Consider the following 1,153,433-nt stretch of genomic DNA (forward strand, 5'->3'; position numbering starts at 1 on the left):
TGGTCACTGCTAGTGAGGTTATTTTGGGCCATGGGGGCAGGGTTAGGCTGGGGAGGTAGCTGAAATCAGTTTCATGTCTGAAGGTAATCTTTGTTTTTAAGTGTCATATGCATTGCAATCTAATTCTCATTAGGAATAGAATTAATGTGTGTACCCAACATATGATCTAACTGTTAATTATTTGAAACAACTCTGAAAGAACACATCACTGATTTAGGAGGGATAGCATTTCTTTTTACTCTTAGTTCCACATTTTAAAAATTACATTGTCTGCATTTTGAATTAAGTGAAAAGGTCAAAGGTCACCTTTTCTCCTTTGTATCTCAAAAACAAACCAATTTTTAGGCTGTAAATTTCAGATACAATTATAATCCTGAAATCACCATGATATAACTGAAACAATTCTGCTAGATTAAGGATAGAGAAGAGAGAAAAAACCATGACTATCAAAAAGAAGAAATATTTATCTGAAATAACATAACCTTGGGAAGTTATTAGCTATGAGTTTTAAAATCACAGAACTTAGGATATAAGGAAGGAGTGTGTGCATGGCTAATGGACAAGGTTAATGAAAGCTATTATCAATCCAGAGTAGCAAACTGACCACTCAAATTGAGCAAACTAAGAGGTCTACCAGAGTCATTTAATTTAATGAAGTTATTTGATTCCCTCTTTCATAAAGTATCCAGGAATCAGATGGGGGAAGATGGGCAAACATCTTTATCAAATCTTTGCAAAGGGTATGCTGATAGCCAGGAAAGCTTTGCATGGTGAATGGAAGAGAGATCACAGAAGTGAATAACTGATTTTCATAATATTTAGACCTTGAATTAGGTTAGGTCTTGATCTGCTTCCAGCCAGTGGACTGTGCAATACGTTTTTGGTTCTTATACAGTTTTCTTCTTGCATTCCTCTAGATTTCACATATTATTATTTGTTTTATAGGTCACTGCTTTTCTTTTGAAATAAGCCAATGTAGCTAAGTAAGACCAAAAAGGAATTAATAAGTGTTAAAATAGTTTGGTATCAAGGTTTTGGTGTGTAACTTCAAGGCATTTTGATAGAACACAGTGTTCTCGAGATAGGATTAAAATGAAACTTTCCATTAGGATAATATAGAGGATGAAATTTTTTCAGGAAAAAGTAAAAATCCTAAGCTTGCCTCTACCAGGCATTTTCCCTCAGGCACTGAGATTGCAGCCATCCAACAAATGGGGACAGGCAGAAAGAGGAATCTTCAAAAGTCACAAATATACAATAGCTAATTTTTAGCAAGTCTGACAATGAGATCTTTCCATTCTCCCCTCTTCTTTGTGATGTATGTAGGAGTTAGTAGCTGCAACAGTGATTCTGGCTGTTGTCTAAAAAAGTTCTGACACAAGGCCTCAGTGTTACATATCACGTACATCCCACAGTCATAGCTGTTTTGTTGAGCAGGGGCTTTCTCTTCCACAAAGGCCAGTTTGTCTCCTTTTCTGCCTAAGAAAGCCTCCAATTTCTCTGCTACCTGCTTTGCATGAATTGAATTGCTTCTGCTATGGGAATCATAATGAAAAAAGCTATTTTTATCTTGGAGATAAACCAGCAAACTCCAATGGGTTCCCCCAGCTGCCTGGTTGGAATTATCATTGATGGCTAAAAATACAACTCTCTTGTGGGGGAGGTCCAGGGGTTCAAGGAACATGGAGATCTCTGCTGGGTTGCTAGTGCACTTGATGAACTGGGTGACTTCAGGACTGATGAAGCAGACTTCGTCTGAGCAGTCATGAAACTGACTGTTGGCAAAGTACTCAAAGGCAAATCCAATAATACGATCATTGAGCCAACTTGGAGGATCCAATAGTGAGACATCTGATTGCCGCAGTAGACTGTCCATGTAACTCAAGACTACAGGGTCCATCTTGTACTGATCAGGGCTGCTCAGAAATTCCAGAAGCTGAGGGAGAGGCAGAAGACAAAATTTACTGTTCAATATGATACCTGGCTGTCAAACGCGGATCATAAATAATAGTTACTCTCACAGGGTTTTGGTAAAGATTAAATACAATTGTAAACTGTCTAACAACAATGCCTGGCTAAGAGTAAACATTCAGGAAACTGCAGGATAAGTGCTTTATGTTAATAATTGGGTAGAATGAAAACTCTGGAAATTTTCTATGCTGAAACAGTAAGCATGGATTTTTTTTTTAATTCTCACAGGAGGATATTTTTTTCCATTGCTTTTCAGAGAGAGTGGAAAGGGGGGGGAGAGAGAGGAAGAGGGAGGGGAAGGGAGAGAAACATCGATGTGAGAGAGACACATCCATTGGTTGCCTCCCACATGAGCCCCGATGAGGGCTAGGGATCAAGCCTGCAACTGAGGGACGTGCCCTGGGCCAGAATCGAACCCAGGACCCTTTAGTCCGCGGGCCAATGCTCTAACCACTGAGCCAAACTGGCTAGGGCAGCACTGATTTTTAATTTCCTTTTTAAATGTAGAGATTGGGCCTGGCTGGGCGTGGCTCAGCGGTTGAGCGTTGACCTAGGATCCGGGCGATCAGGGTTTGATTCCCGGTCAGGGCACATGCCCGGGTTGTGGGCTGTAGCCGATCAATGACTCTCTCATCATTGATGTTTCTATCTCTCTCTCTCCCTCTCCTTTCCTCTCTCTGAAATCAATGAAGATATATAAAAAAATAAAAATAAATGTAGAGATTGGTTAAAATTATAACTCATGTTTTACCAAGCTCCATGGCATTAATCATATATTTGGCTCTTTAATGAATATGCATGATAACAACGGCAAATTATTTTTATATTAAAGGTGAATTTTCAAAGAATCTAAAAAATGTTACTAATTACCAAGGGAAATAGTTTCCATTTCTACATTCACTTTCAAGAGGTAAAATATTGCTTCCTCATTCCATACTGGAAAGTGACAGTGATTAGAGTTGTAGTTAAAAGGAACTATAATTTCAAGAACAGAAAGTCATGAGAGTAATAGAAATGAAATTCATTTCTGATTCTGCCCAGGCAAGAGCATGAGTGACATAACTAACATATCTTTGCCCATTCCCCATCTTTAACCTCAAGGGGTAAGATAAGGACTATGTAATATGTATAATGTAAGCTATGACTTCTTTTGGTGTTGACAGGTAGTGTGTCCCAGGAATTAGGAAACCTGGGTCTAGCTCTAACTCTACCAATGATTTGCTGGTATCAACCAATTTGTCCTTGGTTTTGTTACCCATAAAATGGGCATATATTTGCTTTATATGCTTCAGAGAGTATGCAGAAAAGACCAAATAATTTTACTTGAAGGTATTAAAAGAGCATAAAATGTTGTACAAATAATATTTATGTCATTAATTGGATTTTATCAGTAAGATGATACTCTAGGTAGAGCTCCAAACCAATAAAAGCAAATGAACTTTAGAAACAAATATCCATTCATACGGGAGTAGGCAAAAGCACATTTACAGTTGTTTATAGATTTATTAATTATTGTATTATTTATTTGTATTATTCCCATCTGAGCAATTGTAAACCTACTTTTGCTTAGCCCGTATTATCTTGTCTAAACAAAAGCATGACTTAGAGTAGGTGCATGGCAAGTGGTATGATAAGATAATGTGCTCAGGATCACCTGAGGTAAAGGACTAATAAAGACAATAAATCTGATAAGTGGGGTAAGGTAACATAATATTTGAGCCTAACAGAGTTCATTGCTATGCACTGACTTGGCAGCATAACAATATTGCTAAAAATCACAAAGCAATAAACTGTCACATGCAGACTGAGTCTACAGAGCAAAACATATTTTAAGAAAATAATACTGCTATGAAAGACTGGGCTAGAATTATGACATCAACTTAATCAATTCTGGCCACTAGTCCAGTTTTTTTACTACTTGGCTACACTATTTTTTTTTTTTTTTTTTTAGAGAGAGGGGAAGGCTAGGAGGGGGAGAGAGAGAAACATCAATTTGTTGATCCACTCACACATTAATTGGTTCTTTTTTTTTTTTAAATCCTCACCCCAGGATATATTTACTGATTTTGCAGAGAGAGAAAGGGGGAGAGGGAGGGAGGGAGGGAGGGAGGAGGAAGAGAGGAGAGAGGGAAGGGGGGGAGAGGGAGAGAGAGAAAGAGAGGGGGAGAGAGAGAAAATACATCAATTGGTTGCCTTCTGTATGTGCCCTGACCAGAGGCTGAACCTGCAACCTAGGCATGTGTCAGGAATCAAACCTGCAACCTTTTTAAATCTTGGTGCACTCAACGAAGCGCCAAATGAGCCACCTGGTTCGGGCCATTGGTTGACTCTTTCATGTGCCCTGATTGGGGTGGGTGTGGGTGGGGATCAAACCGGCAATCTTGGCATATTGGGACAACTCTCTAACCAACTGAGCTACCTGGTCAGGGCTATTAAAACACTATTAAAACAATAAAATTTTGTGGCACAACCATTTTCATGTAATCAAAACTCTGCAAAAACCTATATAAAAAAATAAACATTCAGTAAATAAAGGAAATGAGGTAACTAAGAGGGACCAAAGAGGGTTTTATGTGCATAAAGTAAGTTATAATACGAAGTACTTCAGAAACAATACAAGGCTTTTTAAGTGTATGTGTGTGTGTCTCTATCTATCTATCTATCTATCTATCTATCTATCTATCTATCTATCTATCTATCTATCTATCTATCATCTATCTATCTATCTATCATCTATCTATCATCTATCCATCCATCATCTATCTATAAAATGAGATGGCATGAACTAAGATTTTCTTAACAAGAAAGAATAACTTGAGCAGAGACATAAACTGGAGCTAGGAACAAAGTTAATGAGGCATAGAGTCCATTTGTTATGAGTGGGCCACAAATTTGGCTCTAAGAAGTTTGGCAGTTAACCAGGGAGCATTAAGTTAAATATTGACAATCTCCATAAGGTAAAAACAAAGCAACTGCTCAGGAGAGGTAAAAGCTTTCTTTGTATTAAGGTCAGAGAGTTTTCTCTTAAGAAAATTTGTCCCCCAATATCCTTATAATAGATGAAATTGTTTTAGAGGATTGTTTGTTCTAATGATCCTTAATATTCAGCCTGATGGCAAAATGAGCAAACAGCAATTTACATGGACACTTGGTGCTCAGCTTGCTGCTGATCTGACTTAAGAGTATATGAATATGAAAAGGGAATGACTGCATGTGCACCAAACAAGGGTCCCTCAATTGATTCCCTTTGCCAGCAAAGAACACTATGTAGTGGTGAATGCCAGACTGTACTGCCCAGCAAATATCTGGAGACCTGCTCTCTATGCTGCCAGCTGAAATCAGACTCACATCTTAACAGCCAACCCAACTAGGGGTAGGAGCCTATAAAGAGTAGGGAGCCTGAACAGTCATCTCACTTTGGAGGGAGTATCCACAGGTAGAGCCAAGATTTTCTTCAGAATGTAGTTTTTGTGTTTTGCCTGTTTGATTTTGAAAATATCCAACACACAGACAATGGGTCAATCAAGGACCTATTCTATTCCATACTGCATGAATGCAACAATTTAACCCCAACAATTCTAAAGAAAATGGAACCAAACTAGCCTTTGAAAAACCAACCTTGGCCAAGAAAAAAACTCTAAACTTCACATGTGAAGACTTGAATTTGAGACTCAGTTTTGTTACTCGTATAGTTCTGTGTGATCATAAACTACATAATTTCTTTAAACCTCAGTTTCCTCTTCTGAAAAGTGAGACTATTAATACAAATATATAGGCTATTTGTCAATGTAAAATGAAGAAACATAGGTAACTAAAATTTAAAAAAATAAAACATATAGTATTTCCAGGTATCTATTGTGTCATCACGAAATTTATATCCCAATAACTTATTAATGTATTTAATTTTACACATGTTTATTGAGTGTTTCCTGGTGTTAAGGGCTGGAAAATCAGAATGAGAATGAAATAGTCCTGGTCCCACCCTGGCTGGTGTGGGTCAGTTGGTTGGAGCGTCGTCCCATGCACCGAAGAATCACAAGTTAGGTTCCTGGTCAGGGCACATATCCAGACCAGACTTCAGGTTCAATTCCCAGTGGAGTGTGTACAGGAGGCAACCGATCGATGATTCTCCCTCCCACCCCCACTTCTCCTTCCCTTTCTAAAATCAATAAAAATGTATCCTCAGGTGTGGATTTAAAAAAGTTACTTTAAAAAAGTAGTCATAGTTCCTACTTTTACTAAGCTTAAGCCTATTATTATGTTATAATGAACACATAATGAATATATATACTTTTTTTAGTCAATAAACACGTACCAAGTACCTAGTATTAGGTATTGTGGGAGATACAAAGATGTATAAAGTGGCTTACAAATCAATGAGAGAAGAAAACTACAAGGCACAAAAAGTGTACGGGAATTTAGAACAAGGTACAATTATTCCTGGCAAAGAAATAAAAGGGAATAAGAGCTCAGATTAGGAAAGACTTCAAGGAGAAAGTGGCATAAATATGGGCTCTTGAAAGGCTGGTAGAGTTAGATGCAAAGAGAAGGTAGAGAGGCAAGGAAAGTGTCTTCAATGGTGTAGTCCAGTCTGGCTGGAATGAAGTGAGAGTAGGTGTGAAGGCGAGAATTAAAGGAAGATTACTAGAAGCTAAGTGGTGACAGACTGAACTCCAGGTGAGAGTTTGGAATTTATACTGGAGGAAAAGGTGAGCCATTAATGACTAACTAGGTCAGTGCTTTAGGAAGATTAACGATTCAGCCATAGCATATAGGATGTTTGGGAGAGAAATTGGAGGTAGAGATCAATTAGATTTTTATTAAAATGGTATGAGGACATGACCTAAACCAGGGAAATGGTAGCATGAATGGAGAAGCAAGGAAGAAAATATATTATAGACAGATAATTAATAAGTGATCAGAGGAAGGTGGATTGAATAGGAAAGAAAGAATTAAGAAATTATTTGAGGCTTTTAGTTGGGGTGACTGGGAAGACGATCTCATTATTAATGTTGTACAAAAAAGGAGATGGAAGAGGACCTAGCAAAAGAACCAAGAACCATCTAGAACCATCCTAGGGATATTCCTCTTCTATATAGTGAGCACCTGTGCTTGGCATATCTGAGATACAATATGTTCGCCAGAGGAATGAAATGTTTTAAAAAGGGAGTCAGAAAAAACAGATTAGTGGAAAAAAAGAGAAATAAAGCCTCTTAAGATTTTTGTATTGTGTGTATTTTTGTTTTGTTTTTGTCTGTTTCCCTCTGTTGATTAATAGTAAACTCCTTCATAATTAAAGGACCTATGGTAAGGAATATTGGGGAGTGAACTGGGGGGACAATGACCTCAGAGTTCTATCTGTAAAATCCTACAAAATATATTATAGTTCTTTGTTTTGGGACAGGAAGTCTTTGGGTCCAGGTTCTGACTTTGCCACTTGCTACCTATGTGACCCTGGGCAAGTTACTCATCCTTTTTCTGAGCCTCATTCTCCTCATCTGTAAAATGAGGTAATATAAATCCACCTCCCAGGGTTATGAGAATTAAAAACAGTGAGAACACTCTGCACAATGCCTGGTATATAGCAGGCTCTCAAAAAAAGTTAATTTCACCCTAGCTGGCTTGGCTCAGTGGTTAGAGCGTCAGCCTGCAGACTGCAGGGTCCCAGGTTTGATTCTGGCCTAAGGGCACGTACCCCAGTTGCAGGATCGATCCCTGGCGCTGGTTGGGAGGTAACCAATTGATGTGTCTCTTTCACATCGATGTCTCTCTCTCTCTCTCTCTCCCTTCCACTCTCTCTGAAAAAGCAATGGAAAAAATATCCTTTGGTGAGGATTAAAAAAAACCCAGTTAATTTCCTTCCCTGTTCCTTATATTTGGGGTGATAATAATAGACCTTAAAGATTTCTTGAAAATAAAGCATTTGTTTGTTTACATAAAGCAACAAAGTCATCAAGGATAGATCTGGCCAGGGCACAACTTCATGCTCTTGTGCTTTACCTTTGGCAAAAGATGAGTGAATGCTAAACTCCAGAGAAAATGGTTCTCTCAACCTCAGAGTGAAGCAATGTGTTGCATGTTAATGTACTGTCAGTATACATAAGCCCTGTGATTACAGGGTTTAGTTTATATCTTCTAACTTCTGTAGTGAAATGAAACTAATATTGAATTCCTAGTATAGAACACTTCCTAAACAAAAGTTTAATTTTAACCAAAGGAAAAGGCTACTTTTTCATATGGAAAAGACTATTTTTTTATATTAATCTTAAAATCCTTAAAATGCATACTACTATTTGAATATTTCTGTTTGTTATAAAAAGGGGATAATTAAATCAAAAGCAGTAAGAACTAACTTAAAGGGAAAATATATAACTCAATAGGAGCTGTTGTGATTTTTCTGCTGATGTTAAGAGAAGAAGCTGCTGGTTCAGTAGAAAAAACACGAGGTTGGGAGTCAGAAGACTTGGAATTTGGCTCAGATTTTCAATTAACCAGTTGTTTGACTCTGAAGAATTCATTAAACTTTTGGGTCTCAGCTTTATCACCTGAATACTGTGGTTTGGCTCAGATAGTGATTGTAGCTGGGAGTACATGTCACCTATGGGAATTTTAAAAAATAATAAAATTGATTTTAGAAAGGGGAGAGAGAGAGAGAGAAAGAGACAGAGAGAGAGAGAGAGAAACATCAATGTGAGAGAAATATATTGACAGGTTACAGGACTGGGGATTGAACCCACAACCTAGGTATGTGCCCTGACCAGGAATCAAACCCGTGACCTTCTGAAGCACAGGAAGATGCTCCAACCAACTGAGCCACACAAGCCAGGGCTGGGAATTTTAAAGAGCATATATGATCTATTTCTGGGGGTAGAGTCTTGGTACCTATATATTTAAGATAGTTCCAAATGATTCTATGATTTCTATAATTCTAAGTCTAAGCTCTCATCTTTGCCAATTTTAAAATTTGTCATCCTCTTTAAAAAATCCTGAAAAAGTCCTGCTGGCATGGCTCAGTGGTTGAACATCAACCCATGAACCAGGCAATCCTGGTTGAGTTCCCAGTGAGGGCACATGCCCAGGTTTTGAGTTTGATCCCCAGTAAAGGGCATCCAGGAGGCAACCGATAAATGACTCTCATCATTGATGTTTCTACCTCTCTCTCTGTCTCCCTTCCTCTCTCTGAAATCAAGAAAAACATGTTAAAAAAAAAAATCCTAAAATAATTCTAGTTTTCTTGTCCTAGGGTCAATAAACTACAGATTAAATTTTGCCCACTGCCTGTTTTTGTAAATAAAGTTTTACTGGAACAAAGTTATGTTTATTTGTTTACATGTTATCTATGGTTACTTTAGAGCTACAAAAACTGTGTACTCTGCAAAATCTAAAATATTTACTGTTTGGCTTCTTAGAGAAAAACTGTGCTAATCCCTGTTATAGGCTACTCTTATGTAACCTATTGTAAATTTCTAGGTTGAATTAATTTTAAGATCTTTTAAAGGTTTAATAAAGCATTGGGGCTATTTATTGAAATATCTTAAAGGCATTTTCCAGGTACAATAACTAACCTTTAACTAGAGGTGTTACTGCTGGCTGTTTTAATCTGGATTTTTGATGACCAAACCGGTAGAGAATTTTTATGAGCTTATTTGAGTCAATTTGACAACAATTGCCAGGAAGCAAAATCTCAATGGACTGAGAAAATGCTCTGGAGAATGGCAGTTTTACACCTTATTTTTTACTTGCGAATTAAAGAAGATGTAAGAGAGTTACATGAAATACATTGGTGATAGATTAGAGAGGTGGGACAAAGCAAAGAGGGGGTCGGATCTCTGGAACTGGATAAAAAGGAAAATGGATAGACACATACTTCTAGTAAACAGTTAACAATAAACACGATAACAATAACAGTGAGGTGTTTTGTAGTCTCTGCTCTATTGCAGTGATTGTGTACTGAGGGGTCTGAAAAAAGGAAATTACCCTGACATTCCAAAGGTATGTTATCATAGATGCAAAAAGACAACAGAAAGGCTTAGTTATGGTAAAGGTTTGTCAAGGAAGATACCAGCCTAGGACAGACTCCCCACCATAACTTGCTTTTAGTTAGTAAGTTTTAATTTCAAACCATCCTATGTGGTTACTTTAGGGGTTTGTAAGACCGACCATGCAGGCCTTCCCTGAGCTTGTCAGGTTTAGTATGTGGCCCCATTTTCAACCATAAAGTATGCGGCAATTCTCATAGCTTCTGGGAAAATATGCCTGTGGCTGTTGAATAAAGTAGTGATCCAGAAAAGTTTGTTTGACCTTAGAGCCCAACAGGAAAACATACCATCCTAGAGTTGTGACTTTTACTCCTTTTCCTCTAATTATTTAGTAAGGGTTTCGTAAAACAAAACAAAACCCCAAGACAAAAAGCCTCATTTGATTATGTTTTTAAAAACATTGCAAAATGCAAAGTGCAGCTGTTCTACTCATTTTAAACAAAGATTATAAAAGTTAGTTTCTAAATGCAGTTCCCCTCCTTGCTCCCTTTTGCTTTTGTTTCAAATTGTATCAGAATGCAAATGCTCACTGATGTAGTCTGTGCTTCTCTAACTGGATACACGGCTATGTCTATCAGATATCAATAAACAAACATACCAAAAAATAAACACAGGCTAATCACAGTGTGTCTCTTAGAGCTTCACTTTCACTAGCTTTGGGGGAAAAGAACTAAGCAATTTAATTGTTGACATAAAATATTTTAATTGGTAACATCTTTTTTCCCTTCTTTTTCTATCAACATTTTATTATGAACATTTAACAAAAAATTTTTTTAAAATTTTTAACTTTTATTTATTTTTTTAAACTATATATTGACTTCAGAGAGAGTAAAGGAGAGAGAGAGAGACAAGGACAGAGACATCAATGATGAGAGAGTCACTGGGGATAGAGCCCGCAGCCCCGGGCATGTGCCCTGACCGGGAATCGAACCTCGATCTCCTGGATCCTAGGTTGATGCTCAACCGCTGAGCCACGCCCAGACAGGCTATTTTAAAAATTTTTAAATTGGTAACATCTTAATTACTGACATAAACATGGACATATTGTAGCCTAAAATGCAAATCATCATGGATTTTTAAAATAATATATGAAATTCCCAGAGAACTTTTGTGCCAGTGGCTGGCAATTTTCTCTGCTTCACTCACTCTACTCTACTGGCGGATACTTCAGTGGAACAGTCTAATTATTATCCATAGTTGATATGCCTGTAACATAAGCCCCTAATTCTTACGAAGTAGATTCCCTAATAATTAATAAAGGCATGAGCACAAGCTTATACTTTACTAGTTTAAATAGAAGTAAACTTACTTATCTGGTAAAAATATATTAGTATTTTCTATGTGCCATTTTTTCCTGTAATAATTAGACCAGAAGTTGAACCTAGTACTTTATAATGAAACACAGCACTCCAGAGTTTTCTATTTTCTTCACACCTCACATTCAATCAATAATAAGCCCTGTTGATTCTACAGCTAAAATATTCTGAATCTGTTCAATGCTTTCCATCTTCACTACCATCCTTAGTCAAATCTATCATTATTTTTCTTATTTTTTTTTCAAATACATCTTTATTGATTTCAGAGAGATGAAGGGAGAGGGAGAGAGATAGAAACATCAATGATGAGAGGGTCATTGATCAGCTGCCTCCTGCACGCCCCCCTTGCTGGGGATCCAGCCGCAACCCGGGCATATGCCCTGACCAGGAATCGAACCCCGATCCCCTGGATCCGAGGTTGACGCTCAACCGCTGAGCCACGCCCTGCCGGGCCATCATTATTTCTTTTCCAGACCTAGCCTAACAGGTCTCCTTACTTCCATTATTTACCTCTCTGGTAAATTCTCAACACAATTGTGAGTAACTGTTAAAATTTGAGGAAGGTCATGTCTGTCCCGTTTAATACCCTCTAGTAGTGCGTGCGCACGCACACGCACACGCACACACACAGCAAATTCCCTACCCTAGCTTACAAAATCATGCATGATCACATGGCCCCAGCTACCTCTCCAATCTCATCTTCTAGTACTCCCCCTCCTTGCCCACTAAGCTCCAGCCACACCAACATTCTTTTTATTCCTCAAACCCGCCATGCTTTTTCCCTTTGTTAGCATAGGTAGTTAGCTAGTTATTTAAAAAGGGAGGAAATGAAATCAGACATTAAGTCTAATAAACTAGGGAGCTGAATCAGACATTAAGCCTGATTCACTAGGAAGCTGCAGCCTGGGGCCCAGAGAGATGGGATCTGCTGCCAGCCAGAGCACCTACCTGGGGCCCACAGCCTGCTACCATGCTCCTGGCTCCTGCTGCAACCTCAGCGGCTTATCTGCGCCCTGGGAGCCTCGGGGCCGCAGGGCACTGAGTTCCCCTAACTATGCAGTATATATGAGAAATCGTGTCTCCAAGGTATACGATGAGTATTCACAGAAATGGGAAGGTTTATATTAAACCAATTGGGAAGATAATGATTTAAAAGAACCTTCACAAGAGGAAACTAATCTTGAGACTGACTGAATGTTTGTTAATCTCATACAATTTCTGTGCCCTCTCATACCCAGTCGTACACAGCAATTTATGGTCTTCCTAGAGAAGGTCAACAGAATTTGCCACCAGGGCCAGGGGTGCCGTCTCAATTTGGCTGGCATAGCTAATAGATGCAGGTCACTGGGTTTCTTCTCTGATCCCTCATGAGTCCCCTGTCTTTAAAAACACCTTTTCCATGGGAGCCTCAGGGATGGCTTAACAGGCATTCTCCGTTCCCTCTTAGGGAAGAATGCCCTAACCCTACCTTGAAGGATCAGGGCTGCTGGGAATTTGAAAGGCACTAGCCCAACTACTAAAGGCCAGAGTTATAGGACGAGTTTTTCCACCCAAAATAGCAGAGGTACTAGACACCCATCCCACAGACAGACATGAGGGTGGGGACCTCCAGTAAGGCTAGCAAATAGCTAAGGCCAGAGGCCATTAAGATGGTCCATGTGGAATTAAGGCTACCTGACTGAGTGAAGTGAATCCAAGCAGTAGCACCTGATCACCACTGTAACTGTTGGTAAGGTTTCCCTAAGAAGACGAAAAACACCTGGATATAAACTGTACTGCAATCTTTGGGAAGGCCTTTGTCTCAGTCAGGGGAAGGGGCAGGGCAGTGGCCTTGGGAAATCAAGGCAGGCAAAAGAGTTGGGCAAAGGGGCTGTGTACCATCCTAGGTTCTGGCCATGCAACGTGGGGCTAGGGAACACTGATGATGCTCATGTCTCCCTTAGCTACCCAATTTCTTCCTCTCTTACAAGGAACTCTCTCTCTAAAGACAATGAGCACTACTACCTCCATCCACACTGCCTGGAGAGACCTCTTTTGGGATGCACGTTTGCCAACTGGGAGAAATTTAACCCTGGGTCCCTCAAGGAAAAGGTTTACAGATAATTGCCTTTATGAAACCAAAGTCCTTCTAGGAGTAGCATGCATTTCTTCCCCTGTATTTTTGAGATGCAAATATCTGGTCTTCAAGAACTCTTACCTGGGCATCTTTATAAATGCAAATTTCTGGGAGGTAAATCTTTAAAAAAAAAGTTTTATTAATTTTTAGAGAGAGAGAGAGAGAAACATTGATCAGCTGCCTCCTGCATGGCCCCTACTAGGAATCCAGCCTGCAACCTTGGCATGTGCCCTGACCAGGAATCAAACCAGTGACCTCTTTAGTGCATGGGACAACGCTCAACCAACTGAGCCACACCAGCCAGGGCTGAGAGGTAAATCTTATCAATAGAAAAAACTTAGCCATCTGAGCAAATCAATTTAACTTATTTCAGCTGTTAAACATTAACTGCTAGACAAGTTTTAAGTTAGCTTACTTTTAACTTATATTACAGAGAAGTTACAAAAAAAATTGAGGCTGTTAATGTCTTATACCTTGTTTGAAGTATGTCTCTCTTTTTATGTCTCTTTTTATTATGTTTTGTTAAATTGATTTTAGAGACAGAGGAAGGCGGGGCGGGGGGGGGAGAGAAAGGGAAACATTCATGTGAAAGTAAAACATCGATTGGCTCCCTCCTGCCAGGCTCAATGCCCCCCATGGGGGATTGAGCCTGGAAACCTGGGCATATGTCCTGACTAGGAATCAAACCGACGACCTATTTGGTGCAACCAACTGAGCCACTCTGGCCAGGACAGAAGTATGTCTCTTAAAAGTGTAAGCAAGTTTGTCAACCAACAGAGAAGCCTATGTTTCTGTAAGTTCTCAAATGTGTTTGCTAATCTAAAGAATGCTAATTGCTTACTTTTTAGTTGCCTAATACAGAGTTGAAGTTTGGTTCTATTCCATTCTGTTAAAAGGAAAAAGGATTTTCCTTTTGCTTTATATTTTTCTCCTTACCTGATCCCTCTAGAATTTGGCAATTCTTAATGTAATAATACATAGCAATATGTTTGTTTGCATTAATCCAATAAGAATTTGTTCTGTTTATAAACCAGTTTCCAATTGTGGTTTTATTAACCAAGACTTTCATTGGAATGTCATGTCTGAAAGATATGCGTGGACTCTGAATGTCACCAGAAAGCTTTAAGGAATTAAGAATAACTTTTTTGTTTGTTTTTTGTAAATCCTCACTGAAGGATATTTTTTCCATTGATTTTGAGAGAGTGGAAGGGAGGAGGAGAGAGAAGGATAAACATCGATGTGAGAGAGACACATCTATTGGTTGCCTCTCGCGTGTACCCTGACCCAGGCCAGTGATTGAACCTGCAACCCAGGTACATGACCTTGACCGGGAATCAAATCTGAGACCCTTTGGTACACGGGCTGATGCTCTAACCACTGAGCCATGCAGGCCAGAGGAAGATTGATTTTGAAAGCTGATAAAAAGCCCATTGAGGAAATAGCCTGATACCTTGCTTATTCAAGTGGTTCATGGCAGTCTTTCCAGGTAAGGAATGAAGGTTGGTTGCCTGGGAGATGGGAAGCAAAGAACCTCAAGACATTTTTGGGGACCTCAAAAACTTGAGGAATTTACCCAAACCAATAAGTATTGCAGGCAAAGCCTAATGGCAACTGTGTGGCTTAGCTTTTTTGCCCTGAGGGTCTAATTAAAGCTCAATCTGAAGATTCCTTATGAGATTACAGCAAGGTAGATATTTAAGAGCCCATATAATCTTCCCTGCAACAGGGAATTTTGATTTACAATAATATCAGACTTCTGCAGGAGCTTTTTCAGCATACCTTATCCAGCTTTAAGGGGAGACACATCTTATTCAGCTTTTAGGGAAGACATTAAGCAAAGATCACTTTGCTTTTTTCTCAAAGGAGCTGATGTTGAAATTAAACATTTCAACCCTTAAAGCTCAAAAAGCACAAGAAATTTTCACTTCTTAAAAATTTATTTTATTTTAAAAATATTTCTATTGATTTTTAGAGAGAGGAAGGAAGATAGGGAGAGAAACATCAACGTGAGAGTACAACACTGATTGGCTACCGCCTGAACAACCTCCACTGGGGATCAAGCACAAACCCTGGGCATGTATTTGATCAGGATCTGAACCAGCAACCAACCCCTCGCAGCATGGGCCAATGCCCAACCAACTGAGCAACGTTGGCCAGGGCAAGTAATTTTCACTTTTGAAATTAAAAATTTTTGTAATGTAATTGCATGATAAAAGGCTACGTAACAGGAGAATTCCAAGATGGTGGTAGATTGAGCAGAAGCTACACTGACACTGTCCCAGGACCAAACTGGAATTAAAACTAAAATATAGAAAAACCATCATGAACAATCAACTGCAACTGAAGATTAGATGGAGAGCACCCTCATAACCAAGGACGAAAAGTGGAGACTGAACAGAGAACTGGCAGGACCTGCAGAGGTGTGAGAGGCCTGGCTGGGCTCTCACAGGCAGCAGCTGAAGTTCCAGAGGGATATCTCAGCTGTGGGAGGTTCCTACTGAGAACTCTTGAGGTCTAAACACCAAGCTGGGTCCTCAGCCCAGAGCGCCAGAACTGAGAAAGGTGCCCACATAACATCTGGCTGTGAAAAGCAGCAGGGTTTCTGTTTGCCAGGGAGAGATGGCTGGAAATGCAGGGACACTCTTAAAGGGCCAATGCACAAACTTTACTGTGCAGCCACTCACCTTGAGCTCCGGCAGAGGGAGAGCAGAGCAGAACAGAGCTGTGTGAGGAGAAGCCAGGGTTTCAGGCTCTGGAGATAGAGCTCAGAGAGCAACCATCTGGATTCCTGTGCTGAGTAATTCCCCCATACTGCAGAGGACACCTTTCTCAGGCAGACATTTACCAGTCCAAGCAGCTTTTGCCTGGGGGTTAAGCAACTGCCCCACCCACTTGAAAACTCCCCCCACCCCAACCTGTGGAGTTTCTACAGCCTGAGGCTGTATAAGAGTCTGAATAACAATCAGCCTCTGGGTGCTTTTAGTCTGCCTGATTTGATTCTGGACCTAGGGCTTAGAAAAGCAGACCTTGGTGTGCAACTTGGTCCTCTCCAAATGCACCCACCCTCAGCAGAAGGAATCACAAGCTGTGAAGTGTGGAAAACTTCAAACAGGGTACTCAAGGCCAGTTACAAACAGTGTATGATACTGGCCTGCATCAGAGACCATCCAAAAGACTGGGAGTCCTAGCAGATCTACCTAATAAATAGAAACAAATCCAAACAGGCAGCCAAAATGGGGAGCCAAAAAACAAGCCCCAGCCCAGCCAACGTGGCTCAGTGGTTGAGCATCAACCTACGATCCAGGAGATCCCGGTTTGATTCCCAGTCAGGGCACATGCTCAGGTTTTGGGCTTGATCCTCATAGGGGGCATGCAGGAGGCAGCTGATCAATGACTTTCATCATTGATGTTTCTATCTCTCTTTCTCCCTATCCCTTCCTCTCTCTGAAGTCAATAAAGACATATTTAAAAAAAGCACACAAAAAACAAGCCCCAAATGAAAGAACAAAAGAATTCTCCAGAAGAAGAGCTAAATGAAATGGAGATAAGCAATCTATCAGATAGAGTTCAGAATACTGATTGTAAGGATGCTGAGAAAAGATATGGAAACTATGAAGGAAATTAAGAATGACATAGTAGAAATAAAAAAATCCATTGGAAGGAATAAAAAGCAGATTAGGGGAAGCTGAGGATCAAATCAGCAAATCAGAAGACAGGGTAGAAAAAAATCACTCAATTAGAGAACCTAAAAGAAAAAACAATTAAAAACCAGGAGGACAATTTAAGGGAGCTGTGGGACAACAGAAATGTAACAATATTCACATCATAGGACAGAAAATCTAAATAGTAAGCAAAGGTTAGAGAACCTGTTTGAAGAAATAATGGCAGAAAATGTCTCTAACCTGGTCAAGGAAAAAGTCATACAAGTTCAGGAGGCACAGAGAATCCCAAGGAAGAAGAACCTAAAGAAGCCCATGCCCAGAGACATCATACTTAAAATGCCAAAAATTCAAGACAAAGAGAGAATCTTAAAGGCAGCAAGAGACAAGCAATCTGTTACCTACAAAGGGGATCCCATAAGGCTGTCAGCTGACTTCTCATCAGAAACTCTGCAGGCCAGAAGGGAATGGCATGATGTATTCAAGGTAATGCAAAACAAGGATCTGAAACCAAGACTAATCTATCCAGCAAGGCTATCATTCAAACTAGATGGTAGAATAAAGAGCTCCCCAAACCAAAAAAAAAAAAAAAAAAATCACCACCAAATCAGCATTGCAAGAAATGTTAAAGGTGTTGCTGTAATAAGAAATTGAAATAGAGAGAATGAGAAACATAGGTATAAAGAAATAAAATGGCAATATAGTAAGTACATATCAACAATAACCTTAAATATAAATAGATTAAATGCTCCAATCAAAAGACACAGAATAGCTAAATGGATAAGAAAACAAGACCCAAATATATGCTGTCTACAAAAGACCTACCACAGAACAAAAGACACACAGGCTGGAAAAAAACAAAAATAAAAAAACTTTTGGAGGACTTTAGAGGAGAGATCAACAGCAATATAGTCACAGTAGGGGACTTTAACACCCCACTGACTTTAATGGATAGATCTTCCAGACAAAAAAATCAACAAGGAAACAGTGACTCTAAATGACACACTAGATCAGATGGATTTTATTGACATTTACAGAATATTTCACCCCAAAGCTGTAGAATATGCATTCTCCTCAAGTGCACATGGGATAGTCTCAAAGAGAGAATACATGGTAGGACACAAAACAAGTCTCTACAAATTCGAGAAGATTGAAATCATATCAAGCATCTTCTCGGACTTTTACACAATGGAATACTATGCAGCTATAAAAACAAAGGATCCCTTACGCTTTGAGACAGCATGGTGGGACCTGGAGAATACTAAGCTAAGCAAAATAAGCCAGTCAAAGAAAGACAAGTGTCACATGATCATATATGGAATCTAATGAACAAAATAAACCAATGAACAAAACAGATCCAGAGACATAGAAGCATGGAACAGACTGACGAATCTCAGAAGGAAGGTGGGGATGGGCGGGGAGAGATTAACATAAGAATTTATATGCATATATGCATGACTCTTGGATACCGACTATAGTGTGGTGAAGGCCTAGGTGGAGGGGTGCAGGGTGAAGGGTATCAATGGGAAAAAAGGGGGGATATTTGTAATAATTTCAACAATAAAGATAATAATTTTAAAAAGGCTATGTAGCAAACAATCTTTCATTTTAAGAGAAATATTCCTTTATTTCTGTTAAACCGAATATACAATTATTACCTAGGCAACCAATTCTTGCTTATAACTACAACTTATCTATCTATCATCTATCTATCTATCATCTATCATCTATCTATCTATCTATCTATCTATCTATCTATCTATCTATCTATCATCTATCTATCTATCTATCTATCATCTATCTACCTACCTATCATCTATCTATCTATCTATCTATCTATCTATCTATCTATCTATCTATCTATCTATCTATCATCTATCTATCTATCTATCTATCTATCTATCTATCATCTACCTATCTATCATCTATCTATCTATCTATCTATCTATCTATCTATCTATCTATCTATCTATCATCTATCATCTATCTATCATCTATATCTATCATCTATCACCTATCTTCTATCTATCATCTATCTATCTATCTATCTATCTATCTATCTATCTATCTATCTATCTATCATCTATCTATCTATCTATCTATCTATCTATCTATCATCTATCTATCTATCTATCTATCTATCTATCTATCTATCTATCTATCTATCTATCTATCTATCTACCTATCTATCTATCTATCTATCTATCTATCTATCTATCTATCATCTAATCTATCATCATCATCTATCTACCTACCTACCTACTGATCTATGTATCTATCTACTTATTTAATTTTATTGATTTATAGAGAAGGAAGAAGAAACATCAATGTGAGAGAAACATTGATCGACTGCCTCCAGCATGCACCCTGACCGGGGATTGAGTCTGCAACCTGGGCATGTGCCCTGACTGGGAATCAAATCAGTGACCCTTCAGTGCATGGGATGATGCTCAACCAACTGAGCCACAACAGCCAGGGTGCCTACAATTTAACAAAACACAGATGGTGTAAGACAATCTGATTGTGAATATCTAATTACAGTAACAACTTATACAAAAAAATAAAAAGGAAGCCTATATAATCAATTGTTATTCTCGTGTTTATGCAAATAATCAGGCCAAATTGATACTAATCTTAATGTAGTAAATGAGTTAGTCTTAATTTGGCTGTTTAATAAAAAATGAGGGTGATTTTTAGGGAGAGAAATAGTCTTTCAATAGAAATCACAATGCCCAGTTGTGGATATTAGAGTCTAGTTAATTGTCTTCAAAGTTTTGGTTTTCACCTATCAACTGAACTGAATCTTGAATTCTCCAAGTTTTCTTTAAACCTCCAAACTAATGTTGTATTTTTCTCCCATCCTTTGACTGGGAATCATTAAGAATGAAAACTTTATTTTCCTTAGGTTGTGTACTCCATACAGAATTTATGTTAGCATCTGATGACATCACCAGAGATGTTCAAACTGAACACCAGGAAGATCTATCAGACTGTCACTGCTTGTTTTCATTCCAGCAAAAGCCTTACATCTGGAAGTCTTCTCGACTGACAGCCTTGCAGACTTAGAAACAGGTTTATGATTTGCTGTGTTAAACTTTTTTTTCCTTCTGTTTTCATAGGGATAGCCCTTATTATTAAATACCTGATTGCTTGTTTATACAGTGTAGGCTTCACTTTGGAAGCCCATCTGCATCACCACCTCCTGAAATGAGGCTCAGTGGTTTGGTTAAACTGACTTGTCAGGACTAGATGGTTAAGTCAGTAAAGTATGGTGTATTCCACTGGCTTCACTTCCGGAATGTAAAGCTTTATTTAAAAGGCAGGACTAAAGAGACTAAAGTTGTGCTGCCCTGAAACTACTTTGGAGGATACTGATTTTACTTTTGGGAAATGAAGGGCTCAGAGGGAACTTTGATCGTCCCTCTTACCTGCCCAAGAGATTCAGGCAGAAGGAAGCTGCTTCAGAAAGATCTCAGAATGTTTCCCTTAGCCTAATTTAAATTAAGTATGGTCAACAAAAGGGTTTCAGACAGGTGTAACACACCTTCGTACAGGGAAGCCCCCCTTTCAACTTAATCTGGGACACTGTAAAGCTGGTCTCTCCCTCTATCACCTGATTCTTACCTCTCATCAGACCTTTAGTTGCTATAATTCTTACTTTTGGACCATGCCTTTTTAACCTTTTTGTCATATTTGTCACTTCTAGGATACAATAAGGATGCCAACTTGTCCAACAGCACCATACTTAGAGATCACGCATGCCACCTTCCAAGGATGACAGCAGACCGACCTGGACTTGACAAAACCCCTCTCTCTCAAATGAAGGTTTCCCTTCCCTTTTTCTCCCTTCTTCCTTTGGCAGATAGCAAGAATCTTTGGGCCTAGGGATAGGCAGGACTATACCCCTTGACAGCAGGAAGAAGCTATAGAAAATGAGATCTCCGCCAGGCCGGGTGCGGCTCAGCAGTTGAGCATTGACCTAGTATCCAGGAGACTGCGGTTTGATTCCTGTGGGGACACATGCCGGGGTTGCAGGCTCAATTCCTTGATCCCTGCTCGGGGGTATGCGGGAGGCAACCAATCAATGACTCTCTTATCATTGATGTTTCTATCTCTCTGTCCCTCTCCCTTCCTCTCTCTGAAATCAATAAAGATATATTTAAAAAAAAGAAAAGGAGATCTCCATCCATTTACCCTTGTAAGATTTATAAGGGCCCAGGATTCTTGGGGGGGGGGGTAGGGGGGAGATGTTAGCATAGGGGTAGCCAACTAGTTATTAATAAAGCAAATGAAATTAGAAATTAAGCCTAATAAACTAGGGAGCTGAATCAAACATTAAGCCTGATTCACTAGGAAGTTACAGCAATCACAGGCTCCCTTGGGGACTGCTACATTCTCTGCTGAAGGGACTTAATCTCAGAGCAATCCCTGAGCGGGCAGGAAGAATGGGCTTTCCAATCTCCCCAGGGACAACTAGCCTGGAAGTGGGATTATGGGTAGGGGGACGAGGAACAAACAATAAAGGGGAAATTCCTCTGCTGGGTACATGTGCAGTAGAATTCAAGATGGCACAGGAGGAGGTAAGAGCATGCACAGTAGAAACCAGATGACAAGGCAAAACTTTGAGGCATGTGAAGTAGGAGCCAAAATGGCAACATAAAGGGGTGACACCTAACTTGGAAAACCTGGGTAAAGCACCAGATTGGATAGGGGGAGGACCCAGTACAAACCCATGAAGGATTGGGAAAGAGATGGGTTAGTTTGAAAGAAAGCTGGCCCCTTCCCAAACCCAAGGGAATAAAATGAAAGCTTAACAAAGGCCTGTTTTGGTAGCACACATTTATTTGTTCGTTCGCTCGTTCATTTGCACATTTGCATGCTCTCTCCTTAGCAGCCATGTGGGCCCAAGCACAGGCCGGAGAGTGGCAGCATAGCACTGGCTGGGAGCACAGCTGGGATCAGAGACTATGCTGGACTACTGGAGCCCAGGGTGACAGTATTACAGTTCTGGATCCTGACGCTTTTGGTGAGCACTTATGCTCACCAGGCCCAGGATTTCTTTTTCTTTCTTTCTTTTTTTTTAAATATATCTTTATTGATTTCAGAGAGAGGAAGGGAGAGAGAGATAGAAACACCAATGATGAGTCATTGGCTGCAGCCCGCAACCTGGCCATGTGCCCTGAGCGGGAATCGAACCCCGATCTCCTGGATCCTAGGTCGATGCTCAACCGCTGAGCCACGCCTGGCTGGGCGAGGCCCAGGATTTCTTGTGCAGTGAGACAAAGCTAAACGCCCCCGGTCATTGATGAGATTGGGCACCTGGGGGCAGTCCTTTGTTTTTGCTCCAATAAATCTTGCCACCACACCTCATCCTCCTATGCATGAGTCTCTGAAATGTTTTTCTCCTGACTCCCTGAAAGAACACTATTTCCACCAGCAACCCCTCCTAAGAGCTGGTATACTAGCTGGGCTGGGACCTTAGAGTGGTTAGCTCCTTCTGTTGGGTAGATTTCAGTTTAAATGCCACCTATTCAGAGATCTCATGTGACCAGCCAAGACAAGAGGCCACCACTCATTCTCTCATTTTTTGTTTTGTTAATCCTCACCCATGAGTATTTTTTTCCATTGATTTTTAGAGAGTGAAAGGGAGACAGCGAAGGGAAACAGAAAGGGAGGGAGAGAAACATCAATTCGTTGCCTCCTGCACAAGGCCAGGGATCAAACTTGCAACCCAGGTACATACCCTTCAACCGGAATCAAACTCGTGGCACTATAACCACTGAGCCACACCAGCCAGGGCACCACTCACTTATTACTCTAATTCCAGTTCTTTGAATAGCACTCATGGCTATTGGGTAGTTTAAAAAATGTATTTGCTTCTTCATTAATTTTGTTTCTTTTTCTTTTCAAAACAAGAAGGTAAGCTCCATGAAAGTAAGAAAACCAAGGAACCCTGTCTGCCTAAACTTGTTTACTATTCTAGACTCTGCACCTAAAAGAGCTGGTCAGGCAGATAATAAATAACTGTAGAATGGCCTGGCTGGCATGGCTCCGCAGTTGAGTGTCAACCTATAATCCAGATCACAGTTCAATTCCCAGTCAGGGCATGTGCCTGGGTTGTAGGCTTGATCCCCAGTGGGTGGCATGTGGGAGGCAGTGGATCGATGACTCTCTCATCATTGATATTTCTCTCTCTCTTTCTCCATCTCCCTTCCTCTCTGAAATCAATAAAGATATATTTAAAAAATAATTGTAGAATGAATTAATGAGTAATGAAGTATGGATATCGACATGATATAAATCAAGTTCAGCAAAGAAATGTTTATATTTACAGAGTCTCAGAAGTGTAAGGCCCTTTACTATCTCTTCTAGTCTAACTTCCTATTTCATGCAAGAATTCTTCATTTCTGCTCTCAGAGAAAAAGATGCTGAAGCTTGACTCACAACTAGCTGTGTGGTATTGGGGCAGAAAAACAAAGCCATGCATTTTTAGAAATTTTAAATATGATAATGGAGACATTGCAGATCAATGGGAGAAATTAAGTATTATTCCATGTTTTCAATGAATACTATGTTCTACAGAAGCACTGTCCAATAGGACTTTCTGCAATGATGGAAATGTTTGTTTTTTTAAAATTTATTTACTGATTTTTGAGGGAGAGAGAAACATCGATTTGTTGTTCCATTTATTTATGCTTTCATTGGTTGATTCTTATACTTGCCCTGACCAGGGGTTGAACCCACAACCTTAGTGTTTTGGACGATGCTCTAACAAACTGAGCTACCTTGCCAGGGCCATGATGGAAGTGTTTTTCATCTACAATGTCCAATACAGTAGCCACTAGCCATATGTGGCTACTGAGCACTTGAAATGTGGTTAGCGTGACCGAAGAACTAAATAATTTAACTTAAATAGCCGTATGTGGCTAGTACCTACTATTTTGGACAGCACAGTTCCACAGGATTTTATAGGTATTACTTGAAAGAAAAAAACCCAAGATTACATGGTTAAGTAAGTTAGAAAATGCTACATCTTAAAACTCTTTATTGGAGATTCTTAATGTACACAAGCATATTAAAGGCTAGAAGAAGTTCTGCAATAAAGAAATTTTACTTTTCTTGGTCTGATTTATTTCCCGAACTCATTGAAACACTTTTTGTGTGTGTGTGTGTAGAATAGCCAATAGCACTGTATTGCCTGTGAAATTTAAGATATGTTTGCTGAGTTATTTGATGGCACTGAGATAATTTGTTAATAATATGATTAAAAAAAAGTTAGGCCCCTATCTCATACCTTATATCAAATTACTATATCTTATTTTATTTATTTTTTAACTTATCTTTATTGTTGAAAGTATTACAGGTGTCCCATTTCCCCCCCTCCCCCAATTGAACCCCTCCACCTCACTCCCACCTCATCTCCAGGCCTTCACCCCGTTACTGACTGTGTCCATGGGTTATGCATATATGCATATAACTTCTTTGGTTAATCTTTTCCCACCCTCCACCCCCTCTTCTCTCTTTCCTCTGAAATATGATCGTCTGTTACATGGGTGAATGTCTCTGGATCTATTTAGTTCGTCAGATTCTTTTGTTCATTAGCTTCTTCTTAAAGAAGACCCTTTAAGTTTTCCTGTAGTGCTGGTCTGGTGGTGATGAACTCCTTTAGCTTTTTCTTATCTGTGAAGCTCTTTATCTGACATTCAATTCTAAATGATAGCTTTGCTGGGTAGAGCAATCTTGGTTGTAGTTCCATGTTTTTCATCACTTTGAATTTCTTGCCACTCCCTTCTGGCCTGCAAGGTTTTTGTTGAGAAATCAGCAGACAGTTGTATGGGTGCTCCCTTGTAGGTAACTAACTGCTTTTCTCTTGCTGCTTTTAAGATTCTCTCTTTGTCTTTAACCTTTGGCATTTTAATTATGATGTGTCTTGCTGTGGGCCTCTTTGGGTTCCTCTTGTTTGGGACCCTCTGTGCTTCCTGGACTTGTAAGTCTACTTCTTTCCCTAGGTAGGGGAAGTTTTCTGTAATTATTTTTTCAAATAGGTTTTCAATTTCTTGCTCTTTTTCTTCTCCTTTTAGCACCCCAATAATACGAATGTTGGGCCGCTTGATGTTGTCCCAGAGGCTCCTTATACTATCTTCATAGTTTTAGATTCTGTTTTCCTTTTGCTCTTCTGGTTGGGTGTTTTTTGTTTCCTCATATTCCAAATTACTGATTTGATTCTCAGCATCTTCTACTCTACTGCTGAGTCCCTGTATTCATTTCAGTTCGTGTAGCCTTCATTTCAAATTGGTACTTTATTATGTCATCGATTTTCTCAGTTGTTTTCATAATACTCTAACTAATATGGTTGAGCATCCTATAAACAAAATTCTGAACTCTATCTGTTAGCTTGCTTGGTTCTATTTCATTTAGTTCCTCCTCTAGAAATTTCTTCTGTTCTTTCCTTTGTGACATGCTTCTTTGCCTCCACATTTTGGCTGCTTCCAGGTGTTTGTTTCTATATATTAGGTAAAGCTGTTATGTCTCCCGGAATTTGTAGAGTGGGTTTGTGTAGTAGGTGTCTGTAGGGTCCAGTGGCTCAGCCTCCCCAGTCACCTGATCTGGGCCTTCTAGGTGCTCCCCTGTGTGGGCTGTGTGCTCCGACCTGTTGTAGTTGAGCCTTGATTGCTGTTGGCGTCACTGGGAGGAATTGACCCCCAGGCCAATCAGCTGTGAGGTCCAGCTGCAACTATAGCCAAAGAGCTGCTGTGCTGCAGATGCCCCTCTGGAGCAGGATTTACTTCAGCAGAGATTTGGAGTTCACCAAGTGCACCCCTTGAGTGTGTCACTCGTGGATGTGGAAGGGTTGTAATCCAGCGTGGCTGAGTCTGACCACCAGGTGCACTGTCTCTGGGGCCTCCCAGAAGGTGCAAAGTGAGCCTGTGCCAGTGCCTTGCCCAGGGCCACCCAGCATGAGCTACACAGCAAACAGCAGTTGGCTGCTACTTTTGCTGGGCTTGGAGGTGTCCAGGAGAGGCCAAGCTACGAACCAATGCAGTCTGCCACTAGTGCCAGGCCTGGGGCCACTTATCAAGATGTATGAGGCATGCTGTTGCTTGTTTGAGAGATTTTAGTAAAGTCCTAAGCATGAGGCTTGAGAGGCCACTTGCATAGAAAAGCCACTGGAAATGGCTTGGATGAGCCTGCAGGTAGGGAGGGGTGGAGTCTCTGGGAATCACCAGGGTGGGGCCAAAGGTGTGTCAGGTGCTGGAAATTCAAATATGGTGCCTGCCTGCTGGCTTTGTGGGGGAAGGGCTCGCCAAAGGAGCAATGGCTTCTGCCAGCTCTTCTGTCTGGGAGAAAGCTGCCCCTCTACCTCTCGCCCCAATTTCAGGTATGTTAGTTCCTCCCCAAATATCCCAGGTTTCTTTCAAGCTGCAGTGGGCACTGGAGCTCAGAGGGAGCACGTCTGAGTCCGTGTGCAGGCCCTTTAAGAGGAGCTGCCTGGGGCTCCAGCACCCTCTGAGACCCTCAGACACAGTCCCTGCTGGTTTTCACAGCTCGAAGTTGTGGGAATTTCTCTTCCGGGCCCTGGAGCCCTGGCCTGGTGGGGCCTGCTGTGGGGATGGGACCCCTCACTCCTCCGGGAAACCTCCACCACCGAGATAGCCCTCCTGGGTTTAAACCGAGGCACCAGGTGTGGGCCAGCGGCTGCGTCTCCGCCCGTATCTCAGCCCTTTCCTACCAGTCTCTGTGCTTTTTCAGTTTTCTGGTTGTAGGGTTTCTGTCCAGCCAGATTTCAAGAGGTTCTGAGTGATGGTGGTTCTGTATTTTAGTTGTAATCTTGATGTGGTTGTGGGAGGTGGCGGGTACAGCTGTTACCTACGCCACCATTTTGTTTCCTCCCTCAAATTCCTATATTTTAGATGAAATAAAATTTAAATGTTAAAAAATGAAACAGTCCCCAGCCAGGTAGCTCCATTGGTTAGAGCATTGCCCAGATATGCCAAAGTTGCAGGTTTGATCCCTAGTCAGGGCACATATAAGAATCAACCAATGAATATTTAAACAAGTGGAACAACAAATTGATGTTTCCCTCTCTCTCTCTCTCCCTCTCTCCCTTCCTCTTTCTCTCTAAAATCAATCAATAAAGAAAGGTTTTAAAAAAAAGGAAACAAAAATATTAGAAGAAAATAGAGCTTAATACACTTGTACAACTGACCAATGAACAGATGAAAAGATACTCCACTGGGAATCAAAATAGTCACTAGGAATCAAAGAAATGCAAATTAAAGTAAGATTTCATGTTTCACCTATCAAATTAGCAAAGATGGGAAAAACTGAGAATAACAAGCATTGCTGACAGACTGTGGGAAAATAGCCATTCTGTTGACAGGAGTGTAAACAAATGGGAGCTTTTGGAAGAGTAACTGGCCATTATATTTTAATTTTTAAGATATGTGTATATGTAGGCATGACACTTTCAGACAGTTATCTTAAGAGAAACATTAAGGATGTGTGCAAAAATTTAACAAGGATATTCACTGCAGCACTATTTCTAACAGAAAAACTGAAAACAATCTGAAAGTTCAAAAGAGGACTAGTAAATTTTAAAAATAAGGTTTCCATACAATGGAATATTTTTTAGCCATTAAAAATAAGATTGTAGATATAATTTTATTGACATCGAAAGATGTTCATAGTATGCTATGAAAAGAAAGGTTGCATAAAAATTTGTACAAGGAAAGATACATGAAAATAATAAAAAATGATAGCCATCAAAAGTTTAGTTTTCTTTAAAAATAGGATTATTTAAACTTAACTTTTTCCTCCTATGTTTTGATACTGTCTGCTTTATTCCCTCCCCCTTTCTCTTGATAATGAGCACACATCCAGTAAACAGTTATTTCTATTAGAAAAAAAAAGTACCACCTCCCACTTTCATTTTTACAGTTTACATTCAATATTACTTTGTATTAGTTTCAGGTGTACAGCATAGTGGTTAGACAATCATATAGCTTACAAAGTGTTCCTTCCAATATTTCCAGGATGCATCTGACATCATACAGTTATTGCAATATTATTGACTATATTTCCTGTGCTGTACTTTACATCTCCGTGACTATCCTATAACTATGAATTTGTACTTCTTAATCCTTTTACCACTTTTACCCAGTCCCCCAACACCCCTTCCCACCGATAATCACCAGTCCACTCTCTGTTTTTATGAGTCTGCTTCAATTTTGTTTGTTTCATTTATTTTGTTCTTTAGATTCCATATATAAGTGAAATATGGTATTTGTCTTTCTCTGACTGACTTATTTCATATAGCATAATACCCCCTAGGTCCATCCATGCTGTGACAAATGGTAAGATTTCATTCTTGTACTCGGAAAATTATAAGATACTGAAGAAGGAAATTAAAGAAGATATAAAGAAAGCATATACCGTGTTCATGGATAGGAAGAACTGACATTATTAAAATGTCCAAATTACCAAAAGCAATCTATAGATTCAATTCAATTCCTATCAAAATACCAATGATGTATTTTACTGAACTAGAATAATCCAAAAATTTATATGGAACTACAAAAGACCCTGAACAGCCTCAGCAATCTTAACAGGCATACAGATCAATGGAACAGAATAGAGACCCCAGAAATAGACCCACGCCACTACGGTCAGTTAATATTTGACAAAGGAGGCAAGAGTATCCAATGGAGTAAGACAGTCTCTTCAATAAGTGGTGCTGGGAAAATTGGACAGGTACATGCAAAAGAATGAAACTAGACTACCAACTTTCTCCATACACAAAAATAAACTCAAAATGGATAAAAGACTTAAATGTAAGGCACGAAACCATAAAAATCCTGGAAGAAAACATAAGCAGTAAAGTCACAGACATCCCACATAGTGGACTTTTCACTGATACAACTCCTAGGGCAAGAGAAACAAAGGAAAAAATAAACATATGGGACTACATCAAACTAAAAAGCTTCTGCACAGCAAAAGAAAACAGCCTCAAAATACAAAGGAACCCCACGGTCTGGGAAAACATATTTGCCAAGGATGAATCTGATAAAGGGTTAATTTCCAAAGTGTACAAAGAACTCATAGCACTCAGCAAGAGAAAGACAAACAACCCAATTAAGAAATGGGCAAAGGACTTAAATAGACACTTCTCCAAAGAGGACATACAGATGGCCAAGAGACACATGAGAAAATGCTCAACGTCGCTAATCATCGGAGAGATGCAAATTAAAACCACAATGAGGTATCACTTCACACCTGTCAGAATGGCTGCCATCAACAAATCAACAAACGACATGTGCTGGCGAGGGTGTGGAGAAAGGGGAACCCTGGTACACTGTTGGTGGGAATGCAGACTGGTGCAGCCACTATGGAAAACAGTATGGAGGTTCCTCAAAAAATTAAAAATGGAGCTGCTGTTTGACCCAGTGATTCCGCTCCTAGGAATGTATCCTTAGAATCCTGAAACATTCATCAGAAAGGATTTATGCACCCCTATGTTCATAGCAGCACAGTTTACAATAGCTAAGATCTGGAAACAGCCCAAGTGCCCATCAGTAGATGAGTGGATTAAAAAGCTGTGGGACATTTACACCGTGGAATACTACGCAACTGTAAAGAAGAAGAAGGTCGTACCCTTTGGGACAGTATGGATGGTCCTGGAGAATATTATGCTAAGTGAAATAAGCCAGGCAGCAAAAGAAAAATATCACATGATCTCGCTTATACGTGGAATCTAAAGAACTTAATAAATTGACAAGCAGAATAGATTCAATGACATGGAAGCATAGTTGAGACTGACCAAATGTCAGAGGGATGGAGGGGGGCGGGGGGATGGAGGGGGAGAGAGTAACCAAAGAATTTATGTGCATATATACACAACCTAAGGACACGGACAATGGTGGGGAGAGTGACTGGGGAGGGGGAAGGAACGGGGGGGAATGGGTCATTGGGGAGAAAAAGGATTATTTGTAATACTTTAAACAAAAATAAAAATTATAAAAAGTTAAAAAAAAAAAAAAAAAAGAAAGAACAAAGTTGGAAGTATCATGCTCCCTGATATTAAACTATACTACAAGGCTATAGTAATCAAAACAGCATGGTACTGGATAAAAACAGACATATAAATCAATGGAACAGAATAGTGAGCCAAGAAATAAACCCATGCCTATATGGTCAATTAATATTTGACAAAGGAGGCAAGAACATACAAGGGGTAAAGACAGACTATTCAAAAAATGGTGTTGGGAAAATTAGACAGATACATCCACCTCCCACTCTTTTTTTTAACCTCACCCGAAGATATGTTTACTGATTTTAGAAAGAGAAGGTGGGGAGAGAGAAAGGGAGGGAAGAAGAGAGAGAGGGAGAAAGAGGAAAAGAGAGAAAGAGAGAGAGGGAGAAAAAGAGAGAAAGAGAGACAGAGAGAAACACTAATCTGTTACCTCCCATGTGTACATGCCCTGACTGTGGACCGAACCCGCAACCTAGGTATGTGCCCTGACCAGGAATCAAACCCACAACCCTTTTGGTGTTCAGGACAATGCTCCAACCAACTGAGCCATCCAGCCAGGGCTCTACCTCCCACTCTTACACTGACCTAAAATATGTCTGTTTCTTCAACTCACTGGTCTCACGTCTGTCCTCTAAAAAAAACAGAGTAAGTCTAATTTCTCTTCTTTAAACCTTCAAATACAAAGATCTAAAAAGAATCTGGCGTTTACTAAAATTAGATTATGTCCAACTTCTAAGTATGATTTCATTTGCAATTTCACAAAAAGAATCACATGCAAGACCAAATGTGCCTTTCACGGCAGCAAAAGTAGAAAAATTTTTAGGATGGAATTTCAAGCCTTGTTTGTTTCAATTTCCCCCGTTTTAACATTTCCTTTTAATGTAGCCTAAACCATTCAGGGATTTGTATGAAGACGCATGTAAAAATTACCAAGATTTACATATCCCTCTTGGAGGCAGAGATTAGATTTTACTCATCCCTGTTATCTTCAGTGCTTGAAAAACTGGAGAAGTTTTAATAAATGAATTTTTTTTCTTGAACAAAATATAGAAATGAAATTCATTTTCAAAAACTCCTAAAAACACGAAATTGTTATAAACATACATTTCTCAATTTTGTAAGTTATTTATAAATTTGAACAGCATTCCTTCCTTTATCATCAATATTTTACAAGTAGAGGAATTCAGCTCTCAAAGTAGAAAAATCACTTGGTATGATTATGATGAGGCCTGGTAACTCTACTGCCATAGATTCCATTTGGTCCTGCCTTGGGCCAGGGAGGCAGACGAGGTGAACCTTTAGGATTTCTTCTAAAGGCTCCAAAGCTATTCGTTTAATGCTTTGTTATTAGGCATAGATATCAATGGCTAAGGTGTCATTAACCATAAAAACAATTTTATTCTCCATCTACCATTACTATCTCAAGGGCTCCATCTATAATTGTGCCACAAATTTTTTTTGCTTACTATAAACTTGTTGTAAACACCCGGCTTTTCTTAAACTGAGTTTGTTTTGCTTAAAATTTTCTGAGAAATTATTTTACACAATTGTAAAATTGAAGTAACTGGGGTTATAAAGACAGTATATGTGGATGCCATTAGATTTAATGAGAGGTCTGAGTAAGAATATTTAATAAAGAAGTGGACAGAATTATACTTTAGTATATATAGTAACAAATAAAAAGCTGATAAGTTCTGATTGAGCTAAAGTTATAATCTGCCAGATTTCATAAATAATCACAGCACTCAACATTATTAGCTATGTGTAAACACGCTGTTTGAAAACAATATGAAAAAGCCATCATCTTTTAATTTTTTTGTCCTGTAGATTACAAAGCCTGGTATATTATTTTTTTTCACAGATAGTTAAGAGGCAAATGATTACAAACTTCTAATTAAAGGGTTTCAAAAATGTGCTTGGAACATAGTGGGGGCTCAATAAGTATTTAATGAATGAATTAAAGAAATAATGAATTTATGTTTTACTGTAGCGTGGTGATAGGAAAATAGGGTCTGATGGCACTCAATTATGATATATAGAATTTTCTGTCTTGCAATTTGTCTTTAAATGTTAATTAACATGAATACTTGTGAGTCATCTAAGTTTGAATTATATTATACATTATTAAGTAGGGCTAAACATTTTCAGCAACTATTTATTTTAGCTGCTAAAGTTGCTGCAGTAAACAGTAGTGAGAAAATTAGAGCCAAATAAAGCCAAAAATTCCCAAGCTATTGTTTTGAAGGAATTTAACCTATCACACTACTATGAGTATTTATTCGTTGGTCATCGGGGAAGCCAGGCCTACGGTTTTTAAACTTATAGATGTTCAAAAATAGTAACTGTAATCAGGACAATTTTTAATAACAGGACTGTGTTCTAGTGCTTTCATAACAGATGAATGTGCAAAGGGGTAGCCATTTAATTGGAAGCCAGAGAAAGAAACTTTTAGAGATTTTCTGTAAACAATAAAAATTCTTATAACCCTCATAAGTTTCAAGTATTCTCTCTGCTTTAAGATAGACCCATCCCCCACTTCCCCCCAAAAGGGGACAGATGAACCTCAACCTCTGCATAAACCTTAATATAGACTGAAGTCTATATTAAACCATATCACCACCCACATGATCTCTAACAGTTAGATGGACAGAAAGTTAATATAGGCCAGTCACGCTGAAGAAGAGTCTCTCAGAAAATCTGGTTCAGAAAGTTAAAAAACTTTATATCACTCATTTGGTTTAGTAATACTTGGACCCCAAATTCAATTTGTTGAATAATGTTTTAAAAAGGGCACAATTTGGGGACTAGCTGGTATTTGGGCCGTAAGATTTATTTATATATTCTGATAATGATCAATTTCCAAACAGATGGGTTATCTAGGCTTTGACCAATGCCTTTTTGTTTCCTAACACATTGTATTCATCCAAGAGGTTTAAGGGATTGGCAAGGAAGGGAGTCTCGACCTTAAAAAGTCAGAAATGCAGGATCTACAGGTATAGATGACATTTAATCAAGGAGGCCTCAGCAACATCTGGGAATTGATATACGAAGTAAAGCCATTGCTTATTAGAACTGGTAACATTATCATTTTATTATACAAAAGAATGGAATAGCCTCTTGATCATATAAAATGCTAACTGACCTCTACAATGGTGTACAAATCCCTGTTGAAAGGTATGCTATTTATTCCAAGTTACGTTTCTTTATTTTTTTTTTTAGGGAGAGGAAGGGGAAGAAGGGGAGGGAGAGAGACAGACAGGCAGGCAGACATCAATGTGAGAGAGAAACACTGGTAGGTTGTCTCCCGTATGTACCCCAATAGGGGATCAAACCTGCAACCTGGGTATGTGCCCTGACTGGGAATCGAACCTACCACCTTTTGGTGCACAGAGGACACTCCAACCAACTGAGTCACACAGGCCAGGGCCAATCTATGTTTCTTTAGACTAGCCAGCCACCCTGGGAAAATAAAGCAATTCAGCAGACTCTTTAGAGATTACTTTATGATAAAATTTAGTCTAAAAAATAATTCAAATTATTTACTTATAGGTATAGTCTCTTCATTCCTATCTTCTTTTGATAATCTAACCTACACATTACTGCTAGATTAATTTTTCAAACAGAAGTATAATTACATTATCCTACTCCAAAAATTTTCACATATCTTCATTATCTGCCAAAGCAAGTATAGATTACAGCCTGACATTCAATGATTTCCACAAAAATGGCCTCAACCTATCTTTCCCAATTTATTTCTGAGTACTTCCTACATAGATAGCTACAAGCTCAGTCCTCCAGCAGGCCTAAATTATTAGGCAGCAGTGGATTGCTGCACCTAAGGTACTGGAGGAGCAGGCAAAAATAGTTCCTTACTTCAGCTCCAACAGAGATGTTGGGAGGTGACAACTGCTCTAGAACCTCTCTGAAACACAGATTTGATCTATCATGCTCTTGCTTAAAACCATTAGAGTGAGTTTTCATAAATCTAGGATTAACTAGATGTGGGCCAGGATGTGGCTAGAATTTAAGGGTTCCATGGACTTAGATTGGGGAATAAAATTGCATTTTTATTTTCAAAAATCTCTAACTGAAATTTGGCATTTTCTTCAATAAATGTAGGCAATAATCCAGAGTAATATGGGCAGTCCCTATGTCTTTTGTCACCAATAGATAATAGGATATTTTCGCTTCATATTAAAGTTGTTGCAGGTATCTTAAAATATGATTTATACTCATCATTAAGTTGGAATTACAAAATTAGACCTGCTGCCAGATGATATTTACACAAAGAAGCACATATATAACTACATCACACACTTGTTTTAATATTTTTAAAACTTTGAATAAAATTGTTTTCATTCATTTCCATGTATTTTATTTTATACTTTTAAAAACATTCTGAGATAGGTGTAAAAGAGGTTATTTTCTTTTTACCTTTGTTATTTATACCAATTAATTGTTTATAGTATAAAAATGAAATGTTTTAGCATGGGATTCAAGATTACACTTTATCATATTTATCTCTGCCCCGCCCCTGTTCTCCATACTATGCTCTAATCATACCATACAACAGTGACTCTCTCTTATCTGGAGGCAGAAAGACAGGTTTTTGGATTAACTCTAGTTAATAGATAGGAGCCCTGCACTGGCATGGGCTTTGCCTTTATAGCCCTTCTCTGACAGCCAAGAGAATTTTTCTTCTTTTAAAGGTTTTTCCTAATACTATGACATCCTAGAAGGCTGTATCTTAAATATGTTTATATCTTATTCCTAACTTAAATGATTGATGAAATGAATAATTGGCAAGGCACTGTGTGTAGTAATCTCTAGGAGAGTGGTTAGTCTCTGAGTTTCATGAATTGGCTCAACTCTGATCTTTTTGGGGATAAAAATGAGGATATTCTCGAGCTGTAAGGCTGGATCCCCAGCTGATAAATCCTGAATAGAAGAGAAAGGGAGAGGAAAGAGAGCTGTAACTGAGAGGACCTGATTAAAATTAAGGGATGGAACTGTGCTGAAGGGAAAGGCAGGAATGGCTTTTTCTTCCTCCACTTCCCAGAGGAGTTACTCAAAACTTTCATTAGTCTGCTCAAGCTTCTTATTCCATCCCCAACTCTCATCAAATGACTCCCATCCTAATGTCACAGAGTCAACTCCACACCTCCCTGTCCTTCCCTACTTCCCATCCTTTACCTTTCTCTAGCTTAGTGGTTCTCAACCCTCAGCATTAGTCACCTCAGGAAAAAACATTGATGACTGGACCAGAGTTTGTTTAATTGGTTTTGGGTGGAGCAACAACTGATTTTTTTAAAAAAGATTCCCAGATTATTCTAATGTGCGTACAAGGTTGAGTTCCATTAGAGCTCTTGATCCTATAGATTAGACATCCTCACCCATGAACTCTCCATTTCTTGGTTCCATGGTACACTAAGTAGACTTCCATCTTTACAGAAAATATACTTGCGGCCTACATTCTCGGTCCTTATCCTTCACAACGATGCTTCCTTAAAAGTGTAGGCTACACCAGTATGGTTTCCACCAGCTATATCTTCTCTAACTTTTTACTCTTCCGGACCAATATTGTCATATGCTTTTGTACCTGTCACTCTTTCTGCTTCTCTCTCCTCTTTCTCTGACCAGCTACTGCTCATTAGCCTTCTAACACAAGTGCGCCAAAGGACGCCTTGGAAAGGGTTTCCGCATGTCCTTCTACACAATCGGGGGCCCCTCTTCTATGCTCAGAGAGTATCTGTGCTTTTTTTGTTATAATTTTACTTTACTACCACTGGGGATTCTCTCATAGTCTCCCACATAGCACAACACTTCAGAAAGCTGAGACTATTTCATTTGTTTCTGATTCTCTTGCGTCCAGTGAAAAGTAAAAAGAATGAAAGGGAAGGACGACTAAACACGGAGATCCGGCCGGGGAAAGGAGGGGAGAGGGGGCGTGTGTGTGAAAAAGGACCGGGGCTAAACGGGGCCGCTCTGAGAACTCTGCGCCAGAATTGGGGAGGGGGTGTGGATACGCTAGATCTGCGTGGGCAGCAAAACGGTCCCCTGCCAGGACACCGACCGGCAAGCCGAAGTGGGGAGGTGCTTCTTACCTGCCTCGGGCCTCACCACCTCAACCAGCCTTTAGGTACCTCTGTCTGTATTGGCCGGAAAGCGAGAGCTATGGTCGTAAACCCAGAGCTTTCTACCCCAACCTTGCGACATTACTCTCCAGCACTGGGAGAATCTGAGGCTCTGCCGCGGAGTGAGGAAAAAAACTTGGGCGGGCCGCTTGGCGCTGACGGAATGGGGTGTGCCCGCGCAGGCGCAGACTGTACTTTCTGGCGGGGTCACGTGCGGCCGGGCTGACCAGGGTAGGCGGTAGGGGGCGTGGGAGTAAGTGCGCGCGCGCCAGCTCGTCTGCAGCTGAGGAGTCGCGCGGGGCGGGGCCGCGTGCGCGGGGTCGGAGCCGCGCGGGCGGGAGCAGACCGGAGACGGGGCGGCGGTTGATAGTGGCTGCGTAGCGTCCAACCAGGACCCTGAGAGTCGGCCGCCGAGGTATCCGCGGCACCCACAGAGGCGGCAGTTGGACGCGTGCTTTCAGGGCGGGGTGCGGCAGGGGATGTGCTGGCCCAGGCCGGGCGGAGTCTCTCTGACAGGGCGGGGGATGCGCGGCGGCCGCTCGCCCAGACCCTGAAGCCGCTGGGCCCACCCTCCCGGAACCGTCCGACTGTTGCTGGCCTCGGCCTCTGCTGTTTCCCCCGGCCTCACCCTGGGGCCGAGGGTGGGAGGCAGCTTCCGCCACAGAGGAGGGGGCTGTGTTGGCCACCGCGGCGAAAACCGAGGTAAGACCAGCCCCAGCCACCCAGAGGCCCCGCCGCCCTGCCCGGCCCTGCCCTCGTCTCAGTCTCGTTCTTGGGCTCCTGCGGGGCCGCCCGGCCCCGTCCCAGTGGAGACGCCCCACTAGCGGGTCTGCCCTGGAGCCTCCCTGACTCAGGATCACTGCCCCGGGTCCCCAGTAGACCCCATCCATCGTATCTCCTTTGGCCAGACAGCATTCCCGCCCCTAGCCGCCCCTGCGGTTCTGTCACGAGTCCCCCAACCGACAGTACGCCCCGTTAGAATCCTCCTCGGACTCTTAGGACTCTTAATGGAGCCTCCAGACTCCGTTGCAGCCTGCCGTGAGCTTACGGGATCACAGTTCCTCTGAGACCCAGTCACGGCCGCTCCCTAATCCACTGCAACCCCCAACTCTTAGGCAGATTCATCGCTGCCCACCCCCCTTCCGAGCGGACCTCCCCCTCTCAGGTCGCTCACAGCTAAGCCGACTAGCTCGTTCCCTACCCTACTGGGCTTTTAGATAGTCTGTTTCGTGATGCTCTTCCCTCCCAGTAGATCTGGTGTCAGCCACTCTTTATTTAGGCAACCCCTCTTTCCCCACCCCTCTCCCACAGACTTCTCCTTAGGCAGACCTTATCTTTTTTCCTGGTCGTGATCCTTTCTTTGGTTGAAAGGACTTAGCCATGAAATGCTAAAGGTATATTTGCTTAGTCTAGTATATTCTCCCCAGTTGGGCTTAAGGGGACTGACACCCATGTTTGAAGGGGTTAGTCTGGTGGCTATGGAAGGGAGGGAGAGGGAAGAGTATGAAAGCTCAGGGCAGGGGGTGTGTGCTGTTAGAAGGTCACACAACTTGCTTCTCATCTTGTGTCTTCTGTAGAACATGTGAACAGTCCACAGGCCTGATATTTTTGGGACCTCCGTGAAGATTAAGTCACATTCCACTAATTGGATATAACTGTGTTTCCATGTAGTATCATTTGCTTCATCTTGCAGATTTTACAGACCTTTTGCACTGGTTTTGAAGAATACTGGAAACTTTTCTTTTGATGTGCTCTTTTTGAATTTGCAGGAGAAGTAAGATTTGTAGCTTTCTTTAATCCCTAAAGATTTGATTCAATTTAATAAATTTCTGCTATCTAGTGCTGCTTGCTGTCTTGCTTTTGCAAGGCGCAAGTACAATTACCGTGCAATGTTACTGGTGTCATTACTAACAGCTTCTCAGCAATAGTAAAATATTGAATAAAAATATTGTTTGTTGAAGTTGAACTCCTGAGCTGTCAAGAAAGAAATGTAATATTACACTAAATGATCAGTGCATAATTTTAACGTTTTAGGGATGAAGTGTAGAGAGGATTTTGTAGTCAGTATATTTAAATTTTTATTTTGTGTAGAACTGAGGAGAGGGATAATCATATTTAAAATTATAGGTAATAATTAGACATAATATAAAAGTCAAAGGGGTTAAAAGAATATGTAGTAAAAAGTTTCTCTTTATCCTCCAACCACCCATTTTCACTCTTTAGAGGCAACCACTAATTCCATATTGGTGTGCGCCCTTCCTGTGATATTTCTAGCATATACATTTATATTCTTAAAACACTAAAGCGTACTGCAGACTTTGTTTATAGCTTTTTATCTCCACTTAATAATAGATTCTAGAGATCCTTCAACAACAGTATATATGGTAGTGCCTCATTTACTAGCTGGATTAGTGTTCCATTTTGGTGGTCTTGAGGTATTTTCAGCCTTTGTTTTTACAAACAGTGCTGCATGCTTTTCTTTTAAATATATCAGCTGTTATATGTATGTATTAAGGATATTTCAGGATTGGAAAAAATTTCCTAATGATTCTTTTGTGCTGAACCTACCAAAAAAGATAACTAAAAGTAAATTTCATTGATCTGCTGAACTTCCATGGAGTGACTAGCTTTAATGGTGATTATATTTATCAAATAAGTTATTGAAGGATTTAAAGTAGGGGTCTGAAATAATCAGATTTGCATTTTTAAAAGTTCACTCTGTCCTGGCCAGTGTGTCTCAGCATGGTTTGGTGGTTGAGCATCTACCTATGAACCAGGAGATAATGGTTTAATCTGGTCAGGGCACATGCCCAAGTTTTGGGCTCGATCGGTGACTCTCATCATTGATGTTTCTCTCTCTCCCTCTCCCTCTGTCTTCCTTTCTCTGAAATCAGTAAAACATTTTTTTAAAAAAAGTTCACTCTGGCTTCAGTGAGGAGGATAGATTAAATTGTTTGCGGGTAGTTTTTATCGCACGCTCTACTACCACTCAACGTAAAATGTATAAATACGTTTCCCGCATACAATGTGTGAAAGGGCAGACCAAGACTAAAGGCAGGAATATTAGGAGGGTAATCCAGGCAAATGATAGTGGGTCTAGGTTTGGGTATTGGGAGTAGACAGGACTTGGTGATTTCAATGGATTTGGGATTAGGGTTCATAGAAGATAAGATCTAGGTTTTAGTTTGTACCTTTCACTGAGATGTGGGGACTCATATGAGGAAAGAGTAGAATTTTTATTTTTGTCAAGAAAGATGAATTTAATTGTGACAGGTTGAGTTTGGTGATTATACTTCTGTCAGATGTAGATGACTAGTAGGCAGCTGGATTTGTGGCTTAAGCTCATTATCAAGCTCTGAGTTCATAGTAATAGATCTTGAGGGAAAAGGGTATAGATGAGAAGAAAAGATTGTAAGACAGAAACCCAACATTTACAGTACAGGTAAAAAAGTTGAATGTCTGAACTAGTAAATTATGTGATTAAGTCTTTAAGAAATCTTGTTATAGTTTAAGACTCAATAGTGAGGTTCCCTGTCTAACGTGAGTTTTAGTGTTTCCCACCCCCCTTATTTATCATTAGTGGTATACAGTTCATGAGGGAAATTGAGTAAACTTAGATTTTTTGGGGTCTTAATTTAAAAATTTATCTTTTAAGTAGATTTTTTTTAACATTGCATTTGTTTTTAAAATTTTATTTTTCAATTATAGTTGGCATTCAATATTATTTTAGTTTCAGGTGTTCAGCATAGTGGTTAGACAGTCATATAATTTACAATGTGACCCCCCCTCACCCCCTGCCCTATGAGTCTAGTACCCACCTGGCACTGTAAATAGTTATTACCATATTATTGACTCTATTTCCTATGGTGTATTTCATATCTATCTCCTTGACTATTTTGTAACTACCTATTTGTACTTCTTAATTCCTTCACCCTTTTCACCCATCTTCCCAACCTCCCTCTGGCAACCATCAGTTTATTTTCTGTATTTATGAGTCTGTTTTCATTCTGTTTGTTCATTTACTTTGTTCTTTAGATTCCACATATAAGTGAAATCATATGGTGTTTGTCTTTCTCTGTCTGACTTATTTCACTTAGTATAATATCCTATAGATCTATCCATGCTGTCACAAATGGTAAGATTTCAGTCTTTTTTGTGGCCGAATAATATTCCATGTGTAAATGTACCACCACTTATTTATTCACTCATCTGTTGATGGACACTTGGGTTGCTTCCATATCTTGGCTGTTGTTGGTAATGCTTCAGTGAACATAAGGGTGCATATATCTTTTCGAATTTGTGTTTTGGATTTCTTTGCATATATATACCTAGAAGTGGACCTGCTGGGTCATAAGGCAGTTCCATTTTACATTTTTTGAGGAACCTCTATACTGTTTTCGATATTGGCTGCACCAATCTGCATTCCCACTAACAGTGCACAAGGGTTCCCTTTTCTCCACATCCTCACCAACACTTGTTGGTTGTTGATTTATTGATGATAGACATTCTGACAGGTGTGAGATTATATCTCATTGTGGTTTTAATTTGCATTTTTCTGATGATCAGTTACTTTAAGCATCTTTTCATTAAATTTAGATTTTTTTAAGAAAAAGTAAAACCTCAGAAATTAGTAATATAAACTCCATCTTTCTTAACCATTTGGATTATACTATTAATAGAAGTTTGTTCTGTCCTCACAGAGAATTGCAGGAGGTTTGAAATGTGGTTTGCCAAGAATATGAAGTTTTTAGTTTGCATGATTTTTAGTTATGTTAACTTAAAATAAATATTGGTCAGAGGATTTTCTCTCATGTTTCAAAACCATAACACCAACTTAATGTATTTATTTCCAAGTCTAGAGTTGCTGTGTAGAGCTCTTGCCTCTACTCTAGACCCCTGTAAATCACTGCTAATGGACATTTCCACTTGGATTCACATTTCACAAGCACTTCAAACATACATGTACAATATAAAACTCTTCTCTGCCTCTTTCCCCCCAAAAACGGTAAGAAGGAGGCAAACTGCAACAAAATTTTTCCTTTTGATTTCCTATTTTGATGAATAGCACCACTCTTTCCTCATGAAGCCTTTAGGAACCTGGGAATCATCTTCCACTACACTCTGTACCAACATCACTAAGTCCTGCACATTCTCCCTCATGACATTTCATATCATTCCTAATTGATATTTTTGCTGTCTCTACTTCATTTTAACCCAAAGTATCTGTTGGGTTTTTTTTTTTTTAAACGTTTGTTTTTTTTTACTTGAGTTTAGAGGGAGAGGAAGGGAGAGGGATAGAGAGAAACATCCATCAATCGGCTGCCTTCTGCACGCCCCCCCACTAGGGATCAATCCTGAAACCCAGGCATATGCCCTGACTGGGAATTGAACCAGTGACCTCTTGGTTCATGGGTCTATGCTCAACCACTGAGTCGTAGTGGCTGGGCTGTGTTGGGCTTTTGTAAAGCTTTCTAAGTGGTTGTCTTGCCTTCTCTCTTCTGTCTGTTATACCATACCCTCCAGTTCATTCTCTGCATTGCTGCCAGAGTAAGTGTTCTAAAATGCTTTTAGTTGGGCTCTTTCAGGCAAAGAAGAGACTCAAGTTACCTTACGTAGCGGAGTGCTTATTGAAAGGAAACCCAGGAAACAAGGGAACCCAGGAAAAGTTAAACTACTTAGTTTCAAGAAGAGCAGGAGCTTAATAAATAAAACTAAAAGCAGGGAAAGACAGATTTCACTCTAGTGCTCTACTGTTAACTTGTCTTAGCTACTCTTTCTATTTCTTCCTGGTTTAGTTTTTCTGTCTACTTAGTGTCGTTGCCCTCCTCCTCCCCCAGTTTATAGCATTCATTTATTTCTAATTTCTGCCTCCTTATAACTACTGTGTCACTTCCATGCTAGCATCTTGCCTCCTGGCTGCTATCTTTTTAGCTTGAGCTCCTGTTAACTTCTTCCTTCTCCCTAGGATTTTCTGGTTTGAATTCCCAAGAAATGATCTCTTTGGCTCAGCTTTTTTTTTTTTTTCCTCATGGGCTGCTACCAAGCCTGTGTACTTTGGTCATGTGACTACTGGCCATTTAATGTTGGCTGTGTGTTTATTTGCGCATGTGGGAGTGGAGCAGGATTGTAATGGTGAAAAGCATGGGGCAGTGTGTAGGCTAATTTCTCACAAAATGGGGTTGCAAGTATGGTAGGCACCATAATTGACATTTATAGTAGAAATACAAATCTAATCATGCCCTTTCCTGTTGAAAGATCTTTCAATGCTTTTTCATTGCTTTCAGGATAAAGTTTAAACTGTAGCATGGCATGTATATGAGATCCTTAATGATCTGACTCTTAATTCTCTGTACTTTCCTTCCTTGCTGTCTTCCTTAAATTCTTAGGTTCACTCTTACTGAATGTAGGCGTCCTCTAGCCTGTCTTTGCATTCTTTGTTCTGTCTGGTCTTTCCAACTTCCCCCTTTCTTTGCTTGGTTAACTCCTATGTGAACTTCAAGACTCAGTTCAGTTGTATCTTCAGGAAGCTTTCCTTTACCTCTCCATGTTGTTAGGTGCCACTCTTGTGTGCTCCTGTACATGATGCTTACTACTTCTGTCATAGCTCTCTAATGAAATTCCTAAGTACTTGATTTTCTTCCCTGACTTTAACTTCTTTAGTATGAGCTCAATATAATTAGGCAGGTTTTTAGACTGAGGATTTAAAAAAATGTATGAACTTTTTATAAATTATACATAAAAGGACCCAGATCATAAATGTACAGCTCAGTGAATTATCACTAAATGAACACACCATTGTAACCAACACCCACATCAAGATACCCTGTTCCAGTCACTAATCAGTTCTAAGAGGATTACTCTTTAATATAAAAATTTTTCTTTATACTTTGTGTGTATCTTTAGACATACAAGAGACATAGGTATTGTAATTTTGATCCAATAGAAAGAACCTACATAATTTACATTATGTTATAGAAAGGTAATTTTGGCAATAGACAAATTCAAAAGTATGTAATACTAATATTCTAATAATTAGTTGTGGGATGTTCATTAAGTAGATTTTCTTGCTTATTAGTTTAATATTTTATTTATTTTTTTAATTTAATATTTTAGAGTGTCAGGGAATAATATAGATCAAAGAATATTTGCTGAAAATAGCTTATTTTGATTGGTGAATAAGCTTGAGATGAGTATAGTAAACATGTAAAGCACTTTCCATTTTCCAAATGTTGGTTGGTCTCTGGGTGTTAATGTGAATTATGTTGCTGGCATATTTTGGCAGTAGGGTCATCCAACGGGCAACTGGAGTATAATTTTACTTGTACAGTGAGGAATGGACTAGCTGTCCTATGTCATAGACAGACAGCTGCTTGCTAAGAATTGTTCTTTTTGCAACTAGCAATAATTTTAGAGTTTACTTTTTCGTTTTCTGTTTTGATATTTTTTAAATTTAAAAATTTTAATTACAGTTTACTTTCAGTATTATTTTGTATTGGTTTCAGGTGTACAGCATAGTGGGTAGACAGTTACACTTTACAAAGTATTCCCACCCAGTATTTCCAGTACCCAACTGGCACCATGTATAGTTATTGCATTATTATTGACTCTATTCCCTATGTTGTACTTTACAGTTTTGGTTTTTCTTAAACTTTAAGGTTACATAGCTCTTTGAACAAGAGGGTATTCTTTTAAGTATATTTTTTCCTCAGATGTGCTTTTCTGTCTGTAAATATTAAAACCATTAAGGCCAATTACTTGGAAAGCATATGGACTTTCAAACCTGGATTTTCAGTAGATCTCATTCAATTTTCAGCCTCATTACTTATGAGCTGTCATTTGTGGGCAAGCCACTTAACATTTCTGATGGTCAAGAATGTTCATTTCTCAAATGAGAATATTTACCTCACAAAATAACCATTAAAGTTAAACACTGTATGTAAAGCACCAAGCACACAGTTGATACTCAATAAGTCTTTCTTTTCCCCCTTGAATATGTCTATTTCTTATGTTTAAATATGAGATTAAGAATTTAAAGAATTTCATTGTGTGACATTAGAATAGATGGCTAATCAAAGTTTGTTGCTAATAGAAGTAAATCTTGCAAGTTTCGTCTGCTAGCTAGCTGTCTTTCAACTGTAATCACGTTTTTCAATTCAAAAAAATTCAAAGAAATGTTTTTCTTAATGTCTTAGTATATAAGATTAATGAATGTTAGAATGTATTTTGATTCAGTGTGAGATATCAACAAAATGAATGTCTTTTGATTCAGTGTGAGACATCAACAAAATGTTCTGTTTGCCAGAGACAAACATTCCTTAAATCATTGATAGATTATAGTGCTATTGCTGTTTGTAGTGTATAATTATTTGTTCGAAATCTGTTTACTTATATTGATCAGATGATAGTGGGTTGAGTAATCTCTGTTTTTTGTGTTTTTTTTAATCCTCACCCAAGGATATTTTTTCCATTACTGTTCAGAGAGAGTGGAAGGGGCATAGGGGAGAGAGACAGAGAGAGAGAAAAAGAAACGTCTATGTGAGAGAGACACAATTATTTGGTTGCCTCCTGCATAGGCCTGGGGATTGAGCCTGCAACCAAGATATGTGCCCCTGACTGGAATCGAACCTCAGACCCTTCAGTCCGCAGGCCAACGCTCTAACCACTGAGCCAAATGGCTAGGGCTGGATTATTATTTAAATGGTGAAAGGTCTTCAGGTGACTATGTATGTGTTTATAAATGATTTTTAGGTCATATTTTTTTCTTACATGCTTTTGTAACTCTACTTTCTTTTAATTCTCTTTCTGCGCCTCTGTGCTGTTTTATAATAAAAAAGAGAAAATAATGAAAAGTTGAAAGAATAGAACAAAGAATATTGCTATATTTGCCACCTAGATTCAGAAGTTAATACCCCATCCATATCTTTATGGGTTTTTGTGTATATGTATGAGTGATATACTTTCACTGGACCATTTTTTAATCCCTTTTTTCACCTAGCCCCCCATGAACCTTTTTGAAAGTTTTGAATATTGTGACATTTACCTTCAAATACTTAAGCATATATTGCCTATGAAAATAGGTATTCTCCATATCACCACGGTGCCATTACCAATACCTAAAAAAAATGATGCCCGGCCGGGCCTGGCTCAGCAGTTGAGCGTCGACCTAGGATCCAGGTGATCAGGGTTTGATTCCCAGTCAGGGCACATGCCCAGGTTGTGGGCTCGATCAGTGACTCATCATTGATGTTTCTCTCTCTCCCCCTCTCCTTTCCTCTCTCTGAAATCAATAAAGATATATTAAAAAAAAAAGATATAAAAAATAACAAAATTTCCTAATAACATTTAATTTACTTTATATTTAAATGTTCCCAATTGTTCATAAAATGATTTAAAACCAGAATTGAATCAAGATTTTGCATTGCATTTGATTATTTTTTTAGTCTCTTATAGTCTAGCAAAAGTTTCTTTCTCCACTCCCCTTTCCTATGATACTGAAATTTCTCTCCAAAGGCCGGATCTTGTACAATGGCCTATGTTTTAAGAGTTATCTGATTGTTTGTGTTTTCATTTAACTTGTTCCCCTGTTCCCTGTATGTCCTGTAAACTGTAAGTTACATTTTAAAGGCTTCATTAGATCCATGTTAAAAAATGTTGGCAAGAATACTCTAGAGGCAATGTTATATTTCATGTTACATACTATGGGAGGTATATAATGTCACTGTTAGTGATCTCAGTTTTTTTTTTTTAATGTATCTTTATTGATTTCAGAAAGGAGGGGAGAGAGAGAGAGAGAGAGAGGAACGTCAGTGATGTGAGAGAGTCATTGATCGGCTGCCTCCTGCACCCCCCTACTGGGGATCATGCCTGCAACTGCGGCATGTGCCCTGACTGAAAATCAAACTGTGACCTCCTGGATCATAGGCTGATGCTCAACCATTGAGCCACACTAGCTGGGCAGTGATCTCAATTTTAAAGGTTTAAGGTTGTTTTATTAAATCTCTGCATTGCAAAAGCATATTTTTTCCTCATCAAGTACAGTAACCTGTGGGGGTGATACTTTGTTACCATTTCATTCTTCAGTATTTTTTACTTAATAATTTTAACATTCTTCAAATCAGTTAACTAAAAGTTGAAAAATGTTGATTTTCCTAATTCTGTAACTTATTTACATCTATTAGCTGTCATTTTTCAATTAGCAAGAGCTTTATAACCTTCATCAACTGGGATTGAACTATATAGTTTCTCCAAAAAGGGCAGAATAAATAAATGCTTAATTCTTTCCCATCTCATTTTCAGAATAAGGAGTTGGTATAATAGTCATCTACAGTGGTGACAAATGAGGTTTTTATGGTCTCAGATTTTTATTTGTTGTATTACAATTAATTACATTGTTCTTTTTGATGCTCATATTGTCTTAAATAAGGACATTGAGAGCCCCTTCAAGCTGACTCCTGAGTTCTTTTTGCATAAACCCTTTATTAGTATTTGAGTGATTTCCTTACTTTTGGGTACAAGGTATCTTGGCTCATTATGACTCTTGCTGCTTTAGACTGGAATCAGCAATTTCTCCAAGGAGCTCAGTCTCAGTATGGGATGATATTTAGAAACCAGTATCTGGATGCTAAGTGTGCTCCTTGTTGTGGGGCTGTCATTGTTTTTAGGCCTTGTTAAGAGGGGGAGGAAGCATGAGGTCACATTGATAATTCTCAATCAAATTTAACATTGCAGGTTTCTTTATCTTTTTTTTAAAATTTTTATTTTTGTTTAAAGTATTACAGATGTCCCTTTTTCTCCCCAATGACCCATTTCCCCCATTCCTTCCCCCTCCCCAGTCACTCTCCCCACCATTGTCCATGTCCTTGGGTTGTGCATATATGCCTATAAGTTACTATAGTTTTAATATCCTTTACATTGAAACTCTTAGGTTTTATTAACATTGATATATATATTTTCTAAGTTTACCTAAAGTATTTTCAAAATAAATAAAACTACTCAGTGAAGTTTAAGATATTTTTTGCATTTTATTTATCCTTAGAATGTATGCCATTAAGGATATACTTATTGTTAGTTCTGTATCCAAAAGTTACTTACTCATTTTTTCAGTATGACTTAAGCAATTTGATATGTAGTTTGATCCATTTGTTTTTCATTTTAGGGTTTACTTCCCCTGTTTTTTTTATTTAATATTACCCTTTGAATATGTAAAACTCTTATATAGTTCAAAAGGAGAAACCAAATGAAAAGGTGTTAAGTAGAAATTTCATTTTCATCCCCATCCCTTCTACTCCATTTCCTTTGTACTTCCCTGTATGTAACCATTTTTGTAATTTTCTGATCAATCATTCCAGTATTTTTCTTTCTTTTTAAAATAAGATGTATGTATGTATTCTTCTTTCATACACCAAAAGTAACGTACTATATATGCTATTCTGTACCTCTTCTCTCTTTTTTTTTCCTTTTCACTTAATACCTTGCTGGTTGGCTACTTTTCATACTTGAATATTAAAATGAAAGCATCTGAATAAACTTAGATGTACTTTATTTTGTCATGTTTTTATATTACCATATGTCAAAACTAAAGATATTGCATATATTTTAATATTTTAAAATATTTTTTATATTTTATTTTTAAATATTTTTTTGAGTGTGATATATTGTATAACATGTATCTACATGCAATGGTACTAAACAAGTTTTACATACATATCCTCTTTCACTACGCTTTCCCTTAGAAGAACATACTTTACACACCCTTGTGGGATTTTTTTACCACTCATTATTTTTTGTAAAACATGATCTTTTAAAACTTTTGCCATAAAAAAGGTGGATGGAAAGAATTAGATGTATTGCTTGTCACATCTCTGGAAATACTGACTGACAAGTTGAGAAAACCCATAATGAAGAGGAAAACTAGGGATGGCTGAAATAAGTGCCCAGCAGTAAAGTGCAGACATGAGTTATCTTGCGACTGGTCAGCGACATTTGAGAATGGAAACACGGGTTAAGTCGTGACTGGTCATCAATGTTCGGACACGGAAACACGTGTATACTTGTGACCAGTCAGCAAGGTTTAACAGTGTATTCTGGATAGCACTCTATATTGGTAGCTATAGATCTTTCATTCTTTTTTATGGAGGCATCATATTCTGTTGTGTTGATATACCATAATTTTACTTAGCCTGGATCTGATGTATATTTGTGTTTAATCTTTTGAACTATGAGTAAGTAATACATGTTGAATAAATTAATTAAAAAATGAAGTTTTTTTCCACAATTGAGAATGAGTTGATTTGTTCCAGAGAGACTTATATTATAGTCTGAGGGGGCTTTGTTGTGTTTTCTGATGTTGTTATTGATAAGAGAATTTCAGGAGAAGTAGATACATTTTGGGACATAGGTACACTTTTTTGCCTCAAGTATTAGGCGGTTGATATCAATGAATGTTAATCTACTTTAATTTTTTTATATACCAGGGTTACAGGGTCAATAGGTGATTTCTCCCTATGCTTCCTGGCTCCCTGAAGTATTGGAACTAAACACCTAATGTCCTGGTTGTTTTCATGTAATGATAACTCAAGTTCTGTCCTCACTGTTTTTCCCCCACACCTTCCCCTCTCCTTAACTTTACCCTTTTTCATCTTTTCTGCCTTAAATCTCTTAGATTATATAGGATTTCAGATGTTCAATGGACAGCTACTTACACTGTAGTAAGGCGGATATAAGATGTATAGTGTGAATGTTAGGAGTAAGTGATCAGGAATGCTAAAGGGAGAGGGAAGGGTACCGGTTAGAATACAAAGAATTCAAGCTCTGGGCTTGTGAAATAGAAATTGGAAGTTAGGGAACTCACCCATTGAGATCTAAATTGTCTTTTACTCCACCGATTGAAGAGAATTTGTTGAATAAAATTTTTTATTGAACAAAGTATTTGGGCATCTACCACGAGCAACTTGTGGAACATACGGGAAATTTATTTAATTATAGTAACTTTAAAAAAAAAAAAGCACACTAGGTTACCAGGCTTACATAGGTTGCTTTATTGCATTAAATTACCATAGCGATCACACACAGTTGTTACTTTTCCTTTTTATTCATATATACAGGAGAGTGAATAAAATGTGCAATTTAAAGAAAATTATGAATATTTGTGTTGTCCAGGCTAACAAACCAGACTTGCCTTCCCCTTACCTTACCCTCCCCTTGCCCTTGTCAATATTTCCCCTTCTGTGGAGGTAGCTATTGTCCTCACCTTTGTGACTATCATTTTCATTGCTTCATAATTTAAAATTCTAGGTTATATGTTTTGAAATAATATAATTTTCTTTTCCTTGTTTTTGAACTTCATGAATATTTTATGTGATTTCACAAATTCAGTTTGGGCCCTGGCTGGTTTGGCTCCATGGTTAGTGTTGGCCTTCGGACTGAAGGGTCCCAGGTTTGATTCTGGCCAAAGGCACTTATGTTGGTTGCAGGCTCATTCCCGGTCCCAGTTGGGGTGCGTGCGGGAGGCATCCAGTCGATGTGTCTCTTCCACACTGATATTTCTCTCTCCCCCACTCTCTCTAAAAAGCAATGGAAAAATATCCTTGGGTGAGGATTAAAAAAAAAATAAATTCAGTTCATAATTCATGAAATTAATTCCAGGTTGTAGTTAGCCATAATAGTTCATTAGATTTCATCGTGGTAAAGTATTTCATTGTGTGATTATATTATAGTTTACTCATTCTATTTTTGATGGACATTTGAATTGATTTCAATTTCTTGTTGTTACACAAAAAATTCAGTGGTGAGTGCTCTTGTACCTGTTTCATGTTTGCAAGTATGCAGATGTTTCTCTAGGATTCCTAGGAATGGAATTGCTGGGTTGCAAGGTATGTACGTATTAAATTTGATAATGGCAAAGTGTTTTTCAAAATTATTTCAGTTTATATTTCCACCAACACAATGTATGACAGTTCCCATTGCTGTACTTTCTCAGTACTTGACATTGTCAGACTCTGTAATTGTTGCCAATCGGAAGGTATGTATCTCTTGATTTAAATTTGCATTTCTTTGATTACTAGTGAAGTTGAGCTTTTTTTCACAATCATTGGATTTTTTTCTTATGCTCTGCCTGTTCAATTTGGTTGTCCAGTTTGTTTTTCTTTGAGGTGGTTTGTGCCTTTCTTACTGATTTTTAGAAATTCTGTATGTGTTTTGGATACTAGTCATTCAATTATACCGGTTATAACTATCTTCTGTTTGGGGATTTCACTCTTTATGGTGCCTGTTGACCAATAGAATTTCTCAGTTTTAATGGTTGGGTAGTGTTTTTTAATCTTTTTAAAGAAAGCCTTTCCTAGGCTAAGGTAAAGAGATGTTCTCTAACATTATCTTCTAAGAGCTTTTAAGTTTTAACTTTTCACAAATTTGGTCTTTAGTCCTGGCAGGGTAGTTCAGTTGGTTAGAGCACTGTCCCGATAATGCCAAGATTATAGGTTTGAACTCCTGTAAGGGTACATACAAGAATCAACCAATGAATGCATAAATAGATAAAACAACAAATCGACGTTTCTCTCTCCCTTCCTCTCTTTCTAAAATCAATAATAATTAAAAAAAAAAAACTAACCCCCTCCCTACAAATTTGATCTTTACCTGGAATAGATCTTGTGGATAGTGTGAAGTCCAGTTTCATTCTTTCCCACTTAAGGATGCTTGATTGTCCCAGCATCGATTTTGTAAAAGTTCATCTTTTCTTCACTTACCTGCAGTGCCACATATATCAAGTATTCATATTTATGGACTTGTTCCTCTGTTCTATTGGTCTGTTTGTTTATTCCTGTACTAGTTACACCATCTACTTCAAGTTTTATAAGTTATGATATCTGATAAGGCAAGTCTGTCCACTTTCTGTTGTTGTTCAGGAGAGTCTTGGCTGTTTTTGCCCCATTGCACTTTCATTTGTATATTTTAGAATCACTTTGTCAGATCCCACAGAAATAAAATAATCCCACATAAAAAAAGGAAGTTTGGGGATTTTTTTTGAAATTGAGTTGACCGGATTAATTTGGGGAGAGCTGACATTTTCCCAACATTGATTCTTTCAGTCTATGAACATGGATATCTTTCCATTTCTGTAATGATTCCTAATGTGTGATTTTTTCAGTAGAGGTTTTGTACATTATTTATTAGATTTATTCTTGAGTTCTATGATACAATTGTAAGTAGTGGTATCTTTAAAAGATTATTTTCTAATTGTTGTTGCTGGTGTATAAAGATATAAAGCTAATATCAACTTATATCTGTTAAATTATAGAATTAATAAGAGATTATCTGTAGATTCTTCCTTTTTTTGTGTACATAATTATGTCATGTATAGATAACAGTTTTGTCTCTTGTTTCTAATCCTTATACCTTTTATTTTTTCTTGCTTTTCTATGCTGCCTGGTGTCTTCAGTATAATGTTGATAAAAGTATATAGGGGCCATCCTTGTCTTGTTTTTGATCTCAAAGGAAAATGTTCAGCCCTTCTCCATTAAGTAATCTGTAGGCTTTGGTAGATACCTTTTATCAATGAAAGAAGTTTCCTTCTATTCCTAGTTTGCTAAGATTCCTTTAGAGACATTAACAAACATTGAATGTTTATGGCTTTCTTAAATATGTTTGATTATATTAATTGGCTTTCTGATTATTATCAGATTTATCTTTGCTTTCCTGAGATATTCCTAACTTGGTTAGAGTATATTATACTTATCCTATATTGCTGGATTTTATTTGCTAATATTTGTTTGGAATTTTTGCATTCAACTTTAGGAATCAGACTAGTTTATGATTTTTCTTTCTTGTCTGGCCCCTGCCAGAGTTTTTTTTTGGGTTCAGAATTAATGCCAGCCTCATAAAAAGAATTGAGATGAATTTACTTAAGATGGGATTATTTACTTCTTGAGTATTTGGCAGAGCTTGGTGGTGGTAAAGCAGTGTGGCTCTGGTTTTCTCTGTGGGGAAGATTTTTTTATTTATTAGAGTCATTAAGTTTGTTTGTTTTCTTAAACGGGACCATTCAGGCCCTGGCCTGATTGCCCAGTTGATTGGATTGTCATCCCCTACATCAAAAGATTCCCGGTCAGGGCATATAACTAGGTTATTCGTTTAATCCCCCAGTTGGGGTAGTACCGAAGGGAACCGATTGATGTATTTCTCTCACATTGCTGTTTCTCTTTCTCTTTCTCTCTCCCCTTTCCTCTTAACCATTGTAATATTTGCACCATTGGTAGTTTTTGCCCCCTTTTTCATTCCTAATAACTTTCTTTTTTTCATTTATCTTTTTTTTTTTGAATTCTCACCCAAGGATATTTTTTCCATTGCTTTTCAGAGAGAGTGGAAGGGGGGGCGGGCGGCGAGAGAATGAGAGAGAGAGAGAGAGAGAGGGAGAGAAACATCGATGTGAGAGAGACACATTGATTGGTTGTCTCCCTCACATACCCTGACCAGGGCCCGGGATCGAGCCTGCAACCAAGGTCTGTGCCCTTGGATGGAATCCAACCGGGGACTCTTCAGTCCCCGGGCCGACGCTCTAACCACTGAGCCAATCTTGCCTGGGGTCACTCATCATCTTGACAGATGTTTGCCAGTTTATAGTTTTTAAAGCCAAAGACCTAACTTCTGGTTTTTTTGGCCCTTTCTAGTGTAAATTTTCTTTTCATTTGTCATTTCTGTTTATTTCTTTTATTTGTGCAAGGTTTATTTTGCTACTCTATTTCCATCTTATTGGATAGACAGTTTCCTAATTTTATTTTCTGTTATACCTACTTAGAGTTATAAATTTTCCTGTAAAGTACTGCTTTAGCTGTGTTTCACAAGTTTTGAAATGTAGTATTTTTGTTATAGTTGAAAATATTTTCTATTTACTTATTTTCACACGGATTATTTGGAACTATATTTTTAAATTTATAACTGTGTGAGCATTTTCTAGTATGTTAGTTATCGTGGCATAATAAGTTAAGCCCAAAATTTAGTGGCTCATTACTGACAGTTTTTGTGGGTCAGGAATTCAGGAGTGGCTCAGCTTGGCAGTTGTGCTTCAGTTCCTTTCTATGTGGATTTTTCCATGGGGCTTTTTAAGTGCTGTTACGGTATGACCACTGGAATTCCTGAGGGAGAAAGTGTCAGGTAGAAGCCATACCGCAGTTTGCTATATATGACCTAGCCTTGTTATCTGTGGGGTGCTCTCCATGTCCCCACCAATTACTGGTGGGAGTGGAGCTCTTAGGGTGCTGTGGGAATAAGAATTTCTTGAGGCCCCCATGGGAGAATGAGGTGTTGTGGAAAGCTTTATTTCTGTGGAATTTAAACCCCTGTGTTTCCAAGGTCCCATCTCCTTCCGTCCTGCCTTGGAAAAAGTCCCATTTTGTCTTCAGCAAGGCTAAGATCAAAGCCAGTACCCAGGGTTTCTGCTCCATATTCACACAACCCAGTCTAGCATCTGACTAGGTTAGCTTGTGTTCCCAGTTGCAGTCCATTGCGTGTGAGAGCCACATGGCTTTGGAAGCACACAGCAAGTACAAGGAAGCAGGAGAGAAGCAAAGGGAACAGAGTGAGAATTCTTTTTTCTGGGGATTATGTATTCCCAAATTTTTGTAGGCTTGCATTGGGGTCTACCCTCCTAGCCAATGATCTTTGTCTCCAGGTTACACTGATAGGCAAGCACCTTTTCTACATCATGCTGACTTCGCTGTATATGTGTCCATTTCCCCTTTGTTGGACCCCTTCCCCCATTGAGTTGCAGGGAATGGACTAGTGGTTTCCTGGGGAATATAAAGTTGCAGCTTCCTGGTGAAGCTGCCCAGATAACCATGCTTAAAATGTCAGGCCTTCCCTTTGCTTTCTTCCTATTATTAATATTAATAACTAGGTAGTTACGATGGTAGCAGCCTCAAAAATCAAGCAGCCTCACTTTGCTGCTTTCTTTTGGTCTAGACCAGGGGTGGGGAACCTTTTTCTGCTAAGGGCCATTTAGATATTTATAACATCATTTGAGGGCCATACAAAATTATCAACTTAAAAATTAGCTATGAAAAAAGCTCCTAGATTTGTTGAATTTTGAATCCCGCCTGCGGTTGCCTTGGCCGGGCCAGACCAAATGATTTCACGGACCTTAGACAGCCAGCTGGCCAGATGTTCCTCAGCCCTGGTCTAGACCATCCATTTTCACCAGGTCTGCTGTGGCACCCTGGTGTGCCGCGAGAGTTTTTAAAACATGAAATGCCTGACTATTTCATCAGTGGCACTGACCTCTTTCCCTGAGACTGTCAAATAAAAAAATGACAACAGCCAACACAACAATAGCCTTTTGGTGTGAATGAATCAAATTTATAGTTATTTTTTTGTCAGATGGGCAAAAAATATTTTTTTTATGTGCCGCAGAATTCTAGTAGTTAGTTTGTATGTGCTGTGAGATGAAAAAGGTTGAAAAATCACAGGTCTAGACAGTTACAAATGTGCATCCAAGTTCAAGGAGTAGAGAACTTAGGGAAAAATATCAATAACATTGTAGAAGTGTATAGGATGGGATATATATTGGTGTGAAAGATACCATTTGTTATTCCTATTATCTTTTTGTTACTGATACCTGTTTGTTTTCCAAGTAAATGATGTTATGACTTCAGTGCTCTTTTCTTTTTCTGGATCTCTGATTTGTATACATATTAGATTTTTTCCTTTACATGTTTCTTAACCTTTCTTCTTCTTCTTTTCACTGTGGGTAATTTTGTCAGCTCTGTCTTTGTGTTTTTTGTTTGTTTGTTTTTACACTCTTCACCCGAGGAAATGTTTTTATTGATTTTAGAGAGAGGAATGGGGGGGGGAGAAACATTGATGTGAGAAACATTGATTGGTTGCCTTCCATACACATACACACCCCAACCGGTGATTGAACCAGCAACCTACCTATCTGCCTTGACCAGGAATTTAACCAGTAACCTTTTGGTGTACAGGATGATACTCCAACCAACTGAGCCACCCAGCCAGGGCCAGATATGTCTTTTAACTCACTAATTTCTCTTCAGTTATTCACTTTATTTTAAATTTCAATTCTTGTGTTTTGCAATTTTATAAATTCTTTTTAGTTTTGTTTCAAATCTTCTAAGTAATTTTTTGTGGTTCTTGTCCCTTTCAGATATTTTAAGGCTTGTTTATTCCTTTACACATTAGTATGATCATTTTATATTTTGTGTGTGATCATTTCTTATATCTGAAATTCTTACATTTTTATTTCTATCCTTTCATGGTGCTTTGTTTCCTTGCTTGTTCTAAATAATGCCTTTTCTTGGGAGATTATTTGTGACACTTGCACACACATTTTCTAGATGTCTGGTACCCTGGGTTTTTTGGTTATTCAAGTGATGTGAATTAAAGTCACAAATCTGTGTGTGCGTGTGTCTGTGTAGAGTCATGGTAGTTGAGGTGGCAGTGTGTGTCTTGTGGCCTTACTGACTGTTTTGTAAGGTCACAAGTTAGGAATGGTTTTAACATTTTTAAATAATTGGGAGGAAAAAGGATAATATCTTGTGACATGAAACTCACATTTTAGTGCCCATGAATAGTTATTTCTGCATTGTCTTGTGGCTCTTTTCATGCTACAATGACATAGTTGAGTGGTTGCAACAGAGATCATATGGTCTCCAAAGCCTAAAGTGTTTATATAAAGTTATAAAAGGAGAGTCCAGGTACTCTCCTTTTTCCTTTAAACCTCAGAGACAAAGGAACTTTCCTTGCAGTTCTTAAGGAATAGGTTAAAATGGATCACATTTGCTTTGGTTCATTTTATGGGTTCCAGTCCTATGGGATAGGGTTTCCTATGAGACTTACTACCTAGGGTGGGCCCTTGGTGTGGCTTTTATCTTTATGAGACTGTGAAAACCACAGTCCAAGTTGGGCTTCTGTCAGGGGCTAACTTGGCTTCAGCACTCTGATTACCTCTTGGAATTCCTTCCTGGTCTTATAAATTTTGATCTTACAATTCCTTACTGTCATGTCAGCCCTTTGATACTTTTAAGAATATGTATTTTCTATTTTATTTTGTTTAAAAAATTTCAGTGGTTATTTTATTCTAATTAATTGGCCATGATATTGGAGAATATTCTTTTTTGAATATGAAGAAATTAAGGCTCAGAGAGAGAGAGGGAGAGAGAGTAGCTTGCTCCAAAGTTTTGTTACTAGTAAGTAGTTGACTTTAGTGAGCTTGTATATCATCTAGGAACTGAGCAATTAGTATTGCACATTCATTTCTATGTTCCCAGTACAATCAGTCTTAAGGATTTCTGCTGCTTGGGCCATAAGGAGAAGATCTCAGTTACAGAGGACAAGGAAGGCATAAAATACTCAAAAGCTATTTGGCTGGTAAAACTAACATCATATATAGATACTTGAGAACTAAAAAATGTTGAAAAGAAATGGAGAATTTTGTTGACTGTATAAAAGACAGTAAAATTCAGTAAATTTGCCATGTTAATTATATGAATCAAAGATGAAAGTAGGCCTTTATTGTGCACCTATTTTGTAGCAATCATTGTTTTTTAAATATACAGTACCATATTTAGTTTCATAGCAACAGTAATTTAGGATTTATGGTGATTTCTTATAATAAATAGGCAAACATTTAGGGAAGACAGTTTATTATTTACCCAAGATTACACAGCTAGTAAGTGCTAAAAGTAGGATCTGAACCCCTTTGTGACTATAAAGCCCATGCTTTCCCCATAAAATTGTATTGCAAAAAAGAAAAAAAAGGTCTTTACATGATTAATGGAGATTATATAAAAGTTTATGGTTAACATTTCTATACTTATATGAGAATCCCTCAGGCTTTTCATTTGGAGGTTAGTCTTATTTTCAACAATTTAAGTATTTATTTGGTTTTTAAGGTCATATGGATTAGATGCAGCAATGAAATGGGTGTTTGTAGGTTGTTATGCTGATAATATGAAAAGCTTTTCTGTAAACTAAAAATTTGCCAATCTGATGATATTGAGGATAGGGGCAAACAGCTTTGCTCATCTATATCAGTAGTTTCTATGAATGTCACTATCATATAAAAATTGACATTTATTGCAATTTTTCAAATTCTTAAGAAAAGCATAAATTATATTTAGTGTACCCTGCTTAAAAAGATACAAAGTTTTTGAGATATGTTGTAGAAATAATTTCATACAGAGTATTTGAAAATAACTTCTAATACTTAAAGAGCTGAAATTCTAGCTCATTGGAAAACTTGGATTTCTAGAATGACTTCTAAAAGTTTAGCTGAAATTTTACTAATAAGTAATTGTGTGCTAATAAGTAATTTGTGACTGGCTGTCTGATTCTATGTAGTAAAATAATGATTACCATGCTGTAAAATAATGAATAATTTGTACTTATATTTTACATAAAACTAGTAACTTTTCATGAATACTCAGTCTTTATAAGTTACTAATTTAGCATTGTTATCTCACAGCTTAACAAAACAGAGGTAAGATTTTTTATAATCCCACTTGAAGCCATTGGCATATTATAGTTTTTGGCACATAGTGAATAATGACGCCTTTTTAAAAGGACCAAAACCCAAGAAAACTTTTTTTTTTAAATTGTCACCTGAGAAGTGAGGATATTTTTTCCATTGATTTTTTTTTTTTTTTTTTTTTAAGAAAGAGTGGGAGGGGAAAGGGGGGAGGAGAAAGAGAGAGAAACATCCATGTGACAGAGACAGGTTGGTTGCCTCCAGGACGCGGCCGGGGATTGGACCTATAATGTGCCCTTGATCTGGAAACCTGTGACCGTCTGGTGCGCAGGCCGACGCTCTAACCACTGAGAACGCTGGCCAGGGCAACCCAAGAAAACTTTTAAGATTGAACTTTTCTGTAAGTGGTTGAAGGAATAAAAATGATTCATTTGCTGTGTTTTGACTCTTTAGGCAATAAGGCAATATTTGATGAACATTTTGAAGCGTAACAGCTGTTTTCATTCTAATGAGAACAGAATTTTAGGCTTTATTCTTGTGTAAGTTGGTAAGGGATACTCTATTCTCTGATCATACCTTCAGAAGGCAATTGCTTTGCAAAAATGCACAGGAGACTGGATGACTGGAAAAATGAGCACAGATTTATCAGTGTAAGTAGAGAAATCAACTCTTAGCACATGTTTTACTGGTGGTAAACAAAGCTGGACTCTCGTGATAGTATTTGAAGAGCAGTGTTTTTCACTTTAATAATCTATGTAGAGTTAACATTTGAATTTTCTGAACTGAAGGAACAGCTGCAACAGTCAGAAAAAAAAATACAGCCTTCTGGTGTGATCAACAAGCTAAATAATTGACAGAAACCAGCATGTTAATAGTTTGTTCACTAACCAGAAGCACTCTCATTGGTTGGTGATGCTTCTAAATGCCTAAATGTCAACACTGCCAAGGCTGTGAAGTATACATGAGGCAGCTGGTAAGGGAGTGAGTGAGGGGGGAAAAAAGATGTCAAAGTGGCAAGTGGTAAACATGCCAGATTATAAATTTGATAGTGTGTTGGAAAATAGATCTCTGATAATGGTGGTAAGTACTAAGAGTAGAGGACAGAGATGATGCCAGTTGAGGGGATGGAAGAGAAAGGAACTTGAGTATAATATTTGAAGCTCTGTTGGAAAAAGAAACCCATTTATATATGACACTAGGCACAGAGGAGGTTTTATTTCTTAGACAATGTATTTATTTCTTAGAGTTTGTGTCCTGTGGAGTTCATTATAATACAGTGTCAATTAAGGTGTATTAATAATTGTATATGGAAGATTGCTGTATACCTGTATTAGTTTGTTAGGGCTGTCATAACAAAATACCACAGAATGAGTGACTTAAATGACAGAAATTTATTTTTTCACAGTTGTGGAGGCTGAAAGTTCAAGATCAAGGTATTGGCAGGTTTGAATTCTCCTAGGGCTTCTCCTTGGCTTGTGTTCTCATATGGCTTTTCTCTGTGCACTTGCATCCCTGGTATCACTTCCTCTTTTTACAAGGACACCAGACCTATTGGATTAGGATCCCACCCTTGTGACCTTATTTAAGCATAATTACTTCTTTAATGGTCCTGTCTTCAACTACGTTGGGGGTTAGGGCTTCAACATGTGAGTTTGGGGGAACACAGTTTAGTCCATAACGGCATTAGTGTAAGCCCAAACAGATGAACAGAATTGAAGCTAAATTTTGTCTCGAGAAAGGCATAGTGGAAAAGAATATAAGAAAGAAAAGAAAACCATGGGATAGTTTTGGTAGTTTATCCATGTCATAATAGTAATCTCAGATAAATTCTTTGCATATTCTGAAATAATGGATGCTGTTGAATCAGGGTGTTAGAATCTACACTAGGTTTCTTGTGGGTTTTTTGTGGGGGAAGGAAGGGAGTCTGGGAGTCACCTAAGTAATGAAAGAAGAGGGTGCAATGGTAATACCATAGTCATTATAGGATGAGTTATTGATAAACTAGGAATCAGCAAATAGTACTTGTTTCTTGTCTGGTTATTCACAACTGAGTGATTTAAAATTCCTTATAGGTGTGGAAATATTTACAGATAAAGATATATGTCCAATGTTAATTTATGCGAAGGATGTTTATTCTTAAAGGTTTAGAAAACATTTTGAGATACTAGTGTAGATTCTTCCAACAAAGATGAGGACATCCAGATTAGGTTTATACAACCCCTGCCCCTCCTTCTTGTTCCCTTCACAGAGGTGCTGTGTTTCTACACTATTAAACTTTCCTAGTGCTGCTCTTTTCAGTTTGGTACATATCTTTAAATAGTTATCTATGCATTTACTCATATATACATACATATGTAGTTGTAGAACATACATTATCCTGTTTTAAAAACACATAAACATATCTTTTGTTCTGTATTCATTTTCAAATAAAAATCTATATAGTTAAATGCCTAAGTCTTGGAGTGTACAATGACTTTATAAAAATGTTAAAATTTATTTTTAATTAATAGACTTTATTTTTAAGTAGTGTTAGATTTATAGAAAAATTAAACAGAAAATAGAGTTCCCATATACCTCTTAACCTCATCCCTGCAGTTTTCTCTATTATTGACATCTTGCATTAGTGTGGTATATTTGTTACAAATGATGAACCAATATTGATACATTATTATTAATTAGGGTTCACTCTTTGTGTTCCCACATCTTGTGGGACTTGACAAATATGTGAAGAAGACACGTCTTCACCATTATAGTGTCATACTGAATAGTTTCACTTTCTTAAGATCTCCTGTGCTTCACTTATTCATCCTTCCCTTCCTCCTCTGAACCCCTGGCAAAACTGATCTTTTTACTGGCTTCATATTTTTGCCTTTTCCAAAATGTCATATAGTTGGGATTCTTTCATTTAGTAATGTACATTTAAGGTACCTCCATGTATTTTTGTGGCTTGATAGCTCATTTTACTTTTCTACTGACTAATGGAGTACATTGTATGGATACTGTAGTTTGTTTACCCATTCACCTTTTTTTAAAAAAAAGATTTGTTTATTGATTTTTAGAAAGGGAGGATGGAAGAGGGGGAGAGAGAAACATCGATATGAGAGAGACACGTAGATTGGTTGCCTCCTGCACGTGCCCTGACCGGGGCCAGGGTTCGAGCCTGCAACTGAGGTATGTGCCCTTGGCCATAATCGAACCTGGGACCCTTCAGTCTGCAGTCCGACACTCTAACCACTGAACCAAACTGGCTAGGGCCCCATTCACCTTTTGAAGAATATCTTGGTGCCCTGGCTGGGTGGCTCAGTTGGTTGTAGCATTGTCCTGTACACTAAAAGGTTGTGGGTTCGATTCTAGGTCAGGGTATATACCCAGATTTTGGGTTTGATCTTCCCATTGGGGCCCGTTCAGGAGGCAACTGATTGATGTTTGTCACAACCATGTTTCTCCCCGCCATGCCCCTTCTCTCTCTAAAAATCAATAAAAACATATCCTCCAGTGAGGATTAAAAAGAAATAATTATAATAAAGAAGTGGTTAAATTTTTAAAATATAAAATAAGCCCAGCCGGTGTGGCTAAGTGGTTGAGCAATCAACTTATGATCCAGGAGATCAAGTTCGATTCCTGGTCAGGGCACATGTCCTGGGTTGTGGGCTTGATCCCCAGCCGGGGGAATGCAGGAGGCAGCCAATCAGTGACTCTCTCATCATTGATGTTTCCATCTCTCTCTCCCTCTCCCTTTGTCTCTCTCTCTCAGATCAATAAAAATATATTAAAAAAATATATATATATATTTAAAATAAAAAAGAACATCTTGGTTGCTTCCAGTTATTGGCAATTAGGAATAAGGCTGCTTTGAACATTGAGGTACAGATTTTTGTGTCGACCTAAGCTTCAACTCATTTGGGTAAATATCAAGCAGTGAGATTGCTGGACTATGTTTAGTTTTATAAGAAATTGCCAAATTGTCTTCCATAGTGGTTGAACTATTTTGGATTCCCACCAGATTTCCTGTTGCTCTAGATCCTCACTAGCACTTGATGTTGACATTGTTTTGGATTTTTGTCATTCTAATAGGTGTATAGTACCATCTCACTGTTGTTTTAATTTTCAGTTCTCTAATGGTGTGGTATTGAGCACCTTTTTTTAAAAATTTTTTTTAATTTTTAATTTTTTAATTTTTTTTTTCAACTTCCAGCATAATTTATTTTTCCTGGAATCTGGATACAATTAGCTGTAGGCAAGACAGTACTCAATACTATTTAAGCCTCACTTTAGGTTCTTAAGCTACCTCAAGTATTTGTAAATGTGAATTCACATCCCAGTAACACCGGAAAACTAAAATTTGACATACCAACAAATTTACTCAATATTGATGTAACTACAAAATTTTATATGGTAACATGTGGACTTTAATATAACAGAATTTGGCCTCTATAAACTAGTTTACACATAACAAAGTTACTGATTATCTGTCTTAACCTATTTAGTGTTACACCAACAGATCCCCTCCCATAGCTTTTACTATGTAAACAGGATTCCTTCCCTTAAATGAAAAACAAAAAACCCCCCAACCCCCAAAGTTCCCACCCAGAAAAAAGTTAACAGAATAATCCAATGCTAAAGTATCAGCAGATATAACATCAGAGATAGATCATGGGCAACTCTGAGGTCTTCTAAGTAGTATAACAGAAAGTTACAGTGTTGACCAAAAGAACACACAGGTTTCTCATTAAACTTTGTTTTAATGGGTCTCAAAATTCTGTGACAGATTTTTGGTCAAGTTGTTTCCATTAAAAAGTACTGATTTTAAAAACTAATAACTTAAAAACTGCCACACACACAAAAAAACCAAATGGCCCACAAAACATTCTCCTTTCCTTCTGAAGGTTTTACGATGCATTGTAATCATTAACCAGTCTTTTACTATTAAACTTAAATGGCCAATTGAGACAAAGAGTTCTGAGACCGTTCTTCCACCACTGATTAAGACTGGGGTGGCAGGTATTGGGGATAATATTCATTTAGCCTTCTGAGCTTTCTGGGCAGACTTGGTGACTTTGCCAGCTCTAGCTGCCTTCTTGTCCACTGCTTTGATGACACCAACAGCAACTGTCTCATGTCACGAACAGCAAAACGGCCCAGAGGAGGGTAGTCAGAGAAGCTCTCAACACACATGGGCTTGCCAGGCACCATATCAACGATGGCAGCATCACCAGATTTCAAAAACTTAGGGCCATCTTCCAGCTTTTTCCCAGAACGATGATCAATCTTCTCCTTCAGCTCAGCAAATTTGCAAGCAATGTGAGCTGTGTGACAATCCAGCACAGGTGCATATCCAGCACTGATTTGGCCTGGATGGTTCAGGATAATCACCTGAGCTGTGAAGCCAGCTGCTTCCATTGGTGGGTCATTTTTGCTGTCACCAGCCACATTGCCACGACGAACATCTTTGACAGACACATTCTTGACATTGAAGCCCACATTGTCCCCAGGAAGAGCTTCACTCAAAGCTTCATGGTGCATTTCAACAGACTTTACTTCAGTTGTAACATTGACTGGAGCAAAGGTGACCACCATGCCGGGCTTGAGAACACCAGTCTCCACTCGGCCCACAGGGACAGTACCAATACCACCAATTTTGTAGACCTAGAGGGGTGCACGCAGGGGCTTGTCAGTTGGACGAGTTGGTGCTAAGATGCAATCCAGAGCTTCAAGCAGTGTGGTTCCACTGGCATTGCCATCTTTACGGGTGACTTTCCATCCCTTGAACCAAGGCATATTAGCACTTGGCTCAAGCATGTTGTCACCATTCCAACCAGAAATTGGCACAAATGCTACTGTGTTAGGGTTGTAGCCAATTTTCTTAATGTAGGTGCTGACTTCTTTAACAATTTCCTCGTGTCTCTTCTGGCTGTAGGGTGGCTCAGTGGAATCCATTTTGTTAACACCAACAATCAGTTGTTTCACACCCAGTGTGTAAGCCAGAAGGGCATGTTCACGGGTCTGCCCATTCTCAGAGATACCTGCTTCAAATTTACCAACACCAGCAGCAACAATCAGGACAGCACAGTCAGCCTGAGATGTGCCTGTAATCATGTTTTTGATGAAGTCTCTGTGTCCCGGGGCATCAATGATGGTCACATAATACTTGCTGGTCTCAAATTTCCACAGGGAGATATCAATGGTGATACCACGCTCACGTTCAGCTTTCAGTTTATCCAAGACCCAGGCATACTTGAAGGAGCCCTTCCCCATCTCAGCTGCCTCCTTCTCAAATTTTTCGATGGTTCTTTTGTCGATCCCACCACATTTGTAGATTGGATGGCCAGTAGTGGTAGACTTGCCGGAATCTACGTGTCCAATGATGACAATGTTGGTATGAGTCTTTTCTTTTCCCATTTTGGGTTTGTTAGTGGTGGTTTTCAAGACACCTGTGTTCTGGCGGCAAACCCATTGCGAAAAAAACTTGAGCACCTTTTCATATGCTTATTTGTCATCTGTATATCTTCTTTGGTGAGGTGTCCAGTTCTTTTTCCCCCCATTTTGCCTATTTTAATTGGGTTGTTTCTTACTGTTAAGTTTTAAGATTTCTTGTTATATTTTTAATAGCAATCCTTTATCAAATATATGTTTTGTAAAGATTTTTCTCTCAGTCTATGGCTTATCTTTTCATTTTATTATCAGTGTATTTTGCAGAGCAGTATTTGATTTTAATGAAGCTCAATTTTTTTTATGGCTTTTACTTTTGGTGTTATATTTAAAAATTCTTTACCAAACCCAAGGTTATTGAGATTTCCCTCTATGCTATCTTCTAGGGATTTTATAGTTTTTGTTTTACATTTAGGTCTGTGATCCATTTTGAGTTAATTTCTGTGAAAGGTGTAAGGTGTGTGTGTGTGTGTGTGTGTGTGTGTGTATTATTTTTCTTATGTAGATGTTCATTTGTCCCAGTACCATTTGTTGAAAAGATGAGCCTTTCTCCATTGAAATTGACTTTGCTCCTTTGTCACAGATCTGTTGACTATATTTGTGTGCATCTAGCTCTGGGCTTTTTTTCCTGTTCCATTGATCTGTTTGTCTATTCTTTTGGCAATACCAACTGTCCTGATTACTGTAGCTTTTTAAGTCCTGTAGTTTGGCTCTCCAACCTTGTTTTCCGTCTTCAATTTATGTTGTGTATTCTGGGTCTTTTGCCTTTCTAAGTAAACTTTATAATCAGCATGTTAGTATCTGCAAAATAAGCTGCTGGGTGGGATTTAAATTGGGCCTGGCTGGGCATAGCTCAGTGGTCAAGCATCGACCTAGGATCCAGGAGCTCTTGGTTTGATTCCCTATCAGGGCACATGCCTGGGTTGTGGGCTCCATCCCCAGTCGAGGGTATGCAGGAGGCAGCTGATCAATGACGACTCTCTCATCATTAATGTTTTTATCTCTCTCTCTTCCTCTCCCTTCCTCTCTCTGAAATCAGTAAAGATACATTTAAAATAAATGAATAAATAAATTGGGAGTGTGTTGAATCTATAGATCAACTTGGGGAAAGTTTGCATCTTAAAAATACTGAGTCTTCCTATTCTTGAACATGGTTTAATCTCTATATTTAATGTTTTTCGGCAGAGTTTTGTAGTTTTCATTTTAGAGGCCTTTCACGTCTTTTGCTAACTTTATTGCTAAGTGTTTGTTGTTATTTGATCCTATTGTAAATGGTATTATTTTATAATTTTAATTTTTTCAATTATGTCATGTTAGTAGTTAGAATTTACTTGATTTGTGTATATTGACCTTGTATTATTTGAACTTGGTAACTTAAATGTTATGTTTTAGTAGTTTGCCTTTTCCTTTGGATCCTCTTTGTGTAAGGTCATATTTCTGAGAATAAGATAGTATTCTTCCTCCCAATTTTTATGCCTTCAGTTCCTTTTCTTGCTTCATGGCACTGGCTGTTACCTCCTGTACAGTATTGAGTAGAAGTGGTGAGTGGATGTACCCTTCTTGTTTCCAATATTTTCTGGTACTCTACATTTCCCCCCCTGCAGATCCAGACTTCCATTTGACATTATCTTTCAATGTAAAGAAATTTCTTTAGTGTTTGTTGTTTATTATGTCTGCTAGTGATGAGTTCTCTTAGTGTGTGTTTGCCTGAAAATATTTTTATTGATTTTTTTTTAGAGAGAGAAGGGAGAGGGATAAAGAAATAGAAACATTGATGAGAGAGAAACATCATCCATCAACTGCCTCTTGCATACTCTCTACTGGGGATTGAGCCTGCAACCCAGGCATGTGCCCTGACCTGGAATTAAACCAGTGACTTCTTGGTTCATGGGTTGACACTCTATCACTGAGCTACACCAGCCAGGCTGAAAGTATTTTTATTTTAACTTTCATGTTAAAGAATATTTTTTGTAAGGTTTATAATTCTAGGTTGGCAGTGTTTTTTCTTTCAGCAATTAAAATACATTATTGACTGTATTTTTTCTCGCTTCTGTTGTTTTTGATGAAAGTCAGCTATCATTCTTGTTACCATGAATGTAATATGTCCATTTTCTTTGGATCCTTTTAAGATTTTTCTATTTAGTTTTAATTTTAAACATTTTTACTATGGTTGTACGTAGGTGCAGTTTTTTTATTTGTACTTATTTTGTTAATAATTTCCTGTGTTGTTTTTTTTTCGATCTGTGAGTTTATATTTACATCAAATTTGGAAAAATTCTGCTATTATCTCTTCAAATATTCTGTTCCATTCTCTTTTTCATCTCTTTCTAGACTGTTGGATATTGCCTCACACAGGTCCCTGACTCTTATGCTGAACTTTTTTGTTTGTTTAATTCTTTTTTTCTCTATGCTTTAGTTTGGATAATTTCTATTGATCCCTTGAATTCATTGATCTTTTCTGTATCTTGTGTGTTAAGTTTATTCAGTGAACTTTTTCAATTCAGAGACTATAATTTTTAGTTTGAGAATTTCCATTACACTTTTTTTGAGAGTTTCTATTCCTTGGACAAAATGTATTAATTTTCTCAAAATTTTATTTTTAAGATTTATTATAAGTTCTTCACTAATTTCCACATCTGGGTCATGTGTTGGGTTTGTTTTGACTTTTCTCTTGCCTGTGGGTCACATTTTCACGATTCTTTGAATAGCTTATACTTTTTATTGTATGTGAATATTACATACAAAAAGAACAGTGAGAATTAAATTTATAACTACTTTCTCCTAGAAAAAGGAATGCTAACTCCTTAGACATACCAAAAGGGTTAGGGGCTAATGTCTTCATTATGATATGGAATTGAATCATAACCGGGCTGGGTTACAGCTATATTTAATTTTGGTTTCCTATGTTTTGAGGATGGCTTCAGTCTCCATCCTACAATAGAGTTTGGGATTTACGTACAGCTAGATCATACAGATTTCTTTATAGCTGTGCACTTGGCTTTCTACTATGCAGAAGACCCTACTCTGCTTCTCTAGTCTATCCCTAGATTTATGCTCACTGCTGCATAATCTATGAGGGCTGCATATGGAAGAATTTTAGGTTGTATTGATCAGTTCTACTTCTGAGGGTCCTCTGGATTTTAGTACAACATATTGGTTGATAGGATTGTTTGCCCCTTTGTTCACTATGGCCTTAGAGTTGAAGTGGTCACTCTACCTAGAGAGAGTTTGTCCTTCTGTAGATTTAAGTTTATTTAGACTTGTGTTCTCAGCCCTCTAAAGGAGCTGAAAATTGATTGTGTAGTTTGTCCAGCTTTTTTTTGTTTTGATGTGGGAGTGACTCTCTTGTGATCTTCTATATTCTAACTGGAAGGTGAACCCTCAGTGTGACATTATTTTACTAGTTGAGTTAAAAATCAGTTAAAAATTGTATTAGTTTCTTTATTTGTATAGATTCACAAGGTGGTGTTTTATGAATTCCTTGATAGCATTAACAAATTTGCTGGCCTGCCCAAGTGACTTAAGCTTTGCTTTCCTTCTCATTTCTAGTGAAGGTGATATAAATTATATGGAGCATGATAAATTTTTTTATTATAGCACAGGAATACCTAGTCAAATCTGATTTTCCATTAGTTTATTTTTTTTCTGGATTTCAACTTTTATGAGTAAAAGGCAGGTGTTGTAAGGGTAAGCTTTTGTTAATGTCTGTTTTTCTGTTTCAAGGGCTGAGTTGAGCAGTTGGGAAAGAGACCATGTGACCTGCAAAGCCTACTGTATTTACTGTCTGGCCCTTTACTGAAAAAGGTGTCAGACCCCTGCACTAGATGATGATTAAATGCCAGCACTGAAAGTTAGATAACTTGTCCTAGATCATATAGCCACTTTTGCTTTAACTATCTTTTTTTCATAACTTTGTGGTGAGTCTTTTAATTTTATCAGACTGTGGTACCAAGCTTATATATTACTTGTCATAGTTGTCACTTCCTTTTTGTTGCTTTCTGTTAGTAGACACCTTAATCCCATCTGTAAAAGTTATCCAAATACTTGCCCTAGCCAGTTTTGCTCAGTGGTTAGAGCGTTGGCCCATGGACCAAAGGGTCTTGGGTTCGATTCTGGCCAAGGGTACATACCTTGGTTGTAGGCTCGATCCCCAGCTCTGGTCTGGGTGTGTGTGGGAGGCAATCAGTTGACATCTTTCTCTCTCACTCTCTCACTCTCACTCCTCTCTCTCTCTCTCCCCCTCTTCCACCCTCTCTGAAAAGCAGTGGAAAAAATATCCTTGGGTGAGGATTTAAAAAAAGGTTATCCAAATACTTGATTATTGTATATCAGTGCTAGTTGTTTTTTTTAACACTCCAGGGGGCTTTTGCTATAAAATCATTGCCAAGGTAAACCATTGCTAAACAGCTAATCCCAGCTATAGTTTATGTATTTGTTTCAAAGTGTGGTGCTTCCTAATCTAAATTTCTTCTCTTAGATCATATGAGACTTCATTGATATTTTATTTTATTTTATTTTTAATTTATTTATTTTTTTAATCCTCACCTGAGGATGATTTTAGAGAGAGAGAAAGGGAGGGGGGAAAGAGAGAGAAACACCAGTGTGAGGGAGAAACATCGATTGGTTGCCTCTTGTATGCACCCTGACCTAGGGATTGAACCTGAAATTGGAGTATGTGCCCTGACCGGGAATCCAGCTTTTGACCTTCTGGTGTACAGGATGACTTTCCAACCAACTGAGCCACACCAGCCAGGGATGTCATTGATATTTTAATTTAGATTCCCTTGAGATGTGAACAAAAGTGATAAGTTGGCTCTGTGAATAATTTTACTAGGGCAGGGAGTATGCCTGGATCTAATGGCTGTTGCCAGATGCATTTCTTGGTTATGATTTTTTGATGTTTCATTGGCCCTGATAATTGCATTGGTAGTTGCTTGAGATAGGTACATTTTGATTCATCCTAGTTACAGGAAATGCTTAAATGATCTTTAAGTATCTGAAGCAATTGTTGCAAGTCGTTGATTTTCGTATAGGTCTTATGATCTTTAGAGGTAAATACTTGGATTATTATATATTCCATAAGTAATAGAACATCACACTTGATGGGTAGTAGTAGTGCCTTAGTTTAACTTCTGGGAACAAATGGTTTGCTATATCTGTACAATATATCTGTCCTAAATATTCATATTACAGGATGATATTATAAAAATAGATTACTAACCATGAATGATTTTTAGTAGGAAAGATGTCTGCTTATAGGTAGGTAATGGAAACTCAGTAATAATAATTATTATTATACTGATAAAACTTGCCAACATCTAATGGGCTGCTTACTGTGTACCAGCTACTGTTTTAAATTCTTTTCATATGTTAACTTATTTATCTCACACTAATCCCATGATGAAAATTGAGGTACTTGCCTAGAGTCAGCCAGCTACAATCATAAATCAAGCACAGATGATTTCCATGGTTAAAAATCTATAGGTCATTTCTCTATCCTTATCTGCCTTTATTTGCTGCTACTTGAAATACTTATCTTTTGTGACCCTTCATTTGTCTGGTGGTTTTCCTTTGCTTAGATATGTCATCTAAGCAGGCTGTTTATCCTCTTCTTCAGTCTTTTCATTTGAAAGTGGTGATAGTAGTGCTTACCTACCAAAGTTGTTCTAAGATTTAATGAGTTAAATGAGTAGTTTTGCACATAAGTATTCCAAGGGTTAACCATTATTTCTATTACTGCTACTACTGCTACCACTACTGTTATTACTAAATGCTTTTGAGTCATTAGCTGCTCTATTTTTGACTCCCATTTCTTTCTCTCCTAGACCATTAAACATTGGCAACCCACAGGGCTTGGTTATAATTCTTTTTCTCTATCTGCAGTCTCTTTGTATGTGAGTTCATCTAGTCTAGTTGCTTAAAATGCCAACCATAGGTAGATGATTACCAGATGTGGATTATCTTTAGCCCTTTCCTCATTTGTTTTTCAGCTTGTATATATTAATTGTTTACGTGATATTTCCATTTGCATATTCTATAGGAATTTTAGACTTAATATGACTAAAGGCATAAGAAGTCATATTTCCTCCTCAATAAACAACACCTACAAATTAACATAGACAAACCTGTTCGTAATCCTCTTTTTCATGTTAGTAAATAGAACCACTGTTTACCCAGTTGCTTTTAGTCAAATAAACCTACCTGTTATGTTTGTTCCCACATCTAATTCAAGTTGGCTCTGTGGAATAAAATTACTAGAGTGTTTCAGTGAGTTCAGAATACACACCCAGCCTGTCCACTTTCAGTCTCCACTGCTACTGCTCTGTCAAGCAACCATTGTCTTTGCCTGGATTATTACAGCAACCTCCTAATTGGCCTTCCTGCTTCTACTCCTCCCTCTCTCCCTCTAATCCATTCTCTTTCAAGCAGGTGGAGTATCTTTAAAAATATAAATTAGGTTATACTATTTCCTGAATATCAAAACAAAATACCCAGAGGCTTTCTGTTACATTTAGAATAAAATCCCAGATTACAAGGCACTATACAGTACAACCCTTTCCTACCTCTAACCTCATCTTTTACCATATTTCTCTTTGAATACTTTGCTTCAGATGCACCACCCTCCTTTCTCTTCTCAACCATGCTGTTTGTTTCTGATTTTAACATTTTGCACTACGTATTCTTCTTAGCTTGAAGTATTTCATCCATGTATTAGCAGTTTGCTCCTTTGTGTCCTATAGTCTTCTCACCACCTCCCAGAGGCCTCACTGAGTGTTACAATAACTAAAATAAGCATACCTCAGCCCTCTATTATAATGATAGACAAGCTACTGCCCACAGGCCAAATCCAGCAGGTGACCTGTTTTTGTACTGTCTGAGAGCTAAAAATGGTTTTTATTTTTTTTAAACATATAATAGAGTGAAACAAAACAAAAAGACCTGAATATATGACTGAGGTTTTATGTGACCCACAAAGCCTAAAATATTTACTGTCTGGCCCCTTTACAGAAAGAGAATTTATGTATATCCAAAATTACTTTGTTCATTTGTTTCCTTGGTATTTTTTTGTTCTCAGAATGCTTAATTATTGAAGAGTTTTGGAATGTTGGTTAAGATCTCTGCAGCGAAGGGACTGAGCAACAACAGCTAATGAAAGGAACATTAGAATCATTGTTCAAAGAGAGGAAAAGCAGGACAGATAAAAATATAGTAGGGACAAAGACTAGAGAGTCTGTGGGACTTTTCCTAAAGTAGACAAGAAGAGATGGTCTGTTAAAAGGATCAGCTGCTCATATGACTCTGAACGCCCCTCAGAATCATTCATGTGGAGGATTCAAATCTGAGTTACCTGTGAAACTATTCAGGTGATCAAGAGTATGCACATCTGAAAAGCCACTAAGTTCTGAAACATTGTGTTATGGAAGCATGTGTTTCCTAGGCAGAGTAGTAGAGTGAAAGATATTCCTAGGCCATGTTTCTAAATAAGTGCTGAATTCTTGTTTTACAAGCTTAAGAATATGGAAAGTGATGCTGAGTCTCACAGCATTTTGATATGCACTTTATAGCCATTGAGTATCTTGTCTACAAGACATTCAAAATATGAAGACATTTATGGAGCTTATAAATAGATCGACCCATAGATGAACTCCCCTAGTCTCTTATTCTTATTGAAAATCGAAGAGGTGCTCAAATGAAGGGTATCTTGAATAAAACTGAAAGAATAAAAATTTATGAATATGTAAATTAAGAAAAAAGTTTCTTTCTTGTTTGTTTTGCTTTGCTTCCATATTTACTGCTGGGTATAATATATGTCTCTACTGTCTACTTCATTAGCCTGATAAATAGTTCACCATGTTATATAAATTGCTTATGACTCTCTTTTATATTATTGATTCTGTTGATAGTGGGGATTGTGAGGTACAACCCTTTGTAATAAGAGTTTCAAATATTTGCTCAGCAAACATTTTTTTGAGTTTCTGCTAGGTATAAAGATTGTGTAGCAGATATAAAGTCAAAGAAATTGCCCTCAACAAGCCTGTACACTAGTAGGGGAGACCACCAAATGTGCCCCAAGTAATTAGATATGCAATTTTGGAGTTCAGGGGCAAGGCAAAGCTCAAACATTACTATTGCAAAGAAGCCTTTCTTAGGGCCCCAATGTATACCTTCTAGTCTCCTCTTATTACTTACCAGTTCCTATGCTAGAGAAAACCTAATGCTGAGGTGTAGCGGGGTCAGACTTGATCTTTGTTCTCTCAAAGTTTGTAATTTCATAAATATGACATTTACCTTATCAAATCTAATATAAGGCAGTTTATGAAGGCTAAGTAGATGATAGCTAAGAACCCCAGTTCTAGGGCTAGACCACTGAGGTCCTGTGCCATTTACTGGCCTGTAACAGACAAATGGCAACCTCCAAGTGTTTCGATTTCTTGATTTTTAAAATGGGCATGGCCCAGCTGGGCATGGCTCAGCGGTTGAGCATCGACCTGGGATCCAGGCGATCAGGGTTCGATTCCCGGTCAGGGCACATGCCCGGTTGTGGGCTTGATCGACGACTCTCTCATCATTGATGTTTCTGTTTCTCTCTGTCCCTCTCCTTTCCTCTCTCTAAATTCAATAAAGATATATTTAAAAAAATAAAAATAAAATAAAATGGGGATCATAGTAGTCCACATTTAATTAGATTGTTATGAGGATCAAATTATCTAAGCACATAGTAAATGCTATATGAGTGTTTGTTGCTATTATTTTTAATTATTATCACCTTTCTCATTTGTGCTAAGTGTACTATATTGGTTAAGAAATTGGGACCTGGTTCCTAACCCCAGATCGTCCACATACTTAGTTACATATCTTGGGATCATCACATAACTTCTCTGGAATTGGTTTCTTCATCTGTAAATGAGGATAATAGCACACATTTCTTATTAAATGAGGTAATATAAAGCACACAGCACAGTGTCTAACTATATATGCTCAATAAAGAAGAGCTATTTTTCTTAAAGCTATTAATGAAAGAAAATATTACAGAATTTTAGAAAGTGAAGTACAGCTGAGATTCCTGAACTCATAGGAGTCACTAAATGCATGTTCACTTACTACATTCATTTAGAGTATGGGAACTGAGGGAGAGAGCTCTTTGAAGTAGTTTCCCTTCCATGAGTACCTTGGAAGGGCGATTTGATAGTCTCGTAGGCAAATATAATTGAGATAGCAAAAGGAACCTCAGAATAAATGACCTAGAAAAAATAGAATTTTTGTATTTTCATTAAGAATTCTAAAGAATTGTAGAAGTCTTAGCTTTTCTGTCAAACAATATTGTGTTGTAATTATGAGTAAATTTTAGGGGGATTCTAGAGTAGAAAATTTGCTGAGTAAAACAATGTAAATTTTTTAAATAGTCTATTAGAATGAATAAACATTTTGAAGCTTCTGAATTGTATTAATTAAATGGATAAAAGTGCAGAAGTTTCATAAGCATTCCATCCATATTATGTTGTTATAGTAAGAAAAAATTCTCATTTTAAAAACAATGGGAATATGCCTTGCCGGTGTGGCTCAGTTGGTTGGAGTGTTATCCCGTACACCAAAAGGTGGTGGGTTCGATTCCCAGTCAGGGCACATGCCCAGGTTGCGGATTTGATCCCTGGTAGGGGTGTGTGCAGGAGTCAACCGATCAATGTTTCTCATATAGATATTTCTCTCTATTTCTCTCTCCCCTTCCTCTCTCTAAAATTAAAAAGTCCTATTAACATAGGACATTCTAAATCAATGAATAAATAAAAGCAATGGAAATATATCTTGGAATAATATTTAAACTTAGATATTCAATTTTGTACTTACTCCAGGTATTTAGTGGTTATAGTAAAGTGTAATTTTGAGACATCCTGTTTTTAAAATTAAAAAATAATTTTTCTGATTACAGCTTACATTCAGTATTATTCTGTATTAGTTTCAGATGTATAGCATAGTGGTTAGAAAATCATGTACTTTACATAGTGGTCCCCCGGATATTTCAAGTACCCACCTGGCCTCATACTTATTACTATGATACTATTGACTATATTCCCCATGCTATAATCTACATCTCTGTGTCTATTCTGTAACTACCAATTTGTACCTTTTAATTCTTTCACCCCTTTTACCCAGTCTCCCACGATCCTCCCCTCTGAGACATACTTAACTTACATAGTAATAATTGCAGTATTAGATTGATAATCAACATTTATTACATGAGTACCATTTTAACTTCAAATAACAGATCTCATTAGTTATGCTAAAGTTTTTCCTTTTTGTATTGAGGTGTACAGTAAATGCACAAGTCTTCATTGTTCACAGTTAAAAAATTATACGTATATACCTGCTTATCCACCTTCCAGGTCAAGATATAAAATGTTTATGAAACTCAGGAAGACTCCCTTTTGTGCCCTGTCTCTATACCCCACCTCCCCTAAAGGGAACCATGCTTCTGAAGTTTATAATCATAGATTTATTTTATCTGTTTGTGAACTTCATATAAATGGAATAATATAGTATCTATCTTTTTGTATCTGCTTTTTTCACTCATCATTATGTTTGTGAGATTCATATTGTTGTATCAGCAGTTTGTTCTTTTTTAATGCTATATTATTGTATTCCATATATTAATTTTATTGATGTACATTTTGATTGTTTTCGTTTTTTTGGCTGTTTTATGAGTGACGTGGTAATGAACATTCTTGCACATATCTTTTAGTGGACATAAGCCATTTTGGTGGAGTTTTGGTAGTATCTCATTATGATTTTGATTTGCATTTCTCTGATGACTAATGATGTTGTATTAATCAACTATTAATGCTTAATAACCGACCTGAAAATTGCCAGTGATGTACAATAGTATTTGTTGGTCATGATTTTGTGGGTCAGCTGGGACAACTCTGCTCTGTATATATCATCTTCCTACTGGGACTAGTAAGCTAGATCAGGCATGTTCTCATGGTGGCGACATAAGTACAAGAAGGCATACCTAGCTGGCCAAGCATATTTCAAGACCTTGTTTATATCATATCTGCTAATCTCCCACCCTCCAAACTAAGTCATGTGGCTTAGCCCAAATTCAAGGCATAGTAAGGTATACTTCTCCAACAGACATGAAGATAGGTAGTGAACATATTTGAATAATCTACAACAGATGAGTTCTTTTTCATGTTCTTATTGGTCATTTAGATAACCTCCTTTCTTAAGAGCTGCTCTTTCATATATATTGCTTGGCATGCTTATTGTATCAGTAACATTAACAACTCCATAGAAAGGACTTCGATTACTTGCTCATTTAAAAAAATATATATATCTTTATTGATTTCAGAGGGAGGATGGGAGAGAGAGAGAGAGAGAGAGAGAGATATCAATGATGAGTCATTGATTGGCTGCCTCCTGCATGCCCCCTACTGGGGATCGAGCCCGAAACCCAGGCATGTACCCTGATTGGGAATCGAACTGTGATCTCCTGGATCATAGGTCAATGCTCAACTGCTGAGCCCTGCTGCCGGACTGATTACTTGCTCATTTTTAAAGCCAAACATTATCAAATTATTGTTGAAAATAGCTCTTACAGGAAGTCAAATAATGAAAATAGGTGAGAAAATTATAGAAAAAGGAAACCAGCTGTGGATACCTCTGATGAAAAAGACAAGCCTTTTACCCTTTAGTAGGAAATTCAGACAATAAACAAAAGACAAATATAATTCTAGGTATTGCATCACGTTCTTTGATAAAAATAAATTGGGATCTAAGGAGAATAAAGTGGTGAAAGAGTTATTTTAGATATGGTAGTAAAGAAAATCCTCTCTGTCCAGTTGACATTTGAGCGGAAGCCTCAGTGATGTGAAAGAAGGTCCAGACAGGCAAGAGAGAGCAGGAAGTGCAAAGGTCCTGAAGCAGGAAAAAACTTAAACACAGATAAAAGACCACTGAGGGTGGAGTGGAGTGAGGGAAGGATGAAGTTAGGCCACAGTAAGAGGTTTCCATTTTATTTGTGTTATGGAGAGCCACTGAGGGTTTGTGAATCTGAGAGTGAGTGACATGATCTGATTTACCATTAAAAGGCTGACTGCATGTTTTATATAAATAACATAGACTATAGTGGAGCAATGATAGAAGCAAGGATATCACACTCTTTCACTAATTCAGATGAGAGACTGGTTGTAGAGATGGGAATGTTAAAAAAAAAGAAAAAAAAAGATTCAGGATATAGTTTAAAGATAGACCAGTATTGTTTACTGATGGATTGAATATAAGAGAAATTACAAGGGAAGGGATGGGAAAATTTTTATAGCAATGCATTAGTTAGGGTAGGCTAACTGTTGTAACTAAACAACTCCTAAATATCAGTGGCTCTGCACAGTAAAATTTTATTTATTTACACCACAGTTCAATGTAAATGAATGGAGGTGGGGTGATGGTGAGCATTTTTCTTCATGTAGTCATTTTGGGCCCAGGGTCCTAGTGGCTCTGTATCTTTTAGGACCTTAGAGCTTTTCCCTGGATCATCTCCATTGTTCCAGCAGACAAAGAAAGGCACACCCTTTCTTAGGGGCTTTTATTGACTCAGCCTGAAGGGGATGTTCATTTCCCCTGCCCACATATTACTGGTTTAGGACTTGGACACATGGCCATAGGTAACTAACTGCAAGGAAGGTTGGGAAATATTATAGTCTAGCTATGTGTAAGAGGCTTTGGAGAGTACTGAAAAAAATCATTATAAAACGCATAGTTTGTAGAGTTAAAAAATATAAATATTTACATATGTAAATAAGTTGCGTATGTGATCACACATTATTATGGTAATAGCCATATTTATTTGTGGAACATTTGAGTTGTAAGTTCTAACATAATGAAGAAACGTGAATAATTAGTTCTTGAATACCACTTTCTCAGAGTTTTTCTAAAATAAGTTCAAAATTTTTAATAGATCTCGCTCCATAAAATTTACAGCTGTACTCAAATTACTGTTGTTTTCTACCATTGGACCCTACCTTGATAATAGAGTGGTTTCTTTTTAATATGTACTGAAATAAGTTCAAAATGTTTAATAGATCTCTCCTTATAAAATTTATAGGTGTACGCAAATCACTGTTGTTTTCTACTGTTGGCCCCTGCCTTGATAATAGAATGGTCTCCATTTAATATGAACTGGTGAGGCCTTTGCTGTGATTTTTTTTTTTTTTTTTCTCAGTCCTCATCTGGGGATATTTTTCCATTGCTTTTACATAGAGTAGAAGGGAGGGGGGGTGGAGAGAGAGAGAGAGGGAGAGAGAGAGAGAGAGAGAGAGAGAGAGAGAAAGAGAGAGAAAGAAGGAGAGAGGGAGAGAGGGAGAGGAGAGGGAAACATCAATGTGAGAGACATATCGATTGGTTGACTCCTACACGCTCCTGGACCAGGTCTGGGGAACAAACCTGCAACCCAGGTATGTGCCCTTGACTGGGAATTGAACCCGCCACTTTCTGGTGTGTGGGCTGACGTTCTAACCACTCAGTCACATTGGCCAGGACTTGAGTGATTTTTTTTCTATAGTGAAGCTAGATTTTTATTTTTCAGAAATACATTTGCCTGATTCTATCCTTCCACTTCTTTTGTTACTGAACGATAATGTATGATTCTATTTACTAATATTCATCAATAGATTCCTGTGATAAAGCAAATATAAAGAAAAAGGATTCTTTGTTTTTGGAAAATAACCTTAAGAACTTGATAAAGAAGTAAAATCAACAGTATGTATTTTTGAAAATTAAATTTTATTAGCACACAGATGCAAAACACACTGCATTAAAAATTGTTAGTTGTTTTATCTTTTTAACCGAACTTCTAATTCAAAGGAAACTCTGTAATTTCTAACTTTGTTTTCTTTCTTCACCATAGTTTTCCTCTATAATTAGTCTCTTCTAACTCAGTCCAGTGAATAACATCAGACGCTGGCCTATTCTGAACCACACCCTACTGACCACAGCAACTGTCTACCACATTGTTTCCCTCTGTTAGTATATACTTTTAAAATAACTACTTTAGGATAGAGAATAAAAAGTATTAATTTTCTTTATAAAAGATACAGCGATGTCTGGTTGCTATGTAAGTACCAGTAATGTGCTGATTCTTTGTATGTATAGTTTTATTTCCGCATTTATCCCCACATTGTTATTGCATAATCTCCTTTTCTCCGCTGATTTGAAATGCCATCTTTATCATAAATTTCATATATTTCTTTGCTCTCTTTAAACCTTAATTTTCTGACTTGAAAGGTTTGTTCCCTGTCTTAGAGAATTGCTAGTCAACTCAAGTGAGGTAATGTACTTCAAGCTTACTTTTGGTGAAAACTATAAAAGGAAATTTTGAAGAGTTCCCAAAAGCCTAACATTTTTGTCTGTTTTTACATATGTATACCTTTACATACAATTTTATATTTTGTGGTTTTTCATTTGGCATTATATTGTATATCCCTTGCCATATTTTTTCATGACTGACATTACAAGTATCCTTCACTATCCAATTGTTTAATTCTACACTTTGAATTGTGAATTTGGATGTCAGGTGGGTACTGCCCTTTTTCATGTTTGGTTTCTCAAGTTTGGATAGCAAATAGCACGATAGTAAAGGAAGTATCCAAAAGTTTATTTAAATATATTTGTTTCCTGAATTTAGAGCTAGATTTTTAGATATCAGGAATTTGGATAACAAAGGATTCCTATATTCTCAAAGGGTATTGCACTGAGATGCTGTGTATTGTAGTGGGTTCTTTTGATTTCGGAGTACAGAAACCCAACTCACAGTGGCTTAGGGCATAAAAGGGAATTGATTAGCACGGTTAACAAGGAAGTTCAGTGGTTGAGTTTATTTGAGTCACAGCTGGATTCAGTGGCCCAGAGTGTGTGTGTGTGTGTGTGTGTGTGTGTGTGTGTGTGTGTGTGTGTGTGTGTGTGTGTTCATTCTCTCTTACTACAGAGAGGCTCTTTTTATGCATTCAGGGAAGATGACTGCCAGTAGCTCTAGGTTTACAGTAGTCCCCCTTATCCATGGGGCATATGTTCCAAGACCTCCAGTGGATGCCAGAAATCATGAGTAGTATGGAACCCTATATATACTGTTTCCCCATACATACAGACCTATGATAAAGTTTAATTTATAAGTAAGGCACAGTAAGAGATTTAACAATAGCAACTAATAATAAAATAGAAAAATTATAAAAAATATTGTAATAGAAGTTATTTGAATGTGGTCTCTCTTGAAATCATTGTACTATATAGTCAGTCTTCTTATGATGTGAGGTGATACAGTGTCTACATGATGAGATGAAGTTTGGTGAATGACATAGTTATTGTGATATAATGTTAGGCTACTATTGACCTTATGGCAGAAAAGGATTGTCTGCTTTAGGTGATCCTGAGCAATCAAGCCATGATGAGCTACTAAGTGACTAATGGTTGAGTAGCTTATATAGTGGACAAAAGAATGATTCACCATCCTGGGGCAGACAGAGCTGGATGGTATAAACTTTCATCACACTACTTAGAGTGGCACACAATTTAAAACTTATGAATTATTTACTTCTGGAATTTTGCATTTAACAGTTTTGGACAGTGGTTAACTTTAGTAACTAAAACTATAGAAAGTGAAACTGTGGATAAGTGGGGTACTAATGTACATCTTTCTAGATTAGCAGCCCTAGTTGAAAAAAAAATACTTCCTTTTTATTAGTTGCAGCAAAGTTTTGGCATAGTGAGCCACCACCGTCTCACTAGGGTGAATGGAATAAACTGACTGGGCCTGGCACACAATTAATACCACCCTTCTACCCTAACTGGGGGTGAGTTTGATTCATTTAAACTGTGTCAAAAGACCACCAGAAGAAAGTATAGATTACCTACCGTGCAGATTAAATTGATAGCTATCCAGGTACCTATGTTATAGTGTGCCATATGGTAACTTATATCTTCCATCACCTTTTCTTAAAAAAATTTATCTTTATTATTGTAAGTTCTACAGATGTCCCCCTTTCCCCCATTGATCCTTTCCTCTCTGGACCCCTCCCCCTAGGCCTTTGCTACACTATTGTCTGTGTCCATGGATTATGCAAATGTGCATATAAGTTCTTAGGTTAATCTCTTCTTACCCACTTACTCACCTCTGCTTTCCCTCTGAGAATTGTCAGTCTATTCCATGCTTCTATGTCTCTAGATATATTTTGTTCATTAGTTTATTTTGCTCATTAGATTCCACGTATGAGTAAGATCATGTGATATTTATCTTTTTCTGACTGGCTTATTTCGCTTAGCACAATTCTCTCCAGGTCCCACCATGCTGTATCATAGGGTAAGGGATCCTTCTTTTTTTTTTTTTTTTAATATATACAGCTGCATAGTATTCCATGGTGTAAATGTCCGAGAAGATGTTTGATATTATTTCAATCTACTTGAACTTGTAGAGACTTGTTTTGTGTCCTAACATGTGGTCTATCTTTGAGAATATTCCACATGCACTCGAGGAGAATGCATATTCTGCAGTTTGGGGGTGAAATATTCTGTAAATGTCATTTAAATTTATCTGATCTAGTGTGTCATTTAGAGTCACTGTTTCCTTGTTGATTTTTTTGTCTGGAAGATTTATCTAGTAGAGTCAGTAGGGTGTTAAAGTCTTGTACTATGACTGTATTGCTGTCTATCTCTCCTTTAAAGTACTTCAGAAGTGTTTTTTTTCATCCTGTGTGAGTCTTTTTTTCTGAAGTGGGTCTCTTGTAGACAGTATATATTTGGGTCTTGTTTTCTTACCCATTCAGCTATCCTTTGTTTTTGATTGGAGCATTTAATCTATTTATATTTAAGGTTATTGCTGATATGTACTTACTATATTGCCATTTTATTTCTTTATGCCTATGTTTCTCATTCTCTCTATTTCAACTTCTTATTACAGCAACACCTTTAACATTTCTTGCAATGTTGGTTTGGTGGTGATTTTTTTGGTCTGAGGAGCTCCTTAATTCCACCATCTATTTTGAATGATAGCTTTGCTGGATAGATTAGTCTTGGTTTCAGGTCCTTGTTTTGCATTACCTTGAATACTTCATGCCATTCCCTTCTGTCAGAAGTCAGCTGACAGCCTTATGGGATCTCCTTTGTAGGTAACAGATTGCTTGTCTCTTGTTGCCTTAAGATTCTCTGTCTTGAATTTTTAGCATTTTAATTATGATGTGTCTGGGTGTGGACCTCTTTGGGTTCTTCTTGCTTGGGATTCTCTGTGCCTCCTGAACTTGTGTAACTTTTTCCTTGACCAGGTTAGAGACATTTTCTGCCATTATTTCTTCAAACAGGTTCTCTAACCCTTGCTTACTTTTTGACCTCTTCTGGCACTCCTGTGATGAAACTGTTGTTATGTTTCATGTTGTACCACAGCTCCCTTAAACTATCCTCCTGTTTTTTAATTATTTTTTCTTTTTGGTTCCTCTGATTGAGTGATTGGTTTCTACCCAGCCTTCTAATTCATTGATCTTCAGCTTCCCCTAATCTGCTGTTTATTCCTTCCAATGTATTTTTTATTTCTACTATGTCATTCTTAATTTCTTTCATTGTTTCCATTTCTTTTTTCATGCTGTTGAGCATCCTTATGACCAGTATTCTGAACTCTATATCTGATAGATTGCTTATCTCCACTTCATTTAGCTCTTCTGGAGAATTCTTTTGTTCTTTCACTCGGGGCTTTTTTTTTGTCTTCCCATTTTGGCTGCCTGTTTGGATTTGTTTCTATATAGTAGGTAGATCTACTAGGACTCCCAGTCTTTTGGATTGTCTCTGATGCAGGCCAATATCATACACTGTTTGTGACTGGCCTTGAGTACCCTATTTGAAGCCTTCCATACTCCACAGCTTGTGATTTCCTCTGCTTGGGCTTGGGGGCTGGGTGTGTTTGGACAAGACCAACATGTGCACCAAGGTCAGCTTTTCCAAGCCCTGAGTCCAGAGGCAAATCAGGCAAAGACTCAAAGCATCCAGAGGCTGACCGCCACCCAGTCTCTTAATGAGCCTCAGACTGTAGAAACTGCACAGGGTAGGGTGAGAGGTTTTTCCAGCAGGGTGGAAAAACTCTTAAAAGCTGTACGGAAGGTAAACATCTGCCTAAGAAAGATGTCATCTGCTTATGGGGGACTCAGCACAGGAATCCAGATTGCCGCCCTCTGAGCTCTATTCCCCTAGCCAGCATCCCTAGATTTGCCTCACAGAGCTCCAGTTTACTCTGCCCTCCCTTTGCCAAAGCCCAAGGTGAGAGGCTGCACATGAAAGTTTATGCACTGGACCTTTAAGAGGGTGCCTGCATTTCCAGCTGTCTCTCCCTGAAGGTAGAAACCCTTCTGCTTTTCACAGCTAGATGTTGTGTGTGCACCTTTCTCAGTTCTGGTGCTCTGAGCTGGGATGCTAAGCTTGGGTTTTAGACCCCAGAGTTTTCAGTGGGAACCCCCCAAAGCTGAGATATCCCTGTGGAACTTCAGCTGCAGCCTGTGGGAGCCCAGTCAGCCCTCTTGCACCTCCACACTTCCTTCCAGTCTCTATTCGGTCTCCACTTTTTGTCCTTGGTTATGAAGGTGCTCTCCAGCCAGTTTTCAGTTATAGTTGACTATTCAGGATGGTTTTTCTATATTTTAGTTGTAATTCCAGTTTGGTCCTGGGAGAGTGCCAGTATAGCTTCCATACAATCATCTTGGATTTTCCATTACCTCTTCTTTAGTTGAAATACTAGGAAATGGTTTTCTTTCTGCACCCAATTTGGCTTTGACAATACTATATGTAAAAGGGGGTGGTACCTACATCTTATCTAGTGATGGAGATCAACTGACATGTACTTTTGTCGAATCTTATCTGAAAAGCTGTTTCTCAACCCATTTTTTTTTTTTCCAGAAGAAATAGTGAAAAGCACCTTTCTACTTAAAAAAATTTTTTTAAAATTGATTTCAGAGAGAAGGGAGACGGAGAGAGAGAGAAACATTAATGATGAGAGTGAGTCATTGATTGGCTGCCTCCTACACGCTCCCTACTGGGGATCCAGCCTGCAACCTGGGCATATGCCCTGACTGGGAATTGAACTGAGATCTCCTGGTTCATGGATCGACGCTTAACTACTGAGCCCTGCCTGCCGGTTGACCTTTCTACTTTTGAGCTAAGTCTCATTTAGTCTTCCTTACCAAAGAGCCTTGCCTTATCAGTTAAATCCTTTTTTATTAATAGAGCCTGCAACCTGGACATGTTCCCTGATCAGGCATCCAACTGGCAACCTTTAGGTGCACTAGACGACACTCAACCAACTGAGCAACACTGTCCAGGGCAGACCTTTTTTTTCTTATGTTTTCAGTTTCTGCTTCTCTGCTTGATTCTATTTATAGCCATAAAGATGTGTTCCCAAGCCCCTAACAAACATTTTACTCATACTTCTCTTTAATTTGTAGAATATTTGATCAATACCCGTTAGTCTACTTACTTGCCAATCTGTTACTTCCTCCTTAACTTATAGCCTTTTTCTGTTTCTTACTTTTCAGGGTTACCAGTGATATCCAGAGACTTTTGTCTCAGGCCTAAACCTATAATTATACTATATAAGGACTAAAAGGGACCTAAGAGATATTTAAGTCAGTTTTCTTTTTTTATTTTGCTTGATGTTATTTTAGATTATACCAACTTTCTTTTGGCTAGAATTTACATGGTATATCTTCTCTCTTTTTTCTCTCGTATTCTGTTTTCTCATATTACAGATGTGTCTCTATTGAAAAAAGTATATAGTTGGATTTTAAAAATCCAGTCTGACAATTGTCTTTTAATTGGAGCATTTACTCTTTTTTTTTTTTTTTTTAAATATATCTTTATTGATTTCAGAGAGAGGAAGGGAGAGGGAGAGAGAGAGCTAGAAACATCAGTGATAAGAGAGTCATTGATCTGCTGCAGCCCACAACCCGGGCATGTGCCCTGACCGGGAATCGAACCCCTATCTCCTGGATCCTAGGTCGATGCTCAACCGCTGAGCCACGCCTGGCTGGGCTGGAGCATTTACTCTTAATACAGTAACTGGTATATTTAACTTGCTTTCCATTTGTTCCATCTGTTTTAACCTTCCGCTTTGTTGCTTTTTTTTTTGAATTGATTATCATTCCATTTTTTCACTCTGCTAGTTGGGAAGTTATACTTTTTTTCTAATTTTTAGTGGTTACACTAAAATAGGGTTCTGCAAACTTTCTCTTTTAAAACTACATACTAGCCTGGCCGGGCGTGGCTCAGCGGTTGAGTGTCGACCTAGGATCCTAGGCAGTCAGGGTTCGATTCCCGGTCAGGGCACATGCCCAGGTTGTGGGCTTGATCAATGACTCTCTCATCATTGATGTTTCCATCTCTCTCTCCCTCTCCTTTCCTCTCTCTGAAATCAATAAAGATATTTAAAAAAAACAAACAAAAAACTACATACTAAACATATTTGGCTCTGTGTACATACAGTCTCTATCACAACTACTCAGTTCTGCCATTGTAGTACAAAAATCCATAGATAATAGGTAATTATAAATTATATATAAAGAACTGGGTAAAATCATCCATGTAGAAGAGCACTGGGTTGAGATCAGAAACAGAGAATTTAAAAATTTTTTTAAATCCTCACCTGAGGATATTTTTTCGATTGCTTTTCAGAGACAGTGGAAAGGACAGAGAGAGAGAGGGAAACATCAGTGTGAGATATAGACACATCGATTGGTTGCCTCCTGCATGTTGCCGGACCCAGAGCCGGAGGTCAAGCCTGCATCCAAAGTATGTGCTTTTGACCAGAATTGAATCCCAGACCCTTCAGTCCACAGGCCTATGCTCTAACCACTGAGTCAAACCAGCTAGAACTGAGAGAATATTCGTTTTTCTTTCTTTCTTTTTTATTTATTTATTTTTTAACATCTTTATTGATTTCAGAGAGAGGAAAGGAGGGGGGGGAGAGAGAGAGAGAAACATCAATGATGAGAGAGTCATTGATGGGCTGCCTAGCCCGCAACCTGGGCATGTGTCCTGATGGGGAATCAAACCCCGATCTCCTGGACCCTAGGTCGATGCTCAACCGCTGAGCCACTCCTGGCCAGGCAGAATATTCTTTTTTAAAAAAGATGTCTATTGATTTCAGAGAGAGGAAGAGGAGGGAGAGAGAGAGAATCATCAATGATGAGAGAAAGTCATTGATCGGCTGCCTACTGCACACCCAGTGCTGGGGATCGAGCCCAAAACCCTGGCATATGCCCTGACCGGGAATTGAATCTCAACCTCCTGGATCATAGGTTGATGCCCAACTGCTGAGCCATGCCGACTGGGCTGAGAGAATATTTTTATTTTTAAAGCGAGGTACCATAGTGGAATAGGAGTTGTAAATAGTCCATCAGAAAGAGTGAGCCTATTTGTAATATTGCAAGAAAAATAATTGTCATGTGAGGGCAGTTTCAAGAATGAGAAGGTGGCCACTTCAGTTAAATGCCATAGTGTGGTGTGTTAGGATGAGGATTGAGAAGAGGCTCTTGGATTTGGCAGCTTTTTGGTAATTGGTGACATTTTCAAAGAACATTGGCAGTAGCTTGCTAGGTGGGAACAGTGGTAAGGGAGTGGAGAGCAGAAATATACACCTGTTGATTCCCACATAGTATATTCTAGACCAGCAATAACAGAAGTGCCTAGATTTCCCAACCTTAGAAATATTATTGGGCCTATAAATGTAAATTTTAAAAATGTTTCCCAGATGATTCTGATAAATACTCATGGGTTGCTGTCAAGATGTATTTGTGATATTTTGAGGCAACCCCTTTTTTCAGACACAAAGCAATTACTGATAAAGTAACAAAAAGACAAAACCAAATGGACATAAATGGGGCTCAAAAAAAGATAAACATTCTTATGTTTCAGAAACGGAATAGAACGCAAAGCAGTGAGTGAGGCCGTGGCTGTTAGCCTAGCCTGCAGGTAAAGCAGCAGAGGTTTGGCTGCTTTGTTGTAAATGGGGAAGAGTTATTGCAGTTGGAAACCATGGGCTCCTCTGATGAAAAATATACTTCTGAGTTTATTTCTAGGGCTGCCATATTGTGCACCTTTAGAGATCAGACTGTAGTTTTGCAGTGCATCTCCTGGTAGTGCAGGGCACAGCTTGCTTGACTGGAAGGAGTGGCTTTGCTGCTGACTGGTGCCAGAATCCACAGTTTATATGACACCATATTCCTAGAGATTCAGGAGAATGTAAGCATAGCTTTACAACTAGGAACCTGCCAGCTGAGAGCATATCCTTACTGTTACTTCAGGACAGCTCTCTTGATTTGAAAAGACTAACTGTAAGAGAAATACTTATGAGATAACTGGGGAAATTGAACACTGACTAGTGATATTAAAAATTGTTAATTTTTAGCCCTGCCAGTGTGGCTCAGGTTAAGAGGTCATGGGTTCGATTCCCATTCAGGGCACATGCCTGGGTTTTGGGGCTTGTTACCCCAGTAGGGGGCGTGGAGGAAGCAGCCAATTGATGTTTCTCTCTCACTGGTATTTCTTTCTCTCTCTTCTCCCTTCCCCCTTCTTTAAAAAAATCAGTAAAAATATTTTTTAAAAATTAAAAAAAATAGTTAATTTTAAAGGTACAATTAATGGTCTTGAGGTTATGTTTTAAAAAGTGGTAAATAGTGGTAAGTGTATGAAACACAAAAAAATCTCTCAAGCCTGGCCAAGTGTGGCTTAGTGGTTGAGCATCAACCTGGGATCCAGGAGATTGTGGTTCGATTCCTTGTCAGGGCACATGCCCGGGTTGCGGGCTTGATCCCCAGTTGTGGGTGTGCAGGAGGCAGCCGATCGGTGAGAACTCTGTCATCATTGATGTTTCTGTTTCTCTCTCTCTCTCTTCCTCTCTCTGAAATCAATAAAAATATATTAAAAAAAAAAATTTATCAAAAAGTGCAACTGTAAAGCTGAATTCTCAAACAAATTAAGCCATCTAATGCTGAACAAGAGAAGAAATAAAATCAATCAGAAGAGCAGTTTACTCTGGATGACATTAAAATATTAGTTTGTTTGGAAAATATCAAATTATATGTTTAGGACTTTCAAGGAGATAAGTGAACAACTAATATCCCTTAAATTAAAACAATTATGAAATTTAAATAGGGAGAGAAAAGGTCAGGTGGATATGAAAATGACAAACCTTAGAAGTGAAAACTAGTATAAATAAAAATAATAACAACATGGTGTTCATGAATGGGAAGTCAATAGGGTGTCAGTTTTTTACAATATTAATTTATAAAATCAATGCAGTATCAAACTGCCAAAATAATGTTTTATGATGGCTGATACGTGGCTCCTTAAAATTCTTACAGCAGAGTAAAGAGTGAAAGTAGCATTAAAGAAGTCCCAGCTGATTTGGCTCAGTGCTTAGAGTGTTTTCCCATGGACTGAAGGGTCTTGGGTTTGATTCTGGTTAAGGGCACGTACCTCGGTTGCAGGCTCGATCCCTGGCCCTGGTTGGGGTACGTGTGGGAGGCAACCCATCTATGTGTCTCTCTCACATGGATGTTTCTCTCTGTCCCTTCCACTGTCTCTGAAAAGCAATGGAAAAATATCCTCAGGTGAGGATTAAATAAATAAAAAAACATAAAAAACAAACTGAAGCAATTATAGCAATTTTTAAACTTGTTGAATTTGGGTGGTAGGTAGATAGCTGTTTTTTATATGTTCTATAATATTTTCTGCATTTGAAAGATCATCTAGGAAAAAGGTTAAAAACAAAGTTTATTAGAGGACTTTGACAAATTTGTAGCAGTATGAGAGAGTAGTAATTGAAGGTACTTTAAAAAAACACACAGCATCTTTATATGTTAAAGGATGAAATATGTCAAAAGGGAAAGATTAATAACACACAAGAGTGGTTTTTGATGGGGCAAGTTACTGATGGAGATGTTAAGAAATGGATTTTATGAGCCCTGGAAAGGATGAGGCACATATTTTCTCTGTAGGTAGGAATGGAAGAACAGAGATGAAATGAAAAGAGGAATGCATTTTGAATTGGAGAAATCATTTAAAGGAAATCACTATTTTCTCAGTGAGATATAAAAGTTGTATTCATTTTTCTAGAGGTGTGATATATGAGAAGATTGGAAGGATATGCAGAATACTGGTAAGTAATGAAGTGTAAGGTTAGATTAAAAAGGTAACTGAAGGAAAAGGGAAAATTGAATTAGATTTGTAATGGTAACTAGTTGTATAATTTTGTCAGTTTTGTTCAGCAAGCCAAGGGCAGATCTTTTTTGTTTTGTTAATACTCACCTGAGGATATTTTTTCCATTGCTTTTTAGAGCGAGTGGGAGGGAGGGAGGGAAGGAGAGAGAGAAACATGGATGTGAGAGAGACATATCAATTGGTTGCTCCCCCCAACATGCTCCCCCCCCCCACATGCTCCCCCGTGCCCACACACATGCTCCCTCGCTGGGGCCAGGGATTGAACCGGTAACCCAGGTATGCAAGCCGACACTCTTAACCACTGAGGCACACTGGCAGGGCAAGGGCAGGATCTTTTTGTTGCATCCTTCACCTCTCCACCTTAAGGAAGTTAGAGAGTCAAGAGTATAGAAGTCTTGTCCAGCCGGGCGTGGCTCAGTAGTTTGAGCATCGACCTAGGATCCGGGAAATCGAGGTTAGATTCCTGGTCAGGGCATATGGCGGGGTTGCATGCTCGATCCCCAGTTGGGGGTGTGCAGGAGGCGGCTGATGAATGACAACTTTCTCATCATTGATGTTGCTATCTTTCTGGCTCCCTCTCCCTTTCTCTCTCTGAAATCAATAAAAGATATATTTTTTAAAAAAGTATAGAAGTCTTTGAAAATATGTTTTTTAGCAGGTGTTTCTTAGCTCATTATTAAATTAAAATAGCTTAATTTCTTTCTGATCTCATCATCTTACTGTTTTTAATTTCACAAAAGTTGCTCCATCAATGGCATTTTTTCTTGTTTTTGCTGTGCAGGGTGATTAGATTTGTGTGATTATTCTGTCCATCTTAATCAGTCTTCAGAGAGGCTCTTCTGTCCATCTTAATCAGTCTTCAGAGAGGCTCTTCTGTCCATCTTAATCAGTCTTCAGAGAGGCTCTTCAGATATAAAGAAAGAACCTGATTCTAATCTCAGGTACTTTAGAAACATTTGAGATAGTAGAAGACAAAATAATTTTTATTTGTACTCCTTGGATTTTGATTTGTTAACATAATAAAATTGAAACAATTTTGGCAAGTTGCTTTTCTAGAAAGTGTCTACATTTAGACAATAAAATGTAATATTGTGTGGTTTCAATGAGATCATTTTTAAGACTGTTCCTCCTGAGCACCCTTCTAGTTCCTAGATGGGATGTTGCCCAATTCATGAATCACTCAATACAGCTAATTAGATCTTTTTTAAAAAAAAAAAGACTTTCTATACTAAGAGTTAGGATTTTATGTTTTAAAATGTAATCAACATGATTGTTAAGTCTTTCTTTTTTGAGCATCAAAAAGCAGTGATTGTATAATATGACTTCTAAGTTTTTTACAATTTTTATGTTACAGTTCTTTTGCCACGAAAATGGTTTGCACAACCTTGAACACGTACTATTCATGCTGATGGGACAGGATTCAATATGAATATAAATGATGGAGGAAGACGACGCTTTGAGGATAATGAACATACATTACACATATATCCTGGGACAATTTCAGAAGGGACAATCTATTGTCCAGTTCCTGCCAGAAAAAACTCCACAGCTGCTGAGGTGATTGACTCTCTTATAAACAGACTTCATCTTGACAAAACAAAATGTTATGTTCTAGCAGAGGTAAAGGAATTTGGTGGAGAAGAATGGATACTCAATCCAACAGACTGTCCAGTTCAACGAATGATGTTGTGGCCCAGAATGGCTCTGGAAAATCGCCTATGTGGAGAGGACTACCGCTTTCTTCTAAGAGAAAAAAATCTTGATGGATCAATCCATTATGGTAGTCTTCAGTCATGGCTACGGGTAACAGAAGAACGTCGCAGGATGATGGAACGGGGTTTTCTTCCACAGCCTCAGCAGAAAGACTTTGATGATTTATGTAGCTTACCTGATTTGAATGAGAAAACTCTCTTAGAAAATCTACGAAATCGCTTTAAGCATGAAAAAATTTATACCTATGTTGGCAGTATTCTAATAGTTATTAACCCATTCAAGTTTCTTCCTATTTATAACCCCAAATATGTCAAAATGTATGATAATCACCAATTGGGAAAACTTGAGCCCCACATTTATGCCGTAGCTGATGTAGCTTATCATACCATGCTTCAGCGCAAAAAGAATCAGTGCATTGTGATTTCTGGAGAGAGTGGTTCTGGGAAGACTCAAAGCACAAACTTTCTTATTCACCACCTTACTGCTCTCAGTCAGAAGGGATTTGCCAGTGGAGTAGAACAAATTATTCTTGGAGCTGGACCAGTACTTGAGGTGTGTAGAAATACTTTTCTTACTCCTAAACATGTCTTTAAAAAATAAAAAATAAAAGTCTGGTAGATGTGAGAAAATGAAACTAAATTGAAGTATAGATGTCATAAATTACCAAGGAAAAGTGGAAGATGGGGCAGCAAAAATGGCAGTGTGGAAGATAGTGGCAACATTTTTTTCTAAGGGTGTTTTTAGGTCATAGTGATGCAAAATAGAGAAGTGATTGGAGTCATGTGTATATATAGATATCCCCCGTAAAGGGCGATAGCAGGGGCAAAACTGTAATAGGGTTTTGGAAGTAGGTGGTTGGGGGAAATAGTCTTGTCAGTATATCTGTATCTTGGCAACCTTAACATCTGTGCCTACCATTGAAATTCTGAGAGTTCACTTTTGAAAATGTAGAGAATGTGATGTAATTCCTTTTAGCTCTGTAATGTTTTGGAAATAATATTATCAAGGGTAGAAAGGAAAGAAAATATACTGTTTTTGTTTTAGAGCTGAAAGGGAAAGGTAATATTTCTTAGTTGATTTTTTAAAGAGAGATATTGTGAGGTATAATTGAGATACAGTGAACTGCACATATTTAAATTGTACAGTTTGATAAATTTTGACATATGTACATATCCATTAAATCACCACCATAGTCACGATACTGAGCATATCCATTATCCTTAAAATTTTGTCATATCTCTTTGTAATAGCTCTCTCACACCGCTTCTAGTCCACTCATCTACAAGAAACCACTTAACGTGGTTTGTGTTACTATAGATTAGTTTGTATTTTCTGCAATTTCATATAAATGGAATTTTACTATGTAATTATACTATGTGTACTCTTTTATGTTTGACTTCTCTTACTCAATATAATTATTTTAAGATTCATCTGTGTTGTGTGTGTCAAAAATTTATTTCTTTTGATAAGGTAGTATTTCATTGTATGGATATACCACATTTTGTGTATCCATTCACCTGTTGATGGACAGACATATAGGTTGTTTCCAGTTTTTGGCTTTTACACATAAAACTGTATACAAGATCTTGTGTGGACATATACTTTCCTTTCTCTTGGAAATACCTAAGAGTGGAGTGACTGGGTCATATGATAGGTGTACGTTTAACTTTTTAAGAAACTTCCAGACTTTTCTAAAGCGACTGTACATACCATTTTATATTCCCACCAAGCAATGTGTAACAGGTCAGTACTCCATATCCTTGCTAATGCTTGATATGGTCACATTCTATATATGCTGCATTTTCTTTATCCATTCATCTGTCAATGGACACTTAGATTGTTTCTATTTCTTGGCTACTGAATAATGCTACAATGAACATAGGAGTGAGGATATCTCTTCTAAGATAGTGATTTCATTTCTTTCAGATATATTCCCAGAAGTAGAATTTCTGGATCATATGGTAGTTCTATTTTTAATTTTTTGAGGAACATCCATACTGTTTTCCATAATGGCTGCATAAATTTACATTACCCTCAATAGTGCACAAGGGTTTTCCTTTTTTCCACATCCTCACTGAGAATTGTTGTCTCTTGTCTTTTGGATGCTAGTCATTCTAACAGGTTTGAGGTGATATCTCATTGTAGTTCTGATTTGTATTTCCTAATGATGAGTGATGTTGAGCATCTTTTCATATAGTTATTGGCCATTTGTAGTTCCATGAAACAAATATCTATTCAGTTTTCTGCCCATTTTAAAAATTGGGTTATTTTTTGCTATTCAGTTGTATGTGTTCTTAATATGTTTTGTGTATTAAGCTCTTATCAGATATATTATTTATAAATATTTCCTCCCATTAGATAGGTTGTGTTTTTATTTTGTTGATAGTTTCCTTTGCTGTGCAGAAGCATTTGGTTTGGTGTAGTCCCACTTGTTTATTTCCGCTTTTGGTGTCAAATCTAAAAAACCACTGCCAAGATCCATGTCCTAACCCAGTATTTTCTTATAGGAGATTTATGGTTTTAAGTTTTATTACATTCAAGTCTTTAATCCATTTTAAGTTGATTTTGTGTATGTTGTTACGTAGTGGTTTATTTTCAGTCTTTTGCAAGTAGTTGTTCAGTTTTCCTAGCACCATTTTCCTTCCCCCATTGTATATTCTTAGCTCTTTTGTCATAAATTAATTGATTATATATGCAGGGGTTTATTTTTGGGCTCCCTGTTCTGTTCCATTGATCTATATGTCTATTTATATACCAGTATCATACTATTTTTGATTATTATAGCTTTATAATTTGAATCAGGAAGAGTGTGATAGTGGCAATATTTTTTTCTAAGATGTGATGTCTTCAGCTTTGTTCTTCTTTCTCAAGACTACTTTGGCTATTCAGGATCTTTTGTAACTCCATACAAATTTTAGGATTTTTTTTCTATTTCCATGAAATATGCCATTGGAATTTTGATGGAAATTGCAATGAACCTGTAAACTGCTTTGGGTACTATAGACATTTAACAGTATTAGTTCTTCTAACCCATGAGCATGGGATATCTTTCCATTTATTAACGTCTTACAGTTTTTATTGTACCGATATTTCACTTCTTTGGTAATTGCTCCCAGATTTAATCCTCTCTTAATAGTACCTTTTGAAGAGCAGAATTTTAAATTTTGATGAAGTTTAGTTTAGCCATTTTTTCCGTTATGGATTGTTCTTTTGGTATTGCATTTAAGAAAACGACTAACCACTAGGTTGCAAAGATTTTCTCGTATTTTCCCCCCATTTACATTTAGGCCTGTGGTCCATTTTGAGTTCATCTTTGTATATGGTACCAGGTATAAATCCAGTGTTTACCTATAAATATTTGTTTTAAGACTGTTCTTCACCTTATTACTTTTGTGTCTTTCGTCAAAAAAATCATTTGTCCATGTATACGTGGGTGTATTTCTGGATCCTTTCTTCTGTCCCATTGATCTTTTGTCTGCCTTTAAGCCAGTGTCACATTATTTTTATTTTATAGCTTTACAGTAATTCTTGAAATTGGGTAGTATTAGTCCTCCAGTTTTGTTTTGTTTTTCTTTTGCAGAGTTGTTTGCATATTCTAAATTCTTTGTATTTCCATATGAATTTTATAACTAAATTGCCAATTTGCCCATAAAAGCCTTTTGGGACTTTGATTGGGATAGAATTGAATCTGTAGTTCAATGTGAGGGAGATTTGACATGGTAACAATATTAAGCCATCTGACCCATGAACAAATTTATTTCTCCACTAAGATCTTTTACAATTTCTGCCAGCAGTATTTTGTTGTTTCTAATATACAGGTCTTTACATCTTTGGTAAGCTGTATCCCAGTTTTTCATAAATGGTATTTTAAAATTTCAATTGTTAGTTCCTAGTATATAGAAATACAGTTGATATTGGTATATTGATACTGTATTCTACAACCTGGCAGTTGCAAATATTAGTTCTGTTTTATTTTTTAGTTTCCATTGGATTTTGCACATAGGAGATCATGTTTGTGAGTAAAAGGGCAGTTTTATTTCTTCCTTCCAATCTGAATGTCTGTTTTCCGTGCAGATTTCACTGGCTACTCCAATATAATGTGGATGAAGTGGTGAAAGCAACATTCTTGTCTTAGAGGGAAAGCATTCAGTCCTTAAATAAATTAGTACAATGATAGCTGTTGGTTTTGTGTAGATACTCATTATTAGATTGAGGTCATTCCCTTTTATTCCTGCTTTGTTTAGAGTTTTTATTAGGGATGGATGTTAGATTTTTTAAATTGATTTTAGAGAGAGAGGGGAAAGGGAGGGGAGAGAGAGAAAGAGAGAGAGAAACATTAATTTGTTGTTTCATTATTTATGCATTCATTGGTTGATTCTTATGTGTGCCCTGACCGAGGATTGAACCCACAACCTTAGGGTATTGGGATGACACTAACTTGCTGAGCTACCCGGCCAGGGCGGATATTGGATTTTTTGTCAAATGCTTTTTCTGCTGTCTGTTGACATGGTCATATGGTTTTAAAAATATAGTTTGTTACATTGATGAATTACATTGATGGAATTTTGAATGGTAAACCAGCTCAGCATTCCTGGGATAAATGCCACTTGGTCATGATGTGTTATCCTTTAATCTATTGCTGATTTTGTTTGCTAAAAATTTTGTTCAGAATTTTTGCATCTGTGGTCATGAGAAATACTGTTTTCCCTAATGTCTTTTTGTGTTTGTTTGTTTTTGGTATGAGGGTAATGCAGGCCCCATGGGAAGGAGTTGTGAAGTCTTCTCTTATATTTTTGGAGGAGTTTGGAAGAGTTTGTGTAAAACTGGTGTATTTCCTTACTATCAGTGTTAGAAATTATCAATGAAGTAAGACTGTAGTGTTTTTTATTTTTATTTTTTTGTAGGAAGCCTTTATAATCAAAGTTTCAGTTTTTCAAGTAGATACAGAGCTATTTGTGCTTTTTATTTTTTTTTTGAGTGAGCTTTGGTACTATTGTGTTTTTCAAAGAAATTGCTTAATCTACGTTAAATTTATTGACATGTTTTATATAATATATATTTTTTATACAAAGCATGAGCTTTTTGTTTTGTTTTTTTGTTGTTGTTTTGCTGTTTTATAATTCATTAACTTCAGCTTTGACCGTTATTTTTTGGTTTACATTACATTTAATGTAATTTAATTACATTACGTTTATTCTTTTAGTTTCCTAGTGTGGTATGTGAAGTCATTGATTTGAGCCCTTACCTTTCTTTTCTGATAAAGTCATTTAGTGGTGTAAAATCTTCCCTAAGTACTGCTTTAGTGACATTCCACAAATTCTATGTTGTATTTTTATTTTTATTTAGTTTGGAATATTAGCTAATTTATCTTTTGATTTTTGTGAATTATGGGTTACTTAGATTTGTCTTATTTAGTTTATAAATATTTAGATCCTGTTATTTGTAATTTATTTATCTTGTGGTTAGATAACATTGTTTGACTGGAATCCTTTAAAATTTATTGAATAGAGTATTTCTTGGTAAATATTCTGTGCACTTAAGAAGATAGTGTATTCTACTCTTCCGAGGAGGAGTTTTCAATGTGTGAGTCTTGTTAATTTGATAGTGTTGTTGAAGTCTGACACATGCTTGCTGATTTTCTTTCTATTTATTCTATAAATTATTGAGAGAGGTCTTGTTACCTCCAGCTATACTTGTAGATTTGTCCATTATTCCTCTAAGTTGTCAGGTTTTTCATCTTATACGTGAAACTCTCTTGTTGGTGCATAAACATTTATGATTATATAGATGCTTATTTTTGATTAATTTTATCATTATGAAATAACTTTTTCTCGGTAATATTTTTTACTCTGAAATCTACATTGTCTGATATTAATGTAGCCCTTTTTTCTTTTGACTTGTATTAGCAAGATATCTTCTTTTATCCTTTTATTTTTAGATTCATATTTAAAGAACTATATGTAGAGTTTATAGTTGGGATCTTGCTTTTTTGTGTAATGTGACCATCTCTGGATTTTACGTAATGTGACATTTAATGAGATTTCTGATATGGTTAAGTTTGAGTGTATCTTCTTGAATTGTTTCCTATTAATCCCTTATGTTCCTTGTGCGCTTTATCTTTTCCTGCCTTCTTTTTCTCTCATTTTTCTTTTTACTATTTTGAGGTGAAATTCATATAACATAAAATTAACTATTTAAAGTGTATACTTCAGTGACATTTAGTACATTCACATTGTTATGCAACCTCTACCTCTGTCTAGTTTCAAACATTTTCATTCCAAAAGAAAACCCTAATCAGGCACTTCCCATTCTGCCCTCCCCCCCAGCCCTTGGAAACCACCAATCTGATTTCTGTCTCTATGGAATTACCTATTCCATATAAATGGAATCATACAATATGTATTCTTTGTGTCTGACTTCTTTTGTTTAGTATAGTGTTGTAAAGGTCCATTCATGTTGTGGCATATCTTTTTATGGCAGAATTATATTTCATTGTATAGACATACCAGTCTTGTTTATCCAGTCATACACTGATGGACATTGGCGTTGTTTCCATTTTTTTGGCTATATAAATAATGTCATGACCATTCATGTACAAGATTTTGTGATGACATGTTTTCAGTTCTCTTGGGTATATACCTAGGAGTGGAATTGTGTCATGTCATAGCTGTGTTTAACTGGTTGAGGAACTTCCAAATTGTTTTCTGAAATGATTACACTATTTTACATTCCTACCAGTAATGTATGAGGGTTCCATATTCTCTACATTCTCACCAGCACTTGTTATTGATTATAATCGTCCTACTGTGTGTGAAGTGGTATCTTATTTGGTTTTGATTTGCATTTCTCTAATGACTAATGATGTTGAGCATATTTCCCACGTGCATGTTGGCCTTTTGTGTATCGTCAGTGAAGAAATGTTTATGCAAATTATTAACCCATTTAAAAATTGGATTCATTTTGTTTTACTATTGAGTTGTAAGAATTCTTTATATATTCTGTATGTGGATCAGATATATGACTTGCAAATATTTTCTCTCATTCTGTGGATCGTCTTTTCATTTTCTTGATTTTGGCCTTTAAAGCACAAAAATATTAATTTTGATGAAGAACAATTTATCTTTTCTTTAGTTACTTGTACATTTGGTGTCATTTTAAGAAATGATCGCCAAATCTAAGGTCATGAAGATTTACACCTTTGGTTTCTCTTAAGAGTTTTATATGTTAAAATTTTTATTTTATTGTGAGAGTGTTATAGATGTACTCCATTTTCCTCTTTTCCCCCCATTCACCCATCTCCCACCCCACCCCACCCCACCCCACCCCACCCCACCCCTTCACCTGTCTGTGTCCGTGGGCTTATAAGTTCTTTGGTTAACTCTTCCTCCTTTCCTTCCTGCCTTCCCTCTGAGATCTGTCAGTCTGTCTCACGCTTCCACGTCTGTGGTCCTATCTTGTTTGTCAATTTATTTTGTTCCTTAGATTCCAAATATAAGTGAGATCATGTGATGTTTGTCTCTCTCTGACTGGCTTATTTTGCTTAGCATAATATTTCCCAGGTCCATCCATGCTGTCCCCAAAGGGTAAGAGATCCTTCTTTTTATAGCTGCATAGTATTCCAGGGTGTAAATGTCCCACAGCGTTTTTATCCACTCATCTACTGATGGGCACTTGGGCTGTTTTCAGATCTTAGTTATTGTAAATAGTGCTGCTATGAACATATGGGTGTGTATATTCTTTCTGATTGGTGTTTTGGGATTCTTAGAATATGTTCCTAGAAGTGGGTTCACTGGGTCGAATGGTAGTTCCATATTTAATTTTTTGAGGAACCTCCATACTATTTTCCATAGTGGCTGCACCAGTCTGCACTCTCACCAGCAGTGTACTAGGGTTCCCTTTTCTCCACATCCTCGCCAGTGCTTGTCATTTGTTGATTCGTTGATGATAGCCATTCTGACAAGTATGAAATGATACCTCACTGTGGTTTTAATTTGCATCTCTCTGATGATTAGCGACATTGAGAATTTTTTCATGTCTGTTGGCCATCTGTATGTCTTCTTTGGAAAAGTGTCTATTTAGGTCCCTTGCCCATTTTTTAATTGGATTGTTTGTCTTCCTCTTGTTGAGTTGTATGAGTTCTTTGTATATTTTGGCAATTAATCCCTTTTCAGATGTATCATTGGCAAATATGTTTTCCCATACCATGGGTTCCCTTTGCTTTTTGAGGATGGTTTCTTTTGCTGTGCAGAAGATTTTTAGTTTGATGTAGTCCCACTTGTTTATTTTTTACTTTGTTTCTCTTGCCTTAGGAGATCTGTCAGTGAAAATTCCACTATGTGAGATGTCTGTGATTTTACTGCCTGTGTTTTCTTCCAGGATTTTTATGGTTTTGTGATTTACATTTAAGCCTTTTATCCATTTTGAATTTATTCATGTGTATGATGTAAGTTGGTGGTCTAGTTTCATTTTTTTTGCATGTATCTCACCAATTTTTTCAACACCATTTATTGAAGCGACTATCTTTACTCCATTGTATGTTCTTGCCTTCTTTGTCAAATATCATTTGACCATAATGGTATGGGTCTCTGCTTTGTTCTACTGATCTATAATATCTGTTCTTGTGCCAGTACCAGGCTGTTTTAATTACAGTGGCTTTGTAGTATAACTTGATATCTGGTATTGTGATCCCTCCAACTCTGTTCTTTCTCAAGAATTCTGTGTCTGTTTGGAGTCTTTTTTGGTTCCATATACATTTTTGGAATATTTGTTCTAGTTCTGTGAAATATGCTGTTGGTATTTTAGTAGGAATTGCGTTGAATCTGTAGATTGCTTTGGGTAGTATGGACATTTTATTTCACTTTTATTTATCATCATCATCATTATTATTATTATTTTAAATCCTCAACTGAGGATATTTTTTCCCTTTGATTTTCAGAGAGAGTGGAAGGGAGGGGGGGGGAAAGAGAGAGAGAGAGAGAGAGAGATTGATGTGAGAGACACATTGATTGGTTGACTCCCGAACAGTCCCCGACTGCAACCGAGGTTGCAGGAATCAAGCCTGCAACCGAGGTACGTGCCCTTGGCCAGAATCAAAACCAGGACCCTCTGTCCATGCGCCGGAGCTCTAACCATTGAGCAAACGGGCTAGGGCAGTATGGACATTTTATTGATGTTAATTCTTCCAATCTGTGAACATGGTATATTTTTCCACTTGTTTGTATCTTCCTCTATTTCTTTTTTCAGTGTCCTGTAGTTTTCTGAGTACAGGTTTTTATATCCTTGGTTAAGTTTAACTTTTTAGTTGCAATGGTAAATGGTAATGTTTTTTTATTTTCTCTTTCTGAGGGTTCATTATTGGTATATAAAATGCTGTTGATTTTCAGATGTTAATTTTGTATCCTATACTACCTTGTTGAATTCATTTATTAAATCTAGTAGTTTTTTGGTGCAGTCTTTAGGGTTTCCTGTGTACAATATCATGTCATCTGCAGATAATGACAGTTTTACTTCCTCCTTTCCAATTTGGATGCCTTTTATTTTTTCTTCTTGTCTGATCACTCTGGCAAGTAATATGTTGAATAATAGTGGTGAAAGTGGACAACCCTGTCTTGTTCCTGTTTTTAAGGGAAATGATTTTAGTTTTTGCCCATGAGTATGATATTGGGTGTAGGTTTGTCATTTATAGCCTTTATTATGTTGAGGTGTGTTCCCTCTGCTCCCACTTTGCTGAGAGTTTTTATCAAAAATGGATGTTGGATTTTGTTGAGTGCTTTTTGTGCACCTATTGACAGGATCGTATGATTTTTGTCCTTCTTTTTGTTTATGTGATGTATCATGTTTATTGATTTGCGTTATACCAGCCTTGCATCCCTGGAATAAATCCCACTTGGTCATGGTGTATGATCTTTGTAATGTATTGCTGGATGCGATTTGGTAATATTTTGTTGAGGATTTTAGCATCTATGTTCATCAGGGATATTGGCCTGTAATTTTCTTCTTCGTAGTGTCCTTATCTGGTTTTGGGATTAGAATAACGCTGGCCTCATAAAAAGAGCTTGAGAGTCTTCCCTCCTCTTGAATTTTCTGAAATAGTTTGAGGAGAATTAGTGTTAATTCTTCGAATGTTTGGTAAAACTCACTTGTATATCCATCTGGTCCCGGACTTTTGTTTGCAGGGTGTTGATTACTGCTTCATTTTCATTAGTTGTTATTGACATATTCAGGTTTTCTAATTCTTCCTGATTGACTTTTGGAAGATTATATGTTTCTAGGAATTTGTCCATTTCACCCAGGTTGTCCAGTTTTTTGCCATATAGTTGCTCGTAGTATTTTCTTACAATTCTTTGTATTTCTGTGGTGTCAGTTGTTATATTGCCTCTTTCATTTTTGATGTTATTTATTTGGGTCCTCTCTCTGTTTTTTTTGTGAGTCTGCCTAAAGGTTCATGAATCCTATTCATCTTTTTAAAAGACCAGCTCTTGGTTTCACTGATCTTTTGTATTTTTTTTTTTTAATGTCATTTACATATGTTCTGATCTTTATTATTTCCTTTCTTCTACTTCCCCTGGGCTTTTCTTGCCGTCCTCTTTCTAATTCTTTTAGTTTTAGTCTTCGATAGTTTATTAGAGCTTTTTCTTGTTTCTTGAGGTATGCATGTAATGCTATGAACTTTCCCCATAGATTTTGGGTTGTTGTGTGTTCATTTTCATTTGTTTCCAGGATGCTTTTGATTCCTTCCTTGATCTCTTTAGTAACACATTCATTGTTTAATAACATGCTATTTAGCTTCCATGTTTTGGAATGTTTTTGAGGTTTTTTTTATAGTGGTTGATTTCTAGTTTCATGCCATTGTGATCCAAGAAAATGCTTGGTAAGATTTCCATTGTCTTGAACTTGTAGAGACTTGTTCTGTGTCCTAACATGTGGTCTGTCTTTGAGAACGTCGCATGTGCACTTGAGAAGAATGTATGTTCTGCTTCTTTGGGATGAAATGTTCTGTAAATATCAATTAAATCCATTAGATCTAGTCTGTCATTTAAGGTCTCTGTTTCCTTGTTGATTTTTTTGTCTGGATGATCGATCTATCCAGTGATGAACGTGGGGTGTTAAAGTCCCCTAGTATGATTGATTCTATTGCTGTCGATCTTACCCTTAAAGTCCACCAAGAATTTTTAAAAATATATTTGGGTGCCCCTGTATTGAGTGCATATATGTTAATAAGGATTATATCATCCTGTTGGATTGATCCCTTTAGTATTATGTAGTCACCTTCTTTGCCTCTTGTTATGGTCTTTATTTTGAAGTCTTTTTTATCAGAAATAAGTATTGCTACCCCAGCTTTTTTTTGTTTCCATTTACATGGAATATTTTTTTCCATCTCTTCACTTTGATCCTGCACAAATCTTTTTTTCTGAGGTGTGTCTGTTGTAGACAGCGTATATATGGATCATGTTTTCTCATGCATTCAGCTACCTTATGTCTTTCATCAGACGACTTAATCCATTTACATTTTAGATTATTATTGATATGCACTTATTTAACACCATTTTCCCCCTTTATGCCTATGTACCTTTCTCTCCATATTTCTTCTGAAGGCATTCCTTTTGGCATTTCTTGCAATGCTGGTTTGGTGGTACTGAACTCCTTTTGCCTTCTTTTGTCTGGGAAGCTCTCAATTTTAAATTATAGCCTTGCTGGATAGAGCAGTCTTGGTTGCAGGTTTTTTCTTTTCATTACTTTGAAAACTTCATGCCAGTCCCTCTGGCCTAAAGTGTTTCTGTTGAGAAATCTGCTGACAGCCTTATGGGGGCTCCCTTGTAGGTCACGGATCGTCTCTGTCTTGCAGCCCTTAAGATTCTCTATTTGCCCTTAACATTTTAATTATAATGTGACTTAGTGCCGCTTTCTTTGAGTTCATCTTGATTGGTACTCTCTATGCTTCCTGATCTTCCGTTGCTTTTTCTTTCACCAGGTTAGGGAAGTTTTCTGTGATTATTTCTTCAGACAAGTTCTCTATCCCTTGCTTACTTTCTTCTCCTTCTGGCATCTCTATGATGAGGATGTTGTATTGTTTCATGTTTTCCCAGAGTTCCCTTAAACTATCATCATTCTTAATTCTGTTTTCTTTTTGTTGCTTTGTTTGGGTGTGTGTTTTCTACCTTGTCTTCCAAACTGCTGATGCTGTCCTCCACTTCATCCAGACCTTCAGTTCCTTTCAGTGTGTTCTTGATATCAGATATGGTATTTATTTCTGACTGTCTCTTATTCAGAGTTTCTATTTTCTTTTTCACGTTGTAGTTGTCATTAAGTTATTTGTAGTTTTCACTAAGTTCTTTGAGTATCCTTATAACCATTATTTTGAACTCCATGTCTGATAAATTGTTTGCTTCCGTGTCATTTAGTTCTTTTTTCTGGAGGTGTTTCCTTTTCTTTCATTTGGGGCTTGTTTCTTTGTCACTCCATTTTAGCTCTCTCTTTGCTTTTGTTGCTATGTGTAAGTTTAAACTACTGTGACTCCCAGTCTTCATGGGATGATGGCCTTATGTAGTAAGTGTCTTGTGGAACATGGTGGTAAAGTCTTCTTGAATGCCTGAATTTATTGCTCTAGTAATGTTCCTTGTTTGGGTTATATGGACCCTCCTGTTGTCATTGGGAGCTGATTTTTGTTGGTCCATTCGTGGGTGGAATCAATTTTCACCCCGTGGAAAAGAGCTTAGCAGGATGGGTCTATCTAGAAACGGGAGTGCAAATCTAATCTTCCCTTTGATTGGGGTGACACAGGTCCTCAGACCTCAATAGGGGAGCTAGCTGCTTGCCTTCTAGTTCAGTGATGCCGTCAGAGACCCTGAGGGGAGGCCCCAAGGTGGTTGCACCCAGTTGGCCCAGCTCTGAGTTATGTCCCCTTTCCCCTGTGAGGCTGTGCCAGCAGGGATGTGCTGGCAGGGCTTTGAGGAGTAGAGTAGGGCTACCCCCTCCACTTTGGGGGAGAGAGCTGCTCACCTCCTATCTCCACAGTGCTCTGATAGATGCCCTGTTCGGGTGCTCTGAGTAAATCAGGTCCAGTGTCTAAGCTCTGCTTTGTGCCTCCTTCCCCCAGTGGATATGAGATTAGTGGGGCAGGGCCAGCAGAATCTGGGGATGCTAATCTAATCCACCTTTTGTGTGAGGTGGCGTGGGCCCTTAGCTCTCAAGAGGGGAGTTAGCTGCTCTTCTTTAGGCTCCACACTAGAGCTCTGGGAGGGAGGCTCCAAGGTGGTCTCACCAGATTTCATAGTCCTGGTTTGTGACCCCTTTACCCTGTGAGACGCACTTGCAGAACAGTACAGGTGGGGCTTGGAGTAATAGATCAAAGCCGCCCAATCCCCTTTGGGTATTGCCAGTTCTTGGGTGGGGAGAGAGCTTATTGCCCCCTTTTGTCTCTGCAGCTCACTGCCAGCAGCCCTGGTGAAGGCCTCTGAGGGGGGACCAACAAAGTCCCAGTTCTGGTTTTCACTTTGTTCCTTCTGTGGGTCTGTGGTTGGCTAATGGTGCTGGCAGATTTGGGGACTGCAAATCCATGCAGAACTTTATTGGAGGTGGTGCAGATCCTCATCAGGATAGTTAGCTGCTGGCTTTCTAGCTTGGCACCACCTCGCCAGAAATCCTGAAGGGAGGCTTGCAAGTGCAAGCCTACCCCTAATTCCACACCTGCCTGCTGCCTGAGGTCCTGCTTAGGGTGCCTTCCACTGGGGAGTGTGCCTGCCTAAACCCATGGGAGGAGAGAAAGATTGGCTCTTGTTCCCAAGCCACTCAGTTCAGTGTTTGTCTAAGACTGTCTATAGTTTCTCCAGAAGAAAAAGCACTCTTCAGGTCCCTTTTTGGTACAGCCTCTAGTCCTTTATGCCAGACTCAAGCTTGGCAGGATGATGTCACCAGAACTTGGAGGACAGGGTTAGTGCACTTTCTCCTACTGGTGCTGTAAGAATAGAAGTGCGGCACCCTGGAAGATGGCGCCTGAGGGTAGTGTGGGATGTTGGCTCGGGACTGAGACTTCAGAAGCCTGCCTTCCCCTCTCCAGAGCTATGCCTCCCAGGTCTTCTCCTTATGCCCTGAGTCTCCTTCCCTCTCCCAGAACCTCAGGTGAGTGCCAGCGAGCGAGTCCCTGTTCTTTAATCTTTATGGGGGATGACCGGGATTCAAGCACTATTCTTTCCCTTTCCAGTGGACCAATTCCCTGATCTTTTAATTAAAAAAAAAAAGTCTTTATTGATTTCAGAAAGAGGGAGGGAGGGAGAGAGGGGAGGGGAGAGAGAGAGAGCGAGAGAAACAATGATGAATCATTGATTGGATGCCTCCCATACACCCCCTGCTGGGGATCGAGCCCGAAACCAGGGCACGTTCCCTGACTGGGAATCGAACCTTGAGCTCTTGGATCATAGGTCCATGCTCAACTGCTGAGCCACTCCGGCTGGGTCCCCACTTATTTTTGCTGCCAAATGTTATGCAGGCTCTTCTTTCAGGCCCTGGTGTTCTGGGTTGGGGATCCTGGCATGGGATTGAGACCCCTCATTCCTCTGGGGGGGTGGTTTTCAGCTGCAATATTTCTCTCGCTTCAGAGCTGCTGCCTCTGTTGCAGGGACAAGCCCTTTCTGAGTCTCTGCCCCTCTTACCAGTCTCTCTGTAGCTTGTTTTCAGTTCTTGAATATAATACTGCACTTCAGGTGTCATCCTTTTGCTAATTCAGGTTACTTTAAGTTTTAGCTGTAACTCCAGTTCGGCGCCTGGAGGAGGTATGTATTGCTTTCACCTATTCCCGAGTTTTATACTTTTAACCCTGACATTTAGGTCTTTGATTCATTTTGAATTAATTATTTATATGATACCAAGTAGCAGTCCAGTTTTATTATTTTGCATGTGGATATCCATGTGTTGAAAAGACTATTTGTCCCCATTGAATTATCTTGGCATCCTTGTTGAAACTCAGTTGACCATTAATGCAAGGATTTATTTCTTAACCTCAGTTTTAACCCATTGATCTATTTGTTTATCTATATTGTAGTACTGCCTTGTCTTGATTACTATAGCTTTGTAGTAATTTTTAAAATCAGGAAGTGTAAATTCTCTAAATTTCTTCTTCTTCAAGATTATTTTGGGCATTTTGAGTCCCTTGACTTTCCATGTTAGTTTTAGATTGGTTTCTCAAGTTCTTCCAAAAAGTGATAGCTTATATTTTGATAGGGATTGTATAAATCTCTAGATCTCAACAATATTCAGTCTTTTAACCCAAGAACACAGGATGTCTTTTCATTTGTGTAGCTATTATTTAATTTTCTTCAACAATATTTAAAAATTTTTAGTGTTCAAGTCTTGCATATCTTTGTTAAATTATTTCCAAGTGTTTTAGTTTTTTGATACTATTGTATATGGAATTATTTCTTTTAAATTTTATTTTGTTCATTATTGATATATAGAATATAATTGATTTTTTGTGTATTGCTTTTGTATTCTCCAGCTTTGTTGAATTTGTTTATTAGATATAATAGGTTTTTAAAAAAATTCTTTCACATTTGCTATGTATAAAGTTATATGATCTTTGAATTTAGATAGTTTTACTTCTTTTTTTAAAATCTGGATTCCTTTTTTTCCTCCAGTTGCCCAATTCTCAGTGCTTTGAATATGTAATTCTGTTGTCTTTTACCCTTAATGGTTTCTTTTGAGAAATTAGGTGTATTTTTATTGAGGATCCTTTGTATGGGACGTGTTGCTTCTCCCATGCTGCTTATAAGATTCTGTCTTTCAACAGTTTAATCATGGGTTGTCTAAGTACCCATCTTTTTTATTGGAGTTTATTGAGCTTCTTGGATGTATAATGTTTTTCATGACATTTGGGAAGTTTTTGGTTATTTTTTGTTGAAATATTCATTCTGCCCTTTTGCTCTATCCTCTTCTTCTGGTGTTCCCATTATATACATATGTTGATATGTTTTATGTTCCACGTGTCTCTGATGCTCTGTTCATTTTTATTTTTTTTCTTGTTCCGTAGATTGGATCATCTCAATTTGATCATTTTTCAAGTTTGCTGATTCTTCTACTTGCTCATGTCTTTACTTGAGCCCCTCTAAGGAATTTTTTATTTTAGTTAATGTACACCAGAATTTTTATAATTTTTGTAATTCCTACCTCTTTACTGATATTTTCCATTGTTAAGGCATCTTTGTCGTACTGTCTTTTAGTTGTTTGAAAATACTTACTATAGCTGATAAAAAGTCTTTGCAAGAAAGTTCAGCATCTGGGTTTTGTCAAGGACATTTGCTGTTTATTGCTCTTTTTATTTTTCTGTGTCTGTACTTTATTACTTCTTTGCATGTCTTATAATTTTTTAGTAAAAGCTGGGCATTGTTATTAACACAGTGTGGCAGTTCTGGAAATAATATTTTTCCTCCTTCCAGGGTTTGTAGTTTTATTATTGCTGTTTGGTTGCTCTTTGAAATAATTCCACAAAGTCTGTACAGAAAATCCTCAATTTTGCAGACCTTGATTTAACAGACTTCAGATTTAATGGACAAACAGTCTGTCCATATGTCATTTATGAAAATTACCACCCTGTTAATTTTCAAATGCTTTTAACCAAGATTTGCTTATAATTAAATTAACAGGTTATTTTTGTTATTAATTCACTGTTATTTTTAACAGATTTTAGCATATAGGCCATTTGTTGGAAGTAACACTGTAGTAATTTTGCCAATATAAGTAAATATTACATATCTACAACTATAGTTTACATATTTAAATCCAAGAGTCACCACTTGTAAACTTTTTGGCCGAATGATTAGCACATGATCACACCACATCACACTCAGTAATTGGTTCTGTTGTTGTGTTGTTCTGCAGCAGTTTCATCTCTTGCGCTAAGCCACATCCCAGCTGAGTGCATTTGTTTACTTGTGACTGGTGAATGCACAATTTACTAGACCTATTCAGTATAAATAATTAAAATTATTATAATACATATAGAAAGCTTTTCTGTGAAATAAACTTTTCATACATATTTAATTTTAATTACACAAACATATCTACATAAGTAAAAACAGGTAAACTAATTTGTCAATTTTTTAACATACACATTCAGAAAACCTTTTTTATTATTATTTTTAATAATTATTATTTTTTAAAATATATCTTTATTGATTTCAGAGAGAGGAAGGGAGAAGGGAGAGAGAGAGACAGAGAAACATCAATGATGAGAGAGAGTCATTGATCAGCTACCTCTTGCACACCCCTGACTGGGGATCGAGCCCTCAACCTGGGCATGTGCCCTGACCAGGAATCAAACCGCCATCTCCTGGATTCTAGGTCGATGCTCAACCAATGAGCCACACCCAGCTGGGCTTTATTTGACAAATTTTTTGCTTTAACAGACACACTCTTGCCTGAATTAGTCTGCAATCCCTTTTTGTGTGAAACTCTCAAATTCTCTACTCAGCTAGTGGTTAAATAATGATAGTACAGGGATTTCTGTAAATGTTCGGAAGCAATAAGGTTTCCAGTTTCTTCTACAAGTTTCTGTGTCCTTGTTGGGATAACCCTCAACACTCAACTAGGCAATTGTCAACTCTTCCTTACCTGTTCTTCTAGTTTACATAGACCCTGAATGTCAGCCGGAGGTCCCAACTCTTTGTATGCACACATTTCTGGGTGAGTGCATAGTCCTAAACATGCACACCATCTTCTATATTTCTAGGATTATTTCAGATCTTTTCAAAGCCCCTTTTGTACTTGTTATTCATCAGCTTTTCCTTTGAAGTTGTTACCTTGTTTTTGCCTCATTTTTGTATTGCCATTTTAGGCAGTTGCAGTGTTTGAACAACTACCTCTGATTGTTTTTCACAAACACACATGAGGGAAAAGGCTGTTCTCAGTCAGTGATCTCTAAGTCAAATAAAGATAGCCCTTTGAGTGAAATTTTCCAAGGAAATGCCATATAGGTCAAATTATGACAATTATTTATGGGACAGGGCTTTTGCTCTAACTCTGGTCTAGTCCTTCCAATGACTACAAGGCTGCCTTTAGAAAAAAACCCTGTATTTGTAGTGTCAGTTTTCTCTTCAGTGAGGAGCTAGGAAGAGGGAGAAGGTAATCAGGTAAGTTAAAATGCCACAATACCTGTGTGTTTTTTTTAACAATATTTACATCTATTTTTTTTTTTTTTAAAAGATTTTTAGAGAGAGAGAAAGGGAGAGGGAGAGAAACATGGATATGAGAGGAAAACATTGATCTCTGCTTCTGCATGCCCCCTACCGGGAGTCAAGCCACAACCTGGGCATGTGCCCTGACTGGGAATCTTGAACTGGCATCCTTTGGTGCACAGGATGATGCCTAACCTAACCAACTGAGCCACACCAGCCAGGGCTCAGCTATTTTCCATGATTAAATGTTCCCCTGCAAAGGATTTTTCCAAGCCTTTGGTTAATTTCCAGGGTAATCAAAAAGTTGATTTTGACAATTTTTATTAATTGTACTTCTTTTATAGGAAAGAATTTTCAGAGATATTTATTATTTTCTCTGATCTCACTCTTAATGGTCTTTTAAATACATTTAAGTAATAAATATTTTATATATTTACTCATGTGGCTACCATTTCTGCTGTTCTCCATTCCCTACACTGATTCATATTTGAATATGTTTTCCTTCTGCATGAAGGACTTTCTTTAATATTTCCTTTAGTGTGAGTTGGCTTATGAATATTTTCACATTTCCTTATCTGAAATTGTCTTTTTTTGGCCTTTATCTACTAATGATTTAGTTTTTCAAATAGATATTAAAATTGAAAGAAATAACCTTAGAGAAAGATTCTATGAATTTTAAAACTTAATAATTTAAAAATCATTTATATACAATCTGGACACTGAATAGGTCACTATCCCATAAAACTCCCTCATGCTATTTCTAATCTTTTTATTTCTGCCTTCCCATATATGGGAACTTCTTGTCTTTCCTCCATTGCTGTCATATAAGTGGAATCATACAGTATGTAAAGTTTGGAGACTGGTTTCTCTCATACAACGATATGCCTCAGAGATTCAAGTTGTTGAATATGTGAGTTCAACAATGAATTTTTTCTTTTAAATTTCAGTTTTAATAAATTTTATTGAGATATACAATAAAATATAGCCATTTAAAATGTACAGTTTGAGCCTTGGCCAGTTTGCTCAGTGGTTAGAGTGTTGGTCTGCAGACTAAAAGGTCTCAGGTTCAATTTCTGGTCTAGGGCATATACTTTGGGTGCAGGTTTGATCCGCTGCCCTGACTGGGCATGCACAGGAGGCAACCAATCAATGTCTCTCCTTCTCATCGATGTTTCTCTCTCTCTTTCTCTCCCTCCCTCTCTCCCCTTCCTCCCTCCCTTCTACTCTCTCTAGAAGTGAATGTAGAAAATAATCCTCCTTTGAGGATAAAAACAATGTTCAGTTCAATAATTTTTGATAAATATAGATACCAGTGTAACAACATTCATATAGTCAAGCTGTTTTTATTACCCTTGTGTACTCCTTCGTGGACATTTTTCAACCCCACCTCTATTTCCAAACAACTTCTCATTTGCTTCCTGTTATTCTTGTTTTGCCTTTTCTAGAATTTTATATTGTAATACGTACTCTTGTGTATGGTTTCTTCCCACGACATAATGTTTAATATTTATCAGTGTTGATGTCTATACCAGTAGTTCATCTTTATTACTGGGTAATATTTCATTGCGTGGTGTATACTTTAGGTAATAATTTAGGAAACCTATATATTTTTATTCTTTTTAAAATAGTACTCTAGTTTTAATTAGGTGTAATAAAGCATAGTACATTATGTAATGAAACTTTATTTCACTTATACTATTCTAAAATTATAATTATTTTGATGTAATTCTTTTTTACCTAGCTTTTGAAAATTTTAGTTTAGCAAGATTAAAAGAAATACATATAGTCCTAGCTGGTTTTGCTCAGTGGTTAGAGCCGTCACTGACTGAAAATATCACCAGAGAATATTTTTTCCATTGCTTTTCAGAGAGGGTGGGGCGGGGGGCCGAGGGGAGAGGAAGGGAGAGAGAAAGAGAAGGAAGGAGAGAAAGAGAGAGACAGAAACATCGAGAGAGAGAAACATCGATTGGTTGCCTCCCCCAGGCCCCGGCTGGGGCCAAGGATGGAGCTTGCAACCAAGGTACCTGCCCTTGACCGGAATTGAACCTAAGACCCTTCAGTCCTTGGGCCAACGCTCTAACCACTGAGCAAAACTGGCTAGGGTGTATTTTCCATATTTTGAAAATGAAATTAATGAGAAATATTTATTTTGACAGGCCTTTGGAAATGCAAAGACAGCTCATAATAACAATTCAAGTCGTTTTGGCAAGTTTATTCAAGTAAATTACCAAGAAACAGGCACTGTACTTGGGTAAGTAGCAATGTCAGACTTTGGCATGTTTATATTTTCATTATTATCCCTTTATAAGCCATAGATTGTTCATTTGCTCTTTAATGAGAATAGTGACACTGGGAAGCAGATTTTTAATGGTGTCTGCATTAAATTGTTTTTCAACTTTTTTCTTTTGGAGTCTAATGAACAAAATAAACTGGCAAACACAATAGATCCAGAGACATGGAACCATGGAATACACCAACGAATCTCAGAGGGGAGGGTGGTGGGGAACGGGAAGAGGTTAACCACAGAATTTATATGCATTTATGCTTAACCCATGGATAGAGACAATAGTGTAGAAAAGGCCTGGGAGGGTTGGGAGCCGGGTGGAGGGGGTCAATGGGGGGAAAAGAGGGGGACATCTGTGATACTTTCAACGATAAAGATAAAATTTTAAAAATGTATAAGAAAGACATGAGTTGAGGCAGGGCTGCTTTAGCTTACTGGGAAGTCAGGAAAAGGGGGCCTTGGAGACAGGTTCAGTGAGTTAGCCGAGATGAGCTGCCACTGCCCATTGCTCCCCTGGTTAAATGTCTCATGGGGTCTCTTAGAGTTTAGGAGATGCATGCCTGTGGGGGAGCAGACAGCAAAGGGGAAGGCACCAGCGTGCTCTTCTGAGAGAGCACTCGAACAGGTGATTTTTTTTAAGCCTGGTTCTATTTGTTGACATACTACTCAAGATGAAGATTTTTTTTGCTCATTATTGATGTAAGAGAAGGTTTAACCTTTTGAATCTAGGTAGTCACTTAACATAAATGAGCCTGAATTTCATCCCTAAAATGGGAGAATAAATATCTGTCATTCCTAAGTCATGAAACTGTCTTAAGAATCAGGGAATATATATAATGGTACTTTGTAAGTTACAAAGCAATATACTCAACTTTACCTATTTATAATCTCTTCAGCAGCACAATCATAAGTATTACTAGGAAAGAGCAGCCAGACTTGACTCCATCCCGCTTTTATGAGTAAAAGTATCAACTGTACCTTTGAAAACTAACATTTCTCAAATCAGGAAAGAAATGAGCTATGAAACTTGTCATTACAGAATAATTTATCCTTGTTTTTGTTTTTGTTTTCTTGGGGTGAAGGGCATTAAGAATACACATAATGTTGGCCAAAATTTTTAAATCTAAGTGCAGAAGCATTTGAGATCTTGCTCCCCAGATATGTCGTCAGTTTGTCTCAAATAAACTCATACAAATAGATACATGCATACAAAAAGTAAAGTGATAAGACTTAAGCATAATCAAAATAGCATAAAAAATACAGATCAACCTCATTAATACAGATGCCTCCGTTTTACAAGGGGAGAAACTGATACTCAAAGATATCTTGCAGGGTGGGTGTAAGAAATTGACACACTAGTTTGTTATTTCCCTTTTTCCCATTTTAGACTGATAAGAGCCTGTTTCAGTAGTTTAGATTAGAAGTGATAATGATAATTCAGAAGAAGTGATAAATTTTAATTACTAGTGATGGTAGTGACAATGAATTTGCAAAGAAGGTACATTTGAGCTTCCTTTTAATGAATGGATTGAGTCTACTGGACAGAGAGTGGGAAGGAAGACCATGAACAATATATTCAGGAGTGAGTATCATTCTTGAGGGAATAGCCAGTATTTGGGAGTGGCTGAAATACAGAGCATGCAGTAGGAGGGAACTGAGGGAAATAATAACTCAAATGTCAGATTTTGACCCCAAAGAGGTACATGCTAAGTAATTTGGATTCAGTAGTCTAAAGCTTTTAAATTTATGGAATCTCCTTTTCTTGTTAGAGCTTAACCAGTTTCTCCAATTTAGGTAAGAGGTGTTGAAGACTTGAAGGATACAATCTGGATAAAGAGAATAATGTCAGAAATACAATTCATGTTTAAGTTCCTCATTACTTTCAGGATAAATTCCAATCTTCTGGCACATGGCATATTGGTCCTTCTTAATCTAGTCCACTTACCTATCTCATTCTCTAGCGATGTTAAAACACCTTGCTGACTGGTCATGAGTATACACGTTTCCATGTCTGAATGGTGCTGACCAGTCGTGAGATAACTCGTTTCCATGCTTACATTAATGTAAGTAATTTTAAACACCTTGCTGACCAGTCATAGCTGGCTGCACGGGCGAGTTCTGGCTCGATATAGCCCATCAGCAAGGTGTTGTTTCTTTCCTGAAGTTGATAGGTATCCTTATTCTTTTATGCCTTTACACAAAGGCAGTTTTCCTTGCCTTATTCTGGTCAATCTTTCAAATTTCAGATTTAGTCACTTATTAGATATATTTAATGAATGTTCACTATGCGCTTTGTATTTACCCTCTATGGGGGATTCTTCCTTACATCCTTTTTCCTTCTTGGATTAAATCTTATGTGTCTCTCCTGGTACATCTATAATATTTTGGTCATTGCTCTATAATAAACCAAATCAACTCAGTATGATAGCTGCTAATTTACTTATTTCCTCCACTATTTTGTAAGCACCTTGAGAACAGGTATGATGTTTCACTTTTTCCATATTTGAATAATGCTTAGCACAGTGCACAATTAATGAGTACTTACTGAGTAAATTAGTAAATAATTAATTGATTTCAGAATGTGGCAATAGCATGACTATGTGAAGAAAGTATATCTTTGAGCCTTATTTAGTAGTCTGGCCAAAGTATAACATTTGAAGTAATGTATAGCATGGTATATGAGTCTAGAAAGAAAGTAAAAATCTATGTTATGGGAAGTTCTTGTGTGCGCTGTTTTGAACTTCTGGCTTTACTTTGCTTTATTGAAAGCAAAATAAAACAAAACATAAAAAAGTTTTATGAGTTGCCAGGCTGGTGTTGCTCAGCGGTGAGCTCCGACCTATGATCCAGGAGATTGAGGTTCGATTCCCAGTCAGGGCACATGCCCCGGTTGCTGGCTCTGTCCCCAGTTGGGGGTGTGCGGAGGCAGCTGATCAATGACTCTCATTGTTGATGTTTCTATCTCTCTCCTTCTCCCTTTCTCTCTTTGAAATCAATAACACATATAAAAAAAATTTATGAGTTTATGAATCTAACATGGGTAACTCTCTAACAGTGTCCATACACAGTTAATAATCGTAAATGTACTAAAATGATCTGGATATCCTTCTTTATACTTTTTTATTTTCTCTGAAAGAATATTTGTCTGCCTTATATTAATTATATTAACCAATGTTATTTTTCTTCTAGTGCCTACGTTGAAAAATACCTATTGGAGAAGTCCAGACTCGTTTATCAAGAGCATAATGAACGGTACATATTTTCATTTGTATTAATTAGATCAAGTTAACATTTGTATAATGCTGATTGACTTTTAGGATCTTTGTATGTTATGACCTTTAATTCAGTTTATACCATGCATAGCTTTATGTATAATTGCTATTTCTGTCACAGACAGAGCAGCACACTTTTTCTGAAGCTGCTAGGAGATTTAAAAAAAAAAAATCCTTACCCAAAGATATGTTTTATTGATTTTAGAATGTAGGGAGGGAGGGAGAGAGAAACATCAATCGGTTGCCTCCCTTATGCTCCCTAATTGGGTATAGAACCCACAGCCTAGGTATTTGCTCTGAACCTGCAACCTTTTTGGTGTATAGGACAGTGCTCCAATCAACTGAGCCATCTGGCTGGGGGCTGCTAGGAAATTTTTTAAATGGGTGTATAGAACTGTTTCCCTTTCTAAATTCTAGGCAAACTATCAGAATAGGAAAATACTGGTATCTTTGAGCTCTTTGTGGGCATTGTGCCTTTGGACCATTTTTCATGTCTTAGTGTTCTTTCTCTAACTTGAGAAAAGTTTTTTTGTTTTTTTAAAATATTTTAGAGAGAGGAAAAGAGGGAGTGAGAGAGAGATAGAAACATCAATGATGAGTCATTGATCGGCTGTCTCCTGCACGCCTCTGACTGGGGATGGAGCCCACAACCCGGGCATGTGCCCTGACTGGGAATCGAACCCCGATCTCCTGGATCCTGGGTCGATGCTCAACCGCTGAGCCACGCCCGGCTGGGCGAGAAAAGTTTTTAATAAAGCTCTTAATTTTATTATAATATCTGAGGTATATGGGACTTGAGAGAGGATACATGTAACCTCTTTCAGATGAAGGAACCAAATATTGGAAGATGTAAATGATTTGCTTCATGTTACAATGAGACAAAATTAAAAGCCCATGTTTGAAGTTAAACAGACCTATACATTAAAATAATGGATATGCCTTTAGCATCTCACTTACTTCTCTTCTTAGATACTTACTCTCATTTTACAAATAGAAAGCTATTCTAGAGTTGTTTAGAGGATTGAATGAAATAACATTTATAAAATGTTATATATATAATAAAAGTTCAGTAGTTAATAGCTAACATCAATGAATTATCTGCAAGGTTAGGACTAGAACTCAGACTTTCCTGTTACTTTTTTTGTGGCTAGCAGATGAGAAAATCTGAATTAGGTGTTTCAAAATGAAGAGAATAGTTTCATAAAGACTTGCAGAGTTAATGGGTACTGCTATTAAAGGGTATTAGTAACTTTTTGTAACACATTTTAATGGAGTGGTAGGGATATAAGCCTGCTTTCCTTGGTTTTGAAGAATCAGTGGGAGGTGAAGATCCAGAGCTTATAAACTGATTCTCTTTTATTTTACTGGATTTGATTATACTGGTATATGTATAATCTTTATTGTATGGTGGTGCATTTGCCTTGGTAGTATTTTGTTGAAATTTTTATGTGTCTGTTCACAAAGGATATTGCTATAAGGCTTTTTTTTGAACTTTTGATGTCTTTTTCTGGTTTTGGTATCAGGATAATACTGGCTCATAGAATAAGACGGGAAGAGTTTGTGAAGGATTGGGTTAATTCTTCTTTAAATGTTTGGTAGAATTCACCAGTGAAACCGTTTGGTCTAGGTTTTTATTTGTGAGTTTTGATTACTAATTTAAACTCTTTAGCTATTATGGGTCTGTTTAGATTTTTATTTTCTTTTTTAGTCAGATTTGATAGCTTTTATCTTTTTAGGAATTTGTCCATTTCATCTAGGTTACCTAATTTGTTGGCAAAAATATTGTTTATAGTATTCCTGTATAACATTTTTTTATTCCATAAGATTGTTAGATTATAATGTCCACCCGTTTCATTCCTGATTTTGAGATATATCCTTGCCTTAGGTCATTCAGGCTGATACAGTGGAACCTCAGTTCTTGAACTTAATTTGATCTGGAAGACTGTTTTAGAAGTGATTTGTTTGAAAACCAAATCATTTTTTCCCATTGGAAATAATGAAAATTAAATTAATCTGTTGTAGAACCCCAGATGATTCGCTGTTTTAACCTTTCTCAATAACCTGTGATCATTGTTTCATGAGCACTTTCACACCCTTAGCAACATCAGCACTTTTCTCTGATTTTCTGTTAATCCTCACCCTAGAATATTTTCTCCTTTGATTTTTCAGAGAGAGTGGAAGGGAGGGAGGGAGAGAAAGAGAAAGAGAGAAAGAGAAACATCGATGTGAGAGAGACACATCAATTGGTTGCCTCCCACACATGCCTGTCATGTGCCCTTGACTGGGAATCAAACCCGAGACCTTTTGGTGCATGGGCTGATGTTCTAACCATTGAGCAACACCAACCAGGATATATCAGCACTCCTTTTTTAAGGGAGAGGAAGAGAGAGACAGAAACATCAGTGATGACAGAGAGTCATTGATCAGCTTCCTCCTGTACACCCCTCACTGGGGATCAAGCCCGAAACCAGGGCATATGCCCTGATCGGGAATTGAACTGTGACCTCCTGGTTCATAGGTCAACGCTCAACCACTGAGTCAAACTGGCTGGGCATATCAGCACTCTTGATGGCCTCTTTATGTTTTAAAATTGTGCTAATAGTTGATTTCACCATGCCATACTTGGTAGCCAGATCAGACAGGCAAACAGCTCTATCATACTTGGCAATTTTTTCTTTTTTAAGCCCTTTTGTTGTTCTCATAACTTACCTTTTCACTTTGCTGCTATCACTAACCTCCTTAGGGCCCATGGTGACTTACTGTAAGTATTTAATAATAATAAGCAGTAACAAAAGCAGAAACACATGAAAATATTCATAGCACAATTTCCTGAGATATTAACACAGCAAGGTTTAGCTGGAAACTGACTCATACTCACATATTTTCTCCTTTGTCACCTGAGAGATGTGTGACTAACCATACAGGTATCAGCATGAAAGGGTTGTTGGGTGGAGAACCTGAGTTTTGTTTGAAAACTGAGACATTTTTGCGTGAACATCTTGGTTGAGAACCGATTGTTTGAGATGGGAGACTTTCAAGAACTGAGGTTTGAAATTCGTCCAACTGCTTCATGGGTTTATATCTTTGTATCTGTTTTGTTCATCAGTTTATTTTGTTTATTAGATTCCACATATGAGTGAGAACATATGATACTTGTCTTTCTCTTACTGGCTTGTTTCACTTAGCAATTTCAGAGGGAAGGCAGGAGTGTGGAGTGTGGTGAGGAGAGGTTAATCAGAGAACCTTGATGCATATATGCATGACCTGTGGACACAGACAATAGTGTGGAGAAGGCCTGGGGGGGGCGGCACATGGGTGGATGCAGGGTGGAGGGCATTGATGGGGGGAAAGAGGAACACCTGTACTTTCAATAATAAAGATGAAAAAAACCCCTGAGGTTTGACTGTATAACACAATATTACAAACTGTGTAGCTTATAAACAACAGAAATTTATTTCTCACAGTTCTGGACTCTGGGAAAAGATGAAGATGCAAGCATGGTTGAATTCTGGGGAGAGCCCTCTTCCTGGATCTTCACATGGTGGACAGCTATAGGGAGCTCTTTGGGATCTCTTTTATAATAGCAATAATCCCATTCATGTGTGCTCCACCCTCATTACCTAATCACCTTTCAAAGGCCCCACCTTTTTGAGTTATGATTTCAACATAGGAATTTGATGGGTACACATTCAGACCATAACAACCTACTCCCTCTTTCCAGAGGACCACGCTTTGGCTTCATTGATTTCTCTCTCTCTCTCTCACTCTCTTTTAATCCTCACCCGAGGAGATATATATATATATATATTTTAATTTTTTTTTTTTTTAATATATCTTTATTGATTTCAGAGAGAGGAAAGAAGAGGGAGAGAGAGAGATAGAAACATCAATGATGAGAGAGTCATTGATCGAGCCCGCAACTGGGCATGTGCCCTGACCAGGAATCGAACCCCGATCGCCTGGATCCTAGGTCGACGCTCAACTGCAGAGCCACACACGGCTGGGCCCGAGGATATTTTTTCTGAGGGGGGAGGTAGAAACATTGATGTGAGTGAGACACATTGATTGGTTGCCTCCCACATGTGCCCCATCCGGGCCGGGGATCGAGCCTGCAACCAAGGTACCCTTGACTGGAATCGAACCCTAGACCCTTCAGTCCACAGTCCAGTGCTCTAACCACTAAACAGAATTGGCTAGGGCTCTTTCTCTCTTTTTTTCCTACAGTTCCCAATTTTATTTCCACTCTTGTGCTTATTCCTTCTGCTTGCTTTGGGTTTAGTTTGCTCCTTTCCCCCCCTCTGGTTTCTTAAAGTGGTTTCTCAGGTTATAGATTTGAGATCATTTTTATTTTTTAAAAATTTTATTTATTTATTTATTTATTTATTTATTTATTTATTTATTTATTTATTTTTGAGATTGTTTTTAATATGGGTTTACAGCTATAAAGTCCTACTGAACACTGCTTCAACTATTTCTCATATTTTAGTGTGTTGTATTTTTGTTTTCATGCATTTTCTAGTTTCCTATGTGATTTCTTCTTTGATCCATTACATTATTTAGGAATGTGTTGTTGAATTTCCACATAATTGTGAATTTTGGAAATTTTTGTTAATTGATTTGTAAGATGGTTAGAGAACATACTTTGTATGATTTCAGCCCCCTTAAATTTACTGAGACTTGTTTTGTAGTCTTATATCGTCTATCCTTGAGAATATTCCATAGGTATATGTGCATGGTCATCTAGATTCTCAGGAATATATTGGAGCTTTTCAAAGACTGTGTGGAGATTCTTAGAGTTTTTCTTTAAGTATTTGACTAGCCTATATTTTACCCCAACACTTACCCTTTGCTTCAGACAGTGACATGTTAAAAAATTACATATAATTGTTTTCTACAAATGCCCCTGGGGAAAAGATTTTCACCCTTGGTTTACTGTGGCTCAGGTCAAATAAGGACAATTTTAAACATTCCTTCTTCCAGACAGTTCAGATAATGATATTTCTCATGGAACGAGACTCTGAATGAGCTCCAACCCATTTCTGCTCCCTTTGGAGGTTGCCTGGCTTCTGGTGTTGACCAGGATTGTAAACTGTTGGTTTTGAAGGCTACCATGGATCAAGCAAGCAGCAGATGGAATAGAACAAGTTAAAAGGCCACAAAGCAAGCCGGGCCGGTGTTGTTCAGTGGTTGAGCATTGACCCATGCACCAAGAGGTTGCCAGATGGATTTCCGGTTAGGGCACATGCCCTGGTTGTGGGCTCGTTCCCCAGTATGGAGCGTGCAGGAGGTAGCTGATCGAAGTTTCTATCTCTCTCCCTCTCCCTTCCTCACTCTCTAAAATCAATGAAAACATTAACAAAAAATTTCCCTGTGAAAATGTTACAAAAATTTAAAAAAAAAAAAAGGCCACAAAGCTTACTGGTTTTACTGAGCTGTTTCTCTTGTGTAAACACTCCCTGGATTGTTGTACGCTTGTTAATTTCGAGAGTTCTAAAAAGTTGATTTATACAAATTTGTTAGTGTTCTAACTTTGTCATATTGCTGCTGTCACTCTTCTGTTTTGAATTCAGCATCCAAAACATTATTTTATTTTATAGTACTTAAGTATTGAGTTTATCACCTTTGTATTAAAAAATGAAGCAAAGCTGAAACATTTTAGTAATTAATGTTTGCTTTTTCCCCAGTTAAATGATAACCATAGATCATGCTCATTATAAAGCCATACTTCTTTGTTTCCAACAGGAACTATCATGTATTCTATTACCTCCTGGCAGGAGCAAGTGAAGAAGAGAGATTAGCATTCCATCTTAAGCAACCAGACGAATATCATTACCTTAATCAGGTACGTGTTAATGAAAAGCATTTTCAAATGTAGGGCACTATTACATTTTAGCTCTTGATAACAGTTTTTTTTTAGTACTTTGTTTTCCAAATCTTGTAATGGATATTAACCAGCATTTCCAAACATGTAATCTAAAAATTTGTGTGATGCAGTTCTCAAATTTAAAAATTATTATTACTCTAATTGGTTTACAAAGATGTTATATGTGTGCCTTTGCTTTTTGTGAGACTCTATAAGAGAATAATAAACTATTTATAGGTATCTCCATGTTAGAAAAATGGTTTACTGTTTCCAAAGTGAGTTACCTTTTACAGACCAAGCATGTTACATGATACTAATGCTTCCCTGGTGAGTTGCTCAGTTGTTTAGATAGGTCAGGGTTCTGGTTCCGGTTCCGGTTCGATCTCTGGTCAGGGAGCATAGTAGAAGCAATCAATGAATGCAAAAATAAGTGTAACAACAAATCCATGTTTCTTTCTCTTCCTCTCTCTTTCTCAAATCAATAAGTAAAATTAAAAAAATATATTGTTAAATGATACTAATGCTTAATGCTTGCCTTTGTAAGGGATTCTTTGAGTCTCATCTGCATGTTTTGAAGTCTCTTTACTCCTCTTTGCATGATACTGTAATACTGACTTAGAGTATGATTATTTTTATAGTTTAATGAACGATCCTGTTAAATGCTCAATATGAAGTGCATTAAAAGAAATGACTTAGAAAATTTGTATCTTCCATTGAAACTCATGTTATACTCCCAAACTTCTGTAATAAGTAGTAATTATCACAACTTTTCAATACATTCATTTCTTTAAGTTTATTATTCCTCATATTAACAAAAATTCTAGGACCAACATTAATGGAATTGGTATGACAGTAAATCATTTAAATTGTCTCTTACTATTATTTTAATTTTTCGAGACAAAAATATCTATGGAAAGACATTCCTTTATTATGGTAATTAAAAAATCCTTATGAAGTTTTTGTAAGCAAGTTGAAATTTTGATAATGGCTCAAAAATTGTAGTAGGTATTTAGGTTATGAAAGTAACATCTTAAACTTTTCCCAAGATATACAGCCTGCTGTGTAACTGATATTTCTTAATTTTGAAGCGATATATTTATATAAATGAAATTACTTTGTATTGATATATTGAGAATTGTGAAATTATTCAAAATACCACTTCCTGATAAAATACTAAGCATTTGTACTGTATAGAATTAAGTAGATTTTTTTTACAAAAAAGACATTGATGTGGCTTCTGATTCCCCCCCACCCCCGTTTAAACTATTTGCATTATATTTGGGTAATTAAATGTTTTCCTTTTTAAAAAGTAGTAATTGCCCATAAATGAGCTGATAGTTGTTAGTATTAGAGAAATTAGAGTTAATTACTATTCTTCCAGATCTTTTTGTAATCAGTGGCCATGCCATATGTATTCTTGTTATAAGGTCAGTATTCATAAAATATGAGACTCAGCATTTAATACAGATCTGGACAAGAATAAGTATGGATTGGTTATAATGATATGTGACCCCCCAGAATCAGAACATTTACCTAGTTGTTTCTTGTTTTATGCTGCTATACAAAATAACTTTTTTTGGGTAGCAGCAGTGACATCTGAACACTATATCTAAGAGATTATTAGGGGAGTGTAATAACCATTATTTATACCTAACTAATCTGCCTTACTTTCAGATAACAAAGAAACCCCTCAGACAGAGCTGGGATGATTATTGCTATGACTCTGAGCCGGTCAGTACAAGTACCTAAATACTGTGTGTTCCTGTTAAGGAACCCTTACCTTGCTCATTTCCATCTATTTCATGACTTAGAAAGAAAATCAGCTGACATGCAAACAATCTAGGAAAGAAGAAAAATTAATGTTTAATTTCTTCCAATGGATTTATGTGTGTGTGTGTGTGTATATATATATATATTTATATATATATATACATATATATATATAAATATATATATATGGTTTGTTGATTAAAAACCAGTTAATTTACTTTTTTGGGATTTTTTTGCTGACATTTAGTCTATATTCAGTATTTATTTTGACAAATAATAAATTGATTACATTCCTGATTTCAGCATTGACGTGGATCTTTATGAACTATAGGGTTTTTTTCCCTTGACATTTATTTTTTTTCAATTGTTTCTTTTTTGTGTGTGTGTGGTTTAATTACTTACATGAGTAGTATTGTTTATTTTTAAAAGTTACTTCTTGTTTTATGTGTCAACAGTCTACATAACGAATGCATATATAATTTTCCTGATTTTTGTAATAGCAAGAGAGGCTATATTTATATTTTATATTATTTGATGTTTTAAATTGAGTGATTTAAGGCATATAGCATATAAAATGATTAGGTAAATTTAGCTTTATTTGTTATATTTATAAGGACAATTTTATAATCATAAAGAGCACAAAAAAATCTTTTTTCTTCCCTTTAGATTGCAATTAGGTCAATGCAAAAGGCTAAAAACACACTCTCATCTATATTAATTAACTAATGAACTAATTTATTAACTGTTCCTTCTGGAAACATAAAATGTCTTAGTTCTTGCTTTAAATAACCATCACTTTAATTCTTACTGCATGTGATAAGAAACTCCACTAATTACAAAACTAGCCTATTTCAGAGTTGAAAAAGATCAGTAATTATGGACATTAATTTGTTCCATCAGACAAAGTGTAATTGCATTAGTATTTTATAGTAAATCAAATAATTTAACATTTTGGAAAATATATTTTAGACATTTAAGTATATAGATTCTGATAAGTTTTAGTAGAAAAATTTTAGGCTGTTTTGCCACTCTTGAGAGGCTTCCATTTTTCACTTATTGTACCAGGTGTGTGCCTCGTTGGGAAGTAGGTAGGAGACCTGGAAAATCATGGCCAATATAAGACTTGATTTCCTGTACAGAGCTTATAGTGAAATTGTGAACAGGTCTGCTATTCTTTAGACAATCTAAGTAATGCTTAAAAATTTGGGCTCTGAAGTAAACCTAACTTGACTACTGGCTCATCCACTTACTAATTTTGAGAACCTGAGCAGGTCACTTAATTCTTTTGTTTCTATCATTTATTTAATAAGTTTATAATGGTCTTTATCTTGAACTTTTGTATTAAATTAGTGCATCAAAACAGCTTGAGAGAGTGCTTAATACTTAGTAAGTGCACAATAAATGTTTCCACCATTGCTGCCACCATTAGAATCATTATCAACTTTTTCCTTTTGGAAGGACTTTATAGCCATGTTCTCCTACTCCCTTAATATGATCATCACCACCCTTCTGCTTCTTGTTTTCAAGTCTATTAGAGTTTGAACTTTAATTATAATTTATGTTGCTTTTTTTTCATAAGTAAAATTAATGAAAGCAAGCAGTCAGTCTCAGGATCTTTTGGTTTGTTCTTCCCTTTTAGCTCCTCATAGTATATTTTGGGGCTAACTAAACTTTGTTTCCTCCTGTGTTATTAGAATTTATCTGACTAGAATTGAACAAAGAGAATTGTTAAGGATTGTTCTGCCACTTGTGCTATATTACTTATCATACATTTTATGGAATTATATAAATGTTCCCAAGGGAATATATAATGAGAAAATTGCTTTTAACAGATTTAATTCCTTTTAAGGATTATCCTATTAAATAATCTCAAGCAACTAGTGTTACATGGGAAAGAGCAGAAGAGTTAGTACTGGATAGATTTTGGTTTGGCCACCCATGTCATTTAGGTGAATTATTTAACCTCTGAGTCTGTTTTCTCCTCTACAAATGTACATACAGTTACATATACATAGCCATAATTATCTTTTTGTGTTTTGAGGATTTAATGAGATTATATATGTGAAGTGACTCTCTCATAGTAACTCCTGTATGTGGAAGACAATTAGGAAATGCTGACTTCCCTTCTTTAAATGGTGATAATCTATTCAACTAGTTTTACCTTAAAGTTGGTTTTGAATAACTTCGATGCAATTTTTCTTATTTCCCTGAGCCAATCTTGAATGATTTAAAAAAAAACAAAAAACTTTATTGATTTCAGAGAGAGGAAAGGAGAGGGAGAGAGAGAGATAGAAACATCAATGATGAGAGAGTCATTGATTGGCTGCAGTCGGCAACCTGGGCATGTGCCCTGACCGGGAATCGTACCCTGATCGCCTGGATCCTAGGTCGACGCTTAACCACTGAGCCACGCCTGGCCGGGCTTGAATGATTTTTAAGGTCTAACTATCAGGCAGAACTTTAATGAAAAAGTATCTTTACTAATTCTCAAAATCAATTATTCTTATTTATGTCCTTCACTATCAGCTGGTAGTATAAAAAAGTATGATTTTTCAAATACCATTCTAATTTGACTATACCCTACATTTTCCCTCATACATATATTAAATGCGTAATACATGCCATGCTTATTGTGGGCACTTGTAAATGAGAAAGGGTTGGAAAAAATACTGATATGAAAGAACAATTTGGTGTGTTTGTGGGGAGTGTGCAGTAGCATGTTATCAAGTAAGACTAGAGCTTGAACTGAGTTGGACAGGAGGAACAGCTATCTTCGTTCAGTGGAAAGGGTTGTGACAGTTATGGGTTAGTTCCCTGCTTTATTCTTTGAATCCTACCAGATCATTGTTCTCTCTGTGACCTCCAGCATCTCTTATGTGTAACTTGGTGCCTGAAGGCTTTTTCCAGAACCCAGCCTTTGTGCTCTTCAGGCTTAGGAATTAATAGTTCACATCCCTTCTCTCCAGAAGTCTTCCACTAGTGACTGATGGGAGGTGGGTATGTAAATGCTCCAGCTCCTCCACCTCTGTATGTTTTATACTGTTTTTCAGAGATTACTTTGGAATTAAACTCCAGTTACCCACTGGAGTTTAATATTAAAGTGGTAGCTACTTTAATATTGTACCCTATTCAGGCTACATTGCCTTCCTTATTTTACTTTCCCATCCGCCTACTACTTGTACTGAATCTTGATCTCAAGGTCTACTTCAGTAGGAACCCAAATTAAGATAAAGATATTTCTGGTTTGGTAGATTAATCCATTCTTAGTTTTTCTAATATCTTTGTCATCAGGGAAACAGTTAAGTGCATGTTTTAAAAAATTAATTGTGATTTTGGTGTTCACTGAGAACACTTTGTAATAACCAAGTTGATTATGGGTAATAGCAAATATAAACTTATTATATTTGCTATTTATACATATAAATGTATTTATATTTTAGTGCTTTCAGTGTACTTTCTCAGTATTACATATACATTATATTCATTTTGGGAACAGATAAGAACACTATCAATTATGAGAATCATTGCTATATCATTGAGTTTACTCAAGTGAAAGCACAGACTCCCCATCCTTATTGGTTATAGAGAAATGTTTATTAAATCATAAAATTAATGAGATGTGTGTGGTTTTGGAGGAAGAGAAGCATGAGCATTTTTAAAAGCTTTACTATAGGTAAAAAAATGTGTTAAATTTCTTTAGTGAGAAGGACATTGTCTTAAATGTGTCTTAAAATTGTTTATGAAAAATTTTATAGGCAGAAAATGCATGGATTCTCACAATGAACTCATATCGAAGTGAATTTAAAAATTTAAATTATGTACATATATACATATATGTATATATACATATATATCTAGATGTATTCATTAACTCATTCTTACAGTGTCTGAAGCAGATTATTCATGGTAGATGCTTGATACTTTTTAAAAAAATGAGCTCTTTATTTCTCAAAAAGGAGTGTTTCATTCAATTCTGTACTTATTCAATAATTCAATGATTATATATTTATTTCAGTAATTATCCATTTTATTCTTGGCCCTAATATGATACTTGAGATATGAAGTGAATAAAGCAGATAACAGTTCATGTGTTTACTGAGTGTTTGATACAATATTCCGTAGGATGATAGGCGTTACAAAAGTAAATACATGTGAAGAGGTTTTTGACCATGTAAGTGTAATGGACTCTGAGAACATATAGTAAGGGGATTTAAAGACTTAAGTGTATAGCCCTGGCCGGTGTGGCTCAGTTGGTTGAGTGTCAACCCCTGTCCTGGGAGGTTGAAGGTTCAATTCCTGGTCAGAGCACATGCCCAGGTTGTGGGCTCAGACCCCAGTAGGGAGCATGCAGGAGGCAGCTGATTGATGTTTCTCTCTCTCCCTCTCCCTCTCCATTCCTCTCTCGCTCAAATCAATAAAAACATTAAAAGAAAAATAACCAAAGAAACATAGTACAATAACTTAAAAAAAAGACTTAAGTGTACAATGTTAGTGTTTGACTTTTTGGGGGAAACAGAAGTGTTACTCTGAAAAAGTAGTAATTTTTTATCTGGTAGTTCACACTGTTGTCTTTTGCTGATTGATTACCATATTTATATTATTTCATTAGGAGCTATTTATATTATATTTCAATCGATATAACATTAACATTTTTGTATCATGTAAATCTACGCTCCATTTCTTAACTAAGTTACTGCCTCTTCTAAAATTTATTTTGTGTCCTAGGATCTAGTTCAGGAAACATGAGTAGGCATTTATTAAATATTTGTTGAATAATTTGTACTTGTTTGTGCATTTGAGCTCTCTTGAATGCTTTGGGTCTGTAAAACTCTTCAGAACCACTCAAAATCAAAATTGGTATCATAAGTTACTTTTGAGATTCTTGCCTTGGTGATTGTGAAAGGGAGAAAAAAATGTAACTATGGTATTTTGGTAAGTACTATGTGTTTAGTTTGCATAATATAAGAGGTCTGATGAATTTGACTATGTCTAAATATTTCACCAGCTCTTAATTTTTATGCATAGGTGTACTTATCCAAAATTAGTATATTTCTGGGTGGCTTATGTTAGTTTTCAACAGGTAATTTTTATTTCCCCCTCTTTTTTAAAAATAAGCAGGATTGCTTCACAGTGGATGGGGAAGATTTGAAGCATGACTTTGAACGCTTACAACTGGCCATGGAAATGGTAGGATTTCTTCCCAGGACACGAAGACAGTGAGTTTATTTATTGTATTTTTATACCCTCAGTAGAGAACAAATTATGATGTGTGTTTAAAAAATTCCTCTTTCTTGGTCTTTTGAAACAGTTTTATAGTTCTGATTTAGTGCCTCTTTCATCTTAGACATGGCTTAGAAAATTTACTTTTCTAAAAGACTTGTTTTGAATTGCCTTTTTTGTCATAAATTCTTTGAGATACTTTGAGAATCAGTTGAAAGCAGGAGCTCTTCTTCCTGTAAAATTTATATTTATAAACATTTGCATGTAATTGTGTTTCTGATGCCCCTAAAGCCTCTTTGTGGACCTTACCTAAATGCTGTTGCTTTATAACACTATTTTTATAGCTTCTTGTTTTCTGTATCATTGATCTCTAATCTTATTAAAAGCACACAAACCTATCAGTAAAACATAATTTTCCATGTATTTCCTCTGTAAATTTGTCTGTACTGTTGTACTAAGCATTTTGTTTATTGTACTAAATATAAACAAAATAGAAATGTAAAAAGGATGATATAAAGATGAAGTAAGGCCTGTCTGGCATGGCTCAGCAGTTGAGCATTGACCTATGATTTGGGAGATCATGGTTCAATTCCTAGTCATAGCACATGCCTGGACTCGATCCCCAGCAGGGGGCGTGCAGTAGGCAGCCAGTCAATGTCTCTCATCATTGATGTTTCTCCCTCTCTCTCCTTCTTCTCTCTCTCCTTCTCTCTGAAATCAATAAAAACATATTAACAAAAAATTAAAAATGGAACTGCCTTTTGACCCAGTGATCCCACTACTAGGAATATATCCTAAGAATCCTGAAACACTAATCAGAAAAAATATATGGACCCCTATGTTCAGAGCAGTGCAATTTACAATAGCTAAGATGTGGAAACAGCCCAAATGCCCATCAGTAGATGAATGGATAAAAAAGCTGTGGGACATATACACCATTGAATACTATAAAGCTGTAAAGAAGAAGGATCTTGTACCCTTTGGGACTGTATGAATGGACCTGGAGAATATTATGCTAAGTGAAATAAGCCAGGCAGAGAAAGACAAACATCACATGATCTCGCTTATATGTGGAATCTAAGCACAATAATCTGATGAACAAAATAGATTCAGTGACATAGAAGCATCAAACAGACTGATGAATGTCAGAGGGAGGGGGAGGGGGGGTGGGGAGAGATTAACCAAAGAATTTATATGCATATATGCATAACCCATGGACACAGACAGTACTGTGGTGGAGTCCTGGGGTGGGGAGTGGGTGTGCAGTAGAAGGGGTCAATGGGGAAAAAAAGGGGACATCTGTGATATTTTGAACAATAAAAAAAATAAAAAATAAAGATGAAGTAAGTTATATGTACCATAAAACAAACTAAAATTAAAGACACAAATAACCTTGACTCTCACCAGAAAAAAATTGTAACATAACTTTTTAAAAAAAACAGAATAGTTTATTGATTTTTAGAGAGAGAGGACGGGAAAGGGAAAGAGGGAGAAACATCGATGTGAGAATATAACACTGATTGGCTGCACGCTCCCTACCTGGGATCCAACCCACAACCCAGCATGTGCCCTGACTGGGAATCGAACTGGCAACCTTTTGGTAGATGAGATGACGCCCAAGCAACTGAGCCACACCAGCCAGGGCTATAACTATTGTTTTTGAGGAGGGAATTAATGTAGATAAATATGTTGGATTTGGTTATATTGTCAACTTTTAATCTCATACTAGGAGTAGAAAAATATCGGCTTTAACATTTTCTTGTTTGCTTGTGATTACATTATTGGAACGAACCTTCAGTGAGCAGATTATTTGCCAGAACCTTTTTATGAAAGATAAGTTAAAAATAAATAATATGTAAATATGCAAACCCACTTAATTAGTGACATAAGCTGTGATTTACTTGAAAGTTATGAAATAAATGAGGGTACCCTGTCAATTTCTCCATGCTGTATTATATATAGTCTCCCCCAGGATACTACATTTACTTCATTTGATACCATACTGACTTACGGACTGAAGTGTCAATCTATATACCAAGTAATAGTGAAACTTAATTTCATTTTTTTTAAAGATATAAGATAGATAACATAAGCTAGAAATACAATATTTACTTTTCACACACTAAGGATGTCTTTTATACTCTCTGATGTGACAGTATCCCATATTGGAAACTACTGAAAATACTGTGTTCATAGTAGCCTGACATTCAATGTGACTGTTCTCTATTGCTCAAATATTATCTTGAGATATTTCCTAACACAAATTTTACATTTTAACTAGACTGATAATGTTCTCTAAAACGTTGTATTCTGAACATTCACTATTTTCTTCATTCCATGAAGGAATGATCTTCATCTCTTTTTCACTCATTCAAACACTCCTATTTTTGGGGTAGAAGGCATATCATGTGTACTGCTATTCTCCTCTGCTGTGACCATGATTTAATCTGCTAATAAATCACAAATTTCTTTTCTATTGCACTCAGATCCACCCCAGTATTCCTCTTAATATAACCTTGCAGACAGCCTAAAATTTGGATTGAAACCTGTTTGCTTTAGAGTACCGTTCATGTCCTACCTTTTTAATGAAAATTTTCTTTAACTGTACATTGTTTTTGCCTTCTGTGTTTTATGGTATCCTGCCCTATAGTATGACTATTGTTATCTCCTAATGGAAGATTATAAGCTTTTTGATAACAGGGATTCTTATTTATATTTATTAATCTTTTTTATATTGAATTATAGGATATTGATTTGCTTATATGATGTTTCCTATTGCTGGAGTCTATGCATCACATATTTGTGCGTGAGGAAACATTAAAGTGCTGATTTTTGAGCCCAAAGTTCTGAAACAGTGTAATTAGCAACCATAGAAACTACTGCTAAAAACAGTTTTTGAAAAATGGCTCAGGGCCCAGCCAGCGTGGCTTAGTGGTTGAGCACCGACCTATGATCCAGGAGATCGAGATTCAATTCCTGGTCAGGGCACATGCCCAGGTTGCAGACTCGATCCCCAGCAGGTGGGGTGTACAGGAGGCAGCCAATCAGTGTCTCTCTCATTATTGATGTTTCTATCTCTTTCTCCCTCTCCCTTCCTCTCTCTGAAATTGGTAAAAATATATTTTTTAAAAAAAAGGCTCAGGAATTAGTGCTTTCATGTCTTTTGGCTTCCATTTATTTTTTATAATGTTTCAGTTGATACTAAGTTTCCTCTTTAATTTAACACAGCCTACTTTTATGACTTATTCCTGTATAACTGACTTGTATGTTTGAATCATTAAATTTAAAAAAATTATTTAAGAAATTAGGTCTATAAGTTAGATGCTGGTTTAAAAAAATCTTTAATGAGAAATTAGGCCTATAAAGTAGATATTGACTCAGGACCTCTGAAAATATAGCTGTTAGGTCCCTAAAGCAGTATCTTTTTTTATTTAGAATGCTTCCTAATTTTAGGAGAACATATAGTTAAAATTTCATAAGTAGGACAGATTTATCCTAAGGAAATAAAGTGGTCAAGGCACAAAGATATGTATTTATATGGATTTCCATGAATGGCTTTTAGATGGAGTTATGTTCAGTTTTAGATGTTCAGTTGTCTTAAGTGCCTTTGAGATGTCAGGTAAGTTAAGGAATAATATGCTTTTCTTAGTTATGTGGTAGTCCTTGGTAACCTTTATGAGACATTTTAGATTCCAGATGTGATAGTAAATAAAGAATGACAAAGTGAAGACAAGGATTATAGTTAATGCTTGTTTGTGAAGGCAAGGAAGAAGGTGTGGGATCTAGGATGGGTTTTTTAAAGTAAGAGAGAAATGATCATGAGATTATTTTGATAGAAAGTTCTTGTAGGGTCAGGTCAGAGGAAGGAAAAAGGTATAATAATGTTTCCGAGTAAACTGGAGTTCATGGGATGGAGAGCACAAGTGGAGGGGTTGCTTGTTGACAGGAAGGAGGGGCATATGTTCCTCAGAGACTGGAGGAAAAGACAAAAGGGAGGGTCCAGAAGTAGATGTTTCACAGTAGGGCCTGATATTAGGTAATATACCCCAATGGCCTCAGGCTGTTTTTTAAAATTATTTATCAAAGGTACCATAACATGATGTAGGAAAGCCTTTCTTAAATATAACTACTACTAAAAAAAAAGTCACCTAGGATAGGTGGTTAAAAGTACAGATTCCAAGGCCTTAAATATTCGGTACATCTTAAATAGACAGTGTAGGGAAAGGGCATTCCAGTCAGGATGAAAAACATTTAGGAAGGCTTGGACTTTTGAAACACTACAAGAGATTCAGATAATAGTAAGTCCCCTTCAGACAACTTTTCTGACAAGTCATTGGTAGAATACTGAAATTAAGGTTTTGTAAAGCATTTTGCACAGTGACTAACATAGTAAACACTCAATAAATTTTAGTTATAGTTATAATTATTATTCCCATATTTCTTATTTTCTAAAGACTATGTCATATTTGTACTAGTGAATTTGCTTGATTATAATTTTTGGGATGAAATAAGCTTAGAGAATGCACATAAGCAAGCTGTAATTTGTCATTTTATTTTTGCAGGATTTTCTCTCTTCTCTCAGCAATACTACATTTGGGTAATATCTGTTATAAAAAGAAGACATACCGGGATGACTCCATAGATATCTGTAATCCTGAAATTCTGCCTGTTGTCTCAGAATTATTAGAAGTGAGTGATTACATTCTCAACTGTCATTTCAAATACTGGGTAACTTCTGTTTGCATTTTGTGTAACTATTTTGTAGGGGTAAATAGGTTAATGCTTTTTATTAATGGTGTTTTCCAAAAGATGGAAATGTTGCTATTGCATATGCCGTAATCTTTAGAAGATATGGGTTTTCTCCCCTGCCTCCTCTTACCCCAGATATCCATAATCCCTCAATTTGCTGTATAGGATGAATATTTCACTTATGACTGTATAATGTTCTAGCCTTTGATAGTTTTTCTTCTATATTTGAAATTTCTTTTCATACTAATAATTTGATTAGATTATTTTATTTGAAGATGGGGTATCTGGATTGGTGGGGAGAAAAGAATACTAATTTTTTTTTCTTCATAGTTGTATAGGGATCTCCTACCATGCTTCTTTCTATATCAAGGTCTTTATTATTACCTTGTTCTTTGTTTCTGCAGTGATGATATCTCATGCTTTCCTAGCTAACTTCTCTTCTTGCCAGATTCATTTGTGTCATTTTTTACAGGCCCTTTCCTCTGACAGAGTAAGGAAATACATGTGTGTATACTAACCTGGGTATATTCATATATCTACAAATATTTTTTCTAAACTGTCTATAATATAAAGACGAAGTCATGCCAATGTTTCTGACTAATCCATTATCACATGTATCATTCTAGCCTTCTCCCCTTACATGCTGTATGAGTTCTGGCAAAGGCATAATGTCATGTATTTTTTGTTACACAGTATCATACAAAATATTTTCCTTGCCCAAAAAATCTCCTTCATTTATTCATCCCCTCCCGGCTAATGCTTGGGAACCACTCATCTTTTTACTAACTGTAGATTTGCTTTTCCTAGAATGTAACATAATTGGAATCATATAGTACGTAGCCTTTTCAGACTGACTTGTTTGACTTAGCAATATGCATTTAAGATGCATCCATGTTTCATGTCTCAATAGCTCATTTCTCTATATTGTGGGGTAATATTCCTTTGTATGGATATACCATAGTTTGTTTATCCATTCACCTATTAAAAGACACCTTCATTGTTTATAGTTTTTTTTTTGCAATTATGAAGAGCTTGCTTTTTTTTTTTTTTTTTTTTTTAATATATCTTTATTGATTTCAGAGAGAGGAAAGGAGAGGGAGAGAGAGATAGAAACATCAATGATGAGAGAGTCATTGATCGGCTGCAGCCCGCAACCTGGGCATGTGCCCTGACCGGGAATCGAACCCCAATCGCCTGGATCCTAGGTCGACGCTTAACCGCTGAGCCACGCCCGGCCGGGCGAGCTTGCTTTTTTCCTATTAAAATATTACTCATCTCTGAAGTCTTCGTTCATGTGCCAGTTCATGAGATTTAACCTTGTTAAATGGTCTAAACGGACTCCATCAGTTTCTGCTTAACATAATTTGTTTTTGGTTGTGTAGCAGAAAGTTAATTATTTACTAGTTTATGTCCATTATAAGGTGGCAGTGCTCTTTGAGAGCAATGGATGCCTCTTTCTTGTTTATCTAACCTTATAGTATTTATTATTTTGTACATACCTGGGCATTGCTTATTAACTTTAATGGAATGAGTTAGCCTGGAAGAAGGGGCGGGAGAAGGGAAGAGTACCTTAATTTGGAACTAGACTCACTCATTGGAAAGAAATTCTACCAGGATGTTGAGTGTGGTATCTAAAGGTTGTAATTTTGAAGGTCATGAAGGTCAGAGAACAGATGGTATTTCAGTTAGGCATTTCAGGTGATATTTTAGTTAAACATTTGGCATTGTGGTAATACAGGGATTGTGGCTGGTGATCTTATAAGTTCAGGCATTCAGCAAGTACCTAGGCTTCTGGTTCTAGTGCAGTATTTCTTCTTTGGTGGGAGACTGGTAAGAGCAATTCAGGCAATTCAAAGAGGATCTCATATATTGGTTAAAAAAAAGAAGAAATCCCATCCTGAGAATGCTTCCCAGTGTCAGAGTTAGGCTAACAGCAAATGTGATTTGATAGCACATCTCACTTTAGAACCTAAGCTTTTAAAATTCTTTCTTGATATATATAGTTTGGACTGGTTCTGGGAATAAGGGTTTGGTAATAAGTAGAAAGAAGATATCTTCAAAGTCGAGGAGCTAGAGAAGATATGACATCCCCTATCTATAGTTAGTTCTTAGCAATTAAAAGGAAAAGATCTTTATTGGTTATAATTGATAATAATGATTATATTCTTAAGGCTTTTGTTGAGATAAAATTAAAAGGTAGGCACAGTAACTAGTTTAATTAAAATGTAAACTCTTTAGTTAAGGTTTAACTTAATTTTCCTCTTTCCCAAGTGATTCTATTCAATGATAAATACAGATTTAGTTTATAAGAACAAATGTGTTTTAAAAATTTCATTTATTTATTTATTTTTATATGAAAAAATGTTTTTATTATTTTTTTATTTTATTATTTTTTACACTTTATTTCATTAAAAAAAAATACATCTTTATTGACTTCAGAGAGAGGAAAGGAGAGGGGAGAGAGAGAGAGACAGAAACATCAATGATGAGAGAGTCATTGATCGAGCCTGCATGTGCCCTGACTGGGAATCGAACCTCGATCGCCTGGATCCCAGGTCGGGCATAAGAAAAAATGTTTTTAAAATAATGGTTTAATTTGCCCTGGCCGGTGTGGCTCAGTTGGTTGGGCATTGTCCCATGTAATAAAAGATTGCCCTTCCTTCCTTCCTCCCTTCCTCCCTTCCTCCCTTCCTCCCTTCCTCCCTCCCCCCCTCCCCTCCCCTCCCCTCCCCTCCCCTCCCCTCCCCTCCCCTCCCCTCCCCTCCCCTCCCCTCCCTTCTTTCAACACTTTCTTAAATTTATTGGGGTGACAGTGGTTAATATGAATATATAGATTTAGGATGTTTATCAAATAGAAGCAAAATTAGTTGTGCTTTGTGTGATGGTGCATAGTGTATAGATCTGTGTACAGTTGTCAGGTTTTAGTGCCAGCATTAAGCCAACTCCTTAAATTGAGGGTATTATACTAAGTGATATAAGTTAGTCAGAGAAAGACAAGTACCATATGATTTCACTTATATGTGGAATCTAAAGAATAATATAAGTAAACAAACAAAACAGAAACAGACTCACAGATACAGAGTGATAGAGTCAGAGGGGAGGGGTTTTGGGGACTGGGTGAAAAAGGTGAAGGGATTTAGTAGTACAGATTGGAAGTTATAAAATAGTTATGAATGTAAAGTACAGTATAGAGAATATAGTCAATAGTATTGTAATAACCAGGCATGGTGCCGACTGAGTATTAGAAATACCAGGAGGAACACTTTGTAAAGTATATGATTAACCACTATGCTGTACACCTGAAACTGATACACGGTGATATTGGATGTAATCTGTAATTGAAAAATTTTTTAAAAATTAAAAACAAACAAAAAATCATTAGAGAATATTATGTTCCATAAAGATTTGAAAGATATCAGCCCTGTGACCAAGTGTATTTGATGTCCTTTCAGTTTATTTTGTGTTAACTAATTATTTAGGATTTTGAATCTGGCTTGAGTTACTGTTGATAATTTATGTTTTTCTAGGAAGTCGTGTGTTGATTAAATGTTTAAAATTTATTATTTTTGTGTTGTTTGTAAATATTAATGTTTCAAAAATTTTCTCTATGGTGTTAGCTTTCTGTATATTATTTTCAAAGAATGAGCCTTTAGATTTATCAGTTCTGCCATTTTATGTATTAATTTTTGTTTTTAAATATGTTTTTTTTCTATGTTAAATTATGAAATGTTTTTGGCACACAATACATATTGAAAATGATATATTTAACCACCTGGAATACTTACAGTCCTGCACACATGTTACATATCTTATATGTAGTAAGATTCTGCATCTAATTGAAGCCCACTGTGTGCTCTACCCCCACCAGAAGTAAACACTATTATGAATTTGGTGTTTATCATTCCCATTCTTGTTTTTATATTTTCAGGACAGATAGATATTTCCATAAAGAATATATAGTTTGTTCTGCATGTTTTCACACTTTATGTAAATGTTACACTGTGTGTACCATGTTAAAGCTTGACTTTTTCATTCCATATTATGTTTTTGAGATTTTTCAAGGCTCATTTATATATTCTAAGTTTCTTTTTTAGCTGCTGTTTAAAATTCCATTCTATGAATAAACATAACATAATTTTTCTGTTTTAGTGGGGATTGAGGTTGTTTGTAATTTTCCATTTATAGATAGCATTATGAGAGGCATTCTTGTATATATCTCTTTGTTAGCATGTGTGGGAATTATTCTAGGGCAGTGATTTTCAACTTTTTTTATCTCATGACACACATAAACTAATTACTAAAACTCTGACACACCAAAAATATATTTTTTGCCGATCTGACAAAAAATAGGTATAATTTTGATTCATTCACACTGGATGGCTATTGTTGTATTGGCTGCTGTTATTTTTTTATTTGACAGTTTAAGGGAAAAGAGGTCAGTGCCCCTGACTAAATAGTCAGGTATTGCATGTTTTAAAAATTCTTGCAGCACAGTGGTTGAACTTTGCTGTTCTAGAGTATAGTTTAAGGAGTAGACTTTTGAGTTAGGGTATATGCACATATTGAGGTTACTGATGTTGACAACTCTCTATAGGGATTGTACCAGTTTTTAAAAGTGTATGGAAATTTGCTCCATGTTTTTGCCAGCTTACATTTGTTAGTTCTTTTACATTTGTAAGTCAAAAATTTCTCGACCCTGTGGCATAGATCATTTATTTTTAAATGCTCACTTTCAATAATAATTGCTTAAATGTAGAAATACACCCCACAGTATAACAATTTTTTTTCTTATCACATATGTGCTTTCTTAGTTTTATTGTGTTTGTATAATCTGCTATTATTTTTATCAAAATATTTTAAATATATGTGAAGGGTTATGATTTTATATTTAATCTTCAACTGTTCATTTTTAGTTTTACTGTATTTTGTGAAAGTAATGTGCCTAAAATTGCTTTTATTTTTTGGAATTTGAGAATTGAGCATAAGAAGGTATATTTTTTCAAAGATGGTATATTTGCTTTATGGTGTAATAGTGTTTTTAAAAGATCTGTCATGAATTGCTGGTGTCAAGGGTAGTAAGTACCTCACTCTCTTGTTTTTATAACTCATTTTCTCCTTGTAGTCTAATCTATTTTGCTTGATATATTTTATATTATCTACATAAAATTTTATGAAAATTCTATATTATGTATGGATGCTTTTATAAAATACTCTTCTTTCACCATTTCATGCTCACCAGTGTGGCAAAAATCAAAAGTCTGATAATACCAGGTATAGCCAAGGTTTGAAGAACTAGGAAACTCTCAGTGCTGCTGCTGAGAGAGCAGATTGGTAGAAACTGTGTATAGGAGTTTGGCAATATCCTATAAAGGTGAAAATATGTACCCTACAGCCTGGTAATTTCACTTTTAGGTATGTACATCAGAAAAACTCCTGAAATTATATGCAGGGATATTTATTGCAGTTTGTTTACTAATGGTGCAAAAATGTAAATAGTGTTAGTGCCTAAAAGTAGACTGGATTGCACACTGGTAATTGATATAGTTGGATGCTGTATGGCATTTAAAATGAATAAACTTTATCTAAATTATAAACATAGATCTCAAAACATACGGGAATATGATATCATACAGATAAAAGTTAAATACACTTGACAGTATAATGCAGTGTTTACAAATACATCTAATATATATATATATATAAATACATAAACTAAAATGATACATATCAAATTTATGGTAGTATTGGCCCCTAGAGAGTGAAAAAAAATGAAGCATCAACTTTATCTTAAAGTTTAACATCTGTAAATAAAAATAAACATCTGAAACATAAGGTAGTACCCATTGCAATTTTCCTGGAATTCAAGAAGTGTTGTCACTGTTCAGTCCTTCGGTCCAGGTTTGGGGATTATGGTTGATCATCTTAAAATGTTTTTTATTCTATATTTCCCATATTTTGCACATGTTTCCCATATATGCACATGTTTCATTATGCAAAATATGGGAAATATAAAATAGTATAAAAAACATTCTATACTATTCTATTCTCCATTATGATCAGAATGAAAACTTTAATTTAAAAAGACCCATCTCTCTTATTTACCCTTTGATTTCTTTTTTTGGGGTCAGGGAGTGGAGTGCATGGGTCACTTATATTTCACTTTGGCCAATATTTAAAATCTCCAGTGTATTGTCTTAGTTTTACTCTTTTGTCTATTATTTATTAATCTCATTTTTCTCTATATGGCTTTTCAATAATTAATTCAAATGATTGTTATGAATCTTATGTATTGAATTTACTTTTCTGCCATTACAGGTTAAAGAAGAGATGCTCTTTGAAGCATTAGTTACGAGGAAGACTGTGACAGTGGGAGAAAAACTTATTTTACCATACAGACTGGCAGAGGTATGAATAGATTTTCTTTGGATCAAAGTACTCTGAACATTTTTAGAAGTTTGGGTTTGTGTCATTTCTCTTAACACAATATGAAAATAACAGCAAGAAAGAGTGTTGTTTGAAATATTTCTGGGCCCTTGAAATTTGTGAATTTTACGTCTACTAAGAAACTTAAAGTTGAATGTTATTTTAAGCAATAGACTTACATTTTTCTTCAAAGATCTTAATCTATTCACCATTCTTAAGTTTCATATTATTAATATGGGGTGAACAGATGGTAGGTAAATGAGGAGTATTTGACCCAATTGATTATTCCTTCTTGAGGCAGTTTCTTATCTTTTGGTACATCATACTCTCCTGGTTTATTTTTTTCAGTTTTTTTGTTTGTTTGTTTGCTTTTTTCTTTTCCTTCTGACCTTTGAAAGATGGGATGCCCTACGACACAGTCTTTGTCTTTTCCTCTCTGTATTCTTTAGATTATTTTACCCAGTCCCATGACTTTAAATATCATTTGTATAGTGAGGCTTCCAGGTGAGATATATTGCTATAGTGAGCCATTATTGTTATTGTACTACCCAGGTGTATAGAAGTAGGAAAATTACTGAAAATCTGACTGTTTTTAGTGTAAATTTATGAAAGTGATAAGAAATGAAACTATGACAATTATAAAAATAGTACAGCAATATGAGATTAGAAGATACAAGAGTGGGGAAATAGTGATTGAATTGTAGAGAATGTGTTATGGGCTGACATTGATCCATTTATCCCACTTTTTGGGTCCATCCTAATTATACCTACAAGTCTACATTTCTTCATTATGTCAGGTATCTTATGTCATATTTGATAGTGTCCAACTTTGAGAATTCCTTTCTAAGTAGCAGAAAAAGCCAAACCTCTTTTACATAAAGGTTCATTGCTTTTGTATTTTCTTTAACAACTTTTTCGTTATAAAACATTTCTTTATTTACATTAACTTTAAATTTAACTTTCTGATATTATTTTTATAGCCTCTGCTTTATTTTTATTTACACTTATTTAGTTTATTTATTTGTTTAGAAATATGTGCTCAGAAATGTGCTAGGCATTAGGTATAAAATAAGGAGCAGTCCTTAAGGATTTTAGTATTTTTACCTGAAGAGCAATGGAAAGCTCTTAGAATGTTTTAAACAAAAAAGGTGTCTTAGTTGATTTTTTTAAAGAATCACTCTGGCAGCAGTGTGAAGAGTCACTTGGAAGAGAGTATATTAGCTTCCTATGGCTGTGTAACAGACTTAGCCGCTTAATACAATACAGATTTATTATCTGACAGTTACCATGGCTCGTAAGTCTGGGCACAGGTTAGCTGGGTCCTCTGCTCAGGGTTTCATCAGGCTGAAGTCAAAATGTTTGTCAAGGCTGTGATTTATCTGAGACTCAACATCCTCTTCCAAGTTCACAGTTTGTCAACAGGATTCAGTTCCTTGCAGTTGTAGGACTGAGACCCTTAATTTCTTGTTGGCTGTCAGGGGCCATTCTCAGCAGCTAGAGTCCTGTTCACAACATGGCAGTTTGCTTCTTCAAAGCCAGCAGAAGAATCTCTGATGAAAGAAATCAGTTTATTTTAAGTTTTCTCTGATTAAGTCAGCTCTATCCAGGATAATCTCCCTGTGATTAAGTTTAAAAAAAAACTCAGCTGATTTGGGGCCATAACTAAATCTTTAAAATCCCTTCACCTTTGTCATATAATATATGACAGTTTAAGGGAGTGAGTGAAATCCATCATATTCATAGTCCTGCCCACTTAAGTTCTGTACATGTGGTACAGAACATGTATAGCAGGAGATGGTAATCTTGGGGGTCATTTTAGGATTTGAAAACATGGCAAGAGTGAATATGGAAAGATTACTTTGGAGGCTGTGTACTAGTACTGTGGAGAAAGATGTTTGCTGCTTTGTCTAGAATGGTGAGATACTGATAGGGAGAAATCAATGTATTTAAAACTAAAGAAATTTAGATGGTAAAATCAACAGGATCTGGCAGTAATTTGCTTAATGGGAAGCAAGGAGGAAGAAGAAATGTTAGGATGAATCCTCATTTTCTGGTTCACACAACTAAGAATATTGGCACTACTCAGTGGGATAAGAAACACTAAGGGAGATCTTGTTTAGGTGGGAAAATGTTAATTAATATTGGGCTTATTGAGATTCAGCTGTGATAGGCAAGACTGCATTTCGGAGAACAGAGGCTGAAAGTATAATATTGGGAGTTACGGGGTAAATAGACATTGGTATACTTTGATAAATCTGGATTCTGACTATTTTATGAAAATAGTACTTAACTATAAACCACGAATAGGTGGGTTTTAGTTTTTAATTTAATATGAAGGTCTGTCTTTTAACTAAAAAATTCAACCAATTTATGTATATTGTGATAACCAATATGTTTTCTTATTTTTTGTTTTTTTTGTATCTTATGTTTGCTTATTTAGATTTAAAATGTTTTACTTTTTCTGAATATGATTAAATTACCTTTATTCCCTTTTCTCCCTGTGGGAAAAATAGAACGGCAATTCTTTCTATATATTCTATTATGATTTTATTGATACTTTAAAGATACTTTGTTGATAACTTGCCTAAGTATAGAATTCTAGGGCCACATTCCTTTTTCTCTCAGAACTTGTAAACATTTTCCAATTATTTTCAAGTTGATAATGTTAAAGATAATTTGATACCTGTGTTCTCTTTGGTAGTATAGTGGTTTAGGTAGTAGTTATTTTTTTGGTCTAGAAACTTGAAGCTTTCTATCCTTTTTTAACTGAAATTCAAAAATTCATTCATCATCTGTATTATCTCTGTTTTGCAAATGTATAAGCTGTAGCCTAAGAGTTTAAGTAATTTGACTTGGTCACAAAGGTCACACAACTAAAATAAGTAGAGAATCTGGGACTAGAAGATAGTCCAGCTGTTAATCATTACTCTCTACTTCCTCTAAACTTCAGAACCAAATATAAATATGTACCTGAATATACAAGCTTCAAAATAGGTCCCTAGGTGATTAATATATAAATTATTGTATTCTAAGTGCTAAGACTCAAGATTATCTAAGATATGTTTGCCCCCCTTTAGGTTGTAGTACTTTTTAAATGTTGAATTTTCTTTAGTAGGATTTATGTTTTAGAACAATTTCAGATTTACAGAAAAATTGAGTAGATAGTACAGAGAGTTTCCATAAACTAGGGAAAGTTTGAAATGAGGGAAAAATAAATTACATAACTCCATAATGAAAGAATAGTTACTCTGTGTAGGGATGGAGAAATTCTAGAGGTTACTATTGATGACAAGCCGAAGACAACCAGGAATGTAATTGTGGTGGTATTATGATTATGTTTTTAAGAGTCTGACTAGGATTCTGCACATAATTGATTCCTTTTTGCTAACAGATTTATTGCTTTGCCTGGAATACTAATCTCCACTTTACCTGGCAAGGTTCATTTGTTTGTAAACTTCCTAGTACACCTTCTTTACCAGGTGAAGTATATATCCTAATTTTCAGTAAAACTATTTTGAACTGAGTGACCTACATTTTTCTTATTTTTCAAGACAGTTTTAGCCTAGATTCTTTGCATTGGACTAAATTAATGAGTGTATATAGAAAATTTATAGGCTATTTATATTGAGAGAAATTAATTTTGAATTCATTACAGTGAGCTTTTTTTCTTGAATGAGAGCAAAATACACTTTGTTATAATATCTTCGTCAGATTATTGTCAATTTCACTTGTACTCCTCCTAACCCTTTCTTTTTTTTCAGGCTGTGACAGTGAGGAACTCCATGGCTAAGTCTTTATATAGTGCCCTGTTTGACTGGATAGTTTTTCGAATTAATCATGCACTTCTGAATAGTAAAGACTTGGAGCAAAATACCAAGGTAGACGTACATAAATTATATATTTTTCCCAGAAAACTGTTTTAATAAAATGGTTAATACATTAAATTTAAAAAGACAGAATTATATAAAAGTCATAAGGAAGAATCATTTTTTATCTTTATTCCCTGCTGTTTCCCTCCTTATTCCTGTTTTTATTATCCTGTTTAGAGGAACTGTTAATCTGTGTCTCTTCAGACCTTTTTCTTATGTACTTATATTCCTATAGGTGTGCATATGTAGTTGCTTTTAAACATAAAAATACAGTTATGCTATTGTTGATGTAAGAAATGTCCAACCTATTGAGAATTTGAGCCAAATTGACAGCATATGCCAGGGAGCAGCAAGATCTCATACTTTGGAGAATAATATTTTTGCAGTTTCTTTTATGCATTTGCAACTAGGAGGGAACTAAGGAAGATTACCTGAAGGTGGGAGGAAGCAACAAGATAGTTAACAAGATTATGTGCTCTCTTGAGGATTATTATCCCCTTCAAGGGGTATTACTTCTGGTATTTAAAAGGTGTGTTAACCTAGATGCACAGGAACAATGGGCATAGTTTGTCCAAGGCCTGGGGCTTCTACCCACCATGACCTGCCTAGTTAGGAATTTATGAGCAGATCACCCTGTGAGGTTACTTTCTACAACCCTTCTTTTCATCCACACTATCTGTATTGTTTCTACAACTTTTTTTTTTTAACCTAATATGTCTTGAAATATATCTGTACCTTATTGTTTTATTTTAATTGAATTTATTATAGTGACATTGGTTAATAAAATTATATAGGTTTCAGTTTTGCAATTCTATAATACATCCTCTGTATATTGTATATTGTGTTCACCAGCCCACATCAAGTCACCTTTTATCCCCCCTTTACCTTCTTTTACCTCCCCCATCCCCCCTTTTCTCTGGTAATCATCATAGTGTTGTCTGTGTCTGAGTTGGTTTTTTTTTTTTAGTTCCTTCACCTTTTCACTCAGCCCCCAACTCCCCTCCCCTCTGACAGCTGTCAGTCTGTTTTAAATATATATTTGTTTTATTGTTGTAAATTATAATGTAACAAATATTCTTTGTGTACATTTCTCTAGGACAAAATCCTCAAAATGAATTTCTGGATTCAAGGATATATATGTTTTAAAATTTTGTTAGCTTCTGCTAAATTGCTTTTAAGAAAACACTACACTTCCATCAGTAGTGTATGAAAGTGTCTTTTTCCCTACTACACCTTTACTCACATTGAATATTATCAGAGTTTTCATTAGGCTAATCTGATAATGAAAACTAGCCCATTTTGCTGCCAGTGTTTTTAATGATAGATGAAAGTTGAGCAACTTATGTCTTCTGTTTTATTTCTTTTCTTTATCATTATTATTTTAATTTGTTTTTATTGATTTTAGATTGAGGAATGGAATGGAATGAAAGAGGGAGAGAGAGAGAGAGAGAGAGAGAGAGAGAGAAACATCAGTGAAGAGAGAGAATCATTGATCAGCTGCCTCCTGCAGGCCCCCTACTGGGGATCGAGCCCAAAACCCAGGCATGTGCCCAGACTGGGAATCGGACTGGGGGTTCATCATGGGTCTACCACTGAGCAATACTAGCTTTGTTTCTTTATATATTTTTACTATTTTTATGTTGTTTATTTTATCTTTTTGTTACTCCTTTTTAGGAGTCATTGTGGATATTGCAGAGACTTATAGTTTGACATACATTCCAAATATTTGACTTGAAATATATTTTTTTTAACTTGTGTTTTTATTTTATTTTTTTATTATTGTTTAAAAAAAAATCTTTATTGATTTCAGAGAGAGGAAAGGAGAGGGAAAGAGAGATAGAAACATCAATGATGAGTCATTGACTGGCTGCCTAGCCCCGCAACCCGGGCATGTGCCCTGACTGGGAATCGAACCCCGATCGCCTGTATCCTAGGTCAGTGCTCAGCTGCTGAGCCACGCCTGGCCAGGCAAGATTTGTTTATGTTGGGTTTTTGAAGTCTGTATGTTTTAAATTTTTGTTCAGTTCTTTCATTCTTTTCCTTTATTGTCCTGGACTTTATTTCTTTACTTTTTTTACATAAGAAGTCCTCTTCCAGCCCAAGATTATAAAATATTCTCATACTTTTAGAATATAATATTTTATGTTCAGGACTTTTTTCCAATTGGAATTTACTTTTAATATGACAGATTTTAGATATTTAACTTTAATCATTTCAAATTCACTTTATTTCCTAACAACTTTTATGGAATAGTCTACCTCTTCAGGCTGATTAGAAATGTCATCTTTAATCCTCCTCTTCTTGTTGGGGATCAGATGTGCTGTCCTGGTCCCTGTAATGTACTGAGGGAGCAGGACAGGGCTCCGGCTCTCTTGGGGTCATGTCTTCGGTGCCAGTGGCTTCCAGTCTGCAGGTTCTATCCTCAGGCACTGGGACACAGGGAAAAGAAAAAGAAAAAAAAAAAAGTCATCTTTATTACTTAATTTGATGATCTTAAATGTAAAATTACTTTTATATGAGCTTTTCATGCTTTGTGTAAGCCCACAGTTAGAATATTAATTTTAATTGTAATCTAACTTACCAGATTAATTTATATTTGAAGGTCATTATTTTCATAAGGACTTAGAATCTAGTCAACAGAATTAATCAAACAAAATACTCTTTTTTGGGGGTAGGGGGACAGTAGGAAGTAGATCTGAATTTTATTGATTTAGATACTTATGAAAAACAAAATACTCTTAATGGAGACATTTAAAAAATCTCTCATTATTTATCACTCATTACATCAGTTTACCTACTATCTCTTTTAGCACCAGTGGAGAAAAATTGTTCTCATTGAACCAAAATTGTCATACAATTGTAAACAATGAGTTGGAGTGGTGAGAAGAATGTTGGTATGAGGGTATTAGAGTTAAATAAGTAGTTGGAAGATAATTTCTGCAAGTGAAATATCAAGAAATAGAAGTATACACATTTGTATACTATACTGTACTATACTATACTATACTATACTATACTATACTATACTATACTATACTATACTATACTATACTATACTATACTATACTATTCCATACCAAACAGCTAAAAGATTTGAGTGTAGTAGGGTGGAGAAATTGAGGATGAAGAAGAGATTGTTGGTTTTTGTTATAATCCTTTTAGAACTATTTTTAACATTATAATCCTAGTACATTTTTTTTTTTGGATAAAAAAGCTAAAAGTTAACTTCAAGAAACCACATATTCTTGATATTTCTAGCTTGTACAAGGCTTGGTTTTTAAAGCAAAATTCTATTGGAATATGGAAGTCAAAGTAGGAAAAATTGCATGGCCCTCTTGAATAGAACAAGGCATAGCCAGGAGTGACCTAGTAGCACTTAAGTAATTTTTTTATTTCCCAATAGCCTGTTATTTCCATTCCCTTGTCTCTTGGAGTTGAGGAATTTCTGCGATTGAGATAACAGGCCACTGTCCCTGCTTTGTACATTTCTGTACAATAGTCAGTGGATTACATGTGTTAAATTTTTGGATTTTAAAAAAAGTAATTAGGATGAAAAGAAAAAGATGAAGATAAAGAGAACTAAAATGCTTTTTATTTGTGGTATATTTTGGTTCAGCATTGGTCTCCTCAAAATCTACTCTTCAGTGCTATAGAACAACTTTGAGCATTTTGTTTCTTATATTGTAGATATTATTCATGAAATAAATTTGAGCATCATTTTTCAACCATAATTTTTTTCCTGTTTTACAGACTTTGTCCATTGGTGTTCTTGATATTTTTGGGTTTGAAGATTATGAAAATAACAGCTTTGAACAGTTCTGTATTAATTTTGCTAATGAACGTTTACAGCACTACTTTAATCAGCATATCTTTAAATTGGAGCAAGTGAGTACCTAAATGCATGTATGCTTGCCCCCCCGCCACTCCTTCACTCCCCGCCTTCACACACAAACATAAATTTTTGAGTCATAGCCATGATAAGCATTTTATATCTTATATTTCAGTACAGTTATTGTAGTCTTCATATTACTCTAAGCAAATGACATATCAGACCATAGGTTTTGAGCTATATCATACAGGTTTTTTTGTGTTCTTTTTTAAAATAGGCCCCAGTACATTCAGTAATAATGTGTTTGAATGCACCTTTGAATGAAAATGGGTGGGTTTGTTTAGAGTTTCTGTCGGTGTTATTGATTTTTAGTTGGTGACATGGGCTTAGTTACTGTGTGTAATGCTAAATAAGTATGCTTGTTTGATTGCTTTGGTCTCTTCGTTCCAGAATGGGATAGAGGAGCTTATTAATGGAACCTCAGATCAACTCAGAGTGTAGATACAGAACAGTATAGAGACCACTCAAGGGAAGGGTCGTGGGTTTGATTCCCGGTTAAGGCCATGTACCTGGGTTGCAGGTTTTATCCCTGGCCCTGGTCTGGGCATGTTCAGGATGTGATGTGCCTCACATCGATGTGCCCCCCAACCCCTGGTGCCATCCACTCTCTCTAAAAATCAATGGAAAAAAATATCCTCTGGTGAGGATTAACAACAACAAAAAAAGATAATATTATTTGCTAAAATATTTGCTAGCGTTATGTAGTGCCTACTGTTTCTTAGGCAAGAACTGTTATTTTTATTCTAGTTTTACAGATGATACCCATAGCAAGTATTCAAACCTTAACACTCTGGTTCCATAGTTTTTGCTTTATCCAAAAGCTGAGCTGGGATTGGCCTCTTGACTTAGTCCAGTGTTTTCTTAACCTCTGTCATGCCAGATAAATATTTTTATCTGTTGCAAATGGGTATATGTGTTGGAGAGGAGTGAAGGAATGCATTTTGTTGATGTGTTCTGTATTTTATTTTTAAATTTATTTTATTATTATTTTTAATATATTTATTGATTTCAGAGAGAGGAAGGGAGAGAGAAACATCAATGATGAGAGAGTCGTAAATGATCGGCTGCCTCCTGCATGCCCCTGACTGGGGATCGAGCCCACAACCTGGGCATGTGTCCTGACTGGGAATCGAACTGTGATCTCCTGGATCCTAGGTTGACGTCCAACCACTGAGCCATGCCTGGCCGGGTGATGTGTTCTGTGTTTTATTATTATTATTATTTATTTATTTATTTAAAAATATATCTTTATTGATTTCAGAGAGAGGAAAGGAGAGGGAGAGAGAGAGATAGAAACATCAATGATGAGAAAATCATTGATTGAGCCTGCAACCCGGGCATGTGCCCTGACCAGGAATCGAATCCCGATTGCCTGGGTCCTAGGTCAATGCTCAACCGTTGAGCCACGCCCGGCCAGGCGTGTTCTGTATTTTAAAAAGCAAAGCATCACTTGCTCTGTGATCATTAAACAGAAGACTGATTAAATAGCTTTTGAAGAAGAAATATATTCTGTTATTGTGAACTGAAATTATTCTTACCTTTTCTAGAAGTCTATATTCGACATGGAGAAGCCACAAGAAATGCCTTACCTAAAAACATCTATAAAAATAAAACCTTAGAGTTCGTGGAAAATGTGTTCATAACTATTTGGGGGTAGATAATTCTCATTGATTTGCTACTCTGAATATCATAATTTTGGGCAGTGTGTTGAAATTATGGATCAGAGGGCTTAGATTCTAAGGCATATCTCTATTTTCTTTCAAGTCTCAGTATTCTCTTCTGTAATTTGTGATGCAGTGTATATGGTTTCAATGTTACTTCTGGAAAGTTTAGAAACTTTATACCTGTTTGCCATCTTATATATTTCTTTCTCTCTTCACGTTTTTCTCTTAAAATGGATTTGCTGGGATTATTTATCAGTAGTACATGGTATGAGATGGGTACCCAGTGATTATTTGTTAAATTCACTTGAATACAAATCAGTTAAAGTAAATAAAATCTTTGAAAATGGAGGTAGAAATAGAAAAGTATAAAAGATTCTTTGGGAGAAAACATCTTGAAAATCTTGATTATGGAAGTTCACCTTTACGTTTTGTTCAAAAGTAGTACATAGGCACACAAGATGTAGTAAATGCCATAGTAAGTGCTATAATTAGATATAAGGTAAAGCAGTGATACAAAGAATGAAGTTGATTAGAACTTCCTGAAATTCTGCAAAGATTTCCCAGGGGTGATTCTGAAATACAGTTTTAAATAGAAGGTTGAGCTTACCAGATTGTCAATGGGGAAAAGATACTTTAAACTACGGTAATAATTCCCTTAAAACTGTGAGACATAGCCCGGCTTGCATGGTTCAGCAGTTGAGCATAGACCTATGATCCAGGAGATTACCGTTCAATTCCTGGTCAGGGCACATGCCTGGGTTGCAGGCTCGATCCCCAGTGGAGGGGCATGCAGGACGCAGCTGTCAACAACTCTCTCATCATTGATGTTTCTCTCTCTCTCTTCCTCTCCCTTACTCTCTCTGAAATCAAGAAAGACTTTTCTTTTTGTATTTTAATTTATCTTTATTGTTGAGGGTATTACAGGTGTCCCATTTTTTCCCCCAATTGACCCCCTCCACTTCACTTTCACCCCCTCTCCAGGCCTTCATCCCATTATTGACTGTGTCCATGGGTTATGCATATATGCATATAACTTCTTTGGTTAGTCTCTTCCCACCCTTCACCCCCCTTCCCTCCTTCCTCTGAAATATGATCTTCTGTTGCATGCATCAATGTCTCTGGATCTACTTAGTTCGTCAGATTCTTTTGTTCATTAGCTGCTTCTTAAAGAAGACCCTTTAAGTTTTCCTATAGTGCTGGTCTGGTGGTGATGAACTCCTTTAGCTTTTTCTTATCTGTGAAGCTCTTTATCTGACATTCAATTCTAAACGATAGATTTGCTGGGTAGAGCAGTCTTGGTTGTAGTTCCATGTTTTTTATCACTTTGAATATTTCTTGCCACTCCCTTCTGGCCTGCAAGGTTTCTGTTGAGAAATCAGCTGACAGTTGTATGGGTGCTCCCTTGTAGGTAACTAACTACTTTTCTCCTGCTGCTTTTAAGATTCCCTCTTTGTCTTTAACCTTTGGCATTTTAATTATGATGTGTCTTGCTGTGGGCCTCTTTGGGTTCCTCTTCTTTAGGATCCTCTGTGCTTCCCGGACTTGTAAGTCTATTTCTTTCCCCAGGTAGGGGAAGTTTTCTGTAATTATTTTTTCAAATAGGTTTTCAATTTCTTGGTCTGTTTCCTCTCCTTCTGGCACCCCAATAACATGAATGTTGGGCCTCTTGAAGTTGTCTCAGAGGCCCCTTATACTATCTACATATTTCTGTATTCTTTTTTCCTTTTGCTCTTCTGGTTGGGTTTGTTTCCTCATGTTCCAAATTGCTGATTTGATTCTTAGCATCCTCTACTCTACTGTTGATCCCCTGTAAATTATTCTTCATTTCAGTTCGTGTAGCCTTCATTTCATATTGGTACTTTATTATGTTATCGATTTTCTCAATTATTTCCGTAATAGTCTGCTTAAACATCCTTATAAACAAAATTCTGAACTCTGTATCTGTTAGCTTGCTTGGTTCTATTTCATTTAGTTCCTCTTCTAGAGATTTCTTCTGTTCTTTCCTTTGTGACATGTTTCTTTGCCTCCACATTTTGGCTGCTTCCAGGTGTTTGTTTCTATGTATTAGGTAGAGCTGCTATGTCTCCTGGAATTTGTAGAGTGGGTTTGTGTAGTAGGTGTCCTATAGGGTCCAGTGGCTCAGCCTCCCCAGTCACCTGAGTGGGCCTTCTAGGTGCTCCCCTGTGTGGGCTGTGTGCACCGTCCTGTTGTAGTTGAGCCTTGGTTGCTGTTGGCGTCACTGGGAGGAATTGACCCCCAGGCCAATCAGCTGTGAGGACCAGCTGCAACTACAGCCAGAGAGCTGCTGTGCTGGAGACACCCCAATGGATCAGGATTTACTTCAGTGGAGCTTTGGTGTTCACCAAGTAAGCCCCTTGAGTGCCGCTCGTGGATGTGGTAGGGTTGTAATCCAGTGTGGTTGAGTCTGACCACCAGGTGCACTCTCTGGGGCTTCCCGGGAGATGCAAAGTCAGCCTGTGCCAGTGCCTTGCCCAGGGCCACCCAGCATGAGCTACACAGCAAATCATAGTTTGCTGCTCCTTGTGCTGGGCTTGGAGGTGTCCAGGAGAGGCCAAGCTATGAGCCAATGCAGGCTGCCGCTAGTGTCAGGCCTGGGGCCACTTATCAAGCCATATGGGGCACACAGCTGCTTGTTTGAGAGATTTTAGTAAAGTCCTAAGCATGAGGCTGGAGAGGCCACTTGCATAGAAAAGCCACTGGAAATGGCTTGGATGAGGCTGCAAGTAGGGAGGGGGGGGCCTCCGGGAATCACCAGGGCGGGGCCAAAGGTGTGAGTCGTGCTGGCGATTCAAATATGGCGCCTGCCTGCCGGCTGTGTGCGGGGAGGACTCGCCAAAGGAGCAGTGGCCTCTTCCAACTCTTCTGCCTGGGAGAAAGCTGCCCCTCCACCTTTTGCCCTGATTTCGGGCAGGTTAGTTCCTCCCCAAGTGTCCCAGGTGCTTTCAAGCTGCTGCCCGGTGCTGGGGCTGAAAGGGAGCGTGTCCCAGTGAGTTCTTCCGCGGGCCCTTTAGGAGGAGAGCCTGGGACTCCCGCAGCCTCCGCGACCCTCAGAGACAGTCCTGGCTGGTTTCACAGCCAGAAGTTTTGGGTACTTCTCTTCCTGGCCCTGGAGCCCTGGGCTGGGGGGCTACTGTGGGGCTGGGACCCCTCACTCATCCGGGAAACCTCTGCCCGGAGATGTCCCTCCTGGATTTAACCCGCTGCCCTGGGTGTGGGCCTGCGGCCGTGTCTTCAAGATTCAGCCCCGATCCGCCCACCTCTCGGCCCCTCCTACCGGTCTTGGTGCTTCTTCGGGTCCCTGGTTGTAGGGCTTCTGTTCAGCCGGATTTCAGGAGGTTCTGAGTGATAGTGGTTCTGTATTTTAGTTGTAATTTTGATGTGGTTGTGGGGGGCGGCGGGTTCAGCTGCTACCTATGCCACCATCTTGTTTCTTTCCCCAAGACATATTTTTAAAAAAACCCCAAAAAACCCCCCAAACTGTGAGATATAAAATGGTACAGCACTTTTGGTGAACTGAAATAGTTCAATGTAACTAAAATATAGGATATAGAATGCAGGGAGGAAGCAAGATAAGTTTGATGAAATAACCTAGGGTCAGATAGTTGTGGGCCTTATGTATCATAAGAAGAAGATTAGAATTTTAGAGAATGAGGAGACATTTGAAATATATTTAGCAGAGGATTTGAATTGAAACTGTGGAAGATGGACTGAAGAGAGGTAAACTAGAAGGAAGGACATAATCTATGAGCCAGTCGAAGCAGTGTGGGTGAGTGATTGAGTCCTGAAACAAGGTTTTAATAGAGAATATGTGGAATAAGAGACAGACCAAAAGTGGTTTCTGTGATTTGAAAATCTGTTTCTTGTTGTCATTTGTAATAGTACTCTTTTATTTCCTTTACTTACTCAGAATTATCCTTCAGGTCATTGATTCATCAGTAAATTGAATAATAATTGAGTCAGGCATTGTGCTAGGCATTGAGGATAGAAAATTTAGACTGTAGGGATCTTATTTGAGGAGTTCATAATCTAGTAAGTTTTTCTTTTGTCTGTTTTACTTTTGGGGATGTCAGACTAGGAAATTTTCACCAAACTTGCCTTGAAGAACACCTGAAAAAAACTGAACAAAGTATATTTGAAGGCATTGGAGTACCTTTAAGTAGGTAAAATTTTACAGTGCTTAGATCTGTAAGAAGGAAGCCCAGGGAGATGAGCCCAGCATTTGTGGATTTTTCTATTCTGATAGAGGGCTGCTGATTCTGAAAGAGTTGGGCTTGAGAATCTTGAGAAGCTGGACACTGTTTTTTCCAGATTCAAGAGCAAGGAGGAGCCCTCTGGCAACCTCCACAGGTTGAGACCCCAATAGTTAAAACAATTTTATGTTTATAAGTAGCCTTATCAAATGATATGGGGAAAAAACTTTTCAAAACTGACATATAAAGCAGTACACAATTTGAACCTATAACTATTAAAGAAATTGAATATGTAATTAAAAATCTTTTCATAAAGAACATTGCAAGCCAAGACGGCTTCACTGGTGAATTCTACCAACACAAAAGAAGATCAGTTTTACATAAATTATTATATGAAATAATTAAAAAGGGACAATTCTCAATGCATTTTAGGGAGCCAGGATAACATTGATACCCAAATCTTTCAAGGATATTAGGAGTGGAAATTGCCTTGGCTGGTATGGCTCAGTTAGTTGGAACGTCGTTCCTTACACCAAAATATCTCGGGTTCAATTCCCAGTCAGGGCACATACCTAGGTTGTGGGTTCACTCCCTGGTTGGGGCATGTGTGAGAGGCAACAGATTAATGTTTCTCTCTCACATCAGTGTTTCTCTCTCCCTCTCTTTAAAATCAATAAACATATCCTCAGGTGAGGGTATAAAAAAAGTTTTAGGTCAGTATCACTCATAAACATAGATTCCGAAGCTTTAAACGAGTATTAGCAAACCAAATTCAGTAAGATATATAAAAGGGCAATACATCAGAACCAAGTGGAGTTCTTTCCCAGTGTGAGTTAACATCTAACCATCAATTTAATTCATCTAGTAACAAAATGAAGGAAAAAAAGCTCATGATGATCTCAATAGAAGTATAAAAAGCATTTGATAAAATTACATACGTTAAAAAAAAACCTTAGCTAACTAGGTATTGAAGGGAACGTCCTGATAAAGGGCACTCACTAAAAACTTAGAGGTAATATCATAGTTAATTGAAACAGACTGAATGTTTTCCCCCTGAGATTGAGAACAAGGAAGATGTTTCTTAAGTTTTTATCATAAACATAGGTATGTGAGGACATCCAAATGGGCAGTGAACATGGAAAAAATTTCTTTATTAGTCATCAGGGAAATATAAATTAAAACCACAATAAGGTACCCATAGGCATTCACCAGAATGACTAAAATGAAAAAGACTGGTAATACAAGTATTAGAGAGATACTGTGCATAAGGAGGTCCCCTACACTGGTGCTGGGTGCATAAATTGATACAACCACTTTAGAAAGTTGTTTGGCAGTATCTGCTGAGGTTTTACTGGTGTAGTTTATAAGCCTGTGTTTCCACTCTCAGAATGCAAATAAATGCACACCAAAAGTTTCTTTCAGAAATGTTCAAAATGACACTTTTAATGGCCAAAAATGGGAATAACTGTAATGTCTATCGATAGTACAATGGGGGAATAAATTGCATATAAATACTCTACAGCATTGGTTCTCAAAGTTTTGTTCTTCCCTTAATCCTGCTGGGTAGCATGAGCATTACCAAGGAACTTGTTAGAAATGCAAATATTGAACCCCACCCTGTACTTGCTTCTTTAGAAATTCTGGGCATAAGGCCCAGCAGTCTGTGTTTTAACAAGTCCTCCATGTGATTCTGTTGTACATTTAAGTTTTTTTAATTTATTAATTGATTTTTAGAGAGAGAAAGGAAGGGCTGGAAAGAGAGACACATCTATTTGTTGTTCTACTTTATGCATTCGTTGGTTGTTTCTTATATGTGTCCTGTCCAGGGATCAAACCTTCAACCTTGGTATATCAGGACTACACTTTAACTGAGTTACCTGGCCAAGGCTATACATTAAAGTTTGAGAACTATGTAGCAGATTTTGGTATACTTTTCCTGTAAAGGAACAGCTAAATAAGTGTTAGGTCTGGAGGGCTATAAGGTCTCAGCTCTACTGTTATATGGAGAAAGCAGCCATAGATGATGTATAAATGAGCAAATATTGTGTTCAGCAACCTCTGCCCTACAGCAATTAATATGAATGAATCCTATAGCATGGATGTGTCTCTGAAACATAATGTTGAGTAAAAAAAGCATGAGCCAAATTAAAAGAATATGTACTGTATGGTTTTATTTTTAAAAAGGTGAATCTTGTCAGTGGTATCAGAAGTTAGGATAATAGTTAATGGGCAAGATTCATTGTCATGGGGGAGGGGGAATGAGGTGGGATTTTGGACCGCTAGTGTTAGTACTGTCTATAAAAGTCCATATGTTCATATACCTTGTACACTTGTTAACCTTGCTATGAAAAAGAAGAAATAGGAAAAAAAAAAACTTTGTGAGCACCACTTGTGGAAAAAAATTTTTAATATTTTATTTTTCAATTACAGTTGACATGTATAATACTATATTAATTTCAGGTGTACAACACAGTGATTGGACATTTAAAAAATTAATCTTCTTTTGGAAAACAGATACTATGAACAAAACTATATTGCATGCTATAGTTATACAGTCTCTTTTGCTTTATACAAATTGTAAACATTATGGATAAAGTTCTTGGCTTAATAAATATTTCAGAAATCCAACATACTTTTTGAGTTAGGACAAAAGAAAGCTTATGAAACTTCCGTTAGACTGTCATCATACAGCAAAAGCTTAATTAGTGCATCTGCTTTTAAGTTAACATCTGCTATTTTTTTAATGACTTCAATTTTAGGTTACAGCTAAAATGACTTTTTGTGTGAAGTTTTATGAAAGAACAGAAGCTAACCATACAAATGTTTTTCATAACCATATTGACCATTTAAAAATTAAAAGTAATAAAAATTAAGCCTATAATCAAGAAAATGCCACTTGTTAGAAAAAAACACAAAACTACCAATAAGGCATTTTCCAATACTTTAAATATAGATGGAACTTATAATAACTAGGTTTCAAGATACCTTGTTTTATTACTTTTAATTTTTAAGTAACAATTACTTCAAAATAAAGCCAAGGTGTTTAGTAATTTTATAATTTCATTATTTTATAAATTTCAGACCCCCAAGGAAACTCAGATCACCGATTACAGAACAGGCAGCCTTCAGAGTATATTCTGTTTGACAGGCAGAATGGTTTTTGGAATACCTCCATATAATACTTACTTGCTCTAGTTGACAAGCTTCCCACATCATCACCTGCTAGGCATGTGAGACTGACACCTCATTTTAAATATTATAAACCTGATATTTAACTGCAAAGTTTGTTACATTCAGAAAGCAAAAATTCAAATGTTATATACTTTATGCTAAATGTTACTAGTTATTTCTAATTGGGGAAAAATAGATCCAACTGAAAAGGTCTCATTTTCATAATTCTTCCTTGCATATCAGATTATCAGACACATTTGTATATATGAGTACTATCTTCTTAGAAGGAATACTGTTATGTGTAATCTGAAATCTGAGCTAGATAAATCACTCACACCAAAAAGTATTGTATACTGATTTTTACTGTACAGTCTTGGTTCGCAAAAAATCACTTTCATCTTTATCCATACATGTAATACAAAAAATCTCAAATACTTGATTAAATTAAGGAAATATGACATTACAAGGATAACAAATAACAAATAAAAAAGACTTTTTTTTAAATCCTAGAGAATGAAGCAAAAAAGAGAAAGATCTTGTAAGACAAATTCAAAAGAGGAAGGATATGAAGTAAATAAGGCCTTGGATCCTTTTACATTGCTACTCTTTCAACTTGTACAAATTAAAGAATAAGAGAGGTCACAAACTTTCTTAGAGGAAAAAGCTGCAAGGAAAGCAAAGCAGCTGAGCAGTGAAGGAGAAACCACACAAAGAATATAAAATTTTGTAGTTATGAAAATAATCAAGAAATGATGGTATTAATTCCATTCTGAAGTTTAAGAAATAGCAAGTAGTAACATGAATTAGACATTATTAATCTGTTTGATCTTTTAATTTTTAAATTTTTATTTTTTTGTTGGGTCTTTTTAAATTACACACAAATAAAAGGCTAATCTGTAATTCTTTAGAGGTTTAAATCTGATAGGGAACACTTATTTACCTTTGAATTTATCTCATTTCTTAAAGCTTAACAACTGATTCCCATCTAAAAGAAAACATTTTAAAATTCTTAATCATTAAAACAAGCTTTTTAGCTGCACTTTGATAGGGTTATAAAAAAGCTTCATAGCATTAATCCCATCAATACCAGGTTACTGCAATCAAGTTTATTAGTGTTAAATTGCTATCACCATCCCCAATTGATTGCAATGACAAAGAGACTAATTTCATTTCTTCAAGAAGAATTACATTGAAGTAGTTACTAAAAGAAAGCTTTTAGTAAAACATTTAAGATTTATTTCAACAGAATGTTCAGGATCCTATATTAATAAAAATGTAAGCAAATAGGGTTGCATCTTGGTCTGTGAATGATGTTCTCCACAGTAGACTTGTAAGTGTTTTTAAAATACCACTAAGGGGACACTGGTTAAAGTTTATCTGACTTTTTTTTTTTAACCTGTTAGTTTTGCCATAAAGCTAATTTAAGGTAGTTGTGTTTTTAGTAACGTTTAGAACAATCTAGCACTTAGTATGAATACTCATATTGGCACACTGGACTAAAATATAATTGTGCAACATTTTGTAAATTAGCTGCAATTTTTCAGTAGCTCTGTTCACTAACTGTAACAGAATTGTAGTGTTCTCCTAAGCCATATGCATGCCTCATATATGCAGTTATTAATAGTTTTTTTTTGGATATTCTTTGCCAACTACAACAGGAGGAGAATCTGCCTGTATTATCTCTATTGGTGTTTGTAAAATAGGAGGCAGAGCTCTTAGCTCAAGCTGACTTCCCCATGCAGCTGTGTGTATATCATCACAGTACTTTTCAAATTCCTCTGGAGTATACATATCTCCAGTATTAGAGTTTGTTAAAAAGCATATATTTAGCAGTTTGACTTCTTAAGGCAGCTATGGTCAGGGGGCATTCCTGTTCTTTCAGTTGATCTTCAATGGCTCTCCACAGGCAGTGGCCATCAGATGGAATCTGTTTAATTTCTAACTGCCTAGCTGCCAATATTTAAGCAAGTTTTTCACTTTCTATGTCTAGCTCCATGTAAGTTCTCAATTTCAGCTTCAACAATCCTTTCTTCTCCTTTTCCAATGCAGCTTTTTTGTCCTGTCTCTTTTGTGCTCTTGATATCTGAGGTGGCTGATTCTCAAGAACCAAATTTGGAATGTTAACAGCACCAGAATATAACTCCTTAGAAGTTAGCTTAAATTGCTCCAGCTCCTCTCTCTGTTTCTGTTCCATTTCTGCTTCCAATTTAGCAATATCTTCAGTGAGTTGCTTCCTCCTCTTTCTGTCATTCTTTGGAGCAGCATTCTTCATACATTGAATTGTGGCTTGCAACTCCTCTTTGCAACGCCTCTGCACCAGCTGCTCCTCTTTTTCAAGCCCTTCTGCTAAGACTCACAAAGTGATCATCCTAATAAGTCTAGTAGCCATCTGGCACCATACATAGTTATTACAATATTACTGAATATATTCTCTATGCTGTACTTTACATCCCCTTGACTGTTTTTATAACTGGCAATTTGCACATTTTATTCCCTTCCCTTTTTTCATCCATTTCCCCAACCCCCTTCCTATCTGGAAACCATCAGAATATTCTCTGAGTTCATTTCTGTTTTGTCTATTCATTTTATTTTATTTTTAGATTCCACATATAAATGAAGTCATATGGCTTTTGTCTTCTTCTGACTCATTTCACTTAGCATAATATCCTCTAGGTCCATCCATGTTGTCACAAATGGCAAGATTTCGTTCTTTTTTATGGCTGAATCATACTCCATTTTCTTTATCCATTTGTCTTTCGATGGACACTTAGGTTGCTTCCATATCTTGGCTATTGTAAATAATCCTGCAATGAACATAGGGATGCATATGTGTTTTCGAGTTAGTGTTTTGGCTTTCTTAGGATAAATATCTAGAAGTGGAATTGCTGGGTCCTTCTTTGTCTCTTGTTACAACCTTTGTTTAAAAGTCTATTTGTCTAGAGACATAGACACATGGAACAGACGCGAATCTCAGAGGGAAGGCAGGGGTGGGTGGGTGGGAAGAGATTAACCAAAGAATTTATATGCATATATGCATAACTCATGGACACAGACAATAGTGTGGTGAAGGCCTGAGGCGGAGGGGGTATGGGGGCAGTGCAGAAGGGGTCAATGGGGAAAAAAGTGAGAAATCTCTAATACTTTCAACAATAAAGATAAATTTTTTAAAAAGCCTATTAGTCGGATCTAATAAATATTGCTATCCCAGTTTTTTATTCATTTCCATTTGCATGAAATATCTTTTTCTATCTCTTTATTTTCAGTCTTTGTGTGTCTTTTGACCTGAAGTGGGACTTTTGTAGGCAGCATATGTATGGATCTTGTATTTTTATCTATTTGGCCACCCTGGGTCTGTTGATTGGACCATTTAATCCATTAACATTTAAAGTAATTATTGATAGCCCTGGCTGGTGTGGCTCAGATGGTTGGAGTGTTGTCCCATACACCGAAAGGTTGCAGGTTCCATTCCTGGTCAGGGCACATACTTAGGTTGCGGGTTTGGTCCCTAGTTGGGGCATGTATGAGAGGCAACCAATTGATTTTTCTCTCTCATGTCAATGTTTCTTTCTCTCTCCCCCCCTTCCTCTCTCTAAAATAAATGAATAAATAAATAAATAAAGTAATTATTGATAGGTATGTAGTTATTGCCATTTTATTTATTCATATTTTTTACCTTATTTTTTGTAATATCTGATTTGGTGGTGATGAACTTCTTTAGCTTTTTCTTGTCTGGGAAGCTCTTTGTCTTTTAATTCTAAATGATAGCCTTGCTGAGTAAAGGAATCTTGGTTGTAGGTCCTTGCTTTTCATCACTGTGAATGTTTCATGCTAATCCCTTCTGGCCTGCAAAGTTTCTGTTGAGAGATTAGCTGACAGTCTTATGGGAGCTCCCTCTGTAGGTCACTAACTGCTTTTCTCTTGCTGATTTTAAGATTCTCTCTTTGTCTTTAACCTGTGGCATTTTAATTATGATGTGTGTTAGTGTGAGTCTGTTTGGTTTCATCTTGTTTGGGACTTTCAGCATTTCCTGGACTTGTATGTCTATTTCCTACACCAGGTTAGAGACGTTTTCCATCATCATTTCTTCAAATAGGTTGTCATTTCCTTGCTCTCTTCTCCTTCTAGCAATCCCATGATGCAAATGTTGGTACACTTGATGTTGTTCCCGAGGTCCCTTAAACTATCCTCATTTTTAAAATTCTTTTTTATTTTTGCTGATCGGATTGGGTGTTTTCTGCTACCTTGGTTTCCAAATTGATGATTCTATCCTCTGCTGCATCAGATTTACTGTTGATTTCACTTAATTCTTCATTTTTAGTTATTGTATTCTTCATTTCTGACTGGTTCTTTTTTATGTTTTGTTTCTATTTTTTATGTTTCCTCTCTTCTTGTTAAACTTCTCACTGAGTTCATCTACTCTCCCCCTAAGTTCATTGAGCATTTTTTTTTTTTTTAAATATGTCTATATTGATTTCAGAGAGAGGAAACGAGAGGGGGAGAGAGAGAGATAGAAACATCAATGATGAGAGAGTCATTGATCAAGCCCATAATCTGGGCATGTACCCTGACCAGGAATCAAACCCCGATCACCTGGATCCTAGGTCCACGCTCAACTGCTAAGCCACGCCCGGCCGGGCTCATTGAGCATATTTATAATCAGTATTTCAGACTCTGCGTTTGGTAGATTACTTTTCTTAATTTAATTCAATTTTCTTTCTGGAGTTTTCTCCTGTTCTTTCATTTGCAACATGTTTCTTTGTCTCCTCATTTTGGTGGCCTCCCTTTGTTTGTTTCTGTGTATTAGGTAGAGCTGCTACATCTCCTGGTCTTGGTAGAGTGGCCTTACTGCAGTAGGTGTCTTGTGAGGCCCAGTGGCACAGTCTCCCAGGTCACATGAGTCAAGTGCTCCAGGGATGTCCCTTCTGTGGGTTATGTGTGCCTTACTATTGTAATTGAGGCTTAATTGCTGTTGGCACTTCAGTGGGAGGGATTCACCCTCAGGCTGACTGGCTGTGAGGAATGATCATGATTATAGCATGTTGTGCTGTTGTGCAAGGGCTGACCCCATGGAGCAAGGTTTATGTTAGTGGGGGCTCTAGTGCCTACTGAGTTCACCGTTTGACAAGTCATTTGTGGAGGTGGTTGGGTGGTCTGGTGTGGTCTGAAGCTAGCCACCAGGTATGTGGATTTTGGGGCCTCTTGGTAGGCGCTCTGGTACAGGCCAAGGTCAGCCACTGCCTGTGCCAGCCTGGGGCCTCCTTGTATGGGCTAAAAAGTGATCTGCAGGTGGTTGCTATTTGTGCTTGGCTTGGAGGTGCCTAGGAGAGTCTAAACTGCCAACTGAGGCTAGCTGCCACTAGTGCTGGGCTTAGGCCCCACTTAACAAGAAGTATGAGGTACTCTGAGGCCAGCCACTGCATGTTTGGGGTTTGTGAACGTTTGAGAGATTTTAGGAAAGTCCCCAGGACTAGCCGAGACAGGCTGTTTGAATGGAAAAGTGGCTGGAAGCGGCTGGGGTGGGCCTACAAGTTGTGTGGAGTGGGGTTTCAGGGATTATCAGGCAAGATGTTAGCCGGTTGATTACATAGACTTGGTGCTGGCCTGTACCTGTAGGCTGGGTGGAGGGAGGACTCACCAGAGGAACTTTGGAGTCTACCAGCACTTCTGTCTGAGAGAAAGCTGCTCCTCCAGCCCTTGCCTTGAAGCCAGACTATTTAGTTCCTCCCTGTAGGTCCCTGGTGCTTTTTGAATCACTGCCACTCAGAGCAAGTGAGTCTGTCAGTGAGTTAATCTGTGCTCGGGCCCTTTAAGAGGAATGCCTGCAGCAGTCCTCCCTCTTACGCAGCCACGATCCCCAGTGTTTTTCACAGCCAGAAGTTATAGGACTTCTCTTCCTGGCATTGGAACCCTGAACTGGGGAGCCTGGTGTGGGGATGGAACCCCTCGCTCCTCAGGGGGGACCTCCACAGCTGAGCTATCCCTCCTGATTTTTAACCACCACAACGTGGGTATGGGACCAGCCTGTTCTGCATCTCCACCTCTCCTACTGGTCTTGATGTGGCTTCTGTATATTTGTAGTTATAGAACTTCTATTCAGCTATTCTTCAGACGGTTCTCAATGATGGTCATTCTGTAGTTTAGTTGTAATTTTGATGTGGGTGTGGGAGGAGGTAAGAGCATAGCATATATCTACTCTGCCATCTTGACTGGAAGTGTTACTCATGAAATTTTTAATTAAAAGGAAAGAATTAAGCATTTGTTTTTCCCAGTTAGAATAACTACAGCTTACATTAGGGTCATTTTTCTTTATAGGATGATGATAATACAGAAAGTGATAAAATTACAAAATCACCATTTTGCAAAACCACCATATCTGCAGAGAAGTATCAGTGAATATTTAAAACCATCATGTGAACATAGTATTTTCTTGGTGCCTAGATATCTCTGCAATATGGAAACTTATCTTCTTAGATACTCAGGGGCATTTTTCTGGAAAATGGTTGAAAAGTAAAAGCATCAGTGATGAATAAAAGAATTATTTTTTCAATACAAAGAAATACTAGTAAGGGATGTTGGGGTTTTGTCAGAGGGTTTTGAATAGTTGCTCAAGGCTTTGACTTTTTAAATGTTGGAATTTGAAACCTTATTTTTTGGAAAATATACTAAGGGTTTTATTTTTGCTAAAGTTAAGTATATTTGAATTCTTATCTGATTTATATCAGTGATTACTGGAGGTGATGCTTTTCCACTTTGCCCAGACATTGTTTTATTAAATTCACTGTTGATGATTTATAGTCACATGGGAGAAATTAGGCTTCTCTATTTTATATTTTTCCTTAGTTCAGTCATCAGATAGGGTGGCTAAAACAAATTTAACCCTAAATCTTGGTCTGAGTAGTATCACAAGTAGGATTCTAACCAAAAAAAATTGGTTGCGTGTACTTTTTTAAGGAAACAGACACACATTTTATCAAGATTTTATACAACTGAAATTACACATTCTTCATGTGTCTTTTTTTTTTAATATATATATCTTTATTGATTTCAGAGAGAGGGAAGGAGAGGGAGAGAGAGAGACAGAAACATCATTGATCGAGCCCACAACCTGGGCATGTGCCCTGACCAGGAATCGAACCCCGATCGCCTGGATCCCAGGTTGACTCTCAACCGCTGAGCCACGCCTGGCCGGGCTCTTCATGTGTCTTAAGTGGTTAAAAGAGAAAACTTTAGACTATTCTTTTTTAAGCCTGTTAAAAGTTTTTCAGTCCTTATTATCATACCTATTATTTTCTGTAAGATGAATTAATTGTCAATTTGTTATTTCCTAGGAGGAATATAGAGCTGAAGGTATCAGCTGGCACAATATAGATTATATTGATAATACCTGTTGCATAAATCTTATTAGCAAGAAACCAACAGGACTGCTCCATCTTTTAGATGAAGAAAGCAAGTAAGTATGGTTCTTTTCAGTTTTGTCGTAGGCCATTTGAGCTTTTCATGCCTAAGTCCGAAGCTTTCTTCTTACATTATCAAGTAAAGAGTCAAAGTTTTTCCTTGTATGAATTTTGTGTGTGTGTGTGTGTGTGTGTGTGTCTAGGAAAATTGGATGGACTTCACTGATATAGAACTCATATAAATATGTTTTTCCATATTGCTACAGAGTTTCATTGATGTTAAATTTGTTGGCAGATTAATTAAGTTTTTAATTGACTTTAGAGAGAGGAAGGGAGAGGGAAAGAGAGGTAGACACATCAATGATGAGAGAGAAACATACATTGGCTGCCTCCTGCAGCCCCCTACTGCGTATCAAGCCTGTAGTCTGGGCATGGCGTGTATTCTGACCAGAATCGAACCATGACCTCCTGGTTCATAGGTTGATGCTCAACCACTTGAATTGAGTTTTATATGTGAGATATGTTTGCTCTTTTCATGTTTAACCGAAAACATCATGATAGATTAGTGGTGCTGCCACAAGTGTGCAGGTAGTAAGTGGCAACATATGCTATGCCAAATATTTACCATCCCTTGTTAATACTGTTCAGTATACTAAACTTATCTCTAAGCTTCAGAGATAAAGCTTCACATGGCATCCTCAGGGGTGTTCTCAGTGCTCTATAAAGTATTATTTATAGTTAAATTATGCTAAGAGATAGCAGATTTCGAATTGGAGAAACAGAAGTGATGGAGAGTGTGTGGGTTTTCTATGACTTTTTAGTAAAATATTTGGAAATTGAATTAAATCACCTGATACCTACCTTAATATTATCCCATTAAATTAGGATATAAAATATTGGGGATTTACTATAGATAGGATGTTCATACATCATGTTTGTGTGGGACAATCTAAAGTTTATGACTGTTGTCTAGTTTGTTATTAAAGGTACCTACTTTTACCCTCAGAATACCTGGTTTGTATGGTAAGTTATACATCACCCTATTGATAAGCCATAAACACACAGAATGGCTGTATAGAAATACAGAATAAACACCTCAGAATGAAAAATATATGGGAAAAGGTACTGCAGACAGTTACAGCTACCCACTCTATTAGTAGTCTATTATAAAATAGACATCAATGTAAATGGCTTAAAATGTAATTAACACAAAATATTGTAATTTAATAGCCACAGTTGTGTAAAAGTTTCTTATTTTGCCTGTATGCCCTTAAACATATATTATCTCATAAAATTATAAGATAGTGCTTCTTAACTGTGCTATATACCTTTACCTCTGGTGTATTTTATTTTGGCAAGCTTCATAGGTAGTTTTTTAATCCTCACCCGAGGATATGTTTTTATTGATTTTAGGGAGAGGGGGAGAGAAACATTGAAGTGAGAGAGAAACATCATTTGATTGCCTCTCCTACACACTCCCCCTTGCCTGGGTATGTGCCCTGACTGGGAATTTTGATGCTCCAATTAACTAAGCCACAATGGCCAGGGTCATAGATAGTTTTGATACTCAGTGTTAGAACCATTGTGGTTGATATAGAAATGATAAGCATTTTTTTATGGTAATAAAAAGAACAAAAAACTTTAAGCAGTTCGAGAAACAGATCATATAGGTAGTAAATGGTGGACATAAGATTTAAACCCTCCTGGTATTTTTGACTAATAAGCTTGTATTGTCCTCTATTGCTTCCTGATAATATTTAGGCTGTAGAGTTGGAATTTCAAGGTTGTATCCCATCTTTTTTAACTACCCTTGTCAAATCTCTTAATATTTTTGGTCCTCAGTTTTTTGATATGTAGAAAGGAAATGATAAATGATAATGTTATCTGCTATATATATATTTTTTAAAAATATGTTTTTTAAAAATTTTATTGATTTTTTTTTTATTTTTTAGAAAGGATGGGGAGAGAGAAACATCAATGTGAGAGAGAAACATCAGTCGGTTGCCTTCCTGTATGCACCCCAACCTGGGCATGTGACCTGACCAGAAATTGAACCTGCGATCTTATAGTGCACAGAACAACGCTCGATCAGCTGAGCCACACCAGCCAGGGCATCTGCTATACATCTTAAGGTGGTTATGAATAGCATTTGAGATAGTGGATATATAATTGTGGAGCAAAGGGGTCTTGTCTGTCCTGTCATTCTCTAAGCAAATTTTTATTGAGTGCACATCTTTTATACAAAGACTATATTTCCCTGGACAGTTACTACCTCACATAAATATAAATATTGCCCAATGAAGAGATTGTCACCTCTTTGCTGTTACCCAAAAGCTTGTGGTATTAAGCCATGGCCAGAAATTACGGGAGACAGATTTTGACTTAGTATAAGGAAGAACTTTCTAATCATTAGGCTGATTAGCCGCTGCTTCATAAAGTAATAAAATTACCCGTTATAGTGATTATTCTGCATCATCTGTCAGGGTATTGTAAGTAGTAGACGACTGAATAACCTCTTGATAGTCGTCCCTTTAATTATGTTTCTATATTCAGTCCTCCATAAAAATTTTTAACAAACCTCAATTTATGAGTCAGTCCTGTTATTATTACCTATGTCTCTATGCTTATTATCCCAGAAGATGCAAAGGCATGAAATATTTTCCCTCTGCCATGTATCTTTAAGGAGGGGTTGAAAGTAAATTAGTCACATGTAGGAAAAGCCATTTTGGGAATCATTTAGACTGAGTATTTTTCCTCTAAAAACATTTTGTTACATAGGAAATATATTACATGAAATATATCTTTAGTGTTGTTTCTTCTTCATTCAATGTGTTTGTAGTGCTTTAGGTACATGGGTTTGAAGTCAGAAGTCTTGTTTAATTTTGTCTTGCTATCTACTGGCTATTTGACCTTGGGCAAGTTTTAAAAACTAGATTATAAAGGATTTATGTGGTGTGGAATTTGGAGAGGAGGAATGGTGTAAGCAAATTTAGGTAGGAGTAGGATGCTAGAAGTGTTATCAGTCTTTCCTATAGTACTAAAAGCGTGATTTGCTTGTTGGAAATGCAGAATCTCAGACTTTCACCTCTAGGGTTCTTGAATCAGAATCAGCATTTTAACAAACTGAAGTTAAGATTAGAGCATTCATTTAGGACCAGTGTGTTGTCAGTCTTGCCTGCTCTTAAGAATTACCTGGGCCCGGCCGGGCATGGCTCAGCGGTTGAGCGTCGACCTAGGATCCAGGCGATCGGGGTTCGATTCCCGGTCAGGGCACATGCCCAGGTTGCGGGCTGCAGCCAATCAATGACTCCCATCATTGATGTTTCCGTCTCTCTCTCTCCATCTCCTTTCTTCTCTCTGAAATCAATAAAGATATATTTAAAAAAATAAATTAAAAAAAAAAAAAAGAATTACCTGGGACGTTTGTAGGAAATACTGATGTGGCACCACCTAGCTTCAATTCTATAGAACCACAGGGTCCAGGCATTGGTATTTTTGAAAGTTCCAGATGCATAGAAACACTGAGACTGCCTTTGCAGATAAGAATTTGGGCGAACGCTAGATGAAGAGCTTTGGGATGAAAGATAATGTCTGATGTGCTTCTCTTCCAAGCTCTTTTGCTTGATAATGTAGTACGTATCCACAAATATTCGTTGAATGTGGGACATGTGGAGAGCTTTCCATCTTTCCTTGTTTGGAATAAAAACAGTGCTCATGTTTGTCCTCCTTTCTTTGAATATTTCTTTCCATTTAAAAGTAGGAGAAAAGTAAATCACAAGCATTTTGATTACTCAGAGGATTAGAAGGTAAATAAAACTTTCCTGAAGAGAAGCATTCTGTTGTGGAGTAGTGAGGTATAAGTTTGCAGAGGTTGGGTTGGTTTAGGTTTAGGAGCTTGGATTCTGTCTATGTGCCTTGGTGATCCATACATTTTCCTGAGTAGGGGAGGCACATGATTAAAGCACTATTGTAGAAAAATTTTTGAATCTTGATTTGGTGACTAGAAACAAGATTAGAATCACTGGACCTATTATTGAGGCTGTTGCTGTACTCTGAAATTGTAAGAGTGTAATCCATTATAGAATGACTTTAGAGTTCTGAAATGGAAAGGAAGAGCTAGGGTGGAGATGTTTTGAAGAAGTGATAGCATTTGAATGTGAAAGGAGGCCTAGGTAACTAGGAAAATGGCAATGTTGGCAACATAAAGTAGGTAACATTTATGTCATCCCTATAGGATGCCGGCTAGTGTTTTACTAGTGTTATTTCATTCTACTAGCACTGTGATACCTCATTGTACTCATTTTATGGATTAGGAAGCCAATTCTTAAAGAAGGTTACTGCCTAGCTTGCCCAAGTTCACCGACAAATGGTAACCTATAGTATGACTAGGACTGACACCAAAGGCTATTTTCCTTTCTGATTCCAATACATACTACATAATTAACCATTTTTGTTGTAATTTTGGAATTGTTTTTACACATTAGATTTTATATTCAACATCTTTGCAACCTCATGTCACATTAGTTCTCATTATTTCAGCTGTTGTTAAATGAAACTATTCTCTTGTTTTCTCCTTCCTATATCAATGGTATTTCCTGTTTTTAACTCATACCCAACCATTAACATCTAGATCGTACTTGCCTCCCATACCCATGTTAACCTTTCCATTACTCCCAATGACTAGCGATTTTTTTTTCTCATCTGAACTTTTATATTTCTGTATTTGCTGTTATGTAATTACTTCATAATAAATATTATTTGAATGATTCTTAGATATGAAATGCTTATTAGTGAGTACAACCCCATTGATATATTTGAAATAATAGATATAATATAAAAATATATAGTAACTGGTATGGATAAGAAAAATTACTACTTAATTTATACATGAAGGAATAAGAAAACAAAAATGACTGTGGATTTAAAGGACCTATCCAAACTGAGACGTCATTTCCTTTTTGGAAGTTCTTGGCTCCAAACAATATATGATTTAGTTTTATCATCACATGAGTTTTATAGTAGTACAGCACAATGCAACATAAGCTAAATACCTAAAAACCTGAGTTAGTTTCTCAGTTCTGCTTCTTTCAAAGTATGAGTTTGGGCAAATCACAACTTTTGACCTCTCATCTGTAAAATAGGAATACCGTTTCTTGTTGCACTCATTTTTTAGCTTGTTATGAAAATCAGATTTGATAATATAAGTGAAAACTCTTTGTAATTTGCTAAATGTGTTAGATGGCAATGTAATTATAATGTATTTATCTTAAAAAAGATTGTGTTCACTGCAGCATCTTTCTTTAGTGTTTTTGCTTTTGTTTTTAATTCAGCTTTCCACAGGCTACAAATCAAACATTGCTAGACAAATTTAAGCATCAACATGAAGAGAATTCTTACATTGAATTTCCAGCTGTGATGGAGCCTGCTTTCACCATAAAGCATTATGCCGGGAAAGTAAAATATGGGGTAAAGGTCAGTAAATTTCATATTGCATATGCCTTTAGGGTAGAGATGCATTCTTAAGTCTATACCACAATACTTTCTTTGTAGATGTGGAAGCTCTTCATCAGTAACAATTAGAGACATTATTATAAGGATACTACTGAAATTCAGATTCTACCTTATTACTGTCTTAGGTGATGTTTCTGTTGATTTCTTTCTATAGGTAAACCTGATGTCAGTCCATCTAATAGCCTTTTTAGATCTGAAAGAGTAGATAGCGTTAGTATGTCTTAAATGCACTAGTTGATCTGCGGAGTTTGTGGAATCTTTCTGTTCTCTACATCCATGAGGCCTGACAGAGGGTTCATGTCTTTATGTACCATTAGGTATTTGTGAGCTTGCACTCCTAGTGAATTTTTAAAAACTCTTTAACGCCTGTGGGAGGAAATATTCATAATTTTGTTCATTTCCTGTTTGTAATTAGTGAGCTATTACCTTTCAATCACTTGATGTTTAAGCCTGCCATTTAAGACAATTTCCCAGGCAAGGCAATGACAATATGGAGACTAGTGGAGCAATGTTTTCTCTTGGGTCTTGAGGTGAGAGTCAGAATTAAGATCACTTATTCACGAAGTGTTTATTAAACACACAGCATGCATCATACCATGTGCTTGGTATTTGGAATGATCCAATGATAAAATAGACAGATAAATATGTTCCTGGCTCTGTATATACATAAACATACATATTTACATACATATATATTTGTATGTGTGTTTGTGTATAATATAGATAAATGGGGCTATGTGCTCTTAATGAATGGGTTCTATGAGAGAAACTAGTGAAATATTGGATTTTGAATTTGTAGATCCATGAGAAACTCAGATTTTGAGAGATGACCTGAAGTAAATGTAAATGATGAATCACGAGATAGAAAAGAACCTAATATGAAAAATAACTGAAAACAGACCAGTGTTACTGTATTATAGTGAACACTGGATCTAGTGGCATAAAATGAATTCAGAGAATGGAATGCAAGTTAATTTTTAGGGCTTTTAGACGAAGTAAATGAATTTGGGTTTTGTTGAAATTATTATGGAGAGCCATAAAAAGATTTTAAAGTTAAGGATGTGATTTGGGTTTTTAAAACATTGCTTTGATTTCTGTGAGGAGAAAGAACAGCAGAGGATGGGAATGGAAGCTGGGAGGTTAAATAAGTAACTTTTTAAAACTGTTGAGGTGAAATGTTAAGATAAACTGAACCACAGGGGTGGCAGTAGAGTTGGAGGAAATCTAGATGATTATGAATATATTTCAGAGATGTAATCAGTAAACCTTATTCAGGGATTCTAGGTAAGTAAGTGACTTCTGGCTATTGCTGATGGGTGAATTTGAGGTGCTAATTTTTCAGATGGAAAAGACAGGAAGGAATAGATTTTAGACAAACATTAAGAATAACAGAGCAGAATGGTGGTTACTGGGGCGGAGCTAGAGGGCAGGGGAGTTGAGATGTTGGACTCAAACTTGCAGTTAGAAGATAGATAAATTCTGGAGATTTAATACACAGCATTGTGATTATAACTTAGTGTTCAAAGTTCTTAAGAGACTAGATCCTTTTTTTTTTTTTTTTTTAAATGAGACTAGATCTTAAATGTTCTCATCACAAAAAAGAAATGATAGTTATATGACTTGATGGAGATGTTAACACTACTATGGTGATAATCATATTGCAACATAAGTGTATCAAATCAACATGTTGTACACCTTATACAGTGTTATATGTCAGTTAAAACTCAATTTAAAAAACATTTTTAAATGCAGTTTAAAACAAATAAAAAAGCTTGAGCTATAAAATCATAGTGAGGTACATAGTGTATAAATCTAAAGTGTACGGATTTCTTTCATGTCCCTTCCCTGCTCATTCTCCCTCTCCCAGAGGCAATCACCATCCTAACTTTTTGTCCTTAGTTTTATTTGTTATTAAATTTCAGATAAATGGAAGCATACAGTTTATACATTTGTGCCTGTGATTATTCATCCATGTTATCACATAAGTTGAAAGTGAAAGGATGGGAAAAAGATTTATCATGCAAACCTCAACTTAAAGAGGTCGTATATTTACATTATTATTAGACAAAATAGACTTTAAGGCAAGAAGTATTATTAGATATAAAGTGGCACATTTGATAACCAACAAAAGTGCCAATTCAATAGAAGACATAATCATCAAAAGTTATATTACCTAATGACTTCATTTCAATATATATAAACCAAAAGAAGAGCAAAAGTAGAACTAGACAAGTCTTTCATCATAGTTGTAGATTTTAAGACACAATATTTTAGTATCAAAATAAATAGGCACAAAATCAAAAATAAAAATTAAACAGCATTCTCAAACAGCTGACCTAATTGGTATATCATAAGGATAACTAGACAGTTATTGGGTGTTTAGAAATTAAGTAAAATTCTTCTGTATAACCTATGAGTCAAAAAAGAAATCACAATGAAATATTTTAAATTGAACATTAATGAAAATACAACATATCAAAATTTATAGGGTGCATTTAAAACAAGGATTTATAACTTTAAATGTGTATATCAGAGAGAGTGATTGAAAAGTAATTATCTAAGCTTCCATCTCAAGAAACTAGGAAAAGAACAGCAGAGAACCAGCAGTTTCACCTGGGTATTTATCCTAAAAAAAACAAAAACACTAATTCGAAAAGCCATGCGTTCCTGTTTATTTCAGCATTATTTACAATAGCCAAGATATGGAAACAGTCTAAGTGCCCATCAATATACAAATGTATAAAGAAGAAGTGGTGTATATATATGTGTGTGTGTTTGTATGTATATATATATAGTGGAATAGATGACTCAGCCATAAAAAAGAATGAACTCTTGCAATCTGCAACAACATGGATGGACCAAGAGGTCCAATGAATGGATGGACCATTCATTGTGCTGAATGAAATAAGTCAGACAGAGAAAGACAAATGTCAGATGATTTCACATATATGTAGGATCTAAAAAACAAAATAAACACACAAGCAGAATAGAAACAGATTCATAGATACAGAGAGCATTTTGATGGTTGCTAAATGGGAGAGGCATTAGGGGGCATGGGGGGAAATTGTGAAGGAATTGAGATGTGCAAATTGCTAGTTATAAAAACAGTCACAGATTGTAAAGTACAGTAGTAACTATGTATAGTGTTAGATAGATACTAGACTTATTGTGGTGATCACTGCATAAGTTATATTAATATTTAATCACTATTTTGTATACCTGAAACGAATATAATATTGTATGTTAACTGTAATTGAAAAATAAAATAAAAATTATTTAAAAAAAAAGCTCAGTAAATTAAACACCCCAAAGTTAGAAGAAGGAAAAATAAAGAACAGAGATCAGTGCAATAGAGTGCAGACATGCAGTAGAGAAACTGACAGAGCCAAAAGTCAGTTACTTGAGAAGATAATAGAAAATAATACAAGTAAAAGGAATAGAAAATAACTAATTATTGAAAAAAAGATTCACAAATTATAGATATCAGAAATGGGAAAGGAGACTTAACTACATACCTTACAGATATTAAAAGAATATGAACATATTTTACCAACAAATTTGACAACATAGATAAAATGGAAAATTCCATGAGAAATGCATATTACTAAAACTGACACCAGAAAATACAGGAAAACTGAAAATCCCGTGTCTGTTAAATAAGTTGAACCAGTAGTTTAAAACTTTCCAACAAAGGAAATTCCAGGCCCACCTTGTTTTACTGGAAAATTCATTCTTTCAATTTTGAAATACCTTTAAGATGTGTAAATGGATCTCAGACTGAACAAAAAAGATCTGAGCTGGAAATACAGATTTGGGCCTTATCATATAGATGGTGCTTAAAGCCATCATTATATTTGAGTTCACCTGATGTAAGATGATTGAATGAAAAGAGTACATAAGATCAGACTCTAAGAATTTCTAATATGAAACCAGCAGTGGAGATTGAGAGGGACAGCACACAAAGTAAGTAGTAAATCACAAAATGTGGTGTTACAGAAACCAAGAGAGAGCTTCAAGAAGAATATGATTATTTTATGAAGTGTACTTAGAAATCTAGACCTATGTAGACAGAGAGACAAGACCATTACATTTGGAAAATGAAGGTGTCTAGCAGTATTTGACAGTCTCATCATGGAAAATAATTCTAGAATTTTAGGTTGTACAGTGTAGTTATAGGATGAGATGGTCAAGAATTGATGTTTCATTTCTTGCACTGGTACTTATTATGTTTGACCTTTGGCGAGCTTCTGTACCTCTGTGTTTACTTATCAATGAATTGTGGCTTATACTTGATTCTAGTGTATTGGGTAATTGATAGAATTGAGTAGGTTATGTATAGTGCTTAACTTAGTGCCTCACATCTTGTCTGCCCTGGGTAGGTATTAGCTAATGATGATGATGATGGCAGTGGCGGTGATTTGGATTTGAAAATTCTTACTTAGTTTTACTAACTTTTATTATATATACAGGTTAGGGCAAAAGTAGGTTACAGTTGTTTGTATAGAAAATAAGAAATAATAATACAAGAATAAACTGTGTTTCGTGTACTCAAAACTGTAAACCTCCTTTTGTCCCACCCTTTGCTTTTACTCAAAGGGTATTTAGGGACAAGCCAAGGACCAAGACTTCTGCTTGTTTGCCCCTTTTCCCTGTTTTCAGGTGAACAGAGAAGGATTAGGAAAGGAAAGCCCTGAAGGTAATAGGATCAGCTCCACTGCCTTCTGGACATGAGGGTAGATGACATCATACTAGGCATGTTCCTCATAGAATTCTGAGTTGGAGCTATTTTGTAAAGCTGCACAAACTTATAGTGATTTACTCATCAAGTTTCAGTCCTTTCATCTGGGTTTGGTTATAGCAAATGCCTAGACTGTACATATCAGTCTGGGACCTTCTTCCAGTAAGCTTTTTGCCTTCCCTATCTTTCCGTGGAATATTTTAACCCATTTTCTTGTGTTCTGTCCCCTCCAACCTCCATCCATGCTTTGGCAGGGGTTTTTACTACTTATTTACAGTCCTTAAGTAATCTTAATTACCTTTAAAAAATCTATATGCTGATGACATCCAAATGTATTTTCTGAAATCTCTATAGGACTCTAAGGTTAGACACATATCCATCTGCCTACTTGATGTCTGTATGCAGACATAGTATCGTGGTTATGAGTGGTTGTGTTTGAACCTTGCTTCTTCCACTTAGTGTGTGATAGGGACCGAAATAGTTAACCTCTCTGTGACTCAGTTTCCTCATCTATAAAACAGGAATAATGTTTACCTCAAGAAGTTAGGAGAACAAAATGAGCTTAAATAGGACAACACATGTAAAATGCTTAGAAGATTGTCAACACATATAGTACCTACTAATAAATGTTACTTGCTATTATAATATCCTTCCATTTTATACTTAACTTGGACAGAACTGATCTCTTAATCCTTATTTCTTATCTCCACACCTTCTTTTTTCTCTATTCTTCTCCATATCAGTATATGGCACCTCCATTCACCTAGTTACTCAAACTCCAAATATGGTGGTTAACCTAATTCCCTCATTCTCTCACCATGCCCTAATCCACCAAAAAGTCCTTTTTCCTTACCTCCATAACATACCATAAATATGATCACTATTTTCCCTTTCTATTCATTCTACCAATGTAGTCCCAGCCACTGTCAGCTCACCTGGAATATTGCAATAGCTGGTCTCCCTTTTTCTATTTGCACAATTCATTCCCCCCACAGCAACCAATGGTGTTTAGAAAACACCATTTAGCTCATGTCACCACCCTCCCAGTGATTTTCCTTTACACTTGAATAAAATCTAGATTCCTAACTCAGGTTTAAATAGTCTACATAGCCTATTTATTTGTGTAATCTTCCACTGCACTTACCCTTGCCTAGAACGCTCCAGCTCTTGCTCTTAATGCTTTTCTCATAACTTTTTCAAATCATCACCACCTATAGATCATAGATGTTCCCTTTGCTTGGAATGCTGTTCGTGACCTTCTTATGTCTGTTTCCTTTATGTTATTCAGCTTTCTTGTTATTTTATATGATACCCCTACAGAGAGGCTCTCCCTGACCACTGTTTATCAAGTGCAATAAAATTGTGGAATATACTCTCTAATTCAAATGTAGTATAGAACCTAATAGTTTTAAGATTGCGAGGACTTTATAGAAGATTTCTGGTCCAGTTAGTTACCTAGAACAGAAATTACTTCTGTTGTCCTTATTCAACCACTGTTCAAACATGTCACCCATTATCTTCTTGGTTTAATAACTTTTTCAAAAATAACACTGGTACTTTTTTCATGTAGGATTTCCGGGAAAAAAATACAGATCATATGCGCCCTGACATTGTAGCTCTTCTGAGAAGTAGCAAAAATGCATTTATATCTGGGATGATTGGAATTGATCCTGTAGCTGTTTTCCGATGGGCAGTTCTCCGAGCTTTTTTCAGAGCCATGGTTGCTTTCAGGGAAGCTGGGAAGAGACACATTCAGAGAAAAACTGGTAAGCAGTAGTATTAGTATTCTACCATGATGCATCTTAAAATTTTGTACTTCTCTAAGAAGTAGAGACATAATAATTTTATTCTGTTCTGTTTTCTTACCATAACCTAGCATCATGTTTCAGATGTAATTTTTTCTAGTGAACGCTACATGATTGAATTAAATAGATATATGATGTATGTGTGTATATATGGGTTGGTACTTTTTATTAATAAATACTGATATTTCGGAATAATGAGTGTAAAGCACATGGTATTTAGTAGGCACTCAGTAAGACATTGCTATGATTTTTAAAGGTAATTATTATTTATATAGAATTTGATATTGATACATTTCTCTGCTTCTTATGCGATAGTTTTTACTAGAAATGAAACAATTTAATGTGGAAACATAAATCAGGAGACAGAAAAATTAGGATGGAGGTAGTGTAGTATAGTGGAGATAACCTGACTTCAGTAATTAACCAAGTGTCATCTCTTCTCTTGACTGACTTCCCAACTATTTCCAGTATTTCTTGGAGTGTTAATGCTGCTTTAAAAATTGTGAGGGTAAAGTCAGATAATACATGTGCAGTATTGGTTTATGAAGTTTTTTTTTTAATTGACTGATCTTAGGGAAGGAAGAGAGAGAGACATTGATTTGTTATTCCACTTACTTATGCATTCATTGATTGATTCTTGTATGTGCCCTGACCTGGGATCAAACCCGCATCCTTATTGTATTGGGACGATGCTCTAATCAACTAAGCTACCCAGCCAGGGCTATGAAGTATTAATTTTTTTTCCTCACGCTTAACTCAGCTTATTGGATTTTACTTTCACATTTAGAAATAGTTAAAGCAGGTTACTTTTTCTGTGTGCCTCTCCCTTAAATCATAAAGTATCCTGTTTCACGTTCTGTGGGAGGGCATCTTCATAAGCACTTGTTACCTACTGCAGTCACAGTGCTGCTTGCTGTAGTTCTAGCCTTGGATAGTGCATAGTGAGCATTTTCTAATATACATGTAGTTGTTTGAAATATATTTTCTGGCCAGAGTTGCTTCAGTAGAATAGTTCTGGGTACACTTGTGTCTTTAGGACTCTGAGACTTATATGGCTTTTTGGCATGCACACTACCAGTGAAACTTCAAATTCAGCTTTGATGTATTTCAAATGAATAACTGTATTTGGGAGATTTTTATTTCTAAAATGAGAGACAAAAACTAATTGAATTTTCATTTTCATTTTTTCAGATTTTAATGTGTACAAGCTGACCTTTGTAGATAAGGGAGAGTTATAATTTTTTGTGTTTCTTTTTAAAAGTAAAAGGAGTATCTTAAACTTGCTTTGCCTTTTGCAAAGTTATTTCTAAGAAGATATCTTTACAAAAAGTTTTAAGGAAAAGTATTTTTCTTTTAAGATATGTTTTTATTTTTTATGATGGACATCAGTTTTGAAAATTTTGAAATTGATTAAGTATCCTGCTAAGATGTAACTAAGTGAAGAAACTTTTCATGTATTTACTATTAAATATATTCTTTTCTATAAAAATTATTTATGTTGTATGCTCCTTTAGCATTTAAAATATTATTTGTGGAAGCTGGTTGTATGTGTATAATAATAAGTTATACAAAGACATTCAATGTTACTAATGATCAACAAATTGAACCTGTATTATCTCCACTTTCCTAATTTCTGGATTCTTCTTGTTTTTAATCTAGTTTTTTTTCCTGGCCTATTTATTTTTTATTTTATATTAACTTTTTGAAAAACATGTCTTTATTGATCTCAAGAGAGGAAGGGATAGGGAGAGAGTGAGAGAGAAACATCAATGATGAGAGTCATTGATGGGCTGTCTCCTGCACGCCCCTCACTGGGGACAGAGCCACAACCCAGGCATGTGCCCTGACTGGGAAACGAACCTCGATCTCCTGGATCCTAAGTCAATGCTCAACTGCTGAGCCATGACCGGCCGGGCTTTCCTGGCCCATTTAGAGGTTTTATGTAATAAACTCTCTTTGAAAACTCTTTACTCTAGGATATAACATGTACACAAAAAAATGCACAAAACAAAAATTTATAGCTCAGTGAATTAATAGCAAAAACACTCCTGTAACTACCACCTAGGTTAAGAAAAAGAATATTACCAACACCCTGGAGAAAGTTTTTAAATTGTACTTCTTCTGAAGGAAAAGAAAAACTATAGGTTGTTTGCATTTTGAGCAAATGACTGAGCAGATATGTTACTGAGAATAATTGTGTTACAGTATATTAGGGTCAGTGCCAGCATTTAGCATTTTTGCTCTCTCCACACCACTTACCACCTATCATTTTCTGGTGGGTTTGGGGTAAAAGGATACCATAAAGTTAGAAATTACAGTGTTGCAAAATAAAAACTAACAGAATAACCGAAAATGGATTAAGTAGTAGATTCAGAACATTTATAATGACTGTAAATAGTATGCAAACATACCAAAGTAAAACAGGAATTGGAGATTATTTATGGAGAAGCAGAATATATGGAAGGCAGAAGGTAGCTAAGTTCAGATCTTGAATGAGAATAAGAGATCAAAGATCATACTTCTAGTGAAGGAAGAAGATGTAGACTGCACAAGTACAATATCACTTCTTTTGAGCTATCTTTATAATTTCAGTGGACTCTTAGCTAATTGTCAACAAATATCCTTACAGTGATCCAAAAATCCTGGATTTTGTTAAGAAATTCCCTGACATTTTTTTTTCTTCATGAAGCCAGATGGGAATATCAAATTAAAATCTACTTTTTAGATCTATTTTTATTTATTGACTAATCTATTTTAATTTATTGACTGATTTTAGAGAGAGCAGAAGGAAGAGAGAGAAACATCAGTTTGTTATTCCACTTATTTATGTGTTCATTGGATTCCCGAATTTGCTCCGACCAGGGATCGAACCCGCAACCTTGGTGTATCAGGATGATTCTCTAACCAAATGAGCTACCCAGCCAGAGCTTAAGTTATTTTTTAATAGACTTTCAAATTAAAGGACATGGTGTCGTTTTAAGGCCCTTAAATAAAAATAAAGTCAGTTTATTTTTTTAAAGAATAAATTTGTTACAATTGTGGAATGTGTGTTATGGTGATCAGGAAACCACACAATATTCTTAATGGTGTCATATAAGTAGGCAGTCTAAGTGAAGCCTCTTGTTGGCCCTGCTGGGAGGTAGAATGAGAAATGGTAATGATTTGTCTGGTCAGCAGTGAGGTACTGGAGAACAGATATTCCAGTGATATCATCCACCTTGCCTCTGATTTACTCCTCCTGAATAAGAAAGAGCCTGAATTAGAGTGTACAGGATAGATCATAACTTGATCCTGAATTATACAGTATGTAGAAGTGAGTATAGTAGTTCTTTATTTGGTTCTTTTGGAGTTACCCTAAATATTGTAGCCAAAGAAGAATTTTAACCACTCTAAAAAGACTAGACTGAGATGGGGAATTCAACTCTGGCATTGGGATCAAAGGCAAGAACAAGAGAGTTCAAAGTGTCATTTCAGTTTCTTTATCTACAGGGAGAGAAGCTGAAGTCACTCATATAGTGTCTGTAGATAGAGAGCTGTAATGGTTCCCACTTAACCCATTCTTCTTCCCTACCCCACTCAATGGATTGAGTGACACCAGTGTGTGCCCATTTGTTTCTACAAGTGGGAGAAGGGTTTCAGTCACCATCTATTTCCAGAAATGACCAGGTACTAAAACTGATTTAGATATCACCAGGGGTCTAGGATCTCTATGCAAGACTCTGTTTACAATTCTACTCAATACTGAAGACAGTAAAATGGATGTTAACAAACAAAACCTTGACCATCATTAATCAGACCATTATTAATCAGGCACTATAGTGTGTTGGTTAAAGAGTAAAGGTTTTATTTTGATGTCAGTGAATGATGGAGAAAGGACCTCTGAAAATTCTTTCTTCCATAAAATCAATAAGAACACTTGCAGAAAGTGTCAGAATCAGGAAATTCATTAAAGGGTTGCAGTAATTTTGAAAGTGTTTGTTCAAGAAAAAAGGCTATATATTGGTAAAGATGGCGGACTTTGTAGTGTTTTAATTTGTACTAGTTCCTCCCCAGCTCCGCTGTAGTCTTGGAAACCAGCAGCCTGGAGCACAATGAAAAGCAGCAGTGTGGCAACCACGAGGGAGAGTAGAAGGGTGTTGGAGCTCCTTCAGAGCCCCATTTCCAGAGAATTTTCATTGTTTAGTCTATTCTATTGTGTCTTCCTTGGAAGACCCCACTTGCAAGACTATCTTTATGTCTTTAACCTGATTTGTGTTTACCCAGTGTGAATATAGCCTTCTAAGGGTGTAGTCCAAAAACAATCAGAAGCAATTATTGAACATTGCATCTGCCTGATGCAGTAGATAATAGTTGGGGCAAAAACTAACCAAAATTCTTAAAAGGAAAAGCTGGGAAATGAAGTCTCCATAATAGCTTTGAAAAGTTCCCACATATTTATGGGAATCTTAGCCATGTACATGCATAGGGCTTTGTACATGCCTATCACTGTGCACATGCTCAGGAAAGACCTGAGAAGATCCTGATTTTTCAACTCTGGATTACCTTCAGACACTGCAAGCAGGAGGTGAAGGACAAGACAGAGTTGTAAATGGCCTAGCTGAGTGTTGAAGGTGTGCCCCAACACATTATACACAGTGACCCTTAACAAAGACTAGAGATTTAGTTTTCAGGCATGTAAAAATATGTCTGCAATCATTAGCTGACCACTACACTAACAGCAGAGATTTCCATGGTCACATGTGACAAGGAATGCAGACTTTACAAAATTAGTTCAGGTAAGTCCTAAGTAAGTAGCAGCATAGTCTGAGTCTAAGCATTTTTTTCTCCAAGCCCATCAAGGGGGAAATTATTGATAATAATGAGAAGAGAACATTTTTATTATTAGAATGTGTAACTTTTGGTAATACTTGTCTTATTCTCTTTTTTTTTAAATTGATTTGAGAGAGAGGAAGGGAGGGGGGAGAGAGAGAAACATCGATCAGTTGCTTCCCATATATATATGCCCAGACCGGGGATCAAACCTGCAACCTGGGTATGTGCCCTGACTGGCAATTGAATCCATGACCCTTCCTGTACAGGACATCGCTCAAACCAACTGGGCCATACCATCCAGGGCAATAGTTATCTCTTTTTGAAACATTGAACATTTGCAACTATGGGCTCTCCATGTTTGGTAAATGGGATAGTGCTTTATTAGCTTACATATTTTTATTATTGGATGTGAAAAAAATTTTCAAAATCATTTTATTTTTAGAAGCCTGGTATTTATATGTGTACTATTATCTGGTGTTAGGCTATCATAAAATTCCATCTCCTTAGCTAAAGTGTAGATGCTTATTCTCTAGATACAGAAACTAAACCAAGCTTTGCAAACCTTTTTGAATACTCTGCCTCTGTTTAACTTTTTATGAAAGGTTCTTCTTTAAGAACTATTCATAGATAAGATCTCATTCTTAATTGTACAGTAAATATGCACTAATGGAACTTTAGTTCTTTAATTTGCCTCTATCTGTTAACTATTCACTTTTGTTTTTTAAAGGCAATGTGCATAAATTTGAACTTAATGTCCTAAGCCTAGAGATATTCTCTAAGTAAATGATACTTAAGTCCCCTCAAACCTAGAAAACCTGTATTCTCTTTTAAGTCCCTTTACACTAATATTTATGGTACTGAAACTCCCTCTTCCCACCCCTCCCCCTTATTGCTTGAGTGATTCACTGTTTCAGTAGCACTAATCCGGGACTTTAGTCCTTACTTGAAAGTTCTCTCTTCCCTTTCCCACCAGTAGTTGATTTTGTCTCACTTTACAAGAATTGGTGGGGATGTACAGATTTTTCAGCTTAGTTTTAGATTTATAAATACAGAAGTGCTGCTGGGTTTTCCTGCTCTATGGTGCTTTCTTCCTACGCTTTCAACATTGACACACTTGTTGGAATTTCTACAAGTGTTGTTAATTGCAAGATTTGTGACAGAATGGTTTAACTTTTGGTAATTTGTTTTGGGTAAATTTCTCTTTGGGGTTCATCAGTGTTTCTTGCATTGTGTTGCCAACTATATGCCAATTATATTTCAGGCCTGATAAAAATGAGCCCATTAAAAAAAAAAGCCTAAACCATACCAATTGTTTTAGAAATCTCCCCAGTATTTTAAATTAGAAAAATTTTAACTCATGACACTTTGAGTACTGAAAAGGATATTTTGAATACCTAAAAGGGACCTTTATTTTTTACTGTTATTGTTGTGTAATTTCCTCAAATTGGAAAAATCATTCACCTTTAACTCCTACCACTTGATATATTTTTATATACTCTTAAGATAGTTGGCAGCATCATCCTTGATTCTCTATTGGTTTGGGCTTATGTAATGTCTTTTTCTTTTCTCCATTTTTTGTTTTTCTTTTGCCTCCTAAGGACATGATGATACAGCGCCATGTGCAATTTTGAAAAGTATGGATAGTGTTAGCTTTCTTCAACACCCAGTCCACCAGAGGAGCTTAGAGATTCTGCAGAGGTGCAAGGAAGAGAAGTACAGTAAGGCTGACAATCCTGATAAACTCTGTGTCATCACATATCCATTTGGAAATGGAAACCAGGAGCATTCTACACCAGGGTGGGACATAAATTATATAGGCAGTGTGACCTCTAGAATCCTTCCACCATTTGGTCTCAGGATATTTTTGATGAAACTTTAGTTTTTTTCTCCTAGAAAAGTTGATATACCTGTTCTTTTAATTTGAGTGTCTGTTTGCCTATGCTTCTCGAGTTGTTAATTACACTTGGTTACAGACTCTGAATTTATTTTCATTTTTGGCTTTAAAGTAACTGGGTGATGGGTAAAAATGAATAGTGATTTTCTTTCCTGCTGACTTTTTTTTTTTTAAAGCCTATTGAAATCTAATTGAGGTAAAATAAACTGCATACAAAAGCATAGAATTTGGTAAGTTTTTACATATATATGCACCTGTGAAATCATCACCACAATCAAGATGATTAATATATCCAACACTGCCACAAGTTTCCACTGCCCCTTTCTAATTCCGGCTGATTTTTATGCTTGCTTATGGTTGAATTTCAACATCAGCAGTGTTGCTTTAGTGTATCATTGGTAAAGTACTTAGTTTGATTGCAGTCCTCCTATGAGAGGACTTTCCTTTCCTATGTCTGGTTTAGAGCACAGCTACCCACATTAATGTTTTGATATAATGTTATGACAGAATCATAGTGGGTGTTCTTTTTTTAAATAAAATAGGTGTAAAAAGATGCCCTTGGTCTCCATTTCCTCCTCTTCTATTTGTTATACTCCTTCTGCATAAAAATGGGTTCTTTTGCCTGTTGTGGGATTCTAGTTATTTGGCTATTAAAATAGTGGGAATAAAGGGATACTACAGAATACTTGAAGCGTAACTCAGAAATTTGCATATAATGGACCTAAATTACTTACATTTTCTGTTCTGAGCTTTCTACAGTTTACTGCAGATAAACTTGGCTAATTTCCCAGTTTTGTGATTGAAATTCCATGAAATTTTAGTATCTAATTATCAATGAATTGAATTCTTAAAAGCAAATGTTATGGGTTTTTTCTTTAGTTCTTTTTATTTTTGCTGTCTTGGTATAAGAAAATATGTAATGCATTTTGAAAAACATTATTTAAAATATTTTCTCATTTTTAAAAAGAACAAAGGTAAGTATTTCATTAAAAAAAAGACATCCTTATATGTTACTGATAATTATTGCTGTTTTTTCTAAAAGGTATACACGTCCTTATTCCATTTATCCATCTTTCTTTTTAAAATGTTTTGGTCCATGGGACATTGTTTAACAGTCTGTAGATCTTTTGGGGAGCTTAAATGAATTGCTTTTAACTTTTAAGCAGTTGCAAATAGCTTATTTGCTTTGTTGATTTTTATGTCTCTCAGCCTGACCTTCCAAGGGTTGATTGTATTCCAGCTTGGAATATAACGTCCAGAATAGGAAGCCACTAATTTCAGCATACGCTGCATGAGGAAATTGTACATTTATCTGTGTTCACATTCAAATTTATTTCTACATTTGTAGAAGTTGGAGCTTTTTCATTATTTTAGGTAGTTTATTCTGTTTTCTATTATAGTACTACCAATAATTAAAATTTTATTATATATATAAAATTATAAATTCATGTTTGGGAGGTTGTTTTTTTAAAAAAATCAGGGTACTACCAGCTTTAGGTAATGGTGAATTGGTGAGGTGAATGAACCCTCAGGTAACAATGATAGAACCTTGAAAAAATTTAAAAATAACTATTTGAAAGCACTGGAAAAAGACCCATAGGCTACAAGACCAAAGAAGACCAAAAAGAAGCAGAAAACAGAGGAGAGTCATTCTATGTGTGGCTGTTTGCATAAAGTACTTTCCAACTCCCATAGCTCCATACTGGCTTGTGGTGTCAGAGGACAAAGTTGAGAACTGGCAAGCAGTTTGGAATTTAGGAGGAAAATCCTGGAACTGAGAGAGCTGCCAAAGGGCTAAAACCCAAAGTTAGAATATGAATACTGCCAACCATACCTGACTGACTGGTGTGAGTATACAGGAAAGAAGGACTGTAGGAGCCCTGTCAAAAAAGCACTGCAAACCAAATAGGAAATAACCTTTGAAAAATGCAACTGCAATAGGTGAGATTTGCAAATTTGCTGCTTTTTTGACTGAGGACTTTTTGTATCTGTGCATAGCTCCTGTGTGGGGAGAGCTGAATATTTACTGCCTTAGTTGGAATCCCATAAGTAGAGGAGAGAGAGAAAGAGGCAAAAAATATTTGAAGAAATAATGGCTGAAAACTTTTCATGTTTGGTTAATAAACAACTAGCTTAGAGACCCAAGAAGATCAGTGACCTTTAAGTAGAATAAATACAAAATAAAACCACAGGTAGGCACAGTATAGGCAAATTGTTAAGTGCCAAAGGTAAAGAGAAAATCTTTAAAATAGCTAAGAGAAAATATGACATTAAATATAGGGGAATAATGATATGATTAACACTTGCCATTGAAAGCAGTGGAGACTGAAAGATATCCCCAAATCATAATTAAAATAAAAGCATAACAGAGCAAAACCCCCAAACCAAAACAACTTCTAGGCAAAATTTTTCTGTATTTGTAGTTTGGGACCAGACAAGTTAACTCTCTGTTAGAAGAAAAGTTAGCTATCTATTAGAAGAAAAATCAATAGTCGTCAGAAGAACATAACGAAATCTAGTGGTGCTGCAAATTATTATTTCAGTGTCCAATTAACAGCAAAAGCATCCTTCAAAAATGAAGCTGAAATAAAGATGTTTTCAGATAAACAAAATATAGGACTATTGGTCATCATAATATGTATTCTATAAGAAATGGTCATGAAAATTCTTTAGGCTAAAGGGAAATGACACCACCAGATGATAACTTGTATATAGAGTAGAGGTTGGTAAACTTTTTCTGCAAAGGGACAGATAGTAAACATTTTAGGCTTTGTAGTGAAAGGTTAATGTGGCGCGGGCAGGCTAAATAGCCACCTCAGACGGGTGAATAAAGAAAAATTAAATTTATTAAAAGGGAATGGGGGGTATCCAAAGGAAAGGGCTACACAGCACTGAGCCAAAGGGTATTGAGTCCATGATGGCAGCAAAAATATACTTGGGACAGTGAAACAAGAAAGAGCATAGAAGAAGCAACAGAAGAACCTAGGCTGGGCTGCTTTGGTTCACTAAGAAGTCAGAGATAGAGAGGGAGACAGGTTCAAGGGTAAGCCTGGGACAAGCTACTGCTGTCCATTGCTCTCCTGGTTGCAAGTTTTGTGGTATCCCCTCAGAGGGATGGAAATGATGCTGGCATGCTCCCCTAATGGGGAGCATGTACTGGGTCCTTTGCCCTGAGTGTATTTATCTCTTTCTTGCAGAAGGAATCTTATGGGAGGTTTCAGGGCAGTGTCTCAATAGAATATTCATCAGCTTTCCAGGTGTGCTCTTTCTGGGCTCTACTGATTGGTTGGTTCCAGGGCAGGGGGTCATTAGTCAATGTAGCCTGAGGCAGCTAAGGCGCCACTTGTCTGGTTTTGCTGCTTTTATCTGGGTCTAGAGCTGAAATACAGTTGAGGCCTAGATGTTATCTTTAGGAAGGAACTCAGCTCAGAGGTTTTAGCTCAGGGGGGTCTAAGGATAGTTTACCTTGGGGACAGGTTCTTGTTTTCCCAGTTTTGGCCCTTGCTAGGCATCTGGGGCTTTCTGCCCTGGTGAGTTTCTGTACTCTAGTTTCTGTACCTGGGTTTCTGTATCAGGCCCATCTAACATGTAGGTCATATTGTTTCTGTTGAAACAACTAAGCTCTGCTGTGAAAGGAACTGTAGACAATATATGAATAAGTGGGCTTGGCTATGTTCCAGTGAAACTTTATTATGCACAGTAAAACTTGAATATCATATAATTTTCACATGCCACAAAAATATTCATCCATCGATTTTTTTTCTTCAACCATTTAAAAATATAAAAGCCATCCTTAGTTTGTAGGCCTTGCAAAAATATGCAGTGGGCTTGATTTGGCCCGTGGACTCTAGTATGCCAGTCCATGAATTATTGGAAGGAATAACAAAATCAGAAATAAAAATAAATTACTATACATATTTTCTTTTTTTCTTCTTAATTTCTTTTAAAAAGATATATGGCTATTTAAGGTAAAAATTATTACATTGTTCTGGCAGTTTAAAATGTGTCCACAAATTCTTTGATACTCCTCCCTTCAAAGGGCATATGCTGTACTTAGTGACTTGTTTCTAACACATGGAATGTGGCAGAAGTGACACTCTGACCTTTGAGATTAAGTCATAAAAGGTATTGTGGCTTTTCCTCCTCCTCTTCTTCATTTCTGGTACTCTTACCTTCTCAATACAGTGATTATTCTCTGAGATTTGGCAGGGAGGAAATTAGAGGAGTGGGGAGAAATTGGGGTTCTTGGGAATATTAGATACCGCCCCCCCTCTGAAAAGGTCAGAAGCCATGGAAAGGAGAAGGCATAAGATAGGAGGAAGAGGAAGAGCATAGAATAGAAGAACCTCATTCAGTTTGAACCTACTTTTGACCTTCAATCTAGCCTCGGGTTAATGGAGAAGGTGATGTTGATGAAAAAGATGAAGGATCAGCAATAGTCAGCTTGTGAGCTTGTTGTTCCTAATGACCCTCACCTTGCTGACAGTGGCTACTTTAATGTCCCTGACCTCAGCTTTTAGTTTAGTGTGGTTACACAAATGATTGAAATTTAAAGTATGGTGTCTGCCAAAATGGACAGTTAACAACAGAAAGTTATCTGAGAAATTCTTACATATTTGCAAAATAAGCATGTATAAATAACTCATGAGTTAAAGAAAAATTCATAAGAGAAACATGAAAGTATTTCAATCTGACTGATAATGGAAACAACATATTGCATCTTGTGTAATGCAACTAAAGAAGTTCTTAGAAGAAAATTGCTAGCTTTAAATTTTTATATTAGAAATAAAGTCAGAATACCATCAGTGATCTAACCACTGAGAAACCACCAGCAAGGGCAACTTTTTTTTTTTTTTTTGGCATCCTCACCTGTGGATATGTTTTGATTTTAGAGAGGCTTTATAAAGAGTAAAACTATTAAATTTGTAGAAGAAAACCTGAGAGAAAATCTTTGCAATCTTGGGACAGGCAAAGATTTCTTTGATGGGACATAAGAGCATGAAAAGAAATTGATAAATTGGAGTTCACTGGTTGCCTCCTGCACGTGCCCATACTGGGATTGGGACTCAAACCTGCAACCAGGTACCTGCTCTTGGCTGGGAATTGAACCCATGACCCTTTGGTGCACAGGCTGACGCTCTAACCACTGAGAAACCACCAGCAAGGGCAACTTTTTTTTTTGGATCCTCACCTGTGGATATGTTTTGTTTTTAGAGAGGAAGGGGGGTCAGGGGGAGAGAGAGAGAAAGGGAGAGAAAGAAACATCAATTGGTTGCCTCCCGCACACATTCTGACTGAGGATCGAACCTGCAAACTTTAGCTACACAGGAGGATGCTCAACCAACTGAGCTACCCAGCCAGGGCTACTTTTTCAACTTTATAAAGACCACACATGAAAATCCTATAGCAGACTTCATACTTAATGGAGAAAGATTGAATACTTCTTCCCTGACACTGAGAACATGGCAAAGATGTTTGCTTTTGCCACTCAGTTTAACAATGTACTAAAAGTAAGAAAAAGAAATAAAAGGTAAATAGAAAAGGAAGGTGTAGACAGCATAATCATCTATGTAGAAAATGCTGAGGAGTTTAAAAAATGCTCTTTGATCTAAAAAGTGAATTTAACAGTCTCATAGGATACCAGGTAAATGTATGAAATTAAATTCTAATATACTAACCATGAACACTTGGAAAGTGAAATTTATAAATTCCATCTATACATCTATAGCAGCCAGCTCCCTAGATAACCCCAGTTATCCTCATCTTCTGGTATTTACAACTTTATGTAATCTCCTCTCACATTTTACTAGTGTTGGTCTATGTGACCTATAGGACATAGAAGTGATAATATGTCACTTCTGAAATTGTTATGAAGGACTGCAGTTTCCAAGTAATTTCTTCCTAGTTGTCTCTCTGTTCACTGTCTCTAAGAGCAGCAAACTGCCATTTGCAGGTAGCCGTATTAAAAATTCTACTGAACCCTCTAGTTAGCAGGCACTGAGGCTTGCCACCAACTACATGAGTTACCTTAGAAGTGGATCCTTTAGTTCTAGCCCAGCCTTGAAATGACTGCAGCCTTGGCTGACAGCTTGAATACAACCTCATGAAAGACCTTTTCAGAACCAACTGGCTAAGCAGCTCTTGAAATCTGTTCCTCTGATATGATAACTGTTTGTTGTTTTAAAGTGCTAGGTGTTAGAGCAATTTAATATGCAGTGGACAATAATATAACATACCAAAACATGAACTACGTAGGGGTAAACTTAACGAAATATGTATTAGACTGTACAACTGAGAGAAATGTAAAACCTAAATAGGTGAAGATAGGTACGTGCTTTTTAAAACAATATATCTTTATTGATTTCAGAGAGAGGAAGGGAGAGGGAGAGAAAGATAGAAACATCAATGATGGGAGAGTCATAATTGATTGGCTGCCTCCTGCACACCCCCAACTGGGGATCGAGCCCCCAACCCAGGCATATGCCCTGACTGGGAATCGAACCACAACCTCCTAGATCCTAGGTCGATGCTCACTGCCGAGCCACGCCTGGCACATGTTTTTGTTTTTATGAGATGTCAGTTCTCTCCCGAATGGATCTGCAGATTAAATGCATGATCCCAATGAATATCAGAGCAGATTTTTTGGTAGAAATTCATAAGCTGATAACTAAAATTTATATAGAAATACAGACTAGCTAGAATGACTAAAATAATTTTAAAAAAGAATAAAGCTGGAGAACTTACACTATATGATTTCAAGACTAAAATAATCATGACATTGTTCTCAGTGTAAGTAAGGATTAATAGAACCTGATCAATAGAACCAAGTAAAGAGTCCAGGAGTAGATCTACACATATATAGTCAATTGATTTTCCACAAGGTGCTGAGATAATTCAGTGGGGTAAAGTATATCATCTTTTAAACAAATGGCACTGGAACAATTGGATATCTTTATATTACAAGAGAATTTTGACCCTTATACATAAAAATTAACTTTTTTACAATGTTTTTTTTTAATCCTCACCAGAGGATATGTTTTTATTGATTTTAGGGAGAGAGAGAAGCATTGATGTGAGAGAAACATCGATCAGTTGCCTCCTACATATGCCCTGACTAGGGATCAAACCCTCAACCTAGATATGTGCCCTGACCCGGAATTGAACCTGCAACTTTTTGGTGTATGGGATGGCAGTCTAACCAACTGAGCCATCTGGCCAGGGCAATACCAATAAATTAAAATGAACCAAACAAGATTTTTTAGGTACAAAAAGTAATATTTAGCTATAAAGATAAGAGACAAACCTAAAACATGAACACAAAATGATAAAAATAGGATTGGAATCAAATTGTATCAGAAAACTTATTCATGCTCTCTTGTATATTTTCCCACCTCCTTTAGGCAACTTTTGTTAAGATTTCCATAATTAAAAAAAAACCATTTCCTTTGCTATATAAATTAGTTTTGCCTTTTCTAAAAATTTTACAGAAATAGAATCATACAGTATATATTTAGTGTTCTGATGTTACTCAACATAATGCTATACATATTCGTCTGTGTTGTTTCATATCTCAGTAATCTGTTGCTGACTTTTATTCCATTGTGTGTATACACACATATACACAGTTGTATGCACAGCTTTGTGTTTATCATTCATTTCTTGGTGGATATAAAGGTTGTGTACTGTTTTGAGCTATCGTGAGGGATCCAGCTATCCAGACATTCTCATTTGTGTCATTTTGTATACATATATTTTCATTCTTTGGGTAAAACTTACCATTGGAATTACTGTGCCATAAAGTAGACATATTTAACATTATTAGGAACTATCAAGCTTTTGCCACTTTAAGGATGTTGTTCCGTTTTTTCCCTCTACATTATTTGTGATGATAAACTCAAATTCATCCTGTTGTTATTCTTTCATATCTAACGCACCTGTTTTTTCCACTGGTTGCTTCAAGATTTCCTTTTTATCTTTTGATTTTCAGTAATTTGACTGTGATGCCCCTAAATATTTATATTTATCTGTTTGGGATTTGCTTCACCTTTTGGACCTGTGCTTTATTGTTTTTTATCAAATTTAGGAAGTTTTTGGCCAATAACTTTTCAAAAAAATTTTTCTGCTCCAACTTTTCTTTTCCTTCTGAGATACCAATTACATGATCTCAGAATATTTGATATTGTCTCATATTCCTCATACTTATTTTTTTTCTATTTCTGTTCTGATTTCAAGTTCATTATGCTGTTTCAAGTCTTTTCTTAAACTCATGGAATGAATTTTTTTTCTTTTTATTTTTTTAAAAACTATATTGATTTCAGAGAGAGGAAGGGAGAGGAAAAGAGAGAGATAGAAACATCAATGATGAGAGAGTCATTGATCGGCTGCAGCCCGCAACCCAGGCATGTGCACCGACTGGGAATCGAACCCCTGATCTTCTGGATCCTAAGTCTACGCTCAGCCTCTGAGCCACACCCGGCTGGGCATAGAATGAATTTTTCATTTCACAAAATTTCAGTTTTTAGTTGCAGAATATCCATTTGGTTCCATTTTAGTTTCTATTTCTTTCCTGAGATTTCCTATCTGTTAACTCAATAAGATCATCTTCTACTTTAAGTCATTGAACATTATGATAGCTGTTTAAAGTTCTTTTATGGTAATTCCAACAAGTAATCAATGTTGGGATCTGATGCTGTTGGGATGGGATCAGAGTGGTGCACTGGGCTTCATTTTCTAATCTGCGTGATCAGTTGCAAGTGTTCAGTATATTATTCCTTATGCCTTTTTAATGTTTAAAATATTTAATAATTGGTATTAAAATCATTAAACAGAGGGGAATAAGGAAGTCATAATATGAATAAAAGAACCACCTTAAAAGAAACACCTTATTTTGTTTGCAGGAAAAATATTCCCAAGAAAGGGAAGAAAGTTCCCTGTGAGCACTTAACAGTATAGAAGAATTTATTTTTTTATTTTTATTTTTTAAAAATATATCTTTATTGATTTCAGAGAGAGGAAAGGAGAAGGAGAGGGAGAGATAGAAACATGATGAGAAAGTCATTGATCGAGCCCGCAACCCGGGTATGTGCCCTGACTGGGAATCGAAACCCGATCGCCGGGATCCCAGGTTGACACTCAACCGCTGAGCCATGCCCGCCGGGCTACAATATAGAAGAATTTAAGAACATGAATCCAATAAAGCAGTAGCACACATTTGAGGATATAAAATATCAATATGATATTGAAAATAGTATTGAGCTACTAAAACAAGCAGAGGTATAAAGCAACACCTGTATGAGCTCGAGAAGTAGAGGAAAGAGCTGAAAACTGAATTACTAATACTGAGAAAGGCCTAAGATCATTGTTTCAATATGCAGAAGAAAATAATGGATATAGCGATAGACAATGATAATTTGTCACAGAGAAATTGGTGTCCATGACTTAGGAAATGAAGAAATGAAATTCTTTTTCATTGAATTGTCTTAGCACCTTTGTCAAAATTCAGTTTTTTGTAAATGTAAAGGTTTATTTCTCTATTCTCAGTCTCTTTCCATTGATATATTTGTTTATTGTTATGCTGGTACCATATTGTCTCAGTTACTATTTCTTTGTAGTAAGTTTCAAATTCAGGAAGTGTGAGTCCTCCAACCATGTTTTTCTTTTTCAACTTTGTTTTGGCTATTCTTGCATATACATATTAATTATAGGATCAGTATATTCATTTCTGTAAAAAAAGGCAGATGAAATTTTAATAGAGATTGCATAGATCTATAGATCAATTTGGAAAGCATTGCCATCTTAACGTTAAGTTTTCCAGTTCATGAACATGGATGGAATTCTATTTATTTAGATTAAATTTCTTTTAATGATGTTTGTTGTTTTTGGTATAAACATTTTATACTTTTTTGTTAAATTTATTTCTTTTATATTGATGTTATTAATGGAATTGTTTTCTTAATTTCATTTTCTGATTGTTTATTGCTATTATATAGAAATACAATTAATTTTTGAATATTGATCTTATATTTTGTAATTTTACTGAACTCATTTATTAGTCCTAATAGTTTTTTGTGGATTACTTAGGATTTTCTACATATAAGGTTGTTATCTTGAATAGAGAAACTTTCACTTCTTCCTTTCAATGTGTCTTACCTATTGTAAATGTCTTTGTGTGTGTATATTATGAAAATTAATACCCATATGCTTATAGAACTTCAATGTTTATTGCATGATTTGAGAAAAATGAAAACTTAAAAATACTGATAATCCTTAAGGAAGCAATTTGTCATCTTTGATTCTCAGTGTTTTTATATGTAAGATTAATTGATCTTTAAAATCTATAGTCCATGTCAGCAATATGCTTATTGCTGAAAAATGATACAAAGGAATCATTAGGAATATTTTGAATGTTAACATAAGTAATTATACTTTTAGACCTTTGGCCCAGTTACTCTTGTATTTCCTAATCATGTTTAAATGAGAGAAGAAATAGAAGAATTTATTATTAAATTCCCTAATTGGGTTCATTGTTGATTAAGTCAGATTTGTAAGTAACAGCCATGGGACTTGCTTCATATTATTATTTAGCTATTTCTGACACGGTTAGCAAATATTTACTATCAAAGTACATTAATTTCATTTGTCCTTGGAAATATTATTTTATGTTTAGTTTTTCTTAGCACTTATTTAAAAACTTTTCCTTTTTATATGCTAGGTATAACCCGGAAAAATCCCAGAACACCTCTTTCTGATCTCCAGGGCATGAATACATTAAATGAAAAAAACCAACAGTAAGTATGTTTCGTTTATGTTTTCAAGGAAGTATAGAAGAAATAACTAAAATTCTTATTAATACTTTTGTGGCTTTAAAAAATGTAAAGAAAATCAGGCCTAGTTTGCTTTATATTTCTTAAAAATCTTTTATAAATGATGTGGTAAGTTAATAAGGTTAGAGTTAACAAAACTATTAGGACTAAATTATCTAAGAGTGCCTCTGGTTAGGTGATTGTACAATTAATAACAAGTTTTCCCAGAATAATTTAAAATGACCAAATATGTTTTCATTTCTGGGATCCTTCTTGCATTTTATATCTTTTGCAAAGTTCAAGGGTTATTCTGCTGTTGTCTGTGGAGAAATCTTATTGGTAAGTAATAATTGAGTAGTTTGATTTACGTCAAACCATTGAATACCTTTTCTTGCTGAGTGTAATAATCAGAGCTTAATTTTTAACCATTTAAAAAAAATTTATCCTTATTGTTGAAAGTATTACAGATGTCCCCTTCCACCCCACATCTGACCCCACCCCTAGGCCTTCCCCATACTGTTGTCTATGTCCGTGGGTTATGCATGTACGCATGTAAGTTCTTTTATTTAATCTCTCCCCACCTACTCCCTCTGAGATTTGTCAGTCCGTTCCATGCTTCTATGTCTCTGGATCTATTTTGAATTTTTAACCATTTTTAATGAAGAATTCTTGAGTAAATTTTGAAAATAACAAGTATAAATAATTTTCTCAGTTTGTAAATAAAGTTACTTTGTTCTTTATACACACTGTTTTATAAAGATTGTACTTTATATGAGCAAAAGAACATTATTTAGTGTCTAGAGTCTGCTTTCTACATTTCAAACATCATCAAGTGAATTGAGCTTCTTAGTACCTTGGTAATGAGGATGGTCTGTCATTAAAGTTAAGGTATAACTTTATTGAGCATTTTTCCATTTTGCATTACTATATTTTTCTAATGTGTATTGTCACTTCTCTGCTCAATAACTTTTTTATAACTCTTTGTTGCTTGTTAAAAGAAGTCTAGGTTCACTAGTCTCACATGCAAGAACTGTCACAGACCAAGTATCCAATCTCAACTATATTTATCTTAAATGCCAAAAAATTGGATGACTTGCTATCTTTACAGCGTATGCATTTTGTTTTCTTAATAGTGATACTTGACTAATGATGAGATTCACCACTATATTTTCATGTTTAATTTCACTCAAGAACAAATTAGATCATTAATCTGGTGACCTGTGTACCTTCAATTCAGTCTATTGACAGTACAGGCATACCTTTTGGGGTTGGTTCCAGACCACCACAATAAAGCGAATATTGCAATAGAGTGAGTCACATGAATTTTTTTGGTTTCCCAGTGCATATAAAAGTTATGTATGCACTATGCTGAGTCTGTTAAGTGTGCAGTAGCATTATGTCTGAAAAAATGATGTACATACCTTAATTTAAAATTATTTTATTTCTAACACATGCTAACCATTATCTCAGCCTTTAGCAAATTATAATATTTTTGCTGGTGGGAGGACTAACCTTTAATTTGTAAAAAATGCAATATCTGCGAAGTATAGTAAAATGAAGTACAATAAAATGAGATGTGCCTGTATTCTAACCCTGGTCATTAGAGATCCCTGAGTTAAGGAACCTGTTTCCTTGATTTGGATTTAAAAAAAAGGATGCTATGACTTACCCCACTTCCCAAAGCAATTTGATGGTTATAACTCTTAATTACTAGCGTGCATTTCTTTATACTTTAAATTCTATATGGGCTTCTGTTTTTTATATATCAGTTGGGATAGTCTGATATTTTGGTTTAAGATTGATTGTGTATATAAATTCATATGAGACCCTTCACAGGGAACTTGATCAAATCAGCTTGATTCTTTTGTATAGAACAAAGAAAGATATATGTGGCTTTGAAGTAATGTTATCAGGAAAAGGCCAGCTAGCAGCCTTAACAAGAAGATTCTTTCAGATTGTATTTACTGTGTTGATGAATTTATTTTATACATATTTTAGAGAAAATAGGTGAGATGAGGAAGAGGACAGGGTATTAGATAGTTATAAAATAAGATCAGCCATAAAATCATTAGCTTATGTCTATTAGGTGGAGTCTTTTGGATCTTCCCTATGTAATTCTCCTAATAAGTTACTCTTAAATGATAAAAGAGTGAAATGTCCAATTTGGTGGTGATCTAAGCCTAAGAGTTGATGTATTCTGTATAAAAACAGTGAAATGCAAATAGTAAAACTGTTTTTAGTTAGTACAGTATCCCTTAAGTGAGAGAGAAAACTTTCATTAATGTTGAGAGGGCAGTTGTTATTTTTGGTAAGAAAGTATAAACTGGAAACAAATGTCATTATATGAAAATATGATTTGAGAAAAAGTACAGAGCCTATGGTTACATATCATACAGCAGAGATGGTAAATGTACTATAGAGGCTGCTGTACTGACCTTTATTATGAATAAGAAGACTGCATTAGTCCCCGGCGGGGCGTGGCTCAGTGGTTGAGCATTGGCCTAGGTTCCAGGAGATTGCAGTTCAATTCCCGGTCAGGGCACATGCCCCAGTTGTGGACTCGATCCCCAGTAGGGGGCATGCAGGATGCAGCTGATCAATGACAACTCATCATTGATGTTTCTATCTTTCTCTCTTCCTTTCCCTTCCTCTCTCTGAAATCAATAAAGACATATTTTTTAAAAAAAAAAAGGAAAAAAAAAAGATTGCATTAGTAGCCAAGGACACATATATTACTGGGTGGAAAAAGCTCTTGTAAGTGAATAGTTGTAGAGCAGAATGTGTGAAGACTAAAATATACCATCCTATATGGGGGAAAAAATGCCTTTGGAAACTTGTTATCTAGGAGGAAACAAGAGTGTGTATCAGAATTTATTGTCAACAAATACATAATGCATTTTGTGCATTATAGAAGTGTATGGTAGGTTTTATAATTAAATGGTATCTATTTTACTATCATGCTAATCTTTAGGCATTAATGAATAAGAATAAGTTTCATTAAAACTCTTGGGTTATGGCACCAATCTTTAGGACTTTGTACTATATTGATATCCACATATTTGAGGACTAAGATAAACTTTTCCTCTAAAAGTTAACTGTGTAGCATGTTGTGCATCCTGATTTCTGTTCTTTTTAAAAATTAAAAAAAAATGTTTTATTGATTTTTAGAGAGAAGGGAAGGGAGAGGGAGAAGGAGAGAGAGAAACATCGATGAAAAAGAAACATCAGTCGGCTGCCTCCTGCATGCCCCCTACTGGGGATCGAGCCCAAAACCCCATCATGTGCCCTGACCAAGAATCAAACCAGCGACCTCTTGGTACATGGGATGATGCTCAACCACTGAGCCACACTGGTCAGGCCTGTTGTTAGTACAGGTGAAAACTCACTGTGTAAAGTGTTATTGCTGTTTAAATTCAATTTTTCCTCTTGTTCTGGGCAAATGTCTATCATCTGAAATATTCTATTATAAAATACAACAATGAGAATGAAAGTACTTCTGAAAAAATTTTGATAAAAAAGTCAAATTCTTTATTACTACCATTGTTTTAGAAATGATCATATTTAACGTTTATAAAGATGAGTGGATTTCAAGGTTCTCTTAGAATCGATACAACTTGATGTCACATAAAATAGCTTGGAGTGAAGTTTTTACACTATAGCTAGATATATCTCATGAATTTCTTCATGTCTTAGTATATATTTTGTTTACCATATTTTCTAGGAAAATGTAAAACTTGGATATTAATGTAAGTAGGTGTATGTAATTAGTAAATCATAATAATAGCAAATTATTATACTTTACTATAAATTTAAAATCTTAAGTATTGTATAGCCATTTCAAACACAAAGTCTTTTTTGTGTTTTTACATAGTTTGTTGGTCCTTTATATGTTATAAAAATTAATGGCTGTTTTTACTGGGGCATAATTTGCATGTTACATCCATTACTAAACAGATAAATTAAGACAGACAAAACTTGCAGTTCTGGCAGATAATTTATTTATTTGACAAGTACTTAGTGCCAAGTCATGTGGTGGAAACTAGACAGAAACAAGAGTGTGTCATCAGAATTTATTTTGTAAGATAGGTTGATAAGTGATATGATTGAAGAAATATAGGATGCTATGGAACACATAAAAGGACTGCTTAATTTTTTATGTTGATGGTGTTTTTAAAGAATTAGATGTGGGGGTAGATGTATCAGAAAGATTTTTCAGAAAAAGAATCTTTTAAACTGTTATCCAAGAGAAGAGTAAGAGTAAGCCCTATGAAGAGTGCAGTGATGTAGGCAGAGGAGCAACCTGTATGAAGGTCCAGGGACAAAAAAGCAGTGTGTGTGGGGGGGGGGGGGCGCGGAGGGATGGAGGGAGAGAGGGAGAGAAGGAGAGAATTATACAAATAAAGAATTAAAAGAATGTGAGTGTGAAGAGAGAAGTGTTGAGAGTTGATTCCAGAAAGAAAAAAGGTGATAGGCTGATTCATGTAGGGCAGTTATCATTAGAAGTTACTTAATGCTTTTAAGCAGGGACTGACATTTCAGAAGAATCTCTCTGCCTGATTTATGGAGAATGATTTGTAGAGGCAATAGATTGGATACAGGGAGATTAGTTGTTCCGGGCAAGAGATGATAGCTTGGAATGGGTGGTGGTGGTGGGTATACATTGATGTGAACCTGTATTAAGAAGGAAAGTTAAGAGAGAATCTGTGCCTCTCACCTTATTTCATGAGGATTTAGAGTTTATGAGAAGTGTATATTGGATCTTCTCTACTATGTGCAAATAATTTTTATATGTATGCAAGAAATATGTAACTGATCTAATATGTATGAGGAATAAGTATATATACACAAAGACATTGTGTGTTCCATCAATCGTAGCAGCAGTGTGCTAAGGGAGACTGAAATACCTAACTCTGGAAAATCTAAAACAAAGACCTATGTCAAATTATTTGTCAAAACAACCAACTGGTACAAAGACTTCTAAATGCACACAGAGGTTCTGTGTTCTCCCTAGCATTCCATTTATTGTCCTCTCTTTTTGTGGCACAGCCAATTTTTGTTTTCTTTTACTTCCAGTCTTCTAATTTACCACTGAGCCTGCCATTCTAATGCTGGGACTCTTCCTGTCACTTAATGTGTAAAATACCAGTAAAACTTTTCTGTTTTGCCTTAGGCCTTCCCATATCATGTAGGAGGAAGAGAACTGGTTGGGGAGTCACCAGAACTTTGGTATTTGCCAAGCTTATCTTCTTAATCTGTATAATATTATTGATACTGGGGGGATGGGGAGTTATTATTGAATGGGTACAAAGTTTCAGTATTGCTATAAGTTCAGGAGATGGATAGCGGTGATGGTTGCACCATAGTAAATGTACTTAATGCTACTGAATTGTACACTTATAAATGGTTTAAAATGGGAAATTTTATGCTATGTACATTTTACTATAAAAAAAAGAGTATTAAAAAAGGAACCCCACTGTATGGGAGAACATATTTGCCAAGGATACATCTGATAAAGGGATACATTTGACAAAGTGTACAAAGAACTCATACAACTCAACAAGAGGAAGACAATCCAATTAAAAAATAGGCAAAGGACCCGAATAGACACTTCTCCAAAGAGGAAATACAGATGGCCAAGAGACATATGAAAAAATGCTCAGTGTCGCTAATCATCAGAGAGATGCAAATTAAAACCACGATGAGGTATCACTTCACACTTGTCAGAATGGCTGCCATCAACAAATCAACAAACGACTTGTGCTAGCAAAGATGTGGAGAAAGGGGAACCCTGGTACACTGCTGGTGGGAATGCAGACTGGGGCAGCCAACTATGGAAAACAGTATGGAGGTTCCTCAAAAAATTAAAAATGGAACTGCCTTTTGACCCAGTGATTCCACTTCTAGGTATATATACTAAGAATTCTGAAACACTGATCAGAAAGACCATATGCACCCCAGTGTTCACAGCAGCACTATTTACAATAACTAAGATCTGAAAACAGCTCAAGTGCCCATCAGTAGATGAGTGGATAGAAAAGCTGTGGGACATCTACACCATGGAATACTATGCAGCTGTAAAGAATGATCTCATACCCTTTGGGGCAGTCTGAATGGACCTGGAGAATATTATGCTAAGCTAAATAAACCAGGAAAAGAAAGACAAATATCACATGATCTCACTTATATGTGGAATCTAAAGAACTTAATAAACTGATGAACAAAATAGATTCAGTGACATAGAAGCATGGAACAGACTGACGAATCTTGGAAGGTTGGGGGTGGGTGGGGAGAGATTAACCAAAGAATTTATATGCATATATACATAACCCATGGACACAGACAATAGTGTGGTGAAGGCCTGGGGCAAGGAGTTGGTGGTGGGTGGAAGGGATTAATGGGGGGAAAAGGGGACACCTGTAATATTTCAACAATAAAGGTAAATTATATATACATTACAAAAGGGATTCATGCTCTTGGGAGAGTAGGGAGTTAATTGTTTTACAGAGCTTCAATTTAGGGTGATGACAAATTCTGAAGATAGAAGGTGGTGACTGTTTTATAACAATGTGAATGTGTTCAGCGCCACTGTATTGCACATTTAAAATGGCTTAAATGGACAGAGAATAGATTGGTGGTTGCCAGAGGCAGGGGGTAGGGGATTGACAAAATTGGTGAAAGGTGGTCAAAATATACAATCTTCCCATTATAAAATAAGGAAGTCATGGAAATGTAATGTACAGCCTGGTGACTATAGTTAGTAATACTGTATTTAATATTTAAAAATTGCTAAGAGTAGATCTTAAAAGTTCTCATCACACCTCTGGTCAGGTGGCTCAGATGTTTGGAGCATCATCCTGTACAACAAAAGGTATTGGGTTTGATTCCTGGTCAGGACACATACCTAGGTTGCGGGTTTGATCTCTGGCCGGGGAGCTTACTGGATGCAACAGATCCCTCCCTCCCTCCCTCCCTCCCTCCCTCCCTCCCTCCCTCCCTCCCTCCCTCCCTCCCTCCCTCCCTCCCTCAACATATCCTCAGGTGAAGATTAAAAAACAAAAGTATTAAAATGGTAAATTTTATGTTATGTATATTGTATCACAATAAAAAATAGCATGGTGTGAATATAACCTATTGATTTGTCTGTTATCCTGTCAGTGGATATTTGGTGGTATTGCTTTAAATATGCTCATACCAATCTTCTTCTTCACCTATTATTAAATCTCGGAGATATGTACTTAGTAATGGAACTGCTAGTTCAGTAGGATATATGCATGTTTTACAAGATAATTCCAAATTGTTTTCCAAGGTAGTTGTACCAATGTACACTAATAGTGTACGCTAACAGAAGCAAATTCCCTTTGCTTCATTTCTTGTCAGCATAATTTATTGTCAGACTTGACTTTTGACAATCTAGAAGTTATAAAATGGTATCTTATTGTAGTTACATTTTTCATTTTCTTGCTTATTAATGATTCTGAACATAGTTTTATATATTTTATGGCCATTTATAAATTTTCTTAAAATGCTTGTTCTTTATTTGCCCATTTTAAAAAACAATTTTTAAAATAAATCTTATGTACTGATCCCACTTAAGGAACATGTTACAAATATATTCTCCCAATTTATAGTTTTTTTGTTGTTAGTCCTCACCTGAAGATATATTTTTTCCATTGAATTTTTTGGAGAGAGGGAAGGATGAGGGGAGGGAAGGACGGGGAAAGAGAGAGAAAAACATCTATGTGAGAGAGACACATTGATTGATTGCCTCCAGCACATGCCCAGACCAGGGTGGGATCCAACCTGCAACCTAGGTATGTGCCCTTGACCAGGGATCAAACCAGCAACCCTTCTGTGTGTGGGCCAGTGCTCTAACCACAGTGCCGCACTGGCTATGGTGACTTTGGTGAATGAAAATCCTTAAATTTAATGGAATTAAATGTACTAATTTTTTTCCTCTGGTTCTTTTTTAACTTATTTAAAAAATTATTTCCTAGTCTGAAGTCATCTTTTCACCTAATTTTTTTTCTAACATTTTCTATTTGCCCATCATCAGTTCAACTCCAAGATTTTTTGCCAGTTGTCTGAATTTCCTTTGATCATATACAGTGCATCTTGAATCAGTTTCCTCCTCTTGTAGAAATACCTCCTGTTATTTTGACCTGTACCAGTGTGGAGGGATTGTTCTCTAGATCTGTTGCATAGATGTCTTATTGGTATCTTTTTTTACTTTTGTATTGGGCATTCCTTTTGTTATTCTTCTGTTTTGTGTCAACTATTTTTTTTTCTTCAATTTCTTCCTCACTTTGTAACCTGTTGTGGAGCATATCCTCTGGTAGCTCCATGAGAAGGTATAACTAAACATACCTTCACACTTGATTGGTAATTTGGCTGTGTATAGATCTCTTGGTTGGAATTAATTTTCCTCAGAAGTTAGAAGACATTGTTGTATTGCATTTTAGTTATAGTATTCCTGATTTCTGAGCCCTTGTTTTAAATAACTTTATTGAGATGTAATTTACATAACGCAAGATTTCACCCATTTATACAATTCAGTGGGGTTTGGTGTGTTTCAGAGTTGACCAACCATTCCAAAATCTAATTTAGAGCATTTTAATCACATCTAAAAGAAACTTCCTACTTACAGTTTCTCTCCTCCATTCCAACTCTAGGTAAATATGAATCCACTTTTTATCTCTATAGATTTGCCTATTCTAGAAATGTCATTTAAATGGAGTCTTAGAATATGTGGCCTTTAGTATGAAACTTGTTTAACTGAGCATGTTTTCAAGGATAATTCATGTTACAGCATGTTCCAATACTTCATTCCTTTTTATGGCCACATAATATTCCATTGTACGGATATTTTGTTTATCAGGTGATCAACACTTGGATTGTTTCCACTTTTTGGCTATTATGTATAATATTTCAGAGAACATTCATGTACAAGTTTTTGTGTAGACATATGTTTTGATTCTTTTGAGCACATACCTAGGTATATAGTGACTGTGCACATACCTGGGTCATATGGTGACTATGTTTTGTTTAACATTTTGAGAAATTGCCAAACTATTTTCCAAAGTGGCTGCAACATTTTATATTCCCTCTTGTAATAGATAAAGAGTTCCAATATCTCCACATCCTTGCAATATTTGTTTTTGCTTTTCTTTTTCCTTTTAGCTGTCTTAGTGGGTGTGAAGTAATGGCTCATTCTGGTTTTGATTTGTATTTCCCTAATGCCTAATGATGTTCAGCATCTTATCATGTGCTTATTGGCAATTTGTATATCTTCTTTGATGATTCATTTATTTTCTTAATAAGTGTCTACTTAGCCCATTAAAAATTATTTCTTTTTGGTGTGTATTCTTCTTTCCAAGTATAAATATAATTGTCTTAAACAAAACTGTGAAAATGCAACCATATTTTATTTAAATTTAATACATGTAAACATCTTTTTATGCCATTAAATATTATTCTACAACATGAGTTTTAATGACCTCATAGACTTCCATTCAGTGGTTGTAACCATTTATTTCACCTATTTCTAATTATTGGTTATCTGGATTGTTAACTAATTTTTTATACTGATGAAAATTTTTGTAGTTAAATGTTCGTATGTTTTATTTTCTTATTTTCTGTCCCTCTTAATTAAAAGCTTAACCGGAAGAATGGAACAGAGCTGTTATAAAAATTTAAAGATATTGACCTGGCTATCTATAAAAGCATTATAGACTATTATAGTTTAACTAAAGAACTAATGGGGGTAGAGAGATTCCAAGATGGTGGCACATTAAGTGGAAGCTACACTGACACTCTCCCAGGACCAAAATGGAATTATGATTAAAATATAGAAAAACCATCCTGTATAATCAACTGAAGACTAGCTGGAAAGAACCCTCATAACCAAGGGCCTAAAGTGAAGACCGCATAGAGACTGGTGGGAAGTGTGGAGGCACAAGAGAGCTGGCAAGGCTCCCACAGGCAGCAGCGGAAATTCCCAAGGGATATCTCAGCTGTGGGGGGTTCTCACTGAGAACTGTGGGGTCTAAACCCCAAGCTGGTCTCCCCAGCTCAGAGCACCAGGACTGAGAAAGGTGCCCACACAACATTAGGTTATAAAAAGCAGCGGGGTTTCTGTCTGTCAGGGAGAGGTCTGGAAATGCAGGCACCCTCTTAAAGGGCTAACACACAAAATTTTGTGTGCAGCCACTCACCTTCAGCTCCAGCAGAGAGAGGGTAGAGTGGTCTAGTGCTCTGTGAGGAGAATCAAGGTTGAGGGCTCTGGGGATAGAGCTTGGATTTCTGTTCTGAATCATTCCCCCATGCTGGAGAGGACATCGTTCTCATGTAGACCTTTACCATCCAGGCAGCTTTTCCCTAGGGGGGAGGCAATTGCCTCACCCTGTTGGAAAACTACTCACCCAACCCTATGGAGCTTATGCCTTCCTGTGGTCTACAGCCCGAGGCTCATTAAGTGACTGAGAATAACAGCCTACACGAGAAGGCAGATCTCTGGATGCTTTGAGTCTTTGCCTGATCTTCTAGACCCAGGACTAGGAAAAGCAGACCTTGGTGCATAGCTGGGTCCTTTTCAAATGCACTAAGCCCCAGAAAAGGCAGCCACAAGCTGTGGATCACTGAAAGCTACAAACGGTGCAGTCACAAACAATATCTGACATTGGCCTGCGCCGTAGACCATCCAAAAAGACTGGGGTCCTTGCAGATCAACCTAATTCATAGAAACAAACCTAAACAGACAGCCAAAATGGGGAGACAAAAGCCCCAAATGAAAGAGCAAAAGAATTCTCCAGAAGAGATAAATGACATGGAGATAAGCAGTCTGTCAGATATAGAGTTCAGAATAATGATTTTTAAGGATGCTCAACAGCATGAGAAAAGATATGGAAACTATGAAGGAATTAAGAAATAAAAAATACATTGGAAGGAATAAACAGCAGATTAGGGGAAGCCGAGGATCGAATTAGCGAATTAGAAGACAGGGTAGAAAAAAATCAATTAGAGAACCAAAAAGAAGAAATAAGTAAAAAACAGGAGGACAGATTAAGGGAGCTGTGGAACAACATGAAATGTAACAATATTCACATCATAGAAGTACCAGAAGATGTAGAAAATAAGCAAGAGTTAGAGAGCCTGTTTGAGGAAATGATGACAGAAAACTTCCCTAACCTGGTGAAGGAAAAAGTCATACAAGTTCAGGAGGCACAGAGAGTCCTAAGCAAGAAGAACCCAAAGAGGCCCACAACCAAACTCATTATAATTAAAATGCCAAAAATTTAAGACAAAGAGAGAATCTTAAAGGCAGCTAGAGAAAAGCAATTTTTTTTACCTACAAAGGAGCTCCCATAAGGCTCTCGGCTGATTTCTCATCAGAAACCCTTCAGGCCAGAAGGAAATGCCATGAAGTATTCAAGGAAATGAAAAGCAAGGATCTGAAACCAAGACTCCTCTGTCCAGTAAGGCTATCATTCAAAATAGATGGTAAAATAAACAGCTTCCCAGACAAAAAAAGGGTAAAGGAGTTTTTCCACTGCCAAATCAGCATTGCAAGAAATCTTAAAGGTATTGCTGTAATAATAATAAGTATATATATATATATATATATATATATATATATATATAGAAACACAGGCATAAAGAATTTAAATGACAATAAGTACCTATCAATAATAACTTTAAATGTAATGGATTAAATACTCCAATCAAAAGGCATAGGGTAGCTGAATGGATAAGAAAACATGACCCCTGTATGTGCTGTCTATAAGAGACCCACCTGAGAATAAAAGACTCACACAGGATGAGAATTAAGGGATGGAAAAAAAATTTTCATGGAAATGAAAAAAACCTGGGGTAGCAGTACTTATATCTGACAAAATAGACTTTAAAATATAGGCCATAACAAGAGGCAATAAAGGTCACTACATAATATTAAAGGGATCGGTTCAATAAGAGGATATAACTGTGGTAAACATACGTACCCAAAATAGGAACACATACACACACACATATATATGAATAAACTTCTGGAGGATTTTAAGGGAGGGATCGACAATAATACAGTCATAATAGGGGACTTTAACACCCTATTGACTTCGCTGGACAGATCTCCCAGACAAAAAATCAACAAGGAAACAATGACTCTAAATGACGAACTAGATGAGATTGACTTAATTTACAGTTACAGAACATTTCACCTCAAACTGTAGAATATATATACAGGTGCACATGGGGTCATTCTGAAAGATAGACCACATGTTAGGACACAAAACATGTCTCTACAAATTATATGGAGAAAAGGGAACCCTAGTACACTGCTGGTGGGAATGCATTCTGGTGCAGCCACTATGGAAAACAGTATGGAAATTTCTTTAAAAATTAAATACGGAGTGCCATTTGACCCAGTGATCCCAATTCTAGGAATATATCCTAAGAAACCCAAAACAACAATCAGAAAGAATATGTGCACCTTTATGTTCAAAGCAGTACAATTTACAATAGCTAAGATCTGGAAACAGCCCAAGTGCCCATCAGTAGGCGAATGGATAAAAAAGCTGTGGGACATTTTCACCATGGAATACTATGCAGCTACAAAAAAGAAGGATCTCTTACCCTTTGAGAACATGGAGGGACCTGAAGAGTATTATGCTAAGCAAAATACTTAGAGAAAGCCAAGTATCACATGATCTCACTCACGTGGAATATAATGAACAAAATAAACTGATGAACAAAAATAGATCCAGAAACACGAATCTCAAAGGGAAGTCTGGGGTCGGGAGAGATCAATCAAAGAATTTATATGCATATATGCATAACCCATGGACATAGACAAGAGTGTGGAGAAGGTCTGGGGGAGAGGACGGGTGGATGCTGGGTGGAGATTCTTAATGGGGGAAAAGAAGAGGACATCTGTAATACTTACAACAATAAAGATAAAAAAAACTAATGGGAAAATAATTTTTAAGGTGATATTTCATTTTTCAAAACAGGAAGTTTCAAAAATAGTACAAAAGAAAAAAAATAGTTTATTGGGTCTCATGTATTCTTCACTCAGTTTCCCTTAAGTGACATCTTATATAATAGTGGGACATTATCGAACCCAGGAAATTTATATTAGTATATTAATATTAACTAAACTACAGTGTTCATCATTTAAAAAATCTGTATGTGTGTGTATGTGTAGTTTTTTGCAGTTTTATCTCATGTATAGATTTGTGTAACTGACACAGTCAAGATACAGAACTCTCATTATCACAAAAGCATTCATGCTCTTTGTAGTCACTCTTCTCTTTCCCTGTCCCTGTCCTGTCCACTATCGACCACTAGTATATTCTTCATATTTATAGTTTTGTTATTTTGAGAACGTTATATAAATAGAATCATGTAGTATAAAACTCTTAAGGAGCAAAAACTTTTTCTCTGCCTGCTTAGGTTCAGTGGCTGGCGGCCTCTGAATTAAACTATTGACAGATTTACAGGAGAAAAAGCATGCAGTTTTTATTAATATTTTATGTGCATGAGTAACCACAGAAAAGCGAACTTAGAAGCAGTTATACTTGGGGGCTTATATTCTTTTTACAAAGGAAAGGTGATTTAGGCTTCAGGAAATGATAAAAAGTGGGGAAATGGCTAGGAAATATATGAGGAATCTAATGGAAGTTATTTTAATAAGGTTTGTTTTTGTAAATTCATGTCAGTGTCTATGTCTCTAGTGAGAAGAGTTGCTCTCCTTTTCCTCGTAAGGGAGAGGGACACCTTCACAAAGGGAAATTTATGCTTTGTTTTTAAGGGCAGAGAACTAACTCTTCCTGTTATGTGCTGATTCTCAGTTCCTTTCAGTTCAAAATAATCCTTATGCCAGAGTAGCATATTTTGGGGTTATATATCCTAACCCCCTTAATAAGATTTTGAGATTAATTTTTTTCTCAAATCTGCCAGGTTGTTACATATATCAGTAGTTCATTCCTTTTTATTTCTGAGTAATTTTTCTATTTTTAAATAAGGCTGTCTTAGTATTTTTGGGTAGTATATTTATATATTCCAGATATAGTTCCCTTATTAGATACATGATTTGAAGGTATTTTCTCTCAATCTGGGAGTTAGTTGTCCTTTCACTTTTTTATGGTAGTGTTTTAAAGTACAAAAGTTTTTTATTTTAATGAAGTCTTATTTATTTAGTTTTCTTTTTTGCTATACTTTTTTTGTCATATTTAAGAAATTACCTAAGCCCATGTCACAAACATTATGTTTTTCTCTAAGAATGTTATAGTCCTAGCTCTTAAATTTAGATGTATGATCCATTTTTAGTTTTTTTTCTTTTTTTTATCTGTTGTAAGATAGAAGTCCAACTTTATTCTTTTGCATGTGGAGATCCAGTTATCTCAGCACCACTTGTTGAAAATACTGTTCTCTCCTCATTGAATTGTTCACACCTTTTCAAAACTCAATTGACCATAACTGATAGTGTTTATTTCTGGATTCTCAATTCTGTTCCATTGATCTGTATATCTTTCCTTATGACAGTACCATGTTGTTTTGATTACTGTAGCTTTGTAATGTGCTTACACATCAGGAACTATAATTCTTCCTGCTTTTGGTGTATGTGTTTTTTTAACACCATTTTAGCTATTCTGTCTTCTTTTCATTTCCATATGCATTTTAGGATCAGCTTGTCAATTTCTTCAAAAAAGGCAGCTGGCGTTTTGATTGGGGTTATCTTGAATCTGTAGATCAATTTGGGGAGTGTTATCAACAAGGTTGAGATAGAGTAAGCGGGGGAAGAGTGATGAGATCAAATTAGAAAGAGGGAGGCCATGTTACATTTACCTTTTAGATAATGTAAGAATTTTTGGCTTTTAATGATAATGAGAAAGAAAGACACAGGAGGATTTTGAGCAAAACACTGACTTGATTCAGCTTATAGATTAAAATTAATGATCTGGCTGACTTCTTAGTATATCTCAGACTCATTAACAACATTTCTGCCCCTGGAATTTTGTGTTTTTTCTTTTCTCTGCGTGGAATACTCTTCTCCCAGATAACTTCTTGAGGAAATTAAAAAAAAATCTCCTTCACATCTCTGTTTAAATGGAACCTTATTGATGCCCTATTAAAAAGACTAACATTCTGACTTTTTTTAATCCTTCTTTCCTGTTCAAAATTTCTCCTTAGTGCCTGTTATGTGGCATACAATATATTTTTTCATGTGTTTATTATTTGTCTCTTTCCACCTGAATTTAAGCCTTGTGAGGGTAGAACATTTAGTATGTTAATTGGTATATGCCCATTGCTAGAAAAATAATTGGCACTATTTGGTGCTCAATAAATATTTTTAAATGAGTGAAAGTATATTCAGCCGCATTTTCATTAGTGTCACGTTTTTAATTTTCAAGATTTTTTTGTTACTAATTTTATCTTTTCAATGCTTTTTATAGCATCTTGTTCTTATTTTATACATGGAATCTTTTCTCTCTTCTTTTTTAAAGATATTATGATAGCTTTTAAAAAGTTTTCTTTTCCCTGTCTAGTTTTTTTCCCCCCTTCAAGTTGTTTATGTCATGATTGTTTTGGTCTCTGTGTCTCATGCTAGGGACTTCTGTTAGCTATCTAGTGAACCTTGGTCAGCTGTTCATATTTAGGATTGAGACACTGAAAAGCTAATTAGAATCTCTCATTAGTTGGGTGTGTTGTCAGTCTCTGGAACATACCAGTATATTTGGGTCTTTCCTCTTGGCCTGGTCAGATTTCACACAAAAGTTTATTTTAATTTTCTGCCTGGAGAATATGCAGTTGACCCTTGAACAATACAGGGGTTAAGGATGCCAACACCCCCTGTGCAAAGTTTTGCATATAATTTTTTAAAGTATGTTTTTATTTATTTCAAAGAGAGGAAGGGAGAGGGAAAGAGAGATAGAAACATCAATGATGAGAGAGAGTCATTGTTCAGCTGCCTCCTGCACGACCCCTACTGGGGATCAAGCCCAAAACCAGGACATGTGCCCTAACAGGGAAGTGAACCAGTGACCTCTTGGTTCATGGGTTGACACTCAACCACTGAACCAAACTGGCCGGGCATGTAACTACTGTTGATCAGAAGCCTTACTGCTAACATAAACAGTTTATTAACACAGGTTATATTCTTACAATAAAGTAAGCTAGAGAAAAGCAACTGTTATTAAGAAAATCATAAGAAAGAAAAAATACATTTATAGTATTTATTGAAAAAAATGTGTGTATAGTGGACTGGTGCAGTTCAAATCTGTGTTGTTGAAGGGGCAACTGAAGCCCAGCTGCCAGCATTCTGGATCCAGCTGGATAAGAGAACTGAGACCTCTATTTTCAATATTTCCATTAGCTTGTATATAGCATACCCATCCTCAGTGTGCATGGTGCTGCCCAGTCCATGATTTTCTCTTTCATCCTCTTGATTATGTAAAGGAGGGGTGGTCATCAGGTTTCATGGATTTTTAAGTGCTTCTTAAACTTTCAACTAGTGCTCCTTATTTTTAACCTACAGTTTCCACCACTTCCTGAGATACTTGGTAGCTCCAGTTCTGGAGCCTCTGAGGAGTCCTGCAGAGTAAATAGGGATGCTTCTTAACTTTCCCCACAGCCGGTTTAAGGTTTACTACTGAAAAAGCTATTTACTCTCTATATCTGCTTTCCATATTTCAGAAATGTGTTTCTGTTATATATTAGTATATTCTCTTAAGTGTTTATTCCTTTAAAAGTTGTTAATGTTTCTGTGGGTTTCTGGAGGAATTAAAATATAAATGCAATTTGCTGTCTTTACCTGGAAAGCCCCCTATTAACTCTTTTTACTGTAATCCCTAATAATTTTATCTGTTTTATTCATTCCTGTACCTTCAGTGCCTAGAATAGTGCTCAGCCCTAGTGGACATGTGTGTAATAGTGAGACCTCCCATGAAGAAATTAAATATTCAACAGGATGGGTTGGCCTATTATAATTGGAAATTCCTTCAGTAGCATTTGGAAATTCTAAAATCTAACGAAGACAAAAGCCTTTACATTATATTATAATACGTTATATTATTTATTGATTGTTAAATGGTTAACAGTATATTTAAAGACATTAACTGTATGATGTGCTCATCTACATGCACACTTGCATGTAAATGTGTCAGAATCCATAGAAAATTTTTTTGTTTTGAATGAATAAAAGGTTAATTTAAATTGATTGATAATCTCTTTGATAAAAAAAACACTTGCTGTTGGTTTAGCATTTTTTCTAAATTTTAACTTTAGTGTTTAAAGGTTCATTTTACTTTTGAAAGCAGTTTAGAGTGTTAGAGATGTCCCAGTTAACTAAAGTAAATTGTACTATATTTAATTTTTACAGTGATACATTTGATATTGCCTGGAATGGTAGAACTGGGATTCGCCAGAGCAGACTGTCAAGTAACACCTCCTTGCTTGACAGAGATGGGATATTCGCTAATTCAGCTAGCAGCAAACTCTTGGAAAGAGCCCATGGAATTCTCACGTTAGTATTAATCAGTAATGTGGATTGCTTTTAATGACAGGTTTAAAATCCTGGGTGAAAAAAGAAGGGGTGATGGAGATACTATTTCATGAGTAGAATTTTGAGTGAAACAAGAGTCAGCATTTAGAGTTCTGAATCTTATGCATTATTAAGCTGATGGGTTTTTGTTTGTTTTAGTCTGACTAGGAGAATCATGGTTGAATATACATATTGTAGAAATGATTCATTATTGCTCTTTAATGGACCTTAATCCAGAGAGAGACAACACTATTAGTTCTTTTCAGTATTCCTGGTCTTTAACAGCAATTGTCCTTCAATTCTGGCAGTCCTAACAAATTGGGCCAGAAAATTCCCTATGAAATGATGAATGGGACCACATATAGTGATACATAACACTTATCCAAACCTGCCATTCCTCATTATCTGGTTCTAGAATTGGTTTAAGGATATAGATACAACTATGCATGGTGGACCAGTAAAAAGTTAACTAACCACCTTTATGAACATAATCCAGATAATTCTAAAGCATAGTTTTGGACCACTAGCTAGAAGTATGACTGATTTGGATTCCTTAACCCCTAAGTTATTGTGTAACAGTGTCATAGGCTCAATTTATGTAAGTGTTGCTATAATCCAGAATTATGAATTAACTCATTTAATTCTCACAACAACTCTAAGAGGTTGGTGGTATTATCTTCCTTATTTTACATTATCATGTAATGAAACGAAGGTTTGGAGAGGTTAAAATCATACCTTAGTAGGTGAGAGAGCTTAGATTCAAGCCCATGTCTTTCTGACTCCCCAACTCATGTTCATAAGTATTAGCTTTTATTATCTTTCTTTCTGTAGCCATAATAATAACAAAAGGTCTTGATGTAAGTATGATTTTGAGTTATGAGTAAAAAAAAATAGAAGAGAATTTTTAATTTCCAAAAGTAAAAAATTGTAAGTTTTAGTGAAAAGTACATTTTAACAATTCATTAAAATATAAGCATCTATTTAAAGTCTTGAAGTGACAGAAACAAAACTTCTGTAGTCATAAGAAATTAGAGCCCTATTAACCTCCAAAAGAAAATGAAACTTTAGCTTTGAATGTACAACATTATATTGTTGATCATCAGGCATAAATCTGTTTATACCTATATTACAGAGCAGGTATCTCTTTTCTTGTTCTCTTTTCTTTGCTTACCTTCCTTCCTAAAGTTGCCTGCTTAGTTGTATCAGACAGCATTTTCATATAGATGATTTACATCTTGGAAATGGGTATATAACCTGTTGTTTCAGTAGCGACCTTGAAATGACTCATCTCTACAATAGTTTTTTTCTGTGTGTGATTTGTCTCTTTAGGAGAAACAGAAACTTCAAATTCAAGCCTGGCCTTCCAAAGGTGGGTATTATGAAAAATCTTTTTTCCACTTTTTCCATCGGTGTCCTATTTCATAATTATATTTTTAGTACTCATGCAAACAATCTTTAGAAATCAAAGATAAGAGCTACCTTATTTATACACAAAATAGGGACTGTATGCATTCAGTAAAATCCATTTTAGAAATAAGATTGGATGTTATAAAATGACCAAGCTTAATGATTCAGGTAGATATTTATTTGTGATACATCTTTTTTTCTAGTATTTGAAAAGCTTCTGAGCAAAATGTAAATTTTTGTTAAGTAATTGCCTCTTTACATGAGATCTTTTTATTTTTCCTTGAGCCAAGTTAAGATCAAATTCTGAATTTTACCTGATTTTTAAATAATTTCTAATTAGTCCTTACCTAATTCTTATCATCATTAGCACTAGTTAAGTTTTTCTGTAAAGGTCCATACAGGTTTACAGACCTGTCGTCTCTGTTGTAACTATTTAGCTCTGCTATTGTAGCACAAATGCAACTATAAACAATACATAATTGAATGAGTGTGACTGTATTCCAATAAAACTTTATTTATGGACACTAAGTTTGAATTTCATGTAATTTTCACATGTCACTGAATATTTTTCAATTTTTTTCAGTCATATAAACCATATAAAAAATAGTGGGCAGGATTTGGCTTTTGGACTATAATTTGCCTACTCTGATCTCCATTGTTAAGGTAGAGATGGCATTCGAAAAATTAATGAATTTACTAAAGAAAGAAAAATCTTCATAGATGAGACTGGCGAATGTCAGAGGGATGGAGGAGGGCGGGTCGGTGGAAGGGGAGAGAATAACCAAAGAATTTATATACATATATGCACAACCCAAGGACACAGACAGTGGTGGGGAGGGGGACTGGGGAGAGGGATGGGAAGGGGTGGAACGGGTCATTGGAGAGAAAAAAGGGATATCTGTAATATTTTAAACAAAAATAAAATTAAAAAAAAAAAACGGAAAATAAAGAAAAATCTTACTGTTTCATTCTCTTGTACCTTCCCAAAGAAGGAATCCTGCCCCTTGTATTGTAACCTTGTTAATGAACACAATTTCAAAATTTTAAAAGAATTGGAATTCCAAATGGCATGGTTCAGTGGTTGAGCGTAGACCTATGAACCAGTCTTGGTTTAATTCCTGTTCAGGGTACATGCCTGGGTTGCAGGCTCAACCCCAGTGGGAGGCGTGCAGGAGGCAGCTGATCAATGAATGATTCTCTCATCATTGATGTTTCTATCTCTCCCTCTCTCTCCCTCTCTCTGAAATCAATAAAAACATATTTTAAAAAAATCTCAAAGTTGAAAACAAAAAAGAACAGGAAAAGAGCTGTTTATTCTTATGATTCCCTAGTTTAAGAAAAAAGAAAAGGAATTTGTTTTTATTATTTCTTCTACCTAAGTTATCTTCGGTTTCCAAAGAAAATTTAATGCACTGCTGATGTTGTTTCTGGTAGTGGTAAATATTGTTTTGAACTACAAACCACAAAGAAAATTTATGTAACTGGTTTGTAATGATGTTCTAATTATGAAAAGATTTTATGTAGAGAAAAAAAGAGGACACCATATTTGTTCTGAAACATCTTTATCCATTTGTCTTTTTCCTTCATTCTCTTTAGTCTTTTAGTAGTTTGAATGTCACCTCTGGGCCTACCTATTTGCACTGTTCTTTTTCACTCACCTCAAATGGATAACTTCTTAAACTTCATATGATGGCCACCATCAATATATTGGATACATCTGAAGTAAATAATACCATTCAATCATAGGAATCCCATCTATTTCTCTCTCTCTCTCTCTCTAACTAAAATGTACCTAATTTTTTGTTATTTTAGTGTTTTATTGATTCAGATGCATATATTTAATATCAGAGAGGCAACATAGCCTATGAGAGTACGGACTTTGGAGTCAAACTGACCTTGAGTCAGGCTAAGATCAAATTTAGGTTACATTCAAATTATGGATCTATTTCTTGCTCTATGGTTTTTGGAGTACTCTAACTTGTCTTAACCTTTGTCTCATCTGTCATGCATGGGATAATATATGTTAGAATTAGAGATACGTGTTTGGTACATGCATGAGTAGCAGTCAATAAATAATAAATTTATTTCTTCATATTTGCCATCAGAACATTTAGAACTGGATTTGTGGCTTATTTGTATACACACATATGTGCATGATATGTGGTTTGTTTAGGAATCTTATTCTTCCTCTTTCATACATTTATTTAAATATGCTTCATTTTTTCTAATTACTAAATGGTTTGCTTATTTCTTTTAGTCCATTTCAGATAAGGCAATACAAATATATATTACTATAAATTAAAGTGGCAGATCTTATATCGTCATTGTGGTCATTTTTTGAACGAGATATTTCTGACCACAGGAATATAGATAACTTGAACTTTTTTTTCTTTTGCTCTTTGGTGAAATCTGTAGCCTCTTTCATATTTTGCTATATGAAGCATTTTTGTATGCACCTCTACAACTTTTATAGCTAGTGGAAATAAGATTCAGTCACCTGTGTTCAGGGCACCTCTGGCACTTCGTTTTATTGAGATAGTCAGGATTTAGAATGCTTTATTTTTACTACAATCCTGAACAGTTAAACGTAAGCCATATTTAACAAATATAACCTTCAACAGCCCTTAACTCTCTGTTAATATAGTTCTCTCTTGATAGTACTTTCCCTTTTCTCTCTTAGAATTTATTTCTGCTTAGTGCCCTTTTGATAGTACTTTCTGTTTTTGGGGGGGGGGTCTCCTTTTTCATCTTCTTTAATTTTCACAACACCTTGTGAGGTAGGTTATTATTAGGACATGATTAAATGAATGAATGCTTTCAAATTAAAGCTCAACAATAGCTTTGTTTTCAGACCTTCTTCCAATTGGACAAGCTTCTTACTTCACTGACCTCCTTTATGGTTTACTTGCACATGGCTCCTTGGCCAGCTGGGCAGGGGCAGAAACCATGGGACAGGCTTCTATATCCTTAGCTATGGTTCCTCCTTGTTTCTCAAGGCCCTGTGGATGCTCAGCAGAAGAAGCTGAATTATTTTTATTTTCAAGCATCTTGTGCAGCTTTGCATGCCTCTTACTTCTGTTGATGGGACCAGACCTGGGGTCTTGGCTAAGGTGTTGTTCAGCTGGTGGATACAAGTTCAGTCAGTGGTTATGACTCCAGTCCAGAAAGAGTATTTCCCACAGCAAGATGCCAAACGACCACACATCACTCTGAGTAGTATAACTCTTGTCAAAAATGGCTTCAGGTGCTATTCACTTAAGTGGGAGTCTTGCATCTCTATTCCAGACATAGTCAGGGTCTTTGTAGATGTGTCTGGCCAAATCAAAATCACAGATCTTCACAATGTTGTAATCAGCTAGAAGGATGTTCTGAACAGCCAAGTCCTGGTGAATGCATTTTCTAGAAGAGAGGAACTCCATGCCCTTGGCCACCTGGAAGCTATAGCAGATCAGGTCCTCCAAGGGGAAGGGGGTTCTTGTAGAGAATATTCAGATCTACTCAGTGGGTTATTGTAGCCCCCAGAAGGTGGTGGTTACTTTCTTCCTCCTCATCAGATTCACTATAGTTCTTGTCCTCAATGATTATTACAGATGGTACTTTCCCTTTTCTCTCTTAAAATGTATTCCTGCTCCTACTTTGAAGCTGTCACTTCTATTAAATCTACTTTTCTAACATGACCTGTCTTTTAATTTCCAATTTTTTCTGATAGTTGCCCTACTTTGACACCCTGCTCACCTCTCTTAGTTGAATTCCAAAGTGATTTTAGTGTGTCACTTTCCTACTAAATTTTTGGTCAGTCAGGTTCAGGATAAGAAGTTAATTTTAGTCCTCTTTAACATGAGCAGTATCTTTCTTAATTAAAAAAAATTTTTAATTACAGTTGACATGCAATGTTATATTAGTTTCAGCTATACAACACAGTGATTAGACATTTATATACCTTATGAAATGATTACCCTGATAAGTCTAGGACCCATCTGACACCATACATAGTTATTATAATATTATTGACTATATTTCCCAATGCTGTACTTTACATCCCTGTGACTGTTTCTATAACCGGCAATTTGTATATCTTAATCCCTTACTCTTTTTCATCTATTCCCCTACCTACCCTTTGGCAACCATCAAAATGTTCTGTGTGTCTAGAGTTTGTTTCTGTTTTGTTTGTTCATTTATTTTGTTTCGTTTTGTTTTTTAGATTCTACATATAAGTGAAATCATAGTGTATTTGTCTTTCTCTGTCTGACTATCGAAGTTGTCACAGATTATAAGATTTTATTATTTTTTATGGCTGAGTAATATTCCATTGTATATATGTACCAACTCTTTATCCATTTGTGTACTGATGGGCACTTGGGTTGCTTCCATATCTTGGGTATTGTAAACAGTGCTTAAGCAGTATTTTTTTAATGTTTGTTTCTATAGCTCCTTGCACAGCAAGCAGTAAATAGTTTTTTTAAATGAACTGATTAATTAAGCTGAATAAATGAAACAATGAAGATGGAATTAAGAAAGGAATAAAGTAGATAATGAACAGAAGACCTAAGAAATAAATTAACTCTATATTTCTCTTCTTCTAGATATCTGTTCCACATTCCAGTTCTTGGTTTCTGTTACATCATGCTGGGTTTCTGTCACATCATCTTTCTGTCACATTGCAGCTGTCACTTAACTGGATTCATCTCTCTCTTGTCCCCTTAGTCTCCTGTCTTCCACCTTGTTCCATTTTTCCCTGTCTCTCCATTTTTCACTTGCCCTATTTATCTTCTTCATAAATCTTAACCCTCAAGTTACCATTTATTTTATAATGTCCTTGTAGCCTGTTTACCTGTATTTGAATGTACTGTATTCCTAGCACTTAGAACAGAGCCTGATTTGTAGTAATCACCCTGAGTATTTGTTATTTGATCTGATCATGGTGATTTTAATGGGCAGAAGTCTGGTCTTCAGTTGGTAAGGAAACATTGCTCAAAAATCATTAGTTGCTAACCATCCATTCATTCATCAAAACTAATATTTATTGATTACCTATTCTGTACCAGAACACTGTTTTAGGCATTAGGGGTACAGGGATGAACAGTCTAGTCAGAGTCTTTGCTTTCCTTTATCTTCTAGTGGAAAAAAAAACAAAAACCAAATAAAGAAATGAAAAGATGATTAGGTGATGTTATGTGCAAAGAAGAAAAGAAATTACATGTTGACTTACCGGTGGCCAACTTTTTGGGTAGTTAAGTAAGAACTTCATGAAAAAGTTTGGGGCATTTAAGCTAGAAGTTGAATGCCAAGAAAAATCAAGCCATGTAAAGATTTGGCTGTGGAGTATTCCAAGCAAATGAAAAAATTAGAAAGACCTTTTTGTAATAATACATGTGGTTTTGTTTTTTTTAAAAAATACTTTTCCTGTTAATCTCCTTGAAGACAAGGACTATAAAAAAATAGTTACTTGTATTTTCCACTGTCCATATGATGCTTTCACATAGTGACAAATATTTATTAATTAATTTTAGTATCACTTTAGATATGGTTATAAAATCTCCAAGGTCTTTTTCTCAGAAGTATCTTAAATGTTTGGGGTAAAAATCATTTTAAGCTTTAGTGCTAATTTGTTCTTATGGATAAACTATAAAATTATTCTAATTAGTTTTTACCAGTATGTAAAAATATTTTTTTCTTAGTATGCAGTGAATTTTCTTGTGAGAATTTAAAAAATGCTAATAGAAATAAAGTAAAAGCCCTCCAAAATTCAACATACACATACCATCATACATATATGTTACTGTTTTACATGGCATTTTTTGTCAACAGTATTTGCAAATATTTCTCTATGTCAGGAAATACGGGGCTTTTTAAAATTGAATTTATTGGGGTGACATTGGTTAAATTAACCAGTGGTTTCAGGTATACAATTCTGTAATACATCATCTGTGTATTGTATTGTGTTCACCACCCCAAGTGAAGTCTTCCATCACCATTTGTCCCCCTTTTATCCTCTTCTACCTCCCCTCCCCCCACTTTCTCTGTGGTTATGGTGGTTTTATGAAGTAATGTAGTACTCAGTTGTGTGGATGAAGCATACTTTACAAAAAGAATTCATATAAATACATATCTCTGCTCATAATTTTTTATTATTTTTTGAAGTACATTGTCAAAAATAGCATTCTGATCTTGTCTGACATTATCCTTAAATAAATACCTAAAAATGACATCGCTTATCGGGAAGATTATACTGATTTGCATTCTTATGAACAGTGCATATATATGACTATTTCCCCACATCCTCATGAATGTTGGGTTTTGTCAGTCTTTATTGCTTGCCAATCTGATGTACAGAAAATCTCTTTAAAAAGAAAATGTTTCTTTGCTTACAAGTGAAATTGAATGATTGTCATTATGTTGTTATTTATACTTTATTTGTGAATTGCATATTTAGATCTCATGTATTATGGGATGTATTTTAAAAGGATTTCTTACAGTTCTTATATACAGGTAATGGGTCATTATCATAGTTGGAAACATTTTTTCTTAGTTGCAGTTGTTTAAATATGTATTGTATCTGTTGCTTGAAAGTTTTTATTTTTTAATGTTTATGTTGTCAAAATTAATATTTAAAATTTTTTTTTCATATTTTCATTGATTTTTATTAGAGAGAGAGGAAAGGAAAGGGGAGAGAGAAAAAGAAACATCGATGTGAGAGCAGAACATTGATCGGCTGCCTCCTGCACACTCCTTACCGGGGATCAAGCCTGCATGTGCCCTGACTGGGAATCGAACCAGCAAACTTTTGGTGCATGGGACAGTGCCCAACCAACTGAGCCACTCTGGCTGGGGCAAAATTAATATTTTTTAGACTTAAATTTGTACCTTTTTAACTCAATCTTGTGCTTCTCATACAATAAAACTTTTACTACCTTTTTAGTAACATTTTAGCTTATACATTTATATAGATATATTCTTTTCATTGATAAAGTCACTGCCATATACAGGGTGTCCCAAAAAAGTGTATGCACACTTTAACAGCTGACAGCTCAATTGATGTTTCTTTCTTTTCAGATTTAACCCATTGAAATTAATAATTATTCAAAGTGTGTATACATTTTTTTGGGACACCCTGTAGTATGGTTTAAAATTTTTTGATTCGCTAAAAAAGCTCCCACATACTTTATTAGTATTTTATTTTATATTCTTTTGTTGCTTTATATAAAACTTCGATCTTATTAACAATTAGCACACCAGGATGACTGTTGATAGGGACTGTATTTTTCTTTTTTCTGTGTTCATGGCATATCTGATATATCCTTGAGAATTAATTTAATTTGTCTCTGTGAGTAGGGATTCAGTTACAGTTAACAGTAATTATTGTAGATATTTTTATGTAGAAAGGGACTTAATTCAGAAAGGCGCTTACAGCTTGCAAAATCATTAGAAGTCGTAGGTGTAGAGTATTAAAATAACAATGTAGAACTGATGTGAGCTGTAATCAGAAAGTTGTAGCTGCTGCTCCCAGGTTGATGCAGGATTCAGGAAGAAGCTGCTAAAACTTTTGGCTCCAGAGCTTAAGTGCCTTTGCTAGAATTGCAGTGACAACACAAGTGCCCTGCACTCTGACTCTCAGCACTCAAAAAAGTAGTACCTGGACAGAAAACTGAAGCACTTTTATGTACATGCTTGCCAGCAGAAACAGAAGCTACTAACCAAAGCCTCTGCATCATTATACCTTCCCAGTTTCTTGTGTGGGAATTTAATTGATGAACTTAAATCACTTCCAGAACCTGAAATGCAATAGAGTTTGAGAAAAGTAGTTTTCTTTTTAGCTGGAAAGCTGCAGGAAAGCAGGAGGAGGGGAGAATGGATATGGAATATCAATCTCCCATATTCACCACAGTCATTATACATAGGAAATAATGAAAACTGGCTTAGAATTTTCTGTTCCCTATTCTTAGATTAATTTATGTGAAGAATTTTATTTTCTCTTCTTCTTTTTAGCACTTGCTAGAGGTAAATTCTTTAAAGCACTTGACAAGACTGACTCTGCAGGACCGTATTACCAAGTCCCTTCTTCATTTGCACAAAAAGAAGAAACCTCCCAGCATCAGCGCTCAGTTTCAGGTTATTTCCTAATTTATTTTTAACTAAGAGGAATCTGTTGCCTTCAAATTGACATTGAAAGGTCAAAATGATTGGCAAGATACCTGAACGGGATATGGTTCATTTGACTAAAAAGCCATGCTGTAGTGGTCATTTGGCTTTTCAGAAATAAACCTATTTCTATGTATACCACTCATTTTTGCATATTTTGACATTATTGTTTATATTTGCAAATCATTGCCAGTTTGGAATGGAAGAAAATGCTCATTATATTGCTTTGTATTGCAGGCCTCATTAAACAAGCTGATGGAGACACTTGGTCAAGCAGAACCATATTTTGTAAAATGCATTCGCTCTAATGCAGAAAAGGTAAAAATGTCCTGTAAATGAGAGCTTCTTGCTCAGCCTACTTCAAACCAAGCTTTAAATTCTTTCTAAGGAGAGTAAGTAGAGAGGAAGAGCTATCTGTAATCTTTTTAAGGAAAACAGTGTTCTATATTTTCTTTGGATACTTTTTTTGTTTTTACACCTACCTGTCTGCAAGGTATTTATATAGTCTTGATTTAGTATCTACAAGAATTTGAGAAGCAAATACCTCTTGAAATTTCATAATAAGAAAGAGTTTCATACAACTTTTATTGCCCTGAGATTAATACCTCTTGTTTGGATATACACTATCACTCTTAAAGAATTTGGTGTATTTCATGTTTAGAGATTCTTATCTTTGTAAAATAGGGAAGATACAATGGACATTCTTGATTCCTTCCTGTTTTTCTTATAATAGCTCCTCTAATTAGGGCTTTGCAAAATATATCTAAAAAGTGTAAACATTTGTCATCTTTCTTTATGTTCATCATAGGAAAAAAAAGTTCCCAGCCTAAACAGCTAGAATGTGTAGGAATTATGTTCAGCTTTCATAAGTCTTAAGAAGCAGTCTCCAGCTTGGCTTTTTACAAGCTTTGTGACCTTAGACAAGTTAACCTTTCTGTGGCTTAAATATTTTCATCCATGTAAGAATATATTATATTTATAGGGCCTCATAGAGTTTTGTGAGTACATGTGAGTTAATACCTGTAATATATTTAGAATGTCCCTAGCCCATACTAAAATGGTTAGTAAATGTAGCAATTCTTTTACAATGATTAAAAAGGAAACCATTTTATTTATATTTTAAACTAGAAGTTTGAGTCTCTATTATTATTTGAGACCTTGCTATACAAAGAGTTCAACTAATGAAGTATTTCAGGGTATAGAACAAGTACTAAATAAATGTCAGCTATTATTACTATTATTTAACATAAGTTACCCATTGACTCTTTTTCCTTTACAGCTGGTATGCCCCATCTGTCTGCACGAAAATGTTTGGGATTCCCTTAGGGAATCATTGAAAATAGTATTTAGAGTGAATAGGGAGAAATATCAGAAGCTCCAAATGCATCTTGTTTTGAATGTCTGAAAACATGCCTATTGAGATACCTAGGAGTGACATAGTACTATGACGACTGAGGAGTGACTGCCTGCCATTAGCTTCTTCCCCCTCAATGCATATACAATGAAATCAATTGTCAGGGACTAAAGGAATTTTTTTTTCAATATGTCATACCAGTATCATCAGCAAAAAGTGTTTAGGGAAATAAACTACTCTTAACCTTGTACTAGTTATTAGAAGAAGAATCTGTCAGCTCTCAGTTAACCAGGGCAACTGGTAAAGTGGGGCAGGTAGTTTCTGAGTGAGATTATAGATAAAATTGTAATTAAAAACAAAAATACAGACACTCTTGACCATATGTAAGTAGGCTAGTCTTGTTACGTATTTTATGACTACTATGTGGCCTCCTCTGTGGGCAGCTACATCCTTTTGAGCTTTGAAAGTCCTCTGCCTCTACAACTAGAAAAGCCTGGAAACCTGGTTTCTCATTTTCCCTAGGGTCAGGCAGTCAGAACTTTTCTGAAGCTACCATCCTGGGAAGTAAGATTGTCTTGTCATTTCTGGTATGTTTTAACCAGACAAGCTTTAGTCAGTTCCTAGATATTCAAAAGTTAATCATTCTTATAAGACAAACATTAATTTGGAGATCTATTCTTCTAGGTTAATGTTTTTTTCTATTGCTTTTTTTTTTAGCTGCCATTAAGGTTCAGTGATTCCTTGGTACTTAGGCAGCTTCGGTATACTGGGATGCTGGAGACCGTTCGAATTCGCCAATCAGGATACAGCTGCAAATACTCTTTCCAGGTTATAAATTTACAGTGATCTTTAAATATATATGCACATCAAATAAATTATTCCTGTCTTGCTTATTTTTTATTTGAGGTTTGTTTATTTCTCTTAATTCTTCCTTTCCATTCCATCTTTTGTATACAGAATTGAAGAGGTAGAGAATACTTCTATCGAATGGCACCAATCTTATTAAGCTTGTGTTGTAATAGAATCTAGTACTTAGCTATCCTCATTTGATCTGAATGTTTCCTAATACTAAACTTACTCATAACATAACAGTTCTTCACACTGATTGCTGTACACTAAATTTACTCATAATATAGCAATTCTTCACACTGTTACGAGTAAATGCTAAATTTACTGGTAACATAGCAATTCTTCACACTGATTACAGTTCTTCACACTGAAATAGTTCAATCAGAACTGTCTAGTCCAAAAGAAAACATTCCATTTGGTTTTTGCTAAAGTTTTCTCAGTAGGATTTTCTTTTATAGGAAGCTGCCAGCAAGACTCATAGTTATTCTCATCAGCTACTGCTGCTATGGGTATAGAAATTATATTGAAGCTGTTCAACAGCTGAGTGAGTCTTTGCTACTACATAGAACTCACTACACCTCCCCCCATTTTATAAGTCTACCTTTTGTAATACTTTAAGTTAACAAGTACTTTCTTGGTTTCACCCTATTTAAAAAAGCTTTCTTGATTTCACCTTCTTTAAAAGAATGAAAAATGGATCAATAAAAGAATAATTTGCTAAAATTTAGGATCTTGTTTACATATCTTTCTTTTATAACTTTATAACATTTTCTTTTAATTTTTCAGGATTTTGTGAGCCACTTCCATGTACTTCTTCCTCGAAATATTATTCCATCAAAATTTTACATTCAGGATTTCTTCAGGAAAATAAATATTAATCCAAATAATTATCAAGTTGGAAAATCCATGGTAAATATTTATATAACCCTTGTCAAGACTGAGTGTATTTTTGTGTTTAAATAATAATGACAATCCTTGCCATGATAATGTTTTATAGAAAACATAGAAACGTAGTTTACCAGATGTCATAAGGAAATTGGGTAGGCCGAGATTTTTTTACTTAATAAAATAGTCAGTATTAAAGAGCTTCTGGCCAATTCTCTAGTTCTATCTGTACTTTTAACTGCCTAAAAATCATCTCCCCCTAGTGCTCTGCTATAATCTCAAACTCTGCTTGCCCAACGTCACCTTATCCTGATTTCCCTATTGTCCTTAATTTGTCAACTACTTTTTCCTGTCACCCTTCTTCTAGTTTGTTAGGCTGGAAACCATAATAATATTTGGCTTACCCTTCACTTTAATCATTTTACAAAGTTCTGTTTCTTTTTTTCCTTACAAATGATTCTCACATCTCTCCCTTTTTCTCCAGTGCCACTGGTTCCATAGTAGTTCTATTACCTCTCACTTAATAGTTCTCTTACAGTAAACAGATCTCTCATCTAGTTTGTCTATTTGTTATTTTTTTTAACTCACTCTACCTATTTTATCAAAATCACCTTAATTTCTTTCTTTTTTTTTAAAAAAATATATCTTTATTGATTTCAGAGTGAGGAAGGGAGAGGGAGAGAGAGAGAGATAGGAACATCAATAATGAGAGAATCATTGATCGGCTGCCTCCTGCACAACCCCCACTGGGGATTGAGCCTGAAACCCAGGCATGTGCCCTGACCGGGAATCGAACTGCCATCTCCCAGTTGATGCTCAACCACTGGGCAATATATTTCTTTATGTTGACTTCCTGATCAGTAATAATCCCCTGATAACCTCATTAAATTCAAACATCTTTTTCAAGAACCTCCATATTGTGATTTTACACTATTTAATATCTTCATTATAAAGATCAAGTATTTCTTTGTCCCTTGTATGTGCCTTTTCATTATTTACAACTACTTGTTTTGCTCAGGTGGCATCCTCTGTCTCTTACCCTTATTAGTTTACTTTTTTCCTCTTTGAGTATCTAATAACTATGTGCTATTTTTAAAGGCAAATTATTTTATTTTTTCATCCTTACCCGAGGATATGTTTTTATTGATTTTAGAGAGAGAGGAAGAAGAGAAAGAGAGAGAAACATTAGTGAGAGAGAAGCATCAATTGATTGCCTCCTGGATATGTCCCGACTTGTGATCGAACCTAAAACCTAGGTATGTGCCCTGACTGGGAATCGAACCCGCAACCTTTTGGTATACAGGATGCTCCAACCGATTGAACCAGCCAGCCAGGTCTATGTGCTCTTTTTAAAAATATTTTTTATTTTTGACAGAAATGGGAGGTGATGAGTATGTTAATTATTTTGATTGTGATAGTCATTTCACAATGTATACGTACATCAAAACATCATATTATATACCTTAAATATATACTATTTTTAATATCTACCTGATGTTTAAGGTGAATGCAATCCTATTTCCTAAGGGACCATATCTAAGTTATCTTTGTATCCCCCTAAATTGCTACAGATTTTTTTAATGGAATGAAGGAGTAAATAAATAAACTTAATAGCTTTGGGCAACAAGAAGTCTTTGGCACATACTGGGTTTCTAAAAGACTTATTGTTGGTTTATTTATGTTATGATCAAACTTGAAGATTTGTGGTTCTCAACTTGTTTCCTCTACTCTAGCATCCTTGAAAAATATGATACCCTGGCCTGTGTGGCTTAGTTGGTTGAAACATCATCCTATGCACCGAAAGGTGGCAGGTTCAGTTCTTGGTCAGGGCACATACCTAGGATGCAGGTTTGATCTCCAGCCAGGGCATGTATGGGAGACAGCCAGTCTGTGTTTCTCTCTGATATTGCTCTTTCTCTCTTTCTCCTTCTCTTCCTCTCTCTTAAAAAAAAAAAAAAATCAATAGAAATATGACATACCACCAGCAGTACATTGGCTCATTATGGTGGTGAATTTCCCACGGGAATAATGTATCATAATATCTGGCACTGGGATTTTTGTGCCCATGTGCACCTTCCATTTCCCCTTCTATACTCTAATGTCTTCTCTCCATTTTGAGAATGACTGCTTTGGATAAATTGGTAGAAATATTTATCAGTACTGCCTTTACACATTTGCCACAGTATTTGTTCTTCTCTAAAAATGCTGATCATGAAATAAATTTCTCATTTTTTCTTAAGCTGTATTTCTCATCTTTCTCTTTCTGGTAGGTGTTCCTAAAGGAACAGGAACGACAGCACCTGCAAGACCTGCTTCACCAAGAGGTGCTCCGCAGAATCATATTGTTGCAACGATGGTTTAGAGTCTTGCTGTGCAGGCAGCATTTTCTCCATCTTAGACAGGCATCGGTTATCATTCAGGTGGGAGGCAAAGGATGCCTTGCATGAGATTGGCTAGTTTATTTGGCCTTTGTTTTAGTAACCAGAATTATTTTACTGTGAAACATATAAATAAGATGTAAACTTCTTCAGAGATGAGAATGTGTCCTACACATTTTTGAAATGTTGATAGCACTGAAAAGATTATTTGGCATATAATAATAGACTATTAATAAATATCAGTGGAGTTGAATTTTAATTAAATTGAATTTATAGTTACAATGGCTTGTGAGGTATGATTAGGGGCAAAGGAGTTATGTGCCTTAATTTTTGTTGCATAGTTATATTTAATATTTTTCTCAGTGATATTTGCGTGTTATAAGTACATTGTTGTTAAGTACTTATCTTGGTTTATAGGTACCTTATTTCACATTTACCTGTTTTATTTTCTTTCTCATCAATTTATACGATACATGTTTCCACAGGACCTTTTCTGTTTGTACAAGAACAAACTTTACTATCTTAATTTTTGAAATGTGTGCATGTTGACTTAAATTCAATAATAATGGCAAATTGTAGTATGAGAATAATTTATAATATGTTAAAATTAATTGTAGGGCATGAAAGCATCAAAAAATTTAAATTAAGTTCTATAATTAACTTTATTGAGGTTATATTATCTAAAATAGTTGCTTTAACCAAGAATATCTAGAAAATAAAACTTTTTAAATCACCCACAATTTAGCATTTAGCCACTTACCCTTTAGTTATGACATAAGAAATTTATTCTTTTTTCCTTTTTCTGTGAAAATGTGGTATAAGGTATGACAATCAGTTTCTATTATTTTGTCTTCTCTACAGCGATTCTGGAGGAATTACCTAAACCAGAAGCAAGTCAGAGATGCAGCTGTGCAGAAAGATGCTCTAGTTATGGCTAGTGCAGTTACTCTTCTCCAAGCTTCGTGGCGTGCTCATTTGGAAAGGCAGCGGTATTTGGAGCTCCGGACTGCAGCCATCATCATCCAACAGAGATGGCGAGAGCACTATAGGCGGAGGCACATGGCTGCTGTTTGTATACAGGCAAGATGGAAAGGCTACAGGGAAAGTAAGAGGTATCAAGAACAAAGGAACAAAATTATCCTTTTGCAGTCAATATGTAGAGGATTCAGAGCAAGACAAAGGTAATCTTCGTTCTTATAATAATTCTTCCCTTGCTCAAATACATTGTTTATACCTCTGCCTAACTTGTATTAGAATTGGTTATGTGCAGTTTGTCTTCACCACTAAATTGTGATACTCCTAGCAATTTAACTTACATTGTGTGGTCTATAATAGAAGCTAAATAAGTGTTTATTGAATTAAATTGGATTGAAAACCTACATAGTCTATGGTTATAACTGCTAAGAATTAACTTTTACATTAGGTTGAATCTTTAAGAATTGGCATTATTCAACTGTTTTTACCTTTAGAAACTTTCTTTTATTTTTAAGGTTTACATTAAAATAAGGATATTGTTAAATGAGAGCTTTACTTCTGATTTTATTTATTTTTTTGAGTAGAATGCTTAATTAGGAATAATGCACTTAATGAAATATAATCTCATTCATGGAAATAGAATTATGAAATGTGCATTGAAGTTAGGTTGAGAAATACTTAGGTATAATAAATAAATTTTTTGAGACTGCATTTTTTTCTTAAATTCTCAGTAAATATATTCTCTCCAGTGGTAACCAAGAGATAGCTTTAACCTACTTTTTTTCTATTTTTATATAGATTTAAAGCTTTAAAAGAACAAAAACTAGAACTTGGATTGATGAATTTTGAGCCATATGGAGCTCTGAAAGTTCAGGGTTCAGACCCTTCAGAATGGGAGGATTGTTACTTTGACAGCAGAGTAAAAGCCATAGAGGAATGTAAATCTGTGATTGAGGGTAGTCGAATTAGTTCAGTGGAATGCCTGAAGGAGTCCCCAAACAAGCGACAGGAGAGAGCCAGAAGCCAGAGTGGTGTGGACTTGCAGGAAGATGTGATTGTAAGAGAGAGACCCAAGTCCTTGGAGGATCTCCACCAGAAAAAAGTAGGTCGGGCCAAAAGAGAAAGTCGGAGAATGAGAGAACTAGAACAAGCTATATTTAGCTTAGAATTGCTGAAAGTTCGTTCTCTTGGTGGTGTGTCTCCTTCAGAAGAACGCAGATGGTCTACAGAACTGATGCCTGAGGGCCTTCAGTCTTTACAGGGTACACCTGATAGTGGAAGCTCTCAAGGAAGCTTGGAACTTCTAAGCTGTGAGGAAAACCAACAGAGCAAACTAGAGTCTTTAATTTTAGATGAAGGAGACTTGCGGTTTCTATCACCTAAGATATCTAGCAGTCAAAAATTTGATTCACAGGACAATGCCCTTAGTGCCTCAAGTGAGACTAACTTTACGTTGATTCAAAAGGGAGCACCCTCTGACTCAGTGCATTTGAATAATGGGAGTATGAAGGAAAAACTTGTTTATAGTTCTGAATCTATTACCTGTAAGCCACAGCTGAAAGAGTCCTTCATTTCCAGTAGTCTGCCTACATTTTTCTATATTCCTCAACAAGACCCACTGAAAACAAGTTCCCAACTAGATACAAGTATCCAGAGAAACAAACTAATGGAAAATGAAGAGATAATTCCAGCTCTTACTTTGGATATAAACAGGGAGACAAGAAAGTATCACTCTTCAGGAGAAAATCAAGATATTGCTTTGAATACAGATTCTTCTAATACCATGCTTAAGAAGTTGGAAAAGCTGAACACTGAGAAGGAAGAAAGGCAGAAACAGTTGCAGCAGCAGAATGAAAAAGAGATGATGGAACAGATTCGCCAGCAAACGGATATTTTAGAGAGGGAGCGTAAAACCTTCAAGACAATTGAAAAGCCAAGAATTGGAGAGTCTTTTCCGGTATCATCTTTCCATCAATCAAAGAAAGTAGTAGAGAGGCCATCCTCTCTCCTTGTTCTGAATACCCTAAATAAAGAAGAATCTGATGTACTAGGGCATCCATCAGTAACTGTAAAAGATGCAGCTCTTGTCCCAAAAGACAGCCCCTCTGCTCACTTTCCCCTGAAGGATCGACCTGTCACCCTGTGCTTTGAAAGAAAAGGAGGCCCATGCCAATCTAGTACTGTCAATGAATTATCCAAGACAGACAGAATGTGTACCCAACTGAATGTAGCCTATAAACACTCTAATAATCGCATTTCAAAAAGAGAACACTTTAGGATGACTCAATCTTATAGTCACAAATCTAATGACCCTCCCAGAGATGGAACTACTAGGGCCATTTTCTTCACACCAAAGGAAAATATGAGTATTTCCCTGTAAGTGAAATGTTTGTTTATTTTTATGTATAAGTGGGAAAAATGTTTGGAGAATTTTACAGGCACACCTTAGCTCAGTTCCAGACCACTGCAGCAAAGCTAGTATCACAGTAAAGCGAGTCATAATCTTTTTGCTGATAGAAGGTCTTGCCTTTAATTAAAAAAAATTCGCAACATCTGTGAAGTGCAGTAAAAATAGGTATGCCTGTATTAAGGTGCCTTGATCTGCATCAACTATTTGCATGGGTGCTACTCAAATTAGCCATTTTCTCTGTGTAAAAAAGTTTCCTAATTGTTGACTCCACCAGCCACTTGGAATTGAATATAATTATACCCTAAGAATCTTTGACTAAGCACAGATAGCAGTTTTTGGTTTCTTCCCATTGAGTGAGAAAGCATTTGTGAAAGGCAATACAGTGCCAGTAAACATAGTAGGCATTCAGCAAGTGCTGGTTGTCCTAGCGCTGTTAGGTGTAGCAATCCAAGCTTAGTGTCAGGCTTTAAAGCTAATGTGCTTTGTCACTGCTGTATACAAAGAGTTAATACAAATCTTAAGTTTATCAAATTTGTTTAATGTACACCCTAAAAAATGCTTTTCTTGTGGTTATCACTAGTTAAGAAAAAAAGTATAAAGATCTTTCACTTATATGAAGTTCCTAATATAGTCAAAGTCTTAGAAACAGAAAGGAGAATGGTGGTTATCAGAGGTTTAGAGTAAGGGAAAAGGGGGAGTTGTACAATGAGTAATAGAATTTATTTGTGCAAGATGAAAAAGTTCTAGAGATATATTTTACAACAGTGTACATGTAGTTAACATTAATGTACAGTTAAAAATAGGTAAGGTGGTAAATTTTTATTTTTACCACAAAAAAAGTATAAATAATGTGTCCATGGGCTATGCATATATGTTCTTTAGCTAATCCCTTCATCTTCCTTTATCCAGTCTTCCCCCATGCCCCTCCCCTCTGACATTTGTCAGTCCACTCCAGGTATCCATGCTTCTGGTCTGTTGTTTGTCAGTTTATTTTGATCATTAGATTCCACATATTAGTGAGATCATATGGTATTTGTCTTTCTCTGACTGGCTTATTTCACTTAGCATAGTCTCCAGGTCTATCCATGCTGTTGCAAAGGTAAGAATTCCTTCTTTGTACAACCACATAGTATTCCCTTGTGTGAATGTACCACAGCTCTTTTATCCACTCATCTGTTGATAGGTGCTTGTGCTGTTTCCAGATCCTGGCTATTGTAAATAACGCTGTTATGAACATAGGGGTGTGGGGTGTCTTTATTCTCACTAGTGTTTAGGGATTCTTAGGATATATACCCAGAAGTGGGATCACTGGATTAAAAAGGCAGTTCCATTTTTAATTTTTTGAGAAAACTCCATATTGTTTTCCACTGTGATTGTGCCAGCCTGCATTCCCACCAGCAGTGCACTAGGGTTCCCTTATCTCCAAATCCTCGCCAGCTCTTGTTGTTTGTTGATTTATTGATAGTAGCCATTCTAACAGGTGATACCTCATTGTAGTTTTAATTTGCATCTCTCTGATGACTAGTGATCTTGAGCATTTTTTCACATGTCTATTGGCCATCTGTATGTCCTCTTTGGAGAAGCTATCTATTCAGGTCCTTTGCCCATTTTTAAATTGAATTGTTTGTCTTCCTGGTATTGAGTTGTATAAGTTCTGTGTATATTTTGGATATTAACCCCTTATCAGATGAATCATTGGCAAATAGGTTCTCCCATACAATGGGTTCCCTTTTCTTTTCATTGATGGTTTATTTTGTGGTGCAGAAGCTTTTTTGATGTAGTCCCATTTGTTTATTTTTTTCCTGTTTCCCTTGCCCTTAGAGGCATATTGGCAAAGATACTGTTCTGAGTGATGCCTGAGATTTTATTGCCTATGTTTTCTTCTAGGATTTTTATGGTTTTGCGACTTAACATTTAAGTCTTTTATCCATTTTGAGTTTATTGTTATGTATGGTGTAAGTTGGTGGCCTAGTTTCATTTTTTTTCCATGTACTTGTCCAATTTTCCCAACATCATTTACTGAAGGGACCGTTTTTACTCCATTGTATGCTCTTTCCTCCTTTGTCAAATGTTAATTGACCATAAAGGTGTGGGTTGATTGCTGGGCTCTTTGTTCTGTTCATTGGATCTATATGCCTGTTCTTGTTCCAGTACCAAGCTGTTTTGATTACTATGGCTTTGTAGTATGGTTTGATATCCAGTATTGTGATCACTCCAACTTTGTTCTTTCTCAAAATTGCTGAGGCTATTCAGGGTCCTTTTTGGTTTCATATAGATTTTTGGAATATTTGTTCTAGATCTGTGAAATATGCCATTGGTATTTTAATAGGAATTGTGTTGAATCTATAGATTGCTTTGGGGAGTATGGTCATTTTAATGATGTCAATTCTTCTAATTCATGAACATGGTATATGCTTCCACTTCTTTGCATCTTCCTCTATTTCTTTCTCCAATGACCTAAAATTTTCCAAGTATAGATATTTTACCTCCTTTGTTAAATTTATTCCTAGGTACCTTATTTTTTTTGTTGCAGTAATAAATGGGATTAATTTCTCTTTGAAATGTTTTCTTAATTTCTCTTTCTGAGAGTTTGTCATTGGTGTAAAAAAATGCCACTGATTCCCGGATATTACTTTTGTATCCTGCTGTTGTGATGAATTCATTTATTAGATGTAGTATTTTTTAGTGGAGTCTAGGGTTTTCTATGTACAATATCATGTCATCTGTGAATAATGACAGTTTTACTTCTCCTTTCCAATTTGAATGCCTTTATTTCTTCTTCTTGTCTGACTGCTGTGGCTAGGACTTTCAGCACTATGTTGAATAAGAGTGGTGAAAGTGGACATATGTGTCTTGTTCTTGATCTTAATGGAAATGCTTTTAGCTTTTGCCTATTGAATATGATATTGGCTGTAGCATTTTCATATATGGCCTTTGTTATGTTGAAGCATGATCTCTCTATTCTTACCTTGCTGAGAGTTTTTATCATAAGTGGGTGCTGGATTTTATCCAGTGCTTTTTGTGCATCTTTTGATATGATCATGAGATTTTTATCTTTCATTTTGTTTATGTGATGTATCACATTTATTGATTTAGGGATATTGTAGCAGCCTTACATCCCCAGAATAAATCCCACTTGGTCATAGTTATGATCTTTTTATTTTTTATTTTATTTTTTTAATTGATTTTTTAGCAAGAGCAAAAGATGGATTGGGGGAGAGAGAGAGGGAGAGAGAAGCATTGATGTGAGAGAGAAACATTGATCACCTACCTCCTGCATGCCCCCTACTGTGGATCAAGCCTGCAATCAGGGTATATGACCCGACCCGGAATCAAGCTGGCAAACCTTTGGTGCATGGGAGGACACTCAGCTAACTGAGCCACACTGGCCAGGGCAAGTGTATGATCCTTTTAATTTTTTGCTGGATCTGGTTTGCTAATATTTTTCAAAAAAATATGTCTGTATTGATTTCAGAGACAGGAAGAGAGAGATAGAAACATCAGTGATGAGAGAGTCATTGATTGTCTGCCACTGCACGCCCCCCTACTGGGGATTCAGCCCACAATCGAGGCATATGCCCTGACCGGGAATCAAACTGTGATCTCCTGGATCACAGGTTGATTCTCAACTGTTGAGTCACAGCAGCTAGGCTGGTTTGCTAATATTTTGTTGAGAATTCTAGCATCTGTGTTCATCCAAGATATTGGCCTATAATTTTCTTTCTTCGTAGGGTCTTTATCTGGTTTTGGAATTAGGATAATGTTGGCTTTGTAAAAAGAGTTTGGAAATCTCCTTCTTGAATGTTTTGGAATAGTTTGAGAAGGGTAGGTCTTAGTTAGTCTTTGAATGTTTGGTAAAATTCACCTGTGAAGCCATCAGGTCCAAGACTTTTGTTAGCTGGGAGTTTTGTTTTTTTATTACTGCTTCAATTTCATTAGTTTTTACTGGTCTCTTTAGGTTACTGATTCTTCCTGATAGAGTTCTGGAAGATTATATGTTTCTAGGAATTTGTTCTTTTAGCCCAGGTTGTCCAATCTGTTCGCCTATTGTTGTTCATAGCATTTTCTTACAATCCTTTGTATTTCTGTGATGTCAGTTGTTACTTTGACTCTTTCATTTTTGTTTCTTGGTCAGTCTAGCTAAAAGGTTCATCAGTCTTGTTTATCTTTTCAAAGAACCAACTCTTGGTTTCACTGATCTTTTGTATTGTTTTTTTAGCTTCTGTCATTTATTTCCACTCTGATCTTTATTATATCCTTCCTTTTGCTTTCTCTGTGATTTTCTTGTTGTTCTCTTTCCAGTTCTCTTAGGTGTAGGGTTAGATTATTTATTTGAGATTTTTCTTGCTTTTTTAGGGAGATCTTAATGCTATGAACTTCCCTCTCAGGACTGCTTTCTCTGTGTCCCATAAATTTTGGATTATTATGTGTTCATTTTCACTTTTTTCCAAGTAATTTTTTATTTCTTCCTTGATCTCCGTGGTAACCCATTTATTGTTTAATAGCATGCTATTTAGCCATCATGTGTTTGAGTGATTTTGAGTGTTTTTATTAAAGTAGATTTCTAGTTTCATGCCATTGTTATCTGAGAAGATGCTTGGTATGATTTCAGTTTTCTCGAATTTGTTAAGATTTATTTTGTGTTCTAACATGTGATCTTTCTTTGAGAATGTCCCATGTGTGCTTGAGGAAAATGTATATTCTTCTGCTTTGGGGTGAAATAGTAATATCAATTAAATCCACCTGACCCAGAGTGTCGTTTAAGGTCACTGTTTCCTTGTTGATTTTTTGTCTGGGAGATCTACCCATTGATGACAGTGGGGTGTTAAAAGTCCCCTACTATGACTCTGTATTGCTGCAAATCTCTTCCATAAAGTCCACCGAAAGTTTTTTTAATATATTTAAGTGCTCCCATATTGACTACCTGTATGTTTACAAGGTTTATGTCCTCTTGTTGGATTGATCCCTTTAGTATTATGTAGTGGCCTTTTTTGTCTCTGTTATGGCCTTTATTTGAAGCCTTTTTTATCAGAGTATTGCTACTCCAGCTTTTTTTTTTTTTTTTCCAGTTGCACGGAATATTTTTTTTCACCCCTTTACTTCCTGTCTGAATCTTTTGTTCTGAGGTGGGTCTCTTATGGACAGCATGTATATGGGTCATGTTTTCTTATCCACTCTGCTACCCTGTGTCTTTTGATTGGATCATTTAGTCCATTTGTTTATTGCATTTTTTCCCCCCCTTCATTCCTGCGGTCCTCTTTCTATATATTTCTTTATCTTAAAGCCTTCTCTTAATATTTGTTGCAATGCTGGTTTGGTGGTATTAAACTCCTTTAGCTTTTTTTTTTTTTTTTTTTTTTGGTCTTGGAAACTCTTTATTTGGCCTTCAATTTCAAATGATAGCCTTGCTGGATAGAGTATTCTTGGATTTAGGTCCTTGCTTTTCATTACTTTGATACTTCATGCCAATCCCTTCTCGCCTGAAGTGTTTCTATTGAAAAATCAGCTGACGTCCTTATGGGAACTCCCTTGTAGGTAACTTTCTCTCTCACTGCCTTTAAGATTCTCTTTGTCTTTAATGTTTGCCATTTTAATCATGATGTGTCTTGATGTGGGTCTCTTTTTGTTCATCTTGATTGGAACTCTCTGTGTTTCTTGAACTTGTGTGACTTTTTTTTTCCACCAAGTTAGGGAAGTTTTATGCCATTATTTCATCCCTTGCTTATTTCTTTTTCTGTTATCCCTGTGATGTAGATAATTGTTATGTTTCATGTTGTCCCAAAGTTCCTTTAAACTATCCTTGTTTTTTAAAATTATTTTTTCTTTTTGTTGCTCTGATTGGGTGTTTTTTCCTACTTTGTCTTACAAATAGCTGATTTGATCCTCTGCTTCATCCAGCCTACTTTTAATTCCTTCCCATGTATTCTTGTCTCTGGTTCTTAGTTAGGGATTCTATGTCCTTTTTCATGCTGATGTAGTTCCCATTAAGTTTCTTGTAGTTTTCACTAAGTTCGTAGATCATCCTTTTAACCATTATTTTGAACTCTACGTCTGAGAAATTGCTTGCCTCTATTTCATTTAGCTCTTTTTCTGGAGATTCCTCCTTTTCTTTCATTTGGGGGTTGTTTCTTTGTCTCCCCACTTTAGCTGTCTCTTTGTGTTTGTTTCTGGGGGTGCTCTCGGAATGTCCCTTTTATAGGTTATTTTGGCTCTCCTCTTGTAATTGGGTCTTGATTGTTGTTGTTCCCTTCATGGGTGGGATTTCCCTGAGGCTCGCTGACTTTGAGGCTCAACTCTGACCACATCATGTGAGCTGTTGTACAGGGTGCAATCTCAAGGAGGTTTTTGCCCTTCCTTGTTTAAAAGTCTCTTCTTCAGCTAGTCTTCAGTTCGCTAATTCAGGGTGAATGTTCCCCAATTTAGTTTTATTTCCAGTTTGGTTCTCGGAAGAGGTGCAAGAAAGATGCACCTACTCTGCCGCCATGTTGAAAAAAACGTCAATTCTTGATAATAGTATCAGTTTGGTAATCAGAAAAAATCTGATATATTGTTTTGGTGATTGAATAATTTCTAGAAATACGTCCAGAATTTGCTAGAATTCTTTGACCTGGCTGTTAAAGTATATTTTATGGTATACTTTAAGACTGCTGCCATGGGATATCTGCTAGGAATTGAAATGTAATCCTGATTTTTTATCCTAAGCGTCAACAAGGAATCCTTAAACAGCAGAAATCCTAAACTCCATAAACAAGATGAACCAACTTGGAAACCTGTGAAGTTAACTGGGCCGGGCCAAGGAGAGGTAAGTATGGAATTTTGTTTATATTTTATGCAAAATAGATGCATGCTATTTTGGAAATTATTATTCTTGTAGATACAGCATCTCATCTACCCATTTACTCCGAAGAGTTTATAGAGAAAGAAGCCATGAGTTAAGTTTGTTCAGACTTAGGGAGGTGTACTTCAGGCAGGGAATGGTACCTATAATCCCAGATTGTATTTACAAAAAGGAAGTTGCAAAGAAAAAGAAGGCAATTTATACAAGTGACTTTTGTGACTTATTATGGCAGTGAAAGATAACTTCCTTGGTTATGGAGAAGACAGTGTAGATTTAGCTCCCATTCCCGTCCTTTGTTCAGAGTAATGTATATGGATTGCTTTTGGTTATCTCTGTCACTTCCTAGTAGAATGTGCATTGTGGGGTGGAGGGATGCTTCATGAAATTCATGAGCTCTCTGATATCTTTCATTGGCATCATCTCAAAAATAAAACAAAACAAAACATTGTGTTATTTGTTTTATCATTTGGTCAAGCAGGTTGCCAGACCGGCCCATAAAAAGAAAGCTCGAATGGCGCGGACGCGCTCCGATTTCTTGACTAGAGGTACTTTTGCTGATGGGGAGGGGGATACAGAGGAAGATGATTACGATGACATTGAGCCCCTTCTCTCCCTTGACCAACCTTCTCACTCTGAGCTAGGGCCAGCACCCAGCCTGGGTCAGGCCTCTCACAGTGACTCCGAAATGGTAATTTTATAGCAATATAAGAAAAATAGGCAACAAGCAAATCTGATGGGAATAGTCTTTGCTAATCTAAAGCTAACCTTCACAGCTTCTTCCCCATATAATGATTTGTACATGGGAAACCTCAGTGAACACAGCAAATAAGCTAAACTTTAACAGGACAAAGATAAAGGGCACTTGAGCAGTTTATGTCAAATCATAAATTAGGCAACATTAAGGTTAACTAGGCACTAATGTAGAAATTTTCTGTGGTACATGTTGAAATCTAGAACAGGGATCCTCAAGTATTTTTTCTATAACGGGCCAAATGATAAACATTTTGGACCTTGTGGGTCATAGAGTCTCTGTTGCAACTACTAAACTCTGCCACCACCTAGTGAGAAAAACCAGAGACAATAAGTTAACAAATGGGTATGGCTGTGTTCCAATAAAACTATTTACAAAAACAGCAATGGGCTGCATTTGACCTGTTGGCCATAGTTTGCTGATCCCTCTCTAATCTAGTGACTTTATATGTTAGACAATCCAATAGCTTTTAATTGAAATGTTATTCTCGTTTTTTCTTTTTTTTTTTGCTTTTAAAGTTGCTTTCTCTCCCTAATTTTTTAGTAATAGAAAATAAACATGAATTTTTAAAATTTTAATATAATGAGCAATGCCAAAAATGTCTCTCTGGACCAACCCAGCCAAGTAGAAGGTTTTGTATGTAACTTGGGTTTGTATTAATTACAAATTACACGTTGGAATTAGGTTTGAATAAAGCTGCATTATTTTAACTAAGAATATAACTTTATCATCATAACTCAACCAAAATTAGGTATTTCTACAGGGTGTCCCCCAAAAATGTATACATACTGTAACAGCTGACAGCTCAATTTTGAAAATGAAATGCATTTTAATAAAAGCTGTCTTTATAATTATTCAAAGTGTGTGTATACATTTTGGGGAGACACCCTATAGTTGGACAAGTATGAATGTATTTGTGGATATAGTGTTTGATTTTGGAATTGACCTGGGAAAAATACAATATAAGGACCCTGTATATCTGATATGTACTGAAACATTACACTCATAAAGTGGAGTGACTTATGCAGGTTATTACCATGCATACCCTTAAGTAAGTTGGATCTCATTCTTTTTTATGGGAAGAAAATTTTAGGGTGGTCTTCTTTTGATTCATTAAATATTTTATCTTTGAACTGTTTTAAGCTATTTGATTATGCCAAAGATCTAGTTAATTAAAATTTCTGCTAATTTTCAGAATACTCTCATTTTCTTTATCTTTTGTTAGAGATAGACCCATTTTAAAATGACAATATTGCTATTCTAAGAAAGAAAAAACAAAAACACAGAAAATTGCACTACCAATTCTCTAATTAGACATATGATTCATTACACTGAGCCAAACTGTAGGATTGTAAAAGCTAAGAACAATCTGTATATTTTTAATATATATAATTAGAACCAAAGCCCTCTCTTCAGGTACGATAAAATAATTCCATTTTGGAGGTGCCCTGTTTTTGAGTTATAAATAGCAACACATACTCTTATAAGATTATTAGTTAAAGATGAAATTATATAATGAAGTAAACTAATTTTAATGAAAAGTGCTGCCTATATATATTTTTTATTGTGAATAGGGAGCATGCTTAATTTATTCTCTAAGGCATAAATACATTTTTCATTTGTGGAAGAATTTAGCATATGTAACTGCTGCTTTGTTCCTGAGAGTTTCCTTTGTTACAAACCTTAGTCCTTTTGGTGGTAGAATTCTTTCTCACTGAGAACTCTACTGAGATGAACCAGGAAGTTGGGCTTTCTGCTTGGAGCATTCAGCCCCTTTAAAGGTTCTAGCTGGCAGCCTCTGCCTATGATTCTGTTCACCTGCTTGACGGTCACTGCATGCCAGTAGTTACAGAACACCCTCTGCAGTGTGTTAGTCACCTCTCCAGCTTTGTCACTGCCCTTCTGTTTCATCACTAGCTATTTTAGGAACAGGTGGTGGTGGTTGTTTCTGGTGGATACTTGCATGAAAAAGCTTTGCTTTCTAGAATATGCTGATAGATACTTAGTGGGGTTGGGGGTGGGAAGGGTAGGGACAGTTTTAAAGTATTTTTGTTTATCTTGAAAACATGCTATGTTCTAATGATATCTGATATTGTGAAGATGAAGACTAATTGTTTCTAAATGGAGTCTACAGAATTCTCAAAATTGAATTATTTTCAGGATTTTAAATGGGTTTGATTTTATGCACACATGGACTTTTAAAGACATTGTTTTGTGGTTTTGTTTTTTGGTTTTTTTTCCCCTGGACAAAGTGATCCCATCAGTGAATTTTGCTAAGAAGTGTGTCAATTCTATCTTGGAAGAAGCCATCTATCCTTCCCAGTTTTGAAATATCTAATGGGATAAAGACAGTTATAAATGAATTACATGAAGGGAATTTGATAAGCATTACCCCCTGAGTTGATGAATTGTTCATCAGTTGTTAACCAGCTGTGGAGGAGTGGAGACAAGAGTAGTAGTTTCCCTCCTTAAGACTTTGGTGTGTTTTTTTTGGGGGGGGGAGCTGTTAATTTCCTACTTTTAACTCTGCCATTTGAATAACTGTTTAGTCTCTGTATGCTGCTCTCACTCAGTTCTTATGCCCACTATGTTGGCTTTTACCCAAGAAGAATGACACATTCTGCTAAGCAGTATTTTTAAGGTGGCTTTTATGTAGTATTTTATTTTAGTCTCTCAGTCTTTTGAATGGTGAGTTAGTAAAATCATTTCTATCCCTTATTTGTAGGATTGGTATAGGTAACATTACAGTTTTCTCCATATAGTTTCTTCTGCCATTCCCCAGACTTAAACCAATCATTTCTATGGGCATGACTCCCAAATAGCACTCCAGAATTTGTCTTCTTTATCTCCAGTATGATAAAACTAAATTTCTCATTCCCCTCCACCCCCAAAACTGCTGTCACTTCTTATATTCCTATTTGTTTGTAATTTTCTGAGGTACTCTCCCATCCTTATCTGTGTTGAATTTTCTGCTATCCACTTCCCAAAAATCTGCTAGAAAAACCTGTTGATGAAGCATGGCTAAGTCTATTAGTTTATTTTATAGTAAGTGAAAATCAGCCTTGACTATGTCTTAGTAATTTCTCAGAAAGGGGATGTTAAGAGAGGATGTATATTGGATTTGGGGACCTAGACTAGTGATTTTGAGATGGTCTTGAAAGTTGGAAAGCTGGTTGGTAGTAAACAAAAGTTTATGACATAAGAGGTTTGGATTGGTGGCTCCCAGACAACAGCCACACTGTTGAATACACTGATTATTTATATGTGTGTTTTATTCCCTCCAAGAAGTTAGGGATAGTTATAACATTGTGACTCTCTGCTCTTTGAAGATTTCGTAGAATTTCTCTATGAAACCATCGGATTGGTACTTTTTTGTGGCATAATTTCTTCATAAATTCCTCTAATTCTTCTAGTGAAATTAGTCTTTTAAGCTTTCTTACCTAATGGGGTCAATTTTGGTAAATAGTTTTTTCTTATGAAATTACCCATTTCATCTAACTTTTCATATTTATTTGCATAAAAGTTTGGAAAGTAAGTAGTATAATTTTAAAAAATTCTTTGTTTCAATGGTTATTTCCCTTTTGTCATTTCTTATTTTGTAGATTTGTGTTTTTTCCTTTGTTTTAAGTTAACATGTCATTTGTCTGTTTTGTTATTTTTTTCCAAAACAACAGGATTTTGATTTTTTTATTAAACTTGCTCTGCTTCCCCCCCCCCCCCCCCCCCATTCTCTAGTGATTTCTGCTTTTACCTTTGTTATTTCTGTCTGTGTGCTTTCTTTTGGCTTACTTTTTCTTCTAGCTTTTAAGTTGGGAATTGGAATTATTTATTTTTATTGATACAAGTTTTTAAGGCTACAAATTCTCTGATCACTGCTTCTGATGTATCTTATTTATTCTAATATGTAAAGTTTTTTTAGAAAATTGTAATTTTAGTTTATATTACTATTTTTTGCCCAAAACTTGTGTAATAAATTTTTTTTTAGTCTTCAGAAGAGCCTTGTTTTATATTTTTTGTTAGCTTCTAGTTTTATTATATTGTGATCAAAGAATATTTGTAATGTGTGTGTTTGATCAAATTTACCAGTATATTTTTTACTTAATATGTGATCAGTTTTTGTGAATATATCATGTACATTTAGTAAGGTGTATTTTCTATTTAGAGTGTAAAATTTCAGTACATATCCATAATCTCTACCTTATTGATTATGTTGTCTCTTATATTTTTATTATTTTTTGTACACTTGATCTATCTTGTACACAGAGAATGTCGTGTTAAAGTCTCCTATTATTCATCATGAATGGTGGCTTTTGTCACATTCAATGGTGGCTTTTGCTTAAATTTTCAATGGTGGCTTTTGTCACATTCAATGGTGGCTTTTGCTTAAATTCTACTCAATAGTAATATCACAACTTCTGTTTTATTATTTCTATTTGCCCAGAATACTTTTGGTCATCCCCTTATTTTTAGCCATTCTGGATCTTTTTGTTTTGGATGTGTGTTTTCTACACAGTATAGTTTGGTCCTGCTTTGTGAGCCAAATTAAAAATTTCTTCCCCTGATAGATGAGGTAAATCTATTCATATTTATTAATATAACTGATAGATCTGTTTCAACTCTTATAATTTTATATTGTGTTACATTAAATTTGCTGTGTTTATGTTACATGCTTTTTTTGTTTTTTTAAAATTTCTTTTGATATTTAGGGAGGGTTGTGTTCTTTGTTGATTGTTTACCTTTGTATATACCTTTTAAAAATGCCTTTAATATACTACTTTTTAACTAATTATTCTCCAGTCATGTTTAAGTGAATAATATTCTTTAATTCTCACCTACTGTGACCCAACTATTGATGAGTACTCTATTCTCTACTTTTCCTCTCCCTGTACTCTTGTTTTTTAGGTTTATACTTTGTCAGAACATGTAATTTTGCATATTATTTTTTACCCTAGTTCCCATCCTTGTTTTTTCCTGAGATCTACTATTAAGTATATTGAATGATCACATTAAATATTTTGCTGAAGTTTCCCTAATTATCTCTTGGTTGGATGAAGTTCTTCTCCTAGTAAATTACTCATGAAGGACTCTTAGATATGGAATTCCTTGAGTTCTTTTTAAAAATATATATATATATCTTTATTGATTTCAGAGAGAGGAAAGGAGAGGAAGAGAGAGATAGAAACATCAATGATGAGAGTGTCATTGGTTGGCTGCCTTGAGCCCGAAACCTGGGCATGTGCCCTGACCAGGAATCGAACCCCTATTGCCTGGATCCTAGGTCGACACTCAACCGCTGAGCCACGCCCGGCCGGGCTCCTTGAGTTCTTTTTAAAGGCTTGATATTTGAAGGGATATCTTGGCCACATATAAAATCCTTGATTCATACTTTCTTTCCCTGAGTGTTTTGAAAATGCTGTTTTATTGTTTACCTGCTTTATTTGTTATTTTTGGTAAGTCTATTGCCAGTCTAATTTTCTTCCCCTTGTAAATTATTTGATTTTTTTACTTGCAAGCTTTCTTAATTTTTTCTTAATATTTAAGTTTAGGATATGTCTTCAAGTTGATCATTACAGATTAATTATTCCATATACTTGTAGGACTCTGTCAATATGTAAATTCTGGTCTTGCCTTAGTTTTGAAAAGTTTTAATAGATTATTGTTTTAAATTTTGGTTGTGTTCTGTTGTTTTGTTTTTTTTGTTTGGGAACTCCAATTATTATAAATAAGTATTTTTCTTATTTTCCTGTCTTCCATTTCAGCCACTTTTTCTCTGACCCTTTTTTTCTTTTTTTCTTTTAAATCCTTACCCAAGGATATTTTTTCCATTGATTGTTTTTATAGAGAGTGAAGGGGAGGGAGGAGTAGGGGAGAGAGAGAGAAACTTCAATGTGAGAGAGACACATCGACTGCTTGCCTTCCACACTTGTCTTGACTGGGGTAGGGAATCTAGCATGCATCCGCGGTTCGTGCCATTGACTGGGAATCGAACCCAAGACCCTTCAGTTCATGGGCCAACGCTCTAACCACTGAGCCAAACCAGCTAGGGCTTCTTATTTCTTTATATCAGTTTATATTCTTTATTATCTTCCTGTCTTTGTTTAGTCCCCTTTAAATTTTTATTTGTATCTTTTCCCCTTAGTCATCTTATAAGTTAGTCCTCATTTCACGATTTTTCTATTTTTTTTTTCCAAGCTCATTCAACTTTCTTCCTGGTATTTCATACATGTGAGGATATTTAATTCTTTTTTTTTTTTAAATCTTCACCCAAGGATATTTTCATTGCTTTTCAGAGAGAGTGGAAGGGAGAGAGAGGAGAGAGAGAGAGGAACATTGATGTGAGAGAGACATATAGATTGCTTGCCTCTCAAATGTGTCCCAACCCTGGGGCCAGGGATTGAGCCTGTGACTGAGGTACATGCCCTTGACTGGAATCGAACCCGGCATCCTTCAGTCTGTGGGCCAGTGCTCTAACAACTGAGTCAAACCAGCTAGGGTTTTAATTCATTTTTGAGTTAGAGTTTTCTGCTTTATGCTTGGTGTCATTTTTTTTTCCAGGTGAGGGTGGCAGTGGGAAGTGTAGTTAACCAACTGAGTTGTTTTGGTTTGAATTTGGTTTTCATTTTCTTTGTTTTAGATTGTGTAGATTTTGTATGTTTTAACTTATTAGTTTTGTGCCTTTGGGGTAGCTTATAAGAACAAGTTCAAGAGCTTTCTCTTCTGCCAGTGTAGCAAAGTTCAGTTTCTTTTACAGATAGTCTGTTTTGCATTTGTTTGTTTTTGTGCTGGTGGAGGCATTGTGTGTCTGCCATTATTTTTCTTTCCTTTTGTATTGCTGGATTCTAAATTTTCCCCATCCGCTGCTTTTCCTTTTCACTGCCAATCTCCAAAAGGCACCCCCTTCCTTCCCTTTTTTTTTTCTGAATAGGTTTTATTGCACACAGAGGGGATGGGGCTCAGTCCTTCTTGGCTGCTGCCTTCCTCATGGCTCCAAGGATATTGCTCAGCTCCTCTCTCTTCCTCTTGGCATGGATGTGTGTCCCCATCTTTTTTTTGGGTAAACTTCAGGGCCCTCCTGTCCTTAGAGGCCTTGAGCAGCTCCATGGCATGCCGCCCATAGGGGGCAAAGCCATACACCTCTCGGATCATGTCTCACACCAACTTGGTGTGCTTGGTGAGGCACCCATAGTGAGTGGCTATGCCTTGGCTTGTTTACATTCTTGGTGTGGCCCACCGCTATGCGCTAGTGCAGAGCCTTGGCTGCTGCTCCTCAGTGGCTGCCTACCTGCTTCTTTTTATATCTTTTACCTCAGAAGCAATACCTCTAAAAATATGGCACCTTGAATCACATGCCATTTTATCATCTTTCTCTTTAGTCAGTTCTCTACCAGTGCTCGCTAACATTTGTGTTAGTATTCAGTCATTATAGATGGATTGATTTTTCTCCTCCTCCTCAGTGTATTTTATTACTTATTTGCATGCCTAGTTATTTCTTATTGGATGCCTGACTTTGTGAATTTTGCCTTTTTGGATATTTGTATTTGATTAATATTCTTGAGCCTATTATATTCTAGCAATATTCCTTTAAAAAAAAAAAAATCTTTATTGATTTCAGAGAGAGGAAAGGAGAGGGAGAGAGAGAGAGAAACATCAATGATGAAAGAGTCATTGATCGAGCCCACAACCCGGGCATGTGCCCTGACCTGGAATCGAACCCCGGTCGCCTGGATCCTAGGTCGATGCTCAACCGCTGAGCCACACCCGGCCGGGCTCTAGCAATATTCCAAAGCTTTGTTCTGGAAGCAACGTGGTCCTTTTAGGTTTTCTTGTTAAGATTTGTTAGTCTCACTGGAAATTTGACAAGAGAGAAGATTCCAAGTGCTCTAGTCAGCAAAGAAAAAATAAAGTAACTGTGTGAGGAGATATGTTAATTAGCTTGACTATAGTAATCACTTTACTGTTTATATGTAAATCAAATTGTGTCTCACACCTTAAACATATACAATTATTATTAAATAAAATAAAAATTTGTTAGGCTCAAACAGAGCAGTACTTAGTTTAGACTATTGAAGCATTGTTTTTGACCATCGAGGCAAGATTCTTAGTGTACTTTACCCAGTGCCCTGGGAATCATAAAGGTGTATACTCTGACTCTTGGGCACAGGCACTATTACTGGCCTTTTGTGAGTGATGAGCACTATTACCTTTAATCCTTTCAGATGGCCCTTTTTCTGGTCTTGGGTAGCTGTCTGACACAGAAGTGTTGATTAGTACTCAGCTAAATACTCAATATGTAAACTCTGAAGATTTCCAGAGTTCATTCTTTGTGCATCCTCTTCCCTCCAATACTCTGTCTTTTGGTTTCTAGTCACCTTCATCTCTCTGGACTTTCAACTTCATGTGTTCAACTCAGAGAGTCTGCCAAGGTTCACCTGGATTCTCCCTCTCTGTCACAGCCTGGAAACTATCTCAAGTCACTAAGCTGGGGAAGTTGTAGGACTCACTTCGTTTCAGTTTTGAGAACTGCTCTTTCATGCTATTTTGTATGGGTTTTTGTTTTTGGTTATTTCAGGCAAGAGGATAAAATGGGTCCCTGTTACTTCATCTTTGCCAGAAGCAGAAGTTTGTTCTTTAAATTTTTATTTTTTTTAGAGATAGTTTTCTTATTCTGTTGATGTTGTTGTTTTATATTTTATCTTTATTGTTGAAAGTATTACAGATGTCTCTGTTTTTCCGTCTCATTGATCCCCTCCACCCCACACCCCCCCACCAGGCCTTTACCACACACTATTGTCTGTGCCCATGGGTTATACATATATGCGTTTAAGTTCTTAGATTAATTTCACCCACCAACCCACTCAACCCTGCCTTCCCTCTGAGATTCGTCAGTCTGTTCCTTGCTCCTATGTCTCTGGATCTATTTTTTTCATTGAATTGTTTTGTTCGTTACATTCCACATAGGAGTGAGATCATGTGATAGTTGTCTTTCTCTGACCGGCCTATTTCACATAGCATGACACTCTCTAGGTCCCTCCATGCTGTCTCAGAGGGTAAGAGATCCTTCTTTTTTGCAGCTGCATAGTATTCCATGGTGTAAATATACAAGAAAATGCTTGATATGATTTCGATCTTCTTGAACTTGTAGAGACTTGTTTTGTGTCCTAACGTGGTCTACCTTTCAGAATTTCCCCTGTGCACTTGAGGGGAATGTATATTCTGCAGCTTTGGGATGAAATGTTCTGTAAATGTCAATTAAATCCATCTGATCTAGTGTGTCATTTAGAGTCACTGGTTCCTTGTTGATTTTTTGTCTGGAAGATCTATCCAGTAAAGTCAGTGGGGTGTTAAAGTCCCTACTCTGACTGTATTGCTGTCTCTCTTCCTTAAAGTCCTCCAGAAGGTTTTGGGTTTTTTTCAGCCTGTGTGAGTCTTTTGTTCTGAGGTAGGTCTCTTATAGACAGCATATATTTGGGTCTTGTTTTCTTATCCATTCAGATACTCTGTCTTTTGATTGGAGCATTTAATCCCTTGATAGTTAAGATTATTAGTGATAGGCACTTATCTCTTTCCAATTTATTTCTTTGTGCCTATGTTTCTCATACTGTCTATTTCAACTTCTTATTACAGCAGTCCCTTTAACATTTCTTGCAATGCTGGTTTTGTGGTGATAAACTCCTTTAGCCCTTTTTTTTGTCTGGGAAGCTCTTTATTTCATCATCTATTTTGAATGATAATCTTGCTGGATAGAGTAGTCTTGGTTTCAGATCCTTGTTTTGCATTACCTTGAATACTTCATGCCATTTCCTTCTGGCCTATTGAGTTTCTGATGAGAAATCAACTGATAGCCTTATGGGAGCTCCTTTGTAGGTAACAGATTGCTTGTCTCTTGCTGCCTTTAAGATACTCTCTTTGTCTTGAATTTTTGGCATTTTAATTACATGTTTGGGTGTGGACCTCTTTGGGTTCTTCTAGCTTGGGACTCTCTGTGCCTCCTGAACTTGTGTGACTTTTTCCTTCACTAGGTTAGGGAAGTTTTCTGCCATTATTTCTTCAAACAGGTTCTCTAAACCTTGCTTACCTTTGACCTCTTTTGACACTCCTATGATGCAAATATTGTTATTTTTTATGTAGTCCCACAGCTCCCTTAACTGTTCTGTTTTTTAATTGGTTTTTCTTTTTGGTTCTCTCATTGAGTGATTTTTTTTTTCTACCCTGTCTCCTAATTCTCTCAGTTGATCCTCAGCTACCCCTAATCTGCTGCGTATTCCTTCCAATCTATTTTTTATTTCTACTATGTCATTCTTAATTTCCTTTATACTTTCTGTAGCTTTTCTCATGCTGTTGAACATCCTTATGATCAAAATTCTGAACTCTATCTGATAGATTGCTTATCTCCATTTCATTTAGTTCTTCTTGTGGAGAATTCTTTTGTTCTTTCATTTGGGGCTTATGTTTTTGTTTCCCCACTTTGGCTGCCTGTTTGGGTTTGTTTCTATACATTAGGTAGGTCTGCTAGGACTCCCAGTTTTTTGGATGGTCTCTGGTGCAGGCCAATGTCAGATGCTGTTTGTGATTGGCTTGAGTACCCCGTTTAAAGGTTTTTACACTCCACAGCTTCTGATTCCTTTTGCTGGGGCAGGATGCATTTGGAACGGACCAAAATGTGCTCCAGGGTCTGCTTTTCCAAACTCTGAGTCCAGAAGCAAGTCAGGCAAAGACTCAAATCACCCAGAGGTTGATTGTTATTCCTGTTCTTTAAATTTTACCAACTCAGTATAGCTCCTGTTGATAAGCTCCAGTCGAGCAGACCAAAGGGCTAAGGAAAAGATATTATAACTATAGGAAAATGAAGTATTAGGAAATGTCTTGAATAGGTAACAAGAAATTCTCTCCTTCAAATGAGATTGTCTTTAAAAAGTCATGGGATTGTAAACAAATGGCACAGGAATTCCCAATTGAAATTCAGGTCCCTGTTTGATAGCCATGTAAGTTGTTTATAATTTAGACTGTTAGTGGTGGTAATGATTTTTTATTCTTCTTTGTTTTTTTCTTGTCCTCCTTTGTACTTGTTCTTTTAAATCCTTTACTGGATATAACAAGAATCTATAATAGCAAGTTAAGCCATAAAAATAAGGAGCTATGAAATAAGGGAGAGAGAGAGAAACATTGATGTGAGAGAGACACACTGATTGGTTGCCTCTGTAACAGGACAAACCCAGGACCCTGCAGTCTGCAGCTCTACACTCTAACCACTGATCCACACCGGCCAGGGCTCCACTTGATACTTTTTGTTAAACTGTCAGACCACATGAGCTGGTAGGTCTTATTTAGTATTTTCATGGACCCAAGCTTTCTTTACTTCAGGTTACACTAGGCAGGTAATAGAGTTTTTAGTAGGTTCTCTTATGTCAATAAATCTCTGAATAATATTAATGTATTTTTGTATGTTTTTAATAGGTGTATTTCTCAAAAAATTCTATAACTTGAGTTTTAATTACAGTGCTGTCATATATGACTTGGTTTTAAATTCTTTCACATATGTACTTATTACAGACATCACAACGATTTTCTTCAGTTGATGAAGAAACAAAGCTGCATAAGACTATGTCTCAAGGAGAGATTACGAAGTTGGCAGTGAGACAGAAGGCTTCAGATTTGGATATCAGGTATAAAGTACACCCAGAGTTAATAGGAATAATATAATTTTATTTCCTAATTAACTATAGTTAAATCCTGAGCTTTTTTTTTTTTTTTAAATATATCTTTATTGATTTCGGAGAGAGGAAAGGAGAGAGAGAGAGAGATAGAAACATCAGTGATGAGAGAGTCATTGATCAGCTGCCTCCTGCACGCCCCCGACTGGGGACCGAGCCTGCAGCCCGGGTATGTGCCCTGACCGGGAATTGAACCCTGATCGCCTGGATCCTAGGTCGACGCTCAACCGCTGAGCCACGCCCGGCCAGGCCTGAGCTTCCTTTTAAAAACATAATTGATAGAGCAATTAGTTTTGAAATTTAGCTATTTCCAACAAGTATTAAGTACCTACTAGTGACAGGCACATAATAGTTTTCAGATACATAAAATGAGCTTTATCTTTCTAAGTGTGATTTGAGCAAAGTCTTTAAATCATTATATGATTTGTGATATTTTCTGTTGTAAAAGAAGAGAATTGACCAGATGAGATTGAAAATGTTTTCCAGTTTTGGACATAGATTTTATTCTGAGTTAAGTGTTTTACAGATAAAACTGGAAAAATATTTGGGGAAATAGTTCTGTTCTCTCTCTCTTTTTTTTTTTTTTTAATATATCTTTATTGGTTTCAGAGATAGGAAGGGAGAAAGGGGAAGAGAGAGAGAGAGAAACATAAATGATGAGAGATTCATTGATTGGCTGCCTCCTGCACACCCCCCACTGGGGATTGAGCCCACAACTCAGGCGTGTACCCTGATCAGGAATTGAACCAAGATCTCCTGGATCATAGGTTGATGCTCAACCACTGACTCATGCCTCCTGGGCAATAATTCTGTTCTCTTTAAGAGAGTATGTGGAATTTTTACTTGTCAAATAAATATATTTGGGATGTGGAGAAAAGGGAACCCTAGTACACTGTTGGTGGGAATGCAGATTGGTGCAACCATTGTGGAAAGCAGTGTGGACATTCCTCAAAAAATTAAAAATGGAATTGCCTTTTTTTAAAAAAAAAAAAAATATATCTTTATTGATTTCAGAGAGAGGAAGGGAGAAAGATAGAAACATCAATGATGAGAGAGCCACTGATTGGCTGCAGCCTGCAACCCAGGCATGTGCCCTGACTGGGAATCGAACCCTGATTGCCTGGATCCTAGGTCGATGCTCAGCTGCTGAGCCATGCCTGGCTGGGCTGGAATTGCCTTTTGACCCAGTGATTCCACTTCTGGGCATATATTCAAAGAAACCTGAAACACAAATTCTAAAGAATATATGCATCCATATGTTCACTGCAGCGTTATTTACAGTAGCCAAGATATGGAAGCAACCCAAGTGCCCATCAGTAGATAAGTGGATAAAAGAGCTGTGGTACATTTATACAATGGAATACTACTTGGCCGTAATAAAAAAGAAATTTTACCTTTTGTGACAGCATGAATGGACCTAAAGGATATTATGCTAAGTGAAATAAGCCAGTCAGAGAAAGACAAATACCATATGATTTCACTTATATGTAGAATCTAATGGATGAAAATAATAAACAAAATAGATCCAGACTCATAGATACAAGAGAACATACTGACAGCTGCCAGAGGGGAGGGGAGTTGGGTGACTGGGTGAAAAGGTGAAAAGATTGAGAAGTACAAATTGGTAGTTACAAATTCATGGGGATATAAGGTACAACATTGGAAATATAATCAGTAATATTGTAATAATAATGTATGGTGCCAGGTGGGTGCTTGGGGCAGCAGGGAGATCACTCTGTAGGGTATGTGATTTTCTGGCCACTTTGCTATACATCTGGAACTAGTACAGAATACTGTTGGGCATGGACTGTGGGTTGGGGGGAAAAATTTAAGAGAAAAATAAAAACAGCAAGTTCACAATAAAAAAAATAATTTTATAGTATTTTAATTGAGGATGGAGAAATCATTACAGTTACAGAAGAAATATTAAAATAGTTTTATATTTATTTTTAAAAATGAACTTGAAGTACAAATAAAATTGATTTGTTTCAAGAAAATATTTATTACCAAAACTGACTGGAAAATATTTAAAGAAGAATTAAGCAGAATAAATATAAACAAACAAACATTTGTTCCTTATTGTGTTATATAATGAAATCAGGCCTTCACTAAACCAGAAGTCTATCTGGTTCATAACACTATTGAAAACCACTTCCTTAAGGTCTGTAGAGGCATAAGCCAGATGACCCAAATTCAGAACTACTTATCCTAGAGATAAATTTCTTAAACTAGAAAGAACATATGGCTGGAGATAGCAGATTAAGTATACAAATTTAATTTCCACTTTCTCCTCCAAAATTGCTAAAATCACAAAATTTATGCAAGACAGAAAACAAAATAATAACAACAAAACAACAGAAGGTAACAATAATAAAGCTGTGGTATCCAAAAGGTAAATAGACAAATTTAAATGTGCCCTGGCTGGTGTGGTTCAGTTGGTTGGATGTCATCTTGTGCACCAAAAGGTTGCTGGTTTGGTTCCCGGTCAGGGCATATGCCTGGGTTGTGGGCTTGATCCCCAGTAGGGGGTGTGCAGGAAGCAGCCAATTGATGTTTTGCTCTCACATCAATGTTTCTCTCCCTCTCTTTCTCTCTCTCTCAAAATAAATAAAAATTTTAAAAAATAGGGGAAAGTTGAATCCTAAACCAACTGGGTAAAGCTGAGAAAGTAGCATCAGGTTGACTGTTCTTCCACAATCCTAGCAGAAAACAGGAGATTTATTCCCTGGAAAGGCTAAAACAGAAGATCTCTGCACTTGGAAACTACCAGAGTTTTGAAGACAGATACATACTTTGCACAGGGGATTTAGTGAATGTTTATATACTGAATGTTAGATTGCCTAGCTTTTTTTCTTGACTCAGCTTCCACATTTCATGTACCCTCTAAGCAGATGGTTTAAAGAGTCTTTGGGACTTTTTATCTAACCCTCTAGGAAAGACCTAGAGATACTGGTATCAGGGGCTCTTCCTACAAAACAGACCAGTGAGATAACCCTACGAGGAAGACCATAGTGTGGAAGCCCCACCAATGCACACTAGAGCTTCCAAACAGCTTTTTTTTTTTTATCTTATATTTAATCTCCAAACATTTGAGGAAGCACCTTATGTGAAAGAAACTAAAACTAATGGACAAAATACAACTTGGAAGAAATAAACTGGAGGAGGAGGGATTTCAAGACAGACAATACAACTATCAACAGACCTGCTTAAATAAATATAACTACATTCATGAAACCAAACAGTGTGTGTGAAAAAGAAACATAATAAAAAGAGTTTTGAACATTAAAAATATAATAGCATAAAGAAGCAACTCAGAAGTGTTAAGAAAATGAGGCCATATCTCAGAAAGTTGAGCAAATAGATGGAAGAGACAAGAAAAAAGGAAAATTAGAGGAGCTGTTCAGCAGATCCAATGGGAGCTCTGGAAAGAGAACAAAGAAAATGGAGGGGATGAAATCCTTAATAAAGTAATTCAAATAAATCTTATAGAACTGAAGGACAGGAGTTTCTACATAGGAAGGACCCACTGAGGGCCCAGCATAATGGATGAAAATAGACTTAAACCAAAAGATAGGGCATAAAACAGTAGAGACAAAAGGAATCTCCATTATGATGGTGAAAGTAGCTTTTCAAATGATAGTTGTACAGCAGGCACTGAGGGAAACCACGCCAGACTGGAGTAGGTTAGACGGCTCAGAAGAAAGATTTCAAGAACATGAAACTTGATGGAGTACATACTGTGTTTGAACTTGTTAAAAGGAGATATACACAAGTGGAGAAACTGTATGGAGAAAAGTAAGCCAATATAAAACAAAATTTATTAACTCTAGAAAAAAGTAGGTTATGCAGGGAACTATATGACTTAGTTGTGAATATTATTTGCATAATAAAAATAGTGAATATTAACTACTAAAAGAAAATACATTGATTTAACTAAAATTATGATTCTGTTGGGGCACATGTGTGTTTGAGGAGGATGTAGAACAGAAGTGGTGGAACATGTTTAATCATCTGTGTCACAAGTATAGATAGCAATGTAAGCACAGTAAATATTAAAAGAATCAGTGAAACTAATTCAAAAGGGTTGTCTTCAGGGAGCAGAAAAGGAATGAGAATGGCAGAAGGATGATGTCATTTGTAATAAGCCTTGTAGAAAATTTCTCTTTATGCTATCTGAACATAAAAGTTTAGTAAAAAGCTTTAAAAAACAAACAAAACAAAGGAAAAAAGATCATGGGCTTCAAATCCAGATAGACCTCACTTTAACTTCCAGCTCCATCAGCCCCCTGAGCCTCGTTTGCTCATGTGTAAAATAATAATAATACCTATATCACAGTACATTTGACTATTAAACAACATGGATTTGAATTGGTTGGGTCCACTTATATGCAGATTTTTTGCAATAAATATATACAGTACTGTAGATATATTTTCTCTTACTTTTTTTTTTTTTTTTTTTATCCTCACCAGAGGATATTTTTTCTATTGCTTTTCAGAGAGAGTGGAAGGGGGGAGAGGTGGGGGAGAAGAAGAGAAACACTGATGTGAGAGAGAGACATTGATTGGTTGCCTCCTGCTCGTGCACCGACTGTGGCTGGGGATTGAACCTGCAACCGAGGTATGTGCCCTTGGCCATAATCGAACCTGGGACCCTTCGGTCCAGTGCTGACCACTGAGCAAAACCTTCAGGGCTCTTACGATTTTCTTAATAACATTTTCTTTCCTCTAGCTTACTTTATTGTAAGAATACAGTATATAACACATATAACATAAAAAATATGTGTTAATTGACTTTATCAGTAAGGCTTCCAGTCAACAGTGGGCTATTGGTAGTTAAGTTTTAGGGGACTTAAAAGTTATACCCGATTTTCAGCTGTTCATGGGTTAGGTGCCCCTAACCCCCATGTTGTTCGGGGTCAGTTATAGTTGTGAAAATTAGGCATATCATATATAAGGCATAATACCTGGCTTCTATTAGATATTCAAATATTTTTTTGATTGACTCAATGAACATATGAAGGAACACACTAATGTACAAATAAGTCTCCTAGAATGGGGTTAGGATACCTTATATGTGGTCAGTAAATGTGAGCTGTTGTTAATACTTCAAAGTGTTGCCTTGATTTATATGATAGAAGAGTATATAAGCACTAAGAATGAGGCAATATAGTATAGTATGTGTGGTTTGCAACTTTGTCACTCACTGGATGTGCATCCTTGGAAAAGGTACCTAATGGTTAAGCTATCAGTTTTTCACCTGTAAAATGGTTATAATAGTTTGAAAGTAAACTTGTTGTAATAATTTTAAAAAGTAATCCTGCACAAGCACTTAGTCCTGTGCCTGGAGCAAGGTAATAACTCAAGTAAGTGGTGGCTTTTGTTAAAAAGATTGATAACTAATGAATATAAAAGAGTAACATTAAAACCTTTGTTATATAATGGTAAATGGAAAGATTCAAAATTGAATCTGTATCACGATTACAGGATGTAAAAACGGGTATGCTTATTGATAAATACTGGAAGGAAATTACCCCCCAAAGTGTAATCTAATATGTTTTAGAGTGATGAGATATCAGTGATTTCTTTAAAAGTATTTTCTTTCTTGTTGAGTTACCTATACACTAAGTCTAAGCTAGAAGGAGGACAAGAATGAAGAGATACTAGTTTAAGAATTAGAAAACCTGAGTTGGAATCCTAGTTCCATTGCTTTGTAGCTGTTTATTTTAGGGAATTATTTAATGTCTGGATCTTATTCTTTCAGTATTCAAGATGATGAAACTATTTACCTTTCAGATAAAATTTAAGTGTGAAATTGAAAATTAAATATTAAATTTAGGTGTGAACGTTAAATGAACTAAGGCACATGAAAAGTCTTAAAGTGGTGTACAAATGTTACCATTGGGACTTGCTGATTTCCATTTTTACCTTTTTTTTTTCTTAAATAGACCTCAGAGAGCTAGGATGAGATTCTGGGCCAAAGGGAAACAAGGGGAGAAGAAGACTACCAGAGTGAAACCTGCCACCCAGTCAGAGGTTTCGTCACTCTTTGCTGGCCCAGATATGATTCCAGTTCATCAGTTTCCAGATGGTAAAAATAGACAAAGGGTGGAGACTGTCTTCATAATTCCTGTTCACTCTTTCTGAAAGTTTGCTGTTGTTTTAGTATTCATAATGGCAGTCCTGTTGGCTAGATATTCTAATGAGAAAGGACCAGGATTATTAAATCCTCTCTTATCTAAAAGATAATTGTAAAAATACATTGTACCTGTAATATAAGTTCCAGGGAAATGTGGCACAAAATGGTAAAGCAACAACTACTTTAAGAATGGTTGAATCTTCAGTTTGCCTCAATTTTTTATTTTTTTTTAAATATATCTTTATTGATCTCAGATAGAGGAAAGAGAGGGAGAGAGAGAAAGGTAGAAACATCAATGATGAGAGAGTCATTGATCGGCTACCTCCTGCACACCCCCAACTGGGAAATCGAGCCCACAACCCGGGCATGTGCTCTGACCGGGAATCGAACCCCAATCGCCTGGATCTTAGGTTAACGCTCACCCGCTGAGCCACGCCCGGCAGGGCTAGAGTCCACATTCTTAACCACCATCCTACATATTAAGTACCTACCATATGTCAGTGCCTGGAACTTTATAATGGTAACTGTTACTTTAACTTTTTGGCCATCAATCATAACACATTTGAAAGTACACAACAGTTAGTTTATCTGTTGAGAAAGCTGGCTTTTTAAAATGCTAGTATTCTCCAAGGATTTCAGTAATCCCACTGTTAGATTATCCCATTCTTCCCTTTGCTTAAGCATGTTTTTAATTACTATATGTAAAGATGTCAGCTGTCTTCAGTAGGAATGTACATCAGAGGTAGGTATGCAATGGGTGAAATACCAGTATTGAATAACATGGAAAGAGGTCCTAGGAAGAAAGTTATTATCCTTAAAGAAAGATACAACAGAGCCAATTACAATAAGTAAATAAAACTCCTAATATCTATGGTAATGGGACAAGGAGAAAGGATCATCAACTTTAACATAGGAATGGATGGGCACCTGTGTGTTAGAGGCAAAAATGGTAGAAATATAGTTGGAGCCCTGTTTTTGTGTCTTGTGGCTTTGCTCCTATCAATTGGAAAACTGATAAGGGTAAAACCAATAATGAATTAAGTGAATACTACAGGTTTAGTTTGGAATATTTGGAGTTCCTTTCCATTACATTACTAACATGATCACTTTTGTATATCTTATCTGATTTACAGTAATCATTCTAAATTTTTCACTTTTCATAGTTATTTTTCTCCATTGCTAATTCTCAAGAAGGAAGGTTAAAGCTCTTTAGTTGGAGCATATATTATTAGCAGTCTTCATTTTATATTTGCTCCGTAAGAGTATAAGATTATAGCTTTTTAAATATCTTTGGCCAGAAATTTATTAAGGTAGCCCTTGTTTTTAATGGTGAAGTAGGATTATAAACAATTTCTTTCATAATATTTCTTTTATTATAAGAGATAATTGACTTTGCTAAATGAAATACTTATATATCTATCTAGGTTATATAATGGAATTAAAATTAGTTGATACCAATTTGAATATACTTGTATCCTATACCTTTGTAATTTTTATTCTGGTATCATATGTGAGATTGGGTTAGCCTTACTTCTGCCTGGGGTGGAATTAAGGGGAGGCAACTTTTTTTTTCTTTCAGTGTCAGAATTAGCTTTTAGGTGAGATGAGAATATATCATTGGAGAGAGAGTAAGGTGAATACATGTAAACAAACAGATATGTGAACAAACAGATATGTGAAATGAGGAGCCAATATTCTCATGAAGCCCCAGGCAGGGTGTTAGCAAATCCAGTGTAGTTCTAGATTGTAATGGACTACACAGAATCTCATTTCTCTGGTGTAAACAATTGTAGAGAAAATTTGTTTTATTTTCTAATATTATATACAAAGCCAGATTCATTCCAGGAATTCTCTGGGAAATTCAGACAGTTACTTGGAAAATAAATAAGAAAATTCTATATACAAAAGAGATAGAAGCAGAAGTGAGCCAGTTGTTACTTGGCTCCCTAAACAGGTTGCCAAACTAAGTTCAGATATTATTACTGAAGCATTCATGGCTTTAGCCCCTAGTTGGAGCATATATTATTAGCAGTCTTCGTTATGTATTTGCTCTATAAGGGTATGTGTATAAAAGTTAAGATTGTAGCTTTTTAATTATCTTTGGGCAGAAATAATAATAATTATCAAACTTCACTGGTTTGTTGGAGTTATATAGCTGGATGTTCTTTCAAAGAGATACAGTAAAACTATGACTGGGTTAACAGCATTTAACATGTACTCTTCTTTCTTTTTTTTTTTTTTTTTTGTTTAAAATATATCTTTATTGATTTCAGAGAGAGGAAAGGAGAGGGAGAGAGAGATATAGGAACATCAATGATGAGAGAGTCATTGATCGAGCCCGCAACCCGGGCATGTGCGCTGACCGGAACTCAAACCCCAATCACCTGGATCCTAGGTCCATGCTCAACTGCTGAGCCACGCCCGGCCGGGCTTCTTTCTTTTCTGTGGGATTGAGGTCTCTGGGATCCGGGCTTCAGTTCTACAAGATGCTTCTGTTCAGGTTTTCAGTAACAGACCTTAGGAAGATATGTTAGCATTTTCTATTGAAAAATGGTAATTCTTAAATACATTTTCTGTACAAATGTGCAGTCTAGATTTATTGTTTAACTGCCTGGCCTCAAACATTAACGTACTTTGCTTTTCAAATATTTACCTGTGTTTCTTACAGTGACTTACTAAAGGAACTTCCTACTTAAAAGGAAGGATGCAGAGATTTCGGTGTTTTACTAAATTTCTGTTCTTTTTCGCTACTCTATCTTGAATTATAGAATTATCTCAGTGTCACCCTACACCTCCTTTGAGCCCAGAATTGCCTGGTAGTTGCCAGAAGGAGTTCAAAGAGAACAAAGAGCCCTCTCCAAAGGCAAAGCGCAAGCGAAGTGTGAAGATCAGCAGCGTGGCTTTGGAATCTATGTATTGGCAAAATGACTCTGTCCAGATCATAGCAAGTGCCAGTGATTTAAAAAGCATGGATGAGTTTCTTCTGAAAAAGGTACACTTTGAATGCTGAGTTAGACCGCTGAGCAGCTTTGACTGTGGAATACTTGTGATACATCAGGATGTGGCCCACAAGATGACATATGCTTCATTAAGTTAGATGGTCTTTTTTTTGCCAGGAAGGTACAAATAATATAATACACATTAGTCAATCTGGGTAAACAGAATTTAAGGTTTTAGGCTTTACTCTTGACTTCCATTTTACTGTAACTGTCATGTTATATATTCCATATGTGAAGGTGAGGCTTATCATTGCACACTTGGACTTGTTTTTATGGAAGCACTATAGAATCATAAATGTTAGAAGGGACATTAGAAAATCATCTAGTAGTAATTAAACTTAGGCTATTTAGTCATGCTTTTACCTGGGTCCTATAATAGCAGTGGCTTGCACTTTCAGGGAAGTCATATGTGTTCACTGTTGCATTCACTTCTTTTCAATTACTTGATTCTGTACAAAAACTCTTTTTGTGGTCCCCAGATGAATGACCTAGATAATGAAGACAGCAAGAAAGACACACTAGTGGATGTTGTATTTAAAAAAGCCCTGAAAGAATTCCGGCAAAATATCTTCAGCTTTTATTCATCTGCATTGGCCGTAAGTTGGGCAGTAGTAGTATATATTTTGTAGATCAACATACAAAAAACTTGTCAGTATTGTAGAAGAAAATACAGAGGTCGTGTTCAACTAGAGATTTCTCCAGTTCCTTGTTTTTGTTTTAGGTATAGCTAGGGAAAAGCATATTGACTGACCTCAGATTAGTAGCTTCCTTGAATTTCCCTGAGTAGTTTTCTCTTTCCCCCTTCTGGGTATATTTTCATCTTCTTAAGATATTTAATTTATATATTCTGTGTATGATTCTATTTCACCCAGGGATTCTACTGTTTTCACTTCTTATAATCCTTTAGTTCTAGCTTCTAATTCTTATATGCGTGGAATTATTATACAGGTTTTTTTTTCCAGTGGAATTAGAACAGTTTTGTTGACTAATTTCTACCTATCAGTTTATATCACTTTCAGATTTACTTTATACTTTCATATGATATTGGTTGTGTTTTACAAATTTTATTTTTGATGCTAAAGTATATAATAATTAATGACAGACTATGGAGAAATTCCCAGCAATTTTTCAAATTTCTACATTGTTTAAATTGTTAGGTATTTTACTAAAATTTAGCAGGTTTTACTCAGCAGATATTTCACAGTCAAGTGGGAGTTTACATCTATAAATACCACATGACCTCATGGGCATGCCCATTAGAAAGTATATATCAGGTTCCTAATTTTTATTCTGAATACTACCCAATGCAAATTGAATCAATCTTCTATATTAAAGAATTTCTTCCTAAAACCTTAAATTTCTTCTTTTATTGCTTATTAGGTAGATGATGGGAAAAGCATACGGTATAAAGACCTCTATGCACTATTTGAGCAGATTCTGGAAAAGACCATGAGACTTGAGCAGCGTGATTGGAGAGAATCTCCAGTCAGAGTTTGGGTCAACACTTTTAAAGTGTTTTTAGATGAATATATGAATGAATTCAAGACTTTGGATTGTATACCCGCAAAGGTAAATATGACATATTTTGATTCAGTTATTAACTCTGCTTAAGAGTCTTTTTAGGACATCTGATATTTGAGAAAAACATTACAGTGAACATGTCAACTTAGCCGTACTTGAGATTTAACAAACTCCATTCCATCTTATAAGTTCACCAGACCATATTTTCTAAATCTTCTGCAATTAATACATTCTTCACTGAGGTAAAATATAATGTTGTGCCCTCAAGGTTATACCCTCAGCTTCGATAGCGGTCAGTACATAAATTTTCTTTTGTAAAACAGCGATTGAAAGTGTGATTCACGCTATCATCTAGTCACCTTTATGTAAGGACTCACAAATTATATTTCTCCTTGAATTATGTTTTAGGAAAATGTGTGTTTCTGGAAGTGTATAGAATAGTAATAATAATCTTCATTAAGTACCAGGAATTGGAGTAGGTGTTTGATATTTTATTTAATTCTTGCTTCAGCCCTATTAAGTAGCTATTAAGAAATCCATGTTATAGAAGAGATAGCAGGCTTAAACAAAGTTATCAATGTGTTTCCATTTAGTACCCCAGCTAAAATAATTAGGTATCTAATTATTAGGTATTAGGAATACTGTTAATTCTTTTTGTTATGTTCTGTTTTATTTTCAGTTATTCTAGTTATATGTGTTTAGCTTTACAAACCATCTTAAATCATTTTTGAAGTAGTCAGATACAAATAAATCCTTAAAAGTTCTTCTGTTCTAGATCTAGGTTAAGGTCTTTATGTTATACAGAAGATACTTACTAGGCTTATTCTGCCTTTGTTTATAATTTTAAAAGGTCAGGCTTGGATTGTTCTATACTACGGTTATCAGGCACTGTCATATGTAAAAGAGCTTTTTTATGTTCCAAATGATAGTTTTTTATATTTAGCTCTGGGATAGAGAGTTTTATAGAGCCAAAATAGGGAAAGTGCAAAATTTAAAATTAGTAATCATTTAATTAATGAGTAAAGTAAAATCATTATTTAAATTAATATGGTGTGGTTTCTGGACAGAACTGAGGTTTAAAAAGAAAATAATCTCTAAAATATCCTTACATTTTGTTGTTTTTATGACCACTGTTTCATCAAACTTCAAACTTACTCTCATTTGCTTATTATTCTGTTACCTTTTGAACAAAAATCTTAGCATTTGCAAAGAAGTCAGAAAGTATGTTAGTCCTTGTTACATCACAGCTTTTGTATTTATTTCCCACCAGGTGCCAAAAGCAGAAAGAAAGAAAAGAAGGAAAAAAGAGACTGATTTAGTAAGTCATAATCTTTTATGTTATAAAAAAGTAATTTTTAGACCAGCAGTCTGAAGCATATCATACAATATTTATGTGGATATATTTAAGGAATAAGTTTGTCAGCTGCCTGGAGGGTAATCATTTATTGCTTTAAAAAATTTTGGAATGACATGTGGCTTTGTCTTTTGTGATTTGACTTGTTATCAACGGTGGCTTCATAAAATGGTTGGCTGACTTCTGACCTACAAAACTATGTGACACTAAATGGATGTTGTTTTAAGCTGCTAAGTTTATGGTAATTTGTTACAGTAGCAATAGAAAACATATAATAGCAGTGTATCGAAATCTGTTTTACAGCCAGTATTCCTCGCTGAGCCTTTGGATTGTTTCTGGTTTTCTGCTTTTACAAATAATAATGGCAAAGTCATTAACTGTGTGTGTGTGTGTGTGTGTGTGTGTGTGTATAAGTGTGAGTGAGTGGAGGGATATTCTTAGAATTGGAATTATTGGGTCATAGGTAAAATGCATCTGTTATTTTGATAAATAGTGCTTCATTTCCCCATAGGGGTTATCTCATTTTTCAGTTTTAACAGTAATGTATGAATATGCGTTGTTAAATTTTTAGATTTTTGCCAGTTTGATAGATAAGGAATATTGTATCTCGTTGTAGTTTTAATTTGCTTTTCTCTTATTTTCATTGAGTTTATCTCTTCTTATTCTTAAGTACCATTTGCATTTTCCCCCATGTCCTATATGTTTATGTTCGTTGCCCATTTTTCTATTGGGGTTTTGGGTCTTTTCTTTCTCAATTTCTAGGAATTTCATATATGAGGCAGATTACTTTTGTGGTGATATAAGTTGCAAATATGTTTTCCCATTTTGTCAGTTGTCTTTTGACCTACCTTTTGATGTTACTTGCTATATAGAAGATTTTTACTTTTACAAAATTAGACTTACCAATCTTTTTTTTTCATAGCCTCTGAATTTGGGGTTACAATTAAACTTTCCCCCACCTGAAGGTTAAAAAGAAATTCTTAATTTTTTTCTTCTAATACTTTAATGGTCACATTTTTTTACTTTTAAATTCTGATCTTTTTGGGGCAATTTATTTAAACTTTTCATAATAAAACAATACAGAAGTGGAAACCCTTGTGAAATTTCTTTTCTCATTTCAGTAAAAAGATCATTAATACTTTATGCTTGTGTGACACTGTAAGGTTTAAATAAAATAAGCAAGAGAGCTCTGTAATACACTTGAAATATGAAAGACTGTACTATAACTTTTATAGGCACCAAGTTACTTAAGTTCCAAGCAAGTCTAATTATCCCTCATTATTTATTAGGACAACTTAAAGTAGGCCAGCTTACAAATAAGCAATACACTACAAATTACTCTTACTACATAGGTCTTAGGGTAAACATGTTTATACTTTGAACAATCACGTGGATACTATAAATATGGTGACTGTATATCACTATTCGGTGAAATTTCTTGCCTTCCTTCATGATTTTTTCAGTCTGTCTTTCAGTGGACAAAAGATTTTCTAAGAAGTTTCAGTCGTCTAAATACTGCTCATTTCCTGGTAAAAGCTAGATGTGCCCATCAGCAGTTAACAGTGTGATCGGCATCCATCTTTCCACCCCTTCTAATACATGATCCAAACAAAATTTGTGGAAGTCAGAGAGGCAAAGTTCGCGAGTCTTAATTCATAGCACTGTGGGGATGCCAACCAAATTTCTTCTGACGTGGAATTTTCAGTTGCCTCTAATGGAGGTGACCATGGCTGTACGCTCCTATCCAGAGGTTCTGGGTGGGTCTTGGCCTCCAGCCAGAGCCCGATGGGGACGCCCTAGGTGGCAGCCCACTACGTCATTCAAGTCTGGGTAGATGGGCTGTGGTTCACGCAGGCAGCGCTGGAAGAAGACCGCATGGAAGCGGTGGCTACCGCACTGCCTGAACAGCGTGCGCCAGGCGCTCCAGTCACGCAGCATCCAAATGTTGGCGATGCAGCCAAGCTGCGCACACAGGCGCAGGAAGTGGTGCGGGTCTCGGCTGACACGCGTGCGCCAGGAAACCAGGCAGCCGGGCCTGCCAGCTGCTGGAGCGCGCGGCCCAGCTGCCGTGCAGCGGCCAGCGAGGCCCAGGGCCGCAGCAGCAGCGTAAATTCTGATCTTAATGTAGTTTATCCTGGTGTATAGTATGAGATACGAATCTAATTTTACGTCTTACCAAAGCTAACGTCATTTATTTAAAAGGCCATCTTTACCTATATTTGAGATGTCACCTTTTTTATATTCTAAATTCACCTTTATGCCTGGATCTTTTTTATTCTGTCCCATTAGTTGATCTGAATATTCATTCAGTACTTTAATTACTGAACTTTTCTTATGTGATAATTGGCAGGGCTAAATCCACCCTAATTAATTTTCTTTTTTATAACTTTTCTGGCTATTCCTACTTCTTTTTCCGTATGAATTTTGAATTCACTTGTCTAGTTATAAAGTCTACAGTGATGTACAGTAATGTCCTAGGCCTTCACATTCACTCACTACTCACTGATTCATTCACCCAGAGCAACATCCAATCCAGCAAGCTCCATTCATGGTAAATGCCCTATACATGTGTACCATTTCTTATCTTTTATACTATATTATTACTACACCTTTTCCTACGTTTACATATATTTACATACATAAATATTTAACATAGTGTTACAATTGCCTACAGTATTCAGTATAGTCACATGTGTAAATTTGTAGCCTAGGAGCTATACCATATAGCCTATGCATGTAGTAGGCTATTCCATTTAGATTTTCATAAGTGTATTCTATGATGTTTGCGCAATGAGAAAATCACCTAATGATGCATTTCTCAGAATGTGTCCCCATTTTAAGCAGCACCTGAGTGTATTCACTACATTAGGTAACTATCACCGCTAAGAAGTCACTATACATTCTGTCTTCCCCCAGCCCTAACTGCCACTAATTTACTTGCTGTCTCTGGATTTGCCTATTATGGACATTTCATATTGGAAAAAAAAAAATCGTACAATATTGGCCTTTTGGGTCCATCTTCTTTCACTTAGCATATGGTTTTCAAGATTCATGCATGTTGTAGCATGTATGGTACTTTATTCCTTTTTATAGCCAAATTTGTATTCCACTGTATAGATTATACTACATTTTCTTTATCTATTCATTAGTTTATGGTCTTTCCGTTTTTCCACTTTTTTGCTAGTATGAGTAATGATACTAGGAACATTTTGTACAACTTTTTATGTTAACGTGTCTCTAGCCACTTTTTAAAATATAAATCACTTTTACTTTATTAACAAGCTATATTTACGTAGACTTAGGTATTTGGCAAACATTTTCTGAAAATGAACAAAGTGACCCTTTCACTTCAAAGAAAACACCTGGCTTTATTTTCAGTGGTAAAGTTTGAGCTTTCAAGCAAAAATTAGAATTGTGGAAAACGTTTATTTCCCACTGTGTGTATGACAGCTTTCCAGTAAAGAATCTTCTAATGAGATTGTTGATAATATGAAGGAATATGACTTTCTGATAGTGTAAAATAAAATGTGTCAACATTTGGAAGGGCTGCACAACTCTGTGAACTAGTGTTCTCTGAATCACCAATGCATAATACTATAAAATCATGTCCATTTAAAGTGTAGGATAGACCAAAATGTTTTTTAAAAGAGATTTATTGAGGTAAATTTAGTTACAATGTAATTTATCCCTTCTAACTATACACTTCAGTGATTTTCAATAAATTTACAAAATTATAATAATTACCTCAATCCAATTTTAGAACATTTACCTTACCCCAAGAAGATTTTTTATGCCAGTTTGTGGGCATTGCCCTTTACCATCCTCAGTTCCAGGCAATTACTGATCTACTTTTTGTTTTTATATTTTAGCATTTTCTGGTCATTTTCTATAAATGGCATCATACAATGTGTAGCCTTTGCACGTGGCTTCATAGCATAATGTTTCTGAGGTTCATTCAAGTTATGTATGTCAGTAGTTTGGTGTTTTGGGGTGCTGAAATACTATCCCATTGTGTGTATATAATACATTTTATTTCTCTTTTTATCACTTGATGGGCATTTAAGTTGTTTTCACTTTTGGGGTATTATGAATAATGCTGCTATGTGAATATTCGTTTACAGGTTTTTGTGTGAACACGTGTTTTCAGTTCTCTTGGGTGTAAACCTAAGAATAGAATTTCTGGGTCATATGATAACTCTGTGTCGAATATTTCCAAAAATTGCTAAACTGTTTTCCAAGTGACTGTACCATTGTACAGCCCCAACTGCAATATCTGAGGGTTCCATTTTCTCCACATCCTCACCAACAGTTGTTAATGTCTTTTTAAATTATAGCCATTCTAGTGAGTGTGAAACAGTATCTCATCATAGTTTTAATTTGCGTTTCCCTGATTACTGATAATTTTGAGTATCTTTACATGTGCCTATTGGCCATATGTACTACTTTAATAAGCTGTCTATTTAATATTTTTCCCATTTTTAAATTAAGTTATCTTATTTTTAAGTTGTAACAGTTCTTCGTATATTCTAGATAGAAGTTCTTTATCAGATATGTGATTTGCAAAAATTTTCTCTGTATCTGTAGCTTATCTTTCTATTTTCTTAATGGTACTTTGAAATAAAAGTTGTAAATTTTAATGAAGCTCAGAAAAGTGGATTTTAATGTCACAAAGCATGAAGAGTTTATTGGTGTGGTTTTAGTTTCCATATTTCAATTAACCTTTAAGGTATCATTTGTAGAGTTTTGATGTAGTATTATCTGAAAGGACAATTACTCTTTTATTTTTATCAAGTTTATATTTGTGTGAACCTGGATTTTCTTCATATCTTTCAAACTAAATTGTACCTGCCAACAGGTTGAATGAAGATGGGGATATGAGAATGTGGGTATCTTTTATGAAGCCAGACATTAAAGAGATCTACAGAAAGTTAAAACAGTACTCTGCTTGTCATTACTTTTTTTTTTTAAAGATATAGTCGTTTTTCATAAAAATGTTATTTATGTTAACATGTAATATGTTTAGTGTTAATTTTAAATGAATTGGATAAATAAAATTTTTTCAGTTTTAATTTTTATCGTAGTAAATATCAGTAGGTATAACTCATATAAACAAGTTATTTGAGGTCATCAATAATTTTCAAAAGTGTAAAAGATTTTTGAGGTTAAAAATAAAAATTTGAGAACTGCAGCTTTTAGTTTAACATGCTGGTTAGACTCACATAAGACAGGTCTTATGTGTTTGTAGCATTGCTTTCTGATTTTCATATAAATTGGTCTTGTTTCTCTACTAAATTGTTAGCTTTTTGAAGGCAGGGAACACATATTTTACTTTTATTTCTTAGAAGTTCATGATTTTCTTGAATAAGCGCTCAGAAGGACTTAAGGGATTGAAGGATTTCCCATTGGCTGACCATATTAGAGCAACATTTACTGTTGGCTTTAATATTAATAGCTATATTTTTTCACTCAGGTGGAAGAGCACAATGGTCATATCTTTAAGGCCACTCAGTATAGCATTCCTACATACTGTGAGTTCTGTTCTTCTTTGATATGGATAATGGACCGAGCCTCTGTTTGCAAATGTAAGTATAAGAGATCTTTAAGGATTTTTTAAAACTATTTAACATTTCTTTTTCCCTTAGTTTTCTTTTTCTTTTTAAGCCCTCTTCTACTTTAAAAAAAAAAAATTGTAATTGCTTTTAGAGAGTAGAGTGGGGAGAGAGAGAAAGAAAATGAAACATCAGTGTGAGAAAGATACTTTTGATCTGTTGCCTCCCCCACGTGCCCTGACTTGACTGGGAATCAAACTCACCACCTTCTGGCATATGGGACAACACTCCAACCAAACCACACTGGCCAGTGTTCCCTTAGTTTTCCTATGTCTTTAGCATAAAGGAAAAAGTCACACTTTCTAATTCTCTAACTTCATCTCTCACTACTCTTGGTAGCCAAACCAGATATTTTCCTGTTCTTTGGTCTCTGTACTTGCAGCTCAGTCTATCTGAAATGCTCTTCTTCCAGATATTAGTAAGACTATTTCAGTTAATTCATGTCTCTACTCAAATGTTATCTGTTAGAGAGCTCTTTCTTTACTCTCTTACTTCAAATGCCACCCTGTCCCCTAATTCTCTGTCCCCTTACTCAGCTTTAAAAGTCTTTATAGCACTTATCACCACTCAAGATTATATTAAGTATTCATTTGTTTTCTTGTTTGTTAGTTTGTCCCACTAGAATGTATGCTGTATAAGATTGGGAAACTTAATCTGTCCCTTCTGTATCACCAGTGCCTAAAACAGTTCTGGCACATTGTAAGTTTTAATAAATATATGTTAGGTAGATGGACCTATAAATGGATGGATTAATTAACTAATGAATTCTTAGATTATAACCAGAAAGGTACCTTTTTTTCTATGGTAATCCTTTCATCAGAATATATGTTCTAGAATGTTAGTAGAGACTTTTTGTAGGTCAGCTTGGTTCTGGCTTACAGAAGACCTTTTTCCATTCCTGTCATTTCATGGATCTACTCCAGTGCTGTCAGTAATTCTGTGAGGGTTTATTTACTAAAGGCTAAAAGTCATATTCACCATAGCCAAATCACCAGTATTACTGGATATGTTCATTTGTTCTATGGTGCAACAATTGTTTCCTTTTGTTTTGTTTTGTTAGTAGTAGTTTAAAAAGCTGTAGTGATTGTTTAATGTTAGTCTAATTCCTGTTGGTTTGGTATAATTTTCTCTCTGATTTGAAACTGAAAATGTAAAGAATCTGCTTTTTTATGACTTGAGTGGGCTTGGTTTGATTTCTTAGTAGATTTACTAACTTTCTTTGTGACCATACTGGTGATTTCACCAGTACAATGATGTCCTTACTTGATCTTGGCCTTGAAAACGCCACATGTTGTACTATAGATGGTCAAGGATATGATATGCAGGTGCTAGAGCTATGTAGCAAAATGACATAGGCCAAGTGTGTTTTCAGTATCTTCCTCTTAGTGTGCCTCTTCCCAACTGCCTAGACACCCTATTTTCTCTTGCTCTAAGAAGTTATTTCTGCTCTGAACCTTTTCTTTATCTTATCTTCCCAAACACAACTGATAATTTTTATGTTTGGTTCTTCAGAGCTCTATTCTGGACCTATAAGTCCTTTCTTACACCTTAATGTGCTGTCTGATTTGTTTTTATTTCAATAAAGGTCTTTGGCAGTAATGCCTTCCTTACCCATTGGAATGATTTCTAATAGATATTTCTGGCATTTTAGCAGATTGTAGAGCAGGTATATGAGGGAAACATGAAAAGCTATTTTGTGAATCAAACCACAGAGATAAATATTCTACTGAAATATGGGAGGGGAGGAAAGTGGGTAAAATAAAATAAAATGTATAGACATTGATTAGAATGTTAGGCATGTTTTTCAACTTTATTATTTCCAAATAGAATGGGTTAAATAAGTAAATTGAATTTATAAAGAATGAGTTAAAAAATTTTTTCTTTCTAATATTGTATGATATTATAGCAGTCTCAGATTTAAAGAAAAAAATTTATGTCCAAAATAAACTTAAAAGCTTTTTAAGTTCTTGTCATTAATGCAGACTTCTAAAAATTCTGCATTCTGAACCTGTTTTTCAGTATGCAAGTATGCTTGCCATAAGAAATGCTGTCTGAAAACCACAGCCAAGTGTTCTAAAAAGGTAAGAAGTTATTACCCATGAGTAATAGTTAACAGATCTGTTGTTTTTTTGTGCCTCATGAAAAGAAATCAAGGCCTCTTTGATAATTTTATAGAGAAGTGGTTTTCAAACTTTTGACTACAAGTCACAGTAAGAAATATACATTTTATGTCATGATCCAGCATACACATATAGAGAGATGTTTATGTATATATAACTGAATTAATTTTTCTGGAATATATTTACCTTTACTACATAGGAGCTACTAAACTGATTCCCCAACAATTTATTAAAACATAACTTTTAAAGGTTTCCTCCTTCATTGAACACTAATAAGTCTTCCTACGAATAGTCTGAAAAGTGGTAGGTTACAATGAAATATTTTAACATGAACATCAAAATGCACTGCATAGTTGGTGGATACATAGAGGTCTAAAAGATATTGACCATGTACTTTGGTGTCTCAGTCTTCAAGGAAGCAACCATTTTTGAAAGATTTCAGGCTTTTATTGATGTATAATCACATTTTCTTACGTATTAGTCACATACAGAGTTGTAACAATACTATGCAAATCTGAACTATAATATAATGTGTGCGCATGTTGTTTATAGTCTGTGTATAGAATTTGCATCTGTTCTAAATTAGTAGACAAATCATGGCAAAGTACAAAGGATATTTTGATTCAAGGCTTAAAATACAATCAATGTAGGTGGGACATTTGTTTCCAGCTAAGATGGAGTAGCTTGTGGCAGACTAATATTCATGCTGAGAACAACTGAAAAAGTCTGTTGCGAAGCATCACAGAGCTGCCTAGGCAAACTGGACCTTCGGGGCTTAGATCCTAGAGAGAGAATTGTGGAGTGGTAAATCTATATCTGTGAAGTGTTTTTCTCCTCGTGGGAAGTTGTCAATTTTTGTTATAGGTCAGGAAACCAAGATTCTCGACATAGGGCCACATTTAAGAACAGAGAAGTCAACAAACTTTTTAGGAATCTCATAGAGCTGTAGAGACAAAATTTGGAGTCTAGGCTTGCCAGGACTTGAAGGACCATGATCCGGACATGGAGAAGGGAGCCTGAGAATAAGACGGTTTTTTCTTCAAGGCATTTTCTAAATTCTTTTTTTTTTTTTAAAATATATCTTTATTGATTTCAGAGAGAGGAAAGGAGGGGGAGAGAGAGATAGAAACATCAATGATGAGAGAGTTATTGATCAAACCTGGGCATATGCCCTGACTGGGAATCGAGCCCCGATCGCTTGGATCCCAGGTTGACACTCCACCGCTGAGCCACACCCGGCCGGGCCATTTTCTAAATTCTTAAGCTGCACAGGGTAAAAGGCTAAGAAGCTAAACAGAAAAGCAGATTCTAGTTTTTTTGCAGTCTCACAGTGCTGTACCTAGGAAAAGGGGGTAAACCATTTGATAGATTGAACTTTATAAAAATGGAAAACAAGCTTTGAAGCTGTCCTTGATTAGATTAAGATGATCTGTTTGTTATTCTAGCTACTCACCAGAGAGAATAGGGTGGATCCTCTCTAAAGAGAGATAACATCATCCAGAGCCTTTATAATTTGTTCATATATAATATCAGACATTAAGAAATGAGGCTAAGAAAAATACAGACAATATTTATAGACTCATAGATGACCCAATTACCAAATTGTCAGGCATGTATTATATTTTCAAATACTAGGTAAAAAGATAGAAATTTTCTTGTCTATCAGAAAATGGAAAAAAAATAAAAGATATAGATATATATTCATTCAAATGGAAATTCTAAAACCAAAAAATGCAACTGAAATTATAAAACTGAAAAGGTAGGTTTAAAAGCATATTGGCCATAGGAGAAGAAATGATTGATGAACTGATAGATGAGTCAGTAGAACTATCCAAGCATAGAGAACAAAATGGATGGGTAAATAGAGAAAAAGATATGAAAGACATACAGGAAAGGATGAAAGGTTCTTAAATGTGTGTAATTGGAGTCACACGAGAAAGAAAGGCATAATGTCCAACATATCAAGTCACCGGTTCATGAACCACTTTTAATGTAAAGTGGGATACCATACAAAGAAAACCATACCAGATGCAAAGTGCTCCAAATGAAAGAAAACAAAAATTTCTTAAAAGCAGTCAGAGGGGAGAAAAATAAACATTACCTAACTGAGCAATGGAAAGACTGACAAATGACTTCTCAACTAAAATAATGGAAGCCAAAGACATAGCTTGGCATATTTTAAGTGTTACAAGAAAATGAAGCTAACCCAGAATTCTGTACCTAGTGACAATAGTCTTGAAAAGTGAAAATTATGTGAAGACATTTTCAGATTAACAAAACTCAGAATTTGTCACCAGAAGATCTTCACTAAAATACTAAAGAGGGTTCTCCAGGTAGAAGGAAAATGATATCAGCTGGAAACAGAACTACAGGAAGGAATGAAGAGCAATGAAGGAGTAAATAATATTTGTAAATATAAATGAATATTACTAAAAACACAATAATAATGTCTTGTGGGGCTTAAAATATGTAGATAATCAAAGTGCATGAAAACAGCACAAAAGATGGTTGGGTAAATGGACTTAAATTATTCTAAGGTCCTTGGGTTATCTAGAAAGAGGTAGAAGTCCTAAAAATATATTAGGCTTAAATGTTACGGATATTTGTTGTAGTCTTTTAAGTGACCACCTAAAGAATAGCAAATGAATACACACCTTAAAAGCTAATAAAGATGATAAAATGTGAAAACAAAAAATACTTGCTTAGCTTAAAAGGAGACAAGAAATGAGAGAAACAGAAACATAGATCAGGTCAGACAAAGAAAAAAATAATGGATTGTCAGGTATGAGTCCAAATATATTGATTACATTAAATATTAATAGACCAAGCAGAGTTCTGGTCAAGATGGTGGAGTAGGTAAATGCTATGCTCACCTCCTTCCATGACCACATCAAAATTACAACTAAATTATAGGACTGAGAACCACTTGAAGTCTAGCTAAACAGAATTCTCATTATCTTAAGGATATAAAGAAGAAACCATGTCAAGACTGGTAGGAACCGGCAGATCTTCTATCCATGGTGTGGCAGTTAAGAAATAGGAGGGATATCTTGGCTTTGGAGGTCCCCCAGAGAAGTGAGGGATCTTAACCCCACACCCAGCTCTAGCTCAGGGCTCCAGTGCCAATAAGAGGAGTCACCATAACTTCTGGTTCTGAAAACCAGTGCGGATTGTGGCTAAGATGGAAACCTAGGCACTGCAGGACTTAAAGGGACCATGTACAGACTCACTTGCTCACAAACTCACTTATTCTGAGCTCCAGCACAGGGGCAGCAGCTTGAAAAGTGCCAGGGACACTCAAGAAGGAACTGAACTAACTAACTTCTGGGTTAGGGTTGGTGGGGCAGCTCTCTCCAGGACTAAAGTGCTGATAGACACCATTGTTCCTTTGTTGAGCCCTCCCCCACCCAGCCTGCAGGTGCTGACAGGTGCCAATCTGAATGATCCATTAACCTGGCTAACACCATTCATCCCACCCTGGTGATACCCTGACATCCCAACAACCCTATTCTGGCAACAGCTGGGATCTCTTTTAGCTGTGGCTCCACACAAACAGCCTATCACTTTCCTAAAATCTCTGAAAGGTTCACAGACCCCAAACAAGCAGTGTCTGGCCTCAATGTGCCCCATACCTCTTGCTAAACAGCTCCAAGACCAGCACTAGTGGCAGCCTGCCTCACTTCACAGCTTAGCCTCTCACAGGCACTTCCAAGATAAGCACAAGTGGCAACCAAGTGTGGATCATTTTGTAGCTCCTACCAGAAAACCCTGGGCTGGATATAGGCAGTGGCTGACCTTGGCCTGCACCAGAGCCCTCCTGAGAGGCTCCGGAACCAACCATCCAACCATCTCCACAAATGACACACTCAGAGGATGGGCTAAGCAGCCGTTAAAGTGAAGCCCATTCTGGGGGGTCAGCCCTGTACAACAGCTTCACCACTGTAGTCACAGCCATTCCTCATAGCCACTCAGACTGAGGGTCAATCCCTTCTATTGCATCACAACATTCAAGGCTTAACTACAAATGGAGAGCACATACAACCACATAAGGGACACCCTTGGAGCACCCAGCTAGGGTATCCCTGGGCCCCACAGGACACCTACTATATAAGTCTGTTTTGCCAAGACTGGGAGGCATAACAGCTACCTAACACATAGAAACAAACTTGGTGAGTCAGCCAAAGTGAGGAGACAAAGAAACATGTCCCAAATGAAATAACAGGACAAGAAAGAGAACTGAACAGAATGGAGCTAGCAGTCTACCACATACAGAATTCAAAACACTAGTTATAAGCGTGCTCAGTGAACATATATGGGAAGAGAAACATAAAAATGAATAGAAACAAAAAAAGAACCAATCAAAAGTGAAAAATAGCCTGTTTGGCTTGGCTCAGCTCAGCAGTTGAGCATTTACCTATGATCCAGGAGATCGTGGTTCAGTTCCCCATCAGGGCACATGCTAGGGTTGGGGGCACAATCCCTAATAGGGGGCATCTAGGAGGCAGCTGATCAATGACTCTCTTATCATTGATGTTTCTATTTCTCTCTCTCCCTCTCTCTCTCTCTTCCTCTCACTGAAAGCCATAAAGACATTTTAAAAAGTGAACAATATAATAAAAGAAATGAAGAATACATTAGAGAGAATCAACATTAGATTAGATGAAGCAGAGAATTGAATTAGTGATTTAGAAGATAAGGGACCTGTGGGACAATAGGTTCAACATTTACATTATAGGGTCACAAGGAGAAGAGAGAGCAAGGAATTGAAAACCTCTTTAAAGAAATAATGACCTAAAGTGTCCCTATCCTGGTAAAAATAGACATGCAAGTCCAGACGTGCAGAGATTCCCAAACAAGATAAACCCAAAGAGGCCCACATCAAGACATGTCATAGTTAAAATAACAAAGGTTAAAGACAAAGAGAATCTTAAAAGCAGCAAGAAAATACTAGTTATGTACAAGGGAGCTCCCATAAGACTGTCAGCTGATTTCTCAACAGAAACTTTGCAGTACAGAAGGGATTGGCATGATATATTTAAAATAATGAAAAGCATGGACCTACAACCAAGGTTAATCTACCTAGCAAGGCTGTCATTTACTATCAAAGGTAAGATAAAGACATTCCTAGACATGAAAAAGCTAAAGGAGTTCATTACCACTAAACCATTATTACAAGAAATGTTAAAGGGACTTCTTTAAGAAGTGAATAAAAAGAACATAAATATGAATAATAAAATGACAATAACTATATACCTATCAATAATCACTTTAAATATAAATGGCTAAATGCTCCAATCAGAAGACACAGGGTAGCTGAATGGATAATAAAATAAGACCCATACATATGCTGTCTACAAGAGACCCATTAAAGATCAAAAGACATACACAGACTGAAAGTTTAGAAATGGATGGAAAAAGATATTTCATGCAAATGGAAATGAAAAAATTGCTGGGGTAGCTGTTGGTAATGGCTAGGACATGGCATACAGCTGTGGCTTCCCACCCTTCTGTTCCAAGGTGGGGTTGGTGGGCAGTATCTCATCTTTGCATTCTGCAATACTGACATGGTCAGGCAGGGGATTCTTAGCATCAGTCTTACCACTTAGGTCCCAAGGAAGTGTTTCTAAGAGGGAAACTTATAGCCATACAGACCTACCTCAAGAAATAAAATCTCAAATAGTCTAACCTTACACTTAAAGAAACTAGAAAAAGAAGAACAAACAAGCCTGGCAGGGAACCAGTTCCAGAATACTAGCACATGGGACATACACCTGGTTCCTGGTTCTCCTGCACACCGGGCCCCACTTCAGGGTTAGTGCAATCTGAACTCAAGGCAAAGGTGGGATAGCATGGCATCTCTCTGGGTGGAACACCGAGGGACAGTGCGGTATTATTCAGGCTTTAGCCCATCAGTGGAGCGGAAGCAATTCTTAAGGCAATCTGGAGGAATTGGAATTGATGAAAACACTCATCAGCATTCTGAGATCAAGTTTACAGTGGCAGCTGATTGTTAAGAAATGTCAAGCAGCATATGGAAAGAAACTGAAAGATGACTTGAAGGGCAGTCTCTCTGGCCACTTTGAGCATCTCATGGTGGCCCTTGTGACTCCTCCTGCAGTGTTTGATGTGAAGCAGTTGAAGAAGGGCACTGGAGCAAATGAAGATACATTGATTGAAGTCTTAACCACCTGGTCAAGCAGGCAGATGAAGGAGATTTCTCAAGCCTACTACACAGTATATAAGAAGAGTCTTGGAGATGACATTAGAATCTCTGAAACATTTGATAACTTCCAGAAACTTCTGTTGACTTTGGCAAATGGCAGAAGAGATGAAAGTCTAAAAGTGGATGAGCAGCTGGCCGAAAAGGATGCCCAGATTCTCTATAATGCTGGTGAGAACAGATGGGGCATGAATGAAGATAAATTCACTGAGATCCTATGTCTAAGGAGCTTTCCTCAACTAAAAATAGCATTGAGCCCGGCCGGGCGTAGCTTAGCGGTTGAGTGTTGACCTGGGATCCAGGCGATCAGGGTTTGATTCCCGATCAGGGCACATGCCTGGGTTGCGGGCTCGATCCCCAGTCAGGGGCGTGTAGGAGGTGGCTGATCGATGACTCTCTCATCACTGATGTTTCTGTCTCTCTCCCTCTCTTTTCCTCTCCCTGAAATCAATAAAGATATATTTTTAAAAATAATATAAATTAAATAAATAAAAATAGCATTTGATAAATACAGAAATATTAGCCAGAAGGACATTGAGGACAGCATAAAAGGAGAATTTTCTGGGCATTTTGAAGACTTACTGCTGGCCATAGTTCATTGTGCAAGGGACATGTGTGCCCTTTTAGCTGAAAGACTAACTCAAGATTTGAAGAGTGTTGGAACTGATGAGTTTACTCTGAACCAAGTAATGGTTTCCGGATCAGAAATTGACCTGTTGGACACCCGAGCAGAGTTTAAGAAGTGTTGAAGCTATTACCTATATTCAGCAATTAAATTGGATACTTCTGGAGACTATGTTAAAGGGACACTTTTTTTAATGTTTTAATTGATTTTTAGAGAGGAAGGGAGATTAGAGAGAGAAACTTCATCAGTTGGCTTCCTCCTGCATGCCCCCTACTGGGGATGGAGCCCGAAACCCGAGCATGTGCCCTAACTGGGAATCGAACTGGTGACCTCTTGGTTCCTGGGTTGGTGCTCAGTCATTGAGCCACACCAGCCAGGCTGAAATCACATTCTTAAAGCTCTGTGGAAGACATGACTGAATTAAGAACATTGTCTCCAAAGATTGCCTGCTACCATGATGGGCTTTTCCAACTGCTCTACTTACCTCTTTCTCACAGTATTTAAAAGAACAAGCAAGTATAAAAAGCAACCTTTTTTCCTAACAGATTTTCATTGTTACATAACAACAACAACAACAATGTGATTATTTTAGGGCATCTCATCATAATGTAGTAGTTTATAAATGAAAATTTAAAATAATTTGAAGAAACTCCTAATACTATCTAAATTATATTTCTGCCTAGGAAGTGAGAATCTTTGTACAGTTCTAAAACATTAAATGCAAAAGCAGGGTAAAAAGAAAAGAAGAAGAAGCGGGAGGGAGATGAGGAGGAGAAACAAACCCAAAGTGAGTAGAAAGGAGTGAAATAAACAAAAAAGAGTCTACAAAAACAATATAAAAGATCAGTGACACCAAGAGCTTGTTCTTTGAAAAGATAAACAAAATTAATAAACGCTTAACCAGACTTACCAAGAAAAAAAAGAGATGACCAAATAAATCAGAAATAAAAGAGGAGACAACACAGAAATACAAAGATCATATGAATATACTACAAACAGATACATGCCAACAAATTGGACAACCAGGAAGGAATGGATAAATTGCTAAAAACGAATAATCTTTCAGGACTGAATCAAGAAATAGAATTTATGAACAGACCTGTTACAGCTGATGAAATAAAATCAGTGATCAAAAAACTCCCAACAAACAAAAGCCCTGAGCCAGATGGTTTCACAGGTGCATTTTGCCAAACAATTCACATCTATTCTTCTCAAACTATTTCAGAAAATCAAAGAGGAGGAAGGCTCACATGGTCATTTTATGAGGCTAGCATTACCCTGATTCCAAAACCAGACAAAGACATTACAAAAATAGAATAAAATTATAGGCCGATATTCCTGATGAACATACATGTAGAAATCTTCAACAAAATATTAGCATGTCAAATTCAGCAATACATTAAAAAGATCATAAACCATGATCAAGTGGGACTTAGTCCAGGGATGCAAGCTTGGTTCAATATCTGCAAATCAATTAATGTGATATACCACATAAATAAAATGAAGGATAAAAATCATATCAGTAGATGCAGGAAAAGCATTTGACAAAAACCCACAGAATAAATTTAACCAAGGAGGTTAAAGAAAGAAATTGAAGATACAGATAAATGGAAGGATATGCCATGCTCATGGATAGGAAGAATTTACATTGTTAAAAATGTCCATACAACCCAAAGCAATCTATAGACTCAGTGTAACTCCTATCAAAAATACTAATGCCATTTTTCACAGAACAAGAACAAATAATCCTAAAATTTATATAGAACCACAAAAGATCCTGAATAGCCAAAGCAATCATGAGAAAGAAGAAAGTTGGAGGTATAATGCTACCAGATATCACACTATACTACAGGCCATAGTAATTATAAAAGCACAGTACTGACATGAAAACGTATAGATCAATGGAACAGAATAGAGAGCCCAGAAATAAACCCATGCTTAAATGGTCAGTTAATACTTGACAAAGGAGGCAAGAACATACAGTGGGGTAAAGACAGTCTATTCAGTAAATAGTGTTGGTAAAACTGGACAGATGCATGCAAAGAAATGAAACTGGAGCACCTTTTTATACCATATACAAGAATAAACTCAAAATGAATTAAAGACTTAAATGTAAGACTCGAAATCATAAAACTCCTAGAAGAAAACATAGTAAAAGCTCTGACATTTCTTTGAGCAATATTTTTCTGATATATTTCCTCAGGCAAGGGAAACAAAAGAAAAATAACCAAATGGGTCCACACCAAACTAAAAAGTTTTTGCACAATAAAGGAAACCATTGACAGGAAGCCTGCTGAATGAGAGAATATATTCACCAATGATACGTCTGATAAGGGGTTAATATCCAAAATGTATAAGGAACTCATGCAACTTAACACACATACACCCCCAAAAAAACCCATACCCCACAACAACAAACTAATCCAATTAAAAATGGGCAGAGGACCTGAAAAGACATTTCTTTAAGAGGACATGTAGATGGCCAGTAGACATATGAAAAGATGTTCAACATCACTAACCATTAGGGAATAGAAAATTAAAACCGTAATAAGATATTACCTTATACCTGTCAGAATGGCAATCATCAATAAATCTACAAATACCCTTGACCAGATGGCTCAGTTGGTTGGGCGTCATCCTGTACACCAAAAGGTATTGGGTTTGATTCCTGGTCAGGGCACATACCTAGGTTGCGTTTCAATCACCAGTCAGGGCGTGTAGGGGAGGCAACCGATCAATGCTTCTCTCTCCCTCTCCCCCTCCCTCCTTCCCTTTCTCTTCCTCTCTCTAAACATAGCCTTGGGTGGAAATTAAAAGCAAAATAAAACATATCCTCGGGTGAGGATTAAAAAAAATAAATCAACAAACAGCAAGTGTTGGCAGGGATGTGGAGAAAAGGGATCCCTCGTGCACTGGTAGTGTGATTGTAAATTGGTGCAGCCACTTTGGAAAACAGTACTGAGGTTCCTCAAAAAATTAAAAATGGAACTACCTTATGACCTAGCAATTCCACTTCTGGGTACTTATCTGAAGAAATCCAAAACATTAATTCAAAAAGATGTACACACCCCTATGTTTATTGCACCATTATTTAGAAAGCCAAGATATGGAAGCATCCTAAGTCTCCATTGATAAATGAATGGCTAAAGAAGAGGTGGTACATATATATAATGGAATATTACTCAGCCTTAAAAAAAAGTCTTGCCATTTGTGATAACATGGATAGACCTAGAGGGTATTAAGTGAAATAAGTGAAATAAGTCAGACAAAGAAAGACAAATACCATATGATTTCACTTACATGCAGAATCTAAAAAATAAACAAGCAAAATAGAAACTCATAAATACAGAGAACCTTTTGATAGTTGCCAGATGGGAGGGAGTTTGGGGGATGGATGAAAAGGAGAAGGAATTAAGATGTACAAATTGTCAATTACAAAAACAGTCATGGGTATGTAAAATACAGCATAGGGAATATAGTTAATATTGTAATTACTATGTATGTTGTCAGGTGGGTACTAGACTTATCTGGGTGATGACTTTGTAGGTTGTATAAATGGCTAAATACTATATTATACACCTGAAACTAATATAATATAGCATCTCAACTAGTTGAAAAAAAATTTTTAAAAAGAAAGAAAAACTTGTCCAAAGCTATAATAAACAAACAGCATATTGAAAAGAAAAAAAAATGTTAATAGACCAAATACTTTGAATTACATCAGGTTAAAACCAACTGAAAGATTTCAGTGATACCATGTTTATAAGACACATGCTTAAATATAAAGATAAAGTTGAAAGTAAAAGGATGGGTGGGTGGGTGGGTCGGTGGATAGATAGATGATAGATAGATAGATAGATAGATAGATAGATAGATAGATAGATAGATAGATAGATGATAGATAGATAGATAGATAGATAGATAGATAGATAGATAGATAGATAGATAGACAGGTAGATGTAGCATGAAAAAGTAACCAGTAGAAAGGTGACATAGCTGTGTAATATTTAAGTGTACTTTAGGACAAGAAGCATCATGTCAGGTAAAGATGTTTAATAATGAGAAAATGGTGAACGTATCAGAGATATAAAAATTTCCTCTTTAGAACAGTCTAATGTAGCTTTAATGCCTGGCAGACAAAAATTCAGTAAAGATGCAAATGATACGAAAAAGAAGATTAAAAAATGACCTAGTTGTCATGTATTGAACCTGGCATCCTACAATGACTTGACTATACAGTCTTTTCAAGTGCACATGGAACATTTGACAAAATCAGTCACGTTGGGCCATAAAGCAAGTTCCTACAAATTTCAAAAGATTGAAAATATTGAGAGTATATTCTTTGAGCAGAAATAAGCTATAAACCAGCAGAAAGGTAACTAGACAATTCTCATGTGTTTGGAAATTAAGCAATATACGTCTAAATTACAATAAAAGTGAAAAAATATTTTCAGTTCAATGATAATGAAATTATGACATAGTAAAAGTGTGGCTATAGCTAAAGTTGTGATTAGGAAAATATTTATAGCTTTAAATCATACATTAGAAAAGGTACAAGGGTAGAAATGATCTAAACTGCCATCTGTAGAAAGTAGAAAAAAAAATAACCAGAAAGTTAAACTCAAAGACAGCAAAAGGAAGATAATAAAGAGAAGTAAATGAAATAAAAAGAGATAAAAATGTACAGTGACACATTTTAGCTCTTTGAAAAGCCTAGAACAATAAACTCTTAGCAAGCTATCAAATTTTTAACAAACAGAAAGTGTCATGTTACTGCAGGTATCGCATATATTATAAGGAAAATAAAACGCTATTACAAATACCTTGGTACCAATAAATTTGACAATTTAGATTAACTGGGCAAATTTCCACAAAAACCCAACTTAAGCTAAACTAAGTTAAGAAAAAATAGAAAATAGTCATATTTATTAAAGTAGAATCTATAATTGGAAATCTTTCCACAAAGACTCCCTGTGCCCAGATGGTTTTACCATTGAGTATGTTCCAGTATTTAAAGAAGAATCAACACTAATCTTTTACAAACTGCCAGGAAATGGGAAAAGAGTGAATACTTCGTGACTTTTTTTTTTAACCAAATTGACTTAAGTGAAACCTTGAAGGTAGGCATGAAAAGGATCTTACAGTAAAGGAACATTGCAGGTCAGTATATATCATAAGCATAGATGTAAAAGTCTTAAAATATTGAAACATTGAATCTGTACTAATGATTTAAAAATGAAAAAATATGTCATGATAAAGTTGGTTTTTATTTTATTAATACAAAGTTGATTTATCATTCAGAAACCAATGTGAATTCACTACATTGAACAAGTAAAGAAAAAAAATGTGATCATCTCAATAAATATAGGACAAGTATTAGAATTCAAAAATCATTCATTATTCAAACAGGAGATATTTGCAATTCATATATCCAGCTTGGATACAGTATATAAAAGCATTTACAAATCAGTAAGCAAGATGGTCAGCTCTATAGAAAAATGACTTAAGCAGCACTTCCCAAAAGAGGATTTCCAAATGACCAATAAACATATGAAATGGTGCTCAACTTCACTTATCATCAGGGAAATGCAAATTGAAACCATAGTAAGATACATGCCCACTAGAATGGCTAAAATGAAAATATCCTAGCGAGGATTGGAGCAACTGGAACTTTCATCCATTACTGGTAGGAGTATAAGTTGACCTACTCTTGAAATTATTTGGCAGTATTTATCAAACCTGAACATAAACATTCTCATCACTTTTAACAGTACCACTCTAAGATATATACTTAACAGATGTACATAGATATTTGTGCCCAAGGACAAATAAAAGAACATTTGTATCGACACTATTTGAAATAGCCCCAAACTGAAAGAAATCTAAATGTCCATCAGCAATAGAATGAATAAATAAATTGTGGCATATTTGTATAATGGAAAGCTGTATAGCAATGAGATTAAACTATTGGTACTCATAGACATAAAGTTCAAAATTGATGGTATGCATGTTATATGATACCATTTATATAATGTTCAAAAGCAGATAAAACTATAGTGATGCAAGTATAGATTCTGGTTATTAGTAAACAGTGAAACACATAGTTGCTGGGAGTGTCTTGAGGGGAAAATTATATTGCTGGTTATATTCTATTTCTTGATTTAGGTACTGGTAACAAGTGGGCATTTATTTTGTCAAGGTCTGTATACTTAGGATTCATACACATTTTTGTATGTATGCCATACTTCAATAAAATTTTATTTAAAACACACAAAGAAGTTAATATGGAGGGAAAATAATTCTAAAACCATTATTTTTACAAAGAAAACAGTTAAATTTTTCAGTTGAAATATTAAAATTAATTTGTTCCTTGATTTCAAGAAATAGAATTTTAGCATGTTTGCTTTAGATTAGTTGGTTTAAAGTCAAACTATTTTAAAATTTTTAATGCCCTCAGGTATATAATTTTTTTTTGCTTTTTTGAGTCTTAACTATTAACATTCCTAATGCTCTAGGGATAACCATAACATTTAAATAAATAGATTATATGTGTGCATGTGTGTATATAGTAGTAGTAAGAAGTTTGGCCAAAATATATTTTGTTTTAATCATTGCAGCAAGCGTTATTTTATTTATTTAACAATGTATTGAGCATTTGTCATTTACCAGATACTGTGCTATGTATGTTTATCTGTAAGTTAATCTTTACAATAACCTTCTGAGATAGAAAGGTGACATTCCTGTTGCAAATGTGAAATAACCTAAATAACCTAATTCATATAGTTATTATATAAAATTTTAACTTATATACTGTAAATAATTCAAGATTAAGTGTCTTATCCCATCTCAGACTTAGAGATACTTTTCAGAGATATTACCTTGTATAATTTGAGGATGCTGGAATGTAGAGTATATGTAGATGAATGATGTATAATAATATAAAACTTTCTGGTGGCTTCCCTTAGCTGTCAGGACAGTACCCAAATTCTGTAACTTAGTACCCAAAGTCCTTTATAATGTTAGCTTTTTCTCATTTTTAGTTCAGCCATATCAGATTAATGTTAGTTTGCTTGTCCAATTTTGTAGTTTTTTGTTTTCTGTGTCTGAAAGGTGCTTTTCTTGCTTTCTTTACTCATGTACTAGTATTTGCTTTCCAACATTTATATTAAGCATCAGGTCTTCTCACAGTCGTTAGTTGTTATGCAGCCTAGTCCTACCTGATCTAGTTGTTTCACTTCTATAGTTCCATCATACTGAATAAATCTGTTGTTTCTGTTCTACTTATCTCCACACATTAAAACTACTAGTCTTAGCATTAGTCTTAGGGTAAGGACTTATTTGATTTTCTTTCCCTATTACCTAGCATGTAAGTGACAAATGCATTAACAAAGACTGTAAGGAAAAATTAGGATTAGTACAAATAATGTCTTAAATGTTAGACTCAGGAATGTTTGCACCTTTTATGCGATATATACTAATTAGCCACTGAAGGTTTTTGAGGATAATAAAGTAGATTATAGCCCTGGCCGGTTGGTTCAGTGGTTAGAGTGTCAGCCTGGGGACCAAAGGGTCTCGGGTTCAAGGGCACATACCTGGGTTGTAGGTTTAATGCCCTGCCTCCAGTCGGATGCATGCAGAAAGCAACCAATTGATGTGTCTCACTCACATAGATATGTGTCTCTTTGTCTGTCTGTCTCTCTTTCTCCCCTCTCACCCCTTCCTTGCACTTTCTCTTAAAAAATCAATGGAAAAAAAAAATAACCTCTGGTGAGGATAAATAAATAGACTATGTATACTTTATAGTATATTAAATGAAGAGAAAATGGATATGTAGAAATTCATTAAGAAGCTGTTGGAATAGTCCAAGTGGGCAGTGATATAAGTTTGAACTAGGGTAATGGCACTGAGAACAGGAAATTAAAAATAGAGTGTACTGCTTGACTAAAAGAACTTGGTACTGATTAGATGCAGATAGGAGGAGAGAGAGGGGTGTACAGTGTCTAATTAGGGAAGGAGAATGGTGCAGGAGAAGGAAAAGACAAAAAAGAAATGTACAAAAAAGGTTTTTGTCTCAGAGATAATACCTCACATTTTTCTTTTCTGAGAATTCAAATAATCTTAGGATAAGCCATTCTTTTGCAGTCACATAAATTGTAATTAGTAAGGTATGATGTCAGATACATTATTGAAGTAAATAAAAAAGAACTAGAATACTAACCATGGGCCAATCTGTGTGTGCCCCTCTGCCTTTAGCTGTGACATCAATGTTTAATTGAACTTCTCTAAAGTTTACATAAATATTGAAGCATTCTTATGCTTCAGAAATTACTGACAATTCTAATTCATATCAAATTGGTAGATTTTCTAATGGTACCTGTTAAATGTTGGCATACATTTAAGTCCCTTCTCTTTTCCCCAAATCCCACCTTTACATGAAGAGATTTCTGACAAGAAGGGAAACAGCAGCCTGTTGCCACTACGTTCATTCTTCACCCCGTGATTTTGGGAAGTTATTTCTAATGGGAGAGGATGGAAACTAACATCCCACTTATTTATACTGTCAGATTTATCCATGATTCCCTTTCCCCCTAACTCTCATAACTAGGCTTATAAAACTTCAGGGAAATAAAAAGTAGTTTCTCTTAAAAAATTGGTTAAACATGTTTAAAGATGTTTAAACATATTTGGAAACAAAATTATCTTCCGTTTAGTATGATCCAGAGCTATCATCTCGACAATTTGGGGTTGAACTTTCCCGTTTAACTAGTGAAGACCGAACTGTTCCTTTAGTGGTGGAAAAGCTCATAAACTACATTGAAATGCATGGACTGTACACAGAAGGTATTTACAGAAAGTCTGGTTCAACTAATAAAATCAAGGAGCTTCGACAAGGTCTAGATACAGGTAAGATGTTGCCCTCCAAATCAAGACCAAATACTTTTGTTGAAATAGGTCATTTTGTGCTCTTAAATTTTTTATTACATGATGATCATTTTCTTGTAGCCAGAAGAATGTAATCTTTTTTGTGGTGCTTATTTATCATTTTGTAGCTTTCTAAAGAGACTTTTAAAAAATATGTATGTTTTTATTGATATTAGAGAGAGAGGAAAGAAGAGGGGGTGGCAGAGACAAAGAGAGAGAAGAATCAGTGGGAGAGAGAAACATCAATTGGTTGCCTCCAGTATGCATCTGTACCAGGGACTGAACCTGAAACTTGGGCTTGTGCCCTGACCAGGAATTGAACTGGCGACATTTTGGTGCACAGGACAACGTTCTACCAACTAAGCCACACCAGCTGGGGCTAGAGACTTTTGTTTTTATGTGCTCAATTCAGCAAACATATATTGAGTGTGTCATTTATACAAGGCATAGATTTGGTCTACTCCAGTTTAAAGACAATTGCCAACTTGTCCCTTGGACCTTGAGTCAGCACAAGTGAAAAATCAGTCACCCTGTGTCCTCCCGATCATCTCAGTCTTCTCATCTATAAACCTCATCTGTATAAACTCCTTAGAGAGTTTGTAAGTGAAACAGAGTAAAGGTGTTTTCTTTACATTTCCTAAGCTCAATTATTATTCTCCTTGCATCTCTAAGAATCACTTAAAATCAGCCTTACTTTTAGAAAATGTCCTCTGGGCCTTTTTTCCATTTGTCATCTAAACCATTGTTACTCAAACTGTGGTTCAAAACTGATCCATAGCAAGATAAATTCAGAAGTTGAGAGCAGGCATTTAGAAACTGTTAGAACAATTTAACAGTGCTTTGACATGAAAACGTGATCTTTTATTTTACACATGGATCAGTCTACAACAGACTTAGAAAACAAACAAAAACTGTTCCTTTACTGCAGTTAGAAGCACTGTTCCAAAGCATGAGATTAGATTGCAGATGATATAAATTAGTCTGATTAAGAACATGAAGCCTTATTTTGGTGATGATAGCTTCTAAAGTGAATTATTTGAATCTCTTTGCATGTTTTGTCTTGTTATCTAACTCTTGTCTATACATAGATGCTGAGAGTGTAAACCTAGATGACTATAACATACACGTCATTGCAAGTGTATTCAAACAATGGCTTCGTGATTTGCCCAATCCACTTATGACCTTTGAGCTCTATGAGGAATTTCTTCGAGCTATGGGTAAGCACAGCCTTCCTGGGTTTGAGGGAAGGTCTACACTTGGGAAAGGAATGCCATCTTCATTATAGATTATTTAGGCATCCTCCAGTGGTTTAGTCCATAAAGATCCAAAAGTATGCTTTTGATAGTTAATATAAAACTGCCAGTAAATGTTGACTTTTTGTGTCCTAAAAGTTTTCTGAGTTAGTTGCTTCTCACAAATAGATTGCAAGACTAGGGTTGCAAAGAAATTAAAAGATTAAATAGGATATGTTACAGTCACCGCTCACAGACACCAGAGAGGTTATCTGACAGCCCCGATTTGGAGGGAGAGGGCTTTCCCCCTTCTCGGTTCTTGTGTTCTCATGTGAATTAGTTCAAACAAGTGACTCCAGGTAATTGTATTGTGTTAAAATGAATTTATTAAGAAAGTAAAGCTTGCAAATTTATTAAAGAAGCAAGGCAGCCAAATCTATCATCCGGCATGAAGCACGGATGGGCTCTCAATCTAAGAGCAAGTGTGTGTGGGGAGGAGGTTCTGCCTTATATACTTTTCTGTCTATAAATTTTAAAATTGCTCTGCTAGATATCCTAGTACAGGTTAACTCTGAAGGCCTCTTTCTCTTTCTCTCTTTTATTTTGCTATGGGTTTCTCAGAATTTATGAGAAGCACCTGGCAGTTAAATCCGGAGACTGTTGGCTTTTCTCTTTCAACAGTGGGATGAGATAAGACTGCACTCTTCCTTCCCCCTCCTCCGTCCTCTCTGCCGGTCCCCCTTTTCTCCCCTCTCCTGTTCTGCATTCTTTAGAGAAACATTAACCATTTGCTCTCAAGCGTCCTTGGTTAGGGGAAGATAAAGAGCTTGCTATTTACAAGCTGGCTGCAGGCTGTCAAACTGTTTGGCCTTGTTTAATTTTCTTGTCTCAGTTTCCCTATTCCTCCTGCCCTGGAATTTTCCTGGCTTCTTACTATCCTATAACAGAATATTTAAGGTTTGGCTTATGATCATTTAAATTGTGAATCTAGGCAAGAACTCTGTGTAAAGCTGGCTGTTTTATGCCAGACCTAACAGGTTATAGAGTTTAGTTTTTCAGTGCTACAAATGTGTAGATCATGGATGAAGGCCTAGAAGTATTTAGTCCCTGAGGCCTGAATTCTCAAAGTCTTATAAGACTTCTTTATAAATTATATGGCAGTTGATTAATTTTAATGGAGGATCAGCTAGCCACCAAATGCTTGAAAAACTAGGGCATCTCTTTCCCCTTGCTGTAATCAAGGATTACTGGGATATAGATTAAAACTCAGGAGACTGCTTAATGAAAATAGTACTCAAGCAATTAGAGATTAGTGGTAACTTAGTTACCTGCCACACAGGCACAACTACCTCTCCTAAAACTCTAGAGCCAATCTACCCTGCTTTCTAATGTCTGTCTAGGAAGAATATGTTGTATATAGGAGGGGGATATTCAGTCTTATTTGCTGCTTTTACTATTTTTAGGTCTTCAGGAGAGGAAAGAGACAATCCGTGGTGTATACTCTGTGATTGACCAGCTCTCCCGAACTCATCTCAATACACTGGAACGCCTCATCTTTCATCTTGTCAGGTAACTTCAAGAAGCAAGGGAATGTTTAACAGTTCCTTTTGGATTCTTTTAAATAAATGAAGAGCTCTTCCATTTGGAAAACGGACAGATCTTTTCTTTCCCTCTGTATAAATTCAATGCCTCAAAGAGGTAATTAAAAATTCCTTGGAGTAGAAATCCTCAGACTGGTTGGACTGTGTGGCAGATGCTTCTCTGCTCTATTTGAGTCAAGTAACAACTTTAGCCTCAGGGTGGCACTGTATAGCCTGACCTATTATTTAAATCCTGAACTAAAAAGTTTGTAATCTGTTGACATAACCTAATTCACAGGCATTAAGTTCAAATAGTACTTAGGAATTGACTAACCAAAGAGACTTTAAGAGTAGTCTCTCGTCCTCTAAGTGTAAATATCAGCAGTACTTGGGAAGAACACTATCTTTCTTTTTAGGTAAATAAGACTATCTGAAAATGCCTTAAAGTCTTTACTCTGCATTCTTCAGACATGTTCATCTAGTAATGGTGACCTTGAACCATGAATCATATATATCCCTTAATAAGCTATCTGCTGGCCTACGTTGCTTCAAGAAAGGAACAGGGTAAAAGTGTGTTTCCGGAGGCAAAAGAACAGCTTTCAGAAAAGCTTACAGTATCTCTCCCTTCAACTGTTATGAATATCCTTCAGTACTATGCATTTGATGTTATATGTCTTCTTTCTCATCTCTTCTACCTACGTCCCTACTATTTTCTCTTTTTATCCTTGTTTCACTTGGATTTTTTTTGTTTCTTAGGATTGCTCTGCAGGAAAACACTAATCGAATGTCTGCTAATGCTTTGGCCATTGTGTTTGCACCCTGCATTCTACGCTGCCCCGACACCATTGACCCACTACAAAGTGTGCAGGACATCAGTAAGACTACCACGTAAGGCCGGTCACCATCACCTCTGCAAGACCCCAGGGACTTCTGAGTCAGTGTAGTTGCTTAATCCAGATATCAAATATAGTGAATGATTTTATAAGCTCAGATTATTTTTAAAAGATTTCTGGATACCTTGGGTTTTTTTATGCTGAAGATGAAAAAACTTCTTTGGAGTCTGTTCAAATGAGCATCATTTGTTACGAGGATTCTTATTTTTTAAATTTGGCTTTTCTTGCCCTGGCCGGGTGGCTCAGCTGGTTAGAGCATCATCCCAATATGCCAAGGTCGTGGGTTTGATCCCTAGTCAGGGCACATACAAGAACCAATCAATGAATAAAATAAATAACAAAAAGGCTGAAGCAAAGTGTCAACCTTTTTAAAAAAATAAAATTTGGCTTTTCTTTAGGAATTTTATGGTTTCTAAATATATTTTAAAATTCCAGTTTGCCAAATTACGTATACTTTGTATCTTTTTGTAATCTAGTCTGTGGTCTTATGGCTCTGAATCCCTTTGTTCTTAGTATTTAGTATTCCTGTATTTCACCTTGGCCTTTTTTTGTGAGCCTCTGCTTTCTTTCTGGATTGGTAGTTCTTAACCTTGACTGCAAAAGGAGCTTTAAAAAAATACTGGTGTTTGTGTCCTATCCCCAGAAAATCTAGCCTGATTGTCTGGCCGGCCGTGGCTTAGTAGTTGAGCGTCGACCTAGGATCCAGGCAGTCAGGGTTCGACTCCCGGTCAGGGCACATACCCAGGTTGCGGGCTGCAGCCGATCAATGACTCTCATCATTGATGTTTCTATCTCTCTATCCCTCTTCTTTCCTCTCTCTGAAATTAATAAAGATATATATTAAAAAAAAAATCTAGCCTGATTTAATTGTTCTGGGGTTTGGAACTTATAACCACTCCTCAGATGGGTACTAAAGTACAGCCAAAGTTCTAAACCACCATTCTAAACCCTGTCTCAGAGCTCATAAAATAAGGGATGTTGATTTTTCTTTCTTCCTCCTACCATCTACCACACTTAGCTGAAAAAGTCTGTGGGTGCTATACTTTATTTGATTTACTTCAGCTCCTAACATTTTTTTCTCTTTCCTCCTGTTCCAGCTGTGTGGAGCTGATTGTTGTGGAACAAATGAATAAGTATAAGGCTCGTCTCAAAGACATCAGTAGCCTGGAATTTGCTGAGAATAAGGCAAAGACCAGGTTGTCACTGATTCGTAGATCAATGGTAAGATGCGTGATGTGAAGTCACAGGGGAAAGTGGGAGCCTTCCTGGGATTTTAAGTGTGCATTTATGGTAGAGAGAGAGAGTATTCTCTAAATCTTTTTCACATAAAACAAGTAAAATCATCAAATCTCAGGGTACTGTGGATGCGTAATGTTTTGTTCTTTTAGCTCTATATGTATGTGCAGAATATATATGCAGTGAAATATGTAGGATTTTAAAAATCAAGCATTTGAATAAAATGTTGGTGGTTTAATAATCTGCCCTGTTTTCTTTTCCTGTCTTTTCCTTTCTATGAAAACTTAACCTATCTTAACTTTCTTCTCTACTTCCTTCCACCATCTGTTCCTACTCTCAACCATGTCACTTTTTGGTGGTCCTGCCAATACTTCTGGGATGTAGAGAACTTAACCAATTGCAAAAATATGATTTATAAGGAAATGGAATTCCATCTACAAGTCTACCATTATCAAATAAAGATTCTTTAAGGGTTTATTGTTAGATTTTGAGAAGAGCCTTGCAAAAACAATAATTTATTTCCTCCATTTGCCCACTCTTCTGTTTACTATTTTCCTTTGTAACCAGTGACCTATATATAGATAATTCCAGTTCTCACTGACCAATAATCAGTAGGATCTGGGTAACTGGAAAACTACTGTGAATTTAAGTTTAATTATTGCCATTTTCTACCCTTCCCCTCAATTGTAAAACAATTGTAGTGATGAACACTCACTCAGGTCCCCAGTAAATCTCTAAAGAGAAGCAGGCTTCCCCATCATCATACCTATGCTTTTCCAGGGGCCCAGCAATACTTCTTCCATATCTTCTTATTTTATATTTAGATTAGTATTAAAATAACTCTGTTCTTCCTTCACTATTGAAACTGCCTGGCATAGAACAAGTGCACAACAGGCGTCTGTTGATTAAATTAGAGAAGGGTCTTTTCTAAAAACAAACTTAAACATAGCCTTTTTCTAGGCACTAAAGGCTTTAAGTAAAGCCCATCCCAGGACACTATCTAAATCTTTTCCCCAGAAAATGAAAAAAGAAACCCCATTTAAAAGTGAAACCCTTTCTGTAGTATGAACTTTCAAGAACTCAGTTCTGACAGGTTCAATTCAGCAGTGCTCATCCAGGGAGAAAGAGAAGAGACCTTTTACTAAAAAGCTACTTTTCTCAAAGACCTTTTTTCAAAGCAGTTAGACTAGCAATGCGTTTTTTGGTGGTGATGCAGAATAAGTCCATTGAAAGATTAAACCTTCTCTTTTAATGGGGCAACTATTTGTGCATTCTAACCTTCTGCTTTCCTTTTCATGTCCTTCCTAATCCAGAAACCTGTACTAATTGCAGTTAGATTTATGAGCATTACCCGCAGTTCAGTCTCGGTATGTATTACTATTGCAATGTGTCACAGCCACTTTACATTATTGTCTCTCATCCATCCCAGAGTTGTTCTACTCTGTCTATCATCCATGCTTGTCCATCCTCCATGTACAGCCCCAGTTCAGGCCCCACTTCCTGACCAGCCTTCACTTGCTTTTCTCTTACTCTCTTTCTTTAGAACCTTCATTTTCCTTCCTTTGTATCATGCAGTTGAAATATCTCCATTTGCAATATACTCATTTTTCCTCTTTGTCAGATAAACCTCTTTGTGGTTTCTTCTTTGGTTGGATCATTAAAAGGTGAATGTTGAAAACACTGAGTTATCAAATTAATTTCTGTTTTCTGACCTTTGTTCTCATTAGTCTCCTTCACTTTATTACTTGAAATACCTATTGCTACTTCCAACATCCTCCATTATTAATAATGCTTATATGTCCATTCATATCTGTGACTTTGATGGTGTCTTCCCAGATACAGAAGTATGGCTCTTATCCAATTAGTATTTTTCAGACAGAGCAGCAAATAGTAGTAAGCAAATTGATGGCCTGGTTCTAGACTTAAATATCACAGTATAATAGAGTTCATACCAGGATTTTATTAATTATACAAAAAAGAAATGGAGAGTTGGAAAGCCAAGAACACCAATATATAGGGAAACAAATTTCAGAGATTATCCATCTATGTGTAACCAGTTCTTTGAGGAACTCAACTTGCTGGCATATAAATACAAATCAGTTTTGCTTTTTATCTAGTAACTGTCTTCTAACTCTACCATGCCAAACTCTCCTTTCCTACTAGATATCAACTGACTTAACAACATCTTGTCACTATTCCATAATATTCAAATGCTCTAGTCTTATTCCAATATTTAAGACTTACTTAGTTCTTTTCATATTATAACTTCCAGTCACTGGCTTGATACAGTACTCATCATTTTATCCCAGGACAGACTGACCTTATTCTGGGGCTGACAACTTTGAGCGTGCATAAGTAGGGTTTGTTTGTTTTTTGTCACACACTTCTGCCCTTTCTTTTTCAGGTGCTTTTCCTTCCTCTGGTGTTGAAGCTGGGAGGAGTGATAGGGGAGGCAGAATCCTGCCTGATAATCTCAGTGTTAAAAGTGGCACTCGTCTTTCTTGGTTGTTCCGCAGTAATTTCAAGCTCATTGTCAACAGACTAAATGAAGATGAGTGCTAGCTCTAGTTTACCCTGCTGACAGTGAGCTCAACCTATCCCATTTCCATAGACATTGATGCCATCCCTTGCAGAATTTGGTCACATCTGGTTAAACCTGAATGGTGGCATTCACCCCTAGTGACTCTGATATGTATTTTTTTTGCAAGACTTTATCCCATCAAATCTACCTCTCATTACCAATTCTAGATCCAAGAGGCACATTGGGGCAAAGGTTACATTTTTTTATACCTCTTGGGAACCAACAACTCAGGGTGGGCAAATAGCCTTGCCTACCTTTCTGCCTGACACTTCCTCACCACACTTTCTCTCTATTTCTCTTTTCTCCTGCGCATATAACGGGTGCAAATCAGTAATTCTTTTGCTTATACAGGTAACCAGACGGAATGCAATACCAGTGTGCCTTTCTTTTAGATGACCTCAAACTTTGATTCTTACCCTCTGGATTCACATATGACAATTGCTTTTTCCCCCAAATGGGATGAAATGTCCTCTTTTCATAAACACTATATTCCCTTCAAAGTCCAATAAACCCATCTTTCTTTTCAGCTTTTTTAGATTCACACTGAGGGAAGATGTTACAATATTGATGATAGGGCTGGTTCAATAAACCAGTGCCTCTCAGTAAGCCCTGGTTGGAGAGGCTGGTACCAACTACTGTTGGCTCTTTGAAGCTAGAAGAAGGGGTACTTAATATGGGCTTTAGCCACAGTTTTGGAACAAGAGGAAAAATCCCACTTAATGTCCTATTATATATGCATTTAGCAATAGAAAAGACTTTAGGCCCAGTCTTAAGAATAAGACTATATCTAGGACATATTTGGTAGTCAGTAAGAACCTATCGAATTGAATCTAAGAATTGAATCTAGAAGAGATAGCAGTTGGTTTTAAGGATATCCACTAAAAATAGACTGATCCTAATTAAAGTCAATAATGTTCATATATTCATAAATTTTTTAAAAATTACTATTTCAAATACAATAGTGGCTGATGCAGAGTGGACTACATTTATAAAAAGTATATTATTGCCAATGTGAAAAGTCATTTGAGTTGAGTATTGAAAGAGGAGTAGTAATTTTAACAAATGGAGAAAAGAAAGAGAGGGAAGACAATTCCAGAGGCAAGGAAGCATGAAACAGCAATCTATGAATAATAACTACTTCGTGTAGCTAGAGCAGGTATGGAAGTGGCAGAAGAATTTGGAAAGGTAAACTAGAATCAGGTGTTAAGAATTTAGAATTTTCTACTTTGAAGCATTTGGGAGCTATAGAAAGGTTTTTAAGTGAGGGAATATCACCACCAATGTGTCTTTAAGAAGATAACTTAGCGTTCTGAAGATTAATGGTTAGAGATGGGCAAGACTGACAGCCATATATCAATTAGGAGGCTCTTTACTTGTAAATAATCATATCTGCCATTACTAAAATAGATTGATTCTTGATCATTTCATTTTGAAATGATTTTGAAAATATAGTTGACCCTCAAACAACATGGGTTTAAACTACACAGGGTAGGGCCACTTATATGTTGTTTTTTCAATAAATATCCAGTCAGCCCTCCAGGTTGGGAATCCACAGATGTGGAGGGCTGATTGCATGCATTGTTCTGTGCCATTTTATTTATGTAAGAGACTTGAGCATCCATTGACTTGGGGCAGGAGGTCCAGGAACCAATCCCTCGTGAATACTGAGGAACAAGTATGGGAAAGTTTTGGGGGAGTCAGAAGTTATATGTGGATTTTTAACTGTGTGGGTGGTTGGCGCCCCTAACCCCCATGTTGTTCAAGAGTCAACTGTGTCTGTTTCTGCTACCATGTGGAAAGTGGTAATTAGATTTATGGCACATAACCTTCACTAAGCTATTCTCAGACTAAGATTGCAGAATATGATATGCTTACAATTCACCCAGTTATACCTTTTCTATAACAAATCTTTACTTTGTTACTTGTTTATGCTATAATTCCAAACATAAATATTGATTTAGAGCTATTTAAGCTAATGTAATATGAAGAACGTAATTTGAAATAAAGTTTACTAATCTGTAAAACCTTCATAAATTATCCTCTTAGAAGATGTTACACACAAAGGTTTCCATAGCCAAATTTGGGACATAATGTGTAGCACTTACAAAATTTTGACTATGGAATCCTTTTTTTCATAATATATGTAGTTGAACAGAGGTTCTAAGAAAGGCATTTTAGAAACAACATTTTAAAAATTGCATCAGTTGCTATATTTTCTTAGTTTGGAATTTTTTAATTGCTTTAAGCCTTTTCCTGCTATGCTTGTAGTGGTTGGCAGTATTTGTTAATTTTATATCTTTATTAAAGACTTACCTACATGTCTTGTTAAAAATTGGCATACCTGCATATTTCTATTAATGTGGATAAGTAGGTCTGTGGGGTTAAGCTTTGTAATTTACACCAAAAGAAGCAAGAAATGCCCCTCCAAAAGTTAAATTTTAATCATTTGAAAGCCAACAATCAATTGAAAAGTAGCAGCTCTAAGGAGCTCCAAAGGAAAGGAAAGAGGTATTCTAAGTGTGGACTTAGACTTCCTTGGCTCTAGCAAAGGGTCCTGCTATGTTCTTATTATATTAGTCCATGGTGTTTAAGTCTAATGGTCATGTTCAGGTAACTTGACATAATGAGAATCAGATTCAGAGAATGAAGATTTTCTCAGAATGTAGAAGCATTTTTACTGTTTCTGGTACTGACCAGCTGGTATTTTTTGCAATGTTATCTTTTTTAAAAAGATGTAACTGACATATAAGATTGTATTAATTTTAGTTGTACAACATAATAATTTGATATATGTATATTTTGGGAAGTGATTACCACAATAAGTTTAGTTAACATACATTACTTAACATAGTTACAGTTTTTTTTCTTGTGATGAGAACTGGTAGTATTATCTTTGATAACACTGTAGCCAGAAGACTCCTACTCTGTTTCTCCCTAGCACCCTTCCCCAGATCATTATGGTGTGTAAAAGGCATTACTTGAAGATGTGCATGCAGCGGTCATACAAGGGCCAGTGCTGAGGAGGATTGGGCACAGGATCTTTTGGGGGGAATAGGCAAAAGGAGAACAATATTTGGGTTCTTTTTTGAAAAAGAAGAACCCCTTTCAAAGCCTTGTCATCTTCTCTCAGATGGAGACCAACAGGAAGAGCAATTATATAGAGAATTCTTACAGATAAGAGAGGAAGAACTACAGTAATATATTGCAGTATGGCAAAGGACCTTGACTTTTTTCAGGAGGCCTGCTAATTAGGTTTGGGAGAATAAAAAGGCAGAAGGTAGGAAGAGACAATAATATAAGGATTACTGTGGTCTTGAGATGATAGGATTATATATGAGAAAAGGTAAAAAGTTCAAAGATCGTAGAGTGATCCAGAGGGGTTATATGTTTAGAGAATAAAAAGTACAGAATACTAGACAAGAATGAATTATGTTGACTCCCTATGATTTTTGCTGCTGGAAGGAGTTTACCCCACCTCCGCAGCAGAGATATCCATCCTTACCCTTGGTGGGAGCTGGGCCAGCCCCTTCGAGACTGTGCCCTTCCTACCTGTCTGGAGGTGGTTTATGCCTGTTTAAAAGTCTCCTCTTCAGCTAGTCTTCAGTTGGTAATTCAGGGTGAATACTCCCAAATTTAGTTTTATTTCCAGTTTGTTTCTGGGAGGAGGTGCAAGAAAAATCCACCTACTCCACCGCTGTACTAGCTCTTTTTATATAATAGCATACTTAGTGCTTTAGGTTAACTTTTCTAATTTCTCACAGAACTTGAAATTGAAAAATAAACTATTTTACATTTATCAATTACTGAACTTATTTCTCTCTTATGTAATGTCTTTGAAAATTAACCATTTGATAAATCTAAGATCTTATATTTCTACATAAAAGATACATTCACATATTTGTTTCATGCCCATTGTTAGAAAATTTTGAACAGTAGGGTAAAGTGTAAAAGGCAAGAAGAAAATCACCAGTGTCTATTAATATTTTTGAATATTAATATTTTCCTTATGTATGTTTAGTGAAGTTATAACAGTATTATAGTATTCATAGTTTTATATTTTTAAATTATTTTAGGAAAATTTTTGTAGAGCTAAAACCTGAATTCAATTTAGTATCATAAATCCATTTAATATTTTTAAACTTTTACAGTTTTACTAAGTAAAAATGAGACTACTTTTAATATATATATTTTTCGTAGACTGTACCTTAGACACATCTTTTTTTCCTTTTCATTCTGTTTTATAGATGAGACCTGTTCCTTAACCCCACTTATTTATTCAATTCACTTATTCTCATTCATGTTTTTCAACAAAGAAGGCCATGTTTTAGGCATTGTGCTAGGTGCTGGAGGTATAGAAATGGCATGATCTTTGCCTTAGATAAATTAACAATCTAGTAAACAAAAATGTAAATCATTGTCATTCAGTTTATTAAATCTCATCTGTTCAAAAGCTATAGGGCTATAGAGAGCTGGGTGACTAGTACTACTTGAGAAAATTGAATAAACTTCAATGGCTAAAATACAAGATTTCTTGGTATTTCTTGTTCATTCCATGGTGCCTCCTCCTTCTTAGTCATTTTTTATTAAATTTGCAGACTGATCTTGTGTTTTGAGAGTCTTTTTCTTAATATTTTCTTTACTTCTTGCTCTCAGAACTAAAAATGGAATAGTAATCTTGTAATCCTCTTGATTTTCATCCCATGAGTTTGGAAGAGTTAGCCTGAAGGCCCTTAGAACTTGCCCTCTACTTTCACCTCACCACCTGTACTAGCTAGATCAGTAGTTCTGTTTCTGTTTTCTTTTTTTTTTTAATTTTTTTTATATCTTTATTGATTTCAGAGAGAGGAAGGGAGAGGGAGAGAGAGAGACAGAAACATCAATGATGAGAGAGTCATTGATCGAGCCCACAACCCAGGCATGTGCCCTGACCGGGAATCGAACCCTGATCGCCTGGATCCTAGGTCGACTCTCAACCTCTGAGCCATGCCCGGCCGGGCAGCAGTTCTGTTTCTAAAACAGCGTGTCTTCCTTCTTTCTCCCCAATATCAACTGAGAAATCTGTCAATTTATTGTCTTATGCTATTCGAAAGATCGTGGTATATTTGCATAAATACAAATTTGCATCTGCATAAATTTGGAAAGCTTTAAAATACCATTTTTATTGTGAAATACAATACATAAAAGCACAGAAATATACATAAATATGTTAATGAATTATAAAATGAACATCCACATACCACTTACAGTCAGGAAGTAGAACATTGCCAGCACTCCCAGAAGCACCCCTCTTTTTCTTTCCAATCACAATTCTTTTTCTCCCCCAGAGGTGAGCAATAACTTGAGTTTTATGTTACTCTATTTTATTTGTTGTTTTCCCACTTAAGTATGTATTTCTGAGCACTATAGTTTTGTTGTGTCTGTTTTGAGCTCTGTATAAATGGAATCATATTCTTCCGTATCTGACTTATTTCAATCTTACTGTGTATGACTGATCCATGTGTGTTTAGTTGTAGTTCACTTTGGTACTGTATAGTATTCCAGTGTATACGTATACCACAATTTAACCATTTGCATGTTGGTGGACATTGACTTGTGTTTTGGGGAGTTATGAATAATGCTACTATGAACATTCCGATACATGTATTTTTTTATAGACACATGCATGTATTTTTGTTGGGGATATATAGGAGTGGAATTACTGGGTCATGGAATATATATGTGTAGTCAACTTCACATAAAGTTGTGCTACACTAGTGTACGAAAGTTACCACTTGCTCCACCTCCTTGTCAACATATGTATTGCCAGATTTCTTAATTTTAGCTACTCTAACAGTGTGTGATTGTGGTTTTAATTTGCACTTCTGTCCTTTGACTCTAATGTGCTTAAATTACCTTTTATTAAGTGTATTGGCCATTGAGATAACCTTTTTAGAAGGGCCTGTTCAAAGCTCTTGCCCAGTTTTCTAATTGGGTTGCCTGTCTCTGATCTGTAGGAGTTCTTTATGAATTCTGGATGCAAGCCCCTTTATTGGTTACTTCTGTTGCAGATTTCTTCTTCCATTAAAGGGCAGTTTGATGAACCAGGAGTTTAGTTTAGTTTGTTTGTTTTTGGTGATGGTGGTTGTTTTTTAACCAGGAGTTCTTAATTTTAATATAGTCTAAATTTTATCAGCCTTTTCTTTTAGGCTAGTACATTTTGTGTCATGTTTAAGACATTTTTTTTACTACTTGATATTATGAAGATAATGTCTCTAAAAAACTTTATTTTTTTGCCTTTCTTATTTAGGTATGCAGACCACCTGGAGACAATTTTTGTTTGTGGTATAATGTAGGGAGTAGGCTTTATCCAGTTTTTCCAGCACCATTTTAAAGAAAGGATTCTTTCCATACTGTCCTGAAGTCTACTTTTGTTGTAAATCAAGAGTCTGTATATGCATGGATCTGTTTCTAGGCTATTTTGACTATCTTTGTACCAACACCACTATTTTAGTTACTATAGCTTTCCAAAAATACGTGCTGTAACAAGTCATTGTACCCTCTTCTTCAATAGTGTTTTGACTATTCTTGGCTCTTTATAATGCCATATAAGTTATAGAATCACAAAATTATAGAAGTCACAAAAATTCTCTTGGGATTTTTATTGAGATTACATTGAGTTTATAGATCACTTTAGGGAGCATTGTCATTTTTACAATATTGATTGTTCCCATCCATGAACCTGACACAGCTCTCCATTCATGTAGATCATTGATTCCTCTCAAAAGTGTTTTATGTGTATCAGTCTCACACATCTTTAGTTTGAATTATTACCAGGATTTTAATATTTTAATGCAGTTACAAATATTATTTCAAAATTGTTATATTCTGTTTGTTGCTCATTAAAGAAAAATACATTTGATTTTGGTGTTTTTCACCTTGCTCAGCTCTTATTCTAATAATTTTTCTGTGATTCCTTTGGATTTCATACCTTTAGTCATACTGTTCATGAATAACAGTAGTTTCACTTGTTCTTATAATCCTTATGCCTTTTTTGCCCCTTACGTTAGCTAGAACCTCCAGTACAGTGTTGAAAGGAAGTGGTAATAGGGATCATTTTTCACATTGCCTAATCTCAAAGGGAAAACTTTCAACCCTTTCTACTAAAGATGATGTTTGCTATAGAATTTTTGTAGATGCTTTATGAGACTAAGTATGTTCCCTTCTATTCCTGGTTTTCTGAGAGTTATTACTACAATGTATTGTTGAATGTTATGAAATGCCTTTACTGCATACATTAAGGTATTCATGAGGCTTTTACTTTATTGATATGACATATTACACCAGGTGATTTTCTATTGTTAAACCATCATTATACTACTGCAATAAATCCAACTTAGTCATGAGGTGATATCCTTCTTACATATTGCTTGATTTAGTTTATAGTAAGTTGTTTAGGATTTTTATACCTGTGTGTTTATGAGTAAAATTTTCCTATAATAGTTCTTACTTTTCATATCCTTGTTATGTCTTTTTTTAAAATTGATTTTAAAGAGAGAGGAAGGGAGAGGGAGGGAGCGAAACATCGATGATGAAAGAAAAACATCCATCGGCTCCCTCTGGCACACCCCCTACTGGGGATCGAGCCCACAACCCAGGCATGTGCCCTGACCAGGAATCAAACTGGAGACCTCTTGGCCCATGGGACAGAGCCCAACAAGCTGAGCCACACCAACCAGGGCCATATCCTTGTTATGTCTTGATTTCAAGGTTATGCAGGCCTCTAAGAATGAGTTGGGGTATAGTCCTTTTTTTTAATTCTGTAAAGAATTTATGTGATTTCTATGTTATTCTTGTTTGCTAGTGAAACCATATAGGCATAGAGTTTTCTTTCTGGAAAGTTTGCATTTATGGATTTAATTTATAAGATTATTCACTTTTTTGTATTTCTTTTTTGACAGTATTAATTACTTGGATTTTTGTAGACTTTCTCCACTTCGTATGAAATTTCAGATTTATTGAAATAAAGTTGTTCATAGTAGCCTTTTATCCTTTTTATGTCTACAAGTTTTGTAGTGATGTTCCTTTTTCATTTCTGCCTTTGGTTATTTGTGAATTCTCTCTTTTTATCTTCATCTTGCCAGGGTTTTAACTTTTTTATTAGTCTTTTCAAAGAACTACATTTTGGATTTGGTCCTGTCTTTTCTAATGTTTATTGTACTCTTACCTTTTTTTTCTTTTCCTCTCCTTGGATTTATTTTGTTGTTCTTTATTTAGTTTCCTGAAAAAAAAGGCTTACTTTAAAATTTAACCTTTTCTATTGTGTATTTATAAAGCTATAATTTTAAGGTAGGCAGAGTTAAATTGTATCCCACAGACTTTGATGTTGTTGATTAATTCAAAATATTTTTTAATTTCCATTGTGATTTCTTCTTTGACCATGGATGTGTTAGAAGTCTATTTCTTAATTTCTGAATATATAGGTGTTTTTAGTTTTCTCCTTATAACCGCATTGTCAGTAAACTTTTTAAAAATTACTTTAAAGGTCAGATAAGTTATTTCAACCGTAAGAAATGTATTGTCTTTGCTGTATGTGTTTTAAAATAATGAGTGTTCTGTAGTTGTTAGATACCAAATTCTGTATGTCTGTTATTATCACTTATGTTTAAGTTGTTCAGTTCCATAGCTTTACTGATTTATTTGTACACACTTGTTTTCTCTGTGCTGATTATAACTTTGTTTCTTTGAGTATTTTAGTCAATATTTTACTTTAAATTTATTTTTTTTTTAAAGTTTAACAGACATTTATTCCTTTAGTTGAACAACCTCTACACACAAAATAGATGGTTTAAGATTTTTGAATGGGAAGGAATTTAGGTCTTAAGAGGTTTTATATACCGGCTACATGTTTTAAGACCCGTGATGATTACAGCCAGACTGAAAAGTACTTTAAATTTCTGAAGCCATTTTTTGGTTATTTACAAATTTGGAAATAATGTTCTTCATAATTTGAACTTTTGTCATTGTGAAATATCCCTCTTCATCACAGGTAACACTTCTTACCTTAAAGTTTGCTTTGTCTAGAATTAAAATAGCTACACCAGCGCAGTTGTTTTTTTTATTAGACATGGTATGTCTTTTATTTCCATCCTTTTATTCTCTGTCTTTCTGAATTCTTATGTTTTATATGTGTCCCTTGTAGACTTCATATAGGTGGGCTTTTTAAAAAAATAAAGGCTGACAATCATCAGCTTTTTAACTAGAGCATTTAATTTATTTACATTTAATGTAATCACTGATGTATTTGGACTTAAATCTAGTATTTTATTATGTGCTTTTATTGTACCTGATACATGTTCCTGTTTTTTTCTTGCCTTTTTGTTCTTTTTTCCTTTTTCTTTTGACTATTTTTTATTGTTCCATTTTTTTCTTTTGTTAGTTTAAAAGTTTTTATACTCTTTTTACTCTTCTTTTAGTAGTTAACCTAAAGGTTACAATAAAAATCCATTACCTATCAAAGTCTGTTAGTTGGTACTTTTATCCTTTTCCAAGATAATGTAAGGACTTCAATATGCTTTAGCTATTATATAATATAGTGCTGTTTTTGTTTTGTTTTAAATTACCTGTATATTTTTAATCCAACATATTATTCTTCTCTTTTATGCAGTCACTATTCACTTAGATTCACTCACATATTTACTGTTTTTATTGTTCTTAATTTCTCCCTTACTAACTTTTCTTCTTGAGTCATTTTCTATCTGCCCTCTAGTATTTCCTTTAGTGCAGGTCTGCTGGTGACAGATTGTCTTAGACTGTCTGAAAATGTCTTAATTGCAGTTTTATTCTTGAAGGTTGTTTTGCTATGTATAGAATTCTAGGTTGGCAGTTACTTTTTTCTTTCATCACTTTGAAAATACCATCTATTGTTTTCTGCCTTCCATTGTGTCTATTGAAAAAGTTGCTTCTTTGTTCTAGGTACATTTTTTTACCTTACTGATTTTAAGATTTTCTTTTGCCTTTGATTTTTAGCAATTGTGTATGAGTATGAATTTATTTTTCTTATAGGTTGAAAACTTTCTTTAGTCAGTAGGTTGACATGTTTAATTGGTTTTGAAAAATTCTCTGCCATTATTCGTTTAATATTTTTTCTATAGGATCACTCTCCTCTCCTGGTATTTTTCTTGTTACATATGGTAGATCTTTTTATTGTGTCCTGTCTTTTACCTTCTTTTCTGAATTTTTACCAAAAATTTTTTGTTTTGTTTTGTTTTTCCTGCTTGATTCTTTATATTTTCTTCTGACCTAACTTCTGTTCCACTAATTCAACAGTGTCTTTCTGTCTCCTTCAGCATGGTTATTTTAAGTCTGTCTTACAGCCACAATGTCTGGAATCATTAAGGGTTTCTGTTGTTTTTTTACTGATTTTCATTTACATTGTTTTGTCTCCTTTTGTTCTTCGTTATCTTTGATTGTGTGTCAGACACAGTATTTGAAAAATTATTTGTAAAAATATTTTGAGGCCTGAGATGATGTTTCTTTCTTCCAAAGGGTATTTTTGCTTTTTCTGCCAGGTGCTAGGGCACTAAAAATCTGGATTACTTTAATCTAATTTTAGGGATTACAATTTTCTGAACCATTCAAATGACTTGAAGCTAGGCCACAGTGTCTGCCAGGACTATTATAATTTCAGTTTACCCTTAGGTATAGGATACAAATCTTGGGAATCCTAGCATGCTGATGTCAGGCATGGAGCCCAAACCCTTGTGTGGGTCTGGACTCTCACTTTTATTCTCTACCCCAGGGTTGGCAACCTCTTTCTGAAAAGGACAAGAGAGTAAATATTTTAGGCTTTGTAGACTATACAGTTTTGGTTGCAACAATTAATGCTGCCATTGTCCTTCAGAAGAACCATATATAATGCTTGAATTAATGAGCATAAATGTATTCCAATAAAACTTTTCTTGCAAAATTAGGCACAAGGCCAGATTTCGCCCATGAGCTATAGTTTGCTGACTCCTGATATTGTCTGTCAGGAACTCTGCTCACCTTTTCTTAAATTTAGATTAGCCCTAAATGTTGAGCTACCTTGTTAGCTTTCTAGTGCCTTTAAGAATATGTTGATGTTTCTGTGTTTGGTCCACTTCTCAGCAGGTTGTTTAACCTGAAATACTTGCCCTTATCAGAAGCTAAAGTTATATATAAAGTAATCAATTTAAAAGCAGTAAGATTTTTCCTCCTCTGATCTCAAGAAGTTTCTTGAGTCATTCTTAGAGAATCTCTCTCACCAACACCCTGTGATGTATAAATGACTTTTTAAAAAAATGAAACTGAGTTTTGGGACGTTTCTGTAGTCTTCCTAGACAGATTGTGGATTCCAAGGTAAAAGGTGAAGAGCAGTGTTGTTCATCAGAACTTTGTGTGATGATGGGAATATTCTATACCTGCATAGTTCAGTGTGACAGCTATTAGCCACCTGTGACTATTGAGAACTTGAAATGTTAGTGTAAATGCAGAACTCAATTTTTATTTATTTAATTTTAATGGATTTAAATTTAAATAGCCATGTGTGGATATTTAGTTTGGAGTGGATGCAGCTTAGATTAAAAGAAGAATCACATCCCAGTATACACAATATGTCCTTATACTCCCTCCTGCTGAAGTATCCATTTCCCAATGCTCTTGCAAGAAATATTTAACCTAAATGTATTCGATGGATGGTATCTCACTAAACATCTTAGACCTAGGGAATGTTTCCCTTTATTTCTACCATTCACCTGATATGACAGAAGTACACTTGTTATCCTAAATGGGCCACATAAAACTGATGTAGTCACTCAATTTACTTTATAACATGTATTTTTTTTTGTAGGGAAAGGGGTGTCTTCGTCGAGGAAACTTTCCAAGTCCATCGTCTCCTGTTGTAGTTCAATTGCCCTCCATGTCTGATGTCCCAGAAGAGGCCTTGACTAGTGAGGCAGCCATGGAGACGGACATCACAGAACAGCAGCAAGCAGCTATGCAGCAGGAGGAGAGAGTACTGACTGAGCAGATTGAGAACCTACAGAAAGAGAAGTGAGTTTCCAGGAGGAAAGGAAGCAACCTGTTATTTGTTTTCATTTCCTTCCTTCTGTCCTTTATTTTTCCTTATTTATTAAATATCTCCTATGTGTCAAGCACTGTGTCAGGTGATACAGGGGATGTGGAGATTACAAAGACATGTTGCCTGTACTCAAAAGTTGGTATCTCAGGGAAGGAAGCTCCATGAGCATGGAGACCTGAAGCTGCTACAATGATGATTCTAGATGGGCTGACTAGGGCAGGGTGTGTCAAGGAATCTTAGTCAAGATCCTAATAGGTCAGAGACCAGCTTCTGTGAACAGATCTGTCTTAAAAAGGAAGAATGAGGATTCCCAGGCTAAGACAAAGTCCCTTCCAAGAGTGGGCATTATTCAGAATTCCATGAAGGAAGGATATTATCTGAAGATCAATGTAGCCATGGAGCCAGCAACAAGATGTTCAGAGTAGGGCAGCAACTCTAATGGGTGCTGGGATACTGGGTAGGGAAATTGGTTGTAATTTAGGGGAGGGACAAAGAAGCTTTGTAACCTTTACCATCACTGGAGCAAGGGTCGGTAACAATACATCTTGGGGGTAATATGAACATCCCATGGTTCTCCCTGAAGATACTGTGCACTGATCCTGACCGATAATGTCGACTCTTAAGTTTTAAGGGGATTTTTGTTCGTGAGTTCCAGAATCCCAGGTCTGAGAGCTTGATTCATGTGGGATATGAGTCTGTTAAAATACTTTTTGCTTATCAGGATTGATTCTGGAATTTAGGCAAGCTAAAAAAGCCAGCTGGAGCTTAGCTTTGCAGAACATGATAAGGCAAAAGTGGGGTACATTGACCAGGCTATTTGATACAAGAGTGATCTAAAAAGAGGACGTAACTCAGCTCTGATGAAAACTGTATTGGAGGTATTGAAGGATGAATAGGAATTTGTAGGAAGGGGAAAATCTTTCTAGAGAAAGGAAAAATGTGAGCACAGTCTCAGAGGTGTGAATACACATGGCTTATGACAGTGGTAATTGCAGCAATGAGCTTCTTGTGAGAGTATCTTTGAAATGGTTGTGTAAACTAGGTAGCGGAATTGAAGCTTAAAGGGCTTTGAAAGAGGAGACAGAAAAGGGAGTAAGAATTGGAAGGACAAGGAGGTTGTGGGCAAGTTGCCTATATAAAGTGGAGGAAAGATTGTTAGAAGCTGCAGACATAAAGGAACTTTGCTGGTAGAGTATTGAAGTGAGCTGTTACAAGGATATTGATTGAAGTAGATTAGGGTGATGTCAGGCAATAGTGAGAAAAACAAGATTAGGAGCCAAGTACCAAAGACTTCAGGGAACGAGGGGCATGACTGAGGTAGATGGGTGATTGATGAAGAGGAGTAGAAAATATGGTAAGTGGAGGCGACTTAAGCTTCAAGGACAGAAAAGATCAGTGTTTTACTTCATCCAGAGGTCTCTCTCTGGTCAAGGTAGAGAATATAGTTAGAAAAGTTTCATGGAAAATAAAGAGCTGGAAAGAATCTTAGAGATTATCTAGTTTAATCTCTTTGTTTTGTAGATGAGGAAACTGAGGTCCAGAGAGAGGAAAGTTCCTTCCTGAGGCATTAGGAATGAGTTTAGAACCCTGATCTGATGATTAGATCTTACAACTGCGGCATCTTTCCCTACATCACCCTTGACCCTGTTATAGGCCCAGCCTGTGCTGTAATTTTGTCTAGTACATACACTTTTAGCCTTTACCATTACTATGGCTTACAGATCCTTATGGCCCCCAGAAAGGGAACAGTAAGAGATCTGACTGGTTTTGCTATTTAAATTCCTGATTTTTATGCCTCGTCTTTTCTCCTGTTGTCTTCTTTCCACTTCTTATCAAATACTAATGGATTTCTTGATTGTATCTTGCAGGGAGGAGCTAACATTTGAGATGCTTGTACTGGAACCCCGTGCCTCTGATGATGAAACCCTTGAATCTGAGGCCTCCATTGGGACTGCCGATAGCTCAGAAAACTTAAATATTGAGTCTGAAAGTGCCATCTCTGAGAAATCAGGTAAATGAACATGTTAGTGCAGAGGAGGATTAAGGATTCCCAAGGTAAGACAAAAATCCCTTTCTAGAATGCCTTGACCTTATATGAAAAGGTGACAAAGTCCTAAGGAGTTGAAAAATAATGATCTTTGTGAAGCTTTTGTATAAATTGTTCACTAGGTGAAGCCTTCAGTGTAATGCAGCTTTTGGTAATTTAAAATTTCCTCTGGCATTTATTTTGCCAAGGAGAAAAGTCAATAATCACAACAATGTTGTCTTACCCAAGATCCACTTTCTAAGTAAGGGTGGATAGTTTAATATGATAGTGACAGATAATAGGCCTCTCCTAATGGCATAGTCAAATTCCAGATTTCCTTGAGGCTGATTCTGAAATGATGTATGTAGAAATGGATGGTGAGCTCTTTCTGAGTTATGTGTGTGCACAAAGTAGGTCAGCCTGGACCCTCCAGATCTAGCCTACCTCATTTCATGTGTGAATAGTGACACCTATTCATTACATAACTATTTGCTCTAGAGGGGGAATTTATGGCTTTGGTCTCTTTTTTGCATTAGAGAGAAGCTTAGCCCTTAGCTCCCTGAAGGTAGCTGGCAAGTCTGAACCTTCTAGCAAGTTGAGAAAGCAGCTAAAAAAGCAGCACGACTCTTTGGATTCAGTGGATTCTTCGGGCTCTTCTTTATGTTCATCTAACACTGTATCTTCTCATGGGACCAGAAAACGATTTCAGATTTATTCCAAATCTCCATTCTACCGAGCTGCCTCAGCTGGGGAGGCCCTGGGAATGGAGGGGCCATTGGGCCAGACCAAATCCCTGGAAGAAAGGCCTCAGTTCATCAGCAGAGGAACCTTCAACCCTGAAAAGGGCAAACAAAAATTAAAGAATGTGAAAAACTCACCTCAGAAAACCAAAGAGACTTCAGAGGGGGCACTGGTGTCTGGCCACAGGAAAACTGTGGACCCAGACTGCAGCTCCACCCAACAGCTAGCTCTCTTTGGAAATAATGAGTTTATGGTCTGAACTGGCAGATGTGTGTCCCTTCAGTGGTAAACACATCTCATCTTTGGGCCTCTTCTCATTACCTCATCCACAATAGTCCATTCTAAGTGAGGTCCTGCCTCTTGCCCCAAGCATATGACAGAGACCCGTGTGCTGAATTCCTGGGCCACCTGCTGAAGTGGAAAGGCCTCTTTGAAGCCTGCTAGGGATGGTGCCAGTTATGCTTTGGCTGCTGTATATGAAGAGATTTCACTAACAAATCCACCTAGTTAGGGCCTGGGGATTTAGGTCAGTCTTGGAGGTCTTTGTATTGCCTCTCTTGCGTCCTCTTTTCCCTTTCCAGAGGTGGGTGTGGAACTGGTGAGCACATTGTGGGCCTGAGGGATGTGTTAATTTCTGACATTTGAAGAAAACATATAAATCTTTCTTAGCCATGTAAGCAAAAGCCTTTGGGTTTATTTTGGAATAGTTAGGAGCTGGGGTAGAATATACTTTTTTTCCAAGCGTTTATAAAAAAAAAAGGCTAAGCCCTCTATTTTAAGATTTTTGAAAAACACTTCATGTTATATTCTGGGGAAAGTAAAAAAGTAATTATATCCATTAAGCCATCAGAGCATGTCTCAGACCTCTGGTTACACAATGAAGAAGAGAGTACAAGTTTTGTTTTTTTATGATGTTTGATGTAATAATAATCAATGCTGGTTTAACTCCTAGTTAGTTCCTGCTAAATATATTGCATGGGCTGAAGTTTCAGTAGCCATACTGTTCTCATATTTCCTGGTCCTAGGACCAGCTTCCTCTGTTTTTTTTTAAATGACTCAGAGATATGGTGATCCTTAAACATGAAGGTTTCACCCTAATCCATCGAGGCTTTTCTCTTTGTATAGATTAAACTGAAGATCACATATTCATTTGCTGGTAGATTTCAATCTCAAACTCAAGACAAATGACCATTTAATCACTTCTCTCAAAACATTCACACACAATAATACTACATGAGTATTATAGAAAGCTGCCAAAAAATAAGAAAAAAATTTTTTCAGATGACCCATCTTTTATCTTTTCCTCAGACCATCAGTATTAAATAGATTTTTTTTTTAAATCAAGGACTACTTGAAGCTACTTTTGTTAATATTCTGGTTACTGAAGTTTACTGTAAATATGTATGTATAGTATGCATATTTCTTTTTAACCTTATTCTTCGCTCCTCCCATGGAATTTCTTCCTACAGATTAGGGGTCATTGGACAGGGAAGTGAGAGCCACACATCCCTGGGTTGAGGGACAAGTCACAAGTCAGACCATCTTCACCACTAGCTGTCTCTATACACCTGAGTTATAATAGCATTTTAAGCTGCTTAGTATCCGTGGGATTAGAAATCTATTTCTGCTATTTATGGTAATATATGGAAAATGAAACATGATACCCTTTCTTGATGTAAGTATGTGAAAATGTTTATTTTTAAAGTTACTAAATGCATCTTGTCTAACTACCACATGCACTGTAACCTGAATTTTGGTTATGCTTCCTTTTAATGCTCCTTTGATTTGAAGTTACGGAAATATTAAGACACGTTAAGGCAGAGTCTCTCCTGTTAAACAACACTGAACCTCATCCACTGCTTAAGTGGTTGTTGTCAAACTCCATAGGTAAGACTTGTAACATCATTCTGAGTGGCAGCTAAAGGCAGCAGGAGTCTTCCCTGTCCCTGGTTTGAGTTCCAGAATGAGCTAGGGAAAGGAATCTTTATAGATCTCCAGAATGATGATGGTTAGTGGGTAAATGTTCCATTTTATACCCTGCAAACATCTTGTTCATGCTGTCCTGAGGAGTAATAAATGTAAACCCTTTAAAAATCTGAATTTGGAAAGTCCCCTAGAGGAAAACCTAATCAGCATGTTTGTGTCAAAGTGGGATTGCTGCTGCCCTAGGGCCACTGCCAGACTGCATGTCTGTTTCAGTGTTCTTGGGAGAGTAGTGTTCTGCTGGGCATGACCACTACCTTCCACTTGCCAGGCATTGGTCAATACCATACGAAAAAAGAGATTACCCTTTTTGGATAGTTTCCTTTGGCCCAGAGGAATGGCCTGGAGAACACATCTTGGCATATGTTCTCCTCCTGAATTTTTGTGGATTTTTGTTGTTGTTTTTTGCAAAATAAGTTTTTGGCAGTTGAAAAACTACTCATATAGGACATTTATAGGAACTTGGCAATGGATGTTGAGACTTTATAATTTTTCTCAGGGACCTGAAACCTGAATTTGGATAAAATTAAATAAAAAATATTTGTTTTTCAGTTGCTAGATTTGTGGATTTCTAGTCATTTAACAAGCTGCCAGAATGGAGGGTGGTGGGGAGGAGAGAGCCATGCAATTTCAGGAATGCAGAGCAAGTATGGGACCCTCCTTTTGGAGGAAGGAAAGCTGTTCTCATGGGATAATAGGTACTGTTGCCCTGATAAAGAGATGATGCCATAACTCTAAAAAACTGTCAGACCAAATGCTGTATCTCCTTCCATTTGATCTTAACTGGTGTTCTCCCTGGTTCAAGTTATGTCACCACAAAGTGATGCTGTGTGCATTGCAATCACTTATGATTAAGATATTTAACCTTAACATGTGTCACATCTGTATTTCCTATGCTTCTCCTTTGCTTGTTTACTTTGATCTCAAATGCCTCAAAGAAAATGCTTGCATGGCAGCAGTGGAGCAACCCCACTCTTGGAGCCGGTACTCCAAAAGGAAGAGTGTTCTGTTCCTATCACACATTCCCAGCCCCAGACAAAGCCTGGATTTCAGTTCTCCCCAGTAAAGCCAACATATCCCTTATCATGAAAAATGTGATAGCAGCAGAAAAGTCTAATTTGGATCACACTGTGTGCCACAAAGTGAAGCAAATGACTTTAACAGCAAACACAGGGTTCAGGGAGGTGATATGCTCAGTTTGTAATGCACTTTGTACTTTCTGCTATTTTAATTATTTTGTCACTCTGGGCTTCTGAAAACGCAAAAGGAGATACTGCCTTCCCTATAGGAGCCTTGCAGAGGCAGAGGGCCCTGAGGTCAGGGAATGGGATACCAGAGCCCCTGCCTCTTCATTCTTCAGAAACTAGCTACAGCTCTCCACTAACCTCTGCTTGGAGGTTAGAAGAGACTTCTCTGTTCTATCATGAGAGGGTTGTTTTCACTGTTAGAGACAAAGGATCCCAGAAACTTGCTGAAAAGAGGTCCAGCAGGATGCCACAGGCCCACTGCAGTGCCTGTGGGCCTTGGGGTTTTTTAAACTATAACTAATGAATGTGTACATTTCACAAGCACTTTGGTAAGCTAGATAGAAAAAAGTATTCTCAGGATGTGTTCAAAGCTAAGAGTTTTAATTTCAAAGAGAAACAGTCCAGACAGCTTTCCTTATCCTCTCCCCTCTCCTTTTTTTCCCTTGATGGGGAGCTGGGCATGGGGCATGCACCATTCTGTGTTGACAAGTGTGTTAGGTCACCCATAATTTTGTGATAACTCCCCAGCACTGTCCCCCAACACCACTCAACCTTGGTGGTAAAATTCCTCGGTATTTGTGGGAGTCCTTTGTCTTTCTGCGCTCCTAAAATACTTTTAACGACTTTTCTCTGGAACCATTCCCACATTTGATTTGGTGTTAAACAAAACGGTAACAGCAAAATGGTGAGCATGGACATGGATCTGTTAGGTTTTTCGGTCTGTTGGTTGAAACTCTTCAAAAAAAAGCCCCACCAAGGGGCCTATCACCTTATCTATTTATCAGCCCTCTTAGGTCATATAAAAGTTGCACCTTTTGAACTATGTAATTGTATTTAACTAGGAGAAAGGTGTGTACTACAGATTAGTATTATATTATTTTAATGGATTTAAATAATTTATAAGTATGTTGAGTGTAAATTTTTAAAAGACTATGTATTGTAAAAGGACATATCCTGTGAAATATATTTTACTGTTAAACAGAATAATTCTATAAGAAGAATGATTTATCTCACCCATGGAACTGATTACATTCCTGATACAATCAACAGGCGCTTTGTAATTTCCTCTTGGTTTTTTTGGAGGGGCGGGGGAGCAAGATATCATCTGTATAAAGTCTAGTTTGTGTCACTCAAAATATGCACTGTATGGCTACACAAAAGCAGCTTGATGAACAAATCACTCCAATGGCTCATTAAAGAACAAAAGCTTCCAGAAACAACAATATGTGTGGTTTATTTTCTGACCATCCTGGCTCCCACCCCAACTCTCTCCAACTTTATCCCAAGGAACAACAATGATTTTTGTTAAAGTGATTTTTTTTTTTTTTTTAAGGAAAGGACTGAGCTCACAATTGACAAAGTGCAGAAGTAGTAGTTATTGGAACTCAACTGAATTCAAGTAAAGGTGAGATTCAAGGTGTTAGTTTTCTATGCTAGATGCTCATTTACTCAGTTTAGGGCTAGCTGGGCAAGGAAAGCAGTAAGGCTGCATTTAGGATCCTCACCAAAAAGGCCATGAGGAAGTAGCAATATCTGTTAATACAGGGCCCAAAAATTGAAACCTAGTTTGTCGTTTTTGTTCTGCCACTATATTTCATGATTTTGGGAAAGTCATTTGCCCTTCCTGGATGTTAGTTTTTCTGTCTTCCCCAGGTTTACTTCTCTGGATTCTCAAGTCTCAGTGTAAAGCACAACTCTACTAGGAAATTTCTTCTTCCCCCTTAAACCGGGTGAGATGTCTTGTGTTCCAACATCTCCCAGTATTCGTGGCATCAGAAACTTAGACATAATCTTCTCAAGGCAGAAACGTGACTCACTGTCTTGCTGACTCAGATCCCCAGCACCTAACAAGGTAGCCAGCACTTAGTTATTGGATAAGAGTGTTGAGTGAGATCAGGGGTTCCCAATGCCAAACCAAGTCTCAGATGAAATGGGAAAAAAAAAAAGTGAATTTTTCCCTATTTATTCAGTTTTTAAATTCTTAAGATTATCCTTCTCATTTCTTTAAAGTTTTTATTTGCATTTTTGCATTAATTTACATTGAAGTGATAATGATATCACTTGTTTGTTTAAATTTCTTTAGTTGGCCAAACAAGACCTAGAAATGCCATTTTTAAAACTTGTCCCTATGATTACTGAATTTACAACAAACCTTTCCAGTTATGATGACGAGAGCATGAAGGTGTAAGGAATACAAGTTAAAAAGAGAGCAGAACTTTGATTTTTTTTAAAAATTGTTCTTTCTCCTATATTAGGTAGCAGTACAGTGTCTTAGAGCCAGGGACACAACCATGAAAGGAGATAAGACACATGTAATCTTGTAGGCATCTCTGACTCATAGTGTTGCCATTTATCCATTTTTTCAACAAATGCTGAGCACCCATAGGTACTGCTTGGGCTACGTTGGTGAACAAAATAAAACTCTCTGCCCAGTGGAGCTTGCATTCTAGTGGGGAAAACCAGTGATGTCCACCAGATGGAGACTAGTCATCCATAATAACCAGATTCCACTACCAGGCTATATTTAATTTGAAGAGTATTTCTTGGCATCTTTGAGTCTTTCTCTGCCCTTTCTATCTTTAAATACTCCCTTAAGGATGGAGAAGGAGAAGTGTCTCATGAATCTGAAAACTGCAGCTGGAAAGAAAGGCCCACATAGGCCCACAGGGACTACCTCTTTGTACTTCCTAACCAAAGACATTTCTGGCATTGAAGGCAAAAAAAAAAAAAAAAAAAAAAAGCTTTCATAGTATCCCCTCTCCTAGCAAAGGCCCTAGATGCAATGAAAGAGGTATCTGTTTCCCATCCGAATTCCAGTGGGGCCAATTTAGAGCAAAAGGTTGAATAAATCCTGGAATCTACTGAGAGCTGCATTGTATTAGGGAAACAGAAGCCACTCTGTAACTTCAGGTGAGAAGGACTTGGCATAGGAATTTGGAGCTTAACATCAACATTGGAAGAACTGGGGAAACAAAGGTCAGAGAAGCTCCGACAGAAGGTCAAGAAAGCCAACACATATCTCAGCCAAAAGCTCTCAAGAATTTGCTGGAAGCCACTGAAATTCTAAAGAAGACCCCTGTGAAATCTCTCTCTTCCCACACGTACAGATTCTGCTCACCTTCCAAGTCACATGTGAGTGCCCTCCTCTCAGCAACCCATGGGGAAAGGGATCCTGGGAAATGTAGTTCTTGGAATCTCTGCAATAAACACAAGACTGTAGAAAGGGGTGGTATTGATGCCAGGTTAACTTCAGAAAATCTAGCTTTTGTACCTCTAATTCTCCAAGACTTCTTCCTAGAGATCCCAAGCAATCTCCCAGTGTAGAAGTGATGTGCTCACATCCCAGATACCGCCTTGCAAACTTCAGCAGGCTTCCTTTGCAGTCTTATCTCAAAAGCGAGACTGTAGGATAAATGTGCATATCTGGTCATATTTCCACCAGGTTTCTTGCCAAAGTTCCTTTGCTCAGACTTTCTAAAAATAGGTCTTTAATCCATATGGATAAAACTTTTGATTAGGGAATTGGGTAGTATTATGGCATAGACATTAAATGACCCAAGTAACTGAGGCAACTCTGATGCTTTTGAAAGATGAAGAGAGTCTCAAGTAGTTTGAGTGCTTAGCTGGAAAGGGCTTAAGCTAGACAGGATCTGCTGTATTCTTTCCTCTCTGGGCACCAACCTAGCTATTGTCATTTCCAAAGAAGAGTCTTCTGAACCATTCTTCATCAAGGCAGGATATCTCTGTCAGCTAGGAGAATTTGTACACAGGCTAAAGGGCAGGGGAGCCCCAAGGATTTCACAGATTCCTCACAGGACCTTTTTCTTCTTGACTTCTAACATTTCTTCTTTGAAGACATAAAATGAAACAGACTGTTTGGTAGATTCCAAGGGTAGAGGGGGCATGGGGAGGAAGCAGTGCCAGAGTTGAGCAGAGCTAAGTGGAGTCATAGCAAGGTATGAGTCCTCTCTAAGCCTCGTTTTTTCATTTATATATGGGGATGATTGGTCCCTCCCCCAGAGATAATGTGAGGATTAAATAACAATGCACAATCAGTGCTTACCTCACTGCCTGGTATATAAAGTGCCTGATATATGTTAGCTTTTTTAAAAATATTTTGTTGATTTTTAGAGAGAGAAAGGAAGAGGGAGAGAGAAACATCATTCGGCTGCCTCCTGCATGCCCCCTACCAGGGATCGAGGCCGCGACCTGGGCATGTGCCCTGACCAGGAATTGAACCAGCATCTCTCGGTGCCCAGGATGCTGCCCAACCAACTGAGCCACACCATCCAGAGCTATGTTAACTTTTTATTAGTATTATTTTCTAGGTCTCCTGGGACTGTCTTTGAAAGGGATGTGAGGTTTGTCTGAGCTTCATCCTTCATAAGGAATTACGAAGTGATGGAAATTCCCCTTCACCTTTACCTGCCTTGTGTTGAGATGGATAGTCCTCACCCCTTATGGAGGGGTGAGGAAGGGTAAGGAAGAGAGATCGAGAGAAGTCATGAGATGGTGGGAAGCCATCTGGAGAGAAGCTGGGCTGCTGAATGCTGTGGGAAATGTTTCATGGGATTTGAATTCATAGCACCTGTACTCTGACTCGGAGTGGAAACCGAATGGATCTCCGGACCTTGTGCCCTTTCCTCAATCAGGACATCACAGGGAGGGCTCTGGCACATCTGTTTCCTGTTTGGGGGTTTTCGCCTTTTTTTTTTTTTTTTTTTTAATGTGTTTATTGATTTCAGAGAGAGGAAGGGAGAGGTAGAGAGAGAGAAACATCAGTGATGAGAGAGTCATTGATTGGCTGCCTCCTCCACACCCCCTGCTGGAGATCAAGCCCGGGCATGTGCCCTGACAGGAATTGAACTGTGATCTCCTGGATCCTAGGTTGATGCTCAACTGCTGACCCACGCCTGGCCTGGCAGGTTTTCACTTTTTTGTTGAAGTCTAACAAAACAGTAACATGAACAGATCTTAAGTACACAGCTTAATAATTTTTATGAATGAGTAAATTTGTGAAACCACCTCCAGATCAAAATAAAGAACATCTCCAACACACCAGAAGGCTCCCATGGGCCTCTTCCCAATCAGCCTACCTCCCACCCAAGGGAACTACTATTCCAACTTCTATCACTACCTGTTAGTCTTGCCTGTCTTGGAACTTTGTATAAGCAGATGAAATTTATCCGTGTTCTCACATGTATTGGTGGTTCATTCTTTTTTATTTGTTTTCCACTCACTATATGACTGTATTACAATTTTTTAAATCTATTTTTTTAAAATATATTTTTATTGCCCGGCCGGGTGTGGCTCAGCGGTTGAGTGTCGACCTAGGATCCAGGCGATCAGGGTTCGATTCCCGGTCAGGGCACATGCCCGGGTTGCGGGCTCGATCAGTGACTCATCATTGATGTTTCTATTTCTCTCTCTTCCTCTCCCTTCTTTTCTGAAATCAATATATATATATATATATATATACATTTTTTTTTTTTAATTATATCTTTATTGATTTCAGAGAGAGGAAAGGAGAGGGAGAGAGAGATAGAAACATCAATGATGAGAGAGTCATTGATCAGCTGCCTCTTGCACACCCCTTGCTAAGTTAAGGATCAAGCCCGCAACCCGGGCATGTGCCCTGACCATGAATCCAGCCACCATTTCCTGGATCCTAGGTCGATGCTCAACCGCTGAGCCATGCTGGCCAGGCAATACTACAATTTATTAATCCACTCTACTCTTGATGTACAGTTTGGGCTATTAAGAGTAAAGCTGCTATGAATATTTTTGTATTTGGGGGGATAGTTCTACAAGGTACGGGTGGAATTACTGAGTCACAGGGCAGGCAAATGTTTAACTTCAGTAGATTGTTTTCCCAAGGCTTTACCCATTTTATTTCCACCTCCATTAGTTTTTGAACATATCACAGAGGAGCTTCTCCATTGGAGTGTTCCCTATGGTCTTGCGGAAAAAGAGGAGCTCAACGCGTTCAGAAGTGATAAACCTCAAAGACGGGAGGAGCAGAAGCAATTTCCCAAACCTGAACAGGAGAGAGAGAGGACACCATTAGTTTTATTATTGTCTGAACGCAAGTCCTGGGGGCAGTGCCTCCGGGACAGGCAGAGCAGAGAGGAAAGGCGAGATGAGTGGTACCCAGGGTGAGTTAAGGAAGAATTTTGAGGAAAGGTCCCATTCACTGGAGGGGTTGCTACCACCTACCCCTGACCCACTGTGGCCCCCTCTCCAATATGTTTAGTTGAGTGCAGTGAAAATATATTATGTGTAAAGATAATAAAGTAAGAAGTTCTTTATGTTAATAATATATACAACTATTGTGATAATTAATACTATATATATTTGAAAAGTATGTAGTTCCCCTCTGTAAGCCACCTAGGATGATAGAGTAAACATTAGTGAAAATGTTCTGAAGTGGAATCATAATTTTTGTGGCTGAGATACTCATCCAGAAAACAAGTAATTGTAGTTTTAAATAAGAACTACAAGTGGGGGTCTCCAGTGTAGAGCAAATAGATGGTGAAGCCCTAAGAGACAGATTGACCTTCCTTGGATAGGAGGCCTGACAGCCGGTGTCGATGTCAATGTGAAGAAGCTACTCCAAAGTGAGGCTGCTCCAAGTTCAGCTTCCACTGTGGGGTCTGTGGGAAGCCTCCCCCACCTCCCAATCATCTATGAAGTTGTTTTGCCAACCCCAGGGCTTGCTTTCACCTGTGAGTGTGACTGAGGTGCACTGAGCAGTCTAACGCCCCTTCCTGTGCCTTCCCCTCTTCTGTGTTTCTGGTCTAAGGAGGATCAGGCAGAAGTAACTCTGAAGTTAAGTAGAGAAATTGTTTTTCACAGTGCAGGAATTGATACACTAGTGGGTCACAACCAGTCTTTACAAATATCAATAAATTACACAAAGTGAGGGCAGGTAGGATTTGGTGGAACTTTGTTTCAGTGTCTGTGTGTATATTGGGCTATGGTAGACATTGTATTTCTTCCTGGGCATTGAAGTTTTTTAAAACTGCAGTGTGGTCACTGTGCCAGCTGGCAGCTCTCAGAGACTCCAACTCACTCTCTCAACACTCAGTTCTGCCTGTAGCTGGTACTGAACTGCCATAGAAGTGACATAAGAAACCTTAACCAGAATTTTGAAATTCGATACAAAACCGATATGCCCGGACATTTTTGGAAGCCGATCCCAACAGAAACTTGGCCCAAGAGGGCTTCTGCTGCCAGTCATCCCTCGGCTGCTGTGTCGTGTCTTGGAACAGTGTTCTTCCTATGCACATAAGTAGCAGCAATCTTTCTGTGCAACATGGCATGTGCCCAGTATACTTCAACTCTTCTTCAAGGGAAATTACCTCTTCTTGTGACCATTTTTTCAGATTAAGTTTGATTCGAGGGCATCCATGTTAGCCTACTTCTTCAGAGAGAATGGCTGGGAACCCCAAGAGAATGCCAATAATATTATCTAAAATAGCCAGTAGATTCCTGGAAGCCAAGTACTCCAACCACGTGGAGGCTCCACTGTATCTTCTGGCGCTGGGCCAAGCTGGGCAGTCCCAGAGCACTGGCTCCTGCCCCCTCCTCCCCCCAGCCACACTCTCAGCCTGCAGCTACTGTCCCCCAAACCCAGCCAGGGCCAGGCTGTTGTCCATGCACGTGGCTTATGCAAGGACATCCCCGGGAGAGGTCCTTCTATACCACCATCAGAACTTGTCATGCTCCCTCAAAACTACCTTTGCCTCCTGACTTTCTATCTCATGACCACCTCTTCTCCCAGCAGCTCCTCTTCCCTGACATCACCCAAGTGCCAAGCCTGACCCATTCCAGCTTTTGGAGGCTCTCTCATCTGCCATCTCATCTGTCCAAGGAGCATCCTCTGTACCTGCTGCCACACTAGTCCACATGAAGTCCAGCTCTATGTGTAATACCATCCTGCTTAAACCAGCAGTGGCTCCCCTCTGCCTACCAAATCAGATATGGCCTTGGCTGGCATTCAAAGTCCTGAACAGGCTGGTCCCAGAGTGCTGTTCTAGCCTAATCTCCCTCCTTCTCACTGGCAGCAATCTGTTGCACCTTCCCAACTGGGCTCTTGTTCTAAGAACACATCTGAGTTTGCCTCCCTCTCTCCCTTTGTGATGATGATTTCTCTTCTTTTAAGCCCTAGTCTTGCCTCCACAGAGTCCCTGCCAGTTCTGCCGTATACCTCCACCCCCAGTGAGTCTCTGCCTCTTTCAGATCCATACAATCCCCAATACCTGACTAGGTTGGTTCTCGTCTTCAGTGTGGTCATTGGGCTAGGCATCCCTGGAAGGCAGCAACTTTGTCTTACGCACATTTTGGTCCCCACTCTTGGGGCCTGGCACTGTGCCTGGCATACAGTAGATGTTGGATATGTGGATATGTGCTGGTTGAACTGACACCTTTGTCCTGTCTAATCAGTGCAGCCCTGAGGTGGGGCCAGGTAGATAGGCAGGGGGTGAAGAAGTGAAGGGGTAGACGGGCAGGTCACCTCATTGGCTGGCTGGGGTGGTGGGCCTTGCTGTGCTGGCTCAGCATCACTTGGGACTGGTCCTGCAAGGCCTCCACGTGTTCAGGATCCTTCAAGCCCCGTGCTTCTGGAGAGGAGCAGCAGCAGTGAGCTCCTCTCCCAGCCTCCCCTACCCCTCGCAGGCAGCCAGGGCCTGCAGGAAGGGTGCACTCAGCCCTGCGCCTCTCTCCTGCTCCCCAGGGAAGAAGTCAGCACACATCTGGGTCTATGTGGGTTGATGGAGGGAAAGCAAGAGCCAGAAGGAAGTCACTGGAATTCCTATTCTTCATTCCCAACCACTTTTCTGGTTGAACAGACTCAGCTACCTGGTTTGAAGAGGACCAGGGCCTTCATGCAGGCAAACTCTGTGGGGTCCACCGCCAACACCCGGAACTGTGAGATGGTTTCCTGCAGGAAGCGCATCTCTGCGCTGGCCAGTGCCAGCCGGCCCTGGGAGCTGCCAGCAGCCAAGGCCTCAGGTGGGGCCAGCAGCGGGCAGCTGTCCAGAGGCAGAGACCACTGTATGGCTCCAAGGAGGAAGAGTTCACTCCAGGCCTCTTCCAGCAGGATCACCTGTGCTCAGAGAGGGAGTGAGTGTGATGGCTGATACACACAGCTTCTCGGACTGAGCCTGCAACCTCTGACACCTTCTTGAGTGCCCTCAGAAAGGAAAGGCTGGCCCTGGGTGCTCAGAATGTTCACCTAAACTCCTGACCTCCTGACTCATCCAGGGACCCAGAGCTCTGGGATTTGGCACCATCTGGCCTGGCTGCCTGGGTCCATCCAGAGCCACACCTGGAACATTTTGGAAAGCCTGGAGCTGTGGGAAGGTAGACAGCCTTGGGGACACTCACCATGAGCACCCTAAGTTGAGTGAACTTAGGAGATGCAGCCTGACTTCTGATCCAAACTCCGGCTCAGGGCTCAGACCTTCAGTGTGCCTCTCTCTGGTTTATCATGACAGGTTGGTCTGCTTGCCCACGAGAAGCCCAGGGAGCATCCCAGAGTTGAAAAGGTTGGGCTGAAACTCAAGTCCTGAAGTTAGAGGCCTTTGTGCCCCAAGGGAGCCCAGAGCTGCTTACTCATGCTGGTCAGGGTATGCAGACCAACCTGTCACATACAGTGTCTGCAGGACCTGAGGTTTTGTCTAGGAGGAAAAAAGACTGGGGGCCATGGGTACTGTCTTCAAATCCCTGGTTCCTGTGTGTCCCTGTCCATCGTCGCCTCCTAGGTGCTCACCCCAGCCATAATCTCTGCCCCGAGATGTGAGCAACTACAACAGTCACATCCCTGAGACATATACCCCTGACCACCACTGACTCAGGCATGTGTGTCCCCAACCATCGCCATCCCCAAGCCACATGCACCTCCCATCATCACCTGCACATGGAGGCATGTGTCCCCAGCCCGGCTGACTGCTGGGGGTCGCCCAGTGGGTATACCTGATCCCGGAAGGGTAGGTTGGAGAACACAGGCAGGTTCTTGGCCCACTTGACAGCCATGAAGAGCAGGCGAGCCGACATCTCCTGGATGCTGTCCAAACCACAGGGGGAGGAGGAGGAATATGGGGATGAGGAGAACTCGGGGTCATTGCTGGTGACATCAATGTTCTCATCAACTGTTGGAAGAGGAAGCTGTGACATAAGCCTCTGCTCTTCAGCAGGAGGCAGGGGCTGCTCAGGGGCCTGGGTGTGGGGATATAGGCCATCTTCCCACTTACCATCCTCTGGCTCTAGCTTAGCACAGGTTTCTGCCGTTATAAGGCTGGCCATGAAGTGGTGATGCCCTAGAGGTGTGACAGCTCCAGGCCCCGGGGCTCCGGCTGCAGGAACAGGTGTGGGGCCCTGTGGGCTGGGTCCTGCGGGGGCCAGGGGTTCCAGCTGGGGCTTCCTGCCTGATTCCATGCTGTCCAGGCGGATCTGTGCTGTGCTTCGTGGCTGGCGCTCATTCTGCACAGCTGCAGAGCAGGAAGGGTCAGGACACCCACCAGCCATGCGCCCCCATCTCTTCGTTCACACCTCTCCAGGTTGGCTACCCAACTCACCATCCTGGTTCATGCCTGCCTGCAAGCACTTCTTCAGCCGGCAGGCCTGGCACTGGTTCCGGTGGGCCTTGTCCACCGGGCACATCCCTGCCCCCACCTGGCACCTGCAGGCAGAGGGGAGCCCAGGCGTAAGTATCCTTCTCAGGGCTGGACCATGGGCTTCGGAAACTTCTTCTGTGAACATCCCCTCCCGTTCCCAGGGACTCTGAGGAGCAGGGCTCTCCTGGAGGCGGTCCCGGCTTCCTCACCTGTAGATTAGCCTCCGCCTCACGCTCCTCTTGAAGAAGCCGCTGCAGCCATTGCAAGCGTAGATGCCATAGTGCTTCCCACTGCTGCTGTCCCCACACACGCGGCACTGGAGCGAGGAGCCCACGCCTGAGGGGCAGGGGAGGGGCAGGGGCAGGGGCTGGGCGAGTGCACGGTTGCACACACCTCCCACCTCTTCAGGGACCCCTTTCTACCCCTCATTCCCTTTTCCATCTTGAAAAGTGTCTTTCTATCACCCCCACACACCCCATCGCACCCACCCAGCTGCCTCCACGTTCCACCTGCCATTCCGTCTCTGTGCAGGTGGCTGCTGGCTCCATTAGCCCACAAAATACACTTGAATAGCAATTACAGCGTGTGGTGCTGGGCCTGCGTTGCTCTGGCTTCTTTCATGGTGCAAACTTCGCTCCCTAAGGGCCGAGACCTTACTTACCTCCAGGAAAGCCATACCTGTCTGCTCCTCTCCCAGGCCCCATCTGCCTGGAGACTCCTTCCTGGAGGCAGCCACAGCTTTTGGTGCAGTTTCAGCCATATGGGAGCCCCTGGGAGCTGCTGTCCAAGTCCTGGAAGGTCCCAGGCAGCCTCTGCCTTCCTGCCTGAGGGAGGCCACCTGGCACGCAGAGCCGATCAGCCTCTTCCACCTTCTTTCTATTCTGGCCCTCTGTTTGTGTCCCTGTCTCTTCTATCTACTTCTCCCTTTCCCCGGCCCTGGGGACCTCCCTCTTTGTCTCTCTCCCTGTCTCTCCTCTCTGTCTTCTTGCCTCCTGTCCCCTCTGTTTGACTCAGAAGCTACCCCAACTTCCCCTCACCACAGTGGGTCTGGGGTTCTGGCTCAAGGAGTTTTCTCCCAGGGCAGCGCTGGATGAAGCTGATGATCCTCTTAATCTTTACTGTCTTCACAGGGGGTCAGCTGGCCACACCTGCAGCATTACAAAGGTGCCCCCAGAGCCATCAGCCCTGCTGCCCCCACACCAGACCCCAGGCTGCACAGTCCCTGGGTCCCTTCTGCCCAGTGCTCTCAAGCTGTTTGTCACCCAATGCCTCCAGGACTTAAATCTTTTTGAGGTGCTCAGTATGCTTCCACGGACAAGTGTCTGTGGCTGAGGTGTGTGTGCCTGTGTGTGGCCCTGTGCTCCTGTGGGTCCTGGGTAGGTCCAGCTGCTTGCCCTGTGGTTCTCCCCCAATCCCTTGATAAGGGACTGCTGAGGGCCCAGGATTTGAGGGTCCTGGCCCCCTTGTAAGGCTAGCACACCCCAGAAACCCAGCATAGAAGCAGCTCTCGTCACATGTGGGAATCGGTCCAATATAGGGTCTGAGGCTGGCTTGGAGGCCAGGGGGCTTGTGGCGCAATGTAGAGGGTCACCTTCAGGCCTGCAAGGCAGCAGAAGAGGAGTTGGCAAGTGTTTTTCTTACCCACCTAGAGAGCTTGGTCTGCAGAAAGAGAGGGAGTGAAAATATAGCCCCTGAGCCAAGCTACGGGCTCTCTGACAACCTCCCCTTCTTTCCCTGACTTGGCCTCCAGTGCTGGCCCCTCAGCTGGCCCCAGACCCAGTCTTCCCAGCTCAAGCCCAGTGATACTTCTGAGGGGAGGAGGCAGAAGGAAGAGTCTACCTTCTTGGACCAAGCACCAGACCCCAGAGGGAGGGTGGAGAAAGCAGAGACAGGCCAGCCATGTGTCTGAGCAGGTGATTTAATCTGCCTGAGCTCCGGGTTCCTTGTGTGCAAAAAGGGGTGACAAAAGTACTTGTCTTGTATGCAGTAAGGGACACTAAATAATATCATTCTTGAAGTGTTTCAGTGCTTGGTGCTTAGTAACAGTATAATAAATGATGGATGCTGTTATTATTTGTCATGATTACTGAGAGGATCATGGAGCAATACTCAGTAAATAGCCTTTCCTTTCCCTGCTCCACTGCCCCTCCCCCACTCCTACCCCATGCTCAGGACGGAGCAGAAAGCCCCATGCTGGTCTGCAGGGGCCACCCATCCTCAGAAGAGCCGAGCTCACTTCTGGGGTGAGCCTGGGGAAGGGGTTGGCCCAGCCTTAAAGCTCAAGGGGACAGTGTATGAAGCTTCTGGGGGGATCATGGAGTTGAGGTGACAGTAGGGGTGGGGCAAGGCACTATGTAAGTGGCATTAACCCTCATTGTGACAGAGCAGCACTATTGGGGATTTGGAAAGTCAGCCTGAGGGACTTTGCAGGATAATCTGCTCTCTGGGGCCTCAGAAGATCAAGGCCATGGGCTGAGGCCTCTCACCTGACCTCCTCTGCCTCTGTCCTCACGGTTCCACCCCTCCTCCTGCCAGGCCCCCTCCACTGCAAGGTCTCCAGCTCCACCTCACCTCCATGGCCAATGTGAAGGGCATCTCCCTTGAACTTGGTTGACCAGTGCTTCCTTTCCAAAGCTCCTCTTCTCTCTCCTTTCTGGAACTCAGATCTTCACTGTCTTCCTCCCTGCTCTGAACTTGTCATCACCTCAGTGTGCCCCAGAGGTTGATCCCAGCAGACCTTTTCGCTCCCTTCTTGGGCAATCTTGCACACATTCACAGTGTCCATGATAACTTCATACCACACTCCTGCCTGGGGCTCTGCCCCCAGCTTCCAGCCACAGATCCATCCAGAGTCTGGTGTCTGGTGTGGAGACAACTCCACAGGTCCCAACCAACCCATCTTCAACTCGCTTGCACAGAGATGGGCACTAAGCCTAGGAATGAGGGACCGCCTGCTGCATGCATGTGCTAAGGCTAAGCTGAGGGCCTCTAATCTTGGAGGTCTGGGCCCAGGTGGAGCTGCTGGCAAAGGAGCTGAGAGGGAAAATCGGGACAGTGCAGGCAACAGGATGGGAAGGGGAGGACTCAATGATGGCATCAAACAGGTCAAGTGTCCCATGAGGTCATTTGTATCACTAATAAAAAGACCGGGATAGCACTCCAGAAGAGTTCTTACGCAAATACCTGCAACACCATATTCAAAACTCATAGCAACCCTCTAAAGAAGTTATCCTCATCAGCCTCAACTCACCGATGAAGAGACTGAGTTTCAGAGAGGGTAAGCAGTTGGCTTCAGGCCACACAGCTACTGAGTGGCAGAGGAGAATGGGGGTGGAGACAGCATTCAAACGTGTGTCTGACCCCTACGCTGCTGCTTCCCACCAAGGTGCTCTCAAGGAGACTGCCACCTCGGGCTTTGGCAGCAGGAGGTGACTGGTGCCCTTGCTGGTGGTTCTGACGGAGAGGGAGAGCCTACGGCCAGGGTGGGAGGGAGGGACTGAAGCAAAGACCCTCTGAGAAGGGAAGAAGACAGGGATAAGGGCTTTGTAGGAAGGGGAGCCTTAAGGGAAGACTTTTTCTGTCAAGGGAGATATTAAAAAATGTATATTTAAGAAGAGGAGCTCCTTTTAAAATTGGGAGACACAAAGGAAAAGGAATCAGAGAGCGAGGTTATAAATTTGATTGAGAATCAACTGCCTGCTACCGAGCAAGCCTGAGGGGTGGCAGAGTATAAGTAGGGGGCCAATGGTGGCCTGGAGAGGGGCCACTTGGAAAGAAGCATAGAGCCCAGGGTGGTTCAGTATCTTTCTGGCTGTGTGAGCTTGGGCAAGCTATCCTGCTTCTCTGTTTCAATTTCATAATCTCTAAACTGGGTGGACTAGTGCCCCCTCGCGGTTGTGCTGGGATTAAAGATGACACTAAAGGCATTACCCCAGTCCCCGATGAGAGGGAGCAGGCAGGTGAAGCAGGCCAGTGAGCAGAGGTTGGGGGTGACTGCTGTGGGGAAGGGACTCAGGGAGGGACTTTGGAGTAAGCTCTGAGGCCCAGCTGAGGTTAAAGACAGTGACTTTACAGGTGGACACTGTGGTAAGGTATCAGATTTTCCCTGAAGTCCTCAGCAGGGAGGCAAATACTGGGAGAAGGTAGACACTAGGACGGCTCCCTGGCTCAGTTCCTCCCAGTAACGCTTGGGAAGGACCACAGGGAAGGAGTTGAAGGCATTGGGGAAGGGTCCTCTAGGCGGAGAAGGAGAGACTCATTTCCTGGCAGGTCTTTTCTCTGCTGCTCCCATCGTCCAGGCTTGTTCAGAGCTCACCTCTTCCAGGACACCTGCCCTGACTCCTCAGTCTGCCTGCTCTCCCTTCAGGGCCAGATCTTGTCCTTACTATTGAATCTCACTCCAGGTCAACTTTCTCTCCTCAGAACAAATGCAAAATTCCAGGAACCGGGGTTCAGAGTCCAGGCCACTCTGACATGTGGGTCACAAGGCACGTAATAGACAGGAATCTGTTTTTAACTTGTTTTTTCTTGGTGTTCTATAGTGGATATGTATTACTTTACAATGGCAAAAAATAAATCCATTGAAAATAAAGATACCCCCAGTGTTTGACATGCCCGGGCTTACTCTGTTTATTTTGACTTTATTCTGTTGACCCCTCACTCATTTTTACCCCTGTTGAGGTCCTCTCAGCCCCTGGCCCTTGGTTCTTTGGCAGGGCAGGCCGGCTAGAGCCTGACTGCAGCCAGAAAGGATGACAGCCCAGCAGGATTGGGGCAGGGGCGTCTCCCGATCTGTGACCACTAGCCACTGGGGCAGACGCCAAAGGATTACTCAGCCCAAAGCCTTGAATCTGCTGACGAAGCTGCCAGAGGCCACCTTAACACTAATACTATTATTCCCCCAGGGGACAGGTCAGCAACTTCCTTCTGACTCCCTGGAGGTCTGGGCGGGTGGTAAGGCTAGTGCTGGGGCTGGGGGCTGGGGTGGGAGGAACCAAAGATGCATGATAAAGGCTGCAGGGCTGACTTCTCTCTGGACACTTAAGACCCTGGCAGGGAAAGCCCTCTGCCCAGCCTGTCTTGGGAGCCACGACACCCTGAGTCACAGGCCCCAGGCCTGAGAGATGACCTGGGTTCTGTCAAGGAAGGGGGAAGAGGCTTCTGGAGTGAGCCAGTCAGGCTGGCTGGGCCTGCGGGCTATGGTCCCCATTCCAGCAGCTGTGGGCTTCTGGTGTGGGCCAAGCCTCATTCACAGCATTAGGTCCTGAAACCTGTCTTCTGGGATTTCTTAACTCCACCCTCAGCCCCTACCAGGGGTTTTCACTATCTGAGAAAGGATAGCTAGTGGTGAGTGCTCTGGTGGTGGTGCTCATCAAGACCCAGCAATTCCAACTCCAAGAAACCATCCTATGGAAAAATCTCACAGAGATTTAATTATAGGACTGCTCCCTGCAGCAATTTAGGAAAAACGCCTATTTGTAGGCAACTGGCTAAGTCAAGTATGCACCACCCCTGCAGTGGAGGGCTGTGAAGCCATGCAAGGGGTGCTGTTTCTATATTCGTTCACATGGAAACAGGCCACAGTGTTCCCACCTCAAAGGCAAACAACTACCAAACTGCATGGACAGTGTGACTTTTAGAGCAATGAGTGGAAGGCTCAGGACTCCAAGAGGCAGACATCAGCAGGGAAGTTTCTCAACAAAGCCTCTTTACTTTCTTTTCAAGGTAACATTTAGAAACAATCAGATTCCGCCTACAGTTTTCCCAGCCATTGGCTAGTAAAGTCCTTCTGGAATGGTTTTAAAGGTGTGAGCAGGACTGCAGAGGCTCCTGGCCCTGTCCTAGGACAAGCAGACAAAAGGCAGTCTGTCCAGGGCAACCTGACCTGCTCTCCTTTGGGGTGACTCCCTCCTTCCTTTGTGTTGAGATGACTGAGTGAACGGTATCTGCTTTAATGTCTCCTCCTCCCAGGGGCTCTGATAGGTGGCTTTTCCATTCTCCAGCAGAGCTATTATAAGGCCGTCACCAGCAGAAATTGTCACCACAAATTTTTGTGTTTTGTTTGAATGTTTAATAATGAATATGTGTTACAATTATAATCAGGAAAAAATTAAGCTCTTTTCTTTTTAAAATGTATTTATTGATTTTAGAGAGGAAGAAGGAGAGAGAGAGAGGCATTGATTTGTTTTTCCACTTACTTATGCATTCATTGATTGATTCTTATATGTGCCCTGACCAGGCATGGAACCTCCAACCTTGACACATCAGGACAACACTCCAACCAACTAAGCTACTTGGCCAGGGCCAAAACTCTTTTTAATTTAAAAAAAGAGAGTGGCTGATTTGAAATAAATGTTACCAATAATAATAATAATAGCAATAATAATAATAAAAGGAAATACTTATCAAGAAATATTGTTAAGGGTTTGCAGGTGTGAGAATGAAAAGCTTCTCTCCCTTACGGCCCACAGGGAGGGCCGAGGAGAAGGCCTGGTCCTGGAGGCTCCCTTCCTAAGCCGGACCCTTTAGTGCTGGACCCTGGGAAGCTCTGGAGGATGGGGGGAGAAAAAGTGGGGGTGGGAATGTGCTCCTTGGAAACCAGTACAGAGTATTGTAAAAGCTTAACAGGTACAACCATACCAGCGTGTTCTAGCTGACTGACCCTCCTGGTTAGTATGTGTATTGTCTAGAAATGAAACAGCCTGAGGCAGGGTCTTTCGACCTGGGCACTATTGACGTTTGAACCAGATAATGCTTTGTTGTGGGGGCGTCCATTCTTGGCTCTCTACACACTAGACGCCAGTGGCACACCCTTCTTCCCAATTGTGACAACCAGAATGTCTCCAGACGTTGCTAACTGTCCCCCCGAGAGGCAAAAATCACCCTTGGTTGAGAACAGGTGGCCTAAGCCACGCTGTCTCCTGCTTTCCTGGAGGCAGTTCACCAGGCCTCTTTCCGCAGGTGCAGGAAGCACCCCCGCACTGTCGGCGAGGCCCCCGCAGTTACGCGTATGCACCTCAGGACTGTTGGGGGGGTTGCCTAGTGCCAACAGAGGTTTCTCTGAAGGAGGGTTTTATTTTCTTCTTTATATTTTTCTGTTTTTTTGAATGTTTAATAATGAGCATGTGTTATAATGATGACCAAGATAAGGCTTTTTGTGTTTTTAAGACTCTTGCTGATTTGAAATAAATATGACCGATACTAATAATAGGGAGCATTTATTGAGAAATTGTTACGTGCCAGACACAGTTTTAATTGGCTATTTGTGTGAACTCAGTCTTCATATTGCACTCTCAGACAGAGGCATAATCTTCGTTATTATTACCCGCCTTTTACAGAGACTTGCCCAATGTCACACAGCTAGTAGGTGACAAAGGTGGAATTCATATTCAGGCAGATAATCGGGTTATTTTAGGAGAATGCATCTGCTCAAGAGTAAGGGGAAGAAATAGGAACATCATAGTTATAAAACCACCTTAATACATTTGATAAAGCACACCTCCTCCAGACACATTCTGTCTCCAGGTAGGCTGGAGGGATAAAGCAGACATTCTGGGCTGTGGAAAGTCGCTTTGAACTGGCATTTCTGTTCTCAGTTTTTCTATGAGATGCAGATTCTGAGACTCAAACTACAATGAGTCAGAGAAAGTGAAAGGAGTGACTACTCTGTAGGCACCTTCTTTGTTTCCTATGTCTGCTTTTAATGGGGCTACAGCAGCTGTGACCGGGACTTGCACTTAGGTGTGCGCTGTGCATGTGCGCATGTGCGCAGTGTGAGTATGAGTGAGAATGACTGTGCTGTGACAAAGGCTGGCTCGCAGATGCACTGCACGGGCACAGAGATGCCAGACCTGCCCGTGTCTGCGGCAGTTTATTCTTGAGGCCCCAGACAACGTAATGACAGTTGCACAGGCTTCTAGAAATTGCCAAATTGAAATGTTCAGATGAGCAGTGTTCAAATGTCACATTTGGCATATTTTCCTTCCTGACTTTTGATATTGAAGCAAGCTGTGCATTCTAACAGTCTTTATTAGCCACATTTAATATTTGGTGAAAATTCTAAATTGGAATAACAAATATCCAGTGGCTCTCTCCGGAGATCAAGGATATGTCCTTCAGGATGACATTGTGGAAAATGCACGTGCTCAAGGCCACTCTTCCTAAGATGTAACCGTGCAGCGGGAGTTCCAGGCAGGCTCGCTGCTGCCCATCTTTTCAGCTGGGCTGCCCTCCTGCCCCTGTTCTGGCCGCGAAGGTCTCCTGGAACCTTGAACACAGCGTGTCCCTCCCAACGCATGGCCTTTACCTGTGCTGCTCCTGCTTCCTCGTTTACCCCCAATGGGGTTTGGAGGACTTCCTCTTTAATAGAATTTCCTACAAACTCTACACTATGCCAAGGGGTTGCTGTGACTCACCGTGCAGTGGAAATAGCTAAATATATTTTTAAAATCTAATAAATTATGGCACATTTTTAAGATGGCTATTTTTCTGCCATTGAAAGGTTATAAGGAAAAATGCTATGATGAAATAGTAAGGTACGAAATACTACAAACACTATGACATTTGTAAATAAAAACAAAAATAGTTCTAAGTCAGAAGCATTCTGGTTGATATTAAATTTAATATATTTAAATCTATTATTATATTTAATATAGTGATTAATATGAATTTGTGTTATTATTTTAGCTATCTTTTATGTTTTTATATATTTTTTCAGCATGAAGAATGTTCAGTCATTTATTTATTTATTTGACAGTTTATTTTCAAAGGTAACTTCTAAGTCTGTGGTCTATTATTTTATTCCCAGATATAATCTATTTTTTTTTTTTTTTTGTTAATCCCCACCTGAGCATATGTTTTCCATTGATTTTTAAAGAAAGTGGAAGGGGTGGCGGGCAAAGAAAGAGAGAAATATGAATGTGAGAGAGACACATCAATTGGCTGCCTCCTGCATGTGCCCCGACCAGCTGGGGATCGAACCTGCAACCAAGGTACGTGCCCTTGACTGGGAATCAAATCGCAGGTGCTCAGGTTAGCCTTAGGTGCCCAGGCTAACTCTCTAACCACTGAGGCACACTGGCCAGGGCCACAGACACAATCTTAAGGTGAAACTCCCAAATAAGACATTGATATTTAACATAACATACTGGAAGTCTGAAGTTATTTCAAAAATAAAGTGTTTAAAAACCAGTATGTGTTTAAAAAACAATACTCTGCACCTGATTTCAGGATTGCAATAGCTTGTTTCCAGGAGTCCTTACGTCTCAAGCGTGACCATGATTACTACATGCAGTTTTCAATTATGGCAGGTCATAGAGAATCCAGATGAGTGGAACTGGAAATAACTCATGCCAACCTCCTAAATTCATAAGTAACTGAATTACAGCTAAGAGAGGAGAAAGAAGCAAGATCATCAAAAGGTTGCCGACTGGAACAGCTCAGGCTCCCGATTCAAAATTTCCCAAACAGATATGATTTATTCTTATTTTATGTTCTAATTTATCTTTTGTTGAAATTATTGTTGAAAGTATTATGAATGTACCATTTCCCCCTATTGATCCCTTCCACCTGCAACACCTCCCCAGGCCTTTACCACACTATTGTCTGTATCCATGGGTTATGCATACATGCATATAAGTTCTTAGGTTAATCTCGCCCCACCCCCACCTTTCTCTTAGATTCATCAGTCTGTTCCATGCTTCTATGACTCTGGATCTATTTTGTTCTTTGGTTTATTATATTCATTAGATTTCACATATGAGTGAGATCATGTGATACTCGTCTTTCTCCGACCAGCTTATTTCCCACAGCATGACACTCTCCAGGTCCCACCATGCTGTCTCAGAGGGTAAGGGATCCTTCTTTTTTACAGCTGCACAGTATTCCATGGTGTAAATGTCTGAGAATATGCTTGATATAGTTTCAATCTTCTTGAACTCGTAGAGACTTGTTTTGTGTCCTAACATGTGGTCTCTCTTTGAGAATGTCCCATGTACACTTGAGAAGAATGCATATTCTGCAGCTTTGGGGTGAAATGTTCTGTAAATGCCAATTAAATCCATCTGATTTAGTGTATCATTTAGAGTCACTCTTTCCTTGTTGATTTTTTGTCTGGAAGATCTATCCAGTAAAGTCAGTGGGGCGTTAAAGTCCCTACTATGACTGTATTGCTGCCTATCTCTCCCTTAAAGTCCACCAGAAGGTTTTTTTGTTTTGTTTTTTGTTCTTCAGAATGTGTGAGTCCTTTGTTCTGAGGTGGGTCTCTTGTAAACAGCATATATTTGGGTCTTGTTTTCTTATCCATTCAGATACCCTATGTCTTTTGATTGGAGCATTTAATCCCTTGATATTTAAGGTTATTGTTGATAGGCACTTATCTATTGCCATTTTATTTCTTTATGCTTATGTTTCTCTTTCTCTCTATTTCAACTTCTTATTACAGCGGTCCCTCTAACATTTCTTGCAATGCTGGTTTGGTGGTGATAAACTTCTTTAACCTTTTTCTTTGTTTTTTCTTTTTTTGTCTGGGAAGCTCTTTATTTTACCATCTATTTTGAATGATAGCCTTGCTGGATAGAGTAGTCTTGGTTTCAGATCCTTGCTTTTCATTACCTTGAATATCCATGCCATTCCCTTCTGGCCTGTAGATTTTCTCACGAGACATTAGCTGACAGCCTCATGGGATCTCCTTTGTAAGTAACATTGCTTTTCTCTTGCTGCCTTTAAGATTCTCTCTTTGTCTTGAATTTTTGACATTTTAATTATGATGTGTCTGGGCATGGGCCTCTTTGGGTTCTTCTAGCTTGGGACTCTCTGTGCCTCCTGAACTTGTGTGGCTTTTTCCTTGACCAGGTTAGGGAATTTTCTGCCATATTTCTTCAAACAGGCTCTCTAACCCTTGTTTACTTCTACATCTTCTGGCACTCCTATGATGCAAATAATGTTACATTTTATCTTATAACACAGCTCCCTTAAACTGTCCTTCTGTTTTTTAATTGTTTTTTCTTTTTGGTTCTCTGATTGAGTGATTTTTTTCCTACCCTGTCTTCTAAATCACTGATTCAATACTCAGCTTCCCCTAATCTGCTGTTTATTCCTTCCAGTTTTTTTATTTCTACTATGTCATTCTTAATTTTCTTCTTAGTTTCCACATCTTTCCTCATGCTGCTGAGCATCCTTATGATCAGTATTTTGAACACTGTATCTGATAGATTGCTTATCTCCATTTCATTTAGCTCTTCTTCTCCTGGAGAATTCTTTTGTTCTTTCATTTGGGGTTTGTGTTTTTGTCTCCCCATTTTGGCTGCCTGTTTGGGTTTGTTTCTATACATTAGATAGATCTGCTAGGACTCCCAATCTTTTGGATGATCTCTGGTGCAGGTCAATGTCAGAGACTTGTTTGTGACTGACCTTGAGTACCCTGTTTGAAGGTTTCCATGCTTAACAGCTTGTGGTTCCCTCTGCTGGGGCTGGGTGTGTTTGGAATGGAGCAAGATGCACATCAAGGTCTGCTTTTCCAAGCTCTGGGCCCAGAAGCAAATCAGGCAAAGACTCAAAACACCCAGAGGCTGGTTATTATTCAGTGTCTTAATGAGCCTCAAGCTGTAGAAACTCCACAGGCTGGGGCGAGAGGTTTTCCAACAGGGTGGGGCAATTGCTTCCTCCCCAACCCCCAGGCAAATGCTACCTGGATGGTAAAGGTCTGCCTGAGAAAGATGTCCTCTGCAGTATGGGGGAATGACTCAGCACAAGAATCCAGACAGGTGCCCTCTGAGCTCTATCTCCAGAGCCTGCAACCCTAGATTTTCCTCACACAGGTCTAGTCCACTCTGCCCTCTCTGCCGGAGCCCAAAGTTAGTGGCTGCACACAAAATTTTGTGTGTTGGCCCTTTAAGAGGGTGCCTTCATTTCCAGCCATCTCTCCCTGGTAGACAGAAACCCTGCTGCTTTTCACAGCCAGATGTTATGTGGGCATCTTTCACTGATCACCTGCTCAGGAAGCACAGACACCACAGGAGCAGCCCTGATGGGCTGGTCCCACATGGACTCAAAATGGGCAGCTCATTTATTCTGGTAGTGACCAGACTCTGGGAGAAAGAACAGGCAGGTCTATGTTTGGAAAGTTTTCAGCTCTCAGGCTCAGGGCATCCACACTTTATTGTCACTTGGACTCTCTCTTTCAGGTGATCTCTGTCATCATCTTCTGTGTAACTGCCTCAAGCATCCTTCCAGTTTCCTGTCTCTCCTGGCATCACAAAGTCAGCACCCCTGCCTCCTCTGCTTCATTCTGCCCTGTTCCAAATGTCTGATGAGCAGGACATGTCCTTTTGTGTTGTGTTTTGTTTTTTGGGGGGTGGGAGGTTATGCATTTTTATAGGGTTTTTCTAATTTAATTTTTAATATGTCTTTATTTATTTCAGAGAGAGTAAGGGAGAGGGATAGAGAGACAGAAACATCAATGATGAGAGAGTCATTGATTGGCTGCCTCCTGCACTTTCCCTACGAAGGATCGAGCCCACAACCAAGGCATGTGATCTCCTGAATCCTGGGTCGATGATCAATTGCTGAGCCACATTGGTCATGCACAACATGTCCTTTTGGATCAAGCTGTGTTTGCCTAATCCTGTTGCTTTCATACTTTTTTTCCTACCAATAGAGTATAACATGACCAAGATTCTTGATCACACACGACTACAGAATTTCATCTTGCCTGTGGTAGGTTTGCCAGCTTGAACCTAACAATCGCTCCCAGTCTCAGTTCTGTAAGTGTCCTTCCTGCTTGATGCCCCCAAGTCCTGGTAGTCTGGTCCTTGAAGCAATCACCTCTATGGTACAGAAAAATTGAATTTCTAATCCAAACTCTGTTTCTAGCCATTTTGACAAATCACCTCAACAGTTCTTATGGGAACAGAACATCCTCTTTATAGAACACCATATAGTTATTAAAATATGTTACAATATAATAAATCTAGCAGATGTTCTCATGGTGTAGACAGTGACACCACCTCAGTGTAGACAGTGAGTCTTGTTGCTCCATCATATAATCTCCTCTTCGGTAGAAAACAAAACTGCATTAAGCACTGGGTAATTTTACCAGAATTTGTCACTAAAAGAGTTTACATCAACTGCCTAAAGTTGGGAGTACTAATGACATTGTTTTGTTTTCTGCTATTCCAAAAAATAAATAAATAAAAATAAAATCCCCAAATCTCTTGTGCTAGAATTTAGGCTCCATTCCCTAAAGCTGGCCAAGCTTTTCTCATGTAGAAACAGCTCTATCTTGTGGCATTTCTGGATATTGCAAGTAGATCAAGATACCTCTAATCTTGTACCTACTGGTCCAATTATGGGTCTTAGATCTGGGAGAGAACTTGAAAGGTCCTCTAATGCATTCCCCTGCCTCCACACAGGTAAGATTTACTAGTTCCACTATTTCTTCATTGTAGCAGCCCAGAGAGGTTAAGATACTTGGGCAAGGTCACACAACTAATAAGTAGTATCTTAACTGAGACTCCTGCAACTTTCTAGTCACTTTTTAGGAAGAGGAAACCTTTCTTCAAACAAGATTCTACCAGTTATAAAACAGACAAATGCAGAGGTGTTCTGGTTGAAGTGATGGAAGGACTCACTTCTGCCAGCCCCTTTACTTAGCACCTCCTTGAGACCCCTTATCTTACACCAGGGTCTACTTCCCTGATAAGCCAATGTGGAAATACCATTGTGGGAACTGAGGAAAGATCTCTCGGAAAGATTCCTCTGAAAAAATCATTCTGTTCTGAAGTGGTTAATTATTTTCCCATGTTTTTGTTCTGGCCTTTTATTAAAACTCTTTCTAATTTTACAGCAATTATCAACAACTCTGTTTTTACATCTGTCTCTCCAGATAATCTCTAAGTTGATTTGTTTTCAATTGCAAGTAAATGTTTTAAAACTCCCATGACAGAATCAACGGCAACATTGGCCATGGGTGTGACAGCAACAGGAATTGGTGGGGGCCTGCTCCACACCAGGCCTTGTGCCAGACTCTGCACTGAGCAGAGCTGTTTGATACAGTGAGATGATTCTATCAGAGGCAAGAGCAGAGGGCAAAGCAAGAGAAAAGAGAAACAAACTCTGCTGGGGGGCTGGGGGAAGCTTTCTACTCATAGAATCAGTCTTTAAGGAAATAATTATCAGGCTCTTCCTAGGTTTCAAACCCTTATACAAGATAGACAACATTTCTGGTCTCAAAAAGCTTACATTCCAGTTGAAGGAGACAGGCAATAATAACTAAACAGACTGATGAATAAAAGTTTCTGATCTTGTCTGAGGAGAATCACTGGAGTGTGCGAAAGAGTTGGATGGAGGAGGAGGGAAAGGCCACTCGGAGGCAAGTCAACAGCAGGTATAGATAAGAAGGTATGCAAAATGAAATAAGTCACATACAAGTGGAATATAAAATGGTGGTGGGGGTAGGGAGATGTTAGCTAAAGGGTACAAATTTCCAGTTATAAGGTGAATAATTCTGGGGAATCTAATGCCCAGCATGGTGATTATAGTTAATAATACCGTATTATATACTTAAAAGTTGCTAAGAGAGTAATCTTAAGTGTTCTCATCACAAAAAAAGAAATGACAATTATGTGACATGATGGAGGTGTTAGCTAACACTATAATGGTAATGATATTGTAATATAAGTGTATCAAATCAACACCTTGTACACCTTAAACTTACACAACGTTATAAGTCCATCATATCTCAATAAAGCTGGGGGGAAAATTTTAATAATAAATAAATCCTCAAAATAGAGAGAAATCTTGCATGAAACAATTGGAGGAGAGCCTATGAAGGGGAGTAGAACAGAAGGAGCTTGGGAGGAAAGCAAATGGCATAAGTGATGCTATTAACCCTTTGATTTCACCCTTGGCTGTAAGGCCTATCGTCTATTAGCCACCTATCCAGTACCAGGTAGATTGAGCCTTCTGTCAGACTCATAATACCTAACAATTTACTAAGTTCCAGTTAGCATTATCAACCCAGTTTGATGGGAAACTGATAGCCAAGTGATATTGCATAGGAACAAAAAGTTCATCGATTCTGTACACGGTAGATCTGGGTTTCGCACCCTTGAACATGGCTTTCACAGGGCTCCCGTCAAGGACATCTGAATGCAAAACCTGTATTGATGTAACAAAAGTTAAAAGCATTTTATAGATGTCTTTGCATCTTGTATGTGAATTTCTACTCTTTTCTCACTGTGGGGTAAGTTACACAGCCTGTGTACTATACTCTACCATGACACCATAATAGGCCAAGGATCTGCTTTATTGCCTTATCATACAACATTATTGATGCAATAGGAAAGACAAAAAATGTAAGTTGAAGTAACATTCAATTTCACATTGATTTTACTAAATTATACCTTAGTGTAATGAATAATTTATGTCGAGAGATTCCAAGATGGCAGAGGGTTAAGTGGAAGCTACACTGACACTCTCCCAGGACCAAACTGGAATTACAACTAAAATATAGAAAAACCATTAAATAATCAACTGAAGACTAGCTGAAGAGAACCCTTACAACCAAGGATCTAAAGTGGAGACCACATAGAGACTGGTAGGAAGTGCGAAGGTGAGTAAGGGCTTCCAGAGGGATATCTCAGTTGTGGAGATTCTCATTGAGAACTCTGGGGTCTAAACTCCAAGCTGGACTCCCCAGCCCAGAGCACCAGAACTGAGAAAGGTGCCCACATAAGATCTGGCTATTAAAAGCAGTAGGGTTTCTGTCAGCCAAAGAGAGACAGCTGGAAATACAGACACTCTCTTAAAGGTCCAATGCTCAGCCTGGTCTACGTGGCTCAGTGGTTGAGCATCCACCTATAATCCAGGAGATCCCCATTCAATTCCCAGTAAGTGCACATGCCTGGGTTTCAAGCTCCAATCCCAGCAGGGAGGTGCACAGGAGGCAGCCAATCAATGGCTCCAGCATTGATGTTTCTATCTCTCTCTCTCCCCCTTCCTCTCTCTGAAGTCAATAAAGAAAGTATTTGAAAAATAAAAATAAAGGGCCAATGCACAAAATTTTGTGTGCAGCCACTAACTTTGGGCTCCGGCAGAGAGGGCAGAGTGGACTAGACCTGTGTGAGGAAAATCTAGGGTTGCAGGCTCTGGAGATAGAGCTCAGAGGGCACCTGTCTGGATTCTTGTGCTGAGTCATTCCCCCATACTGCAGAGGACATCTTTCTCAGGCAGACCTTTACCATCCAGGTAGCATTTGCCTGGGGGTTGGGGAGGAAGCAATTGCCCCACCCTGTTGGAAAACCTCTCGCCCCACCCTGTGGAGTTTCTACAGCTTGAGGCTCATTAAGACACTGAATAATAACCAGCCTCTAGGTGTTTTGAGTCTTTGCCTGATTTGCTTCTGGGCCCAGAGCTTGGAAAAGCAGAGCTTGATGTGCATCTTGCTCCATTCCAAACACACCCAGCCCCAGCAGAGGGAACCACAAGCTGTTAAGCATGGAAACCTTCAAACAGGGTACTCAAGGTCAGTCACAAACAAGTCTCTGACATTGACCTGCACCAGAGATCATCCAAAAGATTGGGAGTCCTAGCAGATCTATCTAATGTATAGAAACAAACCCAAACAGGCAGCCAAAATGGGGAGACAAAAACACAAACCCCAAATGAAAGAACAAAAGAATTCTCCAGGAGAAGAAGAGCTAAATGAAATGGAGATAAGCAATCTATCAGATACAGAGTTCAAAATACTGATCATAAGGGTGCTCAGCAGCATGAGGAAAGATGTGGAAACTAAGAAGAAAATTAAGAATGACATAGTAGAAATAAAAAAACTGGAAGGAATAAACAGCAGATTAGGGGAAGCTGAGTATTGAATCAGTGATTTAGAAGACAGGGTAGGAAAAAAATCACTCAATCAGAGAACCAAAAAGAAAAAACAATTAAAAAACAGAAGGACAGTTTAAGGGAGCTGTGTTATAAGATAAAATGTAACATTATTTGCATCATAGGAGTGCCAGAAGATGTAGAAGTAAACAAGGGTTAGAGAGCCTGTTTGAAGAAATATGGCAGAAAATTCCCTAACCTGGTCAAGGAAAAAGCCACACAAGTTCAGGAGGCACAGAGAGTCCCAAGCTAGAAGAACCCAAAGAGGCCCATGCCCAGACACATCATAATTAAAATGTCAAAAATTCAAGACAAAGAGAGAATCTTAAAGGCAGCAAGAGAAAAGCAATGTTACTTACAAAGGAGATCCCATGAGGCTGTCAGCTAATGTCTCGTGAGAAAATCTACAGGCCAGAAGGGAATGGCATGGATATTCAAGGTAATGAAAAGCAAGGATCTGAAACCAAGACTACTCTATCCAGCAAGGCTATCATTCAAAATAGATGGTAAAATAAAGAGCTTCCCAGACAAAAAAAGAAAAAACAAAGAAAAAGGTTAAAGAAGTTTATCACCACCAAACCAGCATTGCAAGAAATGTTAGAGGGACCGCTGTAATAAGAAGTTGAAATAGAGAGAAAGAGAAACATAGGCATAAAGAAATAAAATGGCAATAGATAAGTGCCTATCAACAATAACCTTAAATATCAAGGGATTAAATGCTCCAATCAAAAGACATAGGGTATCTGAATGGATAAGAAAACAAGACCCAAATATATGCTGTTTACAAGAGACCCACCTCAGAACAAAGGACTCACACATTCTGAAGAACAAAAAACAAAACAAAAAAACCTTCTGGTGGACTTTAAGGGAGAGATAGGCAGCAATACAGTCATAGTAGGGACTTTAACGCCCCACTGACTTTACTGGATAGATCTTCCAGACAAAAAATCAACAAGGAAAGAGTGACTCTAAATGATACACTAAATCAGATGGATTTAATTGGCATTTACAGAACATTTCACCCCAAAGCTGCAGAATATGCTTTCTTCTCAAGTGTACATGGGACATTCTCAAAGAGAGACCACATGTTAGGACACAAAACAAGTCTCTACGAGTTCAAGAAGATTGAAACTATATCAAGCATATTCTCAGACATTTACACCATGGAATACTGTGCAGCTGTTAAAAAGAAGGATCCCTTACCCTCTGAGACAGCATGGTGGGACCTGGAGAGTGTCATGCTGTGGGAAATAAGCTGGTCGGAGAAAGACGAGTATCACATGATCTCACTCATGTGTGAAATCTAATGAATATAATAAACCAAAGAACAAAATAGATCCAGAGTCATAGAAGCATGGAACAGACTGATGAATCTAAGAGTAAGACAAGGGTGGGTGGGTGGGGGGAGACAAAGAATTTATATGCATATATGCATAACCTATGGATACAGACAATAGTGTGGTGAAGGCCTGGGGGGCGGGATACAGGGTAGAGGGGATCAATAGGGGAAAAAAAGGGACATCTATAATAGTTTCAGCAATAAAGATAAATTAAAACATAAAAAACCTAAGTAGAGTGATTATAACTGTCATAGAATTATATGATCAAAATGAAGTTGATTATGTAAAACACTTTTTGAGAACAACATTTAAAGCAACAACATTGATAAGATAATGTTTTGCTGAAACTCTGTTGCCACTTTCAGCAGGGACATAAGGGCCAGCTGGACAGTGCAAATTCTTTTGGGTTTTGCATGTAATGTCAGGTAACTCACCACTCCTGTCTACGCACACTACTGAAGATCCTTATCTCAAACAGCAAGTCTGTGACATAATGTAGCCTTTGCTTGGTAGCAAGGACTGCATCTTTTAATACTGAATTGAACTCCATTCCTCTCATAGCAGCTCAGTGCATGACAATTAAACTAATACTACGCGGTCCCAGTGCTGGAACCAGTGGTGATGTTGGGCCATAAGGAGTCAACTCAAAAATGAAGTATATATATATTCATTTCTATTGTAACAAGATTATTATTAACATTAAAACACAAAATGAAAAAACATTATGAAAACACTGTTTTATTAGATTCTATCCCCAGGATGAATTCCCAGGCATGGAATTATTAAGTGAAAGGATATACTCAGCTTTATGGCTTTTGTTACATTGTGCTAAGTGTACTTTCATAAGTCAACATTTTTATTGAAATGGTATTTCTCAGCTTGCCTCCAATGCTAATGGTTTAACCCAGGAAAGTAGGCATTTGGGGCGTAGTTAATGCAAGTACAGCTCATGTAAGGCGGCTGGCCTCACACCTCCTCTGCCCCCAGCTCCTTTGTTCTCTCAGTTTCTGAACACTCTGCGCCTGTTCCTGTCTAGGCAGAGCTCTAGCACGTCTCTCCTCCTGAGCCACCCTCACCCAGATATGCATGCGGCTAGTTTGTCCCCGGGGTCCCCTGCCCCATCTCTACCACATCTTAGACAGCTTCTCAGCTTTGCTGTTTTCATAACATATGTCAGCATGCAGCATGCATAAGTTACTTGTTTATTTCTTTACTTTCTGTCTCCCTCATTAGAACATACACTCTACTTGGTACTGGTTCATATTCAGTGCCAACCAGAGTGTCAGGCACAGAGTAGGTGCTCAATAAATATGTTGAACGAGTGAGTGAATGATTGTCATGACAGGGAAGGCATAAACCCAGGTGGTAGAAAGTGAATTGCAAAGGAGAGTGCTTGAGTTCTGAGACACAGAGCTCAGAGGTCAGGAGCAGGCTGAGGGGGCCTTGTTTCCCTTCTCTTGAATCCGGGATGCCTATGGTTGGCTTTGGCCAACAGAGTGAGGCAGAAGTGGTGTTTGGGACTTCACAGCCAGACCTTGAGAGCTCTGGCAGCCTCCTATCTCTCCTGTGTGATCTTTCTCCTCCGGGTGCCATGTTGGAGAAGCCCAAGCTACAGGGAGAGACCACATGAAAAGGATGTGTGGAGAGGGAGAGGCCCAGAGACTACACGGTGGAGAAACAAGAATTCCAGCCAACAGTGGGAACTGAGGCCCCAGATATAGGGCCCAGGCAAGGCACTGCAGCCATCTCAGCGGAGCGCCTCGGGTGGTCCAGCACCAGCGGACTTCACATGGAGAAGATACAAGCTGTGCCCGGTATGCCATGACTGGACTCCTGACCCACAGAATCATGAATAATAATAGAACGGCTGTTGTTTTAAGCCACTAAGTTTGGGGGGTCGTTTGTTATACAGTAATAGGTAAGACAGAATCATTACCTGAGAGTGTAAATTGGGTGTGAGAGGGCATGGGTCTGAGCTCAGGTAGCCACAAGGCAAAGGTAAGAGTGAAAGTTAGACAGGGAAGACCATCCACGGTTCGGGTGGAGCTAGAGCCAAGAATTCTGTTGTCAGGATGAGAAAGGAGAGGCTGATGTTGGTATCAGGTTCAAGCAGTTCTGACCCTTTGAGTCCCTCTGCTTTTCTCCCTCTTACACCCTGGCCAGCGGTCAAACAGGACTGACTCTGGGCTTAGGGAACAAAGTTTTGGAATTCACATATAAAAGCAGGACACAGAAGTATCAGTGGCTCCTTGAAGCATTTTTCCTGGTGGCAATGGTGTGTGTGTGTGTGTGTGTGTGTGTGTGTGTGTGTGTGAGAGAGAGAGAGAGAGAGGGAGAGAGAGAGAGAGAGAGAGAGAGAGAGTCACAGAAGAGCTGCGCCGCGTGAGCTCTCCACCTGAACCAGAGAGTCCTTGTGGAGCCACAGCAGCCCCTGTTCCAATGTGCAGCACGGGCTCCGGGAGTCAGGTTTAGTTTTAAAGGGGCTTTTGCTTCCCATGGAGAGTCAGTGCGTTGAAGAGGAACAGACACAAGCTTTGTTGTGGGTTTGAATTCCTCAGCCACTTATGACCTGTGTGGTCACAAGAAAGTTTCCTAATCTGGCTGAGACTTGGCTTCCCAGCTAGGAGATGCAAACCCAGCTGCCCAGGCGGTTGTCAGTATGGAAGGAGATGTCGAGGGTGCTGCACAGAGGAGGCACTGTCAGGGCGAGTTCCCTGCCTGCCTGGTTGGAAATCACATCTGCCAAGCACTGCCCATCCCAGCTGTCAGGAAATGGAGAGGCAAATATGACGGCCGTTTATTTGCCATTCTTTTCGGAAGCCTGGCTGCATTCACAATGTCTGGCTTTTTTTTTTTTTTTTTTGAGGGAGTGTCTCCTTGTTTACAAATGTTTTAGGTTGCACAGCATTTTGTAAAGTCTACTGGATTTAAGTATCCCCAGTGACCCAAACTGTGCTTGGCACATGGGGCATGCTCAATAAATATTTGTTTAATAAAGGGAGTTGTATAGCCTAAAGCCATTTAAGGAGTAGGGCAGTCACAGATGAGACGACAATGCGCTGTTTGGCCTCCGCTGCTCCTGTCCAGAAGTCTGTGCCCTCCAGTGTGGTGATCAGGCAGCACTGCTGCTCTCACCCCTGTGGCCCTGTGTGTCCAGGACCCGGTGATGAATGCCGATTGGTCCAAGCTAATCAGGACAATCCTTTCTCTGTGTTTCAGCTAGGATGGCATGGAAGACTTTCGCCATGAGATCTAAGTGGAAGTTTGTTTGCCAGGGGAAGGGGTTCTAGGAACGTGTTTGCTTTCTTAGTAAATGGAGACAAATACAGCTGCAATTGCCCTTCCTCCTTCCTGCCCTAAAGACGGATATAAGAGCTGGAGCAGGAGAAGCTGTCTTGTAACCATGAGGAAGAGGCCAAGAGAACTGCAGAGAAGCTGGCCCTGAAACTGTTGAGTTGCTAAACTGATGCCAGCAAGTCCTTTCCTGATTTCTCATTATAAAAGAAAAACAAATCCCTAAGTCAGTGTAGTCAGATTTTCTTTTAAGTGTGGCAAATGAATGCCTGAATGATACACAGATTATCTGGTTAAAAAATTAAATCATGCATGACGTGAGTAAAAAGATATCAAACAGTTCCTGAGTCTCCGTTTCATTGATTGAAGGGATAAACTGGTAGATGAAGTCGAAGAATCTCAACTTTATAGAAAACTGTTTCATGAAGAATCTCAGTAGTCATTGGCTCAACTTCCCAATAAAAACAAGAAAACCTGCAACTTTCTTAAAGGTTAATTTAAGTGCCTCATTTTCAAAGCAGCAGCTTCAACTGGGAACTTGTAAGATCTGCAGAATCTCAGGCCATATCACAGAGTCACTGAATCAGAAAGTGAAGTTCAACAAGAGCCAGGTGACCCACACACCCTCCCCAGTGGTTCTCAGCCCTAGAATTCCCTGCTAATTCCAGGACACGGATGCCTGGCCTCCACCCTCAAGAACTGAGGACTAGAATATCTGAGGGGGGGGGTGGGGTCCAAACATTAGTTAAAAATAGTTCCAGTAGATTTCATTACACAATGAAGCTGAATGAAAGCCCATGGCAGACCCTGCCACTTCAGAGCTGTGTCCTCAGTCAAGTTCTCTCTTTGAGTCTCAATTTGTTTATCCATAAAATGGCCACAAAATGAAGTGCTTATTTCTTAAGAGTTTTGAAGATTAAACTAAATCATGTAAAGGACCTAGAGGTACCTGGCACATGGTGGGTGCTCAATAAATTATTGATGCTAAGGATCACCTGGGGCACAAGCTGGCCTTACAGACACTGTGCTTGCCTCTGTGGGAGGCGTGCACGTGTCCAAGTGCTGGACACACAGCTGCACAGGGCACTGTGGGTGAAAGGAGCAATGATGCCTGATCATGCACGCTTAGAGAGCACAGGGGCATCGATGAGCACTCCAGGTGATTCTTATCATTAGACAAATGGGAAAATACTGCAAAAAACTTTAGTTCTCTTAATTCTTATCCTATTTTTCTACTTATTCCCCCAAGTTTTATTTTAGAAAATGTGAAACCTTGAAAAAGTAAAGAATAGTATAATGAATACACATGCCCTTTGCCAGTATCCACCAGTGTATTTACCTTATTTGCATGCATCCTGTCTCTACGCACATAGGGAGCAGATGCAGTGGTACTGACACGGGAGAGTGAAATTGCTTGGCCAAACACCAATCACCACATCCAAGAAGTTTTACATGATTCCACTGCGTCATCCTAAATACAGCCCATATTCAAATTTTCCCTCTGCCCTAATGTTCCTGATCACATTTGTTTGAGGGTCTCACTGTCTCTCGAAATACCTTTCCCCACTGTGAAGCTCTCTATTATAGGAACGTCTTATCGGAACCAAGTCTGACTCCCTGTCCCTTTTCTTTGCTCATCTGCTGTAGGTTTCCAGGTTTTTGTCATATGTCCCTGATCTTGAGATGTCTGAAGATGGTTGAAGAGTTTCCCCTCCAAACACCTCCCATCCTAGTCACCATCCTGGTCACTATCTCTGGAGGTCAATCAACCTGTATGATGTGTGGTCCCTTGAACTGGAGACCAAGGGTTCAGCTGGGTCTGGTCCCAAGAATGGAGAAGGCTCGTTGCGTCCCTTTGGGTGGCAGTTGTATATCTTCAAATGCAGCCTAAAATCAGATTGGTTATACTGATCTTCGTAAAACTAAACAGCACCGGACATTTCATCAGTGGCGAAGGACCCGTCCCGTCCTCATGCCGCTGTTGTCATTTATTGGAATTGATGTTGAGAAAGAGACTGGAACTAACATATGCTTGGACTGTGAGCATGCCAGGCCCAGGAGCTGGAGCTGGGGACACACGGCTGCCTCCGGGCAAGCTGACTGTAGAATCCTGGTGCCACTAACTGGTAGCTGGACCAACCTCTCTGAGGCTCAATGTTCTTATTTATCAAGGGGATAATATTCCAACTTCCTAGGTCTGCTGTGAAGACTCAATAAGATGGTGTATGTAGGAGTGCTCAGCACGATTTGGGTATCACAGAAAAATGGAATTTGGGGGTAATGAAGATGCTGTGGACATGCCCAGATTTTGGGCTCCATCCCCTGTAGGGGCGTGCAGTGCAGGAGGGAGCTGATGGGTGTTTCTCTCTCACATGGATGTTTCTTTCTCTCTCCCTCTTCCTTCCTCTCTCTCTAAAATATCAATTTTAAAAATCTTAAAAAAAAATTGATAGTGGAGAGGGAAGATGGTGGCCCTGTGAGAAGCAGCAGAGCGCCCCCGCTCCCAGCCACGGGCTCGATTTACTCCTAAAATCCTACGTAGCCAGCTTGGTAAAACCAGAGAAACACACCTGAGTGGTCATAGTGAGAGTGGGGAGCACTGAGGAAACATCACAGAGTCTGGTAAAAGAGGGGATGTAGGAAGGGGGAGTCCCTCCCTGAAGACTGTGCTGGGCCTGAGCCCCCAGGGCAGAGGGACTCAGGGAAGGGATGAGTCCACGAGGAGGGGACGGCGCTGTCCTAGGAAACAAAGCCTCTAACGGCGGACAGCGCCTTCCTAGGAAACAAAGCTTCTAGTGGCGATGCGACTGGTGTCTAATGCTCGGTATGCTGGCCATAGGAAGGGCTGTTGCAAGGCGTGTGGTGCTGGAGTAGTAAGGGACCAGAGGACTGCACTGAGCTGCCACATGCAGGGACCCTCTGCCTCCCTGAGGGGCACTGTGTTGAGCCCCAGAAAGCGCTGAATCTGCATGGCATGGGGGAGGGGAGGAGCCCTCCTGCCCTGAGCTCCAGGTGCGGAGAGGCTGGGATCTGTGACCAGCCCTGAGGGGCGCTGCGGTGGCCCGTGAAGCTGCCCCAGCTTTGCTGAGACCATCGGTGCGGGGAGCTGCGTGGAGCTGACTTTGGGTCCCCTCCCACTGGGCGCCTTGGCACACTGGTGGCAGGACCTTGCAGGGCGGGCTCTCTGCCTGTGTGTTGCTTTGAGCATTTTTGAGTTTTTGATCATTGAACTGGCTCCCACCTTCCCCAGCGTGCACTGCCCGGACAGACCAGCAGAGGCCGGGATTGGGGTCCTGCAGTAGACTGAGGGGCGGGCCTGGTGCGACCAGACAACCAGGGCTGAGCAGGGAGGGGCGGAGCCCACCTGCCTCTCCCGCAGTCGAGAGCACCGCCCCCAACAGGAGAGGGGCGGATCCTGCTCACTGAAGCCCCAGACACACCCGCAGGGCACAGTCCTGAGGGGGAAGGGAGAGCAGCTCACAGGAGGACATTACAAGAATAAGACTCTCAGGGACTGTTTGGGAACTGGAGGAAATGCTGAAAATCCCTGCTGGGGGCTGGGCAGGCAAAGGGCTCACTGGAATGTTCTTTAATCGAACCCACTGAGCCCAGGCTGCTGAAACGGCCCATACAGAAAAGGCAACAGGCTGAAATCAATCTGAAACTGCAGCAGGCCAGTGCATGGGGAACTAGAATCAGAGGACAAGGTAGGGACTGAGGAGCTGGCTGTGGAGCAGAGACTAACTCCCACAGAGTGAGTGCCAGACAGTGAAACCTCTAAGTAAGGAGAGTGATACCCTGAGCTACACTAGCCACCCTGCACCCTAAAGACTACAGAACACTCTGGAGTAAGAACAGGCAACTAAAAGCTTGCAGAATAGCTGACAAGAGGAGGTGGTCCACTGAGAGCCTCAGATCAACCATCTACCTAAGGACACCAGATCCAAACCTAGATGGCTCCTCACATTGGCTGATACACAAGTACCTCCCAGGAGAATGGAAATTACCACACAAAACAGAGACCCACAGACAACACAAGCTGCCCAGAAGAAACCCACTGATTGACTGTCTTTTTTTTTTTTTTTCTTCCTCTTTTTCCCTTAGGAAGAAGAGAAAGGGAAAAAAATCATTTGTTTTTTCTTCTTTTTAAATTTTATAATAATTAAAAAAAATTAAATTTTTAATTAATTATTTTTCTTATTTTACCTTTTCAAAGAATTTTGTTTTGCTTAGCTTGTTTTTGTTTTGTTTCTCTCTTTTGTTTCTTTGCTTTGTTTTGTTTTATCCTTGCTTCTAATATCAAGACTTTCTTAATATTCCTGCTTAGTGGCTGGGACTTTATCACTATAACCAACAAGTTTATTGCTTTTCTCTATAGTTTCCCCCAAATCTCTTATTGGACTCCCTCCCTGCCCGGGCTTTATCTCTCTCTCTCTCTCCTCTCAATCCATTGGCATAACTTTTTCCCCCTTTTTCTTCTTCTCTTTTCCTTCTTGCTTTTGTTTTCCTCCCTTCTGTCTTCCTGTCTTTTTGTTAGATTGTTAGTTTCTCTTATTCTATTTAATGTATTTTTAGTTTTTCATTTTCAACTATTATCCCATTCCTATTCTCTCCTTTAATTGTTTGCTGGCCCTTCTTACAGAATATTTTCTCTGCCTCTATTATCTCTCAGTAGCTTCTCTATTTTTTTCATTTTAGTTTATTATTATTATTTTCCAAATTTTAAGTCACTATTAACAATATACTTCTCTCTCTAAGCTTTACTTTTCTTTCTCTTTCTTTTTTTAAGATATTTTTTCCCCCTCTAAAACTTGTGCTCTCCCTTCACGCTCCCAGTTTTATTATCACTTGGGTTGTCTTCACTCTGACTGTCAAGATATTTTGTAAGATACCCCTTGTTTCCTGGAAGTTTGGTTGGGTATTGTCCTGCCTTGGCAGCACCCGTACAACAGCTTACATGACGAGGTTGAGGCTGAGATACACAGTTAGCCATCCTGAGAGGAGAGTCTTATCAATGACTGGTTAACAACACTCTAGACCCAACCACAACAGGAGAACCCAAAGAACCCACAAAAGGGACACCCACAAAAGAAATACACCTAGAGCAAAGAGCTAAGAAGTATAAGAAAAACACACCTCTGGGTTCCACTTGTCTCACAATACAAAATCCCTCCCCACAAGACTTGGAGACAGCAAATATACCTAATAGATACAAACACTAAGACCTACCAAAATGGGGAGACAAAAAAACAACCCCCAAGTTAAAGAAAAGGAAAAATTGCCAGAAAAAGACTTTGATGTGATGGAGTTAAGAAAGTTATCAAAAACCGAGTTCAGGGTATTGATTATTAAATGTTCAAGGAACTTAAGAAGACACTAGATGATAAGATCGAGGACCTTAGTGAAAACATGAAAAAAGAGATACATAGCATAAACAAAACTCAGATAGAGATAAAGAATACTGTATCTGATATCAAGAATACACTGGAAGGAATTAAAAGCAGGCTCAATGAAGCAGAGGATAGAATAAGTGACTTAGAAGACAAAGTAGAAAGAATCATTCAATCAGAGTAGCAAAAAAACAAAAAAAACAAAAACACTTAAAAAGCATGAGGACAGTCTAAGGGAGCTTTGGGACAACATGAAGCAAAATAATATTCGCATGATGGGAATGCCAGAGGGGGAGGAAAGAGAGCAAGGGATAGAGAATTGGTGGAGGAAATAATGACAGAAAACTTCCCTTGGCTGGTGAGGGAGAGGCCACACAAGTTCAGGAAGCACAGAGGGTTCCAAACAAGAGGGACCCAAAGAGATCCACCTCAAGACACATCATAATTAAAATGGCAAATGTCAAGGACAAAGAGAAAATATTAAGGGCTGCAAGAGAGAGACAAGCAGTGACCTACAAGGGAACCCCCATAAGGCTGACAGCTGATTTCTCAACAGAAACTCTTCAGGCCAGAAGGGAGTGGCATGAACTTCTCCAAGTAATGAAAAGCAAGAACATGCAACTAAGATTACTTTATCCAGCAAGGCTAACATTTAAAATTGAAGGTGAAATAAAGAGCTTCCCAGACAAAAAAGGCTAAAGGAGTTCAGTACCAACAAACCAGCATTGCAAGAAATGATAAAATGGCTGCTCTAAGAAAGAGAAGTATTAGTGAGAGAAAGGTACATCAGAGAAAGGGGAAAAATGGCATTAAATAAGTTTATATCAATAGTAACCTTAAATGTAAATGGAATAAATGGTCCAATCAAAAGACATAAAGTAGCTGAATGGATAAAAAAACAGGATCCAAATTTATGCTGTCTACAAGAGACCCATCTCAGAGCAAAAGATTCACACAGGCTAAAAGTGAAGGGATGGAATAAAATATTCCATGCAAATGGAAAGGAAAACAAAGCTGGAGTAGCAAATCTTATTTCTGACAAAATAGACTTCAAAATAAAGACCATAACAACAGACAAAGATGGTCACTACATAATACCAAAGGTATCAATCCAACAGGAGGAAATAACCCTTATAAACATTTATGCACCCAATCAATATAGGAGCACTAAATGTATAAAAAATTTCTTGGGGGACTTTAAGGGGGTGATTGACGGCAACACAATCATAGTGGGGGACTTTAACACCCCACTGTCAGCACTGGACAGATCATCAAGACAAAAAATCAATAGAGAAACACAGACCTTAAATGACTCACTAGACCTAATGGATTTCATTGACATTTACAGAACATTTCATCCCAAGGCAGCAGAATACACATTCTTCACAAGTGCAAATGGAACATTCTCCAAAATAGATCATGTTACAAATACAAGAAAATTGAAATCATATCAAGCATCTTCTTGGATCACAATGCCATGAAACCAGAAATCAACCACTTTAAAAAAACTCAAAAATATTCAAACACATGGAAGCTAAATAGCATGCTATTGAACAATGAATGGGTTACCAATGAGATCAAGGAAGAAATCCAACACTTCATGAAAAAAACCCGAAAATGGACAACAACCCCAAATCTATGGGACACAACAAAAGCAGTCCTGAGAGGAAAATTCATAGCATTACAGGCCTATCTCAAGAAACAAAAAAAAAGATCTAATGAACCATTTAACACAACAACTAGAAGAACTAGAACGAGAACAACAAGAAAAACCTTGAGGAAGTAGAAGGAAGGAAATAATAAAGATCAGAGAAGAAATTAATGACATAAAGACTAAAAAAACCCAACAATACAAAAAGCCAATAAAACCAAGATCTGGATCTTTGAAAAGATAAATAAGATTGATGCACCTTTAGCCAGACTCACCAAGAAACAGAGAGGACCCAAATAAATAAAATCAGAATTGAAAGAGGAGATATAACAACCGATCCAACAGAAATACAAAAGACTGTAAGAAAATACTATGAGCAACTATATGCCAACAAATTGGACAACATGGGTGAAATGGACAAACGCCTAGAAGCATACAACCTTCCAAAGCCGAATCAAGAAGAGGCAGAAAACCTGAATAGGCCGATAACAACTAATGAAATGGAAGCAGTAATCAAAAAACTCCTGGCAAACAAAAGTCCTGGACCAGATGGATTTACAGGCAAATTTTACCAAACATTCAAAGAAGAATTAACACCTATTCTATTCAAACTATTCCAGAAAATTCAAGAGGAGGGAAAACTCCCAAACTCTTTTTATGAGGTCAGCATCATCCTAATCCAAAAACCAGATAAAGACACTACAAAGAAAGAAAATTACAGGCAATATCCCTGATGAACATAGATGCTAAAATCCTCACTAAAATACTAGCAAACCGGATCCAGCAATACATTAAAAAAGTCACACACCACGACCAAGTGGGATTTATTCCGGGGATGCAAGGCTGGTACAACATCCGCAAATCAATAAATGTGATACATCACATAAACAAAATGAAGGGTGAAAATCATATGATCATATCTATAGATGCAAAGAAAGCATTTCGTAAAATACAGCACCCATTTCTGTTAAAAACTCTCAGCAAAGTGGGAATAGAAGGATCATACCTCAACATAATAAAGGCCACATATGACAAACCTACAGCCAACATCATACTCAATGGTCAAAACCTAAAACCATTTCCCTTAAAAACAGGAACAAGACAGGGATGTCCCCTTTCACCACTCTTATTCAACATAGTACTGGAAGTCCTTGCCACAGCCATCAGACAGGAAGAAAACATCAAAGGTATCCAAATTAGAAAGGAGGAAGTAAAACTGTCATTATTTGCAGATGACATGATATTGTATATAGAAAACCCTAAAGATTCTGTCAAAGTACTACTAGATTTGAAAAATGAATCTGGCAAGGTAGCTGGATAGAAAATCAACATCCGGAAATCAATGGCATTCTTATACACCAACAATGAACTTCCAGAGAGAGAAACTAAAAGAAATACCATTCACCATTGCAACTAAAATAATAAGATACGTAGGTATAAACTTAAGCAAAAGATGGGTCAAAAGGCAGCTCCATTTTTAAAGACCTGTACTCAGAAAACTACGGGACACTGAAGAAAGAAATAGAGGAAGATATAAACAAGTGGAAGAATATACCATGCTCATGGATTGGAAGAATTAATATCATTAAAATATCCATACTACCCAAAGCAATTTATAAATTCAATGCAATTCCTATTAAAATATCAACAGCATATTGCACAGATCTAGAACAAACATTTTGAAAATTTATATGGAACTGAAAAAGACCCCGAATAGCTGCAGCCATCTTGAGAAAAAAGAACAGAGTGGGAGGGGTCACTTTGCCGGACATCAAACTGTACTACAAAGCCATTGTAGTCAAAATGGTCTGGTACTGGTACAAACATATAGATCAATGGAACAAAACAGAGTCCCCAGAAATAGACCCACGCCATTATGGTCAGTTAATATTTGAAAAAGGAGGCAAGAGCATACGTTGGAGTAAAGACAGTCTCTTCAATAAGTGGTGCTGGGAAAATTGGACAGGTACATGCAAAAAAATGAAACTAGACCACCAACTTTCACCATACACAAAAATAAACTCTAAATTTATAAAAGACTTAAACATAAGTCATGAAACCATAAAAATCCTGGAAGAAAACAGAGGCAGTAAAGTCACAGACATCCCACGTAGTGGAATTTTCACTGGTACATCTCCTAGGGCAAGAGAAACAAAAGAAAAAATAAACATATGGGACTATATCAAACTAGAAAGTTTCTGCACAGCAAAAGAAAACAGCTTCAAAATACAAAGGAACCCCACAATCTGGGAAAACATATTTACCAAGGATGAATCTGATAAGGGGCTAATTTCCAAAGAGTACAAAGAACTCCTACTACTCAGCAAGAGGAAGACAAACAACCCAATTAAGAAATGGGCAAAGGACCTGAATAGACACTTCTCCAAAGAGGACATACAGATGGCTAGGAGACACATGAGAAAACGTTCAACGTCGCTAATCATCAGAGAGATGCAAATTAAAACCACAATGAGGTATCACTTCACACCTGTCAGAATGGCTACCATCAACAAATCAACAAACGACTTGTGCTGGCGAGGGTGTGGAGAAAGGGGAGCCCTAGTCCACTGCTGGTGGGAATGCAGACTGGTGCAGCCACTATGGAAAACAGTAGGGAGGCTCCTCAAAAAATTAAAAATGGAGCTGCCTTTTGACCCAGTGATCCCACTCCTAGGAATGTATCCTAAGAATCCTGAAACACTAATCAGAAAGAATATACACACCCCTATGTTCATAGCAGCACAGTTTACAATAGCTAAGATCTGGAAACAGCCAAAGTGCCCATTAGCAGATGAGTAGATAAAAAAGCTGTGGGATATTTACACCATGGAATACTACGGAGCTGTAAAGAAGAAGGTTCTTGTACCCTTCAGGACAGTATGGATGGACCTGGAGAATATTATGCTAAGTGAAATAAGCCAGGCAGAGAAAGACAAACATCACATGATCTCACTTATACATGGAATCTAAAGAGCCTAATAAACTGATGAACAGAATAGATTCAATGACATGGAAGCATAGATCAGACTGATGAATATCAGAGGGAAGGAGGAGGGTGGGTGGGTGGAGGGGGAGAGAGTAACCAAAGAATTTACATGCATATATGCACAACCCAAGGACAGGGACAATGGTGGGGAAGGGTAATGGGGGGTGGGGGGGTGGGAAGGGGTGGAATGGGTCATTGGGGAGATAAAGGGACATTTGTAATATTAAAAAGAATCGATAGTAGAAATTTTGCAGATATCTGTATCAGGTTTTATACTTAGTAGGTCAGACAATTGAATGCTGTCTTCAAATGCCTTACCTCGGTCCTCTCTCTGCCTCCTCTCTATCAGCTAAGACTGCTGATCAACATCTTCACATCTTTTCCCCCAGACTGTAACAGTACTCCATTCTGGCACTATTTTACCTCCACTTCTGTTAAATGTTGTGGGAATAAAACAGAATTCAAAGTGTAAATGGTGAAGATGGGATGAAAAAAAAATGTTGTGGAGCCGATTGCACAATACTGAATGTATTAAATACCACTGAATTATACATTTTAAGATGAGTAAAATAATGAATTTTATGTTAAATGAATTTTACCACAATTGAAAAGAAAATAAGTAGAGATTTTCCAGTCAGAAAAGGTGGGTGGGAGGGGTGGGAAGCGCATTCGGCATAGTAATAAATTTCTGAGAGTTACTGATGAAATGCTGTGCAGGACGGAAGCGAGGACAGAGCTCATAGGCTCTCCACTGGAAACTATAGTCCATGGTAACTTTCCATAGGCGTCATAACCTAAGTCATATTGCACTTTATTATGAAGCAAGATAACCTGAAAGATCTGGTCAAACACTTTGATAAACTCACGACCAAGGTGAAATCAGCCTGAGGGGAGTCAGAAAAAGTTTTAGTCAAACTGGGAGATAGAGCCATACTGAGTGGGCCCCGACCTTTTCTCCCGCCTGGGGGACCTTTAACGAAAGAACGGGAAAGGGTGATCCTGGGGTGGCTTGATTCCTGCATATGCTATCTTAAGCTCCTCTGGCAATCCTCACACACAGCCAAGCTGAGTTTGTGCACAAACCACAGGCTAACAACCTTCGTATCTAAGGTGGACCCTGTTCTTTTTCTTTTTTTTTTTTTTAAATATCTCTTTATTGATTTCAGAGAGAGGAAGGGAGAGGGAGAGAGATAGAAACATCAATGATGAGAGAGTCGTTGATCGAGCCCACAACCCGGGCATGTGCCCTGACCAGGAATCGAACCCCAATCGCTTGGATCCTTGGTGGACACTCAACCGCTGAGCCACGCCTGCCGGGCTGGACCCTGTTCTTTAAGTGGCCCAGCCACCCACAGAGCACCTGGAATCCAAGTCCGACAAGCGAACCTACCTCTAAAGGGCTCCGTTCTTCCTTTTAGAGGGGGCTGTTTAAAGCAATGTGAGCACAAATGTGTTAAAGCTGATCTTTTAACCACTTTATTGTATTTTTACAATAATAAAAATAAATTAGTCACACACAAAAATAGTTGTCATTTTGGCTGAAGAGAAAACAGACTGTATTTACTCATATAATTCACCTTCCACCCTCCATCTCCTTAAACAATAATTTAACATCACTAGGGTGACACCAGTTGATGGAGTGTTCAGGTTGGTCCTTGCTCCTGACTATGCAGTTAGCTGACAGGACGACCCAGGGCGCCCCCTCAGCAGTGCCTAGAGGGGGCCCTGGAGGCATGGTCAGGTCAGTAAACGCATCTTTATGACCCCTCTGGCCCTGCAAGTAGACTCTGCCTCATCCATGGCTCTAACCAAGCCTCCCACAGCTTACTGCTAGGGATTCTAATGAAGGAGGCAAGACAGAGAAGAGATGGAAAGATGCTCGTATTTCCTTCTCCGGGTGTTTGGGGATGAAGAGAGGGCAAATTATATGAGCAAATATAATATTTAAGATGGAAAGGTGGCAATCCAGACAGACCTGTTTCAGGTACAATGCCAGGGGGTAAAAGCCCCAGAGCAAGTCGAAAAGCAGAGTAATTTATATTCAATCTTAAAACCCAAGGAGTTTGACTAATCAGTATACTAAATTGTAACTATGGATTTAGGATAAGACATTGTGTAGCAACTTTCCAGGAAGCTGGGTTAGTAGGAGCAAATGATTTTACACAAATTGGGATTGCATATGTAAATAAATACCTATTAGGTCCCTTTAAAATTAACATACTCTAAATAAGAACTATTTTGGTGTAGTGACTCATTCTGCCAATAGAGTTCAGAATACACATTTCCTATAAACATCTTGTATTTACAAAGAACAAATAATAAGTTATAACAAAGTATATCCTTCTGTCAAACTGAATGGTGGAGGTCTGGGGGTCAAGGCAGGTGCATTAGTTTATGTAACAGAATGGCTTTCCTCTCACTGAGGCAAAGGCTCAATGTCTGGAAGATGGTGAGAAAGGTGGTTGGAAGTTCCCAGCCCCTCAAGGTCACTTTTCCTCAGTCTGGAAGAAGTCTCCCACTGGAACCCACTGGATAGAACCAGGACGGTGGACTGTTCAGGGTGGAGAGAATTACTTTGTTCCAGGAAAGGTGCAGGAAAGCAAGATGAGTTGAGAAAGAAAGATGGTATTACAAGGTCCTAGTCTAACAGAGTCTCTGTCCCATCAAAGTGTGCGGCCCTGGGCATGGAACTGTCCATTCAGGATGTTTGGTTACTTATCTACAAAGCAGGACCAGTCAGGGCAGCTCTGACCAATTTGCTAGTGGTTCTCTGGTGGCCACATTTAGCTCAGGGAGGGGAACAACACCCGGGCAAAATGGCAGACACAGAAATGGGAAGCAGGTGTGCCTGCGCTTGTCCCAGGCCTGGGGAATCATTTAAAGCTGTTCTACTTATAGAGTCACCCAAACCCAGACTTGGTAAGGATCTTAAAAGTCATGTTGCCCAGCTGGACGCTTGAACCCCCTCTCCAGCGTCCCTGACAAAGGGCCCTTCAGCCTCTGCTGAGACCTCCAGTGATGGGTTAGTCAGCACTGACCAGGGAGGCTCTTCCTTCCAAATGCTCTAACTTCTGCAAGAATTAAAATCTGCCTCCTTGTAGCTTTTATCTCCGGGTCCTGGATAGCTATCCCAAAGACTGCAGGCTAAACATTCTCATAAAGTCCTTCTCCCTGTTTCGAACAGCCTGTGTCCCCATCAGGACATGTCACACTCATCGGAATGTTACACACCAGCAATGCTCTTCTTAAAGTTTCCCACAATTGCAAGCACAATGTGGTATGCTCCCACCAGTGTTTTCTCCTTGTGTAGCCTAAGTGTTTTGTATTTAATTTTGTTTTGGTTCCATCCCACTTTCCTGACTCACACTGAGCTTAGTCAACTGAAACTCTTACATCGTCCCCAACTTGTATAGTACTTTTTTTAACCCGAAGGTAGGACTTTATGTTGCTTCCTGGTCAACAGTCTCCCAGATGTTTTTGGGTCCAGAACCTGGCACCCAAGCTGTTAGCTCTCCAATGTCAATGTCATCTACAAGTTTCATCAGTAAGGCATTATTTCCCCACTTCAGCCATATTACAAGTGTTTCATATGGCACGGAACAAATGTTGGCCTCCATCTGCCAAGCTGATATAAGCTCCTTCAGTTTTGAGTATTAAGCCCTTTTTAAGGTAGCTCCTGTTTCTTTTTATAGGTTATATTTGTGTCTTCTTCCACATTAGAAAACTGATATTTAAAACTCTAAAGTGGCCACATTAAAAAAAAAATAGGTTTAGAAAGGTACTAGTAATATCAGTAATATTTGGATCCCTCTCTCTGCCACACAACTTGATGGAAATAAGTTAAGTTTGTTTCCCTTTTTTCATCCATCCGTTTGTTTCAAAGGAAAAAGAGTGCTGAATGCTAAACACTTTGAGGGTAAGTAAAAGATACATACTCAGGGAAATGAAAAAGGAAAACTCAAAAGAACCTCGGACCAGAGAAGTAAGGCAAAGGTGGGTACAGTCCAGAGAGCTCCTGTCAGGCTGCAGGCCCCTGAGGGCAGAGACCTTGCTCATCTGGCTCTCCACCAGCTGGTCCGCAGAGGCCCCCAAGATGCCTTTAACGAACTGAACTGGCTCCCTCTAGTGGTGGGCCTTGCACGCGTTTTATAAAAGTGGAAGCGCAAACTATTTCTGCTCACAGCTCTGTTGATGTTTGTGAGAAAAATATACAACAGCTTAAATTCACCTAATTTAAAAATTCATGGCAGGGAATGAGGCAATCTAGTACAAGGAAAAAAAAATCAGTATAAAGTGAAAATTTCAATTTTGCATTGTGGCCAGTGAGAGGAGCATGGAGAGGGCTGAGAAGGGGGTAGTAGGTAGTGGAGAGGAGAGGGCAAAAAAAGGGGGTGCAGGAAAGGGAGAGTGAGACATATCTGGAGGGAGTGAGTCATCGGAAGGTGAGTTTTCCTTAGACTCCCTCCCTGGGCAGGTCATCACTGGATATACCAAAGAATTTTATCAGATGTACTGTGCTAAGGACAAAGGCATTTTGATGCTGACATGAGAAGCTAGGAAATTAGTAAAAATTAGATTTCTAATACAAATACGTTGATAAAATCTCTGTTCTAGTAATTTATAACCTTTCCAGAGAGAAATGAATTCCAAGAATAGCTCAGCTATTTGTTGGAAGAGAAAAAAGTCCCCTAGTTTAGGTATTTTTTCCCTCTGAAGTCAAGAGATCGATCCATTTGCTCCTACCCAGTTCTCAGCTGGCAGGGTGGTCATTCTCATGGGAGGATCACTGTGCTTTTAAAGAATTGTTAAGTAACATTTGGGAACCATAGGACATTGTCAGATGTCAAAGAGACAAGCCATCATTGACCAGCCCACCGTGAGATGCTGAGGTGGAAGGACTGGGGCTGCTCATCTCCCACGTGACAAAGAAATCCCAATTAGGATGGAGAACACACTCATGAATGGTAGCCATGCCTTAGTTGGGCAGCTTGTCTGGCTACAAGGTTTTCCCTTAATATGAGCTGAAATCAGCCTTCCTGCTCTCCCACCCATTGATCCTGCCCCGCCCTCCAGCGTGTAAAGACAGCCTCTTTGAAGTACTTCAAATGCCTGGCCTGTTCGGCAGGACCTGAGAGCAGCTGCATCAAGGAAAGCCCCCCTTGCGACTAGAAGCAAAAAGCTTGTGAAAGGAAGAGGGTGGGCACTGGAGGAACTCGCTCATACACTTGGTGGGCATGCGGACTGGGGCTTCTTCCTGCCTGCTTCTCTGCATGAGTCCCATAAGAACCGGGAGAGATGGGGGTGTTTCTGGGAAGTGGTGGCTGGGGCTCCCCAAGAAGAGGACGGCCATAGGAAAGCCAAAGAGAATTTCTGAAAGCTCAAGGGCAGTGGGAACCTAACAGACTGTGTCAGACCTGGCTGGTGATAATGCTTCCAAAAGCTGCACGTGATCCTCTAATTAGCAGATTTCTGGTTCAAAGGGCTCATGGGAGAAACTCAATTGCTAAGGCTTGCTTTAAAAGGGAAATAGGCCCAGGACCATGATACAATTTCTGTAAGCTTACAATTTGTTTAGCTTGGTACTTTTCTTAATGGGTGAAAGAAAAAAAAGTAGACATATTTTCTATTTTCTTCTTAATGAATTTTTTAAAGAGTTCACCTTTCAATAGGTACTACTCCCCCCCCCCCCCCTTTGGAACTACAGAGTGAGGTGAGGTGAGTCAGGGAAGACCCTGCTGGAGTTGAGAGCCCTTTCTCCCAGACTGGCTCCATTAATGTAGATCTTAGTGCCCACGTCTGGGAGGAGAGGGAACATGGCTTGTGAGTCCTGGGTGAGAAAGGATTTGAAGTAATAGAGAGAAATCCATAAATCAAACCAGAAAGACAAAAAGGAGACTCTTTCTAATATAAACATAGGTTTTTTTCTGGCATGGGCTGGTTACACTTTCCACCAGGCATGTGCGCGGAACAGCCCAGGAGGGCTGGCTGAGGAGGGGCAGGAGCATACAGCTCTGGAAATCTGTTGTAGGACCGAGAGTCTCTGTGGCCAAAGAGACCCTGACTTCTGGTTCCAGGGAAAACATCTCACTGGGGAATGAAGTCAGAATTTCAGGCAATCAGCGTGATACCCAGTGGCTTATGGTCTCAGGGGAGAGTTCCTTTAAGGATGAGGGCTTAACAAAACCTGCAGAGTCCTGTGACTACGATCTGTGACTTTGGGGGGAAGGGATCAGTGAAAACCGACTTCTGAAACAACTGATGCCCAGATAAAGTTTTGGCTTTTGGCTGGAGGGAAGAATTTAAGGACCTGGGCTTTGTTTGCTAACTGGGAAACTTCTTGGCTTCTTGGCCTGAAATGAAGCTGCATCCTGGAGACCTAAGACTTCCGGACAGGCGCTGGGGTGAGGGTTTTGTGGTCAGATGATTGGGGTCAGGACTCAGCTCTGCCACTGAAAGGTGAATATACCTGGCAGGTCAATGAGTCTCAGTTTCCTCGTCAGTAAAATGGGGACAGTGATTCATTCCCTGCCTCCCCTTCTGGGGCATTGTGAGCTGCTAATGAATGAGTTAATACCTGTGAATATACCTGTGAAACAATAAAGCACTACATTGACATGAGATATTTGTGTCATGAGGCAGGAAAAAAACCCAATGTCTTTGAGAATGAAGACAGGCACAGCTGGGCTGAGGTAACAGAGGGATGCTGGCATTTCAGCCAGGGTTCGTGGGGTCCTGGGGTAGGGGCGCTGCCTCCTCTGACTCTCCAGGGGGTGCTGATATTGGAAAGACCAAGAGCACCCAGGATGAGGCAGCACCCAGTCCGGGCTAATTGCTGACTTAGAAAGTGCCAGGAGGGGGGTTGGCTGAGAGCTACATGCACACCCCAATGTTTGATTTTCAGAGAGCACCCTTAGAGGTTGCCAGGTTTCCCAAGGAGGGGTCATCAGTTTATGGCAATGCTCTGCTCCTGGGCACCACGTGTACACTTTACCCAAGGTGGGGCTGTGACCGAGTTGGCTGGCAGCACCCTGGGCCAGGAAGCCTGGGTGGAACAGCAGCCAGCCAGTCACCCTGCTTACAGACCGCTGCTGCTCCGCCCTGTGGGTGAGTGCAGGGGTGTTATCTGTTCCCCAGGAAGCCCGGGTGCCTGTTGGCCACACGGGTGCAGGAGGCACAGCAGGCAGTCTTGTAGTAGTTGTAGACGCAGAGGCGGGCCTGCACCACCACGTTGCAGTTGTAGTACCTGTCCTTGCAGCTTTCATCTGTAGCAGAAGAGAAACAAGACAGTCTGAGCACAAGGGGCAGCCTGGACTGCTGGGAAGAGAAAGGGGGTGAGACGCCTACTGCCTGTTACCAACCAAGTGTGAATGTGCGCTAAGAGCCTGCATCTTTCTTTTTCTTCCAACATGATGTTGAAATCTCACTACTCTGACCTTAAGGATGGTGGAACCAAGTCTCTGAATCCATTACTAATTTATTGAATTCATATCTAAGCTTATCTTTTGGCAGGTGGCTTGGATCGCCATCTGTGCTATAAACTTATCATACCAAAAGTACTTATCCTGAATGCCATGACTGTGCACAAGGTCACAGAGAGACCAAATGGGTGTGGCATTTCACACCGAGCTTAACAAACATGGGTCTTTACTCCAGGATAGGGATCCCTACTTACCGACTTCAGGGACACAGTCTTGAGGGTTACACGATTCTTTCTCTTCTGGTTTCAGCTGAGGGTCACAGAGGTTACTTAGGGTCATATCATCTGACAGACAGCGAACTTCGCGGACCCGGAAGCCACCCTGGCAGCTCTTGGAGCACTGCATGGGCACAAAGGGAGGTTAGATTTCTTGGCAGTCTATTAGCTCAGCACACTGCAGAAGGCAGGTAATAGATAATTTCAGACATCTCCAAAAGGAGACAGAATATTCCAACAAACTCTTACACAGTGGTCAACCGGTTTCAATATCCATCAGCTCGTCCAAGTCAGGTCCCAGCTACACCCCATCCACATCCACTCCTCAGGTTATTTTGAAGCAAATCTAGACATCGTATCTTCTGTAATATTTCAGTTTGTAACTCTAAAATACATGGACTACATAAAAATTACCACAATACTGCCCTGGCCGCCGTGGCTCAGTGGCTAGAGCGTCGGCCCTCATACCAAAGGGTGCTGGGCTTGATTCCAGTCAAGGGCACGTACCTGGGTTGCAGGGTTGATCCCCAGCCCTGGACCCAGCATGTGTGGAAGGCAACCATAGGATCTGTGTCTCTCTCTCCCTTTCCTTCCCTCCCTTCCACATTTTCTAAAAAAAAAAACAAAAAAAAAACAAACAATGGAAAAAATATCCTCAGGTGAGGATTAATAACAACAAAAAATTACCACAATGCCTAGAAATTAACAATACATAGTTCCTTATTGTTTTTATTTTATTTTTTTATTTTATTTATTTTATTATTTTATTTTATTTATTTTATTATTTTATTATTATTTTATTTTATTTTATTATTTTATTTTATTTTATTATTTTATTAATTTTGTTAATCCTCACCCAAGGATATTTTTCCATTGATTTTTTTAGAGAGGGTGAAAGGGAGGGAGAGATAGAGAGAAACATCAGTGTCAGAGAGACACATTGATTGGTTGCCTCCTGCACGCTCCGGACCAGGGCTGTGGATTGAACCTGTAACCAGGTACGTGCCCTCGACTGGGAATTGAATCTGAGACCCTTTGGTTCATGGGCCGACACTCTAACCACTGAGCAACACCAGCCAGGGCAGTTCCTTATTGTTTTTACATACAGGAGTGGGGAAAAGTAGGTTTACAGTTGTTTGTATGGAAAATAATACAATAATTAATAAATAATAATACAAAGATAAACTCTTTCGCATACTCACAACTGTAAACTGACTTTTGCCTACCCCATAGAAAGCCAATGTTCCTATTTTCACTTGTCTTGTGAATTTCATAGGCTTTTTAATATAGTTTAAAAAAAATCAGGATCCACATCAGGTCTGCCCACTGCAGTTGGCTGATATGACTTTTGTGCCCTTTAATCCATAGGTTCCCCTCTTCTGAGCTTTCTCCCCTTGCACTGAGTCATTTGTCCCACAGAGTTCCCCACGGTTAGGATTTTGCTGACAGCATCCTTAAGGGACAGTTTAACATGCTTCTCTGTCTTCTGTATTTCTTGTAAATTGGAAGTTGGATCTAGAAGAGGTCTTAACAGGCACGTTTGACTTTTTGTGGTGAGACTACTGCATAGGATGTGTATGATTGTCTATCTTTTGGGGATGTCAGCAGCCACTCCTGAGCAAAGCCCAGGTCTTCTAATTCATCCAGAGTTGAAAATGGTGATTATATTCTATCATCTTTTTTTATATTATCTGGAATTTTTGCTAAAGACTCCTCCCCTCCCCCAACCATGCCCTGGCCATTACTCTTCCGTTACCCAGTGGTACAGCTTGTTTGTTAGTAAATTATTGATTCTTTTTTTTTTATCTATCAGTTTTCAGAATAATGAGTTGGTTCCCCTAACATCCTCTAATGGTGACCTATTAGTTTACTATTATTATTATAAACTATAAATGGATGAAGGTAACATATGTGATGTATTTCATTCACTCTATGGTAATTGTTCTTTTTCCTGATGTTCACTGATGTCCCATCAATGGCTAGCAGGAGCCTCTAAAAGTTGGTTCTTGAGTCCTCTGGTCATAAACTCAATTGTCTTTGAGCACTTCCTTGCTGCCTGTTATTAAAAGATATTCCAATTTAATTTATACTTATATAGTCCCAGATCTCAAATTGTCCATTTATCTGAGAATTCCCAGTTCCTTTAGAGGAGAGTGGTATTTTGAAACTACATTCTGGCTGATAGGTGTGCCCTTGGTTTCTGCGCTATAATTGTTTCTGGGCTCTTTCAGTGGATAAAACTAGGAAAGTAAGATAAATTAATTTATGTGTTCATACTAATCTTTCTTTTTATTTTAAATATAACTTTATTGGTTTCAGAGAGAGGAAGGGAAAGGGAGAGAGAGAGATAGAAACATCAGTGATGAGAGAGTCGTCATTAATCGGCTGCCTCCTGCAACCCGGGCTTGTGCTCTGACCAGAATCGAACCCCGATTTCCTGTATCCTAGGCTGATGCTCAACTGCTGAGCCACGCCCGGCCGGGCCATACTAATATTTCTAATTCAAATTCAGGACAATAGGATTTTCACTTAAACCCCTTCTATCTTTTTTACCTGTGTCTTTTTTCTTCAAGGTTGAGAGCTCTATTTCTCAAGGATACTGGGGATAAAACAGTTATACTATCATATTATCATACACATGTATCATCATATTACCATAAAGTATATCACTCATTTACTTTATCACACATTACACCCAACCATCTCAGAATACAGTACAACACTATCACTGAAAATGTGATTACTGCAAGCAATGTAGACACTTTTCTGCAGTTCTTCTGTCCTTAGGGATGGATAGTCAAATGCTGTGTTTTAAGCCACATGCAATAGTGCTAAGGCCACTAACTGAATATATACTTAGGTTAATTTGTTTCATTTTTCATTTTTAAAGATTGTTTACAATATTTAAAATTTTATTTTATAATTATATAAAATGTTGACTCAGTTTTAAACTCAAAGTTACAAAACAAGGCATATTCGAAGACAGCTGGGTTCCATCACAGTCTTTGTTATTATCATTTACGTCAAAGTTTCATCACACACAACAAATCCCCTGGTACTGTCTTTTTGCAGTGAGATACAGTCCACCCCATCCTCTGGCAATCATTGACCTGGCCTGACCTGGCATCTGCCCCTACAGTTTTACCTTTTACAGAATATTATATAAATGGAATTGTACAATTTGTAGCTTTGGGGGGTCATTTAGCAAAATGCATTTGAGGTTCATCCATGGTGTTTGGGTACCAACAGTTCACTCATTTTCATTGCTGAGTAGTATTCTGTCGTTCAGAGATACCACACCGACTTGTTGAGGGACATCTGGGTTGTTTCCAGCCAGGTGTTTTCATGGTTTGTCTTCTTTGATAGGTCTAGTGAATTTGGCCCTTTCTACACTCTCCAAACCAAACGGTAAAAGAAAATAGAGATCTGTTCCTGTGTGTTCTCAAGGGACTTGGCCAACATCAAAATAATTCCATTTCCCAGAAGTTGACAAAAAACCTCTGAAACTCAGCACCACCTTTGCTCCCCTTTGCCTCTGACCTGTGGTTCACCACATGCCCAAATGGCTGTTCTCACTGGAACTGACATACACTGTTTAGAAACAGAATTCTCAGTTTTTATTCATATATTTTATAAGAAAAATCCTTTTTATCACCTTTAAATGATTTTGAGAAAGGCTCTGGCCCCTACTCTGGGCTCTCCCAGAGCCATACTAGAAGACCTTCTGGGACACAAAACAGAACAAACCCCACCCCGTGGGTCCAAGGCCTGTTAAATGGTCCTGGGAATGATGCCCTGAGGATGTTTTCTGTTTTAGGATGTTTCTTGAAAGTAAACTCCTTTACTTGGGGGGGGGGGAGGGTTTTATCACTATTTCCATCCTTTCCTACTTCATTCCTAATAACCTATTTGTGTATTAACTCCGTCTCTCTGTCTCAGACCCTCTCTGCCTCTCATCATTCACACACTACTCTCTTCCTTACAAAAAAGATTTGGGGTGGCTTAGGAAATGCTTTGAGGGCTACAAGATGTAAAAAAAAAGTGTGGAAACTGGGGTTAAAAGAAATATAAAAGTAGGAAGAATCCATTTTGTAAGGTCTGATAAACTCTCTGTTAGAGATGGACCATAATTTTAGCTCTGAGTTTTCTAACAGCCAATTCAAACAGAAAAACAGGACCAGTCCCATAATCCATAGTCCATATTGTGTATCGGATTTTAAACAAGTGTACACACACACACATACTGAGGCCTGACTGGTGTGGGCCTCACCCTGTTACTGAGACCCACTGAAATTCCGTCATGATGCAGTTTCTCAGTAGCATCCTTGAATTCCTTCAGCCACCAATCCTCTGCAGCAGCACTCCTTAAAATGTGATCCAAGGACACCTGCACCCAACTCTCCTAAGGAGCTTGTTCAAAATGCAAACTCCTTGGCAGGTCCAGAATTCATTTTTTCTAACAAGATCCCAGCTGATTCTTATGCATACTGACACTTGAGAGTCACTGCTTTATGGCTCCACAGTTCAGATCAAGATCGTCCCAGCCTCAGGTTCCACCCACCAAGCAGACTGCATCCAGGGTGCCCCACAGTGACCAACTAGATAGATCACTGAAGAGAATCTACTTGAGGGCTGAGCCCAGTGGCTGGCACCCGGGTGCATGCGTGGGAGGAAAGCAGGAGAACGATGTACTTACTGATGCAGTCTCGACCAAGAGCACCCTGACTTACCAAGAGCACCCTGACTTACCAAGAGCACCCTGACTTACCATGCTCCACTCTGTGTTAAACCATTTGGCCCCGCAAGGCTTCAGGTGGCAGGATTGCTGGCTGGGGGGTCTCTCCAGGAAGGAGCATTCGTAGGGGTCCAGCACTTCAAAGGTGTCTGCATTCTTCCTAACGCAAATCACCTCCCTCTGCTGGGTGCCACTGCCACACTCTATGGAGCACTGAAGAAAGCAGCGGAGAAAAGTGGTATCACATCATGGGAAGGAGACGAGAACGACTATCCATCAAGGTATGTCTACAGGTACTTCCTATCATCAATTCAGTGAGGAAGAGCCCAAGGGCACCGGGAAGTGTTTTTGGAAGAGAAGTTGCCCACGAATCCAATTTTCCTAACAGTTCTGCGTCTGGAATGGAGAGTGGGTACCCTGAGTCATCAAAGCTTCAGGCAGCTGGTCGCTGAGATCCCGGTGCCCCCTGTGCTGAGACTGAAATGGTTCCCCGTAGACTCCCCCACAGGAACACCCCAGCCAATCAGCCTGCTTGTTTCTGTCCAGTAGACTCTGACAGCCCCGTCTGAAAAACAATGAACTAACATTTTGGTTTTCTGCTGGTCCCTTAGTGGGTGGACACTGGGAATGAATTAGTCTCTCAGAGCCTCCACACCTGTGCATGAAGGACTAAGTTAAAATTTTTGGGGACCTACAAAGCTGAACAGAAGATTCTAGACTTAGGACAATATGGTCAACCCTCCCCTCCTAACAGAGTGGCCAGCAGGAAGCCTTTCACCATGGAGTCCAATCCTCTCGCTTCTTAACTTGGTGCCGAAATTTGCTGGGGTCTGAGCACAGAGGCCAGGCAATTACACTCATTGGTGCATTTTGTTAGTTTATGGAAATAAGATGCATATAACTATGCATAACTCTATTACTTTGTAAAATGTTTTTTCCTCACATTTGGTTTACTCAATATTTGATCAAAAAATTTAAAAGCTGTGTTTTATAGGCCTTCAGAGACTTTAAAGAATCCACTACCTTTATGAAAAGCTTTTAACAATGTCTATAGCTGAACTTCTTAACATTAGCCTTGCTTCTGTAGGCAGACACAGGGTTAAATAATAACAAGGGGGAGACCCTGTTTCTCTACAGAAAAAAGAAAAACCCAAGCCAACAGCCTATGGATTGGCCACAAAGGGCACAATAAGCAGCACCACTGGCAATTCCACTTGGTGCCTTCTTTTCTGCATCTTTATAGTCATCTAGAGAACCTCCTTAGCTCGTTTTCCTACTTTCTTCCATGTTAGTTAGTTAGGGAGTTAGTTAATCTACTTGTGCTGGAGGTTAAATCCAACCCCAGCGTCACTGGTAGATTGTATCCTATTTGGTGTGTACAGTGTGTATTAATGACACACTGAACAAACGGATTTCCCCGGATGTGATCTTTCTCATCTGTGTGTAACAACACTCATCATAACATGTTAGTTCATTACTGATTTGGCACATAGTCAGTATATTTATGTTTTTTCCTTTTCTTTCAGGTGCTGCAGACAATGAAAGAATCGGAGGTGGGAGAGGAGAAACAGGCTGCCAGGCAAAGGAGGAGTGAGGATATAAGGTCCAGGGGCGGCAGGAGCAGAACACTGGACTGAAGTCAGGAGACGTGGAAACTAGTCTAGACATCATCAGTAAATAGTTTTGTGTTTTGGCCAAGACAGCACTTTCCCAGGTTTCACTGTCTCACCAGCAAACTGGAGGGGTTTCTAAACCTGATCTGAAAGACCCATGACTGCTCTTAGGGGCTAGGCACAGCCCAGTGCTTGGCAGAACAGCAGACTATAAATCTTAACTAAAGCCTCAAATTTTATGCTATGTTTGTTAAGCCCTTGAAGACATTATGTAATGAAGGGAGAGTGAGCACATATCTGAGCCTTCTCCTACCTTAAGTGCCCAGAAACAGCAGAACATGTGTCTGTGGGAACGAATGAATGGATGTGTGTAGGGACATATGTGTGTGCATGAGACAGTATTTGAAACCCGAAAGGGCACTCATCCTTGGTGGGCCGGAAACTATGGGCAGTCTTTGAATGGCGAAAGACAGATGAGACTAAATTGAAGGAGAACATCATAGTCGAAAGTGCACATAGAGGAGGGACCCCTAACCAAGAGGAAGCAGCTCAGGTATTTTGGGCAAGAATGGTGCTGGACATGTGGCTGTGAGGAGCAGGAGGGAGGGAGGCCTTGGGACAATGAGACAGTGGTCAGTTAAGATAGTGAACAGGAAACTGCCAAGGAAAAAATGAAGGCATCTGCCCCTACTGGGAACGTTCAAGTCAAAGGGCAAAGTGAAGACATTTTCAGATATTCAAGGACTCAGACAACTTATGGCTTATGAATCCTATTAGAAAGACTTACTGGGTTATGGTCTCTAACAAAATTTAAAAGAACCAGGAAGAAGACACAGGATACAAAATCAGAAGTTGGCAAAATCACCAGTAAAAGCTATCGTTAATAATGGCTGTGGTTTTTGGGGGGGATGAAAATGTCCTGGAATTAGGTAGTAGAGATGGTTGCACAACCTCGTGGATATACAAAAAACCCCACTGAGTGGTGCGCTTTAAGAGGGTGCATTTTATGATGAATGAATTATTTTTCAATAAAAATAACCTTTGAAGGGAAGGAGGCTATTTTAAAATCTAAATTAGTATTTTTTATAAAGTTAATCAGCATTAATATGGAGCTAAATCCAGATGATCTCAACATCTTTTTGGAGGTATTATAGACTGAGAGAATGTGGTTACTGATGACTGATAGAAACATAAAAGTTTAAAACTCTGTGTTAAATCTTTTTTCTTTTGCTATCACTAGATGAATAAAAATAGGACTTATAACTTCCAAAATTTTAGAGAAAAACAATGAAATTAAGGAAGTTTGACCAATACAAATGTGTGGAAAGGAAAGGGGAAAAAACACCGAAAAAAGCACGGCAACAGAAAATGAAATAGAAAACACAAAATAAGATGGCAGGGGAAAGTCCAAACACATAAATGATTACAATAAATGAGAATGTTTAAAATTTAACTCTTAAAAAATAGACATTTGCAGATTGGGTGAAAATAAAGACAAAAGTAGTACTGCATACAAAAGACATATCTTAAAAAATACGTAAGAAGTTGACAAAAGCATACCAGGTGAAAATCAACAATAAGATAGAGTAATACAAATATCAGATAAAATGTAATTCATGGAGAAAAGCATAGAATACAAAAGGTGTTATTTAATAGGGATAAATGCTTCCACTGAGAGGTGATAGCAATTCTGCATGTTTCTACACTTAAAGAATCCCTGCAGCTGCACTTTGGTGGATCACTGTTCTAACACCAGGCGAGAGTGGAGCTGTCTGCTCAGATGCCAGAGAGAATAAATATGATTCAGCCACACAGGCAGACAAGAGGGCCGCTCCGAATCACCAGAGGTTGTGAAAGACCTCTCAGGGCTAAGACAATCTAAGGGTGAAGTAAACCCAGAATTGACAAGGAAGAAAGAAAACATCTGGGCATGAATAATAGACTTGGTGGAATATCAAGAGTTGGGCTACTTTGCCTCCGGAGTGGAAAAGATTTCCTAAATTCTACAGGTCTCCTTCTCTTGGGCTGGATTTCTCCACAAACTTCAGCACAGCCACTGCTGGCACCTATGCTCACAACTTCCTAGGGATTCTCTTCCTTTAAGTCCATAAAAGTCCCAGGGAAGGACTTTCTTTGACTTGGCTTCGGTCACATGTCCATCCTGGACTAGTAACTGAGACCAGGCTGGTGGGGTGTTCAAATGACAACTCTCATTCAAACTATGTAGCAGAAAGGAACACTTATTTTTATATTCTGAAGTCGATTAATGTTTAAGACTTACCTTTCAATAAATAAGCATTATCTATTTCATTTTCTTTGGGGATAATATCAATCACATTCTGACCCTTTTGGACAATAGGGCAATAACTTTTATGTTTCTAATCTTAGCAGAAATAAAGGCTGCTTTCACCTGGATTCACACCACTCTGTTCTCTGAGCTTAGGTCTAGAGCCAACAGGAGGTCCACAAGCAACAAAGACCCTGAATCCTGCTCTCCTCTCCTCTTCAGAGATTGGTAGGCATGCCAGTTGAATTGCACCCCTTATCTTCACTGTGCATGTAGACTTATGATCTGATATTGCAATTTGACATAGAACTCTTCCTATTGCCTCAGTTTCTGTGGGTAATTAGCATCCTATAGGTACATTCCACTTTTGAATTATTTTTGGGGTTTAGGTTTTAGGTGTTTTATTAACAATGAAGAGATAGAAACAGCTGTCAGAAAAAAATTATTAAACATGGAAAAAAGGGAACTAATATTTATTAAGTACTTCCCATGTCCCAAGCAATGGGCAACCCCCGCATGTATAGTATCTCATGAAAACCCAGTAACAACCCTAGAAAGTTGGTATTATTATCTTCACATTTGGATGAGGAAACAGGCTCACAGAGGTTAAATTAGTTGACCCATGTCAGAGAACTAAGGAGAAGTAGAGCTGGGATCAGTTACTAAGTATGTCTAACTCATATCTACCAGGGTAGCATTGGCCATATTGGACTTTTCTTTCTTAACTTTCTATATTTTACAGTTTGTATTCTAAAACATTAAAGGAAATTTGAGAAAAAGCATTTCCCCATGTTGTTTACATAAAAAGACTATACTTTAGCCCGGCTGGGTGTGGCTTGGCGGTTGAGCTCTGACCCAGGAATTGAGCAGTCACGGTTCAATTCCCGGTCAGGGCACATGCCTGGGTTTCGGGCTCCAACTCCAGTAGGGGGTATCAGGAGAAAGCTGATGGATGATGTTTCTCTCTCTTCGATGTTTCTATCTCTCTATCCCTCTTCCTTCATCCCTTTCTAAAAATCAATAAAAACATTTTTTTAAAAAATGACTATACTTTGAAGTGGTTCAGATAATAGAATTCAAAGATTTTTCTATTGTTTTTCACTTGCCACTGCATCAACGCACTTTCCACATCTTCCTAATTACCGTTGTTGCTACATGGTATTTTAATGAGTTATGATATTCCATAATATCCCTCACTGCCCTGCTGTCATGAACATCTCTGTTAAAAAGCTTTTTTCTTCTCTTAATTATGTCCTTAAAATGAATCCCCAGGAGTGGGGTGACTGGGTTAAGGCAAATGAACATTTTTATGCTTTTTGACTTTTACTGCCAAATTGCTTTCCAAAGGGGTTGTATCAACTTACAAGGACAAGGCAGTCCTTTTTTTAAATTTTTTTTAGGGTCTATGTTTAAAGTTACTTAAAATTCTATATGGAGCCAGAGATCCTGATAATGTGTAAATCATGATCATCAGCCAAAAAAGTCCTTGCCAGCCTTGGGAGCCAAATGCTAAGTGGCCCAAGAACTCAAAATACTGATGGTAATCATAACAAAAAAACTAAGAGGGAATGATCTTTTCCACATTTTCCAAGGGAGTTCGTGTTCAATTCTGGACCAGTGAGGAAAAAATTAATTGATCAAGTGAGTCACTTTATTAAAGTAGTCAGTATTCTGTTCTTTATAATAAACAACCTCAATTTTTTTCTGTTCCTGCTTCTTTATTTCTCTAGCTTTATTGAGGTATAATTGACAAAACTGTAATATATTTAAATTGATGATTTGGTATATGTACACATTGTAAAAGGATTCCCAGCACTGGGTTAATACGTACTTACCTTTTTTTCCTGGTGGTGTGAACACTTAAGTTCTACTCTTTTAGCATTTCCATTATACAGTACAGTGTTATGAACTATAGTCACCACGCTATACATTAGATCTTTAGACCTCATTCATCTTATAACTGAAAGTTTTACCAACCCCTTCCCATTTCCTTCGCCCCAGCCCCTGGAAATCACCATTCCACTTCTTGAGTTTGGCTTTTTCAGATTCCACATATAATTGAGACCTTGCAGTATTTGTCTTTCTCTGTCTGACTTAATTTCACTTAGCATGATACCCTCCAGGTTCATCCATATGGTTGTGAAAGGCAGGATCTCCCCTTTTTTAAAAAAAGGCTGAATAATATTCCTATGCATATTTTCTTATCCATTCATCTGTCGATGGACACATAGGTTGTTTCCATACCTTGGCTACTGTGAATAATGCTGCTTTGAATGTAGGCATGCAGTTATGTCTTTGAGATAATGATTTCATATTCTTTGGATATATATCCAGAGGTAGGATTGCCAGGTCATATCTATTTCTGCTTCTGACACTCAAATACAGATAAAACTGGTAGTATTAACTATAATAGCAGCAGTAGCTATGATTTATTGTATGTCTATTGTATGTCAGGCACTGTGCTACATACTTAATACACATTGCTTCATTTCTTCTAAAAATAAACTTAACCCTAACCCTAAAGTGCTGTCACTACCAGCATTTTATAAAATGCTAGACCCTGCTAGACCATGAGCTTCCCTGAGGGCAGAAATATTTGTTTTGCACATGGATGTATCCCAAGTGCTTAGAAGAGAACGTAACAGGTGCTCAATAAATAATGCTGACTGAATGAGGCTCCAAGAGCATAAGCAACTTCTTCAGGGTCACAAGTAACACAGGTGAGATTCTAACCCAGATACACCAGGTCCAGTTCCTAACCCCTCTGCTATGATGACTCTTACCAGGGACAGGCAGACACGCCCAGTTCTGGTCACTCACCTGACTCCAGCTCCCAGCAAACCACTCCACCTTGCCCGTGCAGGGCCCGTTGTCACATGGGGTGGCCTCTGCTGGCCGGTTGTTCCCACAGCCCTCCAGAGGCAGGCTGCTGACGTGGTTGGTCATGCACACCACCGAGCGCGTCCGCACTCCAGCCCCGCACTCCGCTGAGCACTGTGAGACAGAAGATGGGCACAGTAGACAGGAGGCCTCTCCCCCGCAGGTCCTGAAACCACCTTCAAATGATGTAAAGGAGGACCGAACGCAGTGTTTCCACACCAACTCTTTGCACTAGAAATCTCTGACCACTTTTCATGCATGGCCTACTCCGTCATGGGACATCGGTATATCCTCCGGCCTTAGATTTTCTGGGACAGTCGTTCCCAATATCCTGTCCCATCGTTGTGATTAATATGCATACACTTGTCAGATTATCTGTTCTGGCTTTGGATTTCAAAAATATCTCCAGCAGAAGAATGAGAGCATGAAAACATCACGTCTACGTGCTGGTAGTGAGTCTGGGCTGGGGAAGAAGGGAAACTGATGTCTGTCACCTCAACATTGTTGCCTAATATTAAGGTACACGGATCCAGTCCCTGAAGGGCACAGCTGTGACGGTGTACCAGAAGGCAACCTGGTGTAACGGGAGAGGCTGGCCTGGGAACCAGTCATATCGGTGTGAATATCACTACCAGCTGTGTGGCCTGTGGCGAGTGGCCCCCATCCTCTCACTCCTGGCATGTTTACCTGGACGGCTGGCATGGGAGCACATTCCTGGCAGCGTTACAGGGAATGAATGACACGTAGAGAGCAGGTGCTCAATGAATGCATGCAGCAGGTACTCAGTAATGGTATGCGGGGCTTTAAAGGGCAAGCCTACATCCCAGCTCTAAGATAGAGAAACCAAGGCTCACAGGATTAAGCCTTCACTTAAAGCCACATAACCGTTAGTGATTTCATAACTAAAATCTCAGTCTGTCCTCACCCAGGACACAGTAAACACTCCCTCGAGTCGCACGCTGAAGCTTCAAGAGCATTTCCCGTCTGCCTTAAAATACTTTGACATGTTGCCTCATTTTCCTTCTCATCCTATATTTTCAGGACATCTTCGTGTGGGTGTCCCACAGATACCTCATGTCCAACAGGTGAGATACGGGACACCTTCATCACCATTCCTCCTTTGGATTTTCCAATTTGTGTTCAAATGCATATCTGGATTCAAAACCGACTGCTCTTCAGCCTCCTGGCTTCTCACATCTCGGCAGCCAGCAGGTCTCATAGACTCTAGCTTAAGCACATTTACCCATCCTGTCCCTTCTGCCCGTGGGTCCCAGCACCCTGCCATTCTTCCCCTGGACTGTGGCCGGAGCTTCTCGCTCAGCTTCACCAGCTCTTCTAGTCGCTGGGCTTCCGGGTGCTCGGATATACACGCTGAAACCCCTCTGGTGCAGGTATTCCTAGCAGCATTCACTATGGGCTTCCCTAAATGGCATGACAGATTTCCTAAAATATAGCCCCATCCTTCTGGACTAACTGCCTATATGTGTACACTGGGGACACACTGGTTTTCTTGATAGGGGTTTCCGCATGACTACCATGTGAGCTTCTAAAACAATCGTAGGGGTCGAACACTTTGATATAATATGTGAAAACCACTGACTATCCTGGACAGAGCCAAGGCTCACGGTTCCCTGGTCACATGAAATGCTCCCAGTGCCTTGTCGCTGCTGTTTCTTCTGCCTGGAGTGTTCTTACCCTTTCCTGGGACACATCAAAATCTGTTCAGGCTCAGCTCAAGTTCCATCCCATCTGTGAAAGTTTCTTTGATTTCCCAGGTCAATACACCCTTCCCAGAATTCTCATGAGAGTTGTATTCTGTCGTTGTCCTTTGTATTATGGTTATTTATGTCCTGTCTATTTTTTTTCTTTTCCATTATAGAAGTAGGCTTGGTGCTTGTATCATCTTTAATTCATTCTCAGTCAGCACTTTGCCTATGGGTAAATCCCTGAATATGGGCTGAATAAATAAATATGACTCGGGCCCTCCCTTGCTCATTTCTCTCCTCTCACCAGCACCTTCCAGTTCTGAAAGTGCCTTTATATGATGACCAAAGCCCTTCTAGGGGTTTCTGCTGGGTCTTTTTTTAAAAACAGAGTCAGTTTTTGGTTTCTACCAACATTACTAGTTTAAAAGTAAATAAAAGCAATATAATTTTAAATACAATTTGAGAAAAGAAAGAAAAATACTAACAACCTTGTTTCCTTATCAAAATTTCACTTTTGTTTTTGTAACTTGCTGTCTAATCTTGTAAAATCATAGTCCATGATGAGTAATGAAACACTTACATGATCACTGCTAAGCTGAGCCTGACTCAGGGAGGGAACTCTCTGGAGAAAAGAGCTTGAAGGTGGTTAGAACATGCCCCCAAATATCCTACTTTGGCATACTGATTATTTTGAACTCATGGCAATTAAGAAACAGCAGATGCCCGGCCGGGCGTGGCTCAGCGGTTGAGCATTGACCTCAGATCCAGGAGATCTCAGTTCGATTCCTGGTCAGGGCACATGCCCAGGTTTTGGGCTTGATCCCCAGTAGGGGGCATGCAGGAGGCAGCCGATCAATGACTCTCTCATCATTGGTGTTTCTATGTCTCTCTCTACCTCTTCTTTCCTCTCTCTGAATTAAAAAAAGATATATTAAAAAAAAAAAAAAAAAAAGAAACAGCAGATGCAGGAAGAGCTCTCTGCTCTACCCTTTCCTCCTAAAAGCAAGGCATACATTTCCCGTGAGAAAGGTGAACTCCCAGTTCCAGGAAGAAGAGAACATTCTTATCGATGATGGGAATCAAGACGAGTTTGCACAAACAAACTTTACTAAAATAACCCTTATCTTCCATTAGTTTCCCCCATATATTTCTTAGCTACTTCCCTATAATTTTACTGCCCCTAGAAGTCCAAACCCCTTTCTTTTGTCTAGTCACTTCACAATTTATCACTCGTTGTTAAAATGGTATATAATCCCTCAAGTCTAATTGCTTCTTTGGGATTTTCATTTCTTTCCTATGAAGCTCCCCCACCCTCATGCTGTGTAAAGAAAACCTAACATCAAATAAAATTTGTATGCTTTTCTCCTGTTAATTTGTTTATTGTCATCTTAATTTGCAGTCCTCCATTAAAGATCATAAGAGTAAAGGAAAAGTTTTTTTCTCCTTTACAGGTTAACAAATGCTTTTCATGAGTTTTGTTTTATCTGCATTGTGACTAGAAATCTGCTTTTCATGCCAAGTAATGTACATGCATCTTGGGAAAGTTTCCCTATATCCCCCTGGACTTAATTTAAAAGAATAATGTTAAGGACCAAGTCAGTGCCCAGTGAGAGAACATCATAAGGATGAGTCTTGCAGAGACTGCAGTGAAAAGCACAACAAATTTATATTTAAAAGGACCTACCCACACAGGACCTTGACCGGGAAGCCTATCAGTAGAAATGAGGGGAATGAGGGGTCCCTACCAGGCAGCAGAGACTAACCTTCAAAGTGAGACACTGAAACACACTCATTCACTGTCCCTGAAGCATGTGCCCAGATGAAGGGCCAAATCCACTTCAGAAAAGAACCTGACTCCTAAATGAACCTCTGGGCAGATAAAACACAGAGATGCATAAAATTCCTAAGCAAACCTCTGGTAAGGATTGTCCTTTCACTCCAGTAACAGTTAAATGCTAAACTTGGCCCAGATGGCCCCAGGCGGACTATTCCTGAACTTCAATTTTATGCATCATCTTTCATAATTTAAATAACTCAGTATCTTTACTTATTTCTATTCTTGGAAAATATCCTTAGAGCCCAGTCGGCATAGCTCAGGGGTGGAGCATTGACCCGTGATCCAGAAGATCATGGTTCGATTCCCGGTCAAGGCACATGCCCAGGTTGCAAGCTTGATTCCCAGAATGGGGCATGTAGGATGCAGCCAACCAATGACTCTCTCATCATTGATGTTTCTATCTCTCTCTCCCTCTCCCTTCCTCTCTCTGAAATCAATAAAGACATACTGAAAAAAGAAAACATCCTTAGAAATTAGTACTACAAAATTGAGGCTAGTGGACTTTCTAAAAGTTTTTTCCTTTTGTGATTAAAAATTGCACAAATGTTTAAACCTGTCATTGATTTGCAGAACTAAAAAGTAAATGACACCTGTTTCTGGTAAAGCCCACCCTCAATTAAAAGTAGCTGCAAGGGTGTTTTTAAGGTGAGTCATCAAGTCAGAAAAACTATACATATAACCCTAGAAGATTAAGGGAAGATTCAGATTGAGTTTATAACCTCAATTTAGTTAGGCAGAGATCAATTAATTTTAAATTGGGCAACAGGATACTCTTGGTATTCTTGTGCCAATTTCAATGTGTGTGTGGGGAGTCCCCACACCATCAAGCCATTCTCTGACACTAGCTGGGTGTCCTACCATTCAACTCAATTTTGACACTCTACCTGGAGATAGCATCAGATTACACAGGTTAAGGGCTCAATCCTACAAGACTGCCCCCATCCTCAACTTCAGCAGTCAATCCCAAGTCCAGTTTTTCACCTGTATTTCTGACCAACTGGCTATAAATATGAGGTTCCTAAGACTCCCCTTCTCAGTTCCATTGTTTTGCTAGAGTAGCTCACAGAACTTAGAGAAACATTCTACCAGTTTATTATAAAAAGATATAGCCCAGGAATAGCCAGATGAAAGAGATGCAAAGGGAAAGGTATTTGGGAAGGGGTGCCGACTTCCTGCCCTTCCAGGTTCACCACTTTCCCCCATCTCCACGTGTTCACTAACCTGGAGGCTCTCTGAACCCCATCATTTTGGGTTTTGATGGAGGCTTCATGTTGACATGAAGAAGGAAGCAGCCCACAGGAAGCCCCCCAGCGTGCCAGTCTCATCTAGACCATGGTTTTGAATGTTACTCTCTTAATGCTAACTCAGCAATGTTACAGATGAGGAAACTGAGAGCCAGAGAGTCAGCAGCTTGTTCAAGGTCTTATAATAAATAAGTCCTGGGGAAAGGCAATTCACCTTCCTTAAACCCACGCATATGCTCCAACCTGGGGGTGGGGAATCAAACCTGCAACCCAGGTACATGCCCTTGACCGGGAATTGAACCCTGGACCCTTTGGATCGTGGGCTGACTCTCTAACCACTGAGCTAGGCTGGCCAGGGCAAGATTCTTTTCATATTCTTCTTTATAATAGTGTATATTACTGTATGAGCAGAAAAATGAAGTATTTTAAAAAGTATCTTTCCAATATAGAAAGGAAAGCCCGGCATCACTGTTTTCATTCATTTGCTCACACACTAAATTATGCAAATTTATTGTGAGTACAAACAAATTCTGGCTAGAAATCCAAAAATACCAAATCAGTTGAAGGAACCAGGAATTTTTAACCTGGAGAAGAAGTAGAAGGGGCTCTCCAATACCTGTGGGTCTGCAGTGAAAGGGTGGTGCACACATTTCCTACAGGACACGGTGGGAGTTGGCAAGAAAAACTTTGGTTCAGTGTGAAAGGAAACATCCTGACACTGTGGGCTGTACAAGAAACAGACATCATTGTCTTGACACAAAGGGAATTTCTGACAAAGGAATCAGACTTATGTCAGGGTTGCTGTTGAGGACTCCTTGTGCTGCCGGGGAGGCTGCCCAAAGTGACCACCGACACACCTCCCAGCACTGCCTCCGCAAGGCCAGGAGCTGTGTCCTTGCTGGGAGGGGGAAGGGCAGATGGGCAAACAGAACTGGGTGATCTCTGCTAGATGCAACTTTAGGGGCAGAGGTCTCATCAATGGACACCTCTGGCTGGCACCTTCCTGGTGGCTAATTTGGTGCCCCTTACAGTCCACTTCTGGGTCTGGAGGCACAGTGAGCCTAAGGGTTCCGTGTTTTTGTCAAAGGCTCTCTCTGGGGACTGTCTTGGGGCTAAGGGGTAGGAGCTGCTTGCCATGCGGTGTCGGGAAACCACGAGGAGATAAACCACCTGATGGAAATCTCCGGGGAGATCTCTGAATGTGGGATGAAGGCTGCATTTATAGGTTCCTTCCTTCCTTCCTTCCTTCCTTCCTTCCTTCCTTCCTTCCTTCCTTCCTTCCTTCCTTCCTTCCTTCCTTCCTTCCTTCCTCCCTCCCTCCCTCCCTCCCTCCCTCCCTCCCTTCCTTCCTTTTTCCTTCCTTCCTTCCTTCCTTCCTCCCTTCCTCCCTCCCTCCCTCCCTCCCTTCCTTCCTTCCTCAACACCTGCCCCTGACATGGATTATTATTATTGTGATGAGAGGGAGGCTACGAAGGAAACCCAGGGTGATGTTCAGAATACTCAGCAGCTGGTCCACGGTGGGCACTGACCAGTCAGAGAGGACGCTGGCCGGCCAGAATCAACCAACAGGGTGGATGGGCCCCAACTCCCTGGCAAGCCATTTATTCCTCCGAGCTGAGACACTGCACCGCCTGTTGTCCACATGACACTGGGAGAGAGGCCTTGGGAACTTGGGAATGTCTCCTGAGAGGCCATGAACGTGGCTGGTTTCCTCCATCCCTGGGCCAGCAGCCTTGGCACCACTGGGAACCCCTTAGAAATGCAGAATCTGGGCCGCTCCCCCCCAACACAGATTCCACGTCTTATAACAAGGTGCCTGGCGATCTGTAGGCAAGCAATACTTTGGAAGCACCATGGGGATTCATATAAGGATAGAAAGCCTGCAATAGTTCATTTCTGGGCCTTTTCCCCAAAGTCAGAAATGACCCTTGGGATTTTTAGCTAATAATTCATCTTTGTGTGGTTTGGGGCACCTTCTGACACATGGCTCCCACCCATTAGCCCAGCACACCTTGGCCACAGCTCCAGAAAACCACTCTACTGCCATCACACTCACCCTCTCACTCCACTCGGTGAGGAACCAGCTCTTTGCACAGGGTCCCATGTCACAGTTCTCAATGTCATTCGGCCGGAGCTTCATGTTGCATTCCTCGTCATCAACCACGTCCCCGATGTTGCTCACACACTTCACGTCCCGGGTCCTCTGCCCCACTCCACAGGGCACTGAGCACTAAAACACAGCAAGTTTCAGTCAGCAGGATGGGCAGTGTCCTCCTTTTTCTTACCTGTCACCTAAACAGAGCACTGGTGAGACTCCCCTGTGTTGCTAGGTCCCCTGCATGCGACGCTACCTGGGGAGGATCCCAGCCCTGAACATTTCACAACCCTTTTCTCTAAGACCTTCTTTGATATCTTGCCTACTTTGTCATCTGAGCCTCAGTTCTATCATCTATAAAAGGGGAGAGAAGATTGGGAGGAGTTGGCTCGACCAGAATTTGCCAACTTTCACACGAGAGGGATGAGACCCTTTGCACACGGCTCCCACGGGCTTCCCGGTAGCCAGCTGCGGTGACTCACGCTGGCTTTAACCCTATGCAGCTATCCGAATGTGCTACGGTTTACAAAAGCGGCCACCTGGAGCCTGGCAGGACAGGTTCCCCTCCGGAGAACTCAGGTCCTTCCAAGGCAGGAGGGTGGCGGTGGGTGTGGGGCGGGGAGCTGCAGAGCAGGCCGCCCCCCTGCGTACCGAGGTCCAGTCCGTCCGGATCTGCCACTCGCTGCAGATCTTGAGCTGGCAGGTGCTGGTGGTCTCGGGCTTCTCCAGGTGCTGGCAGCGGTAGGGCTGCACGGTCAGGCTGCGGTTGGCGTACACCTGGCGGCACAGGACCTGGCGATGCTGCATGCCCAGGCCGCAGGTTTTGCTGCACTCTGACCATTCCCCGATGTCCCAGCTGGCTCAGGAAGGAGAGGGCGACAGGGACAGGTCACTTCAGTCAACAGGAAGAGGGCAGGCGCTGAGCTGACTTACAGAGAACCATCAGAATCCTCACGGGTGACCCCGTCTCCCAGAGCATTGCTTACCAGTCTGCCTAAGGGCCACCTGACTGTAAAGAAATTAACTTTGTTCGACATGCTATTTGCCAGTGAGCCTATACCATTTAAGAAAGTTGAGAAGGTACAAATGATTTTTATCTAGTAAAAAACACACACACACAAACTCCAAAGCTTAGTTTCATTACCCTGTAGAGCATTAAACCCGTTTTGGAACTAACTTAGAATCTTAACCCAGCATTCTTTATTTTTCATGAACTATTTACACACCAGTTTCACATCTCCTCTGCCCCCCTGCTTTGTCACTTCACTAAGATATCAGCACACGCTCATCATGTGTTTGGATGAGAATTGTATTTTTATTACTCTGAGAATTAAGTTTTGACCACTTTTAGGGCCCTTTCCTCATGTTCTTCTGGAAGTGTCCTATTTATCATTCAATAGCCAGCCAGGCAGATGTAGTGTTGCCTCCATTATCCTCTCTCCCACGACACTGACCACGATGGATTGCAGTTCTTTGCTTTCCTTTGTGTTTTCCTTACCAGGCTAAACCCTAATTGCTCCTATTTCCAAAATGGTGGGCTCCTTGGGAGTGTGCTGACCTGCTAAAGGCTACAAACTCCTGTGTCGATCCTGAAAGACAGGCGCTCTTGCTAAACGGCATTTATGCAGAGATCAAGTCTCATGTTTCTAAATCAGTTGTAGGCTGATGCATAAATGAGATGACACCTGTTACTAAGGTCTTACGCACGAGTAACCAGAAGTGACGTGATAATAGGCATGGAGACAGGGAGGCCGTCTTACAAGGCTGGGCAAGGGAAGATGTTGCAGGGCTCCTCCTCAGGGGTTGGCTTCATGCTGGAGTCACAGTAGCTCTCAGGAACCTCTTCATGAGTGTTTCTGTGCACACAGCGAAAAATAGGATACTGCGATCCTAGAAGGACAAGGAGAATGTCTGAAAGACAGTCCCGCACACCTGAATGTTGGCCTATGGTGGAGATGCACGGAGATCCAGGTGCTGCTGAAGAGGCCGCAGCAACAGAACAATTCACACAACACTCCCACATGAGCACTTTGCTCAGCACTGTGGGTGCAAAGGAGAGTAGGAATAATTCTTGCCCTCAAAGAGCTTAAAATCTACTTGTGAACATAGTTTGAAATGCTAAAAAGCAGATGTAAAACAATTTTCATAATTTCATATCACTATGTAGGGGAGAAATTATAAAATAAGCACAAACAATAACTTCTTAAAGGTTTTCTGGAGACATCAAACAGGGCCTGAGAGAGTTCCAGCTCCATCCCAGAGAAAGGGTTGGGTTGGGAATTTGTTTGCACCTGGGTCTTAAAGGGAGGGGACTGTCCAAGTCACTGAACTGGAACAAAAGTACCTGACAAACTGTCCTGAAAGCATCAGATATGTTTAAGAGACAGTTAGGTTGGAGCAGAGAAATAAGAAGATTCAAGAAAGGCTAAAAGAGCAGCTGGCTTCCCCTGTGTAAAGTATTTGACGTATTCCTCTAATAAAGTCCTGATCCAGTGGTATTTTAGCTAGTTGAGTAAATGTCTGCTACTCATGAGACAGTGGGCTTCTTACAGACAGGACTAGTTCTTGTGCATCTTTGTATCCCTAGTACCCAGCAAAGTAGTAGGTGCTCAATAAAAGCTTGTTGAATGAATATGATTAGAGGTCTAACATTTATTTTTATTACTTTGCCTTAAAAAAATCATACTAACTGCCTCAGATTTTTTTATCTTTTTTTTTTTTTTTTTTTTTTTTTTAAACACACAACCTAGTTTCATTGGCTTAAAATGGATAAATCTATTTTGGAAAAAAAATTGTTAAGTGGTATTTTCTACCTCTCAAAATAACTGAAAAAACCAGTCAATTCACAATTCTGCCTTCCTCTCTTTGCTACCCCCTGGTGGCAGCTCTGAAATATCACTAATAAACGTTGACAAAGTGAGAAATGTGACCAGCTGAACCTGCAACTCAACTGCTGGAAGAGTAAGGTGCTTCCTCACAAAGAGCTGCCCCTCTCCCCCACTCTGGGCCACTGAACGATTCCTGCCCTGCAGAACACTGGCATTATTCTACAGCTATGCCTTAGCTCTGTTGTTAATTGGCCAGGCATTCATAGTTTCTGAACTTCCAACTTGCTGCAATTTTAATTGTAACTAGAGGAATAACTTTTAATGTGTCTAATATTTCATCAGCCACGAGCAGTGATTCAATGCCTCTTTAAGCTGGTCTTGTGTGACACTGAGCCAGAGGGTAGTTTTTGTAAGAAATTGGACAGTTTGTAAGACAGTTTTGAATCTGAAACACACATTTGCTTATAGTACTCTGGCAGTAAAAATTAATGTAGCAATAACTTGAGACCATTATTTAAAATAACATTCCAATTAAGCATAATTATTAGCTGAGTAAAAAGCAGTACTGATTGTAAAATTAATAGGAAGCAAAAACTTTTGTGGAATTAAGTTTGGTCCAGCAGCATATATGCTTCCATTTAAGAAGAGACCTTTAATTAAATTCAACAAACATTAAGCACATTGTTCTCAGTTAAAAGGTGAGTAAGATTCAGTTCATGGCTTGCAGGGTATCCATTTGGGACCCAGCTATTAAGGGATTAAGTAAAAGTCTTATTTTTCAGCCTATCCCTTTCCTTCAGACCACATGGGTTTAACTTTTACACTTACAAGTTCGTGGGTTGGAAAAGAAGAGTAACTACTCCAACCACTTGGCATTCAAGTGAGAAGGAAATTTAGTACATTTAGCTAAAAGGATACAGGCTACCATAGGAATGCTCTGTGTCTTGCAAAGATAGGTCCTGCTTGGGGCTGTCTGCACAAGGCCTCTCTCTACCTGCCTTCCCCCACCCTCTCACTGCCTTTACAGTACACTTGTCCGAGGTCCCTCTCCAACGTTTAGCCAAGGAAATAAAGTTGGAGGAGCTCTCTCTCTCTCTGATGGTGAGAAAACACTAGATCTATAATTTGTGACTCCAGTGACCACAATGGTTTCTTCCTTTGGGTCAGTTTTGATCTCTGCAGAAAGGGAGAAACCTGGCCGTCCTTCGCTGTTCGAGCGTGCCGTTCAGCATTCCTCCAGCTGCTAGCAAGCGGGAATAGGGTGGCGAGGTCAGGCGCTGGCCCGGCTTCAGGCAGCGGAAGAACCTGGGATCAGTTTGGTTGGGTTATATGTTGGGTGTATTGGTCAAAACAGAAGTATATTATGTTGGAGCAGGGAACTGCAGCATCGATAGAGACCAGAGGTCAGGAAGGCATTATGGAGAGACGAGCGAAATAAGGAGCAAGAAGGAAATAAATAACTCCAATCTTGGAGCCCCAGGAATCAACCAGCAATGCCTGGACGGAGTACAGGCCACACCTGGATTCCTGTGACAGGGACCCTCGGGCGATGATGACATCGTGACGCTGAAAGCATTTACAGGAAGGGAAATTTCAATGTGACAGACATAGAAATGTGTCGTCTGGTTAGTCCCACTATGAAGGTCTGGAGAAGAGTTTGGGAGAGGGTCAGTGTGGGGACAAGTGAGGAGATCACAAGAGGAATGGACTTGGGTTGTGGAGAAAAGAGCTGGACAGAGTGGCGGAGGTGAAGTGTGTGTGTGTGTCTCCACAATACTTTGGAGAAAGACTACCTCAGGATATTAATCAAAAGAATATGGAAATCTAGAGAAAAAGATCCTTCAGTTTTGAATACATAAATTCACATTCTTCATGTTACTGATAGAACAGGGGCAAAGGCAGTAACAGACTTGTATATCCAGGATGTAATGAGGTGTAAGTGCTACCCTTCTATCTTTTCTGATAGCTGATATATATATTTGCAATGTAGTGATGATATAGCCATTCATTCAAGAAGCACTTGAGGAGTGCCTACTGTGTGCTTGGTATGACACCAGGTGCAGAGGTTGCAAAGCGTACACTCGTGGAGACAGGCAGGCCAAGCAGAGCTGGGACAAAAAGAACTGTGTCTCAAATGGCTGTGGGGCCCCAGGGAAGAAGTGCCCACCTCTGCCTTGCAGAATCAGGGAGGGCTTCACAGAGGAGGTGGCATCTGAGCCAGATGGTGAAGTGTAAGCAGGAGTGTGCCATCCGGATACCAGAGAACAGTAGGGGAGGCAGATTTTTATTTCGGTGTGGACCACACAGACTGGAATGGTGGCGTGGGGGAAAGATAACCGGAATCTTTGGGTACAGAATAGACAGAGACGCGCTGAGTGACCTCCTGGATGAGTGAGGGGCGTCGCCTGGCGAACACAGACTGTGAGCAGCGCGAGGGGGAGCGGCTAAGGGCACGGGCCTCTGTCCTCACCCGGGAGGTCCGCCGTGTGATGCCCGACGGCCTCCGGGCAGGGCCGTCTCACCCTGCTGGAAGGGCCGGGCCAGGCTGTCTTTAAAGACCTGGAGTGGAAGATAAACTACACACGCCACCCTGATATAAAACCACATGCTAGCCATTTTCATCCTTTCTGTAACTGTCCCTTGTTGCCACCTGGTTCTGAGTGTATCCAGCTCCTGCAACAGGCATCACACCATGACCTAAATGGCAGAATAGTTGAGCAATACTACTTTTCGCTCTGGGGCTTCCTGTGTCAATTATGTTTCCTCCTGCTTACCTCTATCATGTCATGGACGGTCCTTGCCAAAATGATTCTGGCCTCAGGGTGTAATTATCTCTAGCTTTCTGTCTCCCTTTGCCAGTTCTACTCTATGTCTTTTCGCTGTAATAAGTTGTAACCACGAGCACAGCAGCTTTTCTGTCTTATAAGCCCTTCTAGCGGATCGTCGAGCTTGAGGGTGGTCTTGGGGAGCCATCGCAGGGTCAGGCTCACGGAGGTGAGATTTTGCCATGTCCCTGGGCCCCCCGCACACCTGTCCCGGGTGTGTGCGGAGGCCCTGCCAGCCCACACGCGAGCTCACCTTTCCCACAGGTCGTGGAGCATTCCGTTGTCCCGAGCTGCTTCCAGTTGTGATCTCGGCTTCGTCGTGGGGGCTGTGGTGCTGGTGGCACCAAATTGCCCGGCCGGTGGGAAGAAAATCTATCTGGACGCCTGACGGGGAAGGTCTGAGCTGGTTCCGAAGTGAATATGTCCGGTGCCCCACCGCGCAAGTCTTCCTTCTCCTGCGGCCCCTCCTCGCCCTCCTGGCTCCTGGCCTCCGGGAGCAGCTGGCTGCGGAAGGGCTCCCCTGCAAGAGGCCGGTGCACGCAGAAGTAAGTTCAGGGTGGACAGTGAGTCGTAAAGAGGAAACTGCTTCAACACTCAAAATCGGGCAGCATGAGATCATTTCTTATTTAGAGCACATATATTTAAAATAAGCGGACACAAATATCCCTGCTGTTTAAAACATTATTAAACACGAATAAGAAAAAGGCAAACATCCCAGTAGGAAAAGCAGGCAAGGGCCAGGGAGAGGCGATTCGCACAAGAAGAAACACAGGCAGCCAAAAGTCATACAAAAGTGCTTGACTTCACTCATAATTAAAGAACTGTGTGTGGAAACAAGAACAGCAACACATATTTGCCTAACAATAAAGTTTAGGCACCTTGGAAACCCTTAAGTCCCTAACCCCCTCGCTGAAGGGGCCAGGAAACACATTCTCATTCACTGTGGGGCAGTCTGCAAATAAGACCCAAATTTTGGTGAGCAATTTGGCAGCATCTATCCAAGCACTGGTTTAATACAAAATAAGGAGGCAAATTCTAGAGTTACTGTCAAATCCAGTTAAAACACAAGGCTTTCTTTGCCTCTTCACCAGCACATTCTTATTTATTTGGCTACTCACAATACTTTGTGGCTTAAAATATTACATGCAAATCAAACCAACAGAGTCAAGACCAGGTATATTGATATAAATGAGACTGTTTGAGATGTTATCAGCCAAAAACATTTTAAAATCTTTTGAGTACTTTGTATGTACTGGGCATTAGGATTGACACCTAATTTACTCAATCCCCTCCCTCAAACAAACAAAACCAAACCTTTGAGTGTAGTTTTCCCCTCTCTGTTTTGTAGACAGGGAATGTGTTCAGAGAAGTTACCGACTCGCCTGAGGATGCACAGCACAAAAGTGGCAGAGTTGGATTCAGGCTCTGTCCTCCTGACTCAGTCGATATAGAGGAAGAAGCCTGGTCGAGAAAGCCCCTCCTCACCAACCTTTTACAACTGAACCCTCTGGGCCTGCCCTGTCCCAGGCAACCAGTTCCAGAGCCCCACACTACCTGCTAGGTGAAACCCATTAGACTTGCTATCAACCATCATCATCCTGCATGACTTCAGTCTGTCCAACTGCCCTTATAAATCAGCATCAACCTCAGTGTCTCAATAGTCTGATATCTGGACTTGGTTCTTGGACTGTGTATGGCTCCTGGAAATGGCTTAAAAATTCTGTTGGGCTGGGTATGCTGACTTGGAGTTTGAACAACACATGTACCCCATGTGTCCGACACACACCAGACTGTTATCTCCAGGCGGCCAGGTGGTTCCTCCTGCCTGTGACAATCAGGTAACCTAGTTATCTGATTGACAGCCCAGAAAAGGATGGATGGGCCAGGTCTCCCACCTGTCCCCCCACTCCATAGGACAGGCATTGGATCAGATAGCCTCTAGGCAGTATAACAAGCACAGGGCTAGTCACACTGGCCTGAGGTCACCGTGGGATCCAGGCAAGAACCTAATCTCTCTAAGCTTCCATTTCCTTACTTTTAAAATGAGGCCGATAATAGTACTTCCCTCTGAGTGCTATGGTGAAAGTTTGGTGAGCTAATCTATGTGAAAGGGTCAGCAGTGTCCAGCACACAGCAAGGACTCAGTGCATACGAGCAACTGTCATCATTAATATTTCTGTAGACCTTCCGATTTGAAAGATGGGAAAGATGGTCTTCATTCGGGTGGTCGGCTCCATCATCACTCGGTAAAGAAACATCTGCAGAGCCCGAGTATGTGCCATTCCCAAGCGAAAGCTGCCTACTCTGCCCATCAGCAGAGCCCACAGGGAAGAGGCAGGTTGCTAGGTGTGAATTCAGTATTTTTTTCTGATAGGTGAAAGTAGTGTTAACAGAAGCAAAAGGGGACCAAGAGAAAAGGCACTGGCAGACCGAGCTTGAAATATGTCACCTTACATGGCAAAAGGGACTTTGCAAATGTGATTGACATTTTGAGATGGAGAGATTATCCTGGATTGTCTGAGTGACCCAAATAACGGTCCTTGTAAGAAAGAGGCAGGAGGGTGAGCGTTGGAGGAAGAGATGTGATGACAGAAGCAGAGGGTCAGAGTCAGAGAGAGATGTGAAGAGCTACGCAGCTGGCCTTGAAGATGGAGGAAGGGCCATGAACCAAGGAAAGCAAGTGGCCTCTGGAAAAAAGGCAAGGAAACAGATTTCCTCCTATAGTCTCTGAAGGAAGCATGGCCAACGACACCCATGTTGGCCTTCTGAGTATTAGAACAGTAAAGGAGTAAATCTGTGTTGTTTTGAGCCAATGAGCCCGAGGCAATTTGTCAGGGCAGCAATAGGAAACCAGTATAGGGTATTTCAAGTTGAGGACCTGGAGAGAAAGACCCAGGACGGTCACTTCTTTTTGGACTCAGTGAAGGCTCAGACAAATGGTGAAGCTTCCTATGACAGCTGGGCCATTGACTCTGAAGTATGAGTCCCTGGGTTTTCTCTGTGCTGATTTAGAGACAGAGGGGAGCTGCCCAAGAAGAAGAGAGAAGGGGCTTTAAAAAGAAATGTACCACTCTTCAGCCACAGCCTATGGTGCCATCGGTGTCATGCTGGGTGCCACTCTCTCCGTAGCAGCAGCCACTGGCCTGGGCCCACCCTCGAGGCCTCCTGCACCCGCCCTGGCCCAGGCCTTGCTGTGGCTGTCCAGTCAGTTTGCTGCTACTTTCAAGGGTCATATGAGACAGATGAGGAATTTGATGCTGGCTGGGTGACATACTTCAACAAGCCAGATATTGATGCGTGGGAATTGTGTAAAGGGATGAACACGCTTGTCGGCTCTGATCTTGTTCCAGAACCCAAAATCATTGATGCTGCTTTGCGGGCATGCAGACGGTTAAATGGCTTTGCTAGTGCTGTTTGAATCCTAGAGGTTGTTAAGGACAAAACAAGTCCTCATAAAGAAAGCTACCCTTGTGTCATCCAGGAACTTAGACTAACTTAAATGAGCTGGGAATCTCCACTCCAGAGGAACTGAGACTTCACAAAGTATAAACCCTAGGGATAGGCGTCCTAAGGATTTACTGATAATGCTACTTGAGTGTAAACAATCACATGGAAATACTGATGATAACATATTACCTTATTTGAACAAGTTTTCCTTTATTGAGTACCAAACCATGTAATGGTAACTTGAAATTTAATAAAAAAGAAATGAATGTGAACTGCAATTAAAACAATAATAATAAATAATTAAAAGGAAATGACCTGAGTGCCTGGCAGCAAAACAAGGGATTTTACCTGGTCTTCTGTGAGGTGGCACCTGTGGGCTGATGGCATTGGTCCCCATGATAACGTACTCATAGTGGACTCCTGGGTTAGGCTGCTGGTGTATCATCTGACAACACAAAAGTCAGTGTCACTGCAGTGGCACACGCATCCCTGTCCCCCTGGCTTTGGGTTCAGTAGGATAAGTGGCACTATCTGTAAATGAGTGGGGTTGATTCACATCTCATAATATTAGTGGACCTGTGACAGATTAAATGAAAGCTATTTCCAGATGGCTTTTTGCTATTTGCTTTAGAAGAACAAAAAACTTAAAAGAAAACTGGGCTGAAAGTCAACATTTTATAAATTCTGAATAGGGAAATGGGAACAGTGGCAGTGGAATCTTTCTGTGGGCTCCCAACCATCCTATACCATGGCTTAGATTTTGCTTAGTGCTCTCAAAACGTCCGTCCAAATAGATACATGTTGACACTACAGGGAACCCATTTGAACACTAGGTGGCGAGAGAGAGTCGCACACAGCAGAGCCCCCTGGGGATCCTGTCGCTTCTCTCCGTTTTCTACCCGTGGGTCCGGCTGGCTCAGGAAAGGCCTGCCCCAGTGCTCTTCCTCTTTGACTCGGGTCACACCCCTTCTCATCCATAGTAAAGCTCCAGAACCACAAAGAGCTGGGGTCAGGAAAACAGATATAAGGGAAGTAACTCTCCCCGGGTCCTATTCTCTCAGGAACTGATGACAAAAGCAGAACAGCCAGCAGGAAGCTGCGCAGGGCGATGGAATTCAGCAGCGAGACTTGTCTGGGGCAAAAGCACAAAACAGATCAGCATGGCCCCGCAGAATAAACCCCTCTTATTGGCTCTGGAGCACAAAGGCCCCAGGCTTTCCTGGTGGGCAGCAGGGCGATGGGCTCTGTGCAGCAGCAGAATGAGAATTTCCAGAGTAAATATGAGCCAGGCAAGGAGCCACTGCCACATTTTGATATTTCTGTCTCTACTGCTTTATAGAGGGGCTCTCCTGTTGATCAGCTGTGTGACCTTGAACAAGTCCATTAATCTCAGTTCTTTATTTCTTCATCTGGAGAAGAAGGAAGTTAGAATCACAGCTGATTTAAGTCCTTTTAGCTACAAGCATCTCTGAGTTTGGTTCCCGAGTATGTCTATTATGTCCATTTATCCCATCAACTCTTATCTCTTCCCTGCTTGTGAAATGGAGCCTCCATTCTATAAATCACCCAGTGGAAGGCAGACATGAGAACCACTGGACTTTGTACACACAGAAACCATGGTGGTGCATACAGAGCCCCGAGGGACACACTGTTTTGACCTCAGGTTCCCACTGTCTACCTCTCATCCTCTCACTTCTCCTTTCACACAATTCGACAATGGCTCTGAGGCCGGAAACCCTCTCTCCCGCTTCAGTGCCTCTGGAACTGCGTGAGCATTCTGCCAGTACAAACCTTGTCCCATTTATAAAATTATTGTTGGCCACCACATCCTCGACCACCCACAGTGGGCCTTTCACAATCTGGCTTTTTATCCCTGATGCCATTCTAAACCTACCCAGAGTCCAACAACCCACTGGACAGTGTAAAAAAATATCCAAAATTAACTATAACAAGGCTTTCTTTATTGTTTCTAGTCCATGAACCACTAGGCCCAAGAGGAACAAACATGTAACTATATAGTTGGAGAAGTAATATTTATAAAACTCTAACACAGCACACGTCGTGTGCTGGCTTTGGAGGTGGTAAGAGAATGCATATCTATGAGTGAGCTCATTCTCTATCATAAAACCTGATTTTAAGCTTTTATTTCTTGTTACCTTTTACTTCCTGATGTTTTTAAGAAGACTGGATTCTAGTGGTTTCTTTCTAAAATAAGGACCATTTTTAACTCTGTGTAGCTTAATAATTTAGTTTCTTGTTAAGTAAGTCAAAGTTCTGTCTCTTGTGAAGCAGGGAACGCCTAGTAAACCTCTGCATTGCTACCCTGGGCTTTATTGGGTCATCTGGAGTACTCTGGAGTTCTCCTGTCTTCATTTGCTTTAATAGAATTTGAAGAGGGCTGGGAACTGTGAGCGGTCTTGTCTTGCTTTAGGCATTTGTTTTCTTTTGCCATAAAAAGAAAACATGCCAAATTAGCATTAGGAGGAAAGTGCCTGGAGGAGATCCAGTGCTCATGAAATAAAGGATATGTTTTGCCTCTGATTTGGTTCAACAAGTAAAATTGGTTTTACTGGGTCAATAAACTCTGAGGGTTCTAAGCATCTGGTAGAGTTTAGGGTTTCTGTGAGCTCGGCACATTCAGGGTGATGGTGAGGATGAAGGCTGAGATTTAAGGGCACCTCTAAAGACTCCACTCAGATGGTCTTACTGAGCAAGGACAACGGTTTGTTGCTTATTTGTTCCAAGTGTGGTCCTTAGAAGCAATAAGATACAAAATTCAGAGAGTAGCCCATTAACATCCAAACTCACATAGACATCCAAGATCTCATTAGTGGGCCCTTCGGCCAGAAAGGACTCTCCGGCAGTGCTCGAAATCTCATTCGGACGCTTGTAGGTGAACATCGTTCCTCCGCCCTCGTATTTTCCAGGCCGATCAATTGCCCAGTTACCGTTGATGATAGAGCGGCCAGAGCGACTTCGCAAGGCTGTAAAGGAAAATGAGTTTCTTAGGTAAGCACAAGAAACTGAACTGATTTCCCACCCCCAGGTACTGACTTATTGATTCATCAAGTTTTTCATTAGGATCCACTATGTGCCAGGCACTGATCTAGGCCCTGGCAGGATGAGGTCTCTAGATCACACCCCTTTGGGCTTCATCACTTCTTCAACCCACTTCCATCACTTCCACCATAGATATGAATGGTGATAGTGGTTAGGTGAGGGGAAATTATTATATCCCATTATCTAGGTGAGAGGTTGCACATTGGCAGCTCAGCAGCTGGTTTTGGCCTGCAGATGGGCTTAATTTGGCTTTCATATTGTTTTTTAAAAAATATAATTGAAGTTAAATTTAAGAATTGGGGAGATTTCATATAAAAAATTTAGAGTAGTAGCTTATCTTGTAAAATAGGAAGACATGTTAACATTAGCTCCATTCTGTTGAGGCAGCTATCAGTTGGAGCTATAGAAGACTGCTCCTTTTTGATGGAGCCTGCATGCTCTCATTTGCCCTAATCCCCACCACTCCCTAATACTCCTCAACACTGAGGTTAAGTCTCAGTTTATTTCCCATTTATTAATGAATATGAATTATTTATTCCCTTTGTGATCATGCTTGCATTGCAATTTTTCTTATAGAATGAATTTTTCATATAATTTTTCTGCATATAATGTCTCCTAAAAGTGGCCAAGCTAAAGATAGGCCAAGCTGTTTCACAAGATTTTCTCCTACCAGTGCAGCTTCATTCATTTCTATTACCTCCCTGAGTTCTGTGGGCCTTTGAGGCTGTGAGCTATGTTATAGATACTTCCACATACACTGTCAAAACTAATCTTCATTGCCCTGCCAGGCGTGGCTCAGCAGTTGAGCATAGACCTAGGATCCAGAAGATCGTGGTTTGATTCCCAGTCAGGGCACATGCCTGGGTTTCAGGCTCGATCCCCAGTCGAGGACGTGCAGGAAGCAGCCGATCAATGATGACTCTCTCATCATTGATGTTTCTATCGCTCTCTCTCCCTCTCCTTCCTCTCTCTGAAATCAATAAAGATATATTTTAAAAAAATTAATCCTCACAACATTGCTAAGCAGATGCGTAACCTGATCTTTCAGAGATTTGGTTCAGGGACCAGAGGGACCTTGTCCAAGTTCATGGAGATGATAAGTGACGGAACTGTGACTTGGAGTCCACACTCACGAGGGAGGTAAGAAAGGACGGGGGGTAAGAAACAGGAGTTGGGGTTAATGAGAGAAGAAAGGACAGCACTTGAGAGCAGACTTTCTTCCCTTAGACATGTGGCACCTTGAAGCCCTACAAGCCAATGGCAGATTACAGGGGATCCTGTTTAAGTGCCACGTAAACAGTGAGTCCTGGGCTGGTCACTGGTTCTTTGAACTTTCACTTTACAGAGTTCCTAAATTTAATTTTTTACAACATATTGTGGAAAAATTTATACATAAACACAAGTATTGAGGACACTATAATAAACCTTCAGGTACCCATTGCCCAGCTTCAACAATGATCCACTCATGACTTATCTTATGTCACTTTGCAAACTCCAGACCCCATTTTCCCTTAACGTTTTTCAGTAGGTGTCCCTAAAAGATAAGGACTCTTTGTTTCTTAACCCCATTTTCAGCTCCAAGGGGTGGAAGAGCCTCCAATTCCGAGGTGGTCTCCCCTACATATTCTGCCCCTGGCTGGCTGGTTGCCATGGCTACTGAGAGACCACAGCTGTGGAACCCTGAATCTGAATTATAAAATTAATTCAGCTTAAGGGTCAAGAGTAGACACAGAGGAAGAATGGGTTTGGGCTGTTTCTATTAAAAACTACACTTCTTGAGAGTGGGCCATGCAGTGTTTCCATTTCCTCATTTCCCATTCATTCCTCAACCATCTCCTGCTTGACTGCTGCTCCCATTATTCCATTGAAGCAGTTCATATTAATGTCGCCAAGACAGCAATGTTGATAAATCCAATGGGCACTTTTCAGGCCCCCTCTTACTAGACATTCCAGCAGCATTTGGCACTACTGACGACTCCATCCTATTTGAAACAATCTTTTACTGGTTTCTGGGACCACTCAGCTTGCTTTCCAAATTCTCTCAGGCTTCTCTGCTTTTTCTTTCTATCTCATCTTTTTCTACTTGGCTATCAAATGTTAGCATTCTTTAGGGATTCAGAGTAGACATGATTTAGGTGCTGCACTCCTTTCATGGCCATTGCACCTAAGTCCATGGCTTTAATTATTGTATTCAGTGACTTCCATCCAGACTTCCCTCTGCTCCCAGACTTTTGTATTTAGTTGCCTACTTGACAGCTTCACTCTGGTGTGTTGTCTAAGACTGAACTCGTTCCTGAATCTTCCAGTATTTCTTGTTTCAGTAAATGGTACCAGCATCTCATTAGAAACCCAGGAATCATCCTGGACACTTCCTCCCTTCCTTATCACCTCTATCCAATTCATCATCAAATTTTATTTGACCTCCTCATATTTCTTAAACCCATCTGCTTCTCTTCATGCCCACTGCCATAGTCAAGGGCCCAGCTACTCTCAGAGCTTATCTGCACTAACTCAAAAACCTTCAAGGTCTTCCTATTTTAGCCAGAGTCATTTTTTCAGAAAGCAGATTTGATCAACAACTATAGTTCAAAACCCTTTAATGGCTTTCTGTTTCTCTGGGAAACTCCCCCAAACATTAATGGGGCCAGAGCCCTAAGTGATGTGGTCCAGCCTCATCTTGTTTAACTACCCTCTGGCCTTCTTTTAGCCCATCTGACATATTATGTTCCCTCCAAAATTCTGTGTCTTCTTCCAGATATGCTTCCCTAGTTCCCAGTCCTATTTATTCTTATTTTTCCTTTCTTTTTTAAAAAAATTGAATTTACTGGGGTGGCACCGGTTAATAAAATTATATAGGTTTCAGGGGTACAGTTCTGCAATACAGCATCTGTATATTGTATTGTGTGTTCACAACCCCAAGCCAAGTCTCCTTCCATCACCATTTACCCCCCTTTTACTCTCTCCTACCTCCCCTCATTCCTCTTTCCTTCTGGTGATCACAGTACAGCTGTCTGTGTCTATGAGGTTCTTTTTTGTTTTTGTTTTTTGCTTAATCCCTTCACATTTTCCACCCAGCCCTCCAATCCCCCTCCCCTCTGACAGCTGTCAGTCTGTTCTCTGTATCTGTGAGTCTGTTTCTATTTTTTTTGTTTATTTTGTTCATTAGATTCCAATATAAGTGAAATCATATGCTACTTGTCGTTCTCCTGTTTGTTCTTTAGCTGTCGCTCCTGGGTGCAGTCTTCTTCCACCCCCGGTACAGACCTGTCTCCTCTCTCACTTGCTCTAAGAGATGCAAGAGCTTTTCCCTCGAGGCACTTAACTCGCTGTGGATACACACCCATTCAGAGCGTGACTCGATGAATGTCTGTCTCCCAGTACACTGTAAGCTCCAAAAGGGCAAAGACAGTGGTATCCTTACCGTTAGAGCTCTAGCGCCCAGCACATAGTAGGAACTTACCACATGGTAGTGCTTACTACCTAGTAGGAACTTCCCATTTGCTGAATGCAAAAGTAGAAAAAGGCAAGAGATCAAAAGAAAGATAGGCAAGGAATGATAAACACGCAATTCACAGAACACCAAGTACTAATATTCCATAAGCAGATGCAGAGATGCTCTACCTTACATATAATTTAAGAAATGCAAATCAAAACCACAAAGGGATATTCTTGATCCACCAGACTGGCAAATGTTTTAAAAGATTTAATGCTGCTAGAACTGACGAGTGTATGAATAAGCAAGTGCCCATATATCGCTGGTGGGAATGTAAACTGATTGAGCCATACTGGAGGGCAGCGGTTATATTGGTAAAACTTTATGTGCCTATACACTAGTCCCAGGAATTGTACTTCTAGGTAACTACTTGAGTAATATCTTTCTCTAAATATGCAAAAGTGTTTGTAACAAGATATTTTCTGAAGATTTTTTTAAATGGAGAAAAACTAAAAATAACCTAAATATCCATCAGTAGAGGATTGCTTAAGTAAATTGTTATAGTGGATGTCCACGCAATGGGTCCTAAAAACAATGAGATAAGTCTGTGGGTGGGTATGGCAAGAACTCCATGATAATTTTTGAAGGAAACTAAAATGCAAAACAGTATGTTTGGTATGATCTCATTTGTGTATACTTTTACATAAAAGGATATACATAAAACATGCAGGCACATCCCCAAAAAACTTTTTAGAGAAAGGTAGTCATAAAACTGTTAACCTTTGTGGACAGAAACTGAGGTTTAGGCTGGGATGTGAGATGAGAAGGGAGCCACTATTTCCCATTTTATATCTTTTTACTACCATTTAAATTTTGCTTTACCATATGCTTATATTACTTTTTTTTTTTAAAGCTTAAGATTTTGTAATTAATATAAGGAGCACAGTACAAGCAGACATACTCCTGAGGGATATATGCATTTTCCCCTTTTTACAGCTTCTCCTTAAAATCCCATTCAGAGCATCGAAAGCTCAGAACTGAGGTAAGTTCTGGCCAATATTTTATTGCTCTTAATGGCAATATCGTTGAAGAGGTTATTATCTGGAAACCAAAAGGTCCAGTAAAGAACTATTTGAAATACTGCATAGGAGAGAACTGCAAAGGCCTCCCAGGAAATAAAACATGGGACCCTGAATCTCTTTATCATCTACTACTGTTACCCACACACCCCTCTAAAGGGTTAGATGAGTCTGTATCCATGTAACAGCAAAGCATAGCAAAAGCCATATCAGATTTTTAGCAAACATGGTCCTGATTCCATATGCCCACGGGTTAGCTTCCGAAACAGCTCCAAAAGAACCGCAACCTGGCCAGACATATGGGAAACAGCTGTACCTACAGTCTGTGTGCCTGAAAGCAGTCCCCGGGCTATAAATGGTGTCTAAGACTACCCTAAGAAAAGGTGCAGGTGACTCGAGACTCTTGCTAGTGGGGGTGTTCACTGAGGGTCAGGCTTTGGCAAAGCCTGTTTGAAAGTCAACCTCACAGCTGTGTCAATGTGAGGAAATCACTCTTGTTTGACATTTGGGTTTTTTTTGTCACTGCCTGGCATATATATTTGGCTTAAACTATCTGCACCAGCAATGCCCTTCTCCAATATTCCTAGAGGAGTCACATATGTATATATCCAAGCCCTGCTTCTCAGACACTTTATCCCATAATCTTAACGCCTGTTGTTGACAACTCAACCACTAGCTTCCACAGTGAAATAAAGAAGGTGCTTTCCTTAGAGCAAACAGGTCACTGTGATCTAGACATCTGTTTCTTCCTTTGGAAGTACTAGCACAATTCCAACCTTCTTGTCTTTCAGCAGTTCTTAGAAGTTATTTGGGAAGTAGACAGCACAACAGATTCAAATGTGAAGGGGTCCGACGTCACTGGGCACCGCCACAATGCCAGCTGGAGGTCAGCAGCCTGTCATTTTCTGTCTAGTCTATGAGTTTCCACAAAAGCCCACACATGGGCACAAACCCAAGTGAGTCTCAGAATATGCTAGTTAATCTGGAAATGGAGCAGAACTGTTCACTTCATACTACCTCCTTGGGAGGGTCTGTCAATTATATCTTTATCTAAGCATTCCTTCTATTATAAATGTAGGCAACAAACCATAACAGTATTAGTAGTACTGTGACTTTGTCACCAGTAGAAATCACATATGTGTTCATAAGATGTTGCAAATTTTTTTAAAAATTGTTTAAAAATTCATCACTATATATAATAATTCCTATGATTATTAGGCCCCCCAAGAGATCTCCTATTTTATTGTTAAAGAAGCACAAGTTACTATATTGCAAATTTGTTTTTGAAAAAATATGCTGATAATTATATTTCAATATAATTGATTTTCTTTGTACTCGTCTGTATCTTATTTTATGGATTTAAAAACAATATTCAGAGAAGGTATCCACTAACTTCCAAGGGGGTCCACAGCACAAATAAGTGAAGAACATCAGGTTTAATAATTGATGGTTTCAAAACACAAATGAATAGATAACATAGTCAGTAATACTGTAATAACTGTGTATGGTGACAATCATAACTTCGTGTGGTGATCACTTTGTAATGTATATAAATATCAAACCACTATGTTGTACACCTGAAACTAATATAATATTACAGTCAATTATGCTTCAATAAAAACCTCCCAAAATGAACTCATAATATGAATGCCAATCCTATAAGGCAAGCAGGACACATATTACCTTTCTTACACAGATGAAGAAATAGGCTCAGAGAGATTAAATTGCATGCTCAAGTTCACAGGCTATTTTGTAGAGTTCAGCACTTGAACTTCGATGTTCTGATTCCATATTCTTCCAGTGTGGTCTTTGGACCAGCAGCAGCAGCATCCCTGGAAACTGGTTAGATACGAAGGTTCAGGCTGGCTGAATCAGAAATGCTGGCGTGGGGTCTAGCATCAGGCCCCCCAGTGGCTGTGGTGCATTTAAAGTTGGAGAACCACTACAGCATACCTTTCCCCATTTCTTACTTTTGAGCCCTGATCAAAAGAGAAGCTTCTCAATCAAGGGAGGAAAGGTTTCATCTCTCATCTTCTGGCTCTGCCTGGACAACAAGGCAGACACGGAGAGAAGGGAGGCCAAAGGGCCAGTCTGGGGGTTGTGGCCTTCGTTCCACCCTCCTACTGAGGCCCTCACGACATGCCTGCCCTCCCTGGCTGAGAGCATTTAGGATTCCCAGAGCCAACTTTTTCGAGTTATCAGCAATCAATCTGAGAGGACTGATTGGTATATGCCTATAATGGTGTGACTTTATACGCAGTGAATAAGACATTAGGGTTTGGATTGCCACTAATCCTTGGTAGGGGGTGGGGGAAGGAGGTATAAAAGAGAATCCAATTCAACTCAACACAAATCTACTTTGACACTAAGCCCACACACTGCATTGTTAAATCCTGGGATGCACCATTTCCCCATTTTCACAGACACTGGATGTGACTTACAACAGAAAAGCAGTAGCTGCCAGGCAGATGATTAAGTTCTGATATAGCTGTCATTTCCTGAACATGTGAAATTGGTCTGATTAGGTCATTTCAGTTGAGTTAATTGCACTGGCAGCCTGATTTGTAGCTGTACTAAAATTTTTAAAAATTAGGATATAACATATATAGTAAAGTATTTAAATTGTAAGTTTATAGCTTGATTTTTATATTTGTATTATACCTGTGTTACTACTACCTGAATAAAGCCACTCCAGCTCCCCAGAAGGCTTTTTCCTGCCCCCTCAAAGTTATTACGTCTATCCGGATAAGCCTCAAGGGTTAACACTACTCTGCTGTCTAGCACCATAGTTTTGCTTGTTATTGGATTTCATATAAATGGAATAATACCATATATACTCTTTTGTGTTGGGCATCTTTTACTTAACATTATGTCCATGAGATATGTTTATATTGTTATATTTATCAGTTCATTCTTTTTCATAGCAATTTAGTATTATACCATATGACTATGCCACCATTTATTTACTTTTTCTATTATTGGTTGACTTTTGGGTTCTTTCCAGTTTTTGACTGCTCTAAACATTCTTGTATGTTTTTGGTGGACATAAGTCCTCATTTATGCTGGGGATATGCCCAGAGGTAGAATTGCTAGGTTATAGATATATGCATGTTTAGTTGTTGTAGGTACGCCAAACATTTTTCCAAAGTTGTTCCCTGGAGTTGTTATTGGGAGCCAGGGACCTCACTATGGAAAAAGAGACATATAATTATGGAATGGGGGAAGGCAAGGTAGAACCCTGTGGTGATGGATTTGGATTTCAAGTAGTGTGAATTCATGATCTTGAAATTATGTATAATGTGCACATTTATATGTATGCTTATATATGTATATGTATGTGAGTGTGCATATTTTATGTATGTATATGCATATGTATATATACATGCACATAATTCTTAGCTTTGTTCTGCCAAGACAGCTAAGAAGCAAAAATGCTCCACTAGCAATAAGCACCTTAATCTTGGTCTCTAATACCATTTCCCATCAAAGGGCACCATTTCCTGGAAATGGGGCAACATAAGTACAAGATATGCATGAAAGTGTTCACAAGCCCTGGCCAGGTGGCTCAGTTGGTGGAGCATCGACCCACACACCAAAAGGTTGCAGGTTTGATTCTCAGTCAGGGCACATACCTAGGTTGTGGGTTTGATCCCTGGTCGGGGCACGCAAGGGAGGCAACTGATCGATGTTTCTCTCTTTTTCTCTTTCTCTCTCTCCCTCCCCCTTCCTTTCTCTCTAAAATCAATGAACACATCCTTAGGTGAGGGTAAAAAAAAAGTGTTCACAAAAACTAATGGGGACATGTCACAAGGGCATATGAGTCACATGAAGGGGCTCCTACTGGCCACATCTGGAATACTTTGAGCACCCAAATAAGTATGATAATAAATTATAATTTTTTTAAAAAAGGAAATTTGAGTCCATATCAATAATTAGATTATTGTAATAAATATAATAAATACATGGGGGAAAAGGGAGAGCTCTTTTTTATGAGGGATTTCGAGGGCTGGCTGGCAACTATGGAGGGAGTGCTGGAGTTGGAAAATCATTTCGCACTTGTCATGGTAAAGATTGGATCAGTGAAGAATCATCAACAGATGCTAAACCTTGGGGATATTTTGATGTGGAGCAAGATAGTCCCTTGGTCTTATAGGTGCCTCAAACTTTTTATTAGTTGTAAGGGAGAAAAAGAAAAAATAATTATCCAGTGGAGAAATTGGGCAACACTTTACCAGGTGCTCAAAATTAACATCGCCAGTGAGAAAAGGTGAACATTGTGTGCACCCAGACGTGGTGTCTTGGGAAGGACATGCCACCACTATGAGTGCTCCGGCTGAAAGGGCATCATTGCATCAGACATCGAGGAGCGTTCTAGCTTTTGAAAGTGGGGGAACTGTATTCTTCAGAAGTGTCAATATCATGAAAGATAAAGAAAGCCCCCAAAACATATTAAATGAGGAATGTCAATTAAATGCGGTTCCTGACCCTGAACCAGACTGGATCCTGAACCCAAGGGAGAAAAGGACATTATTTGACCAATTGACAAAACTGGAATATGGATGGTAAATTAAATACTTTTAAGTATTGTATTAATGTAAATGTGTGAAGTTCTTTGCTGTACTGTGGTTCCTAAGAGGTATTTACAGGTAAAGGGCCATGATATATGTAACATTCTCAAATGGTTCAGAGGAAAACATCTAGGTGACTCTTGACAAAGAGAATACAGGGGTTCTTTGTACTATTTTTATGTTCGTGATATTTTATGAATTTCAAATTATAGATGCTCCTCAACTTACAATGGGGTTATGACCTGATAAACTGTAAGTTGAACTTACTGTAGTAGAAAATGCAGCTAATCCACCTAACCTACAGAACACCATACCTAGACTTGCTTAAAAGGCTCAGAACACTTACATTAGCTGACAGGCAAAATCATCTAACACAAATTCTATTTTATAATAAAGTGGTGATTATCTCATGTAATTTATTGAATACAGTACTGAAAATGAAAACAGAGTGGTCGTATGGGTCCTCACCATTAATGCACACAGCTGAAAGCACTCTGGGCCTGGAGAACATTTGCAGCATTGAATTAAAACAAAAACGGTGGTAACAGGGTGCACTTTAGGGTATTGGTTGCTTACCCCGGGCGGTCGCCTGGCTGACTGGGAGCTGCGGCTCCCGCCACTGCCCAGCATCACCAGACAGTATCTGACCTTATAACTCTAGCTCGGGAAAGGATCAAAACTCAAAATTTGAAGTACGGCTTCTACATATCACTTTCCCACCATCGAAAAGTAAAAAAATCATCAAGTCAAACCATCCTAAGTTGGGGACTGTCTACATTTCCAAGTAAAAAGTTGACTCCTTTTCCCTCAAATCCTCATACCTGGGTTCCACCTCCCAGAGATGGAGTTTAATTGATTGGGGTTTAATGGGCTGGGGTACAGCCTGGGCACTGAGTGAATTAGAAGCTCCCCAGGTGATACTAGTTACAGCCAGAGCTGGATCAGCTAATAAAATTTCCAAAGCTAGCAGAAGCTTCTACCTCCGACTCAGGTGTCCTGAATCACTACCCTGTTGCTCCACATGTATTTTTCAAAAGTTTTGATATAACTCTTAGGAGACAACTTACTAGAAATACATAATTTGATGAAGGGAAGACTGTGTATAATAAAACAAGAAATTCAGACAGAGCCCCAGTATTCCTTCAGATTCTCTGAACTTCTACTGCTAGGGATAAACACACTAAAGGGAGGCTGTGGGCACAGATTGCACAAAACATGCCATCACTGTTTGCTCCATAAAACTGCCAAAGGCCAAAAGTGGTTCAGAATAAGTTTTAGGATCTGAATATGAAGAAGGCTTAGAGTCCAGCTTCAATGGTGATAGAATGAAGTAGCATGTGTACAGGCATCTATTATGGCTGGTTTCCATGATCAAATTTATCTCCCTGTTCCATAGCATAGGTTTATACACCTGCCTTCCTTGCTAGAAGGTGAGTGCGTCGTTAAAGGCAGATACTGTGACATAAGCATGTTTGCCCACTACCTGGCTCTTGCTTGGCGCTCAATAAATGCTCTTTGAATAGAAGTCAATTATGAGCTGTATTGTTCTGACCTATCTTATTTTAATCTTGGAGTTCAGATAAGAGAGTCTTGGAAACTCTGCTTAAAGTCCTGCTTATCTGGATATTCCTGTTTAAGAATTCCAATCACAAAACTGTCCTCCATTCCTCCTGACCCAAGTGGTAAACACACGCAATGATGCATAAAAATTCTGTTAAAAAAAGCAAGCATTTCTTTTTAGGTAGATCCAGGCCCAATTTGATAAACTGTACAAATTATGATTTCTGCTAAACAAATACATGCATGTGGCACAGTAATTTTTCAGTTCAGACTCGCTTTGGCATTTCGGGTTTGGAAAAAATCAAACCTGTGTGATTTTCTAAAATATGATGTAACATATTTGGATTGAAAATCAGAGTATCAGAGAAAGGTTGCTTTCTCTTTGGCGTTCTCTGATCCCAGGTTGTGAGGGGTTTGAATAAAGAGAAATGCCAAGTCTTTGTTCTTATTTCATTGCTAAATTGTAGCTAAGTACAGCTAATTCTCATTCTTTAAGATATTAACATTTGATTCATTTCGACTCCAAATTTCTTTTGAATACTAACTATAAAGAAAGCTTGTGTTTTTAGGCCTCAAATAATGCTGTATGTAATAGATTCCATCTATGGTTTAAGCAAGAGAATAAACGGGCAAAGAAGGTAAGGTGGCTCAAAACTTTGGGAGCTCGGACACATGCTAATACAATGGAAAGAGAGGCGGCTAAAATTTCCACGGGATGGACACAGACAATAGCAAGGTGAAGGCCTGGGGACGGAAGTGGGTGCAGGGGGAGGATAAAAGGGGACATCTGTAATATGTTGAACAATAAAAAAAAAAATTCTCATGGGAGGTAGAGGATCTCAGAGAGGAGGTGGCATCTGAGTGGGAATTTGCAGGGTAAGAAGCAGTTCACCAGGCAGAGGACGGGGAAGGGCACCTGGGGACAGAGAAGTGCATGGACAAAGGCAGAGGCAGAAGGAGGCCTGAGCTTGGAGGGTGGGGGACAGCCTGGTGTGCTGGAGAAGGGACGTCATGGGGTTCTGGGGCTGGAGTAGAGCAGGGGGGTGTGGAGTAAGAGCCCCCGTTGAGGAGGTTGCAAGGGGAGACTGCGGGCAGACTGTGAGGGCCGGATTGTGGGTGGTGGGGAGCATGAAAGGTTTTTGATCAGGGCAGAGATTTGGTTTTTGGAGATAATCCTGGCTGCTGAATAGGAAGAAGTCCAAAAGTTCATTCACACCACAATCCCTGAGTACCTAATGCCTCTTCCCGCTCATGGAGAGCACTGTTGTGCCACCGCAGCCGTCTTGAGACCGTGCTCTCCTCTCTAGGGTGGACTCTACTCCCCACAAGCGGGGAAGGACCACGTCTGCCTCGAGAAGGAATTGTAGGACTCTAATTACTCCAGTGGAGCACATTACAGCTCAGTTCACCCAGAGGTAAACTCAGTGTCTTTCTCACTCTAAATCAACCTGCTTCTTAACCTCTCCTTTAAAAACGATTATTCTCCCTTTACTCAGATTCAAGTTCAAAGAGATCAACTTTGGCTCTTTCTTGTCTTTCTTCCCCCCAGCCAACGACTCATCAGGAATACCTTCTTTGAACTGCTGCGGCGTGGGCCTCCCTCACGTTCCTCTCCTGCATCCAGGCTCCCTTTGCCTTGCACGTGGACCACGGCAGAGCAGCACGGGTCTCCCTGCATGCTACTCTAGACTGATCTTCTGAAATGCACCTTTCCTCCTGTCTCTCCTCTGCCCCCACATTTCCAAGCCTAAAAGGTGAAGTCCACCCTCCCCTGCTCGAAGTCAAGGCCCTGTTGATTTGACCCTCCCTTCAACCACCTCACACAGCCCCTTGTCTGCATTCAATCAAGTATGGAGAATGTCAGTAATTTGTGTGTCTGCTTTAAAAAAAAATTCTACTGTGGTTTTTCATAGAACAGGAGCCCTATCTTCCATAGTACCTCACAAAAAGACCTCAGTAGATGTTGCCAGATACTGATGAAGTCCCCCTCTCTCCTGAGGGTCCTATCTAAGTGCTGCTTTCTCCTGCTTCTAACCTTTTAACCCTAATCTTAGCAACTATGCCCTGTTCTTTGAGGCTCAATCAATTGCTGCCTTGATGGTTTTACTATTCTAAATGCTGATTCTAAGCTCCCCCCAATTTTTGTTTTAACCTTAGGAGCAGAAAGTTGAATTAATCAGAGTCTTCAGCTCATGATACTTATGGCCCACCTCTCCTGTCTTATTTTATTTTTCCCTTCACACTGGATTCCTACTGCCATCGCCCCCTGCCCATCCCAGCAAGCACCTACACTGAAGTAATATGTGTATGTGCATAATTCACACAGATGGTACTATTTTCCCAACAACCCTCTGCTTTTAAGATCCACCTTTGTTGCTGTAATGTCTGTTTAGATAATTGTTTTCTAACTGCTGCCTAGTATTCCATGGCCTACACCAACCTCAGTTTACTGATCCAACTCCCTATCCTCTGGGGGCTGATTTTTAAATTTCTTGTTCTGGTCCGTAGTGTCAGCAAAGGCTGGCATTTAGAAGATAAACAATGGGTATTTGTTGACAAAACACCAAAGCCAAGAAGGCCCATTTTAAAAAATAGTGACCCTACCAATAGCAAGAGAAGTATCTGACCAGGGCTCACATGTGTAGAAAAAACACAGCAACATGTTTGCAAGGATGCCTCCTCCTCCTGGCACAGGCAGGGAAAACTGAAACTAAAACACAGTGTCAGACGTGGGATTAGAATTAAACTTTCCTGCTTCCTGGTCCTCTGATCAGTGCTGCTCCAAAAGTTCTCACTAAGGAATATTGTGGTGACTTCGTGGAGTTGTATATCAGGGCTCTACATTAGAGGATTCCACGTGGAAGGATGGCACACACCAGAAAAGAAGCATCCTGCCGAGACAGCAAAGGAGGAGCCCCCCACACACTCTATGAAGCAGAAAAGTGCTCTATGAACCAAAAGAAGAATGTAACATATAGTACTGTGCAATGGTGCGTGTGTGACCACAGATATTATACTGGGGTGAACAGGGCTCCTCCGAACTCATGTCTGCCCAGGACTTGTGAATGTCACCTTATTTAGAAACAGGATCTTCTCAGATATAATGAAGTTAAGATGAGATCATACTGGATTAGGGTGACCCTAAATCCAATATGTTTGGGGTCCTAATAAAAAAAAAGGATATAACAGAAGAAAATTGCAATGAAACAAGATAGGAGTTGCTCTAGCTGATTTGGCTCAGTGGTTAGAGCTTTGGCCCCTGGACTGAAGGGTCAAGGTTTGCAGGTTCCATTCCCGGCCCTGGTTGGGGTGTGTGCGGGAGGCAACCAATCGATGTGTTTCTCTCACATCGATGTTTCTCTCTGTCTTTCCTCCTTCCTTCCACTTTCTCTAAAATAAATAAATAAATAAATAAGTAAACAAATAAATAAATGGAAAAAATACCCTCTGGTGAGGATTGACAAAAACAACATGGAACAATTAAAATATAGTACTTCAAAAAACAAAAAGGTCCTTAAAATCAGTGAGGTAATGGCAATCTCCAATTAATAAACCAAAAATAAGCTAAAAAAAAAAAAAAAGGCAATTTGGACACTCAGACACAGAAAGACACTGGGAGAATGCCATGTGATGAGGCAGAGGTTAGAGTAATCCAGCCACAAGCCAAGGAGTGCCAATTGCCAGCAGGCACTAGAAGCTAGGAGAGAGACAAAAAACGGATTCTCCCTATTGAGGCCTCAATTTCAGAATTCTGGTCTCTGGAATGGTGAGAAAATGAATTTCTGCTGTTTTAATCTACCCAGTGTGTGGTATTTTGTTATAGTAGTCCTAGGAAACTAATCAGACAAATATTATCTAATTCATGTTGTGTGCTTAAGGACTGTAAATGTTTTGTGGTTGTAGAGTGTGTGTACGTGGGGTGTGTGTACAGGTCAGCTTGCAACAGAGCAAAATACCAGTATTTGAAGCCAGAGTTCTAGTATTAAGCAAACCTATCATAAATAGAGGAAAAAGTCCAGAGCTGAACTCCAATTCCAGAGCACAAAACTTGTGGCTAAACTGGAATGACATTAGGGAATAAGTAGAATTCTTAACATAGAACAGCTAGTGTTTAAATTTTTAAAAATTAAATTAATTAGAGTGACTGTGGTTAATATGAACATATATGTTTCAGGTGTGGGTTTCTATATTACAAGATCTGTATATTGCTCTGTGTGCCCACCACCCAAGTCATATCTTCTCCTGTCACCATATATTAGGACCGTCTTTACTCCTTACCACCCTCTTCCCTCTGGCAACCACCATACTGCTGTTTGTGTCCACGAGCTTCAGTGTTATATCCCACATATGAGTGAAATCATACGGTTCTTAGCATTTTCTGACTGACTGATATCACTTGGCATAATATTCTCAAGGTCCATCATGTTGTTGCAAATGGCAGTATTTCATCCTTTCTTATGGCTGAGTAGTGTTCCATTGTGTCCATATACCACATCTTCTTTATCCAGTCCTCTACTGCAGGACACTTTGGTTGTTTCCATATCTTGGCCACTGTGAATAATGCTACAATGAACATGGGGGTGCATATATCTTTGCGAAGACATGTTTTAGAGTTTTTCAGGTATATACCAAAGAGAGGGATGGCTGGATCATATGGTAGCTCTATTCTTTTTTTTTTTTTAATTTTATTTTTGTTTAAAATATTACAGACGTCCCTTTTCCTATTCTTAATTTTTTGAGGAATTGCCAGACTGCTTTCCATAGTGGTTGAACCAGTCTACATCCCACCAGGAATGAATGAGGATTCCCTTTTCTCCACAACCTCTCCAACACCTGTTATTGCTTGTCTTGGTAATAGACACTCTAACAGGCGTGAGGTGGTATAGAATTGTAGTATTGATTTGCATTTCCCTAATTGCTAGTGAGGGTGAATGTCTTTTCATATATTTATTGGCTGTCTGTCTTCTTGAGAGAGGTGTCTGTGCAGGTCCTCTGCCCATTTTTTAATTGGGTTGTTTGTTTGGTGTTGAGTTTTATGAGTTCTTTATATATTTTGTAAATTAAACCTTTGTCAGAGCTATTGTTTGCAAATATCTTCTCTCACCTGGTTGGCTGCCTCTTTGTTTCGTTGTCAGTTTCTTTTGCTGTGCAGAAGCTTTTTAGTTTGACATAGTCCCATTCATTTATTTTTGCCTTTATTTCCCTTGCTTTTGGGGTCAAGTTCATAAAATGTTCTCTATGACCAAGGTCCATAAGTGTGGTACCTATGTGTTCTTCTATATAACTTATTGTTGCAGGTCTTATATTTAGGCCTTTGACCCATTTTAATTTTCATACATGGGGACAAGCTGTAATCCAGTATCATTCTTTTACATGTGGCTTTCCAGTTTTCCCAGCACAATTTATTGAAGAGACTATCTTCATTACTCCATTGTGCGTTTCTGGCTCCCTTGTTGAAAATTATCTGCCCATATTTAGGCTCTCAATTCTGCTCCACTGATCTGTGTGTCTGTTTCTGTGCCAATACCATGCTGTTTTGATTACTACAGCTCTGTAGTATAATTTGAAGTCGGGTAGTGTGATACCTCTAGCTTCACTCTTTTTCGTTATATTTCTTTAAAAAGTGACATTGGGATTTTGATGGAGATTGCACTAAATCTGTATATTGCTTTGGGTAATATGTCTATTGTAACTACGTTGATTCTTCCATGAACATAGGATATTTTTCCATTTTGTTGTGTCTTTATCAATCTCTTTTAATAATGCTTTGTAATTTTTAGTGTATAGGTCTTTGTTAAGTTTATTTCTAGGTATTTTATTTTTTTGGTTGCAATTGCAAAAGAAATTTTTTCCCCCATTTTCCCCCCCGGAAGTTTTGTTGTTAATATACAGGAAGGCAATGGATTTTTGTAAATTGATTTTGTGTCCTGCAACTTTACTGTATTTGTTGTTTCTAATAGTTTTTTGGTAGAGCCTTTAGGGTTTCTGTATACAGAATCATGTCATCCACAAAAAGAGACAGCTTTAGTTCTACCTTCCCTATTTGGATGCCCTTTCTTTCTTTCTTTCTTTCTTTCTTTCTTTCTTTCTTTCTTTCTTTCTTTCTTTCTTTCTTTCTTTCTTTCTTTCTTTCTTTCCTTTCTTTCTTTCTTTCTTTCTTTCTTTCTTTCTTTCTTTCTTTCTTTCTTTCTTTCTTTCTTTCTTTCTTTCTTTCTTTCTTTCTTTCTTCCTTTCTTCCTTTCTTCCTTTCTTTCCTTTCTTTCTTCCTTCCTTTCTTCCTTTCTTCCTTTCTTTCCTTTCTTTCCTTTCTTTCCTTTCCTTCCTTCCTTCCTTCCTTCCTTCCTTCCTTCCTTCCTTCCTTCCTTCCTTCCTTCCTTCCTTCCTTCCTTCCTTCCTTCCTTCCTTCCTTCCTTCTTTCTTTCTTTCTTTCTTTCTTTCTTTCTTTCTTTCTTTCTTCTTTCTTTCTTTTCTTTCTTCTTTCTCTTGCCTTATTGCTCTGGCTAGGACTTCCAGAACTATGTTGAAAAAGAATGGGCATTCATGTCTTGTTTCTGATCTTAGAGGAAAAGCTTTCAGATTTTCACCATTGAGTATGATATTAGCTGAGGGTCTATTATATATGGCTTTTATCATATTAAGATACTTTTCTTCTATTCCTATTTTATTGAGCGTTTTAATCACAAATGGATAATGTATCTTATCAAATGCTTTTTTGTGCATCTATTGATAAGATCATATGATTTTTATCCTTTCTTTTGTTAATGTGGTGTATTACATTGATTGATTTATGTATGTTGAACAATCTATGTGCCCCTGGAATAAACCCCACTTGATCCTGATGTATTATTTTTTTAATGTACTGCTGTATTCGATTTGCTAGTATTTTGGTTAAGATTTTTGCATCTGTATTTATCAGAGATATTGGTCTGTAGTTTTCTTTTTTTGTGTTATCCTTGCCAGGTTTTGTATCATGGTTATATTGGACTCATAATATGTGTTAGGAAGTATTGCCTCTTCTAATTTTTTGGGAAGAGTTTGAGAAGGATAGGTTTTAAATCTCCTTTGAACATTTGGTAGAATTCACTGGTGAAGCCATCTGGTACTGGAATTTTATTTTTTGGTAAGTTTTTGGTGGTTATTTCAATTTCCTTGCTGCTGATTGATTTATTTAGATATTCTAATTCTTCATGAGTTAGTCTAAAAAGGTTATATATTTCTAGGAACTTATCCATTTCTCCTAGTTATTGAATTTGGTGGCATATAGTCTTTCATAATATTCTAGTATGAATCTTTGTGTATCTGTGATGTCTGTGGTGACTTCTCTTTCATTCCTCATTTTGTTTATATGGGTCTTTCCCCCTTTTTCCTTAGTGAGTCTAGCCAGGGGTTTGTCAATTTGACTAATCTTTTCAAAGAACCAGCTCTTTGTTTTTTTATCTTTATTGTTGAAAGTATTGCAGATGTCCGCCTTTCCCCCCATTGACCCCCTCCATCCTCCACCCTTTCCCCAAGCCTTCACTACACTATTGTCTGTATCCATGGGTCATGCATATATGAATATAAGTCCTTAGGTTATTCTCTCCCCACTCACTCACCCACTCCAGCCTCCCTCTGTAATTCATCAGTCTGTTCTATTCTTTTATGTCTCTGGATCTATTTTGTTCATCAGTTTATTTTGTTCATTAGATTCCACATATGAGTAAGATCATGTGATACTTGTCTTTCTCTCACTGGCTTATTTCAATTAGCATAATACTCTCCAGGTCTCACCATGCTGTCTCAAAGGGTAAGGGCTCTTTCGTCTTCACAGCTACGTAGTATTACATGGTGTAAATGTCTGAGAAAATGCTTAATATGATTTCAATCTTCTTGAACTTGAAGATACTTGTTTTGTGTCCTAACATGTGGTCTCTCTTTGAGAATGTCCCATGTGCACTTGAGGAGAATGCATATTCTGCAGCTTGGAGTGAAATGTTCTGTAAATGTCAGTTAAATCCATCTGATCTAGTGTGTCATTTAGAGTCACTGTTTCCTTGCTGATTTTTTTTTTTTTTTGGTCTGGAAGATCTATCCAGTAAGGTCAGTGGGGTGTTAAAGTCCCTACTATGACTGTATTGCTGTTGATCTTTCCTTGAAAGCCCTCCAAAAGTTTTTTTTTTTTTTTTTTTTCCAATCTGTGTGTCTTTTGTTCTGCACTGGTACTTTTATAGACAGCATATACTTAGGTCTTATTTTCTTATCCATTCAGATACCCTATGTCTTTTGGTTGGAGCATTTAATCCCTTGATATTTAAGGTTATTGTTGATAGGCACTTATCTATTGCCATTTTATTTCTTTATGCCTATGTTTCTCTTTCTCTCTATTTCAACTTCTTATTATAGCAGTCCCTTTAACATTTCTTGCAATGCTGACTGGATGGTGATAAACTCCTTTTCCTTTTTGGCCTGGAAAGCTCTTTATTTCACCATCTATTTTGGTGAATATCCTTGCTAGATAGAGTAGTCTTGGTTTCAGATCCTGCTTTTCAATACCTTGAATACTTCATGCCACTCCCTTCTGGCCTATAGAGTTTCTGATAAGAAATCAGCTGACAGCCTTATGGGAACTCCTTTGTAGATAACAAATTGCTTTTCTCTTGCTGTCTTTAAGATTCTCTCTCTGTCTTGAATGTTTGACATTTTAATTATGTGTCTGGATGTGAGCCCCTTTGGTTCTTCTTGCTTGAAACTCTCTGTGCCTCCTGGACCTGTGTGTGACTTTTTCCTTCACCAGGTTAGGGAAGATTTCTCCTGTTATTTCTTCAAACAGCTTCTCTAACCCTCATGTACTTTCTACATCTTCTGGAACTCCTATGATGTGAATATGGTTACGTTTCATGTTGTCCCACAGTTCACTTAAATTGTCCTGCTTTATTTTTTTCTTTCTTTTCTAAAAAAATATATCTTTATTGATTTCAGAGAGAGGAAGGGAGAAAGAGAGAGAGATAGAAACATCAATGATGAGAGTAATCGATCCGCTGCCTCTTGCCTGTTCCCTGCTGAGGGTTGAGCCTGCAACCTGGGCATGTGCCCTGACAGGGAATCAAACTGTGATTGCCTGGATCGTAGGTTGATGCTCAACCACTGAGCCACGTTGGCCAGGTTATCCTGTTTTTTAATTGTTTTTTTTGGGGGGGGTCTTTGATTGAGTGATTTTTTTTCTACCCTGTCCTCTAGTTTGCTAATCCAGTCCTGAGCTTCTCCTAATCTGCTGTTTATTCTTTCCAATGTATTTTTTTTTCTACTATGTCATTCTTAATTTCCTTCATAGTTTCCATATCTTTTCTCATGCTGTTGAGCCTCCTTGTGATCAGTATTCTGAACTCTATATTTGATAGACGGCTTATCTCCATTTCATTTAGATCTTCTTGTGGAGAATTCTTTGGTTCTTTCATTTGGGGCTTGTTTTTTGTCTCCCATTTTGGCTGCATGTTTGGATTTGTATCTATGTATTAGGTAGATTTTCTAGGACTCCCAGTCTTTTGGATGGTCTCTGGTACTGGCCAATGTCAGTCACTGTCTGTGACTGACCTCGAGTACCCTGTTTGAAGTTTTCCACACTCAATAGCTTGTGCTTCCCTCTGCTGGGGCTGGGTGCATTTGGAAAGGAGCAAGATGTGCAAAAAGGTCTGCTTTTCCAAGCCCTGGGCCCAGAAGCAAATCAGGCAATGAGTCAGAGCACCCAGAGGCTGATTGCAATTTAGTGTCTCAATGAGCCTCAGGCTGTAGAAACTCCACAGGGTGGGGTGAGAAGTTTTCCAACAGGGTGAGACAATTGCCTCCCTCCCAGGCAAAAGCTGGCTGGGTGGTAAAGATCTGCCTGAGAAAGATGTCCTCTGCAGTATAGGGGAATGACTCAGCACAGGAATACAGAATAGTGCCCTCTTAGCCCTATCCCCTGAGCCAGCACCCCTAGATTCTCCTCACACAGCTCTAGTCCACTCCGCCCTTCCTCTGCTGCAGCCCAAGATGAGTGACTGCACAGGAAACTTTGTGCATTGGCTCTTTATTTTTATTTTATTTTATTTTTAAAAAAAATATTTTTATTGATTTCAGAGAAAGGGAGAGGGAGAGAGAGAGATAGAAACATCAATGATAGAGTCATTGATCGGCTGCCTCCTACATGTCCCCCTGCTGGGGATCAAGCCCGAAACCCAGGAATGTGTCCTGACTGGGAAACAAACTGGGATCTCCTGGATCACAGATTGGTGTTCAACTGCCGAACCATGCTGTCCAGGGTATGCACTGGCCCTTTAAGAGTAGGCCTGCTGCCCGGCCGGGCCTGGCTCAGCAGTTGAGCATCGACCTAGGATCCAGGTGATCAGGGTTCGATTCCCGGTCAGGGCACATGCCCGAGTTGTGGGCTCGATCCCGAGGAGGTGGCTGATCAGTAACTCTCTCATTGATGTTTCTATCTCTCTCTTTCCCTCTCCTTTCCTCTCTCTGAAATCAATAAAGATATATTTAAAAAAAAAAATCAAGAGTAGGCCTGCTTATCCAGCTGTCTCTCCCTGGCAGAGACAAACCCTGCTTCTTTTCAAAGCCTGGTGTTATGTGGGCACTTTTCTCAGTTCTGGTGTTCTGGGCTGGGAAGCCCAGCTTGGGATTTAAGCCCCAGAGTTCTCAGTGGGAACCCCCCACAGCTGAGAGATCCCCCCAGACCTTCAGCTGCTGCCTGTGGGAGCCCGGCAGGCCAGCCCTCTCACCTCCACACTTCCTACCATCGCTATGTGGTCTCTACTTTCTGACCTTGGTTATAAGGGTTCTCTCCATATAGTCTTCAGCTGATTATTCAAGATGGTTTTTCTATATTTTATTTATAATTCCAGTTTGGTCTTGGGAGAGTGTCAGTGTAGCTTCCATGCAATACGCTGCCATCTTGGAATTTTCCAGCTCTTTGCTTTGTTAATTTTTTGTATAGTCTTTTTGTTCATTTCATTCAGTTCTCTAATTTTTATGATTTCCTTTCTTCTGCTGACTTTGGGTTGCTTTTGTTCTTCCTTTTCTAGTTCTTTAAGATGTGATGTTAGGTTGTTTACTTGGGATTTCTTGTTTCTTGAGCTAGGCCTGTTATGATATAAGCTTCCCTCTTATTACTGCTTTTGCTGCTGCATCCCATAAGTTTTGATATGTTGTATTGCCATTCTCATTTGCCTCTATATATCTTTTGATCACATCTTTTATTTCTTCTTTGGCCCAGTCATTTTTTAGTAGTATGTTGTTTAATTTTTATGTATATGTGGGTTTCTTTACTTTCTTTTTGCAGTTGATTTCTAATTCAAGGCACTGTGGTCAGAGAATATGCTTGGTATAATTTCAATCTTCTCAAATTTGTTGATGCCAGCTCTGTGGCCCAACATATAGTCTATCCTTGAGACTGTTCCATGTGCACTGGAGAAGAATGTATAATCTGATGTTCTGGGATGAAAGGCTCTGTAAATGTCAATTATGTCCATTTGGTCTAGCATTTCATTTAAGGCCAATATTTCTTTTTTAATTTTCTGTTTGGTTGATCTGTCTAGAGCTGTCAATGGATTAATAAGGTCCCCAACTATGACTGTATTTTGATCTGTTTCTCCCTTTACTTCTGTGAGTAGTTGCTTTATATATTTTGGCGCTCCCTGGTTGGATGCATATATATTAAGAAGTGTTATATTTTCTTGATGTAGTGTCCTCTTTATCATTACAAAGTGTCGATCTTTGTCTTGAAATCTATTTTGTCAGATATAACTACACCTGCTGTTCTGTGGATGTTACTTGCTTGGAGATTAATTTTCTACCCTTATATTTTGAATCTGCCTTTGTCTTTGCAGCTTAGATCTGTCTCTTGTAGGCAGCATATGGTTGGGTTTTGTTTTTTGATCCACTCTGCTACTCTGTACCTCTTTATTGGTGAATTCAGACCATTTACATCTAGGGCAATTATTGATGTATGTGGATTTCCTATAACCATTTTATCTTTTGTTTTCTCATAGCTCTGTCCCTCTTGGTCCTTTTTTTCTTTGTACTTCTGTCTGTTGTTTTTGTATGGTGGTGTTTCATACTTCTTTCCTCTGTGTCCTCTTTTTTTTTGGTTTTGTTTTTTATTAATTTCAGAGAGAGAAAGGGAGGGGGAGAGAGACAGAAATATCAATGAGGAGAGAGAGTCACTGATCGGCTGTCTCCTGCATGCCCCCCACTGGGGATTGAACCCAAAACCTGGGCATGCAACCCGACCAGGAATCAAATCATGACTTGCTAGTTCACAGGTCAACGTTCAACCACTGAACCATCCCGGCTGCGCTGTGTCTTCTTTTTTTTTTCTATTGACTTCAGAGACAGGAAATTAGAGGGAGAGAGAGAGAGAAATATCAATGATAGAGTCATTGATTGGCTGCCTCCTGCACACCCCCTGCTGGGGATCAAGCTTGGCAGCCAGGGTATGTGCCCTGACTGGAAATTCAACCTCGATCTCCTGGATCATAGGTTGATGCTCAACTGCTGAGCTACGCCCACCAGGCTGTATCCTCTTTTTTAAAACTATGTGTTCTGGTTTGGGGATTTTTGTGTGTGGTTATCATTAGGTTTATAAAAAGAAAGTTGCATATATACAATTTTTTTTTTTTTTCTTTTGAGTGCATCTGATGCTCACCCTCCTTTGCCAGTTCAGACCTTTACCTCCTCCCTTTTTATGTTTTTGTTGTCACAAATTATTCCTGTTTATGCTCTAAATTTTTTGATGATTTTACTTGTAGTGTTGTTAACCTTATGTTCTTTTCTTTGATTCAGGTGGAATAACTCCCTTGAGTATTTTCTGCATTGGAGGTTTTCTAGTGATAAAATCTCTCAGCTTCTGTGTATCTGGAAATGTCTTTATTTCTCCTTCATATTTAAAGGATAATTTTGCTGGATCTATTACTTATGGCTGATAATTTCTCTCTTTCAGATGTTGAATATTTGGTTCCTCTCTCTTCTGGCTTGTAGAGTTTCTGCTAAGAAGTTGGATGAAATTCTGGTGGGTTTTCCTTTGTAGGTCACTTCTTTCTTTTCCCTGGCTGCTTTGAGAATTTTTTCTTTGTCGTTAATTTTTTACAGTTTTAATACAATGTGCCTTGAAGAGGGCCTCTTTGGATTGAGGTAACTAAGTGTTCTGTTGGCTTCTTGGATTTGAGGATCTAGTTATTTCCATAGGTGTGGGAAGTTCTCATCCACTATTTGTTTGAACAGACTGTTCCCTTTTCTCTCTTTTTTTCTTCCAGAATGCCTATTATTCTAATATTGCTTTTTCTGATGGAGTCAGATAGTTCTCGTAGAGCTCTTTCATTTTTCTTTATCCTTAGGTCTCTCCCTTTTTCCCGTGTCATTTCTAGATTTCCTGTCTTTGCTATCACTAATTCTTTCCTCCATCTGGTTGGCTCTGTTTTCTATGCTCAATAGCTCATTCCTAATCTTAATTGCATGCTTCATTTCCAGGATTTCTGATTGGTTCTTTTTTAAAGTTTTAATCTCTGTGGTAAAGTACTTGTCTTGTTCATTGATTTGTTTTCTGGGTGCACTGAATTACCTGACTGTATTTTCTCACCTGTCGTTGAGTACGTTCAGAACTGCAATCTTGAAATCTTTGTCATTTATATCACATATTTCCATGTGTTCCAGCTTGCTTTCTGCAGATTTTCCATTTTCTTTCTGATCATCCTCATTACTATGGTTATTCATGGTATCTGTTACTTTCCTTTGTCTAGGCATGAATATCCCTTCTATAGTAGCATTCTATAAAGTGGTCTTTCTACTGTTTTCCAGTAGATGGTGCTAAATCACAATATATATGTTTTTACTTCTCTGATTTCCCAGACTTGACCTCCACAGCTTCTGTAGGACAGCACGGATGCTCTGCTCGGGAACGGGGTGTGTTTTGCCCCCACTGTAATGGCGGCCCTGGGCCCGGGAGCTCTGTGGGATCCAGCCCCAAGCACCAAACCTGGGGTTCAGTCACAGAGGGAAATAGCGGTTACACTGTGATAGTTCTTGGTTTACAGATAAAATGTTCCTTGACCGGACACTGAGGGCAATGGGAGGTGAGTTTTGGGAGTCCAAGGGGTGGAAGGGCTCTGTGGTTCCACTTCTTTGTCAGAACCGCCCCCCCCCCCCCCCCACCTGACTGTGGATGCTGCATGGCAAAACTCTGAGCTCTGTCAGGTGTTTGATGGCTCAGTCCCTGCTCTTTCCCATTGCCCTGTTGGACTGCCCCTCATGGCTCTCTGTTCCTCCTGGCCAAAGGAGGCATCTGCTACCTCCAGCTCCTTCCCCTCTCCCAGACACACTTCAGATTCCCAGCTGCAGGGCTGTGTCTGAAGGCTGTCTGAGCTTTCCTCCCTTCTTATATCCCCACTTATTCCCAGTTGCCCACTTTTAGATGTTTCAATGTGCGGGTCTCTCAGGTGTTCCTCTGCATTGAGTAGGGAATTCTCTGTTGAATTATAATTGGTTTACTTGTTGAAATTTCAGGGGGAGAAGCCAAAGGGATCTCTCGTGCTGCCATTCCTCTGACGTCACCTTGTTTTAAATTTTATTGCATATATAAACATATAATTTTACTTAGTTCCATTCCTCTTCTAGGCACTGTATAACCCAAAGGCTTCTCAAAACTGAGGATTTGGGTGATTTTTTTCTTAATTACAAAAATTGGTGATTAAAAATGGAAAGCTTGAAGCATAAACTTGAATCCAATGAAAAAATGCAAGATTGTGAGGGAAATTCCAAACAGCCAATCCAATGGTGGTGTCACTTGGGGTCCAAGATGACGGCAGCAATTCAATCTTAACTAGTGAAATAGTAATGGCAGAAGCAGTTAATCTAAAAAACATAGGATGTATTCAGATGCTAATTGAACATAAGGGTTTCATTGTAGAGACACAAATGAACCCAAACCTTGGTGTTTGAACAAGCCTTCCTAGTTACACTACAGTTTGATAACCACTACTTTAGAGATTAGGCTAACTTGAGACATGGACAATTGCAAGAATCAGGGATCTGACACTCTCTAGGCAAAATTTAAGCATCCTTGCTGCTATATTTAATTTTACATATTCTGCTTTCAAATTTTATTGTATGTGCAGTAGACATCTCTGAAGCTTACCCACTTCAGGTATTAACACACCCGAAATTCACTCCATGCCTGTTACAGTAACCCAGGCAGTGTGGTATTGGCAAAATAATGAACACATAGGTCAATGGAACAGAATACGGCCTAGAAATAGACATGCACAAATGTGGCCAATTGATTTTTGATGAAGTTGCAGAGGCAATTCAATGAAGAAAGGGTAGTCTTTTAAACCAAGGGTGCTTTAACAATTGGACATCAATATGCAAAGATTGAACCTCAATCTATACCTCCCACTTTATAAAAAAACTGAGTGAAAATGTATCATAGAACTATATGTCAATGTAAAACTTTTAGAAGAAACATTGGATGCAATTTTTTGACCTTGAGTTAAGTGAAGGCTATTTCATTTCCATGTGTTGTTTAATTTCAAATAGTTGGGAAGTTTCCAGATCTGTTTCTGTGAGTGATTTCTAGTTAAATTCCATCATGGTCGAAAAAAGGCATATTTTATAATTTTAATGACATTAAATTTGTTAAGGTCTGTATTATGGCTGAGAAAATGGCTTATGTTGGTGACTATTCCATGTGCATTTGGGAAGAATGTGTATTTCTGCTGCTATGAGTGGAATGTCGTGTAAATGTTAGTTCAGTTAAATTGTGTAGTTGCTCTATTAATTTCTTGAGAGAAATACTAAAGTCTCCAAGTATAATTGTAGATTTGTCTATTTCCACTTTCAGTGCTATCACTTTTTGCTTTACATGTGTTGGGGCTTTTGTTTAGGTACATAAGTATTTATGACAGTTATGTTTTTATGGTTAGTTTCTCCTTTATTATCATGTAATTTTTCTCTTTATCCCTGAAATTTTTTTCTTGTTCTGAAGTCTACTCTGTGTAATATTAATATAGCCACTCCTGCCCTTTTTGATTAGTATATGCATGGCACAGCTTTTTATTATCCTTTTACTTTTAGCTTACTTAAATCGTTACTTTTAGAGTGGGCTTCTTATAGATAGCATATTGGATATTTTCTCAAAAATCCAATCTTACAATATCTACCTTTAATTGGCATTTTAGACCACCTACAAAATCTAACATAGTTACTGACTGGGTTTATGTCTACCATTTTATCAGTCTTCTGTTTGTCTCTTCTGTCATATGTTCCTCTGTTCTCCGTTTTCTTTCCTTCTTTTGGAATTGAATCATTTTTAGTATTCCATGTAATTTATCTATTGGCTTTTTGGCATATTTCTTATACTATTTTTAGCTGTTGTTTAAGAATTACAAAATACAATCCTCATTTGTCACAGTTTACTTAGAGTTAATGTTTAACACTTCAAGTAAAATGTAGAAGTCTGAAAAACATACAGATCTTCTTACCCTCCCCTTTTTATATTTGCCATATGTATGACATCTACATACACTGAAATTCTCCCAATGTTATAATTTTCATTTTCAGTGATAATGAATATTTTATATAACTTAAGAGGATATGACCTTTTTTTCTTTTCTTTTTTTTAACCTCACAATAATCCCGTGAAATAGGTAGCAGGAATAATGAATTCCATTTTAGAAAGGGAAAAATGGTAAGTTAGGTGGCTTGTCTGCATTCACACAACTGGCTAATAGCAGAACCAGGACCCAGCCTATTTGTATACACTTCCTGTTCTTTTCCCAGCTCCTAGGCTGCCATATGGAAGTTGAAGCTTTAGTGCACAAACTAGAGTCTCTGTGGCACAGCAGGTGCCATGAAATAGTAAAAAGATACTGGAAAAGAGAACTCCTGGGTTTAAGACTTGCTCTGCACACTGTAGGAAAGATGTTGATCCAAGATGAACCTCAACATATGAATGCAAAGCCTGAGAACTTTCAGCAAATAATATTTTAGCATTCTTCTCTTTGGAAATACCATGGTGAGCCAGAGGAGGTGGCTCTTATATCCCATGTGTGGCACCAAATAATAAACAGAAATAGACCTGGGTCTAGTTTTCAAGGCACTGGATCCACCACAAACTGGCCGATGCTATTCATGTTCCCAGCTAACAAATAATGTAGGTCCATCTGTGGTCATTTATGTTAGCTCTCTTCCATTTGGGTTTACTACTTCCATTAATCAAAATAATCAAGATTCCAACTACAGTTGGCTGAACACAAAACTCATTTCTGTGGAATTCCCTTCCCTTAAGTTGGTGGTTTTTAAAAACTGTGTTCTCTGGAGTTCTAGAGATTTTCATTAAGTTCCCAGATTTCCACAAAGTGTCCTCAGGGGCCATCGTGGGAAGAGGGTAGAGTGGGTGGGATGGGGAGGAGAAAGCAGGATCCACCTCCATCTTCCTTTGTGTGCTTTGAATACTTTATTTTATTTGAACAAGTAGTTCCTTGGAACTATTAAAGACATTTGAATACCTCCACCTCAGATCATTGACTCATTCTCTCAGAATGGGTGGGCACCTGAGATTTGTCTCCTTTAGTCTAATCACACATGGAAGGCTTGGGTTCATCATCACCAAGTGACACCCAGCCTGGATGTGAGCAACTTCAATGGCAGGGATTCTCCACACCTCTAGCAGCTCACCCTACTTTTGCTTTGTTCGGATCTATCAGTTCTTCTGTAAATCAATGCTTTGCAAACTTGGCTGCTCATTGCCATCACCTGGAGAATTTTAAAAATACCGATGCTTGGGCCCCACCCCTAGAGATTCTGATTTAATTGGCTTGGGGTACATATTGGACAGCGGAAAATTGAAAAGATCTCTAGGTGAATCTAATTAGCAGCAACATTTGGGAACCACTGCCTTAAATAAACTGAGATCTGCACCTTTGAAGTGGCCACCCTCCTTTGGAAGACACATATAACGAGACAAATCCATCTTCCACATAAGAACATTCACAAAATCCAGAGAGCTTTGTTTCCTCCCAGAGTTTTCACCTTCCAGTTAAAATCTGGAGCTCCCTAGATATCTCCTCCTATTATCTGGCTGGTCTATATTCCTCTTAAAGCAAGGAGCCTCCCCTGGCCTGCCATGCCAGGATGGAATTATCATTCCACAGGAGCAGAGCTAGGGTGTCCCTCCTCCTCCACACTGCTTTCATCCTGCAGTTTTCTGAGTGGCCCCAGCATACGGCTGATTTGATAAAGAGCTTTCTCAAACAGGTGCTGGGCTAAGCTTCTTTCTCCCATCTTGCATTTGGATACTAATTACTGATTACTGGGTAAGGCCTATGACAATCAGAAAGCCAAATCAACAAAGCCTTACATTTCTTAGACTTTTACTGTTCCCAAAGTAAATTCACGCCCTTATTTCAGTTACTTCTTCCCCCCATCCCCCGCTATCCTTACTTCAACCGTCTCATTCAGGTCAGAAAGCTAGAAACTCCGAAGTTAATAGGGGTGTAGTGCAAGGCCCCAGAATCCACCTTCAGCGATCTTTACACCAGGCCATACCCCTCCCATATGATGGCACAGCCCAGGCAGGCCAGGGCCAGGACCACAGAACAGAAACCTCGGGTTACTGCTGCTGCTTTTCCTGGCCTTGTTCCAGGGCCACCCACACTCTCTGCACAGTTTGTGTGCAGCACCAAAACCACAGGATAGGGGCTCTGCTACAGTGTTGAGAAAATAAGGCTTCAGGCTGCCCCTCACTCTGAATGTGGACAGAAATTATGTGGTAACTTAAAAACCTTGGAGGAAGGCCCCATGTGCATGGCTGAACCAAAACCCAAACCCAAACCCAAAAACCCGAAACCAAAAAACAGTTCAGAGAGTAGTGACCACTGTGGCAAAGATTTATAATCTGTCTCATGATGGATTCCTTCTTGCAAGTACATGCAATGCTTTTTCTTTTGAGTTCCTGACTTGCCTTTGCCCCAGGACTAAAACAAATATCTCTTAGCAACTGATACCTTAGCTCCATACCCTTGTAGCTGCCAGCTCAGCCAGGACTCTGGACTTGGGTCTTCTGGCTGAGTGTCTGGGATACTCTTAGGACTTCCTCATTTCAAACGCCCATGGATGACTCTTAATTTTACCTCTCTCACAGATGAGATTCGTGGGCTGGGCAGTGGGGGTGGTTGTCTGTAGAGGATTTTAAAATGATAATAAAACTGTCTATCATTTATTATCACCATGATAAAATGATCCCGCTACTGTCCCTCCTCTCCACTTCGATATGCCCCTCCACTTCAGATGTCCATCCCAACCCTGCTACCGCCTGGGGTTCCATTCTGCTTCCTCTGCTGCGTAGGAGAGCCGTCACAATGAACCAGGCTCTGTAGGACTTCCACAAAAATCCCTGCACAGTTCAGATGGAAGGGAACTCCGTTAACTCTCTTGGAAATAATACTCCTAGATAACAGTGCAGCTTCTATGGAAGAATATAAAGAGCAGAGAAAACTGGATTTAAAAAATCTCCAAGAATGTCCTCTTACATGACACACCGCTTACTCCTGAGCCCTGGAAAGTATTGTGCTGGAAAGAGCATGGAATTGGTTTTATCCAAAAGGGATTTGTTTGAGAAAATGAGGCTTTCTCCAAGCAAAATGTTAGCTTGTCTGGTTAGAAGTTAATTACAGTATTCATTGCTTAAAGCCAGCCCGGAATTTTGGCTTGAATTCTTACAAGCCCATTATTCAGGGGAGAAATTACCTACTCAACCCAAGGCCAGTGAGCTAAAGGTTGATCTGATCACTGCCTACTTCAAAAGAACCCAAGATAAGACCGAAGTCCCAGAGGGTATAAAAAACAAAACTGGTTTTAGTTGTTTAAAAAAATTGATTAATTGATTTGAGAGAGAGATTGATCGATCGATTTGTTGTTCCACTTATTTATACACTAATTGATTGATTCTTGTATGTGCCCTGACCAGAGATCGAACCTGCAACTTTGGCATATCAGGATGATACTCTAACCAACTGAGCTACCTGGCCAGGACTAAAACTGGTTTTAGATCCAGGAACATTATTGGAGCTACAGGAATGTTTGTTACTGCAATTGGAGCTAAATGAGGAAATGACTTAAAGGATCAAGTGGTTAGTTGTCTTGACTCCCAAATTAATAATGTCCTTGTTCTTTTGATATCTTTAATATTCCCATAATGGTTTAATTAAAATATTTGGAAGTTCAAGTCCAGGGCTAGTAAAGAAATCATGTGTTTGATATGTGGCTTAATGGACATTAGCTTTATCTAAAATTCTAACCTGTCTCACGAGCAAACATTATCCTTACGGGTTGTCTTCCTTCAGCCCCATCTTCAAGGCTGGGCACCACTGACTGACTTGTTTGAATCTCTGGACATCATGACTATGTTTTCATGTTGTCCCTTCCTTGGTGCTTATTTGACCTTGAACTTTGGGTTTCTCCCAAGGTTGGAGCCTCAGCCCTTTGGTTTTCTTCCTGTGTGACTGACTTTGGCACTTACCCCATGTATGAATCTACAGCCCAGCCCTGCCACCTCAGCTCAGATATTTCAATTCTGACTGTCAACAGGCCACATTCTCAAGCTTAATCCTTCCTGCCTCCTTCAGGATCACCCTCCATCAAGCATTCCTTTCCTCTTCCATCTCTTACCTCCCCCTCTCTCTGAGAGTTCCTCCCATCTTCCAATAAACACGTTTAAATCTATCCTAGCTTTAAAACAAAAAAAAAAACAACAAAAAAAAAAACAAAACATAACCACATCTTGTCTCAGTCCTTGCATCCCTTAATTTCTTTCTCTTCACTGTCAAACTTTCTGAATAACACTTGCTCTGGCTGCCTTGCACCTGTGAAAGTCAGGAGTAATGTTCTAGTTGCTAGATCCAGCTACCTCTCTTCTCAGGTGTCATGTTGGTAGCATGTTAACCCTTTTTGTTGGGGCATAGACTGATCCCTGTGAAATCTCTTATTTCCCATCTCCCGGGTATTGCATTCCCAATCCCTGCCTACCTTTGGCCTGCCTTGGGTTCCCTCTGCCTCCTTCTCTCCAAAGGGAGTTCTGGCTAGTCTGGTCAGCTTCTATTTCCCCTTCCACCTCTTCCCTTGGACAACCCCAACTCTCTACTCTGAAAGGATGACTCTCAATTTGTATCTTTGGTCTTGACACCTTCTTGAACTCCAGCAACAGTTTCTATAGCCTACTCGAACTTTACCCTGTACATTTCATTAACGCCTCCAGTACATGTCCCAAACCAAGTACATTGTTTTCTCTCCAGCCCTTCTTCTTTCTGTTCCTGGCCCAGGTGTCCTCCCCATCACTGGGCTGGAAACCTCTGTTTTTCCCTGGCTCTTCCTTTACTCCTGGTGTCTGATCAATTGCAAAATTCTATTTTCAAAGCAAAAGGCAACTCTTATTCTACCTGAGTGAGGTCAGAACTTATACCCCTTCAGGCCGCTGTCCACACTGCACTGCCCTGGGACCCTGTGAGAACAGAAGCTGCATTTAAGGCTCAGTCTCCAGACTTGCCCCTAAACCAGCCTGGGCCTCAGTTTCCTCACATGCAAAATGAAGGGTTAGACAGACAATCTCTGAGGCTTTGTGATTCTCTGGATGCAATCTCTCACCATGCCTGCATGTCCACAATCTACGTATCCTTCAAGATTGATGGTTAGTTGCAGCTTTCAGCTAGAAGTAATGCCACCCCCTCTGGATTCCTGTAACACTGTGCATATTCCTTTCAGGGAATTTTCACTGATTACTTCCTATCTCCCTCATTAGATTAACTGACACTTGGGGGGAAGGGCCCATGTGTAGTTTTTCTTCTTTATGTCCTCCTGTGGATAGCAGGCAACTCTGAAATAGTCACTGAATGAATGAATGAATGAATGGAATGAATGAATGAATATGGAATCCTTTTCCTGGATGAAAAACTGACAATAGCTTCTAATTTCCTCCTGGCAGTTGTTCTGAAGCTAGGGCTGGATTAGCTTTGGCTACCCTGAGTGCCTGAATAGGGAGTGGACCAGCCTGGTAGCTATTGGGATATTAATCTGTGACGAGCTCTCAAACATCTTTAGGACAGCAATACCTTACCAGAAACGTAAAGATGAAAGAAATTTTATTTACCTCAACTCCTCTCAGGGACTTTGTGTATGGTAGGAAGACCTCCCTGGATGAGCTGTTTGGGGTTCAAGGAGAACCTCTTCCACCATGCAGCAATGCTTCATTAACAACGGTCAGCCAAATGCCCTCTAAGGAAAGTGGCTATGGTTATCTTTGGTGTTTAGTTCCGCTAATTACGGTTTGGGAATTGAGGTGCTGCCACCATTGGTCTCCCTTTCCTCACACAGGGCCCAGTTTCTCCTCGAAATGAACACTGATTAAGTGTTTGAAGACACAGTTTGAGGAACCCTCAGCTGTTGGCTAGCCATGGGTGCCCACCCCTCTAGTGCCACTCCTTCCCAGCAGATCCTTCATTCCAGCACTGCCAGCTCCTTGACTGCCCTTCCTTGGTTTAGGATTATCTTCCCATCTCTTCCATGTCTCCCTTGCCTGCAATTACTCTAGATATCACTGCTTTCTTTCTATTTTGAAGACTCAAAGTAGACCTCTTCTACCTTCTCCAGGCCAAGCTCTTCTAATCAGAGTCCATGAGGAGGTATCACTCTCTACTTCTCATGTGGGGACTTGAGGCTGCCACATTTGCACAGCTAATAGTCATCAAGGTCTGGTTTCAGAGTTGGTTTGGGCCCCAGTGCTCCTGCCACTTTTCCTGCAGCCAACCTCCCATCCCACTCCTGTTCCATCACATATGCCACTGTGGCAGAGGCTGTCTCAAAGTGGCCTTTTGGACTCCAGGTCTAGTGCCTGGGTCCTAGTGGTTGCTGGATAAATGCATAATAACTAAATAAATACTTAGTTGTCAATTATATAATTTAGTAATATGCACTATCTTAAGGGGAACATCTGGAATACTTTCAACACTAAAGATAAATTAAAAGAAAAAAAACACCTTGCGCACCATCTTTATCTTGTCACTTAGCAGTTTTCACTTTAAGAAAACTGGTTTCTTAGGGAGAAATCACTTTAAGTTATGTTTAAAAATTTGTACAGTTTTTCATTAAATATTAACTAAGATTTGCCCAGATCCTTCCCCTCACCAGAGAGGAGGGAAGAAGTCAGCCCTGACAAGGAAGAAATGAAGGTTCCTAGTATTAGAGCTTCTCCATCTACCACCAGGCCGTGGAGGTGCCTTAGGCTTGCAGCTGAGCCCACACCTGGACCTTCCCTCACTCCAGACCCTCCTGTGGCCGAGAACTCACTGCTCTTGTGTCATCTGCCTGCACTGTAATCCCAGATGAGCTGCTTCTGTGGAAAAACCAGCAAGAGGTCAGTGGGTGGGGCTGGCTTTAGGCATCTGCCAGAGCACCAAGCCCCTGGGACCCTGTCCCTGGTACTTAAGACCCAGGTGAAATCTATCCCCTCTCTGTCACCTGCCTCAGGTTACAGCCACTTACTCACCTGACTCAGGCAACTACCCAGGAATGACTGAGTAAAGCATTCAGACGTACAGCTGAACAAACAACATAAGTTAATGGAAATATGTTCGATCTCCCTTACAACGCACACAAGTTATAATAATACAGCTGTACCATTTTTTACTCGAAAAAACTCTCAATGATGATACACATTCCATGGACCACATGAGGAGACAATCACATAAGAGCAAGGGCCAGAAACCTTTCAAAAGTGGGTGTCAGATTTGCCCCTCCATTCACCTAACAAACTCTGTGAGCACCTATGTGTCCTGTGCTGTGCTGTGCTCAAAGGACATGAGAGACACACGGAGTCTACCTTATTTGAGGGAAACAGGTTGCTGGAGGGGACAATGATGGGAAAACCTCTCGAGGAGGTGCCTGAGTGAGGGGAAGGAGCCAGCATTGTGAAGAGCAGGGAAGCACAGCCTAGAAAGAGGGAACAGCCTGTACACAAAAGTCCCAAGGTCAGAAGAACTTAATTTGAAGAAATGACAGAAGGTCTGGCTGATGGCTTTTGTTCTCATAAAGAGAAGTGACTATGGTTACCCTTTGGGGATAGGCAGGCAGGTGATGGCAAGAACATTCTCAAATGGTAGCAAAGGGGCAGGAGTTGGCTCTCACATGAAAAGTGCCCCAAGTGGCAATTATTTTTCCCGGAGGTATTTCTTCACACTTGGGGCAAACACTTCATGAATCCACTCAATAAAAATGGCCTGGTTACCCAAGCTTTGCTATTAGCCCTTCCACATTGCATTCACCTTGTTTTTCATGATATTATTTTTCTTGACAACTCGCAGGTTTTCAGAATGGTAGGTTAGCAGAGGTTCAGTTTAAAATCCCACTCGCATTCCCACACAACAATAACTCAGCCTGTCCTCCATTGGCTTGTGTCCTGGCAGTGACTTCTCCTGTGTGATGTAGGTCCTCTTTGGCATTTTCTTCCAGAAGAGGCCTGTCTCATCACAACTGAACACTTGTTGGTGAGCAAATCCTTAGGTCTCTACATATTCTTGAAATTCTGTCACGAAATGATCAGCAACTACTTTGTTAGAACTGGTAGCCTCCCCATGCCTCACTTCATTATGAATGCCACTTGTTTTCTTAAACTTATCGAACCACCCCCCTACTAGCCTTAAATGAATCACTTTCAGCACTTGTTCCAGGGGTGTCTTTCAGGAGGTCAGCATGCAACATCTGCGCTTTTTCACATATCATTGCCTCCGAAATGCTGTCACTGGCTAACTGCTTTTTGTTTATCCAAGTCAACTATAGTTTTTTTACCTCTTCAATTGCCTGGGACCACTGTCTCATGAGCACTTTCACACCCTTAGCAGCATCAAAACTCTTGAATGTCCTCTTTATGTTATGAAATTGTGCTAATCATAGATTTTGCCATGCCAAGCTCGGCAGCCAGATCAGACAGGCAAACACCTGTATCATACTTTGCAATTATTTCTTTTTAAAGATCTATTGTTTTCTCACAACTTTCCTTTTCACTTTGCTGCTATCACTAACCTTCTTGGGACTCATGGTGACTTACTGCATGTATTTAATAATAAGCACCAACAAAAGCAAAAAAACCAACAACCCATGAAAATACTCACAGCACAATTTCCTGAGATGTTAACAGCATGAGGTCAGTTTGGCAGTAAACTGACTCATATTCATGCATTTTCTCCTTTGTTTGTTGCCTGAAAGACATGTGACTGATCATACTGGTATCAGCATGAAAGGGTTGTTGGATCGAGAACTGAAATTTTGTTTGACAACTGAAACATTTGTCCATGAACAACTTGGTCAAGAACTGAATTGTTTGGGATGGGAGACGTTCGAGAACAGGTTTGACTGAAATTTCATATGGTGCATTTTTAATACAAAAATGGGACCCTATTATTAGCTTTTACAAAAAGCCCAGAATCCCTTCAAGGATCTTCATTTCATGTCATTACATGTAGAGCAACTCCATTATTTTTAATGGCTGAAGAATGTTCCTCAGATTGAAATAGAACATTTAATCCCTTTCTTATTGTGACATGGTTAGATTGCATTTAATGCTTTTCACCTTATAAAACTGGTTACAATAAACATCATTGCACAGGTCTTTGTGCTGTTTTTTGTTGTTGTTAATCCTCACCAGAGGATATTTTTTCCATTGCTTTTCAGAGAGAGTGGAAGGGAGGAAGGGATGGGAAGAGAGAGAGAGAGAGAGAGAGAGAGAGAGAGAGAAACTGATGTGAGAGAGACACAGTGACTGGTTGTCTCCCCCACATTCCCTGACAGGGGGCAGGGAGCGAACCCAAAGCCAGGTACGTGCCCTTGACTGGGAGTCGAACCCCCAGCCCTTCGGTGAGCAGGCCAATGCTCTAACCATTGAGTGACACAGCCAGGGCAGTCTTTGTGCTCTTAAAGGAGTATTTTCATAGGATAAACAATCAGAAGTGGAATTGCTAAGTCAAGGGTTTGAATTCCGTGGTATATTATATACTTAACGCTTGATGAGAATGGCCCCACTATTTTTGCCTTCTCTCCTACACTGTATTTATTTTACCAACATTTAAATTTCTGCAATCTTCTAGGCAAAAACTGCAGTGCCACAGTTTGCATTTTCCAGATTACTAATGGAGTTAAATATCCTTTTACATATTTTTAGATCATTGGTGTGCCCCCCACTCCAGGAATTACTAGCTTATATCATTTGCCTGTTTTGTATTCGGTTGTTTTATCTTTTCTTAGTGAATTGTAGGAGATTTTTCAAATATTAATTAGTCATTAGTCCTTTGTCTTTATATGTGCAAAAATATTATCTTTAAGTCTATTACTTGTCTTAAAAAGAGTCTTAGGACATAGAGGCGGTTCTAATTATTATTAATTCAAACTTGTATATCTTATTAATGGTTACAGAGGCCAAAAGGGTTTACAGTCTTGTAGAGTCTTGTTAGAAAATCTCTCCTCCCCACGGGATTTGAAAATATTTTCCTCAGGTACTTTTATAGATTTTATTTTCTTATATTGTTTTCTGGTATATTCATACTTAAAAAATGTTTTTTTTTATTGATAAAATTAAAATTTTAAAGATAAAATTTATCTTTATTGTTGAAGATATTACAGATGTTCCCTTTCTTTTCCCCACATTGAGTCCCTCCACCCACTACCCCCATCCAGGCCTTCACCACACTATTGTCTATGTCCTTGGGATATGCATATATGTATATAAGTTCTTTGGTAAATCTCTCCCGTCCCCACCCCCTTCTTTCCTCTGAGATTTGGCAGCCTGTCCCATTATTCTATGTCTCTGAATTTATTTTGTTCATCAGTTTATTTTGTGCATTAGATTCCACATATGAGTGAGATCATGTGATACTTGTCTTTCTCTGCCTGGCTTATTTCACTTAGCATAATATTCTCCAGGTCCAAGAAGGGTAAGAGATCCTTCTTTTTTACAGCTTCTTAGTATTCCATGGTGTAAATGACCGACAGCTTTTTTATCCACTCATCTACTGATGGGCACTTGGGCTGTTTCCAGATCTTAGTTATTGTAAATTGCACTGCTATGAACATAGGGGTGCATATATTCTTTCTGATTAGTGTTTCAGGAGTCTTAGGATATAATCCTAGAAGTGGGACCACTGGGTCAAATGGCAGTTCCATTTTTAATTTTTTGAGGAACCTCCCTACTGCTTTCCATAGTGGTTGCACCAGTCTGCATTCCCACCAGCACTGTACCAGGATTCCCCTTTCTCTACATCCTCACCAGCATGTGTCATTTGTTGATTTATTGGTGGAAGCCATTCTGACAGGTGTGAAGTGATACTTCATTGTGGTTTTAAATTGCATCTCTGATAATTAGTGACTTTGAGCATTTTTTTCATATGTCTCTTGGCCATCTGTATGTTCTCTTTGGAGAAGTGTCTATTTAGGACCTTTCCCCCTTTTTAGATTGTTTTTCTTTCTTATGTTAAGTTGTATGAGTTCTTTATATATTTTGGAAACTAAACTCTTATCAGATGTATCACTGGAAAATATGTTCTCCCATACAGTGGGCTCCCTTTTCATTTTGTTGATGGTTTCTTTTGCTGTGCAGATTTCTTTTTGATGAAGTACCATTTGTTTATTTTGTCCTTTGTTTCCCTTGCCCTAGAAGATGTATCAGCAAACATACTGCTAAAGGAGATGTCTGACATTTTGCTGCCTATTGTTTCTTCTAGGATTTTTATGGTTTCACATCTTACATTTAAGTGTTTTATCCATTTTGAGTTCATTCTTGTGTATGGTGTAAGTTGGTGGTCTAGTTTCATTTTTTTGTATGTACTTGTTCAATTTTTCCAACATCATTTATTGATGAGGCTGTCTTTACTCCACTGTATGCTCTTGTCTCCCTTGTCAAATATTAATTGAGTCTAATGGCTTGGGTCCATTTCTGGGTTCTCTGTTCTGTTGACCTATATGCCGTTCTTGTGCTATTACCAGGCTGTTTTTATTACAGTGCTTTGTAGTATAACTTGATGTCTGATATTGTGATCCCTCCAACTTTGTTCTTCTTTCTCAAGATTGCTGAGGCTATTTGAGGTCTTTTTTGGTTCCATATAAATTTTTGGAGTATTTGTTCTAGATCTGTGAAATACACCACTGGTATTTTAATAGGGATTGCACTGAATCTATTGATTGCTTTGGGTGGTATGGATATTTTAATGATGTTAATTCTACCAAACCAGGAACATGGTATGTTCTTCCACTTGTTTATATATTCCTCTATTTCTTTTTCCAAGGTCCTGTAGTTTTCTGAGTAACTCTTTGGTTCAGTTTACTCCTAAGTATCTTATTTTTTTTGTTGCAATGGTAAATGGGATTGTTTTTTTAGTTTCTCTTTCTGAGAGTTCATTATTGGTGTATTAAATGCTGTTAATTTCTGGGTGTTAATCCTGCTACATTGCCAGATTCATTTATTAAATCTAGTAGTTTTTTGGTGGAGTCTTTAGGATTTTCTATGTACAATATCATGTCATCTGCAAATAATGATAGTTTTACTTCCTCCTTTCCAATTGGGATGCCTTTTATGTTTTCTTCTTGTCTGATCACTGTGGCTAGGACTTCCCGTACTATACTGAATGGTGAAAGTAGATATTCCTGTCTTGTTCCTGTTCTTTGGGGAAATGGTTTAAGTTTTTGCCCATTGAGTATGATGTTGGCTGTAGGTATGTTGCCAATGACCTTTATTATGTTGGGGTATGATCCTTCTATTCCCACTTTGCTGAGAGTTTTTTTTTTTTATCAAAAATGGGTTTTGGATTTTGTCCAAATGCTTGTTCTGCATCTATTGATACGATCGTGTGATTTTTGTCCTTCACTTTGTTTATGCGATGTATCACATTTATTGATATGTGAATATTATACCAGCCTTGCATCCCTGAAATAAATCCCACTTGGTCATGGTGTATGATCTTTTAATGTATTGCTAGATCTGGTTTGCTAATATTTTGTTGATGATTTTAGCATCTATGTTCATCAGGGATATTTGCTTGTAATTTTCTTTCTTTGTAGTGTCTTTATCTGGTTTTGGAATTAGGGTAATGCTGGCCTCCTAAAAAGCTCTTGGGAGACTTCCCTCCTCTTGAATTTTTAAAAATAATTTGAGGAGGACAGGTGTTAATTCTTCTTTGAATGTTTGGTAAAGCTTGCCTGTAAATCCATCTGGCCCAGACTTTTGTTTGCCAGGAGTTTTTTGATTACTGCTTCAATTTCATTAGTTATTACCCTATTCAGGTTTTCTGATTCAGTTTTGGAAGATGATATTTTCTAGGAATTTGTCCATTTCACCCATGTCCAGTTTGTTGGCATATAGTTGTTCATACTATTTTCTTACAATCCTTTGTATTTCTGTTGGGTCCACTGTTATACCACCTCTTTCATTTCTGATTTTATTTGGGTGCTCTCTGTTTTGGTGAGTCTGGCTAAAGGTTAGTCAATCTTATTTATCTTTTCAAAGAAGGAGCTCTTGGTTTCATTGATCTTTTGTATTTTTCTTTAGTCTCTAAGTAATTAATTTCTGCTCTGATCTTTATTATTGTCTTCCTTCCACTTCCTTGGGGCTTTTCTTGCTGTTCTATTTAGAACTCTTTTAGTTGTGTTAGATGGTTTATTAGAGATTTTTCTTGTTTCTTGAAGTATGCCTGTAATGCTATGAACTTTCTTGTCAAGACTGGTTTTGCTGTGTCCCTTGGGTTTTGGGTTGTTGTCTGTTTATTTTCATTTTTTTCCAGGAAGTTTTTGATGTCTCCCTTCATCTCATTAGTAACCCATTCATTGTTTAATAACATGCTATTTAGCCTCCATGTGTTTGAATATTTTTGAGTTTTTTATAGTGGTTAATTTTTAGTTTCATGCCATTGTGATCTGAGGAGATGCCTGATATGATTTCAATCTTCTTGAACTTACAGTAACTTGTTTTGTATCCTTTTTTTTTTTTTTGTGCACCACCTGGGAGCTTGCTAGAAATGCACATTCTCAGGCCCCACCCCGGACCAATTGAATCAGAAACTGCTGGGGATAGTGCCCAGGAATATGTATTTGAACAGCCCTTCAGGGGATTCTAATACACACTAAAGTTTGAGAACCACTGCTCAAGACAGAATTCTTTGAGAATGTCTGCTCTACATTTTCTAAGGATTTAAGACAGACTATTTTTGACCTGTAGACAAGAGAATCCTGTACAGTATTTATTTTTTTGCTTATTTGGTAGAAAAAAGCATGACATTGTGATTTGAAAACATCGATATATTTGATTAACATTTATTTACATAAATCCCAAATTTTACTTCTGAAGATACAGGGTGGGTCAAAAGTAGATTTACAGTTCATATGAAAAATAATACAATAATTAATAATAATACAAGAATAAGCTGTATTTCAGTACTCACAGTTGTAAACCTACTTTTGCCCCACCCTATATATAGAATTGAACTATTTTATGTATTTTTTTCTGACTCTTTTTTTTAATTTGTAATTTGCTTTATTTTTTAAATTTATATTTTTAATCATAGACATATTAAGTCTTATTTATTTATTTATTTATTTATTTTTTAATGTTTCTTTTTCTTTATTGTTGAGACCATTACAGATGTCCCCCTTTTAACCTGACCGATCCCCTCCACCCCACATCCATCCCACCCTCAGGCCCTCCCCACACCAATGTCCCCGTCCATGGGCCATGCCCATAAACATACAAGTTCCCTTATTAATCTCTCCCACCCACACCCCCCTCCCCGCCTTCCCTCTGAGATCCCTCAGTTTGTTCTAAGCTTCTATGTTACTGAGCTTCTATGATCTGAGAAGATACCTGATATGCTTCCAATCTTCTTGAACTTGTAGAGACTTGTTTTGTGTCCTAACATGTGGTGTATCTTTGAGAATGTTCCCTGCGCACTGGAGAAGAATGTATATTCTGCTGCTTTGGGATAAATGTTCTGTATATATCATTTACCATTGCAACTAAAAAAATAAGATACCTAGCAGTTCATTTAACCAAGGATGTAAAAGACCTGCACTTGGCAAACTGCAGGATACTGAAAAAAGATATAGAGGATAATATAAAGAAGTGGAAGAATATACCATGTTCATGGATTGTTAGAATTAATGTCATTAAAATGTCCATATTACCGTAAGTGATCTATAGATTCAATACAATTCCTATTAAAATATCAACAGCAAATTTCACAGAGCTAGAACAAATATTCAAAAAGTTTATATGGAACCAAAAAAGACCCCGAATAGCCACAGCAATCTTGAGAAAGAACAGAGTGGGAGAGATCACTTTACTGGGTATCAAACTATACTACAAAACCATTGTAATCAAACAGCCTGGTATTGGTATAACAAACATACAGATCAATGGAACAGAACCGAGACTGCAGAAATTGACCCACTCCATTATGGCCAGTTAATATTTGATAAAGGATGCAAGAGCATACAATGGAGTAAAGACAGTATCCTCAATAAATGGTGCTGGAAAAATTGGACAAGTACATGCAAAAAAATGAAACTAGATCATCAACTTACTCCATACACAAGAATAAACTCAAAATGGATGAAATACTTAAATGTAAGTCATGAAACCATAAAAATCCTGGAAGAAAACATAGGCAATAAAGTCACAGACATCTCATGCAGTGGAATTTTTACCAATACACCTCCTAGGGCAAGACAAACAAAGGAAAAAATAAACATATGGGACTACATTATATTAAAAAGCTTCTGCACAGCCAAAGAAATCATCCTTAAAATACAAAGGAACCCCACGGTATGGGAGAACATATTTGCCAAAGATACATCTGATAAGGGACTAATTTCCTAAGTGTACAAAGAACTCATACAACTCAACAAGAGGAAGACAAACAATCCAATTAAAAATAGGCAGAGGGCCTGAATAGACACTTCTCCAAAGAGGACATACAGATGGCCAAGAAACATATGAAACAATGCTCGTTGCTAATCATCAAAGAGATGAAAATTAAAACCACAATGATGTATCACTACACACCTGTTAGAATGGCTACCATCAATAAATCAACAAATGACACATGCTGGCGAGGACAGAAGAAAGGGGAACCCTAGTACATTGCTGGTGGGAATGCAGACTGGTGCAGTCATTATGGAAGATAGTAGGGAGGTTCCTCACAAAATGAAAAATGGAACTGCCATTTGACCCAGTGATCCCACTTCTAAGATTATATCCTAAGACTCCTGAAACACTAATCAGAAAGAATATATGCACCTGTATGTTCACAGTAGCACAATTTATAATAGCTAAGATCTGGAAACAGCCCAAGTGCCCATCAGTAGATGAGTGGATAAAAAAGCTGTCAGTCATTTACACCATGGAATACTATGCAGGTGTAAAAAAGAAGGATCTCTTATCCTTTGGGACAGTATGGATGGACCTGGAGAATATTATGCTAAGGGAAATAAGCCAGGCAGAGAAAGACAAGTATCACATGATTTCACTCATATGTGGAATCTAATTAACATAATAAACTGGTGAACAAAATAGATTCAGTGACTCAGAAGCATGGAACAGACTGATGAATCTCAGAGGGAAGGTGGGGTGGGTGGGTGGGGAAAGATTAACCAAGGAACTTATATGCATATATGTATAACCCATGGACACAGAAAATAGTGTGGTGAAGGCCTGGGACAGGGAGTGGATGGGGGATTGAAGGGGTCAATGGGGATAAAAAGGGGACATGTGTAATATTTTCAACAATAAAGATAAAGTAAAAATAAAAAAATAAAATGCATCTTTTATCATATACTCTGTGCTATATGTACAGTCTATTTCTATACTGCTTCATCTCATGGCAGTCTTTTTGTTATATATTTTTTCTTCATCTTTATTCAAAAATTGTGGTGACTCTTGCACATTTGCTCTTGCTTTTCTAGATAAACTTGAATCAGTTAGATGATTTTTACTAAAATTCTATTGGAATTTTGATGAGTTTTAAAAATTTATTAATTAATTTAGGGGAAGTTAATGGATCTTTAATATGGAGTTGTCTTAGACATAAATATGGTATATATTTTCTATTTATTTAACTTTCCTTATATACCCTCCAGTAAAGTTTCATGTGGTTTTGGTTTTCTAAAGCATTTATTGCTTCATTTATTTCGAAGTATTTTAAGTTTTTGTTGCTATAGTAAATGGTATCTTTTAAAAATTACATGTTTTATATGATTATTGCTTACATATAGGAAAGCTAGTGAATTGTGCATACTTACATTGATCTGGACACTGTAAGGAATATATGATTAGGTCTAATGATATCAGTAACATGTTGTTGGTAAAAAGTCATATCATATGTAAATAAGAAGTTTTATCTTTTTTCCTCCAATATTTGTAACTTGTTTCTTTTTCTTACTTCATTGGCTAGAAATTTCACAGTGATAGTGGATGTCTCTACCTTTCTCTGAAGTAGGACTGCTTCTCACATTTCATCTTAAGTATGATGAATACTATTGAATTCCAGGAGACATTTCATATCAAGTGAAGGAATTTCACTTCTATTCCTACCTTATTAAGAGTTTTAATAGAGATTATGTGGCAAATGTTATCAAGTGACTTTTCAGCTATTAAGATGAATTTTTTCTTTTAATATATTTTATAGTAACAGATTTCCTAATTATTACCTATTTTTTATTTCCAAAATTGTTTGGACTTTAAAAATTAGTTTTTTATTCCCCACAACACTTTTCTGATAGGATTGACCACGAAACAACAAACATCGTCATATTAACATGGAAAATTCATTTAATCCAGAATACTGGACCTGACACCTCTCAACCTTTTAATGCTCTGTTTGGTGCTTTCAGGTATAGAAGGTCTTGATGGAGCTGCGTGTGGTATGTGAAGCTTAATACTTTGGGCATAGGCTCAGTTCGAGGGTGGTTTTTAAAAAGCCCTGGGCTGTACCTGTCAACTAAAATGTGAAATGTCCAAAACAGAGAAACAAAGGGAATGAAAATGTTATTTTTAAGGGAGAGGATAATAGACACTAAGGATTTATAACATTATTAAATACTGGAGTAAAATATTTGCAGATACCTTGCTTTGGAAAATAGAGAAAAATAACAGATCAGAAGACAGGCCCTGGCCAGGTAGCTCAATTGGTTAGAGTGCATCCTGTCTTCTGATCTGTTATCAAGGTTGCTCTATGTCCCTTTTCTCATTTTATATGGTGCACTTTAAAAAAAAATGTCTTTATTGATTTCAGAGAGAGGAAGGGAGAGGGAGAGAGAGATAGAAACATCAATGATGAGGCATCAATGCTGCGTCCTGCACACCCCCTACTGGGGATCGAGCCCAAAATCCGGGCATGTGCCCTGACCGGGAATCGAACTGCAATCTCCTAAATCATAGGTCAATGCTCAACTGCTGAGCCACGATGGTTGGGCTATCTTGTGCACTTTGGACTCCAGTGAACTGAATTCTATGTCATTCCTATTCTATGGTGTCTATAATCATCACTTTTTTCTCTGTCTCCTTTTATCTAGCTCCCAAATGCATACTCTTTCTTTAGAGCAGAGCCCTTTAGATGTTTTACGCCATCCCTTTCCCCTGCCTGTCAGCCCTAAGATCCTCTGGCTGAGGCCTGTTGGAGAACAGGTGTGTTTATGTCTATGTGTCTAGATGTCAGATTCCCCTGAGCAGGTGTTTCCCCTCATTTTCTTGAAAAGGGCACCCAGCTTGACTAATGAAGCTTGCCTTCCAGCATGTTCCACCCCCCAGGGGCTGCTTCCTGGCTCTCTGACTTTATGCACCTCTCTCAGATCTTCATTTCATGTCATTGTCCTCCACCTTCCCCTTCTTCCTGCCATCCCACACTTCTGGGGCAGCTTCTCCACCTAACTTTCCTATTTGTTTCTTTTGAAGGTCTCCAATTTCAAATTCCTTCTGGTATTCTCTCAGGCACATCACTCCTCAGGCTTCCTCTTTCCACATGACTTACATCTATGTACCTTTAACAGTGGCACCCTATTCCCTCCCTTTGCATCCTTCCCCCTTTACCACTCGATCACCTAGGGGCACTTTTGCCCTCCTTTCCTTGGTTCTCACTCCAGAAGTTATGCGTTCAGAAGACTGTTCATTCAGGTCACACATACTTATGAGTCCCTTGGAGTCCACGCTCTGATCTACCTGGACACTATTTAGTGTTTTTGGGCTTAGAATAGACTTAGCTCTGCCTGGGAGCCACTTTAGATCAATCTGAGGCCTCCACGCGACCCCCTTCTCTCTCCCCTACAGGTTTCCTGCAGGGTCTCTGCTCCCACACAGGGGTGGTGGTGGTGGGGGTACGTGGGTCTTCATGTGCTGGGATTTGGTGTTCCTTCCCCTTTTAGTTAGTTATTTTAACATTGGGAAACTCTCTGTCCTCAAGTTATGCTGAGGCTGTGATTTTTGCGCAGTTTCATTTTTCCCTTTCTTGATGCCCTAGAGCAGGGGTGGGGAACGTCTGGCCTTGCCGGCCTGTGCAGCCTGTGAAATCATTTGGTCTGGCCCTGCCAAGGCAACTGCAGGTGGCACTCGAAATTCAATCAATCTATGAGTTTTTTTCATAGCTATTTTTTTGACAAATTAAAGTAATTTATTATTTATTCAATATAAAAATATAGGTATTTTAGAAAAACCTCTCCCAAGTTACTCTTTCACTTCGAAACATCCCTAAAAGTGAATACACAGCAAAAAGGAACAGAGTCCACCATCTTACATACAGGATGGGGAAAGTAGGTTTACAGTTGTTCCTATGGAAAGTAATGCAATAATTAATAAATAATAATACAAGAATAAACTCTGTGTTTCTTGTACTCACATCTGTAAACCGACCTTTGCCACATCTTGTTCTGAACTTAGTTTTTATTTAATTTTTTGTTGTTTTAACTTATTTTTATTGTTGAAAGTATTACAGATGTCCCTTTTTTCCCCCATTGATTCCCTCTACCCTGCATCCCCCACTCCAGGCCTTCATCACACTATTGTCTGTGTCCATGGGTTATGCATATATACATATACGTTCTTAGGTTAATCTCTCCCCACCCACCCACCGACCCCTGCCTTCCCACTGAGATTCATCAGTCTGTTCCATGCTTCTATGTCTCTGGATCTATTTTGTTCATCAGTGTATTTTGTTTATTAGATTCCAGATATGAGTAAGATCATGTGATACTTATCTTTCTCTCACTGGCTTATTTCCATTAGCATAATACTCTCCAGTTCCCACCATGCTGTCTCAAACCATAAGGAATCTTTCTTTTTTATAGCTGCATGGTATTCCATGGTGCAAATGAGAAGATGCTTGATATGATTTCAATCTTCTTGAACTTGAAGAGACTTGTTTTGTGTCCTAATATGTGGCTTATCTTTGAGTATGTCCCATGGGCACTTGAGTAGAATATATATTCTGCAGCTTTGAGTGAAATGTTCTGTAAATGTCAATTAAATCCATCTGATCTAGTGTGTCATTTTGAGCCATTGTTTCCTTGTTGAATTTTTGTCTGGAAGATCTGTCCAGTAAAGTCAGTGGGGTGTTAAATTCCCCTACAATGACTGTATTGCTGTCTATCTCTTCCTTAAAGTCTTCCATAAGTTGTTTCTTTTCAGCCTGTGTCAGTCTTTTATTCTGAGGTAGGTCTCTTGTAGACAGCATATATTTGGGTCATTTTTACTTATACATTCAGATACCCTATGTCTTTTTATTGGAGCATTTATTCCATTTCTATTTAAGGTTATTATTGATAAGTACTTATCTATTGCCATTTCTTTTCTTTATGCCTATGTTTTTCTCTCTCTTTCTCATTTCTTCTTCTTATTATAGCAGTCCCTTTAACATTTCTTGCAATGCTGGTTTGGTGGTGATAAACTCCTTTAACCTTTTGTTTTGGTCTGGAAAGCTCTCTATTTCACCATCTATTTTGGTGAATATCCTTGCTGGATAGAGTAGTCTTGGTTTCAGATCCTTGTTTTGCATTATCTTGAATACTTCATGCCATTCCCTTCTGGCCTGTAGAGTTTCTGATGAGAAATCAGGTGACAGCCATATGAGAGCTCCTTTGTAGGTAACAGATTGATTTTCTGTTGCTGCCTTTAAGATTCTCTCTTTGTCTTGAATTTTTGGCATTTTAATTATGATGTGTCTCATTGTGGGCCCCTTTGGGTTCTTTTTGCTTGGGACTCTCTGTGCCTCCTGAGCTTGTGTGACTTTTTCCTTCACCAGGTTAGGGAAGTTTTCTGCTGTTATTTCTTCAAATAGGTTCTCTATCCCTTGACCATTTTCTTCACCTTCTTGTACTCCTATGATCCTGTTTTTTAATTGTTTCTTTCTTTTTGGATCTCTGATTGAGTGATTTTTTCCTACCATCTTCTAATTCTCTGATCTGATCCTCAGCTTCCCCTAATCTGTTGTTTATTCCTTCCAATGTGTTTTTTATTTCTACTATGTCATTCTTAATTTCCATTTCTTTTCTCATGCTGCTGAGCCTCCTTATGACAATTTTTCTGACATCTATATCTGATAGATTGCTTATCTCCATTTCTTTTAGCTCTTTGTCTGGAGAATTCTCTTATTCTTTCATTTGGGGCTTATTTCTTTGTATCTCCTTTTTGGCTGTCTATTTGGGTTTGTTTCTATGCATTAGGTAGATCTGCTAGGACTCCCAGTCTTTTGGATGGTCTATGGTGCAGGACAATGTCAGACACTGTTTGTGACTGGCCTTGAAAACCCTGTTTAAAGCTTTCCACAATCCACAGCTTGTGGCTTCCTCTACTGGGACTGGGTGAATTTGGAAAGCACCAAGATGCACACACCAAAATGTGCTTTTCCAAGTCCTGTGTCCAGAAGCAGATCAGGTAAAGGCTCAAAGCACCCAGAGGCTGATTGTTAACCAGTCTCTTAACTAGCCTCAGGCTGTAGAACACAGAAAGGCATAAATTCTACAGGGTGGGGCAATTGCTTCCCCCCAGGCAAAAGCTGCCTGGCTGGCAAAGGTATGACTGAGAAAGATGTCCTCTGCTGTATGGGGGAATGACTTAGCTCAGGAATACAGATAGCTGCCCTCTGAGCTCTATCTCCAAAGCCAGCATCCCTGGATTCTTCTTACACAGCTCTAGTCCACTCTGCTTTCCCTCCACCGGAGCCCAAGGTGAGTGGCTGCACACAAAATTTTGTGCATTGGCCCTTTAACAGGGTGCCTGCATTTCCAGACGTCTCTCTCTGACAGACAGAAACCCCGATGCTTTTCACCACCAGATGTTATGTTGGCACCTTTCTCAGCTCTGGTGCTCTGGGCTGGGGAGTCCAGCTTGGGGTTTAGACCCCAGAGTTCTCAGTGGGAACCCCCCACAGCTGAGATATCCCTCCAGACCTTCAGCTGCTGCCTGTGGGAGCCCCGCCAGCCCTCTCATGCCTCTGTACTTCCTATCAGTCTCAATGGGGCCTCCACTTTGAGTCCTTCATTATAAAGATTCTCTCCAGATAGTCTTCAGTTGATTATTCAGGATGATTTTTCTGTATTTTAGTTGTAATTCCAGTTTGGTCCTGGGAGACTATCAGTTTAGCTTCCATTTAATCAGCTGCCATTTTGAAATCTCCTATAGCTAATTTTTAAGTTGATAATTTTGCAAGGCTAGTTGAATGATGTTATAAATATCCAAACGACCCTTGGCAGAAAAAAGGTTCCCCACCCCTGTTCTAGAGTTTTTGTGGAGGAAATATTGTAAGATGGGCATCTAGCTGCTTCCATTCTCTTCAGCTTCCTTTATTTAAAATTTTTTTAATTGATTTTATTTTTTTAAAAAATACGTTTTTAGTGACTTTAGATAGAGAGGAAAGGAGAGGGAGAGAGAGAGAGAAACATCAATGAAAGAGAAACATCAACATTGATTGGCTGCCTCTTGCATGCCCTCTACTGGGGATCAAGCCAGCAACCCAGGCATGTGCCCTGACTTTGATTGGCTGCCTCCTGTACGCCCCCAACTGGGGGTTGAGCCTGCAACCCGGGCATGCGCCCTGACCGGGAATCGAACCCCGATCGCCTGGATCCTAGGTCGATGCTCAACTGCTGAGCCACGCCCGGCCAGGAAATGTGCCCTGACTTTGAATTGAACTGATGACCTCTTAGTGCATGGGTCAATGCTCAACCACTGAGCCCCAACTGCCAGGCTTTTTATTGACTTTAGAGAGAGAGGAAGAGAGAGGGAGAAAGAGAGAAACATGGATGGACTGCCTCCTACAAGCCCCCTACTGGGCATGTGCCCTCACCTTGTGACTTTTCAGTGCATGGGTTGACACTCAACCAACTGAGCCACACCAGCCAGTGCTCAGATACCTTTTAAATGACCATGGCTACCATAAAAGAACTTTTCAATAGACCAGATGCTTATATAAAAATAGTAAAACTAGCTAACATTTATTGAAGAGTTACTATGCACCAGGTATGCTCTAAATGCTTTCCTGGTAGGTACCTCTATTATTTACATTTTAGAGAGAAGTTAAGTAACTTGCCTAACATGCATACATTATTATATACAATATTCACACAGTTTCCAGTAGGCATTATTAACTCCACTGTAGAGAAGAGGGAGGAGAAGGTCAGACAGGCAAAGTAACTTGCCCAAGGTCATCACAGAGCTACCATGGTGCAATGCCAGGATTTGAGCTGGGTTCCAAAGTCATTCTTCTCCCTTGTGAAGGAAGAAGTATTATCAGTGTTGGCTGCTAAGGGTTTGGTGCTGAAGCTGTTCCTAGATGTGGAGCGGCAGGCTACCTCCCTGTCTCTGTTGTGGTCACTACTACCTCCCCCTTCACAGGGGGCCCAGGGACAGCAGAGGGTGAGCCTGTCTAGAGTCCTTCTCCCCTCTGTGAGGTTGTTTCTGGCCTTCTCATAGCTATGGGTCTGCCTTCTTTTGGGGCAAGGACATTCCATGTCTCAGGGCACCCATCTCCTGGAATGGCAAGGGTAGGCAGGAGACACAGGAGTAGGGTTGGAGGGGGTCTCTGAAGGGAGAAGCTATAGTGTGCTAATGTCTCTACTGAGCTTGATCAACTACAGAGATATCAACATATATGGACTGGCATCTCGCTCAAGGGAATGTGCCTGACTCTGATCAGCCCTCTGATATAGCTGCCAATTGGCAGAAAATACAGAGGAACTTACTAAACTGCATTATGACTATGCAATCAGTGCAAAACTCATCACCACGGGAAACCTTACAATCAAATACCCTGTGTCCTCCAACAACTAAATCATTAAAAAAAGAAAAGAAGAATCTGTAGATAAAGAGAGGCTTAAAGGACCTAATTAAAAATGGGCAGGACTAGATTATAAGGTCCAAGAATGCACACTTGTGCAATACAATTCTAATAAAATGCAACGAAATGATTTCTATACAAATCTGGGGGGAGGGAGGGAGGACCAGAGTTTGGGATAGGGCACGAGGAGGGGCTTCTGGTGACTGGCAGAGTTTTAGTTCTTTTATGTCACTAAGCTACACACTTGTTTTGTGGGATTTTTTTTTTTTTGGGGGGGGGGAGAAACAAGGAGGATATGCAATGGGATATAAACTCAAGAGGCACAAAAGGAAAAGTTGAAATTAAGAGATGAGGATGCCTGGGCAGGTCCACGCACGTGTTGGTTCTTTACTGTACCTCTCTGCCTGCCCTGACCTGCTCCACTTCTGGGCTATCCTGGCCACCAGGTGGATGCTGTGGGGTGTTCTGTGTGGTTCTGGGCGGTCCTGCGGGGTCTAGTGGGGTGGTCTCTGGCACTGTGACAGGGCTATGAGCTGCCTCAGAGTTGTGCTCCGGGCTTCTCCTAACGAAGTTATGCATAATTAAGGCAGTGTGTTCTGAAAAGGTAAGTTCAGTTTCTGATATCTGCACTTTTTCTTGGGACACATAAATATGGACAGCAATCATTAGACTTTTAAAATTTAGTTTTTAATGGTTCTTTTGTTTTGGAGCAGAAATTAAAAACGGAAATAATATTTGGATTATTTCTTATAACTGCATGTTGAACCCACAGTTATTTCAATAAAAATTTCAATGAACTTATATAGAGAAAGGAAAAAATAAGTTGCTAGAAACTTGTTGAACAAATTGAAGGATGCAGAATTCCTGAAAAGCTTAACCATGTCAAAAGAAAATACGATGACCCAAAGTCATGCCCAAGGGATGCCAGACCTTTATTCAGAGCCACCAGAAAGTGTTATCTGGAGGCAACTGATGAAAAGCTAAACCAGCTTGCAGTTTGTAGTTTAGTGTAAAATACAGGATGGGACAAAAGTAGGTTTGCAGTTGTTCATATACAATAATTAATAAATAATAAGAATATAAGAATAAACTGTGTTTTGTGTACTCACAACTGTAAACCTACTTTTGTTCCACAGTGTATAATATAAAGAAAAAAACTGGAAGAGGAGAAATCTAAACATTCAGAACTTCAGGAACTGTGTGTGACAATACAAGAAACAGGAAGTCACTAGAACATAAATGAAAATCCATTCCAGAGCTGATGCTTTTCCAAACAGAGCATCTGACACACAGCCTTTCCCAGACAGTCTTCACCAAAGTGTCAGCCTCATCTGCACGGAGGCCTTCACACTCACCTCTGCTCAGAGTTTCACCCTTGACACAGGCTCTGTCCCTCCACTTCTCCTTTCAGTTCAAGATCTTTTGCGGCTAGTGGCTCCAAGGAGACAGATCATGGGACTTGGACCTCCTTGCCCTGCCGCCCCACCAGAAAGCATGAAGGGACCACCTCATGAGTGCTTCCTGCTAAGGGATTTTTTCTGGCCTCCCATACCCTTTGGTAGCCATGAGAAATGTCTATCCACTGAGGGATTTTCAGATTTTCCTTTTCCATAGTCTGGGTCTCCCTCCGCTATCCCCACATCCTGAAATTAATAGTGAGCTAACATCAGCGTTGATTCAGTCTTCAAATAAACCTACAACTAAATATTTAGAACCACAGCAAGAAATGTGAGACATTTTTGTGTCTTTTCAAAAGCAATTTTGAATTCATTCATTATCATTTTAGGAAACTGGTCTCTTTCTTAAATGTTTATTTTTGCCCAATTGGAAGTTTTATGGAATTATAATTCCAGGATAATGACTTGTAGATAAAGTTTATTCAACTAGTTAAAAGGTAGTTTTAAATAGTAAATATCACCTGTCAGCATTTCCCAAATTATCTACACTGGGACGTGAGTCCCTCCAGACACCAGGGTGTGTAGCAGGACTTCTTACTGCCACCTTACTGCCACTTTTCTCAGCCCCACTTTCACCTGCTGCTGCTTCTCTAAGCCACCCTCAGATGTCAGAGCCACATGAAGTCAGGATGTCCTGGTCCCATCCCCAAGCACAGAGGAGACCGAGTTGGAGACCTGGCTCTGACAGCCTAGCTAAGGTCACCACAGCTGGCTCCTGACCTCCAGCTCATTGGTAGCTCCCTGCATGCTGCAGAGCTCAATCTTACAACTCAGTGAATGAAAAAATCTCCAGTGGAAGAATATGTCTCCTGCCATAAAAAAACTAAATTCCTTTGGCATCCATCAAAGTAAAAAGGGAAAAAAGTCCTGGAGTGTTTTAAAGGATGACCTGGGAAGATTAATTCCAGTAAGGCGACCTCATAATTTCTGTAATTATTGAAACCCATAGCAGCAATTCAGTTTAGAATGATGGAAAAATCAAAATTAGACTCAACTGCTCTCTTACTTGTGTACACATACCCACATCTCTTTTATCAGTTTGTGCCTGTATGTTCTGGGACGCTCATTTGTATATTAATGTGCTGGTATTTTGTTTCTCTTAAGCTAACTGTGTGGGTCTGCTCACTTGAAGAAAGAACACACCCATGTGATTACTTGTTACTTTTGGTCAATGTCCCAGCTGGAATTTTGTTACCTTTTGTGGAGAGGTTTACACATTCCAGCACAACCACACTGCAGTGTTTTTTTGTGCGAGGCTTTCACCTGGATGGTGTGAGTTTTGGGAATCTTGATCCAAGTCTTCCTGTATCCATTGCCCTACTGTTTATCTGTCAGACTCTCTGCAGGTCCTTATGACAGCGCTTCAGAGAGTAGGATCCCTGGCATCTGCCTGGCACCCAACCATGGACCAAAGACTTCCACGTGCCTTGTCTGTGGGCAGAGCGGGAGACAAGGAGGTAAAGGCCTCGCCCTCCAGGAGAGTCAGATGCACGTGATTCTGGAACATCTCTCACAACTGGAGATGGAAATGTCGAAGGGAGTAACTAAAAATAAGTAATGAACATGGGGAGATTATTTCAAGATGTTAACATTTTGCCCTCAAAAGCAGGATTTAAAAAATTACAAGCAGCTCACAAAAAGAAAAAAAACCCCAACTGCGGGCATTAAACAGGTAACTTAATAGAAGAGTGCTATTCTTTTTAATTATAAAGGTTTTAATTTCCCCTTTACCCCTATTATTTCTGCTAATAAGCTTGTCAACTGGGCTGGAGCTGATTATGAAAAGTTGGGAACAGATTTTATTGCCCAGAATAACATTTTTATACATCAGCATTTTACTCTTCAGTTTTATGAATTAAATGCAATATGGAGTCTCTTTAAAAGTCAGAACACGATTCAGAATGTTAGCTCAGGATTACTTCATCTGAACATGTAAATACACTTATCTTTAGGGTGATGCCTGGGTCTTGGTGATGACTAATTCTACACAAACCCTTAAAGGTAGGGAGGGAAATGTTCTTGGTAACCTTTGGGAACTATAGGAAAATTAAGGGAAGAATTCCGGATTGGATTTAAGACAGGGACTAGATTATCAAGGCTTCCCACCAGTTAGTAAATCAAAATGATGTGCTAAGTGCTTTATGGTCACAAAGCATCCAGTTGTGTGGAGGATTATGAAGAAAGAAAAAGTATAGATTTACACTCAAGGATCTTTCATTATTAAAAGAGAAGGTAGAAGAAATTACTATATAGAATACATATGAACACATGTGAACAAAACAAACATTCAAAAGGAGCTATAACTGAAGTCATAACTGAAGCCTAAAACAGACTTGCCTCAAAACAGACTCTCAATAAATGTTTGTTGAATGAATGAATGAATGAATGATTGGGCATAATCTGTATATAAGCATTCAAATATTTTTGGCTGATTGATGGTAGATACAGATGAATTACTGAGATGTTAGTTTGTGAACTCAGCCCTTTAAGTGGTGGTTCATTTTCCCTGAAGGCCTTTTCCTAAAAAGAGAAAGTGCTACCAAGAGGAAGCAATGATGCCTGGTTATGTTCTCCGGGCTCAAACAGCCAAGACCCATGACTTTGAAAAATTAAAGCAGATTAGCATAATTCTTTATAGAAAATAAAATTCTTATTTAAACAGCAGAACATAACTACATGAAGGGGAATGAAATAGTTCTAAAGAACAAGCAATTAAAAAAAGTGAACACCTCATAAGAAGTTGGTAACTTAATTTTTATTCCCTAGTGGTTGCTAGCCACCATCTAGCTTTATGCTCAGAGTTGACTATGAAACTTTCCTCAACTAAATGTTTGGATGAGAAATGAGCCCAGCTCTGGTACCTGTTACCAGGTACGTAAGTGACTGTCCTTCCCTGGTTACTGTTCTCTGTGTGCTGGTAGAATTCTCCTTCAAGATAGTCAGCTGGTGAAGAGTGTGATAGTCAAAACCCTTAGCCAGTTTTCAGACCTACCAGGCATTCATTTTGTATAGGCTGGCAAACTGGCCTGTGGGCCAAATTTGGCCTGCCATATGTTTTTGTAAATAATGTTTTATTAGAAACCAGTCACCCCTTTCACACTACACCAGCAGACTTGAGTAGTGGTGGCAGAGACCATATGGCCTGCAAAGCTTAAAATATTTACTTTTGGGCTCCTTACAGAAAAAGTCTAGTATAACAGTGCTGGAAATCTTCCCTTGACCCTGCCACTTTCCCCCGCAGGACTGAATCAGTGGAATTCACCACCACCACCTCCACCACCACCTCCTTCCCTTTCTGGCAAGCACGCTTCAGGGATTCTTCCTCGCTCTGTCCTCACGATCCCAGTTTAACAACATGGTGTGTGTGGGTAAAAGGCCAAGTCATCACTCCATCCCCAATGGGTTCTGCTTTCATGGTTTATACAGAAAAGGAGGGACCGATGAAGTGATGAAGGAAGGTTGCTCTAGCCATCTCAAGATAATGGCACTCTTATGTGGAGGGACAGACAGCAGGCACTTTCTGTGTTTGGTATAAACCCCACGACTGACTCAATCAGTGAGAGAGGGAGACAAATTTCCCTACTTTTCTTGCTCACCCAGTTCCTGAAATTGTACAGATCACATTCTCCAAAGCAACAAAAGCAGAAATTAACAGCACAAATATAATTACTTAGGCATGTAAATACTATTGACAAATGCCTTAAATTATTTGGGTTAAAGAATAAATCAGAATGGTACATAATGAGTAGAGAGTTTCAGTTTTGGAAGGTGAGAAAGTTCTGGAGATGGATGGTTGGCTACACAACATTGTGAATTTACTTAGTGCCACTGAATGTACAGTTAAAATGGTTGAAATGGTAAATTTTAAGCTATATATATTTTGCCACACTTTTAAAAAAAAGTTAACATTAGGGGAGGCTGGGTGAAGAGTATACAGGAACTCTATTATCTTTCCAATTTTTCTGTATATCTAACATTATTTAAAAGTGAAAAGTTAAAAAAAATTACACATACTCCATTTTTTAGAATAGCGTTTCTCAAAGTATAGTCCATGAGATTCTTTCAAGGGGTCTGTGATATCAAATCTATTTTCACTATAACACTAAGATGTTATTTGCTTTTTCTCTCTCATTCTCTCATGACCATAAAAACATGACAAGTTTATTGATGTGGTTTCAGATTCCACATTGCAAGTAATCTTTAAGAAGCTACCACTTTTTTGGTTTGGTTTACTATAAAAGAAAAAGGTTCACAATTATCTGAAGACTCCTAAATCAACTTTTTGTTTGCCAACTACATAGTTATGTGAAGCCAGATTTTCTTCACATACAACAGCCAAAACAACACATGTCAATGGATTGAATGCACAAGCAGATATGAGAATCCAGCACCTTCTATTAAGCCAGGCATTAAAAAATATTTGAAAATTGTAAAACAGTGCCACTCTTCAATTTTTTTTGCTTTGGGAAATAGATGCTTTTCAAAAACTGTTATTATATAATGAGTTTTTTATTGTTATTTTTAAAATTAATGAATAAATTTAAAATTTCAGTATAAATTTTAAATACTGTAAATAGTAATAAATACAACTCATATAAACAAAGGTTCTTCAGACTCTTTCATAACTTTTAAGCAGGTAAAAGAGTCCTGAGACAAAAGCATTTGAGAATCACTGACTGAGAAAATAAAAATAAAACACATACTGAATTTATGAGATGTGGTCAAAGCCATAAATACTCTTTACTTCTTAAAAAATGGATATCAAGGTGGAACTATTAAAAGTTTATAAATTCAAAAAACAAACAAAAAAGCTTGCATTAGAAACTGAGAGCTGGTTCTCCAAAAATTTTTTTTAATAAGCAACTTTAATAAAGAAAAGAGCAATAAAGCCCAAATTAACAATATTCCAACTAAAAAAAGATAATATATCAGAGTACTTTTAAATTGTAAGTGAATTCTACATGTAATTCCATTTAACAACATTTTAAACTCTCCATGAGGCACTGTGACAAGAAGCAGAGTGCCCCTGCTCCCAGCGCCGGACTGGATTTGCCGCTAAAATACTGAGTAACCAACCAGCTTGGAAAAACCAGAGAAGCACACCTGAGTGGACATATTTCACATAGGGAGCACTGAGGAAACATCACAGAGCCTGGTAAGAGAGGGGAGTGCAGAAAGGGGGAGCCCCCCTGAAGCCAGTGCTGGGCTCCGAGGCCTGAGGGTTGGAGGCTGCAAAGCTCCCTCCCCTTGGGACTGTGGCCCGGCCTCCAAAAGTGGGGACCCCACACCCGGAGCGGAGGAGAGGGGAAGGAGCGCCCCGCGCACAGGGCAGAGGGACCAGGGGAGCGGTGAGTCGCGAGGAGGGACCTCGCCTTCCCAGTGGAACAACCGGCCTAATGGCAGCAGGGACCGGAGACTTTCACCCCGGGTGCTGACCGCAGGAAAGGCTGTCTGGCAGGGTGTGGCTTCCGAATAGAAAGGGGCCAGAGGGCTGCACTGAGCAGCCACCTACAGGGACCCTCTGCTTTCCTGTAAGGCCCTGTGTAGAACCCCAGAAAGCATTTGAGCTGTGTGGCGGGGGAAAGGGGAAGAGAGCCCTCCTGCCACCAGAGAGGGACCGGAGCTGTCAGCGGGGCAGATTGGGTCTCGAGCTGCCGGTGGGGTGAATCAGAAATTTTTGACCTGCTCTGAGGGCAGCCGGGATAGAGTGCAAGGAGCTGCCCCAGCTTTACTCAGATCAGCTGTGCAGCGGACCTGAGTGAGGTTGACTTTGTGACCCTTCCTGCTGGGTTGCGAGGCACAGGGGCACTGGGACCTCACAGGGCGGGTTCTCTGCCTGTTTATTATTTAGTGCATTTTTGAGTTTTTGATTGCTGAACAGGCATCCACCTTCCTGGCTTGCACTGGGGAGACAGACCAGTGAAAGCTGGGATTTGTGTCTGCATTGTGGAGAGTTTGAACTGAACGCCTGGTGAGACCAGCCAACCAGATCTGTGAAAGGAGGGGCGGAGCACGCCTGCCTCTCCAGCAGGCTGAGAGCACCATGTCCAACAGGAAAGGGGCTGGTCCCCTCACTGAAGTCCCAGATATCCCCTGCAGGGCACAGTCCTGAGGGGGTAGGGAGAACAGCTCACAGGAGGACATTACAAGAATAAGGCTTTCAGGGACTGCTGTTTGGAAACTGGAGGAAAAGCTTAAAACCCCTTCTGTGGATTGGGCAGGCAATGTGCTCACCAGAATCTTTTTTTAATTAAACCCGCTGAGCCCATGCTGCTGAAATTGCCCATACAGAAAAGGCAACAGACTGAATTCAATCTGAACCTGCAGCAAGGAAACTAGAATTGGAGGATATAGGAGAGACTAAGAAATTGGCTTTGGAGCAGAGACTAAGTTCCCCACAGGGAGTGCCTGACAGCGAGAAACCTTAAAGTTAGGGGAGCAATATTCCCGAGCTACAGTAGCCAGCCTGCACCCTAAAGACTCTTCAGAAGACTCTGGAGTAAGACCAGGCAACTGCAAGGGGGAAGCAAAATAGCTGACAGGTGGAGGTGGTCCACAGAGAGCCTCAGACCTGCCAACTACCTAAGGACACCAGAGTCAAACCTAGACAGCTCCTCACATTGGCTGACACCCAAGTACCTCCCAGGAGACCTGAAATCAGCATACAAAAGTGAGCCTCAGACAACACAAGCTGCCCAGATGAAACTCACTTGATTGACTTTTTTTTTTTAAGAAAAAAGAGTGAAGAGAAAAATGTTTTCTTTTAAAATTTTAAAATTCTTTCTTTTTTAAATTAATTTTTGTAAAATTTGTTTTGCCTTGCTTTGCTTGCTTTTTTGCTTTTTTTTAATTCTATTATGAAATTTTCTTGATATTCTCTGCTTTTAAAATATATACATATCTTTATTGATTTCAGAGAGAGAAAAGGAGAAGAGAAAGTTGAAACATTAATGGTGAGAGAGTCATCATTGATCAGCTGCCTTCTGCACGCCCCCACCTGGGGATTGTGCCTGCAACCCGGGCATGTGCCCCAACTGGGAACTGAACCACAATCTCCTGGATCCTAGGTTGATGCTCAACTGCTGAGCCATGCCCGGCTGGGCAATATTCTGTGCTTTATTGCTGGGATATTATCATTATAAGCAATATGTTTATTACTTTTCTCTATTGTTTCCCTCATATCTCTTATTGGACTCCTTCCCTGCCATTGCTTTACCTCTCTCTTCTTGTTCCATTGGCATATACATTTTTTCTCTTTTCTTTTTCTCCCCTTTTTTCCTCTGTCTTCCTGTCTTTTTGTTAGTTTGTCTCTCTATTTAATTTTTATTTTTTATTTTTCAACCATTTTCCTATTCCTACTCTATACCCTTAATTTTTTGCTCGCCCTTCTTTCCTTTCAAAATTTTTCTCTGCCCTTTTTATCTCTCAGTAGCTTCTCTATTTTTTACTTTTTATCTTACTTTATTATTACTATTATTATTATTCTTTGTTATTAGCAATAATATCCTTCTCTCTCTCTCTTTTATTTTGCTTTAGCATTTGTGTTCTTGCTTCACTCTCCCAATTCAACTTTTTCTTGGGTTGTTTTCATTGTGATTGTCAGGATATTTTGTAAGTTAGTTTGTTTCCTGGCAGTTTGGTTGTGTTTTGTTTTGCCCTGTCAGCACCTGTACAACAGCTCACATGACATGGTTGTGGCTGAGCCTCAAAGTTAGCCAACCCGAGAGGAGGATCCTCCCATGAACGGGTCAACAACAATCTAGACCCAATCACAACAGGAGAGTCTAAAGAACCCACAAAAGGGACACCCACAAAAGGGACACACCTAGAGCAAATAGCTCAGAAGTATAAGGAAAACACATCTCTGGGCCCCACTGGACATACGCTATATAATCCCACCCCACAAGACTGGGAGACAGCAAATATACCTAATATACAGATACAAACACTAAGAGCCACTAAAATGGGGTGACAAAGAAAAAAACCCCAAACTAAAGAAAAGGAAAATTGCCAGAAAAAGACCCTGATGAGATGGACTAAGCAAGTTATCAGAAACAGAGTTCAGAGTAATGGTTATAAAGATGCTCAAGGAAATTAGTGAGAATCACAAAACAATGGGAAGGTCCAGGAACTTAGTGAAAGCTTCATCAGCATGCAAAAAGATATAGATATGATAAATAAGAACCATGCAGAAATGAAGAATACTATATCTGATATCAAGAACACGCTGGAAGGAATTAAAAGCAGGCTCAATGAAGCAGAGGACAGAATAAGTAAATTAGAAGATAAGGTAGAAAAAGCCACTCAATCAGAGCAGCAAAAAGAAAGAACACTTAAAAAACATGAGGACAGTTTAAGGGAACTTTAACAACATGAAGTGAAACAATATTCACATCATAGGGGTACCAGGGGGAGGAAAGTCAGCAAGGGGTAGAGAACCTGGTGGAAGAAATAATGACAGAAAACTTCCCTAACCTGGTGAAGGAGAAAGCCACACAAGTTCAGGAAGCACAGAGGGTTACAAACAAGAGGAACCCAAAGAGATCCACTCTAAGACACATCATAATTAAAATGGCAAGTGTTAAGGACAAAGAGAAATCATAAAGGGCTGCGAGAGAGAGACAGACAGTGACCTACAAAGGAGCCCCTATAAGGGTGAGACCAGATTTCTCAACAGAAACACTTCAGGCCAGAAGGGAGTGGCATGAAGTTCCCTAAGTAATGAAAAGCAAGAACATGCAACCAAGAGTGTTTTATCCAGCAAGGCTATCATTTAAAATTGAAAGTGAAATAAAGAGATTCCTAGACAGAAGAAGGCTAAAGGAGTTCAGTATCACAAAACAAGCATTGCAACAATTGCTAAAAGGACTGCTTTAAGAAGAGGGAGCTTGGCTGGCGTGGCTCAGCAGTTGAGCATCGACCTAGGATCCAGGAGATCATGTTTTGATTTCCAGTCAGGGCACATGCCCAGGTTGCAGGCTTGATCCCCAATAGGGGGAATGCAGGAGGCAGTTGACCAATGCCTCTCTCATCATTGATGTTTATCTCTCTCTCCCTCTTCTTCCTCTCTCTGAAATCAATAAAGATATATTTAAAAAAAAAAAAGGAATATTGAGAGAAAGGTACATCACTATAAAGAGAAAAAGTGACATTAAATAAGTATATATCTATAATACCTTAAATGTAAATGGGCTAAATGCTCCAATCAAAAGACATAAGATAGCTGAATGGATAAGCAAACATGACCCATATATATATGCTGTCTACAAGAGACACATCTGAGAGCAAAAGATTCACACAGGCTGAAAGTGAAGGGATGGAAAAAAATATTCCATGCAACTGGAAACAAACAAAAAACTGGAGTAGCAGTAGCAATACTTATTTCTGACAAAACAGACTTCAAAATAAAGACCATAACAGGAGACAAAGAAGGTCACTACATAATACTAAAGGAATTGATCTAATAGGAGGAAATAATCCTTGTAAATATATATGCCCCCAATATAGGAGCAATTGAATATATAAAAAAATTTATTGGTGGACTTTAAGGGGGAGATCAACAGCAACACAATCATAGTGGGGGAATTTAACACCGCACTGTCATCATTGGACAGATCATCAAACAAAATATCAACAGGGAAACAGAGACCTTAAAGGACACACTAGCTGTAATGGATTTAATTGACATTTACAGAACATTTCATCCCAAAGCAGCAGAATACACATTCTTCTCAAGTGCACATGGAACATTCTCAAAAATAGACCACATGTTAGGGCACAAAACAAGTCTCTATAAATTCAAAAAGACTGAAATCATATCAAGCATCTTCTCAGATCACAATGGCATGAAACTAGAAATCAACCACTATAAAAAACTGAAAAAATTTCAAACACATGGAGGGTAAATAGCATGTTATTAAACAGTGAATGGGTTACCAATGAGATCAAGGAAGACATGAAAAACTTCCTGGAAAAAAATGTAAATTAACAGACAACAACCCCAAATCTATGGGACACAGTGAAAGTAGTCCTGAAAGTATAGCATAATAGGCATAACTCAAGAAATAAGAAAAAGCTCTACTAAACCATCTAACACAACAACTAAAAGTATTAGAAAGAGAACAGCAAAAAAAGCCCCAAGGAAGTAGAAGGGAGAAAATAATAAAGATCAGAGCAGAAATTAATGGCATAGAGACTTAAAAAACTACAAAAAATCAATGAAACCAAGAGCTATTTCTTTGAAAAGATAAATAAGATTGATGGACCTTTAGCCAAACTCACCAAGAAACAAAGAGAGGACCCAAATAAATAAAATCAGAAATAAAAGAGGCAACATAACAACTGACCCAACAGAAATACAAGGGATTGTAAGAAAATACTATGAGCAACTATATGCCAACAAACTAGACAACATGGGTGAAATGAACAAATTCCTAGAAACATACAACCTTCCAAAACTGAATCGGGAAGAATCAGAAGACCTGGATAGGCTGATAACAACTAATGAAAATAAAGCAGTAATCAAAAAACTCCCGGCAAACAAATGTCTGAGACCAGGTGAGTTTTACCAAACATTTAAAGAACAAATAATACCTATTCTCCTCAAACTATTCCAGAAAATTCAAGAGGAGGGAAGTCTCCCAAGTGCTTTTTAGGAGGCCAGCAGCATCCTAACCCCAAAACCAGATAAAGACACTACAAAGAAAGAACATTACAAGCCAATATCCTTGATGAACATAGATGCTAAAATCATCAACAAAATACTTCCAAACCAGATTCCAGCAATACATTAAAAAGATCACACACCACGACCAAGTGGGATTTATTACAGGGATGCAAAGCTGGTATAATATTCACAAATCAATAAATGTGATACATCACATAAACAAAATGAATGACAAAAATGATATGACCATACCAATAGATGCAGAAAAAGCATTCAACAAAATCCAACAACCATTTTTGATAAAAACTCTCAGCAAAGTGGGAATAGAGGGAACATATCTCAACATAATAAAGGCCATATATGACAGACCTACAGCCAACATCATACTCAATGGTCAAAACTAAAATCATTTCGCTTAAAAACAGGAACAAAACAGGGTTGTCCACTTTCACCACTATTATTCAACATAGTACTGGAAGTCCTTGCCACAGCCATCAGAGAAGAAGAAAACATAAAAGGTATCCAAACTTGAAAGAAGTAAGTAAAACTGTCATTATTTGCAGATGACATGATATCGTACATAGAAAATCCTAAAGACGCCACCAAAGTACTAGTAGATTTGATTAAAGAATTTGGCAAGGTAGCTGGATAGAAAATTAACATTCAAAAATCAACTGCATTGTTATACACCAATTAACTCTCAGAAAGAGAAACTATAAAACCAATACCATTTACCATTGCAACTAAAAAAATAAGATACCTGGGAATAAACTTAAAGAAGGATGTAAAAGACCTGTACTCAGAAACTTACAGGACACTGAAAAAAGAAATAGAGGAAGATATAAACAAGTGGAAGAATATACCATGTTCATGGATTGGAAGCATTAAAGTCATTAAAATGTCCATACTACTCAAAGCAATCTATAGATTTAATGCAATTCCTATTAAAATACCAACAGCATATTTCAAGGGCTAGAACAAATATTCCAAAAGTTTATATGGAACCAAAAGTGATCCCTAATAGCTGCATCAATCTTGACAAAGAATAGACATGGAGGGATCACTTTACAGGATATCAAACTGTACTACAAAGCCACTGTAATCAAACAGCCTGGTATTGATAAAACAAAAGACAAATAGATCAGTGGAACAGAACAGAGACCCGAGAAATAGACCCACCACATTATGGTCAGTTAATATTTGATAAAGGAGGCAAGAGCATACAATGGAGTAAAGACAGTCTCTTCAATAAATAGTGTGGGGAAATTGGACAGGTACATGCAAAAAAGTGCAACTAGACCACCAACTTACTCCATACACAAGAATAAATTCTAAATAGATAAAAGACTTAAATGTAAGTCATGAAACCATAAAAATCCTGGAAGAAAACATAGGCAGCAAAGTCACAGACATCCCACATAGTGGAATTTTCATCAATATATCTCCTAGGACAAGAAAAACAAAGAAAAAATAAACAAATGGGATTACATCAAACTAAAAAGCTTCTGCACAAAGAACTCATACATCTCAACAAGAGGAAGACAATCCAATTAAAAGATAGGTGAAGGACTGGAATAGACACTTCTCCAAAGGGGACACACAGATGGTAAAAAGACAAATACAAAATGCTCAAAGTCACTAATTATCAGAGAGATGGAAATTAAAACAACAATGAGGTATCACTTCACACCTGTCAGAATGGTTACCATCAATAAATCAACAAATGAGACGTGCTGGCGAGGATGCGGAGAAAAAGAACCCTAGTACACTGCTGGTGGGAATGCAGACTGCTGCAGCCACTGTGGAAAACAGTACAGCATTTCCTCAAAAAATTAAAAATGGAACTGTCTTTTGACCCTGTGATCCAACTTCTAGGAATATATCCTAAGAATCCTGAAACACTAATCAGAAAGAATATATGCACCCCTATGTTCATAGCAGTGCAATTTACAATAGCTAAGATCTGGAAACAGCCCAAGTGCCCATCAGTATATGAGTGGATAAAAAAGCTGTGGGACATTTACACCATGGAATACTACGCAGCTGTAAAAAGAAGGATCTCTTACCCTTTGCAACAGTATGGATGGACGTGGAGAAAATTATGCTAAGTGAAATAAGACAGGCAAAGAAAGACGAATACAGTACCAAATGATCTCACTTATATGTGGAATCTAAAGAATATAATACACTGATGAACAAAGTAGATTCAGTGACATAGAAGCATGGATCAGACTGATGAATCCCAGAGGGAAGTTGGGGGTGGGTGGGTGGGGAGGGATTAACCAAATAATTTATACGCATATATGCATAACCCATGGACACAGACAATGGTGTGGTGAAGGCCTGGGGCGGGGAGTGGGTGTGGGGTGGAGGGAGTCAATGGGGAAAAAAGGGACATCTGTAATATTTTGAAAAATAAAAAAATAAAAGAATAAAAATAAATAAACAGATTCAACCTCCCTCCAAAAGAAAGCCTCCATGAAAAACATACATTTAAAGAATTACCAAACTGACTTAAGATGAACAAGGAGCCTTAGAAGAAATTTTAACAGTTATAAAAAATAATCTCTTCCTTAAAGAGTCTAGGACCAGATGTTTTTTATTGGTGAGTTATCATCAAAATCTAAAGGAATTGGTAATGGTATAACCCTCTTCAGAGCATATAAAAATTGGAAAGTTAACCTAACCTAAACTTCAGAGAGGGAGTACAAAATGAAAGCAATTGGCCTGTCTCCCTATGAATTACAGATTTTAAAAAATTTAAGTTACCAGGAAACTTCATTCAACAGAACATTAACAGAATCACTGACCAAGATGAAGGAGGTTGTATTCCAGGAATGCAAAGATGATTTAATGTAGGATATTTTTTGGGAAAAATATTTTAAATAGATGCCAAAAAGGTATATAAAAGTCATCGTGGTAAGAATATTTACAGAATTAGAAACATACTTTCTCAATCCTATAATAAGCGTCTAATCATATAGAAATTTAAAATATGTAGTGTGTATACACCTATCTTTCATGATATTGAAAATTAAAAGAGGTAGGGTACAGATGTCTGCTATCACTTCTTTACAAATGTTCCAGAAGTTTTGGTAAACTTTTCACAATATATCATGAAAAACAAATAAGAGGTATAACTATTGGGAAGAAGGAGTCAATATTATTATTTCTATATGATATGATTACTTCCTTAGAAAATCATGAGAATCAATTGAGAATGCTCAGAAGTAAAAAAATTCAACACTGGTCAGGGAGTGATAAATATAAGAAATCTAAAACTGTAGTTCTATATACCAACAATTTTGAAGATTAAATAGAAACAGATTTCATTCTCCATCATTATCATGACCACCATCATCACCATACCCCAACAAATACAATTAAATATCTAAGACCAATCTTCAGAAGAAATGCAGAGAATCTACATGGGAAATATCAAAAAGTTTCTGGCAGATATTAACTATTTGAATAAATGGAAATAAATGATATGTTCCTAGGCTGATGTTTCAACCATGTCTATCCCTCCCAAGTTTATTTACAGATGAAATACACTCTTAGCATTGTGCAGGTTCCAATTCAAGTGTCATCTCCTTTGAGAGACCTTCTCTGATCATGTAACTTGAATAACACCCTGCTCCGCCAGCCAGTCACTCGTTCCTCTTCCCCCATGTTCTCCTTTCTTTGTAGCATGCATTGCATTCTGAAATTATTCATTTGCCTCCAATCTTCCCCACTTGAATGTAAGCGTGTCAGTGTGAAGATGTGCCTTATTTTCTGTGGTATTCCCAGTGCCTACAACAAAGCCTGGCACACAGCAAATGCTCAATACATGTTTACTGAGTGAACTTACTACTATTTATCACATGAAAATATTACTAGGGTTTTTTTTCTTGAATGTGACAAAATGGTTCCAAAATTCATGGTGAACATACATGCTACATGATCTAAAATCTCATTAAAAAGAATCAAAACAGCGAGATTGCAATGACAAGTATTAAAACACATTTTAAAGCTGCAATAGTAAAAATTTAAAGCTGCAATAGTAAAAATGAAGTTCAGAAATAATGTGACAGATAAATGGAACAGAGCAAGGAGCCATGAAACAGACCTAGGACAGAGGTAAGAATTATGAACATTTTAAGATTTTCAATGTTAAATAAAAGAATTATTCAAAAAATTGGGTTGGAAAATTAGCTAAATATTCGGGAAAATCTATATTCTCATTTTACCCTATACTCCAACTTTTTTTAGGTAAATGACTTATTTTTTAATTTATTTTTTATCTTTATTGTTGAAAGTATTACAGAAGAACCTCTTTTTCCCATCATTGATACCCTCCTCCCAGCATTCGCCCCATCCCCAGGCCTTCCCCACAAGATTGACTGTGTCCATAGATTATGCATAAAAGTTCTTTGATTAATCTCTCTCCACCCACTTCCCCACCCCTGTCTTCCCTCTGAGATTGTGCAGTCTGTTCCATGCTTCTATGTCTCTGGATCCATTTTGTTCATCAGTTTATTTTGTTCATGAGATTCCACATATAAGTGAGATCCTGTGATACTTGTCGTTCTCTGACCAGCTTATTTCACTTCGCACAATACTCTCCAGTTCCATCCATGCTGTCCCAAAGGGTAAGAGATCCTTCTTTTCTTACAGCTGCGTAGTATTCCATGGTGTAAATGACCCAAAGGTTTTTTTATCCACTCATCTACTGATGGGCACTTGGGCTGTTTCCAGATCTTAGCTATTGTAAATTGCACTGCTATGAACATAAGGGTACATATATTCTTTCTGATTAGTGTTTCAGGATTCTTAGGATATATTCCTAGAAGTGGGATCACTGGGTTAAATGGCAGCTCCATTTTTAATTTTTTGAGGAACCTCCCTACTGTTTTCCACAGTGGCAGCACCAGTCTGCATTCCCACCAGCAGTGTACTAGGGTTCCTTTTTCTCCGTATCTTCTCCAGCACTTGTCCTTTGTTGATTTGTTGATGGTAGCCATTGTGACGTGTGAGGTGATATTTCATTGTCCTTTTAATTTTCATCTCTTTGGTGATTAGTGACTTTGAGCATTTTTTCACATGTCTCTTTACCATCTGTATGTCCTCTGTGGAGAAGTGTCTATTTAGGCTCTTTGCCCATTTTTTAATTGGATTATTTGTCTTCCTTTTGTTAAGTTGTATGAGTTCCTTAAATATATTTTGTATATTAACCCTTTATCAGATATGTCATTGGCAAATATGTTCTCCCATACAGTGGGCACCCTTTTTGTATTGTTCATGGTTTCTTTTCCTGAGCAGAAGTTTTTAATTTTGATGCAGTCCCATTTGTTTATTTTGTCCTGTTTCCATTTCCCTAGGAGATGTATCTGCAAACATATTGCTATAAAAGATGTCTGAGTATTTGTTTTGCTGCCTATGTTTTCTTCTAGGATTTTTATGGTTTCATGTCTTACATTTAAGTCCTATCTATTTTGAGTTTATTCTTGTGTATGGTGTAAGTGGGTGGTCTAGTTTCATTTTTTTGCATGTACCTGTCCAATTTTCCCAACACCATTTATTGAAAAGACTGTCTTTCCTCCATTGTATGTTCTTGTCTCCTTTGTTAAATTAAATTGAGCATAATGGCTTGGGTCCATTTTTGCGTTCTCTGTTCTGTTCCATTGATCTATATGCCTGTTCTTGGGCCAGTACCAGGCTGTTCTTATTACAGTGCTTTGTAGTATAACTTGATATCTTATACTGTGATCCCTTCAACTTTGTTATTTCTCAAGATTGCTGTGGCTATTTGGGGTACTTTTTGGTTCCATATACATTTTTGGAGTATTTGTTCTAGGTCTGTGAAATATGTCATTGGTGTTTTACTAGGGGTTGCATTGAATCTATAGACTGCTTTGGGTAGTATGGACATTTTAATAATCTAAGTTCTTCCAATCCATGGACATGGTATGTTCTTCCATTTGTTTATATCTTCCTCTATCTCTTTTTGCAATGTACAGGTCTTTGAACTTCTTGTTTAAGTTTATGCCTAAGTATCTTAATTTTTTTGTTACAATGGTAAGTGGTACTGGATTTTTAGTTTCTCTTTCCAAGAGTTCATTATTGGTGTATAAAAATGCCATTGATTTCTTCATGTTAATTTTGTATCCTGCTACATTGCCAAATTCATTTATTAAATCTAGTAGTTTTCTGGTGGAGTCTTTAGGATTTTCTACATACAATATCATGTCATCTGCAAATAATGATAGTTTTACTTCCTCCTTTTCAATGCCTTTTATGTTTTCTTCTTGTCTGATCACTGTGGCTAGGACTTCCAGTACTATGTTGAATGGTGAAAGTGGATATTTCTGTCCTGTTCCTGTTCTTAGGGGAAATCGTTTAAGTTTTTGCCCATTGAGTATGATGTTGGCCGTAGGTCTGTTGCATATGACCTTTATTATGTTGGGGTATGATTCCTCTATTCCCACTTCGCTGAGAGTTTTTATCAAAAATGAGTTTTGGATTTTGTCAAATGCTTGTTCTGCATCTATTGATATGATCATGTGATTTTTGTCTTTCAATTTGTTTATGTGATGTATAACATTTATCGATTTGCAAATATTGCACCAGCCTTGCATCCCTGTAATAAATCCCGCTTGGTCATAATTTATGATCTTCTTAATATATTGCTGGATCCAATTTGCTAATATCTTGATGATTTTAGCATCTATGTTCATCAGGGATATTTGCCTGTAATTTTGTTTGTAGTGTCTTTATCTGGTTTTGGAATTAGGATAATATTGGCCTCATAAAAAGAGCTTGGAAGTGTCCTTGCTCTTGGATTTCTTGGAATAGTTTGAGGAGGATAGGTATTAGTTCTTTGATTGTTTGGTAAAACTGGTAAAACTCCCCTATGAAGCTGTCTTGGCCAGGGCTTTTGTTTACTGGCAGTTTTTGTATTACTGCTTCAATTTCATCAGCTGTTATTGGTCCATTCAGGTTTCCTGATTCTTCCCGACTCAACTTTGGAAGGTTGTATTTTCCTAGGAATTTGTCCATTTTGTCCACATTTTCCAACTTGTTGGAAAATAGTCGTTCATAGTATTTTCTTACAATCCTTTGTATTTTTGTGATGTCAGTTGTTACTTCACTTCTTTTTTACTTATTTGGGTCCTGTTTCTTTGTTTCTTGATGAGTCTGGCTAAAGGTTCATCAGTCTTGTTTATCTTTTCAAAGAACCAGCTCTTGGAGTTGTAGGGTTAGTTTATTAAAAGTTTTTCTAGTTTCTTGAGGTAGGCCTGTAGTGCTATGAACTTCCCTCTTAGGACTGCTTTCACTGTGTCCCATAGATTTTGGGTGGTTGTGTTTTCATTTTTGTTTCCACGAAGTTTTTTATTTCTTCCTTGATCTCATTGGTAACCTATTCATTGTGTAATAACATGCTATTTAGCATCCATGTGTTTGAATGTTTCTAAATGTGTTTATTATTTTTTATTTCTAATTTCATGCCATTGTGATCCTAGAAGATGCTTGATATGATTTCAATCTTCTTGAACTGTAGAGACTTGCTTTGTGTCCTAATATGTGGTCTATCTTTGAGAATGTCCTGTGTTCACTTGAAAAGAATGTATATTCTGCAGCTTTTGGGTGAAATGTTCTCTAAATGCCAATTAAATCCATCTGAACTTGTGTGTCACTTAGTGTCACTGTTTCCTTGTTGATTTTTTGTCTGGATGATCAATGCAGTGAAGTTAGTGGGGTGTTAAATTCCCCTACTAGGAGTGTATTGCTGTCGATCTCTCCCTTAAAGTCTTCCAGAAGTATTTTTTAATACATTTAGGTGCTCCTATATTGGGTGCATACATGTTTACTAGGGTTATATCCTCTTGTTGGAACGATTCCTTTAGTAATATGTAATGACCTTATTGTCTCTTGTTATGGCCTTTATTTTGAAGTCTATTTTGTCAGATATAAGTATTGCTACCCTAGGTTTTATTTGGTTTCCATTTGCATGGAAAATTTTTTCCATCCCTTCACTCGCATCCTGTGTGAGTCTTTGTATTGAGGTGGGTCTCTTGTAGACAGCATATATATGGGCCATGTTTTCTTATCCATTCACCTGCCCTATGTCTTTTGATTGGAGCATTTAATACATTTACATTTAAGGTTACTATTGATAGGTACTTATCTATTGCCATTTTAATTCTTTATACCTATGTTTCTCTTTCTATTTCTACTTCTTATTACAGCAGTCCCTTTAACATTTCTTGCATTGCTGGTTTGGTGATGATAAGCTCCTTCAGCCTTTTTTTTTTTTTTGTCTGGGAAGGTCTGTTTCACCATCTATTTTGAATGATAGCCTTGCTGAATAGAATATTCTTGTTTTGAGATCCTTGCTTTTCATTACCTTGAATACTCCATGCCATTCCCTTTTGGCCTGTAGAGTTCCTGATGAAAAATCAGCTATTAGCTGTTAGCCTTATGGGAGCTCTTTTGTAGGTAACAGATTGCTTTTCTCTTGCTGCCTTTAAGATTCTCTCTTTATCTTGATTTTTTGGCATTTTAACTCTGATGTGTCTGGATCTGGGCCTCTTTGGGTTCTTCTTGTTTGGGACTCTCTGTGCCTACTGAATTTGTGTGACTTTTCCCTTGACCAGGTTAGGGAAGTTTTTTTGCCATTATCCCTTCCCTTCCCTTCCCTTCCCTTCCCTTCCCTTCCCTTCCCTTCCCTTCCCTTCCCTTCCCTTCCCTTCCCTTCCCTTCCCTTCCCTTCCCTTCCCTTCCCTTCCCTTCCCTTCCCTTCCCTTCCCTTCCCTTCCCTTCCCTTCCCTTCCCTTCCCTTCCCTTCCCTTCCCTTCCCTTCTCTTCTCTTCTCTTTTCCTTTTTTTTGACAGCCTGAGAAAAGCTTGTGGTCCTTCTGCTCTAGGTTCTTTTTTTTTTTTTTGTAATGCGTAAAATGAATTTTATTGTTTGACTACATTTTGTCACTTGCTGAGGTGACAAGCATTCTTCCAGGACTTAAGTTTTCACAGTAGATGTCTTAGAGCACCAATTTTTTAACCGGTATGCAGCAAGATTTATTTTTCTTTATCTTTATTGTTGAGAATATTACAGATGTCCCCTTTTTATCCCCATTGATTCCCTCCACCCTGCATCCATCCCACCCCTAGGCTATCCCGATACCAATGTCTGTGTCCATGCATTGAGCTTAGAAACATATAAGTTCTTTGATTAATCTCTCCCTACCCAATACCCGCTCCCCACCTTCCCTCTGAGATTCCTCAGTCTGTTCCATGTTTCTATGTCTCTGGGTCCACTTTGTTCATCAGTTTATTTTGTTTATTATATTCCACATATAAGTGAGATCACGTGGTACTTGTCTTTCTCTAACTGGCTTATTTCACTTAGCATAGTACTTTCTAGTTCCCTCCATGCTGTGTCAAAGGATAAAAGATCCTTCATTTTTACAGCTGCATATTCCATGGTGTAAATGTGCCACAGCTTTTTTATCCACTTATCTATTGATGGGCACTCAGGCTGTTTCTAGATCTTAGCTATTGTAAATTGCACTGCTGTGAAAATAGGGGTGCATAAGTTCTTTGTGATGGGTGTATTGAGTTCCTTAGGATATATTCCTAGGAGTGGGATCACTGGTCAAATGGCAGGTCCATTTTTAATCTTTTGAGGAAACTCCATACTGCTTTCCATAGTGGCTGCACCAGTCTGCATTCCCACCAGCAGTGTACTAGGGTGTCCTTTTCTCCACACCCTCACCAGCACTTGTAGTTCCTTGATTTGTTGATGGTAGCCATTCTGTCAGGTGTGAAGTGATATCTCATTTAATTTGCATCTCTCTGATGATTAGGGACATTGAGCATTTTTTCATATTCCTGTTGGCCATCTGTAAGTTCTCTTTGGAGAAGTGTGTATTTAGGTCCTTTGCCCATTTTAAAATTGGATTATTTGTCTTCCTTTTGTTAAGTTGTATAAGTTCCTTAACTATATTTTGTATATTAACCCTTTATCAGATGTGTTGTTGGCAAATATGTTCTCCCATACAGTGGGCTCCCTTTTCGTTTTGTTGGTGGTTTCTTTTGCTGTGCAGAAGCTTTTTATTTTGATGCAGTCCCATTTGTTTATTATCTCCTTAGTTTCCCTTGCCCTAGAAGATGTATCAGCAAACATATTGCTATGAGAGATGCCTGAGATTTTGCTGCCTATGTTTTCTTCTAGGATTTTTATGGTTTAATGTCTTACATTTAAGTCTTTTATCCATTTTGAATTTACTTTTGTGTATGGTGTAAGTTGGTGGTCGTTTCATTTTTTTGCATGGACTTTTCCAGTTTTCCCAGCACCATTTATTGAAAAGACTGTCTTTACTCCATTGTATATTTTTGCCTTCTCTGTAAAATATTAATTGACCATAATGGCATAGGTCAATTTCCGGTTTCTCTGTTCTGTTCCACTGATCTATATGTCTGTTCTTGTGCCAGTACCAGGTTGTTCTGATTACAGTGGTTTTGTAGTATAACTTGATATCTGTTATTGTGATCCCTCCAGCTTTGTTCTTCTTTCTCTAGATTGCCATGGCTATTTGGGGTGTTTTTTGGTTCCATATAAATTTTCGAAGTGTTTGTTCTAGATCTGTGAAATATGTTGTTGGTATTTTAATAGGGATTGCATTGAATTTATAGATTGCTTTGGGTACTATGGACATTTTAATGATTTTAATTCTTCCAATCCATGAACATGGTGTATTTTTCCATTTGTTTATATCTTCCTCTATTTATTTTTCAGTGTCCTGTAGTTTTTTGAGTAAAGGTCTTTTATGTCTTTGCTTAAGTTTATTCCTAGGTATCTTATTTTTTAGTTGCAGTGGTAAATGGGATTGTTTTTTTAGTTTCTCTTTCTGAGAGTTCATTATTGGTGTATAAAAATGCCATTGATTTCTGGGTGTTCATTTTGTATCCTGCTACCTTGCTGAATTCATTTATTAAATCTAGTAGTTTTTTGGTGGAGTTTTTAGGATACTCTATGTACTATATCATGTCATGTGCAAATAATGACAATTTTGTTTCCTCCTTTACAATTTGGATGCCTTTTATGTTTTCTTCTTGTCTGACTGCTGTGGCTAGGACTTCCAGTACTATGTGGAATAATAGTGGTGAAAGTGGACACACCTGTCTTGTTCCTGTTCTTAGGGGAAATGGTTTTAGTTTTTCCCCATTGAGTCTGATGTTGTGCGTAGGTTTGTCATATATGGCCTTTATTATGTTGAGGTATGATCCCTCTATTCCCACTTTGCTGCGAGTTTTTATCAAAAATGGTTGTTGGATTTTGTTGAATGCTTTTTTTCCATCTATTGATATGATAATGTGATTTTTGTCTTTCATTTTATGTGATGTATCATGTTTATTGATTTGCAAATATTATACCAGACTTGTATCCCTGGAATAATCCCACTTGGTCATGGTGTTATCATCTTTTTAATATATTCCTGGATCTGATTTGCTAATATTTTGTTGATGATTTTAGCATCTATGTTCATCAGGGATATTTGCCTGTAACTCTCTTTCTTTGAAATGTCTTTATCTGGCTTTGGAATTAGGCTAATGCTAGCCTCGTAAAAATAGTTTGGAAGTGTTACTTCCTCTTGGATTTTTTGAAATAGTTTGAGGAGGATAGGTGTTAATTCTTCTTTGAATATTAGGTAAAACTCCCCTGTGAAGCCATCCGGGGCAGAGCTTTTGTGTGCTGGGAACCCTTTGATCACTGCCTCAACTTCATCAGCAGTTATTGGCTAATTTAGACTTTCCGAATCTTCCTGATTGAGTTTTGGAAGGCTATATTTTTCTAGGAATTTATCCATTTCATCCAGGTTGTCCAGCTTGGTGGCATATAGATGGTCATAGTATTTTCTTACAATCCTTTGTATTTCTGTTGGGTCAATTGTTATTTCACATCTTTCATTTTTGATTTTGTTTATTTGGGTCCTCTCTGTTTTTTGATGAGTCTGGCTAAAGGTTTATCAATCTTGTTTATCTTTTCAAAGAACCAGCTCTTGGTTTCATTGATCTTTTGTATTGTTTTTTGTTTGTTTTTTTAGTCTCTATGTCATTTATTTCTGCTCTAATCTTTATTATTTCTTTCCTTCTACTTACTCTGGGCTTTTCTTGTTGTTCTCTTTCTAAGTTTTTAAGTTGTAGTGCTTTAGGGTCTATGAGAAGTCTTTTTTGTTTTTTGAGGTATGCTTGTAGTGCTATGAACTCTCCTTTTAGGACTGCTTTCACTGTGTCCCATAGATTTTGGGTGGTTGTGTTTTCATTTTTGTTTCCACGAAGTTTTTTATTTCTTCCTTGATCTTATTGGTAACCTATTCATTGTGTAATAACATGCTATTTAGCATCCATGTGTTTGAATGTTTCTAAGTGTGTTTACTGTTTTTTATTTCTAATTTCATGCCATTGTGATCCTAGAAGATGCTTGATATGATTTCAATCTTCTTGAACTGTAGAGACTTGTTTTGTGTCCTAATATGTGGTCTATCTTTGAGAATGTCCCATGTGCACTTGAGATGAATGCATATTTTGTAGCTTTGGGGTAGAATGTTCTCTAAATGTCAATTAAATCCATGTGATCTAGTGTGTCATTTAGGGTCACCGTTTCCTTGTTGATTTTTTGTCTGGAAGATGTATCAGTGGGGTGTTAAATCCCCTAGTTAGACTGTATTGCTGTCAATCTCTCCCTTAAAGTCCTCTAGAAGTTTTTTTTATAAATTTAGGTGCTCCTATATTGGGTGCATATATGTTTATCAGGGTTATATCCTCTTGTTGGATTGATCACTTTAGTATTATGTAATGACTTTTCTTGTTTCTCATTATGGTCTTCATTTTGAAGTCTATTTTGTGAAATATGAGTATTGCTACCCCAGCTTTTTTTTCATTTCCATTTGCATGGAACTTGTTTTCCATTCCTTCACTGTCATCCCGTGTGTCTTTTGTTTTGAGGTAGGTCTCTTGTAGACAGCATATATTTGGGTCATGTTTCTTATCCATTCAGCCACCCTATATCTTTTTATTGGGGCATTTAATCCATTTACATTTAAGGTTATTATTGAAAGATACTTATCTACTGACATTTTGTTTCTTTATGCTTATGTTTCTCATTCTCTTTATTTCTATTTCTAACTATGGCAGTGCCTTCAACATTTCCTGTAGTGCTGGTTTGTAGTGATAAAGTCTTTTAGCCTCTTTTTGTCTGGGGAGCTCTTTATTTCATCATCTAGCTTGATTGATAATCTTGCTGGATAGAGTAGTTTTGGTTTCATATCCTTCTTTTGCATTACCTTGAATACTTCATGCCGTTCCCTTCTGGCCTGTAGAGTTTCTGATAAGTCAGATGACAGCCTTATGGGGACTCATTTGTAGGTAACAGATTGCTTTCCTCTAGCTTCCTTTAAGATTCTCTCTTTGTCTTAGATTCTTGGCATTTTAATTATGATGTGTCTGGGTGTGGGCCTCTTTGGATTCTTCTTGCTTGGGACTCTCTGTGCCTCCTGAACTTGTGTGACTTTTTCCCTCACCAGGTTAGGGAAGTTTTCTGCCATTATTTAATCAAACAGGTTCTCTAACCCCTGCTTACTTTTCACCTCCTCTGGCACTCCTATAATATGAATATTGTTATATTTCATGCTGTCCCACAGCTCCCTTAGACTGTCCTGTTTTCTAATTGTTTTTTGCTTTTGCATCTCTGATTGATTTTTTTCTACCCTGTCTTCTAATTCACTGATCCGATCCTCAGCTTCCTCTAATCTGCTGTTTATTCCTTCCAATGTATTCTTTATTTCTGCTATGTCATTCTTCATTTCTGACTGGTCATTTTTCATAGTTCTCATATCTTTTTTCATGCTGTTGAGCATCCTTACAATTTGTCATTATTTCTTGAAACAGGTTCTCTATCCCTTGGTCATTTTCTTCACCTTCTTGTACTCCTACGATGCAGATATTGTTATGTTTCATGTTATCCCTTAGCTCCCTTAAACTGTCCTCTTGTTGTTTAATTGTTTTTGCTTTTTGGATCTCTGATTGATTTTTTTCCTACCCTGTCTTCTAATTCTCTGGTCTGATCCTCAGTTTCAATTAATCTGTTTATTTCTTCCAATGAATGTATTCTTTATTTTTGCTATATCATTCTTAAATTCCTTCATAGTTTCCATCTTTTCTCAGCATTCTTACAATTAGCATTCTGAACTCTGTATCTGACAGATTGCTTATCTCCATTTCATTTAGCTCTTCTTCTGGAGAATTCTTTTGTTCTTTCATTTGGGGCTTGTTTTTTTGTCTCCCCAATTTGGCTCTGTGTTTGGGATTGTTTCTATGTATTAGGTAGATCTGCTAGTAATCCCAGTCTTTTTGGAGGGCGTCTGATGCAGGCCAGTGTCAGACGCTGCTTGTGACTGGCCTTGAGTACCCTGTTTGGAGCTATCAACAGTCCACAGCTTGTGGTTCCCTCTGCTGAGGTTCGGTGCATTTGTACAGGACCAAGATGCATACCAAAGTGTGCTTTTCCAAGCCTTCGATCAAGATGCAGATCAGGCAAAGACTCATGCACTCAGAGGTATGCCTCTGCATGCATGCTGATTAATCTGAGTCTCTTAATGAGCCCGACTGTAGTCCACAGCAAGGTGTGAACTCCACAGTGTGTGAGGAGAGGTTTTCCAATGGGAGGGGCAATTTCTTTCCCCCAAGGCAAATGCTGCCTGGCTAGTGAAGGTCTGCCTCAGAAAGATGTCCTCTGCAGTATGGGGAAATAAGTCAGTACAGGAATTCAGATGGCTGCCCTCTGAGCTGTATCCCCAAAGCCAGCACACAACTCTAGTCCACTCTGCCTTCCCTCCACCAGAGCCCAAGGTGAGCGGCTGCACACAAAACTTTGTGCATTGGCCTTTTAAGAGTGTGCCTGGATTACCAGCCACCTCTTCCTGGCAGACAGAACGCCTCCTGCTTTTCAGAGCCAGATGTTATGTGGGCACCTTTCTCAGTTCTGGTGCTCTGGGCTGGGGAGCCCAGCATGGGTTTTAGACCTCAGAGTTCTTACTGAGAACCCCTTACAGCTGAGCTATCCCTCTGGACCTTCAGCTGCTGCCTGTGGGAGCGCAGCCAGTCCTCACATGCCTCCATACTTCCTCCCAGTCTCTATGCGGTCTTTGCTTTAGGTCTTGGTTTATGAGGGTGCTCTCCAGCTAGTCTTCAGTTGATTATACAGGATGGTTTTTCTATATTTTAATTGTAATTCCAGTTTGGTTCTGGGAGAGTGTCAATGTAGCTTCCACTTAATTCACAGCCATCTTGGAATCCTTGCACTCCAAATTAAATGTAAAAATGTTTACTGCCCCCAAATAAGCCAGGTACAAAAGAGTATATGCTGTATTATTCCATTTATGTAAGGTTTAAAAAAACCCAAACAGGCAAAATGAATCTATGGTAACAGTGGTCAAAGCCACAAATACTCTTATTTCTTAAAAAATGGAAAGCAAGATGGAAATTTTAAAACAATAATGTTTAAGTTCCTCTTGAGGGGGTGGTTAGTAACTGAGGAGGGCCTCCAGGAGGGGCTCCTGAAATGCTAATAGAGTTCTATGTCTTGACCAGAGTACTCGCTACATGAGTATGTTCACTTTGTGAAATTCATAAAGCCGTATGATTTTCTACTGAAGACTTATCCTGTTTTTATACTTAATATACATACTTAATATAAAGCTTATTTAACAAATAGATAAATGCTAGGCCAGCTGATGGCTCTGGCCAGAGGTTAGGCTTTCTGCACTTAAATATACATTTCTCTTTCACTTGTGCTTTTAGAAGGGGGGATAAAGCTCTGTGATGAAAAGTTGAACTTATTTACCTGAAGCCAATTAAGCAGGTCACTAGAGACCTTGGGTTGAAATATGTCTTCACCCCTTCCAGGAAGGGTCTGTGTCACAGGGGCTACAGGAGTCCCCATGCTGAGCAGTGCTGAGGGTCTATGCGCTTGATCTCACATTCTCACAGCAGGAATTTCGTTGTTCTGTGGGTCTCTGAGATGCAGATGAATATCTTGAAAATGACTCATCACAGAATGGAAAGTCTGTATTCATATTAAAAGTAGAACATCTAAAAGCCCAATCCTTGTTGCTTGTCCAGACCTTAAATATCAGTGTTAATTAACTTTGGGCTGTATCTATGAACGTCTTGGTGACACCTCAAGCCAGTGAGCTCAGTTAGGGTACACTACATCAACTGGACACAATCCAAGCAACTCTTGAGATCTAGTTCATTGTCAGCTATAAAAGCATGTGCCATAAAACTTTGATTTCACCATTTGCTTGGTATGGTTAGAAAAGGGTCTTTGCTTCTGGAAAGGTATTTATTGTCCAGGCAAAATCTCAAAGCACAAATATGTGGGTCCATAACCACAGAATTCTAGACTAGCCTATATAATAGTAACAACACTAAAAATAGTAATGACACTTAACGCTTGTTGAATAAGGAGTGTACCTTTCCCATACTGACATTTATGTGATCCCTAATTCAAGGAATAGTGTCTGGCTTGGGAAAAGAATCAGGAGATGCCCAAACTTCTAAGAGTGGTTGGTAGATGCTTGGTGAGGCAGCTGAAGAAGAGCTGATAGAGGCAGGCCACAATTAGAAGGAGGGCAGAGGATTATATTCAGAGCTCACTCCTTCAGGGATTTATTAGCAAGAAATAAAGTTTCAGAAGAAGAGCAGAATCTGACTGGAGTTCTGCTTAATGAGAGAAGGGAAAAGGGCGCTCAATTCCTCCCGTGGGAAGGTGGGAGCAGAAGAGAGGAGGGGTACAGTCCTGGAAGGCAGACTTCCCACTGCTGAAGCTCTAAGCCTTGAAAGAAAGTAAGGGACACCCCAAAGATAGCAGTGACCACAGAGCAGTGAAGGGTGGGGACCTCAGCTGCTGGTTAAGAAAGCCTTGAAGTTAGTTTTTCTCAGCTGTCACTTCTCTTTCGTTAAATCAACTATATTTACTAATTGTTGTTTAAAACTTAGATATCTCTTCTTGAGGCTTAACTTGTATTAATTCCCTAATGAGGAAGCTGAGCGATCTAACACATTGCAAAGCCCAACCTTGATTCAAAGAGGGAGGCTTAGAGGCACCTGCAAGTGGGTTAGGAAATGGACGGATCTGGGACAGCATTATGCACACTGACTCACAGACAATGGGTACTGAGCTATTACCCTAATCTGGGGAGGAGACCTGGGAGCGATTAGCAGCCCTGCTGGAGGTGCTGTCTGGAGGTGCTGCCGCCCAGAGTGGGCTGGGAGAGAATGTTACTCTCTCTGCAGGGATGGGGCTGTCAAACGACTTCCATAAAAATCCACCACCCAGCCCACTCAGCAGCTGTTTCCTGCATTTGAAGAAGGCATCCCATTAGGTGTAAAAAAGCAGGTGTGGATGCTTTGCATATGTCAAAGACAGATGATACAATTAAAAGCAAAAACAAATGGCAGCTTCACTATTTCCCACAGAACTAAAGGCAAATCCAAGTACAAACAGGCACACCCAGTCTTATCAGGTGACAAGGTGCTAAGTAAAAAGAAGGTTCTGTTTGACTCAGCCGATCTGAAAGCTTTTCAAGGCAGAGCGACTGACAGTGAAAGTGAAAAGGAAGCCCGTGTAAACAGATTAAGGACATCAGAGCTTTCCTGAATCAGACACCAGGTGGGAAGTATGTAATGCAAAATTAAGTCCAGGAGTGTGAAAACAAACAACAGCAACTTCCCAAATCACAGTAAGAGGGTACTGTCTCCTTGGCAGGGGAGCTTTGTTTGAAGATTTGGTTTTGGACAGGACTCATAGAAGCTTGCTGCTGAACAAAAGGTGAGGACTGAGTTCAAACAGGAAGCCAGTTGCTAGTGATCACCTTCTCTCATGTGATCTGGAAGCTCCAGCCATCGGTCAGAGTCAGGATAGAACTCTGAGGTGTTTGTGGTTTGACTGGCTCCTGGGGCTGCCACTACCTGCAGCAGGTAGCGAGGAGGGTCACAAAGCCCATCTCAGCATCCTGTCCTGATGCTGAAAGCAGACCACTGCTGTGTGCCATATCACCTGCTAAAATATTCTTTTTTTTTTTAAATCCTCACCCAAGGATATTTTTTCCGTTGCTTTTCAGAGAGTGGAAGGGAGAGAGGGAGAGAGAGAGAGAGGAACATCGATGTGAGAGACACAGATCAATTGGTTGCCTCCTGCACATGCCCTGGCCTGGGTCAAGGATCAAGCCTGCAACTGAGGTACGGCCCTTGGCTGAAATTGAACCTGGGACCCTTCAGTCCATGGGCCGACGCTCTAACCACTGAGCCAAACCAGCTACAGCTAAAATATCCTTTTAAAACCAGACTTGACATGTTGGTGAGGATATGGAGAAATTGGAACCTTTGTGCAAGGAAACAGCCACTGTGGAAAAGAGTTTGGCAGTTCCTCAAAAAGTCAAACATAGAATTGCTATATGACCCAGCAATTCCACTCCTAGGTACCCAGAAGAAGTGAAAGTAGGGACTCAAACAGATACCTGTAGAGCAGCATTATCACAACAGCAAAAGGCGGAAACAACCCAACTGTCCATCAATAGATGAACAAACAAAATGTGGTATATACATAAAAAGGAATAAATTTCTGACATATGCTACAACATGGATGAACCTGGAAAACATTATGATAAGTGAAATAATCCAGACACAAAAGAACAAATAATGTATGATTTCACTTGTATGAGGTACTTAGAGTAGGCAAATTCATGAGACAAAAAGTAGAAAAGAGGTTACCAGGGGTTTGGGATAGGGGGAAAAAGTAATTATTGTTTATTAGGTATAGCTTTTGGGATGATGAAAAATTTCTGGAAACAGAGAGTGGCAACAGTTGTACAAAGTCATGAGTGTACTGAATGCCACTGGATTATATACTTAAAATGATTAAAATGATAACTTTAATGTTTTATATATATTTACCACAATTAAAAATAAAGGAGAAAAAACCCACATGATGTTTCATTACTCCAAAGTGTTCTGCTCTTTTTAAGAGCTAGATGTTCTTTTAGATACTAGTTTCAAAAGAACTCTGCTGAGGCAGATGGTGAAAGTCTGGTGACTAAGATTTAACTAAGGCAGCCTAGCCCAAGGATTGGTAACAGGAGGGTGAGCCACATGCTTTTACTCAGGTTTGAAGTCATAGTGGGGGTAGGGCTGGAACAGTGTGAAGGGGACAAAAAGGCCGCAAGGAATTAGGGCATATCTTTCTTCTAATGGTGGGAAGAGGGAGGAGGTTCAGGTTCTCCTCCACTCCCACCCCCAGCCACATTTTATTTGCCAGTGACTAGGGGCATATACGTAGAACGTAGGTCACAGGAAAGACCGCACCTGGATTTGGTTCCTGGCTCAACCACTCACAAACTGTTCACCTCAGCAGGCTCCTCAGCTGTGCTGGGCTCAGTGTCTTCAGCCGTAAATGCAGATGCTGACATCAGGAGCCCTGCCGCTGTCCCACTGCGGGGTGCTGTTATACACCAAGCAGGCACGGCCAGGTTTCCAACGGTCTGTGGGAAACATAGGACTCCAGCGCCACGAGCGAGGCCTCGTGATCAGAGTGTCTGAGCACAGAACCCAAACGGGCTGCACAGCACTGCGTGGCCTCAGGAGAGCCAGGACTGCTTTGATTTCTGTGTCCCCACTTCTGGCACTGCTGCCAGCATACGGAGGGTGCTCGGGAGAAGGAATGTCTAAGGCTGGACAGTTTGTCTTCAAGGAGTGCACAGCCTAACTGGAAAGAGCAGACATCTAAACAGGTAAGTTATAATAAAATATGGTAAGTGCCAAAGTGGAGATATGGTCAAAGTCCTATGGGAATTCGAAGGAAAACTCTTACTCTTTTTGCTTTTTATTTTCTCTTTATTTTTCTGCCATGTATTAAGAAAGAAAGTACGGCCTCTGAGTGCCAGAGAGGCAGGCTATATTCAAGCTGGAAATTCTGTTGCTGGGGCTGCAACCCAGAGGCCCACAGCCAACAGGTTGAGCGAAAAGTTGAAGGTAAACTGAAGGAGGGGGCTTGGATTGGAAACTAAGCATTCAGAGTGAGTTGATACATGCAGACTTAATGGTAGATAAAACAATCATTCCAATAGCACCTTAGAAATTTATTGATATTTTTTAGACACCATTCTGAAATAAGGGGCCCATGAAAGTTTAGCATCAAAAAGGATCTTAGAGCTCATGTAGGCCAGGATTTCTCGTCTTAGCACTATTGACATTTGGGCTGGATAATTTTTTGTTGTGGGGCTGTCCTGGGCACCGTAATATGGTTAGCAGTATCCCTGGCCTTTCTTCACCAGATGTCAGCAGCAACCCCATTCCCAACCCAGTTATAATAATCAAAGATGTCTCCAGACAGTGCCACATGCATGGGAGGGGAAAACAGACCCCCAGTTGACCCCTTGTAATAAGGAAATGGTCTTTTATCCTGAAAAGACACTGGAATCACCTAGGGAGCTTTAAAAAATACTGATATTCAAGCTGTGCCCCAAACCAATTACATCTGCAAGTGCAAGCCAAGCATTGCATATTTCAAATAGGCCTCACACATCATGCCTCCTGTGATTCCGACATGCAGCCAGAGTGAGAACCACTGACCTAGGGAGGGAAGGAAGCTAACAGTCACTGAGTACCTCTAAGATGCTAGGTATTTACACACATATCTCATTTAAAATCAACAGTTCTGTGAAATTACCATTGTTTTCCTATGTTACCTACAAGGAAACTTAATCTCAGAAAAGTTAGGGCACTTGTCCAAGAGCATCCCACACAGACTGATAGCTCTGCAGAGGGCAATTTCAGTGGGAGTGCTGGGCGGCCAGTGGAAGGCAAGGCCAAGAGCCGGAGACTCAACAGGCATGAGAACAGAGAAATGCCACTTAAAGCACTGGGTGCAGTGTGGATCTAGATATGTGACTATAAATTTATACCCTAAAGAAACCATCTTCTGGCAGAGTGAGTCAGCACAGGGGAGGTTCTGAACACACACATCTGCTTTGTTTCTTGCTTTGTTCTGCTGGGAAGAAGGAACTACTCCTAGAGACAGGGCACAGCAGCCATTCTGACACACAACTCTAAGCAACTGAGTTCAATTAGGTAGGCGTTTAATGCCTGAGAAGAAAGGTGTAAAGTTTCACACTTCTACCAGCACAATCCTGGAGGTTTCTGAAGTGGGGTAGAAGAGAAGGCTGCTTTCTATTTCGCCAGCACAAGGAAAACTAGTTTGTTAAGCCATCATTCATAAATACTGGAGCCTTGAGATCAGGTAGAGAAAGTATGTATTAAATACTCATCATGCCAGATGCTTCATGTTTTTATCCTACTGAATCCTTACACCCCTAAAAGACAGTGGATTTGATTCTGCTCTGTCTGCCCATTGCTCACACACACTCGGAGGAGCCCTGTCTGAGAGCAGGCTGCCTGTTGAGTCCACCACCACCAAACCAGTACGACAGGGAATGGTAAAGGGTCATCATGAAGAAGCAGGAGGAAGAGGAGCCATGAACAATGAATGGCAATACATACACATCTCTCAACAATCGAATTTGAAAAACAAAATAAACACACAGAACAGAAACAGACTCATAGATACAGAGGACATTTTGACAGTTGCCAGATTTGGGGGGGAGGGGGTTGGAGGATGGTGGAAAAGGTGGAGGGATTAAAAAGTAGAAATTGGTAGTTACAGGACAGTCATGGGGATGCACAGTACAGTATAGTGAATATAGCAATAACATTCTAATAGCTAGGCGTGGTGCCAGATGGGTACTAGATTTATTGGGATGATCATTTAGTTAGCTATGTAATGTCTAATCACTGGGTGTACACCTGAAACTAATATAATATTGTATGTCAACTGTAATAGAAAAATAAAAAATGATTACAAAAATCACATGTAGTTAACTGTCCTGGTAGGTTTGGGGAACTCTAACAAAATATCAGACTGGGTGGCTTGTAAACAACAGAAATTTATTTCTCACAATTCTGGAGGCCAGGAAGTACAGTAGGTCATCACATAATGTCATTCATTGATAGGTTCTGAGACTTTAAGGGAAACCACATATAATGAAACGAATTTTACCACAGGTTAATTAATACAAACAAAAGTTAAGTTCCTATGGCATCTCATCAACATTATAATGTAGCGACCTTGAACAAAACCTCATTTGAGGACCTGCTGTACAAAATAAAGGTGCCAGCAGATTCTGTATCTGGTGAGAGCCCACTTCCCAGAAGGCTGTCTTCTGTAACCTCACATTGCAGAAGGGTTCAGGGATCTCTCTGGGGCTTCCTTTATGAGGGCACCAATCTCACTCATGAGGGCTCTGCCCTCAGGACCTAATCATTTCCCAAATGCGCCACCTCCTAAAACCACCACCTTGGGGATTAGGATTTCACTATATGAATTGGGAGTGGTGAGAGCATAAACATTCAGTCCATTGCAGTAACTGGAGGAAACCCACTTGTGTACCTATAATAAGTAAATATGCGTTAACTCTAAAAATATAAATTTACAACTAAGGATAATTAGACATTATCAAAACAAGGGCAAGTTCCAATAAAAATTCTTTAAGGCTATTTACAGAAAGCAAATTCCTTACTTTGATAAAAGATATCTATCAGAAACTTCAGCAAACATCTGTTAGAAGCATTCCCATGATCAGGAACAAGATACGGAAGCCCACTATCATTATGGTCATTCCAAAATTTTTTAAGAGATCTGTATCTAAGTACAACAAGACAAGAAAGAGGAGGTAGAATACTGCAGAGGAGGAGTACATTTTTTATTATCTATAGATAATCACGATTTTGCACCTAGAAAATCCATATTAAATAACTGAAAAACTAGTAGAGTTGTTAAAAGAGTCTAGCAAGTATTCCCTACCCCCTCCCGGGACCACATTTTATTTGCCAATGACTATGAGCATATACACAGAACGTAGGTCAGGAGGAAGGACTACGCCTGGGTTTGGTTCGTGACTCAACCAAAAAAAAAATATACATATATATATATACACACACACACACACAAAATAAATTGACTTAACATACAAAATGAATATATGAAATAAACTGACTTAACATACACCAATGTGACTTAATGGAAATATAATGGAAATAAATATCTTATACCATATTAGTAAAAACTATAAAATACCTAGGAATAAACCTAATAAAACATATGCAAAGTCTAGACAAATAAATATTTATTATGAAAGAACATAAAGTGAGAAGATATACTATGCTCCTAAATCAAAAGAGTCAATATTGTGAAAACAGTTTTTTGTTTTCAAATTAATACATACGTTGATTGCAATCTCAATTAAAATCTTAGCAGAAGTTTTATGAATTTTAAAGAGTATGCAGAACAAATGTAAGAAGATTTAGGAAAAAGGTGTCTGGGTAAGAAGTTGCGGAGGGGGAAGAGAGCTGACCTATAAAAGAATAAAACTATAAACCTAGAGTAATGAAAACAATATGGTACTGAAGCAGGAAGAGACAAAACAACCAATGAACCTGAATTGAGAATCCACAAGTATATCTACATATATTTGAATTTAATACATGGTGGAGGTGCCATTTCAAATTAGTGGGGGAAATTTAATAGTGTTGGGACAACTGTCTATCGATTTGGACAAAAAAAGTTAGATTCCCTACCTCATACCATACACAAAAACTAATTCCAGATGGATTAAATATTTAAATATAAAAAAGATGATTATAAAAGTCATAGAAGAAAATATTAGAGGATAATTTTATAATGTTGAAGGTGGGCTGCCTCTTCCTAAGTAAGACAAAAGTAAAAAAAAAAAAAGACAGATTTGGCTAAAAAAAGAGTAAAAATTTTCTGTATATAGTAATAGACATCATAAAGAGAGGGGAAACAAAATAAAGACTAATATACACAAAGCAGAAAATGGTTATTATTCTTAATACATACGAGTTCTTAGAATCAGTGAGAAAACTACAAACAATTTAAAAATAGCAAATTCATATAGGAGTACAAATAATGGTAAAAATTAGTGGTCAGGAAAGTGTAAGTAAAAAAATATACTAAAAATGAAGTACATTCATAATATTTAGTGTTGGTAAGGGTGTGGCAAAGGGTTCTTTCATGTACTCTTGGTGGGGGCACAAATTGCTGCTACTACTTTGGAGAGGAATTTTGCTTTACCATTCAGATTTTTAAGTGTTCATGCCATTTGACCTGCAAGTTCTGTTTCTAGGAGTCTATCCTACAGAAATATTTATGTATGTATGAAAGGATATATGCATTTCAATATTCATGGAAGCACTACTTGTTAGAGAACATTTAAATTTCCTTCTCTAGAAACACTGTTTCCAGTTATTTATCTTGGGTTTTCTCTTTCACGCTACAGGCTTTAAAAAATTGTTTTGTGATTCTTGGTTGTCCATTCATGTTATTTTCAGCTATCCATTGGTATTTTAGACAAAGCAATGGGACGGCTGCCTGCGAACTTTGTACACGTTGGCAGGGCCTGTCATAGGCCAAGTTCTAGTGTGAGAGAGAGGGGTGCCCGTCACTAAGCTCCTCCTTCTGCCAATTCAGAGTGAAGACAGGTCTTGGAGCACCAATGCCCTCACCCATGCCTTAGTTCCCTTCGGCTTTTGGAAAAGGAGGTAGCTGCCAGCGTTCTGAATGCGTGTGCAGGGATGCCTGTTCACATACAAGTTTTTTCACTACTCCCCCATTTTTCCCCATCCCACTGTCCATTTTGCTTGCTGTCCCCCAGACTCAGAGCCCCTTAGCCTCTGCATGCAGCTGGCCCCTCCTCTTCACAGTCCCCCTGCTCAGTTAGTGAACATTCTTCCAGAAATCTGTTTAAATTATTTAACAGATGCCCCCTCCTGTTTTCTTGGTGGTTGTAGGTTATATCTTTTCTTATTCCCTTAGTATCATTTTGATGAATCTTAGGAGGAAGGAAAGAAAAACTCATGTACTCTGTCTGCCATCTTGAACCAAAAATCTAAAAGGTATTATCTGTAGTATTAGAAAACTGAAGATAACCTAAATATCCGTCAATAGGGAAATACTTAAATGGTGTTATACCTATTGTATGGAATATTCTACACTAAAAAAATAATGAATGAGCTTTATATGTATTCATATGAAAGGATATCATGATATAATATTAATAGAAGCAAATTGCAAAAAGTGTGCAGTAATATCAATTTTAGGATATATATTTATTTGCACTTTCCCAAAGGACTGGGTGATGCCCACTGAGCTGTTAAGAGTGGCTATTTATCTCTGTCTTTCCACTTGAAAGCAGTGGATCAGTTATGGGGTTGGCATGAAGGAGGAATTTCATCTTTTTGCTCTGTATCATCTGTACTGTTCAAAATTTTTACAATGCATATGAAAAAATCTTTGGGGTTGTCATACAAATACAAGACATCATTTTAAAGTTCTCCAGTCTTTTGCATATAGAAAGCTGCTCAACTAATAAATTAAATAAAAGTTTGCAAATTATAGATGATCCATGATACTTGATATTTAAAATGTGGATCATTATTATTATTGTTTAAAATGTTTATGAAAACATACTTAAAAGTAAAGATATTGCCAGTTTATTTTTAAAAGCTCACAGACCTTTAAAAAAATCCTTTCAAAATCTAAGGCTCTGTGACAGTGTAACATGTTGGCAGGTAGAACGTGTCCTGTAGAACCAAGTTTTGTTTGGTATGCTTTTATGTCTGATTTCTTAACTGTTACAGAATGACATTAGGAAACTGAGCAGGCTGAACTATGCCAAACTCTGATATTTCAGCTAAAACAATTTTACATCTGATTAAGGAAGAGGCAAATAATATAAAATGTCAATCATTTTAGTAAAATTAGATTTAATTTTTTATTTCCAAAAAGAAGGGTTCTGAGTAACTCATGTGCAAAAGGAAAATACATAGCCTACCACAGATATAGGGGTTCCAAAGTCTTTTCTATTAAAAAAACAACAACTAGGAATCTATAAACCACCTACTAGTCTCTATTTTAGAGCATGTAAACAAATTCAAATTAACCACTCCACTGAGAAGTGGAGCTCAATTCTGTAGAATTTCATTGGTTTTAACCTAAAATGAGACAAACATCCTATCTCCTGAAATCTGTGCACTATTCAACGTCATGGTTTCTCCAGCTTTGCCCAGAGAGACGTGAAGTGATGCTGGCCTGTCCGCCCAGCTCCGCGTGGCTCAGTCCCTCTATGAATTATGAAAGGGCCAGGGCTAGAGCTCAGGCCTTCAGAACCCGAGTCCAGCAGGTCCAGTTATTGATGGCCAAACCAAAATAAACCATAAACTTACTACTTACATATTAGCCAAAGTTTTGGGTATACATGCCTCCTCCTTCTACATAGTTTTTGATTTTTAAATTTCCACTTTCATAGCCTAACTCTATAATTGCATCCTTAGTAACTAACACACCAAATCTCTTTTTGAAGCAAGCAAAGTAAAGAACGTCCCGTTTTAAAAGTCAGAAGACCATGCAAATAAAAATGCTTGGAGACAAAGTGCTATGTAATCATATAGCATGACTACTGTGATTAACTGAGTGAGTGGCCTAGGGTCATTTAAATATTGAGGGTTTTAAAAAACCTTTTCAAATTAAGTGATTAAAGCATCTTCTACTTTTTATCTCTATCAAGTTCAGAGAGTCAGACATTAAAAAATAGGAAGTGTTTCACAAGGAAAGTTTGGTTTGCGTTGCAAATAACTAAAGGTAATTCTGGAAAACAATAGGGCAACTGAAAAAAAATTTAATTTGTACATTTTTCAAAAGCAATGATACGAATCTGAACTATTCATTTCCTCTATATTACCTATTCTGCAGAACAAATGCATGCAAACAGCCAAATTAATTACGTGAACCAAGTTAAACTTTTATACAAAATACAGTTTACATAGCCAACAAGGTAAGAAAACCAAAACTTTCATCATTACCTGGAAAATTGTGGAGAAACTCACCACATATGTCTTTGAAAAATGTTTCAACATTTGGAAATGTGTAATGCAAAAAATAGTCACTGGACAGTTCAAAAATAGCTAGACAGACCTGTGCTCTAATGGCTTATACACATGAAAGTAAGCAATCCCATGCAATTTTAACTTTTAAAATATACAGACTTCACAGAACAGAAGATTTAGCAGGATAAGTCGGGTAGGTAAAGAGAACACTTGTGATGAGAAAAAGATCATCCCAACCACTGTGCACTTTCAAAGGGTGAATTTTATGGGATGTGAATTATATCTCAGTTTAAAAAAAGAATTTAAAAGAAAAGGGCATCCCCAGTGATGTTTAAGTTTTATAGCCAGAATCTCCTGGTTATCACCTCTGGAACCTCCTCCACCGTAGCCTGCTCTTCTGTTTCCACTCTTCCTCCTTTGCCCACGTGGCATCATGTAATATTGCCACAGACTGAATTTCTCATGCACCCCACTGATGGCAGGCATAGGAAGTTTAACCCAACTTTCTGAATCACCCTCTCATTGACTTTGGGCACTTCCACTCTCCTCTGTCTCCTCTTCATCTTTTTTAAGGGGACCTGGAATTTTGATTCCACCAAGCTTTGACTATTGACAAGCTCTCTGAGACAAAAAGAAAGCAATGAATATATGTTCATTGCTATAAATTCCAGCAGCTCTGCTGGGTCCTGACTATCTGTTATCCTTCTCATGAAGACTTCTAAGGTCAGGATTCTTATTTCCTATGCTACGTGGAAATGCTGAGCAGTTTTGTTCAGACGGCCAGTGTTCACTCACCCAGGACATGGATCTTGCGTTCAGAGGGCACAACTTTAAAAACTGATTTCTGAATAGGACTAATTCAAGCCAGGGAAAACTTACTAAACAACACAAAGCTCTAAGAAGTGGCACTGTTTCCTGGTGTATTTGAACACAATCACACTTCAAATAACCCACTGAAGAATACTTCCCACTCTAGAAGACACGACATTTATGGAGAATGTGGTCTCTTAATAATACAAAAGAAAGGAGGAAACACACAAAGACTATTTTTTATAACTTTAGATAACACATCAACCGTTTACTGGGAACCTAGGCTTATTGGCACTTTGATGGCTCCAGGGTTTGCCAGAGCAAATGTAAAGCTTTCCACTTTGATTGGGTTTGTCTCAGAGTTCTGTCTGCCATCCCTCCCTCCTCCCATCAATATAACTAAGAGGCTAATTTGGGTTGCTTTTGACGGGGCAGAGAAGGAAGAGCTCAATACTCGATGTTTACAAAATTAATGATTTCTCAACTGCTGCAGCCTTTGACCACTGTGTGGCTGATGGCAGACCAGAAAAATTAGGTTCTGAGAACTGCTCCCGGGCATTATCCCTCAATATGCTACCAGGCTTGGAAAAGACAGCCTGGGTCCAAATCCCAGCCCCACCTCTTCCTTACTGCTCGACCTTGACAAGTTATATTATCTCCCTGTGCCTGTTTCCTTATGTATAAAATGGGGATGGAACAGCTCCTGTCCCCGAGGGCTGTTGAGTGCTTAGCGATCTAGCAGGGGAAGCAGGAAGAACAGTGCCTGGCATGGCTGTGCTATTTAAGTTCCTGTTAAATAAATAATTCAAAACTAAAAATGACTATTGTTTGCTAAAAGTCTTTAAGAAATTGCTTTCCTTATAGTATTTTGTTAGCCAACTTGTATATGCTTACTTAAATTAGAAATTGGTGAAAATTAACTTGTAAGACCTCAGAAAGCAACAAAGATTTCCTTTTGTGGGAAAATGGGTTAAAAATGGCCTGATTATTGATGATACTGCCCCAAATGATTGCTGAGCAGCTCTGCAGCTGTTCAGAAGATACACACATACTGTTGCCCCAGGCAGATGAGGCAGAAAGAAGAGAAACATGGCTTTTGCTTTAGACCCCAGGCAGTGAAGGTCTAGTCAGGATCGTCACCTGCCCCGGCCACTTCAAACTCCAACGCAATAAAGGCTGGCAGGTCTCTGGGCTTTTCAAAGAGCCTCCCCACCTCAGAGACACAATTTAGCCCAATATTGAATTCATAACCATGTTTCTCTTACAAAGAACACACGATGGTTTACTTGTGTAAATATTAAGCATTTCCTTTCAATTAGGACTTTTTAAACTTTCTCCACCCGAGCTGCTCACTCAAGGGGAAGGTGGTGCTTTGTCATTCCCAGTGACGCCTTCTACATGTCTGAGGACTTCTGGACACTGCTGGGCTCACCTCACGATCCTGGAGGGAATACACCACCCGGAGTGACAGATGGTTTCCTCTGGAAAAAGACCAAGCTTACCCAAATAGTTGTTGCTCTTGTGCATCTCGGTGATGTTGATTTTTGTGGCTCCTTGGGGAATCTCAACAACGCGGTGGTAGCCCAGGCTGGTGAGGGCGTGCTTAAACACGCCCGACACAACCTGACAGCCTGTGTTATCGCCTCCGCACACCCCGCATTTGTCCACCACTTTGTCGGAGCCTAGGTAGTCGTCACAGCCGATGCTCTGCAAAGAGGTGGAAAACAGAAGACTCTTGTAGCATCTATCAGGGGCATCTGGGGAAGAGGGGGAGGGGGCTAAAGATCTAGTGGTGGGATTCGAACTGACCGTCCTGCCCCATTCAGTTCCTGCAGATGAGCAAGTTCATGCCTCCCTTCACTCAACAGATACTCATGGAGCACCTACTCTGGGCAAGGACCTTCTCTTCTAGGTGTGTGTGAAATGTACATTCTAGGGGCTGGGTGGGGACACAGACAGTAAGCAGGACAAGTAAATAAAACAGTGCATTTGGTGAGGTAAATGACCAGTAGAAAAATAATGCAGGAAAATGGGGTACAGAGAGTGTGGGGAAAAGAACACTTATCACATAGGCTGGACAGTGAAGTTGTCCCCCAAATCCATTCCCCTGCTGGACTCTGAGAGAGGAGAGGCAGGGCCGTGCTGGTACTTTTATATAAACAAGTTCTTTGGCACCATAACACTGGGGCCTGTCTCCAAGTCTTCTGTTCTAAATAACTTGATGATACAAACACTTAGCAAAAGTCCTGTTTTCAGGCCCATTTTCTTAGGAAATTAAATCAAATTTGTTGAGATCTGGGTTCCCACTGGTCACGGTGGCTCTGAGGAGCTGGGCAGCAGGACCTGTGCTTGGCTCCCCGAAAGCACTTTCCCAGGGCAGAGGATGCAGGGGAGCAGGGGCCAGACACATCAGCAACATGGATGATACACGTCTAAATCAGGGGTGTACAAAGATAGTTTTGGCAGTCTCATCAGTGTTAAATGAATTCTGATTTTCCTGCATCTCCTCCCCGAAAGAATCTCCCATTTCTCATTCCAAGGTATTTTTGCTTTATCTTCCCCCCTCCCCATTCATGTTTCTGTTGGGGCAATTTTATTTTGCATAAAAAAGTTAAACTTGGATCAGAATAGAACAATGTGCAAGGAATCCTTGTCCATTCCTGGAGCTGATGCCAGAGAGCTCACAACGTGCTCCTGAACCCAAAATAGGGACACGTGGTCTGAGCAAAGAATTCCATCACATCTTTTCAGGCAGACAGAGTGGTGGACTGTAGTGTGGACAATGAAATACTGGATGACAGAATTATTCCACTGAGGTATGGGAATAGGGAATGGTACTTGAAATCAGAATGGAATTCTAAAACTTGAGACACATGTTTGCTGAAGATAGGCTTGTGTTAGTTTTTGAATTCTAACTATCAGACCTCATCTCAGGGGCAAAGTGGTCAGCAAACCATTAAAAGTCCACTTCTGATCTTGTTAAACAACCCTGGGTCTGTGCATGTGGGCCCTGCAGGTCAAATCGTACAGTCAGAGTCAAGTCAGAAGTGCTCATTCTTTCCCTCCAAGCTCACGCTGACACCGTTCTGCAGGCACTACAGGTCTGCACTCTCACTGCTGCATTCTTGAGAGCACTTTGTCCATCAACAATGATTGGTCTCTCTTCACAAATAGCTTGTCTGCAAAACATTATTTCTGACAATAACAGAACATCATTTCAATATGTTCACCCCCATCCAATTAGCCTTTCAAAATGCCATGTTTTCTCAAATATTTTTTGCTCCTGCTCCATGCATATTTTAGTGGAAAAATTTTAAAAATGTTTTCCACGCATGATTTCCACCTCCTCAACTCCTCGGTTTTCCTTTGCTTTGCAATAAAAAAGTGCCATCACCAAAAGAGATTTCAGAAAGTAGATCCCATGTTGCCAAACTAAGATCCTAAAAGAATTAAGGAGATGCCTCTGACTGTCATTGATGGGGAAGAGGAACAGGAAAGCTGGTCAGCACTCCCTCCCTTCCTGTCTAGCAATATCTCACCTCCTACTTTCCCCTCCAAGGGTCCAGTCGTGCTTCCCCTGGACTTAACTGCCCCAGACTGAGCTCATTCTCATGGGGCATCCCAGGTAAAGGAGCAATGTGCATGAAGGGACTGAGATAAGAAGTAGGAGAGCATGTTCATAGACTGACATGCTGAAGTGTAGGGCTGACAGGAGGGATGAAATGAGGCTGCAGCATTCAGCTGAAGTTGTCAAGAATCTTATTTGCCAGGGTGAAGTATTAGAATTTTGCCTGGTGGGATCCGCAGTCACTGGATGTCTGAAGAAGGGGAGAGCAATGCTCAGATTCGTTTTCAGATGATAACTTGGGCTGTAGTGTGGGTGCGTCCTCAAGTGGGGAGAACAGGCAGTCTAGTGAGTCTCTCTCTTGTAAACAGAGGGTAGGGTTGGCTCAAGAGTGAATGAGAGCTGCCGAGGATGGGACAGACATTGCATCAATCCTCAGCCCCCAGCCCAGTTAGAATAGGATTATCACAAGGAAATTCCGTGGCCATGGGTTGCTTCAGATGACCACAGACAGACAAAATGTCATTTTATCTCGTGAATCAGATACTCTATTAAAATGCTCTGCACAGTGTGATGGATGCCTACCTCTCCCCGCCCCCCAGCCAGACTTCCTTCAAAGCAAGACCACTCTGGATGTATCTTGGCACTGGGAGGGAGGGTGGAAGTTCTTCCTAGCAGATGTCCAGTAGCCTGGAGGTTGGCTTCAGTGAAGTGCATGGCCATACAAGCAATGCCAAGAACTAAAAGGGTGACATCCTGTCTCCTCAGGGCCCGGCTCTGGACTCTGAATGTGCAGGGTTCACTCCTCAAGAGTGAAATCAGAACTAGGTGTGTGCAAACCTTCCTTGGGGTGACAAGAGCACCCTTCCAGTGTTCCATGGAGTTGCCAAATGCTCCACAGGCACCTCACAAAGCAGGTGGGACAACCCCACAAGGAGAACTGGGCAGACAATATGCATTCAACATCTTTATTTTTAGGCAGTTATATACCTCACAACTGCCCCTTCTCCAGCGCAGGGCTTGTGTGAGGATCAGATGATATAATGAGGGACAATTTGGACTGGGTGTCCAGGTATGGCATGGCTAAAGAAGTGACCTATGGGCCAGGACCTGAGCGACAGGAAGGACCAGCCATGGGAGGATTTAAACATGCAAACATGCATTTTTCTCTATGTCATGCTGGGCCAGGATCAACTGTCTTTTAGAAAGTTGTTCATTAACAATGAGGTACATAAAGTCTAGAGGACGTTGCAACATCCCAGCCTGAACTAGGGGAATAGTGAGTAGTGAAGAAGATTTGAGAGACACTTAGGAAGCAAAACGGACCGGCCTTTGTGACTGCTCGGTTGGAGAAGGAGTTTGAATCCTTTTCAGCATCAGCATCAGCGTATTCATAACTACAGTCCTCTGAACATGTATTTTTCTCATTTAATCTTAAAGGCAATCTGAGATATTTCTAAACATTGTAGGAAAGTAAGACTTAGGAAAAAAGTTAGGTAATTGGCCCAAGACCATGCTGCTAACAGGAGCTGGAGCTGGGCCCTGGCCAGTGCGGCTCAGTTGGCCGAGTGTTGTCTCATGTTCCAAGAGGTCGCAGGTTCGATTCCCAGTCAGGGCACATGCCAGGGTTGCGGGCTTATCCCTAGTAGGCCGCGTGTAGGAGGCAGCTGATCGATGTTGTTCTCTCTCCCTTTCTTTTTCCCTAAAAATCAATCAAAATATATTAAAAAAAAAAAAAAAAGCTGCAGCTGGGATTTGAATCATAACCCCATGCTTTTAACTATTACGCAAAAATCCTCCCAGCTCCCTGCCCTGCCCCAAGGATCAGAGGCTGGGCTGTGGGTTCCAGCTTTGCTGAGGGAGTGGACGGTAGCACTGACCTAAGTCAGAGGAAGAAGTTCAGCACTGTTACCATAGTCTTGGTCAGAGCTTGGCCCAGAAGGGACTCTGGCATTGTCCTCTTCCAATATAAGGAAGCACCAACTACATACGTACCTCTCCCACCGGGGCTGTTTTAACCCTATACTTTACACACAGTAAGTGATTAAATATTTTTAGCTCATCTTCCTATTACATTAATTTTTACTGTTATAACTTTTTATTTTGAAGTAGTTTAAGACTCACAAGAAGTTGCAAAAATAGTACAGAGTTTCAGTGTCCCTTTACCCAGGCTTCCCAAGGACAGTACCTCATGTAAGTACAGCACAGGGTCAGAACCACATATATACCATCAGCACCATACATTAACTCAAGAGTAAGCCTTGCTTTGATTTTACCACTTTGTTTTGGTGTGTGGTTCTATAAAATTTTATTGCATGTCTAGATTAATGTACTATGCTTCTTTACAGCAGCTGGTATTCTCCAGAACACGGCCGTGTAATTGATAAGTGGAACTGACGTCCGTTAGCAGGAACAGCAGTTGGCAGGATGAAAAGGAGGTTGGGCTGGGCCTCAGGAAACCTGGGGTTTTGCCCTGGCTCGGTCCCTGACTGGCTGTGGGATGCCGATGGGTCACTTCTCTGTAGGGTTGGCACTGAAAACATTTCCACTACATCAGATCTTTGAGGGACACTGCCCAGAAATGAATCTGATCTGAATTTTGGTTTGTATCTCAGGAGACTGGTCAGTTGGTTTCTCATGGGGATGACCTAACAGTGCTGGCCTATGTCTCCAAACTCTCTCAGAGGCACCACCAAAGAGCCGTTGGTGGGCGCTTAAGGCGGCACTAGCGTCTGCTAGGCCCGGGTCATGGGCTGGCTCTGCCACTGGGGGCGCGGGACCTTTGGACACGTTCGCTAGGCATTCTGAGCCTCAGCTGTTCACCTGTGGCTGGGGATGGTGCAGTATCTACCCCAGAGCACTGTTGGGAGGATCAGATGAGGTAAACACGGAAGGCACTCCGCAGAATGCTATTAATAGGGCAGCTTCTTAAAAAACACTTTTTATTTTTATCATTGTCTTCATATATTAGTTTTATCTGGAATCTATCTACTTTTAAGTAAGTCCCATCATCATGTAACCACTTGGACCATATTTCTATAACACTTTATTATTTTTTAGTCACAGATAATCTCTTCTTCATTTGGAGAAATGTAGAAAAGTCTAAAGAGCTAAGAAAATGCCAAGGTTCACCATAAGGGTCAGACACCCTACACAGCCCTTCACTCTTACTGCTCCAACAGCACCTAGTGAAAAAGATAGAACGAACATTTGCTACCTGTATTTATGTACTTATTTTGCTCACCATGCACTTCAGTTCAAAAGAGATATTTCTTGCTGTTACAAAGGTGACTGGACAACTATCAGATATCTTTAGTATTCTTCCAGTGATTTTTGCAGCATGTTGTAGGAAAATTTTACACATTGCAAGGCATCACAGAAGAAATTGCTCAAGAATTGCCCCCAATTGTGTGCCAAAATGAACCTAAATGAAATTTCCTGAGGGAAATGCACAATCTGATGACATATCTGGTGGTGAATTTCACAGGGAGGGGCCTCTGTGCATCCTGGCAGGTAGGCCAGTACCAGGCATGCAGAGCATGGAGCTTCTGATTCTCTAATGAGAAGCAGGTGTTTCTGCGTGTCCTCAATAAACACAGTCTCAGCTGGTGGGCTAGATGATACTAGCAGGTAAAGCAATGTGCCTTTATCACCAGTCTGTCATATAGTATGGGGGAGAACATTATTATCAAAATGATTAGTGGCTAACATCAAATTTACAGTGGGCTAATTCGTGGACATACATATGGATGCCAAAATTTTTATTCATGACATTCTGTTGAAAGAAATCCTTTGCATATGATAAATATCTCCCCCTTATTACTGTTCAGAATGTAGATCAATACCACCTTCCTGGAACGCAATTTAGCAATACATACTGTTTGACCCAGTAATTCTTCTTCCAGGAATTTATCTAAGGAAATTATAAAAAATGAGGCCAACAAGTTTTGTATGAAGGAACTTCTCAAAGTATTATTGTTAATAAAGAAATTGGAAACATCTTAAACTTCCTACATAGGGAAACAGTTAAACAATACATAGAACTTCTCTGGGAAAAACTGGATGGGCCTTTTTCCACTTGTTATTCTCATTAAAATCTTATAGTGCTTGCGCTGGCACGACTGACCTTCAGTGTTCCCTGAGGCAGCCCTGCTATATGCCAATACGGTGTGGGCCAGGGAGACTAAAGGTGAAGCAGACCTGGTTCCAACGTAGGGTCTAAATCAGGGGCTGGCAAACTACAACCCACAGGCCAAATCTGGCCCACTACCTGTTTCTGTAAATAAAGATTTACTTATTGTTTAGGGCTGCTTTTGTGTTGCCACACAGGGTTGAACAGTTGTGGCAGAGATAGTATGGCCCACAAAGACTAAAACATTTATGACCTAGCCCTTTACAGTAACAAAATGCCAGCCCTGGCCTAAGCTGACAGGCAGACCCAATCCATCATTCAGCATGGCAGGGAAGTGTGGGGGGGTGCAGAGCCTGGGCGGCCAGGTGAGGCTCAGGTCCACGACACTTCTGAATTTGCCCCTGCTCGTCCTCATCCCGAATCACAGACGCCCCCTTGATTTGCCCCAAAGTGCCTCAACTACAAAACAGAAGGCAAGAGTTGTTGTCTTCCACCACAATAGTCTTCAATTGTTTTTTTTTTAATCCTCACCTGAGGATATCTTTTCCATTGCTCTTCAGAGAGAGTGGGAGGGAGAGAGAGAAACACACCGATGAGAGAGAGACACATCGACTGGCTGCCTCCCCCATGCACCCCAGTTGGGGCCAGGAATCGAGCCTGCAGCCGAGGTACATGCCCTTGACCAGAATCGAACCCGGGACCCTTCAGTCTGCAGGCTGATGCTCTAGCCACTGAGCCAAACCGGCCAGGGCTTCACTTGTTCTTTAAAGCAGAATAAAACCACACTTTTCAAACAAAACCTCATGCAGGAACATAGAACTCCAATATGTAAAATAAGAAAAGCAGAACTGCTCTGGTTGAAGAGGAGTTGCCAGGGTTTGGAAGCCCAGCCTGGGTTTCTCGACCCTGTCCCTAGTGACATTTCGGGCCAGACAGTTCTTTGTTGTGGGGGCTGTCCTGTAGGATCTCCCTCAATATAACAAATAAAAATTTCTCCAGACATTGCCAAATGTCCCGTGGGAACAAAATCACCCCTCGCTGAGAACCACTGCTCTAGTTTATTCTAAAGCTCATGGGACACTCGGGCACACGACAATTGCCATTGTTTTCAAACCCGCAGAAGTTTGAAAACAATGGCAATTCCACAGAAGTGCATAAACATGTTAGAGAAGCTAGTCAGCAAAGAATACTTAATTATCCAGTTTTAAAATTCCTCACTGCCATCCAACTAACCGGTAGCCTTCTAGAGTTCTTTAGCCTTGCCTTTTAGTTTAACCAGAATTAGCAGGATTATGTATTGAAAAGAGCACAGTGCCTGGCACACAGTAAGTGCTTAAGAAGTGTTTTTGAGAGAAAGAACAGCTGTTTGAGGATTCAAGAGATCAAAGTCATAGGACCAATTTGTTCTTTGAACTGGATCATCTCTAAGGTCTCTTCTGGTGTTAAACTGTTTCTGAAAAAAAGAGATGGAGCCCTGATGTGAAGGCTCCTGCCTTAACTAAAGTCAGAGGAATCTTTCTGTAGACAAAATTAAATTGGAAACAGGAATCAATGGGAAACAAACTGACAATGCCATTCATTTCAAGAGAAGAAATGGTCCATGGGATAAAGGTATTTTGGCTTCCTTAATGACAGCAATTGTGAAACCAGTGATCTGGTTTTAATCAAGCTCATGGTTGTCGCTTTTCAGTACCTCATCCTATTTCATTAGAGAATAGCACCTTACCCAGTGACTCAACTGGAAGAAAATGTTGGCACTCCTATAGGATAAAATTGAGGAGAAGCAACTACAGCAGTGACTACAAATCTGAGGAAAGGAGCCCTGAGAGGGAAATATTTCATACGCTGTGAGAAAACTACCCCCACCCCCGACCACACACATACCAAGGTCGTCTTTCCCTGGAGAGCGGGGTGTTCCAAACTCCAAGATTCCAGTCCTTCACTTTCAAGATCTCCCTCTGAAATGGACTGAAATCAGGGGGCTGGGGCATGGAATGAATTACAACTCTGACAATTGCTCTATTATGAAAGTAAGGTAGACATATTTTTGTATAGAATAGTAGAAACCTGTGCACTTCCATTTTACTTTTAAAGTGTAAGGCTGTATGCTGAATTCTCTGCTTAAAGGAATTCTGTTTAAAATATCTGGTCAGATTGTATTGTAACACTACGGGGCTCCAGGAGGGGCCAGCACTATGTGGGATGGGTCTGTTAGAGGCTGTGGGTGGGCAGCTAAGAGGTCAGGACTAGGAAGTTTCCTGCAGAAAGGATCAGAGAGATGCTGTCTACACTGGCAAAATTCTGGAAGCTATCATATCAGCAAAAAGGCACTGGGTTGATGAACTCTGCTCCAGGGTGGAGGCTGCTTGCACACTAGCCCAACTTACATGGCCTCTTGGGCACAGACAGCCCAAGTCCAAAGGTGGGGTCACAACCAGAAGGCTCTCAGATGATTGTGGGTAAATGCAGCCCCTGGAAGACAATGATGGAGACCCACACGTGTCCTTGTCATTTCCTTGACACGTGGCCTATCACCTAATGTGCCTGTTTGCATTTTTCTCCACAAGATGGCACCTATAAGCCCTCCTGAAAGAGTAATCACTAAGCAATTAGTTTAGGGATGAGAAACAATGGTTAAACAATTAAAGGAATGATAGTTGCGAAACACAGGAAGAGGGAGCTTGGTAATTCAGACTGACTTCATATTTATTGTGCTCTTCTGTGCAAGTTTCTGCCATGTTTTTAAGATATGATTTTCATTTTTCAAAATGTTTTTGTGGAGCATTTAAAAATGTGGGAGGAATATTTATGCCTTTTATTTTCAGAATGTTCAAGAGAATGCTTAAAAATGTGTGTAAATGAATTAAAGTTTGGGGACCTCCTGGCTTCTTAGATGTCACTGGGTAATCTTCGGGGACTGCTGAGAAGACTGGCTGGTGGGTGGGAGGAGGTGATGAAAGAAAAGGCTGGTTACCAAAGCATGTGTGCTTGAATCCCAAGACTCTGAATGGGGGAATGGCATACTGAAATGCCTTTTTTGAAGATGCTTGGCAGACACAGGCAGTGGACTGAAGATGGAAGAGACCAGAGGCTGGGACACACAGTCAGCTGCACTAAGATGAGCACAGAGGGATGGGGGCCTGGGCCAGAGAGACAGAATAGAGTGGAGGACAGGGGAACGCCAATGTTATGCTGAAGGAAGGGACTGAAGAAGGATGGTCTGAAGATGAAGTAGGAAGACTTCAAGGTCTGGGAACCTAGGTGAACAGTAGCTTTGACTGTTTCAGGCAGAAATTTTACTGGGGGAAGGCCTTTGATGGGGAAGGCCATCTTAAGGAGAGGGTTTGAGTGTGGATCTTGATAATCAGTAATTCATTGCATTTCACTGTAATAATTCTCTCTCTTTCATTAAAACTTTCCTCTAGGACTCTAAACATTTTTATTTTAGGTTTTTGGATGGGAATCTTTCCAAAGTGTATTTTATACTTCTCTGCTAGTTTTTCTTCTTAAATCAAAGATAATAAGCATTATTTGATCTTCTCTAGCCGCTCGTCACCCAGAGTGCGGTCCATGGACCAGCAGCATGGGCATCATCTGAAAGAAAGCCTACCAGCAAGCTTGGGCCCATCCCAGGCCTACTGAACTGGAATCTGCACTTAGGCAGCATCCTCAGGTGATTCCTGTGCAATCTGGGATTATTTGACTTTTCAGGTCACTTTTTGTTTTACTCTGTGGACTTTCTTCTTTTCTCAAGTTGCACACTAACTCCCAAAGGACAACCAAGTCTTCCATCCAGGCAAAAAAAGAAAATACAACACTATTGCCTGTTTGGCTACAAAACGAAAAGCAATAATACCCTTGGAAAGCTTTTCTCTATGAGATTTTTAATGGGGGCAGGGAGGCAGTAAGATGCATGTTTGCAGTCTCCTGAGAATCTCAGAATATGTACCGGACAGCAGGAGAGGCCTGGGAGTGCAGCCCCTTGCTTCACAGGGGATGAGCCATGTCTGGGGAGGAGAAGTGACTTTCCAAGGTGGCAGGGAGAGTCCTTCCTGCTAGAGACTCCGGTGCTCTCCTGCTCCTTCCGAGGCAGGGTTTTTACTGTTTCCACACAAGTTTCTGCCATATTGTTAAAATATGATTTTCATTTCTCAAAATTGTCTATCTTATTTTCTTTCTTCTTATTATGTCCCTGTAACCATGTGCAAAAGGTTTTGCCCACCAGCTAGAATAGCAACTCCTTAGAGAGCAAACTGTTTTTGCGAAAATACTTGAGTAAACTGCTTGGGATGGGAGGTGGGGTCCTGAGGCCTGGGGGTCGGCAGAAACCAAGGCAACAAGAGATAATGGCTCACCTGAGATATGGCTGAATAGGAGAGCCAGGCTTTGCTTCCAGGGCTGGAGAGAGAGGAAGGCACAGAGAAGGGAGGAGAGAAGCTAGGAGACGGTGGGGTGCCAATGAAAGGCGCGAGTGTTAATAGCTGGCCTGGAATTGGAAGTTTACTTGCTGTGATTTAAACTTCTCTCTGTTTCCAGCCTTCCCACTTCTTCAGTCTTCACTGAAGCCCTGCATCTACTTATGCTGATGTTCCTGCCTTGAGAATTCCTGGCTTAGATGCCTCAAACCCCCTTTCATTTGCATAACCTGAAACAAAAACTTGTATGTTCCCACATCTTTAAAGGCATTTTCTTCTAGGCACATGATGTTCACCTAAGAGTACGTGATGCACTCGTCACCTGCAGGTGACGGTATTTTTCTGAGCCTTAGTTTCCTTGCCTGTAAAACGATGCCATTAAAATCTAATTCTCAAATCTCTTGTGATGATTAAAGGTGAAAACGCAGGTGCCGGCACCTAGCTCAGCACTAGCCAGGAGGGGCTGGAAAATGCTGATGTGCTGCTCCTCCTCAGGGCTGCCTCCCGTCAGTGACCTGTCCCGTCAGGGCCACGAGAATCCCCTTTCTCACTTGGCATACACATTACTCCACTAACAGCAGGCTGTTCTTTTTGTACTGTCCTCTGAAAGCCTATTTCTATTTACACAGGATTCTCTAGTGCTGTTTGAAGCCTGGGTTGTATCAGGCAAACTGCTGTGACGCAGCTGCATGTCAGTAATGGTCTGGTGGGACAATGGTGATCAACATTTCCAGAGCCTTTCTTGTAACTTTGCTACCTCTCTATTTCTTTTTTTAAATGTAAACTTCTCTTTTGTTAGTCTTTCCTAGAGCATCTGGGAGACAAGCTATGGAAAGCCTCAAACGTCGTAAAGGGGTGATGTTCATTTTAGAAACAGAGCAAGGGGGGCTACTGAAGGAGCTTGTCGCCTGGGCTGGTGAACTGTGAGGCCGCTCCCAGGGATGCTGGCAGCAGGAGGCCCCGCGCGTACATGTGACAGCCATCAAGGGTAGACTACTCATCACATGCTAGGCACCTTACCTATGTCATCCAGGTTAATTATCTTGACTATCCCTATTTTACTGAAGCTCAGAGAAAGCAAGTAAGACGTCAAAGGCCACACAGAAGTGGTGATGGTGGGTTTGAATGAAGAGCCCTTGGCTCCAAAGACCAGCTCTTTCACCTCTACTAGTTGCCTAATCCTTTAGTCCAATGGAAATTTTTCTTTACTTGTAAGAACAGGGCCTTGCAGATGGCAGACCAAGGGCTACATACACCAAGAAATCAAATAAGGAGGTTCCCTTTTATTGTTTGTATTTCTAGGCTGCTCTCTGGCTCTCCCAAGACCCTTCCACAGGGGCTCTACTTGCTGTTTGAGGCGTCCCCTCCCCACGAGGACTAACTGAATTGTTCCAGCGTTTCCTATAGCTTTTCTCTATCCTCCTGCTCCCTGCAAAGTCTTACGTTGTCTCTTTCCCATCATGCGGGGCTCATTCACCCAAGTGAAAAAACATCTATCACACCATCCTTCCTTTCATAGCAAGTTCTTAGGTCCAAAATTATTCACTGAAATAGTAACTATTTTTCTTATTTGTCTTCCTGGGAATGGAAACTATTTACCAAGCTGGAAATTTTTATGGCTCAAGGAAAGACATCAGGTTCCATGGAAGACATTACCCAATCCAAGAGCTTGCTCTTTTGGGCCAGAATGACAAAGAAATCAAATAGGGATAATTCCTCTTATTCTCTCTTCTAACCATAGATGCATCCAATACACATCCAGTACATTTATTTCATTAAGAAATAAAGACATTGTGTTCCATGCATGCTCAAAAGGAAGATGTTTGGCTGAAATATTTAAGCATGAAGGCTTCATGTGTCGTTTGAAGGATGACTAAGAAAGGGGTTTTCTGTCAAACTCAGTGTGTTCCATAACAATAATTCAGGTGGCAGCCAGATGAATAATTTCCCTTCTCTTGCAACTTTTGGCCAAAAGGTAGGGCAAAGGCAGATCTGATACCCACGCATGGCTTCAAATTGACAGCATTAATAATATGCACTTGTGTACGTAGGTATTTAGGACATGCAAACCAGTTGAATGAACACTGATCCTTTGCCTTCTTTGGTGGAACCTTGAAATTCTTAATTTTCACCAGTTCCTTCTTTAAACAGATCCTACTTATGAGCTTTTAAATCATGCCCCCCACCTCCCACCCCCAGAGGTGTGAGCATAAGAAAGGCTAATATTGTGGTTTCAGGTAATTTATCCTGCATGTGGCTGTGAAATTTATCTTCCCAAGATACAGCTGTCATCATGTCATTGCTCTGGCTCAAAAAGCTTCCTGATGTCAGCTGTCACTTAAGCTGATTATTTCCTCCTAGGTATTATGCCTATATTTAGGTCCTGATTCCAGGTGAAAAGGAGTGCGTAGGGCTGTTGCAGCTCCAGAATAAGCTTTATCCCAGGTGTGGGTAACTGAATAAAAGTAGGAATTTGAAAATGACCCAGCCTCATGCTCTGACAGCAAAAATACTTTGTTAAAGTGACAGTACATGTTAATTAGCAACCCTAATTATTCATTCTCTATTCTAATTTATTGGGTTGGTTTTTTGATGATAAAGTATGAGATAAAGTTTGTAAAAAGCACCTGACACATGGAAAGAACTCAATACATATTATGTTTTATTTAAAGTCAAGTTAAAGATAACACAGAGGGCACATTCAAAGAAATACAAACAAATGATACTCATTCCTAGCTTAAACAATGGCTGCCTTGGAATGTTATTTAGCTAGAGAACAGCCTGTCTATACTTTAAAGAATGTGGAATGACAGCAAATATGGAAGTAAAAAGAAAAGCATTTCTCTGGCAGAGAAGAATAAACCCTCATTAAAAGAGAGCCAGAGCCAAAGTCAAATAGAGTCAAAAATTGAATTCTGACAACTGATAGACTCTCCGGGCCCTACAAGAAAGGCTCACTCTCATTATTCAGAAAGGTCTACAAAAATGCTCATGAGCACCAAGAGACGCAACAGAAAGAAAGGAAACTGGTATTTGCTGAGAACCGACTAAGGTGACAATATTTACTGCCATTTTAGTGGAGGAGGAAAGAGGGAGGTTAAGTACCTTGCCCAAAGTCACACACCTAAGCATCAGGATATGAACTCATTTCTACCTACCTAGTTCAAAAACTCAGAAGCACAGTGATAAGGTGGAAGCCAAACAGGAGAGATTAACACAGTAATTTGAGACAGCACAGTTACCAAGTGAAGGGCGGGAGCTGCAGGAGCACGGAATGAAGACAGCTCTGGAAGTGAAGGGACACAGTGGCCTGAGAAGGCCCCTGTCCACCCAACGAATGCATGCAACCCGGGGTTGACAGGTGGTGGTGGGAGAGAAAGGGCTCCAGGTGGCTTCTGAACGCCTGCTCTTCCCTGATATTTATTCTCACAAGAGAGCTCCTGTTTCTCAGAAGATTTGTGCTCTCTTTCCTGTTGTCTCCCTGTGCTGCATGAAGCCCTGGCACTAAAAACTCTCCCAAACACTCTTTCCTGTTGTAACAAAGGGATTTGATGGAGGCTTTCTCTCCAGTTCATGGGTCTGGGACTTTAAATACTTGGGACAGCCTCTACTTCCTGCAGAGCTCGCTCTGACCCCAGCCTCCAGAATGTTCTTTGACTACCAAAAAGGGAACCAAAAATCACAGCACCATGACCTTATAGGCCAGGATTTCCCCAAGACCACTGTTCCTTTGGGTTTATTGGTTCACTGGAGCAATCCCCTTTTAAAGCCTAAGGTTACCCTCTTTGAGACTATATTCTATGTATGTTTGAGGGCTGCAAAGAAGTCACTGTATCATTTTAATTTGTTCAACCTGTGTTTTTAAATAATGAGAGGAAAGAGTCTTTTCCCTTTAAGGTAAAGATACTTCTCGAGATCTTGAGCAGGGGAAAGCCACTAACCTGTAATCTACAGGCATTACCGTAGAACATTTATTTAGAGTTGTTCATGCCGCCTGTGGGTTCCAGGAATTAACTGAGATGAGGAGTGAACTGGAAAGTTACTAGAAGTGTCTACTGGAACACGAGAGAATCCTTGCCTCAGATAGGTTGGTAATAGGGATGTGGTCAACACAAAGCCATGGTAACTAGCAAAATGACTTATCTCTTTCTTAGGGTGACTGGATTGTTCTGTGCTGTGGCTCAAAACCAACAAATTGAATCAAGGTCTTTGATATAAGCTAAATGTCAGAGCACAGAATACAAACAAGGGTGGCATAAGCCATTGACCTCACTAGTCATGAAAATAAATTTGGATTTCCTTGTAAATTTGGACCTTACAGTTACCAATGAGTGTTAGCAAAACTCACTAACTCTCCTTGCTGTAGAAGATCACAGTTTTCTATTTTATACAAACATCATTAACATGGATAGGAACAAAAAATGGATTTGAAACAAGACATCTATCCTTTTCAGAAAATATAACTTTGAAATTTCATTTCATAACAGATTTTTGTAATGTAGAGAAGAATGAAATGGCTCAACCAACAGGATGAGGAGGAAGCTTATCATAGTAAAGTCAGGCTTATTAAGCAAGTATTCCCATGAAACATAGAATGCCAGCGTCAGAGTCTTAGAGTAGAAAATACCATAGAGGTCATCTAACCAAAGTCAGAGGGGGGACTGTAAGGGGCCAAGTCAACCACTGATGTCAGCCTGGGTCCTGCCCTGTGAGACCCTGGACAGGTCACTGGGGCCTACCTAACTGATAAAACACATCTGCCAGATAAGACAGGTCAGTGGTTTTCAGGCTGTCCAAGGTTCTACTTTCATGTTTTCATAATCTTTAAAGCACTTTAAAAATATGAAGAACTTGATAGATATCAAACATTATGCTAAATAATAGTATATACTTAATTATAACACACTGGACACACTGCTACATTAATTCATTTTTATGTAGCCCTGAGGACAAATGGCTCCCATTTTTATGTTGTCGAAGAGATTATCTGTTAACAATTTGCAATTTCTTGTCTGTGTTAATCAAGAACTCCTCAAGGACATATGAAAACAAAATTCAGAAATAAATTGGTACATGTAAAAATAATTGGTACATGAAAAAAATTAAACTAAACCACTTTCTTACACCATATGCAAGAATAAACTCAAAATGTTGGTTAAAACTTAAATGTAAGGCTTGAAATCATAAAACTCCTGGAAGAAAACATAGGCAGTAAAATCTCTGATATTTTTCTTAGCAGTAATTTTTCTGATATATCTCCTTGGGCAAAGAATACAAAACTACAAAAGAAAAAATAAACAAATTGGACTACATAAAACTAAAAAGGTTTTGCACAGCGAAGGAAACCATCAACAAAAAGAAAAGACAACCTACTAAATGGGAGAAGATATGCACCAATCATACATCCAAAGAGGACATGACTCCAAAGTAGACATACAGATGGTCAATATACATATGAAAAGATGCTTAACATCACTAATGGTCAGAGACATGCAAATTAAAACCACAATGAGTTATCACCTCACACCCATTAGAATGGCTATCATCAATAAGTCCACAAAGCATAGTGTTGGTGAGGATGTGGAAAAAAGGGAACCCTTGTGCACTGTTGGTGGAAATGCAGATTAGTACAGCCACTGGGAAAAGCAGTATGGAGTTACCTCAAAAAATTAAAAACGAAACTGCCTTGCCTGGCTAGTGTGGCTCAGCAGTTGAGCATCGATCTATGATCCAGGAGATTGAGGTTCGATTCCGGTCAGGGCACATGCCTGGTTGTGGGCTCGATTCCCAGTAGGGGTGTGCAGGAGGCAGCTGATCAATGACTCTCCCATCACTGATGTTTTTATCTCTCTCTCCCTCTCCCTTCCTCTCTCTGAAATCAATAGAGACATATTAAAAAAACAAGAAAAAACCCCCAAAACTGCCTTATGACCCAGCAATTCCACTTCTGGGTATATATCTGAAGAAACTCAAATTCCTAATTCAAAAGAATATATGTGCCCCTATGTTCATTGCAGTGTTATTTACAATAGCCCAGGTGCTCATCAGTAGATGAGTGGGTAAAAAAGCTGTGGGACATTCACACAATGGACTACTACTCAATTGTAAAAAAGAATGAAATCTTACCATTTTCGACAGCATGGATGGACCTAGAGGGTATTATGCTCAGTGAAATAAGTCAGTCAGAGAAAGACAAATACCATATGACTTCACTTATAGGTGAAATCTAAAGAACAAAATAAACAAACAAAAAAGAAGCTGACTAATAGATATAGAGAACAGATTAGACTTAAGGTTGTCGGAAGGGTGGGGGGTGGGGGGAACTGGGGGAAAAAGTGAAAGGATTAAGAAGCACGAATTGGTAGTTACAAAATAGTCACAGGGATGTAAAGTACAGCATAGGGAACAGAGTCAATAATATTCTAATAACTATGTATGGTGCCAGGTGGGTATAGAAATATCAGGGGGAACACTACGTAAAGTATATGATTGTCTAACCACTATGCTGTACACCTGAAACTAATGTAAAATGATGTTGAATATAAAGTTTAATTGACTCCCCCCCCAAAATTGGATGCTGAGGCATCTAAACCACTCCACATTCCATGTGCTAAATTTTCTATTCAACAAAACAGCCACAGGTTCACTAACTGCTTTTATAATAATTATATATTAATATTTTAGTTAAAAATTAATTTATACTAAGAAAAGACATTAGGTGTTTGAAAATTTGTTTCATATATTGGTATTACTCATACCACTTTCTTTGGAAAACAGAGCACTTCTGCTAAAAAGTGAAGACTGTAAGACCAGATGATTTAGTATGTGCACAGCACTTAATTTTTAAAATGTTTCATATAGCCCTAGCTGGTTTGGCTCAGTAGTTAGAGCATCAGCCCACAGACTGAAGGGTCCCGGGTTCGATTCCAGCCAAGGGCAGGTACCTCAGTTGCAGGCTGGATCCCTGGTCCCGGTCCGGGAATGTATGGGAGGTAGCCAATCGATGTGTCTCTCACTTCGATGTTTCTTCCCCCCCCCTTCTCTCTCCCTCCCCCTCCCTCCCTCCCATTCCATTCTCTCTGAAAAGCAATGGGAAAAATACCCTTGGGTGAGGATTAAAAAAAAAAAGTCTCATATAAATTAACTTGTTGAATCTTCCCAACACCATAGTAGGTGACATTATTATTTCCATTTTAGAGATGAGAAAACTGAGGCACAGTGAGGTTGAGAAAATTGTCGAAGATTAGCAAGCTGCTGAGCTGGTATGTAACCTGGGCAATCAGGTCCCAGAACCTGTCACTATATCTCCTAGTTACCTTGCGGGTGCCTGGTAATCCTCACTTTGTAAGACATTTTCCTTCTTGGCAAGAGCCCTGTCTACCTGGTTTTGTTTGACCCTACCCCAGTGTCAGGGGTCCCCTATCTTCTGAGGAAACCCATTCATCCTTGGAAGGCTCTGACCTGTAACAAATATTCCCTTCCAGCCATCGGAAACCTCTCTCTGTGTATGGTCCACCACTGCTCCATGTTCTGATGTCTGGAGGCCTCTGTTCATGGGTCTGTGCCGCTTCCTTTCTAATGTTTTCCATTTTTGGCTTGTTGTATTTGCTTAAAATAGGTCTTTTTCTCAACCTTATCCTCTCTTTGTCAGGACTACAGGATGAGACTCTGGTGCAAGTAGAGCCCTAGGTTTTCAGATCCAAAGCTAAATGATCTGAAATGACTTTACTGTTTTACATGTATCAGAAATGTTTCTAATGTTTCTTTTTAGTATTATATTTTTTCTAGCATTTGGTTTTCCTGTGAAAATAGTGGCTTAGAAATATCCCTTCCGCCTGGTCAGAGTGGCTCAGTTGGTTGAGCATCATTCTGTGCACTGAAAGGTTGTGGGTTTGATCCCCCGTATGAGCACGTACGGAAGGCAACTAATCCATGTTTCTCTCACATCTCTCTCTCTGTCTCTCTCTCTCAGCATGTCATCGGGTGAGGATAAAAAAATATATATCCCTTCCATGAATCTCTTTTCTATGACAAAGTATTTATTCTTTCATTCTTTTATTAAAAAGGAAACATAAGAAATTCTATATTGTCAAAAACAGATAGAATCACTATTAAGTAGCAACAATGCTGTACTAATTAGAAAGTCTGTCTTTGGAATCACGCTCTCCTGGAATTGCAATCTTGCTGGTCACTGGCTGTGTGACATTAGGTAAGGTACGTAACCTCTCTGTACCTCTTCCATCAATTGTAAATAGAGAAAAATTACAATAATTTAAGGCACAAGAAGAAAGCATTTGCCATAGTACCTGGAATATAGTAAGCATTCAATAAGAGTTGGTGATTGTTGTGAACAACAGTATAAAGAACTGAGGTGTTTTAACAAGAAGAAAGAAGATAGACATTATAGATGGCTCCAAATACTGGAGGCCTTGTCATATGGAAGAAAGATTTCCTATTTGTGATCTCAAGAGGTAGGACTCGAACTAATGGGATAGTATAGAGGACCTGTCCCATTTACCAATCCTGACATGGAGTCTCAGCAAATGCCTGCCTCATAAGATTGCTATTTGAACTAAATGTCACAATCTGAGTACAGGCTTAGCATTGTGTCTGGAACATAAGTAGGCACTCCATAAATCTTTGCTATACTCAACATTACCAGTCTGAGTTGACTAAGGATGAAACAAACAGTGTGGGGAGAAAGTGAGCTCCTTGTCACTAGAGTCATTCAGATAAAGATTGAATAATGTGTGTGTGTGAGAGAGAAAAAGAGAGTAAACAAAGATTTGAATCATCATATGAGTTACTATATTAATGAAGGATTAATTTAACATTTATCACGTGCCTATTACTGACTCAGTCCTCTAGAGAAATCAAAAGTGGCATGTGTCACAGCTCTGCTCCCAATGGGCTTAGTGTCTATCTGGGGAGATAAGATCCTTGAGCAAAATAAATGAGATCACCTGCATGGTAGGTGGACCAGGATTTGATGAATCACCTGGGCAGCATAGTAAAAAGTGCACAGATGGCTTCGTGGCATAATCAGGGTTCAATAATATAGAATGGCTTTTTAGACTCAAAGGAAATAAAATTTATGATTTAAATTTTAAGATTTAAAAATTATGCAGTTTTGGGGAAAGACAGAATGTCTACAAAATGGTCAGTGTGACTTAGGTCTTTATCTATGTGATGATGTCTTTCCTGCTCTTGGCACTGAAGGAGTCACCTGGTTTAGTTACATCATAGAAATCAGCCCAGTCTGGAAAAATTGGAGACCAGTCTGGGCAGCCTCTGGGAAACCCCTGCCCTCTTGCCATAAATTACCCACCAGGTTTTGGTATTATCTGCCCTCAAGTTTCACTTCACCAGATTGATTAGAAAGTTACCTTTGAAACTACTTTTCAACTATACCCCAAATACTACTACTTGGTGGCTCAAAAACAGAACAATTTCTTTTTTGACCTGTCACTCCTTTAAAAATTCCATAAAATACATTGTAAGATATATTAGTCCTCCTGAAACTAAAGTAAATTTTATTTTGAATAAGGAAAAAAAGTGAACCATTTTAATGGTTTTCTGGCTTGGTGTTTTTTGCTAAACAGGCTATTAATAATTTACTTAGACCACCCTACAAGAATTAGGGAATGAGAATTCCCAAGAGCATATTGGCAGTGGGTCAGGATTGCACAAAGCCATACAATAAAGATCATGATGCTCCGTTGATTAACAATTTAATTTAACAGCAAGTTGTTTAAAATATTTAAATACAAACATTATCATCAGACTTGGATTAAAATTATATCTAAATCCCTTGAGAAAAGAACATGCAAAATTTAGTGCTGCAGAGAGGGAACAAGACGGCAGCGTAGGTAACAGCTGTACCTGCCGCCTCCCACAACCACATCAAAATTCAACTAAAATACAGAACCACCATCACTCAGAACCTCCTGAAATCCGGCTGAACAGAAGCCCTACAACCAGGGAACTGAAAAAGCAATGAGACCAGTAGGAGGGGCAGAGATGGGCTGAATCCCAGAGACTCGGCCCCGGGCCCACACCCGGTGCCACGGTTTAAACCCGGGAGGGATATCTCAGTGGTGGAGGTTTCCCGGAGGAGCGAGGGATCCCAGCACCACCGCAGGCTCCCCAGCCCAGGGCTCCAGGGCCAGGAAGAGAAGTGCCAACAACTTCGGGTTGTAAAAACCAGCAGGGACTGTCACTGAGCATCGCGGAGGCTGCGGGAGAAACAGGAAGCTCCTCTTAAAGGGCCCGCACATGGACTCAGATGCGCTCCCTCTGAGGCCCAGAGCTGGGCAACAGCTGGAACGAAACCTGGGACATTTGGCCAGGAAATAACTTGCCTGAAGTCAGGGCGAGAGGTGGAGGGGCAGCTTTCTTCCAGGCAGAAGAGCTGGAAGAGGCCATTGCTCCTTTGGCGAGCCCTTCCCCACAGAGCCAGCAGGCAGGCGCCATATCTGAATCTCCAGCACCTGATTCACACCTTTGGCCCCGTCCTGGTGATTCCCGGAGGCCCCGCCCTCCCTACTTGCAAGGTCATTCAAGCCATTTCCAGTGGCTTTCTGTGCAAGAGGCCTCCCTAGCCTCAGGCTTGGGACTCTCCTAAAATCTCTCAAACAAGCAGCAGTGTGCCCCATACATCTTGATAAGTGGCCCCAGGCCTGGCACTAGCGGCAGCCTGCGTTGGTTCATAGCTTGGCCTCTTCTGGACAATGCCAAGCCCAGCACAAGCAGCAGCCAACTACGGTTTGCTGTGTAGCTCATGTTGGGTGGCCCTGGGCAAGGCACTGGCAGAGGCTGACTTTGCACCTCCTGGGAGGCCCCAGAGACAGTGCACCTGGTGCTCAGACTTGACCACGCTGGATTACAACCCTTCCATATCCACGAGTGACACACTCAAGGGGCACACTTGGTGAACACCAGAGCTCCACTGAAGTAAATCCTGCTCCATAGGGCTGTCTCCAGCACAGCAGCTCTTTAGCTATAGGTTCAGCTGGTCCTCACAGCTGATTGGCCGGGGGTCAATTCCTCCCAGTGATGCCAACAGCAACCAAGGCTCAACTACAACAGGACAGTGCACAGAGCCCACACAGGGGAGCACCTAGAAGGCCCAGCTCAGGTGACTGGGGAGGCTGAGCCACTGGACCCTATAGGACACCTACTACATAAAGCCACTCTACAAATTCCAGGAGACATAGCAGCTCTGCCTAATACATAGAAACAAACACCTGGAAGTAGCCAAAATGTGGAGGCAAAGAAACATGTCACAAAGGAAAGAACAGAAGAAATCTCTAGAAGAGGAACTAAATGAAATCGATCCAAGCAAGCTAACGGATACAGAGTTCAGAATTTTGTTTATAAGGATGCTCAAGTATATTATTATGGAAACAACTGAGAAAATTGATGACATAATAAAGCACTAATTTGAAATGAAAGCTACAGGAACTGAAATGAAGAATAATTTACAGGGAGTCAACAGTAGAGTAGAGGACACTGAGAATCAAATCAGCAATTTGGAACATGAGGAAACAAAAAACACCCAACAAGAAGAGCAAAAAGAAAACAGAATCCAGAAATATGAAGATAGTATAAGGAGCCTCTGGGCCAACTTCAAGAGGCCCAACATTCATATTATTGGGGCACCAGAAGGGGAAGAAAGAGAGCAAGAAATTGAAAACCTATTTGAAAAAATAATGACAGAAAACTTCCCCTACCTAGGGAAAGAAATAGACTTACAAGTCCAGGAAGCACAGAGAATCCCAAACAAGAGGAACCCAAAGAGGCCCACAGCAAGACACATCATAATTAAAATGCCAAAGGTTAAAGACAAAGAGAGAATCTTAAAAGCAGTAAGAGAAGAGTAATTAGTTACCTACAAGGGAGCACCCATATGATTGTCAGCTGATTTCTCAACAGAAACTTTGCAGGCCAGAAGGGAGTGGCAAGAAATATTCAAAGTGATGAAAAACATGGAACTACAACCAAGATTGCTCTACCCAGGAAAGCTATCATTTAGAACTGAAGGTCAGATAAAGAGCTTCACAGATAAGAAAAAGCTAAAGGAGTTCATCACCACCAGACCAGCACTACAGGAAATGTTGAAGGATCTTCTTTAAGAAAAAGCTAATGAACAAAAGAATCTGACGAACTAAATAGATCCAGAGATATTGACACATGCAACAGACGATCATATTTCAGAGGAAAGAGGGAAAGGGGGTGAAGGGTGGGAAGAGATTAACCAAAGAACTTATATGCATATATACATAACCCATGGACACAGTCAATAACAGGGTAAAGGCCTGGGGAGGGAGTGGGAGCGAAGTGAAGTTCAACTGGGGGGAAAAAATGGGACACCTGTAATACTTTCAACAATAAAGATAAATTAAAAAAAAAAAAAGAATAGTACAGAAGCAGGAAAAAAAGTTAAAAAAAATAAAAATTTAGTGCTGCATTCCTTTTAGAACTAGCACAAAACTTCCTGAATTGAATAAAATTCCACGACTACAACTGGGCTTTCATTCCAGTTCACAGAATGTCTCGTTTGGACAATGTAGAAATTATAATTTAGATCCTGGTAGAGTGGAATTTTGTGGTTTAGTGCATTTTGGTTCTGTATTACAAATGGGGCATCTAAATCAAAGAGACACTCTATTAATTTCAGTGAATGTCTCTCCCAAGTTTTACTGGCCAACTGGAGCTCCCAACCCCCATGCAAGCTTCCAGGATTTATTTTAAAATTACAGTTTACAAAGTGATGAATGTACTAATTTATTCTTTTTAGGCAAAGGGAATAAATGACAGGATGAACTCCTGTTCAACAATACCGATGTTTCTCAGTATCTGATTCTTTGATTTCTCAATAAATGGAGGAATACAATTTCCCACCCCTCTGAAGTTAGGTGTGGCCATGTGACTAGTTTCTGGCCAATGGGATGTGAGTGGAAGTGGCATGTGTCACTTCAGGTTGAAGCATTTAATTGCAGGTGCTCAACTCTCCAACCCTTTTTTTCCTCTTCCAGAGCAAATTTTATAGACCTGGGGTGAGGTGGCAGCTGCCTAAGATGGTGGAGCTTCTACCAATCCACCAGCCTGGGTCCCTGAGGGACTATGATGAGCTGAGCCCCTGCTGGCCCTTTAAGGACTAGTGTGAAAAAGAAATCTGTGTTTTGTATTTGTCACCCAGGCAAAATATAGCCTATTCTGCTTGATACAGGGCTTCTGGTTAAATTCTTAAATCCACAGCCAAAAAGTTATGTAGAATTTCATGCTAGGTGACAAAAGACTAGACCACATTAATTTTTAATATTCAATACAGTCAAACTATGCTGTGAATTCATTCTTTCTGTTGCCCAAATAAGAGTGTACTTATTGAAATAATATGTCTTAAATTAAGACAAAAGTACTGTTACTATGTGAATAATAAAGCTCTAAATTGATTAGCTGAAATTTCTTAAAAGGTTTTTTTCTTTATTATATAGGAAAGAGCAGTTATTAATAAGTATAAAGTGCTACATATCAATTCCTTATTTTCATGTATAGTTTAAGTCTTAAAGGGACTAAAATTTACCTTTAATAAGGTACTTCTAGGCTATGAGACATAGTTTGGAAAACCCCATTACAGGACATTTCATCACAACTTTTACATATCATCCAAAGCCAGAGTGAAGCAGAGGCCCACAAGTATCCAAATGGCCTTCAACCTTCTGAAAACACAACCCAGAGAATCCTGCATCACTTTTCCACACTGCACAGTATCAGCTCAACATGACACTATAATAAAGTATCTTGCAAAAACACTGAAATTACATGTGGGATCATTGCAGCCCCAAGTCTGCTGCTGCCTCCACTTTTACCTACTATCCTCTCACTACCAAATATCTTGAACAAGCACCAACTTTACAACCACGTCTCCTGAACCTGTGGCCACAGACTTCTGTCCTCACCAGGTTTCTAAGGTTTTCTTCCTTGAGGATGTCAGTGGCCTCATCACTTTCCCCGTGCCAAAGGGAGCCTTCTCAGTTCTCATTTTTCACAAGGGCATTCCTCATGCTTTCGTCCAGTGGAGGAAAAAAGAAATAATTAGAATGGAATGAAACAGAGGAGGAGTAGGAACGGACATTTATTGAATACCTCTGGATTTCATTTATCCTAATTTCACTTAATCTTTATAGCCATGAGGCAACTGTTATTTTTTTCATTTTACTTCAGGTGAAGAACTGAAGTTCAGAAAAGCCAAGCAATTTGACAGACCTGGATGAAACCCTGGTCTATCTCCAAATCCCTCGCACTCTTCCTTGCCTAGGACTGCAGGAGGTGCTGAGCCAGCACTTCAGGGCAGATAGAGCTCGAGAGTTCTGAGTTCTGACCCTGCCATTTGCCCTGGGTGACCTTGGGCAAATTCCTTAAGCTTGTGAAACAACAGGTTCCTCATCTATAAAATGTACATATAAGAATACCTACCTGATTGGTTTTTAAGAGCCATGTGAGATAATTCATGAAAATGTGTACATTTAAAGTGCCACAGAGCCCCTAATAAACATTAACTCCATGTATATTATGATTATTATTATTGTCAGTATCACTTGCACTACCTCACTCCTGCTCCAAGCCACAAAGCTGGGAAAGAATTAGTCTTTTATTTCTTTGATAACTGGCAGTCTTTGTATAGTATGTTTTTGATTCTCTATTAATTAAAGCATTTGGTAACCAAAAGATCATGTGTTCTAACCAACCCACGATGTGTTTCCTTTAGAGAAAGACAGATATAAGTAGACAACTCTTTTTAGCCTCCTAGTAGAGTCTCAGTTATAAATTGGTCCCTTTTTACCCTCACAGAAATCCAAGCTGCTATCTTGAAGACCATCTTCTCACATGATTACTTTTCCCAGATAGCTTTTCATTTTCCAGGGTGCCTCAAATAAAGCATGCGTGTGTGTGTGTGTGTGTGTGTGTGTGTGCATGTTCCCACCCAATAAATCTCCTGCTTGGCAGACAGTGTTGATGGTTTCTGTGAAAGGGTCTTTGTGTCCCTTTTTGTCTAAGAAGCTTTTTCATTAGAAGCCTGGAAGTCAAGGTAAGTGCCACAGGGAGTCGAGGATCTCTTGTCTTTTCTCTGATGTCCAAATTATCTCCTGGAAAAATAAAGTCCTACATTCTCTGCCATCAGTTAAAGGAGTGACAGCTGTGAGAGCTTCAAATCTGGCCTTAATTAAGGGGCAATGCACAAATGTGACCAAAGCATATTTGCAAAGAAGAGGCTTTAAATAGCATCCGATGTTTGTGAGCACAAGGCCATGCCATGGCAGGAAATATCTGCCCATCTTAATGGGATCAGGCTTTTGTGTGCAAATAATGGCGAGCAAACCCCAGCCCAGCTGAGAGCCATTAGAATAGTTTCATCTGTGATGCTTCGAGAAAGCTCTTAAATAGCCACTAATCAGAGTAGAGAAAAGTGAGCTAATGGCCTAATGCAACCATAATAAAACTGGGTGCCCAAGGGACTGGCCCCCATAGAGATATTGGTACAGTTTACAAAGAGTGGTCTTCCTCTTGAACTTGCTACCACCCTGGGCAAGAGGAGCATCATCTTTAAGAAACTCTTCCCTTGACCTCAGCCGCTAGTTCCTTCCTCTCATTTCTGGGTGACCTTTCTTCAACTGGTTCCTTCCTTCCCCTCAGTGAGTCAGTCCCTAAGTCATTGTTCTCCTCCATTAACATTTGCTACATGAGTGGTTCCCCAGGGAGATTCTCCAAAATCCTGTAGGGATTTAAGACTGTAATTTGTCTAGACAGGGTCAAAGTACTAGACACGTCATTGAATTGTGGATGTGCTCACGCTTACCTAAATACTAACCCTGGAGACAAAAAAGACCTGGACATGTGGGCATGCCATGCATTTGTCCTTTGCAGACCCTTTCACTTCCAGATACAGATCTAGAAGCTGGAGGTGCAGACAGGAGACCCTATGTTCTCAGGGAACTTATACAACCACCCTCCTCATCACGGCAGCAGCTGATCTGGATTGGGTGTGCCAAGCATTCTGCTGGCTGCTTTACTTACATGATCCCACTTAATCCTCAGAACAACCCAGTGAGGTGGCTATTCTTTTTTTTTTTTTAAAGTATTTTTATTGCTTTTTTTTAGAGAGAGAGGAAAAGAGAGAGAGAGAAAGAGAGAAAGAGAGAGAGAGAGAGAAACATCAAAGATCGGCTGCCTCCTGCACGCCCCCTACAATCTTTTGGTGCATGGGATGGCACCCAACTAATTGAGCCACACTGGCCAGGGCAATTCTTTCATTTTGACAGATAACAAAATTGAATTTTGAGAAAGAGGGCAATCAGATAACTTTCCCCAAGCTAGGGAGCTGGTAAGCAGCAGAGCTAGGACTAGAATGAGGCTTCTCTGTTGTGAATTATCCATGCCCTTATCCACTGCGCTATGCTGACACTCCTTTCTAGTCATTTGCCTCCCAGTCTAGTGGAAAGAAACAGGCAAATAGGTTCACAATTTGTGATAATTGTAACCCAGTAGGAAAATGAATGAATAGGAAGACAGATATTAATAATCTATACCAATACCCAGGTGAGCTGTGTGTTCAAGGAATCAAAATTTCTCCCTTCAAAAGAAATATTGCTCTTGGTTTCAAGTCACCATGTTTCCCTAGTTACACCTATCTTCAACCTCAGTGGAATCATCCTCACAGGCAGGACTGGTTTTATTTATACCCAATAGATGGGGGGTGACTTAGAACAAGAACTTGAAGATTCCAAATTTGGGGGCAGTGCAACAAAATATTCTTGGAAGCATCTTCCTGTTGAGGGTCAACCAATGCCTACAGGTTCCAAAGACTTTGATTTTGAGGCAGCTTGTCTTTTTTCCTTTATGTCTTTTTTTTTTGTTGCTCCTGAAAAAAGGGGCAAGCTGTTAGGTAAGCTATCAAATTGGGGTGATCTGTAATAAAATAACTGTCCTAGTAATTAGGAGACTTGTTGCAGCAATAGGCTCAAACAAGAGCTAGGATTCAATTTCTCCTCACTCATGAATTAGCCTTTACCATCAGCTTCTGCGTCCTCAGGAGAAAATTTCACATGCAAGCTGTTTGTATAGTCTTCTTATTAATGTAAATAAACAAGAACCTACATGAGCTGCAGAAAAGAAATTAATCAGGACCAGCAATGTTTCCAAATCATTCACAGCACTTGCTGGAAAAACAAAGCTTTATATTTAAAACATGACAGGGAAAATGTGCAACACTTCAGTCCAAGGCATATAAACTGTGAGCAGCGGAGTTCATTTGAACAACACTCAGAATGACTGGAAAACACACAGACATTTAAAACACAAGCAAGGAAAGCCAGTCAAGGCTCTCTGGTCATGGGAACCCAGACTAACAATTCCAACACAGCGGGGCCAAAGAAGTAGGTTCTGGCTGTATAGCTTCTGGATTTCACCCTGTTGGTTGCAAAGAACCCCTGAAATTTTTAATAAAGAGTCACAAGACTCTAGTAGTACCTGGAGAGAGGTTGCTGGGGTGGCAGAGCTAGGTAGACTTGCCAGGAAGGGTGAGCAGTGCAGAACTCGGGCAATGCCGACAGATACGGGAGAAGGAGACCAGATTTTCCACAGATATTTCCAAAGAACAGGTCACAGGACTTCTTGATCCACTGGACTTTGGGGTCAAAGAATAAACAGTGGTAGTAGCTAATATTTAGCAAGCTGTCTACTCAGTGTTTTTCATGAATTATCTTATTTAATTCTTTGACCAGGTCTATGAGGTAGGCTTAACTACTATTCCCATTTTACAGATGGTAAAACTGAAGCCCAAAGAGGTGAAGCAGCTTATTTGTCTGAGCTTTCTCAATCTAGTGACTCCCCCATGTTCTTCATCTCCCTGCTGTAGTAGAAGAGCGTGCAAGATGACTGAGGTCTTCTAGCGCCCTGAACTGAAACCCAGACATCTGAATTATTTCTCTTATACCTTTATTATCAGACCTTTGTATCATAGAGGAAAATGGAGAGACACACAAGATCCCCAAGCCAACATTGCTGAAGCAACCTCCCTATCCTTGGTTAGCTGGAACCAAGTGCCAGAGGACTGACATTTTAGCCTCAGGACCACTCCCCATCCTGGCCTGTCTTTTCCTCTTCCCTGGGTCCTCCAAAACTCAGCCTCCTTTTCCATTTTAGAATCCCTAAGCTACTTGCTACTTCCTTTAGGATTCCTCCTCTCTCACAGCTGGGCGGTGAGGCATTGCGCAGGCTCCTGAGCTTTAGCACACGTTTTCTTCATTCTGAGTTCTACTAACCTCCAAGGAAGACAGAAAGAACATACACAGACTTAGGATGGTCATTTGCCCTTGGCCTTTCCTGTGTGACTCCCTCATTAATCACATTGTGCTATCCCAAGCTTCCTGCTCCTTTCCTAACGCTCTGATGTAGGTCATGAGAGTTCTCTCTTTCTCAACCCTGAGCATTTACTAGAATCACTTGGGGACCTTTAAAAGTTATGATGTCTAGGCCTAACTCCCAAGACCCTGACTTACTTGGTCTGGTGTGAGCCTGGCCATTGTAATTTGTTGAACGTTTCTCAGGTGACCCTACTATGTGCCCACTACTCTGGGTCCCACAGACTCTGCCTCATAGAAGGACCTCTTTGCAAGTCCATTCAGTGAAGCAAGTGGTTCTCAATGTGGGAGATTTTGCTCTCTGGGGGAGATATTATTGATTGTACAGTTGGTGGAGGTAGGGGGAGAGCAGTACGGACACCTGGAGGATAGAGACCAGGGATGTGGCTAAACATCCTACAGTGCACAGGACAAATGCTTGATTGGTCCCAAATGTGAACAGTGCCACTGGTGAGACACCCTGCTCTAACACTATTGGATCCACACCAGCACGCTCAAACAGCCTTGCGTCTCCAAGGGCATCCCCAGGGCTGTGATGGCCCTATTTGGAAGGGCTCAGTCTTTCTGAGGCTCTTGCCCTCCTGGACAGTCTGACCGTTACTACCATTCTGGAAATGTGGCAGTGAAGGTTATTTTGCCACGTCCTTATGGACTTTGTGTCTGAAACGGTGGGGAGAAACCTTTCTCTGCTTCAGGGGAGGAGCCTATTGCAGAGTCCTGCTCAGAGTGCTCGCACCTCTTTAATTATATAAAGAAAGTTCTTGAGGAAAGCGTGACAAGAAACAAAAACCCTAGAATTTGGGGTAAAATATAAACAAATGTTCTGGCTGATGCAGTGCACATGTTTTAATCACAAAGCGTGTTTCAGAGCGTACCGAGCCCTGCCTAGAATGGCTCACATTCAAGATCAAAGGCAGGGCCGGGACAGGCGGAGCGGAGCTCGTGCCAACCCAATGCCCTGGCCCCTCCGGAAATATCCATGTGCTCATCTATTTGCCTAAGACTCGTTTGTCTGAAGCACTAGTTAAGAAAGCATTGATTAAAGGAGGCTGTGTGTGTGTGCGTGTGTTTTCTTTTTTATTGTGGGAACTTTATAATATGATTAGATAGTAGCACATCTTAAAAAAAGAAAGAAAGTGATTGAGAGCCAGCTTTCAAAGGCCTAACTAAGGCTGACGCTTGGAAATCATTTCCACTTATATTGAGAGATTCCAACTCGAGGCAGGAGGAAAGCCGGGCCAAGGGGATGGAGGCCTCCGTCTGAGGGCACAGGGGATATGACTACGAGAGCTTGTGGGTGCAAAAGAGCCACCAAGGGTTCCAGAGCAGAGCCGTCGCTGGCCATGGAGGGCTGGCTCTCCTGTTTTGGGGCAGGGGAACCAGAGGGATCAGGCTCCTGCATGCCGAGGCTTCGGTCAACATATCCTGGATGAGAAAGTAGAAAGACTGCTCTAAAGCTGCATTTAGGATGGACTTTGTTGGGGAAATGGACAAGGGAAGTAAGCCAATGAAGAGAAATTACAGTCTAGGTGTGGGATGTGGGCTGGGGTGGGGCTGGATGAGTGCGAGGCAGGCCTCTGAACGTCACAAAGGAATAACTGGAGAATCTCCTTATGCACCACAGCCTCTAAGGGGAGCTTCTCAAACTGTCCTCACAAACAAAAAGAAATGAAGCTGTGACCAGAGCTAAGAAAAAGCTATACATGGGCATGTGGTGGGGAGTGCCCGGGGAGGCTGCGTTAGCTTGGTAATCAGGGAGGGTAAGGTCTGGAAAGATGGGCACCTTCTCTGGAAGGACTATGGAGGGGGCATGGTGGTGGAGCGACAGCTGGGAAAGGCACTCAGGGTCCCTTGGGCTCTCCATCTTGAAGCAGGACCAACACTGCCAGCTCTTTCAATGGTGCTTAACATGACACAGTTCGGGTCTCCTCCCTGTCTGGCCGCTTTCCCTGGATGAGGCCCAGTTTGTCACAATTCTGCTTGCTATGGGGCCCAGAGATCCAAAGCCAGTCATGCAGCTGCAGGCTGACTGAGCAGAAAGAGCTAGTTCAGGCCACTCTATTCATGCAGATGGAGCCTCCATCAGTTTTCTGGCAGGGCCACTATATTGTTTATTCATATTGAGCCAATCTGGTGACAGATTGGACAGAGAGGCTGACAGAGTGAGAAAAGTCAGGGTATTTCAAGGGTTTGGGCCAGGAAAATTGTAAGGTAGACATGTAACCAAACCCTGTGATAACTGTTTTGTTTTAGTTCACCCCACTAGATTATAAAAGAGCCTTGTTTATCTTTGCATCTCAAGTGCCTAGAACAGTTTCCAGCTCACTATGGGCATGAAATAAATACTAGTTGAAGGACTTGATGACCAAGCCTATTTCTGTTACTGCCAACCCCATTCTTCCCAATTCCCAGGGAGCCTGCCTGATGCCTCAGCAGGACAAGCAGCAGTTGTGAGTCAGGTGAGGCTTCCCAGACACGCATGGACGACAGAGCAGCAACTTCTGCTTCTCTGTGTTCTCATCTGGGAAATAGAGTCATCAGATTCATCTGTAAGCAAAGACTCCTAAACTTTTATCAAGATCACCCAAAGCCTCCACATCAGTGTGTCCTGTGGACCAGCAGCACCAGCACCACTTGGGGACTTGTTATAAATGCAGAACCACGGTCCAGCCGCAGGCCTCCTGAAATTAAATCTGCATTTTAACACATTTCCTGGGAGAATCCTGTATGTGCACTAAGGGGAGCAGCACTGGTCTCTTCCAAATGGGTTCAGATTTGGTGCACCTTGGTTCAAATCCAAGTTCTGTTCTTTAGCTGCTGAGCAACCTTGGGCAAGTTAATTAATTTTTCTGATCTCTGGTGTCTTCATATTTAACTTGGGAATAAATAATGCACAGGTTGTTATGAAGCATTAAAGAGGTTTAGGATATAAAACTATACAAGGTAGAATCTGGGATATGGAAGGGCCCAGGGAATGTTTGTCTGGTCATCCATGTGTGACCTTTCCTAAAACATCATCTTCCTGAGAGCACAGTCTGCTTGCAGACCTCACGTAGATTTCCTTTTCATTGTCAAAATTGAATTTCTGCCTTTGTCCAGATGTTCTGCTTGAAACCTCCATATAAATAAACTCCTCCAGCAATGGAGGGACTTACAGCTCTACTGGAAACATCTCTTTTTACTGCTTCCCTCCTGCCTTCTGTGCAACACAGTGCACTGAAAGCAGTCTACAACCCCCACTCCATGGGGATTCTTCAATATAAGAAGACATCTATCATGTCCCTTACTGTTATTCCCAGTCCAGCTCCATCAGGTGATCCTCATGAGATTTCTGGACCCCTTACAACCCTAGGCAAGCTCCTCTGAGGGCCAGTTGTTGGCTACTGGATATCCACATGTCCTTCTAAAAAGTAAACCTACTTCTTATCTAATGAAGGGTTTACTTGTAAGCTCAGACTCTCCCAAAGAAGTCATTTCAGTGCTAGCCTGTCCTTTGCTGCCTGGTCCCCAAGTCAGTGATCCCCCGCAAAAACCAACGACAGGATAAAGAACTATTGGCCCTATCACAGATGAAGATGTCAGAGAGCTTTCATCCTACACAGACCCACATGGTCTAAGCATCTTGCCTCTTGAGGTTCCCTCCTTAGGACGAATAGGATCCAGTGGTTAGGAAGAGACGTTTGTGTGCCCTGCACACAGACATGTATTCCCACAGTCCTCGGCTTAGGCATGGTTGCCTCTTGTCCTTGAATAGCTCTTGGGGCACTATTTCTCCTCCTATAACACCCAGGTGGACTCTCTCCTTTTCTTCCATGACTATCTAAATAAAATGGGTGCCAAAATCGACACAAAGGATACGGAAGACATACAGACAGACCAATGGACACTAACTAAATTGATTCAGTAATAGAAGATCCCTCTATGCCTCCCCTCCTTCCCCCAAAGCGCTAGGCCCAGATGATTTTATGGGTAAATTCTACCAAATGCTCAAGGAACAGATAATCCCCACTTTACAAGCTGCTCCTGAGGACAGAAAAAGAAGAGATGCTGATCATTTCATTTAATGACATTATTATGTCCTTGATTCCAAAGCTGGATAAGAACAGGGAAAGGACCAAAAATAATAGCCAATGTTCCCTACTTTAATATGCCACAATGTGGAATACATATTAGCTAATGAAATCTATTAAAATGGTAATAATTATAACCAAGTGTTTTTTATCTTAGAATATAAGGATGGTACAAATGCTGATAAATCTATCAGTGTAATTCATCCCATCATTGGTTCTAAAGAATAAAAATCATATGGGCATCTCAAAAGATGCAATTTAAATAACACATTTGTTAAAGTGCAACTCATAGTTAAGATAAGGCATTCTTAGAAAAACTGAGAAGGACAGTTCCTGAAACTGAAAATGGTTATCTACGAAAACATACCTACAGAAAACATCACTCTCAAAAGAGAAAACTGAGACACATTCCCTTTATGGTCTGGAAGAAGACAAAGATGCTCACAATTACCACTGCTCTCCAATGATATATGGAGGTCTTGGCCAGTGCAATAACACATGGAAAGAAAATAAGAAATATGAGGACTGGAAAAGATGAGACAAGACTGCCATCATTTGCAGATACTATGTTTATCTACATAGAAAACCCGAGAAAATCACCAAACTTAGAGTTCTGAGAAGTTGTAAGATACAAGATACTATACCAAGGTCAACTGTAGTTCTCTATAACCAACATAAGCAATCAGAAAAAGAATATAAAATAACACACTCTTCACAATAGCATTAAATATTGTGAATTACTTAGGAATTAAGTTCAAAGACATTGTGTAAGACTTTTACAGGAAAATGTATACAAATCCTCTTAAAGGACATAAAGGAAGAGCTAAATAAGTGGGAAGATGTGCCATAATTATGGATGGAAACACCACATTTAACCTACATATTTCCAGTCCTGCAGAGTCCTCTAGACCTCCTCCAGGAAGCCCTCCCTGACTGTCAGGGAAGGACTTAGGGACAGCTGGTCTGTGCTGTCACACCCCTCGTGCCTCTCTCTACGTTAGCATTTTGTCATCTGGTAGTCTCTGCCCCTTTCTCCAGACTGAGTTCCCTGAGGGCACAGGTTGAATCTTCCTGTTTTTGTCTCTGCACTTCTAGCATTTTGTGGAGTGCTTAGAATATGGTAACTGCTCAATTAAGGCTTATCGTACAAATGAATAAGAGAGACACAGACCTCTGCTTGCATGCTCCCCCTTATTTGCTGTTCATCAAGATAAACACAAGGACCATCTTCATTTGTGAATAATGGATAATGTAATGAAAATAAATAAGAGGAAGTTAAAGAAGATTTATGAACCTGATTCCCAAAGATGCCCATAGAATAGACTGATTTATCAAAGGTCTTCACTGGCCCACTAGAAAGGGCTTTCAAACTCTGGTGAATCTTAAAGGCTGTTAAAAAAAAAAAAAAAAAAGTATGACTGGATCCCAGCCCAACCATCAAGAATTAGATTCTTTGGGAGATAAAGTACAGGTATGCCTGTATTTTGTGTGTGTGCCTAATATCTGTCCAGATCAGCTGTGGTGTAATGGGATGTTCCCTACATGATTCTGGCACATGACACTAATCACAGGGCTCCTCTCTGCAGGCAAGCCTGGCGAGGTCTTTTCGATGGACTTGAATGATGACTTCATGATACCATATGAGCTGGATTCCTGGCTAGTGGTGATAGTCCCTGCCCCTTCTTTAGTCTAAAACAAGAAATCCAGACTAGACTTCTGCTTAAACAAGGCATCATAAAACAGAGAGCAGGTGTGAAAACAGTGTTGGATTTACACATTAACACCACATGGGTCCAAAACACAGTGTTTCAATTAAGTCACACACCAAATGCCTTCCTCGTTGATTATTTTGATCAAGAACTAAGGCCACCATTCCGTGGCAAAGAAATGTACTGACAGATTTATTGGGTGTCTCCTCTCCTTTCCTTTTACTTTAAAAGGAAAGTATGCCCCCAAAATGTGACTTAAGGTATTTACCTATTGCTTGCATATTGAAGCGTAGATAATTTAAAAATATAATATGTTTTTATATTTTGTTGCAGTGGATGCTGCGGTGTGTTGTGTGGATTCCCTTCAGGACTGAGACTGGAGACTCACAGTAGAATCCCTCCCAGGACCTGCCATCAGCAGAAGGAAGCTACTTTGTTCAAAGGCCACCCCCCCTTCCTGGGGGCAGCCAGTATCTACTGACTGCTTGATGGAGGGGTATAAAGTTGTCCCTTGCCTTTATTGGGACTACTCTGAAGGGTCATTCCAGCCCCAGAACTCCCTATAAGGTCAGCTGGTTTCTCCATTACATCTGCCTATTCCTACATCCCTTCCCTCCCCTGGATGTCCCTGTCCCCACTAAACTTTCCCCCCACAAATCTCAGTGTTTCCTGGGAACCCATGATATCTGTCTGGTCCATCTGTCTGGTCTAGCCTAACATTCTCCCACATTTCTAATATGTATCCTCAAAGGCATCCCTTGATTCTCTGGTTAGATTTTAAACTCTTACGATAAATTCCTTTAAGATGCCATAATACCAAGTGCAGTGCTAAGCAAAATACTGGCTAGTTCTTTCTGCCCTTTCAAATATTTCTAATGTTCCTCTTTTTTAGCAGAGGACCACATATCAGACAATTTAGGTCGAGAGCCTAGCTCTACCAAGTACTTAGGGGAAAAAACTTAATTTTTCTTTCATCTGCAAAATGGGGTTAATAATAGTACTTACCTCATAAGGTTGTTGTGATGATTAAGTGATATAGTCTACGTAAAGCACTTAGCACAATGCCTAGCACATAATAAACATTAGATAAATGGTAGCTGTTGTTATTAATGACATAACACTGATACCTGGTGACCTCAGTTATTATAGTGCCTTCCTTTGTCATCACCTTACTCATGTATACATAGAAACCGATCTTCCTGCCTCATGGTTTTCCTCACCCTTACTCTTTCCCTCCAATTCTACAATGCTACCAAATTAATTTTCTTAAAAATATTGCTTTCATTACATCACTCCTCAATTCAAAGTTATTTAGGGATTGCTCTCCCTTATTTTCTTTATCAGTCCAAACCCTGCCCAGCTCAAGGTGGACCCACCCCAGCAATCAAACTTCCCCTCAATCTAAGTCCATAGCCTTCACTTAGCCTAACATTCTCCCACATTTCTAATATGTATCCTCAAAGGCATCCCTAAAGTTCTAGATTTTCCTCCAATTTCATAATTGGGACAAAAATCTCCCTTGATAAGTTCTTCATCAGAGCTTCCTACAAAGGTTGCTATTATGAGCCTCTCCACTGGTCCTTAGGTACTTTGCACATCATTAAAATTTACAAAAGAATGGTAGTAAGAAATAGAGCAGATATTGAAAAAAAGATATAGAACACATTAGGAAAAAAGTGAATCCCACCCGTAAATAATACACAAGAACAAATGCTGAGCTGCGATGAGGTAATGAGACATATGGAATTTGTCTAAAAGGAGTCAACTGGCTTCCAGATTTGGAGGTTTGATGCCTCTGAGTTATTTTTACTGGTAGAGATTCCATTTTATGAGTAATATTTGGGACATGGTATCAACAGTCGACAGTTTACAAACTCTAAGAAGTCTCCCAGCAGAAAAGGTTTAATTAAGCTTGACAGAAACTATCTATCAACTTTCATAAGTAACTGCTGTTACCCAAAATAGGACCAACCCATAAACTGCATGATTTCAGAAATGATGAATCAATAAAAATGTTTATAGAAACAGCATTTTGATTAGTTCCTTCAGACTAACAAATTCATGGCACATGTGATAATCTAAGATTCCTACTGTCAATTAGGGAAACCCAGAAATCAAAGCCAGCCCTCAAATATGGCCCTTTGGATAACTGGTCCCAGATTTTGGCATTGGAAATTGCTTTCTAAGATCAACTGCGCCACACCTCTGTGCTTTATTCCTGGGAGAGTCAGGTTCAAAACTGCTTCAATTGTCAGCTATGCTAATTGCCAGTGAGACTGACTACAGACAGCATATGTTGTGATCATTATGAAGGCTTGATAAATCAAGCAACAAGTAAGTCATCCACAAGGAACTAATGGCTTCTTTTTATGTATATAAGCTCAACAGCAACAAAAAATCATTAGCAATTCTAATAAAGTAATATATCCTCTATTACTAGGGTATGGATTAACATGAAAGTTCTATTTATCTAGAGCACAAAATAATAAATTTTTTCCAAAATGCTCCATAGTTACTTAATGAGTGCACAGAGTAACAAACCAACTAACTAAAATAAAGTTAGTGGGTCATAACATCTCAGGGCCAAAAGAGATCTTCAGGGACACCCAAACCAATCCCTCTCCTCTGGGACAACTGTCATAGCAGCTCCTGGATTGTTTTCTATGTTAACAATCTCCACCGAAGTTACAAGGATTGTAAATTCTCATTTCCAGTCAATATTTTGACAGAAATTTTCAATATTTCCTGTAGAAACTCTTGACAAAATAGTATTTATTATTAGGATTTGACATGAATTTATTACCGTATTTCACAGAAATCTAAATTGCCATCAATTGTAGGTTACATATTGACTTCCTAGATGTAAAAATGTGAAAAGAAAAGTGCATTTTAGAATCAATAACACATGGTAGTTTTAGTGTTAATCATACTTGCAAAGAACAAGAAATCTGGAACATGCAGAGTACTGAAGCAAAGGACCCCAGAAATTATCTAGTTCAACAGCCTACATCCTCATTTTAACGACCAAGAAACTGAAAGACAAGTACGTTATTTGCTGAAGATAACACCACAGGGAGTCCAGTAGTGAGACTGGAAAACAGGTTGGCCTCCCAGCCAGAAGCTGGCCTCACTGGTTGTAAACCTTTTCAACCCTCCACCCCATCTGAGGGCTAAGACATGCCCCCATCAGTAACACTGGTCACTAGGGCAGTGGGTCTAGGCTAGAGAAGTGGTGTGGGAGCCTGAATCTATCCATCCTGAGGCTTCACTTCTCAAGGCTTGTACAAGATGGTACACAGAATTTGTAGATCTAATGATGTCATTTGATACCACAACTATTACTAGGGTTGCTTCAGCTGAGTTATTTGGCTGGAACAATGAGCTAATCTTGATGCCCTCCTGATGACAAATCATCATGCAAGGAGATCACCTTTGTTTGGTAAAGGGCATATGGATGGTTACAATCCTCAGGCAAAACCTTGATATGCCAATCTGACCGAAGCTGGACAATATTTTCCTATGTCAATGCATCACACACAGATCAGGTGTCCTCACAGCTATGTGCAGCATCCACATGTCTCTACCTGTCTTCTGTCAGGGACAGGAAGGGGAATCCACAACTATGCTTTCAAATACCAACAATATATCAGGTGCTGGAGTAAGCATTTTACATTACTTATGTCATTACATTCTTAACATAATCATAAGGTAGGTATTACTGACCTTATTGCTTGGATGTGAAAACAGAGGATCAGAGATGTTAGGTATTTTCCCAAGGCCTCACAATGGTAAAGTGGCAGTTCTGGGACATTGAGCCCCAACTGTCTGACCCCAAACACTGGGTTGTTTCCTCTATGCCTTGCTCACAGGATTCTCTGAGGCCTCGAATCACAGCACCAATACAACGTGCAATGCATCAAATGGTTTTCTTCAAACCGACTTCTGGGACTGCACGTGAATTTCTAAAGAGCTGTATGGAATTCTAGTCTTATAGGCTGGTTACTCTTGATAAAGGTGTTGAATAGCTGAAGAGAAACAATGCTAATGACATTTAAATAACCTCAAAACTTGCTCAGGATTACCAATCAGGTGTTAACTTAGTTGGGAAAATAAGCTGTTAGTGTCAAAAAGGCCTCCCTCCACGTGTAGGTATTTCCACTTATTAAAGTTCCACCTGAAACAGAGAGTGGACTGTGCCATTCACTTTTATGTCTTGTTTGGGTCTATACATTTGAATATAATGTACACAGAGAAGAGAAAAGTTGAGCCACAAAGTGACAGAATAAATAGGAGAAATAGATATTTCAATTTATATTACCACCAAGTAGGATTAAAAATTTGTGCCAGGTAATTAGAATGTGACCAGGAAGTTAAGTCATTAAACAATAAGCATTTATGGAATCTTAAGAGCAGGCTGCTGAAAGAGGAAAACATGTATTGGTTTGAGCATAACTCTCCTGGTTACTTTGACTTGTTTCCCCAGATGCCACTGTCCCCACTCTGCTGGGTTTGGAGAGAAACCTTCTGGGGTGTTTGACAGTGCTTCCCTCCTTTTTGTTTAAATCCTGGTTCGGCCTAATTTTTAATTTGTAAAATATGTAGAGATGCACAGAGGTATAGAAAATTATACCAAAATATCCACTGAATTAAATTTTTATTAAATGTGCTTTAGATATTTTCTTTTTTAGGGAAACACAACATGATCGATGCTGTTGAAGAGCCTCTGGGATCCCTCCAATCGCCTCCCCAGATGCTGTCGTCGAAGCTGGGGTGTACCCATGCTCTTATATTGTATATTCTGGGTTTTATTTAAAAATCTGCATCATGTAACCTGCCTTCAGTAGCTTGCTTTCTTCACTCTGTGTCGTTCTTGAGATCTCTCCATGTGCATCTAGTTTTATTCATTTTAACGGCTGTTAAGTGTGCACATGTAGGAGAGCTGCCCTAAAGTACATGCCTACAAGTGGAATTGCTTGCTTTTATGGTGTGCACATTTTCAGTTTTACTAGAAAGTGCCTCTGTCTTTAAGCACCAAGGCAGAGGTAGATGTAGACACAGCTTATCAATTCACGCTGTTTCTACATCTAAATAAGACTTCTTCTAACAGCACTAGGCTGAGAGAGAAGTTTTATGAAAACTTAAGTGGGGTTAAATGAGCATCATAATTTTCTTCAAAAGACCGCTTTGGGTACTCCTTGGTTTTAGATCTTTCCATGACTGAATGTGTTTCCAAGTTTTGGGCTAGGACCAGAGACGGAAAATAAGTGCCCTTGTTCAGAGGTGTGTGCTGATTGTTTGGGGTCGGTGGACAGCAGCTCGTGCCAGCTGAGTAAGAACTGGTAAATGGCTCCTTTGAGGAAAAAGATAAACAGAAATAAAGAAATGCCAGAGCTAACTGGAAAATTGTTTTCATAATTCAATTTTGTTTTACATAACCTTGCTGCCCGAATGTTAGCAATTTAGCTCGAAGAGCTGTTAGTGTTATTAAATAGTCACTAAATGTTGCAAAGAGAGCTCAGCAAAACTCACAAATCGAGAAACCATTTTATGACCATTGTTTCACCTCTGGGGGTGGCTCACTGCATTTTGTTCCAGGTCCCTAGGGCCCAGAGGTAATAACATCTGTATTTTTAAGACCAGCTTTGCACCACACCTGCATGTCAATTCCCTTTTTCGACTTCTGCCTCTAAACCAAAGCCAAATGTTTGGCTACAGATTTGGTTTCCAGGGTTCGGCTGAGTATTAAATGCAGCAGCTCCAAGACTTCACTAGTCCCACAAAATTTTTTTATGTGATGTTAATTCAGTCCTGGGAAAGTTTAAAAAATTGAAATTTTTAGAGGAAAAAGAGATGAAAGAAAATGAAAGAGAAGATGAAGAAGAAAAGGGTCAGGCAATGAGAAATTACTGACAAAAACACAAGTTAAATCTAAATGACGGCAGAAAAATTTTCAACTAAAATAATTTAAGAAAAATTATTATAGTCTAATTTCATGTACTTCCATTAATTCATTTCTGGCTTATATCTGATTTTATTTAAAAGGTAGGAGATTAGTATTAAATGTTCTAAAAACAACTGAGGAGAGGAATTTGAGATAGGAATTTGAGGAACTCAAGAAATCTCAGATTGCAGTTCATGTTAGGTTGATCTGTCACCATAACCTGTTGAGACTTGCCATGAAATCATATGATGCAATGTGAATCAGTTCTCTAACTTACAAGTTATATTCTAATAATTAGAAGTAATTACAGATGGCTGGTGACAGTAGAAACTAATGGCAGAACTCTTTTGAATCCCTGTTGCAGATGCAGGTTACGGTGAGCAGCTGACCTGGAAAAGTGTGAACGGAGCCTCTTGAGTGCTCTTCCACACAGGGGCTCTGGCCTGGAAAGGTTTCTTGTTGAGAGTCAGTCCTATTCCTGATGAATGAAGTGGGACTGGCATGGACTCTTGGAGTTGAAGACCGCTCAGTTCAAACCTCCTGCCCAATGCAGGAATCCCATCCGCGGCCTCCCTGAGCAGCTCATCCAAACCCTGCTGGAATGCCGGCAGTGAAGAGTGTTCTTTGCAGCTGGAGGCAGCGCAATTCTATTCTCTGGGAAATTCTTCCTTAGGGTGGATTGAATTTGGGCCCCATTACTTCTACCCATGGGTCTCAGCTCTGCCATTGTGAGTACGCAAAAGAGAACACCACCTACATTCCAGAGCTTTGCAGATGGCACTGTTGCCTCCTGCCTACCTCTTCCAATTATTCTCCAGGTTAAACCAGGTGGGATCTCTCACCTGCCCTCATTTGACAGGGACTGGAATGACTGGTCCTAGTCACCCTCCTTTGGGGGTGTTCTAGTGTATCAGAGTTCTTAAAATGAGCTGCTCAGAACAGAACATAATGTGGTCTGACTAGCAAACAAGAAGACTATGATTGCTCAGGGCCCTATATCTCTATTAATGCAACATAAAATTAGATTCACTGTTTAAATCTTTCCATCACACCAGTGGTCTTTCAGTGGTCAGCTCAAATTTCCTGATCATTTCTAGATAAATTGCAGATTTTCCCAACCAGTTATTTCAGTTTCTTGCAGATTTTTTGATTTTTTTTTTTTTTTAAATTAACATCAAGCTTAGGTATCTGTAGTTCCCAAATTTTACCCTTCTTTCATTTTGAAAATGTAGACATTTGTCCATCTCTAGTCATCTCGTCTGCCATTCGATTGGCACATCTGTACTGTGTGTCTATTCTGGGCCAGACCCTGTGCAGGGACTTGGGAATGGGCACTAAATAAGACACAGTCTCTGCCTTGAGGAGCCTCTGTCCAGTGGGGAGAGTCACAAGAGTGAAGAGAAGGTTACAGCAGCTCAGGAACAAGTTGCTACGGGAACACACGTTCATGCACACTAAAGGAGCATCTCTCCCTAGGGTTCTGGGGTCAATCTGCACACAATGAGCATCGGCAGGAGCGCGAGCTCATCTCAAGGGTCTGCGCTCTCCACCTTCTCACCTGTCCAGGCTGCAGGTGCCTCTTCACCCTGTTGTTTCTACCTTCTGTCGGGGAAGAGCAATTTCCACCCAGGGAAAGACAGAGTCCTTGCTTCTCTTTGGTATGACTAACATTATTCTTGGGGCCCTATGGAGCAGGCCTGCCCTTTACTGTTCCTTCTTGCTCCACAGGATGATGAAGATGATAGGAGGAGGGAGAGGGAGAGCAGCCTCCACTTCTTGCACACTCACTCTGTTTAAAGTACGTGCTATGTATACATGTACCTGATATGTGCTCCTTTAAGCCCTCTTAATCCTCATAGCAACCTTATGACGGAGGTAATTATATCCTCATTTATAGCCCGGAAAACAGGCTCAGTAACTGGTCCAGTGTCACATTATTAGTAAATGAGGCTGCTGGGCCCCAATCCCAGCATTCCTGCACCTCAAATGCACGTTACCCTGACCACTTGTTCTGCAGGCCTGCTCGCCTGTAGACCAAGACATCCCAATTATCTAGACGCCCTTTCTTCAAGAGCCCTGGCTTCAGCCTTGGTCTTCCTGACCCTCTTTTCCCAAGTTCCACTGCTGTGTGATTGTCCTGAGGCCCTCCGCCCTTGTGGCCAACCTTTCCGAAACCTGAGCTCAGGAGGTCATCCGGAACCCTTTCACGGGTTTCTCATTTCCTTTCAGTGATGCTCCCCATCATAGTAAAGTGAATTGAGTTTGGTATTGGTTGTTTTACTTTATTAACTTACTTGCCGACTTAGCAACATTTAAGTTTGTTTATAGTCTTCCATCCCTTGGGAGCCATATTTCTCTTATGAGTCTGTGATCAGGGACCTTGTTTATCTTTTCTGAAAACAGAGGTTCTGAGCATCACAGAAACCTCATTTCCATTTTTCATTTCCATTTAAAAAGGGAGCATGAACAGGCCTGAGGGAAGAAGTGGAGAGCTATAGAACAGTGGCCCACTTTTTATTTGTAAAACTAATACTGTGCAAGTTGATTTCCATGGAAGGTAGTGTAATCTAAAAACTACTCTGAATGCCAGCCCTTCCTCAGGTCCTATTTTGTGTTTGGTATGGAGTATGTCACCTTCCTTTCCCACTGGCTGGTACCCCTCCCACCCAGGCCTCATCAGCTGGTTGTAAAAGCACCCAGCACAATACCCAGCCTAGAGTTAGTCTCAGTAAATGTGAACTTCCAGTGCAGGGCTGAGCCCGATAGTGAGTAAAACCTTTGGTGTAGGCTTACAAGGTCATTCACAGGCGAGACTATTCACCAGAAGATGGCCACCAGAATTGCAGGAAAATCAGGGCTCCAATAAAGGTGATAACAACAGACATATTAACAAAGCGAGGAAGCACTTTGAGGTAATGTATGAGAGAACAGGACAACTTCACAACTTCAAAGAAAATGAGTTAAATAAACATCTTTTACAGATCTGCCCTTGTGCTTCCTCATTTACCACATGGTCACAAACGTCACAGGAGGTCAGGGAGACAGCAAAGTCAAAGATAGTCCTGATATTTTATATTCAACTGACCTGGGAAGTTTACAGTTCCATTTAGAGATATAGAAATGTTTGGAAAAGGCCACAGTTTGGGTTTGCTTATCTCCCGCAGCATTCCATTTGGCAGTTGGAAATAAATGAGATAAATGAATGGAAACATTCCATGTGGAAGATGGACACTGGATGGGCTGACTTCAGGATTATGTGTGAGAACCAGGACATCTTGCATTCTGCAAGTCAGGAAAAGAGGATCCTCAAGAAGTCTGAGGATCAGATACTGTAATTAGGCAGTGCCTTAGGAGTGAAGGTGACTGAATCCAGACTGAGATGGGTAAGAGCATGAATGGTGGCAAGGAAATGCAAGAAGTGGTGGAGTTCTTTGCAAGCACTTTAGGAAGTGCTTTATTTGGAGCAGCCAGAGAAATATTTAGTCAAAACACAGTAGCTGGGTTTTGGAGAAAGATAAGAGAGGGTGCTTTAGGAAGCAAACATTTCTATTCTACCATTCTGATTTCCAGCCCTAACCACAGAACCTAAAATGTCTGGATCGGGCTTCCATGGTTAATAGTCACATTAATAAATATCCCCTGTAGTGTGAGGAGGACAGGGGAAAGGGTCTATTTATTCAGTGAGTTTATGGTCTGGTCTACAGGCAGCAAACCCTCATTCAGACCGTAGATGGAGATCAGTTACAATGCACTTGAGCCAGATGAGCTATACTTATACCCCACATAAAGGAAGCATATTAGTCATCTGGGAATTTGGCCCAAATATGATACTACATTCCACCTAGTGAGGACTGGTTTATTGGAGCACATAGGTTCTGCATGGATTTAGTGGTTTACATGGAATATAATCCACCTGTGGAGAGAATCATGCTTGAGAGCACAAGAGTGGATATGGATAGAGGTACATAAACAGGTTGTAGAGGAAAAGGTTGACATGCTCAGGTCAGTTTTGCTTGGGTGGGTGTGGGGAATTATGAAAATGAAATGGCAGGGTATAGATAAGAGGAAGGTTTGGAGACAGAGATTATGACTCATTTTATATATGTGGTACCATATATATCTTCTGACTAAGGACTAACTGGATCAACATTGTCAAAAAGACAACTGATAAATCAGTAAATCCTGCTTCTATTTATGTATTCTCCAAATCAGCATTTCCTAAAGTTGTTCTGAATATGGAGGATTTTAAAAGCTGTTAAAAACTGAAACAAACAAATAACAAACAAAAACCCCAAAACCCAAACAATGGCTCCATGGACAACAAGGTTGGGAAATGCTAAATTATACAAAGTCAACCAGATTTCCTTAGTGCAAGGTATCTTCACGACTTTACTGTGCCAGTGGGCCTGGTGAATCTCCCACAGGGCACAGCATTTCTTGAAGGTATTCGCATATGAAACCCTTCCTGTGCAGGACTGTCATAGCAGTCACAGGACTAAAGGTTCTGCAACACCCTTAGGAAAGGCTGCTCTTCTTACGCAAACACTTTGCCCAAGACCACGGTGATTAGCACACGTGAGAATGCATCTGCTTTTCCATTAAGTCACGGTGAATTTCACAGTGCTTTTTTGTTGTTGTTAATCCTCACCCGAGGGTATTTTTCCCATTGATTTTTAGAGAGAGTGAAAGGGAGGGAGCGGGAGAGAAAGAGAGAGACAAGTAGATTGGTTGCCTCTGGCATCGCCCCAACAGGGGCTGGGGATAGAATCTGCAACCCCAGGTACATGCCCTTGATGGGGAATCGAACCCAGGACCCTTTGGTGCACAGGCTAATGCTCTAAGCACCAGCCAGGGCTCACAATGCTTTCTAATTAAGGAAGCAGACATCACAAATGCTTCCCTTGGTTATTCATATGACCAGGTGGCTCTAAGGCCTTTATTAAATGAACAGTATCCTTCAAGATAGAATTATCCTGAAAAGACAACTTATAAATTTGCTAACTCCTTCTCTCAGCCACATTTAGCAGCAATCAGAAACTTCAGGAAAGCTGAAACTATCATCCACCTTGCTCAAACTCATTTGAGAGCCTGGATTGAGCCTTTGAAACATATCAGTGCTCTAACTCTGAAAATAATTTCACAGCTGAGGCCTCTTTCTGAGTGTGACCCTGTCAATTGTAGAATTCGGAAGGCAAAGCAGCAGATGTGTGAGCAAGTTGAATGGCCTCCCATTCCAGTCCCACAGCAAGGTATCAAAAGTTTAAGCAGCTGCACATCCCTCTTTCTCTGTCAAAAGCTACAGCCATGGAACCCAGCCCTTTTCATGGGTGTGGGCCCAGAAACAGCCACGGAAGACCCTGCACAGATTCACACTAACAATACATGAAACGTCAGAGCCTGAGACCATTCTGGCTTCCTGTGACCTGCCTCTGCCCTTTGAATCCCACATCTGCCATCTCCATGCATTTTCTCTATGAAATATCTGTTTTCAGAAATTCTTCAATTCAAGGCACCGTCTGACAAAGAAGTCTGCAGAAGTCTTACATCAATCCCACTGGGGGTGGGAGTGATTAGTTGAAAATGTGAGCTCGTCCAACTTTAGAAAGCCTCATTACCTTTTTACAAAAGGCTTTGATTCCCCTTCAGTGATTACACTGACCAACGCACACAAACTTTGTTCATTCGTGACCCTTCTCCAGAGGGCTTCCAGGCCCTGGCCCCTCCCTGACCACACAGCTAGAGTTTCCTGTCCATTTCCCAAGAACTGGCTAATGGGATGTCTTTCAAATAATCCAGTACTCCTGGGGTCCCAAACGTTTTAGCTACAAACGATACACGATACTAACTGACTTAAGTGCCTCCATACAGCAGCAGTTTGTGGCAGAGCCTTACTCAACTTCTGCTCAGCTTGAAGCGTTCAAGACCTGACCCCTGCCTAGTTTTCCAACCTTATTTATAGCCATTTCCCACTCTGCAACTTACACGCTCATCATCACCCCCCATGGACCCAGGCATTCCAGACAATATTCCTGTCCCTTAACCCTACCATGTGGTGGGTTCTGCCTTCACTCTCCTCATTGGCCAAACATCCTTTAAGTTCCAACTGAAATGTCATTTTCCTGAAGCCTTTCCTGACTTCCCCAGGCAGGGTTAATCCTCTCTTTCCTCTGCATATAACATCAATCACTCACTGGTCATATTACACAATAGTTAGTTGTGGATCTGTCTCTCCTATGTCTAGACTGTGAGCTGAGGATCCCCAGTGCTTAGCACAAAGCAGGCGTCCATGCAGTGTTCACTGAAAATAGAGAACTGCTGAGTTTCTGCTGTGAATGGGCACAGGGGTTGCGAGGGAGAGCTAGCTTCCGTAGGAAACGTTGGCAGTGGGGTGCAAGTCGCAGCAAAACAGAAAAGGCTGGCTTGGTGCCACCCTCACACTAGTTTTAGAAGAAAAATGTCAATACTTTCATTTTTGATGAAAAACTCAGGCCCCTCCAAATGCCTGATGCAGAAAATAGGAGATCAGTGCATCAGTACAAGAAGCAGGAAGGGTCAGGAAAACAGAAGGGAAATGTAACCTGTACACTAGAACTACCACTGACACATCATACTTACTGACTGCACAGCTGGGAGGATCCAGTGCAAGCACATTGGCCATAGGCCAATGCTTTTTCTTTTAAGGTATCTAAGTGCACTTTTAAAATTGCCAAGGACTCTGAAAATAGCTGTATATTAAGAATAGAGATCAGGCCCTTGCGGTGGCTCAGATGGTTGGAGCGTCGTCCCATACACTAAAAGGCTGCAGGTCTCATTTCCAGCCGAGCACTGATGTTTCTCTCTCACATCCATGTTCCCCCCCCTCTCTTTCTCTTTTTCTCTTTCTCTCTCTCTCTCTTTCCCTCCCTCCCTCCCTAAAAATCAATGAAACGTGTCCTTGGGTGAGGATTAAAAAAAGAATAGAGGTCAGCATGCTACTCGTTCATGCAATCCTCTCCACAGCTCAGCCTTTCTCTCTCCTTGTCTTTCTCCCACCTCCCCCGACACGTATAAATGCAAATGTACATAGTATACCTGTGGACATCAATCTAGATCCCCACACCCAAGGCATAACTTTCCTGTCTGCTCTATGCTCTCTGTTCCCCACCGATTTATATTTGGAGAGTGACTGTCAAAGTGTTACTTACCCTTATGTGAGTAAATGGCATAAAGATAGGCATTTTATCCAACACGGGGAAGGAAAGTCTATTACTGTATGAGTATATTCCAGTAAATACGGGCAGACTTGGTTTTACTGCGTGGTTTATTGCACTTCACAAATGTTGCGTTTTTTATAAACTGAAGGTACCACCCTCCACCAGCAAAAAGATTGCGACTCGCTTTGTTGTGACACTCACTTTACTGTGGAGATCTGGAACAGAACCCGCAGCGACTCTGAGGTATGCCTGTCTATAGGTACGTAATGTGTATAAATCACCTGAGTCTACTCATGAGCACAAAGTGTTAGTGAATTACTGGAACCCAAATGTCCTGAATACCTGTCCCTACTAAGTGGAACCCCACCTCCAGTGTAAGTTCCTTCCTGGTGCAGGACAGACTATTTCTCAAAGGACAGTGCATTTGCCAACTTGAGGAATTCTGTTGTGAGAAAACGACCATGGCCTTGAGTATGCCCAGGGCCTTCCTAAGGATGGCCATTCTCTGCTTGGTAGGGGTCTCTAGAGTCCACACCTAGTTAGGAGCTGTGGTATTCTCTCTTACTGACAGAGAAATGGATAAAAAACCAAGGGGAAGAGGGAGAAAGGCAGAAGGTGGAAGGGAGGGCCCTGAAGTGGGGAGGGACATCCACTGGGCAAAGTGCCACCAGCATGTATTTCCTCTGAGACAAGCAAGTGGTTGCCATCAATTACTTGTCAATCGGATGGGGTCCCCTTGTTAGTACCAGAGTGCTCCTCAAGTTAGGGAAGGAATGTACATGATTCCACGTGCTCTGAAACAGATTACTTAAATCCCTTGCAAACACTTTCACCTCTTCTTTCTGACGACAGTCTTGCCAGGGAGCCTGTCTTTAATTTGGATTGCTTATTAGGCCATAAATGTGCCAATGGAGTTCATTTTCTCTAAATTCCTGGCATATAGTAAGCACTCAATAAATGGTAGTCTGATTGTTTTTTTCTTACACTTACCATGTGTGACCAAGTGAGATTATTGGCCAATTTGGGTCTTTCAAGAAAGCAAATCAAATCCATGTGGCTAATCTGGCCCACGGCCTGAGTTAAATCCTGAGGTGACTCTGGACCTGGATGTCATTACCTGTGACCTTAAGGTCTGAAAAGCAGAAGTGATTCTTGAGGAATCAGAGACGCAGCCAAGCTGAGAATGGCTCAACTTTATTCCTGATGAAACGACCTTCGACGGTTATGAACTATGCAACGCTGGTTAGAAATGACTGCAGCCGGTACTACTTGTGAACTGATTTGTATGAACTCATTCATGTATGTTACTTATTAACATTAATAACCTACATTACATTTTCTGTTTTTCCCCCCCTCTCTCCACATAATCAGTCTTTAGCTCATAAATGCCCCGAAGAACAAGAAGCAGCGCCTTAAGGAAAGGTTCTCTTGTGCCAGTTGGTAGTTAATCTTTAGACTCATCACCAATATACAAGCCGCACTAAGAAGAGCAGGCCAAGAGGCCTTGCAGTTCATGCCGCTCTCCAGTGGGGTCCCCTGCCCGCCTAGGGAGACAGAGCGATGTGGCTCTTGAATTAGCCAAACCTGGTGTTGGTTCTGCCTCTGTGCCTTACTAGCTGTGTGACTTAGAGCTAATGAGAAAACCTGTTGGCCTCAGTTTCCTTATCTGTAGATTGGAAATAATACTCACTTCATGAGAATTTTATAAAAATTAAGTGATTTCAAATTTTAAATTATAACATTCACTTTTGGAGAGTTTGTGGTGAATGCTGCCAGCTAAAGCATAGATTGGAAGTATTTGTCGGAAAGGCATTTGGCAATAGGGATCAGGAGACTTAAAGTGCTCATGCCCTTTGACCCAGTCATTCTAATTGTGGGAATTAATCCTAAAGGCATAATCCACAACAAAGATTTCCATGCAAGGATGTTTATCACAGCTTTATTTATATTTACATAAAACTGAAGACAACCCAAATGTGCAGTGCTAGGAGAATGATTAAATAAATGATTGTACTTTCACATGATGGAATGTTACATATTGCTTAAAATAATATTTATACAGAATTTTTAGTAATGTGGGAAATCTCCTTTAAATGTTAAGTGATAGCCCTGCCGGGCGTGGCTCAGCGGTTGAGCGTCGACCTAGGATCCAGGCGACTGGGGCTCGATTCCCGGTCAGGGCACATGCCCAGGTTGTGGGCTTGATCAATGACTCTCTCATCATTGATGTTTCTATCTCTCTCTCTCTCTCCCTCTCCTTTACTTTCTCTGAAATCAATAAAGATATATTTTTTAAAAAAAAGTTAAGTGATAAAAGGATGGAAGAGAAATTATATAATACCAGGAAGAAGTATTTCTGAATGATAACAATAGACGATTATTTTTCCTTTCTACTTTTTGTGTTTTACTATTTTTTTACAATGAGAACATTTTTAAAGTTGAAAGAGCATAACTAAACTTAAAAATATGAAAACCTTCACAAAAAGCCCAGTGTATTGCAGGCACACAAGTGTCAGTCCCGTGTCCCTCCCTCTTAGCACGCTGACCAAGCTGCTGCTGATCTGGCCCTGGTCCACTTTTTTCTACCTCATTCCCTGTGGACTCCGGGCACTTCCATGCTTCTCAGCCCCCTGTACGTCCTAGGATCATTCATGCTCTTCCACGCGCCCTAGTGTTTGTCTGCGTTGGAAAATTTTACAGGTCCTTCCCACCCACACCCGGTAAAGCCCCATTCAGCCTGACTCTAACTGTACACCTCCACTGAGACTTGGGGTGAGGCAAGTTCTATCTCCTCATTCCCCAATTATAACCCTCATGCTCTGAGCGGTAATGAGCATACCCTTGTTTCACCAAATCACAGGGAGGGGACTACATCAGGTGTAGACACTGTACCTTTCCCACCTTTGAATTCTCAGTGCTGGGCAAGATACCTGGGTGGTAACATAGCAATTAGTCAAATGAGGGTAGGAGTGGGAAACTCTTATTTCAACACCTTAACTCCCTGTGGTCACTTCCCAAGGTCCATGTCATTTACTAATGCCATCCATCCTTGCCTTGGCATCTCCGTGCAAGCTAGACCACCTGCCTGTGCCCTTCCTCGTTACCACTGATGCCCAAGACAGTTAAGCTGCCTTTCTCCAACCTCCACAATGACTCCTAAAGCCTACCCCTCCTAGTACACAGAACTTCCATGACTCAGTCAGGGGCTCCTGACCAAAGTTCAGCCATTCTGGGTCTCTGGTCTCAGTTTCTAGCCAGTGACAGACCATCTCCATTTGTATCTCCTGCAAAGGTCCCACACTGCACCTACCATGTTGTTCCCAGCTGGCCTCTCTTTTGCTCCCAACACATTTCTGCTGGAGCACTGCTGAGCTTCTGGCTCCCTAAAAAGCTTTGAAGAATTCTTTCTTTTCCTCTAATTCATCCCTCAAAGCCAGGCTGTCATCCAGCTCTGCCTTTCTCCCCCTTCAAGATGTTTTCAAATTTAATCTCCCAATTTTAAGGACAACTACATTACAATCGCCACTCAAAATATGTTATTTCTGGGAGGTCTTTTTCTTTTGAGCAGTTTGTACTGTCTCCTTGCTGGAGTTTGCAGCTCCCAAATTGCATTCACTTTGCTATAGGAGCCTATAAGTGACAAAAAATATAAAATGAGTTACCATGTTGCTGCAAAAGGCCCACCCCCAAAAGGAGCCAGATGCAAACAACAGAAAACCATAGGGCTTCTGTGGTTTCCCTGCCCAGCCACTGTGCAACAGAGGTTAGAAAAGGTCTTTTGGAGAAACTGCCTTTATCTTTTGCTTTTCACAAGGACCGAGGAGAGTGAGAGTGGTAAAAAGAAAAAACACAAGACAAAATCCCCACCCCCACACCCCCGCCACACACACAGCATTTCTTTTGAACTTGCTGCAGCCAGGCTTCTTGCTCTCACCATGTACAGACATTTCCTCTGTCAAGGTCATCGAGGACTGTCATGATACCAAATCCAGTGGTGAATCTGACTACTCAGCCTATAGGACCTAACAGGACCTAACAGGTACATTCAGCCCAGCTGGCTGCTCCTTCCTCCTTGAAATGCTGTCTTCAGTTGGCTCCTGGCACAACCTGCTCTCTGGGTTTATTCCTACCTCGCTGGTTGATTCTTCTCAGGCTTATCTGCTGTCCTCTCCATCTCACTGACTTTAGACATTGCAGCATCCCAGGGCTCAGTTCTTTGACCATCTTCTCTCCTCTATTTACACCTGGAAAGCTTATCCAGTCTCTTGGAATTAAATACAACACTCATTCTCCAGCCCAGAGCTCTGTCTGAACCTCTGAACTTTATGGGTGATGATGAGTCACCTCCACTGCTGCCCTGTGACCCAAGACAACCTCACCTCTCATTTGGGTTGGTACAGTAGTTAACTAACTGGCATCCCCTCTCCTGTTCTGTCCACTCATCATATATCTGTTCTCCACACAGCAGTCAGACAGTCATGTCAGAATCAGATCTGTGATCAAAGCTCTCCAGGGGCCACCATTTCAATATATAAATAGTCCAAAGACTTTAAATGATCTTTACTTAGAGTTACCATTAAGTTTCTCATCCAAAACAGAACACTATTTAGAATAAAATAGTATCGATGTTTCTCTCTCTCCATCTCTCCCTCCTTTCCACTCTCTCTAAAAAAATACCCTTGGGTGAGGATTAACAAAAAATTAAATTAAATTTAAGAAAAAATTAGGTCTCTACCCCCATGCATTTCCTGCTGACATTTCTTGCTTTATTTTCCTCCTTAGCATGTCTTCTGCCATTATTTCTAACGACTATTTTCACTGGATATAAAATTCTAGGTTGACAGATCTTTTTTCTTTCAGCACTTAAGGATGCCATTCTATCATCTTCTGGTTTGCATATACAATTGATGCTTTGTACACCTTAAAACAGTCAATAATTGACACTGAATATACATACACATTTCCCAGCTCTTGCCTGCTCAAACTTTTCGGAGCTCCCCTAAGTCTGAATGAGGTATTTGTTGATTTGATGAAGATGACACACATTCCACCATTCAGTGGTGGGAGTATCCCATCTTGATTCCAAATATTCAGGGCCTTCCTGATTCTTCCTCTTGAACTCCCTATGCCACTCACCTGTGGTCATCTCTTAGATTTAAGTACATTTGATCTGAAAGCCCCAAACTGCTGAATGGAATGCCATAGTAAATCCAGCAATATAGTTTCATGTAGGGCAAACTCACCATTCTGGAAGGATTACCATAAAACCGAGTCAATAAATAGAATACAAAATGTCAAAGTAATCTGTAAATTATAAAGTTCTAAAAATGCCTTGGACTGCCAATGTTATTACTCTTTCTTTTTTAGTCCCTGGCACAGTAATCAGTGGAAGGAAGGGAAACGCTGCTCCTGTCCGGGGTGAGGGTCTGGGTGGGAAGTTAACACAAGTTTGATACATGTTCCAATGTTACTACCCCAGAATCATTACATCCCAAACTTATTTCATTATCTTCTCCTCAAACTGGGCCTCCTTTTTATTTCATGTCCACTCTCAGCACCTCCAGGTTTCTAGCCTTCCAGACTCTCAAACCCAGAGTTAAAAAGGAGAGAAACTTAGGGAAGCTCTATAACTGTTCCCGCTCCTTCATCTGTGGCCAAGGCTATTATTATTTTTTTCTTCTATATCTCACCCAGATTCACGTCTCCTCTCCATTTCCACTAACAAAACCTTGAACTAAACTCTCCTCCAGCTCACTCCTGGATGGTCACAGCTGGCTTCTTGACCCATGATGCCTTCACACTCACCCACCCTCTGTACACTGCCAGAAAACCTTCCAACACCAGTAATGCACCACTGCTCACAGCAACAAATTAAAATCTCTCCACCAGAGGGGAGTACATTTCAAGCCCTTCATAGGATGATCCCCTCCCATCGACCCTACCTGTCACAGCCCACTAGCTGCAGGCATCAAAACTGTTCCATCATGAGGCTCAGCCAGACCTGTGCCCTGGGAGCTAGTCAGCCCACCAGGATCCCCATCCTGACAGGAGTGAGATATAGAATTGTTCTTGTTATCTTTAAAGCCAGTATCTTATGTATTACTTCCTGCTAGAAACTATACTATGTGTCTCACCACCCACCAGGTTCTACATTGTATCTGTCAGACAGTAGTGAAAATGCATTTTATTCATTGATCAAAAGTGTGAGGCCAACCTCATGGCTAATAAGCCTTCATAAATCCTGAAAGGACAGAAGGTAGAATGATCTAGGGGGAAGATCACAAACTGTGGAACCAGGAAGCCTGGGTTCAAATCTCAGTTTGCTGACTGACCATCAGCTTCAATACCTTGAGAATGTCACTTGATCTCTTTGAGCCTCAGTTTTTTTTACCTAATTATTTTTTTAAAAAGTTCATATACCATACAATTTGCTTGCTATTTATTTATTTATTTATTTATTTATTTTTATTGATTTCAGAGAGAGGAAGGGAGCGATAGAAACATCAGTGATGAGAGAGTCACTGATTGGCTGCCTCCTGCACGCCCCCTAATGGGTATTGATCTCACAACCAGGCATATGCCCTGACCAGGACTCCACCTCATGGTTCAGAGGTCAACGCTCAACCACTGAGCCACGATGGCTGGGCAACAATTTGTCCCTTTAAAAGTATACAGTTCAGTAGCATATTCACAAGTTTTACAGCCATCACAATTATCCAATTCCAGAACACTTCATCACCTCAAAAAGGAGCCACAGCCCCATAAGCAGCCACTCCCCACCCCCCACCCCCAACCCTGGCAACCATCAATCTGCTTTCTGTCTCTGGATTTGCATGAGCCTCAGTTTTATCTCTATATTATCTCTAAACTGAGCATAATAACACTTACCTTATAAGACTGCCGTGAGGATAGAGGCAATCTTGCAAAGCTTCTAGCTCAGAATTTGGCATCTAAGAGGACTTTAATAAATTATTAAAAATATGCTAATTATTTCTCTGGCTCTTTCCAATTCCCCAGTATGAAACCCAACTCATCTTCCTTGTCACTGCCTCACCTTACCTTCTCTGTTCTTACCCCTTCAGCTCATTTCTGTCTCCTACATCCCTGCCTTTCCAAACCCAACATGTAAGATCCAGCTGAAATTCTACCTCCTACATGTGAAACCTTCCCTGGTGTAACTGCTGTTTTCCCCATGGTCTTTGCTAAGCTACCCTCAAGAGAAAAAAGCCCTTTCAGCCAGCATTAAACATTTCCAACATAATGAGATTCTGGTCACGACTCCAGGCTAGTCGAATTTGTGTTTATTCTAGATTTTTGCTTTGTGACACATAGAAGAATGCTCCTACACAAGGCTGCTTTTTCACATAAAGAAAAAAAAGAGTGCTACAGTATTTTCAGAAGAGATTTCTGATCTTGCAACCAAACCTCCAGTACAAGATAACACTGAAGCAATAAAGAGTTACATTTCAGTAGCACCATACATGGCAGCTATATTTGTCCATATTCTTGTAATTTGAAAATTTAGAGCCACCAAAGATTACAGCCTCTTCAGTGTTTATTTGGTCTTGGAAACATTCTTAATGAGTCTGACATTTTTATTAGGCTCAAAGTCTTCCACCAAAGGTTGGTGCAATTATAGTCATTTATAAAGTAGCCAACCTGAAAAGAGGCTTGGCAGGCCTCTGACAATTCCATGCAAAGCCCAGCTGCCTGGGAATGCTCACGCAGTTTCCCCTTCACTTGTCCTGGAAGCACCATGAAGGCCAGGAGGCAGTGGCTGGAACTGGGGTAAGAGTAGATGATCTGTAAATCTCTTTCTAACTGTGAAATGCTTTCATTCTAGGCTGATCTCACAAATGCCTTAGTTCTCCCCACTCTCCAACCCAACCCTAGAGGGGAAAAAAGGAAAAGCCTGCTCTCACACAGCAAGAATTGTTGAATGACAGTCTTTAGTGTAATGGAGTACTTAATGGCTGGCTTCCTGCAGTTAGATGGACCTGGGTTCAAATCCTGCTTCACCATTGACCCATTGTGGGTTGTGGGAAAGTTATTTACTCTCTCTAAAATAAAGTTTCCTCATCATTAAGATAGGCATAATCATATGTATAGTGCTATCATGGTTTCTAGAATGTAGCATGTGTTCAACTAATAATGGCCATTGTCACTATTTTAGTTACCATCATCATCATCATCAGACAACATAGTCATGAACCAGTCGTGGAAGTCATTAAAAATTGTTGAATATGCCTACAAACTCCCAGTTATAAGATAAACAAGTTCTAGGGATGTAATGTACAACATGACTAAAGTTAACAATGCTGTACGTATATCTGAAAGTTTCTAAGAGTGTGGATCATAAAAGTTCTCATCACAAGAAAAAAATTGTAACTATGTGAGGATGGATATTGACTAAACTTATTGTAGTAATCATTTATATGCATATATTTCTACAGTTAAAACTAATACAACGTCATATGTCAATTATATCTCAATAAAACTGGAAATGACAAAAACAAAACAAAGTGATTGAGTATGATTAATTCAAATAATTCCCAATCACTCATTTTCTACTCCCACATCCCACAAATATTTAAAAACTGTCTTGTATGTGTAAGGCACTATACTAGGTATTACAGGAATTATAATGATTAGGAAGACACAGGCTCTTCCCTCAAAACCTTACAGAAGAGTAAAAGTCACTTAGGCATGTATTATGATGGGACAAAGAAGAAAATAAGGGTTCCAAGAGAAGAGCAAACAAAGCCCTCTGGGAGTTCAGAAGGCTTTAAAGACCAGAAGAAGGCTTCTAGAGGAGGTGGTACCTGAGATAGTGAAATGATGATAAGATTTGCCCACTTTTACATTTATACCAGGGAATACTATGCAGCTGTAAAAAAGAGGCATCTCTTACCTTTGGGACAGCATGGATGGACCTGGAGAGTATTATGCTAAGTGAAATAAGCCAGTCAGAGAAAGAGAAGTAATCACATGATCTCACTCATATGTGGAATCTAATGAACAAAATAAACTGATGAACAAAACAGAACCAGAGACATAGAAGCTTGGAGCAGACTGACGAATCTCAGAGGGAAAGCGGGGTGGGGGGAGTGGGTGGGGAGAGATTAATCAAAGAAGTTGCATGCATAATTGTATAACCCGGGGACACGGACAATAGTGTGGGAAAGGCTTGGGGGGGGGTGTGGATGCGGGGTAGAGGGGATTAATGGGGGAAATAAAAGGGGAACATCTATAATACTTTCAACAATAAAGATAAATTAAAAAAAAAAATAAGGATTTGACCACTGGAAGACTAGGGGACAGCACTCCAGGGAGAGGGTCAGGCTCTGGAATCCAGACAGCACTGTATGGTGGCAGTTTTGCACAGAATACTGTCTCTCCATAGTACTGATGTAGCTAATTAGTGGTATTTTCCCAAGGCTACATTACTATAAAATCTTAATTGCTATTTTAGCCTTCAAGAAAAAAAAGTTTTTTTCTACTCAAATCAGTCACTTTGGAAGGGAGATTAAATAGGCTTTCACCAGGTGGAGTCATAACAGAAAGATGACACTGACCAAGCCTGGATGCTTCAGAATTCGAGACGTGAGAGCTTACAGGAAAACAGAGCCAAAGTGCACCTCAGTGAGAAGATTTGTAGCTCTGCCGCTGAAAAGAACTCCTCACACTGGGGTGCATTGTGGGGAAGACACTGGGGCTTTATGCAGCTTCCAGTCTGTGGGCCCGAAGGGAGCCTCTCCCCACAATGCAAGGAGGCCACATGCGGCCTTGAATGCACACACATTCCTCTGGGCCCCCTGCCAGTGTCCATGAAGCAGCTGACTGTCAGACTAACCGTTCTCACTAAAAAATGCTCCTCATCAGGTTTGAAGAAGAAAAGGGAGTGAGGCCTTGCCAGGGGAAATGCATGCCACCACTCCGATGGAGTGCGTTCTGACTTGGGCAGGACTCCTGTTTTCAGATCCTTCCCGTCCTTGAGATACTCAGAGCATATCCGTGACCTCACAGGTGACCAAGGTCTGGTTAAAACAGTGAACAGTTTGCATGAGTCTGAGCCTCAAATTTAGGAGCTAAGACAAAACATTATGACGAGTACTGGAAGGGCCTGGCGCAGCAGGGCTCAGTCTGTGCCCTGTGAGTATGTGACAGCTGGATGAGTGAACACCACGACGTGGTAACGTCAGCCCAGAGGACTGGGACAACCGTCCATATTTCCACTTGGATGGGAAAAGCCACAGCAAACAATCAGTGTCTGTCTTCTACATGCCGTGTAACCAGCATCGCACTGCGCTAGACACAGAGGCTGAATTCGGAGAAAGATAAAACATGGCCCTTTACAGAGGTTTACAATTTAGTTTGGGAGACAAAACTAAGTCACACGAAATTCTTGTACCCAGTGTCATTTAGGGTTTTACTAAGGTTTCAAGTGGTCCCAACTGTAAATACTGACGGTAAGTTGAAGCGGGGCTCAGAGAAAACAGAAAGGTCAGAGCCAGTTTGAGTAGCTGAGAAAGGTGTCACGAAGGGGGTGGAATTCAGCTAGGCTGCTCCTGTTGTACGTGGCACATACCTTTGTCAATCTTTACGAAGTAACTTCTAAGATAAACAATAAGCACTCAGCAATCTTGTGAGACAGTTGCCATCCCAGGTTATCTGGTTTGTCAGAGGTGAGAGGGGATTTGAAACCAGGGTTGTTCTTGAACCTCACTCAGCTGAATGACTATAGTGGAACTTGCGTACGCCCTGGACTCGTTCTAGGTAGAGTAAGAATAATTGTCACTTTCCAAACACACCATGGGCTGGATTCCTTCTGCCCTCGGTTCTTGCTCCTACTTCCCTGGCCTGGAAGGCCTTTCTCACCCCTCTGCCTGACCAATTCTTACCAGTCCTTCCAGGTCTGAGCTCACTGTGACTGGCTCTACCCTCCCACGCGGCCCTTCCCACCTCTCTCAGCTGCTGTCCTCCTTACTCAGCTCAGCCTGTTCTCAGGAGCACTTCTCTCACCCCAACAGGCTGGGAGCACCTTGAAGGCCTGAATCATGGTTTGTTCATCTGGTGACTTCGGGGCCCCACACAGTATCTGATTCTCAGCAGACACTCACTAAATGTCTGAGGGAAGAAGGAAAAGCAATTTGAGAGGGTGCCTGAACTCACTCCCTTTGGGGCCCACACAGGCGTGTTCCCTGATGAGGTGCACCGCTCGCACAGCCTGGGGGATCAGAGTCAAGCTTGGGGGCTGGGGGGTGGGATCTGCTCTCCCACCTGGGGAGGCCATGGGTGGAAGAGGCTCTTCTCACATGGGGTGCTGAGCTTGTTAAAACCTGTGTCATCTAATGACTTGGGCGAAGTATGCAAGAGAAACTAATTCACTGAAGCTCAGTGTTGGACCAGGGAGCTTCTCATCCTGTTCTCCCAGGGGAAATAGAAGGGTGTATTCTCTCAAAACATAACTTTTGGTGAAAAGCTTTTTTTCTGTACATCTTACTATCCTTATAAAGACTTCTCTTTGTATGCTATTTACAGCGTGTGTTGTCTATAGAAGGAACTGGCATAAATATTCTGTAGTGAGTTGGGAGAATCTGCATATATTATAAATATATATAATCTATTTAGCAATTCTCTGGAAATTTGCAAAACACATACCAGACGCTAAAGATCCACACTGTCAGTTTTAGCCAGGCTGCTTTCACACATTCTTGCCTGTTGGAGAAAGGAGATTCTGGGCAGCACCAAAGAAGGCCTGTGACAAAAAGCACACCCAGGAATCTGAGAAATTTGATGCTGTAATTTAGAAATAATCTAAATAGTCTATGTTCCACCCAAAAACAAGATTAAAAGAACAATATTGTTGGAACATTAAGAAAAGAAACATCTTCAAAGCTAGTTGCAAGCAAAAACTCTGGACTGAAAGAAAAAAGTGAAATCTAGTTAAATATTTTGGTTTAGCAATAGTTCCTCTTTGCCTCACTCAGCTTTGTTCCCTAAAGCTTGTGGCTTCAATGTTTCTTGGCTGCTTTCCTTCCTCCCCACCCCCTCTCTGGCTGCAGCTCTTAGACAACAGTATTCCAAGCCAGATGGGCCAGGGTGACCCAAGTCCCAGCAAACCACCCCCAATCTTCCACCTCTTTCTGCTCTGTGCTCCCCAAACAGGGCATCATCCTTCCCCAGCTGGGAAGCCTGCAGGGTTCCCACCCCACCATGCACAACATGAAACAAGCAGAAAATGGTCCCATCATTAATAGGTTGGCCAAACGGAGTGTGAAGGGCACTATCCAAGAGTACGAATCCAGATCTCTTCCACACCAGGACATATTAGAATTCAGAGCCCCAACAAGTGTCTTGATCTGGAGTAACAAAATAAAATGAAGTATCTTTTTTTGTTTTTAGAATAGTTTATTGATTTTTAGAGAGAGAGGAAGAGAGAGAGAAACAGTCATGTGAGAGCAAAACATCAATCCCCGCTACAGGGGATGAAGCCTGCAACCTGGGCATGTGCCCCTACCAGGAATCAAACCAGCAACCTTTTGGTGCACAAGACGATGCCCAACCAACTTAGTCACACCAGCTGGGCCAAACTAAGTATCTTGGTGTGCTGCTGTGGACCCAGTCTTAGGTTACTAAGCACAGTCTGAATGGCAACTCACAGTTTATAAAATATAAAGCTCTTAGCAATAAGCTTTCACAGCATGTTTCAGAAGGTGGGTGGATATTTGATGCATTTATTGGCTGGGGGATGTGGTGGGAGATATTTCTTCTTTCATGATAAAGAGCATTTGGAAATTACGTTGTATTTGTACTTGGAGAAAAGAGAGAAAGAGGGAAAACCACACTGATGTCATGATTTTGACTACATGTCTACCCACTGAGGGGTGGCATACACCATGTCATTTGTGGAAGGCCACTCTCCCCTCAAACCTGAGTTGCCTCAATGCTCCACTCATCACTCAGTGATTTCTCTAAAGACATGTTTTTAATAAAAGATGGAATGAATACTCCTAGGAAACAAAAACACAGACAAGGAATACCTCAAAGCCATTCTGGTCGTGATTAAAAAAGCAAAAAACAAAACAGAGCCTTTGCTGGGAAAGAAAAGTAATGATGAGGTTGGACAGAAGGACTCCTGTCCCTACTGGAAAGGTTAGGAGAGGCTCAAACAGTCACCCAAAAAGCTGTGCTCTCTGCAGTGAAACCAACATGTGCAGCTCTACAGACAGACTCGAAACCTCCACCACTTACGCTCACCTGGAGCAAGTTTCTCGGCCTCTCTGGGTCTTGGCTTCCTGTGTGTAGAATGGGTGTATCAGTACCTACCATCTTCAAATCATGGGTACTGAACTAGCAGGCCTTGGGGTGATGGGTGAGGGGGTTCTTCTGCTCTAGTAATTAAGGGGAGAATGTTCTCCACTGCAGTAAAGGTGCAGCTGATTATTAACAGGATTCTGGATTCAAGAACCAGGAAAGGGTGCTTCCCTTGGACTTGCCTGTACACATGCGCAATTTCAGGTCCTTAGAATTTCCAAAGCTCTAACCATACTGCGTATTAAAACAGTGTCTGACCTACAGGCCTTTCTGCCCACAGTGCCCTTCCAGCATCACCCAGTATCTTGCACCACCACACAGCTTCCCATGCCAATCTGGTTAAAGAGAGAAGCCCATACATTTAGTTTAGTAACAATATCACCTGACTTTCCAAACTCAGCTCATCCCCGACCTCTGCGTTCTGGCAACACCAAGCTACTTTTATTCACACCACACCCTCCCCACTCACTCCTAACACTGGGGCTGCTCATCCCCTACAGAGCTGGTAAGTGCTTCGTCCTTCAATGCCCAGCTCAGATGCCATCTCTTCAGAGAAGGCTTCTCAATTCCCTAATCCCAAGGAGACTCGGCTACTCACTTATCTCTGCTGAGATTCCAAAAAGGAGGCCTCAGGTCTCCACCTACAGCAGCGTGGGAACCTCTTTGATTAGGGAAGACTGGATCACCTGGTCACGCCTGGGTCCGGTTGGATCCTCCTGGCTAGGGAAGAGTCTGGGGCACAGTGGGGCACAAGTCCCAGCTCAAAAGAGATCCATGCAGGACTGGAAATAGATGGGAGCAAATGGTACCAGCAATCCAGTGGGTCCTTGGGCTGTGGGGAGAGGTGCAGAGAGAGGCATCTCGCAGGAAAAGGCAACCCCGCAAATGTGCTCAGCACTCCCGCAGAGCTCACTTCCATCTGGCCCACTGAATTACCTTTTCTTGTCCTTCCTGTTCTTGAGCACCTTCCCCCTTCCCATTGGCCCCCTCTCTTGGTGACTTTGAACTGTCACCGATAAGACAGAATTTCCAGGTAGACCCAGAGGAGAGAGGGAGTGAGGCAGTGAGTGGGGGAAAGGGCAGGAGCAGGTACGAGGGGCATCACCATCTTGCCAGTGTCACAGTCTCTCCAGGGACTCAGTATGTTGTGTTTTTTTAAAATCCTCACCCAAGGATATTTTTTCCATTATTTTTCAGAGAGAGTGGAAGGGAGAGAGAAAGAGAGAGAGAGAGAGAGAGAGAGAGAGAGAGAGGGATTGATGTGAGAGAGGCACATCGACTGGCTGCCTCTCACACGTGCCCTGACTGGGGTCAGGGATCCAGCCTGCAACCAAGGTACGTGCCCTTGGCCAGAACTGAACCTGAGACCCTTCAGTCCGTGGGCTGATGCTCCAGCCACTGAGCCAAACTGGCCAGGGTGGGACTTAGTATGTTTGTAAAAGGCTGTCCATAGTTTTCTCTGGGTTCTTTTTGCCCCAGTGATGCTGAGGGACAAGGCTGAGGACAGGAAGAGAGCCACTGCTGACTTCATTTGATCTAGCTTTGATCTGACTCCTGGAAAGAAGCTGAGCTTCAGACTTCAATTCTCCCTAGCTATATACTCTTGGAAAACTTAACTGACCTGTGAGTCCAGTCCCCCCTCCCTGCCCCAACAAAATGTAGAGCCCCCAGAAAGTCCCCATATAGCCCCGGTACCTATGAGTGCTCACTGTCACTCTCCATCTCCTCCTACAGTCGGCACTGGAACCCAGGCCCTTAATACCTCAAAGCTCAATATCCCTTCCAACTTAAGGGCAGGCTATGTCCCTAATGTCTATTTGAAAGCTAAACTATGAACACACTTTCCATAGAAAGTATGTTATACATGGTGACTGGGCTCCCAGATCTGCCCATAAAAAGCTGATATAGTGGATTTTATCACTGCAGGCCAGAACCCAATACCAAGGACATGGTTTCCATGGGAAAATGAGTTCTGAATGTTGACTTGTGATGCCAGACGAAAGGCTTCTTCCTGTCCCTCTACAGAGAAGTCACTGCTCAGCTCCTGGACAGGGCCCTGTGGCTGTGCTCTAGGCAGCGGAGCACCCTGGGGTCTGCCAGCAGCCTCCTGCTCTCTGCCACAGCTCATTACAGCTCCTGCCCACAATGCACCTCATGCTGGATGAAACAGCCAAGAACCGAGCATTCACCTGAACAGTGGTCTGACCAAGAATCTCGAATGGTCTCTCAGCCTAGCAGGCCAAGCCCTCCAAAATCTACTTCTTTCCATGGTAACCACATGTTGGCTTATAAATGTCTGTTCTTTTCTCTTTCAACTTTATTGCTGCACTATATAGAGGAAATGCTGTGAGCGTTGGAACAAAACTCTAGTTCCAATCCTGGCTACTGGGTTTGTCTTAGTGGTATGGGACAAACAGGCTAATGTCTTAGCTCTTGCCTCCTTGTCTTTGAATTGAGGAATACTCACACTTGCCTCATAGGACTGTTGGGAAAATTACATTAGATAATGTTCATAAAAGCCTGACACGGAACCTATCACACATTAGACCTATAAACATTTGTTTTTGTCTTTTCTCCCATTATTTATGTAGTGAAACCATTTCTGAACAATACTATTCATGTTACTTGCCTCTTCTTGTTACACACCTACTTTTTTTGTTTGTTCATTCTTAGTATATGAGGATGTCTGGGTTTGTTGAAATTTTTTTCCTAAGGAAAACATCTGGCCCCAGTCTAAACATCTCTTCCCACAAATGGGCTGGCTGCAAACATTCTTGCAGAGGTTGCACCAGGCCTCAATCCCCCAACAGCTGCCCTCTGACATCCCCTGAAGCTCTGCCAGCATGAAGCTACCAGGTGTTCACCCTCAGAGTCCTTGCAGTGTCATCTGCCACACATGGAGAGCATGCCACATGACCAGCAGGGAAGTGCAGGTGATGACCTGCTCTGCACCTTTAAGGTAGAAGTGAGCTAAGAGGACCCTTATAGCAACGTTCTAGCTTCAGGAGAACTGAAGATATCTCCTTCACAATCAAAATCTTTTAACACATGGTTATGTGTTTGTGATGCACATAAATGAAAAACAGATATTTAAAGAATGATACTTGGGCTTTAGCCAGTCTTGAAAGAGTGAAAAAAATCATGGGCAGATCAGATTCAATTCCCCACGTCACTGCACCTATCTGTCTCGTCTAGGCACATCATTTAATCTCTAAATTTCATCTTTCTGAGGTTTATAATAATAAACTGTCCCATCTATTTTGTGACCATAAAATGAGAAGACATCTATAGAAGTGGTTTTCTATTTTGAAAAGCCCTTCCAAAATACAAGGTATTATTACTGCTCTCCTACACTGTGTGGGAATGCCTAATCTTAGTGTCACCCTCATCCAGGTCCGCCTGGCCTCAAAGCTACACCGTTGCAAGTCTCCAAATCAGTCTCTGCCCAGCCTGGCTCATGAACTACCCTACTGTTCTGCTATAAACACATGTATTATGGAATACTTCAAGCCTGCAGACAAATAGAGGGAATGATATCACAAAACACGAGTTCCCATTGCTCAGATTTAACACAACAGATGCAGGTGAAAGGCCGTCTCCTGCTCCCATTCCCAGCTCTCTTCCATCAGCCATAATCACTACCCTTGGTTCAGTGTTATCATTCTCATGTGTACATACTCCTACTACTATTTGTAGATCCATAAATAATTCACTGTTTTGTATGTTTTTAAATTTTATATAATACATTTATAATTCAGAAATCATTCTTTTCTTTCATCTTTGTTGTTTTGTCCATGATTATATGTGTGGCTTTAGTTTCTTTTTTAACTGCTAGTCTGGACTTCATTACATGCATAACTCACAACTTACTTATTGATTCTCCTTTGGATGGACATTGCGGTGTTCCCAATTACTGGCAATTATGGGCAGTGCTGCCGGCAATGTCACTGTACTCGCTTCTAGTACACATGTGCAAGACTTTCTCTGGGCAGGATTTTTCAAACCTTTTGACAGCAACCCAGAGTAAGAAATATATTTTATATCATAGTATACTATACAAGACACAAAATATGTACACACACACAAAGTGGAACTGTTTCAAGAAATAATACTAATTATCCTTATTGAATCCTCTGTTCTTTAATGTATTCCATTCCATTCTATTCCATTCTATAGTTTAAATGCTGTTCACACCCACTAAATTGATTTCATGATCTATTAATGGGCCTAGGGCATATACTCAGGCATGGAATTGCAGAGTGGATGAAAGGTTATGTGAACCATCAACTCCCCATTAAAATGCTGCTTTTTAAAATTACCCTCCAGCTAAAAAGCACAACAATTCCCTAATGTCTAACACCCCACAGCAAATTCTGGGTCTGACAAGTCATTAACCCTTTGACAGGCATCACTCTGCTCCCACAACATACTCTGCTTGTTCCTGACTTTGCTCAAACTGTCCCCCAGCCTGCCCCTCCTTTCTCCCCTCTGCATACCCATGCCCATCTCCCATCGGTTATCCCAGCTACCCCAGCCCCACACTGCCTTTAAACTTAAGCTGCATTAAAAACACCACTATGATATTTACTCCTGGATCTTAACTGCTTTCTGTGTTTCACTTGGTCTTCCCAATGGCAAGATTCTTGAGGGGAAGGCATGGCACAGGGAAAGTTCTGGCCTTAGAGCCAGAGGGCCTCATTCTGAATCAGAAGTCCCAGCTCTAGGTCACTGGGTTTGTCAACTGGGGTTAATCTTTTCTTTTCTTCTTTGTTAATCCTCAACTGAGGATATTTTTTCCATTGATTTTTTAGAGAGAGTGGAAGGGATGGAGGGGGAGAGAGAGAAACATTGATGTGAGAGAGACACATCGATTGGTTGCCACCTAAATGTGCCCCAACCAAGGGGTGCAGATCAAACGTGCAACTCAGGTACCTGCCCTTGACTGGGAATCAAACCTGCGATGCTTCTGTGCACAGGCCAACACTCTAACCACTGAGCAACACCAGCCAGGGCCTGGGGTTAATCTTTTAACCTCTTTGAGCTCCAGTTTCCTCACATATGAAATGAAAAGGTGGTAGAGCTTCTTTTTTTTTTTTTAGGGGAAATGAGATCACAGCTGTGGAAGTGCTTTGCAAGCTGTAAAGCGGCAGAGAGGGCTTGTGTGCATTTTGCATCCTCCTTGGGCCTCATAGAAGCTCGTCTTTGAGATGAGTAGCTTCCCTCCAGCTGCAAAAGAACAGTGCGGTAGGCAAGATTCTCAGATGATCCTCCATGCCTGGACAGTCACCAGGACTGCGAATGTGATGGATTTTACTCCCATGATTAGGTAATGTCAAATGGCAGAGATGACCTTAAGACAGGGAGATTATCTGGGTGGCCCAACCTAACCACTGAGCCTTTTGAAAGCCTGGAGTTTTCTCTGGTTGGTTACAGATTTGAAGCACAAGGAGGATTTGTCACGCTGTGGCTTATGGATGGGGAGTTCATGTGGCAAGAAATGTGGGTGGCCCCCAAGAGCTCAGAGCCAACAAAGAAATGGGACCTCAGAAATAAATTCAGATTGGAAGATCACCCTGAGCTCCGGATGAAAAGGGAAACCCTGGGGGACACCTTGATTTCACCCCAGGGAGACCCTGATCAGAGAACCTAGTCATACTAGTAGTTCCCAGTTTTCAGACCTACAGAACTGATGATGTAATACATAAGAAATATGTATTAATATAATACATTCTGTAGGTGACACAGAAACTACTACATAATTGTTTTAAGCCACCAAGCCTGTGGTAATGTGTGACACAGCAATAGGAAACAGCGGACACAGAATTGGGCAGTTTTAGTCACTAGCTAGGTTTCCATTTCTCTGTAAAATGAGTGTCTCTCACTGCTATTGATTTACCATCTGAATCATGGTGACTTAGATCCTCTAAAAGCTGTGAATGGAAAACACAAGCCCAGGCTGAGGGTGAGGAGAGCCATGGAACTAGTGGAGAGGTGCCCAGCACGGGAGGTGGCCGCTGCCGGGCAGAGCGCAATCACCCTCCGGGCACCTTGCTGCAGGCAGAGTGAAAGTACTGAAATAAAAAATAACAAAACTTCTCAACTGTGTTAAGGCTAATAAAGTGAATCCAGCCACTGAATTACTATTATTTTTCACATATATTCTCTCCCTTTTCTGGGGACTTGTTTACCCAAAGGTATTTCTAATTCCTCTTCTCATCAGAACCTCTGTGGACCTGCTATAGGCACATCGCCATGAGAACAGGCTGGGCTTCAGGGCAGCTGTCTCCAGGAGGTGCTCTCTCAAATGCTAGCTGGCCTCCAGCAAGTGGACAATAGGGACTGGACACCTATGCAGAGCCAGATCTTAGGGAGAATACAAAAGAAGTAATAATATTCCCTTTCCTAAATTCATTTCATGCCCAATTTATAATTTATAATTTACCTCAAATTATCTAAACTGAGAACATAATACCAATACTTTCATAAGAAAAAGGTCAATTCAATCCATAGTCCCAAATTAAATCAACGTATGCAAGGACAACACCAAATGTCACTAAAATGGTCTTAATTACTTTACTAGGGAACATTAGCATAGAATATAACTTAACCAAGTGCTTTCTTTTTATTACTCTGCCTATCGAATAGCTATTTGCTCTCCATAAGCTATTACCCATGTATACATAAGACTATACTAGAAAACCAGAACATGTATATGAAACTCAAAGTTTAATAATTCAACCTTTAATTGACTTATTAAATTAAATAATTGAATTTAATTATTAAATTAAAGCGTGCTCAGCCAGATGTTGGTGTCAACTGCATCACTGCCCGTATGACCACCTCAGGCCACACAGCAGCTCACAAGGTGCACCGATCCAAACCCGGTTTTATAAATACCAGGACAGCCTCCTTAGAACTAAATCAGGGGCATGAAGTGAAAGTTTAATAAAGCCAAATTGTTGTAAACCAGAGAGAAAGAACTCCACAACACTTTACAATTTACAAAGGATTTCTTCATCTTGAAAGCTCCTTCACAATACCACATTTATTTCCATCTCTGTGAATCTGGAAATTGTCATTCACCACCTCCCACAGTCACCTGTCCTCCTGCTTAACAAGTGTAAAGTCCCAGAACTTCAGCAACCCTAGCCAGCATCTTTAACATACGAGAAGCCAAGGATTAGGTGAATATCCTGCCTTCTGTCCATTGCCTTGACCCTCGTCTCGGAAAGATGATTCCCCAGAACATGCAAAACAGTGGTTTAGTCAATTAGCAAGTATTCATTGAAATTTCTTCTGTCCTGGTACTGATCTGGAAACTATGAGGAATTTAAAACAACACATAAACAAAGGGATTACATTCTGGTCCAGCAAACAAGGCTTAACAAGTGAAATAATTTTGAATGACAGAATATTAAAGGTTTTTTTGTTAGGACAGTTCTGGAACATACTCTGAGGCATGTGCAGTACTTTCCAAAAATTACCATTTATTACATAAAGAATTTATTTGTTTTTTTAAACCTAGGTTTTGGGGGCTTATAATAAGATATATTATAAGATTGATAAAATAGAAAGAGAAATCAGGAAGCTGAAAATGTATCAGTCTTAAGGTTAAACAAACTTGTTCTGGTTGAGTGTACAGTCTGAATTTGAGGCCACTGGTGTCCAAGGCCAAAAAAGACAATGTCAAGTCATCTCATTATCTGAAAGGAGAAAAAATAGACCCACAGGTGATTAGAAAGGATCCTAAAACTTCCTTATAAGGAACTTTAAGATCTGCGTACTGTAAAATAAAGTGTCCTTAACAAAAACTTTAAAATAAAACAAAGGCAGAACTAGATTTTTAATTAGTTATATCATATTTTGTTCTTTATAAAGCTAAGAACATCACAGTGGAACATAACTGTTGAGGCCCAAGCTTGTTCAAAGGCTGGATCCAGAGCTCCCAGCCAGAGGGGAGGGAGGAGACTATCCCCTAGACTATCGTCCCAAATACCATCTTTTGAAAAACATGGTTGACCTGTAGATGAAATGACATCATATTTTCTGTTAAGGACCTGATCATACAAATGTATTGAGAAGGATTATACTAAATATTTCTGTATTGGCTTCCTCTCTCACTCAGCCACAAGTTTTCAGAATTTTGGATTTTGTAGGCCAAAATTTTTAAATTCCCAAAAATAACTTTGAAGGCTCTATAGATTTGTTTACTTTTCACTGTCAAGTAAGAACTTTTTTTAAAAGAGAAAAAAAATGTCTACCATCTATTCTATCATTTCATAATAAAAGAGTTTTAAAGAAACGAATATATTTAGCTTCATGTAAGCTTCTCTATGATAATCTCCATTTTCACATTTTGCTCAGGGCCACTGAAAACTGCTTTTAGGAGGGTTTGGAAACCACTGACCTAGGCTGTGAGTATTGTGCTGGCAGCGGCTAGGTAGCCCACGTACAGTGATACCTCCCTCTCAGCCTTTTTCATTCCATTGCCAAATATTTGTACCTCCACTCCCATATAAAGAGACATATGTTTTATATCTTGGGGGGGGGGGGCATTCATTCATGTCCCACAGTCCTCCACAGAGTCCATATACCTACAGCAAGCTCCACCTTAGAGATGGTAACAAGGGAGTGTCATCTAGTGGTAAGAAGGGTAACTACAGGCTTTCCAAAATAAAGTCAGGAAGATACAGTTTGCAGGTATAGGACTTCCAATACAACTTATTAAATATAAGCAAACAAAACCTACCCTAACTTTCAGTACATTTCTGAGTATTTAAAGGCATTCTGCTTGTTCATTCATTCTTTTAGCCATTTTATTTACCATTTATTATATTCAAAACTTACAACTTACAAAAATATACAGTGCAAACAAAAAGTAAGTAGGAAGGAGATCTGTTAAAAAGAAGAACATGAAGTTGGAAGTGAAGTCAGTACCAAAATACATGTCATGAAGTCTTCCTATTTGTTAGCTGTGGCTCACATATTCGGTGTTAAGCTCTCTAGTAGACGAGTTGGAGAGAGAAATCCATTAGCTTCATGAATCATGAATCTCTAAGATTTAAAACCAGCCCAGCTCTAGAGAAGCCCAGGCATACCTAGTACAGAGACAAGAGGGGAATCTCTCCCACCATGTGCTAAAATGGACTAAGTCTTCAACAACAAACTGGGAGTAAACATGACAAGGAGCTGCAGAGTCCCGTTTCCGATAACTTCCCTTGTATACGGGCTGACTCATCACTAAAGGCCATTAGTGGCTGTGATTCTAATGAGGGCTTTAGTGTTATGGTCCAGGAATGCAGCTTCTGCTAGTCTGGCTTGGGCTGAAGCTGTTCTAGGGTCTTGAGAGACATGGATTATGTCAGTGTCAGGCAATCATTATGGCTGCACTTGCACCCATGCCTGTGGCAATGTGACACTGCAGCTCCTCCCAGGAAGAGATGGAGTCTATTTCCTCACCCCTTGAAGAAGTCTTGCATGTGTCTTCTCATAATCTTGGAACTGCAACACTGTCATGTGAACAAGCCTGGGCTAGCTTAGCAGAGGATGTGTGGTCCATTCACCCTTGTCACCCTGGTGGATAGCTGGCAACTGCCAGACGTGTGTGTGAGCTCCCTGAGATCAGCCAGCCCCGGGCCAACCACAGATTCATGAGTGAGCGAGCCAAGGCCAACCACGCACAGCCCAGATGGGCAGAACCACCCAAGCTGGCCTGTAGACTCGAGAACAATAATAAATGGCTGCAATTTTAAGCCGCTCTTTCCTGCCTGACTGTGCATCAATCATCATGTCCAGGTGATTTTCTCCTTAACATTCTTGGGTCTAGCTGCTCCTCCCCATCTGTTCTGTGCCCTCAGTTCATCACCTCTCACCTGGCACTACCAACTAAGGCTCACAGAGAGGAAGGAACTTCTCAGGGTTGCACAGCAGAAAAGCATGGAGCCAGGGATTTAAACCCTTTGACATCTGACACCCCACTTCATAGTCACCACTGCTTACTTCGTTGGTGAAAGGAGATCCAGAAGCCAGTTTTTGAACCAGGTGGATGCAGGTGGGAGACCCTGCTTCTCCTTTGACTGCACCCTCTCAGATGAGCAGCTTAGAGTTTGCAAACCAGTTTGCTCATCTGAAAAAGGGATGGTGGTATCTACCAGGGTGGCTTACAAGGTTCAAAATGAGAAAGCTCTTTGGAATCCAAAAAACACCACGAATGTTTGCTATTGTGTTGGCATACTGCAGGTGCTCAAGAAAGGCTGAGTGCATACACGAAAGGTTGCCTTGCTGTCTAAGGCACAAGCTTGAACTAAGAGCTGTGGCTCACCATGAGACATTGCTACAGCAGGGTTGGTCTGTCAGCAAATATTCGTTGAGTGCCTAGTATGTGGAATAAAGTGGTGCATTAGAGCAGGTCTGAGGTCCTTTCTCAAGAATTCACCTCTTACGTTAACCGACCTGAACTGTAGGAGTTCTCTCTGGCCCCTCCAAAATTTCTCTGAGGAATATGCCTAAAGAATTGAAAGTCCTTCATTCAACAGACATTTATTAGACACCTTGCTTGTTCCAAGTACTTCAGCAGGTGCTGGGAATAGGGTGAAAATTAAAGGTAATCAAAGCAACACAATTAATATTAAGTTACTAAATGAAGTCACAACTAGTGAGGCTGCAGGAAATCAGTCAGAGCTCACACTGACATTTATTATAGTTCATAATCCTTCAGAAGGAGCTGACTCATAAGCTACCCTTAGGCAATGTAGGGCACGTGAATGGAGAGCATTGTATAGGGGAAATTAGATTATCCTATTCCCTAGGGAGTAATTCACTTATACAGTGGATTTGAGGAAATATTTTTACATGAAAACAGTGTAGTGTTTAACCTATTTCACAGGTGGTATTTTGGGGGAAGAAGGGATCCATTGAATAGAACCAAACTATATAATTCACAAAGCAGAGGTCAGAGTTTTGAAAGGTCTAGAAACATTCCATTGGCCAACTGGTTCCTAAACTCAAACACCTTTTCAAAAGCTACATTCTAGTTTTTGCTGAAAGCTAAACACTGGGGTCCTTGGCTGTAAGATCAGTAAATCTCATCCACGTTCCTTCCTAAATGTCTTTCTAGTAGGACCCCTCCCTTCTATTCTCACTGCCACTGCCCTCAGTCAGCATCCTTCCTTGAATCTTGTAACAGCCTCTTTCAGATGCAACAAATCCTGAGCACCTAGCGTATGCCAGGCAGTAGCAAACAGAAGTTACAATTCCTGTGTCCAGGAGGCTGGGAGTCCTCGCCCACCTACTCTTCCCAGAAACCTCCAAGTCTGTTGTCCTCACTGCAGATGTCACAGTGAGCTCTTGAAGGGCATGTCTGCTGAGCTCAGGCCTCTACTTGTAAGTCTTAGTGGCTTTACCAGGTCTTTAGGATGAAGTTACCCCCTTTGGGGGGCATCAGAGGCCTCTCCAGCTCAGCTCCTGTTATGCGCTCGCAGGCATCCTAAACTCAGGCCAGATCAAAGCCCTGGCACGAACCCAAGCTGCCAGGTTCCCTCTCCTGGCACTGTTTGCTTTTCCTGGAATGTCTCCTCCCCCCTCCTTCCTCCCTGTCACTTTCTCCTTTAAGGAGCAACTCAAGAGTCAGCTGCTTTTCAGGAGCTTTCTCCCCACCCCCACCTCAAGACCACTTTTCAGACTTAGTCAACAACAAAATATACTTAACTCTTACATTACACTGAATATGACTTGGTATTAGATGACTCAGCAGCCCTTGCACTCTGCTGTGCTGTGAGCAGATGGCTCCTAATATTAAGTATCACAGTAGACAGGATGTGCGCCCAGGGCCAGCGCTCCCCACCCCTCCCTGAGGGCAAGCGGAGTCTTTTCTTTCTTTATCCCCAGACCTAGTCCAGTGCCAGCCATGAGCTGTACAGTCTGGTCGTGGCTACCATGCTATAGCTACCACCTTAAAGATGGGTTTGAAGAAAAGGGTGGAAACCAACCACAAGTCCAGCACAAAGGAAACAGGGAAAATAACAACTGCTTTACCAGTACAACTCAGGTCATGCAGCCATCAACAACCAAGGTTGTGAAGACTATTCAATGACACAGGAAAATTGCTCACATTTAATATCGTTACTATCTCCCCCCTGCTCCCCTGCTACTGAAGGTCACATAACTGGCCAGGGGTGAGCACGAATAACTACAGGCAAACATGCTTTCGTAAATCCAAAATATTAACGTCAGTAAGTTTGCTGTGCTGGGACTTCATTTTCTTTGTTATATTGTTCTAAATTTCTCTCTGCAATCTCTGTCTGTTTCTGCCTTTCTCTCTCTCAACAATGAACATTAATTATTTATAATTAAAGACAAACATTTTAGGAGAGCTTGGGAAATAAAAAACCTAGTCTCCAAAGGTGCTGGAAGAAAGAAAACAATTCACAGAGAAATTGCCAAGGCCGTTCCTAGATGTCAGGTTAGCTGATGAGATAAGCTGGTTGAGGCCAACCCCAGAGTGGAGCCTGGAGCCCCTGGTGTCCTGAAGGAGGACCATGCAGAGGTGCTGAGTATGGCAGGGTGTCAAAGCTCAGTGCACTTGACCTGGGGAGCAAAGCTTGTCCCCAGGCTAAAGCCGAACTTCCTACCTATTCTAAAGCAACCTTTACAACTAAATTAGAGGGGGGTTTGAATCTCACTCGGCCACTCTATCTCCTACAGGACTCAGGAGAATACTGTCCACAGTAGGTACTCAAAATGCGTTCCAGGGGCTAAATGCAGGCATTTTTAGTAACGCACACCAGACATCTGGGGATTTGGCTAGACGAACTTGCCCTAATGCAATGGGAACATGGAAATCACATTTTGAAATATAAGCGCAGGGATCTCTTTTTTCCATTAAACAAGGAATTTCTTGGGATTTGCTAAACATTTTGCTTTTATTCGATACAGAAACTTTTAGGCAAAGGGATGCCAGAAACAAACCTGAAAACTAAAGCTCAGGACAGGGTTTATTTACTTGGGCACAGGAAACTTAACATGCAACATTCTGCCCCCCAGGGAGCTCTCCACAGAGACTTGGCTAACCTGTAAGGATCCAAGATGTTGGACATAGGATCTCTGGGCTAAGAAGAAGCTTAAAAAGGAAATAAATAAATAAAAGTGAGTTCTTCACCAGGTCCGCATCCAACTTCAGGCACTTTCCACTGTGAATCTTCCTTAGAAAATCCATGCAGGATGAAATATTGATCAGTAACAATAAAACACGTCTGCTAATGCCTTGGAAACACCCTGTGGGACACCTTGGGCTCAAAGGGAGTTCTGGTTTCTCTCAGCCCAGGCCCCAAATAGGCTGGGGCAATGGCGAAGGTTAAATGGCCCACAGAGGTGCGGCCAGCCCAGCCATACCACAGAGCAACTGCTAATGCGAAAATGACTAGAAATGCCCTGGAGCGTAGTCTGGGAAACTGCCTGGAGCCACAGAAACCCAGAGATGAACAGGCTGCCCCAGGTGGAATGACTTCCCAGACTGTCCTCACCCTCCTGTTCCCCAGTGAAGGCCTGCAGCTCCCAGAACAGGGGCCTGCAGCTCCCAGGAACAGACACCTCCCACAAACTCAGCTTCAGATTCTAGAGCTAAAAATATCAAGATTCTAAGATTCTAAATATCACAATGGTCCCCTTCCCTCCCAGATCATGAAGTAATGGAAAAGGTATATCTGAAAAGTCTGGATTTACATATTGGGTCCACCAATTATTAGCTATATAACCTTGCTTTCTTTATGGAAAAAACGATGCCTTCCTGGCCAATATCTCACAGGGTGATTGTGAGTAATTAAGGACACAAATGGGAAAGCCTTTTGTAAACCATAAATTCTGTTTCGACAAACATAAGTAGCTGTATCTGCTATGTGGTATTCCTGTGCCATAATGACATGGGCTGGGACAGCGCTTGGTATACAAGAGGTGTTCAATTGCTACATAGCATATCATTTGTCCTCATAAATAGAGGCACTACCTGGCCAAGGGTGGCTCAGCGGTTGAGCGTCGACCTAGGATCCAGGCGATCGGGGTTCAATTCCTGGTCAGGGCACATGCCCGGGGTTGCAGGCTCGATCAATGACTCTCTCATCATTGATGTTTCTATCTCTCTCCCTCTCCTTTCCTCTCTCTGAAATCAATAAAGATATAGTTAAAAAAAAATAGTGGCACTGACTTCCTGAGTCAAAGAACTAATATCGTTTATCTTCTTTATATGTTCCTCCAAACTACTCAGCTCAGTACTGCATCCCAAATAAATTATTATTATTATTATTATTATTATTTTTTACCTATAAGTCATATTTGATTGTGTTCTCTTATTTGCTCTGGCTGCTATGAAGCTCAAAGTAGAATTTCTGATGCATACCCAGCAGTACTTTTCTGTCTTATTTTTTGTATCCCAAGTTTTCTCGCTGCTCCATTTTTCTCCTTACTTGTTATCTTCCACATTACATTCACTAATTTTCTTTACAGTTGTTTTAAATCCTTTTTAGAATGAAAGCATCATAACTTTGGAGAGAGGCTCAGCTAACATTGTCGATTATTGGACATAAGGGAAACAAGAGTGAAGCCTGTGTTTATTTGTTCCCTCCCTGCTTCTCTCCTTTGTACTGTGACATCTGCCTTAATATATTCCTTGAAACATGAAATCAATGGCAAAGAAGACTTAGTGTGGGTCTGCAGCCACATCCACGGAGACCAGAAGGCAGAATCTGCATTTCTTCAGGGCTTTTGACCACAAAGAAAGAAGCCCAACTTTAGATTTCTGAGTTGCAGACCCCATTTTACCTTGGATGGTTCTAGCGAAACATCTCTTTTTAGAAAACAAGACATGTGGAGGGATGTAATCATTTAAAAATATTTAGATGAGAGAAAATACCTTTTCATTGTCTCCCCAGTTAAAAGGAATACATGTTCATTGAAGAAAATTTGTCACATACTATACAAAGTGTAAAAATATTAATCAATAAAAATCACACATAGAAGCAAGTATTTTAAATATTAGCCTTTAAAAAAAGAGCACTAAGGTACAGCTATTAAAAGTACGGAAGCTGCTTCTGCTAGAACTTGCCTTCCTTTATTTTTCTACTTTCCATATTATAAAAGTGGTCCAGAATCCTGACTCAGCAAAATTGGGAATCATGGGCTCCAATTTGGCCTCCATGGACCTCTCGACAACATCACCCATGTGATGTAGTTGTCTCCTACTTATAGCATCATGGGGATGATGGCCTCCTGTCTCTGCAGCCACTTTGAAGAACACATGCATTTTCCTTTATTTGCAGATCTCTGATGACTCACTACAACCTGACACATGGGCAAGATTTGTTTTTTGATCAGGGCTCTTCCATGGAGGTTTTGACTGCATCCATGGAAGAGCCCTGATCAAAAAACAAACCTTCCTTATGTAAAGTTATAGACCAGCCAGCAGCTTGGCAGGTGTCTGCAGCTAGTCCCAGGTTTGTCTCTGTTAACCAGGTAACCTGTTTTTGTATTTATTTGTACCCAACCTATACCAATAAAGGGATTCAAGAAGGCTCTGAAAGGCATACACAAATAAGGTAGGAATAAATATACAAAGAAATTGGGCAGAAGGGAAATAGATGAGAGGAGGGAATTAGGAGTAAGTCTGGGCAAAGATCGCCTTGTCCAATAGCTAGAGGTGAGCTACACATTGTTTCTGAGCTTCCAAATTGCTTAGACTGAGAAGCAGGCATGATGGGTTAATCAAAATTAGTGTTTGTAAGTTACACACACACACACACACACACACACACACACTCACACACACACTGGATTTCCTGTTTCTGACTGTTGAAGCTCCCTTTTGTGGATCTGTGTAAATGCGGACTGTCCCCAGGTCTGCCCAGGCCCTGCGCCTCCTGGCCACGCTTCACTCACTGCTCTGAAGGCAGGGTGCGGGGGGCGCCTGTGCCTGCCGGGGCGCTTTGTTCTGGTCGGGAGCAAGCTGGAAGTGCTGGAGAGGTAATATTCCTGAAGCAGTCCTCAACCAACGACGAAAAGAAGGTGGTGGGCAAATATGCCGGCTTCCTTGCTCCACTGTTGAGTAATTCTGAGTTATGTGCTACACTGACTGGCAGAGGTGCCCAGCAGGACGGAGCCCCAGGTGCCCACAGCATTATGGCTTGATCACACACCTAGACTGGGTGCCTCCCGTCCCTGTCTCACTTCCCCTCGCCTCTCCCCTCAGACCACCTGCCAAATGAACCACTTGCACTTGCGTTCCTGGCTCAGTCTGTTCTGGGGAATCAAATCAAGACAAGGACACAAGGGGATCTAGTGGAACACAGTAAACATGGTGATGTCTGTGACTGTCCTGAGGGGCTCTTGTAAGGACCTCCAGCACAGCTAAGGGCAGTTCCACCCCCTCATGCTCTAGGGGAGGGGTCCACCTGATAGAACTAAATTAGCATTGCTGTGCGAACTTGAGTCAATACCTTTACCTGACCTGCAGATTCCTAATCTCTTACAAGAGAGGATTGGTCTGTTGGTCCCCTCTGATTTCTAAGATTCCTTGATACAAAATATGCCACATCTACATGAGTTTAAGCTTTTAGAGAGAGGTGGGGGGAAAAAATCACAGTTCTCTCTGCTGAAGTGTTTTTCAGAGAATTCAGTCTGTTTTGTGCAAGCCCTGAGGCTAGGAAGACACAGAGGCTTCTGCCCCTGAAGGAGAGAAGAGCCAATGTCTGGAGCAGTTTCAACTCTCCCTGTGATGGCCAAAGTGGGCAAGCCTAGGGAAGGAGGGAGGGGGAGGCAGGGGCCCAAGAGGTAAGGACAATGTAAAAACCGAGAGAGGAAATGGCAGGGCCTTCTGGAGGCATAGTGAGTTGATTTTAATTAAATTGACTACAATTAAATGAAATATAATAAAACAAAATCTGGTTACAGGGTATGAAGGGATAAGGTTTATGGGGCAAAACAGTCCAAGAGATGAGCGTCTATACTATAGAAACTCGGGGCAGGATGGTATCAGCCAGAGTGGTTGGGGAATGAGGAGAAATCCCAGCCCCATCCTTGAACAGGTTACATTCCGCATGCTACTTATCTGTGTAGCCCAGTTATCTCATCTAAAAATGGGATAATAATAATCTGTGTCACAGAGGGCTCTGCTGGGGATTAAATGAGATTGTCTCACACCTGAGTACAAAACAGATGTTCAGTAAATATGGTGTTGGAACCTGTTGGGTGCTCCTGAATTGAGAAACTGCATACCACCTCTGACCACAAACTTCTCAACACTCAAAGACTGGGTATTTGTACTCATAGCTACTTCAAAACCAGAGTGCACTTTTATTTGATTAAGTTCCTTTAAGAAAAACATACACAACATTCAGTCTATGTACTGATATAGAATAACAGTGCCTGAAGGGTACTTGAATTCACTACTGAATTTCAGGAAAAATTTCTAAAACAAAACCAAATGAAATGCAATAACTGAACCACTAGCTCCTTACTTTTCTTTAAGTACCAGCTGTGACCTTATCAAGGCATTCCCCTCACTGGACCTCAGATTTCCCAGGACTAACATCAAGGGGCACTGGGCCAGATACATTTGAAGATCCCTTTCAGGTCTTTGGTCTGTTTCAATTCTAGGACCCCCTGGCAAAGCAGAAAACATTCCTTTATGTGGCCAGAAAGAATTACTCCCGTCTGCCATCATCGTACTTATGTTCTGAGCATCTCAGAAGCCAGTTTAGAGCATCTAGACCTTAGTGATTCCTTTGCTTTTCTTTGCTTGTCAATAAATTAGAGTGAAATTTTTCCTCTTGCTACCATTCCCTGTAATTTATGCCCTGTGGTCTCAGAGGTTCATTCAGGGCCCAGGAAAATCCTCAAATTCAATGTTTGTTTGCAACCAAACTTACAAGAGAGCCCCTGAGCAGAAACCTGTGAAACTCCAGCCTGTTAATGTCTTTTACTTCTCTAAGTCATTTCAACTAACTGGCTCTCTGCACTCCATGTAATTAGCACCTTATTATGTACTTTGTTGGGTTCTAATAGTCCGCATCATATAATTGAGCAGTGGGTTACACAGGGAAGAGTAAGTTCCACTGGCATGTCTGAGCACCATAGTCGAGCATGGGCTCTGGAATGAAACAGAAAGGGGTCTGAATCCTGGTTCTGCTTTTAGGACTATGTGATCTAGGCCAAATAACAAGGGAACATTTGTGATGCACACATAATGGACATCTGTGATTTTTACCTGTGAAGTATTACTTTTTCTGGAAACATCACCCTGATATCACTGTGATCCAAGCAGGCTGAACCCATAACCCAACTCCAGGGGTGGGTTTGGGACCAGGACTTAGGCTGGCCAATCAGTCTATTTATTCCCTTGACTACTGTGATTGGTTTAGAGATGAGCACATGACTTTGGTCAGGCCAATGAGAGTACTAGGAATTTGCTGAAATTCCAGCCATGATCCTTTTAATCAAGATTCCAATATCCAAAAGGCTTAAAAACCTATGAGCTCTTTTTTTGGGAGACGGAAGGGTGTCTAAATTTGATATTTAAACTCATTGGGTAGCAAAACATGACGTAACTGATATGACACTATTAATAATACTCTTTCATTAAGACCACTTAATATGAATGTTGAAACCTTTTGCTCTGGATATATTCATGTATTTGACTGGAACCCTGCTTGCGGTGTTATGTAATATATGTTCTTTATCACTCCTCTAATATTAAAAAAATATTACAGATCTAAAACACATCTGGGCCCCAAGGGTTTTGGATAATAGAATGCGAGCTTGTACAGACTTCCTGCTTTTGTACACACTGTTCCCTCTGCCTAGAAAGTTCAGCTCCCATTCCACAGCTTCTTTAACTAACAAACTCCTACTTATTCTACAAATTCCTCAACGTAAATATCCTCTGGGAAGTATTCCCTGACTTTCCTCAGCATAAGTAGCCATGTGCTTGTTAATCTAGGTTCCCAGAGCATTCAATCCATACACACGACAGGGGTTTTACATTGAATTGGGCAATTCTGCCCTCCTCAGTGGGCTCCTAGGAGTGAGGACCCCACTTTGAATCTTTATTTATTTATATTTATTCATTTATTTTATTATTAAATTTCATCTTTATTGTGGAAAATATTAAAGATGTCCCTCTTTTTTCCCTCCATTGATCCCCTCCATCCCACATCTGCCCCCACCCACAGGCCTTCCCCACACTATTGTCTGTGTGCATAGGTTATGCATTTATGCATATAAGTTCTTTGATTAATCTCTCCCCACCAACTCCACCTCCCCGCCCCCCCGCCTCCCCTCTTTCACGCTTCTATGTTGCTGGATCCATTTTGTTCAACAGTTTATTTTGTTCATTAGATTCCACATATGAGTGAGATCATGTGATACTTGTCTTTCTCTGACTGGCTAATTTCGCTTAGCATAATACTCTCCACTTCCATCCATGTTGTCCCAAAGGGTAAGAGATCCTTCTTTTTTACAGCTGCATAGTATTCCATGGTGTAAACGTCCCACAGCTTTTTTATCCAGTCATCTACTTATAGGCACCTGGGCTGTTTCCAGATCTTAGCTATTGTAAATTGTGCTGCTATGAATATAGGGGTGAATAAATTCTTTCTGATTGGTGTTTTGGGATTCTTAGGATATCTTCCTAGAAATGGGATCACTGGGTCAAATGGCAAGTCCATACTGTTTTCCATAGTGGCTGCACCAGTCTGCGTTGTCACCAGAAGTATTCTAGGGTTCCTTTTTCTCCACACCCTCTCCAGCACTTGTCCTTTGTTGATTTATTGATGGTAGCCATTGTGACAGGTGTGAATCACTATTGTTTTAATTTGCATTTCTCTGATGATTAGGGACATTGAGCATTTTTTCATATGTCTCTTGACCATCTGTATGTCCTCTTTGAAGAAGTGTCTATTTAGGCCCTTTGCCCATTTTTAAATTGGATTTTTTATCTTCCTTGTGTTGAGTTGTATGAGCTCTTTGTATATTTTGGATACTAACCCTTTATCAGATGTGTCATTGGCAAATATGTTCTCCCATACAGTGGGCTCCCTTTTCGTTTTGTTGATGGTTTCTTTTGCTGGGCAGCAGCTTTTAATTTTGATATTCTCCCATTTGTTTATTTTCTCCTTTGTTTCCCTTGCCTTAGGAGACGTATCTGCAAACATATTGCTAAAGGAGATGTTAGAGGTTTTGCTGCCTATTGTTTCTTCTAGGATTTTTATTGTTTCACGACTTATATTTAAGTCTTTTGTCCATTTTGAGTTTATTCTCTCTTGTGTATGGTGTAAGTTGGTGACCCAGTTTCATTTTTTTGTATGTACCTGAATAATTTTCCCAACACCAGTTACTGAAGAGACTGTCTTTACTCCACTGTATGTTTTTGCCCCCTTTGTCATATATTAATTGAGCTTAATAGCTTGGGTTTATTTCTGGGTTCTCTGTTTTGTTTCACTGATCTATATGCTGGTTGTTATGACAGTACCAGATTCTTTTGATTACAGTGGCTTTGTAGTATAATTTGATATCTGGTATTGTGATCCCTCCAACTTTGTTCTTCTTTCTCAAGATTGCTGCAGCCATCTGGGGGTCTTTTTTGGTTCCACATAAATTTTTGGAGTATTTGTTCTAGATCTGTGAAATATGCCATTGGTTTTTTAATAGGGATTGCATTGAATCTATAGATTGCTTTGGGTAGTATGGGCATTTTAATGTTAATTCTACCAATCCATGAACATGGTATATTCTTCCACTTGTTTATATCTTTTTCTATTTTTGCAATGACCTGCCACTTTCCAAGCACAGGTCTTTTTCCTCCTTGGTTAAGTTTATTCCTAAGTATTTTAATTTTTTTTGTGTGTGTGTAAATGGGATTGTATTTTTTAGCTTCTCTTTCTAAGAGGTCATTATTGGTATATAAAAATACCATAGATTTCTGGGTGTTAATTTTGTATATTGCTACCTTGCCAAATTCATTCATTCATTCATTCATTCATTCATTCATTCATTCATTTTAAAATATATCTTTATTGATTTCAGAGAGAAGAAGGCAGAGGGAGAGAGAGAGAGGGTCATTGATTGGCTGCCTCCTGCATGCCCTACGCTGGGGATTGAGCCTGAAACCCGGGAATGTGCCCCAACCGAGGATCGAACTGTGATCTCCTGGATCATAGGTTGATGCTCAACCACTGAGCCATGCCCGGCTGGGCCTGAATTCATTTATTAAATCTACTTTTTTTGGTGGAGTCTTTAGGATTTTCTATGTACAAATTGCTACACCAGCTTTTTTTTTCATTTCCATTTGCATGAAAAATTTTTTTCAATCCCTTCACTCTCATCCTGTGTGAGTCTTCTTTTCTGAGGTGGGTCTCTTGTAGACAGCATATGTTGGGTCATGTTTTCTTACCCATTCAGCTACCCTATGTCTTTTGATTGGAGTGTTTAATCCATTTACATTTAAAGTTATTGATAGGTACTTACCTATTGCCATTTTAATTCTTTATGCCTATGTCTTTCTCTGTCTCTATTTCTCATTATGATTACAGCAATCTCTTTAACATTTGTTGCAAAGCTGCTTTGGTGGTGATAAACTCTTTTAGCCTTTTTTTTTTTTGTCTGGGAAGCTCTTTATTTCACTGTCTGTTCTGAATGATAGCCTTGCTGGACAGAATATTCTTGGTTTCAGATCCTTTCTTTTCATTACCTTGAATACTTCATGCCATTCCCTCTGGCATGTAGAGATTCTGATGAAAAATCAGCTGACAGCCTTATGGGAGCTCCTTTGTAAGTAACAGATTGCTTTTCTCTTGCTGCCTTTGAGATTCTTTGTCTTGAATTTTTGGCATTTTAATTATGATGTGTCTGGGTGTAGGCTTCTTTGGGTTCTGCTTGCTTGGGATTCTCTGTGCCTCCTGACCTTGTGTGACTTTTTCCCTGACCAGGTTAGGGAATTTTTCTGCCATTATTTCTTCAAACAAGTTGTCTATCCCTTGCTCACTTTCCTCCCTTTTTGGCACTCCTATGATGCGAACAGTGTTATGTTTCAGGTTGTCCCACAGCTTCCTTAAACTGTCCTGTTTTTAAATTGTTTTTTCTTTTTGGTTCTCTGATTGAGAGATTTTTTTCTATGCTGTCTTGTAATTTGCTGATTTGATCCTTAGCTTCCACTAATCTGCTGTTTATTCCTTCCAATATATTCTTTATTTCTGCTATGTCATTCTTAATTTCCTTCATAGTTTCCATATCTTTTCTCATGCTGTTGAGCATCCTTACAATTAGCATTCTAAACTCTATATCTGATAAATTGCTTATCTCCATTTCATTTAGCTCTTCTTCTGGAGAATTCTCATGTTCTTTCACTTGGGGCTTGTTTTTTTGTCTCCCCATTTTGGCTACCTGTTTGGGTTTGTTTCTATGTATTAGGTAGATCTCCCAGTCTTTTTGGAGGGTCTCTGGTGGAGGCCAATGTCAGATGCTATTTTTGACTGGCTTTGAGTACCCTGTTTGGAGGTATCAACAGTCTACAGCTTGAGGTTCCCTCTTCTGGAGCTGGGTGCATTTGGGAAGGACCAAGATTCACACCAAAGTCTGCTTTTCCAAACCCTGGGTCCAGAAGCAGATTGAGGCAAAGACTCATAGCACCCAGTGATCCTCCCTTGCCTGCAGGCTTATTAATCTGAGTCTCTTAATGAGCTGTAGTCCACAGCAAAGTGTAAACTCCACAGGGTGGGGTGAGAGATTTTCTAATGGGTGGGGCAATTTTTTCTCCTCCAGGTAAAAGCTGTTTGTTGGCAAAGGTCTGCCTGAGAAAGATGTCCTCTGTAGTATGGGGGAATGTCTCAGCGCAGGATTCCAGATGGCTGTCTTCTGAGCTGTATCCCCAGAGCCAGGACAACTGCATTCTCCTCACACAGCTCTATTCCACTCTCCCCTTCCTCCATTGGAGCCTAAGACGAGTGGCTGCACATGAAATGTTGTGCCTTGGACTTTTAAGAGGATGCCTGCATTTCTAGCTACCTCTCTCTGGCAGACAGAAACACTGCTACTTTTCACTGGCACCTTTCTCAGTTCTGGTCCTCTGGTCTGGGGAGCCCAGTTGGGGTTTAGACCCCAGAATCCTCAGTGGGGACCCCCCACAGCAGAGATACTCCTCTAGACCTTTACCTGCTGCCTGTGGGAGGCCAGCCAGACCTCTTGCACCTCCTCACTTCTTACCAGTCTCAATGGGGTCTCCATTTATGTCTTTGGTTATAAGGGTTCTCTCCAGATAATCTTCAGTTTATTATTCAGGATGGTTTTTCTATATTTAGTTGTAATTCCAATTTGGTTCTGGGAGAGTGTCAGTGTAGCTTGCACTTAATCTGCTGCCTTCTTGGAATCCCCTATTTTTATTTTATAAAGCTTATTTTCAGTCCTCACCCGAGGATATTTTATTTTATTTTATTTTATTTTATTTTAATTTAATTTAATTTAATTTTATTATTTTATTTCATTTCATAGAGGGAGGAAGGGAGAGAGAGGGAAACAACAATGTGAGAGATAAACATCAATCTGTTATCTGTTGCCTCCTGTACTCACCCTGACAGGGGGTGGAAACTATAATCTAGGGATATGCCCTGACTGGGAATCACACCCCTAACCTTTTTGGTGTACAGGACAATGCTCCAATCAACTGAGCCACACGACTGGGGCCATCTTTGCATCTTTAGTGTCTGGTATAATGCCCAGTATAAACAGAGTGTTGCCCTATTACAACTTCCCAAAAAGGAGAAAATGGGCATAAACATAATGAATTGTTGGAAGTACATAAATCCAGTTCTTTAAATGGTGAAACAGAAGCCTCAGTTCTTCAGTTCTAATCTGTTCTGTGATGCTACAGAAACTCTATTTCCCACCAATATAGAAAAGCAAAATGAAAAAACCCCCACAACTCAGTCACTTTAGAATAGCCAACTGGCACATCAATCAAGACAACTGACAAGTCAGGGCTGCCTCCCACAGGCACATCAAACTCCACTTCTCAGGGCTAGTGCATTGTACGGCCTCAAAACACATTTACCACATGGGCTGAACAGTTTATTCACCAGTCAAATACATTTACGGGAGATAGGAGCAGTAACTGGGAGGGAGGGAACTCTGGCTGGATAGCAACCTTTTCTGAGGTTATTGACAGACATACTGTGAAATACGGAAATCAGAAGCCATGTAAGTACTTAGAATCAGGTTATTTGAACCTAATAAAAATATGCAAACTTTACAAAAGTTTACTGTATTTCTACTTCACTGTGCCTTCTTTCTCAGGAATAAGAGCCAAAATGGTTAAGTATTATTTGGCTTAATCATTATGGTGTGTATCGGCTTTTAGTCTTGGCATAGAATTCTGTTAATCATCAAAATACTTGATGATTCGAGGGTCCCTTTCATCCGACAATCCCATAGTGGTTACTTGGGGGCATTTAGGATTTCAATTCCATTTGAATGAGTTTTCCAGAGCACTTAGAAGATACAATTCCAAAGGGGCTTCCTCCAGGGTACTAACTGGGGTCTCACTACCTGATCCTCACAGTGGGATTCCTGGAGTGGTTTTGCTAGAGGGTGCCCCAGCAACACTCTGCTGCACCTCTCATCTCTGAAAGGTGACTCATTAGTCAATATGCAGCTTTTCTGCTTCAGTATGACACAAAGGCTCAATAACTGTGTGCCGCACACATGCATCTGGTGTCCAGTGCTGTGTACCACAGGACGACCGGGGATGTAGGGATGGTTTTCCAGCCTTGGGCTGCTGACAGGCTCACTGGACCAGGTATTCATGGGGAAACTACTAAGAGAGCAAATGAAGTCAAACCAGATCTGAGACTTGATGTTATGGAATGTGTCAAAGCAGAAGGTACTCTAGGACCAGTGATGGTGTGCTAGGGTATCCTCAAAGATGTAGGAATTGCAATGGGCAGGGAGGGAGAGAGTGTGATGAAATTTGCACAGCACCACATCCAGACCCTGCTTTTCTGTGGCTCACTGATACTTGTCAACCACTTAGAACAGTGCTGGACGCTCCATAAGTAATGTGTTGATGAATGCACTAGAGGCCAGGGTTCCACCCTTTTACCCCACCTCCCCACCACCTTCCAAATGACTCAGATGGTTGATGTACAAATCTAACCATCACTACAGGGTCAGCATTTGGAGGACAAACTGTACACAGCTGAGCTCTCTTACAAATAGCTTTGAAAACACTTAACATATCTGGCTTAACTGTTACTGCCATGAAGATTTAAAGCCACAACCACTCTCTTTTAAGTTATCCCCGTTTTCACTCTCCCAAAGGTCTCAGATGCTACAACTAGGCCCATCACAATTATGCTGCTTCTAGACTAATCACCCTCCAGGTCTGGGTTGAGCAACTGTATGGTCTTGGGCAAGCCATAAAACCTCCCAAAGATTCATTTTCCTCCTATGTAAAATTAGTGGGTTGCACTAGATTATATCTAAGGTTCTTTATCAAATAATGATTCAAGAGAGTGGAATTTGGTACTTAACACCACTTTTGACTTTAGGAAAGACAGTGTTTTTTGTTTACCCTTTTGTTGAGAAAACCATAGTGATCTAGCCCCCTACTTCACCAATTAGGAAGGTATGGTCAACTTGTCCTAATATTAGGAACTCTATTTTTGTTCTTTCTCCCTTCTCAAACGCCCACCCCTATCTTCCCATTTGCAAGCATCATAGGTACTTTTTCTCCTTTCTCTCCTACTCAGAGCCTTTGACTCCATAAGATCTGGCTAAGGAATTTGGAGCTACATTTTAGATTCTTGTCTGTAAACCTCCCCTCTCTAGGATCTCCTGTTTTTCTTCTTGTTCTCATGGATGCTCCTTCCAACTCTATATTCATTCTCTCTCATTTTATATTCTTCTATAATTTGACAATATCTCCTTATAGCTTTACACTATTTCTCTGGCCTAACTGAAGAATCCTCCATTAGGCTTGAGAGATCAAATATTTTTATGACAAGGATAGCTGCCATCCATTTAGCATTTGCTGTGCACCAAACACTTTATGGAAATTACCTCCTTAATCTTCACTAAAACTCTATGACTCCCTGTTTTAAAGATGAAGAAAATGATGCTTAGGGAAGTCACTTAGCCTGCCCAAATAAGAAATGTGCAGAATGGAGATCCAAGCTCAGGACTGCGTGTCTCAAAGCCATGGGTCTTCTCCCCTCTGTTATAATATTCAGGAGTTCGTGATATGCATCTGTAGTTTAGTGGTCACTCTGAGATGAAAAGAATATTAAAGTTGGAACATATTTAAGAAATCATTTAGTTGTGGTGACTTCTAGTAGGTCTAAGAAATATAAAAACATACCCACAGAAGAATGTATAATGATATGGAAGAATGCATGCACATTATATACATCTATATTTATAATAAAATGTAAAGTTTATCTTTACAAGCTTCCATGGAACATTTACAGAAATTGGTATATTTGGCCACAAAGAAAGCTCCCATCCTTTCCTAGGCTGAAATTGTATTATGTACACTATGTCCCCCAGCCATCTTGCTTGCATTATCTCCCCCTACATGCACTTGATGTTCTAGTCAAAAGGGAAAAAAAAAGAAGGATCATTTACCATTCTTTAAATATGCCCTTACCTTCCCAACTGAATACCCTTCTTTATTCATACTGTTTCTAAGACTTGAAATGGCTTCCTTCACTAGCCATCTTCAATTCCATCTTAAATGTTCTTTTCTCCATATGGGTGTTCCTGATCCTCACAATAAGGTGTGATGTAGTTATCAGAGTAATTTGTGTCTTAGCTTTGCCTAACCTATTTGTTGGTGCCCACCTTTAGATAAACGGAGGGTCTTATCTCCTTATGAATCCCACCACACTTAGCACAAATCTTATACACAAAATAGCACTCAACACACAGTGGTTGAATTTGAGAGTTGCTTATTTCGATGCAATGTAGGAATATGAAAAAAATTGAAGATAGGCAGATTTCAGTATATTGTAATACAAACCACTTGGTCTTTTAAACCAATTAATCATTCTGTCCCTTAAATATGCCTATATTGAAATTTTACCACTCTTTTTGTCAGTTCATATTAACTTTCTAAGCTAAAGTAAATACATTTATATAATATTCTGAGTCAGCAAAAAAAGTTTTCTTTAAGTAAAATTATTTTTAAAGGAGAAATGCCTAACAATATGTATACCAATAACATAGACAAAAAAATAGAGAAAAAAAAGACACACACAGCAGCATTTATTTTGAGACAAAATATTTCCACTTACAAGATAAGTGACTTTCTATTAAAATACCCAATAGTTTCTTGGCCAGTGATTTTCTCAAAAAGTGGCAAGTAAATTTTGTTTGAGGCTCTCACGACATGCCACCCACAATCACTTTTCTCTAATGCAGCTGAGCTGCTTTATAACATTAGTTGCACAAAAGAGAAGAAAAGTTAAAGGAACATGCTAAGGTCATCCTTTGCATTTGTATAGATCTTTATGTCTACAAAGCACTTACATTGATGTTATCTTATTAATGTTCCTTATAAGCCACTGGAATATTATTATATTCCCATTTGATAGATGAGGAAACAGAGGTCTAGAAAGTAGTTTGCCCAGCAAACATATACTGAGAGAGCAAGGAAAGGAAGGAAGAAAGTAATAAAAAGGTGTCTTGCAAAGGGCCAAGGTGGCTGACTGAGGTAAGGTGTTTGTTTTTCTGTTTTCTTTTGCGAAAATCAATTAACAGAAACCTCATTTAAAATGGAGTCGAGAGGCTAGGAGAGAGAACTGTCATGCACCTGTCACTCAGCACACACTAGTGACCCCAACAGAAGCAGAGTACTTTGAACCTCCAATCACATTCCTACCTCTGCCTCAACAAGAGGAAGAAAAAACTCCTCTCCACCCAGTAACAGCTCGGCCAATGGGAGGCTGCCGCGTCTCAGCCAACGAAAAGTCATCATACTTGGAACGTTCAGTTTTCTCCACCAGACTCGTCCTTTGCAGCCCCTCCCAAGCCCATAAAAGAGGGTTCTTCCCTTTTGTTTCTCTGGGCTTGCACGTGGCTCTCCATTAGACCGCATGGCCCAAATTACAGTTCTTGTTCCCCAATAAACCCATTTTGTTGGAGAAATATCTATTTTTTTGAGGTCAATACTTACTAAAATTCCATTCTAATGGCAGAAAAGACACACAAGTGGAAAAATTATAAAAAAAGAAAGGACACAATCAGCAGATAAAAATGTTTTAGGATTTTTTTTGGATATTAGGAAGTTTATGTTGACCAGAAACCATAACAGAAGAAACCATCATAACAGACTATTGCAGAAATAGAAAAATTCTAATTTCAGAAACTTCAGGTACAAAGACAGGAGGGAGCATTGAGCAAGAGTGGTCACTAACAGGACTGCTTGAGGGACAGTGAGGTAGTCATGCCATTTCTCCCCCACAGGCCAAGAAATCAGCTGGTGGGAGATTTCAACCTCTCTTTCTCTCTCTCTAAATGATAGTTGAAGCAGGCAAACATTAGCAAAGATATAGAAGACCTGAACAACTCAATCTACAACCTTAATGTTAAAGATATATAAAAAGTCCCTGTACCCACTTATTAAGAACATTTTTCTCAGGTATACCTGGAATATTTACAGACTGTCCATGTACTAGGCCATAAAGTGAGCTTCAACATGTGTCAAAAAAATCAGCACTACGGATACCACATTCTCTAACTACAGCACAATCAAGTTAGAAATTATGTGGGCCGTACTTTTGAAAATATAATTAAATAATGCATGGGTCAGAGAAAATATCATAATGACAAATTTAAAAAAAAGTTAAAACTGAACAATAAGAAAGATACTATATATTAATATATATATCAAATACATTAATCATTTTTAGTAGACAGAGACAATGCATTAAAACTCACATCTATTCATGTTTAAAAAAATAAATCTCTTACCAGACCAAAAGAGGGTTTATAGAGCTGATAAAGTGTGTAATCAAACACAGAAAACTTCATTTCTAATGGTAAAATGTTAGAAATATTCACTTTAAGTCAGGAACAAAATAACATGGCCTGTATTCAACATTTTACTAGAGGTCTCAGCCTGTGTTACAAGAATAAAAAGAAACATGGTATAAGAATGGGAAAAGGAAAAAAACAGAAAGGTCATTATTCACTCATGACACGACTGTGTACTTAGAAATCATAAAAATTCCTACGGACAACTGATATAATATTTAAAAAAATTTTTAATCCTCACCTGAGGATATGTTCACTGATTTTAGAGAGAGGGGAAGGGGGAGAGAGAAAAAGAGGGGGTTGGGAGAGACACTGACCGGTTGCCCCCTGCATGTGCCCGGACCAGGGATCGAACCTGAAACCTTTTTGGTGTATGGGATGATGCTCTAACCAACTAAGGCACCCAATTGATTTAAATTAATAAGAGTTTAGCAAGTTACATGGATATGAGGTCATTTGCATTTCTAATATTAGCAACAAACAAAAAATTAATTAAAAAGATATACAAAATTTACAATAATAACATAACAATGCAGATAGGACTAAATCTAAATTAAAGATGTGTAAAATCTTTATGTAGAAAGTTATAACAATTTCTTGAAAAGCTTCAAAGAAGAGCAAAATAATGTAAAGCTTCTACTATGTTAATGGATAGAATGGCTCAATAGTGGAATGATGTTAGTGCTCTCATGTCTATAGATTCAATATAATTCTGATAAAAATTCCTGAAGGATTTTCCAAGAAAAATGGATGAGCTAATTTGAAATTTTAGAAAGAAGAGCAAATGTCTAAGAATAGCAAAGACACTCCCAAAGAATAAAACAGGGTGGAAGGGCTTCAACAGGTAGTCCTGCAACCCTTAATTAGCGATATGGAAAAAAAACTTAGATCTCATATTCACACTATACAGAAAAAGCAATTCTGAGTGTATTAAAGACAAATGTGAAATGCGAGACTTCAATGATTTTAGAGAAGAACATAGGAGAATACCTCTATAACCTTGAGATAAATGATTTCTTAAAACAAGACATAGAAAGCATTAACATAAAACTGATAAATTCAAATACACTAAAACCGAGAACTTCCATTTATTAAAGGACACTATAAATTTTTAAATACAAGCCACAAACTGGAGAAAATATTACATGGAATAACAAGCAAAGATTCCTATTCAAAATATATATTTTAAAAAAAAACATTACTAAGTCAAGTGTGAGAAAGCAAAGAACCAAATTTAAAACCAGGAAATGGACATGAATAGGCATTTCACAGAAGAGGAAAACATGAATGTCTTGTATACATATGCATATTATAGAAATTATAGTGCAGTAATACTTAGTGGTCAGGGAAATGCCAAATAACACACACCAATAACATTTCATACCTATTATAATGGCAAAAATTAACTTGCCTGATAACACCAAATATAGGTAAGGAGACAGGTCATTGAGAACCCTTATACACTGCTAGTGGAAGTGAAAATTGACACAGCCACTTCAGAAATAAATTTGACATTATCTTGCAGACTTAAACACATACTCTATGACCCAGTAACTCAACTCCTAAGTATGCACCCTAAAGGAGTCCTTGCACACATATATGAAGAGACATGTTCTAAAATGTTCACAGCAGCATTGTTTAAAATAAAAAAACACCCAAACAAATCTGGAAATAACCCAACTATGAATAGGAAAAAAGATGGTATGTTACATAGAAGAACACTATGTAGCAGTAAAAATGAGTGGCCCACACCTACATGCATCATCATGTATAATACAAAATCAAATTAATGTTTATATAACATAAAACCAAACACTATTTATTTATTTATTTATTTATTTATTTATTTATTGAGAGAGGAAGGAGGAGAGAGACAGAGACTGAAACAGAGGAACAGAGAGAGACAGAGAGACAGAGAAAGAAACACTGACTTGTTCCATTTATTTATACATTCTTTGGTTGACTGCTGTATGTGCCCTCACCCAAGATTGAACCCACAAACTTGGCCTGTCGGGACAATGCTCCAACCAACTGAGCTATCCAGCCAGGGCTACATTCTTTAGAGATACATATACATGTGAAAATTTATTAAAATAAAAAGCAAGGAAATGACAGTTGTAAAAGTCAGGATGATGGTTCTCTTTGGGGGAGAGAAGTGAGGAGGACGTACCTGGATGTACTGGCATACAGTGTGGGGAGTGCTTTATTCCTTTAGTTGGGTGGTGGGGTCATAGGTGTTATTATTTTGTTTCACAGCTTGCTTATATGTTACACTTATTCTCCCATAGATATTATATTTTATACTTTTTTTTAGAAATAAAAGAAAAGGTATTCAAAGACCACCCCCCCACAGAAGAGCTGGTTTTATGACTGAGTTCAACAAAGCTACAAGAAATGGCTAATTTCTCTGTTATTTACACTGTTTCAAAGCACACTAACATATGAGAGACTTCTGAATTTATTTTACAAAGCTAACAAAACCTTAGTCTAACACAATAAAAGAGTAATAAGCCAACAGTACTTAGAAAAAAAGAAGACAAAGTTCAAAATAAATATTCACAAATCCAATCCAATAGTGAATTTGATGAGTAAATCACCACGATTAAGATAATTAGTTCCAAGAATGCAGACAGTCCAGCATTAAGAAATGTATTAGTATGTGCATTCTAATGTACATACTAATATAGTATGTACATTATACTATACAGTGAAATGTAATTCACTATATAAATAGGTTAAAGGAGAAAACCATATGAGCATTTTGATGAAGTCAAACAATGTTTGATAAAATTCAACAATCATTCCTGATAAAAACTTAGAAGGGAACTTATAACTAGATAAAATTTATCTACCTAAAACATCTGGCAGGTATTACACATAGTGATGAAATATTAGAAGTTTTCCCATTTAAATCTGGAAAAAGACAGGAGTGTTCACTTTCTCTGGTACAATTTAAGACTGTACACTGGAAGTCCTAGCAGTCACAATAGGACAAGTAGTAGAAACAAGAGGCACTAGCTATCAGAAAAGAAGCAAAACCACATCCAGCCATTTGACTTTTGACATTTTTAGCTGTTTTTTTAATTCTGAAAGCTGCAAGTCGTAAGCATTATTTGCAAGTTGTAGGCATAATACACACATACACGCATAGATATACACATATTTACACAACCTTATGCTTATAAATGTATAGAAATGGTTCTAGAAGGAGAAATGCTAAATTGCTAACAATGGTTTCATCTCAGGCAGGAAGAAGGAATTGAAGGTAAAGAGAAATCTTCAGCTTCTTATTCCTTGTGTTTCTTTATTATTTGAATTTGTTTTTAAAACAACAGATTTCATAATTTAAAAAAAAATTTTTAAATGTCAAAAGACATATGGCTAGATGTGGTTGACCCAAGGCTCAAGTTTGGTTCATGCTTTACCAAGGTAGTTCCACACAGTTGGTTTTTTATTTCAGACATCAGAGAGTGAAAGGAAGGACGAGCTGCTGAGAGCTGTGCCCAAGGAACCAGCCATTAAAGGTGTTCCACTGATGCTGCTCTCCTGTTCGTTACAAGTGACACTCCAGGGCCTAATAAAGATGGCTAGCTTTTTACACAGGGCGTCACTGCTTACAAAGCAACTCTACGTTCATTATTTAATTTGATTTAATCCTTTAAGATAATTTCAAATATCTATGAGCAAGAAAATGGCCCACAGTGGTAATCTAATGGACATGCCATAAAAAGAAAATCCTAAGAATGTAGACAGGGAATTTCTGGAAGTTTCAAAGGCACAGAGAAAACCTCCAATCCTTGGGATCCAGGTGACTGAAAAACTTCCTGCCCACATTTCCTCGCAATGCATGCTTCTGTAATCTGAACTAAGCATTGTTTCCAGAATATGCTGTGTTCTTATTTATGGGGCTCTATAGATCTTTTCCTTCTGCCTGGAATGTCCTCCCTCCCTCTTTTTCCACTTAAAATGCCTACCTATTCATGCAGAAAAGAGTTAACAAATGCAGCAGACCTGGCTGCTCTCTTTTAAAAAGACCTGCTTCCGAGATTGGCCATCGGCTGTCCTCTGGGGACTTGGATTTGGGGAGGGTTCCCACCATTCTCCGAACTGGTAAGAGCGGCTCCCTGAGCCCACACTGTACAGACAATACGATCTACGCCGAACACCTGCTTCCCTTCCGGTGCATGGCCGGCAGGGGGCGCCTGTGTGGCCAGTGCCGAATAAAAACCCTAGGTGCTGGGTGTCTAACAAGCTTCCCTGGTTGGCAACATTTCACAAGCGCTGTCACACCAATGCTAGGGAATCGAGTGTGTCCTGTGTGCCTCTACTGGGCGAAGAGCCTTGGAAGCTGGTGCCTGGTTCCCCCATCTCTGCCTCATGAACCCTTCCTCTGTTGACTTTGTTCAGCAGCCTGCAGCTGGAATAGCTCAGAGCTGTGGGCGCAACCATGTGCTGGGCTATTGAATCATGGAACACGAGGGTTTTTCTGAAGACCTCAAACACACAACCCTTCAAGTCTCCGTTCAATAGGACATGGTTTATGGACTCTTTCTCACTTTCTTAGGCAGATTTTGTTGTTTCTTTGCATCGCTCTTGCAATTAAAGAGAGTTTCTTACTGCAGCATCACTGTTTGCACTGCGCTCCTTTTAAAGTATAAGCTCATCAAAGACAAAGGCTTTACTTTTTCACCTTCCCTTTTTTCAGCACCAAGGTGGCACACGCTGGTAACATATGCAACAGTCATTGCAGTAATAACTAATAAATGCTGTTTACTATGTGCTCTGCACACCAGGCTCAGAGCTCTACACATATTATCACATTTAATCCTTTCAGCCACCCCTTAAAGTAGCTATTATCCTCATTATAAAAATGGAAAAAAACAAACAGGGGTTACAAGTAGGTGTTAAATGAGTGTATTAGTCACCCAAAGGACATCATTTTAGCCCTTAAGGAATGACTTCACTGAGCTTCCCTCAGTGTCCCCCATGCACATCTCACCTTAGCACGTGCTAAGCTACTGCTGAGGACGTTACCTGCTCTGTCGAAATGTAAGTCTCTCACCTGCCCTCCTCCCTCAGCCACTCTATTTTTCTCCACATTTTCTCGTATACCCTTCCAGGGAGAGGACAAACAAATACATTAACTCATTTTATACACATTATTCTGCAACTTGCTTTTCTTACCCAACAACATAGCCTGGTGGTCACCTCATATCAACACATTCAGAGCAACTGCATTCTTTGGAACATCTGACTACTGTTCCTTATTGAGGGACATGTAGGGAGCTGCAACAACCTAATTATGAAAAATGGCTCAGAGAGCATTTTGCACATTCAGAGTGGCTGTATATGATAAAGTACGAGAAGCAGAAAAAGCAGGGTCAAAGAGATGCTTATTATTTATTTATTTTTAATTTAAAAAATTGAGATACTATTCACATGCCATTAAATTTGCTTTTATAAAGGATACAGTTCAGTGGTCTTTATCTAAAAACCACTATCTAATTCCAAAACATTGTCATCACCACAAAAGAAACACCATACTCATTAGCAGCCAAGATTTAAAAAATTTTGACCGGTTTTGTCAAATTGCTTCATCAAAATTAAAATAAACGTCTTTTTGACTCACTTCTATCTCACCACAATATATGGTATTTGTCTCACCATAATATATGGAATCGTACAGGGTTCTAGTTGCCTCTCCCTCCTCCTCCCCATCTGTAACAGCATCTTATTAGTTTCACCTGAGAAGGCAAGTTCAAGTGCAGGAAAGAAAATGCCCCCCCACCCATAATTTTGCTGCATCCTACAAAGAAACTGGACCCTGGCATGCTTCCCACACTGACAAATGCACCAAAAACCCGGCTGACCTTTATATTCTTTTAGGGGATGCGTGCAATCTGTATAGTGAACACTGCTGCTATCCTAATTTTGACAAAGGCGAAGAAGTTCTAGTGTCCTCAGTGTTCTGCAACCAGAAAGTGAAAGAAGGAATAGTCCTTTGTGTTTATCCTTAAACCCAGGCACAGACACCATGCCAGGTTGTTCTGTCCTTGGATGTCAGTCATTGGCGCCAACAGTGCCAGCAACAGGATGCCAAATGAGGCTTGCTTTGAATTACACCGTCTCCTCCCACCACCTGCCAGCCCCTGCTTATCGGGAAGGAGCTCACGCCCTAGGAAACTGAGTTTGCTGAGTGGCTTCCAGCCCCACGCTGAGAACACAGCCAGCTAAGCACCACTAGGTGTAGGCTTTCTTCTCCTTTCTTCCTTTTCCTCATATGTTTTTATGAACATCCAAAGAGAAGATAATTAAAACCTGCAAGAAAACCAGCTGGCAGAGAAAAAGGAAATCTTGGTGAGTTGGGGACGACGCCACATGTTTATGGGTGAGTTTTGTAAGTAACACAGCAATAAAAAAACAGCTTCTTATAAATAAATGCCACATTCTTCAAAGCTCCATATAAACGACATTCTTTTTAGGGAGGGAGGGGAAGCTACTCATATTCCTTCCTCATCATTTTATTTCCAACAAGGGGAAAGGAATCCCACTAATTGTATAATTTCCTAGGAGCACGGTGGTTATGGAGCCAAAGCTTTGCAGTGCTTGCGCACACACCACACACACACACACACACACACGAAAGAAAAATGAGGAAAAGAGGAAAAGGCACATAGGAGGCCTTATTTAGCACAGCAGAGTAGAACAAAGGAGCAGAAGGGCAGGCATCTCATCACTTATGATTGGGTTTTCTGGCTACTAGGCACATACACTTTAACTCAAAATACAGAAGTTCTCCCTTCCTCTCCCGAGTGCTGAGTGCCGTCTGAACAGCATCAAGATTTGGATGGGCCTGTGCAATCCCCTTTCATTTTTCATCTGTTTTGCTAATGGTAACGTGAAACAGAGCTGCTCTCGCCTCTCTGCATGTGACACAAGGCTGGAGGCACACACATTCCAGAGTGGCCTTCCCCAGGAGCCAGCTGTGTGCAGGTAACTGAAGCCTGCCCTTGGCCCTGCTGTTAATAAGAGTAATTGGCACGCCACTGAGGGCTGCTGGAGCGCTGTGATTTGCTCTGTACCGGGGTCTCCCCAGACCACATGCGCATGCAGCGGTGATAGAAATATTTTCCATATGAGCTCTCTCACATGCCGAAGTGCTCCAGGCTGAGTTAGGCCAGCCCATTCGTCATTTACTCTGCACAGTGAAAAATCAACAGGGAAGTTGCGAACTTCAACTACAACTAGAGGGCAATGGTTTGCTTTCAGCTTCCAGCCTCACTAACCCATTCAGTTCCTCCAGTACCTATTCAAGACCTCGATCCCTCCCCAGACCCAGAAAATATCTGCAGAGCAGAGGACATGGGTAACTAATAGGCTAAAAGCCTAAAACAAGTGACCCGTTTCTGCACGTCTTGAGCCACAAGCCTATTTGAACAGAGCAACAAGCCTGCTGAAACCATAGCCAGCACTGTAGCCTGGGTTTGGGAGCACTCTCCTTCCCCTCTTTTTAGAATAGGGGAAGTAATTACATTAGGCTTGCAGAGCCGGCTCCATCCTGACAATGCCAACAAAAGACGATGCTGTGAAATGGCCCCATGGCCTTTTTAGGAGACACACTTTCACTTGGCTTTTCAAAGAGGATGATGGATTCAGGGAAAAGGCTGTCCTTTCATTACTCAGGCATCTGTGACTTTTCATCAGCATAAGGACTACAAGGAGTGGACAAGGTAAATTTGTTGCAGGCGAGGGTGGATACACCTAAGTGCTTCCCTCTCCAGCCCATATGATCATCCCTTCCAATCTCTACCTGCATCAAAAACTGGTGCCTACAGGCATCTGTGATGTTCAGAACTGTATGCAGCAAACATTTAAGCTAAACCAATACGAACAAATCATCCTCACGGGCCTTCAACATCCCTGGTAGATCTGGACACACTCCTAGCCCTGATATGTATCACTATCCTTCTTCAAACCTGTGATAGAAAGTTAAGCACAGATTTTTCCAAGCACATCAAAGCAAAAAAGGAGAAAAAGTGATGCAAAAGCAGTAGAGAAAAGCAATCCCTCTAGCATGCATATTCTCTCTGCAACACTAGAGAAAAGTTCTCAAACATAACAGTGCCTATCGGAATCTGACATGCATGTTTTCTTCTATCTGCAGTGGCAGGAGAAACGTGCACCTCTAGGCATCTGTCACCAAGGCCATGCCAACTCCCCAGGGTGGCAACTGTACCGTCTCAGAATGAGATTTTAGAAATTATGGGGCTCTTTAAGAAGAAAAGAAGTCTGCCTATAAGAAATGGCCAGGAAAGCCTAAAAAGCAGTATAAAGCATTACTCTTTGCACACCATAAAAGCCCGTTCCCTGATTCCTGTTGATAGATAGAAAAGGAAATATAATGCTGACAAAAATACAACTTCTGACAAGATATTTTATTTGGCTTACCTCTCCCCCAGGTCTTGCTAACACTGCTGTTTGAACGTGGAGAAATGTTAATATCAGGTAGCTGACAAACATTATTACCCAAAGTTAGAACTACCCTAGAGGAGAGCTCCGTCTGCCAAGTGCTAACAGCTAGCAGATGCACTTGTGTCCCAGGATTCCAGCCCTGGAGTTCCGCTAGGCACCGCGCTGTTCTCTGCTCTCCCTCACTGTACTACCCGGAGCTCCGAGCGCAGCCTCTGCTCGGCACAAAACTGGTAAGCTGATCTCTTCATGTAATAACTTCTCCCGGCTGGGGGAGGGGACAGGAGCCAGCTGGGAGCTGGGGGGCTGCCTTTAACAGAAAGCAGAAAGGGGAGGGACCAAAATGATCAATGTGGAGTTCTGCATCTGGTCTCATTCATGAAAAGGCTACAAGGTAAGCCCTCCACATGCAGGGGGACAACGACCCCTGCTTCACCAACTGAGGCAGGCAGGAGGCAGTGAGCTGCAAGAGAACGAGCTCCAGGCTGGGAGCTGGAGACCCAGCGCCTTCCCAGGCCGGCATCTGCTGCGACAAGCTGTGTGTGCCTGGATAAGCTGCCCACACTCTCTGGGTGTCAGCTGCTTTTCTGACTGATATAATCAAGGGTTGGGTGGATGACTTCTGAGTTCCCTTTTAATTCTGATTCGATGGCTACAGAAATCTAGGCAGTCAAAGGCTGCATTATTAAGGGTGGCCTCAAAGAAAAAAAATGTTACAAGAATGTTGTGGGTTTATGCACTGATCATAAGGACATGAGCGGATGGGAACTGGGGAAGCCACTATATCCCACTCTTGTGCCTCCCTGGGTCACCTGGCCAGAGCGAGCAGAATTATAGCAGACAATGTGAAACTAGACGGTAAGGTGGGAACAGGGGTGCCAGGTGTTAGACAGCACTGGCAGAGCACATGGAAAAGCAGGGCCGTTTTAAGGAAAATTCTCTGGGTAAAGTCAGGCGAAACAGGGTGGGACTTGGGCCCACAGGAGCACGGGGCAGGCTGGGAGCAGGTGTTGCTAAAGCAGCCAGTGCACCTGAGACACACCTTAGCGGCCAGCTCTTGCTGTGAGCCAGCGGGGCCCATCATGTGAAAAAGGTTGAGAAGCCACACGGTATTAGATTCTACTTAAAATGGGCACAAGGAACCATTCTGAGGCTGCTGGTGGCCACGGAGGACAGGATGGCTGCATGGTGCGGTGGAAACAGCCTGGACCCTGGCACCTGGCAGACCCATTCAAAGCCCAGCTCTGCCACCGAGTCCCTGTGAGTCTGTGGGTGACTAACCCAGTGAGCCCCAGCTGCCCATCTGTGAAGTATGGAAACGCCAACTGATGGTTATGATGATTATCAATGAGGTCAGCTAGGCACAAAACTTGGCACTGTTCCTGACACAGTAAGTGTGAAAAATGCCGGTTTTCTCTTTGATCTGAATAACTACTGGCACCCAGTCCCAGAGAGTAAATTAATAAACACTTGAAAAGCTTCAGGTTGTGGGCATTTTCCTACATTAACGAGGAAACTTTAAACCAAACTGTAGTTTGTTGCCATCTCAGGACGATTTATTGTCACCAGTCACATGACAATTAGTAGCGGGAGTGATTTGGGTAAGCTGTGTGGAGGGACTTACAACCCCTTTCTCCAGAAGGTGCAGTAAAGATATCTCCAGTTAGAGGAAAGGAAGGAAGACATTTCCTCTCCTCCCCTCCCTCTCTGCCTCCACATTCATCATCGTGATTATTGTTTGACTGGGTCTGTTCTACGCTGTGACCAAAGGGGCACTGTCTTCTACTAAGTAACTTCACCACAAACGCAGGAATGATCTAAGAAAGTCAAAGTTCCTGCAAGTCCAGCAGGGGTCTTGTCTAGTCCAGGGGCTGAGGAGCGTCCTGTAACGGGCCCGATAGTAAATACCTTGTTTGCAGACTATATGGTTTCTGTGGCAACTACTCAGTGCTGCTGCTGCAGCACAGAAGCAGCCCCAGGTAAACACAGGAAGGGCCAGGCTGTGTTCCAATAAAATTTTATTTACAGAAACAGGCAGCGGGCCAGACTTGGCCACAGTGTGCCAGTTTCTGGTCTAGACACTTGTCAAGCACCCTTCCACCCACTGCAAGCTGACTTTTGATCTCTGCTCCACTATAAGGACTCTGGAAATGTCACCAGTGGCTTCTGTGTCACAAAATACATACAAAGGATAAATTTTCAGGGCTTATCTTATTTGATTGAGTTCCTTGCAGCATTAACCAGTAATTTTTTCATATTGTGGTGAAATATACACAACATAAAATTTACCATTTTAACTATTTTTAAGTGTGCAATTCAGTGGCATTAAGTACATTCACAGTGTTGTGTAACCGCCTCCACCATCCAGTTCCAGAGCCTTTCCATCCTCCCAACAGAAACTCTGCAGCCATTAAATAATAACTTCCCATTCCTTCTCCCCACAACTCCTGGTAACGTCTATTCAACCTTCCGTCTCTATGAATTTTCCTATTCCTGATTTCTCATATAAATGGAATCACAGAATATTTGTCCTTTTATGCTGGGCTTACTACACTTAGCATCATGTTTCCAAGGTTCACCCAGGTGGGAGCACGCAGCAGAACGGCGTGCCCTTGGAGGGCTGAGTAACGTCCTGCTGTATGGATGTACCGCGTTATGTTTACGCAGTCACCTGCTGATGGACGCTTGGACTGTTCCCATCTTTTGGCTACTGAGAATAATGTTGCTATGAACTTGAGTGTACGAGTATCTGTTTGAAACCCTGCCTTCAGTTCTTTTGGGTATATACTGAGGAGTAGATTTGCTGAATCATATAATAATTCTGCATTTTAACTTTTTGAGGAACCACCGAACTGTTTTCCATAGTGGCAGACCCATGTTACAGCTCACCAGCAATGCATAAAGGTTCCAATTTCTCCACATCCTTGCCAGCACTTATTTTCCACTTTTTGATAATAGTTATCTGAAGGGAAGCCCTGGCTGGTGTTGCTAAGTGATTAGAGAGTCAGTCCATGCACCAAAGGGTCATGGGTTCAATTCCCAATCAAGGGCACGTACCTGGGTTGCAGGTTTGATCCCCCACCCTGGTCCAGGTATATTGGGGAGGCAATCCATCGATGTGTCTCTCTCACATCAATATTTCTTTCTCTTTCTGTCTCTCGGTCTCTCTCTCCCCCCTCCCCCCTCCCCCCTCCCTCCCTCCGTCCCTTTCTAGAAATCAATGGAAAAAGTATCCTTGGGTGAGGATTAACAAATAATAATAATATAATGATGATAATAGTTATCTTAAGGGGTGTGAAGTGCATACCCTTCTTTATGAACCATCCTTAGCTTCCAGAACACTCTCTAGTTTTCTTTTGCCTCCAATTAGCCAACATTCTTTGAGCACTGTGAGTCCAGCATTATCCTAAGAATTTTGCAGTGTCTCATGTAATCCTGACAACAGTCTTCTTAGATTAAATAACTTCCCCCATGTCACACACTGGGTAGGTAGCAAAGCCATTACGCTGGCCCGGCAGCCTGCCTCTAGGACTCAGCTCTTGACAATTACCTTGCACTGTCACCACTTTTCTGGACATACTCTAGTCTCCTTGCCACCTCCTAGCCTAGCCCCAGAATGCCTGTGCTCTTGGCCCTCTCTCTGCTCTATCCATTCTCCTTGGGCCATCTCGTCATTTCACTGGCCCCAACCACCCTTTAAATGCCAGACTGTCCACAACAGTCTAGAGCCAGCTCTCCCTCCTGACCTGCGGGTTCACATATCCAGCTGCCTAATGGATACTTGGGTCTCTCAAATGTACTCCAAACTGAACTGGTCTAAAATTGTATTAATGTTTCCCCGAAAACTGCTCTTCCTCCCATTTTCTCCAACTCAGTGAATGGCATCATTACCCATCTAATTCCTGGAGGCTGGAAACTGGGTGTTATCTTGAGTCTTCCTATCCCTCACTTCCTTATCCAAAGCGTCTCCAGGTCTGACTGAATTTCCTTCTAGAGACCTCTCCTGCTGCCCCCGTTTCCATCAGGCCCCCACCTTCTCCTTCTGACTTTTTGTAGCAGAACCTTTTTCTGGCCTTTTCTCCTTCCAGTCTTCTTTCCCCCCCAAACCACTGGGATTGTTCTACAATGTGAACATATCATGTCATCCCCTGATTCTTTTAAGAAACTTTTTAGTTTTGAAATATTTTTATATTATAGAGTAGTTGTGACAACAGCCCTGTGTCACGGTGCATTTTCACCTACTTACTCCTGCTATTAGCATCTTAAATAACTATGGCACATTTATGAAAACTAAGAGGTTAACATTGGTATAATCATACTAACTAAAATAAAGACTTTATTCATATTTCCCAGTTTTTCTCCAAATATCTTTTTTCTGTTCCAGGATCCAACCCAGAAGACCACATTGCAGTTAGTCAACATGTCTCCTTAATCTCAGTGACAGTTGCTCAGCCTTTTTCTGTGTCTCATGACCTTGACACTTGAAGAGTACAGGTCAGGAATGTTGTAGAATTTCCCTCAAGTTGGGTTTATGTGATGTTTTCTCATAAGACTGAGGTTATAGATTTGGGGGAAGAATATTATAAAGGTGATGTGTCCATCTCATCACATTTGTCAGGACACTCAATGAACAGGACGATACTGGTGATGTCAGCCTTCATCACTTGGCTAAGGTGGTGTCTGCCAGGTTTGTACACTGTAAAGATATTTTTCCTTTTCCACACCCTATTCATTAGAAGTGAGTCCTTAAGTCCAGTGGAATTAAGCTCCACTTCTGGGAGAGGGACTATCAAAGAATATATGGACATACGTTAAAACCATCACAATAATTAATACATATTTGAGGGGAGATACTTTGAGGCTACGCAAATATCCTGTTTCTCAAAGTTTTGCCCACTAATTTGATATTCATCAGTAGATCTTGCCTGCAGCAATTATTACCACAGTGGTCTACACTGTGATTTTCTGCTTCCCTCACGCCTTCTACATCTACTAATCAGAATTCTTCAATATGGAAGATTTGTCCCTCCTCCTCGGATCATTTCTTAATTCTACCATTTATTTATTCTTCCCTGCTTCTTAAAATCTTTTGATGACTCTCCATTAGGGATGAAGTCGATACTCCTTAATACGATACTTGCAAGGCTGTTTGCAAGCTGGTCTCTTCCTGTCCCTCCAGCCTCCTCCCCTCTCTTCTGTTCACACACACTCCACTCTCCAGACATCTTGAGCCACAAGAAATTATTCCCAAGTGCCATGTGTTCTTGGGCTCTGTGCCTTCCTTCAGGCGAGTCCCTTTCTCTAGAATGTCATTTTCCCGTCCTCACTGGGTTAGCTCCTGTCACCCTTTGCATCTTTGGAAACTCAGCTCAAATTGTTTATAAGCACCAAATATTGAAAACCACCTAAATGCCCATCGATAAAGACTAGATGAGTAATTTGTGACATCTATAAAATGGGATACTCTGCAGTAAAATAAATAAATAAAATGAAATGAAAAATTGAGCTTGCTTCCTAATTAATGATATGAAACATCTGTTATTAAGTGAAGAAAGTAGACTGCACAACAATGTGGTTATTGTCCTATTGTTCGAGCATACATGTGTATAACTGCTTGTGGGTCAATGTGTATAATTGCTTGTGTACATGGTAACTATCTGCAGAAGAACACACTGGAGGCTAGCTTTCAGCAATGGCTGCTTCTAGGGAGGGGAATTCAGTAGCCTCAGGGTAGAAATGGGAGAGAAACATTACCTTCTCATCACTTAGCCACATGTGGCTACTTGAACTATGAACCAAATTGCTGTAAGTTATAATGTAAATTACATTTGTATCAGTTCAAAGACTTGGTATAAAAAGAGAATGTAAAGTATCTCATCAATAAGTTTTTTTGCTGATTAGATGTTGAAATGATAATGTTATATATGTGGGTTAAATAAAAGATAGTGTTAATAGGAATTTCATTTCTTTTGTTTTAGTTTTTAAAATGTGGCTAAAATTTAAAATCACATCACATTTGAAATCACATGGCATTTCTATTGCACAGCACTTCTATAACCCTCTTCATACCCAATGAATGAATTGTCAAACATGTGAATGTATTAATATTCAAAAAGTAAAAATGAAGTAACAGTAACAATAATAGTTAATAACAGCAATAAATAAATGCACACAGAAATCCCCCTCCTCCAATGATTCACATAAATGTCACCTATTCTGGGAGTTGTGCCTTGCCAGCTCCTGGACAAGCTGAGGGCAGAGCCCTTGGCCTTTGACCCCACGCATCCTCTGGTCACTTCCATTGCAACAGTTATCAAACTGTACTGTAACTGTTAACTAATCCATCAACGTTCATCAGGGGAGAGGGAGGCCTCAAGGACAGAGATGCATTCTTCTGTGTTCCCAGCGCTCCCACAGAGACAGCCTTGCTCAGTGTGTGCTGAATACGGGAATGGATGCAGGAGAGGGTCCTATTGACGTTCTTGTCTGTTTGTGCCTGGAGAAGAGGCCTTCTGGTGGCGCGGCTTAGAGACCGTGAAAGAAAAAAATGAAAGGAGACATTCCCAGAAGGCCCTTCAAGGAGCTGCAAATAATTTTCTACCTAACTTTTGGGTGACTTAGCTAGGGAAAATGTGAGTGGGGGAAAATGTACCAAAAAATTGGGAAAACAAATATTTTCCTAAAACCACATATTTCATGTAAAATATAATCATGTATTTGTATCTTAATGACAAAGCAGAGTAAACCCATAGCCAATAGCACCTCTAAGGCTATTTTATTTCCCACAAAGAATGTCATCCCTTCATGAAGGAAGAAGTAAGACACAGGCTTCTCCACAGAGGTATAGATTGGAGGGCTCAACTGTTCAAATTCTGTTTATTTCTTTAAATATGCTACATTGTGCAGAACAGGTAGCAAGAGTCACGGTCAAGCACTTGGCTGTGGGTCTGGGAGCAGAAACAGGTGTTGGTAATTAACTCTCCCTTTGTGTGGACCAAGGAGCCATTGAATAGCCACGGAAGTGGGAATGTGAAAAGCAAAGGGGAATTCTCTCTTCCTTCCCCTTAAACATAAGGAAAATCATGAGAAACTACAGCACAGAGAGTCACCACGTCCTTGAAAGGAGTCAAACTGGCTGCCTGGGCAGATGTGAGCAGCAGGGCGGCGGTAAGAGGAGGGCTGTGCTTCTTGGCTGGGCTTGGAAGTAGAGCCAGGAGCAGGGCCAGGCACACAGGCAGGCAGGTGCTCACAAGTGCACAGGGCAGGCTTACCAGGGAATCAATTCAGAGAAGGCACCAGGACTGTTCTCAGATTGACCGTATTCTTTATTTCAAGCATTTAAGGTAGAGGTTTGCAAACTGTGGTCCCTGGGTCAGTATCATCAGCATCATCGAGGAACCTGTTAGAGATGCAGATACCTGGGCCCCACCCTAGAGCTACTGAACGAGAAACTCTGGGGATGGGGCCTGCTAAAGCTTGAGAGCCCCAGCTCTAAGGAACAGTTCTCCGTCTGGTCCTTCATTCAAATTGTATAACTTGAAAATATTATTTTATAAAAACTTATTTTCTTAGAAAATGTGACTGTCAGATACTAACACATAGCATAAATCTATAGTGATTAAAACACTGGCAAATACTCCCAGTGTAGGGTACACACTATTTACATAACTAACCATGGAAAAAGATTTAGTGTGCAATCAACGGGTCCCTTCAAATCTGCAAGGAAAGGAGGAAAAAGGATTGGGAATCTGGTGAACCACTTTCAGAAATAAAGCTATTTCCCTAATTTATACCACATGCCAAACATAGATCGCAGGTATTTTAAAGATGTTAATGAAAACAATAGAAGTATAAAAGCGGTAAAAGAAAAGACGTCAATATTTCTATATTTATGGAGTGGAGGACTTTAAACATAGCTCTAACAAAGACAAATCATAAAAGAAAAGATTTATACATTTTTATATATATTTTAGATTCTGTAAATAAAAAATACCATAAAAATTAAAAGCCAAATACACAGTAGAAAATGTATTTCCCTTGTTTATTTACTCAACATATCAGTACTTATCAGTGCTGACACCTGCAGCCGATGGTGGGCCAAAGTAGACAGTTCCTAACTCCCTCGAGCTTACTGTCTGGTGCAAGAAGCCAACATTCATGACACCCAACAAATACGTTTAAAACTGCAATGTGAAAAGGGCTGCAACGGAAAGCTATGTGGTGATGTAAGAGGCCTTCCCTCATTAGGGAGGCTGGGGTGGTCGAGGCAGTAACGGCTTTGGTGAGACCTGAACGGAAGCAGGTGTGGACGGATGGAGCGTGCGCTTGGCTTAGGCTGACAATGAAGGGAGCGCGGCCCATGACAGAGTTCTGTGCTCCTCCTGGGGAGAGTCCCTGTTTAGGGCAGAGGGAGTAGGTTTCATTTTGCAAAGGCCGCTCTGTTTATGGGAAAGGATTCTAGAGAGACAATTGTGGAAGCTGGGAGACCAGTTAGCAGATTATGGCTATAGTGCAGATGAAAAGGAGTAAGCGCTTAAACCAGGATGGCAGAAAGAAGTGAATAATTTCAAAGATAATCTACAACATACATAAAGGAAAAAGCTTTAATATATATTAAATAAATCCCCACAAATCAGATGACAATTTTAATAGCAAAAGGCTAGAGGCAATGTCCAGACACGGGGGAGTTGCTAAATACACTGGTATGTTCAATAAGTAGAATCCTGTTTGGTCATTTAAAGTGACATGTCATATTTATTGGTATAAGCATATTTTGATGTTTTATTGTTTTAAGGCAAAAATGTAGGTCATATAAATGGAAAAAGAGTCTTTTCAACAAATAGGGATAATTGGATAGCTATATGCAAAAGAATGAAGTTGGGCCTCTACCTCACACAGTATATAAAAATTAACTCAATATGGACCACAGACTGAGGCAGGCAGAATAACAGCCCCCCAAAGATGTCCATGCTCTGATCATCAGAACATGTTAACACATTACATTACACTGGAAAGGGGAATTAATGCAGCAAAAGGAATTAATGTGGCTAATCAGATGACTTTAAAATAAGGAGGTTATCTTGGAATATCCAGGTGGCCTCAACATAAAGTTGGGGTAATTTGATGTGAGAGCTCAATCTGCCATCGGTGACTTTGCGGTGAAAGAGAGCTGTGAGCCAAGGAATGCCGGCAGCCTCCAGAAGCTGGCAAAGGCAGGGAGACAGGGTTTCTACCCTAGAGCCTCCACTAGAATGCAGCCTTGCCAACATCTTGACTTCACCTAGTGAAAGTCATTTTGGACATCTGACTTACAGAACTGTAAGAAAATCAATTTGTAGTTATTTTAAGCCATTAAATATGTGTTAATTTGTTAAAGCAGCCATAGGACACTAACATATAAAACTATACAAACTTCTACAAGAAAACGTAGGACTAACTTTACGATTCTGGGTTAAGTGATGGTTTCTTAGATGTGACACCAAAAACTCAAGTGAGAAAGGAAAAAACAAATAAATGGGACTTCATCAAAATTAAAGACTTTGTATTGCTAATGAAACCATCAAGAAAATGAAGAGACAACCTACAGAATTTTATAAAATATTTACAAATCATATGTCTGATAACGGACTTGTACCACAAATATATAAAAAATTTTTACAACTTTATAATAAAAAGACAAATGACCCAATTGAAAATAAGCAAAGTATTCAAACAGACATTTCTCCAAGAAAGATATACAGATGGCAAATAAGCACATGAAAATATGCACAACATCATTAGTCATTAGAGGAATGCAAATCAAAACCACGATTAGAGACTACTTCATACCCTCAATAAAAAATGCAGGTAATAACAAATAGTGGCGAGCCTGTGGAGAAATTAGAATCCTCATACACTGCTGGTGGTAATGTAAATTGGTGCAGCTGTATTGGAAAACAGTCTGGTAGCTGCACCATAAAGTTAAATGCAGAGTTACCACATGACCCAACAATCTAAACCTAGGTATATATACCCAAGAGAAATGAAAACATATGTCCACATAAAAACCTGTACATGGATGCTCATAGCACATGATTCATAATAATAGCCAACAAGTGGAAACAGCTCAAAAGTCCATCACCTGGTGAGTGGATAAATAAACCACTGGATGGATGTTCCAGCCATACAGTGGAACATCGTTTGACAATGAGAGAAACGCAGTGCTGATACATGTTACAACAAGATGACCCCTGACAATGTTACACTGTATTTGTTGAATACATTGCAGAAGTGTAGTATATACAGTCAGTGAGTTTATCTGTAGTTAAACTGTTAAGGTCCTTTTCATCCTGTCGTGCAATATTTATTTTCTTTTCATCTCTCTACCCCAAATATTCCCAAATCAACTGATGATGGCCTGAATTCTTAGTTGCCTTCTTTGGTCTATAACAAAAGTCAGCAAACTTTTTCTCTAAAGAGGCAGATAGTAAATATTTGAGTCTTTGTAGTCCATACAGCTACTCAATTCTGCTGTTGTAGGTGAGAGTAGCCACAGACAACCTGTAAGTGATGTGCATGCTGTTTACAAAAAAAAGAAAAAAGAAAATATTATGCTAAGTAAAAGAAGCCAGTCACTTATGAAATGACTCCGTTTGCATGAGATGTCCAGGGTGGGCAAATTTATATAGAGAGAAAGCAGACCGGTAGTTTCCTAGGCCTGAGGAGTATGAAAACAAATGGGAGTGACAGTAAATGGGCAAGGTTTTTTGGGGGTGATGAAAATGTCTAAAAATTAGACTGTGATGATGGCTACACAGCATTGAATAATCCTAAAAAAGATGGCGTTATACTCTATAATGGGAGAACAGTGTATGGGAATTATTTCTTAATAAAACTTTTTAAAAAGTAGGCTATAAAATGGCATCCTTAATATAATTCTATTTTGAATGAACATAAAAGGTGATTCTTGTTTTTAAGATTTTAGTTATTCCTTTTTTCCACAATGAGCAGTAGAAAAATGTAATAAGAAAAATAAAATTACTTTTATTCAAAGAAAATGGTGAACATAACAATAAAAATAGGAAAGACCATAAACAGTCAATTTACAAATGAAGATATGCAAATACAATATTAAAACAGAATATGAAAAAAATCAACATCAGTGGTAACCAAAGAATTACATAACCAAATAACATGACACTGTGTTCCCCTAACACTGGAAAATAGTGTGAGGTAGGTGGTCTGACAGGGCTGGTGGGAATGTAAACCAGACCAGGTGCTTTAAGAAAAGGGCTTCTCGAACTCTAATGGGCGAGCACATCACCTGGCCCCCTCCATGAAGAGCCACCAAAGTTGCTTCTTCCTCTTTCAGTCCCTGATCTTTCTTTACCTTTCCCCTCTCTTCTTCTCCCCCCTCCAGCACAGGGGTTGAGCTGGCAGAAATGGACTGAGGCAGGAAGTCTGACTTCGTTAACCTCAGCCTGCTGGAACCAGCAACACCTCGCCTTGACTGCAATGGGCCCTGGCTGCTGAGACAGCGTCTGAAGGCTGGGAGTCTGCTCTGCTGGGGTGTTCCCCAGCTCACATAAAAAACTTGTTCATCTTTACACAATACCCTTGAACAACACGGGTTTGAACTGTGCAGGTCCACTTATATGTGGATTTTTTTCAATAAATACTGCAAGTGTATTTTCTATTCCTTATGATTTTCTTAATAACATCTGCTTTTCTCTAGATTACTTTATTCCAAGAATGCAGAATATAATACACATAACATACAAAATAGGTGTTAAGTAACTGTTTATCGGGAGGGCTGCCAGTCAACAGTAGGTTATGAGTAGTTAAGTGTGGCGGGGAGTCAAAGTTATACATGGATTTTCAACTGTGTGGCAATCAGCACCCCCATGTCCAGCATTATTCCAAGGTCACCTGTAATTTATCAGGGGTGTTTGATTTTCTTCTCCCGATAAAAAAGATTTGAAGACGATAACTTGAAGCCTGTAGCTACCAGTAAAAGTGGAAAGAAGTCAATACAAACTGTGAGACTTGATGCCACAGGCTAAAAGCACTGCCGCCCAGCACCAACTGTTGGCATAAGCAGTCAAAGATATGGTACAAGTCCTTGAGGGTGATAATTCATGTTCCTAAGCATAATTTCAAAACAAAATCTAGTAAACCAAACCATTAAGAAAGAGGTCAGGGCTTCAATAGCCACTGTGTGTATTACTTGATATTTATTGTGCTAGGCATTAGGCTGGGAGGTAGACATGATCCCATCTAAGCCTCAAATCCTACAAATTAAGTATTCCTCATTTTATGGTTGGTGAAGCTGAAGACTGGGAAAGGTACAATTATTTTCAGCATAGTACTTTGTTTAAGAAAACACAAAAGAGTAGAAAATACTTTAGGAAAATTTTAATTTTCTAATTTACGAATTTCTAATACTTTAGAAAAATAATCACATTTATTTCTCCCATCTTTATACAGCTCCCCCTCTCCACAGAGCACCTGGCATCAGGAGTGTTTAGTTTAGAACACAATAAATGTAGTTAATCACTAACCCTGGCTTTCGGCTGAAACTGTTAGGCAAAAAATCAAATAGACTTCTTGTTGACAGATAACCTTGTTCTATATTTCCCATATTGCATAGATAGACCATATAGGTGGTTTTTAAGCAATTATGAAATTTGTTTTCCCACAGTAACAAAATATAAAATGGTGCTGGCATGTTCAAAAGAATGCCAAATGCATCACAAGGGGAAAGTTTTAAAAACTTACCTCTTGTTTCACCAAGTTTATTGGTTAAGGTCACGCTAGCTGCTGTAAAGGATAAACCTGGAGGTTTTAATGGCTTCATACAAAGAGAGCTTCTTTCTTGTTGGGTAAAGTCCAAATGGTGGGCAGGTGTACCCTGCTCTACAAGGCCACTTAGGGACCCACGCTGCCAGAGGCCCTCTCACTTCAACACACTGTTTCCCGGGGTTGCCCTGGACATTGACATCCACATGGTAGGTGGGGAGGGGAGGACAATGGAGGACCCTCAGGACTGGCCCACCTTCCATTGGCCACATCCAGCTGCAAGAAGCCTGGAAAATATGACCTAATTGTGGGCCCAGAAAGAGCCACAGGTTTGGCAAACAAAAGAGTCTGCCACTGTAGTCAAGATCTTCTGAAGGGGAGAGTTCATCTCTGTTACCTATGACGTGTGTTTGTAGTAAGGTGACCACGGGATAGCCCAGACTTACTCCTTACTATCTACGTACGAGGCCTACACCCCCACTTCATCTGAGTCCAACCAAGAAGTCTGAGGAACTCACTAAAGAAGCATGTCTCATTGTCCCCATCAGCTGATGGGCAGATATTTCAGCTTCAGAAATAGAGGCTGCAGCCCAGCAAGGGAGTTATTGCTGACTTTATCGTGTGGAGAGGCAAGGAAATTAACATTACTGAGTGCTTACTCCATGCTGGTGCTTAATAGACATGATCTTATTTAATTTTAATAACCATGGAGGAAGAAATTTTACTTCCATCTCCATTTTCCAGATAAGAAGGCCACGGCTCATAGAAGTAGTTAACTCTGCCAAGGTCGCAGCAGTGTAAGAAGTGGCCCCCAGTCTGGGTGTTGTCCAAGTCCATGTACTTTCCGCCAGAGCGCTGCCTCCCACAGAGCCGAGGGCTCTGAGGTGACACTGTGGGAAGCCCAGCATGGGAAGGTCTTGAGAGCCATGACCCTCAGAGTCAAGGAGATCTGTCTACCACAAAAATATCACCACACATGGCCAAGAGAGCTTGGCTCTAATCCTTACACGGGCCCTGACAGTGGCAGAGGTGAAGGGGTGAGGGGCAGTTTCCAAGATAGTTGTCCCCCATTTTCAACTTTTGTGGTTTCCAGTAACAATCACTTTGGAAAGTTGATTATTTGCCTAAGAGCAAGTGATTCTGAGGCACTTTTCAGTCTTACCTACGGCTATTTTCCTGGGCCCACACCTAGGTTACACACAGAGGACACACTACAGTATACATGGAAACATGGGGAAAATCAACACAATCTTAGTGTCAATGAAGAAAAGCAGCAAAATTTGAGGAACATGCAAAATCCAAAATAAGAATTGTAAACATGAACTAAAGTGTGTGTGGGGTGTGCATCAGAGCCTAATTGATGTTTTGGGAAATAGATCAGTGGTTTAGAAACTTTTTGTGTGTGTCTATAAGGCACACTTTCAAATACTCAAAATTTTGGCTGTACATCTGAAGGGCTTTAAAGGTGGACACTGATTATGGAAAAGAAAGTTTCAGGAAGTTCCAAGAACTCCAGTACAGTGCTCGCATTAGTCAGCTCTGTTGCCTTCCATTTGAGAACTGCTTACTGTCCTGATCATGTGCTTTTTTATATTCATGAGAAGTGTTTGCATATTTCAATAAATGACCATTTTTCATATGTGCTAACTTGAGGTGACGCTGTTTCTCTTATCTCATGGCACAGAAAACTGGACCTCATTCCATGCCACATCCCATAGCTTGCCCAGTTCAACCACCATCTGACAGACATTATAAGAGAATCAATTCTAAGTTGAAGCAATAATAAACTTTACACCCAGATCAAAATTTGGCAGAATATCAGGTGCCACTGCAACATAATAACCCACCACTAGCTCTAAAGATTTGCATCACTTAATTGGAAATGTGTCAAATAAACGTCACCACATTTCACAAGTGAGATACTAAGCTCCCTTTCACATGAACAGACCTTCATCCAGCCCGTAAACAGGCCAGGGGAGATTCAACATCATGTTTCAAATGCAGCGCTGAAGACATAGTTTCTTTCCGGAACAAAAGCAAACAAACAAACAAAGACAAGTTTAAAAAAGAATCACTAAAAGAAACCTAAGAATAGCACAATAAAACTGCCACGAACGACAGCACTTCTGTCCACTCGGTAGACCTTGAAGTGACTGTTTCCTAACAAGAAAGAAGTAACTTGAAAATATTCTGCCTGTGCCAGTGATGTGTGATTTAAGAGAGGAAATACTTATGGGCTTGGGAGACCTTTGCAGGGAGCCTGGAAGCTGGCTGCAAGTCTGAAGACATTTGCATCCCCTGGAATCTAGGCTCATTTCTCTCTGGGAACCACCAGGATGTGGATTCCATACACTGTGATTTTAGAAGGTTCCTGAAGCAGGCAATGAATCAGAACAAAATGAAACTCAGTACAAGCAGGTAGCAATTTATCGTGGCTTTGTCCCCAGTACATAGAGGAAAATTCAGACATTTGCAATGAAATAGTGATGAGACGGTGAGAGCCTTTAAAATTTGATGTTTCCAGGAGCAAATGTAGCTGACTAGGGTTGGTTCTCATTTCCTTGGCTCAGTCGATTCAGCTACTATTTCCTGGTTGCCTGCAGTGTGCAGGAGGCTCCTGGATGAAGGGGCTCCAGGACTCCAGGGAATCGGAAGGGCACTGAGTCTGCAGAGATGCTGAGGTAGAGCTTCGGGAGGTCAGATCTTCTCACCAGTGCTCACTGAAGACCACAGCTTTCCACTGCACTTATGGGAGCAGTGAGAGGTCTTTGCTTCTCAAAAATTCCACCCAATGCAAACTTTTCAGCATGATTTAGGATGTAGACTTCTGCCTCTGGGTCCTGTTTCCACACAGTTGGAATGTTCTGGCCATAGATGGTGATGACAGTAGTCAGTTATGTCTAACTCATTGCTTGGGAAAACATCCCACTGATACATAAAATCTTTGCATGAGGCTCTTTCTGAGTTGTAAATCTGAATAACGGACTATCGACCTCATAGTTTGAATAAACTTATCCACGGGCACTTTCAACCGCCATCTCCCCCGATGGCTCTGAGCCCAGGCCTGACCTCGTCCGGTTCTGTATACTCAACTGCCTTCTGCGTATTTCCTTTTGCAAGTCTTACCAACATATGAAATCTAAAAGATCTATAATTAAATTTGTAATCTGGTGGTTACGAATGTCAGTTTTAACTTTGGACTGCCAGAAGTCACATTCTGGTTGTGCCACACACTAGCTATGCACTCTTGGGCAGAGAACTTAAACCCTATGTGCCTCATGCTCCCTATCTATAAACTCTGGCGATTGATGGCACCTATCCCTTAGGGCTGTCATAAGAATTAAATGAGGTGTTATACAGAAAACACTTACTGTGGTGTCTCATACATACTAAGAGCTTGGTAAATATTCAATCTTTTTACAGTCATTGCAAAATTGATGTCTGTATTTCTGCCACTGGTGCCACCCGTTCTACGAGAGGCAGGGCGTGCTACAGACTGGAGAGTCCAGGACTACTGCGGCGGGTGGGGGCAGGGAGGGGGCAGCTGTGCTCTTGGAAGGCCCCTTTCCGCGCAGAGAGGGGGAGTGGGAAGGCAGTTCTTTGAGGTATAAAGTCAGAAGGGCTCATAGCTCATCCGTGCCCTCCTCCTGTGCTAACCATCCTTCTCCAGGCAGTATGGGAGGCTCCATCCAATGGAACAGAGCTGGCACAATGGTGGACACTTAGTGCCACACCTCCTCTAAAGTGCAAGCTTCTGCCGTGGACAAGAAGGCACCAGAGAAAGGAGAACCCGAAACCACAGGACAGTCCCACAGACAATTCAAGTCAAAGGCAGCTGTGCAAACCTTCGAGAGGCCTCGCCAAGTTCCTCGGTCCCTGTGGCCATCCTTGTTGCTGGCAGGGATCTTGGGAAACAAACTGGCCCTCAACAGACCACCTGACTCAGTTTCCTTCACTCCATCCTTCTGGCCCTCATTTACATTTTTTTTTCTCCCCCATCCCTATCTCAGAGAGCAGGGAGCCTAAGAGCAGTATTTTCCAGAGAGGGGTGGGTCATGTGTCCTTTGAGGTAATCTAGGTAAAACATGCCCACAGTCAAATAAGGTTGGGAAAGGCTGTCCCCATATGCCCCTTTAGAGAGCCACAATAGCACTGGCTTGCCACAGGCTGAGAAAGGCAGCAAAGAGAAGCCCGTTCAACCTGTTTGACCAGAGTTTCCCAAATGTGTTTGCCTACAGAACCATTTCCCCCACATAGTACCTACCGCCATTCCAAGATCCAGTATTCTACAGCACACATTGCTGAACAACATGCCTTAGTGCCTAATTTAAAACCTTCCTTTCTCTAATTCGCCACACACGGTGATCAAGTCCTGGCAAATTCTTTCATCAGATGCCTCTGGATTCCACGCCCTCCCCTTTATTTCCATGGCCTCCCCCCTGAGCTAGCTCCCTGTGTCCTCAGTCCTGGACTAAGGCTGGAGCAGCCAGCAATCCAGTGTCTGCTCCCACCCTGCATCCTACTCCCGTTAAACTATCTTCCTAATACATCCACAGGACTGCAATGGGTTGAATGGTAGTCCCCTCAAAAGTTATGTCCATGTCCCAATCCCCAGAACCTGTGAATGTGAATGATGGGGACCGGGACATGGTAGCCCAAAATATGGCACCTTGCCATATTGAACATTTTAAGCGAGAGGAATTCAAAAAAATGGCAGTGTGAGGTATCCTCCCTGTGCCTGGAGGAAAGGCGCACCCTTATCTCCACCCCAGAGGGACCCGAGAGCAATCTGAACAAACAGTTACTGTGCTCATCTCATTCTCCTTTTTGTCCGATAACATTTTCCCATGACTCTTTCCTCTTCATTACGGCTAGTAAAAAGACGCTTAAGTTTAACTGTTTTCCTAGGCCTTTATTTCCTTAAAGGTTCCGTGTCACCTAAAGCTTATATTAAATAAATCTGTATGATTTTCTCTTGTTAATCTTTCTTGTGTTACAGGGACCCCAGCCAAGAACTAAGAAGGATAGAAGGAATATTTTTCCTCCCTACATGACCTTATTTAGACAAAGCATCTTTGGAGACATGATTAAGTTAAGGATCTCAATATGAGATCATCCTGAATTGTCCAGTTGGGCCCTAACTACAATGACAAGTGCTCTTGTAAGAGACACACACAGGAGACCCACAGAGAGAGAAGGCCATGTGACCATGGAGGCAGAGATTGGAGTGATGGAGCCACATGCCAAGGAAGGCCTGAAGCTGGAGGGGGCAGGGAAAGATTCTACCCTAGAGCCTTTGGAGGGGATGCAGACCTGCCTATACTTTGCTTTTGTATGACTGGTCTCCAGATCTGTGAGAGAATAAATTATGTTGTTTCAAGCCATTAAACTTGTGGAAATTTGTTACAACAGCCCTAGGAAACTAATACAGTCATCGTGACACATTTTTGCTCGTCTCCGAAAATAAAGCAACATGAGCCAACGATGACTGACCCCAAGTGTTGACTCCTCTCTTCCCATCAGGTGCCATATAGCAAGGTCAGCACCCGGTGGTACACCCGAGTGTGATACTGCAGCACAAGGGAGGATTCTAGGCAGCTTGGCTACCCCCGCTCCAGGTTCCAGACTGCAGTCACCAACTTTAGAACTTACCAGATCCTTCTTTTCACCTCCCAGATTTACGGCCACAATGCCAGGTCCCTCACTAAATAGCATCTGAAGATAGGCATGCAAAAACTCTGCCACTGAAACATTTCGGTTCCACTTAGAGGCACAGCGGTGTTCAATCATATGTTTCAGGAGGCACGCAGACAGGAAATGACCATTCTGGGTCTGCTTGTTGTCTTTGCTTGTATTTATCCTCCTGACATTTGTTCATTCTGTCAATCAGTGTTTAGTGAACACATACTAAGTGACAACCACTATCCCCATTAACTGGTTGCATTTAAGCATAAAACGCTGAACACATCTCTTTCAATCAATGAGTCATATTTTCTGCTTTTCCAACACTCATCCTGAAGCTGCATGTTCCTTTTATTCCCATATGCCCTGGACCTCCCTCACCCCTACTCCTAACTCCACACCTTCCAAGAGAACTGTTTTTCTATGGGTGGCCAGTGCATGCCTTGTACTGGAGAGGCCACCCAAAGTACCATTTTGAGTTTGCTTCTACCAAGGCCTTACAGTACAACATGCTGACTACTCTAAATTAATATGTGGTTGTCAATAATATCATAACAAATACATAATATTACTAATAAATTTGGGGAGGTTTAAAGATGTAAACAAAACGAACATCTAATACATAGGATTTTATTTTAGATAGAAAAGTGCTCTGAAGTAAGAGCACTTTTCCAAGGCCTGGCTCTGCCATTTCCCAGTCAGGTGATCTCTCAGGATCCCACCTCCCCACCTCAGGGGAGGCAGCCTTGAAGATCTGCAAAGCCCCGTCTGAGTAAGGCGCAGGAGCACTTTACTGTAACAGTGCATCAGGGACAAGGCTGGAAGTTATGTGAATGCGATTGAGACTTTAGGTCCCTAACTCTCAAGGAATTTGTTACAGAAAGAGACACAGACTGGCTCACCAGCCAGGTGGCTGTATCTGCCCCTTATCCATTTCGGTAATAATTCTTCAAACAATGAACCTTTAGGAATGGCCCCTTACTCATTTTTGATGTCTGGAGCCTGGAACACAACAGCCACTCAATACACTTTTGTAAAACAAAGGAACAAATGTCTTTTATTCATGACATTTTTCTACAGAGTAGCTCAAAGGAACATTTAGTGACAGCAAAATCTGACCCACCAGGTGAATCAAAGAAAACAAACTCATTTACAGGTTAATGAATTCTTTTCGAATACAAATGAAGGACTGAGAGCAACCTACAGGCTGTGTCCTTACTCACAGTCATTTGGCAGAGAAATTCCTGGCCCTTCCACAGCAGTTCATTTGTCCTGGAAGTCCAGGTATTTTCAAGTTGGAGAAATACAAGCATGATTAAAGAGTGACTTTGCCAAGATCACCAAGCATAAGAAAACTGAGATCAGATTATCCACCCACATTTTTGGATAGGAATAGATGAATGTCAAATAAAGTGTATTTTTTTAAATAATGAAATGGATTTAGTAAATGTGATGCCTAAAGAATCTTATTTCATTTATTTAAACAATTTCTTTTTAAAATTCCCTACATTTTTTTTTTTTTTTCTTTTAAAATCATAGAAAACTAAAATACCTTAGCAAACATCATCCACAATCCTACCACTTCTCTTGTTGGGGAGTAGGGAGAATGGGGAAGTAGATAGCTTTTCAGGTATTAAGTGGAATTAAAAAGGGGGGAGTATTATTTCAATAGTGCCACTTCTGGACTCAGTAGGAGAAAACAAGTAAGTAAAGCAATAATTTCTTTCTCTCTATTTACATCAATTCCCCCATCTCCACCTTTGTCCCCCCAAGTCCATCGCCTTCAGGTTGGTCCTGATCCTGAGAGTCAGTCTACCAACATTCCAAAGTCAGCGTGGTCATGGAAGACCTTGGCTGTTCACTCCCAAGACCACTCTTCCAACTTTGTGTTGCTACATTCGCTGAGTCTTTTGGGTTTGCAAAGACTTCTGGGGAAGCACTCTCCCAACCTGACATGTGTATGTTCCTCGCCCATAGCAGAGTGGTTAAGGGTTAACCTCTGATACCAGATCGCATTGTTCAAATCTCAGGGCTACCCCTCACTATAACTTTGGGCAAGTTATGTAACCCCTCTAGAACTCAGTCCATCAGAAAAAGGAAGCAAGAATAGTAGCTATATCATAAGATTGTTGTGTTTATTGAAGGAACAACACATGTCAAGTGCTCAGCATAGAACCTGACATGTAATAAGAGATTAACCAATCATAGCAAATGATCATTATCTCCACATGACAGTCATGGTAAAACATCCCAGTAAATGTGTAAATACTAGCATTCTCCCCACCCAAGAGTAGTGGGGAAAAAAGAGATGAAGGCAGTGTCTTACTTAGATTAAACTCCTTTTCCCCCACAGGCTGTCTAAGAAAATCATCCCAGAAAGGAGGCCCTGCTTACCTGGTGGCTCCCGTCCACCCAAGAAAGCTGCAGGAAAGAGCAGGCACTCAGGGGTGCCAGGCTTCCAGTTCACACTGGAAGGAGAACCTTCTTCTAGTGTCAATCAGGGTGAGTGGCATCATGAAACAAACTTGTTTACTTCTGTCACCACCTTGCAGATCATCATTGCCACCTGGGTCTCATCTCTAGACCAGCCTACTCCTACTTTAGTGAGGTCACTCTTCAACTCTCTCTGACAACCCTAAACCTTGTCACTCCAACTTCCTAAATTGACTTTAAGGGAGAGATCGACAGCAATGTAGTCATAGTAGAGGACTTTAACATCTCGCTGACTTTACTGGATAGATCTTCCAGACCAAAAATCAACAAGGAAACAGTGACTCTAAATGACACACTAGATCAGATGGATTTAATTGACATTTACAGAACATTTCACCCCAAAGCTGCAGAATATGCATTCCCCTCAAGTGCACATGGGAGATTCTCAAAGATAGACCACATGTTAGGACACAAAACAAGACTCTACAAGTTCAAGAAGACTGAAATTATATCAAGCGTCTTCTCCGACATTTACACAGTGGAATGCTATGCAGCTGTAAAAAAGAAGGATCCCTTACCCTTTGAGACAGCATGGTGAGACCTGGAGAGTATTATGCTAAGTGAAACAAGCCGGTCAGAGAAAGACAAATATCACATGATCTTACTCATATGTGGAATCTAATGAACAAAATTAACCAATGAACAAAATACATCCGGATACACAGAAGCATGGAATAGACTGATGAATCTCAGAGGGAAGGCAGGGGTGGGTGGGTGGGGAAAGATTAATCTACGAACTTATATGCATATATGCATAACCCATGGACATGGACAATAGTATGGAGAAGGCCTGGGGGTGGGGTGGATGCGGGATGGAGGGGATCAATGATGGAAAAAGGGGACATCTGTAATACTTTCAATAATAGAGATAAATTTAAAAAACACACACCTGTCATCCCAGCCATATCACTTAGTAGTTCTAAGTTTCTTAACTGTTTTGTGTCTCAGTTTCCTGTGTAAAATGGGGCTAACAAAAGTATCTACAGTTCAAGATTATAGAGAGGATTAAAGAAGTTATTTCAAGAAAAGCACTCACAATAGTGCTAGACACATAGTGCATGCTCAGTAAAACTAGGTGTTGTTACTGTAATTTGCCACCATTGCTGCTGAAACAAACTCCCTACAGCTTTATCTTCTTTTTTGAATGCTCCCTTCCCTTCAGCCCACTAACTGGACCTGGCTGGCCCGAGGCTCCCTCCTCACCTGTTGAATATCTGAGTCAGGATGAAGGTAGAGTAAATACTCTGTTGTCTCCAACCCCTTTGCTATTTCCAAAGCACTATCCTCTTTACTGAAAACACCCCAGCCTCTCTGAAGTTCATGCTCTTCTAACCATTTCCCTACTTGCTCCTGTACCCATTATGCCCCACACAGAAACCAGAGTGATCTTTTAAAAACTTAATTAAGATCATATATCTCTCTGCTTAGAACCCTTCTGTGGTGTCCTGTTATACTTGGAACAAAACCCAAAGCCTGTCTCCATGTCTGACCTTATATTATATCACTCACCCCAAGAGGCTTCATGGCAAAATTGGCCGCCCTGCTTTCTTGAAACACATGCACTCACTCTCACCCCAGGACCTGTGCACTTGCTCCTTATGTTATCCTCAACACCTGCATTCTGGATGCTTCATAGCATTCAGGTTTGAGTTCAAAAGCCATCTTCTCAGAAAATCCTTCCAAGAGCTCCCAACACAAGCAGTCCCACATTCGCTAAAACTTTATTCCATCTATTATTCTTATGGCATTATCAACATCTGAAATGATCCAGATTTTTCTTTAACTTACTCTTTTTCTGTTTTTATTCTATAGCATATAAGATTCATAAGATCAGGGATCTCTCCTTTAATATTCACTGTAGAACCTCCTGAGCTTAGAACAGTGCCTGGCCCATAGTAACCATCAGTTAACATTAGATAAAAAAAGCAAACACAGAACTACAGGGTCCAAAGACCACAGAGCTGTGGCATTGAACAGACCTGCGTTTGACTCTAAGCTCTGCTACTATTGGGTTGTGAGACCTTTGACACGTTATTGACATCTCTCAGACTTAAATTCCTCAAACCAAATTATGCAGGGACTGGGGAATAGAGTCCACACCATCAGGGTTGTGGTGAGGATTAATGAGATTGTGTCTATAGTACCTAACACACTGCTGGGCACATTCCAAGCATTCAACAAATAGTTGTCAGTTATTATTATCCAGAGGGCAACACAGACCTTAAACTTTAGTACAATGAAGGTAAGCTAAACGTGGGTCTGTTCCTACTTTTCATTCAGCGTGTGGAGCATACAGAACCCAGCCAGGAGGGTGTTTCTATTACTCCCACCCAGGGAGTGACTTCCCATCTTGGACAAATGCCTCCCTTTGTCTGAGAAAAAGAGCAGATCATCACATCACCTTCCTGAGAATAATCTATCCCATATTTAAGGTTTTAAAGCTGACAGATGAAGGATTCCAAGGTATGATAACTTCTTGTATAAATTAGCAAGAGGAACTAAATTTTCCATAGCCTAATTGAATGCATTTAGAATGGGGTAAAAAAGAAGAACACATTTTCCCACAAGGAATGAATAAGGGAAACTTTATTCTTTGTCCTCCTAAGGACGGGTCAGTCAAGCAATGCATATGTTCCCCAGTGCATCCTGCCCCTCTGAGAGCTCTCAGATTCAACGCCTCTTAGACTTCCTGTCTGGGGTCTCGGGATAGTTAAAACAGGGAGAAAGGAGTTTGGTTTGTTCTACTCCTCGATATTCATGCCCAATAGACAAAGCATACATATGTCTATGCTGCACTTCCCTCCCTCTGGGAATCTCCTAGAAGCTTTCCAAACACTAGCAATGTAGTTTTTTATTTTAAAAGAAGTTGCATCAAGCCTTCCAGGCAATTCTCGGCTTTTAGCCTGCTCAGTAAAGGTAACCAACATCACAAACGGAGCTCCTCCATGGGCCTGAGGAGAAGCATGATAAAAAAGACTCGTGTTCCTTTAAAGGTGCCTTTGGAGGGGAGTAGGGTAAAGCAAGTACTCTGGTATGGTTACATCAGTGGGGGGCAGGCAGGGGTTTGAGTGGAGGACAGTTCAGTGCTAGGAGCGCTGACCTTGAGATGCCAGTGGGACTTCCAAGGTGAGATGTCCAGTGTGCAGTTGACCACATACATCTCTATGGAATTCTGCAGGAGGCATCCTTTATTCATGTTGCAACTGAGAATATCCTTTGGCCTGACACTACTGTAGTTAAAGAGTAATTTACAATACGAAATCCAAATAGACTCTGATTTTGAATTAGGGAGGCTTCTGGTTGAGAAGGTAAAAGGAGCACGGAGAGAGACTCGGGGCAAGAATGAAAGTGAGGCTAGGGCACCGAGCGGTGGACAAGAGGAAGGAGAAGCATGAAGGCAGAAAACACACAGACACACACGGAAAGGAGAGATGCACCTGGGGACAGGGGAGGGAATGGGGTGGCAGGACAGAGGAACTGAGGGCCACAGGAAGGACAGTCAGATTAGAGCACGCTGAAGTGGGTCTATTGCTCAAGTTCAAATGCTGCTTGCCTTGCTGCTTACTCTGAGAGTGGTCATTGGAATAGATTATTATCGGACATTTTTGCTAGCACTTACTAAATTGATCACTATTCACAGTTTTTAAAATAATCTGACCATATATTAGCTCATCTTGTGCCAACAAAAGCAGTCAAAGTGCCCTGAGCAGACAGCCCCGTTCAACCTGCTGCGAGGCGAGGCTGCCCCCTATCTGCATGTCTGACATGCCAGCCCCCAGCGCAGTGGCTGCTGAGCATTTAAAATGTGGCTAAGTCACCCGAATTTTAAATTTTATTTAATTTTAATTAATTTCTCACGTAGTGATATGTATATCAAAAGGGGTGAAAAGTGAGCTTTATTACATAGCATATAAATTAACAGTTAAAAAATTTAATAGCTATAAAACTATTTTAAGGCATATTAGAAAACTATACCCAGTACCTCAAAGATGATTTCACAGATATTATACTGCTTAGAATAAGAAAAAGTGAAAGATATTATTTGAAGACAGATATTAAGTAAATAAGAGTACACATGGTACACAAACATGGCATAAGTTGGGAAGGCTAATGACTGAAGTCTGGAGAACACTAGAGTAGACAGTCTTCCGAGCACACGGAACTGCGGCCTGGCGCAGGCCTAGCCCTTGTGAGCACGACTCCCAGCGGACGGCGGAGGCAGCTTTTAACTGTCGTGGTAGAAGAGAGAGGTGAAGAGGCCGGGGGGAGGCTGCAGGGGCTGAGGGGGGGCGACGCCAGCCCTGCGGCGCTGCTGTGGATGCTGTGGGGCCACTCGCCACCAACACTCCAGCTCCCGCACCTGCTTGCTGGATGAACAGGGGCAAAATGTGATGAAGATATTCCAGAGACACCCTATGGGTGAATAAGGTAGGCCGCGGACTGTAGATAACCAAATACAAACGTTACTCCATTTTATTCGCTCTTCTCTTTCCTGAGCTTCGTCTCCTTTCCCAGGATACCACCTGGACTCCATGTCAATGGATCACAGGTATTTTATTAAGGGATAATACCAAATTCTGTGCTTTTGGCTATCCCATTTCCCGTGGTATGCTGACCAGAGTGTTTCCACTTGGTCCCCAAACCCTTCCGAGGCCCAGGGTAAGTGGTCCATTATAAAACCTAGTTCTTTGATTATAGGTCTGATTTGGGTTATTCATGTAGGGTGTGTGTCACCTTGCAAGGCCTCTGGATCTCTGATCCTCTGAATGAAGCTGCCAGGATTTTGCCAGAGTGTGCCCTGAAAAATGGCCAAGGCACAAATTAACACCCACTTTCCGGCAACGGGAACAATTCCCAAAAAAGCCACTTCCGCAAAACCCGAGGCAACCTGGAATAATCTGAGAGCCAAGACACAATTTATTACCTCACAAAGAACATAGAATTCTGACCCAGCACAAACTAAGCTGCTGGGCTTTTTCCTTTCCCACACAAGCTGCATTTCAAAGGCTTGACACTCTCCATTTACAAACCCAGGCTTTGAGAGGAATGCTTTAAATAGCCAAAGATTTATAGAATGCCATAACTGAAGATAATGTAGTGATTATCCTTCCTCTTAGAGATGAGGTCAGTGAGGCCCAGGCAGGGCAAGCAAGTAACTTGCCCAGGATCACACACAGCGATAGACAATGATACAGCCAGCCCCAAAACCAAGGTATTGGGGCACCAGGATCACTTCTTGCTCCAGTGCCTCCAATTTTTCTACTTCATTCAAACATCAATCATGCTCCCAAATTAATACGTAAAAGGAATATTTTTCATTTCAAACTAGCAGAATCCAAAAGAATATTCAGGCATTGCTTGGCAGATGAAGGTAGACAACATTAAAGGTTAATTTCGAACCCTGACAGATTATAGGGACCAAAGTTATAGTCAGTGTATTAGGAGGACACAGGATAGCACATTCATTCACTGCTGGTGAGAATGAAAACTGGCAAAACCACTCTGAAGAGAAAAAAAAAGACACTATGAATGAAATGTCTTAACAACGTCCAAAACTCAGTTTTGACCCAGAATTTCCACTTCTAGGAACTTTCCGTGAGGAATAACTAAAAAAGTGAGCAAACATGCATGTAAAGATGTTCTCTTGCAGGAGCATAGTAGGTAATAGCAAAACTGGAAATGACTTAAATATGTAACAGCAAGGTTTAGTTAAACAAATATACTCGCCCATGAGATGTTATATACTCAACAGAAAGGTTATCTATTAATATCTTTTCACAGAGAGGCATTCATATGTTGTTTAAAAAGCATAATATAAAATATATTATAATCTCATTTTGTTAGAGTATTTTTTATTTATCAGCAAACCATAAAAAATATCTGAGATTATCATTGAATACTAGGACCTAAGAGGTTTAACATTTTTCTTCTTTTGTTTGTATTTTCTATTTCTTTGCAATGGAAAGGTACTGATGAATTCATAAAGAGTTTTGAAAGGTCCTAAAAATGAAACAGGTCATACTTACTATCCAAGGTGGATACCAACAAAAGAATAACCTTAATATCTTCTCTACCAGCAGGCTCCATGAGTCAGAGGGTGATGCTTATCTCTGCTCCAGCATCTGTCAAGCCCTTCTAATTACTCCTGCAGGTGGTCATGATGGAATTGGCTCTCTTCATCAAAGGTGCCTTCGAGCCTCATACCCAGGACAGAAATGTGACCTCAGTGACTACTGTCCTTCCTTCCTGTGGTACAAGGGAGCCTCCCTTCTGCTCCCTTGCTGCTGTGCCTGACTCTTTGTCACCTTCCTTCTAAGCTGACAGTGTGACGTGGCTAAAGGGGCTACATTGCATCAGTTGGCCTGAGTTTGGGTACTGGTCTGCCATTTATTTGCTGCACAACTTTCAATGAGTAGCTTCATCTCTCTGAGCCCAAGTTTCTTCTTTTGTAAAGGTATAATTTACACATAACAAAATGTACAACCTTTAAGTGTACAGTTCACTGAATTTTGACAAACATTTACAAATACTATAGATACCTAAACTCATGTATCCACCATCTTAAACTACAGCAGAGTTCCATTACCCCAGAAAGTTCCCTCCTGCCCCTTTTGAGTCAATTTCCCTCAACAGAGGGGTGTACTTCCTGATTTCTATCACCACAGCTCAGTCCCACCAGCGCTAGAGCTGCATATAAATGAATCCTGCAGATCAACTCTTTTGCATCTGGCTTCTTTTGTTCAACAATGTTTTTGAGATCATCCATGTGGTTTTGTCAGTATTCTTTTTAGTTGTGGAACATATCCATTGTTGGAATATACTCCAATTTGTTTGTGCACTCACCTACTGATAGATGAATGTTTGGGTTGCTTCCAGTTTTGAGCTATTATGAATAGAGCTGCTATTAACATTCTTGCTCCAGTCTGGTGTGTGTATGTGTGTTTTGATTTCTCTTCAGTAAACACCTAGAAATGGAATTTCTGGGTTAGTTCTCCAAAGTGCTTGTGCCATTCTACATGCCCACCAGCAATGGACGAAGGTTCCAGTCTCTCATCAGGCCCTTAGTTCTGTCCTGGGTCGAGCCCATTCTTTATTCCTTGCACGTTTGGGCTTGCCCATGACCTACAGGACTTGGTTCCTCATTCCTTACCCTAGAAATAATATTGCCAGGATGTTCTGTGGGTTAAGATGTGAATTCTGTTTCCCAGGATAAAATATTAGCACTGGCTTTAGCATTGAAAGTCTTTAACAACTGACTTCCTGTCTAGCTTTTGTTGTTTTAAAAATAAATGTTCCAATAGGAAAATGTACTTATATTTCCCTATAAAATAATAAGGATTACAAGAGTGGACAATTCATTGCTATTTCAATGATGAGTTATTCCTAGTTAGAAGAAAGAATCTAGGCTCAGTAATTTGACTCCTCTATATGTTTTTTCATTTGTTTATTCATTCATTCATTCACCCGTTTGTTCATTCATTATTTATTGATCACCTGCTAGATGTGAGTTTCCAGGCTTAGAGCTAAAAATATAAACAAGAGTCAGACCAAAACCTTTTCTTTTTTCTTTTTTTAAAATTGAATTTACTGTGGTGGCATGGTTAATAAAATTATATGTTTCAGGTGTACAATTCTATAATACAGTTGTCTTGTGTCTATGAGTTTTTTTGTTTTTGTCTTTGCTAAATCCCTTCACCTTTTTCACCCAGCCCCCAACTCCCTCCCCTCTACAGCTGTCAGTCTGTTCTCTGTATCTATGAGTTTGTTTCTATTTTGTTTGTCAGTTTATTTTGTTCATTAGATTCCACATATAAGTGAAATCATATGGTACTTGTCTTTCTCTGACTGGCTTATTTCACTTAGCATAATGTTCTCCAGGTCTATCCATGCTGTCGCAAAGGTAAGATTGCCTTCTTTTTTATAGCTGAGTAGTTTTCCATTGTGTAAATGTAACATACCCTTTTTTATCCACTCATCTACTGGTGGGAACTTGGACTGCTTCCAAATCTTGCCTATTGCTAATAATGCAGCAATGGACATAGGGACACATATATTCCTTAGAATTAGTATTTCGGATTTCTTCAAATATGTTCCCAGAAGTGGAATTGCTGGGTCATAAGGCAGTTCCATTTTTAATTTTTTGAGGAATCTCCATACTGCTTTCCACAGTGGCTGCCCCAACTTGCATTCCCACCAACAGTGCACGACAGTTCCCTTTTCTCCACATCCTCACCAACAGTTGTTTGTTGATTTATTGATGATAACCATTCTGACAGGTGTGAGGTGATATCTCATTGTGGTTTCAATTTGCATTTTTCTGATAGTTAGTGACATTGAGCATCTTTTCATTTATCTATTGGCCATTTGTATGTTCTCTTTGGATAAGTGTCTATTCAGGTCCTTTTTCCATTTTTTAACTGGATTGTTTGGGTTTTTTTGGTGTGGAGTTTTATAAGTTCGTTATAAATTTTGGATATTAACCCATCAGATGTACCACTGGCAAATAATCTCCCATAGAGTGGGTTCTCTTTTTTGTTGTTGATGAAGGTTTCCTTTGCTGGGCAAAAATGTTTTAGTTTCATGTAGTCCCATTTGTTTATGTTTATTTTGTTTCCCTTGCCCTAGAAGATATATCAGAAAAAAATATTGCTACAAGAAATGTCTGTTTACTGCCTATGTTTTCTTTTAGGATTTTTATGGTTTCGAGTCTAACATTTAAGTCTTTAAACCACTTTGAGTTCATTCTTGTATATGGTGTAAGAAGGTGGTCTAGTTTCATTTTTTTGCATGTATCTGTCCAATTTTCCCAACACCATTAATTGAGTAGACTGTCTTCACCCCATTGTATGTTCCTGCCTCCTTTGTCAAATATTAATTGACCATAAAGGCATGGGTTTATTTCTGGGCTTTCTATTCTGTTCCATTGATGTATATGTCTGTTTTTATGCCAGTACCATGCTGTTTTGATTACTATGGCCTGTAGTATATTTTGATATCGGGTAACATAATTTCTCCAACTTTGCTCTTCTTTCTCAAGATTGCTGTGGCTATTCAAGGTCTTTTGTGTTTCATATATGTTTTTGGAATATTTATTCTAGTTCTGTGAAATACACCATTAGTATCTTGATAGGAATTGCATTGAATCTATGAATTGCTTTGGGTAGTATGGACATTGTAATGATGTTAATTCTTCCCATCCATGAACATGGTATATGCTTCCACTTATTTGTATCATCTTCAATTTCTTTCTTCAGTGTCTGATAATTTTCCAAGTACAGGTCTTTTACATTCTTGATTAAATTTATTCCTAGGTATTTTCCTGATGCAACCTTAAATAGGATTATTTTCGGTTTTTCTTTCTGGTAGCTTATTATTGGTATATAAAAATGCAACTGATTTCTGGATATTTATCTTGTATCCTGCTACTTTACTGAATTTACTTACCAGTTCTAGTAGTTTTTTGGTGGAATCTTTAGAGTTCTCTATGTACAATGTCAATATTCTACATAAACTGTCTGTGAAAAATAATAGTTTTACTTCCTCCTTTCCAATTTGGATGCCTTTTATTTCTTCTTCTTGTCTGATCACTGTGGCTAGGACTTCTACTACTATGCTAAATAAGAGTGGTGAAAGCGGACATCCCTGTCTTGTTCCAGATCTTAAGGGAAACGCTTTTAGTTTTTTCTCATTGAGTATGATATTGGCTCTGGATTTGTCATATATGGCCTGTATTATGTTGAGGTATGATCCCTCTATTCCCCCTTTGCTGAGAGTTTTTATCATAAATAGGTGCTGGATTTTACCAAATGCTTTTTCTGCATCTATTGATATGATCATGTGATTTTTATCCTTCATTTTGCTTATGTGATGTCCAGACACAAAAGCTTACTCTGAAATGTTCACTGTCTGGTAAGGAAAGCCAACAAGTAAAGAACCTTCCTTCTACAACGTAAGTGTTATATTGCCGGTACAAGATGATCCGGGAGTTTAGGGAGAAATGGAATATTTATTCCTGGATGCCCCAGAGCACTAACAGTGACCAGTGGTATTTCACAGAGGAGGCAGTAAACGAGGAATGCATTAAAGAGTATGTAGTGATATGACAGAAGGACAAAGAAGACAACCTCCTAAGATGCAAGAAACAACTTGTTTATAGAACGTATACCTAGTTAAAAAGAATAGGGGAGAGAGAGGGTGGAGGGGAATGAAGAAATGATGTAACAGCTCTTTAACAGTTAAAAATAAGAAACCAAGCCTTGGTAAATCAGCTGAAATGGATTCTCTCCCACAGCATTGCTATCTGAGGTGAGTATATGGAAAGAGACTGAACAAGAAACAGATGGTGTCCCTCCAGGGTGTCCTATGCATTCTTCCTTAACAATGGCCAGTTTCGCTGTTTGAGCACTATCTGCCTCACCTCTGTGGAAACAAAGACCAGGTCCCTGTGCCTCCCTGTCCTATCCCCAGCGCTGAGCCCCGCACACTCAGGCACTGGATATGTACTAAACAAATGATGCAGGAAGCCCTGAGTGAGAGGCTGCCGAGGGTGGCACTGTTCCTGCAGGTAAATCACTCATCTGCATGTCAGAGCCGTCTACACCTGGATGTCTATCTTTCCATTCTCATCCTGTGTTAGCATTTTGATTCTTGCTTTGCATATTTAGCATCATTTAGAGCACTACAATTCCAAGGTGATCTTAGAATATTTTGTGCCTGTCTGAGGAAGAAGTTGGGGGACAATTCTTGTGTAATAGGAGAATTTTCAAAGCACTCCCACAGGCCTGGCTCAAACCACTTTTACTTACAGAGAGTTTTTAGGGGAAGAAGCCCTGCCTAGGAACTTGACCCAGGAAAGTATAAATGTATCTAACATCTAACTGGGCACAAAACGGTTAAGGCTATCACCCCTTATTTCAGGTGGTAACTGTACTACAGAAGTAACTTCTGTTATTTCTGAAGGAACACCTAAATGGAACTTGTTCTTTTCTTGTAAAACTGCATTCCCAGGCAAACCCACCTGTGGAATAGGCCTGCATAGCAGGGAACTGCAAGTCAAAACCCCAATGAGATGCCACCTCACACTCACCAGGAAGGCTACAATCCGAAAGGTAGCTAATAACAAGTGCTGGCCAGGACGTGGAGAAGGAGCCCTCACACACTTCTGAATGTTAAATGGCTCAACTGCTTTTGAAAACAGTCTGGCAGTTCCACAAAAGGTTAAACACTGGGTTGACATACAACCCAGCAATCTGACTTCTAGGTATATACCAAAGAGAAATGAAACTTTCATTCACACAAAAACTCACACACAAATGTTCATAGCATTATTCGTAATAGGCAAAAAATGCAAACACGCAAATGGTCATCAATTGGTGAATGGATAAACAAACTGGCACATTTGTGCAATGTAATATTATTCAGTCACAAAAAGGAATGGAGTACTGGTACATGCTACAATATGAGGAACCTGAAAATATTATCAGTGAAAGAGGCCAGTTATAAAAGACCACATATTGTGTGGTTCCATTTATATAAAATGTCTACAGTAGCAAAACTATAGAGAAAGAAAGTAGATTAGTGGTTGCCAGGGTTTGGGGGTGAAGGGTGGAGGAGAAATGGTGAGTGATTGCTAATGGGTACAGGTTTTCCGTTTGGGGTAATGAAAATGTTATAAAATTAACAGTGGTGATAGTTGTCTTTGTGAAAATAGTACAGACTATTAATCATACACTTTTAACATGTGAATGGTATGATATGTTAATTATATCTCAATAAAGTTATTTATATATAAATATATATATATAAAGCTGAGGTGGAACACAGAAGAGAAGCAGGGAAAAAGTTCAATTACAAAGGGAGGCAAAGCTGTCCCAGGACTTGTCATCCTCCAGGGGAAGAGGGGTTCAAGCTAACAGCAGAACCACTCTTGCATTTTAATTCTACACTTGCTTGTGTGGGGGGTCTACATATTATTAAGATAACTCTTGGGAAACTATACATTGTGCTGTCTGATATGGTAGCCACTGGTCACATGTGGCTACTTATATTTAAATTATTAAAAATGTAATAAAATTTAAAATTCAGTTCCTAGGTGCCAGAAGCCACATTTCAAGTGCTCAACAGCCACATGTGGTTGGTGGTGGCCACACAGCACAGACGCAGAGCAGTTCCATCATCTCAGAACATTCTCATCAGACTGCGCTGCTCTAGATGGCCCCGCTGGCTGCCAGGAGGGCCAGTCGCCTCCCACCAGTCCTTCTGGCTCTCTCTAAAGCCCAGAGTTAAAGAACTCTTTCAGCGATTGTAGGTAAAAACGGTGTCCAGGCCAGGCAGAGCAGGCCCTGTAAAGAACAGAGCCACAGCAAGGACCAGTCCTGCATGGGTGTGTCACTCCACACACGGGCACTTGTTCTGTCCTGCTGGGACACAGGCTGCTTTTGATTTCTTTAAGAAAAAAAGAAAGAAGGAAGGAAAAGAATTCCAGTATTGTTTTTATAATACTGGTAGAATAATAAACAACTGTTTAATGTTCCAAGCTGTGAGATTAAGCCCCTAGGGGAACAGGAGGGAAGATAAATCAATATTTACCAGTAGTTCTTACCCCATGTTAAATATTAGCTTAAACTTAAAAACCCATGGCTTTTGTTGCTGCTTTTCCTTAGACCCACATTTCACCAGTCTCTTGCTCTTATAGAGAAATAATCATTTTAGAAGCAGTGGGAAATATTTGAACCATGTCCATTATATACATTTTACTCTCATATTTAATAGTTACTGTAAATGTAGGGGTCGCAGGAAAACATCGCTAGACTGACAGGGTTCAGACTGTAACACAGCGACACATAAATGTCAGTGTGAGTCAACCGACATAACCCACAAAGCTGGGGGCGACCAAAATGAAGAGTCATTGGCTAGAAGTTTTAACAAAACCTTGTGAGCTGAACTGGGGGTCTCACATTTCACAGATTTGCAAAACTAGAGACACTGATGGTCCTGGCTCATCCTATACAGACATAAGCTGGGCTTAGAATCTGCCATCTGTCCAGTTTGCACAGCCACACCCCTGATCTATTAGCCGCTGGGAAAACAGCAAAACTCAGTCTGCAGAGAAGCCAGAAGAAAATCTCAGTAGGGGATGTGAAGCCAAAAACAGGTCATACTATAACATTGGTAAGATGGTCTACACAGCAGAGTTCCTATTCCGTATTAAAATATTCATGGGTACCGCCCTCCCTGGGGTCTCCAATAAAGATCCTTTATAAACACTAACTGAATAAAATTCTCAACCCTTTCTCCATAGGGGATGTATATTAAATGCCAAGCTTTTCTTATCAACGCTAAGGCTAAGCCCTGCGAGGTGAAATAACTTGCCTTAAATCACAGCGCGCGGGGGGAGTCCAGGTGCGCTGGCATCTGAACCTGCTTTGTAAAACCTCATTATGATTGTATAGCATATGACAAGAAATATAATCATTATACAAAGAATCTTGGGAGTTAAGTAGTTATTTAATCAAAGTCACTTAAATGATTTATGAGAGGAAGGATCAAAGAATTAATGTTACAAAATTAAATGAAAGCCAAAACGAAAGCAGTGTGTGTGTGGGGGGGTGGATCTGGTTTTCCCACATTTTAATTCTTTTGTGAAATGGAACCCAACAATGATTAAATATTTACAAGGCAAGTAAACCCCCCCCGTCCCCCAAGGAGGAAGGAAAAATGACAAAATTTGTGTTGTCCAACTCAGTGAGAAGACTCCGGCTTCAAACAGTCCCCTAACCCGCCCACCTTCGTTCCAGGGTTAGCTACAGGAGGGAAATCCGCTCTTCCTCTCTCGGTCCTTGGGGCCAAGAGCTGAGACGGAGGCTGGGGATTCCAACCCCTGCCTCGGCCCATGGAAATGCCCACTGACATCAACCTGATCACCAGCCGCAAAAACAGCCCACAAGGAGACAACTCTCTTACCTCCCTCCTCGGCCCTACACTTCCCATAATTTAGCACCTTATCCATTCGACTAGCTCTCCTGGGAACAGAAGCCATGTTCTGTTTCTCCTCCTCGCCATTCACAACCCCCCCCCCCACGCTCCTTATAACAAAACATGACTCAGCCCGGCTGGTGTGGCTCAGTGGTTGAGTGTGGACCCATGAACCAGGAGGTCACAGTTCGATTCCTGGTCAGGGCATAGGCCGGGGTTGCAGGCTCGATCCCCAATGCAGGAGGCAGCCGATCAATAATTCTCTCATCACTGATGTTTCTATCTCTTTTCCCCCTCCCTTTCCCTCTCTCTGAAATAAATAAAGACATATTTTAAAAAACAAAAAAACATGACTCAGCCATGCCAACAACACATCACACTCATCCTCTGGTATCTGAGCTAGCACAAGAGGAAAATCATTATTTTTTCAACTCAAATGAAAATAAAAGTTTCTAATTCTTTGATGGCCACCTGAGGTAAATGATGAGCGAAAGTCTGTGCCTGCTGCCTCCATGCACGAGGATTATCCCCAGGCTACAGGGGAGTCAAGGTCCACAGAGAAACCATGGTCCGAAAACAGAAAATGAGGCTGGCTGCAAAGAAACCTTGTTCCACTTTACCTGCTCTCGTCTCTATTCCTAATCCAGGTACCGGTACCCACGTCTTCCCTCCACTTGCCCCTGTACCTTACTTAGCCACCTTCTCCATGAAAGGCCTCCCCGACCACATAATCCAAAAGGGCACCACCCGCACCCTCTCTCTAGCCTCTTCTTCCTATTTAACTTTTCCTCAGAGCAGCTGTCATCACTGACATTCTATGTCTGTGTATCTGTTAATTATCTGCCTCCCCTCTAAAACATAAGCTCCATGAGGGCAGGGACTTCTGTCTTGTTCACTCGTCTGTCTCCCCAGTGCCTAGTAGTATCTGTGCTTTTAGCAGCCACTCAGTAAGTACTTATGGAAGAAATGAAGGGATGAACAAATAACTGTCATTCATCGAGAAAACATTTACCAAGTACCGAATCATCATATCTACCAATTACCGAGTACTTGCTTACTACATACCAGACACTGTGCAGAGAGTACTTTGAGCAAGTTCATTGGGTGTTCCATCACCACGATGATTTTCTGGCAATAGGCAATGTTCTGTTTTTAATCAATAAAAAGCAAGCCCTAATGCAAACTATGGACTGGTAATGGGTGTCAATTACCATTACTATGGGTGGTAATGGTGTGTCAATGCGTGCACTTTGGTGGAGGGTGTTATTAATGGGGGAGGCTGTGCATGTGGGGCAGGGGGCAATGAGAAAGCTCTTTATCTTCCTCTTAATGTTGCTGTGAACCTAAATCTGATGTAAAAGAAATTAAGTCTTAAAAAAACACCCCTTGCTCCAGTATAGAACTGACACATGTCCCTAGGGTCATCCATTGCCTACTCTTCTCTCCATCGTGGAAAGCTTATAACTTCTGCCAATATGGGCATTAGAATGATTCCTACTGTGTTCATTTCATTTTTAAGAAGATTCATGCTATTTATGCACTGGAGCCTACTGGAGAAAAAATTACTTTTAAAGCCAATAAAACACTACAACAACCAGATTTAAATGTTTTCATTTAATCTAAATAAACCAATTTGTAGCTTGTAGAGGAATCCTTTAAATAGGTAACAGATGGTAAGCTTTTCTAGGGAAAGAATCTTCACACTCCACATTTGACTAGGATCAACTACTTTTCTTAATAAAGAATCCATTTGAAGTCCTCAGTTAATTTCATATCAAATGGTTTCTACCAACTAACAGCTAGAATATGGTGTCTAATATGGTGAAATCAGCCAATATAGCACGTGAGGCGTGGACTCCAACACACCCAGGTTTGATTTCTTGCTCTGTCACTAACCAGCTCTGGAAAGTTAAGCAAGATGCTTTACTTCTTGGGGTCTAAATGCCCTTGCTGCTCAGCTGCCATTGTTCAACTAACAATAATTGTTTGGTCTGAGTGTTGATTTTACTGCACTTACAAGCTAATGAGTTTATCTATTGCTGGCAGAAGGTGTGAGACTCCTGGGTCAGAGTCAAAAGACTTCCTTCCTCACAGTACAGCAAGCAGCATGGGTATCAGCATTTGCATCCATGGGGTCAATGCAGAGGGTTCCAGAGAGACGTTACACATGCAGGGGGTATGCACTGGAGCTGAGGAACAATGAGCTTGGGCAATGCCATGCTTTTATAGCAACCAATAAGCAAGCCTGCCCTTCCTTTTGGGGTAGCTCTTACCTCATTCCTGAGGGTTGCTTGCTGAGACTACAACCCTAAAAAACGGCTCAGGTAAAAAACAGTCATGATCTTATATTCTTGACATACTCAGAAAGACACATGAAGGCACAAGAGAACCATGGAGGACTGTCTCCCAATAATGATTAAATTATGCCCCACAGTGATTACAACATGGTACCCAAAGATGTTACTTGTCCCTCTCTCTTTTTCTCAGAAAGACATCCTTTTTTAAAAATCCACCTTTTTTGCATCATCACTCAAAGAATTCTAAAGTGTTTGCATTGGGATGCATTTTAGAAACCAAATGGTTGTGAAATTTTAGGAAGCTATTACAAATTACACATTATTTAAAAAAAATAAATGGAGGAGTCCTTCATATAATGTTAGGAGAGGGATCCAAAATTATACAACTGATCCAAAATTATATAATGATTTTCATTACATAATACCTAAAATACTTTGCATATTCATGGTATTTCTGTGTTTTACAAATTCTATAAAGAAAATGTTTATATTATTCCTCTACTCTGAAGAACGGGCAATGCTTTAGTTCGGCCCTTCACCTCACAGGTGAGGAACTGAAAGTGGGCAGGTGAAGTTACTTCCTCCAGGTCCCTCGCAGATCCCCTGCAGGCCTGGTACTGGCATGCACACCCTCTGATTTCTAGTGCTGTGTCTCATGCCTTCTCCTCTAGGGATGTGCAAGGGCAGAAGGGCAAGGCTGGGTATAGAGGGTCTGGCCAAGGTAACTATGAGTTTGTGAACTTGAGGGAGGCAGTTCTTTGCATATTGTATGCCTTCTGGAAGCTGGGCTCAAGTTCACCTGCCCTTTACTACAGCAAACACAGGGAGGAGTTGAATTCCCTTAGGCTTTCTTATGGTAAGCCACTTATTGTTAACAGTTGGCCACAAACGGAGATGTGGCTTAACCCAGGGCAAAAGAGAGCCCTGAGATTCCAGTAGGCAGGACTGAGGTTGGGCTCTGGCACAAACTCCTGAAGGGCTGGCTTCAGCCCGAGGTATCTGAATTACTTGTCTAGACAGTTCCCATTTCATTGGATAATTAAGGGGTCCTCCCGCTCCCTTAGCAATGTTCACAATTCATGTAACATCTTTCTGAGTCACGCACTTGTCTTCTTCCCCTACAAATATTAGGGGAAGAAGTCCCCTAATATTTTCAAATGCACCATTGTACTTTTAATTTTAATTTTTGGTAGCAGTGACTTTGCTAGTCCTCTTTCAGGAGATGAGCCCAACAAAGTTATTAGAAGATCTAATTGGGTAAATTAGCTCAGTGGAGTTAGAGTGGAGTTTACTCGGTAGAATTAGAGTAAACCCCCTTGGAGTGCCATGGGGTTTATCTCTAAATGTCCTGCAGTATAACTCTGCTTCTGCTTCCATGGGGAGTGTACCTGGGGGAGCATCTGGCTTTCTGACATCTGTTACAGCCTGAGTTAACATTCCAACACTGAGTCCAGGCTTTTCTCCAGGCATGAGGGATACAAGACCAAAGATTTGGTCTTTGCCTTCATGGAGTTTGGGGTCCAGAGGAAGGCAGATGAAGTGTGCAGTGGTAATACATTGAGGTAACTTCTAGAAACTGAATAACTTCTCCCCACTTCTCCTCAGCACCTACCTTTCAAACTTTGGGACTATGGAGGGAACAGTGTTCCTAGCTAAGAACATAACAGAGGGAAAAGATCTGAGTGTGGTTGAAAGGAAAACACATAGCTGACTATAGGGTTTTTAATATGGACTCCTGAAAACCCTTGTGTTCTGCACAATAACGCCCTTAAAAATAGTATAGTTTATGGGAAAACTAAGGGCCAACCATTTAAAACCTATGTAACTTTGTAACCAGAAGCCAGCAAAAACAATAATTTGTTCTTGGGATACAATTTAAGATCCCAAGCAGGGCACTTAGAGTTCTGGAGTCTGCCTCAGGGACATTACGAATGTACAAAGACAAAAGAGTGGCAGTGCTAGCTTGTAGGTGCTGCGGCCGTGATGATGCAGTGCTCTGAGCCACAGGGCAGCCTTTAAGGGCACAGGAGGAAGCACAACTAACCACAGTCCTAGAGCCCTGTCGGGAGGTGTGCTTCTCCTGGAGGGAGCCCTACTATGCATTTCTTTTTAATCTGCTTAAAGGCTCCTGTCTATGCAGCACCCTACTGAAGGTGTATTTTTTTTTGGTCTTGTTAAAATTTATAATTCTATTCCCATTGTTCCACTTCCCCTTGCCTTGGAAAAATCACAGATGAATCAACCTAACTTCCACTCCATGGTATATTGACATCGTTCCTCCATTTACTAGTCACCTGTGAACTAACCAATGTCATAGGAGCATGAGCTGTAACAGAACAGAGTGCATTTCATAGGACAGATGAGCCTAGAACACAAACCCCATGAACCTGGCAGAAAGGTCCAGCCATGGCAGAGGCCTCAGGCCAATTCAGGCCAGAAAAGACAACCTGCTCTTCAAGCATGCACAGTGATAGAAATAGAAAACTAAAAAATAATGAGGATTGTGGAAAGCTGGAGGATCTGTGTTTCCTATATGCAACCTGAAGGTTCATGCATTATATAGTTATGTGTGGATTACATGGATTTTCATAACCTTGCATAGACATTCTTGTATGGGATGGAATGCCCAGTGTGTGGCACTTGTGCTGGATGGAATCAAGGTTTGGACAAGGCAGGCCACCTGCAAAAATCCTGGACGCGGCTGGTATGGGAATTACAAAGTAGGGGCAGCCTCTGGTGACAAATTTACTGTCTCTACCTGTTCTTGGGCTGCTCCTCTTGCAAGCACATGGGGAAGTGAGAGTGAGGAGAAGTGCTGACATGCGTGGGTCAGTCAAGGAAAAAGCAAAACCCCAATCCTGCCTGCAAAAGAGATTTGACTCCAAGACCTAAACCAGAAAAAATGCAAATGAGAAGTAAGGAATAACATCGGGATATACTAACAAAACCATAAAGTCCATGTAGGAAGGGATTAACTCCTGACACCATGTCTGAACAGAGAAGGTACACAATGAATTCTTCCGCATGAACAAAAACATTCAATTTGACATTGGGTACAAGACACATTTAGAAAACATGTTCATGCATTTTTTTTCTCAAAAATAAACAAAAATCATTTTTATCAACCTAAATTTTTTCTGAAAAGGATTTCAAATTCCTTTGCTGTTTGCCTCTCAAAACAAATGATTCTGTTTATACAAATTAAACAACAGGCCCAAAATCAAGCCTTTGGGACAGTCTTCCTCAGACTTGTTCATTAAGTCCAAGCTGATAACTATTAATCACTTAGGGACTGCCAAAGGCTTCTTGCACTTCCCTAATTGCTGTACTTTTACAAGATCAGATAACTTTGTTATTTGGTTTTTCATTAAAATTCACTTTACCTATTTGGAATGTATTTTTCCATCTATGTTTCTGTTCCTATACAAACTCAAACCACTAAATTTCCTCTACTTTTGCAAAATTTTAAAGTTGGACGCTTGATTTTTAAACTTTCGCTTGTGACCACTGCCTTTCCATTTTGCATTTGCTATCTGAATCACCAATTCTGCCCAGTTGATCGGCTGTCTACTTTTGTCTTCCATTTTCCTCCCATCTTGGTTTTTCCCCTGTATTTATTTTTGCATTTCATTGCTATATCCTTTTCCAAGCCCTAAGAACATCTTTTTAAAGTGCATGTCTGTTTCCTGCATTCTCTTTGACAATGTTTAAGCAGATACTCAACAAACTCTACAGAGGGAGAGACTGCTGCTACTAAAGAAGAGAATGACTGTGGGAACAGGGTCTCAGTAAGACAGGAAGGAAGAGCGTTCTGAGGATGTTCAAAGGGTCCTTCCTACCACTTAATGTGAGCTGAAGGGGTGGGAAGTTGGCCATAAGGATAGGAATGTGTTGGGGTAAAGGCAAGAAATGTGGTCAAAAACATTAATCAGCATTAATATCCCCAGTAAACTCGTGCAGATATCATGTGCCCCTGATATGATGTGATGAGAAGGGCACTTCAACCTCTGTGGTAGTCTCTTCCCAAACCCTAACCACAGTCTAGCCATGAGAAAACCTCAGACAAACCCATTCAAAGGGACATTCTACAACATACTTGACCATGAAAACCAAAAAAGACTAAGAAACTGTCACTGATCAGAGGAAACTAAGAGGATGTGATGCCCTAATGTGATGTGGGATCCTGGACTGGATACTGGCACAGAACAAGGACAGTAGTGGGAAAACTGATGATCCGAATAGTCTAAAGTTTAGTTAATAGTAATATACCAATGGTGGCTTCTTAGTTTGACAAAGGTACCTTGTTAATGTAAGATGTTTATATCAGGAAACACTGAAACTGGCTAAGTAGTACATAGGAACTCTCTGTACTTTATGCAAATCTCAAACTATTACAAAATAAAAACTTTATTTAAAAATTAATCAAATAATAAGTCTCAAGATCTTTGTATTTGTGGCTTTATCCACTGGCTCCATTTTTTTTCTTTTCCCTACCTCCTATACTTATTTGTATAGTTTGTGAGATGAATGTGTTTTAGTTTTTATGCTTCTAAAATTATTTCTTCTGAGGTCACTTAATTAAGAAGTCCTTTCATTTTTTCATCAATTCTTCTCCATAAATCAATGGTGGGGACCATGCTCACCTTTAATTGTCTCAGCATCCATAACAGTGCACGCATACATTCATTCCCTTATGCATCCAACACACATATGTGGAAAGCTCTATGACAGGCTGGGCTCAAAATAAGCTGGTGACTTAGGGTCCCAGCTCTCAAGTCATCAAGATAAAGGTGAAATTCTTCTTGACTTGCTCGTCAGAAAACAAGAGCATGTAGCAGGGGCCTTGCTAGGCCTTTAAGGTATGCTACTCTCTGCTACTTGAAAAGCCTTCATTTTCTACCATTCTTCTCTACTTCTCCCTTCCCTCCCCAAGCTAAGACCAGGCTATACACTCCCCTAAAATAATAATTTACTGAGTATGATGACTGACAGTATTAGCTTGTTCTTCATGGTCACTTGAGTTAAGAAATTAGAGCAAAGACAAAGGTTCTATTTTCCTGTTCAGTATATCATTTTTGTCTATTGAAAAAAATGGGAAGGTTGGCTCCAGGAGTTGATTCAGCACTCCTTTTGGCTTTGCTATGCTGATTGTCCCTCAAAACTCTCAATTCAGGGCCCAAGAGCAAAGAAATGGAGCCATGACCTGGAGTGTGACATTCCAGGGAGGGGTCAAGAGGTCAGTAGAGAGGGGTGACCCAGATCCCCCTCTGCTGAAGATGCACCACAGTCAGGTAGCAGCAGCAGCTCTGTGAAGGTGTGGGTCCCAGTGGGTGGATGGAGCTCTGCTGGCCAGCATCTTCCAGGCATGATGGGAGGTGTGCCTTGTTTTCACTTATGAACCAGAAAAACTCTTAATGGGTGGGCTTGGAATTCCAAGGCAGAAGAGCTCCATAGAAAGGCCAGGTCCTGAGGCCTTAGCAGAGGGGTCCTGGGATGACCCAAAAGAACAGTGTGCACTGCAGTCAGGGTGGAAATGCCCATGAGGAATAAATCCCTACATCCCTGCCGTGGCCTACATAGCCTTGATCTGACTCCTGCCGACCCCTCTGACCCTGCTCTCCAAGCACTTCCCCAGCATTTGGGCTTCAGCAACACTGGTCTACTTTCTGTTCCTCCAACATGCTGAGATCTTTCCTGCTGCCTTTGCACGTGCTGTTCCCACTGCCTAGAACAGTCTTCCTGCTAGATCTTCACAAGGCTTCATATTAAATCTTACCTCAAATGTCTCCTCCTGAGAGAGGACTTCTCTCCCACCAGCCCAAATTGCCCTCTAGTCATCATCACAAGAACCTGTTTCAGTGGTTCCCGAACTTTCCTGGTTTATGGTACTCAATGTGCCAGTAATTTCTTTTCATGGCAAACCCAGACCAAAGAAATACCTAATAGTTTCATCTTCTGTTCCATAAATAGTTAGGTCTAAACAACTTAATATAGAAGCTTTCTCAGACTTTGACAGATGTGTTGTTTCCCTGTAATATATAACATTTCCTGTGGTGTCCTGTGAATTTACTGCAGCACCCCAGGGTGCCTAGGTACACGGTTTGGGAGCCATGGTCCTATTTTATCTGCTTCGGTGCATTTTTCCTTTATCTAAACAACCATTTTATTTGTTTTCTGGCTTTTTTATCTGGTTTTCCTCCCTAGGAGGTAAGCTGGGGGTGAGCAAGGGCAGGTATCCTGCATGTCTGTTCATCTTTCTGTTACATATCCCTAAAACAGGCACAGAGCAGGTGCTTGATAGTGACTATGAAACAGAATGGGGGCTCAGGAAAGGCTTCCCAGTGGAGGGCATTTGACCAACCTGGGCCTGAGGGGACACCTGGCTGAAAGGGAGACAGATTAGAAGTGGGGATGGGGGCCATTCTAGATGGAGAGAGCAGGGTCTGGAGACACTGTGAGTCTTGCAGGGATAGCTGCACAGCCCTTGGGGGAGTGGTGGTAGTCAGATCATAAAATCCCTTGTGGGTGACCTTAAAAATGTGCATGTGATCCTGGAAGCTTTGGGGAGCCACTGAATGTTTCATGCACACGAATGACATGATTTAAGGCTGTTCTAAGATTTCCCTGGCAGGGATGGGGAGGGTGGACTACCGCAGGAAAGAGACAAGGGGACCAGTGAGGAGGCCACTGGGGCAATTGTAGAATGAAGAGAAGCAGCACTCACTGCACAGGGCTGTGGGATAGAAAGGAGAGAGTGGAGGAGGCCTTAAGAAGGCAGATGAGTCACTGGATGATTCATCTGCATGAATTCTCAGGATATAACATTAGGGCCAGGCAGGGGTTCCTGATTTGCATACCAGCTCTATATTCACCCAGGGAACTCCACAGGAAGACTGGAGATGAGCCAGTTATGCATGGGTTGAGTTTGAGGTGTCCCAGGGGCAAGTAAGCAAAGCTGTGCAGTGGACCATCAGGTATATGAATTTCATGCACAGGAGAGGGGTCTGGGATCAACACCCCTCAAAGTCAATGCTCCCTGGGTTAGCTCTGTGGATTCCTCTTTTCTCTCTGGGGGCAGGAATAATAGTGGTTATAGAGGTTGGGTTGTTTTTTGAACATAGTAACCTCAGTTCAAAACCTCACTTGAGAAAGCCAGGCAGAGAAAAAAATCGGTGGGGGTGGATCCCCCACCCCTTGCATGAGCTCAGGGTTCCAGACTTTACTGACTTCCAGACACTAGCCACCTGGCCTCTGCAGAGATCATTCTGAGGGCTGAGACAGGAATCTTACATCAAAGGTGACTGTGGCACAATCTGTGGCTGACCATGGAAGTTAAACTTGGATTACAGGCTGAATTCTTATTGAAAATGATGGCACTGCTTTGCCTCATTTGAGTCTGGGTTTGAAATGAACCAGTAGAACTCTTCCCCAGTCACAGACCTCCTATATATTCATCTTTGTAAGGTGGGCAGGTTATCTCTAAGGCAGCAAATCTCAGAACAGGGGCATCTGCCACTTCTGGAAAGATATCCCAGGTGGGTGTGAGCTTGACAGGCTTTAAAGGCTGGCCTTCTCCTGCCTCTGAAGGTTTCACTTGGAGCATTTCTGGGCCTTAAGAGGTCTCCAGTGGGTAAAGCCATACAACTCATTAGGACCACAGCTAGTCATCCCGAAGATTGTTGCTACTGAAATCAAATGGTAGCCAGGAGTCAGGGTTCAGCTGTTGGGGGCTCACAGAGTACCTGAATTTGGACCTAAGGTTTGAGCTAGGACTGCAGAGAGAGGAGAGCATGCCACATTTGGCACATGGGACCAGAAAGATAAATGTGACAGAGGTTACATAAAAGGTAATGGTGGTTGAGACAAGCTAGGGGTCTTGAGCAGACACTGTCAGTTGCCTACATAGTAACTTCACTCATTTTATTCCTTACTATTAATACCACACTGAACTTGGTGCAGCAGTGTGTGTACAGCCAAAAACCTACATTATCAGCCTCTCTTGCAGCTCGCAGTGACTATGTACAATGAAATATAAATGAACATTGCTAAGTGGGGCTTCTGGGGGATGCTTTTTATGTAGGAACACATTGCTGGCAGCCACTTTTTGCCCTTTCTTCTGGTGGGACTAGAGATGCAATGCTAAAGAGGGGCAGCCACCCACCAGGCACCAAGCAAGAGGACAAAGCTCACACTCCAAGGATGAATGGGCAGAAAGATGGGATGAGCCTGTGTCCCTTATGGCATGACGGAACCACTACACCAGCCCTGGACAGTTTATTTCAGGGTTTCTTGTCACCTGAGAAAAGCAAAATCCCCACCTGATTCATCCCCATTTAGTGAGTTAATTTGTTTGTTTTTGTCACTTGAGCCAATCAAATCTTAGCTGATGGAGGGTCTGAAGTTGACAGATAAGGACTAGGTGGGCATCAATCCTGCAAAGCAAAATATAAATTTCTTCATGGTAAAAGGGTAAAAAAATCAGAAATTATAGAGAAACATAAGTAGTGATAAAGAAAGAAGAGGCACGAGGAATGCCTGCCTACTTATTTCCTCAGTGGCAAAAGCTGTAACTATAAAAGCTACCTGAGATCACATGTCTAGAGTGGAAAATGATGTTACCTGAGTCCCATAAATGCTGACCACAAAGTGTCAGAACTCTTCCCAATCATTGTCTTAGTGCCACAGCTCTAAGATAATTTCTCTCCAAGGAAAGGGTTTCATGTGAAAAGAGAGAAGCCAGAGCCCTACAGCCTGGTGTGCTAACACCAATGCTATGACGACAGTAGCGCTCACCAAAATATGAGTTCTTGACAATGACTTGCTAGATTTTTAGTAAACCTTGAAAAGCAGGCTATTGAAGGCTCTCCCCCACCATGTTGGGGTTCTGTTCACACCTCCTATAGCATTTGGTAACCAGTGCTGTTCTGAACTGTACATATGTTTGCTCAACTTCTATATCAGTTCACATACATATACACTACACATATACATAAATGCTATAGTTATACTGTAGTACATTATAAATGCACACATATATATGTATACACACACACACACACACACACACACATATATATAATACTATGTAAGTTCAACTGTATGTAGTTCACTCTACGGCAATTTCTGAAGCCCATGGCAGCCTCTGATGTGGCACCTGGCCCACAGGACTGAAGGACAGCACATGTGGTGTCGGAGAGAGGATGCCAAAATTTGGCCAAATGTCAGAAAGACCTCACTTATAAAATGATTTGTTTTCTCTTTCTAACTCTCATTTAAACCATTTTCTACCCTTTTTCTAGCTAAAGTAGACAGGAGCCAAAAATTATCTCCTGTAGAACATCTTGCCTCTATTCAACATATAAGACATTATGATCCAATCTATTGTTTTTCAAACTGGTTTGACTTTTCTTATATTTTACTTTCCAATGCTTTCATCATATGTCCTCTCCTACCCTCCTTTCAAAGTTCCTTCATTTCTCTGACTTGTGAAGAATACAATCTGATACTTTATCATACACAGCTAATTTCAAGTTGGAAGCCTTTAAATAGATTTTATAATTGTTCAAACATCCTTTGTACTATGTGTCCCACCCAGCCAGGTGTGGCTCAGTGGTTGAGTGTCCACCCAGGAACCAAGTGGTCAGGGTTCAATTCCCGGTCAGGGCACCTGCCCGGGTTGAGGGCAAGATCCCCATTAGAGGGCGTGCAGGAGGCAGCCTACTGATGTTTCTCTCGCACTGATGTTTCTCTCTCTCCCTCTCCCTTCCTCTCTCCGAGATTAATAAAGATATATATATATTTTAAAAACCAAAAAACATATTTTGAAAAAAAGAATTCATTAAAAAAGATATTGTGTACTTGTTCATTTATGATCCATGATGGCCTTAAATTGTTTTCTACCACAGAAATTCACTGAGAAGCACATCCCATTATTTTCATTCATTTCCCCACCCTAATTCTGATGAACTTTTATAATCCTAGTTAATTTCAACAGCATGTAGAAAGTGTTGAGATGTATTTTTAAGTGCTTTATGGACTGGCCCTATATTATATATACAAGCATCTCTGAATATCTCCAAAACCTAAATGCACGGGTTTGCCCCAATTATGCACTATTCTTTTCAGTAACTCTATTAACTCTAAGGAGCATGGTATTTACCCCTGTACAATGGGGCTGTAATTAAGGTCCAGTTCCCACAAATGTTCTGGAATTTTATGAAAATACTTCTCTATGAGATTGGTATCATGGATTAGTTCTACTTTATTCCTAAAATCAATCAATGTCAAAGGCCTCATTCTCAGTTTTATATTTAAACATGTTCCACATTCCAGGGCGGATCTTAAACATAGTTAAATAGGTATGTTCTCTGCGTGATTTGTTTTCTCTTTGGTGGCAAAAATTATGTGACACATACTAAATAGAGGAGGCAGAGACAGGAAGGGGAAGTCACAAAGATGACTCAGTAACACCAAAACAAAAATGTTTCTGGAGGTTCAGAACGGAAAGGGGTATTTGCATCTTTAAATTCATGTCTGCCTTCAATGTTGGCTGTTCAAAAGAGGCTGACAAGTCGGAGGACCCTGGATGGTTCCATCAACTCAGTCATGAAATACCCTTGCCACAATGAAATAGCCTCTCCAAAGAAAAGCCAATAACGACCTTGGCATCACCTATCCCTGGTATGAAGGTAGTCACAGCTCAGAGTGGCAGAATTGGCAAATGTCAGCATGAAGGAGAGGGGGAGGAGAGGGGAGGGGAGGAGAAGGGTGGAGGGATTGAGAATGAGAATACACGGAACACAGGCCTGGAAGTCAGACAAGTCCACTCGGGGCAAACGCAGGCTCTGCCATGTACTAGCTGCAGGACCTGTAATAACTGAAGTTATTAAATGTGCATCTTCATTTCTTTCTCTGCAAAATAAAGAAACCAACACTTACCTCATAAGTTTGTACTGAGAATAATCATATATAGAAAGTGTTTGATACACTGAAAATGCCAAATATGTGTTCACTGCTTTCTTTCTCTCTTCCTACCTCCTCCAAAAAAAAACAATAAAAGGAAAATCCACAATTTTAGTGATTTTTCTTCATATCTTTTCATCATCAGCGATAATCTTGTTATATATAAAGAATTTTGCCAAGAACCTAATACATATAAATCTGGCCCTCAAATTGCTTATAAGAGACAGGTATGGAAAATATAGTGCGTGTCTCTCCTTATCCTCAGGGAATACGTTCCAAGATCTCCAGTAGATGCCTGAAACCACAGGCACTACAGAACCCAGTGTATACATACATACCTACGATAAAGTTTAATTTATAAATTAGGCACAGCCGTAGATTAACAATAATAACTACTAATAAAATAGAGCCATTACAACAAAATACCATAATAAAAGCTACATGAACATGGCATTATTAAGTAAAATTAGAGTTACTTATACAAGCACTGATACTGTGACAATTGATCTGATCCCTGAGATGGCTACTAAGTGACTTATGGGCAGGTACCTTATACAGAGTGGAGATGCTGGACAAAGGTATGATTCACGTCCCAGGTGGGACAGTGTGAGATTTTATCACGTTACTCAGAACAGTGCTAAGTTAAAACTTATGAATTGGTTATTTCTGGAATTCTGCATTTAAAATTTTTTGACTGCAGTTAGCTGTGGGTAACTGAAATTGCAGAAAGTGAAATCAAGGATAAGGGGAAGACTAGTAGACATGGTGACATAGCAAAAAAAAATGTCAGGGAAACCATGTGCTTTGAAAACTCAGTGTTGGAGAGACTACTGCTCCATGAATAGTCAGAGCAAAGGAAAGAGGCTTCCTCCTGGGATTTGAGGGATGGATCAAACTTAGTTAAGAGATACAGGAAGGCTTCTCAGCACAGAGGACAGTGTGAGGCAAAACTGCAAAGAGGGGACAGCAACTGGGCAGCAGGAATTGAGTAATGAGACCAGAGTGAAGGGTTTGTGTTTGGAAATAATGGTCAGTGCCAAGCCACAGCCTTTCATCCATCAGCGGATCGATACTAATGAATGTCCTTGAGCTTGGTGATTAGATGACCAAAGTCATGTCATAGAAAGATTAACCCGGCTGCCCTGCCTTTCCACGGGCTCAGTGGGAAGGTGGGAAGCAGAGGCAGAGGGGGCACCCACGGTGGCCACCGCAACGTCTAGGAAGCCCGGACTGGGGTGGGCGTGGGGGTGAGAGGAAGGAATGAGGCTAGACACCCTAAGGAAGAGAAGCATTAGGAGAGGCAGCCACAGGATTAGAAAAAAGAGTGAGAGACAATTAAATACTGATCCCCAGCTACTATCAGTAACGTAGCACAGCTGGGGTGAAAAAATTTAAAATATTCTGAAATACATTTAAGGTACTTATACACAGCGGGAAAGCTGCAATGGGACTAAAATGTTGGCATTTTAATTAGGTGAGAAATAATCAGCTTTCTCAAGAAGAAGGAGCTGCTCCCCCATTAAAGCACGATAAATTACAACACTATCGGATTATTCCCAGGAATCTTTCTGCTTAGACAGTGGTATGGAACTTAATACCGTTCTGGGTAATATAATCCACCAGCAGGGTTTCTATTAGTTAAAAAATTACTTAATCATTAAATTTGAGTGGCTATTAGATTTCTAACACCAATTCATGATGGCTTCATGCCATTCCCCAGTTAGGACAAGCCCCTAAATCACTGTAAGCATCAACCTACACCCCACCTTTCCCTTGTAAAGAACTGAGTTTCCTTTAAGTATATTTTTAGTAGCTTTTTGCTTTTCTCCCCACCTTCCTCCATCCTGCTGTCTGGAATATGCTTCTATTGACAGGATTTCCAGCAGCCACCTTGGATCCTGAGGCAACCTGGATGAAAGCTGCATGCTAAGGGTGACAGACAGAGAGGAACTCGTGACGCTGACTGCCAACATGCAGACTTCTCTGAAGTGAAAGAAAACAAAACCACCCTGGGTGGGACTACACCACGGTCATTTCGAGTCTTCTATTTGTGCATCGGATTCTAATCCTAATTAGTACAATACTTCATCCCAACAGCTTTCTATTGTGAATGAAGTCAATTTTTAATATGAAAAACTTATTTTTATACTATGAGGTAACATTAAGGAAGCAAAAGCTATAGTTATGGCAAGTTACAGACAGGTATCATTCCACATCCCTAAATTATCTCAGTTCAGCTTAACCAAGGGGCTTCTCAGATTCACACAGGACCAATGGCCTCGAGATTGACCTGTAACTTAAGAAACCAAAGGATGGTATTTAGCCACAACCCATCCTCCCTCCAAAGGAGAAGCCTCTGCTCCAAGGCGGGCCAGTGCCCAAGCTGGTGGTTTACTGCACAGGGAGATGAGTGTGCACCCAGCCACCCTCCGGAGGACAAACTTCTGCAAACTTCCTAAGCCTGAAGCCGCCAGTCCCTTTACAGTGACCCTACCATGGGCTTCAACGAAATGCATATTCTTCTCCTAAATGAAGCCTCGTGAGAAAACTAAAACTAAGGTGGACTGGGTGCCTGGGAGAGTCCTGGGGTCAGTGAGATGTGTTTGTGAAATAGAGCTTGAGCCTTTCTCCTACACAGCCCATATGGGAGGTTTCGAAACCCAAACCTTTTCTATTACAACGATAAGAATATTGATGCTGTAGTTCTTTCCAGCCTCTGCAGTCTGCAGCTTCCCCAACCCAGCAGCTCAGGTATGTCCTGCTGGATCTGTTGGGTATCGGGTCCCCTGAGCAAAGAAAAAAATGCTTTGTTGTCTCCTATATCATACTTCTAACTAACAAAGAGAAACTATACTTTTTAGTATTTTATTTTAGAGTGTTATTTTGGGGGGACAGGATATTGGGGACCATCAGCTAATGACAATAAGATGTTCAAAGTCCACTCCTCTACTGGCACCATCTGCCCTGAGAGAGGCTGGCTCCTGAGCCTTCTCCTTCCCTGGATCTTGGCATTTGAGGGTACGGCTGGAACTGGCCCAAGCAGGGGAGGGTGCTCCATTTCAGCATTCTCAAAAATAACCTACGATTCGTTTACAGTGAGTAAAACAATGTTGGGGTGCTATTGGCAGTTGTCAACTTGAATGGTTAACAGTTTCTACCTTTTGAGGAAACTGTGACTTAGGTCACTCACACCATTTCTTCTCCCTGCTTTCTAAAAAGCAATAAATTGTCCACATTTCCTAGGCCCTCCTCTCACCATCATGGGCCTTAGCCAGGTCAGCTGTATCAATACTTTGGAAGGTGCGCGGACCATTAGGCAGGGACCAGTGGAGGTCCTTCTACCGGCACTTCATCAGGGAACATAAATCGCTTCCCAGAGCCTGAAAGAGAAACATGTGCCAAAAATATGTCGATTTACAAAATGTTTTCATATCTTTAGGCTATTTTATTTCTCCTTCTTCTTGTGACATAAATAGCACATAACCCTGACTCCAGGACATTTTAAGAACCAGTTGTGAAATTTCACTAACACTGGCATGAAATCAAGAACCAAAAATAATTCACCCCAATGTATGGGGGCTTCTGTCCGCTTCTGACGCGGCTTTGATTTGGTGATGGTTTATATAGCCACTCTTCTTCCTGAACTGAAACAGGCTTAAAAGAAAAATATGGAATTCGCTAATGGGCAGGGATGCAGACAGTGTTTGGGGGAGGAGACACACAGAATGGGGGTGGAGGGTGGTGGGGCCAGAATATGGAAGAGTCAAGAGAAAACTTCTATAATAGTTACTTTGTTTGCTTGAAAGATTTTTAAAATATTTAATTAAAAATCAGTGTCCTGTTGGATTGGGGAGCTTATGCTTTATGCTGCCTTTGGAAGGGGACTCGGGCTGACATTACTTGGGACCTCTGACACGCTGAGGGCATAGGTTTCCCAGCTTGGAGGTGGGTTAGAAAGAAAAAGATGGGGCAGAGATGAGCCCAGTCCTTTTTTTATGTTGCTGTTCATCTATTTTAACATTAGTTTAAAAAGTAACATCCTCCTCCCAACAAATTCAGGTTGTAAATAAAAACAGTAAGTGAAAATAGAAAAATAGTTTTCTCTACATTTTTTCATTTCCAAAGCTTCAAGTGTAATTAACAGTGTGGTGATTGTGAGGTGGAGGGGCTGGGTGGAGGTGGAAGAGGGGATATAGGGGGTAAATGGTGATGGAAAAAAATAGTAAGAGAAAAAAACCCTCCCCATATTGGTAAGCTAATTTCCTCAAAAAACTGACCCTTGGTGTTCAATCAAATTAAAGTTGTATTATATCTGGGTGGTCCATCAGTCAGATGCCACCCAAAGCAGTGCTGTGACCTAGGAAGCTCTGGGCCAAGGCTGCCAGGTACAGCCATGCCCTGCTGGCTCTCACAACCAGAGCCTCACACTGTTAGCACAACACCAATACCTGCCTTACAACCTCTAATGAGCTGTGCTATGCCCTTGGGCAAGGTAAGCGCTCAGAGCCTCCCTCTCTCCAGCTGTAACAATGGCAGTAATCTTTCCTTCAAGGTAGCTGTGGTTGATCCAAGGTCCTGTGTGCAAAACACCTAGCAGAGTACATGGTACAATAGTGTGAGCTCAATAAGTATTTGCCATCTGGATGAAAGAAGCTGTCCTTAAGACAAAGGGAGTTCATTCCAGGAATTTTAGGGCAATCCCACTGTTCTTCGTTCACATTGAAGTGTATGGAGTTCTTGGAATAAAAATAGAGCCCAGGTTCATATACTAATGTTGGTGCATACTAGCCATATGACTCACACACAATACGCTAAGCTTCTCTGAGCCTCAGTTTACTCAGCTATAAAATGGGGATGACGGTTACATTTTCCTTGAAGATGACAAAGTTCACACGAAGGAAGCGCTTGGTACCTGTGGGGTGCTATAAAATATAGGTTATTATTAAGTTTGGGATGGCACCAGTCCTAACTCAGGAGAAATTATACAAAATCATTAAAAAAAAAAATCAAAGGAGCATAAGAGTGAGAGGTACAGGGGCAGAGCACTGATTCGTCAGCCAACCTTTAGAAGAGGCCCCAGGAGTCTCACAGTTAAACGTCAAACTCTCCAGCTGTCTCAGAAAACTTGCTATCATCTCATTACCCCAGAGCACATGCAGTGCAAGGGGGGAGCTGGCCCAGTGGTCATGCTTTCATGCCAACCTACAGAGTTCTTCCCAACTCATTTTTCCTCTGAGTAACCCAAGCAGGTTTATTTATTTTAAGACATGAACAGCCATGTGGTTCAGAAATATCTCCTTGCTGCCTCCTCCCTGCCAAGACGCCCACCTGAATTCACAAAACGTTATTTGGAAAGTTTGATGGCTGGTGTGGTTTTTTGAGGGCTACTTTGCACATTATAGCGATTAACCCTTTTTCAACATTCATTACATGGCTTCTGAAAAACATAAAAGAGACATTAAGGAGGGCAAAGGCTTTAAAGTGGTGTGCTTCAGGAATAATGCTTGCCACACACAAATCTGTCCCCGCTGCCAGGTTCCATGAGTATGGAATCGATTTAGGGGCTCACTGAACAATGGGGGGCATTTCTGCTTTGAAGAGGACCCTGGGTGAAGCGGAACTCCAGGCCTGGGAAAAGAAAAGAGGGGTTTGCTTCCTAAACTGCCATGGTTCCCTTTTGGAAGGTTTCTTTCTCTCAGGCTCAATGAGGTGAAGCCAGGCCCTCAGCTTTCCCACAAAAATATGCTTCCCTTCAAAGCACAATCTAAGACCCTAAGACCTGCCACACTGCCTTAGACTCATGGTGCACCATTCACTCAGCCATGGGTGCTGAGAGCACACTGTTTTGAGCAACGGCAAAGCTACCTATAGCCAAAGTATCAATTGTACACTATCCATAACATTTAAATGTGTCTCACAGATGCTGAAAAAACCAACACTCCAACAGGAAAAAGTGCAAAGGATGTGGACAGGCAATTCTAAAATGAATGAATGTGACAACTGTAAAGAAATGTTTCACCTCACTAGTAATCAAAGGTAGACAAACAAAAATAAGATACCATCCTTCAACTTACAAAACTTGTAAAGATTAAAACATGTTGTCAAGGGTGTGGCGAAAGGGCCAACTTTCATACCCTAGTGACGAAGGAGTGAATCCACCTTTCTGGAGGGCAACTTGCAAATACCATAAAGATGTTTGTATCCCTTTGATCAAAGCAGCTCCTTTTCTAGGGGTTTATGTGGAGAAAATATACATGTATACAAAAATGAACATGGAAAGATGTTCACTGTAGCACAAGATGGTTAGGAACTGATTCCATAAAGGGCCAGATACTGTATATACTATAAGCTTGGCAAGCCAGTCGGTCTCTGCTGCAGCTACTCAACTCTACCGTTATAGGAAGAAGCTAGCCACAGAAAATACATAATTAAATGACAAGGCTGTGTTCCAATAAAACTTTATTTACAAAAACAGGCTGGATTTGGTCCATGGGCTATACTTTGCCAACCCATATAGTATAATTTATAACAATAATGAAAATAGAATCACTCAAATGTCCAACAATATGGAAATGGTAAGTTTATTTTATGCAGCTTTTATAACATTTTTTTCTTTCAGTAATTTGGGAAAATGGTCATGTGAAAAAAAATCAGAATATAAAACTGTGGGTTAAGATTAATCTCAATTTTTTAAAGAAAGAGAACATGTAAACATGCAAAAGGGATGAAAAGAAATACACCAAGATTTTAACAGTGATGGTGGTTCTTTTTTGTTCCTCAGGATCTGAATTTTCTATAATGTATGTTTTATTTTTATTTATTTATTTATTTATTTATTTATTTATTTATTTATTTATTTATTTATTATTTATTTATTTATTTATTTATTTATTTATTTATTTAAATATATCTTTATTGATTTCAGAGAGAGGAAAGGAGAGGGAGAGAGAGAGATAGAAACATCAATGATGAGAGAGTCATTGATCGGCTGCAGCCCGCAACCCGGGCATGTGCCCTGACCGGGAATCGAACCCCCATCACCTGGATCCTAGGTCGACGCTCAACTGCTGAGCCACGCCCGGCCGGGCTATGTTTTATTTTTAAAATAGAAAAAACTTGAAAATGACAGAAATGGACTTCTCGTGTGAACACAGTTGCATGACTTAGCATTCTCCTCCTCTTGCTGGTGGAAACCCAAAAATGAAGACAAAAGGAAAAAACTTACTGTCTTCCATTTCTCCAAAACCAAGAAACAAATACCAACTTTTTGTAAGGGATACAAAGAGCAAACAAACATTCTCTGGAGCTTCGGGAAGGAACTTCAGAGAAGAGAAGGAGGGAGAGTTGAGGGGTTTCCCAGGCGATGCCCTCCCGAGGGTGACGGGCCCTCCTGAGGGGCTGAGGCAGGACCGGCAACTGCAGCGCGGAGGCGGAGGCGGAGCTGGGCAGCAGCCCCGCTTACACAGCTGGCATGGGCCTGAAGCTTGTACAATTCGGGGGGCCCTTTTAAAGATGCGTAAGACAACATTTTAAATACATGATTAGGTACAAACAGTTATGTAGAATGAGCAAAGAAAGGGCAATATAAACTTTCCAAGTTGACAAATTCTACAATACCACCAAATGCAAAAAAATGATGTTTCTGCCTGGCCAGTGTGGTTCAGTGGTTGAGCGTCCACCCATGAAGCTGAAGGTCATCAGCTCAATTCTGGTCAGGGCACATGCCTGGGTTGCAGGCCCAATACCAGGAGGGGGCGTGCCGGAGGCAGCCAATCGAGGTTTCTCTCTCATCGATGTTTCTATCTCTCTATCCCTCTCCCTTCCTCTATAAAATTGACAGAAACATATTTAAAAACACACACATTTCTAATAACTGAAACTATCTGCTAGACCCACCTCTCCAACCTACTCCTTTCTAACCTCCTTCCTCTATGACACCCCTCCTCTGTGACACAACTACCATATGACACCCCTGTTCTATGACACCTCTGCTCTACGACAACCCTGCTCTATGATATCCCTCCTCTCTGATGGCCTTGCTCTATGACATAACTGCTCTATGACACCCTTGCTTTATGACACCCCTGCTCTATAACACTTCTTCTCTCTGACACACCTCCTCTATGACACAACCGCTCTATGTCATCCCTGCTCTACGACACCCTTCCTCTATGACACCCCTGCTCTGTGACGCCCTTGCTTTATGACGCCCCTGCTCTATGACACTTCTCCTCTCTGACACCCCTGCTCTATGACACCCCTCCTCTCTGACGCCCCTGCTCTATGACACTTCTCCTCTCTGACACCCCTGCTCTATGACACTTCTCCTCTCTGACACCCCTGCTCTATGACACTTCTCCTCTCTGACACCCCTGCTCTATGACACTTCTCCTCTCTGACACCCCTGCTCTGTGATGCCCCTGCTCCATGACACCCCTGCTCTGTGATGCCCCTGCTCTATTACACCCCTGCTCTGTGATGCCCCTGCTCTATTACACCCCTGCTCTGTGATGCCCCTGCTCTATTACACCCCTGCTCTGTGATGCCCTTGCTTTATGACACCCCTGCTCTATGACAGCCGTACTCTATGACACCCCTGCTCTATGTCACCACTGTTCTATGACACCCGTGCTCTATGACACCTCTCCTGACACCCCTGCTCTATGACACTTCTCCTCTCTGACACCCCTGCTCCATGACGCCCCTCCTCTATGACGCCCCTCCTCTATGACACCCCTCCTCTATGACACCCCTCCTCTGTGACACCTCTGCTCTACGACAACCCTGCTCTATGATATCCCACCTCTCTGATGCCCCTTCTCTATGACACAACTGCTCTATGACATCCCTGCTCTATCATACCCTTGCTTTATGACACCCCTGCTCTATAACACTTCTTCTCTCTGACGCCCCTCCTCTATGATACCCCTGCTCTATGCCACCCCTCCTCTCTGATGCCCCTCCTCTCTGACACCACTGCTCTATGACGCCCTTGCTTTATGGCACCCCTGCTCTATGACACTTCTCCTCTCTGACACCCCTGCTCTATGACACCCCTCCTCTATGATGCCCCTGCTCTATGATGCCCCTGCTCTATGACACCTGTACTCTATGACACCCCTCCTCTATGACACCCGTGCTCTATGATATCACTGCTCTATGACACCCCTGCTCTATGATATCACTGCTCTATGACACCCCTGCTCTATGATATCACTGCTCTATGACACCACTGCTCTGTGACACCTCTGCTCTGTGATACCTCTCCTGACACCACTGCTCTATATCACTGCTCTATGACACCCCTACTCTATATCACTGCTCTATGACACCACTGTTCTATGACACCTCTGCTCTATGACATCTCTCCTGACACCACTGCTCTATGACACCCCTATTCTATGACACCCTTCCTCTATGACACCCCTGCTCTATAATACCCCATCTCAGAATACCTTCTTTCCTTATATTATTGGCTGCATAGTTCTTGATCACTTCTTCATAGAACAATAATTTTTAATGTGAAAGAACTAGGAAGTATTTTCCCCATGAGCTTTCTGTGGGAATTTCTAGAAGACAAAAGACAGCCCAGCAAACGATGGGGCAGCCATGGAAAAGGCCTTGGTGGGAGCTCTGAATGCATTTCACAGTAAATCTAAAACCACAACAGAGTTGAGTGTTATGTTAGGAAAGAAAATTATAAACTAAAGAGAAGCAGAAGAAAGAAATTAATAAAAATAAAAATAGATATTAGTGAATTAGAAAATAGTAGAATAAAAAGAACTAAAAGCTTTTCTGGGGAAACAGTTAATCTGCTAACAGGAAAAGGGAGGAAATAATAAATATATGAGTAAGAAATATTTTAAGGAAATAATTACCAAATATAAGCAAACTGAAAGAACCATAAAAGACTACTTTGCTAAACTCATACAAATGCATTTGAAAACCTAGATGAATGGATAATTTTTGAAGAAAATATATCCAAACTATATATTAACAATAATATACCTAAAATAAGTATACCAAGACCCCAGGAAAAAAGAAAATGTAAACAGACCAGTTCTCATGGGAGAAAAATGAGGAAAGTTGAAAAAGAGTCTCATCCCCTAAAAAGTACCAGGTCCAACCGGTTTTCCATACAGGATTTCCACCAAATTTAAAAGAACAGAAAATCCCAATATAATTTAAGTTATTCCAGAACGTAGAAATAGATGAAAACTTCCAGGTTTTCTGATGTGTGCAATAAAAAAATACAACCAAGATTTCAAAACTAAAGTTACAGACCATCACTTACGAATATTGAAGCAAAAATCCTAAATAAAATATTGACTGTTGAGAGTTTAACTAAACTACTCCATGGCATGGTTGTCTTGTTATCTATTTATTTGTCCAAGTGGCCTTCAGTGATTTTAAATGGACACCAGCCTCCTCATGGAAGCTCATGCCCTAGATAGCCTCGGGGTCACATGCAAATGGGAGTTTCTGATATAAGGCCCCCAGCACCTATGTGCCTTATGCTTTAAATAAGACCCCATGGGGCTCACCAAAATCCTACTCTTTGGTTTGAATTGATCAGTCAGGCCATAGCTTGGGAAGCACAAAGCACTCCATCTGTGGACCCCAGGGAAGGCATGTGCCCTGGTCCTGCCTCTCACTGCCTGCACTGTGCCTTGAACTCCCCATGTGGCCCCTCGAGGTATGCTGTGTCCCTCCTCCAGGGCCTCTGAGTAGTAAGCATCTCTATTGCGATTTCTCTTGTGGTCTCCTGAACCGTGGCTCACCATCCAGCACCCTGTGCTTCACTTAACGAAAGTTCATTTCATGAAGTCATTTCATAAACAGAACCCAAGACGTTAAAAGAACAATGCGATCCAATCAGGCGGAGTTTATGTTAGGAATAGAGACAATTCAACATCAGGAGACACGTTACTATAATTTATCATATGAATAAGTTTAAGAAGAAAAATCATAATGCAACATCCATTCTTGATAAAAACATTCAGTGATGTAAGAATACTCCCCTCACATGGTAACAATGAACCCATTCCTGTCCAAGAGCTGGTATCATGCTGAAGAGAGAAATACAAGCAGCATCTTCTGTTGTCCAGAATAAGACAGAGCCCTGGCCAGCTGGGCTCAGCAGTTAGAGCGTCGGCCGCAGGCGGAAGGGTCCCGGGTTCAGCTCCGGTCAAGGGCACGAACATGGTCGCAGGCTCGATCCCCCGCCCTGGTCGGGTGTGTGCGGGAGGCAACCAGTCCATGTGTCTCTCTCACATCGCTGTTTCTCTCCCTCTTCTTCTCCCCCTCCCCCAACTCTCTCTGAACAGCAATCGAAAAAATATCCTTGGGTGAGGATTAAAAAAAAGAGTAAGACAAAGATACAAAGAGTTAACTCTTATTTAACTTTGTACTAGGAGCAGTAGCCTATATAATTAGATTAGAAAAAGAAACTAGGGCTAAAAATATTGGTTAGGAGAAGGTAAAATTATCATTACTTGTAGATGATATAGTTACATACTCAAAAGGAAAAATAATGAAAAACTACTGAAACAGTAAACAAATTTAGAAAATAAAGTAAAAAAATTATACACAGTAACTCATATTTACAAACAATAACCAGATTGGAGATATAAAGGAAGAACAGATCCTACTTACAATAGCAATAAAAAAGATAAACAGAAATCAATCTAAGGAATGTGAAAGTCACTTATAAAACTCTTTAAAATGTTTCTGAAGTCCCCCAAAGAAAACCTGAGCAAATGGAAAGGCATACCACACTCCTGAATTGTATATGTTTAACAGGATCTTAATATAAGTATCAACAGTTTTCCTCGTTGGAACTAGACAGATATCCACATTCAGGATTCTGTGTTGGGCTTTAGGAGGACTACAAACACATGTCAAACAAGACTTGTCCTAGACCATGTTGCTTGGCACTTCATAATCTGGTTGATAATTTCTTGTGTTTACAACTACTAAAACACTAAAAAAATTAAAAAATAATAATCTATGTATACTACGAGACTCAAAAGGCAACTGAATTTAGCAACTAAGAGGTTACTAGTGATCTTTGAGAAAGCAGTTTCCGTAGAGTAGTGAGGCTGAAAACTAGTCTGCATCTCTTAGCAAAAGGCACTCACTTCAGTGACAAAGGAAAGCAACAGAACTTCTCATCTAATTACAGGAAGCTGAACTGATGCAAAAAATTCATCTCCTGCTCCAAACACATAGATAAACTGGATAAAATACATATATACACACAAGAAGTTCTCACATAGCCAAATTCAGAATAAGAAAGGAAACCCTGAGGCATCATAAAGAGAAAATGCAAAGTCCAAATGCTGTGTTGGCATAAAGCTGAATGTCTTAAAGAGGTACCAGACCCTAACAAATCCTGCAGGGGTGAGTTCTGAATGCAATTTTAATACAGTCTACAATTGAGACTATAGCCAGCCCCTACCCAGCTGAATGGGAGCTGGACCTGAGGGGTTTTCTCAGCATAAAGCTGGAAGCTTTATGAACTGGTGAGGAGCTACTCAATTGGTGGTGTCTTCAAAAACTGAGATGTTAACATAAAACATGGCCAAACACTGGGAAAATCTGTAGCATCCCCAAAAGGTAAATTCACACTTTTCCCCTAGGTACTCCTCTTGAACCCTGGGCAAGCGGGTCAGTCTCTTCAGCAAAAAACTCCTGCTAAACCAGCTCCCACGCCAAAACTGCAAAGCATGGGAGAAATGCCTCACCATTAGCCAGCATCAGCACTCACAACAAAGGAATTCACACCCAGAACAGCAGCTAAGAGGCCAATCTGAAAGAACCTTTCAAAAAACGATTTCTAAAATGTTTACAAAGATAGAAGAAAGAGTGGGAAAAAATAAAAACAAAACCAGAAAAGAAATTGGGCATCAGGGAGATAGATAGCTGGTTCCAATGAAGGTTTCGGTAAGATGTGAGTTACACCTGCATGCTATAGACCAAAATGGAAAAGCGATAAATAGTGGGGAAAATGAACACTTGGTAAGAACTAATTATGTACCAGGCACTATCCTAAAATGTAACTTTCACATACAGTTCCCACAACTACCAGATAGGGTAAAATCCTTATTGCCCATTTTTTAACTCAAAGAGTTTAACTTTTCCAAGTGCCACACAAAGAGTTTAACTTTTCCAAGGTCACACAACTGGAATTGGAACCCCAAATCAGGAAAGAGGGAGACACTATAGCTGCTAGAGAAAAATATATAAAATTGTGGGGTTAATGTCACAAAAGAAAAGAAAATTAAAGAAAGTTGATTTTAAAGGAAGATGGATACCACTTGAGCTCTCACTATGAGAAAAAGAAATATTTTGAGATGAAAAGGAGGGTGTGTAAGGGTGCTGCAGACTAACTATACAACATACAATACTAACATCCCCAACCTGGAATCACCTCTTAAGCAATTATTTTAGCAGGAGAGGAAAAAATGATCTGACTTCAATTTGTTTAACGCTTATTTTCTAAAAAAAGGATATTTGCCACAAGTAATTACTATGAAAGGGGAGCTATTCCTGGTTTCAAAGGTTTTTAATCATGAAGTGGTATTTGACAGTGTAATTATTTCCACAGGCTGAAAAACAAACTTGTCACCAGACTGTACTAGTAACTGGATTCGACCACAAAGAAAATGGTATGCATTGCTGATGCACATGGTCACTAATTTTATAGGAAAAACACCAAAATAGATATTAATGATTTGCCATCCTATGAGAGGCACTGTAAAATAATGTAGGAAACAGTTTTATACTCAGTTTTGTTTTTAGAGTGGGGTGACCTTGGACCTGGGCTGTGGTCTCCCCTTCACAGAAGGTGGGAGAAGTCTAGGACACTTCATGCGTCCAAATTCTACTTTATTCAAGCCTCCTTCTGCTCAGCAAGGTTGGTAACCTCAAATGTTCTGAAGGCAACGTGAGCTCAATTTTCTCTTAATGATCTCAAAACATTTTAAAGATGAATTTGCAATGAGTTCCTCTTCTACCACTAAACCGCAATAATTTTGAGCCAAAAATAGTCAATGATGGTGAACTGTAACTCTACCCAGGGAGGAAAATGAATCACAGAAAAATTCCTTAGAGGGTTTCTAGTTCAACCTTGTCAGCTTAGGGATAAGGCTCTGAGGTCCAGAGATGGACAGTAAGATGGGCACTAAGGGCAGACCTTGTGGAGAATCTGTGTCCCAGTTCCTCATCCAGGGCTCCATACCATGCTGATGAGAATCGGGTCAGCTGAATAATAGCAGAAATACATATATATATATGTTGAGCTAATGGCGCCTCGAAAAAGCCATTATCATTAATGAGGACAGCAGGAGTGCAGTGGTGGTTATCGTCCAAATACCCCTCCTTAGCCCTGTCTTCTTTTTTCCAAATCTGGAAACACTAGTTTCTAGAGCAGCTGGGGAAACAGTGAGAAACTGTACTTGAAGACACAGATTGATTTAAACGTTTGTGAAAGTAAGTCACTAAGCTAGTCAGCAATAGCCAGAGAGCAGAGGACCCTGGCCAGAGGTCTGTTTCCCAGAAGATGGGAAATCTTCAGTGAATTCAACCAAAATGAATATTATATTAGTCAGGTCCAGACCCTGTCAGAAACCCATGACCTTTTTTAAAATGAAATGCTCTAACTGTCTTGGAAGGAGAATCTTGACTCCAGGTTTTACTCCATCACAGGTCTCCCTCAATTCTGAATTCCCTGTAGCATCATGGATAAGTCACTTCACATCTCTAAGCCTCAGTTTCCTCACCTGTAAAATTGGGGCCAAAAAACTCCCAGTTCAACCAACCTCAGAGTTGAGAAGGGGATTACAGAAGATGAAAGGTCTGCTTACAGGATGAGGAGGAGGCAGAAAAGAATTTTGAGGTTGATGATGTTACCTTTGACCCCTGACTGGAATTGAAGCTAAGGTCTGCCTTTGGATAAGGCAGATCTGGTTTAATAGCCACGCTCTGTGCAATCGTGGTTAAAACACATACTCTTTCTGAGCCTTTGTTTCCTCAAATTTAAATTTGGAATAATAATAGGACCTATCTCATAGGAAAAACAACTTAGGAAGAGACCCAGAGCCAGTTTATTCTTCTGATGTTATTCATGGAAACAACAGCATGTGGGCCTTTCTGAAAGCTAATTTAGAAAAGTGAAACCATTCTCAGTGGATGTTCCTCATGATTAAACTATGCCAGGGGAGTCAGTAAAATCAATAGACAGAATTTTCCTTGTGGTCAGAGCATTAGGAGTTTTGTGGGAAAATATTCCAAAAGCTTCCTTTTGGGAACACAGTCTTGCTTCCACCTCAGTTTCAAATCCCAAGAAGGCCCAGGTTAAGAGAAAAGCTCTTTGATGGGCCCAGTATAAAGCAGATGTCATACTCACACAAATTTGAAGGCCCATTACTGTTTACCCTGTACTTGCTCACTTGTTGCTCACTACCCTCTGAGGCAGGCAGAGTGGATGCTGTCTCCATTCCCAAAAGGAGAAACCGAGGCTGTGAAAGTCCAAGTTACTTTCCTGAGTACATTGCCACCAATCCAATGCTGTTCTCATGACACAGCTCCACCTCTCACTCCACCAGGCCAAGTTTAAGAACACCACCCTCGCCTAAATAAAATGTCTGTCAAAAGCCAATATGCCTCAATATTAGTAATTAAAAATATTTTATCTATTATGATACCAATATATCAAATAAGATACAAGCCACACATTTCCACATATTCACACATATAAAGTTTGGGGAAAGTTTAAGAAGAAGGAACTGGAGAACTGAGGTATTTGATACTGTGTAACCAGCCCAAGGGACTCAAGACCACAATCAGCCCAACTTGACCTGGGTATCTCCCTTCTTTGGATCCCTCTGTATCCTTGGATGATGCTTTAATATTTTTTTGTATTCCTTGTGGAAGGTATTTTTATTGGCAATCCAACACCTATTCTCACTCCCACCCTTTTTTTAATGTCTTCCCTCAAAATACAGTAAAACCTCAATATAATGGACTATTTTGGGCGAGGGAGTGTCCATTAAAGCCGAAAGTCCATTATATAGTGAAGTAAGGTTTCTATTTGTATGTTAAAAAACTGATGAATTAGTTAGCTAACCTGTTTTTACTTATGTAGATACATTTGTGTAATTAAAATTAAATATGTATGAAAAGTTTAATTTCATAGAAACGTTTTCTGTATGTATTACTGTAATTTTAAATTTATATTGAGTAGGTCTAGTAAATGTGTGCATTCACCAGTCACCTAGAGTAAACAAATGCACACGGCTGGGGCGAGGCTTAGCACTCCTGGGAACATTGGCCTGCAGCATTAAAACTGCTGTAGAAAGTCATGACATGAGACTATAGAACCAATTACCAAGAGCTTCGGTGTGATCATGTGCTAATCATATATGTAATATTTATGTTGGCGAAATTACTAAAGTGTTTTTTCCAACATATGGCCTATTCTCTGAAATTTGTTAAAAATAACAGTGAATTGATAACAAAACAAAAAATAACCTATTAATTTAATTATAAGCAAATCTTGGTTAAAAGCATTTTAAAATGAACAGGGTGTTAATTTTCAAATATGACATGCAGACTGGAAATTTGTCCGTTAAATCTGAAGTCTGTTAAATCGAGATTTGCAAAATCAAGGTTTTACTGTACTCACTTTCCCAGTCCTCCCCATAGCTATGCATGGAAGGAGGGGAGGGCAGTTAGGGGAAATTTTGATTTCCTGATAAAAGTTGCAGCGCTGCTTTCTCTTTCTTTCCACCTTGAACTCAGATGTGGTGGTTGGAGCTGCAGCAGCCATCTAGTGACCATGGGAGAAAGATTATTGCCCAACTGTAGATTTTTTGTTATGAGATGAAAATAAATCCCTCTTGGTTTTAGCCACTCTAAATTGGTTATAATTACTTGAAGCCAAACACATTACTAAATAATATGGCTGTCATCTTAGGCCCTTTTGTGATCAGAGTATGGTCAGAAGAGCAGAGATCATTTTTCTTTCCCATGTTGATGTTGGATTTTGGGAAGGGCACTTTTGGTTATGGGCCATTTTCCTGGTGTTAAAAGCCAAAAGAATGCATTTTCGAGGAATGGCTGGAAACACACCCAAAATCCCTACCTTCTCACTATTCACTTATGGGAGTTCACCCAAAACATTCATTTATTAGAAACCACAGTGTTCTCATAAATGCCTACAGAATGAAAGACTGAGTCCATAAGGTGAGAAAATAACACTCCAGTCAACAGATACGGTGAGATAAAATACTGCTCTGTCACTTGGGCATATACATACGCACCTTCTCTTCCCCGACTCCTTCTCCCCATCCTTCTTTCCTTGGAAATTAAAGGGCTCAAAGAACCAATGAAAAGGAGAAAGATGGAGGCCAAAGTAAAGTAGGGAGAGGAACAAAAGGCTAGGGAAGTGGGGAGGGAGGGAGAGAAAAACATGAAAGAGTGAGGAAAAGAAAATCTGTCTCCTCTATCTGGGCTGCACATATCAGGGAAAGCCATTCTCTGCTGTGACTGCTCTTTGGAGTTCAGTGAAGGTCCTTAGCTACTTAGAAAAATCCTTGCTATGCTGTGAAAGAAACGATCTGCTTATATTTTCAAACCTCTCACGAATTCTAAAGGTTTCATATGCAGGTTTTATACGAAGGAATAACTCAGATTTTATAAACATACTTAGAAGCTAAGAGGTATCTGTAGGTACCTTCCATGTGAGTCAAATAATACGGTATTCCAAAATCATCAGGTTACCTTATCCTGGATGTCTGAGAACTAATCGGGGCCTCTTATTTCACGAAGCCTAAAGGTTACATTTAAAGCCAAAATCTGTCATTAGAGATGTTTTCCCCTGTCAATCAAATGCAAGTTTTTTGGTAGTTTCGTTTTTGGGCTTAGTAAATATTCTCCTTTTTCCTCTCCTGAAAACAATCTCACAAATACCAGTAAAAAATCATACCTGGACAACTGTTTTGTTTTAAAACAAGTTGAACAAGGGCAGTCTGGTCACATGGATAAAATTCCAAATGTACACCCCCTCTGACCCTTGACCAAATTTCACTTGTATGAATTTATCCTAAAAAAAAAAAACCATCAGGTGTGCAGACTGCACAGGAGCGCTCATGGCAGTGCTCACAGTAATGAAACATGGAGACGACCTGTGGTGGATTAGACCATGTTTGGAAATATTTACCCTTCATTATGCCCCTCTCTGTGGACCTGGTGAACTTCCTGCGCCTGACCTCAGGCTTATTGTGACCAATGGAACATTTGAGGCCAAGATGACACCCAGATGTGCAATTTTTTTTGTCATCACCATGAGAAGAACAAACAACACTGGGTGCATCAGGATGAGAAGACCCCAGGAGGGGACGAGAGACTCATGGAGCAGAGCTCCCCCCACCTCACTGTGTCAGGACTGCCCTGCCCTTCAGCAAACTCCTGAGCAAGAAGCTAAGTGCTCACTTCTGTACGGTACTGAGATTTTGTGGTTGTCTGTTACACAGCATTATTATGACCATAGTTGACTGATATACAACCAAAATGTCAAAAAAATAAGGAATTTAATAAATCGTGATACTTACAATTGAATATTAAATAGTGATTAATGATAGTGATCTACATACATATTGACATGGGAACTATCTAAAATATATTGAGAGAAAAACAAGTTATAAACATATATGTATAGGGTGGAGGGGATCAATGTGGGAAAAAGGGAACATCTGTAATACTTTCAACAACAAAGATAAAAACATAAAAAATATATATATGTGTATCCTTACATGTACAGGAAAGAGCCTGGGGGAAAATATACCAAATATTGGCAGTGTTTCTCACTGAGTGGTAAGAATATAAATATTTTCACTTTCTTGCTTATAAATATCAATATTTTTATACCAAAAATAACCTTACGGCAATTTTAAGTCAATGAAAATAATAAAGTTATGTTATTTAGAAAAATAATTAAAATGTATAGAATTCTGCCTTAATTTGCCAGGTATCATTGCCCTTCAATAGGATACAAATTATTTTCTTCTAAAGAGTTATAGGTATTTTTTTAAATAATTGGGAAACTGAAGGCTGCAGTATGTTTCAAAAATTAAATAAAATTCCTACCAACACCCCAAACAGCCTAGCCTTTTGTTTCTCAAATGTGTCTGTTTCTTACATTAACTAATGAAAAGTCTTTGTTTCAGGCTTTGAGTAGCATATCTGTGAATTAGTCCTCATACAGTTTCCCAAAGGTCAGGTTAACCTTCTTTCCCACCTCTCAATCTGGATGATTTGGCCTTGATCTACCCATAAAACCCCTCTAATAAAAAATAATTGAATTGTGTCAGGGAAAGAGAAAGCTTACCCAATTAAAATGACTAAGGTATCAAACAGAAGCTGTGAGCATGATAAACAACATGGACAAGAGGACACGGAGAATGGTATTTAAGTCTACTGGGAATTTGTGTGTGAAATATATCCATCTAATACTTTACTGAGGTACAGGGGAGTCACTGAAAACATTTGACAAAAAAAAACAAAAAACCTGCCAGTGATCAGCTAGCATTTACAGATCCCAGACATGGCTTGCAAAAAAATGCTCGAATTTTCCACAGGTGTTTCTGTCCCCCTGGACTGCCACTGCGCTATCGGGGGCCCACTGCTCTCTGGTGTTAAGGATTATAGTTGTTTCAGTTACAAGACACGAAGCAGACCTCTGGTTTTGTGATATATAAAGATCCGTTAGCTTGCAGAAAAATGACAGAAACTTTCATCTCTGGTAACCAGCAAATAGTCCCTTTCTCTAATGGCCCATTAGGGGAGCACAGAGAGGAACAGGTTCTCAGAGCACTCTGCACACTGCCCAGGGTCTGGAGGAAGGCCCAGATGGCTCATGTCCCTTGCAATCACTCATTTGGTTGCCAGGGCCCTCCATTAGAAAATATTTTTTGTTACATGTTACATAATTATAGTGAGGGTGTATGTTTTAAATCACGTAAAAATGATTTGAATTTTGGTTGCTATCTAAAACTGAAATTCTCTCCAGTTGAAATTCAAGATCTAAATCTCTATTCACAATGCTGCACTATGTTATGACAGGTTACTAAATGTGCTGTTACTTTGATTTTGTTCATATTTAATACATCCTTTGGGTAGAATTCACCAAATCATGTTCTCTACTACAAGCTGCATCATTCTAAATAAATATATCTCTACAGATACTGTACATGAGTGTCCATTTATAAAAACATGAGGATGGGGGTATAATTCTTTACATTTTACGTCCCATCTTACAGGAGGCTTAACTAAATATCTGGACCAATACAAGATCATGTAAATTAAAATAAGTAGATATACAATGAAGCCAGGAATGGTGTTAGCAGACAACACATATTGTTGTGCCTTCTCGTGTACTTGCTAGAGGTGAGCTCTGAAGACCAGGGTAGGCTGCTTGCTAAAAATGAAGATAGCTAATTCTGCTCAGCTAACTTTGAGGGAAATTTCTCCCTTGGGTCCTCATTAAGAGGCTACTGTGGAATGTAACGAGCAACATCTTCAAGGAAAATGTTGCACAGAGATGGTCAGCGGTTTCACCGGACTGTTTCTTACAACAGCCCTCCAAGCAGGCTGAGGACCTAAGCCCCCCCTTCCTTGGGGACCAGCACAATTTGATCTGGGCACAAAGCTCTGCTGCATCGCACCTGATCCAGGGACAGACTTGGGAGCTAGAAGAATGATTGCTTGTGATCACTTTTTAAGCTGCAGAATGCTGTCCTCAAATGAAGACTTTTTTGGGAGTGGGCAATACAGAAGGACCAGCAGGTTTGAGGAAGTGGATGAGGAGAGCAGTTTTAGGGGTGTTGATGGCAGAACTTTGGAGGGACCTCCAGCTGGACACACAGGGTGGGGTGGGGGATGGGCAGCTGCTGAAGACTGGCGAGTCACCAGCCTGAAGGTGGAGGCTGAAACAGTGGGCGAAGAGCCCACTCAGGCGAGGGGATGAAAACAGAAGAGGCCGACACCCCACAGATAAGAGAGTTGCTCAAAAAGAAAAGGAAGCAGACCGGCTCTGTGTGGCTCAGTGGTTGAGCATTGACCCATGAACCAAGAGGTCGCTGGTTTGATTCTGGTCAGGGCATGTGCCCGAGCTGTGAGCTCGATCCCTGGTAGGGGGCATGCGGGAGGCAGCTGATCAATGATGTTTCTCTCTCTTTGATGTTTCTATCTTTCTATCCCTCTCCCTTCCTTCCTCTCTAAAAAAATCAATAAAAGCATATTTAAAAAGAAAGAAAGAACGAATGAAAAGGAAGCAGCAGCTTTTACTCTTTTTCCGTCGCACGCAGTGTGAGGCTCCCAACGTGGCCTCCATATAGCTAATTTCACTCCTGTAACTTTCAAGTGTCTCTAGCTATCTGCCTGTCCTTTTATCGTCCCTGCACGAGAGCAGCCTTCAGTGGGGGAGAAATGAATTCAAGACCCGGGTCTGCAGGGCAGCACATCCTCTTCCTCCACAGCTGGACTCCTTCGGGCACCTTCTCAGCACTGTTTTTCTCACATATGCACATATGCTCACAGCTCTACAAGCTGTCTGTCCATGTTCTTATTCAAGTCCGTCTGAACCAGAATGAGGCACTGTCCACAGGAGCCAGCTGTGTCACACAGGCATCTGGTTCTGGCTGGCTCTGTGCAGGTCTGAAGCCTCTTCTCAACACCGTGATGTCATGGCTCTGGTTTTTGAAATGTACTGTCTCACAAATGATTTGCATGTTTACCTCAGTGAACAGTGCTATTTTAGGGGCTGATTTGCATATATACCCCCATGGGCCATGGGTGATGCATGCAGACAAGAGTGGACATGGCCAAGTGCCCTAGAAACCTGTGCTTAGATATTCCTGGGAGGAAGTGAGGAGCTCTGCCTCCTACTCTAAATGGGAGGGTGCCACTGGGAGTTCACTCAAGCTCATCCTATAAAAAGGATTACAGACCTTCCGAAAGGATTCATCAGGATTAAGACCATCCTAAAGAAAAGGATTTGATGGCTGCCTGGGGACTGATAGGGCAGCTGGTGCTTCCTATGTCTCACTTTTCTAAAAGCAAATGTCTCCAATGTTCCCGGAATTAGTGGATCAACTGCTCAGCAGAGGGCTTGGCAATGACTCTCCCTCAAGGCCCCTTCTAGAGGTGCTAAAGGAGAACAGTACTGGGTTCTGGCAATTGCTTTGGACTTGGGGGCTGCCTTGAAGACACGTAGAATCTTCTGGAGCCGCTGCCAGTCTGGGACACTGGGAGCTGTTTGAGGGAAGCTAAGGGCAGCTGAGGATCAGGAGCAGATGGGGAGTGGGGCAAATAACCATCAGAAACAGACAGGGGGTGGGGCAAACAGTATTCTGAGCTACCATTGGTGGAATGTCAGTGATGTGTCAAGCCCTTTGCTGAGTACTTTATATACATTCATTGCCTTATGTAATCATAATCAAACACTATGATTCAATCCCCACTTTAGAGATGAAGAAAGTCACAGTTAGTAAATGGTTGAGTGGGGATTTGAACCCAAAGCCCATCCCTTAGCCATTTTTTTATGCTTACTCTCTCACTCCTTGTTATTCAGGACCAGCATGGACCAGCATCTCCTGGGCGCTTGTTAAAAAATGCAGACTCCCAGGTCCCACCTAAGGCCTCCCAGAGCCAAATCTGCATTTTAACAAGATCCCCATGTGATCTGTGTACATCCAGGCTGAGACACATGACCTGAACATGCTGCCACTGTTTGGTTAATTAATAGTCATGGGAAAGGTAATATAAGGTGAAACAACTACAGACCAGTTTAGATAATAGAAAATTGGGAGAACAACCTCTTTGGGGAACAATTTGGCAATATCTATCAAAATTTAAAATCCACATTCCCTTTAACCTAGAACTGCTACTTCAAGGAATTCATTCTACTTATAAGCTCCTATGTATGTGCAGAGATCTACAACAAAGATCACGACTGTGTTGAGTAGCAAACCTAAATGTGCATCAACAGGTGCATCAGGCAGGTTCCCCAGAGAACAGATGGCAGGTTCAAACTGTGACAATCTGAGGAAGGCTTATAAAGGGACTGCTATTAGCAAAACTGTGAGACAAAAGAGGAGGGCATAGTGCGGTGGTTCTCAAATTTGAGCGTGCATGAGAATTACCTGGATGGCTTGTTAAAACACAGGCTGCTGGGCCTCATCCCCTGACTGTCTGATTCTGTAGGTCTGGGAGGGCCTGGGAATCTGCATTTCTAAGCCTCCAGGTGATGCTGATTTTGCTGGTCCAGCACCATACTTTGAGAATCATCTGCATAGTGAAGTAACGTAGGACTAGCAAGAGTGAAGGAGAAGCCCTCAGGCCCAATGGAACAAAGGGAGGGAGAGAATGCTGGAACCAGGAAGGAGATGGTTATGTAGAGAAAGCACCTAAGATGACCTTGTAGGCAACAAGGCAAGGGAATAAATACTCAACCTCACTCTCTTCCCTCCTCCCTGCTTCATGTTTGCTTTCCCACTGGCTGAAGGGTTTGGAGGTGCAAGAGAAAAATAATCTGGTACAACAGCGGATTGGTAGCATAAAGCAATGGAGAACTCTGCAAACATGAGCAAGAATAAAGCAGAAAATGCTGAACGTGACTGTAACGCTGCCACTTGTGTTCAAAGAGTACAGAATACGGCTGCAAGGATGCAAGGCTAGGAACAGGGCACCTCTACAGCAGGGCCACTGGGACTCCATGAGTGGGCAAAGCATGACCGTGGGGCATCAGAGGGGCGAGCGGGTGTGCCTGGCCAGAGAACCACATGGAGAGGAGCAGTCAGCATCAAGGACTGCCCAGAAAAGACCAGCACTAATGGGGCCCCTGAGGGGACCACAGGCCGCCACTGAACACCTCACATGGTTCACACTGAGGGACCTCATTGGGGTAGGTTTCACCCTAGTAGCACATCCAAACTACCTGGGAAGCTTTGAAAACTATCACATAGACCTTGGTCCTAAAGTTCCAACTGAACTGGTCTGGGGTAGGGCTTGGCTGGTAAGTAATAATGCCCCAACTGCATGTCTCTGTGCATCGTGCTGGCCCCATTTCCAACTACTCCAGGATTCCATGTGCCTCGCTTTCAACAGCCCCCAAAACATGGTCCTTGACACCCTCTCCTGTGCCCCCCGAAGCTTTGGCAATAGGAAGGGCATGCTCCCTGCCTCTCTTCTCTGTGTAGGGCTGGGGCACAGTGGAGAGACCCCTTGTTACAGTGGTATGAGTGTGCTAGGCATTAGTGCTAAAGCTGTTGCTATTAGAAGAAAAAATAGTAATGTAGCGACAGGTGGCCTTGTGGACTTGAAGACCAGGACACAGTTACTCTGAGTAATCTGGTCTATAGTCGCAGCTGAGGCATATAGCCTGGAGAAAAGGTTGTGGCTCTTAAAATGATATTTGAAAGATGTAAAAACAGGCTAAGATTCACAAAGCTGAATACAGTCAATAAAAACTGTGAAAAAATTGGGTAACATTAGGAAATGAACAAATAAACAAAAAACCAATCCTAAAAATGTACTATTTAAAACAGACCTCACCAAGTAACAGCATCTGCAACCAGTTGGCCTGCATGACCCAGGCATTCTCCCCACCAGGGCTATGGAAAACAACTCACACTGCCTCCTTCACTGTTTCAAAGGCTCCATTTCCTCCCAAAGCCATTTTTCTAAATATAGAATGCAAAGTTTACCACTCACACAGTTTCAATTAAGATGACATATGCTTTATGAGAATAACATCCAGTCTACCTCCTGTAAAATCAACCTTTCTTAAAATCAAGATTCCTGTTTCCAAGCAGGTCAGTGAGCAGGACTTCAAAGATGCGTTGAGAGAATTGTTTCTGGAACATTCGTCTTGGAATGAAGGAAAATTCCTCAGAGAGACAATCCTCATTTGTCTGCCGTGGAACTCTGCCCATTAGGGTAGCCAAGCCTTTGTCCTCTAACAAAAGCAAAGAAACCTTCCACTCGGAGGTTCTAACTGGGAACTCTGAGTGAGAGCAGAAGGACAGACTTGCCGGCCAGTCTGAGCCTGTTGGAAAAGCCGCTGCTCAGATGAGCCTGTCACAGATACTCAGGATACTTAGAGTCTAGAATGGATTAACTCCAATGGGGGTGGGGGTGACGATAATGAATGACGAACCACAGTGTTTACTGAACACCTAATGTGTGCCAGGCAGCATGCTGAGTACTTCACTGTATTAAGTTTATAAGTATGAAATATTTACAACAATCCCATAACATGGTTGCTGCTATTATGCATCTCCGTGTTACAGAGACGGGTCAATCAAACAGGTCAGTCACCAGTTACAGTTACTCGGTGGCCAGGCTGGGCTTCCAACCACAGTGTGACTCCAGAGCCCAGGCTCCAAACCACTGCACAGAGGGCTCTCACAGTCGATGTTACCGAGCACTATGGATTATCTTACTTGAATCTTCCTGACAACACTGCAAGGAAGGCTTTATCAACCCATTTTATAAAGGAGGTAACAGGAATAAACAGTTTGGGGGACTGGCCTAAGGTAACATACTTCATATGTCATTGAGCCAGGATTTAAACCCAGGTACTTGAGCAGAGCAGTCCTTGCTCCTGAGCATTGCAAAAGGCAAATATCTGACTGAGGTCACAGAGAGACGAAGGTAAGAGCAAAGGTGGGAGCGGGGAGCCCTGGGCTAGGAGGCCTCAGAGGAGCACACATGAGACCCAGTGTGCCGCCTCAGAGCTGGCCCTGGTGAGCAAGAGGGGCCGTTAGAGAGGAGAGAGTGGAGCACCCTGCTCTCAAGGGATGAAACAGAATGGATTAAGCATATTTGTCATCACAAAGGGAAGCAGGGCCTCCTGCAGGAACGAACATTCTGGAAACTCTGGCACCTGCCCCTCCCTCCACGGGTCTGATTTTTTGGATACCTCCACCTGCTTACCCTCGTCCTTAGTTCTGAATCTTCCCTTGCAGAGGGCAGTGCTCCTGTTCGCCAGGGGCAGCTGGGGCGGCGCGGGGGCGAGCCGCAAGGCAGCAGCCAGGAAGGGAGCCCTGCTCGTGCGGGGCCCACACAGGAAGGCAGGGGGCGAAGGGAGTGCTCCGGGGATCGCAGGGCCCTGAACCAGCAAGTTCTTTCTGGTTTTGCTTCGTAAATATTTTCTTTGCTTAGCTAAAAAGCTCAAAAATAAAATAATAAAATAAAGAGCCTGATAACTTTACATACGCTGTCAAACTTTTGAACTGTGTAAGAGTTTAAAGTCCTGACTCAGCCACTTACTAGCTTTGTGGCCTTAAACAAGTCACTAAATTTGTGACTCAGTTTCCTCATCTATAAAATGGGGATAATACTAGTATCTACCTAATAAGGTTATTATGAAAATTAAATGAATCAATATATATATAAAATGCTTAGACTAGCACCTGGCTCCCCACCATGTAAATCCAGCAACTGTTGTTATTTTCCAGCTGTGGTTATTGATCGGGTTTTAAAAGACCTTTATACTGAGATTACAGAAGTGCAGCATTTGTGTGACTCTAAGTAGTCAACCTCTAGGACAAAAATCTAAATTTTCAGTTTTACTGGTGACCCCCGGGGCAGAGAGTGGATAGAACTCTAACAAATTACCAAATCCCATTCCATAATCTTTGGGTGCAAAATCATGATTCTAAATCAAAGCTCTGACTTTTAAAAAAATTAAATGTATTGAGGTAACATTGATTAGTAACACTACATAAATTTCAGGCATACAACAAATCGTGAGCTATTGCATGCTCACAGTTCAGTCTATCTTCCTTCAGTTATCATACATTTAACCCCCTTTAACACCTCATCCTCTCACCAGCCCCATTCCCCTCTGGTAGCCACCATTCTGCTATCAGTATTTATAAATTTTGTTTTTTTCAAAGCTCTAATTTTTTTATAAATTAGTGGCAATTATGAATCACTTCTAGAAAAAAAATGAAAAGTTTAGTTTTACAAAAAACTACTTTAAATACTACTAGGTCTTTAGGTTAGGGGACTTCTTATATGTCCTGCCTAAAGCTGAGAGGTCGTTTCATGCCTTTAGACCTTTGCACAAGTTGATCTCTGCCTCTAATGTCTCCATCTCTATTTCCATAGGCCTAGGGAACTCCTATTCATATGTTAAAATCCAGCTTAGGCATATCATCTGTGCTACTTTGATATTGTGCATATATTTCTATTGCATGCTTTGCTCTATAATAGAATTGCTTATGTTTAGCTTTCCCCACTAGATAACGAGCTCTGTGAAGACAAAACCACATTTTGGTTATCTTTGTGCCTTCATCATTTAGCACATGGTGTTCATCATTCATCTATTCAATGGCAGGTATTTACAGAAAGCCTACTCTATGTCGGGCACCACGTGAAACACCAAGGATGGATACAACAGTGAGAAAGCCCGGTATAGTGGAGATCAGGGGGAGGGGGAAAACCACATTATGAATTTCCCGCCTTCCTCCCCAAAAGGAGCAGTCTTCCAAAGATATATTTGATGCAGATGTGTTGAGCATAAGTTGAATACATACATAGCTAAATATATTCATATGGGTGCTGCTTAGCAGATAAATATCATCTGTGCCTCACAGAAAAAGGCTATCAGAAGAAGTTGATGGGTAGTTTCGCAGCTTTGAAAGCAGCCACCAGTGTGCGTCTGTGGACCTGTGAGGTATGGGGCCGCCATACCAAGGACATCCTTGCATTGTTCTTTCACTGTTCACCATGGCTGTTGACCTGGAACCTGCTGCTGCTTTCTGAAAATGGGTAAATCTGGAATTGGGACCTCAGTCAACTGAAACTATAATGCGTGTGTGCAGACCAGGCTTATGTGTGTGCAATCCAAGGCACCCCACTGGCACAGAAGCATAGGGACTGGGCAATTCAGGGCATAGCAAGCTAGCATTGTTTGTAAGATAGAGAAAATATTTTCAGCAGAATCCTCTTTGGAAGTGAGCTGTAGGTGTTTAAGAAAAATATCCTAGGTCAAATGTGAAGTATGAAGAGAACCTGATTACATGTCAAACTAGGCAGGGCAAGGAAAGGTAGATAGATGGTTACTGATCTAGGTGTAAGAGTCTGCAGGAGGTCCTTCAATATTCATTCTCCCTTTCTCCCGCAGTAATAGAACCCCCAGGTGTGAGCTGGGCACATGTCTGCCCACAATACAACCTATATTTCCCAGCCTACCTTGTAACTAGATGTGGCCATGTAACTAAGCTGTGGCCAACAGGATGGAGGCAGAAGTGCTATGTGCAACTTCTAAGAAATATTAAAGGGGGAGTGTATGCCCTTCTCGCAGGTTGGAATGTATGTGTAAGGGCTGGAGCTGGAGCAGTCATTTTGGACGGTGAGATACCTTGGGAACAGGAACCAAGTATGAAGGAATAAGAAGAAAGAGAGTCTCATACTGAGGAAAACAAAACTGCCCTGTCACTCTCAGACTTCTTTAATGTGAGACGTAAAGTCACCTCTCATGATCATTTAATCTTCGGTAAAGGTAGCCAGTTCATGAAAAATAAACTGATATCATGTGGTTTTGTGTGGAAAATAGATTGGGGGTTTAGCTAACAGGGACAGAAACCAAGGCAGCACATGAAGGTGTGGAAGTGAAGAGGCAGAGAGAAGCATGGAAAAGCAAGCCCCAGAGTCTCTGGAAGTCATGGGAAATGCCTTAGAGGTTCTGGGCCTTTCCATTTGAATTTAATAAGATATTTTAGAGGAGAAAATTGAGTTAATAGTCAAAATATGTAAATTGGATTATAAATGTGAAGGCAATATCTCGGAGGGAACGCCCAGTTAAGGTTCTGGTAGGGAAGGCTCTCTAAGCTGAGGACCTCATGTCCAGTCCAGTGTCGCTGGAATGGAGCTGGAAGGGTCAAGAGGGGAGGACTGGGAGATAAGCAGAGGCCAGGTATGAACGGCCTCAGAGACCTATTAAGAGGTGAAGATTTCATCTTAAGGGCAATGAGGCTGGAGTTTCTCCAGGTTTAGTCAGAGGAGCCTGAGGTCGGCATTGCCTTCTGGAAAGGTAGCCCGGGTGCAGCACAGAAAGGGGGTCAGAGGTGAGCCAGCACGAGGAGGGGAGTCCGTTTCCAGGCCAGAGCAGCAATCTAAGCAAGAGGTAAAGGCGGCTTCTACCGGGGATGGAAGAGTAGCACTTGAGAGACATCCAGAGAGGGGTACAAACACTTGAGGGATAAAGACAAATGAAACTAGAGTACACCTAGAGGTTTCTGCCTCAGGGCCAGAGAAGGGACGCCTGGCAGATAAAGGACATGACCTCTATGACCTTTGAGGGCCTCTAGGTGGAGGTCTTGGGGCACAGGCCGGCAGTGGGAGCCTACAGCATAGCCAGGTCTCACCCTGTTTCCCCGGCCCAGTTCTCCTCCTCAGGCCTCTATGCCCACAGTCTAAGTGGAAGAGGGGAAGAAAAGGGGAAGAAGAAATATCCCCTAGAATTCCAAGGAAGGGTAGGTCAGACCCCTGTCCTGCACCAGTTTCATCCTGGGCCCTGGATGGTTCACTCCTTTGTTACAGGAAGCTTTAGCACCTACCCTCATGGAATTGCCAATAAATGCCATGAATAGGCATTCTCCTCTTTGTCACTATTTCAAACTCATGTAAAGTGGCCAAAGCATTCTTTCCTGTCCACTCCCCACTCCAGCAGATACCATATGCTTTACAAACAAAGCAACAAAGCAAGTTTTGGGAAATAACTCATTAGCTTAAGCTTTTCCCAACAGGGGAGGTGAACAGCAACAATGTAACTGAAGTTTGATTTATAAGAAGGTAACTTAGGCAGCAGAGATAAAAAGTCTGGGCAAATACAAATCTTAAATTTAAATGCAGGTCACCCAGATTTTAAATAATGAGTCCCCTTTCCTTTGGGCTCATTAAATTGGAAGCCAAGAAGGGAGAGGCCAGGGAGAAAATAAAGCATAAATCTATCATTTAGCTTTATAATGTAGAATGGGCTTGAAACTCCCCAAAAGGTAGCAGGAACAGCTTTTAAATCCTGCCTTTTCTCTGCCCCTGTCTACCTCTCACAGTCACCCTAATTAACTGCAGTGCAAGTGTCAAACTATGGAAACACAGCCAAGATGCAGTAGGAGCCTGAACTGGGAAGTTGAAAGGGGGATCATTTGTTTATTACTAGTATGTAAGGATGGAGGATGCCACACTGAGCATCCTGGGGGAGATCCTGCTTCAATTTATAAAAACCTTGTTTTCTTCAAAGTGAAATGCAAGGAGAAATTGATACATTGGAAAATGAGTATAAACGGGCTCATTTAGTAAAGAATTTCAGTGGCTAAAAGCTCAGATTTTCTAGCTTTTAGGGGAGAGCCAAGAGCCTGAGTTCTATTGCAAGTCACTCACCTACCAGGAAAAAAACAACTGGGGTAAGGGCCACACACAAGCACAAATTTTACTTAGTTTGAAGGGTTTAAATGTTTACTTTTCACTTACCATTTAGGGGATATAAATTGATATTTAAAATGCATATATTCACTTTCCTAGGTAGGGGGTTAAAGATTTAAGGGAAGAGGTGATGTTTTCACCTCTTGGTCTAATTTATAGTGCTAGTTTTGGAAGACCACAGAATAAATGAGAAATTGGTAGCTAGCTACCTAAGTGGAGCTTATGAATCAGGATTCTGTGAATTCTTGGCAGAAACCATGTACATCTCATTTCCAGAAGAAACACAGGTGTACGCTCCATGACATCAGTCTTGGTGATGATTTTTTTTGGATTTGACACCAAAAGTAAAGGCAACAAAAGCAAAAATAAACAAGTGGGGCTACATCAAACTAAAAACCTTCTGCACAGCGAAGGAAGAAGCAACAGAATGAAAAGCCAGCCGAGGGAACTGGAGAAAATATTTGCAAATCACATATCTAGAAAAGAGTTAATGGCCAAAATATGTAAAGAACTCACACAGCTCACAGCAAACAACCAATCTGGTTAAAACATGAACAGAGAAACTTAATAGACATTTCTCTAAAGAAGACATATGAATGACCAACAAGTATATGAAAAGATGCTCAGTATCACTAATCATCAGGGAAATGCAAATGAAAACCACAATGAGCTATAACCTCACACTTGTCAGAATATCTGTCATCAAAAGGACAAGAGATAACAAGTGTGGATGAAGGTGGGGAGAAGGGAACCCGTGTGCACTGCTGGTGGGACTGTGAATTGGTGCAGGCACAATGTAAATGGTATGGCGGTTCCTCAGATATTAAAAACAGAACTGCCCTATGACCCAACAATTCCACTTCTGGGTCTTTGTACAAAGTAAATGAGATCACTGTCTCAAAGAGACAGGGTAAATGTCACAGTGTAAATAGGTATTACTATTGTGTTCACTTACAACTCCAGAGGGAAAGGCACAACTCAAAGAGATGCCTGCGCTCCCACGTCCACCGCAGCCCTGTTTACCCAGACATGGAAACAACCTGTGTCCATGAACGAATAAATGCTAAAGAAAATGTGACATATATATATATGTAAAATTCAGCCATAATAAAGGAAATCTGTCATTTGTGACAAATAGATGAACCTTGAGGGCATTATGCTAAGTGACATAAGTCAGACAGATAAAGACAAATACTCTATGATCTCATGTATATGTGGAATTAAAAACAACAACAAACAAAACTGAACTCACAGAAACGGAGAGCGTGGTCGCCCAGAAGGCAGGAAATGGGGGGTGGCGGAGATGGGTGAAGACCATCAAAGACATAAACTTTCAGTTATAAGGTTAGTAAGTCTGGGAATGTATTATATTGCGTGGTAACTATCGTTAAAAATACTTATTACATTTTAAAATTGCTAAGAGAATAGATGTTAAAAGCTCTTATCACAAGACAAAAATTTATAATTACATGAGGTGATGGATGTTAACTAAATTTGTTGTGGTAAGCATTTCACAATATCTACATACATCAAGCCATTATGTTGTATACCTTAAACCAATACAGTGTTAGATGTCAATTATATCTCAATAAAACTGGGAAAAACAAAGCTTTTTTAAAAAAAGGGAAGACAAAACAGTTTACATCTCTCAAAACTGGAGAAAATATGGAGAGTTTTGAGTGTAAGTGTCAGAGGGGAAAGGACCACATGAGACTGAGCCTGTGCTAGAAGACAATGAGTGTGTCCCAGGAGAAAGCACCAGAGCTCTACGTTTTCCATGAAAAAGTTAGGGCAAGCTGACTGAGTATGCTGCTCACAACTTAATGAGCCTGCAAACCAAGGGACAGACTGTGGGTAACACAGTCACCTTGATGTTAAGTAACTTTTCATTCTTATCACCAAGAATGGTGGTTGGGACTCATTACTACACGTCAGCAAAAAATAAAGAAGTAAATCCTCTCTAAGTTAACAGGCAATAAACAGTACTGGATTAGGAAATGGGACCCAGTCTTTTCACCTATTTTTCCACCCAGTACCTTCCCTGTCTTTCTGGCAAGTAAATGGTAGGCTCTGTGATAAAGGGTCCAGGGTGGAGGGCGGCAATGTGGGTCCTACTTGTAGTAAGTGACCCAGTGGAAGTCACACCCTGGTGGGAAACAAGGTCTGAGCCAGAGTAGACTGTCTAAATGTAGTTACCAAATCTAAGACCCAAACAAAATGTGCAAGTTAAGGCATGAAGCCAAAAAGATCAGAGAAATCACATAAGGCTGGACGACTAGGATGGAGGGTACAGGCTCATGTTTGAAGGGATTCCTAAGGTGGGACAGGGCTGGCCAGGGTGGCTTGTTATGGATTCATGTTTGGGTAGTTTGTTAGTTGTACAGGGTGACATGGCATGAACATATCTTGCACACAAATTTACACTGTATACTCAAATATTTGGTGTGTGAATTATGAAAATCCATGAACTTGAGAATCTCAGCATGGGAGTGAGCAGACAAATGGGGTTAAATGGGGAGTGTGAGATGAACACAGGATAACTAGAAAAAGAAGCTGATTAGGAGTTTAGAGAATTGGATTCTAATCAAGGTTATAATACTTGCAAGCAACATAGGGCCAGGGCAAGGGGACAGTCAATAGATACATCTTCATGAACCTGGGAGTCCTCTAGACGGACCCAGGAGTTTGGTGCTTAGGGAGCTCAGGCAGGGGACAGAGTGGTTCCCAGTCTGCTCCATTCCCTTTCTTCCTCTGAAGCAAGAAGCAGGTCACTATAACTGCCAACTGTGAATGTCAGAGACCCAGAATGCAGTGATTAATCAAGGCATCTGGCAAAGTCTCTCAGGAAATTCTTGCGGACAAGATGGAGAAATGCAGACCAGATGACAGTATAATTTGGGCAGCACATAGTTGGCTGACAACCTGCTCTCGGAGCGTGCTGACGGGAGGGGGAGGGGCGTGTCTAGCAACTTGTCAAATGGCTCTGTCACTGGTCCTAGTCCATTACAAGTGACTTGAACGCAAAGATAGAAGAAATACTGATAAAAACTGCAGATGACACAAAGCTGCAAGAAATAACTAATACAATGAAGTCAAGATTTAAGAGTTAGCAAATATCAAAATGACTTCAATGGACTGGAACGATAAGTTGGACGAACAAGACAGAATTGGATAGAGATAAATGTGAAGTCTTTAATTCAGGTTCAAAAAATAAATTACATGAATACAGGGTTGGGAAGACCTAAACTGAGAATAGTTCCCTTCAACAAAAATTATCATTTTAGTTGATCACAGCCAAAAATAATCCAATAGCTTGACATGGCTGCAAAAAAAGCTCATGTAATCTCTAGTTACATCAATAGAAACATAACATCCAAGTTAACGGGAAGAAACAGTCCCACTAGACCCTGTCCTATTCAGACGTATGGACTGGCACAGTGCCTTGCCAATAGACATCATGCAACAAATACTTGTTGCACAAAGGAAAGGATACCACATTTTCAGATGGACTTTGGAACTAAGACAGTCAGGGATTTGGAGACTGTTCTCAGAAGAGAAGGCTGAACAAACATGGAATGTTTAACCTGCAAAAGACTAAGGAGACCCACATGAGAGTGATTTTCAAATATTCAAAGGAATTTCACATTTGGTTTTGCTCCAGAGGGGGAAAAATTAAGGGTCAATGGTCAGAAGATCTGCAGAGATAAAACCTGGCTCAAGTAGAAAATGAGAACTCTTTGATAATCAAAGGTAATGGTGGTAAGCTCTTTCTCACTGATGATATTAAAGCAGAGTGGGGTGATCATCCATCACATCTGTAGTATTTCAGGTTATATATCTCCATACATTGGAAGTTAGGCCTGGAGGGTCTCTCAGATTCCTTCCAACTGGCCATAGGAGATAGGATTCTATGACGCTTCTCATCTTATTCCTTTAGCTTCACATGAGCTTCCAACTCGCTGGAGCTGGCTTGCCAACACACAAAGATTTGTGCCAGGCAATCTTGGCGAAGGATTTCAAAGAAGCAGCTAACAAAAGAACCTGGCCTACACTCCAGGACTGCAATCCATGAAATGGTAACTTTGTGAAAGGAGGTTCAGTTTTGATTTGTTTGTTTAACTTTCCTCAATGCAAATACCAGGGGACAAAAGGAAACTGACAGTGCCCATGTGGCTTCATCATGGTGGGAGAAAATCCTGCAGGAAATCGTGATCAAAGCAGACTCTAACCTTGACTTTTCTGGACTGTGTTTTTTGTTTCTTAACAAACATCAAATCAGATGTTTGGAAAGGAGTACCTCTTTCAACAGGACTCCATATAATATTGACACTGTTTGGTATCACATTTAATACTGATGGAACCTGCAAGTCCCAACAGCACCTCTGGTTGTTTATTTGCAATAACACTCTGGGACTTTTCTACTGAAAGTTATGATGGGCTACAGAGAGTTGGTAGCTCACCTCTAAGTGGGCTCCAATAACCCCTGCCTGCCACTATTCATGCCTTTCTGTAGTTCCCTCTCACAGATGATAAGGCTAATCTGTGTAATCAAAAAGATATTTTGGAAATGATGAGGGGTGATTTCTGAGGCCAGGTCATAAAATACATTGGGGCTGCTACCATGTGCTTTCTGGGATCATCTGGGGAAGCCAGCTGCCATACTATAAAGATACTCCAGCAGCTTTTATGGTGAAGAACTGAAGCCTCCTACCAGTAGCTGCTTTCAGCTTACTCATCTTGTGAGCGAGCCATCTTAGAAGCAGGTTGTCTAGCCGCAGTCAAACGTTTAAGTGACAGCAAACCAATTAATGTCTTGACTGCCACCTCATGAGAGACTCTGAGTCAGGACCACCCAGTTATTATTCGGCTCCTGAATTTCTGGCCCACAGACACTCTGTGAAATAATATATATCTATTATTATTACTATTTTAAAATATGTTTTAATTGATTTTTAGAGAGGAAGGAAGAGGGAAAGAGAGATAAACATCGGTGAGAGAGAAACATCAACCACTGCGTCCTGCATGTCCCCTACTGGAGACTGAGCCCACAACCTGGGAATGTGCCCTGACCAGGAGTTGAACCAGTGACCTCTTGATACATAGGATGAGCTCAACCAACTGAGCCACATTGACCAGGCATCTCTATTATTATTTTTAAAAGGCTAAGTTTTGGAGTAATTTGTTCCACATCTAGAGATAACTAATACAGAGAAGTTAATACAGAGCTACAATGAGTAAAACTTAGTTTTTCTTTGTAGTGCTTAAATAGTAGAGGCCCTTCACTAAGGCCAAACTGGGTAAAATGAGGAAACGGGAAGTGATATGGAAGACACAGATTACATTTGGTCTTTACAGGATGGACTACCCTGCACAGTGAGTGATTAGATAAGCATCTCTAGCAAATTGTGCTCTGGTAACTTCCAGTCCCATCTAGCTGAGTGTCAATGACTACACACCAGCATGGAAAAATGACCTTGGCCTTAAACACTAAAGGTGGCTGAGCTGTGCTCAGAGAACATTCATCTTTGTCATAAGTAGCCCTTTTCTATTTTCACTAAAGAGACAGCCACCAGCCCAGTGAGAGAAAGGTCAGACCTCAGATATGAAAAGTGTCTGCTCACTTTCAATGGTCCAAGATCCATCAGTGCCCTGAGTCATGGATGTCACTGTCAGATTCTGACGTGAGTTATCATAGCCAAGCCACTGTCTTCACAGTATGTGTACATATGACCACATGCCATCCAGCCCTCCTGGCAGGCATAATAAATTCAATGTAGAATGTACTCTGATCCATTAGTTTTGGAAGAGCAGGAACGATATTTAAGTGCTTTTTAATATACCATTTAATTTACTCCTGGGGTTATCTGGGACCAATGGCATGCTTAAAAAAAATAGGCAATTTATATTTCTCCTCCTTGCTATCTACCACTATATTTTGAATGCTCGTAGGTGATTTATTTCTTCTATTAGCATGATTTGGCTCAAAACAATTGGCTTAGAGTTTCAACCTCTTAGCCACTCCCTTAGGTAATCCTTGGGGAATGCACCAGAAAGAAAATTACCATGGTATTGTGGGCCACAGAGATCAAGGAGTAGAGAAGGTACAGCTGCAGAGAAACACAAAGATGGGGCCATGGCACTTCTTACGGGAGAGACATCAGTGTGGCCAGAGGTAGAACCTTGGAGAGAGGCCAGAGGTAGAGCGTGCTGGTCACTCCAGGGCCACAAAAGGTGTGGCTGAGTATGGCAGAGGACAAGGTCCAGGCTGTGTAAGACTGACTATAGAGCCTTTAAGAGGGAACATAAGCCCCCAAAATGAAAAAGTGTAAAGTTTACTCACCTAATACCTCCCCTGAATTTATCAATCCCTCTGCTGCCACCTAGTTCAGACCTAGATACAAGGAGCTATCTTTCACAAAACTGAAATAAATCAATTATTATGTAACTCCTCAGTTTATATATATAAACATAGATATATAAACATATATATATTTATTTCTCATTTATATTTTGTTGCAGTTTAGGGATTATGGGTGATCCTTACTTTTGGGGTACACGAGTATCTTTTCGAATTTTTCAAATTAAAAAGGAATCTAAAGAGCTCTTGTTTGAAATATTCTGTTTAATGCAAGAGATTCAACTTTTTGAGGAAAGCTTGCTGGGGAAATACTTCAGTCTGCCTTGAACGAAGCAAGGTGAACAGAAAACACTTGCCTGCAACAGCACTGGGGTTGCCCGGGCAGAAAACCCACAAAACAATGAGAAGGCTGATTACTATTGAAGATTTCAAGAGCCTGACAGAGGCAGAGTTAGGAATTCATGAGAAAGCTACCTTAAGTATCCTTTTCAGTTCCCTCAAACATAGTTTCCAACTATAGTTGACTCTTGAACAATGCGGGGTTGGGAAGCGACAGCCACGGGACTTAAATTTCAGGCGCTGAATCCCCACCTCCTACCCTCAGGCTGAGTGTAGAGGCTGGAAACACCTGCATCCCCCCCCCCCCAGAGGCCGGGATGGAAGTTACACCCCGCAGGGCCTTCGCCGGGCCGCAGGAGGCTCAGGAGGCTCTCACCCACTGCTTCTCCCCCCATTCCACCCGACTCTTTCGGTTTCTAACAAGGGCTGCTGCGAAGGACGCAAGCATGGGGAAGCAGTGCCTCCGATGAGCCCTTAGACTCAGAAGGCCCTCCGATGAGGTTTGATTTCGGACTCAGCTGCCAACCAGATACAAACCTCAGGCAAACTACGGTGAGCACCTGGTTACTGTGTGTATACTGAGGAGCAGGACAGAATCCTCCTAGCAAGACTGGGGATGTGTGGAGACGGTCAGGTAATGTGCTTAGCAGAGCACCTCACTCATCCCTGCTATGCATGAAACAATGCCTCTCCTTTCTATCTCAGCAAGTGCAGTCATTTCAGCATTTTCACTATCTTACTGATACTCCAAAGTTGTTCCTTTTTGCTGCTGGCAAAAATTATCCCTGGAAATGAAAGAAATTATGTAGGAAAAGAATGCACAAGATTGCCTTAAAATTTGAGGTGAAGAGGAATACACAGGGTGGAAAAGCATGAAGAAACATGCCTTGGCACCACTCGGATGCTAAACTGGGGACGTTTTCATCTATTTATGTAAGTAATCCAAAAGTAAACCGCAGGAGGAAAAGACAGGAAGAGAAAAGTTCTTTGCTCATACCCAAACCAAACACCGCAAAATAAACGCTGTCGCTCATACTAGGAGATTCTAATTAAGGGGGGAAGCCTAACTGTGTTTACAGAAGGGGCCCAGTCTAAAAGGCATTTGGTCAAACTGGGCTGGGCTTGACCCTTGACTCTCTGGCAGGCTCAGAAAGCTCAAGAGAAACAAAAGGACCTGAAAACTGTTAGGCAAAGCACAAAGAATTGTGCTCCTTATTGCTTCAATCCAGGGCCACCCAGAGGTGAGCAGGGCAATTTTGTCTCTGACACTCCCACCTCCCTTTCAGCATCCACTGTATCACACTTCTGTGCTTTCTTAGTGCTCCTAATTCCTCCCCACTACCTCTCAACCAAACTGGGCGTCATCTGGAACAGATTCCAGCCACCAACTCACTATACGCTAGGCCTGGGTGTCCATGCTGCCGGGGAGAACAGCATTTTATTACAGGCCAATTCCTCAGGTCAAAGAATGAAGCACTAACGCGGGGCACGGGCCGACGGCCTATGGGCCTGAAGGGACAAGCTGACTGGAGGGTTGAATGAAGGCTGCCTGTTAGGAGGGGAGCCTCCGCCACCCATGATATAGGACCAAGCGACAGCCACTGGAATAAAGGGTGTTACTACTTCACCACGCTCTCCTTCAAACCCTGCCCACCGGTCAAACCTGCGATTCGATTCAGCAGGCAGCCTAAGCAAAACCACGGGCTTCTCCACAAGCACAGCTCCAGGATAAGCCCATAACACCGCCTTCCAACCTTGGGACCTGCCACCCCAGGCCCTTCTGACTGTATCATGTGGTGCCACCGCCACCGCAAGAATGAAAACCTAGCCTGGAGAGGCTCAGGCTTCAGTGTAGGGCACAGGCCAGGGGAGCAAAGTTCTGCTTTCTTCAGCCTCTCACCTCCCCTGCTCCGCAGACTACCAAGCACCCAGAGCAAGAGATGCCAGGGCCCAGAGGAGCCAGAGAGGCACTTACTGATGTTAGAAACCCAAGTCCGAAAGGATCAGAGGGGGAGCAGGTGTTTTTGAATGGCAAAGGTGGGCCTGGGCAGGGAGAGGGAGCCTCTGTGAGCCCCAAATCAAACCAGAGAAGATCTGGCTTTGGAAGGAGAGTGTACTTATTCCTCCATCTTGACCCCTTCTACTGAGTGCTGGAGTTTTATTTATTCAATCAATTTAGCATGTCTTAGTGCCCAGTCCCTCTTACTTTTCTTCCTCTTTGGAATGACCTTCACGTCAGCAAGAGATGTTTGGAGGAAGAGGGGCAGAGGGAGGGGGACTGGGCCACCACTGCACTGAGAAAGCCTTCTTTTCAATTACCTTCTTGACCACTTAGAATAAATTTTAAAGGGCTGTGCTTTTCCTGGGACATTTTTTCTTTGAACTCCCAGACTTCCCTTCATTGCAAGTTGCCATAATATAAACCAGATTTTTTCCCCTCCCTCTTGTTTGCTTAAAAGGCGTTAACTATAAATTAGAGTATCTTAAGAGCGAGGTGTCACACGCGGGCCTGGCTCAGCCCTGGAGCCCCACAGCTGGGAGAGCGGCCAGGCCGCCTCTTGCTTTGGCAGCCAGGCTCCCAGCCCCAGCCCCGGGCCAGGGATGATCCCACTCTCCTTTCCAGAGCTATCCAGTTACATCAATGTACAGCAAAGGCCTTGTTTAACTTAAACATTAAGTTTTATTCCTTCTTTTCTTTTCTTTCTAAATTTCTTTCCTGGAGGAGCAAGAGAGGGAAGAGTGGTTTTAAAGGTACACTTTTGAGTTATTTGCCATGCAGTTCTTTCATTCTCAAGGGCATCACGGTGCATTTGCAATAAATATCCATCCAATGCTCCCATGTCTGGAGTTCCCCATGGAACTCCAGGCTCCCCATGGTGGCAGCGATGGGCACTACACAAGAAGGCAGCAACCATCACAATGTATCTTTAACTGAACTAGCCATCAGATTCCCACCAGAGAATCTACACAGTGGCACACACACACATCCCTCCAGGTCGGACTAGTACTCCTGACAACCGCTGTTTTGGGGTAGTTTAGTTTTGTTTCTTAGGATACCCAAGTTCACAGCTGTTACTCAATGTCAAAATTTAGGAAATATTCACTGAGTACCAATTGTTTACCAGGCACAGTACTGAACGATTCCACATCTGCTCATGTCACCAGACACTGTTTACAATGGTTCCACAATGTATTGTTCACCTGTGGTAAGTAACACCGCGTTGCTCGATGGCTCTCTGTCCTCGGAGGCATTGAAGGACAAAGGTGACCACAGGTCAGTTCCTGAAGCCCATCTCAGACAGAAGAGTCTGAGAGCAGAGCACTGTCACTTGCAAGAATGAGGTATTCAGAGCAAAAGAGTTTAGTTTTGAATTTCAAAAGGGTTTGGCCTGCAAGATCACCCAACACTAGGTCTGAGCACAGGGTGTGCCTAGAGCTACAGAGAGAAAAGGTTCACTCTCTCAGGGGCAGTGTCCTGCACAAGGGCAGGGGCTGTCTTAGCCTGCTTGGGCTGCCACAACAAAAGACCAAAGGTCAGTGACTTAAACAACAGACATTTATTTTCTTACGGCTCTATAGGTTAGAAATCCCAGATCAAGGTCCCACATAGTCGGTTTCTGGTGAGAACTCTCTTCCTGACCTGCAGACAAAGCCTTTTTGCTGTGTCCTCATAGGGCCTTTCTTCCATGTGTTTGTGTGGAGATATATCTGTATCTATATCTATCTATATTTATATCTACCTTTCTATAGAGAGAACACACAAGCTTTCTGGTTTCTCTTCTTATAAGGGCACTAATACCATCACGAGGGTTCCACCCAAAGGCCCCATCTCTAAATATCATCACATTACGATGAGAGCTTCAACATACAAATTTGGGGGGAAGGGGCAAAATTCAGCCCAGAGCAGGAGTAAATAAATGTCTTTGAAAGCTGGGAGAGGAGTGGAGACTGGGAAGGGTGGGGCTGAAGTTTCAAGTATGGAACCAGTTGCTTCAATGTATGCAACTCACCACCAGGTCCAGGGTAGAGACACTGGAGGTGGAAACAGAAATCTCCAGAGACAAATGGAACCAAAGCTAAGGGGGCATGTTGTTCTTCCCATGTGGGGAAGTGGGAGCAGGTAGACCCCCTCACTGAGTGTCCCCACACACTGAGCGTCCCCAGCCACACAGGACAGCTGCAGGAGAGAAGAAACAGTGGCGTGGTGAGCTGAGACAGTGGCCCCAAGGTTAGTACATGGCTGTGTGAGGTGTTGAGGAACGAGACATGGCACAGAGCTGGGAACCTAGTGGTCATGTATGGGGCCTGGGAGCATCAGCAGCCAAAGTAGAACTGAGCTAGGGAGGAGGGGCTGGAGGGAGGACTGGAGTCCACTAGCCCTCAACTGTGCTATGAATCAGCCTGAGAGCTACATCCACTGCCCTTGGAACAGATGTAGTGAGGATGGGAGGGACACCCATATTGCCAAAGGCCCCAGGCAATATGGACCACAGTCAACCAGTCAGGAGGAGACTGCAGGAAAGGACAAGAGGGGGCCAAGGCCTCTGCCCCCAGCATTTCCTTCTTCACCTTGACTCCCCAGGAGAAAAGATGGAGAAAGGGGAAGAGAAGGGACCTTGAGAAACAAGGAGAAACTCTGAGAGATAGAGGATTTTCCCAAAGAAACTAAGTGAGTCCAGAAGATACCTCTAAACCAGAAATAACGCTTTAATTGACCAGATCAAATACCACCCCCTCTGCCAGCCCAGGCTTCTCTGTCTATCAAGTGTAAATGGGAGCTTGTGAAAAATTTGGGCTCGGTTATGAACAAAGTCATGTCTCCACAGACCACCATATGTGTGTGGCTGTTTAATTTATACTGTTACATTACCTTGTGTGCTGTAAGATTTACTATTTCCATTTTTTAGGTGAGAAAATGGAAGCTCAGAGAGTGGAAGCAACTTGTCTACGGGCACATGACTTGTAAGTGACAGAAGCTGGATGTGAACTTGAATCTGCAGAGCCTGGTTCAATGTGCTTTGGCTTTGTTCCCTGTTCTATTCTCCGCCAACCCTCTCTGAGCAGGCACAGCTCTCCTGGGTGAAAATAAGGGCAAGAAAAGAGACTCTCAGCTGCCTACATTATGTTCACCCTGGCCACAGGCCTGGGGCACCAACAGGGTGAGTCTACACTTATTTTCCAAGCCTGAGTTTCTTCCAGGCAGTGATGCCAACCAATCAGTGGACCATATGAGGCCACATGGTCACACAATTACTGAGCCACTAACCAGACCTGGTTTAGAGAGAGAAGAAACAGGTCTGCTATCCTACCCAAGTTTTTAAGCACACACTGCTGGACTGATATGTTTGTCCAACACCAAACCCTCCTTCCTTAGTCCCTTCTTTTGATTCCAGATTTGCACCTCGCACCTCCCTCGGGCCAGCCGTGTCCACCATCCGTGTCCATCCTGGACAGTCCTGCTTCATCAGAGCCCCGAGTCACCCCTTTGCATTATCATGTTGCTTTAATATGGGTAGTAGTTTCTTGTCCTACTTTTAAACCTGAGTGGTCTTTTCCCAAGTGTTTATAAATCCTATTACGCAGCTGTAGCTACCCACAGAACTAGACATTGACTTTGGCCAACAAATCTTCCCGATACCAGTTGGTGTTCAAATGACTTTCCATATTCTAGTAGCTTGGGGTCTGAATTTTGTAGCAAATCAATTTCCCTCTAAGTCTATTAATTTCTAAATGCTATTTTAACTTGAACCTAGTAATAAGTTTTATTGTCAAATTTAACTGCTTTTGCTCCCAACACTTTTTACTCAAGTTAAACTGATTATGAAATATTTATGTAGAACACGAATAACTGATAAAAATAACTGTCCTCTGTGACTTCAATGAATGTGGAGTAATGGCAATAATAATAGCTCATTTTTTAGCACTTACAGTGTAGCAGGTGCTGTGCTAGATGGTTTTCATAGAACTATCTCACTCGATACTCACAATGACTCTGGGAAGTAGATTTTATTATTATTTCCATTTATCTGAGGCCCAGAAAGGCTAATTAACCTGCCCAATGCTGCACAAATAGTGACAACATGGACTAGAACCCAGTTCTCACTAACTCAAAAGCCCACGTTCTTCACATTCTACTCTACGGCCACAGAGAAATGGTGTCCAATATACCCCAGATAATTTGGTCAGTCAGTAGAAAAAGAGCTTGACACCAGTGGTGTTTAATAATAACAGATGTGTTTATATCTACAAGAATAACTTAAAAACCAATCACCCTAGGTACTAATTCAACCCAACACATAAGCCTTCTCCATCAATAGCTAAGTCATGGCTTGGCAACTGCATTTCCTATGTGATGACCATCTCAGAGTCTGTGACCAACGTGAACAGGGCTGGTCACATACTGGGCCCCCTGGGGCAGTGCTGAGGCTGCCCACTGGCGGGTCAGGCAGACAGGTGAGATGGGCAGGTCTATTTCGGGGTTTGCCTGCTGTGGATGGCCCAGCAGGGACCTGGGATTTGAAAGAGAATGAACAGAAGGCAAGGGGATTTCTATGTAATCATCAAATGTGTTTACAGCCAGTCCCCAGTTTTCACCACCTTTCCTTTAACCAATCCATTCATCCAGCCATGCCTGAAAGCCACCTATATTTAACTTTTCACCACTTTGATTCAAGAATTTGTCAGTTTCTACCAGGCTGTTAACATTACCAGTCAACTGTTGCCCGATCAATGTGTGAGTGCCATCTAGACGTGAATGGAGGTAAATGCAGGCCATGGTGGGCAAACGTGTCACTGCACAGCTCTTCCTTAACATCTTTCACAAGCCCTTGATGAGAAAGCAGGAAGGATGTGCTAAGATCCTCAGTTCATGACTTTATACTGGGCATTATATCCAGAAAATCTTGCAAATATAGTTTCTGCTTTTGAAGACATGGTTAGGTAGGCCTGGAAAAAGAACTTAACGAATCTAATTTCTATTACCCCAAGATCTTATGCACTGAAATTACCAAATGCCCAGGATGTTAAGGGAGTTAGAACTGAGATAAGGATAGGTTGTTTCCCAAACAATCTCTGCCACCAAATTTCAGGTTAAATTTGGGTAAATGACATCTCCCTGGGCCTCAGTCCTCTTAACACTGTCTTCTCAATATTCTCAATGAGGATGTTGGACAGTGTGATAAAAGCCATTCTTACAAGGCTTGGTTCTAGGATATAACACAGTACTTCCACGGGATAGCTTTTAATGGATGCTATTTTGTTTCAAGCTAGCAGATGAAACAACAAGTAAAGAATAACTTATCTTGAGACCTTTTGGAGGTGACTGAAACAGGCACTGTCTAAGTGCCTGCACCCACACTAGCCTCCCCTCCCTCCTTCCTAATTGTCGGGACCTCACAATGTTGGTGTTGGCAATGTCCTCATAAGACCAGGCCTGTGTTTGGCTAATGAGATGCCACCAGAAGTCAACTAAGTGGAAATGCTGAGCAAACATTTACTTATCTGTGGAAAAGATACCATCTCAGTCAACAAGTACCTTTAGCATTTTTTCTTGCCTGGACTCAGGCAAGATGAATACCCAACTTAGGCTATTCTGAGAACATGCAGTCCCATGCTAAGGAGAGTAGAAAATGGCACCAGGAGGAGCCTAGGCCCTTGAGGAATGGCAAGAGTGTCTTCATTAGTCCAGGGCCTCCTTCTGGAGTCACTGTTCCATGGGAAAAACAAACCTGCCTTTGGTTAAACCACTACTGTTGGGCTTCTGTTACAAGTAGAAAGTCATACGAACTGACATAAGAACTCAGATTTTGTCATTCATTTTCTTATTCAACAAATATTAGAGTATGTGCCTGTATCTGTACCAGATACTAAGAGTCCAACCTCGAGGCCCGTGTGGTCTGGTGGGGCCACCTTCAGGGCAGGGTAAGCACAGGAGGCAGGAGAAGGAAGGAGAGGCCACAGAAGTTTCTGTAAGGCGACTCCTTAGTTTAGTACACAAAAACCAGCCTGGTAAAGGAGGGGAAAGAGGGCTATAGCAGACTCTGTTGTTTGACAACCCGATGGCCGTTTCTCTTCCTCCCTGCTGACAGTGCCCTGGCTTTCCTTCCAGTGTCCTTCCCTCCCATCCCTCACTCTTGGGACTTCCTTAATTCCCTTTGCCAGTGGTTGGTTTAGGATGGGCATGAGACTCGGTTCTGACTAAAGAGAAAGAGGCAAATTCTGCTGAGGGTGTCTAGAAAGGCTTTCTTCACTCTCAAAAAGAGGACACGAAAGGAACAGCACTCTTGTTCCTTCCTGCAGGACTTCCTGTGTGCCTGAGACCCACTCAGATATCCTGAAAATGAGGGAAAGGAGGCTGCGGAGACCATGAGTTCAGCAGAGTGGAAAGATGAAGGGAACCTTGTCCTCAATGGCAATGCTGAACTGCTGCATAAATCAACCCTAGAACCACCAGGAATCCAGGCTTTTGTTATGAGAGTTAGTAAGTCCTCTTAGTGTTAAGTCTTCTGGATGGATTTTTCTGTTTCCTGCAGCTAAAAGTTTCCTTCTAGGAAGCAGCAGCAGCATATATTAAGGAACTGAGAGATGTGACAGAAGATGACCTGTTTTAAGAACTGGAGGCACTAAAGACAAATGTCTACACCAAAAGAGTGGCATGGCAAAATGACACTACAAACTTAGTGGGGACCTAAAGACTGTGGTGGAACTGCCAGAAGTTTTCAGCATGGAGTGACACATTTAGATTAGTAATACTTCAGACAATGACACTGTCGATTCTGCAGAAGGAGGGGCAACAGGAGATAGGAAGAGCACTAAAGTACTTATCTACACCAGCAAAGATGAAGGCTTGAAGAAAGAAAGTGATGATGGTAAGAGGGGGGATGAAAAGCAAAATACAAAAACCTACTAAGGAGGTAGTTTACCTTAGAACCTCATCACCATGGGATGTGGTGGGGAGGGAGAAAGAAAGAGGAATTGAAGATGACACTCATATTTCTGGCCTGGGTGACAGCTGGATGTTGGCCATGAAGATACAGGTGGAAACATCTATGATAATAAGGTTATTTTGGGGAGGGGGTTTTGGGGAATGATCAAGGAAATTCCATTTTAATTATCCTGAGATTTTAGGTGGAGCAATCCAGAATGCAGCTGCAAAGGGATAAAGCATGGACTGGTCTCCATGGTCACGCTTGGCGACAATTCCTCACACTTAGTGTTTTGGTGAACAAGGGAAGTATAGTATCATCTGGAGCCCATGCACTGTCATGAGCAACATTTTAATCCCACAGTCATGAGAACTTTCTGAAGCTTGAGCATGAAGCCAGATCATCACTTGTTCCCAGTCAGGCAAACAGTGATCCCAACCCTCTGAACATCAGACTTGATCTCACCATCAGAAAGATTGGAGGGAACATCTGAGAAAAACAGAGAACCTCCCATGGATCAAACTGATGGGGATCAGAACATGGACTCTGGGGGTGCTGCTGTAATGGGACACGCCTGCACTATGTGGTTGTGAGGTCAAGGGTATCCAGGTAAGACCTGGTGAAGAATGAATGGATCATATGATGCCAATAGCTCCAGATGAACAGTGTTGCTTTCTGTGGCGATCTTATGGGTGGCTGACTAAAAGGTTCATTTGTTCACTTGAACAAACATCTTTTGAGCAAGTACCATGTGCTTACTCACTGTGCTAGTCAGTGGTCACTAGTTCAAGATGTTTCTAGGCATCCATGGGGAGAGAGACATGTAAATAAAAAGGGCTTACTGCTCTTCTCTATTGGAACTACAGGTGTCTTGAGGGAAGTCTTTGGGGTGCAACATAGAGATACATCCATCCTCTCCTGGGTCCATGAGTAACAGTGTTAAAGAGGAAATAACACCTAAGCTGAGTCTTTGCCATTTGTAAAGAGGAGACATTCCAGGCAGAACAGAAGGGGCAAAGCCGAGAGGCATAAAATGGAGGCATGGCCTGTTCAGAGAGCTGTACCTGGTTTGGTACAGCTGGAGTATACGCTTTAAGAGTGGAGAGGTAGGCAGGGGCTAGATCATGGAGCATGCTGGATGCCATACTAAAGAGTTTGGCATAGTAGGCCCAGAAGCAGGGGAATAACATTCTGATTTAGAGCTTAGAGTACCTCTGGCAGCAAAGTGAGAGCTCAACTGAAAGAGAATAAGAAAACAGGCAGGAAGTCCAGTTAGGAGATCCCTGCATGGTCCAAAGAACAAACGACTGAAGACCTTAAATGAAGCAATGGCATTGAGTAGACAAGGAAGGAGCAGGCACAAGAGCCTTCAAGGATGCCGAATGGACAGACCTTGGTCACCACTGGATGTGGGGAGGTGAAAATGAGGAAGGCATCCAGCTGGTCTGGTTTGGGAAATGAGCAGAATGGAAATGCCACTTGCCAAAATCAGAAACATAAGAGAATGAGCTAGGTGGGAGGAAAATAAAGATCACATGGAGCATTTCCAGGTGGAAATGCACAAGAGTGAATTAGCATGACTCTGGAACGCAGGACAGGCCTGGTCACAGAGGACACATTGATGCTCTTGGTAAATTTCTGTCTTCTGACCAAGAATTAAATTGATAAACAACCAGACAAGTTAGGAATCTCACTTGTGGCCACAGAGGAGATGGTGCCAATCTAAAACTCCAGACTGATTGCTTTAGACATTCCACTGACTTCTTTAGAATGACTGATTCACGGTATCTTAGACTGAAAGGGATCCACAGATGATCTTGTCCAAACCTGCACTCAATTTAAACATCCCTCTCCAGCACCAGCTTATCAGTTTGTTGACACTCTGTCTGTACATTTCTCTATGTGCCTGCCCGCCATGTCCCGTTTATCACACATTTACTAAGGATTCACACCATTTTTAATGGGGAAGGCATTACCACATGAAGTGGACCATGTGGTAGGCATCCAGCTGGTCTGGCTTGAATTTATTTTGTTTTGAATTTATCTTTATTGTTGAAAGTATTATAGGTGTCCCATTTTTTTCCCCATTGACTCCCTCCACCTTTCTCCCACCCCTCCCCAGGCCTTCACCCCTTTATAGTCTGTGCCCATGGGTTATGCATATATGCATATAACTTCTTTGGTTAATCTCTTCCCACCCTCTTCCCTCTTCCCTCTGACACTACAGTCTGTTGCATGCTTCAATGTCTCTGGGCCTATTTTGTTTGTCAGTTTCTTTTGTTCATTAGCTTCTTCTTAAAGAAGACCCTTCAACATTTCATGCGATACTGGTTTGGTGGTGATGAACTCCTTTAGCTTTTTCTTATCTGTGAAGCTATTTATCTGACCTTCAAATCTAAATGACACCTTTGCTGGGTAGAGTAATCTTGGTTGTAGGTTTTTGCTTTTCATCACTTTGAATATTTCTTGCCACTCCCTTCTGGCCTGCAAAGTTTCTGTTGAGAAATCAGCTGAGTCATATGGGTGCTCCCTTGTAGGTAACTAATTGCTTTTCTCTTGCTGCTTTTAAGATTCTCTCTTTGTCTTTAACCTTTGGCATTTTAATTATGATGTGTCTTGGTGTGGGCCTCTTTGCTCCATAGGGGTGTCTCCAGCACAGCAGCTCTTCAGTTGTAGTTGCCCCTGGTCCTCACAGCTGATTGGCTTGGGGATCAGTTCCTCCCAGTGACACCAACAGCAACCAAGGCTCAACTACAACAGGATAGTGCACACAGCCCACACAGGGGAGCACCTAGAAGGCCCAGCTCAGGTGACTGGGGAGGCTGAGCCACTGGGCCCTACAGGATACCTACTACACAAAGCCACTCTACAAATTCCAGGAGACACACCAGCTCTACCTAAGACATAGAAACAAACACCAGGAAGCAGCCAAAATGCGGAGGCAAAGAAACATGTCACAAAGGAAAGAACAGAAGAAATCTCCAGGAAAAGAACTAAATGAAATGGAGCCAAGCAAGCTAACAGATACAGAGCTCAGAATAATGGTTATAAGGATGCTTAAGGAACTTAATGATAATGTCAAGGATCTTAGTAAGAATTTTAAGGAAACTAGAGAGATCATCAATGACATAAAAAATAACCAGTCAGAAATGAAGGCTAAAACTAACTGAAATGAAGAATAATTTACAGGGAATCAACAGTCGAGGATGCTGAGAATCAAATCAGCAATTTGGAATATGAGGAAACAAAAAACACCCAAGCAGAAGAGCAAAAAGAAAAAAGAATCCAGAAATATGAAGATAGTGTAAGGAGTCTCTGGGACAACTTCAAGCGATCCAACATTGGAATTATGGGGATGCCAGAAGGAGGAGAAAGAAAGCAAGAAATTGAAAACCTATTTGAAAAAATAATGACAGAAAACTTCTCCTACCTGGTGAAAGAAATAGACTTATAAGTCCAGGAAGCACAGAGAGTCCCAAAGAAGAGGAATATATATATTTTTTAATGTTGATAAAACATTAAAAAATTCTGTTATCTCAGAAACTACCACCCTGGCCTTGGATGATCATAGGAGAGACAGATTTACAATTGAGACAAAAGCATCTGATCTTCAGGAAACCTATATAACAGAAGGGATACATGGCAGTCACTACTTCTAGGATTTGTCTCAGGCTCTTTCTTCTACAAAATAAAATAAAATAAATTAGAAGCACTTGAAGAGTATTTGCTATGCAGCTTTCATTTTGAAATTACATTTGTCCACTGTATTTTAATTAAATACAGAGCTTAACCATTTAAGCAATAGCTGCTGTAGAAGAGAATGGGCTAGGATATAGCTTTGAACATGGAACCTTTTATGCTTTTCAAAAGCATAGTGAATGGAATTTTTTACAAGTGATCTGGAGGCTGCAGTTCTGCAAATGTCCAGCAGGGGGCACGGAAGTGACAATGTATAGTTTTTCTCCCTGCTCTGAACTGAACATGCATTTCTATGACTGTTTCAATGCTTCCTCTTTGTAAAATTTAAGGTTATCCTTCTTCATCTCCAGTTCCAAAATACACCGTGGCTTCCAGGAAACATCAAGAACAGTATTCACATATAGGAGGAGAGGGATCTGTTTCTCTCTAATGACAGGTGAAAGAGCTAACTCAGGTACTGGACTTGCAGGCAGAGAGGGCAGCTTCCCCATTTGGACACAGACAGTATTTCTGCGCAGCTCGAGCAGCCCAGGGAGGACATGTCAGGAAGGAGAAACGCACGACAGATGTCAGAACCTAGTTCAACACTCCCCGCGCCCCCTCCCCCGCCAAAAGAAAGGCTTTGAATACACAAAGGAAAACAGGCTAAATCTTTCATTTCCCCCCTCCAATTCTGTATTTTGAAGGATTACAAGCACATAGAAAAAGTTGCAAGAACAGTTCAATAAAATCCACACACCCCAGATTCAAAGAACATTCTCCTCCCTCTCATATTGCTCAATTCTATCAACATTTCTTAAGTACTTAAGCTCTGTCAGGCTCAAGGGGCTCATTGTTTATCAGGGAGGTCAGATGTGTAAATAAGTATGGACACTACAATCTAATGAGAGCAGAAATTGTGTCAAAACCAGGCACTATGGGGACTGGGACACAGTACAAAGAGTGATGACAACCCACTCCCAGAGCCAGGTAATGCTTCCCAGAGAAAACCTAAGAGGGAGATGGAGGGAGAAAAGGATTTCTAGGCAGAGGGAACAGGGTAGAAAGGCAAGGAGGATCAGCCATGTGTCCAGGGGCTGAAAAGAATTTCATTTGTCTTGTTTTGAATCTTCTGCTTTCATCTCCTCCCTTCATGGGGTGGAGCAACAAGAGTTAAAGTGTGCTCACTAACCGTGCCAGGTGTGTGCTGTGGGCCTTGTATGCATCTGCTCATTTAACCCCACAGCCTTGCTGGGTCGCACTGTTATCAGCCTCATGTAACAGAAGTGGAAAATGCGGATCAGGATAGTCAAGACTTTGACAAAGGAGACCCAGCTCGTGAGTGGCAGAGTAAGAACTCCCTTCTGCACTTTACCTTCTTAAAGCTCTACAGGCAAAACACTCCTCCCAAGGAAGCCTGACACCCTGCCCAGCCCTCTCTCCCACACTCCATGACCCAAGTTAGGTGGGCAGCAGCTTTCTCAACCCCAGTGCCTTTTTAGGTAGAGTAGAGTGGTCCCCTTCACCTGAGCCTCATACAAGCCACATTTTCTGTTCACATCAGGACACGGCTCCTGTTGCTCACCATTCCCATGATCTGGTTACAATCTCCTGGACAATTTCTATACCTGGTCCCATCTGTCTTTGCTGCCCCATCAAGTTCCAACAAATGAGCTCCAGACACGTCACCACCAGTGCCACCAGCAGCACTGCCCTTATGGCGCACCCCACACTGAGCTCAGGTCTCTATGCACCAAACAACACTGAATTTAATTCTCCCAGAATTTCATGAGGTGGTCTCAGCATCTCTATATTTGTATTTAAGGGAATTGAGTCTCAGAGAAATTATGGGACTTGCTCAACGTAACCTGGTTAGTGAATTCACACCTACACCTTATTTGGGAAGCGCCAAAGAGGACTGAACTAAAAAAACAATTCAGAACCAAGTCTGAAAGCAAATAGTTTACTTTGCATGTCCGTATACAATATCCCTCAAGCGTTATTTATAGCTCTTGGTGTTGTCATCAAGAAGACATTACTCTTCCAACTCAAATTTGCCCAAGTTATTACCCCCATCACTCCACTTCCACTTATTTTAATCCTGGCCTATTTAGTCTATCACCAGTCCTAGTTTCCTTACAGCTGCTTTTAGGACATGTAATTTCAATAATGAACACTAGATGTCACTATCGACCAGTTATACTAAACAGCCCTTCATAAGGTATCAGCTAAAAAGTCATCACTGAGAAGCATTCAAGTCACATTTACTTTATACTGTGCTCCATAATCTATAAGAGCTGGAACACAGTGACAAGACACATACTTCTTACAAAATATTTCATGTTCTCTAGCCTCACTCAGAGGACTTAAATATCTATTTTAAAAAAGGCCAATTTTTTTTTACCAACTGAGAAATACTAGCAAGAACACATTAAGCATCATTGGAACACCAGACATTGTACTTTATTTATCTCATATATTTTAAACCTCTCATTTTATGTATGAAATATTAGTTTAGGCTTTTAGAAACTGATTTGAAGCCCAAAAGACACAAAGATCTTTCACCCAGGAAAAGCTCCACCCTAGCTCTTACAAGACTGACAAACATTTTTTAAGGTTTTGCCAAGTACAGTTTTGGGGAAACAAGGCTAGTATTTGGAAATCAAATGTTGGAACCCAAGATCTCCCTTTATTTTTTTATTTTTAAAAATATATCTTTATTAATCCCAGAGAGAGGAAGGGAGAGGGGGAGAGAGAGATAGAAACATCAATGATGAGAGTCATTGATGGCTGCAGCCTGCAACCTGGGCATGTGCCCTGACCGGGAATTGAACCCCGATCCATGCACTTTGATTTGGTTGCTGTGCCCGGGGCTGGACCTCCTTCCAGGAGTTTGCCTCAGGAATAACAACCATTCTGAGGTCCTAGGAACTGGGGGAGCTGGTTTTAACACTATTGAAAATTAACTACCCTGGCCTGGCCGGGCGTGGCTCAACGGTTGAGCATCTACCTGGGATCCAGGCGATCGGGGTTCGATTCCTGGTCAGGGCACATGCCCGGGTTGCGGGCTAACCAATCAATGACTCATCATTGATGTTTCTACCTCTCTCTCTCCCTCTCCTTTCCTCTCTCTGAGATCAATAAAGATATATTTAAAAAAAAGAAAAGAAAATTAACTACCCTGTAATCAGACTTCAAGATCCTGGAAGGAGACACATGGACCACAGACCCTGCAGCTACTTCTCCCTTGCATACAGCCCTATATAACGAGCCAGGCAATAAGGGAAGGAAGGGCAGAACAGATTTTATGTGCACAAATCCCACTGCTCTCCCATTTATCGGCAAAAATGGAATAAATGCTCATATTTGATTCAACCTTATCTCTGCTTAATTGGCTGAAGTAGCCACAGGCAGCCTGGACCCACTGTTGTCCGGTTTCACTTCCTTAGTCCTTTCGGGTGAGTTAGGACACAGAGCAAAAAAGGGGCTTTTCTTCTGCCACCCTTTCCAGAGTTGGTTAGGAGACCAGGCTTATAATATCCTTAAATGCTACAATTACTAGCATTTCGCTGCTAATTGCGAAAATAAAACACAAGAGAAATAAGTAGGAAAAAGTGTAAATTTCAACCCATCAGGAGATGGGTTGATAAACTCTAAAAAATTTAGTAAGATGTGTATAAAATAAGATTTGTAGAAGATATTTGACAGAAAATGGTACCAGGGATTTTTTCCCAGTTTTTTCTGAAAAGCAAATAGCTGCTAGAACTTTTTTGCCTGTTTTTCAATTAATCTACTAATTTTGTCATCTGGAGTACTCTTCATATTTTTAACTTCTGCTATACCAGTGCTAAAAATTCATAAAACATTAGCTTTTCAATCAAGTAAAAACTTAATTGTAAATGTGAAGTCTTGCTAAGGCCCTAGAAACGGATGGCTTTTCCAAGTGATAAACAAAGAACCATTTACCTAGCATAACTGTAAATGCTGGAATGTTTTCTTTCTCTGTCAAAATGTATGTTCTTATATTTGCCATGCAGACTAATGAATAGAATACATATACACACACACATACACACATACATACACACATACATACATACATACATACTGTAATAAAGAGAGAGCCCCAAAACAGTACAGGAAAGATTTATTCTACAGTAAAGGCATGCTGGGTAGCCATCTGAAAAAATGTAAAATTGAATCCATACCTCACATGATACACTAGGGTACATTCCAAGCGGATTAATATAAAATGTAAAAATGTAAAAGCACAGAGCCATAAATTACTGAAAGAAGACATAGCAGAACTTTTCTTTTTACTTCAGAGTGTAGAACATCTTTCTACGGCACAAAATGTAGAGTGATAAAAGTGAAAATTCACCACTTAAGAAATTTAAAACTTCTGCATGGCAAAAAATAATGAAACCCCATGTGCATAAGTCAAAGACTACCTAAAAGCAAAACTAAAGGAAACCAAAAAACCCTGCAATTTATATCATAAAAAAAGCTCTTCCGTGTATGAAAAGCTACTACAAATTAAGAAAGATCAACAACCCAATATAAAAACAGATCACACAAAAGGAATGGAAAGGGTTCCTGGGTCAGAAGGGCACATGCTCTTCCTTCGGGGCTGGGACTCATGTAGGGCAGGCAAGGTGCCAAAGGCACAAAATTTAAGAAGACCCTGAGAATTTCATCTAATTTAATGCCTCCTTAAATTGTGCTCCTCACTCATCTTATTCCAGGCCCTGTGGTTCTTAAACATATGAAAATATGCTCCACCTGACTCAAAATAAGATAAATGCAAATGAAAACTACCCAAGACACCAGTTTTCACTAATGAGATTGGCACAGATCCAAACGTTGGATAACACACCACCCTCAGGCATTGCTGGTGGGATTGTTAGTTGTTTCAACCTCTCTGGAGAGCAAATGGCCACCCACTAGGCATTAAAATCACAAATACATACAAACTCTTGACTGAATTCTAAAAATTTATCCTACAGATACTTGAAAACATGTCAACTGGCCCATGCACAACCGTATTTACGGCAGCATTGCCAGTTACGGTAAAAGATAGGACACAACCTACATGTGCATCATGGTTAAATAAGTCATGGTCAGCTCATTCAGTGCAGCACTGTGCAAGCCTAACATGAATAAGGACATTCTTTAGATATTGAAGTGGAGAGCTCTCCAAAGTATGTTAAGTAAGAAAAGCAAAGTTCAGAGCCACGTGTGTGTGATATGCTACCATATGTGCACCCCCAAAAGAGAAAATAATATAATATGAATGGGCTCCTAGGTGCAGAAAAATATCTGCCTTAAAAAAGAAACTATCAAAGTGGTTATTTCCTGTTGGGAAATGGGAAACTGGGTGGAGAGGTGACAGGAATCACACTTTTTGGTGTCTGAGTCACATAACTGTATTATTATCTATTAAGAATATAAAAGAAAAAATGTGTTTTCATCTAGCACTTTTGTCCTCAAATATCTATTTCTATCTAGATGCGTGACACCTCCGGAGAGTTTTCTAAGGCTTTTCTATTCAGTCACTATTTGGTTTGATCTGACTTTTGGCAGAACTTAAAACAAGATGCCCAAACTGAATGTTAGGAGGATGGGCTTTCCCTTCCCATCTTCCCTCAGACTTCCAGGCTCTGTGGGAATCATCATCAGGTTAGCAGCCTATGTTTTAAAAAAACAGTCTGATCCTACAACAGTGTCACCAGCGACGAACATGAGCTGACTAACAAGAATGTGCACAGGGTCCAAAGAGAAAGGGGGCTACTGCTCCCCCTGGCCTTTTTGTCCGGGTAGAAACGGCCTGTGGTTTCCGTGTGCACAGGTTTCTGCACCCTGAGAATTTTACTGCGTGCCTCGTGGAACCGCATCTGTAGAGCAGAGCAGGTATACAATGGGCGCAGAATAACTCTACGGTGTCTGTCCCATAATGGAGCCTACTTAGATGGTGCTTCTAGTCTGTGTTTGGTCTAGGGGCAGGGATGGGGGTGCATGGGGGCAGAGGTGACTATTTGGCCCAGAGGACTTTCCCTGCTGAAGTTTCCTCTCATTTCTCAGTCATGAGTCCCAGTCACCACCCCTGCCAATTTGAATAGAACACTTCTCTAGTTTCCTTTGGGGAAATGCTGCCCATTAAGGAAAGCTACGGGGAGGAACCCTAAATTTCTCTCTCTTCTAACACTCTGGTGGAGGAGGAGCCCCCAGGAGGGGTAGGTTGGAAGCTCTGAACATCCTACTTCACTCTAACCTGAGCAGCCCCTCCTTTCTGTGTTGTAGTATTAGAGATCCCCTCTGACCCCCAAACCTGCTCGTAATCCGTTATATCACCCAGTTTTCAGGGCAGTCTTACTGGGCTTTGAGGATGGCTTAATGGCGTTAGTGGGGGACTCTCTATTGCTAAAGCCAGCATGTGTTCAGGAAGATGTGTGGGCACCCGGGAGGAACTACGTTTGCACCATCAGGAGGAGACCAGATTAACAGGGCAGAGAGCAGGGAGATGGCACAAAATGATCATCCCCACATCTGTCAGCTCCTGAGCACTGGGCGGGCTGGAGACGTGGTCTACATTTTCTCCAAGCCCTGGAGATCGCAAGGTCAGTAAGTGGTGTTGCCCCCGCTTACCTCCACCCTGCCCTCCTCGGAGACCTTCCCCCACACGCCGCACCATGCGTGCTCCCCGCCACTGCTCACTGTTTCAGTTCCTCGTAACTTCATAACGCTCAGCCAAATGAGTAATTATTGCACGTTAACCAGCCTTTTCTCTTTATTACTTTCTCCATTAGATTGAAGCTCAGTGTGGGTAGGAACCACGTTAATCTTTTCCATTGTTTCATCTTCAGTGCCTAGCCCACTGTATGGCAGTAAGCAGTTAAGATTACTTGTTGAATTAATTAATAATTATATGTATTGCTTGGGTTGTTAATTAATAGTTAATTAATAATTAATTAATGATAATAATAATAATTGATAAGTATGTATGAATAAAGAAATCTAAACAGTTTTTATGTGAAGTAGTGGTCTCAGTGTTTGAAAATGAGAAACATCATAGTGGAAAAGAAGTGCAGATAATCAGGTGCATTTCATCAGGTTTACTTTAGGGTTAGGCTTTCAAGAGGTGTTGAGAACAGGGCCTGGGCTCTAAAATGTTAATACTTTGTTAACCCTGGTCTCGACTGTTTGCAGGAAAGGAGGTTTCACAATCGGTTTCGGACTTGTTCACCTGTTCATCCACTCACCTGTTTTAAAAAAGTCATTGAATAATTTCCATAGAGAAGGACTGAAGGTACAAATATCGCTAACTGGTCCTCCTTCAGAAGCTCAGGCCTGTCGACACAAAAACCATAACTAAAATCGAACACGATAAGCGTTTTAATAGTCACAAGCAGAAGGGCATTGAGACACAGTTTGCTTGAGGTGGGAATACAGGAAGGAAGCCACAAAGTGTCAGTAAGCTCAGAATCCAAGCGAAGTAAAAGCTCTCCCGCTGCTCCAAGGCTGAATCACGCAAAGGTCTGGCGAAGGAGAGAGGCCTCACCCAACGCGATTATTCTCTTGGTGTCATTCAAGTAACGAAAGAACTCTAAGCGAAGTCCACAAAATAACGGAGGGAAAAAAGAAAAGCAGCTTAGGGCAAATCGGCAGAGAAATGAGCCGGGTGGATCTGGCCCCGGACAGCACAAGAGCAGCTGATACAGAAGCTTGAGGAGCCCGGTGCCCAGCACCCAGGAGTGCACACAGACGCGCGCCCACTGCCGTCCTGCCCGGCCAGGGCCACACTCGGGCCCAGAGCTTATCTCTGAACATTTGGAAAGAGTAACCTTGCTTTAATTTATTAAATATGAAACTGTCTGCTGATGTGTCCAGAAGGAAGCCTAGTGGTGTCCCAGCTGGCGGAGGGGTGAAAGCCCCAGCGGAGGGCGCAGGGAAGGCGGGCGCAGGAAATGCCCTGCTGGAAGGGACGGCTGACGCGGGGTGAGTGAGGAAGTGCGGGGGCCGAAGGGAGCCCTTTCCCCTCAGCAGAAGGTGCCATGGGAGCTTGCGCTCACACTTGCTTAGGTCTGTCCTGTCATTAGCTCTGAAGGAACTCGGGAAATTCAGAGTGAGCAAAACTGAAAACAAGCTGAGGGAGGCAGGAGCTTGGGTGCCAAGAACTCTCCCCAACCTCCAGGGCCTTGGGTTCTGGGGGCTGGGCCAAAGGGGCCTCATGTCCTTGTTTTATCTACACTCAACTGCCCACCATCTCAGCCAAAAATGAGAAAACTGTGCTGCGTTCAAGACTAATTTCATTTGCTGAAATCCAACAGATTGAGTCATCAAGTACCTTAATTCATTTACTCATTTATTTTCAGCACCTATTCAAAGGGTAGGTATTTTGCTAAAGCCAAGTGCCTGTAATTGCTCCCAGGAGGGCTGGGTGGCAGGCAGGGGCAATGGGAACAAATAGTTACAAGAAGTGGGAAGAGAAGAATAGAAGAGTACACAAGGGGGCCAGCCAGTGGCTTTTGAGCAGTGTCTGTGGGGTAGACCAAGAGTGGGCACAGCACGGCCTTCAGGCTGACAGGACAGCGTGTGCATTCCCGTGGAGGCACAGCCCTGCAGGCCTGCTGGGTTAGGGAGAAACATGTCCCAGCCTGGCCAACACTGGGGGCCCAGGGAGGCCTGGCAGCAGACAGATGATGAAGGGCCTGGCCTTTATTCCATAGGCTGTGGGGCGCCACAGACAGAATTTAAGCAAAGAAGAGGCATGTCCTGATGTGTGTTTTGGAAAGACAGTCTGTTTTGGAGAAAGGCAGCGAGAAAAATAAACTCGGAACACGGGGGACCTGAAACACACAGGTTTCTCCCCATCACATACAAACTGCTCGTTCTGTTTTAAAAGTCAATATTAATAGTCAACCCCTATGCAGCACTTAGTGTGTCCAAGTCATTTCATTTTTTCAACAGTCCTCTGTAAAACAGGGACTAAAAATTCCTGTTGATCAACTTATTGTGAAGACGAATGAACTGATGAAAGAATTTTGTAGTAAAGCACAGAGCACAGTGTCTGGCACATGGCAGATTCTCAGAAATAGTTCCTTGCTAGCTTGTATTAGCTCCATCACCTTCTTCCTTTGAGGTTTTGCATCAGCCTCAATACTGCAAAGTATTCACCCCATGACTGTTCCTTTTCCACCAAAGGCTATTTTGGGTGGGTCTTAGGACTGATTCTGTCTCTTTCAGTATCATTCAGCTCTGGAACCCTGAGGTTTCTGGATGGCCGGTCTCCAGGGAGGGAAGATTGTGTTTCTTTGGTAGTCTTTACCCAAGTGACCCTGTTCTTTCAAATGCCTGCTAAATCTTTGAAGGCAACGTTTCAGCTATTTTTATTAAATTGTGAGCAAAAATAATAAATATACATTAAACTATAAAATTTTGAAAATTTTCAAGCAGTTTAAAGCTGAGATCAAGTTAAAAAAAATCACAGCACAGTCAATGTGATGCTTAATGATAGGAATTATTACTGTGATCTCTGTTAATTAGACATAAATGCTATTTCATTCCCACAAATGATAATAATGCCTGGGCAAGGCTGGAAGTGTCTCAGAGACTGCTCTGAAGACTGGCCAGATAGTCCTGTTTGATGTCTAGAGGGAAAGGGTCTGGAGGAGGAAGGCGGAATCTCTGCGAGCTTCGGATACGTGCTTTAGAAAAAGACAGGGCCACAGCGCTTTCCCTTCAGAGCCTACCTACTTGTGGTCCTTAGCCTGAAGCCACCCTTTTGGATCCTCCAGTCCCTGTCAAAAAAGGAAGTGTCACCCAGCACTGGAGGCGGACCCCCGTTTTCTCTAGCCTCCAGCCCAAGGATGTCTGCATTGTTCCCACCCCTCTTCCAACTACTGGCTCTAAAACAGAGGCGCGCCCGCAAGAGGGTGAGCACCCAGGGGTGCTCCGCTAGGCGCAGGAGCGGAGCGTTCCCGCTAGCACTGGGTGGGCTGGGCCTTCTTTGGCTTGGAGTCAGGAGGACACTCTCCTCCCCTAGCTACTCTTTTGTGGGTTTCACTCGTATTCCTATTTAATGCTTGTCGCCTTTTATTAAGTTTTGTTTCAGCAGAGGCTTCTGGAGCTATTTCAGAGGCAGACAGTCCTGACCGCAAGTGACAGCCCTCTCAGCCATGAGTCAGCCAAGCAGAAGTGTCAATCTGAATTCTGGGCTTCCAATCAAATATTCAGAAAAGGACAGTTTACCCTTTGAAAGATGCAAAGTAAACAGAATCTTAATCTGGGACGCAAACGTACTTCAGATTATTTAAACTGAATTTCTAGAGAGGATGGAGAGTCAGTGGTTCCAACAACTTCAATGAGTGAATTGCAGGCAAGAGCACAGAGAACAAATATGATGGAATATCAAAGTCATCCTCGTAACATAAAATTCCTATTAATCAACTCATAGCCTGAGACTGTGTGTCTCAGTCTTTTAGCAATTATCATCTTCAAACTGTGTTGCCCTACAGTTTGAAAGGTTTTCATCAATTGGTAAGAGTCCATGCCCATGTCCTTATAAGTGTTTGTTTTTCTTTCATATCATCAGTTCAGAGATACTCAATGTGACACTAAGAAAACATGCTTGCCCAGTGGAAAGAGATCACTTTTCATCTTCCTTCCAAGTCATTTCACCACTCTGTATTTACATTTCTGGTTCTTTGTTAAATATGTTTTAATCAGTGTCCTTTAAAACTCTGCTACACAAAGTATGATCCATAGACCAACAGCATCCACATCACATGAGAGCGTGTCAGAAAATGAGACACTCAGCCCTTGCCCAGACCCAGCCAATTAGAACCTGTGCTCCCCGGGAGTCACACTACAGTGAGAGACCTGCCTCAAAAGACGGAGTGACTCTCACAACTCTGTAATCTACAAAAAAGCAAATGCTTTTGCAGTAAAAACTCAAACACAACAGGACATCAGTGGGCATAAACAACACTGCTGATACACACCAGCAGGCTTACTAAGTGTAGGCCTATTCCAAGGGCCTTGCATGTATTAGTTTATGACTCTTCACTACAAGGCAGGAGGTAGATGCCATCCTCCTCAGCTTGTAGATGACGTACAGAGGCCCAAAGAGCTTGCATAACTTGGGCAAAACCACACAGTAAATCAGTGGAAGAAGAAGGACTTTGAATCCAGCCATCGGACTTCAGAGGGCATGTTTTTACCCAACACACTGTGCCCCTTCCCAACAGTGTGCACCTATATCAGGAAACCAAACAGTTCGTTCAGGACCTGAAAGAAAAAGCCAGGTTGCTTAAGGACCATTATTTCAGGCTCAGTAACATTTTGAAGCAGAGGCCAGTTGAGCTGGACACCATAAAACTCTAATTACACTCCCTCAGGTATCATCTGAGGAAGGCAAGGCTCAGAGGGGACATGTGAAACCCAATGGTTTTTCCAAAGGAGTGGAAAACGGGAGGCCAGACAGCTAGCTAGGCCTCACTGTATTCCCCACCATGCTCCCTGCCTCTTCGACACCACCTCCTGATTTTGGGGGTGGTTTGCTCTTCCAAAGACACCTCACACACATCAGATAGCAAACAACTTTTTCCTTTCTTAACTTTCATTCAAAATCTGAGACTATCCAGGTAAGTTATTTTGTACCCTATTTGAAACCTCCTCATTATAAAAAGACTGAGGGGGAAAGTTGTGCTTAGAAATCACACTAGAATAGCTCTAATATTAAACACCGTGGCAACTTACGTTCCAGGTAGAACAGGAACATTCAGATGTAAAAAGCCTCCTCCTTTGAAGAAAATCAGTCCTCCAGCTATTGAGTTTTAATTAAGTAGAATCTCAGTTTGGGCTCCAAAGAGTCATTTACCTGCTCAGTTCCACCTACTACATTTACAGATAAAAGGAGGGGTGGCAGTCCAGGCCAGAATTAATGTAGCTGTGGAATCTCATCTAAGAAGCCTATTTTTAACCTTTGCATCTGTCAAAGGTTAGCATCCCACAAGGATTCTCTCAAGCCCAGAATGTCTGCAGAATGTCGGGTGGGGAGTTCCTGGAACAGACTTCAGAAGTCCAAAGAGGCTGAGAAATCTTCCTGTTTAAAGTACAACTTCTGCTGTAAAGGGCACCAGACAACTTTCATTTGGAAGCCTGCCCCATCTGGTGGGAGGCAAGATAAAATACACCATGCCCTTAAAATGCCACTTTCAGGAGGCCAACCCTTTCTGGACAGATCCGGCAGTGGCCTTTCCATAACCTCCAGAGGGAAGGAAGAAGTGCCAGACCCAAAGAGCATAGGTCAGTGTCCCGCCTGAAGCATGCAGTGTAAACATAAATCACTTAATAACTGAAATGCCAGAGTGAGGCATGGTGACGCCGAAAGATCAAAAACACAGAGCGGACCAAGCTGCCCGTCTCCTCCCACTTCTCCCAGAGCTCATGTTTAGGGTCCACGGGTTGGGGGAGGTAGCAGACCACGGCCTGGCAGCCAGCACTCAAACGGCCTGAGCACCCACCCTGGGTGCCACAGTCCTGGGGCACTTACCTTGCACTGCCCAGACACGCAGATGGCCGTGCCATTCTGGTCGCAGGGGGTGCCATCAATGACCTTCTCAGCTTGCCGTACATAGAAGCGGTAGCCCATTGCCTGGCAGTTCAACTCACACTTCCGGTTGCCCTTTACTACCAAAAATAAAAATTAAAAAAAATCAGCATCTTTTTTTCTTCCTGTATTTTTATTGAGATAAAACTCACATAATATAAAATTAACCATTTGAACCAAAGTGTAAAACTCATTGTTTTTTAGTATGTTCACAATGTTGTACAACCATTAGCACCAATTCCAGAATATTTCCATTGCCCCCAAAGAACCCCTGGACCTGTTAGCTGTCCCTCCCAACTCCTTCCACTCCTCATCTCCCAGACACTGGTAACCACCAAACTATTTTCTGTCTCTGTGGATCTGCCTATTCTGGGTGTTTTATAACCACACACTTTTTAAAACTGCCTAAGTGCTATTAGATCTCCATACTTGATGGTAAAGAGAAGGGATTGCAGCCTGATCTACTGGCAGACAGTAGAGATTCGATGCTGAGTGAGTATTATGAAGGAATTCTTAAAGAATCTCACAATGCAAATAATAGATTCTACTTTTAGACATCCTCCCATACCTTGCTATAGTCATAATTATGTTTTCTATATCAGCAATTATAGAGAGCACACAATTTTATTGTTCTGCTATTTTTTAACTTAAAATCTATGCAGTGATATCATACTTATGTTCTTTTAAATGGCAGGAGATTCCTGTAATAATTCCTCCATGATGAGATGTTTCAGTCATTTCCCCATTACCTTAGGTTGAAGTCCAAACTCCTAAGCAAGGAATAAAACATCTTTCCCAAACAGTCTTATTTCCTACTGCTCTTCCTTAAGTCTATGTTCCATACCCAACTAAGCTCTTCCTCCATCCAGCCATTGCTAAACTGTTCCTTCTGCCTCTGCCTCACTTGGTTAGCACCTGTTTCTACTTTGTTTTAGTTCCCAGGCACCTCTTCCAGGAAGCCTTCCATGGATCCTGATCTTGCCCTTCACAGGCTGTCCTGACTTTTTCTGTGTCAGGGTTAACCGAGCTTGCCTGAAGCATGGTCTTGAGGGACCACAGGGATGTGCCTGTCTTATGTATCCCCAGTGTTCAGTACAGAGCTGGGCACATAGAAAATGCTCAACAAATCCCTGAGGAATAAAAGGCGGGATGGATAAATGAATACCCACCTTTCTTCTTTGCCTTTCTCTCCCCTCTGTCCATGACATATATTCACCTGCATCAGAGTCTTTCTCTATATTTCTATCACTTCACACAAAGCCTGGCACACAGTAGGTGCTCAATAAAGACTAAACTAATTATCACTACAACTAATACCTCCAGAGCAATTTAGTTGCCTTCAAAATGAGAATGAGAAAAATTTTCAGGCAAGATACACTTTCATATCCAAAAGAGACAGACAAGCCACGTACACAGTGATTTTTTGAACACTGTTTTTGGAGACAAGAAAATGCTATGCTCAGCCACAGACAGCATGTTCCTGGGCCATGCCTTTGTCTGAAAATCTGATTACTGGATTAAATAATACTGACTTTTTCCTACACAAGATGCTACATCATATTTTCCCCAGTGTGGCTGCCTGACTGTCATAGCAATGAACTTCCTTCTCCTCCAAAGCCATTGAAAACCGCTATCAGGAAATAACAGAGCCTCTGGGACCACATGAGTTAGGGAAGATTGAATCTTCTATATACCCTAAGCTCTATCTTAGAAGTCAAGAGACTTGGTTTCTTACCCTGGCTGTCCAAAAAATATAAGAAGTGATCTTGAAAAAAAAAAAAATCGAAGAATCAAACCAAACCAAACCAAACCACAATAGCCCTAAACAAATGAAGTGACAGGTTGGGGGTAAAACTAGTCTCCTTCAACTTGCTTTCTCATGTCATCTATCTATGCAGACCCTGCTTCTTCTCTTCCCAGCTCCTCACCTTCTGAAGTGACGTGACAGCAGGAAGTGTCCAGGTGCCCTGCATTTTAAGGAATAAAAGTATCTGAAAGGCAGCCTCATATGGGGCGAGGGTTTTGAGTTCTCACTTCTCTCTTGGCTTCCTCCCAACTACCTCTGTCCTTTGCAGCCACAATTTTATTTCTCAATATTTGCAACCATACCACAGAAGAACATTCTGAGAACAACAAAATGGTTAAATGTGAGATAATTATGGCAGAATCTCCAAATGGCTACATGAAATAACCCAAAGGAATGGCCTTAAGTCTGGGCTCCTACCTGTGGCCCAAACCAGCCACTCGGTCTGACCCTCTGCCTATGTGACTTTGACAGGGTCCCTGCCTTCTCAAGCTTGGAACAAGGGGACAGGGGCGTCCGAGGCAATAACTGAAGCCTGTGGACAAGTGCCTCCCTAATAAAACTGCCTGGATCCTGCTGCCTTAGCAATACTCAACCAGCGCTTCTCACAAAATTACACAAGGGCTGACTTCTCCAGATCCTGCACATACTCCCCAACCACTTTAGCATTTCATGCAAAACTACATTTGCAGAGCTTCAGTTTAAGGTTTTTCATGGAGTGCCACTTCATTCTCCCTTTCCCCTTGAATAAAATTATAATTCTGATGCCAGGAGCTGTTTCTCTAAGCAAATTTTGCCATGGCTTTATTTTGTCATGGAGAAAACAGAAGAGTGGCTACAAGCTGGGGGCAATGGAATGAATGCAAGTGAGCACATGCTTTCCCCCCATTTATCTCCCTCTTACTCCTCTCCCTCTCTGTTCTCATCTGCTTCCTAAATGCCCTCCCCACCCCCAATGGGGGCACCTTTAACTTTCACGCATTCAGGTAGTGATCCCCAGTGTGGTCCCAGGACCAGAAGCAGCAGTATCACCTGAGACCTTGTTAAAAGTGTAAATTCTTGGGCCTTACCTCCAACTTCTAAGTCAGAAGCTCTGGGGATGATGCTGGGTAACCTGTATTTTAACAAGCCCTCCAGGTGATTCTGGTGCAGTCAAGTTTGGGAACCACTGCTCCAAGGAAAATCAAGTACTGAAAACATTTAGAAGTAGCTAATCATTCTTATTTTGAATAAAGGATGTTCAAATTTCACCCCTAAACTTAAAAGATAATATCAGCACCATCTTTAATTAAATTTAGAATATTGCCAAGTATCTGGATCCCTGATAATAAAAAATACCTCTGATTAGTTTTTTAAAATGCTAGAGAATATAGATGAAAATTCAGTTACTTAGAATAAAGTAGCTAACAGCTAAAGGGTTTACCCTCAAATACAGGTTAAATATTTAAACCACTCAATGAGCTCTGTTCCCTTGGAAAAGCCATTGAGTAAAGACACTTTTTTTAGTGATAAAAAAAACAAAGAAAATAGAAAAGCAGTGAACAGTTACAAAATTTTGGAAGGTGGAAAGCAGAAAGACCCATGGTAATGGCTCAGCAAACCCAACCAAACTAATCATAGACAGAAATTGAAGCACAAAGCTACCTATATCATAGCATTTCTAAACAGTAACTCTGAGAATAAAGGAGACCGCAAGCCTCAAAACAGAGAAATCGAAGGGGTGTTTGAGAGGCAATTAAGAGGTTCCACTTTCCAGAATGGGTGACTAAAGCCTCTGAAAATGGACTCTGTCATAAAAGCAATGAGAACACTGCAAAAAGCAGCTGAAGGGGCTACTAGTAACAGACAAAATAGACTTTAAGACAAAAATTGTTATCAAAGACAAGTAAGAGCATTTTATAAGGATAAAGTGTCAATCCATCAGGAAGCCAACAATAGAGGCCCCAAATACATGAAGCTAAACCTGACAGAAGTGAAAGGAGAACTAGACAATTTAATAATAAATGTGGGAAATATCAATATCCCACTTTCAATAATTGATAGAACTAGACAGAAGAACGAAAAGGAAATAGAAGACTTAAACACTATAAATCAACTATACCTAATAGATATAGATAGAACATGCCACCCAACAGTAGCACAATTCATATTCTTCTCAAGCACACACAAAACATTTTCCAGAAGGGAACAAATATTAGGTCATAAAACAAGCTTCCATAAATTTTAAAAGACTGAAATCACACAAAATATGCTCACTAACCACAATGGAATGAAATTAGGAAATCAATAACAAAAACAAACTTAGGGATTTCAAATATGTGGAAATTAAACCAAATACTTCTAAATAACTGATCAGGAAAAAACACACAAGGAAAATTAGAAAATACTTTGTGATTAATAAAAATAAAAACACAACATACCAATTTATGGGATGCAGTTATAGCAGTGTTTAGAGGGAAATTTATAGCTGTAAACACCTATGTTAAAAAAAATCTCAAGTCAATAATCTAATATGCTACCTTAAGAAGTGGGGGGGGGAAAGAGCAAACTAAACCCAAAGCAATGGAAGGAAGGAAACTAGGGTGTAAGTAAATTAAACAGAGAAGGGACAGGCAATAACCAATGAAACCAAAAGTTGGTTATTTGAAAAGATTAATAAAATTGACACACTTTTATGTAGCCTGAACAAAAATAAAGGACAGAAGACTCACAATACTATAATCAGGAATAAAGAATAGACATTACTACTGATTTTACAGAAATGAAAAGGACTTCTAGCCAGGGTGATTAGTCAAGAAAAAGAGATGGTACCACGACGGAAAACAAAGTAATAAACTATCTGCATCCACAAAGGACATGATCTTATATACAGAAAATCCAAACAATGCACCAAAAATTATTTGAAATAAACAAGTATATCAGGGTTAAAGGATACAAGATCAATATACAAAAATCAATGTGAGCCCTAGACAGTTTTACTCAGTGGTTAGAGCATCAGCCCATGGACTGAAGGGTCCCAGGTTCGATCCCAGGCTTGATCTGAGTGCGGGAGGCAACCAGTCGATGTGTCTTTCTCACATCAATGTTTCTCTCTCTTTCTCTCTCTTGCCACCTTCCACACACTCTGAAAAGCAATGGAAAAAATATCATCAGGTGAGAGTTAAAAAAAAAAATCAATTTTATTTCTATATGTTATCAATGAATAACCTGAAAGTAAAATTAAAAACACAATTCCATTTACGATAGCATCAAAATGAATAAAATACTTAGAAATAAACTTAAGAAAAAAAAGTTTAAGACATACACTGAAAAGTACAAAACACTGTTGAAAGTAACTAAGGAAAATCTAAATAAATGGAAAGATATCCCAGGTTCATGAATTGAAAGACAATATTGTTAAGATGGCAATTCTCCCCAAATTGATTTACAGATTCAATGCAATTCCAACCAATAAATCAGCTGGCTTTTAATTTTGTAGAAATTGACAAGCTGATCCTAAAATTTATACGGCAATACAAGCAAGGGACCAAGAATAACTGAAACAACCTTGAAAACAAAAAACAAAACTGAAGTACTCATACTTCCTTATTTTTAACAAAAACAGTGTGATATTATCATAAGGCTAGACATATAGATCAATGGAATAGAATTGAGTTTGGAAATAAATCCATATATATATATTTTATATATATACATATATATATTTTTTAACTTGAAGAGATTTTATCATTGCGGTTCTATTCCACCTACTGGGGGCACTGAGATGACAGCTCAGAAGCAGAGGAGCTGGAGACAAGCCCCCACCCTTCTCATACGGGGCAGGAGCGCCACAGCTGACAGCTCCGGGGTGGCACTAGAGGGCTCTGGGGAGCACTCATACTAGTTAGACCACAGGCCCCCACAGGGGGGATCTTCCTGTCAGAGAAGAAGTTTCCCTCCCACCCTATTCCCTAAGGCCCAGACAAGGGGAAAGAAGTCAGAGATCAACTCAGGGACCAGTGAGGGTGGGGCCTAAGGGGATGAGCCAGCAGACAAGGACATAAAGATAAATTCTTATATTTTGATCCACTGATTTTTTGACAAGGGTGCCAAGACTAGTCAATGGGGGAAAATTGTCTTTGCATCAAATGGTGCTGGGACAACTTTGCATATCTACACGTAAAAGAATAAAGTTGGACTCCTACTACATAAGAACATTAACTCAAATGCATCATCAACCTAAAGGTAAGAGCTAAAACTATAAGATTCTTAGAAAAAAGTAAAGGCATAAATCTTCATGGCCTTAGTCTTAGATGACATGATATCAAAAGCTCAAGCAGCAAAAGACAAAATAAATAAATTGGACTTCATCTTACAACTTCATTGAGAAAATGAAATCACAGCACATGAAAAGAAACAAAATCTCTGCAAATAATATATCAGACTTGTATTTAGAATGTATAAAGAATTTTTATAATTCAACAATAAAAAGATAACTCAATTAAAAATGGACAAAGGATTTAAATAGATATTTCTCCAAGGAATATATACAAATGGATAATAAGTACATGAAAAGATGCTCAATATCGTTAGTTATTAGTATACATCAAAATCACAATAAGATATAAATCATTAGGGAAATATATATCAAAACCACTTCACATTCACTAGGATGACTAAAATGAAAAAGCTAGTAAGAAGTGTTGGCAAGGATGTAGAGGAGTCAGAACTCTCGTACAATGCCTATAGGATTGTAAAATGGAACAGCTTCCTTGGAATATATCTGGTAGTTTTTCAGAATGTCAAACATAGAGTTACCAAATGACCCAGAAATTCTACTTCTAGGTATATACCTATGAGAAATGAAAACATGCGTCTTCACATTCAAATTATACACAACATTTAAATTGTACAAAAATATTCTTAGCAACATTATTCATAATAGCTAAAAAGTGGAAACAAGCCCAATGTCCTTCAACTAACGAGTGGATAAATGAAATGTATAATAGCCAATGGAATATTATTCAATGATAGAAAATACTTGTAAAGTACTAACCTGCTATGACATAGATAAATCATGAAAATACAGGGTGTCCCAAAAAATGTATATACACTTTAACAGCTGGTAGCTCAATTTTGAGAATGAAATGTATTTTAATAAACACCACCTTTATAATTATTCAAAGTGTGTATATCATTATTCAGGGAAACACCCTATATTTTGCTAAGTGAAAGGAACCTGTCACAAAAGCCACATGTCTTATAATTACATTTATATGAAATGTTCAGAATAGGCAAATCTATACAGGTGGAAAGTAGATTAGTGGTTGCCAGGGGCTGGAGGAAGGAGAATCTAAAGTGACTGGTAATGGGTATGGACTTTCTTCTTGGGGGTGATGAAAATGTTCTGATTTATACGGTGGCGATGGTTGCACAACTCTCTAAATACACTAAAACCACTAAATTGAGCTACTTAAAATGGTGGCTTTCGTGGCATGTGAATTTTCTCTCAATAAATCTGTTCTTTAAAAAAAGCAGCAGCATTTTATTTCCTGAATCCCCAGGAAACATCAAATAAATAACTCAAGAAAATTTCTGTTTCCAGATTTAAGGTGCCCAACAAGTGCCCAGAACAATGTGTTAGGAGCAGGGTTCGATTTTACCCTCCTTATAATTAATAAGTTAGCCTGTTAGTGTTTCATGGATACAGACAGAAGATACAAGACTCCTCAGTCAGAGATAAAGAACTTTATTACTCAGGGAAGGGCAAGCAGAATGAGCATGGGCAAGTTTGTGTCAGTTCCCCTGTACCCAAGGCCCATGGGCACCACGTAGGAGCCCAGATGGATGCTGCACATGCAGTGGTTTTGCATTGCAGCTGAGGAGCACTGAGCTTGAGGGCCCCACTGCTTTTATGGGAAACAATAAAGAGTCCTGTTCTTTGTTCTGGGTGGAGATGTGTCTATCCGTCATGGTTGCTCACTACAAACACAACCTTGAGAAAGGACGTCATTTAAGGGTGGTCAGAGTCTTGCATTCTTGGCCTACTCTACAAGATCTTAGGAGCGCAAGGGACCCATGGAGAAGCCTCCTTGATAAATGGATAATAACAAGGCACATGGTTGTGAAATTTCAAGACATTTGGGACAAAGAAAAGATAATACAGGCTACCAGAGAGAGAATGAACAAATAAAATAGATTGGATTTCTCAACAATAACTTGGAAAACTAGAAGAAAATTGAGCAATGACTCATAATTTTTGAGGGAAAGTAATTTCCAAATTAGAATTTTATATCTAGTCAAATTATTAACACTTAAGAAAAAATAAAGGCATTTTCAGAAATTCAATCCTCACACAATTTACCTCTCATGCACCCTTATTGGAGAATGTATTATACCACAATGAAGTAATAAACCAAGAAAGAAGGTGTGGGGTCCAGGAAATAGAAGATCTAGCCCAAAAGAGGAGCAGAGAGAATACCAGGACTAGGGTGAAAAGAGAGCCTGGCAAGACAAAGGTGCACTAGAAGAGCACTGGAGCAGGTGAAAAGGTTCTAGGAGGCATTTATTCAAGAAAATGAGATAGACAAACTACTCAATACATTTTAATATGTTGAGGTTTTTAAGATATCGAGATATCAAGATATTGAAAGAAGATTTGCACAATTTACAGAGCATGGGGTTGCATAAGTGTGAAGTACACAGAAAAGACGATAAACTAAAAACAAAAAGGTATTTAGTAAGAAGAGAATAAAAGGATTTCAGGGGGAAAAAAGTAATCACAATATATAGAGTGGATGCTACGTGTGATGCCCAGATCATCACTGACCATCACACCCCAATCCAAGTTAGAATTCCCTCATTAGCCGGGACTGTTGCCTGCTGGTGGCTGACAGCTGAGTCTTTCTGGAACTTGACATCAGCCTAAGGAAGCCCTGCACCCAAGGTCGAACCTCCTCCCCAGGGATAGCCCCCATCCAATGACTGGTCCATGTGGTAGTACAAAGGCCCACCCAGACTCAAATTTGGGGTAAGTGCAGGATTATCCCAGCTCAGAGCTTCCCATGGGACCAGCTATGGCTTTCACATGACTGTCCCAGCCCAGCTTCTCCCTCTGTTCCATCCTGTGAGGTTTTTAAGATATCAAGATATCAAGATATTGAAAGAAGATTTGCACATCTCACAGTGTTCCAGTTTCATTTCCTAATAAACACTGGGCACAAATCTCTGCCTAGGATCAGCATCCTGGAGATCTGACCTAAGCTAGCACACTGCCTGGCTCAGCCGTGCAGACAATACGTACGGTCATACTGTAAGCAATGGTGATTAATCTAACTGAAATTACAACCTAATTGTGGTGAGAGCGTGTAGGATGGGAAGAGCCCACATGAGGGGAGGTGGAGACAGAGGGTGATGAAAGAGGGCTACGTCCTCAACAGAAAATACTCAGCAACTGAAAAGTCTGGGAGTAAAATGTAAACATTATTTAGCAATAAGGTGGTAAATATCAAAAGAACAGCTAAAATGCTGGGAGGAGCAAAGTTTACAGAACTATCTGACTCTATAAAACATATACATGCAAAACTTGGATTAAATAATAAAAATTAATTAAAAAAAAAGAATGTAAAAAATTACCCCAACAGTTCAAGTTCTCAGAAATGGAATCCTTCTGCACAGTTATTGTCAATGGTTGGTTCCTCCCATTTCTATTCAAAATTAATACAAAAGGGTAACAATTCCTTGTTGTCTTTTCAGGAACTTTGCCTAAGTAAGGGAACAAAATGTTGCTCAAGTGTGGAGGTTCTAGATTTTAGCTACCACCTACCATTCTCAGAAGGATGGAAGGGGCCAAAAGTGGCAGGAAAGGAGCTTTAGGCTTTTCCCACAGCTGTGCATTCTCCTGCCCTCATTTAAGTAGGGAGCAAGCCTCAGGTAAGAAGAGAGAAGAGATTCTGTGAATAAATACACAAGGCTATTGAGTACTTGGAGAATGGATAACATCTGTGCTTACTTTCTGATCCATTCAAACTTCACAAGTTCACTCCAAGTTTAGCACCAAAGCCCTCATTTCCCAGGGTCAAGTTCCATATTTTTGGTAGAATATATGATATCCCTTTTCAAGAAAAGCAGCCTCATAAATGCAGCTCATAAACCTCCAACGTGGCAGGGTGCTGATGAGTGAAGTGTAAACGAATTTTAAAAATGTGGATGCAATGTCTTAAGTGCATACGTAGGGTTTAAATAACATGAAAAGGGGGTTGCCCAAAGCCCAAGCAGTGGACAAGGAGCTGGCAGCATTTAGTTTGCAGCATTTGGTCGGGGTGAATAAAATAATCCAGGGGTGGTGGAGCCAGAGCAGCGCTGGGCTTGACCCCTTCAACTGCATTATCTGTGCTGTGCCTCCTACTTAAGACAAAGGGTCTGCCTGCCCTTGGACTCCACATTCTGGACTGGACGCCAATGATTATTATCTAAACTGCTTTTTCCCAGACTGCATTTTCCAGGACAAAGTTATGGAAAATAAGATGAGGAAAATGCTTCTAAGAGCCCAGACTCTTCTCTGGAATATGAAAACTGTTCTGAAAAAACCAGAAGAGGGGTGAGACTGTCTAATTCTAGCTTCTCCTGTTCTGAGAAGGAAACTGTTCTAGGCATATTCCATTATTAAAATTTAAATGCAAGAGCATAGAGCTTACCAATTGCCTAATATCCTAACCTTCTATCCAACACTTGTAACTGTGTAATTAAAATGTAGAAGTTCATATGCAGCATCCTACTGAATCTTACTTAACTGATAGTCTTAACAGGATGGGGGATTGGGGTTAGAAACCATGAACAAAAATGTCTTTTTTAAACTCTGTAAAGTCATTGGCTCAGTGTTCCACAGATATTAAATTCCTCTGAGCATTGGTCACACTTAAACACAGTTCTAGTCTGTAACACTAACACAGTGAGTGGTTCTCAAGCTTTTAGTGTACTCAGAATCACCTGGCGGTCTTATGAACACACAGACTGATGAACTCTGTCCCTGGAGAATCTGATTCATAGGGCTGGGGTGGAGCCCAGAGTCTTCATTTCCAACAAGTCCCCAGGTGATGCCAAAGCTACTGTCCAGGAACCACACTTTGAGAGCCACTGCTTCATTGAAACAGGATGGAGAAAGGAGACCTACCTTGCAACCAGATCTCTAAATGACACCTGGGAATGCATTGCCAAAGCTGACATAAAACATGACTTTTGGCTAAGTAAGTAAAAGGTTACAGATTGTACATCAAGCTAGTCAGTCAAGACTACCACCATCAAGAGGCCCTGCAAGGAGGAAGTTCTCTTCTGAGTTGTCAGGTATGGTCCACTGTACAGAAAGGGAAAAGGAACTTCTCTTTATCATCTGCATTTGGATTTGTCTGCCTAACCCATTCCCACCTTTTGCAGTTTTTATATGCTTACTGCTTACTGAGCACTTACTATATGTGGTGGCATACCCACAGAGGGCATAGAAGCACCGTGCTCCTTCCCCCATACCTTGCCCTATGTATTTCTTCCATCTTTCTCTACAGTAAACTGGTGATAGTAAGCAAACTGTTTTCCTGAGTTCTCTGAGCCATTCTAGCAAATTATTGGGAATCTTGTGGGAACACCCACTTTGCAGCCAAGTTTGATAGAAGTGTGATTAACTTGGGGACTCACTACTGTCAAATGATGTCAAAACTGGGAAGCAGGCTTGTGGGACTGAGCCTTTAAGTGCAGGGTCTGCACTCACTCTGGTTAGTTACTGTCAGAACTGAATTAAAGTGTAGGACACCCAGTTGGTGTCTGCTGAGATTTGGAGAATTGCCTGGTATAGAAAACTCATACATTTGATGTCAGAAATGTGAGTAGAAACAGATCTTCGCAATTCCCTTCTCCTCATGGCTGCCAGCTTCCAATGAGGAGGGTCTAACCTTCCACTGGTGGATGGCAGGTCCTCTGCTAGGTTGCCAACCACCAATGCACCTTTATAGGGCACAGACCAATTTTCTCAAGGACAGGACACATTTCTGTCAGTGGCAGCAAGTATTCAAGAAACCTCCTTTACTCCCTAAATCTACTGTGTCATCTGGATTACTCCCTTCTTAGTCACTCCTCCTGCCAAATCCCACCCAGGCCTTCTACAGACTGTACCAGAAGGGCTACACAATCTCCTAGCTGACCTCCCCAATTCAGGCTCCCTGCCTTCTCCCCATTTGGCCAGCTCCAGCTATACTATCCTCAAACCTTCCTTCTTTTGGTCACCCCCCTCTCAAGAACCTGTCATAGCTCTATACTCCTTTCCCACCACTCTTAAACAGCCACCTTCCCACTCCACCTCTCCCCCAAATGCCCCATGCCCTTTCCCTGCACCATGGCCTTGTACATGCTGTTCCCCTTGGCTGGTATGGCCCACATTCTATTCTCTCTAAAACAAATCCACCTGACCTTCCAGATGTGGCTTAGTCCACCTGCTCCTGGAAGCTTCCCCTGACCATACTCAGCCCCACTGATCTTGCTACTTCTATTCTACATAGAATGTCATACCTGCAAAGAACCTATCACCAATTCTGTCATTTTACATAGGAAGCTGAAGCTTAGAAAAGTGGAGAGATTTGCTTAGACTTATGCTGTTTGTCACTGACCTCACCACACTCAAGATGCATAGGGATTTTCTAAAATAATAATGATGATACCTAGCATGGCCAGAGTGCTTGTAACGCAGCAAGTACTGTGTGAGACACTGCATAGGTATTATTCCATATTATCCTTATGACTCAGTGAAATAGATATTATTATTACCCCATTTTACAGATGAGGAACCCAAGGCTCAGAGAGGTTAAATAACTTGCTAAAAGCCACACTGCTAGAAAGTGGTGGAGCCAATAGGATTGAAATCGAGGTTTGACTCAAAAGTCAAGCTTATTCTTGGTTCCTTATGTGAACTATTAATTCTTTCACCTGAGTACATATTGTTTAAGTAGAAACTTACCTCCTTAAGGTCAAGGACAGTACTTGGCACAGTGTCACATATGAAGCAATGCTTGTTCATTCACTCAATAAACATTTATTAGGCACCTACTGGGTGCTATCTACTGTGCCAGGATCTAGGTTTAAGCAAGTTAATAAAACAATCTCTGACCTCATGAGGCAACCAGCGTTCATTCATTTTATGAATTCATTTGCTCAGCAAAAATTTATTGAGCATTTACCTCATTCCAGGTACTATAGTAACTATTGAGGAAATGATAAAAAGAGACCAGGTCCTCGACCTCACGTAACTACAATCTCATGGGGAAGACAGGTGTTAATTAGGTATTCACACAAAGAAATGTGAAGTTGGGACTGTGAAGGATAAGCAGGAGTTTACCATGTGAAGGGGAGGAGAGGAGAGAAGAGCATTCAAGGCAGAGGATACCAAAAGCCACACCCCAAGGCCAGGAACATGCCCATCAAGGGGCTAAGAGACATCCCCATGGCTGAAGTACAGAGTCAGGGGAGATGACAGGCGAGGCTGCAGAGGTCGGCCGGCAGCCCAGATCATGCACGATCATTGTTCTTGTGGAAAGATGAACGTACTTGTCTAGGGCTGTAAGTGCCTCAGCGTGCATTCTTTGTACTTTTCTGGAGAGCAGCACATGGAACAGCCGTAGTTTCCCATTTGCAGAAAGTTCCTAGACATGTAGTTTCATGGGAATTGGCTAAGCCAACTTTATCCAAGTTACCCAGCCTTTTTCTGCAATATTTCCTTTTTCTCTCATGTCAACACAGTAAATCTAAGCTGGAAACGTTACTGGAAACAAACACTGTTATGGAAAACCACTGTGCTGTTCAAAACCCTTCAAGCTGTGTGACATGTAGTGTTACATCCTAAAATTTTACATTTAATAAAAAACGAAAGTGTGAGGGGTTCTGTCAGTAGAAAACCAGCCTGGCTGCTGGTCAGGAAAGCAGCTTGACAGCTTCAATAGACACGGAGCCATAACCAGCTTCCCATGGCCGGGAAAACAGATCTGTCTCGGAGTAAATGTGGACATGTTAAAATGTGGAATATGCACATATCCTCCAGAAAATCGATGTGGCTTGGGTTTTTCTTTCAAGGACTGAGGCTATTGAGAGCTCTGAGAGGAAAGTTGGGGAGGAAACTCTGGTACAAATGCACTGTGAAGTAAAAGTCTCAGGAGACAGAGAAACGCAGAGGCACAGGAACATTATCAACTCTGCGGGCGACAGCCAGGGGAGGCTGGTTTACTTTCCATCTCCTGCTATTACCACCCTAAATTATACCTATCTATCTATTTATGTATGTGTGAATATGTATGTGTGTATATGTATGTTTACAAGTATGCATTAGGCATATAAGTGTGGATGGAGGAATTCATGTGTTTACATATATGCATGGGCATATATGTGTGTTAAGTGTATGTGTATATATGTGTGTTTATTTATATATGTGTAAGTATATAAGTGTGTACATGCCTGTATGTGTATGTACAATCGTGTCTGTGTGTGTGTATACACATGTGTCTTCCAGTCTGTTGGCACTGGGCCAGAGCAATCGACAGCGATAAGAACACAATATGGAATATAGGCTGGTCCATAGGTGGAAAAACTTACTGCATGAATATGTGGGCAGACACAGCAGGTCCACATCCCTGAAAACCCAGCAGTGGCTCCGACCAAGGCACTAGCTCTTTTCAACATTTAAGAGCAGACATGGTAAGACTGGAAAAAGGTTTCAGCAGGAAGAAAGCCTTCATGGCTTCAGGGAAAGAGCTTTTTAGTATGACAGATTCAAGGAACCCTAGATAACCTTGTCTCAACTTTTTTTTAATCCTCACCTGAGGATATGTTTAGAGAGAGGAAGGAGGAGAGAAAGAGAGGGAGAGGGAGGGAGGAGAGAAACATCCATTGGTTGCTCCCCATAATGCTCTGACCAGGGATGGAACCTGCTAGGCAGGTGCCCTGACCTGGAATCGGACCCACAAGCTTTTGGTGTACGGGGCGATGCTCCAAACAACTGAGCCACCAACTGGGGCTTGTTTCAATGTTTGACTGCAGGATAACATGGAATCAAAGGAGCTGGGCATTGCCTGTGTTTCGCCTGTGTGTCTGTGACTTGCCTGTGCTTAGCGCACACTTTGTGCCTGGGAGGCAGTGGAGTTCAATGAGCATTTCTTGACTCGATGTTCTCTGCCATCCTCACACTGGGTTCTAGCAGCCCGTGGAGGGCTCCTGGACTCAGTTCCCCTTTAGGGATTTAATAAAACCCCTGAAGAGTGACTTTCATCGTGCTAGCACTCCCCTCACAGCCATCCTGAGTTCCTCTCTGTCCTTGGAACATCCACCCTGAGATGGGTTTCCAGGGCACTGTTCTCCACAATTGGGTCTTGAACTCTAACTACTTCAGTGCTCTCTTCACTCTTCTGGAATACACCATGGGCATTCTCACTTCTGTGGCTCTCTATCTTTTGTTCACCTATCCACAATGTCCTTGAGATTCCAGTCTACTGACACGAACCCCACCTTCAGCATGTGTTTGTGAAATATACAAACATAAAAATCATGCAAGTGCTGTGACGGCAGTCTCCCCAGGAATATGGAACAGAGACACTAACTCTGTCTAGGGCATCAGGAAAGTCTTTACTGAGGAAGTGATTTATGAATGGAAATATAAAAGATGAGTTAGTGCTATCAGGGAGGGGATGGGAAGGAAGCAGTGGTACCAGCCTATGCAAAGGCCCTGTGGCAGAAGGAGTGGAAAGGTGGCCAGTGTGGCTAGAGAGCAGACAGCAAGACAGCCTGGAAAGGAGTGAGCCTGGATAAGTGGCCCTCCTTTAAGTCGGCAGTTCTCACGATCTCTTTGGATTAGGGGTGCCAGATAAAACGCAGGATGCCCCGTTAAAATTTTCATATATGGTATGGAACATACTTACACTAAAAAATTATCTGTTTACTTGATGTTGAAATTTAACTGGGCATTTTTTATTTTTATTTGCTAGCAACATTACTCTGATACAACCAAAGAACATATTTTTCTACATAACTTACTTGTATTCTTAATCACAAATGGGTCTTATTTTTTAGCTGTCGTGATGGATTTTTTTGTCTCCGATTACCTCAATCAGAGAACCTTAAAACAGGGAAAGTCCTAAAAACCTGCTAGTCCATCCTTCTAACTCCACAGACAAGAGCAGGAGGCTTAGAAAGGTGCCTGCAGCTGCTCAAGGTCACAGAGACCCCACTGGGGTTTCTTTCATGCCTCCCTGTAGGGCTTACAACAGCAGTGAGCAGATTAAAAAACAGCTTAATCAATTGTTCTGTTGCATTAACAAGCTCATTTACATGCCTCTGTATGGAAGGGGATGAACAGATACAATCCCAGACAGCCAGGAGCTTTCCAAACAAAATAAACAGCAAGCCAGACAGAGAAGGGGCCATTTGCACATGCACAAGCACAGGGACAGACACAAAGGACTCTAACAAATGACTACTTGGACCAGCTGGACTGCAGCCTTTTCCTGAAGATTCCACAAGAGCCCAGAACCAAGGCTTTCCTCCTCAGTGGCTTGGTGAATTCACTCCTGCATGGTGGCGCATTGGATTCACATGGCAAGTGTAGATGGTGATCATTTTTACCTTGAGAGAGAAATTGTGACCCTGAAGAGCCTCACCGGCCAGCTTCGTTTGTCCCTCTTAGGCCCCAGTTATTTGCTAAGAGACTGACTCTCTTCACGTCCTCTCTGCAGGCAGAACACGTTCTGTCCAAATATGCACAACCACCAGGAGAAAAAGGCAGGGGCGGGCCCTTCACCGCTATTTACCAAACTAAGGCAGCCTCCACATTCAACTGGATGAATGCAGGGGATAATCCCCGAGTAAGCTTGGCTTTCTTTCCTCCAGGGGACTTTAAAAGACATCAATCTATCCCAATTGCAATCAGATGCAAGCATCTCATTTCCCAAAGACAAACAAGGATTTGGACAAATGAAAGACGAGAAATGGAGGTTCCCTCGTGGTGGCACGAGAGGGAATTCGGCAGCCCCGCTCGCCTTAGAGGGAGCGGTGAGAAGGGCGCTCTTGCTGTGGCCACACAAAGTGGGGCGTGAGCTCATCATGACAAAACCTAATTGAAACCTCAGGCTGAAACTGTGTTTTGTAAAATTTGAGGGAAACGATGGGCAAAGACAAAAAGGAAACACAAAGAATGTGTACAGGAGCAGCATGAAAAGCAGCCACTTCTTGACTGTGGGACCATCCGGATGGTGTCCATTCAGTTAAATGGCAAGCAGCCTTCCCCTCGGTCTCACTGAGATCCAAAGCCACTTTGAAAAACTTGCTGCCGCCAGCGTTATGGCTCCACAGCCAAAGTCTTCGGGCTCACTGGGACCTTCAAAATGCAATTGTATTCAAAGAAATGCAGCAGAAAAGATGCTGGTTAGACCTTTAGACAAATTACCTGGCATTTGCAAATCTACTGAAAGGCATAAAGGTAGAGAGAGAGCATGGTTTTCGCATGTCCTCACCTGGGTTTGCAGCTGAGTTCTGACGCTTACTAAACTTATATTATTGGACAGATGTATCTATGAACCTTACTCTTTTTATCTGTTAAAGTGAATATTTCAGCGTTTATCTCACAGATTTATCTGAGAATCAAATAAGAGAATGTTTGTAAAGGCACAGGTACCCAATAGACGTTCACTTGCTTTTGTCTCCCCTGAAAGTAGATGCTCAGGGAAATAGTGGAATGTTGGAGTCTGGAAGCTTTGTAAGAATTACAGACATGGAAATACCTGCCTTTATAAAAATGTGGCAACCTTGAGCAGGAAAAAAAAAAGGTGGTAGACCCCGATAGTCTCGAGGCTTTATTAAAAGTATTCCCTTGCCCGTAGGTAGCTAATGGATCCTAGGCTGCCCGCAAAGCCCTTCAGAGCTGCCTGTTCTTTTAACTTTCTTTGGTAATCGTCGCAGAAGCCTGGCCAAGTTAAAATATGCCTGGAAGGAGGTTAGAGAGCGGCTGCAGGGTTTTCCGCTGCACGTCAGGACTCCGGCTGCTCAGCAGCCAAACCTTGGGACGCTGTTCAGGGTCTCGTTATTCTCTTTTCTTTCTCTTAATAGTTCTTGCAAATAGCCACCTGCAAAGTCTATGTAGAGAAATAGTTTTCATCTTCCTTCTTTTGAGAGTCTCCAGTGTCCTGAGGGCCATAGTCTCCTGCAGGTCAACCATCATCCACCGACAAACAGGGGTGTGAGTGGGGCACTCACGGTTCTTTTCCTTCAGCAAAAGTTCCCAGCGGCCAGCATCCTCAGCCTCGATGAAAACGGGGGCACAGGCCAGGACAACGCCCTACGCACACTCCCAGGGGCGCAGAGCCAGGGCCAGAGCCAGCCAGCCTCTGTGACACTGGCTCGTTCCCTGCACGCAGTCCCCTCCTACGGCACAGTCCCTTGACTATGGAGCCAGAGTCTGATGCTCCGGTTTCGTCTGGATAGATTTAGCCATCCATAATTACCTAAAAAATTAGGGGAGAGGGCTGGAAAAAGAGAGACTTCTCTTTAAACACCCAATATTTTTGAGATGAAAGGATGTGATCTTTCTGAGTAACATAGATTATTACCATTTCCCTTCCCACTGTACTATGTAGATCAAGCTCTAAGAGAAATTCCTGGATGAGCCAATATGTAAACTACTCCTCAGGGCAAAGTTCTGACAAATGGGCAAGCACAAGTATAGGCCACGGACATTCAAAGTCTTTTTCTGTGGGTTCAGAGTGCTGCAGGTCAGGGGAAGACTATATGGCGGGGTAGATATAGGAAGGTACAAGAGGCAAAACTGGATGTAACCTTGTAGACCTATGTAAAGGAATGCCAAGCTTTCTGTAGCTAGTCTATGCAATCCAGAGATCGTCCAATAGTTCTATCCACATTTTTAAGTCCTCCCTAATGATCCTCTACTTTCCTTGTTGAGTTAAGGCCATACAGAGAGTTCACAAAACAGATATCCCATGAAAATCAAACTAGATAACATAAACAGAGAGGAAATGTAATATGAGCCCCCTTAAACCTTTGGCCTACATCTCATTGGGATGTTTGACTTTTGTTACTGTCTGGTTTTTGATACCCGGTGTATAGCAGCAAATGTTAGCATTTCCTGATTTGTATCCTCTTATCTGAAAAGGCAGGGATTTCTTAGCATATCGTTGTTCATTCTGCTTTATTATTTCACCCTTGAAAAAGGACCCAACGTCTCACACCCATTAGGATAGATACCATCCAAAAAACAGAAAATAACAAGTATTAGTGAGAATTAAAGAAACAGAAACCCTTGTGCACTGTTGGTGGGAATGTAAAATAGTGTAGTCACTATGGAAAACAGTATGGCAGTTCCTCAACAAATTACAGAAGCACCGTATGATCCAGTAATTCCACTTTTGAGTACACACTCAAGTAACAGAAAGCAGGATCTTGCAGGGATATTTGTAGTCCCATGTTCATAACAGCATTAGTCACAAAAGCAAAATGTAGAAGCAACCCAAGTGTCCACTGACAGATGAATGGACAAAATGTGGTATGTGCATACGATGAAATATTATTCAACCTTAAAAAGGATGGCAATTCTGACACAAGCTACAACATGGATGAATCATGAGGACATCGTGCTGTGTGAAATAAGCCAGTTACAAGAAACACTGTATGATTCTACTTATAGGAGGGACTTAAGAGTAGTTAATTCACAGAGACAGAAAATAGAATAACATTGCTAGGGGTCAGGGTTTGGGGGAATGGGGCGTTGTTTAATGGGTACAAAGGTTTGCTTTTGCAAGATAAAGAGAATTCTGGAGATTGGTTGCATAACAGTGTGAATGTACTTAACACTACTGTACACTTAAAAATAGTTAAGATGGGCTCTGGCCAGCTGGTGTAGCTCAGTGGTTAGAGAGTTGGCCTACACACCAAAGGGTCACGGGGTCAATTCCTGGTCAAGGACACGTACCTGGGTTGCGGGTCCATCTCCCACCCTAGTCGGGGCATTGTGCAGGAGGCAACCAATCAATGTGTCTCTCTCACACAGATGTTTCGGTGTTTCTCTCTCTCTCCCCTTCTCCCTCCCTTCTACTCTCTCTAAAAAGCAATGGAAAAAATATCCTCAGGTGAGGATTAACAAAAATAATAATAATGAAACATAGCTAAGATGATAAATTTTGTTATGTATAGTTTACCATATTTTTTTAAAAATGGAGTCAATATGCCAGAATCTACAAAATTATAAAACCAAAACCTCCGCCTCCCCATTATATTTCAAGGAATCAAACTGACACTCTAATAAAACAATAACTAACACTGGTGGCCCAATTCCAGGTGCTGGAATGATCTACCAGGACACCCCGCCCTACCGAGATCTGCTCTGTTTCTGTCCTTCCCTCTTCACCCGACAGGCATAGCTGAACAGCAGAAAACCTCTGGAAGGGAATACACTGTGCTAGATGGAAAAGTCAGGCGTCCCTGGCAAAGCTGACATTACTGAACCCCACCACTAACGCCTGCTAGAAGGCTGCTGCCCCCCATTCCGGGGGCTAAGTTCCCGTCGCTTCGTCCACATTCTCCTCCTGCACAGCCCGGCTCTCGGAGGCCACTCTGCATGGGACTGGTGAGCAAATGAGTGAATCACAGAAAGGCCAACTGGGTGAACCAAGCAGCTCTGCAGAAGACATGTAAGAAGCCCTCCAGAGTGTTAAAGTGCAAACTGACTGCTTCTCTCTGGACAAATTTAAGGGATAATTTATGTGAAACGAGGCAAAGTTAAGTTCTTGTTACAGTCTCAGGTTTTAGCGGAGAACGGGTGAGATCCTGAGTGCAGTTTTGATTTGCCTTCTGCGTGTGTGTGTAAACCACAAATCAGTGAACTGTCCATGGCCAATAACGAATGCCTCTGCCACTCCCAGGAGAGATTAAACAGCTTTGGGTTGATCAAAAGAAGATCCAGACGTCCCTGGCTGGCAGGCAGCAAGATGTCCCTTGGCCAAGGAAGGGCAGCCTTTGCTTGAACTTAGAGGAAAGTGGAAAAGGGGTCTGGACTTGAGAAGAAAATCTCCAAGATGCTTCTCCTAAATCGTGCTGACCAGGATTCTAAGCTACATGCCTGAAATTCCCTTCTAAGTCTTTGCCCTATATACTTATAATTAACCACAACAACAGGACTTTTTTTTTCTTTCTTAATGATAGCACATAAAGCAAGCTTGGGGTGAAAGTGGTGTCTTCGAGTGACTGGTCCAATGTTTTTGAGAAAATAAAGTAGATTTCAGGCAACATAATTCATACCCACTGACCCACTCATCTCCCTCTTGGAATTTATTCTAGCATTAAAATCTAAAAATAGAATAGAACATATTACAGTTTTCCTAAAAATGTATTTGAATGAATTTTGAGTTCTTTTTGAAAACTCATTAGGAGAAGGCATTGGGGGAGATAAAACGATTTACACCTAAGGCCATGCTGCCATCTACGGCTAACCCTTACATAGGCCCTGATTCATGGGTACCACTTCCTTGGTCTGGAGATACTCACCAACCACAGCATTCTGAGTAGATCTAAAAATATTTCTCTAACACCTGAGATCACCCAGACAACACTGTCAATCAAAAAGATCCCTCTCTTTCTATAGCACTAACGCAGGGTTTTAAAAACAAATGTTAATGAGTTATGCCTAGCAGCTAGCTTGGAGTACACAGCTATCCGATTCTTCCAACAGTGATAAAAGCATCCTGCCTAAGTTCTCAGAAGCCTAAAACAAAACACAAGCAAACTGAAAACAAAAGACCCCCAATGCTGTTCAGGGCTGTAAGGAAATCTCTAGGGACCAGGAGAAAAAAAAGAAAAGACAATAAAAATAGAAACAAAAAACCCCTGAAACCTTGACTCCTAAAGTAGCAAGTACTGTAATGCAAATGAATGTTGATTAGAAGGCACACAGAACCCTGTTCTGCCTATGGTTTCCAAACACAAAGCTTAGAAAACAAAACGTTTTTTTCTAAATTCTCACTAAGCTAGGAGGAAATTACTGGCTAAGGCTTTTATCTTTAGAGGCTTTTAGAGGAAACCCTCTAAAGTAGGAACCGAGGTAACGCCTGCATTTTCTTTAAATGTGTTATTTACATAAGGATCGTAGTGTACATATTTTAGGGGTCCTCTCTGTGTCTCCCTCCTAAGAAACACACCATCCTGTTACGGAAAGTGGGGAGTCTGGGGCAGGGACCACAGTAAAGTTCTCTTTCACGTGGTAACATCTCCATCTGCTGGAAAGTTAGATGTCTGCATTAAAGGCAGAAAATGTTAGTTTTATTTTCCTATAAATCTAGATCAAAGTTACATTTTCATTTTCTCATTTATATGCATTGCCATTTTATTTAAAACATCTGCTTTTCCCCCTTATTTCCAAGGCTCCCAGTGGTCTTTATCTGTAAGGTATTTGCAGCACCCTCCCCCTAGCCCTGCTCTGTCCCTCCCCACAGTCTGCACAGGTCCATCAGTCCTTCTTTATAACAGCACATCCTTATGTTAGTCCTGAAACCCTTCTCTGAATCTGAATATTGTTCACCTGGAGGTCAGGGGTTCCTGTCCCCCTTGGGCTGGTATTCCTTTGAACTAGGATCTTAGCTGCTCACAGCACAAGCTCCTTTATTTGGCTGGGCAAACTGTGATGCCTGTTTCGTCTTTGATTTCAAAAATAAATAAAGCCACACACATTTGGGCAGCAAGGACAATGCTATGTTTGCCACTCTCCTGTTTCTGGTGTCTCCAAGTTTCCTGCTTTCGGTGCGCTGGCCTTTATTTCCCCTTGGCCAGGCACCCACCCAGTGAAAAGCCCCCAAAACACGACTGCGTACTGGACATGCACACAACTTCCCTGCCCTTTCTGTCTACTAATGAGCTCCTTGAGCATCACTTTCCTCTTCTTTCTTTGGAGTTCAGTCACCATTCTGCTATTCCTTTCTTTAAAGTAAACCAATGTGCAATTCCACTTGTAAATTATTGCTTCCTGGTGTTAAACTCACAGTGTGAACCTGAGCAGCCTTGGGGGCTCCCGTCTCTTTATCTGTACAGTAAGGAGGCTGGGATGATCTCTGAAGTCCATGCTATTTATAATGGTCAGAAGAAAAAGACGCCAGACAAGTGAAGAAGCCACCTCCTGCAGTAGCCTCTCAAAGACTACAAACTCCACAGAACCAGAGTTGGGCAAGGAAACAAAGCTGGGCCAATCCTGCCCTCCTCTTAGGACTGGGGCTGATGAACGACATGCTCCACATGAGAACACCTGGCTGGAAGAAAACAGTAGTCAGACAAGCCTAAGAGAGCCCCGCCTGCCTCCGTCTTTCCCCAAGAGATCGTAGAGCTGTAGAGATGAACAGGTGGCCTTGCTTTGTCCTCTGCACCATCAGCTAAAACAATACCCCGAGAATGCGGGAAGCTGAAGAAAAACTCCTCTCTTTCTCTGTCTCTCTGTCTGTCTTCACGGCTGCCTGATTCAGGGGTAGAAGCCTTAAAAAGCTTTTCATCTCAACAACTGGTTTAGAACAAATTACCTCCTTTTGCCTAGAACAATTAGGTTTATTAAGCAGTGACTCACAACAATAAAAGATCCATTAAAATGATACATTAATTATGGCTAATATTTAAGTTCATTCCATTAAAAGCACAAGAATAATAGAGTGAACAGTGGCTTTGGCAGGACTGAGTATGGGCCCCCCCAGCACTTCATCCACACGACCACCGCATGATGTTTTCCTCCTGTGCTCCCACTTAGATTCTCAGTTCCTGGAGGCTGATGGAACCTTTCTTCCATCCTGTAACCTAGACAGAGATCCTCTCACACACAGGTATGGGCATTCAATAAATGCTTGGCAAGTTGAAATGTACTGGACTGACCAGAGCCCATTTTAGTGGTCCACATGTGGGGAGAAGATTGCAGGTGATATAGTCACCAAAGCACTGGCCCCCCATTCAGCTGGTGGGGAGTCCCCAGCTCTCCGTAGTGGTCTTTGCAAGAAGTGGAAATGGTGTCCCTTCCTTTTCTACTTTACTTCACCTGATAGAAAACTGTTACAATGTATTGATCTTGTTAAAAAAAAAAAAGCGACTTTAATGCCATCTGTAGGAAAGTTGTCAGTAAATATGCAAATCACTCACCATGTTTAGAGTCAACACAGCCATCATAAATATATGAAAAAAATCAAAATAATAAAGATAGCTACAATGTAAATGCTGCCCCCTTGGATGAAGAAACCCGCACAGCGAACATCCTGAAGAGCTACGTAAGGCAGATGATTTCTTTTGGGCATTTATGTGACTAGCCTTGAAAAACTGAGTCTATAATTGGTGGCAAATGGTAGAACAATTTATGTTCTGCTACTTTCACGTAGGCTTCCAGAAGAGTCTCAGACAGAAAGAGGTGGGTGGGTGTGAGCGTGTGCATGTGTGTGCCAGGATGTTGAGAAGGGGGCAGGGCAGTGATCACAAGTTAGATCACAAGCGTTCTAAAGAATGACTTCTATCACAAAGTTCTCAGGCCCAGCAGGCGTGACCTGTAAACTTGTCCACAAAAGGATTTCCCTGGAGACAACCTGCTAATTTAGGTACCAAACAGCTGTCCTGATACACAACGGCCCACGCACCCCAGGTGTTGTCCATAAACCCACAGATACATTCATCAGGGTTCTTCTCCTGCCCTGTCTTCTCTGCAGCGTTAACACTGCAGACACCACGGCTCCCTCCATGCTCTCTTGTCCCTTTGAGTCCCAGCCCCTTCAGCCTCCTGGTTGCCCTGCTCCTGGGCTGTTGCCCCCCTGGTTCCCCTTCCCCTGCCCCTGATGCAGGCATTCCCCAAGGCTTGTGCCTCAGGCCCTTCTTCACTCCCCTCTCCGGCTGTCTCCGAGGAGAGGGAATACCCACATCCAGCCCCTTATGGGAACTGCGTCTTGGGTCTCCAGCTGCCTGCTCAGCAGTCCCACTGGGATACTGTGCTTTCACCTCAAACTCACCTTATCACTCAAGTCAGGTGCTCAGCTTCCTCCCACACCCCTTCTTCCCCACTGGCCTTCCCGCTTTATGTCAGGGCTGTCATTTATCCAGTCACAGAGCTTTAAAACAGTGTCATCTTTGAATATTCTCTGTCCCACAGTCCCTGCATAAAGTCAGCCATCCAGCTTGTCTGCTTCCCCTCCTGACCATCTTCCATGTTTCTTTCACGTCAGTTTCTTCCGACTCCCACAACCATTGCCACATCAGGCCTGGATAACTATGGCGGCCTCCTCTTGGTCCTTCCCCGGCTCAGCATCCTGCACACATCTGCTGGGTCAGAACTCCCACAGCGCCTCTTTCAAACATCACCAGTTTCCCCAGCTCGGAGCCTTTTGTGTCTCTCTGCTGCAGCATGAAGTCCAACCTCCGGATCTGGGTGAGTAACACCCTCCACAATCTAACCTTGCTAATTGTTTGCCAATGTTGCAATTCAATGTACATGGGTTCTTAACCCACCCAGACTGGGCCCCTCACGGAACCCACCGTGTTTTTCACATTCTGACCTCCATACCCTTGTTAGCACTGGTGTCCCCACATGAAAGTGAAAGCAAAGGGGAAAATTTGTTTTTCTCGGGGTACAGAAGAATTATGTATGTCCAAGGGCAGCTCCAAACTGACCTAATCCAGCCACAGAAGGAAGACTTGAGGATGGCAGGAAAAGGTCCCAACTCAGAACATGGGGTAGGGGTCTGGTCATCAACCAAAACCCAGAGGTGTGGTGGAGATCCAGTGGCCAGTACTGAAGACCCAGTCAAGGCAAAACTAGTGCCAAGGGGCAGGATACCCAAACTGGGGTACAAGGAAGGAGGCTGGATCCTAGAAAACTAGAGCATGAAGGTCAAAGGAGAACCCATAGCCAGACAGTGAGCCCTAAACACTGCATAAATTCAGGACTGGCTCTAGACCAGAGATGGCAGATGCAGGGACAGGAGGGCAGTTTACTCTTGTACCACAGGCGACATCACTAATCAATCACGGCACTTTTCCAGAATCCTTCAATGAAATCTCCAAACCACCATTGCCAATCAACTGAAAGTAGTACATAAGATAAACTCTATTTGTCATGCCTGGTCCTAAAGCACAGATAGGGCCAAATCTGTATGTGAGATTACATACAGATATACATCATAATCAGCTAGAGGGCTTATTCAAACTGATTGCCAGGGTCCATCTCCACAGCCTCTGATCTGAGGTCAGAATCTATACTTTTAAGAAGTTCTCAGATGATGCTGATGCTGGTGGTCCAGGGACTATAGTTTGAGAGACACTCACTGCTCTAGGTGAACCCGTATCATCTCTCCTCTTGTTCTCAACTTATCTCTCAGGCCAGCTGGAGGCCTTTCTCTTTGGCTTAAAATGAGCTCTTCCATCTCCACTCTCAGAAAACATCAATACTGTTTATATAATATGGCAAGAAATATGTATTATGCTGGGAGTGACACAAACAGGCAAAGTCCCAGCTCCTGCAAAAGTCACAGTATGGGAAAGGGGGGCACAAACAGTATAACAGGCAATTACAATTCAGTGTGACAAGTGCTGTGATGGGGGCTGTGCAGGCTCTATGGGAACACATAGCCGGAGTGCCTTACCCAGTCTTCGAAGGTCAGAGAAGGCTGCTCAGAGGAAGACCCAACGGAGCTGGGATTTGAAAGGTGAGACATAGGTAGTCAGGGAGAGATGGAAGAAACTTACTGCCTTAGGTTGTTCCCTTTTTGCACAAAAGTGTGTATGCACATGTATGTACTCTGCCTTAACTCCATGGCTACACGGTAACCTACCCGGACAAAGAGAGAATCTTTAATCTACAAGGGCGTTCCTCAGAGTGCTTGGGCTCTAACAGGAGTGGGCATTTTATTCACTGATTGAAGGCATACACTGCAACAGGCTGGGACTGTTCTGTATTTGGGAAGGCCCAGGAAAGGAGTAGAGGGGAATGTGAGGACACGTGGGTTTGGTTGAAATCCCCCATGTGGGCTTTGGGCAATTTCTGTGGCTGTGAGGATTTCTCTAGTTACCTGCAGGACAGGGGATTCAACATTGAGCCCCTACAATAAACCCTGCCTCAGTGCAGTATGCTCGCTCACACCCCGCAGCCTATCTACAGACGGTGATTAATGGCCCACAGTCCAAGCCTTTGGTCCACTCCCAGCCCAAGCCACCATCTGTGAGCAGTCTCTTGTTTGAGTAATAGCTGTGCCTAGCAAATTGTTTTGCACGTTCATAAACAGAGATTGGGCGTTTTCCTCTATTGCCTTAATTTCAGTGATTAGGCTGAGCTCATTCACGCAAGCAACCCCTTTCTGAGGATTCAAAGTTTGAGGGTCAGGGCCATTGCTCACCCTCAAGATTCATCCCCCAACGCAGCCTCCGAGGAAGCTGGCGGGAGGCCCAGTGGTCTGATGAGGTCAAGGCCGCCTTTTTTGACTACCCGATTGGTAGACCACGACTCCTTCCCTCTGTTGCCCCAATTTCTGATTTGGCAATTTAGATGGACATTTTCTTACCACTTCCCCTTTCTTACAGTACCCATTTATTTGTATTTAGAATGTGTTTGGCTCATGTCCCACTTTAGGTGGGATAAGAAGTGACAAAAATCCACTAGTCCTTCTTGTCTCTTATCTATCTTTGTCTCTGCAAAAGATAACAGAGCCTGCCATGTACTAAATGCTCAACAGATGGAAAATGAGTAAAATAATCAAGATATTGATTCAATATACATTTGAAATGAAGAAAATGAATGAAGTGTTTTGCATAGAAGGTCACACTTCCCTCTGCTTCCCCATTTGAGAGCTTCATCCACCTCACAGTCAAGGGTGTCAAGGGAGAAAATGCACAGTGAACACTAGAAACTGGGTCTGCATCACCTTCAGGGAGTGCACACATCACCCAGCCCATTCAAGACTGTTCTAGACAGAGAAGAGAGAGGCCAGCCCTGTGCATATCATTCCAGGCCTACTCTCTGACCTGGGCTGCCATTGAATTTAGTCCAGTGTTCATATAACATACCAAGGAAAGGGTTACCCTAGTGATTTTACAGCTGATTACAGACTAGCAGTTCCAGAATTTTTAAAATAATGATTCCGCAATTCCTAGGGACCAGCGTAGTATTTGCCTGTGTATAGTTCTTTCTCTAAGAAACACTCACTCTCAGTGGGAACACCCTCTTTCGTGAACTACCCGTGACCCTCAGGATGGAAAAAGCCAGGGGCCCACAGTGCAGTCTCAGGCTCTGAGAAACAGAATCGACCCTGAGAACATCTGCCCTGACCCCTGTATTTCATGGGGAGGTATTTTTCCCAGGAGCAAGTTAGTGGCAGAGTTGGGCCAAGAATTCACATGTCCTGCCTTACCATCCAAAGTTGTTTTAGAAGTGAAAGAAAACCTCACCACCACATCTTATGGACCAAGGTAAGACTTCCTGCTTTACTGGGAATAAAATAACAAAAATATAGTTGATATTAGATTTGATAATGTTTTCAATGATAATTTGCTATTTTAAGGTCATAAGCACCTCTAAAATATTTCTGTTTTAGTGTTGGGATCTCCTGTGTATAAGACCCTGAACTAGGAGCTATGAAAGTGCAAGTTAAGAGGAAGCCACAGAACCCTGTACCCAACAACAACAAATAAGCAAATGCATAATCTTCAAATATCCATGGAAGTAACAACGCCATGTATTAGGCCACCATATAAACCTCACTACATTCTAAAAGTTAGAACTCATTCGGAGCTATATTTCTGACCAAAAACAACAACAAAACTCCAAACAATAAAACTAGAAAATAATACTATATGAATTATTTTTAATCTATCCATTTGCAGTTACAGACATTCCTTTAAATACGCTTTGTTTAAAGAGGCAATCAAAACTGAAATTATAAACTATTTAAAAGAATTGTTTCCAATCCCAGCCCTAACACTTTAGGACAAATCCTATAATCTCTCAATTTCTTTCTTTCTAAAAGGAGGCCATTGCCAGGATTAAAAGAGATAACAAGAAACAGGGTCTAGCATAGTAGAGTGATGACGGCACTAAGGACGTTAAAATGGGCTGTTGCTGTCTTGTTTTCAGCTAATATAGGAAAGCAGTGGATGTTACATTTTGAAGAGACTAACACACAAAAATTTTCAAAGTTGAAGGATAAACTCATTGCATGACTCTTGAATCCCTTACTCACAGGGAGGAAAAACTAGTTTTGAGAAAATGAAACTTGAAAGAGGATTTTGGAGAGAGCTGTGCTGGCATTTCCCCCTCCTCAGACCATGGGCCGGCTCTTCTTCAGGTTAAGAGAAAGGAGCTTCACTGAGATCCCTGGGCGGTTTGATTTGGTTTCCTTACAATTACTGGGACACAGAGCCCTGGGTCTGATTCCTGCCTGGAAAATTTAAAAGATTAGGAGCTCCAATGTATAAGCAAAGGAGAGGTGTCTATTGAGCACTGTTTTGGAGACTGTCAGGACAGGTGATCTGTGAGTGCTACTTGTGGACCTGACAGAAGGCATGTTGGGGAGAGAGTCAGTCTAGATCTATTTTAAATTCCACCTAAGAAAATTCCATGGGAAGGTGACAAAACCCCAACTGAAAGGGTCTGTGTAGAGTGAACCACTGGAAAAAACAGCTGGGGAAAGGGTAGCCAGCTAGAGGAAAATACAGCCTATGTGTCAGGGGAAATACAGTTCAATGTGGAGTCTCAGAAGAACCCATAAAACAAACCACAAGAGAAGGAGTCAGCTCTAAAGACCCTCCAGGTGATCTCTTACAACAGGACTGTCAGGTAAGAGCTTCCTGCCTTTTCCTCTTCTCTCTGTGTACACCTGGCGGAGTCAGAAACCCTGGTCACCAACAGGAGGGCTGGGTGTGAAAGGAGGGTGGAAAGGATCCTCAACCTCTTACCAGCACCAGGTTCTAGTTTGGAAAGAGGAGCAGATTTAATGTTAAAGCAAGTCAAAAATTTTGATTATTACACAGACTGTACAATTTTAATAACTGAATCGAAACTGTGTTGTCAACTTCCTGTGGGCCCAGGAATTTTTATTACTTGAGAGTGACCAGAAAAGTCATGGGACTACCTGTGTTTTCAACCAAGGCCAGTGAAAGAACTTCTACTGAATTACTTTTAAAAAAAAAACAGTGAAAGAGGAAAAAAGTTGCTTGGAATTATATTCATGAGATTCGTCGTCAATTTACCAGTTTCACTAACAAGGTCTAACTCCATTCCAACCAGATCCCACCTACTTCAGGAGGCTCCGATACCAAGAGAAACCAAAAACCAAAAGAGACTGCCTTTCATTTTACAAACTCTCTTCTCTTCCCCTCTCCACTCCCCTATATTTCTATAAGGTATCAGCAGATTATGCAGTTGAATAAAGGCCGTCACAGGGAGAGAGAGAAATGCATGACAGAAGAGAGATTCTAGGAGACATTAAAAGCACAGAAGGAGGCTTTCACTAGAAGGGGAGAGTGAGGGCAGCCGTGGCTAGAAGAAGATAAGGCAGGAATCCCAGGCAGGCAGAAAGAGAGCATGGTGGAGCGGAGGGTGCCCTGGAGTTAAGGCTCCTACTCTGGAGTCCTGCCTGGACAACCATTTTATTAGTCTTATTACTGTACATCAGTGACAGTGACATGCAATAGGAAAGGCTGACAACTACAAGGTGGGCTAAGAAAGTCAGGAGCCAGGACTTTCTCAGCTTCACCTGGAAATCTTCATGCAAATTTCTTAAATCGCTGTAAACCCAATAAAGTTAGCCTTGGCTGGTGCACTTGTGCGCATGTGTTTACTCATGTGCATGGGGGGGGGGGGGGGGGTACAATTTTATAATCTACAAATGAAATGAGCATCATTTCCAATGGTCTAATAAATGATATTGGTATTGTTCCTGGGAGAAAAAATACTGGAAAATGTAGCTGAGGTGCCAAAGTAGTGGAATTCCTAAGATATTTTATTGTTTAGGTGGAAGCAATGGGTCAAAACATTTGTGATTAGGGCTGTCCCCCAAACCTGTAATTTAACAGAGCTTTGAATAAACATGAATTCACCTGAACAGTATATATTCTATTTATAATCCATCTCCAAGTAAGCTTTGAACCATTTCTTACTGTTTCTACTTACTATGGCCAGAACACATGTCCCTTACCATGACTGCTTTAAAACTCAGTGCTGTACAGTGACTAAAAAGAAAACACATGATCCAAAATGATGTGATGAAAGTAAATTAAATAAAACTGAATTATATGCATGCTAATCACTGTGCTGGGAAATCTTATGAAATCTGGAAATGCTGATGTACAAAACATCTATTCATCCATCGTGACTTGACTTAGTGGCCATCTCCTCTGTGAGGCCTTCCTGAACCCCAAAGGGAAACCAGTATTTCCTGGAACCACTACTTGCCAATTTTTAAAGCAACTCTGTGAGGTAGATATCATGTTCTGCATTTGAAGAGATAAAGAAACCAAAGCTCAGACTGCTGAAGTATTTTGCCCAAGGACACACCCCAGATGGAAGGAAGGAAACTATCACTTAGTACACATTGCCCTGGCATTGAACATCCTAAGTACTAAGATGTATTTTCTTATTTAATACAATAGCCTCTGAGGCAATTGATATTACCCCGAACCACAGATCAGCAAACGACCTGTCCTGCCCAATGTTGCAGAGGTGGGAAGTAGCAGCGTTGGGACTCAGACAGTTTTTCAACTCCATTCCTATGCAACTCCATGTCACTACACTGACTTTTCAGACACGGTCCCTGGAACTGTCCACTTCACCTGCCTCCTAGGCAAACGTCGGTCCTCACCTAGGGCACCGCTGGGAAACTGACCTCCCTGCTGCACTTTCATAGGCTCAAGAATCTGCCACTGTCACCTAGTCAAACTGTGTCTGAAAACCTCATGCCTAGATTTCAAGATCTTCTATAATTTAGAGTAACATTAGCTTACTGAATGTTATTTTTATTACACAAAATTGTGAAAAACTTTGAAAAGAGAAGAAAAAATGATTCCTGAGTATCTTTTCCAGGGAATAATTAGGCATTGTTTAATAACCTTTTCTGGATCATCTAATTTTATAGGTCTGTGCCTTTCATTCTCTTTAGCTGAGCTCTTTACAACTCCATAAACTTTAGAAAACTGACAGTAATGGAAATGAGTTTTGTCGGTGGAGATGCAAATAATAAGCCCTTCTGGCTCCCCAAGAGGCCAGTTTTTCATCTACAGCAAATTCCTTTCCACACTCCCGATGGCCTTTGAGTGCGCTTGTTCTCTCCTCTGAACCAGTTGTAACATCACGCTGGTTCCATCATAAATTAATGAGCTAAAGAATATCTTTTACAAGTGTTCATTTTATATTTGAAAGAGAGTAGTGATTTTACCTTTTCTTAAATAATTATTCCTTAACATTTCCACTGCTGCCTGAGGCACTCAATAGTCAGTGTGGATTCCTCACTAATCTAGAAACACATTGTGTCTCTCCCTCTTCCTTTTTTAGTTTCCCCCTTCCCAGGGACCAAAAATGCACACATATATGTACACACACACATGCACACGTGTGCATGCACACACACAGGCCCATGTACCAGAAACATCGTCCATTTTCCAGAGGGAGTCAAAAAAAAGAGAGAAAGTGACAGGGAATATAACAATGAATTCCATAACATCAACTATAAATTAGGTAATAACAAACTGTGGCCTTCTGGCCAAATATGGCTTGTCACCTGTTTTTGTAAATAAAGTTTCACTGGCACACAGTCATATCCATTCATTTATGCATCATCTATGGCTGCTTTTGTGCTACAATGGCAGAGTTGGGTAGTTACAACAGACATTGTCCAGCCTGTAAAGCCTAAAATATTTACTATCTGGCCTTTTAAAAAAGCAGTTTGCTGACTTCTAAGACACAATCTCAACTCTCTTCAGAGTTTATAATCTTATGAAGGGAAGTAATCTGTATACATCGATGAAAATTAAAAATGACAATAAAATAAAGTTGGCCCCATGTTTGGGAGGTGGGGGGGGGGTGTGATGACACTTAGGATGGGAGTGTTGAGTATGGATGGAAAAGGAACTAACCAGCTTCAATCCCAAAGTAGAACACCAAAGCCATGCCATGTAAATCACTGATTTGTTATTGCAAAACAACTCAAGTGAAATACTTACCTGCTCAGCTTAATTCACTTCAATATTCTGTCATATTTACTTCAGACTTTATTTTCACAAACTTTCTTTAATTTGGGAAGATGGGGCCAGGTTTCCTTCATTAATTAACCGTAAAATGAAGTGGATCCATGGAATATATATTCTACTCCCAGATCCAGAGAAGCTCCAAGTAGTAATTGGTTCATTTGTTTGAATTGCTTGCTTTGTTTTACCTCATTTTTATTTATTTTATGATCCTTTAAAAATTTATCTGTATTGTTGAAAGTATTACAAATGTCCCCCTTTTTCCCTCACTGATCCCTCCACTCTGTACCCCTTCCCCCAGGCCTTCACCACACTATTGTCTGTGTCCATGGGTTATGCACATATACATATAAATTCTTAGTTTAATCTCTCCCCACCCACCCACCCACCCCTGCCTTCCCTCTGAAATTCATCAGTCTGTTTCATGTTTCTGTGTCTCTGGATCTATTTCGTTCATCTGTTTATTTTGTTCATTAGATTCTACATATGAGTGAGATCATGTGGTACTTGTCTTTCTCTGACTGGCTTATTTCACTTAGCATAGTACTCTCCAGGTCCCACCATGTTGTCTCAAAAGGTAAGATATCCTTCTTTTTACAGCTGCATAGTATTCCATGGTGTAAATGTCTGAGGAGATGCTTGATACGATTTCAATCTTCTTGAACTTGTAGAGACTTGTTTTGTGTCCTAACATGTTGTCTGTCTTTCAGAATGTCCCACATGCACTTGAAGAGAGTGTATATTCTGCAGCTTTGGGGTGAAATGTTCTGTAAATGTCAATGAAATCCATTTGATCTAGTGTGTCATTTAGAATCACTGTTTGTTTCCTTGTTAATTTTTTGTCTGGAAGATCTATCCAGAAAAAAAGTCAGTGGGGTGTTCAAGTCCCCTACTGTATTGCTGGCAATCTCTCCTTTAAAGTACTTCAGAAGTTCTGTTTGTTTGTTTGTTTGTTTTCAGCCCCTGTGAGTCTTTTGTTCTGAGGTGAGTCTCTTGTAGACAGGATATATTTGGATCTTGTTTTCTTATCCATTCAGCTACCCAATGTCCTTTGATTGGAGCACTTAATCCATTTATATTTAAGGTTATTAATGATAGGGCCTTATCTATTGCCATTTTATTTCTTTATGCCTATGTTTCTCATTCTATTTCTACTTATTACAGCAGCTCCTTTAACATTTCTTGCAGTGCTGGTTTGGGGGTGATAAATTCCTTTAGCCCTTTTTTTGTCTGGAAAGCTCTTTATTTCACCATCTATTTTGAATGATAGGCATGCTGGATAGAGTAGTCTTGGTTTCATATCCTTGTTTTGCATTACCTTGAATACTTCATGCCATTCCCTTCTGGCCTGTAGAGTTTCTGATGAGAAATCAGCTGATAGCCTTATGGCTGCTCCTTTGTAGGTAACAGATTGCTTTTCTCTAACTGTCTTTCAGATTCTCTCTTTGTCTCAAATTTTTGGCATTTTAATTATGATCTGTCTGGGTGTGGGCCTCTTTGGGTTCTTCTTGCTTGGGACTCTTTGTGCCTCCTGTACTCGTGTGACTTTTTCCTTGATCAGGTTAGGAAGTTTCCTGCCATTATTTCTTCAAACAGGTTCTCTAACCCTTGCTTACTTTCTACATCTCCTGGCACTCCTATGATGCAAATACTGTTACATTTCATGTTGTCCCACAGCTCTCTTAAACTGCTCTCCTGTTTGTTTTTTATTTTTGGTTTTCTGAGTTATTTTTTTCTACCCTGTCTTCTAATTCGCTAATTCAATACTCAGCTTTCCCTAATCTGCTATTTATTCCTCCCAATGTTGTGTGTTTTTATTTCTACTATGTCATTCTTAATTCCTTCACAGTTTCCATTTCTTTTCTCATGCTGCTGAGCATCCTCATGATCAGCATTCTGAACTCTATATCTGATAAATTGCTTACCTCCACCTCATTTAGCTCTTCTTCTGGAGAATTCTTCGGTTTTTTCATTTAGGGCTTGTTTTTTTTTCTCCCCATTCTGGCTGCCTGTATGGATTTGTTTCTTTGTATTAGGTAGATCTGCTAGGACTCCCAGTCTTTTGGATGGTCTCTGGGTCAGTCTAATGTCAGATGCTGTTTGTGACTGGCCTTGAGTACACATGTTTGAAGCTTTCTGCAATCCACAGTTTGTGGCTCCCTCTGCTGAGGCTAGGTGTTTGGACAGGACCAAGATGTGCACCAAGGTCTGCTTTTCCAAGCCCTGGGTCCAGAAGCAAATCAGGCAAAGACTCAAAGTACCCAGAGGCTGTTACTCAGTCTCTTAATGTGCCTCAGGCTGTAGAAACTCCACAGGGTGGAGTGGCTGATTTTTATCAGTCTCTTAATGAGCCTCAGGTTATAGAAACTCCATGGGGTGGGGCAAGAAGTTTTCCAGCAGAGAGGGGCATTTGCCACCACCACCACCTCCTACCTGCTAGGCAACATAAATGTCTGCCTGAGAAAAATGTCCTCTGCCCTATGGGGGAATGACTCAGCTCAGGAATCCAGATAGCTGCTCTCTGAGCTCTATCTCCAGAGCCAGCAATCCCAGACTCTCCTCACACAGCTCCAGTCCACTCTGCCCTCTCCCAGCCAGGGCCCAAGGTGAGTGGCTGCACACGGAACTTTGTGCTTTGGCGTTTTAGAGGGTGTCTGCATTTCCAGTCATCTTTCCCTGGCAGTCAGAAACCTCACTGTTTTTCACAACCACTAGTTATATGGGCATCTTTCTCAGTTCTGATGCTCTGGGCTGAGAAACCCAGCTTGGGGTTTAGACCCCAGAGTTCTCAGTGGGAGCCCCCCACAGCTGAGAGATCCCTCTGGAACTGCAGCTGCTGCCTGTGGGATCTCGGCCTGCCCTTTTGCAACTCTATACCTCCTACCAGTCTCTATGTGGTCTCCACTTTACATCCTTGGTTATAAGGGTTCTCTCCATCTAGTCTTCAGTTGATTTTTCAGGATGGTTTTTCTATATTTTAGTTGTAATTCCAGTTTGGTCCTGGGAGAGTGTCAGTGTAGCTTCCACTCAATCTGCTGCCATCTTGGAATCTCCTTCTTTTCACTATTTCTCAAGTGAACACAACAAGCATGTATCTACCAAATCTTTCTCATTTTTATTTTTTAAAAATAACATTCAAATGGTTCAAAATTCAAAAAGTACAAAAGAATAAAAAAATAAAATGTCTTCCTTCTACTTCTGTACCCCAGCTACACATTATTATGAACAATATATAAATGTCTTATGTTTCCTTCCAGAGATATGTTATGTATATTTGAGCATATATATGTATATTTCCAACCAGATCAGAACATACAGAAATTCTCATTCTCTTTTTCAAGATTTTATAGTATTCCTTTGTATGAATAAAGTAATTTATTTGACCAGTTTTCTTTCCATGGCATTGAGATTGTTTCCAAGCTTTTGCAATTACAAACAGGCTACAATAAATAATCAAGTTCATTTGTTGCTTCCTCTAAATATAATAATATCTAGAGGCTGAGAAGTGGAATTGCTAGCTCAAAGAGTAAATGCGTTTGTAATTTTAATAGATATTTCCAAGTTATTTTCCAAGGAGAAGGTGCCAAAATTACATGTCTACCAGCAATGTATGAGGAAACTCACATCCTCATCATCTCAGGTAATATTAGCCTTTCTGATGTTTGATGCTCTAAGAAATGACAAATGGTATCTGAATGTAGTGTGAAATAGCATTTTCCTTATTATGAATGAAGCTGAGCATGTTTTCATACAGTTAAGTTATTTGCATTTGAATATCTAGGAACTATACATTCCTAGTATTTTTAGTTCATTTACTTTTGGGCTATTGATCTTTTTCTATGGGGAGAAAAGTGGCCCTTTAAAATCCATCCAAAATAGCATGGCCATGATAGAGTCTGGGGACAGAGAAGACAGTAAGTAAGCTTTTAAATTCCTTCCCAGATAAATAGACCATATGCAGGTCTTACCCTCCCGTGGCACCCCATTACCTATGAAAAATCAAATCTAGGCCCCTTAGTATGACACCCAGGGCCCTTCATAATCTAGAAACACCAAATAGCATGTGCTACGACACACCCCTACCCTAGTTCCACCTCTTTACCTTTGACTCTCAGGCCATTCCTTCTGTCCCAATATCCCTACACCTTTCTTTGCCCAGATAACTCCTTCTATAAATAACTCCTTCTGTAGATTCGTTATGAGGGTCACATGCTCCAAGAAATCATTCCTGACCCCCAAATAGTGTTACATGCCTCTCCTCTGGGACCATGTACAAACTTCTATTACAAATATCTCTAAAGTATAGATCACCGCTATTAAACTGTAATCTCTTCAAGGGCAGGAATGAGGTTTCTCCTTTGTTCTTCTAGCTTAAGGAAAACCTAAAACTTTATAAAAAAATTAACCATGTGATTTTGAATATGCCCTCTTGGGGGTCTTGGTTCTCTCCTCTACAAAATGCAGAGGTGAGATGGATGACTTCTAAAGTCCTTCTTGTATCTATAAATATATGAACCAGTGGATAAAAGAGGCATCCAATGAGAATTTTTACTCTAGCAAAATATACAATGAATTAGGAGCTAAGGCGAGAGTCAGAACCCGATTAGGAGATGGTTGTACTGAATAAAAAATGAAGCACAACAAAATCAGACCCTACTAAGGTGGTGGCAGTAAAATAGAACAGCTAAGAAGGACTTTTTTAAAAAAGGTTTTATTGATTTTAGAGAGAGAGGAGGGAAGAGGGAGAAAAAGAGAGAAACATCAATGTGAGAGAATCTGCAACCTGGTATGTGCCCAGAATTGAACAGGTGACGTTCCTGTGCACAGGACAATGAGCCACACTGGCCAGGGCAAGAGGGACTTTTTTAAAGCAAAAATATCGATGGGTCTTGGTGACTGATTAGGTAAAGATTGTGCGCATCAATTCTTTCCTTTATTGTACACACTTGCTGCTTCTTATATCAAGAGATAAAGCCTAATAACTTGTCCCATTAAATCTGGACTGGCCTTAGGAACTTGTTTGACCAATAAAATGTGGTGGCAGTACAGGTCTGGGAATTCTAAAGCTATATCATAAGAAGACTTACTGCTTCCAATAGATCTTCTAGAATGCTTGCTTTGGGGGAAAGTCAGCTGCCATGTAGGAAATTTGACCACTCTGAAACCACCATGCTGTGATGAACTCCAAACTAGTCACATGGAGGGGTCACACAAGAAGAGAAAGATGCTTGATCAGCCCCCAGCTCTTCCCAACCTGGGTGCTAAATATATGAGTGAGGGAGCCTTTAGATGACTCCAGCCTCAGCCACCATAAGTGCAGGAGAAACCATGTAAGAATGACCCAGCCGAGTGCAGTCAGCCCCCAGAACCATGAAATAATAAACTGTTGTTTTTAGTCACTGTTTTGGGGTGGTTTGTTACAAAACATAAAGAAATCAGCAGACAGAAGATAACAGAGTAGGAAGGGCAGAAGATGGAGTCTCACATACCTGGGGTTTCAATCCCAGCTAAGCTTACTACTTAGTGGCCTTTGGCAAAGGCTCTTAACCTCACTAAGCCTCAGTTCGTTCATCTATAAAATGGGATGATTATAGTTCCTACCTCCTAGGGTTATTGTGAAAAACAAAAAGATGACATACTGAAGTCACCTAGTATGGTGACTACAGGCTTTTACTGAATGGAAGGTACTGAATCAATAGAGGTAGAATCAAAGATAACTCAAGATTAATGGGAAAATGGTGAAATAAATGAGGCAGTGGAAGTCAGGAAAGGGTTTTAGGCATGTTGATTCTGATATCCAAGGAGAAAGTTTTACAAGTCTTCTGTGACCTCCGGGCCACTTAGCACTATCCCAGACATGTACAGGCCCACTAGACAAATTCCCTGACCAATTGTCACAGCAGAAGAGAAGATGCAAAGGAGAGAATTGGAAGGTGGGAAAAGAGTTGACTAGTTAGTCAGAAGATTGTGTTAACTTGTGCCAAATTAAAATAAGTAATAAAGACTATACTTGTAATTACACAGCCAGCCACACTGTAGTAAGATGGAGTCTCCCATCCAAACAGCGGACAGGCTACACAGAACCGGGCTGTGTTGGAGAGGGACAAGGGAACTCATTTTTTGCCAAGTTTTCACTAGGTGTCAAGCCCTGGGCTAAGAGTCTTCACATACATTCTCTTTAAATCTTCTTGACAATGCTATTAGCATTATACTCATTTTCATGTAAGGAAGCTAAGGCTCAGAGAATCAAGGTAACTTGTACCAGACTACCAGGTAGTAAGGAAAGATGATGATGACAGTGGCAGTGATGCTAAGCAGCATTAGTTGAGCAGTAGCAGGCACTGTTCAAAGCACTTTATGTTCATTAATTCATTTAATCCTCACAGCAACCAGAGGTAAATACTATTTTTGCACCCATTTCACAGATGGGCAACTGAGGCACAGTGAAATTATGTCTTTGCTCAAGGCCATCCATTGACAAGTGGCCAAGCCAGGATATGAATTTATGAAATCTGGCTTTAGAGTTGAAGCTCTTGTAAACCCCATGCTTGTTCCTGTGAGGCTGCATCGAAACAGACACCTATCTAATGGGATTTCTGTTGGACAGCTGCCTGAAGTCTCATTTTATCACACTCCATGATTAAAGCACAGTCACTAACAGCTACTAAATATTCCCTGGACTGATAGTGAAGAGACCTCATTGTAAGGGCAACCGTGACATGGGAACTCCCCATTAAACAGCCAGAGAGAGGCCAGGAGCAGAAATAGCTGAAGCAGAGGAAGGGAAACTCTGACAGGACATCATGAGGCGAGACAGACACCTTTGAGGGTCTCTGGCCAAATGTGACTAAGCCCCACAAAGCCCAGAGAAAAGGAAGGCCCTGGGGAAGGCCTGCCAGGGACTGGCCTGGACTGGAAGAGGGGGAGGAGCCAACCAGGGCCTAACAAAGGGGATCTGGCCACACCTTCCCTAGGAGGTCTGGGTTCACAATTTCACAGTCTTAACAGAGCCACCCCTTAGAACCTGGCCCAAGTTCGAGGTATTTTATAGGAATCACAGCCCAGGGCCCAAATTAATGCTTTTTTCCCCTCTTCACATCAGTAAAGCAATTGGTAGCCTGATGGGGAAGGAAAAACCTCAAAACAGATTATTTTACAAAATAACATAACTCAGTTATTTTCAGACAGCAGAAAGGGAAAATCCATTTCTCGCCACATTTAATTTTCTCACTCTCTTTCTTGTATCCTCCCAAATCTCTGTCCCTGCATCTGGAATGTGATCCTGATGTGCACTCCCCATCCTCCGCCAGAAAGGACTCCAGTTGCTGGATTCTGCCAAGACACTTAATCCAGCCCCGCCCATATTAAAACTGCAGGCAGGAGAGCAAGCAAGGGTGTGGGGCCCTGCACAGACTCGATGCCTCAAATACTTTCTCAAAACCTGGCAGCCGCCCTGCTGCTTTTGGCTGCACGGCCCACGCCCTCTTGGAGAAGCTGGTCTGCAGGGCGTCCCACTGGGTGGACTTGCTGAAATACACACTGAAGAGCGTGTCGGCTCCCACCCGCCAGGATCGGCCAGGAATGGTAGCCAAGGAAACGCACTCCTCTAGCCAAGCCATCTCCGTGATTCGACACCACAGCGGGAACAGCAACACCGTGTCACTGCAGCACAGATGTCCTACAGCACACTGCCTGTCCCATGTGCAGCAGCCTCCAAATCAAAGGACTTCAAGCAGTCAGTGAGCCAGCTAGGGTAGGAGGCAGGAAGGCAGAAGGACAGCACATTCCTTTGCTATCTCTCCACCTGCTACACAAAATGAGCAGGAGCATGCCAGGAAGGGAAGTAATGATCCTTGGCCCAGATGTCACAGGACACAGATGGAGCAGCTATGATGCCCTGTGCATCTACTGAGCGCTGGGAGCCCTGGCATGGATATGTTCTTCTTATCCCAGATCCACAAGGAAAATGTCATCTTTCACAGTCATGAGGTGAGAAGCAGAGGCTGAGCTGGGCAGCCCACTCCCTCTCTGGGCTAGGCTAGACCTGACCTCCTCCCTACTAACACAGGGCTAATGTCCTGGGGCCAAAGCTCCCCTTAAGAAGGAGCTGCGAGGGCCGAGGGCCGGCCGAGGAAGTTGAGGGAGACAGCTCTGGGCCCCTCAGTGCTGAAATCACTTAAGCAGACTCCTATCTGGCTTAAGACAGTGCTGTGGGCTCCAGGAGGTAGGTGAATCACACTAAGGGAGCAGGGTTCCTCTCAAGAGCTTGGATGACTGTAACTCTACAGTTCCAACTTGCTTAATACAAAAAGAGATAGTTTCCCTGCTAAAGTTCCTTCCTTCCTTCTCTCCATCTCTCCCTCCCTCCCTCTCTCCCTCACTCCCTTCCTTTCTTTTCTTTCCTTCTCTCAGTTTTCTGTTCATTCTTTCAACTCATTTTCATTAAGCACCAACCATGTACCAAGTATTTTTTGTGGGCTCTGGGGACACAGCAGGGGATGCAGCACTAGGTCTCCACTCTCACCAAGTTACATTCTATTGTGGGGAGGGTGACAATCAGTAAATAAGAAAAAAAAAAATGCCCCCCTCATGTTGGACTATGTACACGTGTGATGGAGAGAACTGGAACCGGGGACCAGACAGGAAGTGGCTGCAGGATGGCCACCTTGGGCTGGGTGCTCACAGAGCGTCTTTGGGCCCCGGAAGCACTGTCTGCAGAGAGCAGTCATCAGCCTTGTTGGAAGAAGAAACTAAGTAGAATGTTCTGGAGAACAACTAGTTAGAACCAGAAGAACCTAAATTACAACCCTGGGAAAGGGTTGCTGTAAGATGCCCTGTTTGACACATGCAGGAAACACTACTTTATTCCTTGACCCTGGGTCCAGCTGATGGAAACTCAGTCAAGCAGCAGCACCCTCCTTAGGCCTTATGTCCATCCACTCAACTCCCCGAGGCCAGGCCTGGATGCCCGGGCACACGTCCCCAGCTGAGCAGCGCTGGTCCAGCAGCCCAGGACAGTCTTCTTTACCTGTAGATCCTTCACCTTTTCCAGGGCACCACCCAATAATAACTGGGTCCATACTTGCCACAAAAAAACAAGAAACAAACCTCTGGGCAGATAGGGCAATAAAGTGAGAAACATTCATGCACAGCCTCCATTTTGAGCGTGCGAGCGCGTGCGCGCACACACACACACACACACACACACGAGGCCAATTTCAAACTAGCTAGAAAGTCATCATGTTTGTAAGTAAATTTCAAGTAAAGAAGAGCTAGCTCCTTGGTAAGAGGGGTGTAAGGAGTTCAGGATTAACACTCGCCTTATACATTAAACATGTTAGATCAGTCTTTCATTACTTGTGGTTCTGCTCCAGGAAAACCTTTATTTGAAGCATTATTTGATCTGCAGTGTGCAGAAATCTCCATTAAGGGGACTCTTGCTGTAAACAATGGCATCTATATGAAAGTATCTAGCATGAGGCCTAGCTCATTGTGAGCATTCAGCAAATGTTGTTTTTGTTTTACAGAACATTTGTAATACTTCCATGTTAAAACAACAGGATTCCCTGGGATAAAACAAATCCTCAGATGTGCATTTATCCACCCACCAAACACGGGCATGGGCACCACACAGGCACAGGAAACGCCAGAAAGAACAAGACTCTGAAGCTTACAGAGGGACACCCTACAAGATGAACTGCTCTAAGCATAACCAGAGTCCTGTATTAAGAACTGAAATGCATTCGTTGGCCACCCCCCCACCCCCATCTTGACTGGGCACTGATGATATAGGATTCATTTTAGATTGGGGAAACTTTACAGATAACCTAGGCTCCATCCCTTAGACCTGGAGAGATCACGTGGCCTGCTGAAGGCCACGCAGTGGACCTACACATCGTGTGGTCGGCTCATCCTATGCTGTTAGCTATTGCAGAGGTAGACATAATTAATGTTAGAGCCTAAAGTTCTTAAGGTGAGGCCTCATGAACTGAGCAGATGTATGTTGAATTAATAAAAGAGGAGCCTTTAACAAGTTCATCAAATACTTTCTGAGCACACTTTGGAGAATTACTATCTGGGATCAAAGTGAAAAACCAAAGGGGTCTTTTCAGTCCTTACCTATCTGGATTAGTCTGAGGCCACTCTGGAGCACTCGGCTTGACACTCCCTCCCCCAGCTCTGGACAGTCTTCTCTGCCTCCTGGCTTCCTGGCATCCCCTTCTCAGCCTCCTTCATCAGCCCCCTTTTCTCGACAGCCCTTTGGATACTGATGCTCCTCAGGGTCCATCCTCAGCTCCTTCCCTGCTCGGTCATCTGGCAATCTCATCTGCTCCCATGATTACATGTGTGTGAATCTCATTATCTGTTCCCATATTACTTTCCACATTCTCAAGGGAGGGAACTAAAGCTGAGGTCACATAAGCAGCAAATGGCAGAGTCAGGATTTGAATCCAGGTCTATCTCTTGCTCAAGTCCATACCTCCTGTGCAAAGAGGCTGGGATTTTATCATCCAGGCATTGAAGACATAGTAGAGACATTCCATTCCAAAGATAACCTATAAATAAGTGGCTCCTATTATTCTGGGGAACAACAGATCTTTTTTGGAGCTGTATGAAAACATGGACTTTCTCACAGAAGCTGACATATGAACGTGTTAGTAGACAAAATGTTTTGTATGCAGTTTAAAGGCCATCATGGATCCCCCCGAAACTCATCAATGACTTTCTCTGGGTCAGGGACCTTAAATTTAAGAAACCATCCTATAAGGACACAGAAAACATCTATGAAATAAATAAAACCACAGTTTAGGTGTTCTTTCTCAGCTGCTCTAACTTGCCCCTAGTAAGCCAACTGAAAATTGTATCACATCATGTATTCTTTTGCAATCAGATTAAGTGGTTTCTAATAGAAAAAAGTGGACACTTGATTATTAACATGGCTTATTTATTATAAAAAATTGTACTAGGCCCAAACCAAACAAATATGTGTCACATGAAGACTTTGCTTTCCTCAGCCCCACTGCTCATCCAGGAGTGACATCCTTGATGAAAATAGAGAAACATGCTTCTGCTTCATGCGCCACGTGTCTGCTGATATCATCCAGGCATGACAGAACCGCTGTGATTACTAAGTGCTCAGCAAAATGTCCGGTACATGAGATGGAGATGAATAAATGTGAGTCATGCCTGTAGGTCTTGGAAGGCTGGCCAGTGCCCACCTTCATAGCCTCATCTCCTGATCCTTCTACCTACTCAAACTCTAGATAAGCCACTTCCCAGAGCTTTCTGGCTTTTGGGCCTCCACTCATGCCGTTCCCTCCTAGAATGCCTTTTACCAATGTGTCCATATGGAAAATTCCATCTAGATCCAGCTTAAATGTTAAGCTTTCCATTACCTCTCTCCCTGACCCAAACTGTGGTTGGGATTAATTTTCCGTTCATTGGACCTCATAAAGCACGGTGGAGAAACCTCTATCACAGCACATATGATACTGTGTTACAATTATTCATTTCTTTCCCCAGGTATCTTGGAGCTCTGGAGGACAGGATGCTGTCTCTAACATTTGTATCCCCAGCAGACCAAAGAGGATCTCCATAAATACTCTTTGAAACGAAGTCAACGACACTAGCAAATCCTTTCAAACTCCTTCTAAATCCCAGGGTCTCTAGAAGCTTTAGTCAAGTTCAAGTATGTTCTAATTTACCTGGTTTTAAAAGACCCATACCTTTGAAGCCTGTTCATAACTGACCCAGCAGACACAGTAATGCTTGCCACTCAGTTATGGGCCTGTGACTGTGTGAAACATCCTGTAATTTACCTACATATGAGGTCGTTGCGAAGGGAAAGAAACATGCCTGCTTCTCAGAAACAATGGCTGGCAACCATCAGGGCTTTGGATAAACTCAGGCCATGTGACTTCAGCCAGTTTACCCTGTGGACCGATCATCAAGCCTTAACCCGGGTGAGGACTGCATGCAATAGAAACAGTAGCACCAAGAGTGACCGTGTTGGGAGTTCCAATCTTTCCGAATGAACCTTCAATATGTTCTTGGTTGGGAAAGGATGCTAAACACAAAGCACAGGAACCTATCAACTCTGTTGGAATCATCAACCTGCCAAAAACAAATGGACATTGCAATCTTTTGTTTAATTAATAGCCCACTTTGCCAAAGAGGAAAGATGTGAGAAATACAGGGTTGTGATGATTCTTCAAAAGGAGCTTTTCTTGGTTAGCTGCACAATATATTGAGAAGTTTGAAAAAGAACCAGGGTTGAAAAACTGTGGGTGGAAAAGCCAAATGACAGAAAGCGGTTTTCCTAAATGCAGACCGGGGCAGGTTACCAGTATTTGGTAAATGAGTTCTAAATCAATGCGGCCCCTGGAAGGGAAAAGGGAGACAGAAACAAAGGTGTGGACCAAGTTGGGAGACACACTGCAGAAAGGAAATTGGCTTCCATGCTCTTTCCAGTTTAATCTGACAACCCAGGAGAGGGGCCAGGGGAATGCCATCCCCAGTCCCTGGTGAGAATCCAGATAAGACTGGAAATAGCTATGGTCAAACGCTTGCAGCCTTAGCCCAGACAGAGAGAGCAAGAGCACACGTGAGAAGTGTTCAGGTATAATTTTGAAGTTACAAAAGGATTGCTTTGTTGATTCTTGTATGTGCCCTGACTGGGAATGAATGAATCAATAAGTAAAACGACAGATCTCGATCTCTCTCTCAAATCAATTAATAATAAAAAAAATTTAAAAACCAAAGCGATTGCTTAGTTTTTATATAAGGAGGAACTTAAGAACAGAGGTTGCTAGAAGAAGAAGCAAGGTTTGAAGTGTCATGAAACCCAAAACTAACCAACAGAAGTAATACAGTTTAAGGGCCTACTATGCTCATCTGTTTTACTTATATATACTTTCCCTAAAGAATGAATTTTATACTTTATTTATTTCTTTTTTGGTAATAATACATACACCATATATAGTGTGTTACAGTGGGAAACACAGAAAGCTTGGCTCAGCCCCAGGTAGCAGATTGGCCCGCCCTTCACCAGCTGAGTTTGGGCCTCTATTCCACAGAGGACTGGCTTGGGTTGATGATCTCTAAAGCCTCTTGTAGTGCTCACGCCTGAAATTCCCGAGATTGATTTACCATGCAGCATTAATTTGTGATACAGGGCCGGTTTCCTACCGTGCATATGGGCTTCCACCACTCCCCAGGGGTTCCCCGACGGCTCACCTGATACCCAGGACCAAAGCTGGCCTTGGAAAGCACTTCCCCAACAGAGGTCACAGGCACCCGAGCAAAGCAGCTTGCCTGTTTATGCTGCTCTAACACAGGGACCCCAGCAGCCTCACGACCAGATCAGCTTAAAGGTAATAAAACCACTAATCCTCCCAGCGGTGTTTCTTAGAAGAGTTATCAACAGGCTTCATGCAATGTAAAGGGCAGAAGTGTGGCCACATGCTTTGCCTACACCTATGTACTTATAAAGAGGAGACTCCCCAAATCTGGGGATGGCATACCCTTGTCATCGGCTCTGTTCTTTTGTCTCTTTGCCCTTCCCCAAGGCCTCAGCTTACCTCCCCTGCCTTCCTCCTCATCTTCAGTGGACACCTCAAGCTTGTTGGCCCTTCTTTCTAGTCGAATGTTTTTGGAACTGAAGAAATTCAACTTCAGAGTCATATATGTAAAGGGCTATGCTGGGAGATTTTTATTTTAAAAAATGAAGAAGGAAAAACAAAATTTCAAGTCTCAAAATGTTCACCCTAGAAGTTACAGTGCCTTGGTTGTGTGACAGAGACCCAGGGAGGAAGTCACTAAACCAGTCAGTGGCAGCCCCAAAGCAGGACTCAGGGCTCCCGGTTCCTAGCAAAGGGCTTGTTCCTGATCCACTGCCCACACAGCACAGACTGTCTGAATTTGGGGGCACTCGGCTCCCCCAAGAATGCAAGCGTCAAAGCAAAGGTGCCAAAAAGAAACACTAAACAGACACCAATATCCCCTCATGTTATACACTGGAAAGCACAACTTGGGAATATTTTTAGGGAGTCAGTGTGGTCAAACTCAGGAACTAAACAGAGTTCAGCTTAAAACAATGAAGCTTAAGTTAATATACACCACCTTGTTTTTGGCATCACAATACACTTTTTTCTTTTCTGGTACTTTGCAATTTATATAATTATAAGACTGGAAATCTATCGAACCAACTGGGCAAGGATACACTATAACCGTGCTAAAATAAAATATAGACAGATACTTAATTATCATGCTACTCCAGCTTTTTAAATAACAGTGTGTCAGCACTTCCATAAACCGATTTGCATTACATTAAAATTAATGGCCTGTAAACCTCTGCTCCTGGTGAAATGGACCAGACCCTGTTTTTCCCTCCTGCTCTAACCTCCTTCCTGAGACCAGCTGCGCCTCTGCTCCCCCTGGCTGGGCTCACACTGAATTTCCCCTCAATTACAAAACCCCTAAGGCCTCCAAGAGCAAGAGCTCTATCCTATTCCAAACACAGACCCACGCACATACAGTCTCATCCCATTTCTCTAAAACACATAAAAGCAAAATAAAACAAAAAGCTATTTAATCTCTCAGCAATCCTTCTCTTTCCTTAGTGACCTTTGACCAATGCTGGGAACAGCCTGTTTTCACTGTGAGTTTGCGATCGAGTAAAGAAAAGATGGAGAGGCTCCCTCCCAGAACTGAGTGGACCAGAGAATACACAGGATTGTCAAGGCCAAGGGTATGAGCTCTGGATTGGGGTGACTGACAGATGCGAGGCAGACAGGGAAGTGATGAGAGCAGCTAGTGGCCACATCCTCAAGAATTTTGTCTTTGGAGGGAAGGGGGAGATGGAATAGCATCTGGATAAGTGAACAGACTCAAGTAACCATAGTTTTCTAGATAGTGGAAACATGCATGGTTGAAAGAAGGAAACAACTGAGTGGGGAGGGGTCAATACTAAAGAGAAACAACTGAAAAAGGGAAAAAACATTTTTGGGTGCTTTTCTGGCCAGGCACTTCTGTATCCAAGTTATCCTCTGTGCATGCTACATCTAACTTAATCTGCGCACATCAGAGAAACCTCATTTTAAATTAGGACACAGAAGCTTAGAGAAGTTAAATACTTTGTCTATTATCTTACTGCCAAGAAGAACTGACATGGGGTTTGAACCCAGGTTAGCCTGATTCCTATGTCCTGATTTCCCTCCCTCTGTGTGCTGCAAAGACCTGGGAATGAGATGGATTTAAAGACAAAGGTTGAAGGATGATCCAGAAAAAGAAAATGTTATGTCTGAAGTCCAGAGTGAATAGTTATATAGAGTCTGAAATTCATTATGTGACTGTAAAGGAAAATGAGTTTCATAACAAAAAGGTGAGAACCTGCCTATTCCAACCAGAGTGCCACTCCCCCGTACAGGGGCTCACCCTGAGGACTTGGTACTTATTCCCAAGGTGCTGCTGTCACTCAGAGCGTTTATATGACTCTTCATTAAACAGAGTTACAGAACATGAGCACATTTCTCTAACTGGCTCCATGCTAACAAGCGTTCATCCTTTGGAACCAAATCTGGAGTAAAGGTTGTTCTGGGAAGTGTAAACTGTAATTAAAGGCTAAAACAGCCATTACGATTAGATGTGACTATAAAATAGAGAGACTACAGCTTCAAAGCTCTACCTGGTTTTGCACACAAACAAGAACTAAATTGCAGGCTGTTTTCTGGAGTGGTGGTATCACTGGAGTACAGACTCTCAAGGTGTCTTTGTTGAAAGACATCACTTATCTAGTCATCAAGTTTTGGTGAGCAGGTGTTCTGAGAGGAAACAAAAGAAAAATAAAGGAGAGAGACGACACTTCTGAGATTCAACATCTCAGACATCCAGACCAGCGACATCAGCACCCATCAGGGCTCATTAAAATGCAGAGCCTCAGGTCCGCTCCAGACCTACTGAATCAGAATGTCTGTCTTTTTACAGTATTTCCATGTGGTTCTGCTGCATATTAAAGTTTGGGAAGCACTGGTGTGAAGGAGGAAACCCTATGCCAAGGGTTGGGTACTGAAAAACTGAAAAAATAACTTGGAATTGAGGTTTCCAGGAATGACCTAAAAAGCAAGCTTTTCAAAAGCTCATACAAGCAGGAGTTTGACTGCTCTCATTTTATTATAACTGCTGCAACTGTAAGTCCCAGCGTTTCCAAGACAGCCTCAGTTTCAAATAGTCTGTGCCACTTGCAGACCATGTATCCTGATGGTACGGGGATGGACGGCAGGTGCTGTGAATGAGCACTCAGGGGTGAGATTAGTGAAGCTGCGACCATGTGGGTGTGGAGACAGGCTAGTTAGCATGAAGGGTATGGCTGAGCAATCAAGGTGGAGCTGGAATGAAGGGAAGTCAGGGAAGAATCAAGGTCAAATTAGGAGGAAAAGAGAGGTGTATGCAGCATATGCCAGAGCGAAAGCTGTCCAACAGAACTTACTGTAAGGGAAATGCTCTTTATCTACGCTGTACAGTATGGTAGCTGCTACATGTGACTGTTGAGCATTTAAAATATAGCTAGCACAAGTGAGAAGCTAGATTTTAAATTGTATTTCATTTTAACTAATTTAAGCTTAATGCACCACATGTGACAGTTGGCCACCTGGACATCACGGGCATATACAAACTCATGGATCAGAAACCAGGCCCTGCGCCTGCCTAGTAGGACCAGCGGGATCCCCGCTTAGGGAAAGGTCATTGATGGGACACTAAAGATATAATCAAGTAATGAGTAGAGTTAGACATAGAGAAAAAAAGTGTATCTTACAGAGACAAAAAATTGGATATATAATTGTAGCTGATGTCATAGACCCTGGCTAGGCTAAGAAAGGATCAAAGACAAAGATGAAGAAACCCGGAATAGTTTGTGGGTTTTTTTTTTACTTTAAGTCTCATGATTTCCCCCTTGAAAATTTAGCCTAATGTAACTACACCCCTCTTCCCACACTTCTGCCTCACAATCACATATATATATATTCAGAATTCTTGGCTCACTTTCCTGACATTTCCCAAGTCAGTCAGACCTGAGAAATGGACTTCGATACCACACCATTTTCTTTTTTATAAAAAAAATAAATTTTTATTGATTTTAGAGAGAGAGGAAGGGAGAGGGATAGAGAGACAGAATCAGTGAGAGAGAAACATCGATTGGCTGCATCCCACACACCCCTCCTGGGGATCGAACCTGAAACCTGGGCATGTGCCCTGACTGGGAATCAAACTGGAGATCTCTTGGTTCATGGGTCGACACTCAACCACTGAGTAACACCAGCTGGGCATATACCACACCATTTTCAAATCCTCCCATGGCCCTGAAGATTCAGTGAGTCAAGGCCACATTTGTCACATTTGTTGAGTAGATCTTACACAGATGAACACAGAACCCACAGAGGTGAGCACAAGAAATCTTTTTGAATGCTCACCATACAACCTGGTATTTCCATGGATTTTTCTGAGCACAAAAATAATGCCCCTAACAATTTACTGTTTTTCCAAAATTATCGTATCTGGCAAGAAGCAACTAGAGATAAGCTTATAGCACAGTGTCAGGTGTCAAGTAAGACACAAAGAATAAAGGAGGTAAGTTTTTTTTGAGTAGACAACAGCTAGCACCCGGCATGTGTGCCTGGTGAGGCAGCTCACACGTGCTTGGAGAGGCTGCAAATGCTTCTCCATAATGCGGGCAGAGAGGGTTGCATGCTGCCCCCTCCCCCAAAATATGCCCAAGTTCTCACCCTGGAAACTGAATGTGACCTTACTTGGGAAAAGGGCTGCTGCAGATGAAATTAAGTTAAGGATCTTGAGATGAGATCATCCTGAATTAGGGTGACCCTAAATCCAATGTCAGCTGTCCTTAGGCAGAAAAAGATTAGAGTCACAGAGACATACAGAGAAGAGGGCCACAAAAGGGAAGTGCTGAGATTAGAGTGATGCGTCCAGAAGCCAAGGGAAGCCAAGGGCTGTACCAAGGAGAGTGGCATGGAACGATTCTCCCTCAGACTCTCCAGAACCAACCCTGCTGACATCCTCATTTCGGATTTTTGCCCTCTGAACAGTGAGAGAATAAATTTGTTTAAAGCCATGAAGTTGATGGCCATTTGTTACAGCAGGCCTAGGAAACTAATATAGCGGGCAAGGCAGGTCATTTCAGGGTGGGCTTTGTCCAGAAAAGAAGCAGGTTTCCCTCCCAGTTATGCTAATATAAGACCAGAATGCACAATGTTTCTGGCAAAGGCTACTTCTCTTCAGACACTTTTGTATGCTGAACTGAACAATGAAAGGAAGAGGGCAGAGAGCTTTGGAACAAACTGGGACCTCAAATGACTTCTGAGACTCAACACTTGACTCTCTCTGAGGGTCTGGGTGGGCATGACACCAAAGGCCCCAGAGGAAATTCACATGTGGAAAGGAGCGTCTGGTTAGTGTCCTGGGCCCCCACTCAGTGCTGTGGTGGGGCAGGGCCGCTTCAGGCTCTGCTTCTGGCCGAGGCTTGGCTCCCCTCCAACACAGTACGTGAGAGTCAGCCAAAGCGACTCCAGCCATGGAGTGCACCCAAGGGCCATTCTAAGCTCTGCAGGGTCTGTCTTTGCCAGAGCACCCCGGGCCAAGGGAAGAAGGAAACACATGGAAGCAGGAGAGGAACTCTAGAGAGTGGAAGATATTATACTGTAAGGGTATCATCAGTTCAATAAGAGGTCAGAGCAGGGAGAGACAAGTGTGCTGAGATGACAACTCTGTTGCCTCAGGCTGTCCTCTGACTAAGGGCTCTCTATCTAGAGGGTCTGCTAGGAGAGGACCAGAAGCCCGAGCCCAGGACATTGCCTCCACTTCTTTACTCGATTCTATGCACACCACGAATATTTTGCACTTCCCACAAGTCTCTATGGAGAAAGGGCCTCTCCATTCCACCTTCCCAAAGCATACTTTAAAAAGCATCATCAGCTATGTGATTTTAAACTCCATTAAAGAAATGGAATTTAGTAGATGTTGTTAAAGAGCATCTGCTATCCCATTTTTATTTAAAAAATCAATTGATGTATTGGTTTCCCCATCAATCAGCCCACTCACCTATCCTTCTCTCTCTCCGTGTGTGTGTTATACATATACCTACATTAGAGATGTCTGGAATTATGCTCATCTACTGTTAACAGGAGTTAGCTCTCAGTGGTGGGATTTGGAGTTATTTTTTACTTTCTTCTTGGCTCTCATCTGGATTGTTTGAATTCTTTACATTGGACACATGCTACTTTTAGAAAAAACATGAAGGTCATTGTTCTAAAAGAAATATTAAAAAGTCCTGTAGTGGAAATAAACAGAAAGAAAGGAGGGAAGAAAAAAAAGATAATGAAGAGGAGGGAAGGAAAGAAAATAAAAGAAATAAAAGAAAAATGAAATGGGAGAAAGAGGGAATATATGACCCACACTCAGAAGAAATGCTGAGGCCATTACCTGTATACCCATCTTAGGAACTCTAGGGCCCACGGCAGGCCTCCCATCCATTTTCACAAGTGGACCCCTGGAGAAAGCACATTGAAGAGGCTCATTAAGGCCCTAACACCAACCATCTCTCCTACAAAAGAAGCTTGGGAAATGAGAGACCTCTATGGCCAAGGCCCATCCAACTTCCAGTGCAGTGTTAACCAGGCCACACTTCATAGTTCCTCTACTTCATCCTCTTGAGGGTTTGGATTGAGAGGCCAGAACCTCTAAACTATAGAGTGGGTGATATTTTAGACTCTCTGGCTTAAGCTCCCACTCAGAGGTCCAGGACTTCTACCACATCTTGGACTTTAAAGTGACCTTCCATAAGTTACTTAACCTCTCTGAGCCTCAGGTTCCTCATCTCTGAGATGGAGAACCAAGACCCACCCAAGCAAGGTGAACCCAATGTGTGCAGCACAAGCGGGTCATGCTGTCCTTCCTCACTGAGCACACCGCCCAGACAGAGACGACACAGAGCAAATCAGCATACATCTGATGATTACATGCTAAGCTCCAAGGCTGCGATAGAGCCTGGAAATTCAGATCAACATTACTAATCATTAAGACTTACTGAGCAATTATGTGCTTTGTACATAGTTCCCATTTGATCCTCATAACATCCATAGGAAGTGAATTCTTTAATTATTACCATTTTATGCATTAAGAAATTGAGATACAGGGAGGCTAAGAACTCCCAAGTTAAAAACTGGCCTCCAGTCACAAAGCTTGCAAATAGTAGCAGTGGGGTTCTAATTTAGGCAATCCATCTCTTAAACATTAAACCTTCTGCCTACTCTATAACAAATAAGACATGGCTCTCATTTTTAACAAGGTTACATTTTTAGATAGGGACAAGACATGCAAACAAATATAAAATAGTGCACTGTGATGAATTTAATAGGTTGTGTGTACAAAGTACAGAGGCAACCTGGGGGAAATAAACATCTGCGAGGGTCAGGGAAGATTTCCTAAGAGTGATGAAACTCAATCTGGCTTTTAAAGGATGAATGGAGTTTTCCCAGGTAAATAAATAAATAAATAAATAAATAAATAAATAAATAAATAAATAAATAAATGGGAGGCCCAGGCAGAAGCAATAGTTTGAGTAGACAGAGGGGAAAAAAAGAAACAACATAGTACATTGAAAAAATTTAATGGAGACAGAACATATCAAGAATGCTCAACTGCTCAGAAGAGAAGAGCACAATGCACAGAGGGAGTGGTATCCTGAGGCCTGAAAACAAGGTGGACAAAAGATCTGAGAAGAGGTCACAACAAGATGCCCGAGAAGAGGTGACCCACAGAGAGGGCCAGCAGTTGGAACAAGACACAGCGTGTCCACCCTGCAAGGAGCTTAGGTTTCATCCCGTAAACAGCCACGCAGGTTCCTATAGTTCCTTTCCCACAGGAACAAAGGTGACACCTAGGACAGACAGCCTTTCACTGACTCTGGTTTCCAGACAGTGGCCAGACTCTGGCCTTGGTTCTAGCCACACCACACTGGACACTTCGGTCTTTGCCGAGCCCGCTCTGGTGGTTCAGGTTGGAGGGTCTCTCCTATTTTGTCTCATTTCCTCTTCTTGACCTCCCACCAAGTGTCTGTTACTGCAAGAGGCTGGTGATGGGTGCCTTTTCCTTCTTATAAGTTCCATTTTCAGTCACAGATTAACCAAACCCAAACAATACATTTTGCTCAAAAACAAAAGGCTAAACCCCAACCCCAATGTGCTGAATGCGTATGTTTCTAACTCCTCAGTCAACAGTCTCCTAACCTCCCTGCCTTTTCCTAAAGACACCATAAAAGGAGAAATCAGAGCCGAAAGAACCTTAGTGCAGAGCAGATCAGCATATTAATTTATAACAGTCCACATATTCTTGGCATTACCTCACAGCCTGATTCTAGGTTCCATGCGTGAGTATAAACTGGGACAATGTGAAACTCCGATATGAAGGCTGGTTTAGGCACAGGTCCAAAGAAAATGGATCATGCAACATGTAAGCAGACTCTTTGCTTTTGGATTCTCCTGTGCTACTGCGGAGAGCTCGAAAAGAAGGGGCTTGGGCCATCACATCGGGATTCCTGACATTTCACAGCTCGCCAAGATTGCAGGATTGGCTCTAAGTCACCCAGCTAATGAGGAAAACTTCAGGATTCAAAGCTCAAACTTCTGATTGTTCAATGTTAAAAAACTATACTTTGAACCCAGTTCTTAGGGAAATAATGTGATGGAGTTGGTTTTTTTTTTGGGGGGGGGTAGGTACAGTTTAACAGCAGCACAGGGAAGGAAAAGAACGGACGCCAGCCTTTGCCAGGTTACCGATGGGTGCTTTACACACAGCTCTGTGGGTCCTCGTCCCTCCTGGAGGTCTGCAGCACCATCAGTGTATCTCACAGGCAGGGAGCTGAGGTTGAGAAAAGGCTTAGAAACTTGACCACAGTCAATAGTGAATGAGAGTCCAGATTAGAACTCAGGCTGACCTTCCAATGGGTCATTCTGCCTATATCCCACTGCGTTCAGGAGCCATGTCTCCAGGTGTCTCAGCCCTCCACCTGGCCTCCTGCATGCACCCGCAAAGCTTTATCTTCCAGCCTGGCTGGGGCCCTCTCTCACCCAGCGCCCAAGCTCCTGAGGACCTGCAGGGCAGAATAAAGACTTGCTGAGTGGATGGCCTGTGGGGGTGGGGGCAGAATGTCCAGGGCTCTCTCACCCCATTCAGAGCTGGGAAACCTTTTAGCTATTTATCAGGCCAGACCAGTTTATCCAGTTCCAATTTAGGACAACTTTTACCTGTTAACTAGTTGGTTCTTGTAGGGTTATCTCACAAGGCAAGTATTTATGGTTTTTCTCCTTGGGCGACACACACTAAATAAACAAACAGAGCCAAGTCCTGTAGGGTCAGGTTTCCTCCCAGCTACCCTGCCCCATCTGCTACTCACTCAGTCCACCAAGGGCCACAGGGGCCTGGCTCTGTGCAGGCCTACCTGGTGCCTAATGCAGCCACCAGGCCCTCCAGGCCTCCGTGCTGGGTCCACCATCCGTCCTACCTCTGGCTTGGCTGATGCAGCCACTACTGCCTCCCACAGTTCTCTCTTGGGGTAGGAAATGGCCATTCAGCTTTTTAAGCAGTTCTTAGGAGTTGAACTACATAAGCAATTTCATATTGTACCTAGTCAAGCCACATCGGCTGCACATCCACAGATGTCCTCTGCCTAGCCCTGGACCACGGTGGGTTTAGTTTTCACACATTAAGCACTTCTCCTTCCTTCCCTCTTCTCCCTCCCCACCAAACAGACGTATGAACACACACTGATTTGCCCTAAGGTCTGGAAGGGCCACACAGATGACAAAAGGTCCTCAAGCTAATGGCACCCATGCAAATAAGATAAGGGCCTTTGCTCCCCAAGGCATATGCTCAAATGGGACTAGTCACCTCCGGCCAACCTTAGTAAATAGCATTTTCCCCTGATGAAAGTGTGGAAGTCTTGCTCATTTTGACAAGTTTGACAGGCTTGTATGCCATTCTTAGAATTTTGCCTGCTTCCTATAGAAAAATTAGATTGGGGTCAAGTCTGTTTGTTGCTTCAGAAACTGTATCTGAATTAACAAATAAGAGGAAATAAGTTATGAATAAAAAAGTATTTTGAGGAACAGAAATGATAAATTGTTGGACTGAGCTTCTTGAAAGCATGTCTCACAGAAATTTAATATTTTATGCCTCTTAAAAAAGTCTCTAATTCAGTGAGAGCTACTGTTTCTTTGTACATGTGGTTCTTCACAGCACACAGGAGCGGTTAAATGTGGAATATAATTAGTAACCAGTGGTAACACCACTGTCCCAAATACTGACCTTCACTTTAAGAAAAACAATCACACTCAAATGACCACTTTACTTTTTTCCTTAAGTGTTAAGGTGACAAAATATATGGGTCCTTGGTTTAAGCATTGCTAATTAGAAATCTTAACATTTCAGTAACTTGAATCTGAAATTCAGTTTCCATTTCAACTGAATTTCAGATTTAACAAAATATTACAAACTTGTAACAAAGGACATTAATATATTTATTAGATACCACTTCTTTCCATGTATCTCATTAGACCCTCACCACTCAGACCAAAGCTGTAAAATTTATTTTTATATTAAAAGTTGAAAACCAATTGCCCTAAATCACTTAATTGATTAAATAAGTTCTAGAAGCTTAAGCCTTTGTGGGAGAGAGAGAGAAAGAGTGTGTACATGCTTGGCTCACACATGTTGGGGGTATGGCAGCCATCACATTATTTCCTTAATGGGTTACAACTGAAAGGCCATCCACTGAGGCGATTTCTCCCCAATCCGAGATTTATTTAAAATTTATTTTGCTGATCGTGCTTTGTTGCAATCCAGTTCCTCAGGTTTGCTCTTCCACATCATTCCCCTGCAACCCACCCCCATGCCCTTCTAGAAGAAGAATGACCTCAAGTGGGAGACAATCGCCAGCATGTGCTTAGAGCTTTGCTTTCGTGGGTTTATTTTACACATCTTGATTCTGCGGGAAACTCCCTGCAGATGTGGAGGAGCCCTCAATCACTGACCTCTTGTTAAAAGACAAACAGCCAGAACCAGAAACATGACCGGGAAGATAAACAGCTGTTCAGGTCTCAGCTGTTTGCCAGAATGGCAACAACCTCAGAAATGAGCCACACGCTCATCTTCACCAAGGAGGTCAACCTTGAAGTGCCTTTGTTTAGTTAGAGATGGTGAAAGCATGGCATACGTGCCCTCCCACACCCGCGACAGACATCACTAAGCAATCACGATCTCCTTGTCCTCTGAGCCTGAGATAAGTCCCAGCAGTCTCCTCAAAAAGGAGCCCAGCGAGATTCCATCGCTCCAGACTAAATCTACTTGCCACCTTGGGGGTCTAGGTTCTAAGGGGTGAGGATCACATAAAATCCTTATGGGGCTGAGGGAGAGGGGTACTTCATTCAAGTCCTAAACAGAGTAGGAGCTTCTGTTTCATTGCAGTACCATCTCTGAACCCCAAATCACTGATTTAAGCAAAGAGCCATCAACTAAAAGAAGACGCTGGTGTTGATGAGTGCCTGCATGCACTGAACGTGAGCTGTGTGCCAGGCACTGCTCTATGCACCTCACGTGTATTGTCTCATTTAATTAATAAAAGATGACTCTGACGCTAACATGACCCAGGATCCAAGACTCGTTTCTCAGATCCAACATGTTTCACAGATGAGTGCAGCAAGTCACACAGGACAGCTGCATGCCAAGAGTGCTCTCACCCTCCCAGGACCTGAGCACATTAATTCTGCTCAAGAAGGAGGGCTTTCTAACATCCAGCGCAGCCCTGGCCCATCTGTTCCAGTCTGTCACTTAGCCACATTCTAGTTCTGAATGTGCAGCTTCAAAAAGAAGCGGACTTTGTAACATATTTCGCCTTGGCCCAGATGAACAGCACAGCTCCTATGAAGATATACATCTTCCTTACACCATCTACCATATCTGCCAATTATTTCTGAGAGCTGTGAGGGCCACAAAGCTATTCAGCAACAAATCCATATGATGCCAAGGGTTTAATTTCAGAGAACTGGAGACAGGGAAGCTATTGTGTTTCATCTCTGGCGCTTGGGTCAGACCCTGGCCTGCTGCGTCATCTGCCCTGATGAGCCAGCATCTGGCCATAGACTTGGCCAATGTCCATCCTAGTGTTACTGGGCCCTCAGGGATTCTCCATGGATCCTGAGAGATAGCCTTGCACCAGCTGCCCCCAGAGCTTGGGACTGACAAATAACAAGAATGATAGTGAAAATAACGATAAAAAATGAGAGCTACCAGTTCTTCTGGATGTGTAGTAAGCACCCAGGAAATGTGCCAGATGGTTCACATATATAATCCCCAAACTGTCTAGGACCTGCTTACTTAGGAAGGCTGCATACCTCCCAGAGCAAAGGTTCTAGAGAAATCACGTGTTGGTTTCAAAGCTAGGATTTTGAAAAAGTCCTTTAACTCTGTTTCCCTGTTTGCAAGAAAGAGAATTCTCCTTGTTTCTCACTTGTACGTCATGAAGAAAGATGATCCATGTGAACATGCTTTGGACTATTTTGTGGAAAAGAGCTAACTTAAGTTCTCAGTTTATGACTGTTCTGTTTGTTGATATAATGCTCTGGTTTCCTGTTTGCTGGATGTATCTTATCACACTGTCCCCCATAATATGAATTCTAAATCTTACAAACAGTCTCTCTTTAAATATTTTCGTCAACTAAACTGCAACTAAAATAGCAAGCTGGGAGGTTGTGAGTTTCTTGAGGGCAGAGGTTGCGTCTTACTCATCTCTGAGTTCCACATATTTGTCATAAAAGAGACAGGCAAGAAATGTTAGTTGATGAAGAGGGACCAGATGGTGGGAGAGGGGAGGCAGGAAGAAGCCACAGCCTTAGTCTACACTTTTCCAACAAACATCTACTAAGCCCTGCAAGAGAGAAAGGCTTGGTACCACCTTAAAAATCAGGTGTTTGATGCAAAATGTTACCTCTAGGGAGAGGAAAATGGCACTGAGTAAAATGTGAACCAGACTTAATACATGTCTTCCGTGACAGCCACAGCCCCTAGTACCCTTGTTCTGGCTGATTCTTGGGAAAATAAAAACACCGACACTGATGCCATGGGAATGTCTCCTAATAGCACTGCCCTTCTGCACTGTACCAGTTGCCAGCCACTCAGATCCATATTTTTCCTGTCCAACATTGTAGATGCCAGAATGGCAAGGCTCCTGGCCAAGAAAACACAAAGGCTCACCCTAATTAGAGCATGTGGAGGGTGAGAAAGCTCGAGTCTGAGAGGCCCACACACCAGAAATGGCAAACCAAAACAGGCAGCTGTTTGGAGCCTTGACAGCCAATTCTCCACTTCCACAACACGTTAATGGTCCTTTCACAAGGACAGTAACCAGGGGCCTTTGGGTTGGCTGGGGCCCACCCCACAGATCATGCCTGATCTGACACCAAGTGTCAGTACGTTCCTCCCAATGCCCTCTCAGTCTGGAGATTCCAGAGGAAGGACATTCGTGCTCTTCTTGGGTCGAGCTGCAAAAAGCTTGCATTACACCCATCTTCTTCAGGCAGAAAGCACGATGCACAGTGGTTCTCTCCACCATGACCTTGTGGCCAGCAAAGAGGCAAAATGTCCTTCTCACCCAAGCATCCTGGCTCCCATAGGAGCGGTACTGTTAGAGAGGCCTAACTGGGGGTAGAGGGGTACTCATGGAATCTGGATGAGGCACACTGGACACCAAGCTAATGGTATGCAGTCAATAGATTCATCACTCCAATATTTACTGAGAGCCATTCGTGTACTACGAACCATTCTAGGTGTTGATTACACAGCATGGACAAAACAAGACAGACAGCTGCCATCAGGAGTAACGATCCCTACCTTAACCTTGTGGCAACCACTGGGTCATAATAAGCCAACATCAGAAGACTTGAACTAGGGTTCAAATCTCAGGCTGCATTCTAACTTTGAGGCCTCAGGTGCCCAACATCCCTGGGTTTGTGGGGAGAATTAAATTAAGGCAGTAATTTGAAGGTCCCTGAGCAGAGGGCTTTTCTCGCCCCCAGGCCTCCTGATTCCAAGCCTGATGTTCTTCCCTCTACATTCTAAAGCCAACAATTTCCACACATTCATAAACCACACACAAGTACACATCATCCTTAGAGTAAGACGCACCATTCTCTATATCACTGATCTCTTATCCTCACAGGCCCCTTGCAGCGAAGGTATCTGTGGGCCACATGAGAATGTTGCCCTTTGCAGACCTCCAACTACAGGGAACGTAACTGACCACGGGCCCTGGCCGCTAGGTTCTGGAATCCATCTCTGCTGCAGCACTGGCCCTGAGCTGAGCTTCCCAGGGCAGTGACTGAACCCAGCAGGGGTACTGAGGCAAGTCTGCTCCCAGGGCTCTCCTCTCATAGCCTACTTTGAATCCAGGGCTCCCCTATATGGCCCTGCTGAACCCTCCTTGGAAATCTGAGGCTCTTCCCCCAACCTTCCCTCCCTTCTTCCTTTAATGGAGGACAGGCCTCCATTATTGTCTGACTATTCTCCTAGGCTACCCATTTCCCCTAATAATATCCTTGCACATGTAATCCCATCTTGCAACACTCTGACAAACAGAATCTTATTATCTCTGTATTACAGAGAGGGAGGGCCAAGTTCAAGGGAGAAGTAACTAAAGTCATATAGGGTTTGGAAAAGAGCTGAGATTCGATATCAGCTATTTGTGAATCCAAATGCTAGAGATGCCGCCACCCCTCCACAAAGAGCCCCAGAGATGGGGCCGAGGTGTTTTCTGTGAAGCAGTACACATTTCCCAGGTCCCACAGCTGATTCGTGGAAGGCCAAGACCAAAGTCTAGGTTTTCATCATCTAATCTGGGATTCCTCCTGCCCGGCGGACCGCATGCCTGCCCGGTGTGCTCCGGAGCCAGACCGCACCAGAGCGATCCCAGCTAGAGCAAGCGTCTGCGGTTTACCCCACCCATAGTGCCTGCGGAGCCACAGCAGGATTTTGCATTTAGTAAGTGTGTTTGCAGACAATCATTTCATAAAAGCTAATCTGCTCTGAGTGGGAGCCAGCTGAGGCTGATAATGCAACAGCTCCCCAAATGTGGAGTTCAGAGGCAAAGCCACATGTCTTCCCCGTGAGCTGGCCGCCTGAGACCTGACTGTCTTCAGATGAAACCAAGTATGCACATGTCCGCATCCAAATTTTCTCGGCCTGTCCCAGTTGGAGATTTCAGAGCTGCTTTCCCAAAGTGAGGAGGAGGCTGAGGATGGGTAGCCACCCCTTTGTCACCCTCACAGGCCAAACACCTAGGTGGCTGGGGGTGATGCCCAAACACCACCTCAGGAAAACCAATCACACAGTCTAAATGACTGTAGCAGAAAACTGGAAGGGGAGGCAAACAGCTTTGCCGGCCAAGGGCCTCTGAGTGGAGAAACGAGCTCAATTCTCTGTCTACGCTCCAGAAGAACCACAGGTGGGAGAGCAAATGAGCACAACCTGCCTCCCCACTCGCCAAGGTGAGAGCACAGTGACGCCAGGTAAACAGGCAAGTTAGTGTCTGTGCCATTCAAATCTCTGATGTGTCAACTGATGTCTGCTTTTTTAAAAGTTACTCAACAAATTAGCCTCTCTCTTACTCTTGGCAGCCAAAAGAGCAACGGGCCTGTGACAGCCGCAGCAGAGACAGGGAAGGAAAGTGAGAAAAAGTGAGTGCGTTTATAAAACAGTATTTTAGGTCAGAAGAAAGGCAGTACAGGGCTGGTCTCTTCAGCTGGGTCCCAGAAGAATTGAGCAGGCAGGAAAGGGCAACCAGTTACTGGGGGCTTTACTGGGTGCCAGACACTGGGCTAAATGGCACACATTATCATGGAATCCTCACAGTAACTCTAGACAGCTGATACTATTATCGTTTCCATTTTACAGAAGAAGAAACTGAAGTTCAGAATGGTGAAGTCACTTTCCTAAGGCCTCTCAACTAATCAGTGGTCAAGCCTGGATTTTAATAAGTCAGTCTAACTGTAGAGCTCACTCTGTTGACCACAACATGCATCACTCCCTGTGTTTACTGAATACCTATTGTGTGCCTGGTGTTTTAATTACATGATCTCATGTAATTCTTACAATGACCTTCCATAGTGGTGTCATACCTATTTCTGAGAAGTGAGAGCTAAGACTCAGAGAGATAAATTTTGTAAAGGCCATAGCTAGTAAGGGGGATGGGGGGACAGGCTGAAATCAAGTCTGGGTTGACTCCACACACCATAAGTCCTCATGTATTCACCCAGGGGCCCTGAAGCCACTCCTCACATGGTCCAGGAGGGCAGAGTAATACTAGCAATGATGCTGAATACTGACTGAGCATTTACAACATGCTGAGCACCAAACTTGGCACGTGTCATCTCATGTAATCATTATCACGGCCTTGTCAGGGAAACGGCACTACCTCAGTTTCACAATCTGAGGCTCAGAAAAGCAGGGCCCTACAAGTAACCTGAGCAGTGCTGCAGCTCCAACTCAGACCCATATATTGCCTGCCTACCTGGCATCTCACAGTAGGTAACATCGACTCAACCTTCACCTTTCCACTCAGTTAATATATGCCTTTTTGCTAAAAAATCCTTTTAAGGCAAGTTGTTAAAGAGACAACAAAGGAAGTTTCCAAGTTTCATTCTGAACAGGATTTCCAAAAAGAACCTTCTAGAAGTTATGGGCAGTGTGGGTCACCCAGAGGCCTGGCCACCTTTCTCTCCAACTTGAACTTTTTTCAGGCTAAAGCCTCCCACAGTCTGCCTCAGCCTTCCCAGGAAAAGGCTCTGGCCGTTCAGGTCAGCAAGTTTCCAGCTGAGGCCTGAGCTCACACTCAGCCCGGCCCACTCCCTGTCACCAGGCAGCCAGTTCCTTGTTTTTCCTCCCATGATGATGGATACAACCTGTCAGGAAAGCTGGTAATATTTTTAGCTTCTAACTGATTTTTATCTAAATTTAACTCTGGGCCACAACACCAGCAGAGTTACATCCGGAGGGCAGCCAACGTTTTCATGGCGACACATCATAACTGAGACTTGGTTTTTCTCAGATGCCCTGGCACTGCCTTTCTGCTAAAATAAGGCCAACAGCTCTTCAGGAAAAGAATCTTGATCTTGCAGGACTGGGCTGTAGAGCTGGAGGGAACCATGGGTATTATCCAACCCCCTTGTTTTACAGATAAGGAAACTGAGGCTCAGTGAGCATTAAATGAGTCTTGGTCTCAGAGTTTGTTCTTGCTTTCTTTCCATGACACCACATGGCCTCTAGGGAACACAGCAAACAAGTCAGATGTGATATCTACAAAGGGACGTAATTTTTTATTTTATAAATCATAATGTCAAATGCTCTGTGTCATGGAGCTGAAGTTTGTTAAACCCTGATCTCCAGAAAGCAGCGGTAGCTCTCCAGTTCAGCATATTCAATAAACCCAGGGAAAGTAGACTTTTCCAAGGTTCAGAGCTGAAAAAAGTTCCAACCAAAAAATGCCAGTGCGGTACGTCGTTCTCTCCCCCTCTGGAATGTTGGCTCCTGGAGAGCAGGGCAGTATCAGTTTATTCACAGCTCGATCTACAGGCCCCAAATGGCACCTGGCACACAATGAACAAATCATAAATATTTATTCAATGGCAGACTGATGGAATAAACGGACAAATGAGTAAACATGAGGAAGGTGAGTGGCAGGCCTGAACTGGCTGTTGGTCAGAAGGGGAGAGCCAAGCCACAGCAGCAAAGGGAGAGTACCCTTTGCCCTCCTTACTCCCAAGGTTGTGCAACTGTCTCCTAGGAGAATTAGATGAAAGGTTTTTGCATAACTGTACAATAAAAAGCAGACTGAAACACACAAAAGGGCATAATCATTCACCCAAGGGCTAGTGTGTACAAATACTGAATTAAAGAGAAAAAAACTGAAAGAAGAGTGACAGCCTGCTCATAGCAGTATCACAACAGAGCCACAGCAGAATGCGACAAAGATTTTTAATACTGTTACAGTCAGATCACCTCATGGTTATGGAAAGGAGGACACACAGCTACTGAGCAAGGCAGTTAAGGGAGTGGCTTTACTTTTTGTCCCATACCCTTTAGTAACTTTGTGGGTAAAGATACAATGTGGTCACTACAGTCCATTTATTTATATTGAGAAATCCCCATTCTGTCATAGACACGACTGAATTGGTTAATATATTCTGAGGCTCAAAGGGTATCCAGTGTCCTGGACTCCACATTGTAACACATTTATTTTCACAAGTGGGTCACTAAATATGTAAACACAAAAGGCTGTACTTGTGAATATTTGAAGGCATATGATGATATGGAAAGTGAGGTGAAGAAAAAGAGGCACAAGAAAAAGCACAATTTATAAAAAAGATATCCAAATATAGCTTTATTTATTGAATGCCCATTGTATACTATAAAGAATTTGTTTTAGACCCGGGCTGGGTAGCTCAGTTGGTTGGAGTGTCATCCCAAGGTTGCAGGTTCAATCCTCAGTCAGGGCACATACAAGAATCAACCAAAGAACACATAAATAAGTGGAACAACAGATCAATTACTCGCTCTTTCCTCTCACTCTAAAATCAATAAATAAAAATGTTAAAAAGAAGAATTTGTTTTTGTATGTGGAGGGGAGGGAATAGGGGTAAAAAAAAGCAGAGGAGATTTAAAAATAAATATAATAGAATTCTTGACTTCAAAGAGCTTCAATTTGATAGGGAGACAATATAAACACAAAAGAGATTTGAAGATGGCAGTTGATTAATTGGAAGCTACACTGACACTCTCCTAGGACCAAAATGGAGTTACGACTAAAATATGGAAAAACCATCCTGAATAATCAACTGCAGACTAGATGGAGAGAGCCCTTATAAGACAAAGATATAAAGTGGAAACCACATAGAGACTGGTAGGAAGTGCAGAGGTGCAAGAGGGCAGGCCAGGATCCCATAGGCAGCAGCTGAAGTTCCAGAGGGATATCTCATCTGTGGGGGGGTTCCCATTGAGAACTCTGAGGTCTAAACCTCAAGCTGGGTTCCCCAGACCAGAGCACCAGAACTGAGAAAGGTGCCCACATAACATCTGCCTGTGAAAAACAGTGAGGTTTCTGTTTGCCAGGGAGAGATGGTTGGAAATGCACACAACTTCTTAAAGGGCCAATGCACAAAATTTTCGTGTGCAGCCACTCACTTTGGGTTCTGGAAGAAGGAGGGCAGAATGGACTAGAGCTATGTGAAGAGAATTGAGGGTTGGGGGCTCTGGGGAGAGAGCTCAGATTCCTGTGCTGAGTAGTTCCCCCATACTGCAGAGGACATATTTATCAAGACAGACTTTTACCATCCAGGCAGCCTTTGCCTAGGAGGGAGGACATTGCCTCACCCTGTTAGAAAACTTCTTGCCCCACCCAGTAGAGTTTACACCTTGCTATAGTCTACAGCCTGAGGCGCATTAAAAGATTGTGGGCAGGGGGCATGTGGGAGGCAGCTGATCAGTGACTCTATCATCATTGATGTTTCTATCTCTCTATCCTCTCTCTGAAGTCAATAAAGATATATTAAAAACACACACACAAAAAAACTGAGACTAACAATCAGCCTGCTGGCAAAGCAGAACTCTGGATGCTTTTGAGTCTTTGCTTGATCTGCTCCTGTATCCCAGGCTTGGAAAAGCAGACCTTGGTGCACATCTTGGTCCTTTCAAAATGCACCCAATCTCAGGAGAGAGAGCCAGAACTGTGGATTGCTGAAGGCTCCAAACAGGGTATTCAAGGCCAGTCACAAACAGCATCTGACACTGGCCTCCACCAGACACCATGGAAAAAGACTGAGATTCCTAGCTGATCTACCTAATACACAGAAACAAACCCCAACAGGCAGTCAAAATGGGGGGAACAAAAAAAGAAAAAAAAAGCTCCAAAGGAAAAACAAATAGAATTCTCCTGAAGAAGAGACAAATGAAATGGAGATAAGCAATCTATCAGATATAGAGTTCAGAATACTGATTGTAAGGATGCTCAACAGCATGAGAAAAGAAATGGAAACTATGAAGGAAATTAAGAATGACATAGTAGAAATAAAAAAAATTGGAAGGAATAAACAGCAGATTAGAGGAAGCTGATGATCAGATCAGTGAATCAGAAGACAGGGTAGAAAAAAATAACTCAATCAGAGAACAACAACAACAAAAAAAAACAACTAAAAACCAGGGGGACAGCTTAAGGGAGCTGTGGGACAAATGAATCATAACAATATTTGCACCATAGGAGTGCCAGAAGGTGAAGAAAGTGACCACGGGATAGAGAACCTTTTGAAAAAGTAATGGCAGAAAACTTCCCTAACCTGGTCAAGGAAAAAGTCACACAAGTTCAGGAGGCACAGAGAGTCCCATGCAAGAAGAACCCAAAAGGCCCACACTGAGACAGATCATAATTAAAATGCCAAAAATTCAAGACAAAGAGAGAATCTTAAAGGCAGCAAGAGAAAAGCAATCTGTTACCTACAAAGGAGCTGCTATAAGGCTGTCAGCTGATTTCACCAGAAACTCTACAGGCCAGAAGGGAATGGCATAAAGTATTCAAGGTAATACCAAACAAGGATCTGAAACCAAGAATACTCTATCCAGCAAGGCTGTCATTCAAAATAGATGGTGAAATAAAGAGCTTTCCAGACAAAAAAAGGCTAAAGGAGTTTAGCACTACCAAACCAACATTGCAAGAAATGTTAAAGGGACTGCTGTAATAATAAGGAGAGAGATTGAAAAAAACATAGGCATAAAGAAATAAAATGGCAATAGATAAGTACCTATCGATAATAACCTTAAATGTAAATGGATTAAATGCTCCAATCAAAAGACTTAGGATAGCTGAATGGGTAAGAAAACATGACCCAAACATTTGCTGTCTACAAGAGACCCACCTCAGAACAAAAGACCCACACAGGATGAGAGTGAAGGGATGGAAAAATACTTTTTATGCAAATGAAAAGGAAAAAAAGCTAGGGTAGCAGTACTCATATCTGACAACATAAATGAAATGAAAGCCATAACAAGAGACAAGAAAGGTCACTACAGCCCAGCCAGGCATGGCTCAGCAGTTGAGCATCAACCTAGAATCCAGGAGATGGGGGTTCAATTCCTGGTAAGGACACATGCCCGGGTTGCTGGCTCGATCCCCAGTCAAGGGCGTGCAGGAGGCAGCCGATCAATGACGCTCATCATTGATGTTTCTATCTCTCTCTCCCTCTCTTTTCCTCTCTCTCAAAATAATAAAGACATATTTAAAAAAAAAAAAAGGAAAGGTCACTACATAATACTAAAGGCATGAATTCAACAACAACCCTGGTAAACATATATGCACCCAATATAGGAGCACCTAAATATATAAAGAAAACTTCTGGAGGACTTTAAGGGAGAGATTGACTGCAATATAGTCATACTAGGGGACTTTAACACCCCCACTGACTTCACTGAATAGATATACCAGACAAAAAATCAACAAACTAGGTCAGATGGATTTATGGAACTGCCATTTGACCCAGTGATCCCACTTCTAGGAATACATCCTAAGAAACCAGAAACTCCAATTAGAAAGAATATATTCACCCCTATGTTCATATCAGTGCAATTTACAATAGCTAAGATCTGGAAACATCCCAAGTACCCATCAGTGAGTGAGTGGATAAAAAAGCTCTGGTATGTTTATACTATGGAATATAATGCAGCTATAAAAAAGAAGGATCTCTTACCTTTTGAGACAGCATGAAGGGACCTGGAGAGTATTATGCTAAGTGAAATAAGCCAGTCATATAAAGACAAGCATCACATGGTCTCACTCATATGTGGAATCTAAAGAACAGAATAAACGAACAAAATAGATCCAGAGACATAGAAGCATGGCACAGACTGACCATTCTCAGAGGGAAGGGGTGGGTGAATGGGTGGGTGGGAAGACATTAACCAAAGAATTTATCTGTGTATATGCATGACCCTTGGACACAGACAATAGCCTGGGGCGTAGGGGCAGAGGCGGGGTAGAAGGAATCAATGGGGGGAAAAAGAGGACATCTGTAATACTTTCAACAATAAAGATAAATTTAAAAAACAACAACACAGACATTCATATATAAATTAAATATATATATTTAGCATAGTAAAGCATTAGTGAATTGTTTCATAAATTGTGTTGCTTGATTCAGAAAGTCCCAAGAAAGGGAGCTCTAAGTGGGTGAGGTCAGTCAGGGAGTGCTTCCTGAGGGAGCGACCAGAACCTAGTGGAACTGGAAGGAGGCTAAGGTTTAGAAGGGCAGAAGTTGTTTGAAACCATGGTGGGTGCCAGGACAGTGTGAGCCCCTTCTCATGCATGGGAATTTATGCATTTCACAGGAGAAAAAAAAAGACCATCATAAATAATTACAAGGAATTAACGGAATGTAGAGGGTGGACCACTGGAGTGCTCAAGCTGTTTACCAAATATCCTTTTCAAGAACACAAGCAACATTTACTGGACCTGCCCACCACCAGCAACTTCCACATTATTTCCTTTGATAATCACTACAACCTAAGGGGAAGGTCCTGTTCCCATTTCACAGGTGGATAATCGAGGATCACCAAGACTCAACATCACAGAGCTGAGGAGGATCAGAGGCAAAATGGTGCTCTAAGTCTGTCAACCTCCCACACCTCCCTTCTTTCTACTCTACCTCTTTGCTGAAGGAGAATCATGCTGTTCAAAAAGAAATTACTATTCATTCTTTTTCCCTGCCACTGAATCTCAGCTACAGCTACAATACAACCAGAAAAATTGCTCTGGATTCATATTAGCAATACTTTTTTTACTTTTCCATCATCACCACCACCATCACTATCATCATAACATCACCAATACCATTGTTATCATCACCACCACCACCACCATCTTCACAACAATCACCACTATCATCATCACCTACCATTTACTGAGTGTTCGCTCTGGACTAGGTATTGACATTAACTGACATTAAGCCCTAGACATACATTCACTTTCTGAATCCTCACAGCAACCTGGTATGGTCTGTATCATTGTTTTCTCTGCTTTGCAAATGAGGAAACCAAGGCTTTGAGAAGTTAAATCACTTGCCCCATGTTAGTGGCCGAATCTGGGTTCAAACGGTCTTTCTTTCTCCCACGCCATCCGCTTGATGCTATACCCAACTGACTAAATTCTACCCCTGGCAGCTTTGCAGAGCAGTTACACGAAATTATTAAGCAGATGTTCTTGCTCTACTAGAATGCAACATTTATTACCAGGCGGAAATTGTTAGGGAATTTGCCATAATGTATTTTACATGCATATCATTAGAATTACTCAGGGGTGAGAGGGGAAAATAGTTCCCAGTAAAAAGCCTGTATTTCTTTCTGGCTTTGATGTCATTATAAACGCATAGTGTTCCCCTGGACAAACTATCCAGAGTTCCTGGAGTTTTTTTATTAATTAATTTCATACTCAGAAGTCAGTGGGCCCTAATTTAGTATTGCTTCCGATGCTCTCTGATCTGAACTAAACCCCAACAGAAAGTTTGAAAAAAAGTCCCTGTGCAGTCAGTACTGCGAGCCTATTGTACAGATGTGGAAATCAAGGTTTCAACAATCACAAATCAGGTGATCACGTGCTCTGACTTGAGTTCCAGGGATAGTTAGCTTTGAACCCCCTTAGCCCATTCTGAAGACCTTGGGTATTCAAGTTCCCTGCCTCCTTCCTTTTATTGGCCTACTCCTGCAAGGCTGGCCACAGGCAAACGTGGGCTTCTCTATTCTCCTCACGATCTTTACTTCTTTGGTGTGGCAGTCAGCCTCCAAACAGGCCTCCAATGATCAGCGCCTTCTAGTATTCACACCTCTATGTAGCATCCCCACAGACTGACTCAGGACTAGTCTGTGTCCCCAATAAAGAATTACAAACGTAGCAGTTTATGACTCCTGAGGCTAGATCACCAAGGACGTTGAACCCTCCCCCGCAACCTCTTTGATTGGCTACTTTGAGGAAAGCCACCCATGTGTGCAGGATGCTCAGCAGCTCTGTGAAGAGGCCCATGTGGGGAGGAACTGAGGCCTCCTGCCATCTGCCAGCACCAGCTTGCCAGCCCGGTGAGTAAGCCGCTTTGAAGCGTATCCTCCAGCCCAGTTAAGCCTTCAGATGACTGCACCTATTGCCTTGTGGGAAGCGCAGATCTGTTGACCAGCATGACCCAGACAAGGCACTTCTCAACTCCTGACCCACAGGCCTTTTGTAAGATAATAAATATTTATTGTTGTTTTTTCAAATTATAAGAGAAAGTTTATTTAGAAAGTTACAGAAGTAGGAGAAGTGAGCCAGCTGGGCTGCACAGGCTCTGGAAACAAGCCACAGAGGAGGAGAAAGGGCCTATGGAGTTTAGGGGACACTGGCAATGGTAACACGCCTGGGGGGAGAGGGCGGGAATGAAGGCATGGGCATGCTGCCGAGAGGGAGACAGCATTTATTGTTGTTTTTAAGCCGCTAAATTTTGGGATAATTTGTTACATTTGTATTTTTTAGAATTCTACTACCCAATACCACACAAAACCGGGCAGCAAAATTTACAACAGGAGGAAATCACATCGATCCTACAAACCTAATCCTTTTTCTAATCTGCTGTTCCTTAGGCTAAATGTGCTCTTTTTTTTTTTTCTGACTTTTTTTTTCTGGATTGTTCTGATAACCAAATATCCTCCAGTAAGGGCTGAGTCTATCCAGTCGACCTGCCTCCCGTCTCAGCTGTGCAGTCTCTTTACCTCACAGAAACTACCTTCTCCAGCAAGTCAGTCAGTGGACTCAACTGAGGCAGCCTAGGGGACGTCCTCCAAGTTCCTGAAAAGTCACCGATCCCTTCCAGGCAGAATTCTACACACTGTGTGACTTGCAACAGATTTTTTAAAACCATTTTTAGGTGTATTTATATGTACTGTAAGCTTGGTTTCAACTCAATTTAACCCATATAAAACCCAAAAAGAAACTTGTTATCACTTTACTCAATTCTAAATTTTCCCTTAAGTTCTAATGGACTTTTATTGTTATTAACATTTGCAATTGTTGATTCTGGATTTTATTTGTTTTAAGCTGCTTTTCAGGGTCTTAAGAAAGTAAATTTTTTGTCCATATTAAATTAACTATAATATTTTAAGATTCTTTTCAACTTTGCTCACATTAGTCCATTTATTGTTTTAATGGGTCTTAAGTTGTTTCAGCTGTTCTTTGGTTAAATATTTTAAATTTTAAAACTGTCTTCTGACGTTATAGCCTTTTAAGAATGAAATTACGTTTATGTCAGTACTTTTCCTTCATAACTGCTTTTCATATTTTAATACCTTATTTAGTTCTAATCTATTCTTGAAACATGACTTCACAATGTTGTGGGGAGAGAAAAACTATTTTAAGAGACAATTTTAACCTTGTGTTTTAATTCAAAGGGTTGATACAAAAGGCTTAATGAAGAGGATAATGGAAATTCAGAAGAACCTGGTCCCAGCTCTGGTATCTCAGTCAGATAATAGTCAGTTATTTCACTTCTCCAAGCCTCAGCTTTCTCATCAGTAAAATGAGTCATCATATATTTGGGGTCAACTTCAGAAGGTGAGATGGCAACTATTATGACAGCAGTTCCAAACTTCACAGTTTTGCCATCACATGGACTTCTATGTGTTTACATTGTTAAAAATTTTATTTTCAAAGGAAATTTTATCTTACTGTGGTAAATGGAAAACCCACATCTGTTTCCATCAATAAAGGGTCACAGTAAAATAAATGACAAATGAAAACAAAACAATGTTATTAAATTCTAGCTAGGTGCTACTGAAGGGGAGCTCAGTTTGAGAACTATTAAAGACACAACTAGTACCCAATTGAGACATTTTTCTTGATGTTAATAAAAAAGGATGTAAAATGGAATTGAAAGAATTGAAACAGGAAGACTTTCTCATGTATGATTCACTGTCATGTAATTAATTAGGCTTCTTGGTTCCACCTAAAGTTAAGGGACAGCTCCCAGCAGCAGTGAGTGTCACGGGTTCCGAAAAGTTGATTTAAGTAAGGTATGCGGCGGGGTGTCAGTAACACTCCAGGAGCGGGCTTCCCTGGGCTATTCAGATCTTCCCTTTTATGTGTTGTCTGCCTCTTTTTCAATCCAAGGTGGACTGCACTGTATTAAAAGGCCAGAGATGTGAGCTGACCGATTTTAAACATCAGTATTATCAGGCACCTTTGGGAGGGGGAATAATTTGTGATCCTAAGGAGAGTCCCCTTTGCTGGAAGGTGGTGTCACCATGAAAGAGGAAAGGAAGAGTGTGGGAGAAGGAAAGTTGCTGCAATACAGAATGCTCAGCAAATGATGCTGAGGTTGTTTCAGTCTGGGTTAACTACCTGCTGGTCTTCAGTACATTCCAAATACAGCTGACCCTGCACCATGGAAAATCTGCATATAACTGCTGACTCCCTCAAAACTTAACTACGAATAGTCCACTGTTGACTGGAAGCCTTATTAATAACATAAACTGCGATGAACACATTTTGTGTGTTGTACGTATTATATACTATAAGCTTATAATAAAGTAAGCTAGAGAAAAGAAAATGTTATTAAAACCATAAGGAAGAGAATAAATATTTACAGTTTTTATTGGAAAAAAAACACCCTTGCATAAGTGGACCCACATATTTCAAACCATGTTGCTCAAGGGTCAATTGTATACGAAGCATTTTATGAACTCAAATCTTATACCAGGTGTAAGGTACATGGAATTATCCCACTAGACTGTAATGCAGTTATTATGAGTGACAGCAGAATGACCCTCATGCAGTTCATTCACTGTGATGTGAGAAGACGACTAAAGGCCAACTTGGGGGAACTAGGAGTTCCCAGCAAATTCTGAGGCAGCATTTCCCAAAGAACTTTCTCAAGAATGTTTGTGCCAAGAGATATCTGTAAAAATACCCCTAAATTTTCAAAAGGTTCCCTTTGGTAAATCTGGTTACTACACCTTCCCCTTGAAAATCTATAATTAACATGAGTAGCGTAAAAGCTCTCAGAGAAGTCCTGTAATAAAGAATTTGTAACCTGTTGGCCAAATAAGCTTTTGTTAACAAAACTCACATTCAGGATTCATTTCTCATGGGGCGCCACCACCAGCAGGGCACTCTGGAACCAGGACCCTGACAATATTGAGTAAGAGACAGTGTTCTGTTCTCTTGAGTGCTTTAAGGAAGAGTGTTTTTACCCTGGCATTAATGTAAAAGAGCATTTCCTGGAAATTTTAAGTAGGACGTTGGGACATTTTAGAGATTTGGGAATTCTTACTTCATGTCAATATTTTGGGAGGTAAGCAGTTATCACTATGGCATGCTGGAAACAGACCTGGACGAAATACCATTAAATGTTATCAATTAAGAGAAAGTATTTTGCAAGCATCAATATCAGGCTCAAGTGATAATTGTTCCCCCCAGGACACCTGCCTCCAAATCAGGTTCTGCCTGTAACCTACATCATGACCCAGGGCATGGGCATCCTCATTTTGCAGATGAGGAAATTGAGACTCAGAAAAAAGCAGCTTGTCCCAGGCCACACACCCACCTTGGATAACCCCACTGGCACCTCGGGCTCCAGGTCCCAGCTCAGCGCTCTCCCTACTTGCTGCACTCTGGCTCCTCTGCCCACTGCTTCTCAGGTTCACACGTGACATCATCTGACACTTGTCTAGTTGACCTGTGAGTCTGTCTTCCTTCCACTCTAAGTCGTAGAGCCATTGCCCCTACTAGCCCAAGTATCTTGACCCTAGTGACCTCCACCCCAGAATAAAATAATCCAGTGTGGTTCTTCCTCTCTCAGGCTCCTGACTGCTGATCCTGAGCTCCAGACTCTGTTACTGGCCCTTGACCCTGTTTGTGTTGGTCCAAATGACCTGTGGCCAAACCCTGAGTGTCTTTCCCATCAGGATACTTATTCCAAGGGTCTTTGTGACCCAAGGACAGGGAGTGACTCCTTCTCATTAAGACTCCAATTCTCAATGTGGCTGAGGGATAAAAGGCTCAGGAAGAGAGGGCACTGAACTAGCCCTGCTCCAAACTCCACCTCGCACTATCCCTACCGCCACTCCCAGACTCCCATCTGTCTCCCACCACTGACCTCAGCCTTCATTCTGGTGGCCAGCCACACTTATTCAGTCCTGTTCTATGTTGAGTAGGAGGCTCAGCTACCTGAGTCTTTGTCTAAATCACTGCTTTTTTTCTGGCTTATGGTGTGCCTGTTGGGCACTACCCGCAAGGTTGGCCCAGGAAAATTAGGGACACATAACTCCATGCTCCCTGAATCTTTCCTTCCTCGACACCCCCTAAATTCCATTGGCAGGTGAGTGTTGGGCAAAAGTATCGTACTCCTGGATATATAAGTTACAAGCTCCACTGCTTTCTCTATTGTTAATATCAACAACAGTGAGGATCATAAGAACTACTAACATCTACTGAGCACTGACCAAATACCAGGCATTTTGCAAATCAAGCACTTGAGGTGGCTTATCTAATGTAATACCATAAGAGACCTATGACGCTAAGTACTAGGATTTCCCCTATGCTTGCAGATGAGGAAAACAAAGCTTTAATTTGCCAAATGTCTATATTAAGTGGAGGATCCAGAATTTGAAACCAGACCATCTTCATTCTTCAACTACCCAACTGCCCCCCTTTCACAGGCAACCTCTCCGTTGGAATCTTAAGGAAAAACCCATTTCCCAATGGGCACATTCTACCACCTTCCACAAATTCCATCCTATGCACACAGAAATGGGTTCACAGGGAACAAATGCCCCTTTCCCTTCCATAGCTCCTCCTCACTCCTAATTCTCTCAATCACAACTGTTTCAGAGGTGACAGGAACAGAGAATTGGCCACTTTCATGTCAACTATTTAGACACCAACAGTCAACTCTGAAAATTATTCCGTAGCAGCTTATTCAGACTATTCTTATACAAAGCAAACACTCAGGCAATCTAATCTGCCTAAACATTCACATCCCACCCAATCTTTTTAAAACTTTGCGTTCTGCCAACACTTTCTGAAGGACCTGCAAGGCAGTTCCCATGGCTCATTTCATGTTGCATAAAAATATAAATGTCAGGGCTGGCAATGCTTTATTAGGTTCCCTGATAACTACAAAGTACAGTACTTCAGGTACTCTCCCATCATGGGCTCTCCCAGAACAGGCAGAAAAAAGGTCTTAATCTGAGAATCCCCAGACTTTGGCACTAACATCCACTGCACTGTCTTCTTCCTGCTGTTTATTGTGGGTCCAGCATGCCCCGGCCCAGAGCGCCCCACTCTGCTCAGCTCCCAGAACTAAAGAGGTTCGTCTCTAGGTTCAGTTCTGTTCTGTCCTTCAGTCATTAAGAGCCAAGCCTATGAAGCAAGATGGGTCCCATGCCTGCTGGCAATGGGCTTGAGTTGGGGTGTACTGCATTTAAAAGCCAAAATGACATCCAGGCCCCTACAGAGCAGTTCAGTATCACTTGCCTCAGTAAAGGTGGACTGTGTTTGACCCACAGAATCCACAAAAGTCTGAGACAATCATCTCAGTAATGCCTCGGCCTTGCCCATTCATTCATTCTTCATTCATTCACTCTTGTCAGTCCTCTTCCTTCCCTTCTCTGCCCCTTCATCCTTGCCTCCCTCCCTCTCTTCCTTTCCTCCTTCCTCTTCTCACATCCACTTTCTTTCTAATTTTTATTGACCCTCACCATGGCTAGGCACTGTGCTAGGTGCTAAGGACAGCAGGAGTACAGTAAACACAGTCCTGCTCTCATGATGAAGCATTTCTGGATCTGAACAAAGGAACCCCTATATTTACCTGTCGTTCATCTCATCCATTTCTTCTTCCTGAACACATACTAGACTACATTTCCCAGGATTTCTTGTAGTCAGGTATGGCTATGTGACTGGACTGAGTTCTGGCCAATGGAATGTGGGCAGAAGTGACGTACGCTATCTCCAGACCTGGCAGATTAAACCTCCCACAACATCCACATGCTTTCTCTCTCCCCTCATACACAGCCTTATGACAGAGGACACACTGTAGGTCCACGAGGCACTAAGAGATAGTGGATCCACAGGGGAAAGAGCTAAAGTCCCTGAGTGACCGTGGAACAGAGCACTCCCACCCATCTACCACCTACTCACACTGCTCTGTGATGTGAGAAATACACCCTCATCATGTTAAGCCATTGAGATTTGGGGGTTGTTTGCTATAGCAGTGAACCTACCCTGACCAATACCCAGTCATAAAATTAAGTGACTAATTATATCTTGTTTCTCTGACAGGGATTTTAAGGAGACATTTTTCCCAGGAATATGTAAATTTTTGCCCAACTAGAAGGTTCTCAATTTGGCTTAATTCTTCACATAGATAGCACTATTAGTGTAGTTCCTGAAAAGTTTAACAAGAGTTATTTTTAAACAAATGTGTATATGACAGAAGCAGTTTGACGAATTAGCAGGGGAAAATGCACTATTCAATAAATGGCTAGGATGACTGAACCATAAGAGTAAAATTAAAATTAAATTCATAGTTCACATTGTACAAAAATAAATTCCAGGTGGCCTTAACTGCAAAAAGCAAAATTTTAAAGCTTTTACAGTTATAAACAGGACAGAGTATTTAATACAAACAGTAGGGGAAATACCTTGAAAAAATTCACTATAACAAAAAACTTCATAAACAAAAAGATATGCAATAGTTTAGAACAGGGGTCAGCAAACTATACGGCAGAAGGGCCATAATCTGGCCCTCTGCTTGTTTTTTGTAAATAAAGTTTTATTGGAATACAGTCATACCTATTTGTTTATGCATTGTCCATGGTTGCTTTCACACTATAATGACAGAGTTAAATAGCTGCAACAGAGACTCTATGGACCACAATGCCTGAAGTATTTACTATCTGGCCTTTTGCAGAAAAAGTTACTGATCCTTGATTTAGAAGAAGGTATTTGCAATACAAAAAACTGACAAAGATTATAGTGTATTCATGTCATTCATGCATAGAAGGGGGCACTGTCTACAAGAGCTAATAACTGAACACAGGTTAAATGTCCATCACTGTGGGAGTAGATTACAAACTGTGAAGTGCTTACACCCTGGAATATTATACAGCAGCAGTGAATTAGATTTGTAGATATAAACAAAGATAAATTTCAACTGAAGGCTGAAAAAAGTAAAATATAACATGATACCATTTTAAAAACACATTGAAAAAATACAATATTTTGTTTAGGCAGGCATATAAGTCATAAGCCATAAAACACATAGAGTCACAGCTTTCAGTATACTAGTTTCTGCTGAGCAGATTAAGCAAGAGAAGAAATGATGTGGCGGGTTAGTTATTTCTGTAGTTTTAAAATTTTATATCAGTTACGGCAAGATGGTAGTATGCCTTAACTATTACTAGTGAGTACACCATATTTTATCATTGTCTATACTTTTCTCTACATTCAAAATTTTCTAATTTAAATAACCATAATATAAAAGAAAAGAATTAAAAGGCACAGGTCACTGCTAATGGATAAGCCTTTTACCTACAGCTAACAAATTACAAGGCAAATGCAAGTGTGTCCCCAAAACCATGGGGCAGTGCTGCTACAGAATAACACCAGCCATTTATTAGCTGTCATTTCAACTACCAAACAAAACCACCTTTTCTTCACTCTGAGAACAAACACCTACCTCGTAGGTTTGTTGTGAGAATTAAGTGAGACAACCTGTGTAAAGCACTTGGCACAATGCAAACACATACTAATTGCTTGACGAATAGTAGATATTATAATTACTATTATTATAAGTAAAGTCTTCTCTGAGAATAAATGAAAGTTTGTCAAAATGGGTAAGAAAGATGTGGGCTAGATTTGTTTTTAAGGTGGCCTATGGGGAGCAATGCATTATTAGAAGGGAGGTGTCTGCCAGGGTCTCCAAAAGGGAAGTCCTTGGAGCATGAACTATCTCCAGCTGTACCTCAGGAAGAGCATGTCCTGGACAAATCAGATTAAGTATCTGTTTTCTGGACAAGTGCTTCCAGGTTATGAAAAAGGAATCATCAGACTCTCCAAGACATTAAGCCCCCCAAGGCTCCCTCTGCTCAAATTCAATGGTCAAGCGGCTTTTTAATAAAAATTCTGTAATAGCAATAACTACCACTACACTGTGCTTGGTACTTACACATTATGTCATGTAATCCTCACTACAATTTCAGTAGGATGAATGATTACTACCCTATTTTATAAATGAGAAAACAGGTTGTATGGACTTAGTATGATTACACAAAATCACAAACACTAAGTTAGAAGGGCTGAGTTACCAACCTACATTTAAGTCACCTTTGTCCAGCTGAACAGCTCATGTTCATATTTGATAAGCACTCTTCAATTGGGATACTAGGTGGCTCCTCCTACACAGCTTGCTCTAGGGAGAAAACTGTGGGACTAGCTAACATGCATCTGTATTTCACCTGGTAGCCAGCTGCATTTACTACTCAATAATTTAGAGCTCATGTGATTCAAATCACTAACATCCAATATCTGACTGTGCAGGGGAGAATCAGACTCTGTAATGTTGGGGTTCAGGAAAATATCCCCTCTTCAAGGGTGCTGCTGGCATGGCTACTCAGTCTCCTATTCTGACATTGCTGTTTAATTTCAACATACTATGAAATTAAGGCAACTACAGAAAAAGAGTGTGGTCCACACAGAAGAAGCTGGTCTTGGAAGGGAGTGAAACTGACCTTCATATGTAGGCCAGCAAAGCACATGAAATCCCACGTAGACATTTCTAGGTTACACGTGCAAATGTGGCAGAACCTGACTCAGCAAACCAAATAAGAGGTGGCACAAATTATTTGGCACAAGTATGAATAGGTACCTCTTACTTTGCTCTCAACAACTTCATGGGATCCCTATTACTGGAGTAAAAGTAGAAAGATTCAGTACTGACACAGGCAATTTCTGTTAGCCAAGATGTTAAACAAAGGCTTTCTCATGGTCTCATTTCTATTTATTCTTTACTCTGATACTATAAAGATAATTCAGCCCAGAATTTTTCAGAGGCTCTCAATATATCTCTTCTTCCTATGCATCTGATCCTTTGCTCTTAAAAGTCTATTAAAAAACTGAAATACAAACTCTAGGGCTATTAACAAAAAAAGAATCTTTAAACAGTAATTGTTCAAAATAACAAGTGAAGGTGTGTTGCAAGATGCTCAATAAGCTTTGATGCAAATAAATATGACCCAATCATGTAAATATGTAATCACTTATTTCAATAAAATCCTTTCTTGGAAAGCTAATTCAGAGATAACAAAAGCTACAACGTGGTCACCCAAACTATGGTGACACCTTCAAGGTCTGAAAGATATTGGATGGGCGTTCTGATTCCTGCTCTAAATATTTTTCATAAGGATGCAGTGGTCTACATTTCCCATGGAACATAAATGTGGTGCTGGGAAAGCACACAGGCATCCAACTTGGAGATGAAACTTAGAAAAACATTTCAAAATGAAAGTTGTTCTGAACACATCCCACAATTTTCAGCACCTGTCCCTTGTGCAGAGGTTGGATTCCTTTAACTAGAGCCTCGTGCGTGTTACTAACTATACTTTATAACTGAAGGCCTCTCCTAAGACCTCGTGAATAAAATAGTGTTAACAGAATTATAATGATGAAAATGTAACTTACGTGTGGATTTCATGTTACTCTCTTTCCATAGACTTGGGGGCCATTTTCAAGCTGGGGCTGGTTTGGATGTGCAGATAAAACTGTCTGGGGAAAACCAACAGTTTTCCTTTCTAGACAGAAATCATCCTCTCTGATAGAGAGAAATAACAGCTATAGGTATTCACTGCTAAATCTTATCAGTATATTTCTAAAATTCTCAGGTCTACAATTCAGCTGTGTGGGAACCTGCTTCTGAGAGAGGCTCTTGTCTGCGACGGGAGTCACTCCCCACCGGATCCTGCCGAAGCAGAAACTCCTTCCTGTTGCCACTCCTGGCCTCTGTCCTGCTCTCTATTCCCACATCTCCAGCTTCTGCTAACAGCTTCCCCTTAATGTTTCAACTTTACTTCCAATTAAGTGCATCTAAAACGAAACCCATGTTTTCAAAACAAACACACAAACAATTAACAAGTCCTCCCTGCTTCCACCCCACGGACAGACACAAAGATGCTTCTGGTGGGACCTCCATCATCTGTAACCCGTTTTGAAACTTTGAAGTTTACCCCAACTTCTAACTCTGCTTGCAGTCCGGGCGCGAGAGTCTTACTAAGCCTTCCTGTATAGTTTCTCTCGCACTCCATTTTCACCTTGATTCCTAGTTTGAAAGTCACCCCTCAATTCACTTTTGAGGATGAGGTTAGTGGATTCTGCTACTAAGAACACAGCAGGACAATATTTGGGTGTGCGGTAGAACATAAGGACAACAGCGTGGAAACATAACCTGACCCATGTTCATTCCTCGTGTCCCTATCTCCCATGGCTCCCACTCCGGTCTCCAGCAGGCACGGCCCTGGCCGGGCAGCAGACGCAGTCTGGAACGAAGACGACACTGCTAATCCTTAAAGCTTAAACTAGTAGTCATTATTATTACGTACTTCTTAAAAAGTCATAAAATAGCATTTTCTAAATCCCTGTTCTAGAGGCTTGTCTGGAAGAGAGGTCTCCAGTTACACAACCAGACTTGGTTAAAAGGAAAATAAAAGTGCGTTTGCGGGTTCCCAGGAGGCAAACCTTGGAAAACTGACCACAGAGGAACTGTGGTCTCCCACTTGGAGCTGGGAGGGAGCACTCACAGGGTGCCCAGGTCAACCAGAGGCGGCCACAGTGAGTGGGAAGGAAAAGGCAGGGTGCTGTGTAGGCTTTGGAAATATTTCCTTGGGTCCCCACAGTCTGGGGAGTTCATGCATGGCCGGACAGGGCAATGGAGGGCTAAAGGGCCCGTGGGCGGTTAGAAGTCTGGGTTGGGGACAAGGAGAACACACAGTGAGTTACCTTGTGGCTGGAAGCCGAGGCAGGGGCCGTCATCTGCCGCACGGTGCGAGCCAGCTGGGAGGGCAGGAGGGTCGGGCTGTGTCAGCCAGAGGCCAAGAGGGATGAAGCCAAGAGCCCAAGGCCGAGTTGGGAGAATCCGGGCCCCATAAAGGGGGCCAACAGCACCCAGAGTGCAGCGTGTGTACTACTCAGTGCTCCTGCTGCCACTGTCACGGGCCACTCCCGCCAAGGTGCCCCTGATCCCAGAAGCCACCCTGAGGGACAGAGAACCCCAAGCAGAGAACAGCCCTGCACCTTGAATTAACAGGGTTTGACCCTGAGTCTTTGGAGTAATTATCCCCAAACAACTATATTAATTTGGATGAGAGAGTGAGAGTATAAGTACTATACTTGAAAATATATGCTTATGTTCTACCATATTTGAAAATAAGAGTTCATAAGTTATGTTTGGTTACAGAAAAACAATTGAAAGGAGCAGCTGTGTTCAGCAACCTTGCAGAGGGGTATATTTGCCACTCAAAATGACTAAACCTGCACAGTGCACACTGCAAATAAATGGTAGTGATGCCCGGGTCACATGTTTGTGGGGGAAAGAAGATTATGTCCATTCTTATGTATGTAGGCTTGTTTTTATCTGAAGCTGAGTGAGCAGAGGTACTTTATTCTTTTAAAAGACTAAAAATAGAATATCTTATATAGTAACTGGTCAAAATCAGTATTACCAAGCCTAAATGTTGAGATAATATAAACAGTTCCAGCCTAAATCAAACAAAAGAGGGGGAAAAATCAAGGTATAATTCAATCCCTTTCTCGATAACCTGTGACTGTTACCAAACTTTTAAAATGAGCTACTATCATATGACTAAAATTATCCTTTCTATTAGGGTCAAGGTCAATAATTCTCTAAAGACTGAAAACAGCATAGGACTCTTGGGAAATCTGTATTCAAAGCCCTCCAGACAGAAGACTCCCCCAGTAAAAGCCTCCATATGCCTAGTCATCTGAATTAGCTCATGAGAGCTCAGTTAAATGGTGGCTTTAACTTGCTTCTGTTAGAAGAAGAGTGCGCTGTGCTTTTCCTGAATATCTGTTCTAGTAGAGACAAGTCACTTATGGAAACGGCCACGTAGGACTATGCTACTAGTAATGGCATGAAGGCCACAGAGCTGGAGTGGGTGCCAGTTTGCTGCGACGGAGGGAGGCTGTGTAGACCACGAGCCACAGCCAGGGGGCCCGCTGCTCAGGGTCAGGGGTAAGTGTAATAAACGGAAAAGTACAAAATGACAGGATTCTCCTAACACACTCTTCTCCAAAAAGCAAACTCTCTCCTCTCCTCAAGGCAGTATTTTTAAAAATCTGAAATTATCCATATGTTAAAAATACTTTTATCATACATCTACTCATTCATTCCAATGAATATTTATTGAGCCCCATTTTGTGTCAGCTACTGTCCTATCAGGTGTAGATACGGCAGGGAATGAGAGGAAGCCGCTGCTGTCACGGAGATTTCATTCTAGGAAATAAGCCGCCTCCGTAAGTCTGAGACAGTGACACAGGCTGCGAAGAAGGGAGGAGGGTGATGGGAAAGAGAGGGCAGAGTATCACAGCGAAGGCCTCTCGGGGGGAGACATTTAGAGTGAGGCCTGAGTGACAAGGAAGGGAACCTCAGGAAGCTCTGGGGGTCAGACCATTCCAAGCAACATGGACAGCAAGTACGAAGGACACGCCAGGAGAATGTAGAGAGAGAGCCAGTGTGGCTGGAGTGGAAAGAGAAACACAACAGATGACAATGGGGGGTTTGAAGCAAGGGAATGGACTGTGGGGAGGGGATGGTGGAAGTGAAAGGAAGAAGGCCACTTGGGAAAGCATCTGCAGCAGCCCGGACCCGAGATAAGGGCGGCGGGCCTGAGGGTGGAAGCGTGGGCTGCAGAGAAGAGGCCAGACACGGGGTATGCGTGGGACGTAGAGCAGGCAGGACTTGCTGACGCACTGAGCAGGAGCAAGGAGAGAAGGCTTAAGGGTGACTCCGAAGTGTTTGGCTTGAGCACCTGGGTGAACAGTGGTGCCTTTTACTAAGATGGAAACAGGTTTTATTATATTACATACATGTATAAAAGAGAAACATGATATCAACATATGATGTGAGGTTCACCATTTATAAGTCTAGCACAAGGATGTGTGGTTGTGGAAAGCACTACTAAGTGGCCAGTTAGAAAGCAAATCAAAAAGTCCCTGCATCAGACTAAGGAGAGTCAGGAGCACAGCACTTTAATTAGTTCAAACAATTCCTGGAAGAGGTTGGATTCTAGGAACTATTCAACTGATGGGTGTGCAAGAGAATGTCTGATGTCTCCCAAAACCCATGATCTTCCATAATATATAATAGCATTTTTAGCTGAGTGCATGGCTGTCCCCTCCTAAGACTACATTTCTGGGCCTTCTTCAAAGGTGGCCACGGATGCGTTTCTGGCCAATGGAATGTAAGTGAAATGTTATATGACAATTTCCTGAAAACCTACTTTGGAAAAAGCAGGTCTGTGCCCTTCGCTCATCACCGTCCTTCTTCTTCAACATCCTGTCACCTGGAATTGAAATATGACGGCTGGAATTCTCTGACTACCTGTTGGGATCTAAAAATTAGGACATGCAAAATAATAAGAAATATATATATTGGTCTCTGCCCCAGGTTTCTGACACAGGGCTCCTGAAACCTTTTTAAATCGGGAGACTAGGAGAATCTTTTGTCTTATTATTTAGTCTTTGACCCCAGTTTCCAGCACAGGGCTCCTAAGACTCCTGTAATTTCCTAAGTGATAACACTAGGAGTGTCTCTTGTTCTAGTATTTGGTCTTTGATGTTGGTTCCTGACATAGGGTTCCTGAATCTCTTGGAATTTCCTGGGTGACAGGAGTGTCTTTTGTTTTAATGAGGCAACTCTGGGTAGGCTCCTGGATGGAACTGGTCACCAGAAAGACCAAACCATCAATTAGAAGCTTGGAATTTTCAGCTCCAACCCCCATTTTCTAGAGAAGGGAGTTAATGATCGATGCATGTGTGAGGAAGCCTACATAAAATCCCAACAGTAGGGGGTATGGGGAGCTTTCAGGTTGGTGAACATAACTACCTACTTAGAGGGTGATGCACCCCAACTCCACAGGGACAGAAGCTCCTATGCTTGCCCTATGTGCCTCTTCATCTGTATCCTTTTTACATCCCTTCATAAACTGGTAAACAGTAAGTAAACTGTTTTCCTGAGTTCTGTGACCAACCTGGCAAATTAATTGAACCCAAGGAGGGAGTCATGGGGACTTCTGATTAATAGCTGATCAGTCAGAAGCCCAGGTGATCTGGACTTGTGATTGCTGTCTGAGGTGGAGTAGGGGCAGTCTCGTAAGACTGAGCCCTTAATCTGTGGTATCTGACACTGTCCCTAGGTAGACAGTGTCAGACTGAGTTAAACTGTAAGACACCCAATTTAGTGTTGCAGAGAATTGCTTGGTGGGGGAAACCCCTCACATCTGATGTCAGAAGTATTGTGAGTGTGGTAGTAGTTGTGAGAGTAAAAGAGATACATAGGAAGAAGACTGGGGGTTTTTTTCTACACAGGACCAAACCCTAGAAATGGAGGAGTGATGAGTTGGAAAGTTCTGGGTCCTGAGGGCTTTGTGGAGCAGAGTCATCATCCTAGCATTGGCTAATTTTCCCTGGACTTTTAAAGTAAGGGAGAAATCAAATTCTATCTTGTTTAAGTCACTTTATTTTGGGTGTCTGCCACTTAACACTGGGCTAATCTAAGCTGATAAAATAGGCAAGGTAGAGTTGGCGCATTGTGGTGGAAAGAATTACACAATGTTCTAGGTATCCTTTTACCTTGGGGATAGCTTGTTTCTAAAGAATGTCTCCCAATCCCATGGTAAAAGAGAGTCCTAAGGTCTGTGTTGGTTTCCTAGAGAGTCAAATGGAACTCTAAAAGCAGAACTATTAGGATTAAAGGGGCAGGGCTCCGAGGATCACTGTTTGAAAACTGTTGCCTCAAATGACAGTGATGCTAGTGTTATTCAACTGATATCTTTCTTTTTTCTACTAGCTAAAGTTCTCCCCCAAAGCTGATAACAATTGTATTTTAGGAGTTGTCTGAATAGTAAATATTTTCAGGGTGAGGACAAGCTGCAGAGCTAGGGAGCCATCAATGGCTCGGAGTCCACTGAGCGTACATGGAATACAACTAAGAGCAAAGCAGCAGATACCAGCACTGGACATGCTCTACCAGTGTGACCACATAAGTTTATCCTCACAATGTGATTTGTGGTAAACACCTGTTTTTGCCTGGAAGTGGGGGAGTGGGAAGGTTCTGGAGTCTGAGTAGCTGAGGTCAGTCATGCCGGTGCTGGGTGCCTACATGACTGACCCCAATAGAAACCGTGGGCACCAGGGCTCAGGTGTGCTTCCCTGGCCAGCAACACTTCGCAGGAGTTGTGACATTATTGCTGAGATAATTAAGCCCATCCCTGCACAACTCTCCTGGGGAGACCTACCTGGACTCTTGTTCCTGGTTTCTCCTGGACTTCATCCCATGTACCTTTTCTCTTTGCTAATTTTAATCTGTGTCCTTTTATTGCAATAAAGCATAACTATGAGTATAACAGCTTCCTGGAGTCCCCTGATTCCAAATCCTCAAGCCTGAGGGTGGTCTTGGGGACCCCTGACACACTTTGTCTTAAAGGTTCAGTATGCTGGCATATCCAGTGTGCCTTAACGTACAAATAAATCACATAGACATGGAAACTGCGTGTAACACTAAGTCATATGCGGGAAAGATGGAAACTGATGCGGAGGCCTCATGGCCACATCTATAACTAGGGTGGCTTCCTAGGTACTGAGAGGGGCACCCAAGCACATTTACTTGGCCAGCCTTAACAACACGCTAGTGAAAAGGGGTCCCAGTCAAGAAGAGCAATGCTCACAGAGCAGAATCCCAGAGAAGCCCCAAGAAACAAAGGCGGCAAGTTGTCCCAAAGCCCAGAAAGAAAATGGTTCTGAGGGATGGCAGCAGAGTAGGAGCTGGAGAGAGTATAAAGGACAAACTGCTGGGGTGGTCCCTGAATATCCTTCCAAACTTGGAATTTATGCCAAATTAGAAATCTAAGAAATTTATGCTTGTACTTCAGACCGATATTTCCAAAGAATGATCTGTGAAGAAATGCAACACAATATTAGCACGCGTTTCACATACCCTGCAGAGATCTGCAGTATGTTTGCAAGACACTGGGTTAAGCAATTTTAAAGAGTTTTTCTTTTTAACTGCAGGACTTTCTCAGAACCTTTACCATGCTAATGAGCACTGTGAGTTGTCAAGACAGGACTACAACATGTGGCATTCCCAACTTTATTTGCCCACAGAATCCCCATTCAAGTGGGATCTCAGAAATCGACTTTCTCAGACACCAGATTGAGAAATATTGTGCATATGGTAAAAGATAATCCCACAGTCAGCAAAACAGAAGCATGTGTTTCAAAATTCTTTCCCCTGCAAACCTTTTTTCCGTGCTGCTTTATCTTAATTTCTTAAGAAAGATACCTGAGAAGCACAAAGGTGGACTGGAATGAGCCCAGACTTTTAAGAACGATAAACTGGGTCTCTCCTTAGTTTCCTTGGACGATCATGCTTCTCAGCATTGTTATAAGGATAAAAGCGATATAAAATCTTTGACTTCCCTAGCAAGCAGCTGGCCTAGAGAAGGTACCGATAAATATATAATTCCTCCTCCTTATCTGTAAGCCTTCCAGCTCTTACACACGTTTGAGGGGCAAAGTAGGCATTTTCACACTTCCTCCAGTGGTGACGGAAAGGCATGCATATGGCCAGGGTGGCAGCGGTGACTTGTTTAACTCCAGGACCCAGAGAACCTGGGATGCCTGGGATGACAGTGAGTGGAAACTCCAGAAAGAGATCTGAAACTGGTTATGAGGAGAGGCCAGCAGGACAGGCCCCACAGTCAGGGGCGCACGTAAGCATCACTCTGCTAATAGAGTAAACAGCTTTTCCTTTACTCTACTTCTCCTGGACAGCCTCATTCTCTACCTGTGATAATCTTGTCAATAGGGTAACAAATGCTACATATCTTAGGTGCATTCGAGGTACTAGGCAGTTTCTAATAACTTCATTAATCCTCCAAGCAACTCATATTAACAAATAAAGAAACTAAACTCAGAGAAGTAGAGTAACGTTGAGGGTTACAAAATAGGAACTCCCACGTGTCCGGCGCCCAGCCCGTGCTAACCCCTGCCCTCGACTCTCCGCACCCCATCCTCTCGCACAGCGGCCCCTCTGCTTCCAGCCCTGCCATGAACTCCTCGTGCTGCTGGTCTTGGGAAGACGGCTCACCCACGTTGAGAGCTTTGTGTCTGATGGTAATTGAATGTCTCCATCTTTCTGTCATTCCACCTTTACATGGCTGATTGCAGGGGCTCCTCTTAGACTCAGGTGTGTCCTCAGGGGACTGATAGTGTCTCGGGTTTAAATTAGTACTTTGATGCACTAGGCAAGAAGATTAATAGAAAAAAGTGTTTCGTCCCAAGTTGGTAGACGACTGGCAATGTGATTTCATTTCTCTGTCATACGTCAGCTCTGGGTCATGGGGCAAAGTCTCCTCTCTCCTAAGGGCTCCCTCCAAAATCCTTATCAGAAAACACTTGCCCACCTCTCACCAGCAACAGAGTGGTTAAGGAAAGAGATCAAAAGAATATGTGTAGGGCCACTGGCCATTGATGGAGGAGAGGTGTTACAAACAAGCCTTGTGTGTGCTTATTGCGTGAGCCAAGGAGAGAAAATCGTGTTTATTGGACGCATGTATTTGATAGCATCTGGATCCATTTAGTAAGTATATTTACTTCATAACAATATGAGATCATGATGCCAGGATGATTAATGATCTTTTATATTTTACCACTCTTTTTGCATAAATCTGCAAGTCTGTTAGGGAGATTAATTATCTGAGATGGGGCAAATAAGCCTTTTGATTACTTGTTTTAGCATGGACCTCTTACATGGAATACATTTTACCATAGACAAAGTCAGAGAACACTGGAAACTGCTTTAGGCATCTTCCAAATTAGCAGCACCTGAGTTCCTGGAAAATCATTTCAAGGTTCTTAGGTAATGCTTTTGCATTTCCCAAAGGGAAATACTGATATAATCCTCAAATTGGGTGAGAAACAAGGGAGGAAAGAGAATTAGGGCTGAAATTTTAGTGATAAGACTGAAAAACTTGCTGCCAAATGCATTTTGAAATGTGCAGCATAATACCGTGTATTATAACTACACTGGAAATAAATGACACTGGAATACACGGGAATAGAAATGCTATTCTCTATAAGGCAAACTTCAGAATAAGTGACATCTCCCTTGATCTTCATCCAGGAGGATTTAGGGTCCAAAATAACAATTGTCAAGGCACCATCCAACCTCTGAAAGGAGCACACGGCTCCCTCTTTCCCCTTCACTGCTTCCCCTTTCCCCTGGTGCGGATGACACACAGTCCAGACCAAAGGCTGCGCTGGGGCAGCCTTCAATGGCATTTCACAAAGATGGAAAGGCCCTGGCTTTTGCATGATACAGTGTTTTGGTTTGATTTTCAGAGCAAGTTCCCCTCCTGGATGGTTTCTGGGACAAGACCCCTGGAGAGGCACCCCAACACAGATGGAATAATGCAGCGGGCAGCTTGAGCCAGCTCTGCTCTTCAGCCCTTAGTACTCGAGTATTCCTTGGGGACATGTCCTTCTCAACTTTTACCATCTAACCTTGAAGGTCACAACCAAGGTCTCCAAGGAAAAGAGAACCAAAGTGCAGCAGCCCGAGGTTTCCAGTGTGAGCCACAGCTGGGAGGGTCTGCAGGCATAACACCCAGTGAGCACTCAGCTCTGGGGCCCCGGGATGACAGTGACCGGGAACTCACTGTCAGCTGCCAGTGGTGTTCTCAGTTAAACGTTTCAGAAGCCATGCCTGAGTTACGATGTCAAGTACGAAGTAACCAAGAACACCAGCAAAGTATTCTCCCTGGGACCCCAGGCACCAGTACCCAGCTATGAGCAAGTGTCCCCAGATGAATTGCAGTAAATGCAAGACTCCAGGGAAGAAGTGTCAAAAGTAATACGGAAAAGCCTGAAAGAGAAGACTCTGGAAGAGGTGACACATTTAAGACCCAATTTCTATCAGGCCCACAGCACTGGTTCTTCCCACAAAAGCAAAAACAAGCAGAGACCTTATCTTGTTTTATCCACAGAGCTAACTGGCTTGTATGTTCCGCATTGATAAGCCAGCACCTCTCACGTTCTGCACAGCTGTCCAGGCCATTTATCACTGCCTCCCCACTCCCTCTTCAGCCCAAGCAGACAGCAGTGTCTGCCAGGGACCCGTAAACCTTAGCCCACTGTGAGCTGGCTGCTCACTTCTTGCCCCACAGCTCCATACTGAGTCTGTGTGGGCCCTGCCTGGAGGTTCAGCCCTGTCCCGGGGACACATGGAAAGTACAGGTGCCTGGAGCCAGTGATCTCCAGATGTGCTGATGGCCAGAATCACTTGGGAAGCTTTTATAAACACAGATTCCTGTGTTTCTCTAAGAACTGGCAAATCAGAGTCTCCTCCTAGGGAAGACTCCTCCTAGAGGAGACCTGAATGGTGAAGGGTTGTTAGAGGCACACAGCCTGAGATGCAGGCCTTCTGTGGGCCAGCAGGCCCAGGGTTCCATGTGGCGTTCTCCGAGTGCAGGCTGCCGTTTCCAAGGACCAAACCAAGGCCTCACAGGAAAGGGTGGCCTCCCGGGCCCCTTGCGCAGTGCAGACAGGTAGTGGAAGAGGGCTGAATGCGGAGCCAGAAGGCACGGAGCTGGTGGGGGGCATGGGCTGGGAGAAGGGGAAAGCGAGTACGGTCTCTATGGGCTAAGGGGAAGTGACTGACAAAGCAGTATGCGCCACTTTGGACCAGCCAAGCCCATATGTGCACACGCCAGAGACAAGCCTGCTCTGAGCAGCAGCCCAGGCCTCTCTGTTGGATGGGATCTGCTGGCACTGCTTGTCTCATCTCCCTGACTCCGGCCTTTCCCACTGTGTGTTCTGGCTTCTGTGCCTGCTTCTCTGCCCCTTTGGTGCTGGTGACCCACTGGCTTTCCTTCTTGGGCTCATCGGACTTTGGCTTCTCCATTTGGATCTCAGCTCTGCTCTGCCTACTCCTACCTCCTACCCGTTCTCCACCCTGGGGTAGAAAAATCTCTGAGTAGCCCCAGGCCCATGAAATCCCACCACATACACAAGGACTGAAAATCTTGCTACAGAAAGGAGACTTGACCCACTACTTTAAACCTATTTAAACATATTTCTCTGGAAATATGTCCCCAAAATATACCAACTCTAACTTTGCTCCCATGAACAGACCTTCCAGTTCTTGTCTGATCGTAAAATCAGAGCGCCCTGGAGCTGCTATGGCAGGTCAGGGTGGGCATCAGGCAGCAGAGGTCAGGCCCTAACAAGCCCCCCCTGCAGGAGGGATCAAAGACACCCCATTCTTCTAATGTCATGTACTACAAAGACTGACAAGTCCCACTGGGTAGAGGATAGAATATTTACCTTGCAGACATCTAGGTGGAATATAATTTCAACTAAGTTGAAGCACACCCTCAAATTAGAAACTCTGAATTATAATTTGAACCTCAAATTACTATAGAAATTCTCCAAGTAGCCCAGAGAAAATTGTTCTAAAAGAGATATTAAATTACTTCTCAAAAGAAAGCACAAGAATCACTCTAATGTTCATCTGAAAAGGGGCAGCCCAGAACATCAAGGAGAACCTTGGAAAAGGCAGAGTAATAAAGGGGAATTAGGCCTGACTAGCATTAACACATATTACTAAAGGAATTATACTGGAGACATATTAGCATTAGGAAACAAAGAATATTTAAAAATATATCTTATAAAATATAAATATAAAAATTTTAAAAGAAAACATGTCTCATATCATATAGGGTGCTTGTAAGAGATACTCTCAGAGATGTTTTATGACATTATTGATTACTAATACACAAATATCATCTAAATGATTTATATATGTTCCCTCACCTAATCATCACAACAATTCTATGAGGTAGGTATTATTTTATCATTCCCATTACAAGTGAGAATTTAAGCAACTTGCTCAAGGTCATACAGTCATGGAGTTATAAGTCAAGTCCAGATGATATAAATCAGAGTCAGCGTTTCATCCATGACACTCAGCTGCTTCCTCTAGCAAATCAATGGAAATGGTCATTGCAGAAAACATTTTAAATAAGTTATTTAAATAAACTCAAAACAGTATTGTGTAGGCTTAAAATCATGGTTATTAAACAAAGAAGCACTTTAGAAAATTTCATGACATAATATGAAATTTTTTAAAAGGCAGAATAAGAGATGTACAGACACTCTGAGTGAAATCACAAATTATATATATATGGGCATATGTTTCTATGGAAGCATGCATGATGAATGACCAGGACTATAGCAGTGGGCCTACCTCATGCCAATTAAACCAATGTCTGGGATTGGGAGCCTGGCTCCAAAAGTTTTTACAGATCCTCAGGAAATTGATTCTAATGTTCATCATCATGAGAAACCTCTAGTGTAGAGTTCAGAGCCAGGTGAGCCAGGCTCTGTTTTTACCCCCCAGTAAATGAGGATAAATGAAAGGTTTACTGAAATCTAAAGAGAAGTTGTAATTAGAGAAAACATCAATAAACAATTTATAAAGGTAGGACTATAAAGGACCAGAAGACCTGGAAAGGTGCTGAAAAAAAGAAATTAAGAGATGCCACTTTTTACTTTATGTTTTTGGTTAATCCTCACCTGAGGATATTTTTCCATTGCTTTTTTTTTGGCGGGGGTGGGGGAGAAACATTGATGTGAGAGAGACACATCATTTGGTTGCCTCCCAAACATGCCTTGACCGGGGCCAGGGATCAAACCTGCAACCCAGGTATGTCCCCTTGACTGGGAACAGAACCCGGGACCTCCAGTCCGAGGGCCCACGCTCTAACCACTGAGCCAAACTGGCCAGGGCAAGAGAAGCCACTTTTTAGAACAGCAAAGAGGAGATGAATGCTCATCCTCCAATGCACAAAGGTATATGTTCAGAGATGTTTACTGAAGCATTGGTTTACATAGTAACATCCTACAAACAACCAAGTCCTCAGTAGGTGATTAATAAAATATATTATGACCCATCCACTAAATGGGATACTTGGAGCACTAAAAGTCATGATCTAAGTCTCTCTGTTCACCTGAAAGCTGCTTACAATATATTTTTAAGTTCAGAAAGACAGACTAAGCAACATTATATATAGACAACCTTAGTTTTTGTTAAAAAATTAAATACCATATAAAACCAAATAATAACAGCAGTTATTTCTGAGTGATAGAATCAGAGCTGATTTCTTCTCTTGTCTTTAGTCTCTACTTTTGTTTAAAAACGTACAAACAACAACAATAAAATCCCTAACCTTTAATGAAAGAAAATTATTAGGTAATTAGGGGAAAATGACCTTAGGGCAAAGACGTTTCCTTAGTCCTGCAGCAAAGGCACAGGTCATATTAAATAAAACAGTCTCTGTCCAGATCTTACTTAACTTCTCCTTTAACAAATTCTTATGTCCTAAAAAGGATTTACTCAAACAAATATTGTTCTGGACAGTGGTAAAATCTTAGAGCAAAAGATTCTCCTGGCTGTGATTTCAGAAAAATATATTTGGGAAAAAAGTACTTATCAAAGCACTTTGATGTTCTTATAGAATTTGCCAGCACAATCCATTTATTTTATTACCTGGCTTGTAATTTCTTAATTTGGAACTTAATCGAGTTCTCATATACTGTTCTACTGCCAGACATTACATGAAGCATTTAAAGCAGACAAAGCAATAAAAAAGAACACATTATAGTCTCCAGATTTTTACTGGTACTTCTTACTCTTATATTAGTGTCTTCATGGATAATTATTTGGGGATTGGTAAGTGTTAGGGCTTTACAAAGCTGAATTCTGCTTTGAACAGGCACTGAGGGATTTAGTGGGAAAAGTGATGAGAAACTTCTACAGATACAGCATCTGGTCCAGAAATAACAACCAAGCCCATCCCTAATCCTCAGCATTAATCAAAGCACTCCAAGTTGCTGCCATCCCCGTGCAGCTCTGAAAGCCCCTTCTAGACAAAGATCCTCATCTTGGAGAGATACTCCTCTGATATGTTCTTCTGTTAATTTGGTTAGTAGTTGGAAAAAAAATTAAAACACATAGGAGTGTTGTATCCTTGAAGACAGAGTAGATGAAAGCAATATTTAAGAAAAAGCTCCATTCTGGTAGGTATTTGGAGGGAACACACCTATACGTAGAAAACTTTTCTTTATTTAAAAATTTGGCCCTTGTTATCCAGTAGGGATGGTAACTTATCAGTTTGTTCCAGACTGCTCCAATGTAAGAACCTATTCCAAACAGATTTAAAAAAAAATAAATCAAAAGGCACATATATGAAAATTCCATTCCTTATCCCCTGGAGGTGTGAGAGTTACCAAATGTTAGTTTAGGGCTTTCTAAACCTGCTTCTAAAAGGTCAGAGTCTTTTCCAGTGCCAGATTAAGGGCCAGGCCAGCCAGAAAGATGCCAAGATGCGAAAATATAACACTTAACTAAAAAGAAAATAGTATTTGCCAGAATTCTCCTCAAAGAGGGCTCTGTGAATGGTGGGAAATCCTCCAATGTGGGGGCCTGTGGTGTTCCAGACAACATAAGAGGCAGACTTGAGTGACAGTAGCTGTCACTTGCATGTGCAAATTTGGGGCCAGAGCTGAAATGCCCAGGGTGACAAAGGAGCTGCTGTCCCCAGTGGTCCTCCTCTAAAAAGTATGGGACAAATATATGAAGAATATCAAAGCACCCATAACCCTTAGTCTGACCCTATCAAAAGGTCAAGCACTTGAAAATAAAGCTACAAGATAACCTAAGTTTTAAACACTTCAAAATATGGTAAAACAGTTTAAAACAGTCCCATAAAAGTCACCCTACTCCATTCCTCCTCTTTTAATTATAATTCTGCTCTATGTTTCTTGTCCCCACGTCCAGCTAGGCAAGATGGAGCACAGCTCCGAGCAGAGACTCACAAAAGGCCAGGGCACAACCTGAGAGGATCATGCAGGTCCAGAGGGAAGGGGTGAACAGATGTCCAGCACCAAACCAGGTGGTCCCCAGGTTCGAGGCCATCTGAGAAGGAACTTGCAAATTCCACACAATGGGGGGCATCATTGTAAAGGAGATTGGAGGCTTTTAAAGATATCCAGCATTGGTGCCAGGTACTGTAATAGGTGGTTTTCATTCCTTATTTCATTGGATCTGAATATTAATCCTGCAGTCAGCACTGCTATATACCCATTTCACAGATGAAAAACCTATGGCTCACAGGGTTTAAGAAATATGTCCAGGGTCCCACAATTAGCAAGGGCCTGAGCTAGAATCAAATCTACATTTGTCTGAATTCAATGTCTATGCTCTTCTTGAGAGACAGACCGAAACAGAACCATCTAGGAAGAAGGCAGTGCCACTGGACTTTATATCAGGAGACAGGGCTCTATTCCAAATTTCAAATCTTCCTAACTGGGGCAAGCCACCTAATCTCTCTGGGAGAGATGATATGCATGCTGATAAATGGGAGGGTGCAAGAGAAATGATAGTAAAAACAACAATCCTGATTATAATAAAACCTAAGAAGCTCACTGAGATGAGTCAGAGGTGCCCAGTCTTTGGGAAAAGCACCAACATCAGGGTCAGTGGGCAAGGTGGAGGTGCCGAGCTGGATAGTAGACACCCTGAGAGGTCTCCTGAGCTGAGGGTCCCTAAGGAGGCTGGAAGACTATATAAAGGCTGAAGCCTGCAGCCAAGGGTGTCCCAGGGACCCAACAACAAAGATTCTGTTTCTTCAGCCATGAAGAGGCTTAAAATAAAATGTCAGCATTGAACCAGGGGATTAAAAAGAAATTAATTAGCCATAAGCTGCAGATTGAGGAGTGAGGTGAAGTCAATCACAGAGAAGAAGGGAATATCTAGAGGAACCTAGAGGCGAAGAAAAGAAACCTCATCAGTGAGGAAAAAAGTGAGATCATACATGTGTAGCTGATTTTACAGTATACTTAGCTGAAACCCTGGTTCAGCAGCAAAGTAAATGTTTGTAAGTTGGTCCTGCAGAAGAGTGGGACGGCCAGTTAATAATGGAAATGTCTTGGGAAGGAACAACAAACTTGGAAGACTCAACCTTCCAAATTTTAAAACTTGCTGCAAAGCTACGTAACGAAGACAATGTGGTATTATCACAAGGCTAGACATCTAGATCAATGGAACAGAATTGAGAGTCTAGCAATAAATACTTATATCTATGGTTAATTGTAAGAAGGTGAAAGACTTGTACAATGAAAACTAGAAAACACTGATGAAAAAATTAAAGACGACAAACAAATGAATAGACATCCAGTGTTCGTGGGTAGAACAACTTAAGATTGTTAAAATGGCAATACACCTAAAGAAATCTACAGATTCAATGCAGTATCTATTAAAATCCCATTTTTTACAAAAATAGAACAAAACAGTACTAACTGTATACCTAAAACCTATATAATTTTATTAACCAATGTCACCTCAACAAATTCAAATAAAATAAATAGACAATCATTTTACAGCTTAAAAAAAGAAAGAAAAAACAATATTAAAACTCCTTTGGAACTATAGAAAAGCCCAAATAGCCAAAACAATCTTAAGAAAAAACAAAGCTGGAGGCATTACACTTTCTGACTTCAAAATGTAATACAAAGCTACAGTAATTAAAATAGTAGGTTACTGGCATAAAGATAGACACATAGGCCAATGGAACAAAATAAAGAGCCAAGAAATCAAACCATACATATACAGTCAACTTATCTTCAACAAAGTTGCCAATAATACAAGGGGAAAGGACAGTCTCTTCAACAAGTAGTGTTGGGAAAGCTGAATATCCACAAGCAAAAAAATGAAATTGAACCTTACACAGAAGTTAACTTGAAATGAATTAGGACCTGAAATTGTAAAACCCCTAGAAGAAAACTTAGGGGAAAAGCTTTATGACATTGGTCTTGGCAATGTTTTCATGGGTATGACACCAAAAGCACAGGCAACAAAAGCAAAAATAGACAAGTGAGACTATATCAAACTAAAAAACATTTGCACATCAAAGGAAATAATCATCAGAGTGAAGATAATCTACCTTGGGAGAAAATATTTGTAAACCACATATCAAATAAGGGGTTAATTTCCTAAGTTTATAAGGAACTCTTATGACTCAATAGCAAAAGCAAAGAAACAAATGAAAAATCCTATTAACCAGATTTTTAAATGGACTAAAGACTTGAATACACACTTCTCTAAAGAAGACATACAAACAGCCAACAGGCACATGAAAACATGCTCAACATCACTAACCACCAGGAAAATGCAAATCAAAACCACAATGAGATATCACCTCACACCTGTTAGGGTGGTTATTTAAAAATAAAAAAGACAAATGTTGGTAAGGATATGGAGAAATTGGAATCCTGGCACACTATTGGTGGGAATGCAAATTGGTACAGCTGCTATAGAAAATAGTATGAAGATTCCTCAAAAAACTAATCGTACTTCTGGGTATTTATCCAAAAGAACTGAAATCAGGGTCTTGAAGAGATATTAGCACTCCCCTGTTTTTGTAGCACTGTTCACAACAGCCAAAATGTAGAAATAAACTAAATGTCCATTGATGGATGGATTTATAATGAAAATGTGCTGTGTATATATAAATAGAGGTATGTATGCATATATATAGGAATATTACTTGGCCTAAAAAAAGAAGGAAATCCTATAATATGCAGTAACATGGGTGAACTTTGAGGACGTTACGCTAAGAGAAAGAAGTCAGTCACAGAAGGACAAATGCTACATGTTTGTGCACAGATGAGACATCAAAAATAGTCAAACACATTGAATCAGAGAGTAGAGTGGTGGTATCCAGAGGGTGGGAGAAGGGAGAAATGAGGAGTTGCTAATCCTTGGGCAGAAAGTCTCAGTTATGTAAGATGAGTAAGTTCTAGAGATCTGCTGTACAACTGATACCGTTATAATTAACCTGGTTATTAATAACAGAAAGGAACAAAGGGAAAGCCAGACATTATAAGCAGTCATTTGTACAACTTTGCCAGGAAGCTGCAGTCTAACACTCCCCAGGGAGCCACAGGTCTATTCCCAGCAAATCGCTGGGGGAAGGGATTGAATGGGGGTGGGAGGAAATAGACACATGCCCAGTAAAGTCTGGGTGAAATAAGGAAGGTACTTGTCTGTCAGTCACACCTGAGAACAGGTCATTGGCTAGAGTAGGTGTGGCCCCTGCAAGGGTGAAAAATTTGAAATATTTAAATCCCCTAAGACAAAGAATTCACTCTGTTGGCTTCTGGCTCTCTTGGGGCTCTTGTTGCAGGGGGTGCGCTCTCTTGGCTCCCCTGCATTCGCCCACATGGCCCACAGCCATGTGGACCCTACACACAGCGGACTGCCGGGCTGCTGCTGGCCTGGTGCTGTGCCGGACCCAGCTCCAACACGGAGCAGAAACTCTGGACCCTGGCTTTGCTTCTTAGCTCTATGAATCCCAGCTGCTCCTCTTCCGGGACTGGGTTAAGGGAAATGGGACTTTGGAAACCCAGGGATATAACTCCATGCAAATAAAAATCACTCACCCTCCTGTGTGAGTTTCAGAAAATTCTTTTTCTGGAGATAGCATAAGGACCCGACCCCCAGCTTTGGTGGGGAAAGGGATACCCGCTTCCACCGATAACACAACACTGCCTCTGTAATTGACTATACTGTATTGGGCACTTAAAAATTTGTTAAGAGGGTAGATTTCAGATTATGCTTACTACAATAAAATACAGTTAAAGAAATAATGAAAGGTATACAAATGGCCAACAAGCACATGACAATATGTGTAACAACAGAAGAGGGCACAGGAGAAGAAAGGGGAGAGGAGAGCACTAAAGCCTGCTCTAGTTACATTTCACAAGTCACCTCATTTAATCCTTACAGAGACTCCGTGATGTCAAAATTATTAATGCCATTTTGCAGATAAGGAAACAGAGGTTCAGAGCCATTTCAGTAAGTAGTCACAGCTAATAAATGGCAAGGTTGGAACAGGCTTCTCAAAATGTTACCAAAATGACAGCAACCAAGATTATGGCCTAAAGGAAGAGGGTGCTTTCAGATGCACGGGAACTGGACCCTCGAGTTTATGGCACTTTTACAGCGTGATAACACATAAAAACCTGGGATAAAATTTTATGTCTGTGAAGCCAGGGACACAGAGCCTTGGCCTGTGCAGAGGGTAATGCAGGACAGGTGCTGCTCGGATTTATGCATGCTGCTTGGCCATTCCCCTCAATCCCACTCGGCATAACTGCCTCTCTGACCTAAAGACAAACATCAAGAAAGACTTGGCAGGAAAATGCAACTTGCCCGAGAGGCACAAACTAATAGAGACAACTGGCCTCAGTGAGGCTCTGGAGGTCACCTGGTCTCAGTGAGTCGGAACACACATCCACCGACCAGATGTATCTAAATCACCTGGGAAGCTTGTTAAATGCAAATTCCTTGGCCTTATTCCAGACCTCTGGGGAGTAAAGCCCAGAAATGAGAATTTTTAAAAGGCTCCCTGGGGAGCCCTTATATGTTGTTGGTGGGAATGTAAAATGGAATAGTCGCTTTGGAAAAGAGTTTGGCAGTTTCCTAAAAAGTTAAATACAGAATTACCATATGACCCAGCAATCCCACTTCTAGGTACCTACTCAAGAAAAATGAGTACATACATCCCACAAAAACTTGCACATGAACACTCTTAGCAGCATTACTCATTGTCTGCTAAGTCCATCAGCTGAACCAAATGTCCATGACCTGACGAATGAGTAAACTACAATGGAGGAACAAACTGCTGATACACCCTGCGACATTAAGGAACCTCAAAGTCATTCCATTAAGTAAAAGAAGCCAGATGCAAGAGACTACATATTATTATTTGATTCTATTTATATAAAATGTCCAGAAAGATAAGTCTACAGAGACAGAAAGTACACAGACTACTGCTGGTCTGGGGCAGTGGGTGAGAATGGGAATTAACATGGGCATGAAGAATATTACTGCAGTGAAAAAAAAGTTCTAAAACTGATTTATGGTGATGGTTGCACAAATTGGTAAATACACTAAAAATCATTGAATTGTACACTTGAAATGGGTAAATTTTATATGTAAAATATGCCTCAGTTCCCTGGATGATTTTGATGCGCCAGCAGATTTGAGAACCACTGAATTTCAATGTACTTATCTTACAATGAGAAAACTGAAACCCAGAGAGGGAAATGATTCACCCAGGGTCACACGGTGAGTTTATACAGAGCCAGAATGCCTCTGATCTGTGTCTCTGCAAAAGGAAATGGAGGGCCGGGGCATGACCTGGTAAAATGAATCAAAGGGGACAGGCAACCTCAATGAGTCAGTCTGCACTAAGCCCTTTTCCCCTCAAATAGCAGGAAGCCAGCTTGTTTTCCTTGAATGATCCAGGAAAGGGGCTCAGGAAGCAGCTGGATGACAGTGGGAGGACCACAGATTTGGAGTCAAAAGGCCTGAGTTCAAATCCTGACCCTGAAAGTTAATGGTGACCGTGGGCAGATCATTTCACCTCCCTGAGTCTCATCTTGTTCATCCATCTGTAAATGGAGCTGATAAAATCACACTTCCAGGATCACCATGACACAGGTAAGGAAGGCATTGAGTAATCGAGGCAAGAGATGATTCCACATGACTTCCTTCCTGCCTAACTAAAACCACACATGTCCAGCCCAATCTGCTTACCTAAACACTACACTAGAGCATTCCTTCCAGGCTTTAGGGCACTCACAGGCCCTCTGAAGGTTCCTGAGGCAGGCACCATCGTCCCACCCCGATCTAGGTCCCAGTCCCAGCTTGATCTAACTTTGCAGGTGTCATAAAGCTCTGGAAAGGGGGAGATAGGATTGTATTTCTTTATAGATATGACAGCCCCCAACTGAGAACTCTATATATAAATAAAATAACCTTCCAAGTGGACACCAATACATTAAATATTGGATTGGGTGTGGTGTTATTACAAGACCAAGAGAATGTAAAACATCCTGTAATATATCTCAGCAGAAAATCTTTGCCAAGAAAAAGAAATCTGTCTTCTATCTAAGAGGAATGTTTAGTAATTATTTGGGCCTTGGATAAACTCAGGCCATACGTTTTGGGCCTGGCGTTTACATTATGTACTAATCACAGAGCCCTGATGTGAAGACAGACATTGCAGACCAAGAATAGTGAGTTCCCGAGATGGTCAAGGCAGTGTCAACGCTTACAGAGGGGCGTGCAGCCTGTGTCATAACGGGGAACATTTAGGCCAGGATGCTTTTCATAGAAGGACAGATGTAAACACTGGTATCTCCTGAACTGAACCCACCTAAGTGGGGCTGAGCCCTCAGCCCGTGTGATCAGACAATGTCAACATGGCAGCAGGCACAGGTGTGTAGGCACCTGTCCAGTTCTGCTCGCTCCGGTCATGTTTTGTTTGCTTTATTAGTTCCAAGAGAAATTTGACTTGTTGGAGGAACCTGTTTGTACCACTGACTATTACATCCTGGTAACTGAACTAGACAGTGACTAACAGGCATTCTTCATAAAAGATCACTTGGGACAGACAGGAAGACAACAGGAACAGAAGCGCGCAGCTTATGACAGCAGCGCAGGCACAGGCTGGGAGGAAGGAAGTTTAACTTGAGAACATTTGGTTCAGAGAGATGTTAAAGACTTGTTGAAAATATCATTTTAAGTAGCAGTAGCAGAGAATAAATGAGCACAGGAGCTATAAGGGGGGAAAGAGTAGGGCAGGAAAAATACCAAGGAAAGCAACGGATAGGACTAACATCTAAAATGGGAATGGCAAATACTTAGCATCTGAGCAGCAAAGGCCCCGCCCAGGGCTCATGTGGCCTCAGCAGCCCCAAGCAGCCCCTGCAGCATCTGGAGGGGCGTGTTGCACATGCATCTCTCAGGCCGAAGGAAAGCCCAGATTTCCACTTGCAGTTAAACGCGGAGGGAGGACTATCTGCCCCCACCTCTTATCCTCCCAACCCACCAAAATGGAAGTGAAACAGAAGGAGAAAGTCATCCGAAAGGAGACATTAGCAAAAAAAGGTGTCAGCAGACTTGGAGAAAGTGGACAAAGAAGTTGTAATAGAGTACAAAGGGCAAACTCAGTAAAGAATGCTGCTGACACCAAAGCTAACCGGCTGGACAACCCTGCAGTTCAGCCCTGGGAAGCACAAGTTTCATGAAGGGTGGGGATCGGAATCACGGTGGAAAATAGTCACCAAGCCCACTTTATGCAGCCAGACCACTGTGCACCCCACATACCCCTCTCCAAGCAGACAAGAGGTTTATTCTCAGGAGAGAGTGAGCAGAGGCAGCAGGCTCAAGAAGCAGACAGGGTGGAGGACAGGTGACGGGGAGGGGCCCCACACCACCAGCCACACGCCACCTCTCCAGGCAGGATACTAAAGGACCCTTCTCTGGAGGCAATGAACAGCTTCAGAGGAAAGACATCCATATACTGACACTGCATGTGAGGCCGACTCAAAATCTGTTCTCCTCAAGGAAAGCTCATTGGCCAACTACACCATCCATGCATGTAGAACTTTCAATCCGATATTTAGTCTCTTACTCATGAAATACTTACTGAAGGTCCATAGACATTCAGGCAAAGCCTCTGACATGACAGGCAGAGTCCAGACTGACGGAAAAATAACTTGGAGGTGTGGGTATATGCAGGGAAAATAAAAAGAATTTTTAAAATCCTATTATATTCTTAGAGAATGAATAATTAAGATACTGCATTCATGAAACAAGAACAGGGATGCTATGTTGAAGAAATAATCAGCCCAGCCCTTTGTGGCTCAGCAGTTGAGCATCTACTCAGGAGCCAAGAGGTCGCTAATTTGATTCCCCATCAGGGCACATGCCCCGGGTGTGGGCTCCACCCCCAGCAGGGGGTGTGCAGGAGGCAGTGATCAATGATGTTTCTCTCTCATTGATGTTTCTATCTCTCAATCCTTCTCCCTTCCTCTCTTTCTAAAAGTCAATAAAACATATTTTTAAAAAGAAGAATTAGAAAATAAGAAAGAGCTCTTGCAAGGTACATAAGCATAAAAGTTTTTAAGTTTAACAGAGAATCTAGATGACAGCCAAGCAAACTCCCTAGAAAGTAGAACCAAAAAACAAAACAATGAAAAATAGGAAAGAAAAAATAAGAAAACTGGAGACGCTATCCAAAAAAGAGTTCCAGAAATAAAGAAAGGGGAAAATATAAAGAGGAAACGTATCAAAGAACTATTAAAAGAAATGACCCACAAATGAGTTTCTAGCTTGAAAGGGTGCACTGTAAGGTGTGCACAGGATACAATGGACACACAAAAGCCCCCCCCAAGGTATCTCACTGCTTAAGTATGGGAACACCAGAGACCAAAGGAAGAAAAGCTTCCAGAGGCAAAACTCATGTTACACACAAAGCAAGGAGCGTGAGAAGGGGGCTGGTCGTCTCCCAAGCAGAATGCTGTAAGGCACCGGTGAAATGCCTTCAGAATTCACAGAGGCAAGTGAGTTCCAACACTGACTTCGAAAACTTGTTTATAAGCCAATTGTGGGGTCAAATAAGGACCTTTTTTACATATACAAAAGCTAAAGATAAAATACTTTCCATGTACCCTTCCCTCAGGCGGCTGCTGGAGGAGATGCTTCAGCCAAGCAAGGGACTAAACCAAAAAGCAGAAGAGCCGGATGCGGTCACAGGGCCACGGTGACGCAGGGAGCTCGCTGTGCCGCCAACTGCAGCGCAAGCAGGCTAGGCGGCGCAGGAGGCCGGAGGGCTGACAGGGAAAGTTTCAGAGAAGGAGCAAAATGTAAATGCAGGCTATTTTATGTAGTTGAGCACCTGGAAAAATTGCTAGACGTCAAAAAGATACTGTGACAGCCCTGGCCGGTGTGGCTCAGTTGGTTGAAGCGTCCATTGTCCCATAAACCAAAAGCTCTTAGTTCGATTCCTGGTCAGGGCACATACCCAGGTTTTGGGTTTGATACCCAGTTGGGGAATGTGCAGGAGGCAAACCCCTCTAACATCGATGTCTCTCTCCCTCCTTCCCTCCTAACCAATAACAACATATTTTTTTAAAAAAGAAAGAACCCAGGCTCTTCTTCTTTAAAAAAAAGAAAAAAAAAGATACTGTGACAATTTTGTGTCAACTTGACTGGGTCACTGGGTCAAACACCATTCTGCAAGTGTCTGTGACAGTGTTTCTGGATGAGATTAACATCTGAATTGGTAGACCCAGTAAGGCACAGAGCCTTCCCTCATGTGGGTGGGCCCCATCCAATCCCTTGAAGGCCTGACTAGAACAAAAAGGCTGACCCTCCCTCTGCAAGAAGGAATTTCTCCTGTCGGAGTGGCTTCAGCTGGGACATCAGTATTTTCCTGCCTTTGGAGTCAAAAGAAAATGTCAATGTTCCTTGAGTCTTGAGCCTGCTAGCTTTTGGAACGGACCTATACCACCTGCTCTCCTGAGTCTCCAGCTTGTGAACTACAGATCTTGGGACTTGCCAGCCTCCACAATTTTGTGAGCCAATTCCTTATAATAAATTATATATCCCCATCCTACTGGTTCTGTTGCTCAGGAGAATTCTAATACAGATATATCCAAGCATTTAGAAAGAAATGTGGTACCATACGAAGAACTGTAGTGAACAGTATTTTCATAGTCATAATCATGTAAATAATGACTACTTAAAGGTTCAGTTATAACGACATGGGGAAGGCGAGGGAGGGGAATTTCAGCTTGGGGTGGCTGGTGTAAGGCTACTAAATCCAGTTACCTTACAATATGTCAAGAAGGACTATCCAAAAATGGATTCACAATGTCTAGAAATATGATGTAAATGCCAAAAGAAACAGCTCATGGAATTGAAGATAGTTGCCTCTGGGGAGTGGATAGTATTTGGGTGGAATACTGTTTTTCATTATAAGCCTTTTAAGACTGTTCGATTTTTAAATTATATGCATGTGTTCATAAATAAAAGTTAATTTAAAAAAGGAAAAAGAAAAGAAGCCAGATTTTCAAGACAGATCAATTAGGGTGTGATTATACATGTTAAAAATAACTTGACTGCAGTTGGCAGTAGAGACAAGCCTCCCTGCCACCTTTAACACGTGATGACAAGGTTACTTATTTGTAACCAAAAGTTTTTTTGCAGTTAAGTGTTTTATGGGTTATAAACAAAACACAAAGGTAACTAATTTAATGTTGTAACCAAAATATATATTCATATTATCTAAATATTTTTTAAATTAAGCACTAGTGAATGATGTGGCTCTGCTCTTCTTAGTAATCAAAGCCTGAAATAAATCTACTTGCCATGCATTCAGTTTTATTGGAATTCAGTTCTTGGAAGTGAAAACTCTTGCAAGTGTTGGATGTCATTGTAAACAAGATCATTTTTAAAAGCCACCCAGTTAGTTTATAGTCATGGAAATCCCAGAGACATTAATAAGACAAAAGGGAAAGCAATCTAAATGACATACAATTTCCAATGGCAGTTCATGGATTTTAGAAGTGCTCTATTGCACTACCGCAAACACAGCACCCACCCCAGGTGGTTTAAGCAGGATATATATTTAAAGGACATTAGGCAGCTCACAGAATCTCCAGGAGAGCCAGCTTGGAGCTACTTGGCCAGAAACAAAGGATACGCTGGCCCAGCACCTGCTCCTAGGAAGCCCCAAGACTACAGACCCTGGCACCGTCACCAACAGCTCACACCACCCACACTAACAACAGGATTATTCAGCGGGGAGGGTTCATCTAAGCTAGAAAAATAGGAAAGTGAATCCCCATGATTCCTCCCATCAGCAGGAAGCTAGAGACACGTTCTGTGATCAAGGATAAGCCCCAAACAAAGGCTGCAGAGTGTTGGGCTAGGGCTGCGCCAGGCAGTTCAGAACTCTACACTCTACCATCCTTTGTTCTCAACACAGATAATCATTTACCTGTTTTCTGAGTTGGGTAATGTCTGGAACTGCTCTGGATATAAAACATCTAAATTTAAAGATATCCTCATGCTTGTCAAAGAAGAATGTAAGGATATTAATTTTATCCCATAACGCTCATTACAGATAGGGCAATGGGTAAAAATCTAGACCTGTAGATTTATATAAAAACACTGTGGGATAATAAGCTCATTATTTTCATTTTTTTCTTGGATGCTATTACAATTTTCTAAATATTAAATATTAACACAATATTCCATAAGATGATGAACCTTCTTGCCTCTCCTATAAATACAAGCACCTGACACTGCCATATTCAACCACCAAAAAAGTCTACTCCTGGACTTTTCCTTGCTTACTAAATATTTCATTTTCTCTGGTATATTTTACAGGCAGTCACAGTTTTTATTATTAATTTATTTATGACCATGACTTTAACTCAAATATCATGATTCTCAAACAGGAATTTGTATATCCCAGCAATGGTGATAATTTGTCAAAAATTGGAAACTGGAAATACAAACTTTGAACAACAAAAAATGTGGAAGATAATCTGAAAGCAGCATAAGTTTTGAAAACTCCTCACTATAAAATTGACAACAAATAATAATAGAAAAACAACAACAACAATAATAGGATGACCCCAAACCCAACTAATAGCAAACTGGTCACACTCAATCAAAAATGCATAGAATGCATTTATATGTATATGTCAGTTTTTAAAAATGCATTCTACCTACATGTCAAATAAAGAGTTTACCACTGGCCCGCCCAACGTGGCTCAGAGGTTGAGCATGATCCAGGAGATCGAAGTTCAATTCCCGGTCAGGGCACATGCCCAGGTTGCAAGCTCGATCCCCAATAGGAGGCGTGCAGGAGGCAGCTTTTCAATCACTCTCTCATCATTGATATTTCTATCTCTCTCTACCTCTCCCTCTTTTCTCTGAAATCAATAACAAAACTAAAAAAGAGTTTACCACTGTATCAATACAAATGGGCCTAAATCGATTTCTGTTATGGTAGAAAATAATCTGAGTATCAACTGCATAAAGAAAAATCTTGCCATGGTATTTATTAAGAAACTATGCAGGTAAAAAAAACACACTAGGATTTTTTCAGTTTAAGAGAAAAGTTGAAATTTGGAACAACCCATTGGAAAACATAATTTGTGAAGCACTGAGGTGGTCAGTTTTAGAAACAACTTAGGAGGTAAAGTCAGTTCAGAGAATATTTGAAGAAGCCCTGATATGTATAACATGAGTTTTTCTGATTTGGATCAAAAGAGATAGCCAAGCTAAAAATCAAAAATATTACCAAACAACAAATTTTAAGCTATTCAACAGACACAATGAAGGTGCAGTTAAGGGAATTTCCAGTCAGTTGAGAAGTTTGGTATTAATTAATAATGCAAATCATTATTAATGATATCATTATTCATCCATTTAACAGTCTTTGCTTGTTCTGTTTATAATATGGCCGTAAAGACTTGTTAATGTGCAAAATGCTTAGTCTAAAATATCTTATGAAGTAATTTTGTTGTTGTTGTTTTGTTTTTTTAAAATATATCTTTATTGATTTCAGAGAGAGGAAGGGAGAGGGAGAGAGATAGAAACATCAATGATGAGTCATTGTTCAGCTGCCTTCGAAGCCCCCCCCCCTCCCGCCCGGGGATGGAGCCCGCACCCTGGGCATGTGCCCTGACCGGGAATCGAACAGCAATCTCCTGGATCCTAGGTGGATGCTCACCCTTTGAGCCACGCCTGGCTAGCCTATGAAGTAATTTTTAATAAGGTATGATTATTCCATCCCTAGTAAGAATGGTGCTCACATTTCTGAAAATGTAGATACTATGGCTAAAATTGAAAATGGCAGGCTGGATAGAGGCCGGTGAATGCACCTAAAAGTGCTAAGGAAATGCAGACAGTAGCCGACTCCTAAACTTTTTAAACACTACGTAATAAAAGTGTACCCTAAAGCTTGCTCTATTACCTAGTGAAATACTGATTATTGAGGAAGGAGAAGACAGATTACGGCTAGTGTCCTTAAATCTAATACAAATTGTTTTTCTTAATGGAGGAACAACTGTTCTCAAAATAAAGGAGAAGACCTAGATCCACTAAATTATTTTGATATTCACAAGTTGACTTATTTAGTAAACATTGACTAAAATCTCTCAGCCTAACACCGCAAGGCAGAGCTGACTGTTGCAATAAAAAAGTTTGAGTTATACAGAGAGCAGGGATCCTCGGACTATGTATTTGAGACAACTTATATACATTAATGATCAGAACAAAGAACACCAGATTTTTGTTGTTACTGAAATTAGAAACGCTTTGAGTCCCCTGTATGGTGGGAGTAACTTGGTCTCTCGGCAAGAAGAAATGCTTATTGAAATTTCTATCACTAGAAGCCTGAAAATGCAGCATGGCACCATTTGTTTCACTACAACACCCCAGCACTTATTGGCATGAGTTTATGTTCTCAAAATATTTTAACACCAAGAAAGAGGAACAAGCTGTATAGACTCAGAGCCTATTTAAGCAGCATTGGCACTCCATCAATCCAGTTTTAAAAAGACTCAAACAACAGTATCTTACTTTTTCTCTAAGTGGTAAGTAATACAAAAGTATTTTCCTATTAAGATAAACATGTATAGCCATTTCTAGCCTTTCTTTGTGTTACTTGGGGCCATATACCCAGGATTCTCATTCATCTGTTCTGGGATTAAGTGCCCTCAAGAGAGAGGCAACAGAAGCATTGGACCTCTAGTTGAAGGAGAATAGTATGGTACTGATGTAATTCAACCCAACCAAAATCTGCTAAGAGATCACTGGGCTGCTTTTCTCTAAGGTAAATAAATTCTCCATTCACCATCCTTGGGCACTGAGCTTTCAACAGAGCATATCCCCAACCTCCCCTACCCCCACACAGCATTTTAGCCCATTGTTGATGCTGCCTCCAAATTGTAAGCTATATAGAAGTCTGAATTTATTTATTTATTTTTATTTTGATGTATTTGTTATTTTAAAATTAAATGTATTGGAGTTACATTGCTCAATAAAATTATATAGGTTTCAAACGTACAATTCTACAATACATCATCTGCACACTGCATTGTGTGCTCACCACCCGAAGTCTAGTCGCCTTCTGTCACCATTCATCCCTTGTTGACCTTCTTTGACCTTCCCTCTGGTGATCACCATACTGTTGTCTGTGTCTAAGAGTTTTGTTTTTTCTTAATCCCTTCACCTTCTTCACCCAGCCTTTCAGGCCCCTCCCCTCTGAGAGCTGTCAGTCTGCTCTTTCTATCTATGAGTCTGTTTCTAACTTGTTAGTTTATTTTGTTCATTACATTCACATATAAGTGAAATCATATAGTATTTGTTTTTCTCTGGCTGGCTTATTTCACTTAGCATAATAACTCTGGGTCTATTTGTTAGAGTAGGCAATTTATGGGCTGGGAGAAGCAGCTGGGGCTTGGAGAGAGTATTTGTGAGACACGACAAACTAAAAGTAGACAACGGAGGTGGTAGGCCCCATGTGAGGAGGAAAGATTCAGAGCACCTCCAGGATGTGTTCTAACCAGTGGCATAACAACTAGGTCCGGGGTGGGGAACGTCCATCCTGCAAATCATTTGATCTAGCCCTGCCAAGGCAACTACAGGCAGGACTCAAAATTCAATACATCTAGGAGCTTTTTTCCTAGATAACTTTTAAGTTGATAATTGTTTATGGCCCAAGAATGATGTTATAAATATCCAAATGGCCCCTGGCAGAAAAAAGGTTCCCCACTCTTGAGTGGCAGGTAAAGGAGACTTAGAGCTTAAAGATACTTTTGTTTTGTTTTGTTTTGTTTTGTGAAATAAGGGAAGGGGAGACTTACTGAGGGATACGGATATAAATATCTCAAACCCCACCCAAGAGGGGCACTTGGATTGGATTCAGCCAGCTGAGTGCCCACTCAGCTTCTACCTGAGTGTATCTCTTTCCTACAAATCAATCCTGACCTGCTTTTCCTGGTATTTGTTGTCTCTTGTTTGAATTCATTCCTAAAAGCAAGACAAGAACTCAGGGCACAGAGTACTGTCCCTGGCCAGAGATTATCTCTAGCCAGAGACTTCCTTGGCCACCGCTGACACATCCATGTTTTCACAAATGGTAAGATTTCTTTCTTTTTTATGGCTGAGTAGTATTTCATTATGTAAATGTACCACAGACTTTTTTATCCACTCATCTATTGATGGGCCCTTGGGCTGTTTCCAAATCTTGGCTATTGTAAATAATGCTTCAATGAACATAGGATGCATATATATTTTCAAATCAGTGTTTTGGGTTTCTTGGGATATATTCCTAGAAGTGGAACTGCTGGGTCAAAAAGCAGTTTCATTTTTAATTTTTTGAGGAACCTCAATAATGTTTTCCACAGTGGCTGTACCAGTCTGCATTCCCACCAACAGTACACGAGGGTCCCCTTTCTGCATATTCTTGCTAGCACTTGTTGTTTGTTGAATTATTGATGATAGCCATTCTGATAGATGTGAGGTGATATCTCATTGTGGCTTTAATTTGCATCTCTCTGATGATTAATGATGTTGAGAATCTTTTCATATGTCTATTGGCCATCTGTATGTCCTCTTTGGAGAAGTGTCTATTTAGGTCCTATGCACATTTTTTAATTTTAAAAAAGAAAACCCTCCCATGGTAACAGCAACCTGTGTTACAAGTTAGAGTGATTTATTAACTATTTGACTGATCTGATCTTAACAAGTTGTTAAAGCTCTCTGAACATAAATTGAACCTAAACCTAATAAGGCACCTATATTATAGAGGCATTCTAAGGGTTAAGAGAGAGACTTCTTATAAAGAAGCTCAGCACAATGACTGCCACATAATAAGCATTTGCTGAACATGACTATTATTAGGCAACAAGTATTTTATGAGTGGGATACAAGGCCAAATACAATTGAGAGACTGAAGAGTTAGTAACATTTCCTCTGACATCAAGAATTTTACAGCCTAGTTAAGGAGATGATATTGAAATACAAGAAATGACAGTGGTATAAAACCATACTTGGAAAATAGGGCTGTTAGACTTGGTGAGTTCAAGTTCTTTGTCTCGCTGGCTCTATGCGCTTATTGACCAAGCAACCATTCACAGTAGGGTTAAAAATATCTGACCTGCCTACCTCACAGGGATGTTAGGAAGGTCAAAGAAATAATGTAAGTGAAAATGCTCTGGGGGCTAGAAAATCTTACGTACATATTTGTAATTGTTACTGTGATTTCCATTAATTATAACAGGGCGCTCTGTTATGGGGCCCACGCTGAAAGTACGTGTAAGTTGAATCAGGAAGAAATCAGTGAGAAATAAGGCAGTCAGGGCAACCTTCACGGATCTGATAAGCTTTGAGTGGGTCCTGAAGAGTAGATGGGATTTGGGTAAGTGAAGGGGAACTGGAAGTAACCTCAGACAAAGTCAGTACATGAGCAAGTTCATGGTGATGCGCCTGGTTAGAATGAAAAGTGTGTAAAATGCAATGGTGGGAAAGCCAGCGTGGGTCAACTGTGGGTATGAGACTATACAGACCCTCAAAGTCAAGGAGCAGAGCTTAAATTTGACATGTTGGAACCAAGGCACCACTGCACAAGCCAGGGGCTACTGCTAGAAAAAAGACTGACAAAAACTAGAACCAACCTTACATTTACATAAGGGTAACATCCTTCTCTCTCTTTCCCCCCCATTCCTCCCCCTCCTCTCCCCCTTTTACTTCCTTCTTATGCTGTGGTACAGCCGGAAAGGGACATCAGAAATCAGTAGCCTGTAAAACACTTCACTTCAAGCATCAGATAAGGCAGGGTCTCCTGACGCTGCTAGACACCAGTGGCTTCAAATTAGATGCCAAAGCCTGGCCAGTGTTGCTCCGTGGCTGGGTGCCATCCCGTGCACCGAGAGGTTGCCGGTTCCATTCCTGGTCAGGGCACATGCCGGGGCCGCCGGCTCGATCCCAGGAGGGGGCATGCAGAAGGCAGCGGATCCATGTTGATGATTCTGTTTCTCTCTCTTATCCTTATTTCTATCTCTCCCTCTCCCTTCCTCTCTCTCTCAAACCAATAAAAACATATTTAAAAAAAAAATACCAGATGCCAAAAATTTCTTCATTTGGGGAAATGTTCAACAGTTTAGATACTGAATGATAACCGAGTAATATTCCATTGTATATATGCACCACTTCTTTATCCAATCATCTAATGATGGACACTTAGGCTGTTTACATACGTTGGCTATTGTAAATAATGCTGCAATGAATGTAGGAGTGCATGTATCTTTTCGAATTAGTGTTTTATAAATCTTCAGATAAATACCAAGAAGTGGAACTGCTGAGTCAAATGAGAGTTCTATTTTTTATTTTTTTTTAGGATCCTCCATAATGTTTTCCATAGTGGCTGCATAGAATATTACTTGGCCATAAAAAAGGAATGAACTCTTACCATTTGCAACAACATGGATGGACCAAGAGGGTATTATACTAAGTGAAATAAGCCAGACAGAGAAAGACAAATACCATATGATTTCACTTGTATGTGGGATCTATAAAACAGAATAAGCAAACAAAACAGAAGCAAACTCATAGATACAGAGAACAAACTGATGGTTGCCAGACTGGCTGGGTGAAAAAGGTGAAGAGAGTAAGAAGTACAAACAGGCAGTCACAGAAAAGCCATGAGGATGTGAAGTACAGCACAGGGAGTAGAGTCAATAATATTTTATAGCTATATATGGTGTCAAGTGGGCACTAGACTTTTTGGGGAAATCACTTTGTGAGTTATATAAATGTCTAACCACTACGCTGTACACCTGAAACTAATAATATTGAATTTCAACTGTAATTGAAAAATAAAAAAAATTTAAAAAGAGAATAAAACCACACAATTGGAAATAAAATACTGCTCAGCTTGAGTTAACTGATCTCATCTTTGGGACTAAAAAGTAGTAATAGTAATAATATAATAACTAACATTTGTTGAATACCTACTAGGTGCAAGGTGCATGAAGTATTTCATTTAATCTTCTCCAAAGACCTCTGAGGGGAAACTATTATTATGTCCATTTTATTGATGAAGAATCAATCTGAGGCCATTGGTCCCAGAGCAGGCAAACATCAGAGTCAGGGTTTTAAAGGCTGTTCTCCATGTGCCTAAGCCAAAGGGCAGAGAATATGGTGATGACTGAGTATAACAAATAAAAACTTTTGTTACCAAACAGCTTTGAAAATTAGAATCATCTATAATGCAAAATCCCTCCTGTTAAGAAACCAAATCTATAATTACTGAACAAGAACTTTTCATACATGCAAAGTGATTCTTCAAATGAAAAAATGGTTATCTTAAATTTTCCTAAGGCCATGAAAAGGGGATTCCACTTAACATGATACAAGTATACATAAACAGTTGAATTCTCTGACTTTCTGTAAATCAAATACTAACTATATTTACTAAAGGACTTCTCTAGGGTAAACATGCAGTAAATATTTAATAAAATGGAAAATGGTTTTGCAATCTGAACAGCCATTCAATAATTGGATTTACAGCAGACTCTTGACATTCCTGAGGCATACATCCGGAACCTTCTTGAATTCCCAGATTCACAAATACAAAAATGTTTATAGAGGCTCCCAACTTTCTCTCAGGTCACATTTCTATGGACAGTTGCATGAGCTTCCTGTTCATAGTCCTACACTACCCACTACAGCTTAATGACTCTCTCACCATTCACTACAGGCTTATCCCTCCCTTGATCACCATTTTTCACAGAAACAAAATTTCTAATTAATTAATGAGCATTGTTGCAAATGCACAAGTAAGTGGAGAGCAACAAAGCTAAATGACCATTTTCCATACACATATCCTACAAAGCACACTTCTCAGATTCACATCTCAGTCACTTTGTGCCACAGACCCTCAGGGAAAGGAGTCACGAGCCTGCAAGTTAAATTCTAGGGCCTAAACACATTTACTAAGTTTGCTTGAGCATGGGCCACATCTATAGCATCCATAGAAATGCCATTGTTCTTACTAACCCAAGAGTTACAGAAGTCGATTGAGCATTTTGGCAACGAGTCCAGAAAATCTGATTATAGAAACATTAGCCACGTGCATCATAGGAATTTGCCTACTCATTCAAAATACCTCTACTTGGTATGATAGGGGTTGGTGAAAACTACAGGGGGATGCTTTCACTGCCTTCAGTAATGGAACCCAGTCACAGCTGGCACAAAGGGCACAGAACCCCGCAGCTGGCCCTTCTTAAAGCACTGTGCAGGACACTCAGCCTCTGGCTGGGTCTGCACCCCTCAGACTCCACTACGTCAGACAAGAAAGAGTGAATGACTGAGAGAGTGAGAGAGGGAGGGACAGAGGGAGAAAAGGAGGAGGGAGGGGGAATGCAGAAAAGGAAAAAAAGAGATAGAACAAAAAATGAATTTATTGGGCTGCTGTAAAGGAAAAGAAAACAAAAAAGATATTATTTCAAAATATATAGCTTATACATTTCAGGACATATTCTAAAATACTACTGCCAAATTTTCAAATTTATTTATTTACACCCCTTCTTGTTTCAAAGAGGTTTTGCAGCATTTTGCTGCCAGATTAATTTTCCGGAAGCTCAGCTCTGATCACGCCACTTCCCTGCTTACACACCCCAATCGCTCCTCGCTGCCTATCAAGTGCAGCCCAGTGTCCGAAGCCTCCTGAGTGAGGCCTCCATTTCCTGGCCCCGTGCTTCTTGCCCACCGCCTCCTGCACTTCTGCCCCGTATGCACCTCAGTTCCAGCCAAAGCATAGTCTCTGCTGCTCCCCTAGTACACTCTGCATTTGCTGTTCTTGTACCTTTGCCTGTGATGTTCCCTCTACCTGGAATGCCCTTCCCGGCATCTGCATTTCTTTATATTACTCACCCTTCCGGCCTCCGCCTAGAGGGTGCCATGCACACAGAGGCATCAACAGAGGAACTTACAACATTTATGCACGTGCTTTAGACACACCATCTCACTGGACCCTCACAGTAATTTCCAACTGTGGTCCGAGGAAGCTGGGGCTGGTAGCCCTGGGGCTGTGTTCTCTGTCCAATGTCCTTCCTGCTACCCCAAGGTATCGCCCACACAGAACAGAAGGTGCTGCATGAATCAATGCCAACACACTGTAGCAATCTTTCTTTCTTTTTTTAAGGTGAAAAAGTGCACCTTTCAATTCGCTTGTCTAGTCCAGAGGCACAGTTTCACCTGGCAGCCGCTGTGCAGCCCTCGCCAGACCCTGGGGCAGGACAATGCTAATTGTGAAGGCAGAGGCCCAGCGAGCTGTGCAGGGAGCCCCTCCAACTCCCACCGGGAGACGCCGTGAGAACACACACAAGGAAACCAGTGACTACTGTAAACCTCAGGGAGTCAAGCTCTACTCCTTTGCATCCTAAGAACATGACAAAGGATTTTTTTGAAGGTGCAACTTATCACCAAAGGTGGGAGAGCGGGTTGCAAAAGCTATTTATACAACTTCCAAAGCCAGTTCAGACAAACATGACAACAGGGTGCAGGCAGGATCCTGGCTGACTGATGGGGTCTATGAAGCACACGAAGCCACCAATATCCACGTGCCCAAGGGACAGGGCCAAACTAGGACATGATGAGCAGCTGTGCAACTTTGAATACAAATGGAGTTCGGGCTGAATGCATCTGATACGCTTCCCTTTCTAACTTTTGGCATCAAGAGGTTACATGAATTGACTGGAAGGTAAGAGCCCGCCCACTTTCTCCCTTTCCTAAGTGACAGGTAGGCCTAATGACCACAGCAGAGCCATCTCATCACAGTCCTGCATGGCTTCCCCCAAACCAAAAGCCCCACTGTCCTGTTTAAATCTATTTTTAACGGGCTATTAAATTTAAATCAAGATCAGGTGCTGGAGCATGACTTTGAATGAAAGCTGCTTACAGGGACTAATCCAAAATTCCAGTTACTCCCCTGGACAGAACTCGATGAAGACCAATCAATTATGGCTCACCCAGTAAAATTTTTAAGCAAAAATTAATTCAATAACCATGTAAAATCTATGGAGACCCTGCCAGTTTTTTGCCCTATTCTCCTGTTTACTTTTGGCCTCATAAGACAGGGCTTGTCTATTTAGTATTTCTGACCCCTGCAATGCCTGGCTCTCTCCCCCTGTAAACTGCCATATTCCAGTCTTTCCCAATGGCTGGTTACTCCCTCCCCAGTCAGTGACTACTTGCCTCTAAAAAGAAGGCATATTCCAAATGCCATTTGCAATACAGTTTAAGAAAGAAGTACTAACTGAAAACAATGCAGAACTTTGTTTTCCTAAACTGTTCTTGTTAGCAATTACTAAATAGCAATCTTGAGTGGTAAATTCTATCGACCAGCTCCATAGCTTGATTACTTACATTTACAAAACCTTTATCTGCTTTTAGCAGTCTTCAGTTCAAAACTAGAAATTCATTTCCCTTCTGAATCATTTAAATATATCCAAATAGATGTTTATCGACAGAGTTATATGATGGTTTCCACACAGGGAGTGTTGGTGGGTGTCAGTGTTGGTTGTGATGGTGGAGGAGTGTGTGTGTGCACACGCACGCGTGTGTTGGGCAACCCAAAAAGAGAGAATGATAAAACTTACAGATGAAAAGCTAAGCACTACCCATGGAAGGGTGCGCTGAACAGGAATCTAATACAATGGAGGGGTGATGACCACCTTTGCTTTGCTCCAGGAGCTACAGAACCTGTGCCACCTTAGTCCCAGCACAGAAAGGGTGGGGAGGTGTGCCTCCTTCAGTGGGCCACCCAAAGATCCCTGGACATCGTCAGAGGGGGAAAAAGGAGCAGTGACAGTCACAGAACAGGAAAGAGAGGGAAAAGCAAAAAACCAGAAATTTCTTCCATGCGGACAGGAATGGCTAAGAACAAAAGCCTTTTACTTCAGGGTAATACATATTATAACTAGTAGTCTTAAAGAAAAATACAGGGTGTCCCAAAAAATGTATACACACTTTGAATTAGTATAAAGTCAGCATTTATTAACATATAGTTCATTTTCAAAATTTAAAAGAATCTAAAGAAATGTATAATTATTTTGTCAACGCCTGTTTGCAAACTGATGACCGTTCTGGTCCAGGCGCTGCTGATAACATGAAGCAATGGAATCGCAAACATCAAGAATCATTTCGTTCAGTATTTGTGTGCCCTCAATTAGCCAACTGTTGCCAGTTTTGTGCTGTAAACTTTATTTTTTATGAATCCCCATAAAAAAGTCTAGGGGATAAATTTTCTTTGTTCAAAGCTTAGTCTGGCTTCACCCATTATTTCAAATCAGTTAAACCTGAAAAGGAGTGAAAATTAAGTGAGTTACCAGCTGTTAAAATGTGTGTACATTTTTCGAGGATACCCTGTATTTCCCAATATAAACTCAGTTACTAAGTATTAATTAGCTGTTAGCGTAGCCTAGGGAAGAGGTGTGATAACGAAGTATGTGAAGTCAGGATATAATGACAACTGCTCTCCACTGTTCAGGCTGAAGCCAGCTGGGTCTGGAAGCAGGATGATTGGATACAAATTACTGCTGCTACCTCAGTTTTGTTTGCTGTGGTACATACAGCCTCACATGCAGAAGGAAATACAATTCCAAAACGAAATGAATCTATTTAATACATAGATATCAGACAATCCAATTCTTAGAAACTATCCTTGACTTAGTTCCTACAGCTCTAGAAACACTGTAGCACTGAAAAGAATCCTTAACTTAAAGAATCACTGTCACTCAGTCATCCTAACGTGTGCTCTTGGAAAATGACAACCAGTCACATATTGTTTGGCTTTAATTTACATTTTATATGGGGACACATTTTAGACATAATGTACAATGATGTGCCCCTCATATTTATTGGCATAATTCCCCCAATTACTGCATTTTAAAATCAGAAATTTTATACAAACATTTGTAGCAGGGCCTAATGCAATGCTTGGCAAACTTTGTGAATTATTTAAGAGTCTCATCTCTGTTCAATAAAGAATAGGGACTTGTCCCAAAATTTCAAGCAACTAACAGGGTTAATTGGCACCTATGTCGTCACAATTTGAAAAACTATAAACCTGTAAAGACAGCAAAGAAGAAGAGTGTGTACTGACACTTCTCTTCACGCACCTATGGCATCACTAGTCAAGCCCACTGACACTCACTGTTCCTGAGCCCAGCACGTCAGAGCCACGCTCAGCCAGAGCTGCCACAGGCGAGGTGACACACCGGGCATGACCCATCAACTAGATTCTAAAGAGAACAGGAGGGTGGTGAACAAATAGTGTGCTGCAAAACACAGGGACTCCGTGGAAGAAACAGAAATATTCAGCAGGCTGGTGAAGCCAGATTCCTGGTGACAAGATTGCTGCTTTGAAATACCTGAAGGGGGAACCTGCATGTTTCGTTCAGAGTGGCTCCAGGAGGTGGCCAACCAACAAGTGATCGTTGCAGAGTCGCGGGAAGCGGCATCACAGGAACGCGAGGGGCAGAGCTTCGGCAGCATGAGGAGCAGGGAGAGCAGCCTGCCAGGGCAAAAGCAGCCGCCCGTGCCAGCTCTCGCCCTTCTTCCCGCCCACCGCAGATAAACGACACAGTTTTCCTTTAATCCTCTGCAAACAAGTCCCACTGCTCCACAGAATGTTCCCACTGGAATTTCTAAGAAAGGGAGACTAATAGTATGTTTGCTGTTTAATAGTTTTGGAGGAGGGACTATGCAGTTGGGGGAGAATTTCTTCAATATATATGTAAGGGATGGGCTGAATTTACAATTTAAATAAAAATTGCATATTTGTTGATTACCTGCTAGTTCTAAACCTTCTGACTCTCAAATCTCTTGGTGTTGACCCAATACTAATTTCTCGGTGTCCACGCAAGGTGCAACAAAAAGTCCCAACCATTCCCACAGTCACGTCCCCACAATAAGAGACCTCCCTGCTCAGATGGTGACAGAACTGTGCTGCAGGGACTAAGACAGAGTCCCCAGGCTGCCTGGAAAAGTCTTAGTAGTCTTGATGTAAAACACATTTGTTTGTTTTTAAAGGAAACAAATTGGTCAAGGTTTGGTTACACAAAAGGAGAAATTCTTTTGTAGCCCCTAAGGCAAAGGACTATTCTCAGATCATCAGGCTGTGATCCTGTAACTTCTCATTTAATCTGATTCTTCTGTTTTATTCTGTGACCTGGGTCAGGCCACTCAGCCCTTAGTTCCTGCATCTGTGGAACAGGAACCCTGCAGGACATCTGCCCTTGTCCATCCCGACCAGGCATGCTGGAGGACAGAGACCGTCTTTGTAGAAAGCTGAGCTTCTTGGAACAGAGAAATGACAGAATTGGGGCTCATTATTCCATATTTTGCAATGATTTAAGCTCTATGCTTGGTTTCAAACTTTTAAAATAATTCACATTTAGACTAACCTGCTTATTAGATGTTGAAATAGATCCTGAGGCTTCTCTTTACTAATGACCTAGAGTGACCCCGGTTTAAGTGACAGGAAAGAAATCGTTTTTGCAAGAATCACTAATACCTTCCGGAATACCCTAGAGCAGGAGCAATTTTTTCCTTCAAACAATCTTTCCTTTTCCAAATCCTAAATTTCCCAGTGACAAGACAGAGAGAAATGTGTGATAACAACGGTTCCATCTTCCATTCCGCTTACTCTTCAGAGAGAAAGAGAAACACAATGTACATGAGAACATGCACTTCACATACATAATCCCAGCAGGGAGCAGGAGAGCTACACTAGGGACCAGGATTATGGAAATCGGGGGGATGCAACAGAATCATTACCAACCCCTTTAACTTCTCCCTGAGGTCACCTCCTCACACCACAGAACGCCAGCCTCTCTCCGTGCCCCTGTGTCAATGCACACTGACCAACCTGGATTATGCCAGCAAAATGCTCGGGAGCAAAGGAGGCCTGCATAGTCACATGCGTTAGATCTACAAGGAGGCCTATCTGTAGAAATCTTCAGAAATGTAAACACAATGAGCAGAATGAGTGATACTAGCATGTTCTATTCCAATTTCAATAATCCCTCAAAGGTGTTAAGAAGCCTTGTGAGTCTGCTAATGAAATGACAGTTGATAAGCCAAGGGGGCTGCCTGACTTGTCATTCATGAGTTCCTGTTGTGGATATTGGTGGCTTTGGGCCATCCAGGATGGCCCTTCTTTTGGTTCAGCATCTGGGTTTCCTTTTTTGGGAATTAATTCTCCCCTGCTGTGTGTAGTCTCGGTGGGAATGTCAATCAGGACCCCCAACCCGCTTCCCCCAGCCGAGGGGCAGGCATGTGACCCACGCTAAGCCAACTGAGCTCTTACTTCCAGGGCTTTGAATCTTGGATGGAGAACCCCACTGGAAAGTATCCCCTGCAGCAGCAGCTTGCAAGCAAGAGCATCAGTTCCGTCCACCTGGACCCCCAGAGCTTCCCCAGTTTCTGTCCTTCACGCCTGGTTCTGCACACTTCCTGCTGATTCTCTGAGCTACTGGATATCCTTCCAATAAAATCTTTTTATGTTTCACTTAGCCAAAATCGCTGTCTATTGATTGCAAAAACAAACAAACAAAAAGAATGCTAACTATTTTTGTTCCAGCTTGCTTCCTCAGATTCTGGACCTACCTGACAATTTCTAGGCTCAACAAAACCCTGTGATCCTTATTGATTCTAAAAATGACACTATGCATATGAGTCCATTTCCCCTAAAAATTCTCTTGTTCTCCATGGTTACTAAGAAAGAGTATTTAAAGTAAAATAAAATAGGAGAGTGAAAGGTGGATGGAAACAGCAAGCCTTAGTTTGGTATCTCTGAATCTACTCTATCCTAAAAGAAAAGATAGAAGATAGGTATTTTTTTTCCTCTGGAAGAAAGTATATTATTTGTTCCACATGGTAAACTTATACTGGTCCTAAATGTCACTTTCAGGAATTGGAAAGATAGAGAAAGGGAAAGAGATTAATGGCCTTTTTAAAGTATAATTTATATACAATAAAATGCATAGATCACAAGTGTACAGTTTGGTAGGTTTTGACAACTGTATACATCTGTGTAACAACCATGTCAATCACAATACAGAACACTACCATCACTCCAGAAAGTTCCATCATGCCCCTTTCTAGCTAATCCTTCCCAATTCCATAGACACTGTTCTGATTTCCATCGGCATAGCCTAATTTATCCTGTTTCAAAACATCATATAAATGGAATCAGACAGTACATACTCTTATATCTTGGTTTATTTTGCTCAGTATATAAAGCTTCTGAGATTCATCCAGGTTGTTTATCAGTAGAGATGCTCTTTTTTATTGCTGAGTAATACTCCACCGTATGAATGTACACAGTTTGTTTATTGTCTCCTCTTGATGGATATTTGGGTTGTTTCCAGATTGGGGCTATTATTTTTAAAAAGGCTGCTGTGAATAATCTTAAATCCTTTTTATGGGCATATGATTACTTTCATTTCTTTTGAATAAGTAAATTTTTATTAAATGGCAAAGAGTCTTTCTAGAATACCTTGCAGAGAAGCAATAATATACTTTCTCCTGGAGGAGAAAAAATGACTATTTTCCATCTTTTAGTCTAGGCTCAGAGACACCATTCTATTAACCCCTATTCCTCTCTACAAACTTCGTTCTCTCAACCTACAGACATCCTCATTTCTCTACCACTCTAAACAAATCTTTCTCTTTCCCTCTTAAACTAGCAAAAACTCACAATATGCGTTCTTCATGGATATTTTTTAAAAGAAAGAGCTAGCTATGCTCACTGACCACCGTCTTGGCCGTCTCTGCGGCAGTGTTCCCAACAGCCCGCGCTAGCCCTGTTTTCTCAGTTCATTCTCCCCTGGACCTCTGCTCAGCTATATTGACTGTGGTCCCCCTCTCTCCTGAGAAAAGTTAAAATTTCTCAGGTAATTTTTATAACGAAAACAGGAACTTAATGACTGGTCTTTTTTTTTTTTTTTTAATTTCAGAGAGAGGAAAGGAGGGGGAGAGAGAGATAAAAACATCAATGATGAGAGAGTCATTGATCGGCTGCAGCCCGCAACCCGGGCATGCGCCCTGACTGGGAATCCAACCCCGATCGCCTGGATCCTAGGTCGACGCTCAACCGCTGAGCCACGCCCGGCCGGGCAATGACTGGTCTTAAATGCTCACACTGTACAAATCCTTCTCCTGGCTTCCAAACACACTGAGAGTAGAAATTCAGTAACTAAACTCTGGGATTTGAACTCAGCTCTTTCACTTACTACCTGGGTGACCTTGAGCAAGTTATTTAACTATTCTGTGACTCTGTGTCTTCTGTAAAATGAGGCTGATAACCGTACCCACCTCACAGGGTTGTTGTGAGGATTAAATGAATTAGCACTTAGAGCTGTGTCTGGTGTGTAGTAAGCACTCAACAGATACAAGCAATTTCTGTGACAGCACTTGGACCTCACTGTGGTGTATATAATAAGAGAACTTTGCAAACCACAACAGACTTTATTAACACCGGAGATGCTATAGGATAGCACAGTGCCTTGGTGCTCTCTCTTCTCGGGCTCCCTTAATGGCTGAACCTCTTTCCGCTGCTTCTTTAATGTGGACCTACTCCAAAGCTCCTCCCTTGATCCTCTGTCCTCATGATCAAGGACTTATTTATCCTTCACGGTGGCTTTAATTAGGACACCAAGGCCAATGACTTCATGTATAGGTCTACAACTCTAAGGTAGATGCCTTAAACTTCAGTGGGCATCTTGCTACCATTCATTTGAATTCAACATGTGTGACACCAAAATCACTGTTTTGTTTCATGAGGGTATTACTGCAGTACTCCTCTTGTTTCCCTAAGGCCTGCCCTGTGCACTCTGAAAGGTTCACAGTGGCGACACTGTCCATGCACGGGGGGGGAGAGTTCCAGGTACCTAGCAATGAAACTGCCTCATTAAAACATGAACATCCTTGCCCTGGCCGGTGTAGCTCAGTGGTTAGACAGTCAGTCCACACACCAAAGGGTCTTGGGTTCTGAGTCAAGGGCCCATACCTGGGTTGCAAGTTTGATCTGGGGCCCAGTCAGAGCACGTGTGGAAGGCAACCAATCGATGTTTCTCTCTCTCTCCCCCCCCCCAGTCTCTCTAAAAATCCATGGAAAAAATATCCTTGGGTTAGGATTAGCAAGAAGAAACCATGAACATCCTCACCCGAGGTCCACGAGCACTTGCACCTAAGCCTTCCTCCCTCATGCCCCACACTTTTGATAATGTCCATGTCTTTATCTGACAGTTCTTACCCCAAGCCCCAGCGTGCAGTCTGTGCCAGGGCAGGCTGCTGGGCTCGTGGGAGAATCAGAAGCTCACCTGGGCGCCTGGACCACATTCCATCTCTGCACCTCAGAGCTTTAATCCAGAGAAGAACTTGATCTAAGTGGCTTGGAGCCCTGTGGCTACTAGAGACTGTGTGGCACCTTCGATATCCCCTGCAGCAAAATTGACTATTCTTGGAAGCAGCCTAGCAAAAGTTGCCTGGACTTAAAAGGAAGGCATTCAGGAAGTTCTGTTGGAGTCCTGCCTGTGCTAGTCATTAAAGCTGCTCATAGATATTCCATTTCTCCTCCTTCAAGCACATGTGAGATGGTACCTCCCTGCTGCCCTTGAAGTTAAGTGTGATATGCATCTTGCTTTGGCCAATGAGATGAGAGCAGAAGCTTTAAAATGCACTCACCCTTTCCCTGTCTCAGTGGAAGCATAGAGATGCAGCTTCTACCAGCCTGGTTCCCACATAGTTCACTACATATGAAGTAGGGCAAGAGACAAATTATTGTTTGTGGAATCATTTAGGATTTGGGGGTTCTTTGTTACTGCAGCATAAGCTTGTCACTCCTGACAGATACAATGGCCCTATTAATGTGACCAGCTGGCAACCTCCAATTTCAGACCTAGCCTCACCTCTGACCTTTAGATTTCCACTCTGTTTAGGTCAGCCTCAGGTCTCCTCAGTGCACTTGAGCTACCCAAACACAAAGCTGTCCCCTGGTTGATGGGTTAAGACTTGCTGCTATACAGCCCACAGTGACCCAGCAAAACTCTGGACTCTAGTGCTGCCCAACCCCAATAACCTAGGCATGGAAACAGGCAAAGTTTCCCCAATGTCAGCATTTAAAAACAGTTTTCCTATTAAAGTGTTCCACTCTATCTACGCTGACCATACAATTTATTGTCCAAAGTGGTTTTGAGAGTGAAAGGGGAATGGGGAGACAGGCATAAGTCATCACTGTTCTATGTAAACAGGGATGCTTTAGCACCCGAATTCTACTCTGTCATCTTCACCACAGAGGTCTAGGACTATGAGAAAAATTCCTAGAGACCTTATCTGAGGATAGATCACCATACCCAGGAAATACGATTAAAGGCCTAAGAAGAAGCGTGTGGTAAAATTAATGTGTTTATCAGAGTGGGCTCTGCTTGTACTATTCTATGTGGCCCTGGACCGATTGGGTGCAGCTGTCTCCCTCAGCAGGCACATGCGAAGAGCAGTAGACATCCAAACAAAACCAAGAGCCTGATGCAAAAGCCAGCCGTAAAGTATGAACACCCTGCAGAAACATTAACAGCGTCTTCCTCCCACGGGTCAGCCTGGGAGACATTTCACAGGAAGGACAAAATCAAGAAAACAATCTTAGCAGCAAAAAAATCATTTAAACAAAGTCACAGGCGATGCAACTTCAGTAACCAGGGGCCCCTCCTCTCCTAGGCAGTGAAACATTAAATGTCAGTAAATAGTTTTAAAGAATGCTGAATTCTCCAGGCAAAGTAACACATTGTAGAAGATAGCTGATTTCTCTAATTTGCTATTCTTCTGCATTTTTCTTTACTTTGCCAAGTGTCAGGATTCTAATTGGCTCATTCAAAATTTCAGTGGTCAAGAAGTATATAATGAATTTTGTAGAAGATCCTGTTTTTCTCTCTGCCCCAATCCCCACCCCCCCAGGGCTCTGCTTCAGGTGACGTGAGTCTCCCATCACAGGGCTGTCATATGACCTGAGCTGGTCCAAGTACCCCCCATGTTCCAACTCGGGTCCAGTGACGGGAATATGACCCAAACAAGATCACAACGTGGTTTTTCTGGGATTGAAACCACTTGTTAGATTTCTAAACTGCCGTACCATATTAACACAAACTGGGTGGTTTAAAACAATAGGAATTTATTCTTTCACAGTTCTGGAGGTTAGAAATCTTCAAGCAAGGTGTTGGCAGGGCCATGTTGCCTTTGAAGTGTCTGGGGAAGAATCTTTCCATGAATCTTCCTGGTTTCTGATGGTGCCGGCAATCCCTGGTGTTCCTTGGCTTGTAGCCCCATCACTCTAACCCCTGCATTGGTCGTCACATGCCATATCTCCCATCTCTGTGCCTGCACTTTCACAGGCGTTCTCCTTTCTGTGTGAATCTCTGTTCTCTTCTTCTCTTTTTATAAGGATGCCCATCATATTGGATGAAGGGCCCACCCTACTCCAGTATGACCTCTTCTAAACTTACATCTTAATTACATCTACGAAGAACTTATTTCCAAATAAGATCACAGTCACAGGTACCAGGGATAGAGCTTCAATATATCTTTAGGGAGGGACACAAATGAATCCACAATACTAGATGAGAGAGAGCCTTTCCCATTGATCGCCACGTAGCCTGCCCACCCACCTGAAAAGGAAACATAACTGAGAGACGGAGAAAGATCAGAAGGAAGGGCCCTAATGTTGCTCAATTCCTGTAATGTATCTATGTCTGAAGCCCAGTCTGCCTCCTGGATTTCCCAGTAACATAACAAACAAAATACCTTTCTTATTTAAATGTATTTACATAGGGTTTCTGACACAACCAAGAGTTCTAATTAATATGTCTACTGATGAATAATGCTATATAATGTGAAGCAAATAGTTTCCCGTAGTCTCGGTGGGAAAGAAAGGGTAGGGTATATATGAAAAAGACGGGCATAAGCAATAACTGTTGAAATTAAGTGATGGGTACATAGGAGCTAATTGTTATATATTATTATATTATTCTTTGTACCATTACATATGTCTGAAATTTTCTAAAATGAAAAGTTAGATCAAGTGTTAAAAACAAATTTCCCCAAGACTCATGCTTAAAATCTAGCACAGCTTTGGAGCCTGCTTTCTCTGTGATAAGAAGAAACAGCTCAGAATTTAATACTCCTCAGTCCAAAAGCCATGCTATCATCTAGGGTTCAGCAAAGAAAAGTGACTCTGGGATCCAGAGCAGTACTGACCAGCTCTAGCAAAATCAGATCTGTCATTTTGAAAGAGCAGGAACCCTGGTCTTAGAGACAATGCCTGCCTACCACATTTGGAAACAGCACACGAGTCTCCTCTCCCCCTACTATGAAAGTCAGACAACTGTCAACCCTGCATTCCTGCATGTTTTCTTAAGCCACCAGCCCCTGTAACAGAGACCAAGCAAAAGGGGGAACTCCATCCTGCTCACTCCTCTGAACCTTAGTTGGAATCTCTTGCCCCAACCCATGCCCCCGAAGCCCTGTCCTATCCCACTCACCCTGCCATCCTCAGACTCTGCTTGTTCTATCAATGCCTCGCCATCTGATGGATGGTCCGGAGGTCACCTGAGCTAGACTGCCTTTGGTGAAGGCCCCTGCAGGCTCCCCTCCGCTAGGGGTCATACTTCCTCCCCTACTGCCTCTCTGGTCAGGATCACCAACTCCTCCAGCATCAACCTAAAGGCAACAGGGTTAAAGAACAGACAAAAATAATTCCTATAGACAGGGCTGGGTGTATTCTTACCTTCTGCAAATGGTTCCCATTCATAAAAGCGGCCCATGAACGGCTTGTTGTTGTAGGATGCACACTGCACCTCCCGAATACTTCTACTGCTTTCTGGGCACACCTAATAAAGCAAATAGTAAATATGCAATTAGTGTCCATATATATCTTTGCATAGCCCCAGTCAAATCCCAGGAGACAGCTCCAACTTTACATACCAGTCTTTCTCTACCGAAATCAGGGTTTCTGAAAATTTGCTGATGACCTACATCAAAAATTTAAAATACAGATTCCAAGGCTTCACTCTAAGTTTACTAAATCAAAATCTTTGTAAGGACATGAGATTTTTTAACAAGCTCCCAAAGTTAAGTTTTTGCACACCATAATCTGAAAACCGCTAACCTAACCCCCCTTCTGCTCCTGACAAATCAGTCTGCTCACTTCCCCCAAAGAGGTCATCCATTTCCATCTTTGACTTTGGTCATGCCATTCATGTGAATGGGATAGTATTTCCAGCAAACACGTGCAGAGAGAGCCCTTACTATGCGCAGGCACTGCTTTGCACATGTTATACATGTTAACTCATTTAACCCTCACAACGACCAATGAGGTAGATATGAGTTTGCAGACTTCTCACAGATGAGCAAACTGAAGCACGGAGGAGCCACTCAGCCAGTGAAGACAGAGGCTGGACTTAACTCCAAGCTGTCTGGTCCCCACCAGACTGCATCTCAGTGTCCTCCCCACTTTGTCTAGATTCTGGTCTAAATTCTCTCCACTACCAAATGATGGACCTCCCAGCCTTTAGCATCACCCAGTGGTCTCCTGAGAAATGCAAATTCCTGCATCCCTCCCCCAAGGCTTATTTTTCAAATGAATCTGGGATGAGGTCCAGAAATCTGTATTTTATCTAATTAGCCAGATGATTCTGATACTCTAGACTAGTCAAAGAGAATACCCAGCTCCCTAAGGCTTATTTCTTTCTTATTTGTAAATTTTCTTATTTGTAAATTTCTTACTTGTAAACTTATTTGTAAATTTGTAAATAAGAAAGAGCAAACAGTGACATAAAATAAATATGAAATAAGACAGTAAGGTCAGAATCCCTCATTCAAATCCAGCAATTTTAAAACTAGCTACACTCTGTTTAAGTGTGGAGGGTGTGTGTATGAGTGTGTGTTTTAATAATCAGAAAGGAAAGGAATCTGGCCTCTTAAATATTAAAACACTGTATAGAAGAAGTCTTTGGAATAAACCACTAATAGGAAAGCTCAAAGTCCTGAAGGATTTATACAGAAATCTACTGTATATATCAGAAACCCCAGGTTTCCTGGAAGACAAGGGAATGGGGGAGGAATGAAACCAGGCAGGAGGAGAGCATCTCCTGCTCAATAAAGGACATTCAGGGAGGCTGCTGGTACAACCCTGATGCAGCCTGAGCCAAACCACATGAAGCAAGAAGCCACGTGAAGTAGAACGTGATGGAAACTGATGGGAAAAAAGGGCTGGGCAGGCTGAGCTCCGACATCAGTGAGAAGGTGACAGGCCAGAAAGGGCTCTGGAAGTCACGCTACCAGTGGCCCTAAAGCCAGAACTGTGGAGGCTTCTGGCAACACCAGCTGTGTCCACAAAAGGTTTGGTGCTAAGATGCTTTTTACAACCCTTTGGCCAGAACCAGAATTCAACTAGGATGTGATCAGTTGGGAGAACTGGGAAAAGGCACCATCCTTGCAACAGGAAACAATTGCAAGGCATTTGTTAAAAATACAGATTCTTGGGCCTCACCCCATGGGGGTGAGGAAGAGGGCATAAGAATAGATGCTGGAATTGCTCTCTCAGTGACTCTGGTGCAGCCAGCCTGGCACCAGACTGCACAGCCACACCCAAACCTCAATCTCATTCCAAATTCCTTAATAATCACAGAGTGGTCGAGCTATGAGAATCAAATCCAACCCCTTTGATTTACTGATAAGGAAACTGAGGCCTGGAGAAGCGGCATACTTTGCCAGGCCCCACAGTGACATAGAGACAGAGCCCAGAGCACTGTCACCCACCCTGGCTATAATAAAAAACTATAGATCAGCTGCTGGGTGGCAGGTTTTCTAAGGGAACCAGACTAGAACAAGTGGGCTAAACATCCTGTTCCTCAAATAACCACACCTACATAAAGCCAAGCTGCTCTGCCACCATGCCCAGCCAGAAGCCACCCTTAATTAACCTGGTGGCAATTACCAGAACTGGAAACTGTAGACCACAAAAACTTAGCCAGTCAGTTTAATCCCTTTTTCTCCATCAGCAAAATAGTGTAAATAGGCCAGATGGTAAGCCCATGCACCTTCAGAATCATTGTGAATTGCTCAGTATTTGATAATATAAATGTCTATACACAATTCATTAAGTAAAAAAAGTGTTAAAATGATTATGTGGGGTGTGTGTAAAGAGAGAGAAAGAGGTTAAAAGTGTTACCTCTGGAAGGTGGGTTATAGACATTTTCTCCTCACAATTAACTTTTGGTTCATTTGTATTGTCTAATTTTTCTGCAATAAATATGTAATACTTATGTAATAAAAATTTATCAGTGTTGAGCTCTCCCAAATAAATTTGGCCTTTAGACACTTTGCATGTGCTTTCAGTTTATAACCTCATGGTGTGTTTTAATGTCCCAATACTGCCTGGTGTAATTATTACACCCATAGGCAGCTGCAAGCCAACCAGTCACTTGTGATGGATGGGTCATTCAGGATCCCCTGTCCCTGGTCATCAACAAGTTCTTTATATCTGAGCATGACCCAGTTACCTCCTGAGGCAGAACTGAGATGGCACCAGATCCACAGAAGGGGGGTCACCTAAAGTTGCCAGGAGGCAGCCAAGCCCCAAAATTGACTATCCAACTAGCAGTTAGCATAGGAAGGTACAGCAGGAAGTAGCAAGGAAGGTGCCCTGGCAGGTGAGCATGGCCCTGTGTGTGACCCTGAGCAGGGACCCACATGAGGCCAGGCAAGCTGCCAGTCAGAAGCAGGGCACTACTTACTGGGAAGGAGAGGGGCCTGGTCAGAGAAATGCAAGGCTCACAGGGCCCAGATGTGCAAGTGAGTTACTGAGGCAGAATTACGGCACCGGTGAGGAAGCAGAAGCCTGAGGTAATGATGAGAGTGGTGGTGGTGATGATATTAAGAACAGGTAACTTTTATTGAGCACTTACTAAATGCCAGACATTCCACCATGTGATTTATGTATATTAGCTCATTTAATCCTCATGACAACCATTACACCCATTTTTCAGATGAGGAAGCCAAGACAACAAAAAGCTAAATGAGCTGCCCAAGGTCATAGGGCTAATAAGTGGTGGAGTCAGAATCTGAACCCAGGCACTTTGGGTCTCGAACACATGCTAGTAACCATTATGTCATCATGGCCCTTGGGACTGTATGGACAACAAAGTTAATAAGCAATGGATCTCAGACAAGAGGGCCTTGAATGCTGTCAGGAGAGGTCCTAGAGGCCAAGGTCAGATTCAGCCTCTGAGGTATGGCGAAGTGGCCCCAGGTGCAGGAGCTGGAAGCTGTGAGTGGAGCATGAAAACCGAGCTGGGCCAGGGAAATTCTGTTTCGGGTCTCTTTTGTAGATTAGATTGGTTTTTCTTGTTACACCACTAACAGTACATGATCTCCTCTCAGTTTACAGCTCTCTGAAGTTAATACTTCCAGGTTACAGGTCATTTTACATTAGCTATGGTTTAAGTGGGTTGTTTCCTGATGCCATAGACTGAGTCACCCTCACCTTATCAGGAACTGTTTCTATATTACACTGTGAGCTAGCTTTGGGCAGATTTTCTGCAGACAGCGGATCTCTTCCATGGACACAGATTCTTGGGATTTTCAGGCCAGAAAACTGAGGCAGGGAAAAAGTCATGTTAATAGAGATCAGGTTCACTCAGAATTGAGCCAGAAAAGACTGGAGCTTCAGAGCCAAGTGATGTCTCCTGGGAGATAAGTTCCCTCAAATGAGTCCCTTCCGCCCAAAGAGGGAAGGATGTTTCTACTGGTCTCTTATGGGAAGAGGAAGAAAGATGCACTTTAATATAATAAGCTGAATCCTTATAAAGCCCTTCAGGCCCTATCCAAAGTTCCATCTAGACATCTGCCTGGGGTTGCTATGAGTCACAAAGAGTGTTATGGAAACTGGGGCTATGTTTCCAGTGACCTTGGTTAATCAGAGATGACAACGGCCTGTACCTAACTTCACTGCTCAAGAGGCCACTGTTGGTGATCACACAGTTACTTTTCGGTAATTAATTACTTTCAGTTCCCCAGGAGACTAAAGATCATCATCCACAATGAAAGTGGCACCAGGGAACATGACCTTAAAGTGTGCCTGGGTCAAATATGCACTTTTTTTATCCTCTGCATTGCTCTGGATTCAATCCAAAGACCAGCTACCATAGCAACATATGTGTTTAACATCACCACAATAAGGAAATCTAAAAAAAAGAAATCCAGAAAATATCCCTACACTGCCATGACAAAGTGGCTGTGACCTTGGGCAAAGCAATTTGCTTCTCTAAATCTAAATTACTCTCCCACTCCCACCTCCCAGGCATTCCGTGAGAATTAGATTAGTAATACGTTCAAGTTTCTAACTGGTAGCAATGTTCAGTAAATGTTAGCTGAATCGGAATCTAAGTAGACATCACAGATGAAGCCACCAGTTCCAGCAGCTGTAAGTGCCTGAAACGTAGGTGTTCGGAGCAACCTTTGTTTTCTAGCTATAGAATAATATAACCATAGACCAACCTTTCCTAGAAGTAATCCAGCACATTTTTCAAATATGTTTACTGTCTGCTTTCTCAAGCTACTTGGAACAAACTCAACCTTGCAAAACCCCATCTGCCACCCCATCCCTTCTAGCATGCCTCTCACAGGCAGAGAATTGGTTTGTCCAAGAGTTGGCTCAAGTCTTTGGATTTTAAAAATAAGCAAAAAAACTAAGGTTTTCTTAGTTTTCAAACACTTCTTTTCCCCATTCCTGTTCATAATGTTCTCCTAAAGCAGTGATTTTCAACCTGTGTGTCACAGGAATTTTTAAAACATGTAATACCTGACTGTTTAGTCAGAGACACTGACCTCTTTTCCCTTAGGTTGTCAAATTAAAAAATGAAACCAGCTAACACAACAATAGCTGTCCAGTGAAAATGAATCCAAATTATACCTATTTTTTGTCAGATCATCAAAAAATATATTTTTTGGTGTGCCACAGAATTTTAGTGATTAGCTTATATGTGCCATGAGATGAAAAGGGTTGACATTCACTGTCCTAGAGAAAGGTGTTTCCCTCTCATTCAGTGCATACATCACAGATCCAAAGGGTGGCAATGTGGCTAAGCCTACCCATTCACCCAGGAGAACCCTGTATTTTTAAGTACTCTGGACACATGCCTATAAAAATCTAGGCCTATCCCAGAAGGGCTTATTTCTCCCTTGTTAGAATATTAATATATCTCTATGCCTAAAAGAGAGGTCTAAAAGAAAACACCTTTTTTCTAACTAACCAGTAAGTATGTGGCAAGTTGCAAACTTTTAAAACATTCAAAACTCTTACTTTGCCAAGGAGCATAAATTTCCTAGTGGCTACTTCAGGGATCACATGAATAAGGCTGGTTTCCTTCCCTCTGCTATCTGCAAGGGCAGGGTGTGAAATTCCTTCAAAAGTAGTCACTGTGCTCCTGCCATGTGCCACATGTTGTGGCTTGAGGATACAGAGAAGGATCCCTCATAACTGTCTCCTTCGAGGGATTCACAGATCAAAGTGAGAAAATGCATAAAGCAAAACAAGGGGTGGACAAAATTAGGTTTACAGTTGTTCGTATGGAAAAAGACACACAGGTTATGATTATTACAACAGCTTTACTAACTCAAAAGAATGTCATTCACAACTGTAAACCTATTTTTGTACACCCCTGTAAGTAATTCAATGAGAAGAATTTAACTAATTATTTGGGTACTAAATTTCTAATCTTGCAATACAAGGAGTTAACTGGTCCTAATGCTGGTAAATTAAGGAAATAAAAATTGTCAATATACTATATTAAAATGTGGCTAGCAGAGATCAGCAGAGTGGAAGGGGGTGATTTCTTCACCTTTCAGAGTGAGGAGTCAACAGAGAAAATGCGAAGTTGATATATCAAGAAGCAAGCATGCTAATTAGAGTTATGGGGAGAATGACCATTAAAAACTAAACGTTAAACATGACTGTGACCGCATCTGGGGAGAGGGACTAGGACACACTTCTCTCTACTGTTACTTTTTTTTTTCAAGAGACAGGAAGGGAGAGAGAAAGAGAAACACCGATGTAAGAGAGAAACATCAATCAGTTGCCTCCTGCATGTGCCCCAACCAGGAACCCACAACTTACGTATCTGCCCTGACCTGAAATCGAACCCACCACCTTTTGGTGTGTGGGACGATGCTCCAGCCAACTGAGCTGCACCGGCCCGGGCAACCACTGTTACATTTCTTACTATTTGTACATTTTATAATCATGAAAAGTGACAATTGCAAACAATTCATATGTAGGCGTGTGTGATTCATACATATATAGTTCATACGTATGAAATATTTGTGAATATTTCCACTTAATATTTAATAAATATACTTAATATCTATATATTCATATATAGTTCACACAGGTATATGCAAGGTTACTGACAGAATATGAAGAAATCAATTATAAAACTTTCTGTGGAAAATTCCAAGGGTTTCGGAAGACGGAAAGCAGAATTTTCTAAAGAGCATTAACACTAGCATAGATTTCCCAGGTAAGGAGGTTGATGATAAGCTCATGGTAAGAGAAAGTTACACTGAACTGGAATTTAGAGTCCTGTCCATCCACTGACTGGCCCCACAGTTCCTGGCAAGTTTTGCACCTTACAGAATTACACTGAATTCTGACCTGGCCCACTTGCTAAGTTTCCCCTTAAAACTGCAGTCAGGAAGTGTCAGCTCCTCTTCCATTCAATGTCACACTAGATATGGGGCAGAATGAGAATCTGCCCGAACAGAGTATGCTGAACTACACTGGAAATTTGTCCAACATCTTCCCTTAATTTTCAGGTACTGTGAGGCAGAAACAGCTCCACACAGATAAATCCATTGTCAGAAGCCAGTTCCACCCCAGGGAAATTTACCGGAGAAACACTGATACCAGAACTCATCAAATCCCTGTTTGAACATCCCTGCTTGTACATCCCTGCTTTTAGCCCCAGGGGATTTCCTCTCATAAGTTAAGAGCACTCTGAGTAAATTCCTTTGGTAATGAAGCTCCTTAAAAACTTACAACCTTGTCCCCGCCTTGCACTTAACACCTCCCTCCTCCAGCAGCCAGAGTGTCAGTCCCTCCCCAGGAGAAAGCAGTGCTCCAGAGAAGGCGGGAGAGACACTGCCTCCAGCACAGTGTCCTGGTCTGCTCATGTATTTAGCAAATAATAACACAAAACCCCAGAAACAGCTAATAGAAAAGAATTTTAATTTAATTGTATCCCCTGAGGCACCAGAGCAATTGCAGTTTGGTTTTCTCCTTCCCCAGTTTCACCCCTATAAAGACTCTAGTTCTTTGGTTCCCAAGTTTTGGCCTCCTAAGAGCTTCCATGAAGAAGAAATATCTGTTTACTCGAGTCCTTGAGTACTTGTCATTTTTCGCCAGAGCTGAGGAAGTGCAGGGCTGTGGATAACCATGCATGCCACCCTGTGTTACCCTTCCCCGCTGGAGACACAACTGCAGGTGAACCCCGCTCAGTGAACAAATATCTGGTTCCACTGAGAGGTCCCCCCAGGGCCCCTTCGTGCTCCTTGGCCATGATGGGAGTGTAAAGGGACTCTAGGTCCCTGTCACTCCTTCTCCCTAGAAAACTCTCCCCTCACCAGGACAGCCTTCACTTCTCCAGGAAGGCCTTCGATGACTCCAGGGAAGCCGGGTGAATCTCCACTGTCTGGAGATTTCAAAGTGCCCATGGGCATGTGTGGCAGGGCCTGCGCTGTACACTTGTTACCACTTCATTCTGAGACTCTCTCCCACTGGACTCTAGCCCCTTAGGGACAGAGCTTACCCTAGTCTCGGTGTCCCTGACCCACAGCTAAACCCTGACCCGACTCAGTCAATGTCAGTGCTGTGCATGTGGACTCTGACCCAGAACCCGCACAGTCAGCCACCCAGAGAGGTGGGTGGCGAAGACTGATGGCTACTTGAAAAGACCACAGATCCTCTATTTATGCTGGAGTGTGTCACCTCAGCTTCCTCATACACAATGAAGGCAAGAAAATAAAAAACTTTTCTTACCTTTAAAGATGACATTCTATTATTGATTATTAGTGCTGCATTTATTATTGATTTGGCAGTATTTCATAGAGGACACCTTATATGAATCTAGCAATCCTAAAGACACCCTAGAATGTTTAAAATTCCACATGGCATTATAAGGTAGGGCTTAATATTTAATATGCACATTCAAGGGTATAAAGAATTCACTGGCATGAAGCTATCTATAGTTTTACTTTCCTCACTTTAAACATGACTCAAGGCTGATTACATTGAAACTACATCACAGCTGAAATGCTGGGGCTCTCAGCAATCTTGTTTTATTGATGGGCAAAGGGATAGGACTCTCAACCACAGCTAATCCAGAGAACAAAGGGGCACTGACCAAGTCTGACCACTTCATCCACAATTTTGTGACTCAGCACTTAGGAATTGGAAGCTGTTCAGATATGGAAAGAGCTTACTCCACTCCTATCTACAGAGAGGCAGTAAGCCACATTCACTTATCCAAGTCCAAATGGTATACTTAGCAATGTGTCCACACCATGGCAAGTTCCACAGATACATGGCCTGACCTGAACCTTGCATCAAGCCCCTGGAGTAGGTAATATCATCACCACTTTACGCATGGTCCTCAGAGAATTACCTTACTTGCTGGAGGAAACTCAGCTCTCTGATGTTGTAGCTCAGATTTGCATCCAGCTCAGCTTTGCTCCCAAACCCACTATCCCTTGCAGGTCTAACTTTCAATTTAACCAGTTGTTGAAAATTGCCTTGTGACTTTTCACTATGTTTAAAAAAGTTTCTCACTCATCTATCTCATGTATGGAAGTCAAGCAAGGCTGTATGATATTTCTGTATTCCCAGATATTAAACAATAAATTCCCCATTTAGACTGTGATTAGTTAAAATCACAGGAAGGAGGGTCCCTACCCCCAGGCAGGCATGGCAGCCCCTGAGATTCTGACATAATCCTGTCTTCTTGTCTTTGACTAAGCTGCTTCCCCCCCCAAATGCTCTTTTCTCTCTCTTTTTGGCTATCCTTGGAAGCCCAATTCAATTGCTCCAGCCTCAGTAGAGTCTTTTGCAACCCTGAGGCCTCCTGCTCTGTGCTCTGAGTTCTTCCCCTTACTAAAGTGCTCCAGCACCAGGAGCAATGACTTAAAAATAACTGCAGGTGGCACCTTCCCTGCCATTGGACCAAAGGGTGTGACCAGTGATGAAACACTGCTCTGACATATGGAAGTCATCAAAACCATTTCCCCTAATTCAGGCAACCCCTCATGTGTGCATTACCATACATCTCAGAGCTCAGCCCTCTGCTGTGGGAGTGGGTAGTCTTAGAAAGGGGATATTACATTAGAACTGGGGTGGGATATACTGGGAACTTAGGTTCAGGGATGAGTTCTGAAACTAGTGGATATTTCCAACCTTCCCTGGCCTACTTACCCTTCTTTTTCTTCTCCCAGATAATAACAGGGAAAGAACTCTAAATGTATGATTTTTTAATCTTTGGAGAGGACATAAGTGATAACCTACATTTCTTTTTAGATTAGTATAATTTTTCATAATATTGCCCTTTCAACTTTTCCCACTTCGAATAGGAAGATTTGCATAATTTGGGAATTCCTATCATCTCTTCATGTTGGACATGGGGGAGGATATGTAAACATCTACATAAGGTCACTGGTACTAAGATGCTGAAAGCACGTGGGTCCACATGGAGAGTGTGCAAGTGAGACTTAACACAGCAGGACTGAGACTGCTCTCCTTGGAAAGGTCTGCTTGCAAGGGTGGCCCTTGGCTGGGGTCTGGAAACTTGGATGTTGAAAGGGTTTCCACCACTCCCTAAGTGATAAGGTCTGCGGTATCCTTATGTCCAGACCATAGTCTGTGCTAAACATCTACTTTCCTTTTGGACTCGAATTTTAGTATGTGGCAGGCAGAGGGCACCCTTCATGACCAGGCCCCAGTAAAAACTTTGGGCATGGAGTCGCTGACAAGCTTCCCTGACCAACAACATTCCACACATGTTGTCATAACTCAGTGCTAAGGACTTAAGTGTGTCCTGAGACTCCATAGGGAGAGGACTCTTGGAAGCTGGTGCCTGCTTTCCTCTGGACTTGGCCCCATGAGCCTTTCTCTCTGATTTTTCTCTGTATCTTTTTGTTATAATAAATCATAGCTGTGTGTACGACTACATACTGAGCCCTGCAAGTCCTCCTGGCAAATCATCAAACCTAGGAGTGGTTTTGGAGATCCCTAACACAGAGACTTTTAAAGTGTTCATAGGGTATAGAACTTCCAGTCAAGATGGCAATGTAGATGAATGCAGTATTCAAATCCTCCCATAACCACATCAAAATTACAGCTAAACTACAAAGCAACATCATTCAGAACCTCCTGAAATATAGCTGAACAGAAGTCCTACAACTAGGGATATAAAGAAGAATCCACATCAAGATTGGTAGGAGGGGCTGAGATGCAGAATGGGCATCCCACACCCATGTGTGGCAGTTTAAAATTGGGAGGGATAGCTCAGCTGCAGAGGTCCCCCCCCCCGAGGAGCAAGGAGTCCCAGCCCCACACCAGACTGCCAAGGCCAGGGTTCCAGAACCAGAAAAAGAAGTCCCTATAACTTCTGGCTGTAAAAACCAGTAGGGATTATAACTGAGCGAGACAGAGGGCTGTTGGAGTCCCAGGCAGTTCCTGTTAAAGGACCAGCACACCGACTTACTCAGACTCACTCCCTCTGAGCTCCAGTGCCGGGGCAGCAGCTTGAAAAGCACCAGGGACATACAGGGAGGAAATGAATTGTCTGGCATCAGGAGCAGGGGGGACAGCTTTCTGCCAAACAAAAGTACTGTCAGAGGCCATTGCTCCTTTGCTGAGACCCACCCTCAACCACAGAACCGGCAGACAGGCACCATGCTTAGTCTCCATCAATATGGCTCACACTGTCTGCCCTGCTCTGGTGAGTCCCTGAGACCCCGCCAGACACAACTTGTGGGCGCACCCAAGCTATTTCCAGTGGCTTTTCCATATAAATCGCCTCTCTTGCCTCATGCTTCGGATTTTCCTAAAGTCTCTCAAACAAGTAGCATCTGGCCTCTGCATACCCCATACCTTCTGCTAAGTATGGAGTACTAGCAGCACTAGCAGCAGCCTGCCTTGGTTCACAGCTTAGCCTCCCCTGGGCACCTCCTAGCCCAGCACAAGAAGCGGCCATCTGCAGATCGTTCTGTAGCTCGTGCTGGGTGGCTCCAGGCAGGGCACAGGCGGTGGCTGACCTTGCACCTCCTGGGAGGCCCCAGAGCCAGTGCACCTAGTGGACACCTTCAGACATGCCAGATTTCAACCCTACCACCTCCAGAAGTGACACATTCAAGGGGTGGACTTGGTGAGCACCAAAGCCCCACTGAAGCAAGTTCTGTTCCATAGGGTCAATTCCTGCACAGCAGCTCCTACACAGTACTTGCAGCTGATCCTCTCAGCTGATTGGCCTGGGGGTCAATCCCTCCCAGTGTTGCCAGTAGTAATCAAGGCTCAACTACAACAGGACAGTGCACACAGCCCCCACAGGGGCGCACCTGGAGGGCCCAGCTCGGGTGACTGGGGAGGCTGAGAAACTGGGCCCTACAGGACACCTACTACACAAGACTATTCTAGCAAATCTGGGAGATGTAGCAAGTCTATCTAATACACAGAACAAAACATAAGGCAGCCAAAATGCAGAGACAAAGAAATAGGTCCCAAATGAAAGCACAGGAGAAATCTCCAGAAAAAGAATTAAATGAAATAGAGGCAAGAAAACTACCAGATACAGAGTTCAAAACAACAGTTACAAGGATGCTTAAGGAACTTAGTACTTCAAGAAACTTTAGTGAGAACTTCAACAGCATGAAAAAGTACAAAGAAACCATAAAAAAGAACCAGTTGGAAATGAAGGATACCCTACTGAACTGAAGAATAATGTACAGGCAATCAACAGGAAAGTAGATGAAACTGAGAATCAAATCAGCAATTTGAAATATAGGAAGCAAAAAACACCCAATTAGAACAACAAAAAGAAAAAAAGAATCCCAAAATAATGAAGATAATGTAACGAGCCTCTGAGACACCTTCAAGCATACCAACATTCAAATCATGGGGATGCCAGGAGGAGAAGAGAGAGAAAAAAATTGAAAACCTATTTGAAAAAATAATGACAGAAAACTTCTCTAACCTAGTGAAGGAAATAGACATACAAGTCCAGGAAGCACAGAGTCCCAAACAAGATAAACCCAAAGAGGCCCACACCAAGACACATTTTAATTATAAAATGCAAAAGAAAGTTAAAGACAAAGAGAGAATCTGAAAAGCAGCAAGAGAAAAACAATTACCTACGAGGGAGCTCCCATAAGACTTCCAGCTGATATCTCAACAGGAACTTTGAGGCCAGAAGGGAACAGCAAGAAATATTCAAAGTGAAGCACCTACAACCAAGATTAACTACTCTACCCAGCAAAGCTATCATTTAGAATCAAAGGATATATAAACAGCTTCCCAGACAAGAAAATGATAAAGGAGTCCATCACCCTCAAACCAGTATTACATGAAATGTTAAAGGGTCTTCTTTAGGAAGAAGAAAAAAAAGATAAAAAATATGAACAATAAAATGGCAATAAATACATATCTATCAACAATTGAATATAAAACACAAAATAAACAAGCAGAACAGAAACAGACTCATAGATACAGAGAACATTTTGATAGTTGCCAGAGGCAGAGGTGCTGGGGGAATGGGTGAAAAAGGTGAAGGGATTAAGAAGTATAAATTGGTTGTTATAGAATAGTCATGAGGATGTAAAGTACAGCATAGGGAATATTCTAATAACTCTGTATGGTGTCAGATGTGTAAGAGATATAGCGGGGTGATCACTTAGTAAGTTATATAATTTCTAATCACTGGGGTGTACACCTGAAACTAATATATTGTATGCCAACTGTAATTGAAAAATAGAAATGATTTTAAAAATAATTTAAAAAAATTAAAGTGTTCACAGGATATGCCCAAGTCACAAGAAGCCATTGGCTTATAAAAAGAAGATATGCAGCCCTGCCGGGCGTGGCTCAGCGGGTGAGTGTCGACCTAGGATCCAGGCAATCGGGGTTCGATTCCCGGTCAGGGCACATGCCCAGTTGCGGGCTCGATCAGTGACTCTCTCATCATTGATGTTTCTATCTCTCCCTCTCCTTCTCCTTTCCTCTCTCTGAAATCAATAAAGATATATTTTTTTTAAATAAATAAATAAATAAAAAGAAGATATGCAGTACTAGGACCTCTAAGGAATGCTTACTCAATAAGAGCAAGTAGAATGTGGCTTGGCATGACAGGGAGCACTTAGGAGGACCTTGTGCAAAATGTTACAGCAGAGAAGGCAATTAAACCTGCATGATCCTTTGTCAATATTTTATTATTATTACTTTTTGTCCTAGGTTTGAGACATTGGTTTGCCTATTTCTAAAATGACAGCAGATACCATGAATTCACAAGAATTTTTGAAGATTCATTGCAATTCAATCTCCTCAGTAGTGGAGTTACCTCAGAACCTAGAGAAGCCATGGCTGATACATGGGAAGAGACAGCCCTGCTATTGGCAGCATAGGTCTGGCAAGAAGTACATGGCTTTAAAAAATGTAGGCTAAATGAAAGAAATGCTTTGTAGATATCAGGTCCACATACATGGCAAATGCCCTCTCCCTTTTCCTTTCTCTTTATGATTTACTTGGCTTTCAAAATTAAGAAACAGACTAGTCAATGGCAGAATGTGTTCTGCATTGGAAATTAATTCATTTCATTTTAAAAGGATTGCAATGGATATTCAAGAACAAGGACCATGTCCAATCACAGGCACTAGTATTTCTTTTTGATTTATGATCCTCACGGCCACTCTGTTACAAGACAGCACTGATGCCCTATTAAGACTTACCGGTTGATTGATTAGTAATGGCTTTAGAAAAAAATCACTGCTTTACAAAAATTAATAATTCTTAGTGGAAGAACAAGCTAAAAAGCAATCCAGGCATTCAGAGGAATTATTAAAATCACAAATTAAGTCATTTCTATGGACTCTAAAGCAGGAAATATATTTTTAATGAGAAAATTAAAGCTAATATATAACAGCTGTCCTGTTACCCCATAACAGAGTATTAAAGCAGATTAAATTATTAATAGAAAATATAGCAACTTGGAAATTTAACCTTTACACATTCTTTATTCCTTTCTCTTTCATATATAGTATTTAAACTGATATTACTTTTTTAAAAACACATTTGGTCATATTATGTAGTTTCCATTTATAATTTCCTTTGCTATTCATTAGTTGTGGAATCTTCAGCAAGTGCCTCACTACCAGACTTTCTCAAGATTCATATCTAAAGTGTGTGTGCCTGGAAGAGCAAGCAGCCTCCAGGAGACTTACTGGATGATACCTAGGCTAGACAAACATCCAAAACTCCCACTTATTTCGAGCCACCACCGGCTGCCCTAAATTAGCCAAACTGCACTTGACCCACAGATTCCTGAGCAAAGAATATTGCTGACATGAAGTACAGCCGCTGGGAATCTGAAAGTTGTTTGATATGCAGCAATAGTTATATTGTTGTTTGATATGAGCAATAGATTGTCAATAAGTGATTCAAGAAGTTACTAGGGGAGAATAATGGAGAGAAATGAGAGGGAAGGAAGATTTAAAAACTGAAAAACATGGCCTAGCGCACAGGGGAACAAGGTCGTAAAAAAAGGACTTGGTAGGATACCATTTCCTTGGCCTTTGGTCTCTGCACCTTTCGCATGGCTTCTAACAGCACTATGTTGGGACAGAGTATCTGGAGGTTCACAACCTCTGTGGTCCATAGGAGCCACTACCAGGAGGCCCCAGGGAAGAATTTGCAATTTTCAGTGGAAAACAAGTGGTGGTAACTAGTTGTGATGATTACGTACTTTGGATCGGGATTTGCCACACATATTTTTCTAGTAAGGCACCAAATTCTTCAGAAATAAGGATGTTTTAGTTAATCCATGAAACAGGTAATTAATTAATGGATTTCTCTTCTTCCCAAAGCAATGTTTTCCCTTTCATTTATTTTTTCCTCCTTTCTGCACTCCTGCCTCCAAAAAAAAAATTATAAATACAAAAGCATGGCCTAGAAAACCTTGTCTTCTTGTTTTCCACATGTTCACTGCCACCCAACAGGAAGGTAAGAGCCGCGGCCGTCCCAGGCCCAGCTGAGCAGTGTACTCACGTTGGTGTTGCACAGCTTGTACTGGCGATAGGCCCCAATGCAGGAGATTGCTGCAGACCGGGCTGGCTGGGAGAAGCTGGGGGCTGCCCTGTGGGCCCCCATACCATGGTTGCTGTTTGTTTCTGGGCTGTGCAAGAAACCTGAAGCTGCAGGGAAGTCTTGGTCATGGGTCAAAGGCAGCTGGTAGATGGAGGCCTCTGAGGCCTGCAGTCCAGAATGAGGGCCACTGTCACTCTGGTACAGAGGTCCATGATGGGGGGCCCGGTGGGCTGGAAGGCTATAGCCATAGCTAGGACCCAATGCCCCCTGGGACTTGGAATGCCGGGACGAGGGCCTCTGCCTCCGAAGCCTCTGTGGCGAGTGCGCGGAGTCCGTCTGCAGTGGTAAAATGTACGGGGCCTTCCCATAGCCATACTTGCCAGGGCCGATGGGACCTCGAGTCTTGCTCCTATGGAGAGACACACAAGAGAAGAAGAGATGAATAGTCATGAGAATTGTCACATTCACCCAGAAGCTCTGGTCCATAGTAGAGGGACTGGGTAGGAACAGAAGCCTGGGAGAGAGCCTGTGGTGGAACAGGGGGGTACATTCCAGGAGAAGGGGGTGTCATGGGGGCTGGCACAGGCTCTACAGAGGCTGGAAGGTGGGAATCAACTGTGGGTGTTGTAAGTGGTTGAAAATGAGGTTAGGATGGTGAGCTGTGGTCAGTACGTGACTTGTGTCAGGGAGTTTGGGTTTTATAGGTTGTAGGGATATACTGAAGGCTTTTTGAGAAGTATAAAGATATAATTGTAATTTCAGCCATAGTAACTTCCTGTTCATTTCTTTTCTGATAGTGGTTTGTGGGGTTTTTGTCACTCAACTATGCCTGGTATTTCAGACCCTGTTTCCATTACCATCCATGCCCAGATAGCTTTTCTAGGAAACCAGAACTTAGCTAAGCAACAAAATTCTAACGCAGTCCTAGGCCTGACATGCGCTGAGTCAGACTTAAACCCTGAAGAAATCAGACAAGGTTGAGCAACTGACTACTCCCTCACTCTGGAGGGAACCCACGCTGAACACTGAGTTGACGGTCATCTTCACATCGGTACGAATTTATGGAGACCTGCTGCTTTGTGAGACCTTAGGAAAATCATGTAAATAGTGATGTGTTTGGAAGGGTTTGACAACTGGCATTCCAAGTGGGGAAAAGCATTTTTTTCATTTCCATAGTACAAGTACTCCCACCATGGCCAATTTCAAGCTGCCATTGTGAAGACACAATCAGCTCTAGTGAGGGGGAAAAAAAAACAGCTCCAGCACACCACTGCATGTAAATTGACTACAGAACTATTTGCATAATATAGGACTGGAAGGATTTACAAAAGTGAATCAAACATGGTTCCCAAGACCTCAACCTTACAAATAAAAGCAACTAAACATAATGCAGGGCAGGATAAAGGCCTTGGAGGCATTGCAAAAATGATGCATTGGGAATTCTGAGGCAAGAGGAAGCACATCTTTCTTTTAATATCTTTTTATTTATGTTAGAGAGAGGAAGGGGCAGGAGAGAGAGAGAGAGAGAGAGAAACACCAATCAGTTGCCTTCCATATGCAACCCGACCAGGGACTGGACCTGCAACCTGGGTATGTGCCCTGACCGGGAATCAAACTGGCGACCTTTCGGTGCATGGGACTATGCTCAACCAACTGAGCCACACTGGCTAGGGCAAGATAAAGGACTTTTGACTGGTGGGATCTGAGAAGGTTTCACTGCCACTGGTCTGAGATTTGGGAAGCACAGGTTCCAATATTCTGTGGAAGGACTTAAGTCATATAACTCTTACTTATTTGTAAAATGACTGAACTGGATTAAATGACTGCGAAGGTCATTCCAGCTCTAAAATTATATGCTTCCATAATAATTAATTCTACGTTTACATAAAACTGGAAATGTGCCCAAGGGTTTCTACAAGATGGCCCCATTAAAATAAGGACATTAAAATAGCAATCAAGGTGAAACGTTAATTTCTGCCCTTATGAGGAAATTCTTTCTTTACTGTACATAACCATCGAATATAAAATTTAACAGACCACAACTAATTATTAACATCTTTATCACTAATTGCACCTTCATTCTTAGCTGATATAGTTTTGAATTAAACTATGCTACAGGGCTTATTTTGCCTTTAGGCATTTCTCAATTAATCCTGGCAACACTTGGGACTCTGTTAAGGAAGGAGATCCAGCATGCTGCTTTAAGAGATGCAATTAAGAAGTTAGTCTTAAAATATGTATAACTTGAATGTAATTTGCCTTTTTCTTTCTTGTGGCAGGCCAGGTAAAATGAATGACATCATGCAAAGACAAAGGAGAGAATTTCTCTGTGTGTGTGTGTGTCTTTTTTTTTAAGATCTGAAAGCCTACTAAAAATTCTAGCCTCGAAGTAAATACTGGGCGGAGACCCCCAGCTGGGGGTAACAGAAAGGCAGCAGAGGTTCTTAAACATGAGTGTGCACAGGAAATACCAAGGGATCTTGTTAAGAGACAGGCTCTGATTCAGGAGGTCCAGGGCAGGGCCTAAGGTTCTCCATTTCCAACAAGCTCCCAAGTGCTGCTGGTGCTGCTGGTCCACAGACCCAGAGCTTTGAGAAACAAAGTCATAGGAGAGAATTAAAATTCCAAACAAAAAGGTGAAAATTCAACATCAAAATGTATCATGTTTAATGAATAAATATAGATATAATTTTTTTTTAAAACCCTGAGTTTGTGACATTTTTACAAAAATCTGCTGACCTAGGCGAGACTGCACTGTGTCAGCTCACCCAGTGAGAGCTGCTGAAGAAAGACTAACTGGATCTCACTCTGGGGAGCAGAGGAGGCAGAGGACCTGCTGCTGACTGAGGACTTGGATAGCATCTTTTCAAAGACTGCCCATCACTCCTGAGGGGGCATGTGCACATGTGCACATGTACATTTTTGTTTTCACACTGCCTTGTGGGAGGCTATTCCTAAGTGGGAGAACCATTCAAAACCCACAAACAGCAACACCACCAGAAAGACGATCATTTGTAAATAAATGACCAGCTAATTCTGAGAACCAGACTAAAGAGAATGAGCAGCCAATTAGGGTGTAATTATGAGAGATGTGATTTCTGAATACTTCACTCAGAACACTTGGACAAGCAGCAGGTTCATCCCCGCTTGGCCAGGAGAACCTGTGTTTTCCTTACAGCTGGTCAGAGAGAATCATCCTGACCATTCAGAATGGCCTCTTCCCCCCCCCTCCCAAGGACAGAGTCCATCTGGCTACTTGCAGAGCCACTTACATGGACCGGGCAGATTTATGCAGAGCTGGGATAACAAGCACAGATGTGGCTGAGGTGAACTGTGTGGCCAGTTAAGCCTCCCAGGGGTCCATGCAGTAGGTGCCTGGGGGGCTGTTAGGTTGGTTACTTCTGCTTGGTCTCCCCATAACCCATCTCCAGAATTTTACCTTAGCTTCCCCACTTGTCAAAACTCTGGCTAATTTCAGAAAGTAAAGCCTTAAGAAAGAAACAGAAAAAGCCCAGTCTGGAGATCAAAGATATGCATGCTAGTGTAGTATAGTGGTTAAATGACTTGGACTCTGAAGCCAGGGTTTTTGGGTTGATATTCCACTTCTACTTGCTAATTACTGAACCTTTGGAAAAGTTACTCAGTATTCTGATGCCTAAGTTTCTTCAAACAGGGCCAAAACTAGGATGAGGCCAGTGAAGCACTTAGGGTCAGGTGAGTGCTGGTTTAACCTGAGAGTGATGTCTTCTTAAGTTTTGTACCTAAGGGCCTCACCTTAGGCCCAGTCCTGGCCCTGTATGCATTTTTAAATAAAGATGGTAATAGCATCTTCCTTATAGGTTGTTTTTGTTTGTTTGTTTGTTTGGTTGGTTTGGTTTTTTTTAATTAATTTATTTATTCTTACAGGTTGTTGTAAAGAGTAAACAACTTAATAAGAGCAATGGACTTAAATCATGACTAGCACAGAGCATGGATGATACAAGTATTTGCTTTAAAAAAAAGAATGCAGGAATCCTCATGCATTCCTGGCATGTGAAATGGTGCACAGTTGCTTAGGAAAACTATCTGGAAGTTCCTCAAAAAATGAAATGTAGAGTTACCATATGACCCAGCAATTCCAATCCTGGGTATATACCAAGAGAAATTAAAACATGTCCACACAAAATCTTAACCCTGAGAATTGATAAGCAAAATAGAGTATATCCATAGAGTGGATTATTATTAGCCACAAAAGGGATGAAGCACTGATGTATTCTATAATAGAGATGATCCCTGAACACATTCTAAGTGAAAGGAGCCAGACACAAAAGGCATGTATTTTATAATTCCATTTATATGAATTGTCCAGAACAGTCAAGTCCACAGAGACAGAAAGTAGATTAGATGTTGCCAGGGGCGAGGGGGGGGTGGGGGTGGAGATAAGGAGTGATGCTAAGGATACAGGGTTTCTTTTTGGGGTGATGAAAATGTTCTGTAATTAGATACTGATGATGGTTGTAGGACATTGTGAATATATGAAAAGCCACTGAATTATACACTTTAAATGGTGAATTTTATGGTATGTTAATTTATCTCAAAAAAGCTGTTACTTTTTAATGAGAGCATGAATAATTTCCGTCTCATCTACTTACAATGATATCAGAAAGATCAAATTGAGGTTACTGACAGGAATGCATTTTTAAAATCTGAAAGCAGTTTTTATCATATGTTTTCCATCATTTGTTTCAACAACCTTTAACAAACCTATATCAAGCAACTTCTATGAACATCTACTGAGCATCGTGTTTTTTCTCCTTGTTCACATTTCCAGCCCTGACAACATAAGGAAATACAGAGTCCCCTTGCCCCACAGCATGGCTCAGTGACAAGAACATAGCAGTAAGGGTTCTGACATCAGGTACCAGGCCCAGGTCTTCCAATGACCTACCATGGGTGTCTGGGGAAATTGTTGTTTCTTGAGATAATGGCTGCAAATAGCAGTTTGGAAAAGGCAATAAACACATAAAATATTTTCCTCACAACAGGCTGGCTGCCATCCAGGGCTCATTATGTGTGATATTGTGCAGCTTTGTGATGTTAATGCCAATCAGCCAGTGTGATGATTCACGAAAAGACACCACCACATTTAGTCTCCTAACTACACAGGAACCCTGGAAATGTGTCATCTACAACCATCACCCATAACTGACAACACCCATATTTCTTTTCCCTGCCCGGAACCTTTTCCTCAAGGTCAACCGCATAGACCTGACTAACCTCTAGACCAGAGCCTGCTTCTCACCTGTGACATGCACGCAAATCACCTGGGGATCTCGTCAAACTACTGATTCCAGAGGCCCGGTGAGCCTGATTCTGCATTTGTAACAAGCTCCCAGGTGATGCTGAGGCTGTGGGACCTAGGTACACCCCTTGATAGCTTCACCTAGACGTCCCCACAGACACCTTAAACTAAACACATTCAAGGCCAAATTCAGCATCTTTCCTCACCCAAGCTGGTCTTCTAATTCTTCCTATATTCTCCATCTCAGTTGTTCTCAAATTTAAGTAACCATCAGAGTCACCTGGAAATGTTGTTTATATTGTTCAAATGGTTGCAGAAACCCACATGCAAAGTTTGATTCTGATCTGGTGTGGAGTCTGAACATCTACATTTCTAACAAGTTCTAGGGAAGAATTAAGGGGAAGAATTAAGAGGTCAGTGGTGCTCCGTGCATACCTGTCAGAGCTGGAAAGCCACCCAGGCAAGGCTGTCTGCCAGCTGCTTGAGGCTAGAAGATGGTGTCACACCTCTTTCCTTAGTTTCCAGTATGGAGTGGAACAGGCGAAGTGAGAACCCTGACCTCCGGAAGCCAGGCTGTTTGTATTTCTTATACTCTGCATGTGTATCTCTCTTTTGTTTTCCCTTAGAGCCCAGTCAAGGCTCTGTGAGAGGCCCAGCCTCTCTCAGCTGTGCTAACATGAAGCGCACATGGGCCGCGGCATCCCGCAGGGCAGCAGCCCAGGACGCGGCTGCGAGGAAGCCCAGCGGTCGGGGCCCAGCGGTCAGGGCCCAGCGGCCGGGGCCCAGCGGCCGGGGCCCAGCAGTGGGGACCCAGCAGTCGGGGCCCAGCGGTGGGGACCCAGCAGTCGGGGCCCAGCGGTGGGGACCCAGCGGTCGGGGCCCAGCGGTGGGGGCCCAGCGGTCGGGGCCCAGCGGTGGGGACCCAGCGGTGGGGGCCCAGCGGTCGGGGCCCAGCGGTGGGGGCCCAGCGGTGGGGGCCCAGCGGTGGGGGCCCAGCAGTGGAGGCCCAGCGGTCGGGGCCCAGCGGTCGGGGCCCAGCAGTCAGGACCCGCTGGCCCGGCCGGGCGTGAGTCAGCTGCCCCTGCTCAAGTGGGAAGTCCCCTTGCACTGCTTCAGCTTGAGATTGCGGGGTTCCAGCATCAGAAAGGCGGCATCCCTTGCAGCTAGGTGCCTGAGTTGAGTGGTTAGGTAAACTGACATCAGTCCTTCCATAGGGAAGATGGGAAGGAGGCGTGTGGGTTGGACGATGATTTACTACTGGAGAGAGCTGACAGAATCAACGTGGATGAAGTCCCTGCACAAAAGGCTGTTGGGAAAACCTAAGAACCTATTGAGTCTCACTGTATCTAATGAATATCTCCATCTGGTTTGAAGGGATCCTTTAAGCTACATTTGCACTTTGCACTGACATTATATATCAAAACTAAACTCTTACCAGCCAATGTTTTGAGGCAAATTTACCTGGCTAGTCCGAGCACTGAAGACAGGCCCGAGGGAATGAGAAGGTGAACATCACAGACTCCTGGTCACAAATGCAGATCCTGCATCTGAGGGTCAGGCTACATCAGCCTCCGGAGTGCCACATTCTCTCTCCCTCTGCCCTCTCGTTGAGGAAACAAACCCAATTCCACTCAGCATTTTAAGTTTGGAAAGAGGGGAAGGAGATGTGATGGCAATTACTACCAAGTGAAATGCTTTTTCCAAAATCCATTAGTATGACCAAGTGCAGTGTTAAAGAGGTTTTCATAGACATGTTGAAAGACACTGAGCAGTAGGAATCCTAAGTAGGAATTACCGTCTCAAGTGCTGACAGAGGTACACAGAAACGTGAGCTCAAGGGCCCTCAGTCAGCCCTGCTGAACCAGCAGGACACCTGAAACAGCCCTAGTAGGACAAGGTGTTAAAACTAGCCAGCACATTTCTCCCTCTCAATAACCCCTTCTCCCCCAGCACACCCACCCCACAGCCCCTCTAGAATAAACTTGATTACAGCTGAGAAGAGAACACCAAAGATCAACACAGAGAGAGAAAAGGTCTTTTTAGATAAAATTTGAAAAACTAAGCTTTGTCTGTCAAGAGCCAAAGTGTGGGGCATAGAAAGCAGAGGTACAGTTTAGAGAACATGAAGAAGGTGCTATGACCCGGGGTGTATCTTCTCAAACCAAAGGAAATTGAGCATTCCCCTGGCAGGCAGATGAGGGAGAACCTGAGGGGCAGTGAGCAGGGATCAGGCCAGAACACTTTGGCCTGAGGTGGGAGCAATGGGCACTCCGGTTATGTTTTGGACAGGAGGGACCTGCAAGCTTTGTGGGGAAGCCCAGGTCCCACATGGGCCTGACCTGGGCATGGGAGGGAGGCGTAAAGGGGGAGGGCCTCCTTGAGTGCCAATGGGTGACCCCAAAGGGTCTTTATGGAGATTTTGGCAGCAATTGTTGCAAGGAGAGGACAACCAGTGAAGCAGAGCAGACACCTCCCTTCACCAGGACAGCACAGAAGCCCTCACCTGCGGATTCAGGTCACTCAGGGAGAGGAAAGCTAGAATCCCGGCTGAACCAGGTATAAGCCCTGAATCAATCATGTTTAACATGATGTGTCTGAGCATCCGAGTTCCTGGAATTGGCAGTTCGGCAGCAGCAGAAAGAGAAGCTCATGAACATGCCTACTTGTAGAAAAACCAATTGCACTTTGCATAGATATATCTGAGTTGTGATTGTAAATATAAATCTGAAATACAACCTAAGCATCACTAAATAGGAGAACAATGAGCAAGTTAAATCATGGCAACTATCAGAGTACACGGTGGAGCACTGTGAACCTGTTTAAGAGAACAGGCAGGTATGTGCCCTGATACAGAACAGCCTCCAAAATACAGGTAAGTGAAAACCAACCAGACACCGAAGGCTACACAGGATAGCTATGCTCCCATTTGTGTTTAAAAAGGAAAAAAGGTATACAATATATGAAAGTGCATATGTATATATGTATGCATGCAGGATATATTTCTGAACTGAGACAAATAAAAGGTTGGGCAATAATTTCCTCTGGGAAGCAGGCTCAGGAGTGGAGGCAGATTCACTTGTCATTTATTATAATTTTGTGATACCATGAAAAATTTTTTTTTGCCTTTTGCACAGGCTTTCACTATATGAAAAACACTAACCTGTTTTCCACCAAATTTTAAGAACTGTAACTGTGGATATGGGGTGGATCATGAGAAGCAAACGCAGGAATCTGCCATCAGAACTCCCAAAAGCTGAGTCTGCTGTGTGGGCAGAATCACTAAGAGGAGCCAAGTCAGGGCACTCGATACTTCAATATACAGACTTTATGACTGGACACAAAACACTCCCTCCAAAATATGCTGTAAGCCCCAAAAACTGAGGGGACAGAAATAGTTTGGGGACAAAATATTCTTCTGAAATGTCACTATCAGTAACTAAAAAGCCATAACCTCCCAGAAAGATTTTAGATCAACAAAGGCCATCACCAGCCTCATGCCCAGATGGTAACATTGTTGAGTAAAAGCCCTGGCTCCTTCACAAATCTTCTAGTCCTTCAGGAAAAGGCTTGCCAGTTTCTTATTTTGTGTGCATAATCCCTGATATGGCACTGGGTCTGACCCAGAGACACTCTGTGCAAGTTTGCTGAAGTAACACATATGAAACCACAGTGTAATTGCTCTGCATCTCTAAGCAATGGATCAGTGAAGGCTACCTCTCTGGACCTATTAGTAGAGATGAAAATGCTCTGAGTTTCAATAATCGAGAAGTCAGGAGAGCCCCACATATCTGGGTGGGAAGCAAAGGGAACTGGTGCAATTAAAAGTCAGTAGCCATTCGCAGCCTAGAGACCAAAGAGCCCGAATTCCAGGGAAGGAAGACCTGAAGGGAGCAGCAGCTGAAGGTCAGAAACCTGTGTTCACAGAGGAGCCACATGATCCCAGGTCAGCTGGACCGAAAGGAATCCGCAGCCTGAAACTGGAAAGAGAGCTCCATGTTTCTAAAACCCTCCCTGCTCCATCACAATCACCTGCCAAGAGGAGAAAGAACAGCACGTGCTAAGTTCAAAGAGGCTGTGAGCAAAGGGTTTAGGTTGAGGGCGTCTGTCTTCTGGGAAGTTCAGATCATCGAACCTGCTGCAGGGCTGCTCCAGGTAGTCAATGACCCGGCTTCTACAGAAGATAAGAGGAAAACTCGGACCCCTCCGGGAAACAAAAATTAAGATGATGGAAACAAAAGCCTTCCTGGTCGCCTACTCCGTGGCTCACACTGTCACAAGCATTGGCCATTCTGCCCAGCTCTGCTGCTGACCCCCATAAAGTATTTAAGGTCTGCATCTAAGGACCAGTGTGAGAAACAGCTGGCAGGTCTACTCTGAGCCTTTAGGGAAGAAGGATCCCAAAGGCTTATCAGTGGTGGAAGGGGAACGGGGAGGGAGGGACGCAGAGGGAAGTGATGAATTTGTACTAAGAGAAAGGAAAGAAATCTTTTCACAAACGGATTAAGAAGTACTACCAGGAGCCAAGAGGCAGGTGACCCAGCAAAGGAAGCAGAAAGGTGGTTTTGGAGCAACTCTGAGTTTAAAAGGCCCTTTTTACACCAGGAAGCTAAACTTCAAGAAGACCTGTCTTCAGTGACCCACCCACTGGCCTCCCAGGAGGTGAGGTTCACAGGGCGGTCCCCATGCACCCCTAAAATAAAACTGAGAGCAGACTTCAGAACAGACGCAGTCCATCTGGGACAACAACCCAGGAGATGACTTGGACTCTGATTCCAATAATTGCCAATAGGCATGCTCTCCTTGTTTAGAGCATGGTGTTTGCAAATGAGCCAAGTCATCCCCAAAACAAGTCATCCCAGTGCTCACTGTGCATCTGAGTGGCCCTGGGTTTCCAGGACTAAACTTCAGGTGCTTTATTCAGTGTGGGCCCAGAGGTGGAATAAGACAAGTGGGCATCCAAGGGAACCAATTTCAGACCAACAGAAAGCAATGGTGTCCAGTGGTTGCAGAGGTGCCACCTATAGCTTATTCATCGCACAAGGACATCTGGGTGCTGAAATCCTGTACGTCCTCCAAGTGGAGAGATGAATCTGGCCAGAGAAAGAGGCATCTTGTTTGAATTCACACAAAGGTGAAAAGTGAGCTCGTGGAGGTCCAACAGAGAGGCATTTCCAGTTAAGGCTGAGCTAGTATTAGAGAACTCAGAACAAAGAGGTGATGGTCCCACCCTCCTTTGTGCTGGGCAGGCATCCTGGAAGGTGAGGAGGGTAAGAGAGCAACTGGGACAGAGGTAGTAACATAAGATGGCAGAAAGATCTAGGAATTCCAGAAAACAGGGCGATCAGCCACGTATTATTACCTGTGCAACCATGGGTAAGGCACTCCCCATGCTTCACCCCAGCAATAAGATAGGGATAACAATGCCTACGTCATCTGGCTGTCACGTGGATTAAATGAAATAATGCAGGCAAAGTGCCTAGCCCAGGGCTTGGTCCTCAGTGGACAATTCCATAAATGGTGGTTGCCATAATAATGGCAGCACTATCCCAAAGGTGAGAGACACGAAGCCTCCAACCTTGACACCTGAGGGTCACTGCAGAGGCAGCCAGCCAAACACGGCTGAGTGGGAGAGAGCTGGCTTCTCATGAAAGAACAGTAAATGCTTTCATTTCTCCAGGGTAACTGAGAGCAGCCCTCTTGGGAGTCAAACCTGTTGCTGGCATGGGCTGTAATCGGAACCTGAGCAGCCCTCCAAGACTACAGGGGTTTAGGGAAACCAAATGAAATTACCTGTGGGGCACAGTGCCTGGTTGGGGCAGGCGCTAAGTAAATGTGAGCTTCTAACCCCTCTGCCCTGGGGACCCTGAAACAGTGGCCCTGCCCCAGAGGCTGATCCCCAACAGGCTGAAGCAAGCTGAAGAACGATTTTCTGTAAGTTCTGCTGATTTCATTATTGCAACAGTAAAAACAATTATAATGCAACTTACATTTCTTAAGCGTCTTTTATGTGAAAGGCCCATGGAGGAAGCATTGGTATTTCTCTCATATTTTGGAAGTCTCCCAAGTCTGAATTTATTTATTTTTTGTTAACCCTCATCTAAAGATATTTTTCCATTGATTTTAGTTAGAGTGGAAGGGAGGAAGGGGAGAGAAAGAGTAAGAAACATTGATGTGAGAGAGACACATCAATTGGTTGCCTCCCACACGCACCCTGACTGGGGCGAGGGATTGAACCTGTAACCCGGGTATGTGCCCTTGGCTGGGAACTGAACCCAAGGCCCTTCGATGAGGGCTGATGCTCTAACCACTGAGCAACACTGGCCAGGGCAGCAACTCTAAATTTTTATACCACCTTCCATATGCCCGCTTACCATATATCACTTCACTTTTTTCTTTGTCATAAATATGAAATATTTTAAGTATAATAATTATGTGTGAAAATGAGGCATACCTTTCTCTCTAGCATTAGAGGAAGTTATTTAGGTATAAGTCTGTCACCCTCAGTTACTTGAAGGAAAGAGAGGTTTGTTCTAGAGTTTTACCCCATCCCTCAAAATATTTAGCATCATGTACTTAAATAAATTCAGTATTCAGGTAGCAACAATTTACTGAACACCTGCCAAATGTTTTATCTATGTTATTCCATTAACCATCACTGCCTAAGAAAACTGAGTCTAAAAGACATTAAACAACCTGTCCAAGCTAGTAAATCTATGTGAATAAATACTGTAATATTAACAAATGTTACTGAATGAATGAATGGTAAGCTCTTAAGGAGCTTAAACAGCTGCAATATAGTACAGCTTATAAATACCAAATGCCATTCACAAAGCATTGCAGGGACAGACTGTTTGGAATGAAAATTTACTGGAAAATAGGGGGGGAAATGACTGTTTCCCTCCAAATCCAGGAAGAAATGTTTTCAGCACTATCCCACAATGAACTAACTATGTTCTAATCACTGAGGAAAAGGGAGTCTTATTTAACTGCTGCTGGATCCACCTGGTCCACAGGGGACCAAATGTTTCCGTATGGAAAAGATTCATGAGAGAATAAAGACAATAATGTGTGCCTGGAAGTCAAACCATAAAGAGGAAAAGGAAGGCTCTAGGGGCAAGGCCTGATCTTGATCTTGGCCTGACCTATGGGGCATTGGGGTGAAAATGGAGTCTGGAGCAGGAAGGGAAAATAACACAGTGGTTAAGAGAAGAAACTTGGAGCCAGACTCTAGTTCAGATCCTATAACCTACCAGCTCTGAGACCTGAGACTCGTCACTTCCTCTCTCTAAGTGCAAAGTTCCTGTCATATAAAAAAAAAGGGGGGGGGGGAGATAATACTGATACTTTATGTATGAGTCCTTTGAGGTTTAGCTCAGAGCCTTAAACATAGTGTATTAGTTTCCTAGGGTAGCTGTAACAAACTACTACAAACGTGGTGACTTAAAACAACAGAAATTCATTTTCTCACAGTTCTGGAGACCAGAAATTCAAAATCAGTATCACTGGGCTGAAATCAAGTTGTTGGCAGGGCTGTGCTCCCTCAGGAGACTCTAGGGAAGAAATCCGTTTCCTTGCCTCTTCCAGTTTCTGGTGGCTGCTGGTATTCCTTGGCTTGTGGCCACATCATTCCAATCTTCAAGAAGAACATCTTCAAGTCTCTCTGTTCTGTCTTCACATCACCTTCTCCTCTGTATCTGTGTATCAGCTCTCCCTCTGCCTGTCTCCTCTAAGGATACTCATGGTTGCATTTAGGGTGCACCTGTACAACCTAGAATAATCTCCACATCTCAAGATCCTTAATCACATCTGCAAAGTCCTTTTTCCAAATAAATTAGTATTTTCAGACTCTGATATCTTTGGGGGTCATTATTCAACTCCCTACATAGTAAACCCTCAGTAAACATCAGTTGTATTTGCTCTTGTTACTGTTAAAAGAACTACATGTCCAGGAAAGGGTCTATGGATGGATAAGAAAGGGAGGTTGTTAGCACTTTACCATGAGAACAAACAGAGAGGCCACAGCGGTTGTACACAACCCCCTCACATACAAGTAAATTACCTGGATCCACATTATAAGTTCAGAGTGACAGTGGGAAGAGTGCGGACATTGGAGTCAGGCAAGCCTGCATTCAGATCCTACTCTGTTCCTTGTAAGAGCAGGACACTGGGGACTTCTGTACCTCAGCTCAGTGTCAATTATAAAATGAGGCTGCTTGAGGCACAAATGCACATGTAAATGATGTGGCCCATAGTAGGTGCTATAAAAGTGATTGTTATTAATACAAACAAGTCCACAATGTGTGCAGGAAGGATGAGTAAAGGAAATCACAACTCACACATGCAGGGAACATTCCCTCCCATCCTTACTCAAAGGCATCTCAGGCTCCCACCAGGCGTGCATCCAAGGAGGAGTCCTCGGGGTCCCAGATGCAAAGTTGAGATCCCCCCCCCCTCTGGGACACACATATTGTAGTCAAGCTTTTTCCACAGCCCATCGTATCTTTCTTCTGGAATCCAGAGTTATGAATGACTTGGAGGAGGTTCAACATAACATTCTTATGGCAAATGTGATCTTTGTTCTGATAACTAATGAAATACTTCTGACACTTAATGAAATGCCACAAGAAATGAACAAGGGCTCTTTAGAGCCTTGTCTGAGATCAGAGTAACTCAAGCTTAAAATCTGGCTCCAATCTTTCCTAACCTACAGGCAGAAATGTACATACCAATGGGCCCTGCTCTGCTACAAACTCTCCCACTGAACAGGAATAGGGTTTCCGATTTAGAAACCAAAACATATTAAAACCCCTTTTATCTGGTTAGCATCAACAGGTACCTTCTTGTCAAACAATTCAGGGACTAAGTGGAAATCCTGTCTCAGAAGGTAAAGAAATGAAACTTTCTTTGCAGGAGGAAAACAAAAAACACCAAAAATGTGAAATATACATTTCAAACAGATGTACCTGCCTTCTCTGCTAACTGCCCAGGATTGCCAGGAAGGTTTTCCAAGGAGAAACACAGGGCCAAAGATTTCCCTTCTCTTTGCCATGTGGTTCTGCCCCCCTGTATGTAACACGACTCCCTAGGTATCAACTGAGGGTCAGGAAACCGGCATGTGGCTTTGTGAAGTTTAATTAACAACAAGTTTTCCTATCCCAAATCATGGAGCTCACTCGGCTCCCGGGGCCCCCAGGACAGAAATAACATATTGCTCCAGAGTTATTAATGATGAAATGCAAATAGCCTCCAAGAAAGTGGGCAGGAAAGGAGGAGCTGAAAAAACAAATGATTCCTACCAGCAGCCAGAGACAGTTCCCTGGGGTGGCAGGAAAGGGTGAGTAAAGCCTATGATCTAAGCTTGATCCTGTCTGTCCCATTTCAAAACTAACAGCCCTTTTAAGCAAAAGCACACATGCACATGCAAACACACATTACACATACATGCATACACATATGCATGCCCGAGCACACATACACAGGCGCACACACATATGCGTGCGCACACACACACATGCACGCTCATACAGGAAGTTACAGAAAAAGACACAAGGCTCTAAAACTCGAAGATAAAACGGTCAGTTATAAGGTAATCTCTGTTGTTTTTGAACAGTGCCCTATATTTTTTGAAATACTTTTACAGCTATTACCTCATTTGACCCTCTCAATGGGCCTCTGTGGTAGACAGAGGACATATAATTATGTACATTTTATAGATTAGATTAAGTGATTCCTGAAGGCCATCCAGTTAGCAAATGATAGTGGGATCTAATGGCTCCAAGCCCACGGCTTTCTTCGAGGTAAGAAATATGAATGCTTCCAATAGAAAGGGCCGAGGCCTAAGGGAGACCAATAAAAGAAGGTCAGATATGTTGACGACATTTTCAAGAAAAACTCGTGTTATGAGACAGAAGTCTGACCAGAGGGATTGGAAGGGTAGTGAAGTCTGTGCGTCTAGAAAGAAGAACCAGTGCGTCTAGAGCACTGAAAGCCTGTCTGAGGGCTGCGTCTCCCAGCCACCTTCTCCCCTTTCAGTATTCGGGATGGGAGAATGGTGGTGGGAACATTTAAAACAGCAATTGGGCCTTGATAATGCATTAATATCTAGCAAGAACCTTAATGAATGGAATAGACCTCCTTTATTTTACAAACATGTAAACTAAGGCTCAGAGAAATGAGATGACCTGCCCAAGATGAAAACATTGGTGAGAGTTGGAAGCTGGATCCTGGACTCTGGACTTGGGATACAGGGCTCTTTATCCAATCCAGCTGCCTTGGGCATCTGTTATCTTTAACCTCATTACTGGCACTGGTCTGGGTTAATTCCAGTGCCCAAAAAACACTGAAAGGTAGGGTGGGGAGAATGGCTCTCCTCTTCTTTTGGGGGGGACAGAACTAGACGTGATGTGGGGAAGTGCCAATGGTCCTGCTGGCACAGAAACTGTCCTATTCCTTGAGTATTCTTAAGACTCCAAATGGAAGCACAATTATGGTTGACTGGATAATGCTCCCCCCATCCAAGGTGTCCACATCCTAATCCCTGGAACATGTGAATGTGACCTTATGTAAGGAAAGGACTTTGCGGCTGAGATTAAGGTAAGGATCTTGAGGGAGGAGAGGATCCTGTTTATGAGTGGATGTGATGTGACCACTAGGGTCCTCTTTAAGAAGGAGGTGTGGAGATGAGAGTTAGTGAAAGAGGAAATGATAGAAGCAAGAGGGTGGGTGATAGAAGGAAAGACCCAGGGGCCAAGGAATGCAGGCAGCTTCTAAAAGCTGGAAAAGGGAATAACCCAATTTTCCCTTGATGACCACAGAAGGAATGTAGCCTTTATAACACCTTGATTTTAGATTTCTGATTTCCAGACTGTGAGAGAATAAATATGTGCTGTTTTATGCCACTAAATTTGTGTTAAAAGTTACACCTACAATGGGAACCTAAGAGACCTATTACAGAACTAGAGGGGTAAGTCTTTGCTCCCCAGCAAAACAGTAAATGGGCTTTGTGAGATGGGGCGCAGCCAAACATTTTGAAAATCATAAGGGCATTAGGAGAGATTTAGACTGACCATACATACTGGATACACTAGCTTTAAAATGGAAGAGTTGGTTACCCATGTTTATGGGGATGCTTTCTCAGAATTTCTAGTTTAATTCCCTAGGACTGCTCCACAGTCCCACCCTGAAAGGGAGCCTGGGGTCTTCCTCAGTCTGGCTTGGACACTCCCTCATACACAGCCTGTGCTCCAGCCCCACCAGACTGGTTCTGACTTCTAGAACATGAGGCTCGCTCACGCCTCCAGGACTTTGCTCTGCACTTCGATTTTTGGGGAGTGCCCTCCTCACTCTTGGGCTCTGCTAAAATCCTTCTTCCTCAAAGCTCAGTCATCGCCTCTTCTATGAAGCTTTCCCTGGCCTCCCCAGTCCTCTCTTCCATCCCATGCCCATATCCAGAGCTTCCGTTTTAAGAGAGCCCTGAACACTGGTCTTGTAAATGTCTGTTTGCTTGTCTTCCCCCCCCACCCCACCAGCATGAGTCCCTAGAGAATAAGAGACCTTCTTGTTTCTGTGCCACCAAAACACTGCCATCCCCTATCCTTTCCAAGTACTTCCCAGCTCTTTCTAATCTGAGAAATGCAAACTCCTCTTGAATCCCCAAGAATAAGCTCCACCTCTATGCTCCCAGTGTCCCAGCATACGGAAGGCAGTCTGCCACATTCACTGAGTGTTTATGAGTTGCTCCACACTATGCTGAGCACTTTGTAGGAATTATCCAATTCACAGCAACCCAGTGAAGCAGGTGTGTTATTTTCCCCATTAGGGAAACAATGAGCGATGCCAGCAGGACACAAGTGGCAGAGCTGGGCAGAGAACCCAGACCTGTCAGGTCCAGGGCTGACCTATCATGCAATTTACAGCGTCTTAAGATGTGTTAGCTTCTGTCCCCAGACCCCATCTCATCATCTGAAAGTCTGGTTAATAGACTGGACACAAATAAGACCCATATTTCAAAGAAAAACAGTTATTGAGAACTGAGCACAAACTGCTCTTGGGCTGTGGGTCTGCATGGCTTCTGCCACGACATCCCTGATGTAGGCAGATTCCTCCCAGCACGAAGCCAGCTCTCCTTCTCCAGGAGGTTCCAGGAAGCCCACTCTCTGCAACCTTTCTGACACCTGAGGGATGTGACACTCTAACTAATGGAAACGGTGGCCGTGATTTTCACAGTTGTGACTTTCATCTCCCAGCCTCCTACCACTGTCTGCAGTAGACAGAAGTTCTAGACTAGGCAATGCTCACTGGGGCTGGTAGGGGGGGTGCTCCGTATCTTGAAAAGCTCTGAATTAAAGCATCAAGCTTCCCATTCCCCAGATGCCAGCTGGTTCACATGTGTGACAATCAGGAAAACTGGCCACTGTAGGAGAGCGTAAGGAAGGAAGCTCACTGGCAAGGAATGCCTGCCTGTTAGCGGGCTCCCTGGCAACCAGGGTGGTGAGAAGGTTACCTGCAGTGTCCTCAATAGGAGTGGGCAACACCCTCATATCCTGACTTTGTGGAAGCTGAATTAAACTGGCCAGTAGACATTTACAGCATGTTTCTCTAAGATTGTGTACTTACACTCTGGGCAGCAGAGACTCTCAGGATGCTGATTTTGCCAGACGTTTTAGGAATGGAAAGAAATCCATTTGGTTTTGGTTTTGGTGTTGTAAAAGGGAAAGTTCTGCAGTAACAGGGGCTCCTTCCAGCTCCCTCCAGTCTGCAGGTATCCACTCCAGAAACTGAGGGAAAAGGCTCTCCTACTGTGGAGTGCTGTCAGTGTCACAGGAGTGTTTGCTGCATGGCTGCTCATGCTCCCAGACTCACCTGACACCCTTCTCCTCCCCCGCCCCTCCTCCTCCAGCCACCACAGGGATGAAGCCTTGGGCACCAAGAGAGGGAGAACTTGGTTGACTGCCGTTATGGAATCTGCTGGCCAAGACCTGTAGGCTGAACACCCCCAGTCTAGATCCTCCCCAGGTGGCCACTGCTCTGAAAAAATCCCAGGGAAGGCCACCTTTATGGAGGGCTTTTCTGAGCAGGCCACACCAAGAGAGGGCAAAGGGCCGGGTGCCCAGGCCCTGGGATGCTGTGCTGCCCAGAGTCCTGCCCTCCTGGACTGGACCGCAGCTCCTGGCTCCCCATCTTCCTGTGTGGCCCCCCTTCTCCACCTGATCCTTCCTACAGAACCACAGTTCTAACTGGCACTCTTTTTTGAGGGGGTTCTACTTTTTTATGTTTTATCTTTGTTGTTGAAAGTATTACAAATGTCCTCCTTTTTCCCCATTGATCCCCTCCCCCCAGGCCTTCACCACACTATTGTCTGTGTCCATCGTTATGCATATATGCAAATAAGTTCTTAGGCTAATCTCTCCCCACCCCACCCCGGCCCCTGCCCTTCCCTCTGAGATTCATCACTCTGTTCCATGCTTCTATGTCTCTGGATCTATTCTATTCATCAGTTTATTTTGTTCATTTGATTCCACATATGAGTAAGATCATGTGATACTTGTCTTCCTCTGATTGGCTTATTTTGCTTAGCATGATACTCTCCAGGTCCCACCATGCTGTCTCACAGGATAAGAGATCCTTCGTTTTTACATCTGCATAGTATTCCATGGAGTAAATGTCTGAGAAGATGCTTGATATGATTTCAGTCTTCTTGAACTTGTAGAGACTTGTTTTGTGTCCTAACACACTAACTCCCAGCCTTTAAACCCATAATGGGAGTTTAATTAGAGCTATAATTTATTGAGCACCTTCTATGGACGGGGCAATATAAATTTATTATTTCATTTATGCAACAATCCCATGTGCTAGATATTATTATTACTCTCATTTGAAAGATAAAGCCCCTGAGGCTCCGAGAAGTTTAGTAACTTCCATAAGCTCAGGATCATTGGGAGAATTCCAATAAATACTGAGATGATTTCTATGGCTTTTTAGAGTATGATTTGCCGTGTGTATGTGTGTTTTAATGAGTCAAAGGTCTGATATGGAAGTAAGTGGACCATAAAAGTTTCCAGATATATTCCAGGTAAGTAAATTCTACTTATTCACCAAGGTTGGGTTCAAACCCGGCCTGCTCTGTTCAGTCTTCCAGGACAGCTCCATCCCACAAGGAATTCCCATCTTCCTGAACTCTGGTCACATCCTTACTGCCTCCCACCATATGCAGTGTTTTATGGGTTTTCTACTCATCCACCACCATGGTATCAAGCCCCCAAGAACAGGGGCTGTGCTGCCAATTTTTCGAACCCCCCTGGTGCCTAGGACTAGAGGCAAAGATTACCCTGATTAAGAGAGCTGAACAATGCAAGGAGGAGATGAGGTTCTTTTTAAGCCTTCACTGGCAAATTCCATCAAGATGTGGCTTAACCTGTCCAACGTCCAAGCAGATTTTCTGACCACATCTGCTGGAAGTGCTCTGTTTCACTTCCAAAATAACCATTTCAACAATACCCATTTCAGTTTAAAGAACTTTAGTGTCTGATTCCGACAGACCTACTTGGAATTCTGGTTCTGTTGCTTCTGAAAGGGGTGATCTTGAGCAGTTCATTTCATTCTTCCGAACACCACTTTCCCTGTCTGTGAAATGTGAATCTATATCTGCCTCACAGGGCTGAGGGACCTGTGAAGTAACGCATTTGGTGTAGTGTCTGCACAGAAGACATGCTCCAAAATGGTAGCCACTATCATTACCGTTACTGTTTCATCACAGTGCCTCATAAAGAAGACATTTACATGCATGCCTCTCCTGACCTTCTGGAGCACTTGTTCTGAAACTCCGGAGTCCATCAGAATCATTTAAATGCAATTACCTAGGTCACACCGCAGACTATAAAACAAACCCCATTAGACAGGGGAGACGGTGGGGACTAGACTGCTCGACTTTTAACAAGGCTCCCCGTCCCACTGCAAGTGATGCTGATATGTGCTCACTAAACCTGGAGCGTTCAGCTAGACGATATTTGATTCCCAAATTCTTTTCCATGGAACCTTGAGGTTCCAAAGACACTTCCAGACCCATGGCTCCCAACTTTGGCTAGATTATTTCTATGTCTAACCATAATCCTTAGAGATTCAGATGTTGGCTTGGGATGTGACCAGGGTGTCAAGATTTCTAAAAAGCAGGCAAAGAGCTCTAATGGCCAGCCAAGATTAAAAACCACGGCTCTCTTTGGATCTAATCTCCAGGTTTTTATAGTGATGTCTGAGGCTTCAACCAGAGCAGCTCAGCTTTTGTCTGTGTGACAAACTGAACCTCCATCTAAAACCGATTTTGCACAAAGGAATCTTATGTTTTAAAAAAAGCATAGTTTGCAAACAGCTGCTCTAGCCTGTCAGTGAAAGCCTTGAGGTCCCCAACCTGGTTTTTATACCTTTGTGTCTGTCCCAGAGCTTTTACAACATAGTAGATGCTTAATAAATATTTGTTGGAAGGTTGAATAGTATTTTTTTATTTGTTATCTGGCTCCAATTAAGTTTTCAGTTGCCTAGCATAACAACCTAACAGTTTCTTAAACATCTAAGCCCTAACAGCCTTCGCCTCAAACCTCAAACCTGAAACAGAGAATGAGGCAGACAGCCATCCAGAAAACACGCTGACATTTCTTCTGGGGTCACATATACTATGTAAGTTCCTAATCACTGAAAATATAAGCAAATGCGATTTTCGTCAGCCGGGAAGAGCGTGACATTTGTCGGCAACACAGGCCTCCCAGGCTAATATTTGGATTATTTCATCTGAAACTGTCAAATTACAAGAGCATGATAAAAACTTGTAGGAACTTCATAGTAAACAGTAACTGGCCCCTTGTCAATAAGTTAGAAGAGAAAATTTTCCTGCTGCCAAAAACACATGGGCCGGAAAGCCTGCAGCCCAGGCCAGCAGCCAACTAGAGCCTGTTCCCTGGGCAGCTTTTCTAGGTTCTCAACCACAGAGGCTGAAGAGAAGTCCCTGAGTACTCTAGAGACCTGGGAGTCAGCAGCACCTTCAAATCTCAGCTTTTTTTGTGGCTTTATTTAGGACTCTGAGTAGTCATTTAACATCTTAGGGCCTCACATTCCTTATGTGTAACATCTACTTCATCAGGTCCTGAGAGCCATGACTGCCTAGGTTGGAATCCTAACTCTTCGCATACTAGCTGTGTGGCCTTGGGCAAGTTACCCCACTTCTCTGGGGCTCCATTTTCTCACCTTTAAAATAAGGATATTAGCATCCATTTCGTCAGGTTGTCAGTATAAAGCAATAGGAACAGTGCCTGACACAGAACAGGCTTTCAACAAACCTTCACTATTATAAATCTGCAATTCTGAAAGCAAAAGTTTTGAAAAACGAGTTTTTGTCTCCTTTTCTTTTAATGTTTTTGTCAGTTTAGTGTCAAAACTCATTGGGCAGCCAACTTGATCTTAGCAGATACGGTCTCTTTCACCCTATGTGATGTGAACATTCATATGTTTCACTGCAGAAGTAATAATGTGTTTGATTATGGGATGCTGCCCCACACCCGAAAAGGAATGCCATTAATGTGTGAAATATGCCCTGAATTACCTTTCTAAAATCTGAACAGTTCTGAATTCTAAAATGCACTGGCCGTAAGTATTTCCTATAAGGGACTGGGGAGCTATGTTACTTTGGGATGTGGCCAGAATGAAAGGAGATAACACATGATAAGCCCTTGGCTTAAGCAGTAGCAGACCCTCAATCCCTAGTGATGCTGGAGGGTTCTCAGGTTTCTATGAGGGAAGAGAGAGAAGGAAGCATCCTCCCACAGCTGATCCCTCTTTTTACTCTCCCACTGGCAGGCCATGACCAGGCTTGAAACTCTCGGCTCCTTTCTTCTCTCTTCTATTAGCCCAAATGTGGTTAATTCCTCATAATTCAGCTAAAGCATCTTCTCTATGAAATGTTCCCCTCTCCAAATTCCTGCTGACCAGGTCAAGAGCATGGAGCATCTCCTCTCCACCTCCAGGCACTGACAGGGACAGCCTACAGCACTGGGCTGAGGACTTTCATGCAGCATCGGCCACAGTGGGAAAGGGTGGCCTTGGATGCTGATATATGAACTGCAATTAACAAGAAGGGCTAGTCCACCCACCTCACAGGCTCATGCCCTGCCTGTGATGGGCATTAGCTTGACTACTAAATTACACATTCCTTAAGCATAGAGACTATATCTTATACTTTTTGTTTTCCCTGTAAATTTTATTTGTGGTTGTTAATGCTTTTCTATAAATATTCTCTCAGATTCTATCATGGGCCTAGGGCACCCAACAAATACTGTTGAATGAATGCTGTAATCTGTAAATATTGTTTGATCAATTTACTGACAAGCTCTTCTCAGCCTCTATATTCCTACCCTTCTCATTTTTGGTATATTTATGCTGGCCTACCCAGGGAAGCTTCTTAGGAATATACAACTATTTTAATGCCACTGTGCCATTACTAGAGTTTATATTTTATTAAGACTTTAAATATCATCTAGGTCCTTAATTAGGCATAGCCTCAAAGCTGTGTGTTCACTCAAAATACTTTGGAGAAACTCCCTAGAAAAGTTCATAGAATCCTGAAACCTACAACCTGAGAGCAGGTAACAATCCAGATATTCAAATTGTCCAAGGATTTGAAACTCACATTAGTTTAAAAGGCACCTTGGATTAAAAAGCACCTTGTCCTCAACTCAAATCCACAGAGCCTGGGGCCAGGGTCTCACTTTTCCCCCAGCACCGGGGGAGCAGCTCTGGGAGGGAGGTCTGGTCCCCTCCCTCTTTCACCCTCCACGGGGCCTCCCTAAGGTTGATGCCTAAGGGCTTCTTAGAATTAGCTTCACTTTGAAGACTATTCAGAACCACAGAGTGGGGTGGGAGTGGCCTCAACGCTTTAAAAAGCTGCAAAATAAATCAAAAGATGAAAGGAGCTGTATGGAGCCAAGAATTCCTCCCCACCCGGCAGAAGCAATGCATTAACCAAGCAATCTGTGGTGCAGAGGAGTGTGCGGCGCACAGGGCAGGGAAGCGGCCGGGCAAGGACGGTGGCGCGGGCCGGCCCCGGGGAGGGCGTGTACCTTCTCTCTGCCGCGGGTTCACGGACGCGCGCCTGCGGGTGCCGGCTGCCCCGCAGCACCGGGCCCTGGCGGCTGGCGTTGAGGCCGGCGGCGGGGCGCGGCTCCTCCTGACTCCGGTGCAGCGGCACCGACGTGCGCACAGCGGACACCACGTGGCCCGCGAAGGTGCGCGCGGGGGCCCCGGGCCGCAGGCCGCCGAGCGCGTAGGACCCGGGCAGGCAGGGCCGCGTCTGCTCCATCACGCCGCCGCTGCAGCTGCGGGAGCAGGCGGACCAGGGGCCCCAGGCGCCCCACACGCCGGGCACGCCGCCGCCGCTGTCCTCGGGGGCGCCCTCTGCTGCTGCCATCCGCTGGGGGACCTGCGGAGACAGAGGCTGGTTAGGCCACTGGGACAACCGCTCCTGCTCTGCTCTCAAAGGCTGTGGGTAACCTGAAAGGCTTGTCCGTTAGGCACAGTGCGCGTTTTAAAATCTGAAGAACAGCCCTAGCTGGGTTGGCTCAGTAGTTAGAGCGTCGGCCGGGGACTGAAGGGTCGCGGGTTGGATCCTGGCCAGGGCATGAACCTCCCTTGCAGGCTCCGTCCCCCTGCCCAGTGGGCGCTTGAGCAGGAGGCAACCAATCGAGACACATCGGTGTTTCTCTCTCTCTTTTTCTCCCCTCTTACACTCTCTGAAAAGCAATGGAAAAAATATCCTCAAGTGAGGATTAAAAAGAAAAATCCCCAAAATTTGAAGAACAAAACGATATAACCCTGCTTGGGTTATATTCATCTTTATAAAAGCCCACTCATAACATATAATTTTAAGTATTTTTTATAGAGGAAGGGACACCAAGGCACAAGTGCTTAGGGCTCACAAAAGCCATAATGCAGCCCTTGCTTTGGGTGCCATTGCTTTGGGGAGCTCAGTCTGGTGCCCACACCTCTTACTGAGGCTCTCCCCTCAGGAGTGGGTCAGGCAGTCGGGCCCTAAGGAGATTTAAGTCAGGTCGACCATGTGCACAGCAGAGAGCTTGGCACTAAATCCGTATCTGTAGTCACTATTACCACACTCTTTCCTGCTTCCATAGTGAATCTGGAGAGGTGGAAAATGTCAGAAAGTTTTAAAGTTCTATCCGGAGGGTGATTCTACATTCCCATTTAACTTGCCATTTTGTTGGGGGCAGAGAGGTTGATCATGCTCTGTTGACCTGATTGGGGGGGGGGGGGGCACCTACGAGGAACAGGACCATAGCTGTTTAATGATCATTCACCTTACTAACTGTAGATAAGAGGTTTTCCTACAAATCCAGGAAAACTGGAAGAGGTGCTGCAAGAGGGAAAACGGAGCTGGAAAAAGATGAGACACCTTGGGGCCTGGATGGGCCCATTGCTCAGAAAAGAAAATGCATTTTGAGAACAAAGGACAGGATGCACTTTGATTTGGTTGCTGTGCCTGGAGCCAGACCCCTGTCTGAGATTTTGCCTCAGGAATAATGACCATTCTCAGGTCCCAGGAACTGGAGGAACTGGGTTTTAACACCACTGAAAATTAACTACCTTGTTATGGGACTTGAAGATCCTGGAAGGAGACATGGGGACCACAGACTCTGTAGCCATCACCCCTTCCCCCTTGCGTGCAGCTTTCTTCCTCACCCCTATATAATCAACCAAGAAGAGAGCAGAGCAGATTTTTTGTGGACAAATCCTGCTGTTTTCCCAATTTGCTGACATTTTTAGAATAAATGCTCATATACGATTCAACTCTGTCTCTGCTTAATTGGCTCAAGTGATGACAGGCAGCCTGGACCCATTGTGTCCAGTTTCAATTTCACAGACCTACCAGCATGGTGCTAAAGGTGGGTGTATAGTGTTCCTTCATTCTGCAGACGTGCTCTGAGCACCAGCTGTACACCAGTGCTGAGCTAGGCCCTGAGGACAAAGAGAAAAGCACCCAGGTCCACACAAATGGCAGCAGAAAAGCTCTAAGCAGCTAGTACAAGATTGGGAGAGGCTCCTGGGGGTGACTGCCTGCCCTGGCTGTGTGACAGGGTGCAGGTAGGAGCAATGAGAAGGCCGCAGAGGTGGGAACGCAGTAATAGGTGTAATTACCCAAGTGCCCACTCAGTGCCAGTGACACATGTAATCTCCAGTCCTTACAGCAGCCCTGGTTACTATCACTCTCACTTTTCAGAGGTGAGGTTCCCCAGCTGAGGTTCAGAGGTGTGTGACCTGCCCCAGACATGCCACTTTAGCAGAGTTGGGACTTAAGTCTCCCAATACCTGAAACTCCAGCACTCCTTGCTATCTCCCCAGCAGACAGCTGTTCTAGTGCTTCTGGATCCTTCTCCTGAAATGTCTTTCTTTCCATGGGACAACAAGCAACACTGTGACTTTCCTTAGAAGGTGGGTTTTCCGTGACTCTCTCAGCCTTTTGTTTTTTAAGATATTGGTTTTTGGCAGCGTAGTTTGGCCCAAGAGCTCAAAGACCTTTCACACGTGCACTTTTCCTTTGTCCCCACAGTACTCTTAAGCAGTGAGAAGGTCCAGGGATTGTCTTCCTCTGTGTGTGGAACAAAACCAAGAAGGCTGAATTCCTTCACACCACATGGGAACGAGAGACGGAGCTAAGGCCACCTCAGAGGGTGGCTGTGAGGAAGCATGAGGAAACCCAAGGGCTCAGTAAGTGCCACCACTGTTGTAGCTGAACCTTATCACTGAAAGCAAGGACTCAGCTCTTGGGTAGGGGTCTTGCCCCAGGCACTTGCTCAGTCAGCCTGAAGCCATGGGGCTTATTTAACTGGGGCCACTTTCTGTCAACTATATTCCAGTACAGCATGGTTTCGGGATGACCTTTATAAACTTAAGTTGGGTTCTTGAAAGTTCAGGGAGTAACAAGGCAGGATGAGTGAGAGAGGGAAACCAGGGAGCAAACAAGAGTCTAACCAGAGGGTGAAACCCAGAGCTGGATGTTAGCCAGGCTACAGGAGCCCCATTCAGAGAGCCAAGGTGGAGCCATCAAAGATGGGTCAGAGCAAGGGCACAACAGAAAGATCTGTGACAGGAAGGCTGTAGTTCCTTACCACCCGTATGTGAGCAATGTGAGCACCAGATGGGGGGATGAGCACAAGAATAATGAATGCATTCAACTCAGCACTACTACATTGGGGACCCCGGAGAGAAGCTTTTAGCCTGCTTATGAGTACAAAACAAACAAAAACAAGCTTTTGCTCTTTCTTCTCTTCCCTTACATGTCCCAATTTATTAATATCAAACTGATGGTGGATTCACAGAGGTGGTTATAAAAATGCCTAATGAGGCCAAAGTCTTGATATATAAAGGAATCCCTAAAGTGTAGGTAGTGGGTTGAATGGTGACCCTCCCCAAAAGATATGTCCATGCCCTGCCCCAGAACTTATGAATGTGACCTTGTCATTGTAGATGTAATTAAGCTAAGGATCTTGAGATGAAATCATCCTGGATTTTCCCTGTGGGCTCTACATCCAACGACAAGTGTCCTTATAAGACAGACAGAGGAGGAGACCACGTGACCACCAAGGCAGACTCTGGAGTGATGTAGCCACAAGCAGGAAGGCCAGAGCCAGCAGGAGCTGAAAGAAGCAAGGCGAGAGTCGCCCCTACTAGAGTGTGCAGATGGCCTCAGCGGCACCTGGATTTTGAACTTCTGGACTCCAGAAGGGTGAGGGAATAGATTTCTGCCATTTTAAGCCATCAAGTTTGTGGTAATTTGTCATGACAGCCCTAACTGACAATACAGTGTGTCAGTGCTTCTAAGAAAAGACGAGACAGTGGGCAGGCACTTGCAGAGCACCTTTTCTGTGTCGAGCACTGCAAACAGCTCGCGTGCATGGGCATGGGCCCTAACGGCATGGACCCCTCAGCCACCCTGGGAGGTTGGTGTTATTTTCTCTCTCTTACAGGGAAGACTGAAGCCCCGAGGGCTATATCACTTGCCCACAGTCTCAGGCAAATGAGGGGAACAGACAGAACTACTCCACTCGAATGTTCTTGTTTTTTCCCTGCTGCCTGCCCCCTCCCTGCCAATGTTGGTGGAGAACAGAAGGGTAAAATGAATAGAAATAAATCCACTTGGGTAGTTCTGACAGAAGGATAATTGGGATAAACAAATGATGGCAGAAGTATGTTTCTGACACATTTGGGGATTTCACTTACCACCAAGTCCTGATATCTCATTAACATAGGTAACTAAGGCACTATTTATAATATTTGGGTTAGATGTGCAGCTACACTAAAAATCCCCTTCCTAGAACTAATCCCCCCCTTAATTTACTTTCCTATAGTTCAGTTGGGCAAGGTCCCTGGAGAAGGAAAACATGAAACCACATTCCATCCTATTCTGTTCATAAGAATTCTCTAATATACAGTTGAATTATGGTGAGTGACTTGAAATTCCATCTCAGTCCCCAAGGTGTGAATCTAACCACATTCTCCAGTACTGTGTTTTTATAGTATACAGCCAGAAACAAAGAGGAAGGGTGCAGAAAAAGAGAAAGCAAGGAAGGGAGGAAATGCAGAGAAAGAGAAGGAAGAAAAATCGAAGAAAAAAATAAAGGGAGGAGGGCCTCAGATGTCAGCCTCCTAGTTGCACCAAAACCCCCTCCTCCCTCCGCTCCTTCCCACTCTCCAAATGACCCTCCTCCCTCCTTCTTTTCTGAGAGTCAAGGAGTCTTCTGTGAGGCAAGATGGGAAAACTTCCAAGTTTTCTGTGACATAATATTCCTAAAATTAGGACTAACAGGACCTCTGTTAGTTCAATGACAAACAACAAAACTAAAGAATAAATCATGGTTAAGAGACAAAAACAAATTGAAAGCCAAAGCCTATAACCTGGCAGCATGGTGCCCCTTCCCCAACACACTACTGGTAAGTACTGGAGCAGGAAACCTGAGGTGCTTCTACAACGCACCCAAAATGCTGATGCTCCTTATTTGCGAAGAAGTCTAACCAATCAGTAAGAAAAGCACAAACAACCCAACACGAATAAGATAAAGGCATGAACAGGTAGTTTACAGTTGTTATGGAGTGAATGTTTGCATCTCCCTCAAAATTCATATACTGAAGCCCTAACCCCAATGTGATGGTATTTGCAGATGTGACCTTTGGGAGATACTTAGGTTTAGATAATGTCATGTGAGTGGGACCCTCAGGTCAGGATTAGTATCCTTATGAGAAAAAGAAAGGCCAGAGCTCTCTCTGTCTCTCCATCATGTGAGGATATAGCAAGAGGACAGCTGTTTGGAAGCCAGGGAAACAAATCTGCCAGCACCCTGATCTTGGACTTCCTACCCTCCAGAACTGTGAGAAAGAAATCCCTGTTGTTTACGCCACCCAGTCTATGGTATTTTGTTATAGCAGTCCAAGCTGACTAATATAACAGGAAAATATATACAATATATGAAAACTGTTTAGCATCATATATAATCAAATAAATGTAAAATAAAACAACAGAATTCCATTTTATACCAATTAGATTGGTAAAGATTATAAAGTTTACAATACTGCTATGGCAAGAAGGTTCACTGCTAATGGGAGTCTAAATTGGCACAACTTCTTTGGAGGGAACTTTGCACACATCCTTTAGCCCAGCAGCTCTACTTCTAGTAGTTCACCCTAGAGATATACTCAAAACTAGTGCATTAAGCTGTGTAAGTTGTATGTATAGACTTTTATTGCATCTTTTGTAAGAATAAAAAAAAAAATTGGAAACAAACTAGGAGCTTGGTTCAGTGAAACTTAATCTGTCCAAACAATGGCATACAATTTATCTGTTCCAGTAAGGTAGACATATCTGTTAAAATGGACAGTTCTCCATAATATGTTAATTAGTGATGAAAAAGAAAGTAGAATAAGTATATAGAGAATAAACCTATTTGCAGATATCTCTCTTTAAGTACTAGGTTAAAACATAAGCAAACAATTGTTGATATTTGACTATTCTTTTTTTTTTTTTTAATCCTCACCTGAGAATATTTGTTTCCATTGCTTTCAGAGAGAGAGGGGGGAGAAAGAGAGAGAGAGAAACATCACTGTGAAACATCAACTGGTTGCCTCCTGCACAAGCCCCAATCAGGGCCAGGGATGGAGCCTGCAACCGAGGTAGGTGCCCTTGGCTGGAATCAAACCTGGGACCCTTCAGTCCACAGGCTGACACTCTAACCACTGAGCAAAACTGGCCAGAGTGATATCTGACAATTCTTGATCTACAAAAATGCAATGTCATGATTTACTGCTTCAAATAATTCACAATTCAACCTAATATGAGTAGTTCTCTGATTCAGCAATAAAAAGAGCCCAATTAGAAAATCTTCCACCACTAAACTGGGCAACGCGAATAAAAATCCAGAATGCAGTGCAGCCTCCTCACTCACCTAGCATCACTGTCCTGTACCTGGCTGGTGGCCCCTAGGAGTCACCTCAACCGCTTGGAGCAGCTGGCAGGATAGGCCTATCCACAGATATTTAACAAATGATACCAATAACCACCACCATTTATTTAGTACAGAATAGGGGCCAGGCTAAGGGCTAACTGCTTTATATGTACTATCTTATTTAACCCTCAAAATAGCCACATGAAAAAGCTGTCATCCTCCTCTGTTTACAGATGAAAAACAGACTTAAAGAGGACGACTCACAGAGTTAGTAAAATTCCTAATAGTTCATGAGCACACAGGACCTCTCCTATGGAGATTTCCAGCAATATCTGGACTAACTTTTGGGGTGATTAAGATTCTATACTGTTCACATGTGAACAGATGGTCACGAAAATCTGAGTGGCCATTTTTAAATGGCCTCACACATAGGCTACTGGGCCCTAAAAAATTTAGGGTAAAATTATTTAAATGATTAAAAAACAAACAAAATAAACAAAAGAGATCTTGCATTATGGAAGGCAATATGCTGCTATAAGGAAAGGAGTGGGTGATGAAGTTGACACTGGGTGGCTTCAGCCTTCTATGACAGAGGTAAGAACTGCCACTGAGAGAAGGGGAGAGGGGATGACAAACGGGAGGATCACAGAAAGAAAAGGTGATTAGAACTAGCAAAAATACCCTTTATCTGCTTGAACTGCTTTAACACAAACCTGGGATCTGATACAAGATTTACTTCAAGGATTTTAATTTCCATTTTGCAAATGTGGTCACTGAAAAATAGAGTGCCCTAGTGGATGAAGCGCAGGCTTTGAAAACACATGGAAGAGACAAAATAATGCACATCTGACAGTGCTGTTTGGTAGATGAAATGAATGAATGAAGTAAAGCATCACGCTCACTACCAGTCATCAGCAGGAGCACTTTATCCCTTCACTGGGAGAACTTACATCATGAGTCAAAAGTTTTAAACGTGTAATTAGCAGGTCCAGCCCTCAAACCAAAATGGTGTTCCCTCCATTCCCCTGGAGGTTTTAAAGAATAGGGATAGGGTGGGTATAGAAATAAGGTAACAGAATCAAAAGAGAAGCTTTTAATGGGATTAAAGTACACATACCATATCATGCCGTTTCCCCAGAGATTATGATAGGTCCTGCCTAGAGTGAGGTTAAGGTTGGCTTAAGGGACATAAGTATATTTTGGATAAAATCCTCCAAACCTTCTATTATCCCCTTCCTCATATAAAAACTACTGCTTGATATCATGATGCCTCTCTAAACAGAACTATGGGGCATAAGGCAGGGAACAGGAGAAAAGGAAGGCATGCAGAGATGTAGGCCAATCAGGCAGAATCTCATCCCTATTTAACTCAACTTGGGCCCTGCAAAAGAAGAGGTTGTGCCAGAGCTAGAGGGGGAAGTAGAATCCCCCACAGGTTTCCAGTTGGATGCTGTAACTAACACCACTGGGATTGGTTGTATGGAAGTGAACGTTAGGCACAGATGTTTGTGTAGATGTATACGGATGGGAAGGTGTGTGTAGGGCAGCCTGGCAATCATTCTCCTTTCCCTGGGTCCTTTAGGAATCACCCGTCTACACTGGATGAAGTGTGGTGGGAAGATATTCAGGAGCCCTGCCAGCTGAAGCCAAGGTAGGCAATGTGGGCCAATTGGACACTCCCTCCCTGGAATCTGAATCTCCAGTACAGTGACCAAGAGACCACTAATAGCACTGAGTCCTTCAATCTAGCGGTAGCTCCCCTGACCCAACTGTTTATGCTTTGAGACCATCTCTCTTGCTCTCTGATGTTGCCCACCTGCCTCCTAGACTTGTTCCACTAAATTTCCCATCAGTTATCTTAGTTTCTGTTGCTTGTGGTAAAGAACCCTAAATCATATCTAAATGATTGCAAATATCATAATATATAAAGTATGGTAACCAAGACAATGTGAAATGAGCCAGGGAGGAGAGAAAGCAGTGATTGGGATGACCAAAGGCAGTCTAGACCCGCCAGAAGCCTCTGGATTAAGGGAGCCCAGGGCTAGAGCATTTGTATGGAGACAGTAGTTGACCACAGTCAGCATAACCAAAGAAGAGGTTCACAGGGACAGACAGCAAGTAACCTCAGAGAAGGACAGGAGAAATAACAATCAGAGTGACTGTGGCTGTGTTTTATATCATCACTATATTTTTAAGGGGGATGAATATATTTGACCATAATAGAAGGATGGTCAAATAAATTAGGGCTCAATAACTCAATGGCATATCGTAAGTATGAACAATACAGAGCAATATAGAAATAGTCTTGTAATACAATATTAAGTGAAAAATGCCAAATACAAACTTGTAATATATCATGATTATAATGTAAAGATTCTGTAGGCACATGAACAAAGCCTGGAAGGGGACATGGAAAAATGAAAATACACGATCTGTTACTGAAGCTAGACACAGGGTAAGTTTCCTCATAATTTAAAAAAGTTCAGTCATGGTTACAATACTGCTCGCTCAATAAATAAAAATAAATAGACTAAATAGAGAAAGATTCAGAACAGATTGTGGGGGGTGTGAGGCAAGGAGTTGGTGGTAGTCCTTGTCACAGAAAGCCCGGGAATTTCTCATCGCCACCAGTAAAGCCATAACTAGGAACAGCTCTAAATGTTTTCAATGTATTTGGTTTCGGTCTTAATGTAAAATCATGTAAGATTTCACTGGTTTCTAATTTTCTTTCTACAAAATTAAACCCACCATCTGTTTTTCATAGAAAACGAGTCACATGCAAAGTCTGAAATTCTAAAGTCTCATTCTAGGGGAGACTGGAAAAAGCAGGTTTGGTTTTCGCCACATAACCAAGTCAACACCCTAAAGCAAACATTACAAAAATGCACCTTGGAGTTGGAATCCAGAGAGCAAAGTTTTGGACAGCTACGAGCAAATGAAAGCAGGAGCATAGAGCTGGCAGTTTAGCTAGGACATTTGTCACCTGGGACCCTGCACAGGAGCATGGAGAGGTGGCACATCTTCATAAAGACGCTCTAACCTCAAACCAATTCTAAATTAAGGACCACCATGATGGTTTTCTCCAAGACACAAATTCAAGCTTTCATCTCAATAAACTCCCTTGAGTCTGATACAACACACTGCAAAGGTCCCAAACCTTAACTCTAAGCAATGCCAGCAGCTGCAAAATAAATGTAAGAACCTCACAAATAAGGAAGACTGGAGCACAGCACTCTCAGCCTTGACCATTGCATCAGAATCCCCACATAATGATTGATGTATAAATGAGTTCTACAAATGCATTTCAGGAACAGTTGAAAGGCTGCATTTGCACAAAACCATAATAAAGGAGGAGTGAGTGGAGGCCAAGGGAGAGAGATAAATGTGAAAATCAAGGCATAGCTAAAGCAGGAACCATCAAAAGCTCAGCAGGTGGGAATTCAGACACCCTGCAAATTCCAGCTCTTTGTGCAGGGCCCTAAGGCTTTCTCTCAATACCTGTATCTTCCCAGTTGGTAAATCCTTATAGAAAGTGATCTCAGATACATCAAACTCTACCACATTCATCTGTATACATGGTATTGAATATAAACTCTGACCCAAATGCTAGAGAACAACACAGACATACCCTTGTCCTTCTATTCCTAGTCTTGTGTTGTTTCTCCATGTGTGACCAACAGGGTGCCTGCAACACAATCAACCTCACATCTCCCTCAAATGCACAGATTCCAGGCTCCTGCATCATACCTAGTAAATAAGACCCTCTGGGGTGGGGCCTAGGAATAAGCATCTTAAACAAGTTTTCCCAGTGATTTGAATGCATCCTCTGGTTTGAGAATCCTGGGCCACTGGATACCTCTAGGCGAGGCTCAAAGAGGAAAACACTCTGCTGACCTCACCCTCTTGGCTTTGGAGTTCCACCAATCACTGCTACTTCCTTAACCCCAAAGTTCTTAGTCACATTATTTCATTACCCTCAAATTCCCTGCTTTTTGACCTCCCCTTTTACTTCTGCCATTCAAGTTGAAGGCAAATTGGAGTGTATCATATGAGACAGGAAAACATTCACATAATGATACCTGCCTATCCTGGGATTCACACTAAGCAGACTCCATTTGAAATGTACTTTCATAGCAGCAACAGGAACTGTGGAAACATGAAAGAAGAGGGAGGGGGAAACTCATGGGAAACCCTCGACTGGGCCCTGTGTTCCAGTCCCAAGTCTGCTGTTACTTACTCCATGATTTGGGGCAAGTCGGTCTGTGTCTCTGGACTTCAGTTTCCATATCAGCAACATGAGCTGGTTGGGCTTGATGAGTGCTGGGGTTCCTTCCAGTGCTAACAGGCTCTGATTTTTCCTGGAAGAGCGTTTACATTCCTTGCCCCATATTGATTCTCTTCTAGAACCACAACAGAGAGAGGCAATCCCACAGGTTGTGCCCAGGGTTGCCCACTGCCAGCAGAGCAGGCTTTAGCACAGAATATCTTCCCTAAATGCAGTGCAAATGAGGCCGGGGTGCGTGGCCACAATGTTCAAAGGCAGGGCCCAGCCAAAATGATGGAATGAGGTAAATATTTGGATGTGATCTGCATAATCGGAAACACTCCCACTTCTGAAATTGACCTGATTCTTTCATCACCAGCCACATGGAAACCGTCCTCGGTTATAACTAGAAAATAACGCAGAGCATGTGCCTGGGTACTGAGTCTGCCCTGTGTTGCTGCACAGTTACTCAGGAAACAGAAGCAGATGTCTCTGTGTGCAATGCCTGGGTGTGTTCTTTTCTTTGGTGGCTAGTCCATTTGGCCTCATGCTCTCAACAGCAATTGCCTATCTGCAACCCAAGCCAACCAGGGCAGTCAAAATAATGAGTAATTCACACAGTAAAGAGTGGTAGCTTCTGGATCCAGAGGTTAAATTGGGGAACAGCAACCTTCCAACAGAGAATCCTGCCTGGTGATTTGGCCATCTGCATCTAGCAGTCTTTGGGAGGCAGCTGGATCTGGCAGACTCCTGAAATACAGGCAAATCAAAAGCCTGTCCCTGGAAAGTGTCAGCATCCAGTGTGGAGCAGACTTCAGTTATAGAAGTCTTCATAACTGAAGTTATAGAAGTCTTTAGAACACAGTAGGTGTTCTATAAATACTTCGGTGAATAAATGAGGCTGAACATGGATTGAGATGGGACTCTACCTGGATTCCCTGCCTCAGTCCTTTCCTTGCCCACTCAGACCTCCCCATGCGATTTTCTTGAACTCTAGCTCTCCTTGCTTACCAACGTCTCTTGAGTTCTCACTCTCCAACAGATAGGATCCAAACTATTCTTTGCCCAGGCATTCGTTTAAGCCTTTCATAATCTGGCCTCACTCTTCCTTTCCAGTTCAAGTCTACCACTGCTCTCCACCCACCCCCAAGGCTCACACCCAAGGTGCATGATATAGAACTTGCCTTTCTCCTCTCCTGCCTTCACCGTGCTCCTCTCTTAGCTTCAATGCTCCCTCCCTCCTCCCCTTCTCTGCCGATGAACTTCTACTCAGTTCTGAAGACCTTTCCCATCCAAGTCAAATGGTCTTTCTCCCAAGCTCCAGAGCTACTGCACATATCCCTCTCCACAGCACCTACCACCTGGCACTATAATTATCTGTGTATACAACCAGCTCCCCAACAACACTGTCGGCTCCCCAAGACAGAGATTATGTTTTATTTATCTAATCTCACTAATAGCACCTAATACAGAGTGTGTCACCTGACAGGCCTTCAGGAAATTTGGATGGATGGATGGATGGATGGATGGATGGATGGATGGATGGATGGATGGATGGATGGGCACCTGGATGAATGAATGACAAATGTACCAACTGCTTGGTTTCCTGCCAATTCATTTGGTGAAATGTCAAACACCTCTTCTCTCTCTAGAAACATGTCATGGCTATTCTGCCACTGGGCTGGCGATCTCTGAGCACTCTCCTGCTTTCCTTGCCCCATGTGCCTAAAGCACAGGTGACTGACAATCCAAATGACAGTTCTGTCTCTTCAAAGTAATGCACTCGGTATTTCATCCCTTAATTATCTCCTGCTTGTTGAAACTTTCTCCTTAACTCAAGGACATCATACTGTCCTGGTTTCCTCCTAAACTTCTAGCTGTCTTCTCTTCTACTTAGTTGTTCTACCTGCTGGCTGTTCTTTTATCTGTTCCTCAAATGTTAGGATTCCATTCTGGGCCTTCTAATCTTATCCATACCGTTTCATAGGATAACACTGTAGCATCAGCAATGATCTTCATGTTGGTGTCTCCCTTATTCACAGGTAGCCCCAGCTCTCTCCCAAGCACCACACTTAGATTCCCAATAGCCAATGAGACATATTCACCAGGATGATGTATGGGCTTTTCACACTCATTACGCCACCTAACCAGGACCTGAATACCTGCTCCATCTTCTGAACTCTCCATTTTCTGATTATACAGAAGTGGTCCTACCCCTGACTTCCCTCCTCCAACTGCACAAAAAATTATGCGTTTTACCTAACAGATATCTCTGCACACTGTCCCTTTTTCTCCATCCTCATAGTCCATGGTTGGATCAAGGCCTCACTGCCATTTGCTCTTACCTGGTCTCTTTCCAGCCAACCCCCTTTCCCCTCTTCCAGAATTACATTCTTTTTTTCCTCCAAGATACCATATATTTATTAGAAGATATACCATTTTTTAAAATTTATTTTAAATATTACAGATGTCCTTTTTTCTCCCCCATGACCCATTCCACCCCGTCCCATCCCCCTCCCCAGTCCCTCTCCCCACCATTGTCCATGTCCTTGGGTTGTGCATATATGCATATAAATTCTTTGGTTAATCCCTTCCCCTCTACCCACCTGCCCTTCTCCATCCCTCTGACATTCGTCAGTCTGATCTATGCTTCCATGTCATTGAATCTATTCTGTTCATCAGTTTATTAAGTTTTGGGACAGTATGGATGGGCCTGGAGAATATTATGCTAAGTGAAATAAGCCAGGCAGAGAAAGACAAACATCACTTGATCTCGCTTATACATAGAATCTACAGAATTATACTCTTAAAAACCCCATGGGGACAATAATCTGGGCTGCAAATTTTTCAACTGTATCATTTCCAAAGTCTACTTAAATTCCCTGGTTACCATTTTGAGATCCTTACAATCGTATCTGATGACTCATGAAACCTATCTTCCCATGTTTAAATTGCATGTCTTTGATTCTTGAAGAGAGGCAATTAATGTGTACTAAGCCCCCCTACCATGTGCGAGGCACTTTACTAACTTACTTGATTTAATCTTCAAAGTTGGCTCCCCCTTATCAATCAGACCTTAATTTAAATGTCACCTCAAAGAGACTTCCCTGGCACACCATCTAAAGCAGCAGATGCACGTGGGCACACGCGTGCACACACACGCTGTCACTATCACTGTGCTCTGTCTGTTCCATTTTCCTCATAGCAGTTATCACAGCCCGAAATGCCCACGTTTGCTTACTTGTTTACAGTTCCTTCCTCCCATTTGGAATAGAAATGCCTCATTAAGTGAGAGGATACTATGTTTCTTATTCACCTCTAGTCCCAGACCCTGTAATAGAGCCTGGCACACAGTCGGTGCTTTATGGTTGTCAAATGAACAAACCCTACCAAGTAGGAAATATCCCACTATGACAACTGAGAAGCTGATATAAACTGCCTAAGATTAGGCTGCTAGGAAGTGATATAGTCACAATTCAAACTCGTATCTACCTGCTCCAGGAGCCAAGATGCCCACCGCCCAGGCTTCTCTCACTGAAGTTATTAGAAGTGCACAGAGGGACACCAGAAAACCCAGAAAAAAAAAGTGGCATTTCCCCAAATTATCAACATCCTCTAGGATTTAAAAAAAGGTATGTGTATTGTCCTAATGTTAAGTAAGTTAAAACACTGTTTGAAAATGAAAACAATCAGTTACGTTTTGAGACAGAATGTCACACACAAAAATAACAGATAGACCTCAAGGAAATTTTGAGCCTTCAGTAGGCCACTTTGGGCTACCCCAAAGGATGGATGTGTACACAGGTGTGCACATGTGTGCACATGTTCACACTCTTCTGCTGGCACATTTGGGGGAAGGCATTTGGGAAGCCCTGAACGGTACTGGCTGCCACCCAGAAGTGCTAAGGTTGAAATTATTTAGCAGAGAGGAAAGTATACGAGGGATGACCACTCTAAACAATGATCTTCAAGGCCAAAAAGGGTGTTTCTACAGACAGAAAATTCAACAGACCTCAGCTAAAGGGGTTTGGGTGAGAAGGCAAAGTGCAGACATCATTAAAAATCAACTCTGTTTCCAGAGTGGTTACAAAGTCTCCTTCCCAGAGCAGTTCAGAATAGAACAGATTTGTCGTTCTGGGGTGGCACAGGTGTGGTCTTGCCTGAGAAAATCTCTGGAAATTATTTTCATCTCGAGATCTCTATGGCCTAGACCACCAGGGGCTGCCAAATGGTGAGCTCCCCCGCTGTTTCTGTAAAAAGGGCTCCTCTTAGTCTCTGGCTTAATCTGAAACTTCTGCCCCAGATATTCATAGAAAAGGTTGCCTGGCCAGAGCGTCGCTTGATCAGGGGCCACAGCACTCTGGCAGGGCCCATCCGTGAAGTGAGCTCCTGCCGCCTGTTAGGTGGACAGGAACACCGACCTGCCCAGCTGGACGCGGGTCACACGTGTGGCAGAGAAGGGCCCTTCTCCGCAGCACTCCTAGGCTTCCCCAAACATTTACGTCTCCCTGGCTCTGAACCAAGAATCCCTCTCAGAGCCAACAGCTTACAGCCCATTAAAAACCCTATGTGAATGCAAACACTCTCTCCATCAGACAAGGAAGAAACAAGAACCACGTCTTGGGACCAAGCTAGCAGTTGTTGAAACTAGACTAGGGGCTAAAGTCCCTGAAGAGGAAATATCACTGTATTAAAAACCACAACTATTTCCAATACTCACAGTCAATTACATGGGAGACCAGAGGTGCCGCTGGAAGCGCAGCGAGGGAAAGCGGACTCGTCCGCATTCCGGACGCGCTGCTTCGGGGAAACTAGAGGCACCTTAGGATTTCTGAGCTGCTTGAGGCTTGAGGCCTGGTGCCCTTAATAGTAAAAAGACTACATTAGGACATGCACAGAGTCATTCGATCCACACCCCAAGCCTGTGAGATCAGCATGCTCCTCATTTTATCCATAGGAGAGTCACTAATTGGTTGGAATTCAGATGCTCAGGGGACCACATTTATTGGTGAGCAGAGGTAGCACTTCGACAGCCCCCAGCCTTCTCGCCCTTGCTTCTCCATGGAGCCCTCCTTCTCTTTCTTCACAACCACTTGAGAGTATTGGCCACCTCTCTGAGCGTAAAGAAGACAGAGGCTCCATTTAGACCTCAGATCCAAGCTGTATAATACACTGGAGCATCGTTGAAACTCTGCATTGGGAGTCATTAGGCATCGAGCCAGATAAAGTGTTTTCTGGCACTTTATTCACAACATAAATCTTTATACTGTGAATTGGATATAACGGAAATGATTAACAATGAGCACAACCGCCATCACCTGGATATTGGCCATATGAGATTCCCATGGGAAGGCAGCCTGGGGCTCGGGAGAAGCCAGGGGGCCCATGGCACAGCACAGGCACTGACGGGGCCGGTCCCTACGCTGCTGGTGGCTGAGAATGGAGCTGCACTGAGGTCTGATTTTGTGCTCCCTGCCCCCGACATCTCCTTTCAGTTTTCTACTTTATTGATTATAACAATGGACTGTGATAACAATGGCCTATAAATTTTACCTAAACATACTTTGTAGCCATTAAAACATTTTATTTATTAAACTCTTCCGCAAAAATAATTCTGTTATTGCAAGTATAAAACTCTTGAACACGACCCTTTCCTTCTTTCAGAACAATGGCCTCCACCTCAGTGTTTAGCACAGGGGCTCTCGGAACATAACTAGGCATTACAACTAGACACACCATCCTTTGTTTCCCATCTGTTACTGTCTCGGGGTCTCTCTCCCTTGGGAATCCCACTGGCAGAATTCAAGCATTTCAGGGTCTCTGGCCATACTACTATTCAGTGACATGACAAGCTCACCAGGACACAGCTCTGACATAATACATGAGATGCTCTAAGTCACACAGCCAGTGAGAGGCAGAGCTGGGACACCAGCCCAGGATTTCTCGTGCTCTGTCCACCACCCCTGCCCCAGTCAACTTGGTGGTCAAGGTCAGAGAGGCTGCAGACCAGCCTATCTGGGACAACAGGGACTCAGCAAGCAACAGATAGATTTCTGGCTGAAAGGACAGCCACAGGAGTGAAAGAGAAGCATGCTGGGCCCAGGAATGGGGAGGGAGCTCTGGGAAATGCCCTCGGGGCCCTCAGCAGGATTGCCTCTGAAACTCCCTATCAAAGGGCAAGGTCCCAGAGGCCTCCAAAATACCTACTGCTGTTGCTGCTGCTTCTAGAATAATGTCTCTCTACTAGGGGCAATTCTGCCCATCAGGATACATTAGACAATGCCAGCAGACATTTTTGCTTATTGCAGCTGAGGGGGTGGGGGATGCTACTGGTATCTAGAGGGCAGAAGCCAGGGGTACTGCTAACAGGCTACAATGCATGAGACAGACATCCCCACCCCCTCCCACGCACACATAGTTAGCTGGCACCACATGTCAGCAGTGCTGAGGGAGAGAAACCCTGCTCTAGAGCAAGCAAGAACATCCTGGATACCTCTCAGCATTTTCTCTGCAGAGCCCCACTTTTGGTATGTGCAGGGCAAAGGAATTCAGTCTCCAGTTCCCAGAGAAGGAAACGGGGGGCAAAATTAGAGGGAGCAAAGGCCCAAAAAGAATGGTCCAAATGGAATGGGAATGTGGGAGTATGTATGTGAGGACCCCAAGTTGTACCCCTGGCCCTGCTTCTAATGTGTCATGATACTCATGCAAAGAGCCTGAAGAGGCTTGCTTGGTTCTTGGTACATGGCTGGTGGATGTTGATATGGACTATTTTTAAACAAGGTCATTAATCAAATGACACATCAGGGGATTTCCAGTGAATCTCTTAATAGGACAACTTCTTATGCCAGCTGATTAAACTTGATACTACTGAGGTTAAATTGGGAAGATACCCAGACTGGAATTGGTCAATTGGGATGAAAAGGAATGCTGCTTGGATTCATTAGATGGTTAAGGCAGGGCCCTTGCAATTATTGGTTGGTATGTGAAGTTTTATTCAAAGACACCTGAATCATCCATATCAGTGAATGGAGGTGTGCCTCCACATGCATGGCTGAAAGAATTAACTAGAGCTGACACATCTCAGTGCTCTTCTTGAGGACACCTGCCCAGGGAGAGGAAACAGATTATGCAAGGTTAACAAGCTCCTTATCCTGAATTCAAGCATGCTTCTGACCTATACTGCCCTCCAGGCCCAAAGCTACACTTGTGACACTGAGACACCAGTGATTTATATTCCTCCAACCCTCTGAGCAAAGTGAGGCAACTGTCCAGGTGTGGGAAGGAAAGAGTGAGAGGAGTGATGGGTGAGCCCCAAATGCCCTCCCAGCCTAACATACAAGAATCTCGGTGTCCTGGATAGAGCCCAGGGGAGACTCATCTCAAAGAAATTGGGCAGAGCTGCCCATCAGGAGGAACCATCAAACCCCCATCTCTGTACCCCAGTCTCCCAAGAGTGCCAAACACACATAGGGCCATGCCCCCAATCACCTCCCCCACCATTCCAGTGAGGCTATGCAGGGAGCAGATGGTGCAGCAAGACCACCAGGCAGATAAACACAGAGTCCTGTAGCCCTTGGCCCCCCAGAGGACAAGGTGCCAGTCCACATAGCCCATGGTGTGTCCTCTGTGCTGTCTTAACCTTCAGAGCTGTCTGGGGATCCTCTTGTCTGCCACAAAGCACACTGTGTGCTTTCCCATGGTGTGGCCACTGAGAACACCACCAGCCAGCAGAAGGAGCCTCTGGTCTCTGTCTGATCTTGGGGAAGAAAAATGTAAAGGAGCTCTGTTGGAACATCTGGGCCAAAAAAACACATTAAAGGATGGGAATTCTAGAAACAGGAGATTCTTTTCAGTACTGAAAAGCCACATGAGGCAGCAGAAGTCAGGCATATTAGACTGAGTAGCCCAAACCCCTGAAGAAAGGATGCCATTCCCAAGGAAAGGCAGGCTTCCCTAAGTCCAGCACGAAGACACCCCACCGTACCCCCGAAACTGCCCTTCATTCCTGTGCTTGTCTCTATGAGTTCTAAGCATAATCAAGTGAGCATCACTAAACTCCAGGAACTGTGTCCATGTTGTTCATGCATCCCTTCTGATTCCCAGGCCAATGCCCCTCAACACAGCCTGCCCAGGGCAGACATGAGTATGCCCATTCTACAGACAAGGACACAGAGAATCATCATCATGGGCTAAGTGGAGGAGTCACATTTCAACTCAGGTCTGTATCCAGAAGATTTCCTGGGCCTTTCAAGCTCAGGGACTTGTCTTTCTCTATCCCCTGCACCAAGTGCAAGACCAGGCAAATGGAAGCTACATAGTGCATGTGTGGCGAGTTGAACTGCGCCTCCTGAGTTCGTGTTCGAGCACTCATCTCGACTTCTCTGAGTGCGCAGCGCTCCCCTGGAACCCACTCCCCCATGGGTTTCTGCCATGAGCTCCATGACGCCTTTCTTCCTCTTTCTGCTTCTCTGACAGCTACTGCTGCTGCCCTTCCTCATCCTACTTCCCCCAGAATCTAACCCTGACATAAGCAGCTCTCTCTTTGCTGTGTTCCTGCTCTTCCACACTCACAGCTTATCTAGAATGTGCGTCGGGGAATGTGACTGACAATGGCTACCTGGCATTTCTGCCAGTATCTTGACGGCCACATTTCTGAAACTCATCTCAATACCTTCTCACCTCAACCTCCGAAGATGACCTCCTCCTTGTGACACTCTAGGTTTGCTGATTGTACTGCCTCTCTCCCAACATCCAAGGCTACAAAATGGGATCATAATTTTTCCCTCTGAGTTTCCTTAGCGCGGTTACCAAGTGTCAATTACCAAGTGTTCTTGATTCTTCCAATCATCGCTCCCATCTGCCCCTTCCTTTCAATCTGATTATAAGTCCCCTAATTTGAATCCCAAATTCATAATAAAAATACCCATCTGTGCCTGGCTGGCGTGGCTTAGTGGTTGAGTATTGACCTATGATCTAGGAGATCGAGGTTCGATTCCCAGTCAGGGCACATGCCCAGGTTTCGGGCTCGATCCCCAGCAGGGGGTGTGCAGGAGGCCGCCGATCAATGACTCTCTCTCATCATTGATGTTTCTCTCTCTCCCCCTCTCCCTTCCTCTCTGAAATCAATAAAAATATATTTTTTAAAATACCCACCTAATTCAGCCTAGGCTTTGAAAGAAGTCAGTGCTGAGTTCAAATGCTGGCTCTGCCATTTACAAGCCCTGTGACCCTGGGTGGGTTGTTCAGCACGGATAAGCCTTAGTTTCCTCATGGGTTAAGTGTACTCAGTTTGTAGGGTTGCTGAATAAGACAGAAATCATATGCGTGTAATATCTAACACCTAGGGGGTGCTCAATAATTGGTAACTATTTTTATTATTATTATTATTATTATTATTATTATCACTAGCTGGTTTCCCTGTCACCAGACTCCCCTTCCCCATCCACCCTACAAGCACTGCAGTTGACAAGATAAATGTCCTCCCTACATGTTGTCCATGTATTGGGCAATTCCAACTCTGCCTTCTCAAACCACTCTGGATCCCAGCAGAAAGGTTGTCCTTCACTGGACTCAATAATGCTCAGTTACCTTTTTATCTTTTGGAGTAGAAAGCTATATCTGAATACACATACCTAAAGATTTGAACATTTCTTAGCATATCCCATGGACTGAGTACTGTTAGGTAGGTACAATCTCAAACATTGCTTTTCCACCTTACAATGGGTAAACGCAACGTCTTGCACATAAAAGCAGTCAATAAACATTTCCTGATGGAAGAAAACAGTCCTCAGTGAGAGCGTAGGGCAGGTCCCACACAATGGAGGACACAGACCCAGTCCCAGCCCTGTCCTGGGTTGTGTGTGCCAGGCTGGCTCTGCTTCACTCTTCTTCCTGCTTCTCTGGCAACCACCAGCTCTTCTCAAAGGATTAGGGACGTAGCAGCCACAGGGGATAACTACCCGTGGTTCTCATGACTCTACAGCAAAGTGACTGAAGTGGGTCCTATGATCGCACAGTGTGAGTGTGAGCCCCTGAGGTAGAGGCCACTGAGGACCAGGAACTGCTAATGGCCTGAAGGCAGAGGTGTGCCACATTGTGAGGCGCTTAAAGGGTACCACAAAGCAGGTGCAGCCTTGGACTGGTAGGATCACAATAGGCTTGTGGGGGCCTTTGCAAACAGGGCCTATATTCAGGGTCAAGCCTTGGTTTCAGTGAGAAAATGAGTGACAATGAGGGACCAGGCCCAGCAGGGCAACAGGCTACCAGGATGGGGTCATAGGGAAACCACCCTTATACTCTCACAGGTGCCAGAGGGGCTAAATTCACTCCAGAAGCAGAAGACTAATCCCAGATCCTTTCACACTGCCCTAAGCACCGAGACCTGGGTGGACTGTGTTCTCAGTGGCAGATTATAGCTACTGCTCGTAGCCGGCTAGGGCTAAGTGAGTGGAGAGAAAAGCAATCTGAGCTTGTGGGAAAGGGATGTGGGCATCACTTTTTTTTTTAAAGGGAGGAAAGAAACAGGACATAGACTTCATGTATCCTTCAAATGTCCTTCATGCGTACTTTCAGAGTACTTCAGCATTCTTAACAATCCCAGCAGTGGTTCCTTTACATAACTGATTTGTGACAGAGACCAGGGGGTGGAAGGATCTAAAAATCCTAGCAGCTGTGGATCACAAAATTGTACCGATTGTACCTAGATGTTGATTTTACTATGTTATATCTCCATGTTATGTGTGTTAATACGCTTAATCTCTTGTTTAAGTGCTTGTTACTATTATTCACATAGTCCTATATCAGGCATGCCAGGAGCTGCTACCCCACTCATCAACCTATGCCAGTTGGTGACAGGCTGGTGTACAGTCGAGGTGGCCCTTTCTGACCTAGGACACCCAGTCTACCTCAGGAGATACGGAGCAGCAAGCCCATATGAGTGTTGTGCTAATACTCGGATCCCAACACTGGCCCAGCTCCTGATCAAAAGCAGGAACAGTGGAGTCCCTCCCATCCCAGCTAGAAGTCATTTGTATTCCTGTGCAGTCAGTGGTTCGCAGCCAGGTTTGGCTGGGGAGGTCCCACTGCTCATTTCTCTCCTAAATCTCCCTGGTGTACAGCCAAGTCTCCATTTTATTCAAACTTTAAAAACAGAAATGTATGAAGAAAAATGATTCCCATGAAGGATGGAAAACCAATCAAACGTGATTACGGCTGTGCAGATCACTGGTGGGGGTGGGGGGCACCTGCGCAGAACAGCTCCCCGATGGTGGGACGGCATCTCATGGCCTTACTCACATCATCCTGCATGGATGGCTGGAATGGACAAGAGTAGGAAATCAAAATAATTGACCATTATTTGGGGGACCACTGCACATAAGGAAGCGTGCTGTGAACTGTTGGAGCCTGAACTAAGCCTATGACATAGTTCCTACCCTCAAGGGTTTATAACACATCTGCAGAACAATACTGCAACACCTGAAAAAGGAGTCCAAAGACACTATACAAAAAAAGGCTTTTGGAATCCAGAAGGTGTGGAGAGGTCAAGAAGACTAAGTTCGAGGAGTGACACTGCCCTAGGATGCTGGATGTCACCAAGGATTTGTTCAAATCAAATGGAGAGAAGGAAAAGAGTGATGTGACCTAGGGACCCAGAAGCAAACTGGTTTATTCTAACTCTTACACAGAAAGATCAAAGAAGATATGACTGGGAAGGTGGGCTAGGGCAGATCTAGGAAAGCCTCGTGTGCCAGCCCAAGGAGCTTGGTCTTCATGCTCAGGACTCTGGGCAGCCGCTGAGGGCTGAGGCTACGGGTGTAGAAACCGAGTATAGTGATTACGAGTGAGGGTTCAGAGGCTCAGAGTGAGCTTGAAATTTTGTCCCTCCACTTGTCAGTGGCTAGGAGCCTTGGCCAGGTTCCTAACCATCTCCACATGTCTTTTCACGGGAAGAAGAGGAATAACAATAGCGTCTACGATTCACACGGCTGTCGGTCTGGAAGGGGATAACAGCATACTATGTGCCTGGCGCACAGCAAGCACTCAAGGTGCCTGCAGCCAGCAGCAGGAGTGTGGGCACATCAGGAGCAGGACTCTGAGGGCAACGCATACGCAGGAGGACAGTGAGGCTGCAGAGTGGGTGGTCCTGGAAGGTTATCACAATAACCCAGCAACAAGGCAGCAGAGGCAAAGGCAAGAATGGCCACAGTGAGAGGCATTAAGTGTGGTTATCGACTGGATAAGGGAGCTTAACCTCGCTGAGATACCACCCCTGGGAAATCAGAAGAGATAGTGGGGCTTGAAAGAAAAGTAGGGGAGTCTGGAAACAGGGCCAACTGAGTGGACACAAGAGGAAGTTCTGTTTACAAATGCTGTTGGGAGGCCTTGACTCAGAGCATGTCAGGCCAGTGCCACGGATCTGGGGAAGGAATCCAAAGGAAGGAAGGTATGAAGAGAAGTGCTAAGGGACCAGGACGGTAGCTCTGGGGAAATGCTCCCACTTCAGGAGCAAGGTAGTAAAGGAAACAGCGAAGGAAAAGAGAGGAGGCAGGAGCAATGGGATGCCAGGAAAGGAGAGGGTGGCCAGCAGTCAGATGATTCAGGGAGCTCAGACAGAATGCACAGTGCTGTTTAGGAGGGCATGGTGACATCAGGAAGGGGAAGTAGAGCGAAGCAGGCGAGCAGCCATGGAGGGAGGGAGTCTTGGCGAAGGCACACTGATACCTCTGGCCAGTGGCTCTCAGCCTGACTGCACCTGGGAATCACTGTGATGCTCACAAAGCTACCAACAGCAGGACCCGCCTCCAGACACTCTGATGCCACTGCTCTGGGAGGGGGCCCAGCAGCAACAGTTGTACTGTTTGTTTATTTTTATAAACTTCCTAGGTGATTCTAACATGCAGCCAAAGTCAAGAACCACTCGCAAGGGATTCCCTCTAATGAACACATAAGGCTCAAGTTCCACGAACAGACTTTTTAAATTATTGATTTGGGAAGTGCCAGTCCAACTGTCTAGCTTAGCAAACAAAAATAGATCCAGCTTGTGAGCCGACCCCATCAGACTGGAGACGAGAGGGGTGCTGAGCCCATGTCCAAACTCAGTTCAAAAGACCTCAGTGATCCTCCCAGGGTGGGAGGAAGGGGAAGGGCTGGTTATGTAGGCATCCTGGGTCTAGCTTCTCTAATGCTATCACAGACTCCACAAAATAGACTCATACAATTTGAGTGTTAGTTAGAGACCATGAGCCCCGAGTGCAGCAGTCTCTGGCCTGGGCAACCATCTGTGACAGTTAAGGCAGCAGTTCCCAGGGCACGCTCCCCGACCAACATAGTCAGCACCACCTGAAATGCATATCCCCAGGCCCCCCGCAGGATCTGAATCAGAAACTCTAGGGGTAGGGCCCAGCATCTGTGTTTTAACATGCCCTCCATGGGATGCTGACACACGCACCTTACAGTCTCTCTCTCTCTCTCACACACACACACACACACACACACACACACACTCCTAGGCTCACCAGGATCCACTAAAATAGAATTTCTGAGGGTGATCCCAGTAACCTGTATTTTTTAAGCTCCTCAAATGGTGCTGCTACACATTCGGGCTAGAGTACCACTAACTGTGTACTGCTTTCTGTCTGATGCTTAATTTCCTCACCAGCGTCCCTGGAAAACAATCAAACTACTCACAGAGACCTGTGTGTCCTGGCAACGTAGTCAACAACACACAGCTGGGCACCCTGAGCAGCTCAACCTTCCGGAAACTCATTTTCTTCGTCTGTAAAACAGGCAATCTCATAGGACCAACTGTTCTTGTGACAGTGAAATGAGCATCTAGCTTAGGGTTTGGCCATGTCTTGGGCACTCATAAAACTGTATTAGGTGGGGGGTAAAGAAGGAAATGAAGACAAGAGAAGCAGACATAAGACAAAATGAATAGCTTGGCAGCTCATGTGGAGCCTTAGTTCTGACTACAGTTAAACAAAGTTACTAATGAGATGATCACCCATCCGGAACACAGATAAACGCCCCACGCTGAGTCATCCCGACAGCCCCGTCCTGCGAATGTGTGCTTTGGGTTGGCTCCTGTCAAAAATCACGCTAAAATAATTTTAACTGATGTTAAAACAGCAAGCTCTCAACTCTTGGCTGGAGGCTTCTACTTAGAGGAAACCAAAGACACCAGAACACCCATTTGCCTCACCTGTCATGTGTGGAAATTTGAACTGACCTAGTTCACGGTGTGGCCGTGGGAGACGGGCGGGAAGAGTGGCATGATGGTCGAGAGGCAGCCACTATGGTTCAAATCCTGTGTCTGCAACTCGTCAGTGGGTGACCAGGACCAGTTCAATCTTCCTGCTCACCTTGGCTTTTTCATGCCAGAACCTACAGCTCCTTCCAGCCTCCAGGGTGAAGTGCTAGTTCCCCACCTGCCCCTCCACCTCTCCAGTCACTCTCCCCTCTCCTCAGAAGAAACCTCCACCTGTGTGGCCCCTGGAGACCCTGAACACATTTCCTCACAGTGCTCCCCACATTCATCCAGGCCACCCCCTTCATGAGTCGTTCTCATCTTTTGAGGCATTGGCCCCATGGTCTTGTCAACCTCAGCCCAGGGCTCCCTCCCTTCCTCCTCTGACCTTCTCTACCCCTCTACCCCAGGCTCCACCTGGTTCTGAAGTTATTTCTATTCATGCTTCCCACCCCTTCTCACTTATGAGCACTTAACAGGTACAAGCCTGATGGCCATGTAATTCATCATTAACACTTCTGAGAGTGAATGGAGGTGCTATTAATAATTACATCAGGATAACAGGCATAATAAACAAGGATAGTCCCAGATGAAGCCAGGTGTCTGGTGACATTAAAATTAGTCTCATTTTATGTCTCCTTATATCCTTCTCAGCACCTAGGCCTTATAAACATGAGTTGACAAAGTGAAATCCTGGGAACGAAACTAACTTTCGATGAAGATTTAGGAAAATTAATCTGGCCATGCTGTGTCAGAGACGGGAGACGATAGCTAGAATAATAACAGCTCACAGTTATGAATAGAAATGAGTAAGTGACATGCAGCTTTTATTTTGTTCTCTATAGAAATGCAAATGCAGCCCAAGGGCTGATGTAAGGTTGAAACAAGCCTTGCATGAGAAATGTGGTTTGCATAGTTTAATACAATTTAATATCTACTCATGGCCAGCTAAGCATCTGTCTCTAATTCCACAGCCATGGTCCTTTCAAATTCACTGCCTCTGGATGTAAGTTTCTCAGAGAGAATGAGCCTGTGTCCAATGCCTGGAAAGCAACAGCACTTGGCTACTAAGTTCCTCTCTATCCCCACCAAAGAGCCTTTCCCGGTTTTGTTTTTAGCTCCAAGGCAAGGACAATGGACAAGTCAATCAGTGCAGATTACCCTGCACGGGAGGAAAGGCACCTGACAGCCAAGCCCTTCACAAAGTCGACAGGGCAACGCGAAGGGTGATGGGGTGCATGGAGAATGCAATTCTCATCAACCCCGTGGTTGCCTCATTGTTTTTGCTCTTTTCCAGAAAGTCTTTAGAGGAGGAGAGGATGCTCGGGAATGCAGGGCTTTGCCTATTAGCAGATATTTCAATGCAATCATCCCCCACCCCCCAATCAAAGTCAGGGATCAGACCTTGCACCAGAGACGCCATCAGACAAGGCACAATCAGGGCTCCTGGCTTTTCCGTCCTGCCGCATACCCGACCTGCTTTCCTCTGATGAAAAGGCTGCTTTCCACTAGGCAGGGCCCATGTATAGGACAAATTCCACCTCTGGTTTGCTCTCATTTGTACCCACCAGCTGCAAACTAAAACTGCATGGAGCAGAGGCCAAGATGGTTTTCCTAGTAATCTGCCAACTCTACACATAAGGGCTTAGATCAATGATGACTAGTTAAGGAATCCTGAGATGTGGGATTATTCCTTTGTTCCTTACCTTTCCCTGGGCAGTGTAGAGGCTTTCATTTGAATTATAATTAATTATGTGAAGTGCCTTGCATTAACTGGTACCCCCATTGCACAGATTACAACGCACGAGGCTCTGCAGCAGGTTCTGGGGATACAGACTTGAGCATCCTAGGACAAAATGTCACTGCGGTTAATTTGCCCAAGGTGACCAGAAGTCCATCCAGCTTGGAAGACTGAGGACCTGCCAGCCCTGGGACTTTCTCATGGAGGCCCAGCTCTTATTTGCCCCAAGCCTATGCTCCAAGGCACTTGAATAACCACTTCAAGGTTGAGTAGTTCACCCAATCACTTAGGAGCATTACATAATTAAGGGCCCATCACTTGAGGATGGAAGAGAGCTAGAGTGGTGTGTCGAGAAGCACATGCTGCTTTTCAGTAAAAACAGGCCACATGCCCAGGCTGGTGTCGCTCAGTGGTTAGAGCGACAGGCTGCACACCAAAAGGTCTTGGGTTCGATTCTCTATCAAGGGAACATACCTGGGTTGCAGGTTCGATCTCTGGGGCATGTGTGGAAGGCAACCAATTGATGTTTCTCTCTCTCTCTCCCCCTCCCTCCCTTCCAATCTCTAAAAATCAATGGAAAACAATATCCTCAGGTGAGGGTTAACAACAACAACAAAAAACTAAACCAAAAAAAAACACAGGTCGCACGGTTGAAATCACTTAATCACGGGCAGAAGCGATGGTACAGCCCCAGCTCCCAATGCGCCCTTGATATACAGAGGTCATCTCATCCACTTGCCTCTGTGTCTTTGTACTTGCTATTCCCTCATTCCAGAATCTTCCCCTGAATAATTCTTACTTGGCTTATAAGACTCAGCCTAGGAAAATGCTCTTTGAGCCTCAACTTCCTCATCTGTAAAATGGAAATAATCATAACTTCCACCTCACACAGTTGTTGTGAGGATTAAAAAATAGATAATGTATAGAAGGAACAGTGCCAAGTATGTAGAAAGTAGTCAATAAATGTTAGTTGTCACTATCAGCATCGTCACTCTCCTCTGTGATTCCAAACACAACTTTCAGAAAGATCACAGCGTTTCTCCGACTGCAATGCAATTGTTTACCCCCATTGGGCTCTGAGCTCCTCCAAGGAGAGGCCAGTAAGTCCCCACCGCATCCCCAGCACCTATATGGTGCCTGCACACAGCAAGTGCAGTAAGCCTCCTGCATGGTTTGAATGGGTCATTAATTCCAGCCTGAGCTCTAACTCTCCTCCTGTGGGTCTGCACCCTGTGCTATGCCTTCCCTGAGACAAGCAAGGAGGAAGATAAAGGAAGAAGGGGGGCTGTTCTTGTGGCCACTCAAACCTTTCTCAAAGATTCCACAAAATTCATTTGTACTTTGACATTTTATGAACTTGATTTTTTCCCAGTGCATCTACAGAGGCTGATGTTTCTTCTAAAAACTATAAGGACAATGTCTTCAAAGCCAAGGGTTTTAAGAAAAAGTAGAAAATTGAAGCAGATCCATGCAGCTTTGGCAAAAGGAAACTGAGGGAGGCCAGCGAGAAATCAAGTAACATGGATTTATGGTCTAAATCATTACGTTAGCATAAAGTATTAATGAGTGGGAAAGACACCATAGCTTCCAACGGCCAACATATTTTGAAAAATATTCACTACAATAAAATTCTAGTAAAGGCCCTTTAAATTAGGTAGAGCTCTTGTTCCACACTTAGTTTTTTATATTTGGCTTATATGGAGTTCTGTGTCTGGGTCAGAACTGAAGGTATAATAAAAGTGATCTCTTTGCTTATAGGATTAATAGTTTTAAAGAGGTTGGTCTTAGGAAAATTTAGATGGTAGGACACCTGGTGCCAGCGAGGTAAATTCTGTGGCCTAAGGGCTTAGCTCCAATGTTTTAATCCAATTGATAAGGTTGGTGTACAGCACAGTGAGCCTTGTCAGTAGCAGAAGCTCAGGCAGTGTAAACACAGGGAAGAAAAGAGGATGGTTTTCAGCACGGGGAGAGCAAAGAAACAGGGGTGGGGGGCAGTGTGGGTCTCAGCTGTGGCATTATTACTATGAAAACAAACCACTCCCATCACCTTTCAGGTCCACCTGAGGCTCCTGAGGCTGTGACTAGTATATCCAGGAGCTTAAATCTAGTTAGGACACAGACACGGGACATTCAAGGAGTGGGTTGCTGCTTTCTAGAGACCAGAGGGAGATGGTGCTTAGAGCCTAGTACCTGATAAGCATCCTCTCCATGTTAACAATCAGCGCCCACTCAGCAAGGGGAGAGGGAAACCCGTGATCAAGAGGCTGGCCATACGATCTCCCCGCGTGATCCTGCAACCTCCACATGATAAGCAGTAAATGCCTTAAACTATAAGGGGCTGGGGGCTTGTGTTCAAGGGTAGCCCTGAACAAAAGTTCTAGGAACACTATGTCCCTCCTTCCTCTTCCTGGAGAAACCCTTGGGATTGAAAAGGTGGAAGATACTACAAAGAGGAGCCACCCTTCCTCCCCCCCACCAAGAAGGCCTCAGCAGTAACAGCAGAAATGTGCCTATGTTTCCAAACATGTGGTTCAGAGGCATGTGTAATGCATAACATGGATCTTCAAAAACAAGCTCAGCGAGAAGACAGCAACATGTCCCCAGGCCCTCCCTAGCATGCAGGGGAGCCACAGACCTGCCTCTGCAGGAGGATTTACCACCTTAAATAGATGGGTCTCAACTGGGGCAATTATGTTCCCCAGGAGACGTTTTTGGTTGTCACAACAGGATGAGCATTTTACTGGCATCTAGTGGGCAGAGACCAGGGATGCTGCTACACTTTTAACAATTCATGGGACAGTCCCACAGAAAAGAATTTTCTGTCCCAAAATACCAATAATGTCGAGGCTGAGAAACTCTGCTCTAGGTAAGTCAAGTCTGGGCAGAGATTGTGCCGATGAGGTTAGGAGGGATGCATTTTAAGAAGCAGCACGTTCGGGCACACCAGAATGTAAGCATAAGGCTGGCATCTGTCATAACAATAATTGCAAACAATGACAACACCACTCACACAGGATTTACTATGGATCAGACAATACCCTAAACTCTATCTATAACTCATGTCATCCTTCAAACAACCTATGTCATAAGTACTATTATTATCCCCATTTTACAGATGACTGAATTGAGGCACAGGACCTTGCCCAAGGTCCAGAATCAGTAAGCAGCAGAACCAGGATATGAACTAGGCAGTCTGGCTTCAGAGTCCAAGTTCATACAGTAGGTACTTGAAAAGTGTTTGATGAATTAATGGGAAAAATGAACTTGGCCATAAGTAAAAACATGCATCAAATATACAAGAAGCAATACAAAGATAATAAAATTAGAAACAAAAGGACACTGACGTCTCCTCTATGTCTCCCAACTAGCCAAGGAGTGAACATCCTGGGGTGGGAAGGAAGCCTGCTGGCATGTGAAGACTCCACCTCTAAATTCCTCCATCATTGAGAGTCAGGTAACATCATCATTTGGGGGAGAAGTTGGACCAGTAACATACACATCAGGACAGTGGCCTCGAGACTGTACTGTGATTCATTGTCTTTTCCAAAGAGCAAGACTTGTGGTGTAAGTGATAAGTTATCCTATCAAAATTTTGTTTTAACTGTAATCTGGCCTGGAAACATAACATAGTAGGGAACTTAGAAGTTACTTAAGAAGTACCTTTCTATGGTTTCGGGTTTGTGTGTGTAAGTGTGGGACAGAATGGAAAGTTCAAGGAAAAATTAAAGTACAAAAATACTCATTTTTCTTATAACCTGTTATAGGCCCAAAGTCACTTTATTAGAGTCAAAACACACACACACAAAATCTATTCTGTATAACTTTGCTTGTTTGTAGTAAGATCACATTTGAGATACAGGGTTAAGTTTGTTCAGACAATAATAACAAATTTATAATGTATTTATTTTTAAATACTGTTACAAATGTAACTACAAAATTCCAAAGGAAGGAATTTAGAAACTTGGATTGTGCCTGTTTCTGTGAAGCGGGGGAAAACACTTAAAACAAAAGAAATGTTCATAATATAGAAAAACAAATTTTTATGCCCCTGAACTTAGTAGCAATTAAATACCAAAAATAGTTTTTCAAAGAAATCAGGGAAGAGGGTGTCATAGGGAAGAAACACTCAAAATTCAATGGTTATAAATTTTAAGAGGTTTTTAAAAAATATTTTATTGATTTTTAGAGAGAGAGGAAAGGAGACAGGGAGAGAGAGAGAAACATCAGTGTGAGAGTGAAACATCAATTGGCTGCTCCTGCATGCCCCCTACCTGGGATCCAGCCCGAGACCCCGTCATGTGGCCTGTCTGGGAATCGAACCTGCAACTGGGAATGCAACCTTTTGGTGCATGGGACTACGTTTAACCAACTGAGTCATGCCAGCCAGGGTATTATCACTTTTCCATTAAAAATGTGAGGTGGTTGCCTCAGTTTCCCATCTTACATTATCCCCAGTGTCTGCTTCCTCTGATGGCCCCTCAATATTCTCACAAACTTCTAAAAATAGAATAGGCAATCCAAGTTTTTCTAGGACTTTCATGTTTCTCTTCTTGGTCTGGAGCTTTCCTACAAGGTAACAACTTTCACAATCTAGAGATGAAGGGATGTGAAGCAGGCAAGGGTTAACAAAAAAAAACAAACATTTGAAAGCAGAGCCATCATGATGGGGAGGGGGATGGTCATGACTTCCCTCCAGTCCTCCTGGCACTAGGCATGGCTGTTGACCCCAGGATGGATGGGACCAACACTTCTCCACAGGAGAGACCTGGTAGATAGCACAAGGCTGGAAGGACAAGAAAACAAGTCAAGTCCGCCAAGGCTGGAGAAGGCTGAGGTCCCCAAGGGCTGGCAGTCTGACCCTGTCTGCGGATGACGTCAGTAAGCGCTGGTTCCAGGCAGAGCTGTTGATTCCATGTTCCACTTTGTGCCACCTGCACACGGGTAACAAGCATACTCAGGAAAAAAATCAGGGATCTGAAGGGAAACCCTGGCCCTAAACCAGCAAGAGGCTAACGGGCCAGGCCTGCCCCATTATGCCCAAAAGAAAAGCCTGAAGATGTCCTCTTTCTGCTACATTGCAACAGGCTTTCCAAACACAAAGTCCTAAACTTGCTGCTCTGTTTGTGGCAGATTTGATTTTTCTGCCATTGAGTTTGAATCCAAGAGATTTGGCACACCATGAATTAATGAGCATTGACATTGTTCCCAGTCCTTAATAAAGTCTTTTTTAGTCTAATTTCTTCATTTCTCATAAGTAAAAATACTCTTAATTTTTCAGAAGCACTTAGTTACATTCATGCCATTAGAAACAGAAGGCCTGACAAACACCAGCTGGAAGGGAGACAGTGCCTGCTTTGCAGACAGCTTCCAACTCTGGAAAGGCTCTGCGGCTAGACACTGGCTCCTGAGAGTGCACTTCCTGCTGTTTGAAGAGCATCTTTGTTTCCTGGAAGCTCTCAAAGGCCAACCGCACTGCTCCAAAGACTTTCAATGCCATGTCAGTACTAGCATCTTATGCACTTATTGTCTTCCTTTACTGAGGTATAACACACATAAAGTGAATGAAGTACACTTGTCATAAGTGTATGACCTTTTACACTTTTAAAGACTTAAATGACCACCCGTGAGGTCAGGATTAAGAATGTGCCCAACATCCTGGATACCCGTGTAGGTATTAATACCCAACCCCCACACACAGCTATCCATGATTCTGATTTTATTTCCGCCTCAAGTTAGCTTTCCCTGTTCTTGAACTAAATATAAATGGAATCATACTTCACATTGTAGGTATTTTTGTGTGTCTTCTTATGGTCAATAAGAAGAAATTCATTTAGCGAATGAATTCATGTGAAATTCATTCAGTTGTTTCTTATGTCAGAAGTATATTTTTAATAGCTTTCTTGAGGTATAACTGACATACAATAAATTGTACATACTTGATGGCTAAGATTTGATAAGTTTTCTCACATGTCTTCACCCATGAAACCATCATCATCTTCAAGATAATGAACATATCCATCGCCCCAAAAGTTTTTTGTCCCCCTTGGTAATTCCCCTTCCTCCCCTCCACCTTATCCCCAACAAACACTGATATTCATTCAGTCATTATAGATTAGTTTCCATTTCCTAGACATTTATATAAATGGAATAATACAGTATGTCTACTTTTTTGTACATATTCTTTCACTCAGCATAATTATTTTGAGATTCACCCATGTTGTAGCATGTATCAATAGTTCTTTTTATTACTGAGTAGTATTTCTTTGTACAGATAAACCACGGTTTATCCATTCACCTGCTGATGAACATTAGGGTGGTTTCCAGTTTACGGGAAATGAAGCTGCTATGAACATTCATGTACAAGTCTATGAATGGATATGTATTTCCTTTTCTCTTGGGTAAATGCTGCATCATATGATAGAATGTTACTTAATTTTAAAGAAACTTCCAAACTGTTTTCCAAAGTAGTTTAGCATTTTTATATTCCCACCAGCAGGGTATGAGGAAACCAGTGTCTCCACAAACCACCAGCATTCAGTATGACCAGTCTTTTTAATTTTAGCCAGTACAGTAGGTCTGATGTTGAGTATCTTTTCATGAGCTTATTTGCCAGCCATGTATTTTCTTTGGAGAAGCATCATTTCAAATATTTTGCTTACTTTGTATCAGGTTGTTTTTTTTCTTATTATTGAGTTTTGAGAATTCCTTATAGTATATTCTGGATACAAGTTCTTTATCAAATATATGCTTTGTAAGTGCTCTCTCTCAGTCTGTGGCTTGCCCCTTCATTCTCTTTGGAGTGTTCTAGAACAGAAGTTAGTAATTTTGATAAAGTTCAATTGGTCAACTTTTTCTTTTATGGGTTAAGACTTTGACACTATATCTTAAAAAAAGTCTTTGGCTAGTCCAAAGTCACAAGTATTTTCTCCTTTCGTTTTCTTCTAGAAGGTTTAAAGATATGTTTTACATTTAGATCTATGATTTTTAGTTAATTTCTACATATTGTACAGGGATGGGCTGAAGTTCATGCTTTGCATGTGACTATCCAATTGTCCCAGCATTATTTGTTGAAAAAACTATCCTTTCTCCACTGAATTACCTTTGCACCTTTGTCAGAAATCAGCTGTCCATATATTTGCAAGTCTACTTCTGTACTCTATTCTGTTTCACTGTCCATTTTTCTACCTTTATACCAATAAAATGCTATCTTGATTACTGTAGCTTTATATTAATATAAATATTAGATAGCATAACTCTTGTATTTGGTTCCTCTTTATGAAAAAATTTTTGGCTATTCTAGGTCCTCTGCATTTTTACAAAACTTTTTAAATCACTTTGTCAATTTTTGCAAAAAATCTGCTGAAACTTTTATTGCAATTGTATTACTCTATAGATCAATTTGAGGAGACTGGTATCTCAATAATATTGAGTTTCTTGACTCATAAACATGGTATATTTCTCCATTTATTTAATTTAACACTTTAATTTCTCTCAACAATGTTTTGTAGTTATAAGTGTATAGGTCTTTCACCTCTTCTGTTAGATTATCCCTACATATTTCATATTTTTCATCCTATTGTGAATTATATTCTTTTTAATTTTTCTATTGTTCATTGGCAGTATATAGAAATACAATTGATTCTCTGCATATTGATCTTATATCCAATTACCTAGCTAAACTCACTTATTCAAGTAGCCATTTTTAGATTTCATTAGATTTTCTACAGACAATTTTGCTGTCTGCAAATAAAGACAATTTTACTTCTTCCTTCCCAACTGGATGCATTTTACTTCTTTTCTTTGCCTGACTGTACTGTTTAGAACTTCTAGTACAATGAAGAAGAGTAAGTAGTGAGAGAAGACAGCCTTGTCTTTCTCCTGGTCTTAGAAGGTAAACATTGAGTCTTTCACCAAAGAGTATGATTAGCTATATGTCATGGGTTGATCCTTTCTCAGATTAAAGCAAGTTTCTTTTTGTTTCTACTTTACTGAGATGTTTTATGGGGGATGAATGTCAGAATTTGTCAAAACTTTTCTGCATTTAGTGAGATGATAATATGGTTTTCTTTCTTAGTTTGTTAATATGATGAAATAGATTGATTCATTTTTAAATGTTAAAACCACCCTGTATTTCTAGAATAAGCCCGCTTATTGGTGGTATATTATAACTTCCTAAAATATTGGAATTAATTTGCTAAAATTTTATGTAGAACCTTTGTATCTATGCCTATAGTTTTCTTATTTTGAGATATCTGTATTTGGCTTTGGTATGTAATGCTGGTCTCACAGAATGAGTTGGAAAGTGTGCTTCCTCTTCAATTACCTGGAAGAGTTTGTGTAAAATTAGTATTATTTCTTCCTCAAATGTTTGTAGAATTCACCAGGGAAGCCATCTGGATCTGGAGATTTCTTTGCAGAAAGCCTTTTAACTACAAATTCCACTTCTTTAATAAATATAGAAACACTCCGATTATCTATTTCTTCTTGAGTGAGCTTTGACAGTTTGCATCTTTCAAAAAATTTGTCTTTTTCATCTAAGTTGTGGAATTTACAAAAATAAAGGTTATTCCTGTTTCCTTATTATCCTGTTAGGAGCTACAGAATTTATAGCGATGTCACCACTCTGTCCCATGCTAATGGTAATGTCTTCACTCTTTTTTTTTTTTAATCCTGATCTCTCCGGTTCAAGATCTATCCATTTTATTAACCTTCTCAAAGAACCAGCTTTTGGTTTAAATGGTTTTCTCTATAGTTTTTGTTTCTATTTTATAGATTTCTGCTTTGATCTTTCTTATTTCCTTTCTTCTTACTTTGAATCTAATTGTTCTTTTTCTAGTTGCTAATGGTGGAAGCTGACATAGTTGATTTGAGATTTATTTTTGTCTCTACAGGTATTTAGTTACATAAATTTCCCACTAAGTGGTGTTTTAGCAACTCTCACAATTTCTGCTACTTTGTGTTTTCAACTTCAGTCAAGTCAAAATACTTCCTAATTTCCCTTTCATTTTTTCTTTGACCCATGAATTAGTTAACAGTATGTTATTTCATTTCCAAATATTAGGGAATTTTCCAGTTATCTTTCTCTTATTGATTTCTAATTCAATCCCATTGTGATCAGAGAACAAATGGTGACTTGAATCCTGTTATATTGAGAGTTGTTTTATGGCTCAGAATATGATCTATCTTGGTAATGTTCTTCATGCACCTGAAAAGAATGCATATCTCGTTTTGTTTGAGGGAATGTTCTACATCCAATGTGTATTAGGTCAAGTTGGTTGATAGTCATAGCTGAGTCTTGTACATTCTTTATGATTTTTCTGTCTATATGCCCTATCAATATTAGGAAAGGGATATTGAAATCTGACTATAATCGTGCATTTGTCTATTTCTCCTTGCAGTTATACATGATTTTGCTTCAGTCTTTTGAAATAAATGTTTAGGATTGTATCTCTTGATGAATTGACTCCTTTATCATTATGAAATGACCTTCTTTATCCTTGATAATATTAGTTGCTCTGAAATCTACCTTATCAGATAGTAATAGACCTTCTAGCTCTCTTTTGACTAAGTTAATATGCCATCCTTTAACTTTTAGTTTATTTGCATCTTTATGCTAAGTGTGTTTCTTACAGATAGCATACAGATGTAGGTCTTGTTTTTTATCCAATCTGTCAATCTCTGCCTTTCAGTTGAGGTATTTCTGTGATTATTAATATAATTATATTTAAGTCTACTCTCTGGCTATTTGTTTTCTAGTTGTAATGTCTGTTGTTTGATCTCTTTTCCTAAATTTCTGTCTTCCTTTGAATTATTTGAATATTTTTATGATTCTATTTTTTCCCAAGTTAGCTTGTGAACTAAAATTCTTTGTTTTGTTACTTTAATGGTTGTTCTAGGGTTTATAGTACACATCTGATCACAGTCACCTTTCAACAACCATGATGTCATTTTACATATATTGTAGGAACCTTAGAATATTAGCATTTATCTTCTTCTGGCACTTATACTATTGTTGTCATACAGTTTACTCATACATATGTTATAAACCTACAACACATTATTATTATGTTTATTTAAAGAGTCAGTTTTTAGAATAGATTCAAACAATTTTTTTAAACTTTACATATTTATCCATTTAGTTATTATTTCTGGTGCACTTCATTCTTTTGTATGGTCCACATTTCCATCTGCTATCACTTCCTTCTCCCTAAATAATTTCCTTCAATAACTTTTATGGTACACGTATAGCACAGCATTTGTGTATCTTAAAATGTCTTTATTTTTAATATATATTTTTTTTCTATAAATTTTCATTTTGGAAAGTTTCTGGGCATAGAATTCTAGGTTGACAGTTTCATTCTTTCAGTACTTTAAAGATATTGCTTCACTTGCTTGAGTAACAGCAGATAAAAAATATGCTATAATCCCTACCTATGTTTCTGTGTATATATCTTTCTTTTCTAGGGGCTTTATAATTTTTTCTCTTTATCACTAGTTTTGAGCAATTTGATTACTGTGTGACTTGGTGCCATTTTCTTTATATTTTTAGTGCTTGGAATTCATTGATATTCTTGGATTCATAGTTTTCATGAAATTTGTAACATTTTCTAACAATATATTTTATACTTTTTTATGGGGTCCCCCTCCCCATTTCTTTGCTTTTGGTACTCCAGTTACCACCTAAAGTTGTGCCAGAGCCCACTGATGTTCTGTTCATCTTTTAAAATTGTATTTTTCATCTGCGATTCATTTTGGAAAGTTTCTAATGTTCACTCTTCAAGTTCACTTATCTCTTCTTCTGCACTGTCTAATCTGCAATTAATCAGTCCCAATTATTTTTCATTTCAAACCTTATTATTTTCATTTTGAGAAGTTTGCCGAGGGTGTTTTTTATATCTTCCATTCCTCTACTTAATTTTTTGAATATCTGGAATACAGTTTTAATAACTTTTAATCTTTATTTTCAATTTTTAAATATGTGTAAGTTCTGAGCTGGTTTTGACCAACTAATTACTCTTCCCATTACGAAGAATAATGCTAATATTTTTCTCCTTCTGTGTATGCCTGGTAATTTTTAACTAAACACCAGACATCGTGAATTTTACAGTCTTGGGTGATGGATATTTTTATACTCCTATATTCGTGAGCTTTGGCCTAGGATAGTTAAGTTATTTAGCAAGAGCTTGATCCTTTCCAGCAGGACTTTTATGATTTGTTAGTTAGATCCAAAACAATACACAGTTTAGGGTCAAGTATTCCCCCATTAGCAAGGCAAGAGTTTCCTGAGTATTCTCTCCAGTGGCCCCTGGATTATGAGTTTTTAAAGTCTGGCTGGTGGAAGAAGAGTCACTGTTCCTGGTGCTGCATGAGTACTAGGCACTGGTCCCTTTAGTCCTTTTGGAAGGATTCTTTCCTGGCCTCAGGCTGTTTCCTCACATGTGTGTGCTAATTAGTACTGAGCTATACCTTAAGGAGGACCCCCTTCGGATCTCTACAGTTGCCTCTCTGTGTAGTTCTCTCCTCTTTTGTACTCTGTTCTGCAGATCCACCACCTTGGTCTTGCTTGACTTTCCAGTCCATCGTCTTAACCCAAAGATTCCAACAAGTTCTAACTGGATTCCCATTTCCTTCACCTACACATAAGGTAGAAAATTCTCTCAAGGTAGTTAGCTGGGGAAATTTTAAGGTTCAACTCACTTGTTTCCCATCTCTGAGGAATCACTGTCTTTCACTGACTGATATCCAAGGTTTTGAAAACCATTTTTCATATGTTGTATGGTTTTGTCTTTGGTTGTTTCAGGTGAGAGACTAAGGGGAAATCTGGTCCCTGTTGTTCTATCTTGCTCATGTTGCTATTTTTCTAGATGAGAGGGTAAATCTGATCCCTGTTGTCCCATCTTGATTGGAAACAGAAGTCTATTTTTCAGTTGTTGTTTAATGTTATCTTGTTTGGATATATTAAATGTATACATTCTCGACTGATAGACTTTGGATCCTTTCCAATTTTAAGCTATTGTAAATGAAACTGCTATGAATATTCTTATGCATATGTTTTGGTGAATACATGCATTCGTTTCTCTTGGGTGAATACCTAGGAGTAGAAGAGATAGGTCATTATATAGGTATATATTTAGCTTTAAGATATGCTGCCAGTTTTCCAAAGGAGCTCACTATTTTAAACTCCCATCATTAATATATGAAAGTTCTGGTTGCTCCACATCCTAATCAGCACTTGGTACTGTCAGAATTTTTCGTTTCAAGCCATTCTGGTGATGTCTCATTTTAATTTGTATTTCCCTAAGGCCTAACGATTTTGATTGGGCACTTTTCCATATGCCTATTGACCATTAGGATATCATCTTACATGAAGTGCCCATTCAAGTCTTTTGCCCATTTAAAAACTGGATAGCTTAACCTTTTCTTAATGATTAGCAAGGGACTTTTTACATATTCTGAAAATAAATCTTTTGACAAATATTTTACTGTGAATATCTTCACCCCGTCCATGGAATATCTTTTCACTCTTACTATGGTAGATTTTGACAAACAAGAGTCCTCAGTTTTAATGTAGTCCAATTCTTTTATGGTTAGGTCTTTTGCTGTTTTTTTCTTTCTTCTTCTTGAATACAGCAGCAATAATATGAGAAATTTTATGTAGCCTAAAATTTCTTTTTGCCATTCTACAGGCTTTCTGTTCAATACCCAACTGTATGACATTATCAAGAGGCACTCTGAAGTCACTGGTTGCACATTCTACTGCAGTAATAGTAGACTCTAAACCCATTACAAAGTCCTCTGATGTTCACATTGTGACTTGCTAATCAGTTAGCAAAACAAATATTTTACTTCACCCTTACTTCATTTGGTAGTGTCTCTGTTCTTTTTGTTTGACAGTTTCTATAAGTAACAGGTTGAAGAGCACTTCTCTTTGACTGGTGGAATAAGTTTTTATTTCTTTCTTCTAGATTTTCATTGTTTCCCAAATTCTCTATAGAAAACATGCATAATTTTAATTTTAAAAATGTAAGCTATAAAAAACACATTGATCAGCTGTGATGAAAATAAAATATATTTTATGATTCCGTATAGGTTACATTGACCATACACATTATGAATTATAAAGCAACCTGCTCACTGAATGTCTTTTGGGTAGATAGTAGAACAGTTTCATTACTTAAAAGCTTTCTACAATCAACATATTTTTCCCTTGTTAATAACTTAGAGTTTTTATTAAAGTCTTGGTTAAGGAGATTCCAAGGTAGGGGTGGATTAAGTGGAAGCTATACTGACACTCTCCCAGGACCAAACTGGATTATAATTAAAATACAGAAAAACCATCCTGAATAATCAACTAAAGACTAGCTGGAGAGAACCCTCACAACCAAGGACCTAAAGTGGAGACCACATAGAGACTGGTAGGAAGTGCAGGGGCGCGAGAGGGATGACTGGGCTCCCACAGGCAGCAGTTGAAGGTCCGGAGAGATATCTCAGCTGTAGGGGGTTCCCACTGAGAACTCTGGATCTAAACCCCAAGCTGGGTGCTCCAGCTGAGAGTACCAGAACTGAGTGAGATGCCCACAAAACATCTGGCTTGAAAAGCAGACGGGTTTCTGTCTGCCAGGAAGGGACAGCTGAAAATGTAGGCGCCCTCTTAAAGGGCCAATACACAAAATTTCATGTGCAGTCATTCACATTGGGCTCTGGGAGAAAGAAGGGCAGAGTGGGCTGGAGATGTGTGAGGAGAATCAGGAATGCTGGCTCTGGGAATAGAGCTCAGAGGGCAGCCATCTGGATTCCTGTGCAGAGTCATTCCCCAATACTGAGGACATTTTTTTTAGGCAGACAGTTACCATCTAAGCAGCTTTTGCCTGTGGAGGAAGCAATTGCCCTACCTTGTTGGAAAACCTCTCAACACACCCTGTGGAGTTTCTACAGCCAGAGGCTCATTAAGAGACTGAATAACAATCAGCTTCTGAGTGCTTTGAGGGTTTGCCTGATTTGCTTCTAAGACCCAGGGCTTGGAAAAGCAAAACTTGCTGCACATCTTTATCCTTTCTGAACGCACCCAGAAGGAGCAGAGGGAGCAACAAGCTGTGGACTGCAGAAAACTTCAAACAGGGTACTCAAGGCCAGTCACAAACAGCATCTGAGATTGGCCTCACCCAGAGAGCATCCAAAAGACTGGGAGTCCTAGCAGATCTACCTAGTATATAGAAACAAATCCAAACTGGCAGCCAAGATGGGGATACAAAAAAAAAAAAAAAGCCCCAAATGAAAGAACAAGAGAAGTTTCCAAAAAAAGAGCTAAATGAAATGAGATAAGCAGTCTATCAGATATAGGGTTCAGAATAATGATCATAAGGATGCTCAACAGCATGAGAAAATATATGGAACCTATGAAGGAAATTAAGAATGACATAGTAGAAATGAAAAATATATTGAAAGGAATAGACAGCAGACTAAGAATCAGTGAATTCTAAGACAGGATAGAAAAAATAACTCAATCAGAGAACCAAAAAGAAAACAATTAAAAGAAAAGGACAGTTTAAGGGAGCTGTGGAACAACATGAAATTAACAACATTTGCATCATAGGAATTCCAGAAGAGGGAGAAAGTAAGCAAGGGATAGAGAATTTGTTTGAAGAAATAAAGGCAGAAAACTTCCCTAACCTAGTGAAGAAAAAAGTCACACAAGTTCAGGAGGCACAGAGGGTCCCAAGCAAAAGGAATCCAAAGAGGCCCACACCCAGATACATCATAATTAAAATGACAAAAATTCAAGACAAAGAGAGAATCTTAAAGGCAGCTAGAGAAAAGCAATCTGTTACCTACAAAGGAGCTCCCATAAGGCTGTCAGCTGATTTCTCATCAGAAACTCTACAGGCCAGAAGAGAATGGCAAGGAGTATTCAAGGTAATAAAAAGCAAGGATATGACAACCAAAAACACTCTGTCCAGTGAGACTTTCATTCAAAATAGATGGTGAAATAAAGACAAAAAAAGGCTAAAGGAGTTTATCACCACCAAACCAGCAATGCAAGATATGTTAAAGGGACTGCTATAATAAGAAGTAGAAATAGAGATAAAAAGAGATATAGGCATAAAATAAAATAGCAATAGATAAGTACCTACCAATAATAGCCTTAAATATAAATGGATTAAATGCTCCAACCAAAAGACATAGGGTAGCTGAATGGATAAGGAAACAGGACCCAAATATATGCTGTCTACAAGAGACCCACCTCAGAACAAAGGACTCACACAGGCTGAAAAAAGAACTTCTGGAGGACCTTAAGGGAGAGATTGACACAATACAGTCATAGTAGGGGACTTTAACACCCCACTGGCTTTACTGGATAGATCTCCCAGACAAAAAGCAACAAGGAAACAGTGACTCGAAATGACACACTCAATCAGATGGATTTCATTGACGTTTATAGAACGTTTCACCCCAAAGCTGCAGAATATTCATTCTCCTCAAATGCACATGGGACATTCTCAAAGACAGACTGCATGTTAGGACACAAAACAAGTCTCTACAAGTTCAAGAAGACTGAAATAATATCAAGCATCTTCTCAGACATTTACACCATGGAATACAAAGCAGCTATAAAAAAGAAGGATCTCCTACCCTCTGAGACTGAATAGTGGGAACTAGAGAATACTATGCTAAGCAAAATAAGCCAGGCAGAGAAAGACAAGTATCACATGATTTTACTCATATGTGGAATCTAATGAACAAAATAGACTGGTGAACAAAATAGATCTAGAGACATGGAAGCAAGGAACAGACTGACGAATCTCAGGGGGAAGGCAGGGGTGGGTGGGTGGGATGGGAGAGATTAACCTAAGAATTTATATGCGTATATGCATAACCCATGGACACAGACAATAGTGTGGTGAAGGCCCGGAGGTGCAGGGTGGAAGGGATCAATGGGGGGGGGACATTTGTAATACTTTTAACTATAAATTAAAACATAAAAAAAAGTCTTGGTCAAGTTTATTTCTGCTCTTGATCTTACCTAATCTGCAAATGAAGCCACATGAGTTTTAAAATTATAATCACTGCCATTAAGTAATTACCAAGAAAAGAGGTTGAGCAATCTTTTGTGATACTGTCCATGTTGCAAGAGCAAGAGGAGGGCTTCTGGATATAAATGTCTGGAAAGAGCTACCTACACTCTGTACCACATCATCTTTTCCTGCATTACTACGGTACAGTTTTTATAGACATGTATCCAGTCTCGTGAGCAGCATTTAGAAATGCACAGTTTACTTGACAGCATTTACAAATTACGTCTTTTCCTTAGAATAATTTACACTGTGGAAATGCTTCCATATGCTGAAGTCAGACATGAGGAAGAAAAAATGATGTCTTTTGGTGGGTAGTTTTTATATAGATACTACACTACAATATGTACAAATCAGTAATTTGATCCCTTAAGAATCTACCATAAGTGGTTTTCTAATTCTTTTTGCTATTTTCTGCTATAGACTAGGAGTGAATTTTGCCACAAAACAATGGATCAGCAGGAATTCAAGTATGATTTATCTAAGTAATGAAAACAATTTGATAGCAATCATAATTCTTATGTTTTAACAAAAAAGTATATTTTTTCATATATTATTCTCAAAAAAAATTATATTTTCCTTTGTGTTCCTTAAAGTCCCAGGAGGAAACAATTTCCAACTTCAAATTACAAACCATGTACACTTGCAGTTAACTCCTCTCTATCCTGACTTTAGAATGGTGGTTTTTAACTGTGGACCATGGGCCAACTCCAGCTCGCCACCTATTTTTGCAAATAAAGTTTTATTGGAACACACTCATGCACATTCATTACATATTGTCTATGGCTGCCTTTGTGCTAAAAAAGCAGAGTTGAGTAGCTGTGACAGAGACTTTGTAGCCCAGAAAGCCTACAATATCACAATTGACCCCTATATTTTTAAAGGAAAAAACTTCCAACCCCTGTTTTAATGAGTATCTCCTTATTTCTTATGTCATAGAAATAAATGGATGCTACTACTGCTTCTCCTGCCCTAGGAGTAAGTTTTTTTTTTTTTTTCTTCTAGTTTTTCATTGTTTTCTAGATTCCCCTATAATAAACATACATAATGTTTGCAAGAATTTTGAGGATATAACCAAGCAAGATGACAGGCATATCTCCACAAAGCTCCAATTGAACATCAAGAAGAAACCCACCACCCAAGAAAGTACTGAATCCTTTCCTCTATGGGGTAAAGGTCAATAATGATCCTGGCAGCCAAAATACATACAATTAATTATATTTGAGAACTCTACTAAACTGTATATTTTCCAAGATAAGGAATCTATAAATGATATTGAAAAATATTTAATCTCAAATTTCTTACTAATATTTTGACAAGGAAGTATCATATACCAAGATATAATACTTTTCGCTCAATTTTAAATTCAAAATTCTAAAGTAACTCATAAGCCATTTTTTTCTTCACTTCTCAGAACAAATACTTTAAGAATGATACAGGCAATACATATATATAATTCAGGCTAACTTGAAAAATTAAGAGAGATAGCAAAGTAAATTGATCACTTATAAAATATTTTCAGCTATGACAGTCTACCTGAGCAACAACAGCAAAAAAAGAATACTGGTAGATTGATTCAACTACTAAGATTAACAACACTGACAATTCCAAACAGTAATAAATATTATAACTTAATAATGAAAACAGACCATTGTCTTAGTCCATCCCAGCTGTTATAGCAAAAATACCATAGACTGGGTGGCTTATGAACAACGTACATGTATTTTTGACAGTTCTGAGGTTGGGATGTTTGATTTGGTATCTCGGGAGAGCCCATTTCCTTGCTGTGACCTCACAGAGCAGAGGGGGCAAGACAGCTCTCTGGGATCTTTTATAAGGGCACTGATCCTCTCATGACCTATTCATCTCCCAAAGGCACCACCTCCAAATACCATCACACTTGAGATTAAGTTACAACATATAAATTTGGGGGGATACGGTCAGTCTACAGCATTCCACCACTGCCCTCCCCAGATTTATGTCCTTCTTGTGTGCAAAATGCATTCCGTCCCAATAGCCCCCAAAGTCTTAACTGGTTCCAGCACCAACTTTAAAGTCTAGGTCCAAAGTCTCATCTAAATATCACCTTAATCAATATGGAGAAAACTCAAGGTATGATTCCTCCTGAGGCAAACTGCTCTCCAGCTGCGAACCTGTGAGATCAAATATGTTATGTGCTTCCAAAATACACTGGTGGACAGGCACAAGACTGACTTTCCCATCCAAATGGGAGAAAGAGGAAAGGAGAAAGGAAAGGCAGGTTCTGAGCAAGTCTAACACCCAGCAGGGCAAATTCCATTAGACCTCAAGGCTCAAGAATAATCCTCTTTGGCCTGATACTCTGTCATCCAGGCCCATTGAGGCAGCGGTCCCACCTGCAGCTTCGCTGGACAGGGGTTGGGGCCCCAAGGCTCCAGACTGCCCCCACAGCTTTGGGTAGCCCTGTCCCTGTTGTGGCTCTCCAGGACTGGGGTCTTGGGGCCACTCATCCAGCCACTGGAGCAGCCCCTGGGACAACCAAGTTGCTCAGCACCAGAGTGCAGGGAGAGGAGCCAACGAATGGAGGTGGTGCAGAGGTGCACCAGGTGCAAAAGACACCAGCAGCCCCTCCTTTGCATTCTTCCATTTCTTGGACAATAGCTCCTGGCTTCTGTCAAGATGGCTAACTATTCTCTTTATCAAATGATCTGGCAGCAACACCCTTGGCGTTCTTTCCTGAACAGGCTTTCTCATTCTTTTCAATATGAATAAGCTGAGAATTTTCTAAATCATTAAGTTCTGTGTTCTGCTTACTTTCCAATTAACAATTCCATCTTTAAGTCATTTCTCTCTGCTCACATTTTACTACAAGCAGTCAAGAGAAGCCAGGCCACTGCTTCATCACTTTGCCTAGAAACTGCTTCAGCTAAATATCTAATTTCTTCACTTGCAGATTCTACCTTCCACAAAACACTAGAATACGAACACAGCTCAGCCAAGCTCTTTGCCACTTTATGACAAGCAATTTCCAGTTTCCAACAACATGTTGCTCTTTTCCACCTGAGACCTCATCTGAATGACACTTACCATTCATACTTCTACCCACATTCTGTTTGGGATTACTCAGGTATTGTCTAAGAAAACTGGGGATTTCTCTACAGTTTTCTTTTCTTTCTGAGCTCTCATCAGAATTGCCTTTAAAAGTCCATTCATGGTCATGCAAGCTTTTTTTAGCATGCAACCTCAAAACTCTTCCAGCCTCTATTACTACCCAGTTCTTTAAAAAGTACCAGAGACGGCACTTTATAAACAACACAATGTATTTCTCACATTTCTTGAGGCTGGAAATCAGAAATCAGGGTGCCAGGGTGGTGCCTTCTTCTGGGTTGCAGACTTCTCATAGTACCCACTCAGGGCAGAAGCTCTCTCATGATTCTAATAAGGGCACTAATTCCATTGCTCCTATGACATAATCACCACCCAAAGGCCCATGGTATGGATAAATTTCCAACATGATGTTTAGACCTTGGCCAGGTTTTCCATTCATTCAGTCATTCAACAAGTATTTTATTGAGCACCTACAATATTCCAGGAGCTAGGAATATGACAGTGGACAAGATAGGCCAGATCCCACTTTCGTGGAGCTGACATCTAAGTGGGTTATACAATACAATACAGATTTATATCTGGCCTAGAAAAACAGAGCTAAAACATAATACATAGACCTAAAAGAAATTAGACTAATCAGACAAGACCATCAAGAACTTCTCTGAAGAAGGGACACATCTAGGCAAACCTGTGCACACACTCTTTCCTCATCTCCCTTCTCTCCTTGAGTTCCCCTGTGAAAACCCTGTCTCTGGAAAGGTTCCACTTAGTCACACTTACATACACACAGCTGACCTATTATTCCTCTCAGAAGCGTCTGCATTTTGTTACAGGTAGACAAGAGACATTCCTAGATAGCAGAAAGGAACTTCAGGGACTTTCTCAGAGTCATATCATGCATCTAGTTCTAAGGAAGCATCCATCACGCACCTGCTCTGGTGCAGGAAAGCACAGGGCTGGTTTAGGCAACAGTGAATAGTTAATTTACTATGAAACACACAGAATCTGAAGGGAAATGTGCTGGATACTGTCTACCTGGCCCTCCAGATGCTCTGCCATCCTTCTCTATCCAGCTCTGTGGCCCAGGAGGCTGGCCTGCAAGGACAGCATCGAGGGCTTTTTGTCTTATGTCTTTGGTTGGGTTCAGCCAAAGGGAGTCACCACAGGAGGTAGAAGGGAGGAGAAAAGAGAGGGCCAGGTCCTTATTTCCCTGCTTCCTCTCTGCCTGGCCACTGGTGGGCAGTGGCCGTGTCCCCTATCAAAGATCATGGCTCCCTATTGGGTGTCCTCTTCTAGAGCCACAGCCGTGGCCACAGCTATAGCTACAGCCCTCTCTCTAATCATCGGCACCCCTTGCCCCTGAAGGTGCCTCTAGAGGCTAAAGCTCCATGCTGGTGCCCCACCATTCCCAGGTATGTAATCTCACTGTCCTCTCCTTAACTGCCCCAACCTAACGGACACAAGCTGCAAAGCTGGCACTGCCCTCTGATCAGACACTGACTCAAGCACCAGCTTCATTTTTAAGCTCCAAGGACTTACGAGGGTTCAGAGGGATGATAAACATTCTATAAATGATGCTTCCTCCCAGAATCAGCAATGACTCACCTCCAAATAGAACAAAACTCAAGGCGGCAACTAGAGCAACTCCAGCCCCCTAAGCAGAGAAGAAAAGCCTCTGAGTGGCCACGGCTTACCTTCCTGTGTTCAGTGGAGGGATGTGGGCAGACGAGCTGGAGTCCAAACAGTAGCAGGGAACCCAGGACACTGAGAAGGAAAAACAGCAGCAGGCAGCATTGTGAGTATGTTCCAGGCAGCATTTCTGTCTCATCTTTGGAAGGGAGACATCCATCTAACCTGGGTCCTGGGATGTGACCCAGTGAAGAGGCAAAGGGTGGCCCACGGGAGGGGAGGCAGCAGAGCTATGGACAGGGCCACGGCACAGGACAGATTTAGGATCAAACCCAGCGATGCCGCTTACCAGCAAGGTTTCTAGGTCAGAACGGTTAACCTCTTTGAGCCTTGTTTTCTTCTTTGTTAAGATGGAATAACACAGAAGCTGGCTCCAAGGTGTGGGGAGGACTGAACGCGGTAGCGTGCCCTGTCTGACACAGTAAGTGCTGTGCGTGCTTGGTCCTCGCGGAGCTGTAAGGCCGGGGCTTTGGGGCCCAGCCAGGGAAGTTGCTCTCCCGCACCTAGGCTGTCCTCGGAGCCTTTCCTTTGCCAGTCCTTGGCCCCTGGTGTCACATATGTTCTCCATGGGAGGGATTAGCTACGTTAAGCCCCACTGTCACCAACCCTGATTAGGGCTTGTCATCAATAAACGGAAGGTGTAGAAATAGGAGCCAGCTGGCCCCGAGACAGCAGGGTGTGCTGGGAGAGCATGAAGCTTTGGATTCAAACACATCTAGGCTAGAATCCCAACTCCACCCTTCCCATCTGGGTGATCCTGGGTAACCTAATGTCTCCACACCTCCCTGTGCTCATCTTGTGAGGATCACTGAAGATGACAGAGGTGAAAACACCCGGGACAGGCAGGCAGGCAGAGGAAACAAGTATTGTCAAGTAAGTTAAATGCCTAAAGTCCCTTGATCTCAAAGCAACGGCATTGTTTTAAGCATCCCTGCAAAAGGCCTCTGGCCCTCCTGAGCTACACTGAATCCTTTCTAGGATTTAACCCTGAGGGCAGAAGTTAAGCAACCCAGTGGTTCTCAACCTTGGTGAAGCCTCCAGCAGAATTGAGTTAAAAACCACTGCCTTGTCCAAGAAAACTCACTGTGTGGAGGTGGAAATAAAGAAGGAAACCTGTCTGAATCTGAGCTTAGGGCTTGTGAAGTTAGAAGAGGCTCCCCCCATCTCTAAGAACCCTAAATTCCACCCAAAGCCCTAACAGACCACACAGCGTGCACATAGACAGACTGGTTAGAGACTGTGCTGGGACAGGGAGCAGAGTGAAGGGACAGGTAACCAGGTGTTAAATGCATCCTTTCTGCTGTTGTCTTCCAGATGCAGCTGAGACCCCAACGCAGAGGACCAAGGGTATTCCATATGCACACATTCTAAAGAGAAGGGCTGCAGCTCTATGAGGACTGAAAAAGGACATGCCCCCACCCAAGATGTCCTCCAGCGATGGGGCAGGGGCATCTAAAGGAGTGGGTGTGCACAAAAAGGTAGAAAAAAACAGCTTTTTTTCTAGCTGTATCCTTACTGGATCCAGTTTGTCCTCTAAACTAAGAAACAAGTGCATCACGACTCAGGAGTCTATGCTCCTCTGTTACATGACCTTGGGCAAATCACCTCTGTACCTCAGTTTTTTCATCTATAAAATGAAAATAATATTGCCTGCCCTGCTGACCTCAAATGAGTGAAGATGAGAGAAAGCACATTATGAACCATGCCTACAAATCTGAATCATTTGTAACACATCCTGGCACTGTTTACTCATTCAAAAAAAACACAGGTTGGTGCGGTTTTGTTAAAAAAACAAGCAGCAGCTCCATAAATGTGTTACACCTCAGCCCCTCAAAGTTCTTGGCAGACACCTAAGCCACATATCTGTAAAACAACCAGGAGCAATTCTGCATACCTGCTCATCCCAGGTTGCACTTGTAAAACTTTCAGGCCACTTGAGGCAGGAGAGGGAGTGAAAGACTGGAGGAGGGAAGAGCCTAAGTTTTTCCCAGGTCAGCTCTACTCCCAGATATTCCTACAGCTCATTCCCTCACCTCCTTCTGATGTCTTTTGGAGATAAGACTTCCCTGACCCTATAAGAAACAGCACACCCTCTCCCAGGCCGACTGTATTTTTCTCCACAGCACCTACTGTCTCACAGACTATGTCTTTATTCATTTAAAGTACACCTCTGCTCACTGGAATATAAGCTCCATGAGATCAGAGTTTGTTCGGCCTCTACTTTATCCCCAGCACCTAGCAGAGTGTCTGCTATATAGTAAGAGCTCAATTCATTGAGTTAATGAGTGATGCTACATCATCTTGACAACCTTTGAAATGTCAAGATAAGTGAAAATAGTGTGAATTACCATATTCAAAAATGTCCAAAGTTATTTGGGAAGATTTTTTTTTAGTACGTTTTTATTTATTTCAGAGAGAGAAAGGGAGAGGGAGAGAGAGAAACATCAATGATGAGAGAGAGTCATTGATCGGCTGCCTCCTGCGTGCCCCCTTCTGGGGATCAAGCCGGCAACCAGAGCATGTGCCCTGGCTGGGAATTGAACCTCCATCTCCTAGTTCATAGGTCGACAACCACTAAGCCACACCAGCCAGGCAGGAAAGCTCTTAAAAGTTCTTAAATGAAAGATTTATAAAAATCAGTTGCACTTTTGGATTTTTATATGATGCCCCCAAATTCATTCTCATAGCATTCACATGAGGTATGGCAGCAAGAGGTTTGTTGGTGCCTCTTGTCACAAAAATGCAACACGAGTTGTATTTAGATGTTCAAATGCTTTTTTTCTTCATCAAGCTGGGCTCTAGTGAGGCTAAAACACACAGGGGTACCCAGTAAAATTCATTCTGGAATAAAATCTTAGTTATTAAATGGGCTCTGCTCTGAATGGAATAGAATAAATCCCCCCAAAGGGGACATAATTCTTTGGCTGCAACACAGCAGCTAGAGCAATACATGGCCCCCAGGGCCAGGAGAAACTCTGCCAAGGGCTGAAAGTTTCCTACCCCTGCTCAGTTGGCTCTGTTTGGGGATATGCCACCCTGCTCTCGCATACCTATCTAATTGTTAGTCTACAGCTGTGCCCACACCTCTTCAAGATACCAACAATCTAGCCCAAATCCTTGTTCCTCCTGATCCAATTCAAAATTAATGTTCAGGGAATGCAAGAGCATGTGTGTGTCTGTGTGTGTGTAGCCCGTGTGTTATTTCACTTTGATAGTTTGCTTTGGCAAACTGCTCCCAGCTCGCAACGTTTTGACAGACTGAAGGCTACCAGGGCCTTTGGCAAACAAATCACAGTTCCCTCCGAGCGGCAGGGGAAGCCACATTCCTACCAAGACTTTCTGATTCACCTTGTAGGAGAAACAACCCACCATTTCACACCAGTCAGAAAAAGGAAAAAAAAAAAGTTATGCCACTTCCTCAGCTCTGTTCTACAGTTTAAACACACCATCATTTCATTTCCTCATATAGAAAATAATGCTTACTGAAATTTGGTACAAGATCTACATCATGGAACTAGGGCTCTGGGCTTCTGTGTTTGCCTTGGCCCACCCTTCCCATGCCCACCCCAACCATCCTCAACCCCAGTGAGGGTGGATCATGTCACAGCCACTGTGTACCTCAATTAACTCAGCACCACTTAAGCGTATCAAGTAACAAAACAAGGAACACAGAAAAAAAATTAACTTCTTTTCTTCTTTAGTTAACACAACCAAGAGATATTTTGGGAGGAAACTAATCACTAATAAAATTATACCGACCTTAGCAAAAGAGAGCCAAAATCTTAGCATTGAAGTGAAATCTGTACCCACTGCATTGTGGAGATCAGGAATGTTTGCTAAGCATGCATTTTACATGTTCAGCTCAATCATCTGCATTCCCCAGAGAGCAGTTAAGAGTAAAGAAAGCAGCCTGGCCGGGCGTGGCTCAGCGGTTGAGCCTTGACCTAGGATCCAGGTGATCAGGGTTCGATTCCTGGTCAGGGCACATGCCTGGGTTGCAGGCTGCAGCCAATCAATGACTCGCTCATCATTGATGTTTCTATATCTCTCCATCTCCTTTCCTCTCTCTGAAATCAATAAAGATATATATATATATATATATATATATATATCTTTATTTTATATATATATATATAAAAGAGTAAAGAAAGCAAGAGAGGGAGGTGGGTTACAAATGATATTAGTCAATGAAGACTCGATGGTTACCACCAATGTGAATTCTTAAAAGTATTATTTCATTTAATCCACGACCATCCTATCAGATACTTTTATCACACCCATTTTGTAGGTGAGGAAATTGAGGCACAGAGAGGCTAAGTCATTTACCAAAGGGCACACACTTCTCCTAAGGGGAAAAGACTAATTCCCATGCCAGCAGTCATACCTTAGGCCCGAACCCCTAACCACTGTGCTCTGGGGCCTCATTAGGAAACAATACACCTTTTAACCAAGTATTTGCATTTGATCACATCAATTTTCTTCCCCAGTCTTATGAGACTGTGGCTTCACACATCTTGTTTTACTTTGTCATTGCTTGCAAAAATAATCAGAAAATAAGTAGATGCAATAAAACCTCGTTTATCCAGCCTCACTAGAGAACATTAGAAGTTTTAAAATAATTGAAACTAACCATTTAAACCTCAAGCTTGAAAGAAAAATCATTCCATTTATTCCCTCTGCTTTCTTATACAAAATATGCTGAGCTTAAGTAACTTTTCTTAGAGGGCTCAGGGTCACCAGTGTGCATATCTACCAATCTGTGTGGCATAAGGTGGTGGCGTCGAAGCAGAGGGTTGAAAGCCCAGAGCCTAGGACTCTGAATCCCACTGGTCCTTTGCTGTCACCTCCCCACCGTCAAGCATTGCCTCCTGGACTGTGGATGAGCCTGTGTCCTCTTAATCGGCTCCCTTCAGGTCCGCCTTGGCCTTGGAAACCTTTAGACAACCAACCTGCAGCCAAACCAAGACCATGCAGGCTCTGGGGAAAGGCCTGCCTGGCCTTTATTGGGTAAATGTTTCCATTTTAGAGCATGGACTTTGGGACACCTATTTTAACTGCATATTGGCTTTTATTGCTTATTTCCAGCTTATCCACTCTTGTAGCCATTTGTGTTTTCTGGACCAGGGCCTCCAGAAAAGTGAGGTGTTCTGTCACTGATCGCACAGCTTTTCAAGGCACAACATCCTTTGGTAAATTTCCCTGCTCTTGAGAAAACGATTTCTGAGACATCTTTGCAGCTAACAGAACAATCAGCAGAGTCCACACTCAGGGCTAATAAAAAGCAAATGACCCAAACAATGGCAGGATGGAATGAAGAGAGGGGAGAAAGGAGATGGAGGGAGTTAGTATTGGCCACTACAGAAATGCAAAATGCTGCTGTGACCGACTCTTTTCATCAGCAAAGTGTTTTCTAAGTGTGTCCAGAATTCTGTTGTAAAAATAGAATAGAAGAACTGGGAAAAGGAAAACAATCCTAAAAAGAGGAATTCTATAAGCTGGAGTCATTGGTTCTGATCCTGGGAGGTCAAGGTTTGCCTGAAGCCTATAAATCTACTTCGGTACATAAGGAATGGGTAGCTTGCAACCCAATGACCACGCCTTGGCGCCACTGAACCCTTCTGGTACAGAATGTTCTAGCAAATCCCACATTCAAGTACTAAGTGACGAAGACATGGTCCAGGTGCAGGGCTGTGCCAGGCATAACAAAAAATCAATATTGTCCAAATCCTTGCCATCATTTAATAAAAAGGGGTTTGCCAAGGCAGTCCTCCAAAAAACAATTTTCCTCCTGGCCTCTATGCCTACCATTCAGACGGCTCCTACCAGGCTTCCCACACACATTCCAGCAGGTTCTTGCTGGTATACTTGTGTTTGTCTGCTTCTACCAGATGACTTGTGTTCATAGAGAGTCAACCACTGTCCCAAACCTGTTTATGCCAGTTGCTCTGCAATTACATAAAATACTCAAATAACACACAGACCCATGAAATAGAGCACAAAAATAAAGAGTAGTTAGTTGTTTCTACAAAATGAAGCTGAATACTTTGGAAAGATGCAATAAAGGAAAGTAGCGAAGACAAAAATAAAAAAACTGCTGGCAAATTAGGGGTAGATGAGACAACTATAAATGATTAGGGGTAAAAATAATAAAACTTTAGAATCATTCTGTACTCAGATTGCTTTGCAAATGTCTTTAAATTCTCACTCCACGTTAAAGAACTCCAAATGGAAACGTTAGATAATGCTTATGGGTGTGGTTTGTGCAAGAAAGACAATCAGGGCTTCATGTGCAAAGAAAAGTCCTTGGCCTCACATCAAAAAACTGGTGAGTGAATGTACATGTGTTTTAAGTTAAAAATAAACTGTTACGATCTTCTGCTTTAACCTATTTTGTAATTAATGATCCTGATCAGGAAAGAAAAATTTTCTACTTTACTCCTTTTACATAAAAGGTAATTATTAAATTATTCATTCAATATTCAACAAATATTTATTAAGCATCAACTGGGAAGTGGTTCAGATATGGGCTACACCAGCTGTCCCCGCCTGTTAACACCATGAGGGTGAACACGATGGCCCGCCCTCTTCCTCTCCCGCTCCTCCTCCTCCTCCTACTCTCCTCCTCCACCCCATTTCTTGGTCACTGGCATAAGGACACTGAATGACCCCCGTCCTTCCCAATTATCACACGTTTCTTTACCCCTGAGGGGAATCTCAGTTCTCACTGCTTCGGGCGGGCGTTATCCTCACACGGACACACACCGTCCTCACCCACTTCTTTCTTCTTCTCTGTACTCAGGATCTTTCTCAGCTGCCCAAAGAACAGCCAGCCACCTTTCTCTTTCTCATTTCCTCAGACCCTTTTGGTGGTATTTCTAAGCGAAGGAGCTGACAGGCATTACAGTAATATTACTCACTGAAATGTATATCAAGGAAAAGAAAAGCCTTTAGGTTTCAGAAGACTAAAACCAGACACTTGACCTAGGGCCATCAAACTGTACAACACTTAAAATGATCCAGAACTCTCCATAAACTATAAAAATCACCATCTAACTCTGTAATCTCTCTAATCACATCTGCATTTCTTCAAAAACTACCATTCAAAATAAGAATCACTGAATCAACTTTATTTCCTGCCAATTTAACCAACTGTTTGGCATTTTCAATAGTTTTGTTTTCTTCTATGTTTTCATTTCAAACATAAAATATATCAATTATACTCAAAGTACTCCACGAGGTAAAAGAAGAGCCCTGAGCAAGCAGAATGACTCTAAGGAGATCCTGTAGGCTGCCCCTGGTAGGCAGAGTCATCACTTGTTACAACGCTTCTCAGGAAAAATTGTTTCCTTCCACTCAGTCACTGAACAAACACAGAAGCATGTGACTGCGCATACAAGGAAAAAAGGTGCACAATTTGGGACAAGTCTTTAGAAATACAAACACTTCTGATCGCTTAGCACCTTTTCCTCTCTAACTTGGAACAGATTAAGGAACATTCCTTAATCCAGCCTTGACTGACCCTTTGGTCCAAAAGAATTCTTCTTATCCTACATTTTGCATGGCATCCAGAACTTGTCCACGGTTCAGTGACAGCCCACTAACCAGTTCTACCAAGAGTTAAAATCTTATGTCTGTTCTGCTACTGGGTTTTACTGTGATTCTTTTTTATTACTACAGACTCTAAGCAAGCCAGAGATACTCTTGCTATGTTACTACTCAGGGCTGCACTGTCTCTTTCAATGAGGAAGAAGCTGGCTTTCTGCTTTTCTGTGACTTGGCAAAAACTGAACAGGGATTTTTTTAAACTAAATCTCTGCATATCAGAATTGTGAATCCCCTTAAATGTTTTTTCCTCTCAGGGATTTTCTTGGCAGCTAACTTCTAATTTTGACCCGTTTTCCCTATAGGTAGAGAAATCCTCCAGCTTCTCCAATGGATCTTTATGCATTTGGTTGCCTTGATAAATATTTAAAAGCCCTTAATATGTGTTCCTCATCTACCATTTTTGTCAAAGATCTCTTACTCTTAAAAGTAACCAAAGCCCATTTCCCCAGAACATTCAGAAAAGCATTTAAACAAAAAACACTCTAGGTTTGTTTTTTTGTTTGGGGGGAGGAGGTTGTTTTTTGTGTTGGTGTTTTCTTTTTTCTTCCCAGTTTACATGGCTCTAGAAACAGAGTGCAAAATAGTTTGAGCACCTGGCTTAGGAAGGAGATCTGATGGAAATCTCCAGCTGAGCTCTCCCAAAGAATCCTGTCATCATAACTCACATATTCTTTCCCCAATCCTCACAGCAGGACTCTTGGAGAACTGTCCTACTGAGCAGCCCTGTTCAAACAATCCCTTAGCAGGACCCTAATGTCAGATCCCCTTGATGGGAGATGGCCTCCACACCATGGATCATTACAGAGCTATCAATTAAAATCCTAAAACATCAGAAAAAATATTTGTAAAGGGGGACTTCTCCCAAGTAAAGCCCTTTCTGTGCAGCCTGGTGGCCACAATTTTGAGGGTCCTCAATACTTTTAGGGGCTTTTCTGTTAACAGCCAGACTTAATACTTATTTATCACATGGTGAACCCAGCTTTGGTCATCTGCTCTTTTCCTTTTTTTAAATCCTCACCCAAGGATATTTTTTTCCATTGCTTTTCAGAGAGAGTGGAAAGGGGAGAGAGAAAGAGAAACATCAATGTGAGAGAGACACATTGATTGGTTGCCTCCTGCACACACCCTGACTGGGGTGAGGGATCAAGCCTGCAACCATGGAATGTGCCCTTGGCTAGAACTGAACCCGGGACCCTTCAGTTCTCAGAGTGACACTCTAACCACTGAGTCAAACTGGCTAGAGCTCATCTGCTCTTTTCAATCCAATTCAATATGTGACTATGACATCCACTTCTCTGTCCCCTCTTAGGTACTAGCATTCAACTAGGCCAAGGTGCCCATGTGACCCTGGTTTTATAGTAGTATAATGGAGCTTCCACAAAATGCATGTATAGCGCATGTCTTCAAATAGCTTTTAAATTATTTTTTGAACTATGGCTTAAAAATGCAAACATGCTAAATTAGATTAGATGTCAAATATTAAGCCTGAAGAGACCATAAAACATTAACTAGGGCTGCCCTGTTAATGGCTGGATTTTGCAGAGGTCTCTGACTCTGACACACTTGTGAATGTCATTGATGAAGGTTATAGTTCTGCATATATCTTTGGACTTCAGGCCTGCACATGTCTGTTCATGTAAAATTATACAAGCAACTACAGACTACAGTGCGCGCTTGCGCGCGCGCACACACACACACACACACACACACACAAAACTATACTCAATTAAATGCCAGGCATGGGCCTCAGAGCACCTGCCAGGCAAATGCTCAAGCCCTGGTTGGGCAATTGTATGTAGTACCATCATAATAACATATTATAAACCATTTTACTTTTTATTGTAAGTTCTGGGCATTTGGGCTAACATATAGTCTTGGTTATTCAACTTTGAAACAGAAGGTTCTTCCTTGCCATCTTTCTAGATTCTGAATCAATTCATTTTTAGAATATCCTGATTACAAGATGAGTTTCAGCAAAAAACTGTTACTCATTGCAATTACTTACCTGTACAGATCAAGATTTTCTTAATACTATGCAGCTAAAACAAGTGTAAAATAAACCAGATGCTGAGGCTGGTGTACCACCTATCAACCATAAATCCTGAGTTCAGATTTTGGTGTTTAGCCCTTGCAGGTTTGGCTCAGTGAACAGAGCAACAGCACATGGACTGAAGGGTCCTGAGTTTGATTCTGGCCAAGGGCACATACCTCGGTTGCAGACTCAATCCCCAGCCCAAGTCATGGGGTATGCAGGAGGCAACCAATCGATGTCTCTCTCTCACATAAATGTTTCTCTCTCCTCTCTCCCTCGCCTCCCTCCCCTCTCTCCTCTCCCTCTCCTTTCCACTCTCTCTGAAAAGCAATAGAAAAAATATCCTTGGGTGAGAATTAAAAAAAAAACTTTTGGTGTTCACCCAAACAGACTCAATGATCTCATAATGTGTAAATATTAAAAAGTTGAACTTGTAAAATAAATTTTTTAATCCTTACCTGAGGATATGTTTTTTCATTGATTTTAGAGAGAGAGGGAGAGAGAAAAAAACACTGATATGAGAGAGGAACATCAATTGTTTGCCTCCCATACACACCCTGACTGGGGATTGAACCCAAAACCTGGGTATGTGCCCTGACCTTGAATCAACCCGTGACCTTTCAGTGTATAGAATGATGATCCAATCAGCTGAGCCACACTGATCAGGGCTAAAATAAATTTATCTTAATAAAATACTGCCATTGGGTATTTTATATATTGAGATTTTACATAGGATTTTGATTGAAGAATTTTTAAAAGGGTTCATTAGCTTAAAAGTTTGAAAATAACCTCAATGACAGGGGCTACAGTTCCTGAGCACCAAGCACATTTTCTGACTCTGCACTAAAGGGATGTGGCAGATAGCAGTCAAGGACTCTGAGCACTGTTCTACAGATTAGAGATACTAGTGCTTGTTCTATTTACCTCCCATGGTTGATATCAGGATCAGATAAAAAAATGCAGGTAAAAGTCATAGATGTTTTGATCAGATTTTGACTTAATTGATCTGGTTTCTTATTCTCTTTTTAAAAAGTTCTCCACTTACCTGAGAGACCCCATGAAATGGGGATCCATGATGCCGAGGTACAGGGAAAAAGCAAGGACTCCTGGGAGATGTTGCCAATTTTCTGCAGGCGGGAGTGGTGTTCAAACTCCTATAGAAGGAACAACAATGCTATTTTTAGTATGGTGCTTAGGAAGATTCTACAGGCTACAATTCTACAGCCTAAGTAGGCCAATGAAATCAGAAGTGAGCAAATGTAAGACATAACAAAAATTCCACTGACCAGTTATGATTACCAGATTTCCCAGTTGAAGTCTGATTATGTATGAACAAATTCACAAGACATTTAGCACAGTGAATGATCCACACAAGATGTTCAATAAATACTTATCGATGATGATCTCTGAGGACCGTGAGAAAGAAGATACTTCCTAAGAAAGGCTCCAGGTGGCTAACTGGACTCAAATTGAAAACAAACAAACAAACAAAACAGAGCCTAGCAGCCATTTCTACTCATGAGTCCTCTCTTGCAAACTGCACTTCAGGGAGAAGCCTGCAGTGCACTGCCTGCCTGCATGGTGTTTCTGCCATCTGAGTCTGCCCTTTATGAATGAGTTCCTGGAATCCTATTTCAACCAATAGGACTGAGGCTTTCCTCATCCAATTGGAGCTGTGCAGCTTTAGCCAACCAGAGCAGCTCTATTCTGACCAATCAGCATAGTGCCTTTTGGGCCAATCAAACTGTGAAGATTTGGAGTTCTCATTTGCATGAGGACAAACCAATCAGGGACCAGGGGTAGGGACTTCTGTCTATATAAGCCAGCTCCCCTGTGGCTCTGGCCCCGGCTGAGGCTCCAGGAGCACACTTTCCCTTTCCACTGAAGACTGCATTTCACTGGCTGAGCTGAACCACCAAAGCTGCTCACTGGAACAGAGTGCAGCAGACTGGCACAGACTAGAGCAGACCTGAGAATCGCAAAGCAGACCGGAATGGACCACAGCAGACAAGGAGGAGCAGGACTGTCTAGCTAGGCAGGGACCTGGCCTCAGGGCTGCCTCACAGATGTGCAGTACCACAATTGAGCTGTTTTGCAGTGAAAAAAGTTTCCTTCTTCACTGCACCCCAAATTGGGGATTCCTGTTGGTGTTGAATTGACACCAACAACCATCAGTTGACACCTCAGGCTCCAAGCTCATAGCCAAACTGGCATTAGGCAAACCTGCATTGGAAATTTAGCCCCATCTATAGAAGACTCCTTAACCACAGGAAAGTCATTTTGCCTCTGTGTCTTGGTTTCCACGATGTACAACTGCCCTTCTTGTGTTTGGCTCCTCAATGTAGCCATATCCTTTGAGTGAGAGGTGGATAGCAAGGGGTGGGGACAGAGTAAATCTCAGGAGTGGGTAAAAATACTAACAATGCAAAGAAATGACATACTGACACATGCTACAACATAGATGAACCTTGAAAATATTATCCTAAGTGAAAGAAGCCAGCCACAAAGGTAGTGTATTGTATGATTCCATTTATAAGAACTGTCCAGAATAAACATATCTACAGATACAGAAGATACATTGCCACAGTCTGAGGGTGAAGTGGGACTCATGGGAGGGTACAATGTTTCCTCCTGGTGTGACAAAAATGTTCTAATATTAGTATACTCACTAAAAGCCACTGAATTGTACACTTATAAACTGAAGTATGGTATGTGAATTATATCTCTATAAAATACTGCCTATAGAACTACTGCAAGTAGTTGTGACACTCAAATGAGTAGACACTGGCCCAATGCCTGGCACAGAGTGACACTAAATAAAAAGTAGTTCTGATGATACTCATTCAAGAAGTAAAGCAACACTTAAAAAGTGCTATCACAGTAAAAACAGGAAGCTAACACCGCTTCACCTACAAACACTGCTTTATTCAGAAGGCTACACTAAACAGAATTTCTAAATGTTGTCCGGTGATCCAACAGTTTCAAAGTTTATGAATAGCCTCAGAAAGCCCAGGATGGGGGGTTTGGTTGAAATGTGATGGAACTTGGAAAGTAAAACCATGACCCAGCCTCCTCTCCTCTCGCAACTCCTTTCAGAGAAAGACAAATAAACGACGCAAGGTTTCCAGGTGTGCCCAGGGGTCCTCTCTAATAAAGCCAGAGTTTGCCAAAATCATTGGTTTCCAAATTCTTCCCAGGACTTCATGTTTCCTTCTCACTGGAAAGGGAGGACGGGAAGATAAGTTACAAGGACTTCAGAAAAGACAGTCATGAGAACCAGAAAATTCCATTTGCAGGAGAAAATAATCAGGGTTTTAAAAGTTACCACCAGTCCTTTCTGAGGGTTAGTAAGAAAGTAAAGCCTCTTAACTATAATCACCCCTAATTAGCCATCAGCAACTCATGAAATTACTCATGGTACCGAAGACCCTTAAATTTTTGGGTCTCAGCCAGAAGTTGATCCACTAGGAAGAAAGCCAACAAGTGCAAATTGGAACAGTTAAAACTTCTCTGAACCCGGTCTTGCTCTTGGCTGTGGGGCAGGTATATGCAAAGACAGGATTTAACTTGGGAGTCAGATGAAATCTTTGCCACACTCCTGATGATAACTAATCAATAATTATTTGCTCAGTCTGTGGAGTCCCCAGGCCCTCTCCACGGGATTCTAGAGAATGAGTCAATGCAGGGTCTCACTTTACCATCTAGCTCAGGTGGGTGAGATTTAGGGACATGCAACCGTCTGGGAAAAGGATGGTGTTATCCAGAACAGCACAGGGTAAATGTTGTTACATGGAGACCTTAATTACTAATCAAGCTAGTGCAACACAAGCAGATTCACTATACAGGGCTGGTGGGGCACCAGCAAGGCTGGTGGGACTTAAAATAAGTCCTTAGCCTACGTAGGTTACAAGTGAACAACCTACAGAAGTTGGTAAGAGTGTGCACACTGCAATCTGAAAGACCTGGGTCTGAGACCAGCAGCACCATTTATTAACCAGGTGACCTTGGGTAATTAACCCTTTGTCTTTCAATTTCCTCATATGTAAAATGCAGATACTGTTGTAAATACCTCATAAGGTTGTATTAATTATTGAGACTGCATGACCTGGTGCTGGACATACACACACACAACAGGCATGGTCCCTGCCTTCAAGGAATTTATAGTCTAGATACTAGAGGACTATATACTTTAAACAAACTGAAACATAAATAAGTTTAAAAAAAAATGTGATAAGAGCTATTAAAAAGTCCAAGGTGCAGTATGCTGGGCAGTGATCAAAGAAGCTCTCCGGGGCTTCAGGGGTGAGTAGGAGTCCGCCAGGTGAAGGGGGTGGGGGCAGACCCTCGAGAGGGGATCTGGAGTGTAAACTCATGTGAGGAAGTGGGAGGAAGATGGAACCCAGGTGGTGGGAATTTGGCAATCCAAGGAGAATGTGGGAAGAGCTGACCCCATATTTATCAGATTTTGGTAAATGAATGGCTGAGGGGGACAAGGGAAAGAGAGGTGTCAAAGATGCCTCCCTCCAGATTTCTGGTAGACAGAGGCAGCCAAAGGAAGTGCTAACAGAGCTTTATGGTTTTGACAGGAACGGAAGGGCAATGTTGAGAGGAGGGGGTGTGACATAAAGCAGCATTTCCCAAATCTGACAAGAAGTCAACCAGAAAAACAGCTTAAATTAACAAAATAATTTGAAAATAGATTTACAACCGCTGCTGAAACCCATGAACCTTGTCCTCTGTGTGTATTTTGCCTTCAGATATTTGCTGATAATAGAATGAAGCCATCATGAGTAGCATGTCATTTTGAAATATGATCTCTTTCATCTTTAGTTCATCCTTTTAAAATTTATGTTTTTGAATTATGTTTTATATGCTCACATAATACATTGATAGGTTAAAAAATAACCAAACATACATGGAGTTGTACACGCAAACATTTTTCACTGATGGAGTGTGCAATCAAAAAAATTTGGGGAGGCCACTACTCTAGAATATTTTTGGACCAACTTTTTGTTAAATTTGATGAACCAATTTTTTTCCTGATAAGGTTGTCCTGGGAGTTTGTACCAGCTCTGCCATTTCCTCGGTGTTACTTGTGCCTGCCTCTGTGATTAATACTATGTTAAGTCGGCTCTGCTTTTCAAACTGCGAGTCACAACCCATTAGTCTATCATGAAAATCAACCTTGTGGGTCCTGGCTTGCATTTTTTTTAATGAAATAGAAAAGATTTTAAAAAAGAGAAAACACCAGTGTTTATCACACATAGTAAGGGTGTGTATTCCTTACTGTGGCTCAGTCAAAAAGGGTTAAAGCCCTTGCTCTGGAACCCAGACGCAGTGAAGGATTCTGTGGCTGGGGGAATAAAACAGTGAAGATAGGCAAAGCCCTATCCAAGCCCCTGAAAAGTGGCACCAGGAGAATTTTTGATGAGATGGGCAAGAAAGAGCCACTGTAGGTTCTGGAGCAGGGAAGGACCTGATGAAAGTGAGGTCTCTGGAAAATCCACCAGGCAGCGTTGTGTGGAGCAGACGGAGCGGACTGAGTAAACATGACGTCTACGGCGCCGAGTCCACCTTCTGAGGTTTGCTCCTGCTGATTTATAACCCTCCCTGACAGTGAACAAAACATCTAACAATCTAGTTTCTGTTACAACATATGCTCCCTGGGGGATGGAGGCCCCACCTTCTCTGCTTTCCACAAAGATCCTACAGGAAGGCTGACAGTCACCTGATTCGGTTCAGGACAAAGTCACAGTCCTTGTACACTGGGTGGAAGTGGCAAGAAGATTCAAGGTTCACGATAGCAGGGACAGAGAGAGGGGCCACCACAGATCTAACCATGGGCAGGGAGTGGCTCCCCTGACCCCAGAAGATGCCACTCTGCCCCAGACAATGGTGCTACTCTGCTGCTCCTTACCCACAGCCCACCTCTGAGTGTCTTTCCTGACCCTTCTCCTCATGCCTGAGCAGAATTCCTGGAAGAACCCCCTGGTTTTAGACCCTACTCCAGAAGAGAAGGATCTGCTTAGCCTCCCATGCCTGGGTTTAGAAAGATCTCTCGAAGCCACATCCCAACTACAGGGCAAGCTCCACCTCCCTCCCTCCCACACTCTGGCTTCTCCCCCTGGAACTCCCACAAGGTAAAGCAACCACCCAGAGGAGAAAAAGCCCTAGTCCCTGGGGGAGACACTGACACCCCAGCATAAGAATGAGGACCAGAGATTTCCAAAGGAGGCGGTTCTAGACCCCAAATCAGCACCATATAGTGATGTGAGTCTCATATGGTGAGGGTATCATATGGTGAGGGTGAGTCTCAGAACTTGCCTGTTCCTCTGTGAAAGCCACCCCTGAGGGTCCTGACAGACTGGGAGCCTCCACACGGGGCCTGCATCCTGCCCCGTCCTGTGTTTCACCAACACTGCCAACGTGTCCTCCAGCCCTTCTGCCACTTACTCAAACTTTCTCACAGAACCCTGGCCCGCTTTTTGCAGCGCCCGAGCTGACATTCAGGCTGTCTCTGAACAAAGCACCAGATGGCGGCTCCCAACGTCAGAGTGTGTCTAACCCACAACTGTGTTCCATTATCAGAAAAATGGATACGGGATATAAGTCATGTTATTCAATCCTCACAGCAAAACTGAGGTCACACAGTGGGCTGGGACTGAACATAGACCACCAACATGAGGGCTGGTCTTCTTTTCATTCTGTTAGACTCACTGCTTCCCACCTAGTAGAGGCGTGACCTAGTAGTAGTGGTTGAGTGTCAACCCATGAATCAGATCCCTGTTCGATTCCCCGTCAGGGCATGCCAGGGTTGCAGGCTCAGCTCCCAGTAGGGGGCGTGCAGGAGGCAGCCAATCAATGACTCTCATCATTGATGCTTCTATCTCTCTCCCTTTTTCTCTCTAAAATCACTAAAAATATAAAAAATGAACAGATGAATGAATGAATAAGTGGGTGCTATCCCAAGGAACTGGGTATACCTCATAGATTTGCTGGAGACAAAACCTTTCAGGAATGACTGTTTACTGTGCTATGAACATCACCTAGAGCAAAATAGAGCCAAGATGAGCAATTTAGTAACCTTTTATTCAGATAATAATAATAATGAGGCTGAGGATGCTAGCACACATCTACTGAACGATTACCACACATCAGATGGAGTCTAAGCTTTACACATAGTAACTCATTTTATTCTCACAACCCCTGAAGGAAGTACCATTGGGAAATGGAGGCACAAAGGAGTTAACTAGCTTTTCCAAAGCCACCCAGCTAGTAGGTGTGAGAATCAGGGTTCGAACCCAAGTAGCCAGAGCATTTAACCGTCATTCGACACTGTCTTCTACCCCATACAAACAGGGCTGACTTAATGATCAAAACACAGGTTGCTGGTGCAGGTCTTTTCCCAGGTGTTATCCTCGGTACTAGTTTGGAGATAGAGGAACATTACAGACCTCAGTGCATGAAGTCCTCAAGTCACAACACAGCAGAGTGGCCCTGTGACCCCTGCAGGGCTGGCCCCAGTCCTCCTGAGGTCCTCGAGGGTTTGTACATGGGGCAATCGGGTCACTAGCTAATGAATATTCAGTGCCTACTGGGTTAGGCTTCATGCAAGATACTCAATCTGACAGGGGGTGGGGGGTCTCTGTCCTTGAGGAGCTTACACTCGTATTGAGGCAGACAAATAAAATACACAAGTGAGTATTTCTTAAACAATGATAAATGACCTCGGATTGAGTGGCCAGTGGCTGGTACAGGCAAAGAGGAGCCCCAACCTTCCAAGGCAGTAAATAGCACAGCAGATTCTATGGCTCTATGGCAAGACTCCTTATTCTTGCTATATACTGGGCACTGCCTGATGGACTTCACATACCAGCCCATTCAACCTCATAACAACTCTGTGAAGTAGATAACGAGTGCTGTCCCAGGTTTCAGAGGAGAAAACTGAGGCACAGAAAGGTTAGTGGATTTTCCCATGTCCCACAGCTAGTAAGTGATCGCACTGGTAGGCTTCAAAGCCAGGCAGTGTGACTCCAGAGTCCACCCTCTGACCCCTGCCCTGGCTGCCTCTGGGGCTTGGGGATGCCTCCATGGACCAGGCAGACTTTAGGGATTAGAAGACTGTGAGCCGGCACCTCGGGCACAGGGAACTAGTCACTGGCTGAGGGATGAGATTTGCGGAAAGACAAAGGCTTCCGAAACTAAAAGAAAACAAGGGACTGGTGTGTTTGGTGAATGAACAAACCCTCCAGTGGAGAGCACAGTATGAATGAATAACAAAGGGCAGAGGACCAAGGGCCACCATTGCCCAATGAGCCAAAGAGGAGGTGAAGAAGGACAAGCTGGGACGTGGAGCCCAGGCGCAGGCTGTCCTGCACTGTCCCGAGGTGGTGTGCATGCACAGTGTCTCCTGCTCCCCTCAACTGAGAAGATGTGGGGGATTCTGGAGAAAGGACTTTGGCAGGAGAAGGCTGCCAAGAAGAGCAGGTAGAAAAAGGAAGAGGCAGAAAAAGAGTTCTTATTTCTTGAAGGTACACCCCACTTAAAATGAAATGATTATCCAGAGCAGAAAGAACAGAGGGAGGGATGCCCTTTAAATAGTCATCATGAACAATATGATGGGAAAATGTGCAGCCAACAACAGAGCTAACAGGGCGGGGTCTAGAAGCTTAAAGAGAGCATCTTCTTTTTTAGCAGATACCAAACATGCTGCGTTTATGGACTGGCCCTTACTGGATGGGAAGCTTCTCAAGGCAAGGGCTGTGTTTTCTCATCTTTGCATCTTTACTCATCTGTGCCTGGTGCGGGTGGTGATGCAACAAAAGTCTGATGAATTAATGTATGAATAGATGAATGGAGGAATGACTAAAGGATGAATGGCATGTGTCTCTAATAGACTTAACTTTTTAGAAAGCAGGGTCTATGTCTGATTTCTCCCTGTCTGCTACTGCTGATGCTCAGTGGCTGTCTTCAGCCTGCTCTAGGACCAGGTGGAAAACATGCTAACCCACCTCAGATATGTACTGCCTCCAGGGAGGACCTGATTGGAGCCCTAGGGTGGCCTGCATCACTTGCCATAGCCCTTTCAGGAAATCTGCCCCAGGCAGCCGGTCACTGGGGAAGCTGACCTTGGCTAATCATATTTCCAGCCTCCTCCTACTAGGCCTGGGGCCAGGGCCAGCCAGAGGAATGTTCCCTAACACTCCCTCAGCTCTGGGTCTTTGCTGAATCCCCATGCAGAGCCCATCCCTATTTCCAGGTCACAAACTCAGCCACAGAGTTCATTTATTCCCACTGAACCTCCATACCACAAACTGGCTGGTTTGCCCACAGCAACATGAATACCTACAGAATCTAAATTAACAAAAGATGTTGAGAAGACCTATTAACACTCCTTGATACTTTCAGGCTCACACATTACAGTGGGTTTTGTTACTCATTAAAAGAACACCTGACTTCTCCTTTCTTACCTGGAGAAATTAGGTAATCATCACAGCTAGTTAAGGATTTCAATACAAATTGCATCATTTTCATGGTCATTAACACTGATGGAATTTATATTTGTTCTCAATCTAAAAAGTGTTTCTCAGGTAGCAAAGGAAAACCTTCAAGAGCAGAAACATCAGGCAGGTGAGATATTTAAAATAAACGAGCCAGTTGTTCCTACTCCTGCACAGTTTTTTACCATTTCAAGTGATATGATCAAAGGGAGGAACACAGTGGAGTAAGAGCACTTTCTTTTCCCCAAATATTAGTTACTGGTTTACAGCATTTGATAAACCTGGTTGAATTTTTGTACTTCTATATAAGTCTCATAGAGAGAACTCCAATTTAGCAATAGTGTATCATGATGACTTATGCTTGTCTTTCCTCCCGGTAACATGGGATTACAAAAGAGTAGAGTGCATTTAAGATCTTGCTTCCCAACATTATCATCAACTAAAGTCTTATAAAAATAAAGTCTTAAATAAATAAAGTCTTATAAAATAAAGACTCAAATAAAGTCATATAAAAATTCTCGGAGATTAAAGATGGCAGAGGACTGAGTGGAAGCTACACTGATAGTCTCCTGGGAGCAAACTGGAATTACAACTAAAATATAGAAAAACCACCCTGAATAATCAACTGCAACTGAAGACTTGCTGGAGAGCACTCTCATAAACAAGGAGTAAAAGTGGAGACCACATAGAGATTGGTAAGAAGTGCAGAGGTGCGAGAGGGCTGGCTGGGCTCCCACAGGCAGCAGCTGAAGGTCCAGAGGGATATCTCAGCTGTGGGGGGTTCCCACTGAGGACTATGGGGCCTAAACCCCAAACTGAGCTTCCCAACCAAGAGCACGAGAACTGAGGAAGGTGCCCACATAACATCTGGCTGTGAAAAGCAGCAAGGTTTCTGTCAGCCAGGGATAGAAGGCTGGAAATGCATGCACCCTCTTAAAGAGCCAATGCACAAAGTTTCATGTGCAGCCACTTACTTGAGCTGCAGCAGAGGGAGGGTGGAGTGGACTGGAGCTGTGTAAGGGGAGTCTAGGGTTGTGGACTCTGAAGATAGAGATCAGAAGGCACCTGTCTGGATTCCTCTGCAGAGACATTCCCCCATACTGCAGAGGACATCTTTCTCAGGCAGACATTTTGCTGCTTCTGACTGGAGGGGGGGGGGGCAGCAATTGCCCCACCCTGCTGGAAAACCTCTCATCCTACCCAAAGGAGTTTCTACAGCCTGAGGCACATTAAGACACTAATAACAATCAGCTGCCCCACCCTATGGAGTTTCTACAGCCTGAGGCTCATTAAGAGAATCAGATTAATCAGCCTATAGGCAGAGGCAGACCTCAGAGTGCTTTGTGTCTTTGCCCGACCTGCTTCTGGACCCTGGCCTTGGAAAAGCATACTTTTTGTGCATTTTGCTCCTGTTCAACCACACCCAGCCCCAGCAGAGGAAACCTCAAACCATGGATTGTTGAGAGCTCCAAACAGGGTTCTCAGGGACAGTTACAACAGCATCTGACATTGGCCTGCATGAGATCCTCCAAAAAGACTGACAGTCCTAGCAGATCTGCCTAATACATAGAAACAAACCCAAACAGGCAGCTAAAATGGGGAGCCAAAAAAACAAGCCCCAAATAAAAGAACAAGAGAATTCTCCAGAAAAAGAGCTAAATGAAATGGAGATAAGCAATCTATCAGATATAGAGTTCAGAATACTGATTATAAGGATGCTCAACAGCATGAAAAAAGATATGGACACTATGAAGGAAATTAAGAATGACATAGCAGAAATAAAGAATACACTGGAAGGAATAAACAGCAGATTAGAGGAAGCTGAGGATTGGATCAGCAAATTAGAAGACAGGGTAGAAAAAATAATCACTCAATCAGAAATCCAAAAAGAAAAAAACAATTAAAAAAAGAGAAGGACAGTCTAAGGGAGCTGTGGGACAACATGAAATGTAAGAATATTAGCATCATAGGAGTGCCAGAAGAGGTAGAAAGTAAGCAAGGGTTAGAGAACCTGTTTGAAGAAATAATGGCTGAAAACTTCCCTAACCTGGTGAATGAAAAAGTCACACAAGTTCAGGAGACACAGAGAATCCCAAGCAATAAGAATCCAAAGAGGAACATGCCCAGATACATCATAATTAAAATACCAAGAATTCAAGACAAAGGGAGAATCTTAAAGGCAGCTAGAGAAAAGCAATCTGTTACCTACAAAGGAGCTGCTATAAGGCTGTCAGCTGATTTCTCATTAGAAACTCTACAGGCCAGAAGGGAATGGCATGAAGTATTCAAGGTAATGAAAGCAAGGATCTGAAACCAAGAATACTCTATCCAGCAAGGCTATCATTCAAAATAGATGGCGAAATAAAAAGCTTCCCAGACAAAAAAAAAAAAAAAAAGGCTAAAGGAGTTTATAATCATCAAACCAGCATTGCAGGAAATGTTAAAGGAACTGCAATAATTGGAAGTAGAAAGACAAGAACAGACATATAGGTCAGTGGAACGGAACAGAGAACCCAGAAATTGACCCAAGCCATCATGCTCAATTAATATTTGACAAAGGAGGCAAGAACACACAATGGAGTAAAGACAGTCTCTTCAATATATGGTGCTGGGAAAACTGGGCTGGTACATGCAAAAAAATGAAACTAGACCACCAACTTAAACCAGGCACAAAAATAAACTCAAAATGGACAAAAGATTTAAATGTAAGATGTGAAACCATAAAAATCCTAGAAGAAACAATAGGCAGCAAAATCTCAGACATCTCTCACAGCAATATGTTTGCCCATACATCTCCTAGGGCAAGCAAAAACAAAGGAGAAAATAAACAAATGGGACTACCTCAAAATAAAAAGCTTCTGCACAGCAAAAGAAACCATCAACAAAACGAAAAGGCAGCCCACTATATGGGAGAACATATTTGCCAATGACACATCTGATAAAGGGTCAATATCCAAAATATATAAGGAACTCATGCAACTTAAAAAAAGGAAGACAAACAATCCAATTGAAAAATGGGCAAAGGACCTAAATAGATATATAAAGAGTCATATGAAAAAAATGCTCAGAGTCACTAATCATCAGAGAGATGCAAATTAAAACCACAATGAGGTATCCCTTCACACCTGTCACAATGGCTACCATCAATAAATCAACAAATGACAAGTGCTGGTGAGGGTGTGGAGAAAAGGAACTGCAGGTGGGAATGCAGACTGGTGCAACCACAATGGAAAGCAGTATGGAGTTTCCTCAAAAAATTAAAAATGGAACTGCCATTTGACTCGGTGATCCCACTTCTAGGAAAAGATCCTAAGAAACCCAAAACACCAATCAGAAAGAACTTATGCACCCCTATGTTCATAGCAGCATAATTTACAGTAGCTAAGATCTGGAAATAGTCCAAGTGCACATCAGTAGATGAGTGGAGAAAAAAGCTGTGGTACATTTATACCATGGAATACTATGCAGCTATAAAAAAAAAGGCTCTCTTATAATTTGGGACAGCGTGGAGGGAACTGGAGAGTATTATGTTAAGTGAAATAAGCCAGGCAGAGAGAGACAAGTACCACATGATCTCATTCATATGTAGAATCTAATGAACAAAATAAACTGAAGAACAAAATAGATCCAGAGACATACAAGCACAGAAAAGACTGAGGGATCTCAGATGGAAGGTAGGGGTGGGGAGAGATTAATCAATGAACTTATGTTTATAAACATAACCCATGGACACAGACATTAGTATGGGAAAGGCCTGGGGGTGGGGTGGATGTGGGGTGGTGGGGACCAATGTGGGGGAAAAGGGGGACATTTGTAATACTTTCAACAATAAAGTTAAAAAAAAAAAAAGAGTAAAGAATCTCCTCAAAGACTCATTTCTTCTGTTCCTGCTGCTGAGAGCAGCACCTGGGCAAGGTAGGTATTCTGCGATGACAGACAGAACTGACATTCACCTCACTTGGAGGGCCTTCTCTTAAAGTTTGAGTATGCTGTGTTTCCGAGGGGCTAGTGCCCAGCCCAGGACCCGGACAGCCACCTTACTCTTCTGTGTAGGTAACTGCTAATTGTTTCCAAAATTAACACCATCGAGATCATTCTCTGTCCCACTCCTAAAACGCACAAATAACCAGCTGTGATGGGATGCAGGCCCCCCTACCTAGGAATCAAAGCCCCTCAGAGACACACTCCAGTCTTCAGCTCCACTCAGAGTCAACCTCTCCCCAGCACCCTTTGCCAAGAGCAGTTAGTAATCTCTGGGTTGCAGTTATCAAAGGAAATAAGATCAGATTTTCTGATGTGCCACCAAGGCCTCTCCAAGATGCTGACCCATCTAATTCCAAAAACCTAGATACTCTACAACCACTTTGGTCAAAGGCAGGTAGCCATGGCACTAAAGGCAGCTTTGGCTCAGGCTAAGCTACCCTCCCTCCTGGTCTATCGTCCCTTTCTTCTAATACAAGGCCCAAGTCCTGCCACCTACAAATGGCTTCTTCCCACTCTGGCAAGCACCTGGGTACATCTGTGTGTGCACACGCATGCACACACACACAAAACACACACATATATGTCAGAAAAGGAGAGTGTTCCAAGTGCACTAACACTAAAAGGACAAATTCACAGAGAGTAAGTACCACATTCATCCACAAAATGAGTCTACGTGAGACTTCAGGGCTAGATGGAACATAGCTAATGTGGTCTTTTTGGGGGGGAAAAAACTGTCTATAAAATTATACATGTTTATTGAGAAAAATTTGAAAACTATGGAAAAACATAAAGAGGAAAGTTATATTTACTCATAATCTCACAATCCAAATTAACCACTATGAAACTTTTTGGTGTTCTTCTTTTTGGTCTTTATTCTATACAGACTGCTTATACATATTATCTGCATGTTTTACATATATTTCTACATAAACAAAATCACATATACAGTTTTGCATTCCATTTTTTACTTTAAAGCATAAGCATCTCATTAGTAATATTCAAAAACATTTTTAATCACTGTATAACAATTCATCCTATGGAAGCCAGATAACATTATCTAATAAGTTCCCCTATTGTTGGAATGTATGATAGACATCTTTGTATAAAATTCTTTATCTGCTTTTCCACTTAGTTCCTTAGGATAGATTCCTAAAAATAGAATCACTAAGCCAAAAGGTATGACTGTTTAAGGTCCTTCATACACATGCATTTTTTCAAAGAGTGAATCCACCTGAAATCTCACATGTAGTGGATGGGATAGACACATTTGCCAATAGTGTTAGCATTATATAATCTTTCCTAATTTGATAATTAGGGTAGGATAAATGCTGCAATAAACCATTCCAGAATTTCAATGGCTTAATACTACAAAAAGTTTTTCGTTCAGTTCACTGTCTGATGTGGGCTGACAGGGCCATTCTGGTCCACACAGTCATGCAGGCATCCAAGGACCCAGTCTCTTTTCATCTAGTAGCTCCAGCATTGTCTTGGGCCTCAAAAAACAAGGGAAAAGAGAAACTGTGGCAGACTGAGCAAGTAGCTTCATTGCTACCACTCGTGTTCCATTATCCAGCTTAGTCCAGACAGCCATACCTAACTGCAAGAGCGTGGAAAATGTGCTCTGCCTGCATTCCCAGGAGGAAAACTTTTGGTGAACACCTGGTACAGGGTGGGCATTCAATGTGCTATTGCAATAGGCAAAAAAGTCATTTTAATATGTGCTCTTTTGATTATTAGTAAAGTGGCATAGATTTTCATTTTTATTAGGCAAGTGTCCTGTCTCCTTAAAACCTTTTTACCAATGCTTCTGTAGTGTTCATAATGTTCTGAATTGATTTTTATGAGCTCTTTCTAATATTAAGGATGTTAACCCTTATTTTGTCTGAGACCCTTTTTCAGTTTGATTTTTGTCGTTTAATTTTGCTCATAATTTTATGTTTTTATTTTATCTTTGAATCTATCAGTTATTTCCTTTGTGACTTTTCAGATTAATATCCTATTACAGAATCACAAAACACAAAAACTGGGAGATTCTAACCCAACTCCCCAATTTCATTATTTTGTATTCATGATTTGCAAATGAATAAATACTCGATGAAATAAAATGAATGGTGCAAGGTTTTGCAACTAATTAAAGGCAAAGCTAGGATTAGGAATTTTAAAAATTTATTGAGTACATAATATGTGACAAGCTATGCTGAACACTTTTCAAACATTATTTTAATTGATTATCAAGACAATATGAGGTGGGTGCTACTGACTTCCCCACTTTACAGAAAAAGAAACTGAGGCTGCAAGCAGTGAAGCAATATGTCCAAGGTCACAGAGCTAGTGTCAGCCACATAATCTAAACTCAAGCCCACCTGATCATTGGAGCTATGGCTTGTCATAGCACTACAATGAATGCCCCTCAGGTCACAACACATCAATACAACCCCAGGAAGACTGCAGCCTGGGCCCTAGCCAGGAGAGATGCTGTGCATGAGGTTGTGCTTGGCCTGTTCACTCCCAGCTGGCTTTGGCCTTGAGTCCAGGATATTTTCTCAGTGTCCCCATATATTTGCCTGTCCAGCATGCATCCCAGCTTGGTGTGCCGCAGCTACCATAAATCAGCCAGCCACACTCTGCCCTTGGTGCTTCTGAACATCAGGGGAAAGGATTTGCCTTTTCCTGCTCAGCTCTGCATTGACATTTGAGTTATGTCATTATTTTTTTAAGCGATAGAAATCTAGTCAATGATTTGCAGCAATCACTGCTGTGCAGTGTATGCCAAAAGGCTCCATATATCCTTACAGAAGAAAGCAGAAACCTAGCAAATTAGTTTTACTTCCTTGACACAATTCTGTGATGGACTGGTATTAGGTAAAGCTGAAATCAGGTGCAGTGATTAAAAGATTATAATAATGTGAAACAGACAGCCATCTCATGAATTAGGAAACATTTTCAAGGAAACCAAGAGAGGCAAGTCACTGGGGTCAAAGGTCACCCAGAGGTCAAGGGGGACAATAAAAGGCAATTGGGTTTAGCATGAATAAAGCCGTTAGCATACCCTTTTTCTTGAACTCCACTGTCAATGGCCATGCAAATCTGTTCTCTTCCTGTCTCTTCTGCCTGCCTTGTTGGTCGCCCTGTGACCTAAACTAGGACTAGAAAAATATCAACAATAACCCAGCCCCCACTAACAAGCTGTGTAGACTGGGTGAGGACTCTTACACTCTGACCTCTTTGATTATTACTTCATGCCGGGGTCTCAGAAACAAATATCTCAAGACCTATCCTTGTTCAAGCTGCTTTCCTGCATTTCTAGTTTCCTCCTGGTGGTGACCCACCCAAGACGAATAATAAAAGGATCGGGTTACCAGCTCCACACCAAATTCTCTGCCTGCTGAGCTTTCCTGCTTTGGTGGTAGCATCACCATCTTTCCAGTGACTAAAGCTCAAAGCTTACCTGGGCTTCTGTGTTTCCCAGTCTTTTGCCAACACTCAACCCTTCATTTGCATTCTCTTTCAGATAACTTTTCCTCTCTCTCTATTTCTACCAGCCTCATCCAAGTGATCACTCAGATCATTACAGTTAGTGTTTCTCTAATTTGCCGATACACCTCTTTCAAAAGTCAGAGGGGCATACTCCTGGGTTCTTGCTTCTGTCCCACTGACCCATATGCCGATTCCTCTGCCAATACTGCATAGTCTTGATTATGGTAGCTGTGTAAGTCTTAAAGCCTGGGAGAATGATGTCTCCTACCTTCTTCTTCTTCTTCAAAACTATTTTAGAAGTCTGACTATGATATATCTTGGTATGGATTTCTTTGGGTTCATCCTCTTTGGAATCAACCAAGCTTCTTGAATCTGTAAGTTTTTGTCTTATCTTAACCTTGGGAAGTTTTCAGCAATTAAGTTCATTCAGTCCTTTTTTTCAGTCCCACCCTCTTTCTTCTCTCCTAGGATTTCAAACACACATTACATTTTTTGTTACAATCCTACAGGTCCCTGAGGATCTGTTCTTTTTTCTTCCCTCAGTCTATTTTCTCTGTTTTCAGATTGGGTAATTTTTATTGTTATATGTTCAAAATCACTGATTCTTTCCTTTGTCATTTCCATTCTCCTATTTAGACCATCCAGTGAGATTTCAGTTACTGTTTTATTCAGTTCTAAAATTTTCATTTGGTTCTTCTTTATATCTTCTATTTCTTTGCTGAGACTTTTTTTCCTCTCATTTTTTTCAAGCATGAATATTGCTCATTGAAGCATTGTTAGGATGCTGCTTTAAAATCTTTGTCAGACAGTTCTCACATCTGTCCTTCTCAGTGTTGGCATCTACTGATAGTCTTTTTTCATTCAGGTTGATATCTTCCTGGTTCTTGGTATGATGCATGATCTTCAATTAAAACCTGGACATTTTAGGTATAATGTTATGAGGCTCTAGGTTTTCCTTAAACCTGACACTGCTCTAGCAGGGGAAGGTAGGCCCCACCTCATTACGGTCAGGTAGCGATAGAGGTCCAGGCTCCCCACTTGGCCTCCACTGACTCCCAAGGGGGAAGGGGAACCCATCATTACTGTTGAGCAGGCTGGGAGTTCCAGCTCCCAAACAGGTCTCCATTAATAGTTCCCTGGCTGGGAGGAATAGGAATGCCTCATTACTGTGCCTATGGCACCAATGGTGTGTGTGGGCAAGGGGAGGGGGGGCCAGAAGGGGATACATGGCCTTGCTGGGTGGTGGTAAGAGTCCTGGCTCTCCACAGACCTCCTCTGACCACCCCAGTGGGGAAGTCTCAGTGCTGACGAGTGGGAGTGAAAATGCAGGCTCCCCACATATCTCAACTGAGAAACAGGCTCTCAGAAATGGTCTAGGCTATCACCATTCATTTAGGAATGAAGAATTAGTGACTCCAGAGATGAAGAATAGATTGTTAGAGGTCAAATGTCAAGATAGTGGCAAAGTCAGAACTCAACGCCCATGCCCTTGGCGCCAGGACCACTAACGCCCAAGCCCTTGGCTCCAGGTCTATAAACCAAAGAGCTCCTAAAGCACAGGACAAGCTACCCCCAACCCAGTATGATGATGCAAAATCTAACCGACCAAAGGAGAGCGTCTGCCTCCCTTCATATCCTGCCAGACCCCAAGCCCAGAAAGCCCAAGGTTATCCCCTAAACAACACACACACATCTACTATTCAAGACAGACGTTTCATCCAACACACACAGAAAAAGCACACTCGTGAGCCAAGAACTACAGCATCACAGTCACCTTCGGGGCTGGTGGTCTTCCATCTGGAGAAGATCCTGGCTTTCCTACCACTGGAATCCCTGACACAAAGATCCACCCAGGAGCTGTGGAACTCAGAGCAGCCGCAGGCCAAGCTTCCCTCTCCTGGCTGGAGAGCTGGGTCTGCACCCCGCTGGAGGCGCCTTCCTTGGACCTGGGGCCTCTCGTGTGGCCCTGGCCGCCGGTCTCAGCACAGCACTGCTTATTCTCCAACAAGGGAAAGCTAGTGACCCAGGAGAGGAAGCTGCTTTCTAACAGCCTTTGTTTTTGTTTCCATTTAAAAAGGTTACTGACTTTAGGGCATGTGGAAAGAACCAAAGAAACAATTTCAAAGAGGCACAGCATGTTTTGGAGCTGACCAAACATACAGAACTTTTGGGTGGGGAGTCAAAGAAAGAGAAAGGGAACAAATGTTCATCCCACATTTATCACGCGCCAGACACAAGCCTTGGTGTTCCTTCCATTCCCTCCCCTGGCTTTTACAATAAAAATTCCATCCAGCCAGAATCAAGTTCCAAACCCCTACCATAGGCTATATCAGTCTGTTGAGAGTCAAGCAGAGTTGCTAGACTCCAGGATGGTATAAATAATAAAGTTTTATGGTATACAACTGAAATCGTGGAATTTAATAAAGACATTTGATGCCTAAATTTCTAAACAATGTGATTTAAATTGTTAAATTTATTAGAACAACTTTTTAAAGAATTACAAATTGTGTTGAGGTAACTGCCTATCTTGGTATCATGCAGGCTAAAAAATACCAGCAATCTTTTGATAGAACTTGTGAAATCTATACTTTTATTAGCCCTGGAACATCTACGAGTGATTCTGTTGACTATTGTGATATTTTAACATTCACTCTTTTTACAATTTAAAACAATTTTCAAATATTATAGTCATCTAGACCAGGGGTCAGCAAACTCTGGCCAATGGGCCAAACCTGACCCACTGCCTCTTCTTGTTACATTTTTAAGTGGTTGAACAAATACCGAAAGAAGAAAACTATTTTATGATGTGAAAATTATATTAAATTCAAACTGTAGTGTCCATAAATAAAATTTTGCTGGAATATAGCTCGATCCCTTCACTTATATACTGCCTATGGCTGCTTTTGTGCTCAAAAGGCAGAGTTGATTAGTTGCAACAAAGCCCATAGAGCACACAAAGCCGAAATACTCTCTGGCCCTTTACAAAACAAGCCTGCCGACCCCTAATCTAGACAACCTGTCAAATGATGGTACTAGACTAAAGCTCACTGAGACTATAGTAATAGCAGCAACAATAACCAGAGTGGCTGCTGAGGAAGCCAAGCAACTGTCATGAGATACCAAGCGGGCGATTTATGAGCTAACCCATGGTGCAATGTTAGAGCTAACACCAACAACGCAAAAAGCAACATTAAGGCAAAACTCTGATACATCCTCAGAATGCGCCAAGCACACATACATACTCTTCACATTTATTCTACAGGAAAAATAGTCTGAATAATGAGAGACCTGAATCCTGTGAGGTCTTCAAGAATGCACCCCTCTCATAAAATATAACAGGCTTCTACATCTTTTCTCCCCTTGATCCCCCAGATTGTTTCCCTCTGTTAAGGTTAAGGGTATGGCTGAAGTCTCTCTGAATTCCCACCAATCTCAATCTGATGCCCTTCTTCTGGGCCCCCAGACTGGCTACTGCATAACATTGATCACACTGATTGTCCTCTCTGCCTAGCCCTCTAAGGCTACAGGCGCCCCCAGGCAGAAACACCATCTTCCTTATTTTTAACCTGGATGGACCTTGCAGTGCTCACTAAGGCACATAGTAGGTGCTTTGTTTCCTTGTAGGAATGATACTATACATATGCTATCTTCTCTAACTCCTACAGCATGTACAATCTGCTACACAAATGAGGAAACTGAAGTTCAAGGAAGCAGCTGTTCAAGCCACAGGTAATAATAAGTGGCAGAGTGAGGACTGGAATTCACACCATTCACAAAGCAGGGTACCTGATGCCTAGTAGGGGCTCAGAAGTATTGGACACAAAAGAGAATGAATGCATAGTGCTGGCCATACAGAACCACTAGAGCATATAAGCACAATCTCAGAAGTTGCCAAGACTTAGTGAAAGAAGCCAGTCACAAAAGAGCACGTGCTGTATGATTCCATGTACATGTGAACACTGTATGAACACTGACATAATTTCCCTGTATGGAACTAAGAAAGTCCCCACCTCACAGCACCTCTTACATCTCTTACTAAGAGAGGTGCTGAGTTCCCCAATGTGAGCCTGAGGGAAGAACAGTACCTACTAAGGAAAGGAAAGGGGAGGCAGAAAACAAGCACCCATTCTGTTTCTGGGTACGCTCACCTGGGCTCCCAGGTGCATCTTCTCTCTCAAGCCCCTGAGCACCATTAATGTTAACAGAGAAGCTCCTGCTTCTAACCTGGTAATTACATGGTCAGGAACTGAGTTCTCAAAACAGAATGAGAGATCGAAAAAAAAAAAAATTACAGCAAATTGAACATTCATTTTGGTAGTACTCATTTTTTGATCTGGGAAAAACTAGAAACAATCTGGATTGCTATCAGAGAGTGGGGAACCATGATGGAGAAAAGTGATGGAAATCATCATTATGCTTAAAAATGGGAACGCTGACTAGGTCAAGAGCGGGACATATTTACACAAAATCATACTATGTGGAAAAAGACAAACGTGCACATGCTCAAATTAAAATATAGGCAAGTATCAAGGAGAAGACAGAGCCAGGTAAGCTGCTCGTGTACTGTGCAGATATGTGAGGTGGGGGGAGGGGGGAAGGATCAGAAGCAGAGGAGGAGGAAGGGGAAGGGAAAAGGGAGGGAGAGAGAAAGGGAGGGTTCAGTAAAGTTACATGTACAGTAAAATTCAAATTAAAAACTGACACAGTTGTGGAATTATAAATTATAGTCTTTCTGGAAGGCCATTTGACTGGTATGTATCAAATACCTTAAGAGTATTTTCACCTTTTGTCCAGAAACAACACAATGCATTAACAGAAGTATAGAAAAATGCACAGCCCAGCCGGTGTGGCTCAGCAGTTTAACATCGACCTATGATCCAGGAGATCACAGTTAGATTCCTGGTCAGGGCACATGCCCAGGCTGCAGCTCGATCCCCAGCAGGGAGCATGCAGGAGGCAGCCGATCAATGACTCTCATCATTGATGTTTCTCTCTCTCTCTCTCCCTTCCTCTCTCTGAAATCAATAAAAATATTTTTTTTAAATGCACAAAAGATGCAGTTACATTTATAAATCAGATGAAAAACTGAAAACAAACAACATGTTCAAAAATAAGGGACTGTTTAAGCAACATTAATATTTAAAAGATACGCTGTAGCCATTAATAAAATTATGCTTTGGGAGAAAAGTGACAATTTAGTACACAGAAAATGCAACCCTCTGTAACAATGCATCTAACAATAAATGTAACAATACACAATGCATTGTTAAGTGAAAAAATTAGTAAACAAAATAACATGTTCAACATGATGCCAGTTTTATAAAACAGTGTGTGTGTGTGTATGTGTGTGTGTAGATATAGATGATAGATTAGATGATAGATAGATAGATAGATAGATAGATAGATAGATAGATAGATAGATGATAGATAAATAGATGATAGATAGATAAATAGATGATAGATGATAGATGATAGATAGATAGATAGATAGATAGATAGATAGATAGATAGATAGATAGATAGATAGATAGATGATAGATAGATGATGATAGATAGATGATAGATAGATAGATGATAGATAGATGATAGATAGATAGATAGATAGATAGATAGATGATAGATAGATGATAGATGATGATAGATAGATAGATAGATAGATAGATAGATAGATGATAGATAGATAGATAGATGATAGATAGATGATAGATAGATAGATGATAGATAGATGATAGATGATAGATAGATAGATAGATAGATAGATAGATAGATAGATGATAGATAGATAGATAGATAGATGATAGATAGATGATAGATGATAGATGATAGATAGATAGATGATAGATAGATAGATAGATAGATAGATAGATAGATAGATAGATAGATAGATAGATAGAAAGAAGAAAGATGCACATTAAAAATAATGGCCATCATTGGTTGGGGAACTATGACATTTATTTTTCTTCTTTGTGTTTTTCTGTATTTTTAAGTTTTCTACAATAAATATACCTTACCTTTGTAATGAGAAAAAATGAAGTATTATATCTAGAAACTTAAAAAGGCAATCAACAGCGCTGTCTCAGCACATGGCATTTGACACCGGGCTCCATCTGGAGTTAAAAGCCATGCAGCAGATGGTGCAGGGGAAATGTCTGTACAGCACCCAAACCAGGCAGCCTGGGGCAAAGAAGGCTCCAAGCCTCTGGGCCATTTCTCCCAGGCAGGGTCCAATGCACCCACACAGCCTCTCCAGGATGAATCCCCATAGGCTTTGCCAATGGCACGAGCCAAGGGCAGCCCAACAGGGAAGAGGCTGGGCCTCCCGGCTACTCCAGACCCAGGAACCCAGCCGGCCCCCACCTGTCCCCACCTGCATACACAGGAGGGAGCACTCACTGCACCTGCCCCATTTCCACAGTTCATTCACATCTGCCCACAGTGAAAACTGGGCGCCCCTCTGAGCTGCACCTGTTTGAGACTGGAACTCCACCCCTTCTCTAAGCAAAACAGTCAGCCTTACTTTTTATTTTAAAAGTGGGTGACACAACAATCAAAAGGAATGGAGTACTGATACATGCTTCAACATGGACAAACCTTGAGAATATTTTTCTTAGTGAAAGAAGCCAGTCACCAAAGACCACATATTATATGATTCCATTTATATGAAATGCCCAGAATCCATAGAGACAGAAAGTAGATTAGTGGTTTCCAGGGACTGGGTGAGGGAGGAGTGCGGAGTAACTGCTAATGGGTTTGGAGTTTCTTTTTGAGGTGATGAAAATATTCTGGAATGAGATAATGTCGATGGTTGCACAATTTTGTGAATAAACTAAAAACCACGAAACTGTACACTTTAAAATGGTGAGTTACAATTAGACTTTCCAGTGGATTACAATTAGACTGAGGCACTAACTGGCTCATTAGTTCCCACATAGCACATGTTTTGGAGTCAGATGAGTTGGAATTTAAACAAAACTCTGACATCTACTTGCTGTGTGAGCCTGTGCAAGCTCCTTAAGCTCCCTGAGCCTTGGGTTTCTGGGCTCTAATAATAGTGCCTAGCTCACATGGATAGTTGAGAGGAAGGAATGAGTCCATGCAGGACCTGACACAGAACTCTGTAAACAGTGGCTCCTTCTCCCTGAGCTGGCCAAGAGATCCTTTAAACTTCAAGCAGAATGAAATCCTGGCCTCAACTAAAACCTCACTGAAGTTAAGCCAGGCCTGGGTACCTGTGTCTTCTGGAAAAGACACTAACTGGACCTAGCGGCTAGAATGTCAGTGCACACCATACAATGAGGCTTCAAAACGTGAAGACATGGCCCCACCTCCAAGGCGCACCTATAGCCAGCAATAAAATCCCTCACACAGTCTCAAAGGGCCTCCCTGTCAGTCTGACCCTCCTCTCAACCACTGCTAAGTGTTACTATTATTAGCTTCAATCTAAGAGGAGGCAAAGGGAGCTCATAGAAACCAGAAAAGGAAACAGGGCTTCAATTCACATCCATTTTTCAAAAACTTTTTAAAAATTCACTTTCTCAAATAATACACTTTGTTTTAAAAAAAAAGTTTACACAGTTTAAAAATGAAGCACAGGTCAGCAGTATCTTTATACTATTAAAAAGCTATATCGAAGACTTTATTTTTAACATCTCCCCCAAAAATGTTATTATGATCCATGCTGCAGGAAGGGCTGTCTCCACAGCTCCCAGTTTGGCTCTCAAGCCAGCTGCCCTCTCTGCCCTCAGACGCTTAGCTCGGCCGTCAAGGCACAGCAAGGCTGCCCTGGGCAGAGCTGATGTGGAAGTGGCCGTGCCACAGACAACTAGACAGGCGTCACCGCCCAGTCCATCAGGTCTGGCCGCCAGGCATGGAGGCCCAGGCAAGCGACAGGCAGTGTAATAAAAGGGCAGCTCTCTGGAGGCCAGGGAGCCAGCAGCAAAGGGAGGGGGAGGGGAGCCAGAATTCAAGGCATGTGAAGGTCAGGGGTCGAATAAGCAAGATCAATCAAAGAGTAGTTATCAATTCACCCTAAGCAAGTCTTTGAGGGGGAAGAGAAGTGGCTTAGATCCTTCCCAAAGATCTAGTTTCAGATCTTCGGCGCATGAGAAAAGAATGACAACTAACATTCACATGGCACTTCCACTGGCCAGAGACCATTTCGAGCATTTTACACTGTCATGAATCTGACCCGTTACCCCCATTTTACAGGCAGGAAAACCACAGCACAGGAGGTTAGGGAGACTGTTCAGTGACACAAAGCGCGGTGGAGCCAAGGCCTGCAGTCAGGCTCCTCCCGCGGTGTGACGGGGCTGCTGCCGACTGACTGGGGGAAGGGGTCCAGACTCCCTCTTCTGTCTTCCTGGAAATGACAAGCGGCCAGAGGCTCTGCATTTCAGGAGGAAAAGTCTGTTTGGCAGCTACAAATTTGTAACTTGCTGATATGATCAAAGCAGGTAGAGGAGCCTCCCAGCAGTCTATGTATCCATTTTCATAAGAAATGCATCTCTCTTGACTGAGCTTCCAAGAAAAATGGTTAAGTACAAGACAGGGTTTGTCACCCTACCCCAGCACCGGCCGTCATGTGGCTATATCCGCGCAGTAACTCAAAAGCCAGGCTCCCCTTCATCAGATGCCTGCAGATAATCCTCCTGCCATTTCCCTGCTGGGGCTCCAAGGGCCCTGGCCTAAAGGGTTAACCATCTCATTTCCTCTCATCTTTCAAGCCTTAATCCCCATCCTGAGCTGGGTGCATTCCAAGCCCACCTGGAGCAGGTCAAGACGAGCCCGGCCCATGGCTGGCCCTTCATTTCCCCTGGCAGGAGATTAGATGGGGCGCCCATTAATCACTCATTACTTGGGTCCTCAGTGCTGGCCAGCCCTCAGGCAGCCAGCCAGCTGCCTGGAAGGGTGGGGCAGGCGCCACCCCTGCCCAGCGCAGGTCCTGGGCCGCCCAGTGCCACCCGTTTGGGACAAGACACCACAGTACAAGCCTGGCCCTCTGTCATCTGGACCACTTCCGAGAGGAGAGGGGTTAAGGAACAACACCTCCAGGGTACCACTAAGCGATCAGCTTCAGCAAGGAGCATCAGAGAGGAAATGTGCATTGTGTGGTTAGTTGAAAGATTAGGTAAAACGAAGACATAGGTAGAAAGAGACCATGTCCCAGGACACCTAACCATTAATAAAGAAAACTGTTACCTACTTGCTTCTTAAATTCTTCTTGTAGGAATCTGAAGAAAAACTGGAGAGAGGAGAGAATGTGGAATCGAGAATTCATTATTATTATTACTGCACAGCTAGGGGTGCTCCTTTGCTGGGTTTCCACACAAGGTTGCATCCGTCAGCCCTTTAGACACAACCCCCAGGACCTGAGGGGGCCTAAGATTATATATTTTTCTACAGTACATATATTGAGTATATTGAGCACCAAGATCCTGCCAAGCATTGATCAGATACAGAGTAGATAAGAGAGATGGGATGAGAACTGACCCTGAGCATCTACTACGTGCCGAGAATTATGCCTAATGCTCTGCATGCTGCACACTGATCTCTACACCACCCCCCAGGCTTTGTCCATTCCTTTGTTACAGATGGAGAAACTGAGGCTGGTGGTTGGAGAGGGGCAAGATAAAGGCTTCTAGATTGAAGGAAATATGTCAATGACCAGACCCCATCCTAGTGCAACTCACCGCGCCTGGAGAGTGTGGCTGGCAAGGCACTGTAGGCCCTATTTGGGGAGTTCCAGCCCATTTCTTACCCCAGAAAACTTGGGGCTCCCAAACAACCCACCCTAATCCTTCTCCTCAGCACTTGCTCAAGCCCAGAAATAAACTCACTGTGAGCCTGATGAAGGCAGAATTTCCATGCCTGCTCCCATTAGGGGGTGGGGAGTATGCTTTCAAGACTGAACTGAAGACCCCTTTCACCAAAAGCGGGCTCTCTGCCTGGCCGGGGCCACGATGCTCCATTGCTCACTCCTTAGAGCCAAAGGTCTCTGTGAAAAATGAGCATACTACCCGGGAAAAAGTGGCTTATTAACTGACCACCTGTCACTAGCCCCTCATTGTAAAGGCAGCCCAGGGCAGTGGACCTTAAATCTGAGCCTGAAGAAGAACCACTTGAGACGGTCTTTTAAAAAAAAAAAAAATTTATTTCAAAGAGAGAATGGGAGAGGGAGAGAGAAACATCAATGATGAGAGAGTTGCTGATCAGCTCGCCCCCTACTGGGGGTTGAGCCCGCAACCCCGGCATGTGCCATGACCCAGAATTGAACCATGACCTCCTGGGTTCATAGGCTGATGCTCAACCACTGAGCCATGACCACGCCAGCCAGGCTGAGAGTCTTAAAAATGCCAATTCCTAGGCCCTGCCTCTACTCTGGAATCTGGTTTTGTTTTTCACACACACAAAGATAAAAGGGAGGAAATGTGAAGAGGGGAAAGATGGGAAAAGTGGGGTGGCAGGTCAAACCCAGTCCAGTCAGGTTGTTGAGTTTGCTGGTGCTAGTAACGTGCTACCCACCTTGAAGAGGCCCAAGGAGAGGCCAAGACACTGGCTGGAGAAGCTTCAGGGTGTCTGAGAAGATGGGGCTCACCCACTAGGACATGTCCAGGCCAAATACAGAGTCAGCACAAAGAATGCAGGAGAGCACAGCGGGGGTTCAGGGAGGAGAGAGAGGGGAGTGTGCAGGAAGGCTAGGATATACGTCCCGGCAAGGTCTGGATCAGTAGAGGGGACACCTGAATTTCTGAGCCACAACAAAGAGACTGGGTAAGTGGAGTGAAGGGTTTCAGGCAGGAAAGAACTGGGTGCTCTTGGATCAATAAAGCAGACTGAAATTAAGACAGTTTTAAACGTCCAGGTGAAGAATGACCTTGGTTCAACCCCGTCCATAAAAGCACTTTCACATCTCTAGGGCTTTGCTCAAGCTCTTCCCCCTACCTGGTATCCCTCCCTCCTTCCGGCCTTTTCCATCTCCTTGGACTCCTCCTCACGCTTCAAAACCCAGCTGTAACTTCCCTAGCTCTTCCCATGCAGAAAAACTGTCTCCCTCATCTGTGCCTCCTTGATGTTTTGCACACCCCCGATATTCTGCATTGTTTTGTGGTTATTTCTTTATGTCTCATTCTCTCCCAGGTGGCCATTAATCATCTGCTAGCCTGTCAACAAACTGAGGCAAGAATATTGTCTTGTTCTTCCTTGAAGCTCCAGCACATAGTAACAGTCCCTGGCACAGCAGATTCTCAAAAAATATCTGCAGGAGACAAACAGAAATGAATACTGGGTGCTAGGGGGCACTGTAATTTCTTGAGAGGAATGATATGGTGAAATCAGAATTTTAGGAATATTAATCTGTCAGCATAAGAGAAGATGTATTAAAATGAAAAAAGAGATTCATGGCCAGGAGTCAAGAGAGGAGATTATCACTGTAATTTGGACATAGGTGGGGGCAGAGGGAATGGAGACAGAAAAATAATTTTCTCTGATACCAAAAAAGAATGTAGAAGAGACTTGGTAATGAATGAGCTATAAATGTGGGGAATAGGATAGGGGGAGTCAGGAGCACTCAAACACTGAGACTCCTGGACAACTGGAAGAAAAGTAGTTCCGTGGAGAGAAGTGCAGGGGGCCAAAAGGGAGAGGGATGATACCTGGCCTCTCTCTAGAATAAACGATTGCAATCACAAGCATTTCTAGGCAAAACAAAAACAAAACCCACAACACTTCCAGATCAGGATTTCCAACCTTGATCTTACTCCCCAACTGTGGGCTGTATTTTATTTTTCCTAACAGCCATTTAGAAACATTTCTTCATGGCAGGGGAGACTGAGAGAAAGATAAGACCCACCTGGTGCCCTGCTCAGTGCTGGGCATAGACAAGCCCACATGAGCTAAACCCACCAGCCCTCCCCACAAAAGTCCAGTGGGATGCACTGCTCATTCAGTCAGTACTCCAGTATCCTATCACCCACTCTCACTTCCCATGCCCGGACCTCCCGGAAACCCCTGCTCCAGCCCTGCAAAGGTTTATAGGAAAGTCCCAGGACTCCCGTCTGCTTCCTTACATTAATTCCAGGGCGAGGATTTTGTTTTCTAAAGGAATTCAACTGTGGTGCCAACAAAAATCTATAGGAATTGAGGAGTACTGCATTTAAATCACGTTTTTAAAGTGTTTGCTTCTTTGTATATTGAGATCCAGTAATATCCTAGTAAGCCCAATTACTTCATCACCTTTATCAATGAAGTAGAAGACGTGTGCAGGTTAGGCAGGTTTTAAGAGCTGTGCAATCTCCGAAAAATCTTTAGACTATTCTGTGCCTGGGTAACTTCAGCTGTGAAAGGTCAGCTGGAAAAGATAATTCCTTAGAACTCTCTTGGGTCTCTATTTCTCTTACTCCAAATCACAACAGGCATCTCATGATCACTCAGCTACCCAGGTCCAAGATTTCAGATTCACTCTTTCAGTGAATCTGAAATCTTGGGGCGTGCCTGCAAAAGGGAAGAAGCGCTGCGTGGTGGGGTTTCAAATGATACAGGAAGAGACCCAAGCATGCACAATTAATAGGCAGTAGTGGGGGGAGGGCTGGGTGTGGACTGCTTAGGAAACACCATGCCCACACATTCCAGATGCTAAGTGGGCCTGAGAACGCCCTGAAAACCCTTCCCAAGTTAGGGCTGATGTTATTTCAAGGAAAAAAAATACTAACTCCCAGGTCTCTAAAGCCCCAAGGTGTGCTAGCTCTGGAAAAGCTAATTCTAAGAGCGCACCAAGGGACTGCAGGTACTTGGGCTGCGTTTAGGGAAGTGTGTGCAGAATCCGCTCCAGCTCCCTCAGGCGCCGGGCTAAGCTGAGGCTCACACACGGATCTGAGGCTTTCGAGAAAGCGGCGTGGCCGAGGCCGCAGGCGGCAGCTCCACGCGCGCCGGCCGAGGCCGGGGGGAGGGAGGCGAGGCTGAGGGGCGCGCGCGGCTGGCTGTGCCCTCGCCGGTCCCCGCGGCCGAGCCCCAAAGCGCGCGGGCCCGGCCCCGGACGGCCGCTGCGGACTGTCCCCCGAGTTTCAGAGTCGGAGGGCGGAGGGGTGAGTGCCAGCGCCGGCAGGACGGGCAAATCCCCCAGGGAGGGAAGAGAGGGAGGAGGTCCTCCGCTCGGACCAGGCGCCGCTGGCTTCCAGAGCCCGGTGTGGGCGCAGCCCCGGGCGTCCCGGACACACCCACTGCGCCCCGGCGCCAGGCGCCCGCCCGTCCCGCGGGCCAGAGGGGGCCGAGGACGCAGCAGCGACAGGACCGGGGCGGGGCGCGGGGCGCGGGCAGCTCTGCTCACCTGGCGGTCCACGTCCCGGAGCGGCCGGCGGCCGCCTCCCTCACCTCGCCCAGCGTGGTTCCCGGCGCTGGGCAGCCCGAGCCCGCCGCATGGACGGCCGCCGCTGCCGTCCCGCGCCCGCCCTGCACGGGCTCCCGCTGCGCCCCGGTGCCGCGTCGCGCCGCGCGGGCGGCCAGTAGCTCGGGCGCGCGCGGAAAGCTCTGGCTCGGCGCTTGCGATCGGGAGAGCCGGACCCGCGCTCGCAGCGTCCCTCCTCCCTCCCCCATGCGCGGCCTCCCGCTGTCATCTGGAGCTGCGCCTACTGCCCCCTGGCGGCCGCCTCGGGAAGGACAGGCCTCCGAGCCACCCCTGGGACTCCTGAGGGTCCCCTTACGAGGGTGAGCGAGGCAGATCCCTGGGTACCGTCCTGTACATGGGAGGTCAGTCTAGACACGGGCAACAAGGGCAGGAGGGTGGAGAGAGTGGAAGAGCGGTCCGGGCTGACCAGGGCCGGTGAAACCAGGAGGTGAGGTCGGGCCAGGTGGTGAAACGTCTTGTGTTCCGCGTGAATCTTATCTTGAGGTTTGCGGGAGTCATGGAAGGGCTGGAGCACAGGAGGACGTGGGCATCCTCGGATTTTGGAACAACCATTTCTGGCTGCAACAGGATGAGGCTGAGGCTGAAACCGGGAGTCAGCAAGAAAAATTGTTCTGTAAGCCAGGGCAGAGAGGCTGTGACTGTAAGGATAGCAAGAGACACGCCCCTGTCTAAAGGGCACACACAGTCACACTCCCTGGCATATTCACACACAGGAGAAGCCCCACTGGACTCCTTCTGAATGCAAGAGAAAAGAACAAGAGCCCTCCAGATTCTACCTGGGGCTAGACAACATGGGGGGGGAGAGGAAACTCTTCCCTGACAGGAGTCATCCAGCATTGCTTCTTGTCTTATTCAGGGTAATACTGTGTGGGAAGAAAAAACGTGCCACAAAATCATCACCATCGTCATCATCATTATCATCAAACTTTGATCTGTATAGCAAAGCCCCTCTTTTTACGGATTGGGAAATATTGTCCCAAAGAGGGCGATACCAAAATTACACAGCTAGTTAATGGCAGGAAAATTACTGGAGCCCAGTTTCTTGACTCCTAATGCAGTGCTACATTCTTTACATTCAAACAGAGGTGTTCAGAGCTATTGAGGCAAGAAATAGAGTGACAGAGAAAATGTCCCTCTTCTCCAAGGAGGGGCAGGGGCGACCTGAAACATTTGAAGAGGCTGTCCAGACACAGGTAGTCCACAGGTAGTCTCCCTAAGTATGAATCACCTGTGTGTTTATCACTGCCTCCCAGGTCTACCAGCGGTAGTTGTTTTGAAAGTGCAGGTGCAGGGTGGGACAATGAAGGTGGTGACAGAAGGCACTCTGCCTGTCCTAGAGCCGGGCCGAACCAAGGATGGATTCCATGTATGGGAAAGAAAGGAGAGCAACAGGGCAGAGAACTCTGGGAGGGGGGAGGGGTCGGGAATGAACAAAAGAGAAAGTGGCAAACCAAGGGCTTAGGCCAAAGAAAGAGAACCAACTTTGAGTGCTGACTTCTGGCCCAGAGCCTGTGCAGAGCCAGTTCTCGCTGATTCGCTGGCTCAGATGGGTTGAAATAATTCCACACTTGATCAGGCTCTGATTGCAGACACCTGGTGTGAGTGGGATTAAATTAATTTTGAGTGTCACAAGTGGATCTAACAGTTCTAGTCAGTTCTGGCCCATTTAAGCCATTTAACATGATAGAAAAATAAGACAACATTGGAATGTACTCAATGCCACTAAATTGTACATGTAAAAATGGTTAAAATGGTAAATTTTATGTAATGCATATTTTGCTTTAAAAAGAAAGCAAAACTTATAAAACATTTTCAAATTGGATTTATTAATTCATTTAAGAGATATGTACTGAATACTTACAGAAAAGGGCTTGGTGCTAGGAAGTAAAGATGAAATGAAAAAAATTTTCCAGTCCAGAATAAGCTCAGAATAAGGTGAGGAAGTTGTTGTCATGTAGTCAGGAAATCATACTAGTAGGTGGTAGGTATGAATGGAGGACTTACAGAAATATCTGAGAACTTACAGGAAGGGAGCAGAAATCTGAGATGTTCCTCCAGAGCTGAGTTTTAGAGGATAAGTGGAGCTCATCAGGCAGGGCTTATGGGTTTTTTTAAAAAATTTTAGATTTATAGGCAAGTTGCAAAAACAGTACAAAGAATTTCCTTATGTGTCCCACCCTTATACCTCCCCTTAATGTTAACATCTTACATAAGGGTAATTATTTATTGACCAAACTTGATCCATCTAACCTAGGCTGGCTCTTCAGAACTGCTTCTGATCCACTTCAAATTGTTTTGACCATATTTTGTTTACATATCACCGAATGTTCTTTATTTGAAATCAGGACTATACAGGGAAATCTCACATTTTAAACAAGAAGATATTTGCATTATGTGTAGACACTTGTGAATATTAATTATTAGAAACAAGTTTTTAATCTTTCAGCCCTGGTGTGTTTCTACTTTTATCCAAATGTGTGTGCATGCGTGAGTCAGATTGGCAGGATTTGGTCCCATGTATGACGAGCTCCTAACCCTCGGCAATAGAGGGGACAAAGAAGAGTGGGTACCTCAGATCACAGAGGCCACCCATGGTGTCTCCCTGTCATATCAGTGCCTTCTATGCACAACATCTTGGCAAGTGGGTTGTTAGTTACCCTCTTGCATATCTGCAGTGATAAGGTGCTCACTACCTCATATTGTTGTTGGAGGCTATTAGAAAGCCCCTTTCCATTTGAACTGAAAACTTTTTCCCGTAACTACTACCCAAACAACAGACAAAAAACATAACTCTCTGCCATGTGTCAGCTCTGTATATGTGGGACAGTCCTAGTTCACACCTGTCTTAGAGGTGTAATTATTAATTTTTTATTAGTAGTGCCCCCCTCACTTTGTTGCCCTAGTTACAGTGAGAAATGGCCTGGTCATCTTACAGAAGACTTCTGCCACCCGCCTCACTCAGGCTGCCCCTGCCCAGGGTGGCAGTCTCAGCGATCAGCCAGTCCTGGGGTGCCCGCCTGGAGCACAGTCAGCGCACAGCCAGGGCTCCCAAATGCTGGAGGACTGAGGGCATCCTGCTGAGAGAAGCTTCCTGGGATTTCAGAGCAGGGTGTGAGCAGACCACAGGAAAGCAACGTGAGAGGACTGCGCCTCTGGGGGATTGTGAGCCAACGGCTTCTGTACTTTACAAATAAGCACTGGCCAGGAAGCCTTCCACCAGCAGAATGTTTCTGGGGCCTTGAGTCCCAAAACTTACACTTTGAAAACACTGCTCTGCATTCTTGACAAACACTGGTGTTTTCATCCTAATGGCATTTCAGGGGGCTATGTCCCAGCAGGGAAGGAAACCCCTATATTATCCCTACTTTGTTAATGTTTTGGAAGCGGAAGGGAAACAGACATGTATTCAAACCCCTAATTTCAGGCTCCAGAGAGGTACTAGGATCCAGCACAATGCTTACAAAATCGTTTCTTTCATTTTCTCGATTGTAAACTTTGTAGACTGTAAAGTCAAGGCAAGCTTGTACCCAGCAAATAATAAGGAAATGGGGGAAGCGTAGCAAACAAAACACAGCACAAGCCTTTTGAGCTGGTAAACTTGTCATTGTTTTAAGCAGTTTCTAAGCACCTGGGGTGAGTGTTAAGAAGCTGGTTGTCTCCTTAACTCCGTTTCTTCTCTTCCTCCTCTAGAGCAAGTGGGATGTTGACCTGAAGACTGCTCTGTGCACCTGCCTGGGGCTGGCTGCCCACTGGACCTGTAATCCAGGGCTAGGCAGAGAATGGAAATCTGCAGTCACCGCCCTGAGGACAGAGCACATGGTTGCTAGGTGAAAAGCCAAGGTTTCCCATGCAGAGTCAGAGTCTTCAGGCTGCATTTCAGGTTCTCAATTCTCATTAGAGCTTCACTCTCATTCTCTTTCTTGCCCTATGTTCAGTCAGCGGAGATAGAAAATTTCATGTTACCTGGTACAAGATGGCTTTTGGAATCCCAAATATTCTGATTATTTCTCTTTTACCTCTTTGCAGGTGATAGTGCTCACTGCTAAGAGGCATCACTCAGACTGAAGCTGCTCCTCTCCAGGAGGGCGACGCTGAGCTAGACAGAAGGCGGACATTGTGGCCTCCAGATTCACAGGCTCCCTTTCTCCTGGCGATAATTAACTAGGTGAAAACAATGGATATCTTTGGAATAAATCCATTTCCAAGTGCCTGCTCCTCTCAGACATGACTGATCATTCATTCATCTTTACTGAAGACGTCTATGAATGATTGAAGGGAGGGTGAGAAATGTTAACCAGAGTCAAAGGGGACAGCATGGGAGAGACCATTCTAGGCAGACGACACACACTTGCAAAGGCCCTGAGGGAGGCCTGATACACTCAAGGAGCAGAGAGAAGAGCTGTGTGGCCAGGGCTCAGAATCCAACACAGCGAAAGGAGGGAAGTGCTGGGGGAGCAGGGGGGCTGCGATCTGACTGTGTGGAGCCTTCCTGTGTGGAACCACAAAGGCACAGGCACCTCCCATCAGAAAAGATACAAGCCATAGGTGGAAGCAGGGTCCTGGAGCCCCCTGCTGTCCAAGATGCTGGATTTGGGGGAGGCCTGGGGGTCCCAGAGTGGAATTAGTGGGGGCAGCTTGGGGTAGTGGCTATTAGTCAACCAATATAGAAGTATATTATTTTGTAAATGATTGGAAAAACTTTCCTGTGCAAATCTGTTAAAAGTCAGTGATGCTTATGGCCATTTTTGTAAGTTGGGTTATTTTTCCAACTGTTAAGAGGAAGCCTCTGGGGGTTTTAAGTGGGGGCTGACATGATCAGATCTGTGTTTATCCACAGGGAGAGGGGGGAAAAAATCCCTTTTGTCATTAAGAAAAAAAAGGTAATACAAAAACATCATTCCACAATTCTTTTGTAATGAAAAACAATAAATGCAAAATAAAACAAATTCATCATTCTAAAAGAATGCCCTGTGTTTGCCTTCTCCTGCTTCCTGGGAGACTGTCCTAATAAGGTCCTGTCCTTCACCATTCCCCACTCGGCCCTCGTGACAAGCACCGCAGGTCTCCAGGACAGCCAGGGTAAGAGGTGTCAGGGCAGAAAGCAGGGCCTCTCTTTGAAGCTAATCAGCTTACATTGTGCCTGAAATTACTGTCACCTTGGCCTCATTGGCAATTTTCCCTCTTTAGTAAACTGCTTTAGTGTTGAATGAATTAATTTTATAAAGTCTTAGAGATACCGCATATCCAGATATGGTTTGTATATAAACCCAGGGCACTACAGGCCATGAAGGCAAACAGTCTTCAAGTTCATTGCTTTTGCTTGCCTGCTCACCTTTGTCTTGCCTCGTTTTCAGTGTATAGAGGACCTACTGTGTGCCAATTGTGACATCTTGCCACACTTTGTTGCCAAGATTTTTGTGGGTCCTACATTCCTTTCTTTCCCTTTACAGTTTCCTGTCTCACCACTCTCTGCATGATGGTGGAGTCCTCTACTCGGGGGAAGCGCCTCAGTGAGAAAAGAAGGCAGTGAGTGCCCCAAGCACCATGCCAGCATCAGCGCTCCCTGGCCCCGCCATCGCAGAAATCCCCAACTGTGTCTCCTGGTCTGTAAAATAGAACATATTTATACCTGTTGGAAGGAAAGGGGACTGGCTTACACCAAGTGTTGAAGCCCCTTCCAGCTCTCAGATCTATGATTCTCTCAGAAACTCTGCAATAGGAAAGTTATGTGGCTCATTCTGGATCCATCTGGGAAAAGATGACATACTCAGAGAAGTATGTGACTTCTCTTTTTAAAATTTCATGCTGCACTTGAAATGGCTGCTTTCAAACCCTGTAATGTAGAGTTACCACGCAACTACAGTGCCACAGCATGGCTTCAGGAGAAACTCCCCGCAGCCACATCCAGGGCCGTTCAGACTCCCTGAGGTGGCGGCTGTGTTCATTTGCTTGGGTAGGACGAGACAAGGCCTACCTGTGTGGGCAAGCCCTGGAATGGCCCCTACATTCCTCCAGAATTAGCTGTCAGTCCCAAAGCTGCAGGATCAATGTCCATGGTCAGCTTCTTCCCAAGTTCATTTTCCCCTATTTCAAATCATGGAATTCTAGAGGTGAAAGAGAGCGTTTCCTCTTACACGGATAAGGAACTGGAAGTGAGTGGCAAACCACACTATGAGCATGAACATGGTTTGTGGGGAATGAGCCCACCGAGAAGGTGCCAGGCAGTGCCCTTCCATTACCCCGTGGGCTACCTCGGTGAGCACCCTCCCCTCCTAAGTCCACAGATGCAGAAAACTGGGGGCTCATGCTGTCAGAAACAGCATCAAAACCACTGAACACATCTTGAGGTTCAAATCTCTTATACATTAGAGCTGAGGACTTCAGGCTCTACTCAAGCCTATTTAATCTATTCGAGTTATGTTTTTCCTTCTTTGGGGTTAAAACAAAAACAGTGCTGGGTCTCCCTCATGGGTTTATCCAGAGACAGCCCAGCAGTATGGACACAAGTTTCTACTACCACCATCCCTCTTCCAGAACTCTCCTATGCATCTCAGTTTTATTCAGGAAGAGTTCTGAGGCCTGAGAAGCATTTCTACTAAAGTATTGGGGGAGGGGACTACCACCTCCAGGGCCCACAGCCTGAGTCATGGAGTGACTGCCTCACCTTTACATCTCCATGGTAAAGCACCACACCTGCTCTTGTACCCAACAGAGAGCAAGCAGTGTGAAGGTGGATGTCTTTAGACAAGGCAGAGCTACCCCTGCATCCTCTGGTATGATATCCTTAAGGGCAGGTTCCCAGGAGTAGGAGGGCAGATGGAAGGGTGCAGAGTAAAATGGACATGATTCAGAAAAAACAGTAACAGCTGGTGTTAACCTGGCTTTAACCATGTGACCTTGAACAATCACTTAACCACTCCGAGCCTCAATTTCCTCATCTGCAGAGTGGGACGAAACACTCACCGCTGACTTCTCGTAAGTGGAGAAATGGGTCGGCAGTGCTTTCACGCCCTCTGCCCTCCCTCTCAGAACTCTAAGTCTCAGAGAAGTTGGGCTGTGTACTTGGTCGGTCTCTTTTGTCTGATTAGCTAATTGCCATTCTTTCATTGTCACAGGGACATCCCGAAGGATGAATGAAGGGTATGGCATGAAGCAGAGAACATAAGCAAGAACAAGTGTGTTGATTAAGATACACACTTCTCCTGACCCAGTCCTATGACTGGAAAATATCACACAGTGGGTAAAAAAACCAAATCACCTTGACATGCACTTAGATATTGTGGTTCGGGGCAGGGGGTGGAAGGTGGCAAAAGGCCTAGTTTGTTTTTATGTTTTCTTTTTTTTCTTCTTCTTTTATTTTTTTCATTTCATTTATTTTCTTTACTCCCCCCCTTCCTCTTTCTCTCTCCCCCCTCTCCCTCTTCTTTCTTTTTAAAGAAACAGATTGTTGTAAGGAGAGAAAAGAAACTCATTTTCACAAAATTAATTTTAATTGGAGGTCAAACTTTTTACTTGTCAGCATCTGAAGTTCCCTTGAAGCTAATAGGAACCATCTTCTGTACAATGGTTTCAATGAGAGGAGACATCTGAGCTGTGGAAATGCATGGGTTTTACAGCTAAACAAATGTGAGCCTGCATCCTTGCTCTGCTAACTTATTAACTGTATGACTTTGGAAAAGTGACTTATTGGAGTCTAAGTATTTCAATTCTAGGGTGGATATAACAACTTGAGGGCATGGTTTGGGTAGTCATTACTGAGGGTCATCATTTCTCCCTTAGGGGCAGGAGAGGATCTCATTTCCCTGTCCCTGGGAAGTTAAATGTGGCAATGTGACTTGCTTTGGTCAATGGAATGTGACTTCTCCTTTTAAAAATTAAAAAAAAAAGAAAAAGAATGAAAAGCTCGCAGATGCTTTAAGAGTCTACAAATCATCATGTTACATTCCCATAGGTGCTGTGATTATGGAAACTACTGCCAAGATGTGGCTTCAGCTAGCCTGGGTCGCAGAGGTCTGTGATGAGCAAAGCACCCACCACTCCTTGTTGGAGGTAGAGCACCTTTTGTTGTGTTAAGCCTCTGAGATTTGCGTTTGTTTGTTACTGCAGCAACACCTAGGCATACCATAACTGGTACAGTGGTAGTTACAATAAAATGTGGTGGTGTTTGTAAATAGAATTTGGCAATGGCAAAGTGCTTGAAAAGCTTTGTTATTTCACTACATAGAGGTCATTGTGCTGATTAATAGGCCCAAGTTAAGGGGTACATTCTTGCACAGAAGGCTGCAACTTCACTCCAGACTATCTCCACCAGGGGCCAGAATCAGGAAAATCCTGAAAAATCTCCCCCAGTAGATCTGCCGGGGTGACCTAAATGCCACCTATGACTTTGAAAAAGCTCCAGTTAAAGGGCAAATCTGTGTCCTGAAAGGGAGAATGCTCTGGGGAAATTCTCCAGACTCTGAGGTGCAGAGCTGCTCAGGAATGGAGGGAGGGAAGAGTTATGGGAGGAGACTGAAAGAGCAGCGGCTAGAACTGAGGCCTGCCTCGTGATAGGCGTCCTTGACAGTGGGAAGTTTAAGTGCACCTCTGTGCATGGTCCCTGTCTCTCCTCTCTTGCCATGCCATGTAGTCTACTTCCCCAGAATAATTTTTTTCCTCACACCTCCACGATAACTTCTCTGGGAGTCATTCTTTATGCCACCCAAATCTAACCCCTGACCCTCAACTCCAGGCTCCCATTTCCTGGAAATTTTGACAGTCTCTTCAAGTCAATGTATCATGGATAGAACATATCACCTCTTACCCACCACTGAAACCCCTGTGTCCTATTCCATACTCTGTATCTGGATGCCGGGCAAACATCTTCCCAATCACTCAAGCTCAAAATTGCAGTTTTTCTGGCCTCCTTGAAACACTCCTTTTCCCACTAATGTGAAAGGAGAAGAGGCAAACAAAACAAACCACATAAGGTATTATTCAGGCCAGGTGAGGCTGTGGCTCAATCTTAGTGTGAGTTTGTTGCTTTGAAAATTTGTCTTGAGGGAAATGTCTCTAAGAGTGGATTCTGAAGGTAGGGTGTAGACTGCCTAATTCTTTCAGGCCATAGTAAAGGGTTATTGCTGGCCAACGAAACTTAAAAATGGAACTTTTTTTGCAACAAATTCTGTAAACATAAACTAAGATACCATTTTCCACTTAACAAATGACCAATGATTTAAAAAGCAGGACAAGATGCGAATTCCAGAAAATATAGAATAAGAAAGGACACCCTAAATGCAACTATAAATCCTGGGCATTAGAGTAGGAAGCCAGAATGCAGAGTCCCACTAACCCAGCAGTGGGTTTGCCACCTTCGTTCAGAGCTGCCCAGCCTAGACTCAAAGGAAGGCGAAGCTCAAAAGTGTGCACCAGGGCAGACAGAGCTCCCAGGGAAGTCCTCTTTTTCTGGTCCAAGAAACAAGAAAGGGGACTCCTAACAGTCAGAGAGATGGGGAAATCCTCTGCCTTTTTGTTTCCCTTTTCCCTTCTTTCCAGCCTCTCGCACAGTCAGTGCTGTGTCAGCAGGGGTGGTGGGGTGGTGGGGTGGGAGTAGGGTGGTGGCAGTGTCAATGGGCAGGCACCTAACACTTTGGGGGGTGGGGGGCTGGTTTAAACTGGTCAAAGCTGATTTTAATCTGCAAGAGCAAAATTATTGAAAATAGAGCTGATTTGATCCAGTTTGAACCAAGCTACTTTGACAAATGTCACTTTAAACTGGTTTAATTTAGTTAGAATCTGTTTGCTCTGCCAGGAGTCATGTCCACTATTTTTTTCTAATGTGAAGCAGTATCACCTGACTGAACCCAGTTTCCTTCTAAATGGTTGTGACTCCATACCCGTTGGTCTGACCCAGTAAGAGCAAGTCAGAACCAGGCTTATCTGGTCTCAGTCCAATGAATTGCCCTGAACCTGATCTGTCCCGGGTTGGAATGTTTTATTCCCCTTGGGCCGCCTGTATACAATTTGATCCAGGAAAGTTCAATTTGACCTGGTTAGAACCAGTTAAAAACTGATCTTAACTGACTTGGAATTGGTTTGCTACTTTGAGAACCACTTGGTTTCTGTTAGAAACCTGACATTCAGAAATGGCTTACTAGTCTGAGCCCACTGTGAGCCACACTTACCCAGGTAAAGTCAGAACTCTTCAGTTTGGTCTGAAACACTCAAAAGAAAAGGGGTGAGTGGGGGGAAAGGGGGGTAGAGCCCAGGCTCACAGGTTAGGGAGTAAAGGGAGAAAACAGAAAGTATTATATCTATACTCTTCTAGATACAAGTCAATATGAAGACTCAGCATCAGGAGATGATTTTTTAAAATATGGATAAGGTCCCAGAGAGGTAGGAGGATGTAGAATAGAGGGACTGGGTCAGAAACCAAGCAGGGACAAAGATGTATTGTAATTAAGTAAGGAGGGGGAGAAAAAATTATGTGGATGTGGTAAGGGTTAATTTTAACATCATATGAAGAAAATTTAAATTTTTATAATAGAATTGTAACTTTGGTTAAACAATTTTTGTATTCTTTTGATGATTCTATCAAATTTCCAATAGTTCCATTTTCCCACTCTGAGACATTTGGAGAGCGCCAACACACATGTATCCTGGCCTCACCATACCCTCCCTGCCCCAAGGAAGGGCATGAACAGGGGAGAAAGGCTGAAGGCCTTTGCCAGCTGAGGGAAGACATGTCGCAGGAGTTCGCAGCAACCTCCTCACAAGACCCTACCAAAAGGACTCATGTTCTGGGCTGTAGCAAGTGACTTCCTCTTCACCGCTTCCTGTTGCCATGTGACAGTGTCAGGGCTGTGGCAAAGGCAATCATCGCCAGCTCCTTCAATAGAGGTGACCCTGGTGTTAGGATGACCGTGTGGCCTTGTGTGCCCAAGGCAAGCCTGGCTTACATCTGAGACCCTTTCCTCCCAAAGTTGTTGAAGTTTGGACAACAAATCACATGATCAAGTTGTCTAAGCCCTAGCTCCTCCCGTCTGTGTCTCCGGCCATCTCTCTTTTCTCTTCCACAGAGACTGCATCCATTCTCACAGCTTAAATTTCCTTCTCTCTGAAGATAACTCCAGGATTTTTTTTTTAAATCCTCATCCGAGGATATTTTTTCCATTGCTTTTCAGAGAGAGTGGAAGGGAGAGAGAGAGAGTGCGAGAGAGGCATTGATGTGAGAGAGACATAGATTGGTTGCCTCCTGCACACACCCCGACCTGGGCCAGGGGATGGAGCCTGCAACCAAGGTGCGTGCCCTTGGCCAGAATCCAACCCGAGACCCTTCATTCCACAGGCAGACACTCTGACCACTGAGCAAAACTGGCTAGGGCATAAGTCCAGAATTTTTACCTTTGTCTTTTTATCCCTGAGTTCCAGTCCATGATTTCCACTAGGATATTAAAAGAATCACCCACTCAGTGCTGGTGGAAATGACACAGACTGACAAGTATTGCTTCACCTTCATGCCCATTATCCACCCCTGCCACCCAGAAATGTGTCACCTGAGGATTTATCGAGCCCAGCCCCACACTAAAGAAAAAAGGAAATATGTTCCCATGTTGAAAAATAAAAGGGTATTTGCACATATTGCCAGGGTGCCTCTGGAGAGCATCCAGGAATCATTCCAGAAACTCTATTTCCAGGTGTGTGTTTCTCTAAGGAAACATTGTGCAGCTCAGAAGGAACACCCTGCCAGGTGCCACTGGCTGTAGGTGTTGCTGTGGTGGATCAGCTTTATTGTGAAATAGCAAAGGAAGGAGTCATGCAAGAAGCACCATCACCAAGGAAGCCATAGTCAGGTAGCTGACACATTTCCAGAGTGTGCACATTAAAGGGACCAACTTTCCTGGCTGCAAACCCACAGCAAGGACGCACTCCACAGGAGACGGGCTCCACTCTGGGATCAGAGAGCCAGCTCAGGCTTCTGCTTGACCTGGGCTCCCAAGGCAAGCTGTTTTGCACCAACCTTGGCCCTTGACAGAAGTAGGATGCCTGCTTTCTTTGGGAACTGGAAAAGAAGCTTGGAGACAGGCTGACACACCAGCTCCAGAGTCGAGATTTGGGCTGATTCATTAATCTCGTCTGTGAAGAGAAGGGGACAAACTCCAATGGGGAATTTCTGAATCATTCAACCGGGGAAGAAACTTCTTGAAGTGCATCTATTTCTTTTCTTTTTCTTTTCAATCCTCTGCCAAGGATATGTTTTTTAATTATTATAATTGATTTAGAGAGAGGAAGGGAGAGATGTATATAGGGAGAAACTTCGATTGGTTGCTTTCCACATGCACCCGAATGGGAATCAAACCCGCAACCTTTTGGTGCACAGAATGATGCTCAGCCAACTGAACCATGTGGTCAGGGCTCCAAGTGAATCTATTTCTTTGATTATGAAATATGACCCGGCCCAGCCGGCGTGGCTCAGTGGTCGAGCACCGACCTATGAACCAGGAGATCACGGTTCAATTCCCAGTCAGGGCACATGCCTGGGTTTCGGCTCTATCCCCAGCAGGGGGCGTGCAGGAGGCAGCTGATCAATGACTCTCTCATCATTGATGTTTCTTTCTCTCTCTCTCCCTCTCCCTTTCTCTCTCTGAAATCAATAAAAACATATTTTAAAAAAAGAAAGAAATATGGCCCAAATTCAGCTGTCAAAATAATTTTAATACTATTTATTAGAATAATGAAGAGAACTTACATAGTTAAACACATACTAAGTACTAGGCTCTCTGCTGAGTGCAGTGTAGAGAGGAGTTTAGTTGATCCTTATAAGAACCTCCAAGGGGGAGTGGCAGCCAACTTGCAGTCTTTGTAGTCAGCCATTTCATTCACCAGTTTGAGCCTCGGTTTTCACATGTATAAAATGGGCTGACCCTACCCAACCAGTGTCTACTGCAGAGTGATTGACAGCACTAAGTGAAATCATAGCCCACAGAAGCTGCAAATATATAGCTCATTGAAATGTAATTTAACCTAAGCTTGAAGGGAGGTGGGTTGGCTCTTCTGATATGACTGCTGGATATTGTTCCATTGAACAAGTGATGTAGTTTTAGGGGAGGGTATCTGTCTTCGGTGGGGTTTCCCCAAAGGCAGACCCTGAGATGAGGATTCCAGTAACTGTAACTTGCTTGGGAGGTGATCTCAGGAAGCATGTGAGGGAGTGAGGTGACAGGGAAGAAAGGAAAGCTAAGAAAGGTGTGTTAATCAGTGGATTAGCACTGCGGGCAACTGGAGCTCAGCCCTGCTGGGGGTGCTCTGGGGACTGTGGAAAACCCCTCAGAGTTACCCACCAACTGCTGCTCCTCACTGGTAATGGTCGCTCTTACAGTGTTAACTCACTGGCAGCTCTGGCTCGTCCCCTTGGAGAACAAAGCACACTCTTGGGCTGGAAGCGTCCCAGGCAAAGAGATCCCGGGAAACGTTCCTTGGTGGGGAACTGTCAGCAGACAAACCCCAGGACAGACCCAGGGGACATGGTTGGGGGGCCAAGAGTGTGTCCTAAAGAGAGCCCCAGCCTCCAGCCCAGAAAAGGAGGAAGGGGGGCACTGAGGGAAGAGGGAGCGGGAGAGTAAAGGCAGCAGGGAAACTTGCAGAGTGTGCCCTACCCCAAAGCCTGGGCTGGAAAGGTTAGAAATTTGGTCTTCCAGGAGCAGAGTGCTTCTGTCCCATTGCACTTGTACTCCTCTCCTTCCCCCATGCTCCACACCCCCATTTGAAGTATGAACCCATTTAAAGGGGCTGGGCAGGGCAATTGGAGGCTGGGAGGGCCCTCACAACTCTCTCTTAAGTAATAGTGGCTCTCTTCAGCACAGTTGGACCATGAAAGGTGTATTTATGGTGGCCACATGGCAGTTTTTTAGCAGGGGATCTTAAAACGATTCCTTTGGATCTTTAACTGGTAGGGGAGCTGTTTTCATTAGGGACAGTGGGACCTAGTGGTTAGGAGCAGGAGCTTTGGAGTAAGACCAAGCTGGGTTCAAGGTCCAGTTCCATCCCTTGCTACTTGTGTATTTCAGGCCAGTTTCTTTATCTTTTATGCTGATGTTTCAACATCTGTAAAACTGGGTAAAATAACAATAAACTTCTCATAGGGTTGCTGTGAGAGTTAAATGAGGCATCACATGTAAAGCCCTTATCACAGTATCTGGCACATAGTAAAAACTCAATGAACTCTAGTTATTTTTATTTCTCACTCATTCAGCAATTATTTATTGAGTCTTTTCCATGTGTCAGGCCCTATTTCAGGCACTAGTAATACATCGGTGAACAAGATAGACTCAGTCTTGCCATGAACTTTAGATTATATTGCTTTAGAGACAGACAATAAGCAAGGAAACACATTAATAATCACTATAATTTCAGATAGTGCTTGAGCTCTAAATGATGTGAAGAAATAAGGAGGCAAAGCTCCTGGGACAGCCATCTAGGCAGAGGGTATAAGAAATGTGAAAGCCATGAAGTGAAAATAAAGTTAGTGGGTTGAAGAAAAGCTTTGATACAATGAGAATCAGGAGAGAAGGCGAGAGTGAGGAGTCTGGATTTCATCTTAAGTGATTAGCAGGGGTTGACATTATTTGATTTGCAGTTTTAAAATATCCACTTGGGTGGCCATAGAGAAAGAAGAGTGGGGGACGAATACCAAGAGAGGAAGCAGAGAGATGAGTTATGAGACTATTGGAGCAAGTTTAGAGAGAGATGGGGGTGGCTCAGATAGGTGACATCAGAAAAGATGTTGAGAAGGGGTTGAATCTAGGATGTATTTTGAGGAGGGGACCAACCAAACTTATTGGTTTAGATATGGTGTAAGGTAAGAGAAACCTGAATTACAACTCATAGGCTTGGAACCCGAGCATCTGGGTAAATGGTGGTACCCTTGACCAAGAGGGGGGGGGACTGAAGAAGACACAGGTATGAAGAGGAGGCCCGGGAGGAAAGTCAGAGTTCTAATTGGGACATGCAGACTTTGAACTGTCCGGCAGGTATTCAAGTGGACACGGGAAGAAAGCAGTTGACTTAGGGCCGAGGTCTAGGCTTGAGAGATGTTTGGGAATCATTATAGCATGGACAGTATTTTAAATCACTAGATTGGGGAACATCACCTGAGGAGTGGAGGGTGGTAGAGAACACGTCTGATGACTGAGCCTTAGAACACGCTGACATTTAGAGGAAACAAAGAGGAGAAGCCAGTAAAGGGCTTGCAGGAGTTACCAGTGAGTAGGAGGACAGCCAGGAGAATGGGCTACCCCAAAGTTTAACCTCCAAAGAAAGTGTTTCCAAAAGAAGAAAGTGACTTACTGTGTTAAATGCTAATGAGAGATCAACTGATATGAAGATAAGAACTGCCCAGTAAATTTAGCCCGATAAAGCTGTTGGTGACTTTTAGTATTACCGTGGGGACTAATTCCTGGGTGCTATGTGTCCAAAAAAGAATAAGAGCGGGAGAATTAGAGATTGTAGCAACAGCTGTTTTGAGGAGTTTGCTATAAAGAGAGCAAAATAAATAATAGATGAAGGAAGAATTGGAGGTCGAGGAGAGATTTATTTATTTTTTAACATAATAAGGAATAATGCAACATGTTGGTGTATCAATGGGATGACCCACTAAAAATAAAAAAATTAATGGTACAAGAGTAAGATGCAAGGTCCTTGAATGGGAAGAAGGAATAAGGACCCTGTGCAAAGGTGACAGGTTGCCCTGCACAGAGGCAAAGGAGGGTCATCATTTTCAACAGGAAGAAATGCAAAGAATAGAAATACAGCTGCATGAATACACCGGGATGTTTAGGAAATTTACTTCTTTTCTCTAGAAAATTTCCAAAAATTCAACTTAAGTACTTATTAAATGGCTCAGCTGGAGCTGGAGGTTTTGTGCTGCCTGCCAACCAGTTGAGGTTCACAACTAATCCCGAGCGAGTAGGGAACACGAGATCAGAGACCACATTCTTTCCCATCCTTGCAGGCCTTCAATAAATGTTAATTGACTTGAATTATGGAAAACTAAAATTCATTTGTTGAAGAATTCCTTAAAAGATATTTACAAATGGTTCAGGAAGCCATTATTCTGGGCAGTGAATATAGCCTCCACAGTCCTCTAAGCAAATCTGTCTGCAGATAAGAAACAGGTGAGGATGGAACCTTCCACCACTGAGAGCTAGGATCTGTCCATTGACTTGGCCTCTGTCCAATAATATAGAATTTTTTTAGTTCCACTTACCAATCTTACCATGCTGGATGGCAACCTCCCTGAAGGAAGAGGTCATGTCTTAGTATTCTATGGCTTCCCCAGCCACCCCAGGTGCTTAGCCAATATGTGTCAGTGCAAACGATGGGGCATCTGCTCACAGTTATTGGGGGTGGAGAGCAGGTCCCCTAGATATAAAAGGAGTCCCTTCACATTATGTTCCCTTAAAGGTTTCTGACTGAAACACCGAACCTAGGCCCCAAATACCTCTGGTAGAGAACTTTGAAGTTAACAATGAGGAAAAGCTTCCATATAGGAAAGTCTGGAGTTCTAGTATATTCCCCTAGTCACCTAGCAGTTCCTGCAATGATAATTATTAGATTTTCCCATTTTCCTTGGGATTTCCTGGCCCCTCAGGAGCTGCCTTATCCACATACTCTTTCTTTCTCCCACCTCTTCTTTGGGACCTGTACCCACCTAAACACTCTGGTCCCTCATTCCCCTCACCTCCACACCGAGGGGTCCCACTTCTCTTTGACCCTCTGTGGAGGCTGTCAGACCCATGGACTCTTCTAAGGATACACTGGTGAGGACCAGGAAATTTAGAAAACCAGCCCTCATAGTCAAAGGTCTTTATAGATATAAGGGAACAAGTCTTCCAGACTTCCAAAAATGGCCTCACCTTGGCATGACCCCTGTGTACTTCCCAAGCCCCCTCTCTCATATCTCCATGAATGCATGATATGTCTGCAGAAGGGGCTGAAGCTGCAGAAATAGACTCTCCTTCCAGGAGGCCAGAATTGGGCACATGGCAAATTTCTTTTTAAGACCCTGACCAGCATATCAAGCTGAAAACTTGTTTTTCTTTATTGGATGGTCCAAAAAGGATACCAGGCTCCAACTCAATTCTGTACATGAGGTGGTAATTGCAGCTGGAAGAAGGGACTATGAGTGAGGAGTGCCCCCAAACTTGGGTCAAGTTGCTTTTTGAGAGCCAAACCTACACATCAGGTTATGGACAGACATGGAAGGTGAGGCCTGCAGGCTAGAACAAGATTCTGCATTAGTTAGTTGATTATATTAGCATATCTAAAGAAAGAATGTGTGGAACCAAGCAGAAGTAGGTCAGCTTGGAATCTAGAAAAACTTCAGTCAGAAAGGCCCACTTGGGAAGAGTCCATCTCCACCCTGAGTTGTATTACAGCCAGCTCATCACAGTCACCCTCCTGCTGGCTGAAGAGGTAAATACTATGGAGTTCCCAGCATCAGCCTTCAGTAGGTCCAAACACTCCTTTCCTGTGTCTGATCTGCCTTTGCTCCTCATGAGTAAGTGGGGACTGAGAATGGTGTGCACACAGCAGGGAAGATCCTGGAACAGGGAAGCAATTGCTCTGTGAGATGGGGCATGGGACAGGAAGAAGAGGCATCACCAAGAAGAAGGTCAACGAAACTATTCAGACCAGAATCAACACCTTCCTTTAACCCCACCTGGTTAAAAAAAGTATCAAATTGTTTGGTGCAGAGGAAGCTGGTCATTAACTTTGGAACCCTGCCCTGTAGTGTTCATGATTTAATGTTGTGTCATGGGTCCCCAAGCCGACCTCTGGGGTCAGTGATTTGCTACAGGGACTCACAGGACTCAGTATATGGCTGCACTCATCACTACAATTTCTTACAGTGAAGGAGACAGAGCAAAATCAACACAGGGAAAAGGTGTGTGGGGAGAAGTCTGGAGGAAACGAATTGCAAGTTTCCAAGGGTCCTCCCCTGGTGGAGCCACACAGAACGAGCTTAATTCCTCCAGCAAGAAGCTGTAACAACACAAATGGAGTGCTCTCTATCAGGGAAGCTAGTTGGAAAATCAATGTGTAAGGTTTCTATCGGGGGCTGTCATAGGGCGCCCTGTTTTAGCAAATTCCTGACTCCCAGAAGAAAACCAGGTGTTCAGCATCAATAATATCATGTACACAATACAGGCCCAGTGAGCTACCCTTATCATTTAGGAAAAGTTTCCTATCAGTGTGGGGAACTATTTACTGGCCAAGTTCCCACATACCAACCATCGGCCAACCTTGCAAGCAGCCTCTCCAAGGAGGGCAGGCAGTCTCAGGCCCATGTTAACTTCTGCACAGGTGTATATAATTAGACTTATGCTGTCCATATAGTAACCAAGTAAAGTTCTCATTCAAAAATATAGGTTCATATATTATCAACAAATCCTTTGCTATCTTCTTAGAGTCCTGAGATAGAGCACTCCTCCAGGCATTTACATGGATATATTTGTCTACCAGGAAGACCCCTGCCATCAAGATTCTAGGGCTCCAAGTTGGCCAAACAGCACAAAGTCCATCCTCCAGCCCCCTCCGCTGCCTTTTCCCACCACCGTGCACTGTGGCCTTTTACTGAATTGGGATTTAAAGCAGCCCACCTTACTTGAAGTGGTAAATATTGTTCACAAACTGTCCCTTTCTCACCCTTCCCCAAGCAAAAATTGATTAGCATGGAGGTCCCAAGTTACACCCTCATCCTGGAGGCAGCACAGTGGAGCTCAGAGGGGAGCCCTTCCTCCTGAGCCATAGAAAGGCACCGTCCCACAGCTTCCTCCCTCCTCCGTGCTCCAGTCTCTACCCCACCTTCTATAGTCGGGGCATTATTTACTTATTTTTGCCTTTCTGAAGTAAGCTGTTACCCCGGCACACTCTAGGTCACAGTGAAATTTTCATTAGACAGTTTCTCAAGTATCCTGTGATATATGAACTCAACAACCCTGAAGTCAACCTTGAATCTGTGCAATGGTAATGACTCCGTTTCTCTTAGGCCCATGGAAATCCTAATCCCCAGCCCCATTTCACACCGTAAAGACTTTGCCTGGTTTATTTTTCTTATCTGTTTTCAAAGGACAGAATTTAGGGAAGCTGCGAGGGGAGATTAGCCCTCTTGAGCCTACCTAGTTCAATCAGTCCATTCACGGAATCAGATTTGGGTGCCCTTCCACGTCCAGAACATTACCCCAGTAGGAATTCCCTTCTGTTTATCCCCTTCAGATTTAGAAACTGGGATGTATGTGTGTGTGTTGGTGAGGGGGAGCTGTTTCAGGACAAATGACATCATGCAGATCTATAGAAACAGATGTTCAGACTTTCTGTGCTCCATGAACTCAGTTCCGTGCCACCTACTGAAATGGAAACTCACCAGGCCATCCAGAGGGATTTCTAAAATGAGTGGGTGGGACTGCACTGCTTTCCTCTCATTAAAACAGGAAGAGTCTGGGCTGGAACATGTTAGTGAGGACATTCAGAAATGGGCATGGAAAGCTGGTGCTGAAACCCGAAGTAGGTAAGGACTCCAGTCCACTGAGCAGCTTTGTAAGTGAGATGCTGAAATAATTTTTCCGCTCCACCTCCCCTCCAGAAAGGCACAGGATATTTTTAGCAGGAAAAATAAATGCCCCATAAAATGAACATAAAAATACCATACAGGGGACAGGGCACCCTCCCACCAGTTTCCAAGAGATCCCTGGAGTGACCATTAAATTAAACAGGATTCAAAGACAGTATTGGAGAAGTGGAAAGGCACAGCAGCACTGGTCTGAAAAGAGCTGGGAAGGAGAGCAGAAAAAAGAAATTGGCACAAAGAACCCCATACGTAATTAAGCGGAGTATGGGGCTGGATGAAAAGCCACAAAGCACACCGAATGCCTCTTCCCTGATCACAGAACCATTTTATTTGCCAAACCCAATGACCTTCCCTCCATGCTCATCTTCCCTGACCTTTCTGTGGCATTCCACACATTCCTGCCTCTCTCGGCCTCTGTGGAGCTATCTTATCTTCATGCTCCTTCATATCCCTGCCTCAAGCTTAACAGGTCAAAAAACGAGACCCTGATTTTCCACCCCAAACCTGCTCAACTCTTCATTTCCCCATCTGTTAAAGGCACCTCCAGTTCCCCAGGCCAGAACCTTGGGTCATCCTTGACTTCTCCCTCTCACACCGCACATCCAATCTGTGAGCAATTCCTGTTGTTCAACTTTCCAAATACACTGAGATCTGACCACTTTTCAGCACCTCCCCTACCCTCCTCTCCCTGACCCGATCCAAGTTACCATCAATTCTCACCTGGATTATTGCACAGCCTTCCCAATTTGTCTGCCTGCTTCACCCTTGACCTGTTCAGATCATGGACTCTCAATATAGAAATCAGACAAATATTACTATAAGGAAAGTCAGATGATTCACTCTCTTGCTCAAAGCCTTCCAAAGACTTCTGATCTTACTTTGAGGGGAAACTGAGTCTTTACAATGGCCTTTAAGATCTCTCGTGGTCTAGCGCCTCCGAAACCCTCCTGTCTTTTCCTAGTGAGCCCCTCGGTCGCTCTGCTCCAGCCACAAGGGCTCTGCGCTGGTCCTCACAGTCAGCACCTGCTAACCCTCCTGCCAGAAATGCTTCCCGCCGGCTGTCCTCGCGGTCTACTTCTTTAATTTCTTCAGTTCATTACTCAAATGCCGCTCCCTTGATCCCTCCCTTGAAAGCTGCCACCATCTGACTTTTTGTGCCTCTTTTCCTGCCTTTGTTTTTCTCCCCGATGCTTCTCACCACTGCCCTGCGACAGAGGCAACTTTATGTTCCCTTCCCACTGGAATGTAAGATCCGTGAGATTTTGGTCTCATTTCTGGTTGCTTTGCTGCCACTTGTCTAGAAGAATATTTCATTGAATAAAGAGAATGAAGCTATGTGCTAAAACCTGCAACTCTCCTGCTCTTCCTGCTTCAAATATGACACCACTGCTCACGTCGCCCAGCTCACGGGAGGCCTCCTGAGCTGCTCCCACCTACCCGACGCTCAGCTGTGCTGTTTCCTCCCCCAACACAAATCTTACTTCTGATGACTTAGTCTCTACTCAAGTTGGGAAGATCGTGACAAGCCTCTCAAAGTGACGCAGGGCGAGTGGCTTTGAACAAACTCCACGCCTCTGCTTCATCTGGAAAATAGGCTCTGTGCCATTCAGAAGGGCTCTGACGGCGGCCAGATGCCCCCGAGGCTCTCTCCCTTCGGTCCTTCACCAAGCCGGCCCTCTTGTCCACTACTGTGCAGTTTCTTCTGATCACTCTCTGGTTCAAAAACCCACATGTTTCTTCTAAAGAGGGAACATTTCATTGAACCCAAGCACACAGAGTTAAAAAGAATCAAACCAAATGAAATCATTTTGTGTGTCAGCCCAAGCAAGCCGATTTCTTTGTAGGAGCTGCTCAGTAGATATGTGAGTGAAGGTGAGGTCCCAGCCCAGCCTACCATGAAGTGTGTGGCCAGTTCATCAGCTTGGCGCTCTGAACCATTTGTAGGTAAATGCCAAGTCCCCCATGCTCTTCCTTGTCTCCAAGCCATTGTGAAAGCCACCCCCTGAACCTAGAATGCCCTTCACCTCTTTCCCCTCCCGCTCTTCACCCATCACATAACACCACACCCTCAGGACCCTTAAGGCAAGCCCACTGTGTCCCTTCCCCAAGGTGGCTTAGCTGCCCCTCTACTATGCTCCCATCGTATCATCTGCTCACTCCACCACAGCACGGACCATACTGAGTGACATCTGCCTGTGTGGTCGTCCACCTCTCCAACCTAAGCCGTGAGCCCCGGTGGGCAGGGACCGTGTCCTATTCATCCACATGAACTAGTATCTGAGACAATACTTGGCACATGGTAGGTGCTGAGTAAATGCTTTTGGAGTGAGTGAGCAAACGAGGCAGTGAAAAAAGGGATGACTCAGTAATTGAATGAAGAAATGAAGTACTCCACCAGCTCAAGTGGAGGTGTATGAGGGCATGAAGGGACTGGAAAAACACATTTTAGGAACAGAACCAAGATGGCACCCGCCCCACCAGCCTTCCATCTCCAGTCATCTCCCTGCACACACTTGTCCTCTCTGAGCCGCCTCACCCTTCCCGGAGGCTCCCTTTCTCATCTGAGTGTCACTCACTCCCAAAGCAATAGTCCCAAATTCTGTGCCCAACTTGATAAGCTTTTCTGGCCTATGACTTTTTCATTTGAATTTTTACTGCCACCACTTTCCATGCGAGAGCTCTTGCATCTCTAGATCTGGGGAGTGTTTGCGCTCCAGGAACAAGCAGCTCTCATACAGGCTGCGCTCTGAACCTCCACTAACTGAAAGACAACTCCTGCTTAATGCTCAGGTTCTGGAAAGGTGTTAGCTGGTTTGGTAAAGGCAAATGCACCCTTATTCCCATGGAGATGTGGTATTTCACAGTGACAGAGGACAGAGAAGAAAAATTAAAGTTACTTGCCTTGAAATGCAGTAGAAAAAAATGTAAAAACCCAGGGCCTGGATGTTTGAGGCAGGAGTGGGGAACTTCTGGCCTCCAGCTCTTGGCTCAGTTTTCTTCCAACCTTTGGCAAATAGAACACACTGTAGCTGCATTAAAGAAGAAAGATACTTATCAGTCTGATACCACCGTCTGGAAGTAATCCAGAGCCAACTGGAAGGCACATGGGTGGTGATGCATTTTACAAGCATGCTCTCATTAACCGACTCCATTTCAGAATTCATTTGGCTTTTAACTTTTCAAGTCAACTCTTTTTCTCCAGAACCTGTGCTAGGTTTTAGAGGAAGTCTTTTGCTTCCCACCCTTGCTCTATATTGTTGACTGAAGCCATAAAGCCACTAGACCTGAGAGTTGGAAAGACCCCTAGAGATTGCCTGGTCTAACCTCCTCATTTTAGGGTCGAGGATGCTGTCAGAGGTAACTTTTACTTTGAACTTTATGAGGCCTATTTGTGTGGACAACAAATTGGTCTCTCTACTCTGGAGCCTGAGGATTCACAAGGGGAAGTAGAAAGAAAAAGTGGTGTTCTTCCCGATGGGAGGGAGCTACAGTACCAGCTTTCACTGCTGCAACTCTGCCCACGGCACACCCTCCACCGTACAGCCAGCGTCTCCCTCCGGGGGAAGCAGCCCCAGTGGGGGTGGGGGTGGGAAGTTGCTGCTCCTCTCAGAGAGGGAGCTATCGACAGGTCAGAGGTCACTGTCCATCCCTGAAGGTGACTCAGGCCCACAGAAAGGACTAAGGACCCCAGAAATGATAATGAGTTCAGTCGGCAGCACCCACTCCAAAGGGAGTTTCTCTCAGGGTTGTGGGTGTTTGGACCCCTTTACATGAATATGCTCCTACACACTACAGTTGTGCAACTCCCTCCCTGCTGAGCAGGGACTGGAAGTGGCCGCAGAAATTTCTCTGGAAGGGAGGCGTGGCTTGGTTAGGAGCCTACACACCGTAGGCTGTGGTGCATGATGCTGGGTCTGAAGCTTGGAAACCTTCTGGAAAAGACGAAGTTCAGAGCCAGAAAACCCAAATCAAAGCCTGTTCACAGAGCCAGTGGGAAAGATCAGGAATGGAAAACTGGCTTCATGTCAGCTCTGAGAAGTAGGGCCGGACTGGAGCACTGTGTAGAGAAGGGTCGGGAGCCCCGTCGTGGACGGTGCTGCCTGCATTCGGCCCAGGATGCGGAGGAGCAGCAAGCGGACTGTCTTTTTCTTTTCATATTTAATTTTATTTTATAGAAAACTTACATGTATGCAATTTTAAAAGTCAAACAGTGCTTCCAAAGTTTACGATGTAAAACAGCAGTCCTCTTCCCAAAGTCTTGACAGCAGGCTCCCTCTCCTCACTGAAGAAACTGTGTTAACAAAGACCTTGGGTTGGGCTAGGGAGTGCTGTAGAAATATTAAAGTATGGAGATGATCATGTGAAAAGTTATGCTTTTAGAGTAAAAGCAAGAAACTATTGGCCCTAGATAAAGTACTTAGAACATAAAATATAAGCCCACTTTTGTGAGCCACCCAGGATGACCAAAGGGTGGGTGACTTGAGTGGGAAACCCTATTCATCCCCCATAGCGGAGCCCTAAAAGGGCCACTTAGGCATCATCCAGAGAATAGGGCGGGGTCATATCTTGGCGGGGGGGGGGGGGGTCAGTCCCAGAGATGAGGTAGAGGGGGTAGGCTGAAGCCCCTGACCACCAGTAACCTTAACTCCTATTGTCTCGGGTCAGGTTAGCCTAAAGTGGGGGCTAAAATGCTGGTGGACCAGGCAGTAGGTGGGACCATCTCACAGAGCAGTTCTGGGAAGTGCCGAGCAAGGCAAAGAGAAGCTGCTCTGTCCACCCCCTGGAGCCAGTCCAGAGGCAAGCACCCAGGCGCAGCCTGACCTGTGCTGGGAGGAATACGGCTTCCCTGTCACTCCCAAGGCTTCACAGATTCTCTCCCCTGTGGTCCCCTGCCCCGTGCAGGCCACAGGGGGGCTGTTAATGAGGGTACAGAGCCTTTCTGCACATAATCAGATATTCATCTGATTTTTCCCTTCTAGTCCTTAATATGGTAAATGATACTAATTAATTTTTCAAATGTTAAACCAAATCTGCATCCCTGTGATGAAATCCTCTTGCTCATGATATATTAGCTTTTTATATAATGTTGTATTGATTTGCTAAAATATTGTTAAGGATTTTTATATCTATGATCAGAGGGATTTTTGGATTGCCGTTCTTTTTCATATAATGTCTTTTTAAAAAATACATTTCTATTGATTTTAGAGAGAGAGGAAGGGAGAGGGGGGTAGAAATGAAACACCAGTCAACAGTCTACTGAGGATCAAGCCGGAAATCTGGGCATGTGCCCTGACCGGGAATCAAACCACTGACCTCCTGTTGGATGAGGCTCAATCCAGAGCCACACCAGCTGGGCTTTTCTTATAATGTCTGTGTCTGGTTTTGGTGATCAGAGTAATGTAGCTTACAGAATGACTTGGGCCTTGGCTGGTGGGTTCAGTTCCGGTCAGGGCCCATGCCCAGCACGGGGTGGTAAGCATTCAAAGTTTCTCTCTCACATCAATGTTTCCTTTCCTCTTTCTCTAGAATCAATGAAAAACATATCTTCTGGGAGGATAAAAAAATTTTTAAAAAGAATGAGGAAGTGTTTTCTCCTTTTCAATTTTCTGGAAGAGTTTATTTGAAATTAGTTTTCTTTCTTTCTTAGATGTTTGATGGAAGTCACTAGTGATGCCATCTGAGCTTGGAGTTTCCTTTCTGGATTTTAAGTAAAAATTCAATTTCTTTAATGGTAATAGGGCCATATGGGTTATCTATTTCTTCTTGAATGAGCTTTCGTTATGTCGTTCAAGGAATTGGTTCATTTCATTTAAGTTGCTGAATTTATGCGTGTAGAGTTGTTCATAGCATTCCCTTACTATTCTTTTAATGTCTGTTAAAACTGTTATGTCACTTCCTTTTTCTTGATATAAGTAAATTGTATCTTCTCTCTTTTTGTCTAATCAATCTGACTACAGATTTATTAATTTTATTGATATTTCGAAAAACAAGTGCTGGTTTCAATGGTTTTCCCTTTGATTTTGAGGTTTAATTTGCTCTACTTTTTCTGCTTTTTTAAGATGGAAACTCAGATCACTAATCTGAGACCTTTCTAACAAATTCCCTCTAAACATTACTTTACTAGGATCCACAATATTTGATATGTTGTATTTTCATTTTCTTTCAGTTCAAAATGCTTTCTGATTTCACTTACTTCTTTGATCCATGAGTTATTTAGAAGTACGTTAGTTTCCAAATATTTAGAGGTTTCCCAGATATTTTTCTCTCATTGTTTTCTAATTTAATTCCTTTAAATTAGAGGAATACTTTGAGTTGAAATTTTTTCAATTTATTGAGGCTTGTTTTACATCCTACAATATTGGCTTGGTAAATATTCCCTGTGCACTTGAAAATAATGTTTATTATGCTGCTCTTTAGTGGAATGTTCTGTATATGTAAATATATAAGTGCTTTGGTTTATAGCAGTGATTTTCAACCTTTTTCATTTCATGGCACACATAAACTAATTACTAAAATTCTGAAGCCCACCAAAAATATGTTTTTTGCCAATCTGACAAAATTAGGTAAATTTTGATTCCTTTACACTGGCTAGTTGTTGTGTTGGCTGCTGTCATTTTTTTTATTTGACAATTGAAGGGAAAAGAGGTCAGTGTCCCTAACTAAATAGTCAGGTACTGCATGTTTTAAAAATTCTTGCAACACACTGGTTGAAATTACTGGTTTATAGTGTTTATTATGTTTCCTTATGTCTTCTATGTTCTTAAAGATTTTCTACTTGTTTTACCAATTATTAATAGAGAATGTTGAGTCTCTGACTATAATTCTAAATTTGTTAATTTCTCCTTTCATGTCTATCAGGGTTTTTTTGGTTTGTTTTACTTGATGTATTTTGATCCTCTGTTGCTTGGTGCAAAAATATTGAGAATTGTTATGTCCTTTTATCATTATAAAATAAACCTCTTTATCCCTGCTAAGATTATTTGTTCTGAAATCTACTTTGTCTGATACTAGTATAGCCACTTCAGCTTTATTTTGATCAGGGTTATCTTGGTGTATCTTTTTCATTCTTTTATTTTTAATCTATTGTGTCTTTATATTTAAAGTGAGTTGCTTGTAGACAGCATATAGTTAGATATTGTTTTATTATTCAATTTGATAATCTCTGACTTTTAATTTGGTTTTTATACCATTTACACCTATACAATTAAGTACATGCTTCCACCTCATTGTTTAATTCCTATTTGTCCCATCTGTTATTTATGAACTTTTCCCTATTTTATTGACTTCCTTTGGATTAATTGAATATTTATGAGTTCATTTCTTTCTCCTTTGGGGACTTATTATTTATAACTCTTTGTTTCATATTTAGCAGTTATTTTAGTATAATAGTAAGTAACTTTAATTACCACAGTCTACCTTCAAATAATATTATAGTTTATGTATGTATATAAAAGGGTTTTCACTCCATGTCTTAGTGTTACATATCTAGTTTTAACCAAAGACTGAGCTGTTTTTCTATGCAGTTCTCTACTCTCTTGAACTCTGCCCCACAACTTACAGCTCATGCAGACTCCCAGAACTCCAGTCTCTTCTGCCTGCCTTAGAGAGACCACTGTGTTCTGCTCAAGCACTCCCTGCCCACTCTGCTGTCCAGAATGTACATCCAGGCAGAACACTACAGTGACTGTAGGACTCATTTCATTTGCTCCCCTATTCTGTGGGCTCACAGTCCTGATACTCTTATTATCCAATATCTTTAAATAGTTGCTCCACATATTCTCTCCTGTTTTTCTCCTGTTTAAGTCAGGAGAGTAAATCTGGTTCCATGATTTATTTTTAAGACTCTGTTGGATACATTGAACTAATATTTATGGAGGAATTTTGCACTCATTTCTGTAACTGAATGTGACTCTGTATATATAAAGAAGTACGTTTTTCTAATGAATATAAATACATATGTGAACACAGAGCTGTGATTGGAGCAGGACACAGCACCATGCGTCCTGATGGCACCCTTTCTGACTGATAGGTGTCCACCTGATCAGCCAGTGTCCGAGCTCTGCTGTTGTTCAGTTACTTAAATACCACCTGCAGAGCAAAATCTATTTTATCTAAAATTTCAAATATATTAGCCCTGGCTAGGTGACTCAGTTGGTTGGAGCATCACCCCATGCACCGAAACGTCCTGGGTTTGATTTACGGTCAGGCACATATCTAGGTTTCAGGTTCAGTCCCCAGTTGGGGCACATACGAGAGGCTGCCAATTCATATTTCTCTCTTATATCAATGTTTCTCTCTCTCTTTCCCTTCCTCTCTCTCTGAAATCAATAAACATATCCTTGGGTGAAGAAAATAAATACATGTTTCAAATATATTAGACTATAGTTGTTCACAGTATTCTTCTATTATTTTTAAGTGTCTTATGCATCCTCAACTGTTTCTTTTTTAATCATCATGCACTTTGTTTCTTTATATGATCTCTCTTTCTTATTGACCCATCTTTCCAGAAGACTATTTTGCTTATCTTTTCAAACAACCAACTTTAAATTTTGGTGATCTTTATTATTGTTTGTTGTTATTATTATTATAGACTGTATTATTAGTTTTTCTTGTTCTTCTTTTTAAAAATGTATCTTTATTGTTGAAAGTATTATAGATATCCCCCCTTTTTTCCCCGCATCCCTCCACCCCGCATCCACCCCCCACCCAAGGCCTTCACCACACTATTGTCTGTGTCCATGGGTTTATGCATATATGCATATAAGTTCTTTGATTAATCTCTCCCCACCCACTCCCTCACCCCCGCCTTCCCACTGACATTCATCAGCCTTTTCTATGCTTCTATGTCTCTGAATCTACTTTGTTCCTCAGTCTATTTTGTATGTTAGATTCCACATATGAGTGAGATCATGTAAAATTAAATCAGAAAGAATCAGAAAACCTGAATACGCTAATAACAGCTGATGAAATCGAAACAGTAATTTAAAAAAACCCAGCAAACAAAAGCCCTGGTCTAGATGACTTCACAGGGGAGCTTTCTAATTCTTTAAGTTGTAAGGTTAGATAGTTTACTAAAAAATTTTCTTGCTTTCTGAGGTAGGTCTGTAGTGCTGTGAACTTCCCTCATAGGACTGCTTTCACTATGACCCATAGATTTTGGGTTGTGTGTTCATTTTCATTTGTTTCCAGGAAGTTTTTTATTTCTTTCTTGATCTTATTGGCGACCCATTCATTGTTTAATAACATGCTATCTAGCCTCCATGTGTTTGAATGATTTTGAGTGTTTTTACTGTAGTTGATTTCTAATTTCATGTCATGATGATCTGAGATGCTTGATATGATTTCAGTCTTCTTGAACTTGTAGAGACTTGTTTTGTGTCCTAACATGTGATCTATCTTTGAGAATGACCCATGTGCACCTGAGAGGAATGTATATTCTGCAGCTTTGGGTGAAATGTTCTGTAAATATCAATTAAATCCACCTGATCTAGTGTGCCATTTAGAGTCACTGTTTCCGTGTTGACTTTTTGTCTGAAAAATCTATCCAGTGAAGTCAATGTGGTGATAAAGTCCCCTACTATGACTGTATTGCTATTGGTCTTTCCATTAAAATCCTTAAGGTTATTATTGATAGGTCCTTATTTATTGCCATTTTAATTCTTTATGCCTATTTCTTCTTATTATAGCAGTCCTTTTAACATTTCCTGCAATGCTAGTTTGGTGCTTATGAACTCCTTTAGCCTTTTTTTGTCTGGGAACCTCTTTATTTCACTATCTATTTGGAATGACAGCCTTGCTGGATAGAGTAGTCTTGGTTTCGGATCCTTGTTTTGCATCACTTTGAATACTTCATGCCATTCCCTTCTGCCTTGTAGAGTTTCTAATGAGAAGTCATCTGATAGCCTTATGGGAGCTCCTTTTTAGGTAACAGATTGCCTTTCTCTTCCTGCCTTTAATATTCACCTTTTGTCTTGAATTTTTGGCATTTAAGTTATCATGTGTCTGGGTGTGGGCCTCTTTGGATTCCTCTTGCTTGGGACTCTCTGTGCCTCCTGAACTTGTGTGACTTTTTCTTTCACCACATTAGGGAAGTTTTCCACCATTATTTCTTCAAACACGTTCTCTCACACTTGCTTACTTTGTGCCTCTTCTGGCACTCTTATAATGCAAATATTGTTACATTTTATGTTGTCCCACAGCTCACTTAGACTGTCCTCCTGTTTTTTAATTGTTTTTTCTTTTGGATCTCTGATTGGGTGATTTTTTTCTATCTTGTCTTCTAATTCACTGATCTGATCCTTAGCTTCCTCTAATCTGCTGTTTATTCCCTCCAATGTATTCTTTATTTCTGCTATGTCATTCTTATTTTTTTCATAGTTTCCATATCTTTTTTCATGCTATTGAGCATCCTTACAATCAGCATTCTGAACTCCATATCTGATAGATTGCTTATCTCCATTTCATTTAGCTATTTTTCTAGAGACTTTTCTTGATCTTTCATTTGGGGCTTGTTTTTTGTCTCCCCATTTTGGCTGCTTATTTGGGTTTGTTTCTATGTATTAGATAGGCCTACTAGGAGTGTCTCTGGTGCAGGTCGATGTCAGAAGCTGTTTGTGACTGGCCTTGAGTATCCTGTTTGGAGCTATCAACAACCCACAGCTTGAGGTCCTCGCTGTTGGGGATGGGTGCATTTGGACAGGACCAAGATGCACAACAAAGTCTGCTTTTCCAATGTCAGGCAAAGACTCAAAACACTCTGAAGTCTGCCGCTGGCTGCAGGCTGATTAATCTGATTCTTTTAATGAGCCTCAGGCTGTGGAAACTCCACAGGGTGGGTCAAGAGGTTTTCCAGCAGGTTGGGGCAATTGCTTTCCCCTCAGGCAAAAGCTGCTTGGAAGGTAAGTGTCTGTCTGTGAAAGATGTCTTCTTCAGTCTGGGGGAATGATTCGGTATAGAAATCCAGAGGGGTGTCCTCTGAGCTCTATCTCCAGAGCTCACAACCGTAGGTTCTCCTCACATAGCTGCAGTCCACTCTGCCCTTCCTCTGCTGGAGCCCAAGGTGAGTGCCTGCACATGAAACTTTGTGCATTGGCTCTTTAAGAGGGTGCCTGCAATTCCAGCTGTCTCTGCCTGGCAGACAGAAACCCGGCTGCTTTTCACAGCCAAGTGTTATGTGGTCACCTTTCTCAGTTCTGGTGCTCTTTTTGGGAAACCCAGCCTGGGGTTTAGGCCCCATAGTCCTCAGTGGGAACCCCCAACACCTGAGATATCCCTCTGGACCTTCAGCTGCTGCCTGTGGGAGCCCAGCCAACCCTCTCATGCCTCTGCACTTCCTGCCAGTCTCTATGTGGTCTCCTCTTTTCCTCCTTGGTTATGGGGGTGCTCTCCAGCAAGTCTTCAGTTGCAATTGATTATTCAGGATGGTTTTTCCATGTTTTAGTTGTAATTCCAGTTTGGTCCCAGGAGAGTGTCATTAGAGCTTCCACTCAATCCACCACCATCTTTAATCCTCTCAGTTTTTCTTGTTCTTTACTTTGATTTTTGTCATTAATATTTCCTTCTTTCTGGTGCATTTAGTTTTGCTCTAATTTTCCCTTTTCCTTCTTGAATTAAACACTTAGCTCATTAGTTTTCAGTTTTACTTGATTCCTGATAAATTGATTTAAATTTATAAATTTAATACTGCTTTGTCCATAAATTTTGGCTTAAAATACTTGCAGTTTATTCAGTTTTCTATAATACCTTCATGAGTTGTTTTTAAATCTAAAGATTACTTAGTTGTTTGGTAGTTCATATTCACACTAAAAGGTTTTAAAAAAGTTATTATTAAGAACTGTGAAGAGTCTTGGATTTTATCCTACTTTTCAGCTAACAAAGTAGCCAGTTTCAAAAATGCTGCCACACGACATTATACTCCTAATGGAAGACAAAGGACTTAATTATTTCATTTTCTCATTGGGTTTTCTTGCCTCCCAAGTTCCACAAGAGTGATGCATATGTGTGTCCAGAAGGATGGGTTTGAATTACAGTTGAAGGAACCTGAGATTAGAAAATTCTAATCTTGTATAAGGGTGTGTAAGCCAACCCATCTGATCTTTGTCCCAGAGAGAGACATTATTTTCACTTCTATTCGACAACAAACCTGCCCTCTGCCAAGGAGGGAGACACTATCTTTATTTTTCAAGGCTATTTGCTATATAAACATCTTTGAAAAGATAATCCAGACAAAAGCTGACAATGTCACTGATCAGAAGATTGAGAGGAAGACAAGGGACCCATGGAGAATTGTTATTTATTTCTAACATAATTGCATTGTGGTCAGAGAACATAGTCTGTGGATATAGATCTTTAGGACACTTATGGAAAAGGCTGGGGAAGGCCTCTAAGAATGACAGTACCACAGGTCACAGAACCTGAGACCAACTCAATTCCAAGCACCTTAACCAGGTATTGCCCCCATTCAGAGAATCTCCTTTAAATTCTTGGAAAGAAGCAGGTTATCTCCAAGATGACATAACCATTTTAGGTTGCAATCCACTGCCATTGAAGATGTGGAGAGAAAGGGAATGAGAAAGCAAAGGCCTTAGGGCAGCTAGTCATCCATCATACACGTGTTCTCACCAGATTCTAAACCTAAGAGATTCTTGAAGCATCCTTGATATTCTCTCCACCTCCCCAACCTTTCCATTTCCGCACACACCCACCTGGCACCTGGGCTGCTCTGGTTAATTTCCACTCTACGGAAGTGATGGAGCTGGACGTGATCTTGCCAAACCAATGTGGAGGACGGGTCAAAGCAAACTTTTCCCTTCACAGCTGTACCTACTGCCCCACTCTGTCCCCATCGCAGACGGCCACAAGCTTCTACACCAGTTCATAATGGTCTTTGGTCTCTTCAAGGCCTTCTCAAAGTTTTTATGTTAGTTCTGCAGATTCTGCCTTCTCTCCTCCTCTATCAATTTCTCAATTTGGCTGCATATTAGTTGGATATGAGGAGTATTTTTAAAATAATAGTGCCCAGATTCTGCTTCTGGACATTCAGATATAAGTGGTCCAAGGAGGGCCCCTGATTCTCAATAGTTTTTATAGCTCCCTGGGTAATTCTAAAGTGCAACAAAGGTTTGCAATCGCTGTCTCTAACTTCCTTTGAAATGATTTTGGAAAAGGGACCTCACAGCTCAGATTTCTTAATCTTCCTGTCAGGAACTGGAAACTTATATTTTGTTAAATGCTCAAATTATTGAACTCATATAACTAATAAAAAAATATTTTAAAAACAAATTTTCTTGAAATTTTAAGCTGACTATAATTTGATTAAATTCTTTACAATCATCTAAAATGCAATCATGCATTTACTATGGCTGATTATTTTTGAACACTTCAAATATCATAAAACTTAACACAAATGCGGACTACAAAGCTGATTATTATACTTATACTTGAATGCATTCTAAAGCCCCAGAACAATAATAGGCTTATTCATTTCTTTGATAATTTATGTGCTTGTTTTATACCTTCCTAGGGAGTATTAGTATACTTATTTTTAATATCTTCTTAGGGGTCCAGTAATATATTTTTATTTCTCCCCATGGGTGGAGTAATATTCCTAAATCCCAAAGAGAAAGCATAGATTCACAGGCAAGCAGGGCTGCAGGGTGCGGATGACTGGCTGACCCACGTGGTCTGGGGCAGACTCACCATTAGGCTGCATTAACTTCTGATGTTACTGCAACATAATTTTTAAGGTCAAACCTTCACTCAGGTTTAATTTTTTTACAACCTGGTGTCTTTCAGGAAATGATGTGGTACTTTTAAAGTCTCGCTTTGTCAGAATTACAAAACCCACTGTCCTATCAGTATGATAGGTCTGTTACCTTTTTAAAGAATTATGTATTCCTTGTTGGTGTCTTATTAAAATGAGTAGGGACAGCTAGAGGTTTCATTTCCAATGAGATAAGATAATATATGCTTCCTCTTTGGAATGTTTTACTAATTCATTTTTTTGGAAGAACCTGTTGAACTTCTGCTTGGTAATTTTGTGTGATCACTGATCCTGATTGTTAGACCTCCTTTCCACCTAAATTATAATATGCTAATCCCAGTACCAACCAAACCAGCCTTCCCTTTTCTTGTTGGGTTCTGTTATCCTACTTTATTGGTTTACTCAGTGCCATGGTTTTATTTTTCCTCTGAAATAAATATGCAGATATATATTTATATATTTATATAAAAACAGTAATTTAGTGAGAGACTAAATATCCATATGTAAACAATAGTCATTGTTAAAACCCATCAATAAGAAACATACCCATATTTGGTTATCCATTTTTGTACAACTGTATTTCTCTACTCATTACGCTTACTTTTCTCTACTGAGAATAATTATGAATACATGATCTTTCATAGCTTCAACTTACTCCAAGTAACCATGATAACAATATTATTTTGTGCTTAAATTATCACAACTTGGTCAATGGAAACCTTTAAATTGGGTCTTTTGGCCTTTTGATATCACTCCTAACATTTTTAAAATATAAATGCTTGCCTTCTATTCCAGGCTCATTCTGATCTGCCTCTCTCAGCAACCCCCCCCCCCCCCCGAGCTTTTCCCAACATAAGGAGCCATCTGTCCTTGGGGTACTTTTGGTTTCTTTTACTTGACAAGCATACTGGAATAGTGGGCATGGAAGGATGCATATGAAATATGGGCAAAAGTTCCACCATTGCTGTTGAGCCTTTTCCATTGAAAATTGTGACTTTAAAAAATATCCCATGGGCCCTGGCCAATTTGCTCAGTGGTTAGAGCATCGGCCCATGAACCAAAGGATCATGGGTTTGATTCCCAAGCAGGGGCCCATACTTGGGTTGCAGGTTCCATCTGGCTCTGGTCAGGACACTTATGGGAGGCAACCAATTGTGTCTCTCTCCCATGCATCAGTGTTTCTCTCTCTCTCTCTCTCTCTCTCTCTTTCTCTCTCTCCTCCCTCCTCCCCTCCTTTCCACTCTCTCTAGGAATAAATGGAAAAAATATCATCCAGTGAGGATTAACAAACAAACAAAAAAGAAACCATGGTTTCCAATGTTTTCCAAATTTAAGGATATTATATTGCTGTACCCTACTTTTATTATAGTAAATGGTGTCACTTGCTAGCAAGATTTTCTCTTTAGTAACAACAGGCAAGTTCAATAAACACGCATTCTTTTTTTTTTTTTGTAAAAAGTTTTTAAAATTGATTTTTAGAGAGAGACAGGGAAAGAAAGAGAGAAAGGGAGAGACAGAGGGAAACATCGACTTGTTGTTCCACTTATTTATGCATTTATTAGTTGATTCTTGTATGTGCCCTGACAGGGAATCAAACTTGAAAGCTTGGTGTATTGGGATGATGCTTTAACCAACTTACTTACCTGACCAAGGCTAAGCATATATATTCTTAAAGGTCCAAGAACTGTCCCTAATTTGAGGAATTCACAGTCTAGTAGGAGATAAGCTAGATGTAGCATGTGTCTCTATTCCTCTTGCCTCGGGGCCTTAGATGTTGCTTGTCAGACTATCTCATTTCCCTTGGCACATAGTATTCCTGAGAATAACTTCATAGAGAGTGAGATCAACACAGAGATTTTTAAAAATAGTCACAGAGATCTCAGAAGACTGAGTTACAAAGATAGTGACTAGAGACACTCAGAAAAAAAGACACCAAAAGATTAATAGAATGAGAGGGAGGGAAATATGTTTTTGTGTCATGAAAAGTGTGAGAGAGAAACAGCACCAAGAGGGTGGAGAAGGAAAGATAGGAAGAGGACCACAGGAATATTCGGGACAAAACATAAAAGGAGAAAACTAGAGGGAGAGAAGACAGCTATGGAGAAAACGGTTGATGCTGAGAGAGGGGTTAGAAGTAGGGAGAGATGTATAGACAATAAAGGCTAGAAAAATGGATAGGAAGGGAGAGAAAAGTAGAGAGAGAAGCTCATAGTTTCTTTCCTAGGCCAAAAATACAAGCCATAGATGAAATGACTGGAAAAACAAAACAAAACAGGAGGATTTGAATGGTTTTAGGTGAACTCAAACTAAGAACTAAGCTGTGTATGGAGTTTAGAGACGTGTTTCCATTCTCAGTTTTGACTCTATCAAGCACTGAGCATCAGGATCCTCATTTCTGGCTACAGCATCTTCCATCTTATTGGCTTCTCAGAGTAATATATTTTGTAAATTCAGCTACTGGATTTAACTTCCTACAGTTTATGGTGTTGGAGATCTCTGCACTCTCACATTCAGTGCTGGAATTCATTGAAGGTTAAAGGTCTTATTTGCCCCCCACACAGTTAGTCAGCCCTCTCCTATCAGCATCTCCATCTCTGTCAGCAATCTGTTCCACAGGGTGGAAGCCAGAAACATTATTAATATTCACACTCAGGGTCTTCAGTCCCTGAATCACAATCTTACAAAATGCTCTGCCACTGGCCACCTGTCTTTTCCCACAGCCCTATTTTATATTCAGCTGGACCACACGACCACAGAATCTTGGAAGAATGGCTGCCCAGTTCTGCTATTCCAATGTCAGCTTGGGGAGAAATGAGAGGCCTTACACATTTGAAAATCCATACAGTTAGCATTTCAAAGGTGATTGCAAAAACTTCCTTTGGATTCTTCATATTTCCTTATTGCAAAACCATTTCTTCTTGTTAATATGGGCTTAGATCACTTGGGATCTGACCAGGTTGACTTCCTCATGGTGGAGTAACTAATGTGGACTCCTTTCCAGACTGCAGGAGTAGGCCCTGGAGCTCATGGCTCCAGCATCAGCATCTACCAAAGCATTGGTCCCAAAACTTGGCATGCATAAGAGCCATGTGGGAGCCTGTTAAAAACGCTGGGACCTACCCACAGAGATTTGGTCCAAGGAAAAGGGATGGGGACAGGCATCTGAACTGTAAGACTCCTAAGTGTGATTCTGATGTGGGCATCCCCATGCCATCTTTTGAGAAATATTACCCAGGTAACGACACTCAGTCATTGCTTATATTTTGGAAGGTATCTTGCCAGTCCTGAACCCTGTTTGACCCTCTGCTCATATCAGGTACAGGTACATCTCAGTCTTCAAGTCTTCTCCCCAGACTATATATCTTCTGTTGCCTTCTTCAGCATCAGTTCTCAGCCTGGATATGCTGACAAAGTTGACCTCAGAGTTGACATAAACTAATTTCGAGCCTTACACCTTATTTAGGATAGTTGGTCCACTCTTTTAGTGCATAATATGCCTCAGTAAATCTGCTAGAAAATAAAAAGTTCAACGGGAGAATTTATTATTATGTGAGGCTTTCATTCTCAGAAAGCTAAAAAAATTATTAAATCTATAGTAACACCCTGCCTTTTAGATTCCACCTTTGATGATATAGTTCCAGCATTTTGTACATATTCTTTACTTTCATTCTTGTTCATTATGGAACTTTCATCATGTTTAATGATTTCCATCTTTGACTTTATTGTAGTACCTGTGAGGCTTCGCTTCTTATTATTAGTATCAGAATTGCATGCTTCCTCCCCACCCCACTTGCTCTGCTGTGCACACACGGTGATGTTTATAAGGCTGAACAGTTGGCTTCTGGGCATGGCCACCACAAGATGGCTCAGAATTTTCTTCACTGCCTGGTTTATAAAAGTCGGAGCTTTGCGTCTAGAAGGTGCATTGAGGTGTCAGTGCAAAGTGCTCAAAACTACATAATGTAAGGATATTAAAAATTGCAAGTCAAGGGCTGTTTTTATTTTTATTTTATTTTTTTATTTTATTTATTTTTAAAAAAATATATCTTTATTGATTTCAGAGAGAGGAAAGGAGAGGGAGAGCGAGATAGAAACATCAACGATGAGAGAGTCATTGATCAAGCCCGCAACCGGGCATGTGCCCTGACCGGGAATCGAAGCCCGATCGCCTGAATCCTAGGTCGACGCTCAACCGCTGAGCCACGCCCGGCTGGGCAAGGGCTGTTTTTAAAATGAGAATCCAAATTAAGTGAAACTGGTTTACTGCACAAACCCCAGGATAAAGCTTTATTACTCATCCAGCTGTTTTTCTAAATATGCTGGAGATAGAGCAATGAAGACATGAGTTCAGATATAATCGGGGAACATACAGACCAGTAGAGGAGATGGCCAGGTAAATTACAAGTAAATTCTAGAAAGAATTTGATAGGGATACCTCACCCACAGGAGGCTAAGCATTGTTTAGCTAGTTGAAAAAGTAGAAAGAAATGTTGCAAAATGCCCAAGGCCTTAGGGAATAAAGTATAACATGGTATGTGTGGCAAATAGTTGTTTTCAAAATGGCTGCAACATTATTTTCCATTTCACATGCTCTTCTGACACTGTGACTTTGATACTCCACCTGTTAAGAGCTGAATCTACGTGATCCAGGATCTGAAACTGATGCTATGTGACTTCTGAGGCTAGGTCATACAATGTGAGAGAGCCTGGATGCTTGCTCTTGGAACCCAGACACCATGCTGTGAGGAAGCTCAATCAACCTCCTGAAGAGGCCATGAGTAAGTGTTCTGGGTGACAGCCACAGCTGAGGTCCCAGTAAGTAACTAGTATTAACCACCAGACATGTGAGTAAATAAACCTTCCAGTTATTCCTGACCCCAGCCTTTGCATCTTTCTTGCTGAGGCCCCAGACATCATTCAACAGGGGAAAAGTTCAGCAGTTAAGAGGGCTTCATGCATGGTTCAATCAGGTCTTTTTCTCCATTTCTCTTTAATTTCTCAGCTCTCCCCTTCTGAGTGTGGCTGGTTTCTTTCATGGTATTAAAGTAGCTTCAGGAGCTCCAGGCTTCACATTTGTACATCTTGGATTTAGATAGATAGAAAGATAGATGGAGCTCTTATTTCTAAACATTCAAAATAAACAAAGCTGCACTATCTTCTAACTGGCCCTACTTGAGCCAATTTCTGATGCTAAAGTCATATGCTCTTTGGCTTAGGTCTGACTCGCTGCACAATAACTGTAGCAGAAGGCGTGAGACTATGTTAACCGGCTCATGTCAACCAAGGCCCATCCCTGGAGCTAGGGTGTGAAGGCAGTCCCACCAAACTAAATTTCTGCTACACTACTGGATGAGATATTTAAAAACAAACACTAACCTATCTGTATGTTTCTCAAACCACTTTCTCTAGAACACTGGTGGACCCCCAACACTCTAAATGAGTGGGTTACAGATAGTTTAGTGGTTTCAGAACGGTCAAAAATAATTTTTAAATTGTTTTCATAAATATCCAACAAATATGGAACATAAAAACTTAATTATTTTCACAGAACTATGAACATGTTCTTATTTGTATATTCTTAAATATTATCCATATTCCAATCAGTTGTTCCCTGCGAAGAATCCGTTAGTATAGTGCCTTGGGCTACGTAGCCTCTCACCGTTCGCATTCTGTTGCCCACTTGCCTGTGCCGCCTGTGAGACTGCGCCTGTCGGCGCTCACTCTCATTCCCTCAGCCACAGCCAGTGCCTGGCATACAGAAACTGCTCAGTATTTGTTGAATAAATGAGTTTCCTTAGTTTACATATTCGCCATTTCTATTATGATGTTTTTATCCCCAACACAAAAATGGTTTATTGGAGATTAAGAATAATGATGAATTTATTAATGCAAATAATAGAAACCTAAAAAGTGAGCTAATTCCAGTGCAAATATAGGATGAGGAAATGAACGTGTTAGGCAAATGAAATTGTGTAAAATAATAATTTGACATAAACAGATGTAAAGGAAAAGTGTGAATATGAAATACAACTGTACCTTATTAAGTCTAATAAAACTTGGGTTTTATTGAACTAGTGATGCTTATATCCTTAGCCCTCACTTCATTGTCTATTATGGGTCTATCTATCATCTATTTATATCTATCTATTTTTCTTTCTATCATAGCAAAAACTCTGTTATTATATTATTATATATGTCATTATATATATGTGTGTGTGTCTATATATATATAACACTCTAAGTTCTAGAGAAAACACTAAACAAATAGAAACAGAGTGTAGAATTCCTAAATCCATATAGGGGGAAATGTGTGGGTGACAAATTCCCAGTGATTCAAATGGAAGCAATTAAGGAGGAAAAAACAAAACAAAACATGGAATAGATGGGACAAGTAAAATCACAAATTGAGATGGGTAATTTAAAAGCAGTTAGTTTTAAAATTATAGTAAGTGTAAATGGACTAAATTCACCCTTTAAAAAGCTAAACTGTTGAATTAGATAGAAATATAAATTATATGCTATTTAAAAGAAACACACTTAAAACGTAAGGACAAAGAAAGGTTCCAATTAAAGCATACAAAAACATCTCATTCTAATGTTAATAAAAAGAAAGCTGGTGTGGCTATATTGAACAAAATGACTCTAAGGCAAAAATAATTTCTAGAAACGAGAGTCATCTCATAATGTCAAAAACATCATCTCACTAAGATATGTCAGTTTTTTATTTGTATGCACCTAAAACATGCTCTTAAATGCATAAAGCAGAAAATAATAAAATAAAAAATAATTTTTATAGAAAATGGCAGCCTGATTCTAAAGTTTACATGGGAATGCAAAGACCTAGACTAGCTGAAGCTATTCTGTAAAAGAAGGACAAAGTTGAAGGAATTATACTATTTAATTTTAAGACTTAATTATAGAGTTACAGTAATCATGACAGCATGGTATTCGTGTAAAAATAGAAAACAGAACAGAATACTAAATCTAGAAAGAGACCCACACATATCTGGGTCAATTGATTTTCAAGAAAGTTGCCTAAGCAATTCAAGGGGGGAAAGGAACTCTTTACTCTAAATTGTGCTGGAACGACTGGGTTTCCAGAAAAAGAAAGTAAAGTTTGTCCCCTACTTTAGAGCACTCACACAAATTAATTCAAGGTGGACCAGAGTCCTGAATATAATTGCTAAAACTATAAAGCTTCTAGAAGAAAACAGAGGAGAATATCTTTGCAAACTTGGGGCTGGTAAACCATTGCAAAGAGAACATTATAAAGCACTTGCCATAAAAGAGAAATTGATGAATTAAACTTTATCATAATTCAAAACAAAAGCATTGTACCTAGGACATATAAAGAACTCATATAAATCAATAATAAAAAGACAAACAATTCAGGTTAAAAGAGATAGGCAACAGACCTGAGTATTTAATTCACAAAAGAAGATATAAAAATGATCAAAATGCACAAAAAATGTCAACATCATTAGACATCAGAAAAAATAAAAAGTAAAGCAGCAATGAGATGGCTGAAAAAGCTCCACTGGAATAGCTAAAAATAAAAAGGCCCAAACAACAAATTCTGGCAAATATGTGGAGCAGCTGAAACTATACATTGCTTAAGGGAATGTAAAATTACACGACCGCTTTGATAAGATGTATGGCAGTGCCTTCTATAGTTAAACTTAAAACTGTCCTAGGACACAAAAAGATGTGTATAAAATGTCCCTTTATAATAGCTCCAAGTTAGAAATAACCCATTGGAATGGTTAAACAAATTGTGGTAACTTCATACTATTTAATTAAAAAAATCAGTTACTCGTGCATGAAACAGTGTGGGTGATTCTCAGACACATCTTGCTCGGTAAGTGAAGCCCAATACAAAAAAGTACACACTTTATGTTCCATTTATAGGAAGTTCCAGAGGAGACAAATTTAATTAATGGCAAAAGAAATTGGAGAAATAGTCGCTGCCCCCCGCCCGGCTGCTCTGACGCGCCGCCTGGACCCCGGTCCTCGGTCAACCTCCGCCCCGCGGCGGCCCCCCGCGCTCGCCGAGCCCCGCAGCTCACTCCCCGGGGCTGTTCCGAGAGGGAGGGAGAGAGGGAGGGAGGGAGAGAGGGAGGGAGGGGGAGAGAGAGGGAGGGAGGGAGAGAGAGAGGGAGGGAGGGGGAGAGAGAGGGAGGGAGGGAGAGAGAGAGGGAGGGAGGGGGAGAGAGAGTTTGGCACCCACGGGAGAGAGACCCGGGCGCTGCCCGCCGCCCACACGCCCCGCCCCGGGCCGGGAAAGGAGCCCGCGTCGGGGCCGGTGCCCCGGCCAGAGCCCACCCGGTCCCTCGGTCTGCAGGCAGGGGCTCGGCCCGCGGAGCCGCTCCCGCTGGGGCCCAAGGCGCCCTTTAAATGCCCCGCCGCCTCCCGCCGCCGCTGGCCCCGCGCGCCAGGCCCGCCGGACGCCGCGCCCAGAGCGCCCGGGACTCAGGACCCGGAGGAGGCTGCGGGGAGGCGGGAACGGAGGGGGCGCTAGTGAGGAAAACGGGGAGCCCGGGGCCGAGGACCGAGTGGGTGAAAGAGGGGCAGGGGGAGGGGAGGGGGAGGGGAGGGGGAGCGGAGGGGCAGGGAGGGGAGGGAGGGCGGGGAGGGTGACGGGGAGGGGCGGGGGCGGCGGTAGGAGGTTGAGGCGGGTCGGCGCGCGCGGCCGCCGAGACCCGGAGGGTGACGCCGTGGGCGCCTGGAAGCGGCCGACCCGCGGGGCGGACTCGGCGGCGAACCCGCAGAGCCGGAGCCCCCGGCCGGTCCCGCTCCATCCCAGCTCAGGGTTTGCAACAGGGGAGGGAAAAACAACCAAGACTCCAAGACCCTGATTTTTTTTCTTAAACATACTTTAAAAAGGGAAATTTGTTTGCATTTTTTATTTACATTTTATATTATTAGGGTCAGTCTTTTTTTTTTTATGCATTTATTGATCTCAGAGAGAGGAAGGTAGAGAGGAGACGTCCCTGAGGAGTCGCTGATCGGCCGCCTCCCGCCGCCCCCGGGAGGGAGCTGCGGCCCAGCCCGCGCCCGCCCGGGAACCCGACCCGCCCTCCCCGATCCGAGGTCGCCGCTCGCGGCTGAGCCCCGCGGGCAGGGCGGGGTCAACCATTGTTAATCCTCGCGGTCGGACCCCACCAGCCTGTGGGGCGCTCTCCGCCCTCCTTCTGACTTCTCCAGTGGTGTGACCAACTTCATTAAAATCTCAAAGGAGGAAAAAAACCTTGTTAAACAGCAAAACAATCCTATTCGATCCTTCCAGTAACTGTGAAGCAGTTGGTTTGTGGAAGATGGTTAAAAAGGCCAAAGATAAAAGGTTTCTTTTTTTCCCCCTTTCTGTCTATGAAGTTGCTGTTTATTTTTATTATTATTATTTTTTGGCCTGTTTGATTTATGTGTGAAACAATGTTGTCCAACAGTAAACTGGAATTTTAATTTGTTGAGTTCTAGCAAAAACAACAGTTGCTCATAGGGGAGGGACAATTTTCTGAAGTGATTAAAATGTTTCATATCTTAATTGGGGTGTTGATTATATTTTCAAAACTAATCAATTACACATTTAAGAGCATTTCACTGTATATCAATGTCATCTTTTAAAAAAGCCCCTGAACTATCTTCACAAAAGCCATGCTCAACACACACACACACACACACACACACACACGCACAAAACATAAACACACATACTCATATTAAACATCAGACGGAAAAAATGAAAATCTAATTATCAGTGAGTATGTGAAACAACCGGAACTTGTATTCTCTGCTTGTGGGAGTGTAAACAAGCTGACAATATTTGATACAGGTGAATGCGTGCATATGATCCAGCAGTTCCACCACTACCTGTGTACCTCCCGCAAATCACATGCAAACAAGTACTGTATATTCAAGGTAGTATTGTCTGTAGTAGTTATAAATCAGAAGTCACCAACAAGAAAATGGATATATAAATTGTGCGTCACCCACACAACCAAGTATCAAACAGCAGCAAAAATGAAAAGAGCAGAGTTACTCCCATCAGTTGTTTCTGAGCAGAGCTACTCAGCAACAGACTATGGAGTGGGAAAAAAAAAAAAATGCAGAAATATACATTGCATGATACCATTTATATAAAACTTGAAAATATAAAACCTCAATTCAATAAACTTCCTATGCATATATGCATAAATAGGAATGGTATGAAAACATGAATGAATAATAAGTATTGAATTCAGGATAGTGGTTATCTCTGGGGAGGGAAAGAGGTGCCCAGGGGCTCCATCTTTATTTATAATTTTTATTTTAAAAATTTGAAGCAAATGTGGAAAAATATTAATATCTCTTGTGCTCAGTGGTGGATACAGGGTATTTATTTGAGATGCTAATCTACATGCATTTCTGCAGGTTGAAATATTTCAAGATAAACAAAGAGAAGTCAACTCTCTGACAACTCAAGCTTAGAGAGACTGGTTAAGGAATTAATAGTTTCATTGTCTCCTGAAGAAAACTGAAGCTATCCCACTGCCCAAGGAGTATAGGAGCCATTTATTCCTTGGAGCTTTGGGCATATTTTAGCTCATTTATTTATTCTTATCCTCTTTCTACAAAGGATTTAAGGTAGCTTGCAACAGAAGACACATACAGTGAGCCGGGAAAACATAAACATAAGTAGAAAATCAGGATCAGAGATAACAAATATTCCATCAATACTGGTTAACCACAGTTGCTGTGATCAAGTTTCAAACTTGGCTCTGAACTTGTCAACAGTAACCATTCCATCTCCAGCTGACCCATAAAAGCAGGTTAGAACTAACCTTTGTTCTTCAGAATTTAAACTTAGTATTTTCCTGAGCAGTCTTTCTGTATTCTATTTTGCATTGCTAATTAGCCAGGTTCTTCTTTCCCTTGCTCTTTTGTCCCCCTCCTTCTGTCCCTCCCTCCCTCCCCTCTCTTCCTTCTTCCTTTTCATTCTTTCATTTATTTTACCCAAATGCCAGGTCCTTAAGACTGGCGGTAGTTACGAATGCAGGCTCTATTTACTATTTGTTGGCTGAAATACTCTTGGGTGAGGTGTTTAACTTCTCTTCGTCTCCGTTTTCTAATGTTCAAACGGGGATATCTATCATACGTTTATCACAGTGTTAGGAGATTAAGTGAAATAATGCATGTGAAAAGCTTTGAATGATGCTAGTCACTGTTCAATAACTCTTAACTGTTATGATTATGATTACTATGATTAGTAATCATAGTAGATTACTGTGTTAGTTATGATTATGATTACTCAGTGGAGGAGAGTATGTATCACAGTGTATTTTGTGCCCCAGTCAGGAACCGATCAGGAGCAGGGTAAGGCTTCAGTTTCTCACATGCAGGACCAGCAATGGCATGAAGCTCAGGAAGTGGGAACTGACTCAGTTGCACTGTTAACCAGCTTCAGATCCAACAGCACACTTAGCAGCCATCCCCAGATCTAGCACCACACTTAACCATCCAGCTGCTGCACCAGAATATGAGGGATACTGGACATTTCTGCTTCTGAGGCAAACACAACCTTGTTTCTGCTTGAGATTCCTTTTGGAGAAAAGCAATCCTTCAGCACACACTGGCCTGGATAGCCTCAGACCATGGGATGTGCATCTCTCCCCTTCCTGAAGACCCAGAGAAAGCCCAAATAGAGAGGACAACTTATTCCAGGGGTCGCCACTACCTACCTAGGACCCTCACTTGATTCCAGGCCCAGCAGACCTGTGTCCTTTCATCAATCAGTATGGGGCAGAGGGGGCAGACAAGAGGGAGCTCAGGTGCAAAGGGATGAGAGACCAAGTGACTAAGGCTGGGGCATAGGAGGTTTGGTTTCAGGAACATGACAGACACCCTGTTACTAGGCCTGAAGCAGAGGATCTAGGTACAGCCAGCAGTTTCTGTGGGCTTGCTCTAGGTCATTGAGTGCAGACTTAGGGCTCCTTAATACCCCAAATAGCGGAGGGTCAGGAGCTCACAAACATGTGAGGGTCAAGTCTGGTTAGCATCAGGGATGAGAGGGTTCAGGGATGAGAGGGTTGAGGGAGGAGAGGCAGCGTTCAGGAAGCGAGACAGATTATTAAACAGCCAGGCCACTCACCTGCAAAGCCTGGAGCAAGCGACAGTCCCACCCTGCTGCGGAGTCACAGGTCTTGCCTTCCTGTTCACCAGAAGCCCACAGACATAATATTCTTGTCCTGCTCTCAACATCGCCCTCAAGGTGGGATCTTATTTCTATACCAAACAAGTTATAAACCCAGGAGAGAGCACCCTTTACTAGCCAGATAGGGGGTCCATATTTCAACTTAGAGACTGCAAGATCATCTAGAAACACTACTAGCTTTTCCCATCCTGGGGCATCAATTCTCTAGTTCAACTTGTACCTAGAACAGGAGCTCCATTTATTGCCTGTTCACCGTGTGCTGGGCAGTATAACAAATGCCTTAACTGCATTACGTCTCATTTGATCCTCACAGCAATATTCCGAAGTGGGTACTGTTTTGAGGAAACTGAGGTTCAGATTGGTCGAAAACTATCAAGATGGGAGCTCAAGGGCCAAGATACAAACCAAGGGCAGTGTGAGTTAAAAAGCCACGTTCTGAAACATGATGTTAACCTCCCAAACCTGGGCACCCCTTTCTGGGGGAGGATGCCCACGAGCTCTCATAGATGTGGGGCCTTTCTCGGAGCTGCAGGAGCAGCCTACCTGCTTCCTCCCAGCATTTCTGTAGGACTTTCTTGTCCTCTTTCATTCTTGTTCACATATTGCTGGTCCTGCTGCCAGGTAACAGCTGCCAGACAGAACGCGAGCGAGTCTGAGAAGTCCTGTTGGCTGACCCGTGAGACTCTTCCGAAGCTGTCCCACCTCTAGCTGTGGGAATGCACTCCAGCCAGCCTGAGCAGCAGGAACTAGGAGGAACCCCAGCTTACATCCTGTTTACCTGCTTGATCTTTAAATGGAATTAGAAAAATTAGAACCTTTCACCCGTAAATCCCTAATACTTCTGAGGTACAGGTACACAAGCCTGCCTGAGAAAAGAGCCCAAGAATAGCTAGCCACAGAGGGAAACACCTTTCAGAGAAGCCGACTTACTGCATTCTACATTCACCAGGATCCCTAAAGACAAAGCCCAGTTTGGACTCATTTTCCTATTTTCTGCCCACAGTGACCCTCAGAATCTCCTGAGGTGCCCAGGGGGTGCGCCCCTAGGAGACCGGGCTCCGACTCAGCTAAAGAGGAACATACAATAAAACAACAATTCTGACTGGAATAATGAGGCAAACACGCTTAGTTTATTAATTTAATAAGTTTAATAATAAACTTATACAAAAGAACATATATTTGGCTTTGAAATCATGACATAAAATAAAAAGGCAAATAACTGGAAATTATCGGTTGAAAGACTGTAGAAGCAACTCATGCGGAACCCTGAGCAAACTGTGCTTTTGGCTACAGCGGGGCGCCAAAGCAAGAACAAAGGTGCAGTGCTATCCCCAGGCCCAAGCTGGCTCTAAATACTGCTGAGCTCCCTAAGGCTGTCTGCTCATCATGGGAAACCAGGCCTGCCTGCTCTCAACCCCTTCCCTTCCTAACCTTGAACTACGAGAGCAGGCATTAATGACGATGCGTCCCAGTTTGTAGGACAGTGTTGGTGTTGCCTTAACTTGTTCGAACTACATGTTTTCAACCTTCAAGAACATAAAACTGCTAAAATCAACTATAAGTCATTTCTCTTTTTGGTCAGTTATCTGCTGTAGGCAAAGCTTCATATAGGAATTTTTGTTGCGAGTTTCTATGACTGCGTCCCTAACAAGCTCGATGAACATCTGTGGCCAGAGCTTCTGCAAAGCCTCTTTCTTCATGTTGATTTCCGTGGCTTCCTTCACGAGGTCCTCTATATAAATCTTGCAGAATTTCTTTTTTTCCTTTGTTTCCTGTTTAAGAAAGAACAATTTGCACTGAATCATAATTCATTCAAAAGCCAGAGCAACACTGAGCTGAACCAGAGAAACTTGAAATAATCTGCTCTGACCGCACTTGTCAGAGCAGTAACACTTGCCTGGACAGTCTGGACACAGAGCTGCGCTCCAGAAAAGACAGCCAGAGGGAGCTCCCTGCGGCCCAGCTGACTCTGACCTCTGCTGCACAGCTCTGTGAGAAAATGTGTTTCTCCACTGGAATCGCTGGATCAAAACTACTATTTCCCCCTTGGTAGACATTCTCCTTTCTCAGTCCAGGTAGTTTAGCTCACACAAATCAGCTGAATACACAGATTCACAGCTTCTAGTGATAAATTTATCAGAATACTGACTGACAATCTTAATTGGTATCCATACAGATACCTTAACCATACTCTAAATTCACTATTTTAGGAAAGCACGTCGTGTACATTACACTGACTTATGTGACATAGACCATTTGGACAAAGTTGGGGAAAAGTAGATAAGGAAGGAGAGGAAATAATACAAGCCTGGGACCCAGAGGTTGGCCTCAAAAGAAACAGTAATAAGCCAGTCAGAGAAAAACAAATATCATATGATCTCACTTATATGTGGAATCTAATGAACAAAATAAACTGACAAACAAAATAGAAACAGAAGCATGGATACAAGGAACAGACTGACAGAGCTCAGAGAGAAGGGGGTGCAAGAAGGCGAAGGGATTAGCCAAAGAACATATATGCATAGCCTGTGGACCAGACAACAGTGTGGCGATGGCCCGAGGGAAGACGGGCGGGGGCTGAGCAAAGGGGGGAGGGAAGGGGGGCATCTGTAATAGTGTAAACAATAAAAATAAGGTTTTTTTTAAAAAAGAAAGGATACGGAAAATAAAGGAAAGAAACAGTGCTCTCTCTCAACTTCTGGGTCTGGCAGTCGACAACTGAAAAATCTGGGTTCAAAACACAACAGTGGAAGCTTTGGTCCCAAGGATATTTGGGCACTGGCCCCAGTTTCATTCCAGAGGCTGAAACAAAGCCATGTTGTTTAATATAAGAATTCAACATTAATTCTGGATATTGATATTTTTAGGGGGTATAAAGGCATGATGATGGAAAGCATTATAATATATAAAGAAAAGTCAATGAAACATCAGATAATCAGAATTATAGGAGGATCAATTCGTATCAATAAAGAAGAAAAGAAAGGTCAATGAGACAATAGGTTTAACGACTTGAAAAGGATCTACTGAAACCTCCAACTCAAATCAAAATGTTAAATTTAAAACATCAACAGTTATTGCCATTAAAGTTATACTTACAAAGATTTATAATAACAGGAAAATACATTAAATGTTAAATGGAAAAAAATACAGAATCAAATTTTGATACAGGTTGGTTATAAGAGGGTATGTATTTGTCAAAGCTTAGCAATTACACACCTAAGACTTGTATTTCATTGTGTATAAATTTTACCTCAAAAGAAACAACTATATAAAATACTGAATTTTAATTAATGATATGCATGCTGAATTATTTAGAGAGAAGCATGCTAATGTCTGCAATTACTTTGAAATAAATTTAAAATATAAGGTGGATTTTGATGGACAGATTATGGGGTATATTGTATAGTTATGTGACAAATCAAGTACACTGTACAGTACAATGTTAATAGTAGAATCTAGGTTTGGGTAGATGGTTGTTTACTGTAAATTTTTTCACCTTTGCTGTATGTTTGAAATTTTTATTAAAGAGTTAGAAAAAAAATATGGAAAACTATTGGCAGAAAATATACTGAAGTGTCATTAAGACAGTCTTTGTGTTGTAAAACCATGAGGTTTTTTTTCCCTCTTTTTTCTATTTCTCTTCCTTTTCCATATTTTTACAACTTTTAAAACAACAAAATATGTATTTTACATTCTTGTTTTAAAAGTTGATTTTAGAGAGAGAAGAAGGGGGGGAGAGAGAGAGAGAGAGAGAGAGAAACATCGATGAAAGAGAAATATCATGGATTGGCTGCCTCCTGCAGGCCCCCTGCTGGGGATTGAGCCTGTAACCTGGGCATGTGCCCTGACTGGGAATGGAACCAGTGACCTCTTGGTGCATGGGATGACGCTCAACTGACTGAGCCACACAGGCTGGGCAAAATATATTTTACATTCTTGATTAATTAAGGTATGTTAATGATAAGTCTCAATTGTCATTAACTTTTCCTAACAGAAGCGTATTTTGGAAATTTCCTTATGACATAAGATTTTTCTAAATAATCACTCACCAGGGGTCAACATGCTGATCTGATTTCATTCATATGCTAAAAACAATAGGTCACTGGTTGACCTATCATAAAAATATGTACAGATTTTGCTGGGCAATAAATAACAAATGGCCCAGCTGGCTACTTCTCCAATGAACCTGACATCTCTACCTCTGAAGTATAGTCTGGGTCTTAGTCACCTGCACTAAGTTAGCTTGTTGATGAGAACAGCATTTAGCTGATCTCTTTTAACACTCGGTAAATCTAGGCTACACAGGGACTACCTACCAGGAAGAAAGACAAGAGTGAATCACCAGAGATCGACAACGGAAATGTGCACTGTTTCACAAAGAGCAATGCATTTATATAAGTCCAAAGCACAGAGCATATTTAGTGAGTTCCTCTCTTGCAGATTTCTAAGTTTCTTAAAACACGATTTTGAATTTTAAAAAAAAGGTAAAGTTCTAGCAGTAAGGCGAAAAAATTATAGTAATTTCGGTATAACAAAAATTTAAAGACGTTTTAAATGATGTATCTTGTTAAATAATTTATACACAATACAAATAGAAACAAACTTTTCATAATTGGCATAGTGCAACTTTTGGTGCTTTAAAATTTCCTGTTATCATTTCTTTCATTACGTCTTCACAAGCATGTTGATACAGAAATGTATTTGCTATGATAACCATTAATTTAGTAACTGTGCTTGAAAGCATGTTTACGTCATCATTTCTCCTCTCCTCTAAGCCAATCACGCTGCATCTTGTGCAGTGCGCTCTAAAACGCGTCAGGTGTCTGCCAGCACAACTCCCCTGCTAAGGAGGACATCAGTAAGGCCTCTCTTGCCCTGACTGTTAAGGAGTTGTTGTTGGTCTCTGAATAATGCTTTTTCCATTCTCAAATGCTTTCATATACTTTATTTTTTTTTCTATCCCATAATATCCTTGTGTGGTTCATAAAGAAAGTCTAATTTCACAAGTCCAATCCTGGAGATGAATATACAATATATACAATATTGTTTCGTTGAAGTAAAATGTTGTTATGAAGATGGTTAGGGGAAGAAAGTATAAAGTGATTTTAACTATAATGACATTGTATTGGGGTTTAATCCATATCTCCATTTTTTAAATGGGAAAATAAGGTCAATAGAAGTTGAGAAGCTCGCTCAGGATTAGACATCATCTACTAATATGTGCCTGGAGGAAACTCTAACCTAGTCCTTGAAGAATTTGTAGTCTAGGTGGAGAGCTGCTCCAAATACATGAAAAGCTACCTTAAAAAAATTAAATAGTAAATAAGTGTTGAATGAGATATTTAGAGAACAAATATAATCAGTATTCCGAGAATAGAGCCCTTTTGCACTGGGGTGATCAAGCAGACTTCAGAAAGAAGCGTGATATACTGTGAGAGTCCAAGGTCGGGAATCAGGAGGCCTGAGTTCTGGAAGCAGCTCAGTCAGTAACTTACCATGGGATTCTGGGTATCCAGTTTGCCTCATCTGTCTTAAGAACAGGATTGGGTTCTAGAGTCCCTTTCAGCTCTCTGATTCATAAATCATTTTTAGAATGAGTTAGGAAAATGGATGAACAATTACCAAGCATCAGAATTATACATGCCCACCCTCATTTGTGAGGAACTCACTTCAATTAACTCCCCAACAACTCAGGATGTACAGGAGAGAGAGTGAGCACTCTGTGCTGCAGAGATTTAAATATTTTTCAGGAAGTGGGGAGGGAGTACATACGGTGTGCGTGAAGGAATGCTGGGTTGTGAGTCAAGAGAGGGTGATTAAGGGACTCGGGCAAGGTCTGTCAGTGGTAGAATCAGGGGCTCAAATCCAAGTTTCCTAGTGGCCCAGTGCTCTTTCCAAAATATTATGTGACTTCAGATTCATTCTTTTCCTTTGATATTTCTCAAAACAGGAGTCAAATTTCCCTGTCTTTACTTCTTGCTTATTCGCTGCTCAGGCCACTTTAATTGAGACTCTGCTTATATGACTCCACTGAAACTATTTCTGTTAAAAAAACCAAAACAACACCCCCTCAAAACCCAATGACCTTGACTGCCAAATTTATCAATTTTTTTTTTCTTTCTAGTTTGTGCCCTTAGTGTATTAGAAAATCATAGCCTTCCCAACCAAGGTCATAAAGATTTTTCTCCTTTTTAAAAAATGAGCCTGGCAGGTTTGGCTCAGCGGTTGAGCATCAGCCTAGGATCCAGGGGACCGTGGTTTGATTCCGGGTCAGGGCACATGCCCGGGTTGCGGGCTCGATCCCCAGTCGGGGGCATGCAGGAGGCAGGTGATCAATGACTCTCTCTGATGTTTCTATCTCTCTCTCTCCCTTCTTGTCTCTGAAATCAATAAAGATATATTTTTTTAAAAAAGAGAACTTTTTCACTTTTCATCCTGAGATTTTTATTTAATCTGGAGTTAATTTTTGCTGTATGGTATAAAATAGGGTCTCCTCAGTACCACTTACTATGCAGTCTGTCTACACTAGTCTGCAGTACCTGCTATCTGTATAAAGGTTCCTCATTCGCATGGGATAATCCTGGCTCCCCATTTTGCGCATGGGCCTATTTGTCTGCTCCTACACTGCCTTCATTACTACGCATTATGATAATACTTGCTATCTGGTGAGGCAAGTTCTCCCACTTTTACTCTTGTGTATTTTAGGTCTATCAGATAACTTTTTAAAAACTGTGCTCTATCAGATAACTTTTATGACCAAATGGTGAAGTTCCACAAATAACCCTGTCCAAATTTTGATTAAAACTGCCTTATATTTATGAATAGATTTAGGGAGAATTGACATTTTTATCATGTAAAAAGTTTCTGTCCAAGAACATTAGCTCTTCTCTCACAATTTTACAGAAACCTCCATAAAGGGTTTATGCATATTTTATTATTCATGCCTACAATGTTTGCTTTTGTGGTAAATGGCATGTTATTTGAAATTAGTTTTTGAATAAATAATGCAACCTAGATTGCATTATTGACTCCTTTTCTGAAAGCTCTTTATAATTTAGGTAGATTATTGCAAACTATTTTTTGTCATTTATCTTTGTTTATTTTATTCCCCTAATGGGGAATAAAATAGACCCATCCTAATGCTACACCTTAATTTTCCATGATTTCTTGTAGAATTTTTTTGCTTTCATTAGGAACTTTAAAATCTCTGATTCATTGGGAATTTATGCTGGTGTGAGCATAACGACCAAACCCTGCTTTTTTTCTGTTTCCTAATTATACTCAAATCATTTGTTGGATAGTCCACCTGGCCAGTTTGAGATTATTCTTTATCATATAATAACCTCTCTTTTGCATTGAGATATATACTTGACTTTTCATTCTATTCCATCAGACCATCTCTTCATAGCGAGTCTGTCTGAACTGGTAAACCTTATAACATGCCTTAACATCTAGCAGTGCTGTTCTTCTTTTTCAGAGCTTTTATGGCTATTTGTTTATCTTCCCACAGGTATCATAGGATCAACTTGTTTAAAAACACATTTGAATGAAAAATTTTTTGCACTTTTATTGGAATCACATTAAATTTTTAAATTAACTCAAGGAAAACTAACATTTTACTTTAGGTCCTTCTTATCCAAAACATGGCAGGTTTTTTTCATTTGCATAAATCTTTTGTGTGCTTCATTAATGTTTTAAAGTGTACTTCGTATAGCTCTTGCATATTAGTTTCTTAGTAGATATTTTATCTTTTTTTTGTTGTTACTGTGAGTTGGGTCTTTCCTCCATTACATTTACTTTTTTGTTATTTATATATATGGAAGCTGTTGATTTCTGCTCCATTACGAAATTTTCTTTTTTTAAAAATTTATCTTTATTGTTGAAAGTATTACAGATGTCCCCCTTTTCCCCCCTTTGACCCCCTCCACCTCGCTCCTGCCCTCTCCCCAGGCTTTTCCCCCAACTATTGTCTGTCCATGAGCTATGCATGTATGTATGTAAGTTCTTTGATTAATCTCTCCCCACCCCACCCCCCTTCCCTCTGAAATACATCAGTCTGTAGCATACGGCAATGCCTCTAGATCTATTTTGTTCATCATTTTATTTTGTTCATTAGATTCCACATATAAGTGAGATCATGTTATAGTTTATCAATTAATTCTCTTGGGATTCAATAATATTTGAAAATGGTAAGTTCACTCCCTTCTTGTGAAATTACTAATGATTTCTTTCTCTGGTCTAACTGTATATTACTTATTTTGATAAATAATAATGGTGATATTGGACATCCTTGTCTTGATTCTGACTTCAATAATGCACTGATGTTCTATTGCTGTGCAAAGATTACCTCCAACTTGGTGGCTTCAAAACAACACAAGCTATCGCACAAGTTTCCATGCGTCAGTCCAGGCATGGCTTAGCTTGACGCCCTGCTCAGAGCGTCACAAGGTGTCAGCCAGGCTGTGTCCTTTTCTGAAGCTTGGAGTCCTCTTCTAAGCTCAAGTAGTTGGTGGCAGAATTCACTTCTTTGCAGTTGTCGGACTGAAGTCCCATTTTCTTCCTTGCTGTCAGCAGGGAATTGCTCTCTAGAAGCTTCTCACAGTTCTTTCCTGTGTAACCTTCTCAAAATATGTTGGCTTACTACTTTAAAGCCTGTAGGAGACTCTCAGGGAAATCTTGAATCCCTTTTTAAAGGATTGCCTGATTAGGTCAGGCTCAACCAGGATAATCTCCTTTTTATTAACTCAAAGTCAACTAATTAGGGATCTTAATTATATCTGCAAAATTCCCTTACCCTTGCCATCTTCCACTGGTTAGAAACAAGTGAGACATTTTACCCGCACTTAGGGGAGATACAATCCGAGCGCGTGCATAGCGGGGGGTGGGAACTGCGGAGGCCACCTTATAATTCTGCCTCCACTAATGCTCATCTTTCTAGATTTCCCCATCACGATGATGTTTACTATTCAATTTCTAGTTATCCTATTTATTTCGTTAAAGAAAATTTAGAACGGGTGTTCAATTATGTGAAATGTCTTTTCAACACCTATAGGAATCATCACAATTTTTCCACCTTAGGTCTATTAATTTACTAAAATAAACTACACTTGGCTGCAATGTTTGTTATTCATTTAATGTTCTGCTGTATTCTGATTGGTAACATTTAAAAGGATTTTTGCAACATTAATATTCTTAGGTATCTGGTCTGGTTTTTCTTTTTTTGTGCAATCCTGACAGAACATGTTATGCTGGCAACCTTGACAAAATGTAAGTTTTCTTTCTTTTTCAGTACTCTTGAAAAATTTAAAAATCATTGGAATTGTCTGCCTCTTAAAGAGTTGGTAGATTTCTCTATGAAACTGCCCCTGTTCTGAATGCAGCTCTTTGACATTTTTCTTAATGTCTTTTATAGAAATTGTATTAATTTTTGACTCATAGAACCATCTCCTTTCAGGAAGAGAAGGACTCATAATCCTGACAGCTTGGCTTTCATTTTCCTCTTTTTACAAAATCAGGAAGCCTCTAATGGCCAAAGGATTACGTTGTCTCTTTCACAGAGCCCTCTTATTACCTTCCAGTCTCATCTTTTAACACCACCCACCTCAATCTCTGTGCTTCAATAACACTAAACTACTTACAGTTCCTGGCCCTCTCCTTATCTTTTTATACTTCTATGCTTTTTATTCACACTGTGCTATTTGCCAGAACTGCCCTCTTCCCTTTGATATATAGTTTTTTACCCTTTAAGACTGACTTCAGGAAGTTTCTCTAGAAAGCCTTCCTTGGACAGGGTTAGCCATCTCTCCTGCACTCTCTTGATATACTGATTTGTAATTATCTCTGTGTATGTCCATCTCCTCTAATAGAATGTAAGATCCATGAGGATAAGACAGGAACTTCAGACAGCCCAAGTACTATATGTGATAGGTACTCAAAATATGATTTTTGAATGAGTGAAAGTATAAATGTAGACAGAATTAAGAAGAGACAGAGGATTAGCTGACTTTAAGTATTTAAAGAGTTTTCCTAAGAAAGAAATGTTCTCTATTCAACACAAAGCAGTACTAGATTAATTAAATGAAAGTAATTAGCTTAATTTGGGTAGGAATTGCTTCATAGTTGGAGTTGTTCAGCGATATGCAGCTGCGTCATGAAGCAGTGACCTTTCTTGCACTAGAAGAACTGAAAGCAGAATCTGAACATCTTTTAGGATGCTATAAAAATATTGTTACATACACTGAGTTTTCAAGTGATTTTCAAGCTATGATCCACAAAGCTCTATGGGTTCCAAAGAGGAGCTTCAGGATTGGAGTCAAATGAGGGGAGAGGAAAAGAAATCCAATCAAATGGAGCTCCGAACCCTTACCCTTCCTCTACAACACCAGCTCTGCTCTTATGCTTTGTTTTGACCAACTGGGTTTTCAGCTACAATATGGTTTGAATAAAGAGTTCCATAGCTGTTAAAAAAGCACGCATTTGAAAACTACTTGCTTATTTCACTTCAAATTTTATATACCTATGATATCTCTCTATATAGATGGCATATCTATGTATCTGTATTTATGTATAGTGCCTTGCACATGAGTCATAGGTGCTCAGTCAGTGCTACCTGATGTCTTTGTCTATTCTTTTGCCCTTTGGTCCCTCAAAATCTCTTATAGAATCTAACATTCTATTGTTCATTAGATGACTCTTTCTTCAGATTTTTCATGGGCTCCATCAAGGCAGAAACTGCATGCTTTTCTTCTTTGTAGCTCATGCAGCACCCTAACATTGCATCCCCCCAGTAAACCTCTGAATACTTTGAGTGTGTAGTTACAATGGAAACAGAACAGGCCCAAATTATATGATTAAGAATACAGAAGTTAATGGTGTAGAAAATTGAAAGAAGTAAATTAAATCATCAAGGACTCAAGCAAAGGGAACAGAAATGTGTCCTCTGCCATTCTGGCATGGGCTAGTTAAGTATTCACAGCAATTCCTAGAGCCCTTTTCTTAATTCAGAGACATTAGGACCCTTGGTCCTACTCTGGTCTAGATTTTTGGTACAGATTTCTTTTGAAGATTTTTTTCCCTGCAGAAATGAAGATATTGGAACTATGGGCTCTACTTCTTCCTCATGCCTTGGTGCCTACTGTCCCCACTTCTGTATATTTAAGGCTGGCTAACATTCCAGAACAGCAAAAACACAAAAAGGTTATCTCAACTGCTGGAGGAGAAATGTACAGCTGCTAAGTCCTAAGCCATGTGGGATATATCCAGGCATTAGATTCCAAAAATCAATGGTAGTTTTACCTCTAGCTTTTCATTATAAAAGTCTCTTGTGGTATAATTCAGCATAGCACGATTTGTGTTTTCTCCTACAAATCTTTTGCTATCATTATTTTCTTCATTGACAATACCAGGTTTTTTCCCCTTGGTTTCTTGCAGATACCGGAATTGCTTCTTCCTGCAGAAAGACAGTAAAGAGACAGAGAGTTACTTAACAGACTTATTAACGTATGTCCATTTCTTTGTTGATTTAAGAACAGAACATATACTCTTGAATATGTTTTGTGAGTTTGAGTTAATTATTTACTTGAGCTCAGTTCAGTACCCCAATCTTTCTATTAATCAAGCTATTTAGCACAAATTTTTATTCTACCAGTCATCAACATAAACATGTCTCAAGCACTTCTAAAGTGAAAAGAAACTTGACTTAAAAAACATCAATACAAAAATTAAGTCATCATAGAGCACAAAACCACCCAATTAAAGAGGTAGTAGGTCAAACCTGCAAAGTCTTTATATTCTATAAAACATGTTAGTTATCCTCTTATAAAGCACACAAATAGTTCATAATTCCACTATGCAGTTCAGTAGTATTATTCATAGCTAGAAAATGGAATGGGATACTGGTTTAGGTTCAGGCAAAACCAAAACAAGCAGAAAACAAAAAACTTCCAACTGTTAGTGTATCAGGGCAAGACCCCAGCAGGAGGTAAATAATGAAACAGGAAGGCTCATTTGGTTATGAAGAAGAACATAAACTATGCTCAGTGTCACTCACAGACCCACAGACCCATGAGCCGAACCCAGAGGCCTGCAACTCATCCTCCATGAAAGTTGCTTCTGGTTTCCACACTTAGAGTGTCTGTACATGAAGTGATAGTCCTACTTGGCCGGAACTTAAGACTGGGAACAGAAGAATGTTTCTTTTAAAATTTCTTCCTTTTTCCAATTTAAAAGTGTAACACGATCATTTTAGAAATTGGAAGGAATACAAATTTTGAAAAATATAGAGAAATAGATTAAAATCATTCATAAATCTATAGCACATAAATATATATATATAAATCTATAACATTGTTCCCATTTGACATACTTCATTTTAGGCTTTTTGTATAAATTTTTGTAAAAAGTTAAGATCATACTAAACATCCAATTTTGTATACTGTTTTCACTTAATGTTATACAATTGGCTTTTCCATGTCATTAAAAATTAATAATTTTGCCCGGCCGGGCGTGGCTCAGCGGTTGAGCGTCAACCTGGGATCCAGGCGATCGGGGTTCGATTCCCAGTCAGGGCACATGCCCGGGTTGCGGGCTGCAGCCGATCAATGACTCTCTCATCACTGATGTTTCTATCTCTCTCTCTCCCTCTCCCTTCCTCTCTCTGAAATCAATAAAGATATATTTAAAAAAAAAATTAATAATTTTGCCCTTCCTGGTGTTGCTCAGTTGTCTCGTGCACTGAAGGGTCACAGGTGGGATTCCCGGTCAGGGCACATACCCAGGCTGCAGGTTCAAGCCCCCGGGAGGCAACTGATTGATGTTTCTCACATCAATGTTTCTCTCTCTTTCCCTCTCCCTTACCCTCTCTCTAAACATATTTTAAAAATTAATAATTTTAATGAATATATAAAAATCAATTATTATATAGAACACAATATATCTAATCAATCATTTTTACTGGATATTTAGGTAGTACAATACTCTCATTTTTATAAAGAAAAAAGTGAGTAACATAGGTCTTTATCTGCATTTTCTTTGATTTTTAAATTACAAGAGTAATGTAAACATGCATTTTATATCACTTTTTTTAGTATTTTCAAGTAATCAACTTTTCACTAATTCTGTTTTTAATGTTATTATTTCTTTTTTTAACTCTTCAGAATTATTTTGCTGTTCTTTCTCTAATTTCTTTAGGCACAATGTTTAGCTCATTCATTTTCAGGCTTTATTCTTAATATATTCATTTCAAGGCTAAAATGTTTCCATTTAGTACCATGGTAACTTGATTCCACAAGTTTTGAAACGTCACATTTATTAGATTTCAGTTCAAAGTAGTCTCAAATTTCCATTATGAAACAGTCTTTAACCTGTGGGTTATTTAGAAATTTTCCTTAATTTTCAAATATGTGGGAATTTCCTGGTTAACATTTTGTAATTGAGTTAAAGTTTAATTGCATTTTGAACAGAGAACATGGAATCTGTTGACATTTGCTTTACAAATAGTATTTGGTTATTTTTTTTTAAAATTGATTTCAGGGAGGGGAAGAGAGACGGAGAGATAGAAACATCAATGATGAGAGAGTCACTGATCAGCTGCCTCCTGCACGCCCCCTACTGGGGATTAAGCCTGCAACCTGGGCGTGTGCCCTCACTGGGAATCTAACTGTGACCTCCTGCTTCATAGGTCAACAGTCAACCACTGAGCAACGCTGGCAAGGCTATTTGGTTAATTTTTGTAAATATTCCATGTCTGCTTGAAAACAATGTACAATCTGCAGTTGTTGGGGGCGATGTTCTCCAAATGTCCATTAAGTCAAATTGTAAATCAGGTTGTTCAGATATTTCACCTTTTTTCTATTAACTGCCCAGAGGTATATGAAAACTTCCCAATGTGATGTGGATTTGCAGTACTGTCAACTTTTGGCTTAAACATGTTTAAGGCTATGCTAATGGGCACACACAAATTAAATTAGCATATTTATCATTATATTACTGGTGAACTGAACCTATTATCATTTTGAAATGATCCTCTTTATATTTCTAGTATTGCTTTTAACCTTAGTCTTTTTAGTCTTCAATGGCTTTCTGTTTTTATTTTGGTTAGTATTGATGTTGTTTATCTTTTCCCACTTCTTTACTTTCAAACTTTATATAATCTTATGTTTCAGATGTGTTTCCTGTAATAACATATAATTGAACTTCTTTTTCCCCCCCAGTCTGACAATCTTTGGCTTTTAACCAGAATAATTAGTACATGTGCATTTTATCATTGAGGTGGATTGGTTATATTGGTAATCATAATTAAGAACTCCTTGAATCCATGCCCTTTACAATGTGATTTTGCAGCTAGGTAAAGAATAGCTCTAAGTCCCTTAAATTTTGCTCTGTGATTTGCTTTGACCAATACAATGTGGAAAAGGATAGTGTGTCAGTTCTTAACCTAGGCCTCAAGAGGTCTTACATGTTTCCACTCTCTCTTCAAACCTTCCCTCTGCCATAAAAACCAACCAGGTGGAGCAGAGATTTCTGGAGTATGACAGACCATGTGGAGCAGAGACAAGTTGTCCCAACTACGGGCCTTCTTAGACCAGCATATAGCTCACCAACCCCCAAACAAATGACAAAGTCAGGCTAGATCAGCAGAGCTGCCTGTCCAACCCATAGGGGACTGCAGATGCACGAGGAACCTGGCTGAGGCCCGAAGAACCACCCAGCTGATCTGGAGACTGGGCTTGGGGGCAGAAGGGGGGGATGTGTTTTGTTTTAAGACACTGACTTATGGTATAAATGTTAAGTGCTGATATAGCAGTATTTAGGCTAAATTTGATATTTTTTTCTTTCTAGTTGATTCACATGTTCTGTACTTTTTCTATTTTTCTTCTCCCCATCCTCCTATCCCTACCCTTACTAGTTTGAAAGCTATATATTCTTTTATTCTTTGGTTACCATAGAAGCTACAATATGCACTCTTAACACACTGACATCTAAAGTTAATTACTGTATCTCCATCCTAGACAATACAAGAATCTAGAATACTATATCTCCATTTACTCTTTCATAATACGTACTACTGTTATAGTGTATTTTAAATATATTTAAGATTTTTAAAAAAAGAATAGTTTATTGATTTTTGGAGAGAGAGGAAGGGAGAAGGGGAGAGAGAGAGAGAGAAACATCAATGTGAGAGTGAAACATTGATTGATTGCCTCCTGCATACCCCACACTGGGGATTGAGCTACAACCCGGTCATGTGACATGACTGGGAATTGAACCAGCAACCTTTTGGTGAATGGGATGATGCCCAACCAACTGAGCCACACTGGCCAGGGCTATTTCTATATTTTTAAACTCCACTACATATTGTTATTGTTGCTTTATACAGTCAATGTTCACTTGGCTTTATCCTACAAATTTAAAACTTGCTCTTCAGCTCTTCTTGCACATCAGACCTGTTATCTGGGATCACTTACCTTCTCCCTTAATTATAAGCTTCACTATTTCTTTTAGTGCAGGGATACTGGAAAGAAATCTCTTAGGTCTTGTTTTTATTATTTTGTTTTAAAATGTTTATTTCATCTTCATTATTGAAGGACATTTTTGTTGTGTATAGAATTCTAGGTTGGCAATTAGTTTCCTTCAGTATATAAAATGATATCATGTATTATCATGTCTTCTGGCTTCCACTACTTCTGTTGTGAAGTTAATTGTTGATGTGGATTCTTTTGAAAATAAACCCTCTTTTCCTGGTTGTTTAAAAATTTTTCACTTCATAGGTGGTGTTCTGTTGTTTCACTGTAATGTGACTAATGTAGACTTCTTTTAATTTAACAAATTTGAAACTGGTTGAGCTTATTTAATGGGCAGATTAGTATATTTCATCAGTTCTGAAAAATAATTTGCCATTACCTCTTTAGATATTACCTCTATCCTTTACTCTCTGTTGTATCTTTCTAAAACTCTCATCAACATATGTTAAGTCTTTTAACTCAGTCCATTTTCAAATTTCTTTTTTAAAAAATATATCTTTATTGATTTTGGGGGGGGGAGAGAGAGAAAGAAACATCAATGATGAGTCACTGATTGGCTGCCTCCTGGATGCCCCCTGCTGGGGATCAAGCCTGAAACCCAGGCATGTGCCCTGACCAGGAATCGAACCGTGATCTCCTGGATCCTAGGTCGATGCTCAACCGCTGAGCCAGGCCCGGCCAGGTCCCACCTTCAAATTTCTTAACTGCTTTCCCTGTTCTCCTTTTTCTTTGAGATGCATTCTGCAGATTCCTCTAACCTGTTTTCCTGTTTACTGATTTTCTTTTCTTTTTTCTTTTCATAAAACTTACATTTCATTATATTCCAATCAAAGGCAGACACAGACTTTGTGGAGACTGAAGCATCTATAACTTTATTGTCTTTTTTTTTAACAACATGAATACAAAATTGTGAATATAAAATGCCATTACATTTCTGAACTTCAAATAGGCCCCACTGATTCTCTTTGAACTATATTTAATTGGCTGTAAAACCTTTTAATTAAGTTTTAATTTTGCTTATTGTATTTTTCATTTATTGAAACTGCTTTGGTTTCCTTTCAGATCTGCTGGGTCACATTTTAAAATTTCCTCTTCTCTCCAGATATTTTCAAACTTTTCTTTTAAATCATGAAATATACTAGGCATAGTCATTTTATAACTTATGAGTGATAATGCAAAATCTAAAGTATTCATGGGTCTGTTTCTGTGGTCTACTTTTTTCTGCATGTGGTGTTTTATTTCCTAGTGGTCTGGTTATTTGTTTGCGTGTGTGTGTGTGTGTTGGTTATTGTTTAGTTCTTGTATGTGGTGCTTTATTTCCTAGTGGTCTTGGTTATTTGTGTGTGTGTGTTGGTAATTGTTTTTAAAAATTATCCATGGGGTCCTGGCCTGTGTGACTCAGTTCATTGGGTATTGTCTAGTGTACTGAGGGGTTCCCGGTCAGGGCACATGCCAGGGTTTTGGGCTTGATCCCCAGTAGGGGGCATGCAGGAGGCTGCTGTTTGATGTTTCACTCACATCTATGTTTCCCTCCCTCTCCCTTCCTCTCTCTCTAAAAATCAATTAAATAAATTATACATGGGGATTCTTTGAGATTAGGATGAAAGCAAATTCCTCCAGATAGGAGGAGCATTTGCTTTTCCCAGGTGTCCAGAGATAGTAACATTTAAACTTTGTATTATTTATTTTTTAAAAGTCTTTATTGATTTCAGAGAGAGGAAAGGAGAGGGGGAGAGACAGAAACATCAGTGATGGAAGAGTCATTGAAAGGTTGCCTCCTGTATGCCCCCCACTGGGGATCAAGCGTGAAACCCAGGCATATGCCCTGACTGGGAATCGAACTGCAATCATCTAGATCATAGGTTGATGCTCAACTGGTGAGCAATGCCAGACCAGCACTTTGTATTATTTTAAACTGCCTGTGTATTATGAATTCAGGCTGCAAATCTATAAGAGAACTGACTTTTGGTTATAACTTCTTATAGACAATTTTCCCCCTTTTCTGCTCAAACCAAGGCAAATTTTCTTGGAAAATCTTCAGAGTGGGAAGAAAAAAGGTTTATTTCTGATAAACCCTTACCTTGATGATGTAGCCATTTGGGTTCTAGCTTAATCTTGGGATGATTTCAATTTATAGTCACCATTTTAGATGGGGTTCTGGGCTGTGATTTCTATCCTTCCTTCTTTGTGGCTAGAAAACCCAAATTTAAGTTTCCCTGAAATGCCTCCAGGTCAAACATAGCCTGTGTGCTCACTTTCTCAATGTTCTTTCTCCCATAGATCTTGGCCTAGTAATTATGTTTTATATTGTCATCTCTTCAGTACTTTTATGGAGATTTTAAAAATTTTATCCAGCATTTTTAGTTGTTTTTAATGGTGAAAACAACCTAACTCACCATTTTCAGAAAAAAAGTCCAATATATTATCAATGAAAATTTTCACATTGTACAGACATACACAGAGTAAAATTTGAAAACCACTTCTCAACTTCTCCACCATTCCAACATCCACACTCTTTCAGGTACTTAATTTTTTAGCTCCCTTTTTATGCCTCTATATTTATATGTATACATATTTATTTTGTTGCTTTTTATAATCACAGTGGATCATAATATAAATATTGTTTTATGCCTTATTTTATTCAATTAACTGTTTGCCTCTGGATTATTTCATGCCAGAACAGGAGATCTACCTTCATCTATGTGTACCTTAATCTATAATGATCATATTATAGATAATATCATATAGATACTACATCCATAGTGTAAAAGTATCATGATTCATTTAGTTTTCGCTATTCTTAGGCATTTAGTTACTTTCCAAAGTTGAGTTACTACAAACAGTAAAGCAATGGCAGCCTTGTACATATATCTTTCATGCCAATATATATATATTCCTAGTGCCAGAACTTCTGCATTTAGAAAAGAGTTAGATACTGCCAAACTACCTCCTCCAAGTTACAGTTTTGATAACAGTATAGAATGTATATTTCCTTGAATACTAATAAATCTTTTGATATTATTGCTCTAAAAATTTTTAAGTCAATCTCATTGGCAAAAAATGACATCTCATTTTAATTTCAATTTTATTTCTCTAATTACAAGTGAGTTTGATCTTTTCTTATGTTATTTGGCCATTTGTGTTCTTGTGAATTCTCTATTTATACACTTTGATTTTATTTCCTATCATGTTGACTATCTTTTTCTTACTAAATTTACAGAACTTCTTAAAAAATTTGTTAAACATGTTGCAAATATATTCTGTCTGATCATGTCTTTTGACCTAATTATAGCTTTTATCATATAAAACTTTCAAATTTTTTGAGCAAAATGTGTCAAACTTTATAGAAGTATTAGAAAGTACAGTAAAATAGTTTTTAAAATTTGGGATGATGAATGCCTTCCTAAGATACAAATCCATCTTGTTTAGTTTACTGAGAAATCTCATTAGGGTTTTTCATTGGGAATTTAGTAAATTTGTGATTTAATCTGAATAAATTTGCACCTTTTTACTATTAAGTCTCAGAAATCATTAATAGTGCACATCTCTCCATTTCTTAGACTTCTTTTTTTATTCCTAAATTTTTTTTTTTTCATAGTTACTTTGTGTCAGGTGAATGTGCTGGTATTTAAAGTTTTTATTGCTTCTTTAAATAGTATACTTTCTCTAATACTATTTTCAATAGTTCATTATTGTAATGAGGGAGTGTTAACTATTTTGGTATGCTGAGGTGGTGTCTGACCTCCTTGTATATTCTGACTAGTTCTAAAATGTTTACTACTTGAGCTCTTAGATTTTCTTAGAAAATGATCTTTATAAAGAGTGAATTTTTGCTTTTACTAGACAACTGTTCATTTTTCAATTTCTTCTTTCTTTAAAATTTTCTGTTATCTTTATGAATTTCTTTCCTCCATTTTCTTTTACTTTATTTTGGTTATTCTAGCTTCTTGAATTAAGTCTCATTTATTAATTTCTAATCTTTGTTTTCTAATAAGTATATTAAAGACATATCATTTCTTCTCAGTACATTTTTAGCCACATTCCACAGGTTTTGACATACAGAATTTTTGTCAAATTCATTTATGTGACTTATGACTGGTTTTATTTTTAAATTTTTTTTAAACCTTTTTTAAATTGATTTTTAGAGAGAAAGGAAGGTAGAGGGAGCTAGAGAGAGAAACATCTATATGAGAGCAGAACATCAGCTGCCTCCTGCACTCACTCCCCTTACCAAGGATCGAGACTGCAACTCAGCCATGTGCCGTGACTAGGAATCGAACCCGCAACCTTTTGGTGCATGGGACAATGCCAAACCAACTGAGCCACACTGGCCAGGGTGACTTTAGTTTTATTTTATTCTTTAATCTTAAAAGGTTATTTTCTGAAATAGTTTTTTTAAAGGAATACTAAAACTATAATAAAAAGAACAACAACAAAACAATAATAAAACAAAACAAAAGCCAAAAAGATAATTGAGCAGTACACACAGACATACAGGAAAAGTAAACTTCTGCATACTTTGAAACTCTAGGGTCCTCAGTTTAACTTATAGGAACAATCGTTTTTAAAAACTCACAATTTAAATTACACGAGGATATCTCTGAAATACATGCCTCATTTCTCACAAATTGCAGCATTTTATGCAATTGTTCTATACCTTACATATTTACTTTCTACAACATATTAAAGACTGTTTCATATCAGGACCTCTAGTTTTAGAGCTACAAGTATTTGGTCCTCTATATGGACATTTAGTAAGTTTTCATATTTTTCCTATTATAAACACTGGCTGCAATGAAAATCCTTGGACACATACATTTGTGCTCATGTAAAAAATATTATCTTCCTTTAAATGAAATATAATATTCCTTTAAATGAAATCACTAAGTCAAAGGGCATGTACTTAACAAAAGTTTGTTAGGTATTGCTAAATTGTAAAAAAGTTGCCTTAATTTTCATTAACATCAGTAGTGTATATGAATCCTGTTTCATCATGCTGTACATTATCAAACTTTTAGTCTTTCCCCACAAAGTTACCTTACTGTTTTAAAATTTTCATGTCTATAAATTTGATTGAGGTTACCATCTTTAAGTTTAAAGGCATTTATATTTTGTGCTCTGAGAAATTGCTTCTCCTGTTTCTTTGTTTTTCCAATTCCAACTGGATAAATTTTTGGCTCATTATTTATGATAGTGTAATTAGAGAAAATGATCTGTATGGGTAGGCTTTTGGGGATATATATATTTTTTTCTTTGAGCTTAATATATGTTCAATTTTTTCCCAAACATTTCTTAGGTGTTCAAATAAATTAAAAAATTTATTTTTTATTTTTTATGAAATGGGAATAAGGTTATCAGAATAAAATTCTAAATACAAGGTGGGCAAAAGTAGGTTTACAGTTGTGAGTCTACAAAACAGTTTATTGTTGTGTTGTTATTATTGTATTATTTTCCATATGAACTTCTGTAAACCTACTTTTGCCCACCTTGTATATTTATTTGATAAAATGTGTTAACTGAGTTAGTTATTCAAATCCTCAATATTCTTTTTTATTTTGGTTTATTTGATCTATTTAGCACAATAACTGTGAATTTGACAGCATACACTTGTATTTCTTAATATATTTAGAAGCTGTCATCTTGGTTAAATTAAGTTTAACATTATTATCTTTTTTTGTGGATTGTAGTTTTTGGTGTCATGAATTTTATTATCATTAATATTAATATTCCTGTATTTGTTTGTTGTTGTCACAGCATTTGTCTGTTATGTATTTTCCATTCCTTTATTTTCAACCTTTATATATTGCTTTCTTTAAGTGTATCTCTCAAAAACAACATGTAACTCAATTTTTAACCCAATCTGAGAGCCACTATCTCTTAATAGAATTTCATTCATTAATATTTATTGTGATGACTGACATGTTTTTCTTTATACTTCCCTTCCTGCTTTTTGTTGGTCTGTGTTTTTTTCCTTTTAGTGACTTAGAAATTATAATCTATTTTTTTCTAATGATAGACCTTAAAAATTTAAAGCACAGAGTTAAACATATATTTTTCCATCAATTTCTGGTGTTAATTAATACCTATTATTTTTCCTAAACAGGGAAAGAAACTTGGTAAGTTTAATTTCCTTTCTCTTAGAATTTTCTTAGATTTTAATCTTCAGGTTATTAAAATTTTTTACATTGTCCATTAATATTTTTAGACAACTATAATTTTTACTGATTTCTTTCCCTATCAATATTTCTTGAATTCATCGCTTCCTATTTCTTGCATTCACTATTAATTTTGTAGCCTTACCTCCCTCAATATTTGTTTCTCAGAGTGGTTCTGTAGGTTTTCAATGCAATTTTGATTTCACCAATCAAATACGCTTGGATTAAGATCTGAAATCAGACCTGAGCTAAGTGGGGAAGTACGGGTCGGACGAGATATTTGTTTTGTTGGTGTAAATGACAGCAGGGCTACATGGTTCTAGAACCATGTTCTGGTGCAGGGAGTGGGAAATTTCCTGATCCCCAGTGTAGTTCAAGTGGTATGATCCTGGAGCTAGCAGTTGGGACAACAGTCTCCTGATCACCTGGATCCCTGACTGTATGTAGCAAAGGTGGCAGTTTCCTCCGTGGGCTGGTCGAGTCTGGAGACTGTTTCTCCAGCACGTCTAATAATTTTGCACATAACTAATTACTTGTATATCATCATTTTCTACTTACTCTAATCAGAGTGAATTCTGTTATAACTGAATCATGACTGGCAGACCATCTTTGACTTTTTTCCCTCCATCTATGCTACATCCTGTCAGTGAGTGTATTCTGTCATGTACACATTTTCTAAATATTTTCAAATTATCCTCTTCTCCAGCCTCACTGTCTTAATTCAAGCCCTTGTAATCTGTCTCTCAGACTATAGACTAGCCTCTTAATTGGTCTCCAATCCTTCCATCCCTGTCTGCTCAAATAGCAGCCTTTCTAGAACATAAATCTAACCACATAATTGTTGTGCTTAATTACAAAGCACAAGTTTTCACTTTGGTTTTGAACGGATTGCAAGGCTCCTCAAAATCAGACCACAGTCAATCTTTCCAGCTTCATTTCCTATCACTATTCACAATCACCCCATGCTCCAATTACACCAAACTATTTCCAATTCCTTGTGCCTCTGCAGATACCTTTCCCTCATATCCTCTATCTGAAATGCTTCTACTGATTCCTGAAGAACTAGATAAAATGTTTCCTCCTTTGTGACACCTTCCCCAATGTTCTTCCAAAACGCTGTTAGTCTCTCTTATGCTCCTATGGCTCTCTTACAGCATCTGCAACATTTTATTATAATTGCTTATCTATATCTTTAACCTATTAGCTTGTAAGTCGCACAAGAGTGAGGACTTTATCTTATTTTTATATCCCCAACACTTTGAATAGGTCCAACCAGAAAACAAACTTAGGATAAATGTTTGTGAGACGTATAAATGGCAGAGTGAAGAGGTATGTGGAATCTATTCCTTTTTCTAGTGCAACAGTAGTTCTATAAAAACAATAAAAATTAAAGGTTACCTGACATCACCCAGAATTGAAATCACACGGTACTGGGGTAACTCAGAAGACGCTACATGAGCTAGGATGCCAAAGAGCCTTTCAGCCATGATCATATCGTTCTGTGTCACCTGAAGAGATACAATGGAGAGAGGTAAAAAATGACACTGTCTCTTAGCTTTATACAACTATCATACTTCCAGGGAAATGTCCAAATTAAGTGTTTTCTTTTTAGTTCAAGAAAGCACATTGTCCTGGGCTATAAGAAGAGAGTTCTCATTGGTATTTCTCTTTCTTTCTTGAGCTTAATTAGAATGAAGATGTACAAATGTGGCTCATGTGACCGAGGGTGACTAGAAGTTGAGTTTGAACTGACTTAGAAGCTATATCCTGAGAATTATATGAAGGCACCTTAGAATCTTAATAAATTTTTTTCAGAAATTCTATAGCTTCTTGGAGTAGAATGCTGTAGGGGGGGAAATTCCCAAGTGTCAATGAAATAGATTCCTATTAATAATGTTTCAAAGATAAAACAAGGTGTTGTTCAGGCCTTGCTCCCCTAAAGATAATTTTGTCCCTGCCTAAGAGACAGAACATTGGATTAGCAAGGATACTCCTGGTTCATTCTGAAGTTATGCCCGCCTTTCATACTATAAGGATTAACTTGTTACAGGTATTCTCTGTGAGGTTTCATTCTTATGCTAACTAATAAAATACTAAAAGCAGGACTTGGATTAATATCTGGGCATATTTTCTTTAACGTGAAATAGGGTAGCTTGCATTTTAAATACTATTAGTTTGTTTATATAATTCAGAGGTTCCCAACCAGGGTCCATTTTAGCCCCTATGGAACACTTAGCAATGTCTGAAAACAGTTTTGGTTGTCATAACTGGTGAAGGGGTGCTACTGGCATCTAGGGGTAGAGGCCAGGGATGCTACAAAACATCCCATAATGCACAGGAGAGACCCCACAACAAGGAATTATCTAGCCTAAATGTCAATAGAGCTGAAGTTGAGAAACCCTGGTATAGTTAAATTTTGAATCTTTTAAAAGTACATTCTTAACACTAGCTGAAATACATTTCACAGGCATTTTCTGAAAAATAAACCCATAATTCACAAGCATCTTAAGAATCAGTGCAGACTGACTCTTTCCCTTCCTTTCCCAAATGTTCCTTTAAAAATATATATATATTTATTTATTGACAGTATTACAGATGTTGCCCATTTCCCACCCCTCTTTGTCCCTCTCCATCCAGCCCCTGCCCCATCCCAGGCCTTCACCCCACTATTGTCTGTCCATGGGCTACGCAAATATGTATAGTTAATTTCTTCCTGCCCCCCTACCACCCACCACTCTGAGATCTGTTCCATGTATCCACGCCTCTGGACCTATTTTGTTCATCAGTTTATTTTGTTCATTAGATTCACAGTCTAGTTTCATGTTTTGCATGTACCTGTCCAATTTTCCCAACACCATTTACTGAAGAGACTGTCTTTACTCTATTGTATGTAATTGCCTCCTTGTCAAATATTAGTTGACTGTAATGGCATGGGTCGATTTGTGGGGTCTCTGTTTTGTTCCACTGATCTATATGCCTGTTCTTGCGCCAGTATCAGGCTATTTTGATTACAATTGCTTTGTAGAATAGTTTGATATCCGGTATTGTGATCCCTCCAACTTTGTTCTTCTTTCTCAAGATTGCTGCGGATATTAGGGGTCCTTTTTGGTTCCATATAAATTTTTGGAATGTTTGTTCTAAATCTGTGAAATATGTCATTGATATTTTAATAGGGATTGCATTGAATCTATAGATTGCTTTGGGTAGTATAGACATTTTAACGATGTTCATTCTTTCAATCCATGAACACAGTATATGCTTCCAATTGTTTGTATTTTCCTCTATTTTTTTTTTTTTTAATGTCCTATAGTTTTCCTTGTACAGGTCTTTTTCCTCCTGGTTAAGTTTATTGCCTTTTTAGTTTATCTTTCTGAGAGTTCATCATTGGTGTATAAAAATAGCATCGATTTTTTGATGTTGGTTTTGTACCCTGCTACTTGGCTGAATTCATTTATTAAATCTAGTAGTTTTTTGGTAGAGTTTTTAGGGTTTTCTATGTAAAATATCACATCATCCACAAATAATGACAATTTTACTTCCTCTTTTCCAATTTGGATGTCTTTTATTTTTTCTTCTCGTCTGATTGCCGTGGCTAGGATTTCTAGTACTAGGTTAAATAAGAGTGGTGAAAACAGATATCCCTGTCTTGTTCCTGTTTTCAATGGAAATGGTTTTAGTTTTTGCCCATTGAATATGATGTTGGCTGTAGGTTTGTCATATATGGCCTTTATTATGTTGAGGTATGATCCCTCTATTCCCACTTTGCTGAGAGTTTTTTTGTTTTGTTTTTTTATCACAAATAGGTGCTGGATTTTGTCAAATACTTTTTCTGCACCTATTGATATGATCATGTAATTTTTATCCTTCATTTTGTTTATGTGATGTATCACATTTATTGATTTGCAAATATTGTACCAGAATAAATCTCACTTGATCATGGTGTATGATTTTTTTAATGTGTTGCTGGATCCAATTTGCTAATATTTTGTTGAGGATTTTAACATGTATGTTCATCAGGGATATTAGCCTTAAATTTTCTTTCTTTGTGGTGTCCTTGAGTTTTAGAATTAGGATAATGCAGGCCTCATCAAAAAACAAAGAGAGGGGACCCAAATAAAAAAAATCAGAAAGAGTGAATTAACAACTGGCATCAGAGAAATACAAAAGATTGTAAGAAAATACTATGAACAACTATATGCCAACAAACTGGACAACCTGGGCAAAATGGACAAATTCCTAGAAACATACAATCTTCCAAAACTCAATCAGGAAGAATCAGAAAACCTGAATAAGCCAATAACAACTAATGAAATTGAAGCAATATTCAAAAACTCCCAAGAAACAAAAGTTCTGGACAGGATGGCTGCACAGGCGAGTTTTATCAAACATTCAAAGAACACCCATCCTCCTCAAACTATTCCAAAAATCTCAAGTGTAAGGAACACTTCCCCAGGCTTTCATAGTTACTGAGGTTGCTGCTTGCACAAATCCTTCCTTTAGCTGACAACTAAGTTGTGTGGTCTAATACAGTCACCTAGTGGCCAGTGAAAGCCAACACTCCCATCTTTTCTTCTTGATGTTCATAATTCAATTTAACTCTACCTCAAACAATATCATTCTTACACAAACAGAAGTAGAAATATAGTAATACACTACTATATATTGGTAAGGATGAGATAAGCAGCTTTATTTTAAGGTCTTTTATTAAAGGGTCAAATATCTCTGGCCTTGACATTCTTGGAACTTTAAATCAAAATAAATATTACTGGTTCTTTTCCATTTTCTGCAATTATAGTATACTATTTCTTCCTAGTTCTATAATAAATTATTACATTTCTAGTAGTGATCCATGTCTGGGTAAATACACTATTTAAGGTTAATAGGGATAACAGTTTGGCTATTAATGAGAGAGAATTACCCACAGCCAAAATAGTCTTTCTACTTCCAGTCCATGGTGGAACTGGAAGTAGCTTTGAAAATCTTTGGGAGTAATTATTAGGTCTGACCAGGGATTCATAATCCATCTGGGGAAGTGCCAAGAGGGCACACAAGAGTACACAAGACTGAACCGAATCTCTTAAGAACTAACAAGAGAAATTAAGAGTCATCAAAGGTTCCAGATTTGCCTGTATCTTCAACAGATGGCTGACAGTGTGGTCATGGGCCTATCCTGATTGATGCAAATTTCACAAGGTTCTTATACAGTGACCTAGAGACCTCCAGTCTCCTAATAGTATGCTGGGTTTGTGGAGTTCTGGGCCAGAGGTACTTATCGTGCATCGGCTGCAGGGGAATATGGTGGCTGTTACCACCATGCCAGCAAAGTTGATTACAGTTCATTTTACAATAAAGAGGTTTTCTGAATTTTAAGAGATAATCACAATACTAACAGCGTATTAAAGATTTTTTTCATTTGGAGGTTTATTTAAATTCACTTCAGGAATTCCACAGTAGAGGAAGAAGCATAATTTCTCTTTTCTTCCCAAATAATATATAAAGAGAACATAGTATTTGGATAGCTGGGGGATTACCCTTGTGACCAGTTTAGTAGAATCAATATGAAAAACAACCTTTTATTAAGAATTTTCCCGTTATTCAGGCTCCAGGCCTGAGCAATACGGTGCAGATATGCCACAGGCAGCGCTTACAAACTATTAACAAAGCAGTCCAGACATTCACTTATGCTTGTCTTATTTCCTTTATTTCTCTAATTTTTTCCTTCTCTTCCCTTACCTCTCCTCATTTGTTTCTCCTCACTTCTTCTTTTTTAACCACTCTCCTCTCCCTGTGTACATCCTCCTTCCCCCCATTTTGCTTTTACCTTCCTCTACTGACACTTACTAGTTGACATTTGGGTATTATTTCCCCATCCCCTCTTGCAAGCAAGAGAGTCTACAAAGCACTTTTAAAAATACAAAGATCACATTACCTATAGAAGTATTCTTTTTTAAAAATGTCATTCTACCAACTTTTTACATCTCTGAATGCTTACAAATAACAGTAAAAGTACTTACTATTCATCATGATGTGGTTACTATTTTATTTTCAAAATTTGTCTCGTGCTTTAGAAGTTTTAGGATAAACAGATTTTTAGCTTTCTGACATTTTAACTGTCAATATAAGAAAAAACAGCAATATTTCTCAAAAGTTCCAACACGGTTACTTAAATTCCTAACAATTTGTATGACTATTTCCCTTAAAAAGGAACCCTTTTATTCCACAGTGACTTAGTATTTAGCTTACCTCTGTCCCATTTATTTTCTGCATATTAAAATGGCTCAGCCTAAACAGTACATAGTATTTCCAGAGTGTAAAATTGACAACTGGATTTCCTTGAGGATCAATTGTCAACTGGTCAATGCGATGGAGTTGTGCTAATGCATTAAATTGTTGCAGCATTACAAGATTTGTTTCCTTGAATTTAAGGTGCTGCAATAATAAAACACACAAAAAAAGAGCTGAACGTTAAGTTTAACCATCTTAAAATACTAACATTAAAACTTCAGTGATCTTTCCCTAAGTAAATCTGTAAACTTTAAGCTTAGCTAATATGTTTTCAATTATATTAAGTCAATTGAATGTACCAAACTTACATACTTTTAATCCATCTAATACATCATTGATGAAATCCATTAATCCAACCAATATTGAATTCAAAGTGATTTCTCTTCTGCAAAGGGCATCCCATTTATTGGCAAACTAAGATCCTTAAAAGTTACATAAATATACAATAACTCATTACAATAATTTTATATACTTTTTTCTGAAATTAAAAACTATAAAGGAATGATTAAAAATAAAATTTTGAGAACTTTATATACAAGGCTCATAATGCTTCTGAGAGAACATGTTAAATGTGTATCTTGCCACTTACTCTGAAGGCTAGTTAAACTGGCCAGAGAAAAATCAAGTCACTAAAACTGAAATGCTAATAATGTAAATGCTCTGCCTGTGAAATTGGATGCTCTTTTCTAAACATACTATCTCCACTTCTATCTTATTTAGGGAGACTGATGTGAGGGAAAACACTATAAAAGGGGTAACAGAGGAAAACACAACAATAATAACTCAAGAAAGAATGCACAGAAACCAGTTTCTGCAAATGCATACCAATAAATACAATAGTACCATAATTGGAAAGGCCAGCTCTCAAAGTAACTTTAATGAGCTACTAAAATTATTTTAAATGTTGTTAGGGGACCACTGTGAAAATTATACAAAAATGTACATGTCTCATTAATAACAAGTACAATAAATGAATATATAATATATGTATGGTTAGGTGAGGTCCTATTGAATGCTTCTTTACAAAGTAGAAATAAACAATTTGAATAAAATCATATCAGTCCTTTATACTCCATAAAGAATCATTTCCTAGAGAGATCATTTCCAATATTAACAGAAAGCTGCAAGGGCACTTATGAATACTAATTTAAATCCCAGCTCCAGAAAATCAACATGAAAGCTTAGTCTCCCTGCCAGATAGAAACTGTGTCAGCAGGAGTTAAAAACAGCCATTTAGCCTAAACTTACAGGTCAGGACTGAGCATAATTCAAATGGGCCACTAAGAGGAAGTGTTTACCAGAGAGTTAGGGAACTTCATCTTCAATTTGGGAAGCACTTGGACAATTTCATCAAATTCTATGAAAGTGAAGGACACTGTTGTCACCATTCCTGCTGTTTGAATGCTCCAATTCCGATCTAGAGACTCCAGTGCTCCTGAGCCATACAGGGAAAGCGTGTCCCCATCCACTTCAACAAGGTGTGTGTCTATGACAGATAAACCTTGCAAAGCATTGGTGAGTACTGTGTCCACAGACCTGGAAAAGCCCACATACAATTTTAAATGACAGTCTTATCACGCAAAGTAAATAACAGACTATAAAAACCTGTTGGAAAAGGTATTTAAAATTCTATATTCGCCTTTTCATTTTAATAATTAAACCCAGAGTACCAAAGACTAATTTTCAATAGAATATCTGGAAGTTTTATATTCTTCTAGTAATATTTTTTCTTTGCTTTTATTGTTGACACTATTACAGACGTTCCCATTTTCTTCGCTCACCGCCCCCTTTGCCAGCCTCCTCCCAGCCCCCGCGCGCCCTTCCCTGTGCCTAAGGCTTGTATATATACATGTTCTTTGACTAATGCCTTCACCTTCTTTCATCCAGTCCCTGCCTCCTCCCCTCTTCTAGGCATATATTTTAATTCAAAGAGAGGCACATGTGAATAAAAATATACCACCTTTAAAACAAAATTATTTATGTCAGTGAAAGACAATTGATATTCTATTTAGTTTTAAAACAATCCATTTAATGTATCATGGATATGTTTTCATGTCAATACAAATAAGTTTTCATAATCTATAAAGTATTCCACTGTCCAGCTGAAAAATAAAACCACATTTTTTAAAACACTATTTCTATAGCAACAACCATATAACACAAAAGTATGTTTATGAAAAACTTGGGAAGACATAAAATAACACTGAACAATAGTTAATCTCTCAGAAGTTGGGTTAAGGGGTAACTTTGACTATTTTTGAATACTTCAGTGTTGTTAAAAATTCTGCATGTGGCCCTGGCTGGTGATGCTCAGTGGTTAGAGCATCAGCCTGTGCACCCAAGGGTCATGGGTTCGATTCCTGGTCAAGGGCACGTACCTGGGTTTGTTAGATCCCTGGCCCCGGTTGGGGCACGTGCAGGAGGCAACCAATCAATGTGTGTCTCTCACATGGATGTTTTTCTCTCTCTCTCTCTCTCTCTCCCTCCCTCCCTCCCTCCCTCCATTCTACTCTCTCTAAAAAGCAATGGGAAAAATTTCTTGGATGAGGATTAACAAAAAAATTTTTTACACAACAATTATAAGCAAGAAAATTAATGAAGACTTCCTCCCCATTTTGAAATAAGAAATGACGAAAAACAATCCACTATTTATATAATATGTACATATACAAAATCACTTCACATACACTACTCAATATGATAGGTATTATTTCCGATGTAGGAGCCACATTTTCTGTAAAGGTTTCTTAAATGATAGCCAGAGAAGAAACATTTGATCCAACTCAAATGTTCTGATTTTACCCAATCTCAAAACTCAAACAATGCTTGGCTTTTGTTCCATGTGTTTTCATTCTGGAATTTTTACTTTCAGATTTCCCCTTACTAATATTAGTGCTTTGCTCCCCTTTGTGCACCTATGGACTTTTGTACACTCCTCCAAAACATCATTTCTCATGCTGCACCATAATTACATGCGTGCAATTTTGCTGCATCTATCAAATGGTGAGTTCCTCGAGGCTAAAGACTATATTTTTTCAACAATGGTGGTTCTGGGGCCTAGGAATGGGCTTTTCACAATGTGTATTGAATAACTGCATTATTAAAGACCCTCAGCATTTGTATAATGGTGCTGTTGGGGGATAAAGCTGACAAACCATCACCCTGTTGGTTTACCAAGCTTTACTAGGCGTATGTGAACATATATCAGAGCCACCAGTGATTTTCAACCTTTTTCATCTCATGGCACATAAACTAGTCACTGAAATTCTGCAGCACAACAAAAAATATATTTTATTTTTTGTCAATCTCACACAAAAATAGGTATAATTTTGTTTCATTCACACTGGATGGCTATTGTTGTGTTGGCTGTTTTCATTTTGTTATTTGACAATCTAAAGGAAAAGAGGTCAGTGCCCCTGACTAATTCATCAGGTATCGCATGTTTTAACAATTCTTGCGGCACACTGGTTGAAAATCGCTGGTCTATACAATAGCAAGCTGGCTAATAACATCAGTCAACTCTAAGTGAAATGCAACAAAAGACTTGGTTTCTGCCAAACCAGTGCTTGAGACAATAATTATTATGTGAAAATAATCAAACATTCAATGAGCAGTAGTATATGAATAATCTTAGATGATAATCCTATAATGGAACAAAAATAAGACGAGAGTCAAGAGTTCCTTGTATCGTGCTTTGCATGACAGATTTGTGTTGAGCTACGTACAGCATGTAATCATTTCTGGAATAAGAAAAAGGACAGGATTTACACTTCACTGCCACTAAAATGGAGAAGGCTTGATGAAAGGGTGCACACCCATCACAGCACTTCCCGCCTTGTGCAGCAGTTACTGTTTACTTGTCTTTCTCTATCACTAAACATGGTGATCCTCAAGGACTTGAGGGCCGGAACCTGGTCATATTCACTGTAGTAGAACCCGAGTCTAGCACAGCTCCCAGCACATGTTGTGCTCAATAATATTTCTCAAGTGAATTAATGAAGTGAGACAGTTAGGAAGATTTTATGAGTGTCTACTGAATTTTATAAAGGATTGCAAACCATAAGCTGTGGTTTGAGCAAAGGGGCAGAATCAGTGATACAGACACAGAAAGAGTTAGCAAGAAGTATTCTCAGGTGAGGCAAAGACAAATAATGAAAAAGTAATATCAAGGAAGGAAAAAAAGGTTGCTGGTTGATGGAGTGATGCTTGATGGCCAGGATACCCAGCCACAGAAGTCTATTTTAATGTAAAAATGATGGAGAATCAGAGCTATGTACCAAAAACAGGAACAAATCCTTTGAGATGTGTTGTTTGTTTTATATCATATATTTGGAAGTATCTTGCTTTTCTTTGTCCATATGATAAAAAGTTTAAAGATATAAACTACAGATCAATCTAAGATGGTGACTCTGGAACCGGAAACCACTCCTACTCCTAACCCCCCACCTAAAGAAGAAGAGAAAACAGAATTTAACCAGGAAGTTGCTAACCCAGAACACTGTATTAAATATCCTTTACAGAACAGATGGGCACTCTGTTTTTTTTTTTTTTAAATGATAAAAGCAAAACTTAGCAAGGAAACTTTTGGCTGATCTCTGAGTTTGATGTCTAAGTTGAAGACTTTGGACTCTTGTACAACCATAGCCAGTTGTCTAGTAATTGAATGCCTGCCTGTGACTACTCGCTCTTTAGGAAGAGTATTGAGCCTAGGTGGGAAGATGATAGAAGCAAAAGAGGAGGGCGATGGCTAAGTACATTCAACAAACAGCAGGGGTGAAGTGACCTCCAATGCTTTTGGCTAGAGATGCTGCTGTGCCTTACTGGAGAAACTTTTGATGACTACAGTGATGATGTATGGGGAGAGGCTGTTAATATTAGAGCTAAAGGTGATAAGATAGCAAAATGGACTACTGAATATGAAAACGGAGAAGCTATTACACATATGGGGGGGTACACAAGGAAAGGTTAGGACTTCCTCCAAAGATAATGATTGGATATCAGTCCCATGCAGGCACAGCTACTACTAAGAGCCGCTCTACCACTAAAAATAGGTTTGTTGTTTAAGAAGACACCTTCTGAGTATTCTCATACAAGAGAGACTATGTCAAGTAACTGAGATTGGGTAGCTGAACCACAGCCTTTTCAAAAAGCACAGTGGACTGTATTTAAATTTGATTTCCATCTAAATGTTGCTAAGATACAAGAGAAGTCTCATTTGTCTTTGTCTTATACTTCTGTGTTAATTAAAAAAAAACACAACTTTAGGTAGAGTGTTCACTTCTCCCAATCAAAGAATTACAGTACAAATTGTCCCCAGAATCCATAAACGTGTTCCTGGCCCACTCCTTATAGCTTAGGAGAATTACCATTACAAACACATTTTACCCACCCACAATATTAAAAAAGAACTTGTATTTCTACACCTTACAGGAAAAGAATTCTGTTTATGTTCCATTATATGCAGGAGCATATTTTACTGGTTTGAAAGAGTATGATACATACAGTTTCCTAGCAATTTTCTTTGTTCCGTTTTATAACATTGTCTTTGCTGTACATTCTTGATGGCTTAGACTTAGATTTTAATTTATTTGTTTCCCTTCTTGATAACATTAGTGGTTCTGATTTCAGTTTTTCATTTATTTTTTTCCTCATGTAACAATGGAGAAGGATCCAGGAAAATGACACAAAGGTAGGATAGAAATTTGGGGCATTATTTGGTAATTCTTTTTGTTACTACAAAGCTTTGCTATATATTTATGCATTTCATTCAAATCAGTGATCTATGTTTGTGTGATTTCCTAAACACAACTGTGGCCTATAAAAATGTAACATCATAATTATATTTCTAATTAGAATTAGTATGTCTGCTTTTTTATCTTTATGCTGTATTTTAACATTTCATATTACTTAGGTTATTTTGCTTTGGTTAAAAAATGGCTCAGGCAGAAAAGCAGTCCCATTCATATTAAGAGAGTGTACAAAACTATAAATAAAATGTGTACAGTAAATTTTGTTTTAGACAACTAGACTTGTCCTTTTATTTCTCCTTCTCTATAGAAGGTTTGTACTTCTTACTGGAAGGCAGTCTTTATTGTGTCTTCTTTAGCAGTGTCGTCCACATGAACTGCACAAGTTTGGAGAACTATTTGATTATTATGTTTATTACAATTTTTAATAAATTGAATAGGTAGCATTATATATATGGAATTAAAAGAGAATATAAACTACAAAATAAAAGTATATTATTAAAAAGGAATTATTTATTTTGTTTAAAATTTTGTAAGCAAATTGTTAGGAAAATAAGTGAAATAATAAGCAAGCCTAGATTCAGCAAAAGAGTTACATAGTTACGAAACAAAGCAGACAGAACCTCCAATTTATACAAGATCTGACATGGACATTCAGTAAAAACAAATAGCAAGTTTGCTGGGCTGTAGGCAGATTCATCCTTCTCAATAGGAAATACAGCACCTATTAAGTCATAAAAGCCTAACCTATGTCAGTTGGGGGGTGGGAATGGGTAGTAACTGCAAATGGCCATGAGGGGTATGAAAATGTTCTAAAATTACACTGCATGCCTCTGTAAATTTACTAAAATTTGTACACATAAAATGAGGGAATATTACTGTATGTAAATTAGACCTCGAACTGTTAAAATATAAATTAAAATTATATAAGTATTTTTTTTAAAGTAATAAGACCATATTCAACACAAGTTTTAAATCACCTCCAACATGCCATGCATGGAGCTAGATGTTAGTGCTGGGGATACAAACATGAATAAGATATGTCTCTGGCCTCTAGGACCCACTTGAGAATCCACAGATAGGTTGGTCAATCTGGCAGAGGAGGTAGGAGGGAGAGCTGGATGAACAGAGCTCAGGAGGAAGATCAGTGCAATCATGTGAACTAGGCCATATAAAAGCATAACCAAACAGAGGGCACGGTGTGGCGGAAATGGCACTGACAAGAAAATCAGACAGACCTTAGTTCAAGTCCCAAATCTGCCACTGATAAACATGATTTTGGGGGCAAGTTATTTAATTTATTTGTAGTTTCAGTTTCCTGGTATGTAAAATGGTGATCCTAATACATATTTTTTCAAAGTTGTTATGGAGACTAGAAATAATATTCTAAACCATACTTAGCTTAATCCATTTTAGTGATTATTATTAATAAAAAAAGAGAACATAAATATACCAGATACTTAAGAGACAAATAAAAGTAAGACTTAGTGACTGATTGTGGGGAATGAAGGAGGGGGAGGAATCAAGTGTGATTCAAATGTTTTAGAATAGGTGGCTGGGTCACCCGGTCCAGTTTTCTACCCCTGCTTAGTCTAAATTCATGCTCTAAGAAATGTAGTATTCTTCTATGAAGGATCTATGTTTTATAATTTGTGTTCCTAAGAGGCCCAATACATTTCCATGGATATTTCTCAACTCAAATATTATTTATATAACAGTAGACAGTCTGCCAGCAAATAGGAATTCTCTTCAAGATCATTAGTAGTTAATCCCAAGTCCAAACATTCATTTATTCAACTCAATCTTTATATAGGAATGAATCAGAAAAATATTCTATGCCTTCTTGATTAGTAAAGGACTCTAAGATAGAGTGATTAATATATATATGTATATTATATTATATATATGTATAAAATATACATATGTATATACATAAAACATGTATATTATATATATTATATATATAAAAAAATATATAATTTGTTTCTAAATTACAGTTGACATCCAATATTATAACATTTATATACCTTACAAAGTGCAGGGTAATTAATTTAATGCAATACAGGAATGACTCCTTGAAAACCAGGTTAAATGGAGAATATACTCTTAAATGCCTAAATGGGGGAAAACACAATATTTCAGAGAATTATGGGTTCTTTTGGCGTATTTTGAAAACATCTTTAGGCTTTCTATAACGGGTTAGAACAGAAAGACAAAATATTTCAGAAGATTCTTTTCCCAATGAATAAGTGGTGCTGATTCCTACGATAATGTATTTTATGGATTTCTGTTACAACATCTGTAGGTGTGGAAATTCATTTTATTATAGTAATGTTGGCTAAAATACCACAGTGTTCACAGACAGGAAATGACCAAAAATAAACCAGCTTCACTACATGCATCCAACGTAAGCAAAAAAAGAATTACACCAAGTACTTTCCCATTTCTGGCAGGGGAAAGAAACCTGCAATACGTCATTTTACTGTAGAGCTGTCCCAAGTACAGTGAACAGTGAAATCATTAATGGGATATAGCAAAGTTTTACGGAATTTCTTCCCTGTATGTACCTACAATTTTTTTCAAAGATACTTGTTTCTAGGCATTTAGTTACACACCCATATGCCAAAGGTCATAGACACTGTAAGAATTAGCCACCTTTTTGGCATTATGAAATATTAAATGCTATAAATGGGCTTGTTAAAAATGGAAAACCCATGTAATATTAAAAAATCAAATCAGAACCCCAAGGAGGACACTCTGTGGCCCTCTGACTAGCTTTCTACCTTCAGAAAGAACCAGCCTTATATCATCCAAGAAAAATGAAATTTAAATATATTTTTAAAGACTGGCAGATAATGTAGTAATATAACTTATAAAACACTTCCCTTGTGTTTTCAGATAAAATAAAGTAATTAAAATGTTATAAACCCACAACAAATACAAAGAGTGGGGACAGTCTGTAGCAAGAATTCAGCAAATTTCTGGAAGGTGGAAAGTGAAGGATGCTGAGTGATGGAGAACAAAGGCAATTATAGCATTGAATATGCGCTGCACGGAACAACAAAGATGGCAGCGAGCCTGCCCAGTAGAGCTTTGAAAAGGAAAGAACAGCAGGTATATTGGAAGATGGGAGTGAGAAATGACACTGAACACAGGGACATTAACTGAAGATCTATAAAAGCACCCTACTATCTACTTCTCCCATTGCCAATAAAATACTCAGACAGAGTAGCATTGCAAATCAGTGGGAAAAAGAGAGAATACTCAATAAATAGCACTAGGGCAAATGGCTATTCCTATAGGGGAAAACAACCAAATCAGACTTCAACCTCAAACTTAAAAATCAATTCCAGATATAATAAAGACTAAAATATGAAGGCCCTGGCCAGGAAGCTCAGTTTGTTAGAGCACTGTCCTGATACAACAAGGTTGCAGGTTCAATCTCCAGTCACGGCACATACAAGAATCAACCAATGAATGAATAAGTGGAACAACAAATCTCTCTCTCTCTCGATCTCTCTCTCTCTCTCTTTCTCTCTCTCTCCCTCTACCCCTTTCTCTCTCTCTCTCCCCCCCTCTCTCCCCTCCTCTTCCTCTCTCTCCCCTCTTCTTCCTCTCTTTCTCTCTCTCTTCCCCTTCCTCTTCCTCTCCCCCAAAAATCAATCAATAAAAATTAGTCTTTAAAAAAAGACTAAAATATGAAAGGCCATATTTTAAACTTTTAGGAAGACAAAATGGGAGAATAGTTTTATAATTTCAATGTAGTAAAATATTTTTTCCTCTAAACACAATCTAAATGAGTGGAACATAAAAGAAAAGGTATACATATTGGTATCTTCAAAATATAAGTGGTATTTAAAGTCAAAGACGTATATAAAATTGCTTAGGGAGAAAACAAAGAGTGAGAAGATGGTCAGGGACCAAAATCTGAGCAACTCTACAATCTAGAAGTTGAGAGGCCAAAAGCATTTGAGACTATGAGACACATAATGAAATAAAAAAACCTACTAGTAATATGATATGTATAATAATAAAGGAAATAATGAGACTAAATTAGATCAGGAGAGAGAGCAGGCTTCAAAAAGATAAACAAGAAGTTAAAAAAACCCTTAAATGTAGTAAAGGCAGCACAAATTTCACTGTTCATTTAAAAAGAAAAACAAGACAGGCAATATGAAAGCCCAGATAACCCTGGTCAGTGTGGCTCTGCAGGCTGGAGTGTTGTCCTGTACATCAGAAGGTGGAGGGTTCGATTCCCAGAGAAGGCACAAACCTAGGTTGTGGTTTGATCTCTGGTCAGAGTGTGTGCAGGAGGCTACTGATCGATGTTTCTCTCTCATATCAATGTTTCTCTCTCTCTTCCCAAATTCAATTAAAATAAACTAAAAAAAATAAAAAGAAACATCAGATAAAAACAATGTATGAAAGGCATGGCTCAAATATGAGCAAACTAAAGTGTGGTAAAGTTTTGAACAACTTTTGAAGTGTAATTAAGAGAGGGCTATTTGGATTATTATGCTCAGATTAGTCTGAGTGTCTAGGAAGCAGAAAATTAGATATAATCATAGTACACTACCTAGCTCTCAAGTAAAAAAGTTACACAATAGTTATACAACCACAGAAACTTAAACAGTGTTTATTAGTTTTCAATCTTTAGAAGATACCAACTGACAAATGTTATGATTACAGAACAGATGCACGTTATCTTGATCTTGAAATGTAAAAGTATAGCTCATAGAATATAGCAAAATTATTAGAGTTCCAAAAGAGAAAAAATGGTAGAATAGGAAACTCCAAAATTCCATCCCTCCATAAAAGCAACAAATATGCTAGCAAGAACTATGAGATCAACTTTTTCAGAATTCTGGAATCTAACAAAAAAATTATAACTAGGGGAATGCTGAAGAAAAATGCTGAATTTTAATGAGAGCTCTGTGGCATTTGAACTTACTTATTACCATCCCCTTACTCCCTGGCTGAGTGGTAGTCTTGAAGATGGCAGCCCACATTCTACGTGCAGGTTGCTGGTACCAGAGGAAGTGATATATACCTTACTCTCAAAAAATTATGGATGTGTGTTTTGACATGTCTAATGGCTCCCTGAAGGACCAGCTCAAGGGCTTGCCTTTGTTTCACCTGCCTTGGAGCTTCCTCATGGCTGAGGTGGCTTCCTGGGTGATATTTGTTAAAAGCATTTAAAGGCAAAAATGTATTAGCTGCTGCCACATGGGGCAAACAATAGACAGACAGACTATAAAGCCTGAGGAAGAAGAGACTGGGAAAGAAGATACTTGGGGAAATTAAGGGCTTTGAGAAGCTCCCGTGTATTCCATGGAATTTAGAAGGCCACACTGATGTCCAGGGCTGGACACATGCTCTGAAAGGATCTGAGAAGACTTCAGGAAATCACCTCCAATTGTTGAAAAACAAAGAAAAAGAAAGAATATTGAAAGTGGCAAGAGGAAGTGATTGGTTATGTACCAGAGATCCTCAATAAGATTAACTGTCAATTTCTCATCTGAAACCATAGACAGCTGAAGGCAGTGGAATGAATGTCAATCAAGTGCTAAAAGAAAAAACCGTCAATCAAGAATTCTATAGCCAGCAAAACTGTACTTCAAAATAAGGAAGAAATCAAGATATTCCTAGATAAACCAAAGCTGTGAGATTTCATTGCTAGTACACCTGCCCCTAGAAGAAATGCTAAAGCAGTCCTTTAGACTGCAATGAGAGGACACTAGACAGTAACTCAAAGCCATATGAAGAAATAAATAATACTGGGAAAGGCAATTACATAGGTAAATATAAAAGCCAGTATTACTATATTTTTGGTTGGTAACTCCTTTTTTCTTTTTCTTTTTTTTCAATCTTCACCAAAGAATATGCTCATTGATTTTAAAGAAAGAGTGAGAGAAACATTGATTGATCACCTTCCCATACACGCTCAGACCAGGGATCTAACCTGCAACCCGGGTATGTGCTCTGACCAGGAATCAAACCTTCAACCCTTTGGTGCAGAGGATGGTGCTCCAACCAACTGAGCCACACCAGCCAGGGTGATAACTCATTTTTCTATATGATTTAATATACTAATGCATAAAATAATAATTATAAATCTAGCAACTGAGTTTGCATTATAATCTCCACCAATAATTCACTATCTCTAAAGTTTTACTGTTATGGCTTTATATGTAAATATTATCTGTCTCCTTGATTTAATAGTTTTAAGTCATTAAAAAAGGTCAGACCAAGATAATGTAATGGTGCTTCCATGGAATTTTGAACTTACATCAGTAGAAAATAAATCTTTTAGCATAAATTGTGGATCCCTTTCCTAATGACTTATTACTGCTCTTCATATCCTTTTCACTGAACCCATCCATCACTTTTCCCACTGTTCCCAAACTCTTCTTTTGTGCTCCTTGCTTAAAAAGCCTCTGACTTTGTGGAACCCCTAATAAAAATTCTGAAACCTTTGGCAGTAACTATAAGTCACAACAATTTGCACAACAGATACTTCCTCTTGGAATTGATTGCTTGTTTTTGAGACCATAAAAACGAAGACTATAATTTTAAGTTATTTTAGAGGGTCACAGAATTTTTGACCATAAGCTACTTAAAAAGTTCAAAGTATCAGGAAACTCACAGTAATAGTCTAGAATCCACATATCAGAGATAGTTTTTTCCAGGTAAAAGAGGCAATTAATAAACAAAGACAGTCTTGCACACCTGCAGCTTCCCACACTAGTAAAACTTGAACAGTGAACAGTCATGTAACAAGGGCATAGAATGCGCGGCTGAGATTGGAAGGAGATGAGGCTTGTCAATGTTGACTACTTTGGCTCCTGGTTCTACACCTAGCTCTACCATCTGATGACCTTCACTTCTACTCTTCAACATCCTATTCCCATGGCCATAATAATAGCCTCTAATTGTTGTTAGCGCTGTCATTACTTAAGATATGTTCCACCTCTAAAATCTTCAACTTCAAAAACTTACTCTAACCATAAATTTCCCCTAATCCAGCTCATTATTAACATTCTTACTTCATATATTTCTCATCAACTTCATTTAGACTTTCAGTCCCAGAAATTCTAGATTTTCGCCCAATCTATTGGCAACCTTCTATATTTTATTCCTTAAAAATCTAGCCTAGACCATAGGGCCAATCATTTCTTTCTTTTATCATTATATTTAATTTTTTTATTCCTTATCTTTGATCCTTTATCTCCTTATTTTTCATCAGACATTTAACTTCTCTGCTGTGATACCTAGCTACTCTGTGTTCCTAGAATACTCAAAAATTCAGACTACAGTTGCTATGATTTCATGGTCAGTAACTTCATTTAGTTTCTCATAATTTTCCTTTAACCTTTCAACACTTACCCAGTTAGCTCCCTCTGAATACCAAACAAGACCTGACAAAATGAAGAGATATACCATGACTTTCAAAGTGATTACTTATTATCTTAAGAATGTCAATCCTTCTGAAATAAATAACTTAAGTGCCATTTGAATAAGATTCTAATATTTATATTTAGAGTAAATATTTTAAAGTTCATATGGCAGAAAAAGTATATGAGAATTGAAAGGTTGAAAAGAATAGTGAAAACACATTTCCCAGATATTAAAACTTCCTACAAAACTACCATAATCAAACCAGCCTGGTATTGGCATTAAAACAGATTAAGTAGAATAGTAAAATGGAATAGAAAGTCCAGAAATATATCCATATATTTATGGGACCTTAATATAAGATGAAAATGTTATTCTCAAGTAGGAATAACAACTAAGGAAAGCTATTATTAGCAAATTGACTTGTCAATTGAAATACAATCAAGTTAGACTCTTACCTAATACCATATTAAAAATAAATTTGATGTATTATAGAACTTTTAAAACTTTATTAAAATTTTAGAATAAAATTTGCAAGATTATTTGGATAAACTTGGAACTAGGGAACCTTTTTAAGGAAGACAAGAAAAATATTTTTTTAAAAGAGAAATTATGTATTATTTCATAAATCTAAAGACCAATGATATAAAGTTTTAACTTTATGAAGTATTATAGTTCTAACCAAGTAAAATTACATTTTGACATTTAAATGATATTAAATAAAGTTCTAGGGCAACATAGGAATGATATATTTGTTATATAAATGATCCCTTAATTAGAATTTCTATTTTTTTTTTTTGTAATCCTCACCCAAGGATATTTTCCATTGCTTTTTTAGAGAGAAGGGAAAGAGAAAGGGAGAGAGAAACATTGATCAGTTGCTTCCTATATGCGCCTTGATGGGGGATTGAACCCGCAACCTAGGTATGTACCCTGACCATTAATTGAACCCTGCAACCTTTTGGTGTATGGGACAACACTCCAACTGAGTCACCTGGCCAGGGCACAGAATTTCTATTCTTGTTGTCTTACTTTTTTAGCTGAAAGAGCTGAGAGGCTCTACATGTAAATACCCAAGAGAACTGAAGAAATTATATTGATCAATATAAAGTAATCCTATAACTAAAAATTTTAAAGTTTATTTGTCTAAATATATGTCAGACTCTTTAACTCCCCCAAATTTCCAAAATATTATTCTAATGCCTCTTAAATTACTTTCTTTGCTACATTCTTTATATTGCAAAAAGCTTAAAGAATACTAGCTAAAAACTTGAAATAAAAACCTACATTATGTTCGGTTTGAAATGTGTTTCAGAATTTGGTTAAGGCCATCAGATAACTGTGCTTCATCACCTGTACAAAATTGAAATTCCATCTGATTTTTAGGCTTTATTTAAAAATTATATACATATATATTTTAAATTATAAATAAACTATAAAGATATATATGCTTTATGTTCCTCTCATTTACTTGATTCCAATGTGCTTTCTTAAGAGGAAGAGAAATATGCAAAGTCTAGAGAATGTACTCAGATTTGCTCATAAACCAGGAGATATGAATTATGGTGACATGTGTGTTAGAGAAGAAAAGAGGTTTGAGCCACAAGAATAGATAGATATTATAGAACGCAGCTGGAGTAATTATTCAGATTTTATGATGAATTGTTTAATACTACTAGTTAAGAAGCAAGGTTTTGTGCTGGCTGCTGGGGATATGATATAGGTCAAGATAATCAGGATTCTTTTCCTCTTGAAACTTACATTCTAGTGGGGAAAACAGATCTGAAACAATTAGCCACTACTCATTTAATTATGGTTATGGTAAATGCTAAGAAGGCAAAGTGCAGAGTAGTGAGGTAAAAGGGGTTATCTAATCTAGTGTAGTTTCCGGGAAGTAGTTAGGGGAGGCTTTTCAGGGGATATGAAGTCTAAATGTAAGACCTCCAAGCCGGGCAGAGTAAGAGAAGTAGGGCATGGAAGTGGTGTCAGGAGATTACAACTGTTTGCAGGAGAAAAGCTGGAAGAAACTGAATTGAAAGTCACTGGAGTTGCAGTAGGAGAACAGGGTAAAATAGGTGAGGTGGGTAGGGGGTCTCATAGGCTATATTAAGTAATCTACATTTTTTTCCTATGACAAATAAAAAAAACACACTGAAGGGTTTTTAAACTGGGGGTCAGTTTGTTTTATTTAATAATTCCATCTTAACTTTTAAATTTAAACTTCTAACTTCAGTAGGTTTTCTTAAGAACTATTGTTAAATAATCAAATGTGAGATGGCTTCCCATTTCTGCTTCAAGTTTAGTTCTTCAAAGACTAGTCTCTGGAAAGAATATCATTGCATACCCTGTTTCCTCTGGAAATGAAGAGGTGGTACTTCCATCAATCTGACAGGGGTCCTGAGAAGGAGAGTCAGAATCTTTTCTATCTTGATTTGTAGCAATATTGGTTACTCGATGTTGCAAGTCCCACTGTCGTGCTACGTTGTTAATTGTTAACCTTTTCTTCTCCTGTGAAAAAGTTTATTGTAAAAAATTCATAAAGCAATTTTTTTAGCAGGAGGCTATCCAAGGAGCATATTGTTTTTACTACTTATCACACTTTTAAAGGGAGTCTATTCCTTAAAAGTAGCTACTAAAGTATTCTAAAACAAAGTACAACTGGTCTTTATTTACCTTGTGCATTCAAAAATCTTAGTAAAGGTCTATCACCCTTAAAGAAAAACAAATATATACAAACAATAATTACTCCCATTGGAGATATAAAAATTCACTACCTGAAAGTTTAACAGAAATTTATATACTTAAGTGTTATCTGAAATTTTGATTTAACAGAGATTTACATGCCTTTGTGTTTAAACATAGAAAGAAAAGATAACATTTTAATTTCCCTACTCAATAATTAGGAATAATATGATGAAATAATCTTGGCAGGGAGGAGAGAAGGAAAGGGACTGATCAATGTTCCAAGCTTCACAGTGTAAATTACAATCTCTGAAAATTAGTAATTATATACAGACTACTAAAAGAAATTGTACTAGGTTGAAATATTTCTAGGTAACTAGTACCACCTTAGATGAATATGAAAGAATTTAATTCATGATATGCAATGGATACCTTAGGGAAGTGGTTCTGAAACTTCAGAGTGCCTCAAATCACAAGGAAAGCTTATTAAAAAACTAATTGCTAGTTCCTACTCCATTCTGATTTAGTGGGTTTCAGGTGGGGCTCTTGAATTTGCATTTCTAACTCCCAGGTGTTGTTAATGGACTTCACTTTGAGAACCACTGATTAGGGCATTGGAGCTCCCTTCTCTCACAGAAACCTGTTGAAAAGGCAGATCTAGACTACCCAAAGAAACTCTGCTAGGTTGAAATGTTTCTAGTCAACTTATATAAATGCATTGGGGAAAATAATCACTTCTATTCTATTCTATTCTATTCTATTCTATTCTATTCTATTCTATTCTATTCTATTCTATTCTATTCTATTCTATTCTTCTATTCTATTTTATTCTATTCTACATTATCAAAAGTTAACATTTTTATATGGTATGCCAATTAGATCAGAGGCTGAAAATAAACACATTCCTTTTCCTCTTTACTGAGAGCACAACTGTCCAATGAAAAATCAGTGTGTGATACTGACCCCTCTTCACCCTCTCCCTCTGGAGCCAATAAAGGCTGTTGGGAAGATTCTCTGCCCATTTGCTCAGTACATATATACATGTAGAATAATTATTTTTAGTTCCACCTCTTTGCCTATACTTGATTATCTAAAATTTTAGCATGTAGAAATGGCATTGAATAAGAATAAAAATGATGACAAAGGTAATTAAAACTAAACTTTTTAGAAGTTCTATTTCTGTTTTTAGAAATGTTTTTAGCATTTTTTCTATTGCTTGCTATTTCAGGTTTATCTATATAGCTATGTGGGTTATATTTAATATGTATATACTTCTGAGACTTTTTGACATTTTATATATGTCCTCCTTATCGAAAGCAAGTAGGAATATGCTATTCTACTATAAAAATATTTTTCCAAATCTATAATAAAAAGGCATTTGACCTGAAGAAACTCAGTTATTTGCAGATGACTAGAATAATCCAACCTAAGCAGTCTTAACCTAAGCAATGCCAATATTTCTATTTATTATCAAGGCCACTTTGAAAGAGGCAGGGGCAGTGGGTTAATAGAGGATCACTATCATGAGGACTACATGCATTTGGTTTTCTGGCTGACTGGAGGCTGACAGAGAGAACTATTCTTAATAAGGTAGATATAACAGTATTCAGAAAAAAGACAAAATAATTTTACACAACTGAGTATAGAAAATAATTCATAACAAGATACTCTGAAAATGTAAACACTTTCTGACACCCACCCCAAAGTTAAGCATCCTTTACTTGGGTTATTAAAATCAGATACGTTGACTAAGAGAATTTTTTTTATACTGGGCCCAGGAATAGGGAAGACATATTTTGAAACGGGAGTGCAGCCTGGGATCAGGTGGGAACCACTGGCTGGCCAGGGAGACACATAAGGACTCCGGATATCTGTGAGCAAGGGGAAAAAAGAAGCAAAAGAACATAGTACAAAGATATAAATTCTGCAAGGCAGAAGGGGGTGGGGGTACCCAAAGAAAATTTTATGCTCAATGATCATAGATGCATTTGGCATATCAGTTACAGTCATGTGTCTAAAGCTAGACGGCAATACGTTGCCAGTTCTGTGTTAGTGAAAATTATTTTAGAAGATGCCAAATTTCAGCTCTACCACTTGAGTCAATTCTTCATAGTCCAAGCAATACCACACCAGTATATGACATGACTATCACTTCCATTCATTTCCAAGCTTGCAAGAGAAGTAGACAGAAAAGTAACAAGGCAGAAGGCATGTGTCTATGTGCTCTCCCTGTCGCTCTACAACCACCCATGCCATTTTCTTAACCATCAGTGCGTGTTGGCATGTGAAACAGTCCCCAGCAAATGCTGAGGGTCTTTGGTATCATGGCCCCCATTCTGAGCTAGGGCTAGAATCCAGGAGTCCTGATTTCCCATGCTTTCCTTCTTATTAAAATTTTTAAAAACTAAGTAACCCTCATAATTAAAGAGTCCTATTCAGTGACTACAAGAGAAGCATTAGCTATATTTTGAAGTTTTCACAAAAACTTACCAAACATTAAAAAAATACTCTTACTAAAAATTTAATGGCACATTTCCAAAAATGCTGATGATAACAAGCAGCTGAATTGGGCATATAACAAAAAAATTTCAGTTCAAAGTTTGTCAAGTGCAATCCGTTGCTTATAGCAGGCTCTACTTATTAGAGCTAAATCATAAATGGAGTTTGTCTATCTTTCCTTTCCAGGCTCTAAGGCTCGTACAAGTGTTCTTTGGGTCTGAAAGCTATCGTCTACTTATTCCTTTATGCATTTTTGTTCACTTATTCACTCATTCACTTATGCATCTGACAGTAGCAGTGGCATGGTAGGAAATACTTTTCTGAAGTGAACCCATCGGAAAGTTTGCCAGTATTGGTATCTGGCAATGGTGAATCTTGCTCCTATAAATTAAAAAAATACTGCCTACAACTATATTTCCTTTAAGGCAGTCAATGTGGTTTGGCCAACCATTAGGGATATTCCATTGCAGGGAAAAAGAAAATCTTATTGGCTAAATCAATAAAAACGCAGAGACGTCAAGAGGGGGCTAAAGCACATCTAATTTATGGAATGAAGGGAAACAAAAGGTGGGGAGGAATCAGCAGGTTAGAGATAATAGAAAGCAGAAAAATCTTAGTATCCTGAGTAATGGTTCTAATAACTTTTGAAGTAGTAGTCCTGAGTTGAGAGGGCTTGGGACCAAGTTGGTTCTCTTTTTTTGCTAATTTAAGAGTAGTTTTCAAAGAGTAAAATACAGAGATTAACATGTACCCGTTGATGAGTTTTGGCAAATGCACACACCTGTGTGTAATCCTTAGCCCTATCAAGATATACATTTCCATCACCCTCCTAAGTTTCCCTGTTTCTCAATTTTATTATATACAACTTGGTATCCCTAGTAGTCATTTTTTTAATTCTGAATGCCATTTACATTTTAATTTTAAAAAGAAAAGCACCTAGTTTTAGAACATAACATAAAGCATAATACAAGACATAAGCTTTAAGCTGTGTTTATTACACTTCGCGATGTTAATATAAAATATTTTAAAACAAAATATTTTAAGGAAAGACATGTCTGATATGCTAAATCACTTAAAACAAGTTTAAAACAAATTTCAATTCCTAAATTCCTCAAAATCTTTACCACTTTTATATCAGAGAAGCTAACAGAAAGTTTTCAAATTTAGAACTTTAAATGCCACCAGGAAACAAATGATAACTTCTGTTATATTTATTTTTATCTCTTTCTTTTAAAATAGCTTTTGCATGTGTTTTATAATGTATATTATAATGTATTTCAGAAGCACAAGTTTATGTATAGGTAGTAAACGTAGGAAAATTTTAGGACTGTTTAGAAAAAACATTCTATTGATAGCAAGGAATATTTTAGAGTTGGAGACCACTTTTCTAGCTGGCTAGCTAGCTTCAGTGCAGTGAGTATGGGCACACACAGCCGTCGGAGGAAATACCTTAAGCAAGGATTGTTTGTGACTTTCCCGCTTCTTTTCTTCCTCTTTTTTGGCTACAACAGATGCCATACGCCTTTCTTCTTCCTAAAGAAATTTTAAAAAATTATTAAGTATTTAATCTTTTTTATGCTAAATGTATTTCGGTCTGCAAGTCTGGTTTTCTTTGTGACAGGCATACTACTTAGCTAATAGAAACTATGCCCTCAAAGAAAAAGTTAGCACGTTCTTCTTTATTCACTTCTGAATTCTAAAAAACCCACATTCTAAACTCTATTCCCAACTCTGGATGTGAGATAAATGTAGCTAATATGAGAGAGAGAAAATGATGGAGAGAAGCAGAAAAAGAGGGGACAGGCTTGTATACATTTTCCTTGTACACTGGGCACAATAGTTCCACATAGAAAGACTTAAATTTCTATCATTAAGATTAAAAGGATCAAAGTGATACTTCTAACAATTGTGATTTTATCTATGGGTTGCAAATCAGAGCTTTATTTAATGACAAAACAAGAGTGAAAGTCATTTATAATTCTCCATTGATTACATTAATTCTCCATTAATATCATTCCTTTTACTTTATTTTTAAATTAATTTGGAGTCTAATTTCTTAAATTCTAAAAACTGTGAAATAACATTATAGGCAGTTCAGAACATTTTTAAAAAATCAGTCATAGCCTGGCCAGGCGTGGCTCAGCGGTTGAGCATCAACCTAGGATCCAGGAGATCGTGGTTCGATTCCCGGTCAAGGCACATGCCTGGGTTGCGGGCTCGATCCCCAGCAGGGGAAGTGCAGGAAGCAGCCGATCAATGACTCTCTCATCGTTGATGTTTCTGTCTCTCTCTCTCCCTCTGCCTACCTCAAAAAAAAAAAAAAAATCAGTCATAATCCCAACACCCTAACTCAAATCTTATCATTTCTGTATCACCTTACAATATTCACTATGAACAAATTTTTAAAAGTTGCAGTCTGTATACACAATCTTGATCACACTTTTTCCCTGAAGATTATCAAATTTTAACAGAGTAAATTATAACCATGTAACTTTTAATTTTTATTATCAAAAGATTTGTAAGCATTCAAAATTATGTCACAATTTGAAAAAGCAATTTCTTCATAAACGACAAACTTGAAAATATCTTCAGAGATAGGAAACTATAAAACATAATTTAGCACATTTAAAGGAGAACTCATTTAAAAATGAAAAAGTACAAAAATGGAAATTAAAAAGTCAATGGAGGGGGGGTTGCAGAGTAGATTTTACATGCTGAAGAGAGAATCAGATGACTGAAAAATAGATCAGAAGAAATTTTCCTATATGCTTTTATAGCACCCCATATTTCTCCATAACAACCTGTTTCATATGAATTATCTCTGGCACTATCTCTCCACTCTCTCACCCCAAAATGCTCCATAAAGGTATAGATCATGTCAGCTCCAGGCATACAGTAGATATTCAATAAGTATATACTTAAGGAATGAATTACTGAATATACATCTTTATATATTTGTTCAATCATTACCTAAAACTATAACTGCTAAATCAAATGACAGATATATTTCTAGGGCTTTTGATGTTTGCAAATTTCCCTCCATAAATGTAGTACTAATTTATGTTCCTACCAGAAGTCAACATTTTACTTAAAACATGTTGAACAGTCATAAGAGCTGTTCACCAAATATTCCTGTGTCTTCCCACATCCAAGCCATACTGTGAGATGGTACTTCCTGCCCCCTTGAAGTTAGGTGTGGTCACTGACTTGCTTTGGACAATGCCATATGAACAAAAGCGATGCGTTTATTTCTAGGTGGAAGCTTTCAAAGACAATGTATGACATAGCTATTCTCTCTCTAGTCTCTGCACAGAATCTGCAAAGCTCCAGATAATAGGTCCTTTGAAGGCCTTGGTCCTGGAATGAGGACAACACACAGCCAAGTTCTGGGACCACATACCATGGGCAGACAATTGGTATGAACATGAAATAAACTTTGTTACTTTAATTCACTGAGGTTAGAGAAGGGTTATTGCAGCAGCATCTGGCCTATGTGGGCCAGTATATAGGTAATCTGTTATATTAGAATTAAGGCAGGCCAAAAAGGCCACAAAATGTATTCTAGAGGGTGAGCCATTATAAATGCTTCTGAAAGCAAAGGAAGACCTAAAGAAGTATGCTGAATGCACACAACGAGAAACTATCACAGTGTTAAAAAGGAAACTAGAAATGCAGCTACTGGAAGCCTCTCATTTTAGAAATGAGGAAATTAATGCTCTGAGAAGTTTAGCAATATATACAAGGGTCACACAACTAGTGACAAAACTAGAATCATGACCAGGAGCCACGTCTTGTAAGAAATGAAATTAACAGTCTTTTTACAATAAGGATATATTTAAATGTATTTTAGAGAGATGAAAAGTTGTGGTTAAAATTCAGTAGTACTCTGCCATATGATTTAGTTGTTTAAATGGGAACAGAAATTTAATGTGATTTCTGGTGAGTTTAAAGTGTCTTTTACAATATGGAATATAGTTATTCTTAATGTAAGGCTGAACAGAGGTAATGAGGAAAAACAAACTAAATAAAAATTTCAAATCCTTGATCCCTAGCTTCACAAAATAGCTGGATTAATAATTATATTAAATTCTTTTGTTCAGTAAATATTGATTTGGTACCTATTAAGTATAAGTTATTTCAGAACAAACTTTTAAAAGAGCAAATTATATTGATGTTCAATTGTTGACTCATCTATGAAATGTGAACTAGAAACAGATTGGTTATTTAAAGAGCCAAGTTCAAACAGTACTGGAAACTGTATGGATCACGTACTACACATACTTAGGAGGTGATTCCATCAGATTTTCTAAAGGAATCTGAGCTTCTATTAAAGGCAGTAGGACTTTCAAAGGAAAGCCAAACCTAGGAAGACTGGATATATGCCAAATCAATTCAAATATTGAGTGTTTTAAGGAATTTATATATCTGATGACTGTATTTCAGCCCAAATAATTATAGAGTAACTAAACTTAGAAACAAAAATAAACCTCTAATTTTAAAGATAAGCTATAAATCTCTTGGTAAGAAAAAAAAAACTGAAATTCTGGCATCTTTACGATAGTTCAATTTCTGGGATAAAAGCCATACCTTTTGTGTAGCAAAAGAAAGGGATCTAGCTGGGACCCCAAAAAAGTAAAAAAAAATAAACTTTTTGCCATACTTCAGTTTGCCATGGAGACCTATTATAGGAATGATTTCAAAGAGGTGTAGTGATTTAATAGGTGTTTGATATCCTGGATTATACTCTGTTAGCAGATTATTAAGGCTCTAAAACAATGCATATATTATATGAGAAGTTTTGTTCCAAACTAAATAAAATGGTCCTAATTAATATAGGCAGCAATTTATGTGGAATTTAAAAAGTAAATGGCAATGTGGGCTTTTAGCCATATAGTTAAAAACAATAGAACAGATAGTTATAAAAGACATTGTTTTCTCTGACTACATCAAGTATTAAAACAGACTTTAAAATCACAGAGTTCTTTTCTAGAAGAGATGGTCCGCATTCTTCATTCAAACAATTTTGTTTTACAGAGGAAACTGATTTTTCTAGGGTCATAGTTAATGTCAGAGTAAGTATTAGAAGCCCTGTTGCCTGACTTCTACTGGCCCAGGGATATTTGTGTTAAATACCAAAGGGAAAAAGCCAGAACAGGCTAGATTATGCTGTTATAACAACTTCACAACTTACACTGTCTTACAATAAGACTAGTTTATTTCTTGATCATGCAGAGAACACTACAACTGTCCTCCATAAATTGGTTAAGTTCTCCTGCGTGTTGTGATCTGATAGTATTTTCAACTCATCACATGCTTCCACAATGACCACAGAAGAAAGGCATGGAAAATCACACGTAAGCCTTTAAATGCTTCTGCTTGGAAATCATTTACACCACTTCTGCTCACATTTCATTGGCCAAAGCAAGTTGCATGACCACATCTAACCAAAAGAGGAAAGGAAGTATCATCTTACCACATGTCAAAATGAGGTAGAGAACCAGAATGCATTGATAAGCACTAGTAATGGGGCCCACACATCAGAGTGAGAAAGAAACTCTCTTCTGCCTCATATAGGCTATTCCACTTTTTGGAGAGCAAATTATAAATAAGTTCATATTAAGCCAACTAAGTGTGAGTTTGAGGTGAAGACTTTAGACGTCGTGTCTATTTCAGAATTGTGAACATACATACTGCCTGCATTCACAAAATACCGCCTTAGAAATAAAAAGGAGAAAATTCTGCCTCCCAGAACTGTTTGAACAATGGTCCTTGTTCTAGCCTCTCAAGATGTGTCTTTTCTCTTATGGACAGTTGTGAAAATATTTGAAGACCTGCAATATCTTCCTTATGTCTTTTCCTTTGCCAACAAATAGTGCCAGGTTCTACTCTCAGCCCTGTAATACTAATAGTTCAGGTGTAATCTGACCATTGAAGACTATCATCTCCATTTTTCTGGATTCTCTATTTCTATAAATGAATATTGTTTTGAACATATTAACTTCTAACAATCATATCTCACAATTAACTCAATTTTAACAAATCAATTCCAATGCTTGTTTTTTTCTCATTTCCCATATCCCTGCTTTTGGGCTGAGAATTGTTTTGTTTGTTGTTGTGCAGTAAAGTTCAGAATTTTCTATTTATCTTTTTTTCTTTTTTAATATATCTTTATTGATTTCAGAGAAAGGAAAGGAGAGGGAGAGAGAGAGAAACATCAATGAGGAGAGAGTCACTGATCAGGCCTGCAACTGGGCATGTGCCCTGACCGGGAATCGAACCCCGATCGCCTGGATCCTAGCTCGACGCTTAACCGCTGAGCCACGCCCAGCCAGGCTATCTTTCTTTTAATCTTGCTAAATTCTGCTTATTTTTCTAGACTACAGGTTAGCAAACTTTTTCTGTAAGGGGCCAGTGGCATAGTGAATATTTGAGGCTTCTTGAGCCGCATAAGATCTCTACTGCATATTCTGTTTTTTCTTGTCTTATTTTTAGCAATGCTTTAAAGCATAAAAACCATTCTTTGCTTGACAGCTATAAAAAACAGGCTGCAGAATGGATTTGGCTCACAGGCTCTAGTTCGCTAAACCTGTTCTAGATTGTTGAGCTACTTTTAGATTCTGATTTGATCAACCAGTATATCAGGATCTCTAACTTCTCCAGTTTCTGTCATTCACATACTTTATCAGAATAAAATAAATACACAAACATTGAATAGAATGGGCCTGAGAAAAAAGCCTCATGGCATGCCAGAACAGATTTCTCTATAAGGCTGGCATTAATTCATGTTCTATAGGTATACTTGAACCATAAATCCATTTAACCATGTTGTCATATAGTTTATCCAAAGTGATCTCATGAAAGACTTTGTCAAATACTTTGCTTACGTACCAAAACACTATCTATAGCACTCTTCTGAAAGGGGCCATTTATAATATCTAAAATAGAAAAATAACTTTGGTGGAAATCGCTTTTAGTGAACTAATGCTGCCTCCTAGTGATCAATTCCTTAAGTACTCACAACTCATCTTGTAATAATTCAATTTAGTTTTCTTTCATAATAAACATCAAGTTTATTGTTATAATTTGTGGGATTTATATTCTTTCCTTCTGTGACAAAAAGATTAGTTCATCTTACCTTCCAGCTACACCATTACTCTACACTCTTCTCAGAAATAAGCGTCAGTGGTTTAACAGTTCACTCACTATGTTTATTCAGTGCTCTCGATCAAGGATTGGCAAACTCCAGCCCACAGGCCAAATCCAGCTCCCACCTGCTTTTGTAAGTAAAGTTTTGTTGGAACACAGCCATGCTCATTCATTTATGAACTGGATATGCCTGCTTTCACACCACAATGAGAGTTGAGTAGTTTTTCAACAGGGCCTATATAGTCCCCAAAGCCTAAATATTCACAACCAGGCCCTTACAGATAAAATTTGCCAGCCCCTGCTTTAGATGGGTCTGAATGAAAACTTATTTACCTATCCTAGGCCTCACTTTTACCTTATTAATATTTATTTCAACTCTACATACTAAAAGTCATTCTTGTTAAAGCAAAACAGGCATTGAAGCCAGCAACTCATATTATCTTTTAGCACCAGATTATTTGTTGCCATTCCTCCGGATCGGACCCCCAGAAGCTCTTACCCTGACTATCTCCCTGCTTCCCATCTCATTATCCAACTTCCCCTCCCCAATTCATCCTCTGGGCTGCTACCCAGAGAGACAATCTTCTTCACAGGCAATTCCAATTTAACTACCTTCAACTCTTCAAGGGCTTCTTATGCTCACAGCGAAAAATCTAACCTTTTTATTATGACATAAAATGCCTCTCATGGCCTAGCCCTTGCCTGTCAGACAGCTTTTCTCCTGGAGTCTCCCCCATGTACACTCACTGCTCAGCCATGGTGAACTGCTATCCATGCTATACTCTCTCGCACCCCTCTGCATTTTGCATGCTTTCTCTCTCTCTGGAATATTTGTCACAGATACATCCACCTTCTTTGCTACTCTTCAAGACTTAAGTGAAGTATTTTCTCCTTTGGAACTTTTCCTATTTCTCCTGTAGACAAAGGAGTGCCTTGCTTTTCGATATGACTGTGCCATGTGTGTGAGTGTGTGTACACACATATCTATCAATCAATCTACCTTATCTAACTAGTCATTTTGAATTATAATCTGCTGCACGACTGCTTCTGCACTAGACTGTAAGTTTACAGGAGGGTACAAGTTATAATTCTAATCTTATCATATCTAGTATCTAACACAGACCCTAGTACAGAAACTTCCAGTTCAAAGTGACTAACACTGTCTCAGGAAATTTTTCACAGTGCCTCTAGGTCAAAAGAAATGTGCTACAGCTCTGTTTATTGTAGTTAGGAAGTTACTTAACAAGTCTTCAAGTTCTAGCAGCTTAGCAGCCATCTGAAAACAATAATAATACATATAAACTGAAAGAAAAAATATACTTTTACATAACACAATTACTCCCCGATGGAACATGTGTACCTGTGGGGCATTACACAACTTCTCCAACACTGGAATTAGATTGGACACTGCCACCCTCATTATCTGTTGCATACCGATTTGGAATGGCATTTGTTTTGATTACAGTAACCGTTGAAAAGTCAGCTTTGTAAAGATATGGTGCTCGAGGAGAAACAAGATGGCGGCGTAGGTCACAGCTGCACCCCCGCCTCCCGCAACAACTAAAATACAGAACCACCGTCACTCTGAGCCTCCTGAGATCCGGCTGAACAGAAGCCCCACAACCAGGGAGCTGAGGAAGCGCCGAGAGCGGCAGGAGGGTGGAGACGCGGGCGGATGGGGGCTGAACTGAGACTCCCCTCGGGCCCACACCCGGTGCTGCGGTTGAAACCCAGGAGGGAATCTCGGCGGCGGGCATTTCCCGGAGGAGCGAGGGGTCCCAGCCCCACAGCAGGCCCCCAGCCCAGGGCTCCAGGCCGGGAAGAGACGTCCCCACAACTCTGGGCTGTGAAATCACCGGGACTGTGGCTGAGGGTCCCAGAGACTGCGGGAGCCCCAGCAGCTCCTCTTAAAGGGCCGGCGCACAGACTCAGACGCGCTTCCTCTGAGCCCAGCGCCGGGCAGCAGCCTGAAAGCACCTGGGACACTCGGGGAGGAACTAACCTGCCTGAGATCCAGGCAAGAGGTGGAGGGGCAGCTTCCTCCCAGGCAGAAGGGCTGGCAGAGGCCATGGCTCCTTTGGCGAGTCCTCCCCTCACACAGCCGGCAGGCAGGCGCCATATTTGAGTCGCCAGCACCTGACTCACACCTTTGGCCCCGCCCCGGTGATGCCCGGAGGCCCCGCCCTCCCCACCTGCAGCTCATCCCGGCCATTTCCAGGGGCTTTTCTGTGCAAGTGGCCTCTCGAGCCTCATGCTTAGGGCTTTCCTAAAATCTCTCAAACAAGCAGCAGCGGGCCCCATATGGCTTGATAAGTGGCCCCAGGCCTGGCACTAGCGGCAGCCTTCATTGGCTCATAGCCTGGACTCTCCTGGACAATGCCAAGCCCAGCACAAGTAGCAGCCAACTACAGTTTGCTGTGTAGCTCATGCTGGGTGGCCCTGGGCAAGGCACTGGCAGAGGCTGACTTTGCACCTCCTGGGAGGCCCCAGAGACAGTGCACCTGGTGGTCAGACCCGACCACACTGGATTACAACCCTACCACATCCATGAGTGACACTCAAGGGGTGCACTTGGTGAACACCAAAGCTCCACTGAAGTAAATCCTGATCCATAGGGGTGTCTCTAGCACACCAGCTCTCTGGCTATAGTTGCAGCTGGTCCTCACAGCTGATTGGTGGTGGGGGGGGGGTCAGTTCCTCCCAGAGATGCCAACAGCAACCAAGGCTCAACTACAGCAGGACAGTGCACACAGCCCACACAGGGGAGCACCTAGAAGGCCCAGCTCAGGTAGCTGGGGAGGGTGAGCCACTGGACCCTACAGGACACCTACTACACAAAGCCACTCTACCAATTTGAGGAGACATAGCAGCTCTACCTAATACATAGAAAAAAACACCTGGAAGCAGCCAAAATGTGGAGGCAAAGAAACATGTCACAAAGGAAAGAACAGGAGAAATCTCTAGAAGAGGAACTAAATGAAATAGATCCAAGCAAGCTAACAGATACAGAGTTCATAATTTTGTTTATAAGGATGTTTAAGCAGACTATTAGGGAAATAACTGAGAAAATCGATAACATAATAAAGTACCAATATGAAATGAAGGCTACACGAACTGAAATGAAGAATAATTTACATGGAATCAACAGTAGAGTAGAGGATGCTGAGAATCAAATCAGCAATTTGGAACATGAGGAAGCAAAAAACACCCAACCAGAAGAGCAAAAAGAAAAAAGAATCCAGAAATATGAAAATAGTATAAGGAGCCTCTGGGCCAACTTCAAGAGGCCCAACATTCATACTATTGGGGTGCCAGAGGGGAAGAAAGAGAGCAAGAAATTGAAAACCTATTTGAAAAAATAATTACAGAAAACTTCCCCTACCTGGGGAAAGAAATAGACTTACAAGTCCAGGAAGCACAGAGAGTCCCAAACAAGAGGAACCCAAAGAGGTGCACACCAAGACACATTCTAATTAAAATGCCAAAGGTTAAAGACAAAGAGAGAATCTTAAAAGCAGCAAGAGAAAAGCAGTTAGTTACCTACAATGGAGCACCCATACAACAGTCAGCTGATTTCTCAACAGAAACTTTGCAGGCGGAAGGAAGTGGCAAGAAATATTCAATGTGATGAAAAACAGGAAACTACAACCAAGATTGCTCTACCCAACAAAGCTATCATTTAGAACTGAAGGTTAAATAAAGAGCTTCACAGATAAGAAAAAGCTGAAGGAGTTCATCGCCACCAGACCAGCACTACAGGAAAAGCTGAAGAGTCTTCTTTAAGAAGAAGCTAATGAACAAAAGAATCTGAGCAACTAAACAGATCCAGAGACATTGACACATGCAACAGATGATCATATTTCAGAGGAAAGAGGGAAGGGGGTTGGAGGGTAGGAAGAGATTAACCAAAGACGTTATATGCATATATGCATAACCCATGGACACAGTTAATAATGGGGTGAAGGTCTGGGGAAAGGGTGGGAGTGAAGTGGAGGGCGTCAATTTGGGGGGGGGGGGAATGGGACACCAGTAATACTCTCAACAATAAAGATAAATTAAAAAAAAAAAAGATATGATGCTTGAGAGAGAAATATAGTGTGATCTAATGTTGAAATGGTAAACTAACTTGACCTAGAAGTTTTTCAGTATCGCACAGATACCAAATATCAGTGTTTCCCTTAAAAATAAAAAGTGTTCCACAGTACCCCTGTGAGTTCACTATAGCATCTTTGGCACATAGTTTGGGAACCACAGCCGTCATTCATAGTTCATTAAATATTTGTGTAATCCACCCAAGCCAGAATGTTTACATGGTAAATTACATAAAATTTAACCAAGATATCTTTTTTTAAAAATTTATCTTTATTGTTGAAAGTATTATAGGTGTCCCGTTTTACAGCCCCTTGACCCCCTCCACTTTCCTCCTCCCCCCTCCCCAGGCCTACACCCCATTATTGTCTGTGTCCATGGGTTATGCATATAACTTCTTTGGTTAGTCTCTTTCCACCCCTGACCCTCTTCCCTCTTCCCTCTTCCTTCTTCCCTCTGATATACTACAGTCTGTTGCATGCATCAATGTCTCTGGGTCTATTCTGTTTGTCAGTTTCTTTTGTTCATTAGCTTCTTCTTAAAGAAGACCCCTCAACATTTCATGTAATACTGGTTTGGTGGTGGTGAACTCCTTTAGCTTTTTCTTATCTGTGAAGATTTTTATCTGACCTTCAATTCTAAATGATAGCTTTGCTGGGTAGAGTAATCTTAGTTGTAGGTCCTTGCTGTTCATCACTGAATATTTCTTGCCATTCCCTTCTGGCCTGCAAAGTTTCTGTTGAGAAATCAACTGACAGTCAGTCATATGGGTGCTCCCTTGTAGGTAACTAACTGCTTTTCTCTTGCTGCTTTTAAGATTCTCTCTTTGTCTTTAACCTTTGGCATTTTAATTATGATGTGTCTTGGTGTGCACCTCTTTGGGTTCCTCTTGTTTGGGATTCTCTGTGCTTCCTGGACTTGTAAGTCTATTTCTTTCACCAGGTAGAGGGAATTTTCTGTCATTATTTTTTCAAATAGGTTTTTAATTCCTTGCCCTCTTTCTTCTCCTTCTGGACCCCCATAATTTAAATGTTGAGTTGCCTGAAGTTGTCCCAGGGGCTCCTTACACTATCTTCATATTTCTGGATTCTTTTTTCTTTTTGCTCTTCTGGTTGGGTGTTTTTTGCTTCCTCATATTCCAAATTGCTGATTTGATTCTGAGTGTCCTCTACTCTACTGTTGATTCCATTTAAATTATTCTTCATTTCAGTTTGTGTAGCCTTTATTTCTGATTGGTACTTTATTATGTCATTGATGATCTCACTAGTTTCCTTAATAGTCTTACTAAGATCCTTAAGCATCCTTATAACCATTATTTTAAACTCTGTATCTAGTAGCTTGCTTAGCTACATTTCACTTAGTTCTTTTTCTGGAGATTTCTTCTGTCCTTTAACTTGTAACATGTTTCTTTGCCTCCACATTTTGGCTGCTTCCAGGTGTTTTTTTCTATGTATTAGGTAGAGCTGCTATGTCTCCTGGAATTTGTAGAGTGGGTTTGTGTAGTAGGTGTCCTGTAGGGTTCAGTGGCTCAACCTCTCCAGTCACCTGAGCTGGGCCTTCCAGGTGCTCCCCTGTGTGGGCTGTGTGCACTGTCCTGATGTAGTTGAGCCTTGGTTGCTGTTGGTGTAACTGGGAGGAATTGACCCCCCAGGCCAATCAGCTGTGAGGACCAGCTACATCAATAGCCAAAGAGCTGGTGTGCTGGAGACACCCCTATGGAGCAGGATTTACTTCTGTGGGGCTTTGGTGTTTACTAAGCGTGCCCCTTGAGTGTGTCACTCATGCATGTGGTAGGGTTGTAATCCAGTGTGGTCGAATCTGACCACCAGGTGCACTGTCTCTGGGGCCTCCCGGTAGGTGCAAAGTCAGTCTCTGCCTGTGCCTTGCCCAGGGCCACCCAGCATGAGCTACACAGCAAAACGTAGATGGCTGCTACTTGCGCTGGGCTTGGAGGTGTCCAGGAGGGCCAAGCTATGAACCAATGCAGGCTGCCCCTACAGCCAGGCTTGGGCCACTTTTCGAGAGTTATAGGGCATGCTGAGGCCAGCTGCTGCTTATTTGGTAGATTTTATGAAAGTCCTAAGCATGAGGCTAGAGGGGCCACTAGCATAAAAAAGCCACTGGAAATGGCTTGGATGAGCTTGCAGGGGGGGGGGGGGGGATGCCTCCGGGAATCACCGGGGCAGGGCCAAAGGTGTGAGTCAGGTGTTGGAGATTCAAATATGGCACCTGCGTGCCAGCTCTGTGGGGGAAGGCTTGCCAAAGGAGCAATGGCCTCTGTCAGCACTTCTGTCTGGGAGAAAGCTGCCCCTCCACCTCTCGCCCTGACTTCAGGCAAGTTAGTTCCTCCCCAAATGTCCCAGGCTCCTTTCAAGCTGCAGCCCAGTGCTGGGGCTCAGAGGAAGTGCATCTGAGTGAGTCCGTGTGCCGGCCCTTTAAGAGGAGATGCCTGGGACTCCCACAGCCTCCACGTCCCATAGACACAGTCCCCACTGGTTTTCACAGCCCCAAGTTGTGGGGTCTTCTCTTCCCGGCCCTAGAACCCTGAGTTGGGGGGCCTGGTGTGGGGCTGAAACCCCTCACTCCCCCAGGAAACCTCCACAGCCAAGATATCCCTCCCGATTTTAACCCAAGGCATCGGGGGTGGGACCAAGGCTGCCGTCTCCACCATTCAGCCCAGATTCTGCCCCTGGTCTCCGCCCCTCCTGCCGGTCTTGTTGCTTCTTCAGCTCCCTGGTTGTAGGGCTTCTGTTCAGCTGGATTCAGAACCTTCTGTCAGGAGGTTCTGAATGATGTTTGTTCTGTATTTTAGTTGTAATTTTGATGTGGTTGTGGGAGGCAGAGAGTACTGCTGTTACCTACATGGCCATCTTGTTGTCACCCAAGATATCATTTTTAAAGAGAAAAAATTGTTATATAACAGGTGTCAGCAAACTCTTCTATAAAGTTGGCAAATAATTTAGGCTTGTAGGCCATTTAGTTTCTTTAACAACTACTCAGTTCTACTATTGTAGCATTAAAGATGGTACTGTTATAATTACCTGGTTATTATTTAACAGGAAAGGAGCAAAAGAGAGACTGGATAATATAAGCAGGCCATTTATACAGCTTTGCCAGGAAGCTACAGTTAGCAGTCTCCAAGCTGCAGGCTGATGGGTGAAGGGACTGGACAATAGACACACGCCGATTTAAGTCTGGGTGATGTGGGAAGATGCTTACCTATCAGTCGTACCTGGGAAAAAGTCAATGGCCAGAATAGGCGTGGTCACTGCGAACTCAGGGAAATTTTGATATTTAAACTCCTGAACAAAGGAGCCTCTCTCTCTTGCACTCTTGGCGCTCTTGCTCTCTTGGGACTCCTGCTGCAGGGGGCATGCTGTCGGCCATGTGGACTCTAAACAGTGGACTAATGTGTTTTAACTTGTCTGATGCTACATTGGACCCAGCTCCATCACGGAATGGAAACTCTGAACACTCACCCTGCGTTTAGCTCTACTGAACACTCACCTGCACATTTTCCAGGACTGGTTTAAGGGACATGGGACTTTGTAAACTAAGAAATGTAACTCTATCCAAGTAAAAGCCACTCGTTCTCCTCTGAGAGTCTTAGAAAAATTCCTTTTCTGAAGATATCCCAAGAACCCTACTCCCACTAGAGACAAAGGAATTCTGCCCACTCAATCCTCCAGGAACAAAAGCAGACATAGATAATACATAAATGGATGAACATGACTGTGTTCTAATGTAACTTTTTTACAAAACAGGTGGCCAGCTCATAGGTTGTTGTATGCCAAGCCTGTTACAGCAAGTCTTTAAAAGGTGTATTGTTTCCACACTAAAGTTACTACAAAATTATAGACAAAAAGTGAAACTAAAAACCATGGTCCATCCCAATGTGAATAAATGAATTGAAATTTTTATGAGAAATAGAATTACAAAAGGAAAACAGTAACTTCACATGGAGAAGCTTGGCAGACACCGCCTTAATTAAAGTGAGTGATATCAGTGAGGGGATAAATATAAACCACCCATCGCTTGACAGGATGCAATGAGAAGAATACAAAGTCACTTGTGATATTTATGCCAAAGATCTGTAGCTAAAAATTAATTGTGAGGAAACCTTTAAAAAACACACATGTGAATTGAGGGTAATTCTACAAAATAACTGGACTGTAATCTTCATAAATACTAAAGTCATGAATCAAGGAAAAACTGAGGAACTGTGCCTGAAAAAAATGGTGGTGATAGAGACATGACAACACAATGCATCTCAATGCCACATGTAGGGACAAAATTCTGCCACCCTGACGCTGCTGTTTTGGATATAGATTTTAAGGTGTTTATTAAGAAACAAAAGACTCAGAAAGAAACTTTGACCCTCACCCCTTTACTACCCAGAGATTCAGACAGATAAACCTACTTCAAGAAGAAGGTCTCAGGATGTCACCTTAGTCTAATTTTAATTAGACTAAAGAGGGATTCAGGCAGGTACATAGCCCGTGTCACACTGTTTCTGAGCCACCTAGCTAGGATTTTTCTGCCAAGTGTGTTCCTTCCTTCTCAACTACCTACAAATCATCCATTTTCACTTCTGAAATCTAATACTCCATTTCCCCCCATCCCCTTCTCCTTTGTCCAAAAATGTTTTATATACCCAATGTTGCCTCACTGTCTTCAGAATTTTCATGTAATTATCATGTCTATGTGAATTCCCCATGCACATATATTAAACTTTGAGATTAACTTCTCCTGTTAATCTGTCTCTGTTAATTTGGCTATTGGCCCAGTCAGAAGAATTCAGAAGGTAGGAGGAAAAGTATTAATATTTTTTTAGCCCCAACAAATGTATAATTCCAAACTGGATCATTTTGCTGTATAGCATATTGTTGATATGATTGGTAAAATCGAATGTGGTATGAGAATTCAACAATAGCAATTATTCAATATTCATTTCTAGATTTTGTTGGTTATATTGTGTTTATACAGGAGAATGTCTTTGTTTATAAGAAATACACACTATAGTGTCCAGGGCTGTTGAAAAATTGAGTAAGCAGCTAGTTAGATATTAAAGAAAGAGAAGGGAGCCAGGCAGCCAATTAAGCTGGATTAACTAGGAAGCTATGGCTTCCAAACGTCTACTCCAGGGAACAGCCACATTGCCCTGCCAAGGGGATTAACATCCCTGAGAAGGGAGGAAGGTCCAGTTTTCCAGTCTCCCCAGGGAACAACTGTCCCCTTCCCATAGATTAGGAGGTGGGGGAGGGAATAAAACAGTAAGGGGGAAATTCCTCTGTTGAGGCATGCACAGTAGGAGCCAACATGGCAACCATAAAGGGGAGGAGTCTAACCTGGAAAAATCGGGGAAAAGGACTGGATAGGATAAGGGTACCAATCCGAGAAGATTTAGGAAAGGGACTGGATAGGGGGAGGGCCAGCACAAGCCAGAGAAGAATTAGGAAGAAGACTGGATAGTGTTAAAGAAAGCCTGCTCTCTCCCAAGCCCAAGGAGATATAATCAAAGCTTAACAAAGGCCCAAGGAGCGTTCTCTCTTTCTGGTGCTGGACTACCAGAGCCTTGAATGCCAGGTTAATGACAGGGCAGGTCTGAGTCCTAGCCCTTCCCCTGGGCTGGGTGAGGACAAGTGCACCTGTGACTCCACAAGCTGGACTTCTTCTGCAGTAAGATGGAGCTGAGCCACCTGGTCGTGAATGAGGCAGTGCAGCAGCCTCTGCAGGGCATCCATGCCCTGTGTGCCCCTCCAATAAATCAGGCCAGTATACCTCAACTCCTCCTATGCATGAGTCCCCAAAATGCTTTTCCTGTGACTTCGTAGGGACCCATTTCAAGACTGGTCTGGCAGACCCACCTTGGTCCTGGTCCACATCTGACAACAGTTCAAGAAAAAAAAGTTCTTTGTACTGTATGTACAACTTTTCTGTAACTTTGAGATTGTTTCCATTTAAGAGTTTTTTAAGTTTCTAAAATAAACAGTGGAGGAGCAGATGTGAAGGACTGCTGCTCTGTATTTAGCAGGATAGCTGGCCCTGCTCCCATCCCAGGCGATTTCCCCTCATTTCCTTACCAGGCAAACATAGTCTATGGACTGTACAAGAGCAATGCCTATATGCAGTTTTATTCTCCTTTAATTAAGGCATAAAACTAGGTAAATCTCACTGAACCAACAAGTCTTTATTGAACATGTGATTCTCTACATTGAGTGAGATAAAGAAAAGAAACATGTTAAGAACATCTATTTGTATTAGACAAGGAAAAAGAATGGCTTCTGTCCTTAAGTATATTAGTTGGGTAGACATAAATTCACTGTAAGAAACACAATATAGTAAAACCTCAATATAACGGACTAATTCGGGTGAGGGAGTATCTAGTAAAGCTGAAAGTCCATTATATAATAAAGTAGGTTTTCTGAATGCATATGTTAAAAAATTGACAAATTAGTGAGTTTACCTGTTTTTACTTATGGAGACACATTTGTGTAATTAAAATTATGTATGCAAAGTATAATTTCACAGAAAAGTTTTCTGTATATATTACTGTAATTTTAAATTTATACTAAATAAATCTAGTAAATGTGTGCATTCACCAGTCACCAAGAGTAAACAAATGGCCAGGCCCATGTGCTCAGTGGTTGAGCATCAACCTATGATCTAGGATATAGTGGTTTGATTCCTGGTCAGGGCACATGCCCGGTTTGTGGGCTCGATCCCCAGCAGAGGGTGTGAGGAGGCAGCCGATCAATGACTCTCTCATATCATTGATGTTTCCATCTCTCTCTCCCTCTCCCTTTCTTTCTCTAAAATCAATAAAAAAATAAAAAATAGTAAACAAATGCACATGGCTGGGGCGTGGCTTAGCTCGAGTGGGAACAGCAGCCAGCAAGTGTTAAAATTGTGGCAGAAAGTCATGCCACAGGACAACAGAACCAGTTACCACGTGCAATGCGGTGTGATCACATGCTAATCATTTGCCGAACATTGTTTATAAGCAGTGACACTTGGATTTAAATATGTAGACTATAGTTGTAGATATGTAATGTTTATTTATGTGGGAGAAATTACTACAGTGTTTTTTCCAACATATGGCTTATTTGCTAAAATTTGTTAAAAATAAAGTGAATTAATAACAAAAAGAATAACCTGTTAATTTAATTGTAAGCAAATGTAGGTTAAAATAATTTTAAAATTAACAGGGTGTTAATTTTCACAGGTGACATATGGACTGGGAATTTTGTCCATTAAATCCAAAGTCAGTTAAATCGAGGTCTACAAAATCAAGGGTTTACTGTACAGAATTAAGTACTAATTTATATAAGTGGGTTAGCTTCACCTCTTATCTCACTCACATCAACTTCATCAGGAAGAGCAATAAGATGCACCCAAGATGCTTAATTAAGAAAGACATGGAGATAAGGGTAAAAGGAAGAAACAGTGTTGACAGAATAGATCTGAACAAACTGAGAGGACGAACTGTTCCAAACCTCCACGCTCGAACAAAGAGAGAGGCAGAACCCTAGCCGATTCCTGGTATGCATGAATTCACCCACACTTAACTATCTGCTAGCCATCTTCACCGTCTATAACATTGCTGAGGTGGAATTGTAAGCTGCACACATTGTGAAGCTGCTGTGCAGGCCGCGAGTCAACTGAAAACTGAATAAACCTAGCTGATCACTCAGAATTCACATCAAAATTGGCAGAGTCAAGAAGTAAGAAAACAGATAGAAGCTTAGGTCTGAGATTATTAAAAGGAATTTTCTGAGAAAATAAAATATTCAAATTAATTTGGGATGCAATGAAACAAATTAAGATATGTTTCTTTATTCCAGAACTTCTTGGAGCCCAAAATATGCTAATGTACATTGTACACCTGTAAGCAGGGGTATCATATGCAGCATTTCACTCAGATCAGGAGCCATATGAAAACCTCTAAGTGTAGAAGATGCTGCATATGGAGGTGGAATGAATAAAAAAGAGAGAGCTACTTGGAGAGGTACAGCATCAGTAACAACTCCATATGATGTTTCCTAGGAGCCTCACCACGTTCTAAGATTTGTTCAGTGCTTCATTTTACCTTACCAACAACCCTATGACACAATAAAATTATAATCCCCATTTTACTTTGAGAAAATGAGGTATAGAAAGGTTAAGTAAATTGTTGAAGGTCATACGACTAGGAAATAGTCAAGCCAGGATTCAGACTTAAACAGTCTGGCTCCAGGACCCACTTTCTTAACCATTATGTTCTTTTTTTTTTTTTTTTTTTAATATATCTTTATTGATTTCAGAGAGAGGAAAGGAGAGGGAGACAGACAGAAACATCAATGATGAGAGTCATTGATCGGCTGCAGCCCGCAACCCGGGCATGTGCCCTGACTGGGAACCGAACCCCAATCGCCTGGATCCCAGGTCGATGCTCAACCGCTGAGCCACGGCCGGCCGGGCTAACCATTAGGTTCTTAATCATTATCAATACAATTCTTACGCACTCATTACAAAGTAAATTATTAGTTAGATATTAAGCAAGAATGAAAAACGAGCATAATGATTAATTTAAATGGAAGGCAAGGAATTTTAAAAGCCCTACTCAATGACATTGGGGATAGGGGAAAGATGGTAAAACATAGCTATAATTACAATTATGAACTATACTATAATTACATTCATGGTAATCCCTAGTTCATTGAAATTAAGAAACATTTCAAGCAGAGGACATGCATCCCAATTTCCTCATCCACACTAAGGACAACAGTCTGGAAAGCCCTTCGGAAGCGTTCTCACCGTGACTCTCTTCATATCCAGCTGGCGCAGCTGCATCATATTCTGAAGGATCGTGTGTTTGTACCATGACTCTTGAGCTATGGGATTGCCATCAAAAGTGATGTCTGAGAGAGAAGTAGAGTCAGCAAGGCAGCAAACACTCTCAAAACTGCAGAGACAGAAAACACTGCGTTATTGTGAGACCTTCAAATAGTACTTCGATTTGTTTGAAAGAACAGTTTTAGATTTACAGAACAATTGAGAGGATAGCACAGTTCCTATATGCTCTCCACCCAGTTTCTCCTATTATTAACATCTTATATTAGTATAGTACATTTTTTATAATTAAATGAACTAATATCAATACATTCTCACTAACTCAAGACCCTATTTTACCCAGATGTCCTTAGCTTCTACTTATTGTCCTTATTCTGTCATATTACATTTAGTTGTCCATGTCTCCTAAGGCTCCTTTTAGCTGGGACAGTTTCTTATACTTTCCTTGTTTTGATAACCTTGATGTTTTGAGGCATGCTAATCAGTTATTTTGTAGGATGCCCTCTTTTGGGACTTGTCTGATGTTTTTCTAGGGATTAGACTAAGGTTGAGGTACATACTACTAACATGACATCACTGTTGAAGATGACCTTGATCACCTGGCTGAGGTAGTGTTTTTCAGGTTTCTCCAATGTAAATTTACTCTTCCCTCCCCTGGACTCTTTGGAATGAAGTCATGGGCAGCCCATAGTTAGGGGGTGGGAAGTTCAGTTTCCCCTCCTTGAGGGCAAACTATCTATATAAATTATTGGAAATTATTCTTCCCAGGAGGTTTGTCTTTTTTCTACCATTTATTTATATATATCAGTTTGGATTCACGAATATTTATTTTATAATTTGGGTTATAATCCAATACTACTTTACTTATTTTATTGTTCAAATTGTTCCAGCTTTGGCCACTGGAAGCTCTTTCAGTTGGCTCCTATGTCCCTTTGACATATTGTGCCCCCACCATTAATGTGGATTTGTGTGTGTATGTGCTTCCTTACTTTCTGGTACTACCAAATTCTCTAGACTCATATTATATATTTCCTACCCCAGTTCCAGAATCAGCCTTCTCTCCAAGAAACCATGTTCCTTATATTGGAGAATGGTATTAGAAACAAAGATCTGCATATTTGCCATCTGTACATCTTCTTTGTGTTTACACATCTTGTGCCCATTTTTTAATGGGCTTCTTTATTTTCTTATTGTTGAATTTTAAGAGTGTTTTAAATATATAATGGATATGTCTCTTACCAGATATGTTTTGCAAATATTTCTCCCAGTCTGTGAACTTGTCTTTTCATTCTTTTAATTGTGTCATTCACGCGGCAGAAGTTTTAAATTTTAATGATGTCCAACTTACCACCTTTCTCTTTCTTTGATCATGCTTCTGGTGTTTTGTCTAAAAATACATTGCCAAATCCAGGGTTTCCTAGATTTTCTCCTAAGTTTTCTTCTAGAAGTTTTATAGTCTTGTGTTTTACATTTAGGTCTATGATCAATTTTTGGTTAATTTTGTAAAAGTTATAAGGTCTATGTCTAGATTCACTTTTTTATATGAATATTCAGTTGTTCTAGTACCAATTATTGAAAAGACTGTTCTTTCTCTATTGAATTGCCTTTGCTCCTTTGTCAAAGATCACTTGACTATATTTGTGTGAGCTTATTTCTGGGCCTTCTACTCTGTTCCATTGATCGATATATGTGTATATTCTTTCACCAGTACCACACCATCCTGATCACTGTACTTATATGCTGAGTCTTGAAATAGGTTAGTGTGAGTGAGTACACTAACTTTGTCCTTTGTGTTGCTAATCTAGGTCTTCGCTTTTCCATATAAACTTTAGCATCTTTGTTGATATCTACAAAATAGCTTGTGGGAATTTTGATTGGGACATTCATTTTTTAAACAAGGGAATAATCACTTTTCTAAATAATACCCCAGAGTAGGCTGGTAATCTTGTTTATATTAGGGTAATCCTTATTTAGTGAATAGAGTAATCCTTATTTAGAGTAATCCTTATTTAGTGAATATTTAGTGAATGTAAACACTTAGGCCTAAAGGTGTTTTCTTATTCTGGGCACTATATTGAATATCTTTTCTTCCTGTATTAAGAAAAGGTAGGGGATATAAAATATTTATGATACAGTAAAAACCTGTGTTCACAATTAAAGTTGAGGCAAGGTGTTTAACAAAAATAAAGTGTTTTTATTGTCATATTTAAATATATCTAGTATGATTTCCTCTCATTCAAAGTAAAGAAATACTCTGCTATCCATTATTTTACCTCAGAGCTTATCTTCACTAATCTAAAAGGTAAATCTCATGATTTATATGCACATCATGGCTTTTGAGACATGTTTAGGTAATTATGGAAAGATTTTTTGAAAGGCTAGTAGGCAAAAATGAGAGTTCAAGAACTTAAACCTAATCACTTCAAATGTAAAGAAACTTGAAAACATATTTTTTCCCCACCTAGCATTAACAAAATTATTTTTTCCCATCAATATAAAAAAAAATCTCAGAACAGCTTCTGGTGTTTGAGATGGATGTTTAAAAGATGCTTCTCTCCTGCTCTCATAGTTGTTAACATAAAGCTTAAATCAAATAAAAATGATTCTGATAACTTAAAAACTAAACCACAAGGCAAATGTTTATTTCTTCTACATTGTCAAGTGAACTAACTCATTGCCTTCCCTCCACAAATCTGCTTCTCCGTGTATACTTCCTATCTGCTAAAGTGATATATGATCATTGTCATCGTCAAGTCAGTTGCCACTGGGAACCAATCAATCTCTTACTCAGAAATTGATGATTCATAACGGGAACTGTGAAGAGTCATTAAGGGGTTTTAAGCAAGTGGGGATTAATGTTATTAGAATAACCAGAACTTAGTAACATTATGGAGAATAAAAAAAAAAAAAAAAAAAAAGAGCTGACTGAAAAACCAGTTATAAAGTAGATTGCAGTAATAGAGGTGAAAAATAGTAAGAGCCTAACACATTGAGAACTAAGGTAGTAGCCATGAGAGTAAAGAGGGTTAGTAGGTTCTACGGGGTTTTAGAGTGTGGCATGGGCAGAAATTAGTGGCCATTTGGGTATGAGGAAGAGAGGAATATAGAATAACATCTTATTTATTTATTTATTTATTTATTTATTTATTTATTTATTGTTCAAAATATTAAAGATGCCCCCTATTCTCCCCATTGACCCCTTCCACCGCCCTCCCCAGTCCCTCACCACACTACTGTCTGTGTCCTTGGGTTGTGCATATAAATTCTTTGGTTAATCTCTCCTCACCCACCCCCCCACCCACCCACCCCTACCTTCCCTCTGAGATTTGTCAGTCTGATCCATGCTTCCATGTTATTGAATCTATTGTGTTCCTCAATTTATTATGTTCTTTAGATTCCACATATAAGTGAGATCATGTGATGTTTGTCTTTCTCTGCCTGATTTATTTTGCTTAGCATAATATTCTCCAGGTCCATCCATACTGTCCCAAAAGGTAAGAGATCCTTCTTTTTACAGCTGCATAGTATTCCATGGTGGATATGTCCCACAGCTTTTTTATCCACTCATCTACCGATGGGCTCTTGGGCTGTTTCCAGATCTTAACTATTGTAAATTGTGCTGCTATGGACACAGGGGTGCATATATTCTTTCTGATTAGTGTTTCAGGATTCTTAGGATATATTCCTAGAGGTGGGATCACTGGGTCAAAAAGCAGTTCCATTTTTAATTTTTTGAGGAGCCTCCCTACTGTTTTCCATAGTGGCTGCCCCAGTCTGCATTCCCACCAGCAGTGTACCAGGGTTCCCCTTTCTCCACACCCTCGCCAGCACCTGTCGTTTGTTGATTTGTTGATGGCAGCCATTCTGACAGGTGGGAAGTGATACCTCATTGAGGTTTTAATTTGCATCTCTCTGATGATCAGTGACGCTGGGCATTTTCTCATATGTCTCCTGGCCATCTGTATGTCCTCTTTGGAGAAGTGTCTATTTAGGTCCTTTGCCCATTTCTTAATTGGGTTGTTTGTCTTCCTCTTGCTGAGTGTATGAATTCTTTGTACACTTTGGAAACTAGCCCCTTATCAGATTCATCCTTGGCAAATATGTTTTCCCAGACTGTGGGGTTCTTTTGTATTTTGAGGCTGATTTCTTTTGCTATGCAGAAGCTTTTTAGTTTTGATGTAGTCTCATTTGTTTATTTTTTCTTTTGTTTCTCTTGCCCTAGTTATCAGTGAAAATTCCACTACGTGGGATGTCTGTGACTTTACTGCCTATCTTTTCTTCCAGGATTTTTATGGTTTCATGACTTATATTTAAGTCTTTTATCCATTTATTTATTCTTGTGTATGGAGTAAGTTGGTGATCTAGTTTCATTTTTTTGCATGTACCTGTCCGATTTTCCCAGCACCACTTATTGAAGAGACTGCATTTACTCCATTGCATGCTCTTGCCTCCTTTGTCAAATGTTAACTGACCATAAGGGCGTGGGTCTATTTCTGGGGCTTCTGTTCTGTACCATTGATCTATATATCTGTGGTTGTACCAATACCAGGTTGTTTAGATTACAACGGCTTTGTAGTATAGCTTGATATCTGGTAAAGTGATCCCTCCCACTCTGTTCTTGTTTCTCAAGATGGCTGAGGCTATTTGGAGTCTTTTTTGGTTCCATATAAATTTTTGGAATAACATCTGGGTTTCTCTCTCAGGAGAATGAGGTGGTGGTTACGGTGTATACTTTGTCAAAACTCATTGAACTTTACACTTAAAATTTTATTACATGTAAATTATATCTAAATAAATGAATTTACAAAGAAATTTAAAGTATAAAAAATACATATTTGACAGATTACCTCTTCATTTTTCAGGTCTCCATCTAGAACACTATTTTACTTTGGTGGCGATTAGAACATGTTTCAAAAAGGCTTTCACTAAGTTCTTACTCCAACCACCAGAGGATGGGAAAACTAATTTCAGCCTTAAGATAGTAAGTAATGAGAGCAGCACAGGCAACAGAGCCAGTAGATGGTCTATGCTGAAGAGCATTTTTCTTAAGTGGATCAGCATATTTGAACAGAATTAAATAGAAGGTTCCTGAGAGCTAGAAATGTGCTGTGACCAGTGCCCTAACTTAGTACCTAGCATTCAATAACTTGTTCAGTAAGTTTGGGGAATGAATAAAAGAATATGATGAATTTAAATGATTCCAAAGAACTTATCCTTGATTTATAAAATTAATAAATGAATTTTCTTACACTATTCTTAAACTCGTTGTTTAAAAGATATGCTATTCAAGAATCATTATGACCTGATATCTGTCCCTAATCAGGTAAATGCATTTTAAAAGTGTAAATAATGTGTACATAAAGAAAGATCTAGAAGACCTGTTAATGCCCTTCTGGTGTATATCTATAATTGAAGCAAAACCAAAAAGAGGCACAGGAATGGGAACATCATTGCAGTCCTCAGCAGGTACTATCCTGGCAACTCTTCCCAGATCAGCTGCTAATATTGACACTCAAACTGAAGTCTATGTGCTTTGAACAGTGTTATTAAAGTAAAAATAAATCTGTATTTGATCCACAAGATTTCTCACAAAATTTCATTTCCATCTGCAAGGCATTTGACCAATAAACATGCCAGACATTCCTAGAAACGCACTGACAGATGTATATGATTTTAAAGACGTTCTCTAATCAAACAAAAGAATACTTCTAAAGTGAAAATACAGGCAAATAAAGGGTTATAGTCTACTTAACCAAACAAAATGAAAGTCAAATTATTTAAAAATAAAAACAAAAACAAAATATCTAAAAACAGAGCAGTAATTATAGTGGAGGAGAACTACTTTTAAGAATAGTCTCTCTCTTTGTATAAAAACACTCAGTTGCTCATCTCTTCAGAGTACCAAGAATGGAAAAGCTTTGGTCCAAAGGCTGACATTTAACTCATAATTTGACTTTAATCTTTTTCCAGATTGCTCAACATTTGTTCTTCCCTTAGAGGTCTCCTCCCAATGCCACATCTGCTTCCTATCTGCTAAAGAACCTATAGAGGAACAATCTGTCCCTCCTGACCAAACTCACATCTCAAAAGGAAAAGAATATATTTTAGTTAATTTTATGCTTATTTAATAAAGTATAGAGAAAAGATAAAATTCCCACATATGTATGTATACCACACAGATATTTAACTAGCAATTCCAGAATATTAGCGAAATTTCTCCAATTAGTAGGTTCTTTAGAAAAATGGGTTTTACTCTTTCATTCCAATAAACTACCATGTACTCTGATAAAATTCAATGAAAAGGTCACTTAGCACTAGCTGGTTTGGCTCAGTGGTTAGAGCGTCGGCCCATGGACTGAAGGGTCCCCGCTCCAGTTCCGGCCAAGGGCATGTACCTCGGTTGCAGGGTCCATCCCAGCCCCAGGGCGAGTACAGGAGGCCACCAATTGATGTGTCTCTCTCACATTGATGTTTCTCTCTCTCTCTTCCACTCTCTCTGAAAAGCAATGGAAAAAATGTCCTTGGGTGAGGATTAAAAAAGAAAGAAAAACTTATTTTATATAGATCAAAGAGAATTTTACTGAATAGTTACTAAGTGAAATGAAACAGAATAAATCCAGTGTACTCAACAGGACTGAAATATACACAACTGACAAACACAAAATGATTAGAAAGATCCTTAACATAGTAAATACTTAAGTAGTAAAGAATGAAGCAGTTAAAAAAAAGAGCACATAATGGTGTATTTTTGATAAAATGAGCTAAATTTGTAAACTGAGTTCTTTGCTAAAAACAAGTAAAGATGATGGATAAAACGTGTTTTTAAAATATTTTCAAATGTCTTCATGACCTGCTAAAAGATGACAGATACACAGGTAAAAAAAAAACAACAAAAGTAAACATGGGAACTCAAGAGAGGTAAGCAGAATGTTGAAATTGACCTTTCTGCTATGAAGATATTTACTAAACTCAATGAACTTGAGCTTTGGCTTACATGATCTTTGAGGCCAGGGAACTGAGACCCCAAGGGTTAGACTCTCAGCACAGGATGAATTAGTTCTAAGCTTTCCTACTCACTACCCCCAAAATATTGCCTATCTCAAAACTTGAGGCTAAGTTGAAGGGGAGGAAAATTCTCCCTTGATTATTTATAATCACAATCCACAATTTGAAGCCTAAATCCACACTAAATGGATGAACTAAAATATTTCAATATTTGATTTTTTTTAAGAGCTCTCAGCCTGGTTATGCCTATAGGCATCTGACAGAAACAAATGAAATTCCTCTATGGAGGAACCTACCTTCATAAAAACCCCCAAGAATTCCCAGAGGTAAGGTACCAAGAAAAACAAACAGCTCACAGTTCAAAAGGAAATAAAGCACTGATTGAGAGTTGGCAGAAACAACAGATGACACAGTCAGATTAGCTCAAATTTCTTCATATAAACACAGAGTATTAAAAACCATAGCGTATTTCAAGAAATAAAAAAGTTTTGAAAATATGAGTAAAGTTCAAGATTTTAAAAGACAGAACAACTTCTAGAGATTAAAAAAAAAACACAAATTAAAATGTCAAAAGCAATGGATGGAGATAAAGGAAATTTAGCATTTATCTCATCTTTCTGGTACAAACTGTTCTTTGGGGTAACTAAAAAGATAATAAAGGTTTTCTTTATAGAACAATGGCAATTTTTAAAAAACCCAGAGAATCATAGAATATCACCATTTTGTAATCCCTAAGGAAATAATGGATCCAGATAAAGATCATCAATGACGGCTTAAGTATTTAGGTGAAAAGATGATGGGGAACTTAATTTAAAAATGGAACAGGCTAACAACAGCTGAACCCAATAATCAGTTTTAACATTACAGCAAGAAACACACACATTTTTTCTCTATATATGTTCTCCCTTTTACATTTTCTTTCACTTTCCTGTTCCTCTCCTTTTGGTGCTCCATAACAAGTAATCATCTGTATTGCTACATCTGAACTGACTTAGTCACTAGGATTCTTTTCAGTACATGATGGTAGTAGGGGTTCTTAGAAATCAAACAGTTCTAAAAACTCTAAAGACACCTAATAATAAGCCATTATTTTTGTCACAAAGCAAAAATATGGTTGAGACAATAAAAAATTTTTTTCACATGCATGAAAAAGGATCTCCAAATTTCCTCTGGGGAATGTTAAAAGATAAACTGAGGCATATTAAAAATTTTAAGAGTTTATTTGACCAAGAATCTATTCGAATCAGACAGTATCTAATTTAGCATGGAAAGGGCTCCATGGAGCTGTACAAAAAGGAAGACTTTTATAGCCAGAAAGGAGCAGGAACAAGTTAGTTCTATTGGGCAAAAAAGTGCATTGGTTACTGCAAAGTTACTTTCCTTTAGGGAATGGCAGGGGTTTATCAGGCAGATTACCTAACTAGCGCTTCTGATTAGGCAATTCCTGATTGACTGGTTTAAGGTTCCATTTCTGGGGGAGCCAAAACTGTAAGTCTAGGTTTGGTGATGTGGGATTTAGCATGAGTAACTCCATTTTGGGCCTATTGTCTTGTACTTAAGAGGAAACTATTAAAATAGTTTAACCCATTCATGACAATGTTTAAAAGATTTTAATATTTGAGAAGCTAAAGTGATACCACAGAGAATAAATAGAAGACTGTGGATGCCAATGGAAACAACAAATGAGAGGAGATAGAGACATAAAGAGTTAAACAGATGTAACAGAGAAAAATGTTAAACCTCCTCTTTAGGTATCTTTTGTTACAGCAATGTCATTGACAACAATCAGTAAAGAAAATGTCTGTTATATCTGTATGCACCTGGCTGACAGACATCAGCAGAGTTGAATGTCTCAGGAACATAGGTGATAATTCTATTAGCTTTCTCCAGGTTATAATAATTTTTTTCTAGCAGTAAAAAGAAAACAGCAAGACAGCTTCAGTCTCAGGTGATTCACAATAACTAATTACTAAGGGTAGATTTTAAGATGTAGTAATGTTCTTGTAATGCTAATTTGTGACATTGAAACCAAATTTGAAGTGATACAGAAAATTCTTGATGATATATTTTATCTCCCTGAATTGATATGTGAATGCAAATAAGCCTCCTCACATTTACAGAAGAAAAAAAAAGGACTCTTTGCAGTCTCAAAATGTTTCAAGGTTAACTCTAAAAAAGCATGCTCATTGTAGCCACTTCCAACATTTATATTAATTGTTTAATAAATACACTGGCTATAAACCAAGTCAAATAATATCCTGTGAGCAAAGACATCTAAATTCAGTACTGTATAAGGTAAGCTGCTCTCTGGGAAAGCAACAACTTCCATGGTGCAAATATTCCCAACATGTCCATCTCGAACTACCAGAGGTTACTAAACTGAAGAGCTGCACATAACTGATCCAGTGAATGAGTACAAGCAGGTTCCAGTACATGACTACAGACCAAATTCCTCCTTTACAACCCTGGCCGAGGGGCTCAGTTCGTTGGAGCATCCCGTGCACGGAAGGGTCGCGGGTTCGATTCCTGGTCAGGGCACAGACCCAGGTTGAGGGTTCGATCCTGTAGTTGGAGTGCATATGGGAGTGATGTTTCTCTCTCACATCAATGTCTCTCTCCTTCCTCTTCCTTCCTCTCTATCTAAAATCAATAAAAATACACCCTTAGGTGAAGATTTTTAAAAATTCCCCTTTTACAGTTAATGGAAGGTCAGATATTATTCTATCACAAAACAATTTTGTTATTTGGAGGAACTTCCTTCTGTTGCTGGTTTTATTTGAACTTTTCATCAACATAAACTATGCGTACAGAAAAGTGCACAAATCATAGTGTGCACCTCAGCTTCCAACAAACTCATCGCGCAGCAGCAGGTCAAGAAATAAAACATTACTGTACCCCGGTGCTGCCACCTTGCATCCTCTTACAGCCATTACTCCTCCCCAAAGTAACCACTCTCCCGATTCTAACAGTACAGTAACCACTCCCCTGATTCTAACAGTACAGAAAGTTTTGCTTGTTTTTGAACTTTATGTAAGTGAAATCATACTATGCCATCAGTTGAATCTGGCTTCTTTTGCTCCACATTTTCTTTTATAAGATTTATCCACACTGCATGTATTTGCAGTTTGATAAAGTAGCATTACATTTACTTTAGTCTACTGTTGGGGGACATTTGGTTTGTTTGCAATTGGGTTATTTAAAAAGTGCAGCTAAGAATATTCAGATGAACATTGAACATGTTAAGCATGTCTGTGGAGTACAGGAGTGGAATTGCTACTAAGTTCAACTGAGTAAGATACTGCCAGAGTGTGACAAGAGGATTTTACTATTCTACAGTCCCACCAGCAGGTATGGGAGCACCAGTAGCTCTACATCTCTGCCTGTACTTACCGTATGTCAGATGCTGACAAATCATACAATCTTGTTCTCTTTTAAAATATTAATTATTCCGTATTTCAGTAGCTTCCAATACTGGCTGGGAATCAGAATCATTTGTGAGACTTATTAAAAAAATAAAAACTTACAGAACTCATCCTCAGGGAACAGGGTCATAGATGTAAAATTCCTAATAGTTCTACTGGTGATGCTAATGCAGACTCAGGGTCTGAGACCACTGACCTAAACTTCAATAGCCCTTAAAGTTTCTAATTTCTCACATGAACCTCACAATTCCTTGCTAATATTAAGAAAGGATTTACAATTCTAAGGGAGAAATATGATTTCTTAAAAGTTATATTGTGATATACTGGCCCGTGTTTCACAAAGACAGTATGTTAAAAAATGTGTATCACAATATTGCTTATAATGACAAAAAATGGCACACTATCTAAACAACCATCAACAAATAGTTCATTAAATAAAAATTAATCCATACAATAAGACTGAATGTGGCCATTAAAAAATGAAATGCACATGTAAGGCAGACATACTCCTAGTAACTAACTGCACTAGGCAGAGTTCTGGAATACTTCCATGCCAGCCGGTAAAGGCCGCTGCCCTCAAGACACCTACGTGACCCTCCTCACTGCCCCGGGTTCAGCCCTGGAGTGCCCTGCACCTCTTGTTGTTTTGGCAGCAAAAGGTTAACCCTTGCCACAGCAGGGGCCTGGAGACCCAATTTAGTATCTATTTTGACTGGACAATGTCCATGCTATACTAGTTAACCAGTATACTATACTTGCTATAGTATGTATGCCATACTTGTTAAAAATTTTATCATCACCTTGCCTACCTGTACGGACATGGAAATATATCTCTAATATTTACTGCTAACTGAAAAAGCAAGCTTAGAAAAAAAAACCCTATATATCATGACTCCATATTTTTAAAAAATATTATTCATGTGTCAACAGTACTGACACAGGACCAAAAATCTAATAGAGTCCTCATAGGTTCTCACCAAACTCTCAGCAGAACAGTACTTCGGCAATTGAGGCTGGAAGCTGTGGGATGGCACACTCACTTTTTACCTTACTTACACATTTCTATACTGTTTGTTTTTGCCATAATGATCATGAAATTAAAATAACAATAGTATTTTTTAAAACCTCATCTTGCTCCATAATTATGTAACAAAACACTTAAATGTGGAATGAAATTGTATCAGCAGCCTTCCCCAAAACTGTTCCTTTATGTCTTCTACCCCCACCATTATAAAAGTAATATATAATCACTAAGGAAATATGGAAAAATAAAATGAAAATTTGGAAAATTTTGGAAAAATAAAACCATGTGAAATCTCTCCTCCTAAAGATATACCTGTTTATATATATTTTAACAAAATGTAGATCATGTTATATGAAATAGCTTTGTATACTGTTCCTTTAACATTCCACCACTTTTCCATGTCAATAATTTATAAATTATTATTTTAATGAATGCATAATATTTCAATGTCTTGAGAATATCCTAATTTATTCAGTCTATTGAATTCTGAATTCTAGTCACTTATGGAAGAAATCTACTATATTAAAATGTAAAGATGTTATAAGAAATAGTATATATGAGAACTAAACCTTGAAAGAGATTTCGTTTGTAATAACAGAATATGGGGACTACATTGTAAGGCTCTGTTGTCAAAAACAGAAATATTTAATCAGATATAAATAAGTATATTTTAGTTTAGGCATAGTAATTAGAGATGTAGGGATAATAAAAAAGAATGGACTGAGCAGTTTAAATCTTATTTCAGATGAGGCTCTGAAGAGAATTTGTGTAGAAAACAAAGAAATCAGTTTGAGGAAAAGAGGTATACTGAGCCTGTACACTTAAAATTTCTAGGCATAGCACTGGTCTTCTTTTTTTCTCTGGATGTTCATGATAGGTATAAATATTACCTCAATCCATGGTGCCTTGCTATTGTATCCGCTGCATAGAGAAAACCACAGACTGAAAGACAGTAGAGCTCATTCTACTGAAAAGTTTCACAAGTTGGTTCATGTTAGTTATGATGGTGGGAGCCTGCATCCTTAACTGCTCTTGTCCTTTGCTGCCATCAAGCAGACTGCAGAGGAGGTAGGACAGGCAGATGTAAATATGAATATAACTATATCCTATTAATGGACACTTATGTTGTTTCTATTTTGAGTTGCTATTAAAAAATTCTATGATGAGTATCCTTGTAGTACTAGTTTGCTAGGGGCTATCAACAAAGTACCACAAACTGAGTAATTTAAACAAAAATTTCTGATTTTTAAAAAATATATGTTTTTATTGATTTCAGAAAGAGGGAAGGAGGAAAGAGACAGAAACATCAATGATGAGAGAGTCATTGATCGGCTGCCTCCTGCACACCCCTCACTGGGGATCGAGCCCACAACCCGGGCATGTGCCCTGACCGGGAATCAAACAGCGATCGCCTGGATCCTAGGTCGACACTCAACCGCTGAGCCACACCTGGCCAGGCTCTGATTTTTTAAAATAGTTTTAGAGGCTAAAATCTAAAGTTTAGAGGCTAAAGGTATCAGCAAAATTGATTTCTTCTGAGGCCTTCCTCCTTGGCTTTGTAGGTGGCCATCTTTTCTATCTTTACATGGTTTTTCTTCTGAGTTAGTAGGTATCCTAATCTCTTCTTATCAGGACACTAATCATGTTTAGGACCCACTGATAAATGACCTCAGTTTACCTTAATTGCTTTTTAAGTACCCCATCTCCAAATACAGTGATATTCCATATGAATTTGGGAAGAAACAATTCAGCCCATAACACTTATACGTAAATCTTTATGCATATTCTTAGGTTTGATTCCCATATCCATATATCACTCACTTTCTTCTATTTCTGAATCATAAACTAAAAGTTTTTGCACAGCAAAGGAAATCATCAACAAAATGAGAAGACAATTCACTGAATGGGAGAACACATTTGTCAATACATCTTACAGGGCTTAATATCCAGAATTTATAAAGAATTTATAAAACTCAACACCAAAAAAATAAACAATCCAATTAAAAATGGGCAAAGGACCTGAACAGACACTTCTCCAAAGAGGACATACGGATGGCCAGTAGACATATGAGAAAATGCTCAATGTCACTAATCATCAGAGAAATGCAAATTGAAACCACAATGAGATATCATCTCACACCTGTCAGAATGGCTCCATCAACAAATCAACAAACAACAAGTGCAGGCAAGAATGTGGAGAAAGGGGACCCTCGTGCACTGTTTGGTGGGAATGCAGACTGGGGCAGCCACTGTGGAAAGCACTATGGAGTTACCTTAAAAAATTAAAAATGGCCCTGGCCGGTGTGGCTCAGTTGATTGGGCATCATCCCCTGCACTGAAAGGTTGCTGGTTCAATTCCCAGTTAGGGCACATGGCCTGATTGTGGGTTTAATTCCCAGTTCAATGTTTCATTCTCCCATTGATGTTTCTCTCTCTCTCACCCTCTCCCTTTCTCTCTCTAAAAATCAATTAAAAATCTTTAAAAAAGAAGAGAGGGAGGAAAGCTTCAGAATTTCTCAAGAAATCTGATTAGCTCTGTTTAAAAAAAAAATTAAAAATGGAACTGCCTTATGACTCAGCAATTCCACTTCTGGGAATTTATCCAAGAAACCAAAAAAACTAATTCAAAAGAATATATGTACCTCTATGTTCACTGCAGCATTATTTACAATAGCCAAGATTTGAAAGCAGCCCAATATCCATCAGTAGATGAGTGGATAAAAAGGCTGTGGGACATTTACACCATGGACTACTACCTGGCTGTGAAAAAAAGAGAGAAATTTACCTTTGTGACAGCATGGATGGAACTGGAGAATATTATGCTAACCAACGAAAGATGATTTCACTCCTACATGGAATGTAATGAATGAACTGAACTAACAAGCAAAATAGAGACAGACTCATAGATAGAGAGCAGTCAGACAGCTCTGGCATGGCGGTGTTGGGGTGTGGAGGGTTTGAGCAAAAAAGAAAAAAAAAGAACTCATAGACTCAGACAACAGTGTGGTGATTGTGGGGAGGAGGGGGTGGGTGGAGGTGGAAGAGCTTATGGGAGGATAAATGGTGATGGAAAAAAATAAAAATTAAATTATATTTAATAAATTTGAAAAGATAGATACCCCCCATACATACACACACTGTGCTATGCCACACTGACAGAAGAAGGTACCCTTGACCTAAGATTTTTGTAAACCACTCAAACCTACAAAATAAATTGGAAAAAACAGGCTTAATTTATACTAAGCATTTTAAGGATAGAAAATCAAACCCACTGAAGTTGATAAAAAATTCCCCCCTCAAAAAGAAATATGAAGAAGAAAACTGTAACACAATATTCTACACTGAATTAAATATCCTCAAGTAAGCATCTGGAGGTATGAAAGCCGCCCTGAGTAACAAATTCAAAAATTAAAGGCAGAAATGGACAACAACAAAAAGGAACACATTTTAAAAAGAGTAGATTCAACATGAGAAAGATGTGAAAGAAAAAGGCAAAACCATCACGGAATCAAAGATTAAATCACAAAGCCCCACAGGAGAACGGGTCCAAATAAATTTTACTAAGAAACCTTGGAGAAAGCCAGAGAAGCAGCCAAGACAGTGAAAATGAGGCACAGAAACAAAATGGATTGAAAGTACAGTGGTGGAAATAAAAGAGGGCCAAAGAAGAAAAACAGTCTGGATAATAGGAGCCCCTAAAGATAGAAATAAACCAATTGAATAGAATACTTAAAAGTATATCCCAAGAAAACTTTCTGAAAGAAAATACTAAAATGCACATATTGAAAAGGTCTAAGAGGTAACTGGGAAACTTAACCAGAATGATCAATTTGCAAACATATCCTAATAAAACTATTAGACTCTAAAAATAGAATAGAAGAAAAGAAACCTCAAGATGTCTAAGTACAAAGATCAAAACTGAAGTTTATACTGGCATCAGATGCCTTGAACACAGCTTATAGTGCAAGGTAATAATGGAGCCATATTAAAAAACAACAACTCAGAAAGAATGAGTGAATTTAGAATTTTCTATTTAGACAAGCTGTTCTTTTAAGTATCAATATATAGAAAAAGTTTTAACAGGGAAGGTATCAGAATATTTTGCACCCATCATCCCTTCTTGAGCAACATACTGGGTGAGCTCCATCCCCTATGGGATGGCTGAGGAAACCTGAGCAAAATGAGCATTCACTAATCAATTACAGGTCTAAGACTAAAAGGCAGGAACCTGAGTGGAAGAACAACATGATATGTATTATATATAATGTGTTTTATGTGCAAGAAAGTAGAAATAATACACCTAAAAAATGGAGAGTTAAAAAATACCATTATAAAGGACACAATGGCAAAGGAGAAAATAAGAAAACGGGGCACTGGAGATCTCACGCACAGCACAGTGATTGTAGTCAACATATGAACTTAAAAGTGCTAAGAGACTAGATTTTAACTGTTCTCCACCACAAAAGAAATGATAATTATGTGACGTAATAGAGCTAATGTTATAGTGGTAATCATTTTGCAATATATAAGTGTATCAAATCAAAACTTTGTACACTCTAAACTTAACACAATATTATATGTCGATTGACTCAATTAGAAAAAGAGAACAGGGAACTAAGGGCACTTAGATGATATTAAGTAAAAAGTAACTAATAAAACAAAAATACAGAACTTCCCAAATACCAAAAGAAATTTCAAAAAGCAAAGCAAACACATCATATAAAAAAACACAGCAAGTACCCAAAAAATGCACATTAGAATTATAAGATTTTGTGAGAGTTGAACTTCTGTCATATGAATAAATATAAATGTGCTTAACTTCCCTATTAAAATAAAAAGATTTTCAATTTGTCTAACAAAGCAAGACTCAATTCTATGCTGTACAGAAGAGAGATGCTTGAAATAAACTATATAGCCCATGGGCCAAATGTGGTCTATTACCTGTTTTGTATGGTCCATAAGCTAATAACAGTCCCTGTGTTTTTAAATGGTTGTAAAAACTCAAGAGAAGAATAACATGTCATGACATGTGAAAATTATATAAAATCCAAATTTCAGTTTCCATAAATAAAGTTTTACTGGAACACAACCCGCCTCATTCACTTATGCATTGGTTTTGTCTGCTTTTATGCTTAATTCTACAAAAGCAGAAGTAAGGAGTTGAAACAGAGACCACTTGGTCTGCAAAGAATCAGGGATATACCAATATAGAATCTCTGAAAAGACACACACACACGTTCGCAGGAAACGTCTGAGAAATCTTCGAAGGCCAGAAGAGTAGCAGTGCTTCATAAATTCTCCAGAGCATGGAAAATTAAGGAAAACTTACTAATCTTTTCATGAAGCAAGTATAATATTGACACCTAAAGCAGATTTAAAAAGTACTTTTAAAAAAGAGAAAATGACAGATGCAAGTCACATATAGGTATTACTGCCAAAATTTTAAATAAAACATTAGGAAACAAAATTCAAGACCACGTTAAGAAAATTACACACATTGACCGAATGCTATCTATTCTGTGCACAAAAAATGTCCTCCAAGTGGGTCAGGGATCTAATGTAAAAACTGAAACCATGCAAAAACATGTAAGAATCCCTCTCTAGTATACATGTTATCTTCTGCTTTGTGCAACAAAACAAAACAACACAAGAGGGATAAACCAGAAACTTATGAGATTGGTAATATATAAGGAGGGGTGAAAACAAATGGAAAGGAGTGGGGTTGGAATGGGGCAGAAGGAACGGGAAAGTGATAGACCTCTGAGGTGCCTTTTGTGTAGTTCCGAGTGTTAGAACCATGTTATTGCAACACAGATTGAAAAATAAATATATCAAGTAGTAGCAAGGGGAAAAACAAAAAAATGGAATTCAAACAGAAATAAATCTTACTGTTCAAATGAATAGCATAATCACACTGGAAACAGTGGAGAACGGACCCAAGCAACTCTGAACACACTTCTTTGATTATATACTTTTAGGCCAAGGACAAAACAAAGTGTACATAAATATTTAACCCTTGTTAGTAGTTTTTGTTTTCCCACAGATTTAGGGGTCATCAATTCTGAAGTCATTTTCTATATATTCAAGGATTGGGTAGATAAATGTATTACATAAAATGGAGAGTCAATGTCAGGGAAAATAATTATAAATATACAAAGGGAGTGTGATGGATGGCTAAAGTAGAGCCCTGTGGTGTTGGGTTGTATTGGAAGTTTCATGATTGAATTCATGAAGATGTCAGTGTGAAGCCACAGCTTTTTATATATACAGGTAGACAAATAGATAAAGATGTATAATACACACACACACACACACACACACACACACACATGTCCTAATTCATCATTGAGAAGGCCTAGAAGCAATGATACCCCAGCCTACCTAGCACTCGAATCCTGGTTTCTAAATACCATTTTCCACTAAAAAGAATCAGAACTCCTGCAAAAGATGATCCTGGACATCTTGTGCCAAAAAATGAGGAAGTGCCCATGGAATGATTAGGAAGGCCATTATCAAAAGGTTGAGTTGAGGCAGTTTGACAAATCCAGGAAAATTTGAGCATCAAAATAAATAATAATAGTAAAGGATTAGAACCCTCTCTTTCCCTGTATATAAAACTCTGTAGTCACTAGGAGTTATAATTCCTGAGGGCTAAAAGTATGATTCCCTCTAGGAAATGCAGATGCATTTTCAACAGTTCATAGCTTGAGAATGCATGGCTCCAAGGATTAATGCCTTTGTGATAGAATGAAAAGCAGTGAGTGAGGCATAGATGCTCCACCAAGAGCACAAGGAAGTGAAGACAGACTTAGGCCCAAGTATGTGTGTTATCTTTACTGTATTCACATGTATTTGAGAAATATGACTCTCTGAGAAGCAACAGAAGAGCCATGCTCTGGCAGAAGCACGAATCTCTGAAATCTAGGTCAAGCAGACAGATGGCACTGTGGGGTGAGGGAGATTGGGAGTAGAACACAAGTGTACAGGCGCACGCACCCACACGCCAGGAAACGGGATGAAATGACGCAAAGTGAGAGGGCTAGTGAACAACAGCTAGCCCTAACATTAACGGGAGCTAAGACATGAAAGAAGAAATGTTTGTTGGATAGTTATCACTACTTTCCTGTTCAGCTTCCTTTCCCTGGTAACAGAACACTTCTTTTCTGCAGCAAACCCAGGCCACAAACGGATCCCATCCCCTTGTCCTAGGGGATTGGGAACAAAGGTCCCAGGCTTGAGCATTCAGTGTGCCCTATATGCCTCTGTCCAGATGATTAGTTCCAACTGGGTACTTGACCTAAATATAAATAAGTGCAGTCAGAATCCTCTGCAGCAGTGCTGCCCAGCCTCTAATGTACACTTGTATCACCGGGACCTTTAAAAATGATGGTTCTGATTCTGTAGGGAAAAATAAGACTTGAGATTCTGGATTTCTAATAAGCTCCCCAGTGATTCTGCTGCTGCTGGTCCAGGGTCACAGTTTTGAACATTAAGGCTCTTCAGAAACTTTCTGCCAGCCTTAGTGAGGAGAAGTGCTCTTATATCAGAGTCACTAAGATGACAGACTGTGATTCTGGGGGCTGGGACTTTTCCACGAGCTGTAGGTTGGCTTGTTCTGTGTTTCTGACACTTTGTGTCTTCTTTATCATTAGACTACACACTCATAGAAAACAGGTTGTGTATTTATCACTCCCCATGATACCTTATTGCTGTTTTACATATAAAGATGCACAATCAATGTTCTTCAATAACCAACTGGAAATAAATTTTAAATTCTTTACATGAAAGAGATGGAGAAGCTATTTTAATGAAGAGGTAAAGGATGATCAGTTACCTGCTACCACCCTCTGAATATCTCCAAGACAGCCCTACATCTGGACCTCACACAGCTATGAAACACAGGCATCACTCTCACAAACTCTCCAGTGGGTCATTATGGAGAATCACAAGCCAATACCCCTGAAGTGCAAAAAAACAAATCCCAAAGATGAGATTAAAGGAACTTCAGAAAATATTAATCTGGTTTACAGATATATTCAGTGCTTCCTAAACTAAACACTATGGTCTCTAACATGGCATCTACAATTGACATTGTTAATTTATTTTTAAGCTAAAAGAAGAAAGTTTTATCACAAAACAATATCCAGAGACTAGTCAACGGTTTTGAACTGCACTGTAAGATATCTTGGAGCCCGGCCCAGCGTGGCTCAGCGGTTGAGTGTTGACCTAGGATCCAGGTGATCGGGGTTCGATTTCCGGTCAGGGCGCATGCCCGGGTTGCGGGTTTGATCAATGACTCTCTCATCATTGATGTTTCTGTCTCTCTCTCCCTCTCTTTTCCTCTCTCTGAAATCAATAAAAGATATATTAAAAAAAAAAAAAAAAGATATCTTGGAAGTGTATCATTAAGTCACTGTAATACCTTTCATGTGGCCAGACAAGCAAGCCTGATTTACTTCCCTTCAAGACAATAATCCAGTATCTTACTTATTAATAGAGAATCCCAATTCCTAACTCCCTTACTTGGATATAAGCAGATTTTTTAAAAGGGGAAAATAGCCTCCTCTTTTAACCAAGGCCTGATTAAAAGTCCAGTGACTTTTAAGATCAGGCAATAATTTTCCTTCTCAACCAAGTTAAGTTTTGTCCTTTCATAAAAGTCATCTTTAATACTAAAAACTAATATGGAGAAAGCAACTAATTCAACCCATCTAATAGCCTATTCACATGCCCAGGTGCGTGCACACACACACAATTCCTCAAAGGTAAACTCCCCAAAGGAGAAGTGCATACATACTAATCCTAAGCTCTTATTTGTTCTTCAGGCCACCCAGTCTCCAAGATGGGAGCATTCTCTTCAGTCCACCTCTCCCCGAGAGGTAGCTCTAAGTTTTCTAATTTAGGAGAGATGTATTAGAGAACCTGATTGTAGGTGCATTTCTAAACTGTGTTCTGCTATTCTGTACTCCATTTGTCTGAATGATTCCTATATCTTTCAACTGATTAAAAAATTAGAGCAGAAGAAAAAGGGTATAATTATCAATCACCTCCTCAAACATCTAAAGTCAGCAGCTCTACAGACATATACAATCCTTATAAGTTTATTCCTAAATAATTTAACACAGCTTTTAGATTAGAGGTATTTTTTCATCACAAAGAGAAAAAAAATTTTTCTTTTGAGAATGACACAATCCTCCAATCTCAGACATGGACTCAATCAAGAATGACTACATGCAGACATATTTATTGTGTGTGCATACGAAAAAGTATACTGACAATTTAATCCTACATTCATAGTGTTCACTCTGAGAAATAAAAAATATGTGCTCAATTATAGTTTCGTTCAGTAGCCAGAGTTTTCTGGTTTAAGTAGCTCTTTCTTCAGTCGCTTCAATAAAGATTAGAATACATTAAATGACAGTTTTTGAAGTTATTTCTATAGAGAAATAAAGTAATAAAGACAAAGCATGAAGTTTTCTGGACAAATAATATGATACTGCAGTAGAGTATAAAGAATCTAAAGAACAGGTTTTAGCCCATTTCTAAACTGTTTATTTTAAATATCAGGAAGGCTTTGAACAGAAACTGTGCATTTATCAATTCAGGGTTAGCTTAAATCACTGGCTTTAAGATACAGGAATACAGTACTGTTGATTTAAAGAAAATTCATATTCTTTAAGTACCAGACACGTAAATGGCAAAGATGATATATGACATAATAGTCTGGAAATTTAGTAGAAGGAACTTGTGATTTGGGCTATGAGAGTATCAGACTCACTCTCTCTAAATGTACACAACTGTGAAATTGGCACTCTCCAACAGATTAAACCTGAAAGTTCTGCAGGCAGAAGTACACATTTGGGGTTTGGGCATGACTGATTTTATTTTTTTTAATATGTTTTTATTGATTTTCAAGAGGGAGAGGGAAGGGGAGGGAGATAGAGAGAGAAACATCAATGTGAGAGAGAAACACTGATCAGCTGCCCCCTTGTACTCACCCCGACTGTGGATCAAACCCGAACCCAGGTATGTGCCCTGACCAGAACTGTACCAGTTACACTTCAGTGCATGGGACAACGCTCAACCAACTAGGCCACACAGGCCGGGGCTGGGAATGATTGATTTTGAGCTTGTTTTTTTGTTTTGTTTTCTTTTTTCCCTGAAATCAATGGAACAATTTGTTCAGTTCTTTCATATTTGTTCACGTACCTTTGTTTTAAATGTTTCTGTATAAATGTTTCTGTAGTGGGAATTTTCATTGTAAACTACATCAAACCCCTTTTGGAAGTATTTTCTACAATATAAGTATAAGGAATAGGACTGGAGGAAGCTACTCATATACCTTAAATTTATTTCTATATGTATTTTGGGCTTAATCTACTTATACATTAAGTTTGTTTATGAATATATTTTGGATTCCTTGCATGTGTAGAACAAATAATAAAAAAGGAAATCATAAAAAACATACTGGTCACAATTTATCATCTTTGTTTCTGAACCTAAAAACAACCACACTCAATATAACATGTACTCAAGAGTAATGTTAAGACTCAAAATTTCCCTTAGTAATATGTACAAAAATGTTCCTACAACTTCCAGGACCTTAACATTAGCAAAACCCAAAAGGACTTTTTATACAGCAATGCTTTTAAAAAGGTTAATTCATTTCCATGAATAGTTATTAGCCTCTCAATTACGTATGTGTGAACCCAGTCTGAGATTAGGTGTGCAAGCAGCCTGCTCACAGGACGTTTGTTTAATTTTAGTGCAATATTTTTTTCTATAAAAATGCACACATACATATACAAATAAATTATCCTTACACTAATGAAAATGATACTTATGATTACAGTAAGAGTATCTGGGAAAGTTTCTCGGACATTTCATCATGGTGTTATAAATAAAATCCATGAGAGCACTTGCATGTATTTTTGTATCTACAGAATTGATGCTTTATATGACTAGAGATGCTACTAGAGAGAAGGAGAAAAATTAAATAAGGCATGTAATAATAATAAAAAGTAACAGCTATCCAATAGATATTTTTCTACCTTTCCTTCAAAGGTAATGCAAAAGGAATAAGACAAACATGATTGAGGTTCCCCAGTTTCCCCACTGCCTTGTACCTTTGCCCTCTTTTCTTTCTTCTTTTACTGTCTAACACCCTTGCCCTATAAACTTTGAGCCTTCAATAAATCACAAGGCTTGCAAAAACAGTCCTCAGAAAATACCTTTCTGATGGTTGTTAAGTCCTCTGGCAAAAGGAATGAAAAAGGAACAACGGCCAGTGGCTACTGGAGGTTAAAGTTGTAAAATGCCTATGGTAAAAATGAAAGGTTGCATATTCAACTTTCCAATATCCTTTAAAAGCTCTGGGACAGAGGAATTCCAAGATGGTGGCAGATTGAGTGGAAGCTATACTGACACTCTCCCAGGACCAAACTGGGATTACAACTAAAATACAGAAAAACCATCTTGCATAATCAACTGAACACTAGCTAGAGAGAACCCTCATAACCAAGAGGATAAAGCAGAGACTGCATAGAGACTGGTAGGAAGTAGGGAGGCCCCAGAGGGTTGGTTGGGCTCCCAAAGGCACCAGCTGAAGTTCTGGAGGGATATAAGCTGTGGTGGGTTCCTACTGAGAACTCTGGGATATAAATCCCAAGCTGAACTCTCAGCTCAGAGCACCAGAACTGAGAAAGGTGCCCACATAATATCTGGCTGTGAAAAACAGTCAGGTTTCTGCCTGCCAGGAAGAGATGGCTGGAAATGCAGGTACCCTCTTAAAGAGCCAACATACAACATTTCGTGTGCAGCCATTCACCTTGGGCTCTGGCAGACAGAGGGCAGAGTGGAAGAAAGCTGTGTGAGTAGAATCCATGGATGCAAGCTCTGGGGATAGAGCTCAGATGGCACCCCTCTGGATTCCTCTTCTGAGTCATACCCCCATACTGCAAAGAACATTGTTCTGAGGCAGACCTTTACCATCCAGGGAGCTTTTTCCTCTCAGGAGAAGCAATTGCCTCACCCATTGGAAAACCTCTTGCCTCACCCTGTGGAGTTTATACCTTGCTGTGTTCTATAGCCTGAGGCTTATTAAGAGACTAAGAATAGCAATCACCCTTCAGGCAAAGGCAAATCACAAGGTGCTTTGAGTCTTTGCCTGATCTGTCTCTGGAAACAAGGCTTGGGAATGCAGACCTTGGTGTGAGTCTTGGTCCAGTCCAAATGCACTCAACCGCAGCAGAGGGAGCTGCAAGCTGTGGAGCGCTGACAGCTCCAAAAAGGGTACTTGAGGCCAGTCACAAACTGAATCTGACACTGGCCTGCACCAGAGACCGTCCAAAAAGGCTAGGAGTCCTAGCAGATCTACCTAATACATAAAAGCAAACTCAAATAGACAGCTAAAATGGGGAGACAAAAAACAAGCCCCAAATGAAAGGACAAGAGAAGTCTCCAGAAGAAGAGATAAATGAAATGGAGATAAACCGTCTATCAGATATGGAGTTCAGAATAATGATTGTAAGGATGCTCAACAGCATGAAAAAAGATATGGAAACTATGAAGGAAATTAAGAATGGCATAGTAGAAATAAAAAATACATTGGAAGGAATAAACAGCAGGTTAGAGGAAGATGAGGATCAGATCAGTGAATTAGAAGACAAGATAGGAAAAAAACCATTCAACCAGGTAGAAAAAAAATCATTCAACCAGACATCCAAAAAGAAAAACACAATTAAAAAACAGGACAGTCTAAGGGAGCTGTGGGACAACATGTAACAGAACAATATTCACATCACAGGAATGCCAGAAGAAGTAGAAAGTAAGCAAGGGTTAAAGAACCTGTTTGAAGAAATAATGCAGAAAACTTCCCTAACCTGGTCAAGGAAAAAAATCACACAAGTTCAGGAGGCACAGAGAGTCCCAAGCAAGAAGAATCCAAAGAGGCCAACACCCAGGCACATCATAATTAAAATGCCAAAGATTCAAGACAAAGAGAGAATATTAAAGGCAGCAAGAGAAAAGCAATCTGTATCTACAAAGGAGCTCCCATAAGGTTGTCAGCTGATTTCTCATCAGAAACTACAGGCCAGAAGGGAATGGCATGAAGTATTCAAAGTAATGCAAAACAAGACTCTGAAACCAAGACGACTATTTCCAGCAAGGCTATGATTTAAAGTAGCTGGCGAAATAAAGAGCTTCCCAGAGAAAAAAGAAAAGGCTAAAGGAGGTTATCACCACCAAACCAGCATTGCAGGAAAAGGGACTGCTATAATAATAAGAAGAAACAGAGAGAGGAACATAAGCAGAAAGAATTAAAATAGCAATAAATAAGGACCTATCAATAATAACCTTAAGGACTTTAAGGGAGAGATCAACAGCAATATAGTCATAGTCATGGACTTTAACACCCCACTGACTTCACTGGATAGATCTTCCAGACAAAAAGTCAACAACAAAACAGTGACTCTAAATGACACACTAGATGAATTTAATTGATATTTACAGAACATGTCATCCCAAAGCTGCAGAATATACATTCTGCATATGGGACATTCTCAAAGATAGACCACATGTTAGGACACAAAACAAGTCTCTACAAGTTCAAGAAGACTGAAATCATATCAAGCATCTCAGGTCACAAAAGCATGAAATTAGAAATCAAATAGAGTAAAAACATTCAAAAACATTCAAGCAAATGGATGCTAAATAGCATGTTATTAAACAATGAATGGTTTACCAATAACATCAAGAAAGAAATAAAAAAACTTCCTGGAAACAAATGAAAATGAACACACAACAACCCAAAATCTATGGGACACAGCAAAAGCAGTCCTAAGAGGGAAGTTCACAGCACTACAGGCCTACCTCAAAAAGCTAGAAAAAGTTTTAGTAAACTAACCCTTAAAGGATTAGAAAACTCCCCTGTGAAGTTTTGTTTGCTGGGAGTTTTTTATTGCTGCTTTGATTTCATCAGTTGTTATTAACCTATTCAAGTTTTCTGATTCTTCCTGAATCAGTTTTACATGATCTCACTTATAATTGGAATCTAATAAACAAAATATACCAAGGAACAAAATAGATCCAGACACACAGAAGCACGGAACACACTGATGAATCTCAGTGGGAAGATGGGGGTGGGGGAGTGGGTGGGGTGAGATTAATCAAAGAACGTATATGCATAAGTGCATAACCCATGAACACAGAAAATAGTGCGGTGAACGCCTGATGGCGGGGCGATGCGGGGTGGAGGGATTAATGAGGAAAAAAGGGGGATATCTGTAATACTTTCAACAATAAAGGTAAATTAAACAAGAACAACAAAAGAAAAACACCTAAGTTTGGAAGTAGGCAAGCAATGTTTGGGTATACAAATATATCATTGAGTAAAAAAATTAATTTTCTTTTATAAAATAAAAATAATTTTGAACCATAAAAAAATAAAAATAAAATAAAATGCTAGTTTAAAGCAAAATTTTTATAGAATTTGTAAGTACAAAATACTATAAAGATGTTTAAGGTATACAGGGGTGGTGGGCAAAAATAGGTCAAATTACCAGCCATCATTACTTAAAAGATAAGTCATTAAGGACATGAAATAATAACAAGAAGAAGAAGACAAATAATACAAATAAATAATACAATAATTAATAAATATAAAATAATACAAGAAAAACTCTATACTTTGCCTACTCACAACTGTAAACCTACTTTTGCCCACCCCTGTCTAAAGAAGTTGGTTTCTAATGCTCACTTACCTACAGAACATTAATAGGACAATGTTAAAATTTCAAAGTTCTACTGTGTGAGTGGCAGTAATGCTAGTTCCCTTAAATCAGAAGAAAATCTCCAATGTCTTCAATAATACTGCCACTTCTCATGGCATCATGGTCATATTCATCTCTGCAGTCAGTAATCTGTCTAGCATGAGATCAACAGATACTTAAGACTAACAGAAATAAAAAATCATTTTGACTACAACACAAAAATAAAACAAAGAAAATTAACTAAACTGTGTAATTCTTAGCTTAATGTACAAAAATTTAAACAAAGCGTTATATTAGAATGTCAAGTATTTTAAGCAGCAGTCATCTAAAAAAAATGACAAAGTACAATATACAGATCTTGTAACAGAAACACACATGAAACCTATATGTTCATATTAACCATTGTCACCCCAATAAATTTAATAGAAAATAAATCAATGACTATACTAAAAACAACAAAGAAAATAAAGTCAGTCCATTTTAAACATTTTTATATTTTATAACATTTTTTGATAATTTCTATTTTGATCTCTAAAAGGAAAAGTCACCTATAATAAAGTAATATTGAAATAAGGTATATAGTGGAAGATTATATAAAAATGTTTTATTTTTATTTTATACTAGAAGTTCTATATTTTCAATAAAATAAATTTAGATCCCATAATTAAGTCAACTCTGAGCATGATAAAACAAATTTATCTTACTTCAAAGTCTATTTGCATGATGTGGTAGAACAAATCTATCATTAGTTGTGGGCATATCTTTTCACCTGTTTTCCTCCTGAAAGAATTCAAAGCAGCAGCTAGGACTGAAGTCAGGCGCTAAGGGACTGTGCCTTAGCATACTCAGGGGTTTGCTCACTGCAAAGGAGCAAAACAGAGTTGGGTGGAAGGGGCAGGAAGCCCCTATTTTTAGAACTTGTTTTTGTTGGCCCTTTTAAAAATGCAATTAAATGTTTGTCTGAAGGTGAATCCCATGTCAACCCCTAGGCAAACATCACAAAGGAGTTAAGTTGCTAAATGGGTATTGGTAATGAAAGTTCCTCGACAAGTATGTAATCATTTTTTAAACTGAAAACTTTTCTTAATAGGTGGTCAGAAAAAAATCTCTCTATAGTTGATTTCCTCTGTTCTAATCAGTAAGAAGATTCACATATTGTCGATTATCTGTTAACTTAAGCTACAAAGAAAAAAAAAAGTATAGGCATTTTAGCAGTTTGTGGATACTAGAACTAAGGAAAATTAATTTCCTTCAAGTCAAAGGACAGAAGCAGCACTTCCAATCCTGGGAATTACAATAGTAAAGACCTATATTTCAACTATAGGAACACTTTATGAAACCACCTGAGTGTCCAACAAATATCAATACATTCTGAAGGTCAGTAAAATAATTTCCTCCTTAATATAGCAACTAGTACTGCAAGAGACAACTGCAGGGCAGTTACAGCTTCTCTGATTTTCTGAAATAGAAATAGGTTCTTCTTTGGATACATATTTCAGACAGGGTGACTTTTTTTCCTCAAGCTGAAGTATGGCTTGAGAAAAATACAAAGGTAAAATCTTGAGCCATTTTCAGTGAAAATTTGAAAATAGCCTGGAAGATAATCTTGCCCTGTAATGAAGGAAAAGTCAAACCCCAAAGCTTGGAGTCCAGCGACCTTTAGTCATACTATAATTACTAAAAGAGGTCACTGGAGAACTTGTACCAGCATTCCTTCCTCAAAAAACCAAAATGGAAACCTTTAAAAATTTCAATGACACCATAAAGAGTCCAAAAAGCATTGTCTCACTAACGGAAGGAAGGAGGTATGAGGGGTCCACAGTGACAGGGACGAAGGAGTATTTTATCCCTGACATTGTTTAGAATTTCCAGTGCATGGAGATAACAGAGAGGAAAATTATATTTGGCAGTTTTGTTATTGCTTTTAATGCCCTACAGATACTGCAGCTCCTTACTGCCTGTACCGTGGGGCATGCCACAATAACAGGAAGGTTTAGTTTCTATAGATTATTCTTGTATCTAGAAGTTCTGGGCAAGATGCTTAATGACAAATCAACAGATTGACCTGGAAGCCAGAAACAACTGCCAAGAGAATTATGATTATTTAAGACTTTAAACCTCACATGTCTAGGTATTAAACACAGTCCAAGAGACAGTATTGACATAGGCACCCACAAAACAAGTTCTTAGACCACACAGGAAAATCTTCCTACTTGAGGTATTTAATTCTTTTTGAAAAATTTGTTGAAGCTATAGTAATATTTTTACTGAGAGCTTATACATGCTAGTTGCTAAAGAGACTGTAGTGAACAAAGCAGACATACTCCTCTGCCACTGTCAAGTTCACAGTCTAGCAGCGAGAACAATTTAAAATGGAAAGTACAATAAACTAGGAACACTGCAATAACAGTGGACATATAGGAAGTTATGAAAGCAGGTAGCAAGATCCCACAGTATTTTTCAAACTTTTAAAACCCAATCCATAGTGAGGAATATATTTACATTGTAACCCACAAATGCATGCACTGATATACCCACATGTAATTAAAACTAAAAAATTGTCATGAAACAATATTTGCCCTTAAGTATGTGACAAACTCTGATATTTTCTATTTTGTATTAGTTTTCTAGTCTTGATCCCTGTAGAGGTTTTGGCTTGAAGTTGGGAAAATACAGACGAGTAGTATTTTTAAGTCAGCTGCATCACTTGCTAAGCATATGAATTCCTGAGCCTCACCTAAAACTATTGAATTAGAATCCATGAAAGATGGGTCCCAGAAAGCAGGCTCTCCAGATGATTTCTAGACATATTAAAGTTTGAGAAGTGCTGGTGTCACTTCATTTGAAATCTAAGGAAGCTCAGAATTTACTCAGACAGAGAGGATAAAAGGTGTTACTGCCAGAGCCACAGGAGATACAAAGACTGAGTGGGCAAGAGGCAGATGATACGTTGCAGGAAGTTCAGTCGAAGAGGAGCCCAGGGCAGAGCGGGAAGGCAATGAGGATGGAAAGGCAGGCATGGCTCCTGCGAGCTCCCTCTTCTAGTCTCTTTCATACCACCTCAAGAATAATACGTATTTAGCCTTAAAAAGGAAGGGCATTTTTACATGTTACAACATGGATGAACTCTGAGGACATTATGCTAAGTGAAATGAACCTGTCACAAGAGACAAATAATGTATGGTTCCACTAGATGAGGTATCCAGAGCAGTCATACTCATAAAAACAGAAGTAGAATGGTAGTTTCCAGGGGCTTGGGAAGGGAGGAATGGAGAGTCATTTAATGGGTATAGAGTTTCAGTTTTGAAAGACGAAAAGAGTTCTAGAGATTGGTTGTGCAACAACATGAATGTATTTAGCTTAACAATGGTTAAGATGGTACATTTGTATGTATTTTAGCACAATGAAAAAAAAATACATGAGACCAAAAGACCTGAGCTGATATTTGACCTTGACTAGTATTTGACTCCTTTCCCAATGATACTGAATTCCCCTTAGTTCTAGAGGCAATAGCAACCATTCCCTTTTAGGTAATCAAGGCACTAGAATTATAAACGCTGGGGGGAAAAAAGCTTATAAAAACTTTCTACACTTGGAGAATGAGAGAAGAGAGAGACTGAAGGAAAGAAAAAATTACAACTTAACCTTGTAACGCTGCAACTGTCTCAGTGGAAGAGATGAAACTGATGAAACACCTCAGGTTTTGGCTACAGAGCATAAACTACCTCCAGAGGCTAGCATATATTTGTCCCTGACAAATATTTGTGTTTAGAAAGCTTTTCCTTGTGAAGGGAAATTATACATAAAACAGTAATCTCTAAATTAACAAATATTCTCATTTTGGGGTATCATAACTTAATGGTTCCCAAATCCAGCATTGAATTGCCTATTAGAATCCTCCAAGAAGCCTTAAAAAAATCCAGATCCCTGGCCCCAAGCAAATCTGCTGGAGCAGATCATCCAGAAGCAAACCAGTGACTACCATGTATCTTCAAAGATTCCAAGGACATCTTTATATGCAGCCTATGTGGGGAAATCACTCAAAGGAAGGACAGTTATGAGAAAGGCTACCTGAGCACATGCTCTAACCTCTTTCCACCCTCTCAAAATCTCTTTGAAATGACTGAACACAGAAGTATGAGACATCCATAGTGGTACTAAAAAACCAGGAAGAGTTCCATCAGCAGACTAGAAAACACTAAGGAATTTCTAGAAGATATAAAGCGATGGAATCAGTAAAACCCAAAATTGCTAAAGAGCCTTAAATGAACAGGATCATTACATTGTAAGTTGGTAAGTGTTGCTGGCAGGGCCTCAGGATATTTCCTAAATCAGAGGCAGCAAGTGTCTGCAGCAGATAGAGGTCACCTGTCCAAAAATAATTGAAGGGTTTGGTAACAATCTGCTAGCCTCTCACTCTCAGAGCAGCTAACTCCTGAACTGTCCCCAGAATGAAAATGAAGTGAGAGAGAGCAGTGATCAGGGTAAGTTCTGGTGGCAGAGATGAATAAGGAGCCCCATTCCCAGAAGGCAAGTTTCTTGTGCATATCCTAAAGGGAAATCCAACTGGGTAGACATACACCCCTCTCCTCCCTACCGAACATCCTCTGCAGACAAGATATCCTCTACTCACAATTTGTATTCACTATGATTTTTTTAAACTCATGTTGAGAAAACAGCTCCATCTAGACTCTCACTTATAAACTACCATCCAAAATCATGGAAAGAAAGAGCATTTTTGTTTCATTCTTTTGTTTAGAGAACAAATATAGGTATTAACTCCAAGGAAAAGAAGTAAATTCTAGAAATCAAAGAAAACTTTATCTCATTCATAAAATAAGAACAAACCACTAGAAAAAAATACAATCACTACTTGGAAATTATGAGCATAAGAGCCAAGAAAAACAAAATGAATCAACCAGACAAACAGTACCCCAGAAGAGAGGAACAATGGAATTTAAGTGATTCCCTTGATTAACCACAGAATATTTCTCTTAAGGTGATCATCATAAAACGTACTTTGGCAGGCCCCTCCAGCATTCTGTGGACTGGAGGAAGTACCCAGGGTTAGTCTGGGGTGTGGGAGTGTGGGGGGAAGTAAAGAGGGGGAGGGCAAGGATCTCACTGCAGTTCCCCAGACAGTAGACCTAGAGAGTCTGAGCCCTCGCCATCACCTTTGCCCAGGCGTGCCCTGTGCCTTTAATGTCCCAGAACCCTTTACCTTACTAAGGCCTACTCTGCACTCAGAGCTCAGGGCAGGTACCATCTACCTTCACTTCCACGCTGATTTACATTTTCTAATATCCCTGCATATCACCACAACTAAGTTTAACTCAATGAATTATAATTACATATTTGTGTCTCTGTCTTCCTCATGCTCTGAGGGATAATTTAACCAGGAGCACTGATTCTATTCAGATACATAGACATGAGTATTTGTCATTCATTCTCTAAATATATCTTGCAGGCCTACTGGTTGAACTAAATGCACTGTTCTAATATCTGCAGGAAAACATACAAAAAGTATTCTATCCACCAAGTTCACTATTAAATATAGGTACCTATTCAGCCCATGTTGTAGTTCTCTGAATTCAATAGGGTGCCATCACATTGTGGAACTTCCTGAATTTTCATCAGGAAGGTAATTATTAAGTAATTATTATTACCTGATATTTTATGCAAATGGACCCTTAAGAATCCAATAGCTTGGTTACAACTTAGATACACTTTTTGTTTCCCCAAAATGGGTATATGGCTGGATATTTTCATTTGTGAAATACTATCTGAGAGTTTCCCAGGAATCCTAAAAGGTACTGCCTTGCAGCTTTACAGTGCTGTTTCTGCTCTTCTTGACCCGTTACCTCAGGGTCACTGAACTGTAAACCCAGGCAAGTCTATTGTGCCAGGACTATAACAGGGTACTTGGGCCCTGAAAAGATACTATAGGTATCACCACAGGTCATCTAATGGCCCAGCTATCTGAGATATTTGTGTCCTGAGTAAAGTTCACAGAAATGTTTTCAAGGCTTGAACTCTCTGATTCTTCCCCCTCAACCTCACTATACTCTCTACACCATCTCCTGGACCATGTGCATCAACAGGAACAGAGCAGAAATGTACTTAGCCTCGAAAGTAGATCTGCTGGAAGCAGCAGAGGAAGGTAAAGGGCTAAACTCATGGAGAATCACAGCGAATGCAATTAGGAAGAAAATGAAAGCCCTGAAATTGTTGACTCACTTCTATCGCAATTTCTTGCAAAATCATGCTTCTTAAAGAAAGTTACAAATATTAATCCCATTAATCATATCTTTATTTTGCTGGGTGGGTGGAACTCCTTTACAGGTTGGGGAAAAAAACCTCCCTAAATACAAGCAATTAAAACCAACTCCCTACAGATCCAGTGTTGCTGAGCAAGGGCTCCTTAACCGATGCACACAGAAGCCAATACTATGGTGCCAGCTTTTGAGAAAAGACAAGGCTTTTATTTGCAAGTGGACTGACAAGGAGATAAGAGGCAAAACTAAAATCTGTCTCCTGGATCCAGTGTTTGGGGCAGGATTAAGGGGTTTCAGCACTGGATCTTCCTGGACAACGGACCTTTCACTTCTGGAAGGGTTCCAATGTTCAGGATCTGGTCGTATTACGGTCCTTTCGTTCCGTGGGGGTAGCAGTTAAGGGTGCACAAGTGTTACTCGTGAGTGGTGTTCACAAGTGTTACTCGTATACTTTGATTCCACGTCTTGCTAGAAACAGGATAGGACCAGTTTGAGCTGGTTCTGGGTTACATCGGGAGTTCAGAAGTTCAGGTACCCTGGGGACCTGGGAATGCCATAATCCCTACCCCCAAATTTATATCTCTCTTTAAATCACTCCCCATAAACAAGACAGAAGCATAGTAATGATTTCCACCACAGGTTTGGGGACGCTAAGAGTTTGCAATGCCAGTTAATGTCTCTGTGACACACCAGAAACAATGTATTGTGAGAATGAGGAGCTATCCTCTCAAAACAGTTAACAGTCTTTAGGTAGAAGAAATTCTCTAAAGAAAATTGAGTGTCTCTTACACTGCCATGAAAAATAAATCCTACCTCCTCAACAAGATAGAAAGGCAGCTGGAAGAGCATTCAACACAAACTGGAAAAAAAAAAAAAAAAGTCTTCCAGAAAACTTTAATGCTTTTTCCACAGAAGAGAAAAAAGAGAGATTCAGGGTATTTTCTTTGAAATAAGGGCTATTTGTAAAGTTCACCATCTGGATTTAATCTCTAACTTTTAGAGATAGAGCACAGGAATATGGGTAATACAAGTCTGATGGAGGACGGAAAAGATGCAAACAGAAAAGGCACAAAAACTAAACTAGTCTTTAATAATCAGAAGTATAGGCCTAGAGGCCAGGAAGTGATGTGCTTTAAACTCTTTTACACTTAATTCTTACCATCCTATAAAAGCAGATTCAAAGAACAGCCCTGAAGTAAAACTAAAGAATTTAGGACTAATTAGTTATGAAGCCTAGTGGTGAGGGTGAAGGAGAAGGAAAGAATCAGAGAAGGAAAAGAGGTCCTTTCTCATTGAAAAGTCTGACTACTTGTCTCAGCTCCGGTTCTGAAATCTCCCACAACACTGAATGAGACTTTAACACAATATAAAGGATGATATGCTTCAAATCTTTGGAGAGCAAAATTTATACATCATATATATTAATATACAGCCTCTTAGTACCATTGGTTCTAAGTAGGGATACCAGGCTAGAAGTTATGGCCTAATTAATACGAGTCTGATAAATATAGCCTGCTATACCGAAACTGTTCAGTGGCTATATAGATTGCAGGTAATTTATGAAAAAAATTCTAATTCAACTGACTAGTGCAGTTAAGTGTCAAACAAAGGACAGTGAAATATATGTTGAAATTTCCCCATTTTACAAGGGAGCAACTCTAAAGTATAATTAAATAAAAAGCACATGTTATACAAATGTCATCATTTTAGTATGACAGGCACTGATACACACCAGAGCTTTGTTTTTCCACAAAGGACTTTGTCATCGACAGCCCTATCATTTTCCAATTTAAAATCTCACATCTCAATAAATTCTCCAAGGTACTTACAATCTTAATTTAAAGCACTACAACCCACACAATCAAGTTATTAGTAAATGACAAGTTGGTAGCTTCCACTTACTTAGATATATTGTTGAAGCTGAGAAACAGACGTTGGAGGCAGGGCAAATTATCCACATCTCTCTAGAAGGAAACAGAAAGCAAAAATTTATCAGCTGAAAGCAAAAGAAATCTTATACATTTCTTCCTGCTCAGCTGTTGAAATACAGAGTCATTTCTATTCTCTGCAACCTTGCTACCACTGATTTCTACTAGACACTGAGCTCCATTCTTCTCCACTGCAGATTAAATGGGAGGGTTTCAGCACATCCGCAGAACAAGCTGCACCACTCACAAGGTAAAAGGCACTGAAGAGAACACGGAGAGATGCTGCTGCTAGCCTTTTTAAGCATGCTTTTGGGAAAGAAGCCAAAATGCTTCTTCAGCATTTGAACCATAGCACAAATGTGGTATGATCAAACATTTGTTAGAAATCGTTTTCAAAAGGAAGCCGTTCAAATGCTTTAAATTTTAAATTTATGCTATTAGCTTTCCAAACAGTACTGAAAATTTCAAAGCAATTTACCTCACTGTTCTCAAACCCTTGGAAATATACCACTCAGTTACAAATGAACCAAAACACAAACAATTCTCCCATAAAACTAAATGCAGATCATAGTGAGCGTCACTGAAGGGCACCATAAGGGCAATTTCCATCCTAAGCAAGAACGGTAGGTTCTTGTAATTGGAAATCTACTACCCTGTTCTGTTTAGGTACAGCATCCAAAAGCAAACGTCTGCCGTTTAAATGTAGTTACACTCAGCAAATGTTAAAATCTTTGACCCAAATTATTTTTAAAATATTTTTATTGATTTTTAGAGAGAGAGGAAGGGAGAGGGAGAAAGATTGATGTGAGAGCAGAATTTGGATCGTCTGCCTCCTGCACGCCCCATACTGGGGATCAAGCCCGCAGCCCAGGCAAGTGCCCTGACTAGGACTCAAACCAGTAACCTTTTGGTGCATGGGACAGTGCTCAATCAACCAAGCCACACTGGCCAGGGCCCGAATGATTTTAAAAATCACAAAATAAACACAAAGTTACTAACTTCATTAAGTGAAAAGACACAAACCTTCTGAAAATATGACACAGTGGAGTGACAGAATCTTAAGAGAAAGCTTAGTAGTTACCTAATCTGCAATCTCGTTATTCACATACGGAAAAGTAAACCGCTGAGGCTGTTGCAGGGGCAGGGTGGGAGTGGGGTGGGAAGGTGACCCAGGATTACATACCATCCTAGAGGCTGAGACGGCACAAGATTCCATTTATCCTGACTTCCAGTACTTTGCTCTTTAAAACACTACACTGGCATTTCTCACATAAAATGTTTATTATTTTTAAGGGCAATATAATTACAATAATTCCTAGTTATATGTTTGAATAATGCTAATATAAATATATACATTTTGCATATTATTGTGACCAATATTTAAACCCAAATCAAAACTTGACTTATTGTTTCTATTAAGTCATCATCTTTCCTCCTCCCTCCTGTTCTTCCTCCCTTTAAAACTACCATTTCCAAGACCCCAGTAAGAATTTAGGCAAGTGCATTAAAATTACAGACAAGCCCAGCTTTCCAAAATATGGTTCATCTATTTACTTTTAAAAGCTTGTTGTAATATATATATGTGACAGAATTGTGGTAGAGCCACATCTCATTGATATTTGAGAGAGCAGAGGAGAAGCGAATCTGGCTTAAGACATTCTCCCACGTAGCTTCCCTTGTGTACCATTCTCCAACCTTCTCTCAACCCCTTAGATCCTAAAAAGTGTAAAACTAACATAATTACAGTGACCAAATCACCAGCTACGTACACCATTCATTTGGCATTACCATTCTCAGGCCCACCCCTGAAAACCCTGTTCCATAGCTGTTAGTAATTTTTAGAGTTTATCAACCATGGTCAAGGAATAAGTCTGCATAAAACAGGAAGACAGCTAAAGGCGCCTCAGTGGGTAATAAGTTCTACATGTTGGCAAACTTCTTGAATTAGCTCTACCAGCTACCTCTTTCTCTGATATTCCCAGAAATGAGAGGGGAATGGGGTGGAGGAGGAGTGATAGATTAGTGGTAGTAGGGCTCATTTTATTCCAGGGCCCTGTTTTCCAAAGGAAATGGTAGTTTGCTTCCTATCTGCTCTCTAGAAGTATGGAGTCACAACCTAATTGAAAGCCCTCTCTGTACTCTTGGGGAATCTCTTCTCCCAAATTCTTCCTGGAATCTACTTAAGATATTTCTAGGGACAAGTATTGTTTGCTGACATCTAACTAGAAGAAACTGAGAAGCAGTAGTCTGGAATTCCACCTTTAAAAAAAAAGTACATCTGTCTCTTTGAGCCTACCACCTTCAGAGATTACAGACACCTTTCAAGACAGATTTTTTTGCTATCAAAATATAAAATCAAATTACATCAGGTAATAATTTGTGAGAAAGGTTTTTTAAAGTTTATTTGATTAAATTATAATGTTTTATATTTATCTTCACTTATAAAATAAAATTTTAGCAGAAGTCTTTATCAAATTTTCAAAGTCAATAACTATCATGACCTGATAGAGCTATGAAAAATATTCACAATATCAGAATTCAACTATATATCCTTATAACCACGTTAATAAACGGTCTTTCCAGCAGTTTAAAAAGCAAAATAATTACACAATCATTTTTGTTGTTCCAAATTTCATTTTTTTAAAGAAAATTAGAACTTTTAATTTTTCTAGCAATTCTGAAATATACTTTGTCATGAATTCCTAGCATTACAATTTTGGGAGAATCAGCATTCAACAACCTGCTTACCCAAAATGTTTAATTATTTTGGAATGATGGGGAAAGGAGCGATGAGGGTTAAAGATGATGTAAAAAGGCAAAATTCTCATAACTTTGAGAAAAAGTCAGCATATTTATTTCATTGTCAAGCATTAAACCCTCTCAACAGTTCTTTTCTGGAGGTAACAATATCATAGGTAGAAAAACTACTGCAAAGAAACAATAATGTTAACATACTTAAGATGAAAATATAATGAGATAAAATATTTACATATAGAAGAATATCTATAGCTCATTTATTATTCATTTGTTCATAGTCTCAAGTTTATTATATTTAACAAAGCACAATTCTGAGAATCACATTCAAAACTTTTTTGAAGTAAGATTCAAAACCATTTTATATATTTTAAAAATATAATCCATTTAAAATAGATTTAAATAAAACTACTACAAGATTACTGAGGATTATAATTCTGTATTCTTCAAAAGCATAATAACTTGCCATTTGATAAATACGCTTGTCCTACTCTGCTCACTGTTTTCCACATTCTTAAACTTCACAGAAGAACTGAATGATTCAGCGATCTGCCCATGTGTGTAACATCTTTCCTGGGGCTATTTTTAGAGCAGCCTCCTGCAGAGGAATAAGGAAGGCAGGCAAGGGGAAAGCGGCTCTGGCATATGCCACGCAGGGCAAGATGACTATAATAAGAATCACGGCCATTCCTATCTTGTTATTTATTTTGTCATACCAAAAAGTCAGAGTAAAAGTACATAGGGGTAATTATTTTAATTTTGAGAACTGGAAGCACATTTATTAATAAGCATTGAATAAGCTTGAAAACAAAGGAAAAAGTAATATTTTTATAAAGAGGTTTATTAAATTAATTCCAAAATGCTACAGCCATCACTTTGTGACACAAATATTATATGAGGAATAATATGTGGAAGTCATCACCTCAATGGTCTAATCATATATTTAAATGCCAATGAAGAAAAGCCTATTATCTTGCTCTGTTACCCAAAGGCATTAATATGCATATCTGCTTTTTATATTTGTTTACTACCCATTACATGACAATAAATATCAGTCAATCTAGCTGCAAGTTACTCTTCAAGTCTGCTTTTCTTCTATGCACTGTTGTAATCTCCACACAAAGAAAAGAATAAAAGGGATCGGGAAATAAGACTAATAAGAGGAACTGATACTCTGACTATAGAGACTTCTAGTCTTTATAATCTAGGAGAGCTAGATTTAATAGCTATGAGAAAAAAGAGATAAAGCCTCAATTTCATAATCATAGACCTTTCCTCACTTGAATTTTTAGTTCAAATTTATATCACATGCATGGCCTACCAAGACTCCTTATAAGAAATGGTCCCTAGTGTTCATGCCCCTATCACTCCTGGCAAAACTCACTGAAAAGACACAAACTCAACTCAGGCTTTAATAATATTCTTACTATCCCAAACTACTAACCTATGGGGGGGGAAAAAAAAAAAGGCATGAGCAAGAGTCAGCAGAAATTTCAGAAAGCAAATGTAGAACTGCCAAAAAATTAAGAAATGCAATCACTTGAAAAAGACTATGGACTATTTTTGTTTAAAATTATTATAGAAACAACCTGGCCAGCGTGGTTCAGTGGCTGAACATTGACCCATGATCTAGGGGACTGGGGTTCGATTCTCAGTCAGGGCACATGCCAGGGTTGCAGGCTCATTCCCAGTAAGGGGTGTGCAGGAGGCAGCTGATCAATGACTCTCTTATCATTGATGTTTCTATCTCTCCCTCTCCCTTCCTCTCTCTGAAATCAAAGATATATTTTAAAATAAATTGAATAAATAAATAAATAAATAAAATTATTATAGAAATTAAATCAAATCATGAGAAAATATAATACTATAAATAAAGTGATCTGGGTATTTATGAAAAAATCCAAGCTGAACTTCTAGAAACAAAAATAATAGTCTTTACTAAAAACTCAATGGATGAACTAGAAATCAGATTAGACAAGACTGAGGAGAGAGTTAGTGAACTGGAAGAAGGCACTAAAGAAGTAAAAAAAAAAAAGATATGCAGAAATGTAGCACAGAAAAATGAGAAAGATGGAAATTTTAAGAAACCAAGACTAGAACAAGAAGGTCCACACTATGTCTTATAGGTATTTCAAAAGCAGAAAGAGAGAAAATAAGAGGAAGCAATATTTGAAAATAGAAAAGACCCAGAATGTTCCTATAATTAATGAAAAATATGAATCTGCAGATCAGGCAATACAAATATTAGGTGTGCTAATAAAATTACCATATTTAATAAAATCTAAGATACCATCTTACAATTATTTTATATAACACTTGGTGAAAATAAACTTATGATTAACCAATAATAAAATAACCTATCACTTAGAATTTTTATTTCATTATTACTGAAAGAGTTCTTATAGATTTACTTCATTATATGTTTTTAACCAAATATCATTCTTATGCATACATAAAAAGTAAGCAAAATAAATTCATTAAATAAATAAACTCCCAAAATATCTCTACTTACTATAAGGCTAGAGTAGTTAGTATATTTTTGGCATAATGGTAGACAAATAGATGGAACAGAATAGAAGGTCTAGAAAATGTCTCATTTGATTATAACTCATTTTCAACAAGGACACCAATCCATTTCAATGAGGAAAGCAAGATCTTTTCAATAAAAGTTGATAGAGCAAATAGATATCCCTATGTGGAAAAAATGAACCATGACCTCTATCTTACACTGTACATAAAATTTAAAGATGGATCACAAACCTAAAGTGAAAGGTAAAACTACAAAACATTTGGAAGAAAACAGAGGAGAACATATTGTGATATCAGGATAGGCAAAGACTTTTTAGACAAGACAAAAAGGCACTAATGATAAAAGAAAACAAATTAATAAAGTGTACTTCATGAAAATTTAAAGCTTTGATATGTCAAAAACATTGTTAAGAAAGCCAAAAGACAAGCCATGCAGAAAGCACACTCAATACAATTATCAAACAAAGAATTCGAATCTGGAATAAAGATCTACTACAACTCAATGATAAAAAGATAAACAACTGAATTTTTTTAAATGGGCAAAAGACTTGCATTGATACTTCACAAAAGGGTATGTCAAAATGGCCAATAAGTACTTGAAAGATGTTCAATATCATTAGCCATCAAGAAACTGTAAATCACAACCACAATGCAAATCATAGAATCACTACAATTATAAAGACTGTCAGTGTCAACAGTTGGCAAGGATGTAGAGCAATTAGAACGCTCATTTATTGCTTGTGGGTATGTAATTTGGTATAATCACTTCATAAAACTGTTCGGCATTTTCTAATAAATTTAGACATCCATCCCTTACGGCTCAGTTATGACACTCTTACGTATTTACCTAAGAGAAATGAAGGTATATGTCCAGCAAAATATATATATATATATAAATAAAATACTACTGGAATATTCATAGCAGCTTAACTTGTAAGAGCCAAAAATTGGAAATAACCAAGATGCCTGTGAACAGTAGATAAAAAAGTAAATTGTATTATATTTAGACAACAAATACAATTTAGCTTTTTAAAAAAACTACTGATACATACAAGAAAATGGATAAATATCAAAATATTTATTTAGTACACAAAAGAGTACATACTTTTATATATATTATAAAAAGTTCATATATATATATATATATATATATATGAATATGTAAAAAGTTCAAAAACAAGCACAATTAATCCATGAGAATAGAAGTCAGGAAACCTCTGGAGCAGGGAAAGACATTGACTGGAAAGAGGCATACGAGAACTTTCTGGACTGATAGAAATGTTTCCTGTCTTGATCTGGGTGGTGGTCAGATGAAAATATACATATATTTTATACATATAGTTTAAAAATAAACTGTACAGTTAAGATTTGTGCATTTTACTGTATCTAAGTAATACCTAAATAAAGTATGAAGGAAAAGTCTTCACATTTAGAGTCCAACTTCTGAATCACTATGTAACTAATAATGTCCACTCTGTTCACACACTCTTGTCTTCCCTGCCATCAAACACATGGTGATGCAGTCAGTATACACTAGCAGTGTGCTCTATTGTTGCCTACAGGACTTTCTTCTAAGCTACGGACCCCATTCTGTATGTTTTGATATTGCTAAAGAAATATCAGTGCTATGGTCTGAATGGTTATGTCTCCCCAAATTCATATGTTAAAGTCCTAACCCCCAAAGATGATGGTATTTGGAGGCAGGGACTTCAAGAGGTGCTTAAGTCATGAGGGTGGAGCCTCATGAATGCGATTAGCGCCTTATGAAAAAGACCCTGCAGAGACCTCTAGCCTCTTCCACTGTGAAGAAAGTGAAAAGGCACAAGCTATAGACCAGGAAGAGGGCTCTTACCAGAATGCAACAATGCTAGCACCTTGATCTTGGACTTCCTAGACTCCAGAACTGTGAAAAGTAAACTTCTGTTGTTTATCAACTGCCCAGTCTATGGTATTTTGTTATAGCAGCTTGAATATGCTAAGACAACACCATGAATTATTCAGACAGCCTCCTGTTACTTTGAAATTTCTTTCATCTGTTCCAAGGAGTTTGCTCAATTTCTCCTGCCTTCAGTTGCATTGCTTAGCATGTGATAAGCAACTTCTCTGAGCCTATCTCAGTAACAGAATGTAACACAGCCTGGCCAAACACGATTATTTTCCTTTTAAAGTACTTGATTATTAATTAGCAAGATAATGTGAAATTGCAGTCATTCCTCAAATAAAAAATGTTTACTAATATTAAACTTGTATCTTTGCTGTTCCAGTTCCATGTCTTTTTGAATAGAGTAACATTTCATTTCAATGCCAAATCATGATGTAATCTTTTAAAATATATTTTGAACAGTGATTAAATTCAAAACATGTTGTACCAACAATTGAAATGACAATAGTATAAACAGTTATAACCAAGTTCACATATATTTAGGCACTGAAATTGCTGTAGCCTATCCATTAGTGATTTTAAGATGCCATACTCTGTAAGACATCCAGATTTCAGAGTTATTGAAATATGGAAATATGTGTCTTACATTGGTAAAATGTGGTAGTTCCACATCTATACACATCATAGCTAGTCTGAAAGAATTAAAAAAGAAATCTTATACTTTTAAAAGCAACCAGAGAAAGAAAAAGAAGACCACCTACAAAAACTGATAGTAGAGTTTTATTACAACAATAGAAGGTCAAAGACAATGGAATAAGAACTTCAAGTACCTGGGAGAAAATTTACTGTCATCCAAGTCAAACCATCAGCCATGAATAAAAGAAAAATAAATGCATTACTGGACAAAAACTGAGAGAGTTTACTACCATCAGAGTCATCTAAATTATATATTTTGGGAGAAGTGGTAAGCACATGTGGGTGAATCCAAATAAGCATTGACTGAAAATAGCAGCAATTGAAATCTAATTTTGAGAGTAAAAAGATTCCAAAGAAATACTAGGCAACAAAAACATGTAAAATGGAGTGGGGTTATTAGATTAAGTGATTCTAAGGTCCTTATTTGAAAAAAAGGTACGGAGGTATATTAACTTGTATAACTTAAGTCAAGGGTATATTTCAAAATGTTAAGAATAACCATTAAAGTGAATAAGAAAGAACAGAGAAAACACCATCAACCTGAAATAAGGCACAAGAGGAAAAGAAGAAGAAAAGCAGGACGAAGAGAAAGCATGAGAAACATTGAAGTAATAAATCTAAACAGATCAGTAATCACAGTTAATAAAATAGGCTAAAGTCTCTGGTTAAAAGACATATTCTCAGATTGTAAGTTAAAAAGGAGTCGTGTCTTCAGCTTTTCTTTCAACAGTATCTTGTAGTTCTCAGTGTACAGGTCTTTCATCTCCTTTGTTACGTTTATTACTGGGTATTTTTTTTGTTGTAATTGTAAGTGGGATTGTTCACTTCATTTCTCTTTGTGATAGTTTGTTCTTAGTACATAGAAATGCAACAGATTTTTGTATACTGATTTTGTATCTTACAACTTTACTGTGCTATTATTATTATTTCTAACAGTTTTTTTGTGGAATCTTTATTTCTATATAAAAACCATGTCATCCACAAATAATGACAGTTTTACTTCTTCCTTTCCAATCTGGATGCTTTTTATTTCTTTTTCTTGTCAAATGCTACTCAGCCATAAAAAAAAGATGAAATATTGCCATTTGCAGCAACATACATGGATCTTGAAGTACTACGCTAAGTAAAATAAGTCATATTGAAAGGATAAAAAACCATACGATTTTACTCAAATATGGAATATAAAACAAAAAAAGTGACAAATGAACAAACAAAACAAAACAAACTCATAGATACAGACAACAACTTGGTGGTTACCAGAGGGAAAGGGAGGGGAAGAAGGAGGAAATGGGTAAAGGGGGTCAAATATGTGATGACAAATGGAAACTAGACTTTTGGTGGTGACCGTTTATTATAGAGTATACAGATATCAAATTATAATGTTGCACACCTAAAATTTACATGTCTTAATTAATGTTACCTTGATTTAAAAAAAAAAAAAAGTTGTGCATTCTTTATAAGGAAAAGGTTGAGAGTTAAAGAACTTACCATGATGCACTGAGAAGAACTCAGAATCACTTCTGCTGATATTCCTGCCAAAAGTATATAACCTGAATCTAATCATGGGGAAACACCATTAGACAAGCCAAAATTGAGGGATATACTACAAAATAATAAACTAATAGTCTTCAAATATTTGGAAAATTTCTGTGCCTTGCAATAGATTTTGCTATGAACCTAAAACTTCTCTAAAAAATTAAAGACTTAATAAAAGCAAAAAAAAAAAAATCTTTTAAAGAATGTGCATATGGTAAAATACAAAGAAAAACTCAGGTACACTTCCAGACTGAAGCAGACTAGGGAGGCATAATTGAATGTAATGCATGATCTTGGGTTTTCTTTTGCTTTAAAGGACAGACACTAATTGAGACAACTGGGAAAATCTGAATGGGATGTATAGATTAGATAATAGTACCACATCAAGGTTAGTTTCCTGGTCTTCATCACTGTAATGTGACTACACAGGAAAATTCCTTGATTTTAGAAAATACACACTGAAGTATGTGAAGACAAAGGGGCATTATGTCTGCAACTTACTCTTAAATGGCTCTCAAAAAAAATAGAGAAACAGAGAGAACTGGTAGATATAAAGAGAAATGAAGCGAGAGCGAGTGATCAGGAGAGAGGGTAAAGCAAATGTATGAAAATGTTATCATTTAAGAAATCTGAGTAACAGGTACTGGGAATTATTTATGCCATTATTGCAACATTTTCTGAAATTATTTCAAAATTTTAAATTTTAAAAGATTAAGGAATAAAAAAGATATACTAGGGAAAAAAACAACCAAAAGAAAGCTGGTATTAACATTATACTAAATAAATATTGAGGCAAGAAGTATTATTAGCTTCCTGATACATATACTATATACCTAGAACAGTGTCTAGTATATGGTTCATGCTCATAAAATTCTTGCTCAATGAAGGAGTAATAAAGATATTTAATATATAATGAGGAAAGGAACAATTTACCAGGAAGATGCACCAATTTTAAATTTACGTACACCTAAAAACATAGCTTCAAATACTGAACAGATACTAGGCAAATATATTGATACTAAATATTGACTATAACTATTAACAAGGCAATAAAGCAAATCTCAACAAATGTCAAAGAACCAATTACATATAATCCACATTCACTGGCCACAATGCAATAAATTAGAAAAGAATAACAAAAAAATCCATATTAAAAATTTTAAATATTTCTTAATAGCACACGGATCAAAGAAGAAATCATACTGTAACTCAGAAAGTATTTAGAACTAAATGATAATAAAAATGCTAAATTTCAAAACTTGGGGGAAGAAACAATACTGGTTCTTAGAGGGAAATTTATAGCCTTAAGAGCTCATAACAGAAAATAAAAAAAGACTGAAAACTAGTGTATCAAATATCCAACACAAGTTTTAAACTTTAGAAAGGAAATAAGAGATAACATCAAAAATCCACAAAGTAATATTCTTCAAAAGCTATGAGGGAGGTTTAATAAAGCCAAAAGCTGGTTCTTTGAAACTACTAGTAAAATAAACAACCCTCAGGTAATATTGATCAAGAAAAAAAGAGAGTGCAAATAAGCATTATTAGATGTGACAAGGGAGACATGACTACAAATAGAGCAGCCAGGAAAAACGTGAATTTAGATGAAAGAAAACTATAACATATCAAAACTGATGCCCACTATTATTACTGAGTTCAATAGTTTAAAACTACCCAGACTATTTAACAGATAAGTTCTATCAAATATTTAAGGAATAAGATGATCTTTATATCATATAAATTGAGATTTATACTAAATAGGAAAACAAAATAGGGATTCACAGAATATCAAAATGGGAAGCACTACCAATATATTTTACAAAGCTAGTATGACCTTCATACCAGAAAAGAGCAATAAAAAGAAAAGAAATTACAGGTCAATCTCACTTATTAACATAGATGTAAAAACTGTAAATAGAATATTAGCAAACAAAATCAGGAATGTATCAGGGCCTCTAATACACATAATGACTAAAAATGCTAGAATGACTTATTATTACAAAATCTTATAATTTTCAAATTTAATTTATCAAAGAGAAATCCATATGATCAATCTAAGAATCATAGAAAAATCATTTAATAAAACCCAACAACCATTCATAATATAAACCCTAAGCAAACTAAAAATAGAGGATAATTTCTTCAGACTGATAAATGGCATTTAGCAAGCATAGCTAGTGATGCATTCCTTTTAAAATAAAAAATAAGGCACTTTTACTTCTTTACCCAACATTATACTGGAAGTTCAGTCAAACTGGAAGTTCAGTCAAACAAGAAGACACAAAATCTACAATGATTAGGGAAAAACTATCATCTTTTGCACACACACACAAAATTATAATTGTCTAAATTTTAAAAAACCTAAGATGATCTACAGATATATTATTAGAATTTTTAAGTGTTAGAGCAAGGTTGCTAGACAGAAGATCAATGAACCAAAATCAACTGTGGTTCCATATACTAGTAACAGTAGGAAATCCATTTCTGACCAAAAAAAATTTACAACAACAACAAAAAAGTATAAGATATCTGGGAAGAAATCTAAACAAAACGAAACAAAATGCCCTGGCTGATGTGGCTCGGTGGTGAGTGTCGACCCTCGTGCCTAAGGGCTGTGGGCTTGATTCCCGGTCCAGGGCACATACCTGGGTTGCAGGTTCAGTGTTTCTCTCTCTCTTCCCCTCTTTCTCCTCCTCCCTCCCTCCTTCGCTGCATCCTCCCGCCCTTCCACTCTATTTAAAAAAAAAATCAGTGGAAGAAACATCCTCGGGTGAGAATTAACAACAACAAAAAAGTTACCTATGGAGAAAAGCAAAAAATCATTAAACTAGACACACATCAATTGAGAGATGTACAATATTAATACTATGCATTCGTTTCATGTCCTTCCCAAGATTCAATGGGTAAAGCAAAAAACCACAAAATGAGTAAATCCATGGAAGTGATAAAAAACAAGAGAGTTATCATTAACAGATCAACATTTGATGAATTTCAGGGAGCTGAAAAGCACATAGGATAATATTGGTGATGACCCTGAATAGAGAAAATTGCAGCTCAGAACGCGAAAGCGAGGTGCCGCGCTGCGAAGGCAGCGACGCTTCCTGACAGAGCCACCCTGCTCCACGCTCCGGGCCAGTACACTGAGCGCACGTGCAGCCTGTGGGCGGCTGCGGCTAATCCAGTGGGTGTGTAATTAAAGTCTGTGCACTCAACAGCTATTCCCGGACCACCAACAAACCCGCACGGCCCACCCACCCAACCCCGGCCATACACACACAGCCACGTACAGAGCAGCTGGCTGAGGAAACCCGTAGTTGGAGACTCAGGATCTGTTCTCTAAACAAAGAGTATTTGTCAAGGAAAGATGGAGAATGTGAGTGTTTTATCTACAGAGATGGTTAATAACTACCATAGTAGGACCAGAGGTGGAAAAGGAATGGCAGTTTCACCTGGCACAAAAGATACAAAAGTCCTTCTACCCCCAAAATAGTCTTTCTTATTTTGGCAATTACAGAGTAATTCTGCCTTTTCCCTTTTACTCATTCAAAAGGGAAGTCTGCCAGAGTGTGGAATTCAACAACTTACACAAATCTAGTGATCATTCTAGGGAGAGACATTACGCTGAAGAAAAAAGAGATAATAAAAAACAAACAAATAAATAAACAACAACAAAAAAAAACAAGGAATCCTTAGATTTGCTTCTAGAAAAATAATGCTTTCAAAAAGAAAAACATAAGAGTTGGATAAAGTTTCTCATTTATCTTTATATGTATACTCACAATTTCCTATAAATTAATATGCATGATATTTATTATCCTGACAATGATACCATATGTGTAATGTTTTAAACTTTTAGAAATTAATATAATTTCCTTTTCCCTAAGATGTTTACTGCTGCCTAGGCTATAACAGCAATGATTAGACATAATACTAAATGAGAAACTCAGTAAGCAATATCTAGGATATGCATAATGCAACTTCCAAGAGAAAGACAAAATATAGACCAGAATATGCCAGGGCCTATCGATTTCTGTACCCTACTCTACCAAAATTTTTTGGATTCTTACCATAGCCAACGTCCTGACGACAGATTAACTGAGGAACTGTCCAGCCTGAACGGTTCCTAGAGTAGACTAAGCAGTATAACAGATAAACTCAATCTGTTTGTCTTTTAAGATAAGCCATTTCCAATATTTAAATCCAGTCTGGGGAGGACCTGACAGAATTTAGAGACACTGGAATAAATCCATGTCTTGGAGAAGATTCTGAAATTATCCCAAGAAGATATGAGCATTACATGGCTCTAATCTTCTGTGAAAACTTAAAAATGAAATCAGTCTGTACAATGAGGCCTAGAGATAATCCATCATCTATCCCCCAGCCTTTTTAGCTGTATCACTTATGGTACACTTAATTCTTTACAAAGGAACTCAATGTCTTGAAAAAGTTGAGTTAGATTGTGCCTTTGAAAGTGCTTAAATGGTATCCAGAGAGAGCCTAACATAGTTTTTCTATTGCATATAAACAAAGGAAAGTTGTTAAAAGAACAAATAATGTTTTTATTAATCATTAGAAGTCTGTTTGACCTATACATATCATATAGCTGAAATCCGTATTTCTAATGCTCTTTACATATTCCCAATAGAAAATACCTGAGGGTTAGCTGTTTTTAATTGATGAATTTGAGTAAAACTATAAACCTGACAAAGAGCATTTTCAGGGTTCCAGACTCACCTGTCTGTAATTTTGTCCCCACAATGCTCACCTTTTTCCTCCTGCTCACATGCCAGTTCTCTTCCATCTTTATGTCTTTTTTCAGAATCAAAAAGACAAAAAGGACCCTAGAAAAAAATCTAGCCCAATGCCCTTATTTTAGAGAAAAATAAACTTGAGGCTTACACAGTTAAAGTGATTTACCCGAGGTCACACAGGTAATAAGAGATGAAGCTAAGACCAGAACTAGGCCTCTGATGCCTATTTAAAAATTGCAAAGAATATGATGTTTATGTATGTCTTCAGAGCCCTAAACCTCCTCAGTTCTTCCCTCTTGGTGGAGCAATTCATCAACATTCAATCATTAATAAACTTCTTATTAATTCTATACACATGACAAAACAGGAAAGGATTCAGTATACATTTACACTAGATGATTCACTTACTGATAATATTTCTATTCTGTTTTCAACTTTATATTTATCTTTTAAAATGGAAAACATTTTAATACTTCCCAAACAAAAAAAATATAGAGCTTAATGATGTCCACAATTTAAATTCAGAATAAAAAAGAATTACCTTAGCTGCTTACTTTGCATAAAGCAATGCTATAACATTTATTTCATTTCCCTAAAGGAAAGGCCAGGAATCACACATGGATTCCATTTTAATACTCACCACAAAAGTGATTTGATTGTGTCGTAGGTTAAGTTCCGTTAGTGAATCCAGCCCATTAAGATTATCAACATGACTTAAAAGGTTCCTGGCAAGGTTTAAAACTCTCAAATCACACAAATGATTGACATTTTCAATTTTGGCAATCTGTTAAAGATGAGGAAGGAATGATTAGCATGCATAAATCCCAGATATGTATGTTGTAAAAACTAAAAATTAAATATACAGCCATTGGACTAAGGGGCTAGTTTATATGAAAACATCTAAAGCTCTATTTCCTATCTCAGTGACATCAGAGGAACGGCAGCGTGAGAGATCCCCTTGGTTTCTCCCCTTGAAGTTTCAACAATTTGAACAGCTATAATTCAACAAAGGATTCCCTGCTCAACTCACAAACACATCTGAGATCCGAGCATTGAAACATTTAAAGGTGGGCAAGTGGGAGCGAACCGGAGAGGCGAGAAAGGAGTAGAACTCAAAGGAGCCACAGACTCAGCCTTGCAGCCAGAATCTCATTGAGGGGCTCAGCACAGAGAGAAGAGGAATCAGGTTGTGTATGGCACTCCCTTCAACCCAGAGGAGGAAAGATTTAGTCAGCATTCCTGTAGGACTGGGCAGTGCAAGCTGTGGCTGAGCCCAGTGACCTGGGCAGGGACAAAGCACAGTGGTACAGCCACAGTTGTTTGGCCATGGAGCCTGGCTGCCTTCCCTTAACCACCAAGAGCTCCCCTCCCCTCACCCTTCATTTGGGAATGCAGAAAACATTTTCTGCAAACCTGAGAACTGGTACTACAGAAACACTTTTTCCCTGAGTGAAAGGTACACTCTGCTACTAATGCCAGGGTCTGGTGGAAGTACCGGGGGGATGCTGCGAAGGTACACTGGTTGCCATTGCCAGGGCAGAGCAACAAAAAAGTTGGCCAGGTTCCCCCAGCTCACCCAGCCCCCACACAATGAGGCTGCACTGCTGACAACATCTGGCCATGGGAGACAACACTGGATTTCACGGATTTGGAGCTCCACTGCCCAAAGAGTTCCCCCGCAAGGTTAGTCCCCTGGGACCTGGGTAACTGGATCACAGGGGAGGCGCCCACATTCCCAGGGAACACAGGCCATTTTCTATCACCCCATGGAGATCTGAAAACCAAGAGAAGTGCAAGAGAGCTAAAAAACTTGTGATTCAGAGCCACCTACTGGAAAACAATAGAAATACTTCTTCATATCAATCTATTAGAAAACTTATACATAGATGCCTACACAGAGAAGGAATTCATCAAATACCATAAGTAACCAAAGTAATGAGGCATCTCAGAATGAAAATGAAAATTCCCCACAAAATAACAAAGACATAGAAATATGTTATTTAAATGACAGAGAATTCAAGATAGCAGTTCTGAAAAACTCAATGAGCTGCAAGAAAACAGAGAGGCAGTTTAATGAAATCCAAAAACAAATAAACAAACAAAATGAGTACTTTACCAAAGAGATAGAGGCTTTAAAAAAGAACCAAATTGAAATTCTGGAGATGAGGAATTCAATAAAAGAGATTAAGAATGAACTAGTGAGCACAGGAAGTAGAGCTGATCAGATGAGAAAAGAATTAGTGATATCAAAGATAAAAATCTAGAAATAACACAGAGGGAAGAAGAGAGACATGCGCATTAAAAAAAAACGGAAAGAGCCCTACAAGAACTATCTGACTCCATCAGAAAGCAATGTAATAAAAATAAGCATATCAGAAAAAGAGCAAGACAGTATGGAACTGAGAGCCTATTCAAACAAATAGTTGATGAGAACTTCCCAAACCTATGTGAAGAGCTAGATTGTTGAATCCAAGAAGGGAATAGAACACCTAATTACCTCAATCCAAAAAGACCTTCTCCAAGGCACATTGTATTAAAACTGTCAAAATTAATGACAAAGAAAGAATTATCAAGGCAGCCAGGGAAAAGAAGAAAATAGCCTATAAAGGAAAGCCTATTAGGATATCATTTGACTTCTCAGCAGAAACTCTACAAGCCAGAAGAGAGTGGAAGCAAATATTCAAACTACTGAAAGAGAAACTACCAGCCAAGAATAATAGATCCAGCAAAGTTATCCTTTAAATATGAAGGAGCAATAAAGACTTTTCCAGATGTACAGACGCTGAGGGAATTTATCACCAGAAAACCTCCATTGTAGGAAATGCTCAAGGGGGTTATTCTACCTGATACAAAGAATATAAACTCACAACACTATGAGTAAGATCCTAACAAACTTACAGCAGAAACAAATAATTTGTGACAACAGTAACATAAAAGGAGAAGGGATAGAGGTCCCAATTTGCAAAGGAGGATAGAGATCAGATGCATTAAAAAAAAGGACTACTGTATATATGAAATTTCTTTTTCATAAACTTAATGGTAACCATACCCCAAAACCCCCCCAAACTGAAACACATAACTTAAAAAAAGAGGAAAGAGGAAAAAAGTATGGAATACCACCAAACAGAAACATAAATGAAAAGAACCAATGGAGGCACAGAGCTACCAGAAAACAAGATAAAACAGCTACAGAAAAACCTCATACATCAATAATTACCCTAAATGTAAATGGACTTAATTCACCAATAAAAAGGTAAAGAGTAGCATATTAGATCAAAACCAAAACCCAACCATATGCTGCCTTCAAAAGACACATCTAAGCTGCAAAGACAAAAATAGATTCAAAGTGAAAGGGTGAAAAATTAATCTCTAAGCAAATAACAGACATAGAAAAACAGGTGTAGCCATACTTATATCTGATAAAATAGATTTCAAGATAACAAAGGTAACAAGACACAAAGATGTATATTTTATAATGATAAAGGGGACATTACCTCAAGAAGACATAACACTTCTCAATATATATGTACCCAATCAGGGAGCACTGAGATATATAAAGCAACTACTAACAGAACTAAAGGGATAAAATGACAAAAACACAATCATAGTAGGGAACCTAAAAACTTCACTGACAGTTCTAGATCAATCATCCAAACAGAAAATCAATAAAGAAATATCGGCCTTCTGGCCGGTGTGGCTCAGTGGTTGAACGTCAAACCATGAACCAATTCGATTTCTAGTCAGGGCACATGCCCAGGTTGCGGGCTCGATCCTCAGTAGGGGGTGTGCAGGAGGCAGCCAATCCATGTGTGTGTCTCTCACATCAATGTTTCAGAAATCTCTCTATCCCTCTCCCTTTCTCTCTCTCTAAAATCAATAAAAATGTATTTTTTAAAAAAGAAAAGAAATATAGGCCTTAAGTGACACATTAGACCAAGTGGACATAATCGATATGTACAGAGCCTTTCATCTCAGAACACCAAATATGCATTCTTTTCTAGTGCACATGGAACAAGGACAAACCATATCTTGGGACACAAACCTAGCCTTAACAAATTTAAGAAGATTGAAATCATACTAAGCATATTCTCTGACCACAATGCTTTGAAATTAGAAATCAACTGTAGAAAGGAAGTAAAACCCCCCCACAAATATGTGGAGATTAAACAACATACTACTAAAAAATAACTGGGTTAAAGAAGAAATAAACGGTGAGGCCAAAAATATAGAGAAACAAATGAGAATAACAATACGATATAAAAAAACTTCTGGGATGCAGTGAAAGCAGTAATAAGAGGAAAGTTTATATCATTACAGGCCTATCTCAAGAAACAAGAGAAATCCGAAGTGAACAACCCAACACTACATCTTAAAGAACTAGAAAAAGAAGAACAAAAGCAGCTCAAAGGCAGCAAGAAAAAAGGAAATAATAAAAACTAGAGCAGAATTGAATAAAATAGAGAACAAAAAGACTATACAAAAAATTAATACAACAAAGAGCTGATTCTTTGAAAAGATTAATAAAATTGACAAAACCTTGGCTAGACTCACTAAGGAAAAAAGAGAAAAGACTCATAAACAAATCGGAAATGAAAGAGAAGATATCACAGACATCACAGATATACAAAGGATCACACTAGAATATTATGAAAGACTATATGCCACCAACTTCAATAACCTAGAAGAAAAGTATAAGTTCCTAGAAATACATAACTTTCCTAGACTGAATCATGAAGACTTGGAAAATCTAAATAGATGGATCAACAGTGAGGAAATTGAAACAACCATCAAAAACCTCCCAAAAAATAAAAGCCCAGGACCAGATAGTTTCATTACTGAATTCTACCAAGCATTCAAAGAAGATCTGATACCTATCCTTCTCAAACTCTTCCAAAAAACTGAGGAAGAAACAATACTTCCTAACACATTTTATGAGGCCAACATAACCCTGATACCAAAACCTGGCAAGGATAACGCCAAAAAAGAAAACTACAGACCAATATCTCTGATTAATACAGAGCCAAAAATCCTGAACAAGCCCAGCTGGCATGGCTTAGGGGTTGAGCATCGACCTATCATCCAGGCAAGCACTGTTTGATTCCCGGTCAGGGCATATGCCCCGGTTGTGAGCTCAATTCCCAATGTGGGACGTGCAGGAGGAAGCCAATCAATGATTCTCTCATTATTGATGTTTCTATCTCGCTCTCCCTTCCTCTCTCTGAAATCAATAAAGATATCTATATTTTTTAAAAATCCTAAACAAAATACTAGCAAACTGAATACAACAATGCATTAAAAAAACAACAACATCACAATCAAGTGGGGTTCATTCCAGGAGCATAAGGATGGTTCAACATACACAAATCGATCAATGTACTATACCATATCAACAAAATGAAGAATAAAAATCATATGATCTTATCAATAGATGCAGAAAAAGCATATAAAATACAACATCCGTATATGATTAAAACACTCAATAAGATAGGTACAGGAGGAAAGTACCTTAACATAATAAAGGCCGTATATGACAAACCCTCAGCTAATATCATACTCAGTGGTGAAAAAACGAAAGCTTTCCCTCTAAGATAAAAAACAAAACAAGGATGCCTACTCTCACCACTCTTATTCAACATAGTCTGGAAGTCCCAGCCAGAGCAATAAGGCAAGAGAAAGAAATAAAAGGCATCCAAATTGGGAGTGAAGAAGTAAAAGGGTGACTTTTTGCAGATGACATGATTCTGTAAGTAAAAAAGCCTAAAGACTCCACCAAAAAACTATTAGAAACAATAAACAAATACAGTAAAGTTGCAGGATACAAAATCAATGTACAAAATTGCACTGCCTTCCTGTATACTAACAATAAAACTTCAGGAAAAAAATGAAAAAAACAATTCCTTTTGCAATTGCAACAAAAAGAATAAAATACCTAGAAATAAACTTAACAAAGGATGTGAAGGACCTATATACTGAAAACTACAAAGCTTTATTAAAAGAGTTTGAAAAAGACACAATGAAATGGAAAGAGAGTCTATGTTCATGGATTGAAAGAATCAACTTAGTTTAAATGGTCATATTACCCAAAGCAATATACAGATTTAATGCAATTCCCATAAAAATCTCAATGACATTTTTAAAAGAAATAAAACCAAAAAATCATCAGATTTGTATGGGACCACAAAAGACCCCAAACAGCCAAAGCAAATCTCAGAAAAAAACCCAAAACTGAAGGTAGCACACTTGACTTCAAATTATACTATAGAGCTATGATAATCAAAACAGCATGGTATTGGCATGAAAACAAACACACAGACCAATGGAACAGAACTGAGACCCCAGAAATAAAACCACATGTACATGGGAAATAATTTTTGACAAAGGAGCCAAAAATATGTAATGGACAAATGAAATTCTCTTCAATAAATGGTGCTGGGGAAATTGGAAAACCACATGCAAAAGATGTGGTTTTCTTCATGCAAATGATACTATACTACAGTTTGTCCCCATGTACAAAAAATTAATTCAAAGTGGATCAAAGACCTAAATATAAGATCTGAAACAATAAATTATATAGAAGAAACCATAGGTACTAAACTTATGAACATTGGTTGTAGAGAACATTTTATGAATTTGATCCCAAAGGCAAGGGAGATCAAGTCAAAAATAAATGAATGGGGCTATATCAAACTAAAAATCTTCTGCACAACAGAAGAAACCCCAACAAAACCAAAAGGCAACCAACAGAATGGGAGAAGGTATTTGCAAAAAACAGTTCTGACAAAGGGTTAATATCCAAAACAATCCAATTAAAAAATGGACAGAGGACCTGAACAGACACCTCTCCCAGGAAGATACAAATGGAAAAGATGTTCAACTTCACTAGGAAAGGCAAATTAAAACTACAATGAGATACCACCTCACAGTTGTTAGAATGACTATTATCAACAAGACAAGTAATAACTAGTGCTGGAGAGGTTGTCAAGAAAAGGGAGCCCTCAATTCACTGCTGATGGGAATGTACACTGGTATAGCCACTATGGAAAAACAGTATGGAGGCTCCTCAAAAAATTAAGAATAGAGCTACCATATATCCCAGCAATCCCTCTTCTGGGTATCTACCCAAAATATGTGAAAACATGTATTTGTAAAGATATATGCACCTCTATGTTCATTGCAGTATTCACCGTGGCCAAGACATGGAAACAACCAAAGTGTCCTTCAATAGATGATTGATTGGATAAAGAAGATGTGGTACATATATACTATGGAATACTACTCAGCCATAAGAAAAGATGAAATACTGCCATTTGTGACATGACCTTGAGAATATTATACTAAGGGAACTAAGTCAGTCAGAAAAAGCTAAGAACCATATAATTTCACTCATATGTGGGATATAAAACTGAACTTCATAGACACAGACAATAGTATGGTGGTTACCAGAGGGAAGGGGGTGGGGGTAGTAAAAGGTAAAGTGGGCCAAATATATGGTGACGGAAGGTGATTTGACTTTGGGTGGTGGGCACACAATGCAACATACAGATTATGCACCATTGAACTGTACACTTAAAACCTATATCTTATTAACCAATGTTATCCCAATAAATTTAATTTAAAAAATAAAAATAAAGCTGGTTTAAGTAAATAATAAAATAAAAATCTACTTCTAATTCCTGCTTTTGTAGATATTATCAAGTCATTTAACTTGTAAAAATTAACTGAAGGAACATATTTTATAATTTGACCATAGTATATATTTGAAGTCAATTTTATCGAATAATCAAAAAGTCCACCATTTGGGGCATCTCTAAGTGCCTAACACTGTGTCTGGTCCCATGAAGGTGGCAAGAAGTATATATACTACCTGCCCAATAGAAACTTACTGTGAGACCATGCCATTAGCTCACAATGTTTTGACCCAGCAAGACCATCCTCTAAAAGAAAAGACAAGGAAAAAAAATGATACCAAGTTCCCTTGTGAATTTCATTTATAATGAAGCATCCTGAGAGCAGTCAAGAGTTTAAATGGAAAGGATTCAAAGAACTAGGATCCCCAGGGAAGGGTGAGGATAGATAGTCACCACTAGTGGGAGTACTTAGGAGACACATAATGTATAGTCAGGATGGAACTGGTGGACACTAACTGTTTAGAAAAAGAGGACTTGAATCATGGAGTATGCATGTGCACGTAAGCAGTGAACTGCAGCAAAGGAGTTAGAGTTGCACAGTAAGGTGAGGGTAAGTAAAAACTATACCCATGAGCCCTGGCCAGGTGGGTCAGTTGGTTGGAGCATTGTCCATACACCAAAAGGTTGAGGGTTTGATTTCCAGTCAGGGCACATACCTAGGTATCAGGTTCGATCCCTGGTTGGGGCACATATGGGAAGCAACTGACCAATATTTCTCTCTCTCTCTCTCCCCCTTCTTCTCTCTCTAAAATCAATGAAAACATGCCCTCGAGTGAGGATTTGAAAAAAAAACTAAACCCATGAGGTGATGAGAGCTCAATATGATAAGCCCCACTATTGTAATATCTATCGCAAGCATAGCACAATGGGATGAGTTTCTACATGACACAGAAGTAAGTAAGGGGCCTTGCAGGGATGTTATCAACCTTTCAATGTAACATACTTAAGTGACAATGAGTCATACACATAACACTTTTCTTCTGAACATTAAAAAAAATACATTTCACAATGACTAGAGATTTTCTCATCTATACTGTCATTACAGTATTATTTGAAACTATTTAGATAACACTTCAAAGCAGATGTTGGCTAAAAAACCTTTTTAGATTTATAATCCAATTTATATGTTGTTATTTCTCTTACATTCAAGAAATACTATCTAGATTCTATATAGGTTTGAGAGGAGAAACCTAAATCTGCTTACTGCAAATTCAGTAATATATAAAGATAACATCTGAGCATGCTTTAAAATTTGTCCTAAGATTTTTGGTTGAACTAATGTAAAATGAAAATAAATTAAATAAAAATTGTAAAAGAAGAAATAAGGTTATCAGTATTTGCAGATATCAGAACTGAATAATAAACCTTAGACAAAACTATTTCAAAACTAAATAGGTAACAGAATTACAAATGAATGGAATCAGAAAAAAGCAAAATAGACACTGTAGAAAATCAATTCATGTCAAGCATAAGCTTGAGAAATTCTCCTAAAATATGAAGGAGAAATAGAGGAAAAATCAAAGATAGTATAAGGATATGGAAGATAGACAATATAGATGTAACAAATATAAGTGGATATATATTTAAATATATAATATAAAACTATCTTGAGCTCAAGAGAGACCTAAATATATAGAATAAAGTGGCACAATTGTTGTATGACCTGCATAGGGTGTCTTCTCCCTTCTGCTAATAATCTTAGGGTGTTTCTTTTAGAAAATTGTCTGCTACTTGTTGGAGCCATGCATAAAGTCACAAGCATACAGGATGAGAGCATAGTTCCTGATTAGTGAATAAACTTCACAGCAAGAAGAAGAGATGATGGGAATGTTAGAAAGCCCAATCATGGGTCACGCTGATCAGAGAAAGGGTCCCAAGATAGACTGCAGAGCTTCTTAATACAACTAGGAAAGCTGGATACTCCCTTCTTAACTTTTTTCTATGAGTAACCCAGACTGCTCTGTCTGGATAAAAACAACCTTCCTACTCAGCAATACTGAAAGGGTAAATGTCTGCTTTCAGGCAAGAAATCACAGAAAGGGCAAGCTCTCCCCAGAGGAAAAGATGTCACTGAAAGAACAGATTTTTCTTGAAGCACATCTGTGTCCACGATAAAGCAGGTACCTACCAAGAAAACAACTTCTAGTAGACCGGAAAAATTTAGCTCAGAAATGGAGAGTCAGCCTCCCACATCCCCACGAACTCTTCACTACTCACATATAACCAATGGCTAAATCTGCATATTTCTATTTTTTTAATAGTTATTATGTCCCTATTGCTATTACTTCAGTTCAAGCCATTATCACTTCCCACCAAGATTACTGAATTAGACTCAACTGTTCTGTCTCCAGCCTCACCTCCCTCCATCTCGTTCCACTCCCCAGTCTATTTCTTGAACACTACTATCATTCCTCAGAATGTTTTCACATCCATAAACCAAATACATTTTTACAGTGTACACCAAGTGTCATTTTTATTTCCAACAGACATAAATTCAAAAGACAAAAATTATGCACGTAATTTTCTTTTAGTTTTTTTTTAACTACCTGATGCTATTTTTTTTAGAGTTGGACATTGTTTCATCTTTAATAGTTTATCTCCTGATTTTTTAAAAACCTAAAGTCACCAAGACTGTCTTTGCTTTGAAATACTCCAAATTTTTGGTTATTGGATTTCAATATTTTGAAACAAAACTCAGATTTTCATTTAAAACATACTTTTTTTTTTTCTTTCCTTCAGTGGGATTATATATAGCTTTACAACTTATCTTTATTGTTGAAAGTATTACAGATGTCCCCTTTTCTTCACCCACTGACACCCTCCACACTGTTCCCCCCCCACCCCCACACAGGCCCATCACACTATTGTCTGTGTCTATTCGTTACGCATATATACATACACGTTCTTTGGTTTATCTCTTCCCACCGTCCCTCCCCCCATTCCTCTGAGATTCCTCCGTCTGTTGTTCCACGCTTCCATAACTTACTTCTTCATGTTATAGATCCTTGGGAAATAATTTGTGTGGTATGAATGTTTAATCTTTTTTTTTTAGTTTGATATTTTATTAAATTCATTGGAGTGACAATGGTTAATATGAACTTACAGGTTTGAGGTGTGGGTTTCTATATTACAAGATCTGTATATTGCTCTGTGTGCCCACCACCCAAAGTCATATCTTCTCCCATCACCATATATTAAGACCTCTTTCACCCCTTACCCCCTTCCCTCTGGCAACCACCGCACTGCAATTTGTATCCACGAGTTTCAGTTTTATATCCCACATGAGTGAAATCACATGGTTCTTAGCTTTTCCTGACTGACTTATTTCACTTAGCATAATATTCTCAAGGTCCATCCATGTTACAGCAAATGACAGTATTTCATCCTTTCTTACGGCTGAATGTTTAATCTTAAAACACAAAATATCACAAACATGCTGAAATTGTAAGACACATAACACAGGCCATCTAACAAGGAATACAGCACTTTTCATCCATCTAATGGTTGGTAAATAATTCCTAGACATAATATACAGATCAAGTGATATGTTATTCATTTATCAGGTGCTCTTATAGACCTTGGGTAATACCCATGAATTCTAAAAGTATATAATGTGAAAAACACATATTTATTTCTCATATACACATTTTTAAATAAACAATAAAATATTCCTATGATAAAATGTTTCACTTATAGTAATGGATAGTTTTTAGAATAGTGGACTACAAGAAAAAATAGCAACTCCTTAGTATGACACACAAAGTTCTCCACAATCTGGCCTCTACCTACCTCTCTTACCTCATCTCACTGTTCCTCAACACCTGCTAAATTCTCTAGCAGTAAAAAAATCTTACCATGTTGTTTTTAGTCTCAATGCTTTTGCAAATGTTTTTCTCCTACTGACAAAACTCTTTAATTCCTCTGTCCCTTCAACCACCATCTAACTGGGCAACTTCCCCTCTATTAGAGACATTAACCAGCCTGCAGAACAGGCTACCAACACTCCTCCCATAAGGTGTACACACAGACAGACACACAGATGGGGCTGGCACAAGATTAGAACCTAGCAGATGTGGCCTATCTAGATCTATCAAGGTTTTTATTAATTATATTAGCTTTTCATCAAAATGACTGGGACTAGAGATCAGTAGATCTCTCTAGGCGCTTAGAGCTTAGAGCGCCTAGAGAGATCTACTGAGGTCTGCACCTGACTGACTGCAACTGGCAGTGGCAGATCTTGTTCATCAACACACAAGGACTCCTGGATCATCCCAGAATGTCCATTTACCACCTCAGGAGAGGCTTCATCTTCTGCTCATGTAGCTATTCCTAAATAAATACTCACATTTCAAAAATTAAAACGTAAATGGAAGAGCAAAGGGTTAAAAAACAAACAAACAGCCAAGATGTTCTGAGAGAAAAGAACAAGGAGGGGGAACATAACCAATCAGACAGAGAAATTAGGATGGACAGATATGGGGGTGGACAGATTGACTGAACTGAGTAATGAGCCCAGATTATGTAGTAATCAGGAAAATGTAAATTAAAACCACAAGGAGGCACTATAAACATTTCATTGGCAAAAATTAAGAAGTCTGACAATTTTAAATACTGAAAAGGATGTGAAGTAACAGGATCTATTATGTAGTACTGGTGGGAGTATAAACTGATACAACCACTTCGGAAAACAATCTAGCATTATCTTTTAAAGTTAGACACTTAAATAACCTAACCCATCAATGTCACCTTTAGATATATACTGTAGAGTACATATGGAATATGGCAGAAGCATGTACAAGAACATTCTTAGAAGTACTATTCCCAAAAAGAAACGAGAGAGAGAGAGAAAAGGAAACAACCCAAATATCTATCAATAATAAACTAGAGAAAAAAGTTTTCGTCTAACCATGACCATGGAAAATCCAACAGTGAAAATGAATAAGCTGCAACTACTTAATAAAAAAGATGAATTCCAAAAAGATGTATCTGAAAAGAGAAAACTAGATGATAACCCTATGATACCTTTTTTAAATTAAAAGACAGCACTACTAAATGATATATTATTTAGGCATACATATATGTAATAAAACCAACTAAAAATAACTCAAAAAGGAACGAGAAATGTGAAATCCAAAAGAGTGATTATCTAGAAATAAAGGAAGAACACCTAAGTAAAAGAAAATCACTAGTAATAGTCTAGTTCTTGGGTTGGTGTTGGATAATGTATATTTTAAAAATAAGCTAATAAAAGACTAAATAAGAAACAAAATTGTCCTAACTATAAGGATTTTGAATGCTTTATATATCATTTATTGCAAGGAATTACTAAATCTTATATAAATAAGCTTAACATTTCAGTGAATCAGTAAAGTAACTCTTGAAAAATTCAGCATAAGTATAATTCTTAAAACTTTTACAATGCCAAATTTCCTGGAATTTTTTTCAAAGAGGGAAAAAATAAAAGGCTTTTACAATACCTGATTTCCATGAAGGTCCAAGACATCCAAACTTTTTAGATTCTCCAGATTTGAGATTTTCTTGATTCTGAAAATCAGAATAAGTAGAGTAGAAATGTGGAAGTATCACATCTATTATAAATCAAAATATGCTAAGGCATAACTCATTTTAATTTATTCCCTATAAATTACATACAGATGTAGAAAGAGCTATATCTATTTATATAAATATACAGATTATATATAATTATATATATTAAATAAAAACATACCTCCCATCAATTTAATTGTATTGTTAAATATGCAGTCCTACTTGAAGAAACGTCCCCCAGCTTAAAAGTCATATCTTTAGAAAAGAGAAATTCTTCTAAGAACCTTAGGCAAGGCACTGACTCACAGCAGCTCCCTTCACCTCAGAATACGGTCCAAACTCCTTACCTCAGCCCTCAAGGCCCTGCCGTCTATCTGCTGCTGACTCTCCCTCCAGCCTCGTCTCCCACCACGCTCAGGCTCACTCGCTGCTTCTGCTCCAGTATCTGGGGCTCTCTCGCAGTCTCTATCCTCACAACTCCATTTCTGCTGGGGCTGTTTACCCTTGCTCTTACTTCTTTGTTAATGTTCTTTCCCCAGGACTTCACATGGCTCACACCTTCACATAATCCAGATCTCAACCCCAATATCTTCTCAGAATGGCCTGTCCAGATGACCTATCAAAAATAGCTCTCTTCCTGTCCCCATTACTCTTTCCTTCTCCTGCTTTAACTGGCGTCAATGCGCTTATCCTTGCCTAAAATTATATTATTCATGTGTTTACTTTTTTACATTCTCCTTCTTCTAACCAAAATGTGAACTTCAAGAGGTCAGAAACGATGACATGTTCTCTATTGCCCGGACTCATGACAGTGCTGGTGCCAACAGGGCACACAGTAAATATTTGTTTAATGAATGAGTGAACATATAACTAAACAGATGAGTTTTACATACAAGATTATTCATAGCAGGATTATTTACCACAGAGACAAAATGAACATCACCTAAATGTTTTCTACTGGACTTACTCAGTTTGTGAATATTTATCTGGAATTTTTTATTTAACAATTTTTGAAAAGCTGAAATGTTGCTATAAATTAAAAAGCACAGAATTTTATCTCCAAAATATACCCTCTTATATTCCCTAAGCTTTGGGCCTACCAACTGTCTCCTTCATTCCTGTCTCCTAGGGCTACCTAACCCGTCCAGCTGCTTCTAACTGGGCTCTTCTAACAAAGGAAACAAAACAAAACAATCCCACTTGCCTGCTATTGCCCTCCCTCCGAAAGAGTGTACTTTCTCCTACTACCATTATTTAACAGACAGGGGCAATGGCACAGGAAGGGTAAAAAGAAAATTCACTCAGTCCATCTACAGTATCATTTTCCTTTCACTATTTATTTCCGTTGCCATCGTTTACTGCCTCAAAGAACTGCTTCCTCCTTCTGAATGTTTCCAGAACCTAGATCACTCCTTGAAACTTCATATATGCTGATCACCATGTAAACATAATGCAAACTTAAACTTCATGAATTTCTATCTCCATTTGACCTCACCCATCTTCCATAATTGCCAAATCCAGATTATATCACCACAACAAATTCAATACAACTTAACTTTCAAATATATTTATTATATACCCATCATGTACCATCACAGTGTGGTTGTAGTTCTCCCTCTCTCCCTTATCTCTCTCTCTCTCTCTCTCTCTCTCACACACACACACACACACACACACACACACACACACACACACCCATACACCACTCCTTTATGACCACAAACTCATCAGTCTCCTCTCTCTCACCATTTTACTGGCAGAATGTGCTCTTTTCCTGGGAAGCAGCCTACGCCCTGAACACATCCAAACCATTAACATCCTTCCAAACTCTTTGGAATCCTTTATTAGCCTTCACCCACAGTCAGAAATTTAATACTATCTTATCTGACACTTAAATCTCTCTAATAATAATAGCCAATATTAATAATAACAATAATAATAGCAGCCAAAGCAGATGGGCAAACAGATAAAACTTTGAACAAAATTATTCCTCTGCCTATTTTGCTCTGGAAATACCTACAACAGTTCAAGAAAATTACAGTGCCATAATAATATGGCTTAGGAGAGAGCCATGCTTTCTAATAGCAAGCGGACCTCAGAGCTATTAGAGAAGTCTTTTATTCAATTCTTTTATACTCCTAAGCTCACATTCCCTAAAACAGTGGTTCTCAAACTTCTATGTGTATCAGAATCATCTGGAGGACTTGATAAAATATAGCTTAAAATATAGCTTGCTGAGCCCCACCTCCAGAGTTTCTGCGACAGGGGTCAAATATTTGCATTCCCAATAAGTTCTTGGGTAATGCTGATGGTGCTGTCCAGGGATCACATTTTGAGAAATAATGCCCTAAAATATAGACATACTTATCAAATCTCAATTCCCAGCTTTATGAGGGTAAACTCACCTACCTAATAAAAAATACTAAAGCCTATTCCAAGAAAATAATCAGATGCAGACCAAGATTTATGGACAAGAATATTCATCACAGCATTATAGCAAAACAGTGCATAACGGAAATGTCTAGCAAAAAGAAAATAAGTAGCCCAGCCGGGCATGGCTCAGCAGTTGAGCGTCAACCTAGGATTCAGGCGATCAGGGTTCGATTCCCAGTCAGGGCACATGCCCGGGTTGTGGGCTCAATCCCCAGTCGGGGGCATGCAGGAGGCAGCCGATCAATGACTCTCTCATCATTGATGTTTCTATCTCTCTATCCCTCTCCTTTCCTCTCTCTAAAGTCAATAAAGATATATTAAAAAGAAAATAAGTAAATTATTACATATATACTCATATGGATTATGCAGCTCTTAAAAACTGTATTTTCAAAAAACATTTAATGACATGGGAAAACATAAGTAATAAAATATAAATATTTAAGTGAAAAACACATAGTATAAAAACAATGTTATTAAACTGTGATATGTGAATATAGAAAAAAGGGTGCAACTTGATGTTGATAACCACACCTTGAAAAGAAGGCAAAGAGATGACTACTGGTCCTTTCAATGTCATAGCAGAGCACTGTCAACAAGCCCACCTGAGAAGTATCTGACTATTCAGTACTGATCAGAACCCAAATCCTGGAAAGATATATACTAACTTGTAGAAAACTGATGTACAATTTTTGTCAAGTAGAAATACAATCTATTTGTCTAATATGAAAGATAACCTGTTTTATAACTTAACAATCCTATTCCAGCATCCTTCATTTTTCATTGACTAGATGCCAGTTTCTCTTATCCTCCTTTGAACCAACTCTGTCATCCTACTGGTTTCCTCACCAATGTGTTAATTAAAAAACTGTCCTGGTGTTACTATCTATTTGTATGAGAATTACATCTTTAAGATATTGGAAATTATACAAGAGGAATGATGGAGATTGTCCCAGCCCATATTTCTCTGATTTGGAGGACCAGTGTAATCTGTTTCTGTATTGACCAGAAACTCTGGGCACGTGTAAGGCACTCCCACCCCAGAAACCTACATGTACAACAGGTCTTCCCAAAGAACTCCACCAAGGCCTCACATACTGTCAGGCTATGCAGTAAAACAGTCCTAGTCTGTTGTGATTTCAAGCACTCTCTTAGCTTTGACACACAGTGGCTTCAGGACTCTCACTTCAGATTCTGATTGCCCAGATGAATAGGAAGAAAAATAGGCAAGTTGCTCAGTCAGTTAAACTCAAAACCAACTAAACATCTTGCTGTCTTGTTCTCATGAATTGCCTTTGCCATACACCCCCAGGACCTGAAATGACATAAAAACATACAATTCTAAAGAATTCAGAGGCAGATGAAGGTATCAGTTGACCTAAGAGGCCATGGTCAGATTAGGTGCTGATGTGAGGAATTTGCAGAATCCTAGTCAGTTCCCAAGAAAATTTTTACATTAACACCAATGTGGCCTGAGAGATTTTCTTATGTTCATTTTTAAAAGTTCTCCCATTGAGCAAAACTGAAACTAGAAAAAGACAAGGCTTGGCTATCGCTTCAGTAGTTACAGAACTCTAGGGATATATGGCAGCCTGTTCTTCAGGCGGCATTATGCTACTGATGGCAGAACAAGCCCCCTCTTCAGATCTATATGAAAGCTAGGCTTTTCAGGTGTCAGAGACAAATCCAAAGTGGGAACCTTCAAGCAATCAAAAGGAAAGGAATATGGAATCCCAGGGTCTGGTGGAAAATTTTATATGCAGTCCTTGGTGATCAAAAGAAAATGCACAGAAGTTCTATTCATTAGCCCGTGACCATAAGGGACACCAGAAGATCTCACATGGATAAGCAGAGGATACAGAAAGCAGAAGAGTTAGGTGGCAAGAACTTCAATAGCAACATCACACAGAGGGGTTGGGAGTTCGTTAGTAGCAATGTAAACTTCACACAGAGCATAGCAGGGCCTTTCTAGTTTTTCAGCAGAAGTATCTGTTGGAGCTATTTGAAGTTAGAGGCATCTGGTTGCCCTAGATTTTCATATATGGTTCCACTGCCTCGGACTACAAGACAGTGCAGTGCTTCGCAATGTGGGAGGGAGAAAATTTCTGGACTTGAGCAGCAGGGGCAACAAGTCATCTAAGACAAACATGAGGGCACAAGGTGGCAGGCGTGCTTCTCTCTTCTCCAGCACTCCTCAGCCAGGTTTGCCTAATTGTCATGAAAGTATTGCCTCAGGATAGATTTGCATCTTCAAGACTCACGGGCCCCTTCCCTTGATGAAGTTAGCTAGCTGAAGTGCACTAGGTATATGTTTTAGGGATCAGCTTTGCATTGTACTGATACTTCAGGAACACGCCAGAGAATGTGGAAAGTTGTCTTCTGCTCACTTTCTTTTTTATTCAAGAACTTGAATAACAGCTTTTTTCTTTATGGGAAAATTAAAGTAAAATATGACACAAAGCAAGTGAACAAAGAAAAGGATGGAGGAGTAGAAGGGAGACAAAAAAAAGACTGCATTAGATTGCTTTTACTTAACAATGGTAAGAATATAGAGAAGACCAGTAGGCCCTGGAGAGTTAGAGGAGCAAAGAGACCTTTAAAAAGATTTAAAAGATCCAATACACTGGTGTCTTTGAGGCACAGGAAAAGAGAGTAGACTGAAAGATGATTCAAAACATTAGAAACCAGGAGCAGCTCTAGATACCAAGTTTAAAACTAGAAAAGGAGAGTTACAATGTCACTGAAAAACAGGGACAGAAACCACAGAGAACAGATTAGACCCTAGAACTCTGGGACATGATCTTGGAAAAAGTACCTTATATTACTGCTGGCAAATAAGAATAAAGAGGTAATGCAAGATCCGTGCTATGGGGGGAGGGGAAGGGAAGACCGTTGGAAGGGAACCAAGCTTGGGTATAATGCCATATCTAAACTTTATCAGTTGATAATATAAAAATCATTTTTGGATTTTGTCAAAAAGCTTCTCTTTCTAGGCATTGCAAAAGCTATTCAGTAAAGCAGAATGGAGAGAAAATTCATGAGCAAATCTGAAGGAAATTTTTCAGGAATTGTGTAGCTGCACAACATAACAGAGCCTTATAAAAAGAACTGGAGAAGTTCACATAGGATGTAATCTTAAATATATACTGATACTAGCAAACCAGATATAGCAATACATTAAAAAGATCATACACCATGATTAAGTTGGATTTATTCCAGGGATGCAAGGCTAGTATAATATTCGCAAATCAATAAACGTGATACGCCACATAAACAAAATGAAGGACAAAAATCATATGATCAAATCAATAGATGAAGAAAAAGCATTCGACAAAATCCAGCAACCATTTGTGATAAAGACTTTCAGCAAAGTGGGAATAGAGGGAACACACAACAGAATAAAGGTTATACACGACAAACCTACAGCTAACATGATACTCAATGGTCAAAAACTAAAACCATTTCCCTTAAAAAAAGGAACAAGGCAGGGTTGTCTGCTTTCACCACTCTTATTTAACGTAATACTGGAAGTCCTTGCCACAGTCATCAGACAGGAAGATAAAAGGTATCCAAATTGGAAAGGAGGAAGTAAAACTGTCATTATCTGCAGATAACATAGAAAACCCTAAAGACTCGACCAAAGTACTACTAGATTTAATAAAGGAATTCATCAAGGTAGCTGGATATAAAATTAACATGCAAAAATCAATGGCATTTTTGTACACCAACAATGAACTCTCAGACAGGAAAACTAAAAAAAGAAACACCGTTTACCATTGCAACTAAAAAATAAGATATCTAGGAATAAACTTAACCAAGGATGTAAAAGACCTGTACTCAGAAAACTATAGAACACTGAAAAAAGAAATAGAGGAAGATATAAACAAGTGGAAGCATATACCATGTTCATGGACTGGAAGAATTAATATCATTAAAATGTCCATACTAGCCAAAGCAATCTATAGATTCAATGCAATTCCTACTAAAATACCAACAGCATATTTCACAGAGCTAGAACAAATATTCCAAAAATTTATATGGAACCAAAAAAGACCCCAAATAGCCCCAGCCATCTTGAGAAAGAAGAACAGAGTTGGAGGGATCATTTTAATGGATATCAAACTATACTGCAAAGCCACTGTAATCAAAACAGCCTGGTATTGGTACAACAACAGGCATATAGATCAATGGAACAAAGCAGAGACCCCAGAAATGGACCCATGCCATTATGGTCAGTTAATATTTGACAAAGAAGACAAGAACATACAATAGAGTAAAGACAGTCTCTTCAATAAATGGTATTGGGAAAATCGGACAGATACATGCAAAAACATGAAACTAGATCACCAACTTACTCCATACACAAGAATAAATAAATGGATAAAAGGCTTAAGTATAAGTCACAAAACCATAAAAATCCTGAAAGAAAACATAGGCAGTAAAGTCACAGACATCTCACATAGTGGAATTTTCACTGATACATCTCCTAGGGCAAGAGAAACTAAAGAAAAAATAAACAAATGGGACTACATCAAACTAAAAAGCTTCTGCACAGCAAAAGAAATCAGTCTCAAAATACAAAGGGAAACCCACGGTATGGGAGGACATATTTGCCAAGGATACATCTGATAAGGGGCTAATTTCCAAAGTGTACAAAGAACTCATACAATTCAACAAGAGGAAGACAAACAATCCAATTTAAAAATGGGCAAAGGACTTGAATAGACATTTCTTCAAAGAGGACATAAAGATGGCCAAGAGACATATGAAAAAAATGCTCAAAGCCACTAATCACCAGAGAGATGCAAATTAAAACAACAATGAGGTATCACTTCACACCTGTCAGAATGGCTACCATCAACAAATCAACAAATGACAGGTGCTGGCAAGGATGTGGAAAAAGGGGAATCCTGGTACACTGCTGGTAGGAATGCAGACTGGTGCAGCCACTATGGAAAACAGTAGGGAGGTTCCTCAAAAAATTAGAAATGGAACTGCTTTTTGACCCAGTGATCTCATTTCTCGGAATATATCCTAAGAATCATGAAACACTAATCAGAAAGAATATATGCACCGCTATGTTCATGGCAGCAAAATTTACAATAGTTAAGATCTGGAAACAGCCCAAGTGCCCATTAGTAGATGAGTGCATAAAAAAGCTGTGGGACGTCAGGCTGGGCATGGCTCAGTGGTTGAGCATAGACCTAGGATCCAGGAGATCACGGTTTGATTCCCCGTCAGGGCACATACCCAGGTTGCAGGCTTGAACCCCAGTCTGGGGCATGCAGGAGGCAGCCGATCAATGATGACTCTCTCAGCATTGATGTTTCTCTCTCTCTCTCCTCCCCTTCCTCTCTCTGGAATCAATAAAGTTATATTTAAAAAATAAAAAGCTGTGGGCCATTTATACCATGGAACACTATGCAGCTGTAAAGACGAAGGATCTCATTCCCTTTGGGACAGTATGGATGGACCTGGAGAAAATTCTCCTAAGCGAAATAAACCAGGCAGAGAAAGACAAATATCACATGATCTCAGTTATATGTGGAATCTAAAGAACATAATAAACTGATGAACAAAATAGATTCAGTGACACAGAAGCATGGAACAGACTGACAAATCTCAGAGGGAAGGTGGGTGTGGGTGGGTAGGAGGGGAGATTAACCAAAGAATTTATATGCATATATGCATAACACATGGACACAGACAATAGTGTGGTGGAGGCCTGGGGTGGGGAGTGGGTGTGAGGGAGAAGAGGTCAATGGGGAAAAAAGGGAACATCTGTAATATTTTGAACAACAACAACAAAAAATACTGAAAACTCCTCCTGAACAAAAATCAACCAGAAATTTGACAATTACTAAGTATCAAATATCTACCCTCACTCAAGCACTGGCAAGAAGGACTAGTGAAATACATATGCCTAAAGTGAACACATGCTTAATATATAGCCTAAGAAAACATAAAGGCCAAATCTGCTATTTATTTCCATACAGGCAATGGCACTGAAAAGCAATGTAAATAACAAAATATGCAATAAATGTTATTTGGTTTAACAAATTATGACTGAATCTTAATCCATTCAAATAATTTTTCAAAAACTTAGTCTATTAGGCTTTAACTGTTTTTCAGTTCTGAGGTGCCATCTAACCACCAAAGGCCTCAACATTAGCCCTAAATATAATAAACAAAAACTGCTCTACAAAGGTTACCTGTTTTTCCCCAACAGAAGGACACGGAGGGATCTCAGAGTAGAAAGCCCACTAATTTCTTCTATATGGTTATCATATAAATCCAAGAATATTAGCCTCCGTAGATTAGAAATATTTTGGATTCGAGTTATAAAATTGTGTTGGAAGTTCAATAAACGAAGGTGTTCTTCCCCATCGATAACAGGACATACAGTCAGCTTTTGCCTAAAAGACATTTTAAAAAGTTAATAAGATTCTGATTTGGCAGCCTGCCTCCTCTCACATATATTATTAGCATCTTTGGGCTCCCATGTTATGAGAAAAAGATAAATAGAACTTCTTGCCTCCATAAACTAAGCATCCTAGATCTAATTGTAATTTGTTCATATAAAAGCCAATATACTTTGACAAGGGTAATTATTAAAATGAAGTCTAAGTTCTCATTATATTTTAAAAAACTCCAATATAAATTATTTTACATAAAATTGACTTAACATCAGAAAACACTCAATGTAACTGCCTTATGCAACAGAAGTTTAGATTATTCAAAGAGCCATGTCACATAACCAGAGAAATGCCTTGGCCATCAATCTACTAATACAAAGACTGCCCAGGTAACTAAGTCATCAGAAAGAACAAACAAACAAAAGACATAAAAAAGGTTCTCTTATAGAACTGTAAACTCTTGAGATGGATGATATCTTAGGAGGAGCAAGAAATTCAGCCACCTACAGTTCACTTGGATAGAAACAATTTCATCCTTTATTGAACACTTCTGTACACTTAGGTTTTAAGTATATGTTTACATGGTCAACAATAACTTTGAACTTTACAGAATATTTAGAATGCTATCAGGCACGATGAAACCTTAACAACATATGCCTTTAGCTATATTTAAAACAGTAAACCTCCATTATGCAAAAAGTTATGATGTATTACATGTGAAGTTAATACGTGCAAGGCCCTTTAAGAATCCACTAGGGTAATAAAATGGCCAGATAGAAGTGGTCTGAGATTCACAAGAGAGTCTTCAAGGAAAATGTAGTTCTGTTGATCAAAGTGTGAACAACTTTAATAGGGAGATTAATTAGAAATATTTCCTTTCAGGTGGAGGGGGTCCATGGTGGGGAAAAAGGGGGACATCTGTAATACTTTCAAAAATAAAGATAAATTTTAAAAAAAGAAATATTTCCTTTCAGTAAAAATCAAGTTAATGAAACCTTTAAAACAAGTATATCAGAGTCTACAAGCATAAGTGAAACTGTGTGATTGATCAGATCCTCCCCATAAAGAGAAAAAAACGATTAGCACAAGGTAATAACTGAATGTTAATGGTTGACAAAGATATGATGTTTAAAATACAGACCCTGAAGCCCCGGCTGGTGTGGCTCAGTTGGTTGGAGCATCATAGTCATCCTGTACACCGAATGGTGGTGGGTTCGATTCCAGATTAGGATACACCCAGGTTGTGGGTTTGATCCTTGGTGAGGGCATGTGCAAGAGGCAACCGATTGATATTCTTCCCCCCATCCCTCTCTTTTCCCCTTTCCCTCTCTCTAAAATCAGTAATCCTCAGGTGAGGATTAAAAAAATATAGACCTTGAAGAAATTGGTTTTCAAAAGAAGAAAAAAAATATTAGGTAATAGTTTAATAATAGTTTAATTATTTTAATGTGTGCTTAGTATTTAGAATTCATTTCATGCCTGGCCGGGTGTCGCTCAGTGGTTGAGCATCGACCTAGGATCTAGGAGATCACAGTTCAATTCCCGGTCAGGGCACATGCCCCGTTTTGGGCTCAATCCTCAGTCAGGGGCATGCAGGAGGCAGCTGATCAATGACTCTCTCATCAGTGATGTTTCTATCTCTCTCCCCCTCTCACTTCCTCTCCCTGAAATCAATAAATATATATATATACATATATATATAAATATATATAAAAGAATTCATTTCATGTACTTAATTACACTACCTCATTTGGTACTTTTGTTCTATAAATTATAAGTATTCTAGTTTAAAATTTATATCTTTGTGCATCAGTTTAGCAAAAAACTTAGATTGTCTCATTTTTCCTGCTTCAGCCTTCCTATTTCTCACAGTTAAACTTACTGATAACCCAGCTTCTAGTTCATCCAATTCTTGGGTCATTATCACTAAGATGGGGAAAAAAAACCTCTGACCCACCTCCTATGTAAGCCACAGCAATTTGAAATAAAGTCACTTTCTCAGGTTCCAAATCCAGTGACTAAGTCCCAACTCCAAGGCTCACCCCTTAACCCTATAAGTAAGTCCCTGTCATCCAACAAAACAAGCAAACATACACATACTAGGTTATTACCCAATGCTCTCCAGGAGAGTTTGTTATGCCTACAAAATCCCTGAGTTGCTGCAGCTCCCACCCCATTAATGCTTTTGCCTCTGATTTCCTACTAGGTGCTGGTGAGCTGCCTTCCTGGTACCCCAGGCCTACACTAATTTCCAGAACAGTCAGAGCCTAGTTCTTCCAAGTATTTCTTCTCAGGGCTGGATTCTACTCTTTTTTAAAAAAAACTTTAATCTTCATCCAAGGATATGTTTTTAATGATTCTAAAAGAGAAGGAAGAGAGGGAAAAGGGAAGAGAAGGGGGAAAGAGAGAGAGAGACACCAGTGTGAGAGAGAAACATCGTTCAGTTGCCTCCCAGATGTGCCCCTACTGAGGATCAAACCTGCAACCTGGGTATGTGCCCTGACCAGAATCAAACCTGCAACCTTTTGGTGTATGGGAGGATGTTCTAACCTATTGAGCCACCCCAACCATGGCCTGGATTCTACTCTTGACCCCTCAGTTTCCTGGCTAAGAAAGAGCACAGCATGGCAGATCTTCCTTTGAAAATCAGGTCTGTTACCCACTGGCTCTCAAATAATGATCCCTGAATGCCTTTCTGCCAGCCCACCTTTCCTGACTGCACATCCTGGTACTGATAAAATTGTGTGTAAGCCTCTGACATCTTTGTGATCCTGCCAGTTCATAACCAGTCTCTGAAGCTGAGTCAATTCCCTTGTTCCTGACTTTCCTGGTTAAACGAGTCTCCACTTGATCAAAGTTTGCATCATGTGCCAAAGACCATCTTCACAACTGCCTGAGTCATCCAAGGTACAACAGAAGTGCCTAACTTATGCCACAATCTTATAAATACTGGCTCCTGTTAGTCTCAAGTAACATGAAACTAAAGGGCTGAGGTATATTATTCTTGGCTGGACTTTTAAAGACTGAGATAAAAATTACCACAAAATCCAACAAAACATAAAAATACTGTGAAAGTACCATGTTAGTGTGGCTCAGTTGGTTGGGTGTCATCTCATGCACCAAAAGTTCTCGGGTTCAATTCCTGGTCAGAGCACATACCCAGGTTTCAGATTCAATCCCCTGTTGGCAACTGATCAATGTTTCCCTCTCACATTGATGTTTCTCTCTCTTCTCCCTCTCCTTTCCTGTCTCTCAAAAAAAAAAAAAAATCAATAAAAACATATCCTCAGATGAGGATTAAAAAGAAAAACTTAAAAAAATATATTGTGAAAGTTATAAATGTTAGATAGCATGAGAATTTCAAAAACCAACAGTACCGCAAAAATGTCATGAGAGTAACTGCCCTCAAGTGTTACTTTGCCTAAAAAAACAGTATGTCACACCCTTCAGAGAGCTTTCTCCCAAATACAAATACAAATACAAATGATCCGCAACATTTGCTGTCAGGTGTGCACTGCCAAACTAAGAAGTTTGCTTAACAATTTGCTGTTATATATGCTCTAAAATAAAGGAATGCACAGCAGAGATGGTTTCCCTACTGGCTATAGCACTAAGGTAGGGTTGAGATCCTTCATACACCATTCTATTGCAGATACCTGCCTGGATTTAATGATGGAGATCAAGTTCTAAACATAATCATTCGTTCAAAAATTTTTATGCCCTAGGCTCTGTTCTAGGTGCTGGGGATACAGAACTGAAAAAAACTCCCAGTGATTGTGGAGCTTATATTTTAGTAGAAGGAGACAAATAATAAACTTGATTAGTAAAATATTTAATATGCTAGAGGGTGATAATTGCTAAAAAGAAAAATGAAGCAGAGAAGGGAGCCGGGGACTATCAGGGTGAAAGGGGTTGCAACTTTGGTGAGGGTGGCCAGGGAAGGTCATCCCTGAGATGATGACATCCAAGTGAAAACCCAAAGGAGGAAAGGAAGTGGGAACAGTAAGTGCAAAAACCCTGAAATGTGAGCATGCTTGCTGTGTTCCAGGAGGCAGAGTGAGCGAAGAAGAGATTAGGAGGTGAGGCCAGTGAGATAACAGGGAATTCAACTGGACAGGGCCCAGTAGCCTGTGTGACGACTATATTACATAGCTGTTTCTATCCTAAAATCCGTTTTCATAGGTCATATTCTAGAATTACTTAGTATTCTTTTATTTTACATTACATAGATATAAAATTCCTCCTCATACCCCTTGAAAGATAAATAAAAAATTGGTAATAGTGGCTATTCTTAGGTAGAAGAAGTAGGTTGCTGGAAAAAAAGATGAGATAGAGAGATTTGTACCTTTTAAATCTTGTACCATGTCTATGTATTATCTAGTCAAAAAAATAAAGAATAATAAATTGTCCTCACCTTTCTAGGGTCAGCCTGTCTGAGTAAAGAATTTTCTCTTCAGAAGAACGTTGAAGGATGGGAAATGATGGCATTGATGAACTCACCAAATTAATATGATCACCTATTGAAAATGATATACAAATTATTTGATTAAGAAAAACCTTTAAAATCTTAAAACTAAAGTCACCTGATATTTGTAGAACTTCAGCACCTACAAATACCTTTTCTAGAAAGTATAGTTTCCATAGTTCTCCATGTTTGAAATAAATTACTAAATTTGAGTTTCTTTCCTCCTTGAACATAAACTTTGTGTTCTGTGTATGCCAAATAATCTAGTGCTGTCTTTATCCCTTTTAATGCTGACACCTACTACTAAATTTTAACTCTCTTATAACTGAGATGATAGTCCCTCATTACCAGATACATTTGGGCCAGCACTATGACAGCCCTGCCGGATTCTGGACTTGGAAGGTATCTGAATGGAAGAATCTCCAAATGCTGATAAGGAGCTCATGGTAGTTTTCATGTCCAGCCCACACAGTTCTGTCACGTTTGTTGTGGATGAGATGCATGATGATTTATTACGAGGTGAAGGGCTTATTACTCTTCCATCTCCTTCAAAATATCAAAAAGTTTATCACAAAGCTACACAATACATGACTTTACTACAGGAAATACAGAGAAAGTAGTTTCGATAGCAAATGTAAACCTCATATCATCACTTGTTTTTGTATGCTCAGCTACCATTACAGAGAATATTGTAGAACCAAAGTGGATGTCAACAAATCTGGTACACTTATAGTGATGAACCACAGGGTATACAACACCCCCAAGACGTTTATAGACTGTTGGTTAGATGTTGTCCCTCCCATTAGGTAGCTTTCAATCTAGTGGGCAAATCCATATGAAATTAATAAACTATTTAGAAGAACATGCACAAAATGCAGAATAAAAAAATAATACCTAATGATATATTTACACATAGATGTGTCTCGTGATTTTTCACTTAAACAAGATGGTTACAGATGGGTTTGCGGGGGAGGTGGATTTTAAGGTATATTCTAAAGAGCTAGAAGAATGTAGAATGTTCAAGCAGAGATGCTGGGAAGTTCCAGAAACGAGGTAAGATCTGAGTAATGGGTTGAAGGTGACAGTTTGAACACCAGAGGAATTTCACTGTATTTTCTTCTATGAAAAGAAAATTTCCTGAAAGAAGCACTTGATGTTGAGGGGAGCAATACACAATAAAATAGAACTTAAGATTACCACAGAATTCCGCTGCTTAAACTGACCAATAAAGAGAAAAGACAAAACTAAATGTAGGAAGTTAACATACTCTTTGGGAGGCAATCAGACAATATGACGACGACATAAAATCAAGTTCCATATAGATCATATTAAAGAGCTAGAAAGCAATGGTATTTGCTAGTTTCTCCAGGTATGAAAGGTATAAGCTGAAGTATCACACACCTAGCTCCCTGAAAATAATCAATGCTTAACACTCACTTTTCTGAACATCATGAAATATCACAAGCATTCAAAACTGACATCATGTTCACTAATGACCTGGTTCTATGACATGAGCAGCTGCTAACAGGATACCCAAGCAAACATCATTCAGCAAACTGATTTGGAAATAAAAACAAACTAAAACTAGTCTAAGAATTAACTGATTAAGGATTAACTAATCAGATAAAGGAAAAACTTCAAATAATAGACAACCTTGATTTCTCTTATTAGCATCAGAGTTAGGTTTTTTAAATTATTTTGTAAAGACTTCAAGCCAATCCTCAATTTAAGAGTCAGACTTAAACTTTATAAGACTCAGGATGTAGAGGCAGTAACCAAACAGTAAATTTTATTTATACTCAGTGAATAAAGGGATTTTATCTTCACATTTTTCAGCTCCTGTCATAATCACTAACCCCAAGAGCTTACTATCACAATCAGTGTGTGATATACGGCTTACAATAAACAGCAAGAGATGAGAATGATTAGGTAGAAAAGACTTAAAATCCACAAACGAGATCCTCTAAATGATTGGGAACCAGTGATCTATGTTGAAACATCCACTTATTTATGTGGATATATAAGCACCCACATATATACATACATATGTGTATCAAAAACCCACACATATACATGGGATGTTTCATCCTACATATAAACTGCCTTACGGTGCGGCAAAATTTTAATTGAAATATTTCCTGTTATTGTTTATTTCATTTACATCTATTTAATTTACCAGATATGAAGCCCTTCTCTTCCCAATTAAATGTATAAGCTACTTGAGAGACAGACCTCATTTCATATTTTTATATTCTTGGAAGAATCTAAATTCAGTAGGAAATCAGAAAGTTGACTGATTTTCAAATTTACTAAGAGTTAAGAGGAAATCTATTTTGTATATGGTATTTCTGTTAAAAAAATCAGAAATTCTTACATTTTAGTGTAAAAATACTGAAAGAATTCTTTAATAATTAGGATCTCACAGATGTTTAGAGGCACAATGGTCAACATTTGGTAAGAATCTTCACTGCACTTCACCCTCCCTAAATAAATGGATGGATGGATGGATGGATGAACAGATGGGTAAAGAGATGGGTGCATGGATGGATAGAAAGAAAGATGGATGGTCCGGCCAGCGTGGCTCAGAGATTGAGCATCAACCTGTGATCCAGGAGATCACGATTCAGTTCCCGGTCAGGGCACATGCCCAGGTTGCAGGCTCAACCCCCAGTCAGGGGCTTGCAGGAGGCCCCTCTCATCAATGACTCTCTCATCATTGATGTTTCTGTGTCTTTCTCCCTCTCCCTCTCTCTCTGAAATCAATAAAGTATTGAAGGGGAGGGGAGGGGAGGGGAGGGGAGGGGAGGGGAGGGGAGGGGAGGGGAGGGGAGGGGAGGGGAGGGGAGGGGAGGGGAGGGGAGGGGAGGGGAGGGGAGGGGAGGGGAGGGGAGGGGGATGAATAAATGGGTGGGTGGCTGGCTGACTGGCTGGATGATATAGTTCATGGTCATATATGTCATTGGCCCTGGCTGGTTTGCCTCTCTGGTTAGAGTGTTGGTCCTCGCACCAAAGGGTTGTGGGCTCAATCCCAGTCAAGGGCACGTACCGGGGTTGCAGGTTCGATCCCTGGTGTGCAGGAGGCAATCAATTGATGTGCATCTCTCACACTGATGTTTCTCTCTCTCTCTCCCTTTCTCCCCACCTCCCTCCCTCCCACTCTCTCTAGAAAATATATGGAAAAAATATCCTTGGGTGAGGATTAACAAAAATAAAAAAATAAAATAATAATATAAAATGAAATGAAATAAAATAAAAAGTTAAGCATTGCTTCTTCCTCTCTACATTCACATTTTAGAATTCTTAATTAAGGGCTTTGATCACTTAAGGTCTATATAACTGAGATTTTACTGTATAGTAGTACCTGGAAAATGTGACTTACAAAATCTCAAGGATATAGGAGTTAACTCTTAATAATATTCTTAAAAGCCTAAAAGAAATCACATGCCAAGTTTTAGACTAACCAGCCTAACTAAAACAAAGTTTCTTTACTTATGACTAAGAGTATAATTGGTTAATTTATCCTGAACAACGTGAGGGTAATGGGCACCAACCCCCATGCGGTAGAAAATCTGAGTATAACTTTTGACTCCCCAAAAACTTTAATCATCCCTCGGTGTCTGTGGATGATTGGTTCCAGCACCCCACCCCTGCAGAAAGCAAAATCCACAGATACTCAAGTCCCTTATATAAAATGGCACAGAACAATGCATACAGTTGACCCTCAGTATCAGTGGATTCCTAACTATGGATGGAAATTACTCTTTTCCATCCAGGGCTGGTTGAATTCATGTATGCACAACCCAGGGATACAATGTGCCAACTGCATATTTAGTGAAAAAAATCCATGCATAAGTGGACCATACAGTTTCAACCAGTGTTCTTCAAGGGTCAACTATATATATAAGTTCAATTAATTTTGAAAAATAAAAAATGGGGTGAAACCAGTTATAATGATTAGGTATCAGGATGGAGTTTATTAAACAATCATACCAAAACTTTTCCTGATAAAGTGCTACTTATGATTTTTCCAAAGTTTTATGCCTTTGGAGGTAGAATTGTGAGCAAAAGTCAAGTAAAGAATCATAGCTACATACTATGTGGACTTCTACACATGGAACTGCCTGAAGCTATGAAGCAGGCACATATGGAAACAACCAGGTACAATGTCTGTCATAGAGAATGATTTTGAATAAAATCTTTTAATAAAACACAAATAGGTTTATTTTTCCCTAAATAATTAATTTGTATTTTATGGGTCATTATTTATATATAAGACTTTATTCATCTCAGGTTCACAAAATTCAGTGCCTGCATACTATTTCCTCATTAGCAAACATCTAGTAATACTTTACAACTTAAAATAAATTTACGTGGCCAGGCATTCACAAATCTTTATACCAACTTCCTCCTCTAACTCAAGAATAGCTTGGGAAAAGTATATCATTTTAACTCATAATTTGTAAAAAAATTTAAGATATTGTTATCAAAAATGTGAAGGAAATTCACAATGCAAACATAAAAAATCCCACTTGAGAACTTTAGACTCTTCACATCTATAACTTGGTGCCTAATACAGAGTCTGGCACACTACACACTCCATAAATATGTATTCAACTGAACCAAAGAAGGCAAGACAGATGTTTCCTGCACTGTGGAACTGCGGTTAGTTTGATGTCATGCCCAGCAATTGGCGAAGGCAAGAGTGTAGGATATAGAAAAGAGAAAAATCATGTCAGATTACATGGGCCCATGAGGAAGGTCCAAAAGTAAAGAAACAAAAACGGAAAACTAATCAAACATTCAAACTTGCCACATATTTACACAGTAATGAGATGAACAATCTAGAGAGGCCTATACTGATCAGCCCTCTCACACCAGCTCCTAGGAGATAGAGATGGTACTTTACATAAGGATTCTCTAGTGCACATTACCCCATAGTTAACAGTTGTTAGCAACCAACAACTCAAATGTACTAAAGAAAATTTCTCCTTAAATTGAAAAATACATTTCAGAAATATAACCAAATCATATAAGGCAGTATTTTTCAAAGTGTGGTCCACAAATCATATCCATCAGAATCCCTCGTTTCATTTATTAAAATGCACATTTCCATATGCCACCCAATACCTACAAAATCAGAATGGGGAAGGAGTAAAGGGTAAAGGGAGCACTGGAATCTGTATTTCTAACAATATCTCGAGTGATGCACACTAAAGTTTAAGGCCTTCGATATAATATCTATAATTATATGCATTAGTAAGAGAGATTGTTTCTTTTCCACTCCTAACTTTCCACTCTTCCCACTGTTTCCTTATTTTCTAAAGAGTGTTCCCATACTCTTACTTTCACTAATTAGCCATTTTTCCTAGTTCTAATACAGTATTTGGAAGAGTCTTCCCCATTCTCATACACATAACCCACCCCCAAACTAAAATACAACATCTTTTTCTGCATTGAAAATAAACTACTATGCTGTGTATATGAAATCAATTCTGATTTAAACAAACACCAAACCAATTTGGTAACAAATAACCATTTCATTTTTAATTCAAGTCTGTTTGAATCTAGAAATTCAATAATGTTATAAACAGTATTACTCAAAGAAGATAAACCATATCTGATCTCTACTCACTGACAATACCTTGCCTACTTGAGTAGTTTCTTTCAAGGTCATGTTGTAAGAGTCGACCAGGGAATGATGGTGTTTCTTTACTTAGCCTGAATTCAACCTAAAAAACATTGTTTAAAAAATCTGGATAAGAACTTAACAATAAATAGTGAAGATAATCCTAAAATAACATACAGTAACTGGCACATGCTAAAACATACAGAAGAACTTTGAAAACATCATGCTAAGTGAAAGAATCCAGACACAAAATGCCACATATTGTATAATTCCATTTATGAATTATCAAGAGTAAGAAAATGGATAAAGACAGCAGATTTGTGGCTCCCAGTGGGATGGGAGTTAGCTATTTATTCTGTCTTGAGAAAATTGTGCGGAAGGTGGGTATGTTTGAGTGCTGAGGTGAGACCAGATGGAAAGAAAAAGGTGTACCTTAAAAATCAAATGAAAAGCCAGAAATTATGGATATACCAGAAATATTATGGTAAAATTGTTTAGAAAAGAATCTCATGTTAATATCTTAACTTCTAAATAGCACTAAGCCTAATATATTTCTACTACTAATCTGTTTTTCTCCCCTGATTTTAAATGGAATGTATAGATATGCTCCCCAAATTATTACATTTTATCCATTATAAGATTCCATTAGTAATAAGACACGCCATCATTTTATCCATTACTGAGAAACAAAAAACTGTCCCAATTAAACTACAATATGCCATCAATTTTAAGATCTTGATTTAAGAAATGCTTAAATGTAAAAAAAAAAAAGAACCCCCCCCCCCCCCGCCCAACAAAAACCTTACCTCTTGCAATCGGTGAAATAAGATCGAGCTTTTTTAAAAGAGGTGTTTTTCGGTTTTTTGTTTTTGTTTTTTGGCTTTATGTAGGCAGGAAAAAAAATTAGGTTTAGATTGGAAACTAAAATAAATATACTTAAAATTTCCAGTTCTGACTCTACTCTTTAAATCATGCTATTTCTTACTTTGTTTTTTTCAGGAAGAGATGAGGTTTGAACAACCAGATGAAGCCCACAGTTCACCTGCAATGTAAGAATTAAACCATAAAATATGTTCGTTACTTACACACACACATTCCTCCCCAAAATAGTACAAATAAAGATATAACAAACAGAATGCTTGCTCTTTGTTTCTGCTATATGATCACGTTCTGAGGATTTGCTCAAAACAATAAAATCACAACTAAGAATTAAAGGTTTCACTGTGATTTATTTTCCAAAATGTCTGCAGCAATTTAACCCTCTGCTTAGAACCTCAGGATTTTGGTACTTGCTATTTCAGGCCTAAGTAAGTATATCAGTGGAACAGGTGAAGGAGGTGGGAGTATGTATTAACAATAAATTCTTTTCTTCTTTAAAAAAAAAAAGGAATTGACTAGTTAAAGGAATTTAAGTGATCCTTAGGCTTTCACAGCAGATCAGCTCCACCTCAGGGAAGCCCAGCTCTGGGACCAGCCTGAACACCCATCACAACACTAATACCCGCCAAGTGCCTCGGGCCAGCCTCCGCACCTCCAGCCTCGGCCAGACAATAGCTTAAGTAGACTCAGCAGATCTGGTCCCAGCGATACATCACCTAGGACAAAGCCGCCAGACAGAAAGGACGACACGAAAGGAAAGAAAGGGAAAGGAGGAGACCCAACCTACGTTGTTCGCTGCGCGGCCGGAAACGGAGCGGTACTTCCCGGGAATCATGGCAGGAGACAGTCCAGAGTCGGCTAGATCTGCGTTAGGAATGACGCTACAGTAGAGACTGAGAGACCAAAACGGGGTCATGTCCCAGGCAACCCGCTCAGAGGTTACCATGGAAACAACGATTTCCGGTCGGGTCCTCTCCCAAATCAACTGTTTGTGGGGGCGGGGAAGAGGCTGGACACCTCTGTAGCTATGACAACCACGATTTCCGGTCTGTGCTTCCTCACAGCCAACCTCAGCTCGCCCTCGGAGAAATTAGTATCGCTCTGGCCACTTGCTCTCCTCGGAGGACTGCGGGGAGGAGGAGGACGATATCCTAGAGCCCGGCACTCCCCTGCTTGGGGCCCCAGTTCGGCCCCTCCGGCGGCCCGAGGTAGGGGAAGGAAACGGGCCTGACGCGGGGTCGACGGGCGCGCGGAGAGCAGGGGACCCCGGCTTCCCCGCTCTGTGCCGCCTCGGTGCCCGCGCTCTGCGCGACCCCCGACTGCGCCAACGCCCCCCAGTCCCGGACGTCGCGGTGGCGCTTCCGCGAGCGCCCGGCGGTGCAGCTGCGGTGGGACCGCTGGGTGCGGGGCCGCCGCGCCGACTGGTAACTGGAACAGGGCAGTGGCCGCTGGGCGATCTGCTCTGACCTCTTCGCTCCCGCCGGCTTTGACGTCTCTTCCGTGATTTAGAAGAACCTGCGATTCTCCCGGCGCCTGAGGCTCCTGGCGGGCGCCGTGCCCACCCAGCACCACGCGTCCTCCCACCACCTACGCGGTGACAAGAGGGGGACCAAGCGGGCGACCCAGAAAAGGGAGGAAAGCCCCAGGCAGTCAGGGTTCCGAGGCCGCCTGGATTCAGCCTCCGGGGCACTCCTCCCCCTCCAGGCCAGGAAGAGGGCTGCAGCTTCACAGGTAAAGGGACGCCCGGGAGCCCACCAGGGTCGCCGAAGGCCCTCAGCCTGTGGCTAGGCTCCTCCATTTAGTGTCACCTTGGGAAAATCACCGCACCTTTAAAGTTTCTGTTGGCTTATCTGTAAAATTAGGAATGTGCTTTGAAGATGATATCCAAGATCCTATGTAGCTTTAATACTTTGGAATTACAGTTCTTTCCACCAACTCCTCCCTCAAAAACCCACACAAGCCAACACTGTTGTCCTTAAGATTGTAAAATCGCCTTCACCTCGGCTCCAGAGTTTTTAAATAGGAGTTTTATTTGAGCAAATCTCGAGGAATGGGGCGCTCGAAACTTTTTTTGCAAAACATTGCGAAAGACAAACTTGAGGAAATGCCTGTTACACCTGTCAAAATTATGGGGGAAGGGGATTTCTGATAATCCCTTCCCACTCTTAAACTTTCCTTTACTGGCACTAGCTGCCTTTAAGTTAAATGATCCTAGTAAGCTGAATTTCACACATCTTGCCTGCATCTGCCTTCTGCCTTTATCCTTATAAGCCATCTGGTCACTACCATCCTCTTCCTCACTTCCCTTCTTAAAGATTTCCCAGCCTTCTTTGAGATAATGAAACTTCAGCCCTATCACCATTACATAGATTAAATTATAATTCTTAATTGGATCTAAACATTATTCATTTCTACAAATGGGAAGAGTTCACCAAAATGTGACCTGTGTGTCAGATGGGTACTAGACTTATGGAGTGATCACTTCATAAGTTATATAAATATTTAATCACTATGTTGTACACCTGAAACCAATATAATATTGTATGTCAACTATAAAAAAAAATTTTAACTTAAATTTTTTTTAATTTAAAATTATATTTTTAATATATATTTTTTCATTGCTGACAGTATTACAATGTCCCCCATTTTCTCCCCCTGCCCCCCTTCACCCAGCCCCTGCCCCACCCCAGGCCTTCACCACACTATTGTCTGTGCCCATGTGTTATGCACATATGTATATATAAGTTCATTTTAACTGACATTTTGGCTTTGAATATACAGAAGTATTTATAGAATTTTAGAGCTGAAGGAAACCTTAGTGCTTATGTAGTCCAAATTCACAATTTAGGCATGAGAAAGCCATTCCAGGAGGAGAATAATTCCCTCAAAGGCCTGTAATCCTTGACTTGCCAGACCAAAACTCTTTGTGCAATACCAGCCTACTTCCTACACTGAAGTGGTTGCTTAAGACCCTTTTTTTAATGGCATCCTGCAATTATTAGGATAAAAAACAAAATTATTAACCCAATAGACAAGTCCTTGAGTGCTTTTTGTTCCTGCCTACCACACCAGTTCTATCCAAGACCACTGTCCTTGTTGCTCACTATACACTAGTCATGCTGATCTTTTCAATTGTTTCATATAATACCCTGGAATTATGCCCCTCCGATTCACCATCATCATCAAGTCCTTTTATTTAAAAACCAGATCAAACATCCTTCCCCTAACTATGTTTTCCCATTCTTTATATATGTTATGTGCTTCAATAGCATATGTATTTCGTTAGCATTCATCACAATTGTCATGAAATAATTGTGTAGTTTGCTTAATGTTTGTCCTTCACATTAGAATGTAAGCTCCATGAGAGCAGGTATCATATCTGACTTGTTCATTATTATACTGCCAGTACCTAGAACAATATTTTGGAAATTTAAGGAATTCAATAAACATTTATGGAATGATTATGTGACTGTAAGAACAATTTTTGTACTATAATAGAATTTTCAGTTCTCTGCCAGTTTTCCTTCTCATCAAGCTATATGCCACTCAAGACATTTGTCCTTACCTTTAATCATCTATCCACCATCACTGCCTATCCACCCTTTACCCAAGCACATTTATGTACATCTATATGTAGATAAATATAAATATTAAGTGAAAGAGATAAATATTAAACATGTGTCACACATGCATACACCATTTTTCTTCCCCATACCAGAAAAAGCCAGGCTAATGAAACAACCAAGATTTTATAAAATAACAAAGGCTAACTATTGAGCAATCCAGAAGAGGTACCAAATCTACTTTTCTGTTAATAAGTATTATCTAGCCAACGTATCTCACAACCCATATTACATTAATATAAATGCAGAGTTATTAGGAAACTATGCATGGATTTTAATAATAATTACTTTAAAAGTGTATAAGGTTTTAACATTTAGCCTTTTAATTATGATGTGTCTTTGTGTGGGCCTCTTTGGGTTCATCTTGTTTGGGACTCTCTGTGCTTCCTGGACTTGTAAATCTACTTCTTTCATCAGGTAGGGAAAGTTTTCTGTCATTATTTTTTCAAATAGGTTTTTAATTTCTTCCTCCCTCTCTTCTCCTTCTGGTATCTCCATAACGTGAATGTTCATACACATGAAGTTGTCCCAGAGACTCCTAACGCTATCATTGTATTTCTGGACTCTTTTCTTTTTGCTCTTCTGATTGGGTGTTTTTTGCTTCCTCATATTCCAAATTGCTGATGCCAAAGGTTAAAGACAAAAAGAGAATTTTTTTTTTTTTTTTTAATATATCTTTATTGATTTCAGAGAGAGGAAAGGGAGAGGGAGAGCGAGAGACAGAAACATCAATGATGAGAGAGTCATCAATCAAGCCCACAACCAGGCATGTGCCCTGACCAGGAATTGAACCCTGATCGCCTGGATCCCCGGTCGACGCTCAACCGCTGAGCCAAGCCCGGCCGGGCAAAGAGAGAATCTTAAAAGCATCAAAAGAAAAGCAGTTATCTACAAGAGAGCACACATACCACTGCCAGCTGATTTCTCAACAGAAACTTTGCAGGCCAGAAGAGAGAGGCAAGAAATATTCAAAGTAATGAAAAGCAAAGACCCACAACTAAGATTACCCAGCAAAGCTATCATTTAGAACTGAAGGTCAGATAAAGAGCTTCACAGATAAGAAAAAGCTAAAGGAGTTCATCACCACCAAAGCAGTATTACATGAAATGTTGAAGGATCTTCTTTAAGAAGCTAATCAACAAAATAAACTGACAGACAAAAGAGACCCAGATACATTGAAACATGCAACAGACTGTTCTGTTTCAGAAGGAAGAGGGAAGGGGGGTGGGGAGTGGAAAGAGATTAACCAAAGAACTTATATGCATATATTCGTAATCCATGGACACAGACAATACTGTGGTGAAGGCATGGGGAGGGATCAGGTGCAGTGGGGAGGTAGTCAATGGGAGGAAAAAATGGGATACCTGTAATACTTTCAACAATAAAAATAAATTTAAAAATAGTAATAATAATTTTTTTTAAGTGTATAAGGTTTTTTAAAAAAGGTTTATTTAGCCCAGCCGGGCGTGGCACAGCAGTTGAGCATTGACCTAGGATCCAGGCGATCGGGGTTCGATTCCTGGTCAGGGCACATGCCCAGGTTGCGGGCTAGGCAGCTGATCAATGACTCTCTCATCATTGATGTTTCTATCTCTCTCCCCCTCCTTTCCTCTCTTTGAAATCAATAAAGATATATTATAAATAAATATTTTTTAAAAATAAAGTTTTATTTAGAGTTGATAGTAATACACTTTTAGCCTGGTCTGGGTTGAGTATACCTCAACAACATTGCTAAGGAAGTTTGCTTGTGCCACCTCTGACTTCTACCCAAATCACTGTTTTGCTTTTCAACTGAAGGACCAATGGACTGTCATTTGACAACATTGATTAAAGAGCTATTGTAGACACTATTCTGGGTGCTTGGTCTTAAATGTAGATAAATATAAGTATGAATGTTGCACATCTTTAGGGAGCTTGAGAAAAGGTTATGGGCCACCTCCAAAAGAAGAAAGGGGGCTCCAAGGAACACTTTACAATGTCTGATATTTTGCTTCACAAATCTATTATTATTGTTTTTCCTTAACTGTTAATTTTGCATCCTTGCTTTTATATCCAACTATATTTGCTATACTTCAAACTGTTTAATTAAAGTATAGCAAACATACAGGAAAGTGCACAAATCTTGTCATTAAATTATCATATACTGAACATGTGTAACCACTACCTAGGTCAAAGAAATAGAACTAGCAACCCAGCCCCAGACCCTCCCCATTCTTCGAGAAACCAAGTTTGCTTTTTTTTTTTTAACTTTATAAAAGTAGAATTATACTATAAGCATTTCTTGTGTCTGATTTCTTTGTTCAATGTTATATTTGTGAGGTTTATCTGCCCTGTTGCATATAGCAGTAACTTGTTTTCATCATTATATAGCAGTCCAGTGAATGAATATAGCAAAAAAAAATTTTATTCTGTCGCTGGACATTTGGGTTGTTACCATTTTGAGGCTACTGTAAATAATATAGCCATAAACATTCTTATGCATGTCTTTTTCATATGCATACACATTACTGATGGTATATAACTAGAATTTCTGGGACACAAAATTATATTAAATTGTAGTATATAATACCAAATAGTTTTCTAAAATACTTGTACCAATTTATACTCTACCAGCAGCATATGAAAGTTTACATTGTTCCATATACTTGTCTACACTTGGATTGTCAGTCTTTCACATTTGTGTCCTTTTGCTAGGTGTGGTAGTAGTTTTCTTTGCATTTCCCATTTTGTAAATGAAATTAGGAAGGGTGTTAGTTGAACATTTGGGTACCTTCTTTGGTGATATGCCCATTTCTGTTAGATTATCTTTTTCTTGTTAATTTAAAGTTCTTAATAAATTCTGACTTCAAGTCCCTTGTCAGTTAAATTTATTTTAAATATCTTCTCCCACTGTGGCTTCCGTCTTCCCTCTTAATAGTGTCTTCTGATGTACTGTAGTTCTTAATTTTAATATAGGCCAGCTTACCAATCTTTTTCTGTATGCTTAATGCTTAAAGCATTCTACTATGCTCTTTTCTATAAATTTACTGTTTTTACTGTTTACATTCAGATCTACAACCAATTCAGAAATGATTTTTGTGCATGATGTGAGGTAGAGTTTAAGTTTCATTTTTTCCTCCGTGTAGACTCAGCATCTTCTATTAAAAAGACTAGCATTTCCTCATAGCCCTGTAGTGTTAACTTTGTCATAAATCAAGTTTCTATATACACTTAAGTCTGTTTCCACATTTTTAAATTCTGTTCTGTTTAACTGTTTGCCTGTCCTTGTACCATTATCACAATGCCTTAAGTACTGTAGTTTATGGTAAGAATTAATACCAGTTGATTAACCTTACTTTGTTCATCTTTGTGGATGTCTTGGCTATTTGGGACCCTTTAATTTTCCATATATATTCAAGAATTGGTTCATCAATTTTCACAAATTATCTATGGAAGTTTGATAGGGGCTGCACTGAATTTATAAATGAATGTGGGGAGAAAGGGCATATTGACAATATTGATTTTTCCAATCTATGAACATAGCGCATCCCTCCATTTATTTGGGTTTTTACATTTCCCTTAAAAACATTTCATGGCATTCTACATATAGGTCTGGAATACCTTTCATTAGATTTATTCTATTTGATTTTGCTATTTTAAATAGTATTTAATTTTTTCTTTTCTATAAATTAATGTAGGTAAATTGATTTTTGTTGCCCTTGTATCAGGAAATCTTGTTAAATTCATTCATTATTATTATTATTATTCCAATATTTGAAGATTCTTTTGGATATTCTACGTGTATAAAAAAATCTTCAAATAGTTTTTTATTTTGTGCTTTTATTTCTTATTCTTCCTGTTGCCCTAGAACTTCCAGTAGTACATTGTGTGGAAGAGACAAGGTGATGGGAACTCCTCATTCCTATTTTCAGAGGAAAAGCCTTTAACATTTCACTATTTAATAGGAGTTTTCTATTGTTTATTTTTGTATCTCCTCTATCATAAAGAAATGTTCTCTGTTACTAGTTTTTACTACAGATTTCAATCATAAATGATGTTGAATTTTATCAAGTGCTTTTTCTAAATCTATTAATGATCATATATTTTATTATTCTTGTGAATCCTGAAAAAAAACACAAAAAACACCTACTAAGAAGGACTACTGGTGGCTAACTGGGCTCAAATAAAAAATAAAATAAACAGAGCCCAGCAGCCATTCCTGCTCTGGGGCCTGGAGCAAACTGCACTGTGGAGAAGCATCTACACTGGATTACCTGCCTGCACTGTTTCTGCCTTCAGAGCCAGCCTCTTAAAATGAGTTCCTGAAGTTCTAGTTCAACCAATAGGACTGTTGCTTTCTCCATTCAATTGTGGCTGCACTGCTCTGACCAATCAGAGCAGCTCTATTCTAACCAATTAGGGACCAGGGACAGGGACTTCTAACTATATAAGCCGGCTCCCCTCTGGCTCCAGGAGTGCGCTTAACAGGAAGAGAGGGAATTGTGCAGCCCAAGAGCAAACAGGCGCAGAGCTGCGGAGCTGGGCAGAGCAGAGCGGCCACCAAGGAGCTGCCCAGCTGATGAGGGCCGAGGCCCCCGTGGGGGGCAGGGGACAGCCTCACAGCCGTGTTTTCACTGCTGGGCTATCGCATATGGAGCTGTTCCACAGCCTTTGAGCTGTTCGCGCTAGTTTTCTTCTTGGCTGCACCCCAAACTGGGGATTCCTGTTGGGGATTCCTGTTGGTGTTTGAAGTACTCAGATTTGCATGGCTAATGTAAATCCCCTTTGGTCAAGGTGTATTATTCTTTTTATACATTGCTTAATTTGATTTGCTAATACTTTATTTAGGATTTTTGCATCTGTGTTCGTGAGTAAAATGGGTTTCAGTATCAACATTATGCTGGTCGATTTGGAGTTGTTCCCTCTTTTATCATCTCTGGAAAAGTTTCTCTAAATTGGCATCATGTATTCACCAATAAGTTTAGTATTAATTTTTGGTAGAATTCACTGACAGTGACACCTAGTCCTGGAGTTTTCCTTGTGAGAAGATTTTTAATGATGGATTGAATTTATTAATAGTTATAGAATTAGTCGGAGTTTTCTCTTTGTTTTCATATTTTGATAAATTTTGTCTAAAAATGTGTCAGTTTAATCTAAATTTTCAAATATATTGACAAGATAGTTAGTGATATTTTATCTTTAAAAATTCTGTATGATTTATAGTAATTTTTGCTTTTTTATTGTTTTTCTTGATCTGCTTTACCAGGTGTATATCCTGGTGTATATCCATTTGTATTAGTCTTTTTAAAGAATGAACTTTGCTTTGTTAGTCTTTTCTCTGATATATTTTTCTTTTTTGTTTATTTCTATTATTATTTCCTTCCCACTAATTTTTTTCAGCTTTGATTTTTTAATTGATAGGTTGCAGTTATGTATTACTGAGCTAAATGATTAACAGACCTTTTCACATCTGTTTTTTAATTAATCAAACTTGTTAAAAAGTGAGAATGTAAACACTAGCATATTTTTACATATTCAGATGAGGCATTTCACGCAAAGAATACCTTAAGGACAACTAACTTGCTTATGTGCAGACACATTCAATTACCAAATATTTCTTATTTTGCCCAACTGCTTACATTAAAAAAAAAAAAAAAAAAAAAAAAAAGGTCTTCAGTATTTAAAAACTATTTTAAGACTTTTTTTAAAGAATAGTTTTATTTAGATTCACAGCAAAATTGGGGGGAAGGTAGGGAGACTTCCCATACAACCTCTGCTCTCTCACGTGCACAGCATCCCCCATTATCAACATCCCTCACCAGAGAGGTACTTTGTTAAAACTGATAAACCTACATGGACACATCATCCAAAGTCCATAGTTTACATTACAGTTCACTCTTAGTCCCTCTACTTTTTAAATCTTTATTTACTATTCTTTCTTAACTTCTTGAGAAGTTAAATGAGATCATTTTCAGAATTTGCATAGTTAATGGCAGATGGTGCAGCTGTTTCACAATCTTACTTCCTAGATGCAGAATTCAGTAGAGTGGAACTGATAGAGAAAAACTGACTTCTGAAATGGAAACATACTAGAAATACTTTGTGTAATACTTTTTTGCAATGATTCTAGTCTAAATTAAGCCTAAATAATTTTTCTATGCTATTATGTACATTTAAGACTACAAATCCTTCTAATCAGGTATTAACTGAATCCTGTAAGTTTTAGATACAGAATGTTTTTTTATCACTTAGTGTAAATTATCTTCTAATGCCCAGTGTAATCCTATCTTTTGCTCATGGGTTATTTAAAAGTATATTTTTAAATTTCCAAACATACAGGCATTTTATAGTTATATTTTTGTTATAGATTTCTAGGTCCATTACATTGTGGCCAGAGAATATACCACATATGGATTTAATCTTTGAAACTTATGAAACTTGTGTTAGGCTTAACATAGGTCGGTTTTCATAAATGTTCCATATGCACTTGAGATGTATGTGTGTTCTGCAGTTGGGTACAATGCTCCATATGTCTGTCAGTCATGTTGTTCAGATTTCCTATATCCTTATGGAATTTTTGTCTACTTATTGTCTTACTTACTGAGAGAGATGTTAAAAATCTTCCACTGTGATTTTGAACTTGCGTATTTAGTCTTATAATTCTAACCATTTTTTTATATATTTTGAAGTTATGTTATTAGTTATATAGCACTAATATAGCAACTGCCACTTTCTTTAGGTTCGTGTTGACATAGTACATATTTTCACATCTTTTTCCTTTCAATCTTTCTGTATCCTTAAGGGTTTAGGCATTACTCTGTCTTATGGTTGCCCCTTTGAAGGAAATGTATCTTTTGTCCTCTGACTACCCCTAAGTTTTTCTCTATGGTTTTCAGTTTTACTGTAATGTGCATAGTTATGGTTTCCTTTGTTTTTATTTTGATAAATAAATTTTATTTTTATAACATCTGAGAATTTTGGTAAATTTTGTTATTCAAATATTGCTTCTGTGCCATTTTCTCTCTTTTCCTCTGGAACTACAATTGATATTATATATTATACCTTTTCATCTTATCTGTTATTTCTCTTATGATCTTTTCCATCCTTTTGACTTTCTCAGCCTCACTCTAAATGTATTTTGACTCAAGTTCCAGTTAATTAATACATTCCTCGAAATTCTGCTTCTTAACCTTTTAATATGAAGAAATAATGAGATATATACACAAAGATTTGTTTAAAGATTTCCAATAATATGGTTTTAATAAATTATAGTATATCTGTACAACAGTGTTTGCAGCTGTAAAATCATGTTGCAGAACATTTAATAACATAGAAACATGATATATTAAAGGGGAAACTAGATTATAAAACACATGATTCCAAATTTTTTAAATGCATATGAAATGACAAAAAGTATACCAAAATATAAAGTTGTTAGCTATGCATGATGAGATTATGGTTAATTTTTAGGTTTCTTTGCTTCTCTGTACAGTATAAGTTTTCTCAGTGATAAAATGTATTGTTATATAGGGAACAAAAGGTAGTTTTAAAAATCTGATTAAATTACTAAAACTCCATTTTATCAGGCATACATCTGTTTTGTAAAGATATATACACGTATTCTAGACTTTAAAATGCTTGGCTTAGATGAAGATTTAGCCAGTGGATATTAGTCATAAATTTATAAATTCAAATAAAGATAAGACAAATGTTTTTCAATAATATCAGATGGAATTATTCATGTTACAAAGGGACTCGTTACAAAGTTTCTTCACAAAGTTTCCTTAATTTGGGTATTAATAGCCTATGTTACAGCAACCAAAGATGCCCTCTAAAATATTTTTTCAGTGGTCTGAAGGCAATTGGTACTACCAGGACCATAGGTAACATTGAAAAACACTGTAATTTTGTTTTTATTTTTTTATCACTTTTTATTTTTTCTTCTCTCCAGCCTTTATATTTTTTAGATCTCTTTCTTAGCTTCTTCCACATAATTGCTACATACTCAGTCTTATTATGTTACTTTCTAAGTGTCCAAATCCTCCTCCTTTCTATCTCTTCCACTACAAATCAAAATTTCCATTTCACATTGTAATTTTTCTCAGGAAAGTATAAAAACACTAAAGCCAATCTTATTACTCTATTAAGTATTTCTCTGTAAGGTACAAAGGACTGGTGATTGGGTTTTCTAGAATAATGCTACAGCTATGATATCCAATAATTTAATACTAGTAACATTATCTCAGTCAGCTGTTGATTTAGGAAAACATAGTGGGTTGTAAGCCAAGAGATTAATGGCTTATAGACTTCTGCTTGACCAGAATGCTTAGCAATTTATGATTTAGAAATAGTAAAGAACAGTATGGCAGAGTCCTTAAGGACTATGGAGCCAGTTCTCCTGGCTTCAGATTCCAGCCTTCCTAATGTGATCTTGAAAGGTATTATCTATACTCTTCTACTGCTTGTAACTTTTAGAAAGATAGAACCATATAAGATAGGTTTATCTTTAATATAATTCTCCTATGATTTACATTTTTAGATTGCATTTGAGAATGAAGTTATACAAACACAGTGCGTGCTGCTGACCTGTCTAATGTACCTACTCACTGCAAAGGCCCAGCTCAGAGGCGCACACACATTTCCCTGAAGAGGCCCCTCACCATTGTGTGCGTATGTTTTGACTCTTCAATTGATTGATCAGTTAAATTGAACTTTTGTATGTGAAAGATACATGAAAAGCAAAGTTGAACTCATATGTAATTGTGTTTGTTCTCTTTCGGGTATTCAGGCCGAAGTGAAAGTGTTTGGGAAACTTCTGTGCAATGCAGCTACTCAGACTGATGGATTATGGTCTAGAATGTCCTCTGCTTCGGCATTTCCTCTAGTGAGGCAAACAGATTCAGACCGGGACGTCGAGAGTGAGCAGAATGAACTCGTTTATATAGCCGTGCAAGTGAAAGAAGAGCCCTGTTAGAAACACATCAAATGATTTGATGTGTTATAGGTTTTCAAATCTCTGCTCACATAATTACATCTTTGCTTTTGTAAATCTTTCTTTCAGATAATTTTACAGTTGAGTATCAGCAAAATTTGTTTAGCTTTACGCAAAATTGTACCTGCCTGCCAAAATAACGAAGATAATCCTGCCCCAACCCCCAACCCCCTCTTTCACCTTCTTATTCTTTGTATCTTTTTGGTGGAAATCAAATTTTAAAACAAAACCACAATAGCAGCATTTCCAAATCAAGATTAAGCATTGAATATTTAAGCTTAGTTCAGAAGCAAAACTTCATGTGGGCTTACTTGACATTCATGAGTTAGAATTCCACTATTCTTCTATATAATTTAAAGATAAAGAGCAATGATAGTGAGCACAACCATTGTATAATATAATAATGATACTATTAAATGATTTGGGGTAAAGCCAGGACATTTGCCCGTGATTATTATTGTCTCTGTTGTTATTCTTTGTATCTTTTTGGTGGAAATCAAATTTTAAAACAAAAGAAGGTGAAAGAGGGGGTTGGGGCAGGATTATCTTCATTATTTTGGCAGGCAGGTACAGTTTTGTGTAAAGCTAAATTGTAATACTATTAAATCTACTGTGTGAGCATTTCTGGTGAAGTAATGGCTCTTACAGAAAATTTTAGAAGGGAATCTATTTAAATAGAGTTTTATATACTTGCAACTATGAAATCTAGTTGCATCAGTTCCTATCACAAGTTAGCTTGATTAATTTAGAATTGAAATTACTAACATCATGCAAAAAGTTACATTTATAACATATCCCCATTTTAGGAATTAGGTTCTCTATCAATCCCACTGTATTGAATTCTACGTTTGGGAAATGAGCATGTGAAACTTAGCTACCCTCTCTGGCACTCACTAGGAAAATTTCTATGGCAACTTTGTGCCATGAAGTAATTTGTTACAATGGTTTCTGAGAAACTTATTATAACTCTGATCTTTTGATGAAAATAATAAAAGTAAATGTCCACTTGACACCTCACATGTCTTATTAGTTCTACCTGATTGGAAGAACCTGCATGCATTTTATCCTCAAAGGTTTACATACTACACCAAAGTGATTTCCTCCCAAAACTAATTGCATATCTGACTTAATTTTAATAAAAAGAATAATAAACAAAATATCAATAGAAGTTGTGAACCTGAACAAATGTTATGTATAAACACAGCATTATTATTGCCGCTTGGCTTGAATTTAAGATGACTATTTTATATTTTAAGAGAGCATTATATTTTAAAATTAAGCATGTAAATCTTCTGAAGCTAAATACTATCAGTAAGTACCTGTTGTCCCTTGAGCTTTGAAACAGCCTATGTCCTTAATTTAAACCACAATGAATATGATATGCCCACTCATTCCCAAACCTCACTGCCATAAGTTTACTTCATTTCCACATGTTAAACAACTTTAACAGCCATAACAGCACTTTATTTACTTTTTCACTATTCAGTTAGGTTTTTTTTTCCTCATACGAATTGAGAATATATACTTGGTGTATCGATTCACATGATTTTATAATGTATTGTGTAATGTTTCACTGCCCTGAAGTAAAAAAATACTGAAATAATTTTAAAATAACATAGGGAAATTATTGTTTATATAATACTTTTTGCATAAATATTTTTAAATTATTTTAATTTCTTTTATTGCCAGATAATGGGGGAAAAGTTAGATTTATCTCAATACCTCCCATACCATTCTTTATTTAATAAGTACTTATTAAACCTACTCTGTGCCAGTCAACTAAACTACAAGAGTTCCCCTTAAGATTGGGAACAAGACAGGGATGTGTGCTTTCACCACTCTTATTCACCACAGTACTAGAAATCCTTGCCACAGCGATCAGACAAGAAGAAATAAAAGGCATCCAAATTGGAAAGGAGAAGTAAAAGTGTCATTATTTGCAGATGACATGATACTGTATATAGAGAACCCTAAAGATTCCACCAAAACACTACTAGAACTGATAAATGAATTCAGTAAAGTAGCAGGATACAAAATAAATATCCAGAAGTCAGTTGCATTTTTATGAGCCAATAATGAACTATCAGAAAGGGAAACTAAGAAAACAATCCCATTCACAATTGCTTCAAATACAATAAAATACTTAGGAATAAATTTAACCAAGGATGTAAAAGACCTGTACTTGAAAAATTATAAAACACTGAAGAAATTGAAGAAGATATAAATAAGTGGAAGCACATACTGTGTTCATGAATAGGAAGAATTAACATCATTAAAATGTTGATACTACCCAAAGCAATCTATAGATTCAATGTAATCCTATAAAGATACCAATGGTGTACTTCACAGAACTAGAACAAATATTCCAAAAAATTATACGGAACCACAAAAGCCCCTGCATAGCAACTGATCTTGAGAGAGAAGAACAAAGTTGGAGGAATCATGCTACCTGATCTGAAACTATACCACAAGGCCATAGTAATCAAAACAGCATGGTACTGGCATAAAAACAGGCATATAGATCAATGGAACAAAGTAAAGAGCCCAGAAATAAACCCATACCTTTATAGTCAATGTTTGACAAAGGAGGCATAACATACAATAGGCTAAAAATAGTCTGTTCAATAAGAGGTGTAGGGAAAATTGGGCAGATAAGTGCAAAAAAATGAAACTAGACCACCTTCTTTCACCATATACAAGAATAAACTCAAAATAGATTAAAGACTTAAATGTTAGACTTGAAACCATAAAAATCCTAGAAGAAAACAGAGAGAGTAAAATCTCAGACATTTCTCGTAGCAATATTTATATATATACATATCTCCTTGGGCAAGGGAAACAAAAGAAAAGCAAGTGGGACTACATCAAACTAAAGAGTTTTTGCACAGCAAAGGAAACCATCAACAAAATGAAAAGACAACCCTCTGAATGGGAGAACTTATTCATCAATGATACTTTTGATAAGGGGTTAATATCCAAAACTTATAAAGAACTTCTAAAACTCAACACTAAAAGAATAAACAATCCAATTAAAAAATGGGCAAAGGACCTGAATAGACACTTCTCCAAAGAGGACATACAGATGGCCAAGAGACAGATGAAAAAATGTTCAAAATCACTAATCATCAGAGAGATGCAAATTAAAAACACAATGAAATATCATCTCGCACGTGTCAGAATGGCTACCATCAACAAATCAACAAACAAGTGTTGGTGGGAATGCAGATTGGTGCAGCTGTTGGTGGGGATGTGGACTGGTGCAGCTACTGTGGAAAGCAGTATGGAAATTCCTCAAAAAGTTAAAAATGGAACTGCCTAATGACTGAGAGATTCCACTTTTGGGAATATATCCAAAGAAACCCAAAACACTAATTCAAAAGAATATATGCACCCCTGTGTCACTGCAACGTTATTTACAATAGCCACGATTTGGAAGCAGTCCAAGGGTCCATCAGTAGTAGATGAGTGGATAAAAAGCTGTGGTACATTTACACAATGGAATAGTACTTGGCTATAAAAAAAGGAAATTTTACCTTTGCAACAGCATGGATGGACCTGGAGAACATTATGCTAAGTGAAATAAGCCAGTCAGAGAAAGCCAAGTCGGTACCATCTCATTTCACTCATATGTGGAATCTAATGAACAACATGAACTAACAAGCAAAATAGAGACAGGCTCATGGATCTAGAACAGGCTGACAGCTGTCAGAGGAAGGTACTGGGAGAGGTGGGAAGATTGAGCAAAAAAGAAAAAAAGGAGGAAAAGCCCATGGACATAGACAACAGTGTGGCGATTGCCAGGGTGAGATGGAGGCGGAGAGAGGTGGAGGAGGGTATAGAGGGGGTAAATGATGATGAATGGAGACTTGAATTAGGGTGGTGAACACACAAAACAGTGTACAGATGAAAATAAAAACCAGACTATTCTAGATACTAAGGCTACATTGGCAAGCAAGCAGAAAATGATTCTCTCCTCAGCACTTACCTTTCAGTGGGGATCCAGACAATGAGCCAGACATTGAACAAATAATTTCAGAGTGATTAGTGATTTGAAGAAAGTCAAGCAGAATAAGATGTTAGAGCATAACTGGGGTGAGGGAGAAGATTTTCGCTTATAGATAGGTTAATCAGAAAAGGCCTCTCTGAGGAGATGATGCATGATCAGAGCCCTGGATGATCAGAAGGACCAACAATGTAATTATCTGAGGGAAGAGCATTCTAGATGATAGGAACAGCAGGTGCTCTGTTATTTAGGGACAGCAAGAAGCTAGGTGGCTGAAGATAATGAACTAGGCAAAGAATGA

General features: G+C 40.2%; 6 protein-coding genes, 1 non-coding gene and 5 pseudogenes across 13 annotated transcripts; 6 read left to right on the top strand and 6 right to left on the bottom strand.

Moving 5' to 3' along the window:
• Window positions 1–212: 212 nt before the first annotated feature.
• On the bottom strand, window positions 213–36,322 carry SENP8 (SUMO peptidase family member, NEDD8 specific). The gene is made up of 2 exons (XM_016201352.2): window positions 36,236–36,322; window positions 213–1,936 (listed from the first exon to the last, which is right to left on the bottom strand). The coding sequence occupies exon 2, from the start codon at window positions 1,898–1,900 to the stop codon at window positions 1,262–1,264; it is 639 nt and encodes a 212-aa protein (XP_016056838.1). The 5' UTR covers window positions 1,901–1,936; window positions 36,236–36,322; the 3' UTR covers window positions 213–1,261.
• A 407-nt stretch (window positions 36,323–36,729) lies between these two features.
• Window positions 36,730–309,178, top strand: MYO9A (myosin IXA). Of its 4 annotated transcripts, none has more exons than XM_016201287.2 (43): window positions 36,730–36,967; window positions 89,761–90,671; window positions 110,440–110,534; window positions 113,757–113,819; window positions 119,582–119,681; window positions 121,377–121,433; window positions 126,591–126,688; window positions 131,255–131,381; window positions 137,757–137,846; window positions 141,626–141,742; window positions 145,484–145,618; window positions 161,997–162,118; window positions 167,393–167,534; window positions 173,882–174,077; window positions 180,527–180,646; window positions 191,534–191,609; window positions 208,996–209,139; window positions 210,487–210,526; window positions 218,551–218,673; window positions 218,941–219,021; window positions 220,775–220,885; window positions 221,693–221,815; window positions 224,062–224,211; window positions 225,031–225,350; window positions 225,943–227,520; window positions 234,257–234,356; window positions 234,868–235,080; window positions 246,694–246,806; window positions 252,800–252,942; window positions 255,759–255,982; window positions 256,469–256,585; window positions 257,370–257,558; window positions 258,781–258,828; window positions 264,335–264,446; window positions 266,493–266,554; window positions 282,150–282,342; window positions 283,449–283,577; window positions 285,056–285,161; window positions 285,929–286,060; window positions 287,163–287,286; window positions 301,728–301,930; window positions 303,827–303,969; window positions 304,521–309,178. In XM_016201287.2, the coding sequence occupies exons 2-43, from the start codon at window positions 89,832–89,834 to the stop codon at window positions 304,982–304,984; spliced, it is 7,863 nt and encodes a 2,620-aa protein (XP_016056773.2). In that variant the 5' UTR covers window positions 36,730–36,967; window positions 89,761–89,831; the 3' UTR covers window positions 304,985–309,178. The 4 variants fall into 4 exon arrangements, with proteins under 4 accessions (XP_016056773.2, XP_016056782.2, XP_016056800.2 ...); XM_016201296.2 differs by having other exon boundaries at window positions 234,871–235,080; XM_016201314.2 differs by lacking the exon at window positions 234,868–235,080.
• Window positions 62,419–64,154, bottom strand: LOC107528290 (elongation factor 1-alpha 1 pseudogene; annotated as a pseudogene).
• On the top strand, window positions 144,025–144,173 carry LOC148094282 (small nucleolar RNA SNORA57). The gene has a single exon (XR_015716494.1). It is a non-coding gene; the product is annotated as a small nucleolar RNA SNORA57 (small nucleolar RNA).
• Window positions 156,127–161,039, bottom strand: LOC107528604 (deubiquitinase OTUD6B pseudogene; annotated as a pseudogene).
• A 4,681-nt stretch (window positions 309,179–313,859) lies between the features above and the next one.
• On the bottom strand, window positions 313,860–319,343 carry NR2E3 (nuclear receptor subfamily 2 group E member 3). The gene is made up of 8 exons (XM_016201868.2): window positions 319,250–319,343; window positions 318,781–318,907; window positions 318,533–318,636; window positions 318,209–318,445; window positions 317,931–318,106; window positions 316,815–317,061; window positions 316,471–316,576; window positions 313,860–313,992 (listed from the first exon to the last, which is right to left on the bottom strand). Exons 1-8 carry the CDS (start codon window positions 319,329–319,331, stop codon window positions 313,860–313,862), a joined length of 1,212 nt encoding a protein of 403 aa, XP_016057354.2. The 5' UTR covers window positions 319,332–319,343.
• A 34,178-nt stretch (window positions 319,344–353,521) lies between these two features.
• THSD4 (thrombospondin type 1 domain containing 4) lies at window positions 353,522–943,006 on the bottom strand. Of its 2 annotated transcripts, XM_087824677.1 has the most exons (18): window positions 942,928–943,006; window positions 913,691–913,799; window positions 903,014–903,083; window positions 855,526–855,884; window positions 832,105–832,552; window positions 816,529–816,631; window positions 690,186–690,322; window positions 480,859–481,063; window positions 388,112–388,287; window positions 385,652–385,748; window positions 382,110–382,376; window positions 377,964–378,093; window positions 376,855–377,059; window positions 376,165–376,338; window positions 369,262–369,435; window positions 362,575–362,754; window positions 357,786–357,930; window positions 353,522–357,375 (listed from the first exon to the last, which is right to left on the bottom strand). In XM_087824677.1, exons 2-18 carry the CDS (start codon window positions 913,717–913,719, stop codon window positions 357,233–357,235), a joined length of 3,042 nt encoding a protein of 1,013 aa, XP_087680803.1. In that variant the 5' UTR covers window positions 913,720–913,799; window positions 942,928–943,006; the 3' UTR covers window positions 353,522–357,232. The 2 variants fall into 2 exon arrangements, with proteins under 2 accessions (XP_087680803.1, XP_016056735.1); XM_016201249.2 differs by lacking the exons at window positions 690,186–690,322; window positions 816,529–816,631; window positions 832,105–832,552; ... (2 more) ...; window positions 913,691–913,799; window positions 942,928–943,006 and adding an exon at window positions 579,633–579,871.
• Window positions 384,961–385,405, top strand: LOC148094283 (cytochrome c oxidase subunit 5A, mitochondrial pseudogene; annotated as a pseudogene).
• LOC107528267 (cytochrome c oxidase subunit 7C, mitochondrial pseudogene) lies at window positions 831,671–831,862 on the top strand (annotated as a pseudogene).
• Window positions 943,007–989,689: 46,683 nt separating the features above from the next.
• Window positions 989,690–1,137,537, bottom strand: LRRC49 (leucine rich repeat containing 49). 3 transcript variants are annotated; one of them, XM_016201190.2, is made up of 17 exons: window positions 1,137,323–1,137,535; window positions 1,136,642–1,136,698; window positions 1,135,672–1,135,759; window positions 1,130,379–1,130,576; window positions 1,129,980–1,130,082; window positions 1,125,362–1,125,565; window positions 1,116,650–1,116,716; window positions 1,104,125–1,104,268; window positions 1,089,311–1,089,372; window positions 1,054,876–1,055,023; window positions 1,036,294–1,036,377; window positions 1,032,008–1,032,171; window positions 1,017,820–1,018,057; window positions 1,016,480–1,016,665; window positions 1,011,635–1,011,744; window positions 999,856–1,000,009; window positions 989,690–990,332 (listed from the first exon to the last, which is right to left on the bottom strand). In XM_016201190.2, exons 1-17 carry the CDS (start codon window positions 1,137,479–1,137,481, stop codon window positions 990,123–990,125), a joined length of 2,376 nt encoding a protein of 791 aa, XP_016056676.1. In that variant the 5' UTR covers window positions 1,137,482–1,137,535; the 3' UTR covers window positions 989,690–990,122. The 3 variants fall into 3 exon arrangements, with proteins under 3 accessions (XP_016056676.1, XP_016056684.1, XP_016056700.1); XM_016201198.2 differs by lacking the exon at window positions 1,016,480–1,016,665 and having other exon boundaries at window positions 1,137,323–1,137,537; XM_016201214.2 differs by lacking the exon at window positions 1,130,379–1,130,576 and having other exon boundaries at window positions 1,137,323–1,137,534.
• LOC148094284 (eukaryotic translation initiation factor 4E pseudogene) lies at window positions 1,020,922–1,021,585 on the top strand (annotated as a pseudogene).
• Window positions 1,137,538–1,137,562: 25 nt separating the features above from the next.
• THAP10 (THAP domain containing 10) lies at window positions 1,137,563–1,149,111 on the top strand. The gene is given in 5 exon segments (XM_087819590.1): window positions 1,137,563–1,137,628; window positions 1,137,748–1,138,108; window positions 1,138,111–1,138,266; window positions 1,148,710–1,148,793; window positions 1,148,906–1,149,111. Coding segments are annotated over 5 exon segments (873 nt in total).
• Window positions 1,149,112–1,153,433: the final 4,322 nt, after the last annotated feature.

This window comes from Miniopterus natalensis, chromosome 1 (genome assembly GCF_054644295.1).
Source record: "Miniopterus natalensis isolate mMinNat1 chromosome 1, mMinNat1.hap1, whole genome shotgun sequence".
In the NCBI taxonomy this organism is placed as follows: domain Eukaryota; kingdom Metazoa; phylum Chordata; class Mammalia; order Chiroptera; family Miniopteridae; genus Miniopterus; species Miniopterus natalensis.

Bases quoted from the DNA above. Each gene is read 5' to 3' on its own strand.
- THSD4 (XM_087824677.1), bottom strand. From the start codon at position 913,719: ATGGATCCCCATTTCATGGGGTCTCTCAG. The intron at 388,288-480,858 runs GTAAGCTTGGTC...TTTCCTTTACAG, and splicing joins CAAGAGCAACAACTATTTGG to CCTTGCGAAGTCGCTCTGGC. The intron at 377,060-377,963 runs GTAAGACGGCCT...TTCCTGAGCCAG, and splicing joins ATCTTCCCTTGCCCAGCCTT to CTGGGACATCGGGGAATGGT.
- NR2E3 (XM_016201868.2), bottom strand. From the start codon at position 319,331: ATGGCTGAAACTGCACCAAAAGCTGTGGCTGCCTCCAGGAAGGAGTCT. The intron at 317,062-317,930 runs GTATACCCACTG...CTCTGAGCACAG, and splicing joins ACCTACCCTTCCGGGATCAG to GTGATCCTGCTGGAAGAGGC. The intron at 316,577-316,814 runs GTAGCTGAGTCT...GCTCCTCTCCAG, and splicing joins CCTGGTCCTCTTCAAACCAG to AAGCACGGGGCTTGAAGGAT.
- LRRC49 (XM_016201190.2), bottom strand. From the start codon at position 1,137,481: ATGGTAACCTCTGAGCGGGTTGCCTGGGACATGACCCCGTTTTGGTCT. The intron at 1,089,373-1,104,124 runs GTGAGTATTAAA...GTTTCCTTCTAG, and splicing joins ACAATCAAATCACTTTTGTG to AGAGATGTGGATAATTTGCC. The intron at 1,018,058-1,032,007 runs GTATGCAATGAT...GGGCTTTTCCAG, and splicing joins TCATTTCCAGAGGAAACAGG to GTCTGTGGACACAGTACTCA.
- SENP8 (XM_016201352.2), bottom strand. From the start codon at position 1,900: ATGGACCCTGTAGTCTTGAGTTACATGGACAGTCTACTGCGGCAATCA.
- MYO9A (XM_016201287.2), top strand. From the start codon at position 89,832: ATGAATATAAATGATGGAGGAAGACGACGCTTTGAGGATAATGAACAT. The intron at 162,119-167,392 runs GTAAGTATGGTT...TTTTTAATTCAG, and splicing joins CTTTTAGATGAAGAAAGCAA to CTTTCCACAGGCTACAAATC. The intron at 264,447-266,492 runs GTAAGTATAAGA...CCTGTTTTTCAG, and splicing joins CCGAGCCTCTGTTTGCAAAT to TATGCAAGTATGCTTGCCAT.